General features: G+C 40.4%; 8 protein-coding genes and 3 long non-coding RNA genes across 25 annotated transcripts; 6 read left to right on the plus strand and 5 right to left on the minus strand.

Annotated features, from left to right (window-relative positions):
• The first annotated feature begins 21,858 nt into the window (after nt 1-21,858).
• Nucleotides 21,859-23,673, plus strand: LOC308067192 (C2 calcium-dependent domain-containing protein 4C-like). The gene is made up of 2 exons (XM_080395611.1): nt 21,859-22,038; nt 22,261-23,673. The coding sequence occupies exon 2, from the start codon at nt 22,310-22,312 to the stop codon at nt 23,591-23,593; it is 1,284 nt and encodes a 427-aa protein (XP_080251737.1). The 5' UTR covers nt 21,859-22,038; nt 22,261-22,309; the 3' UTR covers nt 23,594-23,673.
• A 34-nt stretch (nt 23,674-23,707) lies between these two features.
• Nucleotides 23,708-62,611, minus strand: LOC308067211. 2 transcript variants are annotated; one of them, XR_013929494.1, is made up of 3 exons: nt 60,514-62,611; nt 39,735-60,473; nt 23,708-39,632 (listed from the first exon to the last, which is right to left on the minus strand). It is a non-coding gene; the product is annotated as an uncharacterized lncRNA (long non-coding RNA). The 2 variants fall into 2 exon arrangements; XR_013929495.1 differs by having other exon boundaries at nt 23,708-60,473.
• A 1,003-nt stretch (nt 62,612-63,614) lies between these two features.
• On the plus strand, nt 63,615-160,676 carry VPS13C (vacuolar protein sorting 13 homolog C). Of its 3 annotated transcripts, XM_080395546.1 has the most exons (85): nt 63,615-63,854; nt 65,419-65,462; nt 69,436-69,478; nt 70,275-70,370; nt 71,114-71,215; nt 73,585-73,647; nt 75,525-75,590; nt 77,740-77,849; nt 78,230-78,289; nt 78,879-78,938; nt 79,652-79,732; nt 83,824-83,881; nt 84,210-84,337; nt 85,213-85,319; nt 86,009-86,180; nt 86,639-86,701; nt 87,542-87,677; nt 88,224-88,318; nt 90,175-90,317; nt 91,720-91,912; nt 92,057-92,171; nt 92,500-92,636; nt 93,354-93,480; nt 93,959-94,076; nt 94,437-94,566; nt 94,950-95,028; nt 96,010-96,149; nt 96,740-96,893; nt 97,325-97,401; nt 97,561-97,620; nt 99,401-99,554; nt 100,870-100,986; nt 102,282-102,385; nt 102,692-102,859; nt 103,652-103,956; nt 104,262-104,409; nt 105,424-105,529; nt 106,561-106,694; nt 108,670-108,826; nt 109,515-109,594; nt 110,412-110,471; nt 111,606-111,771; nt 112,712-112,828; nt 113,354-113,457; nt 113,902-114,069; nt 114,489-114,793; nt 115,176-115,320; nt 116,447-116,603; nt 117,452-117,579; nt 118,587-118,756; nt 119,306-119,544; nt 121,011-121,240; nt 122,021-122,113; nt 123,155-123,520; nt 124,756-124,845; nt 125,262-125,417; nt 126,430-126,691; nt 127,532-127,692; nt 128,198-128,319; nt 128,561-128,855; nt 130,197-130,586; nt 131,610-131,714; nt 132,448-132,612; nt 132,971-133,099; nt 133,250-133,383; nt 133,776-133,902; nt 135,324-135,559; nt 135,883-136,033; nt 137,072-137,212; nt 138,268-138,349; nt 138,454-138,523; nt 139,380-139,491; nt 140,397-140,510; nt 142,036-142,172; nt 142,404-142,485; nt 142,928-143,041; nt 143,288-143,363; nt 144,039-144,202; nt 145,458-145,503; nt 146,518-146,641; nt 147,345-147,459; nt 154,315-154,406; nt 155,734-155,857; nt 156,115-156,198; nt 158,965-160,676. In XM_080395546.1, exons 1-85 carry the CDS (start codon nt 63,755-63,757, stop codon nt 159,064-159,066), a joined length of 11,280 nt encoding a protein of 3,759 aa, XP_080251672.1. In that variant the 5' UTR covers nt 63,615-63,754; the 3' UTR covers nt 159,067-160,676. The 3 variants fall into 3 exon arrangements, with proteins under 3 accessions (XP_080251672.1, XP_080251673.1, XP_080251674.1); XM_080395547.1 differs by lacking the exons at nt 73,585-73,647; nt 75,525-75,590; XM_080395548.1 differs by lacking the exons at nt 154,315-154,406; nt 155,734-155,857; nt 156,115-156,198; nt 158,965-160,676 and adding an exon at nt 148,304-151,626.
• Nucleotides 160,677-242,650: 81,974 nt separating this feature from the next.
• On the plus strand, nt 242,651-719,956 carry RORA (RAR related orphan receptor A). Of its 5 annotated transcripts, XM_080395591.1 has the most exons (13): nt 242,651-244,792; nt 245,153-285,509; nt 341,432-341,673; nt 605,659-605,688; nt 695,872-695,957; nt 704,181-704,322; nt 705,970-706,365; nt 708,882-709,003; nt 710,237-710,369; nt 711,052-711,159; nt 712,542-712,652; nt 713,997-714,109; nt 715,440-719,956. In XM_080395591.1, the coding sequence occupies exons 3-13, from the start codon at nt 341,505-341,507 to the stop codon at nt 715,602-715,604; spliced, it is 1,575 nt and encodes a 524-aa protein (XP_080251717.1). In that variant the 5' UTR covers nt 242,651-244,792; nt 245,153-285,509; nt 341,432-341,504; the 3' UTR covers nt 715,605-719,956. The 5 variants fall into 5 exon arrangements, with proteins under 5 accessions (XP_080251717.1, XP_080251721.1, XP_080251718.1 ...); XM_080395595.1 differs by lacking the exons at nt 242,651-244,792; nt 245,153-285,509 and having other exon boundaries at nt 318,153-341,673; nt 705,970-706,176; XM_080395592.1 differs by lacking the exons at nt 242,651-244,792; nt 245,153-285,509; nt 605,659-605,688 and having other exon boundaries at nt 318,153-341,673.
• LOC308067215 lies at nt 695,965-728,560 on the minus strand. Of its 2 annotated transcripts, none has more exons than XR_013929499.1 (3): nt 728,215-728,560; nt 727,192-727,280; nt 695,965-703,177 (listed from the first exon to the last, which is right to left on the minus strand). It is a non-coding gene; the product is annotated as an uncharacterized lncRNA (long non-coding RNA). The 2 variants fall into 2 exon arrangements; XR_013929500.1 differs by lacking the exon at nt 728,215-728,560 and adding an exon at nt 727,866-728,032.
• Nucleotides 728,123-795,933, plus strand: LOC308067198 (annexin A2). Of its 2 annotated transcripts, XM_080395619.1 has the most exons (26): nt 728,123-728,217; nt 729,113-729,217; nt 731,764-732,031; nt 733,154-733,273; nt 734,819-734,953; nt 735,307-735,423; nt 736,942-737,101; nt 739,078-739,262; nt 739,766-740,717; nt 742,836-743,014; nt 744,428-744,557; nt 750,050-750,134; nt 750,229-750,279; nt 751,364-751,622; nt 772,312-772,371; nt 776,471-776,570; nt 782,486-782,580; nt 785,730-785,843; nt 788,807-788,897; nt 790,261-790,340; nt 790,626-790,685; nt 791,374-791,467; nt 792,215-792,310; nt 793,292-793,350; nt 794,524-794,646; nt 795,556-795,933. In XM_080395619.1, the coding sequence occupies exons 1-26, from the start codon at nt 728,189-728,191 to the stop codon at nt 795,613-795,615; spliced, it is 3,807 nt and encodes a 1,268-aa protein (XP_080251745.1). In that variant the 5' UTR covers nt 728,123-728,188; the 3' UTR covers nt 795,616-795,933. The 2 variants fall into 2 exon arrangements, with proteins under 2 accessions (XP_080251745.1, XP_080251744.1); XM_080395618.1 differs by lacking the exons at nt 728,123-728,217; nt 729,113-729,217; nt 731,764-732,031; ... (9 more) ...; nt 750,229-750,279; nt 751,364-751,622 and adding an exon at nt 767,911-768,020.
• A 155,512-nt stretch (nt 795,934-951,445) lies between these two features.
• FOXB1 (forkhead box B1) lies at nt 951,446-966,898 on the minus strand. The gene has a single exon (XM_080395609.1). It carries the CDS (start codon nt 955,052-955,054, stop codon nt 953,702-953,704), a length of 1,353 nt encoding a protein of 450 aa, XP_080251735.1. The 5' UTR covers nt 955,055-966,898; the 3' UTR covers nt 951,446-953,701.
• Nucleotides 966,899-1,013,859: 46,961 nt separating this feature from the next.
• Nucleotides 1,013,860-1,093,794, minus strand: LOC308067214. The gene is made up of 2 exons (XR_013929498.1): nt 1,074,305-1,093,794; nt 1,013,860-1,028,535 (listed from the first exon to the last, which is right to left on the minus strand). It is a non-coding gene; the product is annotated as an uncharacterized lncRNA (long non-coding RNA).
• A 95-nt stretch (nt 1,093,795-1,093,889) lies between these two features.
• On the plus strand, nt 1,093,890-1,114,341 carry BNIP2 (BCL2 interacting protein 2). Of its 5 annotated transcripts, none has more exons than XM_080395622.1 (13): nt 1,093,890-1,094,028; nt 1,095,830-1,095,898; nt 1,098,215-1,098,352; nt 1,098,825-1,098,955; nt 1,099,688-1,099,755; nt 1,100,812-1,100,979; nt 1,102,875-1,103,051; nt 1,103,985-1,104,087; nt 1,104,380-1,104,511; nt 1,105,102-1,105,188; nt 1,105,338-1,105,436; nt 1,106,907-1,106,942; nt 1,109,486-1,114,341. In XM_080395622.1, the coding sequence occupies exons 4-13, from the start codon at nt 1,098,906-1,098,908 to the stop codon at nt 1,109,532-1,109,534; spliced, it is 969 nt and encodes a 322-aa protein (XP_080251748.1). In that variant the 5' UTR covers nt 1,093,890-1,094,028; nt 1,095,830-1,095,898; nt 1,098,215-1,098,352; nt 1,098,825-1,098,905; the 3' UTR covers nt 1,109,535-1,114,341. The 5 variants fall into 5 exon arrangements, with proteins under 5 accessions (XP_080251748.1, XP_080251746.1, XP_080251747.1 ...); XM_080395620.1 differs by having other exon boundaries at nt 1,093,893-1,094,028; nt 1,095,767-1,095,898; XM_080395621.1 differs by having other exon boundaries at nt 1,093,893-1,094,028; nt 1,095,767-1,095,837.
• A 292-nt stretch (nt 1,114,342-1,114,633) lies between these two features.
• Nucleotides 1,114,634-1,129,438, plus strand: GTF2A2 (general transcription factor IIA subunit 2). Of its 2 annotated transcripts, none has more exons than XM_080395658.1 (5): nt 1,114,634-1,114,783; nt 1,115,192-1,115,307; nt 1,115,802-1,115,906; nt 1,117,210-1,117,336; nt 1,129,118-1,129,438. In XM_080395658.1, the coding sequence occupies exons 2-5, from the start codon at nt 1,115,236-1,115,238 to the stop codon at nt 1,129,141-1,129,143; spliced, it is 330 nt and encodes a 109-aa protein (XP_080251784.1). In that variant the 5' UTR covers nt 1,114,634-1,114,783; nt 1,115,192-1,115,235; the 3' UTR covers nt 1,129,144-1,129,438. The 2 variants fall into 2 exon arrangements, with proteins under 2 accessions (XP_080251784.1, XP_080251785.1); XM_080395659.1 differs by lacking the exon at nt 1,114,634-1,114,783 and adding an exon at nt 1,114,807-1,114,918.
• An 8,276-nt stretch (nt 1,129,439-1,137,714) lies between these two features.
• GCNT3 (glucosaminyl (N-acetyl) transferase 3, mucin type) lies at nt 1,137,715-1,151,156 on the minus strand. Its single transcript, XM_080395610.1, has one exon. It carries the CDS (start codon nt 1,141,470-1,141,472, stop codon nt 1,140,183-1,140,185), a length of 1,290 nt encoding a protein of 429 aa, XP_080251736.1. The 5' UTR covers nt 1,141,473-1,151,156; the 3' UTR covers nt 1,137,715-1,140,182.
• Between the last annotated feature and the right edge of the window lie 2,277 nt (nt 1,151,157-1,153,433).

Consider the following 1,153,433-nt stretch of genomic DNA (forward strand, 5'->3'; position numbering starts at 1 on the left):
TGTATTTCTCCCAGAGTCTCAGTAACTATCAGCACCTTTAGAGAGCTTTCCTGCTTGCCACTGTTTCTTTGCATTGTCTTTTTCTACCACCCTGACAAAGCACTGATGCCATCGATTCCTTTTCTGTGCACAGATTCAGCAGCTAGCACAGGATTGCATGTCTCTGCAATAGCATCCTCGTTGGGAGTTGTAAATGTGGCAGTAATGAAAAGGTAAAATCAGTTAGGTCTGTAGTAGTGTATCCTTTATCTTGGAGGAAAAAAAAAAAATCAGTGAGCAAGGACCAGTTTTCTGAAGGTCCTTGTCACCTAAAAAGGCTTATGGACCCTTGTTTCAATCTTGAAAATTGGTGTGAGTCCTGCTAATCGGTGCATTTATTTGTGAAAAATCTTTTACTGGTCATTCTTGCACCTATTAAAGCTGATGGCACGAGTCCTGCTGAAGTCCCTGGGGCAGGATCAGGCCTGCCCACAGCTTGCTTATGCACACTGGCATCCTTGCTCTCCTGGCAAGGAGGAAGCGCGTGGTGAAACGATGAGGCAGAGCCCCGCGTTGCAGCTAAGCAGGCACTTCAAGGTGTTGCTGAGTTAAGGCTGTAAGATCTGATACCTGACCGCTGCCAGGCATCAGCTCGCTCTCTCTGTACAAGTGTTTTGAGGATCTTAGAAATGGCTGGCATGGTGCCGAAGCGATAGCTGTGTCACCTGATTAATGGTGCTGAAGCGATAGCTGTGTCACAGGGTTAATTGTTGTGTTCCATCAGGTATTTTTTAGCAGGCTGGGAACTGCAACCTGTGTGACACAATGTGCTGAGCTATTCTGTTAGCTGCTGCTGAGGTTGCCAGGGTAATTTTATAGTCAGGCGGTCATGGTATTACAGCAAGTGGTACAAGGCAGTGCTATTAAAGGTAACCATTCTGCCTTAGCGATGATTTCAGCATTCCTTCAATAATACGTAACAGCGCCAAACTTGAGATACCATACAAATTAGAAATGCAGCTTGCCCAGAAATGTTTTCTATCCCTTAGGTATTTAATTCAGTTTTATCCTATGATAATAGGAATTTACCCTAGCAGTTCTACTTGAGTTTTACTTAATGTTACTTTATATTCATAAAAGTGAAATAGTTAAATATTTCTTAACCACCTAGGGAGGAAGAAGTTTCTCTCCTGCAGCAACAGAACAGGCTCTGTAGCGTGCTTTCCACTGTCAATGCCAGCCTTTGCCCTGAGAGGCTGGCATGCACGCTTTTTGCAGATATCTCAATCTTTCCCTAGGAGACATGACTTTAGTTTCTTGTGTATTGTGCACGATTGAGGGTGGGGAGCAAGTAGAAAGGAAAAACCAGATACTTTCCTTCATTCCCTTGTTAAAGGTAATGATTCACTGAAAATGTGAGTGATTTCTTTTTGTAATTTGTAACTGCACTTCATTTACAGGTTTAGGAACCTGGAATCCATTTGGTAACTATTTTGGTACTGTAGTTACCTTCCACAGTCTTGTTAACATGATGTAGTCTTGTGTGCTTGTGTTGCACAGGCTAAGGCGACACAGGGAGCTGGACGGGGAGGGAGGAGGAGGGGAAAGCTGTGCAGCACAGCTTTGCAGCCACAATGCGGAGTCACCTGTGCCCCAGCGGTAACCACAGATCTTTGTGCCCTAACCACACAGCAAAAGGGACAGCTGCCCCTTTGCCTAGGACATAGCAAAAGGGACATCGCTGACACCCTGTGAATCGGACATGGTTGAGCAGCATCTGTTGCGTATGTTTGCAGTGGTTATATCTCCTTTTTGTAAGGCAGATACTGACCCTGGAGGGTTTGCCAAAACCAGGAAAACAGAAGTTGGTACTGGCTTTGCCAGTTCATCTGAGTAACTGCAGGAGTAAGCTGATACAGTTGTGTTGCCTTCTAGAACCCAGCCTCTTCAAGAAATTGAGCATGTTAGCTGTAAGCAGGAGCAGCCTTTTTGTGTTAAGGTTTACAATAAGATCATCTTATGCACAATATTCACCCCTGTTTTCCCCTCTTTTTATGCATTGCACTTTGGTAAGGCAGGCTGCCATTTGCTCAGCTGAAAGCTTTCCAAAGCTGAGACTGCAATCTGTCATGAGCTAATAAGAGCAATCAGGGTTTTGCATGATCATAGTGCCTTCACATTGAGGTGCTGCTGGGTATAGGGAAAATCATTCCAAAGTATCAAAATAATGCCATCCCTCAGCCAGGAGGAGCATACAGACAGGTCTCAACTGAATGTTTTAACGAGTGTCATAAAATTAAGAATGGCATGCAGGAAGGGGTCAGCCCAGGATGCAGTCTGCCTCATGAAACAAGCAGGGATTGCTTGCTTTCCTGTTTGTAAGGGAGGCGGTGCACCCTCAATACGCCCTCCTAATGGCATATCGCTTCATTCCCTGTCCTACAGACCCGGGATGCACATCAGGCGTCCAGTGTGACTTGCTTTTCAGTCATCTGAGACAGCAAAAATACAATATCAATAAGCTATAAACCAGATTTCAAGCTCAACTCAGATGAAACAAACAAACAAAAAAAACCGCAAACAAACTTCTCCCAGTGAAAAAAGGGAAAATGAAGGCCAAATGAAAATGCAGCAGTGACTTTAAGTGACTTGAATAAAATCAAGATATATCAGAATATGTGAAGAACTAGTGATAGTGAGGAAATTGGATTCCAGGATGCCATCCTGTTGCACTGTGGTAGAATTAATGGAACCTGAAATGACGAACATCAATCGTTTAGTCTTGATCAATAGCATAATTTGCAATTTCACCCTCAAGTTTAATTTTAGCTCAGCTCTATGATATTCTGTGTCAGTAACTGGTTTTCTTGCTGGAATTTAAGGGGAAAGTGTAACCCTGTAACACTTGCAGTTGTAAAGCAAAAGGCTTGGACAGGGATTGCCCTGTAAATCTCTTCTCAGCTCACCAGTTTGTGCATGGGAAGGCACAGCTGAACCACGGGGTCCCAAAGGTTGTGCTGGTCCCATCCTGGGGGGGTAAGGCATGGCTGCTGCGGGTTCTGAGGCTTTCCACGCATCCTGCTCAATGGCTGGAGTTGGCACCGGCTTATGTGGGACATCTGGGTGTCTTCAATAAGTACGGATGTTCCCGTGGTGATGCTCAGAGGTGGGGGAGGCTGGGTGAGGTGCATCTCTGCCCAGAACTGGGGGAGGGGTTGGCAGTGGCTGGCTGCTAGACTGGATGTAGCTGGGGGCACGGTGTGTGACTGGAATCAGGGAATGTTTTGCTATAAATTTTAGTGAGACCCGAACTGTTAAGGGGCTGAATTCAGGAGGGCACATAACCGCCTGTACGGAGAGACTTGGGTAGTGCAGACTGTAAAAGCACCTGAGTTATAAGTGCGAGCCATGTTATTTAGATGCTACTTAAAATCTCATTTAAAGAGCCTCTATCAAGTGTCTGCTCACATCAGTGAGTGCCTGAATACACCTGCAAATACATCTGCAAATACACCCTACATGCTTAGTTCCTTTGTACTTTGATTCCTTGAGAACAACCGTAAGAGCTTTTCATTGAGCTCTGTGACTTAAATCTTACCAAAACCGAGCAGAAATCCCAGCCAGCTTAGAGCCCACTGGGGTGTCACCGCCCCAGTGCCACCAGGCTGTCCCACTGGAGCAAAGAGGGGCAGCACAGGTACGGCTCTGCCATCCTATGTGACTGGAGATGCGCAACAGCAGCGAGTTCTGGGAAAACAGCTATAAACTGGTGACAGCTTGAAATAGCAAAGGTATTAGGCAAGGGGGGGAAGGGGAAGGGAGAGCATGGCATTGGATCTTCCATGCATTAGTGGCTGCGGAGGGAGTCAGTTACAATTTTATAGTTCTGCAAGGGAATTTATACGGCTTCAGAAAACTTGGCCACAGGGCAGCGGTGCCTACTGGTCTCACAACTCCAAATCCCTTCCTGGCTCTCGGACAGGTTTTGCAGATGTTTGTGTGCTTAGACACTGCTGCTGCCCAGCAATTCGATGAGGGAATAGTAAGTATTCTCCAACCCGACTTTAAAAGTACAGCCCTTCTAACGGGGGAGCTGTACTTATCACCAATTCGGGATTTTTAACATAGAATGTTTGAGGGGAAAAAAAATCCCAAAACAAAACCAAACAACTCCCATGAAGTAAGATGCTTCTTTTTTATACTTATTAGTTGGAACCATGTCAACAGCGAACAGCTCTCGAGGCTTTTTTGTGGGGATTTTAATCCTGTGGCTCAGGCCGGATCCTGCTGCCGGCGCGCAGCCCGTAGCGCTCAGCCAAGTGGCGTATTGCTGCGTGCCCGCCGGAGAGGAGAGGCCGGCGCTTCGGCCGACGTGGTCAGCCCTGCGCTTTTGCAATAGCCTGATTCATTTCCTCCCAAATAACTCACAACTGTGTTTGTCAAAACACCAAGTAGCAGGCAGTTAGGTTTGTTAGCTGCATTTTTACACCTGAATTGACAAAAGATCTTAAAATTGACACGGCACAATACTTTGAAAAAAATGATGCCCTATTATTAATAAATTCAAGGATTGACTTACGGGTCAGTGAACTGAAAATCATGGAAATGATGCACTGTATCTTTGTCTCCCTCACTTTTAAATGAAGTATTCAAGCCAGAGCAATGAGACTTTTCCATCTGACCTTCTGGCAGGTTTTTACTGCATTGGTTGCTTTATTTTATATCCTATCTATCTGTTTATAAAAATTCCAGTTGTTTGGCTAGGGTTGTGCATATTGTTAAGATCAGAAGGTTTAAAAAGAACAAAAAAAACCCCAGACCCTGGGGACAAACATATGTGGTTGTGGGCCTATATGATTTTGGGGACTCCTCAAGTAAGCTCATTAAACATCCACTATTTCACTGACAAAGCTATGTAAAACATTATGATCTATGATATTAAATTTTCTTCTGAGTTTGTTACGTGCCCTGATATCCTGCAGAAGAATTAAAGCATCTGTAAAAAAAAAAACAACCACCAAAATTCCCTCTTCTCCTTCACTCTGAATTTGCAAAAACTGAAACCAACAGCTGTTCCTGAGCCAAAAAGAAATAAAAAGCATGTAGCAGGTGGTGCCATGTATGTATGTCTAATTGCAATCTAACAAGCAGCTAGCTGGTTACCAAATAGGGAGGAATTTGAACATGATTCAGGCAAAGAAGGGGAGCAAAGAGAATGAGAAAGTTTTGGCCCAGGAAATTAGTGTTTTTATAGAGGAGAGGAATGAGTGCAACTAGGAGCAACAAGTCCTGATAGTCTTTTTCTTTTACGAAATGTTACCCTCTTGACTAGTCACCGTCTAGAGAAACTGGCTATAGATGCCAAGAATACTGGTGAAATGGTGGCACGTTGCGCGTAGGGCTCAGTAGAAGTAAACCTGACGGGCTTTGTGGGGTGACGTGCAGCTCGGGTTCAGACCCACAAAGCAGTGGTCCGTGCACTTCTGGGGCTCCCTTCACCCAGCGCAGCTCTGTAGCGCTGCTCCCACCTGCCCTTTGAAGGGTCAAGGATGGGAACATACGTTTTCATTTGCAAAGCCCTGATGGCAATTCATTTCAACTGTGTGAACGGACAGTTTCCACACAGCTTTATCCAGCCTCTCTCCAGAAAATGTAATTTATTTGTGTTTCTGTTGATGACCAAAATCCAAGTATTCTGCCTCTCCCCTCTAATGCAAAGAAAACCTTTGCTTGAAACACACTGTGTGGGAGGATTTGGATAAGGGTGGAGGGGCTTTGCTCCTTGAAGACAAGGAGAAAAGCACTGTCCTTGAGGTCTAAAGTAACTTTGAAGTAAAAGAAACCAGAAGAAATTCAGAGCTGCGGAATGCGTAGTCTTGCAATTAGGAGCAGGAGCAAACCCCTCTGCAGCAAAGTGTGAGCTTTGGGTTTGGGGCGAGCGGCTTAGGCAGCACCGTCAGTCGTGAGATCACCGTGAGCAATCCCGAAGAAGACCTGTGTTGGGAGGTCTGTTCCCTTTAGATACAAAGAATATTCCTCGTTTCATACAAAGTGAGTTTTCCTGTCACAGGGAAGGAATGGACTGTCTCTAGGGTCTAGAGAACAAGCCCTCTGAGGATGGCTGAGGGCACTGGGGGAGTTCAGCCCGCGGAGGAGGGGGCTCAGGGGGGACCTGATCGCTCTATGCAAATGCCTGTCAGGGGCTGCAGGCAGTGGGGTCCATCTCTTCCCCCAGATAACAAGTGACAGGACAAAAGGAAACCGCCTCAAGCTACGCCAGGGGAGGTTCAGATTGGATATTAGGAAAAATTTCTTGAGTCAAGGCGGTCAAGCACTGGCACAGGCTGCCCAGAGAGGTGGGTGAGTCACCGACCCTGGAGGGGTTTAAAAAATACGGAGCTGTGGTGCTCAGGGGCATGGGTTAGTGGTGGGCTGGGCAGTCATGGGTTAATGGTTGGGTTTGATGATCTCAAAGGTCTTTTCCAACCCAAGTGATTCTATGGTTGTCCTCTGTAACAGGAGACTAAAAGACCGTGATGTTTATCTGCAGAAAGGTTGAAACAACTGTCCTCCGTAGCACATCGGAGGGTGGGCGCTGGTGGGAAGGAAGAAGAATAATAATTGTGTGAGGTTCAGGAAAATGTTGGTGGGCAGATGAGCCTGGAGGGGCTGGGAATAGGCTTAGCCTGGGAGGATTACAGCAGGGATGGGGATCTAGAAGAGCTTTCCTCTAGAAGCAGGGCTGGAACCTGACTTCCTTTCATGATGCAGCAGGGTAAGATGGTGATGATGAGATGTTTGCAGCAAAGAAGGATAGTGCTCGGACTGAGGAGGCCTCTTCCAGCCCTGCATTCCTTCTCCAGAAATGGCATACCTGCAGGCTTGCCTTCTGTAAATAGTCTGGGCTTCAGAGAAACTCCAGGACCTACAGCGGTGGCCGGTCACAGGAGGGGGATCTCTGGATCAGTTGTACACTGCCAAAGCTTGTCCTGACTTGGCTGCTGCTTCAAACATCTCCAAGAATGGGTTTAGAAGGTGGATTTAATACATTAAGACAAGCTGGATTTGGAGATGGCAGAAACCTGATGGGCGCTTGACTTCTAGGAGAGGAGGAAATGGAATTCCGGAGTAAAGTGTAATCTACAGCAGGACAAAGATAAAAGGTGAACCAAATTTGAACAAGGCAGTGCTAGCTATCAAGTATTTTAATAAGACTTTACGAGATACAATATTCTAAGTCTGCTAGATTAGCTTTCTTTGGCCAAGATTTTGTGGTGTTTCAGTTGCATAGAAATGGGAGTGAGAACTGTGATAAATGGATTTATATGCTGACTAGAACCGGTATAGATGGAGAAATAAAAGGGCGGCGTGGGAACTGTGCTCTATAAAAGGATCAGTATTGAAAAAAATCTAGTAAAAATGAAAAAGGCACGAAATCTGCTTTGGGAGCTCTGAAAAGGGAAATTGCTACTGTTCTTGACATTACAGATTCTAAGTGAGATGTTGATTCAAAAGAAACGTAGAAGACATAAAGAAGAATATATCAGCAGTTCCCTCATAAAAGAACTTTCTTAAAGCACTTTTAAGTATTTTTATTATGTGGAGCTCCAGTGTCCTGGTGAAAAAGCTGTTCAGGATGGACAGGAACATTAATGTTGGAGGCTGTGGAGTCACAATTGCTGACATGGGTCAGAGCTAGCACGGCATATATTTGGCATGTGATTCTTTTCTCATTTGTGCAGTGAAAGCGAAATCAGCAGGATTACGCAGAGGTAAGGCCAGCGTGGCTGAGAGGAGGGAGCACCAGCCCATTCCCAGCTGCTCTGTCTCCAGGGTCTGGTGGTGATTTATTGTAACACTGAGCTTTTCACTGACACCCCCTAAAGGTATAATTTGTTTGCATTTCCTGTGATCAAATCAATCTCCCATCTTATTGCCAGTCATTCACTGATAGCAATCCTCAGTTCTTTCTTTCTTTTAATGCTACCTCAGCATCTAGATTAAGCCATAAAGGATTGCTTTGCCTGGAGGACATGAAGTGCTGCTAATTTAAACTGATTTATGAAATGCTTTTCCAGAGTTTCACTGGCCAGCACGCTGAAGACACTTTTCAATAATATTTAGAATCAAAGTATTCAGTATAGCAGCGCAGGCCCAGGAGTGCTTTTTTCCCTTGTCTGCCACTCTTTTCAGCGCATGAGATCACATACCACTGAAACCATCCTTGAAGGGCTTGTATCACTGCAGCTGTTGTGCACCAGTGCAGTACTTCAAAAAGAAAAAAAAAAAATCTACAATCCTATGATTAATTTTGCAGGTTTCCTTTAGCAAACTGACTCAAGACCAGGGTCACCAGGGTTCTTGACAACTTCCAAGGGGCTTTGATGCAGATCTAGCAGAAAGCAGGAGAGATCTCTGTTATATTCTTAGAGAGGGCAAGCTGCTGATGGGTGAAGTAGGGCAATTGTGACCGACTTCCAGCCGCCTGAAACAGCTGATGGCCGAACGGGCAACGTGGGTTCAGCACCTGGGGCTCCTCTGGCTGCCTGCCACTCTAGCTGCTGTTGGACTCTGATCTTACAGATCTTTTCCAGCCTTCGAGGGTTCTGTGAATGCCATCACTTCGTTGCTCTGGGGAAGTTGCTGAGCTGTAAATTGCAGATTATAATGCAGTTGCTCTTCCCAGCTTCAGCCCATCACAGTAAGTAGCAAATAACAGCAAAGAGCACACAGAGCGAGGGTGCCGCTGCCGGGTGGCTCAGAACTAGGAACACCAGAACCCGGAGCCCTGTGCTACTACGGGCCTGTGCCGTTCACTGCCCTTCAGTTGGCTGACGACTTCTGCTTAATTAAAAGTAGCAGGGACAAGTTGATGGCTTTCTGATCCCAGCCCTACTGTCTGAGTGCTGACGAGGCAGACAATGCTTTGTCGCAGAAACAAGCGAACTCTGTCCTGGAGGCCAGAGGTGGGATTTCCTCTGTGAAACAGCAGCTTTCAGATGTTTTTAGCCCCAGAGACACCAGGGAGGGCCTGGCCCCTGCCCTCCCTGTATTTACACGACTGACCGTCTGTATAGAGAGATAGATGAGGGACAGAACAAGACTGCTGCCCAGGGAGTTTCTTTTCTTGTGTATTCAGGTGGGAGGAAAATAAAGAACCTGCTGTATCACCTGGCTGGTTTCATCCTTAGCTCTGAGGATGGTGCTGCTCGTCATGAAGACCCGTGCTTCCCACAACTGTGCCCTGGAAAAGGCATTCCCTGATATCCCTTCTTTCTTCTCAGCAGCCTGTCCTTATAAGCTGGTGCTAGGAGAGCCATTTTCCAGAGCTACTGTTGTGTTTGTTATTTTAATTGAGGCAAAATCCCTGGCAAGATACATTTGTAAGTGCTAGAAAACAAAGAAAAGCACCTTCTACTTCACATGCGTGGGGAGCAGCAAACCCACGAGTGTCCCAGCAGCTGGGTGTTAGGTTCTGCCATGCGTTCGGGTAGCGTGAAGCCTCAAGTGAAATGTGCTGCAAGTGAAGTGCAGCCTGTTTTCTCTTAGGCGTGGGGGTGGAGGAGGTTCCCGGCACACCAGTGCCATGTGTTCCGCAGTGCCTGCTCCAGCGGGATGCTGCTGGCCCTGGGGGACGGGGAGGGTGGGAGGCTGAGGCTGGATTCAAGCTTAAAGCTTGCCTACGGGAACAAGAGGATGAGATAGCGAAACAATGAAGGGTTTCATTCTGTCCTGCCCACTTAAGAAAAGCTGCTCACCATGGAACAATTTTTACCAAGTGCCAGAGAATCTGTTATGGTCACGTGGGCCTATTTCTACTTCTCCCACTGGTAATATGTGTGTGACAGCAATAACTTCAAATTGTTTTTCTTTATATAGTAATATCTGGCCATATGTTTAAACTCTTTGTGTTTGGGAGCCGTAGTTCAAGTGTTTGTTTTCTCATGCCTATGGATTCCCTGGCTTGGAAGGAATTTTGTCAAAGACAGTCCCTGCCCTTCTCACACTTTTCCTGCCTGCTGCTCTGAGCCACTGCTATTCTCCGAGCACTTTTAACCTAGTCTGCTACACTTCTCTGGTTGTAAACATTAATGGCGGATATTTAATGCGGGGGGGGGGGGGGGGCACTCCACAAAATCCCCCAAATCTGCTCCTTTAGCCCAGGGTATAATTACAGTATCCTGTGGCTTTTCTTCTAGTTTTCTTTTAAATTAAATTTCAGACAATCAGTTTCCTTCTGATAACAAAACTGTCACTGTCTGTTTTCATCCTTTCTCTCTGCTTCCCAAGACCAAAACCAGCACCTCCACAAAATCTTGAGCCTTTTCCCAAAGTTGCCTGAAGTCTACAGAGCTTTCTGTGTTGGCTTCTGGATTCTAATTCTTCTTACTGATACCAGTTTCATTAATGGATTATTTTTTTTAATCCCACCACTGATATTCCAAATTACTTTCTCCAAATATTCTTTGGGCACAAGGAGCTCTGAGGTTAGGGAGGTAATCCCAGGCCATGTATATGAAGCTTTGCGGGGTCAGGGCTGTCACAGGCCCCATTTTTCAAATGGGAAGTAAAACATGTGGAACACTTGCTCCTTTCAGAAAATAATTCTGCAGAAACACAACAACTTAGTGGACAGAAAACAACAGCCTGGCTGCTGAAATGCTGGGTCCTTCTGCAATGAAATTTTAGAAAGAACTGTTCTGCATGCAGAAATGCTGATGACAGAGTCTAAGGATGAAGAATCTAGATTTGAGCTTTGCTTTAAATGTTGCACTTCAGTGTACCAAGAGCAGCATCTGTTTCTTAATTAGGTGCTGCTGATTCGTGATGCCACTCTGAAATGTATTTCATTTAAAGATGTAACTCTCAAGATTACATGTCCTACCCATCAAGATGTTGAGGCCAATCCCATCAGCGTGCCACCTTCATCTAGAAGGAATGTTCAACTAAATTCTACTACTCAGAGGACGTGGTTTCATTATCCGTGAATTTTCTTTTTAATATTTCATCTGAAATGACCAGGTGGAAGCTGGCTGGACTGGCTGGCTGGCTGGACTTGCTGCAAAGCAGGAGTATTTCCAATTCAAATCTTAAGTCAAATAAAGTCTAGGTGGAAGCTCATATAAACAGTGTGAGATTCACCACGTATGGTCTGCAGAGGAGTAAGTCAGCTGGCGGCCGCTGCTCTTGTGTGCTTCATGCTCCCCTGCACGTGCGGCACAGCATCCCTCGACCTGGCAGCTCCCACGGCAGAATTCCCCACCTGGACCTGGAGAGTGTGCTCCCGATTTCCCACTGCAGCATCTGCCTGGGAATGGGGCTGCGCTGGGCCAAGGGCAGATCACCCGGAGAGCCCCCCCAGAGCTCCTTGGAGCTTCGATGGGTGCAGGGCCACCCGGCATGGCCCGCCGGTGGCTGTGGGTGCTGCTGGGTTATCGGGGCTGAGCGCAGAACCTGTCCCCCTCAGTGATGCTGCTTCAGTGTTTGTAGCTCGTGGCGTGGGAAATGCAGGGAAGCGATGTTTGCCAACACACCTGTTTTTAAAGATTTTTAAAGCTCTGAATTAAGATCTAGCATGTTTTGACAAGGTGAATTATCCTTTCTGAAACGTCCTTGGCTTTCTGCCTCGTTCACTTTCATGAGCCCCGTTTGTAGTAGCAGGTTGCTGCTTCAACACAGCAACGTCATCTGGTGCATTTAAGCTTCATACGTACTGTGCCTGCGGGTCGCGCTGCAGCCGGCTAGGCAGCCCCAGAACATGCGTTTAGGTGCATTAGGGGGCTAATCCTGCCGCTCTTCTCAGTTTAAGGTTGTTACTGACCCACACTCTTTGGGGAAGCCTCTGGTGTGCATCTGGGCCAGGGGGAGAGCTTATGGAGAACTACTCATTTAATAAAACCTGCCAGTAAGTGTTTTGCAGTGCGTAGCTCAACCCCGCCATACTTTTGGAAACCAAAACCACCGCTGCAGGTTTCTGCATGACTATCAGAGCGTGGTGCGGTGCCATTGTAGAGGAAACTGTCAATATTGCTGTTCATGGAGGTCATGGGCCACGGCACATGGTGTCTAACTTCACAGTTTTAGGCTTGTGTCTTGAATGAAGACGACAAGCAGATAAATCCTAGGAGTTATTCTAAAGAATAACTAGTGACATAACACCTGCTTGAGGGGGGAGTATAGTTAATTATCCGTTTGCTGAGTCAGAATCTTTTTTTGAGGAATAAAATAATGTATAAAATGACAAAAATTGGCACATAGATCCATAGCTTCCCTTGAATGTAACTTTTTGAGCTGGATGTAAATATATTTTATCAAGGGTTGAAATACATTCATTCTGTGGACAAGCATAGTGCCAGGACTGTGCAGTAGGGAACTACATCTGTTGTCTTCTTTCTTTCTTTCTTTGTCTCTCTTTTTCTTTAACCTTGATAGAAGTGATCTTCATTGAATTTAAGTTTTGTGGAAACCTGTCTGCTTTACAAAGCCTCATTTTTGTTTGAAAATAAAAATTACGTGTATTTTTAATCTTTCATATTTAAGTCTATTTAGAGCATGAAGAGGATACAAAGAATAGCTTTTCTCGCTACGTGTATTATTCACCTTACAGTTGTCAATATAACCTTTATATGCAACAAATACATTTAGGATACATGAGAATTACCATGAAATTAGACTACATTAAGTGTGGGACCAAAGTGCAGAAAGCGTTCTCCTATCAAGGCCACCAGAACAGACAGTTGCACAAAGTGCTTTGATATTTATGCTTTTGTTTCTAAGCAGGGAATCTGAACCGAACACTTCTTTGTAGATGAGGAGTGGCCGAGGGGTTTGGACTTGTCTGATTTGGAGCAAAGGAGGCTGAGGGTGACCTCATTGCTCTCCATGGTGGAGAAGGAGGAGCTGAGGTCTTCTCCCTGGGATCCAATGATAGAACTCACGGGAACGGTTCAAAGCTGTGCCAGGGGAGATTTTGACTGGCCATGAGGAAGCATTTCTTTACCAACAGGGTGGTCGGACACTGAGAACAGGCTTCCTAGAGAGGTGGCCAATGCCCCAAGCCTGTCAGTGTTTGAGGCATTTGGACAAGGCCCTTAATAACGATCTGTAACTTGGGGTCAGCCATGAGTTGGTCAGGCGGTTGCACTAGTTGATCACTGTAGGTCCCTTCCAATGGAAATATTCTATTCTATAAATCATAAAGTTGCACTACCGGATTTTATTTCTTTTATTATCCTGAGGAAAATATAAGCTGTAATTCTCAAATTTCATTAACTGGGGTATATCCTGCTGCAAGCCACAGCACAGTAACTCTACAAAAGTCATGAAATGAACAGTGGTCATTACTGCTGTAACACAGCACAGCCCTGTAAAAAGAGCTGATCAGTTTGGTGGAGGTTTTTTTTTCAGAAAATCTTAGAAGCATTTACCTGGCCTGGTGGAGAGAAGCCTGCCCTGAAATCGGGCTAGATATAGGTACAGAGGGAACAAGCAACCCGCAGTGAAGTCTGTACAAGACAAGGAACCCAGGTTTCAGGAAAGACTGAGAGATGCCGATCACCTTGTAGTCACTTGAATCTACAACATGCCGATGGGGTGGTCTGCAGCATAAGCTCTCCCACCCATGTCAAATTTCTGTTTCTGGAAATCACGACATGTTTATGTCTCACAGACCCAGCCTGCTGCGTGGAAGTCCAGGCTGTTTGCTCAAATAAAAGGTCGATCTTCCACAACAGAAGAGTGACCCAAACACATTGGTTTGTGGGCAGCTCTGGGTCTGGTGTCACCACATCCCAGAATTCTTGGAAGAAACCCAGAGACTGCAACACAGAGCTGCAGCTCCTGGGAAATGTCATGGGAATTTTTAGGTTTTCATTATGCTAAGCACTATAAAACTTATGTGGAACATCTACTAACAAGGCAGTTTATACACCAGTCCCTTGGATATGTGTTTCTTCTGTCTTGCTGCAAGGTTTGCTCCCACCCACATGTGCTTGGTTTGGGGAGAAATCACTAGGCTTTCTTCCATTTTCAAGATGAGACATCCATACCCTTTAGGGGAGAGCATTTTAAAGTCCTTTTCACAATTATATTTGCTTGATGCCAAATTACCATCTTTTCCTAGTTCTGCATTGACAGAACGTACCAGAGGGCCATTTAAAAAGTTGCAGCTGTGAACTCTCTGTTTTTAAAATCAGTTGTATCCTAAATTCTACCAGACAGAACAGAAAAAAAAAACATTTCCTGCTTGCCCTCAGGGCTGCCCGTCCATGGCAGTGCTGCCTCAACGCTGCTTTAGCAGGCAGGGTGCTACATCCTAAACCACTTGGATGGTGTGACTTATTTGTGCTCACTTGTTCTAGCTACTGATGTTAAGCTATCACTGCTGGAAGAACCACCACAGCGTATTCCAGAATGCTCCGTCCCTCCTGACAACTGTCTCCTCACTGCTCATCCATGGCTTTAGTGTTCCAGGGCCTGACAGCCTGGGTGGGTGGCTGGCCTACATACACACCTCTGCTGCCGCTGTGCCTTCAAGGACGCAGATTAAGGGCACTTGCGGAGTCATCTATGGAATGTAAATCTTTGTTTGGAGGAAATTAAATTTCTATTCTTTGTGTCTGTGCCTGCGTAACCTGGCTATGATCTTATGACTGGCCTGTCAGAGTGAATACATGTCCACAGCCACAAAACTGTGACATTATCTCCCTGATCAGGCATCCTTTAACCACACTGATACTATTAATTCAGTGGAGAAACATCAGACGCTTTCCTGTCACCCTGCAGAATGGTGGCCTCACAGATAGAGGGGCACCAGCGGCCTCCTTTTGAGCCCCAGAGCCCTTCTACCTTTGGAAGTGTAAGATTTAATCACAGAAAGTCACTGGTGGGGCAGCGGCTCGCCAGGCCCCGGCGGAGGGGCATGCAATCCTCTTCCTTTCAGGCTGGGGTGGCGTGGCACAGCTCAAAGTCCCCCTGTTCTCCAGAAGTGAGCAGAACCAGCAGAGTCATTCTGCTTATCAGATTTCTTTCAATTAAATAATCTCACTCTCTTCTGTTTTCTTCCTTTCTCAATCAGTTCCAGCCTCCTTTAGGATCCTTCCGTCTAACGCCCAGGCTGACCAGGTGCCTCTCAAACCCTCTGGTGGTGCTGGGGAGCTGGTGTGGTTTAACCGGCTGCTCGCTCACTCCCCCTCACTGGAGAGATGGGGAGGAGAATTGGAATGTAAAACTTGGGGGTCGAGATAAGAACAATTTAATAGGTAAAGCAAAAGCTGTGCATGCAGGCAAAGCAACACAAGGAATTCATCACCACTGCCCATGGGTGGGCAGGTGTTCGGCCACCCCCAGGAAAGCAGGGCTCCATCACGCGTAACGGTTACTTGGGAAGACAAAAGCCATAATGCCGGGCATACCCCCTTCCTCACACTTCCCCCAGTTTATATACTCAGCATGACATCCCTTGGTATGGAATACCTCTTGGGCTGGTTTAGGTCACCTGTCCTGGCTGTGTCTCCCCCCAGTTTCCTGCGCCCCCCCAGCCCTCTCGCTGGCAGGGCCCAAGAAACCAAAAAGTCCTTGACTGAGTATAAACACCCAGCAACAGCTAACAACATCAGTGTGCTATGGATGGTGTTCTCACATCACGGCCAGTACACAGCCCTGCACCAGCTACTAAGAAGAAAGGTAACTCCATCCCAGCCGAAACCAGGACAGTAATCTGCTCTGCTCTGCTCTGCTCTGCTCTGCTCGGCTGTTAAATTCTATCCAGTTATCTGCCAGCAGCAGGTTGCTTTTCCAGGTGATTGACTGAACTGAGCAGCGGAGCTCATTTTGCTCCAGGCATGGGAAATGCAGATAATGAATTACCTGCTGTGTGATATTTTCCATGATCCTGGTAGCCTTTAAAATATTTTTCCAGTTCCATTCTTTCCTACAGTGTTACAAGTCTGCTTGATGAAGTTTACTGGCTGTCTGGAGTTCTTTATATGCCACTGTCATGAAAGATGCATCTGCTTTTCCATTAATGCCCGAAGTGATCTTTGTATGTAGCAGCTCTTCTGGTCCATAGTACCGCTCCCCAGTACCACACTGGCCACAGCATTGCAACTGCGGCTCAACAGCGAGCAGGAAAAACTCCGATCAACCCAATTAGCAACACTGTCATGAAAACAACAGAAAATTATAATATTACAAATAGGAGACTTGACTAATGAGCATCCATTTGAATCTAGGTAATTCTGTACATCCTAAGATGAGATAGTTGCAGCATTATATTCTAGAAAAGTTGAGGCTCTTTCTCAGCAATGCTGGTACACCTCAAGTTGAGTTTCAGTTTCTTACTGGCATTTTATAAGACTATGCGATGTTTCCAGCTCTCACCAGGAATATTTCATACAGATTTTCCCATAATACATCATTTTTTTACTTTCACTGGAGAAGGACAAACCTGATAACCTGCTGTATTGCATAAGCATATTGCTCTAGTTCATTGAACATTTGGTATTAAATCTTGATTTGTTCAAGTAAAATCCATGAAGCCACTATATATGTATAATGTTTTCTATGAGGCATGTGTTCTCTAAAACCCCCAAACCTTCTATTTCTTTGTGTTTTCCCTGGATTCAGCTGTTCTAACTCATCTGACTGTTGTAAGACAGGTATACAACTGACCCACTGATGAAAATACACGTATCCAGAATCTGCTTATCCTGTTGGTCTGAATTTGTACTGACTTTGTAGATACACAGTAAATAGTGAAAAACCTTTTCACCCTCAGAAGTCACCTTGTTCCCCAGGCTGCGTTGACTGTGGGCACTTAAATCGGCAATGTTCATTTAAGTCAAAACTTTCAAATCTTTTTCAAGGGGAAGGGCAATGATAAGACAGAATTAATTATCCAGCAATGTTACCTTCAGGTATTCAGTGAATCCAATGAAAGCCAGTGATCTGCTTGGTGACCAGCTCCCTTTTTTACGATAGGGATTGCTCTATGCCGGGAATGCAGTCTCGTTAGTGATGGTTATAGAAACTGAACTTCCACAGTAAAATAGTGTATTGGGTTTTATGCTTAATAAGTAGAATAAAATCCAGGCAAAAAATTTCTGTTGGATGTGTAGAATAGGTGTATTTTGTGGGAGGCATTGAGTATTTTCTATCATTCAAGGTAAAATCAGTACTAAATCGCTCATACACTAGCAGCAATATAATCGAACAAGCTTATTGAGTAGGAGATAGGAAATGAGGCTAATCATAAATTTATATTATTTATTAGTGAATGTTTATAGACAAACTCTGATTTATGTTCGAGAGAATGGAATAAATATTTCACATGTGATACCATTTAAGCTTTAAAGGAGACAAGCAGTTTCAGAAAGGATGTTAGTCATTACTGGTAGGTTGCTTGAACACAAAAAATGCAAGAAAGACTTAATTCCCCTTTTCATTGGAGCTATTATCTCTTTTCTCCCAGCTTTATACATATTCATGCCTGCTTAGAGGATTCCTTTACACAGCTGAGCATGGGAATTGCTGTTTGTGAAAGTTAGACTCTATCTTCATGTTAAAATATGTGACAGAAAACAGACTGGAGCAGCTCATCTACTCCTGGGCACCAAACTGTTGCAGGGGGAGATATTTTTTAACCAATTAAAATGCCAGGCTTTTCTGCACATAGCATCTGAATCTTATTGGCCTTGGACACCATGCTTTATCTGCAGTACACCTCATGCTGGAAGCTGGGCTTTGTGTTATGGAGTCTTAAAGCCTGGAAGGCTTGCTGGGAAAAGAAATTTAGAAAGCATGCAGGAAAAGAAATTCAACATCCGGTAGACAGAATAACGAAAATATGTTTTCAGATTTGAGATAGACATGAAGTAGATACTGCCTGGAATTAGGTGTATTTCCATTGTACACATGGGAAGGCAAATGCAGTTAGATCCCTTATAGTCCTGTACTTCAGACTGAGATATTTTTTTTTTCTGCTGACTTCAGTGGCAGTGGAATTAGGGACAGCATAACCTTCTTGGATTTGGCACAGCTTCTCATCACAGGACCATGTAATACGCTGGAATGAACAAATTCTTTAGTTTGTACCTTTAGATTTTTACGGTTCACACTGCTGTGCCACCAGGTACTTGGGATTCTTGTTGTAAAGTTCCAAAGTGCCCGAAGGGCCCTGCCACTGTGTGTTTGCTGCCAAGCAGCACTCTGGCATCTGTTCTTTCATTTGCTCATTTAAAGGAGTGTGAACACTTCTCCTAAAGCTACACAGAAATTTGCCTTGGCTGATGAGGTAAAATATATGCTACTGTCAGATACAAAGGAAGAGAAGAAAGACACAGTTTTCAGATCAGATTTGCTGAACCTCTGTGACTACTCTGTATGCCTGTACTAGTGATGCAGGATGACCCGGTTTAGGCCAGAAGTGGTGAGCTGGCTGCTCAGTAGACATCTTTGACCTTTGTCAAAATGACAGGAATGAATCAATGTGCTACAAATTTGCTCATAGTATCAATCTCTAATGAAAAAGAAAGAATTTAAGTACCTCTCGGTTGGTTGAGGTTTTTTTCAAGAAACAACAGCTGAATTGCTGCTGCTTTCTTAGGAAGATGCAACCGAACGGGGTGAGTTACTCTCAGCGCAGCCTGCGAAACGCTGCCTATTTCAGGCACTGTGTGCAGTGAGCCACTTCTGTTGCTTTCAGACTGGCAGGCTGTTCCCTGCTGCCTCATCCACGCCTGTCTTCCACACCTCCCCCTTTCACGGCAGGGCAGGGAGTTTTTCTTTTTTATCTTCCCACTCATCTTGGCTGGACCAGGAGGGCTCCAGCTCCCTGTGCACATGCCCCAAAGGCTGCCAGCTCCTGAGGGCACCCGCCTTCACCCCCATAAACTGCTGACCTGAGCGGGGGTTCCCCTGTGCTTCCAGGGCCTTGACCCAGCTGGTGCCATCAATGAACGCCTGGAAAATGGTTCTGGGTCGTGTGACTATTCCAGGTAGAGATGTCCCTTGCCATAGCAGCTGCACCGGCCAGGCCCTGCAGCTGCGCAGGATAACGGTGTTCTCCTCCCTTGCAGAAACGTGCTGTGGTTGTGTGCGTATGTGCAACATCCCCACGTGCAGGAGCTTGCAGAACTACCACTTTTTTATTATGATTTTATTTTAATCGGTAACCAGGACATTGCTATTGTCTGCAGGAGAACGAAATCCCTTGTAAGTGAAATACCGAGTGAAAACCTGCCATCAGCTCAGCGGAACCAGAGGGGAGAGCTGTGCCCCCGGCAGGCTGGCTGCGGCGCGCCTCGCCCGGCATTCGGGGTTACCCTGCGCCGCTCCGGCCGCCAGGGGGAGCCCCGCAGCCGCCCCGGTCTCCGCAGCCGCCCCGCAGCCGCAGCCACCCCGCAGCACTCCCCGGCCCCGCAGCCGCCCCGCAGCCGCAGTCGCCCCGGTCTTCGTAGCCGCCCCGCAGCTGCCCCCAGCCCCGCAGCTGCCCCTGTCTCCGCAGCCGCCCCGCAGCCCCGAGCGGCCGCAGGGGATGAGCGCGGCGCCGGGGGGGAGCAGCGGCCCAGCGTGGCCCCGCGCTGCCCGGGGGGCTGTGCCTGGGGGCTGCAGGGCGGTTCCCAGAGTCACTGCGGTCCGGTGCGGGGGCTGTGACAAAGCCTCGCCGCAAATTACATCCCTCCCGGTTTGAAAGTGGTTTATTGCCGATGCACTTCTTATAGCAACGGGAAGCCTTGTTGGCAGCACATTTTAATTATGCTCTGGAGCTAATCAAGGCAAGAGAAACCGTTGTGCACACAGGAAGCTGAACTCGTGCCTCCGAGTGCCTGTATCCCCGGGGGGTGCCCCAGCACCCCGTTGTACGGCTGCAGGGCAGCTGGGCCGGGAAGGCCAGGATAGGTGCCGCCCGGTGCCAGGCCCCTGCTCCCACTCTGCAGCCAGCACCCGGAGCAGGCAGCCGGGATCAGGAGGCTCTGAATCACCCTCTGGGAACACCACAGCTCTTTTCACTAACCGTAGAGGAAGCCTGAAGAGACGAAATGGAAAGTAACTGTAGAGGAATGAAAGCGGTGAGTTGATTAGCACTGATAACATGCAGCCGTGGCCTTGCTTCAAGGCAGTGGGTTGATCAACATGGATGATGTGCAGCTGTAGCTCATTCCCACTAAGTGGTTAAATAGCCCTGAGGCTTGTGGGAGGGGGGTTGGTTGGGGGAGAAGTAGCTTGGTGTTGTCTCTGGAGGAAGGAGAAGCAGCAGCATGGACTGGAGAATCTGACCAATGGTAAAAGCCTTGTTGCAGCTTGCTTGTGTTGTGACAGTTGGTGCCCTGTGTGAGGCAAGCTGGTTGGAACTACAAGTAAGTATTGAACCAGGGCAGCTACTTGATGTTGCTGCTGGCTGTGGACTTTGTATACCTGTGGCTAGTTTGCCATGATTGCCATGGCTGAACTTCTGTGAACTGTTACTCAAGGTGACGAGGTTCCCACTAAAAATGTGTCCTTCATTTTTCTCCCTTTTTATAGTTAAATCGTTCTTTGCTATTAAAGGTAGAAGCATATATATTGGAGTGAGGCTCTGTGGTGTGTGATGTGTGACACAGCGCTGTATTGCCTGGTCTGGATGGGTAGCAGCTATGCGGTGCACGTTTTGCTTCCCAAAGGAGAGCATCCCACTGTCTTCAACAGCTCCTTTTACCCTGCTGCTGGAAAGTCCCATGGGGGAGCACAATCCCCCTCTGGAAGCCTCTGAATTAGCCTGGAGGCCACCTGAACAGCACCTACAGCAAGTGAGTCCGTTGAGGTGAACTGCACTCTGAACTGACCACTGAAAAGTGCCTAGGGCGCTTGAGGGGTCCTGAACCTTTTGACAAAGCATGGCAGAAAAATTTCTCCGATTCAAATCACTAGAAGATTATTATGAAAGTGAAGCTTAACTGGTGTAAAATGAGCAGGAGGGGGCAGGGCTCAGACCCAGACCGTGTGTGTTCCCAGCAAGTTCAAAACGTTCCCTGCCCCGGTAACTCACCTGGTGGGTTCCCTGGCACAGCCGGTCTGTTCCCAGCGCTCGGGGAAACAAGAGCTTCAGCCCCGCAGCGGCAACAGGGGAGCAGGGAGGTTATTTGCCTGATGTCGCTGTGCTGGAGGCATCCAGCTGGGCCAGTGCGGCCGCAGGCCCGCCCGGCGGGGGGGGGGAGAGGGGGTCCCGGTCCCTGCCCGCAGGGTGGTCACCGGGAGCTTGCAGGGTCCGCCCGGGTTCTGGCGCGCTGCAGATCCGCGGTGGGAGGGTTCATGGATCCCACCTGGCTCTGGGGGGGGGGGGTGGTGTATGTGTGTGGCTGTGACACGCTCCCTCTCAAGGTCACCAGCCAAAGCGCTGGCTGCCCGGCTTTCCCCTGCCTGCATCTGCTGTGCTCAGCAGCGCCGGTGGCCACGGGCCAGGGCTCGCTTGGCTCGTGCTCTTTGGGGATGGGAGGGGGGCGGGGGGGATAGTACACTCTCGGATGCAGCAAAGCCCCTTCCCCAAGAGCCGGGCCGGCCGCAGCCCCCGCTCCCGCTGCTCCGGCGCTGGACGCCTGCCCCGCTCCCGGCCGAGGCGGTCCCGCTGTTCTCCCGGGTCAGCTGGTTCGTCTCGGGACAGCTCGGGGCGCCTCTGTTAATGGGCATGGAGCCGCGGGGGGAGGGCGAGGGGCCTCCTGCAGCGCGGGGGGCTTAGTCCACCCCGGCGGGGGTAGCCACGGCCGACGCCTGCCCGCGCCGCCTGCCTGGGGGGCTCCTCTGGCCCCAGCTCTGCGCAGCTCGGGGCCGGCCGGGGCAGCGGCGGCGGCCCCCCTTCCCTTCCCCCCCTTCCCTTCCCCCCCTTCCTCACCCCCCCCCCCCCCTTTCCTTCCCCCTCCTTCCTTCCCCCCTCCCCTCCGGCGGGGCGCGGGCCGGGTGGGAGGCGCCCGGCGCCGGTAGAAAAGGGCGGCGCGGGCGGGCGCGGTGGCTGCAGCCGCCGAGGGTGCCGGGCCGGCCCGCAGCGAACCGGGGCTGCGGAGGGAGCCGGCGGTGGCGCCGGACCAGGTACGTCCCCGCCGGGGGGCTGGCAGAGGGGTCGTTCGCCCCGGTCTCTCCCTTCGGTGGCCGCATTCGGGGGCTGTGGCGAAGCCCCGCGTCGCCTCGCTGCGCGGTGCGGTGCGGAGGCGGTGCTGAGCCCGCGGACCAGCCCTGCCCGGCCCGGTGCCCCGCGGGGCTCAGCGTGCCCGGGGGGCGGCTGCTGCGATCAGCCTCCCTGCGTGCCTGCAGGTGGCTTCGTTCCGCGGCTCCCCCCGGCGGCCCTCCCGCCCGGCTCGGGATGTGGCTCCTGGAAAAGCTCGGAACATCGCGCGGACGCGGAGCCCTCCCGAGCGCCTCCTCCCTGGGGCCGCCGCCGGGCCAGGACCTGCCCGACAAAGGCCGCCTGGGGGCTGCTGCTTTTCCCAATGTGCTCACCCCGGACAGAATCCCCAAATTCTGCATCCCCCCCCGGCTGACCGGCTCTGCCTCCCACCAGGAGCGCAGTTCAGAGGACGTGAAACTCAATGTTCCCAGCTACTGCCCCAGCTCTTCTTCGCCACATCTCATTCAGGTGGAAAGTGCTGAAGAGATCCCGGTGCTGGAGGAGGAGAGCACAAACTCGGACCCCCGGTCCCAAGCAGCGCTCTCCCTGCCTCACTTTCCCAGAGCCCCCACTTCCTACGGCTTCTGCACCTTGCTGGAGAGCCCCCACACCAGGAGAAAGGAGTCCATCTTCCACGGTGACCCACGAGGTTCCCTGCCCAGCCTGATGCTGTCTCGATCCAGAGCCAACACGTTCGGTGGCAAAGGGACAATGTCCCGTCCCATTGCTATCAGCTTTGCTTCCGTGAGGCTGCCCCCCCAGCACCCCGCTCTGCGCAGGCAAGGTGCCTGCGACAGCGATACCGCCTCCTCCAGCGACTCCTCTCCCTTCAGTTCTCCGCTTCTCAGCAGGTCACCTCCCAGACCCTGCTCCCTGGTCAAAGCACAAAGTCAGGAGGGATTTCTCTACCGGGCGCTGAAGACCAAGAGCAAATCCAGCATGGCCAGGAACAACTCCCTCTCCACGGAGGAGAGCAGCTCCACTGATAACAGCCCCAGTGCCATCAGGCGGGCCTCGGAGGGGCTGCTTGCCACACGCAGCTTTAGCATGTCCTGTTCGCCCATCTTCCCCTTGGACCTCATCCGCAGCCGGGAGAGGCTGGTGGGAGAGAGCACTGTGGTAATGGACAAGGGAGGCACGCTGAGGCTATCGGCCGAATACTGCTCGGAGAACGAAAGGCTGCGCGTCCGCCTGATCAGTGCAGAGGGTTTATACGATGACTCTGTAGAGCCCAAAAACATCAACTGCTGTATCACCTTCTCCCTGGTGCCAGGGAAAACACAGAAACAGAGAAGCACTGTTATAAAGAGGAGCAGAAACCCCATCTTCAATGAGGACTTCTTTTTTGATGGCATTGCAGAAGAAGAGCTCTACAGCCTTTCTGTAAGGATGAAAGCAATGAATAAAGGGTGCAATATGAAACGAGACTACACCTTAGGAGAACGGGATTTGTCTTTAATGAGTATGTTGTCAGTGTAATACTTCAAACATTCAAACAGACTAATTTTGTCTGCTGGAAGTTTTCTACTAAATAAAGTTTTGAGTAGTTTTTCATAGTTTATGGGTTTTTTGTGTTTTCTTTTTTTTTTAAAAAAAGCATACTTCAAAGCACTGCATTGCTTGCTATTGCTCTCCTGCTGCTGCGCCTTACTTTGCTGCTTAGCACTTCAAATGCTGTGAGCTATTTGCTGTTAAAGGTGGCTATGAAGTAGGAGAGGAGGGCAGAAGGGCTAGTTTGCCTTTAAGATAAAGGATTAGGCAGCTACCAAGTCCAAGCTGTCCTTTCAGGGGGTGGAGGGTTGTTTTTCACTCACTCTGGTCCCTGAGCAGGCACACAGCACACGTACGCAGTGGGCGCTGAACTCTGTTGCAGCTCCCAGGTACCACATCGGTTACACAGACCGTTTTCACAGCACTCCTATTTGTGGAAACGAATGTTTTTGTGTGCCCTGCATTTGGGGAAGGGGGGAGAGAGAGGGATACTGTTAGGGAATCAGCCCTTCTACAGTGGGGGTGGGGGACTGGGACTCCCAAAGTTGGTGTAAGGTTGTGTTGAGGATAACAAGATCAGCTTCTGAGCGCGCGGCTGATTTCACAGCTGTCAGGACGAAGCTGCCAGGTAATTGTGTTCTGGTCAGGAAGGTACCCTGGAGGTATCACCCTCAGCAACTCAGCTGTTCAGTCCTTTCTGAAACCTAAGCAGATGGGGTACGATACCAATATGGCAAGAGCAAGGGATAGTTTAGGATCTCTGGGTTGAATTTCTGTTTCAGCTAATGACTTGCTGCATACCTTGTTGAAGTCATTGTGATAAAATTAGGATAATCTTTCCCTGTCTTGTACCAGCAGACGGTGAGTGGCTGAGGAACTTGCTCTAACGGTGGGAGAAGCATAAAGGTGCAGAGCTCCTGCATGCTTGAGATCACCTTCCGCTTTTTTTGTTCCCTCCCGCTGAGGTGGATGTAGTGGCTAGGTGAAACAGCTAAACTTGTGGAAAATGCAGCTGTGCAAATAGGAGGAGGCAAAAATTGCCTTGAAAGTCCGGGCCTGGCGCCGCCTCCCTTGATTAAGTTGCAGGCTTCATTATGTCAAGGTAGGTCAGCTTTAATGGAGGAGCAACGCACACAGGCACGGGGCACAGAAAAGGCAGGCTTTCTGGTGTGTTCCCTGCGAGGCTGTAACAAACGGGGCCTTGCCCTTGCCAAATTTACAGCTCAAAAGCTCTTTCAGAAAGATTTCCAGCAGATCCTCCCCCTGCCCCGTTCTGACAGGGGTGTGACTGCCCGCAAGTCGTGGGGCTGTTCATGGAAGGCTCTGGTGTCGCCTGACCACTGAGCCGTTGGATTCTCTTTCAGATCCGAGTACCCCAGGAAGGATGTTTTTCCTTCTGATAGCAGAAAAAGCCGGAAGGATGTTAACTGTGACCACAAGTGCTCAGAAATGCCCACTGCTAATCCTTGATCCAGCTCACGTGAGATGCTTCTAAAAACAGAACCCTCGTACAAAGGACGGCTTGCACAGGAGAATGGCTGGGTATATTCCCAGAAGCTGATTATAATCAAACAGAATAATAATCCCTTTGTGCTAAAGGAGAGAATTAAATGTACTGACACGCTGTGCAGCTGGAGGTGATGCACTGACACTTGTATCTTTGAATCTGGGCAAATTAACTCTAAGGGAAAACCTAAAGGAAGTGAGGAGAAGTGAAATTAAGAAAATGTCGCTTCAAGGAAGAATCAATATTGCTACAGAAAATGAAGCTATTTTAATCGGTTATTGCATGAGGGCTTCTGATGGAAGGCAGAGGCTCCCTCTTCAGGCTCATCACTCATTCACCATCACGTTTTTAGTTGTTGGGAGTTGGGGTCTCTTCACAGGTACACCCATGTGGAGAAGGAGACTGAGATAATACGGAGGAGAACAATTGCGTGTGCCGGAGGGTCGTGTACAGTCACATACAGCAGGTCCCTCTCTGCCCTCTGATAATGCACTGTGCCAGTGCGGTACCGGGGGCAGGGCGATGGGAGGGCTGAGCTGGGAAGGGGCTCAGCAGACCGTGTTGCCGGACTCTTGCTGCAGTAGGGCCAGCTCCAGCAGGCTGCCCAGGAACACGTCCCGTTGGGTTTAGGGTGTCTCCAGGGATGGAAACTCCATAATTTGCTTGGGAACCCTACCCCAGTGTTCTACCACCCCAACAGTAAAATTTTCCTTTCTCTGTAAGTGGAATTTCCTGTATTTCAGTTTGCACTCCCCGTCTCTTCTTCTGTCACTGGATACCCCTGAGAAGAGCCTGGCTTCAGCTCCTCACTCCCTCCCATCACATGTTCATACACATCAATGAGATCTTCCCTGAGCCTCCTCTTCTGCGGCTCTGATGGCCATGCTGTAGTCACCAGCATGGAAGAGAAGCACTTGTGAAGTCTCATCCTTCATCAGGCAGGGAAGCAGTTAAGTCCATGGGGAAAGTCCTCCCTCCTTGTCATAGGAAAATAAGTTTCCAGCTGGGGTCATCCAGTCAGGTCTTCAAAGAGGTAAAAGCTGCATCTTTGGTTGTTTGAAAGAAAACTGAGCTGTTTTTGAGGTTTTTTATATGACTTCTGTGATAAGCCTCCTCACAGAAGTTTGATGCCAGGCCCACACGCTGGAGGGTGACTTTCTCCTTCAACTGAAACAGCAGCAGCAGCAGACTTGCAGAATGATTGAGAGGCAGAGTTCACACCTAAGGAGGACAGCTGGACTTTGCCTGTGTTTCTCTAGTAAATAATCTAGCTTCAGGTTTTTCTTGATAGTTTTCCTCTTTAATATACAACCTTCAAGTCAAGTACCTACTCGGCTACATCAGGCAGACTGAAGACTTGGTATGACTGTGACACTAGAGAGGGAACAGCTCTGGTGCACCACCACCCCACACCCCCCCCCCCACACCCCCCACCGTTTTAGCGTATCTTTTTACATTTTGGGGTATTTGATCCCTTTTGAGCTTTGGCACGTTGCTTATCAGGATGTTGTTCTTACTGGCAATGCAGAGCCATAATACAATTTGAACACTTCATCTTGCTTGAATATCTGAAGGCATAGGACATGTTTTCCTGTGCTCTTAGAGGTCAACCAAGCGGTGAGCAGTGAGCTCCTGCGACGCTGCCTGTGCTGCAGCTGCTTTCCGAAAGCGTCAGCCCTGCTGGGGCTATTTACGTAAAACACCTGCATAAGCAAACAAAAAGGCAACTGGATACTTCAGCCTGGAAAAACTCATGATGCTGCCTCAATGCTTATGTGAGTCAATAGCAAGAAGAAAATCCACCTCCTGGCATTAGCAAACAGCTACTCGGAGTTAAGATATTAATACTCTCTTCAGAAGTTTTCTGAGCTTCTAAAATACTATGCAAATATGGTAGCAGAAATCACTCCTCCAAGCACAACTCCTGTTTTGGGGTAGCCTGATCAGCTGTGTTCAGTGGTGTTCACTGGCTGGAAGATCACTCTTAATTTCATTTTTTTAAAACCCCTGACAATTGTTTGAGGAAAAGAAGGTCTTTCTGCCAAGATCCCGAACTCATGTTTTGCTAAACAAATACTATTTGTTTCAGCTGCACTAGAAGTACTACTTGTGCTGTCCTTTTCAAACACAGTTATTTTAGGCATGCCTCTTACATTCCAACAAATGTTGCTGTAAAGCAAGTCTTAGGTTTTTCTTTCCAGAAATCCATGCAGGCTGTATTATGCTCAAGTACAGTTTGTGGTAGCAATGTACTGAGGTATGGTGGGGTAAAATGCAATTCCTATAACCGTGCTGCTTTTTTAGGTAAAGTTCAGGAATAATACCAAGGGAAGCAAATATCTATGACCTAAAACCCCTAAGAGGACAGGTGTGTAGACTGGGGATCAGGCAGCACAGTGTCTACAGTATCACATTCCATTCATTGCACCACTTGTTTCGAGCTGCTCCCATTTCCCAGACTGGCTCTGGAGAGACACCACTGGGAACGGCACCTGCGCCACCCTGACGTGCCACATCCGAGGAGGCTGGTACTTCTGTTCTGCAGCTGGGCTCTCCAGTCAGCCATAGGGACTGTGGGGAGAGACTGGAAAATGGGCAAAAGTCCTCTCAGTTTTTAGTCTGCTAATTGCTGTGGGTAACTTAATTTCCTCGGAGAACTGAGGAAGGAACAGCTAGATGAATGTATAAATCTGCAGAAAGCCTATTTTTAGGTTGCCAGACTACTTCCCCCCAGGCTGGGGAAGTTGTTCTGGAGAGAACTGTGCAGAGGGATGCTCAGGTGGGACCTTCCAGGGGGACAGTGGGGAGGGTGTACCACAGCGCGGGCGCTTGCTGGGCCACCCCGTGCCCTCCAGTGACAGCTGCCTGCTTCACATAGGCACTCGTCCTGCGTTCAGCTTAGAGACCTGCTAGTTGCGTAGGTGACCGAACTGATGAGCATGACGTTTGGCCAAGGTAGGAAGAGTATTAAGTCACTTTATTGATATTTGTATTTATTGATAGCTTTTTGCAGCAGGAGGTTTGATTAAAACAAACAGTAGCCTTACGCTCACAAACAGAATGGCATAATTAGATACTATCTGTTTTCCATTACTATGTGCTCTGAAGAAAAAAATGCATCTAAGGTTAATCTGCGTGTTTAAATTAGATGGCATTTCAGTATGGACTTAATGCTGATGACTGTCACTGAAATGTGCTCTAATATCATTATTAGAAGAAAAGACTAAAATTATGCTGCACAAACCATCCTCGTAGCAGAGAGAGAATTACGTTTAATGTTGGGAGTATCTGTGGACTAATGTGCGTTGTGTGCAGGTGGTTGATATAAACCCCAGGTGGCAGGAGGGGATGGAGCTGCAGATGCCCCAGAGCAGAGCTGAGCCTGGGCTGTGCACAGCACCACGCTGCCCACAGGGCGGGCAGAGGGGCCGCGTTCTTTGCATGTCAGCCCCCAGCGCCTCCATCAGGATTGCTGAGCAAGCCAGCTGTTCTGCGCTGCTGGTCCTTGGCATTTAGGGGATCCTTAAAAAGAGCTTCCAGTGGTTTTGCTCCTGTCAGGAACAGAAATGGCTACAGCCCTGGTTGCTGGTGGCATATGGCAATTGGGGTGAGGTACTGGGAACTGAGCACAGCTCCATGGATGAGAGGAAGGCTCCAACAAACAAGTGTGAAAAGAATTAACTGCTTCTTTTTGCCTAGATACTACCACAGGTGACCACACAGCTCTGTCTTCTGATTTTGTTACTCCTCCTGCTATTACTTTTCTATTTCTAGCTATAAATGTTCCAGTGCTGCAAAATTAGCTGTCCTGAATGGTACAGTGAGAACCTGACCTTGTCAAGCATTGTATGTACTAGACAGCAAAGCACTGAACAAGATTTTCCAACTTGCTTCCTTTCTGTTAAGTCTTAATCATTTTTCTTCTTGTGTTTCTCAGCCTCTTCAGTGCAAAATCAGGAAGCATTTGAAGGAGCACAAGGTGAGAGAGAAAGTTAGCTGAAAAACTTCAGGGTTGTTTCTTTTTAGAGAGAGGGCCAACCAAAGTCCTGGGTCTTCATTACATTGCTGCGTTGAAAAGATACATACAGGGAAGAAAGTGAGAGCCCATCTGTTTAAACTGTTGCTGTGAAGTAGGGGAGGTCACCCGAGCTGAGTTTCGCAGTGCCCGCGTCCCTGTGTGCTGTGGCTTTCGGATGACTGTGCCTCCCCATGTGCATCTGTTGCCTGCAAGGAGCAGCTCTTCCCTGCACTGACATAACAGGTAAGAAAGACATTGAGAAAAGTCCTCAGTGAGAGGCTCATGTTGTGTGCTCGTCTTCTGACATGCAGGGGCAAAGGGTGAGATGAAGTAGCTTGGAGTGGCACTGCATGAATTCTCATGGTTATTTCTATCATCCCTTTATGACAGTGCGCAGTTCCAGAAGCTGAAACCATTTAACTTCAACCTTTGCTCTGTTTCTGGTCTGTTTTTTGTGTGTCAAACCTTCCTGTACGAACCATTAGCTGTTTCCATTGAGCAATAAACCTGAACTAACCACACCAGTAAATACAACGGCAGTAACGGATGCTGCCTTGAAACGCCAGAACCAACTTAAGTTTGTCTGAGGTTTCTCTGATTTCACCAGATTATTTAACTGATGTAATTGTGATTCTAGAAGATACTCTGGTTGTAAGCATGTGCTACTTGACCCTTTCTGGCAGCCAGGTGCCCCTAGCAGAGCTGTGCCTGCCAGGATTGCTTCCTGCTGAGATCCCAGCCGTTAGGTGTTGCAGCAGGAGCTGGGCATGAGGCACAGCTGGGCTTTTGCCGTGCTCTGTGCCAGAGCCACAGCACCGCTCCTGTGGGCACTTGAACAGTGTGACAAAACTTTGGTGTTAGGCTCAGCATGCCCTGCTGCCCAGCCTGCAGGGACTGCTGCGCTGAGCCTGAGCCGACGCTCCGGAGCTGCAGCTGGGGGCAGGGGGATCACCTGGCAAAGCTTGTTAATGCATGCTGAGTGCTGGCAAAGGCGATGTCACCAATGGTGGAAAAGCGACTGTGGTCAATGCTGACTTTCATAGCCCTAATTAGCTTGCCATCAAAGCTGATGTCAGCCAGTAATTCAGCTGTGCGTTCCTGGATGAGTTGGGTCTGCAGGGGGAAGGAGGAGAGTCAAGCCTCCACAGATGGTTTTTAATGGATAAGAAAATTTGTCTCAAATCATAGCTGAGGCTTTTCAGAGATGCCATCTAAGCTTGGTAAGCTCAGCTCTGTACTTGGTACTCACTGCCTTACGTCTTGAAACAGCTAAACGGGCTTTGAGCTCATCCTTGCTGAGGGTGGGATGGGGACAGATCTGAACTGGCAGAAAGCATGGAACAGCAACGTGCAGGGCAACGCACCCTGCCCTCAGCAGGCTGCAGCCTCAAATCCATGGTGGGGATGCTTGGCCAGTGTCAAACGGCCTCTTAGCCTGTTGTGTGTAAGGAGAGCTGCTTTTGCACGAGTAGCTCAGCAGTGCAGGATGGCCTCGCACGATGCCACAAAGCGAGAGGTCCTGGGGACTCTCCCTCCTTGCCTGCCCTCAGGGCATAGGGCTGGCAGAAGCGACTTCCACCTCCAGTGGTGAGTGTCCCTTTCTGAGGGGCTCAGAAGGTGCCACCTGCAAGATATGTGTCCTGAATTTTCCCAAACACAGGACCTGACTAACCTTGTCCTCCAAGCAAGGTTAGAGCGAAATATAACCTCGCTGCAAGGTGCATTTGCAGGGCTCCAACATGCTGCGAGTTCGCCCAGCTTGTACCTGCCAAACGATGTGACTTCCTGAACCAGTGTGAATTGTGTGACTGACTTGTAAAAATTCATCTTCTTTAACAGTAGAGGTCAAAGTCTTGGTAAGGTTAGAAACATTCTTAGGAAACAGCATGCAGTGGGATTACTGAGAAAGAACTTAAATTGTGTTTCCTAATTACCAAGTTTCCAGGTAAACCCCTCTTTCCTCCCCCCTTCCCAAAGGGAACTAACCTTCTTGTACCTGTGAAAGAACTGCGGAGCAACAGCTGATCTTGCTGTCAGCTAAAACAACCAAGTACTTGGCACATCCCGGGGGAGTGTTGTTCGTCTGCTCCAACGTGCTCCATCGGTGAGGGAAGATGCTGGGTTGGGGCGGGGGTGCCATCAGGTGGGGTGCTGGAAGGGAGATTATCCACATAGGTGCAACTGGCTCCAGAAACGTTTCCTCACATAGGTTGATTACCCTGTGCCCTTTACAGGATGCGATGCATGTGAGAAATCTTCTTGCATTTTTATTTTGAAGATAAATCCTTTGATTTCTGTTCAGCAAAGTTCCTAAACTCTTCTACAACTTTGTTGCTCATTAAGCCAGCTGCCTTTGTGGCAGGGTGTTTTGCTGGAGTATGTACTTCATCCAGGGGAATCTGAAGCAAAACCATTAGTATGAAAAAGCTGGTAGAGCTGAGAGCTATTCCTAACCCACTGAGAGGGTTGGATGTTATCCAAGTCTGCATAAAACTTAAGCACAAATCAAATTCAATAGCGACTTTCCTAAGACTTGTCCTAAATATTTCTATTAGAAAGGAAAGGGCACATCTAGTAAATATAGACAAAGAGGTATGTGAAGCATCTGGAATCTTTCTGTATTGTTCTAAAAATGCACGTGGCTTCCTTTAGCCATTTGCTTTAAAGATCCCTTACTAGGAATGAATGAGTTAAGGTTGCCTCGGGGATGGGACTGCATGAAAGTTATGGAACAACAAACACGTCCAGCTGGCAGGAATGGTTTGTCACCCTTGGAAGTTACTACATGGGCACAGGAGAAGATGAGGCTTCAACGTCTTTAAATGGGGGCAGAACACTTGAGGATTGCATGAATACGGAGGGAACCAAAGGGGTATTTAATCTGTGGGATCTTTTTAAAAGTCAAAATGCAGCATACTCTCAGGGAAATTACTGGAAGAAAAACTGGTAAAGTAGAAAACCAAAATGTGAGACTAGGAGTATCAGTATGGAGCTAATCTGCTCCACTTATTTATATTTCCACTCAATGTTTGAGTTATAAACAAATACTATTTGAAGACTGGGTGCCACTCATAGTTCACTTTTTCGTGATAAGAACTCTTATTTTTCTAAAGAAAAACCAGTCCTTGTGATGGCATTGGCCCAGGACTTTTGGTCAACTTCAGAATCACAGGCAAGCTGAGGCTGGTGGGCACCCAGAGATCACCCAGTGCAAGCCCTTGCTCAGCCAGGGTCAGCTAATAGCAGAAATCTAATGTAATATTAAATTTTTAATTAATTCTGGCCATGAAGTAATTAAAATTAAAAAATAAAGATATAAAATATCTTGGTTTTCATAAAGTACTAAGAATATCTGTGGTCTGATCCTGATTACATTACATGCAAAGGTAATCTCAGAAGAATGTAATAAATGCCAAGTTAAAAACTTTTAATATCCATGTGAGATGTAATGTCATCAGTATAAAATGCAAGTGTGTGAAAACTAAGCAAGACTTTAAACCCAAAAAGCTGAAAGCCTTACATGTTCTTTTGTTAAGAAGTATTGCAATACCAAAGCCTCCCCTTCCACTGTTCACCTGTAATGCAGAACTTGTTTACAGCTGAAATCCAAAAATTAGTGGTGTGACTCATCAGAGGAGCACAAGGCAACTCATGGTCTCATTTCTTACTGAAAGCAGGCATCTGCCAACTATGGGGGACTAGAAGGTCTATAGAAAAAAAGTACACAAATGGAGTACAGCAGAGAGAGGGACCAGACTGGCATACTAAAGACTAATACAAGTAATTGCAGATGTGTGTTTGCATTCTATATGAATAAATCAGCAAAGATCTCGAGCTGTTCGGGCTGTGGATTGCAGAGTTAACCTGTTCGGAGCTGTGAGGGCAGGTCTTTCCAGTGATGAGCTGAAATGGATAATAAAAATAAATGTCACTGAGAAACTCCAAGACTTAGTGCACCTGTAGTGCTGGTATGGGGCAGGGTGGGATCTACCTTGGTCCAAGCTCTGAACTTTTGACAGGTGTAAATATTTCGTATGTGTGGTGCCAAACACTGGAAGACTTGGTCTGTTTCCTATGGGAAGAGAAGACCTACGTGCCTAGAGAACAAGGGTGGGGTACAGGTTTTGAATCAAATGTTGTTAGGAACTAATTTGCTTGTAGCCAGTAGGGACAAAATACCTTAATGAGAAAGGTCTTAAACCAGTACCCCCCCTCCTCCCCCAAACGGGCAATGTAGTATATTTATCACTAGATATTTATATACTCTTTTTGTTATCTGTGAGGAAACCAAGGCTCTTATCATCAAGATACATGCCTAGAAGGATTCGAACTTTTGGGACTTTTGTGTCTAAGCTTAAAATAGTGTCTGAAACCCCTGAGTGATAACTGGTGTGCATGGGATCTGCAGCTGGGCAGCAGCTGCCTTCCCGGGGCGATTCGCACAGTTTTGACAACCCCTTAAACTGAACTGACGGAGCTAAGTAGCAATTCATCTGGCACTTGAATTGAGTAAGTTTTATTATTCAAACTGCTGAAGCTGAATCGGTACGGTATTTGTGCTGGGCTCTAAGAGTTCCTGGCAGCGGCCAGTGGGAGCTGCCCCTTCTGTGACTGCCTCCTTCCACCGGTAACCGCCAAGCAACCTGCTCATGCGGGGAGCCTCGGGTGGCTGTAACCACAGATGCCACCACAGCAGATGTGCAAATCCTTGGCAAGCTTTTTTAATCACTTTGGGTGGTTTAACTGCAGGCTGTATTCCTCTTCAGGGCAGATGACATGACTGGGTCAGGTACAGCGGTGGTATTAGGAATACAACCCTTTTGACGGGCTGTGGGAGGGGACGTCCCCTGCCGAAGACACGTGAGCAACATTCAATTTATGGTAATAGATACAAAACCAGCTTCCTGCGCAACTGCTATTTCTCACCTGTACCAGTCACATTACTTGGTGGCTTTCCTAACAGTGAAAATAAATGGACTAATACACTTCTTACTGGATTTCTTGCCTACATTTTTCTTGATCTGCTAAATCAGACATTGTTTTCTGCAGCCTCCCCTCTCCTTGAATTGCAGATGAGGCTTAGAGGGGAAACAATGCAGGAAGCTAAAGACAGAAATAGTCCAAGGAGCCATATGTACAGTTTCCCACATGAATCTTAATGTAGGGTGGATTGTCTTGTCTGTGTCCACCCTTACGCCCCTGGCTGGGGGAGCCCGGGGTGCCAGCAGCCTCAGGAGGGAACTGCTCCAGGGAGGTGGTTCTGTCGGTGGGAGAGGAGCCGCGCAGCTGTCAGTGGGCAACCACTCGCCCTGATGTGGGGGAAAGGAAGCCTGAACTGCACAGGCTGCTGCTTGTTGTGCCTGTAAGGAGTATGTAGCAAATAGTTCATATATGTATGGAATATAGGCAACTTAAATCAATGGCAGACATCTGCAAAAATAACATCTGCATTGCTTATAAAAACCCAATGAAGTGTCTCTTGAAGACATTTATGTGTGTGGGTTTTTTGGCTCTGGTCCTACAGCCTGCAGACATTTGTGACTCAATTACTGCCATGGGAGAAAGAAGTAAGTCTAACCTGATTCAGCCCATCTTTGCATGAGGTAGATAAATGCTCTCCTTGGTCGTTAAACGGGTGTTGGAGGTGGCCCCAACAGAAAGCTTGAGAATGAGGGTACAGCCTCCTGCTCAGCCATGCCTGTCCCTTTCCTGTCATCTTTGGGTGTTCTAGGTAAAATGTTTCCTTTGAGAATCCCTTGGGGTAAAAGTTGTGCTGCAAATAATGCTGCAGACAGAAACACAGTAATTTGTAATACAACTACGATGAAGTATGATTCTGCCCATAAAGCTCTTCTTGAAATTTTGTTTTTAGGAAAAGATAAGAATATTCTCCTGAGAAGTACAGCTGCGTTGGGATGGCTGCCAGGGGCTTTATATTGTGCCATCTGCTTGAAAGACATGAAAACCAGTTGCAGATTTCATAATTGATGGTCTGTACATTAAAAAAAAAACACACACAAACAAAAAGAAAGCTTTCCTTAAAGTTCCTCTACATTCACATCCTCTAGACAGCACAATTTATTCAAGGTGAGAGTCTAGAATCATGTAACTCTTCTTTGCACCCACTTCACAGAAAAGTGGAGAGCTTCACCTGAGGGTGCTGATAGAGGTGCTGCCAGCTAGGATCTGCACAGAATGCATGGCAATTCTTAGCAAAGGCTCCTGCTCTAATGCAAAAAAAGTAGTAGGAAATCAATTAAGTAGTTAAGTGTCAAAATGTTGCCTTTTTGGAACCCGTTGAATTGTGACCCTAACATTTGACATCACTCACTAGACTTTAAATCAGAATAACATTCCTTCAGTTGACCATGTACTAAAACCAGATGGTGTATTGGTAGATTGAGATGTTATTGAGTGAAGCAATGTCTTCTGCAGGCTATTAAAATATTTGAATGTTTCTCTGCTTTGCTCCTTAGCATAGGTTTGATTTATGAAAAAGTATTCTAATTTAATGCAGCTGTTTGGACAGTTCATTGTTTGCTGCTCACACTTTGGGGCTGAGGGGTTCTTGCCCCTTTGTTTGCAGCATCTACCAGCTTGCTGGTGCATTTTTGATTCTTCACTGTTGCAAGAACTGAAACAATAAAAGCTTACCTTAAATTAAAACCAGAAATTATGGCACAGGCAGAGCAATTCTGGCTAACACAACAATATTCTTCCTAAAATACACCTCAGAGTACAACACGTTTAGAGTGTGTCCTGCTGACAGTTTATTGTACCGTTCCGTGCCATCAGTTCTGTGATTTGCTAACTGGGGGGGAAAGGTGCCCTTCTAGGGAATATATGGCTGGGGGCAGCGTGTGCTGACAGTGGGAGAAGCCCTTCGGGGTGGCCACCCCAGTGCTCTCCTGGGGGACACTGGGTGGCTCCAGACTGCAGTTGTTGCTGCCTTTCAGGATGTAATGGGAGCTGCTATGGAGGGATTAGCAGACAGGCTTACAAGCAATGGCTACTAAATTAAATTATTTATAATAAACAGAAAACACTGTCGACAAACTGTAGTTATTTCAAGGGTAAATTCTGTAATGACATAGCCGTGTGGCAGTGCAGAGCCTTGCCTAATGTAGTAGCAGCTGATACCTTGCTCTTGTGTCAGCTGTCACTGTTTTAAAGGTAAGTGTCGCTAAATCTTCATCTCAGAGTTTTAGCACATCAGTTCCCTATTTTTTCTGACTCTTCTCTCCTGGAAATGATTGTCTTTTTCCATCTCCCTCCTCTGCATACAGTAAACTCTTCTCCCTGGTGTGTCCTCTGTCAAAAACCTTTCTGGTAAGGACAGTGCTGGCAGCCTATTTTCCTTTACCTTTCTCCACATCTCCAGTTCCCTGCCCCCTCCTAAGGTTTTCTGCCTCTTTGCAAGGGCTTTATTGGCATAACCTTTGGCAATGTTGCCTTTGCTCCAGAACTACCAGCTCCTAGATAACATACTTTTCCACTTGGACTACTAAAACTGGGTCATTTCCAATTGTGATATGAAACAGATGTCATGCCTTGTAAGTGGTATAAATATCAACATTATCAGAATCCACTGACTGAGTAGGACTTGTTCAGGTGTATAAAGCAGAAAACATTTAATGAGGAAACTGGTGATATTAAAGTACATCTTAAAACACAATTACTGACCTCCTAATTTAATGAAGCTTTGCACCTTATTGGAACAAGCAGTCTGTGCAGTAGAAAAGTTCAGGAAATAAAATGAGGCCTCCTTACATCTCCCATGGATTTAAAATGGTTCCGGGGGGTGGGAAAGCAAGGTCACGCTGATGTCAAGCTAACTTTCCAGGTGAAGAAAGGTGGTGGAGTTGCTGATTCACAATGTGCCTTCACCAGATGTTTTTGTTCTCTCCCCCCTCCAGTTTCTGCGCCTCTCTATACCGGCAGCCGTAAATGTTTTGCATATTAATGGCTGATAAATGTAACAGAATTCTGCTCTCTACCTGTGAGTGGTAAGCATGCAGCCAGGCTCTGCATCCCTGCTCGGTGCGTATGGAAGCAGATTCATAATTTATGCTGCTGCTGAGTAAGTTCAGGCACCAGTGCATTGTCATGATTAATTTAACAAAGCTTCCTTAGAAATGACACCACAAGTGACACCTAACGGCATCTTGTTTACTCTTGTAAGTGCATATTAGATGTTACTTTTAAAGAAGAGCAAAGGAATGAAAGCCTGTTTTTCAAAGTCAGTCTGACAGATAAAATGGGAGGTTGAAAATTTCTGACTTTTCCCACATTGGTACATAATTGCTCAGGGGGGTCCCTGTGGCTTGAGGCAGCTTTGGCCTGCAAAGGAGAGTAACAGCTTCCCCCCCTGTAAGATCAGGGATTGGGGCTCAGTATTATTTATAATCAGGATGAACACTTCTCATTCATGAGCCCACAGTGGTTTTAGACATCACCTAGCCAGACTGCCAGCACCACCAGGCTTACTTGGGATGTTTGGAATTAACCGTTGCATCACGCTTGGGATGCAGTATCCTGCCTCCATGTGCACCCCCATCAAAAGTACTGACGAACGCTTTGCAACTCCAGCTGTGCGCCTGTCAGCCACTTAATGCCACAAACTGCTGACGTTTCTTAGCGCAGCTTTGGCTGACCTAACAGGTTCACAGGGAGGGTTGGCAAAACAGTTTGGTTCAGCAGCTCTGCAGTTAGCATACTTCCCAGAGTGCACCAAAACGGTGGGACCACTGGACCTGCCATGTAAACAAATGAACTTGATAGAAGACTGCTTTTAACTTGTAATTCAATGTTTTTTGTGGGGGAAATTGCTAAATCTTCATTTCACATAAACAGGTATGTGAGTCATTACAGTTGAGTATGTTTATTGTACGTGGCAGTTCTTTTCAACACACGCATGTTTAAACAGATGGCTTATGTTGACTATTAATGCAGTTCCTGCAATTAAGTTCAGTCTGAACGAAGTAGACAGGGACTGACATTCTATTGACATCAAAGCTGGCGTATTGCATCTTCTTCTTATGAATGTTCTAATTCAGATCTGCTACTACAGCCTTACTGAAATGTCAACTGTGATAAGTCACGACATAACCGAAAAGGAGAGATAAGGTACCTGGTGTCTTGCTAATTTACTTTTTGACTGGGATTTACTATTTGCATATTCATGCTGTTATATTTTAATGGTGAAAGTCCGTGTTTGAGCAAATTACTATAAATAAACATAGCAGCGGGGTGTAACTTAGCACTCTGTCTCTATAGAGGTAGTGGGCTCAAAGCACAGGCAAGGTCATTCTCACCACACAGGGAACCAACTGCGTGGTGGTGCTGTGCCCTGCTCACTGTGCTGCCCGCTGAAGCAGCTGAGTAGCCCACAAATGCTGCCATCGGGTCATGGTCCTGCAGGCAAGAGGTGCATTAAATGCATTAAAAAAGACAGTGCCAGAAAATAGGAATGGCCACACACCTGGTGAAATCTGCTTCACCATGTGCTCCCCATGGGTCAGCCCCCTTGGGGCACCCCCTGGTCCGGCGTGGGGCCCTCCCCGGGCTGGGGGGGATCTGCTCCCCCGTTACCCCCCGGGCTGGGGGCACAGCCTGCCTCACCATGGCCTTCACCGCGGGCTGCCGGGGCATCCCCGCTCTGTGTCTGGAGCACCGCCTGCCCCTGCTGCGCTGGCCCGGGGGCTGCAGGGCTGCTGCTCTCACCCCGTCTCACCGCTCTCTCTGGCTGGCACAGATTATTTCTTTTTCCTTTTTATACACTATCCCAGAGGCGCTACCACCATTGCTGATTAGCTCGGCCTTGGCCAGCGGTGGGTTCATCTTGGAGCGGGCTGGCGTTGGCTCCATCGGACATGGGGGAGGCTCCTGGCAGCTTCTCACTTGCCACACAAACCCACTCCAGGCTGGCCGAGGACTGGGAGCAGCTCTGGTGACACAGCCCAGACTACAGCGCCGAGGCTGCTTTGGGGCTCCCTGACCTGCTGCCCATTCTATTGTGTTTAACAGTACCCGACAGGTTTCTCCTCTAAGAATCTGATGCAGAGCTTTTGGAATGAATGCAAACAATCGTTTCTGTCGCAAAGGGTTTCAAACCACTGCTGTGTGTTAAGTGAAAAAGTTTCTCCCCTTCTTTGGAACTTGCTACTAACTTCACTTGGTGATCTGCAGGTCTTGCATTGGAAGAAACACTGAACAATTGTTCTCTATTCATTGTCTGTGTGTCACCCACGATTTTATAAGTCTATTCTATCAGCTGATACGTTTTGCAGCCTGAGGAGTTCTAGGCTATTTCTGATATGGAAGGAATTTCTGTACCTGTCTTTACCACTTTTTCCTCTGTTATGTCATCAGTATTTTACTTACCTATCTTAGTAATTTCCAGACAAACTTCTGCAGCACATAACGTGTTGGCCCTGAAGCTGGAGTTTCATGGCTGCATTTCAGCAAAGAGGGTCTCCACTGGGTGACCTGTTCAGGAATTGCTGATTTGGGTGACAAAGAACAGGTATGGTTAGGCTTAGTGAAGTAGAGAAGCTGTTAAATACAGCTTAACAAGCATGTCATGTCACTCACATACTGCTTACCTTTTCCTCCTTCATTGGTACTCTCCTATAGCAAATCTCACCTTCTGCTACTTCTATTATATTCTTCACTTAAATTTAGTACTGGAAAAAACCACCACAACATGCATTTCACATGTCTTTGGATAGAGATATTTTCAAATGTCCTTTCAGTATTCAGTAGTAACTCTCCAAACACGCACGGATGGGAGCAGCTTTGTTGCAGCACAAAGATGTAGTAGCTGCTCTGGCAGGGGCTGTGACACGCATTCCTGGAAGACCTCCAAGTGTCACCGCCTGATGCTGGGCAAGGCGGAGGCTGAAGCAGAACAAGGTCCCTTTTATTTCCAAGCCTGGCACATCTTCAGCGTTACAGGGCTGGCTCGGCAGGGTGGTGAAACACTGCCTCCATGCTGAAACACCTCCGACGCTGGGGAAGAGTGCTCATTTTCAGTCACACTAATGCAAACATCCAGCCCACCATATGCAACGATCTAATTAAGCCTGAAAAAGAGGAGAAACTTGATACCTACAATCTGAAAAGCAACTAATCATTCCTCTTTGACTGGTCATTGCTGGAATTAAAAAAACGCACAGCATTTCTGGGAAAGCCTTATGAAAGCTCTTTGAGGAACAACATGCAGTGCTTAAATTTCTTCCACTTTGTTTTTACTAGCTCTAACAGATTTTACACCACAAGAATAATCTCTATGTCCCATTACATAAAGTCTGTGAGCTTTCATTTCAGTGAGTGTATTATAATAAATATGAATTTAACAGTTATTATTACAGCACTCTAGCACTCTAAAAAACCTGAAATAACCAAAAGAAGAAAAAAAAATCACCCCCAAACCCAAATTCCCTAACCCAAACACAACACTCCACCCCACCTTACCCCCCCCCCCCAAAACCCAAACCCACCCTTTCAGAAACCCAGTGAAACAGCCTTGCTATAGTAGAATTACTCTCTCAAAAGCTGTAGTTAGAATTTGAGTTGAGACAGAGCTCCATGAAGGAAGACTTAGATCCAAAGGGATGAAAAGCCTGGATGCTTTTCCAGTAAGGGGTAACTACAGCAACGACCAGGCACGGCTATTAGCTCTGCAGAAAGGGAAAAGTAACGTTAAGTCATGCTGCTGCTTGATTAAATATTTGTGAAGCTGATTTAATGTCCTTTCACTGAGTGAGTGTATAATGGTCTAAACAGCTGTGTAAAAATAACCTATGAAAACAGATTATTTTTATAACTTTTCTTGAAAAACGGCTCCAGAGCAGTACAGGTGATGCACAGGTACCAGAAACATTAGGAAGCTGGTTCCAGCTGTAGCCCATAAAGCTGGTTATTCAGGTTGCTTGACACTTCTTGTCATCGGAGCTGGATTTCAGTAATTCGTAACTTTGTCAAATTGGAAGTGTTTGGTCTCATGATTTTTAGCCTGAGGCTACCTCAGGCTGCATTTTAGTAAGAAACATTGATCAAAAGGCACAGCTTTCTCTAAGGATCGAGATTAGGGATGAAATCATGGTTTTAAATTCTTGTCTCCCAGGCTCAGAAAAATTATTCAAATATAGCATTGGCATGGATTTTGCAGAAGGGATAGACCTCTTGATGTTCTCATGCCAGCTGGAAAGCCTTGATGAATTGTAATTTGCACATGCTCTGTGCAGACATATCATAGTTGCTAAAATCTTGGTATGTCTTATCTATTTTGTGCATGCTTGATAAAATTATTTTTTCTTCTTGTTTCTGATCAAGCTGTGTGTGCATGAACTCTAAAGACTAATTAAGCCGGATTGAGCCCACACATGAAAGTAGTCTCAGACCTTCCCCATCAAAGCTGCTCTGGCCCCAGCACAGTGCTTCTCTTTTTTATGTGTACATTGATCCTCCTGCTACAACTTAATGGATACACGAGAAGAAGGAGCGAAGGCCGAGGGGAGGAAGGTGTCACCTCAGTGAGCTGGCAGGGCATGGCAGGAGTGGGTGATGACACTGGTAAGATGGTGGTGACTGGGGGGACTAGCCCAGCTGACCACAAGCCAAAAGGAAAACAGCTCAAAGAACTGAGGCTCTGAAAAGGCAAAGGCAGAGGAGCAGGGAACAGTCAAACCAGGGGAAGAGGCAAAGCAATGGAGGTCTGGGAGGCACCACACCTGCACTGGCCAAGGGAAACTAACAATAGCAGCAGTTTCTCAAACAGCAAAACCAGTTTATTGGTTTCGAGGACAAAACATACCAGGTCAATAGAATTTTTTTTTTAATGTGTGTTTTCTGAAAGTTAAGCTCTACAACAAACTATTTCAAAAGAATAATATTAACCACAGCATGATTGCTACCATAGCAGGAAGCATCCAGATCTCTCCTGGAAAAGAAATGTCCCCAGTTATTTCTGAAGGATATTAGGAGTGGGAAATGGTTGGTCAATGTGCTGGGGGCGGGTAGCGGGTGGCAGCCCCTGTCAAACCACTTAGAGTCAGAGATAATCTGATGAACACTGCTCGTTAGCAACGAATGCCTGAAGATAACATACATTCATTTAAGAATTTCTCAAATCCAAATTATGGAAGAAAGTGAAGGAAAAATTATTACATTGTGGCTGCCCCTATGTCTTGAGGTTTACCCCATACTATGTTAAACAAATGATGCAATTTTGCTGGTGCCTTATTTTTAGCTTCCTGTTTCTAAGCTTGTTGGCATTTCCTCATGCCATGATAAGGTAAAACTAATTTACTGAGAGATTATAGGGTAGTTAGTTTATGTTGGTTTAGGCAGTGATTCAGAGTCTGTGTGACATTAAAGATCAATCTCTACTTCCTTTTGGCTTGTGGGTAAACGGCACAAACTTTCCACAGCCACACAGGTAAATTAAGGAGCCTTACAGATAAAGCAAGTAAATAAGAGTGCTACTCTATAAAAGTTCTATCACTGTTCAAAACAGCAGTCTGTTCAAAACAAGTCTAACCTTGTGACTGCTGGGCACTGGTAGGATTCCTGGGCTGTGCTCCCATGGCCTGTGCTGCCAGCTGTGAGGATGGGGTCTCATCCTAGCAGTGGTCCTAACAAACTGGTAGGCCTTAAAGCCTGAGACACAGCTAGAAATAGATGGGAATGGTGATCAGATGTTTGTTTTGTGGGTGTTGGTGATGTGTGTCCCACCCCCCTCCGTTTGCTACAAGTGAACAGATTTTGCTTTTTCCATCTAGCAGCAATCTGTCTGTACGTAACAAAGCACCAACAGGTTGAGGTTTTTTCCTGGGTTCTATGCAGAGTATGAACTGTCGTTCAGAGAAAGGCATATCAGGCAGCCTCTCCGTGCTGGCATTTTCGGCATACTGGATGTGCTCTCTTTCTCCTCTATGTCATTTGGCTTTGGCAACCCTGAGTGTGCACAAAGAGATGCTGCAAGAGGATATACCCTCAAGGTACAAAGCAATTATTTGTTGCCTTCTACACACAGTTGATATAGGTGGTACTAACAAATTCCCAGGCTAAGGAGAGCTGGTAGGGACCTGGCAGTGAGGGGGGGTATGACCATACGCCTCCCTTCTTCCCTGGAACAGGCTCACCCTCAGAGTTGCTGAGTTGCCATCCTTGATTCCCTGTTTTTTCCATAGGGTTTGATGCCTTTCCAGGAAGTGACCTTCCCCATCTCAACAATCTTGCTTCTGCCTGTGACCTTCATCTTTCTTATTTTGCCTGGCCCTACCTAACACAGTCTCACAGCCCTTGCTCACACCTCAGCAGTTTCCCCAGAAGGCTGAGTGGGGATCACAATGCTACGCTGTGCAAAACAGAGCCCAAGGCTACGGGGGCCTGAGCCAAAAGGAGGGTAAGGCAGAGGCACTGCCATGAAATCTGCATTTCTGTGGCTGAGTCCTGAGCAGGTTGGTCTGGGAAATGTGGCACACCCCCGGACTCTTGTGCTGGCACAGAGCTGAAATCCCGTAGCTTGGATTAGGTATGGCTGCACAGAAACCATTTTGGAGCGTGATTAGTGAAGGCCAAAATTAATTATCTCAATTGTGTAATATTGAGACAGCCCTATTTATCAGGGTCTAAAAAAAACCCGGTACTGGACAGTTTCTGTTTGCATTAGCAAGAGTTATTTATAAGTATCTTCCAGGAAACTGCACATCCAGCATTCTTGATGGAGCAGAGAGCAGAAAGTTTTAATGGATAAGCTCTGCGGCTTAGTGGAAGAAAGATAATCAGAGGAGGTTACAAACCTTTTAGGTATTGATGAGCATGTAAGACGAGTCTATGTCAAATATTTCAAACTTTAGTTTTATGTTATAAAAAATGCTAAGTCTTGTGGGGTTGGTGGTTGGGTTTTTTGGTGTTTTTTGTTGTTTGGTTTGGGTTTTTTTTTGTGTGTGCGGCTTCTTTTGTTTTTTAATGCTAAGTGTCAGCACTGAAATCTCTGAATTGAAATGCTGTGCTTGAAGTGAGTGGAGTTGAGGTGATATCATCTGTCATAAAATCTGAATGGTGACCATGAAATGATAACAGATGTGAGAGTGAGAAACTCAAACTGCCGCGACACACTGAGTAAATGCCATGCTGGGACACAGGGCAGAGTAATTGCCTTGTTCTTCAAGTAGCCAGAGACCACAGCATGAGAAATCCATCCTGACATATGCCTGACCAGTATGCAAGATACCTAACAGCGAAAGAATGGTTGTGATTTGCAGTAGAGACCCTCATGTGTTCAAGTCATCAACCTCATAGGAGGAAAACCCAAATTCACTGCAGTAATACATAATGGCAGACAAATGAGGAGGCTTGCTAAAAGGAAATGAGACTTGGATATATGGACCCCTATCTAACAGGCTTTTGAAAGGACCAAATCATGAAGAAATTGGTATGGCTAAACAGGAAAGGGAGCCTTGTCAAAGTGAAGAAACATTCTCCAAAAAAATCATATCCAAATCACTAAAACAGAGAAAAGCATAAGCTCTGGTTTTAGAATTAACTTCCACAAAAAAGGAACCATGAGAACTAATAAAAATCCTCCAAATGCACCTAAAGTGAAAAACCTTCCAGAGGGTCTACAGGGTTCCTTGAGGAAATGGTATATACAAGGTTGCTCATGAAATGACAGGTTGTACCAAAACCTGTTAGAAATGGGTCAGGCTGTGGAGGGGGAGGTCAAGGAGAGCTTCTTTCGTTATAGGGACTTGAGCAGAGGAACTGCCTCAAATCTTAGTGACCAGAGGCACCAATTTTTGAAATCTATCTATGAACTGAACTATATAAAACTGTCAGGACCACAGATTCTTATTGCTTAGCTGATGACTGGAAGACTGGACAGCAAATTGCTTGGAATTACCATGTACCATTTTCTGCCATGCCTCGTGGCTGTTCTGTGCCCACGCTCTCTGGCCAGGAGCAATGAGACAGCATGAGTGGCCATCCTTCTATATCGAAAACACGTGATAACATCTTACTTTAAGTCTTAACACATCAGTAATCCCACTTAAAAATCTTACTGGTTAGTCTAAACACTACCTCTTTTTAAAGGAACTTTTTCCAGTTGTAGTAGTTGCACATTTCTTACCAATTGCCAGTGAAGTGCAGTTCCTGCCAAGCTTCAGGATAAGAGGAATGTTCATAAATTGCACTTATGTTTTGAATTATATCATGTTGCTGTGTCCTTGAACCATTCAGGAAATTTTGCCTTTCTCTCATAAAAGCCTTTGATCTGCTTCCTGGGAAAAGAAAGCATTTTTCATCTTTCTTGGTTGCGGAGCAAGACTTTTTAGGTTTTAATTCAAGTCAATTGGAAAGCATGGCAATTTGTCTGATATTTCCAGGGAAATTCATGGCTGTAAAAACTGCAAATCAGATTATCAGGTGCACAATACAGATAATCAATAGAGGAAAAATACATTGCTAAAGAAAAACTGTTCTTCAGAAACACCAGAAATGTAAAAATTTGGAACTGGGTTCTTGAGCACTCCCATTTTTTGGTAGGTTTCTAGGCCTTGTCCTATTATAAAGCTTGTCCAGAGCCTCACTCTCTGGATGAGTATGGTCCTTATCTTCAACCAGGGTCAATCCCTGCCAGTATTGGCCTCACTAGCTCTTCTCCCCCTACAGCATTTGTGACAGCTATGAAGAAAAGCTGTATCCCTATCATCCTTCAATTTACTATTCTAATCAAGCCAAGCTTTCTCATTCTTCTGTAAAATACGCTCACTTGTCCTCTGATCACGCTAGTGGATACATTTTGATTCATCTTTCTTGACAAGGGACGACCTACTCTAATAAAGGCCTTTGTCTTTAAAAGTCCTAACTTGTGTTACATGAGAGACCTGCAAAGGGCTATTAAAGATGAAGGCATAATCTGGTTCTGTGTGCTTTTTCTTATTTTATTATTTTAAATGAGAAGGGTAAATATTAACATCACAGAAGCACATCACATAGGCTCAACTACTATAAACTGAAAATGAACAATTTTATAATCAAACCGAAATGACAGTTGAGATTAATGTGTTACTAATTATATTGGTTTAGTTCACCGGTTTATGAAGTCATAAAGTTAGTACAGGGTGTAATCAAAGTGCATGCCCAACAAAGAGAGGAACTTCTATTTGTTAATTTTGCATCAGGTGTTTGAAAGAGGAGTTGTTTCCTTTTGGTAAAGACCTAACTGTAACAGGTGACAGCTACCTGGGGATGGTCAGGGCCAGGGCTTACTGGCAGAGGACACTGCCTGGAAGAGAGGATAAAGCCCATTTAGCCGGTCCTAAGGAACTACAGAGATCTAAGCAGGCTCTTTGCAGTTCTCTGCTTCAACACCTTCTCCTGAAAATTTCATTGCAGTTACAGAGCTATTTGTTTGCTCTCCTTAGTTATTCCTTGCCTTTAGCCATACGAGCACAAAGCTTGCCAAGAGTTTTGCAGCAAGGTTAATTCCTGGACCAGCCTTAGGACATGCTGCGGGAGGTCAAGACGGCCTACTTTCAGAGGGCTCTTTTTTGATCGCAATGTAAACAACAGGATTATGAGCTAGAGTTTGCTTTTCGGCTAATTATGGAGTTTCTCTACGAACCAGTACTGTCTGACCTTCCGCACTGGCTGACAGTCAAGTTGGCTGCGCAGTTTGGACGCAATCTGTGTGACCCAGCCCCCTCCAAGTGGGAAATCTTTAAACTTACATCCTGCTCATAGCTGATCTCCATCACTCTGTGCTAAAGAAGAAAATCTCAGGAAGGTTCCATACATCTTTTTTTTAGGTTAGGTAATGAGAATCGTACAACTGGAAACATTCTTTTTTTAATTTCATCTGAGAACATATACTAACTTATGTGCCAAATATATTTTTCAAGATAACTCTTCTGCGTCCACTGAAGTTTTCCAATTTCTGGGTAATCTAAATACTAATTTCCTTTCATCAAACAAACCTAAACCAAATAAAACCTAAAAAGTTGGAAGTATATCTTTCTAAATTGCCATCTCTTGTCTTGACAGTATGTAAATGGTTTGTATTTTGAAGTTTGTCCTATTTTAGATCCTAGTCTAACACTATATAGTTATATATTCTTAGTGCTTCCTAAATATTCAGTAAAAAGAACTGTTTTTCAAAATATTTTGTAAGCAAAAAGCATTATTTTTATACAGCTTAATAGCATTAACTACAAAAGATAAAAATTGGAAAAATCTCATTTTTCCAATCACAGCCTGAAAAACTCATTTATGATTGAGCTGACTGATAATTATAATATGCTTTTATCCTTTCCTGACTACACCACTTCCCAGAAATATTGTAAGTGGTGCTTCTGCACACAGTTTCACTCCCTAGTAAACATGCCCATCTGCTCAGTGTTTTCTTTCCTGCATAACTTTTACCTCAGGGGCAAGAAATACATCTGTTTCTACGGATTATGATGTTATAATGAAATCGGAAATCGGGTGATGTTAGCTCTATCAGACAATACCTATGTTGACAAAGGCCAGCTAGAGTTCAAGGATCTGCGTGAGGGGAAGCCTGTGCCTACTACCTTGAGTACCTAAGCGCCAAGGAACATCTTTGTTTACTTCTGGATAGCTCTACCTTGAAGAGTGTTTCAGTGTAAAATGGCTTTTCCCAAAACAGTATATTCTCAAAGGAGATAAAATCTGATGTGGTTATGGGCCAAATTGTGTCACGGAAATTATGACACCACTGATTCCAAATACTTGCTTTGTTCTCAAGAGAGGTAGCATCACCAGTTTGACCATTTTGATGCCAGAGGTATACACAGAGTGTTCATATGAAGTTTAAGATAATGGAAGGATCTTTCTAAACTCTGTTAGAGACTGGAGGGGTGTTCTTTTCGTGCTGGTGACAAGTTTCAGAAATAGGATGCTAGCAAAATTCAGCTACGTATACTCACTGGCTCTGTACTTTGTACAAAAATATCCCAAACTCCCAGTTTTACCTCTGGGCATTTTCTGACAGCATTTATCAGTTTCACAGGCCCCACAGCCCCTACAGGGAAGAAATCTCACTGCAGATTGGACAACTTCAACCCCACAGTCACGGTTTCCATGTTACTCCTGTGCTATTACACTAAAATGCTGAACACAGAACCTGGTCAGCTAGTTGCTGTAACGGCAAGTATTGGTGTGCTCATAGCGTATCTCTTCTCAGAAAGTGAAAATGGACAAACTACAGAGAATGGTGCTATGTGAGCAATTGTACCCTACTTCCATGTGCTCAGCTGCCTTGGTCCTCATCAGCGAACACTGTCCCACCAGAGAGTTTGTCAGCTCACAAGCTGAATTTTGCTTGTAGTCTGTGTCCCGGTGTTGGCTATAGCTTCTCTATGAGAAAGCACAAGACATTTTTCTTCAGGATCAGGATCAGAGGATCAGGAAAGTACCTTTCATGTTTGTCAGTCCTTGGTTTTTAAAGTGAGGACTGGCTGTTCTTACTAATTGCTTCCCATTTAATGGGGAATATGCTTTTGAAACAAATGAGTGTCTGATTTAAACCTGGTGTAGATCTTACCCTGTGCATTTCAGAGGAAATAAAATAATAAAAAAAATAAATTGAAATGACAAGAACTGTCTGCTTCTCAGAGTCACAGGAGAAATATTTAATGTTGGGAGACAACATTTAGGTATCTAACAAGGCCACAATTTGGTATTAAACGTCAATGAACTGAATAAGGGCAGCATGGTCAGGCATGCTACAAGATGTGCTGGAGGTTACCATTTAGAGGTTTCAGCTGGAGCAAAGATGTTTAGTTTGTTATTTTGGATGATTTTTAACCTGAGATTAAAACAGATAAAAGTTTGAGCATGAGATATTTTTGAACTAGCAGTGGAATTCGGATGGATCCGGGTGCCCATCCAGTTAACCCATTTATGTGACTGGGATTTGGTATAACGTGTAGAGTATTGGGGCTCTTGATGTGTGTCTGTAGTTCAGGGTTACTACTTTGAATTCTTAAAATGCATAAATCAAGAGATTTGGCATTCAAACAGTCTGATTTGCACAGACTCCTGCAACACAGCATGTAAGTGCTTAATTCATGTCCATGTTTAAAATTTAACAGAGTGCTTCTTTGTTATAGTAACAACAGGAAAAAAGCACACATGGTTCGCTGCTGTCAAAAATAAATATATAGAAGCATGGTAAGCAGAAGCTCTTAATTTCTTTCTCATATACCAAGCACAACCTTTCACCTAAAAAACCCAATCATCTGTGAAAGGTAGTTGCTATGGTATTATTTTTATTAGGTATTATTAAATAGCTTTTACTTCCTTCTGATAACAGACAGCTTACAATACATACAACAACTTAAAACACAATTTGTACTGATAAGCTTCGGCCTTTCCGAGTCACATACACTAACTGTTCAGAGGGTTAAAGTTTCATGAGAAAGGCAAGCTTATGAAACAAGGCTAAACCTATAAAAAGCTTATTTACTGAACGCTGGTGTTTAGGGTTGTGAAATACACTGAAAACAAAGGCTTTGTGTTTCCCAATATTTCCTATGGATAGTTAGATTATGTTGCCTAGGCCAGGCTGCCTTTCCTGCTTCCCAGGTGGGATGCAAGAGGCTGTGGGGGCAATTCCCTTTTTGCCAGAGGCCAGGAAGACTAGAATACAGCTAGAAATGTCAAAAAATCCACTTGAAGTGGATGTTGCCAGAGAACTTGATTCTTTGGGGCTTCTTTCTCTCTCTTTTTATGGAAAGCTTGTTATTTGTGTCATAATGAAGGACAAGGAAAAGGAAGCAGCACCAATTTGCAGGAGAGCTGTAACAAGTGAGGAGCCCCTCTGCTAAGAATGACGAAGGTAGAGAACAGAGTGGTAGAGACAGTTTCCCTGGGGTTTCTCTGGCCAGGGTGATGTAGTTTGATGCTGAAGGAACATGACAGCTGGCTTTGCCCTGCACCAGGGGACTGACTCCAGCAGTTAATGGAGGGGAGGCTGCTGTGTGCGTGGGTTTTTTGGGACCACTGAGGCAGAGCTCAGGGGGATGCTGTCATTTGGCATGCTCTTCTTTCTCATAACAACCACTGGGATCCATGATGATAACCTAGGTTAGTGCTACTGCATCTGATAATTAGATTCTGTACAGACAGGACATCAATCTGCCTAGATGATGTTGCCATCTAATCCTGAACGATAAAGTAGCTATTACCGGTATTGGTCACACCATCCAGCTTTGGCTTATCTGCACATTTCATAAGTACCCGGGTTGTTCTGGAACTTCGCCTCTCCCCACTATTAAATATTAAGCATACTGGACATCAACAGCAATTCACAAGGAACACTTAATATTAAAAACTATCATTTAGGTGATCGATTCTTTTTCCATCTTCACAATTTCTCTTTGAACACAACCTGTTAAAATCTCCCCTTTATCCACTTTATACTGATATGTATTCTTGTCCTCTCTATTTTAATGCAATGATTTCAAAATAATGTAAATATTTTGAAAGTATAATCAAACTTCAAATAATATTTACAAAATTGTGATTTGCCGCTGGGTACTGTATTAAATGCATTGCTTATGTTTACCTAGATTAGGTTTATTGAATTCTTCTGGTCTGTGGAGCTAGTTATTCAGCCGTAGAAAGACAGCAACTGACATGACATGATGTACTGATAAATCTATGTTGCAAATCATAGTCTACTACATGAGTTTACTCTGGGGACTCAGGCTTAGTTTCTTTGGATATCTACGCTGCATCCTCAGCCTAGAGTCTCCTCCCTAGCTTCCCATCCACCCATATCCTGAAACAAGGCTATGTTCTAACCTAGGGCGTGCATGGCTTGTAGTGCTGGGGGGAAACACACCCAAGTGGGATATTAATTTGATGTGGAGGGGTTATGAGAGGCAGTGCTGTTAACTACTGTTCGGGGCTTCCTCCTCAACCTCATTCCTGATAAACCAAACAGATGAGTTGAACAGGAGGAGTGATTTGGAGCTAAACCAGAGACAGCGGTGCTCACTAGCCAGGCACCAGGCTGTAGCAGTATCACCTTATCTGACAGAGGTAAAAGCAGGTGCCATTCCTCCTGTTTGAATTTGCCACCCACATAATCTGGGCACCACAGGATGCAATCTGACATAATCCGTGTGAGATCTTCCTTAGAGCTTTTGACAATTCTATAGGCGCTGTATCTACTTATATCACATTTTTACCCTGGCTTCTTGGTACTGTACTTGTTCTGAGATTCACATTTGAACTGAAGGCATAATTAAAAATCATTGCTACAGGACTCACTTTTTTTGTTCTGGCTCTTTGAATATTCTGTCATGGAGATCATCAGGAATAGCCCATGTCTGGACTCCTCCTGAAAAGCTGTGATTTCTGCTTCTCTGTACTCACTGCCTTAGGTACCCCAACATTATTCTCCTGCACATCCTTAACATTACTAAAAAGTGAAGTGAAGCTTTCCTTTAGAGTTTGACCTGTATTTGCATTGCCCACAGCCTCCTCCATATCTGGTCACCCATTTCTCTAGTCCATGTCCCCTTTTTAAATTATGTCAGCTCTCAGATTTAGCTGTTGTAGTTCAGTTTATAATGTCTCACAGGTCTTGCACAGTGAAATGTTTCCCTTGTTGACCCCAGGGCAAGGAAACAGTGTTCCTGCTTCAGTCACATTGCACTGGCACATGGCTTGGTCACACTGCAGCTACAGACCCCTGCATAAGGTCATCAAACAGTCTGCTGAGAGGTGAAGGCAGCCTTAACAACATCTGCAGCAATATGAGAAACTCCACAAGCTTTTGGGGAGCAAAAGACAAAGCAAAGCTGGTTTATCTGGCACATGCCAACTCCATGACCTGGAAATTAAGGTTTTTTCTCTTCTTGAGCATTCCTGACTTTTACAGCTGATCTATCTTACAAAGGGTAAGTGGAATTGTGTTTGTCTTTGAATTCTTGGAGTTGTTACAATTCTCATATTCTGTCTTTACAACTACAAATTTGCTGATTATACAGCCTCAGCAGTCAGAAAAAAACCCTAGTGATTCTAGGTTCACTTGATTTTAGTTGCATGTCTTTAGATGTGGAAAAAAAGGCAAGTTTCAGCAGATGAGCGCAGCACTTTCTGAAGATTGCAGGCATTTGAAAGCATTTTATAAATTTTCATGTGGAACTGAGTGATTTTAACATGTATACCTGCAAGACAAGAATATATCATAACTCTGTCACAAATGAAAACTGTGGTATTATTTCCCACATGTTTTTTTCCTGTGATCTTTCATTGCAGGATGCTCTTATGTTCTATGGAAAAATGAAAGGTGGTGATAGCTTAATAACCATGACACTCTAGTCCTGCTTTCTGATTTGGAGGAGTTTTATTACAGCATTGGATTTAGCACAATCTGAATGTTAAACCTGACATATACAACAATTTTATGAACTATCACAATTAAAGTTTCCAATGGAAATTAAGCCTAGATTTCACTAAAGCACCATCAATATTTATTTTGATCTCCTGTGTGGGTAGTGGCAGTGCAGAACTGTTGCTTTGCCTGCGGGGAAAAAAGTTGAGATTCTTGGCTACAAGTATCTGAATGTCAGAAGCCAAAGAATACCAAGTTGTAGAGAAGAGGGAAGAGCAAATATAAGAGTGAAAGCTGAGGCAGACCTTTTCTCTTAAAATCAGGCTTGAGCTGCTCAGTATCCCTTACCAGTTGAGAAGAACTAAAAAATTAATTTAAGGGCAGATACTATGTGATGGAGTTCAAGTACAGTATTTGAGTATGTTATATATTGAGACCGAACCTACAAGTGCCTTACTTGTGAGATAACTGATAACTTGCCACTTAAATTCATGTAGATACATACTTCTCACGTGAGAATCCTGGTATAATGAACACTCAGACTATACATATAAAATAATAAAGTTGGAATGGTAAGTGTATTTATCTTCAGGGAAAATTTAAATACGATAAACTGAAATCAGATAAGCTTTAAAAACACTACTCAAAGGTTTGTTGTCATATGAATAGTTAGTCTATGAATAAGTGGAAATGTAAACAAAGACCATGTTCTTCTGTAATGAGAGATTACAGTAACTCTCAAGCTGTCTTTGAACTCTTGTTGAGATTTGTGGAAAGGCATATCTCCAAAACTAGCAACGTACCTGCTCATGACTGTGCCCTTGCAGTGCAGTGATGGATTGCCTTGCAGGGTCTGGAGAACTCATGACCCACTGGGGAGAAGTCTGCTTTGAACAACAGATTTTGCATCCCTTGAAGCACTCAGCCTGTGTGCAAGAGGAACCCTAGGTCAACTTCATTATTAAGGGTAAAGGAGAAAAAGAACGTATTTGCATTATGAAGCATGGATTTGCAATAATGGAGGAAACACAAAAATAAACCTGTGAAATATGCTATTGGTACTAACTATTACAATTTATTATAAGACTCTTCCTGAGTTGCACCTGTGCTTGAACTTGTTGAAATGGTTGATGTAACAAGTTGCTACAATCTGTATTAAAGCTGCCATTTTCGGCATGTTTCTTACTGGGTCTTTCTTGCTTTTACTGTCAAAAGTTCAACTACCAGGAGCAACTGATATGGAAACCTTTTTGCTTGAATAGAAAACTCTTCACTGCCTCCTCCCCTCCTCCACTTCCCTGCCCCTTCCCTCTTGGTTGCTCATCCTTCCTTCCCTGTTGTTAGAACTAGATCATCACATAGAAATATCGGATATTGGGTCATACCCTTCCCCTCTGCATGTAGAATGACCTAACTGAGAATTTACTGTGTTGTGTAACTAGCACTTTTTAATTGTTGTTGGGTTGTTTTTGTTTGGCTTCTGCTTGTGGTCTTCTGAAGGCATTTTGGTGAAATTGTGCCCCTTTATACAATGAGAAATATCAAAGGCAGTGTCTTCTTGATACGTCTATAAATCCCCTCTGTCTCCAAGAACAGACAAGCTTCCCAGTAAACGGACCCTTTTTAGGACTCCCATAAAATCTAGGCTATACTTTCATGAACAAGTCTCATTGTGGGCTACATTTTCAAAACTTTTGGGGAACTTCCAACAAGCAGGTGTCTGAGCCCCTATTTCCATTTGATTAGTTAACTTCATACAGTAATAGGATTAAAGAAGTTACCTGCACTGTAATAAATATCAATGTATTGTATCAAAAAGAGCTTTGCTGAATTAAACTGCAGAAGAAGCCAAATCCTCCAGTAATCTCTAATATAACATTCTAGCAGTCTAACAACCAGTAGTATCATATCTGACTTTTTGCTATTGCTTTAAATGCTTAATACCTGTTCTTTCCTTATAGTAAATATAATGTTAGCTCCTTATAAATCATTGCTGTTTTCCAGCTCTCTTCCTGCAGGAAAAACCTTCCTTTAGCAAATTTGCCAGACCTGACAGCTGGCTAAGACTGTACAGGCATCACATCAGCACACTCCTGTGCTGCAGGGAGAAAACTCTCTCCAGGGAAAGGTGGGTCTTTGCAGCCTGAGACAGGGAAATTACCTGTTACCATACCTAATTATGAGAGGTGACTAATGGTGAGAAAGGAAGTAGAGGTCAGTACTGCATAACTGAGACACATCTCCACATCTTTTAGAGTTAATGAATTTGAACAATATAGTAAATAAATAAACCCTAAGCCCCCAAAATATCTAACGAGTGAAATTAATTCTGGATGGAAGGAAGTGACATTTCAAGTGGATATAAGGAGAGATTCCGCAGTGAGAGTGGTCAAGCACTGGAACAGGTAGCTTAGAGGCATTGTGCCATCTCCTGACCTTGGAGATTTTTCAAACTGAACTCAACAAACCTCGAAGAAACCTTATCTTGCTTTGAAGTTGGTCCTGCGCTGAGCAGGAAGTATGACTAGATGCTTCCAGAGATCCTTTCCAACCTATAATCATTCTGTGATTCTAAGTTTTCTTTGAATGAGTGAAGTGAAACGGTGAGGGGCACTTGACAGGTTTCTCTTGGAATGCAGAGGAACATCTGTAGGTGTTTCTTGTGATACTAATTTGACTGTTGCTATCAAAAAATTGTAGCAATCATTTAATTTCTGTTGATTGCCATGCTGATTTTTAAAAAGCCTTTCAGAGTGACATGAAAAATGTAAAGAATTCAATTCATTTCTGTTGCCAATGAACAATTCTTATTTAGATGGTGCCTAATTCTAGTTCTCCTGGACTCTGCTCCTGGAAGGAGAGCCTTTTCCAACTTGTATCGTTTGGAAGGAACACTGAGGTAAGCATCCAGGCAGTCTTACTGTAAGGGTCTCATTTTGTGTTACGATGGGTAACTCTCCAAGTCTGCCTCCAGAAGCTAAGAAGGTAGGAACATCTTTTCCTGATAGGGCTCAGTCTCAACTGCTTTTCTGCAGGGCATGTTGCCTGCCCCAGGGACGTGCTGCCAGTTCCACCTTAGCCTTGTTTCCAAGAATTTTTCATGTGTGGCAGTTCTAAGCCAGGGCTTGACACTTGCTGTGGGTTTTACTAAAGGTTGCTTTTTTTTTTTCCCCCTTGGACTTTAAAAACCAGTATTGATACATCTATGCAAATGGTCAGAGTGAAACAATTAGGCCCTTGTTGTAGGACTACTCATTTTTAGCTTAATAGCAAGCACTTTGACATAGATGCCTGTTACTCATGTTAACCGTATACTGCACATAGATTTTTGTGTGACACATGTAATTCATGCTGTGCAACAAAGTATGAAAAAGTCAGAATTTCCAAAATGTTGCATTTTCATACATTACAGATGATGAAATATGCACAGAAAGTGAATGTTAGAAGATGAATGTGGGGTTTTCAGTAGAAGGAACAGAGCCCTACAAGACAATTGTTTCAGATTGTTATACAGTTTATGAAAACTTGAGATCCCTTGAACTTTTTTTTTAGGTATTTCTCCAAGTCTGCTTGTGGTACCTCTGATAATACTGCTACTACAGCTATCAAGTACATGCCATTCGGACATGAGGAGCCCCTACTTTATACAAAAGGTATTTCTCATTAGCTCTTCAGACATTATATTATAGACACTTTTATGTGTCCTGAAAGTGTTTTCTGAAGTCTCACGAATGCTGCAAAGCTCAGCTGCCACTGACAATTCAGGAACATACAAGAAAGGGTTTTGTTTTGCTTTGTTTGTTGTTCTGGATAATGTAAAATGAGTAAAAGTTACACACTATGTTTGTTTTTTTCCTGACTCATCATTCCGAATTGATACATTTTTTTGACTTACACTTTTTGGTAAACATGAAGAGGTCTGAGCCACAAATCACTGGCAAGAATACTGTGACACAAAAAATGCTGGGAATAACTCTTAACACACATTGACTTTGTAGATTGTACCTATATTAATTCTAACAGAGTTAATACAGTTTTAAACTTACAGAAGAGACAAAAAACCCCACACATGGTGTTTGGCTTGTTATGTAATGTAGGTGCATTGGCCTACATAGATATTGCCAAGTAGAAACATCTGAAGACAATAGCTCTTCGGAATACCTGACCTGATGTTTAAGATTTATTTTGGAAGCAGTTAGCCCATTGTTACTCAGAGATCTTTTTTTTCCAGTTTTTCCTGTGACTGAAGTGGTGGCTTTGCTAGGGGACCTCCTAGCTGACTGTGCAGTTGGAGTAATGCATTAGCAAACAAGGTAACCTATATTAATGTTTTCAGCCTCCACTAAGATTTTGAAAATTGTAGGGCATCTTATAGATATTGTAAAAAGTAGGTGACAGTAAACATTGTGTATTTCCCGTTCCTTAGATTTTTTTTTTTTTTTTTAACGGAAAGCAACACTGTGTAGTTCAGCAATGTCTGAAGTAAGGGTGACTTCTGTGAGAAGAAAGAAACTCCTACTTTTGATTTTTTTGGGGTTCGTAGTAAGTGAGACATTTAGATTTTTTTCTTTACTGGGACATCTGGGAATTCTCTGTTAGTAAACAGTAATGGTGCAAGGTCCTACTGCTCTTAACTATTTCCAAATCAAACTCTGGCTGATAATAAGTGAGTGATAAAGCTACCTTTCAGCATCCCATTTCTTCAGCATCAGTCAGTACTTTTCCAGAAAAGCCACTCAGAAAATTTATCTCAAACAATTCTATCATTTATGAGTTAGTGGGTTTTGCTGGAAGACTATTTCAATATCCAAGTGAATGCACAAATGACTGAAAGTTTTAGCAAGTGAAATGGTTTGGCTTTGGATTAATAGATATTTACAAGTGCTTTCATAAAGAATAAGTTCAAGTTCTTATCAAGTGAATGAAATCACACTTATAATTTAAAAGACAATGTGTTTGGTCCAGACTAGGCTATTATTTCTTCTTTCCTCCCTCAAAGGCAGCATATTCATTAAAACAAGTGCATTTTTACTTCAACTAATTTTCTTACATAGCTAGTGGCTTTTTCATCTTCACAGCACATCACTGAAGAAAAAAGCTAAGATTCTCAGAAATACCATCAAGTAAAGGCCTCACGAAAAATTAAGTTAGACCATTCTTATGTAGAACTTAGGAGTTTTTTGAAGCTTCACTGGCTCAGGACAAAACATAGCAATGTAATTTATATTTCAAATCTCAGTTGGTATGACACGCATGTGATCGATACTGATCAGAAAGACTAAGCCTCTTGGCTTAGAAATTTCATGCAGAAATATAGATTCTAATTAATAAATCTCTTAGATGCAGATAAAGTGCAGTAGGTAAAGACGCTTCTTTGCATGCACCCCCCCCCCCCCCCCCCCCCCTTGAAAACTACCTCTCATAGTCATATTGTCTACGGAGCTATTCTTATTTGTGCATACAGCATGCGGCATGTAGACTATGCTGTCCTTTTTTTAACTGCGTGAAAGCTATGAAAAGCTTTGGGTCTAGGCTTTTAACAAAGAACAGTGAGTGGGAATGCCATTTCTAATCTAGATTTCTCTGAAAACTTTTTCACAGTAGCCAGTGAGATAATTTTATGCAGGGCTTGTCTTGGATGATGATGGGAAAAGGTGCACATTTATTTATTTAGAAACAGATGTGGCATTTTTTGTAGGGGAAAAATATAAAAATTGTTAGAATTTAAACAACATATCTGCCTTAAAATTATCATAAGAAACAAAACTGGGGTTTCTCCAGATGATCCAAGTTATTTTTGTGAATGAAAATCAACTTTGTGCCTTTGTAAAATGTATTTACCTTGGTTTTAGTAGCTGAAGATAACGTTGGCTTTGTATACTGACACACTTCCATTTGCGTATTGCTTAGTTCTCACATATTTGTGCCTGGCAAGTCTTTTGCATTTTATTGTTCCATCACAGGGAGAGAGGACACACACTGAAACAGTATCATAGCTTTGCAGAGGTGAGTTCTTCCAAGCTCTCCACAGAGAACTGAGAGTCTCCAGCTGTCACAGGGGAAAAGGGAAAGCAGATTGCTATATGCTGGCATCTTAGTACTTCAGACATCTTCATGTATCTTACTCTGTTGGTTTTACTTATTGCTAATGTAAGTGAGACGTATTGCAAAAAATTCTAAGAATTATCTTAATAATTATTACATAGTTTTATAACTCTTAAGTAGTAGCAGTTATTCTAACTATTCTGCTATTCTAGCTCCTGTAATGTAATTTGGGTGTTTATTTTAGTATTTGATGTAATTGTTGACACATCTTTTGTTTTCCCTTATTTTCTAAATATAAATTCAGCATTAATGAAATCTCTTGCGCACTACTTAGAAATAAGCTTAAAAACAGTGAAAAATGAAGTTACTATAAAATTTGAAAATATAAAGAAATAAAATTAAAACCAATATCAAATACTATTATTAATACTATTAAAAGTCAATATGGAAAATTCATCAATAATGGTCTCTTCCATCTGTTAAATCCAAAAATACATGCCTTAAATATATAGTTACTTCTGAGACTGTAACAGTCCAAAATTGCAGCAAGAGAAATTCTCAACAGCTAAAAGGAATAAAACACCATTCACAATCAGAGCGGGTAAGGAACAGAGAGGCTGTGGCATAACCACTTTTGGAGATTTTTTAGAACTTCTCCAAACATGGCTCTTGGCAACCTGATCTAACTCATCACAAAGTCCTCTCATCTCTGTAAGCTTTGTGATGAAAGTGGATGCCACAATATCTGGCTAATTTCCCAACTGCTAACAGGCATACACTCTGTTTAGTGAGGTACAGTGGATAAAATTTGCCATCTGTTCTCTTGCCAACATTCAGATGGTAGGAGCTGGAGATTTTGTAATATTAATGCAGTAAAATAGGACAAGAAAGCTTCATTATTGAGCTATCAATCCATGTACCCACCTCAGATTAGCATTAGAATTGCTCTGACTATTATTTATTTATGCATGCAAGATTGTGTAACAGGCCACACTAAACAAGTATCTGTTGTTGCAATGTGTATTTGTATTCATAAAACTGAAGCTTTAACTGATACTTTCAATGCAGATTTCCTGGGTTTTTTTTGGGCTTCATTTTTTGTAAAGGCTTCCCTAAGAGGTTTGTGCAAATCCTGCCACATAAATAGCAAACCCACAAAGTTCGTGTTACAGTGTTGTATTTATGTTTTCTTTTTAGTAAATTATTATGCAGTGATGGAATTATCAGATCCTCTTATTTAATGAAGTACTACAATAACACACAAGGAGCCTCTATACATCAACAAGAACATGCTGTTTTTGATGACTTTCAGCTGAGTGAAACTACTGATTCCTTTCATGTTTATCAAACTAGTCATGTCTATGCAATGTTGGTATTTAGGAAGCATAGGCAGAATGCATGGGTTTTTCCCTGAGGTGAACAAACATTGTGTATTCAATGAGTGGTACGCAAATACCAAAATTTGTTTGTCCTGTATCTGTTCTTCTGGATACAGAACTCGTATGTCATGTAACCATGTATGAGATTCTTCTGGGGGTTGGTTCCCGCCCCCTCTGCATTTTGGACTGTTTACCTTTTTCATTGTGAACACACAAGGAATGGTACCTACCAACAAACAGAGCTGCATTAATGTTATTTTTAAGTAGCATCCTATCTCCAAGGGAGGCACAGGAAGAGTAAAAAAGGGTTGTTTGGTAGCAGAGGTTCAAAAATACATATCTTTATTTTCAAGTAGTATCTCAGTACTTAAAGTAACCACACATATGGCTGATAAAATACCTATTAAAACTGCCATCTTCACAGTTTTTCCACTTAATTTAATTCCATTTTCCTTGTATTTTTTAAAATCACACTGTGAAAGAATTGCTTTATTCTTGGGAGTCAGTGCAACGTGGTCTGGTAATAGAAAGAAACAAACCTTCCAAAGTAAGCTTGTATCGTAATAGAAAGAAACAAACCTTCCAAAGTAAGCTTGTATCTGTGACAAATTGTTGAGTTTGTAAGTTAAGTTCATGACAAACTGTGATGTTTACTGTTATGTCACTATCTAGAATATATATAGTTAGATATGTAGAGACCTTAGCCGTAGACATACGCATGATTGTAGTGATCTTTAGGGGCTGACAGTTCTTATTGTGAGATGAGAAACAAAGAATTTTGGGTTGATGATTTTGTTTTTCAGCTCTGGCTTAAAACTATAAGAACTTTTCGTGATAGCTGCTCTGAGTACATTATTCCTACTGACTGGGGCAAAAGTGTGCTCAACTGGCAATAAACAAGAATTCCTGTCTTCCGGGAAACAAGCAGGCATTACTCCTTGATATGCTCAATTCTGCAGTCACACAGAAGTTGTATGGGCTGGTACCTGGCATTCACAATTCCCTCTGCCCCTTCCCTCCCTAACAATGACTTAGAAGAGAGGCTCTAGTCAATGCTGGGTTTTTTATATATAGCTTTATGTAAAATCATTCAAAGCATGCCTCATTCTTCCACAGTTTTAGATTATTTCAATGCCATTCAAAAATAAAAAAAACCCTGTAGTGTAATCTCATCTGTTAAAGTAATCATGTCAGAATCACAATGTGTTTAGTTTGAAGGTACAGAGACAGACTTACAGTACTTGAAGTCACCTCTGGGTTGCCACAGCTACAGTTCTCATAAAGAACAAAACCCACATAACAACTCAACATAAACCCAATCTTTCCACATGCAGGCATAGACCAGTTTTGCAAAAGGGCTAGAATGCACCATGCTCAGATGATTTTGCCCAATACTGTGACTATTAATAAAGCATCGGACAGTGCTTGTGCAAGAACTGCCATGGTATGTGGGAAGGAAAAGGCTCCCTGTGTGTATCGATACATCATAGCCATTACTAGTGGCTGCTCATGATGGAGTGCAAGGAGAGAACCTCCCTAGCAGTTCTGTGCTTCTCCAGCATTCAAGAATATGATTTCCCCAGTCAAACCTGCATCCAGACCATCATGTGTAACAGTCACTGCCAGCCTGAGCTTTGTGGGTCTGACTTACCTATTCAATCTTAGATGTTAGAAATGCTTGCAGGAAAGGTAGGCATATAATATGTAAAGTAATGGGGTACAGGTGTGGCCTTTGTCTCTCACAATGGGAAAAAAAGAATGCTAAATAATAAATCTTATGCTGCTTGCATGCTCTGGACTGGACTGTACGGTTTATCACATATTTAACAAACTGAAAATCCATGTGACATATCATTATTTGGATAACGGTGATCTCACGTATGTGTCCACTACTCACAAGTCAGAAGAGATCCAAACAGCTGTTTGGATTTGCCTCAACTACAGCCAGAGGGAGCTTGCAAGCCTGACAACACAGGCTGTAACAGAACGGGAGGGGTAACAGCTGTTGATGGGCCACTCCTTTACCGGTTTCCTTAAAACCTTTCCTTGAACTATTTGTGGTTTTGTAACACCTTGCACTAAGCTCTACAATATACTTGTATGCTGTTTAAAGGAGTATTTGTCTCACCCTGTCAATAGTCTGATCGTGGTCTTGATGTGTTTTAATACGTTTCTGATGTTGAATCCTATTGCTAGTAACCATTTCCTTTCTGTGGAACACATTTTTAGGCTGAATGTGTCATTTTGAGCTTCAAAGTGCTGTTCCGCCATGACTAATGAGCTCCTATGAGTTCAGAACTTTCCATAACCGGTTTGAAATTAGTCCCCCTGAGATTTAAACAGCATGTTCCCATGCTGACATCGCTGCCTGTGGGTTCACCGCACAGAGCCACATGCTCTCACCTGCTTTCCCTGCAGTGCTGGGAACTCAGAAACACCTGGGGTTTACAATTTACATTCTTACTCGTGTTCCCTTTGCCTGTGAGTTTTCGTCACTGAACAGCTAGGTTAGCAGACAAAGTGGTCTCCTTGTGAACCCCAAGCACAAGGCAGGTTCTGTCTAGTCCCAGCCAAAGCAGTGCTAGCAGGCGTTCGCCCCAGAGGCTGCCTATACCTGAAATAGTACAGGACGGATGGCACGGTCGCACTGACGTGTGGAATTAAACTCTGTAACTCAGGATAAGTTACAAAGCAGGTGTGTTTATTCTGATACTGGGTGCAAGGGGATCACTCCTCCTACCTTGCACACCTACTTGTACTCACAATACATATTTATACAGTGAAGTTGGTTAGTTCTGCCCAAAGTCTACACCTATGAGCTAATTATTGTTTAGTTGCTTTCTCGCTTCAATTTAAAGGTACAGCTCATTGTAAATTTACTACCCATACTCCCTGAGCAGGGGGTTCACTCTGTTCGGGGGGCCATTGGAGTAGGAGGTCGTGATCTCCCACTACCACAATTATTTTATCCAAGCGTCCTTGAGTCTTATCACTTCAGTAGTTTTTCTTTCAGCAATTAGCACGTCCTTGTCAGAAGGCTGATTGACATTCCTGTGGGGCTCACCTTCATCTGTACCGACCGTCCCCCGAGGCGCTGAGCGGGCCGAGCCCCAGCCCTTCTCCTCAGGCAGCGCGGCCCCTGCCCGCCTGCCCATGGCTCCCGTTACCTGTATGGCTCCTGCCTGCACAGTTTGAGGGTTTTCACTGTGTTTTCTCGCATCAGCCCTCCAGCCTAGCGCTGCATACACAAGCCATCGGGCCGTACCTCAGGTGTACGCACGGCTTTCGGCGGGAACCGCCGACGGGGCACCTAGCCGGGCGCGGCCGGAGGGCGCTGGGAGGTTTCCGTGCCCGCGCTCCGCCGCCCACACGGCGGCTGCCGTCCCCTGAGGCGCCCAGGGAAACCCGCGCTGTCGCCTCAGCGCCGGGGCGCGCCGCGCTTCCTGGGGGCGCTGCCCTGCCTGGGGGCGCCGCCCGCGGAAGCGCCGGCCCGGCCCCTCCCGCTGCCCGATCGCCGCCGCGGCTCTGAGACGCCGCCGGCTCGCCCTGCCTGGCGCCCCCTGCCCCGGCCCTCGGTACCGCTCCCGCGGCCCAGCCCGCTCCCGGGGAGCGCGGCGCCGCTGCTCCGAGCCTTTCCATCGCCCGCGTCCCTCAGCACCTGCGCGGGGGCACTGCGCCGCCCCGCCAGCCCGTCAGGCGCTGGGCCGCGCCCCGCCCCGTCACCTGACCGCCGGGGACGCGCCCGCCGCCCCCTCCCCTCCTCCGCCTGCCCTCCCGGTCGGTACGGCGCGGCTGGCGTGCGGTGGGGCCCGCCTCCGCCATGGTGCTGGAGTCGGTGGTGGCGGATCTTCTGAACCGCTTCCTGGGCGACTATGTGGAGAACCTGAACAAGTCTCAGCTCAAGCTGGGCATATGGGGGGGTAAGGAGCCCCTTTTCTCGTGCCCCGGCGCTGTCACGGGAGTCGGGCGCTGCCCCGCGTCGCGGCGGGGAGCGGAGCTCGCTGGCTGCGGTACCCCCGTGAGGGGCTGGCGGCTGGCGGGGCCGCCGTTCCCTCTGAGGGGCCGGCGGGCTGCGAGTGTGCGGCGCGGCACTCTGAGGAGAGGGCGAGCGGCGGAGCCGCGGCCCTCCGTGAGGGACGGGCCGTCAGGCTGTGGCGCGGACCGTACCCCGCCGCCCCTTCCCCACCGTGAGTTGCGGGCGGTCCGTGGCCCCTGGTGAGGGGCGGTCGGTCGGTCAGGCCGTGTCCGCTACCCCGCCGCCCATGACGGGCCGTCGGTCGCCCCGTGCCCCTGGCCTCTGGCCCCTCTCCCTGCTCTAGCGGGGCGGGCGGCCTGTGGGGGAGCGGCGGGTTCCTCGCTGCGCTGAGGGGCCGTGGGGGAGAAGGCGCGAAGCGGGTTTTCCGCGGCGGCGGGTCCTCCCGGGGGCTGAGGCGCAGAGTGGGCGCACGTCGCTGGCCTCGGAGTGCGCTGAGGCACGAAACGATCGGCAAGGAGAAAAAAAACCAAAACAAGAACTCTTTTTTGGCCTCTCTTTTCTCGAGGGTGTACCGGTTGGGGGTAGGAGTGTGCTGCTGCGTGCGGGCCCGTGTGGAGTGACCTCAGGAGGAGAGGAGGCCTTGGCTGAGGGGCGGCTGGTGGGGTGCTAGGGTGTCTTTAACCGGCTAATTTATTGGTGTAAATAATGTCTGTTGAACAGAAGTGATAATGCCATAAAACAGAGCAGATGTTATCGGTGAATATATTGGACATTTTGGTTTGCTACGCTGTAGGCATGTAAAAGCCCAGTTGAAGTACGGCTGGCTATTTTAAATGATTCCCACACGTAAAGGACGAGACTTTTCTCGTCATCTTATTTTTGCTCTTGCCATGGTAGTAAGTATTCTAACATTCATAAATTACTAATAGATGATAAATATTTATAAATTATTAATACATTAAAAATCGAACATGGCATTAAAAGCACTAAGAGGTATATGCTATGTGCTTTCCTCAGGTAAATCCTGTGTGCCAGTGTTTCCTTTGGAAATCCTATTATGTTGCCTGTGTCAGGAAAAGCTAATGTGTTGTGAAAACAGGCATGTGTTTTTGTGGCTTTCTGATTCATGATTTTTCTGTTACATAAAATCATCGCAACCAAGATACACTTTTCCTAGTCTACCCTACCTTGATAGAACTGTAATTATAATTTGCAATAAAGTGAATAGTAACAAAGATTTGCTGTTACTGTAGGTGTACTTAATAGAGTAGAAACATGCGGACCTTTAAGTTGGTGAAGCTTCTGTAATCTCTTCCACCATGAAATTTTGTCTGAATAATCAGTGTTTAATGACTTACAAATTAGATGCGTTGTGCTGTTTTGTAACTGGAGTAAGGTTTTCAGATTTTATCCATGTGTACTTGGGAGGATTGTAGTTGTGTTCCTTGTTCCAACTTACATAATAGTCGAAAGTCACTTGTTCTTACTTCTCTTTTTCTTCTAAATAGGTAATGTGGCACTTGACAATTTACAGATAAAGGAGAATGCATTAGTAAGTGTTCTAATTTCTTTTAAATTGCTTTTCTGTGTCAAAAGTCTAAGTCTTACGTTTAAATGTTACTTACTGTAGTCTAACAAGAAGTAAGTCCTTGGTTAACTGTTTCCAATTTTGCCCATGTTACTGGATCAAAGGAAGAAAATTAGCTACGTTTGAAAAGGTAAGTGTGTTCCTTCAGAAGAGAAAAGTAACTGCTGAGCAATTAGCAACAGGGTTTTGAGGTGAGTTTCTCCATGTTTATGCATACATGCATATACAGCCTGTTGTAGTATTTGAGGCTTGACACGATAAAACTTTAAAAAAGATGTTGATGTGTTTCTGTTACTATTTTGGTCATCCAGTATAACTTAAAGAATTTAATTTCTGCTGTGACTGCTACTGTATAATCGTAATTCATAGTTAAGTCGTAGGGTTTTTTCCTCTTGTATGTCCACGCAGGAGATGTTTGTATGTTCCTGAACAATTTACTAGATCTAATGAGTGTTCATAGGCTTAGGTTTTGTTGTTGAGTTTTTTTTAGCTTTGGTTGAGTAAGTGGCTTTTCAAGGCCTGATTTCACATTCATTGATTGATCTAAGTCTTCTGAAAGGCAGAAGTTTCTTCTCATTTGTTGGTGTGGGGATGAAGGGAGAAAAAGTTCATCCTTCTGCCTCAGTTGATGGGATTGAAGCTTATGTTTATGACTTTCTCTGTAAATTGATGCTTATTAAGACTGGCAGTCATTAAAATACATACTCTGTGGAAGTAAATATGTTTATTCCAATGGTCCATTCTCTTGCTTTTAAAATAGAAATGACGGAGTGAAGGAAAAAAATGAATCCCTTTTCTTGTCTGAAGATGTACCCATATTCTTGTCTGAAAAAACCCCCAAACAACTGGCTGATTTTTATGTTCTTTAATTGAGCTAATGAACACCTGCACTACTGAGAGAATCTCACTGCAATCTTGTGTCTTCAAACTACACTGAGAACTGTTACTCTTCTGTGAATTGAAAACAGTTGGATCTTTTTATGACATAATTATTGGTTTCTCATCATTGTTCTGAAGTTTCATATTTTACATTCCCATTTCATTCATTCACAATAATTTTGTTGTACTTTAAAACTCTTGATAAAATATCTTCATAATCTGGCCGTTAAAAAAGGAAAGAAGGAAGTGTTATCTACTTTCTACATGTCTTTCCTTCTTATGATGACAGCAAGGTTGATTATGATTCTAGCAGTTAAAAATGCATATTTGTGTATGTGACTGACCAGAGCTAAGATGAATTCAAGAACTGAAAACAAGGGATGTTTTGGCCTGCTTTACCATAGCAGTATGTTAGATTTCTGTGCGAAAGTAGTTAAATGAAGGTTGATATTGAACACCACTTTTAGAGGAGTAGCCTCTACCTTCTTGCAAAAGAAGGGATTAAAGGAATGTGATATGGTCCAACTTTTTCTTTTCTAGTTTACCTGTCTGCTGTCTGGATTGTTTTTGTTTTCCTCTTAAGGTTTTCCACCAGAAAATAACTACCTTTTAATTTCTGTATATAGATACAGTACTTTTTAAATGTAAGAAAAGAAAGTCCTTAGGAAAAGGGAAGTGAGCAAATAGTTAACTTTTACTGTTATGCTTGCTGAGTCCACTCCCCCCCCCCCCCCCCTTGGTCATAGTAAAAGAGTGTTTCATTAAAATGGAAGTTTGTCAGACCTCAGTAAAAATTTAGGCTTCAGCTCATGCAAAGTAGTCTTTTAAGAAGGTTAGTGTAAAATTTCTAAAATAAAATTGTACAGATTAGTTTTTAGGCACCTTTAAAATGTAACCTTTTTTTTCCCCTAAAAAATATGTTAAAGAGTTTACTGACCCAAAATGCTGAAGTGTCATTCTGTGAAATACGTACTTTTTACCTTTTGAGGCTGTACTGTTTAGTGTGACTTGAGCTACAAAAAAAAAAAAGAGATGAGTATAATGGGGCAGTTGCTATTGATATTCCTTTTTTACTTCATTAAAAACTTATAGTAGTGATAGTAATGAATCCTTTTGATGGATTTTTTTTTTCAGTTTTATCCTATTTTTCAATCATAATGAAAAATGACTGATGACAAACTGGTCTAAGCTCTTTAGAAACTTGTTATGTGTTTCTCGGCTTGTATCCATCATTACCACCAAAAAGCTTGAATTCTGAGCTTTACTTGTGAATTTGTATCCAGTATCCAGCTGGTCACAGCTCTTAATCTTCAAAGCTAAAATTGCCTGTTTCTTCTCAGTTATAGTCTTGAAGTATTTTCAGTAGATCTTTTTTCATGTTAACATCAAACCCCAGTGCTTTCACGGTTTTTAATTTATGTCAGTCTGTTGTCTTTACTCAACAACTTTAAAGCATCTTTAATTTCTAGCCTATCCTTCGCTTCCCCCCTCCCCCTCAGTTTTCTTCTGAAAACTGTTTTTTCAATGTCAGACTCACGGTCCTGTCCTTTCAGCAGGCCAAACTGAGCAGGTCCTCCTCAGAATTTAGCTGTGGTTCATAAATGAAGTATTAAAAGGGGTGGATTTGGTTTCTGCTGTCTGCTTCTACATGACTTCTACTGTTCCTAGCTCTATCAAGAGCAGAGATCTTTCTTTGCTCTCACAATTTGTTTCAGCCTCCTTTTATGCCTGTTCTTACTACTAAAAACAAAGTTTGGAGATCAGACTATTTTAAGTGAGTCTGTTTTTCTTTTCTCTCCTGATACATTTCAATGAAAAATAAAAACTGAGAAGAAAGCTTCCAGTTAAGCTTAATGACCAGATTTTTAATGTGCAGGAGCCTGCAGGAAGAAATATTTGGGAAGTGCTGAAGAGCAGTTGCCACCAGGAAGAATTGAATGCATAAGGATAAGTTTCTAGGACTATGTATTTATAACCAGGAAAGGGTTAAAATATTCCATAGGTCTTGCTTTTCAGTTGTTTCTGTGAGGTGCTGAAAAGGAAAAAGCCATGGAAATACTGTCACAAGCTTAGTCACTTAAAGTTGCTTGATATTAGGCTCCTAACTGCAGCTCAGAATACTTTTTAAAAACTGTGGAAATCTGGCAGACACGTTAATTTGGATATTAATCTTCTTTTTTGGAGCAGCTCAGTTAAATGTTTTTAAGTTGTTGGAAGACTGGTGGTCAAAGTTGTTTTCTAGTGCATGGGAAGAGACAAGTGGTTAATGCCTATCTCGTTTAGGAAAATGGGTTTGCTTTTTATAGCCTTTGAGGTTAAGACTTCAGGTCTTTGAATTGTGGTTAAGTTATTTGAAAAGAATGCTGAAGTGGAAGACTGTTCTGGAATTTTTATTTTCTGAGACTTATTTTTTACGATTTCCTTTTATTTATTTGATTTTTTTCTACTTTTGCTTTGTCCCTTTTTGCTATTCATGATATTCTTGTAGTTATATTTCTCGTTTTGCTCTACACTGTATAGGAGAGATACTTTGTGAGGCTTTAATTGATGATGATAATTGCACATTTGTCACATGTTCTTCATCTTTCTAAGCCTTACTTGATCATGATTTTTGGAAGGCATTTTGCAAAGAACTTCTCAGTATTGTTAGTAAAACTTTTTATGTGTTTGCAAATACTAAGTACTATTGTAAAAAAAAAAACAAACCCTATATGGCAAATGAATAAAAATGTAAAATGAAATTCTTGTATATAGGTAAAATTTTAATTTTCAGTAACCTTTGGAGTGAGGCATTATCATCCTTTTAGGAGACAATTGCCAGAAATTTTACATGCTTTATTTTAAGGCTTTTTGCAAGCCTAACCATGTTTATGGTTATGTGTTCACATGAGTATGGCTAAATAGTTAAAATTCTGTCAAATGGAGAAGTGTTTCTGTTCTGGAACTTCAGTTCTGGCAAAACAGTTTTAACAGAAGTAAAGACAATAATTTCACTGTATAAACCAGCTTGTCTTTAGAATACATAGACCTGTTTAATACTTTATTTTTTTCCTCACAGAGTGAACTGGATGTACCTTTTAGAATAAAAGTTGGCCAGATAGGTAAGTTTTTGTTTCAATGGTAGTATTGAAATGGAAATTTTAGTACAGGCATTTTAGTACAAGACTGAAGGTCAGTCCTGACTCTGAATTTCTTTTGTCAAGCGTTCATAAATGCTCTCTGTAATTGTACTTGCTATTGAAACTAGCATAGAAGTCTGATGTGATTGCCCTGGATAAATTGTAAAAATGTTGTCTGGCAAACCCTGTTTGTGAACTTTGTAGGCTGGTATGAAAAACAGGTCTGAGACGTTCTTCCTAGATAATGAAGGATCGAGGGTGTTCAGTATAGGCAGAGTGTGTGTGGCTCTTTAAAGGACATACTAGGAATATGAAGAATTTATGTAAGATTCATGAAAGTGGTAAACATGCCAAGGGTTTAGAAACTATTAGATGCTTTTTTTTTTTTTAAAAAAATCCTTTCCCTGGTGTTTTTTTTTAAATTAAAAATCCCTTTCCATTTGTTAAAGGTGAATGTAGTTGTATTTCTTCTTCTACTTCCCTGGGAAAATCATGTTCACTCCAGTGAATTGAACTCCAGTCATGATCTCAGGTTTTGGTCTGAAGTCTTCTGACTCTAACAGCATCATCTTGCTTAAAGTTATGGCTTATATTTTCTCTGTATGTGTTTTTTCACTTCAAGGGCTTTATAAAATGTTTAAACCCATACAGTTTCTCCTTACTTTCTAAGGTGTTCAGGACATCAGAATATAGGGCTCATGTTCTTTGATGGCTGAGGTGGTTGGACTAAGCACAGTGTAGATTTTTGTTTTGATTTAACTCTATCTCTTTTATTTAGATAAACTTACTCTGAAGATTCCTTGGAAGAATCTGTATGGCGAGGCAGTTGTTGCAACTCTAGAAGGCTTATATCTTCTGATAGTTCCTGGAGCAAGTACGTAAACTTCACCAATGCAGTTAAATAATAGAAGAAAAAAATATCTCAAGGTACCATGTAAATGAGTATATAATAGCAAATAATTTGTGTAAGCTGCCATTTTTACATTCTGTTTCCTCAGGGAAATTTCTAGACAAATGCTGGCAAGTTAGTGGAAGAAGGGTGGGCGAAAACACCACCTGTTGCTTTTATGGAAATCCTTGGTTGTATCCATTCAGAGTTCAATTCAGCAGCCAAGTTTCCTCTGAAGTATGCTTATTCTGAATCCACTTTTCTGGCATGATTTATATATTTTTGCTGTTGCATGATATATTTCACCTGCCTCTGACAACAATCAAAAGTAGTAATTCCATTAGAACTGTGTTTAAGGAGAGAGAAGAGCATCAGAGAACTTGATTAGTTTTCCTTGAAATCAGAACCTCTGGTATATTAAGAAAACTTGCACATTTTTAGAGTGTCAAATATACTTATTGCACAGGCCACACTTAAGAGTATGAATTCCCATTATGAAGAAATGTGAATTCTCTTGTGAAGTAATGCTTGAATGCTGGTACAATCCTTTTATGTCTTAGTGTGTAAAAATTACAATTTCAGAGGCTGGATGCAGCTTTCAGCAATTAAACCTAGAACAGCTTTTATCTCAAATGAGGTATTTTGCAACATCGTGTTGAATATAGTGTGAGTTGCTTCTTTATATAACTTGAAATTTACGATTAAAGTGGTCCCAACTTGGCTTACAGGCATTAAATATGATGCAGAGAAGGAAGAAAAATACTTGCAGGATAATAAACAGAAGGAACTGGCAAGGATTGAGGAGGCCTTGCAGAAAGCAGCAGAAAAAGGTACTGAGTTAATATAAGTCTCCCCTGAAATTTGAGGACTTAGACTGTGCTATAAAAGAAAAGTCCCATTTTGTGATTGACTTAATAAACTTTGTTTTTTCAACTGTCTAGCTCATCTTACTACTCTGAAAAAGCTTTTTCCTCTAAATCTTGAAATAAATGTTATTTTTTTTAACCATTCATTTATCCAGTCAGCTTTCATGGGAATGGGGATTTTATAATCTGGTATGTCTTCCCCCCGGCTTAAAGCTTTAGGAGAACAGGACCAGAGGTAGAAACTGTATTGCATGAGGCTAATGTTGATATCTTCATCAGTAATACATATTTAATAATGAATTTTAGAGGTGCATGTGACAGGTTGTCCTTTGCTTAAAGAAAACTTTAAATTAGAGACTGATAAGGTTTGTAAATTTTTACTTCAACAATAATGCTTTTGTTTTAATTTCTGCTGTCCTATGTACTGTGTTTTGACTGGTTTGAGAAATAAGACTCTCTTGAGTAGGAAATAATTTGTGATGCAAGAAAACAATTGGACATGACTGTAGGAAACTTTACTTAAAACTTTTGATCAGGGTCATTAAAAAAATTTACACTTTCAATTACAGGTTAAAATAATTGATCATTTCAGTCAAGTTAACCTGATTTTTGGGTGGAGTTTTTTTGTCATAATAAATGTTTTTAACATAATTATGGTATAAATTAAGCTTGCATAGAAACAAAGCTCAGAACTAATAACAGGTAACTAATTATATGGTAGAGGAAAAAGTTACTACTCAAGTTTTTTTCTGAAGTGAGAGCTGTTGGGCAGTATAATGGTTCTTAAGATGCATCTCTAGAATACCTGTAATGCTGCAAGTCATGGAGAAGTTACTGAAAATGAAATTATGCTTAGAACACTTAGAAAAAGGTAGTTTGATTGTTTTCTCTTTGATTATTTAATTTTCCAGTTACAGGATGCTCTACTGCCTTGTTCCTGCTTTGCTAGTTTGAAGTGTATATTTGCAGTTTCCTTCAGACAGTGAACTGGCAATCCATTTACAGTAGAAGAAAGAGGCCTTGCTTTATTTCTTGTATTTGGTGTGTCAGAAACTGTATGAGAGCTAAGACAGCTTCAGTGAATTAATTTTGCAGCCATTACTTCATACAGGGGCAAAGGGATGTTCATAGAGGTTTAACCTTGGGCATGTAGAACTTGAATGCTGTAAAGCAGCAGTGTTTCAGCCATTATTCTTTGCGCCAGTAGCAATGGGATGAAGGGATAATATAACAAGAAGGATTTGACCTAATATGTGCTGCTTGAGGAATTCCAATTCTGGAACTTTGTATAATTTGACAAGTGAGTCTGTGCACCTGTGACAGTGGTCAGTTTTGAAAGAAATGTACTACATTCAGCATTTGTAAGGGTTTTTTTTGAGAAAAAAAAATAACCTCAGTAGCTCAGCTCTGTGTTGTTGAACTAGAATTAGGTTTAGCCACATTTTGTGATTTTAAACTTTAAGCCTTGTGAAGGAAAAGCTGGAGGAACAATCAGATTGGGTTATTTTAAACTGTAGTTATCCTCTCAGTCATACCACAGCATGATCCTTATGGGTATTTCCAACTTGAGACAGTCTTATGATTCTGCAATCATATCTCAGCAGTAGCTAGTTGGGGTTCTGATGTTGTACTAGAATATTGTACTCAGGAGGACTTGTGTAGTTCTTGAATGAGCAGATTACTTACTTTTTGCTAGATGAAGTCTAGGGGCCCAAGTTGCCCTACCACAACATCAACTTCTAAGAAATTCAGCTCTTTCTGTAGGCTTTTAATAGCACACAATAGCTGGTAAAAATCAAGGAAATACATTGAAAAGGAAGTTACCAGTGTCCATGAATTTTTAGCTGTATTTGCTTTCCTGCTAGTACTCACCTGACAATGTATTTAGAATTTGGATTTGGTACTTGCATTTGTGTGAGAGGATTTTAGCATACAGTCCTGGGGATATTTTCTTTAGACATGCTATTCCAATATTGAGCAAAATAGTCATATCACTGTGTGGTTTGTGTAGTGTGATGAGGAAATGATAACAAGCTTTGCTATTTTCTGTTTCCTAAGCTGTTAAAATCTGTCAGTATCAGAACTTGTATATGGAGACCAAGGCTTGCAGCTCTTGTCTTTTGCTGGTTATAAGTAAAATGAAATTTGCACAATTTGCCTGTGTAGATAATCTTTGAAACTAGATATTCTGAAGTGACTCTGGCTATCAGGTACTGCAGTGGAAATACTAATGTGTCATATGAGTTTTATAAACTTAACATTAAATCAGGAGCTGATTTTCTTCTTCTAAATGAAATGTATTTTTTTGGTTATTTGCTGCCATGTGGACCAAGGCACTCATTCACAAGATTCCTTGTATGGGTTGGAGAGTCTGATTTACAAGGATGCTAAGCCTGGTGGGTATGCATGGTTAGTTATGTTTTGCACATGCATAATAGGTATGCAGCTTACATTAAAAATAAAAATTAAAAAACACTCTCCCAAAGCAGCCAAATGTAGAAAGGAGGAAACAATACTTGTTTGGTAAGCGTGCATGGTCTTGAAACTCTGGATGGGCAAAATGAACCATAGCAGAATGAAGGCATTTAGCATGCTTTTCCATGTTTCTGTTTATTTGGTTTGCTCTCAAGTTACACAAGGAAGCAGTTTCCACTGGAATTCAGATGAACTTTTATTATGTTGTACCTGCTGTATTTTTTATCTTGAGCCATATCTTCAGAAATTTTTTAGCCAGAATTCCTTAGTGGGCTTTTATCTGAGTGCAGGTTTAGTATGAGCTTAAAATCATACTTTCAGTTGCTCTGTAGTAATGGATGTGGATAATCAAGAAGAAAATCATCTTGCCTTAGTTTTGTCATACACGGGAATGAAAGCCTGAGACCTACAAATTTAATAGTTAGCGAAGGAAACTGTCTTCTAAAAATATAATTTATAGAGGATTACTTCTACTGTTTAAAGGAACTATCCAAAAGAAGTTGTTTGTTTGGCATAGTTTTTCCTTTTTGTTATTTGTAGGGTAATCACCTTACCTGCAAGACAAGTTGGAATCTTGGCAGGCACTTTATCCTCCTTTGTTTGAACTGGCATACAAATAACATAAAAAGAAAATTGTTTTTCCCCATAGTTAAATACCCTGTTGCACTTACTTCCTTCTTGCTCTAGTGGCATACACCCTTCTCATGCTAAAACCTCTTAAAAGCGAAGCACAGGCAGCCCTGTTGCTAAGTTCATTTCCCCTTACATGGTCAGAGAGGGGAAAGAAACTACGCAATTTGCCGAACTACTTCTCTTTAGAAATGTGGAAAAATATGAGCACTAATTTAATACATGACATGGTTGTGATTGTGGGGGTCATAATTTGTGTGTAAGTAATAGAATTTAATTTCATGTAAAGCTTTTAGTCATAATTTTTATATGCCTTTTTTGCAGTTACTGGTATTGTTCTTTCAGATGGCTTTCATACCATACTGTTGATTAGCACAAGAATCATATTGGAAAGTGCCCTTTGGCTTTCCACGTACATCTCAAATATCTTAACTTGGGACTTAGGCCTTTGTATGATAGAAGTGTCTTCTGAATTTAAACTTACATGTTGCTTTTTTTCCCCACGTATGTTATTAACTGTTCAGTTATAACAATTATGCCTTTGCCTGAGGTCATTAAGTAAAACCCAAACACTTGGATTACAGAAAAATTTATTCACCAGGGTTTCTAATAATCAGTCATGGCTCTGTTCTTGGTGCTCTTTTGTACATAGGTGATCTGGAATTGCGTTATGCAGTGCAGTTATGAAGTCTGGATATGTATGTGCTGAGAAGTGTGGTGATTATTTGTAATTCCTCAAACTCGAGACATTACATAGGGTATATATGAAAGTTGAAATAAATGGCTTGACCTTACAATTGGCAGGACAATTGATCAAGTAGAAATTTGGATACTTAATATCTAAGATTTTTCCTGGCTAGTTAGTTTACTTGGGCTTTAACCTTCAGTAACTTAAAAAAAAAAAGGGGGGGGGGGAGGGGAGGGGCAGGGCAAAGAGCAAGGCTTCAGCTGTTTCCCTGAGAGTGAAGGTGTACATAAACTCTGGAAAAGGCTCTGTGCTATGAGCAGTAGCTGATTGCTTTCTTAACAGATCTGAAATTCTTTAAAAGCTTTCTTATGAAACATTACTAAGGCATTCTGCTTGAAGACAAGCTAAACTTTCTTTTGTATTTCTGCTTTACTAACTTGAATTTTATCCTTTTCCCAAAAATTGCTTGCACTGAAAAAGGACGTAAGCGTAAAAAGTATAAAAAGCATTTTAAGAGGCCCTTTAAAGGTCATGATCACTCAAAAGGTGGGTAAAAGTTACGGCTTTTAACTTTTTTAAAGACTTTTTTTCTGCTTTCTGTTTGGATTAGTTTTTCTTAGCCTCAGGTATAAATCTAGTGATACCTTTTTTTTTCCTCCTGTTTGAAAGAGAGGATGTAAATTGGAGAGCATTCTTTTTTGCTGTTTATCCATTCTCTGGATCCAGTAGACTGAAAGGTCCTTGTTTCTCTCTACTTGAACAGCTGTGCCTGTTTCTTCAGCTTGAGCTATCTGTAGCATTTACAACAGAAATGTACACATTTGGCAGGCTGATTTAGTGGCACTTCACTGTAACTTTTGGAAAAAGTTAATGTGGAAGAGATCTGTCTAATTTTTGTAATATTCCAGGAACAGCTATATAAGGTAAATCTGGTACTATATTGATGATATAGCAGCAAAGTCGTTTTCAGCACCTTTTAGCTTCTGTTCTAAATAGCTAGCATAGTTCTATGACTGATATTTTAACAGCACCGAAATTGATGTTTTTCCCCAAGAGGATAGTCATTGTCCATAAGCACCAAAAAATGCAGGTCTTCAGTATTAGCACGTGACTAAGAATGGTTTGCTGTATCCCGTAGGGTTGTACTGTTATCTGTTTGGTCTTGGACAAAGCTTGTAACTGGAGTAAAAAGCCTTGTGGGGACCCTAGATAAGCTTTGTAAGGTATCAAACTTCTGTTGCTGCTGGTAGCTGCATCTGGCTGGAAAAACATTAATGGATTGCCTGCTTGTTGTTGAAGGTCATGAAGCTTTGATGAGCACTTCTGCTCTTTTTTATCAGTATTTTGTTGGCTTTTGTTAATAGGGAGTGGAAGTTGAGAAGGAATGGTTAATAGGAGGAAATGTGAGTTGCATGTAGACATGTTACAACATTTTGGTTTCTTCCTGACGAACTTTTTTTACATGAAATCAAATGCTCTATTGGCTAAAATAGTGTTCTGTCATGTTCAGTAGCGAAGTTTTTTCATTGTTAAAATAATCTCCTGAACCTCTCTTAAAGCTTAAAACAAAAATTGCCATAATTTTTATAGCAAGATGTGTGAAGGTACATATCTGTGGTGTTCAGCATGCGTTGCATATTTAAAAAGTTAAGCAGCTAAAGTAAGCAGAGAAGTCAAACTCAGAGTGCAACCCTAAACTTAGTCAAAACCTCTAGTCCTTATTTTTCTGTACTCGAGTAGCCGTGACTGGTTCTTCAGCTTGAGCCATCTGTAGCATTTACAGCAAAAATGTGCAAGCTGGGTAGGCTTATTAGTGGCATTCTCAGATAAAGCTGCTTTGTAGGGTGGATGCTGAACAAGACAAGGTAGCCTGTAAAAATAGCCAGAGAAGAAGCAGCTCATCTATCCATATTTTAGGTAAAATGTTAAGTCATTCAGCCCAAGATAATATTTTTAGAGTTATGTCATTAAATAATGGGGTATTGTAAATATTCCCCGCTGCCTGGGCATGTGTACATTTGCCTTGGGTGGAATGCTGAACTTCTGTGGGTATGCAACTTCTGCTACCCTGTCTTGTTCAGCATAAGTTCAAGTATCACTGATGTGGCATAGCAGAGTCTGATACTGACCTAGCTTAAAGGGTCAGAGTGTAAGTCCAGGATGGAAGAAATGGAATATTTCAGAGTAACTGTTGGGTTTAACTTACGATACACCAGCTTTTTAATTTTCTCAGGCAGTGTTGTATGAAAGGCTTTAATGGGCTGGTTGCTTGCTGTACAAGTATCAATCTTCACATGGTTGTTCAAGAGTATAGTGTGCTAAATTATAGTGTCTTACCTATTTGCTTGTTGAAACCCCTAATTAATTGCTCAGGGACTCTTTGAGAGCCTTTTACTTTGGAAGGTGGGGGGTGAAGTATATTAAACAAGAACGTGCTTTAAGCTAAACTGTTTTGACTGAAACAGACATAAACTTTCTTGTGGTTGTGTTGTGCTTGCACGGCTAAATAACTGTATATTCAAAATATGAGTATACAGCAAAGAAAAAGATGGAGATGTGTCATCTAAATAAGTGAAAATGTAAGTATTCATTTTAGAGAAAATAGTAAATTTACATTGGTATAGCTGTTGGTGTGGTTGAATTCAAGGTGCAGCTACTACACTGAACGCTGACTCTCTTTACCTTACTGTTTTAGACAAACCAAAGGAGGAGAAGAAAGATACTTTCTTGGAAAAGCTTGCAACTCAAGTTATAAAAAATGTACAAGTCAAAATCACAGGCATTCATGTTAAATACGAAGATGATGTAAGTATCTGGAACATATTCTTTTCATTTTAATTTGAACTCCAGTGTAGTCATGATTGTCTAGTCCATAGAGAGAAACTCTTATCTGCCACCTGGAAAAAGTTGCTGTGGTTTCTTCTGCAGCTCTTCAAACAAAGTGTCCCAGATATGACTGAAAGCCAGATATTTTGGATATGTGAAATAGATATTATCCCTTTTGCCTTGTCCAGTGTTGCCTTGATCACTCAATGTGGATGATGGCTGCTGTATGTTAGTGTGTGTGATTGATGTACAGAATTGTTCAGTGTTCTGGGTTAAGGCCAGAATGGCAGAAACTGGTGGGGTTACAGATGAGTCAAAAGGCAGATAGTTGAAAACACTTAATTTTTCTGGTTTTGTAGGTCACAGATCCACAGTCTCCAATTTCCTTGGGAATGACGTTGGGCGAGCTTAGTTTAATGGTAATGTGTGTATACATACATGTTCTTATGTTTCTGATTTACTTATCTTTTGAGTAACAGAAAGGAAAAGCAAGCTATTAACAGTATAATGAAAGTATGTAAACTGGAGGCTAAGATGGTCTTTTATTCATACAACTAGTACTTGAACTCTGTGCATGTAGAAGGGAAAATGATTGAGGAACGTCACACTTTCTGAGACTAGTGATTTTTCTTATGATCTAAGTGGTCTTGAAAACTGAATATGTTTCCTTTCATAGGGCAGGTTGTTTCCAGGTCTAATAAATGAATTCTGGCAAACATTAGATCATGATGATAAATAATGTGATATTTTGCCAGGCTGTTTGAGAAACAGGGAGAAAATTTCAGGTAACACCTGTTTGCCTTAGATGTTAAAGGATTTTATGGGTAGGATTAGGGAGTTGAAAATCAAAATAAACTGACAAATTTTATATTGGATTTTGACTTGTGTGTATGCAGTCTAGAGAAACTGGCACAAAATTAATGCATTTCGTGCTTGAAAGTGTAGGATAAAACCAAAAATATGTTAAATAAGATACACAGAATGACTTTTATCACTTTGAACTTTTAGACAACAAATGAGAACTGGACACCTTCTATTCTGAATGAAGCTGCAAAAATAATCTACAAGGTAATGTATTGGGTTTTTTTTTCTCTACATAATTGAAGTAATCTGGGTTTCTAAATAATTGAAAAAGTTTGCTTTCAGAAATCTACTGTTTGTCTGAATTTGTCAGTGTATTTAAACAGATGTAGAGCACAAATAGCTAGCTTCATGTAAGGCATGACTTTCAACTCCAAGGTTTAAATACTTTTCCTTACATGTGGACAGTGATGCCCTCATTAAATGCATTATACAGCAAGTCTGCGTTGTAACTGGTTTCAAATAGGTTGTCAAATTGCCATTTCCTACTCTAGTTTGTATCCTAAAGTAATTGGGATTCTGTTAGCTAAGCAGTCTCTCTGTTTTTCCTGCCCCCCAACCCCATACTGAAAGGCGTATGCAAAGATCTAAGAAATTATAGTAACAATATAAGAAAGTTTTAATAGTCCTGGCTTCTTTAATTAGGCCAAATGTTGGTTTTGTGCACCCTCGCTCCTGCAATCCAGAGTTGTATTTAACAGATGTGCATGAACTTACGTGCTTTAAGAACTTGTTTTTTGGCAATTCAATTTTGACTTAAAAAATATTCTTATAAGATTAAATGCATCTCAGTGCTGATGGTGGATTTGCTGTTTAGTCTGCTTTCACTTGTTTTCTGTTCTCATAAATGGAAAGCTAAGTTCACAGAGCAGGTTGAATACTGAGTGTGGAATCTGTTGAATGTTTTATTTCCTGTGCAGCTTTTGTGCCTGGACAGCCTCAGTGCTTATTGGAACATAGAGAGCAAAATGTATTATCATGGCTCCCGTGAAGAAATACTGGTAACGTAGAAGAAAATGCATTAAACATTACTGTATTCTATAGCTGTTGTATTGTTCAATACTAAACCTTGCTAATTTGCACCCCACTCTTCACGCTTACGGTCAACCATATTCTGATACCAGGGTCATATGTTAATCCTTTGCACCATTGATAGCTAATATTTTTGGTGAACTTTATATGTTATCAAGCCCTACAGGTTTTAGAAAAGGTCAGAAAGTTCATCTTTAAAATCTGTTCCATAAGCCTGTTCATCTGAACTTCATGCTGTTTAACCAGTGTCTGGGCTATATGAGCTATGTTATAGCTACTGTAAGGAAAAAGGCAATATTGAGAAATTAGATGAGCATAGCATTAATAAAAATAATAAAAAATAGTAGATCTTTATCAGAGCAGGAACTTAGATCACATGTTTTCCAGATTAGCTAAGATGCATGGCTGAAATTAACCAATAGAGTGAAGCCACATAGAAGAACAAGATGTTAAAATAGAAAAGTTTTTTTTTTTTGCTTTTTAATAAATAAAAGCTTAGGTAGGTAGGTATCCATTGTCAGACCTAAACAACGAAACAAAAAAAACCTGTGGAGGGGCTAATGTAGCAAGTAGTTCTTTAAGATAGCAGCCCTTATTAGGTGAAGTAGCTCTGGCAAAATTTTGAAGAGCTTTAGTAGGAGTTCTATGGATGAGTGAATGAGTGTGCTGTGCTTGACAGACAGAAGAGGGTCACAGCTTTACATGTGGAATGCACAGCAGGGCTGAATAATGAAGGCTTTTAAAAGTGACATTGGATAGAACATAATTAAGGTACACTATGGAAAAGATGGTGCTGGAAATACTTTTTTCCAACTTGGTGAAGCTAACTCAGGTGGTGTAGAGATAGAGAAACAGTTGATGGTGCTCCAGTGCAGAAGAGGAGAGGCAGTGCAAGGGCAGTGAGGGTAAATCAAGACAGAACAAGAGGCAGATACCTTAAAATCGTAATTACAGGGAAGGAGTAAAACCAGCTTTGTGGGGGCTTCCTGGAGGTTATATCTAGTCTTTTCTGATTCATTCATGTTTTGAGTTATTGTTAGCTGGATGAGTAGTGGATTACTGCGACTTGTAATATTGTTAAATGTGTGAAGCACTTGTTTTAATTTCATTGCTGTGTTATCCTCCAAGTCTTACTTTCCTGGAAGAGGAACTGGTAGCCTTGGCACTATGAACAGGACAGCTATATAATATAAATTGTGGCTGAGGGCATACATCCTCTTTCTGTTTGACAGTAGAGGACTTCTAAGTTGCAAAACCACCATTACTAATAAGTTTATTTTAGATGGCCACTTCATTTGTGTGGTTAAGAGAGCTCATTATTAGGTAATGAGAAACAGTCAATAAAACTTGCTAGTGAGCTTTTGGGTAGTATAGTACTGAATATTTTACGTTCTGGAGGTAAACGTAAGAATAGATTATGAAAACATGTCACTTTGCATGGAGTAGCAGACACCTGATTACTGTTGTTAGTTTGTCTGAATCTCATTTCATTTTGCTGTGGAGAAGAACTGATGTACAACCTATGCTGTCTGTATCTGCATTCTGTTTCTGGTGTGAACAAGGGCTCTCTGTGCAAAAATGGTACATTTTTTACTCATGTTTATAAAGGTTATACAGGTGTTCTGTGTGTCCTTGTACAATACTGCATGTTTCGGTTTTTTTTTCTTCTGTGCTGATCTTCTACAGGTATCTTTCTTTTTGTTCTATTCTTTCCTTAACAAAATATACATTTAACCTGGTGAGCTTGGTATTAGTATGGAAGGTTGAATCAAAACTTAAACCCAGCCAGTCTGTTTAAAGTTCTTTGAATCTTGTCTGTTACGTGAAACTGGAAACTTGAGCCCTTTTATTTTTGTTCTGGATACCTTGTAGGGCACTGTTTGTTGTCTCAAAGTTGGGATGTAAATTCACGGTATGTAGAAGATATTAAGGATATGTTGATTTCTCCTATGAACAGTCTCTCGCTTTGCATTTTAAAGAGCTAAACTTCCTCAGAGAACTTCAACTTCTGCCTTTTTAGTTTAGTGGTAAAGCTTATGTATTTTTAATAATAGCCAAGTTATTTTATCAATGGGAGTCTTCGGAATTACCTGTCTGTAGGTGTTTTCTCTGTTTTATATCTGTCTGAAGTGAAACACAGTAAATACAAACCAAGACACAGTTTGAACTGACAGCAGCAGAAGTCTTAGTGCTTCAGATGTGTTATTCCAGCACTGTCAGAAAGATCCTTTGTGAATCAGTCCTTGACATGCTTGTGGACAGGTGGCTTTGTGGGCTTAGCTGACACACTGTTGAACTTAAGTTTTATGTATCAGGAAGTACCACTTTCTGTTCCATCATCAAGCAAGTTTTTAACAGGTCCTTTCTGAAAGAATTGGGATTTTGCCCTCCATGACTGTAAAATGGAGTTGCCTTTTCCCAAAGCCTGTGGCATGTCCTGCGTGTAAACTTTTCTTTGGAGTGCCAAGGCAGAGCAATTCCAGTGTGTAACAAACAGTATCCGATATTCTGATCACCTATTAACTTGAGGCATCTCACCACTTGCAGTTTTTCCAGCTCTTGAAATCCTTCGCAGTTTTAGTGCTATATACTAGTACCACTTTGCATACCAGCATCGTCTCCATTATTTGGAACTTTTGCATTTTTTGACTGCTTTGTGACTTCTGTTAGTTTAAATCTGTCAGCTGTGATGAGTCATCTTTATGTCCTCGTGCCTGAAAGGGGGGGAGGAGAGCAGGAATAAATTCAAAACACATCTTGGAAGACTGGGGAAGAATGGAATTTATCATGAGCATAAGATTACTAGTGTATTATCCCACCTGCTCTGTTTCACAATTTTAAAATCAATAAAGGAACTGAACAAATAGCAAATAAGATGTCTTGTTTAGCAACATTATCAGTATTAAATAACTGAATACATTTTATATGTAACTTTTAGTATAGCTTTTTTTGTGGAGAGCTAGGTCTTCTATCCAAACAGGCTATTTTGGTCTTATTCTAAGCAGCATTATCAGGAAATCAGATTTATCATAGTAGCTAATTGGTGTATGTTGTAATAAGAATAAGCTGTGTAATCTGTAGCAATCTGTTACTTTCATACAACAGTCTTCATATTTAAATAACATGAGTATATGGCTGTCTGTGAGATTAGCTGTTTTATACTTAATCTCATTGAAATGTAACTTTTATTCATATATCTCAATAGACAGGAAATAGGTTGAAATATGAATATTTTTAATGAGCAGGTGTACTTGTTATAAAATACAAACCAGTTTTTTAATAAGGAACTGGGAAAAGGATTAGGTTGAAGAAACTTGTAGTTACAAAATATTTTCCTCATAAAAACAACTCTTAATATTGATAGTCTTTATAAAATATAATGGAATCAAACACTTCATCTGCCATCATGTACTAGCCAATATGTACATCTTCCTAAAAGCAGACCTCCTGCTTTAACTGGTTGTGCCACTGCAATTCTGAAACTAGATAAAATGTTAGGGCATAAATACAGCAATCTCAATGAAGTGCTGAAGAATTGTAACATCAGACACCTCATTTTGAATTAAGGCTTTGTTCTAGCATGATATTTCTCAGGCCTCTTGGGCTATTCTATTATTTTCCTGACTTCTTTATGCCTTCAGTTCCTCTCATACCTGCAGAATACAAGAAGGTTCAAGTGGCCTCCTTGTTTACTAAAAATGAGGAAGGGTAGAATGTGAATAGATGCTCCTGGGACTTTCAAGTTTAAAAACAAATGCTTGACCTATTATCCTACATATTTGGGTGTACAAAAACTGTATGTTTCTAGATTAACACGCATTAATTATTGCCAGATTTAGACAGAAGTTGAATAGAAACTGTACTAACCTTCCACTTGATAGGAGAAACTTAGAATTCTTTTTGATATGACCCCTTCACTCTGAAGTGCTTGTGCTGTATTAGCTTTCCTGTTTAGGTGGAGGAGGCCCTTCCAGAATATGTGTGTCTACTCAAAGCTTAGAGAACTGTAAACAAGTAATGCTCTTCAGCAATTGTTAGACCATATTATATTCCTTTACAGGATCAGCTGAAAAGAGGAATTCCATGTAGTGGTAACCAGCTGCAAGACTACCAGTACAGTAAGTAAGCTAGGAGTGAGTGAATATAAATGTTCTGAGCCTGTTCATATACAACAGGCTGACCTGATCATGCAGCCATGCCCATACTAACATTTTTTTAGGAAAACGTAAACATAACAGAACATATTAGAGCTTGCATGCTTTTTAACTACTGCTGGGCTATCTTAATATTTGGTAAGAACTGCATCCTGATTCTGTAGGTCTTGAGCATACACATTATCTGTATGAAGTGGCTGATATATCAGGCAGTGGAAATGAGTATTTTTAAGATTGCTTCCCATACTTTAATTGTAAACATAAAATAAATCTTCATTTTTATATCTTAAAGTTTTTAGACCAGTATCAGCCTCTGCAAGACTCTATATCAACCCATATGCGGAAGTAGAATTAAAAACTCCCAAGATTGATTGTAATGTAGAAGTACAGAGAATTGTCATTGAATTCACTAAGCCACAGGTAAGTTGGCGTGGTATCTCTTATTACCTGTTTCAGACTTCGTGATGAACTGTAGGACTTTTTTGTTTGAAAACATTTGTCTCTGGGAATTTTCTGCTTATATGTGAGTCGACTGCCTAAACTGTTCAGCAATAACTGTGGGAAATGTGTAGGATCAATTTCCCTCTGTGTAACATGCTGCTAGATCCTGTTACCTGTGGACCCTCTGGGAGCCACCTGGTTTGTATTCAGCCCTTCCACTAGTATTCCTTTCACATAAAGAATGGAATCATTCTTATGAGTAGCCTTTATGTTATAAAACTGTAAGCCGACATTATAACAGCAGAGGTGCCAAGGTACAAGCAAGGATGGGAAGGAATGGAGTATACTGGCTTTGGTGACAAAGCCTGCTGAAGTGTGAAGGAACTCATTTAGATAGCTCCCCAGCAATGTTAGTGTTTTCATTTATTCAGTGATAATTTACAGTCAGTTTCATACAGCATTTTAGCTCTTCCTGATGTCAGAGTGTAACAGGAGTTCAGAACAGTACAATAAGGTTTGATAATGCAAAGGCAGTTCTGAAACTGGGGAAAATGTGTATTAACTAATGAAGACAATACAGTTGGTTTGTGAAAGCCTGAGACTTTGCGCTGAGCAGACTAGCAGCAGAAATAAAAATTGGTTTTGACCTTCAAGGAAACTGGAAGTTCATACAGTGGTGTCCTTCCAGAGCAATGGTGTAGCTGGCCCACTTTTACATACTAATGAAAATTTAAGCATAGGCTTAAATTTCTATAAAGTTTGGGGAATACTGAAGATCATGGTATACATGTACTTTAAGCACTTTAAGCACAAAATTTAAACCTCTGCTAAGAAACTTGTTTTTCTGTGTTCAGTACCTCAGTATGATAGACCTTCTGGAGTCCATAGATTACATGGTTCGCAATGCACCATACAGAAGATTTAGGCCGAATGTGTGTCTCCATAAAAATGCCAGACAATGGTAAGCTGTATATGTTCATGCCTTCTCTGGAAGATGCTGGATTCCTCTCCAGTCTCTTCATTCTCCTTTGTGGTTAAACATAGTTTTAAAACTAGATCACATGTATCATTATTAACTTTGTCACAGAGTTTTGCTTAGCCCAGTAGAAAAGGTTTGCAGAAGAGAACACGTGATAGAACTAAGTGATGAAAATCTGACTTGCAAAGCTAACGCTGGTCCCCAAATCTCTGAACAAAATGCTGATGAACAACATGCTCCCTAGAGGTTAGAATATAGTTTTAGAAAAACTAAAGAAAAAAATGAGCAAATCTATTACAAGGGAGACATGTATGTCAACTGTAATTTTGAAAGTTTTGAGTTGATACACATTTTTGTGCATTTTTTTCTAAGTACTAACTGATGCTGATTGTCAGAGTGCTTAAGTGTACTTAATGCTTTTACAGACCAAATTTGCGAACATGCAGAAGTCAATAGAGAATGTAGGTTTATAGTTCTTCAGGCATTTCATGTAAGTCCTCAGTCTGTTTTTCAAAAGTGATGTTGAAACCATTAAAATCTTTATAAACAAAGTTATTCAAATGACAAGTGGTAAATGAAGTGTTTGCATATTAATAAACTACCTCTGCAACTTTTAAGTTGTAATGTGCAAATGAAATGGGAAGTTGCTCAAAAGTGTGGCATTATTATAGGTGGAAATATGCAGGTAGCAGTGTTCTTGAAGTTCACATCAAAAGACATACTCGAATGTGGTCATGGAATAACATAAAACAGCATAGGCAGCTTCTGAAGAGTTACAAAAATATGTACAAGAACAAGCTGACACAGAGTAAACTGTCAGAAGAAACACAGAGGCAGATTCAGGTATGTGGGGTTTTTTTCTCTTTGGAGAAAGTATGTTTCGGTCCCTCTAAAAAATTCTTTAATGTACATGGCCATAGTCAAGGTTCGTGGTTTTACAAGAGCACAAGAGTTCTGTGGAAATAGCCTTTTAAACTGAAGTTCAGCGTAACCTGTTGTGGAAAGACAGAAAATACTAGTTAAATGCCATTTAAATAAACCCTTTTTGGTTGTGCATTAATGAACTCAGATGCATTTAATGAAGTGCAAGATTAATCTATTTAAAAAAAATAATTAGGCTGCCGAACATCAGGTTTCATCTTCTAGTGAACTTTGGGGGTGGGTGGGGTATATCCTTGAAAGAAAGGAGCAAGTCTGGAAAGAAACTGTGTAAATACAAAGGAGCTAGTAGAGAATTTGTAGTGGTGAGCCTTTTCTGAAATGTGTTTGAGGCAAATGATTTCATGATTCACTTTTTACAGGACCTAGAAAGAAAACTTGATGTCTTCAATATAATCTTAGCAAGACAACAAGCACAAGTTGAGGTAAGAAATAATTTTTGTTTAATAAAACTGTAAGACTTCAAATAAGATGGTTGTGTCATGATAGTATCTTGAAAAAACTTGTGCTGATGACTATGATAGGAAAGAGAGATGGGAAAGTAAGTTTTCTATTCTTCTAGGACAAGAGTAAATCAATTTCCAAACTGGAAGCCAGTTCCAAAAAGCTATGAGTGTGTGCGCATGCAGTGTTACTGCTATCCTCTTGGTACCGTAGAATCATTTAGGTTGAAAAAGACCTTTGATCGTCTGGTCCAATGGTTAACCCATGACTGCCAAGTCCACCACTAAACCATGCCCCTAAGCACCACATCTGTGCATTTTTAAAACATCTCCAGGGACGGTTACTCACCCACCTCCCAGGGCAGCCTGTGCCAGTGCTTGACCGCCCTCTCAGTGAAGAAATTTTTCTTAATATCCAATCTGAACGTCCCCTGGTGTAGCTTGAGGCTTTTTCCTCTTGTCCTGTCACTTGTTATCTGGGAGAACTGGGTGTGTTACTGTTAGACTTAAGAAATGTAATTGCTTCTTGTATCCTCCTAAATAGTGTCTTTTCATGTGGTTCCTGCCTTTTTGTAGTCTAAATGCTAGTAAAATGTGTAGAAGGCAGCTGTCCGAACTAGAAGTAACACATGCTTTTTCCATGCACATCCCTCCACCCTCCCCCCCATCTTTTTGCTTCTGTCTGGTAAGTCAAGGTGCTCTTAATCCCTTGCAGGGTGATGTTGCTGTCCATAGTTAAATGTCTGTTCAGTATGCATTATTTACAGAAAGCAAAAGATACAGTAATTCTATTAACTATGTATTTTAATGTCTGGTTTGTAGACAATAAGATCAGGACAAAAACTATTGAAGAAGAAAACCACTGAAGTAGAAAAAAAAGGTGGAGGATGGTTTGGTGGTTTCTGGGGTAGAAGAGAATCTCGGAAAAAGGAAGATGAAGAATCACCTGTTCCTGAAAGTAGGTATAGATTTTTATGCACTAACTTCTATACACATGAAGAAAGTTTTGTATGTTTTGCTTCCTGCTGTGCAGAAGGGAGTATGGCATCAACAGTGCAATGTAGTATTGATTCATTTCATGGTACTGCTTAATGAATGTTGAGCTGGCAAATAAGGTTTACTTCTGAAATGGCCTTAAGCGTTTCAGAACCTTAGTAAGAAGAAGAGTATAGAACTTACAGCTGCAGTGTCTGGAACACTGTACTCCGGTGATTTGCTGTCTGGACCAGAGATTTGTTTAAGTAGAACTCCTCAAAGCTATTTCCGTCACGGGGAATTGTGGGTACTATTGTAATGTAAGTTACATTGATTCCTGTGCTGCATAGGTAGTGCCAGATACGAAGGCTGCTTCTGCATACATTATTTTACAATATGGAATTTAGTGTAAGATGAAGAATTAAAGAAATGTGTCAGCAGAACTAAGTACAGTAGAAAACAAATGGGAGGAAAAAATGCTTATCATTACTAATTAAGGTGCAAGTTTTTATGGGTTTTTGATTTTTAGCTATTGATGAGCTCATGACACCAGAAGAGAAAGCTAAGCTTTTTACTGCTATTGGATACAGTGACAGCTCCCATCGCCTTTCATTACCAAAGCAGGTAAGCAACTTCTTATGAGTATGGTTTAAAAAACAACAAAAAACCAAGCAGAAAACCAACCACACAAAAAAACCCCTTTCTGATGCATGCTAGCCTTAAGATAAGCAGTCGAATGTGTGTCGGTGCAAGTCAAATATGTTGAATGTACAAAGAATATTGATGGTAAGGAAATATTCAGAGAACACAAGAAGTGGCTAGTGTTTTCTTTGCCAGTGTTCTGCCTTGTGCACAACCCTAATCTGAACAGTAGATTTGCAACTTGGAAAAGAATAAAAAAAGCTTAACTGTACGTGAAAAAAGATTCCATGTTAGCTTTTTAAGTGCATCTATTTCTTGCTACCTGTTGTGGTGAAAACTAAATTAGTCTATAGTCGTCTTTTTTTTTTTTTTTTTGGGTGTTGGTTTTTTATTGGTTTTGTTTTTTAAAATCCAGAGTCAGTTTGATTCTGATAAATGAATAGTTGTTGTTTATATAAAAGGTGAGCATTAGTATGTGATTATTTTCTGTTTCACCCAACGTTTATAACTTTCAGGGGTGCTTTGTTTGGAAGGATCATGTTATGTTTCTATTAAAATGCTTATCCTAATGATTAATATTAGAAGATCTTAGTTGTACTACTTGTCTGCTACAAAAAGGAAGGCATAAAATTAAACATTTATGACAGACATTTTTTGGCTTGTTAAGCAAAGAAATAAAGGATAACACTTTACAGGTGTAGCATTCTTATAGGAAGAAAGAAAGGAAGCATACTTATAGGAAGAAAGCTAGAAAGTAGACAAGAAAATGTGTAATGGTAAGGTTTCTCTCAGTATTCTTTCTGAGAGTGCTGTTACATTGTTGTTTTAAATCTTTAACGTGACTGGTGGTTCTGCTTTTAAGTTGCTCATCAGTGATAGAAGCATTTTTACATTGAGACTATTTCCTTCAAGGAGGATGTTGTCTCTTTTCCCATCAGGCTTCCTTACTCCCAACCCAAAACCAACTTTCCAACCTTGTATATTTTTGTTAAATTTGATTATTATAAGCTTACATGGCCTCACAGAAGGAAGTTGAGTATTCCTTGAGTAGCAGCATGGAGGCCTGTACACTATTGTATGAACTTGTGTTCCTGTCAAGTTGAAAGGAGCAGAGCAGCAGCAAGCATCTTTTGCCAACAAAGAGGACACACAGCCCAAACAGTGCCCAGTACTGGTGCTTTTTTTTCTTCACTTTGTTTCATGCTTTCCTTGCTTACCTGTCTAGAAAAACTTCAATTTATAATTTGGACAAATGAAGTGTAAAGCTGCTTTCATCTCTCTCAGTACCCTGAAGAAAGGTGTGGGCTTCAAATTCAGATAAGAAATATTATTTGATTCTGAAGTTGCTGATTGGCACAGTCATAAAATGGCACATGTGTCAGGAAGCCAAACCCATTTCTTGGCAAGGTTTAGACATGACATTCAGCAGCAAGAACAAGAAAGGCATATATGCAGTGTCTTAAAAAATACAGTTATTTGATGGGGTTATGATTACTTTTTTTTAATTGATCTTGCTAGCTGTCTGGTGAGTGTTGTTTAGCCACATTTGCTTTCATGGTTTTAAAAAAAACAACCACCACCTTCCTTGAAGCCTGTGAATAGATGCAGACTCTATCTGCTCTGCATTTGTTGAAGTACACTATTTTATTTAAAAGTAGTGACTGAGAAGGGTTGAAAGCAAGTAACACTATGCTTCACTTATTGTATAGGGATATGGTTCTTACCTTAGTCGACTGGAGTAGCTTTAAGTACGTTGTTAGGTGTGTTGAAATTAGGAGTTCTGAAAAATTAATCACATCAAGATGACTAACTTAAATTTTCTCTGTCCTTTTTACTAGTACATTGCCCACGTTGTGACACTGAAGCTGTTAAGCACTTCTCTTACAATTAAAGAAGACAAGAATGCAGCAGAAACTCTTAAAGTACAGATAATTGATCTGAGTACCAAAATATCACAGCGCCCAGGAGCACAAGGCATTAAGTAATCAGATTGGTATTTTCTTTCTGTAAAAACATCTTCTTCAACACATGTTCCCTGCCCACCCCCCATTTTAAATCTTCTTTTGGATAGTGCATGATATTGTATATTGACTCTTAAATTTATGGGCATTCTGCAGCTTTGCACTCTGAAAAGTTAGTCATGTGATTTGGTCAGTAACATAGAATAGAATGAAGAAAGGAATACTGTTGTTAGTCTTCATAAACAATAAGCTCTTTCTTGAATCTAGATGTTGGAGTGCTGAATGTTACTTTTGGGAAGTGATACCTAAGCAGTGTGAAATGGTCAGGCTCACACAATCCAGCCAAGCTACTGCCTTGCTTGCTTCCTACAGAAATGAAAAACTGAGTCTGTGGGTAGGAGATTAACCAGCATGTTAGGAAGTGGAGTCCTTACAGTATTTTGAGAGGGCACACCAGAAATACTGAACACAAGTTACTGGATTATATAGTCCATGAATAAGAATTTCAGTGTCTGGTAAATGAGTCTGCACTTTTCATGCTTTCATTTGCAGCTCCTTCATTTTCTGACTTTATGCACAAGAGCACCAGCTCAGTTGCTGACTCTAGAAATACTTTTGCTAAAAAACATTTTTTGGAATACTAAAGGTGCAGCCTGAATGCTGCACAAAACTAAAAAGAGCTTTAAGGATATTTTACATAAATGCATGCCATGTAATTTAGTTAGCAAGACAGAAACAGTAGAACAGATACTTCTGTTGATTTTAAGTTTCTGGAAAAACACAATTAAGTTTTCTTGGTGGAGTTAGGCTTGTGATGCTGATTATGCCCAAGCCACATTGCCTCCCTAAGTCAGAAATTCCAATGGTGGAGACCCAGGACCCAAAAATCAGTTTTGTATCTATTAGGTACTTACAAGGACAAAGGAAGTTTGTGTAGTTTGGTTGTGTTCACATGGCTTTCTTTTAGAGGCATTTTTCTACTGAATCCACTTAACAGTGTTGTCAGAGACTGTCAGTAAGGAATACCCATTTGAACCAAAACAAGTCCGTAACTGTTTTTGAAATCAGTATGTCATAGTTAACATTCCTACTCTTTCACCTGTAGCATAACTATTCTGCCTTTCTTTTCTCTTGCAACTGATTCTCTTAATAAACATGAGCTGAAAGTTATATTCAGTCTGCTGTGCAGATAATGGAAGGTAAAAAGAAAATATCACTCTCAGGTTGATTTGAACAATTTGCCTCTTATTTATTTTTCCGACTTCTTCTTAATATAATAATTTCTTAACCATGTGGTATGTTAGTTCTGTGAAGCTAGTCAGGTTTGGCTTTATCAAAGGCTTTCTCATCTTGCTTGTCTTTCCTAGATGGAACTGTGTTCTGTGTTCTAATTAAGTATATTTAACTATTCATCATCTTTAGAGTTGAAGCAAAGCTCGAAAACTGGTACGTTACAGGCCTGAGACAAGAAAACACGGTACCATCTCTTGTGGCTTCCATAGGAGATAGCAAGTCTTCTCTACTTCAGATAGAGTTTAATATTAACCCAGAGGATAGTACTGCTGACCAGAGCCTCACTATTGAATCACAGCCTGTGGAAATAAAATATGATGCAGTGAGTAGTAATCAGAACTCTTAACCGTTCTTCTGATCCGCTTTTCTCTGCCCTATTCTGTTTGCTCTGTCCAGATCTATTTTTGAGTCTTTACAGAGTGACTTGTGTATTGGTAATTCTTGTCTTCTCTTTTTTTTTGAAAAGAGAACAATAAATGCAATGGTAGAATTCTTTCAGACAAGTAAGGGCATGGATCTTGAAAGATTAACATCAGCCACATTAATGAAGCTGGAAGAAATCAAGGAAAGAACTGCTACAGGTAAGGTAATAGCAGATCTCACCTGAGGTGAACCCTTGAATGTCTTGAAATGTTTCCATATTATTTTCTAAACACATTTTGTATGTTTTGATTACTGGCCAACTTGTACGATTGGCTTTTTTCCTTGAGTTTTTGACTTGGAGCTTTAGTGGGTGTTTTGTGGGAAGGAGCGTTGGGTTCAGTAAGAAATCAGTAGAATATTAGAAAAGTAAGTCTTTGCTCAAGTTGTGTTACCTTTCAGGTAAATAGCATCCCTCTGTATGTTGACTGGCACAAATGTTACACTTCTGAATAGCATTTCGCTTTTAATGTCACTTTTTATTTTAAGGATTAGCTCATATTATTGAAATGAGGAAAGTCCTTGACTTGAAGATTTATCTGAAACCTTCCTACCTTGTGGTTCCACAGACGGGTTTCTACCATGAAAAATCAGATTTGCTAATTTTGGACTTCGGTACATTTCAGGTATATACATGACCTCTCTTATAAGCTCAGAGGAAAAAATATTCTTTTCTCTTAACTTAGCTGTCATTTAAACCTATCTTGTTTTCAGAAGGCAAAGATGGATCATCTGTGTGAATGTGTTTTTAATGTACTGTATTTCTTACCAAACAAATATGGGTCAGTTTTGATCAATGTTCAGAGCTGTTGTCTGTGACATACTTTACTAGTAAATCTCCCTAGGAAACATTTTCATTTTGTAATCATGATTGTAGTAGCTTATTTGATGTCTTTCATTTCTTCAGCAAAGCACATGAACTTTTGTTTCTCCTTTTGTAAATTGATAATATTTTATTAATAATAAAAGAATATAATTTTTCTCTTGGAATTTGAGAGTTGATTCACTTGTTCCTATAAAATTGAAATATTACTGTAATTTAATTTGGTTTTACCTGACTAAGTTTAGTTTTACTAATTAAGATTTAGTTTTTACTCCAGCAGTGAACTTGTAAACTAATATAAAGTTTTTTTGCATGACTTGAATTAAATGGTTTGATAGAAGTAACAAATAATGCCTACTAACTCTTGGTAACTGAAATGTGAAATGAATTATTTCTTATCTCTAAGAGTTCAAATGTCCATCATAAACTCCTATGAATAATCTTCTTTATCGTCACTAGAATTAATAGCATGTGTATGTAAGTTTTAGACTTAACTTTATCTTGTCCTTTACATGTTCAGCTGAACAGCATAAATCAAGTCAGTAGCCAAGCTTCTAGCTTTTCATCTTTAGAAGAAATTATGGACAAAGCTTATGACAAGTTTGATGTGGAAATAAAAAATGTGCAACTTCTTTTTGGAAGAAAAGGTAACAAAACAACATAGTTGCTGTTTATTCAAAAAATTGGTGATGGTTACATACCTGTAATAAATACGTTCTTTAAAGAAAAAAGGCAAACCAAAGCCAATAGTTAACTAAAAGATAGAGTATAACACACGTCTGTTATTAAACTGTGGAAAAAAATAGTTTCTTTTTAAACAGCTGCTTGCTTTTTGTTTGGACTTACATATTGCTTCTTTACTTTGATGCTAGCAAGCAACATAAATGCATAGAACTATTACGTTTTCCATCATGTGCAGGAAAATACAGCTAAAATTGGCCTTAATACTTCATTTGGGCTTAAGTAAGCTTTTAAAATAATTTGTCCAAATTGTTCTAGGTTTCTCTAGTTTGTGAGGGGGTTCTTTTTGTTCTCCTAGTCATGACATTTGATTACTTTAATAATAGCTTAATTAGAGCAACTAACTGGTGATGCTTTTATCTATTATTTGCTGAACATTTGCAGGTGAAGACTGGAAGAAGGCTCGTTTTCAACATCCATCAACTTTGCACATATTACAGCCTATGGATATTCATGTACAGTTGGCAAAGTCGATGGTGGAAAGAGATACCAGGATGCCAAAGTAATTTGTTATATGTTGAAAGGACTTCTTTTTCATTACTGTGTACTTACAGAAAACCGTATTTTCCCCACAGATTGTTACACTTTGTAATTTGAAGGTATTAACATAAGAAATAAAGTAGCTTACTACTTTTCATGAAACTTGTTTTGGCCAGGAGTTCCCTGGGTACCTCCACTGGTTACCAACTATACTGCTTAAACTGAATCCAAGACCTGTTTTTAATGCAGAATCACTAGCTTTACTGTGATGTGATCTTTACATATGAGTGTAGATATTGGTAAGATTTAAATCACAAATTGTTATGTACTCTTTTGTCTTGGAGTTTATTCCTCCTTTTTTTAATTTTATTTTTTTTATAAGGTTTAAAGTGTCAGGAGGACTTCCTTTGGTGCATGTCAGACTCTCTGACCAGAAAATCAAGGCAATTTTTGATCTGATTGATAGCATTCCATTGCCTCAGAAGTCGTCTGTGTCAATTCCAAGCACAAAGGTAAGCTGATTATAAGAAAACTGAAATAAAAAACAATGACACCACTGAAGCAGTCATTGTACATGTGAATTCTGCTAATGTCTGTGGTCTTTTTCACTTGAAATAAGTGATCTGTTGTCAGCTGAGTTAGGCAAAGTGTCTTCATTATGGCTTATCATCAGAACATGCTGACCTTACTCAAATGTGTCTAGCTTAGCCTGTGTCATTATCCTCCTGGTTTCAATGTAAGTATTGCCAAAACCGAATTTTCTAAGTCATATGGGAGAGGCGAGGTAAAATGTGCATTCATCAGTGGAAAGTATGACTGAACATACCAAGTTATACAAACTTTAAAATAGTGTTGGGGTTTTTTTGCATTTTTTTCTTTTTCCCCCTCCCTCTAGGTACTGGCTATTCCCACAATTCCTGTTGTTAGTAAAGGATTACTTGATACACCCCAGTTGTTAGCAGAAATAATTTCAGGTAAGAAGCTACAGATATGCATTTGTAAAAGTAGAAGGGCATAACTTACAGAATAGCTAACATTCAGGCTGCTATTGATCTTAAAACATGTTATCAGGACAATAGGGATGAGTATGATCATTTCTAACTTGAAGCACATAAGAAGATTTGATGAAGCTGCTGATGTTACTTCAGAATAATGAACTTGCTTTTTCAAAAAAGCAAAACCAGTTGTTTTTGTTAATTAATATTTTGCATAAGTAAACTCTTAAAATGTAAATGAGCTCTTAATAACTGTATTAGGATGTCATTAGCAAACCAATTTAATTATTCAGATGCCATGAGACATCTTTTTAGGAGGGAGTATTGAGGAACCTGTTATTTCAGTATTAACTTAAATCAAAAAACAGTTATAGCTAAATACTGATTTGCTGCTGCTGCCACTTCAGAACCCATAATTTGGGGTGGGCATATAAGAAAGGTGAGTGACGTGTCTGGAGGATGTATACACTTGCATTACGCAGCCGATGTGTGGTGAAAATAGATGGTTACAAACATCACGTGTACTGTCCTGAGTGTTTTGCATTAGCAAAACTCTTCTTTTACTGAAAGTGTAGAACTAGAATAACAAATGGTGCATTACTGTATTGACACTGTGGATTTGAGCATTTATGTCCGTGTTTCTTCAAGAAAAGAGCTTTTCTCTAGTGGAACCTGGTAACGTTTCCTGGGGCTTACATTATAACTGATTTTCCTTATATATGTTCTTGAATATCTAATGATACAGCCAAACTCCAGTGCTTACCTTGGTAGAGTTTTGTTTTTCTTTGCTTTGGGTCCAATGGGTGAGAAAGTATAGATCTAAGAAGTATACTTCTGTTAGATTAGGTTTAAACTGCTCATACAGTTTAAAATCCCGTTGGAATGGGAAAGAGAGGGTAGGATATTTACTCCTGTTTCTGGAAGAAGTGTACTAAGGAGGAAGTCACTTCTGTTCCGTAGACTCTGAAGAAGAATATTTTGATTTTGAGGAAAGTTCTGAACCAACTGACAGGTCTCTAATTAAAGGAGGAGAAATAAGAAATAAGGAGCCTGCTAAAGAGGAACTGACAGATCTTCAGTTGAAGTTTGAAATTAAAGAGGTATGTCTCTAATTCTATTTTTATTTTATACATAAAGACTATTCAAGAAAATTTCCAATATTGTATTACCACTGTTCACCAGATTTACTGGATGCAAAAACATAGCCACCAAACGAGAAAATACACATGTATGTACATACATATTTCTGTGTATGAGTCGTGTATGATATGTATATGAAGGTTCTTTTAGACATGGTATGTATATAAAAAACACATACACGTACTTTATCTGTGTGTATGTATAAAAAAAAAAGTCAGTGAAAAAGCCCTTTACTTGAGTATTTTTGCTCGAAATTAATACTACTAAGTCATAATATGGGGGTAGGGGATGGGAAATTTGCACTGGAAGAACAAAGTAAATACCTGGGCATGTCACTTCAGAGAGTAAATCCTGAAACATTTCCATGATATTTATATCTCATCATCAAACAATCTTTTTTTCTGTTTTTACACTTTAACACAGTAATAAAAATAATACTTCCAGTAAAGCAGGCAAGGCATTAATTTTGTGCTTTTTTCATTGGTGTTTTGATTGGTGAGGATGCTACATGTGAAAAGATGGTATAACTGTGTATTTCTTGCTCATGCAGGTTTTAGTAGAACTCACCAGGCAAAAGAAAACTGAGGAAGTGGTACTTGTATTTGATGTAATGCATCTTGGGACAGAAGCTACTGTCAAAACCTATCATTTAGCAGCTGTATCTTATTTAAAGAAAATAAACTTGGATTACTATGAAATTGGAGGTAATAAGCAGTGGAAGAGAAGTATGGGGGGATGGTGTGTGTGTATATCAGTTAGCCTGAAACTGGCTGTCCTGTCTCTTGTGCTCACTGAAATCCAGATGTTGCTCTAGTTTTCCAGTTACAATACTTGGTATGCAAATGTTCGTTGGCTGTGCTTGTTCCATTAGCACAGTTGATGAGGTCTGGACGCCCACCGTAATGCTTATTAGATAAATAAATAGCTTAGTACTCCACCTTTGGATGGAGAAGAGGTGCAGACTCGCCATTTTGGACTTAGTGGAGAGAAAGCAGTGATTCATATTTGGTGGTGCAACGTATTTTAATAAATGGTATTGAAAGTTAATCCCTATCTTCAAGGCACAAGTTCTTTGGTCCTTTTGAAAGGACAGAAATTACTCTAATTCTTGTGTATTTCCTGTGGTATGTTACAGGTAAAAAAGCACCCATTCATCTAATTAGTTCTTCAGATAAACCTGGATTAGACCTTCTGAAGGTGGAATATATCAAGGTATACATAAAGCTTTTAAAATGTATTGTTAAAGTTCTTTTATGTATTATAAAGGCTTAAACCTACTATTCAGAGCTAGTGGATTGTTTTGTATCTTCTGAAGAGCACAGTGACTGTTTGGAATTTAGTATTAACCTTCATGTGAATCATTATTTTCAGGCTGACAGAAATGGGCCACACTTCCAGACAACATTTGACAACACTGAACAGATGATTCAAGTGAGTGCTTGCAGATTTTATTGCTTTTTTTGTTTGTTTGCTTGATTAGAAGAGAAGAATCAATAAGGGGTTTTCAGCTTTCCTGTCGTGTGCCCCCCCCCCCCCCCCCCCCCCGCAGCCTTGCAGTAAGGAGAATTAAAGAGTTAAAATGTATTTCAAAGTTTTTATATGATTTAATGTAAAAGCAATAAGTTAGTCTGTTTCTTGACTATGATGAAAAACTGTTTAGGGTAGCTCATGTGGATAAAATGCACACTAATGTAAGAATACATCTCATGCATATGAGATCATGAAGTTCCAATGCCCAGTATGGGAAAATGTAGCAGGGTCTAGAATTCTTTCTTTTTCCTGTCAAATAATGAGCACCACATAATCAGCACTCTGGCTAAATTTAGTAAGAAGTCTAAATCCATTTTTGAGTGTTGGTTTGCTTGGGTTTTTTTGGTGTGGGTTGGTTTGTTTTTTGTTTTTTTGTTTCACGGATGGGCAGTGGGGAGCACGGTCTTATTCTTCACTCCAAAATATGATTCAGGAGCTTCCTGCAATACTGCATTTTCCTCTCCATCACTTCTGTTGTCAAGTCTAGAATGACAATTTAATCTCTTAAAAAATTATTACAATATAGGGAAACATTTTCAGGCAGCAAGTACCTAACTTCTTAAGTTCTGACTGCTGTATTAATGGTGAATTTTTGAGTCAGATTTCAATCTAGGGAAAACAGTGTCTTGAGGAATTCTGGAAGAAACTACAGAGTCAGTTTTCTTTGATAGGTACTTTCCCGCCTTTATAATTTTATGGCATTATTTTGCCTGCTGTTTTTTTGGTGTGAAAACTGAAATACTACACTTGCCATCTAATAGTTTTAGAGTATCTGTAGTTTTCATCTGGGAAGTCTAGTTAATACTGGAATCTTTTTGCCAAGAAAAAGTGCCTGAAGCCACAGCAGGGTGGATGACAGTTCTGCTACTCCGATGCTAGTGAGGTTGCTATACAGTGAGTTGACTGCCTTCATGCAATGGTATCGCACAGATGTTAAGAGAACTCAACTTCCTGTACATCGTGAGGTGTTGCCTTGCAACTCTCAGTGGGACTTCTGTGTCTGCAAGTATTGCATTTGGGCTCTTTTTCCAATTCCAAGCCCATTCAAGTGGGTAACTTTTTTACTAAACTGGATGTCAGGCATTTACTCACCTTTTGGACTCCCTTAGTGGCTATGTTGGGAAACACCTTTATACTCTGTATCTACGTGGCAGACACCTGCCACCTATCTGTTCATGTAGTGCTGTGTTACTGCAAGAGAATTCAAGATGAGTCTGTTTGACAGACCATACAGCTTGAGAAGACTGAATCCAGGTTTAGGTTGGACTATGTTACTCCAGGTGTGTATCTCAGTCATCTAATGAAGTTCTCCACTTACTTACTGCAGTTTTCCACTATAAGTGTTTTACTCATTTAATACTTCTAAATTAATTTTGTATCACTTCGCTTTTGTACTGAGGAGGTTGTAGTTAACAGCTGCACTGTTGAGTTATTATTAGGTTTTCTTATTTTTAAGCTTACCACTTTTCTGCTTTACAGAAAGCTTTTTTTCTTTATGATCTGTTGTTGGTAACACATGCGGCTTTTCTGTTTTAAGGAAAATAACGTAATAAATCTAAAAAATAATCTAAGAATAATAATCTAGTTATTATATTCCATTGGATGCTTTTGCACCTCAGCCCAGCGCTTGTACTTGTACATGTTAGTTTCTTTGTCATATGGAGTCTTATGTTCTCAACAGGTAGTGTTTTCGTCATTGAACCTTCTACTGCATACAGAGGCCCTTATGTCTTCTGTCAGTTTTTTGACAGCTGTTAGTCCATCAGGCAATGGAAGTAGTGGAGACACACCAAATAAAGATGAAAAGCAAGAAGATGAAACTAGACTGAAGAAAGGTACAGTTGTATTTGACAAAATGGTGGTTCTGAAAGGAAGTGTTACATGCTGACAAAATGATCAAATCCAGAGAAACAGGATAAGCTTTGTAGTGTGGGGTGAAGATCGAAAGTCATGTGACTGTGGCTTGCCAGGCTGGAGGACTCATTTCAAAAAACCAGTAAATGAAACTGGTTCTGGTCATAAATAGTGTCTTCAGGTGATATTTCTATTCTTGTTTCATTGCCATTTCACAAATACACTTGAATTTGAGTAAATGAGATTTCTGTGAGCTTAGAGGACTCAAACAGCAGCATGATCTTATTGTGAATAGTAAAATAAAGGAGATGTATTATTTGGATTATGTGATGTTACTGACTGAGGCGATCTAAATATACTTTCAAAGAAGTAGTAGAGTTGTTTGCTAGCCTAATTAAAATCCTGCTGTTGGTATAGCACTGAAACAAAATCTGAATTTATACCAAAATATACTCAGAGGGGAGCAACTGCAGTGTCCTTAATACAAAGTGCAAAACTCAAGCATCAGGTATGCTGGAAATGAGGTGCCTGGTGAAGAGTGTTCAGAACCACATAAAATTTCAATTGTCTTGGGTTTGAATCTGCAGGCTGAAAAAGAAGGTGCTGGTGTATGTGGTGTAACAAAGACAGTAAATGTTTAAGCTCTTGGATTAATACTTTGCTGCTCTTTCTTAGTGAAGGTGCACACCATCAGTGAAGTCTGATGGCTTCTGGTCTTCCCCCAGAGATAATTTTTGACACTTGTGCATGACTTTGCCTTATTTTTCCCAGTCTTAACACTTGGTTTCATAAAACCTGGATGTTGGCTGCCTGAAACAGGCTTCCAAGGTTTGCCATTTCTTACAAGCTTTAAGAGAAAAATTCTTACCTTAGGATCTTGGAATAGGAAATATTGGATAACCTGAAAAAGCCACTACTGTGAACCTATTTGAGTTACTGCTTTGATGTTACAAATAAGTAGACTCTGCATTTTACTTCCTTTGAACCCCACAATTACCCTTCATTTAAAAAAAGTAAAGTTGTTCCAATAGAGAATCATTGCTAAATGGGAATAATATCAGTCATAGTATTACAAACAGATGCTGACATGTTTTGTCAGTAGAGTTGCCTTCAGAGGAAGGCTTGTTGCTCTAAGATGGGATGTTACAGACTTGGTGATGAAAGAAACTATAGGGAACAAAACTAAGTCATCTGAATGCCAAAAAAACCCCCAAAGCCTAGACCAAAACAACCCGCAAATACTCTCAGGAGTTTAAGTGAAAGTACCTTGTAAATCACTCCCTCTCTCATTTCTAGTGGCTAGACCTTCCAAGGATAAGGATGTCTTTGACTTCAAGTTTTTTGCCAAACTGGATGCCTTCTGTTTAAATATTTGTGATGAAAAGAAGAATATTGCAGAGATCAAGATACAAGGTATCAAATTGTTTGTTAGTAGCAACTGATCTAGTAGCTTAGTTTTAAAGCAACTGCTAATAATTGGACTAAAAGAGATGTAAGGTATATATTTTCAGTATCTGACTTTTTTTAAAAAATTATCTGTATAAATGTGGCTTGTGGTATTGTTTTCAAAGTCAGTCTTCTAGTCTGTCATAATGTTTTGGCCTCCGGCTAGAAAAGCATAATACATTATTCTTCAGGTAATTAGGCTGATGTTTTGAAGGAGCTTGTTTATGGGTGGGTTTTCATGTTACGCTATTTTTCTGCTATACATGAATTATTTAGGATTAAAAAATCCCTTAAAAATATTTTCTTTGCTTTTGAAGTCTTAGGGTTTGTTTGACTTTCTTGTTTTGGTTTCATTTTCTTGATTCTTTTTTTAACCCCCAGAGGGGCTATCAATAATTCTGTGTGAGAGAGAGGCAGGGGAGGAATTTTCACTTCCAAGTTTGGCTATAGCTGCCAAAACTCCCTTTTGGTGTGAATATTGAAGAATGTGTGATATGCCAGAATATGTATTACAGTTCATAAAAAGTCTTTCACTTGTGCCCATCTCTAAATCATACGATGTATTCACACAAAGTGTTGTATTCAAATATAGTATGGTAACATCTTCTGTGACAGAAAATCTCAATAAACTAACTCAGCTTGGTTATTAGGAGATGGATTAATGTTAGAATATTTTTCTGTGAATACTAGCTCACTTCTTTCTAGAGATGATTGATATTGAGACAGTGTCTGGATTAGAAATTTTTATATTTCATTTTGTTCGAAGCAGTAGTATGGTCACATTCTCAAAGCTTAATAACAGACGGCACAGTGTACAGACTTGGATTTGAACTCTAGACAATATACTTGCCTTCTGTGTCTGGTAAGATACAAGAAGTATCTATTTCCAGAACTTACAGTACTTTTTTATTTTGGAGAGGTTATGGTAGTTGGGGAACTACTTCTAATTATTCTCGTTTGGATACAGGGAGACAAAAATGCCTTGGATTGAATAGAGCTCTACGTACAGTCCTTTTAGCAAGGGAAATGGTAACTGACTTTGTTTCGAAACAGAGGAGAAAACCAAGTGTGTTTGTTTATTTTTTTTGGTGTTTTTTCTAAAATCTTTGTTGAATTTAGCAAGCTACTAATAAAATAATTGTTGCAATGTATAATTTCTGTAACTGATCTCATCTCCCCTAACGGTGCTGTGTGGCCCTACCCTGAAAATGAGTTTTACCTCCATTACACAATACTACTGTTTCTCTCTTTATGCTTTACAGGTCTTGACTCATCTCTTCTCCTTCAGCCGAGTCACACTGTATTCTTTGCCCGACTTAAAGACATAGTTGTCACCGATGTTGATTCAAGGACCCTTCATAAAAAAGTACTAAACTACAAGATTTTAAGTTTTACTTGATTCTTGGTTTTTTTTGTGTGTAGAAGTGAAATGTAATACATGCTATTTCACTTGTTTTAAAATATTTGATTTGTCATGTATACCTCCTTTTCTAACAAGACACATGGTAAAGCATAGTTTTCATATTAGAAGAATAGATGTCTGAAAATTTTTAAAAAAATAATAGTCTAACTTGTACATCTGATAGGCTGATGATATGTTTAGTCCTTCTTTATATTAAGTACCTTTTTAGAAGCTGCTGATGGCTGGTAGGTACTGTTTCTTTCTTTCTAGGCTGTGTCTATAGTTGGAGATGAAGTTTTCAGTTTCAATCTGGCATTAGATCCATATGCTACTGAGGGAGAAGCCTACGCTGACATGTCAAAAGTGGATGGTACCGTATCTTTGAAAGTAGGCTGCATTCAGATAGTATACCTCCACAAATTTCTCATGTCTCTTCTGGTGAGTCTTTTTTTCCCTTTTTATGTTTCTGCTGTATTCTCAAATTAGCCTTCTTTGTGTCCTCAGTACAAGTGGTAACTTAAGCTTCTGAAAGAGAAATGATAAGCTTATTTGTGTGTACTATTAAAAAAGACTTTCAGTAAGCTTGAACTAGTTTGAGTTTCAAAAAACTAAGATAATGTAGGTGGGTCACTTCCCACCCTCTGCTTTCAAAATAGGGAAAAGCTTGATGCTATTAAGGTGTTTTGGGGTGTTTGTGTTCACTGCTTTCTCCACCCTGGCAAAAACCTGAGTTCATTGCAAACATATCTGAGCTAATGTTAGAGGCAAAACTTTCTGCAAGGTTAGATGCTATGACAGCTGCAAATTAATCACTGTAAATATTTATACCTTCATCAGATATTCTCATGTTGTCTTTTTCAATAAAGCGCTAGTGGGCTTTCTGTCATTTAGTACTGGCTTTAATAAGAATTAGTATTCAGTGGGGGCAAAGAGGGGCTCTAAAAACATGTCTCCAGAAGCTAATGAGGTGAAGGAATTTGTAGCTAATAAGTAAGAAAAGGTAGAAACGGGTTTAAAATGAGTGGATTGTACTGGTTAATACATTTTTGACCCTCTATAAGAGGTCATGACAGAAGGTACATATTTGTCTTTCCCCAGGGAAAATTCAACACAGTAGGAAGCATAATTGGTGGTTGATGTTGCTTGTGGTTGATGATGTAAAATGAAAGTAATTTAGATTAAACAACTGTTTACAAGCATTTCTACTTTTTGTTCAACTGCTTGTTCTAGACCTTCTTGAACAACTTTCAGACAGCTAAGGAGGCACTGAGTGCTGCTACAGTCCAAGCTGCAGAAAAGGCTGCTACCAGTGTAAAAGACCTGGCTCAAAGGAGTTTTCGACTTTCAATGGACATTAACTTGAAAGCACCAGTTATAGTCATTCCTCAGTCCTCAGTTTCCCCCAATGCTATAGTAATAGATCTTGGCTTGATTAAGGTTCAGAACCAGTTTAGTTTGGTGTCTCCAGAAGGCAGTTCGCTCCCGCCAGTCATTGACAAAATGGATGTGCAGCTGACGAAGCTGAAACTGTCCAGGTAAAGTGCACTTTACTAAGTAATGCCTTGGCTAGCTGGTAATATTAATACTTCATAGGATATTAATCTACGTACTTGGAAACCATGGTCTGTGACAATGTCAAATATGTGGTGTTAAAATAATGTGGTCTTAAGGGCAAAAAATTTGGTAGTAAAATAATACGCTGTTCTGCTTGGGAAGCCATTTAAGCCTAAAGAGAGATGAGATTTGAGATTTTATGATGTTCCTTTGCAAATGTACTTAACTTCTAACTTGCCTACTATGTGTGGTGTGAGGGTTTTTGTTTTCTTCCTTCTGTTCTAAGGACCACTATGGAGACAGGTTTGTCACATCCAGACATTCAAATACTTCGTCCTATTAATTTAAGCCTGTCTATGAAACGAAATCTGTCTGCAACTTGGTTTCACAAATTGCCAGTATTGGAGATCACGGGGAGTCTGGATACAATGAATGTAAGTCTTGTGAAAAGAACATGGTGAGAATCTCGTGACAATACTAAACATAAAGTAACATAAAGGTTAGTCTTTAGACACAAAGGTGCAACAAGCTGCAAACTTTTATGTAGTTTGTTGAGTGCGTTTCAGGGATGTCAACAGAGTTTAGCCTACCTATTTGAATGTAGAGGTTTGAAAGTGTCATGTAAAGCACCCAAACTGCTGTGTACATATATTAAACTGAGAGAAAGATAAGATAACTGAAAGGGATGTCAAGCGGTCTTGTTTATTCCCTGCCATAAGGCAGGACCAACTTAAATCAAATGGTTTTGTGACCAGTTCTCAGAGCAAGTCTTCTTTCAGTGCTTGTTTTTTTTAAAAATATCTTCTTGAGAAGAATTTTAAATTAGGCAAATACTTGCCTTAGTAACTCTAGCTTCATAACTTCCTATCTCCCTTGAATGATCTCTCAAGATAGTTGTTTTCTGTGGCAATGCATGTGCTGTGCAAGAAAAATACCAGGTACATCTTGGGTGAAACTCAAATTAAAATATTAAATAGCATGTCATTTACAGGAAAGTGTTGAAAGTGTAGATATACTAAGTAAAGGATGCAGTATAAATTGATACAGCTTTGGAAGTCTCAACTTTCTTTAATCTCTTAATCCAGGGGTCCTCAAACTACGGCCCGCAGGCCGGATACAGCCCCCCAGGGTCCTCAATCCAGCCCCCAGTATTTACAGACCCACCCCCCCCCGCCCCGGCCAGGGGTTGGGGGGAAGCGGGGGGAACCAAGCAGCCACAGATGACTTGCTGCCACTTAATCCATGCGCCGGCCCCCTGTTTAAAAAGTTTGAGGACCCCTGTCATAATCCTTTAACAATAAGTCATCATGTCATTTAAAGGTAGCTGCTGCTAACAAAATACCTAAATAAACGTTCTTCTTGCCAGGAAATGTTGTTCTGCTTTGTTAGCTAGCAATAAGTTTAAAGAACAATGTTTTTCATGAGAACTGTCATCTGCAATTTTGTAGGTTGTGTTAAGTCAAGAGGATTTGAATGTCTTTCTCAAAGTGTTGACAGAAAACCTTGGTGAAGCAGAAGAACAAATTCATGCAAAACCAGTACTGCAAAAGGAAGGTCAGAGATGGATGTTGTTTGTCATGAATATTAAGTGTATTAGCTTTCAGGAATAACGGAAAGCGCTTACTATCTGGAAAGTAAGCTTAGATCTGAAACTGTGGTGTATAAGTGATAAACTTTTTAAAGTTGCAAGGACAGTGTTCACACTTTTAATACTTCAAAGAAGTGGAAACATCACAAGACAAAATCTGGTAATGGTGTTAGCTAAATTGTTATAGTACTAGCAAGGTATTGAGATATCAGAGTTGTCTTTCCACCAGAACATGTTTGTATTTCCTTTGCTTGCTCTGAAGCTAAAGGCCCTGCTTGTGGAAGTGTTGCTGGCTTATTTTAGGTGAATGTAAGCCATCTAAATGAATGAAAGAATGGGGTATGTGTGGTGGTTTAACCTCAGCCAGTAATTAAGTACCATATAACTGCTCGTTCACTCCCCTCTCACCCAGAGGGGTGGGGAGAAGAATCAGAATGGAACATAAAACTCAAGGGTTGAGATAAGAACGATTTAATAATTGAGATAAAATAAGAACAAAAGAACGGTGGTAATAATGACAATAACAGTTATAATGAAAGGAGGGAGAAAGGGAGAGGAATGAAATCCAAAGGGAAGGGAGAAAAGAAAACTAGTGACACACAATACAACTGCTCCTCACCTGCTGACTGATGCCCAGCCAGTCCCTGAGCAACAATCAACTGGCCCCAGACACCCCCCAACCTCCCACCCCACCCCCAGTTTATATACCAAGCATGATGTCCCATGGTATGGAATACCTCATTGATTAGTTCAGCTCAGCTGCCCTGGCTGTGTCCCCTCCCAAGTCCCTGTACCCCTGCAGCCCTCCTACCAGCAAGGTCTGAGAAACCATGAAGTCCATGACCACTCTGCCCCCATACTATAGTCAAAACACAGCACTGCACTAGCCAGCAAGAAAAAAAATGAATCTATCCCAACAGAAACCAGGACAATATGTTTCTTGAGCTAAACAAATGGTGGCAGTTTCAAAAGTTAACTAATTTATTGAATGTTTCAGGTAAAACTAAAGAAATGGAGAAATCAGTTTTGGCGCAGGATAAGTGTGTTCCAGAAGGAATGCTGCCTGAAAAGAGAAAAACCCCATTAAATGAAGATGTAATCAATATGCTACTTAATTTTGAAATCAAAGAGGTATGTATCCATCTGTAAAATTTATTGTTACTGAATATATACTAAAGTTTTAGAAGTAGTGAGCTATAAAATCCATTTTAACTGTTTAAAGATGATGATGGTACATACCAGCAAAAATAAAACAAAAAACCCCCAGAACTTAGATTCTTAAGCAGTTTCTTCAGCTGTTTTCTTTTGTCTATATTACGCGAGATTGTATTTATAGTATATTTAACATAGACAATACATCTAACAGGGAAAACCAGACTTTTTACATGTTCTGTACTCATCAAACCTTAATCCTTCATAACACTGCATATGATTCTCTTAGTAACAAACCAGGTGAAATAGTTAAGCTAGAACTAGTATTTTTCCCATAGAGATACTAAGTCTGACGTAGATGGAGTACTGGTAAAATGCACGAGTGATCAATTGACAAAGATAGCTATGCATAAGAAATTGTCCAAGCATGGTGTTTCTCTGAAGATGTCTGAGATACTAAATGTGAAGAACTCAGCATGGCCTTTCATTTTTTTTCAAGAGTGAGACCAAACAGCTTAGGTATGCGGGTTTGGCTTTTGGTTTTCAGGGGTTTTTGTGTGTATTTTTTTTTCGCTAAATCTCTGTGGATGTTCTTGTCCAATACAAAATCTGAGTTCCTATTTTTTAGACAGGAAAAAAAAATCATCTTCAAACTTGAAACTATTGCATTGCTGAGTGAGAGTGCATTCAAAGACTAGGAACACCCTCCTATCTCTGGCCACCAGGGAAACATATTCTGTGTGTGTGATATGAAATCATACAAGAAAAATCAGGGTTTTTTTAAGGTTATCAGAAATATTTGTCTCACAGTTGAAGTATAGACAGGTAGGAAGTTGATACCATCCCAGGTTTTGGGTTTTCTTAGTTTTTTCAGAATTACAATTGCAACTGGCTGATGAGGTACCTGTCAACAAAACCAGCATGTAGTTATTCAATGTGCATCACTAGTCCCTCTGTTCGCTTCTGACTTACAGATTTGCTGGCTTGGCTGTGAAGAACTTTTTTAGTGGTGGGACTGAGGCATATTACGGGTTAGGCTGTAGTGTTCCATGTTCTCTTATTTAATATATCTTATGAACAATTCTGTCTTGTGCTTTACATGGAAATTTTTACTGAGGTAGGGTTCACATTGTCTGTGGACTGTATATGTTGGCTGATAAATGACAAAATGCTGATTTGTTAGTGTACAAAGAGTATGCCACATAATGATGCAGAAAGGATTTGACAAGACTTGAATTCTTTAAATTTCTTGTGTGGTAAATTGTTAGATTGATGCACTGGTTTTAGTTCCCAAGAATGTAAGATAATTGCCTCATGTGACAATTGCATTAAAGTTAGCATTGCTCTTTAATAGCTATACCTAGTTCTGCTTTAATTTTCAGCTACATTTAGAAACTTAAGTTTTCTCATTTTCAATGTTGTAATTGGTGTAATGCTTAATATATTCTATAAATGAAGAATTGTAACGCTGAAACTTTTTTGTCCTTAATTATTATTTGCACAGCATCGGATATTCAAAGATTGATTCACATTGCTGTCTGTTCTCTACTGCTCTTCTTTCCAGACCAGTATGACTTGTAGTAACGTTTTTTTCCATATTCAGACTCTGTATGTAGCGCCTGTTTACAAAATTAAAGCATAGCTTAACAATGTAAAGATACACTGTTAGGCCAACAAAATTAAATTATAGCCAAATTAATAGACCTGGGATTTTTGTTTTGTTGTTGGAGTTAATAAGTGATTGGTTGCTTAGCCAAGAGGAACAGAGAGAGAGAGGGGAAAAAATCTTTTAACAAACTCCTGTTGTGGGTTCTCTTTGTTAAAAAGCAAAATGTCTAGATTAATACTACTCTTGAAGCTTAGCTGAGGAGATAATGGCCAGTTATAACTGCATGCTCTATCATCTGGACAGCTTCACTGAAATAGTGAACTTATTTCCATTTCCCCATTCCAGGTTGTAATAACCTTGATGAAGCAGGTTCAGAAGGAGAGATATCCATTACATGTTCTAACTGTGCTACAGCTTGGAACTGAAACCAAAGTTAAAAATCATGAATTGAGTGCAGCAGCATATCTGAAAAAAATTACTATGAGATGCATTGAAATAAGTGGTAAGTCTTCTACAAAAATGGTATGCAGTCAGTTCAGTGTGTGCAATCAGCTTTTGTAGCAATAGGATAGGATGGTTAAAAGAAAAAATTAAGGGGGGGGAATGACAGGAGGTTACATGCCAAATCCATTTAATGATGTCCTGTGTGATATAGATTAATCTGTTTTACCTGATACCAAATTATACTCCTGTTGCTGGAGTTGGTTTGAGTTAACTTATTTGAATTAGTTGCCTACTTTGAGTATGAATGGTCATTCCTGAGAAGTATTCTATCTGTTCAGAGTGTTTTGATGGGCTTCTGAATCTGTGCTTTGTGATCAGCATCCTTGGTTGGCCGGGTAACAAAGTGATATTCAAGTAATAGCTGCAATAGCCATGTATTCAAAGTGAAGAAGTATGGTTTTGAATATAAAAACCTAAAGATAGGAATGCAAAACTAATTATAGGAAAATAAGTTTCCCATTTTGAATCTTATATCAGGATCAAGTTAATTTTGAGTAGTTTAATTAAAAAAAAGTGAATACACTATTTCACAAGGTAATGCTTAATCTGCAGCTTCTCAGTGAAAAGCGATGTTTATAGAATAAGTATATCATTATATATAATTGAGAATTAGCGTGGAGGCATTCCAAAGGTGGAGTAAAGCTTCTGAGTGGGAATACTTTACGGTCTTATTTCTTTATTTGCAGACACAAAAGGAGATCCTCTTTGCATTATTAATTCTTCAAGTGAGACAGATGAACATCTTCTGAAAATGGAATACATTAAGGTTTCAGTACCTTTTAACTAAGGTTATATGGGGAGTAAAATAAGGCTTCCATACTTAGTCTGCATCAGAAATTTTTTTTCTTTTAAAACCTGTAGGATTTGTATCTAAAACTTATCTAGGTCTTCTCCCAAATACCTATATTTCAGCTTACCATTTAATTTCACTCTCCACTGCTTCCATACAGTGCTTGCTTCATAAGTCAACACAATTACTGAAATCACTGGTGAGGCCAAATGTTTGTATACGTTCTTCTTTGTGAATGATACAGATAAGTATCTTGGTGAAACTTAATAGGTGAGATAGTCTTTACCTATGTAAGTGATAGGTGGCTCTCTACAGGTGGTAAAACTAGCATTTAAGGAGTGGTATGAGCTGGAGTTCTTGAGTTTGTTTTTTTTTTTTTAAAAAAAGTGCCTTTCAAAAACCACATGGATACTTGGGAATCTGGTAGGTTGTAGTTGTATTCTTATCTATAATGACCTGATTCTTATTAGATATACAGAAACGTGACAGAGTACTAAGTGTAAATTGATCCAGTTTAAATAGATCCTAGGTAAGAGAGAAAATTGTAACTGGCCAGTTGAACTTTCACAAAATATGTGCTGTAAAATGTCACTGAGTGTTGTGAGTACCCCTTCTTGTTGACTTGTGTGCCTTATTTAGAGAACTTCTTTCTTGTCCTTTGTTTTCCTTTGCAATGGGAATAATCCTTATGTGTTTGTGTGATAAATTCAATTTGTTCAGTTAATTCAGTTAATGAACTTGGTTAATTCAGTAGAGACTGAGTGTGTGCTTGGGCTTATTTTATTTTCTTTAGGCTGATGTTGATGGACCAGCTTTTGTTACTACTTATGGAAGTACCAAGCAAAACATCAATGTAAGTATTGGATGTATTTGATTTTTTTTAAGCTTCTTGCAAAGTAACAGCTGTGTAAACTTGTTAGTTGCCCTCTTTTTCTCTTTTCATTGAAGAGGGGAAAAAACCCCCACCAACCTAAAAAACGAAAACTTGACTCTTTCATCATTAAAGCTTAATGCTTTATTTTTAACTACTTCAAAGAAAAATCCAGGAGGAGAATAAATTACTTACTTTATTTAATGAACTATTTAGTGTATTAATTCTTTTAACTAGAAGCTGTACATTTTTATCTAGTTTAAATTTATAAGGACATATTTCTAACTGAGGCCTGTTGGATGTGTATTATTTCTGCAGTGACACTTAGCAGCCTGTGAAACCAAGGCCTTGTGTTTCAGAGCTTGAAAGTTTGTAACAGTGAAATGTCAAAAGTATTTTCAGAGGTCCTTTTCTACTTCTCCTGAAAGCAACCATTCATGTGTAGCTTTCCATGGCTTCAGTGACTTTTGAAGCAAGAGAGTCATTTTGCTTTTAAAATGGTTCCTTTGAAGTAGTAGTGGTGGGTGCAGCTTGCTTCTTGACAGCCATATGTGGAACTTGAAGTGGCTGGACTGTTTAGAGTCAATAACGCTGACATCCCATAATGCATCAGTAAAACCATTTATTAAGAGTTGCTTTGGGCTAAGAAGTCAGCTAGGTGATGCTGGGTTTCACTAAGTAATACTGGCTAGATAGTTGCTACTTGAGTACTTTGTGTTTGTGCAAGTCTTGATGTTTTGTTGTATCATACCTGCTAAAATACCTCTGTACGCAGTTCTGATGGTGTCAACCAGAGTGCTCAATAGTTCACAATGAAATGCAGCAGAACTGAGAGCTTACTGAAAAAGCGTAACTACATGTAGCATCAATTTCTAGATAGGCACAGTTCCTCTGTAGCAGTTTTAAGCTTTGCTTCCACAGCTCTATCATCTGTTTGGGGGCTTGTGTGGTGTTAAATTGAAGGAGGTAGAAGTGTGAGATACTGGAGAAATTTGAAAGGGTGAGAAACTTGAGCAAGACACTATTTTCTCAATTCTGCAACAATAACTATGAGTTGTTATGCAATAGACTGCTACTAAATAACAATGTCACTTTGTCTCCTTGCCCTCCTTTTAGGTCACTTTTTCATCTTTGGATATAGTACTTCACACAGAAGCTTTGCTTTCCATCATAAGTTTTCTTACATTCAGTGTTCCATCAGGTGGTTTTCCCAGCACTGATAAAACATCAGACCACAAGCCGCAAATAAAAGAACAAGAAAAAGGCAGTACTCTTAGAGCAGGTAATGTGATATTAGAAAGCCTGTACTTCTGTTGCTTAACAGCATCTAGCCTTTGCTTTCAAAGGATGCCATTTCAGGTGACAGCATTGCAATCTGTTTGGAGAAAAACAAGGAAGAAAATAATCTTGTTTAAGAAAGAAAAGCCAGATGTTTTTGCTGTCACTTTGTTTTACACATTCTCCTTAGTCAATATAGCTTTTCTCCTAGGTAGTGGTCTGACTTTTGTAATAAAAGTGGACTAAATGATATTGCAGTGAACAATACCAAAGCTTTTCCAAAGCATTGGTGTCACAACTTAGTTGCTTTCCAATCTGAAGGCTCTAAAGAGTTGCTTACATTGCTGACAATAAACATTCTTGAGCCCTGGGGAAGCAAAGAGAAGTTATGAACTGAAAGGTGTTGTGCTTATTTGAATAATTAGTAGCTATAACTTTTAAATAGTACGTGTTTTTCTATGGAAGCTGCATAAGAATGTTTCATCAGGTCCTGTGTGGCTGATCCTTGTATTTGTAGGAAAATGCAAGGTTTTCTAATCCTAAATCTATTGGGACTGAGTTTACAGTGGCTGGCTGTTAGATTTTGTGTTCTACAGGCACCTTCAATTTGCTGCAGAAACTTTTTTCACCTGATAGGCCAAAATTGGCACTGCTATTCTATAAAGAAAGGAACATTTCTCATGTGAGATCGTGTTCCAAATAATGAAATGTGTGCTGTATTCGGCATACTGTTGCATGAAAACTAGGTATTTATGAGGAGAGAAAACATAGTCTTGATTGCTGTTTGCCTGTGTTAGTTGGTGACATTTATATAATTAGCAGTAACTTTAAGGGAGTAAGTGCAGGTTGCTTTTTGAATAGTTTATATATGTACAATTATCTAACATTTGTTGTAAACAATTAGCTTAAGAAGTTTTTGTCTGTCTCTTGTGTTTCCTACCTAGTGCCCAGTAATGCAGCCCATGATGATATCTGTGAATTAAAACTCACTGCAAAGCTAAATGCATTCGGTATTACAGTGTGTGATCAGACCTGTAGCATTGCAGACATTAGAATACAAGGTAAGGTTTTTTTTATTTAAATAATAGATTAGCTGATTGTAGCAAGAAATATATTATTCCCCTCCATTCACTTCTGAAAGGCTAGTGTGTGCACCACATATGTCTCTGTAAGATATGTTTGAATACTTTCTGATTGCATAAGATGGTCGTTAATTATTTTAGTAGCCAAAATGCCTGCGAGGCAAGAAAACATTTAACCCTGAAAAAGAAAATTTTAAAGTGGAGTAAAACTAAAAGAAATGAAGGCACTACATTATAAATAACAGAAGCTTTCTTTTTTTAATAGCTAGATCTTGGATAGTGTCGGGAATTTTCTAGTCTTGGAGTCAGTTTATGCTGGCATACGTAGTAAGGTCATGACTTCTGTCTTGGGCTTAGTGTTGGTTATTATACAGTAGAATACTGGATTCTAAGCTCCTCTTAGTCTTTATATCCAGTAATAAATGATGCTTCTTTTTTAAAAAGTGTTTATTTAATAAATGCACTTAAACAAATGTCTATCTTCTTCCTTTTGTCTCAAATCAGGAATGGATGCATCTATAGCTATGAAACCTAAAAAGATTAAAGTGTTCTCCAGACTTGAGGACATTGTTATTACAAATGTTGATCCAAAAACAGTCCATAAAAAGGTGATGTGTTGTGCAGATTGTAAACAAACAAAAAGACCTTGTTCTTTATTTAATGACAGCACTGTAGTTTATTTGCTGTGTTGTATAATAAGTGCAATGTAATGTATCAATTATTAAGCAAAATCCCATTGTTTAATTTCATTTATTTCAGGGAAGAAAAACGTTCTTCCCTAAAATATTTAGTTCTTTTTAATCATGTTTTTACTGATGTGCTTGAGTTGCATGGGTTAAATGTAAAGGGACTATAGATAACCGTGTGAGAAAACATATACTATAGAATAGCTGATTTAATTTCCTTTTGTGCCGAGCATATATGTGTCCAATTATTGCTGATAAGTTGCATTTGATATTTTTGTGGAAATATTTTTTGTTTGATAACTTAAGCAATAATTCTATCGCAGATTACTGCCTGGGAGTGTTAACTATATGGACTTAATCTTCTAGGCTGTCTCCATAATGGGAGATGAAGTGTTTAGATTTCACATGTCACTTTATCCAGATGCTACCGCGGGGGAAGCTTATGCAGATATGTCAAGGGTGGATGGAAAAATGTCTCTGAAAGTAGGCTGCATCCAAATAATTTACCTACATAGATTCTTCCTGTCTCTCCTGGTAAGACGTTGGTTTCAGTTCCTTACTTGACATTATAAGTTTTTTAATAAAATAAAACGTAATCTGTTCTTTGTGACTTGTACCTTGCGTGAGCTGATGCACAAGCATATGGAAATATTTTGTTGAAGAAGTGTCACTTAAGTTTTACTGTTTCATAGAAGAATGAGGAGTAAGGAGGATGACAAAACAAATTATGAATTGATAGCTTTAATAATACCTTAAAAATTAAATACATAAGCAATGTCTCAGCTTGTGCATGATTTTAACCTTTTTCTCTTTTCCATGGTTGCATTAGAAGTTCTATCTTTCTGCCAGTTATACTATTTTTCTTAAATTTACATTTTGTCGGAGGCTTGTCTTTTTTGAGAGGTTTATTTGCTCTCATAGAACTCTTATTTTTTTTCACTGCCTATCAACAGAACTTCCTAAACAATTTCCAAACGGCACAAGAAGCCCTGACTGCAGTTACTGTCCAGGCAGCAGAAAAGGCTGCTTCCAGCATGAAAGACTTTGCTAAAAAGAGCTTCCGCCTCTTAATGGATGTGCACCTGAAAGCTCCAGTTATAGTTGTTCCTGAGTCTTCAACTTCATACAATGCTTTGGTAGCTGATCTTGGCTTAATCAGAGTTCAGAATGAATTCAGGCTGGTGTCTTCAGATGAATCTCCTCTTCCTCCAGTCATTGACAACATGGATGTGCAACTAACTCATTTGAAATTATCAAGGTATACATGGAGTTTTCTTCTGAATTGAAAAGTGTTTGTAAAGAAAACAGGTCCATATTCTATATACAGCATTGTTCTATGTTTTTAAAGATGATAGGTGATGAAAACATACTAAAACTAAACAAGCCCACTCCCCTAGATTAAGTTTGGGAGTGCTTTTAGATAGGGACACATGTCCCTGTCTCAAACTTATTGGAGAGAAAGGAATGATAGGACAGTAACTGAGCTCATCTTAAGTGCATACCTGGGTGTAAGTGCATGTAAGCATGCATTATTACTAATTTAGAAAAAAGTATACCTATAATTCTGCTAGATTTATATGATATTGTTTTATATTCTGCAACTACTAAACATTTTTTTTCTCTGCCACTGTCTTTTGTAGGTGTGTTATATCCACAGATTCTCAACCGTTTCATGAAATTCTATGTCCTGTGAGTTTGACTTTACTGGTCCAGAGAAATTTAGCAGCAACTTGGTATCATAAAACCCCAACAATTGGTATCAAAGGAGACCTAAAACCAATGCAGGTAATACAAAGTTATGTCAAAAGTTACATATTTTCTCAGAATAAGAATAACCTAGTTAAGATGCTTGTAAACTCGTTGCAACTTGTATTCTTTACAGAATGTTAAAAGATTCCAGCTTGATGGTCCAGTTCATTGGTCTATTGGAGTTTTGATATCGTATAGTGACTAATTTTGGTGTAGCAGCATGCAAATGGAATAAAACCTATTTTTTACTTTTCTGTGGGTCTGTTGGAGCTATCCTTCAACTCAACAGTCAGTAAAGTCATTGAGGCTGTCTTTGAATTAGAATTTAAAATCTACATTTAAGATTTTATATTGTTTAATCTGTAATATTCAGGTTATTTGAGCATTTAAGTAGGTTTATTAGAAATTAAAAGGGTAGATGTGGATCTCCAGTATGCAACAGTTAAGAAGTATGTTTCATATCTTTGCAGATGGAGGGCTTTACTTTCTCTTTTCCTACATTAACCGTATGGATTTAAGTGTGTAAAAATGGGCTAAGGGCCTTTTAGTTGTTCATGATCCCTGTTTAACTCCTGAATCTGTGCTGTGGCCAAATGTAGCACTGGTGAAGCACAGATGATTAACGTAGTGGAGCAGTACCAGTAAAAAAAAAAATGTAGAAAAAACATTCTAACACTGTATTGCGGGCTAAGTGACTACATTTTGTCACTTAATACTGCTTTTTTTCATGATCATGTTATGTGATAGTTGGATTCAGTTTAATTAACTCTTTAAAGGCCTACTGAATGACAGTTGCTTTAGTGTATATGATGTAAATTTTGCATTTAATGTTGTCTGGTTTTGTTTCTGGATTACTGAATTATTAAGAAGGGCTTATTATCATCAGTTACTCATATTTTTAGCAGGCAAAGAGCCTTTACAAGACTAGAAGGTGTTTATCGTGTGGAGTGTTAGTTCTTGTTGTAACTCTTGTTCTTAACAAGTAACAAATGATATTTTAGGAAAAATGGGCAAATTATTTCGGGTGTTTTGGCCAGGATCATTTTGACTAGACAGCTTGTTTATGGTGGAAGCAGCATGTTGTTACTTCTCAACATTTGCATACTGTGTTAGAAAGAAGTACTGTCACCAAAAATGAAGTTGCGGGTTTATCACTTCACAGATTGCACTCAGTGAAGATGATCTAACTGTGGTCATGAAAATTTTACTTGAAAACCTTGGAGGGGCTTCTTCCCAGCCAACTACTGTACAAGAGAACATTGAAGATACACAGATACTTAAAAAAGGGAAAGTTCCAAGTGAATCTGATTTCTGTGAGGGTATGTTCAATTCAAAAGCTGCATATGTTTAGGCAGAGGGCTATTTGCAAATTCAAAAATGGTATTTATCTCAAGCACTTAGGTGTGTAAATAAAATCTTTTTCTTAATTATTCCATATGTATTGTGTACATGAAAGGTTATAAATAATGTATGCACATACATGTAGTGTGAGCTGTTGATGATCAAAAGTTTTTTGTAGTGTGTTTTTTGTGATTCATTTCTTATAGGATGGTACTCTTCAGCTGCAGGTAGTTTAAAAAAGAAAAAAGCCAAAGCAACTACTCCATAATGTTAATGCACAGTTACAACAGTCTAGGGTATTATTAGTATTCAAATAGTGTGATAATGTAAAGAGTGTATGTCTGTGAATGAAATATTGTTAACTTTGCCAAAATCTTTTTTTTGTCCAAAATTTAACTTTCTTAGTGTCAAAAAACTATTGTTCAGCCAATAGTTGAATTGCTATGCTATCAGAAGAAACTGGAAGGAAGTATAATGCAAACTTCTTGAGCAGTCTTAGTGTTTTCTGTAGTTCTTCATCAAAGCAAATGAAGAACTGCAGTAAATTAATGACAGCCTTTTTTTTATTAAACCACTCTGTGTTAGGTAATTTTAGCATGCATTAAATAGAACAGAGTGCTATTGAGTAAAGAGTAGTGCTTGTTGATCTGAATAGTCTTCCAAATTTAGAGGTTTTCCTCTTTCTGTGACTGTCTGATATTAAGTAAAAAACCCCCCAAACAAACAAAACAAAACAAAACACCCCCACACCCCTGCCTTGCCCAGAAAACCACCCCCAAGCCCGGTGTTCTAGAGAAATGTAAAAATACTTTCTTTTCACTGACAGGTCCTCTTGCTTTCGGAGAAAAAGATGCTTCTGCAGTTCAGTCTTCTGTGGAATGCTATACAACGCTTACATTTGACTTCAATTTTGAGTCACTTTCAGTAACTCTCTACAATAGTGATACAAATCAGGTTTGTGACGAAGCTTTTACCATACAGATGGGGTGGGGAACTTAACGCTTCTCACATAGACAGAACTCAGGATAGTAAAACAAAGAGTTTCATTGGTTTTGTTGACATGGTATTGCTTACTCTATGGAGTTTATGCAATTTATCCTGGAACTTTGTTTCTTTATGGGCAGAGTATGTCTGTAAGTGCATTTATAAAAATGACCCTAAAAAAGTAATGAACCAACCAACCAAAACAACCCACCATCTGATTTGGTCATTCAAGCCTTGATTCCAGTTATCCAAAATAAAAATGAAAATTTGAAAAGCAGGAATTGCTAGCTTTAGATGATGCTAGTTCTGTGCATGCTACCTATATAGTCAGTAAGCAGAGCCAAGGTGAACATAGCCCATACTTCCTTCTTGTATCCCTGAGGGTGAACAATAATGAACGTCCTTCTTGTGCAGAAAATGGAAGAGAAAAATGTACAATGTTGCCTTATTTTTATGACTTAATATGCTTTGTCCAGAAGTGAAGATGCTTGCTTTGTTAGTCTTGGTATATAGTGAAGATGTGGTAGCTTTGCATTTAAAATAACTGTAGTGCAGGAATTTGTGGTGCTTTTTGTATGAGGGGCACAAAATGAGCATTATGGGGAATAAATACACTGTAATGGGACCATTTTAATTTCTTCATACACTTTCCACGTTTTACTCAGGTCCTGTTTGTAAATAAGTTAGTGTGGTAGGAGTGGAGGGATCCTCTGGTAGGAGGTTCAGAGTTCAGACAGGTTATCCTTTGGTCATGCATTCTGAACAACTGTTAGAAATGTGGTAAAGAAACAACTTTGTTACAACCCGTTTTCTGTTTTCTCAGTGAGTTTCTTGGACTAATTTGTATGATTGGAGGACTGACAGCAACAGGCTAATCAGATCCTTCAATTCATGGATCAAAATGCATGTGGCTAGCAGAAAGGGAAATGTTCCTATTTGTTCCATAATAACCAGTCATACTATGTCTCATTATGTAGAAGTCCCTGCTTTCACTGCATAGTGACAAATTACTCCTTGGTGAACTCCGATTGCATCTCATGGCATCATCAGGGAAGATGTTTTCAGATGGCTCCATGGATATTAGTGTTAAACTCAAGGCGTGTACCCTGGATGATCTCAGAGAAGGAATTCAGAATGTGACTGCAAGGTAAGTTTGAGCACAGAAATGAAAAAACTCCATGCAACTTGTGAGGAAGGTTGTTACCTTGTTCTATACTATGTTTCACATGGGATTGATAAAACTTAGTAGGGCTGTCAGTTGTTGCCTGTCATAGTGTGCACTACAGTAATGAATGATGTAATCTGAACAACGTTAAGCAAGTTTCTTGTATATGTTGATTTCCCAGGTTATCCAAAACAAAAAAAAAAGTGTACCTGGGAGGCTTGAGTAAACTATGTAGAACAGCTGGGTAGAGAGCAGCCAGCCTCAGCTGGAGAGCTCTATGCATGGAAACTTTTTAGTCTGATTGTTACATGCTACATAGGTAGTTCCAAAACTGTAGCACACATTTTAAATTCAAATGACTCCTGTGTTAGAGAAACCTTCTTATTTCTGGAGGAAACGCTGATTGTTTGTGTTGTAATTGTTATTTATAAATGGCGCTGGGGAAAAAATGGCACTACTTATGCATTGCTCGTTTTTCTAGATGTATGTGTTATGATGTTTGAAATGTATCTTATGAAACTTGTTTTCCAGAATGATAGACAAGAAAGATGACACAAATGACAGTTCTATGATAGATATAAACTACAAGCAGGATAAAAATGGAACTGAAGTAATTGCTCTCCTTGACAAGCTGTACATATGTGCCAGTATGGAGTTTTTGTTGACAGTAGCAGATTTTTTCATTAACTCAATGCCAGCATCCTCAACTGAAAGATCTGCACAGTTCCAATTAAAGCATGTTGCTTCTGGGAAATCCAAGACAGAAACAGGTCTGTGAAACTGATTTCCACCCCCACTCTCCTCCATTACAGACCTCGTACTGAAAATAAATCATCCAAAAGTTTACAAGATACTGTCTTGCTATCAGGCTTAAGAAATGAGTTTATTCTTCACAATGTGTAAATTGGGCACTGATACCATAGATTGTTGTAAGCAGTAGTAGTTCTAAAACTGCTGTTAAGTAGTGGAGTTGTGCTCTCCAACAGAGCTAAATATTGAAAATCACTCATGCTAAACAGGACTTTTACCCGTGTAATGTTGCAAAGGAAGCATCCTTAGGGTAAAAAGTGCTGTGTAGATAGTAATTAAGGAAGTAAAGAGAACAATTTACTCTTTAAAGGTGAGTGATTCTTACCCTTACTTCTGCAAGTTGTGTATTTTGAAACTAGGTTATTTCAGTATGGAAAACTTGAGTTTTTGATGAACAGCTTTCCTCTCTTTGGTCGAAGACTAAAGGTAAAGCATGATGAAACAAGGGCAAGGAACACTGCGTTTTGAGGTTCTTTTTATTTGGTTTTAAGTGATTGTTAGGCTTGCCTTAGTTGTGGTCAGACCTAGTCTGGGTTGTGTTGTCCAGCTGGTTCCCAAAAAAACTGCTGCTGTTTTGGGGACCTTGACAGAGTACTAGAGTGAGCCCTAGGTTTTATGAATTGCCCTAGTGATGTCAGCAGTTCACTTCCTCTCTTCTTCCCTTGCTAGGGCTGTGCTCAAGCCCTGTGATGAGGGAGAGATGGTACACACTCCAGAAAAATGGCACTTGCAGGGGCTGCTCAGGGTGCATTGTTGGCTGTAGTCCATGATGCCTAGCTTTCTTGGCTTCCCTTGTAGTGCACCAAGCCTCAACTTGGCACGTCTTCCATTGTATAGGTGTGATATCCTGGTACTACCAGGAAGTATGAGGTGTGAGTAACCCATATGAGTCCCAGTGTGCAGGAGCATCACATGGCTCTACACTGCCTATCATTGAGGGCCAAAGTGACTTGATCCATCACTAGGTTAGAGACTCTTGCTTTTAATTGAGATAAACATAATATAATTCTCTCCTTCTGTTTGAAGACTGAGTGGATATTCAGACAAATTGAATATTGCTAATTTGGTTTCAATTAGTAAATCTTGACTCTAAAGAATTTAGTTACTTTAGGTATTCAGCCAGAATATAACTATTTCCAGCTCGGCTTTGTAGAGCCACTGCTTAGGTTGACTACAGTGTGTACAGCTAATACTGTCTTTTTACAATATTGAAACAATTTCTTCAAAACAAGGCTTCTGACCAGTTTGCTGCTGATTTCTGCACACTGTGTAATATTCAGCAAAGTATTCCTGTAAAAATTGAGACATTATTTGTAAAATTTATACCTCTAAAATTATGTAGCAATTTTAATGCATGGCTTGGGTATTACGTACATAATAATGCTTTCAAACGTTTGATATTCAAGCGGGTGTTTCACTTTCACAGAAATATCTGTACGGCAAAATATGACAGTAAAAGCTGTGATCATGGATCCAGAAATCGTTTTTGTTGCTAATTTGACCAGTGCGGATGCCCCTGCCTTAAAAGTGTCCTTCCAATGTGACTTTTCTTTGACATCTGGAAAGCTCGCACAGAGGATGACTGCTCAAGTTAAGGGATTCAAAGTGTTGGCCTGTGCCTTTCTCAAAGAAAAACAAGACAAAAGTGTTACTACGGTAAGAAAACTCGGTTTTCATAGTGTGATAAGTAATGAGAACTGTTGGCAGGTGCGTTCCTTCGGTTGGGGTATCCATAGCACTGAGAAATTTCAGGTTTTGTATCATGACTGCTATGAAGACAGGAGGGGACCGCACATCTGTGGTATGGCTTTTAAAGGTGAATCTTTCATCTGTAGGTGCAAGACTTCATTATGTAGAGTTCTGTCTAAAAGTTGTGTACTGCATTTTTAAATTAAATTTAAACTTTCTTAGTGAAAAAATTGTATGAGGGATTCTGAAGACTAAGAATATCTCTCTGCAACTTTTGTTTATTGACTGTCAGCTCACTTGTTGCAGTAGAGTATGCTGATTAGCATGTTGCTTGGAACTTCTACTCATTCCTGGTAGCGATCAGTGAGCCACAAAGGTGGCCTGTGTGGTTCATCTTGCACATGGTATCTTTCATTCTGCATTTAGTTTTCTAAAGGATTCAGTTTTTTTTTGACTAGACCATCAGTCTTTTTGTGCATTGGATTTTTGTTTTGTCTGTTTTTTAAGCCTTACATCAAAAGCTTTTATTTCACTAGCTTTTAACCTTCCTGTACAGAATTGTTTTTGTGCAAATTTGGATGCTGGAATGAGGTACAGTAACACTGTGGAAAGAATGCTGTTACTTTGAAACATACTATTTTATGGAATCAGCTTCCCTTTGGCCTATGGCATTAAGAAATACAAGACCGTTTGAACAGGTTAGATTTCAGGAGTTACCTTAATAATAAAATTATATTTTTCACTCAGGTGTTACGACCATGTTCTTTGGTCATGGAAAATATGGTGCATGTCTCAGGGTTACAAACTGTGGTAGTAACAGTAGAAGAACTTACTATAAAGGTAAGATCATTAAAACTGTCTTCTGAAGAACAAGTGTGCTTCTCAAGCTGTAGCATGCTTTTTTAAAAAGTTCTGTATTGCTACTTAAAGTTCCCATTTTCCCCATAAATTTAATTTCAGAAATAGGCATTTATCCTTTTTTTAGAGCTGTTCTGTGTTGGAAAAAATCATTCCATGTTCCTTGTTTGGGCAATCTCTTGGCAAAAAAGGACTAATTTAAATACGTCAGGTACCAGGATTCCTTCTACCAGTTTCTTCCAAATTTATGAAACAGACCTTCCCCCTATCGCTACCACCACCACTGTTTTTGTCTTCAGAGACGCTTATAAGCAGGAGCATACATGCAAGTGTGTGTGCCGTTAATGTGATTTCCAGGATGATATACAATGTGAAATACCTAGTTCTTAATAGGTAAATTAATAATTGTGTCTATAGTAAAGGTCTTTCTGAATGCAGTTTACTAATTCTCCTATTAAAAGTTCAGAAATTTGCATTTGTGGTCTGAAAGTTGTGGTCAGTGGTGCTGTCTTAAACTGTAGGCAACAGTACATTGTTCCTAAAGCATAAAGCTTTTGGTGGGTTTATTGTACTGCAAATGGAAATGGTGGTGCGCATAACTCTGCAAACATGCTTTTCTGAACACCTTGAAGATTTTAAAAATAAATTCACATTTCACAGTGTAGTAGGGAAAAGGTTGATATTGACTGCTGTTATGGGAGTACCATGTATCAGTAAAAGTGAAATTGCAATCTGAGAATTTTATTCTTGAGCCGGGGGGGGGGGGGGGGGGGGGGGAGGGGCGGGTCTTGTGAGAGGGGAATTGGAAAGTTTTGTAGGAAGGGAAAAGCAGAGGAAGTCCATGAATGGGTTCTGTTTCTTTACCTTGGAATTGAAGTTGCATCTCTTATAAGAGTCTTTAATGCTGTGTACCTTTATGAAGAACCCAAGAGTTCTTTGCCATTTCCATTTATTGTATATTTTGTATGTTAATCAGTTTTAAATTGTTTTGTGCTATAAAGTTTTTTTTGTTCTTTGTTCAAGATCTCACCAATAATTTTGAATACTGTAATGACCATTATGGCTGCCATAAAACCCAAAACAATAGAGGAGGATTCTAGAGGAGCACCTGAAGTTTCTGAGAATTTGTGGCAAGTGAAGCCTATAGATGAGTGCAATGCTTGGTTTCTTGGTGTTGATGTAGCTACAGAAGCAACAGAAACTTTTAAGGACCGGGAACATGTTCTGAAACAAGAGAAATTCGACATTGTAGTGAAATCAGTTCAGGTCACCTTGGAATGTGGCCTGGGTCATCGTACTGTCCCTTTATTGTTAGTGGAATCTGTGTTTTCAGGTGTCCTTAAAAACTGGTCTTCGCTGATGGAGGTCACTGCTGATATGTCACTGGAGGTATGTAGAATCAAATTGTTAGCAGTTTAAAGCACTTTTGCACATTTCATAATGTTCCAAGTAAGTTTCTAGTATATTTCTATGTGCTAAATTAATAGTAGTTTTAAGTTGTAATGCGCTTAGGAGTGCTTTAGTAGTCAGGCAAGTATGGCTAAGCATGATGTAGTTCTTAGGAAACTTTAAAATCAATGACAGTTGTTACTGGAATAATCTAGTTCTGTTTCTCCATTATTTTTGCATATTCATTTTTTGCTGCATGAACCATGAGCTTGGCTTAGCTGAATATTCATATTTATCTGTTTGCCCATCTTTGTTTCTCTAGCATTGTGTTTATTTGTAAGATACAAGTTACGCTATGTTCTCAAAAATCTTCTTTGCATCTTGGATTGTAATCATATGATAATCTGTTTTGCTAGCTATTGCAACTGTTTTCCCCAAGACACAGTAAATTCTGAGATGTTGTGTCTCTTACAGAGGCAGCATATTAAAATTTCATACAACTAGATGTGTAGCTGTTCTGTGCAGTAGGTTAACTACAGCTTAATTACATGTTGTCGGTGTACCAAATGTGCCTCATACTCCATTGTGTACTGGATATACAAGTAGCCTTTTTTCATTGCTAGATGTGCATATCAGTATGGAAGATGCATGCCTAACCGTATACAACTGGGGGAAGTCGCCATGCTTCCAGAAGTGGGGAGGGACGTGCAAGACAGCTGAAAGGGAGTGTGCAGAACAGTTTGGACCCCAACTTCTATTCAAATTTGCAGTGGCTGAAGGGAAGTAAAAACTTGGTGTAGGTTATGAGATTAATTGTTCCAGTGGACCAGATCCAGGCTAAGGTTTGCTCAGAAGGAATTTTTATTTCATAGTATGATCATGTACTCTGGGCGTTGAAGTTCCTGATCTCAAAATCATAGTCTCAAACAGTCTTAAGAGAGGGTAGAGTCTTGATTGTATTAAATGAAGATGTTAAGAAGGCATGGAGTTACCAGGCTGTCTGGTTGTTCTAAAAGCAAGGCAGGTTGTCAGTTCTTCAAAACTTAAGTCACTTTCAGAAAGTGTATGACATATTACACTTGTGTATTAATTTTTGAAGCCATTAAAAAGTAGACCTCGAAAATGTGAAATGAAGTTCAATGTTTTCTTGTTAATGTTTTTCATACTAAATACTATTGGAAGGAGCTCAGTCTTTTATTTTTAGATGCCTTATTTAATTTTGGTTCTTTCGTTAGGTTCATTATTACAATGAAACCTATGCAGTGTGGGAGCCACTTATTGAACGAATTGAAGGAGGAAAGAAGCAATGGAGTTTAAAGCTGGAAGTATGTAAACACTTGAACCCATGTGAAACAGCTTGAGTAGCCAACTATTTCTTAAAAGTTTTCTGTGACAGAAGATTGATCTTCTGAATGCTGTTGCTTTGAGGAAGCTGTGCAATTTCACATAGAAAATCAGTCTTCAGACATCATAAGGCATTTCTGAATAATGTTAATTCTCCAGTGCATGGACAAAATGTAGTGTGTAACCACACATACAGAGAGGAAAGAAAATAACTTGCTTGCCTTCAGTGTTGGTATAAAAATCCTGTGTTTGTGTGGGGGTGCACAAGTTATACAACGGAAAGTAGGTTTTCCTTTGCTTGGTGAAATTGTTAAGTGTAGGTCAAGTTTTTTTCTGTTTTAACATGGGAGAAAGTAATGTGTATGTTCATAATGGCCTAATGAAATTTGTGTTTTAGATGAAGACTAACCCTGTCCAAGAGAGAAGTTTGATGCCTGGGGATGATTTCATTGTTCTTCCTGAGCCGCAAACTGCAGTTAACATCTCTTCAAAGGATACGATGAATATAACAATATCCAAATGTTGTCTTGCTGTTTTCAGTAATTTAGCCAAGGTAGTCTTAACAGGCAGAAGGTGCTGAATCATGTTTTTCTGTAGGAAGTTCTGGGTTTTTTTAAAGAAATTTCTGTGCTGCCAGTCACAAGCAAATGACTGTTCTGCAGCCCTGACAGATGTTATCTGGCAGGACTGAGGAGTCCTTTAGGGTTAACAAAAAGGTGGTGCTAGTGTTTGAAAAAAGCAATTTCTGTGTTAGAAGAACAAATATGCTTTTGCAGGACTTAAGGAACAGTCCTACAAGCAGCTGAATGAAATTAAAACCAAAACCCTCCAATAAACACAGCTGTTTCCTACAATCCTTTTTCTGAAATATTAAGAGAAATTTGCTTCCCTTTCATCTTTTTTCCTTAACAGAATGCTAAGAAAAGTATGTGTTTTAGGATTGGCCTTCAAAGTGTAAAAGTAGAAAGTCCAGTGTGTTGAAAATACTTCTTTCTCTGTTTTTGTTGTGGTACTATGTGTGTTTATAGAATGTCCTAGGCACTTCCCCTTGCCTTCTTTTTTTTTTTTTGGGGGGGGGATAAATTCAGGGTTACTAAATCAAACTTGTTACAGAATGTGACTATTTTTTAACTCTGAATAAGCAAGAGTTCTCTGAGTTAGTACTTGCTTATCCTGTAAGTCTATTTTGGCAGTCAGTTACCATGGCTTTTGTGTAATCAAACAAATGTTTGTAAGCATAAGTTGTGGATGAATATGTGTACATGGTGAATGTACTTGGGGCTTCTGAGTCTCAGATCTTACTTTTCTTACAACCCAACAACTGTAAAAAATCCCTATGAGAAGCATGAATGCTTATTGTATCAGCATTTGCTGCAAATCACAGAATAATAATGAAGTTTTCTAGAAGTAACCTTTACTTCCCTGAGATACTACTATACAAAGCATAGGCATTGCTTTTTTTTTCTTTTTTCTTTAAAATGGTAGCTACTGGGAACTGTCTTTTGAAGCCTTTATGTTACTGTGGCTGTTTATGTATGACATATTATATATATTGTTAATTACAGGCATTTTCAGAAGGGACTGCATCCACGTTTGACTATTCCTTTAAAGAGACAGCACCTTTCATAGTTAAAAATGCCCTTGGTGTTCCTCTCAAAGTGCTTCCTAGCTCCAGTTTTCGGATCGTTGGTTCAGAAAAAGAAAACAAGAATGACGTAGAAATTGGTCAGAACATGGAACTGGAATACTCAGTTTTTGAAACACCGCAACGAGGGAAGTTGTCTGCGTTGTGCCGACAAGAAAGCTCAGTCTTCTCTGTAAATTTAGGTATTGTGCTAAGGGAGCACTGAGTTATGTCGAGATGTCGAGAATGGGAAGATGGGAGGGGAGAGTCAACATGGTTAAATGTGATCAAAACTCAGGTGAAGTATGTTGTGTTGAAACTACTGTTGTATACTGATGGCAATTTAAAAACCCCAAACACAACTAAAGAAGCTACTGGACTTCTAAAAAGAAGTAAAATTACATCTCTCCAGTTTTTCAGAGTGAAAAATACAAAATATTTGTTCTTCCCCCCTTTGGAAGGAATGGAAGACATTTTAGTGGGGTCATTGATATATCATCTTACAGACCCCTGGAACACAGGCCTGTGGGTTCCAGCTCCTGTTAAGATCTTCATTTCTGATATCTCTACTACCATTTAGCTTTCTATACTTACCCAGTTACTTGACAACAGTTAAGGTCTTTCTGAGAGTTTTTATTTGCTAGAAAATACTCCTAGGAGAGTAGGATAGAACTCCTAATACATGATCTTCTGGGGTTTTTTCCCTTCCATCCCATCCCGTATGAAGATACTTGGCCATGATACAAAGACCATGTTCTGTGTTGCATTTTGTTGTCTTACCCAGCCAGATAACTTTGTTTACTCTGTGGTGTAGTTTTCATGCTATGTATAAATCTTAATCTAAAATTATGGTCTCCAAGAGTATTCTGACCTTAAATCTTTCCTTCCGTGGTGCTCAAACACCATTTCAAGATGCTTTTGCCAGAGAGTGCTTTGATCCTGATTGTTGCTGAGTTTAGAGAAGCTAAAGTATTGGTCAACTAGAAAATGGTAATGTCATTTGTTTTGTCTAATTAAGACTTTTGTATGTTTTTATGGATCAGAACTTCAAGGATATAAAGAAGTGGTAAACATTCCCATAGCCAAACCAGGTCGACGACTGTACAACGTAAGAAGCCTTCTCGCTAATCATTCAGACTCGATTATTGTACAGATAGATGCTACAGAAGGAAATAAGGTTGTTACTTTACGATCTCCTCTGCAGGTAAAAAAAAACAACCCAAGAAACCAAAAGCCTGAAAGCAGTGCTCTTCTCTGATTGCCTTAGCTTTCCTTCCTTAATGCATTTTTTGAGATCATACTTTTCCAAGTTACTTAGAGGCAAATTAGTGAGTATTTTACTGTTACATGAATTTTTATCTATATTCTGTATGTGTGTATCTTCCTGATAAATAAAAAAATTGAGGTTTTACTTTTAATTTTTGGCTTTATGCTAGCCTCAGAGTTGAAGTTGGCACATAGACTTTTTATGTGACTTAAAATTATAAGCATGTTTTTCAGTTCATGTTACTTAACAGTAGCATAGTTTTCTCATATGTTTGTATATTGTTCTCCTTCAGAATTGTATTTCTAAGGTGCATAGAAGTCTGTTTTCCAGAATTTAATTAAATCTGCTAGCGTTTTTTCTTGTTGCTATTCATACTTTCATACTTTCTCCTTAGAAATTTGTACCATAGAAATGTAATGGAAACTATGCATTTTGATCCTAGATAAAGAACCATTTTTCAATCCCATTTATGATCTATAAACTGGCTAGAGACTCCAAGTTCCTGGAGCCAATTGGCATATCCAAACCAGAAGAGGAATTTCATGTTCCTTTACACTCATACAGGTACACTACTTCTTCTCTGTAGGGCTGGTCTCTGTCAGACTGACGCACAAATACAGCATTAGTGTGGAAGCTTAAATTTGCCCTTGGAACCCCTCCTGACTGTGCAAAAAACCCAGAATGCTACCTTTATTGGGCAATTAGTGTGTTGCAAAAGCCCTTCAGGGTGGTGGCAATTGAAAATGGATGAAGTTAGCTGTCAATGCAAAGCTATTGTGTACCATTACCTGTCATCTTCCCATAGGTGTCATCTGTATGTTCGACCAACGGGTGTGTTGGAGGGTCAGTTTAAAGAGTCTACGACTTATATTGCCTGGAGGGAAGAGCTACATAGGAGCAATGAAGTGAAGTGCTTGTTGCAGTGTCCAGCCACTGAGACAAACTTCTTGCCTCTGATAATCAGCTCAACAGCTGTACCTGATGAACTAAATTTTATTTCAACTTATGAAGAGGAGTGGGATCCTGCCTACATTATTCACTTTTACCCTACGTTGACTTTGAGGAATCTGTTACCATACTCCTTGAGGTACTTACTTGAGGTAAGTTATTTTATTATGGTTTTGTTTGCAAATCCTTTACTTGATTTTAAGTAAGACTATATTTACTTAGAAGTGGAGGTGAATGTAGTATGGAAGGTAACGAATGTTAGGTTTTGTATTTTCTGTTGTAAATGAGTGAGCCAGCTGGTGGATTGATTCAGGGAGGTTTAGAGATTTTTTTTTTTTTTTTTTTTTTCAGTTTGGGTGTGTCTGGGCAGTTCTGCCTTGCTCCTTAAATGTGAATCCTGTACTGGATTGGTCTGTCTCTTCTGAGATCCTGTTTGTGTTTTGCAAGGTATCTTTTGTTTCACAGAGAGGTGTAAGGAAAAGCATCTGAAATTTCTGGAGCTTTTCTTCTATGTAAAAAAAATTCTGACACTGGTTCTTCACTGAGGACTATTGTGAGGCTTCCCATACAAAAAATGGAAGATTTCCTTGTGGGATGCTATGCAGACTTTTTTTCTCTTTTATTATTTTCAGTATCTAGTATTTCTTCATGAAAGCCGAGTGATTTTAGTAAATAGAAAAGTTGTGAGGATTTAGAACTATCATCCTCTTTTGTTCCATTTTGTCCTACTCTCATAACTGGCTGTGTGACATTCATTTAGATCTGTCTTTCACTCCTGTCCAACAACCTAATGGCACTATTTCCAGTTTTCCTTGCCTTCACTGTACTTCAGTACTCGGTGACAGAATGTAGATCAGAGTGCCATTCCTTGACTGAGGAGCTAGAAACTAGTAACTGAAATCTGTTTCTGAAGTCACTGTACCTATAGATGGATGTGTGCTTATTGTCTTCACATCCGTCAACTAATCAAGCCCGGCTGCTGTGCAATACAGTAAAAATGTACTGTTTCTCAGTAAAAATTGGGAAAGCTACTATTGTGGGATGTTAGGGCCTTAGGAAAGCTGTGCTGCCAGACAGTATGGCACAGCAGCCAGCTTTCTGCCTTGGGTGTTCTTTAACGTGAAAAGTCCTGACTGTACGTCTGCAGCACAGTCCGGTTCAGTGTTGCACCTGGTGTGGTAAGTATGTGAATAAGAACTCATTGCCATTTTGAAGTCATGGGGGAGGGAGGGAACAGAGACGGGATGCGTTGGAGCTAGTTTGCCTTCCTGAAATCCAGAATTAAGCAGCCTTTATTGTCCTGCAAGAAAAGTGCAATTCATCTCAAATTATTCATAGGATCAGGCTCAAATGAAAGTGATTGGAGACTGGGATGTGTGGTACTGAGATACCTGAAACATGCATCCTGCAACAGAAGAACAAAATGCTGGTTTTTGAATACTTAAATTTTATATTTTAAAAACTTAAATTTGCCTCCTTTGATTTTGCTACAGGGGACAGCAGAAGCCCGTGAATTGCCTGAAGGGATTGCTGCAGATGTTTTTCATTCAAGAATCCATGGAGAAATAATGGAACTTGTGTTGATAAAATATCAAGGCAAAGACTGGAATGGACATCTCAGAATTTGTGATGGGATGCCTGAATTTTTTTCCTTGTGTTTCACATCCCATTCTGCAACAGTGATGACAGTGGATATTTACGTACATACTAGGCGAATTGGAAGCCGTATGATCTTGTCTGTGTTCAGTCCTTACTGGATAATCAACAAGACTTCCCGTATTCTCCAGTATCGAGCCGAAGACATACACGTGAAGCATCCAGCAGACTACAGAGATATTGTTTTGTTCTCCTTTAAAAAAAAGAATATTTTTAGTAAAAATAAGGTATGCTTATTGTAGGCAGTGGTTGTGGTGGTGGTATTTCAAAATAATGCTCTGAGGAGGAACAAACACACACTCACAGATTGTTGTCTAAGGAATTTTTCTGTAGTACTTAAATCTATAGGCTGTCATTTGGCTGTTGCTTTCTCGTTATACTTTTTGGACTAAGAAAGGAAGGCAGATGGAGAAAGTTGCAATAGATTTTGTGTCTAAGTCTTGCACTGCATCCCATTGGCTAATTTTCATCCTGGCCAGAAGCTGGCTGATGGTATAGAGTGGTTAGGTCCTGAAAACTCAGAGGATACCCTACTGGAAAACTCTTTCCTTGGGGAGAGGAATTTAATGCAGATATGTAAATTTAGAGTGTGGACTCCCTTTATAGTCAAAAGGAAGGCTGCTCTCAATCTTCCCGTGGAGGTGTTTTCCACTGAATAAAGAGGAATCACAGGCTTGTGGTTTAGTCAGCTAGGTACCTTGACATATAAAATGCACTATGTAAATATTCTGTCCTATGTCAAATGTATTTCTTTCGTTTTGATGTGATATTTACACAATCAAATGAAGAGTACTGTAATAGAGGAATTTTGTCAAGTGGCCCTTCCTTCCTTTTAAATATCATCTTTCCACCCAACAATAGTTTAAGAAATGGTTGAAGGAACAGTTTTGACAAGGTCATCTTTTCATTATTTCCCCCTGCCCCCTTCAAGTTTGTGAAGCACCACAAAATTGTAGCTTTATTTCCCATCTATGCGTGCTGTCACAAACATGAGAGTAAATGAGGACTCCTGTATTTTGCTAGCTTTTACTGTAACATTTTACCCAGAACTCAGGTGCAGACTAATAAATCAGAAAATGAATAGTGGTACTATATGCTTATGCTTATCTTGAATTATAGAAGGATTTAAAAGCACTTAGAGTTGTCTTCATACAGCTACATGTGATATAATTGCAGCCCGTAATGCATGAACTATAGAATTGAAATTAATTTATTGAAATACTTTCCATGTTGTTCTTCTTTGTGTGTAGATCCAGTTATGTATCTCAACTAGCACTTGGTCCAGTAGCTTTTCCCTTGATACTGTAGGAAGCTACGGATGTGTCAGGTGTTCAGCTAATAACATGGACTATCTGGTAAGATAGGTTTCTGTGTTTCGTGGAGCTCTCTTGGGGTTCTTTTGGCTTGACTTATTTCTTCTTAAGGCCTTTGTTTCACTACTTACACCGCTTTTAAATAGTGGAAGTATTTAACAACTAGGGTAATAACATTTACACCCCAGCTGTTCAGGTCTCCACTTGGTGACAAGTAGTTTCACCAACAGAAGTTTCAGTGTAATTCAAAACACATGATTTATTGTAACAAAGGTGTAGTACGGGGCTGTTTGAAAATACAGTGGTGAACTTACATAATGGAGGTAGGAGTTCACACTCAAAATTCGTGGTTGTTTGCAAGTGTTTAAATCTTCATACAGCAGCCTTGTCTAAGACTACATTTCCACAACTAAGCAGAATGAAGATTGCACATAATAACAATATGCAGATATCTGGGGAGTTGTGTTTCTGTGTACTCTTTGACTGATCTCTGATGATGATATCATTTTAGGCCTTCTGGGTTTGCTGTAGAGGGATTTCTGTTGGATTTTCCCCACAAATGCTACAGCTAAAACTGTTGCTTTACCATTGTGTTAATTGCATTGCATAGTTCGCTGATGTCGCTGCATGCTGTTTGGTTCTTTTATTACAGGTATTCATAACAGGAGTGTTTGTGCTAGCCTTAGTAATTGCAGTAATATTGGCTTTTCTGTTTTTCCATCCTGACTTTTAAGCTTGTTCTTGATTGTTTGATCAAATTGTCTTTGTTCAACAGGTTGGAGTTAGCATCAAAGTGAGCAGTTTTAACCTTACCAGGATAGTTACCTTCACTCCATTCTACACAATAGCAAACAAATCCTCCCTGGAACTGGAAGTTGGAGAAATTGGTCCTAATGGCTCTTTTCCAACTAACAAATGGAATTATATCTCTGCTTCAGAGGTAATGTTTCAGGTTTTTTGCTTTGGATATTATTGTAGACAAACAAACAACAGGTCTCCAGCTGTCACTTAAGGACAAAGCAATTATTTTATAGAAGCTCTGTCACTTCTAATGACATGGCATGGATACTTCACATCTCAGGGCAACTTCAACAGCACAGGTTGTATATGTTGGTAAATTAACAAAGTCCTTCAGTTTAGATAGTTTACTACATGTAGATGAGATGTTCATCACCACATGCTGGAGTAGGAACTAAGGCATCTGGAATAGTTTTAGTCACACGAGACTGTTTTACTGCTGGCTTAGTATATTGCACATATATGAACTGTTAAAGTCACACATACTTCTTGTTTTACAGTGTCTTCCATTTTGGCCTGAAAGCTCATCAGGTGAACTTTGTGTAAGAGTAGTTGGCTATGAAAGCTTATCTAAACCATTCCTCTTTAAAGCCCAGGATAACGGTACCCTGCTGAGACTGGAAGAATTGGTGAGACTGAGTGTGTGGTCTGTTCTTAATACTCCATTTAAGCCTTACGCTAATGAACTTAAGAAAGCTTAAAAATCATTATTTTGTCTGTTCTAACTTGAATTTATGCATAGAACAAATATTGAATTTTCTGTCTAACTTTCTCTCCAGAATGGGGGCTTACTGGTAGATGTGAATGTTTCTGAGCATTCTACTGTCATAAGCTTCTCTGATTACCATGAAGGAGCTGCTCCAGCTCTTATTGTTAACCATACCTCGTGGGACTCCCTCAGATATAAACAGAGGTATTTAAAAGAAACAATTCACCATCAGGTATTTAACGGGGGGTGGGGGGGTGGGGAAGGAAGTAGTTCTCTTTTACCATTATGCTACCTTGAAAAATAGAATAAACCCCTTTTCCTAATCATATTATTTTAATGAGGTATTTTGTATACTTTTAAGCAGTATTCATAGTTTGAGAAAGTGGAGAGAAAGAAGTGGGAGTATAGATCTTAGTTCTCTAAGAGCCTCGCTACCGCTGGACTTGCTTGGAGTGGGTAGCTTAGGGCCCTTCGTGCTTCACCCCAGGAGGCTGGAGGGGTGGAGCGTGTAGCACCCTGAGCTGCTGGCACCACTTCAATCGTTGCTCTTAACCAAGTGAATGCTGTCATTTTACTCTTTTTCTTTTAACCTGCAGTGGATTGCAAGAGGAAATGGAGTTGAAACCAAAGGAAGTATGTCTGTTTGCATGGACAGATCCGACTAAAACAAGAAAATTGACTTGGGGCTACTCCCAGAACTTTGGTGAACATGACCTACTTAAGGTAAGTTTCAGAAGGGGACAAGTAAATGCTGAACCTATCTAGGACTGTAACAAGATACAAATTATCTGGGAGAAAGCTTCTTCAGTAAATTTGCATTTGTCTTGTCCTGTAAGAGACTTCTGAATGTACTCTTCAGTAGCAAGACTTCAGATGCTTAGATCAATGTATTTGGAGGACCGCACACAAACTCCAACCTGTATTTTATCCATGGTTTTCTTGATATGAAAGAAGAAAGTTAAAGTGTATGAGCTGTGGATGTATCTAAACAGTACAGAGGATGAATAAATCGCCAATTTTACAGAAGTGCTGCTTGAAGCTAAAGTATCTCCTAAAGATGTAGAAAATCTTTAACTGTTGTGACTCTCGCTTCCTGTGGGAAATGCTTGCATGGAGCTGAAAATTCTGAGTTGCTCACTGAACTATTCCGGTGTTTGTAACTCATGCAATTTTAAAACAGAAAAATGTGTGAAGCTGGAGCAAAATAACAATGGTCAAGGTGGGAAATGAGTTGGAGAAAGAGGGAAACTGTAATGAGAAGCAGAGGTAAATTTAGGATAAGGCTGGGCAAGTATTTTGTTAAAGAAAAGGGGAGCAAGCGTTGATGGGGGAAGACTTTCCTCACCTAACTGGAGTGCAGGCTAAATGTGTGTCTGTTTCTAAATAGCAGCCCTCTTGAACCTTTTACTAAACTCTGAATTCTTCAGAGGTGGCTAGGTTTTTCTGTTGACTACGCACAGACTTGAGATATGAAAACTGAAAATATTAGTAGCTAAAAGTAGGGACAAGAAAGCAAGTGTTTCATTTATACTGGGAATGGATTTAGTTTCTCACAGCTGAATTCTGACAGTTAACTAACTAGTGTGCTTTACTGTATAAGCACTTGGGTCAAATTTTATATGTTTACAAATTATTTTAGTTTGAAAACTCATTTATGATTATTTGGGGCTTTTGAGAAGAGGCTTTTAACTGTCTCAGTTTTGCCTCACAAATTAACAAATAAGGAGTATCAGCATTTGGAGAGCAGAGATCTTCATCATTGTCTCGTTTTACTGATCTGTGGTACATGATTAATGCCTTCTTCCCCCATCACCTACGATTCTAAGTACTTTCTTTTGCTGTGAAGGCCTTTGTTTCATAACTTCCAATATTATTCTCATCCACAAATATTGCTGGAATGGCTACTTCTAAAAAGGAAGAAAAATATGAAATCCCCACCCCCAGCATATTTCAAGTGTTGGGATACAAGATGCCACCAAGTCAGTATGATGCAGTAAACTGACCAAAGAAGAATACTGAGTTCCGGTTTGTATGTGTGCCAGTAAACTTGCTTGCTTATAACCATAGAGCAAGAGCATGGATTTATTCCTGTAGTATATAGAGTATATTAATACTTTTTTTTTCTCCCCTCCCCCCCAATACAGGACGAATGTGGCCAGTTCCCTTACAATGCAAATACTCAGATACACTGGGTGTCTTTCCTGGATGGACGCCAACGAGTGCTACTTTTCACTGATGATGTTGCCTTAGTTTCTAAAGCACGACAAGCAGAGGAGCTGGAGCAACCTGATCAAGAAATAAACTTGTCAATCCACAGTCTTGGACTTTCTCTCGTTAACAATGAAAATAAACAAGAAATCTCTTATATAGGAGTTACTAGGTACTGCACATGAAAGCCTAAGTATACATTGAAATAATTGAGATTTGACAGCATATTGTAATTTTACCTAAACAGTTGAGTTGAAGGGAATATCTTTCAAATGAAATTAATGTAAATTAAACATTTAAAAATTAAGTTCTACATTATTCCTATTGTGCAGTTTGAATAAATAGGATTTAAGTGCCTGCTTTCTTAGCTTCTGTTAAGCAAAAGTACACAATAGGTTTTTTTGAGCCTGAAAAATTAGGATAATTTTACATGGTTTGCATACATAAGAAAGGTGTAAGTACTTTTAAATTCTTAACTTGTTATTTGTCTTGCAGTTCTGGCGTTGTTTGGGAACTGAAACCAAGGCAAAAGTGGAAACCATTTAATCAAAAGCAAATAAACCTGTTGGAACAAGCCTATCAGCAGTATCTTTGTAAGAGTGCTTTCCAAGCTCAAGGTTGGCATAAACTAGACAGCAATACTGAGGTATGTTTCGAGGTTTCAGTGTTTAAATGATTGCAGAATGTGGAACAGGCAAAACAGAAGTCTGTAAAAATAAGGTTAGGTGCCGTGTTAAGAGAAGCACAACAAAAAGCAAGCTTTTTTTTGCAATAGTTTCACATATTATACAGTAGAACATTTTTGTATTGAGGTCTTTTCCAGACTGGTATTATGAAGTAAGAATCTCAAAGACTTTTGCTTTTGTGTGGTAGAAAAGGTTGCTTGGTATCGGCATGTTAGTTATGAACCTATATTCTCACTGATGTAACTTAGTTGCAGAAATCTTGGGTTTAGCTTCTTGGTAAGCTGCAGTTTCCATGACTTGATATGAGAAAGGAGCCTATAGTGTTCAAAGACTTGAAATTAATTCACTTACCTGAGCTTTTTCTGACATTGATTATACATGCCTGTAATCCACGTATAAATTTAGCGTGTTGAAATGGCTAAGTACAATACAGGCATTTATAGTACCATAATCAGGCTTGTTTTTTATATCATCCTTTAATTTGAAAAACATATATATCCTCAGCTCTATGAATACTTAGGTATTGTACATTGCAGTAGTGCATTTGAAGTGTGTGGTAACAAAAGGTCCTATCTGTAAGTTGAGTTAAAATAAAGGAGAGTTTTTTTCGGTTTTTTCCTCATAACTTGAATGTTTCAGGATCCGGATAAAAGCATCGGGGAAAGTAGTCAGCTGCATGTAAAGATCTTTAATTATGCCAGTGTAATATATAACTCATGAAGAAATATTTACTAAGATGAAACAGAGATTCACACTTGGGGCAACTAAAATTGCAATGTAATGTGCTTATCAGACTAACTTGTGGTTCTCATTACATTCCATGCAGATAGTGGGTTGTGTGGATTGAGTAATTGAATGGGTCAAGTAATTCAGTAGCCATGTGATCACAAAATAAGGAAAAATGCAGGATTTGTTTGCTAGTCTGTTTATTAGTAACATAACATTTTATTATTTCTCAAATTAAATTGTGTGTTAACTCTGCTTGCTTAAATTTCCAGGTGAATTTTAGTAGGGTTCCAATGGAAATGCGTCTCCCAGTCAGATGCAGCATCCGGCGCAACTTCCTGTCAGGAATTCAGGTTGAATTCAAACAGTCGCCTCACCAAAGAAGCTTACGGGCTCAACTGTATTGGCTGCAGGTACCATCTTTCATCATGTTCTATAAACAAAACAGGCACTTTAAGGCTTTTATTTTATTCATTTATGTGAAGAAGTACCTCCAAATCTTACATATGTGGTGCTCTGATCACTATGTCAGAGTAGCAGAAGTGCTAAGAATGCTTCATTTATGGAGAAGTGCTGCAGAACTACCATCCCAGGATTTTGCAAGTGGTAAAGAAAAAATCCTGTAAAATTGTGGAGTAATGTAAGGCAGGGTGTTATGATGCAAAGTTGCTTTCTAGAGAGAGAGATGTTTTGGTGTATTAAACAAAAACCTCAACATTTGTCAAAATTTATTTACCATAATTTGTGTATAGTCATGTAACACATGACTCTAGAGGCTGTGTCTAGAGGTTCAGAGATCTTTAGTACAAAGACTACCTGTCTAATGCAAAGTAGATAATTGACATTTAAATACTCAGAAATAGTATGCAGTAATATATCTGCGCATAAGCTTAACAGTGAATTCATGTGCAACACTTGCACCTGGTTAGTATTCTCCAGTCAGTTTTAATAACGTTGCTAAATTAACCAGTAGAGACTTCAGCAGGTACTAGTGAGAAGTGTTTAGTAGTAGAGGAAAACAGTGGTGAGAAATAATCATCATTGTTGTCATCTTCATCTCCAATTGCTGTGCTTTAGAGTCCCCCAGGGGAGGGCATTCATTGAGGACTCTGATGCTTTTAATCATCAGCTGGTTACTTTTATCTTCTGCGTTTTGTTTTTGGTTTTGCCTGAAGGTCGTTTTCACTGCTACACTCAATGTATGCTATCAGCTGTAGCCCTCCGAGTGAACCTTTGTGAACCTCTGTAAGCATTCCTCGTGCAACATTTCCAACCATCTCGACTTCTATAGTTAAATGGATAACACTCCAAACATCAGAGTAATCCTCTTTTCTCCTTCCCCCCAAATAAAAATGATGTTCTTTTTGAACGCACTCTATAAACAAGTTTCTCAAGCCTTCTCAAATGAAAGTGGTCTTGGATTATCATGTCATTAAAATATTCCTGTAATTATACAATATATTTTTAGGTTGATAATCAGTTACCAGGATCGATGTTTCCTGTTGTATTTCATCCTGTAGCCCCTCCCAAGTCAATTGCTTTGGATTCAGGTAAGAGAAAACCTTTAGTAATATCAGATTTATTCAGCCTTGGAAGTAGTAACTTGGCAATTTGGGTTTTTTTTCCGTATGCTTAATTATTTTTTTCTATTTAGAACCAAAACCCTTCATTGACATCAGCATCATCACTAGATTCAACGAATATAGCAAAGTACTGCAGTTCAAGTGAGTTTAACAGTGTATTGTGATATAACTTTAGAGATTTTATGTATTTTAGAAGTGAACCTTGTTTTAAAGTTCATGTTCTCCTGTCCAAACTACTTTTGACTTCGGACTGAGTTTTTAAACATCTTCAGTGAAAAAACATCATTGTAAAAGAAACTTACTTTTAGAAAATAAGGACTGACCATGTGAAGGGACTGATATGCAGATTCTTTAGTAATCAGAATTATCTCCCTCTTGTACTACAATATTGGAGTTGCATGTCTGCCTGTTTGCTGTACAGTGCTGAGTTTATTGGTGCTCTAACAGACAGCTCATACAGTCTGTAATGTGGCCCAGTACAGTGGGTTACATTGTGAAATGTATGGTTTTTAGTTTATATGGCTGTGTCTTGGGGTTTTGTACTAAAATGAGACAAGAATGTTATACTGATGGCTTCTAATGCAAGTATCTGTACCCAACCAGTGTGTGTATAATATTTCAGGACAATGAATTTTAATAAAATAAATATTCAATAATATGACGTTCAGAGAGAGGCAGCTGGATAAGAGGTAGAAATATGTTGTTTAGGTATGTTATCCATGGAGCGCATGGAATCATAATGTATGAATGTAAGTATTTGGTGATAGTATTTTTAGGTATAGTTGGAAAGTGTTAAAATACGAATAAACTGCAGTAATGTATAACTTTGTGAGGCTGCTATGACCTTCTAACTGTAAGTAGGCAGTTGATATTGTAGATTGTGTCTTAATATGCAACATTACATAACAAAATTTCAATTAGGTAAAACTTCAAATAGGGTAAGCATGTGATTACCAAGTTAAACTTCTACAGGTACACACTTGTTTTCCCATTTTAGATACTTCATGGTTCTTATCCAGGAAATGGCACTGAAAATTGATCAGGGATTTTTAGGAGCACTTAGTGAATTTTTCACTCCCTCTACAGACCCAGAAGCTGAAAAACAAAGGGTAATGTATGAAATAAACTGATTTTTGCCAGAACAGGGCCTTTATGGTAACAGTGTTGCTGTTTGCTGAAAATTTCAGTTTAAACGAGTGAATATTGCATTTGACAGCAGTGAATAAAGGGACAAGATTAGATAATTTTCTGTTAAGCATTGGTGGTGAGCATTACTAATTGACAGGTTTGAGTAAGTGATACTTGGGTATGTGTAACTGTCTTCTGCTCTTTTCATGTTTCATTAATTGATGGCACAGTTGTTTAAACAGTGGCCACTAAGGCTTAAGGGTGGTAGATGAAATAACATTAGAGTTCATGGAGTGGACTTGTTAGTCTATAGTGCTTTTTGTTTTTAGAGAGAACAACAGATTTTATGGCTCTAAGTCGTATATAGATGGATAGTATTTGGTTCTAGTGTGCTTAGGAGAGTCATTTTTGTAAGTTCCTTTTCTTAGAAATTTTATCTACTGTATAAAAATTCTAATTTTGTGAGGAAACACAAAACACAAAGCAGCTCAGGAAGTTATTTTATTAGTAGTTCTGAAGTGATACCTTAAGTGATTGAGGAATTTAAGGGAATATCAAGTGATAAAGCATGAAATAGAAAAGTCACCCAGAAATTGTATGGGTTTGGGGTTTTTTTTAGTGTTATTATTTTGTTTTCCCCTGGATTGAAAAATGTATTAGTACAGTTATAGTCTGGTATACAAAAAGTAATTAGTCTGTTTCTAGTTTTGGAGGTGTTGACTGATTAACTAGTTAACTGTTTTATTACATTTGACTGACTATTATTTCTGCTGTTTATATGCATAGGTTTTTTTACTCATCTTTATATATAATATTAATTGTATTACATATATGGTGATGAGATTAACTTCTGTTCTATTTACTCTTTTTTTCTTAATGAAACCAGTCTAAATTAATTCAACAAGATGTGGATGCACTTAACACTGAGCTAATGGAGTCTTCCCTAACAGACCTGTCAATGCTCAGCTTCTTTGAGCATTTCCATATTTCTCCAATTAAGGTATGTTAAAGAGATACTTGTGGTTAAGGTATCATGATGTCAACTGGCTAATTAATTCCATATAGTAAATACATCCTCAGATCAACCTTCTGAGGAATTGAGGTCTTCATGCTGTCTTCCTAATGGGGATTTTTTAAATGTTCTCTAGAACTTATTGGTTTGTTGAAAAACTTTCATAGTTGCCCATGAGTAGAAACAGACCCTTAACCATTGCTAAGTGGGTAGAGTCAATGGGTATAATAATGAGAAGGGCTAGAGAGAATGCTGGCCTGAAGGTATCCAAGTATTGCAATTTATCATACATTAAAACACACTTCCGTGCGCTTGTCTTCATGTCTCTCTTCAACCAGTATAGATTTTTTCGGAGCAAGGGAAGAAGGATCATCAGTAATTGTATGTTACTCTGAATCAACAGAATCCCCTAAGGATATCAGATTGAAAAAGAGTTTAGAGGAAAAATAATTACTTTCCTTTTCACTGAACATATAAAAGGCAGACGTAAATTCTGATACAGATCATTAAATTCTATTGCTTTTTCCAACTTTTTCACTATCTCTTAAGGTACACTTAGATTCTCAGATTATTTTTTTTTCTGATGTGATTGTGCTTATAAACTTTGAAAAATGTGAAACCAGGGAAAACACTAGAGGAACAAGACATTATTGTGATTTTTAATCATTCCCTACCTTGTCTGGTTAAAGTTGTTCAAGAAACAGTTAAAATTTTAAGTCTCTTTTGCATCTTTATTTGAAGTGTCTAGATGTGCTGCCTGTGATGTATGGGAGGGGGCTGCTTTTTCTCTCCTGTGTTTTTTTACCTTAATTCAGTGTCTCATCTCAATATTATAAACCACTGGATAGTGGAAGACTGAAAATGGCCTTTTGGGGTGGTGGTGGTGGCGAGGCATGGGTGGAGAAAACTGGGAATCATTAAAAACTCAAATCATGCAAGTTAACTGCTATGCCCTCTTTTAAGCAAGTAGAAGGGAGCACAATTGGTTATGGTGGTGAACAAGAGGAAAGGAAAGTAATTTTCTGTTGTCCTCTCCACCTGTAAAAGTGTGTGGAATTCTATTAAAATAAGTGTCTTAGGAACACTAAACAATCCCATTTTAGTGTTAAAGGCACTTCTCTGAAGTTTATGCATGTCCCCAAAGAGTGAGTAGTTGCAAAAATACACACAAACTAGTTAAGTAAATCAGAATATAAGATTTAACTTTTACTGGGAATTAAGCTCCACCTATTTAACATGTTTCTGTCATTGTTTACAGGAATTTATAGATGTAAACATAAAAAAAGTTAAACTTCCAGGGCAACTTCCAGGACCTTGTATTTGTAATAGTAATATCTTTGTGAGTTCAAGCATGTTCATTGAAATTGTTCATTTCCTCAAAATGAGTAAAAGTACACTTTGCCACTCTTTCACCACTGCTTTGTTTACATGCGCACCACACAACCTGTCTAGTGTGTGTCTTTTTTTTTTTTTTGTCTTGATTTGTCTTGTTTTATTAATTCTGCTTTGATAGTTGCATTTGAGTCTATCTCTGGCTTCTGGTGGAGAAGCATCAGATAGGAGAGAAGAAATGATAGCCATCCATTCTCTGAATTTGCTGTTGAAAAGTATTGGAGCCACTCTAACAGATGTGGATGATCTTATTTTCAAGTAAGCTAATAAAGATCTTGTAAAAATATTTTAATAAAGCTACTATACATTGAATAATTGGGTCCATGGTATACTTTGCTGACTGACTTTATAAATATATACAGCCTTTGGGGAAAGGGAAGATGGGGTTTGGGCTCTTTTTTAAGAGAATAAGGCTTCAGGATTATCTGAAGGAACTATTCAGAAGCAGGAAGGATATCTATAACTAATGTGTGATTACTTGTCTTTCAGACTTGCTTTCTTTGAAATTAAATATCAGTTCTACAAGAGAGACCAACTGATGAAGAGAGTTGTTAGACATTATAGTGAACAAGTAAGCTTATCTAGTTTTAGTCAAGCCTTTGTAAAATTTTGCATATGTTACAGATTTCAGAAAATAGGAAAGAAAAGGTGAATACCTCTAAAAGCTAATAAATTTTTATTTCATGGTGCTGAAGTAGGAATCTGGTGGCATATTATGAAAATGTAAATACAGAAGTGCCCTGAAAAATGTGTGTTAAGAATTTTAAAGTGGCTACTTCCTTTTATTTAAATCTTCATTCACCAAAGTATTCTAGTTGTTATCCATACATATACTGCCTCTCTTACCTAAGGCTTTCTTCGTTCTAGCAGGCATACATAGTTGAATACTCTTAACACTTTACTTTGGTAGTAAATTAAAAAATTTAACAGCCTGGGTTCTAACATTGTGTAACAACAGCTTGTAACAGTGCTTTATTTTTTTTTTTGCTTTTTCCCCCTCCCTCATTGTTTAGCTCCTGAAACAGATGTATGTTCTGGTACTTGGATTAGATGTTCTTGGAAATCCATTTGGCTTAATCAGAGGCTTATCGGAGGGAGTAGAAGCTTTCTTCTATGAGCCATTCCAGGTATGACTTTCTGATTCTTCACTGTGTATGAATAGTAGACTGACTATACTCGTAGAGTTGTAGTTCTGTTGTCACTGTACTCTGCACCCTGCAAAGTTAAAAAAGCAGTGATTTTTTTTTTTAACTTTAAAGAAATAATAAATTGAAATGGCCTTACTTTCATAGTGTAAATGAATTACTAGTTTTTCTTGAAAGAGATGCATAAATGTATGGTTTTCTGCTATTCATAATAAGCTTCATTCTTAGGGTGCTGTTCAAGGACCTGAAGAATTTGCTGAAGGCTTTGTAATTGGTGTTAGAAGTCTTCTTGGACACACAGTGGGTATGTATCATATTGTTACTGTTTTAATAAATCGTTAACTCATGGATTGCTTTTTTCTTTTTGTCTTATTTTCAAGGGAAAGTTATATTTTTAAAGTATCTACATGGTAATTTTTTTAAGTATTAGTATTAAGTATTAAACTTTTTAAGTAATAGTAAGTATTTAAGTTTGTCAGATAGCATTGCCAGTATTCATGATACAGGTTATTCCTACCTAACTGACTTGAGACCATTTAAATGTCCATTTTCCAAACTGGGAAACACTGCATGTATAACTGAATTTGTAACATGCTGTGAATGAATATGGGAAATAATTCCGATGGTCCTAAAATGTCTGGGGAAGCTTGAGAAGTGTTTTGAATAGAAGATACTGTTACAGTTACTTTAGATTTTTATTTGCCTATGTGTTACAGGAATTAGTGAAAATACAATTCCATCCAATATGCTATATAACATGTATTGAGGCAATTTAAGAGTTACCTTTTGCAGTATTTATGGATATCAGGCTAGATATAGAGTCTCCTCATGGGTGACGTGGTAGTCATTTTGTGTTAAATTCGTAATATCTAAACTGAATATGAAGGGAAACTTCTATGACCTTGGTGGCTTCTTACGTCTTGTCTGCTGTTAAACTGTGAAAGAACAGTAACTCCTGCTTTCTGCCCTGTTCCATCAGGTGGTGCAGCGGGGGTGGTGTCTAGGATTACTGGTTCTGTTGGAAAAGGCTTGGCTGCTATTACTATGGATAAAGAATTCCAGCAGAAACGGAGAGAGGAAATGGGTCGGCAGCCAAAAGACTTTGGTGACAGCCTGGCCAAAGGAGGAAAAGGCTTGTTACGGGTATGAACTTGAAGTTGAGGGCATGGTGTTCCAACTTTTTAATCCATGCTTGAAACTTACATGCAAGCAAGTTACTCTTCTTTATCAGTTCATGAACTAAACAGAAGAGACAAACAGGCAGTCAGTTTATAGGAGACTCAGTGTAATGTATCAGCTTTAGCGTTTGAGGTTGTGATTTTGGCTAACTTGTGGAATTGAAGGTATGGTCTCAGAAGGGAAAAGTGTAGGAAGTAACACCAATTTCCCCTGTGAATTATATAAATACACAGTTACTCATGTTGAACAAATGTGTTAACTAATTAAAGCAGCTGGGCCTGTATTTTACCTTGCAGTCAGTTCTGTCATTTCAGTCAGCTGACTGTGAATTATGAGCTCTGAAGCACGTGCTGCTTACTAGAAATTACGTTCTATATACTGAGGTCTTGTAAGACCTGCTAGGTTTTCTTGACTTAAAAGAATATGAACATAAAGCAAGTAGAATGTGTATAAAAGTACCACAGTAAGTTTGAGAGATTTTTTTGAAACATAAGCTGTGCAACCCCTGTATTTTTCTGGTTGCTGAAAGATCATGCCTGTTTCTAGTTAGCATTAAGTATGAGACAACTCTCATGTAAACAATTACAGAGAGATCTGTATGACTTGAATATAATTTAAGTATTCTAGTAAATTCCATCACTTCCCATACGGAAGAAAAGCAGTCAACATATTTCTAAGATAATTATAAATAATAAACATTTTGGAGTTGTTTCTGATACTGTTTGCTGAAGATTTGGAAGTTATCTCAGTGGATTTTTATTATTCTGCTTAGTGTCATTAAACTACTTGACTTATAAAGTCTTCCAGAAAATTATTTGGTATTAACTTCTTTTGAGTATTTTGTATCACTGACTCATGACTGGGAATTCTGGCAGCTTCCTATTAGTAGTGAAAGTGAAATAGTGACTTTGTTAATTATTACAAGACTGAATATAAAAATTTGCTGTCTTTTTCTTGCCAGCATAAATGTTTCTTCAGCCATTTTAGGTTTTCCCTCCTCTCTTCTTTCCCTCTGTTATAATTGTCTTAAAAATTTAAATTAAAAAAATCCCCACAAACCCACCAAAAAATAAACCACCCAAAAAGACCCAGCCAAACAGTGTTTCCGATATTGAACTTCCTTATAAAGTTTTACAATGAAAATGAGAGATAAGTCATTGTTCAGTTAAACTATAGCATTTCTGTTTGAGTAGGAACTTAACTGCCTTCTTTATTTTAGGGCGTTGTCGGAGGTGTGACGGGCATAATCACTAAACCTGTAGAAGGTAAGCATTAAGGCTGCGCTGAACTGCACTGTGTAAATGGTTTCCCAGTACTTTACAATTTATTTTGTAATTTTTAAGAAATGCCTGCTTTAAGTGTGGTGATGCTAAGCTGCAGCAAGATTGTATTTCTGATTCAAATGTGACCTTACTACATTTTCAGCCTTTCTATGAATTAAGGAATGGTTGTCTTTGATATATATTATGTTAGGCCTACTGTAGCACCTAATATATTGTTTAAAGCCGTAATAGAGATACTAAAACCAGTAAATTAGAAAGCACCAATTGAAAAAAGTTTTTTAGAACTCCAAAGTTCGGAGAAATGTTAAAAAACAAATTTGGTTTTATGTCTGAGATCTGTATTTGTTTTTGTGGAGTCTATCAGTTGATCAGCATGATAGATGTTGAAAAAATGCAAGATAAAATACCTCTTAGTAAATTCATGTCTCGGTGATTTAAATGTCGGATGTTGATCGTTACTGTATTGTATTTTATAGGTTATTGGCAGACACTTTGAGGTGTAGTCCTCCTCTCATTGGTGGATGAACACACATGTTTTCTAAACACTGTCTTGGCTCTTCCATAGTTACGTATAGTGTTATGTATTACCAGAGACATGTATAATTTTGAGATATGAATAGTTAGCTTCCATTATATTTGTGCATCTTAAGAGTCTTCAGATTTTTTTATTACTGTCAACCTATAAAAACTGATCTGTTGGCCTACAGTCCAGACTGAAAATGTGAGGAAAATCTAGTTGACCTCTCAGTTATGCTGTTTTTGGAGGCTGGTAGGGTGTTAAGTGGACAGCAATGTGTCTGAACAGACGAGGAAGCAATGTGTGACTTCACAGAGAACTTTTTTTTTTTTAAAGTGGATCGTTCATAATCAATTCATGTGGGCTGTTTCCAGTTCAAACAGTTCTAATGCAGCCTGGAGCAGTAATGGTTTAATTCTGTGGCTAATGTTTTCAAGGAGTAGGTCATTAAAATGATTTCTGTTCCTTTTTTTTTAAAGGGGCTAAAAAAGAAGGTGCAGCTGGATTCTTTAAAGGAATTGGAAAGGGGCTTGTAGGAGTGGTAGCCCGCCCAACGGGTGGCATTGTAGATATGGCAAGCAGTACCTTCCAGGGAATTCAAAGGTAAAAATGTTAAGATGAAATTTTGAAGTCCTTTCCATGTGTTGGATACTGAGTGGTTGAGTGGTAAAGTGGTCCAGGGGCAGCGCACAATTCTTTGTGTTAAATACAATGTGCAGTAGGATAGATGAGGTTGAGATGTCTGGTATCCTGTAATGAGTGTATTTTATGATGATTTCTGGAAATTGCTGCTTCAGAACAACAAGTCTTGCAGTGTTGTAGTTCAGATAGATGATAACTAGTCAGTTCTCTCCTTTCAGTCCCTCCCCTGATTGGAAAGTAATTAAAAGGTCTTGTGTAAATTTTACTTTTGAGGTAGGCTTGTGTACTGCTGAATGGAAATAGCTAAATGCATTTAGACTTACTGTAAAAAAAAAAAATAGACCTTTGAAATTTTTGGAGAAAGACTTGCCGGTTTGAAATTTGGCTAGCATGCAAATTGGAGGCTTCTTGTTGTTTAAGGGGAACTTTGGAAACTGTGTTTAATAAACATCAGAACCCTTAGTAAATTATCCACAGTTGGGAGTAAACTTCTAAGTTATTGTGTAGCTGTCTAATTGGCTAATGTGTGCCTTTACTATTTACATTCTGTAGGCTACCCAGGAAGTGTACGTGGGATATGTGGCAAATGAAAGGGTGACTTTTTAAAGATATCTTGGTGAAACTAAGTAAGCTTACCAGAATACTGTTCCACTATCTATGGCAGGGTAGCAGAATCAACTGAAGAAGTATCTAATCTCCGTCCTCCACGTTTCATTCATGAAGATGGCATCATCCGGCCGTATGATAGAGTGGAAGCTGAGGGTTATGATTTATTTGAGGTATGACTTAAATTGTAAGTATAGTTAAAACTAACCTACAGGGTTCCATAAAACATGACATTAGAAAAAAGCTGCCAGGTATCTGTGACAGTTGTTACCTGTAGTAAAAATTTGCCCCGGCCAATTTCACATGGCAAGGCTGTATAGCAGAGAAGACCTAATGCTGGTCGTAAGCTGAATGAAACAAGAAAACTGCAGCATTGCTGTTAAACGATCTTTTGTGTGTTATGTTCCATAATTGCTTACCTGGGAGTAGGTAGTAGGATTAAGATTAGAGTATGTTGAAACAAATATTTTGATACTCAGTTCTGACGTTTTGCTTAATAACAAAGTTGAGGCTGATTTACAAACTAAAAAAAAAATTAAAATGGATGAGTAGGGTTTGAATTGTTTGACATATAGTACAAATACTGAAATTTCAATTTTTCAGTTTGGTGGTATCAGCATTTGAAAAAAGTCTGCATGATTTCTCAGAATACCACCTTTTGGTATTTCCTTGCGTTGTTCTTAATAGCAATGTGTCATAGCTACAGGCATTGTACGCACGTTTAGCCTGCTTCCACATCTGGATGTGGCTGACATAAGGAGGATGAATAACATTTGTTTTCAAGTCCTAGATAATCAGAATCTGGTTAACTTGTATTTCAGCCTTCATGTTCCTAAAACTTACCCTAAAATGCTTATTTTGTTGCTAAAAAGTTAAGAGTAAAGTAACTGTCTACATTAACATTTTAAGACCAAAACTTGCACATTTGCTTCTTTCTTCTACATGTTCTTTTAATTCTTATTTCCTATTCTATTTCTAATATTTCTCTTCTTTCTCTTTTTCTCCTGGCTTACGCAGCAAGAACTGGAATAACGGAGTAAACATTTTCCATATTTCTTTCTGTATTTCCATCATGGTCTTTTATCTGCCTTAAGTATTTATATCTAAAGGGCATGATTGGATTTAACATGTCCTCTCCCCTTGATTCTTATCCTTTCTGTGTAGCAGTCTAATAAAACAGTGTTTCATGTTGTCCAGGCTAAGAAAACAAACTTGAATAACCATCTTCAGTAAGATTAGATGAGTGAGTAAGAGGAGAGAGACAAGGAGGGTCCTTTGTTTTCTGTATATTTGTTCTTCTGAGGATGCTTAGCTCCTTAAAAATGGCAACAACAGAAGGCACTTGGAAAGAAAAATAAACACCATGACAGGGTAGACATTGACTTCATTTATTAGCTTTCTCTTAGAGCTAGGACTGTGAATGAAGGGAGAAAGCAATATTTTGATACTTGTGCAAAATTTAAAATAGTGATACTGAATGGTATTTTTTCCAGTGAAAATGCTTATAATACCATGATACAGAGATACTGCTTCCATATAAATGTGAAGAAAACTTGTATTTGTGGTTTCTGTAATAGGCCATAAGCCTGTCACTTATACATCTGGTGAACCACTATCACTTCAAGTTGCTATTACTACTGCTTCTTTATGAAATTTTATCAATTAAAAAATATAGCCAGCTCAGTTGACTCTGGTTTCATTTGCAGAATCTTCTGGGGTTTTGATGTTCAGCATACTAAAATGTAAACTTTCAGCTGTTAACGTGAATTTACATATATGTATAAATAAAAAAATATATATTTCTAAATTAAGTGATGCCATAAATTTAATTTCTAATAGAGCTTCTCATGAATTAACAAGCTAAGCTTAACAAGCTGTTCTCAGAGCAAATTGTTCACCTATCGTACATGAAAAAAACTGAGCAGAGACATCTCTGCTCCTAATGCCTTTTTAGAATGTAGTGGTCAATAGCTTGTTGAATTTAATTTTTTTTTTAATAAAACATTTAGTGAATTTTTAGTTTAGCTGATTGAATGGAATTTTGTTGTTGTGATACTCTAAATAGACCCATTTTTTTCATGTAGTGAGATTTTTTTATTTTTATTTTTTCTATCTTCAAAAAGGACAAGATAGCACAGTTAACACCAAAAACTGGATATTAGCAGTTCCCGCACATCTAATATTTGTATTTTTCTTAAATCTAAGTGTTGTAGATGGGAATTGTATACTAACCAAGAATGAATCCTCTATTTAGTTCACTACGTACGGTTTCTTCCTTTCGGAAGTCAGTTAATTGAATGCAGGGGGTTTTGTTGTTGTTGGTTTGTTGTTTTGGTCTTTTTTAACTAACTGGTTTTGATTATTATGCTAGAGGTTAGTGTTGGGGAGACTTCATTTTCTAATGTTAATTACAAGCAAGAGGGGGACAGTGTCTTCACAGGAAATAAGATATTTAGCAAGGAAGATGAGTCAAAATCAGTTATATGCATTTACAAATTTAATTGCAAATAACTCAACTTACAGGTACTAGTGTTGTTTGCATTTGAATCCAGTTTTGACCCAATGTTATGAGTAGTTTAATCAGAATCCCTACCCTCTCATCTATTTTAACTAACTTTAATGCATACATCCCTTGAAAATAAATACACGCTTACAAGGTTGAAGCCTCGTAAGGTTACCTTAAGGTGCCTCAATACTATCCAGTGGTTGGACAAAAAGATGTTTCACTTAAATACTCATTTGTATGTGAAATGTAGATATTGGTAGACATTAGAGCTTGGCTTAAGAGGGGCATATATGTAGGTCTTAAAAGACAAGTTACTTTTTTCCACTTGAAGTTGTGGGGCATTTTTGTACAGAATAAGGACAGTCGCCAGATGGAGTAGATCAGTTGTATAAACTTGTTTATGCAGTGTGTTTTCCCAGAAGTGCTGGATCTAACATATATGGGCTATATAGGGATCTGCTCAGTCAATTCAAAACCTGGAAAGTCAGATTTAACATCTTGCAGACCAAGTCTCTAGCTCATGCAGTGAAGCTTAGTAGTATAGAATGCATTTTCTTAAGCATAAATGCACAGTATGTGTAGCTGGAGAGAACAAAGAACAAATAGGACAACTCCAAGGAATAAGTTCTCACGAGTGTTAATCTTTGTATGATGAGTGTTTGCAGTTGATGAGATGTGCTAGAGCAGGTAATGAATGCCTTTGGCTTTGTTAGTCTTTGCATTTTAATATGCAGGTATTGCTGCCTGCTCTGGTTGAGGAGGCTGTCTTCTAACCCCAGCACTTAGGGTCTGACATGATGCAATTCATACATTATTCAATGCCTATGGCCTTACTTTGTTTCATTTCCCAGTTAAAGCATAGAGCATAGCATAGAGCATTATAAAGAATGCAGAATGTTTCATGAATAATTGAGACATGGTGGTAAGAAAGTGTTGTGGCAAAGAGAATACTGTGCTAGAAACTGCAGATTCTATTTGAGTCACACTTCTGCTGTGTAAATCTGCACTGGTTCTTTCATTTCCACATAAAACAAGAATGCGTTGAGCTTTTAAGTGTTCTAGTATTCTTGTAAAAATAAAAGCGTTTGGTAAAGATGCCTGAATTTTAAGGGTGTTTAAATCATGGAGTAATTTGCAGCAAGTGCAACCTCCTTTTTACATAATGCCACCACCATTGTGCTGGTGTCTACCAGGTGTACTGAGAATAGCTCTGAGTAATATTGCATCTCTTAAGCACAGAGCTCAGTGGGAACTCTTACTTTAGTAACACTGCATGTAAAATACAAAAAATACTATCGGGATTGTTTCTGAAGTTACGAGAAAGAGACTTTCTCTCCAAAGCTTTGAGTTTAAATAGAAGAAACATGCTTATGAATAAATCTGTTCAAATATGTGGCACATCTCATTTCTGCATATCCAGCAAAGGGATTCAGAACATGGATTGCAGCCTTTGAACTGCACTCTTACATGGCGATGGGTTTTGTATTTCTTAATTTTTTACTTGTTTTTCAAATAGTTATGGTTCAGGTATAAAATGTGAATTCATATTTCAATTTTAGACATGCTGCCATCTTTCTTCTGATGTTTTGAAGGGACTTTGAGATAAGCAGTCTTTCTGGCATTTTTTTCCCTTTCACGTATGTTTTAGGGTTTCAGAAATTTTTAAGATGGTCAGAAAGTACTATTTTTTTTATAGAAGATGTGGACTCTATATTTTTGGTTGCTGGAAATGCTGAATTAATGTTTTTAAAAATGTCATGTCACTAGGGAGCAAATCCAGAAAAAAAAATGTTGTTGATTTAAACTCTTGAATATTAATGTTCTTTTGATCTTAAAGTATGATGATGCTTGAAGACTTTTGTTGAACTTTTAAATATATGTAAATATAAGTTAATGTTGACGCCTCTTTTAATTGATTCTGATATAAGCTGAGTTGACAAAAGATCTTTCCATTTGGGTTACTTAAACTATAGGGAGTTATAGGCCTGCATGGTTGATCAGACTGATAAATGTGGAGTCAGGTTTAGCTTCTGTTGTCATCTTACCGTTTTTATAGATACAGCTATGGAAATACAGAATGGAATATATCTTGACAAGGAATAACTAAAAACACACTGAATTTTTAGTCCTTCCTCTTTAAATTATTCACACTAGTTTGTCAGAAACAGCTTGAGAAATTTACCATTATACAGAGGCTAGATTCCACAGTAACATCTGTAAAATTAACTTAAGGTCATCTTATTTTGCTATGAAGAACATCAAACCAATCTTGGGGCATCCATGCCCTTGCTAAAACTTGCTCTGAGGTGCATGCATCCTGCATCCAGGCAAAGCATGTATGGCCTTCAGTCTTCATGATGTTTCCTCACATTCCTACACAGGAACTGTACATTTTCCAATAAAACAGATTAAATGATAAAAAAGGGAGTTGTGTTGGCTTAGAGATTGCAAAGCTAACATGCATTGAGAGTGTGCCTATGTAACTGTCTCTGCTAATTTTTGCTGTGTAAACATTATTTACAAGTGGAAAGTGTATTTTGTGAAGGTTTTTTTTGCACTGATCTAACATTCTTAGTAGGTGTTTGAGATGCATGTACCATAGGTGAAATTTCAGCATCTCTGTTGATGTCACTGTGGTGATAGTTGAAAGCTCTTTATCTTAGCAATAAATGGTAAGTTTTATGGTGTGACCTAGGAAGACTGTAGTAGTTGGAGCTTCTGTAAAACCCTCTGTTGATCACCGTCGTAATTTTTAAATATAAAAAGCTCGTGGCTGTCAGAGAACATAACTAGGTTAGTATCCCTGACCAGGCTTTTGTGACTAGTATGCTAGAGCCCTGTCTTTGTTAGAAGCCTCTTGAGCGTACACAGAATCCAGATGCTCTTTCTGGTTAGTGTCCTGGGGCAAAGTCCAGGGTATGCACACCTTCTTTCCAACAATTGTTTCCAGGGTTGAGACTATGTAATCCAACTGTTGGCTTCTAAAGATTTTCTAGTTTCTTACAAATAACTTCACAGAATTACAACTTCAGTGGCTCTTTGATTTGCAGGTTCAGACATGAGATGACTGAAGTATAGGGAAGTATATATCGCATATTTCAACTATACTTAGCTTTGCAGTCCAAAATAAATGCAGAACTAATTTTAAACTAGATGTTTATATTGGTTGTTTCATTATTATTTTTTTTCATGCTAGGAGTTTTCACCTTAAAATGTAACAGTGTATGGCTTCCCCAAAGAGAAGGGTCTGCCTGGGTATTTTAGGGGCTTCCCTTTGGAGTGTTCTGCTGGTAGCTGGTTTTAGATAAGATGTATGTCATACAACACTGTTACTGTGGTAGGCTTGCTATGGAGAGAATTCATGATCTCTGGCATTTAATGCAACCTGTGTACAGGTAAGGTTCTTCAGTAGCAATTACGTATTTCTTGTGTACAATGACAATTACAGTCTGAATGTGAATTCTAGCCACCTTACAGCTACTAAATATATACAGAATTATAACAGAAAACATGTATTTAATTGCAGTAGACCACTTCTGTCCTGAAAACTAACATTCATTCAAACTAGTAACCCAAGTATGTTTGCCTGTAACACAGTGCTGTGTTAGTTAATCAAGCTGGTAGCAAAGCAGAGCAGATAGGAGATTGCCTGCTCTCTGACAAATTTGTATCAGGAGAATCAGTAGTTGGCACAGATGTATTATCATGCCCAGTTGGAGGTTGGGCTCCCATTGGTAGTACATTATTCATTTCACAATTTTATCTTTTTCTATGTGATGATTTGACGTGTATCCATTTCCCACAAAAACATTTATGTGTCACTCTGTGAACCTTGTTCCTTTAAGCCAGTGTTATTGTGAGCTTGATTTAGGGATGACTGTGACTGTCTTTTGTGCTGCTCTTCATTGTTGGTGGAATATTGTAAACATGGTGACATGCTTTAGAAAATATACTCCAGTTAAGCAGCATGTGCAGAATGGGAAATCTGAAAAATATGTAATCAAAAAATTAGCGAAGTGAAAAAAATAGCTCAGAAGCACTTCAGTACTTAATTGTAAAACTTTAACCTCTGTATTCATGGTTTGTCACTTGAGTTGTAGCTGTCCAACAAAAACTTGATGAGTGATTTAATCTGCGCTTCCATACACTTTCTTATTTGGGATGTCCATTCAGTGCTTCAGAAACCTAATCTTGAGGTGCATTGAGTATTTGTAATTTGACGGTTTATTTCTAAGGGTCTGGGTCATGTGCTGCTGCCTCTTAAAGGTACTGTTGCAGGTTTTTCATGCTTGAATCAAGTCTGCAGCATGGGGTGTAACAGAAAAAAAATTACTAAACAATTACTAGCACAGAAAGGAAATCAAAGCTGTAGAAATACTCAGCTTCATGAATGAGAACACGGTGAGAGCCTGCCTTTAAAGCACCTGTTCAACAAAGTAACTTTTAAAAAGGCGTTTGAATTGAAAACACTGCTTTGAGTTTCCTTTTACAGCCCAAAAATTATTTTCTGTTTCTATTACAGAAATTGCACATCAGAAAGCTGGAAAAAGAGAGCTATCGATACCACTGTGCGCTTCCAAGAGGCAGAAGAGCAAACCTTATCGTTACAAATAGGTATTAAGTTTTGAAGGCTTACTAAGAGCTTGTCTTCGTTTCAGCTTGAGGATTAGACATCTGGCTAGGTCTAAATCAATTGCTCTTTTCTGCATATGTACTTTTCTTACCCATTTTTTCTTGATTTTTTTTTTACAGTTTATTTTGTTGCCATTATGAAAAATGTAATACTATAATAGTGTCAATGTTACGTACTAATTTAGGAAGATAGTTGAGGTCAGTGATCCTTTCATCATATTGGAGGGAAATATTTTTTTATCTTTCTGATTTTTCAAATTATCTTGTCATAAGTGTTCGCATTCAAACCAACATTTTGATAATCCACGTTTACTATCTTAAAGGATACTCTATACTTAAGTACACTATACTTAAAGGATACTCTAAATGGAGTCTTAAGGTTTTGTGCAAGTATGAAAATTATTATTAAACTCATTGGACCATTTCTGGAATTCAGGATGTTACTAGTCGTGGATACATAGTTTGAGGACTCAAAACTTTCTAAATACATTGAGAGAATGAAAAGGAACCCATGAATTATGATATCTACTTCCCAAATATCACCAGTTTCACCATGCCTGCATGTGTAAGATAGGCTCATCCATAGCGAGGCAATGGGACACAACCCACCATGTTTGTTCCATAACGACTAGCACACCTTGAAATTCATGCTGTAGCTGAACAAGCTTTTTCAAGATACTGACAAGGTTCTTCAGCGATAGTTAGGTGACTTAGTTGTTTGCAGCTTCAAGTTAATGCGTAGTTCTCTCCCTATCCCAATTCTTCTCCACCTGCATAAACGTTCTGTTTTAACTCTATTCAAAACTGTCAGCTGTTTTTGTCTTGGTGTGCTAGCTGACACTGGAGCTTCGAAGTAACGGAAGGGTCAGCTAGCTAGCAACTCTCAACAGTAGCAACTGAGGCATCTGTCCATCTAGTAGTTACTGTGTCACTGTGTAGCTATATGTTGCTGTTTGGCTGCCTTCATCTGGTGGAGACTGGCTTTGAGGAACTGGTTTGAATTAACTGAGGACCCTCTAGTATTCAATTCTAGTAAAGTGTTTGAACTTGGAGGTCGGGGTGGGTTTTGATTAAGTTGGCCTGTGCATACCATGAGGTATCGTAGATCATCTATGAGTCTTAAGGACAAAGTGATTATTTCAGAATATGTATTAAGGAAATGTGATTCCTCTGTGACTGAGTGGATACTGTTAATCCACATAGAAAACACCTTCTCAATCAAATTTCTTTCCTTAATTTTGTTTTGTTTTTCTAGCAAAGTTCTAGTTCCAGGGAGAAATTGAGTATTAATGTTTTTTCTTCTGAACAGGAGAGTGATATATGTAAAAGAAGTGGAAATCTTGGGCCATTTAACGACAGAGTGGTATTACTTATTTGAAGAATTCACACAGTGTCCCTCCTATGAAGCAAATGTTTTAAAAATAACGGTTTTGGTAAGAAAAGCTTGTAATTTATTTATTTATTTAACTGTTTAGAGTCCAAACATGGTCTTAACTTATTTATGGTTCAAGCTGCTAGCTGTGGGACTATGAGACAGCATTTCCTGAAGATTTCTGGAAAGTTTGAGTTGGGTTGAACAGAGGCCACACTGAAATCTAACCTGAAGTTAACATTCAAGCTGTTTAAGTATCAAATTCTGTATTCTTGTGTTGAGTCACCTGAAGTACATTTTTGTTCTTCTCTACCACAGGATCAAAGGGTGTTCCAAAGGAAGGACAGTACAGGTCGTGAATGTGTAAAGACAGTTCAGCTTCAGGATGAAGCTACAGCAAGGGTATGTTCTTTTTTTTTTTTTTTTTTTTTTTTTTTCCCTTCTTTCATTATGATATTTTTAACAGCTGTTGAAACTCAGCACGTACAAAACATGGTAATGTTCAGAGATTCGTTATGGAATAGGCTGCTGTTAGAAAAGATTGAGGACTGCTTACCATGCTTTCATGTTGAAAAATTAGTTTAACCAGAAGAACAATGAGACAACATAGTCTAAATTTTTCAAGAGGATAGGCAATAATAATTTAAGGTTGAAGTTGCAGAGTCTTATCTCTTGTATATTAAAACTCATTAAAGGAAAACAACAAAAATATCTGAAGTACTAGGTTAAGTTCATTATAGTCTCTAGGATTCAACATACCTCTGAATTCTGCCACCCCTCATTATTTCAAGGTCACTGGACTAACCCAATAAGTGTACCTTGTGTAAAAAGCCTTACTTGGATTTCTCCCCACTTTCACCCTTCCTGGACCTGGGTTTTCTACTGTTTATCTCTAAATGTTTGTTCACGTTGATGCTGCAGAGGTGGATATATTTTGAGAGGTTTTTTTCTGTGGATGGTTGGGTCTCATAAGCTGAACTACCGATTTTTATAAATTCCAAGGTGCTTTGACAATGGAAAAATTTACCTAGGAAACCATGTGTCTTAGTGCAGTTCTGTATCAGATGATGAGAGAGGAGGAGTTCTTCCTGATACCAAAAGTGAAATCAATTACATCCACAACATCTTGGAAGCACACTTGAAATTGTAGCTCCAGTAACTGGCAAGTCAGCAGCTAGAATCAGAATAGGGACCAAATTGCTTCTATTACATTGATTAAGTCTTCTAAAAAAATGGGTTAGACTGGGAAGGAAAAAAAAATTGCTATCGTTTTGAGGCACTTTTTTATCTACTGTAATATTTTTATCTATATTATTTCTTTACTGTCCTGTGTCTACAAAGTTCCTTCAGCTTTTTCTTACAGCATGTCTTCTGAATGACACTTGGTTAACTGATTTAAATTCTTTTAGTTTGTCTGTGTTTAGTGCCTTGGCTGAAGCTGGAATGTTGTACACAGCACACAGGCCACAGCAGAAGGATACTTTGTGTTTAATTCTCTGTTTTTCTGTTACTGCCTAGCTGCATGCTCCTTTACTAGTGTTTATGCTGATATCTATACTTTGAAAATAATTTTTTCTGTCCTAAAGTGCAGCACTACCCATTTACCTTCTGTGGATTTATTTCTTGAGCTTATCACTATTACTCTTTGCTTTGCATCTCTGTTCTTGGCATAGATATCAGTTGTGAAACTGTAGCAGTTTGATAGGAAGATACAAAAAAAGTATGCTTGACAAATAACTGTCACTTGTGTGAAAACTTTGTTGGTGACCTTTGGACGTGCATGAAACTTTAAGATCAGATTAAGGTTATCTGTAGCTTCTGTGTTCTTTCTGACTCTTCTGAAAAAACCCCAAGCGTTTTAGGTTTGTCCTTCTTTAGTCCTCTGAACCTTTCCCCAGCCTCCCTGAGTTGTCAGAAAGCCATAAATATTGGAAATACTTGAAGTACATAGACCTGATGCATCTTATTGGTCCATTCAGCTAAAATTATTCTTTATTTTAACATTTGTTGTTGTATATATGAGTTTTACTTCTACTGACATAATGGATAAAAAAACCCACACAAGCGTTTCAAACCTGTCAGCTTTCACTAAATGCTGGAATTACTCAGGTGAAATCAGAGCGACCATGCAAGCTACTCCAGTACGTTTTGGGTTTTGCTTTTTTCCTTAGGCATTTATGCATATCATGTTGACACTAATTTTCTCAGATGAGATAATATCACTTTCTTAATATTATGTATAAACATTATGTGCATAATGTGCAATATGTTTCATGTTAGCCAATTGAGAAGTGTGGGGGGGTGTTAAGTGTTGGATTGTTTATATTCAGGAATTAAAAATTACTGGTTCAGTTGCACTGCTTTGTTCAGTTAAGTTGTTTCTAGTTGTAGAATTATTGTTGGGTTCTATTTTGATGTAGCCTTTTGTGGCTCTCCAGTTTGAGAGTGCTTTTCATTGTAAGTATTTTCAAAAGTGCCTGCTGACATCTGAATCTAGTAGTTATAGGCTCTCATTACTTCTCTAGCCATTTTAGAAGAGGAAAAATGGCATCATTTGATCTGATACTAAATTTTCCTCAAACGACCTTATTCTTACAGCATTTAGACTTTGGCCAAAAACAATGTGTAGCAACAGGAACAGAGGATGTCAAAAGGTGACAGATGCTGATTAATGGATCTAGTATGTTGCAGTACTTGATCATTATATTTATGTAAGAGACTTTTGATCCCATAATATTAGAAGATCAGCTAAGACAGAAGGAATGCATCCTTACTAGGCTGACTGGACATGAATTTAATGCTGGATCTTTAAGTGGCCTGACTGTGAGAGCCTCCAGAGCATATAGTATTGGAACTGTCATTTGCTTATCAGTTTAGAATTGGATCACTTGTATTGGGGTAATCCCTGAGGAAGGTTTATCTAGTTAAGTGTGAATAACATCATTAATGTTACTGCTTGAAAAATTTGGAGTAGACTGGCAGCATCACTGAAGCTTTTTCTGAGTGGAATATTATGCATGTGAATCAGAAGCTATGTATCTAACTTGAACTGACCAGTGCGTATAGGTTTTAATGTTTGTTGAATTAGCTATTCTTAGTAGCATCTTACAGAAGAAAACTGCAGATTGCATGTTTTAATTTTCTTTCTTTCAATATGTTGCTTTACAGAGGATTTTTTGTGCCATTCAGGAAGCCCAGGCAACAAGAAAACAACACAAGTTGGTAAAGCAAGCATCATTGCAGTTGAAGAAGCCACAAACACTATCTTGATAATGACAGGATTTGTCAAGTTTGACCTTTGGTATGCAGTTTTATCCCTAAACTTGATTAGAATCAAAATGGAAAATTGTGTAGAAAGTAAAGATGAATTATCTGAGGTCTTCCTTCAAACTTAACAGCCATAAACACTTTATTTTAAGAACCTATGCCACTTTGTAAAACTATGGATTTCATTATTCTAAAGTACGCATTTCAGTTTAAAAAATCACAACTTCTGCTAAAACGTTTTCCCACTCTTAAATTTTCTTTTCTACCCTTTTTCATGTGTAGGAGTTCTTGTAAATGGATTCTAAAATAAAGTGGTTATCTCATTTGCACTCTTAAGTTTATGGTTTACAGACAGGTTGTAGTAATTGTAGTTTCAGCATTTTGCAAAATAAAGTACTTCTGTTACTGATTTGAAGCTAATTAAAACTTCTATTTTAGGCAGCATTCTCTGTAAATTAAGAAAGAAGTGTAAACAATTTAGCTGCTGTAATTTCATCCCTGTCTGTTTAGTATTAGAAAATACTGCACTGGAGCAACAGAAAAATGAATATGTATGAAAAAAATAGGTTATTGTCGTCTGGAAATGCTTATTTTAGAATGTTGTCACTTAGACTGTAAATGAAAATCTGCACTTTAAAAATGGAAAATATAATTTACCTGTCACGTGCACGTATATGGTTTTGGTTGTATCACTGTAGCTTAAAGACTTCTTTGGGAGGAACAGCATGCTGGTTTTAGACAGCATTGTATGTCAAAAGCTTAAATCAAAGTAATTAGCTTTCCATATTTCAGTGTATAGTTACTCTACTGGAAGACTGCCATGTCATTAAGTGAAAAATCGCTTCGGATACAGTATTTTTGTTACAGTTTCTCTTCCTGAAGACTGTTAGCATTCAGTTTAGCAAGATATTTAAGCACATTTAAGGTATATGCCTAGTTCATAATGGTATGAATAATCCCATGAACTTCATTAAGACAAGTCTGTTCTTAACACTAGGCACATCCATAAGTAACTGTCTGGGTCAAGGACTCTATGAGCAAACAGATTCGTGTTCCATGATCAGTGAACTAAGAGTTCTTTCTGTCAGTCTTTGCCATCCTTGCAAATATTTACTTGTGAAAATTTGATCTTTGCAACTTAAATCATTCTTGGAAAGAATTATTTTCTGGTTTTTTAATGAATTTGGTACTAGGTAATAGCTATAGATACAAATTCAATGAAGAAAAATGGCAATATTCTTGCATAGATCTATTCAGTAGGTGGAGCAATCATGAAAACCAGGTCTGGATTTTTAAGTTAAGGCTGGTGAATTCTATAACTGTACTCCTAATCTGTACCTATGATCTCACCAAATCTAGAAAGCTTAAGACATTTGAAAGTAAGCTGCCAAACAGAACTTTTGCGTCTGCGGACATGATTTTATTGCTGTTGTATGCACATGGCTATTAATCCACTTTGCTTCAATGGAAAAAATGTGGTACAACCTTTAATTATGTGGTATCACCTATTTTCTAAAAAGCTCTGCTCACACATTAAATTAGCTGTCTCAGTTGTGTGTATTTCAAACCTGTGGTTTTTTTTTAAAAAGACAATAAATTTTTATATGCAATTATTTGTGCTATGATTTTAAATGTTGTTGCTTCTAAAATACGTTCCATGCTGTTGGTTTCCCACAGGTTATTGACACATCATGAAAATAATTACTGGAGTACTAGTGTGCTGTAGAAGAACTTTCTACAGCTCAGCATTTCTTTCAGCTTGGTTTCTGGCATGTAAGGGACAGTTGTATGTGTACTGCTTCTTAATTTGTAGTTGAAAATAGATTCCTCGTTACTCTCAGTGCATGTTTAGATGGTACCGTGTGCTTATTCTGAGGTGGAAATTTGGAGCTTAAGACAGTTCTGCTGATACGTTTCTGATTCGAGTCTTCTCCTTGATTCACTTCTGTACTTGCTCATTTTCATTTTTAGGCTTTCTCACTTGAATTATAAACAGTAGATATTTTCTTACTTTATATGTGATTAGGTACAGTGAAGTAGCTTCCTATTTGAAATAGTCCGGAAAAGCAAATAGGGTTCTATAGAACTTTTTTTAATTTTTGAAATGCATGTCTTTGCAGTTGGGGTTGCTAGCTGAATTTGAACTGGTAGATGGCACTAAAAATTCCAGCTGAAGAAGTAATGAATGACCTTCTTCACTGTGTGGGTCAAGTGCTCAAGGGGATGAGAGACATCATTTGCTAAGGAATTCCCTTTCTTCCTTAAATGAAGATAAGATATTCACAACCAGTAGGTTTCCAGTGCTTGTCCTGTGCTCTCCTGAAGCGTTCCATTCCATTTTATTATGTGTCCTGTCTTTGTTCTTGTATTTTATCCAGCCTTTTGCATTGCTGCATTCTCTCCAGCTGCAGATGCTCTTGGCTATACCTAAGCTTTGCTGTCTGAATTTGGCAACTTTATTTTCCTGTTTCCTTTCTGCTCTTTTCCTTAATCTAGTGTATCTTCCTGAAGTGCCGGCTGAGGGAAGATCTGTATATCCAGCATAAGAACAACTGCAGAATTAAATCCTGTTCAGAACATCTGTAGGAATGATGCGTAGATTGCCTTTTCAGACAGTCTTTAGTGATGAATTTCATCCAGGTTCTGCAATGTAAGGTGAAAGAGCTTTTTCAGAGGTGGGTTTGTTGGTTTTTTTTTTTTGGACTGTGTCTGGCAACAAAGTGATTTCCTATACTGTTAAGATAATGTTTCTATGAAGCTCTAGAGTTTCAGTATTATTGAGCACATAAGTTGGCCAAACTGTTGAAAACTTCCTAGACCTTTCCTTACAATGAGGTCCCAGAAGTTTTTGCTGTCTCAAAATCCAAGTTTTCCTGATAATTAGACAGGGAATGCTACTTGTTAATTAGAACTCCAAGCATTTAGGTCAGGCCTGGATCCTTGCTTTCCTTCAGTTACTGACTGCATTGCTTTCCGGCTCATTATAGGTTTCTCTGGCTCTTCAAAAGCACTTCTTTAATTTTTTTACAAGGTCCGGATGACTATTTCGTCCTTGCAACGGTTTGCTCAGTCTCTTGCTTGAGTTGTGGCCTCCTTTCTGAAACTGCTCAGTCCTTTCTGAGGTTCTCTCTGCCTTCTGTCCACCAGCATGCTCTGCTGCTTTCTAGGTAGAGAACAGTATGTAGATTAATGTAGATCTATATCAACCTAGTAAGCATTTTAAAAGACACTAGCAGAAAATGATAATAAACTCAAACTGTTTCATGTAAAAACATGCTAATATGCTTTTGCTTATGATTTAAAAGCTGTCTAATGCTTTACAAAAAAGTAGAAAAAGACATGAGAACTTTTGGAGTAGATAATGGGTATATGTTGCTCTTCACAGAGTGCTGCTATTAAGTCCACTTAACTGTGGGCTCTGTTTAGGGAATATTTTACTTTGATAATTTTCATTTAATTTCTCTCCAATCTGGAGACTAGTAAACCTCCATGTGTTGTATTTGAAAATACAATCAGCTTCTTTACTGATTTATCACATGAGCTTGGTCCATTTTGCTGTGAATTGTTCAGAGGGATTTCTAGGATCTCTTCCAATGCAAATTGTAGTTGCATTTTATTCAGTTTTTTATCTTAAAAGTACTTTATCTTCATTAAGTTTACTACTACCAGTCATTCTTTACAGGATTACAGTAAGTCAACTACTTAAAACCATTCCAGTGAACTTTTAAAAGAAGGAGATACCCCTACCTCACAACACTCTTAAAAACACTCAGACTGTGGAATCTCTGTCCTTGTAGATATTATCAGCCTGAGTCAACATGGTCCTGGACAACCTTCTCTGGCTGTCTGTGGTTGGACTGTGCTATCTCAAGAGATAGATTCCAACCCCAGCAGTTCTGTGATTCTTTCACAGTAAGAAATGTGAAGTACTCCCCTCTCCCTCAAAAAAAGAGAAAGAAAACCCCTGAAGATGTGAGATTCTGTGTTTCCTGGGTTAATTTAAATTATACCTATCAAAACAACTTTACACCTTTCACCATCATGTTTAAAAGTTTTCTTAATACTTGTGGAGTCTGAAAGGATGTTTGGTTTATTATAGACATCGAAGAGAGTGCTTTAGTGGTAAGAGATTAAATAATTTTAGAGGGGCTAAATTAAGTAATTTGTGTAAACCAAGGTACCAGTATTTTTATTTCGTTGATGGCAGTAAATATGCTTTTCTTGTAGCAGGGTAACATAGTGATTACACTAGTTATAGCCTAGTCTTGGTCTTTGATTGACAGCAAGGATTATTTATATAAGGGGATCTTGGGTCACTCAGAGTATTTTAAAATAAAAAGGATTTAATTTCAAAAGTGAAAACTGACTTGTGAAACCTTTTGAAATTAGCTAGCATTTGTTTCACTAAATAATTCTTTCAACAGCTTATGAAGTCACATTTAGTCAAACTTGAGTCTGAAGACTTAATTTGGAAGAGATGGCAGTGGACTGACCACTTCAAGAGAAAACTTAATATATGAAACAAGTGGAGGGATTTGAGAATCAATGTATACAACTTCAGGTTCCGTTGGAAAAATCAAAGCTTTAGTCTCTTTATTAAAATTTTCGTGTATGATACCACACAGCACGGGAAGGGCGGATTGAAGGAAATAAAAGGTTTTTAGACATCTAGTTGTAAAATAAAATTGTACCAAGTATATGGATGTTGTTCAGTTTCCTAATGATTCTAATACAATTCCTTCCCTTGGATTATGGATCTCTTGATTATTGAATAATCACTAACAGTGATGCAAATACACAGATCTCCAGACTTTTGCATTTATTATCTCTGTGCTGCAAGTTGTTCCTGTTTTGAGTTTTCAAGATATTTGTCAGCAACTAAGATGGTAGCTTAATCTAGTCACCTGACTTGTCTGAAGGAGAAAAGCTTAATGAGAGGAGAAATAACTCCAAAAAGGAAGGACTTGACCTGTCAAAAGGAACGTGTTAATTTGAAATGTGATTCAGTTCATTGCATCCTCACCTTTCCTACAGGTCAACAAGTAAGGTTCTACTTTGAAATTACTTTTACATCTTTTTTATTTATTGTAGAGTGAGAATGTTCATTGCCTGTCCTGATCTTGTCTTCAGAGTGCACTGGGGCAGGGGAGCGAGGGTAGTGGGGAAAGAACCCTGTAATAATGGCATGGTAGTTTGGAAACGAAGGAAAGTGAAAGGATGGTGATAAATCTGGAAAATGTCTAACTCTTTAGTGGTAAAAAAAAATAAATGGAAAAAGCTAATTTGATATACTGAAATGCTGCTACAAATTCCTTTTACATCAGTAACTAGGAAAATACCTCACCTAGTTATGAAAACAAACCGTGATACATTAAAACAATAACTTTTGACTTTTAACACGGAAAAGAAATTTTTGTTTTTGTTTCGGTCAGGGAGGCAGAGCCATTCCCAGACACTTTACTGGAGTCAGTAGATGGAACACTGAGAAGTCTCTTTATTGGTAGCATGGCAACACTCAAATTCCAGTGTTCATATTGTGTGTATGTCCACATGGAAGACTTTGCTGTTTTTATCAAAGGTAAGCACAGGAAGGCTGTGTAATTCTGAAAAGTGCCTGTCCAAAACAAAGACTTGAAAAATAGGGAACCTGCTTATACACTGTAAAATGTAGTGTACTTCTAGGGCTTTGAAACATTTCCCCATCAGGTATGACATAAATTCCTCTCATATATAATCAAAGCTTTATAGGTAAATCACTGAGCTGTGCAGGCCCTAGTCTCTGCTCTGTTAAACGTGGCCCTGAATCTGCCCTTGACGTAGTTGATGTACGAGGACTGTATTGTGCTTATAAAGCTGCTGCTTGTGTTTATGGCTGTCTTCGCCTCTGGCTGTGCTTTCCATTTGCCTGCTGGAAAGAAATTTGCTATCGATTTTTAAAGAGCTGTGATACTAGGCTAAGATGCTCTTAAGAAGTCCAAAAAGACTTCTGCAACTGATCCCATAGGATTGTTGCAGGTTAATTATCAGTAAAAGCAGCACAAAAATTATCTCGAGGTCAGTACTTACATGCTTAAGCAACCCAACTTCAGACTTCATCCTGTCCTCAAAGGTATGTAATCAAATATCAAGAGAAAACGGAAGTTTAATATAATGACATTCTAACAAACACTGGGGAGCAATTGTACAATTGTTTAAAACTAGAGTAGTATCAGTAGGCTTGTCATGGTGACAGTCGTGGAGAAACTTTTTCTTTTAAATTTCAACTCCAGTTAGCTACCTTTATATGTGCTGTTAAGACATTCTTCACACTTTAACAGAACGTACTGAGTTTGAATAATTGATTACTGATGCTGATAAGCATCAAAAGAGTAGACATTCTCGAAGTTTTTGTGGAATTTAAAACTAAATCAGAGCATATAACTTAAATCGACTTTGAGTTAATTGCAAGGAATTTTTGACTCACTGTGGTATAGCAGAAGTCTGTGTGTGAAATTTGATAGATGAATGTGTCTAGGTTGTAAATGTCTGCTACTGTAAATTGTCGTTTCAGTAGTTACCCACAAGGTGGGGGAGTGAATCTTTATATTTTACTGCTGTTGTCTTACAGCTTTCCTGCCCACCCTCCTCCCGAGTGGATGCCATACTATTAAAATCATGTAGTTGATATGGTCAGTGTAAGCATAGAGCTGTAAATTAGAGGAAATCAGCTTTACAAACTATAGATCCAAGTCTGGAGTTCTAGAACTGTTGAAAAAAATACACCACAACGATCATCCATATGATACTTCTTACTTGTGTATAGTGTTACAGGAACTGGTGCGTGTTTCCATGTGTACAGATTTCTTTAGTGGGTAGTAGTTTAAAGTAAAAGCCTGTATATGTGGTTTTCACTCAAATGCTCATTCTTCTAATGCTGCTGTTGAATTGCAGGAATTGATTTGAAGATGGCTGTGTGTCATATAAGGTGTGTCCTGTTTTTCTCCTACGTATCTAATAAATTCAGAGAGATCTAAGGCAGCCCAGGAAGCCATAACAGAACTATTTAAAAGGATTGTGTGCTCTTTCTTTGTGGTGTTCAGCTGAAGTTAATAAAAATCTGATTTTTCTAAACAGGAGAGATTAACTAATAGTAAGTATTACATCTGTTTCAAATAGTATTTAAAAACTACCTGAGACTATTACTTGCAAACAGAGTTATAATTAAAAAACAAGTAATACTATTCTGTATTTGGGTCATAACTGCCATTTCTTACTTCAGAGACTGCCACTATGTCTTCACTCAACTTCTGTACTTCAGATTTGGAGCCATTACACTCGTGAGCTTCCAGGACTGTACAGAATATCACTTATGTTCCTTTGCAGCATGCAAGAATTGAAGATGTAATAGCCAATTTGCCCTCTTTGTGCCTGTGTTGTTGGTTGCAAGTGTCATTTTCTTTGTCTGCCTTTAGGATCCTTTCCAATTCCTGCCTTCTGAAGACTCTCTTGCCAATGGAAAGAAATACTTAAATAGGAAGTAGGTAAGGCTATATAAATGTTTAATAATATGGCCATATCTTTTTACTGGCAAAAAATACTTAATGAGAGGAAATTTTGCTGTGGAGGCATATGGGAGAAAAGACAATCTTCAATGTAGGAGTATGAAACATTTTAAAACAGGTTATTTCTAGTATTAGGTATAGAGTGCTCTCTGTGCTAGCTTCTGAGGACTGCTCTGTTCCTTCTGCTGTCCCTCACAGTTTCACCCTGTAGCATCTAGGGGCTGAGAATTGAGAGGAAAGGAAAGAGGGAGCGAAGATGCTTACTGCCAACGCTTGCAACAGGATTTTCTGCCTTACCTCTTCTCTAGGCTCTGCCTGGATGCTCTCATCCTGTCCAGGAGGGTACAAGACCTTGTGACTTTGTGTCCCATCTGGTATATCCTGAGTATCCAGCAAGTAACACAGGGATTGTGTTTTAATTCCCAATTTGACCTTTTTATTCTTGGAATTCTGCTAGACATTGTGTCCTGGGTTAATATCTGGCCTTTGTCAGGGGATGGTTCATGGCTTCCACTGACACCAAGGGCAGACAGCAGGCCGTGGTGGCACTGACGTGTTTTAGGTATGCAGAGTAACAAATTCGGAATGGCCTCTCATTTTTTTCTAGTCATTTCTGCGGCACCTGCCTGACTAATCTAGAAGTATTTGAAGGATTTAGGAACTTAAAACACAGGAAAAATAGGGAATAATAAGTGGAATGGAGAAACCTGGATAGGCCAGGAATCTTGAGAATCACATTCTGACTAGTACTTGCTCCGGGTGATTTGTAGTCACCAAGTTCAAAACCCTAATGTAACTTAGCTGTCATAACATTTATATTTGACTTCTAAGAAGTTCTTTAAAAGTTTTCTTAGACTCAGATCACACTAATTTTTGTTATGGATAAGAGTACATGGAGGATTTCTTCCAGGTTTCCTCTTTAGATGTCTCATAATATGTCCTGCCTCTGATAGTTGTTTCTTTTCCATTTGCCCATTTGCAATTTTAAATATAAATTGTACCTGTATATAGGGTGCATATTCTTGATGATGCAGGTTGTTTCAAGTCTTCAGAATTCTATGAAAATGTCTTTGAAAATAAATATAACATTCAATAATACATTGAAGTACTCATATGGCTACTACATGATGGTTTTCTGAGGTTTTTTGAGAGCACAAAATTTCATTTCCAGATCTAACTATTCTTTTTTATGCCCTATTTCATGGAGGCATATGTAGAAGCCTTCCCTAATATAAGTACTTAAGCAAGCTTGTAGACCTGGGAAATATATAACCTAGCTGAAAGCGTATTTAGGGCCACGTTTGCAAATAATAAGCATTGATCAATATGGCTAAAGTGGTATTAAAGCCAAGTTAGGCAGGTAGTCTTGCCAGTGCTGCAGTTCTGGCAAGGAGGCACTGATACTCGTCGTGGTTTTGCCTTACTTTTTGTTTTGGTCCTTCTGTGGACCATGGCACATGGAACAGGCCATCGTATGACAGTATGAAGCGTTTAGCAACAATATTGTTGTGGAGTTCAGAGGTAGTCCAAGCCTCTCATTCCTGTTTCTGTGCCATGCTCTCTGTTGAGTAAATCTAATTGTCCATTGAACCAAACTCTGAATCGGATCAGGGAACTCGTGTGGCTTAACACCAGTGCAATCTGTCAGTGGTGGGACTGAGCAGTCAGAAGTAGTGAGATCACTGCCAAACCATTTGTAGTGTCAAATCACAGCCTTAGCTTAGGTAGCTCTTGGTTTGTGCTTACTGTTCCAACACGTCACGCTTGTGTACATCAGAATGAGAATGTGGAATTTTTAAGGGCGATTTCTGTTCTTAAGCACAAGGTATATATAATTTATCTATCCTGCTACACCTTTTGGGGAAAGTACTCAATTACCCATATACTTTAAGATTTCAGTTAATGCCATACAGTAGTTGAGTCAACAGCACGTCAACAACCTTCCTTCTCTGTTTTGATCATTCACAGTCATCAAAGCATTGATGACTGACTTTTTTTCCTCTGGTTTGGTTCAGCAAAATAGAAGGCAGCAATCATGTTTTTCATTTGGCAAAAACTGCACCAAAATTCATATATCGCTACATGGTATCTGTGTATGGTGTTACACCGCTGTGTGGTTACAATCCAGGAGACACTAGTATGCTTGACAGAGCTTTTATTTGATTGATCAGTGGACAGCTACATAAAGACTTGTGCTTTGCTGTTCTTCACCTTCTTGTAACCTGTAGGGAACATAGATGATGTTTGTTCACATATAGACTGCTTGTAAATTCAAATGCGTGGCGTGATTTAACGTTGGGAAGAAACTAAAGTGGTACCAATTGTCTTAATAACTGAGATAACAGTGGAAGGGTGGAAAATATACTTGCTAAATATTACTTTTTGCCTATATATATAAAGTGCTGTCATACCAACATCCAAATACTATCGACAAAATTATCTGGAGTAGATTAGTTTAGTAGAGGCATATTTTACTTCTCCTATGCCAGATTAATTTTCTGCCAGATTAACAGTCAGCTAAGTACCTAGAGAGGGGAAGGAAAGGGAAAGAAGGGAAGTGAATGTTCCATTTTGGATGATGGCAAGCTCTTAGGTTGGCTCAGCTTCATCCCAAAAGTTAAAGTGCTGAGGAAATATTTTAACCAAAGCTGCATGCTAAAGATGTGGAGTTTCATTTAACTAAACTTTTCAATGAAACATAAGAGTTTACCACAGTGTCTCCATTTGTGTTACCACTGAAGAATGGAGTACTAGAAAAGAAATTTAAAAAAATACTTCAGCTGGAAGCTTAAATGCTCTGGTTTTGAAGTGTTTCAGTGTTGTCTGATATGAGGTGTTACTGTTTGGGTGGCTTCATTGCCTCTAGTCTTTTCTATGTGCTGAGGTCTGACCTGTTTCTGGGGCAGATGAATAATGCTCATGTTGGCAGAGCAGAGTCAACAAAATGTCCCAAAACCAGAGGCAAGAAGCAAAGAAAGGAGTGTGAAACTCCAGCAGAGAGCCTGTTGGCAGGCAGGCAATTGTTTAATCCACCAACGGATAGACAAGTGTGTGGCATGTTCGAAGGCCTATGCCAGATGAGCAACAAGTAGGCAGTTAAACCTCCAAATCCTTCCAATGACATCAGTCAAACAGATGCCAGTGTGCAATAAATAGGGCATGATTTAGGATCCAGTCACCAGTGTAACTAGTGAAGATAAATTGAAATAAAAGCTTTGTGGGATGGAGTTCCATCAAAGGTGTGAGCATGCCTACATATTTGGGATCAGGGCAGCTATCCACTTGCCACAAGATTATGGTGCTCTCTAAGGAGTATTGGGAAGAAAGACGTCTTAACATTTCAAGTTTATAAATATGCAAGGAAAATGGTGTGAGAGCACAGCATGTGTCTGAACTGGGGCCACCTGAATTTCTAGCAGTTCAGTTAAGAGATTTATTGTGCATTTTCAGTGGAACCTGAAATAGATTCGGTTCATGAGATAGAAAGCAATACAGGGCAGAATAATAGCATTGCCCTTTCAACACAGATGAATGTTTCTACTAGTAGTTTTTCTTAAGAAAACATGCTTCTGTTTAAGCATTCAGATGGAGATCGTAGCGTAAGTGAATGTGTGCATAATATACTACTTAACTGTTTCACCAGACCTATTCTATTGCAGGTGATAAGGGCTTGGAAATAAAGTCTTCAGGGGGAATGCATTTCCATTTGGGAAAAACCTTTATAATTAAGACAACTGCAAGCCGTGCATTTAGCATTTACTCTAGACTAAAGACTAAAACTGGGGGGAGGTGTGGGGTGGTGGAAAAAAAAAAGCCCAATATAGTCTTGCATTTCTTCAGTAAACATACAGTAAGTGTTGTAAGCGTGGATCACAGGGGAAATCACTCTGGTGTTGAAATTTTAAAATGTTAAAAGATCACTTGTGTGAGTGATGACGTGTGTATGCTAGTGAATAGTATTTTGTATGGTCTGTATTAGAATATACTGATAGTATTAGAATATGAAATTGAGAGTTTTATGTGTTTTACAATCCTATCAGCTTGCACAAGCTAAGTGACAAAAGATGAGTTAGCAGAGATTTCCAAAGAAGTGCTGACAAGAATAGTTCATTATGGAGCATAAAAACCACTTTCTGCTTGGGACGTGGGAATGCTGTGAGAATAGCAGACTTCTGCAACAAAACATATGGAAGTGATGGTCATTTAAAGGTATCTTAGCCATTTGATAAGGAATACTGCAGCGACTGATCAAAATAATTTAAAGTTTCCTTTCACAGCTGGTTCACAGAGGCATTTGCTTTTCACTGAGAAAGGATGCATTGGGGATTGCAATGCTAGTTTGGGATTGTTGTGCAGTTACTAATGCTGTCCCAGACTTCTGCTGAGTCTTGTAGTAGAGTTATTATGTGCTTTTTAAAGCCTCACCTTTAAATACTCCAGTTTTCTACTGGACAGTACATGGATTCAGTGAAATCTTAAAAATCACTGGATTAGATCAAACTTGATTTAAAAACAAAAACAAAAAAACAACAAAGGAGTTTAAAGACAGACTGTTCCTTTCTATCAAGATCCTCTTGTTGCTTGATGAGATCTAGTTCCCTATTACAGCAGCACACAAATCTTAGAAATACAGTTTTTTGAAATGTGTTTTCAATCCTTGTGATTTAAAAAGAATTTCTTGCAAAATTGGATGAATGCATTGAGCCAAAAATCTCTGAGAGCGCACAAATTAACGACGCTGACTTGTTAGCCTTCTGAATAATGTTACGTGAAAAAGTTCAGTAAAAAGTTATTGCTGAGTTTTCATAAATGGAATATTCTGTTAATGGGAGGGAAAGCAGATTAATTAAAAGCATAAATAAGTTGACACATACTGAATTGAAGGAGAGTTGCTCATATTCAGCTGACAACTGAAATAAAAACAAGACACTCCTTTCTCTCTCTCTTACCTCAGCTAGGAATAGTAACGTGGTGGTTAGAGCACCAGTCTCTCACATTCCAGGTAACCATATGTTGATGAAGCTTTTTCTTTCTTTTCTTTGATTGTATCATGAAACATTCAAAACCTAATATTTTTGCCATAATGGGTGATGAAGGAAAAAGTAGAAAAGATACTAGTGGAACAGGAATCAGATTTTCTCATAGCTGTGAATCTAAGCTGGATTTTAAGTTCAACTTGGTCTTGTTATGTTGTCCTGTTAAGCCTTAGAAAAAAATTGTCTGCTGAGTAAAGCAGTTTTCTCATGATGGCGGGGAATAGAGAGCAGAAGACAATACTGAGCTCTCCTCAAGATTTCAGTATTCTGGAGAGGCTGGAGCTGTGTTTCTCCTGCGTGGTTGTTTGAGCATTTGAATTGGCCATCTGTAGGGACAGCAAACTGCTTAAATTTTGTTTTTTTCTTTGTGAGCTATTTCTGTAACAGTCTGAGAATTAAACCAGAGTTCTAATCTGCTGAGGAAATTCAGATGGCTAGCCATTCCTTTTTACAAAAGATATAATGCTTCTCTGGAGAATTTTCCTAAGAACTTTAGAAGGTTTGTAAATAAAAGCAGTGAATACTTCTTGACTATATTTCAATTCAGACATGTTTACTTTGTGCATTCTAAAGTCTACGTTGAGTTAGTTAAAATCATACTCTATGATAAACAAATTCCACAAAGATTTTCCAGTAAGTTTAAAAAAGCCTTAAACTCTGAAAAACAAAAGTGAGCTGGTCTGTGTGTTTTACTTGTTTCTTTCTTCACTAATATCAGTGCTGAACCAGTGGACACTGTTTATAATACCTCTTATCTGATTCTGTTTGCTGAAATTCACTTTCTACAGCATTTATTTTATGTATGCTGTAAGAAAATCTGCTTTTCCTCTGATTACACATAAATTTCCCCAGACTCTTATTTCTAGTTCATGATGCAGCTTACAGCAGTTCTCATGCAGAGTTTCTACAGATATGTGCTTATTAGTGAATCGTTATATTTAAAAGCTCAATAGCTTGCATAGCTGCTTGTTGACTTAAGTTGGAAAGTTTTCATGAAAGACTCTCAATTAGAAAGCTTTCTGCTTTTGAAAGTGCATTATCTATCTCAATTTTCTTTCATTCCAAAGAGATGGTGATCTTAGGATTCACTCTTCATTAAGTGTAACATAAATGATCGATAATAGCTGACAGTTGCCATTGTTTGTCCAAACTGGTTATTTTGTGCAGGGAAGTCTGAACAATTAGTTCTGGGTTCAGTTCTCCTATGGGATGAAGCTGATTTTGTATACTTCATTTTTTTTGTTGACCACGTAGAAACGTGTTTTTCAGTGGTTTAGAATCTAGGAAGTATCAGCACTGGCAGTTCTAAGAAGTTGTGATACGAAGTTGTAACTACCTTGCAAGAAATTAAAACTTTGTCACCCAAAATGAGTCTATGGAGGGGCTGATACTGTTAATGATTTCTAATGATAAAATTACTTTAAAAACAAGTCTTCCTCGGTTGGTGTTAAATCCCTACAAACAAGATCTTTGTATTCTACGCTAGACCACAATGTCTTGGCAGTGGCTCATTTAAGGAAATGCAGAAACATTGAGAAAGCACACAGTTGTCTTTCCTTCTGGTCTATCTTTATTTAAAATTTTAGTACCACAGAGAAGCAACTGCTGAGTAGTTATTTTTGCTGTAGTGATTCTGATGAGAAAATGTGTTCCTTAGAATGTAAACTCTGTGTATTTGAAGAAAATAACTAAGCAGAGTAACACATAGGTAGTTCTGCATTAATGTTTGAGACCAGGTGTTCTCTCAACATTTCTAAACCCTTTAAAACTCAGATTTCTAAGTCTATAGAATTCAGTAAGAGGTCTGTGCCAGTACCTGGAAGCTTCCGTTTCTCATCTGAAAAGAATGTTCGCTACTCGTTTCTTAAACCCTTAATTTATCTGTCTTTTTTAATTATATGTGGTTTTGGTCTTGTAATTTTTAATTTCATCTCACTTTTTTTTTCCTTTTCTTGCCTAGTAATTAGATCAAGATCATTACTACCAATAGAATATGTTGGTATATTCTATATATTTTTAATACATATTATATATGTTGTTACATATTTTTAATATATGTATACAATAATAACCTAAATGAACACATGTACACCACCACCCCCCAAAACAAAAGACCCCACCAACTGCCCAGTCTGAAGCAGTAAGAGCTGGATAATGATTATGTTTAACATACAGCTGTTTCTTTTAATGGAAAACATTGTTTACAGGCTGCAATGAAAAACTGAGACTATTTCTTAAGGTTGTTTGCAGTGGCCCCCATATAGCTGCTTTTCTTTAATTCCTCTCTTGTTTATCTGCCATTATGTGAACCTTTTCTCTGCTAGTGAACATTCTGGAAAAAGATGTAGAACTTCTGTTGGCATTGTCATGCCAATGACTTTGGTGAAAGGCTTGTATTGCTGTTATAACCTGTCATTCCCTGCGCTCTCTCTAAACATCCAGTTGAAATCCTTAAGATGTCTGTGACTACGGGAGGATGGTAACACACAATTGTGTGATTGTACAGCTTTGGCTGCCAGTCAAAAAGAATATTTTGAGAAGTTAAGGTACTCCTCCTCTGCAAGTGATCTATATCAGTTTTTTTAACGTGGTGGCTCAAGTCACGCACTGACTAAATCCTGTGAGCAGTTTTAGTGTGTAGGAAGTCAGAGTCTCAGAAGCGAAGAGACTGCATGCTGCAGTTTCAAAGGGTAAGACATCCTTTTGCATAATGTGCAGACCTGCTTGTGGTACAACACACACAAAAATGGTTGAGTCTGCGTAGATTCAAGGAGCGAGCAAGATAAATGCAGTGGCGTAGTTATCAAAGATGGAGGTTAGCAACTGCTCTGGAGCCCAAAGGCCAGCAAGTGACAAAAAACAGATATAAGCACTGACAATGGTTGGGAAAGGAAAAATCTTGCATTCTGGTGTTGAGGCTTATGCGTGTCCATTGCATTAATGAATGCTGCAAGAACCATTTGTCATCAGTAAGGCTGGGTAAGGGCTGCTGGACTCACCTAGCTTTGTGCTCTTTCAACAACAGGTCCTTCAGGGGTGGAAGGGAGCATTCTTATGTGACACTTGTGAAGTTTCAAGTGTGTGGGTGAGCACACCTTGGTTAAATCGGTGGATAGTCACAGCACACCTGAAAGGCCCAACAAAAGGTTTTTGTGTACATGTTTAGGATGTTTCTGTATTTGTAAGTATTTATTTAAAAAATGCATAAATTTGGCCATCGAGTCCCTATAGTTTGTGACCTTTTCTGAAAAACATCTATTTCATAACAAGTATCTACTTCAAAATGAACAAAACTTTTTCTTGTCACAACTTCTTCGTTAGTGAGAATTCAAGTAAGGGCATGTAAGTACAGAATGGATATATAACTCTATTGTCCATGTTCTGGGTAGATGAAGAGAAGTCTCCTGCTTTCTTGCTAATACTAATTTTCTCAGTGCTACCTGTCAGTGACGCTGCCACCTGGCATGTTTTTAGATGAAGACACGGTAAACACTCCCATCTTAATTCTGGAGCATGAATTCCTGGAAACTCTTTTGGACTGCTGTGTTATTTGTGTACTCTATTTATACTTACACAGCCGTTCTGCATTTCTTTTCTTGGCAAGTATCAAGCAGAGCATATTTAAATATCCCTCTTTGACTCTGAGGCCTATTGTATTATTGCTTATTAGCCTAGTAAATAATTCCTGCAGTTTATGGTCCGATAGTAATGTCAGAGAGGGATGCCCAGTAGTTTTCAAGCTGAGGAACATAACTAAGCTGCTTATATAAATTTAACTTTATTGAAGAGACTACTTCCCCCCTATTCTTTTTCCATTTGTGAATTTATAGTAAAATTCTCTAGGAAAAAATATTTTAACTTGGCTATTCTGGAGTTTATCTTCTGCATAGCTAGCTTCTTCTGGAGAAGGCAGCTAATAGAGCCTCTTACTCAAATCACAGCATACTTACATACATACAGCAGAAACAATAGTTTTCATGCAAGCTCACTTGCTGAAAATTTTGAGATGCTGTGTGGTTTACACAGACCTTTTCAGGATAACGGCTTGTATTGAGTTCACTACAGTAAAATCCCTTGTCCTCTGTTATTCTATGAGTATGGCTGATACTTTGAATTTAGGCAAAGCCCTACAAAACTGATTTAAGAAATACTTCTGGTCATTTTGTGTGAAGTGCCGTAACATACAATGCTGTTTGTAAAGGTCCACATTTGGGTTGATCATAAGCAGCAGGAGTGCAAGCTGTCTTAGGGAGATGTTCTGCATGGAACAATCTGTTTGCAGAAAGTCTACAGGCTGGATCTGGTGTTTGCCTCGGGAGAGGAGCTAGCAATAAGGTGCCATTTACAGGGATTAAGGAATTAAGTTCTGGGTTGCTTTGTTGTTTGTGTGATTTTGATTTTTTGAATGTTCATGTTTATTTCATGAAGCCCAGTTAGTAGACTGTAACAATTTCATCTCAAAGAAATGAATAGTTACTTTTATAGCAAATGTATGAAAGCAGGACTACATATTAACCGGGTTTATAGGAATATGAGCTTTTGAAAACCCATAAAGAATTTCCCTATTCCAAGAGAATGTCTTATAAACAATTCCTTGTTACAGTGGTGGCAGCTTGAATTTTGTATACTAGAAGGCACTGCAGTGATTTAGAAATTTCATTGCTTAAAATGGAGGTGAGCTTTAAAACCAGTTTTTGTGAATAATTGCTCTGTTTCTGCTGATCAAGATGTACTGATAGTTTAAAAAAAAAATAAAAAGAAAAAGAGAACTCTTTCTAGGAAGACAGCAAGTTCTCCATGTATATCAAGCACATCAGAGCAGTTGCACTGCACCAGGTTGGGCATGAGTATACATACATTCATCGCTGTACAAATCATTACAGTCCACCTCAGAAATGTGACTGAAGTGTTAAATAATAAAGCAAATGCACTACTTAAATTTCATAAAAAAAGGTTTCATTGTCAACTGATGCTTAGTTTGTTTCAGAAAGAATTTTTCAATTTTCTGCTATATTGCAGCTGAAAAAAGCATAGTCAGAATTTCCACTGCTGTTGAGTACCTCCAAACTGCTTGTGCGGGAGAAATTAAAGTGCCATGTTCCATGTTCGTGACGTGTCGGGCTTCCACCCAGTATGTTTATGGCTTGATGTGAAAAACAGTCTTGGGTTTGGATAAAAGTGAAAAGGGGAGCTATAGCTTTGATGCAGTTTTCAGAATGATCTCATTAATTATGAAGGGCTGTGTAGCCTTATGCTTGATGGCTGACTAAGCTTGAACATCTCCCAGTGCTGCTGAAGCCCTTGAGGGTTGTTGAACTAAATGCAAACTCCTTTTTTTCACCATACTGTCCCCCGGCATTCGAGCTACCCTAAGCTGATCCAAGTCTGGGATCTGAAACTGCACTAGCAGTGTTGCTCTCACAGTAGAGAGGAAGGATGTAAGTCAAACATAATGTTTAAACTGGAATCTGATTGCGTGGTTATAGTTGAGGCCTTCCAGAACCTGAATTTCAAAATTTGCAACAGCTTTAGTGTCAGTAGCAGGTCAGTATGAATTGAGTCAGTGTGCGCTTTGTACTTTATATAAAGAATCATCTTTCCTTGGTCCTTATGGGCTGCTTTTGCTGTGCAATTCTTCGGCTTTCTATTCATAGTTTTTGCCACTTCTCTGCTTCCTGTTGTCTTCCTTGGACGTTGCTTCGTTCTTAGCTTCGCCGGTACCCATTAGCTGTTTTTCTAGTTGTCAGAGGCAGTGGTACGCTACAGAAACCCCAGCACCACTGCAGTACGGTGTGAATTGATAGCAGATACCTGGCAATTACTAAATGTGCCAGTCACTGCTATGCGAAGGGCCACGTGAGTAAACACTATGATTGCTTCAGCAAATAATCATCCTGCTGCTGATGCTAGCTGAATGTTTTACCACATTTTTCATTTGGTTGTGGCAGCACCACTGTTTATGCAGCTATGCTTGTGAACAAAGCAAATGAGTGTAAAAAGGAAAAAGTGCTTTATAATGTGAGTTTTCTTCTCTGGTTCACAGCCTGGCCCTGCAGACAGTTCTATCTGTACAACCAAATGGGCGGCCTGAGGGCAGAAGCAAGCAGCCAGTTGGAACCCCTTAAGTCAGTATGTTTGTGAAGGTGGTATCTGGAAGTATATCCTAAGCAAGACCGTCAAAATGTTTTTGTTTGTGAGCAAAGGTACTCTCTGGTATGTGATGAGCTGTTTTCCCAATTAGTCATGATTAGGAACACAGGAACCATATATATGTAGATAGTGACATATATCGGAGAAACACCAGATTTGCTCTTGTTGTCTCCTAGTGGGAGCAGACTGCAAGACCCCCAAAATTACTTAAAGCAAGAAACCAGCTAAAAGAGCCAAAAAGTATGTCTGGAAGTTCAAGAATCTACCAATGAACTGAAAGTGTTTTTGTAAATACAATCACGCCAGGCAAGCCAGATCATGATGATTCTACCCACCAAAAAACCCACCTGTGTTTTTTGGTGTGAAAACTTGCAATATATGTTATACCTTTTGTGGCAAAGAAATATGAATTTTTCCCCTAAAAAATGATGCATTCCTTTACAAATTGAGATGAATATGCATTAGTGTAAATAATAAGATAGGCAGAACTTGCCATGAATTTTTATTTTTTTGCATAACCTTGAAGTATGCCATAAATACCATATTCAATAGCATTGACAATTCCAGTAAGTTCAAACCCACTGTAAATCAAAGCTGAAAAGCACAAATGCTAAATGCCTCCTAACTGGTCTGTGAGGTAAGACAAAAGGTAATGTAACTGCTGACTGGATGGAGGAACATAAGATGACAGTCGGATGAAGACTGATCAGCTGCAGTTGCAGCACACCCAACTGCCTGTCCCATACACTGTTGCTTGTAGGAAACTTGCCAGAGATGGTTTTTAGGAGTGGTTTACATGCTCTGATGTGGAACCTGGCAAAAGTCTGGTTTCCGATTAAAACAAAATACAGACTTGAAATTTGTATTTAAATTAGATTGACAAGATGACAGAGGTGAATAACCTGGAAGAAGTATAATTTTTACCTGTGTTAATCTGTTACTTAACTCATATTCCAGCTTCTTGAGAAGCGATTTGTGTGTATACAGATTTGGTGCGTGTAGTGATGGTGTTATGCAATGGTATGATCCCAATGACTTCAAGCCTTGCTGACTTGCAGCGTGGTCATATCTGTGCCATAATTCATATTTGGCTAGCTAGCTACTGGAAAAGCATGACTGAAGATTTTGTTTCATGTTCAGCAGCAAATCACACTCAGATGGCTGTAGCAGTTACTGTCATCAGTTGTCCTCTCTGCTCCTTTTTTTGCTTGTCACCAGGTGCACCAAAAAAGGCTTCTGACGATGTGGTGTAAACAGTCTTCCGCCTTCTCTGTTTAAAAGCTACTTTATTGATAGGGAATTACAGTAATATGTCAGACACTAAATATCTGTTAAGGTGACGTGGGCTGTTTTCAGCCGTCCTGATTGTGCCTGCAGTTTAAGGTGCTATTGGGAAAGCAAGCAAACTGACACAATTTGTTTTCCAAGTCTAGCGGGGAGATGTTGGTAAGTGCTACTTTACCGAATGAGAACTGATTTCATTACTGTTGCTGATGCAGGAGCTTGTGGCTGAGCTACTGTTTCAGTCACCCCACTTTAATCCACTCCCAGTGGAAGTTGTTAGTCCGTAGGGAGACAGAATGGTATGAATTTGTCATGATGACTAGAGACACTTACAAACAAGAAAAAGGAAGAACCATCCCCTACCAGAAGGTGTTGAAAGGATTGACTTATTTCACAGCTAATACCCTGTAAATTAGGTGATGCAAAGCTTTATGCAAAGCTCCTTAGACAGGACATTTATGGGAATAACTTTATAAAGATGGGTATTGTAAGTGTGAGACCAAATACGTTCCTGTGGCCCTGTGAGAGCTGGAACACAATTTATGGTCTTCCTGGGAATGAATGCTACGTCTTATGTACCAGGCAACACCAAGATTAAACCTTAACTAGCCACACAGTGGTTTAGCATTTTGCCTGCGTGTGTGTGTGCACTCTCAGTTACTGCTAATAGGAGTTAAGTGAAAAATCAAGGAAGACTGAAAAACCCAAGTTGTCCTGGTGTCTTAGTGCTCACACACAAGCTGATCTTTTAAACCTAGTTTGGAACCTAAACTCAATTCTGTTTCTCTGTATGTATATGAAGGAGGCAGGCTTGAATATAGAGGTCAGTGGAAGGAATAGATGTTCCTGCATTCACACTCCACGTAGCTTTACAAAATGTTCCCTTTTTCTGAAAAGAAATGGGGACACAGAATGCAAGGGGAAGGCTGCTTTGTGCAGATCCGTGGTATGTGTCAGGAGGCTTGCTTTTCTTTTTCTCCCTAGGTGAGGATTTAAGCAGAGTCTCTCTTGGTGTTTCCAGTGAGCAAGACGAATTAACAATGCTGTCAGCCATTTCTTCGATATGGTCTTACTTGTTCACAAATAATATATGTGATCCTACTTTCTCGACCAAAGGAATCCAATTCACTAAGGACTGCATGTGCTGTCAGCAGGCACAAATAGCGATGCTATGGCCCTATATATTCTTTTTACGTTCAGATATGTTCAATAAATTATTATGACCAGGCAGATAATGTTTGAAAACAATAAGATGTTGTAAATGAAGTATTTAGTAGTGACTGTTCCTCTGAACAGAACTTGGAAGACATCTGTTACTTAGATTGCACAACTGGAGGGAGAAAAATGGTTTCTGGAAGAGAGCACTGTCCCGTAGAGCCTGAATTTTCCCATAGTTGTGCCAATCTTAAAAGCAAAGAAGCAAAGTTTCTGAGGAACTATGCTGCCTGATAAGGATATCAAAGTGGACTTGGCTGTCCATGAGGAATATTACAATTTGTACACAGATGAACCAGTGATTCAATTCAACTAAAAGCCAAAGATCAAGGTGATACTACTTGCTGCATTCTCATGCACATTAGGATTAACCCGCACTGCCAAGTCCCATGCCAGCAGCAGAGCGTCATACCAAATTCTTACCCTTTGCTGTTTTGAATTGAGGCATACTTTTTCCTCAGCTGTCAGAGTTGCTCCTTACTTTTTCCTGTCGTATGGCAGGCAGCTGTAAGGTTGTGTTTGCTGCAGGAATAGGACTGATGCAGGAGGTGTTGCTAGAAGCCCTGGGGAGGCTTGTTTTTTTGGTTTGGGTTTTGGTTGTGGGTTTGTTGGTTTGGTTTTTTTTTTCCCCTCTCCCTGCTGACAGAAACTCTGTCCCAAGTAGAAGTCCCTGTGTACTTCTATCATGCAAACAGAGGGAGTGTGTTTGTCTGGTACACTGAAGTAATAAAAAACAGGAGGTGGCCTGAGCCTGTGAGCACAGAAGTATTTGTAAGCTATGTCAAATGTTGTCACTATTGTAGTTGCAATAGATATGAATAAGAAGAATTAACCAAGAAGTAGTTTTTAAGAAGTCCTCAAACATCACCACTTTCAGGGAAGGTCACTAGTCTGGAGTAGTAATTCGGAGCTGAGTTGAATCATACCTCAATATTGTTACTTGTTTCTTTTATGATTAATTTAAATTAAAATTCTTGATTGGTTAAATAAAATTTGTCAGGGTAGCAGTGGCACAAAGAATTTCTGCTTTAAAAGTTCAACAGTAACTTCAAATGCATCTTTGCATTGTGTTTAGAAGGTGCAATGCAGGACATATTGGTCATAGATGCTAGCCTGCAAGGTGCCTGACCTGCTGTGATTCTTAAAGGAATCTCTTTATGGGCAAACTACCTGTAGGATGCCCTATTATGAAAAGATCTCAGACCTGACATCTAAAAATTGATCTTATACGTGAATGTTGTTACTATCTAGCAATGTATTACTTGGAGTTCTGTGGTGTTTGTTACACCAATTCTCTGCACAAATCTGTATTTTTATTCTAAAAGTAAATGACAATAGGATAAGATATTAAAGTTGAAGAAGCTTCAGTCTTCAATTGACCAATTACTTTTATAATTCTAATAATTATAGTTCATAAAAGATAAGCATTAATGTGGTGTGGATTCAAAGCAGATTCATATCTGCAGTGTATTTTTTTTTAATGTGAGGGACCAGTGATGTAAAAATGGAGTAAAATGGAAAAAAAACAATCAACAATGTGGCTTTGAATGTTTAACTTGCAAGTAGCCTAACGTTCTGCATAAGAGTTATCGTTGGTTTGTCTCCAGAAATACTCTTAACAAGTGGAAATATACAGGATATATGGGGAGGTTTGAAACTTTTAGTTTTTTATCTTACCAGTTGTCTCTTCATGTAGACTATCCAAAAGCCTTTTCTCTGCTGTATGATGGCAGTATAATAAACTGCATGGAAAAGGGGAACAGCTTACCCAAGGTTTATGCTTCATGATTGAGAATCTTAGGTGAAAATACTCTTGGTGACTTTACTCACTGTTTTATAATCATTACTGTACAGTTTTCTCCCAGATATGTTCTGAATTTTCAGGTGCAATGAATTAAACATCTGCTATACTCTGTTTTTAAGAAAAGCTGTAAATCTGTATTAACTAATGCCCACAGCAAATCTATTTGCCTTTGGCTTAGCCTCTAGCTTGAAGACTGTCCAAAACGTGATGTTACTCAAGGAGCGTGGTTTCCAAGGGTTTTACCATGTTAATACCGAAACATTTATATACATTGTGTTTGGGATTCTTATAAACTTAATTGTTTGTGACTATTCCAAACAGCGATTTTCCTAGTAGTGCTGGAGTGGATTTCCCAGTCAATGAGACTGCACCCTTACTGTAAGTGATGCACAGCCTGACTGGTGTGTCATTTGCGTAGTGATTTCTGACTTAGGATATTTTATCTGTCTTTGTCAGCTGACTAGCATAGATAAACTGAGTGAAAGTTTTTGATCTGGAAAGCTCAGTTAGCAGGTATTGTCCAGTGGCATTGACCAAAAAAACCCAAATAAAACCCAATTTGCCCTCCCCGCAAAACCCAGAACCAACGCTGATTTCCTCACCTGGGCTGTTGTATTGGATTATGCTATGTTGAGTCATCTGATACCGGCTTTTTAATCATAATAACTGAAGAATTTTTCCTCTGAGCTCTGTTTCACACTATTTTAGTGGTGGTTGCTAAGTGAGATATTGAGGTGACATTTCATCTTAACTTTGGCATAGTATGATTACATCATAAATTGCTCTCTCCCAACCACTTTCATTTGTTTGTCTAAAATTTGGCTTATTTTCACAAATGGGCATAATGATATATCATTAGCATTGGTGAGACTCAGCAGCTGCAGGTTTCCTTAGAGCAAAGCCCCTACTAATGCTGGCTATTTTTCCAGTAGAGTGTGATCTTCATTAATGCAAGGTCATTGCCATTTCCTCCTTTCATTTCTTGCTGTCCCACTGCATCCCTCAGCAGGTCAACTTAAATAAATAAACTAAATTAAATAAATTATCTTTCCTTTTTGGCTGCACTTAATGTGCCATGATGCAACTTAATTTTAAAAGTGCTATTTCTAAGTGATGGCTGCAAACAGCAGGGAATCCAAATGCAAGGTCATCTCTGCCTACATTTCTTTTGAAAGCCCCTGTCGCGGAGTCTGTTCCCTTAAAGTGTACCAGCCAAGGCTCCTTTCCAGTGTAGCTGGAGAATCGATGTGCGTGTTGCAGTGTGTCCTGCAGGCTAACAAATATGGTTTCCATCGAGCCAATGCAAAGGTATTTACGGAGGTATTCATAAAGGCTGTTCAGGCTCAAGAAGTTCTCAATGAAGAGATCCATCTGATAGTGATGTGAAGAAGGAAAGCAGCTATTCCTCAAGGATGTGTTGTCCTTCAGTACCATCCAATTTGGGCAGGATCTGTGGCATCCTTGCAGGAATGTTTAGGAGCTGGAGTGTGCAGGTTCTAGAGGCTCTGAGCCTGGGGAGGAAGGACTGCCTTACTCGCCCACAGCCCAGTGGTGGGCTCAGGGAGAAGGGGTGGCGATGAAAAGGAGCAGGCGCTCTGCAGGTAGATTTTGACATGTAGTGAAGAACTAGGTATGATTTCGGCTACTAGGTCCTACTGAATTGGACCAACTCTACTTATTGTAACCCACTGGCCTCAGAAGGGAACTGTGCTGATTGTGAAAGTGGCGTTAGGCAGACTAGCCACCCTTGGCTGAAGTTAAATACCTGACTCCTTAAATACCTTTCTGTGTTGCAAGATAGATGTCTTGTTGAAAATACTGGGTCACTATCTGGACCAGTGCTGTCCAAGCAAGTAGGCAGTCATCAGGGTAGCAGTGGCACACAGAATTCCTGCTTTAGAATTTCAACAATAACTTAAAATGCATCTTTTCATTGAAGCTCAAAGGTGCAAGGTATGGCATATTGCTCACGTACATTAACCTGCAAGGTGCCCGAGCTACTGTCATCAGCTATGTACCATGTTAAAATACTCTTCTAGCTTGTTTTGAGGAATAGCATATGGAAGCAGGCTCATTTCAATAATGGTAGTAATAGCATCCAAAAGCCTGCACCTTTCCCAGGGGGAACTGGCAAAACCCCAAGTTTAACTTCAACACCTGCTTTCCAGGAACAGCCAAAAACCAGCACGGTATCCAGATTTTAAAACAGTGGTATGCAAGAGGGGCATTTCCCTGCCAGCGCATTCAGCGGTTGGCTCTCTTCAAGTTAATACCAAGCCACCTCTCAGCCTCTCTCTTCTATTTGCCATTTCAGTCTGATGCAGGACGTGCTCTTCATGTCCCCAGTTGATCAGGGTAGGAGGAAGAGGTAAAACAAGGTATTGTAGGCACTTGGGCTGTCAGCTGTCATTCAGGCTCCTGTTGCTTTGGTATACCACTTAAGCAAGGGAGAGAACTAAAACAGGCTTCTGCGGTGTCCAGCCTGTGAGAAGCTTTATTGCAGAAGACCAGTTGGCCAGGTTGTGACCCATCCAAGGTACCAAGACAGATCTGGAGTCTCTCTTGGGTTTTTCCTGCAGTTTTCCTGCAGGTTGATCACTGAAGTGGGCATGAACAGTGATCTCAAAACCATCTTAAAGCTACACAGATTTCCAGAGATGGAAGGACTCATTCTCGTTCTTAAGACAGTAGCAAATATTGTATGATTTGGATGAAAGCAATAGTTCGTCCAGATAATGCTTTTATTTCATAGCAGAGATTCTGCACTGCATTCTGAAGCCTGAAACAAACTGCTAGAGGTTGAGGAAATACCTGCACCACAGATTTTAGCTATTCCATGAGAACTGACCTTTCTCAAGAAATGACCAAATGGCTGTTAATTCTGCCATGTAAGCTGGAAATGGTAGTGGCACTTCATACAGTCTATTTCTTCTGTGTTCACCGAGCCTTTGGTTAAAATAGAAAATCTAGTTCGAAGGACACTGTTTTCTTTTGACTACTTACTATTGTGAGTTAAACTAGTTGACCAACTTTTGCATGAAACTCATATAACTTTAATGCCCTGTGCAGGCATTGTTTACTTGACAGGCTTGTAACAGCTACACTGCTTGAGCTCCTAGAAGACAAAATTTGTTTCATACCTTGAGGGTGCAAAGTCCCAGGGCAGCAGATGGCCCTATGATTATTATTTCCAACCTGTCTTACCTGACCATTCCTTCCCTGTATGAACAGCTGTTTCGTTCACTTCAGTGCAGCCCAGCCCGATCGGCTATTTTTCTTCTGCCCTTTTCTTTGCACATAACATAAATCTCTTCTTTCCTTTGACCTGGCCTGCAGTTCCATCCACCTGTGCATGCCTTAAGCAATGTCAAACTCTTGCCAGATCCACTTCCCTTTTTCTAGGTAAAATCTTTTGAAACTAAACTTTTTTAGCAGCAGTGCTGAATAGATAGAAACAGTCCGTTCAGTTCTTAGATACTCCCTCTTTGGGTGCTTGGTGGGTGTAGTTTAGCCAGCCTGCTGGGTTTTGATGGACTCAGCCCGTCGATGGAGTGGTATCAGGCTGTTGGGGTTCACCGTGAACCTACGTTCTGCAACTTGCAGGTCTTCAGCTGTGCAAAGCACTTCATATAAAGCACTGGAATGAATTTCATCTCTAATATTGCAAAGGCAAATGTTCAAGTTGGAAAATGTCAAAATTAAGAGGTTCTCATGCAACCTCAGTTTGGCCGCCTTATGTGCAAATGAACTTATGAGGTGATTTTTAATTCTATAATTACACACCTTTTCTGCAGGACCTCATTTCATTCACTATGCAGGCTACTCAGTACTCCACAAACGAGCAGTTTTCCGGTTGATCCTTATTGCACAGGCTGTGGCTCATGTCCTGTTTACTGCCCAGTACTCACGCTGTGCTGAGTACAGAAATACTGATTTCCATGAGGACGCTCATCATTCACATTTAGGATTTTATTTTTTTAAGGCCACTTGTAGACAAGGTAGAAGACATTCCTTCCCATCTGCGAATGGTCGGCTGGGACACATGAAAACCTGATACATACTCTATTGAATGATGACATTTCTAGTACCTCGGTTACCAATATCGCTTTTTAATTTTTTTTTTTAAACTGTAGGGAAAATTCTTGTAGTGATTAACATTGCTCAGATCCTGCAAATCAAATTACTCCAGTTGCCCCCTGCCCCCCCCCCCCCCCCCCCCCAAATGAAGAATAAACAGAAACCACAGAGCTTCTGCCTTACGTGATTTGCAGAGCATCACAGATTCCTGGGGATGGAGTCAGCAGCAGAATCCAGAGTAAAAGCATTGGTATCTTTCTCCTCAAGCTTTCCAGATTCTCTCAGAAAGGAAGACAGGGTAAGGGGACGCTACAGGCACCAGCTTTCTTCCTTCTGCTCTTCAGTATATTTCTTGGGCACTCACTGCCCGTTCACCCCCTTAAGTGAGATAGGGCTCCTCTGATAAAAATGTAGAGACCGCCGGACGATGCGCACTTGCAAAGCTATCTTGCTGAAGTTGTGCAGGCATTCTAATTTTTAGCATTTCTTGACTTGGAGCACATAATTTTGTGGCTTTGATGCTCTTTCAATCTCATATTTTAGGTTTCAGTCCCATGGAGACTTCCTGTTATCGCTCCTTCAGTAGGCAAGAAGAATCATGCCATGGTATAATAGAATAACTTGTAGCACAGCAAATTTCTGTTGTTGTTGTGACTCCGTGTCTGCCTTTTATTACATGGATGTTTTTTTCCCCTCAATCAAATGCATTGATTCAGAACCAAGTGTCTGGCTTTATCCGCTTTGAAACGCTGATAGCAGTTCCTTTTAGGTAACTTGAAATGCAAATAAGGATATATTTGATACAAACTAATCCCTAAAAGGACTTGATGAAGTGCTGTAAGCTTATTTTTCTGAAAGCTGAGTCAAGTCCCACTTAAACATCAAACTGTCTTCCAGCACATGTTCTACACAAAATAATGAGTAAATGATGCTCTAAAAAAGCATTGCCAGACACATTTCTGATTATGTTCTGTGATTTTCTTTTTTAAAGTAGAAATAGTGTTTTACTAGATCTAATTTTCTGACAGAAGTAAAAATATGTATTCCCAAAATAGGGATATCGTATGGCAATTTGAAGATCTAGAAGATAGTAGCTTTAAAAAACAAAAAGTTTTGAACATTTTTTGAAGAAGTCTCTGTTGGTCAGCCACCTTAGATAGCTATTAGGTATATTCTACCTGCAGATCTGCTTCTCTTTGAAGGCAGAAATATTTACCAAGAATGTGAAACAGCTGTAAAACTGAGAGGGTTTATGCCAATTTATTTGTGATTTAACTGCACTTTGTTTATTAATTTCTCTGGAAGAAAACAACCCACCTTTTGCAGAGAAAACTGGGAAAGAAAAGATTAACGTGCTTTTAGGTTCTAAGCAAAAGATCTGGAAATCATTCAGTGTCTATGAATCTCTGGAAGACATATAGTGAAGATACTGGATAATTACACACATACATGAAAGCTAGTAGGAACAAATTTGCTTATCTTTGATAAACATGTTGAATTGTGGAGTCAAAGATGTTGCAGAAGGGTGGTAGACACATTTTAGTATAGTGTTAGATGACATGGGGTATTCCTTCCCTCTTTTTAAAGCTATATTGCTAGAAATAAAAGTTTGTTTCCTGTAATGGCCTGGATTTAATTTCCTGTACAGTAATATGCTCATCTTCCATATGCAAGCACCTGTAAACTCTTACAGACTACTTAAATGTGAAAGGCATTTTTTTTCGACCTACAGACATGAGAGAATATCTTGCAAGTTATTTGAGCTCTGCTACTTTTTCTGGGAAGGCAAAGTTAATTTTGTCTGTACTATTATACTGCAGAATCATAAATGGAAGAGTCATAAAAGATGACTAGGCATTAAAATAATCAAAACAATCCTGAACAGAATAAATGAAGTAAATTTGAAATGTTTCCATTGCATGTACAAAGTTGTTTTTTCAGGATTAGCTGTTGAAACGTAAGTGCCTATTATTAATCCAACAGAGATTTTTGATATACTCATTTGAAATAATTTATAATCAGAAATAGTATTTTAAATATAATCACAGTAATTTTTCCCGGGAAGCACAAAGAAGGCTGAAAAAGCCACATCATGTTCTAGCACCCTGCCTGAACCTCATGCCATGAGGTAGTGACAAGACAATATGGTTTTTACTTTGGGAATTAACTATGAAAATATTACAGAAACCACTGACAGCAAGATTAAACACAACAGTTAGAACACTTCTCTTACTCAGCAAGCAGTATCAATTAATTTCACCATCAGATTTCATCCAGCCCATAATTCATTTCCTTTTTAGGACCACAGATCAAAAATTGCATTTGCACATCAAATTCTGAGGGTCTGACATCCTTCCTAACACATTAACTCAGTATGGATATCTTGGATCTTGAGGTAACTGTCCTTAGGCCACTAAAGACACAGAACTTGAGAGTTCTTTAGCATTAAGGATATTCCTTAATACTATTCCTTGATATTTCTGAAGTTACACATTTCAGCAGGTAATAGCACTATTTGTTTAGTAAAATTTGGTATCACATCTCGGGTATTTCTAAGACTCAGGTGTGTATCAGGTATGTTTCATGTGAAAGCTGGCGGCAAAGTGTATGTATGTGTATATCCTTTATGATGTACTTTGGATACCAAGTCTTATTTCTTCCAGTCTTTCTGCAAATACTGATAGTGATAAAAGGAGAAAATATTTTTCATAAGTCTCTCTTCATTTTTTTTTTTTATTAACAGCTGTGACTTAGTAACATTTGAAATGAAGGGAATGATAATGTTCATACTTCATTTTAGCTGGCAGAAATACAGAACGTAGTCAACATGGACAGTGGGTTTACTAAGCATCTTAAAAGCTACTGGTCTTGCATTTGTTTGGCTTTTCAGAGCTCAAAGAAATGTCCAGTCTCAGGGAACAAAGAAGTAGCGGATAATAGAATTTATTTGATAAAACTGTGAGTGTCCAAATAAGGGCAAGTTAAATGGGGTACAGAGCTGGTGACTCAACAATGAAATGATTTGTATTTACTAGATCACTTCTACAAACAATGTATCGAGGCGCTCAGCCCTTCTTCAGTGGAGCTGTGTCACCTGGCTTCAAAGGGTGTCTTGTAACCAAACAAAACGTGATTTGTTGCATCTACTTTTGAAAGCTGAGGATTGATTAAAGCCTCTGTGACATTGGTGGTCCTAAGCTGCTAGAAGTGGTGGGAGTTGTAATGAGAACATGCAGGGAAGGTTTAGAAAGGCTGTTTGCTGGGGAGGGTTGGAGGGTTTTTGATTTTGGTGCTTCTCATTGTTTCACAGTGAAATATGGGCATTTTGTTGTGGAGAGTAGATACAGTGATTGAAGCCCAACCAGGAGAATCATTCCTCTTCTGTTTTACTCTCCACGCTGCTCTGTGTTACTCATTTGTACACTGGCAGAACCTTATGTAAAAGATTAAGGATGTTACATCTTTTGTTTCTTTTGCTTTTTTTAGCAGGCACGTACTCCCTTTTTATTGCTCATAAATTCATTCTTTTTAAGGTGGGAGTTTAAGGGTGTGCAGTTAAATTGCCATCTTACTTGTAAAGGAGATGATTAGCGTAGAGAGGATTTCTAGCAAGAAATTCCTAGTGTAGAGAGGAAACTAAAAGTTTAGACATGTTAGGTCCTGTCTCTGTGTGTGTGTGTCAGAATACCATGTGTTGCAGAGCAACCCTTCTTTTTTGAAATCATCTGTTCCTTGAGAAAGTACATTGGGAAATGTCATTTGTAACCCTTTCTAAAGAGGGTGAATGGATCCATGTACCTTGCCAAGAGCATGTGGTGAGTTTGTCATGTATTCTTCGTGCAGCAAAGGAACTGGAATGGTTTCACAGTGTGAAAGAGTGATTATCCTAAATAAAATCAGTTTGGAATTCATTCCCATTCTTCATAAGGTCAGGCTCATGGGCAGAAGTGACAAGATGTAGGGGGTGTCTGCCAGTCAGGTGTTTGTGCCTCCCCGAGGAAGAAAGCCTACGCGTTCTGTTGACATAACCATTTAATACAGCTTTATTTCATAAACCGCATTGTTATTGGACAACAATTAGGATAAAGGGAAACGCATAATTAAAGGCTTACATGCTGGAACTCTCTCTTGAGATGATGCTGAATTGCACCTCTGTCTATTGAAACTAAGCTAATCTGATGACTCTCATCTTGACCTTCATGAAATTTCCTGTTCTCCTAGGGTTTTCTTAATCTATATTCAAAGTATCATGAACTACCTGGAGTTAACACATAATCCTACCCATGTATTTTAGAGATCTGCAGTGACAAACACTGAGCCAGCTTTGTCTTTTGAAGGTGCAGCTAAAAACCAGAAAATAGAGGACTGAGTTAATAGCAAAATGCTGAGTTAGTTTGATTCAAAATGGATTTATTTTAGTGGTTTAACTTTGCAGTGTGAATTTAAACTTGCATTGTATCACATTTATACTGTACTAATACACTGGTATAAGGTTGCACGGTAGGAATTAAGAAGGTAAACTTCACAATTAGAAGTAATGTAAGACGTAAACCACTAATGAGTATAAATGGGAATTGGAAGGTAGTAAAACAAGGACACCAAGCTTTTAAAATTAGGGGTTTATTTATAATATTTGCATTTATTATATATTATGTTAACGTAGGTATAGTTATATAACTATAATATATTTATATTTGTTATATATTTATAATATATTTAAAATTAATTGTTGTTAACAGAACAATACATGTTCTGAGTTTTTTGCGAGAAAGATTTTTCCTTCTGAATTGAAGGTCAGAGAGCTTGCCCTTATTCAGTGCCAGCTCTGGCACTCTTGTACCATTTCAAGCTTTTATTAAGTAGTGAAAATATATCTTAGGAAGGGAGTACTGTTAACTTTCGTTCCTGTTAATGGGAAAAGGTACTAGTGAAGCTACTTAGACTTAGACCTGAAGTCTGTGTTACCTTGAACAAATATGTTTCTAAGGGTAACTACTTATCCTGTTTATACATGTTATAATCTTGGGGTGGAGGTTATAGAAAAGGACAGAGGATAGAGAAATACAAAAACTGTTTAAAAACTGTCATCTTAGTAATGCCAAACCAATATCTGATCTTGTGTATGCTATTAAAACCTGAAATAAGCTTGTCTTTCATAGGAACCTTGTGTGAGACACCATATGTCTACTGCCTTGGGTTTTTTGGTTTGGTGGGTTTTTTTTTCCCCCCAAAGAATACCTCAAATAACAAACCATAAGTTTAACCCTCCCTTAAACTTTCTTCTTGTTTTTCACTTCAAAATACGCTACAGAAATTTCCCAAATCTGAATTCGTCCAAGATTCAACCTTGCCTTCTGCTACTTGCCATAAAACATGCTCATAGCTCTATCTTGTCTGCATCTGTAGAATGAGTTAATATTTCCCTGAGAAGCTGTGCTGGCTGGCTAGATAGCCCGGTCACCCTGTTACCCTGATGTACGTGAAATGATACTGTTGACAACAGAGAAGTGTGTGTTACAAAACACACAAAACATTTCCTGTCGTAGTTTATTCTTCTAGATCCAGTTCTCTCCAATTAGCCTGGCTGTCTTCTTTCCTTGTCTGAACACACAAAGGCACACAGAACATCAGAGGTTGATAAACTGTGATCACAGTTGCATAATGATTTTATCAAATAACTTTTCCCATAAAAATAGCTGTTCATTATTGCTTTTGGGGGATATTTGAGTTTCTGATTCTTCTTGGATCATTCTAATTACTCGAGGTACTTTTTGGAGAGTGCTTTTTATTTTTCCTTTGGGCATGATGATAAATGGTTTGATACTTAAATATGCAGATGAAATACAATTGATTACACAGTATTTTGTTGCTCAGCTGGATGCATATCACTCTTGTGGCTGCAGGACAAGACAGCTTTGAATCTCTTACGGAGCTACTGAACAAGATTAGTGGTTTTTTCTAATATAAAATCATTATAGTTCCAGAGAAATCCACGTAGCTGGAATACCCCTGAGCTGTAGGAGTTTAAATGTCACCCTGTTGTAGCCACATAACACGAGTATGCTGTGAAACATGCCTGACTGCAGGGTAATTAGTATCAGGCAGGTTAACTGCATGTACACCCTGACTCTGGGAAGGGGTTTGCAGAACCTTATCTCTTACATTAAGCCCAGTCCCATCAAACAAAAAATACCAAATTACATTGTGATTTTCTGTTATCAGTTGTTGACATGCTGATATAGATTAGACATGGGTAACCCAAACTGTTAAGGGTTTAAGTTGTCTTTGTGGATGTTCATAGCAAGTCAATTGAGGCAGCACGTTCCTTTTGATGTATTTTTCCCCCCATCTAAAATGTACCATTTCCCTTTAAAGGTCTTGGTTTATAATCCTGGCTTGACTTCTTGTGATTATCTCTTGAATCCTGCAGCTGCATGTGGAAGAGAGCTGCAGAAGGAAGCTTGAGGAACTATTTTTCTTAGTGTTTGCGCCAAACATTGGGCTCTGGGTTTGGTTTTTTTTTGTGTGTGTGTGTGTTTATTTTTGTTTTGTTGCATATTTTTTAAAAATATTGTTTATTAAAGCTGAGTGCATGTGATTTGCATGGGGTTTGTATGGAGTTTACACATATTTTTTAGATTTTTTTAAAGCGTAGTTCTTACTAGCTTTAAATACATAGGAACTGAGCTTATCTACTGGTAGACTTTCAACATCTTTTATTTTGGAGTTGTTTTTTAACAGTTTCTGTGGGCCGTACAGTAAAGTTTCTGCCAGCTTCTGGAAGTCTTCCCCAGTGAACAATGCTGTTCATACGGCTTCCTTTTACAGTCTTGTTTCTATGTATCAGCTTGATACTACAGAAACTTCTGAGTTGCCAGACATCATGAAGATTACCGCACTGCCAAAATACCTGATTCCAGACATAAGTTTTCTTCACAGCAGACTTAAAAATTACCCTTTCTTTCCAAGGCACAAGTTCCAAAAGTATGAATGCCTTTCCTTTGTTGATCTCCTTAATGTACTGTGCCGAATTGACACCAAAGAGTGCTTTTTGCTTAATGAATTATTAAGCTTTCTAACTTTTTATGAGCATCTGTTGGGATTGTGCTAGTGGAGTAAGCACATAAACAGTGTGTTCACCTGTAGTTTGCACTGACAGCAGTTCTGGGAGCAATAGAACAAAGTATTTTGTGCTGAAAATAGGAAAAAAGGAGCAGCAAAGGCTGGCTGACACTGCCTGGCTTCTTGGAAGTTTAAATAAAACTAGTAAGCTTATTTGCAAAGGTGGTTCCCCTTCCTTGACAGGAAGAAAGTACCAAGCATATTTACAAAAGCCCTGTCTTTTTCTAACAAAATATACCAACTTTTGAAATTTTGTCATAAATGCCAGTGTAATTGCCATCTGCTCTTATTTTATTTGCCTTTTCCATCTGGATACCGGCATATCTCTGTATAAACATAACCCACCTACTAATGCACCAGTCCTCTGGCCTGCCTCATAAACTGTTGGACTTAGATGATGATGTAACCTGCCGTTAGGGTGGATTGTGACCTTGCTAAATTAATGACTCCAGCTAGGAGGACATGCTGAGTAGGCATGGAGTGGGAATCCAACAGAAATATGTCTGTTTAGAAAGAATGCAATGGATGGTTTGGGGAAAGGCGTTTGCATATCCAAAGCTGTCTCTGCACCTTCGTAGGCCCGTTGTGATAATCCTGACTAGCATCTGCTACAGGGAGCATCAATATACAGTGGAGACTGGTGTCTTTATCACATCGCGTTTCTCACACTGACTAGTTGTTAGATTTCTGAGAAACGATTACATATGAGCTCTGCTTCGAGCTTTGAAAGTTTCTGTTGGCTTTGTCTTTCCTGTTTAAAGGAAGTTAGTCTGAACTATTCAGTTTTGTATTTAGATTTTAAATGTTGAATTGATGTGCTTTATTCTTCGTCACAGTTCTGGACAACTGGAAATAAGAGTTTGTTATAGAATGCAGAATGCACCCAGATTACAAGTTCCTCATACAAGGTGGAGGGATCACAATCCCATGCAAGTATGTGTCTGGACAGCAAGCCAATCTGTGACGTAGGAACCCGGATGCTCATTCCTTATTCCCTCCAGCATCCATGTTCTACCTCTTTGTGGTCTTGCCACACTGTAAAATAATGGAACACTATTTTTATGATATGTGTTACTGTTTTTATAAGGAGAAGGTTGGGAAAGGGTACAGTAGGTGTATGCTATACTCTGATTTGTTCTTACACTTGACCCGCTGGTGTTTCCAGTAACTGATGTCATGGTACTGTTGGTATCTCTGGATGTGAGGTCAGAAAGTCTGTCTTTAGCCATGTCGCACTCACCAGGACACCAATTTCAGGGTGGTACTTTGGAATACATATTTGAACCAAAGCCTTAGCAGAGCACCTAATGAACCTCCAAAATAGATGCTTCTCATTTTTTGATCTCACTAGAGCTACATCTTTCTCTCTGAAGGAGTGAGGCTTTGTTGGTATTGGACATACTGTGGTCTTAAAAAATATATTGTAGGGACCATATAAATGGCTACTGAAATAGTCTGTCTGCTGGATGGATATCTACTTCAGTAAATCACGTTCTGATTAAAGAAATTTCACTTGTATCTTTTTCTTCTGATGTAAATTGAGGTGCAGTTCCTAAATGGCTGGCACCTACCAGTTAACATAAGGGAAAGAGAATGGAGTCCTTTAGGTTCAAATTAATCACAGCAGGTTACTTTTATACATGAAATGCTATATAAATAATCGGTGTGATGATATACCCCATCTCCACCACTAGTCTTCCATCGATCCCCTGAGCTTCCTGCTGTTTTTCTTTAAGGTAAGGGTCCCCATCTCTTTCTCCAGTTCAATCTGGTCAGATTTGTCCTGTGATTAAATAAGAGACAGGGTAGCCAAAAGACTGGGCTAGTGCATCCAGAATCATTAATTCAGTCAGTCAAACAAATGGGAGGCAAGAGAACAAGAAACAGTGACCAATTGGTCACATGGCAGGGGATCTGCCCTGGAGCATGAAACACACTGAGTTCAGCCCCTAAGCTGGATGGTCACAAATGCCATAATGATTTCTTAGCATGGCCCTGGCTGTGGTAGCTCATGCCAGCCTGCTGAGCAAGCTTGGCCAGGCTTCTTGAGATTCACAGATAAGATTTATTCCTGAAGCCTGACCTACATGAGTGTGTATCTAAATGTGTGAAAGCTGTGATTTGATGGCAAGCAATGAAAGGTCATAGAAAAAGCAGGCAATGCATTTAAATCAAAATGATGAAGCTGGGTAATTTCATTAGCAACAGTTGTATTTACTGGAAGTCACAGATGGTGCAGTTTAGCTTATGGCCAATTTGTTAAGACAAAATAAGTATAAAGAAAGAAATATTCCAAGTGAGAGGTGGTTAAAAATTAAATAGGCACCAGATGGCTCAAGATTGTCCTTCATACAAATTTGGTGAAAGAAGACATAAACAATCCAAAAACATTTCTGAATGGGACACTTAGAGGCTGGCTAGGCCTTTATCAGAGCTAGGTTTAAAAGCAGAGCAATTAAACTTCCCTCACGTTGTAACATCTGACATCTCAGCAAAATGTTCTCTGTGAGCTTCCAAATTATTTTCTATCTGAGATGTTGTTTAAACTCAGAAGCAAGGTAAAGGGAATAATCCATAAACGTTTCAACCTACAGTTACTGTTAAAGTAACCTCAGCTTTTATTTAAAATGAGGAGGAAAACTTCTACTGCACAGTTTATATTTATACATCTAGATGTATGCATGTTAATACATGAGCCCTTATGCTCAGGGAAATAACGTTATTTTAGATCTTGCTTGCCTTTGAGAAATGTTAGCAATTGTTATAGATCACTGGTGATAAACCCAGGTTACAGCCCTAGACTATTCCAGGGGATATATGTTCCTTTTCCAGGCTGGATCACAAATATTTTCCTGGCTCTGGAAAAACTCACTTTCCACATTTATGCCCTTTACACACTAGCACCTATGGTGAGTTTTGGGGGTCACAAGATATTAACATTTTTTGTGTAGTCTAGAATTACTCGAGCTGATTGTTAGAACTGATGCCTTTATAAAACAATTAATGATGTTTCTAGGTGGCTAACATGATTTTATTATATGCAGTGCCTGGATTCCGTTTCCTGCTTATACGCATAACATACTGTTTCTTACACAGGTAGATGTTAGGGGATTTATGATGTTTTGTCCATATTAAGGTGCACCCCTGTGCACTACCAGTAAATTTAACGGGGGGGGGGGGGGGGGGGGGGGGGAAGTAAAAAAAGTAAAAATATTATAAATGATTCCAAGGAAAGGGAGTCAGCATAACATTACTAAAATGTGCTCCCTGGTTTTATATGTAGCACTTAATATAGGTGATAGCAGAGACGCAGCAGAAACCTCTTTAAAGCAAGCTGCATGTATGGAGCTGGTTTCCTGGGGCGGGGAGGGGGGGTGGGGGAGAAAAGCAAAGGAAAACAGCCTTGAATGAGAGAGGCAGCTGGAGACTCTGTTGACTAATTAATGAGCAACATACACTTCAGAGCTTTTACTCATCCTGCACTAGCTTTGCACATTTTCTACTGCATGTTACATTCTCTGGGTATGAACACTCTGCAAGTGGTGCCTGCTTGCAGGGAAAAGGCTACACTGGAAAAGATGGCTGTACTCACTGAAGGGAAATGAAAACATTTACACATGTCCTGGAAAAGCCTGGAAGAGTCCAGATGGGGAACATGATTTGAAGAATTTTTTACAATTATGTGAAATAATAATAAAAAAAAAATATCTGGATGATCCAGGAATAGTTTTCCCATGTGCCAAGGTAACAGTAATGCACATGCACCAGCCACAGCCTTGCCAGGGAAATACATTCTTCCATAAGGAAGATTTCATGTCTCGGCTGCCAGAGTTGCACCTATAGCCAGGAAGGAGATTCACATTCATGGCTTGTGTTGAAAAAGACCATTCAAGTTAGGTTAATAATGATTTTCTTTAAAGATAAAATTTTTCTTTAAAGATAAAAATACAAAAACGATTTTAGTGACCTTGACTAGAAATAGCACGCGCTCCTTACTGTATGTATCTACAGTGCTTTCTGTGTAGAGAAAGGAAGGGGGGAAAGGTGGAATGGCAGGCTAGTTGGAAATCAGGCTCTTTAAAGTGTGCAGTCTGAAAGCTGCTGCCTTTCAGTTATTGCTGCCCTTTGCAAAATGGTTACATCTCAGTGGCCAGGCAGTGAGTATGCTGCTGTGTTTCTGAGACTGTCACCTCTTGCCTGAATTAAGACCCGCTCTGATTGTACTCAAGTAGTGATGGTAAACCCCGGCAGATCTACACTGGTACACCCTGCCCCTCTCTCTGCCACACATACCACACCACCCAGCGCACCTCCCATCACCCTTACTGTTCCAGCTGTGGTCCTGGTTCATGAGCTTTGTTCTCTTTCATGCTTGCAGGCAAATGCAAATTGTTCTGAACTCACAATTAACTTAGTTGAAGGCTAACCCATTACAGAAATAGTGCTGAGCCTGGTTTGTCATTACCCATGTTTGAAGTGAATCGTGTTCCATAGGCAGGCAGCCCCATGTTGCTGACATCCTTTGTCAGCAAAGTGCAGGGGCAGTAGCATAGGTGGAAAAAGAAGAAAAAGTCTTATGGGTGATGAATGACAAGAGAAGTTGAGGCTTTGTAAGTAGTTGAATAAATGCTGATGCTCTGAAACATATGTAAACTCCTTTTTAAACGTGGCAGAATCACTACAGCAGAGAAAGTATAAAGCTTGCAAATTACATAGGAAGAAATTTGTATAATGAAGTTTCAACTCTACATCTAATTTTCTACCGGATCAGTTTCACGATTAAGCAGGTCAGATGTTTGTAAGTTGAAAAACAGATAAAAATGGTTGGAGGTGAATTTAAACTGATTTAAAACTGATGTGAATTATGTATTCTGCATGTCAGCAGAGAACAATTGAGGCTTAGTGTTAAACAGCTGGTAAATGCTGTTGCGCAGTATGTACCTGAGTGGTATTAGAGGTGGTGGATTGTCATGGCATTCATTCATGGTACTTTTGAAAACCTGTGTGGAAGTCACGTGTGGGTTGTTAACCTTTGGTATCCAAAATAACGCAGGATTGTTCTTGATTCTCTTATTTTTGTTAGTACATCTTTGAAGAGTCAAGAAAATTCTTTAGCTAATTAGTGTTATTGTGCTGTCTTGAAGAAGTTTCTTAGCTGAATATTATATATATATATATATATATAAATGGAGGTTTGGTTTTCGAGTGTCTGTTGTGTGTCCTAGTATGGCAATAGAGGTAGAGCTCCTCTTATAAAGACCGAAGGCAAAGATGAATTGAGAACTTTGCGTATTGCATTGTGAAACCTCTTCACAAGGTTGTGGATTTGCTGGCTGACAACGGTGTTTGAATAGTGGAGTCAAACCTTAAGAAAAAAGAAAACTGCGTCATTGTTGTAGTTCAAACTGTCTTGTGGGTAGTACCATGGGTCCCATCATTTGTCAAGAGAATAAAACTCCATTTACACCTGCTAAGCTGAGACCACCTGAAAAGAATTATTGGTCCAATCCATCATTCCCAGAGGTGCTTACAAGCAGCACGCAGTGGCAGAAGCTCCCCGTTACAGCCAGGAGAAGGTTCAGAAGCGTGACTGAAGAGCTCGATTTAGGTGAGTTATATGAAAGGTGTTTTCAGATTACTTTGCGAGCACGAGGGATGTGTGTGTGTAGCTGGGAACACTGGGCGGGGGTTGTATATATTTCATTTAGCTGGTGCTATGTGGATTCTCATGCAAGGAAAGGCTTTCCTGGCCGATGTTTAGTCCTGCAGTAATTGTCCTTCTGCTCAAATATTCACTTTGGAGACTTGTTCATTTTGGGGTTACTGACTCTGCCAATACAGATTACAGGCAATATGCTAATGTTTTTCTTCCCAGGCCGCCAATCTACCACAAGTATTTTTCTGTTTTCTATGAGCAGACTAGTCCTGATTCTGTCTTTTGTGGTCTTCAAATGTTTGAATGTTTCTATAGGATTTGTGTCTGGAGTCTGCTCAGTTTTACTGACCTGTAACTTAAGGCTTTGGTCAGTCCTTGAGGCGCCACCTGAGTGCACATCAGCAGAGTACTCTGTAAAATGGAATAGTTATCCTAAATATCTGTTGTGTTCAGAGTTCTGCATTAGCTGGTTAATTTTCACTAGCTTTGTGCTCAGCCTGTATTATTGATGTATATAAAACAAGTCTCAGGTTTAGAGAGCAAATTAGCATACAGGAATTCTGAAAACTTAATTGTAGAGGAATGAAGCTGGATTAATTAGCATTGACAATATACAGCTGTGGGCTGGCTTCAGGGGCAGCGGGCTGGCTGATGTAGATAAGGTGCAGGTGCGGCTGGTTAAGTGAAGTGGTTGAGAGCCAATGAAGAGAGAGCAGCTAAGGAAGAAGCAAGAGAAGAGAGAACACGTCTTGGATGAGGCAAGATGAGGAGAAGGCAGCAGAGGGACTGTATGAAGAGTATGCTGGTATGAGATGGTAAAAGACCTTGCTGCAGCTTGACGGTGTTTGTGCTGTGACAATCAGTAAAAACTTGCAGTTCAATTTTTCCTCTCTCTAGGGCTGACTCAAGACTCAGTTACAGCCCCCTGTTTGTTGATGAATAGTTAGAATTAGTAACCAGTTCAGAACTGGGGAAAAGGTCTAGGCATGCATATCTTGAAATCGTGAACTTTCTTACATCAAAGTATTCAATAATAAATAGAAATTTATTAACAATATAAGACGTTTTCTATGTGTGGAATACAGCCTTTGAGGATTTACAGCAGGTCTTGGATGGAGTTAGATTGATGCAGGAAAATAAAATTAATATCAGTTGTGAAACCAGGTGGAAAGTTATTGGTAGGTCAGTTAGTGTTATTAGGTTGTAGTGACACAGGCTTGCCTTCCTGTTTTCCTGTGAATCCTGCCTATCTCTCAGGAAGGTTGGTGGGTTAAAGGAGAAGAACTTATGAAGAAGCATCTGGATTCAAATTCTGGAGAGACTCTTTGCTGCAGAGTTGCATAGGGGTTTGTAAAACCACCCAGCTCAGAGGTCAGCATGACTTCCTAGGTGTGCTTTGCCCTTTCTGCACAGCAGAAGGGGAAATGTCTTTTTCCTCTCTGGAGGTGTATGTGTTTTGATAGTGCACCGTGATTTGATGGGTTTGGTTTTCTCCAGTTACTTTTTTTACAAGATGAGAAGATCAAATCCATAACGACAAACCATACAGAAGGAACTGTGTGCAGGTGTTCAGGCTGGTAGATACCACAGCAAGTACAATGTATATATACAGCAATTAAGAGCTGTCAGACAGCCATAGAAATTGACATGTAATACTTGGTACTTTAAGAGCAATTTACATCTTCTAAGGACCATGCTATATAAACACTAATTAATCTCTAATTAACTTATCTATATGTATTAGCCAATTAATCTCTAATTAGTTTATTTGCAGATTTTTTCACGTTGGGAACTAATTTAGGTGAGGCTTAAACCTCTTGGGACTAGTTCTGATCTCTCAAAGAGGGGTAAGTCAGGAGGATGTATAAATCCATTATAATGTAGTCATAGGGATACACCAGTGAAAGACTGCTCCAAGGAATGTATAAATAAGGCTCTTTGTGAGTTCAGAGAGATGTGCTAAGCTACGGTGAGAAGCAACATCAAAATGCTCAGAATTAATGAGCCAACATCGATGGGGTTTGATTATAGAGTTTTGTTACTTTAAAAATTTATTTCTTCCCAGGGCCCCATACTACTTGCAGAGTACTAGCAGGAGGGTACCAAGGCGGCTACCAAGCCTGAGCTGGCAAACTTACTGCTAATGCATCTGTTGTGGGTTGAGCTCTGGGAGTGATGGAACGAGGGCAAGGAATACTAAAACTTACCTGGTTTTAACCTGGAAACTTTGTTCTGCCTCCACTCATGCCACTCACTGTGGCTGAAAATAGCTTTCAGAGGGATTCTTCCGATGCACATTTGCCCTAATGATCCCGGATCTTAAGCTCACTTATATTTTAAAATGATCAAGATAAAAACTTCCTGGTTTTCAGGGGCGGCAAAGGTGCTGTATGTGTTACAGACTTGCATTATCCTGTCTCTAGACTACTGCCTGGATAAATGCGAGGGAAGGAGCTCGTTTCCCCACCATTTGAAGAGGTTCTAACTGGTTTGACTGCTTCGGTGATGTCCGTTTCCAGTGTTCCCCTTTATCATATATAGGACGGTTTGAGCCATTCAGAAGCAACTCCTCCACCGTGATGGCACAGAAAGGCAGCCCAATTTTGCCCCTGGTCGGTGGGATGTCTGTTCACTTTGGAGCAGGGGGGAACACTGGTGTGGAAGCAGAATGGAGTAGGGCAGTTGAGCTCTAGCTCCTGAGGATTTCCAGAAGCATATTGCTTCATGCCTTGCCCACGCAGATCACTGAATATAAAATGTAAATATAAAGCCTAAGCCTGGGCAAAACTGTAGTGTTACCAAATTGCTGTGCAGTTTATTTGCTGTGCCATTAGGGGAGAAAAATCTGTTAGCTCTTAGAAAGTTATAAAGCTCCTTATATTACTTTTACTGAATTAGTTAAATCAGCTGAAGCAGCTGCACTACCACTTACTAAGACTGCAGGAAGGAGACTGCTGAATGCTGACACTGGTCATGAAACTGGTATTTTATTTAGATGTCCTTGCAGCATACAGCTATCTGACATCATGTTTATAGCCTGCATGTAATAGAAATATAAGAAATCGTATACATTTTGGTAGGTAGTGTTCAGATTCAGTCGTAATAATTCACAGCGTTGCTTCAGGGCTTCCATATTGCTTTGGGCATAAAGCTGTATTATAAATTACAGCACACAAAGCTGAGTTTGACCTACCAGTTGATGCATAATAAACTGACTTAATTCTGAATATTAACTACATATTGTAGCCTAGAGGTTTTTTCCTCTCTAAGTGTAGTACTGAATTATACAAGAATCTTTTTCTCTTGGGTGAAACCTAAATATAAATACATTCCCAGTCTTAATACCACACAGAAAGGTGCCAATGGGAGAATATTTTCATCCTAAATATTTCTTATGGCAGCAGAAAATAATTTCTGAATACTGCCAAGTACAGTAAGTAATTATCAAGACTTTTCAAAAAGTAAGCATCAGGAGCTGATGAATATCTGAAGGATTTTTAGTAGTCTTCATTGTGCATAGAGAAATACTCTGGTTGTAGTGGCATATTATTCCTTGTTGTGTCCAGACCTGCCTTACCAATGTGTATTTTAATGTATCCTAGCTCATGTCTAAAATTTTGCCTTAGGCTGAAGTATATGATAAAGAATTTCACTCCTGGCAAAGATGTCTAAAATAAAAAAAGATATGGTCAAACCATCTTGGAATTTAAATTCCACTCACAAAGTTTTTGCTACTGATCAGTAAGGTATTGTATACATAGGTGTTCTAATGTAATCTATAATCTGCAATATACTTGCCCACCAATACAATTATAGACGTACCTTTAGAGACTGAATCAAAATGCGCTCATTATATATATTAATGTTGCTGCAGAAAGTTACAAACTAGTTCTTTGGGTTACTTCATAAGTAACAAAACACAAAGAATCCTGAAAAATCTAGGGTCTATATTTTTTTCATTAAAAAAAAAATCATCACTTTATACTAGAGGTAAATGCATATAGATTCTATATAGCGTTTTCTGTGAAATTCTTACACATTTTTAGGATTTTTCCAAAAGAAGTGCAATAAAAATAGGAGGTGTGGGTATTTTACATCCTTTGTGAATTGTATCTCATACATAGCCAGTGTTAGATAATTTTTTTTCTTTCAATTATGCATCTACCTAATCAGACTTCTAAGAACCTTGGGCACAACAATATCATTTAATGTAAAAAACCTGCAGCATATCTGAAGTGCTTTAACTAGCGGGGATACAGTGCCACAGCACCCAACAGGGTTTTCCGTTGCTGATGCATCACTGTTAATTTTCATCTCCAAGTTTAAAGCTCTAGGTCTTGATGAGCGATCGGCTTTCTCTGGATTTTGGTTGGTTTGGTTTGGTTGTTTTTTGTTTATCTAGTATTATTTAGAACCAGAGACTTGTCCTGTGCCAGCAGGAGGCATGAACTGAGCTCTGAACTGCATTTGAGGGCCTATCCCAATTATGGTATGGTCCCTAGGGAAGCTATCACCTCTTCCCGTGCCCAAGTCTACCAGGGGATAGGATCTTCCCAGGGGTCTTTAAGTTGTCAGCTGCCCTAAAAAAACAGTTGTGGCACTATAAAATTCTCCAGAATGCTGGATGGAAGATTAAGGAATTTCAGTGTATGTTTTTCCTTATGGCAGCTCAAAGGGAGGGAAGATGAGGAGACTATTTGTATTTCTGCTACCATCCCACCTTGTGCGAAAGGGGGATGGAGATGGATAACGTGGAGTTGGTCTGCTTGATCTTCCCCTACCCTATCCTTGCTGAAGAAGGAAGACCAAAAATTCCAAGTCCCCAAGCGCTGCCCTCTAGCAATACTTGTGGTATCAGTCTGATAGGCAATGACCAGCTTTAACAATCTGATCAGAGGCAACCTGGCCATCATTTCTTTGCACTGGAGTGGTCACTAGTATCACCTAGGTTTTGTTTATCCTTGTCTGAAACACTTCACGTGGAATACAGCTTATGCAAATTCCTATGGAATGCTAAAAGTACATTTGAAAAGTTATGATTCAAGAGTACTTTAAATACCATCATCAGAAATCTTTTTAATGGGGGGAAAAAAAGCCCATTTCAAAATACTCTGAAAATTGTCTTGAATCAGATTTTAACTACTTAAATTTCTCACATGCATGCACACGCAGTATTTCTGTCTCTACAATTTCTTACAATATTTTATCCTGGAATTAAAACCTGTTGTGATATTGTCTCATGTTCAGTAGAGTCCTGGTGAGAAGCATACAACAAACAGCAGTACCCCCAATCATGTCCAGATACTTACTTCATCCATCATAAATATTTAAAATTCAATCATTAATCAAAACAGCTGCATACTTTGTTCAAGTGATCAACCACTAATAGCTTAAGAAATCTGATATTAAAAAAAAAAAACAACAACCCAACAACTTTTTTATAGACTTGCCCCTGGCCCAGCCCTCCTTTCTGTTTGGCAGAAGCAGCCAAGTTAATCTGACACTTGAAACTTCTTTCTAGGGATTGCTCCGATTTGCAGATACCTTTTGGAGGCTGGACCTGGATTTTCAACTAGGTACTTGACTGTAAGGAACGACACTATTTTTTTTCTGGTCGAAGAACACTAGGAGAATTTTTTTGTTGTGTACATACAACCATGAGGAGCAGAAAAGCTGAAAAACAGATCGTAGCCAAAGTTAAAGAAAACCCAAAACCAAACAACAAAACAACAACAAAAACCCCCACATTTTCAATTTCAGCTTTTATTTCTAGACTGAAAACTGAAAATCTCTTAAAAAAAAAAAAAAAACACAACCAAACAACCCAAAACTCTGCCCTATGCAAGTACTTTAAACTTGGTGCAGTTACTTTGCAAGAATGAAAGGTTCTTGGCTTTGCTTTACATTCTAGCTTGCAGTCACTGTTATTTTAAACCTGAAGCTTATGCCTGACAAATTTTGAGAAGCTCAGCAGTGGCAGCAGGATAAAACTGTAGTGATGATTTCTTGTCTTGGCTGTTTTGTGCCTGGCAGGGTAGAGTGTTGGTTTGTTCTTTTATTTATTACACATTGGCAATTGCATTTATAAGAAAATAACAGCTGATATTTATATGATATCTGAGTATATGTAGCTTTTACAGTCACATTTCATTTGTTTGTGCGTTGATTTAAAAATGTATGTGTGAGGCATCTGGTGGTGTGATGCTATCTACTCTAGGAGTGCGTTGGAATAGAGTTGAGATTATCTGATATCCTGATGGTGAAGAGACACAGAAACTGTCCCAGGATTACATGATGCGTTGTCTTTTAGCTGTGATACCACGAGTGCTTGTTTCTGCACTGTTCAAATCCACAGCCTACATTCAATCCCGAGACTCATGCAATATTCTTTAGTTCCCAGCCATGGGATGGAGTTAGTGAGATATAAAGCAAGCTCATATCTGAAGTGACCCCTTATCTTCTGCCTCCTCTCCTTCCAGAGAGGAATTAGATAAATTACTGACACTGAGCAAGTCTGTACAAATAACGACAGCTTGATGTTTGCAGAGCAGTAAAGCTATTTCCCTGCAGTTGCCTTTTGCCCGTGTCATGAGCCTTGTGGGCCACCTGTTCCCCTCAGTGCAGGTCCAGGTGTGCCCCTCGCTGCGCTCTGGGTGCTGTCCCCTTGCACAGAACAGTACTGGAGTTACCGCACTGCTAAGTCCTGTGCAAGATTGAGTACTGTCCTGGGAGCTAGTCCGGTTTGGTGCCGTTAGCTAGTACTGCAACTTGCAGATGTTGTAAAGTAAATGCCCTAACAAACAGACAGTAGAGGTAAATTACTGCCATTTTCCCTTTTTGGGGGGCTATTTCGCTTGGAAGAATTTTGGCATTAAAAAATAGATTTATTTTTTTTTTTTTTAACTCAAACCTGACTGGACGTAGTTGGTTCCACAGGCAAACACTACCTAGTTTAGCTAAGCAAAGCTGTATGGCTGGTAAGAAAGAAATCTGATGCTAGCATCCCACAAAGACCTAATGAAGTGCCAGAACATCTTCATTTATGAGCTGTCTGCCCTTGCAGGCTATTGCATTCCGCCCTCCTTTCTTTCTCTGGGTGATACAAGGGAGAAGCAGAAAGCAATACCTGACATTAGGTAGGAGTTTCTTGTCCTTCTGTATTGAGGCAGTCATGGTGATGGGTTGGGTTTTTTCTGTTCCCATAAGTCCTGGTTTGGTTTTGAGCTCTTCTTAGCATCTTATGCTGTCTGAATTGTATTTGAGCCTGTGTATGCACTGAACAGGTCTGCGACCGTCTTGGGTAGTACCAGGTGGCAGCCTTGTTGCAAGTTACCTCACTTGGCCTGGTTAACTGAATTTATTCATTTAAGAAATAAATGCTGAGGTAGGTAGCTGGGGGTGAGGAGTCTAGCTAGTCTTTGTTTTGCTTTTCTGGTGGTGTGTACTCTTTTCAGTTTTGTGGACGTTTTCCTCCCATGTGATATCCTCGCTCTCTTTTTGCCATACTCTTGTCTTTTTGGTAATTAGTTGTAGCTTGTTTTGCTTTTGGTGTAAGTGACCCATAACTGGACCATGTTCCCAGAGGTAAACTGCAAGCACTGTGTGCTTGGTTTTTACCACCTGATTTGGCTCCAGCCACCCCAGCATGGTCTAGATCTTAAACAAGGACAAAGAGCCACCCTTTGCAATATTGGGGTACCCCCTGATCAAACTCCTGAAGCTTTCATTGCTTTGTGGCAGCCTTGGCAAGTTTGGTTGGGATTTTTTCCTCCTGCTTTGTCTTCAGAAGAATATTCTGGATACGAACTCTATAGTTTGGTGATACTGTTGCTGCTCAAAGTAGGGATGAAGTGTATTCCATCAGAATTGAGTTTTATACTAATATTTACACATGTGCTGATAGCATGCCAGTAACTGGAACAGCAGCTGAAAAAAAATGTTGCTCTTTCATATCTTATGAGATCACATAATAAATATAGACTTCAGGTTTGTAATTTTACCTGCTTGGTTTACTTTAGAGGAACAGCTAAACCTTTTGTGTCAGGTTTTAAATCAACACAAACCGACATCTTTAAAGCATCAATATCAGACTAAGAAAAAGTCTAATTAGTGTGGCACTAAAAAAATTGATGTGCTGTGTGGCACTTAAACCAGCAGAGTTCTGTAGTATTTATTTATCCTGCAGAAAGGGACAGTGCTTCAATTAAGGCCTTTAAGTAGTACTCTAATGGAAATAATGATGGCAGTACATGTTTTAAAATGGCTGCTGGCACAGAATTCTAACAACCCTTTACATTTCCTACCCGAGGGTCAACGTAGGATGGCTTCTTATTGAGCGAAGGACTGTCCATTATGAACGAGCACTGCCAGTTCATTTTCCTTTCTTCCCCTAGACAGCACTGCTCCAGAGTTAGGAAACACGTTTGGCATGTCTGTAAAATACTCTCACTGCCTCTCAAACAGAAATCCTGCAATTTTCAAAGACTCTGCCAAGTTGCAGACTTTAAGCTTGCAACATATATATCTTGCTTCCCAAAAAAGTAGTAGTAGGCATTAGCTCTTTATTTCTTCATGAGGGGCTGAAATTTCAGGAACTTCTCATTTGTAAATCTATCAAGAGCTAGATCTCTATTTATTAAAGTAAACTAATCTCTGTTTTCAGTTCCAGAGCATCCAGAACAAGTTGTGAGATACTCTGTATGCAGATATCCTTAGAGGTAGCCCTATTCTGTGTGAATCCTTTACACAGAGAAATAATAGAGGGACTGGAGAGGGGAGCCGCAGAAGCAACCCCCTCAGCACAACACTTGGACATCTGGAAAATCTGCTTGAAACCCCAGGTTAGTTCTCTGCCCACTAATTCCTATTTTTAGGAATTCGATGGCTGTAAAAAGAAATATGTTGGCTCTTTGTGTAAAGGCCTTGCTGTCCATATTGCTGCAACTCTGAAGTGGAATTTAGTCAGATTTTATCTAACCGGCATGTTGTTAGCCCCAGGAGAGCTGTTTTAATGCTTTGGGATGAGGATGGAGTCTATCAGTACTGGTGTAAAACAGCCTTAACTTCTCCATCCTCTGTGAACAGTGACTGCCTAAATGGGGAAACTGATTCCACTGGTGTTCTTTATATGGAACTGGTGATGTAGAAAGTGTGAAAAAAATTCAGAAATAGAGTAAAGGAGAGCCTGGAACTGGAGAGAAACCAACTGAAGTCGACACAACTATTTCTGGGACTCAAATGGAAGAGGGGAGTAATGAAGGTCAAAGCTAGGTAGTCCAAAAGAGGAAAAGATTCTTCAGATTCCTTCCTGATCAACAAAATCCTGAGCTTTCTTTGCTTGCAGAAGGGTCTTTATGATTCCTGCATATGCTTGACATAAGATGATGTGCAAAAAGCCAGGTAGTGCCGTCCACGTTGGCAGAAGTAGCTGCTGGAATAGCAGCCAGTGTCACTGTTGCAGTAGGATGTCGAAACTAGCTGCACTTCTGAATCCCCGCCCCCCCCCCAACACAACAACAACAAAAAAACCCACCCCAAAACCCCAAACCCACACAACTTTTTTGACTCATGAATTGTAGCAAAATCCTGTAGCAGTCAAGTTGGTAATACGGCTGCACCATATGCAGATTTTTCTGGAGACAACTGTGAATGGTCCAAGAGCTCTGCGTGTGCCAGAATGTGGATGACTGAGATTTCATATAGTTATGATTAATGTTTTTACAGTTAAAATTAGTTTGTCAGATTCATAGGTAGCTGGTAAATTCTGCAGATATAAGCTCCCAGTAGTGATAATTTCTGCCGATTCTCATCCTTCCTGGTAAAGAGAAGCAACATTCCATTTTGAAGTGTAATCTCTTACCAGTTACTGGAATTATGTGTCCCAACCTCTTTCTGCTTGTCTCATGGTGCTGTGGCGGATACTGTCAGTGACTGAAGATGAGCAGTTGCCAGTTAATGATGCCTATTCTGCCAGCTGGAGGCTGACCCTGAACTTCACAGGGATAGAAAATGAAAATATCATTTGGGGGAAAGTGGTGGTGACCGGACGGTGAGAGTGCTTATGAAGTCTGGACCCCTGTTCAGTCTGGGTGACAGCTGAAGGTGGGACAGAGCTTGTACTAGCAGAATTGTTGACTAATTCTCAACATGCCATCAGCAGAGAGATTTCTATGTATTTTTAATTATGTCTTTCAGCTGTTTTGCGTGCAGCTGCTGACAATGCTTTGGAAAAGGCCATGGGCACTAACAAGAAAAGATGTGCTACATGGAAGTGGCTTGGCTTGTTGTAACATAATTGGGATCTAGAGTTAGATTATGGATATATGGTTTGAAGTACTCAGGCACTCTCCTGTGAGGCACTCCATACTCTGTCAGGCATGTCTTCTGCTTTCCTTAAGACAGGCAAAGCATCACTTCTGCTCAGATCTCTAGGTGAGCCATTGGGATGGTTTTTTAGCTTCAAAAATGCATATTAAGTTGCATTTGCTTTCTAAATACCCTGGATAAGCAGTTCAGTGAATGAGTTTTTGCTGTGATTAAACAATGTTTGGAGGGGAAAAGATGCTGAAAACAGCACATATACTGTTGAATCTCATCTACTAACGCTAAAAGGCTGCCGTCTTACAGACTCATCAAGACATTAAATGTAGGTAAAAAAACCTTTCACTCTAAAGACACTGAAATCAGAACTTGGCATGTTTATTTTGCAGTATTTTATGTTTACTCATAACAAGATTCTCACGTGGAATGTTTGTGATGTGAATGTAAATGTTGCCTTTAAAAGACACTTCATGATTTGGGAACCTAGCCTGTCTAGATAGAGAAAAAATATCTAATGAATGATCTCCCCAGCTATTTAAATTTCTGGACTTTAAGAATACAGATTAAGGAAGGAATTCAAGGCTGTGAAGGATATTAGATGCATTACATGCCTAATTAAAAAAGAATAGTGACAAATTCTGAAAGGAAAATTGGATCATAACAATGGGACGTTCCTTGTAGGAGGGAAAGAAATTATCTTTTTCTTTTAGTTGCACAGCATGGTTATAGACCTGTAAGCTAGACTACTGAAATACAAATTTAGATACACAGACATTGACAGAGATGACAGATTTTCACATCTGGAAAACTGGATAACAACAACAATTCAGTTCATGTAGAAGGATGAAAATTACGCTTTCGCTTCTGATGTGTGGCATGAGCTTTAGATGAGCAGATACAAATTTCAGTTTGTATGAGTCAACTATTTTAAAAAACTGGAAAAAAAAGAAAAGCTAGCTTGGAGAAACTGCCTTTTGGTGAGTTCTAAAAGAATTCTTATGATATGTCTAAATGTTTTTTCCTGTGTTGTTTGCGATGTACATCATCTATAGTGGAGTAAGTGATAAAGTACAATCTGACTGAATGCTAATGCTTTTGAGCTCTCAAGCACTAGATTATCCAATTTGTTGTATACACTGCACATGTGCACCTGCTAATTTGAAATGCTGATGCACCAGAGAGAATCTAGGCTGCCCAAAGAGTCAGCTCTGACCCATTTCTTTGATATATGACTTGTTCTATCTTTGATATTAGCAAAGAAGTTTTCTACCCACTTGTAGTTTGAGTGATAATAGCTTAAGGCCTGAACGCTACCTATGACTTCCACTCTATTGTGAGAATCCATATACTACACAAACCCAAAACACAGGGAATATATAGACTTCAAAGGAAAAAGAAGCAAGAAGATAGAAGAAGCATCTTTTCCCCACTCCTCCGAGGTTAGAACAAAAAGTGATCTGCTAAAGATGAGCTCACAAAAAATGTCAGACTTTGTATATTTGAAATAGAAAAATGTGACATTTATTTCCAGATTAAAACATGTTAATGGGGAAAAATTGCAGCCATAATAAATATTGTATGAAAAGCTGCCAAGTAACAAAGCCTTGACAAACTCAGGAGAACAAGGAACTTCAGTTGATGCTGCCACTTTATTTTTGTATTATATTCTGTCTACTCCTTCTGTGTATGCAGAACTCTTCAATGTCAGTAGGAGTTAGGCATAAAGGGCAGATTAACTTAGACATCACATTGATATATGTCTTCTACAACAGTGTGTGGCCCCATGGTGCTGTTACCATAAGATACTACAGTCTTTGTGATCTCATGTGAGAACCTTTATAGTTAAGGGTGATCCTGACATACGTCTTTATAATTTACAATTTTTTTTATGGCTGACATATCCAAAAAGATTGGAAAAAATGCCCTGGAATTTACTGCCAATAATGATTAATCTTTTAAGAAGTAACTTAAAAGTATGTATCAATTTTGAAATAAAAAGGTGTTAACGTATGAAATAAGGCAATATTATTGAGAGTCATTAAAAGGGGTCAGACATTGCAGAAAGATTTAAAAACCAAGCCTTCTGAATTACCTCAGCTAGACTTCAACCATGTTTCATGAAAGCAGAAAATGAGGACTAACACTTTGGACATTTGAATGTGGATAAGAGATAATTGGCATCCTTTGCCTTACTGGGGTGTCAGGCTGGTTCCCTTTTGGTGGGTATGAGCATGCTGTCCCTGGGGGAGTTGAGCAAGCCAGCCAAGTGGTCTGTGGAGGGAATTTTCAGTCTGTTCATGATTTGGATGTGGGCAGGTTAGTAAAATAACCTGGGATGTGTGCAAAAAGCAGGCTTGTTAAAGGTTTGGGGACAGATGTTTTGCAAGGATTTGGAATGCCACAGCTGTGGAATCTGCAGGGTCTCTTGCTGGTTTGTCCACTCTTGCTTGAAAGCCCTTTCTCCCAGGTGATGAACCTCTGCCAGCATGACGGTGTGTGTCAGGATGCCCGGTTGGGGTCTGCAGGTCTGAGACCTGCTTGGCATTTGTGAGGCCATTTTCCCAGGCCACAGAAGATGGCAGCTTTGACTCTTGCCTGATCCATCTTCCACAACAGATGAAATCAGGAGTGGTGGGCCCTCACATGTAGAAGAATGAAGCTGGGTTAATTATCATTGATAATATACAACTGTGGGTTGGCTTCAGAGGTGGCAGGTTGGCCGATGTAGATAAGGTGCAGGTGTGGCTGGTTAAGTGAAGTGGTTGAGAGCCAATGAAGAGAGAGCAGCTAAGGAAGAAGCAAGAGAAGAGAGAGCATGCCCTGGATAAGGAGAAGGCAGCAGAGGGACTGTATGAAGAGTATGCTGGTATGAGATGGTAAAAGACCTTGCTGCAGCTGGCTAGTTTGGAGAGTGCTGCGACACTCACAGCTTAGCTGCTGGAGAGTCAGTGCTGATAACTCAGATGTTCCAGCAGGACAAAACCTTGTTTCCCCCAGGTCCCTTGGTGAGCCTATAGGTTTCTCATTTACTCTTGAGGCTATGCCTCCCCTCTTGTCATAGACTTCTGGCTTGAAAATCGCTTCATATTCATTTGTGAAACTCCTACCCATGAGTCCAGCAGAGCTGCTGTACAGGAGGCTGTACAAGCTTGTGGAAGAGAAATCCTTGGAAGGATGTTAAACATGTAGAAGCTGCTCTAGCTTAGGAAATCCTGGAGCTGTAAATAGCTGGGGACTCAGCTGCAGTAGGAGCGCTCAAAAGCAGCATCGTATATGCCTGTTGTGCATTTATGCTCTCCCCTGGGGATGTGCTTTTGGTCACTGTTAAAAGCAGGATGCTGTGTGACGTGGGCTTTTGGAGTAGGGGCAGTTGCCTTTATGATCAGTTCTCTCTGCTGCAAGAGTTCCTCCTGCGTCCTCCCACCACGTTCAAATCAATTTCCAGGCAAAATGTGATGAAGGCAAAGTGAGTATTCAAAAGTGAATTTTCAGGAAGACAAAATGTAGCGTTCAAACTAAAAATAGCTTGTAAGTTCGATAGAGGCAGTTTTGCAATGATGGCAAGAAGCAATGCTATTACTCAAAATAAATTTAAGGCTATTCTTCCTATTCTGTGCTTTATTCTTCTAAAAATATACTGTGCTATTTTCACCTGAATCCTGATGACATTTATAAGAATTGCAATGTTTTGCCTGAAAGCTCTAAGATAGAGGTGAATCTTAGGAAGTTTTCTTTCTTTTTGGTAATTTGCCTATTGTTTTGTCCCTTACAAAAGCTGTTCTGGTGTTATGCTCTAACCATAAAAGCTAACTAAAAGGACATGCTTTTGAAGCAATGAGCTATAAAATGCAATAATTCATTGATTAGAAAATAATAAAGATATAGAGGTTCAGTTTGAAGGCATAAAGAAATTGTGAACAAAACAATAACTATATTAGGGTAGTATAGTAAAATACAGAAATTTAATTTCAGACATATAAAAGGTCGGCTAATTTTTAGTTTTCTTTATCTAAGGTAGGATAGGGGAGTCGAAGGGCAGATGGCAAATGGCATAAGCAGTATTCATTCTTCCCAGGAGCCTATTTCTGTAACTCCTCCCAAAATGTATGTAAATGCTGTATTCCATATATTTGTGAATAGAAAAACTAACTTTTGTCCTGATCCTGGGTAAGTGATGTCCACAGTGGTGTCAACTGTCCACTGTTTTCTTTTGCACAGTGAACTTGGAATCCACGTTTAAGAATTCACTGTCTTGCTGAATTAAACATGTAATAGTTTGTTCAGTGAAATGTAAAGCCGTCATAATAGCCTTAAAACCCAAATGATCCAGATTCACCCCAGAATGGCTGACTGAGCAATTGTTATTGCACTGCTCCTGTGTGTGAGGATTAGCTAAATTCTGCTAGTTTTATCCACAAAGCTGGATGAATCTGCAGTGTCGCTGTCCACTGCCTTACTAGAAAGTGATCTGTCTTGCTCTCTGATTCTTCTTTCTCTAGTGTATTGACCCACATCCTTCTCTAAATACCCTGTCAAAAACCCAGGGCAGTCCCCAGAGCTGGATTTCAAACTCTGTCTGTAAACACAGCCACCTCTACCACAGGGAGAGCCAAATTACTCTGTGTGAGACAGATCATTCGCATTGGCTTAATAATGAGTAATTTCTGTAAGCAGGGATTTAGTCTTGCTATAGAAACAGCGTGCAAGTTTCACAGACCTATACTTCATGATCTTTATTTTCCTTCTGTGGGTGCATAAGGTAAAGTGGTGAAGAACAGACCATTACAGGAAGAATTTACAAAAGAGTTAGAATCTGAAATGCAGATAACTTTCTGTTCTGTATCTCATTGTGCATAGTTCAGCTTGTTACCCAAACACAGAAATATTAAAAAGCTATATGTATTACAGCTACAAAGATAAAATGGGGAGGAACAAAGGGGCAGGGGTGGGAGAGAAATTGAGCAGCACAGGCAAGGGAGCAAAGTCTTTTGATACTGTATTTTCAGGCTCAAAACTTAGATTAATGAGGACTGAGCTTCTTAGATTGCTTTGGAGTACTGCACGTGAACTTCATCTGAAAGAAAAAGGACACTTTCAATGTAACCTTCACTCTATAGTTCTGAACAAGCTGCTTGCTAATAATGTAGAAAACTTCAAACCGTCTCTAAATATTAGAGCATCAAGCCAAGCAAAGAAAGAATGACTTATTAAGGTGTTAGCACAATGTGAGCGACCTTCTTGATGTGACACTTGCTTGGCATAAGAAACACCTCTGGCAGATGTTTAGTAGTTAAAACCATTTGAGGGGACTTTTCTGTGGAAGTAAGTTGCTAGATCATTTAAATAACATCCAACAGGCTCTCTACCTACACTGGTAGCAGCAAAGTAGTTTTTAAGATATGCATGTATAAGAAAAAGGAGGTGCTTCTTTCTGCCAGAAGTGGAGATGTAGGGCTCTCCCTTCTGGCTTCCTCACTTCCCAGATGGTCTTGGGGAGATGTATTCCCCTCTCTCTCTCATTTTTCCTACCTGCAAATTGGTGGGGGAGGTTGGGTTTTGAGGTTTGTTTGGGTCTCTGTTAACACCGCATTGGTATTCAAATTTGCCTGTTGTCTCTGAGGTGATTTGAGCATCCCACTGAGGAACAGGGCCAGTCATGCTGTTTGAGGACAAACCCAGCCTGCCCTTGTCCAAAGGGCGTTCTTGCTCAAAGTGCTATTTCCTTTCCTGCATCAGGAGCATGACACAGCACCACCTTTGTGTTGCCAGAAAGAAACCGTTCAAGGGACATAGTTTAGAGCTGCACAGGAACCGTATTTAGCCACGATGGTTTGATTTGGCAGTACCCCTGTGTCTCTGCGGAGGGGAATCGGCCATCCACTGATGTGCTCGGAGGGAGGGGGAAGACCCCAGTCCCAATCCATCCCTGTCAGATCAGTTACTCTGATCCCGCTGCTTCCCCACAATGGATGCCAGGCTGCTAGTGACGGGGGAGGCAGAAGAACAGTTTTTACTTTGACCTGAAAATCCACTGTGGACCCAAGAAACCCTTCCCGATTAGCATGTCTTTGAACTTGATACATTCCTTTGAAAGTGCCTTGGTTTTTGACCAATCCATTGCATTTGCATTCCCTGATGAGAAAACTAGAACTGATCAGGAATTCTTATAAGTCTAGACGTCCTGTACTCTATCGGATGCTTAAAAAGGGAAATAGGAAGAAAGAGAATGGATACAACTTGAATCCGTTTAGTTTGCTGTCTTGATGATCAGAACGACCCTTTAATGAACAACTCGCTGAAGTCTGGTGGCTCGCAGGTTTTGCCAGTACCCTTGGGGCTATGCTGTTGCCTGACATATTTGCATATGAAAGAATTTCAGTATTCTAGTAACACAGTAGATTTTTCCTCTCTGGCAGAAGAAGAGCAGAATGCACTTCACAAAATTCCGTGCACCGTAGCTATGGTACTTCCTTGAACTGAGTTCTGTGGTCAAAGGCTGTATTTCCAGGGTAAGTACTAGTATAGTCTCTTTTTTGCTATAGCTGGCTTGGTACTGTTCCAGTGGTGGTATGTTTTAACTTTTCTGAGTGTGTCTACAGGGAGATCTGCTTTGGTATATCTGATTTTCCTAGATTTATTTTATATTGTAGGCTCTTAAAGATGGGGAGGAAGCACCGCTTCTTCAATGAATAAATATTTTTCAAGAGAAAATTTGAAGTGACGTATCCCGTTCTCTTTTTAAAATGGTGAGTGGTGAAAGGGCTTCAAAATAGGAGTGGAAACAAGAGTCTCTTTCTCTGCCTAAAAAAGTGAAATTAAAACAAGCTGCAGCACAAAACAAATGTTGCTTATGCCACTGCAAGAAGTGTACCCGCTTCACAGGGCGTTCAGGCACGCTTGACTCTTTAAAAAGCTCACTCAGGAAAAGGGTTAATGGCAATTAGGAAATCTGTAGAAAACATTTGTCTTCACATTGCTCTATTAAGAAGGATGGCATCAAGCACCAGGGAAATCTCAGAGAAAGTGAGACTGAGAATGCCAGAAGTGACAAACCAATCCTTCCAAATCGGTGGAGGAAATTCATTTGCAGAAGTTCATTCTGGTTTTGAGAATTCAGCCCCAGGTTCCCAGCAGTTATGTTGGTGAAGTTCTTAAGTATCACTTAATGAAGCTATGGAAGGACTTTGTCTCCATGTGAAATGGAGAACTGTCAGGATTGAAGGGAGTCACGAGCTGTATGGCTTATTAGCTCGGTTGTACGGTTCCATTTGGGAGAGCAGGAAACCCATGCTGTCATGAGCATTCTACATCTGAATTACTCCACCAAAGATGATAGCTTTTTCACCAAAAATATTTTTTAAATAGTATGGGTAGTGTGGTATTATATATATATATTATAAAGTTTGTTTGTCAAATTTCATGTTACTTGTTCCCAGAAGAGAGAAAGCCCTGTTTGAGTAAGGTGAACCCTTATTCAAGGGTTCCCAAGGTTACTCAAGTAAGCTCACCACTTGGCAGTGAATTGCTAACAGGGAGGTCTCTCGCAGGTCCCCATTATTAACAGGGAGCTGGTGTCACATAGAGCAGAAGGCTGAGGGGTGCCTGCTTCGCGCATCCTCTCGTCCTTGGTGTAGCTCCTGTGCATGACTTGCTGTGCTGCTCACGTGCTTGCCAAGAGGGCTTTTTGCCCCTTTTTCCCGCAAACCTCTTTGCCTGTAGCGGAACAGCTGGCTTTTCAAATAGGTAGAGTCTTGTTTGTAAGTCCAGTCATTACCTCTGGCAAAGCATCTGGTTTGTGAGAACTGTCAGGAATGCGAAAGGCCCTATCCGAACTCATAATCTTTTCTGCTTGAGGGTGTGTGTGGGTTTTGCTTGAATCCCTCAGCCTGTTAACTGGAAGGGGGTTCCGAGAGCCTTACAGACTGAGCCCATTGGCCACACAGGCTTAAAGCTGGAGCTGCAATTACAGCTACAAATCCAGAAGTGATTAGGGAAGGAGCAGGGCAAGTGAAATGTTGCGTCTGTAGTATTGAAACAGAAAAGCATAGAACCAGTACACGACAAACACTTCTAACAATATTACTCTCTGTACTCAATTCACATGACAAATATCTTGCCTGAGCCGTTTTTGGCATGGAGGACTGCATCTGAATGAAGCCTCAGAGGCTGAGATGCCTCCCCACGCTTGCAGTCATCTTGCTATTGTGAAGTGTCCTTAGCTTCCTGCATGGTGCACTTGTTCTTTTATACTGTAATTACAAACTTTCCCAAAGCATTGTGTGTGGCAAAGTGGCAGTCATGATTCTTACAGCTTCCGTCCTAAAAGTATTCAGATTATTTTTATTTTGCTGACAGAAAAGCTTGAGGTACGGGAGCAGGAGAGTGATTAAAGAAACCTGTGACAGAGGCAGAAACAGAGACTGTAATCCATGAAATCACTGGTGTTAGATGAGTAAAAAAATAAAATATCTGTCTCTAGCAGTAACACTCAGGCTGCTTTACCAGTGTGTGTGACTGCCCATTAGTGAAGCTGCTATCTGCTTGCCCATGGCTGAAGGCTGTCCTTGGCCAGGTCTGAAAATACCTTCGGAAATTTATTTCTTTTCCCCTAGCATTGTATTGCAGCCCATTTGAATTTTGCTAAGTTCTTGGCCGTCACCCAATTGGAAATAAGCTGCTCAATCTAATTGTGAGCCAACGAGAAAATTTATTTTCCCCTAGCTATTTTGAAGAAATATGTTTCTAACAAGAAGCCTTCTTATCAGACTTCTGTTTACTGTTGTCAAAAGAGTCATGTCTCTTTGCATTTAGGTTGGCCTTAGATTACGCTCACCCCCCACCCACCCCCCTTTCAGCTCCATATGCAGTGAAGATTTTCCAATGCTTCTGATCATTCTTAGTGTCCCCGCTCATAAAGCACTCTGTTGTGTCTTCCCACTTCTTGTTGAAGTGAAAAAAGCCAATCCAATAAAGGAAATTAAATTTCTGAACTGCATACATGTAATGAAATTTTCTTATTTTCAGTATGATGTATTTTGCATCATAGGAGCTGTGTGTTATTTTTTGCGTGGAATTGTGTCTTCATTCCATTGTCTGCAATGATGTACATGTCTGTCACAGTGCAAGGCAAAGCCTGTAAGATGCTGGAATGGATTATTCCTTCCAGTGTAGAGTATTTGGCATTTTATTTGCATTTGGATCTCCCATTTGACAACGCTGGTTGCTCACCAAGAACTTCATACTCCCTCTGTCATAATTAACCTGAATAATTTCAGGTAATCTGTGTATTTTGTAGCTCCACAGCTCCGTTCACTTTTGATGTAGCAGAGGGAATCTGGGTGGGAGCAGAATAGCTGAACATATTGGAAACCACATTAGGAACCAAGTTTCCAAGTTAGTGCTTCTTAGCTATATGTGGAGGAGCAGATCCACTTCTGTAATTTGAATGTAAAGTTAAACCTGGGATATAACATTTCACTGTCCAAATGTCATTGCTGAGATGGAGCTCAAAGAAGAGTTGGGGGCTATAATGGCAGCTTTTCTGTACTTTAGATCTTGTGATTTTCTAGAATAGTGTTTTAAAGAAGTATCAAAGTATTAAGTATCGTGGACGTTGATGTTATGGTGTGTTTTTCTCAAGGCGTTGAGGAGGAGGCTGTCATATTGGTTTTTTTGTAAATTCCGTAGTCTTACAGCTTGCGCGGGTTTTGTTGAGCAGCGAGCATTCGGGATCGCCTTGTCTGCTCTGGCAGCACCGAGCGCTGGTCAGGGCAGCTCTGGCTTTACCTCTGCCACATCAGATCCGGAGCTAAGAGTCCTAAATTATTATCAGCAGGTCCCAGCACTAATGACAGGCCATGACAGTGAGTGTGTGACCGTGGCTCAAACCCTTCTCCCCCTCTTCCTCTCCTCCTCCCCCCAGATCATCTCCCCATGCCGCAACCCCCTCCCCCCCCCATGACCAGTGGCTTTTCTCAGGACCTCACAGGGAAATACTGCAATCTAAAAAGCTTGAGTGAGCTGTGAAAAGCTTTTCACTACCTGCCAGAAGTCACTTGTCTTTGCAACTCTTCCATGCTCCTCTGGTTATTTTTACTTGCAGAGTGGTTTTTTTTTCCCCCCCATTCTTCAGCTGCTGGGCAAGATGGCGTTCGTTTGGCTTCAGTTCTGACAAAAGATAAATGAGCTTTGGGCCCTCAGTGATTCACTGTGGCTGCCAGGGGGTTCCAAAATAGCAAACTATTTTTCATAACTGCAATGTGATATGAAGTGAGTTGCAGCAGGTGCTCTAACATACACTACAGCCGTCTGTGGAGTGGGGAATTCATTAAGTTTTCTCATTTGTCCAAAAAAAGTCACCTTTCTGAGTGGCTAGCATTCTGTCTTTGCCAGCTGAAGGTACACTCTCCTGAAGCCAGAAATAGAGGGGGGTTTCAGGTGTGTAGCAAGTACATATGGAAATGGTACCGTGAGGTTAATTTGTGCATCTTGTGAAGAATCTTTCTCATTTGGTAGATCCATCATTTACTTTTCCACTTGGTGTAATTTGCTTTGCCGTTTCTTTCAGGGATACAGACAGCACACATCCGTGATTTTTTTGGCCTGTATCTTATTCGTAATTGCATTGTAATATCTTTTGCATTTATAGATTTGCTGCATGTAGAACTTTTAATTGTAGTTCAGAGGAAAAAAATCAAGCCTTTAAGAACCAGTGGCATGCCCTTGATAGAAAGCTTCCTTTCCTGTACCAACAGTGAAGGAGTATGCCAGTTTACCCAATGGTTCAACGTGCTCGTTGGATTTTTGTGTAAGATCCCGTAACGGTATATATTGAGAATAAATGCTATTACATAAAAGATGTCAGAGCCATGCAAACTTCTGGGCAAGGCCACAGAAGAATTAGGAGGAGCGGGCTTATTGCTGACACCAAAGTGGGGATATGCAGTGGCCGCAGTGGGAGCTTCCCCTAGGAGAGCGCCAGCAGCTCAGCGCCGCTGGGGGGGGGGGATGGGGACGGGACACCTCAGGGTGTCCCTTCTGCAGTTTTGGCCACCACCTCTCCTTATTCAGCGGGAGAAGAACAGAGCTGGTGACCACTGAAGGCATCACACTAAGAAAATGGAGACAAATGGGGGTTGTGGCTTCAAGAGTTTTGAGGGATGCTGCTCCGCAGTCCTGAACACCCTGAGGGGAAAGAGGCCGTCAGGCTGAATGCAAATGAGGGCCGGGACCCTCTCCCTGCCTCCCCTAGGTGTAAAATGAGATGCTAATGCTGATGTAATGAAGGGTGTCTTAAAGGCCAAGCACAGATCTTGCACCAGTCCCTACCTGAGATGCCAGTGCCATAAATAGGATACCGTGTAACCACTCAGGTCCTGCAGAATCAGCTCTTGAAGAATTTATGCCCATATAATTGCTCAGACATGGAAAATGTAATAAATATTAATGTTATTCTCAAGGAACAGTTTCCAAAGAAATGTGCAGATAAATTTAAACTTATGCATATTTTAATCCATAAAATATAGATTTTTCTTAAAGTGACAGAGTATTTAAAGCTTATTTATAGCCAAGTATTCTATACAAATGTTTTTCATACTGAGTAAGATTGATGTGGCCATATATTATAACTAGAGGTCTAACACACAGCATCATGTTTACAAGCACATCTTAACCAAAACATCTTTCTTCCCTGAAATATCTAGCACCCAAATAAATAAATGCTGTCAGTGACCGAGAGGCCTCTCTCGTCTTACAAATAACAACATTACAGATTCTCCTGCGCTTTGGGGTTCTGTTTCTGCTACCCAGCAGGAAGTCAGTGATCCCAAGGACTTGCCAGAACTCACCTCATAAAACCTTAATAACAAGTATCCCCCCCTGACGCAGTAGCAGCTGTAATGGATGGCTGCGCTTCACCCCATGGCTGAGCTTCCAGAGCACGCTTTTTTCCTCCTGCAGGATTTGTAGTATGATTTTTCACTGCAACATTTGGTCTCAATGGTTTTCTGCTGCTGGGGAGCAACATAGAAAAGAAGAGGCTACAGACTAACTGGCAGGGAAGCTGAATGTTGTACAAGCTATCTGTAATATTTGTTGTCATTCTCTGCCTCTGATGGAGGTGGGAGAGAAATCTCCATTACAGAAACATCACTCTTGCCCTTTCAAGGAACAGCAGTACGATCGACCTTCTTAAAGCCCCAAATCTAAAAGCAAAAGCGGGAGACAAGTCTTGATTTCCCTGTTATGATTGATATAGAACCATTGATAGCATCATTTAGGTTGGAAAAGACCTTTGAGATCATCAAGTCCAGAACACAAAATTGTGTTTTAAAAGCTTACTGGAAAGCGGAGGGGGGTGAGCACTGATGTCTTCAGGCTTCTATCACACGATATAAAGCTGAAGGAAAAAGGGGGTTAGAAAAACAATAAAACAAAGCAGTTAAAATATATTCCTGAAGGGATCAGTGGTGCGGTGTTCATGCAACACTGAATGTATCAGCTGGAGTTTCTTACAACACCACACTGTTAGTTACTCGTTGATAGTATTTGATTAATGTTGACTTTCTATCCTCCTTTACCTTCCTTTATAAAGGTGTACTGCTGAAACTCACAGGGCAGAATTTGTCCTTTGGTAGGTAAGAGAACAATAAAAATAATCTTTGGTTTCTTATCCTATATCTGAATGTAAACTGGATATGTGGTGCGTGATCAAGACCAACTTCCAAACAGTACAAGGATTCAGGGTTCTTGAGTAAGGAAAAAATCTTGGCTTTTGTGGAAATGCTGTTCTTAACTAATTTCTTCAAGAACAGAATGGTGAGCTCATCTTTTGACTCAGAGTTCTCAAGCTAACTGCTCTTCAGGTCTCCCCCAGCACACTTTTTGCATCTAATATGAAGTGTAGAAACACAGATTTCGCACGATATCCATAAGTGTTTTGACAGATGAGATCTGGCAAATTCTTTCTGTGCTGATTTGCAATGTTAATTAGAACACACACAAAAAAAATTCCCAACCTAAGGCACAAAACTTTCACTTTTGAGATGAAGCAACAGGTTGGAACTCCAGTGCCGAGGTTGGTGATTATAGCCATGTGGGAAGGAGAGGGCATTTCTCGAAACCCTGCTGAACTCTTTGCATCAGTAATACCTTCTGAGATCTGATCTGACTGTGTCAATTGGGCGTGTGTGGCTTTGTGGGATAATCTTTTCAAAAGAATTTCTGCCTGGCAATTTTGATTTTTTTGCTTCCAGTGTCTTGTGCTATAAATATATATATATGGATATGGATAAATTATAAATGTCTAGTAACTTTTTGTTTTGTACATACTGCATGCAGAAAACAGTAATAAAAGAATATTAAGCTTTTAAACCATTTCTTCGTTAGGATATTAATGAGTGCTAGAATTAGAGATGCCCAGGTGCTTGTTCTTTGACACATGCATATTTATTATGTAGTGTTTTACTTGCATACTCTTTTTTTTTTTTTTTTTTTCTTCACTATTTGATGCAAGATAAAAAACCCCAAGCCAAGCCAAAAATCCAACCTGGATTAAGCTTTGTGTTTTGTATTAACAGGTGCAGGTGTCATTAAGGGACTTGGAACATTTATTTATCTTCTAGTGACTGTTCCTAAATAATCTAAAGTTGGTAATTTTCAGCCAACCAGAAATGTTATGCCTACAGATCACTGGGATGGTTTTGTTGCAACTTTCCCCTAGAAATTCAACATAAATGACATACCAAACACAGAAAATTTTAGTTTGTGTGGCAAACTTATGAGGGCAACTTGATTATATTGCTATCTCTTTTCACAATATTTCTGTAATCTCATCTCTTATTAATGTAATTTTTTTAAAAGGTACTTCTTATCTTTCTAAATCCCTTTTGTGTGGATGTTTTCTCTTGCCCTTTTTTTTTTTTTTTTTTTCTGGCATTGACAGCTAAACTCAAGTTTGAAATTTGATTAAATAGAACCCATTCCTGTTTGCAAGATGAGATGCAGATTATTGTTTCTGTCGTGTTCTTTGGATGATTTATGCAAGTATATTTAGGAATACAGAGTGGATTTAAATTCCCAATATTAAAAAAGAGCTATTTGTAAGCAACCTGTAGAACAAAAATTATTATAAAGAATGATGATTTCAGATTTTTGTTCTTTTTTTCATGTAACAGTTGAAAGTTTTAAGAGAACCAACATAACCTTTAACTATAATTATAGTTAAAGTATATGCTATAGCGCTTTTCTAACATTTCAATATTGTTTGAACTTTTAAGATTGATATGGTGGTTTGTTGAACAGACATCTCTGTGTTTGAGTTGCTGTAGCTGAATTCCCACCAGTGAGTTTAAAGAGTTCCCATCTCTCCTTTTTGAGATTCCTAACTTAAGCCCCAATCCTGCTCAGCTCCTAGCTTTCAGGTTTTTGGAAGAAAAACAACAGCAGTCATTACTGTGGGGGTGATTACCTCGAAAACTTCATGGAAAGTATGTGTAGTGAGGTTTGTTTGTATGTTTGGGTTTAGTCTGATTTATTTGACAGGTGGTATTGGTAAATGATAAGCTTGATAAAGCCATAAAGCAACACCACTGAACTGGCACTGCAAGGTTGTCGTACCCATATGAGACATGAGGATTTGAACTGTGGGAATGAGTTTTTTCAGGAAGTAATGGTTTTGCTAGATAATAAATTCATCCTAGGTTTAACAAGACAGTAGTTTTCCATCTGGACATCTCGGCTGTTATCATTCTTGTATCCTTATCTAGAATCTGACCAGCTGCTGCATCCCCTGAAAGGGTGTCCGGCACACACTGACACTGTTCCCTGCTCGCTTCTTTCTACCTCTGGTGTATCTTGTTCTTGTTAAGAGAGAGCCCTACTCTGACCCTCCTGCAAACAAGGGAATGTCTCTCTGTAGAGATCATTGTTCTCTCTTCTTTTTTGCATTAGCTTGGTACTTTCCATTTAAGGCTTCATAAGTGTGTATAAGAAAAACCTTTTGAAAGTTTGCCTGTCCTTTTTGTTGGCTTGGCATCTCTGATCCTGGTGTGCTTTGCGGTGCCCGTTTCCACAGAGAAATGTTAAACAGGCCATAGAGACCACACCTGCTTTTCTTCTCGCTGCTGGGGGGTGCAAACACAGGATCCCTGCAAAAGCAGTCTTCTTTAAGGATCAAACATTTTGTTAACAACGTTTTCTAATATTTAGCAAAATCTCAAGGCAGATCTGATGCAGTGCCACACAGTATGTCTTTTCACATCATGGTACAGAACCTAGGTTTTGTTTTGGAAAGTCAGTTGTTTGCTACTGTACCCCTGTCAGCAGCACTGGCCTCTGCTTTCCACCTATTCATCCGCCTGTAAGCATTCAGAGGAACATACATCATGGTCTTATTTATTATTTGAAAGTTAGAGACGCATCATTTTCTGCACCCAGTTGTGTTCTTAGATTGGAAACAATGCCACCTGCAGCTCTAAACACCCTCCTTTCTCATTATAACAACATCCTTAAAACCCAGTCATTTTAGGTGTTATCAAAAGATGTTATTCTAGAGATGCCTGCTGTAATGTTGCATCAGCGTTTTTATTTTAAAGGCATTTTTCTCAAGCCTATAACTAGGCCATAAAAACTTACTCAAGGCAGCCATTTTTATATAGGAAAATGGTGAACTGCTCTTAAAATCTGATGATAAAGGAGCTCTGTCAGGCATTGCTAAACTTCCTATCAATAGGAATGTCTCTTATTAGTTGTTCTAAATATAAATGAATGTTGAGATTCAGGGGAAGTAAGTGTTAAGCCATCTCCTGCCATGCTGGGAATCTAACCAGAACAGATTGGTGTTCAGATTGTCTGAGTTTGCTTTTGCCTCCCCAAAAGAGAGCCGTTCTAGGAGGCACACGGTAAGAGAAACAAATCACCGAGAACGATAAAGCAGATCTGCGAGTTCTTTTCTAGCCTTAATTCCTGTGAGTTAAACTGGAAGAAGCTGCAAGTCGAACCTAAACTGATCAGCTGAATTCCACTCTGTTTGGAATCTAACAGTAAACAAAGGAATTGTTAATGACATTTAACTAAAATAAAAAAGATATTTGACAAGCAAGCAGAAAGGCCATTACAAATAATTTAACTCCTTTCCAAAAGCTTTGTAGGCAACTTTCTTTCGGTCATAACAATGGCAGACAAGCCGAACAACTGCAAGTGTGTATTTGCTGCATGTGCAGAAACCCACGAGTTGCAGATGTGCCTCAGTCCACCTGTTTCGCAAAAATAAGGCTCAGACCCCCTCTGTTAAGCATGCTCTGGCACCCCTGGTCATCAGATCTTGCTAACTAATATGTATTATCTGACAAAATTGGGTTGAGCCACCTTTCAGGTCTTTTAAAATGTTGTTCTGAGAAATTCCATAGTAACTGATGGGTAACTCAAGGCTTACTTAATCAGTGCGCTCAGGGAGAGGGAGGAAGACTACTGCAAAATAAGGACTACTAAATCCTCAGTTTTTCCATGAGTCCTGCGTCTATGTCCACATTTCTGTACACAGGAAGGTAGTGTTCCATGACACACGCAGCTTTTCTGCAAGACTGTAAGGAATATTCCACAAAGCAGGAAAATGCTGTCTGTTACATGGGACCCTCCTTAGTTATTAACATCTGTGTCTCTGGCTGATTGCTGAAATGAGTTCTTGTGGAGGGAATGTCCTGGAGCTAAAGCCAAAATATTGTGGAGCAGCAGGTCTAATCTTAGCTATTACTTTGGAAGCTCTTTTCTCTTGGCTATCCTGAGATTTTGAAGATTGCACTTTCAGTTAGAAACTGCTATCGCACTACTTGAATTGAAGATAGTTTTGTTCAAAGTCTCCAGAGCTATTTCTGTAGGGCAGCAAGGGGCTATGCATTCTCAGCGAGCGCCTTTTACCATGAAAGACATCCTTCACAGAAGTCTCTGATGTCATATCCCGGGAAGAAGCCTGTCTTTTCAGTCTTTTCTGCTTCATCAATCTGCATTGTCTAACTTGGTACACCCAGATCTGAGTTCCTAATGTTTTCCAAAAAGTGAATGAAAGGATAAGGCCCCTGTTTGTCCTGCCAGCTCTACTTTGTAAAGGACAATTAGATGACAAACCAATTAGTTTTGAAAGTATATTGATGAATACATTTGTAATGTAGTTGTTACATGTTGGTACACACATCTCCGCTATGTCTACTGCATTAGTGCAGTCTTGGAGAGCAGGAGTTAGCCCCTACTGTATGTTTTGAAAAAGATTTGGGTGTTATAAAAAGCTGTTACACTATGAATTTTATTTGTTCACAAGAGAAATGTGGTTTCAACAGCAGTAAAATACACCTTTGGCTAGCGTAATGATCGTATTCAGATGAAAGTCTTGTTCCTTAAGAATTAATTGCGTGGCAAAGCTAATATTGCCTTTTGGCTTTGTATTAAAGTCATCTCCAGAGCGTGAGCACATCCTAATATGAATATGCATTCTGAACCTCCTTTCTCTGTACATTTTAGTAAGAAATGAGATATATGGATTGCAGAGAGAAAAATATACTGCAGAATGGTAGAAGAATGTTATCCTTCAGCCCTTAGCTACAGCAGCTATACTTAACCTCCAATACAAAGCAAATTACAGAGTCCAGTGAGTTAGAGATCACTATGGGTCAAAGAGAAATTGCTTTAATATCATGATGGTTCTCTTTGTTCTCAATAAACGACATATTAAAATATGAAACTGAAAGACTGCTGTGAAGTGCTTTCCAGCCTTGAAATACTCTTTTGTGGAATCCCAACATTATGCCGGTTAGAATTTTTTTTTTTTTTTTAACTCAGCTATAATGGCTGATGGCTTTACCCTTGGGCAGCACCCAAAATGTGGGGGTACTAGAGATATCCCCTAAATGTCTGAGTAATCCAGTGTGGGGACTTGGTTTATCCCATCGCTGCTGGGTGGATTATTTTGATTGCTTGTCTGATGCAAGGCATGCCGAACATTGGAAAGGGCCTTGCAGAAGATTCACAAGGCTCTGGGTCCTGTTCTGTTGTTCCACCAATGACCTAATATGTGAAAATCCAGAGCCTGGAGACATTTGTACTCTCTGGGTCTCTGTTTATACTCTCATCCTGTCTAGGTTGTGCCCCCATCAAAAAACACCATGATGTTTGTGCGTTATACTGGAAAAATCATAAGTGCTCCTATAAAATTACTTTTCCATATGAAAAAGCTTTGTTTCCACCCAGGTATTATGCATCTGTGAATATTCAGTTGTTCTGTTGCCAGCTGCCAGAATCATGTGGTCCCCATATTATGACAAATGAACTCAGGTGTGTAAGCTTTCTGAGAGCTCTTTTGGCTTCTTCTAGAGTTTAACTGGGGCCTGTATGGGTTCTTCTGTGGGCTCTGGGGCTTGTGTAGGCTGGCCAGCGCACGCGGACGTACTGCACGTTCTCGTCACTGCTCCTGGAAACTGGGTTAGTAACAAAGCACATTAATAATCAGAATCGAGGAGGAAGCAAACCACAGTAGGAGTCTGCAGCTATGGACACTGACTTGTGTGTTGTATGTGAAGCATTTTAAGGGAGCCTCATCTTCAAAACCTGCTGAAGTTGAGAACACTGCTCTGTGCGTACCCATGTGCCTGCTCTAGCTGCGTGTGTGCTGGTGCTTGTCTGGTCTCTGGTGACTTCTAAAAGTTGAAATGTACAGGGCTTGCAAATCATTTAAAAGGATACCATCCTTTTCAGCACCCTTCTCAGTAAACAATTGAGGAAACTGAGATTTGCTAGACCTGTTCTTAATCCCATGTTCTTTTTATGTTGCACTCAATTCCAAAGTCCCATCCAGCACTATGTAGAAACTTGGTAGCTTTTGAAATATTGGTCCTTAAATACTCTCCCTTAAGCTCAAAGCTACCCTACTAATGAAACTCCAAACAATGTAAAGTGGCACGTAACACATCAAACAAATGCACAGTATAGCTTATTTTCATGTGTTCCTTTTTTTTTTTAATTTTATATCCTGTCTCCTTTTGAGGTTTTGTATTCCTGAGAAAACAATTTTTACCATCTCTCTATACTACAGGAAGTACAAAGAAATTTTTCTTATTAGCTGCAAATGGAGGTGATTAGTTAAGCTCAGTAGAAGTATGCTAGAAAATGTAGGCTGGATACCTGTGTATGTGCTTATGCTGCCCTGCTTTCAGATGGACTCTCACACTTGCTGTCCTTGTCTGTCTGCCTGCCTCCCCTTCTCGGTGAGTGTTAGAATATGTGAGGAGAATCTCTAAATGCAAGTGCAAGATCTATTACCCACTATGCTGAGCAAGAAGGCTCAAAGCAGAACACTCAGCTCTAAGGATGTTTTGATCTTTTACTTTACACTACCTTTCTAAAGAGAAAACAGCAAATGCCTGCCTGGATAAAAACGTGTTCCCTCCTTCAACAAATACATCCTGTAGTTAAGGAGTCACTGTCCCGGGTTTATTTCCTGAGCCTAGTTTCAGATCACCTTCTGGTAAGTTGGACTGCGGAATGGGAGGCTGTGTGATTTTGTCAGATAACTGAAGGGGCTGGAAGAAGGTCTCCTGCGAGAAGGTCTGGCGCGAATGGCTGGATGCATCACGTGAGTGCGTGCTTTGTTTTCTGCCTCTCTTCAAACCATGCTGTGCAAGCTACTTTCAGAAACAGGGAATGAAACTGGACAATTTGTCTGCTCCAGTACAGCAAACCCTTCATCTCCATAGAGAATTGTTAGGTCTGCTTGTTTGTTCCTTTCTCTCTGAAAATACAGTGCAGTGAGACTGACTTGCTCTGAACAGTCCTGCTGCAAAGTGGCTTTGCAAATGAAACGTCAATGAGGCCTGCATTCTTGCCTGTAACATTTTTTGCATGCATTTTGTTTGCCACTGTGGCCTGTAAACTTGGTTTAAAAACCCATCTCTAAGAGCCTGGGCTCTGCAGGAGAATTGACCTTCTGAAACGAGCTTTTTAGTTCTTGCATGAGATGTTTTCACAGTGCAAATGCTGCCCTCATTTCTACCTCTGCCACCCTATGACTTTCCCAGAGGTTGCGCAGGTGTAAGTGGTGTCAGTTTGAAGCCCATGAGGCTGCACAGCTGGTCCAAGACTGAACTCTGTAGTGCTGGCAGCACCTTTTTGCTCTGCTGTGCTGCGTGGCTAATGCAAGCCACTGGCTGGACAGGGATTCAGGTCCTGGATCAGTTCCTGAGATGCTCTAGTATAGGTTTGTGCTGTAGTGACACACGAACCCAAGGATATGGATAACTTCCTCAGACTCATCGGGGATCCACGGCACTATAATGATGAAAGGCAGCTGAAATCCTACTATAAGCAGAGATGAAACTGAAAATCTGTTGATCAGTTGAACAGATGATCTGTTGAGTAAGACAGTGCCATCTTCACAGTGTCACATCTCAAGAGTAGAACTGCACATCTCAAAAGCTGCAGAAAAAGCCACACCTGGGTATGTACCAAAGTGACAGGTTTATTCTGGGATGACAGCATTGTGGATACAGAATCTTCCTTGCTCTGTCTCTGTGATGTTTTCTTTTAACATTCTCCCATAGCTTTCCTGGTAATCTGGGCAAATCTGTAAGAAGGTCCTCGTTTGGTTGTATTGGATTTTTTTCCCTCCCAAATGCAGAAAGCTCTAATATTTTTCAGTTGGCTTTTAAAGCTGTTTTTAATTTTATTTTTCTGCAGTGAGAATACATTTTTAAAGCCACGGGCAACACAAAAACTTCTGAAATATTTCTAGTCAGTGTTCTTCTCTGGTATGTTACTTTGAGATGGCCCCATCATGCCCTGTATGGATCTCATTAGCTGACAGCTTTTCTGGTCTGAGATGGTAGAGGAGAGGGAACATATTAACTAGCCCTAATGACTAGGTGGCCAAGCAAGGCTGCTGTCGACAGTGATTGACACGGCGAATCAAGTCTGTATATTTTATTCTTCCAAAGTAGAAATAAAACAAAGAGGGTGGAAGGCTTGGGGAAAAAATGTTCTGCCCTAGAGGTGCCTCTCTCTCTCCCCATCTCCTCTTTTTATTCCTCATTTCTCTTTGTTCGAAGTCTCAGAAAGTGAGCAGCAACAAATGAGTAGTTTCTGGATATTTCCCTGGTCTGTGAAGTTCTTCTCTTTGGTTAATTTTTCACAAAATGTGCACTTTTCCCAAACACTTGTTTCTTGACTTGATGCAGTTAACTGCAGTGATTTTCTGTGAGTGGAAACATACTGTTTTCCATCTTGTATTGGTGTAAAAAGAGAAAGAGGAAACCCAGACCTGCTTAGCTTTCCTCAAAGATAAAAACAAGAAGCAGCTCTGTGCATTTGCTGCTTTCTCCTGTTTCAGCTCCAAGGCTCAGCTGTGCCCTTGGACAGCTGGCAGAGATGGAGGAAGCAGGAGGGATGGCCATCCACCACCCATCAGTGCCTTGGATGCAGATGTGTGATGTTCTGGCTCTGAGTATTTCCACTACTGCTCTGTTTCTAGACAGATCTGAAAAAATAACATAAGGTATTGCTCACTGTCTCCACAAGCTCTGAAATATAGTGGATTTTCAGGTTTTTTCTGGGTTTTCAGAAGCAGGAACCTCAAATTAAACTTCAGAGTGATGAGTAAGGGCCTTTCAGTGTGTTCAGCAGTTCACATGGAGAGTCAGCTGAAATCGGCGGGAACAGCTAGGCCCTCAGCAGTTTGGTAAATGAGGGCCATTACTTAAGGTAGGCTAGGAGCATATTTAGGAGTGAGCCTGAGGGAAATCTGTTTCCCTTCCGTTTAATGATCCCTGTTTATGTACAGAGAAATGCAACCCTCACTCTAAAGAGAAGGGGAGGTGTAAGCAGAAAAACTTTCCCAAAGTAATTTTATTTTTTCCTACTTTTTTTTTTATTAAGGCCTTAAAAGAAAACACTAAGGTTCTCCTGTGTTGCCTTCAGAGGTGTGGCGACCTGGTTCAGGAACGGCACGGCGACCAACCCCAGGCCACTCGGGCCATCAGCTCACAGACACCAATGTGGTGGATGGCAAATGGCGTTTATTGATAAGTGGCGTGGCCTTATATAGCTTGGGTTTACAATGTCACTTCCGTCTGCTTACATCATAAGCTAAACGCTATTGGCTATCCGGAGAGGGGCCCTATATTTCCATACAGCGCGACATCTTCCAGCCGCCAAGCCCTAACTACCTACACTCCTGTATCTGACAAAGATGGAGAAGCGTGTTTTTAATTATCCACTAACAAGCAGCATGTTAAAATAGCTGCTGGATCTCTTCCCTTCCCCTCCTGCACCACCGCTGGTAGCAACCTGTTCCGTGGTAGGGGCTGGTTTCTCCCGGTAGGTCCCACCAGGAGCCCGTGCTGTAGAGCGAAGGGCCTTCGCAGAGCACGCAGAGTGTTCCACAAGAGGTACAACCAGGCTGTCCTCCAAGAGGTACAACGTTTCTGCCACGTACCTCTGAATGTTCATATCGACCAATTCAGATTCCCTGTTAAATAAACGGGAGCTTGAGGCTGTGCAGAGCGTGGAGGGCAGGCCCTCCCTGACTGCTGCCTCTCCCTTTGGAAGTTCTCTCCTGTTTCCAGATGACTGGAAAACTAGCTCAATGGCCTTGGCGTGAGGAGGCAAAAGCAAGGCTTGGCATTGGCCTCATTCAGTCTGTGCATCTGTACTGCCACTGCCGATTCTATGTGGTTTAAGATGAAGCACATGCTGTAACCTCCACGTCCCCGTGTCATGAGGCCAAGCACCTAATTGCATCTCTGGATATTATGGTGCTGTATGCCTGGGAGAAGAATCGGGAGGATACTGGATATTGGATATGTTATACATCTGCTGCTGCTCAGGTAGGCCCCCTTGAACACAGAATGAACTTTTGCATTTACTGAAGAAGCCTTAAGCATATGAGTGGTCCCATCCCTGGCAGCACAGTAATAGCCACTAACTGAATTTAAAGCATTTTCTTCAGTGCTTTGCTCAGTTAGAACTATGCATCACTGAAGTTACAAGGTTTTTGAAGAGGCTGGTGCTGTTCTGTGAAGTCTTTCTGAAATTATTTTGTTAACAGACATTTTAAGTATCCTTAAAAAAATGTCAGAGTAGGACAGCATCTAGTACAAACTTGGTGCTGGGAAGGAAATAAACCAGGACTGGATCGATACAGCCCAAGTTTGCTTCTTCCCACACCTGCTTTATCTAAGATCAAAGCCAACAGCAACGATGCCTCTTCAGTTACTGTCACTAGGCAAAGACTAGCGGATGCGTTCCAGCTGTTTGGCCTCAGATTTCACCATCTCTGCTGGAATATGGCAGTGATCTAAACCCCTCAGACAAGACAGACGGGCTTCTCAGCTGTCTGAGACAAGTTGGCACAAAATAAAACATTGTGGACCTCCTCGCTGAGAAAATAGTAGCCAAAACTACAGAGTGGCTGCTACAAGATGGAGTGGGAAGGTAATGAAATGCAGCCGGAGGTAGCTGTAGCATAGCATATAAATTGACTTAAAACAGGGGAAAGGATTGAAGGACTTTCCCAGAGTGAATGATTTCATAGATTATTGATTTGGGCAGCAGTTTATTTAAACATTAAAAACTCTGAATGAAGCAAGTTACCCTGAAGAAAAATGTGTCAGGTATAGAACTTGTTAGAGCTAACTGGTTAGCCTCTGAGGACTTTGTAAACTGTCCAGATATATTTATTATAAAAAATATTTTCTTGAGGAAAAAGTAGACTGTTTCCCTCTCCAGAGTATACTATGGTGTTTTCTGATGTGAATGCTTGAATTCTGTGGTCTGTTATCATTACAGTTACTGTAGGACTGTGCGCAAGAATTTTTAACAACTTCTCCCAGTTTCCCAGGGAAAGAGAATAAAAAATAACAACTGAAAGAAAAGAAAAAGTACTGCAACAGTTGTACCATTACCCATCTAGATATATTATTATACTTAGTGCTGTCTCTGTGGAGTACCCCACAGCAGTACAGAGGCACTTGGAAGGACCTGTCACTCTGCGGTGGAAGGGGGCTTTAGGACAAGGAATGACGGAGCGTTCCTTGTGGCTCCTAGAAACCTGTGGATCATAAATCCCTCAGACTTCTAGGTTTACTGCCAAACAAGACTGGTAAAATAGAAGTTAGGCAGTTAGTAGTGGGAGAGGTTGTGGAGAATACTTCTTCTATACTTGAGTAAGAATCAAATCTTCAGTTCTTTACAGAGCAAAAGGAAGGGACGTTGGAGAAACAGGTGCTCTCTGCCCTGATGTCTTGTCAAGGGTAAGGTAGGCTTGTCCATAGGCTACGGGTGGTTTCAGAGTCCTGGTGGGTTCTCTGTTGTCGTTAGGTGTGTTGAGTTTAGCTCCTGTCTATGTAGTCCCTGTTCTGACACCAGCAGACCAAGCTGACTCCCATCAAATGCGGTACAGCTTGAAGTTGCCTCCATGTGTGTGTATGTAGGAGAGGGGCAGGTTTGGCCAGGCAATTCTGAATATCAAAATCAAATCTGTGACACCTAAAATCCTGAAATATTTCTATTATTTTCTTGGCTATACGAGTTTTGCGGAGGTTATTGAGTAATCAGCTACAACTGGCGTTAAATGGTCTCTCAGGTTTTGCAATTTACGCTCAAATAATTCCTCATGTCCATTTCTATGATTACACTACAGTTCTTTTCTTCTCCTCCTTCCTCCTTCACCCTCACCCCTCAAATTTTTGTCTCAACAGTGCTTTTTCTATTTGTCAAGTGCAAGCACATTCAATTCCTGCCAGTAGTGACCAGCAGTATTACTGGTCCCTCCGACCATCTCCTGGCGCCCTCCCAGCCACCCACCCGTGTGTCCCATGGTGAGCGTGAGATGCCTCAGTTGCAGCTGCTCTCCAACAAGCAGCTCTTGTCTGAAATGTGATGGCTCTCTTTGTGCACAAGTTGGCTCTCAAGCTCTTAGAAAGTGTTTTAAGCTATGGCTTTTAAAATAATCTCTCTGCTAGCTCTCTCATAGGCTTTAGTGCAGTGCTTTCCAGATGCTGTTGGAGGATATTCAGGCAGCTTTCAAAGCCAGGCAGTGGCACCGCATGTCACGCTGTGTGAAGATACAAAGTTAAGGTTTGTGTCCTGAGCAGGAAGGACACATTCTTTTGTGTGTAATGCTTCACGCATGGTAGGAGTCAAAGGCTCAGATAGCTGCTGCTGGTCACACCTCCGTGGTCCAGCTGCCGGTGGGACTGTCACGCACATCTAGAACCCAAGCCCCACTCAGTCATTCCGGAAAGGCGGTTGCAAGCAGCAGACTTTCGCAACGGTTGAGTCCTTGTTTGCACTGTTTTCAAGCAGTTCACTTGTGTGTTTTGGCTTCTGCGTTCAAAAAACCTAAAGAATGAGTAATGGTCAACAATTTTCTGCACAGAGGGAATAGGAACAGCAAATGGGTTATTAGCACTACAGCACCTGCAGTTTGTGTGAGCTGAGTAGACAAAAGCCATGTGGTTAGCATACAGATGAGGAGTGCTTGATGCTAAAGCTCATGGTTTTGGAGGAGAGCTAGTCTGGGTTAGTTTACTCTTTTAATGAGGTGTCTACCATCCAGCTTGCGTGCTCCTTTCCCCTAGTTAGGAGAAACACCTTCCCACCCCACTCTCAAACTGCACCATTCTGGATTTCAGAGGCTTATGTTTCTGTTGTGAATTTGTGTAAGTGGGCACCAGGTCCCGGTGTTTATTGCTGTTGGCACCACAGCTGGGGAGTTCAGCTGCACGAGTAGATGGCTTGCTACCTTAAACCAGGCTTCAGTACATCCTCCATTGCTAAATAAACAACACAGCCAACGCTACATCAATAATTCCTGACTGTCCCTAAAGCAATGACTTTAAAGCCAGCAAACCTGGCACTGAGGTTAATTTGAAAGAAAGAAACATAAGCGGGAGGACACGTTAGCGTCCTCTCCATGAACTATACTGAGGGCCATATTGGCACTGTAATGGCATTGCCGGGTTTATGGTCCCTAATCGGTGGGAGCAGCCTTCGTTGGTTGCTTTTGTAAGGTAGGCGGGATTCTTTTTTCTCTCTTGTGGTGCTAGAAAGCATAAATTTTTGTACTAATCGCAATCCCTCTATTTTATTATAATACTATGTTTAAATTTAACTTTGTTCTGATTTATGTCAGTAAATAATGCTTTTTTGGGAAGGCAGGGAGCACCAAAGGACAATTAAAACATCTCTCTCATGTATTCCACCTTAAATTTCTGGTAGATATTCTTCTGCAATTCCACTTCCCCAGAGGTTTTGTTGTTTAAATATTTAAACAATAAAAATTACTAAAGCTCTAAGAATGATGTCTCATGATATTCAGTGACCTGAAGATAAGCTGTATCAGCCCTTAAGAAGGTAAAGAAGAGACTTACATATGGGAGGTGAAGAAATACAGTCTTACTGAAGCTCTGTAAGGAAAATCACCCTTAAGATTCTTTTATGCCAGGATATGTTATCTGACAGGCCAATTCTGGAAATTGCCTGTTGTCTTAACTAATTAGATACATTTTTGACAGGATGGATATCGTATAATCTAAGTGAGTTGTACACAAGCTAATAATTTAATTTTTCCAAGCAAAGCTAACGACACTGTGCAAAAAAGACCTGTCACAGGGAAATGTCAGCATCGCAGGGGAAGGGGAAGTCAGCTGGAATACATTTTGAGGCAGGTACCTCAGAGCTGGCTTGTATGTCCAGGTGACCGTACGTACAAAGCCTCAGCCCAGGAAAATACAGTCTGTTGGTACATTTTTGCACATTGCAAAAGTCATTGATGCTGTCCTCTTCATGTGAGAGGAATGGAGAACATGGCAATTTGCTAACCTAAAAGCACTTACCGTTGTACCCTCTTGCAGCTAGAGCTCTTCGCATTTTCAGTTTAAACTGTTAAAAAGAAAAAGAAAATTATATTAGAAAACAGCCTGTGTATTTAGAAATAGGCATTTCAGTGGCTGAATGGGTTCACTGGGACTTTATGTGACACATTATTTGTAATGAATGATTTGAAAGAATATGTTGGCTTTAGTGCAGAGAGAACTCGTGACTCTGTTGCGGAGACTGGCCCTGCTGGGTGGTCCCTACTGTACGGGGCTGGCCCAACAGTGGCCCGCACCCTGATGTACATTTTTCAGGACTGTCTTAGACCAAAGACTTAATGTTGTATAGCAAAGCAGCCTACATTTATTCCTAAACTGGTTTAGGATCTAGAAGTTGTAATCGTGCTCTGAGAACGTGATGTGAATGGGAAGAAACAGCAGGGGCAGGTGAGCAGGGGCTGGGGATCCTCCACTTTGAATTTGTATACGATGCAAAGCTTATGCCTTTTCTTACAGAGAAATAACAGAAACGCCACAGTGTGTTCTGCCCTCTCTGGCAGGAGGAGGACCAGTGCTTAAGGTGATCAGAATGGAAAGTTAGTTGTCTGTGCTCTCCACAGCTTCTAACACAGAGTTAACACAGTGCAGCCTTGGTAGGAGGGTTGCTCCCTAAGCAGTGATGTGGTGTGTATGTGAGTTCTGCTTATTTTTTTTTAAACAAACCCCAGTAAACAACAAAACACTGTTACCATGTGTTCAAAAGTGTGACTGCAAGTAGGTCCTAAAGCGATTAGGTCCTAAAGCAATTAGGACCAGCAGCACTTGTTTTGTTGGTGTTAGGATAAGGCGCACTGTGCATGGCAAACAGCCCACCCTGGTAGCACTCCAGCGGTCCGTGTATTAAACCCTGCAGGTAGGCTGCCAGGGGGTGGTTTATGCTTCTGCTGTTCTTCGGAAATGGCTATTTCATCTGTCCTGTTTTGAAGTTTAAGGAAATGGATTTGCTCAATCAAAAGATTTTTCTGTTGAAAAATAATGGCAGACTGAGTCATGTAATACCATAATGTAAGTTGGTCATATCATAAATTTCAAAATTATATATTTTCAATCAACACTTTCCTATAAATTTGAAAAGTAATTGTTCACCACTTCTATTAAGCGGGAAGGTAAGGTCTGGCATCCTTGGAAAGGGGGAGGAGAAACCAAGTGCATATTTAAGAGGTTCTAGCATTCCTCTGCTTTAATACTCAGTGAATTTGAATCCCTGTGTCAATACCTAAATCAGAACCTAGTCTTGGCTGTGTTTGGTGCTGAGCGTCTTCTTCCACCGGCAACCCAGTTGACGGCTGCCCCAGCACCGTTTGGGTAGGTGCGATTCAAATGTACACCCATATGTAACAAGGATCCCAGATGGCTTTGTGCAGCTAGGTTTATGCTTTTTTTTTCTTTTTTTCTTTTTCTGTGTCTTTTTTTTCTTCTTCTTCTTTTTCTGTGAAGCTGAAATCTTCTTTCCAGTTACACCTGTTTTTTAACCCTTCCTTCATCGAAGAAGTAACCAGATGGTGATTTGCATTTCCCAGGGGAACAAAAGCAGTGAAAGCGAACACTGGAGCTGCTTCGCTCTCCCTGCACATCCCTCTGACCATGCAGTGCGTGTTTCTGAGAACCTAAACCAGCTGCAGACAGGCGTTCCTTCAGGTTTGGTGGTTTACTAACCTGGGTTTCAACCAACTGGACTTTCTGAAGTAGAACGGCTGGTGTTGTCACTTCACAGCTCGGTCCCACATAAGCCCGTGCTACTTTGCACAATAAACCCCATCATATGTTTAATTCTAAAAAAAGGGTTTGCCTGAAAGGTTAGTGTGAATCTTTTTGAAACAGAAACGTATTAAATTTTTATGTGTGAAAGTGGAAAAAGGCTGCCTTTGTTTATTACCGATTTGTTACATTAAATATTGTCTGTGTGGTCCATGCCACATCTACAGCAACATGCAGCTGTGCGAATGGACACGTTATTTGGCTTTTGTCAGGTTGCATCAGTCAAAACAAATGCTGCCTTCTGTTCCTCGGCTGCTTTGCCCACGCCTGTGCCCTCCTGGTTTCTCTGCTCAGTGGAATCCCTTTTTTGCTCTCATTCTGTCTGCTACAAATGGTTAGGAGTGGGAGTCAGCAGCAAGTTTGATTTTTCATTCCAACAGAGGATGGCAGCAGGCAGAGCGCAGCAGCCAGGCTCCACAGCCCTTCGCTGGGGCACAGGGGTGGGGTGGGGGGTGGTGTCAGTAAGCTGGGAAAGCTGGAGTAATGTTAGGAAGAGTTCAGATTGTTTCTCTCCTGCAAACCTAAACAGATCTGACGGGTAAGGAAACCACGGTGGGAGTTAAGGCAGGCTAGGCAGTAGGGGAACGGGGCACACGGTAGAAGGGGCCTGTGCCTTTGGCCAGTAGCCCCAGGCTGTACCGTGAGGATGATGAAGAGGCAGCTCTTCTCAGGAGCCTTCCTGCCCTGGTGGTTTGGACAGTTTCCCACCCATGTCATGAAACGACATGAACCTTCTCTCTCTTAATTCCACAACATGTTACAAGAAAGCATGTCAGACTGCAGTTTTTTTGGTGTTTTCTCTCAAGTTGTCATTGAAAGACACTTTGCAATGTGAGCAATGTGAGGAGTAATCCACCCAGCATAGACTTCTTTGGCTGATGTTTCCAGCTGCTGTCTAGTATTTCTGCTACTACATCCAGGCAGTGCAACTTCTTTTCCTGCTGATGGGGTAACTGGGAGGGTGAGGATGTTAACCAGGATTTGGTTGTGGCTGGTTAAGCCTCACGGAGACCTGAAAAGCACAGCAACTAACATGCCTGGACTTTTGTCTGTGTTAGAAATGCTTTCAGTGGACATGGTGAAAAAGCTGGAGAGATGAAAGGTGACGTTAATGATCAGCAGCCTCTGTTCTGGACTACTGTGTTTCTGTTTACTTGGCTTTACCCCGGTCTTGCACCTTTGCAAGCAAGAGTGACAAAGCCAATACGTTTTAGAAAACCAGTGCAAGTGTGGCAATGATGAGTCCTGAAATCTGATCAGGAAGCAAGTGGCTTCAGGCCTCCCATTTTGACTGACCTCTGTACTAGAGAGTGGTACCTGCAGGGAAATGGAGCCATTTCTGGTGGGTTTGGTCCAGTTATGCTGGGTTGCACTGCAGCATGGACAGTGTGATCTGAAGGGGAGTACTACAGGAACGATTTTAATGCCCCTTTCTGCTTTTTTATTTTGCTGGGTTTACGTTCCCCAGAACACTTTGCATTTCAACAAATGGCCAGTTCATATCAGCATTTTTTCAGTTTTCTTTTTTCAGTCTGTTTAATTTCTGCACACTCCTTTATTTTCCCCACTTCCATTTGAAATCCCCCAATGTCATGGTTGGCTACCTAAGTAAAAAAACTCTTCCCCTTTGGGATCACATAGCCTCTTGATGCAGAATTTCATTCTTATGAAAAACCTTTAAAAACATGGTCATTAAAACATCATGGATAATCAAGTGAAGCAACGACATGGTGCCCTAAGAGAAAACACACTTCAGTTCGTAAAATATCCCCTGCAGATGTCTTGGAAAATGCTCCCTCTCCTCCTGCAATTCCCACTAGCAGTATGACATGCTTTGCATTGTAGATGCTTTTCCTAAGTGTCAGGCATAAGGACTCCTCAGAAACATCGTTCTTTCTCATTTGCATGCTGTGAAGTGTAAGCTAGGGGATTTCTTGCAGGGGCATCCACAGGCAGAGGCAAGGATGGATACAGACCTGGCTTCTGTGCTACGCTGTGTTCAATAATCACGTGGAGTCCTTTGTGCTAAACAGCTACTTCAGCTAAACTGCGTCAATCTCTGGCAAGCAGGTAGAAAGGTACTCACTTTGGGCTTTTTAACATGGTTATGGGATTTTGCCTCATCTGTGCAAGTAAGGGTGTGTCCAGGCTGTCCTTGAGGGGACTTGGCTTCAGTTTTGGATGCACCAGTGCACCAGCGTGTCTGACGCTCTGGATATACTTACTACAGATGGTTTGAGACCAGCACACAGGATACAGTGGCCTGAAATCCAATGCTTCCCCAAATCAATTATTAATTTGAGCTTCATAAATTTCCAAACCTGAGATATTTAGCAAGTCAAAAGCAAAATGTGCTCTGGCCGCTCCTGAGCTGGGAGCTTTGAACTCGGGTAATTCTGTGAAGATGCCTGTTTCATCAAGGAGATGTTCTTTATCCAGCCTATGAATTTTGTTCAAGGCCTAGTTTTGATGTTGGAGAGTGACAGCGAATTTGATTCTGGCTTGCCTTTATCAAATAAAAGACCTGTTCTGACAAACACACAGCATAACAAACTGTTTGAAAGCAACCATAGTCTCTGTAGCTGCATATGCTCAAAGAAGGAATTGCAGGACTGACTTTAGTCCTAAAATAATGCCAGAATAATTTCTTTGCTCGGCACCTTCTCATATCAAAACAGCATGATGCAGTGCACTGAGAAGGCCATGTTGGTTGGATTAAGTCATACTTTATTTTGATATTTAATCTATTTTAACTGCTTGTTTGAAATTTTCCCTACCAGCTGTGGCATAATTACCTATTAGGGTGTAAATCAGATGTTTATAAACCAGTGATGCTACTCTTCTTCTCTCCTCTCCTCCGGTATGACCTGATCCTGGTAGATGTTGAGGGTTTGGTTGGTTATCTTTTTTCCAAATCACTTGAGGGCCAATAGTCATGACTGCTGTCATGTAAAACACCATCTGTGATTCTGGCTTGGCTGTGCTATCTTCCAGAATGCACAAGGCATGAGCAATAGTTCAGGTTGTGAAAATGTGTTGTTCCTTTCATGGTACTGTATGTATGAGACACGTTTCCTTAAGGACTTTTCTAAAAGCAACGTCCTGAATAAACAGAGCCAAAGGTATTAGTTTAACAAGATTTGAGGTAAATACTTTGCATACTTAGTTAATTACAGATCATGAGCTGGTGAAAATCCCCGCAGTGCATGGTTTATTAGCAAGTAAATGACAACTGAGTGAATACATAAATCCAACCGAATGAATGTATTTTATTGAAGATAGTTTTAAGGTGGAGGGAATGAACTTTAAAAGCCACACCAGCTCTGGCCAATCTCGTGAGAAACCTTTTCAAGACTACCTCAAGTTGTACAAAGCAATGCCTTAAAATCTAAGGGTTGGCTTTCTGCACATGTTGAGTTCCTGCAACTTCCACAGGCCAACATCTGCCATAACCCTCGGTTAATGGTTTTGAGGCTTCTGTTGGCTTGTTGAACAAGCTAACAAGTATTTATTTAATCTCCTATGAAATAAATCAGAGAGATTAAAGATAAATCTAAGCATCGTTTGGTCCTGTTGAGAACGAGAGGCATCTTTCAGGAAGAGGTTCTGCAGGAATAAATGAAAAATGCTTAAAACAGAAGTCAGCTAAAATCCCTTCTGAAATTCTGCAATCCTGATGTTTGAGAGCAGGGTCCACTCTGTCCTCTTAGTGTTAGAGATAGAAAATAACTGGCACCAAAGCAAATGTTTGTCTCCCAGGAGCAGTATGCAGTAATGTAACTGAAAGACTTAAATTTTCACTTTATGGCTGAAGACTAATGTGAGGAAATAAAGGAGACACTAGAGGTTCAGCTCAGAGGAAAGGCATGCTTGATCTTCCCCTACCCATCTCTCCCACTATCATCTGTTAGTGCCTGTTATCTAATTATGCCTGTCTATTATCTGAGCTATATTTGTTTACATTTATGCCTGGCTATTCTCTGGCTTATCTATCAGTATCTATTATGTATATAGATATACACATGGTATGTCTGGATGTACAGTAGCCCGTGGTAATCTCTGTTCCAGAGCTGTGGCTCACATCTCCAGTAGCCGAGATGGACTCATGGCCGAAGGCCTGTGTGTGGGATTTTTGCCTGTTTGGAGACTGTAGAAGGAATTCCAGCTGCACTGGTCAGGCAGCTTGAAATGGCATGCCCAGTCCCAGTGCTCTTTGTGAGGCATCCATAACAGCAGAGGGATGTGTATTACCTGCTGGAGACGAGCTAGGGACAGTAGCTAGTACCAGCTAAGAGTCTGTATACCTTTCCTCTGCCTTTTTTACCACCACCTGATGTCACATCTCCAGCCTCAGTCGTATGATGGAGAGTTGCTGCTGCCTCCTCTGGGCTACCCCCACAGCCACTTGCACCCACCTGCAGGCACAGCCCGGCCTCACGCTTTTTCTGTTTGGCTCAGTCACTGCTCAGCAGAACCTCGTGCTGTAGTAAGGGCTCACCCATCAGGGCTGGTCACAGCTACTCCCCCCTCTTATCCTGGGTGGCAGTCTGTTACAGCAAATGTTTTGGGGAGAATTGTGTCTTTCATATCTGGTTTTGGCAAGAACCTTCTCTACTCTGGTGTTCTCTCTCCTTCCTTCCTTATTTCCCCTTAGAAATAAGGGGCTGCAGGGCCGGGGGGGGGGGGGGGGGGGGGGGAGGGGAGGGAATTTCTTTCAGGAGACCTAATCTGAGCTCTGAGGCCATAGCACTGCATATCTTCTGAGAAACTTGGTGTCCCAGATATGGCTGTATATACACGAACAGCGTGTATGACTTAGCATCTCCAAGGCCAGGTCAACTCCATGAAAAGGGTACTAATTTTTATTTATAGCCTTGGATGTATGTAGATGCATACCTAATTGTAGCTCACCACAAATGAAACAGAACTTTTTATTTATAGATATGTGTACAGCATGTTCATCTCTGCGGAATCTCTGAATTGTTCCTCAAGGAGATGGACAGATGACAGCTCTGACCAGCTGACAGGGTGCTGTTGGATAGATTTCCCAATATTTAAGTCTAACAGTCAAACTCTCCACTTTTTTACATAGGTGAAAATGTCAGGTAATCAGGGTGTAAGTAATTTACATAAAAGAAATCCAGTACTACTTTACTTTAAACTTTCATCTTCAGGGTAATAAACTCTGGGTTAAAATCTCCATAGCCTGAAACTTGCCTTACCTATTTTAAAAACTAATTGGATCTAAATACAAAAAGCAAACAATCATTGCTGATTAAAAGAGTGAAAGGTTATTTGAAGCTCTACTTGTTTTCAGTAATTAACTAACTTGAGTTTGGGATTTACAAAAAAAAGTTGCATCTAGTGGTCCTTTCTGTGATGGTCACCCGTGGGATGCTGTTACAGGGAGGAGCGGAGCAGTCCTGAAGGAAGGCTTTTTTAGTGTCATTTCTATTGACTCGGCTGTATTTGTACTGCTGTGGAATTTGCTGAGCAGGTTGAAAACGCTTTCTCCGCCTCTCTTTCTCTGTTCTGTGCTGCCCATCTCTTTGGGGAGCCCTCAGCATTCCACCTGGCTGCACACGGACATGCAGGCTGATGAACACCAGTGGCAGAGGGCTGGCCGCTCAGGAGGGCAGGAGCAGTACCTCTTGCCTTTGGTGCACCTTCTGTGGGTGGTCAGGACCTTTGTCACAAGGCAACAAGACCTGCAGAGGGTTGTGTTTAGACTGGCCAGGACGTCAGGACTAGCGAGGTTCTTATTTGTAGGGCGATTGCCGCTGGGTTGCAGCGCATAGTTGAGGTTCCTTGGGGCTCTGCAGCTGCGGAGGAGGAACATCAGAGTCCTGCTCTGCGGAAGCTGTAAGCAAATGTAAGACAAAACTCTACAGGTGGGAGCAGACAGGGTAACAAATAATTGATTCCATTTTTTCTGCTTCCTGAATTAGCAGATTTGTAAACAGCTGGAGATCCCAATTTGATGTTGAGCTTCACACATACAAAGATCAAAGCCATATTTCTGAAGTTTGATCTATAAATTAACAATATTCTCAAAATAACAGTAAGCTTTGTTTTTAGGCTTAGCTGCACCAAGGGTTTGTGCCATTCCCCACCCATTGCTGTCCTTAAACAGGTTTGGGGTTTGTTGCTTGAAGGCTGCCCCAACTTCGTTTGTGTTCATGTGGAGTAGCAAGTCAGCTCAGCCCATGAGTCAGCAAAACCTGCTGCACCTTTCCCTGCAGGACCAACAGGAGCTCCTGGCAGAGACCATTTTGGGCAAATGCCATTTGTCTGTTACAAGTTATACTGGTTTAAAGCCCTTCATGCAAGCAGCAGTATGGAAAAATCTAGTCGTGTATGATTTGAGATTTATCACTTCAGAGGCTTTAGGAAGCTCCTGACTCAAACCTCCACTTCATCTCCGAAGCACAACTGGATGAGTGAGTGGGCACGAGGATGCACAGGTAAATCTGTTGTGTAAACACATGGACAGGGTTTTGTGAATGTGACAGCATGAAAAATGAACTTGCTGCATCTGAACTCCTCAGACACGGTATCATGTTTAGTAAGCTGTGCTGTCCTCCATGTCTGTTGCTTGCAGACAAGAATTCTCCTCCCAGCTTCCAGCACAGCTCAGCTTGCCATCATGGTGGCATCAGAAGGAGAAAGAAACAAGCACAGCTTGGGGAGAGGATCACCGGCGCTCAATGCCAACACAACTTGCTTCAGAGCTTTTCTCTGTGCATTATTAAGGCCAGCAAAGTAGATTGTAAATAAGGGGCCTGGTTTCCAGCAGACCCTACCTGTGCCATTTGTTCTGCCGCCAGCTTAGCAGCAGATGAGACCTGGCAGATGTGGCTGCAGCAGCAGAGGTGGCTGCAGCAGCAGAGGTGGCTGCAGCAGCAGAGGTGGCTGCAGCAGCAGAGGTGGCTGCAGCAGCAGAGGTGGCTGCAGCAGCAGAGGTGGCTGCAGCAGCAGAGGTGGCTGCAGCAGCAGAGGTGGCTGCAGCAGCAGAGGTGGCTGCAGCAGCAGAGGTGGCTGCAGCAGCAGAGGTGGCTGCAGCAGCAGAGGTGGCTGCAGCAGCAGAGGTGGCTGCAGCAGCAGAGGTGGCTGCAGCAGCAGAGGTGGCTGCAGCAGCAGAGGTGGCTGCAGCAGCAGAGGTGGCTGCAGCAGCAGAGGTGGCTGCAGCAGCAGAGGTGGCTGCAGCAGCAGAGGTGGCTGCAGCAGCAGAGGTGGCTGCAGCAGCAGAGGTGGCTGCTGCCAACCCACCGCCACTGCTGCTGCGCCAAGTGGCTCAGTGGAGCCCGCGCCCCAGGTAGCCCTGCGCATACCGCCTCCTTGGCGAGATCCCCCTTTTGCTTTAAATGCAACCCAAAGCTTCCCCACCCTTCTCCCACAGAGCTCCAGGTACTCAGTTCCCACACGCACAGCTGTACCGACAAAAGGCAGAGGGATGCGCAGCGCTGGGGTGGGAGTCAGCAGGCAGGCAGAGGCGAGGAGGGGACAGGATGAGGTGAATTTGGACACCCATCACTGGCATGACAGGAGAAGTCATATAACTGGAAGATTTAGACTGACCACTGGAATAAGCTTATGGGCCATGCAATACGGCAGTGACGTAGGGTGGGGACAGGGGCAAGGGACGCAGCAGGGGACACGAGCCCTGCACGTGCAGCACCTCTCAGTCACCTGCCCTCACTGCTCCGCTGGTGAACACCAGGCACTCCACTGGACAAATTTCATCCCACAGCACTTCACCAGGACAATAATTGGCTGTTTGAAACCAAGGGGTGAAACCCAGGAGCCACACCGGGAAAGGTTCGCTCAGTGCAGTTGTAAAGCATCCTTACGGTCTGATTTAAAAAAAGAGGGGGTGGGGGGAGAAGGGAAAAAAAAAAAAGACAGCACTGGCAGTGGTACAGTGAAGTGGTGGGGGCCTGGAGACAATTATTTTGTTCATTTTTCGCCTGTAAGTTGTTCATAGTGGAAAGGGAATGTTCGTAGTGGAAAGGACTGCTACAGTCGGCCTGGTAATGCCGCACTGTTGCCCCATTGGTCTGTACTCGCAGCCTTGCTGCCTCCTGGGAAACAGAAAGAAGAGGAAAATATTCTGTATGGTGCTGGTGTACATCTCCTGGCCGACAACTACAATGAGCCTAGCTTGAATTTTAAAGTACAACTATTAATTACATGCCGTTGTGCTAAACATTGATGAATTTCTTTGTGGTAGAAAATATGTGCACATTTCTTCTAGGCATTAAAGCCTTTTCTCTTTGGTGGTGGTAATTAAAAAACAAGGACAATATGACTGGCAGAACAGAGTGGGTTTTTTTCTTTTTCTAAGAAGACATAATTTATAAATTAAAAGCACTATGTCTCAGCCAAGAACAAGCTGAAGGGTGGTCTTCTGAACTATGGCATGAATGTCATCAATGGAAATGAAAGATAAAAGATGAAAAGCATCTTCTTTTCCAGTTAGAATGAACATTTTGCTAGCATATTAAAATTGCTCCAAGTGTATACTAGAATTACAAACACAAGTTTGTAACCCTTCCTCACTCACAGGGACAACCAGTTAAGAAAATAGCAGCTCCCTGAAACCAGTCTCCACAGGAATGTGCTCAAGTCACTGGCACTTGGGAGGGTGAAGGGAGGGAACGCTGGAGTGCCCGTGTTTGTCTGGGAGGGCTTTGCCTCTATAAACAAAGTCAGCCAGAAAGGAGGGTGTGTGAAGGACCTGGTAATGAGTACCACTAACTAAATAAGTTCCTATAAATACGCTTTACTTTACAAAGGAGTAACGATCCTAAATAACATCTAAGAGGTGATTTCCACCATTGCTGTGGGTATGGCTGGTACGTGCACTGCACATACTGCCTCCTACAACAAATACTTACCAAAGGGAGGTGCCCTTCCACTGTTGGTTTAGGGCTCTCTACATTTCTTTGCCAATAAAAGGAAGACTTCAGCCCTCCTGTCTTCCTCTTTCCCCTTCCTTCCTTATCCCATTCTCTCCTTCGTGAGAAGCTGCTCTGAGTGAAATTTAAGCCATAAAACAAAAGATTTCAAGCAGTTCAGGTCTCGAGTCAAACTACTGAGCAGCCTTTCCAAGGCAACAACCAAGAAAACAGAAGTGAGCAGAAGGAGAGTAGATCCACCTCTTCCAGAGGTAATCTGAACTTAGATCGATTTAAATAAATCATGAATGAATCTATTCTTAAACAGAGCCCAGTGTCTGAGAGCTGGATTCAGTTAGCTACTTTCTATGTTGTCGAGATGCACGCTCTGAACTGCTAGACTTTAATGATGCTAAAAGGGTTGGGCTGTTGGGGGTGGCTTTGGGGTTTGGTTTTTGTTTTGGGGGTTGGTTTTTTGGTTAACAAAAAGAACCTAAAAAAAAATAATTATTAGTTTGTGAATTGACTTGTCTGTATTGCACTGCCAGTTGCTCCAAAACTAATTTTAGTGGCTTGAAACAGGTTGGAAACCCTGACTGTGAGCCTACAGCTCTGCACGTTGTGCCCGGTCCCTGCAAGAGGAGGCTGCAGCTCTGCAGGCCCCGTTGCTCACTGCGTGGCTGGTTCAGGTGTTGCTGCTTGGTTGTGGCTGTGAAGGATGGAGCCGCATGGTCAGGTCTCTCCAGTCACATTTTTGTTGTATTTTTAATGACACCATTTTATTCTGCCTTGTGCATGTCAGAGGTTTTACAATCTCTTTAACTGTGCAAGTCGATCAAGAGTAGGGCTGACTGAGGGTTTTTTTCCAGTTAAAAACAAAGCAAACCCATTATTCTGTTTTCAAAACTATGTCCCTAAACTTTAAAAATCCCAGTGAAAGACTAGGGTGTTTCTAAGACCTTTCCCCCCTTTTTTTTATTTTGATTTTTGTCTTTCTCTGTTCTCTGTCCTTTGTTTCAAGTTCCTGGGTTTTTTTCAGTGGGGTTTTTTTGGAGGGTTTTTTAGGGGCAGGTTTTCTTTTCCCTAGGCACAAAACTGGGAGTGAGGGGGAGGGGGTTGTACAGAGAGGTGAGAAATAAAACATGTCTTTCAACTCTCCCCGCACAGGTACCTGCCTTTCAATCAGTGTGGGTTAGAACTAGCTGCAAATGCATTTCTGTGGCCCCAGCATGCCTGCACTGTGCGAGCACCTCTGCCCTCTTCTTGATATTTTTAGCCCTGCTTGTCTTTTGGTATATCTCTGCTTTTCCTCCACATTAGAGGACAACGTACCTTCCTGTGTGGTTTGCCTGTTTTCGCTGCCCTTTCCCGACCCCTGGCATTTTTTCCTAGAGGCAGTAGGATGAATTTTACCAGTATTCAGGCTCCAGGCACGCCACTGCCGTAAGTCTCTGATGGCACTGGGTATCACAGGAGCTGCTGAGAACTCTGCTAGCGCTTTTGAGGGGCCTGATTATGCAGTAGGTGTCTGGCTTTGTGTCTGTGTGCTGTGTTACTAGGGGGGAGCTGAGCGGGAGACGAGTTAATCTCAGCTCTTGGACCATTAGAACAGCCAGAGCCTGGATGGCAGCATGTATTGCCTGGGGCCATCCTCCCACCTGGCATCTCCAGTCTGACATGGCCTCTGCTGATCCCTGTTGGGTTGACTGCATGTTGCCCCAATACAGAGGAAAAGAAGCCTCATCTGCCTTTGTCTGCTGTGGTGGTTAGGAGCTCTCTGCTAATGGCAGCTCATGCAGCAGCAGTGCTCGTGTCGCAGTTATCCTGACACAGGGACACTGTGTGGGAGGTCACCGAGGTGCTGAGTACTGGGGAACTCATTGGTGGGTGACAGATGAAAACCAGCAGTGAGTGCTTGCATTCCTGGCTCCTTCCACAGGGACTACGACGGGCAGAATCTGCCTGACTCCTCATTTTCATTCCCTGGAGGAGCAGAAAGACAGGGCGGGCAGCAACCAGAGCTCACTGCACATTTTTTTTTTTTTCTTCCTCTTAAAGTATTGCTGATTTCTGAAACTACCAGAGATATCTTGATTAAATATAGAGATAGTCTCACAGGTCCTACAGCTGTCAGACGAAAAAGGAGAACAGGATGCTGACTACAAGGAAAGTTGTGGTTTTCACTAGTAAAATACTTCCCCAAAGTGATTACTTTTTTGTAGTTATTTAGGTGCTTGGAGTGCATAGATTTAGAGTACCGGGGTCTTTTTGGTGCTGCTTTCTTTTTGCTTTGTCCTGATCTGCTGACAATAGAAGTGAAGTGGTTGGGGGGGTTGCTTATGATTTGTCAAGTGGAAAATTTTTTGAAAGGGAAGCTCCTTGCTGTTGATCAGCTCGCGGGTCACTCCTGGCAGGGCGGGGGAGCGGACCTCAGTGCACAGGGAAGGGATCGTTCCTGCTCAGCTGAATGTGAGCGTCAAAGGGAAATCCAACAGAGAATATTTAAACCTGTGACTTTAATCTGGATATTTAGACTGGGTTTTGTTTGATTTAAAGATCGAAAAATTGTGTAAGATTGTGAGACACAGGCAGCTAAGATGTGCTTGGCACAACGAAGGGGCCTGAGCAGTCTGAAGCTTCAGCGTCTGGCAAAGATAACTCTTCTGTCAGTAATGCAGGATATTCCATGGGATTTTTCTGCAAACTTTAGAAAGAAAGTTGTGTTCATTTCTGCCCATGGTCAGAATGGTCTACAGGGAACGCAAAGCCATCAGACTTGCCAGGAATTTCCCACAGAGCTGCAGCTCTGGCTTTTTCCAGGACAAGAGGCTGCAAATGCTTCTGGATGCACTGTTGTGTTTGGGTATTTCATTTGCTTGTTTTAAAATCTGACAGTGAATTCAAAATATGTACTTAGAGCAGGAAGTATTCTCTCCAGGACTAAGTACACAGTTGCAAAGAAAATAAATAGGAAACGTAGTATGTGAGTTTTCATTCATGTTGTAGATTTCTGTTCCTGCAGAGAGGTCCCAGCATCTTTTGGGTGGCTTTTTTTTTTTTTTTTTTTTTTTTTTCAGAAAAGAGAAGTTGAATTTTACTGTGAAGAAAAAGAAGGCGGCTATTCCATAGCAGCTGTATTATTTGGGCTTCTTATTTTATTTTCTGCCGTTGCATGAGCTGACTGTTTTTCTTAGGGTGCTTTAGTGCAAAGTTTGAGCTAGAAAAAGAGACCTTGTTATGAGAATACCTAGCAGACATTCCGTGCACCAGCAGGGCCAGCCTAGTAGAGTTAATGGCTTGAAAATTCAATTTTGAATGTTATTTGGATTTTCCTTTTTTAAAAGAATTTATCTTTGCAGTAAAATGACATTTAAATAACACGGTTAATTCTACCCACAGAAGTATAGAAAGCAGAGGTGTTTATATATCATCCTTACATGGCTTCTAGGGTAGCTGCCTGGCATAATGCAAAAAAGAAAACATAATAAAGGAGATTTGAAATCCAGCCACAGGATTGAAACAGTCTCTTTTCTAGGTGTAATTCCCACTGTAGGTAGACCTTCTGTATTTGTGTCTGATGAGCCATCAACTGACTTCAGTTTGACCATTACTGAACTAATACTGAACTGTGGTTTGTATTTTTCAGGGATATGGAAGGAAATGTGTGAGGAGAAACAAGCAAGGGTTCAGCTGGATTTGCCCCATTTAAAGAGCATGTAGATAGTATAAAACTGGGAAAATGCAGTATAGTGCCTGAATGTATTTAGAGTTTGGAGATCCCAGTATGAGACTTCTGTGCACTTCAAGCAATGTTTAACACCAATTCGTTATCTACAGAGGAGGTCTTCTTCCGTCTGCTTTTCTCTAGTTAGCGGCTTATTTAAAAAAAAAAAATAATTCTATAGTTGACAGACCCAGCAGGCTCCACCTGCCATACTGGCATAACCCGCTGGAGCAGCAGCATATCGAACTGAGTAATGCTTTTAGAGCCGGCATTCAGCAAACGACTTTTCATAGCCAGCCCATGACTTTGCGGATGGGGCAGCAGACAAGGGGTTATGTGAACTTGCCTGTGTTGGAGCATAAACATGTCATAGCCAATTTTAATCCTTAAGCCTGCTTTTGTTTCGAAGGTTCTTGTTTGCTGCAGGTATCTAAATTTAGCCATATTTTTGTCAGCTAGAACTTATGTTACAGAAAAGAATGCTAGCAAATCTCAGCAATGTCACACTTTATTAGTCATGCAAGCACTTAAAAGCAAGGTTAGAAACACAAAATTCTGGAGATTTGTGGTGGCAGTTGTTTAAAAATGCCACACTGAGCTTTTTAGGATTTACCTTCTGAAAATGGACCATGTTAGAGCATTAAATTTCATGAACAATGCAGCTTTCTTAAGTTTGGAAAAAAGGAATATTTAAATCCTGAAGAAAAGCTTCACTGGACATGCACGCTCCTCTTTCTTTGCAACATTTGTGAGGCCATTGCGTTCTCTTCCAGGTTCAAAGCAGAAAATAGTATTTGCTGACAACCTGCTTTTCTCCTCGGTAGCAGCTGCAGGCTGCTTGGGTCCTGCAGATAAGCCGGAGGGACTCAGGGCATCCCCTTCTCAACATTCTTTCCTCTTTCTGTGGCTGCAGTGTGGGCTGGTGCTCTCAGTGCCTCTGGGCTCTGGCGGAGGGTGAGGGCAGGAGTGGCACCATGCCACGAGGTGGGAGTCCCACACGTGGTGCCCAAGCAGGAGGCAGCGCTGCTGTCCCTGCCCTCGAGAGCTGCTGTTCAAGTCGCAGTATGTAAACATCTACCTTGCGCCTGGTGATGTGCATCTGCTGCAGTGTTCCATGTAAAAGAGAGATGCTCCTCACAGAATTATACTTACTTTTCTTTCTTTTTCAACATAGCTGGATGGAATTGACAGGGGGAACTAAGAACCAAAGGCTGTCCCAGTGTTTACACCCTGGGCTTTTTCCAGTTCCAGTTGCTTACCAAAAGAGCTGGAGTATTTTAACATAACATGGAAATTACATCCTTCTTGTGGTAGTGCCACTCTGTAAAAATACTCTTGATCGTCCCTGTTTGGTTCAGTCTCCAGGCAACCTTTGCGTCCTGTGATGCTTGGCTCGGGAGAAGAGCAATCCAAGCCCCAAGGCAGCAGTGTGTGGGCATCAGGTTTCTAACACGAGTGCCTCAGGACACCCCAACCTTGCTTCACATAAACAATGACTGTCCAGCTGTTTTAGTAGGGGATATTGTTCTGCAAAGGGAATGGTTGACCAGTTATCTAAGTAGCTATTCCATGACCAGCTGAGGTGTGCAAGGTCAGAAAGAATCAGCGTGGGGAGCTAGGGTTGTGAGCAGGGGGCTGAAAGCAATCCCTTGGCATTCATGGCAGGAGGGAAGGTAAGGCGAGAGGGAGCCTGGCTGGAAGGGGAGAGCCAGCGCCAGCCAGAGAGCAGGCAGGGAGGCTCACATAGCTCTATTAAGAAGGAACAAAGTGTGTGGCCAAGAGAAAAATTGTGTGGAGAAAGGTTATGCTGAGAGCTTGTTAGCTGTGGTCCTCTTAAGGCTGCATTTAGCCAAAGGTCTGAGTGGAGAACTTCTGGGTGAACCCCCACTTACCTGGGCTGCAGCTGCTCCAGAAACATCTCAGAGGGAATTAACTGCATCAGCCAGCGTCTTGCCCTCCCACTTGAGAATTGCACCTAGGTGGTCTGTCCTCAGAGCATGTGGCAGTCCAGGGGAGCAGTGGTCCTACATCTGCTGGGAACTCTGACACTTCTCAAACAAAAAAAAAAATAAAAATGAGGCATTGTTATTAGTGTCTTCCTTAGCCTGGCAGTTGCGAAGCTATGTTGAAACTGATTCACAGATTATTTTAAAATAGAAGATATTAGAAATATTTCAGGCCTGAAGACTCGGTATCTTCATCAGTAACAATATTTGGGTTGACATCTTTCTCATTTTTGGGCTTCTGGGGTTGTTTTTTCTTTTCAACTTAGTCGCCTTTAATAGCATCTTTGTTTCTGCAAACTCAAAACGTGGATTCTTTCATAAAAGTGCTCTTTTTGTAATGCCTAGATAAGTTTACACGCGTTGTCCTGGCTCCAAATCGTATTATACATCACTAATATGGCTGAGAACTTTTCTGCTTTTCTCTGGGCAGGGAAGGTATGTGATAGCTCTAAGTTATAGAAATAGCTATCTGCGTCGGCACAGTGTCTCATTTCAATGGAAAATCCCAGTTCAAATTGGAAGAATCCATCTTGGATTATTGGTGAATAGTGGGTGGGGAATTATCCAGCCTTTTTCAGCAGAACTGTATATTCTTTGTGGTGATTTGTTTATTTGTTTAATTTCACAAAATATCTAGTTCTGAGCTCATAAAATGACTAACAAAATTCTTGGTAATAGAGGGCACTCAGCATTTAGAAAGGTAAAAGGCATCAGAAATACGGGTCTCAGGAGGTCTGGATACAGACTGAGCACAGAGAATAAAGTAAACCCCACACAGGTTGTAAATACAGAATGGTCACCTGGTAATAAAGGGCATTTCGAAGGTAGTGTTGTTAAGCTGGATTTGTGCCAATGTCAAAATATCAAGAAATAAAATGAAAATTCCACTATTTCAACTTCCCCCCCCCCCCCCCCCCCCCCTTTTCCCAGATATAGAGCTACAGCTGCTAATTTTATAGGCTGTTCTGCTTCCAGGAACAGCAAATGCGAACCATAAACATCAATGAATTGCACTTAACATGGTTCCCAGAACAGATTTCCGAAGGCAGCACAATGTGAAGTTGTGGGTAATTGAAGCCTCGAGGCATTCTTGTCCCTTGATCTTTACCTGGTTACAGAACCTCATCTTCTGATGCCAAATCCCATTAGGATACCCCAAAATGACAGATGGCTCTGCCTAACTGCCAGTCGACACAGATGTGATCCTTGGGTTTGGATAAACAGTAGGACCCTTTTTTTGTATGTAGTAACCTAAATTTTCCTGGCCAGGGTGTAGCTGCTCTGTGACAAGAATGCAGGTTGTGCTACGTAAATTAAAAGCAAATTGTGTGTGTGTGTGCACACGCATGTCTATACCATTTCTGTGAAGCAGAGTTACAGGCCTGGGCCCTGGGAAAGCTGGACTAACACAAGGCAAAGTGTGAATTTTAAACCACTCACTTTTCTAGCGTAACTTCTCTGGCGGAGCATTCGAACGACTGAGTTCTGCTTCGGTTACACTGAAACGGGGGTGTATGTGTGAGAGCAAATGCCATGACAGAAGTGGCTCAAACACACCAGCATAACAAAGGATACTTCTCCAGACTAGCCCACAGGCTAAATTAAAAATATGTGTATCTTATTTTGATAGCTATTGGCAAATGTTTTATCAAACGTAAGTATAAACGCATCCTCACAAAACAGCTCAAGTAGACCATTTAGCCTTCCTATTATACAGTTGGTAAACAATAAATATTAATACAAAGCAATAATTTCCACGGGATGTGATACCTTGCTGTTAAATGTATTTTGTGACTTTGATTATTGCTATTAGTGACTTCTCTAGCTGAAAGCAGCAAACCTGTGTAGTCTAGAGGAATCACAGCACACAGACCTGGTCAGGATGCTGTGAAAGCTGATGCAAAATTTCAGTCTGGAGGAGTTCTCTGAGGTACTTGGTAACTCCTGGAGCTGTTACTCAGTGTGTTAGAGAGCCTACTTGTAAGGTTTCCACCAATACAGGGGACAACGATCAATTCATGCAAAGTTTGTGATCCCACCTTAGAATAATTTGATACACCTGTGTTGGCATTTGGGCAAGAAAGATGAATTTTCCTTTACTAAGAGAATCAAGTGTGGACTTCCCTCAGATTTGAAAGGGAGGAAAGTAGGGCAGCATTAGTGGCTGACAGACAGCCAAAGTTGTATTGGTCAGCTCCGCTGAGGAATTGTTTGCTCCCTTGTGAGACAGAGAGAAAATCTGAATGTAACACATCTTGAATTTGGTCTCTGCAAAAAAATAATTAAACAAATTATAAAGAAATTTATGAAGTCTGTTTCAAAAACTTTAAAAATCAGTGTGTGGCTGATAGTGTTTCAGTTGTCAATGTAGTGAATTCTGGCTATCCCCCTTCTGTCTTTCCTACCCATCGCAAGTATCCTGATTTCATGTGCAGGGTGAATGAAATACCCTCTGGAGAGGGTAAATGGAGTAGGTGCAAGCATTGGACTCAAGGTTATATGCTGCCTGGGTCAGAAGACAGACGTGCATCCCAGCCCCGGCACAAGATGCTTCTTGCATTAGAGTCTTGGCATGCACATTGTGTAGCTCTGTCCATACATTCTATCATGTTTTCTTTTTAAAAGGACTTCCTGGGTCATCTTGACAAGCTGTTCTGTTTGTTAGAGCAGCTAAAAATATTTGTAGCTGGGAATGGAAACTGCGCCTATTCTCAGCACGCTCTGAGTCACTGCTTTGTGGAGTGTTTGGGTGTCAGGCTCGCCCTGCAGCGCGGCGCACGTGCTGGGCTGCCGGCTGCGATGGATTCTCAGCACCCACAGGACGGGAGGCTGGAGCGAATAGGGCACAGTGGACCCTATTATAAAATATATATATATATTATTATAATAGGGACCAGGTTTTGCGGTGTGGTGGTGAACCAGGCGGGTCTCCTGCCTGTGTTGCTCACAGGGGGATTTGCCCCAGTCGGGGGGTGTGAGCTTCCACAGCCTTTGGCAGTCTCTTGGTGACAAGTGGCACTTCTCCTGCTCGAAGAACATAAGGGGGTTTCATTGCCCGGTGCTGGCCTTGGCTCGCCGCGGCGGGGCTGAGGTTATGGCAGCTGCAGCAGAGGAAGGACAGGCAGCCTGGCCACCTGAAGCCTAGTTATATGTTGGTACAGAGGGATTGGGATCAGGCTGAGAAAGGAAGATGGCAGTACCCATTGCACTCGGCCCCCGCACCGCAGCCTCAGACAACGAATTCCGTAATGGGTTTGTGGTTTGTTTTACTGGGCTCAGCTGGCTTGGCTAGCTATAGGGTTGGTCTCAATTAAGATAACAGAGAGGGAAAGTGCTCGCAATTTGATCATGCTTGCATTGGCACCGTGCTTCTCTTGTATCGATCTGGCTGCTTTCTTGGGGCTGGGAAGGATGAGGCTGGGCAGGGCAGCCTCCAGAAAACACCAGTGGTCCCACAGGTGCAGCCCATCAGTGACCAAAGGGCACCCGCTCCAGAGAGATACCTGTGGGACTGGGAAGGGGACGCGAACCCCGGCAGTGCTGCAACACAAAGCACAGCCATCTCCTGTTATTCCAACAGAAACATATAATTTATAACTTTTCAGGTTATATGTTGACCATGAGAAATACCCACTTACTGGCACGGTTGTTATTTACATCTTCCCTAATTTTTTAGCAACTTCTTGCTTTGACATATTCAGCTAAATGAACAGGGGGAAACTTGCATTTGTTTACTTGTTCTTTTAGAGATAAAACACCTCTGTGCCTCAGCCTTTGAAATACTGTGAATGATGGTTTTTGAAAGTGAATTTAGAAAATATTCTGAATTAAATATTTATGTTTAAGCTTTTACAAGGCAATCTGAATAAGCCTTTTGGGTTTTTTCCACAGCAGACTTAATTGTGCTTAGCCATATATGAGAGTTTGATTCCCTAGCTCCAAAAACCTTCTGCTGTTTTTTTGTGGGAAGTTCAGGCCCTTCATAATCTCAGTGCTAAGGTGTTGAGCTAGCATAAAATTAAGAGGGTTTTGCCCAAGAATTAAACTCCTAAAGTGGTGTGGTGTAGACGAGGCCAGAGAGTGGGGACTCTATGTTGCTGCAAGCCCTGGTGGATCAGAATAGGTTAAAGCACGATATTCTCACCAATTGCCCTGCGCAGTCTGGAAAGCCAGCGGGATGTGGTATTGACTATTCCAGCTTTCTTCGTGTAGCAGAGAAATGTCTCTGTGCTCCGAGTGGGGAGGAGGGTAACACGGGTGCAGGACCCTGTGATGAAGACCAGAAGACAGCGTGGTCTGCAGAGGGGGCGCAGAATGCCCCAGGGGATCGGTGTGTCCATGCTGGCAGCAGGAGGAGAGAAATCTGCAGGTCTGGGCTTCTCTGCCTGTCCTCAGGGAGCAGAAACAGGTGCTGGATTGGGGGAACAAGGGTAAGAAATTGGGGATCAGAGGCTAATGCTATGCATTCTGCTGGGAGCAAGCAAGACTCCACTAGATGTCCTTCATGTCCACAGAAATGACACCATCAGGTTTCACGGAAAGGGCTGAAAGTCTGAAGGAGGTGAGGGAAGACGGGAATGTGTGGAGCTATGAGCGCCACGGGGTTCATTTCTGCATGAAGTGAACTCATGCATGGTAGTGAGTGGCTTGCTCAAAATGTGACCTCTGTCCCTGGAGAGGTGTTTTTCTTGGTTAAAACTACTCTCTAGATTGCTGAAAGCAAAAGCTAACACCTTTGAGGGGCTGGTTATCTATTACAGTCCTGCCTGTGTGTTTTAGGTGACTGCTGGATTTTTTCTTTACATGCTTTAGTTTATAATACATTATTATCTGTGTTGACTATGGCCACTAAGAAACTGGTGTGCGTGTTAGGAGTTCCCCAGGCACAATATGATGGAAAGCTAGTGTGCATGCACTAAGGTTGTGGTGAAATGAAAGGAGGAGTTCAAGTTCCCGGTTTGGCTGAAGAAGATGGCATCTGTGTCACTGAAGTAAATGATGATTAGTATTATTAATAGTTATTATTACACTCTCTCCTTTGGGACATAATGAAATGGGTATATTGTTTAGATAGCCTGAGATCACTAGCTGTGTTCACAGATTGGGGAAAATGTTTGTTACTTGAATGTAAAGTTGTAGGTGGAGAGGAGTCGGGTGAGATTGGTGACATATATGTACTGGAACAGAATATTAGACCTGTCTTACTGGTTCTCTGGACAGGCTATAGAGAGGGTGCTGGCCAGTACGCTGGTGGCACCCATTAACACCCCAGATGGTGCTAGTGAGGATTTATGGTGCGTCTTTTATGGATGTTGTGCCCACGTATTCATGCTCAAAGCATTAGCCACAGGAGGGAGGAACTGGGACCAGAAGTGCACACTGGAGAACAGGTGTCACTAAGATGACAGAAACCTTGCTCTTGAGCTGCTGTTCTTGCTGTACTTCTGCTTGCGCTATCTGCTTTCCACACAGCTGCACTCTAGGTCTGACAGGAGACCTGAGCTTGGAATGAGAAGGGCAGGAATGAGAAAGAAAGAGAAGAAAGGCAAGAGAAAGTGGAGATTGCTGAGGAATTGATTCTTGGGCAATGCCTGCTCAGGGGACCGCTAATTCTGTGAGATGTTTAGTTTCGAAAGGTTTGCCAGGTCTTTTAGTGATACTGTGTGGTTTCTAACTACTATATGATTTTAGCAGTGTTATTGGTTTACTTGCAACTTAGATATTCTGCACGGTGTGTTATGTTATGAGATTGTATAAGCACAGCTTTCAAAAGCTAAACGTTCTTTTATGATCAACATTGACAAAATAAATGTCAACTTGCACATAGTACATCTACATCCTGTAGCACGCTGGGAGATCACAGCTGCCCGGAGTGCTATGTTCAGCACTGGAGGAGCAGGTCTGGGAGTGCCTAATATCACGCATTTGAGTAACTGCCTCCTACACAATTGCTTTCCATTATGTTTGCACGGATGGTTTTACATGAACAATGCAAAGCTGCTTGATTTCTGGTGGTTAGTGCTGAAGAAGTACAGCCATATGCTTTTACTGTTTCTCAGTCGGCTATTTTCTGTCTTCTTCGAATGCAGAAGGATGAAGGATTTGAGCAGCCTACATGCCTTAACAGTGTGCATAGGCAAACGCTGTGCAAAGTGATACGCTGTTTGAAGTGCAAGGACAAAATTAGTATTACCGATACTACAGGGGGGGTGTGTGTGTGTGATGAATTATACCTCATAAGAAAGCACTTTATGTACACTGCCTTTTGAGTACTTCTGTACTTTGTGCCTGTTGGTATTTAAAAATGATTGATTAATCTGACATTATCTGAGAAAACTGCAACTGCACTGTTCCTCTGTTACGTTACAGGAACAATATCTCAACTTAATGGAATGTAAGGCAAGTTGCAAAGCTACTGTGTCTACGTTCCTCGGAATAAAGTTGAAAAATAAAGTCGTAAGCTTCTGGATGGTGTAAAACAGAGTCTGGGGGAAGTAAAAGGGTCTCAGAGTAAAGACAGGTTGAAGAAGATTGAGGGATGGGTATGGTAAAACAGGAATTCAAACAGATGTGGCAATTTGTTTTACAACATAACCATAAAATGCCACTTAAAATGCCTCATTTGTATTCTGTGTCAATGTAATAGATGTAAATCTTTCAGGGAGTTACTAAATATACATTTCTGTTGGCAAGTACAAAAAGCATATGATCAATGGGAGAAACTTGCAGGGATTTTTTGTTGTTAGGACAGCATGACTGAACTTTCTGAGACTGGATCACAAACAAGCCCTCCGTTCTAGGCCATTCATCCTGCTTCCCTTTTTGACATTTTATCACTTCACAGCATTTAAACATTTATTTTCGTCTTACAAGTCATAGTAACTGGCTAGTGACATGTCTGCTTTTGACACTCATTTGCTTATTGCACAGAGGTCCCATCCATCTCTCACATATATGTTGCATCTATAAATAAGGCCTTCTGCTAACTTATTTAAATGATCTGCATTAGGAAGAGTGTCACTCCCTATTAGTGTGGGTATTGCTGCAAATGAAACCACTATTTGTCAGGATTAAGGGAAGCAAAGGGTAAGATAAATTTCAGTTAAAAAAGAACTTGTCTGAAAAGACACAACAGATATCAACAGAGCTATCGAGGTTTCAGCTTTTCTGAGTAATAACCCTGTAAAAACAGCGTGTGACAGTATCAGTGAATCTCACAGTGGCTTGCCAAGTCCACTTGTGGTTCAGCTTGAAATTAAATTTCCAGATAAATTCCAGAAATTTCAAGAAACAGTGCTGTTGGTGAGAACTGCAGTATTTCCAATGAATTATTTTCAACCTCCGGTTCTGTAGGGGAGCTTTCTCAATCTTATTTGTAATATGTTTCTCATTTAGGGATTAATCAGTTCTCCTCTCTGGGAGGATTATATACTTTTCGTCTTTGGCCCTCTTTTCCACTGGAGCATTATATGAGAAGCAAGAGAGTCTCACAGAGTCATTGAAGTATATTATCTGTATCACCCATATATTAGGAACCTATATATATAAGAGCCTTATCATACCTGCCGCTAAGTCCTGCCCTCTGTGGTCAAGGCAGGAAACAGGTTTACCTGGTCCAGCACTCGATTCCAAATAAAAATCCTAACTAACCTCTAAGCTGTAAGATTCCCAAATCCTGCTTTTTCTAGAAAGTGGAAAGTAGTCATTCTAGGAATAGTTTTGTGTTGCTGAAAAGAAGTTGGCATCTGGAGAAGAATTGGCACAAATTATGTTTTTCTAGGTTCTCCTCGGGTTTTTGTCATTGCAGTATTTAGCAATACTGTTTTATCCAGGAACAAGCATGCTTTTCCTCATATTTGGACGTATGTTCCTCTGTCACGCTAACGCGCAATGTTCTTATTTAACTGAACAGCCTTTACAACAGATATAATACTTTATTGGCCATAACACACAGAGGTTAATTTTCTCCTGTAAAGTGGTCTGCCTAGTGAGGATGCTAAGGCTCCCTTAATTTGCAGTCTGTATGAAGACTTAGGTTAGTGGTCACTTGCTTAGAAGACCAGTGTAGAGATAGTCTGTTCATCTGTTAGTACCTGTAGTTGTCCTGTTTGCTCATACTCGTTGGCTACACGGCATCCATCGACCTTTGAAGTCTCACTCCAAATGACTAGCACTCAGAAATCTAAACATCGACCTGTTCCGAGAAAGTTCAGCTCCAGGGTGTTTGAAGCAGCAGTCCTGCAAAGCTCTTTGACAGAGAGAGTGTTTACATCCTCTGTGATGTTGTCAGGCTGCTCTGTGTTTATGCCACTTACTCCAGAAGGCTGGATGAAGCGCTGAAGGCTGCAGCAGGTTTAGCGTTACCCCTATCTGCACCGATGCAGTCTAAACCCAAAGCCTGCCTTGTTTTCAGAAGGTGGCCCAGCCGTGGGAGATGCCATTTTCATTCCTTCACATGCCATTTGGCTTGGTAGCTACTAGATGGAACATGCTGGTCTATAACTGGTAATAACTGGGTTTCAATACCTTTTTCCTAGAACTTTACTCCGTGTTGAGAAAATGCATATGGCAGCTCTTTGCTAGTGGTTCTCTTCCCTGGTCTCTCTCTATTTCCTATTTTACCATAATGTATTCTGAAAGCCTTACATTCGTCTGCCAGAGTACTCCGTTTAAAGTGCTGCTTTGAGGTACTCTATCTCTGAGAAGTGGCATGTGTATTTGTTTTCTCTCTGTGTCTGGAGGAGTGTGTGTTTCTTGGATCTGTTTTCTCTATCTGGAGGAGTGTGTATGTGTAAACTGCTTTGCTTTGCAGTGGTTTGCCCACAGTAAGTGCTGCTCAGGCACATTGACTCCAGCTGCTCTATGTGACTGGTGGGCAATGAAATAACGAACTGGTCATTTGCCTGGAAGACCAGGGTGGAGGCAGTCTGCTCTAGCAGAGTTAAAACCCATATGTGGTGCATCTGCCTGTGATCTCCTCTTATCTGCCTCTTGTCTTCTCATTCTCTAGTCATTCCTTTCACTGATTCAGTACTCTCAGATAGATAACTCCCTTGCTTGCACATCTTCTCCTTTCTACATTGACTCTGTTTTCTAAGAGACTATTGTTCCCCGCATTGCCCACAGGACATCTGGTCGCCGTGGCAGCCTGTGGAACATCTTGCAGTGAGCTCCTGCATCATCTGTTGCCCACCTTTCATCTTGTCAAACTATGCTGTCAAGGGTAGGGGGGGTTGTGCTGACTGATTCTCTAAATATTTAAGCATAATAATCTGCCAAGAATGGTGCCAGCAGAAAAAGGATACTGCAAAACCTAGAAAATAAGTCAAAACACAGTTATCTTCTGAAAACCAACATTAAATAAAAGGACATAGTGCTCCTTGTTTACTGCCTCTCATGATTTTGAGTTTGTTGATGTTAAAGGTCAAATAGCTTTTCTCCAATTACTTGTTGTGATTGGTTTTCAGCTTTTTGCCACTAAATGGCACAACTAAAGGAGTTAATTCTTCAGTGATAATGGAAGGTGGAGTTGTTGCGGCTGCAGGCTTGGGATTTCAGCTTCAGTGAGCTATCTAAGGTGGCCATGTCTATGGTATCTAAGATTTGCTCTAAGGAATTACAAAGTTGTATCCTAAGAACAACTTTCTTAGAATGTCAATCTGAGTACAACATATCCTGGTTTACTCGTACACTTTTTCCAGACACCTTCCTAAAAATCTCCCGAGTTCCACTGTCCGGAGTGGGTGTGAGTCTGTTTTGCAATTTTAATAACAAAGAGGTAGAGAGAAAGAACATAGAAGAAAGGAAAGGATGTTTGTGGCAATGCAGCTGGACTCCAGAGCTACAAACCCTGTTCCTAGGGTTTTCTGGGTGGTGTGAGGCAGGTCGATGTTCTCTGTGCGAGCCTGTTCATTCAGTTGAGAAAATCTTTGGCAGATAGCCACTATTCTTGTTACACATATATGCAACTTCAAGCACCGTGGGCTGCTTGATATGCAAAAATTACACATAGAGCTTGGGTTCTACATGTTAAGTAGGAACCGGGGCGTTATCCAGCATTACAGACACTGATTGAATTGTACAAGTTTTAGGAACTGTGCTTAGAACTGCGAACAACCTTGTTTCCTCTGTTTTCCAATTTTGCCTCCTAGTCTGAAAAGCTCTCTATCAAGACTTAGGTCACTATAAGTAAAGAACTTGACTACAACAATTTTAGGGAATGAGTCTGTGAAACTTCCAAACCTTCCACCCCCACCCCTCCCACACACCCCCGGTCTCCCTTTGTATCTCAACCTCCCATCAGCTTGCAATGAACAGGGTAGATGTCTGCACCCCAGACCAGTCTTCCAAGGACACTCTCCACTTTCCCCCGGTCTCTTTGCCCAGCACTGCACTGCAATGACTTGGCTGGTGCCTGGCCGGTTTGAGATGTCCTCAGAACGATCATGAAGCACGTAGTGACGGCACTTGGCCCTGCGTGCCTCGCCTGACCTGCTGCCCACCTCTGCTTGGTCTTGGTGTGACAAAACAACATATGCGGGCAGGGGTGTCAGAATTCGTTCAGAATTTAGTGGGCAGTGCTGCAGCCAAGCACGGTCAGGTCTTTATGTTGCCAGCACATCTTTGCTCTGACAAGAATTGTGTGAGATTCAGGGAGGTCAGCAGGAAAAACAAATGGTGGTGGCTTCACATGGCATCTTTCCAGTCTCAGTACCGTCAAAAGGTTTGAGACCAAGGGAGCCCAGTAATGTCCCAGAAGCCTTTCCAGGCAGTGGAAGGAGAGGAATCCAAGGGTACAAGCACCAAGGCCCAGTGGATGAGGGAACTCTCCAGCTTTTAGCCAAAGCTGCCTCAGCTCTCTGTGGGATCAGCCCCTCCCAGCAGCCACAGTGTTACCCACAGTAATACACCCGAGCCGGTATTTCGGCTGGGGTTAGTGCCAAGCCCATTGAGGGCGAGAAAGGAGAGAGCTCAATAAGAAAGAAAAAGGGGGCAGGTTGGAGGAAATAAGTAAAGACTATATTTTACTTTTGTCTTGTATGTAAATCTCTGGGAAGTTAATGCAGTAGCCTGCTCTGTCCTTGTGTCTGCCAATGATGAGAATTAACCCAGAGCAAACTTAGCAGAGAAATCACATGTTGTTGATATTTTTATATTTTTACTAATCCTGGAAAGACTGAAGGCTCAAGCAACAGAATGATGTATTCTGCTTATCCTCTGGCTAGATATTTCTCAGCAAACTTAAAAATATTGACCAGGCAATTATAGAGCAGAAACTGCTCCAAACAGATGCCTTATTGTAACATTCTAACAATTATTCTAATTCTGATTCAAGTGACATTTAAATATGCTTAATCCTGAATTTTTATGCATTATTTTACATACCACAAAAAGATGCAAGCAAATGTACTGTAAACTGCAGAATTTATATCTTCAACTTTTGGGCCATATAGTAATTTGTTTTGCTTTCACCACAAAGCTTCATCGGTTTGTTTTATATCACTTTTTCACTAGCTGGTTTTCAAGCATATTCTCAATCTCAAGCAGCATTTGCTATGAAAACAAAAATGCTCTTGCGAAGCAGTATTAAAATGTGTTTCTTGGTGTTATATGCTTTCCACCTTCAAGAAACACACTGTTAATCTCAGGGAAATGTTAATCTTTGCGTGTACACAAACAGCAAATCTTTTTTTCTAATTTCATACTTAAAGATAATAGGCTGATTCACACTGGAAGCAGTGAAGCCTGAAAGTGAAATAGGTTTAAATTTACAGCTAAGCAGTCTATTTTGTGTTTTGTCTTGCTTTTAAAAAAGATTCATGGCTATTTACATGTAATTGTGTGCACAGAATAAGTCGTTTACGTAGTTATATATCTTTTTCCCTGATTAGAGCTTTTGTTCTTTTCCAAATCTTAAACCAAAAACAAGGTTTAAAAAAATTAGAATGGGAAGGGTAAATGCAGAGAGACTGTATCAAAATGAAGCAAACTGTCAGGAATCTATGAATATAAATAGTTTTTAGCAAAAACATGTTATCAAGGAGTTCTCTCAACTATATTTGGCATTTTTGGAGCAAGAGTGTTGGTGCTTTATTAAAGAACAGCTCTGTGAAAAGGGAGAGTTTGTGGAGCCTCAGCCTGGAGTGTCCTTGAAATGAATATTGGGAATCTGAAAGGTGTACTTATGCTACTGTGGCAAGATCCAAAAGACCATTATTATTTTTTTATGTTTTTGGAGCACACATCAACCAAAAAGCTGTAAATAATCTACAGGAATGCTGAACTGTCACAAAATTATTTATGATGAAAGCAGGGGTTATAAAATATTAATTTTTCTTTTTTTTTTTTTTTTTTTACTCACGTAAGATGGTAAAATTAAACAAGGTAAGCAGCACACCTATTTTCTGCGTCTCCTACTTTCTCTCTTACTGCCTAATAATGATGGGGAAGAGGCGGACTGGGAGCATTCCAGTTATAGTTCTGTGCAGAATTTTATATTGTTACATGCCTCAGACTCAAATTTGTACTTAACCTGATAACTTAGCCTACAAAGCATATGTTCCCCCTCAGCCACACAGACTATTAAAGACAGAATTACAGGCTCATCTTTATGAAGAAGGAGCTGTATTTTGAAGTGGGAGCTCATTACTGTATGTATGGTCTTCTGCTGTTCTTGCTTACCAGAACTTTGGGTAGAGTTATAGGGGCTGCATGCGAATGTGAGGTGTGGGATAAGACTCCAAGGTGGTAATTTATATATTTTATATATATAATATGTAAAATACATGTTATCATGTATAATATATATAGTATTATATCCCTCTCTCATATTTCATAATGCAACTCTCTTCAGCCACTGAAATAGAGAGAACTGTGGGGTTTGTGGGTTGCAGGCTAAATTCTGAAAAGTTTATTCAGCAATCAAGCAGCAGCTGCTTGGGACAGGTTTCTTTGCTGCCATTTCGAGCCTGATGACCTTACATTTTAACCATCGTTCAATTTTAGCAACACGCTTGCTGCTGTAGGTGCTCACTGTGCGGGTGGGTGTGAGCCGAGAATCACCACAACCCGTCTGCTGGCTTTAGGGCGGTGGTTGTCTCGGGCAGACGGGCTTGCAGGCATCTAGATGGGTGGTGGTACTTCTCTCTGATCTGCAAAGAGGCGTCAAATTTGGAAAAGAGCTCCTTGCTGCACGTGCTTTGAAGTACATTCATACTGGCTGACCTGTGGGCATCAGGGGAGAAAACAAGGTAGGAAAGACATCGAGGGTGGAGGTTTGGATAAAGCCTGCAGCTGAACGCTTAACAGTTTCTCTTTTCAACGGACTCCGACATGGGAAAAAATCCCACGAAAGCAACACTCGCTTGTGTGGGTTTCTGTTGCTTTTATTCCCTTCCCTTTGCCCAGAGCCCTGGACATGTTAAAGGAGACCAGATGAGAAGAGGTGAAAGAGCACGGGGAAAGGGCAGAAAGGGGAATAGCACCAGCCAGCCCCTGTGACACGGTATACTTGCCAAAAAAAGGGATAACACCCACTTTTAGGGATGAGGATCGGGCTGCTGCAAGCGTTTATTCAACTGCCAGTGCTGTATTCAGTTCGCTGGATGCCATTCCTGAAATAATCTCCCAGACCCCAGCTGTAAACATAGTTACTAAATGCATACCTCGTAAAAGCACTTCTAAATGCAAATGGCCTGGTTTTCTTTTGTGTACATAAAGCCATTTGGGCGTGCTTGTGGGTGTGCATCATATTCAATTTGTCCATGATTGATAGACTGTCTTCCAGACCAGAGGGAGAAAAAGAAAAGTGGAAGTCAAAGCCTCTGATTTTTATTTCAGCGGTAGCCAGGCACATACATCTGTGTGCAGAATTTGGCACTCAGCAAATCTAACTTTTGCCAAACCAACAAGAGTAATTGGTGTAACAAGGCTCTCGGGAAATGAAAACACGCATGAACTAAGTATTTCATATCTCTAAACGGGAAGTTATTTTTAGGGTTAATTTGGGTTATGTGGTTGTATTGTTCATCATTAATATAGGGTCCTTACTATGCAAATGGTGCTTGTAAGGGGCAGGAAGCAGCTGCTGTACTCGGGCAGTCTTCACGGCTAACAGCCTGGCCATAGTGGGTGCACCATAAATGTGTGTGATGACATTTCCCTGCACCAGATCCTGTCTAGTCCCAGGCACAACCCACTGTTGTGATGGGTTACAGGCAGTGAGGAGAGAGGAGCTGGAGTGATGCACAGGCGCTAACTAGATATCGTGGATTTTTATTTTTTATTTTTTTTTTACTGTCACGTCCATATTGTATGTGGCTCTGTCACCAAGAGTTGCACTTAATAGACATGACATCGTGGAAAACATATTGATTGGAGCTGGTTATGTGGCATAGGGATGAAATTGCTTTTTCTAAAATGCTTCTTGGAACTAACACAGGTGTTTAAAGTCTTAGCTGGGCATTCCTGGGGTAGACCATGTGATTACAAAATCACAATTTCTGGAGCAGTATTAACTAAGTTGTTATTATTCTTTGAAACATCATGATTTTTAGATGTGGCAGTTTATTTTCATTTGCTTCCTGGTATTTGTATCTGTAGGGTGTCCTGGGATTGTACATCCATTCTTTTCTCGGCAGGCAGAATGGCTGGAATTTACACAGTAAAGAAAACTAAGATTCATATGAATCAAAGATTTCAAATATTGTATGTCTTATGGTAAAATCAGAAGAACTGGTTACACTCTTTTTGTGTTTGATTGAAATAGTATGCTGCAGCATTTAGGGGACTCATGAGAATTTTATGCTGACACGGGGAAACCATAGTATTACCACCTCCTCACTCCCTTTAAGACAAAGATTGGTGAAAATGGAATAGAATTTAACCCTCTTGCAAATATTGAAGTTTTTTTTTCTGTAGGATAGGTCGTTAGCACATCAGGTTTATCACTTCCTGGAAGAATAGGTGAAAAAGAAAAATCTGTCTGTTTTCACATAAAGCTTCTGTGAAACTTTTATAAACTTGTGGGGTGGGAGAAGGGAACTCCCCTGTTTTCCCCAAGACGAATGGGGACATCCGATACCCAGCCCACAACTCCACAAGACGTGGCAGAGAACTTTGAAACAGGGATTCAAGTAACATATTTTTCTGTGTGATTCATGTGAAAACTGAAAGCTATACAGTTCAAGCTGGTCCTGCTTTAAAGCAATATTTTCTTGATGAAGAGAGAGGATAGCTTTGGTGAAAATGAAATTGGTTCCTAAAGACTGGTTCAACAAACTTCTATAAAATCTCTCAAAGTTGAGTTCAGACCCAACAAATACTGCCTGCCCCATACTCTGCTTTCACGGGCTTTCTTCCTCCTCAGCACTGCTCCGGCTGGGAACCTCGTTCTAAAACCCAACTAGTGGCAGAACTGTTGAAAAGAAAGAGAAGGAAAAATAGAAAAGAGAAAAATGTCGTCCTTAATTGAAAGAAGTCTACTCTTGTGAGCTTTATGGCTCAGTTTTTAATTTCAGATTGTACAGTTACAATAAGCATCTGACCTCTCGAATGCGTGTGTAACCTCAGCCTAATCACACTGAGCTTTGTGTGTCAGCAAGGGAAGATGCCTCACCACACGTCACCCACGCTTTGATGTCTTTACAGAAGCATAACAAGCAGATTCCTAAAACTACTTAAAAACAATTTCTGAACAAAAATTAAAGACCATCTTTTAAGAGGAAGAATGCCCAGCTACTTTATCTAGAAGAAAGCAGAAAAGGGTGTGTTACACTGAAGGTACGGGTGCTTTTAAGTGATGATACCAGCGCTGAGAGCAGAATGAGTGTCTTGGTCTGGTCAGCCCCTGAAAGAGCAAATGTTTCTTGCTCGACAGTGTCAGATGTGGTCCTTGTCTTATTCTTTTTTAATGGTGCATAACCCATGTTATCTCTCCGCATCAATACCCCCTAGATAATGGCCATCTGTGCTTTAAAGGCTTTGTAGGTAAACTACAGCTATTTAATATTTTCTTTTATAGTCAACTAGCCTTTTCCTTTTCATGAAGGTGACCATAGCGATCTAGTGATACAGCCTAGCCCTGCTTTGTCTGTTACATGATTGTTATGTTTCCATTTATATCACAGTCTCCTCTGTACTATTCAGATCCAGAAAAAGAAAAAAAACCCTACCACAGGGTTAGGTTTTCTGTTTGTAGAAATGCATTTGATAGCAGGGGGAGGGGGTGTTTTCATAAAGCTCAATTTTTTAATAAAACCCAATTTCCTTTTCACATCACAGCCACACTATGACAAAGGAATTGCAGCAGGTGTCTTTCACGGAAAGAACGTAATTGTGAAGCTTGCTGGCATCCTGCTTGCTCAGCCTCTCCAACACTGACAGCCCGGTAAGGGGCTATGGTTAGAGGAAAGGCTGTGGCTGGAGGTGTCCACAGCAAAGGAAGTAGCAACAAACTGGGCAGGCTCTGGTCTGGTGGTCTCTGTCCTTTGCTGCCTGTCTGTCACCATGTGGTGTCCCCTGTCCTACTGAGCTAGGTGCTACTGAAGCACGATGGGAACTCTTAGTGCCCAAAGTGCTCTTTCAACCCAGCCCAGAGGGCAACAGTTTCCTCAGTTTGTCGTTTTGGTCTGGCCATCACTGCCATGAACAGTGGCCGTCACTGCCATGGGAACAGGCTGCCCATGGAGGTGGTTGACTCGTTGTCCCTGGGGGTATTTAAAGGACTTGCAGACGTGGTGCTTGGGGACGTGGTTTAGTGGTGGCCTTGGCAGTCCTGGGTTAACGGTTGGACTCAATTATCTTAAAAGTCTTTTCCAACCTAAATGATCCTATGATCCTATGATTCTGCCATGTGAAAGGCAGTAGGGTGTTACACAGCAAACCTCCCTGAGGCCAGGGACCTGTGCCTGCCTCTGTGCTGCAGCTGGGAAGGGAAGAGAGGGCACGGCAGGACAGCGGGGCTGGGCACGGCAGGATGGCAAGGCTGAGCACAGCCAAACCTTTGCATTTGCCAAGCGAGAAGGCCACTTCAGACAACCTCTGGTTTGCAACAGGACCCTGCACTTCCTCCTGCTACCCACAGTCCTCAGTTCTGGGCTTGTAAGAGGGACAAACCAGAGAAACAAATGGTTGATTCTCTCTCTTCCTCTAACTCTTGCTTCCCAAAGTGCTCCTTATCGCATTCCGCTTAAGAGGGCACAGCCTGCCAGCACAGCGAGATGGGCTGCTGTGTTACTGCAGACGTAGAGTGTCTGAAGGTCCGGATGACTTTCATCTTCATAGCCAATGTGCAGTTTCAAGAAAAGGGCACCCTGCCATGGATATTGTACCTTTTGTCACTCACACTTAAAACCAGAGCTGAAGCAGAGAAAGCACAAAACTTTAAATAGAAAGATTCTCAGTAATGTGCAATAGTCCGCTGGATATCTGCTTGGTTCTGGATCTGAATAAGCAGCAATTTCAATATTTCCCTTTCTAAAATGCACTTCTTGTTCTAGTGAAAAGATCTCAGTAGTTGTTCCGGGGAGCTGACACGTAACAGTGACCTCAGACAGTGTTGCCCTGGCTGCCTAGGGAGCACTCATTCCACCGGCCACGTTACTACAAGCCTCAGGTCTGAATTACTTCATTTGATGGCTTTATTCCTGGCTCATGACATGAAACATTGAGGCTACGATACCCAGTGCCATGTCTGTAGCTGTCCTTTCCAAATCTGGCTGATGAAGTCTACTAGCCTAGAAAGAATTGCCATCAGTGTTTTGGAATCACCCGAAGACAAGGTGTCCTGCTGAGCACTGTGTAAGAGCAGACAGCAGCTGCTGTATGCTTCCTTGGTACTGTTTTCCCCTGTTTAGTAACCTTTTATTGTTCCTGTCAGTTGTACAAGGCTTATAAAACCTGATTTCTAGCTTCAACTGCGTGTGCGTATCGCTTGTTATTGTGTGTGTGTGCTTAGGTAATCACTCATGTTGACAGAGAATTTCCCTTGTTCTTCCAGGTCACAGACCCTCTAGTCATTACATTAATTTGAACGGTTTAAGAATGATCAACAGCAAAAATAGAAAACACCATTTGCTTTCTTTAAATAAACAGCTCATCTTCTTGCAACTGCAATACCCTCTGCTTCTCTCTCTCATATATTATACCATAAATTTATGCTGTCTGTGAGCTCTAACCTCCTGGATGTTTCATAATTCTTCAGATTGCATCCTTGGCAACAGTTCCGACTTGCAGCCTGTTATTAGTTATGTTGTCCAAGTATCTGAGGTCAGATGCAGTGTGATGAGAAGTTGATGGAGCTGGCATAGTTCTAACACTGCTACTGCAGTGTAGATGCCTTTTGGTAAATCAGTAGGAAAACCTCTTCTTTTTTAAAAATGGATTATTCTCTTCATCTTCAATAGTATGGATGCTGATAGGCTTCAGCAAGGTCCTGGTTTATGTGGGTTGGGTTTAACCCAGCACTACGTCAGAAGTGTTACTGAATCATATGGGGTGTTTTCCTTTGTTCTGTTCTTCTTAATCTGATCTTTGCATAAATGACGCTCAGCAAAACCAGTTTGGCCTAAACCCTTGCTTCAGGTTAAAATGTTCATTTTTCCATGTCAAGCTGTCCCAGTTTCAAAAAGCTATGAACCCCTAAAAGCAATTTAGCACCATCATACCAGTGACAGATTGAACTCTGGACAAATCCATGCTGAACTTGTTAATCTGTCAGATGGACTTTTCAATGTACAGCCTACCAATTCCTTACAGTTTCAGATCAACACAGCTGGTGCAGCGGTATTTGCTCCTGGTTTATGCCTTAAGCTTTACCTTCTCATTTGTGTGCCCATACCCCTGATCTTCTGAAAATATTTTCTGAATGAATCTTCCTGTGTTTAATTTGTGGGTATTCTTCATGTGCAGCCAGTGTTTTCTTGCAATGTTCCAGCTTCTGAAAGACTCCTGGCTCTAGATCAGGGATCCTTGGCTGAGCGGGGCTACAAAACTCAGCAGTGAGATGAGCACAGGGTCAACTCAAAAGAAACAGAAGGTGGTACCAAACCCAGCCTCTTCCTTCTGGCTCCAAACATCCACCAGCCTGTTAGCACCACACACAGAGCTGAGAGCAGAGGAACTCTGCCCAGTTTTGCACCTGGCTGAGCCGAAGCAAATCAGTCCTGCTGGCTGTGCCCGTAACAAGTAGAGCATCGTGACTAGCACAAACCTCAGTAGCCTGTTCTGAAGGAAACCTTAGCAGAAGCACAGCTAATGCTTCCTCCCCGCTGAGCTGATGGCACCTCTGGTGGGGATGGCAGTCTGAAGGGTGATTGTTTTAAGTGGCTTTTTTTCATTCTCAGTCTAGTGGAAATTCATCTGCCTAGTGGAAACTGGATTGATCCATGGAAAACATCAAGGTGCTGGAGCGTGTCCAGAGAAGAGCAGTGATGCTGGTGAAGGGTCTAGAGAACAAGTCCTGTGGGGAGCGGCTGAGGGAACTGGAGGTGTTTAGCCTGGAGAAAAGGAGGCTGAGGGGAGACCTTATAGCTTTCTGCAACTAATTGAAAGGCGGTTGTAGTGAGGTGGCTGTTGGTCTCTTCTCTCAAGTAACAAGTGTTAGAATGAGAGGAAACAGCCTCAAGTTACACCAGGGAATGTTTAGATTGGATATTAAGAAAAATTTCCTTGTGGAAAGGGCAGTCAAGCATTGGAACAGGCTGCCATGGGAGGTGGCTGAGTCACCCTCCCTGGAGCTGTTTACAAGATGTGCAGATGTGGCACTTGGGGACGTGATTTAGTGGTGGACTTGGCATAATCTCAAAGTGATGGTTGGACTGGATGATCTTAAAGGTCTTTTCTGACCTATCTGTGATTCTAACGCAGAAGGTGCTGAATAGCTTTCACACAGGAATAGCTCTTCTTCATGGTGTGACCTCAATTTGAGCTAGACACCTGAAGGCAGAGGACTGTGTTTGGGTAACACTTCCAGGCAGATACTCAGGAAGTTCTCCACCCTTTTCAGTTCTAAACTAAGTCTTTTGGTTTGGGCTATATAAATTGAATTCAGATAAGTTCAAAATAAGATCCCCTGTTCCTTTCCACCTATACACGCATACAGACTTTTCATCCATAACTTACATCAGACTTTCCCTTTGGCTAACTGTGGGTTTGTTGTGCTCCCAGAAAACAACCTCTGGACTGGGCTGCAAGAATTGCATGTGGAGTGCTCAGATTAAAAGGTACAGAACATAGGTTTGGTGGTGTGGAATGCAGCAGGGAGGTTGCTGCTGCCCTTTGCACCAGAGAGACATTTGTTCACTGTAGGCATGAGTGTGTTCATTGCATCTTTCACCCAGTAAAGTAAGAGTTTGCAGAAAAATATATGTTTGCAGGCAGGACTGGAACTTGCAGGAACCTTTGAGGTCTGATTAACCATTTTCTTTCCCATCATCTACACTCAAAAAAATACAGATTTTTTTAATAATAAATGAGAGGCATACTGGGCTGTTGCAGCAGCAGGGTGGTTTGGATTCCAACCATTGATTTAAATGCATGCTACCTGCCAGCGCTTGAAAGGGAAGCTAGCGGCTGGGTTTAGTGTAAGACACAGACACAAACACAAACTCCGCCAAATAGATCCAATATTAATAGCTTGTCTCCTCCCACCAATTACTTCAAAGCAGTTGGATGTTTTGAGACAAGTATTGAATTGTTATCAAAATGTCTCAATCTCTCAGCTCAGACTCTGACATGTTCTATAGGGAGTTTATTTCTTTAGCCAGAAATATGGCATTGAGGATTCCACTCAGTAACTTCCCACTCAAGTTATAGATTTTATGTCAGAAAAAATAAAGCCATGCTTGTATACAGCTACAATTAAAACATATGGCTCTGCTTTGGCATCTGTTCTTTTTTTCTATTTAAAGACTTGGAAGCATATAATAAAAGAGGTAGTTCTATGACTATAGTTTTTGTTAGGGATTTTACACTGATATTACTACAGCCTTCCTTTAAGAGCTATAAAAATAGTTCTTAAAATTCTTTACTCTTTGGTCTCTGTATCATAGCTTCTTCATGGCAGCTGTAACACCTGAATTAAAATGTGTTCCATTAGACTAATAGAAGGCTAGATCTGGAATAGGTATTAAAGTTTGTTGTAGAAATAGAGCATAATTAAGCTGAAGATTTGCATAGCCACGGGTACAATTGGAGATCCCTTTTGTCCCTCTGAGCTTTCTAAATTGGAGATAAGTAATGTTACGGTTGTAGTAAAGAAAACATACTGTCCTTAATACCTACCTAGATCAAATTTGGAATTATATAGCTATTAAATTCAGAAAAGATGCCTGAAATTTGCACATAACTTTTCCTTCTGAGCCATACACTTTAAATCTCTGTAAAGTGTATCAGTTTTAAAATAAATTTGTTTTCCATTTTGATGCCATTTTTACTTTTCATGTTCCAGCTTCTGAGTTATCAGATTGAGTGTTACAGTGTTATGGACACAAATATGGAAACGATCTTGGTTGTTTGGCAGTACCTTCACACTCGCTGATCAAACACCAAGTGCCATCTGATTACTTTGACAAATCACGGCAAAGAACACAGTTTACAGTTGGATTATCAGGATCCACAGAGCGAAGTATGTGCTAACATATTCATTGCATTCAAAGATGAATGCATTTGAGGAAATCATGATCTTCACGTTGATAATCTTTGAACCAAAGTAGGCTGAATTTAGTGAATAAGTTACTCATGAATTATTTGTTCGACTCTGAAAACAATGATGAATCTTTTAAAAGTAGCAGTGAATTTTGTGATGAATAGAGAGCCTTGAAAGCATCTGGTTTGGCTGTATCTGTATATTCACATTTGATTGGAGTCTGTTTTCACTAGCAGGCTAATGAGAGAAATAAAACTCCTACTGCCAAGAGCCAAATCCTCCCGTTGAAGTAGCTGGGACTTCAGCCGCTGACAAACAGGAACAACAATCTCCTGCAAGTCCCGGCATGAGTGTAGCAGTCTGGGCAGGGTGCTGGCTAGTGGTTCCACCGGCAGCCAAGGCAGCAAATTCCATCAGACAGGTTTGTGGTGCATAGAGCTTCTTATGACGCATCCAAACAACAACAACAACGATAATAAACCCACCAGCAGAGGCTGAGAGAAGCAAGCATTGCCATTAACCTCTTTTGAATTGCTGTAGTGATCTGCTTTCCGGCTGTGGGATTCAGTGGTCCAGGAGGTCTTAGAAATAACTGCTTTGTGGCTGTGAAGTACTGCAGAAAGAGGCAAGAGGTCTTCTGCGTTGGGGCCGCAGGTAATAATAGTTCATGGAAAAAACAGAAGATAGAATTCTGCACAGCTGGCTAGAGTGACTAGAGGAGTACTTGCCCAAGGCACTAGCCACTGTGTACCGGGACCTAGAGCGATAGACCAGGGATACAGCTCCTGTGGGGAACTGCTGCTTGAACGTTCCATTGCCTCACACTGCTGAGCGGTGCACATCGCATCTCTGCGCATCAGTTCAGTCATAAAATCATAGAATGGGCTGGGTTGGAAGGGACCTCTAAAGATCATCTAGTCCAACCTCTGATTATTTTTTAAAAAAACTTTTATTTGTCTTTTTGACCAATTTGGAAGATCCATTCCTGGACAAGCTGGAGATATTGCATAAGTAATAATGCCAATCTCTTTCATTAGCAGATTTCTAAATACTCCAGTAAGAGTTTCTGTGTCTTTATTCCTTATTTTCTCTGTGGGGAAGCTGAGGCACTGAGACATGACCTTACTGAAATTAAGGAAAAAAAGCACAAAATACACTTCCCCATCTCCTCAGCCTCATTCTTGTGGGCTCCCCCTCAGACTATTGATACCCTATGCTATTTAGACCCAGTGACTGCATTCATCTTCTCTGGAATTTTTCTTTTTCTCAACCTTTATAACGCTTTCTCTTTCTTTCAGCCTTGTTTCACACACATTTTAAAATCCATTTGTATATTACTCCAGTTCATTACAGCTGATCCAATGAAAGTTTACATTAAATGACTATATATATCTGTATCTATCTTGATTTCACATTTGAAGATAGGAAGTATTGGTGAAGGTTTTTTCATGACAGCACGGTTTTGGCCCTCAGGTTCTTAAATCAGTGATGTCACTTTATGGCTTTTAATTTATATGTTTTGGGTGTTCCAACCTGACATATTTTGAGCATAAGAGATACAATGAGTGCTCAATCTAAAAATGTAGATTCATTGCTGTGACTCAGAGAAAGAGAATTACCATATCATAAATTCTTGGTAATCTGTCTTTCCTAGGGCACCACAATTTTTACCGTCTACTCATATCGACTTGTCCCTTTTGGCCAACTTCAGTAGTCTTGAACCCAACTTGAGAAGGCAGAGATCTTCATTATATCAATGATCAGAGATCATGCGATGAGTGGAGGCATGGGCAGTAAACATCTCAAAAGTCTTTCCTTTTCAAATGCTTTTAGATATGTACCTGTTTGTTGTTCTTGAAAGACCTTTTTCGTACTAACTTCCAGAATCTTCTTCCCTTGCTACTCCTCAGGGAAGATCTTTTTTTTCTCTACTATTTTTGAAAGCTATTCAAGATGCTGCTTTGCATCTTTTGCATGCTACTTCTTTGGAGAGAAGTTAGAGGAGTAGTTAGCTGGATGCAGATTAAGACCTTAATCACTCCCACTACATCTTCTGGCCTTGTAGACACACATTTTGCTGTTACACTCTTTTGAGAAATAATATTGCTTTAAAGCTAACGATCAGAATTACTCCCACTGTGCTGAATGCATCAAGATTTTAGAGACTTGAAAGGACAGTTAGTTTTATTAGCTTTGACCTGCCTTCAGAGTAAAGCAATTTTGATGGTGTCTATTTCTTAAGGTGGCCCTGGTGACTAGGAAGGAATCAAAGTTAGATACTGGAAGTGGGTGGGAGTTGTAGGACAAAAGGTCATAGTACAGCTAAAGGAGAAGGATGAAAAGGGAGGATCATGGTGGGAATTGCTCCATATTACTTTCCAGGGAAAAGTTACATCTATATGGAAGCTGTCTAATGAAAGTGCAGGGAAAGAGTGAAACAGAAGAGAAAAGTAGGCATTCAAAGGGCCAGGAAAGACTCCCAGTTTGAGGCCTGGAGGAGAGGATATACTGTTCACATACTAAAAGTAAGACCTTAGCAGGAAGGTGGAAGGAACACAAAAAGCCTAAGGACAGAGCTGGAAATGTTTTGTTTAGCTGTGTTTTTTTAGTTTAACCTTGCAAGAGTAGAATTTGGCTTTGGGTAGAAGACTACGATCACAGGAGCTTGCCTGAAACAGCTGGAGGAAAAGTGGAGGAAGATAAAAAGACATAAGAAATGGGATCTGTTAACATCTTGTTTAAACAGTACAATTTTGGGCCTGCAAAAGTCTTGATAGAATATTTGGTAAATGTTAAATGTGGAAATTTCATAAGTGATAAATTCCCTCTATGCCCAGTTCAGCTTTGCCATGGGAACTGTGGCTCTCCCAGGTGATTTCTATCACACTCCACTCTTGCTTTTAGTCAAACGAAAACATCTGTGCGGGGTGCCCCACGGAGCAGAAAACTAGTCTTAAGATTTTGTTGATATTTGAAGAATAATGGGTTTAGTAATGTCTGAATAAACATAAAGCTGTTATTCCCTCAGACAACTTTGTTCACAGTAGATATAATAAATCTAGTTTGCCCTTTTTTTCTATTTTAGATCCCAATTCAGATACTGAAATGAATTTATCACAATACTCCCACAGCTCGTATTATCTTTATGTGAGCATGCTGGTGAGCAAAGTATACTAGCAACAATATCTGCAGAAAGAAAATTTCAGATTCATATATAAGTACACGTGGGAACCAACTGTTGGATTTCCTGAAGAGTTGCACCAGAAGCACTAACCAGCTATTGTGTCCCGAAAGCAAAACCTGTGATTTACTCGAGAGCTGGAAATCATAGTAAATATATTGAGCAGGGAATTTCTGTTATTGACAGTTCATAATTCATATTCTAACTATTTATTCCTTAAAAAAAGTATTATGTTTGCTTTAAGAATGAAGAAACTGATAGAAATAGCCAGCAGCTTCTGGTTATTTTGCCACAAGGAGTCAATTCCATCACATTATTTTCTTAGTTCCAACTTCTCTGTTTAGACAGCTACCACATAGACTTGTTTCTCAGGAAAAAAAGAGGCTTATCAAGCAAAAATAGTAACATTACAGGAGGGCATTTCTTTTTCTTTTTTTTTTTTTTTTTTTTTTCTGGAAGGGGAAATTATTCTTACTTGAATCAAATCTTCTAATTTGGCCCCAGGTTAGTATTATTTTCCTTCAGTGCTTTTCCTTTGCACACCTTTGTGTGCTTGATAAAGCCAGCCTGCCTGTGCTGACCTCTGGCCCAGGAGCGCGCCTGTCCCTCACTGTTTCTGTTTTGGGGCACAGCACAGGCTGCGCAGGGTCTGGCGGGGCACGGCGCTTTGCGTGCATCACTAAGCTTCCTGCTGCTTCGGGTCCTAGGCAGACAGAATCAGAAATTATTTTACAGTTTCTCATTTTTACAATTTTGATTGCATTTTGGCAAAAAGAAAGATAATCCTTTCACTTACTCGCACTTCTGTACCACATGGCTCGCATCAAATTTCCTGGAGAGCTGTTTACTTAACTCTAGGATTTAACACTAGGTGTTCTGATTGCAACTTTTTTCTCTGAGCTCAACTGTTCTATAAACACTTCCCTTGTTGCATGTGGAAGACGTGTGGCATATGTCACTCTAAAGCCTGATACAGCTGTCTTTTTTCTAGTACTTCTCCAGGTAGACGTTAGCTAAGAGAATGTTGGAAGGACACTGCTTCTGCAAGAAGCAGCACTGACCGTGGACCTAAAGGCTTCTGCTGAAATTCTGCATGTGTGCTTCTTACACGGCCAAAGCTGGAGCCAGCAGCAAAGCCTTCATTAGGTCTTGTAGTCCTTAGTGGCCAATCAAAATCTCTCACTGAGCAGGGGAAACTTTGTGAGGTGACTAAGACTGTTTCTCTGAAACTGATTGGCAGCCACTTCAGACTACACCAGCTCTGTATCTTACCGGAGTTACCCCTGTACCCTGAAGTGTCTTGAGTGGTTTTTGGACCTTTTTGGAGACCATGGGGACTTTGGTTCGAACATTCTTCCATGTTCAAACACCTAGTGGAACAAGGGTGGAAGTAAAGGCTTCCAAAGCAATTTTGGAAAATGTGTGAATGAAGAGCTAATACGTTGACCACAGATGATGGCGGGTAGAAATGGCTGTTGTGATACTTTAAAAAAATCTTTTCCTGGCGTGAATAATACTTTTTTGCAAAACTAACATAGAGTTTAATAACCTGTATGCTTTCGTGTCTCAAACTGCAAGCTTTAATAGCCTATTAAAAAGCTCTAAACCTCCTTGATTCATTAAGGCACAGATTCCTTTCTCTAGATGTACACAGCATCCTGAGCAGTGTGTTGAATGATACACAGCAGGTTATGGTGGGCAGAGGAAAGTGCCTAGGCAGATTCTTCCAGTGCCACCTTGCAAGCGCTGACACGCTGTGGTTTCACTGTTGGTGTTTGTCCATGAAGGGAAACCCGCTGTGCAGGCGGGCAGTGGGGCTGTGTCTGACAAGAGGCATCAATCTGAAAAAGGCATCTACTGAGCGGCTAGAACAAAAGGCTCTGATGTGCTGTATAGATTGTTTCCCTTAATCTTTACAATGAAGTAGCAAAGAAATTGGAGAAAACTTGCATAGGCTGGTATTTTATAACAGGAGGAGAAGAGCTTTTCAACTGGTTTTCATGATGAAAACAAACTTCTGGGGTGCCTAAGCCCACTTATTAAATGGTATAAAATGTCGCTTTCTTTGGTTCCATCTATGGAACAACCACACAGGTAAGTACCTAGTTGTTGTATAGCTCCCTGAGCAGCAGATAAATCAGGTTGACAGTGACTTCTTTAGTAAAACATTAGCATTACTTTACAGATGGGAAACTGAGGTATGTAAGATCTCCTGGGTCCTGCAGTTCCTCGTGCATTAGATCATGCTGCCTGCCTTCTACAAACATAGATACTTTTAGAATGGAAGCCTCCTCTAATTAAATCTGTTCCTTCTCCCCTCCACACAGGAAAACTGCAACTGCCAATGGGGCTGCGGGAATGGGAATTGTGCATTACTCGGTGCAATGGATTTGCATAATTTGGGTTTTTCATTCCTTTTCAATATCTGAGTTCCATTATCTGAGCTGACTTGGGGTCGAATGCCTGAAGCATTTCATGCACCCAAAAGCAACATAAAGGCCATAGTTGTGATCCTTAGGGAAATAAAAGCAACATACTCTCTGCAGAAGGATCACAAGTTTCTCTGCAAGCTGAGGAGATGCTTGTGACTTGCCACAGGACAAAGGGGAGAGGTATGGGATAAAAATCTGTTGAACTCAGGGTCATGATTCATTCGTACACTTCCTGGCGGCTGAAACAGCACAGAAACCAACTGAACCAGAGCCCCTGCTGCAGGGCAGGGAAGGGCCAAGGGACTTTCTGTTTCTCTTCGTTGTTGTAAATGAGGTTTCTGTCCCTCTAACCCTGCTTTCTTGGTTCTCCCAGGGAATTTTCAGGACCTAGGTAAGTACTCCCTTGTATCAGAGGGAGAAGCAGCAAGCAATTTCTAAAGGAAAATACGTAAGAAAAAATTTACAAGCATCACAACAGCTTTGCAAACAGAATGGCATAAAGCTTACCAGGCTGACATGTCAGCACCTCCCCAGAGGAAATACTGGGAAAGAATTCAACATGGAACATTTTTATATCTGAAGGGGGAATGTGGGGTAGAAATTGGAACCATTTTTTTTCAGCAAGTATATTCCAGGAAACTTACAAATATAAGTTCCAAAAAAGCTGAAATAAATCACCAGTGAAACTGATTCCCTCTGTTTTACTGAAGAAAATGAGGAAAGCGAGCCCTTGGCTCAGGCAACAGTTAACTGACACGGCATCACGGTGGGGCAGGCAGCCCAGGGGGTGTGCAGCTCTGATGGGGCGGGGAGGAAATGGTTAGAGATATTTGTGGACACGCAGCATGGATGTGATTTTGCAGAGATGTGGAAGAGACACTGGGAAGATGGCTCCTTGGGATGGGAGCACGCAAAGGGAGTGCTTCCTGGTGCCCTGGCTGCACAGGGGCGTGGGACTGGGAGGCTAGGAAATGGGCATGGGACACTTAAAGTTGTCTGTGACCTCCACAACCTTACGTCACATTCCCTACATTTATTCCCTGTTCATATCTCTCCAAAGTATCCCAAACCAGGCATCTTTTGCAGGAGAAAGGAGGTAGTCTTCAGGCTCCACAAATGCAGGAAAGCCCTCACGGTACCACTGCAATGCTCAAGTGTGCAGGCAAATTTAGAAGGGGCAGAAATGATTCTGTTCCCCCTGAGATGCCTTTGCGCAGCACTGCAGCACCTCTGCAGCTCCTCGAGTGCACAGCCCAGACTCAGTTAACTGTGTCGTGAGGTTCCGGGACAGGAGAGAAGCCGCAGCACTGTGCAGGAGGCAGCCTGCTGCAACCCCCCCACAGCGCTGCAACGCAGCAGGCACGGACTGTGCCCCTGTCACCTAGCTCAAGAAGAAGCGATACTCCTCTGCCCTCACCCCACGCTAACAAAACAGCTTCATCTGTGCAATTTGACGGGGAAATGTATAAAAAACATATTCTCTGAAAGTTACACAAATGAGGTAAATATACAAAAGAACAAGATTTTATATTATACTGGCCCAATTAATTTTACTGACTATTCAGGGACGTGTAGCCATATGAGGTTACATCAGCAGTATGCTGCTTTTTGCATTTGTGAGTAGATAACATATTTGTGCAAGCTACTGATCAGGGGCTAAATAATTTTCTAATACTCCTGCTAGCAAAATATTATTTTCAGTTGTGCCATGTTGTTCTTGTTTGCCCGTGCTCCTAAGAAAAATGACTATAACGTCTTTGTTGAAAACCTTCAAGAGTTGATGTGCTACAAGCAATGCTGGAGAGAACCTAAATACTGCCTAGAACTGTCTCTCAGTAAAGAACAAGAGCAATATATGATGTAAAATGTTAAAGCCTTGTTTAGAACTTAGTTGCAAGATAACTACAGCAAGAAAAACAAGTATTAGAAGGGTTGATTCTGAATTGATCCAATGAACTGGTTTCTGCAGGAATGGTGATGTTACCTGCTGGAGTTGGCTTGGTTTATAAAAGATTTCTGAGAAAAGGGGTGCTTGGTACTTTCTTACATGAGGAAAAATAATCATGATGGGCATTTCTAGCTACTGACTTTCATAGCTGTAGTGTATTATCTGCAATTGAAAGACCGTCATTTTCCCATGGGAGCAAAATATAATGAATCTCATTAAATGTTGTTATGGATGCGTGGGAATCGAAGTGGAGACTGTCATGAACACCTTTCCCTTCTGTGCAAACTTGAAAGACACAAAACCTGTTAACATATTCCTAAATATATCGTTTCAGATTGGGACGAAATTTTACCTCGATAGATATGAATTTCAAACTCCAGTGGTGGCGGTGGTGACATTGTACTACTTTATACATAGTACTTTCTTTTTTTCTTTTAATAACTTTATCTAATGGCAGTAAACTAAAGTAAAAGTATCCAACTTAGAAACCAAGGAGGTTGTACTTTCACTCAGCTAAAGACTGTCAGACAAGGTGAATCTGTGACCAGTGTCACGCAGCATAGAAATAAAACACAGACCTCCATTTTCTTGATTTTTATTTTAGTTTTGAAATTAAGAAAAAAATAATCTATTTAAATGAAGTCATTCATGCTTCATGTTGAATAGTGCATTATCCTAGTACTGTCTTACTTTGTTAATGCAGAACAACTCGAAGTGAATAGCCTGTATTTTATTCTACCTTGGAAATAAATAGAAAAAAAAATAAAAAGAGAGGGTTTTACACAGGAGAGACAATCAGTATTCAGCTCCTTCCGTTCTTGTTGGCTTAGTAATATTTGTCTGGATCAGTTCTTCTGGGAAGATGTGTGAGAGCGGGGTAGGAGGATAGTGAGAGATCTGGAAATGCAGAAGCTTAGGCAGGCATGGCAGTGAGAGCAGGCAAAGCTCTAGGTCAATGGCTGGCAGATGGCTTATAAGCTGAGGAGGCTGCTGGCAGATGGTATTGACAGTGTGGACAAGACAAAGATTTTGGCTACAGAAAGGGAGCTTTGGAAAGATGCTAGAAGTCTATCTTTCCTGATAAGAACACTCTCCAATTTGGATGCGTATCACATCTTGTTTTTTTCTTGGTTTTTCTTTTTTTCTTCTTTACCAGAGAAAAGGTAGAGAGGCTTTGCTGCTGTAGGAAAGGACAATTGACTGAAACAGAGAATGTGAGGTCTGTTATTTGGTCTAGCTCCCAAATTCTGACCATTCAATAACAACAAAACCCCCTTACTATGTGTAATTGGCACGTAATTATTTGTGATTACTAGTCTGATTCCTTTGCTTCTCTCACTGTTACTGAACTAATTACGCCTCTTATGCAACATTACAAATTAAATCATTCCAATTATCAGCATTTATATCCTTGTGCTTTCTCTGCTTCTACAGTTCCTTCTCATCACCCTGTGTGACGGTGCCTGTCACGCTTTCGCTCACAACCTACTTTCTTCTTAGGCAATTAGTGGGTGCTGGGGTCGAGGCCGGCTGCAAGCTGGGCTCTGAGGCAGGCAGGCACCCGGGGGCTGCTGCGCTGTGGACGGGCAGTGCACCTGGGATGGGCAATGCACGCAGTGGGCCAGTACCCCTGAGTTTGGGTGGCTCGAAGGCAGAAAGCTGGTAACTCCCCAAGAGACTTGGAGAAGAGGGGAATCAATCAAACTAAGAAATAGCTTAAAAATTCATTTTAGACACCCACAAAAGACTGAGTCCCACTACTCAATTACTGCCCTGTTTGGTGTTTGTTCGCTTTAGGATGCCAAAATATGAAGGGCGGTGGGCCCCTAAAAGAGCTGAAGATATTGCAAGGAAGTGCGTGGTCTGCTATGGAAATGTTTATTGACAACAAAACTCTGAACTGGTTTGGCAGCGAGGGGAACCAGGGATTTCAGGGGCACCACACCTCCTCTCCCTGGCTGTGGGAGGGAACCATCACAGCCGGTGCTTTGCAGGACGGGCAGCAGCGCTCCATCAGGCACCTCAGCCCTTGGCTGCCATGGTGAGCCTCACCTGGGGCCTCCCCCATCCTGCCCGTGGCCCCAGGGGGCCCTTTCAGCTCAGCCAGGGGTCCTTGCTCCTGGTCAGAGACGCGTCTTTCTCCAGCTGAGCCACAGCTGTATCCGTGCCCAGCCTCAGGCCCTGACGGACGAGCAGGTGGCCCTTGCTGCACAGTGACCTCGTGCAGGAATGTGCCTTGAAGCCCAAAGCTGGTGTCTGGGTCTCGGCTTCTGCAGAGCTTAGTTGAGATTTTGGGCGTGACGGCACAAAAATGGCTCTGCCTGCAAATGGCTGGGCCCAGCCCTCACCTCCTCAGCGCCGGCAGCCTGTGCCCCCTGTGCGGGACTGGGGCCGGAGCCCCTTCTGAGGCTCGCCCCCAGAAAATGAACTTGTTTCTCCTGGTGTCGTGCTAACGGGTGACTCGGCTGTCAGCAAGCTTCACTCGCTGCCCAGGAACAATTCCTGCTCTCATCCATCCTTCCCCCTGAAAAAGGCATCACTGTAGCTGTTATGTACTGCTTCACGGGTTAGAACATGTCAGTGCCGCTGTTTCATGGGATTTAGGCCATGCTACACACTTAAAATACTCCCTTTCTGCTATATATAATTGAATGTTACAATGGAATATGGAAAGGGCAGAGCAGAGGCCTGGGCCCGCTCTGCTGCCTGACACAGGGCTGGGGGTGCTGGGCAAGGCCCGTGTGTTCACCTCGCCCGGACTGCACGGTGTGGCTGGGCCCAGCGCCGCCACAGGGGCTGAAGGCAGGCTCAGTGCCTCTGGGTGCAGCCTCGGCTTACCAGGTTCCTCCACTTAATGTGCTCAGTCAAAAGCCATGTCTGCTTACTTAAATACCCGACTGTACACCAGCTTCTCTCTGTGCAGTTGCGGATGCTGTACAGTTGCCTGTTCAGGTCGCCAGACTGTAAGGTGAACAGACGTACTGGATCGCTTGTTATGTTTTATTTCTTGCTGTCACAACACCTTCCTTTGTTACTATAATGTCTTTTCCTACTGATTTTCAGGCAAAGCAGTTTTAAATGGCAATCCAAGAAAATATGTATTTTTAGGAAAAGAGCACCATATCCTCCCACTAGGAGGCCCTAAGTAGGAATGAGAGGCACAAGACAGAATTACAAAATAACTTTTTGACACAAGGCAGAACTACAAAATATTTTTTCAACAAGAATCTAGTGAGCACAGAGTGAGGAGTTGGTGTCCTTTGCTTGGGCCTTCAACTTGGTTTCAATATTGGAATACTAAAGGCCATAAAAATTTAGAAGGGAATGCAGAGCGAGCGTTCACGCAGGCTTGAGTGTGGAAGAGCAGTGCTGGGAGATGGCAGGCAGCGAGCGTATTTGCCTGGCTCAGCCTGGCCTGAGCCACATTTTTCCATCCGCAGAACTGAGAACAGGGGGCAAGGCTTAGTAATTAGTCACAGAGGGGTTTTGTTTCCTTTCTTCACAGATAAGGACCTTGCTTGATAGCAGGACTAGAAGCAGACATTTAAGTTCTTTGTCTTTCAGATATTTCATCAAGAAACAATATTAACGCTCAATGTGTGCCAACAAGGCATAGTTTGGATGGCTTAGGATAGCACTTGACAGAGCATCCAGCATGGCTGAGCTGTTGCGGCAGGACCGTGTTGTAGAAAATCCCTAGATTCTGCAAAACTTCGTCTTCAGGAAAACGTGACCAGGTACTGCATTAGCACACACTGTAAGCGCGCGGTATTCATTGTCGTCCCTGCTCTGCTCTGCGCCGCGGGGTTTGGTTCTGTGTTCAGTGCAACAAGTTCAAATGAGTGACTCAAGTCACCCTTGTGTGTATGGCAGTAACCTTGCCCATCAACAAGCACTGGATGTTTGTGGTGACAGGTGATAATTGGGATGGACGAACAATCTTACAAGGATCTTCTTCCAGAATTTGACATATGCAGATAGATTAATCTGCAGGCTTGTGAATACGTGAGAAGTATTCATCAGCCAGGTTAGTTAGCTCTGCAGCAAGCTGAGGAATTTCCCAGTTCCCTAGGCTTCCTCCTAGGAGAATGTAAATGATACAGAAGGAATTACTTTTATGTCTTTATGTCTATTGCTTCTTTCTGTCCTTTTTGATGTGAGCAGTAACTGCAAGATTTAGAAATGAGAGTCAGGAGGAACACTTGGAGGACTTTGTTGAGTGTTGTAGACTGTTTTAATTTGATCTTAGCAGGGACCGCATAAGATTTCTGTTAATTCTGGCAACTAGAAAGTTTAAACACAAGCTTTTAATTAAATGCAAGCTGATGATTGCATTTTGTGGTAATAGTCTGCAAAAACAGGTGAATTTTAGTCAGTGCTTACTAGTTATACTGTACGAGATGAGTGATGTATTCTAAATACCAGAAACTAGTCTCTTATTGGGCATACTGGTGTTATAGCAGCTCTTAGTCCTACACTTTATTTTTAACCTGTTCAAAGAAATATTCTGGCAGTTATAAAACGTGCCCTGCCAGTGGTTCTGTGGTGATTCAGTACTCAGCTTTTGAAAAAGTAAAGTTTTGAAGTTCCATACTTGTTAAATTTGCTGGCATCTTCTTGACAAGATATTCTTGGTGTTAACTGCACTTCTCAGGTACTGCAATTCTGGGAGCACGATTACAATGTTTAGTGTGATTCTGCCATCCATTATCACCAACACCACCTACTTTTGCAGAGCTGTAGCAGTGGGCGTGATGCTATCTGGTTCACATTATTGGCCTACAATTCTGTACACAGGAAAAAAAATAAACTTCAGACTTGCAATAATGTGGATATACATTTTAATTTAGTTTTAGGATTAGTATCCATATTGCTAACTCAGGAATGTTTGTTTTTTTTTTTTTTTTTTGCAATGGGAAACTGCTTTCACCCAGGGAAGTGCAACCCCTTCTTGCCACAGCATGTGTGGCTGCAGCAGAGGGGCAGTGTTTGGTCAGCAGGCAACATGGTTCACAGTCTGCCCAAACCTCTTCACCTGCTCAAGACAGCATAGAAGTTGGTGCTGTGTAGACATCTGTTTGCATCGCAGCCAGATTAATTGCTGTGACCCTAATGAATCTTCTTTTCTGGTTCAAGGCAAGATGAATCAAACGAAATAGGTGCATCTTTAAGAATGACATAAGGGGGGAAGAGCAGATGCTATCTGAGTGCAAGAGCTTACCTTGTAATCTGAATGGCATATGATACAGAAAAATTGTTGGTAGGTCTTCCCAGACATAAAGCAATATTCATCAGTCCAATCATGTTACCATACAACGCTACCGTACACACCAGAAACGATGGCAAATTCTCTGTAACTGATGCTAAAAGATGCAAATATTTGCTGTATTTTGTACACAGTGATGAAAAGTTGTGACAGGGACCAAAGACTCCTTTTATGATAGCAGCCATCTGGTAAAATAGAAAGACATAATATTTGTGCAGGATGGCTTACAACTTTAAGGTAGGCTAAAATGCTGCCAGACTTGCTCTTGTTGCTCCTTTCTGGTCAAGCACAACCCTGCACTGTTTTATCTACCTACCAGAATAACTGATAACCAGACTCTGGTCACATTTGGTCTCATATTCATTAGCCAATATTTATGTTCAGTCAAATTATGAGCAGATTTTGTTGAAGCCATATATAAAGTACTAGAGCATCTGCATAGCAATTTCATTTTGCTCAAGGATTAATACATGGGTACTTGGTTTCTTCACCTCCTTATCACCTTTGGTGCTTTTAGAAGGGATGAAGAGGAAGCTCCTGTCTCTTGGCAACTTTGTCTTTCGGAATTCCTTATAGCTCATTCAGCTTTCATTGTTCTCCCTCTAGAATCCCTCTGTGAGCTGTTCAGCCTCCCTGTCCTGGTTCACTGTTGCTCCTCAGCAGCACTTTGCAGCCTTCCCCTTCCACAGCTGGCCCAACTTCCCTTGCTTGGCCCAAAGGCAGGAGGTAGGAGGCTGTAGGTATGCTGTCCCGGCTGGGCTAAGTTTCCCTTAATGAGGCCAGTTACTCTGTGACAGGTGCATATATAATAGTTATTGCAGAGAAGAATTTAAATTACAAAACAACTTTAATTCCCTCACAGCTAACCTCAAAGGAGCATGAGCTTAAATAACCTTGGCTTGATTTTGAGCTGCATAATGTATAAATAACCTGCGCAGCAATACATAAACACATGAAGCTTATATCCAAGTTCAAATAGCCTTATTTCTTGCACTGTGATTGAGGAGCAGTAAAAAGAACAGGATCTTCTAATTAGACAACTAGTCCCTCTGGAGGGAGGAACTGTTCCTCCATGCAGGGACTAATATGTTTACTGACTTTATATTACGTTCTGTCCATACTATCATAATACAAAGGAAGTGGTAGTTTCCTTTGACCTGGTAAAAGACGAGGATAAGATGCCCATGATCACTTAATTAGATCTGTCAGCTGTCCTTAATTTTATTAAGTATGGAACCTGGGATAGCTGAGTGGAAACAGCAGTTTTGGGTGAACTTTCTCACACTGTCAGGTTGGAATCTTTTTACCTTTATTTCTATGGAGCACATCTGTGAAATTATTGGGATTTTATTTGAGATTCTGTGCTGATGGCTGGTATTCAGCCATACAGAAACAAGATACTAGTGTCTTTTGAAAACTAGATTGGACATGCTCAACTCTCAGCTCGAGCAGATGAAGTGCAGTAAAAATGGAGGAAAGTGGAAGAGAATATTTGCAATAGTACTTTTGTGTTGCCAATATCACCGTGCTGCAGGAAGATTATTTCCTTAATTTTTGTCCTGTGGTTGCCATTAAGCCTGGCTGGCTGTCGAACAAAGGCAGACCAGTAGTTACACGGGAAGGGAAATCTTGCAAAGCTTGGCTGGAGGCATGTGACCTTTTATTCTCAAATGTGAACATCATTTTGTGTTTCATTACTTCAGACTTTGATCGCAAAGACAGGTTTGACATGAGTATACAGGCTCATACTCTTCTCAAGCCTACTTTGGGAGCCCAGGGGCCAGCTGATGGCCTCTTAGGAGAAGTCTCTGCAACAGCTACACCTCCAGTATCTCAAACTGGGCTAAACCAAATCACGGGTAGGGTTAGCTTTGCATATAGAACATAGGATGGGTCATGTTGACCAACTCTCTCTTTGAAATGTTTTTCTTCAAGTAGTTGCAGCCTGAGGAAGATCATTCCCAGTGGAACACCCATGGGGCCCCTGGAAGGGTTGTCAGCAGCTCAGCCAGCTTCATACCTCCTCCAGACTCTATGCCACATCCTGTGCTTCTCCTCCAAAATCCAGACGGTGCCACTAAGGTTCTCCTGTTGCCTTCTGCTCCTGTATTCAACCTGCACAGAAACCTCGGAGTGAGTCAGCTCCCCCGGGCACGTACATACCGTTCTGATCGCGGCAACCTGTTCAGGCAGTGGCCTCTCTGCCGCCGAGGACGCAGCCTTGTTGTGGGGCTGGCACCGCACCTGCCCTCCCCTTCAGGCGGGGCTCAGCTTGCCTTTGCACAAGGGATGAGGAGGCTGTCAAGACACTGGCACAGCACCTTGCCCTGGCTTGTAGGGTTTGGCCAATCTTGCCTCTTATCTCCGTTATCTCAAACCATGTGGAATGTTCTCAGTGTAGCAGCCAGATGTAGGGAACCTCTGGAGAGGAAAGGAGGGAAGGAAGGAGACTGGTAGGGGTAATGTGTGCGTCTTCTAGTGCGCTGCCTTTCTTCTGTCCCAGGTTTGTCTGAAAGCACAGAGAGAGATGCTGTTTCTATAACTTCACGATCTGACTGGGTACAGCCACTTCTGGCTCATGTGTCACTTGGATGTGCAAATGTAATGGCTGAAAATAGGATCATGAATTATGTTAAGTATTTAATGGTGTAATAAAGTTTTGGGGAGATGCTGCAATAAAAGCGTGAGTGCTGAGGAAGTCAGAATCATACTGAACAGATGGGAAAAGCTGAAGGATGGTTTTATTATTATACAAGATGCTACTGCGTGGAAATGAATGGGATTGTGTGTGGTGCATCAAATACCTTTATTTTGTAAACAACACTTGATCAGGAGATCTATTTCTGGTGATCATTTGATAAGTTATTGGTATTCACAGTGGGAAGACTGGGAGTTGTTCCTACTGTATCAGCTTTGTAGTCAGACTAGATAACAGAAACTTCTGGCACTGCTGGTATGTTCTGGATTGCATGGGCATAACCTGGCACATCAAAACAAGCTTTAAAAGCCAGACACTTTCAAAAGCTTCAAGAAAGCTAAGACCTTGGGCAAAGCTGCAAGGTTTTCAGATTTCATTGCATAGTTATTTTCTAAACTAGGATGAGAAAGGTGCTTTCCAGAACTCCTTTTTTTTTTTTTCTTTTTTTTTTCCCCTTCATTTTGGCTACTTGAACTGCAAAGGCCAGCAGTAAAGAATATTTTGCAGATTGCTTTCTTTACTCAGCTCTTATAACAGACAAAATTGTCCATCTGAATTTGGGCCTGTTGGGCTGTTTGTACCACAAATACATTTTATACTTAAATTTTTTTCAGTAGCATTTAGTTCAGATACAAGACTTACTTGAAATGCATTTTGATATTAACTAATGTATTTGGAATCCAAAAATAAGACCAATGTCATAAACCAGAACGTTTACTAGGTAACTCCTAGGAAAAACAATATATTTTTCAGTAGATATTTAGTGTCCTTGAAACTAGTTAAAAGAAACAAAAAGAGCTATGTAGTCCTAACTGCAAAATTAGCATGTGCTATGTAAAGTATTCATAACAAAATTCTACTCAGAATTCAAAAAGCTTTTCAAATTAATTCACAAATGGACCTATGTTAATGGGCATAATTAAGCAGCAGCGGTGCTGGTACATGAATTTTCTAGGGAAAGAATGAAATTCATAGCTTGTGAAATAGCCAGTTCTGGGTGTCAAAATGGTTCCATTTTTCAAGCGCAAGTCTCTCCTACCAGCCACAAGAAGTAAAGCTAATGTATTTGGGGAATTCAAATTACAATACAAGATGTCTATCTTCAAGTAATGGCAAATAAGCAAAATAGGACCACTGCAAAAGCACGTGAAATGAATTGGTGTGTTTTGCAGCAGTATCTCAAACAAAACTGAATTTTGCAAGGCTTTAATTACTAGTTAACTAGATTCAAGATGGATCTGTGTATAAGCTGAACAATAGATACAAAGGAGCATTATGTGGAACATAACATGCCTCTAACCATTGTTTGTTCCACTTGATTTGAAGTTCCACATAACAAGATGCCATTTGGACTGGAGATTTACTGCATGCCTTACCTTTACAGTTATGCAGAAATTTTTTAATCATTTATAGTCATTACTCCAGTTAGAAGCTAACTACTCCTAAGCTTTATTTTTTTCTAGAAATCCTTTTTGATATATATTTCATTATATTAGGCTGGAGTATAAACTCACTGCTTTTCATAGCTGGAACTGAACAACTGAAGTAGCTTAGTTTGAACACCTACGTGCATTCAGACATAGCTTAAGCTGTATCTGATTTATGAATATGCACATACATACACATTTTGGAAATATGGTACCTTCTATATGATCTTTGAGTTAGGTTGGGTAGCAATTGGGCAGTTACTGGGCAGTCAGCACCTCTAAAGCAACTGTAGCTTCTTTGGGATGAGGACTTGAGAGCTGATTTTGAGTATGACTTCTGCGGTTTTCAGGCAGAGGGCTGTGCTTGAACGTGTGGAAAGGAATAGCCCTTTCAAGTTTTCCTCTTTGATATACGGCTCGGTGCTGTAAGGTGTGAGCAACATCCTGGATGTTGGTATGTTATGTGTGGGAGGGAAGGTAGATCTCACTGGTCTGGCTTTCTGTCATCCCTTTGATAAAGGGGTTCCCAACTTTGGCACTGCAAAGACACTTTGCCTTCTAGTTTCTAGACTAATAGTGGCACATTTTGCTGGCTGTAGCAGTCAGGAGTACACCTAGGTTGGAAGTGGAGATGCTCGTGTCATGTGTGATCTTTTGCTTACAAACAGGTTAACTCAAGGCTTTTTCAGGGGGAGACATACTGTAAAAATTCTTGCATCTGGAGAGCGCACCCTTGTTCCCTCTACTTAAGTAGCTCACAACACATGACTCTGGCATGGTCCAAATAATATGTAGGGAACACACTGTAGTGAATGTAAGCGAGAAACAGCAGTTCTTCACAGCTGATGGGATCTGGGGTCAGCATCATGCTGACAATTCCCAGACGTAGTGAGATAATGAAATGGATACTTAATTGAATCACAGGCTAGGAACTTGTCCTTTCTTCTGAGTGTCCAGAAGAAAGTAGATCTCACAGTGCAGGTGTTGCACAGATTACAATATGGTGCCTAGTACTTTTCTGCTACTAAATAGTCTACTGAATTAATTCCATGCTACAACCTAGAAGACACATTATTTTTTAATTAAATAACTGCAGAGAAATGTGAGTTGTGTTTGTACCCCTGTGCAAGCAATTGTAGCAACATAATAGCAGGTATGAAAGAGCCCTATTGCTCTCTACAATCGGTGTGTGTTTATTTGCGGAACAAATGGCACTTGCAGTTCATCAGAACATAAATTTGCAATCCACATTTGAAAATCAGTAATATCTTTCATCTGCACTTGCAAATATAAATTGCCTTCTCCAGAATGGCTCACATGAATTTCTGAGAAAACTGCCAAAGGAAATGGGGACTAAGGCACATTTTTGAAGAAAGAAGGAAAACTGCATCAAAAGGAGCTGGAGCAATGCCGCTTCAATTGATTGTCCCAATTTCTTCCAGCTTTTCTCTCTCCTTTGCTCACTTCCTGAACTCGCAGAGAAGCAACAGCAGCATAGGTGATTGAGCAAGAAGTGACACAACAAGGAAGACAAAACAACCAGGGAGAGGGACTAGAAAAATGTGGTAGTGAGGCTTTCAGCCCTAGAGCGGGATGTGAAGGGTCTGCTAGGGGACTGTAAAGCTCTCATGGGTGCAGAGCAGGCTGGAAAGGATGCCTTACAACAATGAGGAAACAAGCTGTTGGAGTATGTTGAAGGTGTAAGTTGCCACAAACTGCCGTAGCTGATTCTCTTCCTTGCTCTCCACATCTGTGTATCCTGGGATATTTCATGTCAGGTCTATGATCAGTAACAGCAGAATGGAAAAGTTTTCTTTTATTGCTGAAATTTGTGGAACAGTGCAAGTTAGCAAGCTGCCTGTGGGTTTTTGTTCTGATACTGCTACTAGGGCAGAATGAGCAGAGAAATTCCAAAATGCTTGTAGCTTATGCTTGTTTCAGCTTTTGTGCCCTGGTCCTGTTTGACCCATCCTAATGAGGCTGGTTTGCTGGGTTTGGGGCAGTCTTTCAGCAACAGTAACACAAACCAGGGATCAGGAGCTTAAACTTCCATCTACTCAAGCAGGAGTACTAAGCCATGTGTTATTTCATTGTAGCCTAAAAAGTGTTACTTTCATAACAGAACAGAAAGTAAAACAGGTTGTTTAATTGAAAGTAATCCATAAACACTTACTATGTATAAATCCAGGAATAACTGGGCTGTTAGAAGAAAGATCAAAGAGTGATTTTTACCTTCACCGTTGGATTCATTATAAAAATGCATGATTCATTACACTTTGAGTGTCATGTGTATCTACTGAATTTGCAAATTAAGCAGACTTCAATACAAAAAAGATGATGTCTTTTATTGACATAAAGTAGCAAGTTGTGCCAAATTTAGAATACAAACTAAAAAACCTCTCACGCTTGGATCTGATGGAAATGTAACTGTGTTCAGCCTTACACTGCCTAGGTGCATCAAAATCTACTTGGACAAATGTGTAATAAGGGTCCCTGCTTTAAGTGCCTTGCTTTCTCCAACTCTAGTACAAGGAGAGGCATCTCTTGTTCAGCAGGTAGGACTTGCACGGATGGTAAAGCAGAGCTGGTCCAACTCTCTCAATACTTGTTCTGTGTTGGTACCTATATTACCTGAAAGCTAGTTGTTTCAATACAGGCTACAGCCACTACATGGTGAGAGACTATGCATATCGGTGTAATTTTAAAGTCCTGACTAAGATTTATTAGCCCAGAACAGGGAACAGACATGATCATTTTCACTATCATAACAGTCTAGGAAAAAGTGATTAAAAAAATATCTGCCATTTGCTTCATTCTTTATTGCCTGGCAAATGGTGTCAAGGGAAGGTCAGTGGATGCCCACCCATCAGTACGAGAAGGTGATAAATATGTCTGATTATATTTTGCGCGTATTTCCCTTGTAAACACTTTCTGTTGATGTGTGTATGTTTGTTTTAAAATTAGATGCATTGAAATGTACAATTCCTCTCCCTCAGTCTTTCTGTGTGGCTCAAGAAATAAATGTATAGAGTTTTATGATGAGACATTTCTGTGGATGCACAACATGAAGTGTATCAGCACGAAGGAAAGAGCGGAGGGGAATATTGTCCTGCTTGTACTCAGAGCAATTTTGGCAGGCTCTAAAGGCATAGCTGTGTCTGCTTGCATTAACCTAAAAGAACAACCATGCTCTTAAGGGGACTGGGAGGCTTTCAGAGTGGCAATGGCTTGGTTTGGAGGCAGATGTAGCCCCTTCTCTAGGGCACTGCTGTGGCACGGGGGGTGCAGGCACATAGCAAGGAGGAAATCCTTGCTCTGAGTATAGCTTAGTCCAGGAGCGAGAGAACATTTTGGAAGAGCTTTATGTGAGTAGCCTCCCACATCTACAAATAGGTAGGGTAAGGTAACATCCTTTAATGGATAAGTTAACATGTTTGTGGGAAACTTTTAAACAGCACGGTGGGAAAGAGGAGTATCACCAGCGACTTGAGACAAGACACCACAGGCTGGGTTTCAAAGATATGCAGTATTTAATTACTGCGCTGATACCAACATAATCACAGTACCCATCCAGTGCCCGTGGAAAACAGTTCTGGTTTTAAGTGTATTCAGGGAGAACTGGATCAGGATACAGTCCACACCTGTGTTTGTTGGCTTAACAATAATATTTTTGAGGTGTAACTAAATAACATTAAATAATTGTGTAACGTCTCTTACCTGGAAAACTCATGTAACTACTGAAAATTAATTTAAAGTAGATAACAGCTTTGACTGATCAAAAGCCCAGAAATGTCAAAAGCTGTGTGTAGTTTTTTTAAGTTGTTACAAGGCATACAGTTTCAGTGATGAATTTTTACCTCGAAAGGAAGCTCAGGCTGGTTGTTAGGGGATCTCATTGCACTGGGTGACCGGGTGCTGCAGTGGACATGGGCATATAAAACATTGAGAGAGAAGGCAGGGTGTGTGTTACAGTGCATTGGCTGCCCTGCAGTCCTTGCTGGAGTGCGTACTCCTACGGGGCACAAGCCCTGATGTGGCAGGTTTCCTGCGGGGGGAGAGCCTGCACAACTTACCTTCTCCCTTCGCAGCAGAGGCCTGCACGCTGCAAGTTCACATGCCAGTCTACTCTGCAATAGTGCATTTGCATACCGAGCCCTGGCTTCTGGTATTTGCAACAAATATTTTGTGAATTTCAGAGGACATAAATATTGAAGATATCCAGTTAGGCTAGAATAATGCTTTTTTTAAAAAAAGAATTCTTTCAAAAGAATTAGGCACTGTATAAATTTGGGAACTGCTCAGTCCGATACATGTGCTGGGAAGTGTCCATAATGTTATGGCGTAGGTGTGCCAATATGTTTTCATTTCTTTATTTTTAATCTATTATCACTTTCCTTGCTGCTGTTAGGCACTTTCCTCCCTTCCCTGTGGATAGGCACTTTGGTGTGATTGCAAACAATAAAAATAATTCTTGAAGAGGGGAAAACAATTCTCCTTTTGTGAAGGATAATCTTTCTTTATGCTGACCTTTCTGCTTGTGCCTTGAGAGAGGGTTCTGGAAGTGTAACGGCTCCAGCAGAGAACAAGCTTTCAGATCCATGGTTATGGTCTCTATCTGCAGTTGAGAAACCCAGCTATTGAGACAACACATTGTCAAGGTGCAGGTGCAATTATATATCAAAGTTAGTAACAATTGTTTTACATAGTAACAAGCTGTTTTTAAACTTACTCCAAGGCCACTCTGCTATTTTAGTTTTGTGAATGGAAATAAGCTGCCTGGTCAGCATGAATTTAAGGGAACACAGTTTGCGTTGCACTTTACTGTCATGAAGCACGCTAGAACCTGCAGGACTTTTAGGGCACGTACATGTCTAGAGAAGAGCTATTTGATGTAGAAAACCCCAAACCCCACAAATGAGTTTGTTCATGCTTTTCTTTTAATACTGCTAATCTGTTTCAATCACACGATGTGAACAGAAATGATAAGACTTTCTTTCAGTTGAGGAAATTGCCGGCCACTTTGGATGAAATTTGTTCTTTGAACAGTTTTTAAGTTAAGGATAGATGTAACAAAGGTGGTGGCTCAATTATCTAAATGAGGCTTTACGCACAGCACATTCAGGCACAAACCTGGTATTTTTCTGATCCCATCAGGGAAAAATGCTGGTCTTTCCTGATCTTACAATGTAGCCATTCACAGTCAAGCTGTAACTAGTGTTACAGTCCAGGACTCCATTTGTTTTCTTTTTCTGTACCCTCAGATACTTTCCTTTCTATATTTGATACCTTTGTTCTCAAAATATTTGTGCCTCTGAAGTAAACAGGGAATATAAACAACAGCATGCAGTGTAAAGACGTTATTAGTAAGGGAAGAAGATAATCAGAAGCAGAGACAGTTCCAAAGCCACAACCAACAGGTGCTGCCTCTGAGCAGAGGAGGTGTGGCTGATACAAATGCCTGATGGGATAACTGACCAGTCGACACAGACCGCTGGTATTCTGCAGCCTTCCATGTTAGTTACGCTGGGAAGTGGAATCATGGCTGTGTATCCGGTGGCTCCTTTGGCTGGCAGGGTGACAACTGCAACAGACTGTCAATATCATGTGCTCAGCTTTGCTTTTTCCCCTCAGGGTATTGCATGTTTAACTCAGCTGGTAAAACCCAGCACATCTATACTTGATCTCCATTTGTCCTGATAACTACATGCGCTCAGTAGTATGCTTTTGGAATAGTGCTCTCTGGCTGTATTAATCCTTTTACTGCAAATGGTGCTGCAGCAAGGAATGAATGTTTTGTTCCAGTTGTTAGAAATGGTTGGAGAGAACACGGATTTTATGTTCTTGGCTCCTTGTCAGTACCATGTCAACAGACATCATCAGGCTGTGATGCTCTCTGATTTCTCATATTTAATTGTGGGTCCTACCTGAGGGGAAAGGATTACTCCGTGCTTGCCAGACAGGCCAACAGTGCTTGTTCTTCCCTAGTTATACTCACCGTGTGTCCAGCTTGAATTATTTTAATCATACTTTATTTCTAATTCACAGCTGCATGCCAAGTTGGATCTTCACCTTTTGATCCCTTTTTGTTGGTACCCTCACACATCACCTCCTGATGTCTTCCCTGCAACATGACACATTTCTGCATGTTAATGCACTCTAGTTCATATCATGGCACCGTGTCATTCTGTTATCTTAACTTCCTGGCCTGGCAATCATCTCCTTGCAGTACAGCGTGTGGTGGGTTGGTGGTTTTGTTCCTTTGGGGTTTTTTTATCTGCCATTACTGCACATCGACCAACTGATTCTAGACTGGGTTTTTTCTTTATTCTTTTCAGTTCAAGTGCAACTCTTTAATCAGGTTTAATAGGTAGTCTGGTGGTTTATTGTCAATCTGCTTGTAATCCAGAACTGATGGCCACCTTTGAAGTCAATGATAGTGCATGAAACATGCAGAATAGCTAATAGTTTCTTGTCTTTTAACAACCATAGGTTTTTTCTCTACTTCTTCCTCTAACTATTGTGAGGTCTGCTCTGGATTTTAACCTGTATAGCTAAACAGCATTCCTACTTCTTTGACCATGGGATAAAATATCTTAGCTTAAAATCACATCAAATTCATCCCTCTAACATGGACAAGGCACTTGAAGGGTCAAAGACTCCTACACTATGCAGCAGCATGGACTGCGAATGCTTATGAGAATGTGTTTTCATTAATATTCATGGAACATTCTCATTCTGCAAACATTTGTGTGAACAGTATTTGTCAGAAGCTACTTATTATACCTAAGCCTCCAATAGAAGTTTAACATCCTAGGCCAGCATTTCTTTCAAGGCTGTAACAGGTTATTCATTTCATCGAGCAGGCTGTTTGCAACACTGTGTTTAGCTGCATGTCAGCCATCGGAAATCATGGATAAGCTACAAGATTGGCTTCTCTATGGGAATTCATGTCGGCTTGCACACAACTTCTTTAGCTAACTCTATTACAGTTATTATCAAGTAGATATATGTGGTGCTGACAGCTCCTGACAGGAGAATGCTTTATTACATAGAAGTTTGTGAAGAAAAAACCTGAACGTTACAACATGACAGTCTTTTATGCCCAGAAAGCTACATATTGGACAAGAATCCACATAATTAATATTAATTGTAATAAAGTGTGACAATCAAGAAAGAATAACAGGAGATTCTGCTCATAAGTCAAGACCTCAATAGAACAGAAGAAATAGAGCCAGCCAGAGATGGATGATGGAAGAACAGTGGCACTGAATAATTCATGAAAGAACACAGTATATTGCATGTGAGGTCTGGAGCCTTTTAAAGGCCTATGAATAGATGACAAAGTTCACTCAGTTCAGGTAAGTAAGAGAGGAAGAGGAGGATGGAGAATGTACATGCGATGTAGCATAAACTATTAATAAGAGTAAAAAGGGCATATACTTCCTCTGTCAAGTGTGAATGATAGGGGAAAAAAATGCCAAAAGATATATGTAATATGTAACTTTAAAGGAAACAGAAGCAAATATGGCTGTTGTAACAGCTTTGATACTTTAAAGGCTCATTAGCTACATGGTTTTGGCATTTAAAAAAAAAATTAACAACTCCATTTTGCAAACAATATGTGCATATGGTATTAAAACCAAGTGTGGAGCAAAAAATATGTGGGAGCAGTAGGTGATACATAATGAACAACAGTTACACAGTTTGGGTTATAATAGGTGAGTCTGAGAAGATAAATTCTGCTTGGTGTGTGAATGTTATGATCTCATTTAATATTGCTTCAGGAAATTATGGTCATGCTCTTTAAACAGATCTTAAAACAAGGAAGTAGGGCTATGGGGGACTGACCAGAAAAGATGTCTCGTGCTGAATGAGGATTCCGCTACAGGCACGAATGAGTATATTTCTGGGGAAAACATATTTCTGTAAAGAGAACATTTGACTTGAAAGAAAAATATGGTTGAGTTTTAAGGCTTGCCAACAGGATTTAATAACGAACATTGAATTCTGCTAGCTTCCCGGAAGTCAATCAACTTTGACCATCAGCCTCATCAGTGATCAGCCAGGCCCATGCTCCCTGCTGGGGTTGCGAAGAGGCATAAATGGCATTTCAAAGGGTCTGATGGATGTTTCTGGGCAGTCCCTTTAATCTGTCAAACAGAAAAAAAATCCAATAATTGCTGATATACTTAAGTGGGAGTGAGAGGGAGTTTGCTTATTGTTTCACCTGTGCAGTTATCAGTCTGCCAATTTTCCCCTGGCCAGTGAAGCTGTTGATTTTATTTTTGACAAGGAGGTAGAAAGTAAGAAAAGTCTTAGGTTAAGTGTGAGAAAGATTAAGCAAGTAAACTCTGGGCTGAAGAGCACAGAGCTGCGGTGGTGTGGGGTAGCAGCCTCTAGGCTTGTTGCCTGCCTGGAGATGGCAGCTCACCTGGGCTGCAGTAGGCAGGCAGCTCTGGTGCTGCATGCAGCTCTGCAGTGTGGAGGCCTTTGCAGCTTCATCTCTTTGAGATTATTGCAGGATAGTTGCTTTGCAGCACAAATATTCGAGAGCATCTGCCTTAGTGACAAAAGCTACGAAGCATATGAAGCTGTTCTAGGAAGCAGTAACCGCCTGCAGCCTGTGGCAATGGGAACAGCTTGGCCCCGGTGAGGGAGGTAACACAGTGCTGCCAACATTCAGGGGTTTGGGTGCCCACCTGGTATTCTGCTGCAAGTTTTCCCAGTGTCATCAATCAGTGTTTCCATGAAGTCTGGTATTTGCTGATGTGGTTATGTACGTCCTTTGTCAGACACTTGGGTAGTAAACAGTTTCTTTTACACTGTCCTCCCTTTTCTGTTTCTGACCTGGCAAATCTGTGTCCGTGTATGTAGTGGCACAGTGGAGGTTGTCACAGGGAAGCAAGAAATTCTGGCAGCTGAGTGAAGGGCATTTGGGAACGATCAGTGTTGGGAGTGGTGTGGGAAATAATTTGTAAGCTGGGTATGAGCATGTTATTTCTGCCTTCAGCACTGAACAGGCAAACAATATAGTTTCAACTTGCAATTCAACTGAAATGCATGGATAGTTTACACTCTGTATTACTATTGTTTTGACTTTCAACAAATCTGAGAAAGTTGTGTTGAATGGGTTTTCATACAATTAGTGTTTTCTTGGTTATCTCTAACAACAAGAATTAAGGATAAAATTTTTCCATTTTCTCCTCAGGGGTTGTAGCTAAGTGGGAGCACTGGCCTGTGTGTCTGCCTGCTATAACACCTAGAAACAATTCAGCAAAATGTTCCTTTCAGCAGGAGAGTTTATTTTTGCTGAAAGAGGGAAAATAAACATTGCAATTAACATTGCAGTTACTTCGCCCGTGTACTGCACTAGCTTGGATATGCAGGCAAAGCATTTAGAAGCTGGTTTGTTTCTTCAGCAAGCATTTATATTTGGAAAGAGCATAGGATGAGTAGTAGATTCCTCTATTGCATCATATTGAGCATTTTGTTGCGGTCATTCCTGCTAAGGAGCTGAAACTTCAAAGTATACAGAAATAGCACATCTAGAAAACAGGGAATCAGTCCCTGTCTAGGGAGTTGGGAAGGCATCCATAATTATGGCAAGGTGATCACCGAAGACACTTACTTGCAGATGTGATTGTTAGAGCAGATGGGAAAAGGCACTTAGCTGAAGAAAATCTGTTACTGTAACTGAAGTGTGTTTCAGGAGCATACATTAATCCTAGCTTTAGGTGGAGTTAAGCTTTTGAAAAACCAATAGGAGTTGGCTGGCAAGATAGTCTTTTACACGTGTATATGCTAATGTAAATGTCATAATGCAAATTTAAGCGCTCAAGAACATTATGTGGATTTGGGAAAATCCCTAAAATTTTAATTCCATAAGCAAAATATTATTTTGGCAGCACATGACAGAAATAATCCTGCTCCCAGATGTTTCATACTATTGCAGTTGAGACTAGTTGCATGGTCTTCTCCAAGAGAGCACAAAAGCTTCCTGGAATATGAAGCAGCTCAATTACACAACAAAGCAAAGAACCATGTCTGAACTCCTCACACTCCGCGGTCTTCAGGGGAAAAACGATGGGGAACAGAGTCTTCACCCAGTTTCAAAGTATGTCACTCAGAGGATGGAGCAGAAGAAAACCCGTGAAGCTGAAGAAGGGACAGCAGGCTTCCATGGGTTTTATGTGGGTGCCATGGCCTGCGCCCTCCGCCTGGCTGCTCTGCTGCTGAGGTGCAGAAGGCTGAGTGTTCGGGCTGTTGCTTGAGCGTTAACATTTCTGTGTCCTTCCCAAAGGAGGAAAAATGAAAACGCATGTTACAGCACTTGGTTATATGCCGATTTTGTCAGCAAGTTCAAATGCAGTTGGTTTGGGTTTTTTTTTTACTCCAGAAACTGGGTCTTGATGGAAGCCACCATGTGCTGAACAAAATACAATGTACGTGGGGACAGTGTGGGTGTATGGAGGGGTGGCTGTCATCTACTGCTCACTCTTGAGAAACTGGGGCCCTTCAGGCAGAGAAACACTTTTCTAAAGTAATGATAAAATTTGAATGTTTCCTTTTATTGACCTACGTTTCAGCACCGTGAACTGGACCACGTGAGGAGTGCTCATTGCTCAGGGCAGTTCTTCGTGGTTGCTGCAGTTAGGCACAGAGGCGTGCGCGTTTATTGCTCTCAGCCTTACCCTCTCTCCGTCTAGGGCGTGCGGGAGAGACCTGCAGGCTCCTCCTGCAGCCGTGTACCGGGGGGCAGCCGGGCCGCGGCAGCTCCGCCATGCGCTCCGGCCGGCCTTGCGTGGGCTGCGCGCGGCGGGCGGGCGTTTGCTCGGCACGGCAAGGGCAAGGGCAGCCGCGCTCGGCGGGCCGTCCCGTGGCGGGGCATGCCTGCCCACAGCCCCCGCGCGGGTTGCTGTGCAAAGCACTCTGGAGTTATTTCCCCCGGTAACTGGTAATTAATTACCAAGTACTTGGCAAAACAAAACAGAAGAGGTGTCAGCTGGTGGGTTCCCGGGGAGTCCAGCACCGGGTTTGCAGCGCGACCCGCGGGGCCCGGCTGCCCCCGGCCAGCACCAGCTCCTCCCCCCGGCTCCCTCCAGCACGGGCGCACCGATACCGGGCAGGCACGGAGTCCTACCGGGCACCGCCGGGGGACAAGGGCCAGCGACGCGGAGTTTTGCGAAGGAAGGCGGCGCGGCCCCGTGGGAGGGCGCGGCCGGGCGGCTCCGCCGAGAGGAGAGGTGGCGGGCCGGCCGTGAGGAGGGGTGCCGCGCGCTTCCCGCCGTGAGGAGGGGTGCCGTGCGCTTCCCGCCCTCGAGAGAGGTGCCGCGTCCTTCCCGCCGTGAGGAGGGGTGCCGCGCGCTTCCCGCCCTCGAGAGAGGTGCCGCGTCCTTCCCGCCGTGAGGAGGGGTGCCGTGCGCTTCCCGCCGTGAGGAGGGGTGCCGCGTCCTTCCCGCCGTGAGGAGGGGTGCCGTGCCCGCCCGCTCCCTGGCGGTGCCGTTCCTTCCGCAGGCCCGAGGCGCGGGCACCCCGCCTGGCGGCCCCTGCGCTGAGGGAGCCGCTCACACACCGGCCTTCGGCCGGGCCCCTCCGCTCCCCGGCGGGGCGGTGTGCAGTTTCCACCACATAACAAGCGTGCCTTCTGGTATTTTCATCATCACCTTGCAAAGTACTTCTTTTATGAGGGTTTTAATTTATGTAACTGTAGAGGGCGAGTGACTTCTTGGCATATCCTGCTCCAAATTAATGTGGGTTTTCATCCCTGATGGTGACTCTTCCACGATTTTGGCCAGGTCCTGTGTCACAGCTGCATGACTACACGGCACTTGCCCTAGGAAAATGGCAGTGTAACAAAGGGAGAGGTGTATGTGTGTGTGATGGTGACACGAGCTGCCACCCGCACTGTCACCGTCAGTGACAGGCTTCAGAGGAGTCGTGCTTACAGCTCTTCAGCTACTTGCATTTCTGTAAACTATATTTTACGGCAAATACACTTGTTTTTTCCCTGCCACAGGGTATATCCTACCTGAAATCAACTGTGCGAGTGCAAGAGGGGGTTTTCTCTTTGGCAAGAGTCTTGTTAAAGACGGGAATTCTCACGGTGGGCCAATGCGTCCCACTTCTGTGAGCAAGTTTCTCCTGGAATGCAGGGGACTTCTGTATGGTGAGTACAAATGTTATAAACGAGATATAAAAGAGCTGGGTATGGAAATAAAACCCTAGTCTAGAAATAAGGAGATGTAAGAAGTTTTTATAAATACTGCTCTATATAGCGTATATCTTCTGGTTCTGCTTTTCAGCAGTGTGTAATTCTAAGTATTGCAAACGCTAAAAACGATTCCATTAGCCATTGGGTGGGAGAGAATGACAACTTGTTCACAGTGTAGTTTAATGGTACAAAGCCTAGCAAATTCAGTCACATGCACCTTTTCTTCTCGACCCTTCTGCCCTGGAGTTACCCTTGTTTGTTTAATGTGTCTGTCATACTGTAGTGCCTTGTACAAAAGCTTTGCTTGGCTGCCTACTTGAATGGGGCAGTGAAGGGAAGGAGGAGGATGTATTCCCCTGCCTGCATCTCAGTGCAGTGGAGAGTACTTGTTAGGTATGCTTTATTTTTTTGGGGGGTGGCTCATAGCTGAGTGTGCTACAGCTTTGTGGGATTAGCAGAGGCTTGAGGAGCACAAGTGAGTAATAGCTTTCTGACAGTACTGCTGATTCTAATGTCCTTTGCTGCTGTGAGTATAGAGAATATCCAGTATCTAAGACTGAAGAGAAATTCATATTTACGATTTTAGAATATTAATCAGCAATAAAATAAAAATGCAAGTTGAGAGGGAGAGCCCCTATAAATTGATGTGTGGTCATAGAATAGTCACCATAAGGGAGGGCTGAATATAAGGAGCTTAGAGTGAGGCTGGATCTATTCCAAACACTTTTTACACTCTTACGAAAAATTTAAGGAAATAGCATGTTGCGCACTTTCAAATTTAATTATGAAAAAATAAATTATAAAATCAGAATGCCTAGCTGAAATCTCTTGGACTGTAACAATAACGTTGCTTTCTACATGTCTAATGTAGTATGCAGTTAGGTTTTAGGCAGAAGCTAGAAAATTATAGATCTCTTTTTTGAAACATTGTTAGATAAGAAACCTGGTTTGAGTTTAATTACATCTTATAATGGGCTTTTTCCTATGCCCTAACGTTAAATGAAGGAAAGGAGGAAACACTTATATTTTTTTTCTTCTCCATATGACCTCAGGTTGCTTGGCAAGCACTCCCCTTACCTACTTCCAAGCTAACACGCCCAAGCCATATAAACACTGTTTTTAGTCTGTAGTTAAACCCCTCTTTAATTATGGAAAAACGCTAGTCTGTCCTCAGAATGGGAAACTTAACTCAAGCTGTAAACCTCACTTTTGACCTATGACAATACTTCACACTTCTGTAGAGCTTTCCATAAGAGGATCTCCACATGCCTCACAATCATTAACAAATTTTAACTTGCCAGCTGTCTTGTGATGTAGGTGAGTACTGTGTTAGTATGCTGCTTCTACAAATGGGGAAACTGAGAGACACAATTTCTGCTTTATTGCCTTAAAAAGCACTTTGCAGAACATACAGAAGACATGCTTGCCTGGAGGAAATTACAGCATAAAGAAAGACATAACAGCAAATGGATGTCGGAGAACAAAAGAGATTTGAGTGAATGAAAAGAGGAGAAAGACTGCAAGACCATGTGGTCACTTTGGGAGTGATATGCAAATCTTAGTGCTATGGCTGCGGATTTTATTTTGTAAGACTTCTAATTTCTCAGTGGCGTCACATTTGTAGAATTAAAAAACAAGGACAGGTTTGAGAAGCATCATGGACACAAGTGAAATAATGGTAGGAAGAAAGCAGATTAAAAGTGGTTCATCTATCACAGACAACAAAATAGAAAGGCTGGCATGCTGACTTGAGCAGTGCCTGGGTTCAAGTGTGGGAAAAGCCAGAAGTCTTTGCCTTCTGCTAGCTTAGTGCTAGCTGCTTTGCTCAGGCCAGCCCAGTAGGCTTGCCCCAAAAGCTTGTACCAACAGTTCACTGGAAAGTAGAAGCAACCAAATACAATACTTCTACTTCAAGCTACCTTTTTTTTGTATTTTCTGAGTAATCAGCCTTGGGTGATAGACACTGGACAATTCTGAGGAAAAGAGATTGTTCCTTCTGTGAGATGATGTTAGAAAGGCCTGTGGTTATTTCTGCAACAACTTTGGAAATCCAAAACTATTTCCCAGTCTGGCAAACTCAATTTGACTTTTGTTGTGAGCCTCCCGCTTGTTGTGATTGTGTTAATAGTTAAGAGTAATCTATAAACATACAGTCATTGCGGCTGCAAATCTGGAAAAGGTTACCGAGGAGGTTCTGAAGAGTAATGAGCCCCCCTTAAATTTAAAAAAAGCAAGGAGGGATCCATTGAAATTTCAATGAACACTGAAGGAAGTGCAACTCAGTGCTTTTTGGACATAACAGTGTGCCACTATTGCTTTTTGTTACACAAAGGAGTGTGAAATTTTGGATGATAACAATCTAAACCATTTGCTTTGCTGCTAATGCTTTTGTAAGATAGATTAGGTCTTGCATTAGCAGTTGCCTCCTGTTTTGATGCCAGCAGATCCAACTGGAACTTACATTCAGCAGCTAAACAGCATTCCTCCCCTTGGGCTATAGAAGTGGGCCCTTTCCGCTGTGATTTTTGTTCTTACCTAGTTAAATGCACAGCATCTTCTATTGGAAGATAGGAAGCCTTCAACACTGGAGAGAGGGCGGTGATATTAATGTGTGTTATTCAGGGCTCTAGAAATTGCTGTTACTGTGTTTCATTTCCAACTGTAATATATTTCTGGATATAAAAATAAACAGATTGGTAGGCCTTCATCCGTAGGATCAGTGCTGTAAAAAGTTGCATGCAGAGAAGGGGAAAATAGAGCTTGACTACTGTGTGCTAGAAACTATTGGCTATATTTTGATTAATATTTGTCACTAGCACCACTTAATGTCAAATGCTTATTCAGCTTATGATTTAAAGTCGTACAATGCACTGCATAATTGTAAGTAGGAGACATTTCTGCATCTGGTATTTAAATGGAGTATGTGTACTTTGCATTCCAGAGCATCCCTAAATACTGCTGTTAGAATTGTCATTTCAAAAATATGTTTTGTCCTGCTTTTAGAGCACAGTTAATCTTTTCCCCATTAATCTGCTTTCCCTAAACCTTTCCCTAATTCTTCTGAAGGATCCCCCACCTGCTGTGCAGGCTACACAACACAGTGAATCTAATCATGTCTGGAATTATCATTTTTATCAGTTTAATCCATATTTTTCTGTTATTTGCTTTCCAAAGCCTTAGACATTTTATGCACTGTGGTGAGTAATGGAGCAATTGTGGTGGTTAGTGTCTTTTCAAAAAAGCAGTGACAATACAGTTAAGATAATAAATTTAGATTGTTTTCTGGAGTGCAGCATTAGTATTTCATGGAAGTTAAGCTTGATGTTTAGATTTATGAAATATATTTTAAACTTCAAATTTTACATGAGTTGAGAAATGTCCCTGTGTGTGTTGGAGCATCCATTTTGAATTGTCCCAATCAATACTTGCAGGCTCTTGATTGTACACTCATTCAGAGAGGCAGCAGAATGCTTTGTTCACAGACTTTTTTTCATATGAAGTTTTATATTCATATTTTCTGGAAAGCTTTTATGAAATTGCATCTAAGACAACAACTATTTTCTTTATGCTATGGTTTGCTATCATGAAGGGCAGCTTCAAATACTTGAAGAGAGCACCAGCTTAATTCAAGCAGGTGCTTTTGTGAAGCTTGTCTGAATTCACAGTGGTCTAAAGATGAGAATTTAACTTAATGTTTCATTCTCTTACTCCTATTATCTGTGTTGCTTAGGGTCATTAGTCAGATGCCGATATTGACAAAGTCTTCATCTAAAAGTAACGGCTAGCAATAACCTGTACTGATTTGGAAGTGGGTGTTTTGCTGTAGATACATGAGGTGCTTGGGAGCAAGCTAGATTACTTCATCTAGATGCCATAAACAAATAGCTATGGAGGTGCCATGCTGGTTTGGTTTTTTTTTGTTTCATCCTTTCCTTCATATATATCAGAGCTGCTTTTTCTTTTCTGCTGTTGTCCTTCACTTCTTGTTTTGCTGTGATGCTCAGCAACAGCTAACTATTTGCCTATGTAAAGGTCTAGTACTGTTACATTGGTAAAGCTGTTCTGTAAAGATGTAATTTAGCAGAATACTTGCATAAACTATCAGACTGCAAAACATTTGCAGAGGGCTATGGTTTGTACTGTTTTCATTCAAAGCAGGACATTAGGGCTCCAGCCACATTTCATTATCTATTTGAATAACTTTTTTCAATTTAAAGCTCTCTGGCTAACCATGAGCACTAAATTAATACTAGGTTCTCTCTCTGCCTAGTGGGAACACTAAATAGATAAATAAAAATCATTGCAGGATAATTGTAGGTGCTGTGGGCTGAAAGCCAGACCAGGCCAATTCAGCCTTTGAGCCCTGTCTGTCTGTCTGCTTTTCTTTTTCCTTGCCCATCATAATAGGGTATTCAATTATAATCTTTTTTTCTCTGTGCACAGTGGAGGTTTGCATACAGTGGCCCAGAGGCATTATTAATCTCAATGCATTTGGAGAGTGAATGAAAAGACTAAAGGTTTAGGGGGGAAAAAAATCTCTCCCCCCTGTAGCTGTATTCATCACTTAGGGTCTTTGTCAAAAATGTACTTCTTTCTCCCTCCCCCCATTCCTTGGAGCATAAGCTGGAATTGACTCCAGAAGTTAAAGGACAATGGAAGCATTAGCACAGGGATTATGGATCTTCATGTGCAAGATGGGGGTTGGGGGAAGAAGGTAGAGGCCTGCTATTGGCAGGATGGAAATTTAGAATGTGTGGCTAGACCAGTGCTTACCACTGCATGAGAAAAAGCAATAGTGCAATCTCTATTCACATGAAGCTTTTCAGGCCACTGAAAAGAGTATACCAGAGCTGTTTCTATAGCTGGTAAATAAATAATTGTGTTGCACATTTAGTGTAAGGGTCTAAAGAAAATTTTAAAGAAAAATAACATGTCTTTGTGTGTTTTTCCAATGGAAAAATTGTGCAATTGTCTTCCAGTAGCTTGTGACTTCCTGTAATGGATTAAATCAAAGTTGTCTGGATAGGTTCTATGAATCATTCCTGATTATTTTTTTTTTTAATCTTTTTTACCTGAGCACTTCCCTGTAATACTCCCATGGGAACTGTCAGGTTTGGAGAAACTGAATGTCATGGCTGCTATTGAAAGGGTTTCGGTTGAATATAGCTGGATACATAGCTCCATAAATTTGAATCAGGTGTTCAACATTATAGATCAATTCAACATGATTTTTCAAGGCAATTTTCTGCAACATGAGTAGCTTGGATCAGCCATGGAACGTGATAGAGGAATTAGCCAAGTCATCCAAGTCATAATCTCTGTTGTACGTTAACCGTTCATAGATTTTAGTGGTCCAAATTATCAAACAAATAAATGTTGTTCCTTGTAAAGACACTCGATTTTGGTGCTTTGTCTTTAATTTTGGTAGTCCAGCTGATTTGAAGCATTGCAAGTTAAAGGAGTATCACTGCCTCTTCTGCTTCCATGAAATGGGTCCACTGCATCTGTAGTTACACAAAGTTACAGAGCTTTTCCTAGTCTTCCCATGCAGGTCTAGCAGATGCCCTTTGGTTAACTGTAGTCTTTAAAACAAAAGGAGGTGTTTACTTTGTTTCTGATGTACTAGATCCTTTCCAAATGTTCAGACACTAAAATATTGTTTCAAAAAGGTTTTGAACTCCCAGTTTGCCTGGGCATATCTGAGTAGATATTTTAGCAGAAAATCTATTATGTTACCTATCTATATTCTCAGTGATGTTTATGAAAGTTGCCTTTCTTACATGCGCGTTACTGGCCTAATTAAACAAGATAAGAAATTATTTTAATGACAAATTAAAAAAAAAGTTCTCCCTTCCCCTGCTTACCCTGCCGTTATGATAGAACTGCTGCAATGACTGTACAAAAGGGCCTGGGGCTGGGGTTGGGTGAGGAGGGGGGGCGGGTAGAATTTGAAGTAATATGTTAGGGTGTCTTTAAAAAAACAAAAAAAGTGCCAAACAAACCAAGCCACCAAACTTGTAGAATTCCTTCGTGGAAGACTTCACGCCTGCCTACTAGTAAACTGGTATTTTATGGAATCTGATTTAACCTGGATAATGCTTTAACAGTGTCTTCCAGCATAAAAGCTTTAACATTTCACATCAGGACCTTGATTTACTTACCATCTGCTCAGAGGTCTGTCATCAACAGAGATGATTTCTAGCTCCCTTCAGATAACTGGCGTTTGGCAGAGTTCTGCTAAACAGTCTATAACCTTGAAGACAAGGAGTATATGATAACTCATGCGTATCAGTTAACCTTTAAGTGGCTTAATAGTCTCTTTTCCTAAATAAAACTGCCAAGTACTTCAGTTTGGTCCTGGTTGTTCCTGGTTTTTCTTTTTCCTGCTTTAAGTCAGAAAAAGCCAGTGAGACCTTGGAGGCAGTGAAGAAATTATCTTCTGTTTTATTTTTATTCACCATTAACATCCTTAAACTTGCTTTTCTTTTAGTCTGTATTTTTTGTGGCTCTTGCATGGTGTTTCTGTCAGAAGAGTTTGTCTGGAGGTTAATGTATTTGTGGCAAAATAAAAAAAAAAGCTATTTTTGCTATGTTGTTTCAGTAAAGTCAAGAAAATTATTAGGATCAGTTTGTCAGAAGTCAGGCAGTCAAAAACCAGCTGACCTCAATTTTAGCTTTAATAGTAAGTTTTACATTTCAGGAGGCTAATAATACATTTCTTAGGCTGTGGAGTTAATGACAGAGTTAGTCATTAAGTTTGAGGAGCAGGAGAATATTTCTGTAGAGGAATCTGCAGGCTCAAGAGTTTGCTTTGGCATATGTTTAGATATTAAGATGAATTTACCAGTGTTTGATTCAGATATAAGCATGTAACAAGTAGTTAGACCAGACTCACTTATAAACCAAGCAGCCAAAAACTCGTAAAGTCAAAAGCTTTCTCTTAATTTAACAGATAGCTGTAGAAGTTAGTGTGAAATTGCATCATTCAAAATTACAGCAGGGCTTGAAGCAGTATGGATTCTGCTAACAAATGGTGTAATTTACCAGTGTGCACAGTAGAGTGGCCAGCTACCAGATGATGTCTCTTTCAATACGTTGGATCAATTACAGGACACACAGGAGCTTTCTTTCTGTATTTTTCATTTTTATTTTTACTGTTTTTTCAGAATCTGCTTTTTTCTACATGTCCTTTTTGACTGATTTGGCAAAGGATTTTTAGGATAAGATGGTTAGTTGTTCTCTTCAGACAACTGGAAAGAATGAGTACTCCAGTTGGTTCAAAGTCAGCTAGAAAGAAGAGCTTGTGCTATGACGAGAACACTGTTTTATCTAGTTAAAATCCTTCCCTGGACTTTTTATGTTTTGGGGACAGTTTTGATTTGCTCACTGTGACTGTTTGTAGCAATAATAAGAAATTTAAGTCTGGGCTAAGAATTTAACCCAGGTGACTTTGGTATCTGTTCTTCCACCTGATGTTTTAAATGGGTTTCAGCCTACATTGGTTAAACTCTTGGTCACTGGAGGAACAATTGCTAGAACCTTTGCGTCTGCTCAGAGGAATCCTTTTCAGCAAGACTTCCTCATAACTTTTCTAGCCTCATCTCATTAAAAAACTGTAAAAATAGGTCAACTTTGCTTCCTCCTATAAAAATCACCAAGCAGATACAGAAGACTGATGTGTGAGCCACACTTATGAACAGGGCAATACATACTAGTAGGCATGCTACATCCAGAACAAGGCTCAGTCTATTGCTCTGTGGTTTGAGGGCTTACTTTCACTACCACTTTTTCATTCAGGGAGGTGGGTGTGAAGTTTGAGCTACAAAAAAGAAGAGTCAAATTATTTGAATCCTTGCAAGCTTGCCTCACTCCATTCCCCCACACCCTCCCAGCATTTTTTTTTTTTTTTTAGCCTGGAATATCTGTGTGGTTAATGGCTTTTTCATTACACTGTTAAGAAACATATCAGAATGGAGGGTAGCTTTGAAGAAAAGGCTATGTGCATATCACTTTGAGGTTTATATACTGTCATGGAAGCAAACTTATGTGTTTTCTTTTGTGTCCTTTTTTTCTGGATACTTCCAGCAAGTTAGCAATGATTTTTCCACTACCCTTTGAATTTAACATTGCACCACATCAGCTGTTAACTTCTCACTGAAGTGAGTGTCAAGTTGACAGTGTGAAGATCTGGTAACAGATTACTTCCTCCTTTTGATGTATTTGACCAGTTCCATATTGGTGGTTGATAGTAAGTGGACGTGTCAGGTGCGTTCAGTGTTTCAAGCAGTTGAGTACATCCCAGTGCTGTCAAAGTGATGATGAATCAGTAGACACCTAGCTGATTTTGAACCATGAGGAAAAATGGACTGGGGCTTACTTTAGTTCCCGTTGGACAGGTAACAGAAGAAAAGCGTCAATAATGAAAAAAACCATCTAGGTTCATGATACATGATTTCCAAGGGGAACACCAGACATCCCTCCTACTCGAAGGGCTAGTAGGTCTACAGAGGCTCGTCGAAAAGTCTTAACCATGTTCGCTTCATGGCTTTTACCTGGAGAGCAGTAATGGAAGAAGGTAGCTGTGAGGCTTGCTAATGTAAAGCTGTATATGCACATGGAGAAGCGAGTGAAAAGATTAAAACCAAATTTGCTGAAGACATGAACTAGCTTTGCATGTTAGCAGCTTCCAATAAACATATGTCGGAAGAAGTAGCTTAGTCTAAATAGGACTTCCATTACTGTTTTTCACATAAAGGACACAGAGGTAGTTAGCTTAACGTTATGTAACAACGCCAATTTGCTTTTAGGTCTTGGGAGGCCAGTTGGAAATCGAACCACAAACTGTCCTTCAGTCTTTATTTCTAAAGCAGTTGAGTTGCAAAAGGAGACCTTTAATGCTTAATTTGTCAAAACATTCTGCAATAATCTCCTGGATGGCTTGGATATCAATTCTAATGGCATTATGCCTGATGTGCTTTGTTTTCTCTATTTAAGATGAAAAAACTGAATAGCATAACTCTGAATGGTGTCCAGGTGCAGCAACACCTTTCTGTATTGCTTTTTGAATTCCTGACTATGCACTAGGACTGCAATTAATTTATAATAAGGTTTGGCACAAAACACCGTAATTTGGCTCTGAAAGAGCCAAAATTAGCTTAGCCATGATTAGCCTATGAATGTTTCTATACTGCTAGTGATTGACAGAAGTCCTGTGGACTTCATACTACAAATAGATATGATTTATCCATTAATGAAAGTCGCTTTGTTTACTGCTAGGCATGTTAAAATAAGAAAAGCCACTCTGCAAATGCATTGTTCTTGAAACCCTTAAGGTTGTTGATTACTGCACAGGCAGTATTCAGAAGCATCTGTTTGTATTGTAAACCACTGTCATCTCTGCCTCTGCACATGTTCTTTTTCATTTGTGGATACATATGAGAACAGGTTATGAACATCATTTATGTGTACAAGAAGTGGCCACTTGCTATTCAGGAGATTAGTTTCTGTGCCCAAAGTGTCTTGTGACAGAGGTTGAACACATTATGTTTTCTGCTTGTAAGGTATTTAATCTAAATATTTATCAAAAAGCTAGAAAGATTATATACTTCTGAAGAAATTGTAGTTTTCTGTTCTGGGTCTATTGTAGTATGCCTCACGAATGTATTTTGACAAAGTCTGGCATGTACTGGGTGGAATTTTCAGGAGATTTAACATCTCTGTGGCACTGACCTACAATGGGCGAACTTGAATGCTTGACTCTGAAAAGCTACATAAGCTTGGAGGGAGTTGGAAAGAAAACAGAATATGCCACGATCAAACCTGTTTCTCTTTGAGAGTAGTGGTTCCTTGGTACTAGCGTCTTGATTTTGTAATGTAATTTTACCTCAGTTTCTGTCTTTGTTTCCTTCTACTATTTAAATTTCTTCCTTTGTATCTACATTCCGTACTCTGTATTTATTTGTCTTGCCCTGTAAAACTTACTATGAATCTGTATGAATGCCTGTATGAATCTTCAGGCAATCTCTCTATCTTACTTTGACCTTCTGCAGGTATCTTTTCTGTGTTTCCCAGTGTCACCTACACTAATACCTTAAATTGCTCTGACAGTCTTCAGAGCAAGGAGCATGTTCCACCAAAACACATGTAAATGTAAAGCGTTGTATTTAAGACAGAAAATCTCCCTTATGCTAAAAGACTAATGCTTCTAGATAGATGTAAGGCTGGATGAGTTGCCACATTATTGGCCCCTCTGAGCTGGTGAAGTAGCACCAACAAAGAGATTTTCATCTACGAATGGCCGAGAGAAAGGAAGAAAGAATTGTGAGTGGACAGAAATCGATTTCCACTTGCTGATCCTCCTCTGACCTATGATTCTTGAAGTCATCCATGGATGGCATAAATTAGAGCAAACTAAAGGAGCCAGAATAAATCAGGGCAACTTGTCTCAGAAGTAAGGAAGCTATGACCAGGTGTGTGATACCACTCCCTTTTCCCATCTCCATGTTGAGTGGAGCTCTCACACAGGGAGAGGGTCTTCCCTGTTCTTTTATTTTGTTCCAATGATTTTAGGTACCAGAAATGCAACAGAATAATTATTTCTTCAGCACTGAATATTCTTTTGATACACTTTATGTATTTAATTTTCTAAATAGCTAGCCTTTCTATCAAATGTCCTGATATGTTTTCCTGATTTACTTTCTCATTTAAGACTCTAATGATCTCTGGAGCTGCCAGTAGTATTAAATGATTTTGTTAAACATTTGGAAACTGTCCTAGTTTCTGCTTCACCTTCAGAGGTGGTGATCTTCTGTTTAAAGTCCTCCATTGATCTTCTTTCTTTTAAAACTTCTACAAAATGCATGAGAGCGGACTGAAAATGTAAATCAGGCTTATAGAAAATGTATTCTGGTATCCTTACTAAAAGTAGGTAAGTAGAAAGTAATGCAGTCTGGTCATGAACTACCAGCTAAATGAAAGGGACTAGATCTTCTGTCATCCTGTCTGTTACTCTAGATCCAAAATCTCACAGCTCCACTCACAGCATGGCTTCTGCCTGGAGATTTACTCTTGGAGCAAGTGTATATACTAAACTTCTGCTAATTGAATTTGGTTAGATTCTTTATTAAATAGATATTCTTTCTTCTTTCCAAGTAATTCTTGCAGATTGTAATCTTTTGTTTTTAATATTACACAAGCTTTGGGAAAACCATCTTCATTCAGAAAGCAGATTAAATTCTGCAAGATACTTTTTGACTTGGAAGCAGGCCAATGTTCCTATGACTGTTTTGACTATTTTGATGGGTTTCCATTTTATTTTTTGTATTTCCAGTGTGATCAAAAGCTAGCCAGAATAGCTAGAACCACCCTACCAAAAATCTACTCTTTAACAACATTTTGCATTAGATATTTAAACTATGCTGGTAAATGCAAGCAGTGCCTTCCTTTTCAGCGGAAGATTAGGTAAGGGAATCTCTTTGCTGCTTCTGGCTAAGAAACTTCAGTGCAAATCTCCAAGTGCCTTAGGAGAAAAGATTTCAAATAATGCTGATTCTTGATCAAACTTGATTTTAATGAAAGAGTCTTTTAAAAAAGAGTATGTAATTGACCTGTCTTTGTTCAGCCTAATGTGATTGAGAGGAGAATTAAATAATAACCAACAGAGACATTACCTTTTTTAAACATAGAGAAACAGCTACTGTCAAATATGCAAACATAGAAAGGAAGAAAAAGCCTCAAAGTGCTCTTTAGATTCAGCTGAGATGAATTACATCAATAGATCTCCAGCAGTTCTGAATCTGTTTCAAAGAATGTTTTCAGTATAATAAAAATATACTTTCTTACTACAATTCTGAATGTCAGGAGTGGCTGGGAACAAGTCTGACTAGAGTAACAAATTGTCACTAGTCAACTTTCTGGTGGGTGTCAGTGGGCACCAAGCCTATTATGCTGCAGGAAATTTTCACTATAAATGTGTTAAGAGGCCCTTTGAGTCCTCCTGGCTTGCTGAGTCTCCCTTGCTACAGATGCTAGTGTGCTGTACTTTACAAAAAGGACCCTGTTGCACAGAACTTAAGATCTAAGTAAGATAAAATACAGGCTAAGGAGCAAGAAAACAAATTTTGAGGTAGCTGTCTGTCTTGCTGGAATCCTTTGTTGCTTTATTAAATATTTAAAAACACTGAGAACATGTTATAATTATTTAGAAGGCACGCAGGCAGGAGAGTTCTGTTCATAAAACAAAGAACCGGACCCAGAAGAAAAAAGTTTTGAAGCACCTTGGGGTAAATGGTCTGGCATTCTGGGGACAAGAAACTGCAAATAAGAACCAGTGCTAGAAAAAGCCTGTGGTGAATTTGGAAAGGCTAACTGCTAATCACAGGTTCACACCTGCTGAAGATGAGGCCCAGTTCTGCTCTGCTAATCCAATGTAACTCTATAAATCATTAGTTTTGATGAATATTCTCAATACAGCTGATATACAGGTCTAATACATGCATTTCTTAATTAACTTTACAGTTCTGGAGAAATGATGCCTTGTTATGTTTAACATGAATAATAATAATGCCAAATAATTTGGTAGCCAGAAGATGCTAAAAACCTGTCTAGGACAATAAATATTAGCTTGATGGAAAAGCTTGAGCTTGAGTTGAGCAATACTTGGTTTATAGCAGTAAATGAAGCATTAGCTGGATTATCGGAATAAATGTGAACGATAGTTTAGATCTGTAAGGGGTGGAATGAGCCTCCTGCTATGTTAAGTGTGATTAAGTATTTATCTTGGTAAACAATAGAGAGGCTAGAAAATAATCAAAATCCTGTAGTCTGAAGTGAATATAGCAAGCAATCAAAAACATGGCTAATAAAACAGAGACATCAGTACTTCCAAGTGAAAATAGCCCACCATAAAATCAATTTTAACACCATGAGCTGCCAGAAAGTGGGTTTTTTTCAGCTTCAATTTCAAAAAGATAAACTCCATTCATCCCAGGAGGTGTAGAGCAGTAGGTCTTAAGAGCTCGTAGATGCCATATTTTGCTTCATACAGCTTTCATGCAATGCTGGGAAAAGAAAGTGATCTATACTATATAATGCAGAATTTCTGTGAGGATTCAACTAGTTCGTTCCAATTAAACATGCCAGCTAAAAGGCAATGACCATGATTTGTGCCATAAGTAAACAGAACAATTTTATAATCAATTCATTGGCTTTGTTGCAGCTGATGGAAAGGCTTTACAATCAGCACAATATGTTCAAATCATCCCTTTCTCACAAAAAACAGAGCAGCAGGCTGTGCCTGCTGGAGACTGTGCAGAGCCCTGTTGTGCAAGCCAGTCAATAAAGAATTACAGTAATCTAATCCTGAAGAAAGACAAAAGTGTAAATAACCTTTTCAAGGGCTTCCTGAGGTGGAAATGACTACTACTTGGCAACAGCCTTTTCAAATGGTCCAGAGATGATGATGTAGTGGAGATGAAATACTTCTCTGTGGCCTAACATGATTCTCAAATGTTTCCATTGCACTTGATTGCAAACTGCAAAAATAAGTGGTGAAGGAATAACCTCCCTTGAGCTTCAGCGCCAAGAGGCACCATGACTGCCTTGTTGAAGGAGAGTTTGACACAGGGGATTGAACATCCACCAAAAATGCTACCGCTGATGTTATTTGGCCTGTGTCTATAGGAATTATGTGAACTCTAGAGACAGACAAGCTTACATATTGCCTGTGCAGAGAATGATCCCTTTTTGGGCTGCAGTGTGATATATATATATACACACACACATATACATATATATATATATATATATATAGCTTGTCCCTAATGTGGAACGTTTTTGGCTGCTTTACGGTACAGAAGGGACTTGCTGAATCTCTTTCAGTGAGCAAGACGGGGTTGTGGTCTTTGCTCCATACAGGGCTTTGAGCTGAACTTTTGGACAACTTAAATTCAGTGTTGCTGATTTTTGAAAGGCTTGAGAGAGTTTCTCTTAATGTCTTATTTTAAAAGACATTTTCTGTTTCATGCTCAGAGTTTATAGGAGTGCAATGCTATCTAATAGAGCAATAGGGTCTCTTGCAATCACGGTAAGAATTTGACACTTGTAGTCCCCTGGAAGTGGAAACCCACAACTTTTAAATTAACAATAAAAGGAAAAGACAAGTTACAAAAGACAATCTTTACTGAGGATGAGTTAACCTCCAATATATTCTATTACTGTTAATAAAAATACGAAGTAGTTCTTGAAACTGTACAATAACAGAGTCAATCTGGAGATGCGCATTGAATAAAAAACCCAAGACTGATTGTCTTGCAACTCCTATTAGGATATTCACTACAGAAATTAACATCCTGAGTTTTCTGAAAGCTAACCCTAAATCAAGCAACTGCTTTACTCCATCATGTAGATTTAAAGGGCTCATAGTTGTAGAATCTTTCGTTCTTAAAACAGATGATTGTAAACCTGTAAATCACACTTCCACTAGAACCGTTCTGTAGCAGCCCTGACCTCACAAGATTAGAAGGAAAAAGATGTGTTAAACCTTTGTCTTTTTCATCTTGTTTGCCTTGTGTAGCTGAGATCTCCCTCTGCATAGGAGGTTTCCCTGGTCTGGCAATTATTGCTCTCGTGTGTCTTCTGGAACTCTGTGCTATTCTCCATGCTTTTAAGAGGGTCTTTGATAACAGGAGCAGTAATGCTGGAACTCTGTGGCCAAGCACATGCACAGAAGGAATATGTAGTGAAGGGACCGAAATACCAGAAATAAGCTTAAGATGGAAAGGAATAAGCTGGAGAATGCGTTTTGCCTTTGTCTGCAAAGAACTTGCCTTTTTCATGGAATAAGCATGTCTCTGGAATGTAAGACTTTGCAACAGAGCCTGACAGACAGAGGTTACCTTTCCCATTATCAGATACGGGCAAAAGAATCTTATTATTGAGCTAGATCCTCCTGTGCTACTTTATGTACCTCCAGTGCTTGCTCTCTGGATGTGAACAGAGCCTTGCAAGGGAGAACTTAGAATCTGTAAACATGTCAAGCTGCTTGCGTGCCTCTACAGATATCAGAAAACAGGTCAAAACAGATCAAAATGCAATTATGCATTCACTTATATTTCATATCAACTCCTTAAGGGTGCTGCTTCCACTAAGCAGCAAATTCAAGTATCCAAATGAATTGTGGTGAGATCTTGAAAAGGCAAGGGTGGGCCTGCTTCAGAGGGTGCAAGGCAGCCATGGGCTTCCTGTGTCACAAGCAGTGGATGCTACAGTGTCATTTCAAGCATGGCATTTTATGTAAGATTCATGCGTTCCTGGGTCTGCTTTTTTCCTCAGCTTTACCTTATATCATAAAAGTTTGAAGCAGAGATACAAAGATAGTCTTTCAAGTTAAACTTTGTAATTTTTAATTGGTGTTCCCTAGCTTTTGATTAATCAGGAGGGGGGAAAAACCATTCCTGTATCTTCCTTGACTTTTTTTGAGAGGAAGTAAGAGGAGAGCAGCATCTCTGACTTTTATACTGTGCTCCTTTTCAAAGCCTTGCACTTAGAGAAACAATGAAGGCTGCAGGGATCAAAAGGGTGGGAAAAGGGTGCAGCAGAGATGGTGCTGGATCTGTGATATGAACTCTATTGTGAAAATAAGACAACTGTTGAAACTCCAAGGTTGAACCAGAAATAGTAGACAGAGAATAAAGCTGAGATGGAGAAAATATTTCAGGAGAATTAAATGTGTTAAAGATAACTGGAGAAGGAAGAGGACCATGAGAAATGGCTAGTCACAAAAGAAATTATAAGAAATAAAGGCTAAACCAGAGAGACCAAAAAGGAAGAAAACATGTACAGAGTGCAGTTAGTTTTATCAAAAATAACTGAAGTAATTAAACTGTATTGAAATACAGAAGCAGCAAGGTTCTTAAGCATAAAGATTGTCTAGAAAATAATTTTAAAATCCACAAATTCATTGCAATTTTGCTGTCAGTTTTCTTACTGCACTATTCTGGTTCCTGTTTGTTTATATAGTTGTATTTGTTTATAGGAATGTGCTTATAAAACTACCATCTTAATTGAAGCAGACTGAGAAAAAAGCATTGGTAATGTTGTAGAGACAAGTGGTAAAAATAATTGTTAAAAATGTAAAAAACGGTAATTTTTTTAAAGTTTGGAGACTACATGACACATAAGGCAGGAGTTACACTCACTGCATGAAAAATGCATGGATCTTTTGTATGAGGTAGGAATCTCATGGAACAAATAGTGTGTTATTACATAATCAAAGGCTGCAATATTTTCTCAAGAGAGAGTAAGGGTAAACTGATGGCTTTTTATTCTGATGTTTCTTTGATTTTTTGCAAACTGATGTTCTTGTAGTTTGGCTTACTTGCTTGTTTGCTCAGTTTGCGTATTTCTGGTGTTACCACCTTATTTTTGTTATGAAAATCTGGGATGGCATTTCAGTCCAACTTAACATGAATATTTGACCTCAAGGAAAGCATTTGCTGAAACTGCATTTGTTAAAATGAAATTTGGAGACTCCTTTTAAAATTAATTCTGGAGGAGCTGCTCTAAATAGGTGTTTCTTTGTAGCATTAGCAAACCAAATACTAAACTACTAAGGACTCTGAAAAGATTGCTGACTATAAATTGTCACTGAAATTTATTATTTTTTCTGAAAACCAGTTCATCTGCCTCAGTTTGCTCAAAGTAGGTTAGGTAACACCAAGCAGTATGATTTCAATTATATGGGTATGTGTACAGTCATGTTACTGTGGCGTAATAAGCAAGTGAATCTAAGAAGCCACCCTTATCTAAGTTTATGTTGATATAAAACCTGTGTCAAGATCATCTCAAAATATTTAAGATATATCTAAGATTTTTGATGTTTTAAGAAAATCTGAGGAGAGTTTTAAAACAAAAAGGATGATAACAAGTATTAATGACAATTTTTTTATAGTTCAAGATTTTCTGGTGTTGCTTTCTGTAGGCCTGAATTTAGAAGTCTTTATTCATTGGTATAATGACTGAGAAGAACTTCTTGGAAGTCTAATCAGTAAAAAGTTCCTTTAGGGATTTTCTTGTCTATATTGTATGAAAATCACATGGAATTTAATTTTGCAACAGGGAATAGAGGATGAGGCTATGATAACATGGAGGGTAGGACAAATAAAATTCTTGCTATGGGTGCTCCTTAAAAACCAGAACTGAGTCTATCAGGGCTTGATCTAAAGCCAACTCTTATGTGAAGAGTCTGATAAGTTTTACCATCTATGAGAGTAATGATTTGAAATGTTTTTGCACAAGGAAAGAGAAACATTAATGCCTCAGGGTAAAAATGCAAGAAGTTTTGTCTTTTTCTAAAGCTCTTTGAAGAAAGTCTTAGACAAGGTGTTGTGATGTTTGCACTAGAGCTTTGGAAAATATGGTAAACCTTAGGTCTTGCAATGTATCTTTTAACTAGATGCACTCAAATAATTCAGTTTGGGGTTGCAGTTTTACCTTTTTTTAGAGTTAAAAGCCTTTGTGTCCATGTTTTCCCACTAAAGGACAGGATGAGCTGTCCAAATTAAGCAATGTGTAGAATTTTATCTGTTTGGCTTATTTATCTCTGTTTTTTGAAAAAAAAAATTAGCATCCAGTTAAGGATATATTAGAGGAGAACTTTCATGACCTCTGTTGTTATATATTGCATTAATTTCCTTAAAAGACTTATGACGTTTGAGCCTGGTGCAAGAAAATGCCTTTTTTTTGCCTTTAAAGACTTGTTCAGTGCCTTTGCATCCATTAATTAATAATAGCTGAGAGTGCTTCCTTCCCTGAAGGCTTGGACCCAGCCTCTTTTTCTACAACTGGACTGATGCTTGGAATATATCAATTGAGGATATCACGTATACAGTTTCTGCTTTCCTTATACTCTTAATTGTAGGAAGAGAATTGTGTATGAATATAGCAAGATGTCTGGGAAGTGTTTTGCATTCAGTCAGGATTTAAACAAAAAGACAAGTAAGAAAACATTACGTTGGGAGCAGGTAGTCTGTATCTGTCCTAGGCAGAGCATGCTGTGAATGAGTGCTGGAAAATACTAGTTAAAGTCAAACTACCAATCTAAAGAGAGATTTTTACATACGAAAATGTGTTAAACCAGCTCACGAGCTTTGGAGAGTCAATAGGCTCATATCCATAATATGTCTAGCAAATGTTTTTACAGTGGAATATACTAAGGAAATTGAAATTGTCTCATGAATAACTTGAAGACAAATCATAAATTCTCAGTTTTAATATTGCTGTATGTAGCTATGAAAATTGGGTGTCTTTAGACTCATGTATTCAGTATGCCCTGCAAGTTGCTTGGCAAAATGCAGGTTCATTCTAGTCAATCTTTTAAACCCAGTTGTGGAATACAAGCTCAGATGAGAACATGCCAATACAGTATCATATAAAAATTAAAAATGGTGCATGTAAAATGATCAACTCTTCAATGCAAATGGCTTCCCATAGTCATAGTCTTTGTGTAGAATTTCCAGAAACAAAAACAAGGGGCGGGGTGATATAGAAACTTTGTGGCACACTGGCTGAAAAGAAGTGACATCTTTTGAAATGAGATTTTTCTTGTCATCTCTGGTTAAATGAATGTTTTCTAGAGACTGCAACTCACTGCTTAGTAATGGGGTTTTTTGACCATTGAATAGATGATAGTGATCTTGAACTAAACAAGCTTTTACAAATCTTAATGAACAGAACTATGAACAAAGTCACATTTTATATTTTTGGAATAATCAGTCAGACATATTTTTACCATCTGGTGGTGTTCGTTAATTTGTAGGTTGGTAACACAGCTATTCCTGGAATAGCATCGCACAAAAATGCAAACAGGGCCATAATGGAAAGGTAAAACTCTCAGGGAAAGCTTAATAAAGGTGAGTTCTTGGTGAAAATACCTAGTCAAGAAGCAGAACTTCATCATGGAATAAAATAAAGCCTGAGGAATATGTGTGAAGGGCAGGGGAGAGTGAAATCTGTCAGGTATGTGTGTGCAGCAAAATAATATGTTGCAACCATGTGTCATGACTGACAGCTTTGTAATTCATCCTGGTTGTGCGTTAAGAGGAGCCAAGTTAGCTGCCTAGCTCACCAAAACAGATCAACCCTTTTTCACAGGTCTTAAGTCAGTGGAAGTTTCAAGTTAGTACGGAAGAGTTGAGGCAAGGCCTTTGTATTTCACCATCTTTCCACCTAAAGCTTTAGGTTGAAACAATTGTGAAACACTGTCAAGGCTAATATACTTCATATGAGTCTGGGTGGAAAGAATGAATTGCCTTTCTGCCCTGGGAGAAATACCCACGAGTCAGCAGTTCCTTTCAGAACTGTAGCTTTGCCTAGGTAGCTGTCTTCACAGACGTGGTAAACTGCACATTCATGCATGATTTTCAGGTGTATCAATATGCCTAGTTTCTAAGAAGTTAAGCCTTTTAATTCTGTGTTAGTTCAGAGAAAGGGAAAAGATATGAGCCTCTCTGCTATTCTGTTTCTCTTGTTCCTTCCCCAGTTTTGATTTTAAGTTTTCTCCAAAGCTTACAGTACTTGTAAAAACGTGTAGCAGCTGAGCTTTTTTCATGAAGCACCTGCTGAGGCCAGAGCTCAATCAGATGAGAAACATCAATGGCTAAACCAGATGCACCAAACTCTTATTAAATTTCTTTTCCTCCAGGCTTGAGAACTCTGCTTAGATTTGCTCAAAAACAGCTATGACACAGCCTACATTCTTATTTTGACAAGAAACTTAAAACAAGTTTTAATTAAAAGACCGTTTGATTATTTAGAGTGCCTGTGATATTAATATTCTTTGTTTGTCTTTTCAGATACTTTTCTAACAGCAGCTTCCTCAACTGAAAGAGGTTTAAAGCAGCAAAGAGCATAAATTGTATCTTGTTTTATACTATAAACTTTGAGGTGTGAAAATTCTCCCAAATGTATGTTTTAAAAATCTCTTCTGTATGTGAAAAAGTAGTATTGGTACATATTTTGAGTCAGATAGAAATGCTGAATATTATACTTTTTCAGCTCAATGTTTTCCATTATCAGTGGTATATATTAAGATTTTTATTTTATGAATCGTATACCACTTTTTGTGCATTCTCAAAACAGTTATTACAGGGAGAGTTTTCCAGTGCGACTGTGCAAGACTATGATAAAACATAAACCAGGAAAAAATCAAAAGACTTTCTAAGATATTGCTGTGTCTAATTTTTATCTTAACTTAGTGGTACACTATCTTTATAGCACTGACTGCTGAAAAGTTGCAGGGTACTTCTAGTGAACCAGGCATTCAGATATTATAATTTTGGCAGGTAGCAGCTGGTGTCAGCAGTAGCAGCAAAACCTTTCTGCAGTGAGGACTTTTTTGGTTTTTTTAGGAGTGTGCAGTACAGCCTGTTTCTCCTCTGCATATCTGTGGCAAATCTGGTGTCAAGTGGCGTAAGTGTCACTCAAAACAACCAATCACAAGTAAACATTTACTGGATTAAGCTTGTATATAACTTATGAGGAAGTAGACTAGAAATTTTGAGCATTTTTAACAGCCTCATGATAGTGTCCTGTCCTGTCCCGTTCCTCTCCCCGCCTTGCCTCCCAATAGTTGAGTAATGAGTTGAAGCTGGCCCATTTCATATAAAAGCAGAGCTGAGTGATTAAACCAATTAAACCAATTCAAGGGCACATCCACTAGATTTAAGTAAAATTTCCTCCACTTACCATGGGCCTCTTGAGATGGACTGAACTATGGTCAAATCAGCACTGGTTAGTTGAATAACACAGGGAGGATAATTTGCACCTAAACCAGGGATGTTTCTCCGCTCTATAGAGCTTGCCTCTGAAGGTTCCTAGCCGGGGTGCACGGTGGGACTATCACCATGTTCCTCTCAGCACCTCTGCTTCCCCTCTGTACACCGCACTGCTTTTGTGAAATGCTGTGAGAAACTTTCTCCTGGCTCCCAGCTCCCACTGGATTTTAACTTCAGCAGAAGCTGGGAATACAGAAGGATGTGGAGGCCGTTGCCCATTATAGATAAGTAAGTTGTTAATTTGCTTCTGAAAAGACACTGGCTTCCTACTCACAGTTTCCTCTTAATAAGAGTTCAGCAACGGATAGGTGCTCCTGGCAATCAAAGGTGTGATGGTGCCAATCGGCAAACTTGTCTCTGTGGAAGCAGCGGCTGCCCCTGAGCCATTGTAGGCATGGGAACTGCAGCCTTCTGCTGCTACAGGATGGACTTCCTTGGTATTGGGGGGCTGGAAAGGAAAAGCTGGACTGTGACATCCAAGACAAAGAGTAACCTGTTACTGCAGCTCTCTGTGCACATTCTGGGTGCCTTCCCCCAGAAAGGCAGGCATCGGTGGCAGTGCTATTTACACCTTAGCTCATGCCACTTTAAGCACGTTTACTACCTAATCAAGTGTGTATGTTCACTGCTTTTATAATGGGAAACTGCACATATGTATCTTACAGAGCAGTATGTAACTATTAGATTATAGACTCACACCATTCTTTTTCCCTTCTGTCTTCTGGATAGTGGAGAGAGCTGCAATAACAGAAGTTCTTTCAATCTTATTTACCTTATGCTCCCTTGTGTAAAAGATGTGGACCTTAGGTGGAGGACGAGGAGGAAATAGAGGTATCCTAAAACTTTTGTGAGAGCTTTAACTGCTGAGCTGTTAGATGAAGAAAGAGTTCTTCCTTACAGCTATTTATAAATGACAGGTGTACCCTCTGTTTTATGGTAGAAAAAGCCTCAGTATTGGAAGTTCAGAGAGTGGAGGCAGCTATCTCCCTGCAGTGAGGATTGCTCACCTGGTGTCTGTAGCCTTAAGACATTTCTGTTACTCTGCATGAACCTCATCTCTGTTTAACCCTCCTTCTGCATTGTAGAGAAACCCCGGGCACCTAACTGGGCACTGGGGATTGTTTTAAGCCTCATTTGACTGTGAGTTAGGCATTGTGAAGCTCAGTGTCACTGTGTGGAAGAAGCCTTTTTGTGAATTCTGTTCCAAAGACTCATGAGTGCTTTTGAAAATACTTAATATTTTCTAAGCCTGATTTTCAAAGGTGGTAGAGGAACCCCTACTGAAAAGGGACTTGAACTTCATGATCTGCAGACAATCAGCACTACCTAAAAATAATTCTCGGATTTTTCTCCAATGTAACCATTCTCAGTGTTACTGTGTGACATTCTATCTTGATATGACCTCTGCATAGTCTTTATTCTCATCTTCCCATTTCATACATTGTACCAATGCCTTTAAGAAAAATCCAGATAAGCCAGTAGAAAAACCTCTAGTCTGAATAAATGAGACATAATTGAAATTTGTCAGAAAACTCAATGCTCAGAACATTCCCTTCAGAAACAAGAATTTCAAGACATCTGTTGTTTTTTCTAGACTTGCATAAACCTGGGTGGTATTTATAAAGATGTGTAGCTCTCCTTGATTCAAAACCTGACTGAGAGTAAGAAACCTCATTTGTATCTTTATCCAAACTTCACCATACTACTCTTTAAGGTATGGCTTTCTAGAATCATAAAGTAGCCCATGTTTAGTTGATATAAGGTCATTCACTGGAGTACATTTTCCTAAGTCATCTTTGTATAGCTGAGATGGATGCAAACAAGATGTTTACAGCTACTTTTATCTATGAAAAGCGATAAAAGTAAAAACTGGAAGAAGTAGCAAAATGAGTAGTTTATTATGATTACCAGAATCCAGAAAGTAGCATTTAGATTTTTATTTATCTATCTTCGAGTAAATTGCTTTCTCCCTTTATGAAGACTAAAACCCACTATTTCTCCCCCTAGAGATCTTCCTAAGGTTCCAGTACAGAATGCAGTTCCATCTGCCTCTTCTGGCTTCTTTAATGGTCCACCGAAACTTCAAACAGATGATTTTTTCCTTTCTGGGAATGCTCAACAGACTAATATATGGCTGTTATTCTAGTTTGCATTTATTTATTTTATCACATCATATAAAAGACCTCCACTAGAGAAGAGGAGAGGCATCTGAATCCCTTATATGGAAAAATAACTGCAGAAAGCTGTATTTTTAGCTTGTGCAGCATAATTAAACCCATTAATGAGTTAAAGCATAAATATAGACTCAAATAACATAGAAGGCTTTATACTAAGTATTGAAGTATTCATCAATCTATATGCCTATAGCCTTATACTTTCTTAGAACCTCTTAAAGTCCGAATGTGATTCAAAATTACCCTTGAAAGTCTGCAGCTGGAACATCCTTCTAAGTGTATAAAAGGTGTTTCTGAAATGTAGGAGGTGGTTTAGCACACCAGTGGGCTAGTGTCCCAGCTCAGCAATTTTGCTTTGTCCCTCTGAGCACTTCAGAAGCAGAAAGCTTGACAAATAGCAACTTGGACACAACCCAACATCTTAGTACAAGTCCCCAGTGCAACTCTAGTGCAACTTCAGCTGGGCAAGCTGCAATTCACAATTTCTAGCTCCTCAACAATTTCAGCTTGATAAATCCATATATAGGAGAAAAGTAATTCAAGCTGGGCTGTTATTCAGATATGAAAGCATCTCCTCTGCTTAATGCAAAAGACACTGGTCTGCGGGCCTGACACCAGTCAGCCTCCAATAAGGTCCTGCTGTTCACAATTTACTAGATTTGCTTCTTTGACTTGCTCTGTAAGTGTAGGTATCCAGATTGAAACTGTGTCTTCACGTGTGAAAAGCCTGGTGGCTGAGGAGTCTCTTCAAGATGAACCCACCTCTGAATTTCCTACTCTTTTTGTCCATTTTCACATGATCGCAAGTGTACCAGGTTTGGGGAACATCCAGGATGTAATGCAAATCTTAATTTTTATTTCTGTGTTTGAAAACAACTGTAAAATTGCAGTGACTGGAAAGATTGCTGGGATGACTTAACGTGCTCACTGCTGGGTTTGCGTTATGTTGTGTCTGACTACTGTTTTTCAGGCATGAATTTTGCTGTTTGTTAATGAGTATCAGGATCCTTCCTATTTAATGGATACCTCTCAGCACTTTGACTGACCAGGCAGAACACTGTCTACAGCTGGAATTTGCAAAGTATGGTCATAGAACAGCATACTTTGGAATTGCCTCTCTCAGGAGCAAGTGGCCTGCAATTAATTGGCCAAACTAATTTTGGCTTTACACAGTATACTACCTATCATCAGAGCTGTAGTGGATAGAAGGTCTCTCCCAGCTACCCAGGGACTTGTGTGAGGGCCCGTGTTCCATGGATTGGGGAAAGCCTGCACGTTTAAGGCTTGCATGTTCCTGATTCCAGAAGAATTCCCCCCTGCCACCCTCCATCTTACTTAATCTGCAAGGCAGGGAGAAGATGGGGAAAAAATCTGTTCCAAAGGTATGCTGATGCTGGGAATGCAATAACCCTCTATTTCTGAGAATGTAGGGGGAAAAAACAACAGTCTGACGTGATTTGGAGTGGTGTGGTTCCTAGCTTGTTCCTGATTAGGTCTTTTCTAAGTAAAAACTGGCAAAGTCCTGCTTTGCAGCACAAGACTGTGGAATTGCCTCTTTCATAAGCAAGCCTGAAGGTGATAGGGGAGCAATAATTTTCTTCCTAATGAAGAGACAGAGGTGTGCACAAGTTAGTCCATCCAAAAATTGCTCTTTCTGGAGTTAAAACAGGAAAGGAGATAATGCAGAATTTCCAGATTTTTCTTTTACTCTTTTTGTTTAGAAGTCTAGAAGTGCATCTCCCAGTCCATAATTAGAAGAGCTGTGAGAAACACTCTGGTAAATGATCAAATGTAAATGCACGTTTGAATGATGCCAGTAGTATTGTGGACCCATTTAGTAATCTACAAGGTTTCTTGGAGGGAACTGCAGAAATTTACTAATTAGCTTCATCTTTTCAATGTGTGGAGAACATATTGCTATTAATGAGTTTCATAGCACTTTCTGAACTGCACTGCAATCTGATCTTTTCTTCTTTTTGGAGAGCCAATTGCTTTAACTATTTTCTTGAGCATTTAGAGATTTTGTTTTTCAGAATGTGCGTCAATAGCTGCTACTCTAGTTAGACATAGGCAGTACAAACACAAAACTCCTAGTCTTGCTTGGCTGAGCTGGCATGGCAATACATGAACTGCTTGTGTTGGGAACCTGCTGGGATAAAGACAGTAGCAGTGACCAAGCACTGAATTATCATAGATTCTCCAGAGGCAGTGGCACTAAAATTGAAAGCATTAAGCACAATCTTGCTTAAATATAAAATAGCTGCGCACTAACCTATCCTACTTCCAGGGAATAATAATGCTGCTCCAATTCAGAATGAAATTAAAATCAAACAAAACAATTTCTCTGTAACAAAAAGCAAGTCTGTGGCAGGGATGAGTCAGGACTGGTCTTGAAATGATGGGAGGGTTTCGGGCTTCTTTCCCTTTCCCTGTTATCAGGAAGGGTTCATAGGCAACACACCTAAGGGGTTAGGCAGACAACTTGTTGCTAAGTCATGAACAGCTGACACCTATCCTGCATCTTGGAAGGCTTGCACACTCTTTGTGTCTGTTAGACCAACAATAGCACACTTTAAACTATTTTCCTAAAAAGACTTTTTCCCATAGTTTTTACAAGTTTGGGGTAAAACAACTTGCATTTTGTTCTGTCTGATGGGTAAAGCACGCTATTCTGTCAGCTACAGTTTTAGTTCCCTCCAACAGCCAGGAAACCTTGGGTCAGATTCATCAAAAGGGATAACAGATAGTTTTCAGGTATTGCATACTAATGAATAGCTGGCTCTTATTCATTATTTATCTACCCCACAAATTTAATGAATAGCTTGAAAGCTAATTATTGAATTTCTGTATTTGTGGAGAACAATGCTCCAGAAAGTGCAGGTCACTGAATACCACAGACAAGTTTATGTGTGTATTCACTTAAACATAAAAATAAATTTACTTCAACCATGCACATCCTCATTCATTTTTCTGTTTGCCTTTAATGGCTTTCTGCCACCATTTAAGCACTTTAGAAGGTGAGCACAGCGTGAATTCAAGACAGTCACAAACCAAGGAGCATCTGGATAAAAGCTTAAATACATACATTTATAGTATCACACATCACCTTGACACATCTGGGAAAGAATCAGGATTCTGAAAAAGCTGACTGCTATCATGGTTAAATGGCTCCTGATATGACTGGCTTCTCTCAATACACTGCTACAGCTGCTGGACTTTGTCAGTTCTGAGGTGGTTCCTGAAATTCTCCTAGCTGTAGGACAGGTCCTACTTTTTGAAACCCTGAGCATGGATATTTGAATAGCTGGAGCTGTTCCCATTGGGATTTTGTGGCTCAGGTGACTAGGCAGCTCTTTCAAACTAGGATGTTGTTTTTTAACAGCAGAAACAGAGCAAAGCAAAAGGGAGAGAGGAGTGGGAAAGAAGATGCAGTGGAAGGGCTGTGTCGAACAGGTCTGTCATCCCTGAGGCTTGCCACTTCCCTTGTCTAACTTTTTCAGAAGCTCAAGCAAGTTGCTGCGTCTGTGTCAGTCTGCCTGACAAGAACGGAGGGATTTTATTTAACTATTTGCGGTCCTTTTGATCTCTTGTTTCCCTGTACTGGCAAAACAAGTACTGTAACTTGGCTTAAGCTTCTTCACAGCTAATACTGAAAACATTAAATACATTTCCAGCAAGTGGCTTGTTTTGAACAACTGCGCTTTTTCCCTGATAGTCCAGAAATTAAACCACCAAGTACATACAGTGAGCAGTCTGATTACACAGTGTATCTATACCTATGTGTATGGATATATAGCATATTACACAATGAACACAACAATCATACAGGATTGTTTTTGTCATGGCTTCTTCTAGCTCTCCTCTTGGTAATTCCGTAGATGCTGTTGGGGGAACAGAAGTGGTATCATGTGGCCAGTCAAAAAAGGCAGCTCTGTTTTCCAGCAGTGAAATAGTTCTAATGCAAAATATTATTTTTTGGGAAAAAGATAATGTGAAATATAGTGCACCTTTCTGACTGTCTTGGTAGCACTGAGTTTCTTGAGTTTGAATCAAAATTTTCAAAATAGTGGGTATTTAAAAAGAAGGGGGAAAAAAAAAAAAGCAGACCTTGTATTTTATTTTAGGCTTTTGGTTTTCTCCGAAGGAAGCTTCAATCATTTAAAAACATTGTGGTTTAATAGCTGATCTTCAAACTCAGAATGTTAAAGACCATATTCCTGGCATTTATGAGGTCTTAGTTTAGCAAAGCATTTAAGCATGTGATTAGTTTAACTCTTTGTTAGTTGTATGCTTTCCCAAGTATTGCTTCTCAAAAAAACTTCTAGTAGTGTAAGCATAAGTCCATTGAAACTGAGTTTATTGCTTCACAGATGTTTTGTTTGCCCATGAAGTCTGAGGTATAAATTATATTAATTGTGCATGGCCAAAAGAGGCACACAGATGTCATTGCAGATACAGAAGATATTAGGCCAATGCATGGTTGTCCTATGTCTCTGTACGCAGTCCGGAGTGTACACAATTTTGCTTAGAAAAGGGTTGTAGAAGCATAAGCAAGCATAGTCATTTAAAAAAATATTCCATCTTTAAGCATTAAACATAATTGTGGGCTTTTAAAAAATATTTCTGGAAACTTTTTATGATCTATGTCAGAACTATCCTCCCTGCAACCCCACTGCCCCCCCACCTGCCCCACAATCCCGTTTCTGTTGGGGGAAATCACTTGGAGAGTGACTCTTAAAAAAAATAAAGAATACTAATTCTCATCCACAGACCAAAGTTCTTCAAAAAAACCTACTGTGGTAATCAGTACATTCATCTGGGGGAAAAACAGAGCTGAGCTATTTATTTATCTTTAATTATAAGTGGTTAAACAAAGAGAACAGACTTACAGTTTCTACTGAACTTAAAAAGACTATGATTTGTGCCAGCTAAAAATTAATTAGTAAGGAATTTTTAATTCCAGCATCCTAGGCCAAGAATCTATTCCTTGATAAAGATGTCCCCATGGAATAGAGTTATGAGATCAGATTAGAAGCAACATAAACTTTATATCCCATGAAGCTTGTACTTTGAGCACCAATGCAAAGAGCATGCCTAAAAAAAAATATTTTTTTGGTGTTGGAACATAAGCTCACAGTTGACCAGACAGGGGCCCAGCATGCCAAATGAACACAAGGTCCCTGAGTGTAACTGGAAGATTCTGAGGTGGAAAAGTATTAAGGGCTTTTTACTCTGAAGTAAGAAATTACTCTTCTGGATTTGCTTGTGAATCCAAAATGACAGAATAACTAATACCATCCATTTTGGAAGATCATTATATGCTGCTTCTTCCCACTTGTCTACCTGAAGCAGAAAGGCATGAAGCACTTGTGATAAAAGCCAATTGTTTCTTATTCTTTAAGCATTTTTCTCCTAATTTTGTTAGATTTGGGCATTTTTGATGTATGGATAGAAAGTAGGGAAGACTTAAAATTTCACAGCTGAAAACAATGGTGAACAGTAAATAAAAAAAAATTTAGATATTTTTTGTGAGAAATATACATCTTTTGGCTCTTAAAATCTGAACTCATAGATTTCAAACATTTTCCCTTCAGACAATTTTTGCAATGCTAGGGAAAAAAGATAAGAGAATTTAAAACTAGTACCTGTTATGAGTTCAGCTTTATGTTCAGACAATCAAAAATTCTTAAGTAGAGCTGCTATGTTGTTTTTGCATGTTCGTATCGATTTATAAAAAGTCACAAACATTAGTAAGGAACTTTAAAGTGAGCCACTTTTTGTTCCTTTGAAAATTGTTCACTGATCTTGCTGTTCCTTACGGTAATTGGACATTACCATAAAGGTCTTATAAAACTGTTAGTCTCAGTGGAGGGGAGGCACGGCAGTAATTTTCATTGGCATATGTACCAGAAAAATATCAGTGTATTATAAAGATTATAGATAATTTGAAAAAGAGTAAAATTGTATTAGTGTAAAGCTAGTGCTGTAAATATTAAATTATTTGCTTGATCTATTTAAATTAGAGTCAAATGACTGCCATCATGTTAAGGTGAGACAAAGCATACTGTTGCCAGTGACATTTCTGTTGATTACTTTGAGTGACTAGTGGCAGGCCTGCAGAGGTGAAACATGGTGGAAGTTGCAGAAAGAAACTGGGAAAAGTCCTGTGGGCTCTTCATTAATGTGTCCATAGGGTAATGCATTCATGAAGGATGTGGGGAAAAAATATATTTTTCCCATGTTTTATATAAGTAAATAGATTTCCATGTTAGTTATTCACCCACAAGGATTTTACCTTCATAGATTTTTATTACTCTAAAAAAATCTTCAGGAGTTTTGCCTGAGTCGCTGCTTTATGTTATGTTCAAATGGTGGTTAAATTTCTACAATACCAACAAGGATTGCCAAGGTGATTTATAAAAGAATCCCATGCATTATGGAAGACAGTAAAGATAGCAAATTTTATGTTATGTTTCTTTCTGTAAGTGACAAGCTCAAATGGAAGAGTACTCCAAGAATCTATGGAGTATGGCAGGTTTTATTTTTGCTTTAAACTTCAGAATAACCATGTGGGTTATCATGAATTCTCCTAGTCACAGGGTTAAAACATCAACTAAAACAAACTCTGTATAGCAAAGGGTTTCCTATTTTGACTATGAAACCTTTAAGGCAATTATTTTTCTAAATGAGAGAATATAGCATGTCTAAATTAAGTTGTGAGGATATTTTACATAGCCTCTTTTTGCTTTTAAATAATAGCTTTCTTTTAAAGAAAAGCGAAGAATCTTTCAAGAAGAAAAAGCGGAGAAATGCCTTACGTATCTCAGGTGATACTGTATTCATAGGCTTGGAAAGATTCAGAAATAGAGGGCTAGCTAGGATCTTGCACTGCTGACCTTACTTAAGGTGAAAGTTGCTATTTTTCTGTGCTCCTTTGATTGAGAAGGAAAAAACCCTGATGTTTTGATATATAATTTACATAATTCAAGATGTAAATCAAAACCTTTGGCAAAAGAGTTAAAGGTAGTAGCTGTTTGGCTAACAACCCTGTCCAATTTATTTAAATTCAAGATGGTTGCAAACAAGCAAAGTATCCAAAAAATGCACCCTTGAAATAATTTTTATTTGGACTGAATGCCTATCTCATCTTTTTTCTATTGATTTTATGGAGAGGGAGTGAGTGTGCCAATTTGTGTTTCTTCCCTCCCACCTTATCTTTGATTTTTAATTGAAAAAAAAAAAAATTCTTTTTTCTGTAATAGGCTCTTTTTTTTTTTTTTTTTTTTTTTGGTAGATTGGTTAGATTGGTGGCTTAAGAGACATAAGTTGCCTTTTTTTTTTTCTTTTTTTTTTTTTTTTTTCCTTTGGAAATATGGCTATGGGCATGGCCATAAGCAGCTGTTGGTTGTTGAGATTCATCCTGTGAGGGGAGTGCATCTATAGCCATGGAACAAGAAGGATGTTCAGCCAAAATGACATGTGAAAACAGCTTGCCAGTGGTCTAAGTCCTTGTCTTGGAAAAGCTTCTCATGGCTTAACATAAACATAGGCCTCACAATGCTCGTACTGGAGTCACAAACCTGGCTATGAAAGCCATTTTTAACGTTACAGTAAGACGTCATTTTTTTCATGTTGATATGTAAATGACTTTGAGGATAGTTGAGTCTCCTAGTAAGACATACCAAGAGTCTGTCTTGATGCTGTGTACTTCTGTATTTGAAATTGTGTAAGAATTGCCATGTTGATTGTACAAAGGCTGCTAAAGAGCTATCAGTAGCTTTACCATATCCAAAATGGAGTGGCATTTTTTTGCTAAAAAAAACTGTAGTTGGGTCAATTTAGTGAACCCAATTTAGTGATTGATTTATTCTGTTGAAGAAGAAATTGGAAAATATGCAAGACCTTGATGTTCCTTTTTAAACAAGTTTGGGCGTTGGGTTTTTTGTTTTTTTGGGGGAGTTGGTTAGTTTGGGGGTTTTGTTTCATTTTTTTTAAAGGAAAATATCATTTTACTTTGAAGCATATCTAAATTTCAGGTTTAAACAAATTAAAAAATAAGGGTGCTAAATACATCTTTTAACTTCAGGTCTAAGTAAACATTTTGTTTGATTAAAAGGTACTTTTCTCACTTTATTTTTCATTTTGGGAAAAAAGCTGAAAAATTGCAAAGTTTATTTTGGGTTTTGGTGCTTTATAGAACATGAAGACAGCTGTAACAACAACTAGATTCATTTTTTTTTTTTACGCTATTAGAACTTTCAGTTGTGAAAGTTCAATAGTTCTGCCCTCTTCCCTCTCATCTCCAAACACAAGGAAAAATGGACATTTCCTTCTTACTGTACCTTTGTTCCATTCATGCATTGGAATATATTAACTATGAAATTCCTCTTCCAAAGGAATCTTTCTTCAGCGTAATACTTGAAGCTTCATATTCATCCTTCTAGTCTGTATAAAATACATAAAATTTTGGACTTGCTATTATAAAGGACAGAGGCCGTTGTGTTCTATTGTGGAATGTTAAGTTCTCAGAGAGTTAAAGCAGGCAGGAGAATATATGTTTTCTGTAACGCTGGGCATGCTGGTTGGCATTTGCATGCAGTAGATGGCTTTCCATTTTTCCTTGAAATAAAAATATTTTACTAGATACAGGGTTTAAATAAATCAAATGAGGCTTCAAATTATGTAAAACCTGACTAATTATTTTAAATTAAATTACAGCTTTTCCTTCTGCCTTTCTGGCATAATGTTTAATGTTCATCTAAGCTGTAATGTCTCTACTGTGTATCTGGGCTGCTTGAATAAACTGATGGTTAGTGTAATTTTTGGTACATGTTCAATGAAGGCAATTCTTGTATTTCTAAGTTAGCTAGAAGATCAGGTTCTGTAACCTGGAGAAAAAGGAGGGATAGCAGAAGGTGTGCAGGCATGGCTCCTCCTGAGAAAGCCTCCCACCACATGTCCAGGACATTTTCTGGGATGCCCAGGTTGTAATGGAATAGGAAAAGGCAGATAGTTTCTATCATAACTTCCTCACATTTCTGAAGGTCCTATGCTGGAAACAAGTTGTGAATTCAGTGTGGTGAAGCACGCTCCTAGTTAGCATTGTGACTGTCAAAAGGGAAGAGTGGCAGTGGTATAAGATGTGTGTGAGCACTTCACTGTGCTGAAGTGTAAGTGTGGGTATGCTGTTCACAGGCCTCAGATACGGAGGTGCAGGCTGTGTACCTCCCAGATACTTAGGGAAACTTAATCAGGAAGAATATTACTTGGCCATGTTTCAGATTGCTGCAAATAATGCAACTTTGTGTTTCAGCTTGATTATGCCCTCCTGTGCATGCATTAAACAGTTTCTAGAAAGTATCTTATTAATTACATGTTAATGCACAGTGATACAAGGTAACTTGCAGCTTTCCTATTCAGGGTGATTTGGAACTACAAACTGCTTAGTCTGATAGGCTTTTGCTTGGCTAGTGCAAACTTCCTTAATGGTTTTGAGTGAAAGTGAGCTTTCCAAGTGCATTTGAACTCTCTAATAATTAGTTTAGGATTTTGCCAGTGAGCCAAATAACTTAGAATGGTTCTTTCAGGTAAGGTATTTTGAAAGGCGTTACTGATGGAATCCACCAGGGGAACAACAAAGATGTATGAAGACATATGCACAACCATCATCTAGACAATAGTAACATTTTTTTCTTTAGGAGAAGCTATTTTTTCTCCTTGCTTTAACCTGCTTTTAACCTACTACTACTTCTGGAGAAACATATAGTTTAAACAAAACCTGTGAGTTATCAGTCTGATATAAATGTGGTGTGATATAAATGTGGTATTTGAGTGAGCAGCTATTGAGTGAAAACACAGTTTAGAAGAAGGTGCTGGAGCATGAGTTAATTGAAAAACAATCAACCCTACTTTGGACTGGGAGTGATCCAACATTTCAGAAATGGTGTCTCATTCACCAATCTTCACTAAAAAAGCTTCCATTTTCTTGAGAGGAAAAATGTACCTTTGGATCAGATTTTTCTCTTCCCTGTTTCCCTTCACTCTCCAGAGAATATGGGCAGGCTGAATTGTTCCTCTAATTCAATTAGCTTACCTTTGTGGGAGGAAGAGGTTGTCTGCAGTGTATGGAATGTGAGAAAGGTGTTCATCTTGCTAAAGGGAAAGGTTCAGTAAGGTTTTAACCATCTGCAAGAAAACAGCATTGAAGATAGCATGCTGAGAAAGACAGGTATCTCTAGGCCTTTTGCCTTAATTCAGTCACAAAAAGTATTAAATTTTTAAGAACTGGCCTGTGCTATTGGTGCTTACTCTTTATATCAGGGGATGCTGATTGTGGACATTGTGCTGTACAGATAAGCACAAAGGAGTCATTACTTCATATGTTGTGTGCTTCCCCACTTCAGTTTCTTTTGGAAATAGAAAATCCATTAAGGAATGAATCCAAATGGCAGGAGAGGAGAGTGGAAATAGAGGCTTAACAAACAATGAAAAGCAGCTCATAGTTTACGCTGTGAGTTTGCAGCAGGAAGGAGATTCCACTGAATCTGTGCTGTGCTAGCCAGTTAACAAATGCTCCCCAGTCTTTAAAACAAACAAAATTGTATCTGTGAGTATAACTTCTAGATGAACTGTTTGATGAGCTTCCCACTTTGCTTAGAGATAAAGGCTGTGGGAAAGGGTCTGCTGAAACTGCATCCAGCCACAGTGCCTCCAGTACTGTTGTATTATTTCTGTCCTGTTATTTCTTACTTTGTTTTCATCTAGGATAAGACAGAATGCTGTTAAAGTAGTATTTAGTTTAGTTACTGCCAAATATATACAGGTTCAGTTACTAATTCAGGTTCTATACATGTAGTTTACTAGTCTGCCTGGTTTTACTGAAGCTTAATGGGGTGCATAACTTTAAGGTTGATCTCAGGTATTATAGGCTGTATGTTTCAACTGGAAGCAGCTTCTTGTCCTACTGTAAAATTCAATTAACTAAAGCTTTGTAAACCATTAAAAAGATAGGCCACAGAATATGGTTACAAAGAATAGATGCATACAATTTAAATTCTCCTTTCAAGATCGGTCTATAAATCAGAATTGTGCAACCTGACTCCACTGAAGACCTAGTGGATGTCCTACTACTTGCACGGCTCTCAAATCTGCTCTTCTGAATGTCCTCAACCTATGACCTTTTTCTTTTCCTGCAAAGACATCAAAACCACAGACAAGGGAATGTCCAGTGGAAGGAAATGCGCCTTAACCCTGGCACCTTGTTGTACAGGAGGAGGAGCTGTAACTGGAAGAACTTGGGGGAATGTCACAAGGGAACACCTAAGACAGGAAATGCCACCAGCACCAAAATACCTCGCTAGTTCTTTTTTGTGCTATGTTATCCAAGCTTTGCCCTCGTCATTATTCAGCTCTGCAGCAGTACATTCTCTACAACTGCTAGACTGGAGCTAACAAAGCTTCCTAGGAACGTTTGACAGTTCCCTTTGATGTGTGCAGGGTGTGGCCAGAGGTCACTGGAGCCTGGATCCACAGGCAGGAATGTGGGCTATTGTATAAGAGAGCCTGGATGATGCTTTTAGTCACATGATTTAGTTCTAGGTAGTCCTGCAAGAAGCAGGGAGTTGGACTTAATGATCCCTATGGATCCCTTCCAACTCGAGATACTCTGTGATTCTATATACTTTCTGGGTCAGGAACGTACTTTGGCATTCTTTTTAAAGTGGGGTATTTCAACAGCTGTATTAGTTGTGTATATAGAAGACCATTACGGACTACCTCAAATTCAAAAAACGCTTACATATTAACGGACCATGAACCCTACAGCAATGTGGTGGTGTACTGTTCCCTTGTGAACTGTGATTTTCTTGTGTGTGTGTGTGTATGTGTTCTGTGTAGCTTGTGCCTGTCCCTCATAAGAGTGTGCTTTCTGTCATTGACGGTTGTGTGCATTATAGCTTTTCTGCCACTTATTCTGTCGCTGTGTTGGTGCTCTGAAAAAGTGTCCATATGATCCTCAATATCTTGTCTACTCCAGAATCACAGATTTGTTGATATTTTTTTTCCAATTAAAATTTAAAAAAATATTATTATTATTTGTATCTACATGAAATCAACAAAATCAACTGGAAATGTTTGGTGATACTCTTACCTTTTTACCTTTTTTTTCCATTACTGTTACTTTTGGTGGGATCCGTTCCAGGTAATGTCTGCAGCAAATTCTAAAGCCCTTTTTAATCTAACCAAACATATCTCCTCAAGTTTCTCAGCATACCTGTCTGCTGTGAATGCCATCTCACTTGTTTAAACAAGCTAAGTGATCAAAGTTAATGAACCATTTTGGTATGGGTTGGAAGCTGGAAATAAAGACCAAAGAACGAGGAAGACCTTTTCTGTGCCTGGGAAATGTCTCAGCAGAGCAGATTCATAGAGGGAGCTTGACAGAAGTCATGTTGGTTTTACTCCGCTACATAAAGCTCAAGTGCACTGTTACCCTGGTTTTGTTTTTTTTTTCTCATGGTGCTTTCAGGTTTTTTGACCACCCTTTCTTTCTGCAGAAGAGTGAAGCTCCTTTATATCTTCCCTTATGTAGGTGCTACAAAAACTCTTAGGTTGTTGCCTCTACAAACATGCTACAAGTCTGTCCTGCATTAGCTGGTTCTCATTGCTGGTGACTTATGAGAGAGATGTTGTTTAACAACATAAAATTAATTTTTCTCCATTGCATCAGATGTTCTAGGCACTTGGGAAATCACAGAAGAGTAAATCCCCCCCTAATTTCTTCTGGAAACCAAAGTTCTACTGTATGTTGTCCTACTGTAGCCTTCAGTGTTTCTTTCCCTTCTTTCTCTTCTAAGAAAATAAATTGTTTAGTTTTAGAAAATGGGGGGAAATATACACCAAATGACAATTGTATAGCTATGGTAGGTATGCTAAATCTCAGCAGCCTTTAACAGATAAAAGGAGAAGAGAAAAAAAAAAACACAACAACAAACACCCCACACTGATAATCTGAAGTATCTGCAATACTAAAAACAGTCCTGCAAAACACTCACGTGAATAATCCTTACTGTGGCAAGTAGTCCAATTGTTCCCAGTGCTGGTGAAAGGCAGTGGTTTGGCAGCTTTGAGGAATGAAGTCCTTTTTTATTAGCCGGGCAAGTTTCCCAACACACATTGCCTGGTCAGCCTGCTTAAACCCTGATCTGAAGAGGGAGGGATAAGCTTTCTCTCAGGATAACAGGCAGTTCAGTTTCCACAGCTCACATAATTCTCGCTTCTATTTGGAGGCTGCCAATTAGTGAAAAGTAAAGGGAGAGAGTTTGCAGGATATTGCAGCTTTAATCCACCAAACTTGCATTGGGCAAGGACCACCTTGTTGCCCTCTGCAGATTTCGGCGAGACCACGCCAAAAGATTGTGAACCTGTCTGTGCTGGCATGCGGTACCGTGCAGTAATGGGATGTTCCCCCCAGCCTCAAGATAAGGCACTGGGAGCAAACTGTGCTCCTGCCTCCCTCTCCCACTTTCCCACTTTCCCTCACCTCCCCTCCAAGCCTGCTGTCTAGGAACAGCTTCTGTCAGGCTTGAGGTGGTTTCACATGTCACCGGTGAGAAACAGGATGGCCTTTCATGTCCACACCCCAGGGCTTCCAGGGCTGCCGCCACCGAACGCGCAATCGTCGAGAAGAGGCACTGGTGTACTCAGTGGGCAAGGTCTGCAAGTCCAGCTCTGACTTCCTCAAATTTATTTGGGCTCTGAAAATAAATGCAGAATCCTTCTTAGTGCTACCCTGTCTTCTCCAGTCTCTGCCTGTTCCTCTCAGATGTAGGCAGCCAAGAAATAATCAGAACTCTCGTGGCCTTTTTCAGACACAGATAGTCGTAACTTCAGGACCTCCAAATTGACTGACCCAAGACTCTACCCTCCTGCTAAGGGGACTGTTAGCAGCGCAAGACATAATCCAGTTTGTGGACAAGCTCCTGGGCACACAGGACTCATGGTACGTTTCACAGCTGGTTGTGAGCAGCCACCGTTTGTGGTGGAGCAGTACAGTTAGTGGTGATGACAGCGGAGTGTGGATTTGTCCAAGGTTTACCTGCGAGTTTCATAAGGTGTTGGCCCCAGCAGTGTCCACAGCCATAGCAGCATCCCGGCTGGCAGAAAGTGGCATACCAACTGCTTTCCAGTGCCGTTTGGAAAAAGCTTGTGCTGCGATCAGTACAAACACTGTGATCTGGTCTACTGAGGCCACGCTTCCAGCCAGAGCAGCCAGCTTTAGCAGCTTCTGTGCAGGAGGCAGCAGGGCTGCATGTAACATGGCCTCTGTTATACAAGAGGGATGTGTTCCTCAGCACACTGGTCGTGGCAGCTGTTACTTTATTTTAAAATCGGGTAATGGCCAAGGAGCTGACCGCTACCGAGACCACGAACAGCGCCAGAGCGCTGGCAGAGCTCGGAGCAGAGCCGGAGGGGTTCCGGCACCTTGCTAGTCACCTTTTGTCCTGTGTCAAAGCATACTTCCCTGCGAGAGGTATTGTCTGCAAGGTTGCCGTCTCTGGCTGCGCGGCTGCTAGACATGCGGGTCTGGAGACGCGTGATACGGCTGGCATCTCCCGGTGCCGCCTCAGCCGGCGGCGTCGCGGGGGGAAGGCAGCGCGCTCGGCCGCGCTTCCCGGCGGCCGGGGCCCGGCGACAGGGCGCCTGCGGGCCCCCGACCTTGCTGCGCGGCCCCCAAAGCGCCGGGCCGTGGCGCGCACCCGGGCGGGAGGCCGGCCTGTCCGCAGCCCCCTCCGGCCCCGGTCTCGGCCCGGCCCCTGCGCTGCGCGGCGGGGGGCGCCCCGCACGCCGCCCGGGCCCGCCGCCGTCCGGCGCCCCGGGGCCGCGCCGGAGGGCGGCGGTGCGGGCGCGGGGTGCGCGGCGGGCGGCGGAGCGCGGGGGGTGCGGGGGCGGGGGGGTGTGCAGCTCTCGCTAGCGCTGCTTGTGGTCACAGCCAGGCAAGCTCACATCCCATCTGGATCACGCTCGCTCTCTCCCTTCTGCTTCCCTACCATAGAGTTGCGCTGGAAACAGAAGATAGAGGGAGTGTAGGAGCTCGCCATCTCCAAGCGATCTACATTGGGAAAAACATGGAGTCCGCTCCGGCAGCCCCCGATCCAGCAGCCAGTGAGCCGGGCAGCAGCGTCTCCGAGGCGGCCGCCGGCGCCAGGGACACCCCGGTGAACCTGGAGCCTGCCCGGAAAAGCGATGCGCCGGCTCCCGTCCGCAGGCAGAGCTACTCCAGCAGCAGCAGCAGAGGTAGGGAGACTTGGGGAAGGGGGAGGGGGCCGGGGGAGTGGGATCGGGGGGTGGGTGGGAATAGGAAGAGGGGGGTAAGAGAGAAGGGGGAAATGCAGCAATTTAATCCCCTGGTTTATCGTTTGTGCTTGTTGAAGCCGCGCACGCAAACAAGCCACGCTTCTACCCCCTGCAAAACCTTGCAAACTTTTATAGCTTCTTTTAATTGCTGCAGGAGGAGGGACGAATGCATTGAAAATATCGAGCGGTGCTGGGCGCTTGCCTATCTCTCTCGTTTATTGCCTGTGGCATCCGGATGGGTACTGTGCCCCCGAAATTACATAATTTTATAAATATATAAAGCAACAGCGGGAGTATTTGGATTCGAGGGAACAAACTTTTAAAGCTGCAGTGTCCTTCCTCCCCCCCCCCCCCTTTTTTTTTCTCCCCCTCGTCTGTCTCCTTTTGACAGTTTCTCAACTGGTGTGCTGTGGCTTGTTGTGAATGGGGGATCCGTGATTAAACAGGAGATTTGCGGTCTGCGGGTGTCTTACTCACTCTCTTGCGCGCTGTTTTCACTTAATTCATTTAAGTGTGTCTTAAAAATGATTTCCTCGCGGAGCGGATGATCTCGTAGCTGCCGTTGTTTCTTAAAGGTGCGCAACTTTGCAGAGGGGGCTCTCTGCCCCCGTGGATTCTCCCTCGCTCCCCCTCGGCCCCCGAGCGAAACGCCGCAAACCAGCCACCGAGCCCCCTTCCCCGCCGCTGGCCGCCGCGCCCGCTGCCGCCGCAGGTCGCGTCCCTCCGCCGGGCGGGACAGCGCGGAAGGTGCTCGGCGCGGCCGAAGTTTGACGGCAGCTCGGCAGTGCCCGGGCCGGGCGGGCGGCGAGCCCCGGCGAGCCCCAGCGGCGTGAGGGCTGAGCGCCGGCGGAGCGCGGCGCAGCGCAGCGGGCAGGGCGCTCTCGCCGCTGCTCCCGCCGCAGGAGCGGTGAGGGGCGCCGGCTTCAAACACCGCCGGAGTTTGCCGAGACGTGCGAGAGGGAGGAGGCTGCCGCTTTAATTACATGTAAATAATTTATGAAGCGTTGCTCCGACTAGAGGGGGAGCGCGCTAGAGAGGCTTCGCTCGGTAAAATCACTCGGTGATGGGTAAAAATTAATTAAATAACGCTATGTAATAATATACACGGCTGTTGGAAGAAATGACGGGCGGAGAAAAGTCCGTGCGCGGCGGGAGCCAGCCCCCCGCGGCGGCCGGGCCCGGGGCGGCGATGCCCGGCCGCGGCGGCGGGGAGAGCGGCGCTCCTCGGACGGAGGGGTTTTTGGTTGTAGGTTGGAATATGGCTGATCATGTGTTGGCTTGTGTTTTACAGTATTTTTCCCCTTTTGGCCACACCCCCCCTTCCCAGGCAGCTTCCCACTCAGGGAATCCGCGTACAGTAAAAGCCATCGAGCTGACACACGCCGCAACGTTTAATTAGAGGCGATTTGCAAGCGGGCGGCGGCGGGCCGGGCCGGGCCGAGGCAGGCGGGCAGCGGTGCGCTGCGCTGCGCGGGGTATATTTAGCGCTTGCGAGAGTGGATTTGGAATGCAAGCGCCTTATGTAACGAGGTTAATCAGAAACACTGGAGAAAATTTCCTTAATTTGTCGGGGAGTTTTCTGGCCGTTGGCGGAGCGGCCGTAGTTGGCGGGTGTTACACAACGCCCCCCGCCCCCCCTCCCGGCCGAGGGCTCCGCCGGCTCGGGCAGATGGTGCCGCCGGGCAGCGGGGCCGGCAGCAGGGAGCAGGCACCGGCTCCGGGGGGGGGGGGGCGGGGGATGGACTTTGGGGTCCCATCGGTTATGTAACGCTGGGATGCCGTTTCTGTATGGATGCGAAAGGAGCTGGGGGGGCGGCCCCGGCGGTGAGGGTGCGCGCTCGGCGGTCCCGAAATGTTTCGGCTGTGGCACTGCTAACCCGCTGACCCACATGTCCCCCCCGCCCCCCCCCCGGATTCAATCCGGCAGGAGCGGGGGTCGGGCGCTCGCAGGCACGCGCTGCCGCTCGCCCGGGCTGGCGGTCGCCGCGCGGCAGCGGGTGCTGGGTTATGTAACAGGCGGAGCGCGCGCGCCAAGGGCAGGGATGGAGGCGCCCTGTGCCGCGCGCCCCCGGGCTGGGGAGGGGGGCGGCGAGGGGAGAGTGGCGGGGATCCGGAAAAAAAGAGAAATGTTTGGGTTTTCGGATGATGTAATGGAGTTGGCAGAAAATACAAGTCTGCTCCTAGAGTGCGAGCAGTAAGAGAACTGGAGCTGGCATTCTGTGCTAATGTTGCATAAATTAGCGTATTGGAAATAAATTGACCTACACACTACACACCAGCAGATCATGCCTTTCCAGTAGTTAAAACCTGAAGATACAGAACCGTGCAGGAAAACATGACGATATTAACATTTTGGCCTCCTTGAAATCGGGACTTGATGGATTAGGTGTTCAGTGTCCCAGTAGACTTGTAGCTTATTTTCATTTTCTTTTTTCTTTTCTATTTTTTTAGAGCTATTGAAATAGAATTTGACTTCTTGCTCTTTTTTTTTTTTTTTTTTTTTTTTTTTTTTTTTGTCTTCATATGGTCCTTTATTTCTTACGGCAACAGAGTGACCTTAATGGGTGACCAGTATAGGTGAAATTATTTTTAAAACAGTTACCTTGTAAGCTCATATGGTCAGTGGTATATTGGGTTTGAGAATTTACCTGTTTGGGTCGTGATTCTGCAGTGTGTTGTAAGCTGGCAGACCTGGACTCTCGTTCAGTCTATGCAGAGGGGTGATACAGATACATAGATACTTAAGGCTATGTACGTGTGCACACACCCCTCTAACTGTAAAAATTCTTATTGTTTTAAGTAGCAAACCTTTCAAAACACTAGAAATATGCTTCATATCCTTTATTTTCATAGCTGCACCTGCTGCAAAGTTGCTTCAGTACTTCACAGTTTATAATAACCAGTTTACGTAGGGAATGAAGAAAACAAAAATGAAGAAAGGGCTGTTGATGAAGAAGTGGGGAAAGTTTGCTGTGGAATAAATCTTCAAGTCAGGCTCCAGTTATTATAATGCTAGCATTTTAAAATGCCCTATTCCTTAATATACAAACATGTTTGGAGCACCAGATCCTTACATAACTTGATTTTTATTTTGCTAAGATTATGTTGTTTGTGTTGCTCTGTAGAACACTTAACTGAAAACATAAATTCAGGACTTAACAAAAGCAGCTTTCAAATGGAGAATTTTTACCTGTCTTATTTAGTATATTGGAGCATGCATGCAAACCTGCATGTTTTGGAAAGTTACCTGTGGTCTGATATCAAAACTGATCATTAGAAAATTGACACCTTACATGCAAAAAGCAGGAAATGGACAACACCACCCCCACCCACCCCAGTTTTTCCCTCGATATTTTTACTGCTGACACTAATTTTTAAGATTTTCCTAAGAGCATTCACTGTCCAGCAGGTTGAATTACAGTCTGTGTGTGTTCTGCAACAAGGGTTTGTGGTTTGCCATGGTTAGTAGACGGAATGCTTCACTCACCAGCTCTGGCCTTGGACTGTGGCTGTTAAATGCCATTCATTTCACTTTACAGGCTTTGACATCCATGGAGTTCCCCCATGCTGCAGTCTAAGGCTTAATGTTCTACTACTCCCCTTAGAAACAGTCATAAATGTACAAACTGTATTTTAATAGAGAACTGTTGTCTCATTAGAAATGAAAAGTATATTAAAAAAGCTTTTTAATCTGATAAAAAAATTGCTCAGTTTTTTTGGAACTGATGCTTCAGTGATAAGTCAATCGAAAGAATGTCTTGGCAAAAAAAATTTAAAGGCAGCCCCTACGCCATTGGAAGATGCTGTGTGTAGATATTTTTATGATGCTTTGTATTTAATAATAGAAAGCTGCAGCTATGTAGGTACTTGTTTTTGTTTTCTTGCTGTTGAAGTACTGAGAGTATCTGCTGTTTTCCAGAATGCCTTTGGAATTTATTACCATGTCATCTATTCAGCCTGATCTTTTCTCTACGGGTAGATTGGGAGGGGGCTTGCTTTTTGTGTTTTGTTTCAATTTGGGTGATGTTCCACAAATACGGATGTGACATCATAAATAGTGACATCAGTAGGTTTGTAGTGTTCTTTTCTTTCCAAAAAAATTCTTTATCGCTAGATTTTTTCTATTTCTGGATTTAGACTATTCCACAGAGCATAGTTGTGGTACAAAATTTTCTGTGTTATTTTCAGGAGGACTTGGAATTTTGTAAATTTGGATGTTTTCTGTAGATTCTTTGGATTGCCTTTGTCATAATTGAGGGCTATTCTGTATGCACCACTGATTTAGTCCTATTTTGGTAAATGATATGTGCTATGAATCCTTTAAAGGACAACATTGTTTTAAATGTTTGTAGCATAGGAGCAATAATAGCAGCAGTATGTTGTTCTCTTAGGAACAATGCACTTCTTTTATTTCAGTAAACCGTAACCTATTCTCTTATTTTATTTGCTTGAGAAACATCTCAGGAGCTCATAAACCAGTATGTAAATACTGTTATCATTCAACCAAATGCTGTAATTTTATTAAATAAAGAACATGTTTTGTAATGGAGATTAATGGGCTGTGTGACAATTTCAGTTTTGGGTATAGGACTGCATTTGAATAGAAAGGGCAAATTCAGCTTTGGGAAGTTGTCTGATTTTTTTTTTTTTTTTCTCTCCCCCTTACCCGTTCTGGTATTTGTTTTTTAAGCTACAAAAATGTGTGCTGGGAGAGATCTGGAACGTCAGTGATTTATGTCAGTGGATTTAATATGAGAGCATCCCAGTGAAAAAAAAGAGGGGAAAAAAACCCCAACCTAGTTCTAAATTACTGTGATATCTGTATCACTCCTGAAATTAATTTATGAACAAGTGATCTATTCTCTACTTAAATATTTTTAAGAGCATGTTTTCAGTGACACACAGTTGTAGGAGCAAGTGTAAAAAAAATAAATAAAATTGAAATTGGGGGTTATATCTAAATGCACTGGCAATTCTGGGTCCTGCGTAGGGTAAGGCTTGTTTACAGGCTCTGTGCTTCTTAACATGAAGCAGGGGGGCTGCAGCTGGGGGCAGCAGTACCGCTGTGGGAGGCAGGGGAAGGGGAAAGGGGAATACCAGAACCAGGAAGTTTACAGGGAGCTGTCAAAATGGAGCAATACACTTGGCTTAGGGCCTTCCATTCCTGTACTGCATGGCAGTTTCACCTCCTCAGCTGTCTGTCCACCCTAAACCTTTTAGATACAGGCACCTGTACCATCAAAGAGTTCCTGCCATCTCAGTTCCTGGGGGCAGGATGTTGTGATGGAGATGCAGTGGCAGCTTCTCAAGTGGAGCTGATTTTTTTTCTCTGTCACGGTAAACTTACACCTGGACCTGAGCTCACTATGGACATTCTGTAGTTTTCTGAACTTCCATGGCTTTGGTAGAAGAGGAAGTTCCTACAGGTAAGGTGTCAGAGAAACTTTTGGATGTATGGAAGGTTCCACATTTCATGGGCAGATTTCTGCTGTCTTGTTTTCTCTTCCTCTCATTTCTTTTTTCAAGTATCTTGTGTTCCACCTATTGCTGAGACAGTCTTGGTAGCCCTGAAAATCTCTTCTGGAAATGTTTTTTACCAAGCTGTTGGTATTAAGCAGGGGTCCTCAAACTACAGCCCGCGGGCCGCATACGGCCCCCCAGGGTCCTCAATCTCCGCCCCCCAGGTATTTACAGAATCCGCCGCCCCCCCTCCCCCCCCCCCCCCCCCCCGCAGGTTGGGGGGGGAAACCAAGCAGCTGCAGATGACTGCCTGCCACTTCACCTGTGCGTTGGCCCCCTGCTTAAAAAGTTTGAGGACCCCTGGTATTAAGATTATATATATCCACAGCTGGCAGACAATTCACACCTCCTTACCAGCACAGATTCTTGTATATATGTATAGAAGGGCACTGCAGAGCAGAGTCTAAATCCTCTGCCATCACTAGATCCATGATACACAATTAATCTCGTAAACGGATCAAACTTTTAAGGGTTGTTAGGATTTTTGGCCCCAGTGTTCTGGTAGGAGGCTCTTCTACAGCCTTGCTGTTCTGATGGTTTGAAAGCCTCCTCTCACTCCTACCTAACCGTCTTCATGATCAGTTAGTTTGCTTTCTTCTTTAAATGTTGGTTATAAAATCTCCTTGGACTGCAAATGAAGAGGCTGGCATTGTGTTCTGTGATAGCTGAACGCACATGCTGATCTCTGTCCTCTGACTCATGCTTTAGCACTTGACCATATCTGTTGTAGATGGTCTGTGCTGATAGAAACAGGAGAATAGCTTGGGCTGTATGTCACGAGGAGTGAATTTTCTAATTTTCTTGAACGTAAAGTTTGTGAATTATTCTTCATGCTCATATCTGAAGCTTCATCGAGGTATGTTTCATTCTTGGCAACAGCTGAGCTTTTCAGAGACTAAATGTATTAGGGCGTGTACTTTTATGAAGAAATTGTGGGGCTTATTTTACAGCAGTTTAATCTTATAGTTTAGCCTCATTGCACTGTTCATTTGGAAGGATCCCCAGGTGTTTTAAACACTATCAGGAACCATTTTGCTTATTACTGAAATCCAGCCACTTCTTGTGTGGAATCTGACAGCTGTTTAATGGCGCTCAGCCATGCTAAGCAGATCAGAACAGAAAGTGAAGAATACCATACCTGATTGAAACACTCAGAGGGATTTTAGGTACAGATAATATAATTATCTGCATCGGAATTGGGTCAAACAGCTCTATTCCTTTAGAAAATTACTAGATATTTTCAGTGGCAGTGTATGGTCAAGAAATTGGTTTGAAATACCTTCCTGAAAATGATACCCCCAGCAGTGAGATAATCGAAGATCCTGCTGCTTACCCTATTGTGATCACCAGTTGCGGTATGATCAATGTTTTCTTCAGGTAATTTTAGATGTATTAATTGTTTGGTCCCATGCTGGTATGTGAAATCTTGCAAACCAGGGGGGAGCAACTGGGTGGTTGTAGGTCTTGCTTTGTAGAGCAGATTCCTGTACAGCTGTGTTTTTTAAATCGTGAGTTGCACTGCCGTGTATGAGATGTGCTCATATTAGCAGAGGTTTTAAAAATGGTTGTAGGGCATCTGTTGGCACTAAGCCAGTAGGGAATGGAGGAGGTGGGTGTCACAGTCTTTTCTTTTGAGGATATTGGGGAGTATGGGGAAAATGTATAGCTCTTTTCAAGTTGTCTTCAATTGCACTTCCCATATAATCTGGCAAAACAGAATATAAACAGAAGACCTGTAAAAGATGCAAAGGAATAAAAGTTAAAATTCATGATCAACGGAATGTACATAAATGTTCCAGTAGTCATGACCAACTGTGGAGTCTTTCATTTGTAATTTAATCTAATAATTTCCATGCACTTCTAAAGGAACACACTATGAAGCTGGCAACTTCTGAGAAATTGCTGTGCTGTTACAAACAGCATTTGAGCTGGCATTATAACAGCATGATAGATAGCGAGATGGAGAAGAAAGTTAGCAGCTGAAACTGATCTGAGAGAAATTGCTAGCAGAATGTAAGAAAGCAGAGTCGGATTATGATAACCTCCCTTGTAGAATCAAATTAAACCTTTTTAAAGGTTTTATTGATTTTTGGTTTGTAGTTGTACTATGTATTTACCTCACATGGGTACATGAGATTAATGAGGCAGGTCTAGTGATCACGGAGTGAAAAACTGTGGTGCTGCTGTTCTTTTTAAATGTTTCATTTTGTATAGACCGTGGGATATTTACAGCATTAATCGACAATATGTCTGTGTGCTTTAGTTCTGCAACTGTTTAAATGGATTGAAAGTGTTTAATATACAGAAGCAATGGAAATTAAAACTCCTGAACTCGTCCTACGAAGAGGTTGAGCAGAGCCCCTCACACTTTTATTTTATTGCTTGCATAAAAATCCTTAGAAAGAGCATGCTGTCCAAAGAGGCTGTTTGCGTGAAGAATGGTGAATATATGGCCAAGAAGTCTGCAGCTGGTTTTGAAATGATGGCTGAAAGAATTAAAAAAAAAAAATAAAAAAAAGGAAAAAAAATCCCCCAAACCCAGCGGTGTAGACCATTTGGCATAAGTGCTATCAGGTATGCATCTAATAGCATTGCCAGCTCCTCACACATGAGAGAGGAACTTTTTCCATAGCTATGTAGAAGTGTATGCCATACACTTTTGAAATACATATATATGCAAAACTGTAGACACCAAGACTTAAAAAATGTATTAGTAGAGCTTGACTTGACTATTTTGGCACTGAAGCAAGGTCTGTTAGATACAGTCAAGGATAAAGCCAAGGCTTGTGAAATACAGATGATAGGTTTTATTTTCTTCCTGTCATGGAAGTGTGAGAATACTTTAAAGTAGGATTTCCCCTCATAGTTTGTCTTCAACGGTGAAGGTGGGAAAAAATGTCTTTTTTATGAACTGATAGATGACTTTGCCAAAGTCTGTACCAAATGTAAATCAGTTAGAGGGCTGTGCTGCATTATATCTGTTAACTAAGGGCGGAAAGGTAAGGTTTAAACAATTCCTTTGAAAGAAGTCTTGAAATTTGATAAGACAGGCTAAAATACAGCTTTTGTTAATACTTTACTTGAAGTCAAAAACTGTCAGCATAAAGCGTCTTCTAAATCCTATGTATATTAAAAAATAAAATAAAATGAAACCAATCTTAAAGGAAACTAGGGCATTTCAAAACCCTCTTCTTTCTCTGCGTCATACTTCATTTGTGTAATCTTCAAGAGAAGTTTTGTTAGTCATTTGTGTTGTCACTATAGAAGTTAGGAAGGGTCTTTTACTGCCTGAGTTGTTACAGAGAGGCCTTTTAAAAATTCTAATGAAATATACTCTGAACTGTTAACATCTGACGTTGAGTCATAGTATTTCTGAGATAATAAACGTAAAAGTAAGTCTGTTAGCAAAAGCAGAAAAGCACTGTTTCCAGGACTGGTGCTTGGAGGAGTAATGGATGAAGCAATGTGTATTGGTGCTGTGCTTTCAGTCCCTAAGCATTTCTGCCCATCTGTCAATGGCCAGCCAGTCTTTACACTTTGAGAGTCTTTAAAAAACAAGCTGGTAAGTAATTTCTACAGATTTCATTACCGTTCAATGCTCTTGACATTTGTAATGGTGTATTATTTTCTGCTAAAATCAGGTGTGTTTTTAAAAACTGAAGTAATTTGATTTTCATGAACATGAATCTGCAAGAGATGAGATTAAGGCCTGTCATACATTAGCGGCGTGAAAGCTACCCTTGGCTATTGAAGAGTTCTGCTCTACTGGTACAAGGCTTGGTCCTGTGACAGTTTATATGTGTGTTTAATACTAAGTGTCATGAATGATTCTTCTGATTTCAGTGATACTACTTCACTGTACAGAGCTAGGGGGGTAGGTTTAGTGAAGATCAAGGGAGGACTGCTAGTGATGAAGAACTGCACTGTGAAATTGTTTAAGAAAAAAGATGAAACTTAATACCAATGAAAATGGCTTTGGAAAAAAGGTGAATTAATGGTTGTTTTCAGGGTAGGTAGGGCTGGTTGAGTGGTTGTAGTCACTTTGGGAGATATATTGTTACACTACTATAATTTTTCTTGCAGGATCATACTGTGGTTCTGTTGCTGGAGAAGAATCTGTATCATTACTTAAGAACAGCTGTTGGGAGATGAGCAATAATTTCTTCCATGTACAGAACCTGAGTTGCACTTGACTGTCACTGTATATGGAATGCGTTTGCTAAGATTAATTTTGTTTTGTAATTGCTGAAATCCTAGCTTTATTCATATAACAATCAAGAAGTCTTTTTCATTTCCTGATGGAGAGAAGAAGGGAGGGAAAAGGGAACAAATTGTAGGAACTTACATGCAGAAAATCTAGAAAGCTGGCTCTTGTGACCTGGCTTATTGGTATTTATCTCTCTAGATTTTGGCTAGTTGGCATAATCCTTTTATGTTGTCTTGGCTGCTTCTAACAAGGTTTGACCATAACTGAATTATCTTCCCTTTTTTGTTTTCTGGGTAAATTAAACTATAGCACTTTGCCTCTTTTTAGAGATTCCTGGTTCTAGTTCATGAGAAGTTGCAGTTGCTTATTTTTTTGACTATAATAATATTCCACTGAAATTGCTATGCCGGGTCAGCAGTGTCCCTGAGATGCCCTAGTGTGACTAGCAGTGTAATATCCAAGGCTATGCAAAAGAACAAGGAAAGATTTTTTTTTTTTTTATTTTAAAGGGAAGCAAAATCCTTCCAAAATTCTAGCAAGTAATTTACTTTCCACAGAAGTGCTTGTATCTCTTAGAAACAGGCTCAAGGGGTTCCGTCACTAAAACACTTGGTTTCAGTTCTCCAAAGAATGCGCCCCCATACAACGTTCACCTTAGAGGGGACAAGGACAAAAGATTCTGGATGAAGCTGGGATCAACAGAGCAGCTAGGTTTACAGACAGCCACAAGCTTCCATTAAGCAGGCTGCATTTAGTCCTGGCATTGGGCTTCTCTGCTCCAGCCATGTGCTGAGATGGCTGACTGGCATTCCCAAGTCCACCTTCCTGTTGTTTTCAGCCCTGTTCGGAGACTGTAGAAATGGCTTGTCGCAGATCTCTGCAATTGGCAAGTCTCCTCTGAATTTCTTCCATGCATCCTTTCTTTGCTTTTCCACAGCAGAGGTTCAAAGCAGAAAGTCTTCAGGGATTTGAGAGCAAATGATCACAAGTGGTGAGATGGGGACTTGTGCCAATATACTGAAAATATTTTGTTGCACTGCTTTTCTCTGCACAAGCAGAATGCACACTGGAAGCAAACTCGGCTCTGGAAAGGCAGCAGTAGAAAATGTAAAAACAAACCCGGAAAGGAAGTAATGAAGCCAAAGGGGGAGCAGGGTAGTTTTGAGTAATGAACGGTAAAAGAAAGATGTAGCACTTAAGGAAGAAGTGTAATGAAAGGGCACAAAAAAAAAAAAAAAAAAAAAAAAAAAAAAAGACTGATTTAGAGAACAGCCTGAAAAAATAAAGCATTTAGAAAAGGACTGGAGTAGTGGGGGAAGCTACAGTATCTACTGAGGGGAGGGGAATTCACTGCCTTACTGCCTCTGGACAATTCATATATTAATATTCTGTGATCTTGTCTTTACTATAGAATGTGATGAAATATATTTTAGTGCATGGTGTGGTCTCAAGACAGTTGCGTCTCATGGATCTGCTTCAGCACCCTATTGTTTCCAATGAGCTCTGACTAAATGCTTTCGCCATAGATGTTGTGCTAATGTGTTATATGAATTATTTGTCTTATCTCAGTGCTGTGAAATTAGAAGCCCTTTCCCACAGTGTGTTAAGGAGATTAAAATGAAAGCCTGTTTTTATGGTCCAGGAACAGTGCAAATATTTAAAAAAAAAAAAAATAAAATTGTGATATAATGGTGGGGTGCTGTGAGGAGGCTTTATGAAGCAAATGCATTTTGTAACATAAGTGGTGAGATAAGTTCCAAGCTTCCCTTGAAAAGGTTTATATTGTTTTCCCTGGTGCCTTAAATCAAGGGGAAGAGTTTGGGATTGGTAGTTTCCACTAAGATATCTTTTGTTGTTGTTTTCTGAAATTAACTTCTTAGGCAGCTGTGCAGTTCCTTCTTCAAAACCTTGTCAGTGACTGAAGGACTACATTTATTTCCTGGTAGATAGTCTTGGGACAGATTTTGGGCTGTTCTGAAAAGCACTAAATGTCGTATTAGAGACTACTACCAGCTATTTTTTTGTTTGTAAGAGAAATTGCTTTAAAAAGTAGTCAAGTGGTGACTTTGCAGAGGTACATATTAAATCCTGGATTCACGTTACTCTGTCTCATGAATTCCTGTCTTGTTTATCAGTCCCTCCTCCCTTACAGGTTGAGCATATTTTAGTTACAACGGTATGTTATTTCTAACCACTTACTGTAATCTTACTGTCATAATGTTCCAAGACAATTTGTATGGTAACTACTCTTCTACATTTATGGTATTTGTAATGTAAAAAGTCTAAAGCTATAATGAAATTATTGCAGATATGACATGTGCATAAGACAAAAAGACTATCTCACTGTGTATGAGCAATAGATTAATTAAGACATCACATGTTATTATAATATGTATTTGGGAGGGGTCAGAGTAATGGTATGATGTCAGAGCGAGCACTGTACTTCTGGACTCTGTGTTTCTGTAGCTTTCATTTCCCTACATGGAAATCAGAAACAAGATTGTGTGTTGGTACATCAGTAGTGTTGCCCCCTGGGGCCTCTTCAGATCACGATCAGGTTGAGAAGTCATGGAAGTGCTTGCGGACCATACTGCATGGAGGTTTAGGCAGAGAGGCAGTGAGCTTCAAATCGCGAGGACAGAAGGCAGCAGGACATGCAGGAGAGTTGACCTGTTAATTCCCTGCCTGAGGAGTAAGTGAGCAGCACCAGGCCACTGAAGTGGCATGGAAGTTGCTTCAAGGGTTGACTTTTTAGGTGTTAACTTCCTACACAAGGAAGGGGTAGGCAGAAATCTGGCATTTTTCCCTCTGTCAGTGTTGGAGGAGGAAGCAGTAGCTGTGCCTGAACAGTTTTCCTCCTTCTTCTCCAGCATCTGCTCTAGGTGTCCTTTTGTAAGGCTGGCTCCGTGCAGCCGTGTCCCTGGGATACCTGGGTGGTTGGCTGGCACAGGAAATGCAAAATTCACACTCTGTCACTGATACTGCGATACTGCGGGCTGAACTGCTGGTGTGGATGCAGCTACGCCAGCAGAAGGGAGCATTTATCAGTTTATCATGTGTTTGAGGGAAGAGTGTAGCAACACCAGCATTTTACTCTTTTTTCCTTAAAATTTTTCCTCTGTCAAGCTATAGCTTGTCATGCTGGAGACAGTGAGTGCTGGGGACGAGGGCAACAGTTTTGGCATAGCTGTACTCGCAGAGGCTGTGCTGTACAGGCAGTGCTTCACCATCTTTGGGAGGCTGTAGTGATCTCTCTCTGGTTAGCCCTTATCAAGTGACAACTATACCACTACTGGTCAGTGGAGTTACATGGTTTGATTTATATGAAAGACTCCAGCTCTCCCTGCTACCTGCATGCTACAGGTCTGTGGTGCTCTACAAAAAGATTTTGCAGTATGTTACATATTAAAACTTTATAAGAAATAGCTAAATGGGGGTGGGGGCAGAAGAGGAAGCAGTATTCTTTCTTTTGGTATACATTCTGATCTGTTGTAAGCATTTTTTCAGCATATCTTGGCCAGACCAGCACAGAGAAACTTGGTTTTAGTCCATCTCATGCACTGTTGCAACCGCATTTAAGTATATATGTTAGCAGCTGAAGTTTTTTGTGTAATGCTGACATATCTATGTGATATTTCTCCAGAAAAGTATTTCTACATTAGCGTTTTCCAATTTAATGTTTTCTCTGTAAACACATTGCTTTTGACTTGCATTGCTTTTTCATACTTTTCTAATATATTTTGTTTTAAGCAGAGAGGCCTGTAACTGCTGGACATTATTGAGAAAAAAGCTATAGACATAAACCAAAAAGATTTAGGGAATAATTAAGCTATCTTAAAATTAAGACATTTGAATTTTTTAATACCTTTAAATAAGGTAATTTAAATTTAAAACATACTTTAGATTTAAATCATATCATGAAGCTGTTCTGCATGACTTCCAGCAGCCTTTAATAAGGACTAAGTAGTCTACTCGCCTCCTTCTAGAGGTTACACTTTTATTTGTAATTTGTCTTTTTAATGTGCAGGTAATAGTAATATGGCAATCATTCAGTTCTGCAGAACCAGGTAGGCTTCTAGCACTGTGGAGAGGTTTCTAATACAACATAAAAACACGTTATTCAAAGCACTGCCATAATAAGTAGCCTTTTCACATTTTCCTTAAGGACACAGATGTGGTTATAAATTTGTTTTCTATCACTGGTGAAATTTGCTCATAAATTTTCCAAATGGGAAGGTGTCTGTTCGTTTAAATTTGTTTAAAACTTCACATGGTGAAACTGGATGTAGTGTAGTTGTGATGTGGTTTCTTGAATATCACACTTGTTCATCTGTATACAGGTGTCCACACTGCTACTATGGTCAAGTGGCATAGGGTTCCAAATCATTCATACTGTGTATTTTTTACTGTCAGAAGTTAATCAGTTTGTTGTCTCAGGTAAGAGTTCTTACTGTGGCCGTTGAGATATCAGGAGAGCATAAAAGCAACCAGTGCAAACTGTTTGAATTCCTTGGTAGTGGTGTTTCATGTAGTTTAGTCTACCTGATCAAATCTGTGCTTAGACATTGAAAGGAATGACCAGGCTTTAAAACTTCCTTTCTCCAAAATGACCTTCTCCTTTGGACACAGGGAAAACCACCTATTTTCCTTCCACACCCCTTTCGCCCAGGTCAGCTGTAGTACATGTGAGGTGACAGCAGTCCCTGTGTGACACTGCTTGACACATTCTAGCCAGGAGCAGGTATCAGCAGGGGTGAGTATGTCGTGGCTCAGTAGCGCTAGGGGACGAAAGGGTGCTGGGAGGGCGCTGGTTTGATGGCCGCATCAAACAGTGCTGCAGGTTCTGAGCTTAAAATGCAAGTGTTCACTCCATGTAGGTTGATGATATCAACCATCAAAGGCTGTTTAATGTGAACTGGAGTTTCAGATCCGGGATGTGAGAAGAATTGAAATACAGTATGTTATGTAACTTTAGGTTGCTAATACACGGTTGTGTTGGAAAGAAGGATTAAGAGCAAGTTTTATCCAAAGGCACTTTCAGGAACTGGAGATACCCAAAATATTGTTAGTCATCCTGTCAGCTTTTTATTAGAAACACTATCTCGCTGAGGCAGGTAATTGTTAACATTGGTAAGGCTGGCTGGTTGGTAGTTAATGTCTGAAGCTGTATTACAGTGAAATTTTCCAGCAAAGGGGAGGTAGCCATTGGTTTTAGCCAGGGAAACAAGCCTGACACCTGCTTTTTTGGTTCACATGCTCAAGGAGCACTGGAGAAACCTGGCTTTGACAGATCACCGTAAAAAGGAGTTTGACTACAACCAGTTACGGTGATCTGACAAAAGAAGTAACTAGTAAAATTCAGAAACATGCTAGCACAGGGAAGAGAGAGCCAAAGAAGAAATGATTGGCCTTTTATGGATCTCCTTGTTTTTTGGGGAAGTCTGACAAACGCATTAGCAGTACATTTGGAATGGTCTATTCTGGATGCAACACCACCTGTACGTGTTTGGTGAGAAGGGAGAATGTATCCTCTAACAAAAAAGGCGCAGATTTGCTTGCAGCAATTAGTGCAGATGAATTCCCTGTCAGAGACCTAATACTGAGATTCTTCTGGGAGATCCAAGCTAGAAGTCTCCCCTCGGAGTATAAGAAAACTGGTAAAAATATGAAAACAAAACTGTGCAGGTTTCTGCCGCTTCTTTCCTGGTTCTGAACTTAGCTTAGATACACAGATTTGGCATGGCGATAATGCCAGCTGTCTGCCTTAAGAGGACAGGAGGTTGGTACCCTTCGTAAGCTGGAGAAGAGCTGCAATCCCAGCCAGCAGTAGGCCATGGACTTTTCTTGTATCAAAACCCCAAAACAGCAATTAACACAACCGAGTATTGCACTGCACATGGTGCACCACACATTTCAAACACAGATCAAATGCAGCAGTAGGTTTGAATTAGAGCTTTTCTTCCAGAAACCAGCCCAAATAACAGCAATAAAAAATTTATCATGGTATGAAGACCTTGCACTGTGGCGTCACTCAAATCCTTCTAATGAAGTAGTGTCTCTCTGTTAATTCCCATCACTGTTATGTCAATTGATTTTCAGCTATTTGATTCATCACGATGTTGTCAGGTATATTGAAAGCCCTTTTTAATTCAGCTATTAAAAACTGGTTTAGGTTTCTGTTGACTCCTTAAATTTTGCATCTTCACTGAATCCTGGATTTAAATTCCCATTTTAGGAGTACAAATATCTCTTGAAATTCTGTTTCCTTACCTCCTCAATATATACGTGTTGTCCTTTTGAAGTAGATTGTACCACTTCCCAAGAGACCAGGGAAGCTTCTGCTCTTCTTTCTCTTTGAATCTTGATAATGCAAGTGTTACCAAGATATTATGTGTTAAATCTGCAGTGAAACAACATTGATTTCTTTCATTCTTTTCTGTATGGTGGAAGGGAGCAGAAGAGGTTTTACTCTCAGCATTTATCACACCCAAGTGGGCATGGGAGTCATTTTTCTAACATAAGAATTATTTCTAAAAATGCTCTTACATTTATTTAAACTAGCAGCTTGTTTAAGCTTTCATTTACAAGCTACACAGGTTTCTAAAGATCTCTCTTTCCAACATGAAGATGGTAGGAGCTGCTGGTTATTAAAATTTAAGTAAAATATTTATATTCCTAGAGGAAAGGTGGATCTTCAGAGAAAAAAATTAATATCTGCGTAATTGATAGTGACACATGTACTGTATTTGCTTTCAGTGAACAGTTGTGGAAATTCTTCTTCCTTTCTGGGTCTGTGTGATTCTGAAACTCTCACCCCTTTGAATATAAGCTTTTTTATAAATGGGATCAGTATGTTTTTTCTAAATTTGAGATTGAGTGCCAGTTAGGAAAATGGAGGTGCCAAGCTAGAATTATGGTGTAATTAACCAGCCAGTAAAACATCCTGGATTTGTGAAGGTTTCATTCAAAGCATTTAACAAGAAGCTTTATCAAGTGATTCTAAAATAGCAAAGGAAGGTTTTAGATAACAGCAAATTCAGGGGATGTGGCATCCCATTAGCAGAGATCATCTCCCAGGCTGATTTGATTTTTTTTTTTTTAAATTGACAAAATTATAACAAATGATGAACTGCTGGGATCAACATGTTGTAATGACCAATTAATGGAAACAAGGAGATTATTTTGTTTCAGAAAATTGATGTGGTGAACAACCAGAGCAGATGCAGGTATGCTCATAAATTGCTAAATTGATGCACTGAAGTACTGCTTCTGAAAGATAAACAGCTGGGAAAGAGTTAGAGGACGTGTTGATTTTTGTCTTAGTAAGATAAGTACTGACAATCAAACTAATAAAAATAATGTTCCAGTAGATTATTATTTTACTGACTTGCATGCTTTGTCTGTTGAAAGTGTAACGGGATTGAGGTCTCCCTCCACTGCGAATTAATAAGCTGTGTTTCACTTGTGCCTTGCATTGGAGTAACTCAGTTTTACTATCTTGCTTTTTCTCCTCTGTGCTGCTTGTGCTCCAGCCTTCTCAGTCTCTCGCCTGTAGGTATATCTCACTTATTTATCCCTTATATATCTTATTTCTTATTTATAGCCAAGTGTTTTTCATGGTGAGTAAACTTTGTGATAGCTTAATGAAATTTAGCTTTGCTCATGCTGTCCTAACAACCTTCCTTCTGGCTAGACAAAATTAAGCTTCAGTCTCTTTGAAGACACTTTTGTGTACAGATTTGACAAGTAACTTTAGCTGATTGCTGAAAATAAACTAAGATTATGGGCTGGCAGTAGTCTCTACCAATTCTGAATATTGAAGAGGCAGATCTAGATTTGCTGGGAAAAGAGACCCTGTGACAGCTAGTACTGTGGCAATGGGAGCTGCAGGCCCAGCTGTGCTTTCAGAGGTACATGACCAACTTTTTTTTTTTTTTTTCTTCCCCCATGAAGCTGATTACTAATGGTTTTATTTTGTTTTTCTTCTCTTTATAAGACTCAGCCTGAGGGAGAGGAACTTTTTTTTAAAATAGTCCGCAACGTAATTGCTTAGGTTAGCTGAGAGCAGACCACGGAGCCCTGCAGGTGTAGTCTACATGTATGCCCTTGGCTCACTGGAAGTGGCAATAAACATATGCAGAGGTTTAAATGGCTCTCAGAGTGTTCCCTACATAACCGTTTACTTTTAAATCAATTTATTTAGAGTTTGTAAAAAAGTGAAAGGAGTGCCAGGTTTTTTGTTTGCTTTTGACTCAGTGATGCTGGATATGTACAGTGTGGTATGAAATAGTCATGCAATGCAAATAACAGTCTTACCAAACAAGTAGAATCAAATTTGTGGGCTCCTAAAGGCAAATAGAACAATATTCCTAAATTTAGTTGCGGAAAGAACAGTGTTGCTGCTGTTGTTGTTGATATACTACACAATCAAAACTGTGGCATTGTACATAAAAGGAATTTTTGGAGGGGAAGTGCTTTGGCCATTATTTATTCACTTGTTTTAAATGATACAGTAAGAGCTATAACTTTAAAAAAAAAAAAAAAAGTTGATTGTAGGCTGTTTCTTCCCCAGACAGGCTAATGCACAGAATCCTGAGGAACTTGTACCTTCCATGGCAGATCAGGCTGCCAGTTTCTGACCTGAAGTATAAAGAGTTACTCTCCAAGAGTGATTAGTGCTCTTCAATTTAGATCTGACAAGTAAGAGAGGGTATATTCTGATGCCTACATCAGATTTTCCCTTGATCCTGATGTGGAGGTTATGTGCGTGTCAATGACACTAAAGAGTTCTGGCAGAAATGTGGAAAAATCCCAGCGGTATCCTGAGTAGATCTTGCCCCTGGAAGCATAAATCCTGAAGAGCGAGTGGAAGCTGCTGCTTGGGCCGAGGAAAGGAGTATGAAAATATTGTCTGTGATGGCTGATTAATGGGCACATTAAGAAAATGTGTAATACAGACTGGGAAAGAGCAGAAGATGGGAGAAACCTGTTCTGAGAGGCTTCTGATGCCTGGAAACCAGAGGAGTGAGTAAATGTACTCTGCAGGTTTTGAGATTGCTTCAAGTATTTAACATTGATAATAGTTACTTTAAGGCATGGTGTAATAATATACATGCTGACTCTCAACTGCATTATTTTGTGTCATAAGTCCAAGAACTTAAAGCGCTGTGGTGGAAGATGATTACCTAGTTTGCTCACAAAGTCTTAACTTTGCAGCTGTTCTGATCCTCAGTTATTTTGTAGGGGCCGTGAAGCTCTAGCCATTTTCTTTGCAAACAGGCGACTAAGGTCTGTGTTACCTGTTTTCATCTGGTTTCCCTTTCTTAATTGTCTGAAAAGCATTAGAAGGGAAGGGGCAGGTCTCCAAGATTGATAAGAAGTGTTATTGTGTTTCACTTTCCACAGTGATAGCTGCTGTAGGGTGTTCTAATCCTACTTGTCTTCAGGTATGCAATATTGATAGCTCTTACTCTTTCGCATTACAGAACATGGAGCAGTCATCTCACATAGATTTCATCTAACAGTACATAGATGTGTGCACAGTAGATATGTATATCTAAGTTCTTCAAAATGCTTCTTGTTGTCTAAAGAAGAGGTGGGCATTTTTAGGGGGTAATATAGGAGAGTAACTTTTCTGAAGACTGATGACCAGATCAAGTCAGGGAATCACCCTGAGCGTACCCGTTTCACTCCTCTAAACCATAAAAATTCTGTACAGCAAGCCCAGTGTATTAGACTACAGCAGATTCACATATTGACACCATGGGTGCTTAAAGCTAGGAGTGGGAAAGGAATCCATCTCACTAGCATGGTTTACAGAGGTAAAAATTAGAGGGGAGTAAGTTTATTTAGGGCGTACTTCCCCCACTTAATTCTAGGGCAAAGGCAAATTGAGACCAAATGATCTCTCTCTACTTACTTTTTCCTTCTAGCCAAGGTTTAAAAAATTAATTGTTGTGAGGTTGAGTATTGGATCCTTGTATATTTAAATGGCATAATTTTCAAATTGCTGAGCGTGGCTGTCAACCCAGCGAAGCTGAACAGGATTTTACCGAAAGAGGTGCAGGCCTGTATACTTGTTAATGCAGGAAGAATCCTTCCTTTCTTATGACTGTTGCTTCTTTACAGGCTTAATACAGCAGTCAAAAGAGTCATACTCATAATTCATTATGAGCTAAAAAGAGTCAAAACTGTGTTGAGAATAGGTGGCCCACTGCAGTTAGTTTGTTTCAGATCTAATGCAATTATTGTTATAAACTGAGACCTTTTTAATTTCCTTTTATTCAAGCACTATGTAATACTCTTCATCTTCAAGTAATTTACATTTACCACCAATTGGGAAATATTTAAGGTTGAATGAAGTGGAAATACACTCCCATCTCAATGTATGTAATATCATTTAACTTATTATGGCTGACTCTAGGGCCTAAATGTGCTTTCATGTGCACTTATGAAGCCACTGTCAGAATCTACACATTGCATAACTGAGGGTAGAATTTGACCCTTTATACCACTATATTCTTTAAGAAACCAAAACCAACCAACCCCCCAAAAAAACCCCAAAGACACCCACAACCCAAAAAGCCCCAAACCCAGGAATCCTCATGAAATTGTCATAATACATACTATATTTTAATAGCTGAAAAAAAATATTTAATTACGGTAATTTGAAATTTCACTTTTTATTTGCACAGATCCCCCCAGACATCCTCATTTTAGCTTCTTCTTTCTGACTCTCCAAAGAATCAGACTTTATTCCAGAATCATTCGTGGATCAATAGACTTTGAAGATTAGCAGGTCATGGCCAGGTACAAAATGCATGTTGTAAAACCCAGGCTCTTATATTTGCTTGAATCCTTCCTCAAAAAAATGAGAGAAGGGGTAGCTTTGAACAACAGACCTCTTTGAATGGATTAATTCCTCGTGTATTTCAAAGGGTTGAGAATACACTGAAGAAACTACAAATGTGGAATTAATTTTCAGTGACTTGAGAATTCAGCTAGCTGACAAATAGTTTTCTTAGATAAGCCAGGATGCTGAGGATGAAAGAAAGACAGTGAAAAAGCCTGAGGAGGAGTGCTGTACATTAAGTTTTTGTTTTTCCTGCCTTCCTACCTTCTGTTGTAAATGGAGTTGCACAGAAGTAGGTGTCTTATTACTTTCCCTTTCCAGTCACATTTTCCTGATTTCAGGGCTTTTTTTTTCTGTGCAAGACTGGACACTAACAGCTCTAACCTCAAATGAAGATAAATAGGGCTAATTTGTGTCTGCTAAGAGTGCTAAATTAATTTTTAACTCCCCAGCACTCAGCTACAGCCCCTGAAATGGTCTGTCTAGACTTTTTAGAAAAGCCTAACTAGATCCAAGTAGCTTTTGAAGGTCTCTAATAATTGTATTCCAGTGCTATGTTGCTTCACCAGCTTGTACATGAAAATGGTAAGGTTTAAAAAGGATGGAAGGTTTGAAGTGACAGGTTAGTTAACAGTATGAACACAGATAGAATTCCAAATTGTGTTTGTTTCTTGTCAATAGACTAATCATAGGATGCTTTCATTCCTTTTCCTTTCTTTACTGTCTTACTCTCAAGGTTGTCATCTTCATATTCCCTTTCATTCTCGTTCTTTCATGGGGATTTCAATTTTAGATATGTTTCCCCTCCCACCACTACTTTTTAATCCATCAGTTTTGGTCATGTTTGACAGAAGGACAGATGTTTCAAAGATAATGACATATCCGCAAGTTTTGTGAGTACAGGCATGCAGAAGAGGCTTAATTGCATGCAATTAAAGGAAAGTACTTATTATTAGACACTAGAGAATCCATGTAGAGGAGTGAATTTAAAAACGATTCCTCTGCAGAAAAAAATGCCAGTGGAGTTTGTAATGGATAATGAGCATCAGACCCCTGTGAAATCTTATTTTAATAGTGCCAGGCTCCTTGCTACCTATGTGTCAGGCTCCATTTATGATGGAGGCTCAGTAACATTAGTTACGTTAGTGGCAAATCTTGTTCTTCATCTGCTGGCTTACTAATGTAAAGTAGTTAATTCTTTTACTACTGCAGCTACAAAAGCTGTGGACCTGCAACAACCAGGAGTCCTGTATATGCACTCTAATTAGTAAATTACCTGACCAGGCCTGACCCACAGTTCTGTTGGGAACTGTGAGAAAATCTTCCCCAGGGCAATATTATCTGCTTTCTCCTCTTCCGGGATATTGCAGCTTTTTGTATTTATGCTGTGATAGAACATGGAACCCTGCATTTAGATCAGCATATCTGTAGAAATTGATATGTTTGGGGGCTTGCTGTATGGATTTAATCTGTTGTGAAAATGTTTTTGTTCTACTGCATTGTTATCAAAGACATTTTGTGGGCTTTCCCTCATGCCTATCTTTAGGGAAAAGAGATTTATCTCTGTAGTTGCAAGGTACGCATTGAATTTTTAGGGCCGGTGACAGTTTAATTCAGGAATGATCTAATTAGGCATCCAGAAGAACTGGATTCAATGTATCCTTAAGTATTGGCTGTCCTGAGAGATGCTCTGGCAGATGGTTAGTTCAAAGTGAGTTTACCTTGGGCTCAGTTTCTTTAGACTGACAGCTTTTTTTACTCAATTAAATGAGACAACTGTCAAAAGAACAGACTCTGAGTTGATGCAAATAACTCTGCTGCACAGATAAAGCTTAAATGTGTTCCTTGAGTCAGCTGAAACTGTCAGGTGCTTTGAGTAACTAGTTAAGCCAGCCAGAAAGGCACACTGGCAAGTGGAAAAAAAGGTTGGGAGTTGCCTAAAAATAAAACAACTCCCAGGTTTTTGTTATCTTTCTTCATTGATTTTACTTTTTGTCACATGCGGCATGTTGGGAACTGTTCCTTGCTTTCAGTCTTGTATTCATTTAGAGTAAGGAATTCTTGTTATGTTGTAATTATCCTCAGAAGTTTATTTGTTGTTAATGTGCCCAAAGTCCTTAGGCTACGAAAGCATGAAAATAATGAGCTATTATGATGGAGCTGTCAGGCAGTCCCCAAACTAACTGTCCTTTGCTCTGAGACTTCAGCTGTTTGCAAATATATTAATATGTGTTTTTCCTGGCAATTTAGAAATCCATATGTGATGCTTATAGCTAAAATCTATAGTGTGCTCTTCACCTTCTCTTGTCCCCCAAGAAGAAATTAAGTAGCTCTTACCGGTGCTGATCTGGTGAGCAGGCAAGACCCTGCCCTTCTGTTCCCTCTATTCAGTCCCTACAACTTTGGTTTCCTCATGAATTACCAGGTTTCATGAACTTTGTGGGGTAACGAGAAGGTCCTGCTGATGTTACACTGCCATTTGGATGGCGTCTTCCCAGCACCAGGCTTCGTCCAAGGTAAATTGGAATTGAAACTGGTGAAAGTACACAAAATATTCTCATGGGTGAAGCAGAAGACACTTGTCTGCTGCTAACCCAAAAATGAGTTGCAAGCATCTTAAAAACCTGGATGTGACTGTGGAATAAGAACAACAGACACTGAAGGAAAAAAGCCAAAAGCTGGGGTGCCTGTGGAGAAGGCTTAGACAGCGGGTACCTGCTTGTGCACTTTGACATGCAGAATGCCTGAATAAAAACTTATTAAGACTTTAATAGATTTTTAATTGCAAAAGGGAGGAAAAAAAATCTACCTTCCCCTTACACTAGAAATTTCCCAATTCAAGAAGAGGAGTGGGACAGGGCAGGGGAAGAGCAGTGCTTATCTCATGAAAAAGCAGATAACTGCTCCTATCAAACCACACAGCTTTTATTATACTTTTTGGTATGCCCTCAAACATGGACTTGTGCAAGACTCATAACTTTCCATAGTTTAAGATGATTAGAATTGTTAACAAACCTTTGCGATTTTAAATAATTATGAAGTGAGCAAAAAGTCCCTTGTGAGAACCAGGTTTGAATCTCAGTGTCTACTGCAAAGAGAGGGTCCTCTATTACTCTGTGAGTATGTTACTGTAATCATGCCCCAAGAAGCATTTTATCAATACATGAGTAGATTTTGACTGGCAACTTCTGTTGGTTGGCTGATTGGGTGCTTTAATTTTCATACCTCAAATGTGTTCAAAATGTGAAGTTTTCAAGTCCTACCTATGAAACTTCTATCTTATTACTTAGGTGTGAACCCAGGAATCGGAAGTTAGTGTGCTGCTTTGGGCACATCCTCCTTGCCAGCTTCATTGAGCTTCCTGAGCAACTGCTTCCAATCATCCCTCCTATAATTATCTATTGCCCTGTTTCTCCTGCTGTTGTAAGTCATAGAGGAGTGCACAGCACCAAGCTCACATGAAATAAATGTAACAGTTCAGCACTAAGGAGGCATATATTTAACATTTCTTGCTCCCTCATTGGGCTGAACATTTTCAGGACTTCTGTTATTTGCCTGGCATTTCAGCTTGATTCTAAAGGAACATTGTGGTCTCAAGTAAAAAAGCCCAGTCCAATGGGTTGTGTAGGGGTTTTGCATTTAAAAAAACATACATGTTACTTGGTACACTTTCATGAACTTACTTGAAAGTCTTTTTAAACTAGGAGCATTAAGCTCTAATTTCAGTCTCAATGAAAATGCTGACTATAATGAAAGTTAAAGAGAAGTGATGAGAACATCAAAGGCCTTGTTATGTCTATTAGGAAACAAGATACAGAACTGTCTACAAGCCTAGAGGGAAAAGGGAATGATGAAGCCAAGAGTAATTGGGAAGATAGGTGTGGCTTGTGGGTGTAATCAACAGGCATTGAATGTACGGGGAGTGTCTGGGCTGATAGGGTCCTGTAGCTGGGCAGGGCTTCTGATGCCAGGCTTGTATACAAAGGCTAACAGCTAGCTGCTATCACTTTTTGTGTGTGTGTTTCTGGTTGAAAGATCGGTTTTTTTAGTTTACTTGTTAATGGGAGAATCTGTTGATTAATACTACAACTGGGGCATAAGTACTTAAAGCCAGTGGATTTATCTGGCACAGCTACTTTCATGTAGTGCTGCAAAGAAATGGTTCTGAAAATAAAGGTATATCATTCTTCTAACAGATGCTGGTGGCAGAGATTCACATGTATCTTCATGTGAATATAACTAATGGGCTGAAGAAATTAAAGAGTACTTGGTCAAACCTAACTCTGAGCTCTTTCCTCTGTTGTTATCATGGAAGAGTCACTTTTTCTTTGTAGACACGTATTTTTGAAGGGGGAAAACAGAGAAAGAGAAAATAAAGAAAGCATTATGCCATTCATTGTCAGTCTTAATCTTTGAATTTTCTTAGTACTCTGCAGTATTGTATAGCCAGGTCTGTGTCAGGCAAGTTTTGAACTTGTGGGATTGGTTTGGCTAAAGCTGTGCCATCCACTAACTGATGAAAAGCACTTTGGCCTGCTGCTTTTATCCCTAGATCTGCGGATCTAGAACGTTATAGCACCCAGATCTTTAGTCACTCATCAGTCTGATTCTTATGCGAGTTTATTACATTTTATTTATAGAAGTTATGCCCTTGGGGAATCGATGAGGCTCTCAAATGTCTTTCTGGAGTTTCTTTAAAAATAAGGGGAAAAAAAATCCTATTTGTTGTGCAGTGCCTAAGCAGTGAATCTGCTGGCATGGAAGGGATTATATTTGGCTGGCCACACACAGGATAGGTGATCTGGGCATGCTGAGGTGGATCCCTTTGCATGTCAGGCTGTTCGGCAATGCAGTCAGAGCTACTTTCTTGGTTGGCTTGCAGAATGTCTAAAAATCCCTGGTCAGTTTTGTAAATCCTGCTTTTCAGCCCCAACAAGATTTGCAGTTGGAAGAAAGTGAATGCATCTCTTGCATAACCCAAATGGTGCATGCCTGTTAATAAATGAGCACATGCTAGCTCTTCTGTTTAATTTTATAGAACTATTGATTTTTCTTCATCATCCCCCTTCTTTTTTCAGTTCTCATCCTATTTCAGTATGCTGTACTTCACTTATAAACAGAAGTACTTTGATGAGTTTCAAGAGACATTCTAATATGCTTGTCTTTTTAATATATGAAAACATCTGTGGATGTCGCTTTAGTACATGCTTTTGCCATGTCACAGTCAGATTTTTGGCTTGCAGGGCTTCAGCATATTTGCTTTAAATGCTTTTCCTTTGGAATAGAATAATCTACAAAAAGCTTTGACACATTCTATCCCTAACCTGTGAACTGGAGGATAAATTGTTATCGGGAGGTAATTCAGTGGAAGTCAATGATGTGATCTTCATTCCCTCTGCAATGTCCTCGTTCATTTAAGTTTGAATACATGCTTCTGTTCAGAAAAGTGAAAACTGTCATTCTAGCAATGACAAAAGTTGGGTTTTACTTCCAAGTAAGTGCAAGCATTTCCTAGCAAAACCTGAAGGTATTTTGTGGACAGAAGTCAGAGTGACCTCTGGGCTCTGGCCTGGTTAGGAGGTGGCATAGCTATGACAGTAGAATGGAGGAGTTGTTGGTTTTGCTAGAAGTGTCTCTTCACCTAAACAAAGCCCTTAAGCAAATGCAAAGAAAAAAAATCCCTTACAAATTTATGATATTTAAAATTTATTAGAATAGTGTATGTAAAGGCCCTAAAACAAGACTGTTATCAGGCTCAAGGAAGTTTTTCTAGAAATAGAAAATACGTTCGTTCTGAGCTGTTGATGTATGTATTATAATATCCTTTTTGTATTTATTTGGAGATGTTAGTTGTTTGAGCTACATTATCGTTACCAGACACTGTTCTGATGTCAGTGCTTATTCCCCAGTTTCAGCTAAAGGTAACTCAGTGGCTTGCCTGTTGATAAATGATAAAAGAAGGAAAAGAGATTCACAGATTAATGTTAACTGATAGCCATAGGGAAGCACTAATTGCAATTGCTAAACCAGTTTCATAACAGGGCTAATAATACACTCTATTCTCATTATAAGGCACCTTGTTATGATTTCATCAGGGTACAAGCACGTGCACTTTGGCTCCTTACTGCATTAAAACCTGGAACTGTGTTGCTGGTGCCTGCTGTCTGAATGCATGTGGAAGAGAAGGGAGCCAGCTCCGTCACTGAGCAGCCGTGCTTCCCTCAGGTTTTGTTGTTCTTGAGCTCGCTGCTACAGCGGCTGCTGTCACCAGGTTTCTGTAACAGGCAGACTTGGCCCTTCACATGGGAGTGACCTGTCTTGTCATTTCTGTGCAAGGAGGAAAGAAAAAAGGGCCCTGTGTCTTTAAATTTCTGTTATTTCCCATGGTCTGCCTGGCGATAGACCTCTGTCCTAAACCTGCAGAGTTAAATTTACCCAGAATGACAACTGTATACTCAGGGTTTAGTTACATAACAGCAGTTGCTGCGTTTCACATTGCACTAATCCAAACACAGTGATAAAGCAGGCCATGAAAAAGCTGGCTGGTTTTGGTACGTTACATAGGCAGGAGGATAAAGAGCTTTTTAATTTGCTTTCCTACGTTGCTGAAACTATTCTCTGACTTGGATGTTTGGCCATCCGTTGGCTTATTTAGTGCTTTAACTGATGTGTTGACAGGTAATGTTGTTTGTTGCACAACTTTTAAGTTCTGAAGATGGTTGAGAAGATGGTTGTTTTTATAAGTAACACGTATACACCACTGTCGCGTTTAGATAATAGCATGTTGTAAGGCACTATGATGATTAAACACTTCTCAGCTTTCATGTACTGTTCTGAAACTGCTCTCAGCCCAGTTCCCCAGCAGCTCTTCCCAGCAGTACTTGGAGGAGGATCCTTGTGCTAGTGTAAAGCAATTACCTCTGCATGCTCACTAGTCCACAGTGGTCAGATCATCTATCATGTATCGTATCGTTAATGTGTTATGGCTCAGCTTCTGAGCCCTGCTGAGAGCATGCCCAAATGCACTGTTGAGTTCCCTTTCTGAATGCAGGCATTCAGTTCCCCATGGGAGTGTTTGCAGAGCTTTGTTAAATAATAAAGACATTTCTCCAACTTCTCATGTGTTTAATCAAAATATGAACTCTCCTGGGAGGTGAGGAAAGGCAGGGGGGAGGAAGGCAGGGGATGTTGAAGATTTGGATTCTTGCAAGGGCTTGGAGTTGGAGTCGGGAGACAGCTTGTCCCAGGCTGAGTATTTCCTTGAAACTTCCCCACATCGTTGTCGAGCCCCTGTGCTTCTCCCTCATCCTCATCTTTTTTTTTTTTTTTTTTTTTTTTTGAGACCTCTGGAGCACTAATAGATTAGCACCATTCTATGCTAGCATCGTGCTTGCCACTTGGAAAATAGAAACAAATACCCTCTGGGCTGCTTGAAGAGCCCGAAGGTTGGGTGTTGGTACCCCAGATGATCCCTGGAGGGGGTTTTATCTTTTTGCTGGCACGATGCCTGCGGTCTGCAGCGGAGCCTGGCAAGGTGCCACTGAAATCTCTCATGCTCCGTTGCACAGCGCACTGTTGGGCGAACTTGGTAAGGGGAGCTGCAGCCTGTACAGGGGACCTGAGCACAGCCAGGGGGGCCCAGGGCACAATTGCAGCAATGGTACCAGAGGGGATAACTGTCATCAAACTGTGCTGTAATCATTAAGGGCTTGCGTTTGGGCGTTGAGGAGAAGCCTTTGGAGTTTGTTAAAGGAAAGCATGAAACTAAGTTGTTGAAAGAATGAAGGCTACCATAAACCTCCCAGGGTGTTGCCAGTAGAGGAAGTTGCCAAGTAGTGTTCAGCCCTTCACACTCATCTGCAGTGCGTTCAGAAATGTTGTTGGATGTCACCGGTAGTCAGAGATACCAATTTAAAAAAAAAAAAAAAAAAAAAAATCAAAAAAAAAGTTGCAGCACAGGACTCAAATGCATGTTTGAATGTTTAGAGCAGTATCTCACTATTGTTATATACAATTTACATGCTGTTCTTAGCCATATATTTTATTTGGGTTTTCTTAATTGTAGTCTTCCTGCTAATTTTTATGCACAGAACTGTTGTGATTAGTTAAATAGGTGCATGCTGGCCTTGAAATTAGTACCCTGAAATTATTTGCATGGATACGTTCCCTTTGATCTCTCACACATCCCTCCATAAATGTACAGCTTTTACTACTTGGTCAAGAATTCAGAAAAATATAAAAATAATTTTATTAAGCCAAATCAGTGCTGCAGTCTGCAGTGTCAGAAATCAGTGCTTTAATAGGTGTCCCAGGAGCAAAATCATTTGTTTTTCTGCCTCAAGCAAAGCTTACAGGAGCTAATAAGGAGCAATAGTCAGCTGATATTTGAGTGTTCAGAGATGGGGCTGGCTCTTTTGCTGCAGGATGATCTGAAAACCCAGCATAATGGATTAAAATTTTTGTTTTGTATTTTTCATTTTGGACAGACAGAGCTCTGTTTGTTAGTGTTCCCTGATATTTGTCTTTTTTTTGGAGAGCTAATGGGCTTATTTTCTCTTTTCAATGAACACATGTACTGTTCATCCCAATTAGAATGAGGAGATATAAAACACTTGTGGGTTTTGAGTTGTTTTTTTTTTTCTTTCTATTCAGCTCTCCCATGTTTCATAATTTGTGTTCCATTTCTTGGACACTGTTATATGAAGAGCCATTTTGGTTACTACTTTCAGGATGAGAAGACTCAAGAGAGTGTGACAGTGAAAAATTATGACAAGGAAAAACAATTCCTGTCTCTTGAACATGCTAGAAAAATCTCTGGCTGTGGTAAATAACTGTGTTTAATAGCTTCATCTCTGTATAGTTAATTCCAAGTTCTTAAAAAGCAGAAATGGATGTGCTAATGTGAGTCACTTCCTTTTCAAAATGAAATCAGAGATAGTAGAGTCGTGGTTTTGGAGTCCAAACTCAAGCTTTTAAAGCATTAATAACTGTAGAGTTGGTGTGTTATGTTTTTGCTTTCAAAAAAAACCAACCACCAAACCCACAAACAACAAAATGGGGCAAGGGGAAGGGCCTGGCCTTGACCTCTTTGAGTGTTAAATGACACTGTTAATAAAGACAGCACTGTTTTCAGACATATTTTGTGTCAATCTTTATCCATCAGCAGCTCCAGTCTGTGACTTTGTCTTCTGAGCAGTACTGCTAAATGGAAATGGTCATTGCCTTTGATACCTAGCTCCTCTTTGGCTTTTTGAAACCTTTTCCTTCCCTTAAATCTTTTTTTTTTTTTTTTTAAATTGTCATTAGGACAAGTTTGTCAGTGGGATTTGTATTCTATGTGCCAGAAGCTCTGGTTTGAGCGCAGTGTCATGATGTTATTGTGGTTTGTTTGTGTGGGTTTTTTTTTGGTTTTGTTTGCTGGGAGCTTTTTTCCCCTAATGGCCTGGACAAGCAAAGCAGTGAGGGTTTTTTTGGGTTTGTTTTGCTGCTGGTGGTGACTTTTTTCTTTAAACAAGGTAACTATTTTCACCTCTTCCTTAAGAAAGATACAACATGATGATGCTTGTCTTTCAGCTCCAACAAAATTCATAGAAGATTTTAATAGAACAAGCTCTGTCACTGGTGTTCTGAAGGTTTCCTGGAATTTCATGGGTGTCTGAATGCAAATTATTCCCCCCCCCCCCCCTTTTTTTTTTCCCTGTTTGAAGGTTAGTTTTCTTTAGGGTATCACTTCATTCCTGCCAATCTGATAAAGCTAACTTAATTAAAAATATTACCATTAGATCATACAGTTCTCTTTATTAGTTTAGTCCATAGGGCTCCTTTTCCACTGGGAAATTATTTACTTCAGAACTTGCGAGAGTAGCCTTGGCTGGCTTTGTTTAATGCAGCTGCTTTAAAGCTTTCTATCAGATTAATGTTTTTCCAGGTTTTTTCTTGCAGGTACACTGTTACTTAGAGATAACTCTGATTGCTCAGATCTGTGGCATTTGCTGCAGAGCAGTACTCTCATTGGAGGGGTTGATGGCGAAACAGACACGATCATTTGTTTTGGATGGCTGGTTATCTACCCCTTTTCTCTTTTCCTTTCTTTTCCCTCTTCCCTCCTCACCCCAACATTCTGCCCCCCTCCCCTTATTTTTTCCTTCCAAGAGAAAAAGTTGCCTTTTGCTGTATGGACTGTTGGAAGTACTTATTTTATGCTCCAAGGTTTTTTTGGCTTTACTTGCCAGGGGAAGGGGGGGACTTCTAGAGAAGTTGTGTGGCTATCCTCTGTTTCTCACTAGCTGTTTTAAGCAATGCCATTGACGACTTGCTTAGCTGGAGATCTGGTCTGCAGGCTTTTATTTATACTTCCTATTCTTTGTATTGTATTGTGGAGGAGCCATACTGTAGTGGATGCTGGAAGCAACCCTAATGTCTTATTATCATATAATCTACAGTTATAGGATAGAGGGTTAGAGCAGCGTGTAAATTTTGTGCTCTAAAACAAGTTGTGATGTGACCTTATGTAGGTGACTTCACCTCCCTTCTCATATTTGCACTTTCCATCCTATATCTGACGTTCCTTATGACTATTGTCTTCCCATGGGATTCTGCGAAGCCTAGCATGATCCTTGATAGCTGTTCTGACCTCAGTACTGCGCTGGTGCAACTAATAGGTAGCAGTGAAACTGGTATTATGCATTTGTTGAATGTACTTTATTCTTTCAACACAGACAAGTTTTTCTCTTTGCTTTCTACCAGTGCATCTAATTTAGACTTCAGGTTGTTGGTTTTTAGCTAAATGCTTTAAAACCTCTGATATAGACGAGATATACTTACTTGAACATGTCAGCCTACAGACCAAGTTGGCAGACAGCTGCTGAGCGGCAAGGCGGTATGGCAGTGCCCGACGGGGCAGCTGGGCAGTCTTCGCTAAGGCAGGGGGCACTGGGAATGAGCTGCAGGCCTGAAGGCATCACTGGGTGCGAGCGTGCTTGAGGCTTGTTTCTAACCCGTTCAGTAATGATCTTGTGTTTGAGATCTTTGAGATGGGACTGTTGTTTCCAAACATATGTTTTCTGAAGTATGTGATCCAATTGCCTACATGCCTGTATTAGTCTGTCCAATAATTGATATGGCTTGTGCTCATAACATTTTTGAGGCTGATCTTTGAATGTTGAATCCATCATTGAGGCCGCCAAATCCTCTTCTCAGAGTAGCAGTCCTCCTGAAGTGAAAGTGAGTAGGCTTTGTCCCCCTCATCTTGCCTGTTTTATTTTCATGGGAAGTGACTGCTCTAGCTTAGGCCATGCTTAATGCTAACATGCAGGCAGCATTATTTTTCAAAATGCTCCCTCCCTCATAATTAAAATTCATGAGCCGTTCCCCAGAGAGCCACCTGAGGTAACAGAGTCTTTTCAGTACGCCATTAATATACAGGAACACTGAATACAGGCATTTGGCTGTGTTCACTCTTCCTCACTCTTCCCTGGCTGGTCGCCTGTGTGTGTTGTGGAACAACAAAACTGAAATCTGGACAATTTATATTTCAGTAGTGATGGGATATTCTCTCTTTCCCTGTCACTTCACATTAAGGACCTGCCACTAATAAAACTAATTAATAACTCTTGGCTCCACACAGAACATTTGGACTCCCTAGTGCTGGCGCCGTGCCACTGCAGCTTTTGAAAGAAGTGCTTCATCTTAGTCAGGGACAGGATGAATATTTCTCCACACTTCTAATTGGACAAAGTGCCTCGGTATTTCAAAGGCAGCAGATTAGCAGGCTGTAGATACTCTAGGTAGGATCTTCTTTTGTAGCCTCTGAGACAGTAAGTTGGGAGGGCTGTGGTGTGTCTCGTTTCGGTGCCATGATGGGAGCGAGACGAGGTTGAGCACTGCATCTAAGGGGTAGTCCAAGTTGTGAGGCTTTGCCCTGCACAGAGAGGGAAGATGCCCTTAGGGAAGATGCACTTAACGCCTGCAAAAAGCAGGATGTGTAGGTAGTGTAGGTCAGTAGACAATGAAATACTGTCAAAGGGCTGCCTTTTGGTTGTTCTAAAATCACCAGATTAAATGACAGAAACTGTGCTGACCAAATGACAACCTTGCTGAAAAGTTTAATCTTTATGGGAGGCTTTGTTGGCGTTGTGATGCCACTTGTGGGCATATTTGGGTTTTTTTCTTCTCAGTACTGACATAACTGTGCCAGCAAAATGTTGTAGTGTAAGCTGGGCTGCATTACATAAAAGTAGTTCTGCCTTCTACTCTCACCCCTCTCTTTGGCTTTAGAAACACTATTTGCTTGCACACTCTAGCTTCGAGACCCTTTCCACTGATGCATTTCTGTTCAAGTCAAGGATGTGAGCCTTGGTGGCCCTGGTGATCTGGGATGTCATGGTATCTGTGTTTATTCATGAACAGATCATCATAAACAAGAATGTTCTGTCTGACACCTGTGCACTGCTCTTTACACACCTTAGCTGCTGCTCAGGCAGCTGCAGTTCTTTCTCGACACCGCCTTTCATATACGCTTCATTTGGAATGGTCAGTTACAGCAAGAAATGTGGTTGAATATGAAGTTGTCCCGAGAATTTCTATCAAAGAAAATCTAATAAAAAACATTAATGTGAATATGTAAAGAAAACAAATTGCAAACAGCAAGTCCTTTGGGATTTTCTGATCTCGCAAAAAAGTATCTGACCCCTTACTGCCATTTTCCTCAACTTTCTGATTGTGCCTCCATGTAATTGGGACTATTTTTTAGGCTAAGTTACATTTCAGTGCTTTAGGAGAGGAGAGGCTTCAAGCTTAATAAAACAACTGAGTCGATTCATAGCTGGAAATACCAAACATTGATTTTAATATCCCGCAATGTATCAAGCAAATGAGCATCTTTTCTTCATCACACCCACCAGTTTACTGTCACTATAAGACACTACTCATTTATTACTATTAATTTGTTATGGCTGTGGATGTTGCTTTACTGACAAAGGTGGATTCTCTGGCAGAACTAGTTATGCAAGTTAAATGAAGCTGGAGGGGGTGGCAAATGTTGGATTGGAGGTGAAGAAGGATGGCAGTGGTAAGAGCACCCGCAAGCCTGAGTGTCTTACAAGACTGAGGCTTTCGTAACTTTGTGTGTGACGTGGTGGGCTAGTACTCATGCACACACTTGAATGTTTTCTTGAGTTGCCTGTCAGTGCTTACATGGCTTGGCAGCCATGGCGATGGAGCTGCAGCAATTAATGTGTTTCAGGTGCTAGAAAAGGAAGGAATGCTTCATGCATCAGGTGCTAGAAAGGGAAGGAATGCTTCTGTTTAACCATAGTAATGTCTGTGTTAGCAGGAGGAATAGATTGTCAAATATATATGGAATTGTTGCTTTTTCAAGTTCCTTATCCTGTTCATTGTGGAGGTGGTAAAGGAGGTGAAGCGAGTCCAACTCTTTTATGATGGTGTAAATCTGCAGTGCCACTGACTCCACTGTCACTGCTTTGGAATTATACCAGTGAAACTACAGAGAAGAATTTGCCTCCTGGTCTTGTTGCCAAGTAAATTTAGAAGTGTTGGTATTAAATTACTGAAGAGCAGCCCCTGGCTCCACAGGTCTTGGAGAAATACTAAAATCCAAGTTGTACTGTCAGACAAAAGGAAGAGTCCCTAACTCTCAGCTATATACTTTTCCTAGTCCCATTCTTCCAACAGTTCTCCTTGACATTACACTTTAATCCTTTCCAGCAGAACAGCCAGTTGGCAGCCTCATAGTCTCAGAAAATGTAGTAGTCTCCTCCCCCCCAGCATGAAAAAGGGGGAAGGTTGGCCGGAATTATAACTGGTAACTTCAGTTCCCTCATTACTGAAAAAGCTTTCAACTACTGCCATCTCCTTCAATTTTTGTCTGGATGTCAAGAATAAGAACACAGCTGAGCAGCAGCGTGTTGCTCTCCAGCTCTGTTGCACTGAGTTGTTTTCAGTTACTTATTTGTGAAGTCAGAGGTGATGCGCAATGTAGGATCTGCAAGACCTGAGCCTCCTTTCTTCCTGACATTTGCTGTTCCCTCTGTATCTGCTGCTGTTGTGCCCCTGGCCAATCCTCCCCCCGCCCCCCACCCCCACCCCCACCCCCCCCTCCCCGTGTCTCTCTTTGTGAGTGATTTTTGGTAGTAAAAGGTCTGCATTTTTTCTTTTGAACAACAGTGTCTTCACAGTAATAGTTAAGCTGGGGCTGTCTTTCCCACCAGTGATTCTTTGTAATCAAATCCATGTTTTCCAGGCAAAAATGCAAATAGTTTGTTAGCTTAAAGACTTTTTTTTAAAGTGGTGTTTTGTTGGGGTGGTGGGGGTGGGTGTGTTTCTTTTAAAAGGTGTAATCCACAATAGTGTGCTGTTGGAGGAAAACAGGTGTTGGGTTATTAAATTACTGCTATGCTGCAAATCACCATGTAGCAGAGGAAGGCAGGAAAATGCTGCCAGTGATCAGCAGTGTGGGAGAGCTGTCTTGGGGTGATTGTGCTGGAGGATTAGGAGAGAGCATCAAAGGAACTATGGGCGACAAAATGAGCTGGGCATTTAGGCAGCACCCAAGGAAGCCTGGTTATGTAGATTACAGGAATGAGAAATCCGACTTTGGTAAGGCACAGGTACTGCTGAAAACAAAGCTATTGTTGGATTTGACTTTTGCAGAGTTATTCTTGTAATGAGAAGGCTTTGTTTCAGGGTATTGAACTGTCGTATCCTTTCTGCTACTGTCGAGATCCTTTATTCCAAGGTTATTTCCTCTACAACCATATTTTGATACAATCATTTTCATTTAGAAGTGCTACTTTTCAGTCAGAATCTGGGACGTGGATGGCTGCTTGCTTGGGGTTTTTGTCTCTTTCCCAGTATTTGTGCAAGTTCTTTTTAAGGGAAGTATGACATGGGTGCAGCTTCGTAAATACTTTGATGTACTCCACAAAAAAAGGAACTCCGAGTTTTACCACATAGTTAAATTCCTGGGGGCACGGGGAACACAGTGCTATGTATTGCTCTAATTCTTGGAGACTGATATAAGGCAATCAGAAGCCTGGAAGTATTTCTACAGCTGTTTACTTAAATGGGACTGCTGAGAGATGATAATGCAATGCTTGTTTGTGGTTAGTAATCAGGAACGGCAGCACTTGATAGTACAGACTTTGGAAAGTTCTCTAAAAATACAGTCTCTACACAAAAACAACTGATATATGTCAAACCAAAATGCAGGATCAGATCCAGATTGCTGCACTGTAGTACGCAGATTCTTGCAGCTTACCTCTCCCTGCTGCTATGGGTGACCGCAGTTCCCTACATCCTTGGTACACAGGTGGTGATGTGGGCTGCCATGAGCAACGCCTTGCGCAGGTTCAAACCCCTTTGCTACTAAATGTGCTTGGGGAAAAAGGGAAAAGAGAAATGGTTTCTCTATAGCAGCACAGTGCGTCATTTTTTACACAGAGAGTTGTTGAAAAGGAATGTAAAAAAGAAATGAGGATGTTTGAGTGAGTTGGAAGCTGAAATGGAAAAGAAAATTGAAATACTACTTAATGCTCTAATTTGGCATACAAGGGATATTTTAGAATATTGGTTTTGTTATTGTTGTGGCTTTAGTTTGGAAGTTAGGAAAAATAATAATTTAGAGCCTAGCCTCCTCTAAGTATGCCTGTTTAGAAGCTTACTTGCTCAAAGGTGTGATCTATTTCACTGGGTTTGGGTGTCTTTAGAGCATTGTTGAATGCTGAGCTTATATGCCATTTAAACTTACGTTGAATTACAATGTTTGGAAGATGAATACCATTTTGTATCCAACTCATATTTTTGACAGTTCAGTCTCTAATGAAATAACACTACAGACTTCAGTTCCTGTGTACATCCATTATCTATAAGAATCCCTCTCAGCTTTTGCTTAGTTTTAAGGTTCATTCATCAAAAAATAAAATAGTTCTCGGTTCTGTTACTCTTGATGATATAAATATATAGTGCTGTCTGTATTGCCTGAACAAGTTGTGCATGAAGAAAAATAACAGTTATAAATCAAGATGGGAGGGCTATACAGTCTTTACCTGGGGGATCATCTCTTCTGTGTTGGGTTCATGCCATACACTTTATAGATAAAATACCTCATTTATTGAAAATTATGAATACATGTTGGATATAACTAGTTTATTTGAAGTTGGAGGTCATGATGTGTTATGCTTTTGATGATACAGAAATTGAGAAGATCACTTGAAAGCTGTGGGGGTTTGTACTTGCCAAAAAGTTCCTGCATTTCCTTTGAGTTTTCCATTGAAAGGTGTTAGCACTGGAAATTTCCCCTGTATTTTATAATCTGGACAATCTCTCAGTTTCTCTGTGATATTTAGGTAATGCTCTACATGGCTATACAGATGCAAAAAGTGTAATTTAACTGATGGGGTTTGGTAGTTGCAATGCTGATCTGCCATTGGGTTTGTCGGAACCCAGGTGTGTAAATGCTAGCACAGTCCGTTAGTCAAATAAGGATTTATGACTTCTGTTTTATTCCCAGAAGTGCTTCATATCAATGTAGTATGGAAATAATCTGTGGATAGCCTGTTTTGGTGCTGATGAAGATTTTATGTAATGTACATCTGCAAACAGAACAAGTTCCAGCATGTTTATCTTTATGATGAACAGGATGTGGATAAGGCTGGCAGGTATACAGCTCTATTTGAAAAGAGAGGAATTTCAGAAGAGAAGCTACGTAAAAGCAACACTGTGGTGGTTATGGAAAACAGAGTCAGTCTAATTACAGGTATTTCAGTGTGATATCTACTAGCTATCATTAATGACAGATGTACAGAATTGTTTGTACATTAGTTATTGCAACAGTAAGAACAAGACAAAAAGATACTAGGTAATGTGTGGTGCATGTATGAACAATATAAAGCCTGCATATAAATCCTGCGTAGTAATTTTTATCTTAAACTAGTTTTCAAGTGTTCAGAATAGATCTAATAATGAATAAAAATTGAACCTAAATCTAGTGGTATCTCATGTTACTCATGTTACTTCCTTGACTGAAAACTGGTAGTCCAAGTGTATTGTCTGGCTGGGGAAGTCTTGCACCCACTGATGACGAGATGCTGAGAAAGGGTGCTGGGAAAAGGGTAACTATATTTATGTTCCATTCCTTATGCTCTGGATGTGTTGCTGAAAGTCTTGCCAAATGTCTTCTTACCATTCTTTTACACAGAATTGTTTTCAGAAATGCTCCAAATGCACCAAAGTGGCACTTCCAGATACTTTACAAAAGTGTACAAGAATTTGTTGCTGCAGCTAGGAAGTAAAAAAATACCTTCCAGGTATATTGATTCCTATAGTTTTTACCATCCTGTAACACACCTGTTGTTTAGAGTGTGCCAGATACCCAGGGAAAGGATGTCTGTCTTAAGACCCAAATGCTTAATACCCAGTTTCACTGTCAGAAATTTGGAGTAACGTGTGCTTACAATTACAGGTTTTTTGCTCATATCTTTCTTTTTTTTTCTGGGGGAAAAATATTCAAATATCTGCGGTATGTATTGTTCTTACAAGATCCTACAGAGGCTAAATGGTCTCTTGTGTAAAGCTTAAAATCCTAATTTGCAGTTTGCCGTGGTATGCTAATATGTTCATGCTTCTTTCAGTCAGGTTTATATATAAATACCTCACAGCAGTGCTGTAATCGTATTGATGAGATCCAGAATGTGTTAGAGAACTTCCTTCTTATTTTGTGTGCTCTCTCTCTCTCTTATTTATTTATTTATTTAAGACATAAATTGGTTGCAGGGCACCATGCCTGACCGCAAAAGTTATTTCAGAGGACCTTGGATAGAGCCACTTTTGTCCTTTCTGAAAGGCTCTACATTAAGGTAAAGATACTTCATTCAATTCCAGGTAGAAATCTATGAAACTATAGAAGTTTTAGGAAAACAGTGATGTCTTTAAAAATGTCACATGCCCACTAATGGTTTTGGCCAGTGACTGTGTTATGTCAGTGGCTGATCTTTCATTTTTTTTACTTCCTCATTTGTGCAATCATTTAGAGTAGAACTGGAATTTATTCACCACTCTCAAATTCTGACACATTCAGTCTAGGGGTGAAGACACATATAGCAGTGTGCCCCGGTGGCCAAGGGGTCAGCGGTGCCCTGGGGTGCACGAGGAGGAGCGTGGCCGGCAGGTGGGGGGAGGTGACCCTCCCCTCTGCTCTGCCCTGGTGAGGCCCCAGCTGGAGCCGTGCCCAGTGCTGGGCTCCCCAGTTCCAGACAAGGAACTATGGGAGAGGGTCCAGTGAGGGGCTACAGACATGATGAGGGGACTGAAGTGTCTCCCTGATGACAAAAGGCTGGGAGAGCCGGGGCTGCCCGGCCTGGCGAGGAGAAGGCTGAGAGGGATCTTCTCCACTCACACAAACACCTGACGGGGGTGTCAGGGGGACGGGGCCAGGCTCTTGGCTGTGGTGCCCAGCCACAGGGCAGGGGGCAGCGGGCACAAACTGGGACACAGGCAGCTCCATCTGAACGTGAGGAAGAACTTCTTTACTCCGAGGGTGACAGAGCCCTGGCACAGGCTGCCTGGAGAGGTCATGGTGTCTCCTTCTCTGGAGACATTCAAACCCACCTGGACGTGACCCTGTGCAGCCGGCTCTGGGTGACCCTGCTGTAGCAGGACGTTGGGCTAGATGGTCTCCAAAGCCCCCTTCCAACCCCAACCAGCCTGTGAATTATATAAATCAAAACAAAATCTCCTAGGTTTTTAATCAGTATGGAGTAACATTCAGATTTGTGTAGACTTTAAAAAGTTTTTTCCCTTTTCCATCTTTCCTTCTTTCTTTCTTTCTTTCTTTTTCTTTCTCTCTTTCTTTTTCTCTTTTTCTCTTTCTCTCTTTCTCTCTTTCTTTCTCTCTTTCTCTCTCTCTTTCTTTCTTTCTTTCTTTCTTTCTTTCTTTCTTTTTCTTTCTCTCTTTCTTTTTCTCTTTTTCTCTTTCTCTCTTTCTCTCTTTCTCTCTTTCTTTCTTTCTTTCTTTCTTTCTTTCTTTCTTTCTTTCTCTCTCTCTCTCTCTCTCTCTCTCTTTCCCAATTTGAACCTGCAGTTACTTTTCAGTGGTGTTTTTATGCTTAGTTTTTTTAAAGCATGTGGTATTTAGCATTTGAGGGACTGCTTCATTTTCCATTTTGCAGGCAAGCTCTTAAAAAGCTTTTGCATGTGTTGAGGCTTTTGGCTGATTTGTCATCTAGATTTTTAGAAATCTTTTCAAGTCAAAACATTGTGAAAGTCTATTTTACTACCTAAAGCTATCCATATAGGCAGAGACATCTAGGATAAGATTGAAGTTCATTCTATAACTCCTCCTTCCCTCCATCTATTATGTAAAAGGTATAAATAATGTAGTTAAGTTCTTGTGTCTGCCTGACATCAGGACATACATTACTGGGCGCTGGAGTCCCAGCCATTCTGCAGTGTAGTATTGCATTAGAACAACCCATGCTGCTGTTTGTGTGTGCTGGTCCTGTCCAACCGAGACGTTTGGACATCACACCTATTTTCCATGAACACTTTGTCTTCATGGAATACAAACTGTGAAGACCTCTTTTCAAGTTGCCAGTTTCCCACGGTGTGGAGGGGATGACTAAAGGAATGGTTTAAGTGGGGTAAAAGACACTTCTGCTACCACTTGCTGAACAGGCAGTGTTTTGCAGTCTCCTACAACTGAGAAAAAGCAAAGAAAGGAGGCACTGGTGAACTGTGGAGGAGAGAGAGAGGCTGGGTAAGCAGAGGAAGGCTCTGTGCTGGCCATTCAAGCTCTGCTCCCAGTGGAAGAAGATACTATTTTTTTTTTCCCCCAAACACTCCCTAACAATAGAGATATGGAGAAGAGAATGCGAACAATTGCAGTGTGCCGAAGTACTAAGGCAGTGGTCTGTGTGGGTATCTGGAGTACCATGTGAGGTAAAGAAGGAGGAAGGATCTGTCTTGGGGCCGTTACCAACAAATGCTGCAGGCTGTGCAGTAACAGCGGTGTGCGTGTCTGTGTTTAGTTTGGCAATGATTTTTTTCTGCTTTAGATAGAGGCTCTTTGAGCACATCCTAGAACCAGTTTTGCAGTGTTTGTATGAGTGATACAATCTGGCTGGAGCAGAGCTTTCATCCACCTCTCCCACCTGCCTACTTGGTTTCTCTAGTATCATTTTTACCTCTTACCAATCCTGCCAAACCCATCTGTCTTTTAGAGTGCATGATTTACAGTATATACTGCCTCCTCACCTATGTCAACCTAAGCTCAAAAGATAGCTGATTTTTTCTAAGTATCATCTTGGAAACCTGCGTTTTCTGCAGTAAACTTAAATATTCGTGTGAAAGAATACAGTGGGAAGATGCTCCTGCATTATTGTGTTGTATTCTTGGGTGATAATGGAATCTCTGAAGGTAACTGAATGAAATGGGAGGAGGTTCTGTCATTTGACACCAGTCGCTCAGCATTTTCAGGGTAACATCTGTGTGTGCACTGTGGGTGCTGTGATTTCTTAATTGCACAGTGCCGGGAATCTGAACGTTTGACACTTTCACCAGCTTCAGGGACTGTAGAGCAGCAGGTTAGAGCCTGGCTGGAACTACAGCGCTTCTTCTCCCCCAGGACCAGCCATCCCAGGAAGCAGCCCCCCGTGCCCAGGCGATGATGATAGCAGGCACGGCCCCCTGCGTGCTGGTGAGTTCCAAGTAGCTTCTTACTGAACAGCTCATTTTGGTGGACTGAGGCTTCATGCCCTGGCCCTTTGCAAACAGTTCCCTCCTTTCCCTGAAGACAACAGGATGAACATTTCAGGCTGGTATAATTTAAGATAGATGGGCATTATCTTGCTATGAAGCAAGTTAATTTGTTAATTTAAAAGATATTCCAGTGATTGGGTTTTTTTGGCCTGAGTTCTTAACTTTAGTATCTTAACCTTCACTGAAAGAGATCATATAGCTTTTCTAGAAGACACTTTCTGAGCATACAGAGTGATTCTGTCATATATATTCAGCAGCTTTAAGCATTTGCTTTTAAATTTTTCATGTTTTAATATATGGCTATGAATGTGAAAACATAGTATTTCAGAGTTTTGGGGGAAGTTTTGAACATAGGCTTCTACATGTTAGAGTTCGTTCTGCAGACACGATGATTTGTTTTTTAAATGAAAAACAATCCCCATGAACCCTAAACTTTATATAACATCTAAGAACACATTTGTCTTTTCCTGCGGTGTAAGTGAGAATGTATATGCCTATATAAATATATACTGGCACATGTTTTTAGCCTTCAAAATGGGTTGTGGGCCATAACTGAACAGACTGCTCAGTTACTATGCTTGGATCGCTTATTTAATACTTCCAAATTTAAATATTTTGTATGTGTTGGTTTGTGGCAAAAAAATGCAGTCAAAAATTTAAACTGGCAATTTATTTTTCTGAAGGATAATTACTCATTGGATGAAACATCTATTTCTCCAACAAATGGTTGTTTTCTCCTATGCTACAGACATTCCTTTTCAGTGATTATAACAAGCAGGAGCACTGATGACGTTGGGTGGGAAATACCTTTATCTTTAGTGTCTTGGTATAAGAAAATGTAATTCTGGTCTAGCAGAGAAATTTGATCTGTTTTGTTTTGTTTTTTTGGGGTTTTTTAAAATGTGGAAGTGCAAACTAATGTGCATCATGTAGGCATGAGGTGAGCTTTTTCACTCAGAATCAGGTATATTACATAGTCTCTTGCAGTTTCTCCAAGTTGGTACCAAAGTAATGTTTTATTAATGTAAATAAATAACTCTCTGCAGTATTCCTGAACATCCCATAAGCTTTTCAAGCAATAGAGGTTCTTGATCTGAAAAGACCCTCTCTGGTAAGCTTTCATACATATGTTAAAGCAGACCAGCTTCTGTCACAGGTCACCTCATTTGCTAATTATTCAGAATTTAGATCAGGTATTTGCAGTGAAATTAGCATGCAGAAAGAGCATTTCTGAAGGTGTTTTCTATTAGAAAAAAAAAGGCAGAATTTAGAGTAATATTTAAAAGTGTTAAAACCTTATTCCCACAGACTTTGTTGCTATAGGGAATATGGGGAAAACGGTGAATAATAATAATAAATAAAGTGGAAGTAGTATGCATAGAGACAGGCTGAAGTTATAGCTTCAGAATTATGTGGAAAGTCTCTTTTCAAAGGCTAAAAAAGGGAAGTAACCGATTGCATCTCTCCATTTGGTGGAAGTAGGAAGATTAAGGGTGGTGCAAGGGGTATGCACGGAGGTAGAAAAAATTAACAATTGCTAGAAAAAGAAGAACAAAAGGGTTATGAATCTGGTGAGACTTGTAGGGAGTCTGTTCTTCAGATGACTTATAGCATTTAGCTGAGAGCCTGGGAAGAGAGAACAGAAACATTCATGGAGCTGATCTGTTTTCTGCCATCTGCATGATGGCTGTTCTCTCTCATGCTTTTCCTTTGTGCTGGTTGGTTTGGTGTCCCAGATTGATCAGCTCATAGCTAATTTCAAAATACATCCCCAGCGTTCACAACATGTTTATTCTTATGTGATAATTTTTGATGCAGAAGAAAAGGTTGTGAATTCTGTTTCATTCCAGCTGGAAGACACTTCTAGACATTTGTAGTGAGCAATGCAGATGCTATCATCTTCCCTTCTCCTTCCCCCAGTACTTCAGCAAGGCAAAACTCTGTTAGGCAAGTCTTAAGCCAAGACAGAGTGAGGTGATGTGGGAGAAGGAGTGCACTTTGAAAAGATAACTTCTTACTCCCTTGCAAGCATTTTGTCTTTCTCTATCATGGTGCTGGTATGCAATTTGAATCTTGTTATGCCTGCATCTTGAGTACCTACCTGGGCATAGGTGTCATACTGTACCTATCAGGTGAAAGCTCTTACTCTTTGAGTATACCTTTGTTCTCAAAGACTCCCATGTCTACCACTAGTAACTATGCTTTGGAGGAGAAGGAAGGCATGGATAAACATTCCAGCTGGTTTGCTGGAGCTCTGCTACGTACAGTGACAAAGATCCATTGCCCTGTTTTTCTTCACGTGGTGCTGCCTCCTCATCTTGATAAGATGCCAGTAGGCTCATTTGTCTCAATAGCTCTTTTTGTGTAACAAGAGTTGTGATGAACCTAGTTATTGGCACCTCCAAGTTGAAGCTTAGGTGGACAGAGGAGAAGCATTGGAGACTGAGCTGTGAAATTGCTCATGCTAAGACAGTAGAATGGTAAGAGCTCTTAGCACTTAGAGTTGAAATAACAGACAAAGGCTTTTGGAGGTGCTAGAGAAGGAGAAGTGTTTCAGGAAAACGATAAGGAAAGTAAGCAATTACTGTCTCTTTCCAAAATGCAATGAAAAATTGCTAAACTCCGTGCACAGTTTTATGTCTTAGAGACCTTGTTTATTTGGGAACAGGGCTTCAGGTCACCTGTGCAGCTGCTCAGAATCTGAAGAGGATGGTGGCCCAGCAACAGGAGAGGAAACAAAGTGAGCACTGAAACAGTTCATCACTGTGGTACTTGTTAATGATTCTTCTGGGTAGTAGCAATAATGAGCAGTTGAAAGAAAAGTACTTTATGTACTCTAAATAAATTGCTTCCAAACCTTGTAATTGCCACAGTTTTGGCTTTCAGTGGACCTGGTAATGAATTTTTGAGTGGTGTCCACATGTTGTGCCTGTTACTGTACTTGACTTCCTTCCCATTTTAAGTGATCTCATCAAGGGATGGACATTATTATCCAAATTGAATATATTTGTCCAGTATTGGGAGTAGTAGTGATGATGAGATTGGAATAATTCTGCAACTGACTGCAAGTGATCCCCCAGGTTACTTCCCAAGTAAGGCCACCTTTTCCTGAGTCTGCTATATTACTGATAGGCGTGTCATTTCAGGTGGTGTTGCCTGGAAAACCCCAGTGTATTGATTGTAAGAATGACAGGATACAGCAGCCTCTTAACAGGTACTTATATACAGAGGAGAAAATAGATGCCTTCTTGTCTTAGAAATGTAGACGTCACTGAGGTGTTTCAAATGCCAGAAAATGCCTTGGGTTCAGATGGGTATAATGAAGCTAAATGTCCCTTAAAGGCTTGTGGCATGTGCCTGCGATCAGAATTTAACACAGTTCTCGCCTTCTGCTGACAAAATAAAAAGAAGGAAGTGGCAGATTTTTTTTTTCTTTTTTTTTTTTTTTTTGAAAGAGAGAAGTAGAGAAATCTGGAGAGACTTCACCTCACTTACATGAGCTCTTCCTATATGTATAATTTAACATGGCACCTTATATATAATTTAATGTGTGAAATAAACATAACATTTGAATTTCACAACTGGAACTCTTCTACTTACAGAAGTGGAATTTTTTTCCAACTATTTTTAACTGAAAAATGCAGTTCCTTAAATGAAGTGAACATGTATCATGACTTACAGACGTTGAATCCTAAGAGTAAAGATTGCGCCCTTCCTAGGACAGTGAGCTGAACCACTGTACAAGGTATATGTTGCATTGATGTCAGTGTCATGACTGATAAATCACTTTCATCCTGCAACAGAGTCTTATTTATAAATAGCTTTTTAATAGAATGCCCTAAGTTTGCAATGATGCTTTTCAAACCCCTGAGAATACTAGCTCTTGCCTTGAAGAGCTTATAGTCTAAATTAAATAGATAACCAGGAAGAAAGGATCAAAGAAGAGAGAAACGCAAAGGAGGGAAGCACTGGATAGGGGGAAGGGAGGTGGGCATAAATCTCAGGAGAGCAGGTCCTGGTTTTATATCCTTGTGTTGGCTTCTTATTTTTAGAAAGAATATTGTTCACTGTCATTATAATTGAAATCAGATAATGTTTTGGAGCAGAACTCACTGAACAGACTCACCGGTCTTGATGAGTTTTGTAGAAGAGAAAGGTGTTCTTTTGCGCGTAAGGAGAAGAAAGGCTCTGAGACATTAGGAGTGCATGAATATGCTGTTTGCAAAGGGGTTTTAGAATAGGTGAACAACTAGTGTCAATAAGCTTTGCTTCATTGATTTTGATTCATTCCAGCTGAGGATATAACCCAGTGGGAGCAGTTAGGAGAAAGCAATAGACCTGGAGGGGAAAAGGACATTTTTTTACCTACGTTAAGCCTTTTGCCTTGCAGTCTGAATTGCACCTTTGCTCCTGAGTGCTTTGGCGTATCATGCACAACAGAAGCGACTTACTGTGCTGGCCCTCTTGAAGAAACAGAACAAGGGTTATTCACATTGCCTCTTCCCTGCCTTCTGACATGTAGGTGTTTGACAGGGACTGCAAAAATGGGATGCTAAGGTTTCTGAGCACAGAGTAAAAAATACCCCAAAACAACAAAATTGATTTAGCTTGGTGCACTTGCAATTAAACGGGCGTACTATGCTTTTTGTGTTTGGGATTTTTTTCATTCTGCAAAAGGTTTGCTTTTTTTGTTGTTTGCTCATCAGAGTCTTTGAAATAAAAATATAAATAAATCTGGGAGTCACTAGGTGTTAATCTGTGACTTGCTGGGATATTTATTAGCCATAATCTATAAGCATTCATATGCTGTCTTTTATTTTGACTACAAGGCAGTCTTGGCTTTGGTATTTCACTAATGGAGCTGATACTGGTTTTACTTGTCATCATCCTGAATCTGCTCTTGTTGGAATACCAGCAGTAGTGCAGGAAAATGAATGTGGTACCTTGAGGAAGAAAGAACAATTAGGAATTGAAGGCTGAGCAGAACTGGTGGATCTGCAGAAGGGGTTTAGGTGGCCAAATACTAACGAACGTAATAGGTTTGGCTAGGATAAGTCCTGATCTCCTTGTTCTCACTCAGTTTTCAAATGGACTTAATGGAAAAGCAGTAAGTAGTGAATTTGTATAGAGCTAGAAGTAGTAGTTATGTCTCAGTTTGTAATTTTGACCCTTCTCTTTCTCTTGTTAAATATGTGTGGAAAGAAATATGCATATACACATACATAACAAAATTAAGTAAAACTTAATTATAGCCATTATAGAATCACAGAATGGTTTGGGTTGGAAGGGACCTTCACAGATCATCTAGTCCAGCCCCCCTGCCGTGGGCAGGGACACCTCTCACTAGATCAGATTGCTAAAAGCCCTGTCAAACCTGTCTTTGAACACTTCCAGGGATGGGGCATCTAACAACTTCTCTGGGCAACCTGTTCCAGTGTCGCACCACATTCATTGTGGAAAAAAAACAACCCCAAAAGAGCCCCAACCAAAAAAAAAATAATATTCCTTACGACTGAAGAAAGGCATTGCTTCCATATATGTATACTGTGTATATATATCTCATATATGACAAAGTACCTGCAAAAGTTGTAACTTTTCTTTGTAAAAACAGAGTTTTACAGGCTAGGCCTACATGAAAACTATGATTGCATTTCTGGTTTTGTAGTGCTAGCCACTGCCTTGTGTTTGAATTTAAGCGCTTAGCCTTCCTGGGGCAAGAGGTTAAACTAAAACTTTTACTGGTTAGATTTGACAATGTGTGCTGTGTTTTAAAGCTGCACACACAAACATGGAGAGTTAATTCCAGGTTTGAATTTGCAGTCCTCTCCCAAATTAGATATTGTCTGGAAATCTTGAATCATGATATGACAAAGAAAGTGTAAACCAACTTCACAGATGTAAATCATTTATCATTTGTTGTGATTTTATCTGTTCTGTCTAACATCCTGTCCACAGTGCACTCTAGGAGATGCTACTGTAGCTCTACGTATGATAGCTGTGGAAGAAGAAGCATAACCAAATTTCTGGTGCAGTGTGGTAAACTGGAGTGCGATTTCTTTTTTAAAATCCATCATTTCCATAGATATTTTTCTCTTAAATGTAAAAAAATCTGCAGGTTAGAAGGTGACTGGATGTATGGAAAATTCCAAGTGGTACTCTGGCTGGTTTATATGCCCACTTCACGTAATCAAATACATTGTGATTTTACGTTAGTTAACTGTGAGTAAAAATCTAAGATGTTTGTAATAGTAGTTGTTTTTATTACACTGCTGTTCTGTTCTGAATAGGTTGATCATGCTCTGAAGCTGCATAGCTCAGTTAGGAGATTCCCTGCCCCCCCTCCACTGGGTTGGTTTCCTAGGTGTCCAGTAGGCAAAGTTCTTACCAGCTGGAAGTATTTGGCTTGTGTCTGCCAGTGATTGTGATTGTGTGTTTCTCTTTAGGTTGGGGAGAATGAGAACAGTGTTCTTGCAAACTGGAATCTTGGCAATCAACCCGAGCATCAGCAGCAGATAACAGGGACATGATGGAAATCGAGGGAAGTCTGTTACTTTTCAGATGGTCACCTGTGGGCAATGGTGGGACAAGCTCTTGCTGCTCTGAGTGGATGTGAGTTTAGGGTGTTTCTAACTTATTCTGTATCCATTGGAAATGGAAAGCAAATGGAAACCCAGAGAGAGAGAATTGGAGCTTTTTAGTTTGTGTTAATTATTTCTAGAGCAGTAATGTCATTACCATTCAACTGGTCTCATAAAATCGTCAGAATTTATTAACAACCTACAGCCTGGTTATGGAAACTTTACAGACAGTGGAGTTATGAAAAACTTTGCCTTTCAGTCTGTGTGCCATCAGTGATGATTGTAAAGTATTTCCAGCGCATGGAAAAGTTTGCCAGTCCAAGAGGAGTTACCGATGTCAAATACAGCATCCTGGTACAACTCCTAATATGTTTCAAACCGATAGAAACTTAAGTATAACCAGTGAGTGTGTTTCCTTAAAAACAGTGCTGAACTGGTAGCTTACAAATGTATCCTGTGGAATTGTGGGATTTGTATGACATGGTCTGAAGCGTAAAAAGTCTCTATGCCCGTTTTCTTCAGTGTTATTAGGAAAGATGAGTTAGACAGTTCTAATACCCACCTTGTAGGCAGACAGTTCTATAAGATTGGTATTGTGTGCAGGCTTTTTTTACACAAGCAAAATATTATGCATTATTAAAAAGTAGTGAATTCAGAAATACAAAGTATTGCTATTGCCACTGTACTGTAGTCAAGTTCTTGACTGTGCCACAATAAAACCATTCCACTTCTCTTTTTCTCTTCATAATATGCTGGTTTTATTTTATTGCACAGCCATACCTACATTTTTGTTTTTAACGTGAAGTTAGCGAAACATCTTGCTGATACTTTTCCATTAACCTTGCTTGGATGACGATAACAGTGGTGTAGCATAATATTTTTTTTATTGATTCCCTCCTTTTCCTCCCTGAATTGCTAAGCCAACATAGAGAGGAGTGAATAGCTATTTTTAAAACGGCTGTTATGATTAAAAACTGTAGATAAGACACTGACAATTTTTCTCTTATTCTGCTCTCTTGGTTGTCGGCTGTTATTGGAGCAATTTAACCTCCAGCTGGGAGGGTGGGTCAGTAGCACCCTCTTGGATCTCGTTCCGGTGCAAGCCATGAACATTGCTTTGTGGAGGCTTTGTGCAGTGCCTTGTGTTAGCCAGTTTTCCAAAAGCAAATTGCCCTTCGCTGTGTAGTGTTTTATGTCAAGTGGGAGATCAGACCTGCAGCTGCTTGGGCTGGAATTTCCTCTAAGCGCGGGATTAGAGTTTCTGTTGAAGCAGTGATACCAGCTATTATGCTAGTTGGTGTTTCCTCTGTTCCCCCTCCTGCTTTTTTTGATTCAGCTAGAGCTCCCTGTGAATGTGTCTGTAGAAATCCTCACTGCAGCTTCTAGTGGCAGGGCAAGCAAGGGGAGCCCTGAGCATCTCGCCGCCCCCTGAGAGTACCCCCCCTGCAGAGCTTGCCCTGTGCAGGTGGAGCGAGTGCTGCATGCCCTCCGCCTCCTCCGCAGCAGCACCCTGTGCTGGGGCCTTCACTGCAGTCTGGAACAGCAGGGGCCGGGGGGGTGAGCCCCAACCCCGGCCCCACAGTCGGCAGTTTCTCTAGTGCCTTGAAACTGAACCAGAGAGCAGCTAGAATGTGTGCTGACTTACAAGATTCAAAGTGATACATTTGTCTGCTGGGCCTTCTTCAAGCTGTGGAGGGGAAAATAGAACAAGCTTAGTTTTTCCATATTTTTCCTCTCATAGCCCAAAGGAGACTACTAGATGTCTTCTCTAATCTTCTCTTCCTAGCCTGCATTATTTTATTTCCCTCCTCCTTTCCTTCTGTCTCGCAGCTCCCCTCCCCGTACGCATACAGGCAGATTTTGACAGCACACCAGTTTTATTCCGGAGCTCTCTTTTTAGCCCACATGGGTGTCTAGTCAGTGCCTTAGCCCCGGCTAATACACGAGAGTTTGAATAAATGTATAACAGCAGGTAGCAAGTGACTGTTGACAGGGTGACATATTGACTTAATATCTTGTGTTATGTGATATGAAGGATGTGCCTTTTGGTGTGTATTTTCATTTTAAGGGTTTTTTTGTGTGTTTCTTAGGCAGACACTTGTAGGCAGTTTTGAGTAATTGTCTGAAATCATTAACATGTTTATTAAATAAGGAAGCAGAGTGCATTATCTAGCAAATCAATTATGTAAATGCATAAAAAGCATAAGAGATTAGTCTTTAACTGTTGCTGAACTGCATCCACTTTCCTAAATTATAGATGAAAGTGGGTTGTTTTTTTGTCACTCTGTGTATGTGTGGTGTTAGGCTCCACTTTGCTCTCTCAAAGCTTAAAGTAACAGCAATTAATTGGTGCTATTGTGCAAGAAGAGGGCATTCCTGATGTACACTAATGAACCAGTGTGCACACATCCTTTCTATATAGAGAAACAGATGGTCTGTAGTGAAGAACAGAAGTAATCTCAATTGGAGGGTCTGGATGACAAGATAAACTGACAGTGAAGCCCTAGCAATTTATTCTGTCATCTAGACACTGGGAAAAAAATCTCCAGGAAAATCTGTTAATCTCTAGCATTTTTAGCAGTATGTTTTCTTTCTGGTGACTTAACGATCAAATGAGACTATGCCTCTATGGTTTTACCAATCCTCAACTTCAAGAGCAGGGGAGAGGAGAGCTCATCATTCACGGTGTGTGTGTAAAATTCACTCCTTTCAATTACAGCTGTACAAATGGTGTGTGTAGGGGACCATGTGGTAATAACAGCACAAACTGTACTGCTCCATTTTCACCCGCTGCATTTTCGGTCGTGCTCAGCTGGAAGGAGAATACTCTTCTGTGATTCAGGCAACTGTGACTTATCCACTGCTCTGAAGCATATTGCACAGAAAGAAGGAAGGCTTGCATCTTATGTAAATGGTGGGTACGTGTGCAAGAGTCAAAGAAAAGGTTGTAGATGCATTTTAAAAGTCATTGAAGCTCATGGAAGCATTATCATTCTTTTGTATTAACTACATCTATGGTCTCAAGCTTCCAGCAGGATCTGGGGCCTTCCCAGAGGTTATCACTGTGAAGCAGAGGAGGATCTGTCACACTAACAGGGGATTTTTTTGCCATACTATTATTGTGCTATCATGTCAGCTTCTGTGTACCTTCCACAGAGGTGTGCAGAGTTGGACCCCTTCCAAATGCCCAGCACATGGGATACAGAATTTCCCTATAATATTGATTTTGCAGATGATAGTAGATGCTCAGACTATTTATAGCACAGTTGTCCTGAGGACACTGTTGTTTCACCCTTACTGGAATGCTGGCACAAATAATTCAGTTCTTTATTTCTATTGGTTTTCTTTCTTGTAGAGGCTTGAGTTTGGTTTGTTGAAGTGACTAACTTCTATTGGCTGGACAGATCGCATCCTAATACCAGAGGCCAAGGTTGCCTCCAGGGAATGGAGGCAAGGAACTTTTCTTTCTCCTTCTTCTCTGGTACTCACTCTTGTCCCCTAGTCCTGACAGGTAGCTTGATGGAGAAAGGTTTTGCAACCTTCACCTCTCTTTTGACAGACTGCGCACTACAGTTATGGAGTCATTACACCAAGTGTTGCAGGAGTTAACGTCATAAAATCCACAGCTGTGCTACAGAGCTCAATATAAAGTATGCATACAGTTTCATGTATTGTGACCATGTTAGTTGGAGACAGCTATCAGAACGCAGTCCAGTTCACCAGTGTAGTTACATATGTCTGAATTGGCTATTCCCTGTCATTTGAAAACTTTCTGGAGTGCGTATTGCTGTGATGTTAGAAATGTGGAGATGTAACAATTTAGCTGGAGATAGTAAATTATATTATTGTACCTGTATGTAGGATTGGTTTAGTTTCTGATTAAATTTTCAGTCATGAAAACCTTGTTTAAAAACAGTGCCTTCCCAGGAATTTGCAGTGTTAAAGTAACAAGACATTAAGTGTGTCATGTTTATTAATTGTCAAAATTAGATCAATCATAACAAAGCTAACAGATATGTCTGGTTGAGCTGAAAGATAAAGATGGAAGAGCTAGCGGATATCACCAAGGAGCTAAGAGATGCCAGGAGAGATGATGAATGTGGCTGGATGAGCTGAAGGAGGATTGGAAAAATGCAGTCCCAGTCATTGCCTCAGGGAAAAAATAGTAAAACTCGTAGACATCAAATGTCTCAAGTGAGCAGGAATGGAGGGGTTTGCTCTCTGCCGTCATCTCTGTTGACTCTCACTTGCAGTGTCTGCCTCGTCCTCTTCATGAGAAGTTGCTATAGGGGAATGAATGCTGTGATAACTGGGATTTGGAATTTTATTCATGTTTAGATTCAAAAGCAAACGGTAAAATACTACTGTGCTTGTGTCGATTCTTTCTGACCTTAGCAGTGTCCACGCTTCGGCACTTGCAGAGACTTGAGAATCTTTGGCCTGCGATGTTAAAGACCTTTAGCCTGCAGTGACTCACTTGGGAACACATTTCTGTACCTGGGCAGAGTAGGAATAAACTCAGGGTCAAAGGGTGGTTGATCCAAGTCCAGCTCTCTGCTTTGCCAGAGACTTTGGGAAAGCAGATAGATTGGTGTGATCTGTGTGGTTGTTTTAGTTCTTCTCTGTGAAGAGGGAAGAACACTCCGTGGTAATGTAGGAAGGAATGCATGCACTGGGGTTTGCAAAGTACTCAGGTGGCTCTGATAATGTGGCCATGGAACTGCTAGATACAGAATGGAACCTATATTGTTAAAGTATATATCAATAAGAAAACATCAATAGATGAAATACAGCCTTTTGATTATATTCAAATATGAACTATATTCCTTATTAAATATATCCCCTTACTTAAGGAGTATATTTATCTGGAGTGTGCAGGTAGCTGTTGTGCTGAGGTTTTTCAGTGGAGATTGCACAAACCCCTTTTTTGTCATTTCCAGTATCTTAAAAGCTCATTGGGCTATAATAAAAAGAATAACAGGAACATGTCATACTGCATTTAGTGAAGCATCCCATCCTTTTACAGATAACTTGTTTTTCAAAACCTAGAGTGATAGCTAAATTCCTGAGTGGTGTCTTTTAAAAAGGAGACCTCACAGAGCTTTTTCAAACAATGAAGAATGTACTTCATATGATAATACTGCATAGGTATGGCACTTCTATAAAAGTTGGTTCAGAAAGTCTGCACAACACCCCCTCGTTGATGCTATAAATACATCTTTGTGATGAATCTCAAAATGTGATGAAAATATTTTGATATTGTGTTTTTAACTTTTGATACATCTCTTGGCTTTAAAGATAAAAGGATTCACTCCTAGGATTTACACTCCTCTGATGTGATTAAAACCAGATAGGTATACTGTAAATAGAATATGCTCTGTATGATGGTAGGTATGGCTTAGTGCTTTTGAGCAGGAGGTTTCTTACTGTGGAAAAAACAGCTTTTCTTGATGAGTTGCTTGTCACTGTTTTCAGCAGCACCTCCTTTCATCTATTATTCATTTTGGAAGACTTAATAGTACGGTTTGGGCATGGGCTGGCACCAGACACCAGTAGAGTATAACCCCTGCAAAAATAAGGGATCCACAGAGCTATCAGGGACAGAGCAGAAAACAGTACGAATGCATCTTTGCTTTTTAAAAAATAATTCCCCTATTGAAAAAAGAGCCATGGTGTTACATGCTATAAACTCTCGCCTGTAACCCCCTATTTAAATGCCTGATTTAGCAGTCAGAAGGATGAGTTTCTGTGCACCTTATGCCTGTGTACGGTATGGTGTGAACTAAGACCCCTGTCTTCTAGTGAGAGGAGTACATCTGCCCCCATTGTCTGGTAACGATTGCAACATGGAGCAGTATCTAGGAAAACTGCAGTTAATATTTTTCTCTAGCCCATTAACGCAAACGGGGGTGTTTGTAGAAGGTCTACAGTTCCTTCCCCGTGGTTTGCGGTGAGGTCTGTAGGGCTGCAGTTTGGTGTGCGTGTAATGGCTGTGAAGTCCTATGTGACCGTGGATTTGTTGCAGTCACTATGTGCATATAGATGGATATATTTATAGAAGAATCACTGTGAATGTGAGAAATAAGCCTTTGAAGTGTCAAGCCAAATATTCTGGGGGGAAAAAAGAAGATTTCTTGTCTACATCAGAAGCCTGCATTTCATGTAGACTTGTCTCATTTTACCCAAAATATCTCCCCACAGGTTAGGAGAACTGAAAACAATAATAATAATAATAGGGAATGTAAGGGGGGGCGGGGGGGGGGGGGGGGGAGTTGTGTGTGTGAGAGAGAGGGAGAAGAGGGAAATAACAAACATCTCTGAAATGTTTTTGTTCCTCCTTACTTATTGCTTGCTTCTTTCCAGCAGCTTTTTTCTCTTACTTTATTTCCTGTTCTGTCATAGAGCTGCCAGGGAGACAGAGCTGTGTTGCTTTCCCTTCGGTCAGACCCCTGCAGGTGTCCTACTGGCAAGGAACAAGTGATGGAGGACAGCTTCCACTGTTCTCTAAGCAGGCTGGACCCCCCCAAAGCTCTGTGGTGTGATGCTAAGTCAGGGTGATGGGAGGTCTAAGATGGATGCGTGCCTCTCAGTTCCCTGCATGGCTGCCACCACAAAACTAGCCCAAGCCTGACACAAAGGTTTTTCTTTGTTCATTGCTTCCCTTTGGGAAAGAAAAGGTATACAGGTACCCCAGAGTCATGGAAGAAAGGGCCACTAGTCTTTCATTAAATTGCTACTGTGATATTGTAGGAGTAAGCTGAGTGACTTTTGGATATGGATTAATGCCAAGGAATGTTACTGAAGAGGTTTTTTTTGCAAAGCAAAATAATATACAGATGTCTTTCATACTTAACTCTTTGGTTGATGACAGTGGTTTTGTGCGTTACTTCCATTCCAAAAATAGGAAAGCAATCATTTTTATCGAGAACTGTTTCAGGCTGCAGTTCCAGGCTGGTAGGCGTCTTTGCACATGTTGCTACTGGGGCATCTCAAAAGCTTCAGTTGGTGCTTTCAGTGAGAAATCCCTGCTCTCTTTTAACAGATTTGAGAAGTGACTCTCTGGTTTTTTTGCTGTATCTTTATGGTCTGAATACAATATATCCTTGTCCCAGTTGAAATTTCTAATTTTTGTTATGAAAGAAATAAATCTTGAGGACCCTGTATAGTGCCTGTATAACCTTCGAAAACATACTTTGCAAATAGTTTGTAGTGTTAAGGATAAGAATTCTTACGTTCTTGCTTGTAGATAATTACTTACATAGTGCTCCTTATTTCTGTTATTATAGGTGATTTTTCCGTTTCTTGTTCTTTTTAGTAAAATGTATAGTACTGAAGCTGAAGAAAACCAAGAAGGCAAGAGAGCTGGCTTCGAAGTGGGGTGCGAGATATTCTGTTTTTTAAATACTGTACACTTTGTAGTACTAAGTCATTTCATGCTATGATGAAAGGTTGCGTGCTAACAGCATGTACTGTTAAAAGGTCATTTCAGTCCTGAGCTACTAAATCCTTCCAAACGGTGTGAATTTAAACAAGGTTTGTAAAATCTAGCTGAGTTATTTGTTGTGCTTTGTATTTGAAATCCATTGTTTTGTATCGTACATTGGTGTGATCTGTGTGATTGTTTTAGTTTTGTTCTTGGAGAGTGCTGGTAAAATAGCAGTGGCAGTACTGTTTTTCTTTAGTGTTCTGGGGACTTAAAAAATAATCTTACAGATAAAGTAGCAGTAGGTTGCTAGCTACCAGCTTTAGTATACATTTTGAGTAATTTTAGACCCACCCAAACAGAACGAGAGTGTGGAATTAAGATGATGTCCAAATGTAGCTGTAAGCATCAGTAATAGCAACTGCTTCATCTTTTCATGGAAATACCTTGGTCGGACGGGGCCTGCACCTTGGCATTTGTATTGACCTGCGTTCCTCTAGGTAAATGTTAACAAGCAGCAAACACTGCGAGCAGATGAGCTGGCTGCCAAAAGAAGAGCATTTTTCAAATGTATCACTGTAGTGTTGAATGAGAAGCTGAGAATATGGTTTCTCTGAGAGACTGAAAATATTAAAGAAGCCAGTAGCAATAAATGAGAGTGCACTCATTGGTTAACAGCATTTGGCTATATATCAAGACCATTTCTGGAAGTAAAACTTGTAACATAAATTACTGAATACTGAATTACTGCAATGTGTTAAGGATTCTTTTTAATTACAGGATGTTAAAGCTTCAAAAATAAAATTCTTCAAAGTTAATCATGAAGTAAAATAACTCCATACTTAGCTGAGCTTCAACTTCATTAAAACTGTTCAAACGACTGATGGAGCCCTAATAAGTTTTGTTCAAAGATACGACATCTTTGAAAATTTTCTGCAAATCTAACTCTATTATCTTTGATACTCTCTAATTGGATATAGCGATCTCTATTCATGTTGTCTAGTGGATTGCATCCGTGATAAGGTGTTGTATCCTGTTGTCCTGAAATCAACGAATCCAGGGATTGTAAGGGCTATTTCCACAGGGGTATTTATGCCCCTCAGGCAATGTTTTATCATAAGGCAAGTACAAAATATGTATTTTTACCTTACATAAATATAAAACCACCTTGGGGAGTGGAAGATGGGGGGTGGTGGAGGGAAATGGAATAAGGAACTTTCTGACAGTATCAAATCATTAATGAGGGCACTGGTTCCTAAATTATTTACAGCATATTCCATGTGCTCATCTGTTTTAGAATTGTTAATATTGAATGTGTTGTTTGTTATATACAAATATTTTTCTCTCTTTTTCTTTTAATTTCCTTGTTGTGATATGATTTAATTACTGACACTGTTTACTCTCTGGAGCTGTAAAGATATTTTTTTTTCGGCAGAGTAGAATCACTAATTTACTACAGAACATCATTTTATGAGAAGCTGTCAATACTGTGCAGATGATGGAGCAGCATAGGGACATAGTATTTTTCACAAACCGAGGTAGATCAGAGATGGACACGATGGGGGCGGATGCCGCCTTTTGCCATCCCCAGGAGGAAGGCAGCGAGGTTTCCTCTTTGCCTGCTGCATTGGTGGGCAGGGGCTGGGGACACGGGGGACATGGCTGCTGCATGGGTGTTCCCGCGCTGTGGGCAGAGGCTGGGGACACGGGGGACATGGCTGCTTCATGGGTGTCCCTGTGCTGTGGGCATAGGCTGGGGACACGAGGGACATGACTGCTGCATGGGTGTCCCCGTGCTGTGGGCAGAGGCTGGGGACACGAGGGACATGGCTGCTGCATGGGTGTCCCTGTGCTGGGGACACGAGGGACATGTCTGCTGCATGCGTGTCCCAGCCCCTCTCGCCTTCTGGGAGCTGTTACTTTCAGGACCATCAGCTGTTCATCCTTTTTGGTGTCCTTTAAAGCAGCTTAAACAGCAGATACAGAAGTAGCATTTTGCCCTCTGCTGGGAAACAGCGTTTGACAAATAAGTGGTGTGAACTGTTGTGACAACCGTTCTCTTTAAAGAAACTGCGCAAGTCTGATGAAATACTTGCCAGGCTTATAGAATTCTTTTTTTCCCCTGTGCTTCATTTTCTCAGATGTTGTAGCAACAGTAGAAGTCTCCGTTTTCTTTCTCTTTAAATGTGTGATGCTTTTCCTCCTTTATGGCATCTATTCCTCTTATGTCAGTGTTGTCATTAGAAATCATCTGTGGCTATTAGTCAGGCTTGGATGAAGTCCTTTGCCACAGTCCCTTCTAATAATACGAGAGCACTGAGCTACTGCGTCCTGCCCCGCCACGGTATTTATGGATCTGATTTGCAGGGTGAGAAGCCAAACACACAAAAAGTGGAAATGGCCTGGTTTCTAGTTCTGGTTTGGAAGCAGGCAAAACGCTTTATTGCATTTCTAGTGTAATTTCAGCTGGAGTTGTTGAAAGGATAATAAAAGCAGTAATTTTTTACTTTAATGTCCTGAAATTTACTTAAGAACAAATTTTTTTCACTGGAGTCTTGAGATACCCCTCAAATGAGCCCCATCTTAAATAATTTTATTTGTGAATATGACCATTGCTCCTTCATATTTGTCTTGTTCCCAATGACATAGTGTTTCACTACAAGGTTATACAACATTTTCATGAACATGATGTTTTTCATGATGTTTTGCTGGCCAAATACCACACCAGCAATGACAAAGCCCACTTTTCTGAAATAATACTTGTATCATCTTAGAAGTGTTGTTATAGTAGAAAATTTCATGGATTTTCCACTTTTCAGTGGAAAACATAATTGTGCCCAACTTTCAGCTACACAAATCAGAAAATATAAAATGAGAAGTATTAACAAGATGAGATAATACTGTATAGCTTATTCCCTTGTAGGCAAGATTCTCCATTTTGCCATCAGTATCGCTATTTTGTTGAACTTGGAAACAGAGAGGCTCATTGACACGAAGCATCAACAAAACAAAGCCCCTGGGCTTTGTTCATGGAAAAGTAATGTATTACTGTATTTTAGGGGGTGAAATTTATCCCTGCCCCTGAAGTGTAAAGCAGCTTCATAAGACATTTTGGACTTTACCAGCCTTCTTTGATGTAGGGAAATTTTTAATTGTGTTTTGAGAGCCGTTCTGTGTGGAGGTGAAATTTATTCCTGGGAGTATTTAGAGGGAATATGAGAAATACTGTGCTCTGTGGCAGGGATCAGTCAAGGATTGTAGGATTTTTAGAGTGAAAACTGTGGTTCATACAGAAAAACCTGGCATGAAAGTCCCACAGAGGGCAATGTTATTGAAGATATTTAGACATCTATCTTCTGTTCAAATACCTGGCATGTGTTAGAAGCTTTATTGGTGTTACTTAGTAGTCATTACGCACATGGAGGTCCTTCTTGTTACTACATTCACATTTGATACTCCATGAAACACAAATTTCAGTCACTGCAACCGAACTGGATTACCTTTTGTATCTTAAGAGTTGTTATTTGATCTGCAGCACTGCCCCAAAGAGGTAAGCGATTACTTTATTTTACTGTATTTTTCTGAAAGAGCTTCTTTGCATTAAGAGAAGTAGCTCAGAAGCAGGAAACAAAATAAAGATTAGACCCATGTTATCTCCTTGATGGCTTGTGAAAATGCCAAATGTGTGTTTTGATTTTCAGCCCCGCTGAAAAGTTTAGTTTCTGAAACGTGAATCCTCCTATTATTAGTTTTTGTAATTAGTTTTAAATTATGAAGCTTGGTGATATATTAAAAAAAACAAAACAAACAACAAACCGCTTCTAAAGGTCTATTTTAAAATCTGTATGAAACCACTTTTCCATGAGAGCTATTATCATGCTCTGTGTTACACACAGGTTGCGTACTTGTGGAATCACGTTACATCGCCTTTATATGACACCCCCCTCCACGTACATCGTCTGTTTTGTTGTTGTTCACGTGTGGACATGTTTTCATGTGTATCATTAAATGAAACCCTGTTTAAACTTACTGGTTGTCTAAGGCACACAGTGGAGGGTTTGGGTTTGGGTTTTTTTAGTAACTGTTCTGCATTGTGCTTTTCCAGTTGTTTTTATACAACGTCCCACTTGAATAGAAATGACCTGTTTGATAGAGTGTGGAAAGATGTATTGTGCCAGGGTATTTGCAAATGGATGCATGTGTATGCGCCTGCACAACCCTGTCATAAGATTTGATGAACATGTCTCTGGAGATTCTCTCGACTTTGAGAGGAAGGAGGGGGAAGTGAATTGGTGGGGTACGGTCGTGGGTTACCCCGGCTGGCAGCTCAGCCCCACAGGGCTGGTAGCTCACTCCCCCGTGGTGGGGTGGAGAGGGGATGGGAAGAGTGAAGATGGGCAGGGGGTGGGAAGAGAGAAGGTGGGAAAGCTGATGGGTTGGAACAAAGATGGTTTAACAGGTAAAGCAGAAGCGGTGCAGGGACAAAGCAACCCAAGGGATTCACTCACCGCCCTGCGGGCAGGGTTCGGCCGTGGCCAGGGCTGCAGGGCTCCGTCGCCCTGACGGCTGCTTGGGAAGGCCAGCGCTGTCACTCCGAACCTCCCCCCCTCCTCCTCCTGCCCCTGGCTTGTACGGCATGGCATGGCATGGCATGGCATGGTACGGGGCACCCCCTGGGGCTGCCATGCCCCCTCCCCACTGCTTGTGCCCCCCAGCCTGCCCACGGTGGGGTGAGGTGAGCAGCGGCCAGGCTGTGGCTCGGGGTGAGCTGCTCGGCACAGACACTCCCCCCACCCCAGCCCCCGGCTCGCTGCTGCACAGGGAATAACTGTCCCAGTCAAACCAGCACGGGCACACAGATGCTCCCCTCAGCTTTATGGAGCTCTACTGAATGATGAGAAGTATTGATCTGTGGTTATGACAGGTACGTTGAAGCTGCTCCCAGCTGTGTCACAGGCTTGTGAAGCAGTCACGTCCGGGTCGCTCGGTGCCTCAGTTGTCAGTGGTGTGCTCCCGAAGGCCCTCTGATAGCACTGCAGAGGTGTGGACACTTGGTTGTGGGTTGAGTGCTGGCAACAAGCTTATTGCAACAAGCGCAAGTTTGTCAGCATTGTTACACGAACACGTGTAAAAACAACACTCCTAGGAGTATTGCTCCTTCACTTTATTAAACTCTAAACTACAGGGGAATAAATATAACTGTATGGGATTAATTATGGTTTAGGGTGGTTTTTTTATAATTTAAGTGTTTTTGCTGTAACGCTGCTAACAAGCATTTTTGTGTTACTGTGTTCTTTGAATATTGAAGATAACACTGATAATATTCTTGGTTATTATGGGGTACTACAATGCATCATGTGGAGTTGTCTTTATTTGAATCATTTTTCTTCACATTGGACAAATCCCATCCCTTGTAATTTTTAGCGTTTCTCTGTCTCGTCATTAGCATGCACTTGCTTTCACTCATTTGATAATTTGAGTGATTTAATAATTTTATAATTTAATAATAAAGAAAGTTTTAATAATCTTTCTTTGACATCTTCGGAAGTTTTTGGATAATAGTGATATTAAATCTACTCAGTCATGAGATTCAGAGCTGCTTCTTTCTGCACAGAGCTGTATTACAGGCACTGCTGAACACAGGTTTGAGACTGGAGAATTGCAGTAGCTGTGAAACTAGCTTGTGGATTAAAATTTATTGCTGTTCAGAGACTATCCTCTTTCTTTTTTCTTGCCCCGTGAGTGGGTGCTTTACGTGTATATTTACTGGATCTCAATAGTGACCCCATGTCTCCCTTTATTGGTGGATGGTGTCAATACAGCAGTGCCATGCACAAATGTCTCCTCCTTGCTATGTAACGTATCTAGAATGCAGGCAATAGACGGAAGCAATTAAAGAGGGGTTAAATATCATCATCACATATATTGGGCAGAGGAATCAATTGTGGTAAATGAAACAGAGCTATTTGAGTGTTGAGAGGCAGAGGCAGAAAGAAGGAAGGTAGCCAGCCTCCCCAGCTACCTTTCACAAGTTAGTCAACAACTGTTGTCTTGATAAATAGCTCATGCTGAAACTGTCCTAGCAACAGCTATGTTTAACACCGCCGTCTGGTGCGGATTATGGATAGCAGTGCAGGAAGAGCAATTTTCAGAATGTTTTTTTACATAAACAAGCTGGAAAAAGGACTATTAAGATCCTCATAAAACAATTACTTGACTATATCAAGGAAGGGATTGTAAGTGAGGTATAAATTATTGTGTGAGCAGGAGATGACTTTACAAAGGTATAGGTAAAGTAAAAGAAAAATGGTTGGTGAAAATAGAAATGGAGAGGAGATGAAAGATGGGAATAGAGAACAAGGGAAGGTTAGGAAAAATATGAAGTGGAACCAAGATAAACTCTGGCTTTCAGACTTAAAGATGACAGAAATTACAGTAGCTATTCATCTCTCTAGCTTGGTTGAACGCAGAGGAGTGTAAAAGTTAAGGTCCCGTTAAAGGGCAGGTCAGCAGTGTGACTTCATCATTCTGTGCTCCTACTGCAATACAAGGGCTTGAAAAAGGGAACGAGATGAACTGAAGGTACATTGGAACATAAAATCCTCCTTTTTCTTTTTAGAAAGACATTATGATGATTCAGCATGAAATACAGGCAGTAATGCGTACTGCTTTGAACTGGATTTTTTTTACTTATGTGTTTAAAACAGTTGCTGCATTAAAGGTGGATATCCCCAAAATTTAGGCTGTCTCCATTCAGATGAAAATTACGTAATTGAATCAGAGCTCTGCCCTATTTAGTGTCTCTTTTATCTGACAATGTCCTGTGTTGGCTGCTGTGAAGGAAAGTATAAGAAAACCTACAACACCCAATTAGGGAGTCATGTGGCTGCATGTGATATTTTTTCCATCTCGGCTAAAGACTGGCTTCTGCTGTGAAGCATTTGGATTTCTATCCCTTCCACTGTTACTGAATTCTGTGCAACATAATACAGGATATTCTCGTTAGCTATATGAATCTCAAAACCTTTTAAAAAGCTGCAGCACCAATTATCTTGTGTATCTGGATTTCCATTCTTTCGCTGTCTTCTAATATTTATTCATGTGATAACAACCATCTCGAGTTGGTCCCTGGCACAACCATACTAAACATGATAAAAATATAAGCATAAGAGATAAAAGTAAGAGTAAAAAAAAAGCAAATAACTTTAATATATGAAGGTTCTAATGTACTTTATCTTGCAGATATCTTGGAGATTAGACTAAATTACCATAATGGTTTGTTCCTGTCATAATATCACAATTTTGTTAATTCCAGCATTTTCAGTTCAGAGAAAAAAAAAACCACCAGCTCCTCCTTCAAGGATCTGTTTTTAGGCCAGTTGCTTCTGTAACATCCTAGGTAAAGGGAATTCTCATTACCCAAATATATTATAGTCCTCACAGCATCTGCTGTCTTCCTAACATACATAAACACGCAATATGTGGCAATTTCAGGCTCTGCTGGGGAGGTGTGGGCTTGCAAGTATCTTTCCAGTTGGCCATCAGAAACCAGGCTGATAAACCAAGATGGCCAGAAGCTGGTGTTCACACACAGCACTGTGCTGGGGCTGTTCTCCACGGGAGTGCCAGATGAAGTCCTGGTTCCTGTATGGGATTTCTCAGTCACATGAGTATTTGGAGGATGCTTTGGTTTATTCTTGGTACTTGCAAAATCTCAATATTTTTGTCAGTGATTTTAAGCATTAAAAATTTTCCTCCTGCAATATCACTTTGATATTTCCAGTTGATACATTCCAAGGAAATGAACTGTAAACCTCCTGGTGCCAAAGGATATCTCCCTGCTTGATCTTGATATTCCATACTAGTTGCATTCTTCTTTTAGTATTGTCCTCCAGTTGTTCCTTATTTTAATGCCCAAAGAGGTGATATATCAGTATCTCAGCCCCCAGACACCACTGCAATTCCTCTCATAGCTGTCACTGAACTACAGGCAGTTTTAGAATGTCACATTTTTGTGTTAAGGGAAGTTGTTTTTCCTGGCGGACTGCTTTCAGTACTTCCCACCCACCCCACCCCCCCCCGCCCATTGCACTGAGCTGGAACTGAGATTCAAATATACCTAAAACATTGGCCTGCTAATTAAAATCGGGGGGGTGGAGCATATAGGTATTTTTTTATGGAGTGGGAATTCACAGGGAAAATAGGAGGAATTATAGTGGGACAAGTCTCTGACTTGCAAATGGTAGAGGGGTTTTCTCTGAAATATTCAAAGAGTAGAAATGAATCAGCTGAGTTTTCATCCAGGATTCCAGTTGCCTGGCTTACTAAATAAAACTAAATGGCAAAGTACAGAATTATTCTCCAAATATGAGAAACCCTCAGCATGCCTCGAGATCAGTAGGAAAGTAAAAAGAGGTTAAAACCTTGGTGAGAGTCATTAATGGAAATTGAGCAAACAGCGCTCTCGCCAAGAGAGGAAAATTGTTTCATATATGAGTGATGATGTGTATCCTAATAAAAGACATCTTTTCACACCCACCAGGAATAAGACATATTCTGTCCTTTTATATCCCATCTTGTTTTGAGTAGGAAGAATATCTTTTTTAAGAAGAAAAGTCTTCCGTTAGGAAAGAGAATAGAGAAGAGGTTTTTCTCACATGCAGAAGAAATTCATGAGTCGGTTCCATCAGAGTATGTACAAAAGCAGATGAGCGTGCCATATGAGAAGGACCAATGAATTTTTTTCAGTTGACCTTCAGCGCAGACACAATCTGGTCATGCTCTGACAGGTTTGTGACAAAGGAGTTGTCTTTAATGAGGGAAAAATAAGAATCATAGCCCCTTCATTGCTAAATACATTGAAATATTTTCTGCTGAGTTTTAAAAAGAAACAGTTAAAACTGCCACTGGAGAGAAGAGATCCAAGAAAGGTGCCCATGTCGTACTACCTTTGCTCTGTAGTCTGGAGTGGAGGAATATCGTTGCTAGACTAAAGGTGTGTGTTCAGGTGAGGACGGTCAGCTGAGAGAGGCACAGCCCGAGGCTCTCAGTCATACAGGCAAAGTCCCATTTTGAAAAGGGGCTGAAATGTGCGACACAAAAGGGGAAGAAGATTGAGTGAGCGTTACTCTGGGAGGAACTTGGAGGATGCAGAATATTTCAAGAGGGTGATGAAGGGGTTGACAGTCACCCTTTCATCCCCTCTCTCACTCCTGGCACACTTTCTTCCTTCTCTGCTCCTGTTCTGGCACCTGTATCCCCACCCCACGAGCACCTCTCCTCCTAGCCACCTCTTTTCCCTTCCCTCTGGCTGCTGGGCAGCTGCAAAAAGAGAGAGAAAATGCACCACCCTGTATTAGAGGGAAACACTACATGGAGCATGGATGGGAAGCAAGAAGGTGCATCCATGGGGAAAGCATTCTCTTGGTTTTGGGGCAGGGGAGGGGGAAACCCAGCCTACTCACCTACATACGAGGAGGAGAGAAGATGTTGTGGTTGGAGTAGCTGCTAGCAGCTGTTCTTGGCAGCCGTCTGCTCTGACTGTGCCTTGAGGCAGCTCTGTGTAGCTGCTTGAACACGAGTGTGAGTCCTTCCTGTGTCCCCCAGCTCTAGGTGGAAAGAAACCACTGGGAGCAGGACAGTCGGTACCCACGCCTCGGAGCTGGGCAGGAGCACCGGCTCTTTCGAAATATGGTACTGTTTTGTATGAAGTCAGGTTCCAGTTTTCCAGCTGGAAACTGCTGGTTAATTGGTTTAAGAGGTTTTTTGCCTTCTAATCAACTATTATTAGAAGAAATAAATTACTTGTCATGTAATATCTTTCACAAAGTGATGCTTGTCGTTTTCCTGTCCCTGACTTCAGAAAAGACCTGACTGATTGTATGCAAGGGAGTGTACAGGAGGAGAGGGAAAGGAGGGGTGAATCTCTGCTTGTAACCTGGCCAAAGAGTTAAACAGAAATCTATTTTCATGAATTTCGGAACAGAAAGACATACAAGTTGAGGGATGTGGGGGAAAAATTGTGGTGAAGCACACCAGCTCTCCCATGGGTCTAAAAGAGGAAGCCCTTAATTGTCCTACAGATGGAGATGTATTGGCATTATTATCTAATATCTGCACTGCCAGAAAGACAAAAGCCAGAAAAGGGAGGGTCTCCAGCTGCAGCAGTAATTGAATGGGAACAGTTTCTGCAAGGCAAGAAGGCCTGAGAGGAGGCTGTTCTGAGTTATCACCAGCTAGAGACTGGTTTTATGGACTCATCAATAAGATCAGGAATTTCCCTAGGTAAACGAAGGCTCAGTCAACAGTTACTGTGATCTGAAATCTCTGAGGTATGCAGGAGCCTGGGAACAAAATGATACATCGCTCTTGTTTCCTCTCTTTGCAAACTGCTTGACAGCTGAGTGGGAGAGACAGCCAGGGACGGCTGAGGAAAAGGAAAATCTGTGCTTCGTTCTAACCCCTTCATTCACTCTGTCTGGAACTTGCCCAGCTACTACCAACTTACTTGGGTACCTTGAAAGCAGTTTCTTTTCCAGAGGCTTTCTGAGCTTAGTTGATGCGGTGTCATCTGAACCCTCTGCCATTTGCCAAATTGGCAGGTTTTATGAGAAGACTTCTCAACTTACCCCGTTTATGACATCGTTAGGGCAATATACCAACAAACTCCTCAATTTCAGCAGGAACTGTCATGCAGGATTTTCCCTTGGTTTGACATGTTCACATGAAGGTTTGGGGGGGTTGGGTTTTGTTTTAATGAATTACAAGGCCTTTAAGAAGTGATATTTAGCCAATACTGCATTATAAGACACAGGTTTACTTAGTCCTTCAACAAATGGTACAGTAAACTGTCTTTTTCTTTTTAATGGTGTCCCAAGGAATGCATTAGTCTTTGAAGCTGAAATACTTTGACATCAGACTGGGTGATGAGTTGCTATGGTTTCAAGGGCAGTGTTACTGCTCGAAAAAGACTGCATCCCTGAAATGTGCACACACGCAGTCCTGGGCTCCTATATATTTCATGAGCAGAACTTAGGCAGTAGCCTTCCACATCGGTGGCTTCATCACAGGGCATAAGGAGAATCTGAAGGAAGATGTGTGACTGGATCCCTGTCCGTTAATAGCCATTTCATTGCAGTGGAGTACAACTTTGTGTATGTGGCAGTTTTCAGCACTCGGATGGAAGGATGGAATGCTTACGCCCTGTGCACTCTGCATGCGCAGTGGGAATTTCTGAGGCAGGCAGAAATCAGAGGGGGAGGGAGAGGATTCGTATTTTGAGGTGGAATAGACTCTTTGTGCAACCCGCTTGTTTAACTTCTTGAAATAAATTTTTCAACGTGCAAAAATTGGCAAGTTTTTGTCAGGTGCCAATAACAACCTTCAAGGATATGTGTATGTATTTTTCTTTCTCTGAAGAAGCAGCAATACAGCAGGACTTTTTTAGAATATAAAATAATTTCTAATAACTGAGAAAAGGTGTATTAGCCACCTCGCTTTGCTTATCATTTAAGCGTCTTTAACTAAAAATAGAGCCCTAATCAGTTTTCCCTTGAGTCCTTTAGCCTGACAGTAAGAAACAGATAACTGCTAGGTGTTTAAAACAATACATTATTTCTCAATGCATTGTAGAAATGTGAATTCCTCTGAGTTATATTTAATGCATATATTTCTAGAAAATTTATATTAGCTTCACTGTGCATATTGAAATGTGTCTCTGAGAGAATGATTTCCTTAAGTCTTAATAAGTGCCTTATTGATTTGTAATGAGCAAACCCTCTTCTCTATAGACAGCCTGTTTCTGGTAAAAGAGGTACAGCTGCCGTGATCGACTCTGTGATATTGTTCTCAGGTATCTCAGCTCCTTCCTCGGTGTAGCCAGGGGTGGTTTAGAACAACTTGTAATGTTTAGAGCTGTGCTCGATTACTCCCTATACCACACAGGTATCTCCCCCAGCCCCCTGTAAAACAGCACAACCGCTCATTAGTCCTTTACAAGCTTCAGAAATGGGTCCCAGCTGGGTAACCTGCCCGCCCTGGGCCTGGCATTCTCCTGCGTATCAGGTGCTTTTGTAGAAGCTGAGAGTTATTAGGACTTGGTGGGTTCACAGAAACAGTGAGGGGTCCCACAGTTCCTCTTACATTCCTTGAATTCCTTGATTTTTTTTGGAGGGATTTTGATCCTTCTTCTTTGACCTCTGTTTTTCAGTCTAACTGGTAACACTTGAATTTTCACAAAAAAGCTACCAGTAATTTTGGAAGTAATTATTGGATACATAATGAGTTTACTGATGTGTTGAGACCAGCAGGATGGAGGGAAACCACTTGCAAACGAGCAGTGTTCGTCTAGAAATTCAGCGTTCTCACCAAAGTGTTCAAGGGTGAGATGGTGCCAGAGGAGCTCCCGAGACTTCACATTCTAAATCAGGGATTTCCAACTTGGAACAGCTGTATGTACACTGAGGCTCTTCTCCTCATTTGTCATCTATCTAACAAGCTCATGGCACATATGTATATTTGCCTGTGAATTACAAGGAAATGTTTTGGAAGTCTGTAGGGAATCCGGTTAATCAATTTGATTCATTGCAGTACTTATTAGCCATGATGGCTGAGCCTCAGAAGGTTTGCCATTTTCTTTGGGTAAAGTTCACCATTTTCTAAGCCAAAATTGTTGAAATTAATACCTTAAGTTTTATTACCCAAAGAAATTGTCAGACCTCTTGAACAGTTTCAAATGGAGTGAGACAAGCTTTATTTTTGGCCTTTTTTTTTTTTTTTTGTAAATTCGTTCAGCTAAAATGCCTAGTGCAGGCATACACAGATTTTGAGGGGGGGAATCTGAATTGAGGTATGGGCCCTGCCCAAATCTTGTGAGGCCATTTAGGTAATCTTTATTTTGTATCTTCACCAGCTGCTATTTAACAGCTTGTAAAGATCTTTTTAAACTCTATTACTTCATGCATTAGAGATTTGCCTGCTTTCACCCTCCCCCTTTTGGGATTCTGTGAGGCTTTTTTCTTGTATGCTGTGCCAACAGCAGATTTTGCCTGAGTATTCTTTTTCTCATTAACATCAATTGAAGAGAGACGTCAGAAATCCAGGACCATTTGCAATGACAGGACAGTGCCAATGCTCTTCCTTTTTATAACCCATAGGAATAAAACTATGGAAAGCATCATTTCATTATTCACATTATGATAGCCTGCATAAATTACAAATCATAAGCTAGGGAAAAAATATTCATGATGTCCTTTGTCAAATATCCAGAGTTTAAATTTTGAGACAGGAAATAGGAGGAAGGATAAAAACAACACCCCCCCCCCCAAAAAAAAAAAAAAAAAAAAGAAAAAGAAAATAGTATCACCAGTGGATTTTGGACATGTCTCTTTTCTTTTGTTAACAATTTAATCACAATACCACATTAGGCTACTTAGGCAAGTGAGGATAAACACCAGAGCAGGTGTACTGAAAACCATGCTCATGTCTTTTTTTCTTTTTTTCTTTTTTTCTCTTTTTTACCCCCATTCTTATAATGGTGAAATATTGAAGGTGTAGAGTCGAAATCAGATCCTTCATTTGGTAGCAGTGAAATCCTCCAGCATACAATGCACCTAGGTCCTAAAATCAAGCAAAATGCCTAGCGCACACCTCGCAGCATTGGGACCCCTGTGCGTGTCACAAAAATGAGATTCCTTTTTCTTAAACTGAGAAAGTCCTCACTTCTACTCTGGATTTTTAAGATCTAATTTTATGGAGAAATAATTCAGTACCTGTCTGTCGTTTATTTTTAAAGCTTACCGATTTTTGGGCTTATTTAGTATTTAGTTTTTATGTGAATATCTCTGAAGACAGAAAATACAAGCATACAGACACTGATTATTGTGAACACTGGCCTTGTTTTCATTAAGTAAAATGTTTTGGGTTAAATAGTGAGGTAAAATCCAGTTGTATTTGGTGAAGGCAAAGCCATATTGTAACTCATGCTTTGAGTAGCCATGCCTTTTTTTTTTATTGGATCCTGCAGGCTTTGGCCCAGAGGAGGAGAATAAACTGTTTTCCCTCACGGGGATGCAGCCCCTGTCAGAGCTCAAAGCCGTTCAGGTTTCCTGCACCTTCACGTTTGAATCTGTGGCTCATGTTGGAATGCAATGACAGCCGCGGGTACGGCAGCAATGTGCTGCCCCTGTACCCAGACTGGAAGGACATGCTGATTAGGCATATGTGAGAAATACATTTCCTGGGTTAATGTCTTGGCTCTTGCCCCCTTTTCTAGCTGCAGAAGTGGTCAGATGTTTCTTTGGAGAGAAAAATCGTAAGAAAGGAGAAAAGACCTATCAGTCTTCAGGTATCCCCTCAGATCAGGTAAAGTCGTTTGCCTCTTCTGAAATTAGCATTTTGGTTTAGGGAAAGCTTTGGAGGTGGAGGGGGATGCCTTCATTATAAAGTAAGATATTGGGGAAAATTAAGGATGTTAAAGTAATAGCCAAAGTTCAATGCTTGTTAGAATGTATGTTCAATGGAAATTGATAGAACTTACTGACTCTGAGACTTAGCAAAAAACAAAACAAAAAATCCCAAACCCGTGAAAAAGACAAACTTGTGTGATTTTGCTCATTTTCCTGGTTGCCTGGATAAGGAATCTGTAGAGCCTGACAAGCTTCAATCTGACCGGGGGAACAAGAGGCTTTTTTTGCTTCGTGGGTCATGAGAAGTTGGGGTTTTGAAATGAGAGATGAACAGGGCAGATAGAAAGCCTGAGCTTTCATTCATTCAAAGGTGTGATTTAATATGTATGTGTTCCCTTAGTATTGCTAGGCAGGAATGAGCTTTAAAATGTAGCTGGAGATGGGTTAATTTTTGAGTTAATAAAAATAAAAGGAAAAGGAGTAGCATATTGTTTAACGGGAGGGGAAACCCCAGAAAAATAACTCCCTTCTAAGGGAGCTTGATGTGGCTTCTTTTCTAGATGAATGAAACACACTGCATTTGCAAAGTGGCATTTTAGGGTGGTTGCAAGGCAAATTCAGCATGTTTGAGGGAAAAGGATTTCATCCCTTCCCGCATGCAAATGATCTAGAGTTGCACTGTTTATAGATCCCTTTCTTTGTATCCCAGCTTTCTGGGACACAGGTTTCTGATGTGTCTGGAGCCAAGAGTCAATGAATGTGGTAGGAATTGGAATGTGTTGCTTAATATCCTGTACCTATTAGTTTGTGCTTGTGCAGAATCAGCCAAGGCGATTTTTAGGAAGTGTGCTGGTTGTTTAGAGTGTCAACAAATCTCTTCAGGATAGAGGAAAATAAAGGACGTTTAACAGTCACTTCACATAGTTCTTCTTAGATTGAAGTAAAGTTCAGTATTAAAGATTAAAACAAAGCCAAAGCATAACCAAAGGCAGTGTTACTCTAACTCTAAATGTCATACATCCCTTACAGAAAGTATCTCTCAGATTAATTATGGAACTCCTGTATTTCAAGAAATCGGTTACGGAGGCAGGATAGATGCCCTCCAGGGAGAAATCTAAAGATGTTTCATGCCAGGAATAAGAAATTGTTAGGGAAGCTAATTGCTATGAAAGACTTTTTAAAAATAAATAAAATACAGAGAAGTCATTAGCTTGAAGTAAGGAGGGGAAATGAAAAAAATTATTTGAATACTATTTAAGGAGGTAGTGGAAGAATAGAGGGGGCTTAGTATGGTTGTGTCTGAAATGGAAGGCCAGTGCGGAGGGGTTTTTCAGTGCTCATTTGGAGTTACCTCTGTAATGGTCCCAGAGGTTTGCTGCCTCTGAGCGCACATGCCAGGCTCGCTGCAAAGAAAACACGTTGCTTGCTTTGTCGTTTATTTGGATCTAAATCATTTTGAGCTATCAAATATCATAAACTGCTTTATCATAACATGTGCCAGAGTGATTTTTGATTTTTACTTTTTTTTGTGTGATTTGGGTTTTGTATTTGGGTGGGGCTTTTCTGCCCCCTGTAACAGCAGGAGTACCTTGTTGCCTGTGTCTGATCTGCAAATAAGCCAGGGCTGGGTTACAGTTTGTCTGGCCCCTTTCTTTTCTGCTGTCCAGACTGAGAAAACCAGCTGGCCTTTACCATTTCAGGTACCACAGTTTTGGGGATCAATGGAATAGAAAACAATTGTCAAACCATGGTGAGGTACAATCTCCATGGAAGGTGTTGTCTCTCAGATATATTCTGATGTAAGTTAAAGTTTGTGAAATGCTGCACGTTAAAGTTAGAAGTGTTAGAGTAGGTCACCTCTGCACCTTTGCATTCATGTTAAAGTACTGTTTCTTGCATGATCATAGTTATTTTTAAATACTGTGTCTGATCTTATTCTGTTCTGTTCAAATCCAGAAAAACCATGGACTTACCTATTTTCAAGAACACACAAGCAGCTGACAGAATGGCTTTTGTAGACTTGTGCTGCCTTATGCTTAGGCCACTAGCAGGGTTTGGGGCTGTGGTGCTGCTGCCTGCTGCCTGCATTATGGAGGAACTTCAGGAGGCTTCTGCTGCCTGGGCATCAGCAACAGCAGGAGGAGGAAACACAGTGAGTTGCCTTTTGGTAGCAGAAGCATTGATTTACCAGATTTTCTGAAAATCCAGAGTTGTTCTCCTGCTAGATGCAAGAGAAAGAGCATTCTTTCCAGTCTGTCTGCTTCTACCTTGGACCATTTCTGCAGCCAGGACATCCCTCAAGCCTGGCACTGTTTCTAGAACCTCTCTTCTTTACCCTCTACACTTAAATAACTATGGGGCTTCCTTCTGCTCCTCCAGGGTACAAGGGTACATGCTGTGACAGGGCGAGAAGAGTCACCTCCTTGTTCTCACTTCTGCTGTGCCAGTGGAGTACAGTACTTTTAAGAGCAGAGGCAGGAGGTCAATTTTCGTTAGTTTTAAGATGGTGCTACATCAGGTTCTGGAGACTGGACCTGTTCAGTGCTAGGGGTGATGCTAGAACTGTAAAGGCACTTAACGTGTTAGCTTCTTTTCTGGCTTTGAGGTACTTAAAATTTTGGTCGATTCGTGTGAACTTCCATCACACTGTACCCCTTACCTGAGGGTCATCCTTAACCCCACTTCCTTTTTTTTTCAGCAGCAGAGATCTGTGCTGCTGAAATGGGATCGCAGATGCAGTTTGAGCTATAAACGTAGCTGCCTGCTTGGTCCATAATGTGTGCCTGATTCTATCCCTGTTACCTTTGGCAGCATGTCAGGCCATCTTCTGTTCTCACTGCTTATATTGTCAGGCACTTCTCTCTGCCTACACCTGTCTCTTCCTCCCCCCCCCCCCCCCCTTTCTTTTTTCTCCTTTTGGTGCTACCTACTTTCCACAAGAACTGCATCTATGTGTGTTATACCACCACATGGAGAGGAGTGTGTGTGGTAAGGCAGAAAGAAATAGCAAACGACAGTAATTATATGGGGGACATTAGCATTTATTGCACAGGACCAATGGTTGTGAAGATAAAGAGGAAAACAGAAGATGAGATCTGGGCAGCCAGGGCTGTGGAACAGCCTTGGTTTTAGAGAAGAGTGGAATGCACAGCGCACAGCTTGAGACAGGCCTGACTTTCTTTTTGAGGAGGACAATTGAGGCCCCTCAATTTGAGAAGTGCAAAATAGATGTTCTTGGCTTTTGTGCCATTTACACGGGGTTGCTATGGCTTGCTTTGGCTTCATGGTTAGCCAGGGTTCGGGAGTGTGCTCCATCCTGGATGGAAGGCTGTGTAAGAGGTCTGAAGCCCGTGCCAGATTGTTATTGGAATTGACAGCAAGACTTTTTTCAGTGTCGAAGCTGGTAATGGGCAGGTGGTTCAGCCTGAGACTCAAGGCTTTGTCTTTCCAGGAGCTTTGGAACAACAGTGGGCTTCACCAAAAATAGTTTGTCAGCAGTCAAGGATATTTGTATTTTACAGATTTGGTTTTCTGTTGTGCCAGATTTCCTGCTGACATAGAAATAAAATGTTTTTATTTAGCAAGAAAGCTTGTCTGCATACTTCTGCACTTATCGTATGTTCCAATCTCATCCTCTTAGTTTAAGCCAATCTATTTTATCTTGAAATTCTCATATCTATCAGATATGAGAAAAAGCATAAGTGCAATATTTGGACAACTGTTCACTAAAAGCATTTCTGAGTCCTGCTTCTAAACTGACTGCTGTGTGTCAGCATGGTCAGCACGTTTGCTAAGGATCAGCCTTTGTTTGCCAAGTTATGACTGTCAACATGTACTTTATTCCAGGTTTGAACCACTACCCCTGCCTGTTTCTTTTAACCAGATGCAGTATGTTGTCTTGAGCAATCATCAGGAAGTGCTGGTTTGTGGTGATGCTCAAATGCATAAGTATCGTAAGCGCGGTCCAGAAGCATCAGGAGTTGAAATATACTGGGGTTGAGGGAACATGATCTCATTCACAGGTGTAAAGTATACATTGGTCACCAAGTGGTGGAGATAGATGGGAGTTCAGATACTCTTGGCCTCGTTTCCCTGGTGCTCTAGTATAAAACACGGCATGCCTGTCATGGAGTCTCAGAAAACCAGGATGTATTTCTCTCACTCACCAGGCACTGCATATGGCTCAAGGCAGTTTACAGAGTTTGTGGGACAGTGGTTCAATACAGGCTGGCAGATTCTGGTTATGCTTTCTCTTCCTGCTGACTGCCCTGTTCCTGTGGTCTGTGAGCAAATCCTACCCTACTATAGCAGGATACCTTCTTCCAGAAATGGGAAGAGAGGTCGAGAATTCTGGATCTTTAATTTTTGCAAAACATTGCAAAGCAAAGCTACAAGTGATGGTTTCATCAACATTTTGCACCTAACCTGGTTATGGCTCAAATTGGTTTCTGCAGGGCTCAGGATAAAAGGCCGGAAGAACTTTTTCAGCAAGTGTTCCCGAGCTTGATGTGCAGGGCTGGCTGGAAAAAAAGAACAGATTTTTGTATTTGAAATGGATGACAGGAAAAAAAAGAGAGCAAGGCCTCACAAACCTCTCTGCTGCAAAGAGAAATAAGGCATGTGGCGATTGACAGATTTACGTATCCAGATAAAATCTTCACTTTTCCAAAAGCAGAACTTTCTCTTTATGCAATGTTACTTTCAAAGCTCCAGCTCCTGCTGCGCCTAATGGCAGGTATGTTTCCAGCTACTTCCTTTTTATGCCTGAAAATGGGATCATTCTCAGGTCTCCCCATTGTCATCTGGTAGCTATTCCCTTTCACTAATTTCGCCAAATGAGTTGTGGCCCACTCTGAAGACTACAGGATTCATTAGTGTGAAGCATAATAAGAATGTCCTTGGTGTTCGAACAGGAAGAAAATATCCCAAAGGCTGCCAGAGATAAAGATCACCCACTGAAAGGATAAAAATGAACAGTGCTTCTTGCATGGAACCTAAAAATACAATACTTGGTTCTCTCACACAGAGTTTAGTTGTTGAAATAACTGGATCGTACAGTGCCAGGATTATTTTGGTCTCCAGAAAATATGAAGTCTTGCAAGTTTAAACAAAATGCATATTGGGGGAAACGTGGTTTCAAATCTAAACTGTACCCAGCGTTCTGGGGCGAGCAGGGTTGCTGTGTGTGAAGGTATGAGGACAGAACTTGCAAGGTCCCTTTTCAATGCTTAACTCTTCAACAGACTTCTTGAATAGCTTGGGATTAGTTGCTTAATCTTTTCATGCTTGTTTTCTGTCAGCAGGTTTTTTGAAAATGAAATGGGAATAACCATGCTTTTCTGCCTGAGAAAGTGGGTTATAGGTGGGTTGATTGCTGTGTTATTTCGAGTTCTCAGTGTCAATAAGACGTAGAAAAAACAAGTTGAGTAGACTGTGGAGTTTGACATTCATCAAGCTGATTACTGTTGCCTTTAAACAGATTATTTATTATGTGAACCTATGCTTAAGGCCCTTGCTGAGTGGTAGTTCTACATTAATAATTAAATACTCCTTTCTCTATTGTAACATGAATATGTATTCATAGTATATGTACATATATGTAGAAATGACATCTACCAAACGGATCCTACACGCTATATTCTAGCTTTTAAGATGCTGTAACAAGACATGGCTCTGCAGATTTTATTTTACTGTTATAAACACACACAATTTCCTATTGTTTCTGAGTCCTGCTTCAGATCATAGAGCTGGAGGAGAAAGAAGAAAAGAGGCAGCTTTTACAACTGCAGCCAGTGCAACTAATTGTTCCTACTAGGTAAGGATGCATCCCTTTTACTGGCTCTCTGATGATGGCTTTTTGTTTCTAGCTACAAGCAAATCTAATTTGCAAATGAAAAATTTCATTATAGCAGAAGTTGCCTGCAAGGGAATTAAAGGAGGCACATTCAAAAGAATTCAGCAGAACGTACAATTGCTTCTTAAAGAATGGATTTACAATCCCAATTCACAATTAAAATAACAATTGCTTTTAAGTGGTACCTATTATTTTTAAAAGGTTAGATATTCCAACAATAGAATTTTAAGGGAATAAGGCAGCTTGTGAGCAAAACGGGTGGTAGGTAATTGGCAAAGCTCGCTTAATATTTTTTGTTTGCTATCCAAGAGCTATTCACGATGCCACTGTAACAGTATGTTGTTGGTACAACAGAGCTGACAGTTTTCTGAGATGAAAAGAAGAGAATGGAATTAATCACACAAACTTCATCATCCAGTCTGGCATAACTGAAAGTGAGTTCTGCTATACTTGAACTATTTTAAATAACATCATGTTTTATTAATACAATTTTTTCTCTGTTAACCTCTTCTGCACTTTCTGTCCAGAATGCCATTGTGACTACTTGTCCTTTGGCAGGCTGGCCCTGGTACCTGGGCAGCCTGAGCAGTGCTGGCCGTAGCATACAGCAAAGAGGAGCGCTGCGGCAGCCCTGATACTGTACCAGTTGTGTACGTCAGGTAACGTATAAGATGGCATGTGAAGGGTGGAAATGGGTGAGAGCTAGCGCAGGGAGTTCCAGGCTGGTGTGGGGATGCTAGCGCTGCCCCTTCTGGGGAGGTCCCCCTCTGTGCCGCTTAATAGGCCAAATGCCTGGCTCTTTAGTATTACCCTGCAGTAGCTAGAATGTTTGTACCCTTTTTTTTTCCTCCGCTCCTTTGTCCACAGAATGGCTAAAAGAAAGAGAAAACCGTAACTGCTTTGTGCTGCGGTGCCTACTTTAATCATTAGCTCCAGAGAGACCAAGTTACGTGCAGAGCAGCCAGATTATTAATGTACTGAGAAATATTTATCATCTTAAAAATAATGTATGTTTTAGAAATCTCTTACATTTAAGGTAAATGTGACTACATAAAAATAAGCTTGTGGTTCTGAGTTTGAAGACACTAGCAGGGTCCTTGTTCAGACAAGACGAAATAATTTTCTGTAGCTATTTCTCCAAGCCTGCTTAGCAGCCAAGTCTTCTGATACTGTCTGCTTTGTCTGAGGTTATGCAGAAAGTGCCCAGCAGGCTTCCTGAGGGTCCTGTGTCCCTTGGGAGGGGAGAAGAGAGAGTATTAGGGGTCAAATTTTTCTTGAATTTTAACTCCATCATTCATTATGGGTTTACACTATTTTTGCCTCTTCTGTTATGTCATTAGAAGCCATGTTTCCTGTCCATTGTTGGCATAATGTTTCCTCAGGTGAGGAAGGATGCCCTCTTTTTCTTTTTTAATTTAGTGAGATATCATCTGACCTGTGTGTTCCACAATTTGGCAATATTTTGATATGTTGGCCTCTTTCAGAGAGAAAGCAAAGGGTTTGCAGGAATATAGTATTGCTGGCTTCCAAGGAAATTGCCCTAGCTCAAATCTTTTACATATTTAATGCCAAGTTATGGATGTCTTTGTGCTCATGATACAAAATACGGGTCTTGCATTAGCTAGTAAATCACACTTTCCTCAAAGGATCACTTTGATTCCTTTCACTGTCTTTCCATTGAAGTTGCAAATTGCATCCACTGTGACGTAACCTTGGTATGTTGGGTATCTGCCCCAAACCTGTTATGAATATTTTGCTTAGGGATGTGGTTCAGTGATGGACTTGGCAGTCATGGGTTGGACTTGATGGTCTCAAAGGTTTTTTTCCAACCTAAGTGATTCTGTGATTCTATGAATTTATATTTCTACCTGCAGCTTGGATTAGCCATGTGAGCCTGTGAAGGCTCTTTGCAGCAGTTCAGGCAGGCAGGAGTCCTGTAGGTACATGGTCAAAGTGGAGACGCCATGAAACCATGTAGTTCCAGCTCATGGTATTTGATGCACACCTGTTGATACCAAGGAGCTTTCACAGCTGTGGATTTCTCTGTTCTTTCAGGTTTTGACATGCCTTCTGTGTCTCAGGAATACAAATTACATGCAGAAAGAGGAGAGAATGGGTGTTTGAAATATTGAAATGTTCTATCGAGAAAGTAAAATGTGTAAACTACTCTGAAATCATTCAGCTGCTGCACTTCTTTAAAACAGATGCATATGTGTTCCTGTGCTTATGAGATGTAGTCTGTGATGAATGGATGATTTTTTCCCCGATTACCAAGTGCAAAATGTTATTGTTGTTTTGAGAAATCTGTTATTTTGTAGTTCACCTACAAAATTTATGTAGTTTATGTGATTTATGTAGTTCACCTTTAACAAGTTAGAAAAAGAGCTTATTTTAGAAAGGATGCAGATTTACAGTAAGTTTTAGTTTAGTTAAAAATCCTACGCCTTTTTTCAGATAGCATATTTCTTTAAGGAAGAGAACGTGGAGTTGTGGTAAATTGGTCTAAGCCAGGAACTGTACTTCAAATATACATCACATACATATGTAGCCTGATAAAGAGCTTTCTGTAACGACTGAGAGAAAAATACTGGTGGCTGACACTGTCCTAGAACGGTCAGTAGGAAGAGACCTGGTAGCACCTCTTAGGAACTCCTGATTGTGCAAGGGCTGTGTTGTAGGTTAACGTCATATATCTTAGGTAATGTGAAATCGCAGCAACAAAGGCTTAAGAGACTGTAGCAAGGAAGGTGTAGTTGAATTGCATGCACTTAGGATTAGTGCTCTGGCACTGCATTCTGAGACCTGTTTTAAGAAAAATAAGTGTTCTTTTTTCCCAGGTTATGTTTCCTAGAGTGTGGTTTGGGTTTTGGCAATAAGATTTCATGGTCTGTATGTGGTCTAAGGGACCTCGCTGTCAAGAAACGAGGAAAGGCATTTTACCTGACCTAAGGTAGCCTAGTATCACATGCTGTAGGCATGATTATGTTCTGAGATGGTACAGAGAGTATTTTAAAGGAATAGTTGGAAAAAGCTGACTGGTTTTCAGGATACCAAAATCTTCTTGGCATGCTCCTTTGCTATGTGACTTCGAATGTGACTTTCTCTCTCCTCTTGCCTTTGAGCTGCACTTCTCCAATAAGTAATTGCTTCTAGTGCTGCTGTCGCTTTAGTTTATTTCTTTTTACCCATCTATCTTATTATAGTGCTTTAAATATGACTAGACAATTTGGTTCTTTATGTGATGTGGAAATGTTTTGTCTTTGCTTTATAAACACTGACAGTACTTTTTAGCACAGGGATTGCCAGCCAGGCTATTTTTTTTCATACTCTTGGAGGCAGTGAAGTTTTGAAACAAAAGTTTTCTTTTTTTCATAGGCTCTGAACTTTCAGGTTACAAATCACTTTCTACATGCTAATAAGCTTAGATAAGCAGAGTACATGTTAACACTGTTGTACAGATGGGGGAATCGAGATACGGGAACATTAAGAAACTTGCTTGAGGAAGTCTGTGGGAGCTGACCTTATTCTGTGAGAGACCCACGCACCATCCTTTTTCTTGTCAGATTCTTTTTACTTACTCAAGCCCCTCCCTCCAAAGAAGTCGTTGGTACATAAAAAAGATATTTCAGATTCTATCTATGTATCTATATTTACCTGCAGCTATGGTAATTTATTATACGGTATTCCACATGGGACTGCAATCTTCAGTCAATTGCAAAGTGTTTCCTAGTTTTAGAAAGCAAATGCTGCTTTGCTGGTTATCTGGCAAGCTGCGTTTTGGAGGCAACCACACCAGGAAGCGAGTTCTGCAAAAAGTACAGCGAGTGTGTGGCGTGGAGCTGACTTGCATAAAGAAAGTGTTCCTTCACCTCAAGTACCCTGCAGGTCGTGAGCCTGACTACACTGAGCTGCACACTCTGTCCTCATCTTTAAATAAGAAGCTCCAGTGTCATTTGGCACGGTGAAGAAATTGGTGGTGTTCCTCTCCCACAGGAGTGGATGTATGGAGTTAAACAGTATAGGGAACTAGACATTTACTATTACCATGGCAACTTCAGATCATGATTTATTAAGCCATATTTTTTTGCACATTCGAGACTATGCATTTTTGTTGGTCTGAGCTCTCCAGAGACTGTTTCTTGCCACTCCCTAGCGTGTCCTTTTCTCCCATCCAATTCTTTGCTTCTCCTGGCTGAAATTACAGAATAATGGAAATGTGTTTGTAGCAACCATTATGTCAGGCAAAGAAGGCTTGGTACAGTTATTGCTTTATTAATAAATACACTACTGCTGGTTACCACTGTGGACTGGGACACAATTCCAATGGCTGGCATAGCAATTAGGAGCAGAGGCAGCACCGGAGAGAGAGCTTCACAAGTGCTAATAGAGCACAAGGTGCTGCAGGAAGGGAGGGGGAGGCCTTTTGGCCTGGCTGGGCTCTCTCTTTTTATTCATCTTAAACTATTCCTATTGCTCTGGCCATCTCTTCCTGCTCTCAGCCCTGCAGTGGTTGTTTCCGTAGTCACCCCCAGCTACCAGGTCTGTGCAATTATTACTGCAACAGTGCTGGAGCCTCCCAAGTTGCAGTCCCCCTTTGGAGCCTGCGATCCGCTTTTCTGGTGTAACTTCGGGGTGCTTAGCGAGCTGGGCTGCATCCACCTAGTTGTGTAGTCGTCAGTTATTTGCCAAGCTAGGGCCTCAGTGGCTTCTGTGGTCAGAATGACATTTGCCCTGTTTTGCACGACTCCTTGTGACAGTGGCGGCCTCTGTCCCTGCCTGCACCCTAGCGTACTGCAGCCGTTCATGGCCTGCTCGGCACCTTAGGCAAGCCTGCCTTGTTCAGCCTTTGGAACGCCAGCTCCACATAGCCCTAAGAAAAGTCTCCAGATGCATATACAGGGGACTTAATAAATTATTCATTTTTGAGCTGCGTAGACAGTTTGAAAATCTTGAGGATGATGGTAACCAGGCCCAAGCAAACAAATCTAATGGAACAGTTGCCAAATATAGAATCGTGAAATGAATCCTCAGAGCAGAACATATCTCTCTCAAAAATCTGGCATCTTTCTTATCATGCATCTATCTTTAGGAGCAGACAGTGATCTTTATGGATCTAATCTCTAACAACATTAATCTACGTGTAAACATTACTTGTTTCAAGTTTTGGTGTAAATGGGTTTGGGTTTTATTTGTTTTCATTCTCTGAAGTACAGGAATGCCCCTAGGATTCTTAAATAACTTTGTTGTGACACATCTTGATGTGTAAACTAGTTTTCCCTTACCAGTATCTGCTGGTTACTTGCCTTTTCTCAGTAAGATTTATTCATGTAGTGCAGTTCCATTATCATTTGGCCATATTTATAATATTCTTTTTTTACTTGATTAAATCATTCATTATGGACTTCCTAATGTGATAATTATATAATTATTCACGTGTTTATTTCAGTATTGATTGCGTAAGTGTATAAATAGCTAACACATTGCTTTGTTCTTTAACCAATGTACCCCTGAGTTAACTCCACCAGTAAGAGAATATCTACCTGTGTGGGTCGTTTCCTTGAATGCTTTCGAGAGATTTAAAATTGTTTTATGAGAACGGGGCACACAGCCCTTCTCTAGGAGAACTTTCTAAGTTTTGTGTTTTTTCTCTTGGGTAATCTACATGGCATTCTTCTAAGGCAGGGATATTTTCTTGTCCTTGTTTCTAAGCATATTATAAAAGAAAAGAAAACAAAAATATTAAGTGTGAAAGCATTAATAAGCAATACAGAACCCAGTTCTAAGCATGTGAATCAAAGCCTTGCTAATATTCCTCAATATAACAACATAAGGAAATCTGCAGGTGGGGGGGGTTCTTGAAGAGTATGTACATGTTTACAGCAACAAGGAGTTGCTTTAGTTGTGAAGAACTGGCTGAAGTACAATGCTACTTCGTTTCTGACAGCATCGCTTAACATTGTACAAGTATTATCAGAATTTACATACTTGTATTTTTTAAATTAAAGACTTTGGTGTGGAGGAGGAAAATACCATATTTTAAGTCTCAGCTGTATAATATGAAAAGGTTGCTGAACAGCATATAAATTTCACCAGCACCACCCCCACCCACCACCTCAAAAAAAAAAAAAAGAAATAAAATTAAAAAATCGTTCTTCTGTCATGCTGGACAGAGTTTGTAGGAAACATTTTTCAATTTCAGCTAAAAATGACTCCTTGCTATTGTATGTGCTTGCAGCTCTTCGTCACCTGGTTCTATTGTTTGACCTGTGCTGTTTTTCAAAACCAAGCTAAAATAGCTCATCTTTCAGTGTTCGTTGCCAAAAGACAGTAGTGTGTCTCCCCACCAGTGCTTGTTAATTTGCCTGTGTCTTTTGGATTTTCACGTACAACACAAGTTTACCAGTGTGTGTGTTAGCTATCGCTGTTACCTCATAGAAATCAGGTGCAGTAGAATAGCTAAAATCCCTGTTGTTGTTATCAGGGAAGTCAGCACAGTATATTGCAGTGATGATACAAAAAAACACTTTGCCCAACTCACCAACTGCTACAGGGACAGTTTCTATAATCCAGTGCCTGCTGGGGACAAGAGAGATTTGGTTCTGGCACCTATTATACATCGGTATATATGTCTGATGAAAAAAATCTGTGCTAAAAGCATGTAGGAAGACGCAGGGAAAGGGACAATTCATTTGCTGCCTCTACCTTTTAGAATCCTTTTCTGCTTGACAACTTGAATGAACTCCCTGGGTAACAAAGTGTCTTCAACAATAACAAAGGGAGATTTTTTTTAAAAAATCTTTAATTATAAAAGGAAAAGAACAGGGAAAAAACAAACAAACCCAATACCTCAAACTATGAAGGAGCCCCAGAGAATCACTAGCTGGATTTCGCAGCTAGAGAGCTGCAGTCCCACCATTATTATCATGTCAGAGCAATCTCTGGGAATTGCTGCTGCAAATTCAGAGATGCCTGGGGAGAATTCAGCTAGTCAGGAAGAAAAAAAAAAAAAAAAAACAAACAACAAAACAAAACCCCACCAACCACAGAAAAAAAACAACCCCCAAAACTCAAGCACAACCAACCAAACCCCGTCCTGTAAACAGGTTGTTAAAACTGATGGCAGAAAACAAAGCATGCAGATACGAAAGGCTGTATTTTGCATCACTTGCATCTCTAGTAGATTTTAGAAAGGACTGGAGGGGACCTTTATAATTGTCTAATATGACTTGAGCTCAACACCTGCTGGAAACTTCTGCGCTGTATCAAGCCCATAGACTATTCTCTCCACCTTTGGTGTTTAAATGGGATTTGGTGGAGTTGAAACTATTGCTGTAGCAGTACCTCTGACCCCCATAATACCAGAAGCTGAACAGATAGCCTAAGTTTTCGAGTGATGGGTTGTTATAGCAATATTTTCATGAAACTGGGAAACCACTGAAAGGATCAAGCGCAATCGGAGCAATTCACTGCTAAACTAGGAAGCCTATATCCTACTGCAGAACTCATGCCTTCTGCTGTAGGGATCTGGCTTTAGAAGCATCCTTGATTTTTCTGCCAACAAGCCCATTCTTTGTGTGAACATCACATTTGTAATATGTACAGGCTAGCTCTCCATGATACCTTTACTGTTCCTTTAGTGGCATAACAGCTTAACAGCATAAAACTACCCATTTAAGCAAGGGTGAAAAGAATAATTCAGAGATGGAACAAATTTGCTTTGCCTTGGTGACATTATGTGGGATTAGTGAACAAATATTGGTGACTGTCTCAGTCCAGTTCGCCAGGAAGGCATACAGTGTATATTTATTTTTTTGTAATATGACTCATCAGGCTGTTCCAAGGAATGACACCCTTGGGGATGCCTGCGATTGTCATGCCCTGGGGAGGGAGACGTGATCTGGAGCAAAGCAAATCTTTAATCACATCCAGACAGAATGCATGAATATGAGGTGAGTTGGCATGTACTTGTTAGCAATGGCCAGTTTCTCCAGTGTCATATAGCCAGTTGTATTACAGGGATGCTTTTAAATCATGCAGATGAAAGGATGACATTCACCATAAACAGTGAGAGTTTTTTCAGTGATTTGAAGGGGAGGCAGGGATTTTTGCCCCAAATATTTATATTTTTTTCAATGAGGTGTCGTCCCTGTCCCCCCTCCCCCTCCCCCCAAGAAGTAAGATCAAACTTGGTCATATTAGGATGAGAGCAATTCATGCAAGACAGGAAAGGATGAATATAACAAAAGAGAATTATTAATAGGAGAATAATTTACATCAAGGGGATAGTGGGAGTAAAGTGAATTTTGATGTTTTGAAGGTTGATTGGGTGGGTGGGCGTGTTGACAATAACAAGACAATCATGTCTTCTTCAGGAACTTACTAACAGGCTTCAAGGTTTTAAAATAAAATGTACAAGTTCTGTGGAAAGTACTCTTTTTACAACAGTAGGAGCACAGTATAATTTTTTTGTAAAAGACTGGAACATAACTTCAGTTATATGCTGACCTTTCAGATCATGCTGTCACTAAAGTATTTTCTTTTAAATAAAACCTCCCTTTCCACAGTTCTAGGATTAAGCACTACAGTTCAATTTTATCTATATAGCTTCAATAGCTTCTAGAAACCTTCAGGGTAATATTTCCAATTTCTAGAAAACATTTCCCACTCGCAGAGGCTTATGTTGCGGGACAAAGTCTTTGGTGAGTATGATGATGCATTTCAGCAACATACAAATGCAGACAGACTCTTTCACATCGGCTTTTTTTGTCCAAGTTTATCTTAAAGATGTATTTTAAACTAGAGAAATTAAAAGTCTTGGTATTGAAGTGTTAATAAACAATGGCAATCTGTAAAATGGTATCTGGGGGGGGAAAAGATAAATCGATGGTGTAGTTGCTTTGTTGTGCTGTTAAAACAGTAAGCTCACATGGTAGGTATTTTTCTACTCATTGTGTAATCTGGAGCAAGTTGTCAAGCGGATTCTGGTTTTTGTGATTTTATTAGCGTGTATGCTGGGAAACCTCTGTACCAGGGCTAGTTCATACTGCAGTGGAACCTGGGAAGCTGGCCTGGATGGAGAGCTCAGCAAACAGACAGATCCTGCTCCACTGAAATAGATGGTTTGATATTTAGCACTTTGGGGTCGGTTGAGTGTTCATAAAATCAGTGACTTGAAAAGATGAAACAGTAGCAAAGACACCTAAAAAAAGCAGTGTCTGGGAACAAAATAGCAGTAGGTCACTTGAAGCTATCAGGGCCAGTGCTAGAAGAAGGCATGGGGAGTGAGGCATCTTGGATCCAAAGGTCCTCCCTCCAAAATTCCAACCCCTATTTATGCAATTACATGTAGTACTACAGAAGCTGAGGGAGCAATAGTCTCCCTCTAGCATTAGTCTGTGCAGTGTGTATGCCGGGTCATTGAACCGAGAGCGCATTTTGCTCTGTGCTGTGGCTGCACCCAGGTTTGTATCGGCGTGCTTGTGTATGCTTCTAGAGGCTGGACAAGATGCAGACAGGGCAGCCATAGCTTTGTGCAGAGAAAAGAAAAGAAAGTTCTTGCAGTGTTAAATCCAAACTGATTAAACTAAATCCTAGATAGCTTCTACATCTGAATCTTGTATCAAATTACTACATACTTGTTCCTAGACATTGAAAGGAAATATTAAAAAAAGGTAATTGAAGGTGATGGTGGCTTTTTCTTAGCAGTTTCCTGTTTGCAAATTGCTAGTCTCTAGACCCTTTTGTAGAATATTTTAAAAAAAATAATATCAGTTTGCTGTTTGCACACCATTTTGGCTTTTAGATGATTTCAGCGCCAAATTTAGCAGTGACTAAGCATAAATTTGGAGAGAGGGAAGCTTTATTGCCATGTTTGCCTTTGCTCTAATCTAGTCCACTGTGTCCCGGTGCAGAGGCTGAGGAGGCATAAAATCAGATCAGTTTAACCACAGTGGGGGTTCAGCTTGAGAGAGCTGTTCCTTCACTGTCCCTTCCGAGAATCCCTGGGGCTGAGTGAATCCAGCAGCTGAGGTGTGGAAGAAGGAGACAGATACCCCTGGGCTGGGAACAAGTGCATCACGTTACTTCAGGAGGTTTCCTAGTGTAAGCATTCGTGATAGTAATTATCCATGTGCCTCTACTTTTGTTCTTAGGGGATGATTAAAAATAAAAAGCCGTATTCCCTAACATCTTATACAATATGCCTCTGTGTGGTTGTGGGTTTTGTGTGTGATTTTTTTTTTTTTTTAACTCAGCATGTAGTAAAAGGAAGCAGAAGATGATTTTCTAGAATGAGAAAGTAAGGACGTTTATTCAGATTCACTCTTCCATTGTATCTCATACTTTCACTGCATCAAAAGATGATTTTTTTAAAAATTTATTTATATCTAGGTATTATAACCTCTGCTGTATTTCTGTCCAAGGCTTGGTGGTTGATGAGGCCACCTGAAGAACTGTCATGTCATCCAATAGTTTCGCTTTTCAGGATTATTGTTTCTATGTTATGTTGTTGGTTACATAGTTAGAGTTGCAGGTCTTTCCAGGTACTACCCTGAAAGACATTAAAGATCAAGCCTGCGGGCCCGTTTTTAAAGGTATGTATTGTGAACACACAGGTCTTGATCCATACTTATTTTTACAAAGGTGTTCAAACATACTAACCCAGCCCGGTGACTGTTGTGCCTGGGGCACCTCACCGATCTCTCAGCTCAGGGGGCTGTCGCGAGCTCCCCGGTTCTGGGTGGGTGAGCTGCATGGGTAGCACTGGCTGTTCCAAGCACCTCCAGAGGTGTAACAGGATTGTCCTGTGAGTGTCCGTGTCACTGGCCTGCTTTCCTGCTGTCAATAGCAAATTTTACAAAATGCTTTTGGGTGTAATGGTCCCTGTAAGGATAAATAGAGCAGTCAAGCTTTCAAAAGCTTAAATAACTAACTGCTGGTGCTCACAGAATACCAGTCCTCCATTTGGGAAATACCACTTGATGACAGAGTTGATGAAAGGTCCTCAGACATCAAATGCGTCAACTATATATAAAAAAAGGCATGCTATATATGGTCATTACTCTCTTTGGGAAGACATTCCTTCTGTTGTTCTCCTTCACTTATTTTAGTCACCCATTTCATACCTCCTCTTCAACACTTGACCCTTTAAGATAACCAATCTGTGGTGATGATCCATATTTTCTCCAGAAAACTTGGAACCAAAAAGACTTGCAGTGGCAGTGCTAGGAAATCCTGATTGTCTTAACTCCTGCTTTACATCAGCACAACTTCACCTTTACGTTACAGATGCGATTCCCGGGTTTGAGAACTTCTGAACTTTACCCATTTGCAGCTCCTGTTTATGACAGAGCTCTTCATGTAGTCACGGGGGGTGGGGGGTCTTCAATGCACGTTGCTCACCAGGATTTAATCTGGAGTTCCTGCTTGCTTCTTCCTGTGAGTTCTTCTGTAGCTGCAGCAGTCTGTGCACCAAAGGCAGCTTCGGCTCACTGCCTCATCTCAGACATGTTCGTGGAGAATCATCGTGAGCTCGTACAGGCATTTGACAAGGATCAGGACTAGTTTCAACCCTGTTCAATATTTCTGTCAATTACTGGGAAGAGCCTATCTGGATCACTGATGCTTTATTTCCAGGTAGCACAAAGAGTGGCAGAATATGAGATAAAAAAGCAGCAGACACTTTACACAGAGAGGTCTGTATTGTTTTGCCTGTTTAAGCAGAGGTCCTGTGTGAATCAGCTTGCTTGAGACAAAGAAATGCTTTAGTGAGGGAAGACACTGTCATGCAGAACCGAGATGGTCCTCTCAGGTAAAAGCTGGCCACAGGCTTCTAGTGGAAAAGAACCGCAACGCAATACTTCTACGTATAAATAAGAATGAGAGATGGGAGAGAAGTGTTGCCTGCTTATGTGCCTCTGTATGTTGGCAAGACAATGCTAGAATAATTCCTGTCATTCTTAAGATCCATGTTTTAGGAGGGACATTGAAGTATTGAGTAAAGTTCAACAAGTCACCACGAAATATTTGGACTAGCAGAAGGTGGTCAGTCTTCAACCACCTGGAGCATCATCTCTTAAATTTGTCATGGGAAAACTGGGCGTCTGTAGGGTAACAGTGTTGAAGAGTCTTCAGAGAAAGAAAATATGGGGTACTAAAGGATTCTCTTTAATCTAACAGAGAGAGGCAAACTGGGAACCAGTGGCTGAAATGCTGGAGGGGTGAGCTCAAACTGGAGAGTAGGTAAAAATGCTCAACACTGAATGTGGTTAAATGTTGCAATGGATTACGAGGAGGAACAGCGGCTGCACCATTTCCTGAAGTCTTCAGATTCAGCCTGGATGTTTTTCTGTAAGAAAAGTTTTAATCAAACACTATTTATGTGCCTCAGTGCAGCGGTTAATGATGTAAAATGCAATGACCTATGATATACACGTCTTAGGATATGCAAGAATAGATCATCCCACTCATCTTTTTTTGACTTTAAATTCTATGAATTGATGGATGTCTGCTAGTGATACAGCTTGAATAAGTCTTTGTACTTTGCCCTAATTCTACAAGTCTTTGTAAAAATTTTTCTCATTATAATCTTAAGAATACCTTACGTGTTATTCTCTCAGTCTGTTAGCTACTATTAGCAACCCGTATGAATCCAGCCATTGGTGGTATAAGAATTGCTTGGGAAATAATTTCACTTTCTCATGCAGGATTTTGATAAGGTGGAAGTAATTTCAGCTTTTAACTCTGCATTCCTGAAGACCAATGTTGTGAGTCATGCAACTTTTTCATGAGAAAATTATGGTAAGTTTCAGTGCTCAGAAAATATAACCTAGTGCGTGCATGTTCAACAGCACAGAATCCAGTACTTAGTAGCTCTTGAATTCTTCTGTTCTTTGAAGGTCAGATACTGGCCACTCTAAAAAGCCTGGCTACTGCATGTGGACCATCCGTCTGAACTCGGGTTTGCTGTGGTATCACAATTTTCTGGTTTGTATTTAAGGACACTGCCTATTTCTTTTCTGTTGAAGAATATGAAATATTAGATCCAGTTACTATTTTTTATTTTTAACATTTATGGGAAACAAGAACAGCTTGTGGGTGTCTTAACAGAATTCTGTATGTGTGAAGTAGTATTTTTCTTTTGTGGTTTTTTTAATGCAGTGTAACTTATTACTGGTATATACCTAACACTAAGCACACATGTAAATACTACACCAATTTACAGACTTGAATAGTGCTTCATTGAGTTGATACATCCTGGTACTCTGCAAAATAGGGAACTTGTTTATTAGATGTCCCCCTGTTTATACAGCACCCGTGATACTGGGTGCTGATCGTGGTTGGGGCTTAGAAACACACACAAAATGGTGATAGCTTTTGCACTGTATCCATGGCAGAAACTGGCTCATACTGCTGGAGTGTTTTGTAAAAAGTCAAGAGGACATGCGCTCTCTTGAATTCGGAAATGTATTTACCTTTCTGGTTATAAATTCTTTCAACAGCATGCCATTGTCCCCAAATAAATAACCATTCTGGCATAACTTATTTTCTGAGTGATGAATTGATACAGTTGATCATCTGTGCTGCATTTTGGTTTGTATCTTATGCATTTGATTGTGAAACTGAAATGAAATACTGAAGTTTAAAAGTAAGAGGGAGTGAGTGAAGGAAGGGATAAGCTGAAAGATACTCTAACTGATAACATCATACTTTGCTCTCCCAAACAGCTTCTTTAAAGCCAGGAATTATTTCTCTATAGTACAGAATAAGGGGTGTGTTAAGTTCAGCAATCTTGACTTTATTTATTTAAATTCTGATACAGGCTTTGCAGTAATGCTAAAGACTTGTTATTTATCTGTATTTGAATCCCTGAACTCTTTCAGAAGATGCGTGGTGAATGAGTTACACATACCAAGTATTCATTGGAAATGGAATTGTCACTTCACTAATGTCTTGGAATCATACAATAGCAATATGATTTGAACACTTTTGTTTCTGTGGACTTATGCTCTGCTACTTCCCTTGTCAGTCTGACAATTCCTTGCTCTGAAGTTGGAATATAAAAATATAAATGCAGCACAGAATTTCTCTTGCTGTTACCCAGTGACAGAAAAGTTTGCTGATAGAATTGCAGGAAAAATACTACAGGTTGAAGCGCGGGGTCTCTTGATCTTTGACACTAGCTGGTGGAGCCTTCCTGCTTCTCTAAACTTTCATTTTAGAATAGCTGATAAAATGATACATCTGAAAATTAAATACATTGAGCTCCACATAAAAAATACCTTCTTCATTAAAGTGACTTGATTAACAGGCAAACAAATAGCTTCTTTTCCTACAGCCTTTAATTGACAGTTGTGAAAACTGAACATCTTCCCATTCCCTCTTCATTTCTTTTGATTTCATTTATGCACGCTTGCACTCCTGTTTGTTACAGTATTCTTGCAGTGACTTTGGTTAGCTTGGAAATATTTTATAGACTGTCATAATACATCTGTCTGATACTCTCTTGGGAAATGTGACAGAGAAATTATGTCTTCTAGCCAATAAGGAGCCCTGAACGGAAGCACACTGGTTCAGGTTGGTGCTGCTCAGATGGACAGAGCTGGGGATTTGACCAGGACGTTGTTGTGATGTTAAGTGCCTCATAGCCAGCGAGGTCCTTGAGCCCATGGGGTTGGCAGCAGTGAAGCACCTCAAGTTCCAGATATTTCTGTAGCAGGTGGTTCAGCAGTGCTGGAAGGCAGGAGGAAGAGCTGTGAGGAAGGTGGTGGTGTGGGGAGGTGGCTAGAGCTGGCCCACGCCTCGCTTGGGTGGGCAGCGGGTGGACAGCCAGGTGGCCATAGGAGGCTCAGAACTACAGTTGATGATTTCTGCATAACTGACCTGCCTGGAGAGGATTTCAGGGCCCTTGGAGTGGGAACAGGAGGTTTCCATCCTTCCAAAAGTAAATTGTGGCCCCGCAGGGGCTGCAAAGGAAAGAAAAAGGCATCTTTGGGAGTGTATCGGTTCTCAGGCAGGTGCTTTGTCTGTGGGTAATTAGTGCTGTCCTGCATCTAATGCTGACAACTTTTTCTATTGCTAGCCATGGTAATGTAGGAAAAGCAATGGGGATAAGAAGCAGTGGAGATCATCTTTGCTCTTAATTGGTAGAAACAGGTATTATGATCTTCTGTAAATTACAAAGATGCTATTAAAGAATGTGCATGGCTTTTTTAAAAAAAAAATAAATAAAAAAAAATCAAATGCTATTTCTGAGCTCCAAGGGCTGACAGCTGTTCTAGTTTTGCTTGGGGATGTTTTCACAATGTGGATTAATCAATGTTATGAACTAGGTCCATGGGGTTTTGGGAATGTAATTGGTTTCAGATGACACTTTGCTAGTCAATCTGCGAAACAGCCGAATGTTGACACAGCTGAACAATTCCAGCTGTTTCCACTCACCCCTTCTTCCCTCCCTGGATGCACCAGCCTTTTCCCTCTCTCATCTCCCTTTCTTATTGTGACTTTGTAAAACAAATTTGTGATCTCGGTTTCTGTCATTTGTCTCTGCTTTGGTTTTGCTTCTTCCCAGCATACTTTCAAAATGTACGATTTTAGGTGTGGCTTTTTGATGCCCGTTTTTATCACTTTGTGCCTGATTTGGTTTACAGATACGAACTTGCTTGAAGCGTATTTAGATGTTGCGTGAAGGTGCAATTTTTAGATAATTTGTTAAGTTTGAAAATACTTCTACATTTTTTTGTGAGAAACCACTTCTTCTCTCAAAAAAACTGACAAAGAAATGAAGATAACGGAGGACAGGGACAAACTGGGGGGACTTTGCGTAGAGACATACTGTGGGACACGCTCCCCTGCCTTGTGCTTCACCCAAGCTGACAGCTCAGCTTGGTAAGGCTGGTGGCACTTCTGTGCTGAGCACTGAGACCTTAATGGCTGGTAGAAATAACTCCCCAGAAGGAAGTGGCTCATAAATTGCCTATTCTACTTATACTTCTAGAATTAATTTTTAAAGTTATTTTTCTCTTACTTCCCCATTTTTTGCCCCATCATACGATGAGCCTAGGTAAGCCCTGAATATGTCATGCCACCCGCATCTGTGGTTTTTAATGCAGCGTCAGTGCCATTCTTGATTCGTGGCAATAAAGAAGGAGGTAGATGCAATGTAAGACAACGCGTGTTCATTTTCCACAGCCTTTTTCATGCTGGCTGAGCTTCAGGGTACTTGCAGCAAGGAACTGCAGTGTGGCCCAAACGGCTGTTCTGTTAAAACCCGCGTACGCGAACACCTACGCACAGTCCACAACTAGGGCGTTTGAATGAGTAGGCCAAACCCACCGACGAGGGTGCCTGGCTATGTTGTGAGAGCCTTTGGTCACGGTACCTCTTGCAATTGGCTCGTGGCTGCTTTTTTAGCAGTAACTACAGCACTGGTGGTTTTCTGGTTTTAGTGTCATTTTCCCATTATGAGGTTGGACAAATCTCGAAGGATGTATGCTCCCTCTTGTTTGTGTGACTCCTCCGATGGCAGAGTATTCTGATCTAAAACTGACATGTAAAAAATTCCAGAATCTGCTGGTTTCAGACAGCAGTTAGCTCTGCTGACTTTTTGAAATAGCAGAAAGCCCCCGTGTGTGTTGAGCTATCATAAGTCGTTATCTGTTGTATTAGAGATGCATGTAATGGAATGACTGATAACGTACTTTCCACATACTGTTGCTAATGCTTTACCTACAGATGAGTTTCTCAGACTGCTACATATGGTCCATTTAGAAAAGTAAAAACAATATTGAAAATGTAATAGGAAAACAGCACCGCTGTATTTTTCTTAGAAGTATGTTGATGACTGAGAAAATCGAAAATTTGTGCGCTGTGGTTTTCAGAGAAAGTCTTGATGTCCTGTTTGATTTTTTTATTACCAGGGTATTCCATAAGAATATCCCATCCTACAGACTTTATGCTGGCAGTGGGCACTGGGAGGTTGGGTGGTTTGCTTGTGGGGAAGGGGACTTGGGAGCCATAAATTCAGTACCTAGATCTGTGCAGGTCTCTTGCAGCAAGCCACTTTGCTTCTCTGTGCCTCAGAGGCTCCATTTGTACAGCAGGATAACACTTTTTATGTTTTTTCTAGCTTTTTCCATCATTTTTTCATGCCCCAGAGATTTTGGATTCTGACTAGCAGTTTAAACCAGTATTGAAATACTTTCATCAACTGAGAACTGTCAGGATTCTACATTCTGTAATTTCTAGAAACTGTGAAAAAACCCAGACCCTATCAAAGGACTGGAGCTGTCTTTTTTCTGTTTTATTACTGAAGAGCAGTTTTTTCAAAGGTAAAGGTAGACAGCTGTTGGATCTTAAGCAAACATTTAAATGCATTTGCTACTTGTGCATGTGACTTGAGGTATAGCCCAGTGGTAAAGTGGATCTTGCATTTAATCCAAATGATATTTCAGGTAATCTGGGATTTTGTCTTTCTCTGCTGTACCAGCCCATAACTAGTTCTTAGTTTAAAAATGTCTACACAGGGTTGAGGAGAGAAAAGTGAAAGTTAATGCTTATAGTAGTTCAGAAATTAAATTACAATGTCTCTTTATGCTAGGCAGACACTGAATGTATTGAAGACATGTATGCTATTCATTCGTAATGTTCTTTTCATCATTCTTCAAACAACCTGTAGAGAGTTTCTGTTGTACAGTCTTTGACAAATCTTTCTTTGTATCCCTTGTTCTCTTTTGTTATGCTGAACCATGGAAGCGACTAGGTTCTTAGAAAGGTAGAGGGAATGTACACAACCAGTATGGTGTGGAAAGCCTGTCCATGCTGTTGATGTGGTTGAATTCATACAGTCTTAGAGCTGTCACAAGTCCAGATCTTCCCAGTATGTCTCTTGTCTCCTGCTGAAAATTCTGTGCAAGTAGAAAAGGAGGAATTTGGTTGCTGCCTAGGATTTGCAGGACTAGACATCTGAAGCACTAGCTGCAGCTAGGCTGCCTGATGCTGCCTCTGCTCAAGTCTGCTGCTGCTGTTCACACTCGTGGATCTAGTGCAGAAGTGCAGTGGCTTCGGTCCAGTGCATGTCAAAGAAAGAACAGAGTGCAGGAGATGCCCAACTCAGAAATTTGAGTATCTAGTAAATTCCCTTTTTTTTGAAATGTTTATTGTTACCCTACTGGAATTAAAACAATTTACTGGCTATTAGTCATTTTGTTGTTTCTTCAGGCACACTTGCAGAAGGAAATGCATCTTAGACTACAGTATGTTGCTAAGTGTTGTGCTTTGTCAGGTTAGTGTCACTAGCTGTAAAAAATCAGAAAGCTAAATTAACTCTTTGAGTGTTTTGTGTTGCAATCTCTGGCCTGCAATAGAAGAAGCAGATTGGTCAGTAGAACCTGCTCTGAGTGTACCTGCTATAAGCATATATTAAAAAAAAACCAAAAAACAAAAACCAGAACAAACAACCTTCTCCTCTTCCTACAGTGGAGTATCCCTGCATTATCCATTTTCATTGCTTTGTCCATCCCTTCCCACTAACTTACTTGGTCATCTAAGCCCAGATGCCTTCAAGAAGCTCCTCCAATAATACAATTTTCAGGAAGGAGAAAGACTTCTGAAAAAGTTTCTAATAATCAGTCCATTTCCAAGTTAGTCTTTTGTAATCCCGGTTACTTCAGCAATTTAGGCAGAGCTATTACATCCCAAATTACTAGAGATAAATTTTTAATCTGTAGGCAGGGAGAGTAGTTTTCCTTGCCGCATGTCTCTCCTGTTAAGTTGCTGATGGAAGTGTGGCTCTGAGGAGAGCAGCAACACCCTCCATCGATACCTGCCCATCATTAGTTTCTCTGGGATCTGGGCCGAGCCTGTAAGATGTTTCTGACGGTCTGTGTTTTCCTGTGTGTCTTTGTATGTCAGTCTGGTTCTGAGCAGGGCCCCCGGGGGCTGTCACAGAAGTAATGGGGTAGAAGGCACCGATACTACACTTGCTGGTGTGCACTCGTTTGTGTGTCTTCAGCTGTCAGGCGCTCAGGAGTGCAGGAGTGAGGCAGAGGCAGGACAGCATGGCACTGCCTCAGCACGCGCGCACATTCCTGATAGCCACGTGCAGCAGCAAGGAAGCTTCATGTCCGTTCCTTCCCTTCCCAGAGGCTGTGGGGAGCAACACACTAATATGATCCTCATGTCTTAAGATTATTTTCAACACCTGTGCAATGTTACTATTTCACAATAAGTTAGAAAGGGACCTTATATGAATTAAGAAAGCTGTTTTCTGCTTTCTCAAGCCTTATTTCGGTCTTTTGTTTTTGCTTTAAGGAAAAAGTACACCAAGCAACTTGCATACATTTAATGTCATGTGGCAGAAGTTTCTGCTTAAGCATTGCTCTGTCTTCAGAAGCAGATTCCTGGTATTTCTGTCTCCTCCAGCAGTTTGGTGTCAGCTGATGCTTATTAGACCCTGTTAGAGCCCTGAGTGCACCAACTGTCCTGACCAGCCTCACCGGGGCCCCAGCTGCACCCCTGCCCAAGGGCCCTGGGCTCCTTTTAAGCTCAGGTCTGGGGTGCATCAGCAGGCTTTGTGTTTCCCTTTCTCTTAGAATTTAACAATGCAGTTATATATAACAACTTAACAGCCTTCCTCAAAGAGTGATAAGAAGAGATAACAGAACATTAAGAAAATTTCCATCCTTGATTGTATCATCCTGTGCTGGTAAGTTGTTGACATTGCGGTGTGCTGTGCTGCTGAATTTTTGACTCACATGAAATGCAGTTTGAGTCAAACTCGTATGTTCTGTTGCTTGCTATGTTTTGGGGTGGGGGTTTGGGGTATTTTTTCTTTCTTGTAGTACTCCTCCAAAAAGGAAAGCTTAAAAAGCAGTTCTGAGGAGCAGACAGAATAAGTTGCAATTCCAGTTGTGCAACGAAAAGTGGAAGGTCTTATGTGGAAGGTGAGAACCTGGGCTGGCGTTGCAGTGTGTGATTTGGGAGGTACAGTGAGAACGGGAACCTGGGCTCTGCTGCTGGGACTGTGGTGGGTTTGCTTCAGCCCACTTAGTACCTAGCCAGTGCTGTTAAAACACGGTGATTTTGAGAGCTTCACAAGTGCATCAGTGAACATTTAAAATTAAAACTTTTTTCAGGAATACCAGAATCCTGTGTTGAAGTAGAATAAAGACTGACAGTTTTGATGTTACACTTAACAGTTCAGATTTGTAATGCATGAAACCATACCCGATGCCTACTGTGGCACCACAGACTCTGAGAAAAATGATCATCAGAAAAATCTTTGCTGCACTGAAGTTATCACTGATAGAGATGAAATCAAGGTCAAGATACCACAATGTGTGGGAGGAAGCTGGGTGAGAATTAGCAACTTCATCTAAGGCTTTATATCTCAGCTCGCTTCCAAGTTGTCTGTCTTCCTCTGTCTCTTAGTGACTGCGAGAGCGCCATGAGAAATTGTATCATATATATAATTTCCCCCATTATGTGAGATCTCAGGATCTTTTTGAAGATAAGTTCAAATAGATTCAAGCTGATTCAGAAAGGAGGCCATTTAAGAATTCTTTACTTTTTCAAGTGGTTCACTTAATTTCACATGCTCTGGAAGGAGGTGAGAGATGGCTTCAGGTGGAAGAAGGCTCCTGGCAGGCTGTGAGACACGTTGTTCCGTGAAGGAAGTTCAGGCATGGTCGAGCCAGGATTATGCCGTGTGAAGAAGTTGTACGTAACATGAAGGCAGCGGCAAGTTTTCTCCTCCCTTCTTTTGTCTCCCCTCCCACCTCCACTTTCTGGCATGTCCTTTCGTATCTTTTGAAAGCCATAAAAATGCCATTGGTATTTGTAAGGTAGAGAATCCACTGTCTTTGGAGGCTGGTTTGTATACTGGGACGTGGTGGTTTGTCTTTTATGTCCTGGTCTTGTTCCTGGCTGAAGTAAGACCTCTCTGTTGTCAGTCGGTCTGCCTGCAGGGTTCCTGGGTCAAGTGTGACCAGTGTGACCTGTTGTTTCCTCGGTGCCCACGCGCAGACCTCCACTGTTCAGAAAGTCAGAGTCTGTGACCCAAACCCCGGGACAGAATTTGGGGCTGCTCCCTGTTTTGTTGTTGACTGCTCTGACACAAAGTCGTTCCTTAGGGAACATGCTGCTGTTGGAGGGTAGGGTTTTATAAACTTGATGTGGTCATTTCAACCTCAGAAGTAGGGTGTCACATCTCCTACTCTCCCACTTGCCTGTACAGTCTGCTGTGGATATTCTGAGCTTCTCTTTAACTTGTTCTGGCTGTGATTTTTGGTTTTCTTTGTTTCTTTCCCTGGCCCAGTCTAGCCTTTTGCCATTTCCTTAAATAAAGCGCTTGAGTTGTTAGCAGAAGGAGGTACTAACCTCCCAGACTGGTGCCATACCTGCCAATTCAACCTCTTTCTGTCTCAAAAGTACAATTTTCTTCATTGCTTATTGCCAAAAGATGATGCAGGTGGCCCCAGATTACCGTAGCTCTCAAGTGGAGCCAGGAGCACCAGCTCTGCTGCCTGCCCGTGAGCCTTGCCCCGAAGCAGAGGGACTGACACCAGCTCCAGCACCCAAAACAGAATGGCTTGTACAGGGTGGACTGGGGTGCATGGCTGGATTCGATAACATCTTGCTTTATCACACTGAGCGTTTGTGTCCTCACGCTGACATTCACTGATGTTTTTTGAAGATGATATTGAAAGCATTTGAAAAGGGAGTAAATCAAACCTTTAGCAGCATTATCTAAGAGAAGATAAAGCACGTTTTCTTATGGTTGTTATGAGTAAAAAGAAGTTATTAGAGGAATTCAGCGGGAAGGAGAACCCTCCAAATGAACAGTGTTTATTTTCCTATTGCTTTATGTGCTTTGTGACCTTGTGGGATCCAGTAGTGCACCATTTTGATGACAGTCCATTTCAATTTTTTGCTAGTGCACTGGTCACAGCTCCCCGGATCAGGGGCTTGGTGTGGCCAGATACACTGCGGGTGTCCTGTTAGCACAGGGGGAGCTGCCAGCCAGAAACTGGGCTGGTGTTTCTTGTTATGCCCAGAGTGAAGGCCAGGAGTGGATCTTTTTAGGAGTGCTTTCAACAGAGACTCTATTGCTCCAGCAAGACCCCAACCAGAACACAAGGAGAGCTGTCAGCGTGTGTGCTTGGGAAGAAGGGCAGGAGTAGTTGGTGTCCATTAATCCAGATGTTTCTGGGTTGTTAGGTACTTACCTTTTTGTGCAGGCTTTTCAAAGACTGATGCTGCTCTTTTTTTGTTTGTTTGTTTATTGCATAACTCCAATAGAAAGGAATTCCTAAGGCATGAATGCTAAAAAGGAAGGAAAGAATAAGTGCTGCCAGTTAAATTTTCATGTATTTATGCCTTATTATGGCCTGACAGTCAGAAATAATATTCTTTTCCTTTTATCCCGATTTTCTCTTTTGACTGTGTATTAAAAAACCACCAGCAGTAACAAAGTGTAAAAGATTGAATTAAATCCTAGTTAGAATGACTTCACCTTAAATAGTGGAATATCTTAGATCTCTTTCTCTTCCGTTTTTCTTTCTCTCTGTCTAGTCTACAGAGACTTGGCAGTCTCAGATACCCTTGGGTGTTCAAAGGTAGATCAGTCTGCGGCAGGGCTGCCTTTGATGTTTTCACCTACAAAAATGTCACATCACAACCTGCTCTGTTATTTCACATTGAATGTGAAAGATTCACTAAAAGGTTAATTTCAAGTCTTGTTGAATTTTATACGATTAAAGTCAATGCCTTTTCAAGGATGCACCTCGAATGGTTTTAGAAGGATGAGAGAAGGGGCTGTTTCGAAGTTTCCACTGCAGCTACACAAGCACCCGATATCTGTACTTGTGGATGCATAACCCCTCCACGCGGGAATGTTTCACCCTCCACTCCCTATGAAAAAAGAAGATTGGGAATTGCTATAGAGACTTTAAATAGGAACTGCATCTACCAACAATACCTTTACCCATTTGTGCACGAGGCCCTGATTTGGTCTGTGTTCAGTCTTATCAAAGGAAATCCTAAAGGGAGAGAAACACTTCTATACAAATCTTTTTGTGGGAGATTTTGTAAGGGTAAGGATAATTATGAATATCTGTTCAGATTTGTAGAGTGATTGCAAATACCTGGCTAAACTATTTTTGAAACACTGATTTTTCTTGGTTCTTCCCCTCCCTTTCTCAACTTGTGTTTTGAAGCACTGCTGTCTGTTTGCAGTGAACAGGGGGTTTAATTTCTTTGTTGATGCAATAAATTTCACTGGTGAAGGCTAAATTTACTGGATTTCAAACATTTTAAAAAAGAAACAGGTTTTTCTAAAACATTCTTCAAACTGGAGAACAATACTTGTCCATCAGTCATACCACAAAGAGTGCATTTGAAAGATTGCGAACTAGACAAATGCTGAAGGAATAGGAGATGGAGGCTGTGTTTTAAAATAGTTTGTAGTTTGTTGGTTGGGGTTTTGTTTTTTGTTTAAACAATTGCCAAGCCAGTAATTAAATTTTCTGTTTTCTGTCAGTACAATTAAATCCTCAGACTAGGTGAGGGCACTTAAAAAAGAAGGCAACCTTCCCCGCTCCTTTTCCTAACATACTCCCCCTTTTTCAAAGCGAGCAGTCAGGTCACTCACTCCTGTTTGTGGCGTAGCAGAGGCTGGGATTACATGCTTCGTCAAGCTGTGTTCTTAAAGGACGTGCCACATTTCCTACTGTTTTAACACAGGAAATGTCTCTGTCACCAGGCAGCTCTGCTTCTCTGTGCATCCCCTAATTGCGTGTGAACTGAAGGTGCAGCTGGAGAGCACTTCATATCTAATTGGTGTGTGAAAGCTGAGGGCAGAAAAAACAATTAGGAAGTCATGGTCAGCTTCAAGAAGGGCTGTAATTGAGGCAGAACTGAAATTAAAAATTGGATTGCTACTGAGCTGCAGTGAAAAGGCTGTGTGGCAGAAAGCTGTAAACAGCAGAGCAGCTCAGGCTCCAAAGTTCCACTTGCTACAGCACCTTCGGAGTCACCAGCTCCCCGGCGGAGTGGTGACGTGGGGACCTGTGTGCCCCAGGCACACCTGACGTGCAGCTCAGCCTCCCGAGCACTGGGCATTTTTAAGCAATGTCTGTGGGTTACATGGCTAAACTCGGTGTGTTCCAGGACGTCGCTGGTTTTGGTAACGTCCCTGTTAAGCAGTTAGAGCCTACTGACGGCTCTGGAGCAAGGGCTTGCTGCTCCATTCAGCTGCCCGATTTCTGTCTTCGCTTACCAGCAAATACAGGAGAGGTACTGGACATACTCCTGAGCGCTGTTTTAAACTCACCTAGTCAAGAGTTTGAAGTAATTCAACAAAGGAGTTCATCTCACTGTTCAAACTGTACCGGTTGCTGTGTACGCCAAGTGATAATGAGGCCATTGAAAAATCCTTTTCTTGCCATTTCTAATAATTGGATGTAGGTTTGGTAAGGGTGCATTAAAATGTGCTTCACAGCGGCTCGTTGCTGTTTTACTGTTTGGCTGAAGGGTAGTAAACTCTGACAGGTTCTAATCGTTCCAAGTCACGGTTCAATCTGTCACTTTTATAGTGGCATATGTGGTAATAGCTGGTTTTTATCAGTCTTAACGCTAATGGTACCGATGTAAACTGAGGTGGTCGTTGTGCAAAGGGAAAGGTGGGGAGCGGGACGGGGGAGCTGCTCGTAGAGGGAGGGATGCGGTCCCGTCAGCCTGGTGCTGCCAGGAGCTGCAGGAAGCTTTCGGGGCAAACCAAGAGGAAAAATAAGACAAAGAGCAATCCTGAGCAACTGGAAAGCAAGAAGTGTGTGATGCATACTAGCTAGGAATGTTCTTGGTTTGTTTCTTTTTCTTTCCCCATTGTTCTGATGTCAGAGATCGCTCTATCTTGTCATTTTGCCGGGTGTTTGCTTAAGGTGGTAGGTCAAAGCTTGCACGAGGGAACTTCAATGCTGCTGGGAGAAGCTGGGAACTAATGAATTAAAAATGTTGGTTGGGAAACAGGTGGGCAGCCACAGAGGGGGGCTTAGCTAGCAGGTGCAATACCACTGAATAGTTTTCTTTCTGTTAATTAGATTTAAAGTGGTCACCAGCTCTATTTCTTCAGACTTTTGTGACCTTAGTCTCCTTCCCTAGAAACTTTCACCTCTTGCTTAAACTACAGAGAAGAGTGGTTTGGGCAGCACTCGGGTTCTATGGCCGTGGCACGGTGTATCCTGTGCTGAATGGCTGCTGCCTTCCTGCCACAGCCGGAGCGATCTGTAGTTTAGTTGTACAGTTACAGATTTTGTCAGATGTTGTGTGTTAACCCTGTCAGGAATGCATGTAAAAGATCATTGTTCTACATTTTCTTGTTGGCTCATTTAGAATCCTTTTGGAAAAAAGGAATTACTGAATATGCTGGTGTTTTTCTTAGCAAAGATGATGGGTTTGATGGGCTCTATCCTCCAGCTCTGAGGATTTTTTTTATTCACGCAGAGTAGCTATCTCTTGTGTAAAAGAAACTTTGTGGCATAAAAGGAGGATAAACAGAGTCATAAATAGCTGATGGGACAATACCCACCTTCTGAAGTACTTGGTGACAGTACCCTGCTGATATTAGCTTGATCCTGCCGCCTTCTTGTTTGACCACTGTCTGCCGTGTTTGCCTGACTTGACACCCCCCTGTGCTTCCCTGTCCCCTCACCAATTTCTGCGATGCTCAAAGGCTGTTTCTGTGGCTACAAAGGCCAGAGAAGGGGGGATGCCACCTACTTTTTTTACCTTTTTGCTGCTCGCTGTCTAGTGAATTACATGCACAGCTGCGTAGCAGGTCAAGGCACTGAGTTTTGCTGAGGCACCTCAGTTCTGGCTTTCCTTCCTCTTCCTTTTCCTTTTCCTTCCTCCTGCTCTGGGCTGAGAACAGTACATGACAAGCATCACTAGGTGGCATAGCCACCCTGGTGTACTACCCAGGTTAAACCACATTTGTAACAACTGAGGTTTTGATTATAGTTTGAAATAATTCCTGTCTGAAAGACACGATGCCCTGGTCTTTGTAGCACACCTAACACTTGCTCCCTGGGCTCAGGCAGAAGGCAGGCAGGCGTGTGCTCAGCCTTCTGCAAGTCAGACTTGTCCTGAGACATCTGGCCTGCTAAGGCCAAACAGGCAAAAGCCTGGAGATTTTGCTTACTTGGGGGAAAAAAAAATTGAAATTATGTTTCCAAAGCTTCTTGAAATGTTGTTTTACCAGACTCGTACTTTAATCTTGCTGTTGAGTTACCGAGCTTCTGTGAAGGTCTCTTCCAGCCTTTTGGAATTTATTCCAGGAAATCCAGTATATAATCCCAAATTTAAGTAAAACACTTTATAGTAGGTGCTTATGGTTTAAGCACATGCTTAAGTGTTTTCACTGGGGAAATGTAGAATAGTGATACAAAGCTTGTGCTTAAACTCCAGTATCAGTTCAGCGTATTGTTGGGCTGGGACTTCTCTGAGTATTTATTTGTGAAACTGGTTGGGGGAACTCCATTGAAAAGGTATATGAAGGTTTCTGTATTGATTCTCATTTATAGAAGTCAAAGTGTAGGATGGACTGTATGAGAGAGGTAGATGGATCTAAGTCAGGTTTGGTTAGAGTCTTTTTCAATTAGAATGTCCTTAGTCCTGAGGACTCAGAAGGTTCTCAGCAATTGATGAGTGTCTATTTTTAAAGTAAACTCATTGAACTGTGATGTGTCAATTCACTTCTCTAAACCAACGTGAGTTTTCAGGCATGCTGATTTGTCAGCAGTGATTTTAATTGGAGTGGTAGGGATTGTCTTAAGAATGGAATATGAGTTTGAATTTACAATAAGGGTTTATGATTTAAAAGAACAATTTTTACCTGCTTAATGATGTGGTATATGGGTTGCATTCATACTTAGCTGCTGCAATTAGGTGTTTTCAAGTACAGTAACAGTTGTTTAAAAGATTGTTGCCATTTGAAAATAAAGCATGGCTTTATTTTATTTGCATTTCTAAGGAAAGATGCTATGAGAGTGTCTGGTTGTATTATTATTATTGCTATTGATGTAGCTGGAAACCCATTCTGGTCACCAGGATTCCCATCAAAATACTTCAAGAAAATCAGAGTAGTCTGGTAAAATACGCCTCAGAACTGTGAATTAAACATTGGGGATGTTTGTCTGTAATAGAAAATGAAGATTTATTTTTTTCCCCAAGGGTCTCCCATTGTCAGAATATGGCAGAAATAACAGATTTATTTCCACTGTGAAGAAAAATCTTCTGCATTGTAACAGGAACATTTGTGCTGAGACAGTGGACAACAGTGGTGACGCTAGAATAGGTTTAGGGAGTCTAACGTGTACATCCCCTTAGAATGTACCATTCTGCACGTGGAGATCATGTGGAAGTATTTTAGATGGACACGTTTGCATTTTCTCTGGGTTCAGTCCCATCTCTGCCTCTATGATAGATATTTCAAGAAAACACCAGGATAATCTTGGATCCTTGCTTAAAATAATGCTATAGGCTTCCCACACAGGAGAGAGTTGTTGAAGGGGGTTTTTGTGGCTCACACTGGGACTGACGTCAAGGTTCGCCCACAGCCTGGGACTGGAGAAATTCTGAAGCTGTGCAGGCAAGTAGTTCCTTCCTTTTGGGCAAAATAATCACAAGCAGGTTTGGCTCCCCGGCTGTGATGCACTAGAGACTTTTGCAGCAGAAAAGGAGCTTTTCTAAAATCATTGTGTGAAAATAAAAGTGTCCTTACTGGAAAGCATAGCTCTTCCCTGTGCATGCCCCTTGTCGATGTTGTTTGGGTTTGGGTTTTTTTTGACATGTCTTGAAAGAGATGGTTTTCTTTCTGTGATCTGTCCATTTGCCTCCTCCTTATCCCTTCTGGCCTGATTTTATTTCTAGATATGTACTTCTGTGTGTGCTGGTGGGTATGTGCATCTAACTATGTTGATCTGTACCAATCCTCTCTGTTGATGTGCCTTGTATTTCTTCGCATTGTTTCCCCTTTTGATTAGCTACACAAAGCAACTTAGCCCAAACCATGCCACAGGTCAGTGGGGAAATGTAGATGAAATCTTCAGGTTATTTTTTCCTTGCATGTGCATTAAAAAATAGAAAGAGTTACAGTCCTGGAGACACTTGTTCCAAAGCGTTCTAGAAATGAGAAGTTAAGAAACAGATTCAGGAGAATATATTTTCTAGACCTTACTAGACAGCTGAAAGTTAAACCCTCTTAGCATTAATCCTGCTGGAAAGAGAAGCGTTTGGTTTAGAAATGCTGATTTCATCTTGACAGTGAATGTGATGTGGAGACGACAGGCAACACCAAGCCAGCCAGACATCCTCTCTTCCATGGGTGCAGCATGGAGAAGGCAAGGACAACGCTGAGGGCAAGCTTTCTTCTTTTCCTTCTTGCAGTGGAGAGGTCAGGTTTAGGTACACCATCTGCTCCTGCTTCTAGCATTAAAAATTCCTGTGTAGCACATAGCAAAACCCAGCTATGAGGAGTTCTTAAGAGTGAAAAATTTGCATGGGTGGTGCCAGGAATTGTTCTCACTTGGGATGCAGAATTGCTCACACAAGCAACTTCATAAATTCAGTGTTGGTACCTGTGATGAATTCGGTTGTTCTTGCTTTGACTTCCCTGAGTTCCTTGAGGTTTAAGTTCAGCTAAATCTGATTCAGATGGGAAGGGCACCAACTAGCTGTCACAGCAATCACCTCCCTGCATCCTTCCAGATTCTACTTTTGTAAAGTTTTCAACAGCTGAGTGAGTGAGGACTTCTTAAGTCCCGTAGCTCAGAGCGGTAGATTTTACCTTTACTTTTTAATTTGTTTTGTGTGCATGTCACTACCGTATCTTGGCCGGCCGGAATCTTGATGGTGTTGTGCAGTCCCTATAAAAGTACCGGGTTTGAGCAAAACCAGCAGGATCTGAACTGGTTATGGTTTGATTGGGTGATACCATAGGTTAACATCGTAGCATATGACAAACAGAACCTGAAGCTTAGCTATCTCTGTGAAAGTAAATATGAGGTAAACACTGCGCACATTGCCTCTCTTAATTAAGGAAAGTGCCTTGAATATCCACCAATTTGCTGCCTGTCAGAGCACCCAGGAAGACAAGTCATTTGCACTTCTGGACCTGCAGGACAACTTGGAATTTTGATTTTCAGAGATGTCTTCATGCAGTTTTCTGAGCTGAAAAATACTGTGTGTTTGTGTGGAGTGTTGTGGACTTGTAACTGGAGGTTTGTTCTGGAAAATCAGCTTAGACGTGCTGGCATCAGTTTTCCCCTGCTAGGGAGATGAGAAGGACTAGGAGAAAATATAGTGCTTTGACAACCTTTCTGCTTTGGGTGTGCTGCTCTTTTTGCTTTGTTCCTCAACCAGATGTTGGGACCCCTCATCCTGTGCCTGGGACCTGTGCTGTGCCAGCTGGGTTATGGGGTGTGCTCACAGCAATGAAGTTGCTCTGCCACTCGTTAGCGGGGGCCCTGGGGCCGTGGTTAGCCCTTTTAGACAGGTGCAAATTACATTCATGTTGGAATTAAAATAGAGGTTGATGCAAAAGGTCAGCACATGGTTGTTGACACCAGAAACACTGTTCTAGCTTGCACTCTACAAACTTCAGCTGGTAATTATCTCTAAAAGATCTTAGGTTTTACTAAATGCATATCTTATGCTTGGATTTTGTTAGTTGTTTGCTTCCTATTCTGTCTCGTGAGAAAAGTGTGGGATCAGACCACACAATGATAAGAGAGAATTCCCTCAAAACCAAACAAAATAAAATGGCCAAACATTGGAGGAGCATCAGTGGACACTTAGTGTCCTAGATATCAACATAAATAAAGACAAACTTCCTTAATGCTGGTGATCCCAAAACTAAACAAGCAAACATGGGTATGTCCATGTGGTCTTCTGTAGGGTGTCTCTAAAACCTTGCAATTTGGGCAAAAATCCCCTTTAAGCAGCAAGACCCTGGGGCACCGAAAAGAGAAGTTCCTTCATGAGAGATTCTGTATGCTGGCTATGGAAGGACAACCTACAGCAGGACAGGCATGGGAGGAAAAGCTGCAGCCAGAGCTCTGGTATGTGTGTCCAGCACCCGTTATGGAGCTATCACTGTGCCTTCCCAGCCCCTGGGAGGTACACATTCATAACCTGTGGCTGACCAAGTCCACACATTTTTCTGTCAGAACAACAGTTTCCAAGTAATAGATGTTTTGAGACTGCTGCCAACATCTTTTTTCCCCTTTTACAAACCATAGCAAAGTTTTGAAGCTTCTTGTTGTCTGTAGCACATGATTTTTGTCAGAAACAATCTGGAAATAGTCAACTCTACCCAGAAGCCTAAAAACAAAGGAACACTCAGAAACATTTCAGAATTTTTTTTGTTATACTGTAGGTTGGTTTCATACTGTAGCACTAGTTCAGAGTGGCAGGAATGCTCCTGATGACAACAGTGTTACAGTGTAGAAGTTGGATCATTATTTAAGAACCTGCATTTTATGTAGTTCACTTCAAACATTGTTAATTTACTTGTATATGCACAGTAAGTCAGTAGGGATTTCTGCATTTTAGTTAATCAATTAAATACCAGAGAAATCAGGAACAACTTCTGGTTTTGCTCAATCAATTAAAAACCAGAGAAATGAACGACTTCTGGTTTTGCTCAATCTTGTGTTGGTGGTTTTAAGTCTGTGTGTTGCAGTTACATTGCTTGTAGCATGAGGATAATAATGCTTTCCCATCTCTAAAATGTGTTTGAAGACTTGCTCTGAAAAAGTGCATTCATAAATATAGGATATTTAAAAAAAAAAACTAGTAAACACAAGTCCTGAGCATAAATGAAATGAGAAAAGTGAAGGTGAAATGTATGAGATTAATTGGAGAGAGGGAAATGGTGTGTGTTTTTAAGATAGTATAAGGGGAAAATACAAAGTAACAATTACTTGAGGAAAAGCTGGGAATGACCTGTGAGATGTCCCAATGTTAAAGTCAGTTTGGTGAAAAGCAACCTAACGCACAGCCCTTCCTCTCTTCCTTCCCTCTCCCAGTTCTTACCAGTATTTAAACTGGGAGGAAGACCTCTGTGTTTGAAGGCTTCCAGGAGAAGTATGTAACCAAACCCATGAAAGTAATTATGGGGTAAGCAAAAATCAGCAGCTTCTTGTTAGGGAAGTAAGAATGTCTATTTTGGACAAGGCAGACTCTCAGGTACACGCCAAAATGCTAGATAAGATGTAGAATCAAAAAGTGGAACTTGGGGCCTGGGAAAGCTATTGATAACATGCTTGTTGGTTTGATGTGGCTGGAATTTCACTTAATTTTTTATGGTTTAGGAATTTCTTTAGGCCTAATTGTTTAGAATTTTTTAGCTTTTTTTCTCCTGATGTAGCAGATTCTGAGCAGGTGTGGGGACAATGCTGGTACAGTGCATTCTGGATGCAGGCGCTGAGCTGACGGGGTTTCTGGTCTCCGACTTGTGAAAAACACTTGGTCACTATTAAGAGACACCTTCAGTGATTTTATTGGTTTATAAAGACCAAATATGTCTTTCGAGCTATTCCAGCAATCTCAGTGCGTGCACACACTGGCTTATCTTCTTTCTGATTGTGAGCACTGCTTATGTAAATAGAGGTGGCCATAGACACAGACCTTTTTAACTTTCTAATATCCCAGGTGTGGGAAATCAGATGTCACGTTGCCATGTTAACATTTGCAATGTGAGATATGAGCGTGGTGTTTGTAGTGAACTATGTAAGGAGACAACAGGAACAGCTAGGAAGGGGAGGTGATGAGATACAAATTTGTGGCAATGTATCCATAAGCAGAGAGAGAGTAGGATGGATAGAGACAGTGTTGTGAAATCGGTAGAGCTGGTGGCTAAATTTATGTTGTGAATGAAATGACAAGTCCTGTGTAAACCCGTGGAAAGATGGGAGATTTTCAAAAGGATGTAAATGAGTGTTGAAGAAGCATGAATAAAAAACCCAAACCTGGGATCTCAAGGAAGGGTGTTATTGAAAGAAAAGGAGTGCATATGGCTACGCTGGAGACGGTTGACAGGTTGAGGAGACTAACTGTGCAGTATTGGTCCTGAACTATGGGCGAGTCTGTGCTGCTACTAGACCTGGTCCATGGAGGGAGAGAACTCGTTTTGCAGTTCCCGTACTGCATGTGGCAAGAGTTCTTGTCAGTAAAACACATGTGAGCTCAGAGAGGACACTAAGGTGATGGTCATGAGTGAGGTCGGTATTTCTGCTGTGGAAAAGATTAAGGCTTGACTTGTCTTGGAACAGAGACAGAAGAGAAGATGAGATGGAGGAGCAGAAGCAAGCATGAAGGAAAGATAGTGGGCGCTAGAAAGATAAAGTGATCAAGTATTGCCATGGGGAAAATGGGTATATTGGAGGAAGAGAAACAGTTTAACATGTCATTTATCTTTGGTAGAAAAGGAGGGTGACATTACGGATGTGTCAAACTGAAAAGAAGGGAGATTTTTACGCTTCCCAGTGTTCTTTGAAGAAGTCATTAAAATCCTGTGCAGCAAAACAATGGAGATAGGCAGATAAGAGTCAAATGCAGTTGAAAGACAACCATGATGGTGATGCAGGATTCAGTGAAATCAGAGAGTTGTTTTGCAGGGAAGCTAGCCAAACAGAGGGAGTGTTTATACTGGAAGAGGTCAACTTCAGTTTTATCATTCTGTCTGTGTTATAGTAGCAGAAGGGCATGGTGTGAAAGAGAGGGTGAGCCAGATCTGAGACTGAATCATCTGACTTTTCTGGTCTTGCAATGCAGTGACTCAGTGATGTCAGTAAAAGTTGAGGAAATACAGAAAAGCGAGGTCTGGGATCAGAAAAGACTTTTAGTGCTGCTACAGCCTCTACTCATTTGACCTGTCACCATGGCAAAATTATCATTGCGTGTGAGAGGAAGGTGCAAACTTGTTCATCTCTTTTTAAAAAAACAAAACAAAACACAACCAACCACGCACACAAAACCCCAACCACGAAACAAAAAGCCCAACAACAAAAATCCTAGCTTCTAAATGGAAACTCTAGGTTATCTGTGGTGGAGAGGTCGCTGTAGCTGTGTTGGACACACAGCATGAGGGAGATGAGGGTTGCTGTGAATGGTTAAACCTTTCCAGCTGCCCTAGCAGTCCTGGCTCCTACATAGATAACTTCTGAAGTTTTAAGGTTATGACAGTTGGTCAGAAATCAGTTTTCTGTTTGTAGGTGTGAAGAGCTGCTGCAGCTTTATCCCAATTTCTGTCTGCGATACGCATAGGCACTAACGTGAATTCCAGTGTCTCCCCAAAGCGTGGTATAGCAAGAGACTTGGTGTAGAAATTGTTTTTAAATGTCAAAAGAGTCTTCCTCAACCTGACCGTTGCACAGAGGAGGTGTGGTGTAAGGGTGGCTGGTGGAGTCAATGGCTGACTGGCTAGTGGTGGTTGATGATGCTGATAATCCTCACTGGGATTATGCTGGGGCACTCGCTGGGGCAAGCGGTTGTGGCTGTCAGGTGTTGTGGTCAGTGTGTGCTTCCTGGGCTGTTGTTGAGATGTTACCAACAATCGAAAGTGAAAAATACATTTTTTTTTTTTTTCTAAATTCGTATTTGCTTTTCGTGTGTAGGTAAGTTTGGCCAAGCTTGGCTTTTAATTAATGAAAGTTCTGTTGTAATGAAGATGGAAATGCGTAAAAGAAGCGCAGAAGGAAGTTGTGTGTTACTCTTGTATGGCTGGCCACATGCTAATTGATACAAAGTGTTTGTAACAAAGACGTTTTTTCACATATGTCTAAAATATCTGTCAGCTGATTCAGAAAATGTGGGAAGTACCAAACTACAGTCTCCTTACAGTAAACTGTCCTTTCCCCACCAGGAGAGGAGCTGGGGGATTTACAAGCTGAACAGAAGTGATTCTGAAATTGTGAAAAATTTGAAAAAGACCTCTTCTGCTTGTCTTAATTCCCCAGCTGAGTTCTTTGGACTGTGAAAGTAGAAGCAAACTTGTGGCTTAAGAAATTTAGTCTTGTGTTTGGGCCTTTAATGGGATGTTTCTTACATAGGCCACTAGATTACCTTGTCTAAGTGGTTTCTTTCCCCTGACCGCATAGCAAGTAGCCTACCTCAGGCAACAACAGAGAGGAATTCACTTTATCTGCCATTTCGGATGCTTAACTTGTTGACTGCATTGCAGCTGGCCTGAATTCAGAGCTACAAAAGAAGTAGGCCTCAGAGTGACATATGAGTAAAGAAGCCCTCAAAAAGCTGAAAGAAATGTGAGTAAGATTTGTGAGACACCGAGTCCTCATAAAACTTGTAGCCCTGGTTTTCATCACCGTTCAGAGCATTCACTTTCCTGCTTAGAAGTGAATGTTAAGTGAGCTCTTCTCCTTCACTGCCAAACAATCGCTACTGCTGGCTTCTCGATACGCTTTCTAGAGTCTAGGTCCTCTTGTAATATACAAATTGGTGTAGCTCTGCTTGACTGCAGCACTGATTCACAGCACATAGTGGTTTGAGTTGGGGCTGGTTGCATTTCCCTTTAAAACGTATGCTGAGTCCTAGTTTGAATCTTAGCTTTGACATGAGTCTTGAGGTTTAGCGTTTGGATATGAATTTACATTTTATGAATATTTGCTGTTGCAGTGAGTCAAACAAAAGTCTCAATGGAGAGGCCAACCAGCACTTTCAGAGTAAAAACCTCGGGTTGGGACCGTGCTTTCTGCCCGCCCCAAGCCTCCTGATAGCCCACGTTGCCATTCAGTTGTCATTTACTTCTCCCTGGGTTTGTTGGCTTCTCAGCTTAGAAACAGCTGCCATGCGATGTGAATGATATTTTAAAGTCCTGTGTTTGAGTTCTTGTGATAGCAATGTGCAGAGAATTGGCAAGCTCTCGGAAACAAAATGGCATGCTTTATTTTGTCACTAGAAGTATGTTCAATCTGCTATTTGATTCTCTGTAGCATTTTGATTAAGAGCTTCAGTGAAGTTATGTGAAAAGTGAAAATCCTCTTTATTCTTTCTCTCCAAGAAAATGAGACACACAACATTGTCAAAATATTTGCCTAATCTTGCAGATTTGGATACTTGTCGTAGTTCTTCTGACAGATCAAAACAATGGTCATTAAATGAGAAGCAGATGCAATAAGTATGCAGGCAAGCTTACTAGGATAGACTGAGGGGGAAGGGGGGGAAGCTGCCAGCACTTCCTAAGCACTGGGGAATAAAGAAATATAAAATCTTTCCGTGCTATTGTACCCCATAAAAAATCATTTTCCTTTAGTAATCTAGGCATTGTACTCTTCTGCATTGGTGTTTTCATACGTTCTTGTGCAATACTGACAAATCTGGATGGTCCTTTTGGCTTACTTGAATTTTTTCCTTGCCAGGAAAGGCAAATGCCAAAGAAATGCTTTAGCGTGTTTTTTTTTGTGTGGTTTTTTGTTTGTTTGTTTTGAGTTTTTTTTTCGTTGGGTTTTTATGTTCATAGTTTTGCGTGATTAGGAAGACAGACACTGCTCAAAACAAGACCCCGAGTGGGACCCTGGGAGCTGTACGTTTTGTATGGGATGTATCGAGGAGTGTGTTGCTTCTTCAGCAGGTCGCTAGGAGAGCTCTGGCTTATGGTTGCAGGGCTGTCCTGCAGACTCATCAGGACATCGGTGCAAAATCTGCCTTAAATTATAGACAGAATTAGAGCTTTCCAGCTTTATTATTGCTCCAGTTATTTACTCAAGCCACAAGAATTAAAGATCTGCTTTTAAGAAAGAGAAGCGAATCATCATTCAGGATCTTCCTTCAGTGATCTGTGTATATTTGAGCTCACCTGTGTGATTGCTGTTAGCGTTCATGTTTCCTTACGTGTCCTTAAGATAGCTGTAAGTTATAGGTGTTACCTGGTGCGTGCTAATTCTTGATCCTTGAGTTAAAAAGCAAAACCAAACATTAGCAATAGGGTTGTGTAACACTTTGCAATTCAAATTCTGCGTCTCTCTGCTGCCCCACCCTCTAAATCCTTGTGTCTCCTCTAGGTTTGCGCATAAGCATGTACATGCGCACACACACTTACACATGGCACAAGTCTTTTTCAGCAAAAATATTTTTAAAACTGCTGCATTTAGCATACATGGAAAAGCATACAATAAGGATAGGGTTATCAGTGTCAAAACAATGTATTGCTTAGAAAAATAAATGTAATAGCTTGCCTCAAAGATAGAGCAGTAGTGCAATGTATTGTTTTAGAGAAAGCCCTCATTTCTAGGTGAAAGACACTGCGGTGTGATGCCTGAAAATCAGCCCATCTGACTTGGTTTGCAGAAACCTGCCCTGTGTCAGGTGTGTCCCTGTTGTACACCAGTCCGTCAGTGTGCAGGAGCTCAGATCAGACAGCTGTAACATCTGACTGCAAAGACCAAGCACCTCTTGCCTGAGAGTTTTACATTTTTTAATGTATGCTGAGTGTGTTCAGGACTTAGATCAAAATGGACTAATTGCAAGGCTTGGTTTGTGGGCTTACATCACACGGACTATGGCTTGAATTTAGTTGTGTATGATGAGTTGTACACAAACTCACTTGTAGGGCTTAGGAAGCGTCCATCCATTTGGCTTGTATATTATACTGTATCCTTGTCTTGTCCCACAGTCAAGTACAGCTGCTTGTAGAAAAGGTATCTTGTTAGGCAGCATCGCTGCTTGAATTTTGGGGTTTTTTAGACTGAAGAGGGGAAATGGGGAGGCATTTTGTTGATGGGTGCTCATTGCAGCCAGTGCCATGATAGGCAGCAATTTCCTAAAGGGTGTTTTGCCTTGGTTTCAAGGGCATCAAGTTCTCTGAGAGAATGCGGTATTGTTAGTCCAAGGTTTATGAGATGCAGAGCGTATTAAATGCTTCCATTGCCCATTCACAGATGCAGTATTGCCAAGCTCTAGATACAGAATAGCTAAAAGTGTTTGCCATCGTATTTGACTCTGGGTGTTGCTGTAGTATTTGCTTTAGTCTCTTCAGTCTCTTATTTTTGCTGGTTTATAAAGGGTTATGCACAACTGGCAAGATATGAAGCAATGTGGAGATTTGCAGTCTGGATTCTACAGTTAGAATGAGTTTCCCTAATTACCTCTTTAATTCATGATTCTTCTTGGATATGAGATAGTTGGAGTCTGAGAACCCATGTGATACCTGAAACAGCCCATTTTATTTATCTTTCTGGGTTAAAAAAACAAAAAACCAAAACCCACTGTGTAAGGTAGAGAGAAAAATTTGGAAGCAGCTAGTTGGATAATAATTCTCTTCCTGTAGCTCTGTGTCAATGGAGAAGCAGTTCTTCTGGCCAAAGCTTAAAAACAGTCAAATCAACCCAATACCCATGTTCAAACATCTGGAAAAAATATTTATAATTCTTGAGAGAAAGACAAAAATGTTGATCGTTAACTGTGGTTAGAGAGACTTTATTCACACACATACAGCTCCAGTGTGAATAGATGATACTTAACTGCATACAGCCTAGTGTAAATTTTGGATCTCTGTTAAGGATTTGCATGTGTTTTTCACTCTGGGTCTGTTCCCACTGACTAGCTGGGGCTAAAAGTACAATATGTTCAGAAATGAAGTTCTGCCTGTGAATGACCCCACTCGACATCTTCTTCCCCCCCACCCCCCCGTTTTTTTTTTAGTGGGTTGTTTGTTTTTTTTCCCCCAGTATAGTGTCAATGTGAGATAATGTGTCTCATCCTTCTGCTGGCTGGAACATGTAACTCGGGTTTATTTTAGGCAGCACCCGTGAAGTCCCTGGCAGAGGTGGCTGTTAGCACTGAGGGACACAGCCTGACGGAGGAGCGGTGGCTCGCTGCAGGCACTCCTCAGAAAGGCCTTTAAACACAGATTGAATGAAACGGTGACATTTGGAAAAGGCTGGCTGCATTTGATGGGCATGGAATTATGCCATTTTTCACCTATTGCCGTTATAATATTTTACTTATTTTACTCAGTATCGGTTATTTTTCTTAGCATATGGATGTCTCTTGTACATAATGATGCATTTTAATACCTTCAAAATGTAGGAAGAAACAACTGAAGCACCAAAAGTGATCTGAATTTCACTCTTATTAGCTTTTGAGGATTTGATTATGTATCCTGAGTTGTCTCGTGCTTCTGAAAATTAGACCACTGGTGTAAGTGCCTAAGCTTGAACTCCTGACTTACTCTTCCTGGAAGGGTAAATTGCAAGAGAAAGTTTCTCTTGATGGAGCTGGGAGTAGAAGCTCTTCTAATGAGGGCTTTAACAACTGAGAGCCTCCCATTCACCATCTTCAGGTTAACTTCAAAGTTGCGTATAAAGCCAGTCAGTCATAAGTTAATGTAAGAGATACGAGGAATAAGTGCATCTGAGATGCTATTCATTATTTTTTTTTTATTGTAGCTCCTCTGTACCAGCTTCAGCTAGCTTGTAAAGGGACTGTAGCAAAGCAAACTGACTTGTATTAATATTTTTTAATCAGTGAAATTAAGCTGAGGGCCAACTTGGAAGACTTTGGTTCTACAGGAATAACATCTCTGATTAGCTTGGGGCTAAATTACTAATTCCAGTGAGGGATTTTGAATTTTTCATTGGGCTTAATGTGCAAAGCCCTTAAATATTCTGTCATATTTAGTAATCTGAAATACTGGGACCCTGTGAATTTATGTCTAAAAGGCTAAACCCCACAAAAATAATGCTGAAGTTTTTGCTTTAATAGTCTAAACTAAACAGATGTTGCCTTTATTGAAAATCTCTGAAACACTATTGAGCAATTGTATAGTATTTGAATATTTTTAATGCGATGAGTTCTTCAGTGTTAAGATTTCAGTGTAATTCGGTACACACAAACTTGGAGCATTGACACCAATTACATGTTACCAAAGCTTTAACATTTTCTGAATATTGTACTGTAATGATGGCAACGTGGTGAGATACATATCTGAACAGCAAATTGAAATAGTATCTACTGAAATGAATATAAATTGAATTCTAGCTCATGATTAGCAATCTGTACAGCTGTTAGCTTGAACTGTGTAAAATCTGGGGCTTTACAATTCAGTAGGGGGAAGAAGTGGACAATTTCAACAATGATAGAGGCGTTGGTGAGCAAAATTAAATGGCTGATGATAATTGTGATAGCTTACAAAGAATGATGTTATTTACAAAAGCTTTATGCATGGAATCTGACGTCTTCTCCCATGAGCTTGCTTATAATTCATATTCCACTTTAATATGCCTGCAAAATGTGCTTTCTTTCTGTATACGTATTATTTTTAGGCTGTTATGTTTCCTTGGTGCATACACAATGAGCCTGAAATCCTGTAGGAATGTGTTTAATTTGAAAGTTTTATCCTCTGGGCCTGGTTAATTCAAATACGAGGCCCAGAATGGTGCTGCAGTGCCGGCAAGAATGCAGGAATGGCAAATCGTCTGCACAAAGGCAGCAGAGCCCGTGCGGTGGCGATGCCTGTGCTGAAAGGTGCCGATATCCTGAAGGTCCCCTCTCCGAAGCTACCCTGCTTGCTTCTTTCCTCTGTCCGTCCTGTGCACTAATAAAACGAACATTTTGTCAGCTTTGCTTTTCTTTATATCCTCAGCATTGTTTCTGGGGATCTCATAATTCCAGCCTTCCCAGATACCCTCTATCTGGTGGCATGGTACGTAGTGGCGAGCTGCTTGACTTCATTGCTGGTGATGCAATGCCTAGACAGGATTTGAAGAGGGTTTCTTGGTGTCTTTTAAAGCTGGAAAAAAACTGAACTGTGGCCAGTATTAACCCCTGTCCCATTTTTTTGGAAGATGGAAAGAATACGCTCGCTGAATCCATCCTACTCTGAGAGCAGTAAACTACATTTGCGTCCGTAGGAATGCGAGAGCTGGAATTCCAGCGTGCAGCCTGCTGGAAAGCGCTGCTGGCTCGTGGGCAGCAGAGGGGAACGGGCCTGGTGACGAGGGCTGGGGGGAGAGAAATGAAAGGCATTTTTTATAATACTCCGGGCAGCATATGCAGGATGTTATGTCTGGCTTGGACTGGGCTGACGTGGTGCCTCAGATTTTTTTCTCATAATGCTGGAAAAATAGATATAAGGGAAATACAGAGATAGAAATGGAACAAAATTAAAATGAAAAGCAAGCTTTGTATTTCATGGTGAATAATTTGCAGCATCTTTCCCCAAAGAAATCAGGCTGCCGCTAGAGATAGGAAGCAAGCCACATCAAATTTTTGGCAGATTTATCGTCCACTTGAATATCCAACTCATTGCAGCCCCATTCCGAGACTTGGGAAAAGGCATGGTTTTGGGCAGCTCTGCGGTGGGCTTGGGGGATGCCTCCAAGCAGCCCAGCTACAGGAGGATTCCAGGTGTGTGCTAGAGAAGGGCACACAGCAGGCTGGAGAAAAGGGATGAGAAAACCCGTGGCTTGTAGCTGGAGGAACACCTCTAGGCTTGTGCATGCTGGGGCAGAAAGGGAAGGTGTTAGCCCTCCCCGCAAAGGGGGCATGCGGTTACTGGAGGGTCATGTGTCCTCTCCAAGTGCCTCTGGAGTGTGGGGGGGATCTTAGTGCTTCTCCATAGCTGCTCGTGAGCAACTAGAGTTTAAACTTGCTCCCTTTCCCACAAGGGGATGCAGTCAGGTTTTTCTCTGGCCTGGCAGATGCTAGACTTTCCTTCAGCTGCAGCCAGTGCTCGGACTGGTATGCTTTTTGATATATGTCTGTCTGCCTTGGCTTGCATGTTAACATGGCACAATGCAGATTGCCTTGCTAAGCGAAATCTGCATATACAGGCTGTACGCAGTCCTTGCCCTCCGTGGAATTCACCACTCGCACCCTAAAATGTAGTCTTTTTGTTGTTGTTGTTTTGTTTTGTTTTCAGAAACAAAAGGTTTTTAAAAGCAAAGAAGTGTGTGTATGTGGGGGAGATGCCATTCCATGCTGTATACCTGATCTGTGACTGTGGGCTGTCAACCGCCTCATTTATTTCAGTATATTAATAATGCAAGTCCCTAAGGCTGATTATTGTCTCTGGAGTCTGCTAAGTGCAAGTGCTTTTCTATTCCAATGAATTCAGTAATCAAAGGCCCACTGGCAGGGCCAGTGCCAAGCAGCCCCTGGCTTAGAGAAGATAAGCCATGCTTTCCCCCCTGCCCCCTTTATTTTGGCTGAGCCTTACACCCAGGAATTTTTGTGTCCCTACTCCTGACTTTCAGATGCAGTCCAGATAAAAAAGGAAGGCTTTCTTTCATCATTTTAAATATTAAGAGATAGAAAAGAATGAAACAGCCGTGCCATTATATCTGCATCTTGCTTAAAAGGTATGCACTTTGGCTGAAAGAAGAATGGACAAAATATTTATTGGCGTTCATCGCGTTCTTCAGCTTTCAGAAGTCACAGGGAAGGAGTTACTCCCTTGCTTCTCTAGGAGTGTACACTGGGATTTCTAGCTCAAATTTATTTTGCTGAGACTTTGGAGTCAAGTTTTTATATATAGTTTTTGATGTAGGACCTAATTAGGCCTTACACATCTTAATACTTTTTGCTACATCTGCATTAAAGATGGCATTGCATGTATTTGCATATAATTTACATTTAAAAGGTAGCCATGCTGTGTGCAATAATCATTTCAACCAAGTGCCATTGACAGTCAATATTGTGAATAAGCGTGCAAAATACCTGGGGTCTATAGGAATAAGCATACCAAAAAAAAAAAAAAAAGGGTGCATACAGTCTGCTTTCTCAAGCAGTCTTGAGAAATCTGGATTTCTTTTTAGTGTCATAAGTTTGTTGGGATATTTCCCATAAACAAGCAAGCAAGAGGAGCTTAGAGATTAGAACTGCTTTAACGAGAACGTACATGTGCAAGACTGACAGTGCATTCCAGTACCCACCAAAACTCACCCCAAAGCTGGGGCACATGCAGCCTGCTATAGGTCTCATTGTCAGTCAGGGAGGGGGCCCAGGTGGGCCTGGAACTTCAACTGGGTCCTGCTCTGAATTTAAATGGTAGCTAAAAGCAGATCCCTGGGAAGGTCTGAGGTTGTTGGATTTTAGTTCTGGCACGTAAAAGATGGTTTACCAGTTTGCTTTCAAAAGTACTGCTCATGGTCAATGGTGGAAAATCCTGAGGTCTTTTTGGTGTTTTCCTGTGGAAGCATACTAGGGTGTTCGGTCTTTCACTGATTTCAGATCCAAAAAGGAATCCCCAAATGGCAGGAAGTCAGCAAGAGAGACAAAGTGAGATACCTCGCAGGGCAAAGAATCTCTGTGGGTTGACGCCTACACCAAGCATTCAGTCCAAGACATACAGATTTACATCTTGAATCGTCAATTTAAAGAATACGCCAACAGAAGTGTCTATGTTTTACTCAGCAAAACGCAGTCTGGGGGTTTTTTTGGTGTGTTTGGGGTTTTTTTTTTTGTTTTTTGGGGAGGGTTTTTTTTGTGCTTAGGGGATTGAAATTTCTCATTTCATGATTATGATGATGTCAAAACCTTTCCAGACTTGCTTAAAAAAGCATGAAAAGAGCTTGGAGTCAGCTGGTGCTTAGGCTAGTAAAGATCAGACAGAGGCATTTTCTTTTTAGACAGACTTCAGATCTGATTCTCCGAGGTGGAAACTTGGAGTTTGACTTTTGTGCTACAGATGAGCTGCACAAACCAGCAGAGTCAAATGTTAATTTATGTCTCAGCAGTTAAGTAATAGGAAAAATCAAGAAGGATGAATAAAATCTGCTACAATCTCTCATCTGCAGGCAAATAATTTTACTTCTTTGCATTTACTTATCTGACTGCTTTCATCTGTGTAGACATCACAGGCAGTTGAGGTTTGGCAGGTTGGCAAGCTGATGAATTAAGGATTTGATTTTGCAATATTGAAGTTAACTGGAGTTTTTCCATCGTCTTGGTCAGATGCCTTAGAAGCATGTGTTCCCCCGTCAGGTCAGGAACAGAATGGATCTGCCCCTTTGCAGTATCCCGGATGCATGGGAAGGGATTCTAAGTCATGCAACCTCTTCAACCTTGTACCACTAGTTTCTTTAGTCTGTGTCCTCTGCAGACTGAGCGCAAGTGCATTCCGCTGAGCAGCTACAGACTGCCGTGCTGTTTGTGTAGCCGTGTGCCATCGACTGAGCCAGCACACGCTGCGCCTGCCAGCAGTCTGCGCCTTCGCCAGCTGCGGCTGCTAACGCGGGGTTAACTGCTGTGCTGTTGGGGTAACTGCTGGGGGAGGATTGCCGGGTTTGCCAGCATAGCAAAACCGAGGGTGATTCTGTATATACAGTGCCTTATAAAGTCAAATACACTTCACGTTAATAATCGCGATAATGTAGGCGAAAGGACTGTGGATTGTCAATGACGTAAATGTTTACATCTCAGTGAGCACGTGCGAGTAAAGATTTGCAGCAAGGTAAATATTTCAGAGAAACTGAAGTCAAGGCAAGGATTTTGGCCCATTTAGAACTTCGGTTCCTTCCCGCTCACTCCTCTGCACTACGCTTCAGTTACTCTGAAGCCAATGTAGCACACGATGAGGTACGCAATACCTGCTCTGCCTTTAGAAGTTTAGGACAGTCCAGAGTTGTGGGTCTTGACTCAGCGCCTGGATCTCTAATCTTCTTTTGTGGCTGTGGGAAAACTTGCCTGAAAGCAGTTGAGTTTGCTCCTGAAAAAAAAAAAAGACTGCATTGTGTTTAAGTAATTTAATTCTATATTAACTTTGTGCTTCCTGACATTTACAGGTTTTTTTATAACATCATCTTGTCCAAGGCAATCAAAGAGCTTTTTCCATAGGGGCCCTTTTCAGACAAAAGGCTTTCAGAGCAGCTTCTCTGTAAGTGCATTCTACACCATATGAATTCTGTAAAAATAAGTTCTGAAAATGATTTTCATATCTACTTAGTAAAATATGAGCTTAGTTTCAAAAACCATGAACTCTGAAGTGTCCCCTCCTTGGAGAGTGCTCTTCTGAGGTAACATTTCTGCTTTTATATTTACAGACAGACATTCTAATTATCTGGATGATGATAATGAATGTGTTGCTTATAACCTATTCTATGAGGGTTGAAAAAGCTGGAGGGGGATTGTAGATCCTGCTCTTGTCTTAAATGATGAGAAACTAAAACATAAGAGAAGAATGCAGAAAATAGAGCATAAAAAATTAATGTGTTACTAATGAAAATCTTCCAGATTAAGCGCAAAAAGGAGAGGGGAAAAGGAAAAGAAACTCCCATAGTAAGGAAGTGCTACTAAAATGAGAGGTTTGAACTCAGCTCAGAATGCTCTATGTATAATTGATGATTAGAATTTATTTTGATTGTGCTTCTCTCCATTCTTTGTACTACTAAAGCTTAACTGCGCTGTGAGATTTGTCATGAAGGAAATGAGTGGCTTTCAGGTTTCTTGTTTTCGGTCCTGATGAATACAAAGTCGTGGTTTTGTCACCTGGAGAGTGGTTTTGGACTGTTAATTAACACGAATTGGCTATAGCTCTTGATATCAGTTGTAAATAGTTACACTTCCATTTAAATTGTTGTCCTTAAAGATCAATTTTAGCAACCCCTGAAATCAATTAGACCCTTCGTATTATGCAAATGCTGTTTTAGACTGTCAGCAGACTCAGGCAGATGGCATGTATGGGTTGATAGTTCTATTGCCTTTTTCTGTTCTTTGGTGGGGGATTTAAGAATGAGTAGTGAACTCCAGAAGTTGGGGGGCGGGCGATTCCCAGAAACTGCCTGAAGACTTCAAAATAGTCGCCCCTTGTACAGTGGACAAGATGAAGGTCTTTTAAAGTCTTTCTGTGGAAAGACAGAACACACAGGAGAGGAGAGAACCTTTCCAGCCTCGGCCGTGGAGGCCTCTGTGGCTGTTCAGATGGTCAGGGGCTGCGGCACTGGCCGGCAAGGAGGGGCCGAGGGAGCTGGGGGCGTGCAGCCCGCTCAGGAGGAAGGGACAAGGTTAGGGTATGGGCTGGGATTTTCCTGCATTTTTCAGCTGTCTTAGGGAGGGCTGTAGGGAAAGAGGCAAACTGTTCTCAGCTGTGCGTACAAAAAAGCACAACGGGCGGCAGCCTCCGCTCCGCTTGCCGCAAGGGGGATTCCCACGGGCTGTGCAAGCAGTCAGGTGCTGGAGCAGGTCTCCCAGGGAGGGTGCTGGATCTCCGTCCCTTGAGACCTTCAAACCCAACTGGCTGTGGCCCTGAGCAGCCAGAGCTAGCTTGGAATTCAGCCCAGTCTTTACTGGCCTATAATGAAATATGGTTTTCTTATTACAATTATTATAAATGGCACGTAACATTTTTCAGTGTCAGGTGCCTCTTTGTGAATGTAAACCACTGTTCCTACTGCAATTAGTGGGTTTTATTTGGACTTATCACTAAACAGCCTTTGGTGTTTAACAGCAAAGGAATGTTGTTGTTGTAGCACATGTGCTCCCAAATGTTGGAAATATGGTGGCATATGTTCTTTTAGTGCATGTTTTAAGAATTACTATTAACTTCTTCTTTTAAAAGGCAGTATTTTGGAATTGGGAGAAATTATGCGCAAGATCTCATAAATTTTTGTATTCATTTTGTGCACAATATATAGATTGTTTAGAACCAATGCCGTTATTCCGTAATCATATTGCTTGGCTGTTACTCATTGAACAGAGAACTACGATTTTCTCAAATAGTCACTCTGACCTTTGGGCAATTAACATATGGCTTGTCAGCTAGGTGTTCGGGAATCTTTAGCATACTGTCTCTAATGCAGACTGATGTGCGCTTAATACTGGGTGAAAAATGGAATGTGTAGTGTATTCAGTCAATCCATCTAGCATGCGGGTCTCCGAGCTGCTGATAGATGTGTCTGAGGAGGGGACTGCAAGGCAGTGCTTATAGTATAGCTCTAATGGGAAGTCAGAGAAATCTCTACAGTGCTTTGCTCTTAAATTTATGCTCTGAAATGATAGAAGCGGGCTAAGCTGGGAACTTGTAAAATACTTGGCAGCCTGCCCATTATAAGTCAGGCAGTATTTTAGAAGTCAATTGAAACAGGGAGGTTTCACATCGCTGTCTTCTACTTCTGGCTGTCTAATGCTCAAAATTTGCTCTGTGTTTAGCTGTGTAGATTTGTGTTCCAAAATTTAACGTTGAAAGGAAATAACTTACAAAACAGAGCTCAGGCAATGAGAGTGCTGTCAGTTTACTGCATCTGTTGGTCACTCAGGTGAAGCCTCAGGACGCTGCTTGGTCCTAGCATGCAGCAGCTGTGTATGGAGACATCCTTAGTAAAAAGTTCCAAGGGAGATGAGCTAGCAGTGTTTGCAGTTAATGTGTTGATTAACCTGCCTGCTTTTATTTCTTTTCAATTATGCAAATTAATAAACTAGTAAACTTCATCGTGGTCTGGACTGGTACAGCTGTATCTTTCAAAGCATATCAGCAACTATATTAAAATGCAAAGTCATGCTGGCAAAGTTTGTTGGGGGGTTGGCTTCCAGGAGTCCTGACTGTACACACAGGAACAGTACATGTCCCCTTACGCTGACTGTGAAGGGACTTTGGTTTTCATTATCAATTACACACCTCAGCCGCACAAAACACATTTCTACTGTTACGTTTCTTTTGTTTAATGAAGAGGACTTGTGACCAGGTTCTGCCCTGGCAGAACGCTAAGGGAATCGAGACAGAGATGGCTGCGTTGGATCTTTGAAATCTTCCCTCTGTTCATTGTGTCTTGGTGTTCCGTATTTAGTCTTATATAGGCTTTGAGCTTTGAAAAAGGCCTTGTAATCACTTTAATGTAATTTTATCCTGTTACCTGAAAAAAGACAGAAACTGTGGCAAAGGGCATGGGCTTAGCCATCAATTAATTTATCGCACTGCAGTCATGCATTGAAGTATGTTTACTGTAGTAGCAGACTGGTGATAAGGTTGTACTTTCACAGAGCTCCTCGGGAAGCCATGGATTAAGAAGCCGCACTAACTGCGTTTAGCGTTGCTCAGAACTCAGCAGTACGAGGCTTTTAGCACCATGGATAATGGACTCGTCCTTTTTGTCCACGTTTTTGATGTATGCTTCAGTTTTATTAAGATCACTTTGGAGCTGGCTTGAAAGAACTCCTGCTCGATCCTTGCACCTTGCATTGGCCTTGAGGCCTTTTCCAAACAAATGTCCTGACTGATGCTTGTTGAGGCATTTGCAGGAATCCAGGATTATGCAGAAGTGTAAGTAGCCTTGAGGAGGAGAAAAGGTCACAAGCTTACTCTACAAAACAAGAAAAAAATAGAAATTTTTCTTTGCCTTCATGTTTTCTTTGTTAACGGATGTTGTATCTTCTATGCTCAACATAAGCAAATTAATCTTTTCTCTGTCAAGAAACACTGTCAATATGAGCTTAGAGTATAACATGTAATTTACATAATGGAAGAAAGTCTCAGAAATAGAGAAGAAAAAAAGGTTGTTTTCTTGTGTGTTATGAGGTGAGTTTCTGTGAGACATTCAGAAGGGCTGAAAAATTTCTGTGTTGTGTCCTGTGGCATCTGCAAAGCAGGATCCTGCAGGCCAGGGGTTGTACAGAGTCTTGGGACATGGCCATACACAAAGCATTCTGTGATGCGCGTCTATTTAGAAAAGGAAGCATACAGACTTCGTTGCCCGCATCATAGAACACGGCACAAACTCCCCAAAAGCAGAGTATGATGCAATATCACAGGTGAGTTTGAGTTAGTGTGATGTTAGGAGGATGCATCAGATCAGGTCCCTGGTCCCATCTGTTGGTCTCCAACAGCACCATTTCAGATACAGAGGCCCTACACAGCAGAACAGTTCATCTCGCCCCGCTGGCGGGGCTGCATTAATTACCTAGACAAAGTCCAGGAGTTTCTCCTGAGCTCTTGGCCTTTGTGATAACCTGTGGCAATGTGTTCTGCCAGCTGTTGTGTATGTCTGGCTGGATCTCTTCGTGTTCTTTCTCATGTGAAAGGATAAGCAGGTGTATATTCTGTACCTTTCAGAAACTGCCACTGTTTTATATGTATTTCTGTCCTATCTGATAATTACTTTTCAGAATTAAGGTGCCCAGATTTCTTAAGCGTATGTGAGGTTTCCTACAGTGCAGTTTCATAATACAACCTTTAAGAATTTGGGATTTTTTTCCTGCTGCAAGCAGAAACAACCCTTTGTAACCTCTTTTCCTGAGTGACAAACCTTGAATGAGGGAATATGTTCCTTAAAAGTGGTATCATGATACTCTGGGGGCTTTCTAGTTAACACCGAAATGTAAAAAAAGCACAGTATACCAAACTTGTTCTGCTGGAGACTGGGGTTTTGCCTCTGGTTTCGCTTCTCTCCTAGGTAAGTGTTCTTCCTCCCTCCTCTCCTCCTCCTACCTTGCTTGTCCTGCCCCCCTCCAACCACACTGTGTATGAATGCCAGGGCCATGTCATTCTGCTCAGCCTTTCCTAAGGTGCCTGGACTTAGGGAACAAGGTGGGCTGTACCTGGAGGCTGGGGTGGGTCAGGCTTGTCTCCTCTAGTGCTGGGAAAAATCCTGCTTACCCATGTCTCTTCTTTTGTACTTGACAACATCTTCTCAAAAATGTCTTCTGCTCAAAATTAGAAGCTAAGAAGAGCTGTGTTACATGCCAAGGGAGCAGGGGATGAAGGACACAGAAATCCAGGCATCTGTTAATAGCTCTGTGACCAGATTGTTACGTGACTTTGTGAAAGGCTTACAACCTGTCTCTGTGTCTCTTCTGCTACTGGAAAACATGTAAATAATGCTTTTCTTACCATGGCTTCTATAGCTGTATTGAGGCTTAATTAGTAGATGCCTACAAAGTGTGGGGAAAAAAAAATGCTGTGTTTTTTCGGAGTTAATTGCGGTGATGTGCTTAGCAATGCCAGAAGCCCATAAGCTCGCCCTTCTGAGAACGGTCTGCACTGGCTGCTGCCAAGTGTTTTCTTCAGGTTGCAAATTTATGAAAACTCAAAGCTGAATTTCTGACATCGAATATTGTAAAAGATTAAGCAAACTGCTTATATTATGATGTCTGTGTATTTCAGAAGCTTAATAGTTAATCCAAGATCTAGCAGAGGTCTAGTCTCTTTTCTTCTATCTAGTACTACCTGCATCCTGAAAGGACAACAGATTAGATCACCAACTTACATGGAACCCCTTGTACTGTTGTTAGTTTATTGCAGATGTGTGTGTGCAGGTGAGATAAATGTAATTTCAACAGTTAATTGGCTTTCCCATTTTGAGAATGTCAATTTGGGCAGATCTGTTGGTTGTCAGAATCCTGCCAGAGCTTGCGATCCTCATTGCTCTACTAATGCATGTTTGGGTCCCCTGTGTTACCTCTGGAGGTTGTGGCTATGGGTGGCTGGGTTCTATCCTGGCAGCAGTACAGCAGGCAGGTGGATGCTGTTGGGGCCATGGCTGAGAACAGCATGACGCGTGGCATTGACCTCTGCTCCTGTCAGGGCAATGTGTGTGCAGGAAGAAATGTGCCTTTTTTCTAACCCTTCCCTTTTTTGCTGAATGTCACTTCCCATCCCAAAGCACAAACCTGGGCACACGCCACCCTTCGCACTGCTCTCTGTTTCTGGTCTGGGAGTGCAAGCCCAAGTTTTGGATTCCCACAAGTATTCAGGGGTCAACAGTTACACCCGTATGAAGCAGAGGAAGTACCTAAGTAAGTAATTAATATAGATGTTTCCTCTCCGTTTCCAAGTGTCTCTTCTTGGCTCTGCTTATAGAAAGCACTGGAATGCATCAAGATATGCCTGTTACCTGTGCTGCTACGGCTACTTTCAGGGAGCGGCAGGTTTCTTGAATAGGTGAATAAAACAAAAAGAAGAGGAGGGTTTGTCAGATGCTCCAGGGTGCTCTTCCAATACAAAAGTCAAGAAAGGCACAAATTAATACAGTGGAGAAACCTGTGGAGCTTGCTGTAATCCTTGTGAATCAATTTAAGAATAGTCTTTTGAGTTTCAACCCAAAGACTTTGTCACTGGTAACAAAGGTTTGCCACCTGAGGAGTCTGGTGTGATGATCACTGCTAACTAATAGCTACTGCCTGAGCTGTGATGTGTGTGAGACTGTTCTTGATTTCAAGAGGAGGAGGAGGAGAAGGAGGAAGAATGGCAATGCTGATATGACCCATGTGCTAACAGGGGTGGAAGTGGTGTCTTTTAATGGGAACCACTATATAGGATTTCTCCATACTAAAAAAATGTAACAAGGGGTATACTAGGTCAGATCAAGCCCAGTATCCTGTCTCAAACAGTAACCATATGTCTAAACCTTTTAATATCAAATCAGAAGTAGTCATTTTAAATTCAGGAGGAATATTCTGAGGAAATGGAAACTTCCTTCCTCTTTATGAAACCATTCCTCTAATTCCTTCTGTGTTGGTTCTTTTAGCACATTCAGAGGCTCTCTGATGTTCAAGATTAAATTAACAGGATTCCCCCTGCTGCTTCTATTGAATTCAGTTAATATAATGAGTTTATTGTTAAATTAAACAAAATAAAGCCTGCCATGTGGCAGAAATACCACTGAGATCCCATAATTTCCACCTAATAACTAGTGTCTGTACTACAGTTATATCTTAAATGGCAGAGAGTATACATCTGTCAGACATGTTAAATACTTTTCATAAAAACTTTGGGCACATAATCAGTCATAAAAACAATGTGCCTGTGACATAGAAGCCAATAATTTAATCTCTAGTACGGTAAATTAATTTCTGTGTGGCTTGGTTTCTTTCCCTCTGTATGTTTAAAGGTTCTCAGGGTGCTTCCATGACTGGGATTACGTGTGCTGTCTTAGCTGGGGCTAAACCCAAATACTTGTGAAGGCTTACGGCTTCGGCTGCTGCCTCGGTGAGACGATTCACTCTCATGTTTGTGACAATACAGATGGGTTCTGGGAAGGGCTGGGCCGTACCTTGGGGCCGTACCAGCCCCTGCCATCCTTACTTGCTCAGCATCTATATTTTTATGTTCTTTTTTACACCACTGCAGTTCCATCATATCATAAGGAAGTTTTGTCTTTTTTTTTAAATTAGATTGTTTTGTTCTACCATCTGTTACTTCTCTGCCCATAATGCTCATTATTCATAAAGTCTCTCATGGTTTTTAGTTTGTGTGTGTATGTCTCCTTTTGTGGCCAAATGCAAAAGCTACCTACAAACAAAGTGTTTGTGTAGTCTCCTGTTAATTCAAGCACCAGAGCCCTGAGGTCGTAGGACGATATCCATCAGTGACTGCAGGATCTGTACCAAGTGAGTGTCACTATGGAGCATTATACTTGGTTGTTGCTTAATTTAATTTCACACATGCTTGTTCTTTTTTTTCTGCTCTTTTCTGTGACGTGCCTGTAAGAACTGCAAAGATTTTTAGCCTTGGGGCTTGTCCAGACCTGGAAAAATGCAAGATTGAATTTTGCTGTTTGTTTTACTTGGTTCTGATCTCAAAACAGACAGGCAGGCTTGTGGGTTTGTAGACTTGTTTACATTTTAGAGAGGGGATTGCGGGGCTTGGATTTTGGTCCATCACTAATTGAAATCCCATTAAATTTAATGCCTGCTTTTGATGAATTTAAACTGTTGTTTGGTTGGTAACTTAACTCTGAGACACGGGGCTTTGGCACTTCAATAAATGCTTGTGAGGCATGGGCCTGTGTGGATCAAACCCCGAGATGATTGCATAAGCCCCTATGAAATGAAACTGCTGGGTTACTGCTGATGCTTGCTCTTAGATGAGAGTTTATTTAACGTTTGGAAATGAATGTGTAGCTAATGTCATTACCATTCTTTCAGGCTTTATTTTTATAAAACATACTAAAAAAACCCACCACACCACACCAAAACACTACTTCTGGAAAGTTATTTTTCTTTCCTGTAAAAGACCTCTACAGGTTAAATACGTTTTATGATTCTCCATCGTAATAGTTGAGTGGCACAAACTATTAAATGTTAACACTAGAAGGTTGCTATTCCAGCTGCTAAACCGTTTGAAACATTAAATGCGATACAGGAAGTCACTTTTCCAGTCTCTTAAGTGTTTCTAAATGTTAGAAGGATTTTTTTTTCTTTTTAATTCTTACCTCTCTTGCCCTTCCCAGAAATGCATCTGCAGCTGATCTGCTCACAACAGTCTTTGCAACTGAGGCCTGAAATCTGTGGCCACCAGCCAATCCCTGTCCCATAAGGCTGAGGTAGCTGAAGTCTTCTCAGAAGCTGAAAGAAAATGAAAGCCTGTATATTTATAAAAGCAGATCTCTGCAAGAGTCATTTTTGTTTAAGTGTGAATTATGTGCACACCACATCCAAGTGATTCAAATCCTCCTGTAAGGTTCTGTTCTCTTCTCAACAGGTTCAGTGCTGTTGAGAGAAGAGTGTGCAGAGTCAGAACACCAGGGTCTGTTGCTGACGTGGTCACTGATCTGCAGGGTGGCCATGGGGGAATCATCTTGCCTCCATTTGTCTCAGTCCCCACATGTAATGGGGGTAATATTTTTGTCATCTAATTATGTGAAGACCGCTTGTTGGGAGAAGTAGTTACAAGCTGGCTTGTGCTATGGTGATTTGGAGTGTAAGGTTAAAATCACAAATGCATGATAAATTGCAGCAACGCATAGAAATTTGTTATATGGCATCCTCAAAGGAGCTTGGATTCCATTTGAAATACTAAATGTATTAAATGTCTGTAAAGTATTGTAAATTCTTCAAGGCAGATATTCATCCACCGTACACTGGTACAGTGATGAGCTCAAGTGTAGCCTCGGCATGTTCCCATTAATGAAGCAAGATAATTTTTTCTGGTGCAGATCTCCAGATAAGAAGAGGCTTCTGAGCCTGCTGGTAAACCGTATAGGTAATACAGAGAATTTTAGAGTATCTTAGTGCTGAGAGGTTCAATTGTTTTTTATTTGTCTCAAAAACTTTCTTACCAGACCAAGTCTATCAAACAGCCTTGCCAAATTCCTTGCTATTGCCATGGAAATCATACTGGTTTATTGCTTGAAAATAGCATACTCGGTTACGTGGGCTGTGATGAGATGAGCATTTACATAGGAAGCCACAGTGCGCCCTTGGAACAGAAGGAAGTTTTGAATAGGGAATGTTTCACAAGAGATCTTGGAGCTGGGATGCCTGCCTGCTGACTGGCCGAAAAGACCTGTACGTGCAGCTACTTCCATCCTTTGGTGATGTTTTGGCCCTTGAAAGAAACTCCCTTGGCCCGATGTGGTCGGGCAGAAGTGGCCAACAGGCCCATAGCTCTGTTTCTGCTTGGAGAGGGAAGGTCAGGTCCTTTCCTTCCTCTCAGGATTCAGAGCTTTACTCTTTTTTTTTTTTTTTTTTTTTTTTTTTTTTTTCCCCCCCCTCGGTCTTTGTTCATTAATCCTATGTTTTTCTTCTCTCTTTCAAGCCTTCTTCCTCAGCCCTTCACAAGGATTGCTCTGTCTGGCTTCTTCTACCATGGAATTAGGGAAGGAGCCAAAGGCATTGTTCTTTGTTTGTGTGAGGCTTTGAAGGCGAGGGGGTGTGGCTGGTGTTTTTCCTTTTCTTTGTGGATTTTGCATGTTTGTTTTTCTTCCTGTTTGGGGGGCGAGGTGAAGTAGTAGGTGCAGCAACATCAGCAGGTGTGATACTTCTTTGAGGGAGAAAACAGCCTGAATAGAGGGGATGAGCAGAAGGGGGAGCAGGCGCAGGGCACTGCACGGCCTCCTCCCGGCAAGAGGCCCTTAGCCCAAACCGGGAGAGACAGACGAGAGCTTCCGAGCCAAACTGGGACTCCTGGCAAACATCAGATCAGGCTGAAAATACCACTTTGAGTTAGAGACAGTGATACAGTCGGAGGTGTGACAACCCACATGGATCAGTTTGAGCAACTGTGCTGGGGAAAGTGTTGGTTTTATCTACTGTTAAATAAGACAACACATCTAGCTGTAAGACAGGAGGAAGGATGGAGTTGGTATGAGGAGCAGAGGGCATGAAGAAGAAAATCCCACTCCAAGGTCACCTTTTACCACAGGGATGGGAGATTGAAGAGAACTTTCTCACTGCTTTTGATGGCTAAGGGCTGCTGCAATCCTGGCAAGTCTCTCAGGAATGGTTCAGGAAGATCTGCTGCCATACCTGAGGCAGACGCTCATTTATCTGAGACGCTGTGCTCCAACTGCTAACAACCAGCTCAAATTGGCTTATTTTTTCACATTTGTCACAGAGCCAGCTGCATTGTCTCAGCTGTGTCTCTCTGAAGAGGGAACTACAGACCCAGAAAAAGTTTTGGAGTCATTATTCTTGTGTGTTTCTTCCCCCCTCTTCTTGTCCTTTTTTTAAAACTATTTTTTCCCCCTTCAACTATGTTTATAACTCTCCTTTCCTTTGTTACCTTGAAATCTTGGACTTTTTCCAGTCACTTTTCCTGCAGGTAGATGTTCTGTCCTGACAGTATCTTGTTATAATAACTACTGATAAAAGCTGAAATCACCTAATTCTTACATACTCTGAGTCCCACTGGAGTATCTGCCCTTGTTAAAGTCGAATATCCTTACAGCACCAGAGTGAGTTCTCTGGTGGAGTTGGAGGGGGAAATGAGGTAAAATGGTTGATGAATCGCTCCCTGTTGGGGTGGTGATGTTTGAGTTTTAAGTCTCCTGAGCTCCTAGCTCTCTTTTTCCCACACAAGGATTTCTGTCAGGGCTTCCACAAGGAAAATTTCTACCTGGAATGTCAATGAACCCCTGCTTGTGCTGCGTGGCAGTAATACCAATAAGCACCAGCACTGCCGCTGCGGTCGGACACCTTCCCTTGCCAAGCACTGGTTGTCTCCCAGGTCTGGGATCAGTGGCAGCTGGCTCCTGGCTTGCACCAGAGGAGCGCTTTTGTCACTGAAGGGCTGAGTGTCCAGCGTGGTAACTACCAGGTGGGACAGTTGTAGGTGTTCACATGTCACTTCGTGATGGGTACAGGTATTCCCAAAGACATTTCCAGGTTAGGTGATTTGTCCCAGGTCACCATGCAGGTTGGTGGTAAAGCCAGGAATACTACAGAAATGTTCCGGGCCCTAGACCAAACGCTTCTGGGCATTATCTAAAGTTTAGAATATGCCGAGTCTCTTCTTCAGCTCATTTTCCAGGGATCAGCAAGTAGCAGTCACAAACGTTAATCAATAACAGGAACATTAATTATTTTATGCTAGATAGCATTTAGGAGATATAATTCCTTTAGTGTTGCTACAGTTAGGAGTACATTGCTTTTTCATCTCTCTAGTAGTTTGTTAGGGTTTAACTTATCTCTTCGTGGATTGCTGAATATTCTCACCTGTGAATACTCTTTAAGACCTGGAATGTCCATTGATGACTTAAATGTTTTTTTAGTGATGCTATTTGGCTTGTTTCAACCATGGGAAAACCAGTCACGTTTGTTGTCCATAAGGTCACTGTGGAGCAAACCACAGAACATGTCTGTGTTTGTAGTATCATTAATCTAATAAAATAAATAATATTTTATAAATATATAATAAAATAAATAATCTAATAATCAAAATAAAAGAATTTTAAATGCAAAAACTGTATCACTGTGTGCAGCCCCCAGATAAGTGGTGGACTGGGATGCTGCTTGGGTTGAAGACGTTTTCCAAGTTGTGCTTTTTCTCCTTTTCCCCTCTCCAGTAAATTTGTGTATCTGTGCCTCAGTGATAAGACAAAAGCCACTGCATTGCTGCAGAAACCCTTTTCAGGGGAGAAGTCAAATGAAAAATATACGTAAGGAAAAAAAAGTTTATTGCTTCTGTTCGTAACAGACAAAACCCCCTCCACTTCTAGACAAGATTTGTTCAGTTTCTGACAATGAAAGAGGCGTGAGTGCCCCCCTCTCCAGTTTGCATCAGTTGCTCCAAAATTGGGAACTAACTGTTCAGTGTTTGATGGTAGAATGGAAAGTTCCTACTTGTCTCTGTAGCTGTACTTGGAAATTTCTAACAGCTCTTTTTGGAAAGAACTGTTGTCCTGCTTTAAAGCAGCAACATTTCCTATGCTGTAATAGCTGGTGAGTGAGGTAGTGGTAGAACTGACAGAGTGATCATACTGGTTGTGTTTAGAGACAGCAGCTGTACAGCTGGAAGAGTTGCTAAAACAAAACTACTAAACTAAATGAGTCTCCTAAGCACGTGAATGGATTTGCTTCTGAGCATTTGCCATGGAGGATTTATGCTGCACATAGTTACAGGTACAACTCAGATGTCACTGTCATACAGTCAAGCCCCAGTTCTGACATCACGTCAAATGGCCTTTAGAAAGGTGTGCTATGCAGTTGATAACAGAATTTTCTCCATGTGGAAAGCACTGTAAACATAGATGCCCAGAGCTCCAGATTTATTGGTAATGCAAATCTAACTAGAGGAACAGTAGCAGGAGATTCTGTTGTGCTTCTTCTCATTTCATTTCCATGGCAGTTGCGCTTCAGCAGCACTGATGTACTTCAAATGCCACTCTCCTGTCCTAGAAAGCACTTTTCTTTTACAGTTCCTAGTGGCTGTTTTGGTTTCCTAGTCACAAACTCTTGTAGGTAAACCTTTTATAATTTATGAAGATAAACTTAGACCAAGCACAAATGAAATGTGCCATTGTTAAAACATAAAAATAAAAAATTAGGTAACTTTAAGATGTACATACACACTGACTGTGTCTGTTAGGTGATAAACAATTGCATTGTTACAGATGTGCTAAATCAGTAGTAGGTATGTAGAGCGATGGCTCACAGGTGATTGTTTTAGTGACAAAAGTCCTGAAAATCATAATGTTTTAACCCAAATGACTTAAAAGTTGTGGAATACAGCTCAGTATTGTTGGATGTACTCAACAGCCAACAGTTTTCTAGTAAAGATCTCTGTTAAGTAATGGGATTTTTTATTATTTTGTTTTTCTGTGGTTAAGTACTTAACGAGATGATCCTTCTAGGACCTTTCTTATTTACAGTAAAAATTGAATGATTCTACACAAAATTGGTAATGAATGCTTACATTTAAAGAGAAAAAAAATATTTCTTCAGTAAAGCGAAATTCTTCTTTGACAGATTATTTTAAACAACCTTTTATTGTAATTAAGGTGATCCTGAAAGCTGCTGATTTTCTGAATGAGTATTAATAAGGATCTCATTCTGGAGTTATTCTCACTCTTAAGTATATACTTGGTAGTCTAATCTATGTTTCAGTTTCTTTGCTACTTTTATAACCTGTTGCTAGAACTTGTTGCACCTCTGGAAAATCACTCGCTTACAGGCTGTTAGTGATAAAGTTATTAGCCAGCCAGAACGTACAGTGAATACAGTATGGCTTGAAAGCCATTGCTAACAGAAATGGTGGCACACATTAGCTGTTAACTGAAGGGTTGTGCTTCAAGCCCACCCAGGGTCGGGTTCCCCTTTCCCTGCCCATGGCAGAAGGGTTGGAACTAAATGACCTTTAAGGTCCTTTCCAACCCAAAGGGCTCTATGGTTCTATATTGTAACACCAATAATGTAATAAAGGGACCTGTTGTATCACATAAGTAAATTAAAGTTGACTTACAATGTAAATGGACAATTGTGTGGAATGCATGTGGGAGAACACGTGCATCTGGAGTGTCTGTGTTGAAGGGAAGACCTTGGCAGCAGCATTTGCAGGGGGCATCTGCTGGGCACCCCCTCCTTCGCTTCCCTTCGGGATCCTGCTGGGGCAGGGAGTGGGACCGGGCAAACGGAACGTACTTCTGCCGGGTGCTGGCAAAGGGACCCGCACAGCCGGGCTTGGGTGCAGCCTCTTGAGGGCAAGCATTTTGCTTTTTTTGATAGTGCCTGGAAGAGAACACCCTGTTCTTATTACAGCCCTAATTATTGGCAAGGATTTGTACTAGGTTCTGGGGAAATTGTCTAAATCCCTTTGAAAAATCAATTTCAGTCTGTTCACAGTAAAGTCTGATTTTGTGCTTGTCCCTGTTATGATTTCTGGTGAAGGAAATCAGTGCAATTTAAGATTCAGGAATGACAGAGATTAAAAAGATTTAAAACATTAGTGATATGGAAACACGGCACAAGTCTGTGCAGCCAGTAGTGCAGGCAAATGCTATGTATAAGCGATACACACACATGGTAAAGAGCAAAACGTCATGGAAACAGAACTCTGGGAACTCCTTAGCAATTGACTCATTTCCAGACGCTTAATAATGTAATAGCCTCTGTTCAAGCTGACTTTATGAGGGACTGCTAGATTAAAAACATAATTGCCACAAATCTGTAATGGCTGTGCATAGACCTCTGAATACAGACAACAGAAGCGTAACCCTTGTATTAACTGCTGTTCAACAGGACATAGTGCCTTTCTCAAATGCCTTTTCTAGTTGTGTGTGTGTAGCTTGGAACTGAGGGTCAGTGGGCTCTTGCGGAGCATGTAACGAGATGTATGCATGCTGGGGTGGAGAGCTGCTTCAGGCCAAATCCCTGCTCACCAGGAAAGCTGTGACTCTAAGGTGGCCAATAACACCTATTTTGCTCATATTATTTTGATTACTTGAGATGTGGTGGCACCAGCGTTAGTAAAGTTGTATTGGAACTTTCTTGTGGGATATCTGCACTGCCCAGGTGGCTGAAACTGTAGCAGCTGCAGTTGCCCCGGCCAGGCTTGCCACATTGCTCAGCGCCATACACGGGTCCCTGAAATTCAAGCCCCGTTTGCTGGAATGGTGGAGTCCAGTTTCTTCTTCCACTTTTTTCTTCTGTGTTGGGATGTACAGGGTTCTCATCATTATGAGAAATTACTTTATTTAATAGGAAACGGATATAATGAAAGTTACATTAGAGTAACACAAACTATACTGCAAAGACCTGTAAAAATTAGCTCTTGCCCAAACTAAGAACCGTCAAATCAAAGGAATTATTTCTAATGTATCTGCTTTTAGTAGCACCTACAGTCTTTTATGCACAAAGAAAGCATGAAATCTGCTTCTATTTATAGTGTCACCTAAAGTCCCCTGGAAAGAAAAAGGCTGTTTGATTACAGGCTGAAAGAGTTTGCTTGATGTAACAGGTTTTTCTATTTTCTTAAACATGTAAACTCTGGGGGAAAAACTTGAAGCACTATAGTCTAGTCATCTGACGCAGGAATAGGCTCAAGACTTTTGGAACTCTAGCTGTAAATAGGATTATTTACCCTTTCCTACCTCCCAGGATAAAGGAGTTCTCAGAGCCTTTGAAGATGTTGTATCTTAAATAGATACTGAATTGTTACATTAAATGATATGAAACTATGTGACAGTAAACACAATATAAGAAATGTGACCTTGAACTGCCTTTGAGAATGTAGCATTCTCTGGGAAAAAGCTTTTACTTTTTCTTCTGATATTGAAAATAATTTGTGTAGTGGAGATATGCTGTTGAGTTGCTCATGTCAGCATCCCAGCACGTAGATTGTTCAAGCACAAGCTTTCACCAAACGCCTGGGAAGTTAACATTTAAGGGAGAAAGTAAGTGTAGTGAATATTTTTCTCCTCCTTCTCTTGCAGAAAATCGGTTCTGCCAAACAACATGCAGCTCTGTGTAATCCCACTGTTCCGTGGTCAGGATGTCAGCTGCAACAGTGGCAGAAGGGGAACTTTAAATCCTTGATGGCATTTGCTGGGAAGTCTTTTTTGAAGGTTATTTAAGTGTTACCTGCTCATGTATTGTGTTTGGGTGGCAAGGGTTTGGTAGTGGGGGGCTGTGGAAGTGGCTTCTGTGAGAAGCTGCCAGAAGCCTCCCCTGTGTCTGACAGAGCTGATTCCATCCGGCTCCCAGCCGGACCCGCCGCTGGCCAAGGCCCAGCCCAGCAGCGATGGTGGTAGCGCTGCTGGGATAACGGAGTTAGGAAGGGGGGCAGGGTGGGGGGACCACAACCTGTGCAACTGCAGCCGGAGAGGAGAGGGGTGAGACGGGGTGAGAGCAGCAGCCCTGCAGCCCCCGGGCCAGCGCAGCAGGGGCAGGCGGTGCTCCAGGCACAGAGCGGGGATGCCCCGGCAGCCCACGGTGAAGGCCATGGTGAGGCAGGCTGTGCCCCCAGCCCGGGGGGTAACGGGGGAGCAGATCCCCCCCCAGCCCGGGGAGGGCCCCACGCCGGAGCAGGGGAAGAGTGTGAGGAGGAAGGAGGTGCAGAGGCAATGTGTGATGAATAGATAAACAACCAGTTGTTTTGTTTATTGATTTTAGCCAAACTGAGCAGCCAAGTTTTATCTAGCAGTGTCACACAGAACCTGAGTTTCAAAGGCACTCAGATATGTAGCTGGCCTTTAATTCTACAGGTGTTGTGGGTTTGGGTTGTCATGAGCCATGAAAATAAAGATCATTTTGCAGTGTAATGAATAATGTGCATTTATAAAAATACTCCTAATGGCAATACTCTTGGGTGTTCAACCAGCACAGCCTTGCTTTCTTTTCCTTTCAAAAACATAGACAATACAGTAGTCCCATAGTCATTTAAATACACTAAATCTTGAAGTAGCTAAAATATAGTTAAATGGCTTGACATTCAAATAAAGCTTGTATTTGAGCTTCCAGAAACCAGCTATTCTGTTATCTTTCAGATCTTGGAAAGAAGTGATACTTTATAGTCCAGTAAATTCAAGGGAGACATTTCTAAATGACCAGTTTTAGAAATGTAACCAAAAAAAGAGTTCTGTATGACTTCTCTTCAACCTAAATTGAAAAAGTGTTTTATAACTTGATGCATTCAATATAGTAAGCAAGCAACTCCAAATGCAAAAATACGAAGTTTCTCTGATTCTCCCATTATAATTTGGAAGATTTTTTAAATACGTTCGGTGATTTTTAAGTATGTGAAAACTGTTCTGAGAGGAACATAAAGTATCTAGCCAAGTGCTTGTAAAATTTGCTCCAGATACTTCCTACCCTATGGGTTATGATCTCTGATCTTCTTTGTGTGTTTAACTTACAGGGGAACTGTTTTACCATAGTTGAGTTCTGATTTGTTAGGATTAGGGAATATTTCCATGTGAAAAACACTGAATTTCAGTCAATCCCAAAACATTTGGCTACTTGTAATTAGCTGGGCTGTTAGAAGAGCTTCAGCTTGTTCAGATCCAGAATCCAGTGCTGTGTAAATACATAGTTCTTCATAAGCTGGCATTAAGGTATTGCAGGAGCAGCTTCTGTTCTCAGGCTGTGTTGCCAAGATGGATACACCTGCCGGTCTATAGGTGTTCTTTTTGCTTAGGTTGCTTTTAACATCAACATTTTTAGTAGATGATAAGAAACGAGGATCAGGAGAGCCTGTTCCTTGAGGCTGAGGGCTAAGGGGCCCCTCTGTTTCCAAAGAAGTTTGTGTTAATGGTTTCTTAACGATACCTTTACACACACTTCTCATGCACTGTTTCCAAGTATCTTTCATGATGCCATTCCGAGTAGAAGGTGGATCTTGCCTGTAGTTTGGAGTAACTGTGCACTTCAATCCTGATCTGCCATTGCAGATCCTGTTGTGGAAGAACAGATGAGACTCCTGTCCTTCTCTGCAGTTCAAGACTGATTTTTGAGGTACAGAGTGCTTCAAAATGTATTTGAATTGAACCTGGGTTTAGATGATTGCTCAGGATGCCTTTAAAAATCAGTTTTGGCCTTGATAAGAGGGAGTGAAGGAAATGGGAAGAATCTCTTACGCTGTTTCTAACAGTCACAGTGTTTTAGCAAATCTAAGCCTGATTTATATCAACGGCTGACACTGGGGGGGTCCCCATGAAGTTTCTATACTATAAAAAGAATACAAGCTGCATAGATTTCGTACAGGTGAAAAAAAGGGGCATGTAACCCCTGCCTTGATAATAATCTGCATCCATTAAACAACAACAACAAAAAAAGTCCCACGATTCTCAGCCCATGGAACACACCAGAGCAGCCTGAGTGGCTACAGAGCTAGTAGGGGTGGGCTGTAAGGAATCGTGGGGATCCCTGTCACAAGAGGAAGAGCAATGGAAGGGAAGATACACAGCATCATAGTATCCACACGTGTCGGTGGCCAGCAGAGCTGCTGAATATCATGGGCTTTTTCATTTTGTTTTTTTCAGATAATCCATGGGCTACAGAACTGAAAATATCCTCATTATGAATGACAAAGCTAGTTTAGATCAAATGCAGAGATTTCTGAAACGGATTTCTCTCTCTTTATGCAGAACTATTGGTAATTGAAATGTTCTTTTCCAGTTGAAAGGAAACATGGTTACTAATCAGACTTAATAATTATGCAGTACTTATTAAATAAAATATTATTTTCAAATAGCAGTAAATAGCCAAGGTACAGCTTTAGCATTGGCTGTTTACGGCAACAGTAATCTATCCTCCTGCCTGAGCAGCCACCTGTGTTTCCCCTGCTGGAGATGAAGGTGGTTTCAAGGCTTCAAATGCTTTTACATTGAAATCTGTAGTGTGACCACTTCTCTTATTTATGAAACCATGGGCGAGTGAATCATGAGTGAATCCACTTGTAATGTGAATATTTGTTAGGAATATTAAGTCATTAGCAAGCTGATTCTTTCCTAACACTTGGGGATGAAAGTGTATGTTTGTAACTAGGTTTATATTTGATGTTACAACATTTGCAATGAGGAAAAGCATCACACTAATATTTTTTTTTCCATTCTCCCCCTTTGGTTACTCATGGTAAATGGCCAGATACGACTATGGGAATACAGGACTCTGGTTCCCACGACAGTGTATCGGATCATATGCACTTACTTAAGGAAGATGCGTGTGTGCAGCTCTGAGTGGCTGGGGGCTGATGGGGCCTGGCCCCCTACCCCCTCCTGCCAGCGCCGCAGGAGCGCGGGTCCCAGCCAGCCCACCGGCCACTGCAGCAGGAGAGGTGGCCATCGGCTCCCGAAGGCCTCCCCATTGCTACAGTTCCCCCCCCCTGCCCCCCGCGCTCTCCTCCCCAGTTAATCCAGCCATGTGCCTGCATGCTCAGCAAGGGGGATTACTTTAAGTCTGCATATTTTCATCTTTCCTGGGTCCAGGTCAATTTACTGGCTAGGCACAGTGGGCCAGAAACAGATCGGCATGGTGTGGTGCAGAAGAAGGCAGCCAGCTGAACTTTCATAAAAGGCAAGGCATCAATTTGAGATGTTACTATGTTTACAGGTTCTCCTGCTGGGTAAGTCACAGGAAACCCAGGCAAAATAAACAGCCAGTTTTACTCTTTTTTTCCTTCCTTGTGGCAAGGTGATTATATTTAAGAGAAGCGTAGGAATTTCCATCTTTCCAGTGACACCATATGAGAACCCGCTTAGCACTGAATAGTGACAGCAAATGCTGAAGTGGAAAAAATATTTTCATCCATCTGCACTAATCTTCTTTTACTCCAAGATTTAACGGGGCGAGGGGGGGGGGGGCAGGATGAGAGAGAGGAATCAGAAAAATCTTAAAAGCTTGGCTTAAGCTTTTAGCTTTGCCAGCTCATTCCCTAGTCAACGAAGAGAGTGCTAGTCTTATGCATTTGTGGTGGGGGTATTGGGATTTTATTAATTTGAACACTGATGCCTGCAGACTTTATTACCAAAAATAAATAACTATATAATGGCCTCCAAATATAAACAGAGGAAGGAAAAAAGTCATAACTGAACAGAAGTGATTCTTTTTTAAAAACAGGCTGGAACACACAGTGTACAACTGGAAAAAGCATAAATTAGTAACTTGTGGTTGATGGACTGTAAAAGTATCATGCTTATTTCTGCTGCTACATAATTTAGGCCTTGTTATGCCATCAAATCTGTGATCACTCGTGTTATTCTGAACTGCACCGATCTCTGTCTTTGGAGTCCTGCTGAACTGGTAACAAATACAGAAGGTTTTAAATTTGTGACTTACTCTGTCTTTGCTTTTACCTTGCTAGATGTCACGTTTTCAAGGACTTTTTTAAATAGGAAAACCTAGAGTATCTTACTCCTTTTTAGCATTGAATCAGATCTGAATGTCCTGTGCTTGCTTACTTAGTAATATTCTTTCCTACTTTATTGTAAGGCCGTCCTTGCAGACATAAGGAAGTGCTACATTTTTTAGTGCTGCATGCAAATCTTCTCTCAAAGCTGCAATTTCCCATTCAGAATCTTCAGCAAAGAAGCAAAAATCAAAAACAAATTTTTAGAAAATCTGCTGATGCCTAAGAAAGATGCTGTTGCTGTGGTATATAATGAATGGATAACAGAATTGCTGGGAAAGAAAAAAAAATGAGAATGGACCACTTTGCACAAGTCAGTCTCTCTTCTCCCTCAGGGTGTGTCAGCTAAAAATATTGCCATGTTTTTCTACTTAAACAAAGGCCCAGGCAAATAACCAGAGGTAGGACAACAGGAACGAAAACATCCTTTTGACTTAATCATTGGCAAAATAAGCCACCATTCCATATATTTTAAACATTGTTTTAGTTTGGATTTTTTCCTTTTTCCACATCTCTGCTCTTTTATTGATGTTAGCTTTGGGGGATTTTTCTGCATTCTCTTCTGTCGCGTGTATTTCACTGGATATTTCTGCTTCCTCTTTCCTTCTAAGGAGGAAAAAAAGATGTGCCTTGAAGAAAGACGTGCCTTGAAATTTAGCTTTGAGGCTCCTGGATTTTGGGTTTGGGGTTGGGTTTTTTTGCTTAAATAGTGGATTGAGTTTCCTTCATACCCACTAAGTGAAATGGCTCAGGTTTGATGGAATAAAATAGCAAAATAGATGCCTCAGTGTGACACATCTAGAGAAAATAAAGCAGCAAGGCAGTGTAACAGCTAGCCATCAGACAGACATGAAACTTAAATTATATGAATGTGGAATTAATACTGATTGTTTTTGTGATGATTTGTTTTTCAAAGTAATAGTCAAGTAGTTGTCAAATGACTTCTGCATTTTCCCATGTGCAGTAAGTATTTGAGCCTCAGGATTTTGGCATCTAAATCTGCTGCAGATTCCATGTGTAGACGGAGAGGTCATATTTGAGAAATCTGTTATTTCAAGTTACTCGGTTTAGTTGCAATCTTTAAGTAAAATAAGGTCATTATTTTTGTCAGCATCATTAATATGATGTGTTTTAACTCAGGCAGCTTTGGTGCAAGGCAAAATAATTTATAATAGGTTATGCACTAACAAAGTGGGCTGATCTTAGCTTCTTCTGAATTCTCAGGAGTCTGAGACTGCGATGTGATGACAACCCCATTACAAAAGGAAAGCTTCTGTGCTGTTGGCAAAACAGAGCCCTGGGACCTGGTTGGTTTTACTGTACTGGCTACTGGTTGGACAATTTGCATTGCACCACTACCAAGACGTACAGGTTCAGGGTGCAAATGAAATTTCTTTTCTGTTTCTTTCTGTGCAATTGGAGATATATGAGGAAACATTTCTCGCTTTCATGAAATAATACCTGCTGTTTAATTTACCTTGGCTTTAAAAGTGTCAACATTTAAAGTGCTGTTAGCATTGTGACCCACAGTTGGTGGGCCACATTTTCCTACCGTGTATTTTCATATTGTTTGGTGCAGTAAAAATGGTATCTAACATAGGATATAGTATTACCCAGTGTTTCCTTTCAACACACTGCTCAGTCAATCAACTGGTCCCACCCAACTATAGTTTTCTAAGAAAGTTAGAAATAAAATGTTTTTCTTTGAATCCTTAGAATTGTAATTTTGTGTTTATTGCTGTTTCCCTCTGAAGAGGAATGTAAAGAAAACTGTCTTGAAAGCCAGTTGTTGGGTTCCTGTAGGCCACCACTAAGAGGTGGATCACTCAAGTGCAGCAAGGGAGCATTAAGCAAGACATGTAGGATCTTTCTGATTCCTGTACTTTTAGGAAGTATAGGAATAGATTGCTTGGAGGGGCTCTGGATTCATTGTTAGAAGCTGATAAAGGCAGGGCAGTCAGGCATCTCTCTCAAGGACAAAGATGCTGTGGATCCCAGCGTGGGGCTGGATGCAGGTTACATAACATCTTGAAATCCCTTCCAGTCCTATTTGTCTGATTTGTACACCAGCAAGTAAAGGCTTTTGCCTCCCCCCCCCCCCCCCCCCCTTTTCTTTACCACCCCCTCCATCCCTGGGAGGCTGTTGGCCCCTTGGGACAGGGATGTTGATTTTTCTGCTTGTTATTGTTGCCCAGAGAAGTGGGGTTGCCACCCTTAGAAGACTAAAACACCCCTGCAATGCAAGTTACTACAGCAGCAGCTCATTTGGTAATTGAGAGACTACACTTTACTGATACTTAACCATTACTCAGACATCACTTATGCCATCACCCCAGGCCATCCTACCATCATCACCTTGCCTGCCTTTGGGTGCCACTTGGAGTTCTCAGAGCAAAAACATTGTCATACATTCAAGACTTCAAGATCTGGTTGTGCAGTAATAAGTGTCATTGCATTTGGCAGAATTTGTATCCAGGACATAAACAGAGGGGGAAAATTGGTGGGGTTTTGTTTCTGTTTTTTTTGCTTTTATTCCAAACCAAGAGCAGGTGAAATAATTATTGGGGGTGGAGGTGGGTGATATCAGCCAGGGAAAACAATCTTGCTAGTAACTGCCATGTTGTCTTGGATTAAATCACTGTTTTCAATATTTGTTAGCTTTTTCTAAAAGCTTTGTGAACATCTATTCTGATTTCTTTTGGTTCTAATCTGAGTTTTTGTGCTTTTGGGACAAATAGTCTGAAGGTTGATGTTTTGCCAAAATGCACACTAGAGCATTTCCAAAAGGAATTAAAATGAGAACTAACTAAAGCCACTTTGCTTCTGAATGAGGAGTCTTTCAAAGAATTTAATGATCTTTAATACATAGTAATTTTCACTTTAGTTTAATTTGATTTAGCTTGACTTGAATGAGGCTACGCAGACAAGCACCAAGTCCCATTGATTTTCCGTGGAACTCGAGCTCTTAAAAAAAGTATTTGCAAAAATGATAAGGGTGTGTTTGAAAATGTTGATTGCTCTTGTCCTTGGCTTAAAAAATACTTCAAAAATACCATATTTAGCTTTCATAGCACCTTTGACAGTCAAGCAGAATTTAACAAATCTGCTCCTAAGATTTTCTTTCTCATTGTTATGGGACACATGATGGTCACTCAGAAGCTGATGATGCCACTGGCTTGGAATTCAGCTCCAAAAGCTGTAGCCCCCACATGTCAAAGGAAGTTATTCTCATATGCGTACCATAATTACGTTGCTGGAAGAAATAATGTAGGAGAGCCTTGGTAGAACATTTTCACTTGTTGTACTTGTAAAGATTTGCTGGATCCTGATTTGTGTATTTACACCATGGATGGAGATCTCAGCTGAAAATTGAATTCTGTACCTACCATACAGATGTGCTGTCTGTTTTATATTTGCATGGTTTGTAGGTGTATGGAAACTCTTCTCACTGTTGTGTTATCATTAGCAGTTATTTTGGTGTTTATAATAGTCTTTGTGGTGAATTACACTGGAGTAGAAGTTTACAGAGCTACAACTGCTGCATGATAGATTAAGGAGGAAGCAACGAAGAAGTAAGCATCACAGCAAATGAAGTTTGTGGCACTGTGTGTAATAAGACAGGAAATACAGTTAGCTAACAGTTGGCCATGGATAATTGAATAATTGGTCCTGCATATGGCTGGAAGGCCATGCTGTTAATTACTAATTTCTTTCCAAGATACAGAGCATCTGCTTTCTTTGTTTAGTTTTAATAGTCAGTGGTTGACAGAACACCTTCTGGATTGTTTGTTTTGATCCCCAAGATACTTATCAAAGTCATTTCTGTTCTAATAAGCCATGTATCTGGGTGCAGTGAATTGAGGATTATTTGTGAGTTATTGCTCTCTCTAGTGTTGTTTTCTATGGCAAACACGGAAGGTAATAGTGAACAGGCTTGGGAGGTACCTTGAGAGGTCATCCTAGCCATTCCTCTGCCTGAAGGTAGGAGCTTTATCTGGGAAGCATTCCTGACTGACAGATGTGCGCCCACCTTCACTCCAAAGAGGGACACACTGTAAGTGCTCAGGTAATCCATGGCAGGTGTTTGTGACATCTGATCTAAATCTGCTTTGTTGCAGTTTAAGCTCCATACTTTCAGTGCTGTCCATAGGAGTCAGGGAGAAAAATGTGATGACTCCTGTCTTTGGCAACCTTTCAGTTATTTGGAGACTCCTGTAATATCTGTTCAGTCTTCTAGTATCTAGACCATAAATCAAATAGTTTTTTTTCAATGGTTCCTTATGTCCATATTGCTCACTTCTTTTTTTTCTGAGCTTTTTCCAGCTGAGCAGCATCTTCCTTTCAGATGCTTAGAAGCATCAGATCCTCCCCGAAGAGTTCCTACCCAGTCCTTTCCCCATGTTTTGTGCCATTGTTTACACCACCCAAGCTGAGTATTTTGCCTTCATCCTTGCTGAATTACCATGTGTTTTGTATCACTCTCCAGTTCCAGACCACTTGAATTCTCGTCTTCATTCACACTGCTTGGGACCCCTCCCACCTTTAGACGGTTTGCAGACAAAGTAGTTTCCTTTTGTGAAATACTGCTACTAAATACTGCTAGTAAGTGGCCGTTTCCTGAAATAATACCAATAGATGACTTGGTCCAGCTGGCAAAAACACAGGCTGCTAGCGTGCCAACATTTCTTTCTTCTAAGGAGAATTGTTGCCCCCCCTTATACGTTCAGGCTTAGATAGCTGGAATCTGATCCTTCTGACCTTTCCATAGGTTTAGTTTTATACGTTTGTTAGTGGTCTAACTTGAACTGGTGAAGGCCCTTATTTGCCTAACTAAGCTTTTAAGCCAGGACAGAACTGACACATAATTCACGTGCAAGGAACTATATGTCTGGGTTTGGTGTATCTTTACTTTTTTTCTATTGATAATGCTAGGTTTGATCAGTTGTATAAATCTGTCCAGGGCTAAGCTAGATAAAGTCATTTGGCCTCAGAGAGCCTCCTCAAGTTAAAATAAGGCCTGTCAGCCCATTTTTGCCCACTCTCAAGGGACTACTCAGTCTTCAGTTCTGGGAGCCCTGACCTATACTTCTCCCACCTATCACTGCCCTTGTTACATTGCCAGTAGTCCTTAGGGTAAACATACTTGTGTGTTGCTTCTCAAGACTCATAACTTAGGTGTTTTTCTGCTCCCTTTTTTTCTCCAGCTTGGTACCATAGATGTCATATAGGGGAAAATACAACTTCTCCCTTCCTTGACAGTCCAGGGAAATTATCTTTAGGAAACTACTTTCAATACATCGTTTGAGCAGAGGAATATTTCACAGATGATTACTCATTAAGAATTTAGCATTTAGTCTTAATATTGGCATCATCATCATCCATGAATTAGAAGAACTGAAAAATACATGATGTATGTTAGTTCGAAGCACTCCTTTTGAGGAATTAGGCTCTTGACCTCAGTGAGAATTGAGATGGGTTCCTTAACTGTAAAACACAAAGGTGAGAAAAATCAAATGAGCTTTAATACCACACTTTTACTATGTGTTTGTATGTACGCTTCTATTGTGTAACAATTACACTTGTAAATGCCATGTTACTAAATTAATGTGAGTCTTCATACTTTCTATTTCTAAGCAATTGTCTTTTCTTGATAATGCCAGGGGAAAAATCTAGAGTGCGCTCCTTTACCACCACAAGCATTGCTCCCTGCCCGCACAGAGTTCTTTCTTGCTAAGACTGAAATAAGCTCAGACAAACAAAGAGTGCTAAAGACCAGGTATTTCCCCAGCTTTCTACAAGGCATCACTGAGAGTAGGAAAAGAGAAGATTTTAGGTGTCTTCAATTAATCTTGCACTGATGAGGTGGCTAGAAGAAAGCAAGTTACCGTGATCTGTTTCTGTGCTTCATGAAGGAGATGGGCTTGTGAGTAAGAAAACCTGACTTTGGTCTTTGATTGTCATCAGCTGGGAGAGAAAGGAGGGGGAAAAGGAAAAACAAACCCAAATGCAACCAACTAACCAAAACCTCTGAAAACTTGAGCTGACGTATTCATTTAGACACTCTTAAAAGTAAAAACAAATTAAAATGACTTCATGACTGATGGTGAGATTAGACACAGTTGTTATCTGGGAAAAGCATGTGTAGAGATGTTAAATGAGACATAAAATAATAAATGAGACATAAAATAATTGAAAACACTCCTCATAAATTTAATTTAATTTAAAATAATGCTATAAATTGCTTAAAAGAAAAAAGAAAATCTGGTGAAGTCTTCAAATCATTAAAAATGTAAATACAGTCAAGAAGGTAGTAATGCCAAGGTTTTATCAGTGGCTTAAGATGGATTGGTTTTTCAATATTTAGTGTTTTTTAGAACCTTTAAAGTAGTAGTCATTTGCTTGAGTGCTTTAGTTGTAGCAAAACTCTGTAGATTCCAGACCTTCTTACGGGGTTTTTTTCATATTGTAGTAAATGAGCAGTTACAATTAATAAGTGACTTGTTGGAATTACGGCACGGTTTTCTACAGTAGTTCTAATTTATAGATGAGGCTTCTGAATATGAGAATGGACACAGTCTCAACTGTATTATTGTAATAAGCCTTCAGAAGCAAACATTGTGATGCAGCATAGCCCAAATCAGTGCTTTTAGCCTGTCTTGCTGTCTTCTTTTGTCTTCCTGGTGACTGAAAGAGGCCCAGGTAAAGCAAGGTAGAGTATACAGTATTCTGTATATACTTAGTATATAGCATATATCCAGATTGTTATAAAACCACACTAAATATCTAGACCAACTCCCTGGCCTTTCTGTCACTTGCAAATAGTCTTTGATAGTAGGGCACAGGGCAGCTTACTTGGTGACTGGCAGCTTTTAATTGTACAGAAACATACATCCATTGTTTCTCTGAAGGTGGATGATACATTTAGGAAAAAAAAAAAAAGACATATTTGAAACTTGCAGCTGACAGTTCCTGCATTCCAGAAGTAATTAGCGTGGCAGCTGATAGGATTTCCCACAGCTGTATATAGGTTACTGACCACAGATGTGTGGATATTGATGGCATGATTAATGGATCCTGTCTGTTGTCAACCTTTGTATGGCGTTAATAGTATTACAAAGAAAAAATTACATGTTCTAATGTAATTCTATTAGTAATTAGATGGGAATTAAGTTGTTAAATAGTTATTAAAATTTGTAGAAGTATCTGCCAGCTCTGCTAGCATCATGTATGGGGAATCAGGCCCCCAGTACTGTAAGGATTAATTTGTGATCTCCTGCATATATATCATCTCAGTCTCAATTTAGTAACTTCCCTTACTCAATTTAGTAAGCTCCCTTACAGTACTACAAACGAGTTTAGTGTTCTCTTGAGGCCTTTTTGGATATGACAGCTGTACAAAATGCAGGCTCTAAGAACAGACAGGGTTTGCTTCCTGCTTGAAGGAAAGGAAGGAAACTTCTGCCTTCTTCAGGCTGCCAAAGTTGAACTAGGAGTGGAAATGCAAAAGATAAAATCTATAGGGCAATTTCATGGTAAATGCTGACTTGAAGCAGCATCAACCTTATCACTTAGAACTGAAGGATGGTCTCCAGAAAATCTTCCATCCTGCTGTTATAAATTCACCTCAATGAACAACAAACAAAAGGTTGCAAAAGATGGTTGTGACTGATTGCTGAAAAAGTTGTGGTGTACTGCAGCCGGCAAGGCTCCTGCTGGCAAAAGACATAGTATGTATTGCTACAGGTCATATAATGGTAAATGAACGCTTACTGCCTCTGTGGCACGTGGATTGATCATTGTGTCCACCTCCAAGCAGGTCTGGCTTTGTTTTACAAGTAAGTGTATTTGCCCCTGCTGTGTTGAAGTCAGAAGATGAGTTCAAGTATACAGAGCTCAAAGCGAAGACAACAGTTATGTGTACAGCAGCTAGTTCCAGCTTTTACAAAATTACCTGTTGTGTGTATTTTTTAAAAAATGACTGTGTATAAATGTACATAACTTTTTTTCTTGCAAATGTGATTTTATTTTTCACAGGTCAGTGTACCTAGAATGTTATTCTAAGACAACAGACAATATTGATTGCCAGGCACTGACTTCACATCTTAACTTGTGGTCTGATCAAAAGGTCTCTGTTGGTAAATACCATTTAGCTTAATACATCTTAGCTTTCATAGTACACTTGAGAAAATTACAGGTGCAAGAAAGCCCACTTCAAAAGTTATGTTTGGAGCCTGAGGTGCAGCTCTTACCTTCATAAAATGCTGCATCCATTGCCTAATAATGGGAATCTGATTTGGTACCCTTGTCTTGGGTAACTGCTTAAGCTACTAGACTGCTAACTGTTCTAAGGTAGCGCTTTTGCAAAATTCTCAGGGCTTTCATCTTTCTTCCAGTACCGAATGCAAAGTATTTTCCAGCTCTTCATGAAATACAGCTCTTTTTTTTGTGCCAGCCACAACTGCAACTTCTGGCAAGAGTCAGTTTGGACTCCAGTCAGCACCATGATTGGGGGAAACAGAGCAGTGGCCTAAAGCTAGTTCTGCCACCCACTCCAGAGCTGTGTCAAGCACGCTGAACGTAAGCCCTGCATGTGTTGGGCATGTGCTCCCCTTAATTACGTTTGACAGGGAGCTGAGAGATACCATGTTTTGATGGAAAAGGTTTTCTTAGAACACTGATAATATTTTTTTCCCCACTTAAAGGCATTATTTGTGCATATCCTTCATATGTGTATATACATAATATGTATCATGCAAATCCAGATATATTTGCAGAGATTGAGTCTTTGAGCTGATGGAATTTTATTTTTTTTCTTCTTTCTCTAGAGCTCTTTGCTTAGGATCTTACATTCATGTTCTCATATGCTAACATGGAGTGTATTTGCCATGAGCAAGTATTGCATGGACTGAGGTGAAAACAGCCTAGCACTGAATTATCAGGGGTGTATAAGCAGCTGATGCCCTTGCTGTCACTGGAAAGCAGTTTTTCCTCAAACTCTGCCAAGTGATTTTTAAAATGTATTAGGTAGGAAACATGAGCTACATCCAAAACATCTTAGATTTAATTACTTTTACAAGTTCTTCTGATGTGAAACATCTCCTGCAGGATCTGCCTTGTAGGAAATTGGTAGTAAATGATCTGACAGAGCGGAGACTAGAACAGACTAGGGCAACCTTTAGAACAAAGCAAAACAAAACAAGTGCTTGCCTGGATCTATGTCAGTGGGAGGCCACTGTGACCCTAGAGCAGTTAATTTGTTTAGCATGTTGCTGCTGTTATGCTAATTAGGTATTTCTTGAACCAAAAACTGTCAGCTAGAAGTTTCACAACTTCTTTTTCATAATAATAATAAAAAAAGGCAGATGAAAGTTTCTTGAAAGTGTACAATTCTAGGCTGCCTGTGTCTTTCCCTGCACTTGGCTTTTACAGCTACTACAAAGCTCATTTTCTTCTTTTATGAAAAACGCTGTGGTAGCACTAGGTCACCCTCAAAAGCACAAAACTAACAGAACTGTATTAAATAATAAGGTTTTCAATGCTTGAAAGAAATTGATAGTTTTGATGAGGAAGGGCCTCTGCTTGCAAGCTACGTGCTCTAAAGGGACGCTTCAGAGAGGTGGAAGAACGGGGGGATGGTGGAGCCCACTGACTTTTCAAACCTGGTTAGGTTGATGAAGTCCTAAACTGATTGCTGGTATTATCATGGCTTTCAGGACTGTGGGAGTTACCAATTGTAGTTTGCCATAAAAGCAGAAGACTATCTATTCCTGGAGCAGGATGATACTTGTGTATGTATATAACAGACTTCGTATAACAGGCTTGTTTACTAGTTATGAATAGTCACCATCCTGTGGACACAGAAACTGTAACTTCTAACTCACTTTTAACATGTAGGGAAGTACGTTATTCAGAGAAATTGCTAAAATCTGTGTGATCCATTTTAGCAATTCAGTTTCTAGAGACCAGATAATTAGCTCTGTCCTCAGAAATAATCTGAAGAAATATAATGACTGTCAAGGCCATCTTAAATAGCTTCTCTGTCCTTGGAAAAAGATTATTTTGTCAGACAAGAGACTAAGAAGTAAATTTTTTGGGGTTTGTTACCTCTTTTCAGCCAATAATTCTTATATATCAGAGTAACTTTTGGTTGGTTTCTGCTGTTGAGCTTTCTGCTGCTCCTTCTGTATCTCACTTAGAAAACTGGCAGGTTTGTATCACTCAAATATGACAGTTTGAGGATTTTTGTATTGGTACTGTAAAATGGAAACTACCCTCAGTCCCAGCGTCGGTAAAACTGGGCCAGTTTGCATTCAGAATGTCAAACTATAGTTGTTGGCAACAATGAACCCTCGTGAATCGTTCAGACCATTATACACAGTGTTCCCTCTTACAGGCATCAAATCCAGGTGCAGGCTGAATCTGCCCTTGCTTTTGCATGCTGAAAATTTCCAGTTTGAATCTGTGAGTCTCTGTTTCAGGCCTGTAAGTGTTGCACATTGTGTTTGTCAAGGAAGACACTAATCTGTGGTTATGCTTTTGATGTATAATGTTGTTGTGGTGTGAATCTGGAGGAATGTAATTGTTTTAGCTTTTTACACCACCATAGCCTCTATCTGTTTTCTGAATCTTACTGTTCTAGAGAACCTCCCCTTACTCAGTATACTGTCTTACAAGGCTGCCTCATGCATCCAAAAATGTTTTTAGTAGCCATGTATCCAGTTCAGCTTTGTAAGAACAGCTTTTGAGCTGGTGAATCTTAATTTACTTAAAGGACTTGGCCATGAGAAAAATTTTCTACGTCAAACGTGCTAGCAGCTATCAGTTGCCCTACCTATTGGAGGCAAGTGTGAGGCGAAAATAAAGCTAAGTAAGACTGCAGTAGTGGTAATTACCTAGGTGCTTGTTTAACCAGGCAGCAAGTAATGAAGTCAGGGACTGTAATGTCACATCAACTACATTACCTCAATTTCTTCTCTTGCAGACACAGGGAGGTTAAAAATAATGAGCCTGTCTGCCTCTCCCCATACCCCTGAGCACACTGAATCACAAGCACCTTCTTTCTAAAACAAATTTATATCTTGCTGCCTCCTTCCCAACAAAGGCTTGCCTGTGATGAATACCAGACTTCACAGCATATTTGTCAAAGTGGTGCACCTGTGAGGGTTCCAGCACAAGATAAATTTTGGCAGGCCGAGGGAGTAGAGGGAGGTACTAGGTGAGGAATAAATCTTTGTGTGTTACGCCAGACTGCGAATGAGCATTCTCCTCCTAAGAATCGGCCCTCTGACAAGTTATGATAAATTACACTCTTTGTTGACACCTTCATCGTGTTATTTATGGCTCATTAATTGAACCGAAAAGGAGACTTGTAGCGCAGCAGGGGTATTGTACAATACTTTTCCAGTAGGCTGGAACTCAAACTAAAGAACAAAAAAGGGGAAGAAAAAGGTAAAGTAATATATGCATGTGTGTACTCTTCACTGAAAAGAACTAGCTGCTCTGAGATACCCATCCAGAATTGTAGAAAGTGCTCTCAGTCCTCTCAGCAGCATTCATTTCAGCCCTCCTGGATGTCCCAGCAGGAGTGTGTATGTTTGTCTCATGCTTTCATCTTTAATTCTTATGCCTCTGCTGCTCTGCACATTGCTGAAGCGTAGGATTATCAAATCCCATATGAAGGCAAGCATCTTGCCTGTCTTTCTGGACTTGACCATCCCTCACTTCCCCAACCAGCAGTCTTCCCTGCTTTTTCCTAGTACCCTGTTGCCCAGAGTGAGATTCTGACATAATAGTGGACAAAAAGGAAGGATGCTGATGTGACACTGAGTAAGTGTAACATTTCTATACCAACACAAAATGCTATTCTTTCTGGGCAATATAGGCCTAATTCAGAGAAGCCCTCATTTGGGGAACCTTTTTGGATCCGAGCTTTCTGCCACCTAAAGGTTAGGTCTTTTGACCAAACACCCCATTGTGGTGATATGGGCGGGCATTTTCTCTGAGAAGTAGTGTAAACAGGAAAGGGAGAGGTGCAGGATCTGAGCGGGTGGCTGTCTACACTTGTTATGCAAGAGGTGTCCACAGGAAATGTAGCTGAAGGGCATGGTGGGGGATGATAAAAGGAAGAACAAAATCTTCTTCAGCAGATAAATACTGAGGCAGAAGAGCTTGCTTCTATGGCGAATTGTAGTTTTGATGCTGAGCTGTTTAAAATCTGAAATTGTTCTAGCAAGCTATCTCCTAAAAGGAAATTAAGTAAACAGACTCATGTGAGTATTTATCATGCATATTTTAAGATGGGAGTACCTGCAAAGCCTGGCCAATAAAGGAGCATGACCATTCAGCTCCTTGCTGGAGAAAGCCATCTGAAATCCTCACGTTTCTATGGCAGTGTGAGCAGCATTACTCATGCACTTGCTGCCTTGGCTCCTCTCTCCCAAAGGAGCCAGGTCCTTATGTAGTGGCAAGCTTGGAAGTTTCTCAAATTAGTCAGTGAGTGACAGGTCCCTAGGTAGTAATGGTGTGGAAGAGGGAATAGTTGGGCTGGGTGTCAGGAGATCCAAGGTTTTCTCTGACATAGCTGCTTAATCAGCTTTGTAGGCACAATCAAGCTTCTGAACTTTGTGGCTTTGGTGTGTGTCTTTTTTCAGGTGTGAAATAAAGCTTTACTTTTCCCATAGCTAGAGACTGAGCAAGTAGTTCTGCAGGGACAGAATTTAATTAGGTAACACTGACCATGGAAATGGATTCCTCTTCTGACAGCTTTCCAGCCTTCCAAGTGAAGCCCAGGCGCAGCTCCTCTATGTCCCCCTTTAGGGGTTTCCTGGGTATAGGGGCGGCCTCTCCTGCCTGGGGTGAAGGCACCGCACTCTGCCAGACTCCTGGTGGGTGACACACGGTTCCTGTGTGTGCCGCTGCTGCTTCCTGGAAGGCTGGTCGCATCCCTGAACGAGTATGGCCTTTGGGACTGGGACCCCTCTATCAGTCTCCATAGTTTATTTTTCACCTGCTGTACTGAGCGCACAGGCTGCAGGCAGTGCCATTTGCAGAGCGGTGACCACTTTGCAGGCACTGGCGGGGTTTGTGGTAGCTCTGTGGGGCAGGGGGGGTGGCTCGATGGCAGCCCTGGCTGGCAAGCTGGCACGGAGGGGTGACAGCCGGCTGCAGAGGCCCACGGCCCCCAGGCCTGGCCTAGCTGGTCCTCCTGTTCTTCCCTCAGAGGCCGTGCAATGCTCAGTGCCGCTGCCCAGTGCAGCGTCCAGCATTGCCCCCCTCACTTTTGCTTTCCTCTTTCTCGTTTATGCCTAATGTTAATGGGTTAATGCGGTGTAGTAGAAGCGTGAGTGGGGAGGCAGTGGGAATACTCTATATTTAGAGCGCTGCTCTCTTTTATCTCCCAGGGAATTTTCACCTGCATACAATGGAAAGAGACTAAAAGCAGGGGGGCCGTGCCCACCCCCCGTGCTGCCCTAGCCCGGCCCGCCGGCGGGAAATGGCGGCGGGGGGCGGCCGAGCTACCTGCTGTTCGCGCCCGCTGCCAGCCGCCCTTCCCGCCCTCGGGCACGGCCAGCCAATCAGCGGCGGCACCGCCCCGCGCCCGCCCGGAGGGGTGTTGAGGTGAGGCCCTGAGGGAGCAGCTGGTGTCGGCGGGCGCTGCTGGCCAGGGGGCGGCGCGGCTCGGCCCTGCTCCGCTCCCCAGCGTGAGGGGCTTGCCCCTGCCCCTGCCCCTGCCCCTGCCCCTGCCCTGCCCTGCATGGCGCCTCTTCGGTTTCCCCCAGCCGGCAGCAGCGTGGCTGGGAAGTGGCGGTGCCTCTCGGAGTGGTTAATTCCTATCTACAGGTCTGCCTAGTAACGGGTGCTGTTGTTTCATTTCCCTGTAGGGTTTTGCATTCTTTCGGTTCAGGTTAATGTAAAACCAATACAAATAGGTCTGTAAACATAACAAAGGTGAACTAAGTCTGTGTTGTTGTTTGATCCAGGGAATAGGGTCGTTAAAAGTGAGGGAGAATCAGACCCGAAATACCCATTGCTGTGTTTCGAATGGCAGCCCAGCCCAACGATAAGTGGCAGCAATCTCTGACAGTTATATTTCTGTGCCTAATTCCTCCCCAGTTAGGAAATGTAGTGCTGCCAATAAGGACTTGGTAGCTGGCACAGCACTTGGACCAAGAGGGTTTCAGATTATCAGTTTATCAGTTACCAGGGTCCTTCCCCCACCCCACAGCAAGGGGAGACCCTGAGGGAAAACCTGCACATACCAGTTTGCTTGGGTTTGCCACCTTCTAGAGCAGTAGTTCCACACTGGATAGGTTCAATGTTTAAAGATTGAATAATGGTTTTATGTTCTGACCTGAACTGAAATGTATTCTGGAGGCCTGGTGAACTGTTTGCTCAAGGATCTGTCCAGTGCTGGAAAGCATCCTGCCCACCTTTTTGCTCACCCTCCCTCTTTTCTTGTTCCTTTATGCAGTAACTTAAATGTGAGTTTGAGTTGTTTGTACTGTTTGTTAAATGTGAGTGTTGTCTATAGGCCTTTTTCTGTCCTTCAAACCCTAGACCGTATTGCCAAAATATTAGCAGCTACTTCTGGGAGCCAGGAAGTAGAAATATAGTAGGGAAATAAGTTTGCTGCGGCAACTTTCAACTGTTTTGAAACCAGCTGTAACCAGCATCGAGTTCTACTGGACTAGGGCAGAACCACCTCCAGCACAGCATCCTGCTTCCCTCATCTCCATCCTTTGACTGAGATGGGTGCTTAGCAAGATCTCTTTTGTTTTGTCATTTTGTAATTGTGTCCTTCCTGTAGCATTTTCTTCCCAGCCAGCTGTCTTTCTTTTTCAGTTACAAGGGTATGTGATTAATCTTTTTACAGTACCAAACAAATTGAGCATTACAATATTTTTCATAGTATTCACTGACAGATGATCTTTTGCACTTAATTTTTTATTAAAACCTGCTTGTAGTAACGTGGGCCACATTGATAGCAGAAGAAACAGATCCATGAATGAGGCGCTTTGACTGAAATAGCATTGAGGAGCCACTGCTGCTTCCTCATCACTCCTTCAGTCTTCCCTGGCTCTTGCTTTTCCAGGATTTTGACTAAGTACACTTAAGAAATTTTGGCTTGCTGGCTGCAACACCATTGGTATACATTTGCAGCATGTCATGGTGAGTATGGTACGGTATCTGTATGTGATGAGATGCTGTAGTGGAACAATTCTAGTTTAACATTGTGGTCAAGTTCTTTATGCCAACTTTTTTTCTTTGCTGTTGGTGGGACTGAAAGTTCACATGTGGTATCTTGTCTCTGTCCCTAACAGGCACGATCTGAAAATACCTTTTTGTTGTTTGTCATGAGTTTTCTAGTTGTCTTTTGCTGACTTTTTCCCATTTTCATTTTTTATATTTATTGATCATATTATTGGGACATTTGAATTGATACTCTGCATATTTGCATGTGCCCATTGCTTCATTTCCAGATGTTCATACAAAGGCTTAACCATCACAGCATGCGAAGACAGCACCATCTCTTGGGCTTCAAATACTGTAACCATGTGAGTAGGCTTCCCTGAATTAATTCTCTCAAATGAGACCATGAACTGTGAACTGAAGATAATTCAGGAAAAATAGTTTACAGAATTTATGTAGTCTAGCAGGCCTTTAATTCCTGGACTACTTATAAATAAATGAGGCAGATACAGCAAGCCACATGTTCATGATCTCAAATATTGAAGCTTTTTTCTACAGGCTTACGCAGCTACAGCTGTGTTCTTGCATCTGTGACACAAGTAGAAACCATGTAGTGTGTGGTAATGAATACACCAGAAAGAAGGGTAGTAGCACTGGTGTCTGTCTTCAGATTGAACAACTAAAGTTTAAAATAATAATAAAAGAATATTATACACCAAAATTCTTCAATGGAGGGGTAATGTTTGAAAAATTGTGTCATCCTTGATAACAAATAGGAGCGGGCAGAATCAGCACCTGTAATCAGCTCATGGGAGGTAAGTGCCACCCACACCAAAAAATGTTGGCTTCAGTCTCCAGCTTTCCGTGCTTTTGTTCTTTGTCGATTACAAAGCTAAAGGAGGAGGGAAAAACAATCTCCAAGTCAGTCTTACATAATACTTTGTTTTGCAAGGGTTCTACTAATCATGTCAATACTGAACCTCTAGCTTTTGGTAATTACATTGGAAATGCCCAGTTTGTACATAGTAATTCCAACTATAATTACCATGAAATTATATAACTACAAATTACCTTGTCATGTGGATGGCCTAAATAAGCATGTACAGTACCTGCTCTGTGATAACAAATTAGAATTACATGGTTGGTTAACTAGCAGTAATATGAGATTTTTGAAGTGGCCAACCAAGCTGGCTAGTTATGTGGGGAGAAAGGGGGGGGGGAGTTCATGATGTTTGGTTTAGATTTTCAAATAATAGATTGTTTCTTTCCTGATACTTTCTTATGGGAAAAAAAATAAATCTGACTTGGGGTTTGTTTTTAATGGACATTTATGTTGTCTTGGATCATTTGCTTGGTCACTGCTAGCTGCTGTGTTTGTTCACCTGGGTACCTGCTACTGCCTGTGGGACACTGCTTGTTTGATTCACTTTTTATTTAGTGATCATAACTGAGCGTGTTAGAGAAAGATTGCTTTTGGTTTTTTATCAAAGAGCATTTTGTCCATTTGCAGCAAAAAAAGTTGATGGAGAAAAGAGCTGGAGAGATTATATACAGGTACAACCTTTTCCTTTCATTAGTTTTTATTTGAGGAAGGGAAAAAACAGTCTGAAAGTCATACATCACAAACCAGATTGTTCACTGTGTCAGAATCCCCTTTCAAAACACCCATACTGTAATTCTTCCTTACAGATAAGATAGGAATAACGTCAGTCTTTCTCACTTGCACTTAATCTCTAACCTGACACAGCGGGGAGGAGAGGCACACCTAAAACACAGCAACGGCAACAGCGGGCCGTTTGAAAGCCTAGCCTGTCGAGAACTGCAGTGCTCCAAAGTCAGCTCGGCTGTGGAAGCAGGCCGTGCAGGGGGCTGGCGGAGGGCTGGCGCTGCTGGTAGCCCTCCTTTATCACGACAGCTGAGGTGCAACCTTGGCAAATACTAAACCGGTGATACGTGGCGTTCTGCTCCAGGGGCGGCGGGGTCCGTTTTGTAGTCACGCAGGAACAAAGACAGTGCCGAAACTGGCTTCTGCGTCTCGGTGGCGAAGGTGCGGAGGAGGAGGAGGAGGGCTGGCGGGGACGTGCGGCCGGGGCCGGCCGGCGCGGAGGGCGCTGCCCCGTACGCCCAGCAGGTGGCGGCACCTCGGCCCGGCCGGCCCTGCGCCCCCGCAGGCGGTGCAGCCCTGCCATCGCGACGTGCTAAAGGAGGGTTCGGTTCTCTGGCGGGGACTGGTTTTGAAATCCATGTGTGAGAAGACTTAATCCGTCTCTTTGATACACTTGTTTCGGGTTTACTTCATTTTTTTTAATCTCAGAATATATAGTAACCTGACTAAGGGAAAGACCATGTCACTCAGGAACCTATAGTGTTTTTATTGAAGCTTAAAACTTCCTGCTCTCCCAGTGGTAATTGAATCTTCATGCAAAGGTCCTGGCAACTGTTGTTTTCATCGGCAAGAACCACCACAGACAAATGTGTAATTGAGAATAAAATGTTTGTCGCTTTTCACCCTAAGCCACACTACTTGCAAAAAAATAAGCTTTTTCCAATTTACTTCAATTTTCATGCCTTGATTTTTGGTTTCTTTGGTCTACCCCTAAATAAATTAGGTAGCCACCTACATGAGAGGGAAAATTTTTAAAGAGATTTACAATCTTAACTCTTTGTTCTTGTTTGTCTTCCATGTTTCTTGAAGAATCTCTTCCTTATCTAGCATCCTCTCTTCTGAAGGTTATGTGTTTATAGAAGCAAGTAGTTCTAATTAAAAGTTGCCTTGTTTACATGTAATTACAACTCCAAATGCATGGCTTCAATTCACAATAATTTATTTCTGACAGCCTCATTTGTTAGTCAGTAGTAGTGGCAGACAAAAACTAGTAGTAACAGGGTTACAGTATCCCCACAGATGAGTAGTGGGCCCTAGACTGATCTTTGGAAATGGTGGTCTTGCTTGTCCTAATCCAGAGCATGACAGACATTCCTTTGAGTTGGTGTATCAATTACTTATGCACTGTTCTTTTTGTTTCAAGCAGATGTGAATCGTGCTATATGCAAACATATATCAATGTTAAAGAAAAGTGACACAGGATTTCTTAGCCTAAAAATTATTCAGGTGGGTTTTTTTTCTTTGTTGTCTGTCTTCTGCTTTTCTCATAGCAAGGTCCACTATGTCTTTTTCTGTCTGCCATTCAATTAAATACTGTGCAAACCAGTAGGAAGTCTTCAGAGATTCATGCTGGAAATATGTTTTAAACAAATGTCCTTTAAGGTGTGAATAAACATGATAATTGGGTATATTCCAAACTGCATAGGGACTCTGGCTAGCATGCAGTGTTTATGAGCATGAATAATTATAATGAAAAGCTTTCCATTCTCAAGTTCTCCTTGTTCTCTTCTTTGTGTCATCTCTAAAGAATCCATCTTTCAGAAGGTGCTGACTGGGAACTTACTAGTAGAGCAGTTTCTCATGACTGTTGTTTGGTAACTGGCACATCTCAGAAAGCTGCTGTGAGAGTTTGTGGTAATTTTGGTTGCAGTGAATGAAGATAATTCAACAATAAGCCAGGTTTTTTTAGCTGATTAGGTGCTTAAACTCTCAATAAGGTTGAGGATTGAATTTTGGTAGTTTCCAGTTTAAAAAAAAAAATTGCATAATTATTTACATTATTTAAGCTATCAGAAAAATGTTTTCAGACAGTCAGTTTTATTGCAGAGAACTTGTTGGATTACCTGAGCTATACTCAAAGCTATTAAGAGATATGGAGGAAAGGTAATTGATTAATGGGGTTTTAATCTGGAAGATGCTGGGATTTTTTCATCACTTGTTAGTTTGTTTTGAATTTTTTGTCCAAAAATAACTGTTAATTCAGATATCTGCTGGTGTGATGTGTTTTTCTGTGCAAACATATCTTGGTTCATTTAATATGCTTTTAGTCTATCCTGGTTTCAGCTGGGATACAGTTAATTTTCTTCTTAGTAGCTAGCACAGTGCTGTGTTTTGTCTCTGATGTGAGAACACTGTCAATAGCACACTGATATTGATAGCTGTTGCTGGGTGATGTTTATATTAAGTCAAGGACTTTTTGGTTCCTTGGGCCCTGCCAGCGAGAGGGCTGGAGAGGTGTGGGAAACTGGGAGGGGACACAGCCAGGACAGGTGACCTAAACCAGCCCAAGAGGTATTCCATACCAAGGGATGTCATGCTGAGTATATAAACTGGGGGAAGAGCAAGAAAGGGGGGGGACATTTGGCATTATGGCATTTGTCTTCCCAAGTAACCGTTAGGCGTGATGGAGCCCTGCTTTCCTGGGGGTGGCTGAACACCTGCCTGCTGGTGGAAATTTGTGAATGTATTCCTTGTTTTGTGTTGCTTGCCTGCACGGTTTTTGCTTTACCTATTAAATTGTTCTTATCTCAACCCTTGAGTTTTACATTCTGATTCTCCTCCTCATCTCCCCAGGTGAGGGGCAGTAAGCAAGCGGCTGCATGGGGCTTGGTTGCCAGCCAGGGTTAAACCACAACAGTCACATTTGCTCAAACTGAAAGACTTTGCTATTAGTGCTCCTGAAATCAGGAAAAGTCCCCCTGAGAAATTTAAGTTACTTGTTTAAGACTACAAGATTTTGTGTGATTGTCATCTGAAGAAGGTTTTTTAACACTCTGTTCAGTCTTCATTAATCTTTCAAACCGGTAGCACAGAGTTCCCCCTCCACAAAGTTAATATTCTAGTACCTGGGGGTATGTTACATTTACTTGTTATCCCAAAACTTTATCCATACAGATCTAATAGAAAGCTTCTTACATCATAGGACTGTGTAAATAACTGTACAAAACATCCATGGTTTAATAATCCCAAAGTAAGCCAAGGACATAAAACGTATTTCCCACTGATGCAGCACTTTCCCCTTCCAGATGTATTCAGCGTGGTCTAGTAGTTATTTCTGTAAATTTAGTGCATCAGCAATCCTATTAATAAAAATAATTTTCTTCTTATTTGACTTAGTTTCTTCTTAATAGGAAGAAAGAAAGTTACTTGATCTGTTTTGAAATTTAGTAAACTGTGATAATAAAATTATAGTTTAAATATGAACAGTGAACCTAGTAAATGAGAACAGAAACAGAAACAATGATACATCAGAGCATTTCCAGTTGGTGTGTATCAGAGGACTGATTCTGTCTAGCCTCCTGTGGAATGGGATGGCTTGTCTGACAGAAATACTTACGTTCCTTGACAATTCTGTACTGTATACTGTGCCAAAACCATGAATCACTTCTTTTCATGCTGGAAAACTATAAACAGCAAGCAACTGACATTCTTTATTCACTTTGCAAATTGGTATAATCTGAAGGTTACTATCTGACAGAGCTCTGATAAACAGCTTTAAAAATAGCAAAATACATGTTAACTGTCAGAGAAGGAGTAACTAATACCTGGCCATACGTTGTTTCTACAGTACTGATACTTTTCATGCTCCCCATTTGTTGCTTGTTTAGGTCAACAGTGTTACTCTGTATTTGTTCTTCTACTGGTTAATTTTTTCTGGTTGTCTCTGTGACACTTATCTTGGTTTTCTACTCTGTTTTCAAAAGCAGGCGAACAAGTTAAGGACACTGACAAATACCAGTCATCTGTTACTGCTTTAGCATAATATCTGTGGTGTGAAGGCTGGCATGACTAGGTTCATAGCCTTGACATATTTTGAGTAATGCTTTTCCCAGCTGAGAAGCTTTATAAATGTACTCCAGAGTTCTTGCTCAGTATATAACCTTATTGTTTCAGAACTCAGTAATGATTTGGATATATTCAAGGATTTTATTGAGAATTCTTTTCTATATAAAAGAGATGAAGATAAGTCTCATCTGTTGAATTTCTTGAAATTATTTGAAGTTCTTAGTGAAGCCATATCATAAGAAACTTTGAATTTGTCTGCATTCTTATTTGGGTTCTTTTCTAATCCCTGTTCTTTCTGTGCACATGATTCTCTTTGCTGATTGCTTTTGGTTTTGTTGAGTTAAAAAAGAAATGCCATCTTTATTCTGACAAGTAACTACACCACTTTTCAAAGAGTGTGCAGCCTACATCATACAAGCACATTATCTAAGCTAGTGAGAGTCAGAATGGTCTCATTTTACTGCAATGCTGTGAGAGGTACTCCTGGAAGTCATAGCATGACAAAAGGCTTGGCAGCTCCTGTAGAAAGAGAGACACAGGAACCTGAGGGAGTGTTCCGAGGTGACTGCTGTGCTTAATCCAAGATAGCTCTGTGCTTAGGGAGAGATGCTCATCACCTGAGCTAAGTCTATAACGAAAGTATGCTTTAGAGAGGCTGGAAATTGAATAGCTGCCTACTGATGAACAGGGTTATACACATTTAAAGCTTGACTGTAATTCACTATGTATTACAAGATGTTTCATTTAAAAACTGGGACACTGGGTTTTCTCTGTTTAAAGTCTGTGTTAGGAAGACATAATTATTAATGCTTCAGAAAATTATCAGATGCTCAGAAATGTATGTTAACTTAGTGATGAATCAGAAAAATAGCTGAAGTTCCTGATTTATTCTGCAGACTTAAAATTAGTTTATGTCCTTACACAACGAAGAATTCTCTCTTGGCTTCATGTTTTTAAGGTAGTTTTAGAATAACCAAGGAATTTTCACTGTTTTAAGGAATGCTAGTAAGTCTTGCGCAGTTCAGATAAGTCAACCAGTCAGTTGCCTTTAGGGTTGTCTGTTGTCTTGGTAAGTGTGCAAGATGAGGTTTTTAAATATGTGGTATTTTGAGGTATCATCTCAAGGAAACATGCGTTTCAGAAGAACTCAACTTCTGAAGCTGAAGTTAGGCAACTGATATGGTTCTTCAATGCAGTATTTTATTAGCAGAGATTTTAAAGAGAAAATGTCTGAACAGTTGGAACTTGTAAGTTCTATCTGGCTGAAAGGTGTGCTGCATCTTTAACCAGTAATGTAAATATTTTAAGTTGATTTCCCTTAGGGAAGCCTGAAGAAAACCACATCTCAGTATGGAGTAGCATGTTACACTTCAACTGTATAATATGAATGGAAGTAGCTAGGGATGTGCATTGCTTCTAGTGGGGGTCCCTTTGAGGCCTGGCATTCAGCTTTACAATTAGAACAAAACTATAATGTTATCGTGGACAGTTTTGCATTCCTGTTGATTACTCTTGAATCGAGAAGAATGCTTATAACTCATCACCTTAGAATTTGCTAGTTCATATTGTTGCATCTATTGGAAAATTCTCAGGAAGTTTAAGGATTACACCTGTAGAATATAGGCTGCAAAAAGAACTGGGCTGTAACAGTATATATTGATTATAACTTTTTCAAAAGTTCAATTGATGTATTAATGAATGTATCTAAAATATTTTATAAAAGATGATATGTAAATGGAACAGCTCATGAAAAAATCTTTACAATTTGTATTAGAATAAATGCTTAAACAGTAGTACAAATAGTTCTTTAAAATATGCACGTTAAGGCAGTAACTTGTGCAAATTCTTCAGATTTCTAATCTTTCTTTTCCAGTAGGTGTTCAAGCGTATGGGTTGCTGGAGCAGCCAAGATCCTAAAGAAATGTCTGTTCCTATTTTAGAGATACCATAAAAATATTGCAAATGCCAGTGCTTCTGGTATCTGCGTTAGATTAGAAAATATGTAGATTTTCATGTGTATAGTCTGTCAGACAGAATGAATAGGCTTATGTGGTACATGTTTCTGATTCTATCATACCTATGTAACAGTGACATTGACCACTTGGGGACATGTATTGCTGACAGTCTCTCGTCAGTCAGTGGCTGCTTGAGCTTGTCTTCCCAAGATCTCCAGAAGCAAGTTTTGTTTCAAGAGAGAGTGTGTATATTACACATTCATATAAGCTGTTAAAAACCAGAAGCCACAAGGTCTAAAGTTTTGAATTCAGTTCTTCCTATTAACCAGAAGTTGGTATTGTATGCATTAATATTTGCACCAGAAGTACTTGCATGTGATTGAAGACTGTCTTTTACATGATTCCTCTGTCCCAGAATTGCTAAGTGAGGCAACTAATCACCAGTGTTGAACATGGAACTTGGTGACCTGTTCATGATCAACCCATAGATTTTCTTTTTAATAACAGAAAGAAACAGCAAGAAAGTACTACTTTTAAATTGGTTATATGTTATTTTTTATTCTATATTGAACTCTACATTTGAAAGGTTCTGCATTGCAGTTTGTACTCTTTTGAGAATTCTGAGATGTTAATGATGAAAGTAGATTGCATGAGCTGTTTAGGGCAAAAATCCAGCATAAACTTAACATTCAGATCATGAATTCAGTTAGCTAAATCTTACTCGTGTGTTTGCTTAATTTGCTGAATCAGGGTATGGATAGCATCTACAAGTTTGTTTTTTACAAGTAGCTGAAGATTGGTACCAAAAAAACCAACCACCACAAGTAGTTGCATATATATATATATATATATATATACCAACTTTATGCAGTAGGCTGCTGTACAAGTAAGTGATCACAGTGCAATGATGCACTGGTAGGCTGGCTGCCTGCAGTGGATGGAGCCTTTCCATGTACAATAGCTAGTCTTACACCATTTCAAGATGAGATTTCCCTTTCTATATAGGAAATACTGCCAATTCTGTGATAATGAAAAAGGCTCCAATTCAGTGAACAATCACCTTCCCTCCCCCCCTTATTGACCCACTTGTGACGTAGAAACAAAACTGTTGTTAGCTTGTAGGCTACATCAACTGTTCATTAATACTTGTGATGGTACATAATTTGCTGACCTAAAGCTTTTATATATTCAGTTCTGGAAAGGAATTGCTATGATGAAGTTAGAAAACTGAGTGCCAGAAACTGTTTGGACAGTATTTGAAAAACATAAACTATTGGCAAATAAGGGGGTCCATTCATAAGATAAACATGTAAGTGATTTTTCTGTCTTGCTATTGATTAGTGCTAAGGGCATACAATCCAGAGAAGCCTTCTAAATTTCAATCAGAAAAGCGTTTGGGGAAGGCATGCTTATTGTTCCAGTCCAGGAGGTGAATGTGAAGTGTAATCACGCTGGCACATACCACTGGTCCATTCCCTGTGTATGTAGCAAATCCTCTATTGTTTCTAATGCTTATCAATCGCAGTTATTTACTTCACAGTAGCTCAGAGTGAGACAGATGCTGCCTTCTGTTAGTGATGTAAACTCAAGTGACAAGTCAAAATAAAAGACTTGTCCAAATTACTTTAAGACAATAAACATGATGGCTCCTCATTGACAGCATGTTAAATATTAATTTTTCAAAATGTGAGTTTGAAAGGCTTTGACATGTGTCAAGATTCTGACTATTTAAAACCAATCTTCCACAAAAATTTCTTATAGACTGAAAGAACAAATGTTGACTTGTATGACAAGCAAATAAGACTCTGTAGTCTGTCTGTATTTAAAAAAAATAATTAAACCTATCTCTAGTGTATTCCCCAGACATAAGGTGGGCTATTATTTGAAAATACATAGCTAACTCAAAGCTTGTTAATTGCCTTTCATTCATGCTAGTTGAACTTTTCTAGGGGTACTGTCCTAGCCAATAATAATACTAGTGAAATGAGTAAGGAATCAGTGTTGTCACTTTTAAGAGTTGCTAAATGTTGTATTTGCTGTGAAAGGTACAGCAAATGCATAAAAACAAAAGGGAAGAAATAGAATCTGTGTTTCTGAAGAAGGCAGCACTATTCAGATAACCCTTCTGAGATGAAGGAAAGTATATTTTCTAAGATGTTCTGATACTAAAACTCTTACTGCTGTTGAGAAAAATCTCTGACAGAGGATTTAGCTTTTGCTAATCCTTATAGGACTTGTTTTGACAGTCTTTGTAGAAGATTTTCTCAGCAACTTCTGATTTGTTACAAAAGAGTAATTACTGATTTGTCCTCAAGCACCTTTTTGATGCATGTTTGTTAATGAAGTTCATGTACATACAGGAATGAGGAAGAAAAGCCAGTCAGAATTGTTTACTATGAAAAAGCAGGAAGATTTGGATTTTCCTGGATCTCCAGTTCTCTTTCTAGCCCACAGGGTACTTAGAGTCTGGATTTCATTTAGTGTGTTATGCGGCCTGCTCAGCAGTTTGTGGGAATGGATCCTGCCTTCTCTTTACAGTGGACTGTGTAATTTTTTTTTGCCCTTTCTAAGCATGAAGGCATTTCCCCTATGTTCAGAGTAATGCCTGCTATTAGATTTCAATCTATTTTCTAGTAGTTTTCACAGCTAACCAGAAAGTCCTGGTTTTAAAGTGGTTATGCTAGTTAAGGGGAGCAAACCAGCTCTCTTGAAATGCCTTTGTTTTGCTTGTTCCTTTTTTATGAGGAACTCGAATATCCATCTATACTTCCTTTTCAAAATCAAAGATAGTACTGAGAATCCACAGAAACAGCTTAGCTCTTTTTTCCCAGTTCTTACCTTATAGGTTCTGTGGTTTTGCACATGTGCTGAGTTTACAGAATAATCTGGGAAAATAGTGCTGCATTACCAGTACTGTCTGGGCCTAATAAAAAGTTCTCACACTGTTTAGCTAAAAAGATCTTGGATCACATTCACGTGATTTCCCATCATTGTCCTGCCAAACTGTGTTGTTCCTGATTTAGAGGAACTGTCTGTGTAGTTGACACTGTATTTAATTGATCTGTTGGCTTTGCTTCAGAAAACAAGTGTGCTGTTAACCAGTGTTAATATAGTAAATTTATTCCTTCTCCTCTGAACAAACCCAAAAATTATAGAGCCTACTGGAGTGATACGAAAACTATGTTTCAAAGGCAAGTCTGGCCTCTAAACCTCTGTAACTTATTCCAACTATTTGTTTTTAAGTATTTTCCTTAATTCTAATGAATGTACTTGGTGTAAATCAACACAGTTTGTGCTTGCTGCACAGACTAACCAAACCATTTCAGTAGCAAATCACGCTACCTTCTATCAAACACAATAAGGTAATGTTTGTATTCTGGAGCATAGTACAATTATTGCTGTAATAGTGCACGCCTCTCTATAGTTAGGTTTCTCTAAAATTTAAGAAAAAAATACCCAGTTTGGGGCAATTCAGAATGACTGCCATTAAATAGCCCAAATCTCACTCACAACTTGAATTTCTCAGTGACCCAACAGATGATCACTGTAACAAGTACTGTGCTGTTTGAATTTCAGTTCTGCAGAACAAACAGTTCTGTTTCTTTTGGCAAAGAATGGGGTTAAATTTGCAACAAAATATGGTAACTTATTTATAATAAAGGATGATTTCAGTAATAAATCCTTCCTGACATACTGATCTAAGGCCAAAGAACCAAGAAATTAACTATTCTACCCTTTGATACCATTATTTTTATTCTGCCCTGACTGCTTTTGGAGAAATAGTAGTTTCTGTTACTTAGAGTAACAAATCTTACAAGAAACAGCTTGCAGAGCTCATTCTAATAAAGTTGTCTAGAAATCTCTTGAGGAAACAAGCTTCTGGTAAAATACCAGGTATTTCTCACTTCTGGCAGTTCTGGAAATGTTCTGGAAAAAAAGCTGTTCCTGAACTAGTATGGGAAATCACTGTGGTGGAGCTGGAACACAGATATGCAAATACCTGCTTCTGAGTAAAAAGTGAAAAAGTAACTATGATGAAAAACTGGCATTTTAGGATCTTCAGGTAGGATTTTCTGAGTCTTAGGAGGAAGTTAATAATGTTGAGGGGAAGGGGAGAAGTAGGCTTTATTTTTCTTTCTAGACATACTTGCTTTTAAAAGGAAGAAAGCAATTAGTGCTTTCTTTAGGCAAATAGGCCTCACAGAAAGGCCTGTTAAAGTGCCCATGAGTGGATTTAGTGGGAAAGAGCTAGAACACTATGTGCTTACTTCACACTAACTTCATACAGACAGGTGGTAAGAGCTTCCTGTTAGCTGTGCCTTCTGTATCTACCACTTTAAAAAAAGCAACTGCTGAATGTAGATGAGAAGAAATACATAGCCTGTCCCTACTGGATGAAACCTGTCATTTTAGGAATAAAGCAGGGCCCTGATTCCACAAGGTATGGACTATACTGTCTCTCAGCTCCACTTGACAAGAATTAGGATGAAATGTAAGAAGAGCTGCAGATGTGTTACCAGCTGTTTCTGTAAAATAAGCTGTGGTGTGAATAATGTAGTAGACTGCAACTTAGCCATGGTAACCTCCAGTGATGCTAATTAATTTTGACCCCTTTGTTTTAATTTTACCCCAAAGTCACATATGGTTGTCTAATATCTTAAGGAGGGAAGAGGTGAAGAGGATGCTGCAGCCTACCTTTGTCTAGTTATATTGATAAAATGTGAAATTTTATTTTAAATAGGGGAAAATTTGTGGAAATTTATGAGGAAAAAATGTCTGACATATATTATGGCTTCTGCAAACAGAGCTCTGTAGAGGATGCCAGTGAGCTGGCTGCACTATCAGAGCTGCAATATATCAGTTCCTTGCATGGTCAAGATGGACTAGTGGGGAATGCAGGTAACTGAGAGCTGTAATTGATGATCATGAGCATTGACTCTACTACTCACAGAATCCTTGCAAAGAAACAATGGAATATGATTTTGCTCCATGTTGCTCCAAATTATGGGACTCTCAGTAGTTTTGGAGTCTAACTTAGTCTAATTGCTTGATTCCTGTATTCTTGATTCTACCCCTCAGATACATTTTGCTACACTAACACAGGACACTGGGATATTCGTCAAATCTATGCTAGTTTTTGTTTATGATGGGTGCTTTATTGTTTTACAATAACCTCAAATACTTGATGTTCAGAGCTCTTGATGCTGTGTGTAGTTGTTTCATTATAAATCTGTAGTACAGTGGTTCTGAAAGTCAGTCTTGCCACCTCTGTGCCATTATAACAGATTCTTTTCAATAACAAAAGCCAAATTAGAAGAGACATTTATTACTGCACAGAGGCGTTTCTTGAGTGGTTTAACAGTTGTTGCTTGATAGTCCAGCCACCCATAACGAACAGCCACAGATATTTTGCTTTCATACTGTCTTTATGCTTAGCCAAAGTTTGCAAGAACCTAGCTTTCAGAGTTGCAATTGTACATTTTAAATTATTTTTCCTTCTGTGTATGAGACAAAAATTCTTCATAGATGTGCCAAATGTTTACTGAGACCATAAGGGTCTAACTGTAAATTATTTCACTGTATAGTACTGTTCTGAGAATGCAGCTTGGCTTCCTGATTCCAAAGGTTGGTCTGCATTACCTGTTCGTCCTTCTGAGAGTAATGGAAGTGATTCTCAGGGGTTGAGGGAGATGTGTATAGCCTTGCCTTACCTTCTGGTCGTGAGAGTCGGCTCCCATGGGTTTACAGCTGTCTGCTCCCTCCTTCCTCTGCCAGTGCTGGGCTTCTCTAGTGCCTGATTACGGTCAGCCGTTTGATCCTGAACTGTATAAAGAACTGGATGAGAAAAATAACTTTTGATCTGTGGTTTCTTGAACTTGAACGACATTAATTTTACTTCAATGCACAAAGCTTCTTTTCCATGTCTTTTTTCTTAGTGCTTTTGCTTTTGGTGTTTGTGGTGTTCACCAGGCTATTAACAAGTGCAGTTAATTAAGGGCTTGCTCCTTCTTACGCTTGTTATTCATGAAAGTATATATCCTGAGAGAGTTGTGATGCAAAGTTAGGTTTGAACTTAGGGGTCTCCCACACCACAAATAAGTGGGTTGTCACCAAGTCACAGGTGCTCACAGCATAATAGTGAGAAACAATACAAGTCTTGTGGATTCTGATAACATTTCTAGTACACAATCAATTCAAAGCAAACTTTTGGTCAGTTACTTCGAATATTATACACTAGCAGATCCAAGTTTAACTGTCTTAATATCTATCAAAGTATTACTTCTTATTGTCATTACTACTATATACTGATTTTAGTAATATGTAAAGCCTAAAAATGTACTGATATACCTTTTAACATTTCCCACAGTACAATGTGTCTATAATTTTCCATGTGTTCCCATGGTATTTTTAGTTAGAATGGTCTTTTTATCATGGGAAGAAACAAACAAAAGCACCAACTTGTGTTTGCCACATCAAGTACTCTTGATTAATTGTGTTCAGGAAAGGAGTGAAGAACTTCTACATCTATTGAAAAATTTTGTGTGTGTCCATCACCTTGATATTTATGTTAAAACAATTCTGATGTATCTCATGATGTAAGAAAAGATGATCAGACTGAAAATGAAGAACTAAATAGCAGTAAATGAAGGAGTCATACTTCTTTACCCCCTATCTCTGCTATAAATAGATAAAAAGAAATAAATTCCTCAAAGTTAGAGGGTATAAATATCTGTATAATTTTATAGTGTTCTAACCTTAATTAGATATTCATGTCATAGACCACCTTTAAACACTGTGGGGAAAATAGCCAGTATTTTCTGTTTAATAGATTTGATTAAGCCTACTTTCGCTATTATTTTGAAGAAAAGCGAAGAGCATTGTGGGTGGACTTGAGATTTGGTTGTCTGACCGATGTTACAGTTTCAAGTCTATTGACAGCTAATTCGATTAGGTTCAGGGACAGTAGTGGAATGTTAAAGTTCTCAAATATTTCCCTGCTGTCTGTGATGCAAAATCTGTATTATTTTTTTTCTAAGCAGTACTTAGTATCAAAACTCCAGATGTATTCATGAATGGTGGAATCTGAGAGTAGCAAATAAAGATGAGACTCTGCAAATGTTCTGTTCAGTGGGTAAATACACATTTGAAAACATGAATGTGACAGCAAATTTCTTCTAGGTTTTCATTCACATATGCGTAAGATCGACTGAAAGATTGACCTTTCACTGAGGTCATGCTACATGCTTTGTGTACACCTAGATCAAATGACTGTCTATGTAAAAATGTCCAAGTTCAAATTCTTTACTCGTATTGACGTATGTGGCCACATACAAAAGTTGTTTACATGAGTGGCAGTGAAGAACTGACTGGAGGGGCCATGTAAGTCTTGATTTCAAGGAATTTGCACCCTGTTTACTTTTGATCCCTTTCTGTCTCTTGCTTCAGTCAGCTCCCGCTGGTCTGCTGTGTTGAGAATGTTTTGTGGCACAGCTCAGCTCACAGAGGTCTTCCCTGTTGTAGGTCTTTTCAGATTGCCTGAATTTCTCCTTATCATGCCATCTTCTATTTAATCTGCCGATCTACTCTTTATCTTTCATCTTCTCAGTTACAGCTTTTCACTGTGTATTTTAAATCTAAAACCTTTTATTATTTTCTTTTAGCAAAATGCTGGGCGTATTCTTAGTTTATGCATTGCTTAGATGGAACAGAGATATTTCTCTGATTAACTTCCTTAAATGTCAAATTATTGTGATCTTGTATTAGGAAATTATTTCTCATATTGGAAGAGATGCCTTTGCCTGGAAATGAGAGCTATCGGAGATTATTAGACAAAAATGCAGATATACGGGATGGCGTAACTTTAGTCTCAAAACTTGTTTAGGCATCTGCATCATTACACTCCTCACTGTTATGGGGGGAAGACTTGTATTGTTCTTAGTGCTCGATACAAAAGAAGTTCTCCGGGAGGGACAGATGAATAAGTATGTGAAGGTTCCTTTCGAATGGCTGTTCAGTTCATATCACATTTTCCAATATTGAGACTACTGGCTAGATGTTACTTTGTACATCAGTTGATGCATCAAAATGTGTAAGAATTAGACAGAATTGAGAATAAATCTTGCAAAGGATTCCTTTAGCCCTGTTTTCAAAACTTTTCAGACCAATTTCGTTGTTAGTCTTGGTGTTCTTTCCTTTGCCCAACTCATTTAGAAATTTCCTTACCCTGACTACAGCAAAGCAAGAAAGAGAAATCAACTTTTTCTGTCTTTACAATGACTACCTATCAAGTCAGAATGATGAACTTTCTGCCTGCTTTCATCTAATACTCCCTTCTATATGTATCTATATGCTTCTGTAAACTCATTGTTAGAGGCTCAGGTGTTTATTCTTTGGACAGAACAAATTTAGGATACCCATGTGTCAAGAAAGCATCTTTTTTTATCCATTTAAGAATAAATATTTAACTTCCTTTATGTTTTGAGAGGGGCTCAAATATCTAGTCATTAGATGTAAAATGAATAAGTGTCAATGTCTTGTGAATTAAAAGAATAAAAGGAGACATGTGATTAGCTAATCATTCTATGCTATTCATAGATTCTATTGGAAATGACAAAATTTAACCTTAATCTCTAACGGAACTGACAATTAGTTCATTTCGTAGAGGTAGTTACATGGGGTCAAGGCAAAAGCACTGGAAACAAACTGTAATGTTATGTTTGTTTAGAGATCATTTCTCATTTTATGAGTAATTACTTTCCAGTTCATTGAGTTAGTCCATAAACTATTAATTACGTTTATGGACTAGAAAGGCTGATAATATTGGACAGAGGTTGTAATTGGGCCCTGTTGGGGAAGTAAGGGGAGTTAAGGGGAAAATCTTCAATGACAGAAAACACTGTAGGTTTGTATCTTGCACAGCATTTTCTTCTCCACACACCCCCCGCCATTTTTTTATTACCTTGTTCTGCCTAAGAATTGTATCTAGGTGAAAAAAAGGTGGAAGGCATTAAAAATGTCTTTGTGAAGTGTAGTTGATAAATGGTATTTGCATAGTTTGGATGGCTGTGCTCTCTTAAAGAAAGTAGTGTTCATAAAGCATTTAATATATCATGTAGATCCAGCCTTCAAGTACTATGGACTTCGTATTGTGAAGTGAATAATAGCTACAGCTTGCTAGGGCAGCAGTTCAATGCAGGTCATGTATTTAGAGCACATTGCACTTGAGAGCTGAACTCAAAAGCTTAGCAGCAGACTTCCTGAAATCTGCTTGAGTGGCCTTGAACAATATTGAATCAAAACTCGGAGCTCTTAGTTTCAAAAAACTTTTTTACCCTACAAAAGCTCTATGCTTCTGAAAATAGAATGAAGCCAAAATTGTCAAGATACTTACGGAATTGCCAGACATCCCCAATTGTTCCACCCCTATGAGTTACTGCTCCTGGGAGCATCGTTAGAAGTTTAGTCAGTATTCCAACAGCTAAAGTATTGTATGTGATGTTTTTCTGAAAAAGTCATTCAAAACATATAGCTACGCAGCAATAGTTACCTCTGTAGGTAAATTATTATAAATTCTACCCAAGGAACATTAAAGGTCTGGAACTGCCCCCTAGTTCTTTCTCCATTTGTTTTATTTTGAAGTATCAGATTATGGCAGTGTCCCAGTCATTCTAGCTTTGCTTTTGTTAATATAACTTGAATTGCAGGAAATGACTGCTTTTGCAGAGTTAATTTGACAGGAAATGTCTAGTCTTGTATTTTTTTATTATAGTTTCCAGATTGAAATGAGTGTCTACATGCTTATAATTTCCCTTGTCTAATCACGTAATTACCTTGGTCTAATTTTGAAGGTGGCCAAGTGTAGTGGGAGAAAAGGAAATTTCAGAGTGTGTAACACTAGTTCTGATGACAGCGCTTTGATTTGAAAAACTAAAATACATGGTGTTTGCTCATGGATCTGTATGACTGCACTTGATTTTTATAATGTAAAATTATTTGGCAGCAATAAAGTTTGGTTAGTAAAGCTACTAAATTAAAAGTATTCACAGAAATGTTGTGTTCCTGTTCAGCATCCTGGTCACATAGCTGTGCCTGCCTATTTGTGATGGTATCCCTGAAAACTAGGAAAAAAACCCAAGAAAACACAACCAAAACCTAATAATATTCAAACGTGCTTCATCAGGATCATAGAATTCATGTACTTTAAATAGTAACAACAAATACATTACCTGGATTTGGTGTTACAATGAATGTTCTGTCCTAGCGTTTTAGTATACTTTATCGTTTCTGAGGGCTGAAGGCTGCATCTGTGTAGCTTTTTATAAGAAAGGTAGATTCATGGTGTCTCAGAATAAAAAAGTGTATTTCTCCCTGCACAAATAAAAATAATTCAATTACTTGAAAAGGTTAACCAAAACAAGGAGTAAGTAGGGATTCACTGAACATTTGAAATGTAATTTTAAGATGAGTCTGGAAGATGTTCTTGAGCAATTAGGCAAAATAGCAAGTTTGGAGGATCACATATTGTAAATGAAGTGTAATTTTATTATAGTTGTGCAAGAATATAATTTACAGCATGCATAAATTCTGATGTCTTACTCCTGTAATTTGTGTCTTGTAATGGGTGCCATGCTTGACATGGTATAAATACGCAAAATACCTGTTCATAAAAGGGACACATGTGCCGTGACTCGGGGAAGGGGTTCCTCGTTTGTAGTATGATGTTATATGGTATTCCAGGTGGAATTTTTCTGACTTGTTGAAAACGTCTTTGTTTATGTATCTGTAGTCCTTTCATCCAAGGAATACAATATGACCAACTTCAGCCATAGATCTTTAAAAATATATTGATTAGCTATGTGTTACAGTATCTTTTTAATTTCATTTGTGTACATTAGAGAAATGCTACACAGTGCACCACTATTGGGTGGAGCCTGGTAGCTGAAATTTGTGTGTATGCAGTTAGACTTTTCAGACAAAGACTATCCTTGTTTCAATAATACTTTTTTGTTATTTCAGTTTAAATCATGCTATAAGCATTGCTGATCTGAACGCGTTCTTGCTAAACCTGCCTGTTTCTAGGGTGGGTCTGCATAACTCATCTTTAAAATAATTAAATGACAATGCCGTTGGGGATGCTTTGCTTGAATAATCCAGGTAGTAATAACTGGTCTTGAGAGAAGGAAAGATTATGCGCGAGGCTTGTATAATACATAATTTCTTTATGTACATATGGTGCAATAAATTGAGCAGCCCAAAAGCAAAGAAATTCTGCGGAAACTTGTTCTATTTTTTTGTGTTTTCACTAACAGTTGATTGTAATTGTTGTTGTTAGTGTGTTATCTGCTGAAAGTCAAAACAAATGAGAGTTTGCTGCTATTGTCATTTGTAGAGCAAAGTTCTGATGCTGCATTTGGTTGTGTCTAGTTAGACTGCCCCAGCCCTTCTGAGCCCCCCCAGTCTTCTGCCCGAGACAAACAGCAGTGCGTAGTTGTGGTGCTTTTAAAATGTCCTATTCCAAAAGTCTGAATTTCATTAAATAGTAATAAAACTTGGCCTACTTAAATTAAAGGCATATCTCCTTTTTTTTCTTTAAGCAAACACCTGCTTTCAGGAGGATGGATGATGAGTATAAAATTGTTACAAAACTCAAATATGACTTTAGCCTTTCTTTAGTTTTTATCATCTTACCTGCTATGGCTGAGGGAATACCAACTGTTGTGCTCGTTGACCCAACAGTCAGCAGGTTTAATACAGTAACAGAACATAGGTTTTTCATATGGATGGTAACATGTTCAAGTATCTATCTTAAAATTAGCTGACTTTGTTAAAACAGGAGTTTTGAAGGCTATTGATAGAGAACACTGGATACTACTTACTTGTTAAGTAAAATTTAACTTGGGAGGATTATTTCATTTGGAAATTTAGTCACAGCAGCACATGCAGCATACTGTTAATCTGTTTGGTTCCTGAGGATGACAATGTAAAGTAGATGTCAAAGGACATCTCATTATTGTGAAGCAGTGGGCTGCTGATTCTGGGCTGGCTGGCTTTTTCACTGCAGGCAGTAAGGAGAAGATGAGCCATCAGAAGTCTTACTCAGTTATAACATGAAGTGATTAAATATTCCCTGCTGGTTGTTAGTTTCCTGGCTAAATAAGTATGCTGGGCTCATTTCTTATTTCTTCTCAACTAGCTGTACATCCATTTCCACCTTCCTGAAACCTTTTACAGGTCCAGGGACAAATAAATCACTTTTAGTATATTCCCAGGACAGTCTCAACTGAAAAAAGGATATCAACATGAAGGACAATTGCAGTGTTGAGCTGTCATCCAGTCCCCACAGGTACCATGAAAAATTACAGCCAATAAAATAACATTATTCAAAATGTGACACCACTCTTAAATTTATCTTCTGCAACAAACAGGTTCTAGAGAGAATTTCTGTCCACTTGAGTACAAACTATTCTTCAAGTGCTCAATAATAGATTATAGATTAATTGTGTTATTAATTTGTAATAGAGTAAATGTTTTGCTTCAACAGTCACTTTCAGGAGCTCAGACAGTAATTTTCTCTGCTTTGTTATCATCTTAAAGACATTTCTCATAATGAAAAGAAAAAAGAAAAAAAAAAAAAAAAAAAAGGGAAAGAAAATGTTCTGGATTGAGCTAAAGCTGTCCAAAGCCATGAAATCCGATGTGAAAACAAAAATAGAAGTCTGAATTCAGCCTGTTATGCTTTAGTGAATGGTCAGTGTACACAAATCTGAAATGTGAACGATGAAAGTCTGAATGTTCCTTAGAGTGGACCACAACACTTAAAAAAACTTAGTGTAATTGTGAGTGCCAGCCTAGTGATTAAGAGGTAAGTTTGTCTTTATCCCAATTTTCTACCTCATGAGCACAGTACTAATAGATTGAGTTTTCTGTGGTGTTGCTTAAAACTGGTTCATAACAAATGCAAGCAAAGTGTATACCTGCAATTCCTAGAATTTGAGCATGACTCTCATACGCTATTCATGTGTGTCCCCTGACAATGCAAACCAAAAGCATCATTAAATTAAAGGGATTTGTATTCCCACATGGTGAGGTGAAAAGACTGTTCTGTGAGGATCTACTGTATAAATATGTTGACAGCAACTGGGGAGATTTTTTGTCCTACTATATATTATGTTTTTCTTAATGGACTCTAACAGGCAGACTGTCAATCATTTATATGTCTGTATTTTGGACATAGTTGCAATCTTGTGCATAATTCACCTGCTAAAGACTTTCTTGAAGAGGCTTTTGCAAAAAAACTGATGGCTCCTGTGATAGTTGTACAGCCCTTCATGTCGAGGATAGTTCTCCATTGTTTACTGTGGCTGTTTTTAACAGAGCCAGTTGCTGTAGCTCTGAGTATATTACTTTTCCAGTCTTACTGCTACACAAATGTGTAATTCTTAATACCAGAAATGGACAGAAATTGGCACAGAGAAGAAAATTCTGAATTCTTACTGTGCAGGTTAAGGTCGTGTAATGGAATAGCTTGCTTTATATCTGGTATAATATGTCTGAGTTAAGAGGAAATACATTGGCACCACTGGTGGGCTACTAAGTTCATAAGTAAACTGCTGTACTTCAGGTATGACAATTATAACTACTAAATACATGCTGACAGTAACCCTTTACAGATAATCTCTCCTTCCCTGGTGAGAAGCAATAACAACCAAAACAAAGTGTAGGAGAGCAAAGCCTGAAAGAATGAGATGTGATGCTGAGCTGATCACTAGAATGTACTGCAGTGTTCAGCAAAATGGGAATGTACCTTGGAATGGATAATGTCTACAAACTAAGCAGTTTGAGCTCCTGTACAGAAAAAAAAGTATTTACAGCGTTTTAGAAGCATATAAATATTTTCCATTGTTTTAAGGAATCTAGAGATATTTTCTGTCTCTTCTTCCTGCTCTCATCTTTCATTTGTAGTTCTTTTTCTGATTTTTTTTTTCCTACTCAGAGCAGAAAATGCAATGGTTGGGTTTGGTTTTTTTTAATAGCAATTTTTATTTTAGCCACAAAAAGTAGTTAAGCTGCTGTTATTAAGGAAATGTGGCATGTCATTAAACAAGTTTGGGGTTTTTCTTTACGTGGTACTACAAGGTATTCACCCACTTGTAAAGGTGAATAATATAAGGGGGGTTTAGGATAATAGACTTCTATTGTGATCAAGGTAAAAGCTGGTTTTGTAGGACCCTAACACAGTGTCTGTGTTAGCTTCAGCTGTCTCTTGTCCCTGGCAAGTTCAACCATTAATCTAAAATTCACTGAGTTTGGAGCTCTGATATAGGATGTGCTTTAAGCCACTGAAGGACTCATGTTCTGTTTCTTGGGAGTTTGCCTCAATGCTGTGAAGGCATAACAACTGTGTACACTCAGGAATGTGGCAGAGAGGTACAGGAAACATGTGTGTTTTGCAACATGTTTGGATTAAGGGCACTTTAAGAATCTGTGCTACCAGTGTTACCAGAGCCACCAGTTTGTTTAGTACAGGTTTTATTTAGTTCTTTGTAAATCATCAGAAAGAGCTGCAGTAAAAGCAAATTGATGCAAAAGATGATGACTTTTTCCAGGACCCTTACATCAAGGCCCTTTGAATTTCTCACTTCCTGGTTTTTATGGAGCATCATTTCTTCACACAACATCCCTTACATAGACAAACACAAAAGTTCATGTTTTAATAAATTTCAGACAATTCTGAAGGGAAACTAATAGCACTGAAGCAAGTTATCATGATGTGGTGAATTATAGAACTGTAAGAAGTGCGGAAAACAAAATAAAGTTTTTGTTTCTTTCCGTAGGTAGGAAATGAAAAAGATATCTCAATGGTTAGTTATTGCCAGGACCTTGTTGTTTGTTACAGTATATTTTTTCAAACCTGTCCTCATATGGACGAGAGTGATTCCTTTTGAAATTACTTTACTGTCAACTTATTTCTAAGTGGTATCCGTCCTAGTTCTGCTTTTAAGTGCAAGTTAGTTCTACTGTAAGTGTCAGCACATTTCAGTTTGTTATACTGCACAAAATTGCTCGTTAGACTGGACCACTTGTTTTCTGTTTCCCAAGCTGTATTCAGAGGGCAATCTCTATTTTCTGTTTGGCTGAACTGCTGTGTATTTTCATGCTGAAATGATGCCACTGTTTCCGTTAGAAATAAACAGCAATAGTGCTAAGCAAATGCAATACTACATGTCGATACTGAGACCTCGTAAAGTGCTTGTCAGAATTGAAAGTCATGCTTATTTCCTTGTCTTTGAAAACACTGTAGCAGACTGTTCACCAACTTGTGATAACGGATGCAAGCTGACACAGGAACACAATTCTAGTAAAGGTCCAAGGTTTTACCCGGGCACCTGTCTTGCTGAATAGACATGATTTTCCTTCAACATTAAGCTACCATGTGTGCAAGATTTAGAAGGAATGCTATGAGGGATTAAGGCTGCAGTATGGGCAAAGTATCCTGTCAGTATTTTTAGTGGAGAAACCAGCTACAGGCATAAGTTGACCAGAAGTTATGTGGCCTTCAACAAATGCTTTATAGGTATACACCTCAGCTGGAAGAAAAGTCAGATTTGCTTTAGTTTTTTGTATTAAAAATCTCTTAAACATATTTGCAAGAGGTTGTGAGCACACAGAGGACATTTATTACAGCTAAACTGATGTGCCTGTGTGCCAGAACCCTCAGTTCCCAGTCAAAGTGCAAACTAATTAAATACCATCCATAATTTTATTGGTGTGGAGATCTTCATTCATTCCCCTGAATGGGTGAAAGACGGGATGGAAATGGAAGCTAGCTGAGGATTCCACAGTTAAATGCATCTGGATGAAAGCCAAATCATGCTGTGCATTTCTTGTAATGCTATGAACAATCTGAACATAATGTTATCACCACTCATTTCAGGCAGTGTTATTTTGTGTGTGATGAAAATATTCCAGAGGACTCTCATTAAGGAATAAGAGGCGTGTTGAGTTTACAAGGCAAGTGTACTACATGGATAAACTGTGAGGGAACCCAGGTTGTTGTTGAATAGAATAGATTGCTTAGAAGCTTTGCAAATTCTTTCATGAAAATTGTTCCTGTTGAGTGACTGTGTGGAAGTGTGTTGGGACATGTGGATGAAGGCTGTTTGAAATGGCTTCAAGTTAGGCTGCAGCCAGTCATCAGTATAGAAGGGCATGCCAACAGAACTGTAATAGTTGATTTCAATTGTAGCATTTCTTTTCTCTGTGAAAAAGCTAGACACTGTTCTAACAAAGGACTTTTTCGATAATGGGATTGGTTGCTGCTCTATTGGACATATGCAGTGAGCGAAAGCAGAATTGCCACCAGGGACTGTCCTTGTACCTGTACCCTGAGTATAAATCACTCAACCCTTGTGAGAAGTGCTATCAATTTCTGCAAGCTGGGAAGCAAGGCAACCTGACTTAGTGTACTAGTTCAAGTGGGCTGCTGTGGTGAGCGTAAACATAGTTCAGACACTCTAAGGATGAGAGGAACCACAGTGACTCTGACAGTTTACAAAATTAAACTGAATAGTTAGGTAATCAGATAATGAAGGCAAAACCTTGTCCCTTTATTATATCATCATTATAGTAAATTTCTTTATATAACTAGATTGATACAGTCTGCTTGAGTATGAAAATGCTTTTAGCTTGATAGTCGATGTTTTCCCCAACTGTTCTTCCTATCACATATCAGCTTGGAAAAATACAAAAGCATACTGCCTGTGCACATGATGCATTTGGTAACCAGTTCTGTTTCCCGATACAGTAACTTAATGGAAAGTCACATAAAGACTCATTAAAATAGAGTGACATTTGAGAATTGCCACATTCTACTTCATATATTTATCTTGGTAAGATGTTCATACATGACATAGATTTATCTAAAATGTATAGCTATGCATATATTTCAGTGCTCAGATTATTGGAGTTGAATGGTTTGAATAGCTGAAAAATTTTGTATGAATTCATATTTTCTATCGGGGGAAAAAAGTGTAAAAATTAAGCTTTTTGGTTTTATTTTCCTATGACACTGTTGTGAAGTTTTCTAGTAATACTCTGCATGTAAGCTGAATTTTCTGAATTTTCATTTGCAGCTGTTTTGTGATACAAATATGTATGCATGTGTTAAATACAGTTACTGTGCCTGTGCAAGAACCGTTGGCTTTGGGGAGCTGCTCTTTATCTCCTCACACAATGTGAAAGGAGAAAGAAGAGTTCATAAAGCATTGTCATTTCCCTTTGATACAACTTGCTCCAGGGAGCAGAGAGGAATGTGAAAAACAGGTGTCTCACAGATTTCACCAGACATTCTCATTCTGTTCTTTTGGCTCAACAGATGAGTTCCATATATCCATAAAGCTTAACTCTGTTCGACTCTGATCTAGCTCAGAAAGACCATTACACTGAATAACACAATATCCTGTGCAGAATGAGTCTGAATGTCATAGTATGAGACGATGTTTAGAAATACTTCTTTTCTTCTTGCATTGGAAGGGTTAAATATTCTAGTCCTGTGCAGCCTTTTATTTAATAGTTTGTTGTATGTGTAACCTACTCTTAATGAGGGAAGAATAATAGGTGTAATATATTGAGGAAACTATTGTGATAGCAGCTTGATTATAAAGCTGCATTTTGTAGAAGTAAAGTCTTCTACAGGTTTTTAATGCATGACATAAAGGGAATGGGAGTAGCGGAAGAGAGGATGTGCTCCTTTGAAAAAATAGCGTTTTTTTCTGGGAATTGTTTTCTATATGGACCTTAGAGTTCCTTAAATAGAGTTCCTTCAATACTTTTATTATGAGTAAATTGATTCTATATGAAGCATACAATCCACGTACGCTACAGGGGGAAAAAGGCAACTGGAAATAAATCGGTAGCAGAAATGTCAGTTCATTGCCAGCCCATCAGTAAAATAAGTGTTTTGAGTCCTGGTTTGGATTCAAAACATCTATTTTATTCATTGAATACGAGACCAAAATTTTTATCTCCAGTCCAAACTGAGTAATACATAGTACAATTGTTCTTGTGTGTGTTGTGTTTTTACTACAAGTATGGAATGCATTAGGAACTCACAATAATGTTCTTTCAGCACAGGTACAATCTTTATCTTGGCCAACGAGTATGTAAAAATGAATCATGTACACAACCCCTGTGGATATTGTAAGTCACAGAGCATGGAGCCTACTCTGAGCATTTCTCTTCCAATAAAACAGTGTGGTCCCTTGAGGGCTGTAGTTTGGAGCAGAGCAAACTGCTTATTGTCAGCGTGCTGCTGAGGAGGGATCTGTTTCACACTTCCAGTCAGACCTGATGCCACGGTCATTCCCCATTTGTCCTTATGCATGCCTTTTACTGAAGGGGGTATAAGTACACACTTAAAAGCTGTAAGGAACTGCCACACTTAGAAAAAATTGTATCATGTCCAATTACTATGTAAAACACCACTATCCAGCAACATGCTGTTCAATAACATGCTACCACATGCAACAGAATAAACAACAAATCACTACTGTCAGAATCCTGTATATCTGTTCTCAGTATTTGATTATGTCAATCTTTCTCAAAACATAATATATTTTTGGTTTGGTTATTCAAAGGCTACTGGACTGCACTTCTGGTTAGTCTGATGTTGCACTTCAAAAGTTACTGCTCCCCACATCACTAATTTTGGGTCATGCATTTAATGATTAAACATTTATTTATTAGTATTCTTATATGTTCCATTAATTACTTTTGGAAGAAAGTGTTTGTGGGTGTGAGAAGTATGTGGGTGCTTCCATGTGTGAGGTCAAGATTACTACTGAGATTACTTACATCTATTGCATATGGATGTCATGCATGCAAAGCTGAAATGTGGGGGTGTGTGACAGTTAAAAATCTGTCTGCTTTCGGAGTCTGATAGCTGCACTCAGCAAAAAACACTGCTTTCTGGTTCTCTGGGCAGTGTGGAAATTGCAGCAAAGCTTAGTTTTCCATGGGTTCATTTCTTTATTTGGGACTTAGAATCTAACTCCAAAACATTAACATACCTTGAGACAGCCATAGTTTTGTTCATGCAAAACTCAAAGCTTTGCATGATTTCTGTAAATCGGCTCAAAATCATGAAAAGTTCAACTCTAGTTCATTCAGGTTGGGAATATCTGTGGTTGCAGCTTTATGATGATGCGTACAAGCAAGAAAAGCACTATAGTTACAGATGCCGTAGGGTATCACTAAATTCCAGTTTTGGGTTAATTTAAATCAATTGCCTTTCTATAATTGTAACACAACTTTATCCTGGACATGGTGTGCTTGATTCTGATTAGGATTTCATAGGAGGGGGAGTTTTGAAGCTTACCATACATAAAAAGCCCATGTCTGACAGATTTATTCACACTGAAAAACACATGTTCGTCTCCTGAAACTGAAATACTGCAGAGGCAACTGCTTATCATAGCACACTGCCACCAAGACACCAGCTCAACACTAACAGTCAAGGAAATGAATGGTTAGTGGCCTAAAATGTCTTACCAGATTCCCTTTTCTTCTGCTAGTTACTTCAAACATGATTATAATTCTATTTTTTTCGTTGTTACTGAGCACCTGGTGTAAACTTTACTGAGAAATTATTGTAGCTGGTTGCAAGTCATCTGATTAGTTTTGCAGTCTTCTGTAGAGTGTAGAAATGTCTCGTTTTATATCATGTGACTTTTTTTTATGGAAATCAAAGAAACCTAAGGGAAAAAGTTGGAGTTGTGCCACATCTTAAGATTATTGATTTTACATTGAATATGCCTAGACTACTTTAGGTGCCAGAGCAGCAGTAAATTCTAAGCGTGGCTGAAAGTACCTGACCTTTAGAGCTGAAGCTAATGGCCAAGGTTGTGGTATAGTGACCTTTTGAGTCACAGTTGCTCATTCTGGGTAACGTGATTTGGGCTTTTTATTCTTTGCCATGTTTTTTGGTTTGAATTTGAGGGTTTTTTTTAAATGGTAAGAGTATATTTTGGGAATCACTTTCACTCCCAACTTCAGTTACTGAGTTAGTAATGCAAAAATGTCTGAGAGCAAGGATGTTATAAATGAGCTTGCTGCCAAGATAATTTCAGACTTTTGTGTCTGCCCTCGTTGCAGAGATATGGAAATAAATACTTGGCTTAATTGTCAGCAGTTGCTATAACAAATGAGCCCCAATTGTGTGACTTTTACACCTTTTCTCAGATGTGAGCTCAAGTGAAGGGCAAATTGATTTTAATATCAGCTATGTTGTCTATTCTGATTATAATTTGCTTTTGTCTTTTTGAGGTTTTAGCCTTCTCTATTGTTTTCTGCATTTTGTTGTGCTTTGAATTTTTAAACCCACAGATTATCCAGTGTTCATCAACCCTTGTCACTTTGACGCAACTCCCTGCTCCTTCTCCCACCCCCCCACCCCCACCCCGCCCCCCAAGGGAAAAAACCCTGAAAATCTAGACTGTTTTTGTTTTGGTGATTAGTTTAAGGCTTATAGATAAATAAACGAAGTAAGAAAAGGAATGACTAGGTGAAAAATACTTTTTTCATGCTTTAAGGAATAAACAATGACCACATCTGTAAAAAAGCCAGATTTGATATGACAGAATTGCAAATCTGACCATGTGTAGTGTGGTTGGAGGAAAGAAGTTCATTTTCTTCTGAGGTGTTTAATGCAAACCTCTGTAAGACAGGACACCAGACTTGGGGTATCCTGTCATTTTACAGTAGCGTAGATAACCTAATATTTTCAAATTAAATCTATTTTTTAAAAAATTGCTCATAGAAACATAGCTAACCAGACATGTAGTATCTTTATCTTTCTGCTGAAAGAATGGTCAAATCTCATCTCGTGGTGAGAGCCATATTTGTGCTACTAGATAGGCACATGCTGTCTTGTGTCCTTGCTTCTCTTTTACCTGGTTAACTACTAATTTTTAATGACAGCTTTATCCTAGATGTTCATAACAGTTTATTGCATCACAGGAGAATCTGAAAACTTTCCTAAAAACAAGAACTTTGGAAATGCTGGCAAACACTGACTTAGCATTTTTTTCTACAGTTCAGTGTTTCTTCCAGTCTATCAATTTCTTCAGCCAAATGGCAGAATCAGCTGAGCAGCTGATTCTAGTGTTCATGTAGCAGATTGTGATTCTGCAACTAGCTTTTTGAAGGCTTGTGGTGCTTGAGGAGGAGTAAGTGAACAAAATGCCTCTTATAATGCACCTGTACTGTAACCTGTGAATCTCTCTCATGACAGAATCGAGGCTGATGTGAGAGCTGTAAAAGTATGGAGCAGGCAGTGGGGGGGGATTCATCTTATGGGCCTTTAGATGTCAGCATTGAAAACATTTACATTTGAACTCCTTAGATTTTCTTTGTAGTCAGCAGAAACAGGTAGGCACTTCTAGACCATAATTAATTTACTGCATTGGTAGACATTTCAGGTAAGTCAGTATATCGTATTCTAGAATGCTCCATGTTTACTGGAGCTAGATCACTTGAAGCCTTGAAGACTTTTTCACTTAAGAAGTGAAAGCATTGTAAATTTGAAACCCTAGTTTGTCTGGTTTACTTCTGCCAAACAGTTTTGCAAAATGCTAGAACTACGTTCTGTAGCAAAACTAGAAGCTCCCTTAGAGTTGTGGTACAGGCACACTACAAACGCCTATGGCAAAGAGAGATTGCCAATCTGTGCTATGGATTGTTTGCTGCCATAGCTTTGCCACCAAACCCATCTGGGATAAACCCCATTGACACAATAAAAAAGTGCTTTTGATGGTGCAGCTTCTGTCAGTTCCCTGAATACAGTAAGCTGCAGAATTATAAACACGGTGGTGTAACTGCCTCTGTGCTACTGTTTCTGCTGGTATAGTACTGTTACAAAATAAAAAGGAAAAAAAAATCACACCTCTAACCAATAGTGCTAGATGGGCAAAAGTTTCTCAAGTAAGCCAGGACTCATTCGGGAATAGGTGTAATAGAAATCTCATAGTATTAGTCATTCTTCAGCTCTTTCAGCCTAAATTGAATAATGTGAAAGTAACTAGATGTATTTCCACTACTCATGTTCTAAATCTAGCTGGAACAGCTTATGATAATTTTACATCATACACACAGAGAGCTTTGGTCAAATCAAAACATAAATCCTCTTCCTCATTTCCAAACTAATCTATACACATACAGCTATGATTTCTTCAGCCTTCTTGCAAGCCTTTTCCAGTTTAAGTATGTCTTCTCCTGCTGTCTTTAAAAGGAAATGAGAGGGTTGCACATGAACTATGTAATCCCAGAATGTTTGTACTGGTACATGCTATCCACAGAGCGCTAATGACCCTTCCAATATTGCTTTGAACCTGCATAGTTCAGGAAAGCTGTGGGTGGCAGTTCTTGTGATTGAGCCCTGTAACAGTTGTATCTATGGAGTTTTGTTTTGTTGTTGTTGGAAGAGAACTACTGGAAGTGATGAATGTTTCAAGACCATCATAATTGATTAATATCTTTTTCTCCCTTCATCTATTCTGTTATCACTGCAAACTGACTCACAAAAAGACCCCAGCTCAGACAGAGATATACTGATAAAGAAAAGACCCCATCTGTATCTTCTGAAGTGTTTAGCAGCCAGGAGGTTATACACACATAATCTTAGTTATATTTTCAGTAATACTTTAGTAGATCACATTAAAATGCTTGCTTCCAAAAATTGGCCTTTTACTTGAAGCTAAGAATTTAAAGACATTTAGGTTGGAAAGCAAATACTGATCTAAAGTGGTACTTCTATATTGACAAAATGTTACTGAACTATTTAACTAAAAATTTTTTCTGGTCAGTTTCAGCTGAGTTCTCACTGCCCATACATGACTATAGTACAAATGGTGTTTTGCTGTTTTCTGAGCCTGCCTGGTTTCTGCAATTACACTCAAATGCTATCTGGTCAGCTTTTCAGCCACAGAGAGTTCAATGAAATACTAAGTTTATGGTATGTTCAGTATACTAATGTATACTTAATGAGAGACAATTGTGCTTTCTCTAAAAGCTGTCAATCATAGCTACATGGGGATTTCAACTGCAGCAGATGCAAGATTTGAACAATCTTATTTTCACATGTCAAATAAATAAAACGTTTAAAACTTAGTTTAAAATGAGTTATTTAGGGTGCTTGCTTTGATCTTATCAGTGTTGCAGAGTCCTGTGATCAGTTGTACAGTCCTGGACCCCTTCTTTTTTCCCCACTACTTGTCAGCTATCTGACACCAATATCATTGTGCTAGAAATCTGGTAGAAACAGCAAAGCTTTCACAAAGACGTTTCTCAAAAAATGGTTTATCTGACCATATTGTTATCAGTTCCATTATGACATTTGGTTTGTGGTTTTAGGGCCTCATACCAAAAAGCAAGTAAAGGAGCTTTGCATTTTTTCCTGTATTCAGATTCAGTAGCTGCAAAATCTGTTGTCACACTTAGAAATTTCCTCAAAGGCCAACCCCACTCCCCTGCCCCCCCCCCCAAAAAAAAAAAAACCAACAGAAAAAAAACAGCAGTGAAGAAACTAGAAGTTACCATCCCTTACAATTAACTTGCACAATAAACATTTTAAACTAATTTTTAAGTATTTTGGCTGGTTATATCAAAGGAATGCCTATCCTTTGGTTTAGTAATATGACTTGTTAGAATTGGAAGTACCTTGTGCTTGTGTCTGTTGCATGTTTTGGCATTTCAGTGGAAGTGTAGGAAAGTGTAAATCTAAACTCATTTTGTCTTCAGTGCAGTTTTACATACTGGAAATGATGCTGACATTCTAATCACCAGTTGCTAAATTAATGGAGATTAAATTATCACAACATGCAGAAGTTCAGAAATTTTGGAAGGCTTGTATAGGAATCAGAAATGATACTGTTTTTCCCCAGATCCAAATAATCCTCTCAGTTATATGTAATTGTGACTCTAACAGTCTGAAGAAGTGTTCTGATAGTCCCATCAGACTAGCCCTGCCTAAAAGACGTTGAAGCTGTGTTACTGAAGGTAAGTGCAATGTCGGTTTGTTCATTTTCAGAATACTCTTGGGTCTCCGGTTAACGCTTACAATACCACCAAGAGGTTTTGTGAAGTCATGATTTAACATTTGAAGAAAACAAAACAGTCTCCATTAATAATTTGCCTCCTCCCACACACAGTCAGCAGAAAAGTAAGATTTAAGCACTCCAGCTTTCCAAACACACTCTACCTTTGCCTTCCCCCCTCTGCCCTCCTCCCCCACTCCAAACTGTTCAGTCTTGCAGAAATTCACCTACATTCTTCCTTGAGCAGTAAAGGAAATCAACAGTAGTTGGATTGCTTACTGTACCTTAGAAATTTTCTCAGAAAATACAATGTTTCACAAAAGCAGTTTGTTTCTTGTTATTTGCTTCCATCTAATGTGTTCTGCTTTTATTATTTATATATCAGGACCAAGGTTCTAGTGTGGTAAGTGCTGCAAACATACAAAAAAATGGAGCTCCTGTTTTATAGAAATCACTATTGAATTTACTAGGCAGCTTGGAAAAGACAGTAATTTTGTCCCAACGTGAGGATAGGGAAGTAACAGGAAAAAACCCTTACAGTTATATGGTGACTAGTATTTATTGGGTGGTGATATCTCTGTGATTGTAGTCATGTTCATATATTTTACCTATTGAATCATACATGAAAAATAACTATCCCATCCATACTCCCTGAATTATAACCTGTTTTAAAGTTGATTAAATGTATATTGAATGTCTGATTTATACACATATGGGGAAAACCAATCTTCCAGGTGGTGGATTTGGAGTTTGGGTTTTTTTAGGTTGGGTGGTTTTTTGGTTTGGGGTTTTGTTTTTGTGTTTTGGGCTTTTTTTGGTTTTTTTGATGCATTTTTGATGCATTTGCATCAGTTGACCCTACACTTCTTGTAATAATGGTAATTCAAATGTTAGTAAAAGTTTCCTATCCTTTTTGGATATGGTACTTGACTCTTTGGGTTTGTTTATGAAGATGGTAGTGTTAAAAGAAGCTGTCTGTTTCTTGAACAGATGTGTTTCTTAGTAAGCCCACAACACAAGAAAAAATGTTGATGAGCTGCGATTTATATGCCATTAGTGTTATGTAGTTCCACTTTTAGTGTCAAATTTGGTGTATGTAGCAGAATTTTGGCAACTTGTTTCCAGTTAAAAACAGTTACAACTAACTCAGTTGTACACTTCTGGTTTTTGTGTAAAAACCAAAAGATGCAACAATTCTCAAATGTTCTGATCAGCAGATAATCATGCAGTTTCACTGGAAGTAATTTGTCCTATGATTTTTCCAATATTTCTTGATAGCAAACAAATGAGGAAGCAGATAGACATCTGAAAATGAATGAGAGGGCCATCCTATTTTAATTTTGAAAGTCTTTATTTGTTTTTTAAGTTTATTTGTAGAGCTGAATTAAATGTTTCTGTCAATTCTCATTTTACTGGGACATATTTTTCTCTGTCACGGTGGAAAAATGAAAGTTAGCATTTCTTTTCAAAGATGGCAGCATTACAAAGCCTGTGACTGGCATCTGTTGTTTAAGGGTGAATTAAACGACATGGACCATAAATTCAGGGTTCACACTAGTCTGGCTAGAAATGTTTTTAATTGTGAGGATGATCTGCCCAAATGCTCAAAGATCACCTTGTATGGAGTGTCGTCTCAACTACCTGTTTTTCTTAGGCTTTGGTCCCACTGAAAATTTTTGATGATTCTCAGTTTTGATGTATAATCTCAGAAAACTTTTTAAGGGCAACAGGAAAGACTGAAACTTAAACACCCTTGTATTTAAGAAATTAGGATTTCTAACATGTTTTGTGTTTTGGAGCTTTAGGTTTACATTTCCAGATATTTTTATGTAACAAGGTAAGAAGATGAAACTTACTATATGCTAGAATAGCATGAAAATTTCATTAGCAGTCATAAACCATACCTGTTCTTCCCAACTGAAACTAACACCAACCTTCCTCATAGCTTGGCAACAAATATGTAAAGGTAGTATGGGGATTGATGAGTTTTTCCTCTGTCTCTCCCTGCCAGAGAGGAAACATAAATGCATTTCACCTGTCTCCTGGTGTTCTTTAAACTGCTAGTAGCTCTTAAAGTCTATTCTGCATTTGAGGCAGAAGCAAAACCATAAAAGCTGGTGGGTATTTTTGATTATGCAGGTCACATACATGGGAGCGGGTACGTTTTGTGTCTTTCTCTCTCTGTCTTCATAGTTTTGGCTTGCGATCCTGGACTCCTTTTCAAACACAGAAACACCAGCCATAGGTTGTTAAGTTTCTTTTAGTACTATAATACAGCAGTAGGAAGCAAACTCAAATACCTGTGTAGGGTGGAGAAATGAGTAAACTCCGTCAAAGCTGGAAATGGGCTTTGCAGTGCCATAGAGAAGCACAAATTAGCAATTTTTGCTTTCAGCATTTGCAAAGACTAAGATCAGTAATGAATCACCTCACATTTGGTAAGCTTCTTCCCCCCCCCCCCCCCCCCCCCCCTATTTTTTTGGTGTATTGATCCTTTAGCTTTCTTTGAATTTTTGGCACTGTTGCAGGTTCTAATTGGGTGGGTTCAGGGTTTTATGGGAGGGGGGAGAGTTTGAATTGGATGGTACCATTAAGATATTTCTCTTCGGACTTAGTAACAAGATAAATGTAAACTTAAAAACACCTTTCTCTCTCCCTTCCCCCCCCCCCCCCCCCCCTTTTAAGAATTGTTTTTAATTATACTTACTGCACAGATTGGATACTTCTCTGAAGTAGGCAGTCTTGTATTCTACAGTTTCGTTTTAGATGATGGATTGCATGTTTTCTTTTATGTTTGTTCACTGCCTGGCACTATGGATACAAATACCAATCAGTTGGAAACAATTTAAAAATGGAACAATATCACACATTTTTAAAAGTGTCTGAAAGGGAGGAAAGACAACCTGCTTTTAATTCAGTACAGTAAAGTACCTTCTAAAATGTCTGTCTTGATGCTGTACAGTAGCCCACTCTGAAGAGGGAGTCTGTCATGGTTAACCCTGCCAGAACTGTGGGCTGCTGACAGGGAGAACATGTTGCAGTGGCAACTCTGCCATCTAGCACGAATAAAATATGCTCACTTTCTATCCTATGGTTGGCTTTATGCCTATGTCTTGGACAGCTTTTCTAAATCTGTGGAGAAGTCTTGTTGCTTACTCAGAACTTCTGATGAAAATTTGTGACTGGTTCCACTGGGGTAAGTAGATTGCGGAAGCGAACAAGGATTTCTTTGACTTGTTTGTTCATTAAGCTATCAAAAAGTCCCTAAAATTCTAAAGCAACCTAGCGTCATATCAACTCTCAGATCCAGCCCTAGGCAATACGCTTCCAGCCACGCTCTTTCTGTACACTATCCAGCACATACTGAGAATGAGGGAAGATACTTGCACTTTCTTTCCATCCTCCTTGTTCTTAAGCATTTTGGCTCCAAATCTACTTAATAACTTATTAGTTTAAGTAGTAACTGCAGGATTCAGCTCTGTGTGTTTGAAAGCCTGGGCTTCATTCTCAAGGTATTAATATAAATTCAGAGCTCTTCCATAAACTCAAAGATACGTTCCAGACTTTTCAGACAATGATAGATTCTTGAATTTGACCTACATGGGTTTTTTTTAGTTACTGTTTCTTTAACCAGGCTTCTTAGAAGTAGTCTGTAATCTTAATGCAGTTTGACACCTAGAAAAGTTACTCTTCCAGTGGGATAATTGATTGAACTTGATTCATTACTACAATTGAAATTCCTAACTCAGTGTATCCAGGATCAAATGTGCTTTTCTTTTGTGGCTATTTACTTCAGTTAACTGAAATTTATTAGTCGGCATCTGGAAATGCAGAAAGGCTATTGCAGTTGTAGCCTCTGCACAGCTTTGTTGTTGGTTGTTTTGGTTTGGTGTTTTTTTTTCTTTTAGTTCAGTTGTGGTTTTATATTATAAATTGAGGATTATGAGATGGCTTTTAAGGTCAATTAAGCAATAAGTGCCATTCCATCTTCAGCTCTTAAAACTGAGTGCATGACTAGTTCCTTGGATTCAGTGGGGCTGTTTATAATTGTTTTGCACAAATGCTTTAATGGTTGAGGCCAGGTAGCCCAGATCTTGTATCTATGAACCCCCAGGCTTTGGGTTTTCTAGCCTGGGCTTGGTTCTGCTTGCATTCATACTGGTGTGACTCAAGTGAAAAAAGCAGATTTGTATAGGAATCAAACAAACCTTCCCTCCTCAACCCCCCCAGCTTTCATCTCAACTACCTCTAATCTGTGCTATTAATAGGAAGTCAGTATTATACTTTATATAATGGATGAATGACTCAGTTGTACTAAATCACTGTGGGCTGAAAAATTCACATCCAAAATCTAATTAAATATTTTGTGTCTGATTCTGATTGTACTTACATGATGTGAGTCTGACTCCATAGAGATGCGTTAACTTATTCTGGTTTTATGAGGCCAGGGACTGTGGCCCATTGTTTGAGAGAGTGGGATGATGGTTACAGAGAGAGCCTGTACTTCCAAATTCATGGGTGTTGGTACTTGCTAAGTCACTGACATGTTATCTGATACTGGGGAGTCTCTTAACTGCTTTTCCATTATAAAGCAAGGATGAAGATACAGTAAAACCTGAGAGAATTGCAGGGTGTAATGAATTAATCTGTAATAAATGCTGTTTGATCTGTGGATCAAAAGCATCATAAGGGTTAAATGACTTAAACTCAAGTGAAGAGGAGTGCCTATGCTTGTAGTGTAATGTGAAGAAAAGTTGGTACTATTTTTTTTAAAAAAGGTATCATCTCTGAGCCAGAAAAGTATCAGCCAGTTTTCAATAAATTACAACCTTCTCAATGGGGAGCAGGAGTAAAGGAAAGAGAATAATCCTACTCCATGTTAACTCTCCCTTTGACATTTATGTCAAATAAGGTTTAGTATCAAGACTTGTTAAAGTAAAAGCCAATTTTTTTCCTTTCAATGTAACACAACTAAAAAAAAACCCTGATTTGGAACATGTAGTTGGTTCAGGGTTTAGAAAATCTGCATGCTGATCGTGTCCAGGTCAGAATTGTTAGACTTAATGAACCAGAACCCTCACTAATCTGGGTTGTAATTTGCACCACTATATCTGGGAGTTTGCACTACTTAGCCTCCTAATACAAGTCTAGAGAGAATTCCTTTGCTAGATTTTCTCTTGAGAGCTTGGGGGGGGGGGGGGGGGGGGGGCGGGGGTGATGGTGGTGGTGTGTCAGGGCAGGGAGGAATTAAACAAATCTCCAGGTAGTCCTGGCGTCACGATCATTGTTCTGCTGTTATTTATACTTGTCAGGCACTATTTGAGTTGCGCAATTTGGAAAGTTGAGCATCTGCTTTGTAAGTTTTAGGCATCGGCATCATTACAGATTTGTTTATGGAGATGAATTCTGTCTCTTTGTGTGTGAATTGAGGTGCAGGCAGAAGTTTATACTTTCTGTAGAAATTATAGGAACACCTTTAAGAGTAAGTAAGGAATACAAAGTAAGAAGAAAATAACGGGATAAATGTAGTATTTAGGCAATTTCAGGAAAAAAATTACTCATTTGCTAAATTGTTTAGTGAACAGAAGTTTTAAAAAATCAACAGAATCACTATTTGTTATTTTTCTACAAAATAATCAAATAGCATTGGTGCCATTACATTTCCTTACTACTTATTTGTATTTCAGTAATGCAGCCATGATCATATCTGATATAATAATAAATATAATTGTAACAATGTCTTCGTTAGATGATAGCTACTGAGATATACTACAAGCTATGACTGTAAAAGTTTGTTGGTTTTTGTTACATATAATGATATGTGTGAGTTTGATGTTTTACGCACATTAATATGGGAGTAGAGTAACCAGTAACATTTTTAGTATGTACAGTTACATGGGCTTTGCTTTGATCCTGCTTTGGTGTGTGTGGGAGATATAGACTAGTTAGTTTTTAACATAACAGTGTTATGTGCAATTTATATGTGTGAAGAAACATGCACCAAAGTTTGTAGGAAGAGCCTTGTCTTCCTAGACATGACACCAGTTATGGACAGTGCCTTGACACCTGACTGTCACATCTTAAATACAAGAAAAGAATGGGTTTGTCCCTCTTTGAAGCTCTCCAGCCCTTTTAGTGTGAATTGATAGTTCTGACCCTGTTAACCTGTGAGTAACGTACACAAATCTGCAATTCACTGGATGTGGAATGAATTTCTTTACATGAGTTCATTATCTGGTTGCCAAAGCCATTTAGGTTCAAGGCCTAGCCCATCTTCCATGGGATTAGAACTGCTTATTTTAGCAGTCAGGGGAGCTATAGGCCAACAGGCAACTGGCTGTTCTGCATTAGAGCCCTCTCAGGCTGCCTCAGTGCAGCTTTTCCACTTTGTGTACATAATTTGTCACTGGAGTAGGTCCTTTTATGTGCCAGTCTTGAATCCTGTGCCTTGAGCGTTCAGTCTGTTTTTCAAATGGGCATGTTTCGGTTTGTGTATTTAATCAGTTACCATTTCACAGAAATTGCAGTGCTTGTCTTACATGCCTCTCTGAAAATCTCATCCCCTATACATTAGGAGGCTGGAATAGTGTTGTTCTGTTTATGCTGAAGTCCCTTTAGCGCTTTTCTTAATCAGAGACACCAGGCTCTGTGGTACTGTTAAGTGCAGTACGGTCTGTTTGTAGAGACATGCTTATGTGTGGTTTTGTACAACTTGCTGGGTGCCAGAGTTCTTCATTGCAATTTCAGTAGTAACACGATAAGCAGGAAGCTGTATATAATATGAGAAAATTACAAGTTCATCAGATAGTTTACCATATATTCAAGCTGCAGGAAGACTGTAATATGTTAATGTATTTTGTCAAACTGGGAAACCAAACTAGTGATTTGATATTACATGCAAGCTTTTCTGTATAATCCGTGGAATTGTGTGCTTTTATAGGGCTGAAGAGAACCTCACATATTTTTCATCTTTGACGTTAACATATCACTGGTGTAAACTATTGCAAAGGCAGGATGCTGGTGGTGTTTGCTTGTATTAACAGAACCCCCTCCTTTGGTTGTTAGGTGGGGTTTCCCAAATGCTCATTCTAATTCTCAGCCAAGTTAATCTGGCTTCTATAAAAATGGTTTAATGCTGATTGCACACACTTGGATCTTAACAGCTTCTTCAGCTCATCAGCCTCTCGCCAAATGCCATGGAAAGGGATGGTACAGACAGCTAAGAGAAGGAATAGAGACAGGAAAAGACTTTTTTTTTTTTATTATTCTTATCTCAGTCTGCATGCAAAGTCAGTTTCTGTGTGAACTGTAATAGACTGTGATCAGCAGTGGAAGAAAACAGTTGCTTTGACTTCAGCTTTAAGTTCAGTGTCAAAGTCAAGTGACTGAAGTTTGCGTGTTGAATAAATTATTATTTATCAGATTATTATTATTATTACTTTGGAAGTCTAAATGTAAAATTCTTTAATTCCATTGCTTCCTGAAGCTCACCATCCTTTGAGGTGTTCAGAATTAAATTAAAAATGAAGTGTCTCCCCAGCTGGGGCATCTGTACCCAGCAGAGAGTACAAACTGACAAGGAGGCCTTATAGAATGGTATAGAACCACAGAAGACAAAGTCAGTGACTTAAGAAAATACCTCTGTGCCAGGACATTCTCTAAATTTCTCTGGAGAAATCCTACAACCCTTCAAGAAAGTTGACCTCATTTGCATGTTTTGATTAGATTGCTGTCAGGCTTCTGAGAAGAGAAAAGTAGTTTTCCGAACAAGTCTCAGGAACTTCTTTGTGTCAGAATACATTGCTTATAAATAACTTCGTAACTGAAGGGTAAGATTTTTGTGTACTAAGTCTCTAGGGGAAACATGTCCACAGTATGTTTTATCATAAGGAGGAATGCTGTCTGTCTGTATTCCAGTTTAATGAAAGCATCATCAATATCCAAAGTAAATTCCTGAAGTATTTATTAGTTAACTAAATCTCTGATATTCTCACAGCTGGGAAACTGTTTCTTTAGAGAACCATAAGTGAAAGCGTAACTTAGGGGCATGTTTCATAGAGATGGAGAACTGTAAGACAACTATGCACTTATACAACATACAACTATATGCTGGAGAATCTTTAAAAAGTGAGGAGAAAAAAAGAAAGAATCTTATGCCCCCAGGCAAGGGGAAATTCTAGAGGAAGAAAAATGAAGTGTGAAACCACTAATATACTTAGATATAAGATAATGATCGACACAGCAGAATTTAGCTATCGTGAAGACTGCAGTGTTCACTGCCCTTTAATAGGTGTCATGAGTATCTTGAATAAAGATTAGGAGAGGGTGTAATGAAAATATTAAATATATACAGAAGCTCAAAGAGAAAAAGGTCAGACTGTACTCAACATTGTACTGTCTCAACTGCAGCAGCCTTTCTTCTGGATACTTTTATTCACAATGTTAGGGTCTCTATCAAAGCAGTGACAATAAGTAATGATCATAAGAGACTTGCAGGTGTAGCAATGTAAGTCAGATCAGTGCCTTAACCACAATATAGCATCTAGAAGGAAATGGGAAGTTTTAACAGTTCTCACTCTGCCTGCATTTCTGCATGCTATCTAGAAATACGGAGCAGACAACTACTCCTGTCCAGATTAAACCATGGAACCATAAGTAGAATGCAGGAGGAATGGATGTAAAGAGGGGGAAGACTGCATAACCATTATTTAACTCTAATATCTAATCCATTTTCTTACTTTCAGACTGTTTGCATATTGGATTTAACACAGGCATGCAGCTGGTATTGTAGTTATTACATATTGCTTAAGTAATTCCAGTGAATGCTTCATACAGCTATAAAAATGGGTATATTAACAAATATTTTTTCATTTAAATACTATAACTGCTTTCAAAAATAATATTGAAATGTGACCTTTTTTATGTTAGAAAGGTAGGTTTAATCAATAGTGACTTGAGTCCATTTTTTTCTTTATAGGATTTTACTTCATACACTTGCATTTTCTAAAATGCAGCATTGAGACACAATGATAAAGGGAAGACAGCTCTCCTAGTATTAGATAAATGCAATAGCAGGAAAGGGAATGTTAAATATGAGAGCTAAAATTAGCTGAATTCATGCTTCCTGCTTTATATATTTAAAGATAACCAAAGTTCTTGGCCACTAGGTTTAATATGTTGAGCTTTTTTATATAGAAATACAGAAGAAATTGCTTTTACTAAATTTTAGTGATGTATTTATCTTTAAAAATTGACTCATTTGGTTTGTCAGGAAATAGGGCTACATAAAATAACAATGAAGTTCTAATATTCTCACTTGCCGTGGTAGTATCACTCTTCAGAGGCTACTGGGCAGTAAAAGCATTGCTTGGTTTGTAGTCAGGCTAGTGTTTTGCAGATAAAGTTTCATCACTAGTCAGTTGGCATTTTCCATTTGAGAAGTAGTGAACTTGGTTACTTCTGACTTCACTGAAATCAGTACAAATGAAGGGTTTTTTCCATTTTTTTTCTTGCTTTAATTTTTAAACTTCAGTCAAAACTCTTGAGCTCTTTGTTAAGATGTAACTTTGGAACTAAACACAGAAGAATGATTTTGCCCTATTCAGAAATTCTATTCATAATTTCTTTGAAAACTCTTGAGTACAAAGGTCTGCAAAGTTGATACAGTGGTTGACCTTTTGCCATCACTGTAACAATGTAGCTAAATTGTTTGTAAAACTGGATGGGGTTTAGACATTTTTTTTTTTCACATTTCTTAATTTTTCTTTACTTGAAAATGCCCGCTGAAAATATCCTGTTTAACATGGAAAGTCTTGTGTGTTTGCTTCTGGTCACTTGCATTTTTTTGGTTAGGGAAGATGAAGTTACTGAACTATATAATGAGTTAGGAACTATTTTCAACTTGATGGGTGTTTCTTTTTCTTAAATGCCTGAAAAATAGAGAAAGAAAGAACAGAGAATTCATACTTCTGACAGCTTTGACTTGACTTTTCTAAGAAAAAGGGAAGTATTCCAAGCAGTATTTCACCAACCAAAATGCATATTAAAGATGCATTGGCTGTACCCCAGGCTGTTTAGAGATGAGCCACAAAACCCATAGCTGAAATAGTTGTGCAAGTGAAGGTAAATGAATTATGCTGCTTTTCACTCTCAGTACTAGAAGGTGCTATGGTTTATTTTGGCCTTCTACCATAAAAAGCTGGAAATTATATGGAATACAGAATTATTTTGTCTTCTACTTCACAAGTTACTTGCCCTTCTACTTCAGTATTATACAGTTGGGGTGGGGGGATGTATGTGTTTGGTTGTTTTGTAGATTTTTTTTTTTAACAAGGAAGAGTCTGCATTTACTTTCATAAGCTGTAATTCTGGATGTTAGATTGGGTTAACAAATAGCTGGATGTTTACAACCGGAAGATCCTGTTGCTTTCTTTGGGAGTGAGGTATCTTTTGAGTTGTCGTCAGTGTAACTGAGCAATGGACTAATTCATGTGGCGGGTGTTCCTTGGCTATCGGGGGTAGAGTTCAGCTATGCTAGGATAAATCAGTAGGTCTGAATCTTGTGAGCTGGACAGCCTTACTTGCATGTTATGCTGTCGATTATGTTTAAGTAATCATAGTTTGGATGAAATCACAGTTTGAGCCATGTCTTGATTTTCACAGCCAGGCAAAATGTATTTTCTGCCAAAACCATTTAGTTGACTGCAAGTAGTCTCTTCCTGCTCCCACCTGTCCCCAAAATACATACAAGACAAAAACTCAGAACCTTAAATGGCAGGGGGAGAAGAGGATTGCTGGTCAGTTTTATTACTTTTTGCAATTAGAGATTAGTTTAAACCTTACGTTATCCTAAAGTGTTGGAAGATTTGACTCTTCAGTCTCACCTGATGTTTTACCAATGTGAAAGCAGGAGTGAGGAAAGCACAAGGCATCCTGTGGCTAGCCATTACTAAGAACAAACGGAGCCAGGGGTGTTCCAGAGCTGCTGAACACATTCCTAGTGGCTCAGACCACCTTTTAGGAGGGTCATATTCTATGTCATCCTTTTTCAGTTTGAGATAAACTCTGTGCCATGCATTCAGTCATACATTCAGTCTCAGTTCACTGTCAGTTGGAAAAAAGTTTCAAATCACCAAAAACATCTTAACTGAAGTGAGTCAGGCTGTAGTGGTATATAGCTTCCTTTGTACTCCTACAGGTTCAGGGGGCAGAGGCTGAATTTCTGTCCTTGCATAGTTTTGTGGGCATGCAGAAAGGTATTTTGAAGCATCAAGTCAGGGATACCTTTGTAACATTAGGTATCAGTTGAAGCAAAAACGTAATAAATTTGTCCAGCAATGCACATCACTGCATTCAGAAGTAAATTGCATCGGTTTCCTCTGGAATGGACAAAGAAAGAGAGAATGATTACATGCTGTAATGGTAAAGACATTTTTTTTACTTTGCAGCTATCAAAACAATAAGAACCAATTCCCTTGGTTTTCTACTTACCTCAGTGAATCTGTTCCATTAAACAAAACAAAAAAAAAAAAACAACCAACCAACATTGTTCAGGGCAACAGGTGATGGAACACCAGGAGTTTTATAAAGTTAGCATGCAATAGCTCCAAGAGCTATGGGCTGTTCTGTTCTTTTGTAACTTTAAAGCTGAATTACACCACTGGAAGACTTCATCTGTCTTTGCTCCTTATGCCCTCTCATATGGCAAGTGTCTGCAGTAGTAAACAAGGAAGGACATCCTGAAAGATTTTCTGTCTCTTTCTTTTTTTGTCAACAGAAGTGTTTGTTGTAGTAGGGGTGGGTTTTTGTTTCTTTTTTTATCAGCTGCCAGTGAATGGCTCTTTAAATTTTAAAGGCTGGGGGAAGATGCTGACATGTTGCAACAAGCTCAGGTATTCCGCTGGGGGTATTGATTTGTATGTGCCTGTTTGTCACCTGTTCCTCTTAAATGCTGTAGGTTGTAGAGAAAAGTTGGCAAGGATTTTAGAAATCTTACCTATTTGTAACACGTGCAGTGGGCTCAGCTCCATGAAGGAGCAATTTCAGATTCTTTTTATAAGATTTCTGTGAATGCCTATCACAATTCCTAGTCAGCCCAAGTATAAAAGTGAACTGTAAGAAATAAACACAAGACCTTAAACAGGTTGACAATAAGGACATTTAAGGTCAGACTGTTTCACATCTTTATGCCATTAGTCTTTAGAGACATCTGTAATTCAGACAGTCCTAATATCCTTTGTGTTTTTCAGTTTTACATTTTGGCATCATATTCAGAGCAATTTTCCAGAACATTTAAAGAGAGGAAAATAAGGCGTTTGGAAACAGTACTACAGTTTTGCTGAACTCCAGGGTCCCATTTGCTTTGAGAAATATTTAAGCAGCTAAAATTCTTTCCTCTTATAATGGCCTAATTCAGTTATAGAACAAGCCAATGAGACTTTTTTTTCTTCTTGCAATTTGTATAACATTCAGAACTTCAACACCCATCAGTTAACAAGGAGCCTCTGACTTTTGATATTCATTATGTATGTAGCAGTGTACATCAACAGAAGATTGTTAGAAATTAAACAACACATCTTCTGGTTTTCTTTCATTAACTTCACATGGCCTTAAATGAGACCATTTCTATCCTAAGAACTTAAGAAATTGCCGAAGTTGAGATGTATGTAACATGTGAAGGTTTTTTCCAAAAGTGATGGTCACCTTATGCTATATAATGAAAAATTATTTCTTCTATTTATCTAAGCTACAGAATCTAGCTAATATATTGCTTCTGTTCTGGTGGGGGGGTTTGTCATTTATTCCATTATGTTTTTGTCAAAGAATTTGATTTATTTTTTTTTGTTAAAATGCAAAACGTAAAAGGAGCTGAATTTCTAAAGAACTAGCCTGTTTTCCAGCAACTCTGCAAAGGCAGTTCATTCATTAGATTACATTCGTAAAGGCCCAGCAAGCTGTGAGGTTTTCACACAAAACCTTTTCAATATGAATTCAACAAATTAAAGATTTCACTGAAAGTTTAATGTGATTTTTTTTTTTCCTTTTCGTACTCCGAGCAATTGAGTGTACCTGCAATTCAAGAAGGTTGAGTTTACAATATACATGCTTTTATACAGACCCTACTGTGTCCTGACACTGTCTCATTAATTCTTCCCTGTCTCTTTGAACACTGTGTATCACGGGCGGGCTTGTTGGTTTAGTCAGCAATGGGCTGGAGCCTTACTGTAAAAGGGGAATGATAAAAGGTCCCATCTTAATGTACATTGAGCTGCACTGCCACCCTGACCCCATTCATAGCTCTCAAAGCTGAACAAAAATTTTAGCTTAGTTTTCTGACCCTCTATACTACTTGCAGGAGAGCGCAAGGAATCTCTTCCCAGCTCCAAATGTGCATTTTTTTTTGAGCTATACCATTAACCTGACCCCAGTTGTCATTGTACCTCTCTAGGGTGAGCCGGACAACAGAAGAATTGCAGTTTTAAAGGCCTTCAATTCACTAACCCTAGCATCTACAAAAAAAGTGTGTGCACTAACATTCAAAGGCTAATATTCTTCCTAGAGAGGCTAAAAGCCCACTGATAGTTGCAGTGGCTACAGTCTGTGTGTGGAGAGACTTGTGATCCTTGCTGGAGAGTCGGAGGTATCCAGGCTAGAGTCCAAGCCATCAGGCAAATCATCACATTGATCTTATTTTCTGGCAGTTGTATTCTCATATGACATTACCTATATTAATAGATCTGATATATTTTGAAAATTTTTCAGTGTAGGGTCAGTTTACTTCTCAGCACAGGCAACTCCAGCTCCACTAATTTATAGATACTGTAAACTTCTTTAATTGATAACAGTCATATTTCATCTAAACATCAAAATAAACAATGGCGAAAGGAGGTTTCTTTGCCAAACATAAATATGGAGATGATGTATACACAAAATGTCAGAGAGAAGAAAAAAAGCCAAGTTTCCTTTTTATACTATGTGAATATTTCTTCATCTAAGTAGGCTGACTTCTAGCCATGAAGAGTTAACATTCATGAGGAATGTGTGGAAACCTTACATAACTCGTTCAGTCTCATCTCATGGGTGTTTCTCTGTACACTCTGCCAGAACTAATTTCACGGTTTTAAAACAACTCATGGTACAAAAAGAATACGTAATGAGTTGCTGTGAGATATGATTGTTTCCCATTTGAGAGATAGAGAGACCTGTAGCTCTCCAGGACTTATTAAGAATCATTTCTCAATTAAGCATGGGGTGTATAGTGTAACAAAGGCTGTGTGGTTCCTCTTGAATACATCAGGGTTTGGCTGTGGAAAGCATACCTATTGCAAGAATTTGAGATACTCTTCCCCCTCCACTTCCCCGGCATCTTTTTCTCTTCGATTTTATAAATTCAAAGAGACCGTAAGCTTGTGTAGACAAAAACACTGACCTGGCATGGTCTGTCTTATCCTGCATTCTGAGTCCCTGTCATATCTTAGAGTTTGAAAACAGACAAAGCTTTCTGGTGCTGTCAAAAAAGTCATCTTTGAGAAAGGAAGCAGCATCCAAACTGTCAAGACCAATACTTGCTCCCTCTCAGCCAGTGACGTTTCACTCCTGAAGCCTGCATAGCAATAAACTACTTGAGTTATCAAAAGACATAGTCTACACAAAGTGCTGGCAAAAGCAGAGTCTAGGGAAAGAAAGCTGGATGGAATGGGGTATTGAAAAGGAATCTGTTCATTTTGAGATTAAATATTTACGGATGGGTAAGTTAGGTTCCCCCATCCTAGGAAACACAGAAAATAATGTTATATAAAAACTATATTATACAAAATAGGGGAAAGCTCTAGAAAATGTGCCTAGGATACAAGCCAACAATTCATGGCACATCTAGTCTTAGTTTGAAAAATGGCTTTTTGGCTAGTGAAACCAAAAAAAAATATGAAAAGAAGTTTGATTAGTTTCTTCAGAGACAGTGCAATATGGACCATAACACAATGTCTCCCCATCTCTGCATTTCAGGCTGATTTGAGTTAAAGTTCAGTTTGATAGCCTTGGCAAGGTCTCATACCACTTTTTGAGGCAGGAAGTCAAAGGAGAATGAACTGGCTAATACTTGCTCAGATCTTTCCAAGCTATAAAGCATGGTTTATTTTAGAGTATCAGAGCCACTTCAGTTGAAATGAGTTAGTGCAGCCTTAGATGCTAAGAGAAATTCATGAGGATCTTCGGACCTCCAAAATACTTCAGCAAAGCAGCTGGGATGACTAGTAAAATTTCACTGCCCTAAAAACATGATTTAAAACAGAAATGTGAATGGATTGGGGGGATCTCCTCCAACACAGTACATGGTGTTACTGTACAGATGTAAGACCTGTCATTTCAGTCAGCAGTCCTGAATGGAAAATGCAGTGTGATGACTCACTGTCTTTTGCATCTTCATGTGCTAGGAAGATAGAAACAAGGCAAAGAGTCCTTGATCTATTCCCTTACTTGCCCTACTATTCTCTAGGGAGAGTTGTTATGGCTATCCCGTTTGTGGCTTGAAAAGAGAGGCAGGATTGGTGGGATGCTGCAGGGATGAATAGTTTTTGTACTGCCGCATACCCATTTTAGACACAAGGTGAGGCTTAAGCTGCAAGGAAGGGTTATACTGTTCTGTCTGCTGGGCAGAAATGGTGAAATGACAGATGACGTGGGTGGCAAGACTCATGAAATAATTTAGATTAACCTCTCAAATTTTCTATAACAGCAGTGCTGGAAGTCCTGCAAGTTCTTGGAAGAACTCCAAGAACAAATTTCCATGCTTCTTATCCCAAATGCGCTAGTGATGAAGGAAATTTTACTTCAGTAAAAATAATTTGTGTCCCAATAGGAAATAGTACCTTTTTATAGGAAAATTGTTTTTTTCACCTGCAAAACCTGTCGTTTTTAATGTGGGGAAGAACAAGAAGATGTAAGGCACAAACACACATTGATTCTCTTTTTAGAAAACCAGTGAGAATAGGGATGCAAATTAGTTCACTGTACAGATCTAATTAATCAGCCTCTCTTCTCTTTTCTTTATTCCAGTTACCTTGAATTAGAAGTCATGTTATCCTTTGGGCTCCAACTGACTTAATGTTTTAGAAAACTGCCTGCTACTAATCTGACAAAGAAGTCAGAAAGGGCCAATACTCTTTGTATTGTAGTTACTCCGAAACAATGACTGATTTTAGTTAGGATGGTATTCTGGGGCTATTTTACTTCTCATATTTCAAAGCACAGCTGAAAATAAAGTGAGTGTGCCCTGAGACATTAACTGTAACATATGTCGAAGGAATGTTATAAAAAGATAAACCAAACAGTTCCTCAGCATTATCTGAAGACAGAATCTAGATTTGATTATGATTTTTGACCCCTCCAAGATTCAGAGATGTCTGAGCCTGAGGGTTTTTTTGATGGTCTATTTTGCAGGAAAGGAGGAGAAGGAAAGATTGTGGTAGAGTAAGCATAAAATTATTCAGTAGTTCCCTGTTACATTCATTAAGAAGGCAGAGTTAGGCACTGAACTATTATTTCAGTCAAATCTTAATTTCATTTATATCAGTATTTTGTAAATAATTAATATGACATTTAACTGGAATACAATAATAAACTGCATTGCAGTCAAAAGAAATGGCTGTATTACCATGTCCTGTTTTGAAATTATTTTTCACTTACTAGTCAAGCTGAATATTAGTGCTTCTAGGTAGGAGGTTATTAAGTATATTTGCTCTTTGAAGAGAAAAGAGATCCTCATAAAGGTGACTTCAACAGCAAAGAAAGATTTCACAGTGGTAGCCAATTTCCTCAGGGAACAATTCCATCATTGCCCAGTCCAGTGTAGCTTTACTCTTCTACTGACTTGAAGGTTGGGGCAGGGAAGCACAGGAGGCCACTGAGACAGGAACAGGGAAAATTTCAAACATCATAGAGATGTTTTAACTGTATCAATGCCACTAGCAGGTTTACGGGATAGGGTGGCCAGAAAACCATGCAGCTGAATGGGGCTGAAATCCTAGCCCTTCAGCAAATCACTCAAGAAAGCTCTTGAAGTTTTACAAAGTCTTTTCCAGGATTTTTCCTTCATGAAAATAAACACTGAACATTAGCTATTCAGTCCTCCTCTAGGACCTATGAGTTTTCTTCCTTGCCAGCGTACATGAGAGCTGTTTGTGCTGATGACCTCATGCGCTTTTGTGAGTGGAAACCTTTTTAGTACAGTAGAATCATTGCTTAGTGTTTAGAATGGCTGAGGAACTGGGAAAGAAGCATTAAAAGATCACTTATACTCACTGGCACTAGGTAAAAGATTTAAATGATTGCCTTAACATAGAGGCAGAAGTGGAAGAGCACCAGTTTATTAATTTCGCGCATTTGCTAAAACTTTGTGAGATTTTTGCAATGCAACCCAGCTGGACTTGCCTACTTTTTTAACTTCGAACAGAAGACCAGATAAAGCACAAAGGAGGAGTTATACTGTAGCACTTACATGGTGTGCAATTCATAATTAGACTTAGTGAAGATTTCACTTTGGCCAGTTGAGCGGAAGGCAGGATATTTTTATTTTTGGAGCTAAGGGCTTTGCCTGAGTATTGTGGTGCAACATGCTGGAAAAGCTGGGCATGATTGATCTATGCGGCCAGCTTTTATGTGTTCAGATTAATTCAGACGAACACTTATTGTTCTGGGCACTGAGGGGGTCACAGATGCTTTTAAATAGCACTGACAGGTCACTGCTAGACTCTGAATAAAATCTCAGGCTCTCAGAATTTCCAGAATTTTTCTTCTGAACTTTTATTTTTATATTAGAATCCCAGGGTCTTTCATGCATCTTACCTCCAAATTTGACTTATGGCCATAGTCCACAAAAAGAGAACTGCTTGGCTAAATTTAATCCAGTGAAGAGAGCAGGAAAATCTTTTAAGATGTCTTCTCTAACGCAGTTGTCATGTGCCCTCTCCCCCAACCCTGCCCCCTGTCCTCTTTTTCCCTTTCTTTCTAAGTCATGAGAAACATTATCATCACCTCTAACTTCTCTTGGCCAATCAAAGAATAAGTTTAAATTTTAATACCCCTCTCAAGCTATAACATTTAAGGAAGTACTGGTTACAAAATGTGTATTTTTTTTTCTAGTTCTGACAGGGGAAAGTAATTTTACATTCTCTTTTTCTTTTCCTCTTTTTCACCCTGGGATGCCAGTCTCGCAAATCAATATTTCATTTTGAAGGAGCCATGTTTGATGCCAGTTCTACTTATTTGCTTTGCAGTCACTGCAGTAATGCTTTGTAGCTCTGTCAGTATGTAAATTAAACCAAGCATAGATAGCTTTGTGTTGCTTAATGTTCAGCTGATAAAAATTAATGTGGTGTGAAATGAGCATTTTATCTGACTGCAGATATAGTGCCGGAGTTAATTAGACTGGCAGAGCAAAATGTTATTAAACACACAGGCCCCTGATCATCAAGAGCTGGGTGAACCTCAAAAACGTGGGTATGGGTGGGCAGTGTAATGTAAATTGACTGAGGCAGGCTCAAAGCAAACATACTGAGAATGGTGCGCTACTTCAGCAATAAGACATGACAGACTGAGCAGTAGTGCTGATGAATGCATGCCTTGGGTGCACAGTGTAAGGTACAAGGCAAGCCAAATGCTTCGAGCACGCTTGGGAAGTGCATTAATCAGCATTAACACATGATCTACAGTGTCTTATTGTCATTAAACATTGCCACTTCTGAAGTTCAGAATTTGGTGACAGTTAAATGATCAGTAAGCCAAATCAAATAAAGCGGCAAAACATTTAATTCAGCATAAGTTATTTCAGTAAAAGTATTTTCATACATTTAGTTAGTTCTCTTGGCAGATTGCCTTGCAGCGCTGGTGTAGTACATTGCTGTTTTCTGTAATTAAAATGAAAAAGCACTAACAATGATATCTTTTATTACTTAAACTATTCCATAAATATTGGCTCACTTCTGTTGTATGAATGTGGACCCTGTTTTCATATTCCTTATTCTCTGTTTGTGCAGATGAGTAATTTTATGAAGAGAATCAGATACGTTAGAGTGTTGACATGAAAAGCTGTGTTGGATGCAACCAAACATGCTGCTTTACTTTAGATGCTGTGGTTAGGTGAGTTTCAGAGACTGGTATCCAACTTCCCTAGCATTACTGCCTAGGCAAGATGGAGTGAGTCTAATGGTTTTAGCCAGTGAAACTCACAACTATTTATGTTTTTCTGAGCACAACACTCGTTAACATCTGAATGAAGACTTCAGGCTGTGTTGTTCATATTCATAGGAGCCAACACCCAGAATTTCAGGTGTCTCTGGATGCTTAGGTAATCGAGTTTAAAGGACTCTGTAGAGGCAGAACAGAAGATCACCTGGGTTGTTGAAAAGGTTTCCAAAAGGGCCAGCTGGCCTTGGGGGCTGGGATATGCTTGAGGATGTTGCTGGGCAGCTCGGAGCATGCTTTTCTGCCTGCTTGTATCCTGTGAGCCCTAGAATACTGCTGAACAACCTCAGTTTTACTTCCTAGCAACCTCCCTCTTAAATAACCTCTCTTGGTAAGCCTAGGAGTCTAACATTGTTTTTACCTAGGACTTTGTCCTCGAGGTACTCTGATAAATAGTATTTCCATAAATCTGATGTTTATCTGTAATCAAGGTGATCCATTTTGCGCACTATATCTGTTTATCTTTTACTGCCTTTACTTCCTTCTACTTTGCTTTTGACAGTACTATGTAGGTTTGTGCTCCTTTAAAAGAACAGGCCTTTTGTTTTCCAGTTATTAGTTCATTTGTCTTATGCTGCTCTGATGTCCAGGTATTCCTGCAGGTTGGTAGTACTGTTTACCCCTTGGCCCTGTCATATTGCAAATTGCTTTCCTGGGGCTTGCAAACTCATTACAGTATAGTGTAATGCCACGTTATCATTGTGGTTGTCTGCAGCAGGTAAGATGAGTGAATACTATTTCTGAGTGTTTTTAGGAGGAGCTCCTCGTGCTTTTGCTTTACATAATACTAGTCATTGAGAGTCCTGCTGTACTGCTTCTGAGTATTTCTGAACAGCACGGACAGGGGAAACAAAATATTAGGAACAGACAGCAGGACCTCAGTGGCTGTTCATAGAACTATTAAAAGGAGCAGAGGGTGGTCAGTACTTAAATGGATGCACAAAATGATATCCCCTATTAACTGTGTAATTTGCTTGACACTAACTGGAATTTCCAGGTAGAATTGAAGAATTTAAGCTTTTTGGCTCAGTCTCAAAAGATTTGTGAAGGTGACTGAGGCATCCTCTGAATGTTACTGCAGAAACCTCCCAATAGAAGGTCTCAGGATGCTTCTTTTGCTATACATGCCTGTTACATCTAGGTGTGTTTGTGAGAAGGAAAGGATGATAGAAGGCTGTCTCAGTATTTGCATGCACTGCTTTGGCTTCTTTATGCCTTAGTGATTTTCAGATAAAATCCGAATCTCCACTCCATTTATTTATTTAAAGTATTTACCACTTGAAAGAAATTCCCTTCCTATTTTCAACAGAGTTGAAATACTCAGGAAGCTGAAAGACTGTATTGATTTCAAAACCCATGCCATTGTCCTCTCCTCTTCAAATGTCATCATGTAGTGTAGCGCATCTATTAGATCCTTTAGAGAGATGCACATTGCTGTTAGCTTCTTACATGCATGCAGCTGAGAGTTTACTACTGGTTCAGAATTTCAGGTATGCTCTCTGACATTCCTCCATGCTCTCAGATACGCAGAAGTATAACAAGAACAGTATTAATTACCATCCTAACCATGAATTAAGTAATCTGTAGAATTAACAACATCTGCATACTAATCTGCAGTGATTTATATTCTGGATCCTATCAAGTTGCTCCGTTCTGTTTTTCATGACATAGAGAGGTACTCAGTTCCTTTTAAAGCTGCATTTTACTTAGTACTGTTTCCTTTATGATTCATTCTGTCCTGTACAGGGTCCTCAGTGCATCTACGAAGACATCCAGTTGTTCAGAACTGTTTTTGTCATCTAACCCAAGAGACTAAACCTATATCCTTAAAGCTACTGTGTGACGACTTTTGCTTTCAATTTTTCGTTAATGGCAGATAAAAAATTAGCCCCCTTCATCTACAGTAATCTATATTTGCTGACTTTTACTACTGTAATGCCCCAGACCCAATTTTCAAGTATACTGGTTTTTGCATATTTATTCCTTTTCATACAGCTCTCCAGACTTCTAACTGGCACAAGTTATGAGTTACTAGGGCCTCAGTTAGTTTGGAATTTTGAAAAGATATCCAAAAATACAGAAGCTCATATTTTTTGGACTGAAATTCTCTATTGAGAATCAGTCTCTTACTGATTTTCCAGACTCCTTTTTATCTAGAATTAGACAAAACAAAAAATCAAGTTATCCAAACAAACAAATCCACACACACACCCCACTCCACCCTCACCCCCCAAAAAAACCCCCAACCAACTACCCCCCCACCTCCCATAAGAAGGTAACTTCCCATGTTCTTCACAGTACCTGTTTCTGACTTTGGTCAAGAGAGATGCAAAGTAAAATAAGTTACCTCTTCTACTTCAGCTTTTAAAGGTCAGATTTAATGATAGACTGAGGTTACAATTTGAGGGGTTTTAATTTAAAATTAAGATAGCTCCTACAGTGATTTGTGGGGTTTGCAACTAACATGGCTGTTAAATAAAAACATTTTAAAATTTATTTATATTTATATGATATTCAAAGTTTTGAGCACCCCTTAATTGGCAGGAAAAAATATCTCCTCTAATTAAATTAGTTACTATATTTTTTTCATTTAGTCACCTAAGAGTATCCATGCCTATTTATTTTTTTAGCTACTAAAACAATAGAAATCAGTATAGTCGACCAAGCTGTCACCAGTGTTTTGCAAAGCTATTTATAAAGCTCCTGTCTCCAGAGAAATATTTTAATTTTTAGCTGCCTTCATCATTTTGATTTAATAGAAGAATCTCAAATCTTGCCCTTACTTTGTGAAGCCTGAAGTAATTTGGGTACAAGAAACAGATTGTGAGATGTCAGACTTTTGAGGTACTGATTTTTCTTCCCCTTGTCCACCCCTTCTTTTCTTGGAGTTACTTAAATAGCAACCCAGATTAGTAGTGACAGAATTTTGTTATGTTGCAAACTATCTGCGGTATGAAGTAAATTACTAATCTTAAATTAGCATTTAGGTGGCACTACCAAAATCCCTAACACCCGAGAGAGTTTTGGGAAGGGGGTGGGGGGTGGCTTAATGTAATTCTTATTTTTGTTATTTTTAAACTGTTTTGGTGTCAAGGATGCATAAGACCAGATCTCAAACTGGAGTAAATTGATGGGATTCTGTTCACAGCAGTTAGCTTGTACTAGCTCAGGACCTGAATTTGTGCCATAACAGAATTTGAGGGTGTGTCTAGACAAAATAATGTTTGATGGGGTCATCTGAGAGATTTTTAATCATCTGTATGTGTTGCTGTCCTTCGTGAAGTGATTGGTGTACTGTAACAAAAACTACCATCCTGATAGAAATAAAGCTATCATTTAATTTAATTTATTCAATCATGTTACAGGCTCTAACTGAAAGACTTTTCCTTTTTACCATTCAAGGCTTCCATCAGTGAGATAGATGTCAGTGCCTTGGTCTGGCAAGAACCCTTTAATTCATACGCAGCTGCTCATTAAGTGTAGTTGAGGAATGCAGATGATAGTGCTCAGTATCTCTGTCTTTAAACTACAGCTGAAAGTGTGTATGCAAGTGGCTGAGGTCAATTCACAGCTTTCTCTAATTGCGTAGATTCAAACTATGCAACGTTCTACCCTGGCAGAGCAAGAGAAACAAACTTCTACAAAATTTACAGTCCATTAGAAGATTAGAAAGTCTGGTTTTGTAACACTCAGAACCATAACGCCTTTGAAATGTGGGTTCCTGCTTCTTTCTGCCTTTGTGCGCTTGCCTCCCAGCTCCGAGGGTTATATAACTGTGACTTGACACTGCAGCCAAGTTACCAGTAGCTCTGGAGTTCAGCTTGCTGGACTGTAGCAAGTGTGAATTCTCCTTAGTCCCCTTGGCAGTGGTGCAAACTGCATGAAGGAGCACACTTAGAGGATAAACGGATGACTTAGTGTTACAGAGCAGCTGTATTTAATGCACTAAGCTGTTGGCTACTGACTTCATGCCGTCCGAGTATTGGTAAACGTGCTGAGAAGAGTACAGAACCTGATCAGTAAAATTAATAGCCCTGTTGTGTCAAACTGCATTTAGGCCTTGCCACATTAACTTGGAGTTACTGTACTCAGTATTCACCTCATGGAAGCAGCAGCCTCTTCCAACAGTGAAATAGTCAACAGCATGTGGCCACACAGTGATTGGATTGCAGACTGAGTTTTTGTTTTGTTTTACTTGTTCTTCCAAAGCCTTAAACCTTAAACTCAAAGTTGTTTCTTCCAATCTCATTCAACTGAATTGCTCTAAATGGAAGTGATTTTTACAGGCAAGATAGTGGCACATGTGTATGGATAAATCTGAAATAAATGTTAATAACGGTATATTTTTGTAGATATTTGCTGAGTATTTAGTATTTGTTAATATTTGCAGTGCTTATTTTGAAATTAAGGGCTGTGGCTGGTATAAGGTTCATGCTAATTTTGGTAGGTATCGCTAGAAAAAAAACCTTAATTTACCTTGTGTTGCCTCTCTAGAACATAACAACTTATTTTTCTGTACATATTTGTAGTAAAATATGTAAAACCTGCCTTTTTAGAAATAAGTTAACTAAATATTAGGCCTCATCAACTTTATCAAGCCTGTCTAAACAGAAAACGCTTCAGTTTACAGGAAAAACTGCTTAAAAGAAAAAATCAGCAGATACGGGAAAGGTAAAGTAGGTCTGTGTTTCAATAGCTTCTTGCTCCGTTAACTGTCAGTCTTAACCCAGAGGGTCACAGGAAGTTCAGAAGAGACCATGAAGTTTGCACTAGCCAGGGTTCAGCTAACTGCAGATCATTTCCAGGAGTGAGTGGCTCAGCTCCTCCGCTATTCACTTGGGCACCTGATAAACATAGCCTGTGTAGCTTGCTCACATCCTTGCCCGTGCAGAAAGTGTCAGTCACCATGAGCAGCCAGAACTAACTAGCTCTGTGGTCCACATGGAAATGGTCACATCAAATCATTTCAGGTGGGCACAGACCAGTGGACCCCAAAAGGGCCACATTTATAAAAAAATAAAAGTACCACATGTCTGTCTCTGAAAGTTCTCTAATCCATTGCCATGAAGAGGGCACTTCCTGCCTAAATGTCTCCAGAAGTCATACAGTGCTAAATACAGTAAGTGGGGAGAGCAAAACTAGAGGCTTTGTTCATTGTAATGCAGCTCCCCGCTCCTTTGTCATATATTTATTGAAATTAGAGATGGGCTAAGTAAAAGCACTTGACAGCAGTGCAAAACCAAATACGCATGTGAATTTATGTCTCAGTATTAGCGCAAGTAATCATTTCTGTATCCAGCAATTGCATGTGAAAATTCTGGTACTAGATTAGATTAACATTCTTTTGTGTAGTTTTCTTTACTGTTTTCTGTAAACATTTGCTAAATGAAATCCAGAAGAATGGTTGTTGTCCATCACAAATACTCCTTACACATTCATTACCTAACACTTTTTATTAATTGTTTAGTTCACATGTATAGAAGTACTGTGCTAGATACAGAACAGTGCAAAATCAGACAAGGTGAGTTTTGTAGTGATTGATGGCTTAGGGAATTTGGCTAAAGCCAAAGCTTTTTGTGTACTCAGATGTACCACTCTGTGCGGAGGGATGATTTCCACTCAACTTTAGAGCCAGACCCCTATGTGCTAGCTCCTGCTACTAAGCGAGAATTAGAACAGAACTAGAATTTCAGTCTTTCATATCCCTGATGAGTAGATACGGGCTAGGCATGTCCTAGTGTTTGTTTAGTTGGAGCTGGTTTACTTAGCAGAAATCATTAATGATTCAAAACATTGGGAAACATACGCTCGAATTCTGCCTTAACAAGCGGTGAGTGATCTGATGGGGCCTTAATGTTGCAAGCTGAAAACTGTCCTGTTGTCCTTTTAATTTCACCTGGAGATAAGGCTTCTCAGAACACCAAGGTGGCACCAGAAGTTGCCAGGTAAGGTACAGATTCTGAAAATAGGGTGTTGATTAGGATAAGCCCCAAAGTGTTTGGATGCTGACTTGAGATTTGATCTGTCAGCCAAAGCTCTAGAACTTAAAAGCACAAGCTTTATCATCAGATTTCCAGTACCACCTTCTTTGATTGACACTAAGATGTTGTAAACAAGCTTTAGAATGTCTGCCTTTTGTTCTCCAGCTTGAAGCACGGTCAGATTCCAGAGATGCAAAGACAGGCAGCATGAGGAGTCCGGTTCCAGTAATATGGCTCTGGCTTTTTTTTTGGTTAGTTGTTATTCTCAGCTGAAGATACATTTTAGAGTTTTTGTGGAAATAATCCAACCTATTTTTCAGTAGTGCAAATTTGTAGTCGTTTCTGTATTTTTTCAGAGGATTTCCAGCTGTGAGAACACATCACTTTTAGCAGTCCCAAAACAATGACGTATATGTCAGTAACTGTACTGGGTCTGTATAGATCTCAGAACCGTGGTGTTCTGCAATGCTAATTTAGGAGTGAGGAGATTTCTTTAAAGATGAAGACAAAGAGGAAAAACAGACCTTGGTTTGCTCAAGTGAAATAAAGGATTTACCTGAGGCATGGCACATTCAAACTGTGTGGCAGAGTTTGGTGCAGAGATCCGTAAACTAGCCGCCGCAACTGTACATCAGACTGCCTAGAACAAGAAGCTATGTATTTTCATCAGCATGACACTACAAACTAGCTAACTGGATGACCTCAGGAACAGATTATCAGTCTGGCTGCAACTATTTCTGTGACTGAGCTAGTATTTCTGCAGGCTTCTGTGCGATCAGAATGTCCAGGCAAGAGGACGCTGTGAAGGTTTTTTCTGCACCATGCTCCAGTTGAGTCCATTCTTACATCTTGTTATCAAAGCAATAGATAGGCTGATCGGTATTGAGGATTTAAAGAGTTTAATAGGTAGGATAAGCTTGCTAACAAGTTGATGATGTACTTTGAGTGGTGTCACCTTATTTAGGAAATGTATGCCATCATTTCAAGGGTAGCTGAGGTTTCCTTTTATCCATTTTGGAAGAAATCTGTTGTCACTTTCCCCCACATGAATTTCCTGCTTCAGTCTTCTGAAAAGTTTATGGGTTAACTGTATCAACCAGTAAGTTTCATAATTTCCTAGCCTGTTTGTTTGGGGTTTTTTGCTTGTTGTTTGGTTGAGGTTTTTTAGTGTCTGTTCTGTGGTCCTTTTTATTGCCACCATTTGTGGTAAACAGCAAAATTTACCATTTGTTTCCCACAAGAGCTAAAGACAAGCATAAAGCTTGGCTTATGAGCTGTTTTCTAGACAAGAAATGGGTTTTGACATTTTTTAAGTTTATATACCCTATCAGGTGTGCTTTTGATCCCCTTTTCTCACTTTGAAGCAAGACATTTATAATGAATTAAGCTGAAATATACTATGCTACTGGATGACATGACTGATGTGGTTGGCGTGACAGGTAGTTACTCCATTGAAATGTTGAAGATGGCTTTTAAATTAATGAAACTGACATGGTATGAAGGTTGTAGCCTGCATATTCTGTGGAACTGTCTGGTGTCTTACATTCTTTCAGCTTCTTTTGCCTCCCTATAACTCTAGGGGTAGCAAATTTTGGAAGTTATGTACAATGCTTGTCAGAAGCAGCTTTTTTTTTGTTTTGTTTTAACGTTCCACCTCTGCAAGCTAATTCTGTTATCAGTTCTAGAAAACAGCAAGATGCAAATGCATGTCAGTAGCTAGATGACTATGTACTATCAGCTTTGCTAAGTTAGGTCTGGTTTTGTGAAGTCACAGATCTGTTTTTGAATTAGTACTTGGACAGATTTGTCAATGAAGATTAAAAGAAGCACAGTTTGAATAAAGTTTATTATATCCAGTTATAGCCTTTACGACTAATGAAGGACAAAGAGATGGAGTGACTCTGTTTTGGAAAGGATAGCTTTTCTGGTTGCATTTTGAAAAGGCTTTCCTGGAAGAAAAAACAAACAAACCCTCCCCAAAACAAAACCAAAACCACCCATGGAGCATAATCCTGTCTGTTAGAGAAACTTTGAGACATTGCCTAAGTTAACAAGCCAGTATTAGTCAAGCTGTAAAATAGATTTAAAAAAAAATCCTTGAGAAATCTGAATTGATCTCTGGATTACATCTGTTCCCACAAAATGCACTCCTTGGTAATTGTTCTGTACTGAAGGAACAAACTCCTGTGATACCCATCAATATAGCCTTGTGGTATAGCATGCATGGGTTAGGCACCCCTTGCTGGAGGCTGTACTTGAGCTCTGTGTCAATAAGAGTCTACACAACAGAAGCTTGTATTGACTCTTGGATTAATTTTAAGTCATTTCCTATTTCTGAGCTAAAATTCAAGAGTGTGTAAGAGTGATGTGGTACTCCAGGTGTGCTTTTGTTAGGTTGTGTTAAACTGTTCCTGGTTTAATATTTTTAAAGACATTTTAATAGAATGTAAGCGCTGACAGATGGAGATTTGTGGTACATTTGTGTTTTTTGTGCACATGAGATAGCAGTTTGAGTTCTGCTCCTCCAAACTATTTTAAAACAATACACTGATAGATAAGCCTCCGGAATTTGCACCCCGCTTGTTTTCCCTTTGTTTCTAGGGAAGTGTCTGTCTGCTCAGCAAAAGGAAGTAATGTTTACAAAAGGGCTGTTAACCCTCACCAGCTTGAGTAATGCAATGGACGAACGAACAGTTGTTGAGTTTCAGTTTTATGCACATTTTACTGCATGGGAGGTTTGGATTTTGATGATCTCTGCTTGTTTTCCAGAGTGGATTAAGAACACTACTGTATATAATGCTCGCTGTATATTGCACATTTTAGCCTCTAGCTGAAACTGAGTATTTATTTAATAAATATGTCTAGCTTGCTATAAGCTTTATGTGGGGTTGAAGCTTATTGATATTAGTGGTCTCAGAAAATGAGTACAGCTGCATGAGGTCAAATGAACTGCAAATGTAATTTGTTGTGGTTTTTTTTTTTTAATTTTTAGAAGTCTGTTCAATCTAAGCTGCTATATTTTTATTTTTTAGTCAAATTGAACCAATTTATCTTTAATTCAGGTAAAACAGGACATAACTTTTTAAATCCACATTCCAATTCAAAAGAACTGAACTCAGCAAAGGCAGAAGAATTAGTTATAAAATTTCATTTTTGATGTCTGTGTTGCCACAGTGAATAAGGTTTGAAAGGGTAGGGAGTAGCGCTCAATTCACTGAAGTGTGACAATTCTTCCATGTCAGTGATTTCAAGCCTAAAGGGGATGACATCCTGTAAGCACATTCATCCATTTGTGTTTATTAAATTAAAGCCTACGTGAATTTGCAACAACAGGCTGTTCATTAACAGGGAAAGAGACTATTGCTGTCCTCTTGGGACTGTTTTGGCTTTGATCCATTGATCTATTCTTGCATTGACATAAATATTAGGGGTTTGTTTGGTTTTTTGTTTTCTTTCTGTGAAAGATGAGAGGATAACCAGTAGAAAATGATTTTGTGCTGATCATATTTGTATCTACCATATACCATAACTAGCAAATTAGTTATAAAGTATAATAAAATAAATAGCACACAATGCACTACCCTGAGGGGAAAAAATCCTGGGTTTTTTTTCTCCGATATCTCTGCTAGAATTGTGCAAGTTTGCTTGATACACAGGTGTTGGGGGGAAGGGAAAAAGAAGTAAACAAGGCAGTGTTATCTGATGTATCGTTTAACACACATGTTTCAATAGCACCCAAACATTCCCAGGCAAAAGCAGTATCTTTTATTATGCAGCACCCTGAACAGAGACATGAAAATAATAGCTGTACTAAATGAAGCTAAATGTCAGACAAAGACAGAGAGTAAATCTAAGTTGCAGTTTTTCAAAAGCTTCCCAGTTCCCTTCTCCCTTTTTTAACATAACAGTAATGCATAGCTGTGTTATCAAGTCATTGCCTGTTTCTGTTCAGCTGGGCAGAGGATTACAGGAAAAGGGTAACTGGTCTTTCTGACCAGTTGATGAAGTTCCTGAGAAAGGGTAGAAAGAAGAAAGCATTCAGATGTTTTAGCAAGAAGCTACAAATAGTTGTGCAGAACAGGGTAATAGGTATAGGGGTTCCAAAGACGGGATATTTTAGTTCAGCAGAGGATGTAGGTGAAAGATGAACGTATAATTTGAGGGATACAGAAATGATTGCTCTAATTCTTCAGGGTGAAAAAATTGTCTGAGTGTAGCAGAAGGAGAGAGAGAAAAGATTGGTTTTGGAATATAAATTTTGTAGTGAGAATATAACAATCCAAAGAAGAGAGGAATGAAGTGACAGAGCAATCATGCATAAGGGTTGGGGGGTTGGAGGGGGCATTATAAGTATCATCTGGAAGTTGCTCATGCTGAAGAGCAGGTGTGGTATCCTGCATGGGAGGGTCAGATAGAAATCAGTATTTTGCTAAGGTAAAAAATGGATACAACAGGGATACAGCATGGTCATATAGGCTCGTTATTGAAGTTGAAGCTGCAGCAAATGAGTGTGTGGGATTAAATGACACTGTAGCCAGTAATGAGTCAGAGAAGAAGGCAGAGCCAACAGAAAACAAAAGCCACATGAAAAGGAGGGTGCGTCAAGCTATAGAAAGCATAGTTCGGTCAAGTTAATGGGGCTTCCTGGCTGTGGTTAGTAGTAGAGGACCTCCTGGGTAGTTTAATGTAAATTGAAAAAAATACCACAAGCCCATCAACATCAGTAAACATTTCTGTTAGAACTCAAATTAGCGTATCTAAAGTGGGTCATATAAAAAAAAAACAAGCAATATTAAAGACCAAGATAATTAGGCATAACATTGAGAATTCAGTCTGGGTGAACTGAACTGAATACTCCCAAACCAAGTCTTAGCCTGTCTTTCTAACTCCTCTTTTCAAAAGTACAGGTAAGAGTATGTTTCAGTTTTAAATCTGGACCTTCGTACCTTCTGGTTAAAACTCGAATTGAATTGCACTAAGATATGTGCTGGAGAAGAAGGGTTTCAAGTACAGTAAGGTTTGTCAGTTTATGCCTACCTATCCTTTTTTGGTTTGGGCACTACATAGATGTCAAAGAACTGAAGCAACTGAAGTTTGAAAAATGTTATTCTGCTACAAAAAAAACCAAAACCAAAACCAAAAAAAAAAAAAAAAACCAAAAAAAAAAAAAAAAAACCAAAAAAAAAAAAAAACCACAGAAAATTGTATGGATCCAAGATCCTTCTTAATTATAACTGGGTTTTGTGCTGTTCCATATAGCCAAATGTGAAGTTCAGAGCCTGAAATCCCTAACAGCTGTAGTTTGGTAAAGCTATCTTTCATGCTATTTTTTCCAAGTTTTCTGAATTTTCCCACCCGTTATGTAAGAAGGAGTCACAAACAGTGCATACTGTACATCAGGATTCAGCCTCTGATGTACACAAGGTCAGAATCACTCTCTGGAGGTCCCCGTACCTCTTCACAGCTCGCAGAGGCAGCTCAGGCTGCCTGATGCAGGTCTGAAGCACCCAGCATCCTGCAGGGGGGCAGTGCCTGTGTCTCTCCAGTGTGCTACACAGGGAGCTAAGGAAATGTTTCAGTGCAAGTACCTTGGTTAGGTAGGTGCCTGGTGTCTGGGGAGACTGCGTGTATACATCTGGGGGATGTCTTTTGTATGTGTGAAAGGCAATGTGTTTGTGCAGCCCTTTTTGCTGTTGACTGTGAGGCTGAAGACCAGTTAGGTCAGCAGGCTCTGCAGTGCGCAAGGATTATCCAGAGAGCTGCCAGCTCTTGACTGAGGGGGAAGTTCATATGCTGAGACCTGGGCATTTCCAAGTGAGGGAATTATTTGTAGCAGGTTTTTCACCTAAACAAAAAAGGCAGCAAAAGCCTTTGCATATGGCTCTCGGTGATGAGCTGATAGTGAAGCTTGCCTTTTTGCCTCTTAAGAAAACTATATAACTTATTACAAAGAAATTCTGGGAGTTAATAAAAGGAAGCACTGTCAATGTACAAAGGCTGTGCCCAGAACAGGAAGGTAACGGCAATCACAGGAACAAGTGGCTGGTCTCAGATTTGAAATTCTAAGGCCTTGAACTTCATCTGTCAGATATCAGCCTTTTTTCCAACCAGCCTTGCTGAGTTACTTGTCCTGAGTTTGTAACACATTTGCACTAGATGCAGAACAGCTGAATTGCTCAGAGAGACCATTAGCACTTCTTTGTCATTTAGTGACCTCTCCTTCAGGATGCTAGGCTAAAAAATTCAGGGAGCTAGAAATCCTGACTTTATTCCTCTTTAGTATTTTCATCTAACATTCTTTCTGGTTTAAAAAGAGGGGAGTTTAAAAAAAAAAAAAAAAAAAAAAAAAGATAGAAAAAGACTTTTCCTTTGAGGTGGGGTGATGTGCATCCCACAGTTATCTCATTATTCTGAGGTAAGCTTGGCTTTCCAATACCTTTATTAGTTAATTGTTTTGAAAGTGATACATCTTTGGACATAGGCTATATTGTTGTGTGTTAAACCCTATAGTTACTCAGGAGGTTGCCTCCTCTGTAATTTTTTTCTTAATTATAAATGTTAATGCCAGTTTACATGATGCTTATTTACAAGCTAGAGTAAGAACACCTTTCTGCATGTCTGTTTTTCTAATGCATTGAATTTATATGATTGGCAATGACTTTATTTTTGCAATCTATACATCAAATAAAATAAGCATGATGATTTTGCAATTGTTTTTATTACTAACTTACAAAACAGTGTCAAAGTGAAGTATAAAAGTTAGACTTTCTTGATTACTCCCTCAGACTTTCATAATAAACGGAGAGTTTAGATTGCCAGAGCTAAGGAAGTTAATATGTCACTGTCCTTACTGGTTTTCTTGAAAGTGTTAAAGAGGTTGGTTTGGCTGTTAAAGGGCCTTTTTAGAAAATGGGATTGTGGTTCACATTCCAGACCTCCCCTAAAGCTTCTGAAAGTGTTGGATACGGGATTTTACATTTGTGTATTCATAAAGCTTAGTTTCACATAAAGAGAGGAAAACCGTGCGGGTTAAAGACAGAAATGTGAATACCTTGGATATTTAAGGACGTGAACAATGAACTCTAGTATAAATGAGTCAGTTCAGGTATTAGCGATCTCTGAGAAAAAGAAAGCAGATTTCTTTTTTTTACATGTCGGAAAAGCTTTTGAGGACGCTCTCAAGCTGGTGCTCTACAGTGGTTTTTGGTCTGGGTCGGGTATGAATGTTTAGTCTCTGGGAAAGAACTGACATACTAAAATGGGGAAAGGAGGAAAGAGCATATGCAACAAAAATACTATTTCAATTTACTGTTTTTTCCCCTCTTTCTTTGCAAGATAGGCTGAGGCTTTGTAGTTACCACTTAGAAACAATAACATGCAACCTGGAAAAAATAAGGTTCCTTCTAAATGTGTTTGTGTTGGTGTTAGATAGCTGACTGTTTTTATCCCAGTGCCTGTAGTAAGGCATACTTCTACCCAGTCAAACCATGAAAACAAAATTGATGCTGTGTCAGCATCTTGGCTGCAAATAACACTCAAAACAGATTATAGGACGTGCTAGGAATACAAAATAAGGTTAGAAATAATGCTTCAGCTGTGAGTTCTTCAGGCTGTGGAAATAATAGAGCATAATTTAGTAGAAGAGGAACTAGGGAATCAGCATACACAGGAAAAAAATGAAAGGAGCAAGAAAAATGAAGGGAAATGGAAATAGATGTAGGGGAAGCTTGGCAAGACCTGTCAGTAGAAAATTATTACTCTGACTGTATGGAAGGACCAGAAGGGATTTAAAGAAGAGCTAGAAGTCATTCTCAAATAAAGAGGGCAGTGACTGATCTTTATGAGAACTGCACTGGAAGTCCTGAAGAAGATATGAAAATATACATAGAATCTGTGTATGTTTGTTAGCAACTTACAAATGAGCCCAGAACAGTGCAGGCAAGGGCTACAGGCTCCTTGCAAACTGTTCCTCCCTTTTGTGCTTGCTTTGAGAGGAGAGAGGCAGTCCCTCATGAAATCACATACTCTTTTTCAGCCAAGGTCTGTTGTCAGTCTTGAGTTATCATTACCCATAAAAATACTTAGTAACTTTGAATGCTTATTCAATTACATTGTGCTTGGTTTTTTTAGTTTAGTTGATATATTAAAGATACGTTCTTCAGTGTGACCCTCCTGAGTACTGTGGGAGGCTATATGTTGTACTAGCACAGCACTGTATATAGTGTCAAAGTGCTGGCTTTCCAGATGTCACAGACCTCATTTCTACATATTAGGTGAGATGTGAACCCGTTGTTTCAGACAACCTTTTGTTTCAGAAAGGTGCTGCAGAAGTATGCAGCACAGCATCAGAACTGGGAACTACTCGCCATTCACAATGAAGCACAGTTCAGGTTTTCTGTGGCTGTTCCCTCTGTACTCCTCTGCTCTGTGTACAAATGTCCTCTCTTGCGAACTGAAAGCAGCAAGGTCAGTGCGGTGGATAAGCGCATAATTGATTTTATGCCACTTGTTGAAATGCCATAATGAAGAATGAAGCTGAAAATGTGAAGTGGAACAGAATAATGACAACTTTACTGCTTTGAAAAACTGTTACTGGAAGTGTGTGTGCTTAGTGTCATTCTTCACCATCGTATCTGAGCTTTTCTACTATATATTTGACCACAACCAAAACAACTACTCCAGCATCTTTCTTGTCTAGAGCAGTGTGGGGACACAAATTTTTAACAACAGATTATCACTCCTTATTAAAGCAAGCATAACTTGAACTGCATTTTCAAGAAGCTTTGATGATGAAGCACTGTATCCAAAGCCCTACCCTTTCTTCATTACACGTTTCCTACCTGAGGAGCATTTTGCACTTCAGTTCTAGTCCTGCCAATAGTGAAACAAAGACAACAAATCGAGAGATGTAAACTCAGCCTTCAAACAACACGATCTCTTGACAACTACCATGTTAAGTTTAGAACACCTGAAATCAGTAAGAAGCCTGGTGGGAGCCCTGACATTTCTGAATAGGGTTCAGTCTGTGAGGAGCAGAGTCTTGCAATCTATTAAACAACGTGTTACCATAGTCAAGTCTAGATATCACAAAGGGAGGGATTAATGTACACACATCCACACAGGAATCTTTGATGCTTTCAAATGCTCCTCATCATCTGAAAACCAGTCAGCAGGCATCTCCTACATATTTCACAGCAGTCTACCGATCTGGGCATTTCAGTATGACAGTAGGAAGCCTTTTGAAATTATAGTGAGACATCTCAGTGTGGCTTGCATTCAAAGTTCTAATATCTGTGGTTTGGGGTTTGTTTATGTGGGTATATATATATGTATGTACATCTACAGATGCTGAGCTGATCAGGACAAAGCTAGCTAATTTAGGATTAAATTTTGAACTTCAATGTCACAAGTAAATAGCCTAGCCAAAACCTCCATAGTAGTTTCTATAATATTAATACTTTGTAGCAGCAACTGCGTAATAGAAAGAGTAATTGATATACTCATCGGTGGTAACAATGATAAAACTACAACAACATTTTTAAAAGGCAAAAAAAATCCGATTGTGTAACTGCTCTCCAATTCAAGTTTTTCTTTTGCTTTATTTTTGTTGGGTTTTGGGTTTTTTTTTTTCTTTCAAAGGAAGTTTGATTCATTTTTCTGGATGCAGTAATTTTGGGGTAGAAAAAAATTTAAGCTTGGATTGCCTACCCAGCATCTGTAACTAGCATGAGGAATAGTGATCTAATTCTCTTTGATTTTATTATCTTTAACACTTAGTAAAGTAAGAAATAGAGAATGCATGAGCCTAAGGTAAAAACTAACCAAATAGCACTGCAAAATATTTGGGCTTCTAAGCTTAGTCTTACAGTGGTTCAAACTAGGGGTAAAGTGAAAGGTAAAGTACATTTAATTTCATCCTCATTCTATTCTTGCCCATTAAGAAACATTCACCTCTTTTGCTTCATCAGTGGTGCAGAAAGTTTAAAGCATGCCTGCCCAAATTAATTATTATTCTTTTGTACTCTTTCCTGAGCATTACATTTATTCAAATATGAAGGAATAAGAAAATGCCTATTAAATTCAGTAAGGTGTTTTTCTTATATTTAAGGCAAACGTGTTGGTCCTTAAATGAGGTCTGACATCGATCCAAATCCATCTATGTAATGATTAACTGACAATTACACTACATCATTTAATTGGCGTATAGCTGGAAAATCTTTAAATACGTGTGGTAAGAGAAGTCTTTCTTGATCCGCTTTCTTGATAGCTTTGATCCTATGAAGAGGAGACCCTGTCAGTACCTTTCCTTGTAACCTACTGATATCATGAGTACAATACAAGCTGTCATCTTGTGGTTCTGGTGCTACTCCATTAGTAAAATATAAAATTGTAAGCATAAAATGTAAATTGTTAAATTGAACTGTAAGAATATAAAATGTAAAATATCCTGGTTTAAAGAGTGGCAGATAGAAAAGTAGGAGATAAAATAGAAATAGGAAAAGGAGAAAGTGTAGCAAACAGTAATGCTGGCAAATACAAAGTGATTGGAAGTCAAGGCGTTCGTTTCAGAGAATGAATGGCTGCAGAGCTGTGTCAAGTGAATGACTCTCCCTGTATGCAGTATAAGTAAATGAATTAATAATCAAGGGAAAGTCTTTTTAAAATATGTTCCAGATGATAGCTTTAAGTGAGTTTGATCTCTTTTAGACAGTGATGTCTGGTGTCTAATTAGGTTTCTATTCTTACAGTGATGGATATGAAGTACTTTTTGAATCTATTTGACCTTCTCAGCCTGGGGAGAAAAATTATTTCCATGCCTCTTAATTTCACAGGAGTTTTGCATTTGTTGCCACAGAGAACTCTCACAAACAGGGAAGAAATTTTAAGTGGTTGAGAGACCTGCTTAACTCTGTGCGCTAGGCGCGGGCTTTATTACTACTTGTTTGCCTGTGGAGTTCTTCTCCACCCTGTACATCTGTTCCAGTATGCGTGTTATCTCTTTGAATTGGGCTTGGTGGTTACTCACAGGGAGCCTCTGCACTTGCATCTATCTTCTGCATTTCTTAATTTCTTTTGGAAATACTCTATTCTCTTACCTTATTAATGTTAAAACAAAAAAAGAAGGGGAATTTATTGCTAAAGGCAGCAGAATAGTGAACTTCTTGGTGGAGTACTGTGTCTTCCCCTGTGAGTGAAAGCTAAATTAATTCTGAGGTGCTTTCACTCAGTGGAAGTGTAATGAGAGACACCAGCCACCTCTTCATTAATAACATGCCAGTCACATTGGGAGCGGCATACAAAGCCTGCTGGGAGAGCAGTACCACCATCAGCAGCAGGTAGGAAGCAAAATATAGGCTTAAGAGAAAGGAACCGCAGGTGGAGATCAGGGCTCTAATGTTACAGGGTGTAAAGTCATTTCTGTCTGATGAGCAAGAGTGACTCAGCCTGGCTGGAAGGGCGAAGTCAGTGCCAACTTATGCTGCTGTAACATTACAACAGTACTGCTACTGCTCAAGAAGAATTTGCAATCGTTTAGGACACAGAGTCATTTTTTCTGAATGCCTGTTCATTTTTATTACCTGTTCACAGTATTAAGTGTTTTATTTCCTTAACAAAACTAGGATGGTTCTGGGTTCTGTAGCCCAGTTCCAGAGGTTTATGTGTGATACTGCTGTATTTGTCAAATATGAGGTGCTGGAAGAATGTGAGCATCGTCTCTGCTTCTATGAGACTCCCACAGTATTTCTGCTTCCTTACTATCCTGGATAAATTCTTAAATTGAACTCTTAAGTGTTAAGTTTTATATAGCAGCCAGGTAAGAATACCGATGGTTGGTTCCTGTACTTTCTCCTTTCCACTTCTCCAAAACCAGACAAGCAGCAGAGTGAAAATCTCATAGCCACAACCATAATATTAATATTTAGGCTTGTACGTTGAACTCCAATGAGCTTTGGACATTGTTAAGGTAACCCTGATGTTCTGCTGAATTACAGCAAAAAAACAGAGGACAAAGTACTTCTGCTTGTATAGTAGCAGGAATAGGCTTCATGTTCTGTTGGTCCTCCTGATGAAACCATCTGCTGGCATCAGCTGGCAGGAAGTCTCATGGCTATTTAATCAAAGGTCTCACTCCTCTGCATGGTAAGCTAGCTCTAGCTTTCTGTCTGTTTTTACTAGTTTTCTGGTTTCTGCATTTCTCTGTTTTGATAGAAAAATGACTGCATTAGGCCTTTGAAGAAAAGAGTAAGCTGGATCAGTACAGACGCAGACTGTGCCCTAGAAGATTACCTTTCACTTCTGTTTCCCCGTGCCTCTGCAGATATCTCTGAAAATGTGTCCTCAATCTTCAGACTCTGTGATTGGTCCTAACAATTTTGGATTTCTAGGTTAGTTGTCCAGTGTTACATACATAGGTTGAAAAAATTGGGTAAATTCAGGAGAGAACCGCTTTTCAGATTCTGTGGTGTGGAAAATCAGATAAAACTGGTTTTGCTCAAAATCAGACGCGTCAAAATGGCTGCTGTCACCTCCGTGAATGTGGGTTATAGGATGTATTTTTCTAAACCATTCTTTGACTCTTTGAAGGTTTAAATACTTGAAACACAAGAAGCAGAGACCACAACTTAATAAAATGTCTGCACATACAGTTAGGCATGGCTCTGTCCTTCAAGAATCAGGTAGTGACAATTCTAATCAGCAAAACAGCATCTTGAATGTAATTTTCTGAACTCATTAGCAGAAAGAGAAGATACAGCCATGGTTTATAACACTTCAGTGTTTTCTTTTTTGGAGACATAATCTTGAGTCAGCTGCTACAGAAATTGCAGAGACTAAGGAATGAAGTAGGTTTATTATTATAAACAGCAGAAGCATCAGATAAAATGACATTCATTAGATTCATTTGGCTCCTGCTGTCTGAGGAAATAAATACATGGTTCCTTGCACTGGCAAGTACATGTACACATTAAAGGATCAGTGTTGCCTGTCTGCTCAGGCAAACCCCGATGTAAGTCAATAGGGATTTGTCTTGGGTGTCTTCAGTGTATGGGGGCAAATCCCATGAATGGGCAAGTTGCTGAGCAGCTAGTTCATAACATAATTCTGCTTTGTTTCTATTAAAAATATTCCTAAAATCACAAATCTAATAATATGACACCCTCTTTTTGGATGTTTTTTATTGTGCATGATCCTTAGCCCTACTGTAGTCAAAAGAAGTTTTAGTATGAAAATTCAGGCATGTAAATAGTTGGTTTATAAAAGCTCTGCCTCTTCTTTCCAGGTGTCCAAATCATGCCAATCTCATGTTACTTTTGGCGCTGTCTGCGATACTTGATAAAATGCTTCCAAATGGTGGAAGTACTGGTATATATTTTATGATTTCTGCATTAGCTTCTGATGACCTAAGAAAACATTAGGCACATGAATTGCATATTACAGCACAGTGCCCTCAGCTGTCACCTTAAAGTACTCTCATCTGTCTTCAATACATAGGAGTCTGAGGCTGGAGTTTCTCCTATGCAGAAATTCAAAACAAGTAAAGCTAGAACTCAGTATTGTCTTGTGCTTATAAAACAGAAAGAATAAATACACAGTGGTGCAGTGGTTACTATGAAGGAGTTGATCACTAAATGCAGGCTGGAGTGTCTGTAAAGATTTGGTATTGAATGCAAACCTAATGAAAATATTGCTCTAAGTACCTTGTTGAAATTTCTTCAACCCTTTCCTCTACTCTCCCTCCTGCCCCCTCACAAAAAAAAAAAAAAACCAAAACAAACAAAACAAAACCAAAAAAACCCAACAAAAAACCCCCACCACACAAAAAAACAACCAAAAAAAACTCTGAAGGCATGATCTCTACTTGCCTTTGGGGTATGAAACAATAGAAAGGTTTAAAGTTTGTGACAGAAGTGGTAGTGCTCTGGACTGGTAGATCTTTGTTTTTAAAATTGTTTTCACAGTTACTAGAATTATCTTTTCAGCCTATGATAAAGCAATATAGATAGCCATCCAAAAATGGCTGCTCTGCCTGATTTCTTGCAGTTTATCCTCAGCAGCTTTTTGTTGTAGGTTTCATGGCTATTGTCATAGATTAGCCTGTATATTCTGGCTTTACATGCAATGAAATGAGTTATGAAAGCTTCTTGTGACTTGACTGTTATTATCAGCCAGCTGTAGCCAGTAGTGTGAACTGCAAGTTTTAAAATTCATGACTACTTGGCCCAGGAGAGGTTTGGAATTGAGAGCTCTGGCAGATTAACTTTAGCAGTTTAACCGGAATTGTTCAAGATATTTCCACTCTCCAGACACGAGTCACAAACCAGAACTGGTGGTGTCTGATCCACTGCTACTCTTTGCAGCCCAGCCTACCAAAGAAGATAGGGTCTAGTTTTCAGTTTATAGTACTGTACTAAGCCAAGGAGTATGGCAGTTTGGGAACGGGTTTGTAACTCGATTAGGTATCCCTGCCTAGGTTTCCATGATCTTCACAGGAAGAATGGGACAGTAACATGCAGATATCCTGTTTGAATCTGCTCCTGAGCCTGTCAGAGCCCTGAAAAAAATGGGGGTTTGATTTAGGATTTCAAGGCAATTACTAAGTTTAGTCTGTGACCTTAAGTGGTATTTAATGCTGCTGAAAGCATTCACGACATATCCATAGTAGTAGCAACTACTACAGATCTGGGGAGGAAGGGGCACTCCCTCCTCTAGCATTGTGTTAGTTGCTGGAAGTAGCATTAGGCTTGACTTTAGAGTAGACTTTAGAGTAGCAAAAGCAAGGGCTTTTGCTAGTAGCATTGGTAGTAGTAATGTGATGATTAAAAGACTGCAGTGTAATGTCTTGATGTTGAAAAAGTGTTTCATCAGTATATGGGAGGAACTGGGTGCACTGTTGAAGGTGAAGATGGAGAAATTCATTAAGTTCTGCAGATGACATTGTTCTGTATCAAGAAACGTAATAATTTTGTAGAGGATTCTTCAGCCTGACTAGTAGTCTTTGGTACATTGATTATAGGGTGTCCAAGCAGGGGCAGAGAGTAAATTTATGGAATTTTAAGCGTCTGTCTTTCTGAACTATTAATCATTTGGCACTGCTTAGATATCCAGCAATACAAGCATGAAAAAATGTGTTCTGTTAAGAAAACCTTGGTGACAGATCAGTCTAGGTAGCATCTTGGTTGTGTTTCAGATGTGGATAACTTTGACAGTACTGAAGACTTTATTGACTTAGACAATTTATGAATACTACAATCCCTTCTCTACTCTCCCCCCATAAAAGTCCATTTCATTTTATACAGAGAAATTGCGTAAGAGGCATGTCTTTAGGGCAGTGTTAAAGACAGGAAAATACCAGGCTGTCAGAACAGAGGAAACCTAAAGTATGTCTCCTTTTTTCTTTTCCATGTTGTGCTTTGTGCTGTGCTGTTGTTGGGTTTTTTAATATATCTTGCATAGAGAAAGCAGCATAGAATAGTGTGTGCGGTGTTGGAGTCAACATTAGGATATACAAACTTTCTAATGTTTAATGTTTTCTCTTAACATATGCAATATAAAAATCTGTGAGCAGTCTGAACATCTAATAAAGGTGACCACAGGTTAGACTTCTGTAATCCAGTAACACGATGGGCAAGTTTCATGATTATAGAGTTAAAGGAAAAAAGTATTATGTTTCTTATTATGTGTAAATCAGATCAATGCTAACTAGTTGTCTTAGTTATGTAGAAATTACAGACATGGGGAAAGGAAAAGCAAACAAATTACAGTATGTCTGTGCATTTGTACTTGCATTTCATTAAAGCATTATGATGTTGATAGAGAAGAAAAACAAACAAGAAGGAGCAGGAAAAGTAGGTTTAGATTTTACTTCCAGCATGACTACCTTAGGTTGTGTTTACAACGCTTCAGGAAAGAACTGCGTAGCCCTTGCCTTTGTGTCATTGTCATCATTTTTCACTATGACCACTGATAAAAATTTTATATGGAGAGTTTCTGTCATTTCATATGCTCTAGAAACAAGAAAAAGACTGTCTTTTTACCTTGGTGAAAAAAAGAGACTAAATGCATCAACGTCTTGTGACATTGCACACTTGAACAAATATAGTAAGTAGGTGGCATACCAGACAACTTCCAGCCATGCAGGGTTATTTTGAGAGCTGAATGTATGTATGATCGTACCTACATTGGAGGATGCTGAATTTAGGGACATTAGAAATCTACATGTTTAACATTGTAAACCTAATAGAAAGCATAAATATATGATGGAGTTGTTAATCAAGCACGAGAAAGATATTAAGTAACTAATGGCATTAGGCCTCGATTTGCTTGTCATGATAAAATTTGAATGTTTGAGAGCGGATACCTTTTTAAAATACTGCCTTTTTCAAAGTGCAGAAAGTGTCTTAGTACAGCCTGCAACAGTGGCATGTAAATGCACACCACTCCTAGTTATTGTGCTTACCTCAGCTTATGAAGCTGGCAAAGCACAAAGGATGCTGCTATGGCATGTCAAGGTGTAAAATGAAGCTGTAGTTAACCCAGAAGAAGTTATGTTAATTTGTTAATTTACCCCCATTAAAATATTTGGGATGGGAAGTAGGTGTCTGCATTGGAAGGATGAAAAGAAACAGATAGCAAGAAGGCATCATTTGGGTATTTGAGAGAAGTTGGACTCAGGTCCAATTTTTTTTACCCATCCAGCTTTAAGGGGTAGCTGTTGAAGAAGCATTTATTTTTCCAAAGGACAGGTAAATATTTTGTGGATGTCTCGTACATTAAGGGTTAGCAGCGATCACCAACGAGCTGTGCCAGCTGTGCAGTGTGGTAAGCCTGATTAATGGTTGCTTTCCTGCATCAAGCCAACTATCAACAATCCATATAAATCTGCCAGTTACAGGCACTGTCTTTGTATGTCTGTCAGAAGACTGTCTTAAAGTGCTAAAAAATTATGTGGGTATAACCCTATAACGTGATCCCCATCTCAGCATCCCAGCAACAGGGAATTGTTTGCACAGGAGGTGAGAGGGGAACCATCCAGAGTTACTGAATGCCAGAGAGCTGAGATGCGTAATATCAGGCCCCTTGGACTGTACGTAGGTGGGGTTATTCGGTGCCCCCACCTCCATTTAAAGTAGCAGGAGCTTACTAGTTGTATTACTGTTGGCATTAAGGCATCCTCTTAACAGAAGTAAAAACTCCAAATAAGTCCGTGCTCCACGTATTTGGAAAAATATTCCCAAATTGCCTGTTTCTACTGAAAGTCTGTGTGCAGTGTGGTTTTATCTGCCATCCTCTGTCAGCTTTCAGATGGCGATAGGTGCCTAGGAAGCTGATTCACCTTGATGGCTCTCTTTATAGAACATGCTATAAATGGCTTGCTTTGTTTGCAGTCTCTCTCACTCTCGTTTACAAGGTCAGGACTGATGTTTTGGTTGTTTTCCCAGCAGTGTTCTACTGACCCATTTTGCCTTAATCCCCTGATGTCACTGAAATAAACTGGGGAGGGGGAGCTTTCAGAACTCGAAACAATTTCCTCTGCTGTTGTGCTCTGCTGCAAATTAATTTGATACTATTATGTAAGCGTAATCATCTACTCTAATCACATCACAAGATTGGGAACAGACAGAAATAACAGAAGGGAACATTCTGGATAGTGAAAGGGAGTCAGTGGAATAGGCAGTTGGTCAGGGCCTGAGCTGGAACACTCGGGAGATTCAGTGTTACCAATACTCACTTGTGCCAGTTGTCTCTTTGCGGGCTGTTGAAGACATTGCAGCAAAGAGTTGGAGCCTTTTACTCACTGCAGTCTACTAATACTATTCATGAGTTTCTGTTCTGGGAGGAAAGCTGCAAAGTGCTGGATTTTCTAGTGAAAGTTGGTAGAAAAAAAACCCAAAACCCAGCATTGTTTGATCTTGTTCTTCATATGTTTATCTGCATTTGTATGAATTGAATATGAGATCTCACGCTAACATTCTGTATCCCAGTGGTCGTACTTCTCAGTAAACAAATTCATAAATGTGAGTAAATAGGCATATGGGCCTATACTCCTCTCTCTTTGATTAATGTCACTATCAGGAGCTTACTGGCAGATGTTTCATTAAATCTTTTCTGAGTGCAGTTAGCTCCTTCATCTGAAATGTAACCTCCACATCTTTCATTCAAGTGGAGATCAGAGGAAAGAAAGCATTTTTCCTTGCAGTTGAGTTTGACATTTATAGGTTTTCTTTCTGCTACTGATACTCAGTTGTGTATAAAGTTTTCCTTTTGCAGCCTATAGCAGAACCATCCAGTGTGAACTGCTCAGGCAGCATTTGGGGACCTTCTACAGGGAGCTTTGTGTGTACAAAGTGTACAGACTTGGAACCCCACTTTGGTGGTTTTCTCCTTTTGGTTTAGATGTAACAAAAGTTCATGTTGTGTAAATGCAATGCAATCTGCGTTCCAGCTTGGCCTCAAAATGAGTGAATGCAGATGTTCTCTGCAACGTGCTTGACCTCCTTAGCATAATTTCCTCTGGAAAAGTAAATGGAAGTGGGAGGCTTACAAAACACAACAATATGTTTGAAGGCATGATGGAACCTACATCTGAGTGTGATGCCTTTGCTTTTATTCCTGATATTAATACCGTAGCATTATGTAAACGACTCTACGGCTTTACTTGGTTTTTTGGTCCTCAGACAATCATCCCCACCAGCCCCAGCCCATTGAAAATGAAGGCCCTGAAAACTCGTGGAGTTTCTCAGAGGTTTAAGAGCAGCATTGGGGTCTGGGGCTGGAGTCCAAGCCTTTCTACTTCTGACCTCTTCATTAAAGCTAACTGAACACCATTTACCTTGCCAAGTGATTATGGCAGAGTCTAACATTTTGGAGTCACTTGACCTTATATTCTTCTTTTTGCTTCGTTTGATTTTTAATTTTTTTTTATTAGAATTGGGAGTATGGCAGATAGTGCACAGAAAAAAGAATGCACATGTGCTTAGAGGTTACATGAGATTTTATTGGCATTTTTAAGAGCCAAGCATGTATTAGAATAGAAAGATTTTCTCTTGCATTAAGCAGCGTAATGTGTCAGGGGTGCATAGGTAAAGAGTTATAAATGTTATTGTCTAGGATGCTGTCCAATTTAATGGCCAAAGAATTGTTACTGCCTAATGGTGGCCTAGTTTAATTTAGAAATGAATTGGTGATGGAAGAACGGTACTTTTTAGAACATTTAACTGTGAACTGACCTTTGCAAACACCTGCTGTTAGATTTGAACGAAACAAGCTTTCTGGAAGAGGCAGAGCATGGCAAGGAGAAGACGACAGATGACTATTACCATAGGTACACAAATGACTCAAGGCTTTCTTTGCATGTGCAAGAACATGACATTTGAGCAAGATGTGGAAAACAGATGTGCTTGATGGACAAAGGAAAAGCTTCCTTGTGAGTTGGTATCTTGTCAAGTCCAAATAGGATTAGCAAACGTTGCTACCTTGTGGGTAGCCTTCGAAATAGGAGCAGGGGAGGCTGAGGGAATGTGGTGGAGCTAATTTGAAAATAGACCTGTTAGGGAAAATAGATGTATCTGTTCAAAGAATATCAATTTCTGTGCAACAAGATTCTTCATTTGCTAGGTTTCCGCTACACAGTGAAGGACATTACCATTTCAAAGGCCCGAGTAAGCTTCTGGCTAGCAGAACCACCAGCATTATTTCATTACAGTCTGTTTGCTGAAATTGAGTCTTCCTGCCCTGGTTTTGACTTTTACTCTGCATAAGTATAAAAGGCTTTATTTCTGGTATGCAGTCTAACAAAGCAATTACTGTTATTTACCTCTGTTCACTCAAAGTGAACCATTTCGCTGAGGCTGTGCCACATTTGGTCAAAGCCTAACAGTATTGTTACTGCTGCCTTTAATGATTTCTCAGGCTCCGGTTCACATCAAGGAATATGAATGGCTTTTCTAGACAAAACTGTGAGCCTTGACAGAATGAGAGTTTTGCATTTTAAATGGCAGTCAAAGTTCTTGCACAAGATCAGTTTTTATTTTACATGCCCCTGAAGCTATTTTATTTTATTAGTCTACTTTTTGAGTAAGATTACTTCGCTTCTGAATTTATAGTTTGTGTTGTAGTTTCCACCTCCACTGGGAAGTTAAGCCTTTAGCATTATTGAGTGTGTTTGAGATTGTGACCCTTGATTGATGGTATATTATAAAATGGACCCTACAGAATGGAGCACTTACACAATCTCAGGTGTTCTCCTACCCAAAAAAGCCTGTGATGACAGTAATTGATTATATCTTTTTCCTTTTTTTCTTCTTTTTCCACCTTAACCTTTCTTCTCAAGCAGAGTTTCACTTTCAGATCTATGTTTTGACTGGATGATCAGTGAATACTCAGGAATAAATTACACCTACCTGAGGGAAAACGTACCTAATGTCAGTGTAACTGAAGGCAAAAATACTGAAAGGCGGCTGTTACGTGGAGATCATGGGCTTAAAAATAGGACAACTGGTTTCTCTTCACCCAAATATGTGAAAATCTCATAAAATGCTCCACAGAACATGCCGTTAATTGCTTATACGTATACCCTTTTGTGGAAATTATTTTGAAATAAGTGCTTTAAAGCTACAAAGGGCATGGCGAAATACTCTTGTAGATTATAGTCATTGCAGGTACAGCCTTGTGGCTAACTTTTAACAAAATAGATGGTGAGCAGAGGATGACTTGAGATTAGACAACCAAAGAGATGACAGAGGCTATGCAAGTGAAGAATTACATCACCATGGGATTTCTCTTGAATATCTAAGCATGTACAATGCCAAGTAGATTAGTACAAGTCCTGCAGGGTGGTTTGGTATGCAGTCTGTCAAATGAGGCCTGTGTGGGAGAAATAGGCCAAATCTTGACTTCCTGTGTTTATGTCGAAGCTCAAGGGGCAGAGGTGTTTATCTTCGTCTGTCAGTTTGCCTGTTGGGGGGGCTGTGTTCCTGGTAGCTTGTATTAATCTTTCACTTACTGTAAAAGCTTTGAGAAACGAGGAATAATTGGGCTTGTCTCGAAACCATGAGACAGTGCAAGAGAGGAACAATGAAATAGACTTTTCAAATGAAATTACTTCCTGTCATATTTTGAAAATACATTAGACTTCTGAAATTATTTGGCTAGGAAGTTTAATACTTTTTGTCAATACTTTTTCTAACAAATCCCTGAAATGCTTTTGCTTTTTAATACTCTCATCTGTATTAGAGAAGTGATTTGAGAAGCTGGTGAAGAGGAAGTTACAAGACACAATTAACAGGCCTTGGTCCCAGACTTAGCTATAGTGGGTTTCCTGTTTGCTATGAACATTAAGGGTAGAGAATATGGAGTGTGTTTTATAAGCAGCCTAAGCAGGCTTGATCCTCACTCCCAAATAGTTAAATAATCTCTAGGTGAGACAAGCAGCACACCCAAAGCCAGAATTTGGCTAGGTAAATGGTTACACCTGAGGATGTTGGCTGTGCCCTGAATATAGGGTATCATGCACCCCCTATACTCACTTCAAAACTGGCTCTGGTGTGTATTACAATGGGCTCAGCCTTTTCCAATGGTTAAATTTCAGTCATCTTGTAGAAGTCTCTAATGCAGATGGTAAATATCATTGTTAACTCAGTACTACATTTATCCCTAAAAGAACCAAGGATCCTCAGCTGTTAGCTCTATCCTTCAGTGTTCCTTTTTAATTATAAATGTTTGTGTAACCAATCAGGGAGCGGGACTGGTCCCTTATGATGAAATAACCAAGTATGTGGCTCTGATCTGTGAGACTGGATCCTGATTGTGTAATGGCAATGGTTTGCTAATTTACTTTTTCTTCTGAAAAGGTCAAATTCTTTTAAATCACAAGTGATTCAAGAAAGTCAAAGCCTATTCATAACTAGGAAAAAGGGAGAATTTGCCACGAAGATTATTCTCAACGAGTAGTTCACTTAGGTCTACTTTGCATATTACAGAGTCTGTGGCTAAAATTCTTTTTCTTCTGTCCTGAGAGATTTTGATGAGTCTCAGTTGTTTATAGTTTACACTGATTTGCTGCCATAAACAGAGTGGCTGAAGAGCTCACCTGAGGATGTGATACTCTTTTCTTCACATCTAGCAATGCTACTTAGAAGTAACTGAAGCTGAAGTCAGCTTGGAAAGCAACTCCAAAAGCAACCGAGCCAGTTACGGCAGAATCAGAAGAAAATCAGCTGAAACTGGAAATGTATGAAAACAGTTTAGTCATCTGCAGGTAGCATGCTGGGAAAAAAATGTGTTTAAGGGTGCTCAGTTGCTCTCAAGGCAACTGCATCATAGGCTTAGGCTGCCTGTAGCTTGCCTGTTTATAGCCCATGGAGATACAGCATGTGTGAGTATTTTTATTAGTTTTCCAACTGCCCTTGTCTCCTTTGGGTATCTTTTAGACAGAGAAACATAGTTAGAAAGCACAGTGTCAGTTACTTGTTGCTAATCTCATTTAACTTTCTTTGGAACATTCACCAATTAGTATCTTTCTGTCTTTCTGCCTTTCTCCCTTTTCAATATTTAAGTAGTTATGTCACAGGATTGCCAATGAAATGTAAATTTCCATAGCCTACTCTGTCTTGCATTGTTGTTTGTATGAGTTCAGAACTTTTGCTAAACAGGGAAAAATATTTCAGCTATAGTAACAAAGTTTACAATTTCACAAGCCCACAATTTGAGCGCATGCTACCCAAGGCAGTATTTACGAGTTCATGCGTATGGCTGGGGATCCTCAGGTGAAAGAAGAGGCTTCTGTATGGGTCTCATCTGTCTTCGTGTGAGCATAGCAGTATGCTGGGAAAAGACAGAAGCAGAATTGTCTCAAGAAAATTTATAAGTCCTCTGAGCTTTGATAGTCGTGCACTGAGCTGGAAAGAGTATCTTATGTGGTTTCTTTGGGGTTTTTGTCCCTTGAACAACTACAGGACAACTTCAGTAAACTGAAATTCTGAGAAATGTAAGTTTGTTTGCTGGGCAAAAAGTAGGTGAACTGTAGTTCAGTGGTTAAAAAACCCCACAAACCCATAGAAGTTAAATTTGATTGCAAAGCAGCTTTATACCAGGGTAACTCCATTATGAACCTATGATGCAAGTAGCAGGCTTGCTTAGCTTTAGGTAGCCAAAAATGAAGCAAAGGCAGCTGTAGTGGGCCTATGCTTAGGTTGCCTAACATTTTAAATTAGATTTTTGCAGGCTTCTTTTTCCCCCCTTAGAATAACACCTCCATTGTTTGCAGGATGCCTTTTGGAATTCAGCAGGGAGAACACATCTAAAGAAATATTTAATCTGTATTCTGTTCAGTTTTATTTGAGTTAAAGTATTAAAATCATTGACTCCCTTTTTTATTTTGTGCTGTCAAGAAGGGATTGGAACCCTGCTTATTTTACAAATGAGTGAGGGAGGAACTGGGTTCTAGCTGTCATCAACGTTCAGTACGTGCTGAAGGTTGCAGAAGAAACACCAGGGAGCTGCCGTAGTGTGACTCCCACCATGTGTGGTTCTTAGGGAAGAAACAGTACAGGGGTTCCTTATATTGTCTGAAAGAGGAAGAGAAAAGCACAAAGTTAAAATACCTACAAATCTCCCACCTCTGATTTTTAGGCTAACCTTTTTTATTCTTGTGATTCCTTCATACCCTTAGCGTAAACTTAGCCTGTATTTAGCTGACTAGTACTTTAGGCTTATTTCTCAGACAATCGCTGAGTCCATGAGCCATATCATAAAAATTTCTTCTGCCTTGAACCACGAGTTACCATTGTACACCTTTGGAAGCTGAGGAAGGACAAGATTTGGAAATAAATGGGCCCTGGCAGGAGGTATGTTGGGGTCTTATAGCATTGCAGGGCAGCCCAGCAGCAGTAACCTCAAGAGGCGCAAGCTGGTTGGGGTGTGTGTGGCAGGGCACATTTAAAAAACATTTCCTGTAAGGAATACTTTTTCCACATCAGCCGGGCCATCTCCAGATGGTGGAACTTACTTGTACAGTGGAGTTAGCATACTTTTTTTCTTAAAGGGTAGCGGTTTAATTATGCGAGCATTTATTTATACATATATACACAAAAAAATATCTGATAACTCCTTTCACTTTTGTTTCTTATGCAAATTGGTGTTCTAACATTGTTATTTTCTAATTATAAAATATGTTTGTATTTTTCAAATTCTCTAATGGAAATTGATACCTCTTCATTATGATGGAGGTACTTTTTTGGAAGATGTGATTAAAAAATAAATAGAAAAAATCAATAGCAGGTAGTGTCTGTTGGTGACTATTGCCCTTTCTAGGTATTCTTGTTACATTCATAAAAGCAATAGCTGAAAGCAGGTGAAATAATCTTTACATAGTTCTGTCAGTCACAGCAAAAGATATCAGCATCAGGTTTCTGGTGGTATGAGGGGGCTCTATTTAGCCATAGAGGCAGAAAATTCTTGATACTTAGTCTGACTGCAGAGTATCAGCTGCTTAAGCAGGCACCGCCTTGAGTTATCCAGGGCAGAAGTGTGCTGCAAAGTGGTAATGTAACTGCTCAACTTTTAATAAGGAAAACTTTTAACATGGTTAGTTGCATGCTGTGAGTGCACAGCTTGGGTGGGTGTAACAGAGCATGCTTGCTCAACATTCAAAGCTGACCTAAAGTTCATTTACAAGATGGCAGTTTGCACTATTTTCTGATGTTTCCAAGGGTTAGCTGTTTACTATGTTTGCTCTTAATTATTTGTTCAATTATGAAAAGAGGAAGGCGTTAGGAATGACAGGTCATTAATGAGACATTCTGTGCTCCATTTCACTGCTGTCTGTGTTACTACCTTGTAAGATAAACCAGCAAAAAGAAAAACCACTAACAAGTGTGGCAATTCCCTATGACAAAATCACTACAGCTGCAGTTGGTATTTTTGAATAAGATAGAGGAGGAGATACTTTAAATAATAATTACTCTTTAATTTCAGACCTCCAGTTTCAACTGCCTAATGGTACAGGCTGCAATAGAAGCTTAAACTGGCTTCAAGTTCAGCTTTTAGTATTATTTGAGAGGAATGCAGCTATCGATGCCTATGAATCAGTGGCTATATTAAATATTATCATATTGGAAATAATAGGAATAGGAGAATATTGAATGCCTCAGGGTGATGTGGCTTTTGGATGATTAAATATTGATTGAGATTGTGCATTTAGGTTAAGACAGAGTTTCAAAAGAAGCAAAAAAAGTATTGGGTTTTTCAGACAGGTCTACTCCCATTTTGGGATGTTCTATTCTGACTTGTTTTCCGGGGAGCTAGCATTCCTCGTTCCCAAATTCTTATGCAGATGTCTTAACTGACATGGGAAGAAATCCTGACATGATTTGCCCTCTGCAAGCTGTTACCATGCCTAGACAAAATTTCTTGATGCAGGTCTAAAGTCTGTTATTTACAAAGTAGTTTAGGGTTTGCCTTTTAGTCAGGGTTAAAGTCTTGCTTTGGAAAGAATACTTTATGTAGTTAATCAGAATGAAATTGGTGTTAATCACATAGATTGCCTTTTGTTTTTTTCTGTTCTTCTATTTTCTCCAGAGGAGTAATGTGTTTGTCCGGAGAGTACATGCTGCTGACCACACAGCATAGTATCCAGAGCTCTGTGAAGCTGATGTTTCCCATACAGTGTAAGCCAAAACCCTCAGGCCCTATCTTTCTGAAGTAAAGTGATTGTTAAAATATTAAAAACCATGCTGCCTCCCACGACACATGCTATGGAGGAAACCTTGGAGACTACCGTCCTTAGATTGGCCCTGACTTGGGAATAATGCCCTCCAAATGTTAATTATCTGAGAATCTAGTGACCATTAAGAACTAATTAGCAAAGTGCCTTACAGATACACGAAGGAAGTATAGAAAATAGGAGGATAACTTCATATCAGGCTACAAAAATTCAGTTAGAAGTAATTTCTGTTATGTATGCTGCTTCATATATCTTAGTCTAAGAGGGGAGCATGTCTGCTTTTATATCTGCAGAGTATGTATGATTAGAATTATCCAAAAGATCAATGAGAAAAATAAGTGATATCTCTAGATGCCTGCCTTTGAGGGCAGGTTTCAGACAAGCTTATTTCTGGATGTTTTTATTCCTCCAGATCGGTTGTAGAGTTTGCCTTTTATACATTCTTGCTGCCAGATATTCTTGTGAGATCTTTGCATGTATCAACAACTCAGGTTAGTTCAGGAATAAATTTTGGCTTTGTACATAAATGGGTAGCCATCGTCCAAGGGAAAGTTCCTTTTTGGGGGGCTTGCTTATTTTCTGCATTAGCAAAAACTCCAACCTGTTTGTAAGTCATTAGAAATATCACAGCAATGTGTGCCCAGTTGCCCGAGAATGTAGGTGAGCCCAAGCAGGGGTCTGCTATGGAATGAAGGTATGTTGAGAATTTAGTTTCCTGGCTACAATAATATCCCACATTTATTAAATGAAATATGAAATACAGATGGAAGTCATCACAAAGACGTATGGCTAGGATTGACTGCTGAAATGGATGCAACACACTGATTTTATCAGAGGTTAATTTCCCTCCTAAATAGAAGAGACTTTTGGGGTAAGAAAAAGTGTACCACCCAGCACTGTCAGAATAAAAGGAAACCAGAATGACTGATGACAAAATAATTAAAATACCTAAATATTTTGTCTTATTTCTTCATAAATGAATGCTAAACTGCTATGTAAAAAGTAGCTACCAAAACTAAAATAGCTGTTCAAGAAAGACTGGCAAGAATTAGCAATCAAATCATTGTACATGTGAAAGTTATTACAGCTAAAATAAAAAAAAAAATTTAGATCAGGGTTAATTATAAGATGATGCAGTAGTATAATTAGTATTCTTCCTATGGAGGATTATGGGTCCTTCTAAATGCCCTTTTTGATTGCCTTCTTCCCTTTTTTAATTTCCTCCTTGTCCTTTTTGATTATCTACCCCATGACCCTCAGGGCTCCTAAATGTAATACAATTGAAATAACATTTTTGTTAGAGGTGGTTTTTTTTTATATATATAGGCTATTAACCTCTTGCTTACCAAGCGTTAAAATATTCTTTTCTGTGGGAGCTTCACTAACCACAGAGGGACTCTGGCATCCCTGGAGTTTTTATGTAATGCAGCTTTTTGCCTGTCCTGAAGCAGTCTCTAAGGATCTGTCAGGAACCGATCTGCATGAGAATGAGCAGAAAGAGAAGAGAAAACTTCCTTGGAGTGTATTATACAGCTTGGCAAGATAAGATCTAATAGATCTCTGACGTTTCCAAGGCTGCTTCGGTGGTCTAACTATGAGCATTACGGTTTAATATAAAACACTATTGTCAGTTATCCTTTAGTATGATTTTGACGATATTCTATTGTTGTTGTTATTATTATTATTACCACATTTAAGAGCAATAGGCTGAGATTTTTTTCCCAGGCAGTATGTGGGATTCAGTTACTCACTTCTTGGGAATCCATAAGAGGACAGCAAGGCCTAAGACTTAAGTCTGTTTTGGATCCCATGAAAAACAAGGACTGTTTCCTTTTTATTTTACCTCCAAATGAACTAATACATTGTATTTTGCTGCTCAACAAACATAGCTATTTTGTATGTTTCTCTTAGGGCTAATTTTTTTTTCAAGTTCACTCTGTTGGGAAGGAACTGTGTTTGCACCTAGGCAGTCAGACATTTTTAACTTCCTGAGATGCCTTTCTGTTAATATTCTTCAGCTTCTAGTATAAAACCAATGTGTGAGGGCACCTCAAAACACAGAGTGCAAGCTGCTAATTTAACTAAGTACACCTTCTTGTTTGTTTTCATTTAATGTCCTTTACCAAAGTCAAGCAAAGAGACATCCATCTCTGTTTATAAATCCATGTCGATTTCAGGCATGAGTTTTAGGCTAGAGCTGTGGCATTTTGAGATGTTGTTTAAGGTACTGCCCACTGTCTGTTTTTCCAGGCTTGAATAAACTCACATTTCGAGCATGCAGGAAGAGCAAAGTCTGCTTTTTACTTAGCCGGTAACTGGTCATAACCTTACTGTGCAAACCTGAACACATAAACAAGGAAAGCACAATGTGCTCTGTTTAGAACTTACCCTGTTTGTAACCAGTAAACTCCAATATTGGTGATTACTTGTCTGCACTTGGGGTTTGCATGAGACTAGTTGAATTGGGCCAGTCAGGGTTCCCATCTTTGCAGACACTACCCCTTCCTCTCTCTGATCTGTTGAACAAAAGCATCGTGTGCATATCTTTCACTTCTGTCTCTTTGCAGGGCTAAAAAGATAACACTTAATATCGTAAAGTTTTCTCTATAGGATGATTAGCATTTTAATGCTTATGGAACGGTCATTGTTTTTTGCTCTGCTGGTAGTGCAAGTGAACTGAATTGCACTAGTTCTCAAGGCATTCCAAGTGGGGTATTACAGCTAATGAGAGTTTTGTAAACAAATGAAATATGTAGACTGTCTTCACAACAGAGACTATATTAAGACTTTCACTGAAACATTTTGATGCAGTCTTTGTATAAAGGCACTTTCTGTTGTGTATGTATGCAGGTGTTTTGCCAAGCAGATTCAGTTAAATGGTCACACAGGTGGCATTTTAGCACAGTGGTGCTAATATGGTGGTGTTAAAACAGATTCATTAGCACTGGTAGAGAATATAGTGAATCATATAGAACTTTTAGTGAGAGTTTTATACTCTGCATTAGTTCAAGTGAAACATTGGTCAACAATTCCCTTACCCCTTGTCATTTTCAAAAGTGAGACTCAAAAGGAGTTAAATGTGAAAACACAGTTAAGTAACAGTAAAGATGTTTGATCACTTTATCGTCTTCTGCAGTGCTTGCTTTAACAAAGCAAGTATGAATGTTGGCATGGAATTGAGAGTGCAGCACATCATGGATACCTGGAGCTGAGCTATGTGATGAAAGTGGGAAGTGACTCTTTGTTTTCTGAAGTAGGGCTACTGTTGTGTTCCGTGTTTTTCAGTGATGCTGACATCTGTATGCTTTCAGTTGCTGTAGAGAAAAATATCGAGCCGATACTAGCAAAACCATGTATTATAGACATAATGGTGGGGCCAGAAGAGGAGAAATTAAAATCCTGTTAAAAATCAGGGGTTGTTTTGTCTGTTCAGAGCATTAGATGCAAGAATGTATTGTCGCTCCCTATTCTGTGTCAAGGTGTTCATATACTAACAAGTGTGAAGGAGTTCATATAAGCTCATCTGAAGAAAACCAAACAGCAACAAAGAGCTCTTAAAAATTTTCTTTACAAAGGTAGCATTAGGTGAGATGTTAGTGTTGAATGGTTCTGAAGAAAGCTATCCTAGCCAAAGATAGGAATGGCACACAGTTATTTTTCTGTGTGGAAAAAGATACAGGTAATATTTTAGGGAAGATGTCAGAAATTAAAATTAATACTCTTTCGAGTGAGAATAGGTGCATGTTACTGTTTATTTGAGATTTGATATATTTTTTTGAGAAAGAAATCGGTCCCGTCCCGTACTCCCCCCCAAGCTTTTATGCCGATAGAATATCTATCTCATTGCTCTAAGAATGACAAAACACATTTGGTGTAAGTCATTGGATACCACCCTTAAAACATACTTGGGTGTGTCTACTCATTTTGAAGTGTTTTAGAATGAAAAGACCAGTTTTTCAGGCTGTCAAACCTGGAAGCCTAGGTAGGAAAGCTGCTGGGAAGTTTTCCAGTGCTACATTTCAGAAGAGATCTGGGAAGTGCTGAAAAGTAGTAGCTTGGCAATGGCACTGGTAGACTATAAAACCTCTGTTGGCACTTCACAGTTAGAGATGGTTAACTACAAAATTCTGGATTGCTGTTTACCTACAGTGCCAGTTTAGTTCCATTGCTCTTCCTATTCTCTCCCTGGCTCGGTCTCAAAATGATGTGGTACGTTTGGTTGGTTGGCATTATGTTTTTGAAACTGAAAGAAGGAAAAGGAACAAAATGTGTGTTGTTCCTGGAATACACCGGCAACTTGCTTTCAAGATGAAACAGCTGTGTGTGCAGAGCTCACAGCTTGTGTTTCTTGGGACTGGGATGCCCTTGCCTTGCTTTATTGGATTCTCTCCTTGATTCCAAAATAAGTGATGGCCAATTTCTGTTTTTCCAACTTACAAAAAAACACCTACAGCAAAAGAGCAAGAAAAAGGAAATATGGAAACAAAAGCATTACTTAAATTCTGCATTTTTAGTGGAACAAACAGGGAAAACAGTGGATATTTCTATCCTTTAAAGACTTTCTTCTTTTTATTCTCTGTTAACCAGAACCCTAGGTTTTATTTTCTTGCAGGATTGTGAATAGATAGAGGCTTTTTTTGGTTTCAAATACAGCTACATGTTATCATGCAAATCTGACAAAATTAAAGGTTAGGTCTAGACTATGCATATGCTGTCTTTGTTAGCCAAGGCTGACTGTGGATTTAAGTCTGCCACGTGGATTACATCCACAATGCCTGGAAAAGGGATGAGAGTGGGAGGCTACGTTCCAACTGGTCGTCTTCTGTGGCTGAATTTTTGGGTTTAGCAAGCGAGATAACTGAATCAAGACTGAACAGAAGTGTTTGGTAGTGTGGGTGATTGAGGGGCTAACTTGACAATACATTGAACTGTATGCTGAGGCAGTGCTGCAAGCTGATTCTGCCTTTCTGCACTGTGTTCTAAGGCCTGATACCCTCTGAGTCAGCTGATGTCTTGCCAGCCCCCAATTCAGTAAGAGGTTAGCCTGTTGCTGTTCTTTGAGAAAATGCTCACAAACAAAATTAATTAAACCATTTTGACAAGTTTGGAGGTTTGGTTTAGTTTTTTGAGTCTGTGGGATTTGGTTTGGTTTGTGGGGTTTTCTATGTCTGTCTGTGGGGGGTTTCTCTTTCACTTGAAACATTTAAAACCCTGTGATCTGGACTTAAGAGAGTTGTGAAAATGCAATGGTGATTGGCCTATATTCCTTAAAATCTGTACTTTTAACTCCTTTCCTAATGTGCTGGTATAACCCAAACATTTTTCTTGCTTTCTAGTTTGTTATTAAATAAACAACATGCAGCGGAGCTTTATGAGGCTTGAGGAGTATTGGGAAGGAACACATACATAGTCGTTTGTCTTTGAAGACATAGTTCAAAAGGAAGATCAACATTTCACAGGAAAACAAGTCCCTCCCCATGTCTTATCTTCAGTAATCTGTGCAGAGGGCAGGCTAGGCCCAGAGTTTCCTTGTGGCCTGTACTGTCACTGCCGATTTTCCAGGGGTTCTGCAGCAGAGGAGCTAAGTTACAGCTTGGAAGGGAGATGAGGATCAAGGTTTCAAAAGGCTGAAGTCAGCTGCTTGTTGTGCATCTAAAAGGAAGGATTTAATGTATGCCAGGACTGAAAATGAGTACCAAGTGTCCCCTTTTGGCAGGGACACTGCAGAGCGTGCTTTTGAAAAGAAAAACCTTTCTCAGGGGGGGGGAAGTGGTGTTTCCTGTTGTTGGTACCTGTCTTCATGGTTCAGTCTCAGAATCTGAAAGATAGTCCGATTCCAGCACGCTTTGCTTGACCAACACGCGCAGATAATGTTTCTGATACCTGGGCTGTTTGCAGCCTTATCAAAACAACCAAAAAAAAGTCATAATCGCTGTGTTTGTCGGTGTACTTGTCACTTACACTATAGTTAGGACCAGGAAGGTGTTAACTTGACACGAAATGGGAAAAAATATTGTATAAAAGACAATTTTCCCCAAATTGAAACTCAGAAAAGATAAGGAACGCTGCTTAAAACAGAAACCACAAAAGCTGGGAAATTACAAATTACAGTTATTAGTCATTCTTTACTGGCAAGAGGAGGCAATAAAAAACCCCACATGTTCAAATATGGTGTGGCAAATAAAGTGACTTTTCTTAATAGAAGAGGCAGTAATGCTAGGATCTGTTCATCTCAAAAATGTTGTATACAATGAGCAGACAGCAGTGGACAGCCATTTTGAGAAGGTTTTGGCATGGACAAAATTCTTCTATTCCCTTGGTAATAATTTGTTATTACTGTATCTGTAGAGTTGCTGTCCCCTGAATTTGCTCTGGCTACACCCTGGGTATGAGAAGTGATCTTTCTTTGTGGCTTTCAAATACTCTAGACTTTAATTATGATAACATTGTTTCCCACAAGAAAAAGTTGGGCAAATCTTGAGGTCTTCCCAATTTAACAGAAGATGTGACATTTTAGCAAGAAGATTTGCTTATATTCTGGATATGATGAGGAATAGCACCCCCCTGAATGAGACTAAGTTCTGTACTGTTTAAACAATTTTTTTAGAAATTATTAAAAGCCTTGATAAGCAGAATGATCTCTTTTTGGTGTATGGAAACATTCCAGTCTGAAAGAAAGGTAGGAATCTCTTATTTTTTTTTGCTAGATGGAATCTCTTAACAAGCTGAGTTTTCAGAGGTTTTTGGTTGTTGAGTTTTTTTGGGGGGTTTGTGCACCAAAGAGCATGAAAGCCATGTTTAAAAATTTAAGACCTTGATATGTTCCGGTTCTGTGGAGCAGCAGAAGGAAGAAGCTTTTTACAGTGCTATAATTCCCTATCCAGCAGCTCTTTAAATTAAGATGTTTATGACAGCTGTTTGTACTTAATGGAATGCACATAGACTTGGTCATTAATTATTGCTTTTTTTTCCAGTTATTAATTGTATTCAGTGGGTCAGGTGGTTATGAAACTGCTGCTGTCAGTGTAGTAAATGCACTTAAACTTAAAAAAAAAAAAAAAGTAACCTTTTCCCCTCCCTGCTTCTTTCCAGTGGCTGAGAATTTTGTATGAAAAGTATTCAACAGTGAGTTATGGAGCTTTTTTTGTAATGCAGTCATTTAACAGCTTCAAGTTGGCAGTGATCCCATCCACCTTAATGTTCTTCACAGTTTGCAAGCAGTCAGCCGAGAGCAAGAGTGCGCTAGGACTAATAGACTCTAGTGTTTGAACTATGGCATTTGCGTTTAGCTTCCAGAACCGGTCTTAAGTGCCTAATAAAACCCTACAGCTTTGGTTTCATTAATTAGAGAGTCCCTTTTACTGATTTGTGGAAAACATTGGCCAACATGTTCTTTCAGCTCAGTAAATATTTATACAACTTATGTATGATTTTTAGTAATGAATACTGCTCATTTTCAGTGCATCCAAAAGAGGCTCTTTCCACAAATTAACAAATTCCTTTTCTGACCCCTGCTGAGCATGGCAATTCAGGTTAAGAAAAGGTAAATTTAAATCTTGTTAGGTTATGAAGGGTTGTGGGTTTTTTTCTGAACTCTGCTTTGCTATATCGTTTTTCATCATATTTGCCAGGACTTTGAGTAGAAAATGGAAAAGTAAAAAAAAAAAATCAACAACAGTGGATAGCAATTCCTAATTTAAACCAAATGGATGATATTATTGTTGAATAACTGTCAGATAACATGTGATGTTGTGCTGTGATGATATTAGTTAGGAACCTATCAGGATATATTTGTATGAGCTTTCTGGGATGTATTAGCACCCTTCAAGCTTAATCCTACTTATCCTCACCCATAGGATCCCTGTGAGGCAATATTATCCCTGTAACACTGATGGGGAACAGAGATTGAATGCCTGGCTCAAGGACACATTCAAAATCCTTGCCTTAGATGTGGTGACAATATTTCCCATCTGTATGGAAAAATACATGTCCAGCTATTTACACATACACATTTAGGTGCATATGCATATTTCCTGTGTGCACAAATGGAAGTGGGCACTGAAGCATTGAATTCCTTTATGGAAACATAGAAGATGCTTGGAGAATTTCTCCTGTGTTTTTAATTAGTTGTTAGTGGATTCTTTCAAGATTCCACCAAATTCCTTTTTTTCTTCCTTTTGTTGTCTCTCCTGTGTCCTTTTCTTAACTTTTGATTCAAATATTGCTCTTGGTTGCATTTATGCAGTGCTACTGATGTTACAAAGTAATGTGTTATTTTTATGTGAAGTGTCTTAGGCAGTAGTTTTCCTAGGTTTCTCATTCCTTAATGTATGTGGTTTGGAGAAAGAAGAAAACAAAAATGTATTAGTCGTTTAAGGGTTGATGGAAAACTGAGTGCACATCTTCGTGGGGATACTTGGTTTGGCATAAATATTTGGATCACAAGAGAATGCTAAACTAACTGTCTAGTTTTCAGCATTGTGGTGAGAGCTCACTGTATTAATGTCTCTTTAAAAGTCAATTCTAAGGTAACAAACTCATGTTTTAGACTGTAGAACACATAACGTGTTTGGAGACATCCCATCATTTTTTAATGCATACAATAATCTTCATATAACTCTAATGAGCATGAGTAATGTTTCTTCATAGTTTTCTAGGTTTTAGTACACATTTATTATGTGTATTAACTAGTAGAGACATTTACCCACAGGTGTTGGTTACAGGCAGGCTGTATTATCTCAAAAGTGAGCATAACCCATGCTGTCTGGCTTAAGGCACAGGCCACATTACATAGTTCTTGCCCAGCAGGTCAATGTATGGTATTCCATCCCATACTGGTCATGTTGAAGTTAATGGGAGTTTTGTTTGCGTGTGGAGTGTGTGGTGACCCCATAGAACCATGGAATGCCTCGACTGTAAAGTCCTCTTTGAAAGCAACAACAACAAAAAAAAAAAAGCCAAAACCCACCACAACAACAAACAAAAAAACCCCACCTGTTTCATTAGTTGGTGCCAAATCTGACAGCAGACAAGTTTAAAAGAGGGAGGAATGCTAGACTAGTTGTAGAAAGTATGCACAGTAGTGGCAACTTAAATTTTCTCAAAAGCAAACAAAACAGAAAGTGAATCTTCAACTATTATCAATCAGTACAGAGCATTCATACTTTCTATCTGCATGGAACTGTATTCCCTAAATATCAAATTATAGGAACTCTAGGCACCTTTAATTAGATGCCTAAAGTTAAAATAAGTTACAATTCCTTTCTTTATGTGCCAAGGCAGTGCCGTAGCAGCTCTGGATTAGTTGATGCAGATGAGCATGGCTGATTTCCATGCTGTGGAGATCAGATCCAGTCTGGGAATTGGCAGTGCTCAGCTACCTCAGCTGATGACCCAGCGAGAGCTCCTAGGGGATCCTCCTGCTTGAGTATCTGGCTGTGATTTCTCAGTCCTTCCCATGATCTCCAGCTAAGGATCACATTTCAGCCGATCTGACTTTTGTGATTTAGTTGCTAAATTGTCTGTATTCTGCAAAGGATTGTAAATCCACCTGTAAAGACGATCATCTGTAATTTCAGATTTTTAAAATGGAAAGCTTTTGTTCTTAGATGACATTCATTCTTTATTCTTTTTAAGGAATAATTCTGTGGGTATTACTGCTGTCTAGGGATAATTATGTAGATGTGTGGTGTGCAAATTTAGTAATAAATTCAATGCAAAAAGCATAATCTTAGACAAAAAGTTGACAAATATTATTCTGTATCATATTCAAGAGGAGCAGCTTTGTTGAAATTAACTGCTGTTAGGCAATATCTTAGATAAACTCAGTGTTTTACTGCAGGGCATTTGAGAAATCTTCTGAGGCAGATGTCATTTTCTTACCAGTTTTTCACTTGTGTACCAAATAGCTCCATTCACAGCTTTTGTTGACTGTAGTTGGCAGCCGCCTTCGCCCTTTCGGCAGAGACCAATACTTCACTGCTTAAAATGTAGGAAGTCATTTAAGCACTTCAAATATTTGGATGGGAGTTTTCTTCAAATCGGTGAGACAGCTTGTGTGTTAAAAGTTTTCTTGATGAATGAGCCTGAAGAGCTAAGCTCCCTCTCACACACGAGCCCCCCCACCCCCCCTTTAGATCTGGTTCATCCTCCTGTGACAGAAAGAGTAGTGGCAGAGGAGACATTTGCCCGGCTGCAGCTTGTTGGATTAAAGAGAACCCTTTGGTATCGAGTGTTGTCAATGCAGCAGCTTTTGCGAGCACTAAATTTACTTATAAAAAGTTATTTTTTTAATTGCCCCGGGACAAACCCTTGCATGTCATGCTTTTGCCTGAAGAAAGTTTTTTATATGGAAATACTTTTTTCTTTTTTTTTTTTTCTTTTTTTTTTTTTTTCTTAAGATGGTATAGAGAATGTCTAGAGTTTGTCAAGCCAACTGATCCTCCGGGGAATGTGCTGACTTTCAGTATGTATGGAGGATTTTTAAAGCAGCTGAGCAAAATCCTTTCTCAGATAAGATGCTTTCTATTTTGCTAGTTAAGAGCATCCTCAAATCGAAATAGCTCAAACTTAATCAAATCTCCCTTCCTCAATCCTTTGCCTTCTCCTCCCAACCCCCTACACAAGCCATCCCCAAAAGGATAATCCTGGCAGTGATGTCATTAGAATGAATTTACAGACCAGTGCTCAATTTTCTTGTCTTGAGCTTCAATTGCTAATGCTGTATATTTGAGCTGTGTATGTAAAGGAGTCAGGTTATGCCTTTTCCCCACCCTTGTTTAATTTCCCTGGAGCCCTGAGAATAACTAATGTGGGATTATTTGGATATTTTCATACCTTTATATTCCATGCTCCCCCCACCCCACCCCCCGCTTTCCCCCCCCCCTGCTGCACAGCTCCATATTGCTTCCAAGTGTTTGTAAAAGCTCTTGCTGTATTCTTGAGGGAACCATTGTCTTTAGGGAGCAGAAAGTTTAAGGAAAGAATTTTGAACACATTTAGAGATAGTTGCAGTTTCTGGTAGGTGTTGTGGATGGTGATATAATGTACAGAACAGACTGAAAAATCATTTGTTTTAACCAAATTTCTGTTTTCCAAAAATAAATTTTTTTCGTTGTGGTGATGCTCAGTTATTTTTAATCTCCAGAGAATATTTTTAGTAGTTAGCACCAATGAATAAAGTTGATCCAAACTTATATTGGGAATCAGGATCCACCTTAAAAAAATTATCACCTGAACTGACTAGGCAAAGAGAGGAAGAAACAGGCTGAATTTACCTATTTTGTTGGTAGGATATTGTAATACATAGAAATTATGTGAATTTTGCACAGTCATTGGAGGAATTGATGGCAAAACGAGAACACAAGTACAGGTTCCTCAAGTCTAAGTGCATACTGTTGAGATCTTAACCACACAACTTCAGCCTGGCAGGTTCAACCATGCTGTGTCAATCACACCAGCTCACTGAAGTCATAGAAACAGGGCTCTTTCCACAGGCTTACATATAAGAAACGAGATACATGACACTGATAGCTTCCCTGAGTTCAGTGCACAGAGGGGAAAAAAGGGATAAAGTCAGCCTGAAATGAGTTGGAAGCAGGATTTTTGCTTGGGGCTTATATCTAAAATTAACTTTTTTTTTCTGTGCCAAGTTGATGTACATATTGAAAGTGGTAAACGCTTGTTTGAAGTATTCTGCTGCATTTCAAGTTTAATGTACAATAAACAAGAAAACTTTCAGATCTGAAAGAACAAATGGACAAGACGAACCCAGCTGGGATGATCTGAGAGTTGGTAGGCAGTAGGCTGATTTGCAAATCACGTTGCATGAATTCGGGTGAAGCCCATGTGCATTGCAGTAGGAGGTTTTGGAATGGTGCATGCACCACACAGATTTACTGTTGTACGCTGTAAACATGAACACACGTTTGCCTACTAACTACTAACAGAGCTGCCAGAAGACGGGAGTAACAAGTGCAGAGTCCCAACTGTACTTTTCAGGTGATTATAGCTGTGGTGTGATCACTGGCTTTGTGTACAGTACACATATCTACGCGGTATCTTAGGACACTTCTTAACATGACATGATCTCTCCTGCCCTTCTTTATCGCAGCAGGTATTTTCCTACTTTGGAACAGAGCTTTTAAGGGGACACTCTTTTGATCTCCTAGCGGAAGATCTTTCCTACTTAATGGAAAAGTGTACTGAGGCCCAAGATCATGAAAAACATATTAACCTTGCCATACAATGACAGGCATGCCAGATGCCTTAATGTAAGTGAAAAATACATTGGGGGATATCTGTGCTCTATAATTGAATACTGAAAGCAAACAAAACCTTATCTGACAATAATAAAAAGGCCTTTGTGCTACAAAGAAACTTTGTCACTTTTGGGGCATTGATTCAGCATGTCCTTTTTTACTTATTTTCCTAAGGTGGTAAATACCACTTTTTAATATATGTTCTAAAAAACAAGTGGACTCCATTCTGTTTTATGTCTTTATAATAAAAACACTTATGAGATACCTCAATGACACTAAATAGAAAATCTAAAAGATACTTTAGGTCAAGGGGATATTAACACCTTATTCTATTTCTTAAAACATACAAATATATTATGAGCTGCATTTGAATTCTGGAACATAATCACCTCTTTAAGGAATTTTAGCTTTTCCACCAGTCCCTGAGTACAGGGATCTGCTGCGATTTTGACTAGTGTGCATCACCAACATCACAGCAGTGCAGTGAGCGCTACAAAAGAGCTGTCATCCTAAACAGTGAAAGCAGAAACATGGTCTTTAATATGAAGCAGGAAAGAAAAACCTTGAAAAGTGAGTGCCCAACCAAATTTGGGGTGTAATTGTGCTAGATGAATGCAGTGAGATGAAAAATAAATTTCACTAATTTAGATTTGTAGCACATACGAGACAAGACAATCAGGCCCCGTCTTCAGTACAAAACACATAATGTTATGGATTTTTTTAACTGAGATCTGATTAAATGTATTAATTCTGATTTCTTTAAACAAAAATTACCTGATAGGGATTCAACATTTTTTTCTGTACATGAACATTTTAAACGAGGAAAGGGTAGGCTGCCCTTTTTGACAGACCTTGAGGAAGGTCATAGTTTTCCTTTATTGTTTATAACTGGCACTGAAAGAGCAAGGTGAATGAAACAGATTTTTTTATCACTTCTATTGTGCTGTAGTATTAAATAACTGTTAAAAAGGGGCAACAAGTGCAGTATTCACAAGCTAGCTAAGAGGGAATTAGAAATTTGTCAAACTCCTGTCAAGAAATGTAGTTCACATCAGGAGCAACCAGTTTATTAATTTTGCTGGAGTTGACAGACTTTTCTCCAGAGTGTTCTCCCCTTTCCTGAAATAAGTTTAGTGATTTAAACTCAACTCTCCAGAGGTCTTGGCACTGAAGGAGTCTGAAGTGTTGAAGTGCTACTTGTGCTATATTCAAGTCTCAAATTTTGCATGAACTTCTAGCACAAATCCTTCCCTCTCCCTATTTTCCCCTCATTCATTGAAACTGATGAAGAAAACATAATAGAATCTTACTTCTTTTCCTCGGGAGAGCAAAGCAATGAAAAGTTGAGATTCAACCTCAGTATGTTTTGAAATAAAAAAAAAAAGAAAAGGTTACCCTGATAGGAGACTGCATGAAAAAAGTATTATTTTTGCAACAGTCAGTCTCAGAAGAATACTGAAAGACAAATGTTCAAGCACATTGCAGCTAAAGTATTCAGTTGGGATAGATGAAGTAATGTGTAAGGAATCGTTTTTTCTGGATCAAAAGTGTTACTGTATAAATGCTTTGCAGAACAACTGAGCAAAAAAAAAATGGTCCTTGTTACAAATATTGATGGCCTTTCAATTAAACTTAAAATAATCCTCCAGTTATATTAAGAACCTGTTATCCAAAGTCGGCTTCATTTAATGCACAATGGGCTGAACTCATCCAAGGTGTTAAGTAGATGAAAGTCATTGGGGTGAACCAATAAATTCAGTCAGCCTAAAAATTTCCTTAGTGATTTTGTAAGGGCTTGCATCTCAGAGATATAACTACCTTATGAGACAGCTGTCATTTAAAATCCTGTAGAAATCTACAAAGCAACACTGAATTCTCTGTAATTGGTGTGGACTTATCTATTCAATACTACAGGACGATTTGAAAAACCTTTAGGAAACATACGTTTTCTGTGTATTCACGGTGAAATCTTAGCACATATACATATAATAATGTAACCGTAGTGTGTTATGGTCTGAACTACTTTTAGCATGGAGGCCCAAATTGCATTTCTAAAATATATGTGGGTTACAGTATGAGATGCAGCATTAAAATTCTGGTCCTCAGACACTTTGTGCAGCTTATCATGGTAAAGTCATGAACTGATTGTGAAAGATGCAGTAAGAAAATCCATGCTTGGAGAGTCTTTGAGTTAAGATTGCTGCTATGAGCCAGGCAACCTGGTTTATAAATACATGACTTACAGTTACATAACAACTTAGTTTCTGGGTTTTTGTCTGTAAACTGCAGATAGTGCTTGGTTTTGAGGATATATGAGCACTAACTTGATCATGTGAAGTACTGCAAAAAGGCCAACCCAGTAACACCAAGGGAAATGCAAAAAGAACCAATGGTAGAGTTGCCTGTTTTTTGGTGTGGGATAAATCTTAGCATTTTGATGTTTGCCTGAATGTACTTGTCATATTTTTTTGACTAAAGTCCTCATATCTTTGCAAACATTACAACTCTACCTATAGTCAGTCACAGAAGTTACTCGGTAAACTGCAATTACTCAGGTTGGTTCTAAGCTAAGAGAAGGAATTGACCAAAAAAGAAGTGCTTGTAGCTTGCAAGCATATCACCTTGTATGATATTTCTGCCTGTTCTCAAAAGTTAACCTGGGCTTTATTGTGGCTATATTTGGATTGGAGATCTCCCAGAGCGACTTGTATGTCAGAGCAAATGGGGTTGATAAATCACTTGATAGTGTCCTTCCCCTGCGCCATTTCTTCCAGCTCAGCAGAGAAGCCATATCTGTGTTGTATCAGTGGGGATTGTGCTAGTCAAAATGTTATCTTTCAGATAAAATATATAGCAAGTTCCAATTACTTTGTAACTTTCCCATATCTCTTTTCATCCCAACTTTACAACCTGACCAGCTTCTTTCCATTGCCATCAGACATGTACATTTGAATAGTCCGTGGATGTATCTGTTCCGTATTAGAAATGGCTGTCATCACAGAGTTGGCCAAGCAATATTTTAGGAGGACAGTAGGAAATGCTTAAAGGCACTGGATCGTGGTACAGGCAAAGCTTAGTAGCAAGGTGCTTTTTGCATTGGCATCTTTGTGATACTAACAGTAATCTTTGTCCGTTCTCCTCACTTTACCCAGCAGTTAAAACTTTATGAAGTTGAAATTTTGTTTCGACGTGGATTAAGAGCATACTTAATGCTGTAATACTGGGTTTCAGCGAGGACTTCTATTTGCCAGAAGTTGCCTGCCATATACAATTGCCACTGGCTTCAAGGGGCAAAAACAAGTAGCAGTTTTATTTGGCTATGCAAAAGAATTACTCTGAATATATGAATAAATCATAGGGTGTTATCTCTTTTACTGATGAGTGTACAAATTAAATGCCTCATAGAAAGGTGTTAGAAGAAATGTTAGATATATTTTTAATTAGGTAAATTTTGCTTATTTGAAGGAATTAATCTGTGAGCCCTCTCTCCTTTTCATGGTTATTACTGAGAACCAGGCAGTTAAGTCTGATATTTGAATTGGTAATGAGTTTTTGAATTTTTGAAATGACAGCAGTCTTTGATGATCTCTCTATTTCAAGAGAAGTGAACACATTTGACTAAGACCAAAAGGAGGGAGAATACTTGGACGTTACTTACCAGCAGGGCATGTTGCAGCATACCTAATAACCAAGTATTTTGGATGGCATATTTTATTTAAGCTCTTGTGAAAAAGAGAGTAGATGCATAGATGTAGATTTGAAGCTTGTGAAGAACTGTTCCAAAACAGTTCAGTCCTTTTCACTTACATTTTGATTCTGGGTTAGTTTTAAAGAAAAAGTAATATATATGCAACATTTAAAACTGTATTCCTGTGAAAGTGTACTTCAGAACATGAAGCATTTGTTTCCTTTCACCTGAAGAATCCTTGAGGTTTGGTGTCAGAATGACACACAGAGCCTACCTGATGCTGACAAGTCCTTCCCATCTCTAGTAATGTGATATTTAGTGTTAATGCAATCGTTACGCTAAGTGGAAATCTGAATGATGGAAAGAAGTGACGTTGCAACTGCTGATACTTCTGCAAAAAGAAATACAAAGAAATGCTACATAATTATATGAGACAGAACTGGACAAAGATACGTCCAGGCTGTGTACAGACATCTGAGAGTGATGACTTTTAATAGTTTTAATTAAGCTGGAACATAAGCTACAGAAAGGGCAGCTGAGTGAGAAGTGTGTAGCTAGTGCAGGAGACTGTTTCCCAGATGTAAATTTTGAAGTATCTTTATGTGGCTCATTAATGCTATTTCAGGTAGATTCTGCCATATCAAAGGGGGTATGGTACGATATGCTACAGATGGCTTACTGCTCAACAGTTCTGTGATTGGTAAATATGTGTTACTTGTATTACTGAACGCTGGAGGCCTAAATCTGAAATGATGGATTTTGTAGGTGCAAACACTGTATGTAAAAGCAAGTAGCTTTGTTGTAATTGTTGTGGTTTATGAATACATACAGCTTCCAGAGTTTTATAATCATGTTCTGCTTATGGACGATTCATGAACACTTCCTATCTGGTCACAGAAATATTGAGAGGATGTTGTCGGTTGTCTCCTGGAGTATCAGTGAAAGTGTAGAAGATAAAGGGATATATTCTTAAATAAAACAGATTTTTTTTTATTGAATGATATTATAGGGTAGAATAAGGGAAAAAAATCTACATTTGTATCTTAAAATGTATTCTAAATAGAAACGCATTATTTTCCCTTCCCTGATGTAAGAATGTTTATCAGATCACTTTAAATCGTAATCCAGTGTGTTTAACTGCGCAGTATTCTTAAATAATGAATTCCTGTTGCACAAAACGTAAGTAACAAGAACTACAGCTACACATTTAATAATTGTTTGGGTTTGTTTCATTTTAGTTTCATTTTAGTTCATTTAGAAAGAGCTTTGGCAGCCTGTATGAATGTGTTCACATAGTAGTTCTAGTTACCTGAAGGCAAGAACCGGGGCATTGAGGCTTCTTCTATCTCTCATCTTGAAGGACTGCCTCTAGGTGAGAACTGGTATCATCAGGACCACTGCAGCCTTGTGGTTGCTATCTCAGCCAGTATCTCGGCTCCTGGGCGCCTCTCTGAGAATTTCAGTTTTGCTCTAAGGACAGTTAGATTTCCATGCACCTGGAGAAATGACTGAAAGTGGTTGGCCTGAGTTAACGCACGGGAAGATAACTCCTACCCTCAATTTTTGGTTGCAGTTTGATAATTTTCTGGATTTTATGAAAATACCACAAACTCTTTGAGGCCCACCTGTGCTTTTAAATGTTGTCAGTAGTTTTGAACAAGGCAGTCTGAAAGGCTTGTGTAAGAATGGAGGGTGCAATGTTTAAGATGTTGCTTTGACGCTACCTCAAAAGTATTCTTGGGAAGAGGTGCCTGGTGTGGTAGGTCTGGGAGTGCAGCCATGTAGAATGTAGTTTTATGCTTCAAAATGGGGGATGAAAGCCATATTGCTACCTGTATGATAGTATGGGCTGTGGGGTGTCCAGCACATGTAAATGTGTGTGTGTGTGCACGCCAAACTTGCTGCTTTTACAAATGGTGCTGTTTGACAACTCCTAACATCAACACGCAGGGATTTTGCAAAATTGGTGTTACTTATTTGATGGCTCACTTCTGCTGGGGTATTTTCTTTGTCTAAGATGACACCAAGTAGAAAGTAGAACTGTAGTCAGTGGATCAAATGGTAGGGAGGGCCAGCTGTGAGGATCGATTCCCCTCAGGGATCTACAAACGTTACAGAGCTTGTTGCCCGTGTATCTAGTGCAAGTTAAATGAATTGTTCCCATTAGTGTGCTGGTAGGATGCTCTGGTCTTTGAATGACACAGGGAAGAAGCAGTATAGTGCTTACAGTGAGTACTACAGTGCTTACAGTGGTGTGTCTGCCGTACTCGTGGCAATGTTCTCTTGTCATTGTTAAAACTATGTGAAACGGTGACTTGCAGTAAGGCCCACAGTTTAAGTAAACATACAATTCAAAGAAAGTCTGTGACAGTTTTTAAGAAATGTTGGGTCTCCTTACACTTTGTAGTCTGAAAAAGAACTGTAGGGGCTTGCTTGGATTTATGCAACTTTGAACATTCAGCTGGATGCTGTCAATGTATATGTGTTGCTCTGCAAGACTATTTTGAAATCCTTACTTTGTGATCTGTTCAGTCAGTTGCATAACTAATAGTCATTAAAACAAAGCTAATTCATGGTTTTCCTATAAAGGCTCCTGCTGGAAGTACACTCATATATAGTTAGGAGCTATCTTTGACATTTACTGGGTGAAATACAGTACAGACGTGGGATGGGTGTTTAGCCTGCTTTCTGGCTGTATATTCTGTGGCAACATTTATCACATAAGAACATAATGGCTATTTAATGAAGATTCTTCATTTTGTTTCTCCTGATCTAAGACACTTTATTTGTGAGGACAAAAGAAACATTAAAGCTCAGAGGGACCTTCAGTGAGGTTGTAAAAGAATGAAGTAGTGGCTAAAGGTCTTTATCTTTTATAATGAAGAGTTCTGTTTGAATGAATCTGGGAAAATTACAGTATTTAATCTGACATCAGAGAAAAAAAGTCGGCACTCTGTGCCAGCATTCACATTACCTAGTAACTATTAGTATGTGTGAGATCCACACATAAAAAGATGAGACTCTTCAGCATCAAATGAGTATTAATCTAAGGTTTACCTACAGCTAGGAACAAATTGTTTACGGCAGGATATGAAACAAGGAGTTGCATGTGATGAGTTGTCCAGAATGATATTAGGGGCAAAAGCTTTGCTCAATATTAACCACTAATGAGAAGTTAGTATTTTAATTTTGGGCTAACGTAAGTGCATCTATATTAGCAATAGTATCAGAATCTCAGCCTTAAACACAGACACTGGGATCTTGGATTTGGGTTTTAAATTCTTGTTTCTTTTGAAGAAGTTTTGGTATCAAAGGTTTGAAATCAGTTTGGGTCTGTGAAGAATTTTTGAGTTTGGAAAATTCTAGAAAGACCAGGGAATTCTTTTCACTGAGAATTGTACAGATGACATAACTCATGATACTGGTGTTTTCTCTCATGAATACGGTGTAATTTTGAAAGAAATAGTCATCTGTATGCACTTTTTCACAGGCACTACTATCATTTTAAGAGATATTGGGCAGGGGAGGCTGTCAGCTACTGAAAAATGGAATCATAAAATGCCTAGATGGTACAGCAAGTTACTTTTGGAATCAGGAAGCCAGTCTGCCTGCAAGGGCTAAAAAGATCATCTATCTCAGTAAAATAAGGTCAGAACACTTTTTAAAAATCCTTGGGGTTTGGATCTGTTTGTCTCCTGTATCCTGCATCTGTATTTGAGTAGAAAGTAAAAAAATTCTGGTTTGGAAGATTTTCTGTAGCTAGTTCTGATATAACTGTATTATTCTAGGAGTAAGACTAAAGCAACACCTTAAAAATAAAGCTCTCTGATAGAGTTTAGGTATAAGAGCTGTGAATCTTAGGGGAGAGCAAGGCTGGTTTTTTTCAGTACTTAAGCATTTAGGACAGTCGTGATTCTTGGGACTTTGGTATATGCCTATGAACTTGAGAACAAGAGTGATCCAGACCTGCTGAAAGCCCCTTGGTTTGTATTGTGAGCTCTTTCCTTTTTAGTAAAAGTTGTGAACGAGTCTGGGAAAAACTGGAATATTATATTTTAAAAAATTATGGTCATCATGTTTGAAGTTGTTTTTTAATAAAAAAAAGTTGGGGTTTTTTTGGTTTGGGCGGTGGTTGGGTTTTTTTTTTTCATAATTATGAAAAGCTTCCTTGTTCTTACATGCCTAGTGGATGTTGTCCTTGATCCTTGCTACTCTAGCACATAATTTATTTCTCTTTTGAGTGGACTATAAGCATTGCTGTCCATTCAAAATTTTTGAAAGAAAATACTAAAATTACTTAGAGGACTTTCAGTAATGTGTGCTGATCATCATTAGCAGCTCTTCTGTCAATGACAAGGATACTGTTTTGCAACATCATTTTGTTTAGTTAAATTCACTTAAGTTGTGCTTACAGTACTTGAATGGGTGGTATTTTTATCTTGGTCACCGTAAACAATGGCCTACAAAGATCACAAAATTCTGTCAACTCAGAGATCCTTAGAGAGTTTAATATAAACCATTATTAAAGTTTTTAAAAGAATGAACTCCTTTCTGAATACACTCAGATCTATTATTCTGCTTTGGTAGGTTCTCTGCAAGTGCCCTAGTGTTACATATAATCTTCCACCTTAATTGCTAGCTTTGTGTAGTGACAGAGTAAAAAAAGAAATGGAGTGACAGGATGAAACACAGTGGGATCCAAGCTTTTAATACATTTTCTTTCTGATTTTACACAATACGTCAGGCAGGAGGCTTAGAGTTTAAAATTTTAACTGGTTTTTTCCCCAAGATTTCCAATCTATCATAAAATGACTAAGTTCCTGTCATGGTTTAACCCCAGATAGCAACTAAGTACCACGCAACCACTCATTAACTCACCCCTGCCACTGCCAGCAGGATGGGGAGGAGAATTGGGAAAAAGGTAAAACTCATGGGTTGAGATAGGAACAATTTAATAAATGAAATAAAATATTGTTGTTGTTGTTGTAACAGTTGTATTGAAAAGGAGAGAGAAACAGAGAGGAATAAAACCCAAAGAGAAAAAAAACAAACAGCCAAGTGATGCACAGTGCAGTTGCTCACCCTGTGCTGACTGATGCCCAGCCGGTCCCCCAGCAGCGATTGGCAGCCCCCAGCCAGCCCCCCCAGTTTATATACTGAGGTGACGTTCTACGGTATGGAACAGCCCTTTGGCCAGTTCGGGTCAGCTGCCCTGGCTGTGCCCCCTCCCGGTGTCTTGTGCCCCTCCAGCCCTCTCACTGGCAGAGTCTGAGAAGCTGAAATGTCCTTGACTTCGTATAAACATTACCTAGCAACAACCAAAACCATCTGTGTCTTATCAACATTATTCTTACTAAATCCAAAACACAGCACTGCACCAGCTAGAAGAAGAAAATTTGCTCTGCCCCAGCCAAAAGGAGGACAGTTTGAAAACATGCTAGAGCCTAAATGCTGGCTTGAGGGGAGAGTATAACAAAGTAAAATAAATAGATAGATAGTTACACACACCCACATGAGCAAAGCATCATATACGTATACCATCTACATAGATATGGTGTCATCAGACCGACATGAATCACCTGGTTTTGGCACAAAAGGCAAAGCAAAGAAAACACAATGGTGCTTAACAGAAGTCCTGGTGATCAGTTACGAGCTTTGCCAGTGATGCATGTGTTTATCCATAGAAACTCCTAAGGAAGAGTTTTCTTTAAGATTTAAGAAAATTGCAGTCAAGAATATCCTCCTTTGATTTTTTGCAGAGTAATGTATTCTGCCAGACAGGGAACTTTTCCCTTATCTTTCTGTACATCAAAGTATGTTTTCCCCTTGAAATATGGGAAGTTGACAACTGTACAACAGCAGCAGGGATCTGGGTTCACAGAGTTTCATTATGCTTCTTTATTTGGATGGGCAACTGTGAGAAATAGCTTATGATGTATAAAATATCTGAGTCTCTTTTTGTACTTGAAGACATTGTTATCTCTATTTGAAGTTGGCTAGTGAAGGTCAGTCAGGCTAACCACTTGCAAAAGAATATCCTGTCGCTATTGGTAGATACTCTTTTCAAAGTTCATTGCATCCAGAAAGCTATTTTTGTAAATACCACCCATCATGGTAAATTACATATTGTTAGTGGGAGGGGGAAAGGGAATGGTGGATGCATTCTTTTCATTTTTAAAAAAACGCTGCTTGTTGCAAAGAGCATTGCATAGCAACAATGAAAAGTCTAAGAAGTTAATTTGTTTAAGATTTGGTGTTGATCAGGAATGTCAAATTGCACTGCTGAAGTGATAAGTTCTGTGATAACTGTAATACTGAAACTTTCACTCACTGATAACCATGGCAGTGATATATTGTGGTATTTTCATGACATTTCCTTTGCTTTACTTTGAAGTCTAGTTGGTTAAGTCAGGAAGTCTTTCTGTATTAGCAACACTGAAGTTAGGATTGTATCTTCCTCTCATTTTTATTTTTTTTTATTTGTTAATTAAGTATGGAAAGCTGGCTGTTTAGGATAGTGCTAACGGTGGCAAGTGGTCACACATTAGTGTATCACATTTTGAAATGAAGCCCATTAAAAATGGGATTTTTACATTAAGTAACATTTTGAAGGGAATCGGTAGGTTCTTTGTGCTCCACTCATTAAATATAAATAAATCTTTGTCTTTCAGTGGTGTATTAGGTTTAGGTTTTATTATAATAGTGGCTGTGCATATCTCTGTAAACTGATGGTCTAGTCCCAGAAATATTTACAAATGAGAGCAATCCCAGTTATTCATGCCTAATCTTGTGAATAACATTACTGATGTATGTTGGACTTGCAGAATTAGTTTCTCAAGAGATCCTGTTGATTTCGAAAGAATGATGAGTTGTCTGTGTAAGTCTTCTAGGATACAGCTCAGAGGAAAGGCATTCAAACATATATGCAAGTGGGAGTTAGCACTAGTCCAAAGAAAGCCAAAGATCTTGTAACTCCCCCTTTTTACACTGAGCAGTTTTCAGACTGATTTTTTTGTTCCATAATAAACTCATTTCTAGGAGCTTATTGTACTTCTCGAATGTTCTGAATAGCGGAGTCATTGGCTTCCTGCATTAAAACAAACTGATTGCAGTGATGTAGAAATGTGTTGCATACTTAATACTTACATTTAAAGCACTAGTCATAACCTATCTAACCTAAGTAACAGTTTGGATATGCTGATACATATTTTGCTTGTTTTTTCTAGTCACTTAGAGTTACTGGTGTGAGAAGGAAGGCCTCTTAAAAATTTACAACTCATTTTAATGCAAGTAAAGATTCCTGATTAATTTAAGTCTAATCCTGTTGAACTCACTGGCAACACTTATCCTTGTTCCACCAGATTGCAGTTAGTCACTGTGAAGCCACAGTTCAAAGCAAAATACTTCTTTTTCACTGCAACTACCAGTGTAATTATGAAGAAGATGCAAAAAAAGCATACCTCTGTTGTTTTAAAAGGTTATCTAAAAATATCTGCATAAAACAGCTAAAAGGCCTTACTAGATGGTAATTGTTAATTATTATGGAAACATGTGATTGGAAAAACCCACAACTCATCTCAAAAAAAAAAAATCAGGTAGAAAAATATAAGCACTAGTATTTCCATCACTGTTTCATGTATCAGGGGAAAGTAGGCCCTCAGTCAGCGAATACAGCTAAGTCTGTTTTGTGCTGTGGCAAATCCCATTGTGAAGAGGCTGTGAGTAATCAGAAGTGACAGCATAAGCACTTTCTGTTCAAAGTGATTTTACAGAAAGCATTATTTTCTGAGAAAAGTACACATATGGCTCCCATAATGCTGAAAGAGCACTGATGTATCCATTTATTAGCACTAGTGTTGGGAGAGAAGTTTTTGCAAATGGTGTTCATATTTAAGACCTTTCTCCCTGCATTTCCCATTCCGTAAAACACTCTTAAAATTGTAGGAGCTGGCCAGTTAGGCAAGGGTGGGGCAGGGACTTTGGCCAAGGGAACGCTAGGACAGGCCGTGATGATGAAGACTGTGTCAGGAGCTGTACATGCTGTTCAGTGGTCACTCAGAAAGTCAAACAGCAGCAAAATGTTCTTCCTTGGTGAAATAACAAATGTTCTAACGACCACTGTAATGTCAAATTCAAAGGGTAAGGCAGACCTTTAGAAAAAACCTAGAGAGAGGGGCGGTTTTGCTCTCTTACCAAAGAGGGCATAAGGTACCGTTCGTGCATTTTGACATAGATACTTCAGATCTCTCTGCTTCTTCTCACTCTGTCCCTCTTCTTGCCCTAAGCTATCATTCCGATAATAGCACTCACCTCCTTGACACATGCAGCTGTCCTGTCCTGTGAGTCAGCCAGTAATGATTGGTCTGGAATGAAAATCCCAGAAAGCTGGCTCTTACAAAATGTGAATTTAAAGGATGAATTTGCCTCCTGTAGTGGCTACTTATGTAACTAAAAGGTTTTATTTTTCATAGAATCATAGAATGGTGTAGGTTGGAAGGGACTTTGAAAGTCATCTAGTCCCAATGCCCCGCCATGGGCAGGGACACCCCCCACCAGCCCAGGTTGCTCCAAGCCCCATCCAGCCTGGCCTTGAGCACTGCCAGGGATGGGGCACCCACAGCAGCTCTGATGGAACATGCCTGTTTCAGTGCCTTGCCGTCCTCGCAGTAAAGAATTTCTTCCCAATACCCAATCTGAATCTTCCCTCTTGCAATTTAAAGCCATCACCCCTTGTCCTGTCACTACAGGCCCTTGTAAAAGCTTCCTTGTTGGGCCCTTTAGGCACTGGAAGGTGCTGTCAGGTCTCCCTGGAGCCTCCTCTTCTCCAGGCTGACCAACCCCAGCATCTTTCCTCAGCCTGTCCCCGCAGGAGAGGTGCTCCAGCCCTCTGACCATCTCCATGGCCCCCATTTTTGTTAGGCTTGTTTTCCTTTTGTTCTTATTGCTTACCCTGCGTCTAGGTTGGAGGTTACAACCCTAATGATAGGTACAACCCTAAGGAATATGAAGATTTGGCCAGGACCTTTCAGTTTAAGGTGGTACACATACGTAATCAAGTTCTGATATTCTGGTATTTGTAAATTGCTTACCAGTGTGTCACACATTAAAATTACTCAAAGGAACTGCTCAGAACTACTCTTCCTAGAGGCTGGAACCTCCCAGCTTTTCTTTTCAGGGAAAAGAAATGTTCCAGTGCTCACACTTGTAGAACTTGGTGGTTCAAAATCAAAAGGCCAATAGTAACACAAGTGCAATTAAAAAAAAAAATCCTCATAACGTTTATGTTAAAATTGATAGCTACATATTTGGAGTTGGCATTGTGGATTTGTGTATTTACAAAAAACTTTAATAATCTGGAAACTGTTAGCTTTGGAAGTTAGTTCTAAATTTACAAATAAGATAGCTATATTTTTCTGAATTATTGTAACCTACTGCCTCCCTGGGATGTTTCACAACAAAGAAGCCTGAAATAAAAGCCTTTTCTTTTCCATAGTAATTTGGTTTTGGAAGAGGTGGTTAAAGGAATAGGAGGGTAGCAAAGGAGATTCAGGTCTCTCCGTCTTTCATGAACAGTAAGCCAAACAATTCCAATTCCAAAATTTCATTACAGGCCTTAATCACAAATGAAATGTTTCAAATACTTGTACCGCTTCCAGTAACCTCTTTCTCTTCTCATAAAATTCCCCCCAAGGAGAGTAAAGCTTAAATGCTGAGGGGTCTGAGTGCAGCACCATTTATCTACCAAAGTGGAGACAATATTGTTTGTATTCAAGCATGAATTCCGATGACATTTAACAGAGTTAATTTTATCTTTATTTGGTATTATGAATTTTGCCTCATTCTGTTCACTCTGTTGCTTTCTTTAAAATGCCTCTCAAATTTCACTGGCACTGGACCGTTGTTGGTGATTGCCGCCACATGCCTGTCTCGCATAAAAAAAATCTTTATTACTTCAGAAAGTATATATTTAACAGCTTGCAGATATTTGCATCTGGCTTGGAATTATGGCAAGTAATACTCATATTGAGAGAGCTGTTCATTTGGTTTTAATGAGCGTAAGCTACAGCTTGCAGTTAAGGAACTACTTGAATTTAATAACATAGCAAATAAATTGTTGTACTGCTCAAATCCGTTCTGTCTGGGTAGTTTGATGTGCACTAGTTAATATGAGTGTGGGAAAAAAGGGGCCTTCTATAGTGTTGTCGGTGTCTTGTTTGCATCAGCTTCAGTTTTAAAACACCAGCGTGTTGATACACATTCCAGCAACAAAATTTAAGCAATACAGCAATACATGTTTGAACATTTATTGATGAGGTGTAAGGAAAGAATACACTCTTGAAGTCTGCATGCAAAGAAGAGAGATCCTCCCACCTCTAACGTACAAATCATTGCAATTTTCATTCCTTTTTTATAGTGGCTGCTGTGTGTCTGATATAAAATAGTTCAATGATGAAATACGTGTCAAAAGAATTTACTCGGTGGTCACTTTGCTAATGTTGGTATCATTTCTTCCCTGCAGGTATTTCTGTAACAAAGAAGACTCATACATGTAAGTAATATCTTTTGATTTGGCCTTCTTTTGCAAATGGAATTTGTGTTAGGCTGTGCTGTGGCGCTAAGATTATTAGGTGTTGGTCTGGTCTGAGAAGGCTCTGCTTTGCAAATTCTGGTGGGTTTTCTGCTTTAGAGCAGTTCAAGTCCTCGCCTGAAATGTCGTCTAAATGAATGTACAATGCATGTGTGTGTTTGTATATGTGCGTGTGCATTTGCATATGTGTTAAGTCAGAGAGCAGGAAAAGAGAGAATTCTTTATTCTTGGTTTATTTGAAGAAAGACAGAATTCCTTATTCTAATGTGTGTACCTTACAGCTAGCTGATAATTAACCTATCCAGGAAATACAGGTGAGGAGAATGGTTATATTTTTATGTCTGTTATATATACAGTATGATTCAAAGAAAAATAAATTATTTAACATCTTCTGTCCCGTCCTATGCATTAATCTGAAAGGTAAATCGTTCTGTGCTTGTGCTTAAGGAGCTCTTGATGAAAACAAGGAGGTTGCTGTTTTGCTCTCAACCACATAAACAGTCCTCATAAATGGCAACCTTGGAAATGGATGTGGATGTGTGCATTTACTTAGGTATACATTTATTCTGAATCTTCTTCAAAGACATCATTATTGGGGATCAACTCTCATCTACTCTGCAGTGAGTTAAAAACACAATTCCAAGAAAATGGTACAATTTTTAGCTGAAGGAGATACACTGAGTTTCTTTGGATACTGTGGAGGTTTGGAAATCTGGTAGTGCAGGAATTTTATTTGCCCAAGATCTGAAAGGAGTAGGCTAAAGCTGAGGCTATTAGTCTCATGAAAACCTTCTACCAAAACAGGTGGTAGGCTGCACAAAATTGACAAAGATATATGTATTTTAGCAGGGTTATGCATTTGAAGTATGTTCACCGCAGCTTCTAGGGTTAAAGTGGTGTCTTGAAGTGTCTTATGTTAATTTCATTCTTACTTCATTCCTGGTTTAAAAATATTCATGTAATGAAAAATCTTACTTGAGATTATGAATTCTCACCGTAGAGTTACAGAATACAGTTGCTGGATTTAAGAATTTCAAATGAGAAACTGACTTGTATGAGTTTTGAAGCAAATGTTAGATGTCACAAAATTTTAGAAGCATGATGGTCCTCCTGTGCCTAGGTGGGCTTGCTGCTTAACGCATCCTTAGTGTCACATCCTCTTTGGCTGAAATGCGTATGTGGTTTCCGTTGAACGTAATGCAAGCTACAGGTAGGCTTCTGAGGGCAGAATTTGACCCTTACGTTTTTGGTGAATATTTGAGCTCATGCTGACTGAGATTGACAGTACAGGAGACTGAAGTCCTCTGTATATCCGCAGGCCAGGCATTGTACAGACAGCTTCCTTGCACAGCCTTGCCCATGAGCTCAACCCTGGCCTGGAGCGACCACCCTCTCTAGAGGTGGTAAGTAATTCGGTGTTTTTGCTAGCTCAGTCTTGGGCCTCTCTTGTATAGAGGCTAATGACTGTACATGGTGGTTTGTAACGCTCCACCTGGGAGTCAGCAGAAATCTCCCTATATATTTTGTGTACAGCAGTGCCATGTACTGACCTGCTAGAAGGGTCACATCTCCAGTTCCAGTATTCCATAATTTTTGTAGGGAAGATTAAATAGTAACCACAGACCTAAAGAGTGTAGGAAATACACGCTCTTAAGCCATACCCGACTGATAAAGCGTTGTCATCATGTATATCTCAGTGGATGCTATGTTTGAGGCTTACGATGAAAAAAAGATGTATTCATCAAATGTATTAGATGATTAGCTACTGTTCACCATATATGGCCTTTAATCTAGTTAAGACAGAAATTAGGGTCCCAGCATCTTCCGTGCTGAGAACTCTGTTTGTGCTATTCTAAGAGAACTGTCAAAGAGTAGCTCCCTGATTTTTTAATCAGTTGTCATGCAATTTCTGAAGCATGAACAAAAAAGTTCCCTGAATAATAGGAAGATAAGCTTGCCCATTAAGAAAGGATTAAAATAGAAGTCGCAATATGCTGTAATTGGCATGATGAAAATGCTGGGTACGTTTGCTAGCAAATATGTATGAGGTTTCATTCAGTTTTGGTTGAAGTTCTTTTAGAATTCATTTCTGTTATGACAAATTTTCATAGAGCAGGAATTAATGTAAATTGTGCATCTTTGGCATTTCGGCACCATGCACAATAAGCATTTTTTTTTTTCCTTATTGCTTAGAATTTTTGTTATTATTGAATAGAAGAAGTAGACATCAAAATTCACAGGTTTGGAATGACTTGGGGAAAAAATAAGTTGATAGAAACACTTAAAGGCAAAAATTGCAACTCAAATATGAGTTGTTAACAACTACAAATGACAAGGAATTTTTGTTTATCAAATCAATCTAGAGTTTGCCTGTCACTTTCTCAGTGTAACATATCCAAATTAAGTTACATAGAGTAGGATCTCTGCAAAGGAATTTCAAAAAACATTGTCACAAACACCTTGTGAAGTGTATATACGTTGTCTGCACTACTGCTTAAGAAAAATGGATGCAGTCATCTTATTCCAGGTTTACAATGTATGGCTTATGAGGGTGTTGACTGACTATAAACTAGCACTTACTTCTAATGATTTTTTGGCTTCATTCGTGAAGTATGACACCACAAAGTTTGATACATTATGCATTTGAAACTTCAGATTAATCCTTTTCAGACTTCATCCTTACAGCCATTTCAATTGTGCAGGTTTTGGAATTGGTGGTGGTCAGTCCCCACCACTTAGTTCTTCCTGGGTTTATTGTTTGAGATTTTGGGTATATTTTACCCCCTTCTTGGCATAGTCTGTCACAAAAACGTTCTGTCAGCTGAAATTGAACTACTGTGCTGATGACAGGTGCTCAGGTCATTTCTGAATCAAACAGTAGTTCAGGATTCATACACATGCAATATAGTGCTGAAAAAGTATGGTTCTATCATAATGTAACTAGCTAAATAAAACCTCAGAGATTTTCAGTCTTCTTGATTCAGCCGATTTTATCCCAGTATTCTGTTTCATTAGCTGCTTCTCCACATCCTCTCTTTGCCAGAGTTTGAGCGTTACAAAACCTGCCATTTTTAAACGGGGACTGTAGTAGTCTTCCAGGCAGCACTGTAAAGAGTAAGTTTTGTCCACCTCAAAATGCAGTTTCTCCCTCAGTAGATTAAGCAGGCTTTTGAAGTGAAAACTCATGTCCTCTGTCTATTTGAAGAACTATTCTCTCTTGGCCTCACATGGCGATTTGTTAGGTTAACCATCACCTCATACAACCTTTACTCTAGCTAAGCCAGATGGTAGAGGTCAAGTCCTATCTCATGTTCCATACAAAGTGGGACTTCTGGTGTTTCAGTTCTTTTTTTGACTCAAGAAAGGTATGACTGACACTTAGATTCTTTTCTGATCATTTAATTTGTATTAATATTTGTGATGCAACCCTCTTCCTCTCGTATTTCATGCTCTTAATAGAAAAGTACTCAAAGTGAGTGATGACTGATGCACAGCTTCAGCCTTTCTGCAAATTCAGGCAGGCATCATTGTATCAGTGATAATAAAGATCTGAAATTCTGGCAAACAGAAGGCTGCAAAGGACCTGGCATTTATACCTACTGACTTGGGTTTATGCTCAGTCCTGAAGTGTGTAGTATTTTATTTCTCCCATCTTAAATCTAAATCCTGCCACACTTCATGTAATGAGTTTGATGCCTCTCCCAGAACACTTGTGACTCAGAACTATCACACAGATAAATCGCCTTATTTTTCTCCAGATCATTTTTCTATCCTGGCGCTGACTTTCTTAAAAGGTTTTGACTTGACTGCCTATCAAAGTAAGGGGTGTTTTCCTGTGGACGCACCCGGAAGGCTAATACTGCAATGAATCCACGATGTAACGGCACCTTCTTTCTCTTGCCATTTAAATTGTCATGGGCCTCAGTTAGAAGCTTTAAAGGAGTTTGATTACATAGCTGGAGTCCATATCTGCATAGAGGGCCAGGTACCTTCAGTTGTTTGCTTACCTGACATTACCTGAAAAAAGACAGAGATTTTCCAAGCCTTCTTTTCACGCAGTTTTCTGTCTGTCTCCAGCAAGTCATGCAAGAGCTCCTGCCATCCATCGGTACGTTGTTCTGCAGCACAAAAAGAGTCAGGAGCCCTAGCTCCTAGTGACACTTGCTCGTCAGTGCAGAGGCAGGGGCCTGGGGGGTGCTCCTGCCTGGACTCGTGCTACTTCCATCATTGGGTTTAACTTTCCAGTGGCAGTGCACCTACAGATCACTGTCAACACGCAGCATGGGTGATGGCCCTTTGTGAGCCGAGTCCAAAACTGTTTGACAACTGCCTACTTCATACAGTTATCTAAATTATCTAAATTGACTAAATTATCACCGTTTGGAGAGAAAGTGCATGTTTCTCTGGGCAGTCCCAGTGACGGACAGCCAGACTTGGTTCCTATACCTGGACCAGCTCACTTTTCAGGGAAATTTAAGATTGTCTGACCTGTCCAGTCTGTTCTCTCATGCCTTTATGATAAGGATTTCCCTTATTGATAATGGAACTTTTTAGTTGTGCTACTTTACCACTATTCTCTCCTAAATCTCTGACTCCATAAAGGCTGTTGCAAAATGGTGTTCAGAATGTATACCTCACTCTCAACTTAAACATATGTATATAGAATACTTCACATTGCTTCCTGAGGTAGAATTAGGCTAGGGCAGCTATACCTTCTCCGTACCTGGACAGGTTTGGTGTGAACTGTCACATTTCAGTATGTCACCACTCCTTGTTACCTGCTCCCTGAGCTACCGCAGATTTTGACACTTGCTTCTTTATTCTGTGTCGCTGCCTGGTAGCATGATACTGGCAGAAGTGATGTCTGGCAATTGTGCTTTGTGGATTGCATTGTGGTAGGTGCAACAGTGAAAAAGCCACTGTTAGTGATCCGTGGGTTGATTTTGTTCATCCTTTATTATCTCTGTTTGCTTATAATGCAAATAGATGTACTTGTGTATCATATCTGGTACTGTATTTTATATTTTCATAAGCCAAGATATATCCATCCAGATTTAACAGAAAATACTTATACCAAAACCCTCTGTAGATTGAGAAACCTTTGTAACTTGAAGATATTTGCCCCTTATTTCAGACTTGGGACTTCTCTGCTTTTTGCCATTTGCCAAAATAGTTATTCTAGAGTGATTTTTCATAAACAGTTATATCAGCAGGCATCTCTGTATGAATTCCTTGATTTTAGTTGGAATATCCCTTACTGACACTGAAATTATCCTTTCAGTTAATTTCTGGCAGATAAGAAATGTTTCCAAAGGTAGGCACTGATTTTAATGACATGAGCTTCTGCTGGCAAATTAAGTGAGGCTTGTGTGCTTTTATTTTTTATCACTAAATAAAAGCATTTGCATGAAGAGCTGACAGCTTTGTTGGCAGAGGGTAGAAGCAGACCAATCCCTTCTGCTATCTGAGATGCCATACCAAGCACCTATCCCAACCCCTTCCCGCACTCCCGCATCAAGCTCTGGGACTATTACTACACGAATCTTATAGTAGGTGTTGGTCTAGAGCAGTACCTTGACTCTGTGTACTTCAGTGAGATTTACGCTCAGGCTAAGTGGTCAATTCATGTTTTGAGTTTACACTGCAATTGGAAGGTTTGATTACACCATGGGAAGGTCAACTTGGCTGTATACTTTCTACTATATATAACAAGTCCTCAGAAGTTGGAGTGTCTCAGTAGATATCCATTATCCTGACAAGCCCTAAGCCTTTAACTGGAGCCTGGAGCACTGTACCTTCATTGCTGCTGCTGTAGCACGACTAGCCAAAAAAGCGAGTGTCTTGTTCTTTGGGCATAGGCACACTTTTGGTACTATCTGGAGCAGAGATCCATTCCTAAATCGTGTCCTTCATATCTTTGGCTCTGAGCAGTTGCTAAGAAAAGCACATTGCTTGTTAGAAACTGGAGCTGGTTTGGGACAGAAGACAGCTCTTCAGCTTCTCAGATGTCCAAATATCCTAGAGCTATTATTTGCCAACGTTCTACAAGCATATTAAGGTTTGCAGCTTAATTGAATTCAAGACCTGGATTTCTCTTTTTCTCTGATTTTACTTTGCACATTATATTTATAGCTACTGCTAAAGATTTCTCAAAGTTTGTTAATGATTTTGTTTAATTGCATTAAAGGGAAAAACAACTGTTGGTTTGGGGTTTTTTTCCTGATCTGGTTTATAATTACTTAGTATGTCTACTGTGCATTGTACTGTTTACTTCATCTCATGCATTTTGTGTGCTGGCTAAAGTAAGTAAAGGATACTTTTCCTTCACAAAATAGGAGTCTGCAGAAAACTGATGGTTAACAGGCTCTGCTGTTAGCACCAAGGCCTAAAGAGAACAGGTGAAAACTAAACCCTGTCCCCTGAGGCAAATAAAATAGCTGTTTGGTCCCCTGTGTGTAACCTCCTAATAACTTTACTGGGCAGCCTTAAGATCCCTTGGGGGCTTCTCTGCAAGAGCACTCCCTCTCTTTGTTCAGATTGCTTATTAAAAATGATTTTATAATGAAGTTGCCTCAAATAGCAGCTACTTTCCTGCTTGTCCTTGAAGCACTGTTTGCCCTGGTGAAGAATCTGAAGACAACTATCTAGGGCTTTTCTCTTGTTCAAAACTTTTACTGAACTACTGCTACACTTGAAAATTTTTTTTCCTTTTTTTCCTGTGAGCCAAAGCAAACCTCTTCATCAGCAGCTAGATATTGTACCTTTAATTCCGCTTCGAAGCCATCCCTGTAAAAACTTTGGTTTTGGTGCCAGCATTATCAATCGATCAGTTTTATTCCCTTCCACACTATGTTAGTGACTCGTTTTACCCGAGAGAGAATGAATGTGGCCTTCTTGTTGTGATGGCCAAGTTACTGAGTACATGGCAAAGATGAAGGCACTGTCAAATAATGAGAAGAGGAGGGAATATTTTTTAAATCATGAAATGTTTTTGGCTGGCTTGGAAGAAAGAGTACGCAAAGTCACAATGCTGCGTGTGAATGTGTGAGTTTCATGACATGGATATAGGTGGAAATCTGTGGATGCTCTGGTTCTTCATGGTAGGTCTGTAGCAGTGAAATATTTTCTCTTTGAAAGTTCTGTTATTTGTGAGCGAGACTGGCCCTTTGCCCATGTGGAAGCAGCTGTGGGTGAAGTGTCAGCAGAACCTTTTATTAAAGCATGTTCTGTGCCCTCACAGAGTAACTGGTCAGAGGTGAGACAAATCTGGTGCCTCTAATCTTCTATTAGCTACCCAAAAGCTTGGCTTGGGCCCCAACTCTTTGGCACAGTTGGAAGGAACATTTCATTTTCTCTAAGGCTGATAGAACAGGCAATTAAATGCACTGCCCTGGAAGTCCCATGGGGAACTCTGTCTATTAGCTGCACTTGAAGCTAATGTCACGTCTCTTCTCTGGTTCTGTTCTGAGTATATGGAGCAGCTTCTGTCTGCATGGGATTTTTTGGCTGTAACCATTAATTATGGACTTATTTTACTGTGAGTTTTCTGGTAAATACCTTAAGGTAGGTTTTTCTGTGCCTCTGTAGCAAAGCAGGATGCAAACTACAGCAAGGTACAAAACTGTGAACAGGTAAAAATTAATTTTGGCAAATAAAGACTGATAAGCATTTGCAAAGTTTTAATCATCCAGTATCAAAATGTATGTGTGTGTGTGTGTGGATTATAGTTGAAATACTTCTGAATTACAGCTACCTAGCAAATTCAATTAGACGAGGCAGAAGAAAGGTCTTAAATTTTGCAGGTCTTTATCTGGAGGTAAGTCCTGACCCTTTTCATACCTCTAATATATGCTAGTAGAGGTTACAAATCAATACATTCCAATTCTGGTCACACTTCACTTCTTTTTCTGGTCTGTTGTGTGGAAGCATACAGGATAGACAGAGACATTCTCTTCCATGTTTAAAAAAATTACTTGGAGGCCCATGTTTTAAGGAATGATGAAGTGTTGGGAGAACATTAGGAGGTTTCTGATATTAGACACCTGAATTCTGTCAGTGTGGTTGATGGGTATGAAGCGATTGTGGATGTGACTCAAAACCAAATTTAAACTGTTTATGGACATAAATTACATTGGGAATGTCTGCAGTGCTCTCTCATACCCAAGTCTCGCCTTATAATTCCCTAGAAAGTTGTTCTTACACTTCTAGTACCCTTCTCTTCTCAATCTCTTAATTCCTAAGGCCATTTGTCTGATGTTAGAAATACTGAATTGTCATGAACACCCCAACAGAGAAAGGGTGGGACTGATCTGAAACCTATTGCAGCTGCTGTAAGGGTTTCTATTGGCTGAACCTGGCTTTGATTAGCCCTAAAAACATATGCTCTTTTTTGTTGTTCTTAAAGTCTCCTGTCTTTAGAATTCTTACAGCTGTTACATGAAGTGAATGTTTCCAGCTTGGTAAGAACAGCCATCCACAATTTTGGTATGGTCATTGGTTACAGAGAACTGTGTTATGGGCTGAATTGACAACTCTAAAATATGTGCTACACTCCACATTCTTAAGACTTTAATCCAGCTCTGAGAGCAGTAGAAGTTACTCTTGGCAAAATCATGAAGTTAAGGTTTTTTGCTGGTTTTGAGTGACTTAAGCACCAGAAAACTGACAGATGAGGCTGCTCCAAATCTGCTTTTGTATCCTGGATACTTTTCAATGCAAACAATATGAAAACGAACAGGATGTGTTACTGCTTATGACTTTCTTCTTTGATAAGTGTGTTGCATATTTTGGTTCTGAGTAGTCTGAGGCTAGGCAGCTCAAACTATGCGTAGAGAGAAATACGCTGGAAGCCTGACTACATCCTTTGCAATAGGTTTCAAAGAGGTAATTGTACTTACTAAACAAGTGTGCAAGACTCTGTCAGTTGGATTTGAACAATTCCATAAAGTCACCTCAGTCTTTACAGAAAGGTAAGTCTTTGTGAAAGGATTGCTACTGAATACAGCAAAGTGTTTGGATTGATTTAGGATTAAAACATGATCTTTAGGCCTTGTTGCCCATTTTTTCAAAGATGAAAAATCGAAGTGTTTTCCCAAAGTAGATCGTTTATTCCCATGGATGTACCACTGCTACCTTCCCTTCACATACTGAGAAGAATCTGTCCTTAAACCTTTCTGCTCATGTTCATTTCACTTTATGATGTTGTTTCTTATAACACAATATTGAGTTTTTGTTGTAGTAAGGCTGAATTCTAATGATTCTAAAGCAGGCTCAGTCATATGGACTTCTCCAAGATTGGTATCTGAACCAAAAAAAAGCACATTTTATTATCTGAATTTTGAAACCAGGGACTGATTCCATCATTTCTAATAGACTCATTTATTTGACAGTGCATTGCTAGACTTGTGCATTTGCCATTCTTTAACAACTATTGAACCTGAAAAGGGCTTTTTAATGTATGTTGATGGCTAACCTTATTAGGACTGTAAAAATATTGGAACTTTTTGCAATCTTTCTCTGAGAACATCAACTTGGAATTACTTGAATGTTGACCCCAGCTGGGAATACAGTTTAATGCAGACAAAATATAAGGCAGCTCCTTAACGGCAGATCAAGTAGTCCCTCTAACTCATACTGAATAGCTTGTTTCTTAATCTTATGACCAAATGATGATGATATTTGTTTTAAGAACAGTTTTGCTGGTCAGAGTTTTTCTCCCTCCACGTCTCTTAACATGATGAAGTAAGTAATTAATACTCACCTAAAATGGACAAAAAGCCTCAAAGTGCAGTGTGGGTCAGTCTGAACAACTGAAATTTGCAGTTGAAAAGTAGAATTAGAAACAGATTAGCCCAAAATTACATAGAATCCCAGTGGAATTTGGGATACAGACTTTTTTAAATTAAACTTTCTTTCTTTATAACAGTTGAATAGTTTTGAAGTATATTGGCAAAACGCTACGTTTTTGTGTATATTGGGTAATTTGGAGGGGTGGGGAGCAGGCAGGGAGAACCGTTCAGACGTTTTTTCAGAAATCTTGCCAGATACAAGTTATAGTTAAGTAGGAGTACAGGTGATTCTTGGGTTTTATCTGGATCAAAAGGTAAGGACAGATACTTTGGTTTGAGTTTCTGAGTACACAAATGCCATCTTCATTTGCATTTGTAATTTGCATGAGGGGTGGGAAGATGGTCATCAGCTTCCCTAACTATACTCACATACAAATTGCCTATGCAAAATTTTTCATTAAACTGAAAGAGTCAACCACGATGCCTGGTTTAATTTTAGTATAGGGGAGTAGTTGAATTACCTGTTAAATTTCAATAGTTGTATTTCAGTTTAAAATATGAGAAGAATTCATTGTACGACAAAACACTACAATCTTTCTGTAATGCCATAACGGTTTCCTTTCAATTAACTGTATGTGTGCTATAAAAGCATAGCTAAAATATGCATGATTTGGCATATACAGATGTGCTAATTAGCACACATTCAAATAACTTTTGTCTGACTATGTTATATACACAGAAAAAGAAAGACAGGCAGAGAGGGAAAGATTCAGTATTAGTAAGCACCAAAATTATATTCTCTAGTCTGAGTACCTTTGAATTGCAGTGTGAATATCCTTTACTACTATATTTCTTGCTGTTGTAAGACTTGTAGAAGCTAGGTTTGGTCTTTAACCCCAAAGTGGTCACTTTGCCTTAAATTGCTGTGTTGTCTAGTTTTGGGTTAACTTTGTTGAAGGAATAGATCTCAACTAAACAGAAGTTACAGTTTTAAGGGATTGCAACTGGGACTTCAGGAAGCTTACTGCCAGTAATGGTAATATCCTTGACATGAAAGGAAATAGAACTGTACCTTCAATGAGTTATTGTAAAAAATATAAGCAGTAAATTAAGCAGGAAGCCTTCAATAAGGGGATGATGATTTTGCTGCAAAAACTGTTGTGAGACCTTTTTGCTATCTGGCTTAGCTTCTTCCCTTGTGCGTATGATAAGTTCTTGTTTAAACTATCAGTTGGGGGTTGTAGCAGAGTGACTTGCTCTACAACAGACTAGACACACCTTCAAAGCAATTTCCTCTTTTTTTTTCTTTTTTTTTCTTTAGGTGTTTATCACTGACTTCAAAACCCAGTTCACAACAGTGGTGGTGTTCTTGCAGTTTTCTGGAAATTCAAATTAGGTTTTACTTAATCTCTATGCAACAGGGGTAGGGAAACCTCTGGTTTCAGAAAGCCAGTTTATGACCAAAGCCATTTAGTGATTTTCTTTTAGATATAGTCATCAGTTGATAACCATCCTTCCCACCAATGTTTGTCTGAAGAAGTGTTTCCTTATCTTTGTTACTGTTGCCTAACTGATATGTAGGTGTGATACTTGCTGGCTGCAAAGACAACTTTTACAGATGAGGCAAGTTTCCTGTTTAAACTCTTAACATTTTTCATTCATTCTGACCTGTTTTTCCTTTTCCCTCCCTATATTGCCAGCTTACTCCAGAGTTGTGGTCCTTGAAGTAAAAGTAGAAGTAAAGGGGTCATCTAAAAAGATGGTTTTACATGCTGTTTGAGTACATAAAGGTACTAAAGGCTGGCTGAAAATATTTTTCCTGTTAAACACAGCTTTTGATATTTCCAAAAACGTTTCAATGAAACATTTGATGAAAGTCTCAGTTTTTTCCTGCAGTTTTCAGGAGGAAGGTAAGAAACCCCTTGTTAACTCAGAGCAGGGTGAGTAGTCCTTCACGTGGAGGGGGTGGTGGGGGTGGTGGTGACGTCATTTTTAGGAGCTGGCCTAGAAACAAGGCAGTTCAGGTACTTCAACACTAAATTCCCATGTCCCATTAACAGGACTTCACCACCTTATTTTAAACGGTTTTGAGAGTAGATTTTTAGCATGAAATCCTATCTTTGATGAAGCAGTAATGTATATTCCTCTGGAATATTTCATCTTGTACAAGCAAACAATGTTGTCACCAAAAAATCCCAGGCCTTTCTAACAGGGAACCTTAGAGAAGAGAGGCAGAGAACCTTGACTTGGTGACAAATAGTTTGCTAACTTTATTAATATTCTTCAAAACTAACACCTGGCAATCGCAGTTCATCAAGGAAATTCCCCTTACTGCATGTTAATTTGCTACTCTTCACTGGCACTGGATGGAAGGTTGTATGATAGTCACTCCAGGTGGGAACCTATCACTTGTTTTGCACATAGACAGCTTTCCTCGCTCCGGGGTTAAACCTGCAGCTGGATTACAGATCCAGCCTCAGAAATGGTATTGTATTCTGCTAAGTGCAAAACTGGGAAGGCTTATGTCTAGCTGCTTATTTTCTTGACTCAAGGTATTGAGTTCCTGGTCTTGAAATCAAAAAGCTTGAGTATATGAATGTGATTGACATTTTATGATATGTTCTGGATAAGCAATGAAAGACCGTCTGCATATCTATTGCTCATGTATTGTGGATTGGTATATGTTGTCTGGTAAATCTTAGATGTTGAGCTGTGTCAGATTTGGCTTGCATATACAAAAATCAATTACTGGCACTGGCATCGTAAGCTTCCATGATGCTTCTCTCTGAATCAAGCTTGATAGTGCTCTCTTTTGACAGCGAAAAGGTCTATTCAGAAGTTATAAATTGAGTGAGTAAGTGATAGTTTGACATGGATCCCTCCTGCTGGTGGTATTTGCGCAATTGCTGAGACTTTTAATATCCACTCCAAAAGTTAGTAGTACCTGTGTAATTCCATTCTCCCTCTTCCCTTTCCTGTCCCTTTGCTAATCCCCACACAAAATCTTTCTCCTAGGCATTTGTCATTAAAAAATGGCTCTATTTCTAAATAGATAAATTACCAAAGTACAAATATAATTTGCCCAAAGCCAAAAAAAAAAAAAAAAATTAATTCAGTCAGCTAGTTCTGAGTGACATATCCAAAAATAACCATTCTCTTTATTAGGTTAGTTCATTGCTGGATAATAAATCCAGAAAAAGTTTTAATTGACTATTTAAGTAGTTTTAGCTCAAGTGAGTCTTTACTTCTTTTAGCTTCTATTGTTTCTGTTTACAATTACTGAACAGAGTTAAATGGACAGCCCCTTGGATGGGTTTTATGTGCTTGCTACACATTTGTTTCCAAATAGTTTTGAGGTTATATATCTACTATGATTGTTGTTATTCTTAGAGCTTTAGAGAGACAGAAGGAAAAGGAAAGGAGAAACAAAAAGAAAGAGCAAAGGTACGTAGAAAATGTAGTTACTCTTTACCTAATAGTTGTGTGCTGATTTAATATATTTGCACCTACTAGGTAAGAGGAGAAACAAGCTTCAGCCAGAGTAGGTGGCCAAATTTTGTGTAAAGGAATGGCAACAGGAACTAAGTGTTGGCAAATTTTGTATTTGATCCATTAAAGGTCTTGAACTTCTGTTTCCTTCCAGTGAGATCATAACTCATCACCCCACTACTACGTGCATCAAGCTAAGCATGCCCGGATTACAAGATTAGAGCAAAAGTGCTTAGCTTCTTTCTAAAAAGCACTTCTAGGATCCTTCCTGTAGGTATCTGCATGTGACAGCAGCTACTAATTTAAACCTGATGCTGTCCATGCTCCAAATGTATCATATTCATAAAAACATCCTTTTTCTTTAAGGCTTCACTTTCTACGTGAAGCCTTCACTTCTTTAATTGTTGTGCTCTTGATTTTCTTCACGAGACTTTTCCCACTAGAGATGATGATGATCAAAGACAGGTCCAGTGACATAAAGAAAAGAAGAAAGTTGTGTACCTTTTGGAATCAGTAGCGAAACTGCCCTTGTTTTCAGAGCTAAAAGATCCTATTCATTGCAAAATGGTATAGCTTCTCCTTTATGCCTGCAGTGGTACAGCGTGCTGTATTCTATTGTTTTCCCTCTATTCTACAGGTATTAACTTCAGTAAGGAAAGAAGCTAGGATCTTCTCAGGCTATTTGCCAATAGGGTAATGCAGTTCTCTCAAACCATCCCATCCATGTGCGTTAACTCTCTTTACTTTGTGTTATCAAATGCAGCACTCATGTCCTTTGGTGCTTTTAAATGAATTTCCAAAAGCATCTTTATTCAAAATTTTAACAGAGGTAAAAATACTTTTATTAGCTTTTAAATTTGAGCCTTTATTGGTTATTTAATATAAAATTAAATCCTAGACTTCCTGATTTTTGGTTTGTTTCACAGATTATTATTTATTTTTGTGCTTTGTGTTGAGAAAGGTATTTCCATTTCATTTCTAACCATGTGTTTTCATGGAAACAAACCATCTATAACACATTGTATTTCTATGAAAACACAGGCTTATTAAATGTCAGACAGTTTATGTTTTCGTGGCAGTCAACTTGAAGTTGGCACATTCACTGTGTCAGTCTTCTATGATGTAAGCTTAAAACTGTCAGATTGTCAATGTTCAGACATGAAAAGGTCTGAAGTCTCGCACACGGAGGAGGAGAAATTAGGCTCTTGTCAATTAGCAGGTGGTGGTAATTTAGGCATGTTTGTTCGAAGCTTCTATTAAGATAATAGAAACTTCTTACTCTGAGTATCCTCAAATATTTAAGCTGATAAAGAGGTGGCGTCAGTGTCGAAGTCAGAGTCATTTGTGCTTACTAAGGGCTGACTATAAATATCAGGTTGCTGGTGGAGCTTGAAATGTCTTTGCACATTTAACTTCATAGCTCAGCTCATGCATTGCAGAAATTGCTTTAAAAAGAGAGGAAGCTGGGAGAAATGGCTCCACGTGACTCTACACATCCTGCGCTACTGGAGCTGACAGATCTTAAGGACTATAGCAAGGGTTTTGGTATTGCCTGACCGTTTGGGAATTGTAACTGCAGGTTCATGGGTCACATTGTAACAGGCTGAAAAATTACTTTCAGCAGAGCCTAGTGGGTAAGCTTACAGTAGAAAAGTCCCGTGTCAGTAAGGCCGGGCACGTCCAATGAGCTGTAGTTTATCAGGGACTGATCCTTGTTACGTGGAAACTGCATTCACATTGAAGTCTGTCATTGCTCTGCTGGCAGGTGGGGTGGGCCTCAGGCTGTTGAAGAAAAGATTATGTGATGTGTATGGAACAAAGACAACGTAAAGGTCATAGTAAAGAGAATTTGATAATCACTAAGATACAAAGTACTTGTATGAGAAAAGCCCTTTTAGCCCTCCCACCCCTGTTGTTCTTACACTTTAAAAAAATCCAAATGCAACACTATCACCCTACTGATCTTGACATTTCCAGTATATATGGGTTAAAAAGCCATAAAATCAATTTTGCTTCTATCATGATGCACTGTATTTTATAGCATAAACTGATGTTGATCATACGGTTTAATTGAATATGGCTCTACTTAGAAATGACTCATTCTTCACATGCAAAAATTTTCAGGAATAATTTGCAGGTATGAGTGCTGTTGTATATATTGCCCTATCACATTATGCAAATAACTAGGAAAAAATAGTTATTTAGTTTATTATCTCTATAGGGTAAATGTGCATATATGTTACATGCACATTTCAACTATATTTCCTCTTCTTGTGATTGCAGAAAAGCCTTTAATACATTTATCTACAACAAATTTTAAGTTTCTTATTAGAATTAACTAAATAGTTTGGTATGAACCCTAATGGATGGGATTTAAATCCAGTTTTCACCTCACACAGGAAATGTCTTTCAGTATCTTTTTTACTTCATTCTGTGATTGTCTCTTCTGTGCAGCAAAACCAAAGACAATTTCTCATTGATGGAAAAAGTTGTGGCACTTAAAGCAGTATGTATGCTCTATAGTCCCTTGTACAGAGTTTGCCTAGCACCTGCTAATCTTTCAAACTCTCTCTGAGGGTTATTTGTCCCCACTTGTGCCTATGTGGCGTCTCATGGGGAGCTGTGAGAAAACTCTTGTTTCCTCACCAGCCCCCTGGCTGCTGGGATATCTGTGTAAGAGCATGGTTCTTCCCTTCATAGATCAAACTGCAAAACTTGATTCTTTCACAAGCATCATTTAAACATAACTTCCTCAGTTCTGTCCTTACGCGTCTCTCCTAGCAGCTCAAACTGTAGTTAATGACAGACATCCACCTGGTGACAAGTTTAATGTTTCGTGAAATCCCAGCCCTCAGGGCACATGCTGGTTATTTATTGTTGCACACAAACACAAAGCAGATAGTAAATTTATCACTTTCAGATTTAGGTGACTGAAATGGGTGTTTGATTGTCTGAAAGAGGTAGTGACTGTTTATAGACATCTGCATAACAGCCATTTTTCACTTCATCTTACTGCAACAGACAGTGAATATGGAGACTGGCTATCATTCTGCTGCACTGCTGCAATTGCCAATATTTTTTTTTGTGTTGACCTACGTGTGTAACTGACATAGGTATTGTACCACATATCAGAATACAGGTGTGGTGCTATGATGCTGTCATTAAATTTTAAAGGAAGGGTGAAAACTGTGTAAGTGGTGCTAAGCCATGAGGTCATAAACTTTGTACTACTTATACTCTGTATTTGTACTGTGATTTTCACCACATAGTAGCAGAATAGTTTTCCAGTTTTTCCCCATAATAGTTTTTTCTCTTATTGCTATCTCCTACGTTAACAATGTAACAGAAAGAAATTATAAATTCTTAGCCTTATCCACAAGCCAGAGGAAGATTTATTGGAGATGTATCAATATCTGGTTTTATTAATGTTGATACGCTCTGTGCAAACTTCTCAGTACTTGTTTATAATTTATTCATAGCTGAACTTGGGATAGACTGAGCATAAAGACTCCAATCTGGAACACCAGAGGCATGTCTGCTTTACCAAGTCGTGCAGACGAAGGGGAGCAGATCTATGTGACAGAGCACTTGACGCAAAGGATCTGACCTCCGCACCTGTTTCAGGGTTGGTCTGTTTGTTGACTCTAGACTAGATCTAGTCTGGTCTCACGAAGCCTGTTGCAGCTGGAGTGCATCTTTCAGTTTACTTTCACTGGGACGGAACCCTGTTCATGTGCTCCGAGGCCATTCAATGATGTAATCGTGATATCATGTAATAGTGAAAACATAGTGATGCAATGGGGAGAGCTACTTCAAAAGCACACTCCTGATCTGAACTGAAATGCTGTTGGAGAGAGACACTAAAAAGCTGCAAGTGCAATTTCTGAACGGGACTAGAAATTTCCTAGCAAAGTAGTGTTTGCAGTACCGACTCTGCTAAACTGCCTGTGGCGAGTCTTGCTTTCCTCAGTTCTCTCTGCAGTGGTCCCCATGACTGCTGCCCATTTCAGTCACATCATGGGGACAGATGACTCTGCCACTTCTCTGGCAGCCACCCGTATGCACAGATCATTGTAAGTGAATGGGTTTGTGAAAAGACATGGTTTTCTGTAAATATGGACTGTTCCTTCATTACACATAACTGCTGAAAGTTAATTATATTAATCTTTTAGTGTTGCTTCTGTTCAAATTTAAGTGATGGTTGGAGAATGCTCTTTTTGTGTCTGTATTCAATATTGCTGGCATTCAATATTGGTAATGTTACCATATACATGGAAAACATTTATTGGGGTAGAGAGAAAAGAGGCTGTTGTGTCCCCTGTGCATCATGAAAATGATCGCTGATATGCAGCTGTTCATGTTCTGTGTTATTTTCGTATTGATTTCCAACTCAAAAGCTACGTTGCTCATTATGGCATATGTTTCTTCCATTGCTCATAGCAATGGAGATCCATGAAGAAAAGAGGAAAACAAGGAGGTGTTCTATAAAGAAAAGCTTTCCACACAGCACCCAATTCTTTTGCAGGTGTACAGGTACAACCTTTTTCTTGTCATTATCTATGCGCTTATAGTCTCCGATTCTGAATATTTTTTTGGCAGTTTAATGTACTGTGGTAAAGTTTTCACTGCTATCGCTTACTCACTCAAAATTAGCCCTAGTAAATACTAACTAGGTGTGATTTGTTACAGTGCTGACAGTGTGTTGCTTGGCTGAGTAGCTTGTAAAAAGACTGTGATAATTGGCTCCTACAAGGTAACATTTCCTTTCATATTTGAATATATGGATTGTCATTTGCTGCCAAGCTCTGCGTAAGTGTATCAGTAGTTCCTCACCATTGTCTCTTTGGTACTTTGAAAATCTCAGCAGTCTGTAGTGCTGAGCACACCCATTTGCATGTTTGTGGTGAGCTAAAAAAACATGTTCCTACCCTTTCTTTTTCATAGCGTAATACAGAAATGGGGCTCCAGAGACTCCTCAGGTTCTGGGAGGACACGTCTTCCTCCAAGTCACTGGGGGTTTTTTCTGCGTCAGTGCCAGTTCATTCTCTACAGTCAGTCAACTTTGTTTCTTCACCCCAAAAGTATCTAATAGTATTAGGCATTCGTTATTTATGTTTAGGTCATGGTAATTTTAGCATTTCTTTTGAAGGTTTAATCTAAACATTGCTGTCCTTTTCTGTCATTACTTTAATAGTTCTGTTTATTGGCACTGGTGCTTCCTTTTCCTCTAAGCCTTCATTCTCAATGGAAAGGGGAAATCCAAGCAGAGAATGCATCATTTTTTCCTCAGAATTTCAATGTATTATATTTATCTAGCTTTCATCTTGGTTTTCCATGGGCTTTGGTAGACATGTTGTCATTAATGTGGATGAGAAGGAGTCATGGACACAATGACCCTATTGTGGCTCATGTGTAAACGTGTTAGTCTGTGTTTTGGTCTCTTTACCTTTGCATTTTTAATGCTTAATTTCTTTTTTTTCTTTAAAAATGTATTTTAAAGAATTCAAAAATGAAAAAACCCCTCACAGTGGAAATGTGATGATTTGGCTGGGAAGGCACCAGCAGTGATGGTTGGTGCAACAGAGAATTTTGGGTTTCAGTCCTTCACTTACACAAGACAGTACTGGCACACCTTTAATTTACATTGCTAGCATAGAGATATAGCCACAAGAACAGCTCTGTAATATCCTTTTAAACAGTATTTTTCATCCACCTATAATGAAAGGTGTCTGTTTTATATTGCTGCTTATTCATCATTCCTCAGACACCTGCTGCCTCAGTCAGTTACTTCTTAAATCTGAGTTAACCTTTTAATGTGATCCTGCTCTCCTTTCTTCCTCGCCCAAACCTATTATTCCACAAACCAAGCTGTCCAGCGTGAGTCCAGTCACCTGTGAGCGCATGGTGCAGGATTGTAACATCTATCGCTGATGCTTGCTGTTCCTTGGAGCAGTGGATTTTCACCACATCTTTAGGAACAGACGAGCAAAGTACCTAACTAACCTGGACTATTCATTATGTGCTCATGGGTTTGCTTTATGTTTTCCTTCCCTGGCTTAAGAATGCACATTGTTCCCTAATTAATTTTGCAGTCAAGAATGGAACAATTAGCCACAAACTCTCAAGCTCTGGCAGATGATTAATCAAAAAAAAAAATTAACTTTGGCTGATAATGCTACTCTATGAATTATGAGCTGGCTATAAGCCAGGGAATTTCTCCTATTGTCCCCTGTACAGATGGCCCATCCTTTCTTGACTCAAGTGCACCAGATATAGCAAGATTTTTCATCTACCAGAATTTTAACCATTATGTTATTAGGGTTTTTAACTCCTTAGTGCAGCGTTTCTGAATCTCTTTTAGCCAGCTACCGCGTAATCCTCAGGAAAAAAAAATAATCCAGAATTCCTTTGTATTTCAGTATAACTTGGTGGTGGAAAGGGGGAGATAGTAAATAAAGTTTAAAGCATTTACATAAACAGCTGCACTGCAAAATCTTATTGTTATAATTACAAAGATTTAAATTAAAAATGCTGGCCACAAAAAATTCATTTTTAAGCCACTGCCAGTGATTGCGAATCAGTTCCCAACTGTGCTTTGGTATGACGCATACCCATGTTTCTATGAAATTTATATTTATGTTCCTTTTACTATTAGTACTTTTTTGGTGATGTTTTCATAGGCCACTGTCCTATGCCTTACCACAATCCCTAGCCAGCAGGCTGAGTAACGCTTGGGCAACGGGCCTTTTTTGGTTGTAGAGTTTTAATGATTCCAAAAGAACTTGAATGACATTAACAATTACCTGCTGCAAATGTATTTACTTCTGGGGCAAAGAATCCTGGCTTTGCTTACCAAACCCAGTTTGGTTTGCTTACTAATAAGTATTATAAACCACTACTCTGAACCTGGATCTGTCAGCTCAGATCTCTAAAAGTCTTTCTGAATGACAGTGCAAATCTGTAGTTCTGCTAATTGGAAACAAGTATGATTTCCACAATGAACATAGAAAATTTTTTTCCCCTGAAAAATGCTTTCATGAAACCCATGCTACATAAAACCTGTTTTCACTCTGAGGAGGAACATTACCGTGACTGCTTCTAATAATTACTTAGCAGTGCTGGCACACGTATGCAAGTGTTTTTATCGGTGAAAGGATTGCTAGAAAAGTGCTCTACTCCCAGTACAAGGGTGAAAAAGCAGAGGCATTACAAAGAGGCAAGACCCACAAGGGTCTGACTTGTGTGCTTTTCAGCTCTTTACTGGATGATTGCCAATTCCAAGACTGTCGTTCTCAAATTAAATTTCTAAAAAATAAGGATAAAAATTGAATTATAGGCAAATAGAAAAATAATCAAGACATACTGCGAATCTCTGGGGTACTAATCATCCAAGTTATTGCCAAGACTTTTTTCAGTGTTCTGAAATTTTCATTAACATTTCATTTCATTCCTGATCAGCACACGGTGTTTAGCCCATTTCAAGACTGATCTGGTGGTCTTCCCATACGGGACCCATAGCTTAGCTGAGTATTCATTGAGAAGGAGGTTCATGCAGGTCCCACTTAGTGTGGGGACTTTCCAACTTATACTTCACATTAGCAATTGTAAAGGACTCAATACTGACTATCGGGGGGGGGGGTGTCAAAAAAAGTAGTCAAATTAAGTAAAAAGAAAAGATACTTTTTAGTGACTTGATTGGTTTTGGCATCAGCTTAGCTGTTGTTTTCTGTAGCTAAGCTGGGTATCTGATGATGGGGTTTTCTAAACATGACCTTTCATGTTTCATGACATTTCTCACCAGACAGAAACAAATTGCATAAAAGAAAAACCAAACCCCAAGAAAACCCTAGACCATAAACCACAGTGTCTCAAAGGGGACATACCTCTAGTAGGAGCCAGTCTGTCTTTTGGGAGCACGTTGATTGCCCAAGTTCATCTGAAAAGCGTCAAATTTTGAGCAGAATCTGTCCATCAGTGTAATCATATCTAGGGTTGTCCTCATTCCCATTAGAGCAAAGTACTTCACAAATTTTACTATCTCAGAATCTGAACAAGGCAGAGGAGCACTCTCATCTCTAGAACCAAGATATGCAGAAACAAGTGATACAAAGCCTTTTCCAGCACCCAGCTGTGTTGGTGTGTGAATGTACCCTAGCCCCCTTCCAGCAAAATCAGCCCAGTTAGCCCTGGTCACCAATTCTGGCTGCTTAATTATTTTTTTTTGTAGATTTAGGGAGTGGTTACTTAAACTGCTTCAGAAGCTGTCCTACAAACAAACTGAGGGTTGTGTTACTGCTGTGTGTTGTTAATCTGAGCGTAAACATCAATGGGTGGCCTCAGAGCTAATCCGTATCTGCTGCTGTGGCACTGGCTGTCCCACGGGCCGAGGGGCGTGTGAGCTTTTCTTCCTACGCGGTTAAGCTGACAGGGCCAAGCGAACTCCGTCAGCTACTGTTGGAAGCAGTTTTCCTCTTTCTTGAAACTACTGGTCTAGAGCTGCCCAGTGGTCCAACTAATACCCCAGTTTCAGCCAGCGCCGTGTGTTCAGAACTTCCCCTCTCTCCTGGTGATGCCATTGCCCTCTATGCTGTGGATCCCCCCTCTCAGAGGTTACTTCCCAGTTTTTACATAGGCCAACTGGGTGCTACTTATTTCCCAAGTATGCTCCTTATTTTTCATTTTTGCTGCTGGTAACATCAGTAAATAGGGGAAAATTTTGGTTCTATCAGCTAACTGAAATTTCTGTGGGACGACATAGCCCCTGCTGACACTTTGATCATATTATAGAATCCTAGAATGGCTTGTGTTGGAAGGGACCTTAAAGATCATCTAGTTCCAAGCCCCCTGCCATGTCAGTCTAACTCCTTTGCTTTCTATTAGCGAGTTTGTATCGTGTAGATATCCAGACTCTAACGAATGTGTTGCTTTTAGGTGGAGCTTTAATTCAGACTTCAAGTGGGAACAAATAATATTGATTGATGATTCTGCTTAACGTTTTTTGGTGTGTTAATGCTAATAATTTCCGATCAGAAAATATTTTTCTACTGCATTGCTCATATTTTGCAAATTCATTTCTGTCTCGCTTGCGATAGAATTTAATCAGATATTTATTGAATGTGATCCATTCCCCTCTGTCTGTCCTCCTCATGAAATCCAAGCTTGTCCTTAGTAACAGCTGTTTCATGAGACATGAAAACTAATCTGGAAAGCCTCTCTTCCCTTTCTTCCTCATTTGAAAGCCTTTTACATATTATTTCTATAGAAGAGCATAGTAGGATTTATAATTATTATTAAGAAAAATGTTTTCCATGCAGAAGGCCAGGCCCTGCTAGTGGCAAAAGAAACACTCTTTGGTATTTAGAAAGGAGTTTGGGGTGAAGGTAAGACCATCCTTCATAATGAAGAAAAAAATCAAGTATCCAAAACATTTACTGTTGCAAAGGAGACTTTTGTCAGGTTGGGTTTTTTTGTTCTTAGTCAAGATTTCTGAACTGGGATTGCTTATCACTTTGTGAAACTTGCCCCCTGAACTCTCGTGCTAGTGATATATGTCCTTTATCTTAAGACTGCTCCATCTTTGCTTACCCTTGTCCCACCACCTTCCTTAGTGGTAGGCTACGGTGGGCCATTCCGATTCACCACTGCAACGAGTGACATTTGACATTCTGTAAGTACTGAGGAAACTACTTGAGGAATACTAAAATATAGTTTAATGATTGCAGTATTCTCAGCCAATATTGTATCATGGGCTTGTTTTATTTGTTTGTATTATAATAAAAAGCAGCTAGCATGGGTAACAATAGCAGCAACCTCACAACAGCACCAGCTTAGTATGTTTCAGCTACCAGACTAATAACCCTGCAGTGGCCTTACCGGTGATCGAAGTGCATAGGTAAATACTGTACTACCATATCTTTACTATATTAAATCATGTTACCTGGATGCATAATAACACGTTTTAGGAAATATAGCATGATATAATTTTAGGAAATTTAGCATGATAAAGTTTTAGGAGACAGGCTTGGAGACACTGGTTTACCACTGATAACTGAATTGACCTTCTGAATAAAGAACACCCAGAGTGGCCATACTGTCTTTGTCTGGAAGAGAGAGCTGACAGTATAGAGCCTCTGAAATCCGGGCATCCCATCAAAATCTGCTTTGGAAATGAAAAAAATTTTGGAGTATAAATAAACTGTATCTCTTTCTTTAAATCCAGGCTTTCTTTATGCAGTGCGAAGTGGCAAAATAGGCATGATTGTTTTTTCATTTCTATTTTTTAAACCTTCAGCAGTCACCTTTAAGAATCTGACCCTTATTCTTACTGCTAGAGAGATAATTACTCACTCTCAATTGCTATCCCTAGCACCAGTTAATGAATGCTACATAATAAACAGAAGTAGGGCAGCTGGATGAGAACGATGCACAGGTGGGTAAGAAGACTTCATTTGGTGAGGAGATAATGAGCATGAGAACTTGTGGTTTGTCTAAATACCACCCTCACCTCCTCTTCAGATAGCTCCTGCATTGTTAATGTTGTTCCTCAATCAGTTTTGCTACTTGTTAAGTGGCAAGAGGAATATGGTTACAAAGGGAAAAGAGGTTTCCTCAGCGGAAAGAGATTCAAACAGAAGAGGATCCTCCTTCTCTCCCAGACCCATTTTAAATGTATTTATTTTCCTATGTGCTATAGTGCACCTTCCCAGAGGCCGATTCCACTGGCAGAATAATCGTCGCTTAGCTGTGCCCAGTTCTATAACTTTCTGCAAGACATCCCTTCCTTAACAAAACTGTACCAAATCTGACCTTTGGAGGTGAAGACAGGAATGAGTCTTGATATAGCAGTTTGTATGGTGTTAGCACTGAGAGAGAAAGCAACTGTCCTAGCCCTGCCGCTGCTGGTCTTGCCATCCGTATTGAACAGTTGCATTTTCCAGCCAGGTTTTACTGTGTACCTCGGTAATGTGAATCCGTCACAATGAAGTTTAATGGCCAGTACACACACAAAAAAGGTAAGTAACACTGCTATCCAACTGAAGAATGTCAGTGTATAACTTAAATATTTCCTTTGCTTGACAGCCTCTCCATAACTGCAGTTTCAGAGATGTAGTACATCTGTGGGTTTTTTAAGCCAGCTAGGTCATTATGAGATTGGTGTTGTGTAAAGTCATAGTAGTAGAGGCAAATGACTTGGTGACAGACACTATTGAAGATGAACAGAGGGTCAGGCAGTACATTCTTTCTGTTCTGTGTTTTGTGAACCTGGCTGACAGAAAGGAAATGGGGTTTGAAGGTTTCTGGCTTGTTAACCAAAGTATTAATCACTTAGAAATTGCAAAATTTAAGTTAATAACGTGGCTTCTGATACTCCAACCATGACTTGACTTTTTATAATGTCCTGTTTGAACCAGAACCAAAATGAATCAACGCAGAATTTCAGAAGCTAAACTCCGCTGACTTTCATTGTGATCTGAGTGCCTGTCTTCCTTAGACTCTTTTGAAAATTTCCACCTTAATCTTTCAAAGGCATGCTTAATACTCAAAATGGCAGAAGTCATAGCCAGAACAGCTTCCAGCTAGAGATGTGGTAGGAACATTATGCACGCCATTTACTAATACAGGCACGTACAGGCCAGCAATATTTCCAGTATCTCTGCCAGAAAGCTAATGAGAACATATTTGGCCATAAACTTTCCTCTGACTTGGGCAAGGGCATATCTAAATTCCAGTTGTCTCATGTCCACTAGCTATAAAATGGAGGTATCAAAGAAACAGTGACGGAATAAAATGTGATTTCTTACAGGTTTACAGTGAGAGACCGAGACATGATAGTTGAAGAAACCTGCCATGGGCTGTATTTGCATAGGCGGGTGTATATTTTTCTTGAGTATACGGGCTGGTTGTGTGTGCCAAGAGCTTGCCACGTGTCTGATAGGCCAGTGAGGAAACACAGCTCTGTACGTTCCATTTGGAGTATGTTTGGAGGAGAAAAACTTAACACAAAGTGCTATCTTTTCTGTAATAGTCCAGGGAGATGTGGAGAAATGCTGTCCTACCCAAACCCTCAAAGCACAGTGTACCTGTCACAGGGTGCACCTCCACCATGCTCTTGGCCCTTGTTCATCCAAAACTAGAAGCCTTTTTTTCTTGCATAGCATCCTTTTGCCCTCGGCAGGTGATGGAATTGGAATGTTAGTTAAGCATCTTGGAAAAGTATGCCTCTCTCCTGCTGCTCTCCTGACTTGGGATCTACTGGACCTTGACCCATGAAGGCAGGGAGTCAAATGGACCTTGACCCATGAAGGCAGGGAGTCAAAATGAGGTGGTGTTTGAGAACTCTGTGAACGGGGAAAACTTGCTCTCCTGCTTCTCAGCTCTAACCCCTTTCCTTCCCAAGCCTTCTGCCCATATATTTTAAGATGACCTTTAGAACCTGTGTTTCAACTCTGGCAAATCTCCACCAGGAGTCAGCATTGCCAGATTAGATGTTGCAAGACATGGAACTACTCTGTAAAAATCACAATGCAGTATGCAGTGCTGATCTGCTGAAGGCCTTGTTACAGTATTCCCGGTCTCCTGCGGAGCCTGTGCAGTGTGTTATCCAGGCCCAAGCTACCTGGCTAACTTGGAAGTTAATGGATGCCTGGAGTTCTTTGCCAGCTGTAGGTCTCTGAAATTGCCGGAGCTTCTCCACCTTGCCTGAGTGCACTCCCAAGGCTGCTGCTAGAGCAAAGAGGAGAGAATGGCTGTTGCCTTTCCTCTATGAAGAAACCATTATCTCCTGCAGTCTGACAGCTGCACAAGGGACAAAGCACAAGTTTTGGTGATGCACCCTTAACACGGCAAATGTTTCTGGAAAGCTGACAGGCAGCCTAAAAGAATACTGTCCATCAGACCAATTACAGCAATACTGCAGCAGCTGGAAGAGCTTTTTTTCTATTCTTGATACACCAGAAGATGCTTTTTGCCAGCTTCACTGCCTTACGTCCTATGGCTGACAGGAGAGGTAGGAAAGGAGACTTTCTCATAAAACCTTCAGATCATAGTGACTGGTTCTTTAGAAGAATTACGTTTAGAAAGATGTAAATGTAGAGATTGGAAAGATTAAAATATAGAACTACCCAACTTCATGCAGAAGCAACCTTGTCATTCGCTTACTCTCCCTACTATATGGCTTGTTAGTTTTCTTGGTGAATGACTAAGTCATTAACAGCTTAAAGGGGAAACTCTTCAGGTCAGGGATGTTTTTTTCATTTGCAGCATACTTAAATCTCTGAAAAGACTTCCATCAACTGTGATAAGACTAAAGTTTTTATGAGCAGAATATGGAACAGTAGATGTAGCAGAGCAAAATGCTCTCTTCTGATCTTCCAGCCTCCCAGTCAGCTGAAACTACTCAGTAAGTTGAAATTACCTGGTATATCTAAATGATGCTATTCAGCACTGTCTAAAAATAGCTGTATGGCCAGTTTTGCGTAGTATAGCTGTATTCAGATGTAATCACATGTGCTTTGGGCCACTCAGAGGGTTTGCAAAGTTCTCATTTTCACCTATTGTTTGCTGACACTTAGCTGGATGTGGTTACTGGCATGCAAGCACACCTGTATGTATCTGACCTGTTTTGTCTGTCATTGAAACGGACAAGTCACCTTCTTAGTGTGGCAATCGGAGGCTTCTCAGACTCGGTGTGTCACAGCATTTTTGACTGTTTTCTTGGAAACCTTGCTGATAAGTGGACTAGAGGTGCTATTTGTATTGTATGCATAAGCATGTTTAGAGCTTGCCTGGATATTTGTACTTGATAGTGGCTTTTAAGGTCTGCATGGACTTTTAATTGGTGGAGGTATCTGAAGAATTATAACCCTTGGATTTATAGGAACTGTTATTATGTTCTTCCCCTCCATTGGTGTTTGATTTATATCTGCAAGAGTCATTCCCAGAAGGAATTCAACTAGATTTCTCTCCCAGATTTTTAATTTAATTGATGATTATTTACATGAGTGTCCTTGCCAAAGTGAGGTGATTTGGCAGTCCTCTGGAATGTAAAGGTTAAGTTAATTTAATTGATTTAATCTTTTCCAAAAAGAGCTGTTCTTTCTGTGGCAAAGCATCATCATTTTTGTTCTTGTGTCTGCAACTTTGTTTACATGGGTTTAACTGAATGTTGTCTATACTGTGCTGTGAGTGGGAGATGGCACCTTCATATAGTTCTTCCTTCCTGGAGAACAGATTTTTGGACTCTCAGTTTGTTAATGAATTATGAGTTTCCCTGGGCAGTAATTCTTCAGAGCTTTCAACATGGTAAGTACTGAAAATAGGGAGAATCTGTTCTGCCATTATGTGCACAGTTCATAGGAGCTATGCATAGTGATGCTAGGATCTTACACCCTTGTCTTTGTGTGATTACTACTATACTTAGCTTACAAATAAGTATATCTGAATTGTTAACTTACAAATAATGTACATAAACCATTTTTATTTTAACATAAGGCACAAGCTTGTAACAGTCCTAGCTTTAAAATTTTACATTCCTGGTGCAATGTGAATATAACAGTAATTTTGTTTTCAGAAATCATATATGTAGTTTTGGGTTTTTTTCCACTTATGCAATACATTTGTTGGGTTTTGGAGCTGTAATTTTTGAGTAAGCTGTTTATTGCCACTCAGGAATTGAACAGCAATTGGAACACCGTGGCTGAAGTGTGGTTTCATTTCTTTTAGCAGTGACAGGCCTTGAGCAGAACAGCAGGTCTGGATGGATCACTGAGCTGCTGAATAGCTTGCTGAGGGTCTAAACTTCACAGCTCCTTCTGAGCTCCTGCCAGTAGGCTGGAGCCAAGTGCACCCCAAAGAGATGGGTTTGTAATTGCAAATGAAACTGGTGATATGAATCCATCCATTTTTTTTTCCGGTCACATCTTTTATTGGTTATTGTTTTTCCACTTTCTTCAAATTCATCAACAATTTTTCTCAGTGATCCTTTTCGTGATCCAGATCAAGTGATCCATTTTGTAAAGGAGAGGAGTGACAGCTGTATTCTATTTCTGCACAGTAATTTATCTCCCCTGTGTCCATTCTGTTGGTCTTAGTTGGAAAGAAGATGATAACAAAGCAGGTGCCCATCCTTGGGCTTCTAATCATATGCCTGTTGATCTGATTCTGATCTGATGGTTCAGAGGCAAGGTAACTCCTACTGTAAAATGCAATTATAATGGAGATAAATCAGGAGAGAATGTGATCCTCATCACCTTAAATTAAAAATACCTTCTGCTGTTTCTTATACTAGCAAAATGCTGCTTCCCAATATACTTACCCAACACATGGACCCCGTGCTAACAAATGAGGCTTCTTTTTAGGTATTTCTCATTCTTCTTATCATGTTCAAAGTTAGCAGTAGGTTTCCTGGTATTTTGTTTTTCTTTTTCCTCATTCCTGCAGGACTCAGTCTTAACTCAAGGATTTCTTTTGATCCATATAGACCTTTAGGAAATTAATTTCAAATATTTGATGCTCCAAGTATTTTGTGACTCCTAAGAGTATACATTCTTGGACATATTGTTGATAGTTAAAAAGGCCAAGACCCAGCAGCCACAGGAATTTATGCCCGTTATGGAAAATCTAGTATGATTTCTTTGGTATGGCAATACCAAAAAATCTGCTGGCATACCCAACTGAAAGTACTTATAACCATATAAAGGGAATGCCTTTTAGAAATTGGATTAAAACACAGACATAATATTTTCCATCAATTAGAAGTTGAGAAATCCCAGACATACAGTGCTGCAAGTGAAATTAGATACCTTGGGAATCCTATTCCAAATGGAAATCTAATATGTGGGATCCTGACTCAGTCACCACTCCCTCAGTTTTTTTACCCTCCCAAAAATATATTTGGATACACTATAATGTAAATATAGTAACATTATACCCAGTGAATATGCACAGATTGGATCATGCCAGCTGCACTAAATGTAGCCATAGACAAACTACAAACTTGCCCATAGGTGTTTTAAAAACCTGCCAATAATGCAGATTTGCCTATTTTCCTGTGTTACTGCAGATGTGCGGTCCTACTATTTGTGGAATCATCTATAAACTGTGTATTATTTATAAATGGAAAATGATGGAGTTTATGGTGAGCCTTCTGTCACAGTTTTTTGGCATATAGGAATTATTAATAGGACTGGGTGATAATTGCTATGCTGTGCTTTTGGCACCATGGTCATTTCTGACCCTAAGACAAGCCACAAGAGATAAATAGATGAAGGTTCCTACTGGCTGCTTTTTTGGTGTAGAAGCATTTGGTGTTTTGGTGCACTCCCTGCTTAAGCTGCAAGCTAAGTGGAGTATTTTTAACATAACCCTTTACATGCTCCCACAGCATGGCTCTTTTCAAAACATTTTGCCCCTAAGTGTTTTGGGGAGTTCTTCGTTAGGGTAGTGAAACTAGCACGTAACTATCAGTCCTCCTTGCCAAATGCATTTGAGAGCCCTCCTCCAGAATATCCAGGTGACGAACTGAACACCCAAAGTGTTAGGCTTGTGGTGTGGCTTGTTTTAGATGTAATCTGAAATAACTGCTTCTGAGTGCATGATGAAGTCTTCTGCAAATCACATGCAAGAGGAAGTGGTTTCTGAACCACATGGGCAGCTTGCAGGCTTGGTCTGCAGTAATACCAGGTACAAAACAGCCATCCAAAAGGTACCATGTACTTTCTCCTGGCCTAGCTAAGGTGGGAAAGAATTACTAACGTTACTGAAGGAGCCATTATTCTGACAACTCAAAGTGCAATGTTTTTGTTTTCCTAGTTTCCACATGTATTTGATTCAATTTGAAAGTCATCCTGATTATTTTTTTCACTTTTTAAACATGATCTGTGATCTAGTTGCAGCCAGTTCTGCCTTTCTTTATTTGCTGGTTTCAACGGTAACTGGTTTCTTCATTTGAATTTAGTTGGCAACTCTATTGATTCATGTTCTTGATAGAATAGAATCCAGCTGTCTTCACTTAACAGTATTATGATGCAGGACAAACACTTTAGTCTGTGTCACTCATGTAAACAGTCTGTGGTTCTAAAGCTGCATAAATTCATCAAGAAAATGCCAGTTTGTGCTTCTTTTTTGCTATGCTTACAATGTGGACAAAAGGTGGCTCTGTTTGTTTGGGTTGGTTTTTTCCCCCTAAATCATTGCAGTAAGCTAGGAGGGTGATATGCCAGTTAATACTTTAATGAAGGTTGCCAGATAAACAGCTTTTGAGGCATATGCATATGATTATGGTGGGAAATGTTTCTACTGGTATATTAGATAATAGGTGCAATTCAAAGAAGGAACATGTAGTTCTGTTCATCTCCACTCCCTGTGCATCCTTTGGGTGTGGGCATATAATATTGAAATGTGTAGCTCAGCACATTTTCAATTCACCTTGCTGACAAGAAGTTGCAAAGCAGCATAGATTTTCTTTTGCTTTCCTTCTAGTTCTGGTAAACAAACCCAATAGATTGTTTTTCTTAAACGGGCTTTGCCTTTTTTTCCCCTTCTTCTTCTTCATGATAGGCTTATTTTAGCACTGTACTCATGGGTAGTCCATCTTCGTAAGTATTGAACTTTTGATAACTATTGAACCTTTGGCATGAAGCTGGTTTTGCAGATACAGAGAAAAAAGGAAATTAACACCTTCCAGGTATGCGCGTGGCATTGCATTTCAGATATATAAACAGTGGTGGTAGCTGGGGAGTGTGGGGCTTAGTTTGTGAGAGCCCACGTACCCATATTCCGATGCAGCAGGATTTGAAAGATTAGATAGAACACAAGAGTTTAATCTGCAAATTTTGGGTTCTCAGAGGTGAAAGGCTTCTTGGTTTGTGATCATTTCCTGAGCTTGCACCAGGTCTGTACCACTTCACAGCAGAATTTCTACTTTCTGTGTCCAGTGGCTGGTGCAGACATTCCTAGATGGACCTAATATTTTTAGTCTCTATAATGTTGTTTCCCACACTTCTCTATAGGGAGGGCAGCTAGGAAAATGATCAGTAGAGCTTACAATTGCCTATGATGAGTGAAAACCCACTCTAAATGGCTAAGTCTTTTTTAAAATCCACTTTGATGAAATATTCTCAAGCCAGGGAAATGCATATAGGGGAGGAGTGTAAAGCTTGCTCTTTATCACTAAAAACTGCAGTCTTCAATATAGGATACCAGACATTGCTTTTGTCAAACAGGGACTTTTATCTTCCTATCCAATCACCCCCTGTCACCAGGCTTTAAAATTCTTGTTTCCCTGGTCAGAAAGCTGGTTCAGACACCATACCTGTGGTTTCCCTTGTATTCTGGATCTTTTCACAGAACTTGGTTTCCATAGTAAATGCTTTTCAAAAAAGCTATGGTTCAATAAAAGCACTCTGTAGTCCTTCATTTTATAAAGGAGTGCTCTCATTAACTCACTGTTGAATAACTCTTACAACCTCATGTCTATTTGAATTCTACTCTAAACGTTCCATTACAGGCCATCTTGACACCTTGTGAAACACATTACAAGTTCTATTGCTGAGTTTCTGATCTCAAGTCTTAGTCCTCAAACCATTTTATCATACTTATATTTGAACAAAATATGCTAACTGAGACAGCAAATGAGGGTCCGTGTTTAGCCACCCAGTCTAGAAACCGGGAGAAAAGATCAGGAAATATTTCTGTTCAAAAAAGCCAGTGTTTTCCAAACTTTCCTCAAATAATGTGATGTGAAGCTTTTGTTTTCTCTGCATTGCCTCTTTTAATTTTGAAAAGCTTCCTGTTTTGTTGAGATACCACCACGTTTGTTAACAGAATTAAAGAGGAGAAGATGTGCGCACCACAGTGATTCAGGGAGACCTTCGTTCCTGTCTAACCCCAACTTGGACCATTAGACAGACAGCATGGGATGGGTTTCACAGATACGGAGGAAAACTCCCCTAACCCAGTAATACCAGTTCAGAAATGGCAACTCAGTTAGTGGGAGACCTGAAGAAATAAGGCATTGTCAGTGACAAGCCTGTCCCTCATTTGTGCATCTGCCTTTTGAGTGGTGATCTTGAACATCGCTTCCCTGCAACCCCACGGCTACAAATACTCTCGGAGGGGTGTAGGAGTAGGAAGTGCTGTGTAGGCAGTATGGTGGCACGTCCTACAGCACATATGCACAACATTGCCTAGTACTAATGGGAGGAGCTACAACACACCACTCCCGCTAGTCCCCTTTAGCAAAACTCAGAATTGCCATGAAGGCATAACAATATCCAGCCTGATATTGATGGGTCTTAGTGATAAGGGAAAAAACAATAACCTGGTAAAATGATAATCCTTTAAAGAGGTAAGGTAATGCTTTCTAATGTGACCTAGTTGCGTTTGGCTTGATTTTTTATAATAGTAGTGTGAACACCAAGATACTGCAGTGTTGCTGTATCCCCTAATCCTAACTCTTGTAAACCCTCTGTACACCATCAGTATTATTGTGTTGCCTTTGCCAGTCCTTTCCTATTTATTTCTTAGCCTTCATCAGTTCGGAAAACAATTAGGCCTATCTCTAGTGAGATTTTTCACCTTACTTAGCAGAATGGGAAGCTTACAGGCATTCAGCTGCTCATGCTACCTGTGTCTTTTAAGTTTGTTTTTATGTCTTTGCTGGATTTTGGATCGCATCAGCAATCTGTCACATCTCCAGCAACAAGCACTTGAAATGTGGCAGAACATGATCTCACAATTTGGGATGATTGTATCCTGCTCAGCATCATGGTACATTAAATAATTACCACTTGAGACATTCCCATGAATTGGTAGGACCAACTAATGCCAGGCTGGTGCTGCCTTAGGTTGCCCTTCTATTTTCATGAGAAAATGAAAGCAAAAACGAGCTAGATGGCTGGGTGTGAAACAACTTGAATCAGCACTGCAAGTAGTGACAACATGTACTTCAGATAACAAAGAAGGAGGAATATCTGTACTGAAAGTTTTTACCTGACATAAGATCTCTACAAATGTAGTGATTTTTGCCCTTGCTGTACAGTCATCAATGCTCACAGAGTATTTGTGATACACCTCTCAAGCTGTATTGGACCTGAAGATTTGGTGTAGCACCATGAAACACATTCCAATTTTCTCCTGACAAAGATAGCATCTTTTTCACTTAGGAAAATGACAGACCTGCCTACTGTTACTATGCCAGCTGAAACCCCAGTGTGAACCCCAGCTGCTGCCACTTTCATACAGGTAGACCACTGATCATGCATGGATTTTGGGGGCCAGATTTGAGATTTAGTTCTTGTGTCAGGAAATCTGGGTCTGGTTTTATAGGGTTTATAAATTTTTCCTTTCGATTTCATCATACAAAAATTCAGCGTATTTCTTCCTCCTTAATACTGTTAAATGTTTTGTAGGCTTAATTTTAACATAATGATTACTTGAAAACATTTGTTTTCTTATTTGGTTGATAAAACCAATGAAGCATTTATATTGCAATGTCTTGGCATGTTTTTGGTTTGGGATCACTAGACAACTAAAGAGGAAGGGCTAGAGTTTGTGAAGGCAAAAACAATGCACTAGTTTCCCCTTATGAAACTGTGCATATTGCTTTTTGCAGAGTACCAGCCTTAAATGGAAAAGAAGTCTGACACAGAATAAATGCTTTTGTGTGGCTTTGAATGCTGTGTGGTAAGGCTAACATCTATATAGATGAAACAGAAGAAAAGACAAGATTAGGAAGAAAGGAGTAAAAAGTCTAGAGCTTTGGAATGGTGTATCTTTCCTGTAACAGGTCAGTGCACACCTGAAAGCTTGCTGTGGGCTGGGAGGGTCCATGGGGCTCCCCTCGGACGCTCTTTCAAGGAGATACCATGCCTTCTGAACAAAGTGGCTCGCAGCCCTGAGGAACACAAGGCACTCAATCCCCAGCAGCAGTTGCTCCTCCCTTCTCTTAGCTATTCTGAGATCTTTAGGAGCTTCTAGAGACTAGTTCATACGTGTAATTTCTTTCCTTTTCCTAGGGGACTTCAAGACCCCAACTATATAAGCATGCAAACTACTGAGGACCCAAAATTACCTGGTTTTCCTTTGTCTTGCAGAAAAATGCCCAGTTCCAAAATCAAATCTAGTTACTGTCACTGAATGGGCTGGCCCTAACAACAAGGTTTGGGGACCCTTGCTATTGGATCTATAGCATAATGCAGAATATTAGCAGACTGTCTTTACCACAGGCACTGATACATTCCTAAATTTGAAAGCAACAGAGGCTCTTCTGTCCGGCGCATTGCTGCACGTTCCGGTAGTATGCTTGATTTTGGGCACAGAGCTTTAAAGGTTCTGTTAGCACCAGCTCCCATTTGCCACTTGTCTCCTTTTCACTTCAATACTGGAAGAAAATACAGGATTTGTATGATAGACACCGAGGAGAGCTAAGATGCTGTCACGGAGAATGCTGTATTTTCTCATTCTCTTAAAACTGAGGCTCAGAGTTGTCTAGTGTTTTATATTTTTCAGAAACATGCTACAAGAGAATGTAATCTTTTAAGTAATTGCTTCTACCAGGATACCCTTTGATTTTTAACATACATCTCTTCTGTATGATTTTTCAAAATTACTAAGCAGAAGGTTGTGAAGGAAAAATGATCATGATTTTCTGGTTACAAATAGCATGAGACCTCTCCCTTTTTTCACATAGAGGTAGGTTGCCCTACCTTAGCAGTTTCACATTGGTAGTTTTTCTCCTATTTGATACAATTTGTGTTCATTCCATGTTGCATTAACTATCTTTAGTGGTGCTTCAGAAGCTTCCTTCCTCAGCACTTTGGTGCAGATTGCATCAATATCTCTGAACTTCAGGTCTTCTTCACCTCCTTTTGAAGTTTTCTTCAGTTCTTCTGTTAGAAGTGATCCAGCTTCCATTCATCTCAGATTTGTTAAAAAATGGTGTCATCTGTTCATTCAGCACCTTGCAGCCATTTAGTCACCTGCACAAGAGCTTGTCTCCGTCCCTCACAGGCTTTACCTCAGCAGTGGACAGTCTGTCACTTTGTCTTTGATCAGTGAATTGTAGGGGTTCTTCTCGCTGCTATCATTCTGGTGATGGCATAGAGAAACTTAACATACCTTGATCTTTTACAGTCTTCTTTGTCTTTTACTTTTCATTGATATACATCCTATGTCTTCAAGTAATTATTTTCTCTCTTTTTTTTTTTATTCTTTGGCACGTATCTCCTTTTTCGTTGCTTCGTAATCCAGCTCACGCACCTCTCTGTTTCACTTGAAAATTACTCATCTGTCCCAGGTATTGCAGAACACCTGGCTCTTTTTATATGTGGTCTGCAGAAAAGCCGTGTTCCAGCATGCTGGATTGGTCGGTGCCGTCTGCCCCCAGACCGTGGGTGACCACACTGGTCTCAGCGGGGCTGCTGGGGTGTGTGCAGGAAGCAAGGTCTGGCCCGCTATATGCAGTGTATCTTACCTGTCGCTACCGTGCGGCTTTTTGTGGATTGTATAATTGTAACAGGCTTGTTGAACAGATGTAAAGCATAACAGCTCTGATGATGCACTGTAACTGAAAATACAAAGCAATTTCAGTTGTTCATGCTAGAAAGCAGATAAATGACTCATTTTAAAATAGCAAAATTAGTATTTTGGGGAAGCAGTTTCCAGTCAGTAAAAAGAAAAAACATACTCTTTGTCCTTCAGCTAAAAATGAACAGAATGAGTAAAAGCAGCAGATACCATTTTAAATTAAAAAAAAATAACCAAACAACCTCTATTGAAATTTAAGTATGTCTTCTCATTGTAGCTTGTAAAATACATGCTTACAATATGTTTGCTTTGAATTATGTCAAGAAGTTTGTTATTTAATAACTTGGGTATGCATTGGAACCGGACTACAGATGTGCGCTGAAGAACAGCTGCCGTGTGCTAGAGGTAACCTCCCCAGCCACAGCAGCCTTAAAGTAAAGATTAACAGTATCTTAAATTAGCCTTGATTCTATTAGAAATGCCCCTCATATTTCATGCTCTGGAAAGGGATATGGGGAAAGAATGTCATAATGTTTCCTTGTTCTTTGACAAGCCTTTCAGTAGCCCTGTCAAAGATCCTTTAAAATTGAATTGAAGTAATCAGAATTGATGTGCCTATGTGAAAAATGCTTGGCGGATTCTTTTCTGTAAGATGGGTGTATGCTAATGAGTTTTAAATTATGAGTTCAAAATTATTCTTATCAAGCAAGTGGTAGTAGCTCAGATTAAATTACTAAGATAGAAAATGAGAAGGTTTCTAAATCCTTTACCTGTTTTGCTTTCTAAATAGGATTAAAAAAATGCTGTCTCGAGCTAAATTAATACAAACGCAGGTTATAAAAAACAGGTTTTATATAAAACAATGGATCATTCTCTATAGGTGGTCTGCCCTACATGCTCTGCTTTGTAATCAAATTCATCAGCTTAGACTATTGCTCTCCCCACCCCCCTTTTGAAGTAAAAGAAGGTACTGTGCAGGTGTTCTCCTCTGAACTAGGTGATTATTAGTAAAACAATGCTCTCAAATAATTACCTTTGTGAGTGAATCATCTTCTTATTTTGCTTCTGCTAAAGTCTAATATCCTTCAACAGTGTCACTTTATCATGTCTATTAATCAGCACTACGCAAAGGAATTATCTGTATGGATTTCACGCCCAGGAACTGTATCATCGTTTATTTATCACTCTAAGTAGGTATGCAGTGTTTTGTTTCTTTGAAATACAGTGGTTGAGGCTGTATTGAATTTTGAAAATAGATCAGTAAAGTTTATTTTATCCTTAAGGTTGAAGCCTTAAAAGCCATAATCAGCTGCCATGTATTTTTCACTAACACATCAGAAGTAATGAATTTTCTTCCATGATTTTAAGAATGTAATGGTGCTGTGGGGGAGGACATCTGGAGTGAAAGCTGCTGGAGTTTAATTAGAACAATAACATTTGATCTCTTAAAAAAAACAGTTTGCTAGCTACCATCAGAATACCAAGAAGTGAGAAATGGGAGAAATTAACAGTGATCTACTGGTATGTGATCAGAAGGTATGTTAGGCTTTCCAGTATTTCTGTTCTGGAGCTCAGTATTAATTTGAGGAGGAACTGGAGAAAATGCGACATGCACAGCATTTGAGACCTGTCTGTTAAGTGCTGTGCTGGAAAGAAGGGAGTCAGACAGGCTTAGAAGGCTGTGATAAGCTGTGACTTGAAGACTAATTCTGGAGAGAGGCCTAATATGAAACTTTAATTGTCTTAGAAAGCATGTGTGGTTCTAAGCTTGTAGTTTGCATTGAGGCATAAAAGCATGCCAGATCTTAAATTTTTTCTCATAATAGCCCAAATACTCTCCAGTGCAAAGCTGTATAAATAATGTATATGCTCACAGGAGCAGGAAATATGCTGCTGATCAGACAATGTCAAGTTAGATGAATCCTGTCCTGAAAGCTGTAGTTTAAATGTGAGCAATAAAACCACTATTGACATGTGGCACAGCTGACTGAAATGTCAATAGTTATAAAAAGAGTATTTCATAACGCAGAATCATTGCTTGGTTTGCTTGACTGGACAGATGCTTTCCACATTGGTTCTCTGAATGCCCAGCACAGCTTATTTGTCCCACTAAATCTCACATTCTTAATTACATTCTTGAAAAGAGGGAAAATTTGTTTACTGATCTCATGTAGCATAAGAGGGAGTTTTGACACTGGACATGACCTGAAACAATTTAGATGTTGGCATACTTAGAGTTTCTTTTAGGTTAATTTAGATCAATCTGGAAGTGGGTGCAGGGCAAATTCAGCACATGAAGGCTCCTCACCCTCACCCCTCTGCTCCGTACATGAGACTGCTTCGGTTCTTCTCTGGCAGCTGTGACGTAGGCATAGTTTCCAGAGTTTGGAGGCAGAAGAGACAATTTTGTTTGGCTGCAGTCCACAGGCTGCAGACTATTACATTTCTCTGGTTATTCTTAAGCGTAGTTGAAGCATTCTGTTTGTCAACAGATTAGAGCCTGTGCTGTAAGCAGAGAGGAAATAAAAGAGACTAAAATGCTATTAATGCCCTAGGCACACGGAGCGGCAAAGGATCCGCTGGGTTATGCCCATTTCATCTTGACTGCTGAACCATGCCTCAGGAGAAGGCCAGAAACCCACTGGGTTCCCTCCTGGGGCTGCATCTGGCCAGGCACGTGTGTGAGGGGGATTCTGAGAAAGAAATAATCTCGCTTCATCTCACACACTGCTCACCACTGCCTTTTCTCCCTGCCTTGGCCATCCCTGATGATTCAGAAGAGGGCAGAAAGAGAAACCCGAGGATTAAAGAAACAAAACACCACGATTTGATCAATGTGCCTCAGGGAAAAAAAAAAAAAACAACTGTTACTTACCCTGATACGTAACTGGCTAAAGACCTGAAGCCAGTGGTCAGGTCGGTCATAAATTTGCTGGGAGAAGTAGGCAGGCTTGGAACATTCTTAATAGTTTTCACTTTCCTTTCCTGTGGGAATGCATGAAAACCAGGCTGCCCTGTGAGCATTGCGATTCTTCTGCAAATGACTTGTATGCGCTAAATTTGGGGAACTGGACCCAATACTTTGTGAAACTCAGTTGTTGCCCATAAAACTGACTGAAAAGGCTACAGGCCGAAGGCTTTTCAGACAAGTAAGAACTTTTCCAATCCTACTAAGATATTTTCCAGAAAGGGACCAAAGCGCTTACACAGTTCTGTCTGCTTTCAGCAAGCCTCCAAAGGCACTATCGCCTGTACGGCTGACATCCAGTATCTCTGCACCTGGGCATTTGTTTTCGTTTGTCACCAGCAGTATGGTCAGTTAACTGAGCAACTTCCCAAGGGCTGTTTCTGTGCTGCTGAAGCTCAAACGTCAAGCTGAAAAGGAGCAAAAGGACTTTTGAAGGTTCCAAAATATGTTGAAGATGTTTCACCACAACCAACACAATTCTCTTGAGCAGGTTTACAGGGAAAGGTGGTTCTTTGGAGAGCCTGTTTATGCCAAAGAATGACTCTATGATGATGATCCTTAAACAAGAGTCTAACAGTTGCTTCTTTGAGGATAACCAGTATCTTGCTTTCCTTTGTGCTATTGACAGTTATCTCAGCAGTAGGTTTTACACCATCCATTGACTTTTCCCCACCAAAAGGGATATGCTGAACAGTACACAGCTGCAGTTTTTGGCAAGCAACACCGGCCAAAAATAGGCAGGTAAGATTATGCATGAAACTGAGAGCTCTAACAGCTTTCAAATAATTCCTGCTTTTTGGCAGTATTAATGTTAGGACATTGTAAGAAGGTTTGATAATGTGATCTAAGACCAACTTTTAAAGCCTATAGATGAGAATCTCTCTGAGATCCAACAGGGACTCGGCAGTAGCAGCACGATCAGTACTCCAATACCCGTCACTTCATAACCATGTTTTAGGTGTGGAGAGAAAGCAGAGGCTACTAAGTGCAGTTGGATCGATTTCTTGATAACCTTGTAATCTTTCCATGGACCCACTTGCAGTTGGTGGCAGGTGATTAATTGGCCATAGCCTCATCTTTCTAATCACTTTAATTCGAAAGTGTACTGCTGTTACCCTATATTTTGAAAAGCGGCAAATACTACATCCTTTCAAGGGATTTCAAGGCCAGTAGAAACTGGGTGACAATCCAGTTGATTAGATCTTTAACATCTTGTACTGCCGACAGCATACCTAGCTGATGATAATGACTCTGGACTTGCCTTTCATCCAGATGAACCCCAAAACGTTTTGTCAAGTCATACTTCATTTCAGCAGGTGCAGAACTGTAGCAGCTGTTGGGCAAAGCACAGCAACCAGTTCAAAAGTTGTGGATAGCAATGTACTTAATTGGAAGTTGTGGGGTAGTGTATAAAATGGCTTGATTAAGACATATAGCTGCAGGCCCATGCTGCACAAAAGCACACCTCCTCAGCAAGAATTTGGGAAGGTATTTTGTCTGAAGCAAAATGGTATGATTGCAGGGTCAGCACAGCAGCAGTTTTAAATAGATGAAAAAGAGGCAACTTAATGAGGACAACCTCAGTTAGATTCATCTTCGACAGTGTGCTACTTGGAGGGCTAGAAATAAATGAAGATTAAAATACCACTGAATCTAGAGAAGGGAAATGTGTTTAGGAACAACAATTTTCTTTTTGTCAGTGTTGCGTATATCAATTAGAAACTCCTTAAAACATGATTGTCGGTAGGGTGGACAGAATTGTGACTTGCATTTTGAAGATTATTTAGGGCTGCAGTTTTCCTGCACTTTGTTTTGGATGTATTTGGTAAACAAGGCTGCTGCAACTGCTGCACCTGCATGGTTTCACATATAATTATTGTTGTGTAAGAAGCCAAAAAGGCAACAGCACAATGCTTAGAACTTGTTGTGCATTTCAAACTCTTGTTGCATCTAGCGCTGCATCCCTGTAATGAGCTGGGAGCTGAACACTTCAGCTGACATTAGGATTAGGTTGCAGTTGGGGGAGGCTTCACTTTCAGTATCACCTGCTTTTTCCTGTTTATCAGGAAGCTACTGTCACCTTCTCTGGCCAGCGTTTAATTCCTCAGAGGAGATATTTAAATGTTGATAAGAAAGGAATTTTCTATAGGTGTTTGAAGCACTGAGAAATACTTGAGCCTTTCCAAATGTTACCACTATCTATTTGAATCAATACAAGATTTCCTGGAACTTTTAAAGAACTTACTTCATTAAAAGCCCATGAAAACTTCAGAAAAACAATTAAAAATATGCATGATCATGTAAATTTATACAGACAGTCTAAGCTCTTTTGTTAAGCAAAAACATATGTGGAAAACTTAGTTCTAGGTCATTTTAACAAAGGGAAGAAGCTGTCTCTGCAAAAACTGAAAATATGGAGGCCCTGGACGATTTTATTGAAATGGTTTTATATCACATTTCTTTTCCAGTAAGTCAAGTTTTCATCTTCATGGGAGAATGCAGCATGCAGTTATTTCTTTGCCAGAGGATTTGTATGCAGTTGTGTATGTGATGGTGATAGAGCAGTGGGTAAATGCTGTACCTTGTAGTTGTTTGACAACTTCAGCTTCATAACAATCCTGTGCGGTTATACCTCCTTCAGACGGGGTTATTATGTGACACATTTTCTTCTTTTAAGAGCATTTTTTCCCCACTGCTGTATACAGAAGGAGTATAGTGGTTACATCCTGCATTTACTAGTCAAATCTTACATTTCAGCGATAAGGAGGTCTCAGAATTCTTTCTGAATGAAGCATAACCATGCAGCTTCACTTAGGCAAGAATGGACATGACCTGACAGTCCGCAGAAATGCCCTCCGCTGGTGTTCCAAGTCAGGACAACATAAACATCCTTCTTTAATTAGTTGCATTTAAACTACTTCTGTTTGGGGATGTCTTTGAACAAGTAGTTAGGAGTGGTTACTGGTTCACCTTGGAAGCTGAATGTATTACTTTGCTCAGTAGGTTTAAAAAGAGGTGGAGGAGGAGGGCTTTTCAATATTTTCTGTCCTGTGCTTAGACTACTCAAATACTAGTTCCCTGATTACTAGTGCAAATAGCTGTCATGGGTATTTTCCCTTTCTCTGTTAGCAATTCAACATTAATTTTTTTAGATTTTTTTTTCCCCTAGCAGAGGTTGAAAAGGTTGCTAGAAACAGTTGTTTCCCTCCGATTGCTGCAGCGGCTTGTGGTTAGGCTAACAAGTTGAACACCTTTTATATCGACACAACCCAGAGCAATACGTGATAAGGTTACACAACACATGGAGACCTTTAAACTGGCAATCTCACATTTGTAGTTCCTGGATATTCGAGTGTGGTTAGAATTTAAGTTTCCCCTGCAGTGGGCTCTGAGCACCTTGGGGCTGGGGCAGGCGAGAGTGCAACTGCCGTGGCTCAGCAGGGCAGGAGCCCACCGCGCACCCCCGGCCCCCCGGAGCTGCTCACCGGCAGGCTGCGCGAGGAGCATGCCAGGCACCGGGGCCGGGGCTCTGCACCCTGTGCTCTGTGCCCTGCACCGGGGCCCTGTGCCCTGTGTCATGGCTCTGTACTCTGCGCCCTGTGCCCTGCGCACTGTTTCGGGAATCTGTGCCCTGTGTCTTGCGCCAGGGCTCTGCGCCCTGTGCCCTGCACTGTGTGCCGAGGCCCTGTGCCTGGGCTCAGCACCCTGTGCCCTGCACTGTGCACCAGGGCTCTGCGCCCTGCGGTGGGGCTCTCCGCACTGTGCCCTGCGCCGGGGCTCTGTGCCCTGTAACCTGCACCCTGTGCCCAGGCTCTGCACCCTGTGCTGGCCATGGTCGGGTCAGGGCAGCAGGCCAGCCCCAGGTAGGTCCAGGCAGCCTGCTCCCAACCAATGTCGCAACTGAAACGTGAATTTCCATTTTGCCAAAATGGCCACATTCTGGCACCACAGAGAAGCTGCAGCACAGGTTTGGAACCACCCCACATTTGGGGGCACGTACCGAAGCAGGAGATGCTTGTGTGCCCTGCCAAGTGTGCACAGAAGGTGCCTTGGCTGTTGGGTAGCAGGCCTGGCTGTCTCCTGGGACCAGCTGCTGCCTTTTCTGAAGAAAAGGTGGCGCAAAGGATGAACGCATGATGTGGTCAGGGTCTGCTCTGCAGGCCGCTACTTAGTCTGAACCATTAATACATAGATTTGATGCCTTCAGGAGGACTTTGGATGCAGAAATCCAGGAAAGAATTGTGTGTAGGCTGAGGTGTGGTTTCTTGCTCCTGTGAACAGTAGGGGTATGAATCCTGCCGTGTTTTGTCGGTATTTATCAAATGCTTGAGTAACAAGCACAATCAAGTACAAGCTTCTGGAAAATAAGGAGCATTCATAGATGTCAAATGAAACCCCGCTGTACAAATCGGTGAGAGCAGTTGCGTGACGAGTAAACTGCAATACTGAGCTAAGTATTATTTGACTGTCACATTGTCTTTGTGTTGTCATTGATATGGTGTCTGAACTTGAGTGAGACTTTCAGTGTTGCAATAGTTTGGTAAATTGGGAGGAAACGGATTTTAAATTGCATTTTCATAATGAGGTCAAACCAAGCCAGAAAACTGAAGTGTGAATGGATGTTTATACATACAGAAGTCAGTTAGCAGATGGCTTTAGATGGGATATTGACAACAATAAAGTATTTTAAATGTGCTCTTCTCACTTAAAATATCTGATGACCAATCTTCTATAATTTTATGAAGCAACCGTTGCAAGGCATCTGTAAGAATGCAAAATCTGTGTCGCCTGCTTATTATTGAAGCCGTTTAGCACATCAGATGTCATTCCAGATTACCAGTTGCATTTCAGTTGGACTGGAAACAAATACAGATCAGTAATAATGTAATGCTGTATACCTTAAGGTTAAATGTCTGACAAGACAACTAGCGCTAATGGACTGTGACATTTTTCAAGCCATAGGTCTGACATTACTTGCTGTGTCAGAGTGAAATGTTTACAACGATCTAACTCCACGTTACAATATATTAAGACATCATTCTTTTCTCTCGTGCTTGCTGCAAGTCGTCTGACTGCATCTAAATTCCACAGCAGCAGCTGGCCCACACGTAAAAGCAGCATTTTCCAGGTTCTGAAGAGATCAGAACAGCACTGTCAGTGGTGTTTGATTCAGTCCAGTGTGACCTGTAAGCTTTCTATGCAGTGCATCGCAACTTTAAAACATGTGCTGCAGATAAAACTCCATGAACACAAACCCACCTGGGACCAGATCTGCCACTGTAACTTGTCTGAGCAGTACCTCACAGTACTTGTAGTGCTACTGGTAGGAACGGCTTAATGTAAGTAAGGATGACAAACCCAAATCAAAAACTTTATGCTGAAGATGTTAGCTAAATTTACACTACTGCACCAGATTAGCTCTTGGATTATTATTTTTTAAATAAAATATTTAAACAATATTTTGCATTAATGGGATTTGAATGACTAGACTGATAAATGGTAAGTACACCTGGATAGCGTCTTATCATGTTTAAATAATATCATGCTGTATCGAGAACTCATTAAGGAAATAGGTGAGAATTAGTCATTAGGGGCCATTTAATAACGGATTGTTTCAGTGTCCTTGTCTCATAAAGGCTCTTTCTAAATACAGGGTTTTGTTTCAGATACCAAGATGCTTCCTCTGGCTTCTGTTTATCTGGTTTCCCTTGTCTTATTTTCATTAAATGCTTATACTTCTGATTAAATTATTATGAAATGTTATATTCTGTCCCCTGTTAAATAGCTTGTAATGCATCAATGCTTTTCTTCAGTTTTATGTGTTGTGACACTCTCTTCCAGCGGCTAGGATAGGGATTGGAAAAGCTACTGGGTTTGTTAATGCAATTTTCACCAAAGTGGTTTTATTTTTTCATAGGTTAGAATTTTTTTCTGTGTTCAGCCTTGCGCTGCCCCTCTTGTAGGGCGGATGTGTGTGTATTAATGATGCAAAACTTCACCTCACAAACTGACAGTGTGGTGACAGCTGATGCTACCGCGTACATGGAAATAACTCCAGCAGTGCTATAATGCTTCCCGCGTTCCCCGTAAATCCTAGGAGAGCCTGAAACCCGTCACCAGACGGATTTAAAATGTAAATGCTGTTCTGCTTGATCATCAAGTCAACGACTATTAAGTGTATAGTCGTGTTATGCCCAGATGTGGCTTCGATACAGTGTGGGTTTGTTTTTTGTTTTTTTTTTTTTTTTTTTACTTAAAATAACACTTACAGATCTTTCGAGGGGGGGTGGACGGGGAAAGGCCGCGGGTAGCGAGCCGGTGCTGCTGCTGCTGCCGGCCGGTCTCAGCAGCGTGCGGCGGCCGGGACAGCCCCGCAGCCCAGCCCCGCCGCGCCGTGCGGCCGGGCCCGGGGCCGCCCCGCTGCCGGGCGGGCGGGGGCGGTGCTGCCGGGCCGGGCTCGCCCCGTGACCGGGCGCCCGCGCCGCCCCTCGGCGCCGGCAGGGGAGGGACGGAGCGAGCGGTGTAAACAAGGCGGGGGGCCGGGGCTGGCTTGATGTCAGCGGGTCACATGGAGCCTCATATGGGCCGGGGGATGGCGGCGCGGCGCGGCTCTCCGCTGGCAGGCGGCGGCGGCTGCTGCTGAGGCGGCGGCGGCGCTTCTCGCCCAGGGCCCGTCCCGTCCCGCCTCCGCTCCCGCCTCCCTGCCCGCCGCGCTCCGCTCCCCGCCGCTTCGCCCCTGACAAATGATGTGTTTTGTGCTCGCCGCGATGAAAGGTAGGCGCAGCCCGCGGGAGCCGCCGTGCCGAGCCGTGCCGTGCCGCGGGGAAGCGGGGGGAGCCCGGCCCGGGAGCGGCGGGGCCGGCTGGAGTCGCGGCGCTCCGTGGCTTCCCCTCTCCGTGCGCCGGTGCCAGCGCTCGGCGTCCCGCCGCTGCGGGGCGGCCTGCGGGAGCCCGGGACGGGGGGCGGCCCCGGGAGCGGGGCAGGTGCTCGGGAGCCCGCGGGGACCAGGGCCGTGATGCCGGGCAGCGGTCGGGGCAGCCGCCGCCGCGCTCCCGCGCCGCTTGGGTGCGGGCGGCCGCGGAGCCGCTGCACTTTGCACCGTCCCCGGCGAGCTGGAGGGTAAGAGATCGCCTCCCTGCCGCACGGCTCGGCGGGGAGGCGCGGGGCCGAGCCGGCTGAGCTTCACCCGGGGCCCCGCAGCACGGCGCGCCGCAAGATCCGCCCCAGCGCAGGGGAAGCGGACGCGCAGGAGCCCGCAGGCGGCCGGCGGGGCTGAAACGCCGTCCGAAGAAAGGGCTGCTCGTTCGTAAAAGGCTTTGGAATGAAAGGAGAAATCGGAGCTCCCGAGTGAGCGCGGTGTTTTACACCTGAAGCCTTCCTTGCCTGCCGACCCGAGCCCTGAGAGGGGCAGCCTCCGGCTGAGGAGCGGCGGGCGAAGTTTGTGATGAGAAATGAAAAGTTTCGAGGTGTGTTTTCGGTCTGCCCTGTTGCCTCGTAAAGTGAGGACCGCAGCAGAACTTTGCATTGCAGCGTTTTCAAAGTCACAGTTGGTTTGGTTTTATTTGTTTAAAAAAAACAAACAAACAAACAAAAAAAAAACCCAAAACAACTAAAACCGGGAACTGGCATTTCTTAAATATGATATTCTTTCATAGTGATCTCAAGAGTGTCACTGTCAACATTTATTTTTGATGCGCTAGCTAAAATACTAAATCTCTACCCTCTAAAATACTTTCCTGGATTGTGTAGGTAAAGTTTCGCATTTTTAAAAATAAATAATTACTTGGGGGGGAAAAAAAATTGAATCCTGCTTTAGCTAGATATTGGGTTCCCCCCCCCTCCCTTTGCAAAAGCAGTAGGTAATGCACACCAGCAGCAGCACAGTGTTTGAGGCATGGTAATTTTCAATTACTGGGCTTCCTTTTCTTCTTGGAGAGAAGCCTATGTGAATAAAGAGAAAAGCACTATATTCATTAATCATTAGCCATGCTGAATGTATTTGGCAAGAAAATGTAATTGGGTCGATTCAAATACGCGCATCTATAACAAAAGGAAATGCATTTTTTCAAGTGCAAACTATATGGGTATTTTAGCAGTCCCTTAGAATTCTACATTTTCTGATAAGATTTTTCCAACATATCCCTCATAAGCCTGTTAGAACCATGAAATCAAATAAACAAAAAAAAAAAAGGAGGAAAGTACACAAAAAAAAATCGGAGGGTGTAATTGCCTTGTATGCTTCTGGACAGAGACTTAAGGTGTGTTATAAAAGAGCAGGCAGATGATTTTCAGCAACTCAACTTGGAAATATTTTTTTTACTCTCTTGGGAGTTTCATTTAAACCAGTTCCCACACCGATGTAAAATCTTGGTGGAGCCCAGCTTCTGGGTTTTAAAGTATAATTCCTAATGGCTTTACTATGAAAATGCTTAGGTCTCTGTAGTTTTCACAGAATACTTACATAGTATATTTAATTCATGTTTAATACCATTTAGTTTTCTAGTGTACAGAAAAACTTTTTGGTTTCCTGTCCTTTCTCTAATTTGCTGAACGGGGTTCAGCTGGAGGAAATGTGTTGTCGTTTGTCTGAGAGTGCCATGAAATAATAGATCCGCAATCCAATATTGTGATTTAAGATAAGCAGAACAGTAGCATAGGGAATGTAGTTTTATATAAGCTTAAAGGTACAAGGAAAAAATGTAAAACATGTAGGTGAATTACATATTTTATTGGTTCTTGGTGCTGTAATGGCATCTTCTGGTGCTTATGATCTTTTACGGTTCTGAAGTGCAGAAAATCATGGTCTGCAGGAGAATATGGGATGTTACAGATTTCCATATTGGATTTTTGTGAGTGAAAAAAAATAATATTAATTTCATTCCTGTTGCTGTTCAGGTAGCCCAAATTAATACCATGTGAAATTAATTTGTGGCACTTTTTTTTAAAAAAAAAAAAAAGAGCAACATAATGTTCTGACAAACATGCTTGCAGTTATTTTGAAAAGTTCTCAGACTGCCAGACTATATACCGGTTTGAATGAGTGAAGGTTTTGGCCCGCTGTCACACGCTGGTAGCCGCACCAGTATGCTCAGAGATGGAGATCAGAGCAGCCCGATGGAGGGGCTGGATGTGTCCTTAAAACAGGCTGTGTGGTAAGAAACATAACTTTCTGGTTTCAAGCAGAGAGGAAGGAGAGTTTTTTTCTGTTTCTAAGAAAATAGGCAGTGGCGAAGCATCGAAGTTCATAATGACTAAGGATTTTCTAGATTTGATGGGTTTTAAAAAATGATTTATCAACTGTTGTGAGTCTGTGGAGGATCCATCCTGCTCACATTCCCAGTTTACAGTATGTGCAGGCCAGGTCGCCGGCTCATAGCGTTAAGGGAGGGTGTGACTTCACGTGTTTGCCAGTACAAGTTTGCAAAGAATCGGGTAGTTTCACCAGCATGTTCATTGGTACCAATTTTATTCCTGGGAGAATCTTCACTGGTAGAAGCTTCAAGGTTGACTTCAAGGAGAATAGTACCAGATGCTGTGAATTGGTGAGCAAACACCTGCGCTGGGGCAGAAACAGGGGTCTGGTTGTCATGCCAGTACATAACTGGAGGCAAGCCCAGGACGGAGGGGGCTAGGATTCACGAGGGTAGTGTTTAACTTCTGGGTTTTTAGTAAAGACGCAGGGGTGAACCAGGCCTGGTGCCCACGAGAGCTGAGTACCGGTGCTGTCTTCAGGCCTGGACAGAAGGGTTCAGCCCACTGGTGGGTTTAGAAAGCATGGAGATGAACCTGGCAACAGTTTTGCTACACTTTGTACGGACATTTCTAAATAGAGATCAGTGGGAAAGCAGATGTAAATTTTCTAAGCTTTTTCTACACAGGTACATTTACCATTAAGGCGGAGTTTGCGCTACTAATCCTGACTTTGACCATGTGGGCCTTGATGAAGTTGAAACTGTTGCCCTTTTGTGGAGGATAGTCCAGATGATGAGTAGGCTCGGTTGTTACCTGGTTGTAAGAAAAATTGCTTCACTTTGGGGGCGCTGTGGTTGGGTCATTGGAAGTGTAACTAGCTTTATAACTGAGACCGTCTGTGAATGAAAATTCAATCATATACAAATACCTGTTTAAGGAAATAGGCTCTGGTTTCCTTATTAGTGCACATAATTTTTGGATCTTACTGTATTTTTTCTGCCTACCCAGATAGGCAGGATTCCCCTTGCTGCCTCGCTGAAGGGAGCGTGCCTCACTTGAGGTGACCTCAGCACTCCGGACTCGCAGAGCCGGGCTGCTCGGAGGCTGCCTGTCGGGGATTTGTGCAGTGCTGCTTACTGTGGGTGAGCTTTGCTAAGTCTGTCAAGCCTGACGTGGTTTTGACGTGTTTTTCGTCATGTATCTTGGCACCAACCTGCCAGCGTGTTGGTAATTACTCTGTTTTTCACCAGTAAACAGCTGCCTATGAAAAAACACCTTGCCATGGATTTTAAAAAAAGAAAAAAATGCTTTACGAAATGAAGTATGTTTAAATTTGCCTTCACTGTGGCACTATTGAAAGTCAAATCCAATTTAGCAAATACCCTGGTACAGACCTGCTGTTGACTAAATATTAACAGAATCTGGCCTTTGGAATTGCTAGCTGAGAGGCTGTTTTCTCGCTGCTTTAATTTCATATGACTGATGTGAATGACTTACTTGTACCTATGGTATTTGTTGCATCACATCCACAGGATAAGATTGGTTTCAGGTGTATAGCTGAAATGTACTTTTCAGGTCCTTTGAAAGACTCTCAAGATTTGAAAGTAAAAAAAGGAAATCTGCCTTTATGTCTCACTCAGTGATAATCAAAGGCAGTCGCATGCTCTGTACAAGTCTCGGTTGGGGACGCTCCTTTCAAGTAAGGAGAATCTGTACGTCCTGTTTGAGTCAGCTAAAACCGTGGGTGCTGAACATCTCACTAGATCAAACTCTTGAAACTTATGTACAGCTCTTGCCTATCTAAAACGGCAAGCCTGTTCCAACTGGCTGGCAATACAATGTTAATAATTCTAGAACAGTTCTCGAAACGGGGCAAAACTGGAGTGGTCTGTGGACACCACGCAAGGACTTCTGTACCCTTTAAAAAAAAATCCATGAAGGGACGATGCGGTAGAAGTGGGTAGTTAAGCGTTGCTGGTGTTTGGGTGTGGGCTCTGCACTCATAGGAAACACCGTCAGGTTTTATCCAGCGAGCTGATGTGGGGCTGGGGGGGTAGATGCTGCTGGTTCGGGGTGTGATGCAGGCTAATGGCCTGCTGCTTTGAAGCTTGGCTTTGCAGCAGGGAGGTGAGTGTTTGTATTGGCATTTATAAGTTCAGCGAATAGTGTCTAGAGACCTCTGTCAAGAACTGAGTCCTCTTTATATTGAGTGCTTCCCCCGTGTGTATGAAAAAGACTGATTTCTTTACTCGTTCCATTATAGAGAGCCTTATATGTTTGGCTCCCCTGCCTCCCCGCCCTCCCCCCCCAATGATATGGCGCTCAATTTTAACCTTAAGGGGTTTTAAATCTTTCTTGCTTCTCTTACCTATGGTACAGTATAGAAATGATCGCTATCATGTACTAATTACTGACAGTGTTGTTAGTATTTCATCTTCACTACACAGCAGAATCCTCAATTGGTGTATTTGTTTCTAAACTACATGTACTAACTCAAAACTGGCAAATCTTTATGTCTCTCCTGAGTTACACATGCAGCTTCACCTGACTTTGCAATTCTCTGCCTAGTATTAGAGGAAGTTGAGATGCAGCATATTCTTTTGGTCTTTTTCCCTTCGTATTCCCATGAGATAAGTTTTTGTAGTGTGCAAAATAACTGTGTGTGACAAGAGTGAGTTATTAGTCAGACTTGATAAATTTTAGAATGTTGTTCTGTGGGTTTCTTTCATTTGCAATGAGACAAGAAAACATAAATATTCACCTTTCTTGTATTATCTGTGAGCTGTAATTTGCAATTATAGCTGATAACTCCTGAGATCAAGCAAGCAGTAGTTCTTTTGTGATTCCTCTTTTCCTTGAGGAGTGATATCTAAAGGATATGCATATAACTAATGGTGCAGAAACCTGTCTTCTAAACCTCTCCTTCCTTTTTGAAGATTGTTTTGGTGGGGTTTTTTTGCTCATTTTTTGCAATAAACATTAACAGGGGAGGGGAGGATTCTGGCCTCCAAGAACAGTTGTGTTATAAAAAAAAGGTGACTGTGTACAGTGCAGACCTCTGCTTGTTGGATGAAAAAATCCCAACGAAATAAAACAAAAACAAACAAAACAAAACAAAAAAAAAGCCCACAGCAAAAGAACACCAAAACAGACTGAAAAGTTGAAGCAGAAGGCCTTGTTAGGGAATTTGGCAGATGGACTTTCTTCTTGTGCTTCTTACTGTTTTAAAGGGAGCCTTGCCTGTGGTTAACAAAGTCTTCAGTTTGCCCAGGGTTTTTTCTCTTTTCTTGCTAGAGGCATTTAGGCTAAGAAGTTCTGCAAAATACAGGTTGGCAAGCTCGGCGCAGTTTCAGGCGGCCTCCCAGTTGCCTGCACCTTATGTTGAGAACACCAGGGAGTGACTCAGGGCGGCAGTGACTCACGGGGTGTCGTGCTGTTCCCCTCTTCTGAGTGGGGGTTAGCTGCAGCAGGCAGCTTGCTGACAGGCTTGGGAAAGGCAGTGAGCTGGAGAGAGCCCCTCGCAGTACCACCGCTCTACAGGGAGACTGCCTGCCTGCACAGGTTCACAGGCAGATTCCCGTTTTTTTGGAAAAAATGCAATTTAATTAGCATTTGCTGCCCGTTTCCTTTTTGCTGTCAGGAAAAGTGAAGCCTTCAGGCTGATGGAAGCAAATGGGTATCCAGGAAAATCCAAGTCCAGTGTTGTGAATGGTCAGGTATCTCCCTCACAGCCTGCCGCTGCTTGCTTAGTGCGTGTGCTGTCTGCTCCGAGGTGCAAAGCCGGAGCTGGTGTTAGCCACGCAGTGGCAGTCTCTGAGATGGCTAATGCTCCTTGTGCTCTGTGGGTGCAACCTAATGTGCATCTGTGACATATAAAGCTCTTGCAAGTGCAAGCGTTGTGTCATTGTCCCCCCCCAAGAAGCCTAGGGGTTCCGCAGCACTGCTGAGGGGGTGGCAGCCTGCTGCCGTCACCACCAGACATAGCCCATTTAGTCACTGCTGCCAGGGAATGCAGCTGGGTGCAGTTCATCTTCATGTGAACTTGCCATGGTCAGCAGCAGTGGGTGCTGCCACCCTTTAGCGTTCAGCCTGGCTCCATTGCAGTTAAGCCGTTGACCACAGCAAGGTCACCACTGCACTGCATTTTGTGTTTTCTTTCCTACATGGTAGAGCGATGCAGGACCCATAGCTTGTGGCTCTTCTGTTTGTGCGATTCCAGCCTTTGGGCCTTTTGTCATGCTACATGCGTAGCCATCTAGGCTAAAATCAATGTCAAGCGAGCTATAATCATCCCAGCTTTCATTTTAAGAGCATTTATCTCAAAGCTTAATTAAAGCTACTTGGATGTAAATAAGTCTAACCTCTTCACTTCTGAACAATGCAAATAGAATAGTCAGCATACTTATAGGGTATCAGCCATGTAATTATTGTGTAATGTTTGTGTTCTTTGAAATACTGGGCTATTTATTGCCATTGAATCCTGGGACAAAGTGCTTCATAAAACCAACTGCATGACTCTTTATTTATGCACTTTAGACGAAGTTCATCATTCGCAAACGAGGGGGCCAAAAAGTGACATTAAATCTTTACATAGACAGATGCGCTGTGACAAAGGGTTTGTCAGAGGGTTCTTTCAAACCGAAGTGACCACAAGCCGGAGTTTTGTTTGGTTGGCAGGGTACCACGGGCTGTGTTCCTGCGTGCCAGGGTTGCTTTTCACTGGCTGTAGGTGGTGCTCATCAGAGGCGCTGCGGGCACCCGCCTGCCACCTCTGCTCACACCTGGGCTGTTGAGAATACTCTTGGCACTGTCAACTGAAAATAAGGAAAAGGTCGTGTTGCCATTTGCACACGCTGTCTTCTGCAATGTGCTGTTTGTTTAGTGTTCTCCAAGTCCTAAAGGCTTTGTTGTTCCTACTGTTATTTTATTAACTGCACAAAACGGAAGCCTGGGGAAGGGTGCAGTATGGCCGTGGCTCCTGCTGCCCCTCTCCCTGATGGCAGGAGCTGATGTGTTGACCTCTGTCACCCCAGAGGCAAAGGGGGTGGCAGCAGGGGCACTGAGGTTTTCTATATACCAAGTTACACAGGGGAGGTAGGGTGGTATTTTGAACTGCTGTAGTTAGATAATCTTAAAAGGCTAGGTGGCGTGCATGTGGAAGGCAGTTGAAAGCCATGTTTGTTTCAGCTGGCTTATTTTGGACAGAACTGTCTTAGTTTTAAATAGTAATCTCAGAATAGATGAACTGGAACAATGGGAATAGGACAGTATGCAGGGCCTTGGGTTTTCAGTCTCCGCAGTTTGAAAGGGGACAAGGCTGTACTCGGACATGTGTTTGTGGTACTGAATTTCTACCTCTTTTTCCAAAACACCAGGGAAGCCAGGATTGGCTCAGCAATTTTCTCCCTTCGTCCAAGTATCATTTGCTGTTTAAGACCCAGTACAATTAACCCAATCCAATTAGAAATCAAGTTCTCATTGCATGTGGCACTTAATTTGCACCTCTTGTGAGACTGCCAGGGGTCTTAGAAGTTGATGCAGCACCATGGGTTAAACGTGCCTATAACTTCCATGAGCTGATGTTTACCTGACTCTTAATTCTGAAGAGAGAAGTGCTGTCTTGTCCAGCCACCTCTGCTTGGCCCTATGCCTAATGGGACATGATTGGAAGTGTCATTTATCTTCTCACCCCAGAAGAAGGTTAAATTATCTCTAAGCTCCAGGTGCTCTTTGCCCTGAAGCCCTTAGTCTAGGTAGAGTGTAGAAAGCCAATAAAAAACGATCCCTGGTCACCAAAATATTTGGAGCTTCCTTTCCATACACAGGCATTTGCATGCTTTAATTCTGACTTATATTTGAATGGTATAAATTGCTTTGCTACTTGACAGGAGCAGCTACTGGTCCTGTATCAACTGTAATGTTGCTCATAATGGGTGCATTTGTCCATTCAGCTAAATTAATTAGCTCATCTTTGTCTGTGTTTGATTTGGCAGAGTAGTTATTGTGGGGAAAACACACATTTTCTGGGAAATGTATAGTGATTGCTTGAAGCTCAATTTGGGAATTAATAAACCTATTTTCTGCACTGCAGAAAACCACTTGTTGTAGATTGCCCCTGGTTTTGCCCCTCCTCAGACTAGCTCCTTCTAGTTTGCTGTAGAAATGTTTACGTTCTGGATGTTGTATAATGAATTTTGGGAAATATAAATGTAAGTGAAACTATGGTTTGGTACTAAGGCTCGTAACATGCAGCTGGAGCACTCCGGGGTTTCAGAGGTATGTTTGCAACCATTGCTGCCGGGTTGCACTCTGCCACGCAGACAGGGTCAGATTGTTGGGGATCGTCCGGAGCAGCTGAGCTTACGCTAAGCGTTGTTTTTCCTTCAAAGGGACGCTCCCTGCAATTGTTAGATTGACAGAGATGTTTTGTGTTAAGCTTTGGGTAGAGTTTTTCTTGTACCGTGAGTACATTATTGAATTAAAAGAAGTATTTGCTTAAAATATGAGTACACAAAGATGTTTATAACTGCTGGATAGGTTCTTGTATCAACAGATAATAAAAAAACCAGACAGGTTAATTAAAGAGCCAGAGATGTTTCATTTGAGAAACCTCATATGCATAGGCGCCTTCTAAATGGCCGAGGAAAACAGGCTGAGAGCATTCCTGCCTCCCCAGATGCACCCCAGCGATAGCAGGAGGAGCAGCAGTGGTTGGCAGCACCTGTGGCAGCCAGCAGTGTGGAAAGGCATGGGGCTGGCGCAGGCGTGGGGGCTGGAGCAGGGCCAGCGGAGGCAGCTAAAGAAAAGAATTGATTTTCCTATTGTTCTCTTCAAGGAGGATCAAAATTCTCTCTCCAGCGTCCTGCATGGGTTGCTTCGATAGAAGCTCTATGTGAAACCTCTCAGTAACACAGGCGATTTGTCACCTTTGCGTTTTTCTTGGCGGGTTATTTTGCTGCATGTGATAGAATCTGTGTGAGTGCTGAGAACGAACTTTTGCCTGGACCTGAAAGGACCCTGAAACAGCGATGTCTGCGCTGTTGCTACGGCTGGCTCTGTTTAACCAGTTTTCTTAAAAGTCTACCCGTATCTCTGGGAATAACTTTGCAGTTCCCAGCCAGAAAGGAGTGCAGCACCTGGCTGCCTGGCTTGGCTGGTGCTGGAGTGCTTGCTCCTCTGAGTACATCCAGCTCTTAACATGTGCTTCGCGTTACTCAGCTGCTAGATGGTTTTTAGAAGAGAAATCAGTATCTGTAACCAATTTGTTTAATTTTAGATTGTTTTTTCTGTCGTACTAAACACAACTAACTATAGTACAGGTTCCTCGCTTTCAGATTTTAACTTGGAATTAAAATGTTCAAAGCAGCACATTTCTCTGGCCAGTACACTGACAATGTGTCTTTAAACTAGCTGCCTTGGAGAGGGCCACCAGTAGCAGCACTGATTTTGTTGTGGAAACCTAGAGCTCATTATGGGGAAATGTTCCCTCCTTGCTGTCACTGTTCCAAAATACTCTGATTTTCTTCTGATGTTTTCCCTCTCAACCACAGTGTTTATACTTGCAGAAGGGAAAAATAGCCAGATGTAAAGGTCACTCTAAAGCAGAGACCTTTTGAATGGCAAAATCTCACCCCAAAGAATTTCTGCTCTTAGAATTGATGTAAAAGCCCCCCAAAAGTGCTTTGGAATGGAAGCTCTTCTGTATATCGCACTGGCCGCTCTGGCATGCGCTGGTGGTAAATTTGCACTTTATAACACGTTATTCCTGCCAGCGTTGATTAGTGTTTTGTCACAGAAGTAACTAACTTTGTAACTTAATCTGCTTTGGTTTTGTCAGTCTAAAATTTTAGGTGTACAGTCTGCGCTATGGAAAAAAATGTACTGCAGAGCCTACCTCTGCCTTGGGAAGCCCCTGAACTGTAAAGGCTGGAGGGAGGCTGGCAAAGGAGGCAGAGGCACCACCACATGCTTGCCTTGGCTTTATTCTGTTCCTAGTGCAGCTGCTCCTGGTCACTGCCAGAGTCCAGGCATGAGCCCAAATTATCAAAAAGAAACTGAGGAAATGCATACCTTGACTAGGTAATTATACTTTATGTTAAATACATTCAGATATATTAGCTAATACTTGTATCAATTTGTAATACTTGAAAAACCTGATCAGATCTTGGGGTTTAATCAAGTTATCATTCCAGAAGGGTAGCACAGTTCTTGTAGAAATTCTGAAAACAAGTAAGAAATCTGACTCATAAAGCAAGTGCCTCATGAAATTTGAATGTTTAGAAGAGAAAATGACTGGCAGCTCCTCTTGTAAGCATGCTAGTTGCAATAAAGTATAAAAGTTCAACATCAAAGAGATCACCGCTTAGTCTGTGGCATATTTGTACATCAAAGAACAAATACAGGACAAAAGGAGCTGTATAGAGATACAGTTCAGCCTTGCAGACAGGTCCCCGTGGAATACTAGAGAAAGCTGCTTTCATAATGTGGAAATTATCTCTGGCATATCTTCATTTCTGATTTGGGGAGTCGGTAAGATTAAGAATTAAAAGCAGTGTCTCCGAATCAGGTCTTGCCAATATAACTAGGTAAAAGCGTCTGAGCTTACATGATGTCAGCAGTGCCGTCTCTGTTGCGGTGTGACTCAAGTGTATAAACATAGGTGACAGGTAGGAGGTATGTGTGCAACGCTGCTGTTTCGCTGCGTGGGGGAGGATGGGCAAAAGTTGTATAAAATACGTAAGTGTAAATTAAATGTCTACTTTGGGATTAATTTTTTTGTACGTATTATTGTGCCTGTGGTCAAACGCTGTATCGTGTTGCCCAAAGAGGTTGTGGAGTTGCCATTCTTGGAGATCTCAGACCTTGACTGGCCACGACCCTGAGCTTAGCTGACCCTGCTTTGAGCAGGGGCTGCACCAGGCAGTCTCCAGCGGTGCCTTCCAACATCAACTCTTCCATGATTCTGTGAGAATAACACTTACTTAATTATGACCCTTCCTCATAAAAGCCGCAGTTCAGCCAAAAATGTGACCAGCTCCAGCACAGTGAGAGTCAACCAAACTGGGGGTTTTACTGGTTTTTCTGAGCTTTTGTAGTGTGGAAGCTGGATGTATTTTTTCCAGTTGGGGCTTTTAGTAGTTTGGTGTGGTTTTGGTTTTGCTTTTAATCCTGAATTCTCCCTGAAATCAATGAGGAAGTTTCTGGATGTCTGCCTTAGAACTAAAGAAGAGTAATCTTGGGTATCTAGAGCACATGTCCTCTTTCAGAACAAGGCAGGACATGAGAATTGATCACAGAAAATTGTTGGGCTGCTGTTGACAAATTGGTGGTAGCATTGTATTGAAGGCAGTGGAGACTTTGCTATTAATTTGGATGTATCTGTTTTAATATTAAAATACAAAGTAGGTCACATCAGTTCTTCAGTTCCAGTCTTTCTTCTTCATTTGTATTTCTTGTCTGTAAGTGCAGACTGGTTATGTGGTGTATAAAAATGTTAATCATAAAATCCAGATAAAGTCTGAATTCTTCAAAGTTCCAAGTGTGCTTGGATCAATAGTTTAATACCAGTTTCACCTTTTATGAAGATAGTATCGTCAGCAGACCTTTTTTTTTTTTATTATTGCAGGACTGAAAATAGTTAGGATCTCATGGAATCATTAAGAAATACAAAGGGTTTCTGTTAAAAACCCTTGGGAAACCTGATTAGGCATACTACTGTATAATTAATTGATGTGCTACCACACTTAGAGAAATATTGCATCAGTAAACAGAAGTCAGAATGTAAAAGCCTAAGACGAACTGCTGGGAATTATGTAAAGACATCAAGGCTTGAAAATAACGTGTTGGGCACCTCAGGAGAGACCAGCATTTGCATTTGGTGGAAGGACAGGAGGCTCTCCTGGAGGCCGGGCTGAGGGAGCTGCAGAGGCTCAGGCCTGTGCTTGGCGCTTCCTTTTGCCAGTGCAACAGCTGTGGACACCTTTGATCTCACTGATCGCGATGTTCTGTACTACCCTCACGCTGATGTTCTGCGAGTTCCCTAGATGGTATTCTTATATTTTTTAAACAGTGTCAGGTTAAGTATTGTTAAAATACTCCTTTTGTTAAAACTGTGCTTTGCATACATTTGTTCTAATTATGTTGTTGCTTGAGATATGAAATGAATAGCTGATTTTTGCCAGTGTTTGTCTTGTTTGCTTTGAGACCTAGAAATAACTGACAGCAAGTAGTCTGTAAATTACCTCTTTGGACATGTTAGGGTCCTCTATAACATTATGGTAAAGAGATGCAGTAGTTGTGTGTGTGGAGATCAGGGTGGACATGATGATACATGAAGAAGCTACTCTTCTGGAAAGAAGTTTAAAGCCGGTATGGAATCCTTTGCTGCTGCCCCATTGCAGCATTTCGTTCTGGGACGGTACGTGTACTGTGATGTGTCCCTGTGGCCACGGAGGAAGAAGGAGCTGTTACCACGAGCTTCTGGCATTTCAGAGACATTGATTCTTGGTGATTTGAAGAAGACATTACAGGGAAAATAGGTTCATATTTTTTCTGTTTAGAGAAAAACAGCTGTTTTTATGGAGGCCTATTGCTGTATCTGTTCCCTCACCCTGTTGATGGGGAGAAACGAGCTGTGCTTGAAGAGCTTTACCAGGCAAGTGGCTTTACCTGGATCTTGCAACATGCTTGAGTCCTAACAGCACTGCTCACTTCTGCACACAAGGGCACTGCGGAGAGTTGAGGATGCTCAACATGCTGAAATCAAGCCTTTTCTCAGGAAATTATAATAATTGAATGTAAATAGTGATCACTGCTCTCAAGTAAATGTAATGGCTGCGTGCGTACCTTGCCATGAGGAATTAACAGCAGGCATGTTTGTACTCTGCTGTTACAAGAAGGTGGAGGTTTCCTTACTCGAGTATGTCAAGTCCTGGCCTGCTAGCTGGCATAGAGTGTGTTTGGAAGAGATGAGCTTTATATTTTAGAAAGACTAATCAAATGAATTCAATTTATATGCTAAATTGAAGCAACTTTTGAAAGAGTTTACTTTTGAATTAAAAACCCAAACAACTAACTCTTTAGAGACTGTTTTTCCCACCTTTAAAATACCTGAACTGTCAAGTTAATGGCTTGTTATTGTAGAGTGTGTGTACGCGCGTGCACAAGGAGCATTGCCAGCAACTTGTAAAATCAAAATCCTTCAACACTCCCCCCCCCCCCCCCCCCGAATTGAATTGAAAGTTTTCTTAAGGAGGTGCCAACAAAAAATAATGTGGGGTTGTGTAGTTTAACTGCTTTTTGTGGATTGTTCCTGCGTTATTAGCAATTTGGTAACTATGTGAAGTGGTGGGATCTCTTTACATGTGAATGAATGTTCTGAATGGGCAACACGCACAGATGTCCAGCTTGTCTCCTTGGAGCCTGAAGTTAAAGTTCTAGGAGCATGTCCAAAGCTGGCATAAAGCTATGTATCTCACATGAGAAGCACTGCTGTGCACTGGCTAAGGCATTATTTCTAAATCCAAGTGAGTTTTTGTTAGGCAAACATACTTTCATTGCTGCAAGTTTTACAGTTTTTGAAGACTCTTTATCTACTACTAGTGTAAAAGCACCTTAATAATTGAAATTACATAGCATGATTTCAAATGTAATCACCAAATATAATGTGGGAGAAGAATTACATTTAATTGTAATTAATCCCAGTTTTCAGAAAATGCTTTCGAAGTTGTATTAAGCTGGATACCAAAATTGTTATCACTTTGGAAAATGTTCCAAGTCTCCAAACATCTCAGTAAAGTGTCTGTTTCACAAAGGACTACTTTGATCCAGCTATCTAAGAGATTTATCCAAGGAGACAAAACCCAGATTGCTTACTGCTAATCCAATGCTTTGCAAACAAGATTTTAATTATTATTCCCTTTACTTGTTTCTCAAAAATTCAGGCAGATGTACAATGGGATAGTTTCTTCCCGTAAATAATTAAGCCCATCGTAAACAATGTCAGTAGAAAGTAGTCATGAGATTCATTTAGTTTTAAGTACCTAGCCATTTTTTGCTTGTGAAAACAATGTCGTGTCCCAAGCAATCTGAATGCTCATAAATCATATTAGTAGAAATTGAGAAATGATTCCAAACCCACTGTTAGGCTTTTACATTTCTTCTTAAAACTTGTTTGTTGTCGCAGAGACCATCTGAAGGAGGAAGCTGTCCTGTAGCCTGGTTCATAGCAAGTGGCCGTAAGGTTGGTGCAGTGGAGCCTGTTGGTATTTCTCTTCATGTTAGCCGAGTTGCTTGTGTGCATCACACGTGCAAGCGGTGCCTGTAAGCAGGCGCAGGCAGGCTGAGCTGCTTTCTCTCTCTGATAACCTTGCAGGAGAACTGTTCCCTCCTTTAATATGAGCCAGTAAGGAAATAAGGTCTTAGCGAAGCTGTGCCTATTACTACTCCTGAGAATGATACTCTTTCATAGTGACATCAGGTATTGGGACAACCTAACCAAAGAGAATTTAATCGTGGCCTGGAAGAACAAAAGGCATTTCCACCCACAAGACAGTTGAGTGTGAACGCTGTGGTGGCATTCAGTGTATAGCAGTAGAACACACGAGGGACTGTATTCTTCAAGTGAGAATACCTGTAGCACTGAAGGAATGAAAATAAGCACGTATATGTTTGCCTGTCTGCTGATGCCATCACAGTAGTTCCAAATACATTGTTTGGTTGAATTAAAGAACCCACCTAAATATTTGAAGGCATTGTTTATTAACAGTAAATGGTTTTAATGTCAGAGAGGGTAAACTAATTTTGTTACACAATTTAGCAGATGCTGCTAAATGTTGTGAATATTGTTAGTTTTGAAGTAACCAGCAGTTACTCTGGCAATTTATTAAATCGCAGGACATTGCATAAACAGTCTTAGATGAGAAAAACAACTTGCAGTTTAGAAGCTGAGTCTCCATTCTGATGCTCTGGACAGATGTCCTGCTGCCACCTGACACAGAGCCATGCCAGGCGGCCGTGCACTGTGGATGTCTTGGGGAAGCCCTGCCCATGACGCAGCCGGCAGGAGCAGGCTTCATGGCAGGAGGTAAAAGGAGCAGAGCGGGCTGGAACCCACCCCGAGGCAGCGGGCACGGGGCGTCTCACCGGGCGCCCTTCAGGCTCCTGAACAGCCCGTGACAGTCACAGCACGCCTCTCGCGTCCTTTCCAAACCATCTGATACTAAGCTGGCAAAGGGCTTAAATCTGTCAAAAGTTAAACCGGTGGCAGCCCTCTGCTCGGTCCTGGGCTTTCCCTGCCTCTGGGCAGGCTGTGCCCGAGCCGCCGCTTCCCGGTGCAGGGCAGCGCTGGAGCACCGTCCCGCTGGCACTGCCGGGGACCGTGGTGCCTGTGCCGGGGCAGGGGGCTTGGCGCCTGGGGGGGGTGGGGTGGGGAGGGATGTGGTGTCTCGCTTGCTGGATTCGGGAAGCTATCCATCTTGTCTTGATGAAGCTGAAGAGCACCTCAGAATAACGGTAGCGAGAGGTAAATCTGTATGAATTCTCGCTTTGTTTTCCTCACGTTTCTTACCGACCGCTTTAAACAAATCTTCATTTAGTTTTTTTTCAATGAAAACATTTTTTTTTCTGTAGTGAATCTGTCAAAGTAAATTGATGTGTCACATAATGGCTTTGTGGTTTGCAGGTTTTATTCTTTGTTTTAAGCTGATGCAGAGGGTGTATTTCGATGCTGTTACACTGTGATGGATGAAAAAAAACTGCGCTGACTTTTATCCAGGAGAGGGAAGCGAGTTGTTTTCTTTCAAGGGCTGTAGATCAGTTGGTGTCTTAGAAGAGTAATGCCGTGACAGCGGGGAAGAACTCCTCTTTGATACTCGAATCTTTCTATTTCAGTTGGTACAATAATGGGCTTTTGAATTAAAGGTTTGTTAAAGCTTGTGTCTATTTCAGAGTATTGACAGCCGAAGCAGACTCACTAAGCTAAAATTTATATGTTTATCTAAGCTTGTTAAAATCAGAATTTGTTGACTGTACTAATGTCTAAGCTCTAATACCACTTTTATATAGAAGGCTGCTATTTAAATTTTCAGTGAAGTAAATTTCTTTACAGTATGCCTTTGAGTTATGATTTATAACTGGATTCATATAAATAAATGCTTTCAGCCAAATACCGTTGAACTAATTCCATTTTCAAGTCATTAATTATATTTAGCTCATTGGAAAAAAGAGGGGGAGAGGCATCAACTAACCCTATATAAAAGTGACAACAGAATTGTTTTGTGAATAGCTTTTGGGGCCTCTTAAGCTATGAAAAGTGAGTAGTTTCTTGGGTTGGTAGTTGTGGGGTTTTTTTAATTAGTATGAACAGAAACTAGATAATACGTTGCTATACTGAAAAGACAATTCATTTTGAACAGGCATTAACACACTTGATGCTTTTTGCTTTTATCATGTTAAGGTCTTTGGCTTTGCAATAAGATCTGGCCATGCAGTGAGCCTACTAGTTTGTGCAGAAAAAGACTCCCTTGTTTTTTGATAGTAAATCCATTAACTCTTGTCAGATTGGTAAATTTTCAACGTGAATTTCTTCTGAAGTATGTTCAATTGAATAATTGGTTTGCTACATTCAAACAACTTAATGTAAGAAAGATATGTTACAGCTTTGACTTCTTAAATATATTGTGTGAAGCTTATAAAGCGCTGACTGATCACTGAAACTAAAATCTAGATGCAATGAAAACACAGTGGATTTTAATGCCATTTTTGTGAGCTTGCTCATTACACTTTATTAATAGGATTCCGGTTTGTTCTTTTCAGGAGTTTGAGAGAGAAAATAATAAAACTAAGTATTAGTGATTGCGGTTTCCCAAAGACAGTTTGGGAAATAAGTAGTGTATGTATTTTTAGATTGGAGCATGGTACTTATGCCATTTCCATCTTTTATCATTCCATTTTGGCTCTTCCATTTAGTTGGATGTAAGAATTTTCCTGCTTGGAATTCACGTCACCCTTGGATCGCATAGGCTGCATGCAGAACTGTCATCTTGCTGAAGTGCTGTGTAATTGCCTGATCCTCTTTCCTTTGCTGTCTAGTTTCTCATTTCTTTCATTTCATTGCTTTCATTTCTGCTCCTTCATGTTAACATTCTTCATCTCTAATTCACTTTCTTGTGTTCTTCTTTCACCCTGTTTTGAAAGCAAACTGCCAGTGCCTTATTTAATCTCTTTATCAGTGTAGTGAAGCGTAACAACACAACTGTACATTTTAGGCCCTTTATAGCCAGCTGTTTCAGATCATCATGAAAGAATGAAAGATAGGGCCCTCTAGGACACCTCTGTGCTTTACCTTTCTAACACTGCACACTCAGTTCTTCAAGAGATCTTTGTTCCTTTAGTAGCCTTCTGGAATAGTTCCAAGCGTGCCAGAGGGTCGTGACAACTGGAAGAAACCATCTCTCCAGGCCAACTTTAATTGTCTTTCCATCTACTGAGATTCATGTCTGGTCTCTAAAGCCATGTCGCCCACCCCCAAAACATTTTGGAGTTTATTACCACCTTTTGGCAGTCTGTGCCAGGGACACCAGCAGACACTGTTGGTACACTCAGGAAACTTGTTTTGTTTCTTGTTTTACTTGGACAGAAACTGCTGCTCTCAGGTTCACAGTGCTGGAGGAAAGATATGTGGAATTGCTGTGCCAAGCTGCTGCACTATCTAAAACATTTGATTTAATATCATGAGCTTCCTAAACATACACAAGTGGTTCTGGTTACCAGTGTGATTAATAACAAATCAACCACAGCTTAGATTTTAGGGGGGGTGTCAATGAAACCTCTGCCTTGCTCGTAGATTACCTAGTAAATTTGAGTCTATTAAAATAAACTAGCATGAAGCAAGAAAGCTGTATGCAATCACTCTTCAACAAGCTGTTTTACGAAACACAGCAGTTGTCACCTAGATGACATATAAGGTGTACAAAACCAGGACGACAGTGAACTGGTCAGCGAGTTTTGGAACTGAATAGTAGGGAGCAAGGAAAACACAAAAGAACATACAATTTTGTATTTCCATTAAAGATCCTTGAAACAGGGACCATCTTTTTATCTGCATTTATACATACTGTTTTGTGTGTGTGTGAGGTTCTCATCCTGTGTGGAGCTATGCTTCTTCAGCTCTACTGTAGTAACAGCAATGAACAAGCTATCTGTCCTTCCCTTTTATTTAAGTCGGTTTCCAAACTGCTAACTTTATTTTCAAGAGGAGAACCTAACGCTGGTGTACACTCGTTAACACAGGTAGCCTCATTATTTCTTGCATATTGGGTTGCTTAGAACAGTAGTGTCTAAACTTTTTTGATCACACAGCCCGTGACCAAAATACAGATAAATTTGAGCATTCACCCCCAATGTAGGTATACTTATTGTGTTACATACATGTGCGACTGTAGTAATATTATGTACATTATAGAACACAAAAATAGGAATTCAAAAAGAGTGAGAGAATAATTTTTGAGCTCCATGTGCTAGGAGCATGGGTGACCTGGACTGTACGTAGTAAGGTGTACCTTTATAGTCACTACCTAACTCTTCCTGTAAGGGTGAATGGAAGTTGTGGTGGGCGAGTCCCCATGGGTGGGTAGTGGGCAATAAAGTCACTTCATCGAATAAAATCTACCAGATAAATCAATTGATTGTGAATGACTTGAACAGTTTTGAAAGACATTTCCAACTTTCATGAATTTTTTGCAGTTTTTTGACAGACTGCTGACATGTGATCCCTTGTATTTTCCATTCATCCATGCAAAGCATAATTCATACTGAAAAATGCTTTTTTTTGTAAATTGTGCACTTTATAGCTTCCATCTCCTGCCCTCCCCTCTCCCTTTGCCCAGCTCTGGCTTTTGGAAACAGATGGATATAGCTGGTTCTCAGCTATCATTTAGAAATATTCCTGCTGGGTTTACTCATGGATATAGCTTGGAAATATTTTGTGATTTCGTGCATGTAACTCATGGCTTATCTAGTTTCTGAAGCAAAGGGATCTCCAGACTTGATTCAGAAACTACCTGTGGGTGATCCTAGAGAAAGGATATCCTATAAATTGCATTGCTCCGGTGTACATCCTTGGCCTTCTAACAGCTTCATCAGTTCTCTTCCTCACAGAACTGCCCTGCGAAATGCATATTCAATCAGGCAGTTCGTCTTTTGCTATCATGTCTCTCATGATTCAAAGCTGTATCAGAAGTGTGAATATAGCTTTTCTTTCAATGCTAATTAAAGCTAAAAGGAGCATCTGCTTGCACAGTGATCACACTATATGGAAATGTGTTTCTTTGTCACTAGCTGGTACGTGAAACCTGAGCAGGCTGCTTACAGAAACCTGTCACAGGTCTTTATGCTTCATCGCTACTTCCCTAGAGCTTTGCTGCTAATCAAGTAAACATTTCAATGCAAACAATTCTTTGGCCTCTCTCCATTTCCAGAAGACCTCCAAGAAGAGCTTTGCCATGAACTACTGAAGCCATTTACCACCTGACAGTTAATTGGTTTTCTGTTGGCACCCTGCTTCACTTGAATGTGGTGATTATGGAGCGCTTCTTTGTTCTCTTTTACACCACCTGAAATTACCAAAGATAAGCTAAAACCCAGATAGAGTGGCTCTGACTTATTTGTTAAAAATCTTAGTTTTCTGTGTCTGTATGTATGCTTTCTTCTTTCTTGTTTTGTTCTTTTAATTATTATTAAATACTCAAGGGTTGGCAATGTTGTGAAGTAGAACGGTGAAATATAAATATTAATTGTGGTAGGAATATTGTCTAGAATCTCATCCTTGGTTTACTTGAAAATAATACTCAATTGTCTTGGCTGTGCTGGAACAGAGACAAGACCTAAGGGATGTGCATTTGTTTGGCTGCAACTTTATTAACACATTTGGGAACCGTGCCCAGCAATAAATCATATAGTGTGAGTCATTGCTTATTCCTTGATCGTTCCTACCTCTTTGGGAGAGCTGCCGTCAGCCTTCCCCCTCCCAGCCTGGCACCCTCCTACTGCAGAGCCACCACGGCTTGCTCGGGTATTAGGGCTGGGTGGAGGCTGGTGGGAAGGGGAGGGTCGTGTCCCCACTGCACCCCATAGTAGGAGCGGCAACTGCTTTTTCACAGCTTTCTCAGAGAACCACTGCTGGCCTTGCTCAGTTTATTTTTCCTCTCTGGCAATGTGAAAAACCGTGGGAACGTATTTAAGATGGGTACCACCTAGGAGTGGCAAGCCCTGTACCTTCCCACTGCTCTTCCTGAGTAACACCTAATTTCGGAGGATCAGTGCCATCAGATAAGGGGCTAGTAATCCTTTGTTTGCATAGGCTCCATTAAACTGCTCTCTTCGGTTTTGGGAAGACTTTAAATTTTAAGGGCAAAGATTAAAATTACAGCCCAGTTTGGTAATGCTTGTTTTCCAACTCATCTCGCTCAGGCAGTCACATGTAAGAGATCTGTCTGCCCTGTTACTCTGGATTGTCACTGTAGGTTCTGCCTGGAATAGGTATTTGGCTCTTTGCTGCTGCCTCCACTTGCAAGGTAAAAGTATATTGGTCAAAAATTTCCCTGTTAAGCTCACTGAGACAAGCGCAGAGTAGCAGAACGGTTTGAAAGGTTAGTATTGTTGTCTTACTGGGAGAATTCGGAGCAGCACCGTCACTAGCAGAACACTGCTTTAGTGCACCAGCAGTGTGTACTCCAGAAATGGACAGTCTATAATTCAGCAGTAGCGTGTCTGGTTTCTGACGGCTAGGAGTGCTTCTCCTCACCCCGGCACAGAAAAGGGGTTCCAAATACTTAAAAGTTGCAGTGGTTGCGATGGTTGTATTCCCTCTAGAATCACACGTGCTTTTCTGCTTGAAGATGATGAAGTACGCTTGATGGCACCAAGAGGTAGGCAGGCTGGAACTCAACAGAAGCACAGTGGTGGCAAAGGCCCAGCTGCAGGACTGTGTGGAGGCACGAGGGGAAGCCCTGGTCACGTTTTAGCTCCGTATTGCCTGCTCTGGGAGGGAGCGACAGGCTCTCCTCCCTTATGTAACACTCTGCGCGATGTGGAGTTGAATATATGTTTTAGAAAAGTAATGGTGTTGATTAGTTGGTCATGAAATCATAGGCAACTTATTTTTTTATATAAACTTAATAACAATTTTTGTGCATGATGATTCTGAATGTCATTAATGTTGCAACAGAGCTTTTGATGGATTAATTACATCACCTGTGAGCAAGCACAAGACAAATAAAGATGAAGTTCACCTGAGCTTTGACTGAGAAACTCAAAAATTATAGTTTGTTACCTGTGTTCTGAGGATTGACATCAGCTGGTCTTACTGTTCAAATATTTGCCTTGTAGTGAGATGGTAAGGTTGTTACTTTTGAAATGAAGCAAGTGAATTCACTGGCGCTGTGCACCAATGGCAAATCCATTTTCCAGTACTGGATTATGGTCTTAAAATCAAAGGCAGAAATTATTATTTAGTTCCTGTAATCGGTAAGCTGCTACATTTGAAAGAAAACTAGAAACAGAAGTTCAGCTTTTGTTTGAAAGCATATTTTCAGATTCTGCTTCTACAGTCACTTTTCAGTGGCTCCTGAAAACTGTAATTGTAGACCTAGTAAAAACATAATTTTGTTTGTGTCTTTCAATATTGAATTGATACAAGTTTGAGAATGAGGTGAGGTTAAAAGGTTTGATACTTTCAGGTTAAGTAAATTATGTGATAGTGAAGACTATAGATCTATCAAGTTGTATCCTATACCATTTAAAGAAAATAGGGTAAAAAAAAAAATTAAAAAAGCTTTGTGTTCTAGTCTCTGCTTGTTTTAGCCTCTTTTGTCAGTGTAGGCAGAACAAGGATTAGTAATGTCGGGCCTCTTTCTAGTTAATCTCTGGGCATCCTAGTATGCGAACTGCGCTTTATTTAATTTGTTTTGTGCTTAGATATTATACTGGTTTATGAAAACTAGAAAATGAAATTGTTTGTGGAATTTTGTCCGCATTCTAAGCACAAACCAAATACTAGGCCCTGTATAAACACAAGAAAAACCTATTATCTACCCTGTTGTGATTACATCTGAAAATACATGCCAACAAACATGGGTTTTGTAGAACTGTCTTTGCATTTTCCAGCAGCATGTAAGTGTATATTTGTGGAGAACAGGGTGTCCAATGATAAAGTCTTTGTTCCAAAGTCACTAAATGTTTCAGAATTTCTCCAGTAACATTTTGCCGAGATAACATGTATAAGTGGTGCTGAAAACTGATGGTGGCATTTCATTCCAAATAAAACTAAGTGTAGGAGATGCCCTACACCGTATGAAATCTTTAAGGTATGTTACCAAGAAGTACACATTCTTAAAAAATAACTTTGTGAAATTCAGTAAACTTGGTTTTCTGGAATTGTATGCAGATTCTATCATCAGTTCTGGAATGTGCTCTTTCCCTGGGCTAGGGTTGCCAGACAGAGCCCTCTGACAATCTCTATATCTATAGGGTTGTCTATAATGTTAATTAGTGAACTCTTTGAAAAACCGGCTTCCACAAGTTAATTTATGCATAAAACATCACTGAAGGATGTGTTTTACCTGTTTCACAAGCAGGGGACTGAAGTATAGCTTAAGAGACTTGGCTTGGGCCACACAAGAAGCCTGTGTCATAGCCAGGAATCAGCAGATCCACATTTCATTGCCTAACCACAAGACTTCAGAAAATAAAAAGTTGAACAAAAGCAGATGCAACACTGAGGATTTGAGTCTTGGGTACAATTTACAGGGTGCTTAACTGTCTGCCCATAAAACTGGAAGGATCTGATTTGGAAAGCCACTAATGCTTGTGCATTCCTAGCAGTTAACTGCAATCTGCCAGACTGGCTGCAGAGATTCCAGCCTGCCTTGTATCGGTGGGCTGCAGTGCAAATCCAGATCGTACAGGATTTTCACTTTCTCCTGCCACTTTGGTTTTTTGTTTGTTTTTTTTTTTTTTTAAACCCACTGATACAACTTTGTAATCGTGATTATTTAAGGTTGATCCCCTGGCCAGAGGACCGAGGAAAGGGAATTTCAGTCTTATCCCTTTCTGGGGATTTTTAGCATTGTCAGCCCGATGTCTCAAAATTATAGGCAGAAGCTAAAATCCTGAGTTTGGTATTTTAACTTTCAAGCTTTTTTTGGCAAATTCTTATTTTCCTTATTATTTTTTTAATATGTACTATTTAATCTAGCAAGGACATAATAAGCTCTTGAGACTTCATAAGCTCAATAAGACTTGAAACGCTATTTAGCTATTTTAGTATTTACTTGGCTTTTATTCCTATTGATGTATCGAAACACAATATGGTGTTGTAGATCTTCACAGATAGGAGCCTCCAGAATCCTAATGTTCTACAGATATGAACTGAATTACAGAAACACACGTGCCCAGCTCCATTAAGCTATTTAATCATTTAACTCCTGGTGTTTGCAGTGAGACCTACACATCCTACAGAAGCTCAGTGCCTGCATAACTCTGTGACGGTTACGTGGCTGGCCCTGGCTCCCACGCACAATCCTTGTGACTGCACAGGGACTTGGAGTCCAACTTTCTCAATCCCTTAGTAGCAATCCTGCATTAGCCTGAGAGGAAGAAATGTTTCCCATCTTCCTCTGAAAGAAGGCAGGAAAATTCAGGCTAGAAGGAAAGGACAGGTTTTAGCTGTAAGGAAAACAACCTGTTGGAGCAACTTCTTGTAAAATTGGGGTGCATTTTCTATCGCTTGATGGCTCTATGTGCATAATAATGACACTTTAAAAAGAAGTGCCTTCCAGTGTCACTGGTGTGTACGGGCATCATACGAAACCTGCTGGGTGGTACTCCATCATTTCTGTCACACAGAAAGTGAGATTTGGTTGTAACATTACCTGCCAGCCTTATGTTTCTGTTTCTGGAAAGTTTTCTTTAACCTGACCCCAGCATTCTGACGCTGGAAGCAATGTGTTCACATTTCTTTCAGTCATAATGCTATGGTATTTTGCATCATGCAGATATATCTCTTACGGTCAGAAGTTTTGGAATTGGGAATATGAGGAAGGAGAATGGGATACAGTCTATCTTTAAATGTTGTGCAGCTAAATTAACACATTGGTCAATTATCCTTCCACAGTGCAATTATTTTTGCACATACAGAAGACACCTCCCTGTAAATTCCTTGTGACATAAGGTTTCTGACTAAAATTAGGTCATAGCTATTTAATTGTTCAGGTGTCCACCCACGAGGGAGCTACAGAGAGCTCTTTCAATTCATTGCAATCAAGTAAGTAGCAGTTACTCTCATTTATCCTCTAAGGAAATAGTCCACCAAAAATAATACGTTGATTCCTTAGCCCCTCCCTGTCACTAATCACTGAGCTCTTGTAGCTACATACTAAGTTGGCCCTCAGCACCAGAGTGTCCAAGTACCTCAGTCATTAATTTTCAACTTACGACACTTTGGTGATGTAAGAAAGTGTTGTCCTCGTTTCACAGCTGAGGAATTGACACATCAAATAAGTGACTTGCTTAAAGTTTCACAGCAAGACTGCACATAGAAACCAATGACTTATTCATAAACTATTCTGTTTCTTGGAAAACCAGCCCTGTGTTCCTTGTCCTCCTGCCTGCTACCCCAGATCGCCTTTTACCGATTTAGCAAACCAACGGTTCAGTGCTGCAAGTCTTTGGCCTCCCATAAGCTGGCATTGCCAGACGAGTGCACCCCTCTCTCATGTGAGCACAAGCAGCATCTCGGCAGTCACGTGAGGAATTAACTCAGGGAACTGATTCAGGTTAAAGTTAATCCCCCAGGAACAGTTCCAACCTGAGTCGCTCCCTCATTTGGCGCCGGCAGTGCAGCTGGTAGGGGCAGCAGGAGAAGGGGCAGAGGGAGGGGAGGCCAGCGCTGTTCGGTGGCTGGTTGCTGCGGGCAAAAACGCTGGTGGCGTTGGTGGGGTCGAGTTCATCAAAACTTTAACCAAAGTCAGTTCTAGTTTCTTCTTTCTTTCAAGTGCAGATCACGTGCTTTGACTTTCCCTCGTGTCTGTAGAGCCTACCCAGAGCATGGTGGCGGGGCAGCCGAGAAGTCGAGTGCAGGGGCAGCTTTGGATGAGCTCTTACAGTGGTGGCGGTTTAGACCTTCCTTGCATGGCTAGTTTTCCTTGTGTGCCTATCATTAAAAACGCCTGACTCTATATAAACTTTTTCTGTTTGAAATTAAACTATTTCTGAGGGGTTACAAATGCAACCGGAGAAAAGCACTGTTACCAGGGTAAGTCCGTTTATAAAAGGAATCGCCTAATTCCAGTGTTACAGCTTAATGGCACATCTCACCTTGCACCACACCAGCCTGCGTGAGCCCACATTGATCACCTTTTTGCCTTGAGAAAAGAAGACAAACTGGAATTGCATGCGTGTTTTTAGTCGTTAGCTGGAGTATTACCTCCGGGAGCCATCCGCTGTGACTTTCACATGCGAGGGTCACACGTGGGGAGATCCCGCTGTTTTGTGGATCCCGCGCTCAGAAGTGGCGTTTGGAGAGCTGCCGCCTGGCTGTGCTGGGGGAGCTTTCAGAATGGCCTGTGTACTGAATCCTGCCGTTCTGCTTGAAGGACTGCAGCGCAGGAGAACCTGCAAGTGTGGAATGGTGCCCTCATCCTGACAGCATCAGAAGTCCAAAAAACTTTTAAGCAGGGACCTTGGCGTGCTAGCAGCGTGGCTGTTGATGACTAAGACAGGAAGAAGGGTGCCAATGGTATTTAAAAGCAGACTGCGAGAAGGAGTTCTTGTACTTAAGAAATTGCTGCAGAAAAGAACAAAACATTTTTTTAAGGACTGCCGTTAACGTTTTTTACGTGGGGATGGTGTTTTTTCACCTGAACTGCCCTATGACCACCTGGAAAAATCTTTTTTGCCATCTTTGTGGCTGAACCCTGTCCCCCCACTTTCTGCTTTTTTTGTCTTCGGGCTGGAGCATGAGTGTGTGAGGGTGCTGCAGGTGGTCCTCAGCACCACCAGCTTCTGTTGAGAAAAATCTCTGGCCTGTGTCAGCTGCGGCCACAGTCCCTGTTCCGACACGGCCATCTCAGAAGCCTCAAAAGAAACATGTGTGGGATTGTTGTTTTCTTTGGTTATGCCTTGCTCAAAGGCTCAGGGTTGGTACGTAAATCAGTTTGGTTTTCCTCCTCCACTGAATACAGATCGTAACATTACAGCACAGCCACTGTGTGTAGTAGGAACCTAACAAAACCCAGATTTTAACATAGTCACTAGTCCCTTTGTGAAGGAGGCAGTGTTAGCAATTACGATCTAGACTAGACATTGGTAAGAACTTACCAAATAATTACAGGCTTCCTAAAGTAGTATAGTATGAGTAATTGCAGGTTTTAAAATGTTATTATGAGTAGTAGTTCATACCGAAACTTCATCCTGCTGTTTGAAACCAGAATCCATAACTCATCATGGCACAGCAAATGCTTGTCCTTCTCCACAGAAGAATGTAGGCTTGCTTTATTGTACAGCAAATGTTCTGTGGTACATTATTTAAATTAGCATATAATAGAAACCTAATTGCCCACTAGGGCCCAAAGCTTTAGCTGGTGGAGATCAATGTGCTTCCACTGAAGTCTGTGTAGCAATGTTGATTTTCACTCCTTGAGGATCTGGCTCAGCAGCTTGTTTCTATTCCAGTCATTGTTAAAGGAGATAGTGTGTTTAGAATATTAAACCATGGCATTGTCAGAGATAGCCAACTCAATTTATGTGCAAGTGAAGAGAAATAAAGCGGTAAAACCATTATTTTTATCTGAGGATTTCAATTTATGTTGTCGATTATTCATATTGACTGATCTGGTACAACAGGGAAATCATGAGCATGGGGTCATCCTGTTGTGGTTTTAATTTCCTACGTCTGTAGTTGTCTAATCCTCTCAGTGTGAGCAAGCATGATTAGTATTTATTTCTGTTCTGTGTGCCAGTGCCCTGGGCCAGGTTCTGTGCTAAATCCAAAGTGACTCTCCTACTTAATTGGCATTAACTTGTGCTGCAATAATATAAATAAAAACTTGTACTTTCTGTGTAAAGCACCCACAGATCCCCAAACAGATTTCCTATACGTGGATGTTCTGCCCCGATGTTAAGGCTTGTGATGTATCCGTTTGTATTTTTTTTTTCAGTTTGGAACTTTTTCCAGCAATTTTTTCCAAATAATACTTTGGGAAACACAGATTTGGAAAGAATCTGGGTGTTTGTTAACCATTGAGACACTACCAGGAGCGTTGTTACAGCTGTACCACTGGTTAATAAATTGCTACAGTAAGAACAACAGCTGTCACTCTCTCTCAAGAGTCGAGTACCAAAACGAACGATAATTCTTCACTTTGTCAAATGGTTTTTACAATCATTTGGAATGCTTGCTTAGAGAAGCTTATTTTGCTTAATGAATGCTCCATTCAGGAATAGGGAAACTTTAGGGCTGAGCTGAGCCAACAGTTCTTTGTGGAGTTTGTTTCCTCTCCTTTCGCTTCCGTTATTCTCAGAAGACCTCTGGCTGCTCCCCCGCTTACCTCTGCTTCCAGTTGTCCCCTGGGAGCTTTGGATAATCAAAGTTATGCTGCAAGTATTCTTCAGAGAGTAGGAATGGGAGAGTGCTAGTTAAAAGTCCTGGGTCTTCGTCAAGGACAGTATAGTAACTGCCTCTGTGTGTGAGTCTTTTAAAATAGTACAGTGTTAAAACTGTACGGATTGGGAGTTGCCTGGTGCTCGTTCCTGTCTGTTTTCTGATGCATGTGGAACACAAGCGTAGAAAGAGCCGTCAGCACGAATGATAGGTAAAGGCTGTCTTAAAAGGGTTGAGAGGTTACCTTCGTCATTCTCATAAGTTATTGTATGGCTTCATTTAGCTCTGGTTACAAGGTTGTTTTCTTGTCTTGACAAAGTGATGAAGCTTAGCTCATTAAATGGTTTAGATTGTCTTTGGATTGCAACAATACAGGTGCTGTTTCTATTATTTTCTTCTGACTTTTATCAAGCCTCCTTTATTTGAGGAAACACAAATCCAATATGTTCACTGCTTGCCAGCTTCCACCTTTTCGGATGGTTTGGCCTTTGGAACCTAGTGTTAACCATGTGAGGCAAGTTGGGGTTTTCCTTTTAATCTGTCAAACACTTTAGCAATAGTTGACTCAATCATTTTATTCTGTAATCTGTTTGTACTCGTATTCTACCCAATGTGTGTACTCTGCCTGGTTCTGTGGGACACAGGATTGTCTTCTTATTGTGCTGTCAGACTAGTTTGAAGAAGGTGTAGGCGTTCTCTGTTTGGGTTTTTCTGGTGGCCATTTTGCGATCTTGTGGTTTCTACAAACAAAAGTAATTAAGCATTAAGGCATTCATATAGATGTTGATGGTAAGTCAGCACATCACCGAGTTCCTTTGTTTTCAGTACTGGGTTTTTCAGCTTCGGTGTGGGGGTTTTTTAACTTAAAAACATGGGGACACATTGAATGCATGTGGCCAGAGAGTTCCGTAGTGTGTGTCATCCCGTGTTGAGGTAACGAAGCCATCGCAGAGCCGAGTGCCTGTGAGCAGCATTGCGTTATTTCCACTGCAAAGGTAACAAACATTAAAGTTTTAGAGTCTGATGGCCAAATGGCACCACACTAAATGTGATAGCTTTTCTTTTCCTGGAGTGGTAAATCATGTTAGATAATTGATGATGCAAACTGCTGTTACTTTTTAGAGTATGTGAGCCTCTGACGGCATAGCAGATTTTCTTACCTCTATAGGTTAGATGAAAAGCTGAATGAACTTTGAGAGCAGCGAAATACACCAATAGCTACACTGCAGTATGTCTGTTGATGCTTCTTCACTTGCATCATTTTACTCCCCAGTGTGGTCAGAGCTGTACATCTCTACGTGTGGCACTTTTAGCCTCTTTGTTAGGAAGAAGCAGGATTGCAATGATAATGGGTGAAGGCACTGGAGCATTCATGGCAATCATTTCTAAGAGCTGGAGATAAATAAGCAGGCAAAGTTGAAGACTTATCTGGGTGGGGGTTATTAGCATTTTGAATACTCTGCACAGATGCAGTTATCACTTAATTGACTTTACCTTGGGGAACACTACAAAAATCAATTCACAAACATAAAGGAAAAAAACTTCTGCACGTAGTCTGCAATGGTTCTGTTCTGCCGTACGAGAAACTGAGGCTGTTTTGCGACTGATGTCACAGCGGGGAAGGAGGAGGCCTGCCTTGGGTCTGCTGCTGCGCAAGCTGGGTTGTGGCAGTCCTGCCTTTACGTGTATCCTCGTGGTTACCCTCGTTAGCTGCAGTCACAGCTGTCACCTCGCCACTCTCCTGATACAAGGAGAGAAAGCCACCACCAAGCTCGGGGAGTGGGCCCCGCGGCCTCCAGAGGCCGGTGGCTCTGGGACCGGCCCTTGCCCCCGCCAGGAGTGGCTGTAGTAGATGCCACCTTGGCACAAGGCCCAGCAGTGGGCAGAGCGTTCTGCCCTCAGGGCTGCCACGACTTGTGCTGCAGGTGGGATCGTGAGTGCGGGCGGCCCTGGCAGGCCAGCGCCATGTGCAGCGTGCCCATCGACCCGCGTGCCTCTCCTCCACCTGTGCAGCCAGCCGGGGGGCACACCGAGGGCCGTGGGGTACCACAGGGCTGGGGGGCACCCTGCAGGCTGGGGGGCACACGGCAGGGCCAGGGGAAAGGCAGGGACGGAGCTGCCTGTCAGCATGCCCCCTTCTCTGCGCCATCTCTGGATGTGAAGGAGCAACGCAGGAACCAGGAGAAGACCATTTTGCTCATTTTGTCTCTAAACTTGCTTTTCAATCTTCTGTCAGAAACGAAAAGGGTGGTTTTGCATTTTAAAGGATTTCTTATGGAAAAATAATTGATTTTACGATATTTAGAGAGGCCGCAGTCTGACATGTTGTTTGCCTTACTTTGCAAAGGGCGGCCTGGTCTCTTGCAAACCATACTGTGCCTGTGTGAATCCAGAGAGCAAATTCTGCCCGAGTCCATTACTAGGTGGAGATGAGCGCTGGTGCCCGAACACCTTTGGTCGCTCGCCCTGCTGGTTTGCTGAAGACAGCCGCTGCTGTCAGTTGTGCAGCTGAGAGCAGTGACACCCTCAACTCAATGGGGTCTTTTCCTATGGAACAGTTACTTCATTTGCTCATAGTCATTGTTTTTGAAATTTGCTATCTAAGCATGTTAGGGGTTTATTGGTATAATTCCTTCAACAGCAGTACTGGTTACTCCACACATTGTTAAAAGCTTATTTTTTTGCATTTGTTAGAGAGAGATTTGGCCTAGAGCAAATTCAGTAAGGGGGAAAAGAATTAGGAAATCAAACCCTTCCTTTCCCTTTTCAAGCTTCTCAGTTTTCCAACCTCAAATAAGTACGTGAAAGGAGTTTAACAACTTTAAATTGGATTTTGGAATGTCAGATGACTCTAATAGCCTTTGTACACAAATAACAACAGAAGAGCTGATTATTGTTTCTGGGCTCTGTGATGCACTTATGTAATCATTAATCTTGGCACTTCTTTATCTCCAGCAGATTAGGAGGCCACTGTTATTTTGAAGACTGCCATTAAGTAGACTTCGTTAGTGTTTAAATATGTGAAGCTTAACTATAAGCTGCCTTAATGTATGCAATGGAGGTATCCTGTGCATGCAGCATTGCAATAGAGCTGTTGGAGTAAGTTTCAGTCACATATCTGCTGCCATGGCCTGACCTCAGACATGGCTTTATGTACAATGTTTGTTAATCAGCATCTGAAGATGCTCTGAAAGCTTTTTAAGTGTAAAGCATTACTATATCTGTTTGAAACAGCAAGCAAACTTGCTTTATCTACTACCTTTCAGTTGGTTTAATCACCGAGAGGCAGGAAATTACATGCTATGAAATGAGTAGGCAAAAGAAAGGCCTTTAATGAAGGTTGTAACACCAAATCTAATTGTGGCAACAGAAGAGCTTTTGCTAGACCCTTTTTTTTCACAGGCTTGTAATTTTCTGAAACATCTTTGTGGACAACTACTTTTTTTTTTTCTTTCATGATCCTTGTCACAAAATGAAGATGGTTTTCAAACACTGAGTGTAGTGTAGAGAGGATCATGAGGATCTAAAGAAGCACAGAAACAGAGTGGAGTCCGGGGAGATGGTGTGAGCATGGTTGGTGGGGGACAGCACTGCAGTACATGGTTTGAAGAACATGTTGGGGAAAAAAACCTTTCTCTGGCAGGAATGTTTCTGAGACTGTTTGATGGACTGATGCTGGGTTTATTTTGTTGTAAGCCAGAGCCTATCAAATTTCCATCTCTGGACAGGTCATAGCGTTTTCCTCCTGTGCCCTTCTACAAGAGAACATCTGAGGGAGGAGAGCAATGCTTGCGTGACTGCAGAGGCAGAGCTGGCCACCCTCCTGCCACTTCTCTCCAGTCCCTGGCCGGCCAGGTGGCCCCGGCCCACATCACGGATGTGAAGGACTGTCGTGTAACTTCATGCAAGTCAATAAAGTCCCACTAAGATTACAAAGAAAAAAAAGTTCTATCACCATGAAACCCAAGTGATGCAGTCAGTGGTTGAGGGAAGGGGAAGGGTGTCAGTTTGCAGTATGGCAGAAATGCCTTGTAAAGCCCGTTCGAGGTGGTGGGAGACTCTGGTGCAAAAGCTGCAGGTGGGTAAGAATTGTCATTAGCCAGAGGCACGTGTGGCCGTACCTAGCGCGGGGTGTGTGGGCGTCCATTCCTGTAGCCCTGAGTGCTAGCAGGGTCTGGCGAGCGGACCTGCCACATACCCAGGTTGTCGTGGGCAAGTGGTTGGCGGGGGGAGTGTGTAGGTCTCCTCAAAGCGGTGTAATTGGGTGTTCAGAGTTGTACAGGTGTTAGGAAAGAGAGACAGCAAAACTATACTCTACGCGTTTTTCACTACCCGGGCTGTATCCTGTAGGCAGTTAAGTGCTGCAGCCTTCCTCTCGTCCCCTTCCCCGGCGGGAGCTAACACTGCTAACGCTGCTCCCTCTGGGATGGGGCCGAGCTGAAAGAAGCATGTTTCTTGGAGAGGAAAAAACATGGTTGGTTGGTCAGCAGAGGTTTGACCCTGTATCACAAAACAGGCTGTAAGTCTGTGTAGTGTCTGTACTTTCTAGTGTCTTAATATGTACCAAGAAACACATACGGGATGTAAATCATTGTTCTTGGATTTCAGTGACATTTTTCTTTTAGGTGGAGGAAGCACAGGTATAATTGATCTATTTTGTGCTCCCCCTTTCAAAACCTAGGGGAGTAGCTGGAGCTACATTGGCTGAGGCTGTGGCTTCCCCTGGAGCACCCCTCAGTTTCACTAATCCTCTGATGGCCTCTGAAGAGGACTGGTGGAGAGGAGCTGTGACAAAACACCACATACACAGTAGCAGCAGTGGCAACAGAAAGCATCCTTGGATAGAAAAAAGCGACCCTGTGCCAGCTAGAAGGACGTAGGATACAGACTTCAGATGCACCTCTTGTGTGGGGTTTGAGGGACTCTGGTTGTGGTTTTGTTCCCGTAGCTGTGTATCGCAGGAGGAGTTGCAGAATTCATGCTTGGCGTTGGCTGCCATGCGAATCCAGAAAGGAGGTGTTGGAGGGAGTTAATAAAGGAGTGAGTGCAGCTAAAAGGCTTTTTACTGTTTAGCGTTCTGAAGTTGGTTTTGGTTGTTATTGTTCATCTCTTAGATGAATCATCTGAAAATGAAAATTTAAACTAGACATTTAAAGCGCACCTTTGTGAGAAACTAATGATTCTACTTGGCATATAGCATCAAAGGAAGCCTTTTTAATGACATCAAATTCATGTACAGCCAAAAAGAAAAAGAAAATATCTTAAAAATGCAGATGCAAGTCACTTCAGAATGATGGAGTTTCTAGTCTGTGGTTTTTTTCCCCTGCAACGTTTTCTTCTAGAAGTAACTTGAGGTTTTGGGTGGTTTTTCATCAAAGTGCAGCTCTCTTGTGAGGAAGTGGCTTCTGCACCAGCCATGTTTGCCTGGCTGTAACTTCATCGTGCAAAGTCCCTTTTCTCAGTACACACAGTGATTCATCCTGAAATTTCTGCAGAGGGCAGACCCTCAATAAAATTTGTGCAGCCTGGAAAAATGGCAGGACAAAGCCGAATCATGACAGACACCTTGTTTAGAGGGACGCTTACCTTACTGGGTTCCCCCCTGCTCTGTTACCTCTTCTGAGTTCATTCCACATTCCTTCTTCCAACCTGACTGTTGCTGTCTCTGGGGGGCTGTTGAAGTGGAACTTGATTTGGCCAATGAGTAAGCATAAAGGAAAGTGTGAGTATGGTGACAGAGAATGTGTGGTAGTGATGGGTTGCTAATCAGAGACAACTTAGTAAGTAGTAGTATTGGGAAGTATTAATGCTTGATCTGAAAGCTACGTGCATATGAGTAGAAGGAATGAAATTGCAGCATTACCCACAGTTAGCTGAGGTGCTGTAGTCTCACTGACCTAATGTCCCTTTAAGGATTCGGGAGCCTGTCACCTTATTAATGAATTTAGTTGAAATTGTTAGTAATTTTGACACTATGTTGCAAGCGGTTAGCCTTTCCCAGGTGTGTTTTTCTTCATCTAGTAACTGTAGGTGTCATTTGATTTGTGCTGGTAGATGGCCTAATGAGACTGTTGAACTGACATGTAATTTTGCAATTGGATAGCACAAATGTTCATAGCCTCTTAGCAGAATGGAATGACGGGGGTTTCATGTTGTATAAAAAGACATCTAAGACTCTCTAAGTACCCTTTTACCACTGTCCTAAAAAACTAGTAGAAGATCTTTCCTTAATGAATGCTAGTGTAATTTAGCTAGCAACTAAGTTACTTTCATGATCCTGCATACAGTAACTATGCTTTTTTGTAGTAGGGACTAAAATGATTACCTTCGAAGTGTTGATCATTTAAGACTGCTTGCAATCTATGAAAAATGATTCAAGTAAAGGTTGTTGTGCTGTGATACTTGTGGCTGACTTGCTGAAGTGAGGCTTAAAATTGACAAGTGGTTGGGAAGTTCTTCTTGGTTTTCCTACCGCAAGCAGGTAAACAGAGATGTTGAGATGTTCCCTTAAGCCAGTATACTTAATCAAGAAAAGAAGCTGAGAGGGCAGTGCTGGAGTCAATGAATTCCAGAAGGCTTCTTGAGAAGGGCAGGTCCAACACTTGAGAGTAGGAAATTTCATATAAAATGGGGGCTCTGTGCATTAATCTGTAGAGCAAGTGTCAGAGGTAATACAGATTTTTCACTCTGAAATGCTATGTTATTAAAAGACTTTATTACAATCAAGTTTTAATAGTTTCTTCCAGAGAATTGGGAAATTGGACAGCAGTACAAATATATTTAAGCTTTTTGGTACAGGTTCCTTTTTGGTGGGAGGAGGGAGAATGCATTTAGTATTGTCCAGCTAGCTACAGCAAATAAATGTACTCTGAATTATGTTCTCCTGCAGATTTCACCATCTGTTTTCCTCTCCATTAATACTCTGAAATGAAAGACCAACATACAGACATCAGGAAGGAGAAATCAGTAGATGTGCTTTTACTAAGAGAAAAATAAATCACAAGGGCTATGAGAAGCCTCAGTGTGATCGGGTGTGTAAGGGCACTTTCCCTGCCTCAAGGTGCACATGTGTCTTGGCCTACCAGGTCACTTTTCTTTTTTTTTTTTTTTTTTTTTTTTTGTGTGTGTGTGTGTTTGACAAGACAATATGCATTGGTATGTTATAGCAGCACGGTATAGATTGTATCATAGCAGAACTGTGCCTGTGCCCCCACTGCAGGTGTTCCCCTTCACAAACACCCCAGGTTATTGGTTGTCTGTAGGAAGAAACTGGGGATGTCAAAACCTGAGTGAACTCTAGAAGCCTGTAGAAGCATACAGCGAGGATTGATGCAGGCGCTGGCTTGCTGCTTACTAAGTGCAGTAGCAAATCCGAGTGGAAGAAGTCAGTGCTGGCAGTTACTGTGGTAATAGCTCACACCGAAAACTTCTAAAACTTCTGTTTTGTGTAATTCTGTCAAGAGCAGTGTTTTGTAGCTGTGTAGTTAAACCTGTAAGCTTTGGTTTTAAAAGCTGAAAAAGGAAACTAAGAAGGCTCAGCCGAGGAGCAGTCCCGTTGTATAGTTTCCTGGCAGCTTCTAAGCAGTGCAAAACACTGGAGATGTGTTTGGAGGCCTGCACGCTAGCTGCTTGGGTCATAAGACCAAGACCAAGATTTGGCAGTAAGTAAGCAGTCACCAAAGATAGCTGTAGATAGAGGTAGACATAAAGAATGATTATCCTCATTACGTAGACAGAGCGAATGAGACACCAACTAGTGTCCCCACTCACACAGCAGCTCAGCACTAGAATGAAGATTATAGTATCTATTTCTTGATATGCAGTTCAGGGCTTTGATTAAAACTGTATTATCTTTCACTGAAGAGAGTCACTTGATTGCCGTGTCAGTATGTTTTCTTTTCTGGTGAAAAACTGTTTTTCTGAATTGCTTTATTTAACAAGAACTGCATTTAGCCTAGTCTTCACATTAATCATACTCCAAACTGTGTTCATCACAACCAGTATAACTACTGTTAATTTTAAGCCGGGGGGGGGGGGGGGGGGGGGGGAATGGTTAAATCTTTGTTCATAAGCACCTGAGTCACCGAGAAAGAAAATGAGAAGTCAAAAATATTACGGGACAAAACCTGGTGTTTATCAAATTTGAAAGTCTCTTCTGATCGTATTGAAATAATCAAAGTGGCTTTCAAATGGTTTGGTTTTGAAATGCGTAGGAGATTGCATAGCAACTCCTCTCTCGTCCTTCTTCCCATGTTCTTTGCCACAAAGTTTGGTTACTGTTGCTTGTTACTGTGCCTGGTGGTGTCTCTAGTGAATGAATCTTCTCCTCCACTGTGAAAGGATAGAATTTGTATTCAGAGTTGGTGCTGTAGTTTTGCCTTCATTTTATCCTCTCAAAAGAGTATCATTATTCTCTATCTTGCTACAGTGTACGTCTCTTGATGTATATTTCAACCATCTTCATAATTTGTGTTTGATCTAAGTTCATGAAAGTAGTAACAAAGCTGGAGCTTTCAGAAGTCCCTAGCCTTCACAAACTGGGGAGATGCTAGCTGTGTGCCCTGGGAAGTAACGAGAGACTGATTCCAAAGAACCACTTCTCTGGGCTCCTGCACAGCTGAACACACTGGATGCAGTAGTCTTGATTCTTTTGAGCCTAGGCTTGTAGTTCAGTGGTCTGATATTATAGTTTGGTCTGTGGTTTGGTTTCATGATGTGACCAGAGTCCCAAGCTAGAGTTGTCTCTGTCACTCCTTCGACAAGGGAAATCAAATCATCTGGCTTTCAGCTGCAAACTAGATGGCCAGACTTCTTGCCTCAAAAGTACAAGGAAAAATACGCCTTCAGCTGCTTGGTGATACAAATGTGGAGATACCAAGCTGCATTGCTGGGTCAAAAAACAGTGTGACTGTTTCTGGAAGGAGAAAGCCAAGGCAGCAGAGAGAAATACAGCTGTTACACAAAAGGAAAATAAAAATCACTTTGTGTTGCACACATGACTGAGAGGGAGCAAACATCATCTCTCAGAGTTCTTCTGAAAACCCGAAAGTGGTTTTTAGCTTGTTGGTACTCCTAAACACTTGCGGAAGTCTTAGGTTGGTTGTTTGGGATTTCTTTTTGTTTTATTTTTTTCTTTATAATAGTTAAGAATATTATGATGGTCTGTTAAGTGTTTTCAGCAATTTTCTGTTTGAGTATAACATTAAAAATATACAGGGACACCTCACCACAACAACTTCACAGAAGCAGTTTTGTCTATTAGAGAATTCAACCAATTTTCCATATAGCTTCTTTCATTAGGCACTCAAGGTGTCTTTGTCGAAGCCAGTGCCTCATGTAATATCAAAGCTTTAGTTCTTTAAATTAAAAGTCATGTAAATAAAATTTCTTGGCTTGAAGAAAAACAATAAACATAAATGTCAGTGATCCTGGCATGAGAATGAGCTCGTACTGCACTGTTCCCTTCGATGTGTCCACATCAGTAACACAGGCTGAAAGAATTCAGATTTATTCTTAGAAGTCTTACAAGCCCCAAAAAGTGCTCAGGCTGTTCCATACTATTTACTGTGTATCTCCTTTAATACTCTTTGAAGCCAAATGTTTTTAGCATTAGGGAGCGCTGCACAGTATCAAGTGACCTACTAAGAGGGATCCAGCTGTGTTCAGCCCCAAAGATCTATCTTGGCATTGCAGCATTTCTGCCCTGTGTGTTTGAGGTGTTGCTCATACTTTACTTTTAATTAATACTTTGGTGGCCATGTTCGTTTCTACTCCACCCATCACACCCACAGACTTCAAAGGATTTGTACCAGCATAACCTCAGTATTTATTTTATTTTATTACTAGTGTGATTTCCTAAGGAAACGAGGCTTGGAGAGGTTGTTTGTGTTTGTCTGGTTTTCTGCCCATTGCCCTGATCCTCCTTATTTCCAAACCCATTTCAGCCAGGCTTGAGAGCATCAGCAGCCCCCAAGATGTGTTCCTACACGTTCCATGCAAATGGAAAAGCATGCCCAGAAAGATGCCCGGCTAGTACCGCACTGAGCAGCACCGCACAGCCCCAGCTCAGCTATGGATAGGGGAATCTGTAAGGGAGAGGAAGGCGCTGGGAGTGGCCCACGTGCTGGGAAGGCTTCTGCTGGAATTTCAACCTTACTGCACCCCAGAAACACCAGTTGTGAGACACACATCTCTTGGATATCAGGCTTTGTTAGTTCTTCTCGGGTGTTCCGTGTTACCGGCTGTATCATTGCAGTCTCCAGCGGGGCGTGCTCATGGCCAGAGTGCCATTACAGTGGGGATTGTATATGGATTAAACAGACCTTTCACACAGGGAGTGGGCAGGTAAATCCCATCGGCTCTTGATCAAAACACTGTGTGCTCTAAAAATGCCTCAGACATCTACCAACCAGCACTCATCCTTAGAAGTACATGGCGTTTAAGTATTTTAATATATATGAGTGGACAGATGGTCACTTAATGTGGTGTATTGATGGAATGGGCAGAGCTGTGCTGCCACTGGCTTTCAGCTCAGTAGAACTGCAGGGTTGGTAAGCTGCAGGTGTTCCAAGGCAAGTAATTTGCAGCCAGCTCAAATTACTTAGGATACATGACAGAGCAAATTATTTAGGTAATGAAGCTGAAAATGCAGGAAGATTAGAATATTATATAGTAAAATCATTCCTTGTTAATTCAGTTTGTGATCAGATATCATGTTGCTTTAAATACCACATTACATGCAGCACCCTTGTTTGAGTCGATGAATATGTATGAATATGTCAGTGAATATGTATGCCTCCTAATTTAATCAATATACTTACAAACAGCACTAGCAGTGATGTCTGGCACAAAGTGCATCCCTTTAGAAGCAGGTTAGCCCAATTTGTAGATCTATCGTATTCATTTCAAAGCCCTTCTGAATTAGCTGCAAAATTGTACATACCCCGTGAAGCTGGGGGGACAGGCGAGCCGCGTTCAGGGAAAGGAATTTAAACCGTCCTTGCAGTCAGAGAAGGGATGACTTCTTAAGCTTTATGCCAAGACCCAGGAGATGCCAGCTGCAGTCCTGGCTGTTGTGCATTCGGCACACCCAGCCTCACCACAGCCCTCGGTTCAGCTAGCAATTTTGGTTAGGTGCTTTCCTCAGAAAGGCAGTGGATTGGAGAAGGATGCTCAGCGCACGTAGGGGGTTTAAGGAACAGAGACTGACCTGGCAGACTAACCAGTGTGTGCTGGAGTCTGTCTTTACTGAGCAAAAAAGGAACGTGTGTACCTGGGATTTCTTGATGTTGCTGCCTTGAGAGCTGCCGGGTGGGAGCTGTGATGGCAGTTCCATAGAAATGCTCTCACCTCGATGGTGCCAGCGTACACAGTGATTGGGACCATCTGTACCACGGGAGGGGACAGGTGTACTCAGGGTTTCCTTTCCAGAAAATTCTGATTTTTCAATTCGGAAATAGTAAGAGGCAGTAGGATTCACCTGACTTTCACCTTCTAAAAGTTAGGCTTGTAATTAAGGTATCATTAAATTCCTTCTCTGGTGAGTGAAGAGGAGGTATCTCCACTCAGGGGTTCATCTCACTTGTCTCAAATAAGATGAGTCATGACCCTTCTCCCTTTTTCCTTCTTGCTTTCTCTTTCCCCCTCCCTTTCTTTTTCTCTTTCCCTTCCTTCCTCATCACTCTAGAAGCAGACAAGGCAATTAACTTTAGCTAATTACCCAACTTTCAAGATAGCTCAGGTCAGCAAGGTGAATCTCACCTAAAAGGCAGGAAAGGGGACCGAGTTTTGCTTCCATTGAAGAGCCCTTCCCAGGGTGCCAAATCTGAAGTTTCATACCTGTTGCGAATTGGAAAAAATAATGTGATCTGTGTGAGTGTATGACTGCAAAATAACACTGTGAAAGCAGGTGGAGGAATGGGAAAATCCTTTTTCTACCCCAAGACAGTTAATTCGCTAGAGACAAACATTTGGACACACTACTGGGGAGGAAAAAACCTCTGTCTTTGGAAAATATTTTTTTTTCTTTTGAAAAATCTTTTCTTTGGGGTGGGCTGGTAATATGCTTTCCTGTGTTGAGGCTCAGTTTCTACTTAAATGGCAGAAGTGGGGGGAAGATGCCCTGTGCTTTACTTGGCTGTACGGGCTTTTGGCCTGATTTGAGACTGCCCAAGGAGTTAGAAGATACTAAAGATTGTGATGAGCTTGTGCAGAGCATTTCCTTACAAGCACAGAGTTAGATTCCTTTCCTCCTCTACTGCTCAAACCGGACAAGGAATAAAGCAGCGTTTCATGATGTGGGAATTAATGAAAAGGGAGAGGCTGTCTGGAGCGGCTGGCTGCGGGAGGGAGGCTGAGAAAGGCAGGCCAGCCCAGTGAAACTGTTCCAGATTTGGGGAAAGAAGTGAAGCTGGGAGTAGGAGGCAATAAGATGTATTCTTCTGTTCTGGATGCCAGCAAAAGACGTCGTTCGGTGCTTGCTTTGGTTGTCTGGTAGGCACGTTCACTAGGAATTAGGTGGAGGCCATCATGTAATTTAAGCATACCAGAGCTGCTTCAGGCAATTGCCAAGTGAAGATACAGTGGATGGAGGAGGAAGAAAAGTTCAGGGGAAAACACAGGCTTTTTTCCCATGTAATACGTGGGCTCACATTCTTATTCTGTCTGATTTTGAGTAAACGGGAGTCCGCGCTCAGTTTTCCTGCTGTGAAATGAAGATCATATGATGTTCCAGCAGTAGGAAGATTGCCAGACATTCCAGTGATAGGAATAGCGACATGTTAAAGTCACATACACTGAGAGATCTTAGTCGATGTCAGATGCCCTCTTCTCTGGAGATGAGTTTGCCTTGTGTTTGACATCTGTTCGTAGCGATGACCACCCCCGGCTCTCAGTGGTCACCTCTCTCTCTGGGGAGCCATTTCTGTAGCAACTTGTTCGATGCTTACGGTGGGTCTCTGTGCTTGAGCTTGCATTTGTTGCTCTTGGTGGTTTGTTTGGGCTTTTATTCCTATTCATTGCTCCTTTGGCACAGGGCATCCTCGGTAGTATTCCGAAGCACTGTTATTTCAGGGTGTGAAAGATTCTTAGGCCTTTAATCTGGGAATACAAACTACATCTGTCACCTGGGTATCTGTAGCGGTTTCTAAGCAACCACAAGAGTTTATTTTTTTCTGCAATTCATATTTGGGAAATAATTTGCTCATGCATGAACCAGAATCAGCCTGAGCACCACCCCAGGAGACAGAAATTGTAAACTGTAATTTAGGCTAATTCTAGTCTAAAGCATGAATTAGAGTATTTTATATAATCTTGGAAAATATACCATACAAATAATGTGTAAGCACAGAACAGGTACAATTAATGTGAGCACAGTAGGAAGCTTTAAGTAACTCTGGGAATGTGAGAAACCAAGTTGGAACATATTCTTGACATATAAAAATATTTCCCACCTGCCTTGTTTGCATAAGAACAAGGTTTTAGCAAGTACATATTTGCATGTCAAAGTTAAAAGTGGGGAAAATATTTTCACCCTCGTAAGAAAAATGCATAATCTTGGCACAGGCAATTTGCATTTAGTAAGTTTAAAGTATCTAAGTCCTTTCATGCTATATGGAAAGTGTATGAACTTGTGACAGGGATTCCATTTCAATGAGTTTGCAAGGGCAACCACGTGGAGCAGTAATTGATCTGATGTCTTTCCGTGCATTAATTTGTAATACCATTGGTGGTGGCAGTGCCAGGCGGTTTATGCTTCTGACTTTCATCCCAGTGTCCTGTATCTCAGAGTGAAATGATAAGCTGAAGTTTTAAGTGCTGCCTGCTTAATTGGAAGGAAGTACCTTGAAGATGTAGTAAATTGGAGGAAATCTGGAATTCTAAAGCTATACCAAATTTGGTGTGGCTGCTCACACACATAGTGGTCGATGAGCAAACGCGGGCACAGCTGGAGCCTGTGAATCTGTGGAGATTCTGTTCTAACAGTAAAGCACCCTGGAAAATGCGTTTGGGACTAATTACAGCACCTTTTAGACTATTAGTAACCTAGCTTTAGGCCATCACTTTGAAGGCACGTTACGTTCCTTCAGAAACACTCTGCAAATGTCCTGTTGCTTAAGAAATAGGGGTTGTATAGACAGGCTTCATGGGTGATTTAACTAACCTGCTGGAGATTGTAGATAAACAAGATCCAATTATATCATACCTGTTCAAAATAAGGCAGTAATTATCCTGTGTAAGAGTGAAATGTAAAGAATACATTGCCATGTAGCTGTTGAGATAAGCCTTGTCACGACCCTGTCAAAGGCATTGGAGAAGGCTGCTGATTCACTGTAGCAGAGTAGAAAAGCAATCATATATTGAAAAGGCGCGACTGGGAGTTGGTAGGTTTGTTCCAGAACTTGCCCACAGGATTGCTCTTTGAATCCGAGCTGCTCATTATACGAATTTTGAGTTTCTGAGAATTTCACTCTGTTGTCCAATTTGTTGATGTAAAGTGGGGTTATGCTACCCTTTCTGCTCGCAGCTTTATTCGTAAACATATGATGCTCTAGTAATAATTAATGTAACACATTAATAAAATAGCATACACTTTATTTTTCCCTTTTATTAGTTCACTTCCTGCTCCATTGTGTTTAATGTGTTAGCTGAGAGCAAAGTGAAATTAAAACAGTTTTTGGAGGACTGCAGGGAAGAAGTATTTCCTTCCTTAAGTGTCCCAAACAGACCTTTTAATTTCAGCCTATCGTTCTGTTGCTGCAGGGAAGGTGGGGGATTAAAGGTTGAGAATGCAAAGATCCTTGTGATGGAAGCAGATGCAAGTGGTGTCCTGCTGTATGAAACTGTTTTGAAAGCTGCTGATATGGAACTGCCAGGGAAAAACCAGGGTTGCCCCGTAGCTGCTGGGCACTGCTTTCCTCTGCAGAGCATCTGAGCTGCTGTTGGGTTCCTGGGAGCACATGGATGCTATTCGGTTGCTACTTGGCTGCTCACACTATTGCATTTGATGTCATCTAGAGAATATTGTGAAGAAATATTTTAGCACAGTCAGTGCTATGCTAAAAGTCTTCTGGTCTTCTAGTTCACAGTTATCTTCTAGTTTTGGCCTGATGCTGAACTGTGATGTAGGGCTGCAATGAAGTGGAGCACACAGCAGCATTGGTAGATGATTCTTGTTCAATAATAAGCAGTCAGTTAGAGGTTTAATGGCCTGTAACATGCAGTGTTGCTAAGAGTGGACATGACTTCTTGAAAGCAGCCTTAGGAGTACAACTGAAGTTAAGCTAATGCATTGTAAAACAGTATTAGACGCTATTTTGTGGGTTGTCACAGCCTGGGTAGCCATAGACTTGGGTGAAATAAAATTTCTCAGAGACAATCGGGCACCTTGTGAACAGATTTCAGTTCCTCGCAGGAGATTAGCAGCACTTCTGATGGTTAATATGTCGCAGTTAGAGACACAGCAAGAGTTGCGTTTGTGCTCCTGTTGGGGCTAAGCCGGTTCAGGAGAACTGACAGCCTGACGCTGACCCAACTGCAGCAAAAGGCTTTCTTGGGATATTGTGATCATCTGCCTCATGTGTAGAGCCTGTGCTTTGTGTGAGCACAGGCAAGCAGAAGTAAAACATGGGCTGCTGGTCTGTGGCACTGCCTCAGACCGGTCCTATCCAAAAAGACTCGCTAGCGAAATGACTGCAGCCATATACTCCAGAGGCAGTTGATGAGGTATTCCTGAGCATGCAGGGCTCCCTTCTTAAATCCGCGTATCCGTGTGGGAAGGTGCTGTGATTTAGAGATAGGTGCGGGTTCTTCCACATACTAACCCAAATGGAGTAGGTATGCTTTCTGTGTATGAAGTGCAGTTTAAAAAAATCAGGGCTTTCGTGTCATACATCCCTCTGGCGTTTTCCAGACTGCACCAACTCCTTTGTTTTTTGGACTGGAATGCTGCTGCCTTTTCCTCCCTTGTTCATTTTGTGGTAGCTTATACACAAATATGTCCTGATAATTCAGATACGCGAATTTTGGGTTTCTCATGTAAAACGTGGTTGCTGTTTGCCTTGTTACTTCTCTTCAGGGTTGGCCAGCCCTGTGCACGGGTGGCGTGCTGGTGAGCCTCCAGTATAGGCGCTGCAGTCATTTTCAGGCAGGGCAAACTTTAAACTTTACCTTTTACAATCTCACATGAGTAAGACTGGAAGAAACCTTTCTCGTGTCATCTTAGCTCTTTGGCCAAAATGTGAACTCTCCTATTCTTTTTGGCTTTGAAATGCTGATTCTAGCCTTCTTGTGGGCTCTTAAACACCTTCTCAAATGACCCATTTTAATAACCCAAAAGCTATTATATAATGAGCAGCCATAATTTAGTCCAAAGCTCTAGGGGACCCTTGCAGTTCAGCAATGAATAGTTAATGCAGTATAATGTTTAGCAGGTTATTAGTTTTCACTGTACAAATGCTGATCAGGGAATGCTTTTATAAGGTGTTTAAAAGAAAATGTAATTAACTGGTTGCGTGCTTCTGTTGCAGCTCAAATTGAAATTATTCCATGCAAGATCTGTGGAGACAAATCATCAGGAATCCATTATGGTGTCATTACATGTGAAGGCTGCAAGGTAAGTTTCTAAAATATTAAGTCTTAAAACAGCATTTAGCCTTTTGATAGCGATTATTTTCCTTCCTTTTCTAAAGAGTAAGCATTGCATTGAAGTTGGATCGGTGGATTCTATTTCAAAGAATATGGAAGCAATTGGGGAATCTCAAGTTTTATTTGGGTTTTAAATAGAGCATTTTTCTGACACACACACAGAGCCTGCCCCAAATTTTGGGACACGTTTCAGAAATCATGCAGTTCTGCTGTGTGAGCTATAAACTGTCTACAGAAAGATGATCTGCTTCTAGCATACCACAAAGAATCTGTTCCATGGATTCACTTGAGAGGGAGTTTGTGGCTTTCTTGAATCTCCCTCTCCATTTTTGCTTTGTAACTTGCTAAGAAGCTGTGTTGAAATATGTGAGAACTCTCCAACTTTTCAGTTTTCTTTTGTAATCTGCTACATGTTACAAATCCCTTCTGTTTGGCATGGACCATCATGTTGTGCAAACAGCACATGCTACTAGTGTTCAGGTCATTTAGGAATACTCAGGTCTTGCTGGAAGCAGTGCTTACTCCTTGCAGTGCAGCCATTGCTGTGTAAGGTTTCGGCTTAGATTTTTTTCCTGAATGTGTACCTTCAGTTACTTGGGTGAACAAGGATTACACTAGAAGCATTTCTGTTTTGTTTAGTTTGTCTCTCACAACCAAGAATTAAATCCGACAACGCTAACACTAGGCCAGAGTGCTGTGAAGCTAATCACTCATTTTATCAACAGTACAGAATTACAGTGCTAGCTTGGGATGAGACTGTGCACAGCTGTGCTCTAGCTTGTTGCTTTCCTCATGTACGTACATGTTGCAATCCCATGCTGATAGGTTTTCTACCCTTAATCTACACTTTAGGTGTGAAGAATTTATATTTATGAGAGTTTTTAGTCTGCTCTCCTGACACGCTTGGTGCTACCACACATCTTCCAAAAGTAACTCCCTTGCTTTCCCATTACAGAGATTTCTTCTGTGTTTGCGCTGGTTATATAATATATTATAATTATATATCATATATATAATGTTATATATTATTATTATTATGTGGTTCATTAACACATTCTCTCAGTCTCATAGAAGCATTGGTAAGAAGGAAGGTAAAAAAATAAATCTGAGAATGGTAGAATGGTACAGGACAGCACCTTCTGCTCTTTGTAACTGCTGTTGCTGTGGAAAATGCAAGAAATGCACTAAAACTGCGTTGATAATAAAGTGGTTTCAGCTTTCTGTAGTTGAGCAGCATTTGTCAAATTTCAGCTGCGTGAAGCAGCAGACATCTGCAGTGAGAATTCTGCTGTATGCCTGTCTTGTCAAAGAGCATCAAGTTACCTTCAAGGTCTGAGACCTCTTTAATCCTTAAATGGTCTGGGACCACTATACCTGAGAGACTGCCTCAAGATCTGTGATGAACATCATTGTCAGCAGACTGAGGTTAGTGTAGTGCTGATGCTCATATGCGCAGAAAATGGGCCTTTCTCAACTGGGCTGGTTGCAGAACAGGAGCAGGCTGCCAAAGAAAAGTTGCCAGTCGTATTATTTTCTGCTTCACCTTCACACAGTTCTTTGGCCTTGCCTTCTCCTAAGCCCTGTACGCAAGAAGAGCCCCCACCAAAAGCAGCAGCACGGCTGCATGCAGAAGGAAGCAACAGAGTGCATACTCGCAGTCACAGCTGTTAGTATGTAGCTGGTAGGCACTTAGCACTGCGGGCAAGGCACAGACGTATCCGTATCCTCCATCAGAGTGACTGTGCTTTCCTGGGAATAAATGCAAATGCGAGTTATTAGGAGAAAAGTCCTTTGTGTACTTCCAGCAGTCAGGACAACAGATGCTAGCCTGATAGTGAGGAATGCGTGTGCAGTTCCGTATGTTTTAGAACAAATTATCTTCCTTCAAATTCTGTATAAATGGAGCTCTCCGGGTGCTCTGTGCAGTCCTCGGTTTGCTTCTGAGAATCCCACCAGAACGGCCAGGAGGAGGGAGACAGCAGAAGGGAAGGCAAGCAGGCAAGTATGCTCAGCACACTGGAACCCGTTGGCACCTTGAAAGCAGAGCGTGCATGAGTAAGACTGTGGCCCAGAGAATGAAGTTAGGCATTTTCTCCTTTCCTTGGAGTAGCAGAATAAATTTTTCCAGCCATACAATTTCAGGCAGAATTTTAAAGCCGGTGAGTATCCACTGAGTTAAGTAAGTTATCTCCCTTTCTGAAGGGAACTAGCTCTGACACTCTTCTCTCATGCCAGGGCCCAGGTGACCTGCAGGTAGTGATAGACAGGGGAGTGCTAGTGGGCACAGGTCACAGGAAGAGTTTAAATGATCATGGCCTAGGCAGCAGTTAAAATGTCCTACTGTAGCAGATGGATTTTGTTTGTGCTGAGCTCTTCCGCGGTAATGTCAACAAAGTCTCACCCAACAGAACTATTTTGGCTGGCGAAGAGATTGGCATAGCTCGGCTTCTGCCAAATGAGCCAGGTGTGTATGGGTATGTTTTTTTCCCAGCTTTTCTGTGGCTGTGATCTCGGCAGGTTTGAGCATGCTTACATTGCTCTTCATGTTATGCTGAACCTTCCCTTGTAAAAAGTACCTTGCTCTGAAGCCCTGGTTTCCCAGTCCTGTGCTCTGATTCCTGGACCTGATGTCCTGCACACAGACAGTCCCAGAGAAATCCGTGAGGTTCTGCACAGGTGCTGCAAACCCATCCATGTGCATCAGATGGCAGGATCAGGCCCTTAGTCATCAGAAGCGCACAGATGTGCTGCTGCCCTCTCAAGCCTGGCCTGTCAAGAATGATCTACAGGCAGCAACAGCGGCAGCCGCAGCAGCGAAGTGGGATGTTTTCAGCTCTCACCGTTTTTCGCTCCAGTTTGGTGTGAGCTTTAATGTTACTTAATAGTAATATTAAGTGCTACCATGTAAATAAAACTAACCACCAGAAACAGAATTGATTTAAAACCTAAAGTGACATTTTAGTTGCCAAGAGCTATTTTGCTATCCTAATCTGTGTCACATACAAAATCATTGGCAAGCTTTTGTCAAAGTGACTTTTGCTGGTCCTCGTGCTCTTCTGCAGGTTTGTGACCCTTGCATTCCACACAGCTGAAAGTTCTCCAACCAGCTTTTGCTGTTGTATTGTGTTTCACATAACTAGCACTGAAGATTTGTAATTAAGCCAATTAGTGTTTCTTGAGAAGTTTTCATTTCCTGCCTTGATACAATGTTACTTGCTGTTTTTATGAGGTTGGTGGCTGTGTTTTTGCACAGACATCGCCGAGTACTCCCAACCCATCAACTTATTTAGCTGAATTTGAATCTGCCTTTAAAAAATTAAGTTTAACACCCTGACCTCTTTTTCTCCCCAGTGAAAAATTAAGTTTTGAACCAGGCTCTGCTTTATATTTCATGTAGGAGAGCTCTGGTGGCTTATTATAAATAAAATAAATTTTAAGAGAGGTGTTTTTTTCTATCCACTCATTGCTGATATCCAGTATACAACATATAATGGGAGAAAAGGGAAGATGCGATTAATCATATCAGACTTTTACTCAGAAGCACGGGTGAAGAATGACACAAGACTGTACCATGACTCAGGAATGAAAGTTTATTCTCCTGTGTAAGACTGGAAATAATACTGTCGTAGTAGCACTACTGAAAAAAACTAGTACCTGTATGGAGCCCTTCCTCAGCCATTAGCCGCAGGAGCCTGAAAACAGCCTTTTGCTCTGGGGGACCGTGCTGAGAAAGGAGGCTGGTTTGTACACACCCGTATTCTTTTCTCAGGGCTGACAGCTGAATCAGTTCAGCATTGTCAGAAAACACATGAATGCTTCAAAAGGACATAGCAAAGCATTTAGTTTGACATTAAGTTTTTATTAATGAACTATGTCTTTTAATTTGCAGATGCAGTTACTGGCTTTTGCCATCAATAATGTCAGTTCATGCCCAGCTAACCCACAAACGCATGAGGGTGATCCCTCCCTACTTGGCGGTACGCAGCCGGTCTCATCAGACCACCCGTGCAGGGCGGCTCACACATTTTCAGAGGTTTATAGGTGCTGGCTTTTGTCTCGTGTCTTTCAAGACCGGAGGTGGTCTTGGTCATTGTAACTACAAGGAATGTCCATGTTTGTTACTTCGCTTTCTTCACTAGCTGGTTTCTCATTACTCTGTTAAATGTGGAGTGTTATACTGGTGTAGCAAACATTTACCTTGAATTCATGCTTTTGAAGTTTTTCTGTATTTTAGTTTTTTGCCTAGCCCATTTCAAGCAAAACATGTTAGAAAAGAGACGAGCCATGTTGCAGAAAGGGCTGGTCAGGGGCCTTGTATAACCAGAGGAACAGTCTCACACCTGCCTTTATTACAGATGTAAACCTGAACATCTTTCCTCTCTTTTCAGTCATCCTGTAACTTTTTTATCAATACTTCATTAAGAAAGTCTATTAAACAATATTGTCGCAGCACTCTCCTCCCTTTACAACTAAAATATGTACTCATTGTCATAAAAGAGTTAAAAATCCAATTTTAATGTTCACCTGCCTTTCATATGGCAGTGTATTTTTCTGATGTTTCTTTGAGGAAAATTTGTGTTAGTTTGCTTTACAAAACAGTAAAAGAATGACCCCCGCAATTAATTGTTAATTGCTTAGAATATTGCAAAACTTAATGATACGTGGAAGTCTTTAAGTATTAGCCATAAATCATGGGATTATGAATAAGCCTTTGTTGTCACAGGCTTGCATACAGTCATTCCAAAACGTCTGCCACTAGGATGCAGCAAGGCAGCTGTCAGCTGTTTTCTTGTAATTAAACAGCCAATGAGCAGCTAATTAAGACATATGTGTATACAGAAGTGGAAGTGGGTATGTTAATGAACTGTAGGAATCAATTCATTAAATGAAAATTTGTCGAAAGACCAAACATGAGATCAGCATTTCAGCCTGCGCCGCAGCGGGGAGGGCGTCTGTGCGGTGCCGTTTGGGACACCAGGGCAGCACAACGGCCTCTTCCCCAGCTCAGGAGCCAGCTGAGGCACAAACATCGGTAACACTGAGCCACCGAGCAGGGAAGTTACTGAAACTATTAATAGACTTCGCTATTTACATTTCAAAGTTCTTTTTAACAAGTTGTTATTCAAACTGACTTGCAGATGAAAAGTTCTTGTGCCCTTTTTTTCCCCAAACTTGATTTCTTGGCAGCATTTGAAAACCCATATATTGTTTTGTATATAAATAGGAGTCTGAAATGCAGAGATGAAGCTATGGCTTGTAATCTGCTCCGCTCTTCTTCTGGCACTGTGGTAACACATCTACATAAAAAGGGAGACATGCAAAGCTCAATGATGCCTCATCAAAACCAGCTGGATCTTTACACTGACATCAGCAGGAGGCAGGGCTCCGGGCACTCGCTACCAGAGACGGGTTGGGACCCTGCCGGCCATCACAGTGACCTCTCAAGTGCAGCAGTGGTTGGGTTCGTGTGTTTGATCAGGAGGGGTCCGCTCTGCCTGTGGCCCATTAGGCAATCGTCTGAATGTGAAATAAGGGTTGCGAACATGTATGCAATTAAAAGCATGTGGCCTGGGCTGGTTTGCATAATGCCGGAACGTATACACATGTACCATGCATGCATCCACCTCCTCCTTCCTGGTGGAAAAATTACAGCTAGCTCTGTGCCTCTGGCAAAAGCGAGGAAATAGAACAACAGAATATAGAGTCTCGCCTTCTCTTCTTCTAATAAAAGGGGTGAAGAAACAACCTGGGAAGAAACTGTATTTACTTACAGAAGGCTCCTGTAATAGGGGCTTCCCCATGTGTCTTGTAAGGCTATGGAGGGTCCAAGGACCACCAAGAGGTTTGAACACTCCCAAGTATATGACAACAGTGTAGAAGAACTTTGAGAGTAAAAAACCCTCTGTTTGACTTCATTGTCAGTTCAATCCCACATCCCAGATGCGTGTATTTCTGAGCTCCGGACAACTTTAGATTCATTTCTGAAGTTTGAGGCAAGGGGTTTTTTTCCTTTAGCTACTGCTGATGTTTTCAGCAAGCCCATGTAGCATTGCAGGGTTTGTTCTTAAAAGCACTCTACTACATCTCTGGTTTGTAAAGTGCAAGTGCTTTTAAAGGCCCCAGTTCCAGGCAACTCTGCTCTATTGAAAATTTTGCTTCAAGCTGTAACTTAGCTGATATATGGTCCACTAAAATGTATTAAGCAGCTGTGTCTCTAGGGAAAATCTGGAAAAGCGAAAAGCCCAGTATTTTCTCTATTATGATACTAAAAATAATCCTCAGCTTGACAAGACTATTTTTAATAAAGAGAAATATGCCAAACTGGCAGTACAGACTCAGTGTACATCTCGGCTAGAGGAAAATGTCTAGATCTTTGGGGTTATTGGCCCAGGTTTGTTTTACCCATTGATCAACCTGACTTTCAGGATCTCAGTGGTGGCAGAGACTTCTTCATACAGTTCATATGTGAGCATGTCACTCAGTGCAACTGTTAAAAGTGTTTGGAGAACTGAAATTTTAAGGGACTGGTAATGCAGAGATGCAGGACCTTGATCAGTAAGTCACTGATCAGGCCGATCCCAATCCTGTTTTTCTAGTGAGTCGCACTGCACTTGCAGATGTATTTGCACTGGAGTGAAAGAAAGGGTCCGCTAAGGGTGGTAACAGAACTGGAAATTGAGCCGTCTGCTTATCTCAGAGTTGGTCCTCCAGAGGGATCAGTCATGGTGTTGGAATGGTAGAAATTTCCACGGTATTTTAGGATTTCTTTAGGATGCAACTCAGAGCTCAATATGTGCAATACTTTCAGTCTCAGTGATGATCACCTCACTATTGGCCAATATTAAAAAGCAGTTGAAAGTTCAATCATATAGAAGCAAAGACCAGAATAAATGGGTGAGAAATAATGTACAGGCAAACAGGATTAAAGACAGGCATCTTCATGTTCCTCTTTTTCTTATACTCTGTGCTTCCCCATTAAAGCTTTAATAAAAGGGGCGTAATGGACGAAGACTGGTGCCCTCCTTGTAAGGTGGAATGGGGGGCTTTATCTCTGTGTGTTGCCATGTTCCTGTCAGCGGAAAGTTTGCTGGGAAGTCTCTTACTTGTCACACCGAAGTCCTTCCTGTTGTTTATTTCACCAGGTGTCTGGACAGAGTGTGCGTGTGCCGAGGAACTCCAGAATGTGGCCTTCAAATAAATAAAAATTTGGTTAAAGTCCAGCTTTAATTAAAAGGTGCCCAGCCTTTCTGAGGAAGTATTTCCTTTGCAGCGCTGTTAATTAATCCATTATGTGGCACCATAAAACTAAAATACTGTGCTCACTGATCTCAAATGCCTCTTTAGAATGACTACATCTTTGCAGAATCCTTGTGAAGTAGGTATTACACATGCACAAGCATATGTTTGGACAGTCTGTGGCAAAAAGATGAAATGAACTTCAAAGCAAACAACTGGCATAGTGGTTAATAACATGCACCATTCTGATGGCGAGGACTAAGTTGTAACTCCTGCGTAACCTTCCAGCCCTGACTGCCTTTGGAGATGGCTCTACCCATTGCAGTTGACTCAGAAAAGAGATAATACAGAAATTCTGTTTTAGCTTGCCCCATCTTTAAAAATCTAAATCCTGCACCAAGTTGAATAAAACCTCATTAGTTAGCATCAAACCAAGAAAAATAATTTTTAAAAATGGTTCTTTCTAGAAGGAACTGCTCAGCATCACGTTCTATATTTTAAACACATATGTATGTTGGTGAGGCTGAACATCAGAGCCTGCCGTTGTCAGCTCCAAAGAACAGAACAGGGTAGCAGCTGTTGAATCCTCCCTGTTCTGGAGATCGGTGCTGACCCAGGAAAGACAGGGAATCAAGGAAACCTAGGTCTAGGATTAGTTTTATCTCATTTGGAAAGAACTGGTGCACCATATGTAATATGGGATCTGTAAAATCAGTGAAAAAGCGTGTAATTCCTTTATGTGGCATAGCACTTTTTTAATGAACTGTTCCCAGCTAGTTACTGGGCTTTCATTTGTTTCTAGAAAAGAGAAAAAAACCCCACAACCTCTTAACTTCCTTTAGTTGACTTTAGTACACTTGAACTTTATTTTCTGTTAGGCATGCTACCTTTCAGAGTCTTTATTTGCTCCATCAGTTAACAGCTTCTTGGCTTGTATTTTGCAACTCTATTACAGGGCTTTTTCAGAAGGAGTCAGCAAAGCAATGCTACGTACTCCTGTCCTCGCCAGAAGAACTGTTTGATTGACCGAACCAGTAGAAACCGCTGCCAACACTGTCGATTACAGAAATGCCTTGCTGTGGGGATGTCTCGAGATGGTAAGCTCTGCTAGCACGTAGCTTAATCGCAAAAAGTAAAATAATGTTTAGTATACTGTGTGTTCAAATAAAACAACACAGAATTTAAAAGTTAATTGTGCATCGGGATGATAGTTGAGACCATCAAGTGGTTTTTTTATGTTGCTATGTATCCACATAAATATATATATATACACTGAGGCATGTACGAAGTTCTTGGATTTATTTTTTTTTTCCTACTCAAGTATTGCAGTTCCCGGGTTAAGAGGTTTGCCTCTGGTCACTTCTTGAAGATGCAGTTAATACTTTCTGTATGTGTTCCTTCCAGTTTAAGTGACATACTATAGTTGCAAGTAACATTGATTGCCGTACTGGTACAGATCAGAACCGTTTCACAATACAGAAGCTTAAATGTATATAATGAATAATGGAAAAAAACACAAAGAGAAAATAGTGCAGTGATTTTTCAAAGATAGAAATGTGTTTCACAAAGAAAGTGTGTTCCAGTGCTGTTAATATTAAGCTCAAAATTGCACCTAGTATAATGACGAAAACCCACCTCTGTAAAATGGAAGCTTACATAACTGGGTTAGAACTGGATCCGCAGCTGACACTTGGTGCCGCCCCCGCAGATGGAACCAAGCCGCCATCGCTTACCCAGTTTGAACATCTGACTCAGTCTTTTCCCCTGCCGTAGTGATTGCAACGCTACAAGTTCTACAAACACACGTTCATTGTTCTGTGTACGTGAGGCCCGATGAAGGAGATTGTTTTCAGATTGCATTTACTTCTTGAATTACATTGCCTTAATATTTTTATCGGACATGATAGTGAAAACCTGAAATGGGTGATCAAGTCATCACTGTTCCCTCCAACGTGTTCGCTTTTCTGTAGAAAAGTACAAGCTGGTAGTCACCTTCCTCAGCAATGAGGTTTTACAGCAAATACAGGTCCTCGAAATCACATACTAGGCCCTTAGGAATCCCCTGGATGTTGCAAACCATTTGCTTCTGGCTTATGCTTCACATTAATACTTCTCAAAGTAGTAATAATTTTATGGAGAGATACATGCACACATGTGCACGTGCACAGGGACACGCATATATTTTTAACAGTAATTCACCAGATAAACATTCTTGCTTATCACAGTAAGCTGCATGGAAAGCAGGTTCTTCCTGTGTGCTTCAGTCCTAACACCAACGCTTGCTTTAGGTACTCCGTGAGATAGACTGCACATGGTTATACCTAACTCCAAGTTTACTCTGTGGTATGAACATACACTAGTAGGAACTGGACCGTTATCTCAGGACAGCATATTCTGTTTCAGCTTCTGCTTTTCTAGGTAGGATCTGAATGCTGAAGAGATGCATCTGTCAACTTTGGTGGACATATAAAAGAAATTTTTTTCAATATAGAAGTGGAAAGTTAATGAATTAAGCTAAAACAATGACTTCTAATGGTCCGTTTAAGTAGCGTGTTAGAACGGTCTTTAAAGAGCAGATGCTGCAGTTCTGTACCTGTAACTGACAGCAGTGATTCTTGGCTCTGCCCATCCCACTGATGTGCCTTTTACACTGTGTCCTTCCACGTAGCATTTAAAGACCCAAGACAATGAAAATGCAGCACTGGATTTGTTGAGATGTAACATGTTGTGTGTCTGTATTTCAGCTGTAAAGTTTGGTCGAATGTCAAAAAAGCAGAGGGACAGCCTGTACGCGGAGGTGCAGAAACATCGAATGCAGCAGCAGCAGCGAGATCATCAGCAGCAACCAGGAGAGGCAGAACCACTAACACCAACATACAATATCACCACCAATGGGTTAACAGAGCTACATGATGACCTCAGTAATTACATTGATGGGCATACCCCTGAAGGTAGCAAAGCAGACTCTGCAGTTAGCAGCTTCTACTTAGACATACAGCCTTCTCCAGATCAGTCGGGTCTTGATATTAATGGAATCAAACCAGAACCAATATGTGACTACACACCAGCATCGGGCTTCTTCCCTTATTGTTCTTTTACAAATGGGGAGACCTCTCCAACTGTGTCCATGGCAGAATTAGGTAATGAGAGAGAAAAGCTTCCATTGTAATTGTCTTAATAGTACCCTTTGGATTAAAGTGACACGTTTAGCCAGGTGACAGCAAGAATGCTGCTTCAGTACAGCCGTGAGCATGGATGGGCATTCTTCTGTGAAGTGCACGACACCCTGCTCAGGGTACTCAGTGAACACTTTATGGGACTGGACTAAAAAAGGCAGGAGCTTGGGGTATCAGCTCTAGTAGTTCTTGTAATAGGACCCTTTGAATACTGTTTAACAAGCTTATTTTTAGTGTTGAGCAAACAGACAGTATTTCTTTTTTTGCAGGCTGTTTTTGAACATTTTATGTTCTTTTGCATTACCTCTAAACGCTTTTTTTATTATTATTTTCTAACAAAAAGTGATGAGGTTGATTTTATTTCTGCTTTTCACCCGTTACCTGGGAAATATGAAACTGAAGCACCAGTCTAATCTGAGGGTGGTTCTCTTTGCCACTGGTTGAAGAGAATCTGGCCCCAGATACTTCAAGAAAATTTCTGAATGTAGCAAGTTTTGATAATTTCCCTAAGAGCCTTATAACGACCACATTAGTTAGCATGTTCTACTTTAAACTTTTCCCCAAATGATTACACTAGGGCTGAATTCCACAACTGTGACTTGTCAGCATCTGAGAGCCGCGTTAGAGCATGCTGTGTGAACTGCTTATAAGCGAACAGGAACAGGACACTAGAGAAGTAGCTTTAAGATTCTGTTACTTACATAAACAGTCAGGCATTTAAAACTGATTTTGCTTGCTTAGGCAACACTTTTGCTAATTACTCCATTATGAAAATCTAAACATAGTTTGAAAAGTCAGGTGTCCCAAGTTAAATTTTTCTCTTTTTGCTAGCTTTTTTTAATTGGGGACAAGTATGTGATATGAATTTTGCTTTATTTAGTTCAGTTTATGTTCTTTTAGGAAATTTTGCAGAGAGGAAGGGATGAAGATACTTACTTTTTAATGTCCTTACATTGCAGAATGCAGTACTCTGCAATATAATTCATTGTGACAGCCAAAATATTGCATTTGGCTTGAGTTCAAATAACTTCAGTTACAGATAGGTAAAAATGAGAAGAAAAAATTAGGATAAAGGCTCTGCTGTGAGTTTTGTCTCAATCAACTGGTTGTTAATATTCTCACGGGGGTTATTAAAAGATTTGCAATAAGCCCACAGAAAACAGAAGGGGCTTTTCTTTTCTAAGCCAGGTGTTGAGTTTGGAACACTGGCCAAAAATAAGTTTGTCACGTTGCTTACCTTTATTTACATAGTGCTTGCATTTAAACCCTACAGAGCATGATTTGGGTGCCCAGCATTGGCATTACCAAACAACGTTTGAAGAATGTTTGTCTTCCAGACTAAGGTTTCAATTTAGAAAGGTGTGGTTGGTTCAATGAAAGTATTTAGGTGTGTGCTGAAATACAGTCCAGAGCTGAGGCCGAGGTTTGTGACTAACACAGTAATATTTCACCTTCTGTATCCTGCAAGGGCACAGGTATAATGCTGTCAGGTGCTGCTAGCGAGAGCCAATGTTTTAAGTACACACTTGTAAGAAATAAAAAAAAATTGCTCTGAAATACATGAAAGCTATGATGACAGCCGAAGTGCTGAAATGGGACAACAGACACATGTGAGGAGTCGAGGGGGAAAGAGAAAGACAAAGCGGAAGTGGGATTCGGGTGTCTCAGTGTGCTGTTCATGTTTTTGAAGGTGTCCCTAAAGGTTTCTGGCATCTAGTTTATTAATACAATGAAAATCTGCCCTTCAGGTGTTTTTTAACCAAGTATAGCAGCAGAAAACAGTTTATTTGGAATTGAAATGTTGTAAGAAAATTTTAAATAGTGTGCAGTTAACTAAGCGAGTACTCTAAAGCTGAAGAAAAAACTTTTAGTGTGTTACATTAATTATCAGGATTCTCTAGTAAGTGTCATCTAGTATTTTTCTTTCTGATCGGAGAGTAGAAAAGAAATTTTCCCACCCAGGCAGCCTCACGTGGCAGTGTCCTGCTGACGGAGCAGCGGGCAGGTGGGAACTGCCGGTGTTTGTTAGAACGCGTGTGCCGTGGGCAGCGGGAGCTGAGCTGGGGCAGCTGGGCGGGTTGGCCGGCTGCGCGCCCCGTGGGTGACACGGCGGCGGGGCCCTGGGGCCCTGGCTGGAGGGGCCATCGCCCTCCCGCGCACTGCCCGGGGGCGGTGGCTGTGCGGGGTGGCGCCGGGGCCGGCCGAGCCGCCCGCTGTTCCGCGGGCTGTGTCACCTGCGGGTCCCCGGCTGCGGCCCGGCCCGGCAGCCGCTCTGCTGCCGCAGCCCCGGCCGGCGCCGCCTGGCCGCACCGCAGCGGGCACGGGGCGCCCTCTAGCGGGGGCTCCGCCGCCCCCCCGGCCGCGCCCAGCGGGCAGCCGGGGGCACCGGCAGGAGGCGCGGCAGCGGGCGGCCCCCCGCACCCACCCCCGGGGGGCGGCCCGCACGCCTGACGCGCGGCGCGCTCTGCTCTTCCTTGCAGAACACCTGGCACAGAACATTTCCAAGTCGCACATGGAAACTTGCCAGTACCTGCGGGAGGAGTTGCAGCAGATCACATGGCAGACCTTTCTGCAGGAGGAAATAGAGAACTACCAGAACAAGGTACAAAAGCACCCCAAGCTGGGGCATGCTTTGGTTAAAGCATGGCGTTCCCATAACACACTGCAAAATTCACTTGTTCACAGCCTTCTGTTTACTATCGGGAATGTGTATTTTTGTGTGTTTTCAAAAAAATAATATGCCAGAATCAAAAGCAGCGACATGATTAGCGTATCCTTTGTGTCTGCGATTTCTACAGGTACAGGAAAAGGCAAAGCCATACTCCTAAGATCTACCTCTCTGTGATAAAGAGGGATAAGAAACCAGAGAAATTTGTTCAGTCCTAAACAGAACGTTATTTTCATTTCTTAATTTGTAATCTCCTGGGTCAGCAACAACAAAAGCTGATACCACTAAGTTTTGTAATTTTACAAAATTTTGTAATTTTAGTGTGGGTTTCTTTGAGCTTACAAACACAGAACTCTGCTAGACTGCCAGCCTTCAGCGCCTCGTTGCAATCCCGATTCATTCTACAATTGCTGTGCAGGTTTCAGTTTTACCTGTACAACAGCAGCCCAGCGCTGCTGTACCACCAGTGGGAATTGTAAAATTCAATCGATGTTTCTATTTCCAGTATGCCTCCTACCCGCAAAATACTATTAAATGGCTACTTTTAGAAAACTGTCTTGGGAAGCACTGTTGAAGCACACTGTTCTTTGAACATGTATTCCATCTCAACAAAAAATATTTAACCTTCCAGAATATAATTTTTTCCACTCATTAGGTAATTTCATTCTGAAATATTATCAACATATGAAAAAATCACTACTTGCATGCCTTCTTTGTGTCGTTAACAAGGTGATCTTCATATATATGTATATCTTTATATGCATCCTTATGAAGACAAACTAGTTAGGAAATTTACATTCAGTACAAAACACAGTTATTGATGGGAAAAATGTGATTATGCACTGCTAGTGTAAATGGCATTTTCTTTTGATGCAGCAAATAAAATTCCCACTGAAATGACCAGAGTCATTATACTTTGACATTTTTCACTTCTCCACCCTGGATCTCTTCTGACATCCCTGAAGAAGTCTTACGTGTTTGCATTGTCACTCATCCACACGAGGCTTTGGCTTTGAGGTTAACTCCCCTTGTCTTGCAAGCAGAGTGTAGCCAGGAGTGCGGGAGGGAATTCACTTCGCCCGTTTTTTCAGCTCAGTTTTACGTTATGAAAATGGGCTTTCCAAACCTTGATTAGTAATTTTTCAATTTTTCTTCTCTCTCAAACAGCAAAGGGAGGTAATGTGGCAGTTATGCGCAGTCAAAATAACAGAAGCTATACAGTATGTAGTGGAATTTGCCAAACGCATTGATGGCTTTATGGAACTGTGTCAAAACGATCAAATTGTGCTTTTAAAAGCAGGTATGTGGGTCAGTTTTAAGGTCTGCTTCTATTAGTTTTGACTGAGGAAGGTGTTACCTGTATATAGTGATTGTATACACATATATGTGTGTTGGACAATGATCATTTAAAATAATGCAAGGGGAAAACCTTGCATATTGTGTCTGTTTGAAGTAATACACTTTCTTAGTTACTCTGGCTAGAATGAGTTCAAGTCTACATAGGAAACTTTCATTATGAAGAAGGGGAGCATTGAATGTGTAAAGATGGAAAAGTTGGATTCAAATTTTTTATTTTGGCTTGCTAGTAGTGAATAACACATTTCAAGGTAAAAATCCAGATTGTTCATTGCAACATGTTGTAGAAGTAATGTAGTTTACGAATACTGGACAAAGTCGTCAAAGCGTTGTGAATATAAATCTAAATGAGCTGCTTTGACCTCAGAGACTTCATTAATCTAATAAAAAATATTAAGAGTTTATTAGCATTAACTAAGTTGGTTTAGCAAAAACTTCTAAAGGGGTTTATGGGAATTCTTTTAATACTACTAGCAAATCAACCTCTGCCCTGTTAAACTGCAGAAACCTACTACCCTACGCAATTGATACTGAATGCAGAGCATAGGAAATTTTTAAATCCTCACTTGCTCTTTGCAACTGAAGTCTCTTCTTAAATAGTCAAACATACGTTGTTTCTGTTTTAGGGTCTTTAGAGGTTGTGTTCATCAGAATGTGCCGTGCCTTTGACTCCCAGAACAACACAGTCTACTTTGATGGCAAGTATGCTAGCCCAGAGGTTTTCAAGTCCTTAGGTAAGGAAATGTCAAGTGTTGTATCTTAAAAAAAAAAAAAAAAAAAAAACAACAACAAAACCACAGAATAAAAATAAGGTGGAAAAGCGAGGGGACATCTGCTTTGAAAAATTCAGGCTTATTTTGTAAGCAGTCATGCTGGCTCTGTTTGAGGTCAAGCTGATTTCAGGAGTTAAAACAGCTTAACTTTATGCAGCAAAGTACTGTTGGTGTTGAAATTCGACACTTAGATCAGGGTAGAGTGGTTTGGACACACTTGTTGAGAACAGAAGCCCAGATTTCATATCTAGTCATATATATTCTGTTGGAAAAGACAGCGGATTATAAGCTAATTTTGGATATACTGACACTACTGCTTTGAAGATGTTAATAGTGTTTTGTAATACAAAAAGTCCAGTTACTTGCAGGTAAAATACTGCAAATCAATGTTTTTATTAAACCACAGTTTATCATTTCGATTTTTTTTCTGTATATTTTTGCTGATTTAAAAGGATGATTTTCACTCGGTATAGATTTGGGATGTAAGCTGTTTCAGAGGGCAGTGAAAATACGGCAGCAGAGAATGCTGTCAATTACTGAAGTATTCTCTGCCTTTCTAAATCACTTCGAGGTGCGAGGTCAGCGTGCAAACAATTCAGAGAATGCAGTATCAGATGTGCGTTTCAGTGAAACATAACTTTCATCTGTTACCAACTACATCCAGAAATTTAGGCTGGGTTGGGGCTGAGGTCTGCAGAGGAGAGCCCTCTTCCATCAGGTTGCAATCCCCTTCAAAGCAGGGCTCCACTGTCGTGAACTGCGTAACAGCATGTGTAACAGCAGCAGTAACCTGACTTACACCTGTGTGAGCAAGAGAATGGATGAAAGGAGACAAGAGTTCCTTTTCTGCATGAAAAGCTTTCAGACCTTGGCTTCTCCCTTCGCTTTTGCATGTACCTTGTATGCCTCTCTTCCCCACCTTCCATGTGCTCAGTAGTCTTAAGATCAGCACTTTTCAAGTACACAATTCAAACCTCCAGTCCACAGTGACATGGGAAAGTTCCATTTAGAACAGAAACAAAGCTAAACCAATTCTGAGCTTGAAAATGTCTTGGCTTTTATCCATTTTTACCCCAGAAGAACCAAACGTGGAAAAGATACAGTGTGCAAAACCTTCAAAGTACTGGCTGCCAGGGTGCGGGAGCTGGGGACTCGTGGGAATGGGGTAGTAAGCTCAAGCGTGAGTGAGATCTCACTCCCATCACTCCACAGTCCTTAAGATGACCATTCACCCATGAAGTATTTTACATCCATTTTTCACCTCCGTCAGAATAAATCAACAACTCTGTAGCTCTGAAGTAGTTTTAAACAACGTGGTATGAGCTGTACCTTCTTTTTGGCAGGTTGTGAAGACTTCATTAGTTTTGTGTTTGAATTTGGAAAAAGTTTATGTTCTATGCACCTGACGGAAGATGAGATAGCTTTGTTTTCTGCATTTGTTTTAATGTCAGCAGGTAAGAGATAAAGGTTTGCTCCAGGTTTATTTGTTAGAGGTTGTTTTTATTTTAAAGTCTTTTTAATGATAATGTTAAGACTATCAGACAGTGTGAAATGTCATCATCTTTTTCAGTGTCTCCTTGACCAAAATTTTTATTTCAGCAAACACATTAAAACTATGAATTCAGGAATAAATTTGTTAAATTGGAAGTGATAACTAAGCCCTAGTTTTCCAAATGTTCACCTCATTGAGGACTCAGCTTCTTTGCAAAACCTTAAATGCATGTGAGTGAGACCACGGGGTCAATCTAGGTGAGACAGGCAGAAGGTAGCCACTGAATAGATACAGTCAACTTTCAATGTACATGAGCTTGCAGCTGTAGCAGAACTATCTCAAGCACGTGACAGGACACTTCCAGTGTCCCCTCAGGTCTGTTAAGTGGGGTTACCATTTTAGTGTGTACTGGTACAAAGGTACCGAGGTAGTTTAGGTATCTAAACCCATCACGAAACTGGGTACCCTGAAAATGATGGTGCTGGATATACAAGTCACCCCAGGAGTCAGCCTGTGTCTACCATACTTGTGACTAAAATAACTTAATAATTTCAAGTAGATACGCACAGTACTCCAGGTTCTGGGAAGGCTTATTGGGTTGGGTGAAACAAGGTGCCAGCGCAGAACATCAGTTTGTGTCTGGCAGAACCCCCAAGGAAATGAACGCTGTTTTCAGACTGCAGCACAGCGTACTCAGGAGTGGTGGTGGAAGAGTCTGTTAGCAGCAGTGGGTTTATTGAGACTATCATAAATACGTTCTCTTGTTTGCCAGACTGGAAGTGTGTTAGCCCTGTGTCTTAGTATGTAAGCTGCAGAATCCCACAGTTCTGCCACAGAGGATGTAGCAGCTGATACAGCTTTTCTGCTAGGAAGTTTATGTGGTTTGTTTGGGGTTTTTTAGCTGAATATTTGGCTCTGATTTTTCTGTATGTCACTGTAGAGCTTAGCAAGAAGATCCACTCCCACTGGTTGTTCATTATGCGATCTATTCATTTCCCACTAAAAAGCTGCTAGCTTCATTTTGTAAATACCCTGCATTTTACAAACTTTGTTAGCAAATGATTAATAAATCTCACACAGATATGCTGCATTCTTCTAATTAAAGGCTTTACAGAAGTAATTTTAAATGCACATAATAAATACACTCCAAACCCTATTCATTTTGAAACTCATTTTCTATATGATAGTATAAAAGTGGAAGGAAGGTTGCAAACAAGAAAGATGAATCTGTAGGAGGCTTAGTACTTCCTGGTGCACTGTGATTGACGTGAGCAGTACTAGAGGTGTTAACTCCATTTATATTTAGATCGCTCATGGCTTCAGGAGAAAGTAAAAATTGAAAAACTCCAACAGAAGATCCAGCTAGCACTTCAGCATGTCCTACAGAAGAACCACCGAGAAGATGGAATTCTAACAAAGGTAAGAATCATGCTGTGACATGTCATATGACTCTGAAAGCGTGCTTTCTCATGAATGGTATCCTAATTGTGGTGTAAAAGCTTTTCTGCAGTTAGTTTGTTAAATCCAGAATTCTTTGTTCAAAATCAAGGCGCTTAGCTGAAACTATTTACTAAAAACTAGAAGAGGCAAAATGACAATGTGCTAGGGAGCAAGGTTGATAATGGTCTGAAAAGAAGTGTTACAATGTTGAACTTCATAAAAAGCAATGGAAAGTTTTTATCCTGTTTCGCGTACACAATATTTCTGCCACATGGAATACTGTTTCAGTTCTACAACCTGCATGCCTTAATCCTTGTGAAATCTCTGCCTGCCTGACAATTAAGTTGTTACAACATGCAACACCCAAACTAACTTTGTTTTTCAGTCTTCCATGAGAAGTTCCCCACCCAGCCTTTTTCTCAGCAGTTCTTCCAAATACTGGCGCCTAGGGAAAAGAAAAAATATCCTACATACTATTACGCTAATCTGAAGTATCTTTGTGTAATTTTTCAAAAATGGAAAAGTGGTGTGATGTTAAAAAAAAAAAACCTGAAGAACTGGGGAAGGATAGGCACTTCCTTACAGAGGTAGTTCCTTTTAGAACTCTACACAGCCGGAAAGCTTATGCTTCGTTTCACACCATTGCTTGCAACAGAAGCAGGATGGTCCAGCCCAGGCTTTGCAGATTGTCCTTGTTTCAAATCCTAGCTCATGTAATTCTTTTCCCAGTGTATACTTTGGATACCTTTACTGGAAGAAAGTTTCTTGTATGTGCTTTGATACAAATAATTCACTCAGTAAATTCAGGGAGTACTGTAGTGATATGCCTGAAGTACAGATTTTTCTGGTCTGTTCCTTTTCACCTTATTTGGCATAAGCTAGAAAAGCCTAATCTATTGCATTGCCAGTTCCCTCCATAATAGTGACAGTGGGTTTAAAAGCAGTCAGGACTGCCTTCTTCCAAGAGAATGACTAAACTGCATGAATGAACATCCAGCCAGGAAATATTTCTGTATCAGTCCAGTGCTTGGTAGGCAAGTGAGGAAACCTAATGATACATTTTCCTAGGAACTTAAAAGATTTATTTCACAACTTGAGTAGCTTTTTAGTGGCTTTGTCTTTTTTTTTTTCTTTCTTTTAAAAAATCTAACATAACAAACATCCATGACTGCACATCTGAAATGTCATTGTTAAGGTACACAGTTGAAATGAACTCTTAAGTGTTTGGGAGAGCTTTAATCCCAAGAGCAAGATCGGGAAGCTTTGTTCCATATATGACCGTATGACTTCTGTTCGTTTTTTTTTACAGTTAATATGCAAAGTGTCTACTTTAAGAGCACTGTGTGGACGACATACAGAAAAGCTTATGGCATTTAAAGCAATATACCCAGACATTGTACGACTTCATTTTCCTCCACTTTACAAGGAGTTGTTCACTTCAGAATTTGAGCCAGCGATGCAAATTGATGGGTAAACGTATCACCTAAGCACTTCTAGAATGTCCGAAGTACAAACATTAAAACAAAAGAAAGGAAAAAAAAAAAAAAAAAAAAAGAAAGAAAACCAAGACACTTTATATGGCCCTGCACAGACCTAGGGAGCCAACACACTGCACATCTCTTGGTGGTCGGGGTCAGGCGAAGGATGGGAAACAATGAAACAAAGTTGAACTTGTTTTTCTCATGCATATGATTTCCATTATGCCTACAAATATGGACCCTTTTTCTGTCTCAACTTCTCAATCCTTGACCTCTGTTTACACAGACTGAGGGTACTAATGTCAGAAGGTTGTCTTCTCTTGTAGTTCACTGCCCAGACTTTTGACAGAACAATCAATTTGTTGATCAGAACAGAGAGTCCACCTAGTAATCAGCGACTGGTGTGCATTGCAGAGATTTCAGCATCAGTTTGCACAGCTTGCTCATTGTTTCATGAAGGACGATTTTTTTCACCTACCACTGTTTGCCAGTAGACAGAACGGCATGAAAAGGGTCCATAGCAATAGCAACAATAGCATTATAATATATTACAGGGTAAATGGGCATGAAGACTATATATAGCAAAAGAGATATTGTTTATATATTGTTTTAATTAATATAAAATGTAGTTACTGGTATAGCTTTTCTTGTTGAATTGATAAGGCACTTTCATTTTGCACCTTTTTCTTTAAATTAAATGCTAGCGTGTTCATTGTTGTGTTGCATGTGCACCAGAAATTCAAGTTTAACTGAAAAAGGTTTGGCAGGTACTGGTACATTGGGAGGTATTTATGCTGCTGTTTTCCATGTTACTTTTAAAGAGAGGCTGGTCATATCCTGAAATGGTTACAGTGGTTTGTTTTTTTTTAAAGAGTTGAAAATTATGACAATTTTCTAAATTAAAATCAGCTTTTCAGCTGTTAAATGCAAGGGTACTTTTTATTTTCAAATCTTTCAAACCTGGATGTTTAAAATTACATGCCTAAATTCAAATTTAGGTGCACAAGTCAAAAGCCTCATTTTCAAAGGTGCTGAGTTTCCGTGGTCAAAGTTAAACTAAGCAATTACAGATCGTTTACAAATGAGTAACACAGCGTCCTTGAAAATCAGGCTATTAAATAACATGTCCTTCTGCCCACTGTAAATCCAGGTTTGAAGATACTTACTCAAGTCTATATCTACAGTAAAAGTATGTGTGTATGACATGTATGTTGAAAAGTAATTTTTATACATAATATTACATACTTTTGTACTCCATATCGTAAACAATGCCTTCAAATTCCAAACTCTAGCCTATGAGACACCGACCCATGTTCTTCCAGCATCCGGCAGTTCAATTTCAGGTAGCTGAACAGAGAAGTCCATTGCTCTCCTTATTTAAAAAGATGCACTTTAAAGTTGATGAGGACAGAGTAACGAAGTAAAGACACGCTGTTGCTAGAAAGCATTCTTCTGTACTCTGTATAATGCCTGGAAATCATTAATACGATAAATCTGCATTCTGTAATTCTGAAATTGTGATTCCCATTTTGCATAACTAACCAATAAGCTGAATCTCACAGTCTTTGTTATTATTAATTACCATTCCCTTTAGGAAGAACACTGTCTCAGAGCACATTTAGCAAGTAAACCTAGTTCTGAAGGAAGCAGATTCACGATAAACAATATCACAAAATAAACTCTGGCTGGCTGAGCCAGAGGTGCATAATTGGTCTGAATGAGATGAACATGTATAACCAAATGCTATGTAAGCCTACACAAATGAAGTTTCTGATGAAGTACATAAGAAAAAGCCAGAAACTTTAAAAAAGAAAAAGGAATGAGATGGAATGTGCTCCACTGATTTAATTTCCAAGGATAAATCTCTTACATATATTAGAGTCGCTGAGAAGTAACAGAATTGAACAGAAGCACACCAAAGCCTAACTGTTTTAAAAAGGAAAATTAGGTCAGTGGGCTATTATAAGCAAAACAGAGGTTTATTCTGTGATTTAAGTATGTTTCCTCTGAGGTCAAATTGAGACATTTAGCTATGACACCTATTAAAAATTCTGTAGTCTTCCCCATCAGGGAAGTTACAGCTATCACTGATGTCTGTGGTTTGAAAGGAGGGGTAGATGAGCATCATATGTTTCACCTTCAAAGCAGTAAGCCCCTGGAGTACGGGAGGAGAGCACCTGCACCTCCGTGAGCACTGGGATGGAGGCATGAGGGGGCTTTTGGAAAAAGCCCACAGAGCCATCTTTTTACTGCTCCATCCTGCCTGCTCCCGAAGTGGTGGCTCGCAGCCCAGCACATGCTCTCTTTAGTCCTACTGAAACACTCTTCCTAGAATCATTGTTTACTTTATTGGAGTAACTGGCATGATATGGTACTTCCATTCTAACGTGTGTTTCTATTTTTAAAGCAACCCTTTTAACTAACAAATGTTTTCCGAATGTGACCAGCCTTAGGTGCTAGTCCTGTAAAGATCAACTAAACTTAATTTCAGTGTCAACTAATGAATAATGAAGTAAGACCTGTACTTTTTTAGAGAGTGAGGTACAACTCCTACTTCTGACAATAAGCAGACTACCAAGCAAAATATTTGGGGATTAATTTTCAGTCACATCCTTTTCTTACCTTTTCCTGATGAATATTAGTACTTTACCAGGCATCTAGGTGCTGATGGTTTTGTTTGGTATCTAGTTCAGCATATTTACACCCATAAGTCATTGACAACACAGACTTTGGAGCATTGACTAATAAAATACAGAACAATAAAAAGGTTCCCAATAGAGCCTTAGCTGAAAGCCCATTGCATCTGAAGACAGCTTGTGACGTGAACATCCAGGCCAGAAAGTGCTATCTTTTTTGTCCTGTGTACTCGCACCTTGTTAAATCGGGCTCTGCGTACATACCCCAGGTAACTCAGCTTTCCCGATTACAGTTAACAGCTGCTTGGCAGTAGAGTATTGTTTTTGTTTTGCTCTTCATGGAGAGGGGAAAAAAGGGGTACAACATGGCAGATGTGCTGATAAGACTTCTGTTGCCAAGGAGGCTTTTATGAAAGGAGACACAGAATAATGTCAGTGGCTGCTGAGGGCAACGGCCATATGCATGTAAGAACCCAGCACAGCCGAGGAAATGCACTCTGCAGAACCTCTGGGACTATGGCCTGGTATCAGATGATCAACTGAATATTCAGTTAAAAAACATACTGGGTGGGGGTCAATGGATATTCACATAAGTATTTTCATAATCTGCCCTGTTCACTACAAACAAAAACATGAGGATAGGTGAAGATAAAGGGGTAATACATCCATTTTGAACGATCTGTTCCTTAAAGTCTGCAAAGAGATTGTCACTGGGTGTTATATCTATCCACAAAGATGTTTTCAGGCTTTCTATGAAAAAGATACTATACTATGCTGTCCTTTGAACCACCCTAATATACTTCGACATAGCCAGCAAAACTATAGGATTAGGTGGAAAGGGAGGCTGGTTTTAAGTTTGGTTGTTCTTTATTAAAGCTTACCTATCTTAGTATGGAAACCAAGATATCTGTGCGTGTATGTGCACCTGTGTGTGAGAGAGAGTACATTTGTGTGCGCACATGAATATATGCGTGGGTACGTGTGAGTGGCTGCTTCTAGGCTGTTAAGTGTCAATGGAATAAAGAAAATGTATTCAAAATACTTAAGTCAAAAATAGAAGGTGGAAAAAAGAATTTATTCTATACAAAGCCTTGTCTGGACCACTTTAGAGAGACTTCTATTTTTTTAACCCTTCTATAAATGTTTGATGGCACTTGAAATATTCCTGCAATAAAATGTGATTTGTGTAAACATTAAAAAAAAAAAAAAAGATTTTGTAATGTGAAACAATGAAAGAAAGTAATGTAATTTTTCTAAAAAACAAAAAAAAAAAACGAACGAACTTTGTATTATTTTCTTGATGGAATTTGTCTATTTGTCTTTGGAAAACTTTTTATTTCATTGAATGTGCCATAGTAGAGGTGTGTTTTTCTTTTTCTTTCCTTTTTTTTTGTTTTTTACATTTTTAGATTAAAGGAATAGCTGTGTTCCGACATTCCAAAATGCAAGATGACATAGCAGTCATGATTAAAAGGTTTGATTAGTAAGCTTCAATCATTGTTGCTTTTTTTGCACATGTTCTTCATTCCTCTACAGTGCAATATGTACATAGAGCACTTGCGGGTGTAACCTTGATCCCTCAGGGAAAAATACATATTTGTACAGGATTTTTCTTTTTTTCTTTCTTTTTCTTTTTTTTTTCCTCTTTTTTTTTTTTTTTTTTTGCTAAGGAATGTCGATTGAATCACTTGTCTGTTGTTGAGGGGCAGCCAGATAATAATCCTAAACCACTGTCACAAAACATTGATTGTTTAAATTTTGTGCCCTTTTATTATTTAAAAACAAAAAATAAAAGTTATTTTCTGACAGTTCATTGTGCTGATTGGTGAAAAAAAGGGTAAATAGATAAGCACCTTATGATTGACTTAACTGTGAATGACAATCCATCTCGTTGCCAACAACAGAAGCCCTATCATTTTGGAGCTGGGGTTAAGAGTCAGAAACTAATGTGCTCAGGGATCTTCTAAAACTCTTCAACAGGGTGGCCAGTACTACTGGTGGAACAAATTACTTTTAAAAAAATATGCTAGTATTTCTTCCCTTCCCCCTCCCCCCAAGGCACAAGAGAACTGGATATTATTTTTACCTAAGTGCTCTAGGTGTGCCTCATTCTTGTACTCAGTTTTTGCAGTATAGCTGCTCTTTGGTCTTTATTTTGTTCAAAACAAAAGTACTCCAAACAGTGCAAAGGTTTTGCAATTGTGTTTTAGAAAATAAATTCATGCTGACTCATTAAATAAATTATTTAAAGTACTTTCAATACCCTCTGGACATTTTTATAACAATAGGACTATTTTTCCAGCTGAATTTCAGTGTTTTGCAATAGAAAATGGGTTTTCAGTATTTAAATTATTGTCAAAGGGAACAAATCAGGTTTTGGTAGTACAGTAAGCATGGAAAGGTAATGATTAGGTTTTGGCAATGAAGTCACATAGAAAACAACATAGATCCGCAGGAATACAAGAACAACGTTTCAGACATTGTCTGTCATTGTTGCGTATGCTTCATGGTAAAGCAAAAAAACCTGACTGGAAAGAAACACTGAGGTTGAAGACATTGTCACATCTAGTACATCAAATACAGCAATTCCAAGTGATGACAATAGCACCAAAACACAGCAATGTCTAGAAAGTGTCCAAGTGCCAAACTGTAGAATTCTGGAAGCCTGATCCAATATTTTACCTGAAAAAGCAGGTAGAAAAGTACAAACAAAATGAGCAAGATTTCAAGACTTTGGGTAGACTGGGAAAAGAGTGAATTTCTCCACCAAACATGTCTGCTTGCAAAAAGCATCAGTTCTCCAATATCTTAAGTTATTGAGGGGTTTTTCACTGGGTACATGGCTTCCAGTTGTTTACTCCAGGTTGCTTAATAAATAGGGAAAGCTTTCTTACAGTTTTACAAGCTGACAGTCCAGTTTAGCTTGGAATGGCCTTCCAAGGCAGGCAACTGCTTAGCAAGTACGACCTCTTGATCAGTTGATGTTCTGGCATCTTCAGTAGAAGAAAATTCCTATTGCTGATTCACAATAGAACATACTCTTTACACACTTGCCTATCAATTAAACATACTGTTAATATGTACAATCTGTAAGATGTTTCAACTATGTAGTGTGGTGATCCAAATATTACAGTATCTTTTTTTGGATTGGCATATGTTCCCCAGTCTGTACTTGATGAACAAAAGAGGTTGCACAGTGTAAGCTGTGTAAATGACGTGTATTCTTTTTCTCTACACATTCCTAAACTCCCTAATGTAGATAAACTTATTAATATAAAAGTCAGAAACAGCATTTACTATCCAATATCCAAAAATAATAACAATTTTCTCTTTGAGTATTCAGTATGTGAAATTCTATATGTGCTAGCTGTTTCAGATTGCACAGAACACCTTTATTTTCCTTAGCTGGAGAAATATAACTATTAGAATTATTTTTTAATTACTAATGCTAATATTTATTAAGTTAAAAGTTTCATCCATGAATATATTTGAATATTAGCCTCCTATTTTCTTTATGGTTAAATATTCCTTCCTATAAATCATTTGGTGGAAATGAGGGCAAATGCATACAGATACCAAATAAAACAACAAAAAGAAAAGTTTTAAAATTTAAATGAGTATTTATTTAAAAAATCATTGCAGTATGTGCTTTAATCCTAGTACTGTGATAATAGCTCACTAAATAATGCTAAGTCACTGGACTTGAGGGGAAAATATGTAACGTTTAGGACAATATACAGTCTATCTTTGGAACTTTATTCAGGTACTAAATAGATTTTGAACATCAAAATAAAGCTGTATTCTACCTTTTTCATATGTAATGTTGCTTTTTTATCTTTTTTTTTTTTTGCCTTTATCATTGGTAGAATATAGCAATAACTTTATAGCAATAAGTAGGCTATCCAAATAAGAAGCAAAACATGATAAAGGCTTCAGATCAATACTCACAGGTTCATTTCTTCTGCCACAATATTCACTTGTACGTCTTCCCTCATAATCTCATCATTTCTTCAAGCTGAACTTCACAATCAAGTTGTTCAGCTTGTGTGACATCACACCTTTTTCTTAACATTTGCATGATTTTGGTGTTCATATGTCCTTTGTATACTTGTTTTCCTGTAAGTCAGTGTTTCTCAAGGTTTCTGAAAGCACAATCTCTCTCAGCTATATTTCTTTGTAGGGCTCCATGTGTTGGAATGACCTTACTTTTTCTGGGGCAGGGAGTGCAAACCAGCTGTAATTACTGGCGGCATTCGGTAACTGAAGGAACTGGGCTGCTTCTGGTACTTGGGAACTCCATGGCGAGCGCAAATGCTTGCAGCCAACAGCCAGCTCTTCCAGCTCCTCCACACTGCGGGGGCTGAGCTGCAACCACTAAGTGGGACGAGTTTCCTGGCCGGCGTGCTCGTCTACAGCCTGCACAAGCACTCACTCTGTACTAGAGAACCAAGCTACATTTGCTTGGTACAGCATTTTGATAGGAATCTAAACACTTTGGCATCTTTCAAATGGTTGTGACTTTCAGTTTGAGAAACACTACCCTATATTACCCCACAAAGTCTTAATGTAGATGCACAAACTTTACAGGAACTTGCAATCTGTAACGCTATCTATATCTAATGCAGAGAATTCATAAGCAATACAGTGAATTTTATTTCACAAAAAGGCATACGTACTGTACACCTTTCTAAATCCAAAATGTTCCTCATTTCTACATTGATTTAGAAACAAGTTACAGAACAGTGGTGAATAATTGAACTATTAGGACATTAACTGGCTGCTTCTATATATGTAACTGTACTGTCTGCCTGCTCCTTTTCTGGAGATGTGTTTTTGTATTGGATGTTTGGGCCAATGGGAGGCTTCAAGCTACAATGTATTTTCCCAGATTAAATATATTTAACATACGACAAACCCCAGACAAGGCTTTTTAAAATGTATAAAGAACTGCAGTGTTAGGTGGTTTATTTGCAAACTGTTTTCAATGTTGTCCATTTTTATGGCACCTTTAACAATATTCTTGTTTCCAAAGTACAAAAAAAAAGGTTAAAAATACTCTAGCCATAACTGAATGTCAAGCAATAAAAACAAATGACTTTTTGTGCATAGATTTAAAAGAAATACAAGTTTTAGACATCTGCATGTAAATGCAATCTCTTGTTTACCGCTTTCTTAAACTTGAGCAACTGATTCCTTATTTTACTACTAATTTAAGGACTTGTAATGGCCTGTAAACATTTTATCTTGCTCTATTCTTTCAACTCTAACTTTGTCTCTGCTTTGGAGTCATAATATTTAATGTTGTTCTGCTCACCTCTATACAGTTAACTTTTTGCTTTCATTCTGTATAGATAAACTTATACTATAAACAGCCTACACAGTGCAAATATTTATCTGTTTATCAAATACCACATTATGCTGTATAATATCTGTTTTACTATATAATCTATTTTAGACATAGCTGTTTAGAACTAGAGTGTGCTATTTTTGTGTTTTTCTGATGTGTGGTGCTAGATAAGTTACTTTTGTGAACAAAAGCAAACAAACCCCTTTTATTCCTAGACAATACCACCTTTGGGTCTTGTTAATTTCACTGAGTATAACTATATATAAATATATATATATTTGTGTATATATATATATACACCAACATATGCCCAACAAGTACCTGTATCAGAGTACAAGATTTGGGACATGGTTTTCTCTTTAAATGCATAGTGTCATTATATAAATTATTCTATAGTATATTTAATAAGGAGAAAATTACTTCACCGGTACAGATACTTGATATCAAATGTAGAATTTTTTTCTACATTATTAACATTATTAATTATTAATGTTATTAAAAATGTTCTGTCCAGCTTGTTATCCTTTTGGTTACTAAAACAGTCTGCCTGTATTGTATCAGAAAAAAGAAAAACATCTAATCTGCCAGTATAAAGTAATTACAATATGCTGTCTGTCTGAAAGGGAGGTAGCTATTTGGCTTGTTGGGAGAGTTCTATCCTGTCATTGCATCTGATATTTATAGATGTTATTCTGCTGGGTGCCTTCCTCCCTCTTCACTTTAAATAGGATCTGTACACACTCAAACTGCGGATGTTACTAGGCCACGCCTACACACTTAACTCCAGTTACTGTAAATACGAATTTTCTGTAAATTTTCCATGATTGATTGATGGCTAAATTCAGCCCTTGGATATGCTTTATAAATCATGCATACATATCCAAGGACAGCCATTAGTGACTAAAGTTAATTAAGAAGTGGAATTTGCAATGTTTTGTCAGGTCTGGGGGTTTTGTTTTTATTTTTCATGTATACCTTAATTTACGTAGTCATGTACCCTTAAAAGTTTTCCTATCCCCTGTTCCTTCATTCTAGATAATTGTTTTCATGTTAATTCTTAAAAACTGATGGATATCAAATATCTAACTAAGGAGGTAATTAACCTTTTAAATATTTATTAGAATTTTTCTGTAATATTACTGAATTTATAAGATCTTTAGCAAAGATTTTTGAGCAATTTATTAAATACAATGTTTCTGTTTACTGCACTTTTTGATAATAGAAGGTAGTGAATTTTAAAGCCATGGTTCTTGGCTTCCATGCACTGCTTTTATACCCTCAATCCAAGGAATATATATATATAAATAATTTTTTTTAAACAGCAAACATACTGTTGTCCTAAAAATAAATACAAACTTTACTGCACCGTGGGTATATTTTCATAAGTGGAATGTTTTAACTGCAAACACTATCAGGACAATTATAAAAACCTCTTGAAGCTACAATCTTATTTAAATATAAGCCATGACAATTTTATTTTCCCTTGTTGATTTAAGTCACCTTTTGATATTTTCAAAGAGAAAAGGACTCGCTCTTAAATTTGTATGTACCAACATAATACCAGGAACACGTTCTCCCTGTTGTTTTAATAGTTTGATATATTTATGCAAAATCATTTGGTTAACGTATATTCTCCCTGTTTACTAAATGTTCAACGTAACAAGACCAGAATAAATGCTGATTACAAATAAACATCAGTTTGAAGATTAAGCACATAAGACTTCAAAAAACCTCGTTGAGTGATACGCTCAAATTTCTGTAAATACACACAAGTTTAAATGCAATTATACTGTACATGTAAATATATGCTGTCTGTTATGTGTACAGTATGTATAAATTCCTTTTCTAGCCACAATAAAACGTAAGCCATCAAGAGGAATACTAAAGTAGTATTGTACTAAACCTTTGCTAATGATCTTTACCCAATCACTTTTCACTTTCATGGACCTTTCCAACTCACTCTTACGATAGCCTGCTTATATTCAAGTTTGTTATTTTACTCAGTCCCGAAAAAAAGTATTTTGATTCATTTTGTAAATATGACTGTAAAAATAAGAGATTTAATGTTGTCTTTTAAATACTCCAATTTTCATTCTAATATGAATGTTGTTATATTGTACTTAGAAACTGTACCTTTAATATTACATTACCTTTATTAAGTGCATTGAACACATCGATTTTAGATGTGCTTTATGTACTGTTATCCTGTAATAAAACTTCAGCTTCTAATGGAAAAATCTGTCTTAATTTTTTGTCAGTAGCATCTAATTTGTTTTTCTGTATTGTGCTCTATTAGGTTTGCTCCTTAAGAATGCACTGTTGCCCAATTGGAAAATTAGGCTGTGCTTTCAAGCACATTTGTCAGAGCTGTTTAGCACATAGATCATGTAATGTTTGGGAGTAGGGAAACAAGACAACTCTGAGCACCTTTTAAGCTCCCCTTTGTGGCCAACTTTAAACCTCCTCAGAATGAATATGCATTAATCTAGCTTCCCTTTCCTTGAAGGTCTTGCTTGAAATCACAGTTCACTGGATCAAGTGAGAGATACAGGAAACCTGGCTTAAGGCCTTCCCAGTGGCTTTGGAAATACCACTTTGGGCTAGATCTAAATGAGCGTTTGGGTATCAAAACTGACATTTTAATACAATTTAGGCATCAGAATTCAAAGTTGTAACTCCCCCCTGCTGTGCTAACTGTGGGAGCACCTGAGTGTCAGCAGCATGCTTGGTCTTTAGATTGCACGCACATAAAATTCTACTTCTGCACCTACCCAGAAATTCCTATCTTGACAGAGCTTTAACAGCTCAGTATTTATATGTCTGACCATAATCCAGAAATAGGTATTAGCATTCATCTTTGAAGCACTGTATCTGGAAGCAGCCTCCACCTACAGATCATGTCTACAAAAAATAGTAGTGCAAGTGATCACTTGCTTTAGAACTGTAGCACTGAGTAGTGCCATTTGTTCTACGGCAGCTCCATGATTAAACCAGTCTTTGAGACACTGAAAATCCAGATTTAAGTTTCTCATCTTCAGGACATGATTCCTGCCCCATCTGTCCACTCACAGGAGAGTTCCTAACCACCAAGGTGACAAGTTAGACAGCAACTATATAAACAACTACGTAAGTTCAACGTAAAACGCAGGAATTTTTCTGAAGCAAGAGGCGAACGGAGGACTGCCATGCCCACCCATAAGGAAAGCTAAACTGTAGGTTAGGAGGCAGTGGTTTTGACCCCTGACTAATTCACAGAACGGTTTCGTTTCACAGGGACCTCCAGAGCTCACAAGTAGGGCCACCTAGAGCCTGTTCAATCAGCTTTTGAGTATCTCCAAGGATGAAGACAACACAACCTCCCTGGGTGACCTGTGCCAGCGCACAGTGACCCTCACAGTGAAGGTTTCCTGATGTTCATCTTTGTGCCACAGAAGTAAAAAGATCACATAGGAACATAGGAAGTAGCATGGTTTAAAACAAAACCCAAAAATGGGCACTGCAGATTTTACAAGAGATGCAGACTGAAGCAGGATTTAACCCGCCACATTCACAATCTCAGATAGTTCTACTAAACATTCAGCTATGTAACTGTTGTCATACCTGGGTTTTAAAGATTACTCCTTGCAAAGCTGCCTCCAGGACTGGGCTCTGGGTGGATCCAGTAGGGAGACAGAAAGCTTTCCATTTCTCTGAGATACACAAGCCACAAAAGGGCAGAATTAAAATCAAGTAATGTCCTTAAAACTGATCTGCCAGCAAGCTAAAGACACTCCTTTGTTGGTGGGTTTAGACATCGTTCTGAATTATCTCAGTATTTTTATGTATTTGTATATAGTGACCAGAGTTTTAGTTACAGGACTAGGTGGGTATTTTGCTTCGTGCCACAATCCTCACTTCCCTCTTCATTTCTCTATCTGTCTCACTGTGAAGGGGATCACCTTTCCCTGTAACACCGCAAGCAAATGAGTTTCCATCACCTAGACCTACAGGTACTGACTATTTAATTCCACATTTTACCACACTGGGAAGCCTGATCACCAGAAAGAAAGGTTTTGTGGCTCTGTCCACATGTTAACAAGTGGGAAGTGAGCCAGGGAAATGGGAAGCCCAGGAGAGGAGGAAAGGTCATAAATGCAGCAACTTTCACGGGGCACCTCAGCCCCTCACCACAGCCCCGGCCCTCTCAGGGAGGAGCCGCCCGCTGGAGCCCTGCCCCGCCCGGGCCTGCCACCCCTGCGCACCCCGGGCGGGCACTGCCACTCGAGGCACCGCACCTGATCAGGGATAAACCTCAGCGAAGAACGTGGAGGCGGAGCAGAGCCCGCGGCGCGGGAAGGCCAGAGGCACGCGCCATCTCCCGGTGAGGCGAGGCGCGGCGGGCCGCACCCTCACCCCGCCCCGCAGCGGTGCCGCCTGCCACAAGATGGCCGCCGCAGCCCTCTAGCCGCTGCCCAACCCCACGCTGCCATTGGCTGGCTTACACTTGATCCCGCCCACCGGGCGTCCTGCTACGCTGATTGGCTAATGCCGTGAGGCAGGCTCCCGCGCGGCGGAGAGGAGGACCGGGCGAATACGCTTCCCTGAGCGGCCCGTCAAGATGGCGGGCAGAGGGCAGCTGCTGACCTGGTGAGTGCGCTCCCCCGCTCCCCCTCAGCCAGCAGGCGAGTCTGCGGGGCGGGAGATGTCCCCGCGTTCCGCCTGCTCCGCCAAGGGAAGGAGGCGCACGGCGGCAGCGGGCCGGGCCTGCGGCCCCGCCCCGCCGCGGCGGGAAGCGAGAGGCGGAAGGGGGAGGGCGTCCGCCCGGGGGAGGGCCGAGCCGAGCCGAGCCGTGCCTGCGTTCATGGGCCCTCATCGTGAGGGACGGCTCAGTAATGCACGGCCACGGTGCGGGGTTAGGGCCGGGGCGTTGTGCTTGTTCTTATACAAAAAGCCCTACAATGAGGTAATTCGGCTTTTTAAGTCTAGAGAGGTGAGTTGGGTTTCAATTAGTTCATTCGTGAGGAAGGCGGAAATATATTTCTCCTCATGCCTTTCAAAACAGTTTGGGAAGATTGGCGTTGTGTAAGCCCTGTGCACTGGAAGGGCTATATTAAATAAATGAATAAACAAGAGAGTTTAGAAGGTAAGTTCTGCGTAGAAGACAAAATATCTCTTTTCTGAAAAATTAAAACCAAGATTTCTATATTTTTCTCAAAATTCCAGCAAGTTCAACTCAGTGATTGGTTTTGATTAATGAACGTCTGAAAGCATGTAACTCCATCAGAATTTCACCATATCTACAATTTTTATTCTATATTAATGAAATTGCGCTTTTCTGGACTGTGAAGAACACATGTATCTTACTGTTGAAAGACAGTAGGAATTAAACAGTATATATGTAACTTCCATAAAAGGGGAAAATGAACACTGTAGCTAGCCCTTTTTTTAAATAATTCTGTGCTCTGGTTCTTGGGTAGATGTGGCCTTTAATTTTTTGTGTATTGCAATGTTCATGTTTTGTTTTTTATTTTTTTATTATCAGGGATATTTCACCAAAAAATGGCATTGAAGTATTTTTCTCACATGAAATTTATGAAAAATATTCATTGGCTCCAAGCCTCTCTGAACTGTGGCGTTTATCAAACAGGTATATTCTGCTATGTTATAATTTTCTGCTGTCCGTCATCATCCTGTTGATAAATATCCTTACTGATTTGGGGGAAAGCTGCCTATTATCCAGCGTGCAAGGATTTGTTACTGATTCCTTGCTCCAGCAGTTGGTCTGTGCTTTACCTATTGGAAACCTCTGAAAGCAGGAAGACTTTAGGTTAGGTTGGGACCACTGGTCTTTTGTGTCTTTTGGGGGGTGGGATGGAGCTTGGGTTATTTTTTGGGGGTGGCGCTAGTTGGTTTTTGCTTCCATTTACATACCAATGAGGGATGAAGTTTGAGCCACACTTTTTGACTGGTCACGGCAAGGATCCTGTAACCCATGAACCAGACCTAATTCTTTTTAGAACCTGATGTCTTGCTGTCTGTGTCTTCTCACTTTGTAGAAGGCTGACAATCGTGTACACTGAAAGCCTTTTTACTTGTATCTTTTGGAAGTAGCTAACACTGTTTACACAGATCCAACAGCATCTCGGGTGCAGTGGAGATGCAATTAATTCCTTGAGTAATGAAGAAACTGTAGAGTATTATCTGAAAAATGGGAAATGAAATTATGTGAATACCCGTGGTACAGATAGCATTGCTTGTGCAGTTTTGACGTCTTTATTTTCTTAAGTTGAGGCAGTAGAATCAACATTTGTTTCACATAGTGAAAAACATGGCTCATGCTGCTGGGTTTCAAAAGTTGGAGGACTGTATTTACGGTATTGGGTTTTTTTAAGAAGTTGTTAAGCTGGTAGGGAGGTACAAGTGACAAGTGGATGAACCTTCACACCCCAAAGAATGTGGATGGGAGACCAAAGTAGCTACTGTGCTCTAAGTGAGGAGTCCAGCATGTGGAGAAACAATTTGTTCTAAAGGAGACGATATATTTTTATGAACTGACACTGGGAATGCACATTAGAGAGGAGTACCTGCCTATGTCACGTGAGTCTCTATATCCCATGTCTTCAGCTAAAGAAGGCTTTTCTTGTTCATCTGTTGGATGAGCACAGCCCTCACAGCTTGCTACTGGGTACACTGGGTATTACTGTAGGATTATTCCTTTAGATGATGTAGAAAAAGTGTTTCTGGAGTACACGTGACTGCACTCAAGAGTGGGATTGTGTTCAGTTGTGTAGGGTAGACATGGGTTTATAGCAAGAAGAGAGGCTGCAACCAGAAAATTTTGTAAATTGGTAGAACCAGGTTGTGTCGCCATAGTCAAGAGAAAGGAACCTGTTGGGACAAATGTGAAAGTAAAAACTGGAGGAAATTGTCGATTTTTATATTGGGGTTTCTGATAGAGAACACACACTTCAGTAAATATCTTACTGTAGAAGCTGTGAAGGCAGGTTGCTGATAAAATGAAGAGGAAAAATTTTAAACTATCAGCTCAAATAAAGTATAATGCTGTAAATATGGACAGAAAAGCTCTGTCAGATTATTTTGGTTTGCACCCTGATGAAGACTGTGACAGTACTGCATACTGAAATGATCTTGATGTGCTGCCATTCCATTCCATGCTGAATATAGCCAATTTAAGCTGCTAGAATTTCTTTATGTTCCTACATTGGCATATCTGAGTCAGCATCTTGTCGCTGCTGCAGCTTAATTAAATTTGCCAGTTTGTGCCGTGAGGATGGACACATTCTCATATTCAGAGAGACAGCTGTGAAGTATTATTAAGAACTGTGGACGTGATACTGCTGGGTTTGAATGACACTTGAGATGTTTTCTACTGCTGAAATCGTATCTTAAAAATATGCTATTCCCAAGATCAGCAGTTAATGTTCATTTTGTTAACCTTAAATATTTTCTCTCTTAAGAACAGTTATTTTAAATAGAGCAGGGCTAAGATGGCCTTCATATACTGGAGTTGTTTTAAGAACTAGCTATATAATGTTACTTCCTCGTTGTTTTTAGGGCAGCTACGCCCCTTATTAGCCCAATATTATTTTTGGCAACTGATTTCCAGTTTAGAGTAGAAAAGGAAACTCTTGAATTGTGTACCTTTTTTTTGTGAGGAATTTCTATTGTTACAATTAAGTAGTTTTTCTTTCATTGTAAAATAAGTAAATTAAGGCTTTTTCTAGGTAAGTCTCCGTGCATTACTATCACAATTTTGACTCATAAGTTAGACCCTTCTGAGTGCAAACTCTTTCTGAACACCAGCCATCAGTGAATGACAAAATGTGGCAACTCTATCTTTTTATTAATAATGTGTTTTCCCAGAAATTTGTTATTTAGCTTGTCACTTAAATATTGAGTATACAGACTAATATATACACCATTTTGTTTAAAACATTTTTTTTTTTTTTTAACCAGTGGCAAACCTGCAGTTGGTACTAAGGGTCAGTTTGATTGTCCAGGTAAGGTTTTAGAATAAGAAAATTCCTAAGACATAGACTAGGAATTCACATTGTACAGTATCTCACAGTGCATTTTGCTGGATTTGAAGTTTAGGCTTGCATGACTGCCTTTATTAATTCTGACAGTTATTAATATTTATGTGAAAAGTTTAATTTATTACTTTTCTTTCAGAGAGGCAAAGAAAAATGTGGAGGCATTGGCAGACACTTCAGAAAACAGACAGACTTGTAGTATGCAGGCTGTGGATCCAGTTGAGGTGGAGGCTAAAAGCACAACTGATGATGATCCTTTTCCAGAACCTAGAGTTCCCTATCCATTTACCTCTTGTCTGACTGAGAAGGAGCAGAAAACATACTTATATCTGATGACTAAGTACTCAAAAAAAAGAAACCATTTTCAAGTTAACGCAGCAAGTCAAAGAGAATTATTCACATATCTGGTAAGTCTGCATATATGTACATACGAACATCACAGTCATACAACTTTTTTATTAAAAAGAGTCAAGAAAAAGGTAACAAAAACATTTTTAAATTCAATTAATTGTGATTTCCTTTTAACATAGTATTATGAATGGTAATAAAGGTTCAGGATAACATTTTTTTAATGTAAATTGAAAGTGTGTTTGGTTATTTCATTGAAGGTGGGTGGGACTTTTTGTGTGGATGTTCTGTGTTTTAGTAGTAGTCTAAACAACTGGTGGTAAGTGTAGATCTTTGATAGCTGGTCAAACACACACCCACTTTTTAATGAAAAGGTAGTTTAGTTACCTTTCTGTGGTTGTAGCATTTCATAATGGCATGTAGCAGTCATGTATAGTGTTAGGAGATGGATACGTTTTTATATGATCTTTGACAGCACCCTGTAATGAGAACTTTCTTCATTAGCGTGTGAGGGGGCCTGTGTGTTGACCTTCTGTGCTTGCCACATCAGTGCTTATGGGAGTAGAAAGTCACAAGTTCACACTTGCTGCTTAGTCTCAGCAATGCTGTTTAAATAGCAGAAGGCTGTCTCATGTTGGTTGGAATTACCATTTCAGTTGAGTCCTATATAGTGTAATTAATTGGGAAGAGTTTTTGAGCCATTGCATTTGGTTTCCCATGCTTCCTTGTTAGTGCTAATTCCTTTGTAGCAATGGGAATGTCATTCCCAGGCAAATTAGTACCTACTGTGTTGTTATTACTATAATGTAATTGCTTATGAAGTCAGAGCTCAGGTATCTTTTTGATTCTGTCATGTAAACTTGCCCCAACAATGTCTTGTAACATTTCTTTTTATAAATCACCAGTGTATGATCAAGAGAAGCTTGCTGTTTGTTGGGGGATGGTGTTTCATTGGTTTGGGATTTACTCTATTTTAAGGAGATGGGCCTTGCAAAAAATTTTTTTACTTCAGTGAAACTCAACATATGCAAAGACTTGACAAATTGAGCAGCAGGTAGTCTGTGCCTTATTTCATACCATTACCTGTACAGCCTCTCTAGAAATTTTGCTGGTTACATACCTACCCTATAGGATTCCATTCTGTCCTAAAAAATTGAATTATTTTTCCCCCTTCCCTCCAGCAAATGAAAGAAGTAGTAAACAACGAAACTGCAGAATTTATGAAATTTGCCCAAAATGCTGCAAAAAGCTGTGCTCAAGATTATGATGCCATCTCTGAAGATGCACTGCGTTATACTGAGGTAATTACCAATACTGTGTTTAATTCCTTTTCTTAAATAATCTTATTAGATTCATGATTAAAGATACAGAGGAGCTGCTTATGGAATCTGATAATTCCTGAACTTCTGCTGATTCTATGTTGGGATGAGACGTGAGAAGTTGCCATTTCCCTTAGTCTGTGCAGCATGGTCTGGCCCACAGTTTATTGTAGCCGTTAAGATACGATATCTTTTGATATCATGTGTGTTCACTGAATGCAACACTCAACAGTTTTAGTCGTTAATTAAGTAAATGACATATTTTTATTTGGAAGGGAGAAATTGCATTTTAAGTGTGCATTTACGTTCACAGGCTGCTCCTAAGTATACGCTGTTGGACAGAATGTTAAGCTTTCCTCCATAGTAGCGTGTTACAAAGTGACTTTAATCAGAGGTTACTCAGGCTTTAATCATCATTATCTGCAAGTTCATGCTGTGTTAAATACTCACTTTGATTCTAAATTCAAACATGAATGCAACTTTATATATCATTCTTGGTTTAATAGTACATTTCAGGAAAAGAATTCCAGAATACAGGTTCATTAAACTTTCCCATCAGTGGGTTGATTTGCTCTTGCTTGTTTTTCTCATAGTGTCTTGTCTTAATTGAAGTGGCCTAACTTCATACTTTTTGTTAAATTTTTAGTCTTTTCTAGTAGGTGCTGCATCACTTTTTTTTGCGGAATAAAACATAATAATAAATGCGTTTACCAGAGAGTAGAGCATTCAGTTAAATTCAGAAGGATTGTTTCTATTCCACCATAACACTTACGTGCTTTTTCATGTACAAGGTAAATTTGTTCTGCAATTAACACATGGTTTGGGCACATGTGAGGACAGAAATTTATCTTTTTTTTTCTAAAAATTGACATTGGCTTAGTAATTTTATATCTTACATTTCTGCCTATTTTTTAGAGTCAGCTTGTCGTCAGGTCACAAAATGTGTCTCCAAGTCCTGTTTATAATTAAGTTGGTATCTGGAGTTAAAAATGGAGACCAATATGTAAATACTTGCAGCAATAACTCATTTGACATGAAAGCAAGTTTCAACACATACAGAATCTTCCTGTGTCTTTCCCTTTGTGACTTTTACCTAGGCCTGGTGTAAATTAGTTAGTAACATAAAAAAATACTGGTCCCTCTAAAAGCCAAGATAAATAAGTTTAACTGAAAAGAGTTACCTGATTTAGCACAGTTCAACACTAAACTTTTTTTTTTTATGATTGGTCTGAGACTGTACATAGGTTGTTAGCTCCTCATATGAAGAGTTGAGGAGCATTTAGAATGTTTCAGTTCTGATACCAGTGATTATAAGTTTACTATAGAGTTGTACTGGTATCTCTAAGTTTTTAAATACTGTCTTTAACTGGAAAAGTTGAATAAGCCTGTGGGCAGTAATTTGCTAGATGTATCTGTATTCTCTTCAGAAGGTGTGTGCAAATGCAACTTGCAACTGCAGAAAAAAGCTTTTGAAAATTAAAAACTTAAAGATAAAAATGTATAAACTACTTTTTCTTTGTATGTTAGGAATTATTACGTGCTTGTATCGGACATGTGCAAAAATATCCTGAGTTCTACACTCTCCAGGAGATCACAAGTATCATGGGAGGAAAGTTTCATACACAGTTGACCTTTAGGCTGGAAAAAAATCTTCTTGTAATGGTAATATCTTACGTATTGTTTTGGTGTTACTTTCAAATAACTAGAATTACGTCTGGATTGTGTTATGCCAGGATTCAGGGGTTTTTACAAGTACTACTCAATTCTTGGGTTGGGAATTATAATTTATAATTGTCAATGAAAATTTTAAGTGAATTATTTTGGTAGTAAAGGCTGTTAACACCCTTTTATTGTATGTTAGCAATAAAAAGGTTAAAATAATAGTAGGGTTTTTTAATGCTAACTTTGTAATGTACTTGCATAAATTCTTAGTATTTTTCAGTATAAGAATTGCAATATTGGGTCAGCATGATTTCAGTTAAAGCTATTTTCTGATACTGCTTGATTTCTTCAAGGGTACAGCGAGACGTGGTAAAACAGCTTTCCCTACTATGCCTGTTCAGCTGCCCACAGATTATAAAACCGTTACATCTATTATAACTCCAGAAGAAAAGGCTTCTATTATGTACAATGTAAGTAATTTTTTATTGTAATTTTTAAGGCATATTTTGTAGAGAAGAGCAATTTGGTTCTTTTTATGTGGCAGCATTAAGTTTCTTCTCCGTGCTCCCCCCCTCCCCCGCGCAATCTTGCACATCTTGTACCATAGGAACATACACTGTATCACTAATTTGTTTAGTATTTCATTTATAGCAATCACGCTGCCCTCTTCAAATGTTGGGTTGTTACCTTTTAGACCTAGTGCCTTTTGAAGGAAGGGAACCTCTGTTCCCTCAATGAAACAGTAGAAGGGTCCTTAAATTGGCACACACTGACTGAAATCTAGACAAATTTTTTATCACAGTGTTGTTGCTTTTAAATTTTGCTTTGCAATTTCTAAGCTGGCCTGTGTGAATGTGTAAACACATATATGAATGCATGTAGGTGTAACAGCTTCTGATTGAAGAAAGAAGTCCTGAGGGTAAGAAGAAATACTTCAGACTGTCTAGTTCTCTGAAAAGTCGATCAGGTTAGCTTACCCTGGGAATTTCTTTTGCTAAACAGCATAAGCTCCATTTCAGAGTTCAACAATTTTTAGAGTCCATTCCACCTTGCCATTAAATACGCAGTGTTTCTTTTTGTGTTCTTCTGCAGAGAAAATCAATGAGTTTTTCATTCTGTAGAACTCGGGTTTTGTGACTGTTTATTCCAGATAATTTGTTAGCCGCTATTTTAAGGACTTTGTTCACATACCAAAACCCACACTTTCAACAGAGGCACTGTGATTGCAAAGACACTTTTGCTTAAGAAAGTAGCAGAGATGACACAGGAGAATAATATATGCCTCAAGAGATGTTATAGCTATAAACAGAGAACATTTATGATCATGTCTCAGGTGGCAGAAAAAAGAGCACAGCTAGATTTTTCTTATTTTTCTCTCATGGTCCTCATGCTCCTGGGTTTCTGTTATCTCTCCTCCCACCTCATGAGCATTCCTAGCTTCCTTTCTTCATTGAAACCTGTAGTCATAATGTTTAACAATTACATAATTTAAATTCTGAATTTGTATTCTTCATGGTTTTGTATTTGTTTTAAGATTCTTTATCTGTATTCAAACAACTGTGCAGTTTTAACCATACTTTAATGTTATATGTGTTTATTGTGCTATTACTTAACTCCTAAGATCATCTCTAATATATGTGAGTTAATAGGTTGGTTGGTTGGGGGGGGGAGGTTCTGCAATACATTCCATAGTTCATGATCACCCAAATTCCTATTCAACCGTGTAAATTGATTTAATAGGAATGAACTGAAAGGTACAAGTTAAAGTATATTTTCTCATGCTGCAAGGTGGATGCATAAGATTCAGACAAAAACTTTCAGGGAATTTTTTGCTTTTTCGTTTGATTCTGAAGCCTGGCACTGCAGTGATTTTTTTGGGGAGGCAGGGTTTAATCCATGTTTGTTTGGGCGTTTTCTTATTAGTTTAAATTTTTGTGTGCATTTCTTAAAAAAAAGTTCATTTTTTGAAGGTGTTTTTTTTTGTTTAGGATATTAGTTCAGATTCAAATGCAGAAAAACTTGCTTTGAAATACTGTCCTCAAGTTGTTTTAAGTAACCAATCGTTATTTACTTTACTGAATAATCATGGACTAAACTACAAGGAACAATGGGAAATTCCAGTCTGCATTAAAATGATGCCTGTTGCAGGTATAGTATGGTTTTGTTACAAAAATTTTGGTTTTGTCTATGAAGATCTTTATATATTCGCATAATCCTTTTTGAGCAGACTGAAGGACAGGAAATTAGAAAATCCAGTAAAACCAACTGTGGGAAAGTAGAAGGTAGTCTGATTTAGTTCACAGAATAATAGAATAGTTTAATTTGGGTTTTGTTTTAAAAAAGAAAGCAGCTAAGATTAATGAAAACTGTAAACTCAGATTTTTACCTTTTCTGGAGAAGCAGCAGTCTAGAATGCAGCTGTAAGAAAATAGTTTCTCTGAAGTAATTCCATGTTTTTAATTTAAGAAACCAAACAAAGTAATAAAATTTGACTGACTTTAATTCATACAGCTTAAAGGGCAAAAATCTGAAGTTTGTAGTTTTCAGCTGTCATCTGGTAAGGAGTCAGACACCTCTGTGTTGTAAAGAAAAATGTTTAATTTAGTTGAAGTTATTGTAAGAAATGAACTTTAAAAAAATCCATTGCTATAGTTTGTCCTCTGTTTTGCAAGGAGGGAAGCTGACAGCAAGGTCATTTCATAGTTTTCTATACCTTGTTCCACCTTGTTACTGAGAATAGTAACAACCTCTAGAGGTGTCATCATTAACATTGAATTCGGACATACAGCTATTTTCTACTTGGAAAAAAAATCAGTTAAATGCCCTTCTGCTTTTCAAAACTGTAAGCTCTGCTCCTTGGAAAGGAAACTGAAGCTGTTAGAACTATCATATGAACTGATTTCAGTAAGCTAAAAAAGAGAAATTCTGAACTTTTATGAAAAAACAAAGAGCAAACATTTTCTGGAATTAAAGGGACCTATTTACATCATAGAATAATGAATAAATAATGAATGTCCACGGAGATTGCTCTTCCCAACTGCAACAAAAATTGTTTTGAGTAAACTGATTTACTCATCTCAGTGCTATACTTGAGCTGTCAAGTACTCCACTAGTAATCTAAATACAGATTTCCTCTCTTGTTCTTTTTTTTAATTTTAAGTACACGAGGTATTTTTTTCATGATGAGTGTTTATCATGATTGTTGTCTTAGAATGTCCACGTTGTGTGCATTTCACACAAATCTGTATAGCAGACTTTTGGATAGTAGTAAATAAGCTGTCAAATATCGGTAAATCTTAGAAATATTGCACTTTTCTACATGCAATTAAACTACTTATCTGTAAAGATATGCCTGACTCATTTTATGTATCAATTTTACAGTCTTTAATTTTTAGATTAAAAGATAACACCTAAAGGTCATTCAGAATATGTTAGATATATATATAGTGTTTCTTGAAAGGGGTTCTCCTTCCTTTTGCACCTTCCCTCTTGCATTAATTATGGGGGTTTTTCATCGACAGATTTTTTTTTAAGACAGCGATACTATGTTCACGACGTGCCTTTGCTTTCTTTATGATATTGGTACTGCTGTTACTTTTGAATAAATCTATAGATGATTCATATGTGGTTTAAGGTGTAAACAAAAGAGTGGGGCAGCAGAGCCCAGACATAGTTATTGATTAGAAGAAAAATAAACTGCAGCCATCACTTTTGGCCAATGAGACTTTTAAAAAAAATATATTTTTTTTGGAGGTTCATCAAAGGAAGGCGAAAGATCTTTTTGGAAAACAGAACACATTTGATGATATAATGCTGTATAAGGAATGATGAATCCCAAATTCTTATTTTACAAATTCTTTATTTAGAACTGCATTTAAAATATGATCGACTGTTAATGTGGTGTGTATTGCTGCTGCGGGTTCTTAATAATTCACACTGTATCTGGAGATATTTCTATTTTCTGTTGTTAATGAATGAGAGGATAGTTTTTCATTTTTCCTAGTATGAAAATGGAATGGATTTGACTGGAATTGGAAGTCAAAAGATCTATTATTTAAATTATACTACAGTCTTTTTTTTCCTTTAATTTAATATGTATTCAATCTCTACCTGTTCTTGAAAAGGTAGCAAACCAGCTAAAGTGGTTTATGTTGATTCACCTCTGCTGAGAAAGGAAATGACAGTAAGAGAGAGGAACCAAATCTTCCATGACATTCCAATGGACTTCCTAGCAACCAAAGCATCTTATGTTTTGATTTCAAATGTGTTGATGGACAAACCAGCTGAGGACAGTCTATTTCAGTGGGATGTATGTAGCTTCACCTCTTCTTACAAACAAACAAAACCAAAAGCCTATGTTATAATTGCAGAGTTACTTGTTCTGTGATACTGAAGGAAAATTTAGGTTTCCTGTTGGTAGTTTTTCTACTGCAGAATTACAGACCCTATGTTTTAAAATGTCTGTCTAGTTTCTTTAAATGCTTCTAATACATTGGCATTTCAGCTTTAGTTTACTTTGTTAAAATGCATTTTGATCAGTTCGTTTAAGTGGGAAAAGTTCTATGACCTTTATTTCTCTTTTGAAAGCCCTTTCAACTCCTAGGAGTTAAGATACTCTATGTTCAACACAGGAGTTCGTTTTGCTTTTTTTTCAATTACTACCCTCCTCAGCCAACATACCAAAATATGGATAGCAGAACATTTTTCATGTTTTCAATGTGACAGTGTCTCATTTGTGATTAACACATTCTGGTTTTGGTTTGGTTTAGTTTTGTTTTTTTAATACTATTATTTTTTCCTCCCTGTGTTAAGATGTCTTCTGATGCTTACCAGTGCAGGAAGATTCCTCCTCCAAATGACACAGGGATGGACTTTGATGATGATGTTACAGAACTGGAAACTTTTGGAGCAACTGTCAAACTCTCAAAAACTTCTAAAATGGAAAGTGCTTTTCCTACAGTTAGTAACACTGCTAAAGTTTTATCACAAGACCTAAAAATGGGGAAAAAAAATACATCCACCATAAGTGGTGGAGATGAAGAAGGAAAAAACACCATTTCTGGTGCTTCAGCATGTGCCAGCATGCAGCTTCCGTCATTAGATGGCATTCTGTGCTTCAGCTCTGAAGAAAATTCATCTCATAAAAGCCTTAATTTGGAGGAGGTAGGACTGAACGAAGCACAGCATGTCATGACCAAAGAAGTATTGGACAATGAAACAAAGCTAAGTATTCTATCTAATGCTGTTAGTTACAAGAGAGAGTCTGATGCTACTCAGAAAAATGAGACTTATGCTTCTTTATGCAGTAGTGACACGGATGAAGAGCGTTTGATAATTGATACAGAATGTAAAAACACAGATTGTTGCAAAACAACTGTACCAAATACTGTTTCTCATACCTCAGCAGAGACTGCCGGATCACTTTCCCCCACTCACATTCCATTAGCAAGCATGACAGATGGCACAGATACTGTGGATCAGGGAAACAATGCCTCCAGAAAGCCTACCAGAAAGTTGTCCAAAGAATTTGATCCTGTCGGACAGATTTTGAAAATGCAAACTGAACTTCTCAAGTCACCTTCCCATAAAGCTCATGAGCAACCAGTGGTGAGCTGTGATGGTTCTAGTGCTACGCCAGCCCATGTGCCTCAGTCTCCAAAACTACTGGTGACCTCCAGCACAGAAACTGTGCCAGCCGCTGCCTCAAATCCCAGCAGCTCGTCCAGAAATACATGGACTTCGCTTTTTCAGGGAATGTCAAAGAGTAAGTAATTGTGTGCATTGTGTAAGGAGTAAAATTTTACAGAAAAACATTTTAACTCCTTCATCTGAAGAGCATCCCGATAGTATCTCTGTTACATTTATTTGGATATGTGATTTAAAGTTGGGTTTTGCTGGGGCAGGGGGAAGTATTTAACAATATGCTTCTCTGTCTTGCCCACAGAAAGAAGCATCTGGGGAGTTGTTTGTCCATGGAGGTGAATGTGAAATACTGTTTTATTTAGAGAAACAGGTAGTTGTTATACACAAGATTTTTGGCAAGGAAAAGAAATAACTTAGTAGTGAGAAGAGTTACTTTCTGAGTTTCTTCAGAAATTCAAATATTTGAGTAGTCTCGTCTACAAAGATAGTTTCTTGCCAATCAAAAATGGGATTATTTTACATTTTTTATAGAAGAAAAATTTATTCAAATTATGCAATTAAAACTTGAAAGAAAACTTGCAATTTCAGCGTCTAAGTTCTGAGCCTCCTAGTTCAGTTGCTTTCTATCTTAGCTCCTAGCAATCTGTTCCAGAAGACTAATGAGGACTCGCTACAAGCCACCTCCAAGTTTTCAGGCGTTTAGCTGGAAATTGAACCTATTCTACACCCAGACCTCAGCCAAGATCTAGAAATCTTGCGGATCATGGAGACCATGAACTTTGAGGTTTTTCTCACGTGCCCGAGTTGCTTCTGCACCGTACAACCGAATTTAGCAGCACTCGGCTGTGTTAGGTAAATTGACAGGAAAGCAGGCAGGTTGCATCAAGACAGGTAATATTTTTCTCAAAATACTTAATACCAGTGCATGGATAAATTTTGGTGGGAAAACATGTTTCACTGTTGTTTTCTGACTAGCTGTACACTTGATCACATAGGAATGAATCTTAATTACTTAATCTGTAATGGAAACGGTTAACACAACTAAATCTGTTTTAGCTGAAATTGTGTAATCACTTCCTGCACTTTTATCAGTTTCACTGAATTTTACTAGTCACTACAAGAGCACTTCTCCCTCAGTTTAAAGAATTGAGCAGCATGATATTCTTTCAATTTCTCCTTTTCTTAAAAAGCCAGAGTATGAAATTCAGGTGCTTGATAATAGAATTTGTTAGGTTGGGGTTTTTTTCAAGAAAGGTAGGTAGTGAAACTTGTATTGCTAAGATGCTGAAATGTGACAATGAAAGAATAGAAAGCATACTGCTACAAATTAAAAGTTCCATAGCAATCTGATAAACCCCTATGCATGTCTCTTTTGCAGAAAGCCAGAACTAAGTTAAATGTTTTCTTAATAAAATTCTTTCTGGTCAGTTGGATGATAATATCTCACACAGTATACATTAATTCAAAGATGCACAATAAACTCTAAATTTAATGTTGAATGTATTTATTCGTAGCACTACAGCAATGTCTATTTGTAGTTGTAGTTTGACACGTATTTCCACATATCTGCAGGACAAAAACCAGAACTGGCTAAATTTTCAATAAATAATCTTAAGTTGGGATTTATCCTTGTTTAAGCGTTTTCTTAAAATATCTCTACGGGATACAGGGATCTTTGTGAAACTACCTCAGAGCTGTACTTGGAGATCTAACATTTCTTTTGAATATGCGAGTATTGCAATTGAAGCGAACTCAGTTTGCAGCAGAGGCTTATGCTACCACCCAAACCTGAGGCTTGAGTGACTTCAGTAACTGGTAAAGGGGTGGTGGCTCTCAGGAGGCGTTCGCTGTAAACAGCAGCTTTGTCTCCTTTGTGCTGAGTCACTGGCTTAAAAATCAGCTTTTGAACTCCGTTTGTACAGGAATGGAGTCTCTCAGCTCTGTTTGTATAAGAAATCTAACGATTAGGATAAAATATGTGGGAATGTTTGAAAATACACTCTTTAGAAGTAACAGTGGACGTTTTCCATTTTTTTTATTTTTTTTGTAATACGTAGGTGACTTCTTGTGCCTGATGAGATGGTTTTCACCCCATAATCTTACTTCAGAAACTCCTATTAAAAAAAACCAAAATAATTTTAAAACTCCACAAACCCTACTGCAAGAGAAGAAAGTTAATTAGCTTCATGGTAAAGAATGTATAAGCCTGTTGTTTTCTGGTTTATTTATTTTTCTGTAGGAAAGCTGCCAAATGAACTTCAGATGCTTGAAGAAGACCCCTCAGAGTATAAAGCACCTCAGGATGGCAACCTTGTGTATAAGCTATTCAGTTTGAATGATCTGTCGTTACTTGTGCGTTGCAGCGTGCAAAAAGTGAAGTCATTGCCACGGTACCATAAAAAGAAAAAAACTCAGAAGGTACAGATTTTGCTGTTAGCTTTTTTGTTTTTTTTTAAAAACAGTTGTGCTTGACTGGCATCTCTGGGATTCCCAGTCCTTCAGAGCATTTGTGTTTTCACTCAGACAATTAGTATGTTCAGTTATAATTCTACAGTGTGTGTCTCCTTTAAAGTAAATATTTGCTGTAGGAAGAGAGAGAAGAATAGCTTGTGATTTCTTTAAACCTACTTGATTAGAAGATAAGCAAGTATGATTCTGCATTTTTTGACTATAACTGCATTACAGTAATATACATCTGTAATTATGTAAACTAATGTCAGTTTGAACTATTCTTCAGAAGTTAATGCAGTAATCAGGTTTTTGGCCCAAGGCTTTGAGGATGTACATGATCATAAATACTTTTAACAGGATTCAGCCTTGCTTTTATGCCTAGTTAAGCAGAGAAATAGGAGATAGAATGAACAACAGAGCACAAATTTTAATATAAAAGGGGTTCGTATTCATTCTGCTTGAAAAGACTATGGTATATGTCTTAGCAAATCATTTGTCTTATGGAATAAAATGTTTTAAATGCAAGTGTAATCCAAATATTCTTGTAACATCAGGAGAAGGAAAGCTTATTCTGTAACTCTCAGTAACATTATTTTGTCCTCTGAATCATTCAACAAATATGATACGGTTATCTTCCTCTCCAGAATAGGATACCATAATTATGGTAGGCGAGCATTTTGTGAGGTCTTTATGCTTTCTTGAAATGGAAATAGATCTTTGTTACTCTGATTATTTGCTGAGATTCCATGCTCAGAATCTTATTTTGAAAAAATGCCATCTCTTTCCTATTGATCCACTACTTAAAATGCCTATGAATAGCTGCTTATTTTATGAGAAACTGCACACTGTTTATTTTTTAAAATTCCTGCTGAAGTTTAAATTGTGATTTGTGAGTGAGAAGAAGCTTATATTTTCTGTTAGTGTTACTGCACGAAGGTTAGCCTTTGATTTCAAATGAGAGGCCAAGTATTAGGTTCTAATTTCAAGTGAGACAGACGAGTAAGTGGCAGGATTCCACTGACAAAGAAATGTAACAACGTATTTTTTTCTAAAATTCCTGCAGAGGGCAGTAGAGCACCGAAGTGTGAACAGATTAATTTAGTTGCCTGGAAAAGTTACTTAGTGGCAAAATTTTATTGCTTGTAAAAGATTGCCTAGGCTGCTTTTTTCTTTTCACCTTCTTCTGTATAAATTCTCTGTAGTTTGAAGTTTGTACTGTGGGTTTCGTGGAATGTGAACCATCACACACAATCTGTGAAATGTCTTTGTTGCTTCAGATCTAGTGGAAGACTATGATGATTATCAACTACAAAATGTAGTTCAATTGTGGGTGTTTTTTGGATGGTGGGCGCTGATTTTTCATATATCTTCACTTTATAGATTACTCCAATGTTCCTGTTGCCAAAACTAGAATACCAAGCCTATTATGGTGTTGAAGCTCTTACAGAAAGTGAAGTATGTCAGTTGTGGACAGAGAGTATGTTGCATTCTGAATGCTTATTTTATATCGGTAAGTTTATGTGTTGATTTTTGCTTAAGAAACATGTATGTCTGAATATTCATAGAATAACAGAAGAGAAAAATATTTATATTAAAGGTATATTCTATATCTCCTTATTTATTTTAAGTTTCTAATTCTGTTTTTCACGTTTCTCTTATGCTCTTTTTTAAAAATTTCTGTTGGGTGGTAGATGAAGATATGTCAGTTTTGGTTTTAGATGAATAGCGTCCAGTAATCTTCGTTTTCAAGAACAGCATTTATTTGCTTTTCAAAGACAAATGTAAGTGTGAATTTAGATCTGTGAAGTCAGTAATCTTCATGACTTAGTGCATCTTTGGTTTTGGGACGGAATTTTTTGGTGTTATTTTAATGAATTATATACAATATGAATTATTGCATGAGTGGTAAAAATATTTCTTGATTAAATGTGAGATAGATAGATAGATAGGTATATCTTATCAATTTAAATACTTTTGTTATTACATACCAAAATAGAAGACAGGGGATCAGATGTATGGCTCAGAGGATACAGATTCCTTGGCCTTGTAGTACGGGGAAAGGTCAAATGTTATTTATTTTTCTTTGAAAACAGGCAATAATGTTTGTATTTCTACACTGATAGTGTGGAGACAGAAAAGATACAAGAGTGAGGAAAACCAAGCAAGATTAGGGCTAAACCAAGTTCTGTCATTCAGCTATAAGAGAAATTACGTCCTTTGAAAACGGTATACATGTGCCTCGTATCTAAGGTACTGGAAACAATTTTCTGGCTTTACAGAACCAAAATCCTAACAGGAAGAAGAATAATGCATAGTTTAAGTTTATTGAAAGCCTCTTTCCATAGCTATGATATTCCACGGGATTTTTGATCACTGAATGATCTTGCTTACACACATTTTCCAGGTTTTCTGTCATCCGCATCTAACTGATCCATGAAATTTAATTTCCTAATATGTGATATAACTTGAAACATCCCTGTCGTGCTATTCCTTGTGCTGTATCATGCAGCAGATGGAAACAGGAGATAATGTAGAATCTGTGAATGAGAAGTAACATACATTCAGTGAGAATGAAGCATGAAATGACAAATCTTGTGTACAAAAGACGACACCTTTAATACAGAGTACAGAAAATAAACCTACAATAAAACGGGGATAAAAAGCATGGAAATATTAGCAGAAAGGTATCTTACTTGTAAAGGCCACTTATCCAAAATCCATAAACCAAGCACGCTAGGAATGCAGTGTTATAAGGAAAGTTTCACTAACAAATGTCCTGTAGAAAATGCTATATTCATGTTTGTACAATGACATTTTAAACATCAGAAAAGTTCTGATGTCTATTAGGATACATATGTTCTGTAAAGAAATTAAAATTAGGCATATAAAGAATATGGCCAGATTATTTTAACAACTTTTTCAACATATGGAAAGCTCTCTGATAGCAATTCTCCTGTAATTAATAAGATTTTAAAAGGGAAAATCTGCCATGAGGTGGTTAGTCAAAATGCTTTTTAGAATTTGTTTGGCACTTGCTACGGAGTGTGGGCAATCCCATTTGTACAGTGAATGGATGTTTTGTCAGTGGGGACTGCCTTGCTTTCCTGTTGTAGAAAAAATTCTGGTTTTTATGGTTGCCAAGGCAGCAGTTGTGGCCTGTGGTTGTCTACCCTTTCCACTTGTGCACTGAATTACACTTTTGCTGTTGGTGGCTCACATTAGAATACTATTTTTGAAATCCTGAGTTCTCTTTTCTGATTTTTGCATAGAAGCTTTGCATCCTCTTATAGAATTGTAAGTTTTCTGTGGAATCTGATATATTTTGAAGTAATAGTTTTGCCAACTGCATCTTTTTCTGCTGTCCATATTTAACGAAAATAATGGTTTTTAAAATTAAATTTTTAGAATAAAATATGAAAAAGCTATTTGCTGTGGGTTTTCCTTCTCTAAAAAAATTCCTCACAGGAATAGAAATAACACAGGTAGTTCTCCATTTCTAATTATATCGTAATGTACAGTACTGAAGCATTTCTTGCTTTTTTTTTTAACAAGCAGAACAGTATACTGAATTGCACTGTAATTCCACTGTCGAAAATTTTATCAGAATTTATTATTTCGAGATTCACAAGCTGCATGAGGAAATATGAAACTGTAGGAAGAAGGCTAATCTGTTTAGGAAGTACACAAACTGAAAGAATTTGTGTTTTATCTGATCTCCCATCAGTTACAGGATACTTAACATACTGCTTACGTGCAGAAGTTTGCAGACAGCCAACACCCCTTTTTATAGAGGCTTTGAGGAGAGTAGAAGAAAGCAGGCTACGTGCTGCAGGATTTGTTCTGGCATAAACAGCCATCCCTTTCTGATACAGAGGTTCCAGTGTCTCCTTTGTAGGTACCTGCTAGCCGTGAAAGGGGCACAGAGCCCTAGGCTGGAAGGATTCAGTGGCCTGCCCTCCGAAACACTCTTGTGTGCTTGGGAGAAAAAGTCATTGGGATTAAGAAACACTGATTTATTCCAGTGATGTTTCTTTGTCAGCTCTTGGATGTGCTGCTTCCAACAGCAAACGCTGGCGTCCACAGGGGTTTTCCTTTTGCGTGCTCTGAAGGAACACAGGATTACTGTGGGTTGTCACTGTCCTGCACAGTAAATTAGAATTCCCAGCATGACCCCTTTCCCACTACAATTTACAATTAAAAAAAATATTCTGCTGCAAATACAGAATTGGATTCAGCAGTCACCAAGTTTTGATACTGACAGAATATGTGATTTATTTAGCTAGGCAAATTGAGGACTGCAGGTTTTCGGTAATAGAGGTAGGTAAAAAGATGTACATGGAAGTAACTGATCTGTTCTACCAGAGAGCATCTACCCCAGCTTTTAATAGGGAACTGTTATAATGTTCTGCTTGGGGATTCTTTTTGCTTTCATTGAGAAACATTGTAAGGTAGCTGTGAATTTCTGCCTTTCAGTTTGTATTTATGAGGAGCTGTGAAAATACAATGTCACAACTGATGCAGAGTGCTCTTTGCAACGGAAAGCTTTGCCCTGAAACTCCACCCTAAAAGAATGGCCCCTGGTAATAAACCTGTATTGTGGACAACTTAAAATAGGGTGAATATCTCATTTTTCATTAACCTGATACCTGAAAGTAAGACTGCTGCTATCATGTATTTGGTGCAAGCAGAAAGACAGAATTGAGCTCTCAGATCATACTATAATTTACGTGAAATATCATGTACTGTAATAAAGGAATTTTTAAATCAGCCATAGTAGAGCCGCAGACTTACTGCTTTTTAAAATTTACCCCACAGTATGACATGAAAGTATGGAACAACTGTGATCTTACCACTACTAACACAGTACCTACAAGTCTCATTCTTGTTTAGACAGTTTTGAGACTACAGAGATCTTAAGTGAAGACTCTAAAGTTTTGAGCGTGTGGCAGACCTCGGTATTAAATTAGCTTAGGAGTTCCTGGATCTTGAAAAAACTTGATTCACTGTCTCAACGATCTTTTGTATTGCCAAATAAATATGGATGGACCTTGGTCTGTGCCCGGTAATTGTCTGACGTTGTTCTTCAGTGTTGTATCCCTCTGTGGCTGAGGGAGAAATCTCCCAGCTCAGCACAGTGACTCAGCAGTGCTGCCGACTCAGGAAATGAGGAGAAAAGCAGGTGTAACTATGGCCTCCTGCGGAAGTTGCAAGGAGTGATATTAACTTGAATTTGTTATTCTGTGTGTTCTCAAAGAAGGCAGGGATTGCACAAAAGCAGAGGTATTACCATTGAACAGAAGAGTGCTGTCCTCGCTAGTAGAGCACACCTTGCTCAGTTGTTGATTTAAGTCTCCTTGCTACTCAGGAAATCCTGCATCAGCAAAGGGAGCAATCTCTGTGACGTGTTTCCCAAATAAGATACTTGTATTTGATCTAAGCAGTAAATAAAGTAGTGATAAGATTTGCTAGTTAATGGGAACACTTTACCCTGACCATTATTCACTTATTTGCATTAAGTGCCTATGCAAAACTTACTGCAAAAAGAAGTTAACCTTCACTTGGCTAGGATAATATTGGCCTTTAAATTACGATTATTTGAAAATTATTTGAAAAAATGGGTTGGAAAGAAGTACTTACTGTATAGGTGACTTACTGAATGTCAAGTGTTTCAGTCACTTCTCAAATACAAGATATAGTAATATAAATCAGGTATAAGTAGTTCATAGATCTCCTTCCCCACCCCCCCCACCCCACCCCAGCTATGCTGTCAATGAGTTTAGAAATGGAGAAATTTCTGATCTGAGGACAGGTTGATAAGGAATAGAGAACACAAACAATTTTGTGTTGTGGGTTGGTGGTTTGACAGAGTTCCTTTTCCTCTAGTCAGCAATGCAGAATATTAAATCTAGATGTTTAGTCTTGCACAAAATACCAGTAACAAGAAAAGTAACAAATGTACAGTGTTTAAAAGAAATGAGTTGTCCTGGTGCTTTTTTTATTTATTTATTTATTAAAATGAGAGTTCTTACTTGGTGTTCTTACGCATCACATAACAAATTGCTAGTAATGTTTAGCTTGGAATGTGAAGTGCTTTGGTTTAGCAGTTTTAACTGTACAATTGAGGCATTTACTGTAGTAAGGCAGTAAATTCCACTGAGTAGGTCGTATTTTATTATGCTGCCTTTTCCTCATCCTCCCTGTGGGAGCTGGAGTAGAACAGATTTCTGAGAAAACCTTAGCATGAGAGAGAACCTGAAGGTAACACATGGTCACAACATCAGCGTACAAGATGTGCTCATGATCTTTATTGCTTATCAAGTGAAAAAGTGGGCTACACTGTTCTTGTTAGCTTTTATTTTAAAAACGTAATGGAGAGAGCTTTGAACCGTTGCTCCTAGATACGTCAAAGACAAGTAGTCTTTAATGATTTGCCATGAACGAGGCCTGAACTGTAAATGGTTTTGGGTTTTGTTTGGGGTTGGTTTGTTGGTGGGTTTTTCTTGGTTTTGTTTTTTGTGGTTTTTTTTTTTTGGGGGGGGGGGGGCAGGGAATTCAAGAGACAAAGGTACAGAATTCCCAGAAAATCAAATAATACAATTGTCTAACATATCAGAATATCAAATATTTTGGTCTCAAAAGTAAATTTGTTGTAAAAGATGAACATTCGTGATGGGTCTAGTAAGGAGGCGTAGTGGTAAGGATCAAAAGAACTTGAGAAGATACAAACTAACTGATGAGATAATGGCAAAATGAGGTTGTAGATCTCAGACATCATGCAAGACGTAAGATTTGCTGGAATCACGGGCATCTCCTTGACTTAGAAAGTCAGCCCAAATACAGATGTCTGTACTGAAGCAGCTAGACATTTTACATTGTGCAAAATTGATAAATACTTTTCACTGTTCTACACTGTAAAATTCCTTTTAAAATCCACTAAGTTTGCAAATTAGGCTTTTGCATTTGTTTTATTTTTTGTGTATTAATCAAATTCATATTTTTCAGGACGTATTGATGCTTTTACATCAAAACTTATTATGCTAGAAAAGATTTCTCCAGAAATTTTAAGAGAAAAACTTGGAATGATTAAGTGAGTATTTTTAGTAGGGTATTTTAGCAATGAATGTGAAACCCTAACAAGCCTTGCAGGTTACTCCTTTTGTATTTTTTTTCTTTTTTTGTAGGCCTGCAAATTCATTAAATATACTTCATCACATTTTGAAGAAAGTGTCCGAGTAAGTGTTCTGTTCTGATTCATTGTATTTGCAACGTGACCCAGCTCATCCTATTTCTTCTGTATGCTTGTCTGCTCTTTGATCTTTATTACTTTAGACACCTGAACTATTTTACAGGTTCCTTTAGGTCTAGCATAGTATAATGCAGTACGGTGTAAAAATGTGCTTGGGATTACAGGTTTTGTATAAATTATGCAAAAGAATAAGGACTTGATGTTTATGAACCACTTGTTCAGGAGAGGAGGCTGAACATATCTGAGATGATTAACAGTTCACAGGAGTGAGTTGTAGTATTATTTTATGTAATCTTACGTATGTGTAATATAAAGCATTATGTAATATTATATGTATGTAATATAGATTTTATGTGGGTTTTGTTAGTCTTTTTGCTTAATTTGCAGAATTAATACTGTTTGTGTTCCGATCTGCTTAGCTTGACTTACACGAGCATATGCCTTTTTCTGTACAATGTCGCAACCTTTCTCTTGCTTTCATGTATTTTTTAGCTACTTCAAGGCTTTTGGTTTGCAAGTATCTTTTAATTTTTTTCTGAAGCAAGTTTCTTGCGCTGTGTGTGAAGGCTCTTAATTTGAATTACAGAAGACTTTTCCTTCACTTCATAATTTCTATAGCTTTGTGTTTTGTGGCTGAGATTTTTGATATGGGCAGTTCAGTTGATATTTATCTTCCTGAAAAACTGTTTAATCCTGTATGTATTTAAAGCTCGTCTGTTTTTTGTGTCTGTGTCCATATATGCATTATGCTTTGTAAGGCGCCGGTTAAAGAATTGCCAAATATGGATGGTTTTCAGTGTATGCTTCAATGTTATGTTGAATGCATACAATCTGTACACAGATGGTAATTAGTACATTATGAATATATTATAAATGCATAAATTAGTATGTATTTATCACTACAATTTAATTCATGCTTTGTCTCTAGTCTTTTTATAAAACAGGGACTGATAAGTAAGTATCTAAAGATGTTTTGCTTTTGCGTTCAAAACTTAGTAGCTATCCTGATCAAAGGAAACAAAATATATTATTTTAATGTCTTTGTTTTGTTTTGAACTTTATCTCTTTAGTTTGCAGGAGGGCTCTTATTTATTGACTCATGCTGCAGGAGATTCATCAGTCGCAATCTACAAGAGTTCTTTTGACAAGACAACGAGAGCATCATATAACTTACATAAAGCTCACTGTGATCTGCCTACTGTACCTGCCACTCTTTCAGTCCCATGGGTGCCACTAGATCCCAGCCTCCCTTTGCCCTATCACATGAATCATGGAAGAGTTCCATGCACCTTTCCACCTGCACCTCAGGAAGCCATGTGGAAACAGAAGGTCAGTATTACACTTGATGGAAAAGCAGATGAGCAGCTTTAAAATAATCTTGGGTTTCAGTCTCTCGGATATATAGCTAGTATATTTATCTGTCATCTTTGGGGGTCAGAGAGACCCTTTAGCGTTCTGGACCCACTACCAAGAATGGGAATACCTTTTTCCTGATTAATATTTTGGATGAGCTTCATCTCACCTCCCTTTAAACATTACAGTATGGAAAAAACAATGTTTAAGCTTACTGTGCTGTTAACAGAGAGAAATGGAATATTTTGTAAGATGCATCTCCACAACAGGATGAGCCTCTTAAGTAGATTGTTGGAGTCATGGTATAGAGTTGTCATTTTTCTTTCAAATGACTACAGGAATAAAAATTATTAGCACAACTGTAAACAGGTAAAATCAGTTAAGGTGAATTCTGCCGTCAAGGTCTATTCCATTGAGCCTGTATTGCAGTTTATTGCAATTCACTGATACATTGTGTTGGGTTTATTAAAAATAATAATACACTTCCTCCTCCAGTTTGTGGCAAAATTCTTTCAAAATGCATTTTTTTATTTTTAATGTGAGCTATTAATACTTTTCAACAGCAAAAAGTGTGGAGCATTTGGCTTAATTAAATGCTTTGTAATTTAGAGGCTTGCATTACAGCTGAAACATAAAATATTTGCATTTATAAGAATTTTCTAATTTTGCCTCTGTGGTGGCACTTTTTGTTGATGTACTTCTTTTCTTCAATCAATTTCAGGAAGGAACTTTTTAACCTGGTTTCCTGGTTTTTCAGTCCCATCTTTGTCTCAATTTGTCTGTCTGTCTTTCCCACAGATCTTGAACTTTTCAGGCTATTTCAGCAGAAACTGATATCTTTTGGAGGCCTAAGATATTAACTTCTAACCTGCTTACTGAAAACAAGTAGCCGGGGAGGGATCCAGATTATGCTTCCTCTGTGGAGATGCCAGTCAGCACCCAACTGTTAATATTTGATACCCCGAATCTCATGCAGACAAGAGAGGTTGTATGCAAATCAGCCACACACACACAAAATCAGCTACATTACTAGGTGTGGGATAATCATATGGCAGTGCAGAAATCCAGCTGATGTTACCCTTTCCTGAAAGCTTAAATACTCTCCTCAGTCCCCTCATGCCACTCTGAAATCTTTTGTGTCTTAATTTATTAATTTCAGCAGCTAGGGTGGAGCATCTTGGATCCATTCTTGGTTGGTTGTAACTTTAAACAAGCTCATGTAGGGATAACAGTGATTCTCTGCAGCAAAAATGAGGTTTCCTTTTGGCCCTCTAAAGTATGCTAGCTCTGGCTGACAAATTGCTGTTGATCTCTGTCTCTGGTTGCTCTGAACTCCTTCACCTTTGTGGAAACTTCCCTCGCAATTCAGATGGCTTCCCAGGCATACAGAAACTTAAATCTCATTGGTATGCCATTCTCTATACAGCAACACATTTGTGACAATATATATGCAATACTGTTTCTAAAAAAAAATAAAAAAATAAAAATAGTATGCTTTTTTTTGTCTAGAGGCATGAAGTACCTTAATTTAGGAAAACACAGTTTCTGTGTCTCAGACATAAATACAAAATTTTGTGTGGATGGCTTACTCCTTTTTACTGAATGTGAACAACCTTACACAGCATTTGTTCTGCAGTTTTTTCAGAGTGCAGTTAAATCTAAAGAAATAAAATGTTGAATGTGAGCTTCCTTCCCGATATCAATTAGTAGCAATTAATACTGCCTAACATTTGGGTTTTGTTGCTGCTGGTTTTAAAACAGAATAGAATTTATTTTAAGAAGAACTAATTGTCTTCATCTAAAGAAACTTTTAATAGAAATTTTATGGAAGCTTCTTAGAAATCCAGCCTGCTTTGTAATTTATGCTGGTGAATAAGTGATGCATATTGTGCTTTAGAAATTTCTCAGAGATCCAGTCTCAGCTCTAACATTTTGAACAGGTAGTACAACACTTTAAGAAATTTTTCTTACTTTTAATTTTTCTTCAGCATGATTTACTTGTGTAAAAGCCACATGCGAACTGTGCCTGGCTGAGTGAACTCTGGGATGCTTTTCAGGCCTAGTTACATATTTTAGCCACATCCTGACTTCATATGAGGGCAAAATAGTTGTGGTTCTGTTCCAGATTACCTCATGCACTTTGGTGTCTGCCAGAAAGGGAATTCAGGCACATCGGCAAGAAAGAGGCAGGGCTGGTCAGATCCCGCTGGTGGCAGGAAGAGCAGCTGTGCCTGTCACCAGTCCAGATGTGGCCTCTGAGTCTGGCTGAATGGCAAGCAGTAGAAGGCAGTTCTTGGAAGGTAATTGTCTATGTTTGTGCTTAATGCAGATTTAAGATTGTTAATTCTAGTTTGTTTGTTTTCTTGTGTTGGTTTTTTTTTTTTATTCTCTCCCCATATGTGTGTAGATGACTGGGGCGAAGGGATGGTCTGACACACCCAGCGAGGGGAATCCAGTAGCTATGGAAACAAAAGGCAATCCAGCTAAGCCTGTTAGAAATGAAGGTGTGGCTACAAAGAAGCTGAAGAAGAATTACTGCAAACAAAGAATGATGAAGAAAAAGTGGAAACGGAAGTACAACAAAATGCAGCTGAAGTAGAAATAGCTGAACCGTGCTGTGATAAGTATGGCCTGGAGAAGGACAAGACTAACAAAAAATCTGAGGCTTTCTTGCAGCTTCAAAGGAGCTGGAACAGCTGGCAGGGGAAATGGCTCCATAGCTGAAACATTCTGTAAACCTTTAACCCTTTCTTACCTCAGTGGGCATATTTCAAGTGCAAATTTCAGATTCAGTCAGAGGGGGGAAAAAGCGAGTGCCTGCAGCTGAGGTTAGGGGACAGAAGTATCTTCTGTTGGTCTCATTTTTGTAGAAAAACTACGGTTTGAAGAATGAAGCAGTGGTTGATGGTAATATCTGATATTGCATAACAACAAGAAAAATAATTTTTCAGCTTTCTGAATTCTTCCAGAATCACTACAGATTTTTATTCTGACATATTTTTAAATTGTATTTTATTTTGTGTAATGTGCAGAAGGGAAACAACTTGGATTTAATTACTGAATTGTTTCAATGCACAGTATATGCCAGATCTTAAATTACTTACAAAAATACATGTTCTTCTTAGGATGATGTAACGAATGAGGTTTGGGGAACAAAAGTGTGTTTATTTGAATAGTAAGAGCCATAAATTTGCACTAGGAAACTTACAAGTACAGCTAAATAGTTAAAATATGTATTTTTATGCTTCCCCAAAAACATTTCCAGAAATTGTTTGGATTCTGGCATTACTTCAAAAATGAATGTAGCAGTCATTCACTGTATTACTGAATGGCCACAGCCTAAATCTATTAAATTGCACACTGATATGCACTAGTGCTTACCTGAGGTATTAAGGTTTGCCTGGAGGAGCAAGTGATAGGATCAGGGCCTTCGTCATCATCCCAGAAACCCAACCAGACTATGCTGTACACCAGCAGTTTGCTTGAGATTTAGAGCCCAACTGACACGGTGAAGTTAGGAAAAGATAATACTTACATCTGTGAAAAGGCCAGGCAATGGGATGACGTGCAGTTTCCTAGCGAATATCAGTTGTGTGGTAAAATGGCAGTTTTGAATGTTAGTATGTAAATGCATTGTATTCTGTGGTGTTTTGGTAACTAACGTGACTGCTTGTGAGGGAAGATTGCTTTGCATTACAGCTGTTTTATGGGACAGGCTTTTAGTGTTTCATCAAACAGAATTTCAGCAGAAACAATCCTTGAAATTGAGAGTTGAAAATTACATTCTGTATCATCACTTTTGTTTTGCGTTTTCTGGATTTCTGCCTATATTTTCCTTTATTAAGAATATTGTTAGAAGAGTGCATGAATTCTTGAAAGCTACAAGAATTACTCCAATAAAATCTTTCCCATTTTTTCCTTTCAAACACAACTATTTAAAAATGTCTGAGGCAATTTTTGTTTGGAACGTGTTCTGGAGAGCTGTTTGTATGTGTGCTTAAACTGCTAACACAAAAAACAAAGGCCTTAAAGATATTCTTCCAAGTCTTTTGTTCAGACTAAAGATACCAAGTACACACATCTGATCAAGCATTCTTCTGCTCATGGGCTTGACATGAGAGATTCTAATGTCATAAAAGTAAACTATTTAAATTGTTAACTGGAGCATACCTGTTTATAAAATCCTGAAGACAGTTTTTTTTAAAGCAGGCTTAAACAATGGAGGTATATTAAAAACCTTTCTATGTGAAATTGAAAGCATTTTCTGATATTTCCCTCACACACACACTGTTAGCGCTATTTATAGTATTATTCAGTTTAATCCTTTTTTGGCCACTGCCTTATAGCTGCAGTGATAACGCTAATCACAGGTCTAACTGTTGTAGAGCTGTTTGTGAATTACAGCTAGTTCTGATTCGAAATCCCAAATGCACTTAGTGACCTCTCATAATAGTCACATTTTAGCTATGAGTCATTTTTTGCCAGATAACTAAGCATGTGGGGGGAATTCAAAGCAGCATTCAGTTTGTATACACAAAACCTTTTGCCAGACTTGTATGGAATTTAGTTTCTTGATGCAGTTTCATATGTTAAAAATGTTTGGTCTATTTGCCCATATCTCTCTATGCCTAGAAGACTTGCATCTTTCTCTTCATAGTATACTATTACACTACAGTAGTATTCTACTAGTATGCTAATTGTAGTTTCTTATCTGTTTCAGTAGGTAGGGAATCTGTGATGGCTTTTTAATTCACTGTTACATTTTGTTTGACTGTTCTCTTTTGCATTAAATGGCACTGAAGTAATTTGCTCTAAGATGAGTTGGTTGTTTGAAAGACTCCAGTTTTGTTCACTTGTGTAGGAGTGAGAGAACCAAAGTATACACCATTTATATTTGCATCTAAAGTAAAATCCTATTTAAAGGAGTTTGAATAAAGGAGAAAGGTTAGCCTGTTTGTTTTGGGCAGTAACGTCTGAAATCTGAAACAAAGAAAATGTCTACACAAAATAATGTGGTAAAAAAGGTTTCAGTAAAGCCAAAAAATGAGCTTGATATTAGTTGCTGGATCACTGGTTCTATATAGACTGGTTCTATATAGACTGGTCCTGAAGGGAGGGTTAGCTGTGGAGAACGAAGGAATACAGGGAAGCCTGACTGTTGTGATGCCACCAAATTGTAAATTCCTAAATGTAACACAGATTGTAAAGCTGTGGAAGCAGGAAACTACAGCTGGAGGAGAATGAAGGGGCCTGGATCTTGCTCTCCAGGTAACTGGTGTTTTACAGATAACGAACGCTGATCTTTTTTATTGCCTTAATCCACTGATTTTAGGGGGAAAATGTCACAGATTTCACAGTCCTGTAATTTCAGTCTTCAGCTCTGCATTTGGAATGGATTGTGTGCATTTACATTGCAATTTATGTGGCTTTTTTAAAATGTAATTACTACTTTGTCACTCTGTATTGTAAGAATATCTTTTACACATGTATTTGGAGTGCCTGGTCAGACATAACTTACCCAGTCTGAGAATCTTATGATTATATTTTTCCCTCGTTAGTTTTTATTTTCTTTATGCAGATTTACCTGGTTGTAAAGGGGGAAGCATGTGCTGTCCTGTCTTTCAGAACAGGGAGCTCTTAAGTGCTGGAGAATTGGTCAGAGTGATTTCACAGGGATCTCTCTGTTCTCTCAGCTTTTCGGTGCGGATGTTTGTAGTCCAGCGCTGATGGAGCAGCCTGTCCTGCTGCTTGGGATTATTTCATGCTGGGTGTAGGACTTTATCTTTGCAAAGTCTCACGCAGTTCCCATCAGCCCCATTGTGCAGGCTGTCCAAGTCTCTCTGAATACTGGCTCATCTGTCCACTCTACCTACCTCTTCTCCCCATTTGGTGTCATCTGCAAACTTGGTGAAAAATGATTCCATCTTATTATCCATGTGACTGATAAGGATACTGAGGAGTACTGGACCTACTGTGAACCCCTGAGCAGCTCTGTTCATGACCAACTCCGTTGCTAGTTCAGCTTTGAGCCACCAACCACTAAAAATGGAAGAAGCCCTCTGAGAACATGTGGTTTTCCGTGCTGTACAAGGTCACTGATACTGAATCCAGTTCTCCCTGTTTACTGGTGTGTGTTTGGAGGTATAGATAGCTTTGCATCGTGCTCGGGCAGTTGGAAGTTAGTTTTAGAGGACTAGAGGGGGAATTCTTACCTGGCATTGGAGGTTACTGGTTGACATATATGCAAAGCCATGGAACTTTCAGTTCTTTGTATTGGCATGAATAAGTGCAATGGGCTATTAGTTGTAAAATCTATTTTTTCTTTATTTCTGCAGTAATAAGTGTGTTCAAATTTTATTGGCACTGTTGAACCGCTTACAAACTGCTTTCGTTCCCATATGTGACTGACTAAACCTCTTCACCTCCTCTGACTGCAGAACCTTTTGGGGATACAATAGACACTGCCCTTGTAAAATTATGTTAGGAATAGATTTGTTATGGCTTTTTCTCTGTCTTCTGATGTCGCCTAGCAGCTGGAAGCACAGAGAGCTGGGACCAAGTGACCAGACATCCGTTCCTGTGCTGGCAGGTGGGAGCTGCAAGTGCCTGTCCAACCCATGCAGTGAAGTTCAGTAGCAGACACTGAACCATTCGAAGAGGTACTACTTCTGCTTCTAATTTGCTTGCCCTGTATTTTAAGTAGCAGCTGGTCACCAAAAGAATATTAAAAATCAGTTCAGACATGGTCTTTCAGAATGTTTGGTGCTGGTGTCCATTTCAGCTGCTTTCAGCTCTAGTAGTAGAAGGAATTGGGGCATTTTCCGTCTCTCCCCCCCCCCCCCCCCCATCGAAGTCTGATGGAACGTATAACTTTCTCAGATGCTTCTCTGAGAAGTTACATAGCAGCTCCTTTCTTAAGAAGATACGGCTTTTCTTACAAGCACAGGTACAGTCCTTCCCAGAAGTACTGCCACTGATACATTTCTCTGCTAAAAGTATCTTGGCTTTTTTTCCAGTGCTGTTAAGAATCTCTGCAGAAAAATAAAATTTTAAGTTTTGTTTGCAGATTCAAATTCCATTACTCCATGCCAGAATTATTGCATTAAAATGTTTTCAAAGATACATTGCTCTATTATATATCACAAATTCAATTTCCTTCTTAATGCCAGAAAACAACTTTGAGTTGTAGTGTATTTTTCAGAAACTATTTAGAAAGCATTTATGAACAAAATGAGAATATTTATTTGGAACTTCATTTCATCACTGAAAATCAGATTTGGAGTAACGATGCAACTTTGAAAATAATTCAAGTCTGTCATGGCTCTTACCTTAATGTGGACTTTTAAAATTGTTTATCCCATACTTGAGTGAACGGCATGAGTGCCATCCTGTGCCAGGCCTGCTGCAACTTCTGTTTCACTACGCTCAGAAGCTCCACCTACCAAATCTTTGCACAAGCAAATCAAAATAAAATTAAAAAAAATCAGGAAGAATGCAGAAAAATTCCTACTGAAACAAGTACTTGTCAATCTGTCTAGTGTGGGCTCTACTGCCTGGCAGACAGAGCACTTCAACAAATATTTTAGTAGTCTAGTCAAATTTGAGCTTAAAAAAGAGGGAAGGAGGTAGCTGTCAGAACCCCATTGCTTCTTGTCCCCTCTGCTGAGCAGGTTGCATTGCCGTGTTAAAAGCGACGTTGGCAGTCAAACCCGGTTTATTTCAGAACCTTGTACTTAACACTTCCAGCACTGTGTTTGTGCAGTACTGTTCCCTTGATTGACAGGACAGTCTTGTGCAACTCACTGGATCTTCTTTGTTAATTAGCAAAAGTAATAAAAAGGAAATATAATTACTGCATAGCTGCACGTGCTGCTTTGAACAGATTTTGTAGTCATTTCCAAGTTAAACTCTGATGTGAGCACTTGTTAAATTCTTTGGCTTCTTTGTGCCTAACCTAAGCAGAATGCACAGTAAGATTGATTAGACAGACTTATTTAATCTTACTTAATCCAAAAGCACATTGTGTTAAGAAACCTGGAAAGAATATTGTACTGACACTGGCGTTCTGTCTGGAGAAAAATAAACTTGTGGGTCAACAAACCTGTCACTACAGGCTGCTGCTTTTTTTGTTGTTTAACAACAAGCAGTAAATCTGTATGCAGATGCATGCATAAATAAGTTTGTTTCCTGCCTTCTTCAGGGAAGATACTGCACACAACATCATATTTATCAAATGTGTGTGTTGTTTTCCATTTACAGGTTTTCTACCAAAGAGATAAACTGAGAAGATAAAATATTGTATAAATTTCTTTGGGTTTAAGTATCTATGGTTTCATGCTACTCAGTGTGTGTGTACATCTGTGTCAGGCTGTGGCTTAAATGTTGGGTTCTAGCTTTCTATACTGGCAAAACCCTCCTGAAGGTTTTCTTTGGTCCAGCTTCTGTCTCCCCAGGAAGGTCAACAGCCACCTGTCTCTGCGTGTCTGTTCTTGCTGATCAGTCAGCTAGGCTTCCACTCCTTCCCTCGGCTGTTTTGAACTGGGTTATTCTATACACTCTGTGGTGCTTGCTCATTGTTGTATCAATGACTTCCTGGGTGATAGTAGCGTTAGGAAAATAAACCTTAGTGTTGAGGAGCTGTTTGAAAATTATCTGTAGTTGTGTTAGCACTACAGTCTTCTGTTTCACCTGCTTAAAGGTTAGACTGCTTCCCTGCGTGAGCAATAGCTACTAGTGTGCAGGACACAGCAGTGAAAGTTATCTTGGTCAAGTAGAACCGTTTACTGAAGGCTTATTTGAAAGCAAACGTTAATGAAAACATTAAGCGTTACATGTGCGCCTTCATGCTGAAACAATAGGCTTTTAATGTATTTCTCAGATTCGTTCAAGGAAGCGATCTCTGGTTTTAGAATTCAAACCTGTGCTTCAGACCTGGAAAAGCGAGTCTTAGCCTGCCTGGCAGAAACAAATTTCTTCATAACAGCCTTTGCTTTTCACTCAAGCAACAACTTTTTTGAAGTCAAGTTACTTTGCCTGATTTTTTATCTAAAGCTATGAGATGCCACTACTATGAAAGAGCAAAAAAACATCAGCATAGACAGTCACATTTAATCAAGAATTTGTGACATTCCTTTGAGTTGCAAGACATCATTTGTTCCCCAGCTAGTACCTCAGCTGAGCTGGATTAGATAATGAAGTTCAGGTCATGTAAGAACTTAACTCAAGATCACAAGTCTTTTGTGTTATTTTGTACTAAAATGGGTTGCTATGTTTTAAAATAAACTTCCCTGCTATTTTACAGAATCATTGATTTTAATTGAAATATTACAGCTGTAGTAATAATATGCTGATTTCTGTCAGCGAACTGTATTCTGTAAGTGATTTTTAAATTCATTTTCATGGGCCGTTTTGGAGGTGGCACAATGGTAAGTAAAAAGGGGATACTTTTTGCAGTATGCAGTTACCAGCCTGCAGATTTGCTGTAGGAACCTGCTGTTTTAAGAATTTTCAGAGTAAGTTTAGATGGTGCTTAATTAGATTCCTTGAAACTGTCAGAGTTATTCCCCAGGATTCTCAGGGATATATTTAAGGTGTGACAGCCTCCCCTGCGCTTTGGCAGAGGCCAGGAGCTTAATCCAAACCACGGGGCTGTTTGTGTTCTGAGTCACTAAAGTGGAAAAAGCACATAATAATGGGAAACAATGAAGCAGAACAGACTTTGCGTTACATGAAACTTTTTAACACTCTTCCTCGGAAAAATTCCCTGAGGACTTTTGCCAGCTTCCATCTTTTATAGCTGTTTCTGTCCTTTGGGAAGACAAACCAAACTAGTCACTATTCATGCTGGTCTGCTCTGGATGATGTCAGGAGCTCCGACATGTATTGCTAATATTTCCTACATTGTGTGGTGGCAGTCTGGGTAGCGTTATTGTAGAGCTGGCAGCTGTGATCGTTTTAAGCACTGTGCCATCTAAATGGGTTCTAAATCTCTCTTAATGCTATAATATATAATGGTAGTCTGTTTATGCTAGCAGCACTTAGCTGATATTATTGGAAAGCTGAAATCATCATAATGGGTTTGAAATGTCTTTTTAACCTGTTCATGTATATAGGACCAAAGACAGCATGGTATCTAGATTCAGATGGAATTGAAACTCTCCAATCCTGAGTAGATTAAACTGAGCTTGAAAGTGTTCATGATAACCTGAAAACAGAAAGTAAATTCACATCCTTTAATGTCTGACAATGCTTTACAGGCCTTGTTTTGCCTCAGATTGCATGATCCTAGGATAAAAAGGCAGCTGCTGGCTATCAAGCAGGGCATTGGGAAGCCCCTGAGGGACTGAGGCATTTCACTGAAACATGGTTACACACATAGTGACTGTTTGTATATCCTGTGACTGTTTCATTCAATGTAAAGATGCAGAGTGTACTCAGGCCGCCAATACCAGTACAAGGAATTTGGCAAGTGTGTTTCATTTCTGTTTATGTGTGTATCCAGGCAACGTCTCTTAGTCACACACTGAATGATTACTTTTGTGGGTCACACTGAAAAACCAAAATGCTAGCGATTCACAGTTTAGTTTAAAAATCAAATCGAACCCCAGAAGCTACTAATGCTCATGATGAATGTATGCCAGAGGAGGGAGTTTTCTGTTCTGTGGTACACGTGTCTGAATTGCTGGTTTACCATTTGTTCGTGATGCATATACCTCATTGAATCTCGGTGTCACCTGAATGCGTGTACCTCTCTGACTTACTCTAGTTAGTATGCCACACAGGAGGAAAGAAGATGCAATAGCATGGGCTAAGTCATGAGGGGAACAAGCCTACTGCACCTTTGAAGTTGCTGGCCCATGTTGTTACCTGTGTTGGCTAGGTGAGTGTAACAAAGGATCTTGCTACCTTCTGAGTATCTGGAGAGAGCCTGGATGGTTCCGTGTTGTTCTCTGTTAACAGCCAACAGCCAGTGCAATGGACTTCCACCATGGTGACTCAAACTTTTTGGGATTTGGCAATTGGTAGTGACTAATTAGGCTGTACATGTGCCCTAAGAGAGCTTGCTTATTATTAGCTTTTGCGCATAGTTAAACGAGTTTCTTTCTGACTGAGTCCTGTAAGTAGTCTTAGCTAATATTTTGCTTCGTTACTCTCTTGTCTTGATTTGGATCCCAAATCACCCAGGCATCTGGTTCTTTGTGGAGGGAAGCTCTGTGTGCTCATGGGGTTAGAGTGAAAGGATCCACTGAGATTGTGAGATAAAAGGAAGAGGGTGATGGTGTTATTTACATTGGTAATGAGGGAAATCTTTGAAAAGAGAGAGTTTAAACTAAGGTTATGGTCAGACATGCATGAATGTAGCAGAGGAGGGATACTGACAGCAGAGATTTGCAGAAAGAGTCAAGAAGTAGCTGAAGACAAATCCAGTGATAAGCCAGTATCAGGATGTAAGAGGAGACTTTTGTAAATGACATGCAAGGTGCAGCCATCTGGTGGAAGAGGGAGGTAGATTTTTACTTGCCATGAAAAGTATCTGCTGTCAGGTTCTAACATAATGCGTCAAGTGCTTAGAGATTCTGCATAGGAAGTAACTGTAGAACATAATGCCTGTCACGTCTTCGTCAGTTGCAGCAATTGCTAAAATAGATCCCTTAAACAAGGTTACATCAGCTTTCATGTAACTTGGACTTTGTATGAAACAGATGAAAATACATTGGAAGCAGTTTGGCGAATCTGATTTATTCCTGTATGTTGATGGAGTGATTTATGTCGTTTAACATTTTCTTTAGTGGATGCAATCCTTAGTCTTTGCCCTGAAGAGTTAACAGTCGAAAGCCAGGACCTGATCAGTGAGAAGGCAGCAACCTAACATCACAGCAAACCACAAGACTGGGAGCCATACTGCCCAGGTGTCCAGTTTCTAGCCTGGATTGCGTATTCAGAAGCATACTGCCTCTCTGTACCCAGACTGAACTAGCACATGCCACCTACCTTAGCTATTATAACGCTTCATTTGTAAAATACACATGTAACAAAATATTAGAGACCTGGCTAACGCACAAGATCATTCCAGAGATAAGTCTAGCTCTTTAAAAGGGATTATTTCAAGTAAATGAAATTCTGAGTGGAGAGTAACATTTGTGCAGGAATGTGCATGCATTGTAGGAAAGAGATTTTGCAGAACAGAATTGATCCGAGGGCTTTGGTGGTTAGGTATTACCTAACAAGATTTCTGGTCCTCTGGTACTGTGTTAGTTGAAAGATGGCATTGGTATTCTGGTATTCAATCTATTTTTCAAAAAATCATACACTGGAATTACAGTTCTGTAAAATTTAGAGTAAATCATTATGGATGTTAATGAAAGGCATTGCATTTGCCCCTGCCACCCCCCTTCCAAAAAAAAACCCAAACCCAAAACAAGTTTAACACTTCCAGTGTTTAGAGTTTTACTAGTGCAGCCTAGGTGTGCTCTCTGGAGTCCTTCCTCCTTTCTTGTATAGCCATTGGCATCATAACTTGCCAAGTTGTTACCGTGGGAGCCCAACTTGCGTAACTTTAAAGTTAGACTTAGCTTTCTGTATAACGTGTGATTACTCTTAACAAAAATCTGCATGTATTTGTATCATGGCGGTTCCCAAATTAGACCAGATAATCAAAGTGCAAAAATAATACCCAGAGGTCTGCCCCATCAATATGTTAATAAGAATGGAATTTATATTATCCTCTTGCAACATAACACATTCCAGGGAGGCAACATTACGTAGAGGCTCAGCCACACCTAAACCAGAAAGTCGTTTGTCCTGATTTTTTTTTTTTTTTATATTGAAGAAAAAAGTTTAAAGAGGCAATACATATTGATATAATTATGGCCTTTGTAACTCTTTGATTCTTTATAGACAGCATCCTGAAAGAGTATGACTAAGATCTATGCAGACGAAGGAGCCAAGCAATCAGACAGAAGGGAGAGAAAAATCTATTGAGAGCCGGAGTGAGCCCATATGCACTAATGTTATTCCAGAGGTAAAGCCTGGGTCAGGAGGGAACTTAAATTGAATGTTCAAGTTAAGCACGTCAAACCTCCAGTAGTGTAACATAAGAAGGAGATAATGACAAGAAAAGTTAAAGGTGGTGGTGAGGTGGCAGACAATGGTATATTGAATTGAAAGAAGGAGGGGGGGGGAAATTATCAAACTATATTAAACAGTAACAAAACAATGGGGGAGTTAGCAGTGGTAATGTCACTGAGTCTGAGAGGGTGGAATAAACGCACCTACAGCGTGTCCGTAGGGTATAGGATGAACCATAGTCACAGTGAGCCGGCGGAAGGGAGGAATGAGCAGTTAGCACAGTGACGTTTGGGTTTCCATCAGCAGGACTCTGGGGAGCTCCAGTCAACAAAAATGCACTCTGATTGCTGTGGTCAGCATGCAGGAAGCCGGAGATCACCAGCAGGTAGCTGAAGGAGTTGCCTGTTACTTGGAATATGACCTTCTATGCAGATGTTTTAAGGGGGTGCGGGTGGTAAGCGGTGTGAACACAACTGAGAACCTTTCTTGGCACTGCCTTACTTGCAGGCTAGTTGTAGCATGTTTCTTCCAGTACATCATCTGTGAGGCAGGCACAGTGAGGCACTGGGCTTGCCCTAAGTGCAGACCTTGTTCTAGCCTTTTATCCAGCCTAATGCTGACAGTAGTTACTTCAATGTAGTGCTCAGGAGCAGTGGTCGTGGACCAGAACCCCTTGTGATAGGTGCTGTACAAACCCTCCGAGCTTTGGGTAAATCTTCAGGAATAACCCATGTGACTTACAAGCTTGTATCTCATTTGAAAAAGTGATTCAGGCATTTGGCTGCTGTTCCTCCACTGAATCAATTTCCTTTCCCTGTTTGGCATATAAGTGAAGTCTTTCCTTTTTGTACAGTCTGACTGCTGCCTTCAGCTGGCTGGTTTTGCATTTTTTTCTTAAAGGTATGAAGGATGTATGGTATTTCCATGGGCAGAGTCACCAGGCCTTGGTACGAGGGGATGGTTGGTTGTTCTGCCAAAAGTGTTAATGTGTTTTCTGCGGTTCATACAACTTGGATTCCCCAGCTGGTGCAAGTGCTTTTGATGTCAGTTGACCTACATAAGCGGAGAGCAAATGAGGGAATTCATAATATGTTTGAATATGATGCTTGTGTCTTCATGGCTCTGATTGCTTTTGTTTCCTATTGTCAGTCTTTTTTCCTTTGAAATCTCTTCAAAAGTCCCTGAAGCTTGTGTAAGTTCAGAAAGGCTGCTGTCTGTTCTAAACGAGGTGAATGTGTGATTCTGAGGTTGAATAATTGATTATTAAGTTGGATATTGGAGACAACATTTCTGAAGCTGTTGGAATTGCTGGGAAATCTTTTTATGCTGCAGTTACTGTGGCTGTAATGATAATAGTCTGCTTGATAGCAGAGCTTTTGCGGACTGTTTATATGAAAATCTAGGTAACCAAAATTAATGTTGGCGATATATGAGCTACTTCAAATTCTAAGTATTGAGTTACTAAAAAGAGAACAATTTTCTAAGAAAATGGGAAGAGTAGTGTCATTGAAACAAGCTGTAGTGAAGGACTGAAAGGTAAATGGGCCTTCGGTTAAGAGAGTGATGTGCTCATCTGTGAATTAATTAATATGTGGCTCAGCAGATCTTATACAAGAATGCAACATGTATGTTGCATGTTAGCAATACATTGCATATGTGGAAATACTTCTTTTTTTCAGCTGAGGCTGTTGTGGTTATGCTTTTCTGCTTTTGCTTTAAGAATGTTTGACAAGAGAGAGAGGTAAAAGAACTGTCCCTGAGGAACTGCATCCATGATAGGCACATTGGCTGTGTCCGGCTTTTGCTCATGCTTACCCCTAAAGTCCTTAACGAGACTGCAGTACAGGATGGCTGTGACTTCTAGGAATGTGTTTGTGATCTGTGAATCACCTTTCCAAGCCACTACTGATTCTTTTTCCCAAGAAACTTGAAAAGCAGGGGGAAATTATCTGTTTAACTGCTAGCAACAGACACTAGTTGCAGTGGGATACCCAGGGATTAATTCTTAAAGACAGGTTCATTAATACCCAGAGAAATAACCCCAGTGGCCTTGCCAAAAAGAAAGGTAACGTGTCAAGCTAATGCAATACTGGCACTGGTTTTCTTCTCTGACAAAAGGCTGTTCGGTGATAGGCCTTTTCCTATGGTCGTCCCCTTCGTGTCACTATCATTTATTCAGAAAAGGCCTATTAATGTTATTTTCACCTTCTGCAATGATCAGTTTACCAGCCTGCTCCGTTGCCTCTGTGTTCCAATCTAGTGTAGTATTTCTTAGTATTTCTCCCTTTCTGTATCTCTGACCTTGTTTCATCCTGGCAATTACTTTTGTGTCTCGGCTCGTTCCTGTGTCCCTTGTGCTGCCTGCTCCTGCCACCGCTGGTTTTATGTGCCTGGCCAAATCGGTTATGTTTTTTGCCCTCTTTGCCTGCCACAACAGCCCTGTCTGTGCCTGCAAAACCCGTTATAGCAGAGGCAAATACCTCTTTGTAGAATAACCACTGGGTGACAACATGCTGCTGAAAGGGCTACTGCAATGTGTTCACCTGCGGGGGACAGAGTCCCACAGTTAAATGACAGGAATAACGGCACGGATCGGGAAGGGGAGTGCTTGCTTTAGTCGAGGCCGACCCCCGGTAACTTAGCCACACTGTTGCAGTGAAACAGTCACCTGGAGCGATCCACTTGCAGCTCCTTTGCGAGTACATTTTAACCGTGTCTTGCTCGCTCGACGCCGGGGCCGGGAGCGCAGCAGCGGGGTCCCCCCGCTCCGGGGCTGGCGGCGGGGCGCAGGGGTGTCCCGGGCTGTCGGGGGCGGGCGCCGCTCCTTGCCGCGGGGAGCTCGTTGCCGAGCGCCGGCCGCCGCGGAGGGTCTGGCTGGGGTGAGCCCGAGCGGGAGGGGCAGCCCTGCCGGGGGGGGGCCGGCCCCGGCCGCTCCGGGGAGCCCCGGCGGCAGCGCAAGGTCCCGAGGGGTGCGGGGGCCCCGTCGCCTCCCTCCCGTCTGCGGGGCGGGCGGAGCTGGGGCCGAGGGCTGAGCCCCGCACCCCCGGGCGCTGCCCCGGAGCCCCCCGGGGACGGCGCCCTGCGGGACGCGGATGCGGAGGGGGAATCTGCTGCGGCCCTGCCCTCGCCCACCCCGTCCCGCTCCCCTCCCTGCTCGGGAGGCGGGCGCGGCCGGCTGAGTCAGCGCCGGGCCGGGGGGGCGCCGGGGAGGGGAGGGCCCGCCCGGCCCTACAAAACCCCGCCCGGGCCGCCGCAGGGCCCAGCCGCCGCAGCCGCCGCCGGAGCCGCCCAGCCCGCCCCGGCCAGGTGAGTCCCGCCGGGCGGCCCGGCCCGGAGCGGGAGGCGCAGCACCGGGGGCCGGGCGGGGGGCGCAACCCGGGCGGGAGGAATAGTGGGCCGGTGGCTGGGCGCGACTGCCTGCCTCCCCTGCCTCCCCTGCCCTGCCCGCGGCTGTACCCACCCGCGGCTGCTCCGCCGGGCTCCCTCCGGGCGGCGGCCCCACGGGCGGGCCTCCCCGCCGGCGCTGCGGGTGTGGCGGCGGCGGCAGGAAGGGGAACCGGCCCCCAGCTCCGCCGGCCCCTGTTGCGCTTCTCTCGTCCTCGCTATGGTGCGCCGGGGCGCAGCCCGACTAACGGGAACGCTGCAAGTTCGCTCCCAGCCCGGAGCCCCCGGCCCGGCCGGCCCCGGGAGCGCAGCGGGCCCTGCGCGGCCCCCCACGGGCACGGCTCTGCCACCCCGCCGGGACCCCGCAGCCCGTCAGGATCCCGCAACCGGCACTGTGCGCCGGCTGGGCCCCGCAGCGAGGGGCCGGGCGGGGCAGGGGGATGCCCCTCCCTGGGAGAGGGGTGATGATTGCAGGGCCACGCAGCAGTGAGCCGTGTTCTCGCACCGACAGCTCCGGCCCCGCTCGGTGTGAGTCGTTCCTGCGCTCGTGTTCACACGCTGCACCCGCTCAGGGGCGCGTAGGCACTGACACACGGGTCAAGGGTGAAAAAACCTTTTGGAACCCCCATGCCCTGAGCGATCCCTCCCGACGTGTGGCTTTTGTTGGTGGAGCTAGTTGTCATGAGCAGCCCTAGTGAGTATAGTTCCCATTAGCTAATGTATGGAATTATTTGCCTTGATTTTAAAAAAAAAAAAAAAAAAAAAAAAAAAAAAAAGGTGTTTTTCTGTGAAGTCTCAGAAGTGAGAATAGCTTGAATTCTAGAAATAAAAGCCCTTAATTTTTGATATGCCCAGTACCTTCCTGGAACAAAGTATCTCCTGGCTTGTTAGCAGTGTCTGTGGAAGCCAATGGTTAAAGCATGTTTGTGGTAGTGTAGTTTAGTGGGTTTTGAAATCCTTTTCTTTAAAGTTTGGGTTTTTTTTTTCCTCCAAGTAGTGGCTTTAGGTGATCTGCTAAACCTTATCAAGTGATCTGGGGAGATGCAGGCTGGCTCATTTGTACCTGTGCTTAGCATTGTATATAAATTAATGATTTTTTTGTCCTTATTTCATTTACAGCAGATATTGTGGATCTTCCTTGCTTTCCCTTATCTCCTCTGTTGCCTTGCCCTGGTTTTTGGAGCAAGTTTTTGGACCTGACCCAAACGTGCTCCAAGTGAAACAGTTTCCATTCTCTCATTCTGGGGATTCCTGGGCTCCGATGTTTGGGAACACCCTTTGCTCAGTCTCTGTCTGCAGGAGTATAATAAGTGCTTCTTAAAATGCTAACTCTGCTTATTGAGCAATGTGGTTGTTTGTGCATACCTGACACTTTTTTTTTCCATGGATCACACGGGTCTTTCCTGCTGTAATATAAGTGAGCTGCCTCTGGGAACCAAGATACGGGGCTGTTTTTAAACAGGCTCTCCTGCCAGCAGGCAGCTCTGGGGGTAAGGAGCTGCGTGTACACTAGGCCCAGTACAGCAACAGACTGGCAAACCAGTGATTGCTGGGGGGGGAGTCCAGGTGGAAACAGATGCTATCTCTTTGAGACATTGTGATTCAGGATTAGGTAATGTGGATTTAGGAGGTAAACCGGTTGTAGAAACTCGCCTTAAGGTATTGAAGTATTAGTTTACAGCTGGAAGGTAGAAGTTGAATCTTTTCCAGTGTAAGTAAAAACAAGTTAGTGCAAGTATTTTCTCTTTACATGTTCAAACTCACCAGAACTTGTCAAAACGGCATCAGATTAAATGAGTCCATCAGAGAACAGTGAGTCTGTCCTCAAATATGAGTGTCTTTCAAAGCAGGGTGTGACAAGAGATGTGTGTGTTCTCTGAGTAAAGATATTTCTCTGGAAGAATTCTTGCAAAAACTCCCATTTTTTTCTTTAGCCAGCTTGCTGCTGATGGGCGGTCAGTTGCTATAGCATTGTGTGCTGATGATGGGAACCTCCCAGTTCCAGCTCTACGTGAGGGTGTGTTAGTTCTGTTCCTGGACTTTGTTCAAGTTTTTTGTTCCAACAAGCCTGATTCAGTGTGGTTTTAAATTGATTTAGAAATGGCAGTCTTGCAAAAAGCTGTTCCGTGATTGTTTTGTGAAAGATTACACTGCAGTTGCTTTGCTTCAGCTTTCACTGGTGGTTTTTAGTTCTTTGTGTCAAGCAAGACGGAAGGACCTCAGTTGCTCATCTCTGGTATCGGTTGTAATGCTTGTGGAGTACAAAAGGGCTCGTTGCTAGGCACTTCATTTTATTAAGAGTAAACATTGAGAATTTCATAACTCAGTAACATATCGTCCCTCTAACCATCATGGTTAATGGTGCCAATAGCAGGTAGCAGCTTATTACCACTTCTGCAGCCTGTTCTTAAAGGGCCGGGTTGAATTTTTGCTCTGAAAAGGATTTATTCTCAAATTAGTTGATGCATGGCTGCGATTTTCATTCTCTTTTATTTTTCCTCCCCTGGGTTCTTAATTTTTCCTTGACGGAAAGTTGCTTTTGTTACTTACACCTAGGTTGCTTCAGAAGATGAAAGGCTTGCTTTCTGTATTCTAGGTGAGGAAAGGGCCGGTTACAGCAGTTATGCCACAAAAGCCGTGTAACTGTTTCTGCATTTCAGTCTCATATTGCTTGCTATATCTGGCAAAAGTCAGCATTTCTCTGCTTTTTCTCTTGGTGCAGGAGATTTACAGGAGCTAAAACAAAATACAAATATGTGTTTCAGATCTCCAATATTAAGAAACTATTTCAAACTCCTTGCTGGTTTTCTGAGCTCTTGGTTTCAGATTGATCGTTGAGTGGAGTGTGGTTTGTCTGGGAGATTTGCCTGGGTGGCTAGTACCGCTTGCCTGAGAAAGCCCCAATGCCATCAGTGGTGTGACTGATGGAGGATAAAAAAAGAATCTGAAAACCACTTGAAAGAACATACCCAGGCCTGGCTGCACCATAGCTGGGAGTTGGCTTGGAGGGCACAGTGCCTGGAAGCTGGGCTGGGGGAACTGGGATCGGTATGGGAGTGAAGGGAGTGGCACCCTGCGAGGCTCAGCCTGGGTTCCAGGATCAGTTATCTGTCAGTGGAATGTCACTAACTCAGGTGTTCCTGTCCTTTGTCTCCTACCTCTCATCAAGCCAACTCTTTTCCTTATTTGCTAATGCTCTCTACAGCTTGATTGTAGAGTTCCTGAGAAACAAGCTTTAATTTCAACAGGAAAAATAATGTTTTCTGCAGGTGCCAACCTGGATGATGAGAAGGTAATGTGAGTGGCAATGTCTGTCCCTTCAAGTGGAGGAATTTGAGAGTAGAGTTGTGGGAATGCATCAAGCCTCTTCAATAGTGCCTCTGGTTTTTAACCTTTGGAAAAAATTTCCTCCTTAGTTGGGAGACCCTTCCAGTAAAGCAGTAATAATAGCAAACTTCCCTGGCCACAAACCAGAGTTGAAGAAAGGCAGGGCATTGAAACACCAGCATATCACATCCGTGTTCGTTTCTGCAGTGTGTGCGATCTGTCTTAGGGCTGGGGTTTCCCTGTTTTTCTTTAAACGCATTAGCAAGATGTTATGTAGGTTCAGGCAATGGAGCAATGATACTGATTATCTTGCCTCAGTGGCTCTTACTTCTGGAGCTGTCGTTTTAGAAGAGTCCTTGTTAGCTAGTATCTGACAAGCATGTTAGTGTTTGTAGCTTGTCCTGTGATTCTTATTACTGAGGAGCCACTACAAAACTATATGATACTTGAGGCATTTGTGGCCTATGTCCAGGATTAAAGATTGAACAGCATTATGGTTTTATAATATAACTGCATGAATATAAATAGTTTCAATGTATTCCATGAGTACTTGAGGAATTCAGCATCTGATTTAAATGCTACCGCTTGTTGCTGCTTTTTGGCTTTGGACTGGACTGGACTATAACGTTGCTAACAGTTTTCCTGGTACTAAGTTGCAGGCTTAATTGATTCTGTTTCTAAGGTAGAGATTCTCCAGTTCCTTAGTTTAAGAATTTAAAATGCAGAAGAAATGGGTATAATAAGATAAATTCTTATTTTACAATAGAATGAAGACCTCTCACTGTTGCACTACTAATGGTGGTGTGGCTTAAAACCCTTTAAATCTGCTATGTAATTGTAAGCATATTTAAGTCTACTTGTGGTTTGTTCTTTCCTCTTCCTCCAGCACTCTTTCAAGATGTCTACTGTCCACGAAATTTTAAGCAAGCTCAGCCTTGAAGGAGATGTAAGTATTACTATCTAAACAAGAAAAGTTTATTTTACTTAAATGCCACATCTTGTTTCTTTCGCAGTGCTCTCTACCAACAATTGTACTGACCTGTACAGTTTACAGGATTCCCCACATCTTTTCTACCCAAACTTACATTGACTAAGAACCTAGTCGGCAGCGATCAGTTTTCAGCCACAAAGCAGTTGTAAACCATAGTTATATGAGGTCACCAGATTTAATGACAGTCCTTCCAACTGGCCAGCAGCATGAACAATATTCATATGCTGGGCCACATGAAAGAGATCACAGGACAAACAGCATGTCTGGTTTGCATCTGTGGTCCCAAGGAACAAGTGAGTTAAGCATGATAGGAGAAGACGGAAGTGTGTTTGGGTTTGCTGACACCTCCTGAGTTTTCTTTTCTTTTACTTCCCCCCCCCCCCCCCCCCCCCCCCCCCCCAAGTAAAAATGGAGAACATTACTTAATTGGAATAAAAATATTGGGGATCTTATTCCTGTACTGGTTGTCACCAAACCCAAACTGCCTCTTCCAAAAAATTATTTTTCTCAAACTTCTTTTCTCATTTGCTGTTTTGAAAAGTGTAAAGAACCTTGGGTTTGATTGCGTATTTTCTACCACATCTGCACTCGCTTGATAGTTGTATTGAAACACCAGAAAGCCACAGCCTCTTTGTGTGTTTTCTTATGTTGCAACACTGGATGGTAGGGTTACCAGTGTAGTGTCAGGATATCATGTCAGGAATTTGTGGTTCTGTGACTGTCACTGAAGAGGAAGTGAATCCTGTCCATGCATTATTTCATCATGTTGCTTATAAACTTGCTATACTTTTAAATTCTATAGTCAGTAACTCCAGATTTGAGATCAGTGCAAACAAACTTATTGCCTATTTTTATTAATTCTTGCAAAATAAATTATACCATATGATCTTTGTGAAATGGCTGTTGCAAAGACCTGGCTAACGCACTATAGGTAAGTAGCAAACCTGATTTTGTACTGCAAAAGCAGTCAGCTCTTCAGACTTCTTGGCTGTGTTTGTTTCAGCAGAAGATTACTTCTGGAATAATATTTGAGCAATCTGTTCTCAAGGGCAGAAATGTTTCTTCCGTAATGCTTGTGAGTAGTTGCAAAAGTCACATTTGAATACTGTTCCATGCCAGCATTTTCATCAGAAATCCTGCCATAGAGTGTACGAAATACCAGGCAGCTGGTTTGTTCCGTAGATCTTAAGTTGGAAACTAGAATTACTGAGTAGCTCATTTACATAAAGGATTTGCCCAGTTCCTCTAAGTAATGATTCAGCAAACTAACTGATGTTAAACACCGTGCTTCAGCCAGCCATTTTTCTCAATAAAACATGTTTAATATTGAGACATATTTCATATTTCAATATTTTGATAATTTCAATATTGAAACAGCTGAACTCAAGTCCTGTCGTGTGCATCTGTGCATTTGGTATCAGCGGTATAGTGACTGATGTGTTTCAAGGTGAAGAAACCTGCCTGCTTGCTTCAGCGTGGTGTTATCTTCTTCTTTAAGGAGGGCAGGGAGATGAGCTGCAGTTAACCTATGCTTGCAGTCTCCACAAGAGAGTATAGAAAGATTCTGTAACAAAGATCGTACTGTTATGCTTCATCATATGCTCCATGTTTGCACTCGGGATTGGAAGCCTATATTTTAGTCAACAATTTATAGGTTACTTGCTGGATGATGTCAACTTACTCAATTTTCAAACCCGACTGATGAGCTTTTTGAGGACAGGCAATACTGAGATGAAGATATCTTGAAAAGGTCCTGGGTTTTTTAGAAGCAATTAAGCCTCCTCAACTTTCCTGTTAATGATATATGCTTCTCCCTCACGTTCTGCTCTTCCCAGTAGGACTGAATTCATCAAGCTCACAGGAAACAGACCAGTTGGAGGACCTTTGAAGCACACTAGATATGTGGGGAGAAAATAAAAATCTTTCTCTGCTTTAGTCTGGTCCAGGCTGCTTGTGCAGTTACGTACTAGCTGGACTTTTACTGCCCCATCCTGGAAAATTTTGTATTGAACTAAATGGAATGTCAGTTGGAAAACATAAATTACCAGTACTGCCATACTGTAGTGTACCGGAGTGCTTTGAGACCATATAGTCTGGAGTTTAAATGGCTGTTTTTCATAAGCACAATAATCACCCTGGTAAGACTTTGTCTACTCCACTGAAGTAGCCAAGACAGTCACCTGAGAGGCTAAAGCATAATTTTGGTGGGTGCTGAATTTGAAGATGGTCCATTGACTGGTAGAGCAGCCAACAGAAGGTTTCTGTCTTTCCTGGGTATAAATACGTACATGGCGCTTCCTGGGTCGTTTGACGAGTGTCAGGGGATCCGAATCCAACTTTTGCATGCATTGGGTGGAAGGGCAGCAGAAAATATGGCTCCCAGATCGCAAATATGCGATGTATTTTCTCATATATGATGTCACCTTACGGTAAAATACTCTGCCCGAATGACTCAGACAGTGTTAGAGGTGGGTGGAAGGAGAGGTGCCCAACTCTGCTAAGTGCCAAGTGACTTGCTTCAGATTAGCTGGAGTGCTGGTTAATTAGATAGCGGTGCCACATGGTTGTGTATGTTACTGGTTTGGTTTAGGAATCTTTCAGCACACAGATTTGCCTGAGGCTGCCCTGCACATCTCCATGTACTGTTTCTGTTAGCAATTCGATCTGCTAACAGGAAAGGCTGTGTTTTGTGGTGTGGCTCCGGGCCAGACGGGGGCCACTTTGCTAAACTGAGCTGATGGTAAGAGACAAAAGAATGGTTCAGTTTATTGGTGCTTTTTTGAGTTCCTGTCTCCACAGCATAACACAGATTGTCTCAAGAAGGCGCAGTGGCTGCTGCCAGAGGAATCTGTTCAGGACAGTTGACCTCTATAGGATAGAGTAAAAAATCATGGAATATTTTAGTTAATATTTGTTCTCCTTGTAACAGTTTGCATGTAAGAAAATCTGCTAGGGATACAAAGATAGCTTAGCCCTGTTCATGAACCTGGCCTTCTGTTGGAGTTAGGGGCTGAAACGAACGGGTTTGGGGGTCTTTACCAAGAAAGCTTGGTCGTTGATTCACTTAGGAAACAGCTATGGTTAGTCACGACACCTTTCTGCTAGAGGGTTAGGTCTCTAAATTGAACTGGGTGGGGTGGGGTTTGTAAATATTTCTCAGCTATTTATATGAAAATCTGTGGTTTAGTTTAACATGCCCGTGGAGGGTGAAACAAGCTAACAGCTGAGAAGAGCTGAGTCTCTATTCTGGTGACCTCCTGTCACCAGCTGTAATCCTCAGGAGAGGACAATAATAAACAGCTGATAACATCTGGTAACTTATAAAATGTTGCAACTGTTTACTAAGTGATCTTACCCGCAAATCCTTTTATTCTCAGCACAGGTAGTTTGAAATGTCATTTGATTTTCTTAGCCTCGTGCTGCTTAAACCAAGTATCAGCAGGCATAGAGTTCCAAAAGGAGATAGTAACTTCTGTTTTCTACAACTATAGGCTTAAAAAGTGGGGGGGTTTATTACCTTTAAATTCCACGATATAGGGCACAAAACTTGTTCTGAATTACTGTTAATCTTCCATCTTCCTCTTTTTTTTTATTTTTTTTCCTTTTTTAAAATATAATTATAACCTGTAATCCAAAGTAAGGTATTGGCTTCAAATCTAAAAAACTTCAGACTTAAAATTTCTGTGAATTATCTTTCTGTAGCCAATTTCCTTCAGATCTAGCCAGAAAACTCCAGATTTTAGAAGACTGAGTTTTAGTGAGTAAACTTGGAATTTGTTAGGTTTTTGCTGCAATAATATATGATATTTATTTGTATATATTCTTTTTTTATAATAAGCATAGCTGTGAGTGGGTTTCTGGACAATACATATCAGGAGAACAGAGTTTGGTGGCTCTTAGCAGAATTCCATTTTCACAGATACCCTATGGCAGTTCTTGTATTTAAAAATTTGGCTAAACACTAGTTGACAAAGAGGCACACGTTTTCCTAACTGCAGCAAGGACAGGATTAAATGGTTTAACTTTGAGGTTGTTTTTCTTCTTTTTCTTCTAGCATTCTCTCCCACCAAGTGCGTATGCCACCGTTAAGGCCTACTCAAATTTTGATGCTGACCGGGATGCTGCTGCCCTGGAAACAGCCATCAAGACCAAAGGTGAGGAACATGCGCTGTGGTTTTGATTCTGCTTGTAAGCTAGAATGCTGGTGTGGAAAAAGAAAACAAAACAAAAACAAAACAAAAAAGGAAAGAAAGACAAAATTTAAAAACACCGAAAAAACCCCACCACACCTGTGTCTCAAGACCAACATTTTAATATCCTTACTCTACGATACCTATTTTTGGAGGTGTTTGATTTCTCAGACCTCACTGATGAAATCTTGACCAAGTTAGATTTTGAACTCTCTAAATGCATGCTTTGAATATACTTTTGAAGTTTGTAGCCAAGAATTGCTGAGGTTATCACTGAAAGTGTTCACTTTTTTCTCTTGACTCATCAGTACTTCAAATTCTACAACTTTTCTTCCGCTGAGAAAGGGAAAAACCATTTGGGTTATACCTCTTGCATTTTGATATAAACAATATGCAAGTACAATATTTGCAGTCAGAGTGGGCCAGTTTTGAAAAATTACCATCTAATTAATTATCCAGCTGTTTTGCAGTAATGTGAACTCCCTGAGTCAGAGTCATGAATCTCCATTTTGGTGATTGTGTGTAAAATGGACAAAACTTGTTTTACTGGCTGAACAGTGTATTTGGTTTAGGGCAAAGAGCTGGGGTAGAGTGTCTGAACTGCTCTGTATAATATCTACATATTCCAGCATTCATTCACACTCTTCAGATTAATTCCTCAGGGGTTAGCCATCTCTTTATCTATTGTGGGATCTGTGGGAAATATTGTGATATTTTTATTAGGGTTTAGATCTATCTGCAGAAACAATCCTGCACAAATATATTGCCCAGCCCTTTGCTGAGCTTTGAGTGGAGCTGGATTAAATGCAGGGGGGTTATACATATCCAACAGCCTAGAAAGGGAGATGTGGAAAAATAGCTCTATTTGATATACAATCAGTTTGTAGCTAGCAGCAGTTCATCCTAGAGTTTGCGTAATGCAAGTAACTTGTTAACAGTTCTGTCTTGCTCCTCTTGTAATAAATGTCATTGCTGTGCCAGTTTCATTTTGTGCTACTTAGTTTTTTTCTGTAGTGAGTTCGTCTGGTGCCTTAGCATGTTGCTTATAAGTGTTGGCTTTTTGCTGTATAGGACAAGAGGCTATTTAATTTCTGTAGTGCTCCATTGTGCCCTGTGTTTAGATTAGCTCGAGTATATGAACCTAAATAGAAGAAACCAGCTAAATAGAACAGTATTAACAGAGTATATATTAGGTTTCCTTTTAATTCTTTGTAGGAAAGACGACTGCTGAAGCGTGCCTTTTCCATCTGTGTGTCTCTCAAATAGTTTGTTAAATAATTTTATTATCAGACTGGGTTGTGAATAGTTAATTAATTGCAACCTAAACTGCAACCTTGTATTGAGGTCTCAGGGTATACTTTTTTGTTCCATGACTGGCAGAATTCAAACACAAATTTGTTGTAGGAAAGTGCTTAGAACATGCATCTATAATAAATTAATTGTATTCAGAAACTGGTAAAACAATGATGAGGTGTAAACATGGGACCTAAACATTCACCACAACAGGGGTCTTCTGTGAGATTAATTCATTGTTTATATAATACATCCAACGTGCCCATACCTTTTAAGAGAATATTTAATGCAGAAGTTTAAATGAAATATGCTGACATGCTGGTGGGGGAAGACAGTGCCTGAAATGTGCCAAACTGCATCAGTCACATATTCAGAGTATTAATAGTATCAGTAAAGAAATATGTCGTTGCAACATGGTTTGGTGAAATCTTGCTAAGCAAAATAGCAGAGCTGCAACTGTGGTCTTATTTTATCTAAATTTTTCCCTTTGACTCCAGTGGGACCAGGATTTTATCCAAGGAAAATAAGACATTGCAGATGACGAGCTCAGTCAAATAGTCCTAAGACTGTGTTAGTACCAGATGCAAAATGGTGTTAGCGTCTCACAAGGGCTACTGATGTAAATCTCCCACTAATAATTTGACGCCAGTTGCAACCCCATTTAATTCATTCATGCAGATTGATTATCTCTGTAGTACCTAGATATTGATAGGACAGAAATAGCTTCTGGTATTCTGTCCATGTTGTTCTTGAAAAAGAAATTTAAGAGGACAGACTTCTAGTAAATAAGCTGGATGAATGCATGCTAGCTCTTGAAAAATAAAAGTTCGTTAGCTCTCTTCTCACCTCATCCTAGAAAGTTAAGTGGCAGTCCGTACCATCCATTTGGTTCAGAACAATGCTGGTGCTGTTGTTTTGGCCCATGGAAATTGAAGTACAATGTCTTGTAAACAAAAAAATTTAAAACTCTAACTGATCATTTGGGTTGTGTTAATTTCCTCTTCTTTTGCTAATTGAGCCATAATATTGCAATCTGACCAAAGCAATAGATTGCCTCTTTTAGAAGTGGTTAATGATCAGAGAGGGGTTTTTTAAGATCTGCTTCCTGCCCCCTCCTCCCCTATCAAATTGCATTTCAATCTGCAAGGAATTTTCTTATTTAAAAAAAAAAAAATCATGAGCCACAATATCTAATTTTCAGTTGCCCATTGACAGAAATGCACTGATAAAATCTGCCCAGCCAGAATAAATTTGGAAATAAAACTCTGTTTCATTACCCTGAAACTGCCAGAGATTTTAGTGAACAGCAAAGAAAAATATTTTAGCTGCTGTCCTGCTCCACCCCGTCTCAGCAGATGTGAGTCAGCATCCTGTCCGTGCTGTACGATTCCCAAGCGTGAAGTACAAGCACTTATTTCCCATTAAATGCCAGAGCAATGACTTAACTTTATATTTCCATCCACAAAGTGTACGAATAAAACACTTGGATGCAAATGTTTGTGGGCTTCTAATCTATCACAATTGTGATAAAACTTGAAAATGTCATTTGCCTTTTTTGAATGCCAAGAATGGTTTAAATTTAGGATTTATTAAAAAGCTCAAGAGATTGGCTTAGCTGTTGGCCCTGCAACAGCTGAAAGGCCCAGTGTCAGTGTGTTTGTGTGTGGCCGTTTCTGTGCTGGGAGAATTTGTTTTCTTTCATAAAATGGGAACAGTTTAAAATGTGCAGGATTAGATTATGGCTGAAATGTGCAGTCAGCATGTTTTCAAACGAAAATTTGCAACTAAGACGATGCTTTCCAGGGCCTTTTGGCTTTCGCAGGCCAAACTTGTGTGAATAAGAGCACTGATGTAGGTCTGCCTCAGCGTGAGCTAAGGATGTGAGGCTATCAAGTACAGTATTTCATCGTGAAAAATGTGGTGAAGAGGGAGAAGGGAATTTTGGATGTGACTCATCATTTTAGGTTCTGTAGCTAGTGGCTAAAAGGTCTTTTGTAACATTCGTGCTTTGTATGGTTAATTTTATAATATCTGTTGCAGTCCTTTGCTTCCAGTTGCTGTGGGGTTGCTTTGGGTAATAAGGAAAATAAATGTAGATGGATTCTGGCAGGGATTTGACTCCTGCTAGTAGCTGCTGATCCAGTCCTTTCTGGTTTTTTTCAAAAAATCATCATTTACACTGATGTGTGTGCAAATGTGAAAGAAGCTATTCATAATACTTGTAGTAAATGGAGAGACTTGAGTTGAAACTCTGGGCTTGCTCTGACCTCTAGATTAGACTCATCTATTTGCTTCAAAACCTGGCACGCAACTCATCAGACTAAAAACCCCAGATATACAGTATCTTCCTGTTGCAGAAGAATACGCGCTGTGTTAGATGCATAATACTGAGAATTAGTTTTGCCTCTTCTAAGCTTCACCAGTTAGCCTCGAATAGTCCAAAACAAATGGTTACGCAGCATAGCTATAGGTTAGCTTGGTATTTGAGCATAATGACGAGAGCTATTCTAGCTGCCTCCTCTGTCCATCCATTTATAAACTCTGGTAACTCTTCTGTTTGGAAGACTTTATTAGCTGGACATTACTTCCAGCTATGCTGTTACTCACCACCTGAGTTTGAATGGCATGGCCAGAGAGCTTTGTTTAACCAATAATATACATGAAATACAAATGGACATTTTACCTAGGGGCTGAATACAGCGATATAGACACAAATGTGCATTGAAGAATTGGGGCAGGGGGCTCCAATTCTTTCACTTGTACCTTTTTACAAAGCATTCTAAGAAAAAGATTGTAATTGTCTTGCGAAAATGTAGCAGTGTTTGCTATTTTAAACTGAGTAAGAAAATTCAGTTCAAAATCAGATTCTGTTTGAGCAAACTAGTGTGTCCTCATCCAGGCCTTTGGAAATCTCAACCACCTACCATTTAAGTACACCTGGACTGACCATTTCAGTTCTGTTGAGATACACCCAGTGTCAAAGTGTGCCACCCTTTTCTTCTTATTTGTTAGTCCAGCTCTTTCCCTCACCCCCTGCCCCAGCTGCTTCATATCTGTTGTTAACAATTCTGTTGTTTTACCTTGTGGCAGGAGGACTTGCATTTCTAAACATTCTCCTTTGAGTAACAGAGACTGAGTTCTTGCAAGGGCAGTTTCTATAAGCTCTCATAGTAAGGGAAACTATTTAATATGACTTTAATACTTAGTTAAGGGAATGTAAATACAGCTTGCTTGGCTTTTTTTCTGTTGATGTGAACAAACAAATGGTAGCTGTCCTTGCAGAGAGCGCTTTGAGAGACATGGATGTTTGCAGGCCGTGGTAATTGTATGTCCCTTGGGTCAGAGCCCTGTAACATGTTACAGAGCTAAGTCAGGTGCTCCACGTTTATCTCAAGAAGCTCAAGAGCCTCCAACCCAGCCAAGCTCTGGGATATCTTTTGAGTTGCCAAGGCCAAGCTGTGGGTGAGAATTGTGATCAGAGGAAGAACTGTGCCAGTCCAGGGAATGCAAGTTCAGGAGAATCCAGTTTGAAAGCAGCAAGTGAAGTGGGGAAAACGAGGGGGAATCTGAAGTGCAAGTTAGTAGCAGTAAGCAGCAGCAAGTGAAAAAGTCACAGGATGCTGCCTGCATTGGAAATAACATAGAGTAGCAATTAGCTCTATTTAGGAAAAAACATCTGGAAATCCTGCTTCCTGTACAACATAAAGCTTTTTCTCTATATGCATTGATCTGCATCGATGATCCCTACAGGATCTAAAACTGTGGTGTGCATTAGGTTCTACTGAGAACCAGAGTATTGAACCCTAGATGCTTTGGCTTTTAACTCACAAAAAATCTTAATGATCTCCTTGCATTCAGCCTGTAGCTGCATTTAAGTGCATGGATTCGGAAAACTTCACTTAAAACTAAACCTTTACTGGTACATAGTTCACTTAAAAGATTGGTTGGGAGTTTGAGCATCCAAGTCCTCTGGGCATGCTAGTTAAAACTCGGCATGGATCTTCGAGTGAATATTTCAAAGAAAGTAGCACATACGTAGTTCTTCCAGTGTCAAAAACCCCATCTGTCTTCTGAGCTGCTGAGATAATGAAATACACTGTTTTTTCTCATTTTTATGTTTAGAGTCATAGTTAAGTGACTATGTGTTAAATAGAAAATACAGGTGCTTTCTTAAGCCTTATTTGAAAACAGTCAATCAAAATGACAGGGCAGGCTTTAGTAAGTACAAGTTCACATCAATTTTAAAGCCTGTGTTCTTGCACAACTTTGTGCAGAACACTTAGTGACCAAACACAAGTACACAGACAAACAAAGGAAACAGAATTAGTAAAGCTGGTCACAAACTAGACCTTTTTGAGGTGTATACATGCCTGTGTACACCAAGATCTGAATCACATCAAAAATTTGGGTTGTAATTGGTTGCCTTTTCTGCTAGGGCCAGGACATGACATAGACTAACTAATGAGAGCTGTTGAGCTCTGCTCCAGATGTCACATATGCTATGTTGTGAGTGTCAGAGGACATACAAATACCAAGAGGACAGTAACAAGAAAGCTTCTTTAACTCTTTGTCTTATGTCTTTATAGGTGTGGATGAGGTCACCATCATCAACATCCTGACAAACCGCAGCAATGAACAGAGGCAGGATATTGCTTTTGCCTATCAGAGGAGAACTAAAAAGGTAGCAAAATATGAAGAAATACCAAGTATTGAATATTTTTCTTGTGGACAGTTAGATTTTTTTTCAGGGCTTGCAAGTTTCACAGTTAACTGGGTATAAACTGGAAATAAGTATTATTTGCTTTATCTTTTCACTGAAATTAAAGATGTATCCATTTTGTCCACACTGTCATAGTTTAGAACTGGTGGGACTTACAAATTGGTTGAGTATGCACAGCTGGAACTGACATCTGTTGAAGACAGTGGTTTCTTAGCACCTCTAGAAATCTCAACAGGTGACACATCAGGCAGGCACAGGATTCCCTGGTGAAATATGCTAAACAATAGTGAAAAGCCATTGACTTGAAATGCCTCAGTTTGAAGGAAAAGATGAAAGGGAAATGCTTGCTGTCGTTTAAACAACTCAGCATAAGGCAAGTATTCTGTTTCTGTTCACAGTTCTAGCTTAAGTGAGAAAAAATACAGTCAGTTGTACTATGAACACTGCAGATGTGGAAGAAAGTGATATAATGAGTTGAACTACCCTAGAAACTATTCTGTCAGAAATACCTTAGGTACTGATCTACTCATGGAGAGCAATCTGTAAAATGTGTGGAGAATTCTGCTCAATGAGTCTTGCTATCTGGAAGGCAAGAGCAGTTCTCTTGACCTGTGAACTTTAGAAAATCTTACTGTAATTGAAGTGTTACGCCCACAAAACTCAGGAAAACTTCTATAGAGTTAGGATTATGACAAATGTATCTCTTTCAGGTTTGCCAGACCCCAAATGGTAGTCGTCCCATAGCAGCCCAGAATGCTCATCTGAAACCAAATGTAAATCTAGAGTTGAATTTTGGAAATTCACTAACTTTAATGCATGGCTGCTATAGCCACATGCAGAAGCAGGCACAAGTTGGATGCATGCGTGTGTACACATCTACACCCTGGCGGTCAGGCCCTGTGTGCGCTAGGGGAAGCGTGCGTAAAGGGGCTCCTTGGTGAAATGTGTTGCTTAAAGCTTTGGTAAATGTTCTGCATGACCACAAAAATGCACAGTCCAGAAAATCTGCAGCTTTTTTTCATCTGTTTCTCTCTCACCTTTTTTCCTTGCTGTGACCCAAGAGCAAACTGAGTTTATCAAGTTTAACAAGTGCCAAATAATAGAACAGTCTGTAGAAACAATGGAAATTTGCAGTAAAAACCACTCAATGAAGTAAACAAGGGAATGGCAAGAGAGGAGGAAGTGGGATATGAAAAGATATGTAGGTATAACTTCTAGGGACAGTATCTCATGGTTTTCTTTGGCAACAGGTTGTTCATATTTCTCTGGCAATGTGTCGTGTTATACTAGGCTGCTTGTTTTGTGTGCTGCAGGATTTCTCAACAGATCTTTATAATTTTAAAAAGTCAGACCTACCTCTGTTTTCATTCCTTAGAGTTGGGCTGTGTCTAATGGAAACTATTGGTAATCTTGAGGAACGGTGCTTGATCTATGCAATCTTTCCCCATCACCAGTGTTTATGGAGCTAACTGTGAATACTAGGATTTTGCATGGGTGTCTTCATGTATTTCTGGTCAGTCCGAACTGCAGCCAATAATCTCTAACTTTGGAATGAACTGCTAATATCCGGATGCTCATTTGGAACACTTAGTAAAACCTTTTCTCTTTGCTATTTATAAAATAACAATGTCTGTTATCTGCTCCCCACCTCTCTCTTAGAGCACTCCTAGCTGTGGCAGAGAATGGTGGAGCGGAGACCCTGCTGTCCTGGTGGGGGGAGAAGACCTTACCTTCTCCAGAAGCCTGCTAATGTGAGAGCAGGTGCTTGGTTCAGTTTGAGGTGTTTTGTTGCAGTTACTTTGGTAAATCCTACTGCAGTGATTTGTATTTCCTTCAGCCTTCACACCAAAGTGCAAAAATGGCAAAAACTTCACTCAACTGATTGGAATTCATGGCATTGCCCTAAAATTTATTATAGAGAGATGTGGTATCTTTGCTGTTTCAGCCAATGGCTGAAGAACCTGTTTTCACACAAACAATGAAACATTATATCCAAAATTGAGTTATTTTACTACAATGTTTCTGAGACTAAAGCAGCTAGATGCCCCAAACCCCCATGCACTGTCTTGGCCAATTCATGCAGTAAGCGCGTACAGTATTAGCATATATTAGCGCCCTGGATTAAATAGATGACTCTGGAAATGAACTAGGTGCCTTGGCTCTTTATCTCTCTGGTACAAACTTCTCTGCAATTTTGTTGAGGTCACTTTCTCTACCCCCTTTTTCCTGGCTCCTCAAGCTCACAGATTGTTAGTGTAGAAACCCGCAATTGAAATGTAGCAATTCCCTTCTCAATGCTGCAGACTTTAGCTTAGGGAATACTTTGATCTGTGTGAAGCCCAGGCTGATCGAATGGATTTCAGCTTTGTAAGTACGCTACAATGGAGCTGATAATTAGCATTATGCAAGTTGCATCTGAAACCCATGAACGAGGGCATGCCTCTGACTTTATTTTCTACACATTTGCATGTATCCTGTGAAGTGAACATACCTGACTGTTTCTCTCTTTAGGACTGACTAAAAATTAACAATAGAGTTTGACTGTGCTCTTCTGATAGTTTCCTTGAAGACAGGGGTAATTCTTCTGTGCTTAGGGACAATTTTTTTCTCTTCAACTAGCTGTTTAGGAACTAGGCCTGTACAGTGGAATAACTGTGCAGGCAATTTTCCGATGTCTCAGCTAGTAAAAGGCTGGGAAAACAGGAAAAACAGTGCGACTGGGAAAACTATGGGAGTATGTTGGTGAAGCACTGACCACAGGGAGTCAAACTCGGATCCGCTAATAAGCAGATCCACTGTGCTTATTAGCTCCAGCAAAGTGTCAGCGCTTCAAGACTGGAGCAGAGCTGTTCAGATGTGTCTGCACCATGCTTCCCAGCACTTTGTCAGCCACTGGTGGATTTCTTCTTATTTTCAAAGGATGAGAAAAAATTCCTTTGCCCTAATTTCTTTCTTATGCTTTCACTAAAGAAAAGCTCTTTATGTTCTGTTTCCTTGTCAGTTGTGTAAGAAACAGTAGGCTTGGAGACTTAAAGCACTACAGGCTAAATTCTCTGGAGATCAGAAGTAAGCATTAATTTCTTTCTTCCATCATCCCTCCTTTTTCGCAGGAACTTTCTGCAGCGCTCAAGTCTGCTCTGTCAGGTCATTTGGAGGCAGTGATCTTGGGCTTGCTGAAGACACCAGCACAGTATGATGCCTCTGAATTGAAAGCTGCCATGAAGGTAAATGAGCTTTGAAATTCAGGTATGTTAGTCTGATGTCGCTGTCTCAAGAATGAGTATGGACTTCATGTCCAAGGCCACAAATTTCAAACTTGTCCACTGATTACTATTTTATTTTAGTACTACAGTTTAAGTATCCAGTTGCAAGGCATCCAAAATGAAATTCTGGAACCATCTGATTTTTAAACTGTTAATTAAATCCTCTCTTTAAGGAAAGAAATAATTTTCATCAGGTCAGGAATAAGTGATAAGCTGTCCTGGCTGGTTGCTGCTTTGCTGACTGCTCTTAAAAAACAATATATAGGCTCATAGTACAAAAAGACATTAAGAGAGCAGCTGTTAGCTGGAGCTATTAAATCCTCCGTTAGCATTTATAGGCTTAAACAGTAGTTTTCAGTTACTGGCTCATATCACTGATCTTGAAAGAACATCCTGTACCAAACCTGCCTCTGTGTAGAACATGAGAAGGAGGATGGGGCATCAAAAGCAGTCGTTGGAGAAACAGCACAGCAGTGAGTCACCGTGTTCGGTCCCCTACAATCACAGGCAAGCATGGAATAGATTGCTACTTCAGAAATATCCACGCTGCAGGCCACTGAATCAAGACTTTTGAGAGGTGCTCATACCGGTGTATCCATCTTTCTAAGCAAACTAAGGTTTGAGAGATTGTATTTGTCATCATCACATAAATTTTGAATGGACTTGATCAGGTTTGTATTTTTTTAAATAATTAAAAATCAAGTATTGTCTGTTGAAATTCAGAACAAGACAAAAACCCAATTAATTAATTTCTCCAGACTATGAAAGCAGTTAAAAAGCAAACAAGCAAACAAAAACACCCACCACCACCCCCAAAAAAACCCCATCTCAAACCCCCAAACCCAAAAAACCAACCCAGTATGAAGATGGTAACTCTAATTATGGGCCAAATCCATTATTTGAGTAACCACATGCTGCCCTCTTCTGGTTTTAAGTAGAGGCTAGCCGTAATTTACTGTGAATCAAAATCGTTCGGTTTGTTGCGTTTGGGTTTCTTTAAGCGTCTTACATGTGATATATTTAGGATGACCATATACTTACATAGTTTTTATGCTGTATATACAGCCCGCAGACCAGGCCATTATCTCAGAATAGCCACTAATGTAGAATGTTGTATTCTCTCTGTAGGTCAGCTATTCCCCACTCCCAGGCACCTAGTCTAATGTTCTGAACATGCCTGAGCTTAAGTTTGACTTGATACATAGAGCGTCATAAACTATGACATGGGAATCAAAGTTGAGTAAAATTATCTCTGAGGAGTTAATTCTTTTTCTGGCACACTTTCTTATGAAATACTTCAAAAAATTTTTAGAAAATCTTTAATTTTGTTAGCCTTCATTTCTTCCCCAAATACCCATTAGAACCACTCTGTGGAAAGCTTTCCTAATTCTCTTAGCTGTAAGCCATTTTTATAAAACTGTTTGGGTTTAGTCCTCTCTTCCTCTCCCCCCGCCCCTCCTTCAATAGCAACACTTTTTCCAGGAGGGTACTTTTCCACGTAATTACCTCCATTTTCCACATGCAAAAGACTGCAGAGAAGTTTTCCCAAGATGCTATCCAGCAGACTCCTCATGGAGTCTTGTGGAAACCATGCCCATTTTTGCCACATACTAAGTAGCATTCTGTTACAGATGGGCTTAACAAATAGCATCCTAACAGGAGGCATAGGAGTGTTTTTTCCATCTCCTGGTGATGCTGGAAGATGAGGGTAATGAGATTAGCATGAACATTGTTCACTGGTAGGTAAGAAACAAAACAATTTAAAAATTGCCAATGGGGCCTATTCGTAAAAAAATTTCAAAATATTGAGGCATCTGGCTGCTAGGTAGCGGTACCAACTAGTAACCCAGACATCCTTAATTGTCATGCGAGAGAGAAGCATCTTCAGCTCATCCAACTTAGTTTTCTGTTCTGAGCCTGTCCTTCAGAGTTTCCTGTCTTTCTCCAGGTGCAAGAACATTGCAGTGTAAGCATTTTAATTTTTTTTTTAATTTGACTGTTTATCTGTGTAAAATAATTGAACGAGGTTTAGAGCACATTGATCAAGCCACATTATTTTGGAGTATCGGAGCTACTAGAAGGTTTAACTGATAGCTGATACATGTTGATGTGGTTTGTATTTTTGTGATAGTGCTAATACCCATATCACTTTTTAAACTGTAGTAATGCAGCTTAATTCAAAGTACTGATTTTTCATTGACCTTGATTACAAAAGTGGCTTTGAAATATTACATAAGACCTCTCAATTCATTCAGCTTTTTCAAAAAAATTTAAAATCTGAATATTTAGTTTGTCGTACTAAATAAATTTTTATTTCTTAATACAGCTAATAGTAATGTTGTTTCATCTGTATTTGTGCATTGTGAAGTACATGAAAGATAGGGACAATTCAAGAGGGTCTATAAGCTAGAAATTCAGAACATGCTTAAATCTTTGCTGACTTGGAGACAGAGCCAAAGCTAATGTTGGTGTCGTCCTTGGCTTTGCATTTACAGTGGAGGAGGTGTATGGAGGGAGATGAGGAAGAAAAGCAGGGAAGTAGTAGTTGATTGCTGTCCATTTGCATGCTAAAAATCAGATTTTCTTCCTGTGTTCTCAGTGGACAGAAAATAATCATACATGGGCCGTGATAAGTTGATCTCATCCAGTTATGCTAGTGGAGCGGCCACTGAGTGTTACAGATGCTCACAGCAAAGGCACGTTGCCCAGAGATAATGTCTGTAGGATCTCAAAGTTATCGGAGTAGTATTTGGCAACTATAAATGTTCCATCTGGGGTTTCTGAGGCACAGTTAGCAAAAAATATCCCTGAATGGTTGTTAAATTGTTAGAGTGGGAGAATGGAGATGTCTGTAAAATATTTTTAAACCATTCAAGTATGCCTGTTCATTTCTAGCACCTAATTGAATCATATATGTGTTACAGGGTCTGGGAACTGATGAAGACACGCTCATTGAAATCATCTGCTCACGAACAAATCAGGAGCTTAATGAGATTAACAGAGTCTACAAGGAAAGTAAGTTTACTTTGAAAGTTTCAATGCACTGTGTTTTTACACTAAGTTACTTGGATAAGTTCACCTGGGTGTGACTTTATTAGTTACACAGCATCTGCTTTGATCTTCTGGCAGTTGAACATAAGAGAGTATTTTGTACTGGTGTCCTGGATATTCGTCTGTGTTTTATAGTTTCATCTTGTTGCTTGGTAGCAAGCAAATTGGGGAACATTTACCACTTGTGAAAGTTGTGTCTAGATGAGTTTTTTTTCACAGAATGCATGTAGCTTACATAGCAACAGAATTGATGATGTCAGATTTATGGACTTTAGGATCAATTATGTAATAAGTAGGTGAATGTGAAATCTACTGAAACGTGCTTGTAAGTTTATTTGGTAGACTGGCCAAAAAAGGCATGAAATAAAACTTCATAAAAGCATATATTCTGTTTTTCAGCTTCTCTAAAGCATGTTATCTGATTGAAGCTATAATTCTAATTAATTATAAGTATATATACGAGTGATCTAAGATCCATCCTCAAAAATTACTACTTTTATTTTTATATTAGCCGTTCTGGTTGTGTTTATTGCAGTTAAGTAGTGCAGCTGTCCAGTGCCTGTTGGTTTGCCTGAGCTTCAGAGTTCAACTTCATTGCAAATAGACTGAAATTAGAAAACTGCTGTGTGCTAGTGCTTAATAGGTGTCAAGCAATTGTGGTAAAGTGCCAGCTAAGTCAAAAAGGACAAGCAAAACTCATGTAGTCTTAATGGACAATATATATAAAAAAAACCCCGAAAACAAAACAAAACAAAAAAAACCCCAAACAAACATCAGCAAAGAGTATGTTGCTGCTGTAGATTAGGTTGCTGTTGAAAAGAGGAAAGAATGTGATTTTCTGGCAATATAGAGCGTACCCACTTGGAAAGCAATGGAAAAGTTCAGACATCAGACCAGAATCACACAGAGCATACCTTTGATTCATCATAACAAATTTTGTCTTTTGCATTAAATTTGTATTTGCAGTTGTCCGGTCAAATCCCTGAACAGAAAAGACCTAAATACTATTTTTATCAACCAAACATTAATTGGTAGCTAAGAATGATCTAACAAGATACTGAGCTTAAAACAGTATTCCCATCCTTTTAGTAGTTTCAGGCTTTCCTGTTACCTTTCCATGACAGACTTTGATTTGAAACTCTCCTGACTAGGTGGTAGCACTGTTGTTTCTGCAGTATGCAAGCATGCTTTTGTTTACATTGTCTTCCACACCTGACTTGGATTGTAGCTGTTTATGTGCATAAAACACAGTAATTAGCAGCTGTTTTTCTAGTAAAGGAGTATTTGTAGGATACCATTTACTTGCAAATAATTTCTTCTTTTCTAGTGTACAAGACAGAACTGGAAAAGGACATTATATCAGACACATCTGGTGACTTCCGCAAGCTAATGGTTGCCCTGGCCAAGGTAGGTCTGTTCATATTTTTCCACTTTTCCTAATGTGACGGCCCTTTGGTAACTGACTGATGGCTGCCAGTAAAACAATTGGATTTCTGATTCACTTTTCAATTTCCTTATATTTTCACTGTCTTGGAAATGCAGCATTTGTAGCAGCATCTTTAAAATGGGGGTGGAGCGTACTGTTACTCTTTAGCAAATTCAGGTTAAAAAAATCAAAGAGAAAAGAACATGTATAGCAAACTGCTAACTGTATATTAAACATCTTCTAAATACTGCTGTCCTTGTTCGAAGGGCAAAAGGTGTGAAGATACCTCTGTGATTGATTATGAGCTGATTGACCAAGATGCTAGGGTAAGTGCTGGTAATACCATTAAATGTCTTAAGTTGCTCAAGCTTTTGGGGATATTGAAAGTACAAATACTGTGGGAGTGAGAAGCATTTATGAAAGTAGGTGTGAAAGTATATTTCAGATTCTCTTGCACAGTAATGTTTGCATGCTGTCAAGGTGTTTGCCACTTGCAATCCTGGTAACTTCAGTTGTCAGTTTTATCAGTTTTCATGGGTTGCTACCGACTAGTACTTACACAGAAGCTCTCTGGTATTTCCCTTAGGCATATTGAGAGAGAGAGTCTGTAACAAAAGGAGACGCATACATTGTGAACGCTGGTTGCAACCAAGTAATTGTGTAAGATTCAGAGAAGTATCATTGAACTTAGTGGCTGCTGATGCTTGTTTATTACATCTATATCTGTCTTATTACATCTGTACCTGTCAAGAGCGGTTCTTCACTTAGAGGTAAACAGAGTTAAATATGGAGTAAATTTGTAGACAGAGGCAAATATGAAATAATTAGGCTTAGTTTCAGACTAGATCCATAGATCTTGTCCTGGTGGTCTGCGTAACCATGTGTCCGTTTATGTTTCTCCCACTGACACAGTTCCAGGAGTGCATGTTTTACAGTAAGGAAATGGTATACATTTGCAATGGCTTCTTGTGTAACTCCTGATTTTAATGATTTTGCTTTTCATTCTAACCCCAGGAGCTCTATGATGCTGGTGTGAAGAGAAAGGGAACGGATGTCCCCAAGTGGATCAACATTATGACTGAAAGAAGTGTCCCCCACCTGCAGAAAGGTATTATTCAAGAGACAGATTTATTTTTTTCCTAGAAGAGAAAATGATACTGAAGTGGTAACTATTTTGTCCCAGATATGATTGAAATGAGTGTGAAAAGCACTCATAAAAAATAGGAGGTCTCATAAATCTTAATTCATGTCCTAGCTTTTAATTTCTTTCAGAAAATACAGTTATTTCTGTGGATGTGTTAATCTCACAGTGTGAATGTGTGTGTAGAGCTCTCTTTTTACACAGGTGTAACAATGCTCAATTATACATCATGTACACTTGAGAACAAAAATGTTACAAATCTAGAAAACATGGTTGCAGGAGACCTTGAGAAGCCCTTTAGTTTTTCCCTCTGTTCTAGGGTAGCTTAGCTATATCATGTGTTTAAATCTGACAGTGAAGACTCACAAAAGCAGGTGTGATTTTGCTGTAAGAAGCACATGGGAAAGTCATTTGAAGGCTTTTCTTTTCAGGGCCTAAATCACTGTTGTTTCAAAAAACACTAGTACAGGGTTAAGATGGTATTTTACCAGATTATGGAGATGTTCAAGGAAAACAAAAAGGCAATAGCAATAGAACTTCACTATTAGCTGACAAACTTAGGCTGTACTTAATATAAAAGTCTCAGAAGGACTTGGACAGGTATTTTTAAATCATGTATGTCTGCATTGCTGTCTCTGTGGTTTTGATTCAGGTGGTTACTTTTACCAGTTCTTGATCTGGTTTTGATTTCACCTATTTTCTTTCTTGTGATAGTGTTTGACAGGTACAAGAGCTATAGCCCGTATGATATGTTGGAGAGCATCAAGAAGGAAGTTAAGGGAGATTTGGAGAATGCCTTCCTTAATCTTGGTGAGTTACTCTGAAGTAAAGACTATTAGATAGGATATTTTCAGTGCTCTTGCAGTAAATCGTGATAAGGATAGGGCCCAGCTTCCTCTGTGCTGTTGGATGAGAAATAAACTGGACGTGCTGGCATTATTGGATCCACTAGTATGTTTTAGCACATTACAGGTATTGAAAAGCAGCATATTTTTTCCCTCTTCAAAATAGAAACCTTGATTTCCAGCTGAAAATAAAAATGGATGTGTTCTCTCATCTGTTGTTTGTTCCACTTCTGTTTGGTAAGGAGTCTTAATGTTTGTTTCCCCAAACAAAACAAAAGATTGGAACTATAGCTGAACAGAGTAAGTATTCAGTGTAGACATGGGCTGGAGAGAGAACAGCATGTGTGTGAGAGAAGACAAGCACTGCAGGATGCCAGAGGGTAATTAAGGAGTCGATTTGGCACTGGAATCTCTGAAATGGGGAGGCAGGGTGTGAGGCTGGTACTGTGGCATGACAGGAAAAGGATAAGGATAAGGATGTTGCCAAGTTTAAGAGGGAATTCTTTAAAAGGAAAATCCATTTCAGGCTAAGGGTGAACTGAGAGTTCTGTAATGCAAATGGAGAATAAACAGAGCCCAGCCTTGAAAGGGGGACATCTCATGGATTAGCATACAATGAGTGTTTTCAGAAAAGAGGTTGCTTATAGAAGCAGAAGAATGAGTTCTGGCCTGTGTGGAGGAGGGCTAGCATTCTGAAACAATACTAGCAATGGGAGGGAAGTACTTCCTCAGACTGTAAGCATTTGTGGTTCAACCACAAGCTTAGCCAAACAACTTCTAAGTAACAACTCGGGTGAAAGTAATTTCTCTGTCCCCTTTTGGAGAAAATTTTGCTGAAAACGTTTTTTTGACTACTTATCATGTCTTTAAAAATGGCTCCAAGATTCTGTGTTCTGCTGTTCCATGTATGGGCAGGATGTTTAAATATTCTTATCTCTCTCTCCAGTCCAGTGCCTTCAGAACAAGCAGCTGTACTTCGCAGACAGACTGTATGATTCCATGAAGGTAAGGAAGACTGTTCTTTCCTTCTACTTTTTTTTTTTTTTTTTTGGCATTGTTTTCACCAAATTTTGATTGCTTAGGTGCTTTTATTCATATGATGTGTGACTAGCATGTGAATAAATTCACGATGACTTAGCATTGTTCAAATGCATTCTTCAATAGTTATGAGCCTAGACCATCTTTTCAGCTGCATCTGGTATAAGGAAATACAGGGAAGGATCATATAATAATGATCTGTATTAGGCCAGCTGATTATAATTAGCAAACTTAGACACATCTTTTGCAAGTAACAAAGAGCTGATAGCAGAAATAGCTTTTATTGACATGCCAAAATAAAATACTAAATTTGTGTCAAAACATTTTCTCAAGGAAAGGGATGAAAGAGAACTGCCTGGTGACAGGCATTAGTCAATACCAGGAACTGTGAATACTGTGTTCAGCTTTGGGCCCCTCACTACAAGAAAGACGTTGAGGTGCTGGAGTGTGTCCAAAGAAGAGCAGTGAAGCTGCTGAAGGGTCTAGAGAACAAGTCCTGTGAGAAGTGGCTGAGGGAACTGGGGGTGTTTGTTTAGTCTGGAGAAAAGGAGGCTAAGGGGAGACCTTATTGCTCTCCACAAATAACTACCTGAAAAGTTGTTGTGTTGGGGTGGGTGTCAGTCTTCTCCCAAGTAACAAGCAACAGGACGAAAGGAAACAGCCTCATGTTGTGCCAGGGAAGGTTTAGGTTGGCTATTAGGAGAAATTTCTTCATGGGAAGGGCTGTCAAGCATTGGAACAGGCTGCCCAGGGAAGTGGTTGAGTGACCATTCCTGAAAGTATTTAAAAGCTGTCTAGATGTGGCACTTAAGGAGATGGTTTAGTGGTGGACTTGGTTGTGCTAGACTAATAGTTGGACTTGATGGTCTTAAAGGTCTTTTCCAACCTAAACAATTCCATGAAGACTTCCTGGTGAACCAGAACTGCTGCTTAACAGTCTTAAGCAGCTAGGCTGGTGACTGGAAGTTGATCAAACACTGATGATGAGAAAGGTATGTTCGTGCTCAAATTCCAGAATCATAATAATGACCTCAGAAATCTTTTATTGTTACATCTCAGTTGCCTGGAGTTTTACCATTAGGTACAGTGGCCTTTTATGCATTTCAGCTATTACAGTTCTAAATGTGTATCTGCTTATAGGGCAAGGGAACCCGTGACAAGGTTCTGATCAGGATTATGGTCTCCCGCTGCGAAGTTGATATGTTGAAAATTAAGAGTGAGTTCAAGCGGAAATACGGGAAATCTCTCTATTATTTTATCCAGGTAAGTTTTTCAGCTTTCTTTTTATATCAGTTGCATGGACCTTTGCATCAGTCTTCATTGGATTAATTGTACTATTAGAATTAATGGGAGGTGTTTTAGAGGCTGCAGTGAGAACATTTTGTTATTGTCCGTGCCCTATTGAAAAACCCACTTTTTAACTTTAGTGTCTACAGCTGGTACAACTCCTGGCAGCCACTTGGCTGTATGTTGTCTTTGTGCAATCAGCTGATGTCTTATGAAAGACAATTCTGTTCACCTGGCCCTAGCCTCAGACCAAAAGAAAAGAAAAAACCTAATTGCTCTGTAATTGCTGAATGAAAATAGAGCACCTAAATGGTTGCTCCCTTTCATTTCAGTGCCCAGGGAGTAGGCATTTTAGCTAGAGTGATTTTTGTCCATTTCTGTGATCAGACAGGAGCTATAGGTGCTAGGTTTTATTTAACTTTTGGGGCATAGGTAAAGAGCTTGTGCATCTATTTGAAAACTAATCTTCTACACACCCTCACAACAGCATATGATACATTCTTCCTTGTGTAGATGAAGTTCAGAACCTTTTCCTAAAGATGTCAATTTTAGATAAGCAAATTGTCAAAATAGTGAATTTGATATATGTTCTTTGCAGTGATCAGTGAGAAGGAACAGAAGTGAGTCCTTCAGCTTTCCTTTGTTGTGTTGCTCTCTTTTGTACCAAAATTCCTCTCCTTCCTTGGCCTTGCATTTGTATTGCAAGAATGATAAATAATTTCAGTTTACACATAAGTAAAGCTTAGTTTAGTTTCCTCCAGGCTGACAAGGCTTCAACTGTGAAACATATTCTGCCCCACAGGTTTAGACTAGAATGCATATAATTTCATATTTTGTGACTGTTTCCTCATACATATTTTGTATTTTTCTTCCCTTGCTTTACAGCAAGACACAAAAGGGGATTACCAGAGGGCACTGCTGAACCTGTGTGGTGGAGAGGACTGAACACTGTGATGGAAGAAACCCAAATGTGCCTCTCTTGCTCTTCATTTTACTGTAATCCTAGAAAAGATTGACTTGCCTAGCTAACCTTGACTTGCCTTTGTATCTGTGAGACCACTGATGTAGTATGCTTTCTGGTGCTGCGTGCACTTCTCTCGGCAGCAGTGCTCTGCTTGGCTCTGCCAAAGGCCCTAACAGCATATAGCCAGAGAAACTAACCTTCCAAAGATAAACGAGGTTACAAATGCTTGTGAACGACTGCCTCTCTGTGCGATGTTTCTAATAAAACATAAATAAAACTGAAGTTTTACTTTAAGACAATGGGTCTCTTTCAGACCTTTAATTTGAAAACTGTATGAACTGTATTTAGCCTTTGCTGTCTGTTTTCTGTGGTGTTTCAAAGCCCTTACTGTGTTTAATGATTCAATTTCTCAGCAGAAGCAAAACCATTCTCTTAGTTTTGGAGTTTTCCTACTAAACCCTGAGCCCAAACTTTCTCCGCCCATGTGTGAGGGGCAAACACTTTTCACTCCCTCTTAAACATTTAAACATTTCCTGTGCCTGTGTGCAAGGGGTAAACAGTTTTAAATCCCTCGTAAGCATTTTAGACAGCTGCCAGTGACAGAGGTGTTCCCTTCACAAGGCCCGGGCTGGGGTGCCAAGCTGTGTGAGGGCAGCGCGTGTTGCCTGCGGCTCTGAGGGGGGAGTTTCCCGCCTTTCTTCTTCCTGCCCTCCCGGCTGCCTCAGCGCGGGCTCGGTGCGAGGTGGGGGCTGCCCCCCCTCCCCGGCCCGGCCCGAGGGGCGGCTGTGCCCTGGCCGCCTCCGCACCTCGGGGAGACTGGGTGGGCTCGTGTCTCCCTGAGGCGACTTGACACCGTCGGCGACACAGCGAAGCTGACAGGGGCTGAGGCGCTCACTGTGCCCGCGCAGTGGTGCAGGGCACTCGGCACTCCTGTGTCCTCTGTGTATTTCAGTCTGCAGTTGTAGCCGTGGCAAAGTAAGCTTACCTGCTAGAACGCATTTTTCTTGTCTTGTGGTAATGTTAACTCCTACTATGGTATGAAAGTCACATCCAAACATCTGGAAAAATGAGTTAAGGGCAATGCTTTCTCTCCAGCTTGGGCATGTGACATTGAGGCCCTTGTATGTGCAGGCTGAGGGGAGCAGCCATCTTGGCACAAGGGCCAAGTTTGCATGTCCGTTGGGTGCTTGGGTATCCACACGCTGCCTAGTGCAGAGGCCTTGGGTACAACGGTAATATAAATATAAAATAATTACCATAGGAGAAAACAGCTTTTTCCTTTCCCAGCTGTTGTTCCTTTGGAAATACAGAACTGCCTGCAAGTATCAACTGTTTTCCCTCAGGCATTACCTCGTTTATAGCACTGTTTCAAAGGCTGATGCACTTCTCAGAGGGAATTTTGAGACTTTTTAAATCAATCTGTCAGAAAAGACATGAGAAGCACAGTAGCCTGTTCCATGCTGCTATTAAAAGGGTGAGAAATCTTGCTGAAATATCATTGGCTGAACACTACAAGGGATATTTGGTGTAAAAACACAGCAGTTGATGAAATATTGGTAACTTAAATGCATAAATGATACTATTTTTCAGGAGCTGCTTCAATTTAATGCCTGATGGAGCAGTGTCATTCACACCTGTTTACAAAATGCTTCTCTCTCTAGATTTGAACGTTTAAAAACTATCGCTGAGATAGCAAATCAGTCTTTGAATCTAATTAGGTAAGTCATCTCTATAAACTTTGCTTGCTCAAATGTGGCCCTATAAAAGAAATCAAACGGCAGGCATTTTTCCAGTCAGTGGAATGAACAACTAGAATTTGATGGCTAGCATGCTCTGCCTCACTGCTACGGGATGTTCCAAATTGCAGGCAGTCTTTCTTTGGAGCAAGGCAATGTTAAACAAACCAGCATGATTTCAATGGCCAGGACCATTTTTGCTGACTGCAGACTAGAAAGCAAATTAGTCTCCTGTGAGATCTAGAAGCTTTCTAGAATGTAACTGAAGTTTTTTGTTGGTGGTGTTGATTTTTTAAAAAAAAACTTTCTCCTTTTTTTTGTATTACTGGCTTGCTGATGTTCAGGTAGGAGCAAATGTGCAAGCTCTGGTGATCCTGTCATTTGGTTGCAGGCTTGCTAATATGCAAGGTAGGCCCCTGTCCATGCAGATGTACTGCAAATCCAAGTCTCTGGGACTTTGAAAGTCAAGAATACCTTGAAGAATGGTGCTTGGCAGTGTTGCAACCTTTCACTAAAAATTCCCCACCTGGCAAATTGAACACATAATTAAAAAAAAAATAAAGTCAACCTTTTAGTTGCTGATTATATAATTTAGACTGTTACTCTATCTAAGATCTGTTTACCTTCAGAAGCAAAAAAATATTTAAAATTTGCCTCACCAGATCTTTCCTGTCCAAAGAATGTGTGAAGAAAGGTTCCAGTTTCAGTCTTTTTCAGGTCAGATCTTGATTTAGTTTATCGTGTTTGCTCTGTGGAGTTCCCATTCCAGTAATACATGCAACAACAAAAAGTTTTCCTTTGATATTTTACACTTCATTGCCACAGGTTCTTTGACTGTCCCAAATTATACAAATAGCAATAGTAGAATTTAATTGGATTTGTACTAGTCGCTTATCAGACCTGCTGTGTAATGCAGACGTTGGAATATAGGGTTAAAGAAGTGTATCTTTGGGCAAGCATCAGCTTAAACACCTACTAAGAAAGTAATATGTTTCTGTTATGGCGGTAGGTGATTTCCTCAGTGTGGTTTCCGGCCATATGGATAAGGGTGACTTACTGTTCTGTATACAGAATTTCCTTCCTCAGATTTCAGAGGAATCCATTTAAGTGAGAGTCTAAACTGTAATTCAGAGTAAGATAAAGTCACTAAATGCTTGCAAGTGTGGAACAGCTGTCAAGTCTGTATCAGGCTGTGCTAGTTCAGTGGTGCAAAAATCCTTATTTCTGCAATTTGTAACTATTTGCACAGCATCTGAACATCTTATAATTACAAGCAGTTTATTATTAGAGGTGCATTGGTAAGGAGTAATGCAAGATGTTTTACAAGTGAGAAACAGATTTAGAATGGTTTAATTAAAATTAATTGTAGTTCACTCAACACTTAAGCTAACGTTTACATCCTTGTAAAATAAAAGGATCCTTGCAAGATAGAAACTTTCTTTAAATGCTTGCTTTAAAAATACCTTTTTAATTAATATTAAAAAGGTATATATAATTTTGTGTCTGAAATGGGAAATGTTTGCTCTCTGAACAACGCTACGACTGTTCATAAACATTATTCAAGTGTGATTTTTTTCCTCACTGTGGCAAGGGGTGGAGGACTATTCAGACAAGAAGCAGATTTTGGGTTTTGGTTGGGGAGTGCGGTGTTATTCTATTTATATTCTGCTCTTTCTAGGAAGGGAAAACTGGAACCAAACGTTTCTATTTGCAGGGTCCGTTAGGGCATGATGCGTTAACAAACAAGTAACAATACAAAATTGCAACTCGTTAGGATATTCGAGTCCTCCTGTTGGTGATGCTTTTGGTGCACTGTCAGCAACTACTCACAAGAGGGAGCTCGGAGAAAGCGTCAAATATTCCACCAGTCAAAACAACACAAAACAAAAAAATCCTAGTATATCTCCTTATATATTATGAACTCTGCTCTCTCCAAACATTTACATTCCCTGACTCTAAGCCCTCATGTCAAAAATTCATTTTCATCTTCCAGTATTTTTTCTGTATCTAGAAATTGGCTATGTTCTCTAGAATACTTAACCAAATTTTATAATTGCTCTCTTTTAGGCATAGGCAACCCAAATGTTTTCTTATGTTGTGAATTTTCAAAATGGAAAGGTTTTCTATAAATAACCTTTCAAAGAGTGGACTAATAATGACAATAACTGTAAAGGAATTTTCTCCCCTTTCTTTAACAGGAAGTGGTTTTGCTCTTGAAATTATCCTCTGCTTCCTGATTTAAAACAGGTACTCATTCTTATTTTCTCTGTAGAAAATTAAATACATCACTGTATCTTTTGCTATATCCATATTAGCACTTTAGGATTTAATTGCTAGCCATTGCACACTCCTTGCATTTTCACTATCTTTACTAATAATAAAATATATATGCCATTAAGGTAGCTTTTCTAAAGGAGACATTTCCATTTATTCATGTATTTTAATCTTCTCTTCCTTCTCACTCTGACCAATGTGTTCACAATAGGGAATCTTTTTAAAAATTTTAATACAGGAAGAATTTGTTCAATTATGTGAGGTGAATTTGTTTTTGTTCAGGTTATGCCTTTTTAGTGTCTTAAAAAAAAGATATTAATTGAATTTGTTTTTTAGTGTGGCTTATTTAAGGTCCTGTTTAATGCTTAATAGAAAAAAAAAATCATACCTTGCTATTTAAGAAGGTTGATTGCAAGGTAATTATGCAGGTATGTTAACTGTAGAACAGATATATTGCTTGTGAATTCCTGATTGAATAGCTGCTAAGTAATTTGGCCAATATTCTTCTCTCCTCTGCTAAGTATCATCCAGCTGGTTTATACGTGCTTATTTTCAGGTAATGGTTTACTACTTGTAAGGTGAAAACAAGCTTTAAGACTCGTGGAGGCTATTTCTAGGCATACACAGAACTTAGCTGAAAATCTGCTTTTATTGTTGTTATTGAAAGAATACTCATTAAATACTATTTTATCACTTATTTGTAGAAATCATAAAAAATCTGCTTTTATTGTTATTACTGAAACAATACTCATGAAATATATTTTATCATTTACGTGTAGAAGTCGGGATGGATTATCTGCTCCAAAACAATTGTTTTATGAAATGTTAAATTTATTAAATGTTTTGAATTTATGTTCCATGAAAGAGAAAGGTCTATTTAAAGTAGCTTTAGTACTATTTGATTTTAAAATAAATGCAAGAACAACAAAAAATCTTTCTCAAATCTTTTAGGTTTATGAAGCACTGAAGATGAGTATTTTTGAAAAATATATTTTAAATGATTTTGTAATAAAAAAATTAATTGAGTATTGCTTTGTAGACTTTCTCTGATTATATAGTAGATTAAATTTTGTTTCTGAGATGGTACAGCAATTAACTTATTACAAATGTATTAACAATTATGTACTTAAATACATCAGTAAAGCAACAGTTGGCATTTTACAATAAATATGTTAATAATAGGGATTGAGATTCTTTCCCACTTCTGTTTTTTTCCTTCCCAGTAAAAAAACAAAATGGTGTTAGGAGCTCTTTAGGTGTGTTTTATGTTTTACTGTGAACTCTTAGTTCTGAATTCCCTTTGTCATTGCAGGGTGGTTTTTCCCTGTAAAGCAGAAAACATTGTACTATATAGTGGTTCTGAACTGTGACTACATCATAATGCTATTTTTGCAAATAATGGATGACAGGAGGATTTTTTTCTGGTCTCACAAATGTGTGTGTATTGCAAATGCATTGAGCACTTCAAGGTTTGAATCGTTTGTTTTTAAACACTTTTATAATAAAGGTTCTTATTTAGTAAATCTTTGGAGTAAATCAAGGTGAGAAGAGCCTGATGTAAGTTTTAATGACATCTGGGACCGTGGCCTACTGGGGTTTTTCCTTTTTTTAATGGAGAAAATCTTACTAAAACAACTGCTTTTTATTTTGTGAATACATTCAGGTCTCACGCTACATGTTTGATGTGGGTAGATGGGACAATTTTCCTCCTTTTTCTGTTCCCCTTCTGTCTTGAGCTGATTTATTTTACTGGGAGATAACGGGGTTGGCCTGTCCGTTCAAAACCTGTCTGGATATGAGCTGTGTTAGGTTTTGTGTGTCATGTAGAAGAAAATTAAAAAAAAAAAACCTACAAGGTGGGATTTGACTTTTTCATTTTTTTCCTCCCTCCACCATTTATTGCCAGACACAGAAGACCAGATTGTGGAGAGAAATCAGAAGTGCAGTTACTTCAGAAATAAGCTGCTGTATCTGTAATCAGAGATGGTGCTAATGCAGTGTTTTAAAACAAGTAATTGCAGCTAGGTAGGCCCCAAAAGGCTCAAAATAATGGATTTTAGTAAGGTAACTGATGAACTGACAGAATGTTCAGAGGCTGACCATGTGTGCATGAGTCGAACTCGGACTTGGCAGCATAGAACCTAGGAAGAGAAACTGCAGTCTACTTGTCTCTTTCGTTGTAATGAATTATTTTGCATATATTTTGGATTAGTGTAGGTCATAGCTCTGAAAACAGCTTGAAATTAGATAAGCTGCAGAGATGCCTCTCTTGGTTGTGTGTAAGAAATGTATTTTAAAAGGACATGAATTTGGGTAAGTATCAGATAATACACATATACAGATTGATTTGCTCTGATTAAATATTAGAAAGAAAAGAAGAAAATGTTGTGCGTAATTTATCAAACGAAACCCATGAGATAGGAAAGTAATACTGTGGTCCCTGGTGTGATGTGTCTGTTAAGCTGTAAGAGCCTGCCTGAGCTGTCCAAGTAAGTGAAATGCTCAGTCTGAGTCTTGAGTCATCTATAAATTCAGGTCTGTATCTTCTGGTCTTCAGTGCAGAATACTGGGCACTGCAATGTCTTTGAAGATCTAGACCTGTCATTTTTAGCAATGGGAATTAGGCGTCTACATACCTTTCTGTGTCTGAGTCTCATTTTGTATGACTGCCTCCTAATGTCAGGTATTTACCACATTTTGAAGTGTTCCAGTTCAGCCAGGACAGTGCTCCATTGACCTTGTTCAGTTTCTCTTAAACAGTGCAGATAATTGGGTTTGCAAATGTCCTGGCTGGTTGATCCCAGATTTTCTTTGTTTCTTAGCTTAATCTTTGTCGTCATGTATTCTTATGCCACTAGAAAATCTAATTGTTTTAGAGAAAATCATAATTGAAAGGATCATTTGAGTCATCACCAATTATAAATAGACATTGTGTTGTGAAACTGCTCTTGATTCAGAATTAATATAGTAGTTAATATGTATAGTTGTCCTCTTCTTCCCCCAAACAAGGTGCTAGCTAATATTTTCTATGTTTTCCCAGTGCAATCATGACTGCATATGACTGCATGTTTTAGAACAGTCTTACTAAGGTATACTGTTCTCTGCTTAATTGGGCTGACAGCAGTTTGGACTCATTGACAGAAGGAAAAAAAGAAGCACTGTGTGGGACAGAATTATCTATACAATTTCAGTTCCTTTCTTGTTCTTCATTTATTGTGTGACATCCAAGTAATTTAGCTTATCTGTGCCTCAGTTTCCCTTTTAAATTATAATTTCCTCTTTTAAATTAAAAAAATATATTCTTATTTAATTCCTGAAATAGCAAACGTGCTACAACAGGTATTGAGCTGTTTTCATTAATATTTTCAGTTCCCAAGTTCCATTCTTCAGGACTGATGACCATTAAAGATTGTGTCACAGCTCAAACACTGATTGGGAAATACAATTTCGAGCTTTGATCCAATTTTCATAGTCTATGTATCTGAGCTTATTTTCTTAGGTGGTTAAGTACTTTCACAGTTGTCTGAGGTGCAGATCTTGGTCTTACATTGTGCTGGGACAATAGTGAATCTCTGAAAACTTGGGACCAGGCATATGAGATGAGAATGCACAGTTCAACATAAAATGCTTCATGGAATAAACAGAACAGCTGCTGACTGAGTGAACCCTTTAGACTGAAACATTTAGGGAAAGTTTGTGTTGTGTTAGGAGAACTGTTCTGTCTGTCCTGCAATGTCTGTCCTGCCAGTGCTCTTGTCCTGTCTTCAGTCTTTTGGGACTCTGCTGATCAGTGGTTCTGAGTGGTTTTTTACTGTATCCAGTTCAAAACAACTACATGCTCTGGCATTGTCTCCCACATCGATGGCCCATAAAATGTGTATAGTTTTTCAGACCCATTTTCCACTCTGCCTGTCTTTCGTTCACCTGTAGTCTGAGTAACTGGAGTACTTAGCCTTGCGAGAGATTAAAGATTTAGTCTGCTCCCTTCCTGATCCTTCTAAAGTCCCTTCATCTCTCTTCTTCCCACCCTCCCCACCCCCCTTCTTTTAATTTTCCCCTGTTAACTCATGTGGAATACAAACCCAGGACAAATCTAGAGCCTTGATCTAAAGCTCAGGGAGATCAGCTAAGAAAGCTGATACTGATTTTGGTATTTGGGGATGTTCAAAAAGGCAGGGAGAGGGAAGGAATTCTACTTTCCACAGTAAATACTACTATACCAAACCACTGGAAAAGAGCTCAGCTTTGTATTAGTGTATAGATTTGCCATTAAATCATTAAGAGGGTCATTAGACTGATTCAAATTCAGTGTCAGATTTTCCAGATGGGCTTTCTTGGTATTAGTGGCACTAGTGTATTCAGAGTGAATTGCAGGAAAAGTGTCAAACAACTGTCAGGATAGCTGCTGTGAAACCTCTGCTTGGCTCAATTTGGAATTTATTGTCATTTAGTGAAAATATTGGTGAGAACATAACCTTTTGTAATGTTTAATGTTTTATTAGCTATAAAAGATAAAATATAGAGTAAAAGGAAGTAAAAAAGTATTTTGTTAGGTCAGGAGCTAGATTTATGCTTCTACTTACTGATAGAATAATCAGTGGGTCATAAAGATCAGATCGCCTGCCTCCTATCTCTTCCTCTTTTTTTATGTGTGTATTCAACAATCCCTTCTTTGTAATAGTTAGGCCCATGGGAGCTTACCAAAACACCAGGCCCCTTTTGTCCAAGGGTATTAAATTAGCTGTTTATATCAGGAAGAATGTAGTGGATGCTTCTGTTTCAGACATTAAGCAGTTGGGATAGGACTAAATAGACTAGGATGCTTGACGTGCAAATGGAGCACTCACTCACAAGGGACACTCAGCTGTGTTGTGAGCTAATTCAGCACACAAAACCTAGGCATTAAATAAATTGTGCATTAACATTTGGTGGGCAGTAATAAGCAAAGAGATCTCAACTCACCTTAAAAGGAGTGATAATGCATGTTTCATACTGTTTACAATATGTCCAGTGTGCTCTTATTCAAATAGATTAATAGTGGAAATAGCATTTGAAGGCTTCTCTGAAAAATGGCAAGACATTGAGGTTTTCATTAGATTGATAATCCCTATGTTGTGATGAAATTGATAAAACCTCATGATCAGTCTCAGGAAAAGTGAAGACTGAGTGGCACCATGAGGGAATTCTCTTTGGTAAAGTAGGATGCACTGGCAGAGGAGCACGAGGGCAGCACCCTTGTTGCAGTGTAATTGTCCAGCAGAGGTACAGAGAACTTCACACTCTAAGGAGATGATAGAGGGCTTCCCCCTGCCTCGTAAGCAGCAGATTGAAGTAAGCTTGCTTCTGAGAGTTACTGTAAAAATTTGGTAATTCCATGAGTGTCTTTTTCAAGGGGCTGCTCAGGACACATAATGTTTTGTTGGATTAAGACTTCATTCCCAATTGTCCTATTAAACCAACTTTCTCAGAGGGTAGAATTAATCCCAAAGATTTATTCCAAATAACTTAATTTGGTAAAGCCTGCAAGAACATGCTGGTCTCAGTAATGCCTAGTGTGGGCACTGCTTGGTATCAGTGCTATGCATTTTGTTTTGTTAATTACATGAAGTCTGCAAGACCCATGAACCTGCTTTTCCTCTGGAAGCAAGGTCTTCAGTTTTGCTTCTGATCACATTTCCTCCCTTCCTTTTTCTACTTGGCTCCTTCTTTCTGTCCCTCATTGGGAAAAACAAAAACCTCTTCTCTTCCCTCTCCCCCTCCCCCCCAAATGCCTAGTGTTGTGCAGTTCAAAATATGAAGTGAGAAAACCTGGAACATGCGTGTCATTCTTTCCAGATGTATATGGTAGTGCATTCTTACATTTCTAGGAATGTAGAAAGAGATTTTTTATTCAGGTCTTATACTTTGCTTACCTGCACTGAGATAATCCCTTCATGGAAAAACAGCTGAAATCCTTGCGGTAGCAGGATGATACTGGTTATGCATCTTCCACTAAATCCTTTATGCTCCGAAGGAAAGTCTAGCTGAGCTCTCAGCTACTAGTGTGGACAGTGACACAGATTCAGGATCACATTTGACCTGGGCTGTAAAACGTGACTTTTCTTCTGGGCTTTCCTTTAAAATCAAAGAATGCCCTGTGTGCATAGCTCACAAGACTGGCAGTATGGGGAAAATATATGAAGAACAATACTTTACACATTTCTATTCTGGCTTTTATCCCAAGAGGTCCCAGAAAGCTTCAGTAACTACTGTGGAACCTGCCTTTAATGAAGAGGAGTGACAGGCCTCAATTGTTTCAGCACATTTCCATGAGGGTTTTTTCCCCTCATACAGTGATTCATTTTTCTGTCTCTGATGGCAAGGTGGGGGGAAGATAGCTGTGTTTGGGGACGTTTACATCTTTGCAAATCTGCTGGTATCCCCATGAGACAGAAGTAAAGGATTTTTCGTCTGTAGCTTCAGGATAGTAACACACAAGAAGCATGCTCACTGTGTCTGTGCTGTTCTGAAAGGACTTTATCTCTGCAAAACTTCCTTACTTCTGCAGGGGTGATGTGACCTGCTGCTGCTCTTAGAGTGAAGTTCATTTGCTCCTGGTGTAGTGAATTGTCTTTGATAGTTCATGCAGACGTACACTCTGCTGAAATTCAGTTGTCAGCATAGTAGAACAAAGCACCCTATGCATCAAAGTGGAAGGGGGAAAATGAAGTTCTCTTTATACATGTGGTCTGATGGGGCAAGCAACCTAAATGGCCATCTCTCCCTGTCACTGCCACCTATCTTCTTCTAAATAAAATATAAAGACATTTCTCTCTAATAGTCTTCCTAGGCCAGGTCAATTATGGGTTTACCTGCAGCATTAAATCCTTGGCTTGTGGAGCATCTTTGATTCTAATCTATTTAGAAACTGAACTGGTTAAATGAGAACTTGGGTCACAGGAAAGAAAAGCTATCTTAGAACTGAGCCAGCCAAGTGCTGCTCTGTTTGGCTCTCAGCACTTGCAGTTGCTACTAAGGAGCACAAGCTTCTTTTTAGAGCCCAGTTCTACTAATTAAATCTGACACTTTTATTAAATATGTAAAACCACCCAATTGTCAAGTACATACAATGTACTGCAAGGACAGCTGAGCAGTACTGCTTGGCCGCAGGCCGGATTTTGCGAAGTCTGCAAAAAAATCCTGCAAGGAATGGCAAGTCTGCGTTGCAATACACAACTCCTGCAGAAGTGTACTGTACTTTTCATCTTCCTTCATTGTACCTACATGAAAGGATCATCTGGTGGGGCAGATGTTGGCTTCACACCAATTCTGAATAATGGATAGTACCAGCATTTGTATTCTTCTTTTGTGGAGCCAGTTTACGTGTCATTTTACTGGCTCCTAGAGCCCAAGGAAATATGATTTGGAGCCAACTGTGGTTCCATGCTCTGGTTTGCCTAGCTCAGGAAAAAGCCAGGGCTGTTTCAGATAGGCCATCTGGCTCTCTTGAATGGGCTTATTAGTAATAGTGGAGGTGAATCTATTAGCCTGGGACAGGAACTCAGAAACAGATGCTTTGTTTATGTGTAAAATATGGCTTCAAGCCAAAGTGCTAATCATGATTGCCTCTGAAGTGGTTCTAATCATCTGTATGAGACTGCATCGGCTCTTGTGTTGTTTGTACAAGCTGGTAGTTTAGAGGTGTTGTGTACAAGATATTTGTAGTCATAATTTCTCCAAACAGGTTAAGGCAAACATTATGAGAATCAGCATATTAATGTGCTGTGTTTCAAATTAGAATTATAAACACACTTTCCTCATTGGAGGCCTAATCTGCTAGGAAGAAGCCAGATGTTTACTGATGACACCATTATTTAGAAGGACATATCAAACTGAAACAAATTATTGTTGTTTAACTGGAGGAAAGCCTAGTTTTATGTATCAACCTAGTAAAACAGCTCTGTGCTGAGACTGAATGAAGTAGCTTGTGTTCTTCAGGCAGCAGGCCAAATATGAATCCCAGAAGATTTGCAGGTTCCACTTCTGGCCTTAAGGAAAGCAAAACAAGGTGTGTCTACATTTTGATAGCCTGGGCAAAATAAGTGAAAATAGGAAATGAATGGTCCTGGCAAAATTATTCTGAGGCTGAGCAACAGATTAAATTACTTTTTAAGATTTCAGTTAGCATTAAATAAAGAGTAAAATAAAGGTAGAAAATTTTGTGAAAAATGGAACTTAAGGCACATCTAGTTTAAGTCTCTCTCCCCACCCCGTTTCTAAATTGGATGCATTTCCAAGAAGTGGAAATTATACCTGGCTAATGTACATGAATGGTTAAAATCAAAGTTTTATTCATAAATTCTTTCATGTGTTATGAAACAGTATTTTGTGATTTTAAAAAAGAAAAAAGTGACACTTTCAGGCAGGGTGGCTTTATCCATTCTTTTTTCTTTTTTCTTTTTTTTTTCTTTTTTCCAAATGTCTGATTCCATACCTGCTTTTCTCACAGAAATTTGAAATAAAGGCAACTATCTGAATCTGTCTCATGATCTTTAGTAAATTTTTGCTTCAGTTAGTCTCTTGATAGAGTATATTCTCACCTTATATAGCTTTTCATCAAAGCAGCTTTGCTTTTTTCTTTTATTAGTCTTTCCGATTTTGACAAGCTGAAAAACTGACACTGTATGTTAGTCTTGCCTGTAACACCAGATTCTAAAAAATCATGTAAACACATGCTTATAATACTATGCCTTTATATTATCATGAAGTTTACTTTTTTGCTAAAGAGCCTGAGCTTCAGAATATGCTTAAAACTTAAGCCAAAATGTTGCTATGCTAAATACAGGTCTTCACTCTATACAAGGAAAAAAGTAAAGTTATACATTAATTGCCTCCTGATCCTAGTCCTGTAAAGATGAGCTGGAATAGTCAAGATAGGTGCTGCACTTGTATAACTTACATCATACTGTCTGTGGATACATAAATTGTTACCTTTGGTGTGGTCTGATGGACTTGTAGAACAAGCAAATGAAAAATACCTTTGTTGAATCCTGTGTGCATGTGTGTGACTTTGAATTGTCCATCTACAAAGTGGGATATTCATAATACTGTGAGATACAGACTCAAAAGTAGTTTACTCCATTGTTTTCTTAACTGATGTTTTCTGAAGACACCGTATAGTAGAGGTACCAGGAATACTACCATTATTTGCATGTAGAACAGATATAAACAGTGCCTTTGATTTTAAAAAAAGGTGGTAATCTGAAAGCTCTGTTTTAGCTATAGACATTAACAGATTAACATACTGAGTTGTAGCTTCTTGGGATGCTAGGTGGCACATAGGAGAAAATAATGTAAGTAGGCAGTGGAACAAAATCTGGCATCATCTAACTGTATCAGTTGTTAATTAAAACTTGTAATTTTTTTTTTCTTTTCTCCTTGATTGCGAAAATATAAAGGTTGGTAAAAGCACTCCTATCATTCTTTTGATAGTATTACAGAACTGAGCATTCTCAGTTCTCTCACTGAAATCTTCTTAGAGTTTGGACTTACAGGAAAGCATGATAGCTCTGAGCAAAGCCTGTAACATTGCTCTTAATGTAGCCCTTTTGTGGCTAGACACTGCAACCCATGATATGTACAAAAATAACTCATGGTTCAAAAAACATCTCTACCCCCCCCCCGAGTGTAGAAGCTTAATTGGTAGAAATCCCTGCTGGACCTATCACTCTCCTATCTGTAATCTTACTGGGCATGGTTCTCAAAGCATAGAGACAAAATGAAAAGATGTTTAATTTCTCTTTGCATCAGAACTTCCTGAGTGCACATAAGACCATAAAATAAATAGTCATTCATTTTTTAATTAACCAGTTCCTCATTTTTGCAGCTACTTTCTTTGACAAGTGCATCATCGGTTTCTCTTGATTTTCAAACTCAGAACAATGGTACAAGGGCATCAAAGTGGGGATCTTCTGCATGCACCAAGAGGCAGCTTTCGTGTTCCTGACATTGTCTAGATTGTGAGTGCCGTGGTTTGTATGAGGAGTTTTATTAATAGCTATGTGGAGTTCTCTGTGTATTAGTGGCTGCAGTGAGTTTTCTGTGTATTTGGTTCATAAGGAGTTCAATGACATTTATGTCTCCATAATGAAATGAGGATGTAAAGTATTCCTTTGCTTAGCAATAGCATCAAACAGAAGATAGTTGGAAAATTAAAAATATAATTGAGACCTTTATTAAGAGTGCTTCTAAACTGTGCATTCTTAAACAGCATGTGCTATTTAGTTAGATATTTGGTTAGGTGGTGTATCTTTTGTTCAGGAGTGAAGAGAATACCAGGAAGTAACTGTGAGGCCATATTCAATGGTCCTCCCAGAGAAAAGCTCCCACTGACGCATGTTCAATAGAGACCACAGAATTTGTCCAAGAAGAAAGGACTTTTACCTTCATAGGCTGAAAATGTCTAATTAAGGGCCCAAGCGGGTTTTCTTTGAAGTCAGTTGGGGCTACTCATGGAGGCAACAAACATTCAGCATAGGTAAAGGTGTCTGGCCCAAAAAACTTTTAACAAGTGTTGCACTGTGTTAAAATAATCTGAGAATCAAACACAGAACAAATGTACCATTACAGTTAATGAGTCTATTATGCCATGTTTCCCTAGGAAACTTGTAATTATAATTAATTACCTCAAATCTGCTGCTAATCCATTTGAGCTTAGAAAAGACATGAATTTTAAAAAGTTAATTTTCTGCTGCTGTTACTGTCTTTGAATGTTTGAATATTTAAAGTAACTTTACAACTGAATTACTTCGATTTTACATGTGTCTTCAAATTCTCCTCAGGCTCTCCCAATCCTGCATTCAGCTGCTGTTGAGCAAATCCTTGTAAAAATATATTGGGGACAGTGATAAACAGGGAGACTGTGTATTTGCATTCACTCAAAAATAATACTTTAAATTATATTTTCAAACTGTATTAAACAATGATAAAGTTCTTGCATTTTTATATACTAAAGGAGCATATGGAAGTGGAAATGGTATCACTTTACCAATTCTTTAACAAGATATTTTTGGACAGAATTTTAGAACCTTCAGTTCTCGTGTCAGTTTTCTATCTATCTTCTTGCTTGCAGGTCTAGGCGAGGTAATGCTAAGAGCACTTAACAAAAAAAGGAGCATTATAGCAAACAAATTATAATAACTAATCCAGGATGGGTGTAAATCTGTGTGACTACAGAGCATATTGATTTATGTTAGCTGAAAAAATGTCCCTTATGGTGTAACAGCGTGACCAATTACTTGACTTGCTTTCATTGAGGAGGCCGATATTTAGTTTGGGAGCTGGTATTTAAAAGGTATAAGAGAATTGACCAATCCTAGCAATTACAAGCTGTACAGGAAGAAATCTATTCAGTATTGCAAACATAGGGGCAAGAATTGACTGAGATCAGTCTGAAAAGAGAGTTATTGTAAGACTTAACCTTGTCTATTGTGTATGCTCTTTTGTAGCTAATGTAGTTAAGTGTAGCTTTCTATCAACTTTTTCAAAAGGATCTTTAATGTCTAAGAAGCTGTAGTTCCATTTTCATAAAGGCTTTGAAAAAAAGAATTAGTATTTCTGAAGGTATACCCTAAGAAGCGTAACTGACTACAATGGTTCTCAGCAGCCCCATTTTCAAAGAAGAGTTAAATTTTATGGCAATTGTTTTGCATAGTTTCTGTAGCTGTTAAACTACTGATTGCCTTAATCACTGCAGGTTGCCCCTGGCCAAGAAGGCTGAAGTAATTGTTGTTCTCTTCCTTGGAGGACTGGCTGGAAAAGCTGAAACAGTGATACCTGTAGAGAACCAAGGCAGATACTGTCTGTACACATTCTTTAAGGACCTGTCTTCTCCTAGAGCTTCTTCTCTATCCCAGGTTTCTTGGAAAGGAAGCAGTCCACTCTTCAAAGTCTGGGCTATAGAATCTGCTGTTCTGAAAATTAACCATAGCAAATGGAAACAAAACCAGTGAAATCTCATTATTACACCTATAAACTCTGGCTTGTATTACTTGCAACTGAGCAGAATTGCCTGTAAATATTATCTGTTTCATGACAGTGTACTTTCAAGGGTATAGCTTGTGACGCTTGTGCAATTTTACCATCTTGGCACTATGATCTATTCTTTATCCTAAAGGAATGCTAAGTAGTTGTGGAGCAACATATACATGTTATATGTTACTTATCTTTTTCCTGCAGAACAGCCAGATGTGAGATTTGAGTATTCTTGTTTAAGATTCACTGCTGAATTTTTTTGTCTGCCATTTGAAATGAGTCTTTTAATACTTGGAGGGTCATAATACTTTTGGATGGAGTAAGAACAGATCTTAGACCTTTCTTGGATGACCTAGAAGATACTTTGAAGTAATTTCATAGGCTTAAAAACCAGTTATGATAATTAGATGAATTTTCGTTTTGCTGCTCTTGAATGCATTGTAGGATTGCAAAATAGTGACCTTGCTAGATTTGAATTTCTACCTTGCCCTCCAACTAGTTATAGGAGCTACAGGCTGTGTACTACATTTCTAGCAACCGCTAACCTGGAGACAGGAAATAGATTAGGGGAATCCAGTCTGGGCACCCAGGGAGAAATCTCACTTCAACCACACGGATTCTGTGGAGCTTCTAAGAAAGAACATATTAATTTCAGTACTGTATTAATAGGTAATGTACCATGTGAGAAATGCCATTATGAGAAGAAATTTGTTGGTGTATAAGAAAAGCTTGGGCTGGTCAAAGTTTCTACACTGTTCTGCTGGGTTTCTCATCCTCTCGCATATATGCATCTGCTAGCCTTTAACTCTTTGTGACAGCAGGCGATGGAAAGGTCAGAGAAGGTAGCTCTGCTGCTTTACTTGCTACCAGCCGATGTATCACACAGCAAAATTCCCATTTTATGTTGTCATTAGTATTTGTGGCTGTACTAAGATTTCTCTGCATATAGGAAGGCATGAAAATGTTGTGCCAGACCGTGAATACCTGTGGCTTTTGTTTCAATGGATCTCTGAGTATTTGGTTGTGGGTTTCTTTCTTTTCTTCAGCTTCTGTCCTGTGTGAATCAGTGATTTTGAGAGGCTTTTACGGGTTTGGTTTGGTTCTCTGTGTGCGGTATTTTTAATATACTCCTTCAGAACTCCTATTTAGAAAAATACTTGAAAAATGTGGCCTCATACTATTATTAAACCCCAAAATCCAAAATGCAGAGAAAAAGAAGCAAATGTATTTTAAAAAGTGAATTAAAAAAAATCAAAATGTTTGGGGGATTGGGTCGCATGACTCTGTTCCTCTAACTTTTGAATTTTAGTGCATGCTTTGTTCTTCAACAGATCTTTTTTTCACCACAGTAACCTCTGTTTTCATATTTGATAATTTAATCCTAGTTTGCTGCAGTTATACCATGGCCTTTAATTTGAATCTGTTTATTTTGTTGTTGTTAAAATCTAGTGCTGAAAATTTGGGATCGCTACCTGAGTGCAAAGTTTATATATTAAAATAAAGCTCATATTCTGTTAGAATGTTCCAGAGAGGTAGCAATGTATGGTAAATTACATATTGAAGTAAAATCTAGTGTATCAAACGCACAGACTGTTTAGTGTGATACTTTTAATTTGGGGTAGTTCCTGAAGGGGGCGAGAGCTGGGCATAATTGCTTCAGATTCTCTGTGTGCATTATTTATGTCTATTTACGTCTGAAAAATAATTGTGTACAGAGAAAGCACAAGGAAAACGGCTTGCATACCCTCTAGAACTGAAAAAATCAGGGCATACTGGCTCATTGAGTTGAACCAATAGACTAGAACTAAAATCATAACTGTTCTTATTGTCTGGATGTTAGCACACTCTTTATACTTAAAAGTCTTGTATATATTAGGAAACAAAGTGTATTTGGCCTCTAGAAGCTTGTTTTTCCAACTCGGTGTAAGTATTTTGAAACTGCAGTATTCTACTTCCGATGTAGCAACAGGCATTAACAACCTATTTGAAACAGTTTTTTTAAATGGATTTTGTACCTGTCTAGTACCATTTAGCTGAAATGAGGAAGCAGTTGCCAGTGTGACTAGTACTGTGATTTCATTATGCATGCAGTGTTTGCAGCTGAACAAAGCAAAATGGTGTAAGTGGAGATGTGCTCTAGATGTCAGGAAGTGGTCAACACTCATGAAACCTGCACTTGAACTGCCGAATTTCTAAATCCTTGAGAAATGTTGACAGCATGGGTAAAGATACTAAATTCAGATTCCACTTCAGCAAATCTAAATTCCTCACTTTCTTTGGAAAATATGTATAAATAAATAAATAAATAAATGGAATATGAACTCTGTAACGTACAATATGGGTACGATTATGTTAGGTCTAGTGGTTTCTATGGAGTGTTTAATTTCAGATGCTTACTGACACGTCAGGAAAATTGGTTACATCCACAACCACTCTTTTTAAACCAAACAAATGACAGGTTAAAAGTTTTAGGCTCAGGACTTTGATTTTTAATTGCTGAAACAAATTTTGGCTTTATATATTACTTTTTGCTAAGTACTGTTCTGTAGCATGCTGTCTCATGGTACGTTATGAGAGATTTTTTGTCTGGGCAGTTGCATAGTGTTTCAGGTCTAGCTAAGGTAGTTGTTGATACTATTCATTAGGTCAAGAACCAATTATGGTACGTGTTATCTTCAGTATTCAGTCAGGATTGTTTTTCTGAGAGCTATTCATTATGGGTACTAGACAAGAATTGGGACCTTAGGGTCTTTGAGCTGTGTATTATGGAATGAAATTCTGCTATCTTTATTCAGGTTTAATAGCACCTTGATTTACCGGAGTACTCCTATACCATTATCAGTGACAGCTTTTTGCATTAAAAAATGCTTTTGTGAGGAAGTATGGCAAAATCAAGTCCAAAAGTAGCTCTGTATTAGATTAAGGCAAGTGTGTGTGTAAAAATGGGTTATATGGCAAGAGAAGAGATTAACAGCTAATTAGCTGGTAATTCTTGTTAGTCAATAGAAGTACTGAATGTATACAATGTTTCCATAGCATCACATATGTCACATACATATTCTCAATAAAGGGTTAACTTTAACTTAAATATAATTGTATTAATTGTGATTTTCCTGAGAGCATTTCTAAAAGTAATTTCTGTAGTCACTGTGTTGACATTATGTGATCCATTAATTCCAGTATTATATCTGTAGAAAGGCATGCATTGTGATTAGAGATTGACTGTACTGGAATCTTACCCCCTACCAGTATCATTTCTCCGGTATTTCCAAATATTAGGTATATTAATGATGGTAGAGTCAATACATAATGTACTACGTAGCCACCACAGTGGCTTTATATCTGTGGTTTTGGATATTTATTTATTTTTCCTATCACCAAATTGTAGTTAAGGTACAAGACTGCTGAGAAAGTAACTCACCCTGCAAGTTTGCAGGCTGGCTACTCCATCATCCTTGATTCCTGTGTGCAGAGTAGTGGTGTTGTATTGAGACATATACAGAAACAGCATGGATGCCAATCTGAAGTTCTTGTGCCAAGTTGCTGTCCATGAAGTTTCTTTAATAAGGATATTTGGAAATTTCATTATGTATAAAATGCCTTTTTTTTTTTCAGGAAAAAAAATCTTGAATGGGAGTTTTTTCCCCTCCACAAAGTTTGGTGATTTTTTTTCTTTTTTTTTTTCTTTTTTTTTTTTTTTTTGAGGGGTAGTTACTTGGATCTTTTTCAGAGTTTCCTGATTTTGCTTCACTCCCTGATGTGTTCTTGTGGAAAAAAAAAATCAGACTCCAAATGCCTTCTCTGCCTCGGGTGGCCTTGGATATGCAAATCTGTCTTGAATAGCAGAGGAGTTGATAACTCTGGCCTACAGCTCTCACACAAAGGAGACAGATTTGTCTTCTTTACCCCCTGTTTGTCTCCTCAGGAACTCTGTTCTTGGTTGACAATATAAAGCAAAATGAAGAAAAAAAATGAAAAGCCTGCTCTAAGCAAAGTAAGAGAAAGGGGAGCAGGGAAAGAAAAAGCACTGCTTGTGTTTCAACCAAATAAATTGCTTACTGCAATTTTTTGATAGGTGTCTCTCTTACAGTTTTATTCTCATTAGTGGAAACAAGGAGTAAAGTATTTCTGTCAGATTTCCCACATTCCCCATTATCATTAGATTTGTCACAATATGTCACTTTGCAGAACAAATGCTTCAGAACAACTGTTACTGGAAAAAGGTATGAATTGTGTTGTCTACAATAAACTCAATAGGTTAAAGAAAAGGGAAACACTTCTGTGGATGTTGTTGGAAGGAAAGGTGGCTGTAGTAAACATCTTAGAAGAAAAACAAATCTATCTTGTTTATCAGAGATGTTTTATCAGTGGCAGCCTTTTATTAGTCATTTAGAGTTCGTTTGCTATTTAAAGCTTTAAATGTTCAATTAGTGGGTTAATCTTTCTTGTAGGTTTTTACCCTTCATTTGTTGGTAATTGAGGTATTTGTTTATCTTAATTTTCTGAAAATATGCAGTTAAAATAAATTAGTATTAAGGCTTTGAATAGCAAGATCAAAGCTTTTACATGGTGCTTTGTCACAGAAGGTGTTATAATACACTTTTCTCATCAATATACCTAGGAACAATTTGCTAAGCTGGTTACTGACCAGCTATTGCACACCTTTCATGTATCACTGGGTAGATGCAATACCTAGTAAAAGCAGTACTACCAACAGTTGTAAATTACTCGGTGGTTGTGTGTTTGTTTTTTTAAAAATCTGATCAGGTTTTACAGTACAAACAAGAACTGCAATACCATAATTAGGAAACTGAAGTTGGAAAGGACTGGTGCTTGTCTAACACAAAAACCTCTACAAAAGTTCAGCAGAGGGAATTTTTGATGTAGCAGGAGTGTTAACAGCTGCACTAAATTAGAAGCTGCCTATGGAATCCATAATAAAACAGACAGTGAAGCTTCAAACAGAATTTCCATGACTGAGTATGCCTATGTTCCAAACCCATCTCTGATTTTTTGCTTTATAACCTTCCCTCTTCCCAATTTCTTTTTTCTGAGTTTGTGTTTTAATAAACAATAATGCAATAAAAGAGTTCTCTGATGTTAACGACGTATATGCATTGCTCAACAACAAGGGCTTTTTAAAATTAATTAATAGCTTAGTAGGAAAAGTGAATTAATTGCTGCAGCAGGAGGCCAGTGAGTCTGTAGGAGTTTCGGACTTACCCAGAAAATTGATGAATTGTGAGCAGCAGAAATAAGTTTCATTATGCTGCCCTACATAGGTGCTTCAGATGTGATTCCAGGGAGTGTCCACTGGATAGAATGTACCTCATTTCATCCCAGTAGCTCTTTTGTACCCAAAAAGCAATTCTCTGGGCTTAGAGAAAATGTTCAGAGAGAAGTTTCCTTTTCGTATATGTGTTAGTTCACTATTTCCTATTTGTGTAGAGACCTTGTCACCAGGGTCCGTACACTCCTGTTTTCACAGCCTCTTCCTTTTGGCTCTTGTTTTGGTGTCTTTTGCCAGACTCCTGCCAACTCTTTGTCAGAATTCTGTTGTCTTTGATCCAGGCCAGATGTGGCTGGAGTGTTATTTTTAGTTCTATAAAATTTATCCCTAGGGACTGCAATTTTCTTTACTTTATTGAATGCCACCTCCCTTTCTGCTCATCTCTTTGGTGTGTACCTGTTCAGCAGAGGCAGGTACATTCCTCACTGATGCATAAGTAGGGATGTAATACACAAATTCCTTTTATATCCAAAGTTACTGTTTTGAGAACCTCAGTTCAGCTGTTATCAACTCCACAGCCACTTTTCTGCTTGCTGACGCCTTCTTAGAGTTTCAGAGTATCCTTATATTAAATAATAAAATCAAGCAATCCCAAGAACAGCAACAGGAGCACAGTCCTGCTGCCTATGGAAACCAATTGCCTGGGAGCCTGTTTGTGCTGAAGGATGGAGTATATGGTAGAAAGAGCCCTCCTCTGTGGCCCAGTCAGGAGCAGCAGAGCTATGAAGGGTGATGTGCTGTTGCCAAGCAAATGAGGCCCTAAGAATGATTTCTTGAAAGGCTTGAGATTTCTTCTTGAAAATTCCTTTAAAATTTCTTGAATCTTTAAAGAAAAAGATGGCTATTCAAAGGTTTGGTGCTGAGACCTCAAACATAGGGAGAACAGCTTGGTTCAGAAAAATTGAGGCAAGCAGCAGGAACTTTAATTGTCTTCAACATGTATTTCACTTCGATTAAATAGGATGTGTATTTTATGTTAGCCGAATGCTAATTTTTTAGATGCTGTTTAACAGCTTTCTAATAGATATGTGAGTATCTAACAGAGATGAGTTACATAGCTGTTATTTCTTAATAAATATATTTTAGGTAGTCAATGAGTACTTAATGTGCAATTACTGTCTTATTAAATCTAAATTAAATGTGTGGTTTAGTAAATGGAGAGCTGGCTCCTGCAGTCACATATGTCTGCATGTTTTTCTGCATATGCTATAAAGCTAAGTTTACCAACAGTGACTTGCCAGGAAATTAGTTATTTTTAAACAGTTACTTCATTTCCCTGCTGAAACTTGCTGTAAGTTTCTTGTGCTGTCCTTAGCTTCTAGTGAGAGTTTGATTAAAGGTTCTAGGTAGTCAGATGCAAATAAGTGCTTCTTTCTTAGTAAAATAGCAAATTCCAGTGTGATGATTCATGGGCACTCTTGGAAAAATGTGACTGCTTTGCTGGAATGTCAAAGGCAGGTAATAACTCCTGACAGCTGAGGCAAGGAGCTCATGAGGAGAAAGGTTAAATGGTTTTTGTGGTGATGGTGTGAGGGAAATTTGCTTACGTGATTCTTCCTTCCTTCCCCATCCCCTGTTTCTTTAAGGCATAGTGTTTTTACAGGGAAAGCTGTGTACCAAGGAGAGAGACTGAACAAGATTTGTTTGTGGAAATATTTCAGTACAAGGTCATTGTGATAGTATTACTTTAAATTTGTTGTCCTACTAGATGTGTTATCAAATGTAAATAAAGCTGTAAATTACACATGAGCTTGGCTTACAAGCTCTAGAACTTCTCTGAAAAGACAGACTGAAGATCCCAGAAGAACTTCCTGGGGTGCATGAACTTCCCATGCGTGCCTTCAGTGAGCCGCAAACTCTTTTGAGTGTTATAGACATTTCTGTCTTCAAGCTTTACATAGAACAGAGACTAAACAGCTGGGATGGGTGTGACTCTTAACACTGAAAAACCATTAAATAGAAATGGCTATCTGTTCAAATACAAACCACCTGGAAAAGCAGCTGACTCCTATTCATCAAAGGCAGTTCTTGCTTTCACTGGATAGTGCCTTATTAAGGACCGTTCTGGTAAAATCAGTGTAAAGCTGTAAGTGGGCAAGAGATTTGTAAGTTTATTTCATAAATGGAAGTTGGGCTCGTGGATCTTTCTAGGGAAAGGCAACCTAGGGTAAAGAGTCACTTCTGGGTAATTATTTTTTCTAAAGATTTATTATTTCTTATGTATAAAACTTGGCAAAGGATGAGGTGCTTGCATCTACTAGGAATCTCCTGAAAAGCTCATTTGTCTATTGAAAATTCATGAGTGATGTTTTTGTGAAGGGCCATTGTGAGTTATGGGGGGAGCCTAAAGACTCGGGTCAGGAGAGCTGGCCTGCAACCTCATACTGCACACAGTAGGGTGTCTCAGAACATAAGAAGAAGGGTTTTTTAGTGTTCTTATCTCTGTCTGGGCTGCAGAGACTTAAAATAGTGAATAGGTTCAGGCAGCAGTCTGGTGAATGGATAGTGGACTAGTGAGGTATACTGTAAAATTCATGTGCAGTGTACTACAATGGCTAGAAAAGTAAGGCTGGCTTGTTCCAAGATATATGACTATTTTGGTTAATTACTCTTCTCTGACTGTATTGTGCTTATCTTCTTTTTCTGTACCATCTCCCTATTAATTCTGGTTTCGTAATTAGGTTGCTATTCTTATATGTTCAGATTAAAGCTCTCATGTAGTGTAGTATTATTCTTGACCTTTTAAATGACCTCTTTTAACAATTTGGCAGTGAATGAGTAAACAGTAATGAGTTTAGTGTGCTTCTTTCCTCATGCTCAACTTCATCTGATACACTGTGGCATAGTCAAGAAGGCCAATTATTTTTGAAATCATGCTAATTAGTAAAAAGGCCATGCCCTCATGGCTAGTGAGCTGAGTCAGGTATTGTTCCTCATCTCCCTCATCACTCCATGCACTGCTCTTTTGCTAGAGATGTGAGATATGTATCACAAGTACTGGGCTAAACGTGTTCCTAGTAGGATTACACTGAGGTCATGAGGGTGGCAATTGAGATGAATGTGTCTGATTATGTTTCCAGATGACAAAGATACATAAATAAAGTTGAGCAGAGGTAACTCTTCTGGAGGACAGTGACATTGTAAATATATGCACGTCACAGAGTAATGACATAGCTGTTGAGCTAGCTAGACACAGGTCCATAACTCCTGCAGGAACTAGGTATGTCAGACCCTTGTAATTCAAGAAAAAATGTTGCAAAGATACAACAACTGGGTAATTTTGAAATGGGTCATTTTGATCCTTGAACAGAAACATTTTCACTTGAAAGATGTACAACTGAGATGCTTTACCAGTTTCTAAGCTCTATGGACTTCTCAGTGCTTAAATTGTTCCTGCAGTCATCTCTTGTTTAGATCAGGTTAGCATGGTTGTGATAGAAAAAGTATCTAACTGAAAATGAATTGCTAGTTTTTATCTCCCACTGTATGTAGGGGAGTCAACAAGAATTTGAAAGGCTGAAATTAGGTAGCTGCAACATTTCAAAAGCACAAATCTTTCAAGACTATATTGGATGGAAAGTCAGTTTGTTTCTGACACGTTTGTAAACTATGAATTAAGTGAAGCAGATTTCAAAGGAAGGTTCTGTTTGACCTTTCTGCAATGCTGGCTTACATACTGCAATAAAGAATATGCCCTCTGTGGGTAAACCACCCGCAGGAGCATCCTTTGCCTTGTGTAATGTATGGTAAATCAGAGCAGCACAACACTGGTGTAAAGGCAAAACTGCTGCGCCCCAGAGATAATACTATGACTTTCCTGTCATCTGAGGCAGAATAGCTTGAGCTAAAAGGGTGACAGAAAACCTATCTAGGCTGAGGTGCTCTGAAATTTTACCCAACTTTTCTCCTTCCAGCAAAAGACGCACAAGGGTACACACGTGTTGGTAAAATCAGTTGAGATAGGCCTTGCCCATTTCCATTCATAGCGCAGAGGAGTCTTGCACAAAAAGGAAAGTGTCTGCAGTTGCACTAAGAAAGCGGGTCCTTTGTTGTCACTGTTAAGGACTATTTCAGCCTTTCCAGAGAGACTGTTCCAGTCTACGCAAGTTGCTATGGATAATGTAAATTTATTAATGAAAAATGTTTTTTCAGTCTGTCTAGAATTATATAGAGAGCCTACATAATTGCTACGATTTTTAACTCTGCTAAATTTGTCACTGCTACCTGGTTTATAGATTTATAAAGTTCAGGTGCTTTTCTCAGCTATATATTAAACTGATTGGTGATGACTTGTATCTTCTGCCACACCCACTGGGATGACATGTCTGGACATAGATCAGTTATTCTAGATTGTAAGTATAGCCTGTCTTTACTGAGTGGAGCAACAGGTCTTCAATGCTCTGAGGGAACTGCATGGATCAGTTGTGTCCCTTTTGTCTTTTGTGTAAGATTTTGGTTACCTTGTATGCTGAACTAGCTATGCTAGGTCTGTCACAGCTTTGTAGGTGGTTGTCTTGTGAACTTGTGGTAAAAATGAAACAAACCAAAAACCGTGCTAGTGGAGTAGTGGATTTGCCACTGTAACAGTTGTTTTTAAAATGTTACTGCTTAATATAGTTTTCCCTCTGCTTCATTGTTTCCATTTTGTTCACACTTTAAATACAGCTTTGGAGATCTCTTGAAAGTGTTACCCTGCTAATATAAAAATAGTTTGTTCCCAGTATCCATGACTATTCCAGTCTATGAAAGTGAGGTGATGGAAAGTCCATTTTTATTCAAGATGGAATAAAACAGATTTTGCTTCTGTTCATTACTTATAAGTACGCTTCCCATAGCAGTTACAGATAGAGAGACTGAACAAGTGCAGTCCACTGGACTCACTTTCAAGGGACCTGTCATCTCAGGTGTTGATGACTTGTAGCTCTGCTACCCAGCTGAGTCTGTCAGCCATTCTGATGCATGCCTGTTGGTAGCTTATGAGTTCTGAACCCTGGAACCATTCTGTCATGGAAGTAAATACCTGTAAGGGAACTCTGGAGAGAGGCTCTCGTGTGTATTTCCTCCATTTAGAAAGTTCATCCCAGAGTCTTGCTTAGACTCTGTATTGGATGATTCTGTACTTCATTATTCCTGCCTCAAAATGCCCCTGTAGCTTTCGTGAGATACAGTATTTGTTACTATTGCTTCCTACCTTAAGCATCTTGCTGTGTGCAGTCAAACAGCTTCATGGCTCTTCTCAAGAAGTGGTAGTTTGTAATAAAAGTCCTATATGTCTTTTGACTAGACAGGCCTCTCAATGTGTGAGGCAAAGCCTTGAGTGTTAGTCAGCCTCAAGAAGGAACCAGCGAAGAGGCTTATCTTTCTGCAGCTAGCTGACTGGTTGGACTAGCATGAACCCCTTTATCTCATTTTCCTTCCCTGCCCACTTGCTTGTCCTGGGCAGATGACCCTTACTCTTTCCAGCAGTCAGTCATAATGTAAGCAAGGCAGAACAGAGGGACAAAGAAAGCCTTGTTTTCTTTTAGTCCCCTGTGTGTTTAAGAAAAATCTGAGACGGTCTAGTTCCAAACCCCTGTTGTTTGTCAAGTGCTCACAGATGCATCGAAGCTCTACTGCAGGCAAATCCAGCTCAAGGTCCTATCGTAAGCCCAGTTCCCTGTTTGAACGTGTTTCCTACATTTATATGTATTTTCAGTACCAATAAAGGCCCAAAATGAAACAGTAACCCAGAACTGTTTGCAAGGTCAGTCTTATCCCCTTGTTCTAGATTCCTCTTGAGCTGAAGTTCAATGACCTAGAAGTTATATGGCTCATAACCTCTCATCATTCCAGCTCCAAAATGTGATTTAAGTTTTGTGGTGTATATTATACCTTGATGCAGCAGTCAGGAGATAAAACAGATGCTTCTTAGGACATGCTGAAATGTAAATGAACAGGAGTATGGGGGGGGGGATCTAAGTTCTTGCCTCTTTAAATTTTTATTATTTCCCATCCAAGCTTACTGTTTTTGTTTAATCTTGCCATTCCTTTTCTTCTTCATTGTGTGCTCTTGTTCTTAGGGATATGCAAACTTTATTAGTCAGCTCAGCTTTCAAGCTTTGTGCGCTTTTGTGTTTGAGAATTGGGAATCAGGTACTTTTACAGTTAGCCTAAGGGGAGAGCTGGGCAGGAGGAGCCTTTATGAATAATCAGGGTTGACATCTCCAACGTTGTTCCTTCATTATAAATATTGTTAAAGGAGCTGTGACCACCATGGGCTCAAACAGAACAGAGCATGGAGGGGAAGAAAAAAACAGCCTTTGATATCTGCTCTTTACTAGTTATCACTCCACTGATGACACTGGCATTGACAGGTCTCTTAGATTTGGCTGGGGTTTTTTTGGAAAGTTTTTCTTCTATTAGCATAATTATTCTGTCTGTTGAAGGCTGAGTTCATTGTACAAATTGTAAAGGCTGGGAACACTAGTTAATGTTGGTGCTTATAAATTTCCTTAAATGTTGTATGCCTAATAGATGGATAGAATATTCTGATTACATCAACTCTTTTTGGCTGCTTCCCTTAACTGGATGTACTGAATACCCCTACCATTAATGAATTGCACTCCTTCTATAAGCTATATAAGCTAAATGACTGTTTTGCTTCCCTCTTGCAAGTATACATTTTTTCACTAATATGGAAGTATGCAACACTAAATAGAACTTTGCTCTAAGCTTTATTCCCTGTCTTTTTAATTCAACTGTGTATAAAAACAGTTGTTCAAGCCTGGACTTTTTGAGTGTTTTTCCTCTTCTAGGGAACTAAAACTTGTTTTTGCTATCGCAATCAAGCCCTCTACTGTATTAAATATTACTGAGAGGGAAAATTCTGTTTAGTGGGATCATTAGTTCTCCAAAAGGTTAGCACAGATTCATGGGACATGTAGCATAGATTTTCTGTTCATAAAATACTTTGAAGTTTTAATGGGTATAAAAGTTAAAAATACAATTAGATTATATATTCAGAATGATCTTGCTTTTGGACTATAATACAAAATGTGTGCTAGTATGAGCATAGTAATTGCTTTATCAGAGTTCTTCATCCTGGCACGTGTATTTTCCTTACTTAAATCATGGACAGCTGGAATGCTTGCTGTAGTATTTGAAGAGCCCTGGGCACCTGCGCAGAAGACAGTTTTCCGTTCTACTCACAGATCCTCATCTGGCCTGGGTGTCTTCCTGGGAAAATGTCTGAAAAATTGCTTCCATAGATGAACTGAGAATTTTCCTCCATGCTCAGCATTGCTGCCAGAGCATAAGCAGAGGAGGTAGAGAATGCTGAGAAAAGACAGTGTTTTTCAGCTGAGCTAGGGAGGAGGTGAGAGGGAGTGTAGATGCTGAAATAGCCTCGAAGCACTCTTAATCAGAATGCCCTTTCAGATAGCAGTATATGTATCTTGTGGGGCAGGAGGGGATGGGAAGAAGGTACACCATCTCCTAGACAAATAGGTTGTCAGCGTAACAGTTACAGAGAAAATGGTGTTGAACTGAAGTTCCTGTTTTGCAGCATGTGATTTATAGGCTTGTTGGAGTCTATGGTTTTACCTCTAGTTAGGCTCAAAAGGTAACCAAGAGAATCAAGTCTATCATGAGGAAGCTTGAATCCTCTTTATAAGGATCTGTTCTTACTCTGGAAAAATGTTTTGGGATCTACATATTAGAAAAGAATACGTGTGCCCTTTACTTGTACATGAGTGACTTTCCTTTGCATCCTGATTCAGGGCTTTCTGCATATGGGGAAAATCCTCAAGCCTGGTCACAGCGATGATGGGGCATTAACGTACAGCTTTCTTGGGGTAAAGTTCTTTGGCAACTTTGTGCAGAATTTTTTTCTTCCTTCAACATTTTTTATAGCCTTTTTTTTTTCAATTGGCAGCTAAAACTGAACAAAGAATACTGAATTGAAACTGAATTATAGAAAAAGTATGTTAGCTATTACGGTGACAGCATGTGCAAACTGACAGCATATGGGAAAGGAATGGGGTACCTAAGTAGTCTGGAAAAGAGCAATTCCTAAAGAATAGTTAGAGTAGCCTGGGTAGCAATCTGTTATCACTTATTCTAACAGGTAGTTACCTTTTTCTGTGACATGGGAAACATAAGCAGCTCTGCAAATCTCTGTGATCTAAAAATAATATGAAATGGCATAGAACCTTCACTGGAAATGAGCAACAGTTCCATGTGCTTGTATTTCTTTAGTCTTTAACTGTACTTTTGGAAATAACTGAAGATAGCTCACTACTTATTCATAAACACACACATTCTGGGGTAAATGGGTACAGCTCCATTAAATTATTGTCTGCCATACCTTCATGTCAAATAAGATTTTTGGACCCTAAGCACTGGAATAGCTAGCACCAGTTAGTGGAGTATACAATGTTGTAAGTGTCATTAAACAAGTCTGACCATGTGGAGTGCAAAATTAATTATATTTTCTTTCGCAAGACTCTTGGCACGTATTGAAAAGTATTTTCCCATTAAGGAAAATGGAACATCAGTTTGGGCTTTTGTTTTGCTTGTCATTGAGATGTTGTTAAGTGTGATGAGATCCTGTGAACTCTATTCAAACTGTATATGCTATGACTGTGTACAAGTTAGCCTGGATGAATTTTCTCTTTTATCCTTGTCTTGCAATGCAATACGGAGCCAAAGTCATATAACAGTTCTGTGCTGGCTTTGTGTTGATGAGAACAAAAATCCAAGAGAAAATATAATAGGTAGCAAAACTGGGAGTCAAGCAAATTTACTAAATTAATCTGGATGGCTTGTGTGAACCTGTAAAATACATGTATATCCAGAGAGGTTTCTCCCAGAATGGTGTGCATGCAATTTCAACGGTATTACTGACCTTGGTGGTTTTTTTAAGTACTGTCTAAAATCCAAATGTCACACTTTCAAGTTATTTCCATTTTTCTTTAGCCTTTGCCCTGCCACAGGCAATCTGATGTTCAGTAACTCTTTGCAGCTCCTCTATTTATTTGTATTGATGTTGGATTCTGTCCTGCAGATTCATGCAAGAAAGCACTTGATTTTACTAATTTGAAAGCATCTAGTACATTCTTAATGCACTGTACATGGTGGAAAGTATTATGTATGTTTTCATTCTCTTTATTAACTTCTTATGGGAAAGTGCTTTTGAATTGATCAGTAGCTCTGCTTTTATGATACTCTGGGAACAAGTATGCATTTGCTTTTAATAAAAATGATTCAGTTAAGTAAATACAATTATTTTATCAGATTATGGACAATTTTAATACATACTCTTTGTTCCTTTTAGATGAGTAAAAATCAAAATTGTGGTGTTATGTACAGAGGAGTAATGAGAGTCTTACAAAAAGACAGATATTTGCTTTTCTTCTGGTAAATCACTGAAGGCAGCAGGACCCGGCTTAGATGTGTTTAAAGCTTGTTACACAGTGTTCACACTCTGTAGGCCCTGAGTTTTTGCTTGAAAAATATGAACATGGATGAGAATCTGGAAGTGGAATTTTGTTTGGTTTGGGGTTTTTTTAATCTTTATCAAGCTGTCTGTTTATCTGTTGCGTGATTCTGAATATAACTATTGTCTTTTTTTCTCTTGGTGAGGTTGGAGGAGAGACATAAAACCCACTGATGGCCTGGTGATTTTTTTTGTATGAGAAAACAACTACAGACGTGGGATCCTAAATAGGTTTTAGTAGCTCTTACATGATTATTTATATACTCTATATTCTCAGTTTTGAAGTTATGGACAACCTCCCCCCTAAATTTTACAATTATTTTTTTTATGAGAGCAAGTGTTGGATACTTTCGTAATTTCTTTTCTTATTATCTGAAGATAAATGGATGTAAATGTAGGAGCTTGGGTTTGCTAAATGATAGCAAGTTATTTGGAGTTTTAGGTTTAGTTTTGAGCTATTTGGAGCAAGAGTACATGCAAGGTAATGTTCCTTGAAGTTTTAGTTGTTTAAATGCTAGGTTGTCTTGTGATTTTTGCAAGGAATGTCTCTGGTATGGTTTATGAGGGACTTCTGCATTAGGTTTTCACCTATGTTTGCCTGTTCATTAACTAGTATACCTGTACCCATGAATCTTGGGAGACTAGTATGATGTTAAATGGGTAAAGGGGAAATTCTTTCCACCGCTCCAGAATTTTAAAAATACTATTCTAGCTTTACGAACTGGGATTTCTGGCTCACATTGTCTAAGTCAATCTATTATTTACTGTGCTAAGGATCTATAAAAACAATGCCAAGTGTAGGTGTTTTGCCTTACTGTCCAGTTTTCTTTCCTGGCTTGAAGAGTTTGCCTTATCCTCATTTAAAAAACAGGGAGCTTTGACTAAGGCACTAGTTATATCGTAGCTTGATAAACCTCTGTAAAGCAACGTGCTGTTGCGAGTAATGGCCTCCATTCATTATTAGCCCAGTTGATTTTCATTTACACTTGGCTCTAACAATTAGCTTGAGCAGGTGTGAAGGTGATGGAGGGCCAGGGACGCACAGAGGTCAGCCACTGCTCTGTGTGATAAATTAACCATTATTATCTGCAGTGAAAGTGGCTCTTTACGCTTGTCAGCAGCAAACAAAGGGACAACATATCTCACATAAAGTGGAATCAGGGCCACTACTGCAAATGTGATGTGTCTGTAATTTTGTCTGGTAAATAAAGGCAAATCCTTTTGAAGTGTCACACCTGTGTGTTTCACTTCAAGGAGGTAAATCAATGCTTTCTTAGAGAGAGATATATATAAATTTATGCATGTTGAGTTTCAAAGCTGTAGTAAGTGGCGTTTTATAGTAATACAACCTAATCTGCATTAGAAACTAATGAGACAACTATTAGTTAAGGATTTGAAATATGGAGATTTTCAACAGACTGTAATAAGGAAATTATTTGAGACTACTGACTTTTAAATTCCCATGTTACTACTTTAAAAACACCCATGATTTGTCTGCATTGCATTGGCTTTCCTCTAACATTTACCTATGTTTATCCTTCACATGGACTGTAATCTTCACCAAATCTAAAATCCTCCTCTAAAACATGTGGAATTATGGGATGCTGATGAGTTGCGGTCTCAACAGTTCTGCTTGGGCTTGGACAACTGCTAGTACTGCTGCTCTACCATTATGAACTATTTGTTCGACTGAACTGCCAATCTTTTACTTGTCATGAATAAGTTATAAAAGATATGCAGGCCTTGACATGGCGTGGAACTGGGAAGAAGCATAAGAAAGAGAACATGGACACTTTTCTTCCCAATAAAAGTAGGGAGTACAGTGAACCTGAATGCTTAAATTGTCTGTTCTATCCAAATTCCCCTGCCCCCCTCATTTGTTCTGTTCTTGGAAAGAAAGGTCTTACAGGATGAATGCCTGAAGCTATGTTTTTATTCTTTGGCTAGCAAAATAGCGCACCAATTTACAATGTTTAAAGTATGTGAACTTCCTACACACACACACAGAGTGTTTTACAAATCAATGGGAAGAATATACAGATTTTTTGTTACTTTAAGTTGTAACCACTGTAGTCTTTATAAAGAAATTTCAAAGTAACTCAAGGCTTTCTTTCAGTGTTAGCTTTGATTATCTGTGATGGGAGCAAACATTTCCTCATTTAGTTTGGTGGACAAAAGCGTTGTACCATAGCACTCCTAGCATTTGTATTCCGTGTTCACAGTATCTGCATTGTTAGCTCAAGTACCAGCTCATAAGCTTGATCCCAGTGGGCCATATTGTTTTAGTTTGAAGTGGCATTTAAATTGCTATTGAGACTTTTTTGTTTATGTCTAGAGTGATAGCAGGCTTTCTTGAAAAGCTTTTGTTTCCAAACATGCAATACTTGTGTAACTCATTTGCAGAATATGTTTGTTTACAAAGCAGGCTGACTTGGAATCCAAGTATTCTATCTGACCTAGCTAGTCACATGGATGATGGAGATAATTCCTGTGTCAGAAAGTTAAAGAATTCATATCAAATCTTATAGAAAATAGAACTGAAATCAGCAAAACTATACTGGGCATGAGCAGGAAGTTCTGTCATTAACCTTCCTTTGTACTACTTAGTCAGGAACCTCTGAGGCTGTCTATGCTGCCTGCTGTCCGTGGTATGCAATCTGTGGAGAGGCCTTCTCTAGGAAGCAGTGGTTTCTTTTGTGCTATGGTTTTACTACGTATGTGATAATTACTTCTCAGCCTTCCTTGGGTGTAATTAGGGATGCCTGGGTAACCCTCAAAATGTTAGTACAACTTCCTCACAAGCCATCAGCTGGACGTTTGCTGCCACATAGAAGTTACAAGGGTAATGTGCTCTGTGTAGGAAGCAGAATGCTGTCTGTTTAGAGCTGCTGCTTACCAGAGCATCAGTAAAGGGGGAAAAGTAAGAAAAAAAAAAAAAAAAAAAGAGAGAGAGATGGACATTTGGTTGTTTTTAAGAAAGCAATGTGTGTATAACAAAAAGCAAAGCTCCTGCAACTAAGTGGCAGCAGTTTAGCGTTGCATAGAGCCTTGTTAGAAGTAAAGAATATGTTTAAACATTTGATTTGTCAAAAGGGAGGGTTGAACTGCTGGGAATAAATATAATACACATGGGTTTAATTACCATGAATGGGTAGGCAAAAACAAAGTATGCAAAACAGTACATTTACTCTTCACATATGTGTGTATATATACATATATAATTAGAGTTGGGCAGAAAATGTATTTTTTCCTGCTACCCACACTTTCCTTGTTTTTTAATCAAAATAAATATTTTGATAGAAAAGCATGCACCAGCTCTACCATATATAGCAATTGCTTGTCACAGAGAAAGATAAAAATCTTTGAAGTTAAACTCAAAGCAATGAAAGCTAATTTTACTCATTAGAAATACATAATACCCTAATTGGGAAGGGCATAGAAGAGAACATAAACATTTGCTGCATCTGTATGGTAGAGAAATAAACATACTTTAGACAAATAAATCTCTTGAATTTCACTTGGCAGCTTATACTACATCATCAACACACAGGAATCGGTGAGATACAAAGATACTTTTTGGTAACTCAACCAAGACTATTGTGAATCAGTGTCAGGGTGGACAATGCTTTGGGCTTCTACTCCTATGGAAGCTAGAAAGTGGTTGTCCCGTTTGTTATGTATCCCATAAAAGGTGGTGTTGTCTGGTTCGGGATTGTTTTTTGTTTGAGCAACTCATGGAGATTAAATAAAAATGTCATTTTTGTCTAAGATGTAAATGAACAGGAAGGGTGCTGTGTAAATTAGGAGAGTTAATAAATGCACTTTCCAATTCCCTTGGAAATGGAAATAAACAGAAAATGTGATGTGGTAGGAAGTTAGATGTGTTTGCTCTCTTGAGAGGATGCTCAGATAGTGAAAGGTCTTGTCTCTTTGTACTTGAATACTTTGAAAATGTACTTGTCTCTGATCTGTATTTATAAGGACTGTTTTTTCAATTAATACACAGGTTCAATGAATTAAAACAGCCTGCTAAGGTTGAAGATTTATCCTCTTCCTGATATCTTTGCACAGGGAAGCATTAGTTTAGGAAGTTTATGATTTGGAGAAGATATATAAGTTAGATTGGGCATGATGCCAAATCTGGTCTGCTGCAGATTCACAACAAGCTGAGACTGTGAAGAGGGTACAGATTGCTAATGCTCAGTTATGTGCAAACATCTAGAAGTTCAGCTGAGATACCATTCCTGTAACTTGAAGCCATTTCTAAATCTCTGTACTCTGGTCCCCAGTCAGTGGTGTAGTTTTTTTGTTAATCTTGCTGAAGAAAAGTAAGAAGTACAAAACCAGCTGGGAAGAAAAGGATTGGGTCAGCTGGGTTTGTTTGCTTTGTTTATTCTAACTTAACATGCTGAAGTTAATATTGCTGGGTGGGTTTTATTCAGTCTGAAATTTAAGAAGTTACTTGGTCTAGTTAACATCACAGGAAAAACAATTCCCAATATGATCTGGAATGCACTTCTATGGGAAGAACCTTATCTGCACTTAAAGATGTATGTGTGAAATAGGCAACTGTACATGTAAACACAGTGTGCTTTCCTGGAGGAGGCAGACATTGATGATTAGGTCATTCATCTCTTAATATTCAGAATCTCTTAAAATCTGGGAGCTTTTAGCATCTTCAAAAGAACATTTTTTTATTATTATTATTTTGAGTCACCAAGATCTTCACATACTTGCTTGGAGTCAGTGAGACTTCAAGATGTAAGTGTAAACAGTAGCATACATTCAAGTCTTATGTTGAAACCCTGCCTAAAGGCAGGGGTGCACGTACATAATGACAGCCAATAAAGCATGCCAAAATTTTGCCAGATGGCTCTTAGAATTGACCAATTGTGTGTGTTTTGTAGTTTTGATTTTTTTTAAATGGATGTGAATTTAAGATTATAAACTTCATATAAAATAATTCAAACTTTTATGTAGTGCATTAAAAATCTTGAAAGCTACTGTACACTATTGAGAAGCAAGTTGTATTTGCTCAATTAAAAAAAAGCTCCCCCCTCAAATCTTGAATGAGCTAATTTTGTAATGCTGGTGTGAGGTAATACTTCTGACTGGCATTTTTAAAACTGGCACAAAAAGGCGTTCTTGTCTCAGCACTAGAGAATGAAAGTGCAAAAGTGCAGATGCTATAGGTGAAAGCTAGCCTCCCCCGAAGGTGGCATAAGTTCTGTTCTAGAAAGTATAAAGAATAATTTTTACCTTGATTTGAAACTTAAGCAAGGAAAGGAAATGAATAAGCACATTGATAGTTTCAGATATTCTGAAACCATCTGTTAAAGAAATGATGCAGCATTTAAAATACTCAGAGGCTTTATTGTTCTGAGGAGAATGAATTTAGGTTTTTCTGAAATTATCAGATTTTATAATTATCTGCTGAATTAATAATTAGGGGGCTTTTATATGGTTTTCGGGTCTTTCCCCTCCTTTTTCCCTGTTTGTGTAAGTTTTGAGGTAATTAGTCATGTCTCCCTTTCAGGAATTTAAAGCAAATGTGTAGCTTTAAGTACATGAGCAACATGAGCTGGTGATTACCTGCATCTTTCATGTCAGCCACATGCTGAAATTCCACAGTGGGTTGCACCATAGCAGTGATGTAAAGGAAATCCCTTGGCTTCCCTTTCTTTGGGCATCTAAATATTCTAGTTCAAGGGCTGGTGCTTTAAAGTTTTTAGCAATCGTTCTTAAAGATGCGAACTGCTTTTAAATTGCTTCAATGGTTTATGCACTCTCTGATTATATATAGCTCATAATACATTTATATTTATACACTGCAAATTGTTATATATGCTCTGCGTATGAACTATGCATAATTTTACTGATGCTTTTAGGCCAAATGGAGGTTGCAAAGCTGCATCTCTGAAAGCTTATTTTTAAAGTGAGTTTTTTTCATTTTTCTCACTTAAGCAAAATTCTATTGCTGCAAAGTAAAAATTCTATTGCTGTAAAGTAATTGTATGAGTGAGTGCCCCTGTTTAAGTGAACAGTTTATGGTTACTATATTAAAGCGAACATTTCAACTTGGCTAACACAACCACTGAATAAACACATATTGATATTATAGAACAAAATAATATATTAGTGCATTGCTCATTTGTGCTCTGATAGTCACCCTGATACTATTAGTCATGCGGGGAGTGACAAACACAATTACACTCGAGTGCTAATAGAGTGGAAGGGCAAAACTGCCTGACCTCGGAATCCTGGGTCGATTTAAATGTTTGATGTCTCATTGAATTAGTATCACAGTGTGAAAGACAAAGCTCAAACTAATGGAAATGAGCCTGGACATGCAATACTGCTGATTGGGCTGACATAATTAGAATAATATTCTTCACACAGCTAATAACAAGCAGAAGAAATAAATAACCAAGAGATAACTTAATGACTGCATGCTAAAATGCTCCTTTGAATATGCTAAGGTTAGCATTTTCTATTTACTTACGGAGCACTGGGGGGAATTTTTTTCGCTGTGTAATCATTAGCTGTGGTGATCAGCTCCATACTGGTCAGTAAGGCCATATAAAACTATGTAGGTTGACCTAACTTTTCCCCCCCTCAACATCATTATTTAACCCTTAGGGCATTGTTACAAATATCTGCCTCTCTAGACCTGCCCAATCCCTCACAAAAAGAGAGAAGGGGGGGGAAAGAAAAAGTTGACACATGATGATTTCATAAATACATAACTTTGTATCTTCTTATGCTCATGCCCTTGAACTCTGAGGTGTGGGGTCATAAAGTGCAAGTAAGCATACAGAGCGTTTGAAGAATGTATATTTCTGTGGGCATGAAGTGGGATTTTGATATGTTTGATACAAAATACAGGACAATTTTTTGGAACACTTTCTACCATAGCTTATCTTAAAATTTATCTTTGGCAATCTATGTACTTCCTCAGCTTGAGGGTAGGTGATGTACATACAGACTTAGGGAAGATGTAGGTGAGACAGGAACATGCAGAAAACCGCTTGGCAGAAAAACACTTACTCATCAGTTCCATCTAGACCTCTTTCTTCATCAGTTGCTCCTGATAATGATACATGAACAAGAAATCCAATCTAACAAAGTACATTTGCTTAACTTTAGTTGGACAAGTCTTTGCTAGCAGCCGAACTAGTAACAAGCATAAGCATGTACTTTCAGGATTTTGTAGGAGGACCTACTGAAATCAGAGCCAAAAGAATTTGCTGCTTAGGTATCAAGGAGTGTGAATCTGAGACCCAGGTAAAAGATTCATTCAACGGACTGAGTTGATGAAAAGCTTTTCTCTTTTGCTTCCTACTTAGAAAAGATCACAACTTCAATTTCAAGATTTTTCTTAATGTGAATATAACCTTGGACTAAAAAATGAGAAAGCAACAGCTTCCTGGATATTTTCAACTAAAATTAGTTATGTCTTTTTGGAAGGTGTCAGCAAAAATGAATACTCTTAACTGTAAGTTTAATATGGCAACTTTGTCTTAAATTTGCTAAGAGATGTCTTTTGGGCTAAGTCTTCAAGACAGCGATCCTCATCAGGCTTCAGTCAAGTCAGGAAGCTTCGTAGTGTCTTTGGAAAGCTAGTGCAGAAAAATCCATTCCTTAATGCAGGATCTGGCAGTGATCTTCACTGTACTTCTGGAGCTATGGCCTCATTCACAAGAGGATATCACTGCGGCAAGAAACTGCTAATAATATCCGATTCATTTAAATTGTGCTTGTTAGTGATATCTAAAACTTCCCAGTCTTAAAACAGCTAAGACAATGTACGTGTTTTTTAATGCCCGGTTGGCCCATAAATTTATATAATGACAAGCTTTCTATCATGAATGCACTGAAGTGGAAACCATAGTCTTAAATGAGTAAGATGTTGCATGTTGCAAACTTGCAGGTAGAAGAGTCCCAACAGAGCATTTAAACTTTGACCAGTGCGAGGCAGTGAAATGCTGTTCATCTGTTATGTTCATATGCTGACCTACATCTGTTATTTCCTTTCAAATAATAAAAAGAAGGCCCAGCGTTTTCAGCAAATTATATTATTTCACTTCATTAAGGGTTAAGGGGTTTATGTCAGTCTATTACCAGTTCAGACTGAGGTAGCACTGCTGAGCTAGCATATGCCACAGTATCAAGGGCTGGATCAGAGGTGGATCTCTCCTCTGCTCTCAGCACAATTGCCCTCAGTGCTGTGGGGATCTGTTCAAATGAGGGTTTGGGAAAGGGCTTGGTGTTTATGTTGTAAACCAGCGCCATTAGTAAGCACAGTTGGCATGCAGGTAGTAAGAAACATAACTGATTCTGTTGTCTGTATTCTGTGCCCCAAATTTATGATTCTTGGAGTAAGTGACCCAAAATTATGCCCTCCTCGTACAAAACCCTTGCCTTCTGAATGCTGTTGGATCATTTACCTTTCCCAGCTCTTCAGACCCTGTGGAACTGCAGATGTTGATGTTTGTGCTTGCCTGCTCTGGGCTGTTTCCACATCCTTATGGAGAAGTCCTGGCTCCTTTTAGTAACAAATTCAGTATGGCGTAAAAGGAGCAGGAATAACTCTCTGCCTTCATAACATGGAGAAGACAGAAGCAATACATACAGTAAGCTAATTCCTATTCCCTGTGATTATGCAGAGACATTATCTATGGGTAACTTCTCTTTTTCCTCGATCCTCCTCTTTTGCTGAGAATCCTAAACCAGTGAGATTAGCTGTGGGGTGACAGGTTGACTCTTGAGGTAGTTTGAATCTAAAGGTAAGGGATTATTTTTTCTGTCTGTTAAGGTCATCTGAATTTATGCTGCTGAGCCACTACAACCTCTCCACTTGATCCCTTTAAATAACCTTCCAGAGTGTCTGTGTGAAATGACTGCTTTAAAATAGGAAACAGAGAAGATGGCAGCCACTAAAAACAAAAGGCGGATATACAAGAAGACAAAAGATGCTCTTGTTTTTGCTGCCTTTAAGGAAATCCTTTGGCTTTTGCCCAGCCTAGGTACACATTTTTGGTAATTTTACTGAACATTTTGAGGCTGGAGTCTGAGGCTTCCAAGTACTTATTGCAATAGAGCTGATATTAACATTAGCTTGAGTGATTCTGGTGGCTAAGCCTATCGTAACAGCAATTCCACCCTCCCACCCCAAGTGGTTTTGAAGCTGAACATATTGACTAACTTGCAGCAATTTCTTACTGTTAATGAGTAGGTAAAATGTGTTTCGTCATTCACGTGGCCTTACACTTTTTCTGTGTTCATCATGTTGGTGGTAGTATGTTTTTGGTGGCAGAGCTATTTTCCCAGTACTTGTAAGTGGTTCTGTTAATATGCCTATGTTCTTGGCTAGTAAAAAAACCAAACCAAAAAACAACAACAAAAAAACACTAACACATCAGCAAAGATGGTTGTCCCTTACTTAAGTTTAGTTTCCAATTACAGATGTTACAGCTCAGCGTAACTTGCATGTTATTTGGCTTATTAAAGCTGGCTAAATGTTTTAAAAATTTCATTCTGTTTCTAACAGAACTGGAGGAACAAAAACCTGTTAAAAATAGCAGTGGTGGTTCTGCCTTTTCTGGAGCTCCTGAGGTAAACATTTTGGTGAGGGCTAAGTTCTGAATTTCTGGTCATTCTTTGTCTTAGTGAACCAGCAAACCAGGAAAGCCTTTTTCCTTTTAAAAAAAAAAAAACTGCTTCAAACAATAACAAGAAGATATCAGTTGTTGAGAAGGTATCATACTGATGAATGAGAAGTAGAATATTAGTATCTTTAGGCAGAACACTGGGCTTCATCGGAATCGGTCAAATCAGAATAACGGATCCCAGTTCTTCTGTATGTCCTTCTGCAATTTGTGCCTGTTGATATATCAGCCTCTGAACCTATGGCTTGACATATGTTCCCAAGAAGCTTTTCATAGATTTCTTATTCATATCTTTCATGTTTTCATCATGCTTTGATTGCATGGACATAATTTATTATTTTGCCTAGTTTTATGTTTAGAATTTAAATGTAAGGGATTATTTAAACCTTTCCTTAGAAGGACTGTTTTAACAAGTTAAGCTTGATTAGTTAAAAGTAAAACTGCTCTTTGGCACCCACTAGTGTGTTTCATTATCCAATGCCTTGTATGCTGAAGGGTCATTTTTATATGATGGAAAAAGGATAGAAAATATCACTGTGCATTTTTCTATTCTTATTCACAACCAGTCAGCTTCTCCTGTGTTCTAATTTTCTGCAACATTGTTCTCCTGTGATCTTTAAAGATCTGAATCAAGGCTATCAAGGTAAGCTGAAATCTCCTGATTAAATTTAAAGTCTTTTGGATTTGAACCAGAATGTTCGTAGTATGCAAATGTGCATATAAGATGGTCTGTTATTAAGATACACACAAAAAGGGTGTTTTTCAATAATTCTTGGTGCTCAAGGACTAGTTAATGCTCTGAACTAGGAGGTCTGTTTCCTTATAAAAATTTGTTAGTTGGCTATTGTTACATTCAATTCCTTTTTTCTTTTTTTTTCTCTCTTCCCCCTCCAGTGGCCTGAGTCTTGATGATTATCTTGTGACAGTCTGTTCCAGAGACTAGTACTGCATATTTTCAAAGCAATAGTTCTCTAATGAAATAAGATTGCTTCACTCACAATCCTATGCATCCATTTTGAACGTCAAACCCAAATATTGTCAGGAACAGGTATCACTGGCGTTATTTACTAATAACAGTCAAGCTGGCATTTGAGGTAGGGCACTTAGGGTGTTCTTACGCAAACCATTGACAACCTTTCTGGACCTTAGAACTGTAGCCTTTACGCTTCATTCAGAAAAGAGAGAAACTTCAATAATAATTGGCAGTAAAGTCCTTTGTGTGTTCAACTTTCCTGGTACAAACCCTTCACTAGCAAGGAATGTACTGAAAGTGGTGGTATTCTAGCACTAGTTGATCAAAAACAGCCTTTGGCAATCTGGGCTAATAAGAATGAAGAATACTTGTAGACAAAAAAACCAAGACACTTTTTGGTATTGTTTTGAGCAAATGTAGAAATATCACATGTAGCTGCAGACTTGATTTACTTTCATGCCATTTGACAATCTGATAATTTTTACAAAGATACACTTAAAATGCTGTTTCATGCAAAGTTCACTTTTTTCCTTGTTTAAAAAACACTACATCTTTAATTTGCAAGGCTATGTATTAATTTTGCTGAGAGCACCGTTTATTTCCTTTTCCTTCTACCTTATTTAAAGTGAGTTGTTGACAACTCTCAGGCATGTCAAACTCTCATCGCTAATAATTGCTTAAGGATCCCTAACTTCTATAAATGTTGGTTCCAGCTAAAAACCCTGTGCAATAGCCTGTTTGAGGGAAGGAAAGGGGGGAGGAAAAAAGGGGTGGGGAAAAAAGAGAAAAAAAAAAAACCTGAGAACTTCTTCTGATGAATTTTTGATTTTCCTTCTTAACAAAGAAATGTCTGTGATTCAAAGAAATAGCTTAAAGTGATATTATAAAATAGAATATGGAGTGCACTGTTCTGAATGACTCTTTGCTTTTAATGTGAGGCAGAAAAATTGTCAGTGCCTTTTTTGATTAGATGAGATTTTTTTTTGTTCTTGATCTAAGAATTGAGGAGAAAAACATGCTACTTGCATTTGAATATGGTATGAGCTAGATGTAATGTGTTGAAGATAAAGCAATACCAGTACTGCCTCAAGGCGGCACCTGTATCTGTGGGTCAATGCCATTTCTCTTTAGATCGCTGCTGAGCCCCTCTCTTGGCTGCTGCTTTATTAGGCCTAATTAGGCAGGCTGTCACTTTTATTGGTGATGGAAAAGGAAGATAAGTAGATTACTTGTGTCATCTATCTCTATCCGGACGTGTCTAAAAAGTCTAAAGTGATTGCTGTGGGCCACAAATATATTTCACAAGAGGGAGAAAAAGAAAAAAAACCCTCAGAAATGTATTAAACCTCTAGAAATGACTTACCTTTGGCACCACTGTGTGTAATTTCAAACCCACAGAGAAAAGAGTTACCGTACATACGTAAAGTCCTTTTGTTCAGAGGGAGAAGGTTGTCTGTAATGGTTTTTGTGGTATCAAAATAAAATTTAAAAAAGGCCATTTTCTACTTAAAATTCTAGTACTGGTTATATATTTTTTTTAAGTTAATCCAAGTTATAATAAGAGTGCAGCATCAGTGGCTGTTGGAGTGAGCTATTTTGATGACAGGCTTGTTGATGTGTTCCTCTGATAGGCTTCCTGTTTGGATCATTGCTCGGGGCATCTCCAGTTTATGCAGCATGTGTATGTTTTTTCATGAATGTTTGTAAGAATAATTAATTATTTTCTAAATAAAGTATCAGATACCTTCTTGGTTAAATTAATAATTGAAACTAATATTATCAACAACCAATCAGCACTTGCAATTCTTTAATATGAGACATTTTCTGCTTTGGAAGATGATATTCCCCAGAATATTTCTCAAAAGAAAGAGCTCATTAGGTATAGCATTGTGGTAGAATGAAATGAGAATGAAACTATCTCTATATGGACTCTTATGAAAATGAAAGATGCTCTTCATTTAAGGGTGTTGGCAGGGTCAGATCCTAATCCTCATGAAACTTCAAGCTCAAGGATAAAACAAAGTAGGTTTTATATTTTTCTAAAATTCTTAAAACTACAAATTCACAACCAGGCAGGTGATAAAATGCTTTTAGAAATTTAGATCTTTTCTTTTAGATGTGTGCTCCTACTTTAACTGTTGCTGCATGCAGTTGTGTGGGATACAAATACTGATCTTTCAAGATCGCAGCCACAGCACAAGTAGCAGAGTGTTAGCATAGCCACCTATAATGAATATGCCAATGATGTCTGTGTGAAGATTTGTAAAATCTAATGGGCTAGTGTCTTTGACTACCAGCTAGAAGAGTGAATTTATAGGTATCAGTAAAACTACTTAAAGTCAAACTCAGTCACATTACAAGGGCAAGAGGAATAGTTTTTTTTGGTGAGTTTTTGTACTAGAGGAGCAGTAGGGCTGATGTTCACTAATAACACCTCACTGACTCACTAGGGCCCTATTTAGCATTCCTTACCCAGGAACACTCCTGTAGGCTTAAGAAATATAATTTCAATAACCTTGTTGTATGTAATGAGTGCTGTGTAAGGTGTTTAAATGATAGATTCTGACTGATGCACCAATGGCATCTTCGTTCAAGATTCTGCTTTCCACAGGCAGTCAGCCATTCTATTTGCTTGGAAGCTTCAAAACTTCTCATTCATTATTCAGTTCAGGCTGTTTAGGGTTTATTTTCTTTGCTTTAAAGACCCTTCTTCACAGATGTTGCCTAACTGTATCCATATATATTGTAATAGCTGGAAGTAGTGTCATGGAAATCAGATATTAGGACATGCAATTTCATAGCCTGCTGTACAAGCCTTTTTGTGTAAACAGGGTTTTTTTGAGCCGTATTATGCTAGAAAAAAGTTCTAAATATAGGACAGAGAGGGTACCCAGTGACAGGAACTTTCAAATGAGTTTGTCTGGGAGAACTTGCAGATCATTATTAAGCTGAAGAAATTCAGAAATTTGATGCTAGTCCATCACTCAACCTTTTAATATTAGTCTTCAGGGTTTTATCTGCCTACTACTGTAAACTATAACTTTTATTCAATACCCAGTTCTTAATTATTTATCTTAATCACAGTATCTACTCAGAGTGGGAGTCTTAAGCTCAAGATTTGAGGTGTCAAGGTCTCTGTATTACTAAGGAAGGATTTTGATGTGTGATAAGCATTTGTTTTCTGAAGTTAAAAGATTAAAACTACTTTCCTCCATAATACACCACACTCAACCTTAGTATATAAAAAGTATGGCTAGTTAACTATATGGTAGAAATTCCCTTTGGAAACTGGGTGCTGCTGTTGGTCAGCGGTTCAACAGCAGCCTCGCAGGAGGTGATCTCTTGTCAGGAGCTTGGTGCAGCTTTTGAGGAGCCCAGTGGATTGTCTGAGAAACAAAACCTTTTTACTGTATAGCAATGTTGTAGTCTGGCTCCAGTTGATTTATTCAAAATTGGTAACTGTGTTTATATCTACATTCTCCCTGATGAAATGGTAGTAAATATTGGAGGAGTCACTCTGCAGTGGGATGCCAAGAGCAGCAGCATCCATCCTTCCTGCTTGGTTGAATACTGCTTGCAGCATATTATTTTTTTTTTTTTTTTTTGCAGGAGCATACCTTTCCTGAACTTTAGCTTGTGTTCTAATTCTTGTTTCTGATTGTAGCCATGTCTTCTGGTTTTAGACCTCAGCTTTAAGCATGGGGCAGTACTATCCATGCCTATCTATTTATAAGCAGACTTACCCAAGGGCAATAACAGGATAGAACTACTGATCCCAGCAGTTCATCACATGGAGAACCACACCTCAGCCTAACAAATGTGGCTGATTGGACATTTTCATCCAGTGGTTGCTAGAAGGTCACAGGTGGGGAAACTGAGGCCTGAACTCAGCAAGTGTGATGGTTATTTGCCGTCACTGTGTCTTGTAGCAGGAAAGGACCAAGGTCTCATTTACTTCAAGACATGTTTGATTCTCAAAGGTTCCCTTAATAAGTTAAGAAAAAGCCAGTCTCTGTATAGACGTTTTAGCATCACATTGTTATCTGGGTGTGTTGATATTTTGTAGTTTCTTGCTGACATTGAAGGCTCTAGTACCACAGCAGATATATCTCAGTGTTCCTAAAAAAATTCTTCATCTTTTTAATAATTTTGAAGCATTTAGAGAAAACGGTTACTGGCTACAGTGCAATTCTGTGCTTTCAGTATTAACATGACATGATTCCATGATTTCCTCACAGCATCTGAAGTTCACTGGCTTTTGGCTCATTCAAGTCAAGCTACTCTATAAAATCAGAAAGTAGATCTCTCACTTGAAAGATACAGCAAAACTGTGTCCTTATGGGAAGGGAATGAAAGACCTTTGCTTTTCTTCTTTCCCAAGAAACGTGCAAACTCTCTCCATGTCTGTTCTCACTCATGCAATGTAATGCCTATGAATAACTCAAATTGTTATATTTCTAAATCACTTGATCAGAAAAAGACCAGGAGCAAAGATGGCATCCTGATTTCAATCAGGAGAATATCTGCTGAGAATATCACAGGAAAGCTACTGTTGCACACCTTTTTGAAACTTAAAGCTCCACAGGTTGAATATAGTTTGTTAGAGTAGGAGTGTTTGCAGAATAAACAGTTACAGTTAGGTTTTTTGTTATACAAATAGATGTGTTAAAATCTTAATGAAAAATAAGGGATGGTGGTACTTTGATGAGAAATACAAAATATAAAATTCTGTTATTATTTTGGATTTCTTTAGCAGGTGTTCTTTATTTGCAATGCATGGTGCCTTCTTGTTTCTTGGGTATGTCAGAGTAAAAGCCTTTTAAAACATTTTTACTTCCAATTTGTTTCCGAGTCAGGTAGGGCTTGCATATTGGTATGACCCCAGGTTCATATGATCGCATGCTGCTGCAGAAAAGGACCAATAAATATTGATCAGTGGAAGAATAAATTTGTAATGTCTTGTACAAACTTTTCCCTTTTTATGTTTGTATTCTTGCAGGGAATGTGTGAGGTGTTTTTTTGGTGTGGTTTTTTTGGTTGTTGTTGGTGGTGGGCGTTTATTATTTTATTCCAGGTGGATTTATCTAGGCAATATTGACTCTATAATTATTGCAACCTTTTTAAATTAGTAAATATAGCCCAGTTAGGATCCTGTAACTCAAAAGCACTGGACTAGCTGGCTGGATCCAATTCACTTTTAAGGGATATTCAAGATTCAAAGAGGTTCTTGAATTTAAAAGACAGCTTGCTTTTCTCTAATCATGTTTGTTCCGTCTCTTCAGGCACTGAACCAATTAGATATGAAGAAGCACAGCCTAAAAAGCTAAAGTTCAGTCCACAAAATTCTTACAGAGCTAATTGAGATCAATTTTAAATATTCTTTAATTTTTTTCAATTAAAAGCACCATGTTTATCCTTTTCCTGTTTCTATGTTTCCTATAAAGCTAGAGCCAAACTCTCTGCTGGCTACACTGGGCTTTGGTGGGATAGTTATCTTCCATATTTATTTGAGGACTTCATTTTTGTGTTTTGATATTGTCATGGTTTAACCCCAGCTGGCAACAGGAAGTACCATGCAGCCACTCACTCGCTTCCCTTGTGCCCCTTGCCCCGCTCCACCTGCCCCTGCTTTCAGGGTAAGGGGAGGAGAATTGGGAAAATGTAAACTTCAGGGTTAAGAACAATTTAATAATTGAAAGAAAATATAATAACAGTAATAACTGTAATGAAAATGAGAGAGGAATAAAATCCAAAAGGGAAAACCCCAAACATGTGACACACAGGGCAGTTGCTCACTCTGTGCAGACCGATGCCCCCCGGCCAACCCCCCCAGTTTATATACTGAGGTGACGTTCTATGGTATGGAACAGCCCTTTGGCCAGTTCGGGTCAGCTGCCCTGGCTGTGCCCTCTCCCAGTGTCTTGTGCCCCTCCAGCCCTCTTGCTGGCAGGGCCTGAGAAACTGGTATGTCCTTGATTTAGTATAAACATTACCTAGCAATGACTGAAACCATAGTGTGTTATCGACATTATTTTCATACTAAATCCAAAACACAGTGTTGTACCAGCTACTGAGAAGAAAATTGACTCTATACCAGCTGAAAGCAGGACAGGTATTAATGTATCTTTTTTTTCTTTTATTTCAAACTGGTATTTGTGAGCAGAGTCAGTGACAAAGATGATTTTACTGAATAACTGCAAATCCATAACAGCTCTGTTGATACAGCCTTTGCACTCTCATGTTGATCAGGCAGGAGTAGTAAGGAATTCCCTGTGTTTTGCTCGGCACTTTCTTACATAGCACTTCGACACGTCTTCCGTCTTGCAAGGCCATCTGGCAAAGTCCAGCACGGAATCTGATGCATCGGTGGACCCCTAGTGTGGCAACACCATGAAGGGCAGGCAACATCTAGTCCTAGCTGTGTTAATGTTTTTCCTTGTTTCTATCAAATCTCATTAGCATTATTTTTTGCTTTTAGAACATAAAAAGCGAGTACTAAAGTGTACAAATATTATTGTTCTGTATTAATGACTTCTGTATCCAATTAGTGAAGATCATTATTGCAATATATTATGACTTGCATTGCACACAAGAGACAATAAACAAGATTCCCAAGAAGCAGCTTTATAAATAGCTTCTCTGTAACTTTCTTTGACTAGATATAGTCCTTTGGTCTGTCATTTTTCCATACAGAAGACTGAGTTAAATGGCGCTTGTGACCAGCATTTGTCACAGGGTGAAGCTTTTCTCTGAGTCAGAACAGAGTGCAGGAAGTACAAGCTTTCCCTGCTACCTATCTAGGTTTCTTTTAGGGCAAGAGTATTTCAGTTTTGTGGCTAAACAATTCACATTTCATTGCAGGTGATATAACCTGTTTGTTAAGCACATTTTAAGGAGATACTGTATTTTAATGGACATTTAGTAGTTGGCTATCAACAGTCTATGCTCCCTGCCTGGGGACAGCATGCAAGGTTTATTAAATATTAAGAAGCTGTTCATTACTTTATGAAACTATGACAACAGAACATCTGCATATTTAGAAAACAGTAGGTTAACATTCTTTAGAATAGCTGCTTCAGTTAGGGAAAAGGACTAATGTTTGTCTGGCTAAAGATGCATAAAAATGTGGTGTCTCCTTTGAAGTTTGCTCTTTGCTCCTGCTACTTGAGAATGTTGGAATTAACCTGTGTTGCTTAATTTAGAACACAAGTAAAAGCACAATCTCCTTATGGAGAATGTAGAAAATCAGGCATCATGGATAAACACCGGTTTTGCAATGTCTTTAAAATCCTAATAATGTAATAAAATCCGTAGAGGTATATTCTTTAGAGGTTTGCCTGTCACCAGTAATTTGGAGAGGTGATATCCCTGTATACAGCATACAGGGGCTATTCAAATTCTGTTGTAAATCTCAAGAAAAATATTGGATCTTTGCAAAGAAACTATACCTTACTGATAAAAAGTCTGCAGACTTCTTAGAAGAACTTTCTTTGCTTCAACCAGAGTTTGAGGCACAGTGAAGGCTCTTGGTATATGGGATGCCTGAATAACAGAGAGGCTCTTCGACACTGATGAAGCCAATTGCATATTGTATTTGTACCCATTCCTGCTTATACGGGGTGAATCAGAAAAAAAGAAAAAAACCCACAAGCTAGAGCTCTCTTTGGTCCTGATCTTGCCAGTCATGCTGAGCGAGCAGTCTTGTTTCCATGTGGAGCAGTTTGTGCAAAATTCCCTCAGTGGTTACCATGGGATACAAGATCTTTTTAAGTGGATCCCTTGTGAAGCATAACAGGACAGGCAGCAGAATTATTTAGCATGAGATATGATTTTATCTTAAATGTATAGAGTTCCAAGGGTCCCAGGTGCATTACCACTCAGTGATAGTGATATGCAGCTAATGTTTTCAGAGAGTCCTGAGGGGGGAACCACAACAACTTTTAGTCTTCTATCAGCTGTAAAGGTGTTTTTCCAGGCTTTAGAGTATGGAACTACAGGTCCTATTCATATGTTTTACCAGTTCAGGACTAAAAACTTACTAAAAGAAAGAACATTAGCTGGTGATAAATTTATAATAACGATGATTCTGAAAATTATTATGCGTTGGTGCTGAGACAAATAACTCAGCTAGGTACTGTGCTGAGCGCAAGAATAACAGAAGGTGAGGATGGACTGAGGTAGCCGTAAGTTATCTTTCTGTCTGGTATGCCAAGCAGACCCTGAACCTGACTTGTTTGTGCTGTTGTGGCAGTGGGTAGAGGCTGGAGTGGGACATGCAATGCAGCTCACTGATGGAGTTGGTAGAATAGACCAGAATACATATGTGGAGACTGAAGATGTTTTAGGAGGCTATACTATTGTTCTGTCACAGAAGACACTGCAGGCTAAAAAAAGGTTTGCAAAACAGTGAAAAGCACTTAAACAGTCTTAAGGAATGTGCACTAAAGCTAATAAAATTACCCTTGTTTAACTGGAATGTCTAATTTGATCAACAGCACTGTAGGTAGTATTGATAGCAAATGAGATTGAACAGAGACTGGCCTTTAAATCCAAAGGTTAGGGATGTTAAAATAAATTTATTTTATTTCATTTTTAAGATGGTCCTGCTGTCCTGGCTTCCGTATGCACTCCCTATGGCTGTTAAACCACTATTCTCATTTGTGTTGACTGTTCTTTTTGTCTTCTAAAACTCATCTACTTTTTCTTTCCTAAATCCCCATATTTCTCCCTTATGAACATCTTTTCTTTGCTCCTTTTTTTATGTGTCTGATTCCACCTTCATCCCCTTATGTTCTTTATCACCAGGCACCCCTTTTCTTTCCTCTTTCTCACATTCTTTCTTTCTCAAGTAACATTCTTGCCTTTTCACACTCTGCAAGTGTGCTTAGAGTTCAGTATTGAGTCTGGGAGGAATGCCACCGGACTGCCATCACTACTAAACCATATCCTACATTATCTGCTCTTCTATCGCTGCCTGGGTTTGACCCTGTTTATGCTAGCACATATGAAAAAGTTGTAGCTGAAATTGACATGGCTGTAAAGTTTTGTAACATTATACAGAAGCTGTTGTGTTTTTTTTTAATTCTTCTTTGTCAAAGTCCTAAACAAACAGATAGAAAGCATGATGTGGATCATTCCTTTTTAATTTTAACTGTAATTTTTAAAGAAAGATTGCAAAAGGTAGCAGTGCCTAGAGATGTTAATAGTGCTCTGTAGTTTTTTGTCCTTTTTTGAGTTCCTCAATATCTCTTTTTCTTTTGTTCCTTTCTTCCTTCTTTCTTCACAAACTCTTGCCTTTGGTGTTCAGGGAAAAGATATATTCTGATACTTGTAAGCCTTAGCATTTAAATTTAAAATCCATTCTGATTGAAACCTGAACAAACTTGCTTGGGAGGAAAAGAAAAATCCTCTAGACCTCTCATTTTGTAAAGTTTGTTCATTAGGTTCCTCTTGGTGGGATATTCCAAAGGGAAGAGGAACTTTGTGCTGGTCCTGAAAAGCCTGATTTTTAACTGCATTGAAATATTTCCAAGAGATTATGACCTGTTTTATTCATGATGTTCCATTATGACTCCACACAATATTATTTGTGTTACGGCAGAGCCTTGACAACTCAAGCTGACTGATGAGGAGTAACTGAGCTAAGCACTTAAAAAATACTGTGTGAGAGAGTCTCTAACTTAGACACCACCATCTCTGGCTCACTTTCAGTAAATGGTAGCAGCAGTGGTGGCTGCTGTTACCGATTTCAATTGTAACTCCTTGACTGCAAACTAGTACTATCAAAGCACAGGTGGTGTTTTTATAGAGCAGTTTATATGTGCTACCTAACATTGTATGGCAAAGCCACAAGCTGCATTTGAACTATCAGACTTACGTCCCACTGTTGTAATGCAAGCACAGTTTGTTTCAGTACTTCCCTCTGGGTGATTATTCTGCTCTTTTTTTAGTATTTCCATTCTCTTGGTTCACCTGGACTGGGAAGATGTGCTCGTCTCTTGTTAAGCATGGGCATAAGGGTGTCTGCTTCTGCTGGAATTGCACATGTGTTTTCTTTGCTGTCTTTCTGTTCTTCTCTGTTTCTCAGATCTTCTGTTTGGCCTTTTCCCCTACAGATGCTTCTCTTCACTTTTGCTGCCAGCAACTTTTATTGTTCTTGGCCTATACATTTTCCTTAAAAGCTCCTTTCAGCCTTTCAGTTTCACTGTCCTCTGCATTCAGCTTCATCTGCCTTCCAAACCCTCAGTCTTATGGAGCTCCCTGATTCTTCATGACTGTTTCTCTTCTGGCTGGCTGTCTCTGTGTTCGTGCTGTCCAGAGGATTAGAGCTTTCGGTGTCTTCCCTTGAATCAGAGAAGGGTGAGGACCCAAGTCCAGCGCACAAAATACCTGACAATGAAAAGGGTCAGAATGTGTGCGAGCTCACTCTTGTCTTACCAACTCGCCACTCTGCAGCCAGTGCATGAAGTCTGGGCACACATTAATTTGAATGAGTACTGGCTGTGCTAACAGATTTCCATGGTTTGATAATAGGAAATTTTTCATGAGAGCTGCTGTAGTGGGATTTCTGGCAACATGTGTTCTCTTTAGTTTGTCATTTCCATCAACAGGTTGCAAATCTTGTTCATCTGTTAGGGATGAACTAGCTACCCTGTCAGCCAGAAAAAGCAAGGAAGGCTACTTAGTTTCTTTCAGTTGCTGCATTTAGTGAAATAACTGATGTATGAGTGTTGTAGGGGAACAGAATAGAAAAGGGGAAGAAAACCCTCTGTGGGGAGCCAGAAGTCTCATGAAATGCTTGAAGATTAACTGTGGGGGAGGGGGAACCCTAGAAACTTTCCAAAAAAGAAGACTTACAATGGTGCAAACTGTGGCAAATTTCTGTTTTTTCAAGTCTCCTTGAACTCAGATTTTTCTCATCTGTGTGTGAAGTTTAGAGCATTTTCTGTTTTTCTGATCCTGCTTTCTACTAAGTTTGCAAGTCTCCAACTTCTCTCTGAGCCTTTGCAGTGTTCTTCTCTAGTGGGAACCATCCCTTGGGTTCTTCCCCCACAAACAGCTCTTTGGTTTATAAAGGAAGCATTTTTATTTTGTTTTTGTTGCTGCCATCCAAGACTGACAAATGGGTTTAGTCCCAGGCTCTTCCTTCAATTATTAATGAAAAATACTGTATTACCTGAGGCTAACCCAACATTGCGTTCCATTTCCAAGCCTTTGGCAACCAGCAATCTCATTGCTGTCTAAAATGCAGAGAAGAAAATCTTTTGCCTGTTCCTTTTTCCTCCTCTGCTTCTGCCTCTCCTCCCTCCCTTAAGAAATACTTCACTGTGTGAATTGCAGGATGACTCCAATGAGTTTGCTAAGAAAGCGTTGTGATAAATGTGAACATCATACAGTCTGATTGTCTCTTGTTTAGGATTTAAAGTATCGATTTCTGAACATTACAGAAATTTAGACATGGGTTAATTAAACATTTACATACATGCGTAGAACAATATATTGTATGGTGCAATAATATGCACTTTAATCAGAATCTGTGGGTGTTGTGTGTTTGCTTGTTCCATGTTAATTGGTATCGTGCTGGCTCCTAGCTTAGGTCTTTGGCTAGATGGAACAGAATAGACATGGTGTTTTAAATATTTTAATTAGGACCAGCAGTTCCCGGCTCACTCATTTCTCATTGGATTGTTTTTCATGCATGAATAAATTAGCTAGCATGGAAGTACTTTGCAGAAAGTAGTTGCCCTCTAGCCATAAAATGAGTCCTGTTCATTAATACTTTAATGAAATTAGCTGTGAGCAAAATATCATTCCTTTTAACTGTGTTCTAATTTCTTAATTTTAATTAGGCACATAATTGTAGTATACTGAAATTATCTTAATGTACAGCAAGAAAAGTTCTATCACCATGGGCCTGTGGCTGAAACTTTGAGCATACTTGCAGCATATTTCAGCTTGCAATTTTTCTCTTCAACTTTTCCTAGCTAATCAAAATCTTTTCCTTACTTTGTTATTGCAACATGATGTCAGGAACTGACTAGTGCTCTTGAATACTTGGAAAACTAAAAGAATCACTGATGCCGTGTTTTGTTGGCAACATTCAACAACCCCAATTTTACAGTCCAACATAACCAAGGAGCATTTCTAGTAAGCATAGAATGCACAGAACATACTTGTTATTTTGATTTTTTCTCCTGAGATTTTCCGTGTTTTGCTAACCTCGAGTTGCTACATTTACTTTATAATTTTGCAAACTGAGACATGAAGCAATGAGAATGTATGAAAGCTAAGAAATTTAGATTTTGGCAGCTTTAGCATAAGTTGTCTTATACTAGTTTAACTGGTATAAATTAGTCTAGGTTGCTTATAGATGCAGCTTGTTTCCACTTTGGCAGATACTGTTCTTCTGGATGCAATGTATTTACTGGAAAGACAAATGTATTCTGGCAAAAACATTGGTTATGCTATCTGGCAGCAGGTTTGACATGAGTATTTAGAGTGAATGTCCTTATCCTGATAGAGAACTGGGGGTAGAAACACTAAACTAGGCAACTTTTTCTTTTTTAGGAGGGTTAAGCACCTTCAATCCAAATTTATGTCGGTGGGGATTTAAACTTCAACCTTTAGTATTTTGCTCAGAACTGCAGAGAAGTGAGATGAGAAGCCAGAAATTAATCTTGAGTTTTAAAATACTGAAAAAGGGGCATGTAATTATTTAGCCCTAGAGTTTTTGCATCCAAATCCATTAAAAACTATGTTTTGTATTTATCATATTCTTAAGCAAAGATAATTTCAAACAGTAGTGACTATACAAATATGAAATGTGCACTTTGACCCAAGCAATCTTAAAATGAAATAACAGTGCACCAGCATCTTGAACCTAGTGGTTTTATGTAGTAATCTCTTTCTCCTGTACAGTGCTGTATAAACCTGTACTGCAGAAGTCTGCAGCTGTGTCTGTAACATGCCTTTCCAGAATTCCTGTCAAATCCTTGGTGCAAAATGCAGGTGAGCTCCAAGTTATCCTCCCTCCCCACCTGGAGGTGATGCACTTTAGTACTGTTAGCCATTTTACCAGAGTGACGGGGACCTTTGTCATTGCTGAAATTGAATTTCTAATTGAAATCCTTTTTGGTGGCATATTTCACTGCCTGCTTTAATTGGCACCTGCTCTAAATAATATTGATATTTCTTATTTAAATAATATATTATGGCTAATTGTAATACTTCATTATGCCCACAATTAAGTGAACTGAGGTTAGTTTACAATTAATACTAATACTAGTTGATGTGCAATTTGAATGTAATTTGCTGCTGTTAGCAGATTGCCAGTGGAAAGAAGAAAGCTAAGGGATTTCTTGTTTCCAGTGGCAATCTTGTTTTTCTAGACAAACAATTTTAAATAAAATGTGAGTTATATTCAGATAACCAACAAAGTAATCAGACTAAACATTCTGGGTTTATTTCTGATCAGTCCTGGGCCGCCTTCTTTTGGTAAACACACACTCAGACCCTCCTTTTGGAGACCTAATTCCAGTTATCTATTAAAGATTAGTAAAATTAATGCAGCACATCTTTAATTGTTTCATGTTATGGGAGACACAAGATAAGTTCAGAAAACTTGGGCTTCACAGGAGGCAATCTTCAGTACGATGCATTTGTGTCAGAATGATCGGCTTGTATTTGATTGCAGATTGCTTTAATAGTGATAACGGGGTCTTTAAAAAGAAAAAGGCTGTGGGCTGGAAGTGTGGTGTGGAACTTCAGCTACTGATAACAAATGCTATGGTGATTATTCTGAAGAAAGGAAATCCCAAGGTATTTCTTTCTTGTAATGAAATCTGTTTGGGTATAAGTATTCAATAGCTTCCAAGTTATCTGTACCTTGAAAATTATTTGTTATAGAGGTGAATGATATTAGCAGGTGAACAATAGTTGGTTTGCTCTACTTCATCAGTCAAAATTTTTCAAGTCCTTCCAGCACTGGAAAGTATCTATAAAATGTGTTTGAGCAGCAAATTCAAAATGCATCATCACTGTGCTCAGTTTGCTGACTTGAAACAATCATATTAGAAAGCATGACCTAGCTGTACTTCTTATAGACTCCTCTGTAATGAGACTTAAAGGGAAGTTAGATCTAAAATTGCTTCAGTCTTTTGTTTATATTCTCAGATAAGACACCTTTGAATCAGACCAAACTGATCTTACATAAACTTAAGAATCTTAACCTAAAACCTGCATGGAAGCTGAAGTAAAAACCAAAGCAACAAAAAAAAAAGGGGTAAGCCTTAATGGAATTTGAGTAACGAGCAACATAAAAGGGTGGATCAAAAGCCTGTTGCAACATCCAAGTCCCCATACAGTTGTAATTGGGGTCCCTTTCTCACCTTTGTGACAGTATAGTTACTTATTCTGCATTTCGGAGTAAGGTAGTGGGCACTAATATGGTATTCAGCTACCAAAAAGGGAATTTAGGCAGTGGGAATTAAATTACTTACATTGGAATTAGTTGAGGAAAGAGGAAACACATAAATGAGGCAGGGAGCTCACTCTGTGACATTATGATACGCTACCTGCATTACAAACATTTTTCTGGTACAATTAAAATATGTCTGTAAACAAACATAGAGTGAGATTCATTTTGCACGCCCATGGCCTGATTCAAACAGCCTAGGGCATGATGAAGGGAGGGTGACATGATCAGTGTTGCTTGACAGCAAGACATGGGGTGGAACTGCCACAACAGACCATGCATGTTTCTCAGTGCTTTGTGATCTTAGGCTTGTGTTCTGTAGCTGGGGTGTTCAGTCCCTGGTATTCAAAACAGCAATTTAATGGATAGGTTGTTTGGTGGGTTTTCGCCCATGTTAGCTTACAGAGGACTTATGTTTGGATTAAACATGGTCTCTTAAAATTTTTAGTTATATTTGTTTTAAAGTGTAGTTGCTGGTATTTTATAAAACATGGAATCTAGACCTACAAAGGCCCAGAACTACAAAAATGTTGATTTCTTTGAAAGTTTACACTACAATGTTGCTGGTTTTAGTGAACTTATTGCCACATAATTCTAGCCTAGTTTTTTGGTTGGTTTATTTTGTCTTTTTTTTTTTTTTCTTCTTCCTGACGAATGCTACCGCTTCTTAAATTATCACTTCAGTACATCGCTACTTGTTAAAAAATAATTGAAGAAAGTCATTAGATACTTGGAATGAGGAGAAATGCTGGGACTTGTGAAAGCCCAGCTTGAATCAGGACTAATTAAAAAAAAATAAAAAAGTCTTCTTCACAGTTTTTAACTTAGCCTTATGATTTCCAGATCAGTCTGAAGCTACCTGAGATGCATGTGTTTCTTTTTCTGTAGGACCGAAGGGTATTTTGGGAGAAACTAGATTTTTCTTTACCATGTCAGAAAACAACCCAGTAATTTCAAGTGATCTTGATAGAAGATGTGGTTAGAGTGATATGGAAAGTCAGGTAGACAAAACATTTTAATAATGAAAATCCTTTACTGAGTTCTTTTTCCTTCATCCACAAGACTTCTTAGACAAAACATTAAGAGATTATGTGCCAAAAACTCTCCCTCAATCTTGTTCCACTCTACCTTTCTAAATAGTTGTATGTCATAGCATTTACTTATAAAATGTAACATTTGACTTAAAAATCCTTTTAGGTTTCCTGCTGTTATTCCAAGAATGCCATTTTTAAAGCACCAATGACTCTCTTCAGAATGGCGTCTGTCTTCAACCAGTGGTGCATCTGATTTCATTATAATTATCTTATCATTTAGATTAATCAGTATTTTGTAGTTTCAGTTGATTAGAAAATTACAAGTTGAACACAGTATTCATAACAAAAATACAAACTAGATGGTAAGTAAAAGAATGCTGGAGAACAGTGGGTGTTTAACAGCCTGTCTGTAATTTTGAAGTCCAAAAATTGCTGCTTACTGTTGCCAGAATTTAGAGAAGCCCTTGGTAATAATACAGCATCAATGTGTTAGAAGCTAACAGCATATTGCCTTTCAGAGGGTGGATGCTGTTCATTTACACAGTTAGGGAAAATTTCCTTTTATACTTCATTTTCCACTGTGCAAAAATCCTACCTCTACTAGTGAATCAGCTGCTTTGAAATACTCAATCTCTTCTCGCCATAGCATTTTTCTTGGAAATTCAGAAAAACATTAAGCTTTCTCTGATGTTTTCTGATGTGGCTAGCAGTTTTTGCTGATTCTTGTTTGCGGTCAGCTTTGTACACTTTGAGGTGACTTGTATTTCAAAAAGTACTGAACACCCTTTCAGTCTGCAAAGTATGGAATTGTTTAATAGAATCAAAGATTGTGTTACAGAGTCAGGCCTGGTAAGTCATGTGGCAGACGATTAAAGACTTTAATTTTAACTGCTCATTGCCATTCCTTCTTTAATATTGTGTTACTTCTTCCTTATACAAGGAAGTACCAAATATTAATGTTTCTAATAACATAAGTGTTAGTTTGACTTGTTGGAATGTCTCTGCTATAAATTGTTTTTATAAATAAGGCGGAAAGGTGTCTGTGCTACAGATCAGGAGTATTTAGTTTGGGCTATGAGCATAATTAGATAATCATAATGGTCTGGGACAAAATGGATCAAACTGTTGGCTGTGCTACTTCATTTGCACCTTTATCATCTGTGGTCTAAGTGGCTATCTCCGGTTTCAAAAAAGCTCATGTGGAATATTTCTTTTTCTTCCTGCACAGTGCGTCCTCTTTCAGAATGCTTACTGCAATCTTTCATGAAGAGTTACTGTATTTTCTCAAAGAAGAGAGCATCAGTCATACCTTCTGCCAACTCTGAGTTCTCTACAGCATTCTCCTTTATTTCCATCCAAGCACATAATCAACCACATACTTTTATATATGTTACTGAGTCTACTTCTAATGCCAAAGGGCTAATTGTGACACTTGGCATCAAATGCTTGGGAAAGAAATCTAAGCTCACTTTCTGGTAACTTAACTCAGTTCAAGCAGATAATACAAGGATCCAGTGCTGCAGAATTAAACAAAACCAAGGAAAATATTTTTCCGTTTCATATTTTTTGCCAAAATGCAAAAGATGGCACTAGACAACAGGGAAAGATATTTGACAAATTTGCATCCTGGGATCCAGCTTTCCTTTCAAATACATTTAATTTTAGAAGGTATTGCATTTTTATAGGGAAATCTTTGTCTCCTTTAGCAGCTTTTCTACAGGTTAATACTCCACAACAGAGTATAAATTAAAAAAAAACATCAACACAATTCATGATTCTGGAGGGAAAAGTGATGTGAGCTTCCATTGTCCTTGAATATCCAGCCTTATAAAATTTAAAAGAGCAATGTCTACGTTACTGCTCTCTGAGGGATAGGTATGTTTCTCCTGCAATCATGAACATATCTAGTTGTTTTGTGGAGCCTGTAAAAATAATTTCAGAAACCACAATCCCATCAGTATTTTTCTAGCAAATATTGTCATACTTCACAAGAGAGACAGTGACATGAGTGTGCTACCACAGTACTACTGTATTAAAGTACTCATTAAATTTATGCAGATGGTAGTTTCTCTATGAGGAAGATGTATTGATGTTTACCATTATGAATATGAAATTGTTAATTGTGGATTTTGAAACTTCAGGAGGCATTTTGAGCATGCAATTTATCTTATGACAAAATTCATCCTAATAGAGTTGTGTTGAGCTCTCAGAATGACAAAACCAGCAGGGCAGTCAGGCAGGCTCTCCCTGGGGAAAAAGAACTGTTTTGACATCTGTCTGAATACAGTATTTTTGCTGTTTTTCAGCCAGACTGATACAAAAGATGCTTTGTTTGGAACTATTAAGGGCATGATGCTGCAAGCCAGTCACTGTAAGGGGGCTCCAGTTCTGTGAAGAACATAAGCTGTATGTTTTAAAAATCATTTCTGTTTGCTAGAAGTGTAGAGATTCCTGATGTCTGAGATAATATTCTGCAGCTCAGCTTCCCCAGGTAAAGTGGATACATGTCTGATGCGAGTGTTGTGTTCATGGCCTCGTGTCCCAGTCAGCAGAAGAAACAGCAGTGTGAGCCTCCTGAGGAAGCACCAACAGCCACCTCTCCTGCAGGGAGGTCAGTGTTGTCTCTTAGCTATGAAAAGTGTGGGTTTGTGACTAGTGATAAACTGGTCTCTTGATGATGGCTGATTTCAGTTTGGTTTGATGAGTCTCTTCCTGAGGTCAGTCTCCTATCTTCCTGATCTGCCTTCTCCAAGTGACTAGGTCTTGCCTATGCTACAATACAAGGTGTGCTTTAAAAAAAAATCCACAAACCCACAAAAAACCAAACCCACCACCACCACCCCCTAAAAAATTCCAAAACCAAAACCCACAAGACCACATTTGTTTGCTTGTGGCATGTTCTGTTTCTATTGTTGTTCAAGAGGAATGTGGTTTGCTGCCTGGAGAAAAATGGTCATGAGGCAATGACTTGATGTAGAAAGGAAGATTAGGTTGATGGAAGAAATTGTGGAAGGTTGTGTTTTGACAGACGAAGATGTGTAAAGTTAGGGAGAGATCTTGTCTGGAGAAACACAAAATGTCTAGGGGGCTGAAAAGAATCAGAGGGTAGAGTTCAGATGCAGAACTTCTCAGAGGGATGGAAGGCATGCTTTTCACCACTGCTAGGGATGCAGCTGTGTTCAAAAGGAGGTATAAATGGATGTTTTCAAACACCTGAATGGAAACAATCCATTCTTTTTGTAGAATTAGTACACTTGGATGGCTAACCTCACTGCTTCAAAACTTCAATCGAAGAGGAAAACAGAAAAATTAAGGACTTAACAATAACTCGGTTACATGCAGAATTTAATTTACTTACCTCTATAAGATTGTATGCAATATTTTGGAATTTTGAGATCCAGATTAATGTAAATTTTTTACATTTTATATGAGTCTTAATTTTTTAACTTCAACTTTTCAGGATTTGGGGTGTTCTCTACCTTTTTTTCATCTTCTTGTCTTACAATGTTGGACAAAAAGAGAAAAATGGAACTTCTTGAGTACCATGCAAAGACATGCTGTCATTAGGACGAAGCTCACCAGGTGGCGCTGTTTGACATAGGCCGCCGAACTGCTGTGCGAGCTGATTTCCAGTTATGGGAAGATGCGCTACATCGTTAATTTTTGCTACGAAGTCTCTGAAACTGAGCAACAGAATTTTGCATGCAGCCTTATTCTTTGACTTGAGCAAATGTTTGAGGCAAGGCTACTCTGTGTGAATGAACACTACTAATGAACAAATTCACAGAAAAACTGCTGCAGAAATACACTTGTATTGTATAGATAAAACTGTATAAAGAAAATGTGGAGTTGAAGCACCTGTATTAGCTTGTCAAAATGCTATATATGAAATATTTTTTTTCCTTCCACAACAGGGATCCTGAATTTTTCCTCTATTTTAATGAAGAGCTGGGTCACTTACTGAGTATATGAAGCAGCATTTTGGACTGAAGTGTTGAGTGTTTCCATCTATTTCATTTTTTTGAAAAGTCCTTAGAAGATCCATTTAGTTCCTACCCCCTGCTGGGGGCGGAGGGGGGGGGGGGGGAGCGGGGAGGGGAGGGGTGTTCTGGTACATGTGACTGCTTTTTTACATTAGTAATCAATTCATTGAAAGAGGAACTTAAGCCAGAATAAATAACACACATGTTTAATAGTGTAGTTAACCATGGGAATCAAGTCTGTAACTCAGTCTTTTCCAAGCAGCATATAAAAATTCAGCACTGGACATAGTTAAGTACAATATATAGCTTATGAAGTTTGATAATATCCATGACTCATGAGCTGTCCTAGCTTCTCCATGTGACTGACTGAGAAGAGCATCCAGTGCGTGCTCATTCCTCCACTTTTCTTATTGAAATTACTGCCAGAAATCTAGAAATTGCTATTTCACTGTCACATCCTCCTTCCTTTTTCAGATTCTGGTTGTTAGCCCATGAAGACCCATGTTGTGCTTGGCTGTTCCAAGCAGGTGCAGAAGAGAAGGGTGGCACTGGAGGATCCGAGCCTCTTTTCCTTAGAAAGCTAGTCAGAGACTAGGTTCACACTGACTCTGAGAGCACTTTAAAATTAACATCCTTTTCACACAGATAGATATCATTTTGTGGCAGATCATTCTCTTAATAAGAATCAATTACCTTTTTTATTATTATTTTTTTTTCTCTCTTTTCTTTGAGAATCCAATTGCATGGAAAAGTCTCAGGGGAGGTGTAAGATTATGTTTTTAAACCATTAATTTCTTCTGATTATCATACTGCTTTCCTCATGCTAATTGCCAAACCTTATGGGATCTCACTAATGTGAGATACAGCCAGGAACAGACAACAAAATTGGAAGACAGCAGACGTGGTGATTTTAAACCACACTCCTAGGCTCATGGCACAGTGCTAAGAAATGGAAAAGACCAGTCCATCTCTCTTCCAGCTCAGTGTTGTCCCCACAGCACATTGTGAATATGTTTCATCTCCTGTGTTTTATGTCTTTCAGATGATGTAGGGAGTTTCCACACGCTTCCCTGAAGAGATTGTTCCATAAACTTATGCAATTTATTGTGAGAGGCTTTGCTGGTGTTCTGCTGTAATTTCCTCATTACTGAGATATAATTATCAGTAATGTAATTATACATACTATAAGGGATTTCTTTTCTCTCTGTGGTATTTACACGTTCTTTTAGAATCATAACCCTGTTTCTTTGCAACCCTTTTAGCTAATACACTCATTTATAGTGTATTCTTGAAATGGCTCAGTATTTTTTAATCAAGCTTTTTTTTCCTTTTATGAAAAGAATTAATGAATCATGGTATCATGTGATTTGTTTTGAATTGAAAAACTTGCAGCTGGACAAAACCTTGTAATCAAAATGGTTTTTTAAAGGAAAAAAAAATGTTGTCTGAAAATGCTTGCTTCCCTCCAAATCATCAATATTTTTTTTTGTTGTTGAAGAATCAGAAATCCCCTAATTACTAAAAGGTCAATAGTAAGTATATCTATAAATCACTTTCTTGGAAATATTTACATATAGATGCTCATTGTTAGGTGTTATAGATACTGTATTATGCAAGTAAAAATACATATTCAGGACTATCATTCACTTGCTGCTTTTATGGTAATCATGCTTTGCTATTCCACTTGGTGCTCTGAATCTTCTTTGAGGGTACAGATAGCATTAAGTCCCTAACTTGGATGCTGTGAATCTCTTTTGTCCCTACTCTCCTGCTGCTGTCTACAATAGTATATGTGCTTGTTTATATTACTAGTTTTTAAAGCTCTTTTTACTTTACTAATGAGAAACTTGCTCCTTTCTTTTGTGGAGGTCATCATGTGGTTATCCGGCAGAAAGCAACTGACAAAACAAAAGTTTCCCTATGACTTGGAATGTTCCAAGCGAAAGATATTAGTGTAAAGAACTGCAGGCTTCGTGTAATGAAAGAGATTGTATTCCTGCAGGATTTGTTCATCAGGGAAGGGAACTCAGTGTCTGTTGCCAAGAAACTGTCACACTTGCCTTAATTATGATTAACAGCATACACATGTACCTGAGAAGATTTTTTTTTCCTCATTGACTTTTGTAGAATGTCCATGTCATTGCTAAATATTATTTCACTGGCATCTGCTACTGTAGTTTTTATGATAAAAGCTGGTCTCTGGTGCATCATCCATCTATGCAGAAAAATTATTTGCAGTGCCTGCATCTATTGCCAGTTTCAAATGGTTTTCTCGACAGATTTCTGTTTTACGTAGCACTAAACTGAATTTATTTGTATAGCTTTGGGCAGTTGTATACTCTAATCCTGTTCAAGAAGTGAAAATTGCTTTGAACAGTGAAGAATAATGCTGTTGCTGTTCATGATCAAGGTATTTGCCAGTATATTTAGCTACTGGCTCTAAAGCCTATCTTGGTAGTAGTTCATAATCTGTATTGATGAACTGTTCAGACTTGCAATGAATCCAGCAAGTTTGCATTGTAGAGTTTGTTATTCTGCTTTTTCCCTATCTCATTTATTGTAAGAGGAAAATCAATAATCCTTAATATAATATTTTTAAAGGAGAAATATAGCATGGTCCATACATTATTTTCTTACAAGGATGCTTCCAAACACTTGCATATCAGAACCATGAATATGTGCCATTGTTACTGTAGCAAAAATGACTGTGGATAGAAGTGTTGTAGGTTCTTATTTTACAGTTACTCTATACTCAAAAGTGATTGTATTTTCTAGGATAAGCCAATAGAAATCAAGGAGAAATCAACAGAAAACAATGATGGTATATTCTAGCAGAAACTATGTATTGAGAACTAAGCCAGGAGAATGTAAACCTGTGCTATATATATGTACATGCATATACACATATGTATGTATATACATCAGTGCTGTCCAGACATTTCTGAATTCATCTCATTTCCACTTTCTCCTTCTCTTCATCTCATTGTGTTGTACAGGTAAAGCTATTGGTCACAGTTGTCCAAAGTCAACAGTGGAGAACTCTGTCTATCTCTTGTTAATTAGACATTTAAGCTCTAATTGGCAACAGTTAAGACAATCAGTTTGTGAATGTATATAGCATTCACTCATGAGGAACTGTAAAGGCAATTGATCTAATCCACTTTGTACACCAGAAGCATTTACTTATTCACAGCTGAGTGGCTTTGATACCAAAGGACAACTGGTTTAGGCATTCACAGATAGCCAGTAAGGTGCAAAAGAGCATGGCTAACATTTGGGCATCTTGCTGGTTTACAGTACGAAATCTTATATGGACTTATTTAGATTTATAGTGTACATTGAACGTTCTCAATGCAAGTAGTTTTGTAAATGAATCTCAGTGTGTGAGGAAAGCTAAAGAGGTGTTTCACTGAGAATGCCAAGCCAGGTCCTAGGATACCTGTTAACTAATACTTCTGTTGGCAGCAGAGTGAGTGGGGAGGGGGTCATCGAGACTTATGAAGAGGATACAGAACGAAATGCAAAGTATTTAGGAAAAAGATGGGAAATTTTGCAAATCTCTTCTCTTTGGAATTACAGGGAACCTGTTCTTCCTTCAGTAGTCTTTACCATATTTCTGTGTTTTGCGCTAAGTGATTTGGAAGCTGGTCTTGCACACTGTTAGTCTGTCACTTCAGTTACCTGGGAGGCTAGTACAATGCCTGTGTAGAATATTCTGCACTGTTATAGGCTGCTTTCACATATACATTTTGAGTCAATAACAAAATCAAACAGAAGTACAATGGCTCTTGGCAGCAAGGTACAACTGTAGAAAGATGCATTGCATGTATTCTTGCTGCTTGGTGCTTGTATTGCTGAACAGCTGAGCTGATTTGACTGAGTCATCATTTCCCCTGCTGGTGTGCTACAGGTTTTTTACATTTGAGTGACAATTCGAAGGCATTTTGGCCACTGAAGGTATAATCTGACTTGCAGTTGCTTAGGAGCCAGTGTTGGGTTCACATCCATAAAATGCTGCATCTCCTCAATGCATCTGAAGCTGTGATTGCAGCAAGGCAGGCACCGCTGACTGAGCTTCACTCCACAAACTGCAGGTAGCACCAGGCCTGCAGCCACAGTAGGGAGCCCAGTCCCTTTTTGGCTGGTGTGGTCTGCACCAGAACTGGGCCAGCCCGACTCAGCTTCTCTTCCCTGAGCCACTGACCCACCCTCCTTCTCATTAGCATCTGGGAAGGAAGTGAAACCCTTAGCTGCTGCGTTCATAGTTTAGCCAGCACACTTGGCAAGCAAATTTTGATTCCTTTACTTGTAATTAGGAATGCATGCTACTTCTGTATACAAAAGAGGAGGATCCTTCGCATTAAGGTGAATGTTAATGTCTTTTTGTGGTGTTGCTGTTAAAGGCTTTGTCACAGGTACCAATTGAAAAATAAATTCCCAAAGTTCCAAAATTATGATAGGGCATTTAACCTCTGAGCTGGGAGTTGGTGGTGCCTAATTATGAAAAAAATTAGTTCTTGGGGTTCGTGATGAGCCTTATAGGAGATTGCTGGATGCTCTGGTGAGCTAGGCTTAAGGTGAATTAGCAAGCTAGAGGGAAGGCGCTCGTGTCATAGTTGTCACCTTACTTGAGCACGGGCTTCTGTAACTCGATTTAGAGAGTTGTGAATCTGTGGCAGTGAACTAAAGCAAGCTCTGTTCTGTGTGAGTAGGCTCATACTGAATTGTATTTTGCCTTTGCCAATGGGTTATATCTGCACCTTTTACCACTAGCACTTTTGTAAAAAGCTGTGGGTGAGCAGCTGAACAGAAATTAATCTTCCCAGACAGATTTGTAGAAAACTGTGAAAGCTCTCTGAACAGTTCCATTGGTGGGCTTGGCAAGCTGAATGAAAATGCTGAGTAATGGCTAAAAAATTTGAGTATAGTAATGTGCGTTTTCTTTTAAATAAGTTCACCTGACTAGTGTTAAAAGCAGCCCAGTGGAGCTAGATTATGTCAATTTAAGACCTACCTATAAGGTTTGCCAAGTAACACTACTTGGGATAATACATGTAGAAACTGAACTATTGCATATGAAACATATATCGCATAGCACACTAAAAATGCTATGAAATTAACTACAGATGTTCTTGCTGGGTCACGCGTGCTCTTACTAGCAACACTAGCAATATGAGTTCATAGGAAATTGGTTGGTATGATTCAGATGAGGCCAGATCAGAGGCAGAAGTCCCTTTGGTTTCAGCAGAAAAAGAGATTGTACATGAGCAGGTGAGGGGGAAGAAAAATGACTGCATAATGCCTCGGAGATTTTGCTTCAATCCGAAACAGCTGTATAGACATGCTCAGAAGGTGGAGAGGCAATCTTATTTTAAAATAAGCATATTTAACCTCTTTTAAGTTTGAAGAAAAAGGGAAGTTTAACTTGTGAAGCAGATATTTTCTCTTGTCACAGTTCAGTTTTTAGTCCAAGACTAACTTCTATGAAGATCTAGAATTTGAAATGTGTTAATATCAGAGCTTTTTTTGTAAATTTTGTAAATTAATATGCTTAGGTGATTATATCAAGAGATGCCTTGGAAGGGATTTTGTGCATTTATAGAATGATATGATTTTAAACCTCCAAAGGCTTTCAGTTAACTTGCAATCTTAAAAGGTATTATTCTTACACTGCTGCTCTTTCCGTCTGGTTAAGTGTTGATCTGCACATCCAAAATATGAATCATCTTCACTGTGGCCCTTCTTTTTACAGCTGTACAGTTATCAAAACAGAGATGGAAAGATTTGGTGATGGGTTTTTTTACAAAGAAAGTAAATTTTTGCATTTCTGTGCACAGTGATAGTGTACTAAAGATGCTTTTTGATTGGCAAGCAAGATTATCAATGGAATTCTCACATAGAAAAAATATAATGTAATATTAAAACCTTTACTTCTCAATAGAAGGCACAATTTTTAAGAAGGAGTAAATGCTGAATTTTATTATTTTGAAAAAATGCCATGAAAGTTCTGTTTAGTCAGAAGTATAATTCCATATCCTACCTGCTGTTGGTTTAGATGTGAAAATCTGAGATATCATCGTGATTATAGTGTGATTGAAATATGTATGTTGTGCTACTTTGGCAGCCTGAGTGCTACAAGTGAGCTTTCCTTCCACTCAATTAGATTTGCGCTAAAAACAAACCAGAACAAACCAGAAAAAACCAGAAAAATTCATGTTAGTCACAAAAGGAAAAAAAACATGCCTCAACTTTAGCTAAACTTACGTTGTATATTTTCCTGCAGGCTCCTATCTGTTCATTTAACTGCTTAAGTCAAAGCTCTCTTTCTTTTGTCTCTGTGATTACAGTGCCGCTATTTATTACTGCTGGTACATGTCCAAAGTGATAAAAGCTACCCATGAAGGTACAGCTGCACCTCCCAGAGAATCTGCAGTCAGCTAACAAAAACTTAGAGGAAAGCAGGATAATATAGGAGATAAAATAATGCAGTTGTTTGGGAACTATTTGCTTTAAGTAATAATATATTTGATGAGCTTTGCCTCTTTCCTCTCTCAGGGTTCACCTGATCAGTTTAAGGTTTCTTTTTTTGAGATGCATTTTCAACTTTACAAATATTCACAATTCCCTTTTAAAGTTGGGAACAAATTCTAAGCAATTGGCAGTACTTTGCTCTTCATGTGGTGACTGTGACTTGCACCCATTTAACTTAAGTGCCATACATACTATCCTTGGAAGGATTGTAGCTGTATGTTGGTAGCAAGATAGGGTGCACGCATAGATGTCTGCCAGATCAGTTCTTGTAGGTGGCAGTTGAAGCTGCAAACCAGTTCCAGGATATGACAGAGTTTTTCTAATTGGAGGTGTCCAAATGATTGCAGCAGTGAATGTCCCAGAACTCTATTTCTACACTTCTCAGCTGTGGACATTTTTGCTGTCTTTCCAACAGTCAAGCTCTGTTTTAAGGACTAGAGCTGTAGAACTTGTTCATTTAGTGTAATTAAAATTCAAGTGGAAGAAGCAATTCATCTTTTTTTAAGAAAGGCAAATTTTCCTGTTCACTTTCCATAGCCACAGTTGCTTGTGCCAAGAGCGCAACATCACCTACTATGGACAGTGTTTGTGTATACACATGGCTGTACTCAAATCTGTCACCACAGTCCCTTTCAGTAAGCCACCCATTTCTACTATCTTTCTCCTGAAAATATGCCTAATGGGTCCTGCACAATTAGTTTTAGCTGAGCTTTAATTTGTACTGCTATTAGCCTTTAAAAATAACTTCTATTCTGGTGGTTTGAGATGCACTTGCTGCATTTAGACTTGTGTAACTAGTATCCTACTTTAGCAAGTGACACTGAATTACAACAGGTAGAAGTAATTTCTGTTCAGTGATAAGGAGGTGTTTGCGTTTGTATCTGTAGACTGTGTGATATTTTTTTTTTAATACCCACTCAAAGCAATATAAACTTATTTTTTCCCCTAGAATTTACTTTACCTATGGTACTTCTGTAGTAGTTCTAAAGAACTTAGTTCTGAGCTTGCAAGACTTCAAGAAGTTGTACAGTGTAGGCAAGTTATCTTATAGCTCTGCAAAAATCTGCATATTTTTCAATATGTGAGTACAAACACTATTTTTTCATATAATAATCACTGAAGTAGATGACTGAACTCCAAGCCAATCAATTGCAAATAATTTCAACCATGTTTCTTTAAGTAGCAGCTCAAGTAGTCTTACATGTTTTTTCAGTAAGAAAGCAACTTGCAGCTACCATTTTTATTCAAGTCGGCTGTCTTGAAAGAAGGCTGCTTGTGGCCATATCATTGGCATTAGTCCTCATGTCCCTGACCCAAAGCCTTTTCTAAAGCTAATCTTCAGAGAAACCCATGCTACATTTAACTTTGGTATCTCTCCTGTGGGTCTCAAATCTAACCAGACACGGCCGATCTGAATATTTCCTGCATGTTAAACAGACCATTGTAAGCCTTTTCCTCCAGGCTAGATTGTTATAAATGCTGTTTATGATCCTGCTATGACAACTGTGAAGGACATGGCAAAGAATTTATCACAGGATTATTCATCCACCATCAGAATACCTAATAAGATTCCAAATGACCCAAGATGATAATAAGATCTAGCTTGTAGCAGTAAGGTATTAATAAACTGCTTTTTTCAATAAGGAATTGTCCTGGCATCATTACCCTGACATATTTGTTTTCCTCACATTTTGCTGGCAACGTAGCTCTGGTGTTTTATACTGCAAATTTATAAAAACCCATGACGTATGAAAAATACACCACGTATGAAGTGGAACCCATAGGTTAAAGCCAAGAGCGTTCTGTTTGCCTATGCCATAAGAGGACTAGACTTTTAAGTGATATATTCTAATTTTTCCATGCCGTTTCTTTTGTGTTTAAAAATTATATGTAGAATAATACATACCCTAGTGCTGAATACAAGGCCATAATTCAAATGAAGGGATTTTGTCAAAATCACAAGCCCAGAAAGTGCAGCTCAAGTGATTAATGACTGACACCAGAACCCTGAAGTCATCCTGAGATGGAATTACACCTGCAATCGTTATTTGCAATGTCTCAAACTTTAAAACCATTAACTTCCTGGGAAAAAGAGCTCATATAATGGCATAAAAAGCTGCTCATTTCTGTTGCTATGAAGATGACAGCTAAAAAAATACATAAATGTGCAGCTGGTCTGGTTAGACAAATAATGTACGATCTTCCTGCAAATCTGATGTCAACACAACCTGTTGCTACGTGCAGCTGACCCTCTGCTCCGTGGTTACCTGGAAGTGCTGTGGTAGGGAACTTGCAGATTCAGTGGCCCTCACAGGAGAGGCTCTTTATGAGAAGAAAGGTCGCCTCAACACAGAGCTTCAGAGGAGATGAGAGATCCTGTGCAAAACTAGGTGAGAGACATGCAAAGCTACTACTTCTCCATGAAACCTAGTGAACTGGTAATAAATAGCTGAATTACCCCTTTAAATGTAGAGCTGTTATAACTTTTTTAAACATAAGTTTGCACTGGATTATCTCAGTCTCTTACAAGTTGTTTTCCCTTTGCATTTATAGTAAGGAAAAATATGAAACAGGTGAATTAGCTTGCTGTGAGCTGTGACCTGAGGCAGTGGCAGAATTTCTAATTCCTGGTCTCACTCAGTTGCTCTGACCATCAATCTACATTGTGGCCAAGGTAGTTTCCTTTGAAAAGCCAAAGATGGATGTATATCTCATTATCATTTAAACTTTTATCAAAAGTTTATTGAAGCTAGACAGAAATGAGTTTTAGTGCAAAGCAGTATGAATCCTAAGGCACACGAGATTTGGATTATTTCAGCTTTTACCTTTCGCTCATGTTCCTAGTGGGAGAATTGGCTGGTTGCATTTACATTCAAGTGATCTGGTTGCTTTGAAGGGTTGGTTCATGATAAAGTGCGCTAGCATTGGACACAAAAGACTCGGGTCTCCTTTTCGTTTACAAACTTCCTTTGTGAACATGGGGAAGATTACTCTGCCTTGCTTCTTCATCTGCAAGAAAGAAAATAAATGTATTTCCTACCTTATGGGAAGGTTTTGAAGACAGCTACCAAATATTATGGTAATGGAAGTGCTCATATATTACTGGAATAGAAGCTGTGTGAAAGCCTAACATAGACAAGATCTAATTTCTGACTTTTCTGACTCAGTAGCTGGTGGTGTGTATTTGAATCTTCTTTCTGGTAGAGCAAAAATAATCACTCACACACCTATTTCCCATATGGAAAATTAAGATGATGTGTTCTTGTGAGTGCTGTGGGGTACAAAGTAAATGTGTTCTGAAGTGTGCAAGTGTGAAATTAAAGGATAGATCCGAACAGATAATTCTAAATGAAAAAGGAGTGGGATCAAATATTTAATCACATTTCTTCTCTTTTTCTCACTGGCCTCTGGTATTTCTTTATGCAGTTAGTCACTGAAAGTTTCTGCCTTTTTAACAACCCTCTTTATACAGAATAAGCAGGTTAAAATAGTTTGGGAAGTATGTAGTAAAAAATGTCATGGGTTGTTATGGTTCATCTTCATTCTGTCTGATGGAATTTAATTTGGCTTAATCTGGGGTGTTGTTGATGGTGTTAAAATAAACACGCTAGAAAGATGTAGCAACATTCATTGCTGGTGTTACTTTGCCGTCATTTCCTTACCTCAACAGACTTATCAATATGTTTAAAAAACACATCTTTAGAATTTTTCCATGATTTGTATAAACTTTATTAACATTGTAACATATGTTCACTTTTCCTTCCCTTCCGGGAGATGTGAACTGTAGGTGCAAAAAGACTAAGGCCATTCATATCTCAGTCTATCAGAAGATCACTGCTGTTCCACAATGCATTGTAAGGAGAGCACAAGCATCTTTCCCAGCGTTACAGCCATGGGGCTTGAGAGTTCCTTTGCACAGCAGCTCAGAGCCAGGCCCTTCAGGCAGAACCAGGAGGCAGTAGGTCGTGCAGATGATGGGCTGAGAGGAAAGAACCCAATTAGAAATACCTGAAACTGAGGTAGAGAACTGTAAATGTGGGAGGGGCAGTCAAAAAGCAGGTTCACCTGCACTTCCTCATGCATTGATCTGAAATACTTTTCAGGATCATGGTAAGCCACAATTTTGTTCACCAGAACAGACATGTGTTCCAGTCCCCAGGGCCTTGTATTACGGACTGTTTAGACTACTCTGCTACTGTATCTGCAAGGAGTCTTCAAATGTCATTCTTAATTTTCTCTAATTCTGTATGTCTTGCTGTCAATGATGCCATAATAATAGAGAAAGAAGGTTAAAAAAGGAGAGAAGGCATGTTGATTTTTTTCTCCTTTAAGTTCTCAAAATAAATTAAGGAGAGATATTTATCTCTATAGTATTTTAAATCTATTGTATTGCTTCACCTGAGTATGTCTGCTTTCTCTGTAGTATCATGTTTAGCTCTAGTAAGTCACAAGCATATTGAGGGCAGATAGTGGGTACAAATCTGACAGAAAGCTAATGAGCTCTCCTGTGATTATCAGTAAGGACTATAACTCATTAAATCTCATTTCCTGAGAAAGTCCACACAGGGAGAAGAAATTATCTGGAATAAAGGCCTGAAAACCTAATTCAATCAGATTTATAGGTGTTCTTGTAGTCGCTACATAATAACCAGTGAAAACAGAGAAACCTTTTAATGAGATCTTTTGAAATGGTTAATGTTTCAGGGAGGGGGGTCTGCTTCACTTCCATTAAGGACCGAGACAAAATAGCTGCTCTTCTCCCAAACTAAACAGGATGATGCATGTTGCAGGGTTTTTTCACTTTTCATTTTAGAGCTGTGATTACAATTGATTAATAATAGACGCTTGTGTGCAATATGACTTTCATTCAAAACTATGCTTAAAGACAAACCTGGCTTGTCCATTTTTGGATAGGTTGTGATTGCCTTGAGTGTTTTCTTCTTGAGTTGCCTGTCTTTTTGTGGTATGTTTTTCATATATTATTTAGAAAGGATATGTGTCTCTGCTCTTGCAGTGAAGAGGAAAGACTTCCATTGATTTTAATGAGCTTTACAAAATGATTTTAATGAGTAGCATTACAAAAAGTTTTTGTTTTGACAGTTTTATCTGTGTAGAGACGTGTGGACACAATCTTGCAGTATGTGGCATAGTAACAATATGTAAATGGTGTCAAAGAAAGAGTGTGGTGTCTCAGTGCAATAAATAAAGACCCATCACTCTGTAACAGATAGCTGAGGAACATAGGACAGTTATTCACATTTGTAACTCACAGAGTGTGATCTGAAGACTTCAGCAACTGAGCTGGCTTGCCTTCATAACTAGGCTCTTGCGGATGGGAAGGACCTCACACTGATGGCTGCAACAAGCTCTGGTTTTGAAGTGTTTAAATTAGGGATGTGTCCCTTGGATTGGGCTAAACTGGCCACTTAAACCTCAGAGTCTTCTGTTTTCTGTTTTGTAATTCCAGTTTCTTCCAGCATCTCCTTTGCACTCTTTTTGAGGAGCTTTCTCTTCTTTTCCATTATGACAAAGCGATAATATTGCCACTGAAGGTAACGAAGACTTATGTGGATGTTGCAAGATGGTAGGAATAGAGAAATGTATTGATTTTCTTTTTTAATTTTGTTTTATATTTTCCCCACTCTTACTGCATGTGAATTGCGTGGGACACACAGGACTGCTCACATGAAGCTTGACTGTCACTCTTGGTTCTTCACAAGTGTCTGAACTTACTGAGGACTTAAGCTTGAAATGCCTCTCCACAGTAGGATGTAATGCAGCAGTTTGAGTTTTTTATATTCTGGGGTTTTGCAGGGTTGGAGCTTTTTAGGGGGCTTTGCTTGGGGTTTTTTTCCCTTTTTTGGGGGGAGGGGGTCCTGGTTCGTGTGTGTCGTGTCCGTTGTCCCCGCCCCTCTTGTGGGTTTTGTTTATATATCTGGGAGGAATATGGGGTGTGGGGTTTTTTGTTTGGGTTTTTTTTTTGGTTTGTTGTTTGGTTTTTTTTAATTAAGTGTCCCTAAATCTGCTAGATCAGTAAGAAGCATTAATTTGGAGAAAACTTTCGTGGGATGGGATCTTTGAAAGATTTAGAACTTCATTAAACATAAAAGCATATTAAATACTTACGTATTCACCAAGACCCTCCAGATACGCTTTCGGTCAGGATAGGAATATTTCAAAGGATTAGCTTTTGAATGAAGATGACATGGCATCAAGGAAAGGAAGGACTGCAAAACTGAACAGCTCTCAGACTCAAGATAATTTGGAAAAGTGGTTCACTTGAGATATATAAACTGTGCTGGGCCATATTGTGTGCTCTACATAAAGAGGAATCAGAATGTCTAAAAATTGAAATAGCATATATTAGCTTTCTGTGGTACTGTGGTGTGATGATATGGTTGATCCTGCTGGCACTAAATTATCTTGGAACAAGGAGATGAAAGTCATGTGATTATTAAAATAACAAATAGGAATGTATAGTTCAGTTTGAACCCACAAGCTTGGATCAGAAATGAGCCCAAGTTCAACATCTTGGGAATGAGAACGTAGATGCATTTCTGAACACCTTAGAGTTTTCTTTCAGAGTTTTAGCTGAGCTTTTAGGTATATAAAACTGTTATTTGCTCAATTCAAATTCAGTTCTCCTGGTATGAGAATGAGAGATATTGATGTTTTATCCAGATACTGTTTGAAGTACATGGAATAAAAATAAATGTAGGACATGCTCTTTATGTGGACGCATTAACAACTCTACGTTTGGAATTTATTAGAAGAGAACTGATCTCTGAACATACACATCAAGGCAAAAAAACCTCTGCAGCAACAGTTGTTAATTTCCTTTGATCCTACAAGTTAGCCCAAACTCATCAGCTATAGCAGACCCAAGCCTGGGCTGTGTGGATGCATCTCTCTCTTCTGGGAGAGCCGTGTTCCCAGCTGCAGTGACTTCAGTTGGGGAGCAGCAGCCTGACCACAAGCACTGGAGAAAGGGTCTCCTGTCTGGGCAGCGTGCAGTGCCTGAATGGCTGTGCCCTGCCTCCTCGGAACACAGGCAACAAGAGTTGGGTCACGCCTTTCTCCGCCACTCATTCTACAGTCCTTGAGAAAAACTTCCAGAGTTTGTGTTTTGTTGAAGGGGTATTTACTTCCACCTTAGCTGTTGCTCAGTTCAGTCTAGCACATTACATGTCATCTGTGGGATATGTTAGTCGGGAATTAAATAAAAACCTTAGAAAAATATGCTGTAGTTAAAAACTTGAAAAAGCATTTATTAATGTGAATATATAAGGTAGAAGTTAGGGAGGAGCTCTTGTTTATGTGCTATGAATCACGCTTTTAGGAATCACACATTGGGAAATGGAAGTTATTTAGACATTCTATGTGTTTGTCAATGGAATCTGCTCCAGGAGTGTTTTATAATGACAAAAGAAATCCTGTGCTATGTATAATACAAAGATGAGAAAATGATGACTGCTTACTCTACTGGGAAGCATAGCCAAAGAAACAAAGGAGTTAGAGAAGTGTAAGTATTCCTCTGGTAATATAACCCAAAATGATGCTTCCCTATGTTAGTAAAAAAGAGCCATTTTTTACCCATTTTACTCAGCAAGCAAGTTTCCTTGTCTAGGACATGTGAAAATATGCAGCTTTATATGATCTCAGTTAAAAATTAGTGAGGGATGGAAAAGTTAGAAGACTGTCTTGGGGGTTTTGCTGTTTTGGTGGTGGTGGTTTTGCTTTTTACATTGGAAACTGAAGCTTAATTTCTGAAAGACTAAATTTATAAAGCAATACAAAGAAATAATGTTGGGTCATTTAGGAAGTGCTTCAGTGTTACAATGCAGCAGCCTGAAGGAGGCTCTTTAAAAACTCTTGTTTTGTTCATGTCTTGTTCATGGCATAAGGCCACTTCCCTACACTGACCTTAAGTTTACTTTTGGTAAGTAAATGTGTTAACATTCAGGCCATTGCATTAATTTGTCCTGATACCCCAAATTTTGTGGCAGTAGGTAAAAGTAAAGTGAAAAACCAGTTGTTCTGATACTGCCTTCCCTGTCTGAAACAAGTTACAAAGCCATTGTATCAGTGCATTGCTTTCTGTGAAGAGAAAGCCGCGATTGTGGCTTTGATTTCATATATGCAGTGTAGAAAATTAGTGATCTTTAAACTGTATTAAAAATACATTCTGCAACTAAATTAGTGTCAAGGATTGGGAGTGGAGTTTTATATCAAGTGCATTCCCAGGTGTATTTCAGCTTTGCTCCCACTAGTGAAAAGCAGGTGCATGCTGAGCTGAATGAAGCCACTGTTAGGATTCCACCCAGCTGTTCTCATTATTTTAATTAAATTATTTGAAGAAGTTATTTATGTCAAACAGGTAAAAAATCCTCGTGTAAAGCTTAAATGTAACTGTACTTTGTTGAAAGGGATATGTTGGAATAAATATAAAGCAATGAACCGGCTTTTCAGGACAGCTGGTAAAAAATGAAGCCTCTCCAGGTTCGTCCAAGCTGATGTGGGATTTGCAGAGGGAAAGAGAAGCTCTAGCTCTGATTTGCAAGGGAGTGGGGAACATAGTGGGAGGAGTTAGAGCTGGCAGTCAGAATGAAGATAAGGAAACAAGAGAAGGTATCAGAAAGAGCCAGTGAAGTGGGTAGAAGAACGTATGGATTAAATCACTGAGGTTTGAATTTTGAGACTCCATGTAAGTGCTGTTCAGTGGAAAACTGGGAGACTCCTGTTTTCTTCTGTGGATGTATCTTTGGACAGGTTGTATATTTTCTATAGATTTTGTATAATCACTCTGGGATTATGGCAGGGAGTGTTAAAGGTAGTAAACCAAAATTCCATGTTTGTTCTTAAAAGCCTATCTATATTTTAGTCTCATCTCTTCTGGCCTAGGTAAGGTATCTTGATTTTTCTGTCTTACTGGTATTGAACAACAATGTGCAAGAGCCTCCAAGGTGTTGCTAGTACTTGGGGTGTAAGAGGGTAAAATGTGTAATATATTAGCAAACAAAAGGTTCTTGTGGGCCCATTCTCTGTGATAATCCTCTGAAGGCCTCTGTGGGCTTGTTTTGAAGTGCTTGAAAACCACAGTGATGAGAGCTATATTAATGCCTATATAAATTGATTAGTTACGTGACGTGCGTAGCTCCATTTAATGCACGCATCAAATTGAAACTAGACCCCTTAAGGCTAATGCACTGCCTCATTAGAAGCCAGTGAAATTCTTTCAGCATCAAGTAATGTGTTTAGATGTGCTGGCTTTGGCAGGCACTCTATTTCTGTGTAAAATGTAGAATTTTAAGGAACGTCTGGAAAAAAGTGGCCTACAAGAAAACAATCCAAAGGTTATGGAAGCGTGGACCAGTGTCAGCCATGTGGGAGCATGGTATTGGTCAGAGGCTGAAGAACATGTAATGAAGGGAAAGGGGCTTTGATATATCAATAATATTCAATCATAATCAATTTATACACTGTCTACAATTTACATAGACTTAGATAAGCCTGAAATCCGTCAGATTAACATGTCAAAAGCACACATGGTATATTTGTTCCACCTAATCCTCACTGATAGTTCAGGCTCTTCAGAAGGGATAAATCAGGAGCAAACTAACCACATCAGATTACTCAATTACTACCTCAAAACTATTAAGCTAAAAATGGGACATCTTGCACATCAGTCAGTCTGTCTGCCTATCATTTTTTCCATGCTGTCATTGTGCAAGAGGACTGGCTTTCTGGCAAAATGATAACAAAATTAACAGGTCCAATTTTTCAAATCAAGAGCTAGAACTCTGCTTTGGGGCTCCATTTTCTTTCTAAAGAGTCTAATGAGGAGGGACAGGCAATTATTATTATTTATTTCACTAATTAGCTGGATAATCATTCATTGTAAAACTCTTCTGTGTTAGAAATATGTTCCTTGTACAATTTGTTTAACACAGTTTCCTTTTTATCAGGCTTGAGCCATTGTGCAACATCTTTTATTAGTGGGGCAATAGGGGGGCACTGGAAAAAAAAAAAAAGGAAAAAAAAAAAAAAAGAGATAATTTTTGATCTGTGAAGATAATGCAACAAGAAGCAACAGTCCATAAAAACATCACCTTTCAGTCTCTGAAGACATAATGCTTTATGATAACCATAAAACATTTTAGTGCAAAATAAATTGCTGTCCTATTCAAATCCTTAAGTGTACTACAGTGGATGTCACTGAAGACATACAGCTGTTTTTTCCAATACTGAGATATATTTTATCATAATTTGTAGTGTAGGTGACAACCTTGCACACATGATTGCCTTTTCTTGCTTAGTTAGCTTGCCAAGGTCAGAGTCCTTTGGCCTTTTATGGATGTAGAACTATTAGGAAATAAACAGGATAACCAAGTAGCGTAAAAAGAAAACTTGTTTCCTTGACTTGTTAGTCATACACCCTTTAAAGATTTCATAGTGTTCTGAGTATGTACTTAGTGAAAATGACTTCTTTATAAATGCGTTAACAAATTCTTCTCACTAGTGAAACGCAGATGATTTTTCTTATTCTTTCTTTTAAATTAATTTTAGTTTTGTTTTCTTTTTTCTTTTGTAGCTAACTAACAGCATATTGGTTTTGGAGCTGCTGTGAAGAGAACAATGAATGGCAAATAATTGAAAATACACAGATACTGTTCAGCCCAGAAGTCTTGAGTCAGGTAAGCACCTCAGTTTCCCCGTAGATGAAGTCTTCAGATGTCATTTCATATTGTGCCACTGCTGAGGTCCTTGGAATGGGCATTCTCAAGGACTTCCTGGAATTTCATGTTAACTTTTTGCATCAAAGCAATGGAGAAACAGGTTTTATTTTAAAGTATTTTTGTGTTCCTTCTGCTGCTGATTATGCCAAAGTAAGACAGCATGGAAAGAATATAGGAAAATGCTAAAAATGGTGACTTATTTGGCAACATTGTTTTGGAGATACATCCCCACCCCCTTGAAAGAATTCACCTTGGATGATTTGCTTAAATTGAATGGAATGAAAAAAAGAAGTTGATAAAGTCTATATGGAACCATAGAAATGTGGTAAGACCTGGTTGGTTTATATAAATTCTAGACAAATGTGAAGGAAAATAAATTTAAAATGCATTTCATATGTTTGCCTTTAAAATATGCTGAAGTTTTTGAAATGGATAATTGGTCACAATAAAACTTTACCATCTGTCTTGAGTTTTTGGGATGAAAATGCACCTCATAGGAAACCAATTTTTAAATGTAATTAAAAATTCAGTCATGAGCATTCATTTGTATGTTGATTGGTGGTGATACTGTATTTAAGAATGAGGTTTTTCCCGCTCCGGTGTGGAAGACCCTTTATTCCATGGTCAGCAAAGGTTGCTAGCATTCAACATTTTGCCAAACACCTTTAAAGGATGCCTGTAAAATTGCCTGGTAGTTTGCTCCAAATGAAATTTTCCCCAGAAAAAGGGTCTGGTTTGAAATGATCAGAAATCCAGATGGATTCGAGGATTTGGAAGAACAATATTTGGGCTTCTAGACCTGTGCATTTGCATGAGCCACCTCTGGTGAAATTCTTGGCAGGACAAGAATTTCCATTCTTCCTTTAATTGTTACTTCCAATCAGTGATGTTCATTTTAAAAATGGCTTATAAAAGGGTTTTAATTATTTACTGTGCTACCAATATGGTAAAGGTTGCGCATTTGAAATAAGGAGTGTTAGCCTGTAACTGATGGATGAGAGAGGGTTATGAGCAACCTTTTAGCCTTTTGGATGCTCAACCATATATTACAGCATCTATAATGTACAGATCCCTTATTTATTACTTTATTTATTACATATCATATGATTGACAACCCATACTGTGTAAGAAAATGGTTGCCCAGGGAGGCAGGTATATAAGGAGGGGTTTATTTTCTGGAGTTTTTAATGTTTTCGCAGTTGTTGCTCATTGCTTGTTGGCAGTTTATTTTAGATATTACAAATAATAAAAGCAGCAGCAGTAGTAGTGTTTGGCTTTTGGATTCAACAGACATATATTTTAATCTAAATGACAATATTTAGCAACAAAATTGCTTCCTTTTAACTTCACTGCATTTCTTAATCTGTGAGAACTATAATTTAAAAATAATGAATGCAACAGGGTGAATATATGGCTTCCATTAATTCCAAATACTGCTTATTTCCAGCACTTTTAAATTATTTGAATATACTTCTCAATATTTTTAACTGGAGTGGAAAAATCATTCAAACCTCAGACCATTTACGATTACCAGTGTATCTGTAACTTTCCATCCAAATTACTGAACTTGAGTAACATTTTGAGTACCTATTTTTCTTGTTAGAAAACACTGCAATAGTAGAGAAAAATGTTTTGAAAGATGCAAGTTTCATAAACAATGAACATCATAGAACATGAATTAATAAATTACAAGTTTTGTGTGAAAATAGTGTTGAAGGGCTGACTTAAACCCAAGGACATTAAGTATGGTAACAGAGAATCTGTGCTGCATCTTGCATTCTTCTACTATCGTAAAATGGCACCTTCTCAGAGCAGCAGGGATCCACAGACTGTGAGGATTTCTTGATTACCCAGAACCATTAGCTTTAATGTCACCTTCGCACATTGTATATGCAGGCATTATAAGAGCTGTAAGGCCAGGTCCTCATATTTCATAAACTTTCGTTACCTGCTTTGTGGATCTGGTGCGAAATTTTGTCTTCTCATAGAATAGGAATTTCTTCTCATTGTTGAGACTAAACACTGAGTTCTTTCCTTGTTTTTAATATAATTATTTACAAAATTTCATACTGGCATGGGCTGGTGACAGAAACTGTATGCCTGTTTATATCATGAGGCTTATAGATGCTGGACACAGAAAAAGCACATAGCAGAAAACATGTAATCTTTCCCACCTTTTCCTGACTGTTCCCAAAACCTGTTAATAATTAGCTGCGTATGGCTCAAAGCTACCTTTTATTCTGGTGATAGGACTCCATGATGTAGTGTGCATTTTAGAGTACGTGATCTGTATCCCATGACTGCACTTTCCCTGCCTTCTGATGACCTGAAAGTGAGCATGAAGACTGACAGCTAGAGAAACAGATGAATATATTAATGTTTGCTTGGGCTTTTTTTTGCATTCTTGTGCACTTGTTTTGTGTTCGGATAGACCTGGGCCATCGTGAAGAACTAGTTCAGACACTACGATGTGGTGGATAATAGTAGTTTGTGCAAATAAATCTTATTTCCCTTGCCACTTAAAAAGAAAAAATGAAACAAAAAGTATCTAGTTGATTCCTGATAATTCTGGTTAGCAACTGGGTTCTACAGCATGAATACTGGCTATCTGTTCTTAGAATATGATCATTCAGTAAAAATCAAAATACCAATTAAAGAACTGTTACAGCTGTTAAACCAACTGGTTTTGGTTTTCCACGAGACCAAAATTAAGAAACTTAAGAGGCTTATGGCAACCTGATACTGACTGTGGCAGGGCAGTATGTATCTGTACTCTGTTTAGCCAGTGGTTTAGCTTGGTTGCATTGTTGCCTGACAGAGCTGCAAGTGGTGGGAGAAAGCAAATCTTGGGCCAAAGTCTGTGTTCGCACCTCAGGAAGCGATGTGATGTTTTTTCCTTGCTGCTGTGCCATCTGAGCAAATTTTGTCAACATGGGAAGAAGGGTAATGAGAGCTGGGAAAAGAGGAATTCCTTTGTGAGGTTGTTTCAAGAGCTATATCCTATAACTGACAAGTCTTTACTGTTGAAGTCCTTCATGGACTCCAAGGTTAGTTTTCATATTTTTCCTTAAGGTGCAATGCACTCTGCCTTCTTTCACATTTGCCCATAAACTCTGATTTTTCTCTCTTCATGTCTCTCAAGCTGCCACACCAGCTGCTCTTATCTTTGGGCTGACTTCCTTATATCTGTTATGGTTTTGGGTTTGGTGGGGTTTTTTTCTCTCTTGTGTGCCAGCTCATTGGTTTCCTTCCATTGAAGTCCATTTGGTATAGGAATCCTGTTTTGCAAGGGCACTCATAATTAACCTCTCACAGGAACTCCAGCCCAAGAGGAGTATGTGTTTGTAATTTAGTTTTCTAATTGCCTGTTAACTGGTATTTTATTCCAGAACTTCCTGTGGTTGCAAGTCTATGATTAATCTCTAAACAAGTGCCAGCTGTTGCTGACAGTGTCAGTAAGGGGCCAAGTGGTAACAGTGGATAGACTACTAAACTCTTCTGCTAAGGTTCCATTCCAGATACTATGAAAACTTGCCAATTCAAAGTTAAAAAAGGCAAATAAACAACAAAGAAACTAGTGTGTGTACATAGAGAAACACCTCACAGTGGAGACTGGTTCACCCAGAAGACATCTGACCATAATAACCTCCCAGAGAGGTTATTTCCCTCAGAGGGAATAAATACTAATCATCTTTTGTCTCTAGTAGGCCATAGTTTTTTCTTTGGTGTTACCCATGCTCCAGTATGGGCAGCTGGTACATAGGATACATGGTGTGGCGCTCTTTTCTGAGAGCCGTCAAGGCTTCTCAGGTGATAGGAAACATGCAGTCGTTCAAACCAATGCACAGCCATGCTCAAGAAGTTCAGCTTATGTTCAGTTTTTTACCCTGATTGTCTTAATTGGATACCAAGCAGTCACTCCAGCTGAAGAATATGTATGTAAAATTAGAAACACTGGCAATGTCAGAAGCTTGTTTAGGTATAGGAATTGTTCATTTGTATGAAATCTCCTTATTTGAGAAAAGTTAGGGTTGCTAAAATTGCAAGCCAGTTGCTGAGATTTTGCCTTCTATGTCTTCAGTGTTCTAGCCAATTTACAGGCAACTATGTGGTTATTTGCAGGCTCGGGACCTCAAAGCTGAGGAACTTGATAAATAAGAAATGTGTGTAACTGTAAATATAGCACCTCTACTTAATCATTTCATTCCCTTCCACCTGCTTCCAAAGAACAAAGTTTCAGGCAAAAATCCCACACGTCAAGTTCCATCTCTGTTCACATATTTCTAAGTGAATTGCTACTCCCCACTGCCCCTCCCAACAGGAGTTCATAGAAGTGCAGCAAGACCTTATTATTCTGTTTATGATAGGATGGTCTGTTCTAGTACAATGTGGTCCATAGTAAATCCATCTACAGAATGAATTCTGGGGTTGTAAGAAAGAGATGCAAGTAAAAGCTGTAGTGATTTACAGTTTGAAGGTACAGCTGATATGAAAATAAACATTGAATCAGTTTCTTCTATATGTCTTAGTCCCATTAGAATAATGACAGTAGGTGACATTTTTCACATCTTAATTGGTGTTTTGCTGATTTTATCAGAATTTCTGCTGATCAAAGCAAACTGGCTATTTATTTATTTTGCAGTGATGCTAACTAATCAGTGGAAGTTTAATGTACTGTAATGAATTTTAAATATCTTCCTAGTCATTACAAGTGTGTGAATCTAGACTCTCTTGTAACAGTTTAAATAATTAATTACTTAAGTAGCAGGAAAAGGTAACATTTAATATAATAACATTTTCTTTGAATTATTTCAGTGCATGTTTTATCGTGCTATCTCAAATTAGTGAAGGATAATTCTGACCAATGTATCCCCGCCCAGTATGCACACAGCTCACTTAACCTAATCCTGACTGCATTGTTTTAGACTGATGGTAAGTACCTTAATTACTAGTTTATTTCAGTAGCTTGCTGGATGATAATTTTTTATATTATTTATACTTCAGTGTCCTTTTTTTAATTGGTTTTTTTTTATGTTATTTATCTATACAGATCTATCATACGGGTTTTCAAAATGTTAATGATGCATTTTATGTCATAGTATTGTTTCCTACCAATCATGGCATGCCATAAATCGACCTCATGTCTATAAAAGAACAAGCAACATTTAAAAAAGAAAAAGTAATAACTAATTGAAATAATTGGCTAACTCCATGATAAAATTCTTCCCGTATCCTCTTTTTCAGGAAAGAACTTTAGGATTCATTTAAATGTTTAGGAATAGGGCATATGGCCTGAATTAGAGTGTTAGCCTTTGGGACGTAATGCCAAGATGTAAAGAATTTGGCATCAGTTCGCTTCCAGTGCTTACCTGTAATCGGCCCCCAATACATTTTTAGGCACTACATTGTATGCTTCTGTGCTTCGCTCTGAGATAGAGTTGGTTCAAATATATTGGTAACTGCATCTGAAATGTGAAATTAATGCCAGGGTTTTAATGTGTTTCTATTTCTAGTTGTTAGTTCAGGCAAGACAAACCAACAAAAATACCCCCTCATTCTTCTCATTGTGGTAAGACTTAGTCCAGGTCTGAACTCAAAATGGGTATAGTCAGTTCCCAGAAGGTTGGTGTTCCTGAAGGGACTTGATGTAGTTTTAGCTTTAGTACACACATATGTTCTTCTAATATGATAATTAATTTTTTAAATGGACTTTTTGAGGGAGATATAAAAAATGACATGAAATAATTTCTCAACAGATGATACAGAGTTCATTCTTTAAACTCAGGAGAGATTGTTTTGTGTGTGCACAAGGAAAGCAATGTGCAGTCAGTAGAAGAAAAGCTATTTTACTCTGTAATTACAAGGGGAGAGCAGTGTGAGGTATCTTTAAGAGAGTTCACAATTTGGGTTATTGCAAAATTGAGGTATATTATTAAACACTCTTTAAAGCTACGTAAATCTTGCATCTAAATCACTAGATCAGATGTAGATCCTGTGTATAGGGAACAGAGGGGCTTTTTTAATGTCTGTTTATATCAATTTGAGTGTCCAAATTAGAGATTTTAGGCTTTCTTGAGAGCATCTAAATGTGAAATTGCAGACTGATTTCAAAGTGCGAAGTGCAAAGTTGAAAAACTTTCAGCTAAAGTAAGAATTCTGTTAAGGCATTTTTTCATCTTTTCAAATTTTGGCCTCTTTAGAGATATGTGGAGGCAGTTCGTGAATTCTGAGTTTTTTTTTTAAAAACTGTTTCAATAAACAGCAATGTTTTGTTTTTACAATAATATAAAGTAATGGATTGGCTATTAGGTCAGTGAATACAATCTGAATTATGCTTGTTAAAATTCATCTAGCACTGTATGTAACTGTACAATAAAGACAATTTCAAAAGAAGAGTGAAATAGTTACTGTTAGAGTAACAGCATCCGAACTCATGCAGAATTCATACCTTCCGTTGAGACATTGTCAAGAGAGTCAACCTAATTCCAGTAAGTTTTAGGTCTAGTTAGAGAAATAAATGTAGTCAGTCTGCAACTATTCTGGGTTTGAATGAAATGACACAAGTGGGAATTACAACATCAATATCAAATTAACTTACAGGCAGATGGTTTCACTCTGTCTTTGACCATTCTAAAGATGTTTAGGTAGGCGTGGCTGGTTTTCAGAGGAGCCTGGAAGGGGTTATCCACGCACATGTGGAGAGAGTCCAAACACTGGCTGACAGCAGGCAGCAAGCTCTGCAGTGATTCAGCCTGATGGTTCCTCTGATTCTGGTGACTGGTTGATTCCCTTTGTCTTAGCCATTTGCCAAGCTGGTAACCCGTGACCTTTAAAATAACCTCCAGAGTTTGAGTTGGACAGCCATTTGGAAATGCCCTGAAATGGCTCTGTTTGGGAAATAGCAATGTTTCCAGTCTCTGAAAAATAAAGCACCTATATGGTATCTCCACTTGGGCATTTCAAAAGTTATGAATACCCAGATCATTCCTCACTGAAAAGTTTTGGTCTTAATTTAACAAATAAATAAAAAAAACTATGGAATCTGAATGGGTTTCTTGTCTTCAAGCTAGACAGTCATCCTTACGTGGTACTGAGAAGTAGGTGATTATTCTGTGCTAGTTTGTATCTGATGAACAAGTGTCTTTCCTGCAGTTGCTATGATGATGACAGGAAGCCAGTAAAGCTTCTTCCATTATAAAATAATAATGAAGAGGTGAATAAGTGGAAGACGTTTTGATGATTATTATTTATCTCCAGAATATGTTGAGTTTTACCTTTGCTACCACAGCAAAATGGATGTAACGTTCCCAAAATAATACTAATAAAAAGCTTTCTCAAGGGCATTATACTAAAAAACACTTAAAAGGAAAAGGAAAAACACTGATGTATTCTGATTTTATTTGTTGTTCTGTTGCTTCTTGTAGTGCATTTAACATGTGAGAAAGACAGAGCTACAATTTGTGGAATGAGCCTGACTTTGTACCAAACATTTCCCATACTTATCAGTAGCTATGCTGGAATCTGTCAGGTCTGTTGGGGTTTGGTAGCTTGAGGAATTAATGAATATTCATTCCTTTTCCCTGGGTACAAAGTAAAATAACTAGTAATTAGTATAATATTTAATACTCCTATTCAAAATAAATAAATCTTTTGTGAAAAAAAATCTAATTATTATAATGTAGCAACTTCTGCGTGTGTAACTGAAATTGGATGTGCTGTTTTGAAAATGCTTTTAAGCCCTCATTTACATGTTTCCAGATCAGTTAATTATTCCCCTTGTATGCATAAAACAGAACTCTGGATTGTACTTGCATATATTATTCATTTTACTATCTATCTTCTAAGTTTAGCTGATTCTAATATTTTAATTTTACATTATTATTATACCAGTGATATTTGTATTCTGATATGAAAGTTACTTTTGTCTGCACTTAGTTTTATGCTCATTTTTAAATGAAATGGCTTACATGGTAGTATGTGTGACTTGTAATTTGAGTCTTGTATCTTGCTTATCATACTAAATTAGTCATGTCTTGTGTTCCTGTGAAAGCAGAGTGTCTTGGATTGGCATCTTGGCTTTTGCTAGTGAGGTCATGAGCTGGAGAAAAATGCAACTGATAAAATGAAGGGCAGGAGCGAGCTTTGGAACTGGTCATCAAAATCAGAGCTTGGGAGTTGCTCTAACAGGGCCTGATCCAAAGCTTGCTGAAATCTGCTGGAGGATTCACGGTCACTTGCAACAAGACCTTTCATGTTTATCTCAACATTAGCTGCTGAATTTAGTATTTCTCTGATGTCCATTAGGTCATCATTGCCACAGTCACTAGACGGAACTCATTCTTCCTATCTGTGCAGGTGTAAATGGGGAGATGTTTGACATCAATGAGCCCTACTGCCGTTGCACTGTTCCCTTCTGGGCATTAGCACGGACAAAACATCATGGTCTCCTTGTATACCAGTAGCACTGTGGCTTCTCTCTGTCCTCCCTGTAGACTACAAAGAGATGAAGTGAGAGTCTGTCTACTAGTGTGCTTGGAGGTCTCTGTGTGATAGTCATGCAAATACATAACCTGGAAATTGTTGTTACCTTCTTGACCTACCAAATTGGTCAGGTCCTACATTCCTGCATTCCCAGCTTGCGTGCTCTGACTGTTGCTGATGTCGGTGCCTGTTGGTATGACAAATTGAAGTTAAGGAGTCTGCCATCTATATCATAAGCTTGATGAGGTGATAATCAGAAATACTCTCTTACTAATTTAAATTTTTCTCTGGTTTACTTTAGGTATCTCTTGTATCTCAGAAAGAAAACTAAGCAAAACTTACTTTGTGTGCACTGACCCTGTCATGTCGCTTGGGTTTTTTTCTTTTTTTGAGGGGGGATTAGGATTTCCAGTAACCTTTGGCTAAGTGGCAGGGCTTTGGCTAGAGCTGACAGCCATGAAGCATGAGGAAGGGTGAGGTAGTGTTCATCTTGGATAGAAGTTCAAGTTTAAAGTGAAGGATTGCATTAAAGGAAGAACTGTGTAATACAGAGAGTAACAAATGCTAGGTTAGGAACTAAGAGGCAAGGACAAGTAAGTAGCTGGTTTAAATGACATTAAGGTACCACAACATTTTATGGACACACACAGAGGGGAGGTTTAAAGGATGCTGACCAAACAGGAAATTGTACTAAATAGACACAGAAGAAAGAGGTTTGTGACAGCAGATGATCTTTTCCTGTCTCACGAGGTATTGCTCTCTTTTCTAAACTACTTCTGAGAATGCAGAAGGAAAACTGGCAGAACTGTGATTAGCAAGGTGTAGATTTTCAATCTGTATGGATCTACTTACACAGAGGAAGCTACATCAAAAGCCCATGACCAAGCTTGCCAAGTCAAACCCTGAATGCTGACTTTCCTTAACTTGATGGCAGGTAGTGCTAGCTTTATATATGGGTGAGTATTATGATAGTATTTATTTTTTCCATAAGGTCCTGGCCATTTTCAGGGACCAGAATATATGATGTCTGTGTTTTAGTAGCTTATTTTCCTTATTCAAACATGACACATTTATTTAGTACATGCTTTTCACACTTTGCTTTGAAGAGTGAATGACTAATTTGCCCAGAGGGCTATGCAGTTTTTTCAAACATTAATGAAATTGCTCTCACCTTTATGAAGTGAATGAATAGGATTAGCCCCATTATAGAGATTACTAGTTGAGGTATAGTGTGTTAAAAAGTAATCTCTAAATTTGCATGCACGATTCAAGAAGCAAAGACCTTATTTTTTATCCTCTTTAGCATTAAATACCGTGTTTATATTCAGATACAACTCACGTTGATTTTGGGCACAAGTGAAGATTTCAGCAAATGAGATTTTGAGATCTCAAATAATGAATCTAGATGTGAATGATGTGCTATGAAAAAGGATCTCTTCAAAGTTTAATTTAATCTTACTTTGCTGAGGAACTAAGTAGTTGTTGGGGATAGAATCCAGTCTTCCAAAGCAAATTCAGATTCATTAATAACTGCTCATTTAATTTTTTTCCAATACCCTTTTTTTTAATGTTTACCAACTTCAGCAAGAAATGAAGTTGCAACTTCTATAGATAATCTAGTAGACAAGAATACTCTCAAACCACAACCTAGACATTTTAAGGAAGAGAAATACAGATCGTATGGTTAAAAAACATATTCAAATGCATATGCATAGGAGAAATTAAATAGGTTCTCTATGGGCAGGCTTTATCCCAGTGCTAAACAATCTCTGAAGGCCTGGTTTTGTAAGCCTGAAAGATTTCACCAGCACAGTTTTTTGTATGTTGTGTCTTTCTGATATGTCATGTCATCTCTTATTTTTCTACTTTTTCTCTAGTGGTATCCTGAGAGAACAGAAATTCTTTAAGCCTACTTCACCCATGGTTAATTTGTAATCTGCTTGTCATGTCCATTGCATGTGACTCTGCTAACTACATTAACGCTGCGTAGCTGATGGCAGTAGTAAATTGTCTCTCTGCAGCAGGTGAGTGAGAGGCACTGTTGCCAGAGGCAGCCTAAAGCAGAGAAGTGGTAATGTTTGAGGAATCTTTGATTCCGTGTGAGGGTTATGAAATGGTGGGAACTCCAGTAGTTTCTTTTGTCCCCATCCTGTGGATTACTGCCTGCTTTCTGACCTCCCTGGTCTGTTCCTCTCCCATTTCACTACCTCCTTAGCTCCTTTTACCCCAGTTTCATCCTCTCTATGCTATCCCAAGACTTCCTCCTCTTTTTTTCTCCCACAAGATGAACTCCACTCATGTATGTACCAGTCGAGTGGGTTAACTGCATGTTCGCAGCATGATTGCATTTGCTTTAGCTCTCCTATGGAATTTTCTCTGATGTGGATTTTCCTCTTTGTCTTCTATGTTTTCATGGTCCACAAAATATTTAATGAAGTTGGCATTGATAGATAGCACTCTTAGAAAAAGTCTGTACAGGCCACTCCTCTCAGAGCCTATGTTAGTCTTTGCCAGATGCTGGCAGATCTTACCATATTTTGCTCTTGGCTCAGTTTTCAAGGCTGTCACATCAACTGTCATGACTTTGTTTTTAAATTAAATAGTAAATTGAAAGGAACAAGGAGCTAGCATGAAGGATGTGCCAGCCTGCTGTTTTTCATGTGCTGGCCCAGGGTCCTGCCTGTACACATGGAGCTGAAGAATTGCAGGGGGGAAAGAGGGGCTTATTCATAACAGTAAATTTGAGAAACCCTTTTTCTTTCTTTTCACTGTGAGATGACAGAATGCCAGTTCTCTTGTGTGGATGGTTTGAAACTCTTTGTTTTAGTTGTATTGTGCTGCACATTTTGCTCCAGGTGCTGTGAACTTTGATATCAGTAAATTAGAACTGAACTAAAGGTAATAATGTTTTAGATATTGCTTGAAAACTAAGGATTTTTGGACACTATTGTCAGAACAAACTGGTCTTTTATTCTTATTTAGGATCTGTAGGTAGGTGTTTCTTGACAATTTCTCTGTTTCACTTTGAGCTTCCTTAATAACTCATTTTAAAAACCTGCAATAAAGTGTATTAGTGTAATACGTATAAAGACTTGAGCAACTAACACAGGCCCTTGAAGCAGGAACTTGCCTTATCAGTTTTGTAAATCTTTGTGCATATTTCCAGTGGTACAGAAATAATTATTGATGATAATACTATAAATTGTGTCCTAATAAAACTATATGGAAAGATTGGGCTAGAAAGGCTGAAGAGCGAGAAGCAACAAAGATGAACAGGCTTCAAAGGTGATGTTATAAAACCCTTCCACAAAGCACTTTATTGAGTGGAAAGTAAGAGAATTTACTGTGCTGCTTCTAGGTAGACTAGAACTATAGTTAGGGACAAATAAATTGTGTCATTTTACATTTAAGTTCATACTGTTGTCCTTCAGCTCAACTCTGTCCTTGCCTGTGCTGTTTCACAGGTATAGTGCTAAATTAAAAAGGATTAATTCAGCTGTGCTTGTATTCATTATCTGAATGAAGTGAATAAACCTCTGAAGTGAATGAACACTGCATTGTTGAAGTCAGAAGAAGGTGGAATCCTTTTATTTCCCTTGTGCCATAGCCCTGACTATAGCACCAGGTAATTGCGTCTCTTATGACTTAGCCAGTCATTTGCCAGCAGTTCCCATAAAATCAGAGACTGGTATTCAAACCTTCTGCACCAGCTGACCTGATTAACCCCTTTTTTCCTTTTCTGGCTGATATGAAATTGCAGTAAATCATCAAGTAAAAAAAATAAATCTTTTATTCTGCTAAGATATTTTGACAGGTATAACCTTTCTCATTTTGGTAACATAATAATGATTTGCTTTCATAAAATACATTGTTGAGATGACTGTATTTAAAATGTTTCAATTTTTATAATTTTTTTTTAATTGGGAACATTGTGAAAAACAGACTAGGTATGGTCTTATTTTTTAACTGCTTTGAATTGGTCATGTGTATATCTGCTTTTCATAGAGGTGTTCCAAGATATTTCAGTAAATTTCTGTGTTTTAAAAATGTTAGCAGAGAAAATTGCATAGCATTTTACATAGGAAGCCCATTGCAATTTCCATAGATTTTTACCTCCTTCCCTTTGCAGGGAAAAATAATAATAATATTTGAGATAAAGAGTTTTTTTGATAGTTTCTACATTCTTTCTGGCCTTTCAGGGGAAGATACCCATGAGGAAGAAAGCAGAAACTCTATAATGCAAAGTATCAAGCATTCTTTGGGCTTCCAATATTCCAGAAGGCTTCTCTAGAAAGAGGAATAATTTGGCATTTGCACTACATGTCCAAAGACTGTATCTTATTGTTCTTGCTCAGGATATATTTTTTCAGTACTTTGTTTCCTAATAAGTACAAGGGGGCTTGGGTATCTATGCCTTTGTTTTGAAGCAGCCAAAACTGAAAAATCAGTTTGAGGTGGGTGCCTTTACATCTCCAGAGAATTTTGGTGGAACTAAAGCCACTTTCCTGAAATACTTGGGGTTGCATATTAGATTGAATTGAAAATCATATCCCGTTGGAATATGGAAAGTATTAGGTCATCTGTGAATGTTTTAAAATCAGTGCAGCCATATATTTCTGACTTCTGCTTTTATGCACCTCAACCTTTCACACCAGGGAATTGCCAATACTATCTGAGTTTGTTCCATAAAAACAGTTCAGGTGCTCAATAATGTAGAGAGGAAAAGCCTCTGGGAAGCGTTTAGCTGCTGGGCATGATTGCAAACCTTTCCCTTCTCCTTCCAAACACCCACTAGTCAGGTAACTGAGATGTACTATTATTGATCTGCAGATGTACCACTGGGCTAGTCACTTGTCATACAAAATGTGTCAAAATTTGCACATCAATTGCAGCAGTTACTTCAAAAATCATGCTTCTCTATGAAAATAAAACAGAAACTCACATGCCACTTAAACACCTCAGCAATAATTCTGTTGCTTCAGGCACCTGAGCTGTAATAACTGTTGGCATTTTCATTCCAGACCTATTTTTTGAGAAATTTAAAAGACCACTGTCAATTCATGCAATTTTGTAACAACTGCAGCATGCATGAATGGGACTGAAAGCTGGCAATTAGGCCAGTCAGCTGACCATTGCTTGCTTTCTGCTTGCACTTGTCACCCTGCTTTTCTTTTCTGCTCTGTTAATGTAATTTTGCAAGGTACAGCGGGTTTCTTTTTATCAGCTGCATATATAAAATTGTTTTAGAAATTTGCTTTGGCATGAATGTATTGTGTCCCACTACATGCCCAAATCCAAATCAAGATACTAATTTTTCTTGTGGTTTGGAGATACATTATTGATTTATTTTATTCAGTTGGTTCCACTGAAATTCACTCTTCAGCAATATGATTCTCAGGCTGAGCTCACCCCATTTTGCTTCCTGAAAATTTCTAGTTGAAACGTGATCTTGCTCTAATGTAAAGATGCCTTTTTTTTTTTTCTCCCTTCTACGCTTTAAAATTTCTTCGGTGTGGCATGCAAAGTTTCACTTGGAAGAGAACTTAGTTTAAATTCTTTGATAAAGCAAATATTTTTATTATTTCCTGTTCTAAGATATTAGGTGGCCTAAAAATCTTCAAATGCTTCAAATTATTTTAAATAAATGTTTCATCAGTGCCATAAAAGTACTTATTTTTTTCATGTGTAATTACAAGCTTTTGCAAGATTCAGACATTTCTCAGCAGAACTATTTTGGCTACTAGGTAGCTGGAATACTAGATAAAGATGAGTGAAATATTTGCACAGAAAAGTATAGTTGATATGCACCTTATAAATCAAAATAAAGGGTCTTGAGTCATATTGTAATTAGAGATCAGGTGTCCTGAAACTAATGCAGTGGTTGTTTTATTAGCAATACAAATTCTATTGGAATAATTAATTTACATATGTTGAACCTAAACTAAGCTAATCCTACAGAAAAATATTTTGCATGCAGTGGTGACGCAAGCTATCACCTGATAGAAAAGCTTTACTGATAGTAACGGATGGGTTGTCGCATTTGTCACAAATGAGATTTGTGCAGAGATACTGAGTTACACCAATAGTCAAGGCTGCAGAATGTGGGCAGAGGAGGCATGCTGACTGGAGAAGAGAGGTCTTTCAGCATAACCTCTGATTTGCTATCCTTTCTTCTTTTAGTCTGGTTTTCTAAGGAAATAAGTGGTTTTTTTGGCTGTGAATATGTCATTCTCTCCTTGCCTATCAGTGTACTTCCCTTGTAAAATTCAGATCTGTGGGTCAATGCCCATCGAATCTGAGCTCAGAGACTGAAGGTCTGTAAGCTTTTTGAAAACAGGAAACAAACCCTATTAACAGTGTCACTAAGGTCCAGTCAGTAAGCTCCAAACTGCAAGTGAGAACTTTGAGTAAGCTCCAAAAATCAGCAAAGAATCCAGAGGATGCCCAACTCTTAAGACAGATGAATTTCTGCATGAGTTTGTTGGCTCTGCTGCTCCCAAAACTGCTTGCTTAACTCTGCTGCTCCCATCTCCTGAGTTCAGTCAGGGACTTTGCATCACTAAGCAGCTGCAGGGATAGAATTCTGTCCCTTTCCTTCTTCTCACCACCCACCCCCACCCCCCCTCAGGTTTTCTCCTTTTTTCCTCCGTAAAAGAAGCTAGCAAAGTCTAGCCAGGTGTGGTCCCCTCTTTCACATCTTATGCTCTTGAACTTTGGCAGTGAGGTGTTTTCTCAATGCTTGGAGGAACTGACAAGGAAATGGGAGGCCCAAATGCTCAAAATGGCATGCACAGATGTAACTGTGGGACTAAATTACCTGTGTGGAATTGCAGTTATTTCACAGGAAATTGTCCACTAAACAATTTTCAAAATTTGGGTCTGTACCAAGCAATTCATATGGTAAATATTTTATGCTTTCACCTAATATATTTAGCCAGCTTAACTTTTAAACAATGCTTTTATTAGGTGAAAAAAATGCTTGTCTATTCACGCAACTGTACAGCCTGTGCTTTCTGAATGCACAGCTCTAGGTTTCAGCAGGAATTCCCTCCAGTGGGCTTGATTCACAGGATCAAGGATGGACCTTGGAAGGGAATCTGAGAATACAGGTTATTGCCGTGCTTCTTCTCACAAAATACCTCCACACAGTAGTTTTCAATCACAGCTCTGTAACGTAATCCTTTATTTGCCCAGTTTACTATGGCAAGGTTTTCTCCTACAGTGGAAATGCACTTTCTAAGCTATATATTAGTATGTGTGGCTGTCCTGCTGTCTTGGGACAGAGAAATTTCTATTTTATTTTGTCCGTGAGAAAACACAATCTGAATGCAATGTATTAAAATACAGATAGCAAATACAGAAAGATGCCATTAATGAACATGTGGAGACCAGACCTCTGCTAGCATTAACTGTATTTATTTCAGTAGACTTACAACACCCAGGAACTTGCACCCAGATTCTCTCCTAAAGCATTTCTTAAATCTTAGTTTCTTTTTCGGAGTGATAGTTTTCACTGACCAATGCAACCTGCATCACAGTGAAACTCTGAATTTAATAGTCACAGTCCTTTGCCTAGTGACTAATGGCAAAATTTTATGAAAATATTTCTCATGACTTGCTGCAGAGTTGCATGTTCATATAGTTGGCTCTGAGAACTGGCTGTGTTTTGAGAGAGAACTCAAATATCCAGATCCCATGCTGGTGAAGGATGAGTTTGTTATGGAAATGATGTCATTACAGTACTTATGGGGGAGGGGGATGATTGCTACTTTGTTCATAGTGTGCCCCAGGTTGGCTGATTAAACTGCAAATGAAATGCCACATTGACAGACCCATATTGCATGACACACTATGAAAATCACAGAGTGAATAACTGTGGGTTAGTTTTGTTCCGTTGCTGACTTTATTAGGAGAATGGGTTCCAGTTGGGCCATTTTCTGGTTTTGTTATTGTCTGCACTCTGAAACTGAATTATCAGGCCCTGGTGTGCTTGTAAGAATTTGATCTTCACTTTTTTCAGTCTTTTGGTTGCTTGGCTGACCTTGTTTTTATGTTAGTGGGGTTATTGATGGGAGTAACCAATGAAATGGGTAGTGAACATGGGAAGCATTTTCGGAATGAGTTATTAAACTCCTACCAGAGCTTGCATTTATTATAATTATCACAAAACTGTTATGTGACCCCATAAACTTGCATGGTGATTTATAAATTTAGGCTTAAATTTTGTTAATGCATATGTGCAAATTTCTTATAACTGAAGGAAGTTATACCTATGCTTGTAAATAGAGTAGGTTCTTTATGCCAAGATATTCAGAAGGTATTTATTTAGACTAAAACGGTGGCACTGGAGATAAAAACCAAACTGGCTTACATGTCTAAAGTCTCAGTGAAGTTTACTTGTGAAAATGTTAATGGTCTAATCCTATCAGGTTCTGAATCCTTTTCATGTTGTTTAATACCAGTGGGATAACAAGATAAGGGGCATTTTGCACAGTGGATTCTACTGCAAGTACAAAACTGGGCCTACAGAAAGCTTCTTTACTGTTTTTTTAGCATGTTAGCTAGGAGCAATAGCAATAGAAGGTCTTTACCTTTTACTGGCAGACGGTTGAATGGTACATGTCTCTGTGCTGTTTAAAATTCTTGCAGCTTTTCCAGCTTCTGGAGTTCAGCTAGAACAGCTTTTAGTAGCCTGATTTGATTAGACTAGATTTTGATTAAATTTTATTTACAGTTACAGTTTTATTTTTTCATTAAATTAGATTTGATGTTTTTATCTGGAAACTCAAGGATTTAAGTTCTCTTTGCTGAAGGCCAGGACCTGTGCTCGGAGGTGAAGGAAGCTGAGTGACTGTGATCAGGTGTCCAAGCTGCCTGTGCCCAGCTAAGAGTCTAAATGTAGTAGGGAAACTGCATTAAAAGGGAGTGAGCACCTAATTAATTGCTCTCCTCTCTCTTTGAAACACATGATGCAGTCCGGGTTTTGGCAAATGTAGTAATCCCAGTTGCTAAATATGTTACTCATCACTGCATGTCAGCACATTAACAATTCAACAGATTTAAGTGAAAAGAATATTCTAAGAACCAATTCAGAACCTCTGTCCTGTCTGCACCCAGCACCAACAAGTGTCTGAGGTAAGATGGTGTATTAACTATGCTTAATCATTCCCAGACCTGGATTAAATGTCACATGTTTAGACATCAACATGAGAATCATATACCACATTCAGATATAAACAGGTAAGGTGCTTTCCAATAGAGTAAAAACAGAGCAGTATAAAAGGAGACCATTTTAGGTTATGACTGAATAATCTGACCTGAACCAATTTCACTTTTCTCACAAAGGCACTTTTAACTTCAGAGATGGGCATGAGCGGATTTGTATTTTCTGGATAAGGATAAATGTGAATTCATCATTAATACACTTTTGCAGATTATTACAGCTTTAGGAACACAGTAAGTTGCCGAGAAGAGTTTTGACTACACCATGCCAAAATAATTTGTGTTTTCTGAACAGGATATTTTATTCACATTATTTTTCAAACTCTGCTTGGAAAGATTGTATATACTTGTGAGAGCCTCTACTTAAATCATACAAAGGGAATTTTCAGGAAAATAGCTCCATAAATCTTAGGAAATGCAAAACTAACAGACATATGAAGGATTTGTATTTAGAAAAGAATATCCCAGTGGGTTGCTCTCAGCAGAAAATGAAAAGGTCTTCTTTGCATTCAGTTAAACTATTAGTGCATTTTTTGCTGATACAAGCAGTTGTACAGGTACGGCCACTGTCACAGTCCCAGATCTCAGTGCTGCAAATTAGCAAGGTTTTAACTTTGCTCCAAATATCATGCTAGCTCGTTTTCGTTATGAAAAAGGTGGAGGGAGAAGAATGGGACAAAGCACCTATTGGCAAAGCACATTATAATTGTTTAAGCAGGCCCCACAAGTCATGCATTTCAATTATTTGTTCAAAGCTGCCTGCAATTAAGAGTTGCAAACAAGGTTTTTGAATGCAAAGTCAGACAGTTAAAATGTTTCATGAGTGCCTTAGAGAGAGAAGTTCTGAATTAGCACTTTGAATACACAAGACCTCTTGTTTTCTAATCTCCTTTCCCTTTTACTCTGTGAAAGAGAGAGGAGATGTATATTTTTCTCAGAATTTTTCTTTTCTTTAAGCTGAGCTGATCCTAGGGAAGATTGAATTATCCTAGTCTTTGACTTGTACATTTGAATGTCTTCTGCTCCTTGAGAGATCATCCTTGTTGCCTCATAATGGTCCAGGTGCAAAAAAACCTTTCCCACTTCTGGCTTGTTCTCGAAGGGGGGTCGTAAATCACTTTAAGCATGTCTCCTCCCTCTTGCGCACCCCCCACCCCCCAATCTTCTTCCTTCCTCTTTGAAGAGGCAGAACTATTTTAGCTAGTGATTTGTGGCACTCAGACCGAGTGCAACCCCTATGCTCAATAAGCTAACAGACAAGATGTGGGAAGCAGTGACGCATTGGCTTGTTAACAGGACTTCTGTGGATCTTGCTGTTATATCTGTTGGTGGTGATCATATCCCAGCAGCTCCCAGGGGAAGGCCCAACTTCTTTCCCTTCAACCATGAAAACCAGACTTAACTTCCCTACTCCTTTCAGGAGAACAGTGCTGCTCAGGGTTGTTTTTTTTTTCCTTGCTAATGCCATTTGAATGCTGGCTGATTGCATTTAGAACTTGCAGTTTAGGAGTTTGTAAGGCTTCCTGGGTTTTTTATTTGCTTTACATGCTTTATTTGACATGCTTTCCCCCTTTTACTTCTCTGGTAATGTCTTTTAATAGAATAATTTTTAATGGTAATCTTTTGGATGTAAAGCAGTGCAAACTGCTGCATAGTATTAGGTGCATTTTGTTTTGTGTAGGTAAAGGTGAGGACCTATATCAATTTCAAAGAAACAACTGTATACTGAACTGGAAAAGAAAACAGGTTAACTAATGATTCTGTAAGAAAAGCAAAGACCACACAGCTTGTGATACGACACACAAATTCAATTGTCATTGAACTTTCTGGGACTTGCTGGCTTGTTTAAAGTTTTAGTCTCTTAGAAAAGGATTGTACCAGATGTATTACTAAAAGCAAAGCATTTCACTGGTTAATAAAATAATTTTTTGCTGTGAGACCAGTGATATTCAAGGGCATCTGATCTCACTGGGTAGACTAAACCGTAGTTTATGGAATTTCTTTCTAAATGCAGCATGTTATAAGGGTGAGAGGCTGTACTGGCTTTTTTGGAGTCTTCTGTTTGTGTGGTTGGGCATTCACGGAGAGTTTTCAGATTAGTGAGTTACAGCATAAGGAAGCAAACTGTGTGCATGCCTGGAGCCTGTCCTTCGCTACTAGATCACTTGGATGGTCTGGCAACATGTGTCAACTTGCATGACCTTAAATACGCAGGGTTAGGCAAAGTGCTTTCCAACAGCAGCATGGGTGTCTGAGAGGAGTTGGGATGAGGCCTCAATGGCAGGGGTAGATTGTTCCTTATCTCTTCATTGTGAGTTTTCTTGCTCCTTGCTTTAAAGCAGCTGACGTTGGCCTATTGTGTGGGCAAGTAGAGTCCAACCTGCCCTGGCAACTGTAAGTTCCTACGAGCTGCCAATTAGTGACTGATATGTTGCTTACAAACCTTCAGTGTGTGTTGTTTCTTCTTAGACTTTTAATCATTTGAGCTTTACTCGAGCAAAGTTCTGACTGCTGTGAAAGAAGTTTTGCCTCACTGAGAAATATAGCAACTTGATGTCACCCTAATATCTAAATACTAGTTAGGAAGGGCTAATGTCTACTAATATGATTTTTATACTTTTTAATCCAAAAAATATTGTGGCAATATATTTGGAGTCCCAAGTTTGTACATCAGTGCTGTATATATGTACGTCAGCTCAGAGTGAATTGCACAGAAGTGTGTTTAAGAGGGGAAGTATCAGCTGATGTGAAATGTCTTTAGTTTACTTGCGTAAATAGAAAATTCTCATATCTTTACAATAGAACCTATATACAAACCCAAGATTTTACACTAGATCACTTCATAAATTAAAAGGGACTCCCTCTCCCGCTGTATTGTCAGACTTGACATGCAAGGAGCATGTGTATAAACCTGCTAGAAAACATCGGAAGGCAGTAAGCTGGGAGCAGGCTATCTTTCGTCTGTGGGTGAGTGTACTTACCCACCTTTCCTCAGCAACACTACTGAAAATGGATATCCTGCCTCAAGAGTTTCATTTTGAAGTGCAAGCCTAGTAAAAATCAGTTATATTAATATCATAAGCTTGCACCACTGGCAAATGACAAACAGTAAATCAACAGAATGTATGAGGTTTATGTCACTTCAAAATTTTCGGGGCTCATTCATTTTGTTAGTGTTAACACTGTTGTTTCTTTTTGCCTAAAGACTTTGGAGATTGAGAAGACAGGATGGAGGTCTCAGTTTCATTCTTTTTAACCCATGGAGTGAAAAAGTGACATTGCACAGAAAAATTCAGCATGAGTAGTAGCTTTATGAAAGACACAATACCATCACAATTGGGGATGATGAGTAAGACTGATGGATATTCAGTGGCTGGAGATGGAGATATGGTTATGTTGAAACCTTTCCTAATTATACATCTTAAAAAAGGTGGGTGCTCTGGCCTTTGTTATGCAGGATGCCAGGGAGGAGCTTGACAGAAGTTCTTCCTAGTGTCAGCATTTACAAATCTGTCAATATATCCAATATTCAAAACACTTGGGCAGAAATATTACAAAATCAGTACAGCTCCCATTTCCTCAGGACAAAATTTTAGGAGGTATGACAGGACCTGCTCCAGTGGCTTGTGCAGGGCTGTAGAGGTCAAGCTCTTTGGCAGTTTCATTTTCCCTCTGACATGGTTTGGTTTTGTAGTTTAGGACATGCCACTTGCTGTTCCTCTGGTCCCCCAGCTGGTACAACAGCTGGTACATACTATTTTGGGCTGTTGGGAGGTTTAACTAATGTCTGTGAAGTGTCTGTAAACGTAACGGTTTCTAAGAATCACAGAATGGTTGGGGTTGGAAGGACCTTAAAGATCATCTAGTTCCACCCCCCCTCTGCCATGGGCAGGGCACCTTCCCATAGATCAGTTTGCTCAAAGCCACATCCAGCCTGGTCCTGCACGCTTCCAGGGATGGGGGATGCACAACTTCTTTGGGCAACCTGTGCTAGGACCTTGCCATCCTCATTGTGAAGAATTTGTTCCTAATCTAAGTCTACCCTCTTTCAGTTTTAAAGAAAGAAATATTGATTCAGTGTTTCATGAAATGATTTGTGAGCTGTCGTTTACTTTTTCATTTTCACGGATATGTTGCTTTTAATATTTTTGACCTTTATTTCAACATTTTTTGGTATATTACCCTTGTTTCAGGAAAAAATTTCCATACCTTTCAGTTAGAAGGCTAAAGACACAGTGATTCTGACCTAAGTTTATGTATGAAATTCCAGGCCAGATTTTATTATCATACAAAAGGAATAAACAACCCTGGAAAAACAAGTAATGTAATAGAACATGGGGAACAGGCTGAACCTGTGGAGCAAGACTTGTAGTTTACAAGTCTTCTGGGGAGTGGGGTGAGCAGGGGAGAAGAGGGGACTATGGAAGGCATTTGGAACAATATACTCAAAAAAATTCTATCTTTAAACTACAAAATGTTATGATCTGATTATCTGTGACAAGGGATGGTAGCAGACTATGGTGGACAGGAAACTTACAGTACACGATTTTGCTTCAGTTTTATTCCCAATGTGATAGGTGGGAGTTTTTATTGTTGAAACAATAAAAGTACTGGGTTTAGCATTTGATGGCTGATAATGAAGGCTTGTGTCCTCTTCTAAAGTGGACATAGTGGTTGTAAATGAGTCTATGGGATAAGATACAGAAATATCTCTTCCACGGTTTAGTATTGAACTGAGACAAGTTATTGTCTTAAATTAAGGGCTAAAATAGATTGTGAAGAAGTCCAAACTGCAGTACCAGCTGGGAAAAAACTAATTCTGTAAGACTTTAACAAATTAATGATAAATAGTAAAGTTTGGGGATTTTTTTGTGGGTGGGTTTTTTGGTTTTTGTGTGGGTTTTTTCCCAATGAAATAGCATGATGTCCTAATTTTAAAATTTTGGGAGAAAATTCTTCTGTTCTTTTGACGAGCTTTAATATTCAGTATTCATATCAGTGTGAAAAATGTAAATGCAAATAGCAATGAACACTTTCAGACTTGGAAGGTGTAAAATAAAAAATGTAAAGATGACAGGATAGAACGAATTAAAGGGCATTAACTACAACCAGCAGAAGCATGCAGACATATATGTATACATATGTATATATATTATCTTGGGACTAAGCCGTTTGTGCTTGAAATAGACTTGTCTGACAACCTAATTTTTGTGATGCTACAGTTTGTGTTCTGCGTTGCTGTAGTAGGAACTGAGAGTACACAACAAGGTAGTTTGCTACTGCCCAGGCTGTGATAAAGATTATTGTGCTGCTTAGGATTTTGGGATAGAGAAAGCAGAGAAAAAAAGGAGGAGCAAGGTTCCAGTGGGGTTGCCAAAGCAGAGCGATGGCAGAGGTTACAGTTACTGTGAGCATTCCCCTGCTTCAAGCATAGGGGTGTCCTACTGCATCAGTGTTGGCTCACGTGGGGAGTCAGCCTTTCAAGAAAGAGCATTGTGAGGCATACAGTGAGATGGGACAGAAAACTTTCCTTATCCTGAGGATGTGGCTGTGTTCCTGGCCTAGGTCTGGTTTTGTGGGTTTTTTTCTTTTTTCTTTTTTTTCCTTTCTTCCTGCCCTCAGTTAAGTAACAGTTCCTTGATTAATGAATCGAGGGTTCTTGTTGCTATTTGAAGATTAAGGGGCCAAGTCACTACGTCTTGCTTAGACTGGCTATCAAGCAAGTATTAAAACTTCTTGAATACTGCTGAGAACAGCAGCAATTACCTCCTGAATGATGAGTAGTTTAAGGACAGGTAGAAGTCATGGAGGGGAACTGAAGTTAGTCGTTATTTGTGATGCAGAGAATTAGTAATTGTTACCAGAATACTTGTACTCGACATCATTTGCAGCGGCCCACCATTTGCATTTTTTCTAATGCCAGAGGTTTTGGGGCTCACTTAAAGTACAACTACTTTTTCTTTATTTAATAATAAACTGCAAAGTGGGAAATCTGTGACTGAGTTCTGAGAGAGAGTAGTTGCAGACACAGCTGGCTGTTGATGAGTTGTGACTAAAATACCAGGTCCTGCCAACTTGCAGCATGTGCACATTTTTCAAATGCTTTTTTTTTCAACCTCAATATCAAAAATTAGAGTAATCATGCTTTTGCAGAAAACTGACCCTTTAAAGGCAGTATCTTATCTTGGGGAACAACGTCGCTGTGGCAAGCAGGAGTTCCCCAGCAGCTGGCAAGGTGACTCTCCATGAAGTCCAGCATCTTTTCTGGTAGGGTAGAGTACTATCAGTTAAACACAGGCAATCCTTACTAGAGTTTCAAGCAAAAGTGATAGTACTTTTTCTTCAGCATGTCAGAAGCATCTGCAGAAATTAAGGCAATCAGCAAAAGATTTAAATCTGCATGTCAAGTTCCCAGCAAAATTTTCATTGGCGTCGAAGTTACTTGGACATTGTCTCTACTGTGCCTCTGGTGCCAGGGAGAAAGCTTGTCCATGAATGAAGACAGCACAAGCTTCTTTGACTACCCAGGCCAAAGAAATGTCTAAAGGACACCAGCTAATTTTGCCACTGATGTCTTAATAACTTCAACTAAAAAGACAAAGTTATAGCATGGACAATAATAGGGTTAAGGGCTGGTTTCCAGACCATGGAGCTGAGCAGATGCTGCTTGTACTGAGCCTGCCATCCAGCCCTTCAGTCAGGATCCATCAATAATCTTACCACGTATCATATTTTTGCTAGGCATTTTTGTCTGCCAGGGATACAAACGTAGTGGCCTAAATTTTTCTCTGTGCAGAGAATTTAAGCAAGCACAACTCCTCCAGCCTCATCCCAGAAAGGAGTGTTCTGCGTGAATCTGGAATAAAAAAATATCAGTAGATTAATGGCCCTCAGCAGGAGAGAATCTGTGGTTCTCTGCCTGGGTTAGAGTAGTTTATGTTCTGTGATTTGGCGTTATTGAACTGAATCTCTCCCTTTATGCTGCTCTGCAGCCTGCACTGTCCAGCCTCTGTGCTGAATCTCTATTTCTCTACTAGAGCACTGTTGTTGCTAGATAGTTGGGCCAGAAAAAAAGGCATTTGTTCTGTACCCTCACACCTTCCCATAGCAATGCCACGTTCACTTCCAATACTGTAACTAGAAGCAATTCTGGTCAGCACCCACAATCACACTCAGCTCTTTAGATCTTTGTAACACTGTGCAAACATTAATTAATCTCTCCAGAAGAGATGGAAGGGTAGGTGGGAGTTTGAACTGTCAGCATGGGAGTACTTCTAAGGCACTGCTCTCTGTCAACAGCTACTGACCCAGCCCATGCTGTCTGGGTGGCTAATCAGGCAGATTGGTGATATCCAGAACAGTTAATCACCTGGGACAGCTGCCTGCTTTCCCTACCACCCTTTTGTTGCTCCAGTAAAATGGGATTATTCGAGTATTGTTTTCAAATGTATGGGTCTGTGAATTTCCAGTGTGACAAGAATGACTGTCTCAAAATTGGTAGGCTTTTGTTTGAAAGGCAGTGAGTATAAATCTGGCAGGGGTTTTTTCTTTTTTTTTTTTTTTTTTTTTTTCATTCAGCACTCCCCCCAGAGGCCCCTGATCTCCCACCTTCAGGGAAGGGCTTCAGCTGAACTTAGCAGCACCGATGCAAACACATGCACTGCTTATCCAGTGCTACAGAGAGGGCAGCGCTGCAAGAACCCTGAGAAGTTTTCCAGTTGTGGACACATATGTCAGTTCAAGCTGGCTTCTCTGCAGGGCTTTCATTTTATCTTTCTTCAGGATGCAAAGCACTGACTCTTTGGGTTTTTTGTTATTTCTTCTTGGGTTTTGCTTTACGTGTCATTGTGTTCATAGGACAGTATGGGCTCCCTACGAAAGCGTTAATAGGCTATTCAGAGAGCTTTCAAAGCTCTGCTAGTGCTGTGAGATTTTGCACTTGAGTGAGTAAGGCTTTCCTCACCTTGTAAAAGGGAAGTAGCACATTCAGTGGTGAACTTTGCAAATAACAGGGCCAAATGCAGAGGAGCAGCTGCACCTTTAGGTGCCTTTGTCCTGTTAGCAGTCCTAGAAGAGAAAACCATGAAAGTCTCACTTATCCGTTTATCTAGCTTGCAGCAGTCTGATGCCTTCTGCCACCTTTACTGGTAATGGTCCCTTTGAAGTTGAGTACAAGTGTGAATTTATGGTTTTGTAAAGACTGGATTCCAGAACAGGTCATAAATTACCTTGTTAGACAAAGGCTTCTGGGGAAACAATATTGCCTTACAATCCCTTACTGTGTCATTATCCTGATGCATTTCTAGCAATTGACCAGAATGATATGCTGGCCGGTTCTCCAGTCAAGCTTTGAAATTGTTTGTGTAAACTCTTCTGGCAAGAAGAGCAAGCTACAGAGCTATAGTAAATTATCATCATCACTCTTAAAATGAATCTTGAGTCCAGGTGATTGTTAATATACAAAGCCAAGAAGCCAAAGAAAATGAGGATCTTCATTTGCTTGAAATAACATTTGTTTAATTTGCTGCTGTTTCTTCTTTAAAATAAAAGCATTTTGAAATTGCCAAATGCTTATTTTGTGCCTGTCCAGGATGTGAGAGAAAAGAGCAAACTGATGCAGCAGAATGAATGAATACATATCTTAGTTATGCATGAATGGGTCAGATCCTGAAGATCACCTGCTTTAGGGAGAGAAGAGGCCTGATCTGATCCTCAATAAAGTGCTAAGCCAGGTAGCAAGGCGTTACACAATTAAGAGTTCTATGTTTAAAACTAATGACTATCCTTAATACTCTTTTGCTTTACTGGACTCAAGCAAGTGAGTTTGCATTTGGAGCGGAAAGCAGGCATATATTTTTTTTTTAATAAAGAGGGATGCTTAAAATAGTTTACAGTGTATATTTGGATGTCATACTGAAGTTTCTTTAGCAAAAAAACCCTGATTGATTTCCTTGAGAAATACTGGTCTTTTGGTGGAGGAGGAGAGGATACCAGAAGCATCGTCATGATGCCATGGGATTTTAGCATAACTGCCTCATACCCCTCTCTGGTCTGTTAGCAAACGTCCACAGGAAGACCTCATCACCTACAATTTATCACAGGGGAGACTCTTGAGCAACGCTGGGGGTGGGTGGGTAATATGAAGTCCAGTTGGCCATACAATAATAAGGATGCTGTCTTGATTTCAAAAGTTGCCAGTTATACAGTCATTTTGAAAGCCCCATTTAGGTGTGTGATCACTTTTTTACCACCTTAAAAAAAAAATAAAATATCTGACTCCTGGTTTCTTCACTAAAGAATTCAAGTGTTCCAAACCAGACACAGAGACTCCTGCCCTTTTGAGCATTTGAATTTCATACATGCTGTATCACTGTCCCTCATGATCTGAGCTTCCCAGGGCAGTTGCAGTTCTACATTAAGTTGTTTGTTAAATATATTTAGATGCACTTGTCTGTAGCTTAGCACAAAGTCATTCCTTCAAGAGAGAATTGAACTGCATCATCTCCTAATCATGGGGGTTTTATTTTAGGTTATATTTCTTTAGCCTACATTAATATACAAATAAATATAGATATATTCATAGTTACATGTCCAAAGAAATTGATTAATTTATGTTCCAGTCATAGGCCAAAACAGAATTTAGGACTATCTTGCAATTCAAGTGGGGTATGGAGCTTGCTTTGTTTTCTGAAGTGCATGTTGCTCTCACGCTGTTCAAGAGCTAAAGAACAAGCATGCTGGAATCCTCTGTTTATATATAAACAAAGTGCTGAAGATTTTATATGAGGATTTTCAGCTGCCTTGTAACATAGGTTTGCTCTGTTCCCTCTCTTCCTTGAGTCTATAGTGCTGTCAGGATTCATTTATCATGTGTTACGAAACAAGAGGCAAAAAAAAATTGGTTGGAAATTACATTTAGTTCATCCATGATATAACACATGCTTAATTTTACTATTCTGTTTTTCCTTCCCAATTCTGTTGGCTTGCTTATGGACTGTAAGCTACTGGAAATAGTGACTGCAGTAGACTGAGGGCTGCTAGACTCCATTTCTGGCTGTCATCTCTATGAGCTGTTAATAAGGAAGTAAAAAGAAATGGCTGAGCCTTTTCTGGGCAGCTATTCTTACTGAGGGTTGAAAAGAAACTTCCCTGTGAAAAGAAAAGTAAATAGACAAATAATGGAATAGTCACTGATACAGACATACCAGGAAATCTCTGAAAACACTCTGTAGATCTGTTCCTAAGTTCCTATTGAATTATTCTCACTCACTGGATAATAGGTGGCTGTCCAGCATAAAAAGCTTTCAAAGTCTTTCTGAAGTGTTGCATTGGATTGCCTATATGTGCCACCATTTTGTGATATCCTAGAATAAGGTACATCTTGATGTACGACACACAGTAAGAAATTTGAAAATAAGAGATTAGATCAATTCCCTTTGACAGTTTGGTCTCTGTCCAATCCATGCGGATTTTGACGGATAATTAGCAGGGCAGATACAGTACATTTGAGGAGCAAAGGCTCTTACAACCTGTGGACAGCTAGTTTGCCATAAAAGTCAGAATACACTGTTAAAAGAAACAGCAAAAAGTTAGATTGCTAGAACTTTGACACTTCTGAAGAGAGATCATAGAAAACAGTTGAATTGGCTTTAAGGCAGGACCTAACAAATGGTTATGCAGTTGTACAGTATGTGGGATGAAGCAGTAACCTTGTTATTTTATCTAAGAAAAGGCATACTCTTCAGAAACGGCTAGGAGACTTGTCATTAGAACAACTAGAACATGGTGATGCAGTTGAAATGCAAAGATACTAATAAACATCATACTGAAATGTTTGTTTCCTTAAGTTAAGGCTCAAAAGTTCCATAAGTGCTGGAGCTGTGGAATCATTTACTATCAGTTTTTATCTTGGGTGCATTTTCTTAATTCTATTTTCTTATTTGCCTGACATTGATATTGTAATCCATGATACACAAATGAAGTATTTGATGCATACTGTGATGTGGTTCAGCACTCCGAGTCAAGACTTCTGTCCTTAGAGTCTCTCTCCAGTGTGAGGCAGGGGGTGGAAACCATTTCTGAGAACCAGGTAACTGAAACTGCTGTGATCATCTGGGGGAGAGCAGAGTCGCTTTTCAGCTCTGCACAGCTTTCAACATTTCATCATCTTGTGATATGAAGGAGAGTATTGTGGGTGTAAATGGTTTTATTTTTCTTCATATTCCTCCTGTTTCCAAAGGAAGGCCTACATTCACAAAGCAGGTTGTCCTGTTAATGTCATTGGTCACACAAATATGGTAGGTCTTGGTTTGTATTATGTTAGGGGCAAAAGTGGTGACATTTTCAGTGAAAGACAATAAATATACTACTAACAAAAATATACTAATAATAAAATAACCTAAGTCTTCTAGGATGACCTTAAAAATAAAACGCAGTTGCACCAAGTCGAGTCTCAAACTTTGCAAATGATTGTGATAGTAAGGTGTGATTTATTTTTTTATATATATATATATATAAAATTTTTGGTTTTGTAACTGATTTCCTCACTGCCTTTAAAGGGACAGTCTCATTCACCGTAGATAAACATGGATTCTATCAATCATCAATTTGATTAAGGATTTTTTTTTAATCTGATCTGTTACAGCCATTATGTAAAAGTTAAGGAAAACTGATGATTGGTGCTGCTACTCTGTGTGCTGGAAGTCCGCAGAACTGTTGCACAAGCATGGACAGGGCAATTACAAGAAGAAAAGGGAAGAATACAATTATTGAGACTGTATATGCCAGGCAACACAAGAGATTGTGCAGGCTCCTTTAATTGGGAAGCAACATTGTTTATTAGTTAGAGCAGCAGAGAATCAGATCTCTGAGCTAATATTCTGCTCAATAAAGTTCAAGCCCTAGACAGGCCTATCTAGAAAATGGCCCTAGTAACTACGACATACCTCAAAGGGGGGGAGGCAGGCTTAACCGATGTTCAGAAAGCTTTAAAGGGTTCATCAGCAGAGCTGTATAGCCCTCCCATGTTGTGTTAGTGTCAATGAATAGTTAAAGTTTTTACCTTAAAATTATTGTTCTTCAAATTTACTGTGTGCTAATGACAGGTTTAATTTTTTTTTCTAAGTGCTGCTGTGTTGTTTGAGCTTGCAGATCACTGCAGGTATTAACAAGGTAAAACTGAGGTCAAGTGTTATTACTGTTTGACAATATTTTTGCTAGAAAGTTAGGGAACTTCTAGTATGCCATCCAGATTTTTGTATGATAAATGTTAGTAATAATGAAACTGAACAGCTAAAGCCATGTAACCTTGTCAATACATGCCAGACACATATCGTTTGGTTTATTACAGATACAGTCTTTGATCTTTCTTATGTTTGAAGACTTGATTAGGCCTATCTTGTTAAAGACATAGCACATGAAAGCTGGGAGTTGGTTCCTTTAATAGCAAAGCTCTTGAGAAAATGCTCCTCAAATTAAAGAGTAGAAAACACTTCCTAAGGGCTGTGCAAACCTTCCCACACTCAGTATGAGATGTGTTTGGAGATGTTCCTGTGCCAAAATGGTTGGTCTTCACCGATCTTTCAGTGGTGATCAGAATTCTGGATTTGGCTTTTGAAGAGTCGCTTTTTGAGCCAACCTAAACAAATCTGTGTACCAAAGGATAAGGTGACTGTGCATATGCTTAATGCTCATGCAGGGGAAGGACATGCGCTAGCATAAGACTCAACCATGAGTCTTAATAGCTCTTTTCAGAAATACCACACGCACTCGTCCCTTAAGTCTCTATTAGTGTGTATGATTTGAATTCAAAACTCGGTGTTTGGTCATGGTTATCTGGGTTAGAGAAGAAGTCACGTAGCTCTGAGTGTTTCTCCTCTGTGAGTGTAAGCCACCACTGGCAAAACACAGCAGCAAAACTCCTACCTGTGTCCAGTGCACCTGCAGGTGTTTGTTCATGAATACTGTGGTATAAGGCTGTTCCCAACTATTCAATTTAAGGTTAACTGCATTTCCTTCTTTGGTCTAGGCCTTTCCAGTATTAGACAGAAATAAATTTATGCATGGAATAAGAAATAATTCTTAGCCTGAAAATATTTCTGTATCAAAAAAAGAAGGGCTTGATTATCACGCTTTTGCATTGTTATTCGTCCTGTTGCTTGGTTACAGGGTCATACAGAAAACTACATTCTGAAGAGAATGTAAATTAATTACCAGCTATTTCTAAATCAGCAATTAAAACCTCACCTCCAGATTTCCTATATGTTTTTCATTCCATAAGTATCAGCAGAATGGGAATTTTTTTTTTTTTTTTTTTTTTTTTTGCTTCCCACCCTGTCAAGGAAGTGGGCTCAAGGTAATGGTCAACTGTCACAGCACTCTCCAAACTGTGGAGCTGTTTCACAGTTTGCAACAAGGTCTTTTACCATCTCATACCAACATATTCTTCATGCCAGTCCCTCTGCTGCCTTCTCCTTGTCTCTCCTCATCCAGGGTGCCCATTCTCTCTGCTTCTTCCTTGGCTGCCCAGCCTCTTAACAGAACCAGCCACAGCTGCACCTTATCTACATCAGCCAACCCACCGCCCCTGAAGCCAGCCCACAGCTGTATGTTATCAATATTAATTAACCCAGCTTCATTCCTCTACAATTCACCCTTTTTTTTTTTTCTTTTTAACATTTCATACCTTGTGTTTTTAACAATCATCACAAACTTTTTACAAATAAACTTTTTGTACAGTCCTCTATACTTCCTCTACAGTCAACCTTGCCCAAAGCAGTTATTAACGTACTCTTGGATAAATGTTTTCTAGGCAGCTGCTTGTGAAACACAGTTTCAGAAAGGCTTTCCTTGGAACTAGCCAAGAGCTTTCCTGCCTTGTTTGTCCTCAAAGTCACATTTCATTTCAGTGTGTGCTATGGTGGTGGCAATCATAGAACTAGATGAAATCTTCATCTCAGTCATGATAATTAATATAACCTATTTTATTTTTTTGCTCAGCAGTATTATTTTGAGTTACTTCTAACAATGTTAGAATGCTTCTAACAAATTACCTTCAACTTGACTGAAACATTCAGGTCAGCTCTTGCTTTATTAAAGCAATCTAATTATGTTGAGCCAAATTCTATGCACCTAGTCTGGCACTTGGGCACAGCAATTCTGCGCATTGATCAGCTCTTTCAGCAGGTGCCCATCCGTGGGGGAGCTGCTCCCTGTCCACACACTGAGGGCAGCACTCATGCTGACCCATTCTGCATGTGGCAGCTTAGGCATTGTTCTGCATTCACAGGGTTGGTCTGATACTGGTGCAGGGTTGATCACTGATGGGCTTACTTAGAACACTACGGTAAAAATTCATTGTATTATGTTGTATATTTTGATGTATATAAATACATGACGCTATGCAGATTTATTTATTTTAATAATGCAGTATGTGCTCTCCACAAGCTTAGAAGAAAGCTTCAATTGGAAAGCTTCAAATTGGATTACTGAGATTCACATTATATTCTTGATCCTGTGTCTATTAATCCTGTGCTTCTTGAATTACTGGCTTCTCACAACCACAGCTCCTGTGGAAATAAGAGCAAGCATTTAATTACCCTCAGACTCACAAGGATGTTCTAAAAACTAAGTTGTTGATGTTTGCTGGACACATCACTAACTATTATTTTTGGTTTGTTCGCTTGCAGTTCTGAAAGGAAGTTTAGGGAAAAATGCGTTTTGAGTAAAAACATTATTTTATTTTGCAAATTTCTTGATTATTTTTAATAATTCTAGAATGCAGCTGTGAAAAATTTGAAATTAAAAATTTCCATGGAAAGGAAATGAAAGGCTCCATACAAAAAAACCCAAAACAAAACAAAACCCAAAAAAACCCCTTTTATGTTAAGAAAATATTGAATTTATACCCTGAATTTTAAAACATTTTCCTCAAGACATATCATTTTCCAAGCTTCACAAAACATTATAAAATATTACTGAGCTACTGAAATCATATTTTTGCTACTAATATATTAAAAAAAAATAATCAGTGCTCAGTGAAAGCTATTGACATTCTTCTAGTGTGTGGTATAACACTACGGATTTTACATGGGAGGCATTGAAATAGATTGTTATCAGCATAGATAACTGTCGATAGGTAGCTAATCTATATTACACTACAAATGTAAACGTTAAAGTGTTAATGACCCACATACATATACTGGTGGAACAGAGCGGTGGGAGGTGAATTTCGAGAAATGTGAGGTGGTACATACTACCTGCACATCACGATTTTCTTTCCCTTTAAATACACAGAGGTTGTAACACCTGTGTGAAGAAAAGATAACCAAGGAAAATAAATAAACAAGGAGTATTAAAATAGTCTTCTACTATAGTCATTATTATAGCATTCCATACATATGGAATTCATATGATATCCATACATATCCATAAATATGAAGAATATACAGCTGCCCAGTAAAACCATACAAAGTATCCACTGCAAAAACCTAAAGCATTAAACATCTACTGGCAGTTTTAGTTTACTTGAAAATGAAGGAAATCCTGTTCAAAATGTTGTCGCTGTGAAAATTTAATTTAGACAGAGTAATATGTTCTTAGCTAAATATTCATTAAAACTTTAGTGTACACCCATGTGTAAACTCAGTTAGTCTGCATCTTCCTTGGATCTCTGGGGATTTCTTTGCAACTTGCATTCCTTCATTCATGTGATATGATTTGTGATGTTCCATTGCTTGTAGGATTCTTGACTGATAGGTCAACTCTTCATGAAAGATGTTGTAGTTTTAAGGTTCTTAAGTACTACTTTTCTCTGGCATTGGGGGTAGGGGGATTAGTTTTCAATGTACTTTCAGAATGGATATTTGCAGCGTTTGAACTTGCTAGCTACATTGCATTTGAACCCTTATGTTAGATGTCTAAGAACTGATCTGTTGTGGGGGTTTATTTTTAGTTTTGCATTGAAAGTAATTTGTTTACAAAGGACAATGACATGATGGAAAGTAACTCCATGTATTCTACTGAGTGGCATTTTGCTATAGTAATTCTGGGGTTTGTGGGGAATTTCTATTTGCCTTTTAGTATCAGCAGTCAGGGATGTAGTAAAATGGAAAGGGAAAGAAGTTAAGTTTGATGTAAAATGTTTGTTTGAATAAATGTTTGCCCACAGGAGCACAAATATTTCTTATTTTTTTAGTCTAATTTTTTAATATATTAAAAACATAGGGTCTTCCTGCATCATTAGTTTTACATCTGTTTACAAATAATAAAAATCTTCATTTAAAAAAAAATCATGACAATGAATTTTGAATACCATGTTATTATTTTTAATAAACAGAAATATGAAAGCTCTTCAAGTTAAGGCACTGTAATAACTGCCTAATTACAATGGAGGGGTTGCCCTCCTAAGCACCCTCCAGCCTAGGTAGGACCCAGATTCCAGAACCTGGCATGCAAAGAATTAGGTATGTAATTTCATCAGGTTGGATTGCTAGCCTAGGGTTGTTTAAAAGCAGGTGCTAAGAATAGGTGCATCACTTAAATGCTCTGTGATGCAGGTGATTTATGATGGGATGTCTAAGGAAAAAAGAAAATTATCACAAGTCAGATGAACAAAGGGTGGCTATAATTAAGCATGTATTAAACACCAGCATTACAGACTCTCCAGCCACTGACTTTTTGTTTGCTGTCTTCTACTGATACTGTTCTGCCCTGGCTAGTTCTATTAAATCCACACAAAGGGGCATATTCTGTGTTCCCACCTAGCTTTTTATAATGATCAAGCTGGAATGACCTTTAAAAAGCCAGATAATATTTTATTTACCTTTTTTCTCCCATTTACTGCTAAATGTTAATGAAGGTAAGAGATTCAAATCCTTGCAAATAAAACATTTTAATTGACTTAAGCGTAACCATAACAGTAAATTGGCTACTTTATATGGAAAAGCTTTTCAGTATTGTTGAAACACACTTGTACAGTTCTTTCATCTGTCCATAGACTCAGAAATTAGTAGCAAACGTTTTCTTTGTTTCCAATGACAGAGGCTTTGAGAATGTTTTGAGGATAGATTTCCTGAAGACTGGTTGCTGTAATCTAGTGCTGGCCCAACATTCCCCTGAGATACCTCCACTTAAGCCCTTACTGCTTAGTTTCCAGTATTAACCAGCTGCACTCAGTCGTAACAACAGTTACAGTATCCAAGATTTCTACTCTGGCTTTTCAACCTACCTGATAATATATGTCAAGCTTAAGTCTCATCTATTGTCTAGCAATGTTGCTGAGTTTGGCCTGGTATTTCAGCTAGTCTAAAGCACTGGATGCAATTAAGTTCATGGTACAATGAGCATTTTATTGCTGAATTCCTGTTAAATGGAAATAGATCTAAACCCCCATTCTCTTCCTAGGAAATTTCCTCCGAGTAACTAGGGTGTCAAAGTTCACATCCATCTCCGTGGGCTAGGGCAATGCTTCTTACAACTGCAGTAATCCTTTGGGTTTGTGTTAAGAGGATGGAGAGGGATGGGTGGAGGAGTTATAAGGTTTAATCTTGCCTACTAAACCAGACCTCCCTGACTGCAGTGGAGCTGAGAACCATTCTCCACTCTGTGAGCAGCCTGCAGCCTTGTCCAAGTTTGCTTACAAAGCAAAGTGAGAAGAGCAATGGTCCAGGTGGGACCTTGCATATGCAACAGAGTTGCTGCACCAGTCGCAGCAGCAGCAGCCAGCCTTTCTTGACAGACCTTTCCAGGTGAACAAAGCCCTTTGAGATTCACAGCTACTGCTCTTTGAGTCTTTGGGATCGTGAGGCTGTAGCAGAGATATTCTGTATTAGAAAGAGCAAGCTGCCTGGAATGAGCCTTTAGAGACCCTTGTATAGGAATATTTGTCATTCTTTTCTTGTGTTCTGATGGCGGGGAGGGGGGCAGTTCAGACTGCAACTGGTGTTGCCAAGATTAACTTGGATAATACAGTGCAATGTGACACTTAAACAAAGCCTTTATGATTTGCTACTTGGCTATGCAATTACCTGTACTTAGGTCTTCAAAGTAGCAACATGCTGACTGAAGAAATAAAAGACCAAATAAATTTGTAACTTTGGACCCATTTTAGTTTTGTTTTAGCCAAAAGCAAAACATCTGCTGATAAAAGCAGAATCAAGTCCTTAGAATCATAGTATCGTTTAGGTTGGAAAAGACTAAGATCATTAAGTCCAACTGTAAACGTAACACCAAGTTTGTACGAAGAATGTACCAAGTTTGCTTTTGTGGAAGTTAAAAGTGGATAGGGCATTCAGGCAATGATTAAAACTGATGGAAAACTGAGGAATAATTTTATGGAATGAAATTTCCCTTGTGTCCATTTTTTCCAAAAGTTTTTAAAAGAAAAGAAAAAAAGATTCCATTTCAGAGTTCTGTTCTGTTCCATTTTTCTGTCTATTTCATCTTCCTTTACAGTAATGAAACAGGGAAAATACAGCAGAGGAAAATAATGGTTGAGCATGTTCTGATGTGGTTTTAAAAAATCTAATATTTTGCTTAGAAAAAAATATTCTTAACTGAGTAATGCTTATTCCATGTTGGAAACTGTTATTCAAAACACCAGAAACACAATTTTTGGTTTCATGTGGCATCTCCACGGTATAATGCCCTCTTCTCACTGATCACAGACAAAGCCCTCTGTCCTTGGAGTTCAGGGAACATGTTCTGAGAGTCCTGCCCCTCTGAGACTTCTGAATAACCTGCCTTCTCTGCACTACGTTTCAGAGCTTAGTGCAGAATGAGTCCTTTCCTCCTGTTGACTGAATTTGTCCCTAACACAGCATCTAGAAAGATGGAACCATGAAAACTAAGATAAGCAGAATATCAGCTTTTGTGGGGATTCTGTAATAGAGCTTGCAACTCCATGCATTTGATCTGTGTGTGTGTATCTTTAAATACTGAGGATCAAGACTAAAAGAGTTGTCTAGTGAAGGGGACTCTTAGACACAGACTTCTCAAACAGGGCTTGAAATGTGTCATGCATCAGTAGTAAGTAAACATGGAAAGACCTTTTTTTTCCTAATATTGTAGAGTACTATTGTTAACAAAGGAAAACTCTTTTATCCCAGCATTGTCTGAGCTAAATGTGAAGCTAGCTTATTCCCAAGTTATCTGTCCCTGATGTAACCCAGAGCCACCTCCTTCAGCAGCTCTGATTTATGATGTGTTATTGTAAAAGAATTGGCATAAAGAGGTAGAATCCTATGTTGCCTCCATATCTGACAAGCCAAAGGGCCTGCAACCAGTGAAATCCAGACTGGTGTTTTACAGCAGTTACACAGTTCCAGGTAGTACAAGACTTTGCCAGTCCTTAGCAGAATTTACTTTGCTGCCAGCGTGTAAGATGTTTCTGTAGACTGAGTGCAGCTTATCAGGACAATCTGCGCTCAGTCCCATTTACTTCATTCTTTCTTTGGAGCAATGTTCCTTTTGCTAGGCTGAGATGACTACTGTGAATGACTTGAAAGCTTTGCTGTACTTGTGGGTTGTGCCTTTTCCTCTTTTTCCTTGTTAATTCTTCAGAATTATTGTTATGAAAAAAATAATACAGTATATGGGGGGTGGGGGTGTGTGTATTGTTGCTTGGGGTTTTTTTTCCAGTATATAAAGTGGATATTCTAAATTTAGCTTTTGTATAGAGCTTTTCTGACCAGAATGAGAGTTCCCTATGTGGAAGACAAATCTTTTTATACTTCTCTCCAGGCAATCTGATAATTCTTTGAGGATGAAAATAAAACTCAGTTCCTGACTCAGTGGTTGATTTTTCTTATTATTGATAAAATATTGGATTATTTTGAGGTTAATAATACATAGTAGTATTAAAAGGAATAATGTTCTATGTGTTACTTTTATTAAGAGTCAGATCCTACCTATTAATTCAAATTCAGCTACGAGCTGATTGTTTAAGGAACTTTATTTTTACCATCCTCAAAACTGTCACGTACCCAGGTATATTTCCAAAGATGGACTTCCAAACTTCTCTTTATTGATTCGTTATATTTTCAGTTTAGAAGTCTAGCAGCTTGAGTGTTTTTTAGGAGTCAATTCACTGAAATGATCCCAAACCTAATTATCCTTTTCTTGAACAGGTAGATTCCTTTCTTGTCAGGCCTTCCAGTGGAAGGACTTCTCTATATTTTCTTTAAAGAATATGGAGTCAGGTCCTGATCCTCCTTGTTACATCCTGTTCTCGCTTGGCTTGCCTAATTACCTTGCAAGCTCCTCAGGGCAGAGACCATCTCCAGCTTCTATTTTCATAGAATAAATCTGCCTTGTGCCTACTTGCTAGGTATTACCGCAACAGGAACCATATAATTATTGCCATTAGTGCACAAACTGTCTCTGTGTGAACTCAACTCACACACTGTGTCCAGAGGAACTTTGTGCATATTTAAAGTTGGTATTGCTTTGTGTCCCCTGGGCTGAGGTAGGTCTACAAATGCATTTGGGAAGTTGAGTCTCCTGAGCAGGTCACCATCTGGTTACCTGTAGCTCAGAAACTCTGGTAACAATCTACTCCAACCTGAACCTAGTCAGCATGGCAAAAGAAGGCGCTCTCAATAAAATGTTTTCACGCTCATGTAAAATTCTCCCAAAATATGTTACAAATCCCTTTGAACCCTTATAAATTAATAAAAACTAGCTTTTTGAAAGCTCAGGGATTTACAAGCTTAGCCAGGCCTGTCTGATACATATGATTGAGTTATGGTTAATCCACTCAAAAAAATCACTTTTGTCACCACAGAGCCTCATGTTGGCCACGTATTGTCAGGAGCAACCTGGGGAACACAGGGCTCATAAAGAATGTAAGTTGTAAGAAAAACATTTTGCAAGTTTGGGAAACATATTCTGTAGAAAATAGCATTAATGATCTAGCAAGCAATGTATGTGGTCATAGCTTTGTGGTCTCTCAGGAACCTTTGGACGCAACAGTAATCATTGCAAGTGATTTAGAAAAGCTTGGAGGATTGGAAGTTTTCTGTGTACTGTGTGCAGCTATTAGAATATAAAATTTGGCAAAAGATTGTATTTCTCAGGATTTGTTCTGTAAATGAAACCAAAATCAGATTGAATCCTTAGAACAAAGGCAGATATATTTTGCATTTGAATATAAAACCTATCAAGTGGGTGGTGGGGAGAGAATGGGTAAATAAATACAAAACCTCTTAAGGGTTTCTTTCTGGGTTGGTTTCAAGAATGTTCCACAAAACAGGTTTTCATGGTTGTATGGGGCAATGTGATGCCATTCAACTTTCTTTCCTTTCTTTAGAAATTCTGAAGAAACTGTTGAAAACAGCTTCTGGGCTTTTACTAAAATAGTTTCCAGAGATGAGGAAAATGAGAGAATGCATATACAATCTTAGACAAACGATCTGCTCATATATTGAAGCCTGGATTGTAAAATGACTGCTGTGCCTTCCAGTGAATGAATATTCAGTGCTTCCCTGCTGGGTTGGCTTTTCCTATTTGAACCAGCTACTGTTCTGCACTGTGATTCACTTGTTACCAAATTAAACTCTTTACACACATGGGAGATCCAACTTTATAAAGTCAAATTTTTGAAGTGCTTTCTGGTCAGCCACTGTGCCTGTCACAATCTTCATAACGCACTGAATTAAGTTTAAAATATCATCCATGTGTGTTGTTTTCTCTTGGCTGTTCAGCAGGCCTTCTGTACATCATGCATTTTTCTGTTGACACTACGTATCACTTAGCAACCCAGTGAAAGGCCCTATATGCATTGATTGCACACAATTGTCTTTATGGGGTGGAAGTGTTAAGTGAATAAACCCCCACAGGTGACCAGACGGTCATTCCTCTCATGTTGATAATCTGTTTACATCAAAATATTGTTTACTCAGCTCTCTGATCTTCAGGAATTTACATGAAGCTGAAAGAATACAGTTAACTCCCCACACTGACACGCAAGTATGAGCTGTATGTACGTTCTCAGAGATGGATAGATTAAGAAGAGGAGGATTGTTTTGTCTTTAACTTAGCTCTCCCAAATAAAGCATTAAAATGCATTTGACAGTTAACCACAGATGATAATGCAATCTTTATGCTGTGGTTCCCATCATAATGGAGAAGTTACAAGGCTGTCACTACACCATAAAGAAAGAATCCTTCCTGCAGTCTTAGTGCTGTCTTTTCTGCTTTCCTCTTTGTAAGCACTGTTACCAAATTACCTTTGGAGAAGTTTGATGGTTTACACTTATTTTTCTATACAAAGTGAATAGCTGAGCTTTTAAAATGAGTTACAGTGTTCTTCCCAGACATTTTTCCTCGCCATAAAGTAGTCCAAAGAGACAAAAATTATTTTAAATTACATGAGTTTTTTTCCCCTCGGTTTTGTTGGGCTTATTATATATTTACTAATTACTGGGGGGGTGGAGGTTGGGGTGTGTGTGGTGTGCTAAACTGAAGAAAGACATTTCCATTGTTTTGTTTGTTTGTTGACAGAGATGTAACTTTTAATACAAACATTATTTTTTTTCTGAGGGCTTTGGAAACTCAGTGGAATAGTTTAGTAGTTTGTATCATAGAGAAAAAAAGAAAAAGTAATTTTGAACTTTTTCTGCCAATTTGGACAATCCTGAAAGATTTGGATGAAACATTCTCCTCTTTGAAAAGATTCCAAAACCACATACCCTGAAGTAGGTGAAGTGGCAGGAAAATTGCAGTCTGCTACTGTGAATTTTTTCCAGTTTTTGTTATTATTTGTAAAGGTCATACTGTAGCATATATCGCAATAAATAAGATTAATTGTATTAAGGGAGCCAGTTACATCTGCATTTTCTGTTTGTTTTTTCCAAGTAGCAAAATATTGTAGTCTGAGTCTTTATAGTCCCTTCACATAAACTTTTATGTGGTGGTTTTTTAGGTTTTCTTAAAAGACTGTTTACTAGAGAAGTATGATAAGAACTTTAGCAAGACTTTGGAAATCAGTGGTACACTACATAGTAGCTGCACTGGCAACAGTTTAAGAATTTTGAGCTTGTGAAATGAGAACTGGGCCACACACATGTATGTGTCTTACTACAATGTGTGTTTTCTGAAGTCAATTTAAATCAATCTTTGCAAAGTCTGAAGAATAAGTGATCTGGATTTCTCATTATGTTCCCCATCTTACTCTCATTGAAGTCCATGCATCCAGTCCTAGTCTACTGAAGAGAATAGTCCTATTGAATCAAATTGATCCTTGGCGAAGTCAATGGAGTTATGCCAGTGATTTATTTGGCCCATTAACTTCAGTGAAATTTCTCAAGTGGGGAAGGCAGTGAGAATTTGACCCAGTGATGAAATTCTCATTGCCTTTGGTGAGAGCAGCACTGAACCTGGTGTGGTTCAGCCCTCTGAGCCGGCTGCAGCACACATACAGGTGTGTGACTGCTCTAGAATCTGTAGCGCAGGGTGACAGGCAGAGGAGGTGGCTACAAGCCATTTCCCACTTAATGGCTTTCAGGTAAAGCTAATTCTTATATTGCAGAAGATAAAGTTGTTAAATTAATTTTTGGCACAATCATCTAAAAACTCTGACTTTATGAACATTAACTAGAAAGCTGATAGCTGTTGCCTAGTTCTACAACTAAATGAATGGCCACTTCTATAAACACTTCACTGTTACAAGTTGGATTTTTCACAGCATTAACTTTAACAACATGGGTGTTTGCTATGGAATAAAACTTTAAATTGATGTTTTGCCATTTTGCTAGTTAAAACAAGAAAATAAAATGGAGATAGAATTATGGTGGATTCTGTGGTAAAATTGCCTTCTGATAGATAGGGGCTTTTTGAGAATTAAATGAGAAAGCCAAGAAGAGAATAACCACTATTGTTTCTTAGGATAACTTTTGCATCTTTACAGCATGGTGAGTTTTGTGTATTTTTTAATAAATTCTGTAATAAAACCAGTGACTCTTAAGTATCCTGTATTGGCTTCAAATATGATTTGTTTTCTAAAACCTAATTTACTACAAAATACTAATTTTACATCTCAAAAACTGTTGATTCCATGTGAATGCACTTGAAAATGCTAGGAGCAACTTAGAAAAACTTGGTTTTGTTTCAGTCTTCTAAAGAACTAATTTCTATTTCTTTTTAATTGAATAGAAGCCAGATTTAGATCCTTATTTTCATGTGTTTAAAAGTTTGATAGCTCAAGCTAAACATTTCCAAGGCTGTCTTTATAAAAAATTAATAAGTAAATGGCACTTCTTCCCTAAAGAGGCAGTTTTTAATACTCTGTAGATGATGCTGTTTGTCACTTACATTCCACTGTGTTCAGTCACTGTTTTTTAAAATCATTAAATAGGGGGTCGGGGGTGATGCATGTGTGTGACAAAATTTAAGAACTGAACTGTGTGTAGTGAAGGTATATGGGAAGGAGCAGTAATGAAATTGATGAACCTGTATTTGGGTTGCGCTCCTTGTGCTTTATTGTAAACCCTCTCTCAATCTAGAATATCTTTGTTTGCCTCCTTATTTTTTTCCATCCTGACAAAATTCCAGGCCTTCTAAGTCTAATGATTGTTGACATTAAATTGGTAGGGAGAAGAATGTGAACTGAGCCCCTCCTTTTAGCTAAATGTTATCTGCTTAGACTAATATTGCAATTGCCACCCACTGACATAATTTGTTTCACAGTCACAGCCTGGCAGCATGAATCAAATGTTGACATTCTAATTTCATGCACACATGGGTGTTTGGCTGAGCAGGCCTCAGCCTCTGAGCCATTCACGCCATACCTGTGTAAATCAGGGAGACAAGGCCTTTTCACAGCCACCCAAAGGGAAGTTGCTACCTTCTTGCAAAGTACTGGGGCTAGTTAAAGCTGTGCAGCCCTTTATTCTCTCACAGGAGATAACTTCTGTGACTGTGCTAGTAGGCTGAACAGGCATGTTTACAGGAAGAGCTGTACTTAAAAGAAATTTTTTTGTTGTTGTTTTTATTCAGTGTGTCTAACAGATTTTCCTCATAATTCCTGTACAGAATAGATGGTTTCATTCTCAAAACTGTCTGAATGTTTCTATTGTAACTGTTTCTGTCCAAGTGGCTTAAATGCAAAAGCTGTTACGGATTTGCTCCTGGAGTCTGAAGCCCATTAATGATTGTTGAGAAGATGTTTCACCAGAGTGCCTCAGTTCTGATTCCAAGCAGCCATCACCTGGGCTAAAATGAAATTCAGCTTTGATATGCACCTAATCTTTGCACACTGGCCAGAGAGAAAACTACAGCCAGCTTCTGACACCCACCTGCCAGAAACTGATCAGAGGCTATAAGGCTTAAATGTTCTTCTCCTTTGTCCTTTTTAGTATCATAACCTCTGTCCCTGGGAGTAGTGCAAGGCTGTCATCCCAAAGAGGAAGAGAGGATGTGGCTGGGGTCAGGTTGCTTTGCTACAGCAAGGGAGAAAGGTGCAGCTGTCACAGAGCGCTTGAGGTGAGCGTGAGAGGAGATGGCTGAGGAAGCTGCCGTTTCTGTCAGGGACTGCTGCCTCCTGTGGCCTCTTTCCTCTGTCAGAGCAGAAAGCCTGGCTTTCCACGGCTCGGCGTGGTCAGTGGGCTGCCTTAGGGACAGCCCTGGCTGTCTGCTGTGCCAAAGAATGGCCTACTTTGCCTGCAGCTCACTCTGAAGAGACCTGCTTCCCACTTTGGTAAGCATCAACTACAATCCTGAGCCTTTCTTGGGATAATCATGGCAAAGTCAGCCTCAGAAACCTAGCTTTTCATTACAAATACAGTTAAAATCTTGCAAGTATCAAAACCATGGATTTTTCTTTCTCTGTTTTGTAGTTTTGTTCCGCTTCCATGCAAAGTACAGTTATTTGTGGTGAAAGAGCAGATTTATTTTGCTTTAGAGAAAGTCTTTTGTTTTTCTTGAAAGGCACCCAAAAGTCATGGCAAAGCCAAAAGAATGGCTTTGAATAGTTATTCACAGATCTAGAGGCACTCCACAATGGCACATCTCAGAAATGTTCCCAGAGCTTCGTGGTGGAATTGCCGAGAAGGATGCCAAAGGAGCTGCTGTGGGGCTTGGTGGCACCTGATTATTGGGCAGAGCAAACTGGCAAAAACACCTGCTTTGCTGCTTTCCTGAATTTGTGTGTGTTTGGAAGCTCTGAAAGATCTGGATTGTTATTGAGTCCTGATGAGAATAGCGGGTAGTCCTGAGCCATGTGACACTCCTCTGTTTCAATTCATTGTGGTCCAGAACAGAGTGTGGCCGAAGTCCAGTGCTTCAGCTTTGGCATCCCTGGATCAGAGGAAAGTGTTTAGCCCTGGCTCTGACAGGGGAGCCACAAACTGAACCATATAAGGATAGTTACATATACAGATCTCCTGTCCTCTGGAAGGATTCCAGAGATTTTTTTCAGACTGCATATGTACAGCCCACTGATATGCTGTCTACACAGAACTGAAAGGCAGGATCTAGCTGGCATGTGCAGTACCGCAGTAGTGGAAGGGGAAGAGACTCTAGCCAAGACACTTGGACAAGTCCTTGTGTCTGAGATGTGCCAGATCTTTAATGTTCATTCAGAGTAAAAAGGAACTTGTTTTTTTAGTCCAAAGAATGACACTCAGTAAATTGTGCAGAAGTGAATTTATCTCCCTTGGAAGGATGGAGGGCTGAGTAAACCCTGCTGGTATCAGATGTGCTGTTTCAGGGACGTGCAAAGATTTCAAACTGGAAGCTTAGTGTGCAGAGCCGTTCTTAGCACAGCTCCTGCTCAGCCAGTGGCCTTGCCAGAAGCCCTGGCTTTTCTTTCACCATTTGTGTGGCAGTTCACGGGAGTATTTTCCTTAGTTTTGATGAATGTTGTTTGCATGCCCAGAGCTGTTTAGTCCGGCCTCAGCTGGGGCTTTTTGCCTTCCACCCGTGGAAATTCCGTGCAAGGCACCAAATGCAAGCTTTTATAGGGAGCAGCTTCCCCAAGTCACATTCCTATGGATGATATGGCTCAGTCTGAGATTTTTTGAGAGTTGCATGATATTAGTTGTGCTTATTGGCAGAAAAGTCTTTGTATGGAAAATACCCAAGACAAATCATTTTTTCTTTCTTAGGTGCCAGCTTACCTCCTTTTAAACAATACACTCAGTATGCAGGGCATCTGCAAGTCTGTATGTAAGTTTAGTCAGTGGTGAAGTTTCTGCACATTTGGGCTTACCTGAACTGGGCTCAAGTCCATGTTTTACACCATCACAAATATAAGAATTCAGCAAGTAATACACAGTATTATCTAGCTTTTATAGCTGTGAAACCGTTGAGCAGAGCCCACTCTGAACACGTTTCAAGAACCTGGTGAGATTTAGTATCAGCAGTTAAGAAGAAAATAATCTTTTGATAGAAGACCAAAACAAACTGGACGTGGATGGTGCAATGGGTCTGGCTGATAGATTATTATATTCTTTGACTGTCAACTCCCTGTCATGGTATTTCAGAGTCTGGATGTGCTGGATGTTTTTGTGGTAACCTACATCTTTCCAACCTCCCTGTGCTCATACGTGTTTAACAGAAGAAAATAAACAGCTAATACTGTTGATACTCTTGTCTGCAATGCAATGTGTCACCATTTATATTTCTCCCAAGAGGCATTAGTGGGTTTTATTGGACTCCCTATGGTCTCCCCTATGCTCTGATACAGTCCTCTGGCTTGCCCATGGGACTTCCTTTTCCAAAATAAAGAAAAATATCGAAGGGAGCCACTCATCTCCCCCACATTCTCTGCATGTCGGCAGGCAGGACCCCTGCAGCTGAGGTTCATTGCTGACAAGCTGCCCTATCCCTGCCCTTTCAAGGCTAGCAGGTGTCAGGTGTTGCCTGTGCCTGGACTTGCCCACTTGATCTTGGCCTTGCATGAGATTTTATCAACCATTTACTAAGCAAAAAACAATCAGGATTTATTTTGGTTTTGTTTTGTTTTTCTTTCTCGCTGTTTTATTTATTTATTTGTTTGTTTTCAGCCATCTGGTTAGGCCAGAAGGAGAGGGCTGGAAGGGAGAATTTTTTGGTTTGGATATTTTTGAATAATGAGAACCTGGCAGTGGAGCAATATGAGCATCTCACAGAGAAGAAGCCTCATCATCTGGCAACCTGCTGTATAGCTCCTGATGCTGGCTGGTGTCTCACCAAACTGCAACCAAAATAATGAGTGAGTTGAGACTGAACTTTAAAATTCTTTTGGAAAACCAAGCTGTACCTTGCAGCATTTCTGCCTGCTTAAGTAAGGCAAACAGAGCAAAAGAAGGGTTAAAATAATGTGCTGCCTAGTCATATTGCTGAGTAGGCACAAGCAGACAGCACACCGGGAGGACCTCCTGTAAAGAAGCCTGCAGTGGTCTATGGACTGCTCTGGGTGTCATTGCATTCCTGCATGATAAAGTGCATGACAGAGAGGTGCAGGCACGTACACAAGGAGTAGGGTTAGAGCAAATGAAACCTGAGAGTTGATTGAAGCATTTTCAAACCTTTTCAAAGTCTTTTTTATTCTATCAGGTCAAACATACAGTGTCTGGATTAGAGAATATTATCAGCTGGGCCAAGCTCCTAAACCAATTAGGACTTGAAGGGGTTAGTAGCACATTTAGAGGGGCTTAGTGGTAAATTCTGTCTTATTATTTTCACTGAAGTGGCAGTCACAAATGTGAGAAAGGCAAGGATGGTGTCTGTGAAACAGAAGACGAAAAAGCAACAGAAAGCAGTAAAAAAGAAGGTAGAGAAAATACTTAAAATACATGCCTGAGAATAAAAAGATATGGTGATGCTATTTGCCCATCTCATTCACAAAAGCTTATGTCACTGGGAGCAATTTGAATGATATCTATTTGAATAAATTTGTTGAGAATTTGGGTAAGAATATAATTAGTTCCCTTCATGCAATGTTGGGTGTGACTGTTTTATTGTCCGAGAAGGACTGTACCATGACTAAAACGAAAAATCATTGCTATTGCTACAGAAAACTCCATGTAACTGTGTGCCTCTCCTGTTAGTTAACAGAAGCCAAACCTTGTTTGCAGGAGTATTACGTATGTTTGCTAAATTGTAAGCTGCTAGGGGCAGGTTTACAGTGATGGGAATTGAGAAACGCCCTTGGCAGGCTCGTTGGCTTGGCCAGCATCAACACTGCTGTACTGTTTCTGGACTTTAGCTGAGTCATGAACAGCCAGCCCAAGCGCGTCTGGACTGATCCCCCAAAACTTCTGGTGCCAAGGTTAGCACTGACAGAACCACCTCCAGTGTCTATAGCCCAAGTCCAGCAAGCTGGTCATTTCTAATGCTGATACGTCTGTTTTAGAAATGGGGACACCCTCAGCCTGGCAAAGATGCACAGAGGAAGTCTTATGAAAATGTCACAAGGTTTAAAAAAGTAATGTCTAGATCTCAGGATGTGTGTTGGTTATAGTAGTGAAAAAGTGCGTGTGTGGCAGAGGGTGATGTTTGGCACTGTCCATGCCAGCAGGATTACGTATTTTATTGAGCATGTCCACCTTGAGCATCTAATCTAACGGTTTATGCAAGAATTTGTGTTCTCAGATACCTGGGGGTGAACTTTGTACATCTTTTCTGATCCTTTATTCTTAAGTACATAAAATTCCTCAAGACCTACATGTGCATTAAAGTAGGCTAAGTTACTGGTTCCTTTCCAAGTAACACAAAATTAAAAAAAAAAAAAAAAAAAAAAAAAAAAAAAGGCACCAAAAAAACCCTGATGGAAATATAATTCTGGTGTAGTTAACAGTATGAGTGCAAATATTTCTAGAAGGAGTTTCCAGATTTGAGCAAGTTTACATGCCTTTGACAGTGGCACAGTATGTCCTTAGAGAGCCAGGTTACTGTGAACTTCTGACTTCGTCTTTCTTAACTTGAACTTTATTCTTCTTTTAAGGATAACTTGTAGCAATTTCAAGAGCTCATAGTAACTTGTGAGTAATGTGGATTCTGTCCCCCACTACCAGCTTTAGTCAAATAGATCTCTTGTGTTTCAAGATGAAAAACCTTGAGGTAAATATAACTCCACCTCACCTTGTATGTAGTTTCCTGTCTGGAGAGTATCTTTTTTTATGTGCACTTTGAGTGTAGTACTTAAATTTAAGATGGTAAACAAAAATTTCAAGCGATGGATTAAAAAAAACTAGTTCTGTATTCTATCCATTTGTCTTCCCTTTGTCCTTAATCTTGATTTGCCCTGTAGGTTAGTCTTATCATAAAGACAGTATAAATGACTGTCTCAGCGCCTTTCCTCATTAATGCTGCAGGAAATTGATGAGTAGATCTCTGGAAATGTGGATTTTTTTGGCAAGAATTATAGCCCCTATTTATTTTGGAGGGACCCATGTGGCTTTCTAAGTAAATATATGTTAAAATTTTCCCCAAAAATAAACAGTACAAGTAATTGCTTGATATATGAAGTTGACATTTTGGCTTTGTGGTTTGCTATGATATGTAAAAATATAATTTCCTCTTTGGAAAGATGCTACTGCAAAATTGTAGGTAAATTAAAATCAGTGGTTTATTCAGAAGATGAGTAATAGACTCTGGCTTAATATATCAATATTTATTCTGCAGCTTCACAGGTCTGCCCAGATACATACCATCTAATGCTAAATGTATGCTTGGCTGTGATATTACCTTTGTTTGTAATTGGAATGGATAAAGATTGATGTAAGTGTCTTGCATACTCACTCTAGACCAGATTTGTAAATAGCATTGCTCAAGATATTTGAAAAAAATATACAGGAGTTTCACTCTGAGCATTACACTTACTCAGTCTGTTTACTTACTTGATGTTAGGCACTCAAATAAGTGTAATTGAATTCTAAAAGTCAGAGGATGAAGTCTAATTTTTTTAAGCTTAATGAAGCTGTGTCTGCTATTACATCTCTGCCTTGAAGGAATCTGTGGGATAAGTACTATATTCATAGTTACTTCTATTTGTGCATCTTTTTTTAATTAAACTTAAAAATAGAATCCAAGAAAGAGAGGTATATGGCTTAATGCATTGAGTACCCTTTGACACACTGAGGTGCCTGGCAAATTGACACTGATAAAGCTTTGGACACGTGCCACATTATTAAAAGTAACAGGAGTGAACTACATGGCAGAGCTGTGGGGAGGAGGAGTGGGCGACCGGTTCTGAAGGGAAGCCTGATGGGCTTTTAAGGGCATAAGCACCTCTGGAGAAACATTCCAACAAAAGATAGCTTAAAAACAGGAAAACAGCTACATTAATGGAATTATTCTGATTTTTCAGGAGTAATTCCAGCTGCAAAGTTAGAAACAATTAAAAAAACTTAATCATAAAATTAATAAAATCTGTCATGATTTTGTCTTACAGTTTGTAACAAGGTCCAACAGCATAATGATGACATCCATGCTGGTTAATTGTAGAAAACCTATTGCTCTGCTTTTGTTACTCAGTTGGATAATTTTGTTGAGTAAGACCTTATAGTTGCTTCCCCAAAGTCTGAATGTCTGAACAGTTGGGTTTGGATCATTCTCTAAATTTGAGTATTACTGAACAATATAAGATTCAAGTGTTCTTCTGTTATTATATGGAAATCAGAGAAAATTTATTTAAATTTGCCATTAGTTTTAATAGTATTTTATGAAATTGGAATATATGTAGTTTAAACCTTAGCTCTAGTGAAATAAATTTCTCTCTGTAATGCACTGATCTCTTTGTATATTTTGATGTATTGAGCAGGATTCCAGTATAACAGCAGCAAACTAGATTCTTCTTTACAATTTGCTTGCCCTGTGACCATTTTTTTTGTCAAGAAAAATTTCCACAAATACGCCTCTTCACAGTCACTTGATAATATTTAAATTTTGGAAAAATAAACACAGTGTAATTATTCTAAGAGACATTTGTATCCATTGTTCACTACTTAGTATTAGAAATGTGAGTTTTGATAGGTGATTGTGATCTTAGAGGTTGGATACTTCTGGTGTTCCTGTTTCTTGTTTGGATGGCAGAAATTCATACAGGTGTATTTATGCAAGCCTGTGCACATGTGAGACTGAAAATTATTTTCCTCCACCATTTTGACTTCAACTGAAACTTACTTAGTCTGAGTTGTTTGAAAGTTTACAGAAAGGAGAATAAAAGGTCAGAAACATGTAGCATAAATAATACATTAATTTTAAAATTTGGTGTACTTTTCTGTCTGGCATTTCTCTATTACTATATATTCCAGCATTCCTGACTAAAGCTTTATATCCACAGATTTCTGCAGCCTGATTTTTGCATGATTATGGGTCCAAGTGATACTGGCAGAAGCTAGAGGACTCCAATGTGAACGGAGTATTCTGATCCAAAGGAAAGCAGATTTTTGTTGGCTCTAGTGAGTTCATTTCAATCAACATAGATTCAATTTCCTTAAGAGCAAAATATAGCCTGTCTTTTGCCAGCACTTTCAGTAAGATTGAGTCCTGGCCTTCCATACTACATCAGTTAGTTCTATGGGACAACTCTTATTAATTCATCTTCCTACTGTGAGCGCAGTAATGGGAGACGTTTAAGCCAACACTTGGATTGTCATTCAAAGCCATGGAGTAGGTTCCCTAAATAACAGTTAACCCTGTCGAGGAAATTTGCTTATTGGTTATTAATACAAATAAATACAAGAGAAAGCAAACGGGATTATTTGGTGATACAGACCCTAAAATAAACATACGATTCAGTAGCGTGTATGCATTACGGAGCAAAAGTCCTACTGCAGATAATACTTCAGAACGGTTTAGTTCTGCAACACAAAAAAAACCACAGCACCACAAAACATATCGAGGTGATTATGTGATCTTTTATATTTGAGCACTGCAAAGTCTCACACTTGTCTGTTTAGGAAAGAAGCTGGCATGTGATAGGACAGTGTGCAAAGACCTGGATTCATTTCCAGCTGCAGATTTCCTGTGTTACCTCAGACAAATGCCTTTAGTTTTAGTGCTGTTGCTGGAACATGAAGATGTTAACAGCCAGCAAAAATCAAATGTAAGTTCAAAGGATACACCTACTCAGCATTCTGCTTTAGGCCTAATCCAAACCCCATGCACTGCAAGTTTTTCCACTCAAGTATCAGTAGAAATGACCAAATCAACCACAGCTTTTTTTCAAAGGCTGGAAATATGAAGACCTCTAAGTGTGAGTAGAGACTAGGGAGAAATGTGAGAGCAGGCAAGGCAAACGTTGACAAAGCAAAGAGAACTGGAGGAAATTATCTACCTGTGCAGCAGCTAATGAGTTACTGAGTAAGGGAGCTCTTTCCCATCAAAGTGACCCTTGTATTTCAGGCATGTTGGTTGAGCTGGCCTTTGACAAATCTGTGATGGCCAGCTGGCCAGTGACAAATAGACCACAGCCAACCTGCTTGCTCTGCTGTTAGAAGGAAATGTTCAGGGCAGGAAAAGTAGCACACGGAACTTTTTCCACAGCATTGGACCTCAAATCTTGCAGAACCCTACAGCTTTACTTCTGTCTTCTCTCACTCCACAAGATCTTTCCTGTCTCACCAACCACACTGTGCCTTATAAAGCTGAACTTGTGTTGCAAGTCAATGAAGATGTGAACGGGTTTCCTGTGAAACAGCTATCCCACCTTACTCCAGATATCAGTAACAGCCTGCCTGTGTTCTACAGCTTTTCCCAAGACAACTGGCTGCTGTCTGAAAGAGGATCTGGAACTAAAAAGATCTTGGGTCAAACCTGTCTTCTTGCTCTTACTTCAGACACTAAACTTTACAATTCCTCTGTCAATGACAAATCCTTTCTAAGATGTCTGACTGTCTTCCCTGCCTTGCGTCTCTATCCCCAGGCACTGAGATCCTGTTATCACAAGTCTCCCTGACACCCCTGTGTCTTTTCACAGGATCCACAAGCCATTGGTCTGGCTTTGACATACTCATACGAGAACAGAACGCTGTGGCACAAGGACACTGTAGTGTTGTTCAGGATTTGAACTGCAGGTCCCCTGGGGCTTAGGGGTGTCACTCATGAAGGAGCATAGTAGTATAGCTCCAATTTAACAATTTATATATAAAGGAGCTGATTCACTTTGCTCTATGGAACAGATGCTTACAGCTGCTTAATGCTTAATGGATTGTAACAAGGTTAGTAAAGTCTTCAGCAGTAGCAGCTCAGGGCACTATTGAACCTTTTGTGGACACCCTCAATAATGCGGGCATGATGGCTTATGTAGGTACACGGAACTGAATCCTACTGAAACTAGTGCATCAAAATAAGGTGTGTGTTTGTTTGTTCTTGGTCATGTCAGATTCCCAATTTGATATGCAGTAAGGCCGTGCAACTGAAGAGACACCATTGCAGAAAGAGAAGCAGGAATTGGAAGAAGTAGGTAGTGGAAAGGTAATAGGTCAGGATGGGATGCTGTGGAACCTGCTGACTTTGGATTGTGAATCTATACCTTTGAGGGTTGTTGGGTTTGGAGCCTTTTGCTATATTTACTACTTGGTGAAAATTTTCAGGGGAGCCTTCCTTCAAGTCAAATCCTTGCTGCAAACTGCACATATCTCATCACAGATTCTGTGTTCTGGTAACTGATGAGGACAAGAGACATTTACTTGTATCCTTAAGAAAAGAAAAAAAAAAAACTTTCATCCTACTGGGTAGGCAGCATTTTATGAAGAAAATTTAAGAAATTAATTAACTATAACAGAATTTCACCTCTTTAACCTTAGCTCTTGAGCAAACCTGAGCTAAATAAACATCTGACCATTCAATCTCTTCCACTTAAGGTTAACTTGAGTTTATTATTCAGGCTACTGCCCTTGTGTATTAGGCAAAGCATAAATTATGCATACTAATTACCTTGGATGGGGCATGACTTTAATGAATTCTTTTAATTAAACTGCAACACAGTGGTTTTGTAGAGGATGGTCTATATTTCATCCTTAAACTATGTAACCTTCATCTTTGTCTGGAGAGATCACACATTTGAGTTGGTTTAATTCATTTAAGTAGTATATACAAAAAGCAACATACCCTCGCTATCACTGGGAAATTTGAAAAATGTTTGTGTTCTGTTGCAGTGGTAAGAAATGAGATTCTTCAATGAAAAGTTATGATTCTGGTGGGAAGGCAAGGGCCAACACATAGGAAAAGGAAAGGCAGTCTTGAAGGAATGAATTAAAGAATTGTGTAGTGTGGGTAATTTCTAAAACAAACACAAATAGATCATTTCCCAGGACATCTCACTTACTTGGCATTTTATGTTAGTGGCAAACCAGCAGAATTATTTGAGTCTCTAGTATGTTCTTTGCAAGTGACTTTGGCTGCTTAAAAATGATCAGGTCACAACAACTCAGCGTAACAGTTACACCATTACCTGGAAAGAATTTGTCTATTGTGGCAGCACCAGCAGCTTACTAGCAGGAACAACAGCAGAGGCTAAATGATCCATTTGATTCTGATTCTTAAAAGCAAAACATGGTAATTGTCCCCTCTCAATTACTTTGTCCTTGGCCCCATATATGAAATCTGCCTTTTCTCTTTTGCCTTTTGCTGGAGTTTATTATTTTGTTGTTGTTATTTACCTATTCTTGGCAGTTTTGAGGCTTCTGTGGCTTCCCAGAGCCCAAGAAATAAAAATCGTCATTGGATGTGCATCAAGTGACAGACAAGGCAACTGCTCAGTTACAAAGAAGCATGGTGGCTGTTAACAGTGTCTTTATGAAGGAAAATAGCAAAGGTTGCCTGTCTTGACATTCCTTCTGTTCCATCTATCAAAGTCACCTTCCTCCAGGGTCCATCTTTTATGTTTCATACATAACTGCAAGATGTGTGCCTGGTCAGTCATGCCAGATGTGTCCTGTTTCCTCGCAGAGTTAATATGGTGTTGTGTCCTTTCCTTCACAGCTCACTGGTTGGTTGGTTGGTACTTGTACGCCAGCCAAGTTGTACATCCCCAGAAGTAGTAAGTGGGAATTTTCTATTTCAAATTCACTGTTCGCAGATAGTTTAATCTATGTCATGCTTGTCCTTTGGTCCCACCGTCACGGTTTCTTGGTGTTGTTTCTTCATTGATGCTTCCTCTGAAAGGAAGATCTGCCCCATATAGTTATTTGTGTAGTTATCTCCTACCACAGAAACCATTTCTAGTGATATATATGGGAAGCAACGTGGTGAAAGGCCCTTCCAACCCAAACCATTTCATGATTCCATGAAGACAGGAATAATCATGCTTCTATGCATTCAGTCCATCCAAACTGTTTTTACATATTTACACTATTTAATCTGAGGTATGATATGAAGAGAAATGGCCAATACACTGTATCTGTGACATCAATCCAGCTTCTAAGATTTGTTTAAATATTTGGTGTTGGACTCTTCTGTTAGTTTTCTCTGAGGTCTTCTGTGGCAATAGCTGACCTTAACATTTTGTATTAGGAAGCAAAGTCTTCTCACTGTGAAAATGAGTTAAAATGCTTGTGCTCATAATACGTGACCAGTTTTATTCCATGTAGACAGAGCCAAATTTTAGAAAGTTGAAAAATATTTATTTGCTGGCATGCAAATGTTGCATCTCTCTATCTCCTGTTTGGGGAATTAATTTTAATATGCACTTTGGAACAGATTTAATCTCATCTGCATTTCCTTGGGTGAATCTACAGTTCAGGCTTTGCTTTTCATTGCAATGATTCCTGTGTGATTTCAGTCATTCCTTGATGCCATTATCTGCCATAGGCTTGTCTTCTTCACAGTGCCTGCAGGCTGTGCTCTTATATAGCATATGTTTTGACAAGCCATCTGGTTTCAATAGGTTTCCCAAGTGTCTGCCTTCTCACAACCTGTCTTTTTGGCAGCCACCAGTGCCTACAAACCCTCTGTGTGGCTTCCTCCATGGGTCAGAGACTCTTATTTTAGCATGGAAGTGTTAGCACATGATAAAGAATGAAGAAGCTTATGGAACCAATGTGACATTACTGGTATAGAGAAAGGGATTGAAACCAAAGGACTCAGCACAGCTCCCATGAGTGCCCCTGTCTGACATATACAGGTGAATGAAATGGGTTTAGCACGCCTTCTGTCTGGGCACAATGCCATACTAACATAAGGTTCTCAGCACTGGCAACCAAGAACCCGTGTACAGCATGTGTATCAAAGGTATTTGAAGACAGCGTTGCTCCAAGGGGCTAATTCAACAGCTGCATATCTTATACTTGTACACCTAATTGTCAGAGAAGTTGGTCATGACCCCTGCAGCTTTTTTAACCCCCACAAAAGAACAGCATTAGCAGAATTAAGAAAATTGCAGCCCAAATGTTTTCCTGCAACCCAAATGTTTTCCTTTCCTCAAATTTTCATGGAGAGTCAGATAAGAAGTTGCACTGCTAGGTGACAAAATGGTTACTAAGCAAATCTGAAGTTCAGAATCTATAAGCAGAAATAAACAAAAAAGCATGGTTACATACCAAGTTACTTAGAGCTAATAAAAGATTAATTTCAGCAGTTACTGCATACCTTCAGCAGTTTGCATGGAAGAATAGTACTGGGGGAATTTTCCTGTCTGCTTTCTCTATTGCAACATAGTGAAATCACACTATTCCTGGTACTCATGTGAACTAATTGAAAGCTAGCGTAGAAATACTACTCACATCCCCCCATTGTAACATATTCTAAAACATTGTTGTAGTCTGGATCAACCTACAACACTGAATACGCACTTGGGCATATCATCCAGATGAAAAAGATGCATGTGCATTCTTTTTTTCTGAACTTTCAAATTTCTAAACCTCTGCTGACCAGAAATTAGTTGGCCTAGTCTTTGACTTGCAATAATATTTTAAGATGATGCACGTAAAAATGAGACCAATTGTTGTATCAAACAAATGATTTCTGCTTTGCCAGTTCCATGGCAGGCAGTACCTATGCTAGGCTCAGTAGTTATCTCAGCTTCACACAGAGAAGACAGAGAATAGCTTAGCCAAACCTGATGCTTTGGCTTCTAGTCTGATAATCTAGCTGTGAGAGAGCAGCCCTTCACAGTTTCATAATGGGTTTTCCAGCTCTGGAAACAGTCACACTAGTAATTCTAAAATTTGCCACAAAAATCTAATTGGGGATCAAAGGAGCTGTCTATCCATTTGGTTATAAACCTCTGCTACAAAGCTGTACTCCAGTTACAGCAGTAATGGAGAGACAGACAAAGCCTGGAACAGGATACTTTGTTGGAGACAACCTGAGAACTGGGAAGTAAGAGTTACCTACCCAGCAACTGAAATCTAAGACTAAAGCTTTAGAATTACCTTTGAAATTACAGTTCAAACATTACATAATAGTTTGGTTTCTGTAGAATTTTTTCAGTTAATATATAGCTTTTATCAACCAGCATTTATTGGTGACAGCTTCATGCCTCTTGTTTCAAACAATAAGCTCCCCGAAAAAAAGGCACACCAGAAGCTTTATAACTTAACTTCTCCAGGTGTCAGAGTCCCAAAGTGATGTATTATCTGCTGTGGAAAGCTCATTCCCGAATTCCTGTAGGAGAGGTTAATTTCCTGGTTGCTTTTTCAACAGTAGTTCATTCATCAGTGGCAAAATTCAAGATCAGTTTGGCTACCATCACTTCAAACTAGGCAATTTGCTATGTTCTTTCCACTTTAGATTCAGATTGTAAACCCAAGAGTTCATCTTCTGGAATCTTTAGCCTCAAGGGGTGAAAAAGCTATTTTAAGAATTCTCTAGAAATGACCAGTGTGTATGAAAGTAAAGGGATTGTAAACTCTATATGCTTGTAAACTGCTTCTCTTGTCCATGTCATGAGTACCGAACACAAACATGAGTATATAGACTGCCTTCTGACAAGTCTGGAATGTCAAAAATAGTTATTCCAAGCTTTCTGTGACTGGCAGAAATACTTAGTCATGATAGGCATCTGCAATTGCCCAAATAACTACGTTTTTCTTTTTGTGTCTTTTAATGATGCTGAAAGTAACATGTGGTAGTGAAGTGCTGTGGTGGCTTGACCCTGGCCGGAAACCAGGTGCCCACAAAGCCACTCTGAGACACTTCTCCTCAACAGGCCAGGGGCGCAAAAATATAACAAAAGGCTTGTGGGTCAAGATAAGGACAGGAAGACTTCGCTCACCAGTTACCATCATGGGCAAAACAGACTTGACTTGGGGAGATTAATTTAATTTATTGACAATCATATCAGAGTAAGGTGATGAGAAATGAAACTAAGTCTTAAAACACCTTCCCTCACCTTCCCTTCTTCCTGAGCTCAACTTCACTCCCGATTTCTCTACCTCCTCCCCCTGAGTGGCACAGGGGGATGGGAATGGGAGTTGTGGTCAGTTCCTCCTCACAGTCTGCCCCCACTCCAGCGTGGGGTCCGTCCCACGGGAGACAGCCCTCCATGAACTTTTCCAGCGTGAGCCCTTCCATGGGCTGCAGTTCTGCACACGCTGCTCCAGCCGGGTCCCTCCCAGGGGGTGCCGTCCTGCAGGCACAGACTGCTCCAGCGTGGGGTCCCCGGGGGGTCACAAGCCCGGCCAGCAAACCCGCCCCAGCCCGGGCTCCCCTCCCCGCGGGGCCACAGGTCCTGCCAGGAGCTGCTCCAGCGCAGGCTGCCCCACAGGGTTCCAGCCCCCTTGGGGCACCCCCTGCTCCGGCGTGGGGCCCTCCCTGGGCTGGGGGGGATCTGCTCCCCCGTTACCCCCCGGGCTGGGGGCACAGCCTGCCTCACCATGGCCTTCACCGCGGGCTGCCGGGGCATCCCCGCTCTGTGCCTGGAGCACCGCCTGCCCCTGCTGCGCTGGCCTGGGGGCTGCAGGGCTGCTGCTCTCACCCTGTCTCACCCCTCTCCTCTCCGGCTGCAGTTGCACAGGTTGTGGTCCCCCCACCCTGCCCCCCTTCCTAACTCCGTTATCCCAGCAGCGCTACCACCATCGCTGCTGGGCTGGGCCTTGGCCAGCGGCGGGTCCGGCTGGGAGCCGGGTGGAATCGGCTCTGTCAGACACAGGGGAGGCTTCTGGCAGCTTCTCACAGAAGCTACCTCCACTACCAAAACCTTGGCACACAAACCCAGTACGAGTGGTTTCCTAATTAAAGGGTTGATTTAACAGAAAACTTACACACGTGTTTGAATGCAGCCCAAGTTATTCTCAAATTCATCTGGTTTCTTTATTGAAAGGTCAAGAATCGCTCTGGAAGGACATCAGAAATGAGATAATATAATACTTTTGAATGGACTGCACCTCTTCTTTCATGAAAAGTAATACACACAGGATAGGCTAAATTTGGTTATTCAGACATGATGTGCTGAGCAGAAATTAATAACATTATCAGGACAGTGATTTTTTCCTATTTGGAGCTAGGTTAAAGGAGGTCTACTTATTCTCATCCTCAGACAAGTCTATAGAGGCAAAGGGTAGTGAATATCAACAGCTAAATAATTTACAAGTAACTCGAGATTAATTTGGGGTAAACAGAAGCAGTAGACGATAATAACCCCATCAATCATTTGATATTTCACAACCAGTTTCAAGCAATGCCATTAGATTCTTTTTAAAGACATACAAGTTTCTCAGAGCCCTCGGCTGCCAAGCTAAGTAACCCCCAAGGCAAGTGCATCCTTTCTTGACTGATCACCTCTATTGAAGAGCATCGGGAACAAACAAATAAGGTAGCAATGAATTAGCTTGGAAGGACTGGCTTTTAACTGTTATGTTTCGGTTATTGTTTTCTCACTCTAATCAAAAATATTTTCTGGGAGTTAAAAATCCTTTGGTATGTTATTGAAATCCCCAGAAAATGAAGATTTTTAAAAATGCAATGCTTGGCAGCCAGGAGCATGTGTACAACTGGTGATACTAACAGAGACAGCAGTAGTCTGTGGCATTGTATGGTTTGTTTAGGTTGTACCAGCATGCCAAATCTGTTACCAGCTTTCCAGACAGAAAGGAACATATGGAACATGTCTCATTTAAAAAAAATAAAGTTAGGAACCTGTAAATTATTTGATGTGTTCAAATGCCTGTAGCAACAAGGAGTTCGATTTCAGTGGGGATTTGCAAAGGCACAGGGGGTCACTTCATTTCTTACTACTTGAAGGTGCAGGGAGTAAGTACTCAGTGTTTACTATGATTTCAGTCAGCTTCTAAATTCTACAGTAATTAATTTGCAAAACAAAGCACTAAGTAGAAATTAATATCTTTTACTCCAGAGATGTAAAGAGAAAAAATCTGAATCACATTGGAATAGATTAGTATTCACACAGATTCATTTCTTGAAACCCTTTTCCATGCTTCCTCCTATAATTTCTATTCCTCTGTAGGTATATGGCCATTCCAAGTCAGCTATCATAATAAAGCCTGGTGTGTGGATGAGAAATAACAATCATCTTAACCATATGCATGTAGCTGGGGGAATTACTTACAAAGTTTTATTGCTGTCATTCAGGCCTGTCCCACTACAGGCGAGGGAGATTCTTTGTGGCAAGGTGGCTAAAAAGCAGTATGTGTGGCAGCAGTTTCCCATCTAACTTTCTGTTTTAATCTAGCTGTTCTTTCTGAACCATACATTTTTTGTATTTTTTCTTTGTCTGATTTTTCTCAAAATATGATTTTTATAATCAAATTATAATTCATATAATGAAAATTAGAACCAAAATATGAGAACTGCATATGAGTATATGCCAGTCAGGAGGTGTATGCTCCTTTCTTGTAAGATGTGTGGCTTGCTTAATGGATGCTTGTCTTTTTTTAACTACCATGCCATCAATGTGGCTGGGATATTGAAAGCTGATGTATTTCCTAGAAGTAGCCTTTTGTGAGGAAAAATGCTTGTGATTTGATAAATATGCATCTTGCTGTAGTTGACTTGCTGTCAAAGTGAGTAAACCAGAGGCACTTGCTGGAGCAGCGTGCTTGGGTGGAGGCGACATCCAAAGCCTGTTTATCTGGGGCTGAGGGAGCCACCAGCTGCAGCCCAAGAGGCGAGTGGGGCCAGTGCAGGACTGGCTTAGCTCCTCACGGTGGTGGCAAGGTGGCTGAGGGCAGAAACTGCACAACAGCTGTGGGAAACTATTGTCCAAGCATACTAGTTCTTGTGTGATTATTTTTTTTCCAACAAAATCCCACACTTGCAAAGAGCTCCAAGTGCAGAGAGCTCCTGCTGGAATCAGTTTAGCTGGGATGAGGGGACTCAGTCCCCACACAGGTGAATGCAGCACTGAGGCACTACGCTCAGGAAGGAAGTATGCAGCTAAGGGACATGCATAACAGTATGACAAAAATTATTTGCTAATACATTGAGAGGATTAATGTATTTAGAAGATGTACAGAGAAAGAACTTGGAGCTTCTGATGTGTTTTGAAAAGTCTCCATTGCTGTAGCAACAAATTAATATTGTAGTAGGGGACCACAGAAGAGAGTTTAGACATGGCAGGATATAAGTACATATGGCAGGATGTAAATAACTATGGCTGGAGAAAGACCTGCTGTACCCTTAAAATCAAGCTCTATTAATTTTTCAGAAGATAGAATCCTTTCCTGGTAATGTAAACATGGCATATGAAGCTGTAGCTGTATGATGGCAGTTAAAATGTTTTCACAAGCTCAGTCTACAAAAGCCACTTTCTTATTGCCACAATTGCAGATGCTGAATTTGGTGACAAGACTGAAAGCTATGTGGGTGCTTCCCAGGAGTTTTGTATTCTTGTGTATCAAACTCTGGTCTGGGGCTGTGACCCTTTTATAGGTAATGCGTAGCCTACTGGAGATTTCAGTATGACTAGTCAGGTGTTTGAAGTGAGCCATGTACTTTGGCGTTCCACTAAACTAAGAAGCAAAATGTCTGTCCAGGTACTACTGTTGTAGCCATGGTGTGACCTACACATATGGAGGTGCAGGCCTGTAGACGTGTTTGAGTAGACCCACTGGTGTACTTGGAAAAAACAGAGAAGTTGTAAGGTTATTAAGGTTGGGTGTATAGTTTTAATAAATTAAATAACTGCATGTTGTTTACTTTTTAAAATTTATTTATTGTTGTGTCAAGGTTTTTTCCACTTTGGAACATGAAAATTTAGCTCACAGTGGACTTTGTTACTGTATTCTCTTTAAATCTTTATTCTTAGTTGAAGTAAATAAACCAACACGGTAAAGAGAGCTGATAGCTACTCCATCTGTATTATGGCACACAATGATGGCTGGGAGTTAAAGGTTTGATATATAGATCTATTTTTTTATTGCCAGCCCCTGCCCCTGAAGAAAGTATTAAAATTTCCAGATGAGTAACCAAACAATAAATAGATGAGACAGTTGCTGTGAATATCTGATTTTTTGCATAATAATGAGATATTGCTGGATAATACACTTTGCAGTCCACAGTTTGTCTACATTATCATTTTGATTGGACAAATGCATAAGAAAGATATACAAGTAAACCCAGGCCAAGTCTTTTATTTTAAATTGTCTCCATGTGAGAGTAGAGTTAAATTTCCAGGACATTTTAAAACCAAAACAGTTTCTAGGAATATCCCTGCACACGTACGCACACACACGTACACACACAAAATACACAGCCAATACCTGGTCTCACAATTCCTTATGCACAGCAAAAACATTGTGTGCAAACTGCCACCTCTTTTTCATGCTGGTTAGGTTGGAATTAGGTCATTTTCAGTGAGCATCTTCTTTCTTGTCTTGCAGAATGCTCACAGAAATACATGCAAGGGAGCCTTTCACCTCACAGCAGGACCTTGTTCCCTACCAGAACAGGCCAAAACAAAGGAGGCTTTGGGGTCAGTCACAAATGGTGGGGTGGATAGGTGAATTCCTCACTGCATTCATAGTGAAAAGAAGCCTAAAGCCTAGCCATGCTGATCTTCATGGACTAAATGTTGGTCTACACATCTCAAAAGAATCTGAAATCTAGTACCATTTCAGTGCAGTTTTGAAGGGGAGGAAATACTGCACCTCTGGAAGTCACTGACAAATTTCTTATGCTTGCATACAAGGGCGCTGCTGGCAGCACTGAAGCAACATCTCTGTCACTGCTATCACTGCTAGGCAATGTGGCCAATATCAATGTGTAGGTCAAAGCTTGTTCTTGGTTAGAAAGCTAGTAGTCACAGTTAAACTAATCCCTTTTTAAAATTTGTTCCAGGCATTTTTGGTTTAGAGTTCTATTGATAAAGATGGGATCAGAGGTTTTTTTTCTTTCTAGGATAAAAAAAAAAAAGAAAAATTGTATATTATTTTATTTTGGTTTATTTGAACAGTTATAGTTCAACTGTTTTCTGCACTTGACTGTGTTATCTGGACAGGAAGAATTGTAAGCCTGAGCTTCAAGATTAGTTTCTTCTGCTATGCAGATCTCCAGCTCCTGTTGTTGGTCTGGTTTAACTCTGAGCCCTCTAAATCCTGCAGTTATGTCATCTTGTTCTTGCTTTTTCCTGTATTCTTCTTACATCTCAGTCCTTTCCAAGTCTTCCCACAGATGTTTGCTTCCCCCATGTTCTGAAAGGGCAGGGTCCTGTGTTCGTTGCACCTCACACTCCTGGTGACTGCAGTGGGAGTTCTTGCTGTGCAAACAACCGAAACACCTTACTTACACAGGGCCTGGCTTCCAACCTGCAAAAGCACGAGCAACTAAACTGCAAACAACTGAGTACAGCACCTGCTGGTTAAATGGAGGAGTTGGTTTGTCTCTGCCTTTCTTTTTTTCTCTGTGTGTGTCTGCGTGTGTGCACTAGATAAGAAATCCTTGCTCTTAACAAAAATGGTAAAGAAATAAGCAAGTCTGGCAACTATGACTTAGATGTGTCCTAAAATCATTTACAGCTATCAGCTAACCTCAGCAACAGAGACATGGAAGCTCTTGCTAGGTTAAAGAAACTTAGAGAGCTGCTGTATTGCAGCTCTGCTGGTACAGCTATGATTTAATTTACAGAAGGGCATGTATTTCCTAATGCTTCCTCCATATCAGATTTATATCGTGGTAGATTTCTGATCCTGTTTCTTCACCAGGGAGTACTCACAGTATTTATAAATAATGCAGGAATTTTCATGAATTTAAACTATCTATAAGTATTTCTGTCATGACAGACAGCATAAGAGCTTCCACAATGCACAGCCATCAGTGTTGTACCCAGAAGCCGTTTAACCACAGAAAAAGAAATGGCACCAGATTTTGGCCTAGTTATTCACCTGCTAGCGAAACGTCTCACAGTGAGGAGTGACGTCTGGACTGTGTCCCAGTTCAGTTCCTCCTAATCCCTCCTGCTGCAACTGATGAACACACATTTTGTGTGTTCTTTTTCCTCAGCCATGCAGGTCCAGCCCGTATTTACGAAATACAGAGTCAAATTCAAACCTTAAAGCACAGATTGTTTTCATCTAGCAACACGACATTCCCTGCCCTGGCAAAATTCCAGCCTACTGCATTTGACCTCAGAAACAAGATGCATTTTCCTCCTACTGTGCTGCTGGAATTATGTAACTAACCAATTAATTATATTTTAAAGATTATAATATGGATAATGGGTAGCAAACTTGGTGAAGTCATCAGTCTAAGTGTACTGCAGGTGCAACATCTTTTCTTACTGGAATTTGATTCATTCACAAAATGATTTTTCTATTCAAAACAACTGTCATGCTTCTTTTGTCCGTGGATAATTAAATAAGCTTTCCAATTTATTCCTGTATTCTAATTTACTTAGGGTACCAACCCAAAAAACCCTCTGCTCACCCAGACAAAAGACATAAAATACATAGACAGATAAATCTAAATGTCAGCCGCAGCACAGTAAGAACAGTTGTGGCTGGTGAGGGCACTGTTGCTGTAGCTGGGAGCCTGGCCCTGGGTGCTCTCTGGGTAGCAGCGGTGGTCGGGGCTGGACCAGGCTGGGTACTGCTGGTGATTCTGTCTACTTTTCTGAGGTTGTATCAGACAAGTATAGGCCTGATGAATTTAAACTATCCTGTGCAGGGCTTTTATAATCTACTCCCAGCTTCTTTAGCTCAGTTTTCTAGGGTACAATCAGGAGTCAGAGTAAGATTGTCCCCTTTTATTGCACTTCTTCCAGGTGCTGGTCTTTGTACAAGCCCTCTGCGGTGAGAGAATTCCATCCAAAGCTTATCAGCTCTGTGCTGTTTTTCTGAGCCTGTAGGCTTTCTCCTACTTATGGTTAGGTTAGTTATCAAAAGTTAACCAAAGGTTAGTTGTTTTCACAGTTTTAGATACTCCTGTGATTCCTCCTGCCATAGGATTTGAATTCTTCACAAGCATTTGTACATGCAACTGCAGTTTCACTGTGCATTTGGCAAATGGCATTGGTTTCTTTTGGGGAGCTGGCACATAGGGGCCCAACATACAATTTTGCAGTGAAGTGTATATAGATCAGGTCTCAGAAATACTAGGTGTAAGGACACTTAGGTGCTGGAGCATCGTACAATGTTGTGAAACCCTTTGCAAGTTTAGAGAAGTGGCTACACAAGCACTTTCAAGGCAGTCTAGGCCTATTTCATACTGTCTGGGTACAGGAAGATGAATGGCCAGGCTGGACCGATGGGCCGAGGCCAGTTGTGTGAGGGTCCACAGGGCTCAGTGCCGGGCACAGGACCCCAGGCAGCACTGCAGGCGGGGGCAGGGGGCTGGTGCAGGAAAGGACCCAGGGGGCTGGCAGACGGCCAGCTGAGCGTGAGCCATAGTGTGCCCAGGGGGCCAAGGCAGCCAACAGCATCCTGGCTTGTATCCCAAACAGTGTGGCCAGCAGGACCAGGGAAGGGATCATCCCCTTGTACTAGGCACTGGTGAGGCTGCACCTCAAATACTGAGTTCAGTTTCAGGCCCCTCACTCCAGGAGGAACTTGGTGGTGCTGGAGCGTGTCCAGAGCCAGGCAACAGAGCGGGGAGAGGGGCTGGAGCAGAAGTCCTGTGAGGGGCGGCTGAGGGAACTGGGGGTGTTTAGTCTGGAGAAAAGGAGGCTGAAGGGGAGGCCTCATCTCTCTCCACAAATAACTACCTGAAAGGCAGCTGTAGTGAGGTGAGGGTTGGTCTCTTCTCCCAAGTAACAGCAACAGGCCAAGAGGAAACAGCCTGAAGTTACATCAGGGAAGGTTTAGGTTAGGTATCAGGAAAAATTTCTTCACTGGAAGGGTGGTCAAGCATTGGAATAAGCTGCCCAGGGAAGCAGTTGAGTTACTGTCCCTGGAGGTATTTAAAAGCTGTGTAGGTGTGCCATTTGGGGACGTGGTTTAGTGGTGGCCTTGGCAGTGTTAGGTTTACGGTTGGACTTGATGATCTTAATCTTTTCCAGCCTGAACCTATGATTCTATGATCTCCTGAAACCTCATCTGCTTTTTTTTTTCTTTATTTTTTTCTACAAGACCTTAAGGGCACTTTGGGAATCTGTGAATGAGTTGGAATATTCACCTAGTTTTCCTAAGATGTAGCAGGCATGCTAACGTTTGGACTGTCCTATCTTTTAACCACAGAGGCCAGAGATATGGTAGTGAAGGGCAGACTTAGGTGCTGCCCAACACAGCTGGGCCTGTTTGGGCTCTGTGGTCGTACCTGGTACAATGCGCAGGACTGTGCCCACAGCTGGGGCAGTGCTCCAGCTGGTGACTTCAGGGACTGTATATGTGGACTGATTTATGATTCTCAAGTGTGTTGTGTAGTAGCTCTTTTTCCCCAGACAAGGCAATTCAGCTTCAAACATGTCTGTCTTATTTATAAGCAGTTTAAACTTTACACTCAAGTTATTTTCTTCTCTTTCCCCAAGCTCATAATTTAAGGGGAAAACCATCAAAAATAAGTACATAATATAGCAGAATACAAACCCTTAAAAAACTAGCAGACCCTTCAGTCTCTGCTTGTTTTCCTTTATGGTATTTTGTTTTATTAATAAGGCTGCCTCTATATTCATGACAAAATAAGAAAGCGATTTCCAATGAAACAGACAAGTCTTTGTTAGACATCAAATATAACTAATATTTGATGTCATAAATATTAATGACTTTCATGTCTTTAGATACTTTAGATTCAATTCCAAACATTTTTGTTTTGTTTCACTCTTATTTATTTTTTCACATTGAACTGGTTGAAGGAATTTTCCCCTATTTTTCTGTGAAAAGTCTGTCATGTTCTGCACCCTGATTTAATCTTTTGAAGCCTCTTTTCCATCTATTTGAGTTACGATGTTGTTCAATGTATTTTACATGGCTAAATCTGTGCACCCAGGCAAAATTAGCAGTTAGTGTCACATGATAGAAATGCGTGTATGATGGCCACCAGTTCGGCTGTCGCTTAGGACTGATTCTGGGATTTCCTGGTAGAACAGAAGGGATTGAAAGAGGCAGGCCTTTAACTGGAAACATTTAACAGCCCACGTTTTCGGTGGGCACAACACACAGCACGATCTGTCATTTAACATCCAATTTCTTGCCCAGTTCTCTGCAGGTACTGAACAATAATTGGTATTGCCCAGTGTGAGGAGTATCAGTAACTCTAAATTAATGTTTGTTGTTCCTTAAAAGCAGGAAATTCTTCTTTCTAAGCAGAATACTTCTGGATTTTCTCACAAACATACAAATGCGTTTAGGCCAGAGACTCAAATTTTAATGTTCTATAAATAAATAATGAATAATGTTATCAGTTGAATGACTGTTGACACAGAGAGCAGACTCTTTCAGAGATTAGATATCTGAATCTGATATGTCTTTAATAATTGGGATCCAAGATAAAATATCCATCTACATGTAGAGGAGAGAGGATTCTTTGCCTATAGAGGGTTAAACATAGGATGGGGGATGTGCCAATATGAGAGAGATGGAATTATTCCTCCAAGAGTTACAAGTTGTTCCATGTTTGTTTCTAGCGGATTTTGTTCTTTCATGTATTTTTTTAGTATACTGTGATTATAGAAAAAATCTCTACAAACCTGACACTAGACTCTACTTTTGCCCTAAAATCTTTGTTCTTAAGTAATCGTAGTAATAACCAGTAACTTGCTGACAGTATTAAATATGGTGAGCATATCACAGTCTCTGCTTGTGACATATTTCAGTTCTTTTTTTAAGGCACATTTAGAAGCGATCGAGCACAAACCCAGTGTGATACTGACACAGTTCTTATAACCCAGTCCCTCCTCTCACGGCTGTAATAGGCTGCTGTACTGTCTGTGGAGTAGTCAGACTTTTGATGACTAGGTTTAGTAACCCTGCCTTCTTTCCTTTCTAGCTTCAGGATCTCTTTGTTGTCTCCCAAAAAAGCCTGTTCCCTTGGCAGCTCTCTGTCTTCATACCATTGGTCATTCGTGTCATTGAGAGAGGCAGCAAATCAGTAAACAAAAGTAACCCCAAAGCCCAGATCCACCGGGCAGCCAGTCTGCTTTGGACACCAGTCACATAAGTCCTTATTTCTAGATATAAACATTTTTTGGTACTAAGAATTGGGTAGAATGAAGCCAGCTTTGGCACTGAGAGACTCTGTCCAGTGGTAATTTGCCTTCAAGATAGCTGTAGCCAAGGAACAGGACAAGGCTAGAATCTGCATTTGCCAAGCCGTTGAGGTTACAGAGCTAAAAGTGAACATGCAGAGAAAATACGGGGGGTGGGGGGAGGGGACGGGACACGACAGAAACTTTATATTTAAAAGTTTAGCTTTATATTAACTGAGGTGCCATCAACACAAGAAAAGCAATTCCTATAGAAGAATTTTGCCACTAGTTTTGAAAGGCTCAATCTATACTCAGCTATACTCAGATCAAAGGAAAAAATAGACGCAAGCCTGTGATGGGAAATGTAGGAAAACAGTAAGTTAAAAAAAATCATACCTTAAAAAAACTCTCTCTGAATGCTTTCAGAGTATGAAGGAAAGAAATCCCATGTTCCTTCCAAGCCTGTGGAACATCATAGCTGTTGTAAATAGGCCAGCCCCAAAGAGAGAGCTCATGTTCCAAATGGGAGGAAGGAGGTTATTTGCTGCATCATTTTAGCATGTTTGATTTATAGTAAGTAATGGAAAGTTGACAGGGACTTTGAACAAAATAATTCAATGTGTCATAAGCCCAAGATCTGGCATCAAAAATATTTTACTTATGGTATATTCATATGGTGTTAATGTGGCCACATTGTTAGTATTAATGAAAGCCATCCTAATTCCTCTTTGTAACATGCATTATTAATCTGCTGTTATTAAACAGTGAGTTTAAAGCAGTCAGGACAAAGGCTAGGACAAGGAGACAAAATACATTTGAAAATTGCACCTTTCAGAGCAGGAACTTGAAGGTTGGACAGCATTGCTTCAGTTTACTGATGAGACTGATGTACTCACTTGGGGGTTTAGATCATTTTGGAGATAGAAAATATTGTCTAGGCAGTCCTAGTGACCATCTGGGTTTTGGTGGTATTAAGTAAACTTGGAATGTTTTATCCTGGTTTGCTGAATAAGTGAGGCTTACAAGACCATGTTTTGTGCCTGTCATCTTCTCTCAATCAGCCCAAGCAATGTTCAGTGTTTTGGCCAGCTTCAGTCAAACCTGAGAGGAATGAAAGTCCTCTTTCTACTAACCGAATTCCTTATTTTTAAAATTGTTTTCTTAAAGACTTTCTTAAATAGTATTGTCTGGATAGAAAAGACAGGCTCAAACTAGTACCTTCTTGAGAGAAAGGCAGTCTGAACTCAAGCAGGGTTCATTTTGTGTGGCAGCAGCAAGCCACTCAGTGGGTGCATCCTCTGACAAGAGAGCAGGCAGCTTGCTATTTCATCTGCTCTTGTCAGGTAGGCTATCATACGGGAAATAGGAAGGGATGGCTGTTCAGGCAGGTATAGCTTAGGAAACAAAGGGCATTATCTGTAGGGAATCAGATAAGTTTATTCCAGTGCTTACACTACAATATGCTTTTCAGTACTGTTCTGTGTTAGCCAGCCCCACTGAGATCAATGGGAGTTGTAGCATGGCCTGAAAGGATAACAACATAAAGAACAGGGATGTACAGTCTTGAAAAACCTCCATGTCCAGAGAGAGCTCCCTGAGTGCTCCTTGCAGAATGAAATCCTAGTACTGTTCCCACCAAGGTCATGGAGAGGGCTTATAAGAATAGATTAAAGTTTTCATTGTGTCAGGGTCTGGATGCTGCGCTACTTGAGAAAACACTTAATAACAGTATTTTGGCAGACCTTTCTCTGGCTGTTGATTTTACAGTGATTGTGTGTTAACTACGCGGTGTCAGCAAGTAAGAGTTGATACAGAAACATCCCATAATAGCCTGAATCATTAGTTTTAAACAGTTGTATATGCTGTTTTGCATTTCTTGGTGACCTCCAAGGAACAGATAAGTAGATGGCACCTTATTGCCTAGAGTTCTGAATTGTCCTCAGAGACTGGGAAAGATGATTTTTATTTTGAAAAGAAAACAAAATTGGTCACATTTTCACACCCATTTGCTTGAGCCTAATGTGGGTGATGCTTACTGTGCACATAGTAGATACTTGCACATATAATTTAGCAACGTAGGAGCTTTCTATGTGAAATTCTGTTTGATGGTCTTCCTCTGCATGACTGAAATGAGACCAATTCTGCTGTGTTGAAATAAGGAGCACACAAAGGAGATTTCAGTAGGTTTCTAAAGAGAGTAGTGTTTTTTCAGTCAATTTATTATACTTAAAGCAATAATTTAGGGGGGTTTCCCTCCATAAAGACAACATGAGTCAATCGTAATTCCTTCAGAGTCAAGAGAAGGTTTAGGAAGAGTGAATAAATATTTGTAGGAAATAAGTTCTCTCTTTTCCAATTTACAATTACTATTTACTATTGCAAACAGAGAAAGGGTACGGTGTATGATGTAGCATGCTTGGAAGAGTGGAACATTTTCTAAGGCCAGGGTCTGGAGCTTCTGCAAGAAAAATTAGCCTCTTTGAGGGCTTGTGCTACTACAGCACAGGCTTTTCTGGTGCATGAATTACCTGAACTAACAAAACAAATGACCAAAACACTGCTCCGTGGTCTGCAGTGCAAGGGGTAGCTCAGGCTTTCCTCTACTGTGAAGAAGTAGACAGGCATGATTTCCATCCCCCACACCAAGGAGAAAGGCTTTAACCATTGGTGTTCTGAGAGATACAAGGAATTCCACTTCATGTCAGGATACTCCAAGGATCCAGGCTTATATAACGTTTGCTGGTTTTCTACAAGATCAGTTCCCAGCCTTCCTAATAGGTATTTCCAGAGCTAAAGTGGATGAATACTGACAGCTTCTGCTTTGTATCCTCAAAAGCTGAAGGAGAAGACAATGCTGAAAATAGTACTTAACTCTGTGCTGTTGACCTCCTACCCAACTGTGCCACATCCACATTCACAGAACCATAACCTCCCTGACTTGCATTGAGAACTAAAGAACACATTGTTACTGACCCAAATTCATCCCATTGAGTCTCTTTGCAGCGGCATTTGACCCCAAAACTGTCCTTTTAAGCAGTATCTCTTTACTTCGAAAGGAAAAAAAATTACCCAGAGCTTGATCATGGAAAAACAGTTCAGGGTTGCTTTATTTAGTTGTAGGAACCAACAAAGGAGAATGCTCAGGAAAATGTCAAGGGACTTTCAATATTTTGAACAAAAGAAAAAGCAGCACTTAGATACATACAGCCCTTATTGCAAAGGGTGGGCTAATGAGTGATTGAGTGCTAGATGTCACATGTGTTTTCTTCTTTTCTAATGTTCTGGGTGGCTATATGATCTGATGTCTCAGTCAGAGACTCTGTGGTCTGACAAGGCTTTACTTCACTTTAGAAATGTATTTTGTTTTATACTTTATGCCTGTGACCAGTTAGGAGAAAAACGTTCTCTTGATACACAACTCAGACAATCGATTGCAGCTAGAGGAAGTGGACCAGTTTGGTAGAATCAGTGCTACAAGCAGAACTGGGTTTATTTTCCAATGGAGAGCCTTCCTCTGAACATGCAGTAGGTGTCCCTGGTGATTCCTGTGTGATGACTTCAAAACAGCCTGATCTTGAGCTGGTGGAAAAATCTCAGAGCAATGCCAAGCTGATAAAAAGGCAGCAGATCTTTGTATATCTTCTGACTGGCAGGGCACGGGGAGGAACACAACCTACCCCAGATTCCTCAAAAGCAAGGCTCTTGAACATGAGCCAGTGGTTTCAAAAGGCATGTCCCAAACCATCTTACAATAATGGGACTTTTAATATGTAACTATATATAGGCAATAATAGAATTTTTAATATGTAACTATGTACAGACAATGGAGTTTACTGTTAGTTGTCCCTCATTGAGTTCACTGAATGGGTGAGGAAGAGCATAAAGTGATTTCCAGAGTAGTCAGCCCTGGCCTGATTCCGGCTGGTGGTGTCCTTTCTCTGGATTGTGCTGGCCATTGCTGGCTGTATGGGGGCAGAGCAGGAGTTTCAGCCCTCCTGTGCTCTGCCTCTCCTCTCTGGACTCCTGCCAGCCCTTGCAGGGACATGACCAGTTCAGTGGCTCTGATTTACCTAAATCCTCTCTGAACTGTTTGGGCTGCCAGCATCCATGGGTGAATGCCTACACCATCACCAGGGCAGCAACTGGGAAAAAAGTGTCTCTGTATGTTCTCCATGGCAGCTGGGCCAGCAAGTCTTTTCCTACTGAAATAGATTATACTAACCAAATGGGTTTTCATTGATGTGACTTACAGTGTAAGTTCCATGTGAAGACACCAACAGTTTAATACCAGTGTAGCTGTGCTTTCTTGGGATTTTGCCTGCATAGAAATGCTACAGAAAATTAACAAATTCTTCGCTGCATTACAATCTAACAAACATTGCTTTGATGCAGACATGACCTAATACTGTCATGTTTGATGTCATTAGTGAAATTCCATTGCAGGAATTCATCTACCAACTCTTTTAGTGCTGCTTTCAGAAGAAAATCCAGTATTAGTAACTCTGGTTTTATCGCAAGTCTCACAGTGCCTGATGCTTTACTTAACAATCCTGGAGAACTGAATACTGGGGAATCTCCAGTGTTTGGTTTGTTGTTTGCAAAGGAGGGAATGAGTATGTTTGAGGTCTACTGATAAAGTGAAAAATTGGATAATGTTTTGATGCAAAAGGAACTGAAAAATTCTTCACTATTGAGAAGCTGGAGTCAAAGCACAGAAAAGAGAGAACTTCTCAAAAATTTGTTTGTATCTCAAAAGTATTTCGGACTGTGATTTTGTTGATGCTTAGATAGATTAGTCCACAACTTGAAAAAAAAGTATTCTAGCAGTCCTAAAAATGGATTTTGAGTTGTTCTTTCTTCCTCCAAGCACTCAAAAAAAAAAAAAAAAAAAAAAACAAAAAAAAAAAACCACAAAAACAACACCAAGCAAAACCCCAAAACAAAACAAAAAACAAAAACAAAAAAATCCCAAACTTCGCTGAAGTCAGAGAGGAACATAGGACCCAATAAATCTGGGTTCAGTCCTTCCTTGGCTGGTTCTTTTGTGACTGGGAGGAAAAAAGGGTTTCTGGCTTATGGTCTGAAAGTACTAGACTAACATTTGAGGAAAAAAAGAAAAAGAAAGTAGGTATTTTCCAATATTTTCAGAGTTGCCCATGACTACATGGCATTAAGGCACCTTTGTGAATACTGTATACGACCTACCATATGCACTGTGTGTGACTCCAAACTGAGAGCAAGGTAAATTACCTACCTACTTAGAAAAGCATCTGAATGTTCTGAAAAACCTTGATGGTGAACCCTTGTTCTATTGAATTCACTAAGTAGTTTCTGTGGATTGTAATGCAACTAAAATTTTACCCTGAAACTCATGCTTAGTGTATGAGGCAAGGAAGGGACAAGCTCTTCCCACTCTGTGGAACTGGAACTGCCTGTTACAGGAGCTGTGTGTCTTCCTCGGATATACACTGTGCCTGTCATTTTCCAGGAGAAAATACGGGTGCCAGTCTTGTACATCGTGAATGGTTTAAAATTACTTACTTTAAAAATACATCCTTTGGCCGGCAGGGGAAGCAGCTCGATGTGGTCCAGCTTGTCCCCATATACATTCAGGAATATCTCTGCTTCTCAGAACCTCTGTATACACCTGACCCTTCTAGGTCTAGTAAAGATGAGAAAGCTGTAGCTCAATAAAGAAATGAACATTACTACTAACTTTCTGCAGGTGTAGAAATCACAAATGTCTGCTTTTGTGTCTGTTAGAATTCCATTCTGACTCTGAGTTCTCATAGCCACCAACAAAATAGCAGTTTGGAGCCCAATTACGTGTAACTGAGACCAACCCTCTCTTGATCCTCTTCCCAATTCTCCAGAGAACTTCCTTAACCTGGAAATTGTGAGGGTTAATTATGAAATTATCTTCAGCAAGGGCTCAAGTACCTCAAGCACAAATTGAGAAGAAACACAAACTATTTGAGTGTTTGTGGTCTCCTTCAGCAGGTGCATGCAGGCCTAATCCCATCCTCCCGCTTGTTGTGTGAGCAGCCTTAGCGCTGGCCTGAGGAGCCTGAGCCAGTGAAAAGCTGAGGGGAGGTGAGAGCACAGGGAGCGGAGACGCAAGCCCTGTTCCACCAGCCCAGCACTCCAGTGTGAAAGGCCCAGGGAACTGGTCATTCCCGATTAGCCTGTGGGGAAGGATGTCTCCAGGGGGTGAGGCAGTAACTTGTGAAAGGCCCTGGGACGAAGCCTGCACTTTCAGCTTCTCAGTACTCTGCTGCCAGCATCTTGCATCAGGCAGCTGAGGAGTTCCGAGTGACGTGTGCCAGCCAGAGCCACAAAGACTATGCAGGAGAGAAGTGCAGGAAGAGGTTGGGGAGAATCAGATGGTGTTACTGCTTTGCTTGGTAGAAAATTGCCCATTTGTGCTGTGGAAGAGATGGGCTTCCAATTGTTTGAAGAGATGGGTGCCGTCTGCAGCTGATGATGGAGCACTGTCTTCCCTGTTCTGAAATGGGTGCTTCGTCCACCTCGGTATCCTGCAGCTTTCTGTCTGGCCTACTGTTGACTTAACCTTTAAAGCAGCTAGTTTTGGCCGAAGCTGGATGACATGGTGTGCTTTCACGTTCAGGCATTCCAAAGTAGAGGCTTTGGTGTCTTTTTGCTTATTTCATTTATGTTTATATTTGCTTCATGTTTAGCTGGGAGTGCAGCAGCACTGCTGATAGCAGGAATAACAGTGCCCGGTAATGAGTAGTTTAGATTGTATTGTTAGAACATGGCACTAATGTGTGGGCCTGCTCAGGGGAGCAGCTTTGAGAGCAGGACTTCCCCCATCCTCTGGCAGGCACTAGAGATACGGGTGGGTTTTGAAGGCTAAGGAAGCACCTCCTGCTGCCAAGGCCAGTGCAGCTGGGCACACCTAAGAGTAGAACCAGGTCCACACCTGGGGCTCAGTTCCTCCTTATTTATCTATTGTCTATCCAGTGGCCATTGAAGGAAGGAAGGAGGATGGAAGTGGCAGCCCCCCAAAGTGCCTGGATTTCAACATTAGAAGAAACACCTGCAGGTCAGTGCTCGCCGACAGCCGGGTACAGGCAGGTGGTCTGTGCTGCCGCTGGGAGCAGGGGCAGTGGAGATGCGGAGCGTTTTCCTGTGGTGTAAGATTAGTCTTGGCTGTAATGTCTCTCCAAAGAGCTGCCTTAATTAATGCAAAATGCTCTAGTTACTACTTAATAAATACCGAGGCCCTTCTAAACAGGGCAAAAGTAAGAGCCGTTCTTTAGTAGCGCCTACGACTGAGGCACGAGTTAGCCTTCCAAGCAGTTGGGCGCTCCCCGGCAGCAGCCCCGTGGGGCCGTGCGAGGCCCGAAGGCCGCGCCCCCCCGGTGCCGGGGTGCTGTGCCCTGCCCCGGGTGCGGCGGTGCCGAGGCCCGGCAGCGGCAGGGTGGCACAAGCGGTGCCAGGGGCAGGGCAGGGCTGGGCCCCCAGCCCGCATGTGGCACCAGCGCGTCCTCTGCGCGGTGCTGCCCCCGGCTGGGCTCGGCCACGGGAGAGCGGGAGGGCGATGCCGCCTGCGGGCCCCGGCGGGGCCGAGCGCCCCGGGGCGGGCGGCGGGGCCCGGCCGCCCTTTCGGGGGTCTCCGCTGCGGCGGGAGCAGCGCGGGCGGCGGGAGCCCGTGCCCGGAGCGGCCCGCGTCGCGGTGCGCGGGGCCCGGCCTTGCCCGCGGGCGTCGCCGGGGCGAGGCCGGCGGCGGGCGGGGCCGGCACCGGGGAGCGCGGGGTGAGGCGGCGGGGCTGCCCCACTCTGCCTCCGCCCCGGCCCCGGCCCCGGCCCCGTGGGCGCGGCAGCCCCCGCATTGCGCGGTGCCCAGAGCGCGGCGGGCCGCGCAGTGCGGGCGGGCGGGAGCGCTCTGCCTAGGTGTCCCACGAAGGGGCTGCGATTCTCAGGGCAGCCCGGGCAAAGGGCGGGTGATTCCTCATTTTCTCTTTGTAGAGAAAAACATTACCTTCCAAACTGTACTGTGGCGCGGCTTGACAAATCCGAGCCTTTATTTTTCTGTTGTGTTGCATTGCATTGTATTTTTTCCAAGCGAGGGTGCCAGTGCAGCTCGCCCTATAGCGCAAAGGGACTCAGAAAGAGAGAGGAAGATAAAATGAATTTAAATTCCAAAGGGGTTTCAGTGCTGGTTTCCTAGTCCCCGAGTCAGCAATGTGTTTGTGAAAATTCAGCCTTTTTGTCTCTCAGAAAAAAAGGGCTAAATCTACATCGGTGGCCCAGTCTAGGTTTGCTATTCTTTGCATTTTCTATTCAAGTGAATGAGAGTGAATGAAGTGGCCTGGGACCCTTTATTTGATCTACTCAATTGCATAAAGTGACAGAATTCTAATATATTTGTTTAATGCTCTTCAATGGGGCTTTCACTTTCTAGCTTGCAAATGAAGCCTCGATCTGCAAAGTTTTGTCCTTTTTTTCTTTCCACCTTTTTTTTTTTCCTGGCAGAGAGACCATATTTCATAACTTGGGCCACGGTTTGAAGTGATTTCGAGAGGAGTTTTAGACTCGAAAAGTGGGAAATAAAGAAACAGATGTGAAGTTATTGTAGATTCTTATAGTGGGCTCTGGGGCTATTGTAAACCCACTGCAGGCGGTCCAAAGCCTCTCTTTTTCATGCTGTAATTGAAACATATTAATTAGATAATTTGTTGTTAGTTTAAAAGAAACAAATACAGCCCCTCCAAGGCTTCACAGCCTCGGTTTCTTTTTGTTAATAAAAACAAAACAAAACAAAAAAAACAACCCACAAAGTGACATTTATATTAAGATTCCGAGATAATTCGGCGCTGAAGTTGATGAAGCTGCTAAGATTCTTCTCCCTTTCTCAAGGACCACTTTTGCAGAGAGGCTGGCTCATAAAACTCCCTCGCAGGGGTCGCCGGGGAGCTCTTTTCTCCCTACCTGGCACAGCCCGCCCTTCCCCGCGAGGCGCGGTCCGAGGGAAAAGAAATATTCCGGGTGAGAAATTGCTGCCTTGCTTCAATAGAGGATTCAGGCTTGTGGGGTGGTGTCTTGTCACACGTCGAGGGGAAAGAAAACACACACACACACCCCTCAAAAAAAAAATATCCCGACGAGAAAAGATTCACATACCATGGAGCAAAACCCGAGTCGCCAAGCACGACTGGCTTCGCGGGCTTACCTTGCTCGGCCGTGCTCAAACCATCCTCCGGAAGAGAGAGCCTTTGCCTAGAATAAACGTCTCTTTGCATCAAACACGCCTAGCTTATAATGTCTCTCTGGCAAGTGAAATAAAAAATAAAGAAATCCCCCCGTCCGTCCGTCCGTCCGTCCGACCCCCACGAAATGTCTAAACACGACGGAAAGCTCGGCCGTGGCTGATTCACTCGCCCCCCTTCGTCCCTTCCCTCCGCGCTGTTGTCTCTTGCTGTTCTATTTCAGATCTGTGTTTATTGACATTGGACTTGAGCCATTAGGGAGATTTAACAAGTCAAAGCAGTAAATTCAAGCGACGCGCTGAGCTGCGTATGTGTTTGAAATAAGCATCGCAACATGGAGGGGCGCGGGGCGCGGGCGGGGGGCGCGGCCGGCCGGGGGGTCCCCGCGCTTGGCCAGTCTCGGGCAACCGCAGAGATAAAGAAGAGGAAAATGGCACTTTAAAAGTTCGCTGGCTAGTCTTACTATAGGATTATGTAGCGAGGAAGCTATCGCACCTTTTGAAAATATTTTGCTTTGGGGCATAATCTTTTCAGATCATTATCTCCGCTGATTACTATATAGTTTAAAAAAGACCCTGAAAGTGCAGCTTCATCTTCTTAGCTGAGCTCGGATTTCATCTTTGAAGATTTGTTCTGACCGCTAGATCCTAAAAGAAAAAAGAAAGGAAGGAGAAAAAGAGTCTTCGTAGTCTAAAAATGTAGGTCATCGCTTGTTTAGGAAAAGTTTGTCGAGTTATGTGTCCATTGATCTCGTGATAAGTTTTGAATGCTTTCTTTAGCTGATCGTGTTGATATAATCGTGGGTTGGACTTGATGAATGAGTTCAGTTGTCCCCCATCTGACAAGCTTTAGCAGCTTCATGCATTTTAATCAGCTCAATGATTCATGTATTTTCCACCTTTTTTCTGTGTGTGGGATCCGTTCTCTTTTAGCAAAAATGGTCGCAACTGGATTAATTACCCTCTACATTAATCTTAAAACTTTTGCAAGGACCTTGCGGTACGTAATAAGGAAATGGGGGTGTCACTTGTGCTGTTTATGGTCCAGAAATTCAGAGAGAGATCAGGCAGAGATAAAATCTCTGTAACATCGTTGCCGTTGAATTAGTGAATCCTGGCCGTTCATTAGAATACAATGTCGTTTTCTTGCTAATAAGCCTTTAAGTATTCGGTTGTCTCGTAACTGCGCTTTTGGCGCAGACTGCCCCATCTCCGAAACACTTATTTACTAATTTCACTAGATTGCTATCCTCGTGAAATCCCTAAAAGAATTGGAGAACCCCACTGGAAGGTGCCCAGAATCCAGTTTTTCATTGTAACTACTTGGCCCTTACTTTTTAAAAGGGACTGTGTATTGACTGGCAGAAAAACCGGTACAATTTTAGTGTTACAGTTTGCAATCTACCGGTTTTGTAAAGTGTGTCAGTAGATATGGAGAAATTATAGCAGAGGTTGAAGTGGCTGCAATGCTTGAGGAGGTTTAAACGACAGGTAAAAGACTACAATAGCTCACTTTGGCTCGAAAAGATGTTCAGATGCTACTTGTAAGAAAAACCACGACTGACAAAAAAATCAGTATTCTCAATCTTAAAAAGTAACTAATTATTAAAAGATTTTTATATTTGTTCTGTATTGTAGAACCTCACTTTTTAATGCTTTTTAGAGAAAAATTGACTTGGGAGTATGTAGATGATAAGTATACATACACACAGGCGTAAATGTAATACGTGTTTATATTCGGTATAAGTGCATAGGACACAAATGCATATGTGTGTGTATGCATATATGTATAGATATATAGATATAAAACCCATGGAACACACTTGCGTATGTTGTATCTTCGGTAAACCGGCGATAATGACAATTTTATCTAACATGTTATGGTATGTTAATAACTATATTTATAGCAACCCCCGGTGAAAAGGCAGTATAGATTATCTAAACATTGGAATAACGTAATTTCTTTTTCATTAACTAATGCTTTTACTTTTCTCGTGTAAACCTTAAAAAAGACAAATCAGAAACTAAATCTGCATTTACATATTTTAATGAGAAAATATTATTTGGACGACTAGGTTCATAATTTAACGTAGACACTTTTTTAACCTTTATCTTAAAACACACATGCTGGGAACAAGAACACCAATATTTAAAATGCCATGCTTAATCTGTACAGGAAAAAAAAAGTTAAAAAGAAATGTCTTTACAGTTTCAATAGACATTAATGCCGTTTGGAGGTGTTTTTTTTTTGTGTTGGTTTTTTTTTTTTTTTAACTTAAGCAGTTCACAACGGAACAACAGTTCAGTTTCCAGCAAACTACCTAAAACTAGAAAGGAATATATCAAACAAAAGTGCATTTTACACATTTTATAATCATTCCTATGCACAAACATGTACAGTTTCCCTAGCCCCCTCTCTCTTGTCTGAAAGCTCCAGCAGAAATCAGGATGACCTCCGCAGTTTGTACCTGCTCTTGTGTTAGTTCTCCACGTTTTAACGGTGACTTGGGCGGCTTTTCTTAAGCTGTGCTGGGTTTTGTGCTTGGTAACAGGTTTGTTATTATTATTATCCCTTGGTTTCAAGCTATGAAATAAATAGCTACAAAATTTAGAAAACCAAAGAAACCCAAACCTTCAGGTTAATCAGAAGTTAACAGACAAACCAACTCGTCTTTCTGTTCCGCCTGAGCATTACAGTGAACACCCACGTTACAACAGGTACTGCGAAGGGGACTTCATCCGATTTACAGCACAGATGCAATTCAGTATTTACAGTCCGACAGGCGCTTTGTAAACAGTGCGGGTGTGGGGCGGGTGCCCGGCGCCTCTCCGCGGCGCGGTGCGGCCCCACGGCGCTCCCCGCCCGCAGCCAGGGCCGCCCGCCCCGGGGACCCGCACCGCCGCGCCCCGCGCCTCCGGGGGGGGCCGGGCCCCGCCGCGCCTGCCCTGCCCCCGGCAGCCCGCACCACCCGCACAAAGGGCACCGCGCTTCCCGGCGTTTCCACGATCCAAGCGGTCGCGGCTTGGAGGCTGGAAGCGCCGCCGCTCGCACGCGGGGAGGCTGCGGGCGCTCCGCACTGCTTGTGGCTTTGAAGATCGGTCCTAGATAGACCCCTGCTCCTCCCCAGACAAAGGGAAGCGGCGGCGCCGGGCCAGGCTTGCGCCCCGGCAAACCGAAGACGCCTGAAGTACTTTTGGGAAACTAGTGATGCATATGGCAGCTCTGCAGGGCGGGTCGGTCCGTTTTGCCGCAGGAGAGCGAATACCGAGTTCAGCCCCAGGGAGGGAGCCGAGGCGCAGGGGGCACGGCGGCCGGAGGGGGCGAAGCAGAGGGGCGGCTCGCGCGACCGGCAAGCCTCAGTTTCCCGCGGGGAGCCGCGTCTGCTTTGGAGGGAAGGAGAGGAGCGGAGGGCGGAAAGAAGCGGCGGGAGGGAGAGAAGGGGAGGGAGGAGAGCTCCGAGGAAACTTCGGGAGGAAGGGGACGGCGGAGTCCGTGCGGGCGGCCCGGGTCAGTGCACCGCCACGGAGTGCAGGGCGGGCGCCGGGCTGGTGAGAGTCTCGCTGGGGGTGGCCGGGCTGCTTTGGCTGGTGGCCGTCTGCGAGGACGTGGGGCTGAGGGAGGGCGGCGAGTTCGAGAGGATGGTGGGGATGGGCGCGGGCAGGGCGGGCAGGGCCGGCACGGCGGCGGGGGTAGGCTTGATGGGGACGGGGATGGCCGGCAAAGTCTGCCCCCCATGGCAGAGCGGCTTAATGGGCACGCCGTAGGCGCCGTACTCGCTGCTGGCCATGGAGATGGGGGTGGCGGTGTCGATCATGCCGGAGCTGTACATGTGGGGCCAGCCCGTGCCAATGGAGCTGCCCACCGTAGTCAACTGGTTGGGGAGGGGGTAGGCGGCCGGCATGGGCTGCATGGTGGAAAAGGCGAGGCCGCCGGGCATCTTGTACTCTCTGGCGATGATATTCTCGATGGCGAAGGGGTGCTTGAAGCTGGAGGGCTGGGACACGCCGAGGTTGTAGGTGGACATCTGGGGCAGGTGGGTGCCGGTGGCCGCCAGGGCGCTGAGCCGCAGCTTCGCCTGCTGCTGCAGGTACTGCGCAGCGTCCGCCGGCTTGCTGGGGGCCAGGTGGTCCGACTTGACCACCTTGAAGCGCTTGCGGCGGCGCAGGAAGCTGCCGTTCTCGAACATGTCCCCGCAGCTGGGGTGCAGGGCCCAGAAGCTGCCCTTGCCCGGCTGGTCGGGGCGGCGCGGGATCTTGATGAAGCAGTCGTTGAAGGAGAGGTTGTGGCGAAGGGAGTTCTGCCAGCGCTGCGTGTTCTCCCTGTAGTAGGGGAAGCGGTCCATGATGAACTTGTAGATCTCGCTCAGGGGCAGCATCTTCTCCGGGGAGCTCTGGATCGCCATGGCGGTCAGCGAGATGTAGGAGTAGGGCGGCTTCTGATCACTGTAAGTGTTTCTGCCCGGGCGAGGCATCTTCGATAGGGGACCCGCGGAGATCTGCGGAAGGGCAGCGACAAGGAGGGTGTCGGGGTAAGGGGGGAGAGGGGTGAGTCCGAGAGGATTTGCGCCGACACCCGGCCGGGGCAGCGGGTGGGTGCGGGGCCGGGCTGGAGAAGGAAAGGCGCGGGGAAGGGGCACGGCTGACCCCAGCCCGCGTGGGGCGGGCGGGGGGTAGGGGACGCCAACGCCGAGGGAAGAGCGATGTGCCCTCCGGCCAGCCCCGGCCTCGCTCCGCCTGGCCTCCTCGCCGCAGCCCGCCCGTAAAGTTACTCCAGCGGTAGCTCTGCCTTCTGGGCTCGGCGAGGAGGGGAAGAGGACCCCCTCCCCTCCCACCCCCTCCCCTCGTCCCCCACCCCACGCCATGCCAGCCCTGCATATGCCCACCTTAAAGTTGCTGGAAGTTGACAGTCCGCATCCGGGACGCGGCTGGGAGTCCGGGCTCTTTCCCACCCCGCTCCTCCGGCGTGTCTCTCGCTCCTTGCCCGGCCACTCCGCTCCGGTTTAGTCCTGAGGAGGCAGCGAGCTGGCTTGGTTTTGGGAATCCTCTTGTACAGCCCTCCCTTCTCCTCCGCGGGCTGAATCAGCTTCTTTTACACCACCGGCAGCTGGACTGTAGCAGAGGCTTGTTTGCTCCTCTGCAGCCGCGATGAGCTAAGTAGTTGCCTCCATGTCCTTCCTCTAACCATCTGATAGTTTTATGTGGTGACATGAGCAGAAAAGACCCCTGTAGAGGCGCTTCATTAATGTGCCACTTCTTTGCTATCATATGACAATCGCCTTGGGAGCAGGGGGAGGGGAGCGGGGAGGAGGGGGCTGGAAAGAAAGGCATAATCTGGTTTCATTTACACCTATTTACATGGACACCTTGGGCCAATGGGAATCATTTTCATTTGAAGACAAGGCGAGGGGTGAAAAGGCTCCGCCAGCGGAATTGCAGCGCGATGGTACCCGGTGGCTGGGGGTGGGGGGAAGGTATGCACTAACCTCTCTGTGGACTTTGCAGGAAGCTTAGTCTGCAATTCACACTTACAAATGGAGGTACTGAGCAGTGGGATGTTTGACATGGAAATTGCTTGGCTGTGGTATTCTATTTGTTCTGCATTGTTATCTGATTTGTATTGTTGGCTAACTTAAGGCGAGCCTTTTTCCCTGTAACGAGAGACTTTCTCTTTGCCAAATCCGCTCTCCCCGAGCGAAGGTTCTTTCCAGGAGAGAAAAGATCGGGGCTCCTCGCAGCCGCCCCGGGAAGTCCCGTGCCCCCCGCCCCAGCCCAGGCAGGACCGCCGCTCCAGCTCCGCGGACCTGTTGGCGCAGAGCCGCGGCGGTCGCCTTCAAACACACGGCAGCGCCGGGGCTGCCGCTCGGCGGTCGGGGCGGAGCAGCAGTGTGCCCGGTGCCTAGCTGCCCCGCGCCGCAAGCCAGCTCCGGGCCGGGCCGGGGGTCCCGCGGAGCGGGTCTGGGGGAGCGGGCCGGGCCGGGCAGCCGCGTCCTGCGCTGAACATCGCCAGCCTGGCGCCTTCGACGGGGCTTGCGTGGTGCGCCGCGGGCTGCCCGGTGCTGCTCGCTGCGCACTCGGGGTGGGGGTGGGGGGGGGCAGGCGGGGGGTGTAACACCCGAGCTGCGGCTCTCGCCGCTCCGCTGCACCGCCTTCTTCCCGGAACCAAGGCCCGATCCTGGACCCGCAGACAGACAAACAGCCCCACTACTCGCCGCGTGTCCCGGGGGCAGGATAGGGCCCGGAAGGTCCCAGGCTTGCCCTGGCATAGGAGGGAAGTTTGCGTGATGTGTATTCCCGAGGCTGCGGTGCATCCTGTCACCCCAGAGCCAGGATAAAAGGTTGTGTCGGGAGCTGCAAGCCCTGGGAGAAAAAGCCTTTGTGGTGAATACACATCCACTCCATTAACAATATTTTCGGAGTCGGTCAATAACTCACCAAAACGTAACTTAAACACGATGAATTTAGGAGATTAAACAATTTCATTAATATTGAAATGGCTGCTGAGGTTGAGCGCATCCGCTTGAAATGCAAGCGCACGTTTTTCAATATTAACAGAAGTACTTGAAGAAAAGAATAATGTCACCTTCTTAATTCAGCAAAAATAGCTGGGGTGGGGGAGGGAGCGGCGCGGCGGCTGGAGAGCGGCTCTGCGGGCGCGACACAGGCTCTTCGGAGGGACAGTCCCCATCAGGCAGGGCTCCTGGAACCTGCTGGCAGCTTCCAAACGCGTTTCACACGGCAACCAGCTCCGACGTCGTGTGCGTTAAACTGTGTTCCCCTCGTTCCAGCCCGGCTGCCCTCGGTCCCGTCTAATTCCTCTCTCCCGGGGCAGGATGTCGTTTCGAGAATAACGGGCAAATAGTCGTGTTTCTAGGGAGGCGAGAAGCCGGGCGCTGTCGAGCTAGCGAGCCCTTTTGAGGGGAGATCTGCCGCATATCACCCCCCTTTGCAGAGGGGGCGCCGGGGGGTGTTCGTGCCCGCTAGAGCCCCGGGGCTGCCTTGCTCGGTCAGGGGGCTCCGAGGCGCTTCGTGCCGGCCGGGCAGGGCAGGAGGGCACCCTCCGGACTTTTTTTGGGGGGGGATAAGAGGTGGTGAGCCGACGGACATTTGTTAGAGGGTAGGAAAGACAATACTCTGAAATGAGGACAGATTCCTCCCAGCGTCCCCTAAGACGCCGGGCAGAAGGTTTCTGGTTTTGTACTGAGAGCCCCCAAATATGTGGGTTTAATGCACACAGCACACATACCCCAAACTTCTAACACCCCTCAGGTCGGGCTTTGTCTCTCAGCCCAAGTTCACTCGTGGGATGCCTGTCAAAAAGAGAGCTCACAAACAGCACTGGAGTAAATAAAATTCACAGGCTGACAAGTTCTTTTCTTCCTCTTTTTGCCGGTACCTTTTCTTTTCGAAGAAAGAAAGAAAAAAAAAACAACTAACCACTGGCGCAAATGGGAACCCGCAAGCTGTAAAGTTAAAGAAAAGTCGACTTCCGTTGTCATTTACTACTCCGAGTGCGAACGAGGTACGGCCGTAAGGCACACGGGGCTGGGGTTTGGTGGCGTTTTTTTCTTCTTCTTCTTCTTCTTCTTTTTTTTTTCTTTTCTTCCAGTGCAAAGGAATGTGCGAGCGGAGGGGTAGGGCAGGCAAAGCCATCCCGCTAATTGATACCCAAAGTTTCACCTCGTGTTGAGCACTCAACAGATGACAGACTTGGGCAATATAGGATTTAAATGTAACTTGTAGCATTTGCCTTTTACTTTGAAAGCCAACATTAGGGAGGAGGGGAGGGGGCAAATGAATCCAAATCCATTGTGCAGAAACCCAAAACAAATAGACGTTTTTCTGAAGCCTAATTCAAATAAGGAGCTCAGGGGAAGTGTTGGGAAAACTGTATAAAATACACATAAGTCAATTATATCAATGTGCAAACCCAATGGAAATCTATTTCATGCAATAGCCATTCAGCCCTTGCATGGAGCCCATCATGGACCACCTTTCTGCATGGAAGGTTCGCAATAGTCCCCTTTCCCACAAGCAAGACCACACACGTTTACAGATTTGGTAATAATTTATGCTAATTTCTCTCCATAAATCCACAATTCGCCTCAGTGGCAAGCAGGGCTGTTGAGAGAGGAAGAGGAGAGAGAAAAGTGACAAATACAATATTGATTTTGAATCCTTGTGGCTGCAAGCAGGTGTGCAGCTTTGCAGCGGGGAGGAGTGAGAGAAGGGCTGTGGGGGGAAGCCAAGAAGTTTTCGAAGGATAAAAAAAAAATCCACTCTGTGTGAGAGAATAGCTCACAACCTTGTTAATATTTACAAACCAGTTGGGAGAAAAGAGAAGGGAGGGGGGAAGTACCAGCTTCTTAGGGTTTCCTAGGCTGCAAAACACAATGCCAGGCTCTGAGCAAGCTTCCCCCTTTTTGGAAAGTCAACTCCAGGCTGCTGTTTGTGGCTGCGTTTTGGCTAAGCCTCTCTCTTTTTTGTGTAATGTTCTGCCTCTTTTTGCTTCTCAGGGGCAGGGAGAGAGAAGGCAGCGGAGAGATTTGGGGTCTCCCGATTTTCTGTGAGCTTGAACCCCCGGTGCGGTTTCCCAAAGCGCTGCGGCCGCTCTGGGAACGGCGGGGCTTTGTCCCACCCCACATTCTTCACCAAATCTGCCACTTTGGCGTGAAACTACTTAGCGCCCTTTCAAAAGGATTTTGTTCCTTTCGCAATGAACACTAAACGAACTCCCCCTGCCTGTCAAGGCTGGACTGAGAACTGCGCCCCAAACCTGTGTTCTGGTAGCGAGAGAGCAGCTCGGGATGTGCGGTGCCCTTTGTGGTCAGGGGCCAGGCTCGGGCACGGCTGCGCCCCGGGGGCTCGGCAGCCCGCTCCGCCGCCCCGGCCCGGGCCTCGGATCCGGTGCGCCTGCCTGCATCCGCCGGGCCCGCCTGCCCCGTCGGGGATTTCGAGCGCCCACAGCCACACCGGGCCCCGCCGCGCCGCCGCCGGGGGTGGGTCGGGGCCGGGCGGTCTCCGTGTCCCAGGGCACGCTCTTCTCCCGCTGGAGGGTCGCGGTCCCTGACCTTCGCCGGCTTCAGGGAGGAGGCAGCCCTGGCACTGCCCGCCCTCCCTCTACCCGGGGGCCTCTGCGGCCCTGTCCGGCGGCCCCGAGGGACACGGGACGCGGCGGCTGAGCTCCCCCGTGCCCGGGGCTCGGCCGCATGCGGGGCCGCGGGTGGCTGTGCCGGGCGTGGCTGTGCCGTGTGTGATGCCTTGCCGCGGGCAGGCGGAGCCCAGGGCCACGCGTGAGCCGGGCGCCCCGCGTTCCTCGAAGCTCAAGGGCCTCTGCGCGCTGCCGCGGGGCCGCGCCTTTGCAGGGACTAGCGGCTCCGGGCGCGGCCGGGCCCCGGGCCGCCGTGTCGCCGTGCTCTGGCACTGTCCGGCTTCGTTGACCCCGGGAGGCGGCTGCTGCTCCCGCTGTCGCTTCTGGCGCTGTCCCAGAGCACCTGGCTCTTGACCAGAGCCGGTTTCGCAGCAGAGCGCTTTTCCCTCCGCACTCTACCTGCCGCCGGCGGTAAATCCACGCGCGGGTAAGGCAGTCCCCAGCCCCCCCAGCCGCCAGGACCCCCCTGCGGCGGCTCCGAGGTGCGCCAGGCTTGCGCGGGCCCGACACACCAGCGTTGAGTTCGGGCAGGGCGCGCAGCGCTGCCCGCCGCGGTGCCGCTGCCCATGCGCCCCCGGCAGCCCCTCGCCGCCTCCGCGGGTGCGCAGGTGTGCGCGGGGGCCGCGGGCTCGGCTGGCACCGCTCCCCGAGCCCTTCGGTGCGTACGGAGCTGCTGGCGCGGGTTCCAGCTCGAGTCCCGGCGTTCCTGCCCCGAGAGCCTGTCCTTGTGGTAAACTTCCCTTCCCGGAGGCGCTGGAGTATTTATCTACGCGTTTGGGATTTGTTGGTTTGTTTATTTATTTATTTGGAGAAGTATCAGGGGAGGCCTCGTAAACTTTTTCTTTTTAATCTTCCCTTTTAAATAAATGTCGTATTTCAAGCTGCCCTCTCTTCTCTTTTTCGCATTGTAGGAAATATTGAAAATGCCACCTTAGTATTGAAGGGATTAACTTGCTTTTCTCCCAGCCGCTAACTCTGGTGTAAAGGGAGCAGTAGATCAACTGTATAATGTGTGCACTGTTTGGTCATTTGTACAAGCAGAACAAAGGTTGAGCTAAGCCAAATTGCATTGCACTTGTGAACCGAGTCCCAATTTGAAGTATCTTTTACAGCAGGGGGAATGAGAACAATTTCGTGTATGTCTAAAAGGGAATAACAAAGCCACTTTCTAGAGCATCTCAAAGTGAAGTAGTGAGGCGTGACATTCCCAGGGTGAGGAGGGACAAAGGCAGGGTCAGGGGGATGAAAAAGGGAATCAAACAGCCACTTTCACATGTCTGCCCTCAACTGCTGCACCTCTCCATAATAGGAAACAACTGTTGTAAAAAGGGGGATTGCTCCCATTCATTCAAAATAGCAAATGATAGCTAAACAACATTGTCAAAACTGAATCAACTTCTGTGCAGTACCACCCAGAAAAAGGTATTGTGTTTTGGTTAATAGCTGGGTGGAGCAAACTTGATTTTCCTTTCTTTTTCTTTCTCTCTCCTTTTTTTTTTTTTTTTTTTTTTAAAGGACTCATCTTTCCAAATCAGTGCGTTTCATAAACTTCATTTTTAATCATACGCTTTTTACGCTTTTTTCCAAGCCATGCTCGTCTCGCTCACGGTTTCTCCCGCAGTCTGCTCTGGTCTTGGTGTTCCGTACAAAACCAGAAAGAAAAAAAAAAATTAAGGCTGAGTCCCCTTCCCGCCGCGGTCGGGATTGCGGCGCAAAATCCCCGAGCAATGGGAACCTTCCCTGCCTCGCCCGCCTGTGACGCTGGGCAGGAGCACCTTTAAATGACTAAGTTATTACTTAGCCAAACATTGTGAAATGGCTTTTATGACAATTGAGGATGATTTTAAATTGCATATCCACCAGAATAATGGCGCGCACGTTACGGTTATTTCCCCTCTTTGAAAGCAGAGGTAATAACCGCTCGCGGAATTCAGGCTCAGGCAAACTTTAAGAGAAACATTTTCCTCCATTGTGTGAAGTCTTTAACGAGCCGGGATTTAATTAGGGTCAGAACTTTGAATGCTTGTGTTTTTCTCCCGATTGGCAGGGGGCATGTTTGCAAACAGATCCGTAAGTTACAGCCGTGCAGCCCGGCGCGGGGGGGTGCGGGTGTGTGGGCTCTGCGCTCCCTTCCTGCCGCAGCGCCCGCCCCCGCCGCCACCCACCGAGCGGCCGCGGGCGGGGCGGGCGGGGCCGGGGGGCCCCCGCGCCCGCACAGGCGGAGCCCGGGCCCGTCTCACAGGGCAGAAGCCGCGGGGGGGCACGCCGTGTCCCCGGGGGCGGCAGCGCTGCCCGCCCCTCCCCGTGCTGCGGGACCCGCTGGGCACGGCCGGCGCTGGGCTGCGCTCACGGCGGGGCAAGGTGGGGGCGCACCGCACCGCGCAGCGCAGCGCCGCCCGCTCGGCGCCCCGGGAGGGGAAGGGCAGCGGGGCGGCCCGGCCGGCGCAGGCCAGGCGCTGGCTGCCTTTTCCGAGCCTGGCGGCTTCCAGCGCGTCCCTGCGTTTGTTGACACCCAGCGCCTGCCCCGGCTCCCCGGTTGCCACCCTCACGACGCGAGCAAAGCTCCCGTCTTCCCATCAACCCTCAGCGCTGCAGCAAAAACCATATTAACCTTCTTTAATATTTCATTCCTGGAAGAGGTTCTTTGGATCTAACTTGAGAAAAGATTCCCCCGCAGCGATTTCTTCCCTTATATTTTTTCTCTGTTTTTATTATCGAGAGATGCTGTAGTCTTACAGCTGTAGCATTTAGTCGGCTAAAGAGGAAAGAATTTGATAGAGGATTTTTTTTTCCTTTGGGGAGGAAATATCTTGCGAACGGCAGGCAGAGTTTCCTGAGCTCTGGGAGCGAGATGCCCGCTCCGTGGTTGCGGGGAGACCCCCCGTGTGCCCCCCGCTAGGAAGCACTGCCCTCTCGGTTCGCGCTCTCGGGCCACGATCCGCGACAGCCCGGCCCCGGGGGCTGGGGGCCGGCGGCCTCGGCCGGCCCAGCCCTTTGCTTGTCGTGGCAGCGACACTTCTGAGAAGCCCCCAGTAGCGGGAGGGGCGCGGGCGGCCCCCAGCCAGGCCCCAGCCCGGCCCGCCGCTCCCTGCCGCCGCGGCGCAGCCGCCCGGCCCCGCGGACCTGTTGGTAACCCTGCGCGGGGCTGCGCGGAGCTGGGCGGAGTTGCCCGGGTAAACTGCTTGTGTATTTCACATTATCATCCCGCTATCTGCAGGCAATGTAGATTTTCTAAAGATCTAATGAATAAACAACCAGCAAGTGCTGGCGGTGTAATTTACATTGTTAATGCCTACATGTGTATAATAAATATGCATTTGTATGTCTTCAAATAAACTCTTTTTAGTTTCTAACCTGTGGTGATTTTTTTAAAAGCTGTCTTTTCCAAGAAACCAATGTTCCGTTTCGTTTCCTGAGCTGGTAGGGAAGGCAGAGCCCTAGCGAAGCGCCGTGCGGTGCTCGGCGGCGGGGGCTGCGCGGCCCGGGCGCAGGCTGCCCGCTACAGGGCCCAGGGCGCCGCCACCGCCCGCTCCCCCGGCGTGGAGGGCGAAGGCAGCGGCAGCCGCCCGCTTCTCGGTGCAACTTGCCACGCTTTTAACAGCAGAACAATTTAAATGTACAATATTAGCTCACAGTATTAGTCTGGAGGTGCAAAGAACAATCCATTCGGAGACCGAGCTTCAAAGGCACCGGATTCCCCTCAAGGAAAAGTTTACAAATGTGGCTGCTCCCTCTCTCCTTCTCTGCCTCCCCCTCCTCCCCTCCCTCGTCGGAGACAAACGGTTTTTCCTGAACGCCTCTGTAGAGGGCATCCCTGACCAGATTTCTTCCGCCGCGCTGTGCGAAGCCCGCTGGCTCCGCGCCCCGGGCCGCGCAGTGCGGTTATCCCGCCGCGCCCCGCCGCCGTGAGCCGGGCCCGCCCGCCCCGGGAGCGCAGCGGCGGCGGCCGGTGCCGCCTGGCGCCCCGGGCTCCGGGCTGAACAGCCTGGCGCTTGGCAGTCCCTGCTGACTTCTCCTTGGGACGGATGAAGATTTTCCCCTCATTTTTCGCTCCAACCCAGGTGCCACTTTCTTACACCTCTTGATGGCAAATGTCTCGTCTTCAGCGAGCTGGATCTGGCATACATTATTTTAATTAAGTCTATGGCGATTTACTTTCCTCTGAGATCCATTCCACGGTGCAATTAGGAACGTATTGGTGCTAGCACATATGAATATTCAGGAGAGTGTCAATTAATTAGCAGACAGAGGAATCTCATTATGGTGCTCAAAACCCTTTTAGTGCTAAGCAGAATTAAGGGGGCATTTGCCAATGTGCTGGATTAGTGAATATTTTACTGCGCGCTCATTTAACTTCATTATCATAGCACTTACGCTACTCTCTGATTTTATTAATTAAATTGCTCATTAATTTATCCAGAAAGGGGATAAAAGTTTTATGACGCCACAGCACTGGCGCAGACGCCCGGAGGAGCCGGCGCCCGCCCTGCCGCTGGGGGGGCAGCGACCCCCGGGGCGGCAGCGCCCGCCCAGCCCCGCACCCTCGGCCAGGTGCGCTCCGCGCTCCCCTCGGCCCAGAGCTGCGTCTAACGCGGCAGTTAGTGCTGCTGCAGCCAAGGGAGAGAGGATCGCTGGGAATCTGAAGCGCAGGCTCCGGGTTCCATCTTTTTTTTCTACTTCTCTCAACATCTGGGGAGCGGGAAAGCCCGCGATGCGATTAACCCCTTAATCTCTGCACAAACTGCAGGAAGAAGAGGAACAATCTCCTCTTTCCTAGATTCCCGGACAAAATCAAGGGCCGTCTCCGCCCGAACGCGGCAGAAGCGTGACCGAAGCGTCTCGCCGGGGTCAGCGGGGCTGCTGGCCCGGGCCGGGAGCGGGGCCGCGCAGGGCGCGCTCCCCAGCGCCGTTAGGAGCTGCGGAGATCCGAAGGCAGAGAGCGGGATTACGCTCATTTTCTAATTAGGCGATACTTCAATTCTCATAATTTTTCCAAGGAGCATTGTATTAAGAGCAGCTATTTAAAAAAAAATGTCCGTGGGATATTGTGCTTTGCAAAAAACAAACAAAAATTCCCTCAGAAATGTTTAATATTAAATATTAATCGGATTTAAATTCAATAGCCGTATCTTGCGACAGTTATAGACGCGCAGGAAGCTATAGATAATCAGCCCTTGTGCATCCTCACGCAGGAGGGATCGACCCGGTGTCAGCGGAGGCTCCGCAGAGGAAAGGGAGACCGATGGAAACGTGTTTAAAAAGTCACCTCCACCTCAACACCGCGCGCGGAATTTGCCCAAAAAGGTTAGAAAGACAAATATTAAATCTGCCTTCACAAAGGGAGCCGCTAAATAGATCCGAAATTAATATGCATGTAAAATTAATTAGCTGCATTTCATGACATCAAAATAAGTACCTGGGAAACAAGAACACCTTCTGGGCATTTGGCACCATATGCTGGAATTATAGTTAATTGACTAATTACATAAATTAGGCATTAATTTTACAACACATCAAGTATAAAAGATATCTCAATTAATTGCGCAGCGCGGAGAAGGTTAAAGGGGCGGCTGGCGGTCCGGCCGGCCGGGCGCAGCGGCCGGGGAGCCGCGGCCGGAGCTCGCCGCTGACTGCGGGCGCTCATTAGCGGACGGAGACGGAACGCCGAGGTCATTAGAATCAATTAGGGAGCTGAGGATTGATTAGCTGGTGTCGGGGCGGCTGGCCGCCCCTCCGCCCCCAGCCCCGGCCCCGCCGAGCCAACCCGCGGCGGTGCGCCCCCCGGCTCTGACCCTGCCCGCTCCGCCGGGATCGGGCCCCGGCCGCCTCCCGGTGTTTTATCCTGGGAAGAAAGTTCGGTTCTGTGCGGAAAAGGTGTCGCGCTGGGCTGCCTTCCAGTGAAGTTGCTCAGATTTTCTCGATGCTTTGCGAGAGCAGGATTATGTATCAAGTAATACTACAGACTTGCGGGTTTGAGACAGGCTGTGTTTGCGCCTCTGCGGTCCGAGGTGATGCTCTCCGCGGGCCCAGCGCCTGGAGCCTCACCGCCGCCGAGGGGGGCCGCCTGCGCCCCGGAGCTGCCTGGCAGCGTTCCTTTCGGCCCCTCGGAGGAAAAGGAGCGTCTGATTTCACCTGGCCATACCCAAAAAGGTGCCAGGCTATCTGCACTTTGTCGTGTAGGTAACAATTTAAGCACGAGGCTTGGCCGCGTTAAAATGCAGGCAGGATTTTGAGCTAAATAGGAATAATTATATCTTAAAAGCTTAAAATGGCAGAATTAAGACCAGTAAGGGAGCTCTGGGGACCAAAGGCTGTGGAGCAAGGAGTGGAAAGATTTTCATACTAAAAGTATTTGGGGAGGGACTGGTAAGTGGTTTGCATTTACTCTGGGAGCTGCTGAACACCACAGAGTAAAGCAGCAAGTCCTGCTCTGCCCCTTGCAAGGTGGCTGGTGGAGCGGGGCCGGGCTGCCCAGCAGAACAGGGCGCCCATGGCTGCAGGGGGGGCTCACCTCTGCCTCTGGGGGGAGGTGCAGGGGCTCGTCGGGGGACTCCACTAGTTTCTTTTGTGAGTCTGCCTTACTAATGTAAATAAAATTTGGCTGCCCTCCCCCTTTGTAAATAAATATTCCGTGGGAAGTGGTCTGATTGTATTAGTAACAATATAGCCTGACTGCTGATGGGCTTGAGAACAGCTGAAAACCTGCCACACCTCTATCTTTGTATTCAGACAGAATGTCCATTTTGATGTAGCAGTTTTGTGCTGTTGCCAGATGCTGAAGGTACTTGAGGGAGATGTCGACAAGTGGATAATTGTCAGCAGAACTAAAACAGACACTTTGTTTACAGTTGAGCGTGATTAATTGAGAGTAAATAAAACAGCAGCTCTGTTCATAAACTCTCTCAGCAGCTCAAGTTCAAAACCAGGCAGCATACTCCAGAAACGAAGGCACTGAACCTGCCATCGTTTGCGAGGAAGGACTTGTATGCAGGGGTCAGTAATTGAGCTCAATAACGAGAACACACAGTGCAGAGTGGGGTACCAGCCTCTGGGTTTCAAGCCACATGGTTTCCTGCTTGCTTTTTCTCTCTGCTGGTTTCTTTTTTTTTTTTTTTTTTTTTTTTTTTTTTTTTTTTTTTTTTGGTTTACATGGCTGAATCACAAAGGATTGTGGATCACACATTAATTTAAAAGAAAAAGTTGTGTGTCTGAATGCTGGACACAGTTGACATGTTCAGGTAAAATGAGGGGACAAAAGTGTTCTAGGGTACTTCATCAACAGTAAAATATTAAGTGATACAGTAATCTTTCTTCCCATATTGTAACTCAAGGTTTTTGTAGACTATTTCAAGCTTTATAATGGTAGTGAGTAACACAGATTAGTGCTGATGGTCAGCAAACCTCAGGTATACTCTGAAGGGTTTTTTTGTAAATCAAGATACGTTTCTGTTTGTATCTTGTCCAGTAGTGTATATTTACCCAGAGCTGTACAGAAGATGGCATAGTTAGTATCTAGGTGATACTTATACTGCTCAGACTAGACAGGTGCTGCAGCTCAGCTTTGGGGGGTGGGGAGGATAGCCTTACCTATCTAGAATTGCCCAAATGTGGTGTTTGTGCATATATTTCTCAAAATTATAATTTCCCATCTCTCCTTTGTGCTTTGATCCACTCTGAAGCCATTTCCTGTGAATTATTCTTTAATGGACAGGAGCCCTGCTAAGAGACTGATGTAGCATCCAGCTTAGCCTCCCCAGTGTGCAGCACACTTTTAAGCAAAGTTATGAGTCTGTTAATCTATATTCAAACCTTTTGCTTTGGTCCTGTCCTTGGGTGGCTAGTAGTTTAAGAGCAGCATATCCATGTGTATACCTGTTGCCAGTGGGCATTTCAATAACTGTAAGTGGATTGCAGTTGCTTGCAGCCTGTAAACGAGATGCATGCTTGCTCTACCAGTACTGCAGAGAGGTAAGCTTGCTTAGTGGTGACTGTTGCCTGTTTATTGTTGAATCAGTTTACTGCAGTATGCAGGTTTTTTCTTGCCTTGTACTAACTCTGTGCTACTGTCATTGACTTCGACTGGAAAGGGTCTGGAGGCAGCAGTCTGTGCCAGCTTCCAAGGCCTGCCCATGTGAGAATGTTGTTCAGCTTCAGGCCCACAGTTTGAAGATGTGGTTCCTGATGGCTGTGTTACAAAGGGTCCTTGAGGAGCAGTTGGGTGCTAGTTGGCTATTACAGCCGTATCTGCTTTGAGAGAGGGGAAGAGTGACAGGAATTCATAAGAGGTTGCATGTTAATGCACATTTATCTGTCTTTTTAACATACAAGTAATGTTTAGTTGTTACTTTGCACTCTGAAGGCCAGTTGTGCCACCAGCCTCCAGAGGTACCATCAGCACTAAGGGTGCTGCCAGTACAGCGTGTAGGTGTGATGTGGCTCCATCACCCATGCACAGTGGACCTGATGTTTCTGGCAGGGGTCCCGCTGTTCAGTGGCTGCTCAGCTCCTGCCCAAGTGGGACCATGGGTCTCGGAACCATGCCTAAATATATTTATTCTAATTGCTCTTTAGGCTGTCAGTAGGATTATTAATTTATTTACACTTATTTAGTTTCCACCATCACAGCCAATATGATTGCTCTTTTTTGCTGTGAAGCCTTCTGTATCCTTTGTATTTCTCCTGTTCTTTCCAAAACCTTTCCTCTTGACCTCATCTGCGATCATGACTGATTGTCCTGTCTAGAATATGTCTCTTCCACTGAAGCATATGCTTGTCTAAGCTGCAGCAGTTGTTGCCTGCCTGTGCAGCTCAGCAGTGCCCCAGGATGCTCCCCAAAGGCTGCAGCACTTCAAAGGAGATGCTGCAGGCTTAGAGCAGCCAGAAAACAGGCGCTTGAGGTGCTCTAAGCCCCAAAGGTAGCTGCTGGCATGGATGTAAGAGGAAAAGCTCCTTTCAAGGAGCAGCTTTGGAGTTTCCTTCTGTAGCGGAGCACTGGGCACTTCAGAGACAAGGCAGCAAGCCAGGATCCTCTATGCAGGTTGTGAAGATCTTCCCAGAAGCTAGAGCAGCTGTGTGGGGAACTCCTGGGTGAGTCAAAGCACCAAGGAGGTGTGGGGGTGGGGGGAGGAGTTTTCCTTGCAGAGGGAAGAGGGCATTGTCTGTTCTCCTGCTGGTAAGCTTTCCAGCCCCCAAGTTACTGCTGTCTGATACTACTCTTAAGTCCACTGTGTTATTGTTTCGATGGTAGTAGGTGTCAGCTCTTCAAACAGAAGACCCTAGTGGTTTGCAAGGCAGAAGGGAAAAAAGTGTTTTCCACAAGTACATCAAGGTGCACTTTCACTCAAATGTCTGGTCAAGGACTGTCTGATGGAAGAGACTTCTGAGGTAAAATCCCTTTGGCCATACCTGTGAGCCTAACTTACCTAGCACCTTTAAAGTATAAGTTCTCTAATGGAGCCATGTGGCTTAAAAAACAGGCCCAAAGGCAGGAGGTTCTGCTTCAGCTGGCATCCATGGAACTGGTATATTTTACATATGGTAATGATCTACCTCATTCACATGTGAATTGTGCATGACTGCTGAGTGAGAGTATGTTCAGTTTCCTTATGACCCAGGCACAAGGGCTATGCCGCATTGACCTGTGGGAATATCTATCAAAAATTGCCATAAATCTCACTGACTCTATAGTCTGGAGCAAACCCTGAGAAGTCAACATGACTGTGTGATACGTTGTAGTAATGCCAAAAGGTCCAAGCAAAAGCCCAGGCCTCACTGGAGAAGATGATGTACAATCTCACGCCCTTCTACTTTTTACAGTGGGTTTCAGCTGCTGGGCCTGGCAGCTGTGTTGGACCGATTGGATGGTGTAAACTGCATGTTTTAGTCTGTCTGGCCCAGGGAGATGGTCCTGGGTTTCTTGCTGCCCAGTCAATATAATGCCCCAGGGCATGAAGGGCATAAGCAGCAGATGGATGCAACACACCCTTTTCTTATGGTCAGAAGTTACTCACGGGCCCTGAAGGCAGCTCTCCTCTGGGCACAAACCTGAGGCAACCAACCATTTCCTGCTTCATTATCTTGAAAGACCTTGAGCTGGAGTCAAAATTGGAAGACTGAGCCAGGCTCATGAAGGTGAATGTGTTTGCAGCTGACGAGTGTGGACACATGCTGGTAACCATCTGCTGGAATTCCTTGTAGGTAGCTGTGGAAGTGCATTTTCATGTGTAGACTGTGAATGCTACGTGCATGATCTGCTTTATATGCATATGCTGTCCAATTAAATGGGTGCACAGGTATTAAAAGTCTGTTTAAGTGGTGTTTATCTTATGTACTCTTTGGAAAGAGACCGTGTTATTATCCATTAGGTATTTTCTTCTGCAGAAAAGAATGTCTCTTTTAAGAGGTGTTTGTGTACAAAATTCCTGAGAGATGTAGCAGTTTTCCTTCTGCAGTCTGTATATGTGAAGTTTTGTATGTATTTGCAGAGTAGAACTTTGTTTAACTTAGTTGTCATTAACGGTCAGAGATGCCATAGCACTAGTACTTTACGAGTCAATTATACATAAAACATTGTAGCAGGGTTATTAGAAAGTATTGAATGCTCGAGAATATATGTGATACGGGAAGGGGCACAAAATTGCTGTGTACTTAGCGTGTATAATGCAGCTTGCTCAATTTGTTCCTGGCTATTCATAGGAGAGTACATTTTCTCTTTTTAATTGCACAAGATGACAAGACCTTTTAATTAAGGTGGCATCTATAGTATTCATATACTGCAAAACCCACAAATGACTAAAACTTAATAGCGTCATAAAAACTATGGTTAAAGCTTTTACCAACACTGCCATCACAGCAAAAGGTTTTAAATCAACTACATCAGAAGTGAACTTAACGCCTACACAGAGGCTACTCACTCTGAGAGCAGTAACTGTTTTCTTTTCCTACAGTAATGAAGTCTGTGATTTTTATGGTTGTACTACTGAAACTGGTGAACAGCCCTTCTGTCTCTTCTGGTGTCCCCATCACATTTCTGCAACTTCAGTAACATCCTGTTTCCCATTAGAAAATACTGTTGGGGAAAGAGGTGAAAACTACTCGTCATCACTCAGAAGTTTCCTGCAGTCTTCAAGAGGACAAAAGGGCAGGGAATGAGAGTTTTGTGTGTGGAAGCAGGCAGACAGTGCCAGATGCTGCAGGAGCAGAGTAAGGCAGGAACCCTCAGTGCCGCTCAGCTTTGACACTGACTCAATGTCTCACTTGAAGTGAACTGCACCATCCAGGCTAGGGATTGCACGATCGCAGTAGGGGCACTACTGTGACATGCAATTTCACAAATAATTTGCAAAGTCCTTTGGCAAGGATGTATGCATAGGCAAATTATTTTGGTTCTTCCCCTCTTCCTTATAATGACAGTCTTACATTACCATTGGGCTGATATTTGTGGTGGGGATGTCTCTCCAGCATCCCTGCTTCATAGGATGTTACGGTGTGGCATCTCAGGAACCTCTGCGAGCTGCATCCCACTGCTGAGGTGGGGTATGTGTCAGCTGAACATTCCCAGTTTGTGCCTTGGTAACACTGGTTAAAATGGGGATGGTTCTTGGCTGCTTTTGTAAGGGGTTAGGCTTTTTTTTCTTCTTCTTCTTTCTTTTGCCATGGAATGTAAAGGAATATTATGCAGATGCTTAAGGCAGAGTCTTATTTTTGGCAAGAGCTTCTTGTGGTTTTCATCACATTTAGTCTATGAAAAAAGCATCTTTGTGTATAGGTAACAGTTACTGTAGGGAGCTTTTGCAGGCATTTCTTTTTCCATAGAATTACATATTTAACAGTTTGTTTTTAATCATAATGTCATGATGTATGGAGCTCCTCGAGCACACCTTGTTATCAATTAAGAAATAAACCAGTTCATATAATTCAATATTTCCTTTGGGATGAGTTCAGAAAGCAACATTATTTTTACCTTATTGCTAAAAATACTGCATTGTTTACCAAATGAGTGTTTAAATAATTTAAAGATGCTATTCCAAAGAGAGACCTTGTTAGAGTGAAAAGTGCTTTACCATCAGAACGTCTAGGAAAAGAGAGGAGGACAGAGTAAACAGAAAAAGAAGAAGGGACCTTGGGATGTATTAACATTTAGGAACACTAAAATGAATAGTGTTAATCATGTCTGGTTTGATACTAGGGAATTATGCTTATCAAGTGTATTTTCTCCATTGTCAGGTTTTGAGCGCTGATTTTTCACTTGTGGGTGTGGAAGCAGTCATTTGGGGATTGGTCTGTGCAAAGAATTGTGACTTCTGGGGTTGTTCAGCTGGCCAGAATCCTGGATTCCTCAGTCCCCTTTGTACCACTAGCGCAATTCCAAGGGCAGGAGTTGATTAGCCGAGTAGGCTGAAGAGGCTGCTGTCTTTCCATTGGTATTTTCTCGGCTGGCATGTGCAGCCAGAGTTTTGTGGCACAGGCATAGCTGTGTATCCTCCTTTTCCAGCCCTTCACCTCAGCCATGTACCTTCTGTTCTGCCTCGTGTTATCCAGAGAGCTGTGAGGCTTTGCTTCAGCATGTGCCTGGCTCAGCCAGCAAGGGGGCTGGAGCTGGGACCACCACCACGTTCTGACAGAATTTAACATAGCCCTACAGGGCCAAGGGATTGAATGTAGCATAGAGCTGTTTAAGCCTATCTTCAAGCCCTCTGGTGCTCATAGGATCCTTTGTTAATGAGATGGAGTACAGAGACAATTTAATCTGATGCTAAAGTAATACTCTTGAATACTGACGAAGTATCTAAGTTGTGATAGAGCCTGTGCATTGATGCTTGCCAAAAAGTCCACACCAAGCTCTAAGAACACAAGGCAGAGTTAGTCTGGCATGTTCTGGGGAAGCCCCCCCAGCCTGTTTTACCATTTGAGCAGATTCAGTTGCTTTACAAACCTGTTGTGTGAACGGTCTTCATCTTGGCATTTGTCAGACTGCCACACGCAGATCACTGCTCTTTACAAGAGAATGAAAGAATCCAAATTGGACATCAAAAGAGAGGGATGGAAATATGTAAACAGATTTTCATAACATGTGACTTGATCCCCAAGTCACAATAGGAACCTGAGTCAGGCTTATTCAGGTCATCTGTTAAATGACTTGTAAGCACCTGCTCAAGTTTAATCCTAGAGATGAAAACATTTGGTAAATGCTGTCCTAAATGGAGCTGCACTCCCAAATGGCCTTTGTGCATTTCCACAGTGTTGAGGAGTTTTCTTTTTCCTGCAGTAAGGGAAAAATAATAAAAATCTGATCAGAAACAGAAGTTTGGCTGTAACTGTGATGATCAGGGGACTGTGGCAGGACCGGGTCTGTAGGTGGGGGTTGTAACTTAATTAGGCTATTTGGTATCAATGGAAAAATTAGGTAAGTTTTTAGACCCATGAGAATTCCTCTGTAAATGGTATGGTCTTTTTTATATTTCTGTACTCGGCACATTAGCAAAGCTTATTCTCACCCAAGCATCAACACTGCTGAAAAATTATTCAGCTCACATGACAGCAGCTTTGGAAAGTCTCCACGTTAAGGAAGAGTCAGTTCCTCTAGAACAGGCCGGTGTCAAGTGGTCCAAAGAGCTTGAAAACAAGAGCAAAGCAGTGCTGCTCCCTAATGGAAGCTGACCCTGTAACAAGGACACTTTCAGCCCCAGTAAGCAGGTTAGGGGCACTGGTTTTGCTGGTTTAGTCGGACTTGGTGAATGTTTGGTCCTGTGCAGGATTCAGTGACTGTGTAATTTGTGATTGGATTTTGTATCTAGGTTTTGTATTGGTAGGACTGTGGTTGTTCCTGATGCTTTCCAATGCCATGATAGCAGGCAGTGCTGCTGACTGTCACCCCTCGTACGGAAAGGAGGCTGGGGACAAGACAGTTGCAGTGAGGAAAGGGATGCTTGGCTCTGGGATTAATTCCCTGTCTATTTGTCTCATGGAGCTCAGAGTTCAACTTCAGGGCATATTTCAAGGCAACATTTATGCCCAGGGACAGGTCTGACAGCAGCGCTACGTGCAGCACTCCTACTGACTTCAATGAGAGCTCCTCGCAGAATGCCAGGGTAGAATGGCCCTTGAAGTTTGTGACACAGAGCGTGGCTTGAGGAAATGTGTGCGTGTTTTGTGCTTTGGGTGGTTTTTCAATGAATGTACTGCCAATCTAGTAGTGATTTGGGCCCTTACCCTGCTGTGCAGATTCAATAGGCACATGCATGCTGTTGAATACAGCACGTTGAACATTAATTTCTGGGAATTTTGTAAGCAAACTTTATGTATGTAGCAGCTATAATAAGCATGTTTTTACAAGCTGCAAATAAAAAAAGGAGAAAGCCTATTTACAGGTTTGCTGGGATTTTTTTATGGTTACTACAGTTGTTACTGTTTTGAGACATTTGCTTAATAGAAAAACAAGAAAGAACAAAAGGTGAGCATTCAGTAATATCAGCACCTCTTGCAAGGTGGTGGTTAGCTTTACCAGTAGGCAAATCCTTAAGCAGCAGTATTTTTTTGCTTTGGGGTGCATTTTAAAGGAGGGGGAAAAAACCATTAAAATTGAGTATTTGCCCTTCCCAAGGGGCAGAGGTGAATCCAAATAGAAACATCATTTCCAAGTATTTCTTGTAGAGTCCAGATGAAGCAAAGAATGAGATCAGAGGACAGCTGAAAATACAGGTTACTTCTGACGCTTGGGTCCATCTCTCTAACTTCAGCTGGTTGAACAGAACCTGTCAAAATTGAGCCTTAATTATCTGTGGAAACAAGGAACTGAAAGTGATGTGTAGTCCATGTATGGTGGCATTTATGTTCTTAACCTTCGTGACCATGGGTATTTCTCTTTTCTGTCCTAATGTCCGCTATGCTGTCCCTCTCGCTACCTGTTCAAGGTACCGTTACAGATGCAGGAGCAGAGTGAGCAATCTACTCTGTGTGTTGTCACAGGGAGTGAACCAGTGTGTAGGAAAAACACCGCAATGAAAAGAAAATCTGATCTCAAGGTGGGGACTTGTTCTGTGATTTCTGAAAGGAAGTCGAGTCACGGTGTACGTGTTCAGCACCAGGGGATAAAAGCTCCAATACTCCAGGTGGGAAGTTGTTCTGCTCAGCTGGAAAGCTGACGTGCTGTGATACATGTGAGCTCATTTAGACTGCTTGGCTGTGGGAAACATTTTTGCATTCCAGGAAGCACGATTGCCTCCCACCTGTGCCAGAATCCTGCCACTGATGAGGCTGCCAGCATTGAAAAATGTCTCTCTTATGTAACTGCTATGAAATGCTACTACTTTGTTACAAATATATCCTGTATTTTTTTATTATTTTGAAAATAGGGTCACCTTAAACTTGACGAACTTTCACAGCCTGAACAAGCAGGACGACCATGTGGAGAAAAATGTCTCTGGGGATGTAGTTTTCAGTAAGTTCACTTGAGGCATGAGGCTTGGGTAGATTTTATTCCATTTACTAATACAAAATTTGACAACGGTAAAAACACCTTGACTGTTTAATCTTCCACTAGAGAAAAAAAATATCAAAATATTTTTTTCATTCCCAGAATAGCTAGCTGGCAGAAAACTTGAAAAATGTGAATCCCCTTCTTGATACCAAGTCACTTTGTTGATGAATAGTGCTCCCAGCAAAAACTGGGAATCATACCAGACAAAGGATCCCCGGCATCATTATCTGCATTATATATCAATAGTTGTGCTTCCTTGCTTATCAAGTGTACAACCTTGTGTGTCCTTAAAGTGTAAAAACAAAACACCCACCACCCTAAGGACACCTGGGACTGCACTTCTAAGAAGCCAAGAGAAATAGAAAGATTTTATTAAAATATTATGAATTATTGTTAACATATATTTACATAATTTAATTCATCCCAGGAAACATCTTAAAGAATGAAATTTTATATACTTATAGTCATGAAGCCACCCTTTCATTTCATCGTTTCACTGCTACAATCCATCAGTACAGTAGCTTGGTATTTGAGGGGATTTGCTTATTTTATGATTTCATGTAATAACAAGACAACTTATGTTTCCGAAGGAAATACCATTAGATGGGATAGTGGTCTGGCTCCATTAGTCCAACCCTGAACTGGAAAGAGGGAGTGTCTCTGCATGATCCATTTTTTTTTTTTTTTTTAGTGAACAGTTTAAAATGTTACAGCTAGTGGGCTAAGCAAACTGGGTCAATGGTGTTCCTTGAAAATGATTGCTGTATTAGTAACTGACATTTAAGGCTTTGATATTTCTGTTACAAGCTTTTTCTCTTTTCTTGGGAGAGCTTAACTTGGATTTAATTTTGTTAGGTTGAATGCCATTAAGGTAAGAAAAGCTCCTTTGTGCCTCTCATGTATAGAAGCAATCTCTAAAGGTCTTGTCTCTGAAATCTGTTGCTTTTTTATTTTGAGTCAGATCTCTAGCATTTTTGCAATTGACAGTTGTCAGTTCAATAAGGACTTCTGACATTTTTGGCCAATTGTTTGCACAATCACTGTTTTAAATAGGAAACTGCTAAGAGTCTGATTACGCTAATGGAAGTGAGAAGGAAAACAAGGCTGAGGAAAGCAATATGGTGTTAACAATATTCTTCTAGAAAAACTAATTTATTGCAAGACCCATTACTAGAAGTAAAATCTTAGAGAATCCCAAGATAAATGGGAAGGCAGAGAATTAGAGCCTTGTGTGTGCTGTGTAGAAGTGACAAGGCTTCTGGTAAAATGTCAGTGTTTAATACCAGAATAGTCTTACTTGCAAAACCACGTCCATAAACAAAATTTTCTGTTTCAGAGCAAAAATAGGGCTAATTGTGTTCCTGCTGAACAAATCTGCTTGACAGCAGGTACATTAAAAGGGCATTATGCTAGTGAGGAAACACACTAAGGAATCCTGAAAATTGCTTGTCAGGAAGCAGAACGCTGTTGGGGTGACCAGGTGCTTGTGAACCACAGGTGTATTGTTCCAGCTTCTTGCGGTTTTAATCTCTGCGTTTTGAAATTCAGGAACACCTGCATTTCCCAACCACATCTGTCTGCTGTGTCGCCATCTCTATTTCCCTCTCTGTCAGCAGTTGGCTACCAGATGAGCTTTAGATGAATAGCATTCACCTTACTTCATCGTTGTTTTATGATGCTGGTTAGATGAAATAGTTCCAGCAGATACTCTCAATAAGCAAAGGCCTGTACTCTCTGCAGTTCATTGAACCCATATGGATGAGAACAGCTGGAAAGATGGGTTTGCTACCTGAGGCCAATGTTTGTGTTGCCAACCGCGACTCCAGCTTGCTGACCCTTGTATAATTCATTGCAGTTGAGGAAATATTGCTCACACTATTCCATTTTGTGATGAATGGCATTACTTAAAACTGATAGTCTTGTAAAGCAGTGGTGACTTCCCATGTCTGACAGATGTGAACAAAGAATACAGTCAATAAATATTGCCGTGTTCTAAAGGAAGATTCACTGCTCATACTTGAGGGGGAGAAATTTCAGTGCTAACAGGAAACAGGTAGAGAAGAAGGTGGTTTAAAATTACCATTTAGAGGTTATGCTTAAGGATGGACCTTTGTGGGGATTCATGCATTGTGGGTCTCTGAATCATCCAGGTGTAGTGCTGCGGGCACACCTTTCAATCTAGCATTGTGGAACAGTTATTGCTTCACTGACCCCCTTAGGGTAGCCAGGAAAATGGTTTCAGTGACCTTGCTGAGCTTAGACTTTGGTGGGATTTGCTTAGAAAGGGAAGGATGACTCAGGAAGGCTGTGTCTGGATAATAACATTTTCTATTTAGTGCTATTGCTTTTGGGAATGTTCTTCATCCAGACAGTTCCTGGTGTGGTTTTATTGACATTTTTTTCAAAACTGAGGTTGAGTGTTTGCATGTTTGTGTGAAAGAGCGTCTGACCCACTAGCCAGTATCCTTGAACTCCATGAGGTGCTTTGGTAGACTTTGCTGTAGGACTTTGCAGGCAGCAGCCCAAGGTTCTGCTGAGGGAGAGATTAGAGCTGGATGATTGTGTCCATAAACAGAGGAAAAAGGCAGCAGACTCCTTGAAAGGTCAGGAATATCCATAAGAAGCTGTTAAGCAAAGGGAAAGAGCTGAGAAGAGAAACAAAGTATGTTTTAGCAGGTTTCTTTGAGAGACCCCGGCAGAAACAATTATGGTCTGAGATATGAGGATGGTGCCTGCGGAGGTGGAGTTGAGTAGATCTCTGCATGGGTTGGAGGTCGTGCAAGGGGAGTAGGTGATAGGCTTTGATGATGAACAAAGTGAGGTCAGTGGTGGAAACATAGGGTGAGAAGGGAGCCAGATTCCTCATGAATATGAGCATTTCTTTCATGGATCCAGTGTCCCTATGCTTTTATGGTGTAAAAGCAAAAATAACATCATTGATCCTATTTATATAAGAATGTACAGGGCACAAAGTCACTTGACATTTATTTGTCCACACTCACTCTGTAGTAGGTGCGCAGCTCTTTTGCAGTCTCCTGCTTAACCTCTTGCCACTCCATGGGGTTACAAAAATACATTAAGTAGTGTTTCTATAGAATGTTATGAATATCAGACTGATCCAAAGTCCTTCTGAAATTAAGAGGTATGGACTGATATTTGTCTCCTGTTCTTTTGTGGTGTTAAAAGTGCACCAGCTGTGATACAGTAATATTTCGCCAGAAATGTATTATATCAATAAACTGTAGCTTATATTCAAGAGGTGAAATAATTCTTCTCTGTGGCCCCCATTCAGAAACACTGAAAATCTCTTTGCTAAAAGGCTCTTAAGAAGGTGCCTGAAGTTAAGTCCATGGAGTCAAGTAACAAGAGAAATTTTAGCCACTGCCTGTACAGATACTTAAATGAGGCCAAGAAAAATTTAAGAAATCAATATACGTGTCGTTTTTCATGCTTGGTAGCTAAAGCTTGCTACCCTGCAGAAGTCAGTCCATGAAAGTATGTGCAATAACCTTATACTTGAGTGTTGTTTGTCTTGCTTGTGATGGAAGGAAAGAGGAAGATCCAGGCTTTGCACCTGCAGGTTGTGAAGATGGCAGCAGCGTGACCCTCTGCACAAAGAGGTGCCCTTCCCCACCCCCACGTGGCCCGGGGGGGCCTGCAGGGGACTCCTGAAGCTGCATGTTTAATTTAAGCAACCCTGACAAAGTAGCTCAGATGTTTGTGGGTGCAGATGGTATGTTAGGAGTTAGGTTGAGCAAAGGCAACTCATTTGATTTTTGCTTTGCTTTGTTGTCACTAACGTTACATCTGCTGGAATCAAAGTTTCAGAACAGAAGTGCAGTTGTCATGCTTTCTGCAGTTCTCTCACTCTCATTTCTTCACACTGTAGTGTACAACCACAAGGGGCCAAATTAAGGTTGTCTAGGCAGCTTTTCTGTGCTTAACTTTGCAATTAAGCTGCTTTAAAAGATTTCCCAATTAAAATGCAAATAAATAAGCCACAATAAAAAGCAAAATCATATGAAACTAAATCGGCACTCATTTGGGTGGTAGCAATTCTTTTAAATTTATTGTATTGATCTGTGCACCTTGAGCTTTCGGATGAGCAAAACAATGGTTGCCTTTTATCTCGCATGTGACCCAGCTAGCAGGACAGAAAGAGAAACTTTACTGTTATTACTGCCACTGGATTTCACAATTGTTTGCAGCAAAGGAACATGGAGACTGAGGACTCCTAGTCCGAGTTGCAGATGCTGTGTTCTCCAAAGGCTACCAGCCCTTTTGCTAGGTGGTGTGCCTCTGGATTTTCTTGGCTATACCATCGCTTTCTGTTTGCAGACTTCCCCAAGATGGCTTTTTCATTTGTCTTTGCTTTCTGGAGCTAGCAGCCTAGTTGGAATTCCTGCACAGTAAATCTGGAAACAGTCTGGAAATCTTGGCCATTTTACAGAGAGCATGCAATGAACATGGGGCTGAACAGAACTTCACCTGCCTTTCGTGCCCCCACTAATAAACCACAACTGAGATGCAGTAAAATATTCCTCCTATGTGCAGCTGAGCCTAGAGGAGAGAACAGAGGAAGGGTGAAGGTAGAAAAGAGAATGCAAAGATGGGAAGGAGTAGTGCATGGCAGTGGAAGAGGAGTGATGGATACTTGGGGAGATGAGACGATGGGACCAGGTGTTTCTCTGCTTACCCTCCTCTTCCCAAACAAGCTGAGGATCCTACTGCCCTTGTATGCTGCCTGGAGTAGGGGAGCAGTAGGTGCTGGAAGTCAGTGCTGTGCTGAGGCAATAGGGAGCAGTGGTTTCTTTCCGCTTTGTGGCTCAGGTGTATTCTGTGCAGCATCAGCTGCCACAGTTCCTTTGGTGGTGATAAGAAGCCTGCGTTGGGAGCTTCAGGAGTTTGGGCAAGCTGCCAAACTCTTTTTGCAGAAGCAGTGAGAAAGGGGAAACTGTGATTCTACACTTTATATCTGCCAAATCTGAATGGAATTTGATGAGACAAAAAAAAGGCACTTCACCACCTGCAGGGCTGTATATGAAAGGCCGCCTGCGCACAATAAAGGTGTGAGAACTTTTCAAAGGCAAGGTCACAAATGTACTCTAAAAGTGAAAGTATTAAACAGCCTAGACAGAAAAGTCATTTACCAGATCCTCTGGTAATACCAATATATGCACTTATGTGTGTGCATATGTAGATGTGTACAGGTATCTATATAGCTAAATATAATATTGTGTATGAAATAGAGCTACCAAGATGTCCACAGAGTGACTGATGTAACAACAAATGTCAGCTCCACACCATGCTTCTTTAGGCAGAAACAACAGCAGAAATGGATATGGAAACAAGACCAATATAATGCCTCTAAGATAACTCAGAAAACTTGTATTTGTATCTGGCATTTCACACTTCACTTCCTTGGTTTTGTCTTTTTTCATTTTGTCACGTCTCTATTCAGATGCCAAAGTCCTTAGGGAGGGCTGCATTTTCTTGGTTGTGTGACACAGTGCATTTTTGAAAGTTAATGACTATGAGAAATGAATATTCAGTGAAATGACATTTTTATGATCGCAGCTTCTGTTACTAGCGATACCCATCATCAAATAGAGGTCTTAAGATTCAGGATGTAGTCTCACATGCCTTGGAAATGTACCCACAGAACCTGTGGGAAGGCACTAATTCTGCAAAGTAATCAGTCACTTACAAAAATAAAAAGAGGGGAGTCTTCAGGGATGCACATCCACTGTTGGCGTGTATACAGACTTGACACCTCAGTAGAGTCTTGACCCTCACCAGTATTTTACAAATCTCTCTGTATTTGACCTGTTTCATGTATTGAAGTGCATTTAAAGTCTAATACTTATCATCTAGAAACTGTTGTATTTGGCAATGGGTTTTCAGTGGTTATTCCTGACGTCTGATATTGAAACAGAGGAGATCAAATATAGACACTCTGATTTTATTAGACAGTAACACATACAGACTTACTGGTTTATTTCTTGCAAAGTGTATGCAATTGTACAGTTCTGTGGAATGAACCATGACCTGGTACACTATATCTGGTAGCACTGTGTCTAACACTTCAACTAAAAGCAAGAATCTGTTTTTCTTTTCTTTCCAAAAGAAACAATTTCCTTGTGGAAATTTAAAATCACACTGGACACCTAGCAGAGGTCCACTGCAGCTGGGAGCCAAGCAACCAAATACACTTTCCTATAAGGCTATGTACTTTTAATTCATTTTTAGGTAGACATATCAAATGATTTGTCATCTTGCTGTCAATACTGATAGAATATATCTTTGTATAAATGGTCATGGACCATCGAGTGTAATTTATAATCATTCTTAGATCACTATTCTATGGGCTTTTGGTTTTTTTTTTTTTGAGGATCTTATAAACAGTCAGAAGAGAAACAGTCCCTACAGACAATTACTAGATCTTCTGTTATTTCTGAGCTCATGTTAATAGAGGGAAACAATTTTCGATGTCATGACTTGTTGATTATTTGTTGAATTGGTTGAAAAGGCAGTTTTTGCCATAACCTTTCTAATATTTTGACATTTTCCATGGACAGGAGAAAAATATTTTCAGTGTTTCCACCAGTGGGATTTCAGATATAATCTGTAAAAGGGAAGGGTAATATTGACTTGGTGTGATGGTGGTGCTGGGATTGCCACCACAACACGTGCAGTGCTTCACTGGATGTGACTTTCTCTCACAATGTGCAGCATTGTTTGGCTTTTTTGTTTGGCTCATAACTGTGCTTTGAGGGCAGGGGCACCCCCAGTTAATGGTGGCTGCCTGACTCTAGATGACACGTTCAGAAACCAGCCTGTTGTTGGACCGTGAGATAGCTTCCATGACATACCAAGGTGCTGTTCAGTGTCAGATGGGAGAAAGGTTGAGGAGAGAACTGCAAAAGGGAATTTGGAATACAAACTAAACAAAGGAAAAAACTGGTTTCTGTGAGAAGCAAAGCAAGAATGTGGAAAAGAGATATTTCAGTGTGCAGGGTGAAAGAGTGGATACACAGCATGTGTAGATTTCCAAAGAATGATAATAAGGATGGCAATGAAAAATAAGAAGGAATAAATACAGTACATAGAAGTTAAAAAAAGGAAGAAAATGAGGAGGGATTGAATAGAAGGGCAAAAATGACAAGTGGAAGACACCACATGCAGGAGTGTTATAAAGAAGAAATGATGCACATTGCTTGTGGGTTAGAGGATTTGTTTAGTGTTTCTTCCTACTGAAACTCCATGCAGAGATTTTATGCCTTCATAAGTTTATGAAAAATTGATGCTGCAGTAACAGTGTTGGACTGCCGAGGCCTGGCCTGACAGCTGCTGTGGCCTGCACAGGCTCCTTAGGAGGCCTCAGCCTGTGTGGCAAGTGGTGCCCCAGGAAACTGTCCTTCGGCATTTTTTCCCCAAGTGTTACAAGAGTATCTTCACTCCAGCTCAAAGATGCATCGCTGGAACTGACAGGTGCTCTAAAGTTCAAGTTTATTAATCATCTTGATTGTCCCTCAAGATCTAAGGCAAGATCTGTACTTTGAAATATGTTCGTGTGTTTAATACTGTCACTGTTTGAGGTCTGCCTATCGTGCACAGAACAGCTATGAACAAATGAGAGCTGACAATGACAATAGGGATCAGGACTAGAAGTATCACATAACTTTGCTGGTATTCACAGAAATCCTTAAATAAATCGTAACTTTTCAGGTGAGAGGTTGGGCTTTCCTGCAATTGAAAAATGCTTCACAGTGCAGAGGTTTTCAAGAGAGCTAGGAATGTGGTGTATCGCCCATGTGCTGAATGTTGTTCAGGTTTGCTTTGACTTCTCATCTACCTCTGCCTTGCCTTTGAGGAGAAAAGTGCTGTTTTCCGAAAGCAGCTGTGTATGTAGCTGAAAGTACGAGTTCAGGCAGTTCCATCCCTAGTGAGTTGCATGGGGAGCTTTGGATTTCAACTGTTAATCTCCAGACCAGTGTGCGCTGAGTCGAGGTAGTTTCAGTGCTAATCACAATTGTCTTTCTGGTTTTGACATCAGCTCGGTGTTGTCAATTTTCTGTCTGATAGTTAAAAGCTGAAGGGATTTGAGGAATAAGCAACTTCAACTTATTTTTAAAACATCAGAGAAAATCTCCCTCAGTAATTACAGGCTCTGGAGGCATCAAAATGACACATCTTAAGGAAAGTACAGTTAATCCCACGTGAACAGAACTAAATTTGAAATACTTTGGGTTTGGTTATTGGACATTTAAATGTCGTAATCTGCTGAGCCTGTGTTAAGCTTACCCAGCCACCCTTACCCTTCCCAGGCCATTGTCTGTACACAGCACGGTGCTATCAACCCGCTGGTGAGGCCAGCACCACCCTTGTTTACCTGGGCTCGTTCCGGAAACGTGCAACCGTAATTCTGTGTTTAGTTACTGGTTCCCATAGTATAAATGGTTACTACACAAGTGTAATTACTGGATTAGATACGGGTTCTGAGGTTTTCAGATTTCAGTAGGTAAATCAGGCCTTTCAGCATGTGCATCTTGCAGTATCTGGGATTTTACGCTTTTTAAACATTTATGGTTCTGAGGTATGTGTACATTCATTTTCTCTAGCTGGTTATTTCTAAATTTGTTACGCAAACGAAATATGACAAAGCTTATTGACTTCAGTAAGAAAAAGTTTGTTCTTGAGAAGTGGAGGTTGAAACAAAAGCTCTTTTTGTAAAAAGTTGTTCTCACAAGAAAAAAACAATGCTGCTGTTAAAAATGTCCAAAATTCTTTACATGTTACGGGCTACAAATATGGCTTACTGCTGCTTTACCCAGACAGAAAAATGAGAAACCCAACAGCAGGTGGGTATCCCAGGGGTGTACTGTAGTCAGTGGTGTTCTGTGGCTCCCACTTGGTGTCTGTTTCCCACCTCTTGTGTTTTGATGAGACTGACAGTTGTTTGGGATGGGCTGTTCTCTTCTGATCTGCTTTTGAATAGAAAAGTTGTGGTCCCAAGGAGTCATAGGAAACAGTTCCAGTGCATGGACAACTGGGCAGACGGCAGCAACAGGGGAGCTCAGAAGTGAATGGCAAAATGAAGTGAGAATCGCCCTCACCTTAGGCAGTCCTTAACCTGAGAGCTCAGTGTGTACCATTACATAAACCTTAGCCCAGGGGTTAGGGCTAGGATTGGCATCAGGCCGCCAAGAAAGAGTAAACTGGGAGATGGGTATGAATGGCACTGAGAGGGGCTGCCAGAGGAATCGGAGAAATGCTGGTGGGACGTTCCCCTCGGCGCTAGGTAACCTGGGCACGTGGCCCCATTCGTGGCCTAGTGTTGAGTCAGGAGTCAAGGACAAGACTAGGGCTGAAGCTCTAAGAATGAAATGTCCGGTACATGAAGTAAGGGTCAGAAGGAGTTACCAAAGAAAAGTGAGGGCTGCTATTAGTATTTTGCTTCCAAGCACTCCTTAGCCTGGGTACCAGGAGTGTCCCACGGCATACATCCCAGTTTAGGATTAGAATTCCAAGAAAGAGAAGTTGGAGTGGTGGTAGAAGTCAGAGCAGAGCTCAAGTTGGAGTCGCAAAAACGATGTGATGGCTGTAGCTGGAATCCTCCCCAGGCAGCTCTTTGAGGATTCAGCACGTGTCATGGTATAAATCCCAGCACTGGGTTGAGTGTCACAGGATGAGAGGTTGGAGATGTGTAGTGAGAACGCGGTTCCGGAAGGGCAGCGTGAGATGTCTGCAGTCTGGGGGCTCAGCATGTCCATTAGGAGCTAGGCACGGGTGACTCTTAACAAGGGGGCCGTGAGGTCCAGCCCAGGCAGAGTCTATAATCTTATCATTCTGAGTCTTGCTTCCAGCCTGCAGGAAGCACAGGCAGTGCACTTGTCAGAAGGTGTGCTGCACCTATGTGGTCCTCAGTGAGAGGGATCTCCACTACCTGAAAAGCATTAGTTGCCCCTGCAAAACAACAACCGCCCCACCTCGTTCCAACATGTCTCCTGTTTCATGTGTTAAGTAGGCTGTGCCCCAATGGAAGGAAGACGAGTTAAAATGTGTGACTGGACACATACACATGCATGCAAATGATTGAGCTCATTGTGGTTTAAAAAGCAATAGCTGAGAACAATCTAAGCAAGTTAGGTTAGGGGAAAGGTATTGATTTTACGTCACACAAATGTAGGTAGAACATCTAAGCATTAAATAATGTTCCCAGGGCACTTTTCAGTGTGACCAGCTGAAACAGAAGAACACAACATATTTAATGATCTGGAGAACACAGCTTCCTTGAGGTCAATAATATGTACTTAACCTTTAGGCTTTCGATGTTGTCTGCTTGTCCAGTTGGTTTATGAAGTGTATGTTAATATGATTGGGGATTTAAGGCAGTGATAACTTGATCTCTCAAACATTCACTGTTGTTGCACATAAATGTTGAACAAATCCATTGTGAATACTGCCTAGGTTTTTGTGGTACAGCGTGCAGCGATTGCTGTTCCTCACACACAGACAGGCAGCTCTGAACGCAAGTCAATAGTATTTATAATGTGAACAGCAAGATCGCTATTTTACTCTCGTTTTACTTTAACTCCATTAATGGATATTAAAATCAAAATAATCTGTTCTGGTCTTCAGCCTTTGTTAGTGAACTCGTGCTTATTTGATGGCACCAATAACGATTAATTTGTTTCAAAGAACAAAATCAAATAAGAAATAAAGGCAGAATTTCAATTAGCAGCAAGCATACCTCAGTTAAGACTACAGATTTTTAAAAAGTGATCCATATTAGACACTAAAGTCTAAATGAAATCATTTAATTGGGACTTGAAATTAGCCATTCTTATATGAAAGCTAAAATCAGACCTTTATTCAGCCTGGGTGTGCTAATGAGAGCCTTGTGTCCCATTTCAAAGAACTGCTGTCCCTCTGAAGCAGGCTGAAAAAAGTTTAATCTTATTTTATGCAGCAAGATTATTCCTGTCGCTGTGGAAGGGTCACTAAATGAGGTATCCCAGTGTATCAGCAGTACTCGTGCAAATAAATTTAAGGTATGCTCAGACTTTCAGTATGTTCCTGCAGGTCTAGTATGGGTGGCTTTTACTTGTCTTCAGATGATAAATATATGAAGTTCAATATCTAAAATGAATTTCTATAAAGCTGACTTCAGTTTAGATTTTTCTTCTGGAGTGGAGACCCATCAGACACTTATTCTCACTGTTACTGTCTCTTGAAATTATAGGAGATAAAGTGTGATGGTGTTTAGAGTTCTCATCTGCTATCACAAAACAGCAGAAGCTGAGTGTCCTTCATGCTCCCTCCTCCCCAAGTAGATGTGTAGGCTTACTGCTGTGGGACGCACAGCTGAGTTACTACAGCTTCATAAGCAACTGAATTGCTCAATAGCTGTTGAGCCAAGGTAATAGGTTTTTCTACTCTTTTAATGTTACTAATGCAAAGGAAAACTTGTTTTCTTGAATACTGATTTATATTCCCGTGACAGATCTTACCTCACTGTCACCGCAAGCTAAGAATGCAAACATGCATGATTGCTGTATGTCTTTAAACTGCATTACACTGATGTAGAGCTGAAGCCTTTGCTCAAGACCTCTAGCTCCTGAGGACTCATGTGGCAATCCTCCATGGTTCTTCAGAACTTTGTAGGAGCTTATCACCAGCCTTTAACTGCCTTGGTCGCAAGCAGCAGCGACAGAAGGAAGCCCAGCCAGTTAGCCACAGCAGGCATGTGCAAGGTGAGGGTCCTGTCTCTGTTTCTCAGTACCTGACTTGAATACACATGTATAAAAAAATAAATATATATATGTGTGTATAGCAAATCAACCTTTTCTTTGAGTATGTCAGTCCCCCCTTAGCCAGCTTCCCTGGTCATGCAGAGCTCACGTGACCCTGACTGACTTCTATAATTTCCATTGTGTGCAGTTTTTATGCTGATGCAAGACTAATTTTGCTTGAGGTTTCTACAGCAGTAGAAGCAGCGAGAGCAAAGCTCAAATAGTTTGTGTCACATGAACCCAGCTTCTAGAATACACTTCTGTAGCTTGATTAAAGTTACCTGTAGTTAGTAAAATATGAGAAATGTGAGATCTTGTGTAAGTGTTATGTCTTATTTCTGTGTTATTGTCTTGATATTATGGAATACTGGCTTTGATATTTTTTACAATGTTTTTAGAGCTTTTAAAAGCTTAATTTGAGGCTGACAAATCTTTCCATTGTTTTAATAAATTATTCCCCCGCCCCACCCCCACCCCCCAGCACAACGTCTGAAATCATTAATTGTGTCAGTTTCCAGGCTGTTACTCTTTAAGTTATGGTACTTAACTGTCACCTGTCATCACAGGCACATCAGTCATTCCTTTCACACTTTGGGACATGCACTATAAAAACAGCCAATAAAAGATTACATGTGGGATATAGCATCCACTGCTTGTGGTCTACAAAGCAGAGGCTTAAGAAGGGAAACCGGCAAGCCTAGAGTCATACAATCCTAGAATCATTTCAGTTGGAAAAGACCTTTGAGATCATCAGGTCCAACTGTTAACCCAGGATGGCCAAGTGCATCACTAAACCGTGTCCCTAAGCACCGCATGTGTGCATTTTTTAAACTCCTCCAGGGATGGTAGTCCCACCACCTCCCTGGGCAGCCTGTGCCAGTGCTTCACCACCCTTTCAGGGAAGAAATTTTTCCTAACATCCAATCTAAACCTCCCCTTGAGTCCTCTTCAAGCCTCACTTAGGTTTTCCAGGTTTGCATCCTTTTAGCTGGATGCATGTGGCATGTTCCTGTCCAGCAGATCCCCCTCCTCCTGAGGGAAGACATGGACAAAAGTTGCAAGGAATGTGTACAAATGTATCCATCCTCTAGAGAAGCAGAGTTTGTGTCTGTAGTATGCTAGTTCTTTTTCAGCTGATACAGGTGCTGATGAAAAGCTAATCTAGCCAGTATAAATGACAATCTTGAGGTAATTTTATGTAATCTTAAACTGAGTTGGACTGTGGTTGTGTCTTGGAGAGGAATGAAGGCAGTGGGTTGATTAGCATTGTTAAAGTGGAATTTTCTTCTTCTGCACCCATATCAATTAGTCCTCATCGACGCAGGGTACCAAAAGTTGCAATTTGAGTTAAGATGGACAACAAATATTGCAATACACCCATATCCATTAGTTGCAACGGCTCCCCTCTCACATGTGTCTGTTATGGGGTGCAGGTTCTCCCACTTGTCTCAGCTACATTGGGCACCAGCTGTTGCAGTCAGAGTCCAACTCAGTCAGCCTCACACACAGCACCAACTGTTGCAGCACAAGCTAGCAGGCTGCAACAAGGCTTTACCATTGGTCATATTTTACTGTCTATGCTGTATCACCTTCCTCCAGAGGCCAGACCAAACTGCTCCTCCTCTATCTGAGCCTCTTTCCCCCCATCCTCAGGGCTATTTAACCACTTAGCAGGAATGAGCTACAGCTGCACATCATCCAAGTCCATCAGCCCATTGCCTCTGAGGCAAGGCCACAGCTGCATGTTATCAATGCTAATCAGCCCACTGCCTTCAGTCCTCTACAGTGTGTCTGAATCTACTTGCTCTCTTACTCCCCCCGAGCTGAGCAAAGCTGCTTGGACGGTTAGACCTCAGAGTTTCCTGTCTTCTCAGCTTCAGCTTTCCATTGTGCATAGATGGAGGTGGCTGGCCATAGCCATTGCATCGTTTTATTTGTGTTATTGGAATGTGGTGACATTGCAAAGTAGTGTCAGGGCTTTCTGTATGAGGTACCCTGCGCACTCAGCATGAGAGAGGCCTCTTCCAGAGTCCAACCAGACAACACAGAGAAGTTGTACAGCAGAGCAAGAGGAAGAAAGAGGTGGATGGAAGCATAGTATGACATGAGTTGGTGACTTGACCAGAAAGGGAAAAAGAAGACACTGATTGACAAATATATTTAAGGAGAATAACTTGATCTGGGTATTCAGACACCCTTGTGAGTCTGGCCCTAACTAGACAGATAAGCCGTCCGTTAGGTGTGCCCTTTGTGGCTGGCATGTAGGGCATGCTCTGCATATCCTGCATATCTTCGAGCCATGCAAAACTGGCAGGAATTGTACTGTGGTGCTCAGCTCCAGCTGATGCATTCTGCTCTGAACGTTGTGTCTATCCTGTTGCAGCAGCCAAATGTACCATGCTGCTTGTAGTGAAGAATAAATGTCATCATTCTGTAGAGTTTTACTTCTCTGGGAAAGCTTTAGTTCTTTCTTACAGGAGAGCCATAGTTAAAGAATTGAGCTGGTAGTAACAGACTGCGAGTTCAGTTTCCAGCTCCGTGAGAAGGTTTAATGTGGCAAAACCTGGAAGTCTGCGATTCAGCAGAGCACTGACACATCTGTCTTCACTTAAGCAGCAAGTAGCCACCCTGATTTCCATAGAATTGCTACTTTGGTTTGGAAACACTTGAGTTCTCTGGAGGATAAGGGCTTATCCGTGGAATGGAACTACAAACTTCACATCTGTATTTGTTTCCCAAGTAAACTAAAGGGGATAACGTTGTATTTTCTTCTGTGTGTCTTGTATGTCTTCTTTTCCCAAGTCCAGGCGGTTGGTAGGGGTGAACAGGAAGAAATGACAATGTTATTGAAATGTGTCTTGATAGCTAAAAGATTTTACAGAATCATTGTGACTTTTAGGTTTTTTTCCATCCTTTCTGAATCAGAGTATTGTCTCTCTGGCTTGCTGCCTGGAAGACTGGGATCGAAGTCAAATCTAAAATTTTAAGGCTATTTCAAAACACAGATCAAATTAGTATGGCTGCCAGTTTTCCTATTCCTTTTCCTCTTAATTTTCTTTCTTTTCTCTATGTTTTTGAGTCAGCTTTTACTTATGTTTATTAGTAACTGACCATTGGATTGTTTTTCAAACAAAATTTGCGATGTAATTTGAGTGTTTGCTAACTTATTAGAAATGAGGGTGTGAGCCTGTGAAAACTTTTGCCTGGAGACATGACTGTTTCCATATGAGTAATTCTATTGATTTATTCTTGTGTACAAACATTTGAAGGATAGATCCATAAAGTTGTGTTGTATGTACATGATGGCAAGCCTTTCAGGTGAATTTCTCTCACAGGAAGAGAATGCTTTTCCTCAGTGCCCTTTCCCCCTACAAGTAATCTGTCACTGTATAATTAAATGAGAAAGTAAATAACGTTATTATTTCTGAGCATGGACACAGTGCACACAGTAACAAATCAGATTCAAAAAATAGCTGATGAGAGGATTTGTAGAGATCCTTGATGCAAAGTTTTAAGTACAGTACAACCAGATACCTGCTCTAAATTGGCTGCCACTGTAATTAAAAGTATAAATGTTTCAAGCTGAATACATCCTATTAGTAAGATTTTAGGAAACAAAAATTTAATTTATTCACATTCGATATGGTCTGTAAATGCCACCATTATATGCCTTCCTCTGGCCTTTGATTAGCTATGGATTAATAAAACTTTTATACCTTCTTTGTCAGCCTCATTTTGAACTCTGTTTTTGCATACTGTTACTATTAAATAAATGAATTAGTGTCCAGAAATGTGTCATGCATATTACCTAGCAGCAGGAAGCATAATACAGTGGTCAGCTCCCCAGGAGCATTATAAATCCTAACACGCTCGGTAACCTGCTCATGTGGACCTATTAAAAGCTTGATGATTTAGTGAAGCAGTATTTGTGCTTAACAATGGAATTTTAGTTAATTCAAAACAAAGTAAATCATTTCCAATTACAGTATTTGAATATTCACAGTAGCTATACAAGGATGTGTAATGTTGCCAGTGGAAAAAAAAAAAGACAAAAAGAAAAAAAAAAAAGAAGAAGAAAAGGCATTATAAAGGTTGACTGGAGTTTAGCGTTTCGAGTGGTTGTGGTACCTCAGCATTAAATGAACACCGGTGTTTGTAAAACATGTTTATTTGACATAGCTGCTTTGCTAGAGAGATTATGGAGCTACAGCTTAGAATTAGCAAAACTGTTTCCAGCGACTAAGAAGACTTCTGCGACCAGGAAGGCTCCTGAAGGTTAAGCAGCAGCAATAACAGGAGAGCCACCTTGCCAAGGGATGGTGAAGGGTGTACTGCAGTGTGTACAAGCAGGGCAGGGGTGACCGCCAGTGACTTGCCATCGGTGTAATGAACCTTTTCACCCCCGGGCTGCCCATGCGCTCCGAGCAGCGCTTGCAGGTGCCCTGAAGCTACAGCTGCTGGAGTGAGCGCAACACCTGCCAACTTGTCCCGGGGCTCTGCTGCCGGAAGGTGAGGGGTTGATGGGGAGCACCACAGTCCATGGGAAGACTTACAGCTGCCTTTGCGTACTGCATATGTATATATGTGTGTACACACACAAATGCATACATGTTATTTATAGTATGTGGAAGATCACATTGTCTCTTCTGAAAACGGGCTAATGTTTTCCAGGTCTGTGTTTCCAATCCAGACTTCTAGAGGTGTGGCTTTGCCTTAAATTGTTGATATGCTTCAAGAAAGGTTTTTCAGTGCACTTAGGAGACTTTGATTTCACTAGGAATTAGGGTCTCAATTGCTTTCCTTGAATACCACTTTGGTGCCTATTTATAGCCATGGACTATTCTGTCTTTCTGTATGTCCGTCATGTTGGCACCTGCAGCCTCATTCAAAGCCGTGCAGCTTAGGCTTGGAGGTGCTTCAGTAGCTTCTGAAAATACAACTTGGGCTGCTAAGTTCTGTAGAGTGCTTTAAAGAAAACATGACAAATAGGCTGTCATGAAGTGACAAAACCCAATGCACATGCCACTGTTGTGCAGTGAAAATAGAGGAGACAATTGTAAAAAGTACCGCTTAAGTATCTTTAGTGTAATTTTAAAAATGCTATTGAGTCCCAGTGTATTGACTGTAACAGAGTTTGTTACAGTTTTTCTTGTGGATTAATCTCTTAATTCTGGTTACAGACCTTGAGTAATGCTGTACGCATCTTAGCTTCCTTTTGATCGGTTGGTCACTTTAAATGGTTAGATTTTTGTATTCTTGGAAGGGGAATAAGGGAACTCACAAAAGGGAAATAAATTCTGGGGCTTTATGAAAACATAATTTCTTAAGGTTTGTGGATTATAGTCAAATAAGCAGACACCATCTGAAAGCACAGAACTGCATGAAGAGCTCTTATTAACTATACCTCTGTTCAGCTGACTTGCATTGTATGGTCCAGACTCAAGGAGGAGGAATACTCAAGGTGCTAACCTCCAGGTAGCTTTTGTATCTTAATTTATTCTCATTACTTTCTGTAAATTTATTCTGACAGTGTTTTCCTTCAAGAGTGACATTTGCCATCTTCAGATACAGTGATATAAACCTGTTGCTGTTAGTTGGGATTACATTATTCCTACAAGTGTCTGCCTGACTCTTGCACTTTTCAGACCTTGATTCCATTAATAATCTTAAAAATATCAGTATTTGCTCCTTGTGGCTTAGTGGTCTCAGCATAACAATTTTCATTTGAAGATGATGACAGTCATGTGATGCTACCTAGTTATTAAAAAATCCTGAGGGGAGGGATTCAGGAATAGATTCATCATTAAAAATGGTGAGTTCTTGCTAAAGTCCGTAACACAAAGTATTGTACAGTATCCCCAGAAGCGTTTCTTTGTTCATTTTGGCTGTTACGTTACCCAGCAGCTACGTGCCGCATGGCAAATCAATGATCTCGCAGCCACAGAAGTAGATTGTTGAAGGATGACATATGATACAGGAGGAATAAATCGGGACAATAAGGTATAGGGATGCTGTAGATCATAAAAACTAAGGTGATGTTCTTTTGTTAAAAAAAACTGTTTAAATGCCAAAGAAAAGTTCTGTGCAGGTTCCTGCTGTGCCCTTGGTATCTAAAAAATAAGGACTGGCACCTGATGCTCAGGCACTCAAGGGGATGCCCACACAGGGGGCTGCTGATTGCATAGGCAAGTAATTGTCAGCACGTGTGAGAGCTGCTGTGGAGGTGTGACCTCAAAGGCATGCAGAAAAGTAAGGTGGTCTTAATTAGAATAAAAAAAAATAGGAGACTTATTTATAAGTCTTTCCCTCTTTGCTATTCTTCTTCCCACTCATTTTTAATTTATTTTTTTTTTACATTTTCTCTACCCTGGAACCATCCAGTTAAGCAGTGCAGTTACTTGGAATGTTCTTCTGTTTAGATTCATCTGTTAGTGCTGGTGATAAGGGGAAAGAAAGGAGATTGTATTAATGTATAATCACCTTTGTAGGGTACAGCTGGTGGGAGATGACATAGGTGTGTGTGGCAGGTGGTGTGAGTTTGTAGGCACTCAGACCTCCACTTGCTTTGGTAACAGGAGTTTGCTGGCCTCCTTGTGGAAAACACCTGTCTGACCTACAGAAAGTGTGTGGCCTAGGAATAAACTATACTCGTCTCGTGAGAGAGGCAGCTAGCGTCTAGAAGGAAATGGTTGTGTTGATACAGTCCTTACTTCCAAGGAGAGATTTCTGTGAGAGCTTTGAGGCATTGATCAGACGGTGAGTAACTTCGTTTTGGAATTAACGTGAGTGAAACTAGGGTGTATATCTCGGAGTGTGGTATATCTGCCAGATGGCCTGTAATACTGTCTGTTTTCTGTAATTTGTTCTCATTCATGCTGATCACAAGCCACAGACTGTATAGAAAGGGAGGAAAAGGGTAACCAGTATTTAAGGGTGGTGGTGGTGGTGAATCTTTGCTGTGACTCTAACAATAAATACTTAGTAACCTTAGCTCTGTTTTTCCTGTTCAAGTGTTGTATTTATGGACCAATCTCAAGCGGTTCTTGGAGCAGTTGTGATTAGAGCTTTATAAAGTAAGCTAACGTGATTATTAAAAGCCAAATAAGCTTTGTAGCTTCTGTTGAGGTTTGTTTGCTCCTTCAAAACAGGAAATTATGTGGTCTAATGCTTTGCAGGAATACGTATAATCCATTTTCATTTTAATGAAACTTTACTAACGTGTGGTGGAGGGAAACAAACACAAATAGGTTAACCCTAGCCAAACTCATTAAACCAAATACAGCAGGTATGATCATTAGACATTCATTGCTTTTTCAATTACTCTTGATTACCTAAGAAATCTTACAAATTAGAAAATCCATTAGTCTCTGTCTCTTACAAAGAATGAATTTGGATAATACATAAATAAGAAGAAAGAATGTATTTCAGTCTGTTTTTTTTTTTCTGTGAGAGCAAAGCTAATGGGGCTTGCTATAAAAATAAAACTTAAAAAAATATTGCAGGTTAAAATGTGCTCAGGGTATATAGGATTTTGAAGCCACAGTTGAATGATAAAGTAAATGCTCTTTTAGGGTTTCTAATTACTAAAGCATAAGCTTTGCTTCCATATAATACCTGTTGCTAATCCAACATGGAGCTCATTCTTCTGGTCTGAATTTAAGAATATTGATGATAGAACGTTGTACTAGCAATGTTTGATCCTAGATAAGATACCATACACCCACACCACTCCAAGCTTATGCAGGATCTTCCCATGAACAGCATAAAACCAAGAGCATGGATCTGGTCTAAACATCTTCTCATATATTCTCCACCTTTGGCAGAAATGTGGTGGTGGAGATTCTCACAACACACAAGTGCAGAGATTTAGCATTGCTGATTGTGGAGCTGGGACTCTGAATTTATATAGAGGTTCCCAGCCTCTGAACTTTCACAAGTATTCCTATTGCATGTGTGTAAAAGCTAAAACCCTTTTAAAGGTCTTAAAGGTCCCTGCTAATAAGCTATCCTACCTGCAGGGCTCTGATGTCAAGTCACCTGTGCAATCTGAAGTTCTTGTCCAGCTCGTTCATCAAACGGGTCTTTCCATACCTGAACAATCTGGGGACACCTTGCACTTCTCAGAAGAATGAAACATGCTGTGGTGTTTGAATTGGCTTCCAGAACTCTGGAACTTCCCCAGTGTTCATAGTTGTATGATAGATCTGCTTCAAAGCAACAGATGGCAAAAGTACAAATAGCTGTTTATTTGTAAAACTAGTTCATATGTTGGTTATATATATATCAACAAAGCTAATAAGCTTCATTTATGCTTTGCATTTGATTAAACTTAATGATCTGCATTTCTAAGCTCATCTGTGAAATGCAACATGTTTTTTTTTTTTTAATCTCTGACTTATGTTTAAGAAAATGGAAGCTGTCCATCGCATTAAGATGCACACGCTTAAGTACTCTCCAAACTGAACTTGTTTAAACCCATTTTTCCCTGGTTATATATAATTTTTTTTCTTCTAGTACCTGATGTCTATCTGTGTATGTCTTTGTGCATGCGGATGAGCAATTTTTTCCCAATAGTATAAGAAACATCTGTAAAAAGGACATATTTCATTAGACGGTGGCAGCATGCCAGGGATGTACCCCAGCCATTGCTCTCAGGTATACACGTTTGTGCCTCAGCTCAGACACAGCATGTAGGGAAGGAAAATCTAGCCCTGGTTTAATGCATATTTACAAGATATCCTACTCTCTCCAGTGTGGCGTAATGAGTACCCAACGTGCAGTTTGTATCATTGTTAAAAGAGCACTAGTGGAAACACCAAATGAAACGAACATGCTAAAATATTGTAATCTATTCCACAGGGTGCTGTTCTTCAAGGGCTTGGTGATTAGAGATTTTATTTTCATCCAGCAAATGTTATTTATTCACACAAAAGTCCTGCAGAGAGACTGAGAGACTTAGACTGTGTTAGCTCAGGAGATGGGGCAGGGGTAGGGTTGTGTCTTCTATGAAGAGCCCTACCACTGAAGTTACACGGAGCATTGGGGAATGTCTTCAGGCTTTGTACCACAGCTATGCTTTTGATCATGTGCATAAATAGGTCTTCTGCAGAGTGGTTGCCTTAATTCAGTCATCTTGATTGATAATCAGAACTGACAAAGAACAGATCAATGCAAATCACCAGGACAAAACCGTCTGGGACTCAGTTTAATGCGAATCCCCCAAATCCTCCTTAGCGGTAACCACACCATGCGTACAAAATGGAATTCACAGTTGTTTTTGCAAATGCACAAATTAATACATCACAAGATACGAAAAACAAGGCTCTAAAATGACAGGAAAGAACTGGTGCAGATGTTGCAGTTCCTTCTTGGATTAGATCTTGCAAGTTTTCCCTGTCTTTCCGTGATGGAACATGGGCTAGGCAGGGATGCGGTGGGTGGAATAAAGGCTGGCACCGAGCTTTGATGTGTGACTGGGTGCAGGCTTCTGCCCTGAGCTCTCCAGGCTGGCTTCTGGTCTTGCCCAGAGTTGTATCAACAGCTTTGTAAAGCTTGAAGGGCTCAGATGAATTGCTCTTGGGTTTTTGTTTTTTTTTCCAAGTGGCTAATCAGAGAAACAAAAATCCTTTCCTATGAAATACTTGGAACAAAATATTGGATAGGAAGTTGGAAACATTTTGAGAGAAATTCAAATCATAATGAACAAAAACTTGATTTGAATTTAATTTTTTCCCTAAATATATCTTTCCTCAGGTGTTTTCCATTTCTTCCAGCAAAGAGAACTGAAAAACATGATAGTTAGATTTATCATTTTTTTCATTCCTTCTTTCCTTTGTCTTCTCTGAAATTGCAATATCTCTACAGTTAGGAAAATGTCCTGCTGTCAGGAAGTAACTTTTCAGCCAATGAAGGAAATCTTGGAGTGTTTGAGTATGGGGTTAAATTACTTCAATTTGAAAAAGTTTTGAAAGGTTCAGCTGGAAAAAGGGGGTAGGGGAAAATGGGAGGAAAAAGAGTTGTATGCATACTTTTAGATCCTCGGACAAGGTTGAAGTGGGAGACAGGGTAAAACTTGGTACAAAAAAAAGGAAATTCTTTAATGTAAACCAATTTGAAATATGAATAATATTTAGGGAGAAAAATAATCTGAGATTTTTTTGATATTTCGTCAATAGAATCTTATTTTTTAGTGGAAGCGTGGGGTTCCCCCCCCTCACTTCTCTGTAATGGATTGGTGCAATCTCTGCCTGAGGAACAAACACTACTTACATTTACAGTTTGAAGTGAGATTCAGAAAATCTAAATGACTTGACCATGACAACAAAGGCAGCCCAGCAGAACTAAGAACAGATCCCTTAGCTGCATCCTAGACTTAAGCTTTTACTAGCTTGTGTTGCTTGTAAAGAACTTTTTCATGCAGTTTTGGCCATTTCTATTTTTTATTTCTCTTTCATTTTCCTTTTTTTTTTAAAAAAACCAAACACCCACCCATGAAACAAGAATCCCTTACTGTCTTTCTCATGTGCAGGGTAAATCCCAGCCACTTCCTTCCTCTGAACGCTACTCAATGGGAAGCTGGTTGCTGGTTTTTCTGGCCTTCCTGGTATCTGCCAGCCCCCTCCCATGCAGATATCTGCCTTGTTCTGAACGTGCTCTGCGTCTTCGGAGGTAACTTCGGAGTTTAATGGGTACATGGTGAATTTGGGTATTTGTCATGAAATACATAGCATTTTTCAGAGGATCAAATGATCAGATGTACTGTTATGATGATTAGCTTCAACAACTGATGGAGCTGTGATAGAACAGCAAATCTTTGATTCCAGTGCTATTTCAAATTTTGTTCAACTTCTAATTTCAAGGCATTATTTCTGTTTAGACATCCCCTCTGCCTTGTATGTTACTGCCCAGGTTTGCTGCTTGGCTTGCTCCTTTTATTCCTGTGTCTTCTAAAATGTCCTAAAATAATGTTTGTTTAGAAGTAACCAGACTTGTATTTTTTTCCTTTGGTCTAGCTCATTAATATATGCCTCTTAGCATCTTTTGAGACCAAAAGCAACACAAAAAAGGGAAAATTCTGCTCTTAGCCTAGAGAGAGCAAAAGCACTGTTCTGGTGTCAGTTGTCACAGTGTAAAAATCATTGGTTCAAGAATAAAACTTTGAGAGGCAATGTCCTTACTTTTGTCACTAATATAAAATAACATGATCCATTAAAAGTGTGAATTTGCGTCTTGCAGACTTAAACTGCTCGATACTGCAACAGAATCATGTGTGTGTTGGTTTTTATTATTAACTCTAGCTTTGAATTAGAATTCCCTATATTACAGCTTGGAGCTAAACTCTGTTTACAAAACAGTATTTACACTTGACTAATTTTGCAGATCAAACTAATTAAATCAATTAAACTGGTGATTAACCAAATGAAGGCTGATTGCAAAAATTAGTGGGTTTATTTTGGAGGACTGGAAGTAAGCTAATTACTGCAGTGATTACTTGAACCTGGAGTACTCTAAATGTGGTATAAATTGAAACCTCATAGTGAATTAGACTGGGAATTCATTACAGTTTAAAGCACTGTTAATACCATTCAGGCTGCTACTCCTGTGGGAAAATTTCACTCAGTATTTTGTATACTGATAAACAATCATTTAGTCTGTGTCCTTTTAAATAACACCAGGCAATTTCACACAGTATTTTCTTTTGTAGCTGAGTCACAATTTTATTTTATGAAAATGTAGTTACTAAAACTGTCAATCAGGTTTCTACCCATTGCGTGATGGGAAATGTAGTCCAACTAAATCCAGCTCTGCCATGACGAGACAAAGGGTTCTAGTTTCATGTGGTTGCTGCAGCCTTTTCTGGGTTGATGTCTTCACCTGCGTTTGCCATCCCTGATCGCTAGCTTGGCACACAGACAAAATGGGGGTTTGGTTCATTTGCTCCAAACGTCACTTAACTGTTGGCATAGCACAGAATGGCTTGCACTGGCTCGAATTTGTTGCGGTTCATGCTCATACATGGAAATGCAGTGCCATAGAAGGATTTTAGAAAAGGAAACAGATCTGCTAGATTACTCGCTCGTTTTGTTTGCCAATGCAAGCTATTCCCTGTAGTGTACTTCCTGGGCTATTTCATTCCTCCGTGCGTCGCCAATTAACAATGGAATATAAATGTCTACTAAAAATGACCTATATTATACAGTTCCTTCAAGCACATCTCCTGGCACGGGGCTAATGAAATTGCACAGAATTAAAGTAGAAAAACCTCAAAGAGCTGGAATATGATGTAGTTTGTGGCTGTTTCGTCTTGTACTTACAACTGTCATAAACACGCTTTGGCTTAAGCTCGTTTTGGAAGATCTTTCATTACATACCTCATTCAGCGAGGGGTTCAGTTGGAGTCCCTGTTGCTCCAACGAATGCAGCCACTTGAGATTTACCTTGTGTAACAGGCTTTTATTCTGCACGTTTGTGCTGGTTCAAGTTACTCTCTCACACACGAGCACAGCTCCCACTTGCTTTAAACCAGACGGCAGTACCAAAATGCAGAGCTCATTACTTCAGTTTGCGAGCGACAGAGTTATGTGTGCCACGGTAAGCAAAGATGTGATGCATGCCTCTTGCTGCACTCCCTTCTGAAACAGTCTGCTGGTGATAAGGAAACAGCTACTTTTTTTTTTTTTTTTTTTACCCCCCCGAATTAATTTAAAGTGTAATCATTTTCTCTGTAGTTGCCTATTTGGGAATTGCCCATCTTACTCTATTTTTTACATTGCTAGGTGCATTTTATCAAAAGGCACTTCAGACATACAAGAAAAGAATCTAAAGGTAGAAATGGGTAGAAAGTACCAATGAATCTATTTTGCTGGGGAAAATAGGATCAGATAAATCCATTGGGGAAAATAACCTTAAATGAGATTTCCTCAGTCATTCTGGTAATTAAAAGGTGATGGTTAGCCACAGGTGGATGATGGGACAGGAAACTTGGGAGGCTGTTACAAAGGCTCAGCATGAACTAGTGGATGGAAGGCAGCGGTAGGAAGGATTTCCCTTGCTTTTTGGCTAGGGGCTGGTGTGTTGCAGTGGGCAGATGTTGCCATCTTCGCCCAAAGTGCACCAGAGCTAGTTCTTTTGCGTGAAGGCAGGATCTGCCTCTACAGGGAGTATCGTGCTCTGTTATCAAAAGACAGTGTGAAATGAGAAACAGTAAAGGCAGGCAAAAGGCAAAGATGGCTGCAAGGAGAGTGCTATGAGTGGCAGTGAAAGGGATCAGGTGTGTGAACGTTGGCAAGAGGACAGTGTCCTGTGCAGACTGAAGCTGAGATGTGCACAGAAATACCTAACAGCTGTTAGCACTGAGAGAAGAGCGCTTACTCGGTGTTGTACTTCAGTAGAGTGAAATAGCAGAGTACATCAAACCGAAGAAAAGGGAATATCCAAAGCGACGCTCTTGGCATAGGGCCCCTTGGGCAGTGAGGGAGCTTGGGGCAGGCAGGGGGGCTGTGCAGGCAGCTGCCAGGACCTCTCGTGCTCCCCCAGTGCTCTAGCCTGCTGTTGGGAACCACACCTGGCAGCGAAAGCACCAAAAGGACTGGGAAGGTGGATTTTTCCCTATGGCAGATCTGTTTTAGGGTTTTTACCTGAGTGTGTCCAAGGATGTCTTCTGAGAAAGAATGTAGCAATATCAAGGTGCTTCATACCATTATGCAGACAGTTTAAACAGAAGCCTACATTCTGTTGCAGGGTACTCTTTTCTTGAGCATGTTCTTATTCCTGTAAGAATCACCTTCTCCAAAAATATAGGCAGATACTCAAGTCTGTATATGAAAGCCACATGCAAAATATATGGGGTTTTTTTAAATGATTTTTTTAGCAAATATCTTTCCTAACTGTCTTTGCAAGCTAGAAATTTTCCTTCTCATAAAGAGGGAGTTTTGTTAGTTTGTTTGTAATGGAATGAAAAATAAATTTACAAGCGCAGAGTACTGGCTGAATGCTTTAAGGGAATAAGCTGTGCATATGAAGTACAAGGAAATGCCAGTCTTGCTTGAACACTGTACCAAAATAAAGCATTTTCTCAAACTCTGAGCTCATTTAAAATTCCTTATAAAGCTGATTAAAGCAGAGCAAACTATATGGTAGTTTGTTCTTATAAAATAACTCAATGCAATTTGTCATTATTTGAATAGATCGAAGTGAATCTCAGATTAAAATGTTTTCTGATGCAGCTTTTTGGGAGTTAAATTCTGCAGTACAAATCTGAAGCAAGTTCACTAGACTCAAGCTGACATGACTGTGACATGTTTGCTTCACAGTGTCCATTTGCAACTGTGCTCCATTAGAGCTACAGCAGAAACAGAATATCATCCTGGCAGTTTCAAATGGTTATTATTCATTTATATTGTGTTACCACCCGGAGTGCTCATCTAGATTGTATATATGTGGGATTTCCACAAGAGCTTAGAAGACAAGTATCTGAAGAGACAGGAAGCTGAAGAAAAACATTCATTAACCAACATGACAAAGGCCTATGAAGTAGTTCCAGTAACCCTGCCTAGAGTAAAATTGGTTAAGAAAGAGGTGTGCACACTCCTAATAAATCCATCATGTAAAAAATGCATTATTTTTCTCAAGGAGACAGCAATATTATTCAAAACGTGCTAAAGTGGGCAGGATATCCCAGGAGTAATTGTGAATTATTAGGTCATAGGGACCTCATTGCAAACTATTTGCAAAACTTAATTGGTGTAATAAATAAAATATGCATGCAAATTAGGCTACTTTCTGAATTAAAGGAATCTGTTATCCAGCATTGCAAAGATTCATCCTAATTTAATAGTGGTTTTATATACAGTTAGCCATGTTTCACGTTTGTCCTGAAAAAAACAGTGGGCATTTAACTAAACCTGAACCAGCCAACTAGTGGCATCTGATAAATTTCAGGCTGTAGCACAGGATGTCACTGGCAGGGTGACACTGGAGTCCGGCAAGTGTGTTACGGTACCTTATTTGATTTAGTTGCATAGAAGAAAGTGGTTAAGCAAGGTGACAGAATGAACAGTCTCATTTACTTTACTCTGTCTAAAAAGACTCCTTTGGTACTGAGCCTAAAAATATTAGTAGCTTTGAAAGTTCTGTTGCAAACCCTGTTATTTATTGATTTATTTGCTATTCGTCTTAGAATTCTAGTAGTGGAAAGAGCAGCACTAATGAGTGTAGCCAATTTCATTACCCTAGATATAAAATAGGGAGTGTGTAGTCACGTAATGACTTTGTATCCTAAAGCAAAATCTGAAAGAATCAAAGTGAAGAATCTCTTGGAATAAATATAAATAGATAGATATGAAGAAATAGTTATTATTCTCTAATATCATTGCTAGACTCAATAACACTGTCTCGTCATCAACCCCAAATCAAGTATTACATCTGCTTTTTTAAAGCAGTTGATTGAATGAATACAAATGTCTGGCTGTTGTCACTTGGGATAGCACTTGATATATCCCATTTTCTAGACTCTAATTATTCCATTTGTAGACATGAATGCCATTTAGATGTAAGCTAATTCAGCATGGTAACTCAATTAGATTTGTACTGACTAGGATTTATGAAACATCAATGGATTCTTGGTGAGACCAATGGGACTACTGGTTATTTATCCCTAAGTCTTACTGATACTGCCTCTCAGGAGCTCAATTAAACACGCCAGTGATGAGAATGTTTTGTAACAGTAGTCTTTCACAATTAGACTAAGATTTTTGTAAAGCATACCACATGTAAAGCAGGGCATCATGTATTATGCAATACAAAGTTCTCATCTGACTAGCTCGTGATGTTGAAGGGTAAAAGATATTCCCATTATTGCTTTGTTAATGTAATTACAAAATAACAAGACTCAAGATGAAGTTCATATAAAATATGATGAAAATTCTGCTTTACTGATGGAAAAAGTAAAAATCAAGCTGTAGTTACAGAATAACATATTTGTCACTATCTGCATCTCGCAGGCTACAAACAGGTTTCTGTACTAATGTAGATCCCCTTGGAAACCAGGAGTTCCTGTTGTGGATTTAGAGGTCTTGTTGCACTTGACCCTGGGATCTTTAGTTCGTTCCTTGTTTGGGAAATAAATTAAATAGCAGGAATGTCCACTGAAATTGCAGGGTTTAAACAATGGCAAGAGACTATGTGAGTAAATCTGCATTCATTGTCATAAGGTGTTTCAACTTAACAGTTGACGGAGTCTTGCCTTCACCTGATCTTGAAAAAAATAATAATTTGCAGATATAAATTAAAAATAATTAAAGCATCCTGTCAAAATGGCCCATATTTTCAGGGTTTGATTATTGAATCATGACAACAAAGTGCTGTGGAGTTGGTCATTAGCAGAAACTACGTAGACAATCTGAAATAGAAAGCAACGTTCATTTAACTTTTATCCTGTTATTAATTATACAGCTAACTTTATGGAATATACCAAGCCTTGATTCCTTCAGCATGCCTTGCCAATCAAATAATCAGTCCTCCTGTTTGCTACAAATGTTTCCTAATGAAATATAGGGAGTGTAGTCTAAAGTGAGTACAGCACCGGCCTCAATAAATGGATAACAAATGTCCTTCACTCCTAGTTCATTCCAAGCAAACACCGGGGCTTGAAAACTGGAGCGGGGAGACACAAACAGACCCGAGCGATTTGTTACTGGTTTTGTCATTGGAAACATGGGATTTCGACTATAGGCGCAAGGCATGTATCTCTTCTGTTTATTTTTGTTTCTGCTTTAAAAAAGAACAAATTCGTTTTAAGTTTGAAACTCAACCTGCAGTAAGCCTTTGGTTAAACATTTTTTTTAGCCGGAAGCTGGCAATTTTTGCATTCCTTTTCAATAAACTCTTAATTTTCATGGGGAAAGAAACCAACCCCAAACCACCACACAACAAACCAACCTCCAAAAATAAGCCCTTGTTGTTTATAGTTCTGTCTGATATTTACAACTTAAACGATTCCTACATGCTGAACAGACAGCTTCCTGCCTAGTCTTTCCTCATCAATAATACTCGTGGTGGTGGTTTGCACGGATTATGAGCTATGTTTAAAGCTGAAGTGAAAACGGGGCAAATGCAGTGTTTTGCCAATGATCCAGTTCCCCAGCACACTGGGGGTTGCTCGCAGCCGCTGGCGGGCAGGGAGAAGGAGCTGCCACTTCTTGGGTCTTGGAGCAGCACCGTTCTGGGCTTGACAGCTCTGGTTTTCTGGAAGGTGCCTTTGAGCCGCTTCTCCACTTGTGCATCCGTCCGTCTGTCAGTCAGTGCTGTATTTCCCATGAGACTGTCCTCTTAAAAGTGGAGTTTTCCTACAGAAAGGCATGGCTTTGGCCCAGACTTAATATCGAGAAAAACAACTCCTTCCTACAGAGCAGTACAGCATCGAAACCTGATTTTTCCATCTGCAGCCCAGAACGTAGCTGCAACAGCTTGTTTTGCTTGTAGAATGCTTGCCACAGTTTCAGAGCAAGTAGGATAAACCGAACGTGGAATCACAGTTGTGAATCACTTTGCCTTCGTGAGATTTTGGTTCAATAGGCAACAAAATCTGTATAAATCTGTATAGGGTTGGGGTTTTGTTCTGTCTTCAGAGTCAATCTCCTTGCGTGAAAGAGCAGGTGTTTCTGAGGCACCTCCCAGGCTCTGCTGAGGTACTTGGGCATTTGAGCTCCTTCTGTAGTTTAGTCAGATGCATATTGCACTTAGTAATTTGCTGAATTATCTTTATATTTGAATGCAGGCTTAAAGGGATTTAAAAGTGCCTTTTTTACCCCTTCATGACTCCACTGAGAATTCAGGATTACTTTATGGTAACTGATATCCTTTTTTTCCTTTATAGTTCCCCAAAAGTACCTCTGATAACCTGCTTTTGAGTGGCTCATCATAGATGAAGCCAAGTATTAGATACTGGTGCACCACCATTGGCACTGGCATGCGTCTGCTCAGTCTTATCACCACCTGGGAAGGTATTTCTTCAGTTTTTGTTTTGAGAAAGTAAAGAAATCTGTGGGCTTTACAGAAGCAAATGGGGTCAGGTGTTAAAAAGTTTCTAGGATGTTTGCAGTAACACTACACTTGGATAATCAAGGTTTCCTTATACGGGGAAATTCTCTACATAAGATAATTTGAACAACCAGCTAGAACTTTGGCATCTCTGGACACGGAGCTATTGGAAATGGTGGTTAAAAAATGCTGGGATGTTATTACTTGTTCCCCTTAAGATTGTAGAAAGCTTTTGAAATTCAACATTACCAGAGTCTGAGGTAAGTGGAGAAGAAGAGACTGTCAGAGAGTCATATTTTTTCTTACAAAGGACCCAGATTCTGGCAGAAGGGGAGTTTGGGGCACATTGTGCCTTCCACGCTGTTTTGTATGGTGAGAAAGTGAACCGCTTTGAGACTGGGATGCCTGCATTTGTAAGCGGGAGGAACGGGCAGTGGCATCTGAGGCTGGTGTACTTGGGGTTAACAGTCTTGGCAGTTTTGTGTGGAGGGATGGCTGCAGTTCTTTTAAATGCAGACTCAAAAGCTTCATCAACCAGCTCTATACCACACAGCTAGCCAAACCAGACAGCCTGGGCGTAGGCTTGTACATGACCAAAAGTGTAAATAGAGACCTACTGTTTTGTACTGACTGGTGGTGTGGTTTATCGTTCTGTCTGCCTGCCTCGCAGGCAGCTAGGCACCCCACAGCCACTCACAGGTTTCCCCCTCCCAGCAGGGTGGGGGAGAGAGTCGGAAGGGAAAAGTGAGAAAATCTGTGACGATGAAGACAGTTTCATAAGTAAAGCAAAAGCCATGCATGCAAGCAAAGCAGAACAAGGAATTAATTACCTACTTCCCATTGGCAGGCAGGTGTTTAGCTATTTCCAGGAAAGCAGGGCTCCGTCACAGGTAACCTGTACCTGGGAAGTCGGTCGTCACCACTCTGAAGGTCCCCTGCCTCCTCCTTTCCCCCAGCTTTTGTTGCTGAGCATGATGTTAGGTGGTAAGGAATATCCCCTCAGTCAGCTGGGCTCAGCTGTCCTGGCTGTCCCACTCCCAGCCTCGTGCCCACCCCCAGCCTGATCACTGGGGGGGCAGCGCTGGGAAAGGGGAAAGCCTGGATGCTGTGTGAGCACCAAAATGTCTGTGTGTGGTCAGCGCTCTTCTGGTCACAAATCCAAAACAGCACAGTACAGGCTGCTATGAAGAAAATTAACACTATCCCAGACCAAAGCAATAAGACTGGGATCTGGGGATACGGTCAGTGCTGTCCTGCATTGTTGGAGTCCCTTTGCATTGCTTATTGTTTATGGCTGGGAAATTGTTATGGGGGAAATTACTTTTTTATAAGGCTCACTCAGTTCTGCTAAACGCAACCCCAGTATAGCTTCAGAAATGTTCTCTCACTTGGGTGCTGCTTAAAAGCAGAGCAGAGGCTTGACTTGGAATCTGTATTAAGCCTACAGGCCTGTAATGGATGCCCCCAAGTCTTGCTGAGCAGTGGAAGAAAACCAGCACTGGGATTTTTACCTAAAAATATTAGTAAGTGGCTTACATACTCTTCATACAAGTAAGACACTGACTAATCAATGTGCGTTATTGATAAGAGTAGTCCAAGCATCTCCAGAATTACTCATGGGTATTAAAAACCTAAAGTCAGGCAGCATGCTCAGTCTAACAAGCTCTGTAGGCTTTTGCAGGTGTGGTGTCCAGGACAATGAAGTAGTATTTCCCATTGCAGTATACATGGAATTAGGAATTGATAGGTTACACTATTAGCTATGAAATGTTACTGAATTCCATGTGCTGAAAAGCCATCTCACTACTTCTGTTTTGTGCATGTTAAATCTGAGCCTGTATATTCTGAAAAAAGCTGTGCTCAAGTTTACAGGTATGGCTGTTTCCTCACATCCTCTTATGCTTTTTATGGCACTATCAAAATTGAGAAGCTTTAGAAGTGGGGAATGTATTAGGGGTCCCTCAGATTTAAACTGATTTCGTGTTCCAGGCGTTCCTGGGCTCACCAGCTTGGAGCCCTCGTTTCCAACTTGGCCAGAATGCTGCAGCTGCTGATGGTTAGCAAAGCACCTGATGCTGTTACTCTAGGAAATACTGACAGCCTGCAGGATTGAACACTAATACAATAGCTTAACTGACATGGCAGCTGCTGAAAAATGAACTTATAAAAAGTTCTTTTACATGGAATTATTTAATGGAAGGGTGGTGTCTGGAGGACTGATGGCTGAAGTGATTGTAACTGAGTGGTATTGCTTGGCTGCTGATTTTCTGTACCATGTGCCATTTCTTTCATCAGATTTACAGTAACACGACTATCCTACTCTGTCACTCTGCAGCTGATAGTGTTCACCCTCCAGCTGTGCACCGCAGTGCTAGTAGGCATCTACTATGCATTTGTGCATAAAAACATTTGTTGCATTTTATGCATTTGTGCATAAAAACAGCTGGTTAGAAACTATCTTCCCATTTCAAAAACCATCCTGCTACTAAAATATTTTCAGCCAATCATTTTTACTGATTTTTTTAAAAAAGAAATACAATAAAATAATTATTCACTTGCCAAAGAGTTTTAGAGGATCCTAGCTGCTGTCTTGATTCTTGCTGTTGTTTTCACGTAGGATCAGGCCAATATCTTCTCACACTGGGAGAACTCATCGTGGCTCCACATCTAGGAATGAATTCATTATGAAACTAAGAATAGATTTCAGTTACAATACTTTTTGTGCAGAATAAAGTATTACTAATCCCAGTGCAGGGTAGTAAAAAACTTCTGGTAAATGTTCAATATGTTGGAAGATATTTTTGGGGAAATGTTTTCTTGAAAAACTCGTTTGTCTTAACGGAGGTATGCTTGGGAGAAAAGAGCTCTGAAAAACAAACAAACCCCCAAACCTTGCCATAATGGAATATTTCAGTTTTCTTGATCAAAAATATTTCCTTTCATATAAACAAAATATAAGCTGGAGAATGAGATGTCAGTTGAAGTGTTCCTTTTTACATTAATTAAGCAAAATACTTTAAGCCAAACGTGTTTGGAAAAAAAAATATTCACAAGAATATTTTAAAACATACATATTTTGTTCCTGTTGGGAGTAAGCATATACTGTGGTATTTGTACCATCATCCCAAAGTAGAAATGGCAGGGTTTCTCCCTGGTTACTAGAGTTTAACTAATTACAATTCCCAACTCAGACTGTAGATTAAAGCCTTCTCGGCCCCAGCTTTGGGTGCTAGCACCCAGCAACTGAGTTCAGCGTACCCGGCAGTGCCACTACCACGGCAGACTCAGAAATAACTAAACCAAGTGATGCCAGGGAATGTGACTCAGATTAAGTGGCGCAGGGTTTTCAGGTGTGGCTCAAATCTTTTCCAGTTAAATTCTGAAGAAATGTTGTTATCGTATGACCTAGGGGAGCGAGGGGGATGGGCTGGTGGATTTCAACACCACCATCTCAGTCACCGTTTCTGTTGGCAAAGTTGGCAGAGGCCAGACTCCAAGGCTGGGAAACCTGAGCAACAGTGTGTAGCTCAGGACTGAGCTGCAAGACATCTCTGCGTGCCTTGCACGATGCCTTCAGGGAGAGCTGAGCCGCTGGAGCCTGCACCTGAGCCTCAGGGGTGCAAGCGGGCAGCTTCGCAGAAATTTGCTGTCTCTTGAACCTAGAGAGAGGTGCACTTTCTGAGGGAAACAGCACTAAAAGAAAGGAGAAGGAATGGAGAAACCAAGCAATCCTTAGCCCTCTGTGTCCTGTTGACAAGGAAGCTTTTGCCTCCTAGCCCTGCTCAGTCCATTCCCTCGATTCCAATTCACTTCACATCCTTTAAACTTCCATGTCTAATGGGGATGACCTACATTCTGCTACTCAGCACCTATAATTTTATCTGCTTAGTGAGCTGAATGTCTCATTCAAACACTGTAATTCCTCTGAATCCCAAAAACTGACCTCAGGTTCCCACTAACAGCATTTAGTCGCACTGATTCCTTTGTACATGTAATGTACGGGTACATACACAACCACAGCTTTTGCATAAAATCCAATTCATTCTAGAATCAAGACTGGAATAACCCCAAGAGCTTGTCACTTAGTCTGTCTTCTCTCCTAAGCCTGGATCACCCATACAGAAGTCATTCCCGACTGATTTTTGTCTACATTGTTTTTAAACATAGATAATGAAGGTGCACAACATATTCCAGTGCTAATGCCAATATTTAACTTCCCTGCTGAAGTACATTACTACTTTTTCTTCTTACCATTATCATGGGTGAAGGGAAAAATAATTTGCTTAGTAGCAGCCTTTATTTCTCTCCTATCAGAAACCTATGGGGCAAACACAACCCCCGTGTCTTCAAGTTTCCTTAATGGGACTTGCTTGCTCTAATGTTATGTTCTCCTGGTGGTCTTCCTCTGGGCTTATCTCCATGTAGTCTAAGTCTTCCTTATCTGGCTAGATTACTTTGAATTCTATTTGTATCCTTGAGAATATTCATAATCCTTCCCACCTTGCAATAGACATAGGCATACTGTTTTCTGTCTTTCAGGTCAGTAGTGAAAGTACTGATTAATACTAATGCAGGATCAAACCATGCAGAACTGTCCTGGTTTCGGCTGGGTTGGAGTTAGTTTTCTTAGTAGCTGGTGCAGGGCTGTGTTTTGGCTCTGATGTGAGAACATCGTTGATAGCACACTGATGTTGATAGTTGTTGCTGGGTGATGTTGATACTAAGTCAAGGACTTTTTGGTTTCTTGGGCCCTGCCAGCAAGAGGGCTGGGGGGGGCACGGAAAACTGGGAGGGGACCCAAACTGGCCAAAGAGGTATTCCATACCATGGGGCATCACGCTTGGTATATAAACTTGGGGGGTTAGCTGGGGCCTGGGGGTTGTTGCTCAGGGGCTGGCTGGGCATCAGTCAGCAGGTGGTGGGCACTTGTACTGCGCATCGCTTGTTTTCCTTTCTTCATTTCCCTTTGGATTTTATCCTTTTCCCCACCTTTCTATTATAACTGTTGTTGTTATTATTATTGTTGTTGTTATTATTGTTCTTTCCTTTTTATTCTGTTTAATTTTTATCTCAAGTCCTGAGTTTTACGTTCCTTTCCAATTCTCCTCCCCACCCCTCTGGGTTGCGGGGGTAAGTGGCTGCATGGGGTTTGGTTGCCGGCTGGGTTTAAACTGCGACAAGAACCCCATCTGACAACTTTCCTGTTTGGCACTGGAACACTAGTAATAGCTTTCTAGGGTGGTTTGTTACCCATTTTTGAGTTCACACTCTAATAGATATTTTTTCTATTTTACTGATGAGAATGGCGTAAGAGATGATGTACCTTACCAAATTCAAGACTTAAGAACACCCGCTGCCTTTCCCCTACCCACAAGGCTGATTATTCTGTTGCAGAAGGATGTTAGCTTTGGGAAAAGCAGGTCACGTCACATCGGTGTTACCATTCCTCTGTTATCTTCTAGTGCTTATCTGTTGCCTTATTTCTTAAGCAGTAAAGTGAGGTGCACTGGTCTATAATTCCCAGGACTGTCCTTTTTAATACAATAGCTGTGTCTGCTCATCCCTTCTCCTTTATCATAACTTCAGGCTTTGGTGGAGCAGTTTCTAATGTTCTGTTAACTTCTTTTTTTAATGATATTTGCGTTTGAATACAAGAAAAATTCAGCTGTGGTGCTAGTCATCATCAGTAATTTAATGGAAAAAATGGGAACTGGGAATCATTAAAAGGTTATAGTCATGTAGCCGGAAGTCTGTCAGGAAATTTCCCAAACTGAAAATAAACATTAGGTTGGCAACATCAGCTATAACAGGGGGGAGGCAGCAAATAGAAACTAATGGTATAGTGTGGCAGTGTAACTTGTAGAGCAAGGAAGTGAAAATATGTGTAAAATGCCAACACATCTGACAGAAAACAAGAAGTTAATTTAACCTTCTAGTAAGTTTGGTTTTAGTGTAATCTAGTGGGTATTATTTAATAGGGCTGGCTTTTGGCCAGGTTTTACCAGACAAACTCCGCTGTCCTTCCTGGAAATCTTATGTTAGTAGAATTTAAGGAATTTGGACATTTTATTTTAGGATTTCTGAATGTCTCTGTATCCAGCTAGGACAACATTATAATCCAGACTAGGTTCTGTAATGTCCTGAACTGGATATCTGGCTGGTATGCACAGGTCTGGGGTGTCCACTACATCAGAGCCACCACACAAGCCTTGCTTCATTCATGCCCTGTCTTATACCTGCTGCAGTGGGGGACATTGCACATCTTACTGCCTAGCTACAGGTCATCTGAGCAGATAAGTAGGTCTGATGCATTTTGTAAGTCGGGTGCATCCAGCTTTTCTGTGTGTCCTTACACAATATGTACTCATGCACCTGCCTGGAAAATTCCTGGTCAAAACGCTGGAGGTCTAACACCTCTGGCCACATGGCGCCTGGTGGGTAACCTCTGAGGGAAGAGTCCCGCTTGGGTAGTCATCTAGGGGCTCTGCAGCAACATCTTGTAATCCCCCCTCTTTCTGAAATCCCGATCAGAACAGGCTCTGCATTGCTTGTGGAAATGTGGTTGAGCATCAAAGCCTGTGTGTTGTTGCTACAGCTTGTGCGTGTGTAGAACTGCTGGTGATGGTCAGAGTGTCACAGCTGGAGTTATGCTTCTCTGACTGCCAGCATCAAACCCTAGTTCAGCAGTCACCTCACCAAAATGCTTCAGTACAGCCCTTACCTTTGGCCCTTAATCTGACGCTGTGATCCTTAACCTGGGAACGCGTCGGGTGCCTTTTGTCCTGTGTCCAGGTACCATACTTCAGGCAGCACAAGTAGAGAAGTGAAGAGATACTGCTTCTAGAAACAGGGAGGAGGGAAGAAAGAGGAAGGAGGATTCTCCTCACCTGCTGCATGCAGTCACCCCAAGTAATCTGAAAAGGTTTCTCCAGTTGCTGGTGCCCCTGCGAGCTGGGCCCACCCTCGCACTGTGGCACTCTGGCGGTTGCAGGTGATTGTTGCTCCAATGAGGTGTTTCATGCCTGGAATTATTTCTTTGATGGAAGAAATAGAGAGCAGGACCAGGAACAGATGGCTGATAACGACATCTTAATTCTAGAGAGAATGAAAGTGGTATTTCATTATGGAGTGGTATATTTAAATTGCCTTCAGGTGTTAGTTTAAGAGAGTAGAAGAAAAAAGAAAAGTTAAAAAGATTTTTAAGACTTAGTAAAAGGGATGGAGCGGTACAAATCAGACCTAGTAATAATGCCCTACAAACCTGTCAGATTGTAGTAATGTGACAAGCGCTAGCTAAAGGGAATCATTGCCCCATGTATGGTGATGGACTTGTTTCACTTTGATGAAGCAACTGGTTTGAATTATTAGAAAAATGAAATGTTTGCCCTGGTTCAGAATTTCCAAATGCCCCTTCAGGATAAAAGGACATGCATTATGTCTTTTTAATAATTTGAGAATCAATTTTATGCTATGCAAAGTGTTCTCTCTTTAAAGCACTAACATAAATTTTAAAACAAATTCATAGTGCAATTGAGTTTGGTGACTAATAAGCTTAATTTAAATAGTGTCTTTCCTCTTGCTAAACTTTCTTACAAACTGGACTTCTTCTAATGAACATGTAATTCTAAAGGTTTATTATGACACCTTCAGTAGGCAGAATCCTGGCTGATACAAATGTCAACATAAATTAGGATTAATCAGGCTAATTCCTTTGTGAATTTATGGTATTTGTGTACGAGAGATTGGAAAACTATCAATTCAAAGACCTGCGTGATCCAGAAATCCACACGCTGACATCTTTCTTTCTGTGAAAGATGTCACTGCAGTGCTCTTATTTTTGTTAAGTAGTCTGAATTGTGTAAAAGATGAATAGAGATCCATACACAAACGCTTTCAATCTGTTTGTATGCATTTGAAGAAAAGCTCTCATAGATTTCTTAAAAACACACAAATTAATATTGCTTACTTTTCAGCAGGGGTAAATTAGGGTCTTGGAGACCTTCTTAGAATAGTCTGGAGTTAAATAATATTGCATGTTTTTCATTTTACTATGATGAATGCAAAGCTATTAAACAACCTTTTAAAGAGTTGGTGTAATTATCTGTAAACAGTAATGTTACAAAAAAAGGTCAAGTTGTCCTGCCATTAGAAGTTTATGGATATAAACTGGATTTATGTTCCCATAAAATGGGCACCGACTAACTAGATTAATTCTACACAACTAAACCAACTGTAGTAATATTTAGAAACAATAAAATGATACCAATTAAAGCAATTTTATTTTTTGTGTCATATTGATTAATGGTGCACTAAAATTAACCAAAGACCTTAAAATCAGAACGGTTGCAGGAAGGCATCCACATCTCAGCATTATTACCAACAAGAAGAAGCAGTTAAGGGAGATGGCCCTGCAATAGTATGAATATTTAATTAATAATTAGTCATGTAATTTCTCCTCAGGAATTATTATCCCTCAAACTGGTTTGTGAATTTAATTATTAGCAGCCTTTTTGTTTCCATGTCCCCTCATTACTGTCAGGATTGATGTAACATAAACTTCATTAAAAATTAAAGCAAGAGTCTTAATTACAAGGCTACCCTGACTGAAGTCAGAATTAGCCAAGTCAGTGATGTGCAAATGAGTGCATTATTTAAGAAACATGCTGGAAGTAGTTATGCTAATGTGGAAGGTTCACAGTAGCAGACCTTTTCACTTGCAGTTGCATATTCATTAAATGCACTATGCAAATTTAATGTAGCAGCCTTAGTAATGCGTTGTTAATTTATTCAGATTTATTGAGTAGGACTTAAAAAAAAAAGTACAAATTTAATTACTCTATCTGCTAGAATGATATTAGGAGAGATAGTAGAGGTTTAAAATGTGTTGATCTGGATTACTGCAGTTTGATGGAGGATGTAGTATCAAAGGACACAATTTTGATAACTAGGCTTGAAAGAATATTTGATTTACTTATGGAATGATCTAAGAAATCACTAAAATTGCACATGCTACTTCCCAATAGGAAAGTAAAAAAAAAAAAAAAAAGTCTCAGTTGTATTAACTTAAGAGCTAAAGCAGTGCTGAGTCCACAGTCTAATGGATGTAATGATCCTACTGAGACCAGTAAAGGTTATGTATGGAGATCTATGGGAAGCAAACTGTCTTTGTGGAAAGTTCACTGGTTGTTACGTTTTCCTTTGTGATGCTACTGATCATCAAGTTTAACAACAGGAACCCTGTCACTTTGTAACGTTACTGGCAGCACAAGGTAATTTGTTAGCAGTGGCTGGTGTGAAGTTTCAATTTCTGTTTTCTTTTTACTTTATGGTTTGCAAAAACACCAACAAAACCACTGTAAATTTACCATTGTGGAATAACTCTTAACTGGCACATTTTTTTCCCCCATGAAGGCTATACATATGGGGGAAAAAAAACCCATTATGATCGCATTGTGGTATTCACTTTGAATTATATTCAAATAGTTTGAACTGTTGTCAAGAGGCTCATGCCAGTAAGTGCAACCTTGCTGTCATGAGGAACAGACAAGTTGAGCTAGAACAATTAATTTGCAAAGTCTTTGCTTCTCCCCCTTGTAACAGTTCCCATATTTTTATTTCCCACCTGATATGTGGTTTCAGAAAAATTATTGCTGCAAGTGTGTCTTGTGCTTTTTCAGTAATTGGCCTCATTCTCTGAACTCCGTCAAAGTTCAGACAATTTCTAGACATTTGTAAGGGCTGAAGCCTGGACTGCTTAGCTGGGCAATAAGAGCATAAAGGATTCACTCCTTCCTCATGTGATTAATCCTTGCACATTCCCTTCCATGTGGGATTGTGTGCTTTGCTCACAACTGGATCATCTAAGCACTGCCAGGCTGTACAGTGTGATTCCAGCTTGATACGTGTGGAGTAAGTGACTCCGGTTCCCTCGAAAAGGAGTGATCCAGCCTCTCCTGTAAGGAAGCACCAAACAGTCCACATGTGCATCTCATTTTAGAAACGTAACCAAGTTTCTCTGGCTGCAGATACCCGAGTCTTCAGGTCAAGATGTTGGTCTGTGGTAGGCACAGCCAATGCTGCATGGGGAAGACTCTGGAAAAGCTCATCTGGGAAGTTCTTCTCTCCTACTCTTGCCTCTTGTTCCCGCTATGTTGAGGCTGCCATCTCCGCTGTACCACGCTGCAGAAATTAACTTGACCGTTCACTTTTAATTTAAATTGCTTAAAATTGTTTAAAATAACAACAATTTTTTTAAAATTTTTTTTTTTGTGTGTAGCTGCAGCTTACGAGCATATAATGGACACAGCCGAGTCTGTAATTTGGTGTGCATTCTTAAGTCTGTATGGATGTATCTTACAAAAACAAGAAATCAAACCAATCCTCAACACCTTCCTCATCTTCACACCTTCCCTGTGCTTTACTGGTGTAGGCATTTCTGCAGACAAGGCCAGGGACCTTTATCTTTGGGTGAAGGAGTTATTTTCAGCCACATCTCCTGATCCAGCTAACAAATGGTCTTGCACTAGGATATCAGCTGGCAACGCAGGTTTAACATTGAAATAACTGGGTGAAGGAGACAAAGGGCTACTCTTTCTGTTGCACTGCCACCTTCAGTGTATGCTGTAGAGCAGTCTAAGGGGACAGTGTCCACTGGCACAAGGGATGGAAACAAGTGGTTGGGAGGCAGAATGTCAGCAGGGTCCTTCTGTGGTGACTATCCTGCTGAATATGGAAGTGCACCTACAGCTTCTCTGCCCATGTCTTAAGCTCCTTTCACTACTAAATAGTTCAGATTCTCTGGCCATGTTTTTTAATCCATGCAGGGATTCATCCTGTTTTTGCCAGATGGCTTGAGGAATCTGGAGAACTCAGTGTGTCTCTTCCTGCTCTCCTCCTAAACCATTGGATCTGTAAGGTATGGGTAAAAAGCTGACTTCCTAACCTGTCGGTCTTTATTTTCCCTTCACGTAGCAAAACCCTTTCAGACAAACTCTTTTGCTCCAGAAAGTAGCTGTCTTATGACTGCTGAATGAAAAGGATATATACAAAAGCATTTGCCACCTCTGATGTTAGGCATCTTGCTTTGAACATCTAAGGAAGAGTCCGTCTGGCATTGCGGGTAGGCTCATCTCATGGACTTTTGATTTGTTGACGGTATGAACATACCCCTCAGGCTTTCTTAAAGCATCCCAAGTAAATTACCCTCTTTGCCCAAACAAGGATCTACGCAGTACCCTGCGTGTTACAGGAGTGTTGTTTGGAAGGTGCACGTGGTGTTGTAAAGCCTTTCATCCTATGTTCTCTATATGTCAGAAAAAGCAAGAGGTGCGGGTGTGCTGCAAGGCCATTGCCTGCTCCATACAGAGATTCTCATTTCACACACGCTTTGCTGGAAACAGCTCTCTTAATAAATTCACATTCTCTCTTCTTTTACCTGCTTACCCAGTCATCGGAAAAATTCTTCTGTTAAAAGCACAGGACAGCTTATTTGAAATAGTTTGATTGTAGCAAAGTCTTACAGCTGTGCCTTCATCATGTAGGTGGTGAGATTAAATGATATGCAGTGTATGCTCAGAATAGTTGAATGATTAGGCACTTACATCTGTTTAATTAAACAAGGAGCTTCAACCTCTGTTTAATTAAGGACTAGCTCATTTCAGTTGTGATCGCATGCTGGGAGTTATAACACTTTTGTGATTCAGATCCAAGGATAAGAGAAATAGGTTGGGCTCCTTTCAATCCTTAATAGCCAGTGCTGCACAGCACAAAGCAAATAAATGATTTGCAGGTGGGCAGTGTAAGCATTTAGGCATTATCAGGGAAAAGGTATGTTTAAGGTAAGATTTGGGCCCATGTGAAGAATGTGAAAGCTGACGTGTTGGGTGATGGCTGACAAATTTCATTCATCAACTAGCAGTATATATGTTCTAGCTTTACCCCCTGGAAGGTCTTATTGCCTTAACTTTGTCTCTTAAGTACTTTGCCCACATTGCTAAAGGCTGAGGATCTTGCACTCTTCAGTGTAATCCTCAGAAAACCAACCCCACTACAAAAAAATGAAAATGCTGTTGTTTTAAAAGAAAAATGAGGAGATGAGACACAGAGACTGGAGCATATATTTTTGAGAATCTTGCTGTATCCGACTTACCAGAATTCAAGAAAGAATCTGGGACTGATCTGCATGCCAGCTAGTGGGCTTGCCTTTCTCCATCATTATTATAAATTTGAGGCACACAAACCTTGTCATGGAAGGAAACTCAAACCAGTATAATACTCCCAGTATTAACTAACAGGGAAAGAAAGCAGATAAAGAGTGCACAACATAATGCTCTTCTAGTCCTGAACTGTGAAAAGTAAATAAGAAATTAGGAAGGAAATATAAGAAACATAGGAGGTTTTATAAATCTGCCGAAGGGATTTAGAAAAGCAATTTTCATGATCAGACCTACAGATCTAAGTATTCGATTCGGGCTGGTTGGGAGTTCCAGCTTCCCTGTGACACGTTACCTTGGCTGTCCCTAAGGAAAAAGTGCAAAAAGAAGATGTTGCAGTGAGTAAACATGCCTGCTTTCACAGTAATGGGCATGACCCCATACTAGAGTATTTGGGGAAACTGGATTAACTGTCAAACAAACATGGAATTTGTTCCTTTATCTTGCACATGTCTAAGTCCTGATGAACCCACAAACTGATCACCCTCCCCAGGTACCGTATGAATAACACTAGAATTACACCATGCTCAAGATTTATTCTATCCCATGACTGGTCAGGCTGCAGAAACCTCTGAAGAGGTAAAGTAAGTCCCAACCTGGCCACCCCAGTTTTGTGGGGGCTGTTGAGTTTCCAAGCTGATGTACAAGGCAGCTGGATCTTGTATCAAGTCTGCATACGCCTGGCTCACAGCAGCTGTGCCTCGTCCAAAGCCAGTCTGTTCCTTCTGTCAGGCCCCGAGTCTTGTGGCAGTGCTTGGTACCTCTGCCCTGAAGACAAGGCGGAATTTTGCTCGAGGGGTGCTGGAGAGACCTACGGCCTCGTCACAAATGTGACAACATTTAGGCTTACTGACGCAATACTCATCAGCTTAGAATAAATAATATTACTGCTATCCAGTTTTGAGTCCATATACATTTGACACGTTTATCATCAACTCTCAAATTCAAACAAAAGGAAGTAGGAATTTAGTTTACAAAAAAGTAGTTACATGTAATTTTGATTTTCACGACTGTTTGCTAATGAGGTTGAATTTTGAAATAAGCAGTTCATTTGCAAGTAACTATTTTTTTACTAAGATAAGGTACATTTTAGAAAAAAGTTCAAAATAAGCAATTTAGTGTGCATACGTTTAATTTTGGTAGATTGTGGGGTGTGTGTGTGTATATAATCAAAACAATACTTTTTGCTTGGAAAATGCCAAATAGATTAATCTCAAATGAGAGTTGTAAGGATTAAAAAAATAAAATCCCATGATTTTTGGGCAGAGACAGTTTCATGCTTCAGTATGTGCTATTACCATAACTAATACAGTAAGCTGAAGCATTGCTCTCTGAATGGGTTTATTCCATATCTATCTGCTGTTTCTTCAGTCTTCCTCTGTATCTGCTGACGCATGGTACCTGCTAATAGAAGCAAGGTGTGAGTCTTTGTTGGTTTAATGCAGGATGATGCTCTCTACATTTTATATTTGCTGTAGTTGTAAGAGTGTAGCAATTCAGTCGATGTATACATGTTTAACTTGTCAGAACTCATGCCATTACAGCCGTTGCTAGACCATCCCTATGGTTTTAAAAAGATGATACACTGAGAAAATTATAGTTCTTAGGTTCTGACAGAGGCATGTTATTGTACTGAACCTTAAAAAAATAAAAAGACTGTAAACCCATGTGGTTTTCTTGTTAAACCTCCCTGTGTTTCAGTTTCTTCCTGTAGCTTTAAAAAGGACTAGGTTAGTCTGAATCCTGGGCAGGCAGAGCAGCTGAAGTCATCCTCTGTGTGAATATCATATCCCAGTGAATAATGTCTCTGCTTTTATGGGTCTTATTCTTTGTTGCAGATTAAATGAGTTTAATCAAGTTCATGAGTTTGGGCAGCCTCTCATCTTCCTGTCTCTCCCTGCTCTCCATCCTCCACCTAGCACATTAACTGGAGGAAAAATTTATGATCTCATTAGTTTTGCATATTGGTTCACTTAGGACAAATTGAAGCTTAAAAATGTCACTCAACTTTGACCTGTTATGAAAGCATTTAACCCGCTGAAGACTACTCAGGTGTTTCTAAGACATTTGACAACTCTGGTGTCTGACATCCTGTAAAAGCTATGTCAAAAATGGACCTCTGATCACCAGCATCACTGCAGGTTCTGAACTGGGCTTCTGGAAGTGTTTTCCCTGCTCTGCCAAGCCTCGCTTAGATCATGTTCAGATGTGCTTCTCTGCCGATGCAAAAATACCGTAATAGCGGGCTGGCATTCACATGCAGTGCGGCAGCTTCTTCCTTCATGGGCTTATGACCTGCCTGTGCCATGGAGATGGGTTCTGGTTGTTCTCTGGTATTTACAGTACTTTCCCCATCTGCATTGTCAGTCCATGCTTGAATCTTACAGAGGTCATCACCTGAATTCTTGCAGCAGGCAGTTCCAGAACTTGCCTGTATCCCGCGTTACTCCTGGCAGCACCTTCCTGCGCAGCAGAGGTTTGCTGCCCATTGACTTGGGGAAACTGGTCCTGCCCTGGGCAGCTGGAGGATTGCTGTCATTCTAGATGTTTTTGTTGGTTAGCAGCTTTCAGAGAATGGTCAGTATCCCACCTTCTCCCTGAAAACCTCTTCTGTATTTAACTCCTGTGAGGCCTAATATGAGAAGTCAGGGTCAGCTGGGAGCTCTGCAGGCAGGACTCCAGAAGACAACTTGGTAACAGAGGAAGAGGAAAATTCTTTTCTTTAAGCCACTGTATCAAATTTCTCTCTTTTAAAAAAATCAAATATATCTCTTGCTTGGAAAAAACTGTATTTCCAAGCAATTTCAAGAGTTTGGTTAAATCTGCTGAGTGACCTTTTCTTCACCTTGTACCGACTGGCTCCTGAAGGAAGGTGCCAAGAGTTTTGCTGCAGGGATCAGCTATTCCACTGTTGGCCTTTCCCCTCCACACTGACTTTGCATGTGAAATTTAAGTGGAGAGAAAGCCTTGTGTAGATGGAGATGAATCTCCTGATGGAGTTCTTGACAGCATTAACAGGCTGTGGTGTTCCGCGATAATGCCGCACCTCATACAGCCTGCTGCTGGAAGCAATTATTTTTCGTGTAAGAGATGCTGGTCCTACACAGGGATCTTTACAGGTGTCTTCATATCCCATGGCAAAGATTTGAGACCTGGGGCTACTTTTGCTACATCGCCCTCATAATTCTAAGGCAGAGAAGCTATTTTGGGGGCCCCTTCTCTGTCAGGTCTTCGGAATTTACAGTCTGTCTCCCTTGCCCTCTTTGTCAGACACTAAGGCTCTCTTGCCTTAACTGAAGATGATTTGCCATATGGTAAAGTGGGTTTGCTCTCTATTAAATGCTTTTAATTGCAGTGTGTTTACAAAGAGCTCTGTAAATACTTACATATCTGATGCTGCTAGAAATTAGTTTTATACTAGGTTTTCCTGGGCCTATTCCAAATGATGCTGTTCAGAGAAGTTAAATTACATTTGCTGCCATTCAGAGCTTAATGACAGCATGCCCAGCATGAGGCTGTATGGCATCGTGCTTTTCACGCATCCATAAATAAGACCTCAAAAGGATTACTTCAAATGATATAGGTGAGTAAGCTCACAGTGAGGTCTGGCAGGAATGCCTACTCTAGTAGCACTGGTGAAATTACTCGTATGATTTAAAGCCAGAAACTCAGCCAATGTAATTAATTTTAAACTCTCTTGTTTGCACTAGGATTTTACATTGACTTTTTTAGTTACCTCGGTATGACTTCTGCACATAACCGGAGTCTGATTCCATCAGAGTTTTTGCAAAAGGCTGCTTGTTGCCTTCCGTGAAACGTTTAATTTGAGAGAGAATATTTTCTGCTCTCAGGGAAGCCTGAAATACAAGCATCAGAATGGCAGAAACAGTCTTTCTGTAAAAACCTCAGTCACTGTAATACTGAATTTCATGTGTAACTGGTGTGTAAAAGACTACTAGATATCTTAAATATGTTACAGATGTGAAGTGTGTGTATGCCAAGTCAGCACCGAGGAACTCCATCTGGGAAACTATGTAGCATGGCAAAGTTCAAAGAATTCTCAGCTGGGTGAAATAAGAGACAGGCTAAATGATTTGTTGGACTACCTATTGTGTAATTATACAGCTGTCAAAATATTTATTAATTGTGTATGAATCCTTTGAAAACCTTCTCTAAATAGTCCTGGACAAAAAATGAAAACCTGAAGTTATCCAGGGTGACTTAATCTCTGCAACAAGCAGAGAATATCCCACTGCAGTTCCTACTCGACAGGCTGTGTTCCGCTTCGGCAGCCGTTTTGTTTGTGGTGGTCAACCCAGGTGCAGGCCTTTAGCATTGTCGCTCTTGCAAGTGTAATCATGGGCTCGCATGAGGTGTGGAGGGAAGGCAGGGAGTGGGTAGAGGAACCTCTCCTGGTGCTGAGGAAGTGGAACGGGTTTAGCAGTGCTTGTGATCAATAAAAGCCTGGCTCTAGTACAGCCGAATAAGGTATGTGCTAGATAAATCCTTAAAGAAAGGATTTCAGAAAGCAGTGGGAAGAGGGAAAGGCTTAAAGTGCTTATTGTTAGCATTCTACTTTACACCTACTGTCATAAAAACACTGCACCTGTAAAATGGAAAGTTCTGGCTGAATCCTTCTGATACAGTTAATAAGCATTGGGGGAAAATAAGTAGGTAAGAAAGACATTAATAAGATAGGAAGAGTAACTACAGGCCCAGGGACTGACCTCTCACTAGGATACTTCAGCGTTTGCTGCGATTCAGCCTCTCGGGAAGTGTTGTCCTTGGATTTAGCTAGCCAGCGCTAGCCTGCAAGCTGTCCTGAGCTTCTCTGTGGATATTCTTTGGACACCATAGACATGAAAAATGCTGCAGGCTTGTTTTGTGCTTCCTGGGACCTTCTGGGGATCTTGCTAGGCACTGCTCTGCTCTGCAGCACCAGCGTGGGAAGGGCGATCGCCAGCTGTGTGAAGGCTCTGCTGGGGAAAGGGGTTGTTACACGCCTACATGTGCTGGCAGTGTGAAATGGGAAAGCCCGCGAGGAACTCCCACTGCTGGTTTTGGAACCATTTCATGTTGCTGCTTTCACAGAAGCAGAACTAAAGGGCACTGGCTCCTCTGCAGACTGATGACGGCTATTTATTTGCAAATGGGATGTGCTTTCCCCATCTTCTTATTCTTGGACATGGAATGTATCGCAATAAAGTAGGTAGTATTTAATTTAATGAAGTCTTTGATTATTGTGTCTCTGTAGCTTGGAGAGGTCAGAGCAATGACAAATGGTTTCCAAAAGTGGTTTTAGGGTAGGATATCATAGCTGCCATGGGTATGGGGCATAAATGGCTTGGGTAAAGGAGCCAGGGGATGCAGGGGCACCCTGTGTGGGAGGAGACTGTGGACTGCGAAGCCATGGCAGCACCTCATTGAGGAAATTCAGGAGGAAGCAATTTGGAGAGCAGAATATTCCGAGCCAAATACTTTCCAGCTCTAAGTTACTTCAGCTGCGCTGGTTATGTGGAGAGGCGAGGAAGGTTTGTGCGATTTGAAGATGCGTATTTGTATCACAACAGAATTTCTTCTCCTGGGCTTTCTGACTGTGAAACATTAGAGCTCTAATGCACCTTGATTCTCCAGCCTCCTTTAAGTTTTAAATGTCTGTCTTTTGGGTATGGTCTTAATAGACTGGGGCTTTAGGACCAGTTTCTCTGAGAAACGGTGCTGTTCAAGAAGGGCCCTTGACACCATTCTGACTTAATGCTAGACACATCTGCCGCTACTTGGACAAAATTGACATTGTCTAGAGAGCAAAGCAATCACCTAGTGTAGCATTACAGAGCATTTACACTTGAGCCATGTTACCAGGCAGTAAATCTTGACCTTTAGGAGTTCAGAGATTAGATTTCTTTGCTACAAGCGCTCAAGATATTGTTAGGCATTTGTTGCTATTCAAAGCAGATTTCAGGGGTTACCTATGGGTTTAAATCATAGCATCAATCATTTTTGGAAGGTTCTTTTAAAGCTGAGATAGCTTCAAATAAAAACTAGGATTACTTCTACATTTATTGTTAGTAGTTGGCAAGAAGCAAAGGTGGGGGGGAGGAAGGGTTTGTGGAGGCATAAGACACTGCAGTAAGTTTCAGTGTTTATTTCTGTGTGAACAGCTATTTTACAGCAGTTGGAGGGAAATGGCTTCTTTTCAGTGCTGTGAACTGATGCATTTATTCCAGTGGGATAATAAACTAAAAGTTGGATTCAAAACAGGACTGAAGACAAACAGAGTTTAAAAGAAACACTTTTTTCTTTTTTAAATAGCATCCCCTCAAATTTTCACTGACTTAGAAATAGACAGTGTTAATACTGAAAAATGCTTGAAAGCTCACACTTTATAATTGTGTACAAACCAAGCACTTCAGAAGGGGAGGTCAGAAAGATGCCAAACCAAGCCAGTAAGCCTCCACTACTGTCAGGAATCCTTCCTTCCCAGTACAGAAAAGCACTGATGATTAAATCTGAGTTAGGTGCATGTAGCATCTAACTGGGAATCTCATCTCCTTTTTCAGTGAGATAAAAGGATCCAAACTCATAAGACACTTCCTCCTTTCTTTCTCCTCTTTGCCCAAACCATTGGATTTGGGGTGCAAATCCATATTTCTGTCTTTTTAGTCAAGCTTATTTTTCTAAAACAAAGTGTTACAGCCAGTAAAGAAGTCCAGGATTTCATTCAAAGCTTTTAAGAAAAATTACATTTGTGAAAAGTCACTGGAAAACCCGAACAGCAAATGGAAGGCTAATGACTGAAAATCAGTACAGTAAGATCCTGTTGTAATTGTTAGCAAAAGCATGTTCTGCATGGTGCTGGAGTTAAACTGGGGTGGCAATCCTGGAATGCATCGGGAAGAAAATCAGCCAGAAGTGTAAAGGGATTTTTGCCCTTTGCCCAGGCCGGTGTTCCAGTGCTGGAGCACAGTCTGACCCTCTGGGCATTGTATTAGTGAATGATTGGAGAGCTCGTGGAGAGTACAGGCAGGGAAACTTTTATTGAGGAAAGGAAGCACAATTAAAGTGGTTACCATGAAATGGTTCATTACAGAGTCCTTTAAAGTCCAAGTCTCCCAGCCCCCAGGGTTTCACTTTCTTGCTTTTTTTAATACTGTAAAGTAAAATAATAGTGATTTTTCTCTGAAGAAAGGAAGGGAAAGCTTGACAAGTGGGAGGAGCTCAGAGGGGGGCAGAACCTTTCGCTTTATTGCTCTTTGAAATCTGTAATTGATACTCTAAAACTTCCTGATGAAATAAGCTCTTCCAGGCCTTCAGAGGCCAGAACCTCCAAAGTTATTTTGCTAACATTTCTTCCAAGCAAGCCTTATAACTGTCAAGTGTAAGAATGTGCTAGAACTGGCTGGGCACCCTTCAGTTGAGCAGTTCTGCTCCTTTGTGCAGATGGTAAGCACCATCCTCACAAGTCCTGGGTCTTCTTACCAAATCTGAGATTAAAAACAGCTGACAGAAGGTTAACTGGCCTTCTACAATTGTCTGTGTTTCTTTGTACACTTCAAATATCTCACAAGGTATTAGAACTTGGCCTTTCACAGCGGTCTTGCAGCCTTTGAAATCCTGCCCAGTGGAAACAGATCTGGGCCTTGGGAAGGAACAAAAAAAAGCTCTCAGTGAGTTCTATAGGAGCATCAAGGGATCTTTGGTGGTGATGGCTAAGGAAACTTCAGGCAACTGAGCTATTGCCAGTTATCTCTACTTCTGTTTTTCACATTGGTGAAGATGTCTTGTCTAGATCTGAACTCCCACAACCTGTCTTCTGTATAATTCTTTTGGCCCTGGTTCTGCATCAATCTTTATTATGCTGTTGTGTGATTCCACTGCTCTAAGCATCTAAGTGTGTCATGGTCTATGGCATGTTTGCAATAAAGCAGTTAGGGCAGTACCATTTCCATTTTTATAGATGAGAAATTGCATTTTGTTTTCTGTGATTGGGTCCTCTACGGCACTGGGTCTTAGGCAGCTAAATGTCTTAAAATGGGAGTTACACAGGAGTTCTGATACAGAGAGGAAAAGAAAAAATCTGAAAGCCAGGCTCCTCAAGTCTTCAGCTAACAGCCTAGCTTGCCTTTGCACTCTAAGTGAGATCAGATAGGTTGGAGTACGTAAAGTGCTATTGTAAGTAAAAGCACCAAAGGGCTTTGGTACAAAGCCTTGTGAAATATTGTCACTCTTTGTCGTTCTTATAAATTCTGAAATGTTTGCTGCTTGTATGAAACAGTATACTTAATATAGGACACATGATCTTGATGAAAAGAAAATATAGGAAAACATAATCTAATTGTGACTATGCTAAACCTCTCCAGAAGTTTTTGTTCTGACTTGTTTCCCTCCCACTTCCTCCCCAAAGAAGACACACTGTTGTTCGTGCTAGCAAATGTATGGTGTGCAGTGGTTGCTATGGTAATTATTTCTTGTAATGAGTTAGTGTTATAAATGGCTAGGATTTAATGAAGAGTTCCCCCGGGGATATCTTGATCGGTTCAGATTGCCTTCTTTGGGCTATGCATCCCTGTGAGACACACCAGGGTGCTGGGCATTCGTGCACTGCAGCAGAACCAGGATAGCTGTGGTGTTTCATCACTCCTGAAATCTCCCACGCTTTTTGCAAGCTAATTCCGCAGAAGGCACACGGAAACGATGCAGAACTTCACCAGTGAATCAGGCTGGGAACCTGCACGGTTCCACCTCTCTGTACTGCGGCAGGTACTCAGTGTGGCTGTGTGTGAAGGACAGCGCAGATCTGGAGTGGCCATAAGATTTCCAGGTTTACAAAAGCTGAAAGAATACTAGGTTCTGATTGTAACAGCATGATTCCCTCCTTGTGTAGATGGGTGCTGCGTAACATCCCAAGGTGTCCGTGCACTGTGCAAAAGCAAGTGATGTCTTAATGTAGGCAATTTGCAAACCTCAGATCTAAAATGTGTGCTTTTATAAAAATTTGGTATTTTGGATCTTTATAGAAATGCATTAGAATATGTTACTAAAGCAGGTATCTTTCACAATTTGAATCTTTAAAAAAATTCTTTGCTTCATTTTTGAGACTGTGAAGAAATCATTCATTTGGGTTGGCAGTCAGTAACACACTCCTTTCTCAAAGTCCAGAGGCTTAAGTGAAGGCTGCCAAGCAGCACTAAGGTGCTACCAAACATGTTGGGAACCAGTGTACAAGTGACCGTGATGGTTAAGTCCTGTCAAATGTAGGAATCACAGTTACAGAATTGGTCCTTTTATAAGGCCACATACGGGCTCTTCTGCAGTTTTGCAGTACAGAAAATGGCTTGGTCTGTTTAGCAGAGGAGATTCAATGTGGTGAATATTTTTGGAAAATAGTGGATGTGAGAACTGGGAGAAAAAATAAATACAGGGTTTAATGTGTCAAATACAGATACAGCTCTACCGATGCTTTCTTTAGGGAAGTCTCTCCAAAGGTACTTTGTAAGCCAAGACTGGTCCATACCAAAACAAAAGATGTAAGCAGCCACTTCTCGATGAAGACACACTAATTGTTAGGGATGTGACCTCGACTGAATTATAATCTCACTAGCTGCTGCTTTTTGTGTTGGGATTTTTGTCTGATCAGGAGTTGAGACCAAACATACAAGCTGCAGGAGAAGTGATGTGTTGTGAGGTGGTATGAGGCAGTGGTTACAAATCTGCGCTCCAAACTTTCAGAGCAACTACACCGTAGGGGAAAAAAAGGCAGTAGTGTGTGTGGGATGTTCAGTGTGTCGTACATTACTTTTATTTGAAGTAAATTATCTGGGTCATACTTAATACATTTTTGGTTGTTCCACATGCCAAATTTAATACTTGAGCTGGTTAATTAGGAAAAGCTTTTTTTTCTAGACTTAAAAACCTTTTCAGAAGCGATTTATTTTATAGCGAGATTGTTTTAAAATTGACTTTGTCTCAACAGAGACATTTACATCTCAAGTATTTCAAAGAGACTCCATTGGAATCGCTCAAATTCTTTGTCTGTCTCTCGTTCAGATAATCTCTGTGCTGTTCCCCTTTTACTAGACGGACCAAGGGTTCTTTTGTTGAGAGCATTGTTTTTCAGACTGTGCTAATGCATCTTTAATCATTCTTCTTCTTCTTTCTTATGCATTTGCTGTATAGTTCTAGGTGGAATTGCCTCTTCAGATTTTTTCTGTCTTGCAGTGGCACATTCAAACTCAAATTGTTGTGCTCAGTAGTGCCATTGTCACATTATAACAAGAAAGATGCTTCATCATGTGTCGTAAAATGAGTTGAAATCTTCAGTAAGGAGCTGAGGGATCATGTTGGAGAAAAACATTCATTTTTATGCACCAAACCATTATACTGGAAAAGGACACATTAAAGCTGTCAAAGTATTTTCAATCTGTAATGCCAGTGTACCACATTAACAAGTTGCAGTGTGTGGGGTTTTCAGTGTTTTGGCTGATGTCTATCATCTTACACCTTTGTTTTTAAGTGGGCAGTTTTCTTCTGGCTTACGAGTCTGGTAGGCACAAACAGAAAACTTTGGTTTTGAAATATTAGTAAATTAGATAATATTATTTGTCTACTCTAATTAATACAGTCAGGTCAGGCACTGCCTCTCTTATTGTTGCTGCTATGTAATTATGATCTCAGATTTGTCTAAGTGTTTGAATAATTCCACAAGAGGCGGCAAAGTAATATAGATTGTCTCACTGTCAATCAGCAGCTCAATATTCTGGTTTACATGCTGGTGAGAAAAAGGGATTGCAATGAAAGATGGCAAGGGAAACAAATAGATATATCCAGGGACAGAAAGACTGTACGAATATATAAAAAAGAAAAAGGTACCAGAGTTCAGCAAGCTGAAAGTTTAATTACAAAATTGTGACAGTTGGAGTAAAAAAAGCCCCATTAAATTTGTGAAAATATCTGCTTACATAATCTTGCTATGCTTGTTAGTACAAACAGTTTTGAAATATTAACACCATCACAACATATCTCTGTGTCTCTAAGAACTTGTGTAAGCAGGACATTAGAATGTTGTTTAACCGTTTCTGTGGTGTCACGAGCGTGTGGTTATGGCTTTGCTGTATGAGCAGGGAGATGCCGGAGTGTGCTTACAGCCATCATGTTCCAGTGCCCTGTGGCTGCCAGTGGTTTACAGCTGCCTTTACCTGTGGGTTACTGGGATCAACTTCCAAAGCAAAGGCCTCTTTGAGACGAGTGTCATTATCTTTTTGGAGTCCTGGGCTTTCAAGATTTTGAGAGCCAAAAAAGGGGTCAAACCCCTCGTTTTTACTCATTGAAAACACAACATTTTACTCATTGAAAACTCCAACAGTGCTTTTTGCCATGTTAGGAGGACAAGCCCGGTCAGACACACCTGGCCTTTAAAGTGTGGTGCATTTTAAAAGAAAGCTGAAACCTTTGCTTTCACCTATTTGGTACTCCTACATTCTTGTTTTGTGGGGAGAAAACTAGTAGTTCCATAAATCTCTTAAAGACTCCTTTTAATTTTGAGGGAAAAAAAGTCGCTGTTCAGCTGTGGAATAGGATGTAGCAGAGTTCATGCCTTGCCATGCCATGTGCTGCTTCAGCCCTTCTTGGAGAGACAGCAGTGTGTCCTTCAGGGGTGGGAGGACCTCCTCTCCTGCAAGGCACAGAGGGAAGCTCTCATGGAACCTGGTGGGCACCACTTACCTCTGCAGTGCCTTCAGCGTAAGTAAACATGCTCGGTGTAGCTTTGTGTCACGGTGCAGTCTCTTAGAGCTGTCCCTGGGGGCCAATTCCTCATTCTCTTTAGTTCTAGCCTTTCCAGCGAAGCTGCCAGGGGTACAGCAGAACCCATGGGCAGCGTGGGAGGGTGGGCAGGGTAGGTGCTCTGTCAGGGAGACCATCCACCCCAGAAAACAGTGTCAGACTCCTTCCCACCAATGCTGTTTAGTAAGCTGCTGCTCTTCCTCACCAGGTATCAGAGAGCATGTCAGTGCTCTCTAGGTAATTTCTAGGTATTTTTTCTAGGTTATTTTTCTTAAACTCCTCTTTCACCTGATGATTTTTGGTTTTCCTTATCTGGCAGAATGGGGCCATTTGGACTGTACAGGTAATCTCCAGAGACTGTGGGTTTATAACTTTCAAATTTGAACTTCTATATATGTCATATAATTTATTCGATGGTTAAGGCAAATACCAGAAGTTGTAAATATTTTTCATGTATCAAGTTGATCTCATGTTCTTTTCTGCTACTGCAATAATTCAAAAGTCAGTAAAGCAGTTATGTGAAAACTTTTCATTTTAAACCTATAGCACAAAGAATAGGATTTAGCAGGTTGAATATTACAGTCTTCATTTGAGATCTTGTGTAGTAATCTAGAATGAGGGTTTTGATAATGGTTTGTGGTTGTTTTTGGTGGGTTTTTTTCTCTGAGATTGGCTGCTTTTATGCAGAGAAGAAACCCTAAGCAGAATTTCACGTGTTTATTCAGCAAAGAGGATAATGTGTTAGTGTATACACTTTCCAGATTTTAATACATAGAAGAATATCTTCAGTTAACCCATATGTATTTTCCACATCTGGCTCATCCCCTGATGGTACTTTGCTTGACACCTTTCTGTGTGGTGTATAAGGAGCTGTGACCATGCAGCCGCAGAGCTGATGTAGTAAGAACTCAGTCGCTCCGTTTAGGATATTAATTTGAAAACTGGGACGTTTCCAGACGAACTACAATGCTGAAGCGCTTCACACAGAGCAGTTGGGACCATCTGTTGATTATAGAGTAGAGAACGGACTGTTTCTCTGTTTGAGACATCCGTATACACTTCCTTCCATTTTCCTGGTGTCCCACAGGAGTCACTTTAGCCTTGTCTTCATATTATGCAAGGAAGGTGTTGCCTTATCTTCCACAAAGAGGTGCCCTCGCTTTGGCTTACCCTTACATTGAGTTATCCTCCATGATAAGTTAAAAAAAAAAACAAAGTTTTTTGGTAAGTGCACTATCTGATTAATACCGTGACCAAATAAGAGTAAGGTAACAACCAAAGAAAGACAAGGTTAAAGAATCCTGAGGACACCACCCAAATCTTTGACAGCTGAAGAAAACAAAAGGGACAGTTTCTGAGGTGAGATACAGAGAAAATGCAGGCTTTTTACTGGGAGGTTGGAGTCCAGAAAATCCTCCTAGCTGATTAATAAAAATTGAAAGCAAGGACCAGGGAGCAAGAACTGAAAGCCTGTGATGTCTGTAGCTGTGAGATCAGAAAGAAAAGAGAAAGCAGGTTTCCTGGCAAGGAATAAATAGGCCTTTCCTTTGTACATCTCAAGATACTTCTTCAGGGGACAGATGAGCAGAGGGCAGACCAGAATAAGGATAACAATGAAAGGAAGAGATTGAGGGTCCCTAGGAATACTCTAGGCACTAGTAGGCTGGAGAGAATTTCCTGATGAAAGGATCAGGTATTGGTGGCAGTGGCCGCAATTCACTCCAGTTTGACCAGCTAACAGATGAAGAGCAAGATCAGAACGGTTAGAAGCAGTGAGATGAATGTGTTTAGTATTGTGGGAAGAATAGCCAGAGGATCAAATGGCAGTGAATCTATACTGTAGCAAGTAAGCAGAAAAAAAGATAATTCCTGTGGCATTGTCAGAACGTGAGCTGGAAGTACGGGGAGAGCAGAGATCATTTTCTAGATCATGTCCTGAAGAGACATATGTAGTGATATAATATTAATTGCCTAAAATATAGTATAAAGATTCCCACCCTTGTACGCTTTCCTTCTAGGCAAAACGAGGTGCTGTGGAGAATGCAGTACTGATGCTAATGACGAGGGACTGTGCTACTGATTGGTGACTCTCAAAGGACGGGCTATTTGCTACTTTTCTCTTTCCCATACTGTATCCCTTCTGTATAAGACATGTCAGAACACATCAATCAGCCAGCAAAGAATCCCACTTGATAGCAAACTAGACCATAAATAATGCCCTCTGCCAAAGCACAGACAATTCTCAAACTGATGAGAACAAAACAATACAGAAGTATTAATTGCCTCTTTAAGAGTGTAAAACTACTCTGCTGCTTGGAGCAGTGCAGCTCTTTAGGATCTTTAGCTGCTAATGACCACTGGATTCTGAGGGGCTACAGTTCTCATCCCAATTATTTAAGAACCTGAAGCAGTCTCTGAGTGGCAAGTATTAAAAAGGAAAATCAAAGCAATGTGCTATATCGTGCATTAAAATGATTGGTTTATGGTACTGTGTTTTTATGTAATTTAACATTTAGAAAACTAAAGACAATTAAATAAATAAAAATAATCGGTTTTCTCCTATTTCCAAGTTGTTCTTTCAGGGTAAAAAATATTTTATTATTTTGAACAAATCTTTAAGGAGATTTCTCTCAGAAATGGGGAATACACTCTTTATATCTCTTTAAGAGATACAAATTTTAAAAAGCTTGACATACTGTGGAAAAAAGCAGTGCTGAAGGACCTGTGCTGCTGTTTGTACAGACATGTGAATGGTGATTCAAGCTGAGCAGAACCACTCTTGCTGCTGCCTCTCCCTCAGCGAAGGCGTGCTGTGTGCTGGTGGGTGAGCAGGCGCCCTGCCTGGGCCCGGGGGTCTCCTGCCCGCTCCCTCCTGCCCCCAGCAGCTACGCTCTGGAAAAAAACCAGCTCGTGACCTTCAGCTGACTGGCTTATTTATACCATGCCAGGCAAGTTCTGGGTATCTCTAGAATGGAGACTCCACAGACCTCCTCTGGCACAGGGAGGGGAGAGTGAGGGGTCCTTGCTCCGTGGCGGTGAGGTGGGGGAAGAGGGTCCTCTTTCACTGTGCCTGCATTGGATGGGTCTGAGAATTTTCCTGCTTTATCAGAGTCTGATAATAAGGGAAACTCTGGTGTTTTTCCTTTGGCAAGAGCAGTTATTTCAGAATCTGGAGTCAATGTTGTGGCCACCAGGATTTAAGCACTTTGAAATAGTGTATCTTCCCTCAAGACCAACGCCAATCGTCACCTTTGTAGTCTTCATAAATACGTCTGTGGTTGGACTGAGCTCTGTTTGGGTGCGGTTGTAACAACTACCAACTCATTTCCAGTAATTGGAAATTAGCAGCTGAGACAAATGAGCTGTCTCCACACTAAACCATAGCCATATACTTTCACCCTGGCTGAAAGCTGGGAAATGTTTGCTATTTGCTGGGCGGATAGAGGTAAAGCCCTTACTGAAGACATGGCTTGTAGCAGAGAAGAAGTAGTCTGAGCTCTTCATCAGGCCAGGAAAACAACTTGGGCTGGTTTTAGCATCTCATCCCAAGAAGAGCCTGGAAAGGAGTTTTTGTCTGAGTGAGTTTTGAAGTTATGAACAAAAGGCACTGTGTCTTGGCATCTTTGTGCTCATCAAATTGAACTTCTCACATTTTGTGCCTTAGCAGAGCTGCACCAAAATGCCTGATTCCAGCAAGTATTTGCTGTCTGTTCATCACAAGTATTTGTGATTTGCAACCACCAGTGATTTAGGAAGAAAAAAATCAAATTAAAACACATTAGTTAGAAATCTGGTTCATATTTATAGAGGTAAAGGTGACCCTGGCTTGAGAAAAGGGTGGTTTGGGAATGTGGTACAATAAAAATACTCATTCCAAAAGATACTGAACAGTGAGATGTTGCTGCATGTAATATGAAGTCAGTAATGTTTGACTGTAAAATGAATTGTTGAAAACTTGGTTTTAACCACTTGGCCAGGCTGTTTCACTGCAGTAGAGACTTGCATGGGAATTAACCTTTCTGTAAGAATGGAGAAGGGGGGGAACAGCAGCTCTCCTACTTTGTGAAACATCAGCTGGAATAGTGGCCAGTGTTGCACCTGAAGGAGCATTGGTAATCACCCCACATCCAAATGAGTAATTAGCTGAACTAATTACCAGCCTTGAGATGAATTCACAGTTTTTTGCCTGTGACAGTATCAAGGATAACAGGTGTTGAGAGTGCCTTGAAGGGACAAAGATTAAAGATTATTTCATTACCTGGGTTCCTTTAGGCAGAGAAGTCTCGCATTTTATCCTGTCATGCATAGGAAGGTCTAAGCAGCATCTCATTCTCCTCATGCTTTGGCAGTTTTGAAGCTGAGTTTTTGACAGAGAGTGAATATTGTTTCAGCTGAGAGAATGGCCTGCCCTTGAGAATTCAGTAAGCTGGCTCTGTGTCTCCACACCGCCTGATTCCTGCTCAGAGGCCCAAGGAAAACTGCAAGCAAGGGTGCCAAAGAGATGCTGAGCAACAGTACAGGGGGTGAGATTAATTAGGAAAGAAACTTGCTGATGAAATTTTGTGCGTTTCCAACTCATTGTTTCAATACTTGCAAAGTAGCGTGGTAAGGAGTGCTAACAGTGTTCTGCTGTTTCCTCATGTGTGTTTTTAGATAGTTTTCTTTTTTTGGTTATACCCAGAGGCCAGACCATGTCAGGGCAAATATCTACATGGTGTGTGCCCCAGAACACGTCAACTTTTACTGCCCTACTGGAAGGTTGTGTCAGAAATGGCAAACTTCTCAATGCAGAATAACCCCGTCTTAGCTAGATGTTCTGCTATTCCAAATACTCTGCAGCTATTATAATAATTTCCAAACGCTTTTTCTATTTCACAGCAGTGACCTGTAGGTATAACATCTCTGAAAACTGCCACTAGAGTTCGGTATGTTCTCACAGTCTGCACCATGACAGATTTGTGCAAGTTAGTGCTTGAATCCCAAGAAGATGCGATGGAACGTGAGAGAGATGGGATGGTATGTGTGGAACTGATGGAAACTGGCTGTTGCAGTAGTTCATCTGCATAAATATTTTTCCATTTAAAGCTTTACGTTGTCCCCTACCTATTTTCTCCTCTAACTCTGTTACGATTTGAATGAGATTTTTGCCTAGCTGGTGGATCTTTGATTAATGATCTTTCTTTTATCTACTCTCCTTTTATTCCTCACCAGGATGCCAGTATTTGCCCATTTAGGTGTTATGTGTCTTTCTGATTTGCAGTCCTTTACTTTTGTTTCCCCCTGATCTATTTGTTGCTGCTTTTTTTGTTTCCTAGTCTATGTTTCTCAACTACAATTTATGATGCCCCAGAGATGAAGCAAGTTAGAAATAAGGCATGTGTCTTCAGCCTCAGCTGGCATCAAATTATTCTTAACGGTAATCCCTAACGTCCTGTAGTTTAAAGGCCCATAAGTAGTTCTAGGTGTCTTATGACTTTACTACTGTTCATGGGGCAAGGTACATTATAACATTACACAGTGTGCTGTGTGTAATACATCTGCTTTTAAGAAGAACATACTTGATGCTGATGGTAGAGCTGTGCAGCCCTAGAACACACGGATCTTTGTTACTATAAACTGCCCTCTCTGAGCTTAATCAGTATTGGTTTAGGAGTTTTCTGGAAGAAATTATGAAAAGAAGTTCTTTCCAACAATGAAATTATCAATCCAACCTGGCCAGTGCCAAGGATTTTTGTTTCAGAATGCCACACACATTTGCAGTGCGCTTTGCTGCAGTATGTTGGTTCTGTAAATGGTCCATCCCCCGCTGACTGCAGACCAGCATTTCCACAGGAAGAAATACTCTCCTTTTGTTGGGTTTCAGTTTTGAGAGCTGTCTGTGCTTTTTCTTTGGCAATTTATGCAAAACTCTTGCATGTCTGAGGACACTTTTTGAAGCTGGCAGCTAGCCCCTTTCTTCTGTTTCATGTTCACCTGCAGCTGCCTTTGTCTTCAAGAATGGTTATGAATATATGCCCACAGGTGTGGATTAGCAACAAATAGAAAAAACATGCCTAGTTAGAGATGCAAAATTGGACTAAAGTTTGCATTACGATGCTTTCCAGTGAGACAGAGTATTTCTGCTTTCAGCCAAGGTGGCATCCAAAGACAGCGGAGATTAGTCAGACACCTGTGAGCAGGTTAAGTTTGAAGACAGTTCGGACTGGCTCCTCTTTCCCACGGAGAGCAGCTTCCTCATGGTTAATTGTGCTTCTCTCTGCACTTCATGTAGTACCGCTGCCAGAGTTTTGATATGCTTTTTTCTTTTTTTCTTTTTTTCCCCTCCCTATGGTTACTTAAGAAAAGCCCTAGATAATTAATTCAGACCATAAATATTCATCATTAATTTTATATTTTTAGTATGGATATGCAGTACACTTGCTGAGAAAAGCTAGTTACAATAAATAAATAAATAAATAAATCTAAGGATAAATTGAGCATGCAGAAGTCCTGGATTGTGCGAGGGAGTGACTTAAGTGCAAATGGATGGTTTGAAATTCCAGTACCCACAGGTCTGTGTAAACTAGAGTTAGAGTTCTCAGTAGTCTCCATGTTCAAGGAACCAGGCTGTAATGAAAATATTTTGATATTCAGGAAAAAAAATGGAGAACTTCACAACACTTCAGCTGAAAAGATCAAAGTCTTGTTTGAATAAATGTTACTGTATTTTGCCTTTCAGGGACTGAACTGATCTGTCTTCCCAGAAATGATTCCTCCACCTCTCGTGGGACTCTCCCTTCATATTTGTGGGTTGTGCTTCTAGAACATGAATTTTCTTTTACTCTAATGCTCTAGTCTGATGGATATTAACGGCATGTTAAAGAAAGAACAGGTTGTGCAACCGTTTTTTTGCAAACAGTCCCAGTGACTTTCAATTAGCTGCTTGTTCAAGAGTTTGTAAGTTTTAACTGCTGTTTATAGTCCTAGACTTATGCTGTCTTGAGCTATGTCAGTGTGACAAAAAAATAAACCTTTATAGCATACCTTTCCTGAATAACTAGGGAAGTGGAATAACCTGTGGTACTCTACCATTGATTAAGGAAAACGAGGGGAAAGACACTGTATTTGAAAAAAATTATGGTAAGATCTCATGCTGCTTGTTTACAGAGGCTCCTGTGAGAAAATTCATGTGTATGTGGGATGAACATGGGTAATACTGAAAGTATGTAATGCAGTTTGTAAGTCAAACAGTTTAATGCTGCTAGAGAAGTTGGAGATACTTCCCAAAAGGTAGAGAAGAGATGGCTAACCCAACTAGGCTTCCCACAAGAGCTGGGTACTTGAGGATACTCAGCACAGTGCAGTTTTTGTGTCTACATGCCCTGAGGGAAAGTGGAAATATTTTCCCACTCTGTCTATAGAAGATGGTTATATGTAACTCAGGAAGTCCCAAACCTCTTAGTGACCTCCCTAAATTCCTTTTCTTAAAGCTTCATACACTAATGAAACAGATGGGGGATACTGAGGTCCAGAAGCAGATTGTCAAGGGGAAGCAGAGTAATGACAACTACGTTAAAACCTGTATCAGATGAGGAGTGATCTGAGACACCCTTGCGGGTTCCAGCACCGAACCCACTCCTCCGCAGGCCAAGGTGTTCCCATTAGACTGGGGGTTCCCAGCGAGCTCACTTGCTGGTCTCTGCTTTGCACTGCATTTCAAATCCAACACCTCTTGTAATCCATTTCAAAAACACACAGTGCAGATGTCTTTTCAGAAGGAAATTGAGCATGCAAAGAATTAAGGTAGCACGTTGATGAGACTGAAGCTATTTTGAATAAGAACAAACACCCTGAGGCTTTTGGGATTTTAGTACAGAATTTTGAAAAAACATCAAAGGGGGAAAAGTAAATACTGGTTTTGCAGCTATTGACACTTCAAATTCCATTTAACAGCAGCAATATCAATTGGATGTTTCACACAGTGTGATTTCCTTAGTAAGAGAAGCATTTGCTCTTGAATGTAGAATCAGACTTTTTGCACTGAATTGCAGAAAATGTAGGAAAGTTGGTCTCATTTCAGTAGCAGAAACTATAGTTCCAGAATGTTTGCCTTTACTGGACCTGACCTTAAACCTTCAGTTACGCAAGAAAAAGGAACTCAAGATCCTGCAGTAGTTAGCTGGCAAGGTGACTTAGGTTGACTTAGGTGTAGAGTGCCTTATGTTTTTGTGAAGGTTTTATACTCCTAGATGTTTATTTAAGTGCAATGTAACACATGAAACTTTACCCACCTGTGGTTTATGTGTTTGCCATTTAAAAATATGAAGAATTTTTTTAATGGTAAATATTAGCAGCTCTTTTTCATCATGACCACTAACAAAAGATTTTATGTATCTACTAACAGAATTTGACAAGGTTAATAATGTAGGGTTTTTTATTGGTTTTCAGTGAAGAAAGCATTTTCCCTAGGTGAGTGTCCTATTTGAGTCTTAGCGGGTTTATCTAATGTCATTTTTCTTCAATATATGAACGCTTCTGCTAAAGGATGTAGGCTAATTGTTCCACACATTAAAAAATGTAGTATACAGACAGATAGTATTCTGTCTAATACTGTGTGTACAACATTAATGGAAGAGTCACAAAGATGGACTTTCATACCACTGCAGTTCATCTCAAAAATTTACCAGCTCAGTAAGGAATCCACATGAAGTTATTTTTTTGTGATCTGACTCAAATATTTTGATTTCATTTGATGTCTAGTAGTTATGCTGTCACACAAAGTATAAAGACTTAACTAGAATATTTCAAAATATGATTAGGTTTTTTTTTCTTCTGTTCTTCAAGGTGCCTCAGAGTGCCTTTCAGCTTCAAGCTGGTTCAATCCTAGGGGCTAGGGAACTGAAGGAAGGGAAGCTGGAACCCACTGGGGTTGCCCCTTCTCCCTGGGGCTTGTTGGAGGGGAGCTTTGCAGGCACGTCAGGAAACAGCTGTGACTTGAACAGCTACTTTGACAAAACAGATCAAATGACATAGAGCGCGGTTCTGACAGTGGTGTTTGTGGTGTGCTAAAACCATGTCTTATAAAAGGCACACACAGATGTTGCAGTGCAGGCATGTATGGCTGATACAAGCTCCAGAAGCACTGGCAGTTGAAAAGGGGGTAACCTTTTTAAAACCATGAGTTTCTTCTCTATCAGTGCCAGACATCTTGCTATTAAAATAAAATTGCAACAAATGAATCAAAGGAAATTTCAGCAATATCCTGAAGTCCCTGGATGGTAATGGAGCATCTGCGTGTTTGTAAATGCTTCATTGACCTGGGACCAGTTACAAAACATTACTCAAGCTTGATAATGTTCCAGAAAAAAGAACATCTTATCTTCTAGCATAAGGTACAAAATTATAAGTGTGACGGGAGATTGACAAAAGATGCAAATTGTGGTGGCTTAGTTCAGTGTGCCCAATACAGTCCTAATTAAGTAGTCTTCTAGCCAGAGGTTGTCTACTCAAGCAGAGATTCTGTCTCCCCATAACCTGATCTGTAAAATCAACTAGGTAAAGTGACTCCCTTCAGTGATCCTAGAGAAGACACTTAAAAAGTTGTTGGAAGGGACATGTCCCCTTCTCTTCTTTTTTAGGTGGTCTGATAAGCAGTAGTAGATTTCAGTTCTAAAGTCAGCACAAAATAAAACTATGCTTCTCAAAAATTATAATTGCCATCTCATAGGGAATTCTAGTTCTTGTGCACCTGTCTTCCAAACAGAACAAAGAAGCTAAGTACGTATTAAGAATACTTACATGTTAATATAATAATACATACTTACATATTAAGAAGATTACTGAGCAATGGCTAGAAATTTTCAATTTGCAGTGTGGAAAACATTGTCAAGATGCTTTTTTTTCACTTTCCCATGTAAAATTTCCCTCAACTTATAAAAAAAGAAAAATGCCTGACACATCAATTTTAGTCCTGTGTCTGTTTGTCCCCTGCCTTTTATTTTTTTAAGTCTGGTTCTTTGTCATTTTGTCTCCCTTTGTACCACCCCAGTCATTTTCCATACACAAATCACTATTCCTCCAGCATCTAGAACTCAGCATGTGGCAAAACCAGGGACATTGCTGGGCAATTCCATTCATGTCAGAGCCCTTTACAATTAACTGGTGTCTCTGATGTGGCTTGGAGAAGCGAACCACCAAAGATTTCCAAAATTCTATGGTGTAGTTTGGGAAATATTTTAAGCAATCAGTGCTACCAAAAGAAGTTGCTCTTTGAACTTGCTGCTTCTGATTGGTTTTGTCCCTAATGTTTGTCTGTGCAGCAAACCAGATAGAGAATCAGCCAGGTCCTCAGTGCTCATTAACTTCTACTCACAGATCTTTTCTGGTGGACCTAAAGTCTGTGTAGCTCGTTCCTGATCCCTCTGCCTCTCCAGATGGCTGCATAGACAGGTGTCACCTGTGGAGCTGGGATCTGAACCTCCCAAAGACTGGGGAGTGGGGCTTAGATGTATGTGAGCATTTGTGTATGTGATGGTGGGAGATGAGGGAGACTCTCTTGTATTTATATAGTATTTTTTTATAAGGAATGAGCAGAAGGAAGTATGAATTGTCTACTGTAACCATTGAGTCAGTCTTAAAGGATGACAGCTGTTTAGACTCCGGGCCAGGACCTTGGGAGGTCCCAGTTATTACCCTGCCCAAACACCTCGACCTGGTCAGTCTTCTTGTTTGGTCTGTCTTTTTACATACAATTTGTAATTCCATTATTAGTATTGTATGAGGGCACTGTTATTTTATAATCAAGCTCTCCTTTTTATTACTGAAGGGTCCTATGGAAAAGCTAAGCATAGTTGATGTAAATACTTTTAAATAAAATAAAATCTAGGGAATAGTTAAGTTATGCAAAGCTTGGACATTTTAAAGAGAGGTATGAGTCTTTTGAAGAATAGGAAATGTGTTAGGAAATTCAGATTAATTATTAATCTATTGAAAAAGGAGCTAGAAATATTAATATTTTATATCACAGAGATATATTTATATAAAATAATTTTGTCGTTGGTTAGTTAGCTGGTTAGAGTGCAGCTTCAAACAATCTACAGAAACAAGTGAATCTTCCTTTATCTCAAATATAATTAGCCATTTAAATGTCTTGGGTCAATTTATTAACACTTTATTCATCGGGGTGTAACTTTTATTAGGCTTTATTGCTATCAGAAATTATATCCTACACAAATACAATAGAGATTTAAATGTTCTGTAGAATGAGCCAATGCTTTCTGACTTTATTGCACAGTATTGTAATGAACCTTGACCAGCTGCAGATTTGATAAGTGTAAAATATTACTGCTTGCTACTAATTTTGTTCCTTTTTAATGACTGATAATCCATGTCGATTTAGTGTGATAGTCACAATCCAATACTGTTTTCCTGCTATAAATGTGATTGTAACAGGAGCTATTAAGTGTGTCTGCATAATAAAATTAGTCAGGGAAGCTCTGTATATTGTTTCCAGGTCTTTGGATTTTCATTATAGTAGTGGAACTTGTTAGACTGTAAAGCTTGATGGTTGCCAGCTCAGACAAGCTCTTTCCTACTTCTCTGCCAACCAGAGGGGTAATGATGCTGCACTAAGAAGTCTGTTCTCACTCTTCCGGAAAATTCATCATATATAAACACAGGGTATCATTTTGGGGAGAGTGTGAAGGGTGTCACGGAGGAAGAAAGAGAGGAAACTCATCTGGGCAGCAAAGTATTACAACTGCGTGAGAGTTGCTTAAAGAGAAAAGCTGGCAGCTGAATGCCAGTGTTAGGAAAAGGTAGTCATGGCATCTCTCAGTAATCCTGCAACACTGATAAATCAAATGTTCTTTTCCACCAGGATGCTAAAGTGTATGAAAGGGTCCTAGTGAGGAAACCTACACAAAATCCATCCCTCTCCATCACTCTGTCCAGAGCATACTCCACTGTTAGATAAGGAACTGTTGCATCAGCGTAATTCTAAGAGACGCGTCGTTCCTCACAGACTTGCTTGGGGTCTCATTTGATCTTCCCTAACCTGAGGCTTCTGTTTCAGTTCTTGGGCCTCTAGGTTTGAAGTGAAGATATTTTTATAAGAGTGGGTGAAATCCCAACTGTGAGAATAATCAAAAAGCAGTTCCTGTAGCTTAATGTAATTTTCTGGAGGTTTTTATTAAGTGAATAGTTATGTGATCTACTGATATCTTGGCAAGATACTAACAAAAACCTGCCCATATCTGGGTAGTACTGCAAAAGAAACACTCTTGCAGTAAAGCAGATATTCAATGCCTGAGTTAGTATCTTACTGAACTTATTAAAAAGGTAATGAGGAATTCTGTCACTGACATCGGTGTAGGCAAGATTAACATACTAATGAAGCAGTTTTGGCTGGGGAGGCCAGCACTCTGCTTTGCTGTGCTCTCCATAACGCACCGTCCAGGCAGGCTGAGTGGGACTGGCCGCTGCAGCAGGACCGGCACTGCCTTCACACATACACCGGTGGTGCTGGCTGAACAGAGGCTTCTATTTAATTAGCAGTTTAGAGGGGGCAGTTTGTAACTCTCCACTGAGAAAATAATATTTTGTAGCTTTCAAATCAAGGTAGGAATAAAACTGAAGACTCATAACCTTCTACATTATTTATTTCCAGTATTTTCTCCAGCACTTGGAAAAGCCCCCCAAGAAAGCAAGCTGACAAGTATGTGCAGAGATAATTATTTTAGCCTAAGATTTACTGTAGCATTTTTGCATTTTGGTGGCTGCACGGCAGCAGCTGTCAGGCCTTTCTGACTTTGAGTTTATGCTTACAGGGAGCTTTAAATGCCATCGCCCAGTCTCTGCATTATTCAGCCCTCTATACCAGGGAGCAGTCAGATGTTCTTCCTGTGTGCCTGCAATTTCTATGAAGGCTTTCAATGTATAGCGTAACACAACAAAACAGCAGTATAAAATAAATCTAGTATCGGCCTTTCTGCAGAGATCTTCAGGGTTCCATTGTGGCTGATATATGCTCCTTTGTGGAGGACTTCTGCAAGTATTTCTAGGAGTCAAAGGGGTTTCTGCTTTGCTGGCTCAGTCCTCTACCCAGCACTCCTCGAATCAGGCTCTATGCACTAGTTTTGGGGAGCTCTGGCTGATACAGGACTGCTTCATGCCAGAGGACGAAATGCCAAGGGACTAGCTGACGTGTAATAAGTATTTGAAATCTGGCCAGCATCAGTGGGAGGTTAAAAGAGTAGTCAGTGCACCTGCAAATTAGTGCATCTACCCATAATTGGGGCTATTTAATCAGTGTTCCTGGGGGACTTTGTGGGAGAAGTCTAGTAACTGGCTCCTTTATGCCTCTAGAGCAAAATATCTTTTGGGTGAGGAGAAGACATTCCCTCTGCTCAAAGGCATAAAGAAAAGGGACAGATTCGCTTTGCCAATTCGTAATTGAAGTTATTGGACTAAGTTCCTAGTGCCCCATTCAATTCTTTGCCAGATGAAGATGTCCCGTATAGATTTAACTGTGGTCTTTTGCTCTAGCTCAGCAAGAACACTAATACAAAAGGTATTCCTGGCAAATAAACACTGGACAGATACAAAGAAACACCGTGCAAAACCTAAGCCAGGCAACGAGCTTCAGAAAGATCAGATCCACAGATGTGCTGACTGAAGTTTAAGAGGCAACTTAACAGATGTACAAAGCTGTAGATCAGAGGGGATATAAAACAGTTAAACTTGCTTAAAGGCACAATGTGTCACAATCTAACGATTACATGCATCCTAAGCCCGACAGAAGAGGGAACATACGCTCAGCTATGTGCTCTTGGCTGTAGGCATGCCAAGAAGATTATAAAAATGCCATGCTGTGATATGTTGCCCTCCTGCCTGAAAGGCTACCATTAAGCTGCTTATTTACTGCACCTATTCAGGCAGCAGTGCGGTTCAGAGTGCTACCTGTCTTCTTGTTGGATAAATTAGTTGTGGATATCACAGGATTATTGCTGCCTATTGTTCAGTCTGGTGAAGGTGGGAAGAGATGAAAGACGCTGATCTGACCTTGTAATGTTTTGTGTAAAATAAGAGATGCTTTTTCTCCATGGCGAGTGTCATAGTTGATCTTGGTAGGACTGATTGTGTTAGCAAGTCTGGAGCTAAATTAAAAAGGTTAACATACTAATGAAGGCAAAAAATCTATCTCAATCATCTCTATATAAATAAATTTATAAAGGGAGAAAGATGGAGGGGGGAAGATATGGAGGTGTGGAGGAAAGTGCATGCCACTAGAGCTTTGTACTCTCTTTCCAGCTTTGTAAATCAGCACTGCTTGAAAGGAAATCTTCATGTGAACACACAGGAAAACTTAGCCACCCCCTCAACTCAAAATGGTTTTTCTATATAAATTGTTTTGCCCTTGTATTTTTATGATATATGGAGCTGTGAACTTTAAATTAGTGATAACAGAAATTGACAAGTACAGCATTAAAAAATAAACTATGCAGCCCTACAGGCTTAATTATGAAGTGAGCAGGAAGATAGACACAGAAAATCCTGTTTCAAAATTTTACCTCACATAATATAAATAAAAGATTATGTCTTCCACTGGTAGTCTATAGATCAAAAGGATAATATAAAATGACTACCCTGTATTTATTTTGCCTTTATTATGTGTATAGATAAACTATACATTTCTCATTTTCTTATGTCTTTTAGCTATACACAGTTACAGGCACTTAGATATAATTATGGGTACATAGCTATAAATTAGTATCTGTAATTATATTTTCATAAAATGACTAGAAATGCATACTTTTTCGTAGTCAAAATGTAAAAAAATAATTTTTAAAAAAGTATTCTAATCAGTGATATGGCAAGTTGAATATAAATCAGGCAAATCAAAAAATAACTTGATTGGAATTTACTTTAGAAATTGTGGCTCTGAAGATAAGAGTGTTTTAGATGATCACTAAATATCAGATGCTATTTGTGATATTACTGTTATGACAGTATTTATTGTATAGATGTAAATATGTCCTAATATAGACACATATGTTCACCACTCAGGTACTGCGTGTGCTGAACTGATAATTTTCATTGCTGTTCTAAACAATTTCTACCTGTGAAGTTTGGATAAAGCACCAGAGAGAGAGGGGTTTTGTTTGCCTGATGAACCATTACTAACTCGAACCATTTTATATGACTTCAGTGTAGCAGATTAATGGCCAAAAGTTGAATTTTAATGGCAGAAATCAGTAACTAGAATTTCATTGCTGGCTATGACAAAACATGCCTGAACCTGAATTCAGATATCTGAAGCAATGATCTGAAATGTTTTGAATTTCCAGCTATACTTTTTTATTACTAGGAAAAAAAGGAGGAGGAAAGAATCTGAAAGCAATAGGTGCAACTTTCTCCTTCCTTCTTTGAGCTAGATATTTGACCACTTTTGAATGCCAGGATAGCAACTGATGCATGGGAAGTGTCAAGAACTACTAGCACCTTTTAATAAGGGCTTACTAAAAGTAATACTGCAATATTTTTCCTTGTTACATCTCAGAATGCATGGTGCCTAGGGTGATGGGATTATCAGAGAAGTGTCAGGCTGCAATATGCAGGATTGTTCTAACAAAGTAATTCCCCATTTCCGTATTTGTTTGCCTGTGATTTAGGACTATTTCATGTAAAGCCTTAGTTTGTGAAGGTAGCCCTGTTAACGTCAGTCGGGATGATGGCTGAAGCTGGGCTTTTCTGATACTGGCTTACAGCACTGAGCCCTCTTGGATGGGTATTTTAAATGGTAATTATTGTATTTGACTATGATCAATCAGGATGAAAATTTACTTGACTCCTTAAAGTCTAAATCTCTTTATATCATTATTAGCCCTGCATTTTCCTCCTTGAACCTCTCTCTGTCTGCCTCCATCACATGTGTTTGCTGGATAAAGATAGCCCTTTGCAGAAATTAAAGGAAAATGTCTTATCACTAACAGTCCTAAATTAAATTTAGTATAGAAGATCCATTATAAAAATATAGTATTTTTTTAAGTTGTCATTTTCCATTATATTTGGATTTGATAATCTTTCAGAAACTTGTAAAATAAATGTTGCATTGTCATGACAATGCATGGGAATCAGAAAGGAAGTAGCACCAGAAGTCTGACAACTGTAATAACAATTTTTCCTTAAACTACTGCTAGTCTGGAGCTGACACTAGTGGTTGTATTGTGCCAGAACAGCCAGACTGTCCACTCTCCCTTTTGGAGAATAATGCTAGCTCCTCTCTGCAGTTATTTTTTGCCGTTTTCTCCCTCTGCCTCTGATCTTTGGGGAGCATGACGTAGGAATACACACAGCTACATCACAGCAGATCTGGGATTTGCATCTGTCTCTACAGTAATGTGGCTCCATGGCCAAGCTGTTTGTTCCCTAAACCATGCATGCTTCATGTGGACTGAAATGATAACGCACCTCTGAAATCAGCTTGTATCACTTTTTTAGGTGCTTCAGGTGGAAGGCTTCTAAGCACTAATATATATCTCTAATGTCGTTCAGAAACATGAAATCTGCTTCTTTCACGACAAGGTGATGGAGCCTGGCGAGCATCACCAGTTTTGCCAGTCTGAACAGTGCATAAGTACATCTCTGGAGTTCATAGGATTTAACTGCAGTAGCACAGCTGTGTCTTGAGACTTCGGGGGGTTTGCTAGCTTTTTTGGAAGCTATGAATTCAAAGAGGTTATTTGGCTTAAATAAGAAGGAAAAAAGTAATAAAGGAATATGCACTTAAGCGAACTCTCATGGAAGGACCTAAATCACTGCAGTTGCAATTAATGGTAATCACTGGCAAATCTGCCTTAAATGTGTAATTAATCCTAAGCATGTAAGTAGTCTGACTGATGTAAATGGAACTGCTCAGACACTCATGTGCTCACATGCACAAAATTAGTCAGGCACTTGGCTTCTCCAGTAGGGCTGGATGAAAATGCAAAACTCTTCTGCTAAATCGCCATGGGCTCCAGAGAATCGTGCAGTTTAATTATCTTCAACCAGGGTTAAAGAGGGATGGAAATATCCTTTTGTGCCAGAGAAATTCATCCAGATGTCATTTGTAATGGCGGGAACGACTGACTCAAGGGAGTAAGCATAGGTGAGGTTTTGCTGCATGGCAGTTATCTGAAGCCAAACTACTTTAGGATATTAATACAAGCCCAGGGTAATCGGCCTAGGATGAGGTTGAGATTTTTCATTCAAATTTAGAGATGTCTTTCTGTTTGAAAGTGTTGTGGGGAAAATTAACTAGGTCATGTAAATGAGGGTAGGAATCATTTGGGGAGTCTTCAAGTACTGCGGTACTAACAGGTAAGGTTTAACTTGACTTCTCGTTTTTCATGTGTACCAATCACCTGTAATGTCAACTGGCTGCACATCCCCAAAACAAAGGGATGGTGGGAAAAATCCCAGAGTTGTATAGACTAGAACAAAGTTAGAACTGGATCCTGTCAAAAATTCCGGATAATGGCTAAGCAGAAGGATTAAAAAGTATGGCCAGAAGTTTTGCAGCACTGAGTAACAACGTTACTTTATCCCAAACCTGCTAATAATTTGCAAGAGCCCAGACAGATGCCAACACTTCACTCACTGTACCTGACTGAGAAAAAAGATTTCAGAAGGAAGAATATAGTTGTAAAGAACTTGGAGGGTGGGACTGGGGGAGGAATATTGGTCAGAAATAAAAAACTGAATCAGAAAATTGGAATTTGGCGTCGGTTTGGTGTGTGATAATCCTACAAAAATTTGTGCCTAATTCTATCAGCACTGACATAGCTAATTAAAACATAAATTTATTGCTTTCTCAATGTGTTGGACAGTTAAGCCTGGAGACTATTTTTGTGTTAATTATATACTGTAATAGCCTTTATTTTCTATATAAATCTGTTCCGTATCTTTTACGATGCAAAAATAGAAGTGTATGCTGATCTACAGTTAAATCAGTAGTTACTGCTTCAAAAAGCATGTTATTCTGGTTGAACAGTCAGTAGTTCTGATAAAGGACTAAACCACTGGAATGTAATGTACACTTGGAAAAATAAACAAATTGCTGTGATACTGAGCTGAAGAATTTTTACAGATTCAGCTTCCTTTGAAGGGATGCTCTATGAGGCTTTGCTGTACTGAACACCTTTCCAGAACATAGCATAATTCAGTGAGTTAATGTATATACAGCATTTTTTACTTCATTTCTTTTTATCTGCAAATTTTCAGAGGATGAGTTCATGTGACCTCAACAAAAGCCATTTGGGATATTTAGATTCTACAGAATCCTGAAGATAACTGCAATTGTTTAAGATAGCTTTATTTTATCCTGCTTTGTGTTAACGGGGATTTGGCATTCAGTCTTGGTCAGAACGATTTATTTTTTTTTTTATTGTTTGGGATTTTAAGGAAGCCAATATTTTTGTTCAGAAATTTTGCAAAGCTTGAAAAGTTTCACGGTTCCTCCCACAATGCCCAACAGATGGCAAGTGGTGCCTGGGAGTGCTTGGGTAAGCACATCTTGTGCAGCAAGTTCGAATCAAGCAAAGTATGTATAGTTACAAAGGAAAAGAACTGACTTTCAGTCTTTCTGGCACCTAAACAATAAGACAAGAAGTCTCATTTTCAAGTGACTTTTAAATTATTTATCCAGTCAATGCAAGTGTGGTCTACTAAGGTGCTCTGAGAGCTTTGCCTTTCTGCAAGCTGCAGGTCTGGGCATGCTGTTACTCAGCACAGTGCAGCACAATGTTATGTGTCCAGAAAGAAAAATGGTGATGTGAGGTCAGCTTGGCTCCAGCCTAGTGATGCTTTGTCAATATTGTATTGGCAATCCAGTTACTACAAGAAACAAGGACATTATGTAGCTGTTAGGACGCAGAAAATAGCTATCAATCAGTTTAGTGAGTAAACGAGCTCTGGCTGACTGGTGTAATTTCTTTCAAAAGCCTCAAGTGTCTCTGTTGCTTAATATTTATTTAGATTAAATTAACAGCAAATTAGAGTGATTAGGTTGGGTTTTTTTTAATGTGAAAGAGTTCAGAACATTAAAACAGTTGTAAAACTCACATTGTTTTAATTCTAATCATAGTAACTAAATTGACATGAAGATTAAAAAAATGACTGTATAGAAAAGTCAGTGCAGGAAAGCCATACCCAATGAATATGTTTAGTATTTTGAATTTAATACAAATTGGAGATCAGCAATATAATTTAAGATGACTTCTTCAGTAAGGTATTTGTCAGTAATAATGCAACAGATTAATTTATAAAGGTTAGTTTCTTTGAAATATTCCTTTTCGTGTTTGCAGTGTATCTGCAGCCAAAGCGTATTTTGGCTTTATCTTACTCAGCACTCCACAATCCTAGACCAAGTCTGTTACATTCTTGGTGTTTGCTTTGCTATGAAAACTCACAGCCTGAAAAGCTGTTGCCTTCCAAGTCCTCCATATATAATTGAAGGGATATAAGCAGCCCCACTCTCCAATAAGACTCCTTTCTGCTCAGCTGTGGAGCATAAATACTGAAGCTGGGAGATTTAAAGTTTGTCTGAGAAAAAAAGCACTACTGTCTTAGGACTTATAAAATGTCCTTTAAAAGCTCGCTGTGTTGAATGACCTTAGTTAAGTGATATTCTGCACTTGGACAACAGAATAATTGCATCATATATCAAATGTTTGCATTGAAATCCAGAATATTTTAAAACAGGACCAAGGATCACGTTGACACGTCCAAGTGAGAAAGAAAAATGAGGGTTATAGGAGAGAGGAACACCTGTGAAGATGGCCCTTCCTTTCTGCAAGCCCTGGCTGTCTTGCAATCAGCCATGTTATTTTTTCTTGGAGCCTAAAAGGTCTGATGGTGGCCACTGCCTAATTCAAGGTCTAGTGATGTTGATCAAGTGCCTGCATCTGGAAAAGAAAACCAATGGGAAAAAAAAGCTGAAAAACTGCTTAGCTTTCAGAATAAAATCTGTAATGGATTGCTAAATAAAAACAATGGTGGAAGCTAAATATCTTGCCTTCAATTAAGTCAGGCTATTTTATCCCTAAGTTGCCTAGTTTTATACACTTTCATGCTACTGTCCTTTCAACTAGATATGAGCACATGTACCTGAGGCAGCTTTACAAATGTCTCCAAATATCAAGGGAGATCTTCTCTTGCATAGCTAAGTACACCGGGAAACTTCACGGTGCCTGTTAGTACCCTGCGTGTTGGCCTGCTGACTTAGCATACAGCCTTTCTGACAAGTTGGTGTGTCAGAGTGTAGAACTGGGGGTTTGTGCATGCCTAGCATGTGGAGTGGGAACTGGAGCCTTACATGTTTCCATGTGGTGCAGCTGCCTCCTGAACCAGATAGCTCCAAGTTGTCCAGGTCTGCTTAGGTGATCTACAGTCACACTCCTGAACTGCAGGGTCGACATTCCCCTAAGGAGATGAAGATCACCAGGAGAAGGTGGTGACAGCTTTTGTTAAGGAATTGTGGCTGTTGTGTTAGAACCTGGGAAAAGGAACTGGCCATGGAGGTTGTTAAAAATCAAGATGTTTTCAATTCTGCTCCTCCAAAATATTAATCCAATCAGAGTGAATGAAAAGTTCCTCTGAGATTGTGATTGCCACAAGCTCTCCGTTAGTTTGTTCAGAGTACTGAGGTTGTTGGATTCTTTCACCAGCTCGACAGGTTCCCTGACATTGGTTTGGTTTGTATCATCAGGGAAGTCTGTTTACCTTTATTCTTTCCAGTTCCTCAGTTACAAACTCAGTTATACACTGATAAATGTGCCCCTTGTGCAGCCTCTCTTGCACCTCTGAAGGAACTGCATACATGCTGAGTGCAGTGCAGCATCCTTCTTCCTGAGGAAACGCAACCAGGTGACTTTATGTTAGATGTGCTTTGTGTGTAAGTGTAAATATCTAAAGAACATTGTCTTACTTGGCCTTTGTTTTAATGAACCTCAAAATCTGTGATGCTACTGCCAGTGAAACATCTGTGTGCACACACTGCATTTATGGGTGTCTGTCTTTTAACATCAATAATCCCTTCTTCCCTGCAGAACTCTTGTATAAAGGTACCATTAGGACCTCATTGTAATATAAATATAACTTAAACATGTCTTATTTAGTAGACAGTCTATTTTGTGCTCTGTAAAGACCAAGGAAAAGGGATAGTTGGGTGAATGACCAGATTCTGGATTACTGAAAGGGCTGGTACATGGGCTGCCTGCAGATGAAGCCACTGCTCTCAGAAAGGTTCCCTGGGGCTGTCAGGGAAGCAAGTCTGAAATTGCCTGAAATTGTCTGAAAGACACCCAAGCAAATTAGAACTGAGGAGGTGGGAGTAAAAAGCAAAGAGAGGTGAAGAAGATCTTTACACACATTGGATTTAGAAGGTTGGATTCATCATGTCGATCAGTTAGCATTCTTCCTCTATCAGATCAATCAGTCTTCATTTTCAGGTGTGATCATATGGTAAAGCTAAAAGAAGACATGACTAATTTTTGCATAATGTTCCATAGCTTGAATTGTGGTTTAGGATTTAATGGCAGTTGGTCAAACTGGCATGGAAATGAACTCATGAAATACAGAGGTTGTTCTTCCGAGTTCTGGCTGCAGGGGAATGAAAGGGATAGAACATTTGCTGTTACGGTCAGGGAAGCTTTTCTGAGTAAGCCTTTGTGGGTCAGGGATCTGAATATCCAGGCATCTTTGGGGCTGGTACATTTGATTGTCATAGCTCACGTTTACGACCACTGGCCAGTGTAGCCTTCCTCTTCATTTGAGTTCTCATGTGGCAAGTTATGACCTGTCCTTTAAAGTCTACCCAGGCCAATCCCTCTCTGGGATCAGACTGCAGGCGTGCAGGTGTTTTTTCAGGTGGGATCAAAACCAAAAAAGAGTGTAGGCAATACCTGCCCGCTGTGAGTTCTGTGTCCATTCAGAAGTGTTCTTCAAACTACTTGAGCTGTAAGTGGATATGAAAACTACCTTCTCAGTGGAAAGCCAACTATTCCCATGGTCTAAAGCTAGCCACGCTTCCCTAAACATGTCCCTAATTGGTATTCAATCTTAAAAAATGTCTTTCATTAAAAATATAATTTGACGAAGTGGGTAATTGACTTGCATTTGATTAAGGCAGATTCTATTGGATTAACATGATTAATAGATAAAATTATAATCAAACAGAAAGCAGTACAAAAGGTGACTGAAGCCATGGGTCATATTAAGATACTAAATTTAAAAAAGATTGATACGGTAGGAATATTCATTTCACAGTAGGTTTCATGCTGTTCCCTTACAGAGAGTGATGTAATTCAAATGAATTTTGTAGTCACAGAATCACGGCTTGTTCCAAAGGCCTTTGGAGTTGATGAGTTGTTGTGCCAGAGAAGTGTCTTTATGATAAAACTTTACACCTACAATGTAAATATTCACTTCTCCCATACTGATAGCAGCAAAATGCTGTTTTATAGTAAAAACTAGTTCTGAACTCCAGAGGGAGGGGGAGAAGCCTAATGGTCTTACAATGAAAAAAAACATGCCCAAAGAAGAACGACTGTCTTCCAAGGCTTGCTGTTACGTAGCACTGGAACACAACATAGCATTTCATTGTACGTATGTTAGGAAGACAACTTAAAATTTGGTGTGAAATTTCACTCACCAATACACTGGACCCTGCATTGATTCAGAGTAAAAGAACAATTCCAGTATTAAAACTATAGTTTTCCTTTTAAGAGAACAAGTAAAGATTATAGACAGCAACCTCATCTTAAGATAACTTTAAAGATGGAGGTAAACCATTAAAGCTACACTGTCCCAAACTGCACAAATTGTTAGCATTAATGTATGTGTCTGGCTTGTACTTTACTTTGAAACAGTGAGATTAATTAATGTATGTTTGTCTAGCAGCTAGAGTACTCCTTTGATGAAGTTAAACATTTTCCTTCCTTGCCAACCATGGCCAATACATTTTATTGGCTCCTTTTTAGGTGTGACAAGCCAACAGAGTGGTCCATGTGTGGTGCATAAAAGTAATCATGACTTGAAATACCTGAAATGGCCCACTGGATGGGTTATATAGGCAAATAGTTACAGTCTGATACAGGAATCTGATCTAAAGATAAAGAGGATCTTTTCCATCAACCTCTGTTGTATTTCAGAAGGGTAGAACCAGCTGAAATAACTAAACTTACAGTTAACTAACCTTCCCTGATCAGCAGCTTGTCAGTAATTAGATCAGCACTTTGCTAGTGAAGTTAGAGTGTGTGTGGCATCCACCAAGTTCCTTGAAACAAAATACTGACTACAAAATTGAAGATACTGGTAAAACATAAGCAATAAATTGTCAGCATGGGATGACAGACTATTGACTGTCCCAAATTTAATGTGCAATAGACATGCTTTCATTGAGGTATCTGTAAGATAAGAAAAAATAGATGAATTAAAAACTTTATTATACGAATTCGATCTCAGAAAGATGTAAAATCTTTAAGACAACTTCAGCATTATCTCATGATTCACTAAAACAGAATCTAAGCCTGGCAAAATATATTGAGCATCTCCTCAAGTGCAAAGTACCCTGGGAGTTACAGGATCTAGTTGCCTATGGAACCCATCCAGGAAGCCACTTTGTGTTTAAAATCATGATTATTTTAGACTAGTCAAGTGGGGGATGATGATGCCAAAGCAATGTAGGAATGCTGCCATTGCAAGATAACGTTGCATTGATTAGCTTACAGTATCCCAAATGCAGAGACAAATCAGAATCGGCTTTTTCCTAAAGAAGTTCTTGTAGTCTTTGGTAAGCAGTACAAAAAGACTTCCAGATACTTTCCTAAAGGTTCCAGTAGGTGCCAAGTGACTTAACTGCGTTTCTTGGGGTTTTTTGTTTGTTTGTTTGGGGTTTTTTAATTAAAGATTCAACTCAAATGCTGTTCTGAGAAGAAATGGACTTGCTTTTTTTTCTTAACTGAGACTAAAGTAATTCCTGCCATTTAGTGGCTGCTGCTTCTAATAGATTGGATTTATAAATTTAGAGAAGTGGCATTGCAGAAATGGCATAAACAGTGCTCCGTTCCTCCGGAATAGCTTCTGCTGCCAAGAGAGCCTACTTTGAGCTTACTAAAATTTAGTTTCAAAGATGCACTGGAAGGAGAATAGTTACTTCTCCTTTTTCAGGTCATTCTTGTTCAGCTTAACTTAGCTTTACTGAGTGTGGCTCGGTCATATGTATAATATTTGCTTTGTAGAAGAAAAAAAAAATACATCATTTCACTTCCGAGCTTACTTGAAATCTCTTGAACTGCTGCTGCATGATATTGGTATTTTAGTGCCAAAGGTAATAAATTCTGTGGTCCTTATGACATGTTTGGGAATAGCTTTAGCACTGGAGACAGAAGGGCTGAGCTGGACTTTTATCTCTGTACTAGGATGATCAGTTAATAAAGCTGAAGAAATTAATAAAATTCAGCAGTTCTTTTTTTTAAGTGAGTTCACTATTATTTTCTGGATACCCTGAATCTCAGTACGTGTTAACCTCTGTCAGCCAGTCTTCACTGATTAAGCACAGTACTTATCAAGGCAAACTCTAAATTAAAAGCTATGCACAAAGCCAGTTTGCTTAAGGAAAATTGGAAGAAAACATAAGAAAGAAGGAAGAGTATGCTGTTTTCAATGTCTTAACTTAGGCAGGACACAACTTTAAACTGTTGATTTGAAACCACTTGATTAGCTTACTTGCAGAAGCAGCATTCTATTCTTAGTGAACTTAGCAATAACTGACTAGGGATCACTGCATATATAGATTTTCTACTTTATTTAAGAATAAAGTCATATTTAGATGTATGGATGAATTTGAAACACTGTTGCTTCGTCTTTGTGTCTAATTGAGATACTACCATGGATTGTAAGGCTCTGGAGTATAATGATTTGTCAGCACAGGACACAGAGTGGACCAATTTAATAGTTGCTAGAGGGGTTAGGATTCCAACAGCCTTTGATGAAATCTTTTTTAGGTCAGTAACATTTAGAGAATAGAAAAAAAATCAAGTAATTGGAGAGAAACCAGATGATTTGTAACTAATTTGGAAAAGTACAGATTATATTGTTGTGCAGCATCTTATTCATTAAATAAAAAGGTCTTAAGATTTTATAAGGGATAGATTAATATTGATATGTTATGATCCACACTGTTTAGTGTGCAAACATCAGCCATCCTTTATTTTTTTCTGCACATGCTCAGTGCTGTTGCTGAAACCACTGTATCAGGAATTACCATGATGAGTCAGTAGATGACAGCCTTATATGTACTTTTCTCATTTATGTTTTCCACTGCAGAAAAAATATCTGCGTGTCTGTAAAATGTGAATACAAATATTACAGAAGTACACAAATTTATGCATGTTGTGGCAAAAATATGGCTGAGTGAAGTTTCATAAACATAAGCTGATCTCTGCACTCCCTACCATCCATTCTTACTTTATTTGCACAGGCTCCAATTTGTGACAATGACACCTATTAAATATAAGTTCATTTTTAAGTTTTCTTACTGTTACATTCTGAGTGAATATAGACACGCTAGTTAAGAGTCCAGCTATGGTTTACTTTAAGGTGATAAAGGTAAAATATTTACCCATATCTAACTGGGTAAATAGTATTTAATTCATGTTTATTACAGTAGTGCCCAGGGGCTCTGAATGAAATTGGTGAACGTTTCACAGATAGTGCAAGGGGCAGCTTTTGCCTCACACAATGTGTAGCAAAAAGCAGCAAGGCAGGCAGGAGGTCAGGGTGCACACAGGCTGGGAGGTAACTGACCCAGGGTGACTTTGTAAGGGAGAGGGAATGCAGAGCAGCACCCTGCCTGCTGGCTGAGTCGGGAGGTCACTCTGGCTGTCACAGGGAAGGGCTACATGTCCCAACACTATTACACGTGTGTCACAGAATATACTATCTATTTAATACCTTCATATAGTTTCTATTTCTGTATAGATATATATATATGTATAATTTTGCAGATATTTTAAGATGTCACTACAAACTGTTACTAGTACCTTGCAACTAGTATAGGAGATTTTTTGGCTCCGTTAGCTTGCTTGGTGTTCATAAGGCCTTAACCTTCTGCTATGGGGTGAAGGGATTTAAACTTCCCAGCACCTTGCTGTCGTGTACTTGCATACTTGAGAATGTTGTGTGAGATTTTTGGAGAATCCTTTCCATTTGGCAGAGATATACGGATACGCTTGTTAGGAATGGAACACTACAAAATAGATGGTCAGCTCTGGAGGGGATCCTTCAACGAGGGAATAGCTGAAGGAAAACAGTGCCAAACAAGCAACATTTTGCTGAGAGGTTTTCAGAATAACATTCTTGACTTAGAGCCCATTATCTAACAGATGTGTATTGATTTAATAAGCCTCCCTACTGTTTCACTGTAAGCACTTAGTTCTCTCATCTTCAGTGTAGAACGTGGAGCAGGAATCTATTAATAAAAAGTCCCCGATTCCAACAAAACATGTCAGTGCTCTTATTTGCCAAGGACAGTTAAGTATTTCAAAGCTAATTAAAGCCTCATCTTTTGATTGGGATGCTGCAAGCAAGTCCCTCAGCTGGATATAGTACCTGAGATAGAAATATATTTATTAATATCCTTTTGCTTGACCAAATAATAACATGACAAACTATTTACTCTGTTTTTCCCCACTGTACCCCCCAAAATGATTTTATGAAATAGTATGTCTTTCTGTGGTTACAGAAGTAAGGAATTGACACCTTGCCACTGTCAAGCTGTTATTTCATTCTCATTTCTTTCTCTAGGTGATATGATTACGAACTGTATTGGACTCTGCTTTTATGTTACTTTTAATATCACAGGCTTCACTTGCAACCGAACAGTAATAAGAGTAATGTTCTAGTGAAAATGAAGATATGAACTCGTAAGACAAATCCCTCTGCATTGACAGAATAAATGCCAGAATGGTATCAGTGCATGAACACAGTGTCTGTCTTTCCTGGGCTTTAGCTGCCCTTTCTCTGACGCTGCGGCTGGCTGCAGGCTCTGCCTAGATTGACATAAAAACTTCCGTGCAGCTGATAACGAAGCTGAATATGGTCTGTCTGCAACCCAAGGCATCCACTACTCCAGAACTGCAGCAGATGTGGCAACTGCTTACATCTGCTCTGTCTCTGAAGGTGGTTCCCTTAGGAAGAAGGCAATGGCTCAGCCAGTTTCCCTGCCTTTCTCTCTTTCTTGCTTTTTTTTTTTAATTTTTATTGGAACAAGAGACAATGAACAGGAGAGATGAAAATAGGTGAGATCTGGCACAAAATCTGTTGCAAGAATGCATAAGTTGGGAAAGGGATAGTGAGAGACAGCTCTGCTGCAGCTGCAAAGTTCTGTCAGATTTAGCAATTTATTGTGTTTGGGTGGCAAGGGTTTGGTAGTGGGGGGCTGTGGAAGGGGCTTCTGTGAGAAGCTGCCAGAAGCCTCCCCTGTGTCTGACAGAGCCGATTCCATCTGGCTCCCAGCCGGACCCGCCGCTGGCCAAGGCCCAGCCCAGCAGCGATGGTGGTAGCGCTGCTGGGATAACGGAGTTAGGAAGGGGGGCAGGGTGGGGGGACCACAACCTGTGCAACTGCAGCCGGAGAGGAGAGGGGTGAGACGGGGTGAGAGCAGCAGCCCTGCAGCCCCCGGGCCAGCGCAGCAGGGGCAGGCGGTGCTCCAGGCACAGAGCGGGGATGCCCCGGCAGCCCGCGGTGAAGGCCATGGTGAGGCAGGCTGTGCCCCCAGCCCGGGGGGTAACGGGGGAGCAGATCCCCCCCAGCCCGGGGAGGGCCCCACGCCGGAGCAGGGGCTGCCCCAAGGGGGCTGGGACCCTGTGGGGCAGCCTGCGCTGGAGCAGCTCCTGGCAGGACCTGTGGCCCCGTGGGGAGGGGAGCCCGGGCTGGGGCGGGTTTGCTGGCCGGGCTTGTGGCCCCCCGGGGACCCCACGCTGGAGCAGTCTGTGCCTGCAGGACGGCACCCCCTGGGAGGGACCCGGCTGGAGCAGCGTGTGCAGAACTGCAGCCCATGGAAGGGCTCACGCTGGAGAAGTTCACGGAGGGCTGTCTCCCGTGGGACGGACCCCACGCTGGAGCGGGGGCAGAGTGCAAGGAGTCCTCCCCCTGAGGAGGAAGGAGCAGCAGAGACAGCATGTGATGAACTGAGCACAACCCCTATTCCAGTCCTGCTGTGCCACTCAGGGGGAGGAGGTAGAGAAAATCAGTAGTGAAGTTATGCCTGGGAAGAAGGGAGGGTCAGGTTTGGTTAAAGGTTTGGGGTTTATTGCTCATTATCCTGCTCTGATTTGATTGGTAATAAATCTTTTTTTTTTTTCCCAAGTTGAGTCTGTTTTGCCTGCAACAGTAATTGGGGAGCGATCGCTCCCCATCCTTATCTCAACCCACAAGCCTTTTGTTTCATTTTCTCTCCCCTGTCCAGCTGAGGAGGGGAGTCACAGGGCGGCTTTGGTGGGCACCCAGCATCCAGCCAGGGTCAACCCACCACAAGCAAATGCTTCTGGGTTGGAGTGGAACTGGAAGCCGTCGAGCTGGGGATAGCGAGTCAGCGGTAGTTTGCAACCTCTTGCACAGAGAGAGAGTCGCCATCTGTCCTATGTGCCCACAGACACATGCTTAAAATGAAGGTTGTTACCATAAGACGTGACCTTATGTACAATGAGCACAGCCATTAAAATAGCCAGATTGTAAAAGCTATGTAAATCATGAGTTAAGCTGTGCATTTATTCTGATACTTTGCCTGTTGATTCATTACTATCAAAAAGCTCAAATGAAAAAAGCAATTGGTTGTGTTTTGAATAGCAACTAATAGTTCTACACTATAGTTTTGTGGTGCTGAGCTCCAAGTATTTTAGAAGAGTCTGTGAGTAGGAAAACTGATTGGTTTTGTCTCCTCAGCCTCTTGAGAAGGAGCATTCTTGATGTTTCCACATGTGTATCACCAGAGAGAGACATGGAAAAGTAACAAGGCACTTTTGAAAGCCTTAGCCTTCAAACATGACATTCCTTCGCACCTGCCTCAGTTAAAACCAGTCCATTTGTATTTCAGAGTTCTGTATTTCTGCAGTGCATATGTTGTAAAGTTCCAGAAGACCAACGCAGGAAGCACCCTATACAACACTTCTTTTTTTAAGGTAAGAAATGCTTATGTGAGGAGTTCAGCAAGTGTTTTGAACACAGCACCTCATCTTTCATAATCTATTACTATTTTCTGCAAAGTTTCAACTAATTTTCTTTTCTGAGTCGAGCTATAAAGCTTTTAACTGTAAAACTGATCTCATAAAGACGTGTTCTAATGCTGTAATTACCTGAGGCCTGATCTTTCAACCCTTGACCGAGTAGGTAATCTTTACTTCTCTGTCTAATCGTACTGACTGAATATAGGAGGAGTCAAGTCCAGCCTATCTGCCAGGTCTCTGCTCAACTTTACTAAACCACAATTTGTTTTCACACGGATAAATGATCTAAGTGAAGGGTTAACAGTGTTCTGTCTCTCTTAATTTGAGATTTGGAAGACAATTATAATTCAAAATGCTTCTTCTAGTTGAGACTCCTTAGGAAAGACACATATGTAGCCTAGAGCTAGAAGTCCAACTTTGCTTTTAAATGCAAATATTTTAACAAGTATAACATACAGAAGCGTGAACTATCAATTATTACTACTAGGCATATGTAAAACATCTTGTTTATCACAAAGAGACCAAATTAGGCTAAAAATGTAAAATAAAAATTTGTAATTGAAATGCCTGTTCTTTAAAACTGCCCATTGTTCTTATCAGAAGTAGCCTTCAGATTGTCCCGACGCATCTGAATGGATCTTTCAATAAGAAAAGATGGGAACTACCGGTATGGCAGTCTGGTGTTTGTCATGCAACCAGGCTTCTTGAGCATGGTGTTAGAACAGCGGTTATTTACAGCCGGCCTGACAGATGAGCTAGAGACTTTGATTTCCCATACTTTCAGTCTCTAAAGCTCTTACTGGTACTTACAGAATGACAAGAGGAAAAGTTTCCTGTCAGGCAGAGCGGATTTCCCAGCCTACCTACAAACACAAGAATACAGCCAAAAGTCTGTGGAAATTTTGGAAGCATTAACTTCAGTAGATTATTATTTCTTTTAAATCAGATTTTAACTGCATTACTCTGAAGGCAGATCAACTACAAGTTTCAAAAATTATTGGTTTCAGTTTCCAGTACTGTATTGTCTCAGATTAAATCCAGTCAAATTCTAGTGGTTACCTCCACGCCCAGAGGACTTTGTTCTGGGTCAGTAATACCTTGGTGGTATTTCCTATCTTTCAGAGCTGCAGCTGGATTGAGTCTCCAAGGTGATTTTGTTTCATCATATTGTAGACACGATAGTTGTTTAACCAATATTTTCCCATTCTCAAGGGTAGTTGGCAGTTTTTGACCAGGTAATAATTGTCTTAATCATCCTCAGTGTGTCTTCAGGTTTTACATGTGCACATTCTCAGTCGTAGGATTAACGTGAATGTTAAATATGTATATGGCACAGTCCTGTGACTTGTATGCTCAGAAAACATAGCCTCATGGTATTTCTGGAGACTTTCAGTGAAGTTAGTGTGACGTTGCAGCAGCCTGTATGTTACTTCCCACCACCCCACCCCCACCCCACAATGCCTTCTGAGCTCTTCTGTCACTGGAAGTCTCTAATCCCTGCTGGTTAGTGGACTGTTCTGGTTTTTCCTCTTTTGGTTTTGGTACAAATTTTTGTACATTGGCCTTACTGACATGGAGTGATACCAGAGCTCTCTATAATGTTTGTTGCTGACTCCACTGGGGTTCTGTGTATCACCCCAGCCCCCTTGATTTGCCTGAGATATTTAGAGATGTGACTTGTATTGTATCAACTGCATTTTAACCTTGGAATTTATAGTGGTTCATAATTTAGTCTATTTGATGTTGACAGAATTGATGGAGATTGTTGTTTAATACCTATTTTACAAAACAATATGTCCAATTACTATTATTTAAAGATAAGTCATCTACATTGTTTCACAGTTTCATCCTTCTGTCCTCTTAGTGATGGCTTCTATGCTTTTTAAAGTTCTGAGGTTTCAGGTGTCAGAACACATACTTCTTTTTCCTCCAGGCTTCTTGGAATGAAAGGAAGCCTACCTCTACACAAGGTTGTTCTCAAAAAGTTAGAAAATCCTATTTTTTTAAACATAGGCTCCCCCTACCATCACCTAGTTCTAATTTCTCTAACAGCATACAATTAAGGAGACTTGACTTAGCTGCTGAGACTTTCACTTCAACTCATTAAGTGCACAACAACTCCAGTAAGATTTACTACTGTTAAAATAACAGGCTGTCTACTAGGTGGTGTTGTATATTTAGATATTTATCAGACACTGTGGTATCCGATTGAGCACTTCGTGAAGTCCAATAGTGGAAGCCAGATCAAAAGGATGTAAAAGGATTTTGTGCCACTCAAAAGGATGTAAAATAACCTTCATGTCTCTGTATTTCTACCCAAAGTCTCTCCTTTTTGTTTGGTTTCTTGCATTAGAGGGGAGTGTATCGGAAGCAGTCAGTTGTTTCTTGTCTTTGTATTGTTTGATGTGTGATGAGCTTGGTTATCAGGTCTCAGTGTGCTACTGAACATGGCTTCAATTGCTACAAAAAGTGCTATCTACGAGGAGGCAAATATGCCCTCTGCTGACTTCATCTGTGGGTAGAGTTTAAAAGCTGCTGTCAGAGAGTATACAATGGAACTGTTGTTTGCAAATACAGCAAATTAAAATAAACATCTTTTATCATAAGAAAGCAATTAATGTTGATTCGCAGCTTCACTCGGTTTTTGTTTCCTGACCTTCAGTACATTGTGATGGTTTTGTGCTTCCTCGGACAGTTTCTACTTGCATCTGCATCGATTAAACCTTGATCTCATTTATTATCTCAGGAAATGGTCTCAAGGTCACAGGGCTGGAAATTTAATTATGGTGGCAGTATATTAAGTGGCACATTTAAAGATGCTGAATCGTAGTAATTAATTTTTTGGATGGTGGTCTCTAGGGAACAGGTTTTCTCTACACTGGGTGTTTAGACATCTATCATGGCCATTCAGCTTGGCAGCTGTCTTTTAGCTTTAAACTGCATCATTATTCATCTTTTACGACTGACTTTAAAAACACTAGACAACTATATCCTTTTTTATTGTAATATATGTCAGATGCTTGTATTAAGCTATACTTCACCTTTGCTATAAAACATTAACAGGGGTTGCTAGGAGCTACCTGGGCTGGCCTCTAAATTGAGACAACAATTACCCTTCGCTGACATCTAGTGTCAAGACATGAGATATAGCCGGGGTGCTGAATCCATTGGCCTGGAAATCCTGCACTTCCCCAGCGATTCAGGCTCACCCAAGAAGCTGCAGCACTGGACATAATTAGTGGACACGAGGGATTAACTTGGCACTCAGTGTTGACTTTGTAGCAGCACTAGGTTATTGAATGAAATGCAGCACTGCCAAGGTCTTAAAAAGCTTGTAATGTTTAATGAAGGGATGGTCATTAAACTTGCTGGATCAAATATTAGGCAAGATGGAACTGGGAGGTATTTAATAAAGAGGCCTGAAAATATGAACTAAATCACATCTACTCATTTAAACTACTGGCTGAAGCCCAGCATATTTCAAAATTGTTCACTGCTGGTTTAAGCTAGATGGTATGAACTGGGAAGGAGAATAGTACGCAGGTTTTAGCTTTCTGCATAACTTCACAGAAAGTTTTTGTGCTGTAGAGTTATTCTTCTTAAATTAAACACTTTAAAGTTCACACATTCTGCTCGGATTGCAAAGAAATGTTCTCTAGGGAGTGCTGAGGGTATTGGAGTTCTCCTAGTGAACCACATCCACAGATTTTAAGTGAGATCTTGTAGCCATTGTCAAGCTCCATCTTCCAGAACCAAGACCAAAATATTAAACAGTGGGTTTTCAGAATATCGTTACAAGAGTTGATCCTCACACCAGTATATCAGCAATACTATTTTTACAGGCTGAGATGAAGAAGAAGAAAATCTCTTAAAGCTGTTGGGACAGTCAGAGAATGGAATTAATTTCTAGGTACAGAATATTGGACATAACATTCCTCCTGCACCTTGTCACCTCTTGATCTCTTTAAATGTGGTTGTCTTTGTCCTTGCAGTGTTTGATCTTCTCTTAAATTCTTGCCGTGAGCCCATCCAGCTCTTTATGCCATTTGGCCTTTCTGTAACAGTAGTGCATCATCTTCTACAGAGGGCAGTTAGATCTCCTTTTTGTACTCTTGTGATTGGAATCATGCAATAGTGGTTGAGATGATTAAATGTGGTTTCTGTACAGTGAAACTGATGAAAACTAGTTTTTCCTAGGTGTATGTGTCTTCTGAGTGCATCTTGCTTCACTAAGCTAACTCCAGCAGCATGGTACGCTGTTGGCTTAGAAAGTAACACCCTGTGGTTGATGTTAATTCAGCAGTTTTATAGACAGTATTAGTAAATGCCAAGCATGTCAATTGTCCACCCGTCATCTGTCTTCCCATAGTCTGAAAAGAAAAATAGCAAGCAGAACAGCAAGCATATCAGAAGAGAAGTAGAAGAGGGATCTCTGAAGTCAGATATACGAAGGCGTATAGCGCTTCTTAGCTTTACTTTGGTTTGATTGCAAAGGTAGTGGTGTGAAGGACAGCTCCCAGAAATGCCAGAAACTGTAGCTGTTCTCAAGGCTGGAGTGTGAGAACAGCAGGTATTTTTGACCAGGGCAATTCAGTTGCATACAAGCCTACTTAAAAATGGAAATGAATGACTGCACAGTGGCTTCTTACAGGGCTGCACATGGAGCCTTGGAACTGTCAAAATCTCATCTAACTTCACAGGTACTAGAAAGGAAAACAGAACTGAGAAACAGGCTGGCCCTCCTCATGAAGTAAGGGATGTTCAGTGCACCTGTGCTGGTGCACGGAGACTGTTCGGCTCCTTTATGTCTCTCCACACTATCTAAAGATGCTTTTCTAGCCAGTAGGCTTCCTGTGTGTCCTTTGTGGTCTAGATCTGGTGGTTTCTCTGCATGTAGTCCATAGGATATGTTTTCCAGAATACGGGAATGCTATTTAACTTCATGCTCATGACATCAGAAAGGCTTAGAAGCAAGTGAGGTGGGAAGAAGGGCCTATGTCTGGCCAAGAGTCACTTCTAACATGATGTGCTTGCAAGTATAACACTCAGTCTGGCCAGCTTGTTTCCATCTACATGTGGCTGACAACCACAAGAGGTTGACAACCTCTCCTCTCCTCTCCTCTTTGTAATTTCCTCTTGAAAACAGCCTATATACTTGTAAATTAGCACTCTCCTACTTTCAAATATTGCAATAGAACATAATAGAACATAAAAGTGGGAATAAGGTATCCTGATCACTCCTGTGGATCATCACAGCTATTTTCCAAGTGCCCTAGTCTACTCGTATGTTATTAAAATCGATAAATTGCATGTTTATGTGGTTTTACCTCTACCCAGGCAAAGCAGAGCAAATCAGGGCTAGCTACAGCTGCAAGAACAGGATAGTCAAAATAGTTAATTTTTCTCTTGTAACAAAAGTTTATGAATAAACCCCTTTGTTCAGAATCCAACAGATTTTGTGAAGAAGCAAACATATCACAATGTAAGTAATAAGGTGGAATTGCATTGGGGTTGGAACTGATGCAGGATTATAGCTGGAGTTTAGTAAATAAAAAAAAATTAAAAAAAAGATATATGGGTATTCTTTTTGTCAGGCTTATGTTTTCTCACTTCTTGTACCCAATTTTAATGAAGAACATTTAGACGTTTGTGTTGTTACTCTCCAGGTTATTGATGGATTACAAAGTGTTTTGAATATATCTTCATGTAAATATTGCCATCAGTATGTATGTACATGAGTATTCACAATGGAATGGGGACTAGCCATATAGAGAGTTTAAATTTCAGAACATGTAAAAGAAATAAAATCAGTATAGCTTAGATTACTATTGTTGGAAGAGTGATGGATGTATAATAAATAAACCATTGGTTAAGATAAGTTTATGCAAGTGATTAGGTGAGCAGCTGTGCACAATAAATGGAGGAACAGAAGAAAAAATCATTAATGATAATTTCAGAAGAGGCTAATGGTACCAAATTAAGTATTCATCATGAACTGCTTCTTCAGCTGTAGTCATGATACACATTTTATTCAGATTACCTTACTGTCTGGCATTTTTGTCGAAACCAAAATAGCAAATGTTCCTGCAATTCATGTGGAATGATGTATTGTGTGAATAGCAAAATTAGTCTGTTTCATGTCTTTTTATGTCAACAAGCTCAAGAAAACTACTTATTGTTCATGTCTGGAGGCTGTTTTATCTAAAATGCTGAAGTAGAAGGGCAGTAGTAATAGAAAATGGTTATACTTTACCTCCTTTTGTAACAGACTTGCATATGTTTGGTCAGTCAGATTTTCTCCTACTGAAAGGTTGGATTTATAAAACCAAGGATGGGAGGTTTGTATCCCAAGCTGTACATCATCAGAACCTTCAAATGATGTATTGGGATTTTTCCTCTGCTTTTGAACCATCTCTTACCAGCATTAGACAATGTGTCATTCTTGTAATGGCTTCTTGAAAATGTAAAATCTTGAGTAAAATTTTCTTTAAAACATTATTTTAAATAGAGTTACTCAGTATAGTTGCTTTTTTTTTTTCTAGTTCTGAATGCCACCGCTTTAACCCATATCAGTGTAAGTTTCTTTCATATGAGATATGCAATAATTGGATTTCTATGTATAAGAACTAAAACTGTTTCAGTGTGTACTCACATGACTGATATCCTCATAACCATCCACCCTGAACTACATTCAACTTTCCTAAATGAGATTTTATTGGAACTGATTATGATTAGATAAATGGGTGACTTCACTAATGTATAATACACTTTTCAATTATAGAGTATGTATGATAATTTACATTTCTTGTTTGATAGTATGGTATTTATGTGACACATTCTGGATGAGATCTGCTGCTGTTTATATAATGGCCTTACTTTTCTCTTAAATTAAATGTGCTTTCAAGTTCTTTCAGTATTTTTAAATTTTTCAGATAAACAAAGATGTTACAAATCCACCTTAATTTACCCTTCAGGGGAGTGAAACCTACTGGTGGATAAATTCTGGTCCCCAAATTTGTTACCTGAGGAGACAGATTCTGTCACCAGACTAACAGATGAACATAATGTGGACTGGAATAGGAATTGTCCCCAGTTATGTGAGTGTAGAATAAAGCAGCCATTATCAAAATGACAGCTGAGAGACTGTTAAAGAGAAATGGAGTTTGGTGAAGAAACAGTCTTTCTTCTTTCTTGTAGTAAATTGGATTTATGCCTCCTGGGTTAATAGTTTTCTTTACATGTAGAGATTTTGCAGGATGCATTGCTAATTTCGAGATTTGTGAGAGTTAGAGCATCTTCCCTGGCAAAGGGCCTCTGGGCAGGGGAAGAAAGAAAAGTATTTCATGTACTTTTCTTTTTCTTGCTAATAACCCATAGAACTTCTCATCTGGCATCAACACTCAGAGAGACAGCATTCAGTCAGAAAAGAGAAACTGCCTATAGATACATTAATAGATTGTCTCACTAAAGAGCTTTTAAGCTTTATATTTAAAAAAAAAAAGTAAAAAGCTAAAATGAAAATTGTGGGTCACATCTGTCAACTCTAATAAATTAAGAATTTTGAAAACTATCATGTTACAGAATTTAATTTCAAAGTGGGAACCATATTAAAGGAATATATTTTTCTAATTTAATCAAGTTTCTCTGAATGCCTCCAGAAGATCAACAAGATCGTGGCATGTAATATAGTGTAAGAAAGTTCAAGATAGCTGTTGGTTGTGTTGGAAACCCATGAATGCTCTGTAACAGTCTTCTCAACAGTGTTTAAAGAAAAAAAACTCAAACCCCAAAATAAGCCATGCAGTTGCGGTGAGGTGTCCCCTTCATGTCCCAGTGCTCAGTATTGGTTTCTTTTGGAAGTGGTAGATTTTCCAGTCATGCGCTATTTCCATAGCTTACACATGGCAACACTGATATTGCCAATCTGTGTGTGTATATATGGTATATATATATTTACACACACATAATGTCCTAAACTGGCAGAAATTCCAACATCCCTACAACACAGACAATGAATTTATGCTTAGTCAGTATGGAATTGACATACAATACTCTTAATACTTGGCTTTTAATATTTCAAAGGCTTTTAAAAAAATATACTTGACGCTTCTGCAGAAGCTCTGCAAAGAACTGAGAACTCAAAGCTCTGTTTTTAAGAAACTTTGAGGACTGTGACAACACTTATTTTATTTTTCTCTCTTAATGGCAAACAACAGAGGCAATTGTTAGTTTATCCACTTAACATTTCAAATTTTCAATTGTTTTGAGTATCCTTCTGCTTTAATAATTCCTGGCACAAGTCCACTGGACTTAGAGAACAAATGAGGCCGGCTCAGGGGTTAGCTGAACAGTAGCATTTTGAATACAGGCACTGAAATTTATAAGGTCAAGAGATTGTTAATAAAACACAAATTGTGTGTACCTTTTGCTTCCATAAAAAGTTTCACGAAATGACCACTTTATTCCAGTTAGTATTCTTGTGCAGAGATTGCTGCTGTGTGTCTGTAACTTGTGAAAATATGTAAGTTGATGAGCAACTTGCATGGCCTTTGCCAAGTTACTGAGTTAAATTAATAGCTGATCACAGCCTGCTGTTTTATTAGGATAGTATTTTCTAAGTTATTGACAGATACATTAATCACACTGTCTGATGAATAAACTAGCAGTTTGACTGAATTTAGGAATTATTTTTGTAGAGGAAATCCATTTTTTTTCCACAGTAAAAAGTTTATTAGCCCCCTGGTTTTAAACTAAAAGAGGGTAGATTCAGGCTAGATATAAGAGAGAAATTTTTCACAATGAGAGTGGTGAAACACGGGAACAGGTTGCCCAGAGGGGTGGCAGATGCCCCATCCCTGGAAACATTCAAGATTGGGTTGGACTGGGGCTCTGAGCAACCTGATCTAATTGAAGATGTCCTTGCTTATTAAAGGGGGTTGGACTAGATGACCTTTAAAGGTCCCTTCTAATTTAAATAGTCTATGATTCTAACTCACTGTAATTAATTTGAATTAAGATATCTGTGTCAAGCTTTTTGTGAATAAGGGAGGAATAAGATAAATACTTGGGGACTTCTGTTTAACTGTCGCAGGTCTCTGACAAGGGGCATCCTCCTTCCCTTTCTTAAGGCTCCCAGAAGTGCAAGGGAAAGGCACAGAGCCAGAGAAGTGTCCTTGCCTCAAACCTGCTGAAACGTTCTCAAGCTATGCAGTCGGCAGGCTCCAAGGGATTTCATTGTGTAGGATTTGGGTTGGGAAATGGGTCTACAAACTGTCCAGCTGGCTGGGAAGCTATGCTATGAAATGCTGTTGTGGAGGCAATCTGTATCTGAATTCTGGTGGTTGTTTGCATGGCTTTCTGCAGCCCAGCGACAGGTTCTGTCTGCTCTGATTTCTATAATATGGAGAGGGCAAAGGCAGGAACAAGACACTCTGTCAACAAGGCTTTTAAGTAAGAGGTAGGGTCTGTGGACAATACCATGCAGCACAGATCAGTGAGTGGGGAAAAAAAATAACTGGTAGCAATCTGGAGATCATGCTATTATGTCTGCAAGTCCCTCGCTTTAAGTTTCAGAGGTCACCTTATAGAAGCAAGTAACTCCAGGCTCCTCTGGTATGACAGGTGGATGCTGCCGTTCAGAGCAAAAAGGGGGGTAAACAACCTAGGCTGTGGTCTGAGAAGCCCTGAAGAAAGCTTACAGAGAAGCCCAAATGTCATCTTTGTTCTCTTGCCGTAAAGAAAATCAAATTGCAGAAATGAGGTAATTTTGGTGAGTAAGCACTGGACATCTGCATACGTAGGCTGGAAAAGATACACAGTTCCATGTATGCTGCTCTTTGTACAGTTAGAAATGGTGCTTCAGAGGAGGGGAAGTATTTTCACTTTTGATTGTGTTTGAATGTATGAAACTGAAAAACCTGCTCGAGGTTACTAGGCAAAGGACTGAATTGTATGCTCTTTGTAATTACACTGTGCACCATAATTACACTGTGCACTATACTACAGTGAAACACATACTTTCTTCCGTATTGTTAAAATACAGCCAAAATGTCTGATGTATAGAGAAAAAAAAAGGAGGTTTGGGCCTCAATGTCTGTGCCACAAGGGACTGTTCATTTCCTTGGAACACCAAGCAGCAGTGCTGCAGGGTGTGGATGGGTCCTTGTGTCCAGGGCTTTCACTAGAAGCCTTAACAGGCTGACAGTTCTGTCTGACCAGTGATTTGGAGTCATACAGTCGTGGGATAACTCAGGCCGGAATGACTCTGGAGGTCCGTAGCCCAGTCTCCTAATCGAAGGAGGGTCAGCTGTGTGATCAGACCAGGTTACTCGGGGCTTTATCCAGCTTTATCTTGAAAACCTCTAAGGAATTTCCTGAATCTTCTTTTCCCACCCTTTCACATGCTTGTATTATTGCTCAATTTCCTACCACCCCCTCAAAGTTCAGGTATTTTATTTGTAGGTATTAGGAATTCTGTATATTGAACAGTGAAAGCAGAAGGAAGCAAGTCAAGGCACTTGCTATGTGGGTCAACTATAGATGTGCATACTCTTGCACTCAAGATTTGTGACCTGAATCTGACTTCTCTCTCTAAACTAGTTCACTGCCTCTCAGTAGCAAACTACTGAAAATGCAGGTAATCTGATTAAGAAAAATCAACTGCTGTGTAAAAGTAGACTATACACTTAAACCTGTGTGAGGCAAAGCAGCTGTATGAGTCTTCAAAACATAACCATAATTCTTTTCCTCCTTTAACAGGACAGCACCTGCTATTTAAGTCACTAACTATTCTGATTATTTTAGACAAATTTCAGTGTGCATTTTCCTTGTGTCTCAGTAACGAGGAGTGTGTTTGTTCCAAAATCACCCTACTACAGCTAAATGTGAAAGCATGTGTATTTGCTTCATACTGAGCTTGGAGTTTCTTGTACTGAAATAAACCAGGAATACTCTGAAGAATTAAATACTTAAGTAAACAATAAAGCTGATGCAAGTAAGAGGAAGGCTGAGTCCACAGAATGCATTATTAACAGCGTAATGGTACACACACTGGCTGAGATGCATAGGTAGTTGTGCGCACAGTAAATAATTCTCTGGGTGTCAAAATAGTAGTGCGCAAGATAATTGAACACATTGCAGGCAAAATGGCATGACTCATTTTGTTTTTTTTAAAAAATATGATTCATTCATGAATCAGTGGATAGCTGTTCTTAGATTTTAACAATGTATTAAAGCAGTTGGGCAGAATCCTTCTGACTGGAGGATTACTCATGACCTCTGTTCCCGTTGTCCTCATCTAAGTCTATATGTGTGTGTATATACACATATGGAGCCTTTACTCTATCCTTTTAGATTTCCTTTCAGAAATTTCAAAGTGTGGTTGCTTTTCCCCATCAACTTTGATTTTGTTCTCATGCTTCTCAACAAAAATAACTTCTTTTCTAGCCTATCTTTGACTCTGTAAGAACTTCCTATTGAGCAGCCAAATAGAAATCTGCTTCAAATTGAAATTCTTGAATTCAGGTATGATCATGTGAACAACCAGGGAGAATTTATTTAACCTTCAGCCAGCTGCTTAACCGAGTGGAAATTATTGATAGTCCATCAGCAATGATCAAGATAGAGACTAAACGAAGAAGTGCCTTTCCTTTTTCTTCTCCAGTCCTGCCCGCCCCCCTCCCTTTTTTTTTTTTTTTTTTTTTTTTTAAATAAGAGAACCATTGAGCTGATAACAAGACTTGAAATGCCGTATCAGCTCAGCTAGCATGGTCAAGGAGCTCAGCTGTAGAAGGGAAATAAAACTGCTAAGTTATGGCTGCCCTCCAATCAGTCACGGGGGTAATGATGTTTGGCTTTAGTCAGGTTATATGTCAGTAAATATACATCTCTCAGACAGCCTTTAAGACAGCCTTAAGATCATGCTTATTGTTTTATATAGATAGGGGTCGGATGCTGATATATGGTGGTCATAGGCCACTGAAATAAATTTCACAACATTCAGCAGGTAAAGTTAATCTCAATAGAACAGAATGTGACTGCAGTTTTGATAGAATATGCATTCCGTCGACAGTGATGGGGCATTTTTTCTCTGTTAGGTTTTGTGCAAATCACTCAAATGCAGATGATTATTTTTTCCCCCTGCCTTGATTCTAAATTTATCACTACCTGAAGTGATCAATTACATTCAGTTTTTAGTGTAGGGCCTGGGCAAGTTCACAATTCAGAATTCCAGCTTACAATAAACACCACTGTGAGCTATATTCTGTTCACCTGCCCTGTTCAAAAGAACATATGAATCAAATTTGAAGGCAAGAAGAGCTCAGAATTCCAAGTTCTGCCAAGTACCAGAAAATCCAAATGTCATTTCTTTCATGTGTGAGTGACAGTGTGAACTCTGTCTCAGGAGCAAAGGACTGAGATAAGACCACACCCAAACTGACATTCTAGACTTACAGCAATATTAATTAAAATCTTAGTTTAAAATCTTACTGTAGAATTAGGCAAATATTTTTACTATATTTTTTCTGATAATAATATTTAAGTTTCTACTTAAGCTTACTACTAAAGAATTTGGTATCTATTTGCAAATACGGGATCTTGCCTTCCATTACTGTAGATTGACATTAGTCATTAAATTCTACTAAGTCTCTCAATAGCATTTGAGAGTTAAGATGCATCACTGAACCTTTTAATAACGTACGTGGAGTTGTTATAAAAAGCAGAAGGTCCCATTATGCCAGCCTCTGCCCTTACTAGTATCCAGTATTACCGTTCTGTAGAAAATGTAGAAATACAGCCTACATGCATTCCATGTACCACCAATACAATTAGACTAGCATTTGATAAACCCATATGTGCTATTTATTCCATAAGTAAAACATGCTTTGGGTCTTAGTGTATAATGTAGTGTTCATTCTTAATTGAGCAGAAATGTGGCTGTAAGTCCACGGTTAAACTAAAGCACCCAGCTGCCCTATGGCATAGCAACTTTTAATCAAGATCTAGAATAACAAAACTGTTTTAGTTTAATTTAGTAGGATTTATCAGAGCAATGGATTAATCCTGAAGTTATATTTTGTGGTTTAATTGTCAAATATCCATCAAATTCATGGAGAATTTGTCTGGATAAAGACCAAGAGTGGAAAAACATCAGGTAACGTCCAGGACTTCAGGCAGAAATTGTTTATAAGTTGATTGTATATTAGGCTTCTAATGTTAAGGTTTATTGACGTTGTTTTGCTGGGGGTTTTTTAGGGTTATGGTAGTCAATGAAGAGTCCTTCGACAATGAAAAAACCCAGACCCTTCTAGAGATCCAGGTAAGCCCGTGTTCATTACCAGTGATGGCACAAGTATTGTTTACATGTTTAAGACTGATGGATATTTAGGAAGGGGGTGTGAATACAATTTGTATGTGATGCTGAATTTAGTCTTCGTAACATTTGTGAATGTCTAATTACAAGCATACATATACTGGTCACAATGTTTAATTAAGTAAGTGTTAAAATGTTTGGCTTTCTATGACTTACATTCTGGATTAATTCCCTGAGAGCCCCATCTTGGGATCTATGGTCCAGCTGATTTCACTGAAAGATTTACTACCTAAAGGGTACATAATTTGCCTGGTGTTATTATCTTCCAAAAGAATGATTTTTTTATAAGATTGAGACAAAGCCATAGTTTTCACAGTGCTCTTTTTCTTATATGTTCTATCTCATGCATTGTAACACTGAAAGCTTTCTGCTTTAAGCCCCTAAGCAGATGGTGCAGAAGACGTTGCACTCTGAGTTCTATCATGTCCTTACACAAGCACTTCCAGTGGGGTCCACTGAAATGTGGCCTAAAACTCCATTAAGAAAGAAGTTCAGGTTCTGTGTGCACAAAAGTATCTTGGATTATTTGCCTTCAAAGCAGAATGCAGAATTCTTTGAAACTGCCTCAAACAGCTCTGCTAATAACCTATCCACATTTCCTACCACCAAGAACTCGGATCTTTCAGATGTCCTGCAACTGAAAAAGGATGACAAGATGATGACACCACCAGTGAAGAAGAGAGTGGTTCTGGCCTGATAGAAAGATGTACATGGCTAAGTGTGTCTTCAAGCATAACTATAACACCAGTGGAAACAGTAATGTAAAATGAAAGCAGGCTGCAGGATTTCATGAAGAGTAGTTAACTGGCTTTTCTTTGTTGTCTTCCTTTCATGTCATACAGGTTGAGTTAAAAGTGTTTTATTCCAGTAGCTTCAGACTGCCTTAAATGGACTAACACAGCCAGCTCTGTGATAGATCAGGTGAAATGATATGAGGAACATCAAACTAAAGTTAAAACAGATGTTATTACCCACTCCCCAATGTTTGCTATTTTCTCATAATTTCCATTAAATTAAGATATCCTGGTCTTCGATTATAAAATATGCAGTAGCAGAAGTATTACTGTGTGTTGGGAAGACCTATGTTCACTTGATTTCACTGAGAAAATACAGTGAATAAAAAATTTAAGGAAATTATAACTGTGGTTTTGTAACAGACACTAACCTATTCATGTATTTATGAACATCTGCAGCTTGTGATTTTTTGGTGTATTTGCTTCTCCTTAAACTACTTCTTACTACCTTTGAACATCTTTGAAAATAGCCATTAAAACAAAAGCTATCATGGTTATCCAGTTGTATTTAAAATTTACATGGTCAATTATGTTGGTTTTCTAAAGGCAGGTTTCCCTCCATGTCTAGTGTTAAGTTTCAAATACCGAATAATACAATTTATAAAAAATTCTGGATCATAGTAAATTTTTTTAATTAATTTTTGAAGGCAATACATATACATCTTACGCAAAAATTCAGCTTTCCAACTGTCCATGAAACATACTAGTATTTTATCACATGTAGCACTGCTGAAAGATGAAGAAAGGTTGTTCATTGCCTCAATCTTTAAGAAGGAAGTTTCCCATTTTATATAGTCATGCTTGAAAGGTAATATTCTTTATTGGATGGATGAAGATAAATTTTTATTTGTGATCTAATTTGTAGATACAGTAAATGGATATTAAGCTATGATGCATGCTACGTCATGGTTCTCAACTGGTAAAGGAGAGATGCCATTTTTTCCAAAACATTCATATTAGTAGCACAAAGCAGTTTTGCAATTTTTCCACCATTTGAAATCCTGACCTTTATGGAAGAGGGCCAGAAATTCATTCAGAAGAGTATGAAAGGACGTATTTCTTCCCTAATGAATTTTTTATTACAAATGTATTTCAAGTTGGTGTATGATGTTTTGCTATTGTGTCCTCCATTTTACTTACAAATTGGGTTTTTTGATAACTGGCAATATGGCTGTAAAACAGGTATTCCTGTTGTGTTGTATTAGCATACAAATTGAACAGATTAAATAACTTGACTTCAGTCTGACTCCAGTTACATCCTGAAACATATACTATAGTTCCTGGATCTTGTATCCTATGTTTAAAAACAGTCACACTAAAAGTGGTCTTGATACCTGTGTCTCTCCACTCCTTCCTAACTTCAAATCTTACTAAGGACAAAATTTGGAAGTGTCTACATCCACTGCTCAGTTTTATTTCTGCTTCCTCATTCTAAATCTGCAGAATTTATCACCTAACCTTGGTCTGGGGGTGGAAGGGCAGTTATTAATAGATTACAGGAATCATTGGTTCTTTGGCCAGCTGAGGGGGACTGTAGCCTGCTTTTTTCTCAGAAGGAGTCCAGTAGGGACAGTGGCTAGGAAAGAAAATGTTCTTTTGATTTTATATCCTATGATGGCTGGAGCTGGATTTATTGGTTTTGAATGGTGAATCTGTTACCTGGCTGACTGCTGGTGGGAGAAAGAAGAAGCAGTGATCCGTGCTGCTGCTGCTGAGTTTCCATTCCTGGCACCACCCTGGGATTGTGGTGTGGTTTGGCTTCTTGTTTTGTGGGTTTTTTTTTAATCTGCTTTCATCATCCCTTATCTTAACCAGACAAAACAGGGAGTAGAGGAGATGCCACTTTCCACTTACAGGCTGCTCCCTCTTTCAGCACAGCCCCTTAAAATAGCAAGATTGTACCTTGGAGTGTGGAAACTTCAATTCCTGTAGAAATGTCTTCAGGAATCCTGGATTTCTTCAGGAACTGAGTACAATTAATATTTTCATATTTGCTGAAAGGCACTCACACAATAATTTCCTACAGGAGACTTACACTACACAACCAATGAATCTGGCTTTTGCTACCGCACCAGAATTTCTTGCAGGAAGACAATCCTGGAGTACAGGTTTACTCAGAGTTACCTAATAAACCTAATGATACCTAGAGCACTTGATATGACCCTCTGGGTCTATGCAGACAGCCTTAACCTAAACCATACTAAAACCATAGCCTCCAGCACCAGATGCAGAACATCAAACACCTACCTTCCTCAGTAGCTTGGATTCTCACGAACATCCCAATCTGAATGGAAGCTTCATGCCAGTCTTGACCTGTGGGTCAGAAGAGAGACTATTACGTGGCTGCAGATGATATTATTGATCTACTGCTCCTGGCTGGTGTCCTTCTTTTAAACCTCCATTGAGAACAAACTGAACGGTTGGACAGTATATTTAAATGTGCTTCATACTTTCAAATTTTGTGGACTCACTGCTCATGAACAGTCATCTGGTACCCTTGCTCCCTGGTCGCACCTCAGCATCTGTGTCTGGACCACTGGCATTTGAAATAGCCTGTTGGAGGATCTGGGGTTTGCAGTTGCGCTCTGAGAGCCCGAGCTGGCCTGCATGTGATGCTGTGGTTTCACTAAGCTGACGTCTCGTAACAGTATAATGCCCCTTCTAAAAACTGTTTCAAACTCCGTACTAGTGCCCAGCCTGGCACCTTTCTCTCCCTTGAGCCAGTTATAGACTTCAATAGGAGAGAAGTCAGGTCACCACTGAACAGTTTTGGAAACCCCAAACTAATTGTATAATTATGGGCTCTGATATTTTTATTAAAGGAAATTTCTTTATTTGCTTGGGGGTTTATTTACCAGTGATTAAAATAATTTCTGTAACAGTGGGTTTGATTCTATAAATGGATGACCAGCTTTTTCCCCAGAAATTTCTTGATGGATTTTATTTATGGTGTTATTGTACTCTGTAGTGTTACCAGATCAGCATGGGGAACAAATGTTTTCTCATAGATACCAGGATATCAAAAGAAAACTCTCACTGGTCTGATAAATTTGTCTTTAGGTAGCATTTGTACAAGTAGGTGTTTAACAAGCATGCCTTATTCACAAGTTTATTAATCGGACAGTTTAAAAAAGTTTTTAGAAATATTCTATGCTCATCTATCTATCGGCTGTTTTTTCTCTCCCTGCCCCATAATGTTATTAAGAGGCTATTCAAAGATAGGCAACTGTAGTCTGCAGATGATACCAGTTTGTAAAACCAAGACTGCTGGATTTGCTTCATATTTCAGGGCACAGGAAAAGTGACAAAACCAACTTACCTGGTCTACAGCCAATTTTTTTTTTTTTTATAAAATATGCTACAGATCATTTAATCTAGATTCTTATAGCATTTTCATTTTTCAGGTTTCGAGTTAAACTCAGAGACTGTAATATTCATAGTACAGCTGTTATATTTGCTAAATGCTGATCCACATCCTAAGAGAAAATTATTGTATCATCAATATAAGCGCAACAGATTCTACCTTTTATATCTGCCAGGAGAATTTTTATGAGACTCTGAAATGTTGAAGAAGGTTTTTTGTTTGGTTTTTTTTTTTTAGATGGTACTAAATAGTCTATATTCTCTAGAAAAGAATTTTAAATTTTTTTTCTCAATAGCTAATTTTCATTCCAAGAAGATGCTCTAATATTCTGGGCTCGTATAGCACTTTTTAAACAGGTTTTCTAAGACGTCACAGAAAGTGAATGACGTCTCATAAGCTTTTTGATGGAGACTTCATCAGCTGAAAAATTCCAACTATTACCAGGAACCCCACAGTTACATGAAATCCTTTACATGTGAAAACCGAGTAAGAAATGAGAGTTCATGTTTGTCTGGACTATAAATAGGCATGAAATTATTCGGATACTTCCCATATGATCATGATATGTTAACTTTCACCTAGTAAGGCCTGTTTCAGGGAAGTGCTTAGACAGGTATTTTAAGCTATCGACTTCTGTAAGCATATGATTAAGAGCTTTCCTGAAGAGCGACCCTAATTATCATTCTTATGACTTAAATAAGGTTGGCTATGTCTGCACACCTACTTAACTTGGGGAACAAAGATTCAGCTTTTTGAATTAACATACTAAAGGTTCCTATTTTCATCATTTAATATATTAAGGTCCTTCATTCAAAGAAGGAGAAACATTTTTAACTATTTTTTAACAGTTTGTGAGGGACTACTCTTTTTTAACTCTTCTTCCCCTCCTGGTCAGGTTTAAAAAAGCATTAAGTTATAGGTCTCTGAATTTTCTATTACAGATTTTACTGACAGCCAATACTGACTGTTCTTCTGTTTAATATTTGATCAGTGTCTGGAAAGGCTTTCGTCTGAAGGGAACATATGATCAGTAATGACTTTGATATTTTTTGTCTTGCTGAAACTTGCCTACCTTTTAGCAATGCTTTTAAGGCTGTGAATTTGCTTCTGTGTTTTGCAGTGGGGTACCTTGTATTGAGTTTCAAAAGCTTTAAGTCCATACATGGCATCCCTAATGTCAATGTTTCCTTATCTTTTCTTTTTTACCTTTTCCTAACTACATGTATGCTATCATCCAGCATTATAAGCAGTTCTAAAAGGTCACTTTTGAGACTTAATTTGTTTTTTCCTATTTTTTTCTTCTGATTTGAAGAACATGCTCTAAAAAGATTCTGATGTAAAAAGCAGGTCTTATTTAGGGCATGTCTCTAGCTTAAAAAAAAAATAAAACAGCTCCTGCTGCTTTATAATCATTTAACGAAAAGTAAAAGAAGTTCCCTTAGTGTGGACAGGGATCAGTAGGAAATCTTTCACACCAATATAGCTAATTCCATGAAAAAAACATAAGTCTTGTAAAGTCTTTAAAAGCACCTTCTAAAGCTGTGTACCTTTGTGCATGCCAAAATTTTTGCTGGCATGACGACACCAGAAAAAGCCCAAGTCACACCCTTTTCTGTAACTATGCTGGTGTGACTGTTCAGTATTGACTATTACTTTCATGCTGTTACATATTCTTCATTGCAACATGATGATCTGTGGAACACCATGGAAATAAATATTTGCTTTGTTTCTTATATATTATTTTTAAGAAAAAAAATAACTTTTCTAGCTGTTTTTCTTAAAGTATAATCTGTTCTAATGCAAAGATGTATTCAAGAGCTACTAATATAGGTAATTTTTCAACATTTCATAATAGGCTACCCAAGAACTACATTGATGTCCAGCAAATAGAAGGCAAATAGTTAAGTAGTGAATTTCTAAGTTTACATAACTTATCTGGTAGCATAGGTTCAAATCTATGCAAAAATTATTAATTCAGGATTTTACTGAGGCTGATAAATGAGACCTTAGCAATATCTGTGTATGGGGTTTTGGATTAAGATTTTTCTACTTATAATTTCACTGAACAGATTTTCAACCCTTGTAGCTAAAGTATGTTCTTGTCATTTTTCTTGCCAGTGCTTAACAACCTACAACTTATTCTTACACCAGGAAAAAATATGAAAATATAAGGAAAACAAATTGGGGAAAGTACTTCATTAATGCATATCCAGAATTCAGACACAGTGTAAAATGTTGATGTGGTTTTTTGTGTTTGTGCAACAAAGGCAGGTTTTGTGCCAAGTTGGGAAGGTACTCTGTGAGAAATGGAACTTAGTAACTCTTCATGGTATGTACTTCTAAATACTTAGCAGAAAGCAATTTATTAGCTACTTAACATAGAAGAAATCACAGCTAGTTACAGCCAAGACAGATACACCATTTTTTTGCCTACCTGTTCATTTCAAATGCAGCTAAGTGATGTACAAATTTATCTGGTAACTATGAAGATGGTAAGCTTCAGCATTAAAAGGAGATATTTTCATGGGTTACTGTACAAGTTCAATGTGAGTGGTTTTAATGTAAAGTACTCACTGCAGTGAATACTTCTGCCCAGTTTCTGCTGAAGAATATACTATGAGGATTTGTTGATGATTCTTCTCAGTCAGCACTTCCTAGGCTATCTTTGCAAGAAGAGTAAAGTGTGCTACAGAACGCAACTTCTGATTTGTCTAGTGGTCCTGTGGTGATTGGCAGAGATCTGGCTTTGAAAAAACACCGTTTAAAAATTTCAAATTAAAAAGATCTCATGGAGCATTGAAAAACACACCTAATGATAAACTGCAGTCTTTAATCACATGCGCATCACAGTGCACACAAGCGATCTTTCGGAATTTAGTGGAATACTCTCATAAATAAAGGTTTCCTGAACTGACCTCTATTTTTCTTGCACTTAGTTGCTGAAACACAGAGGTATTTTTGTTAATTAAGATGAATTATTCTGATATTTTCCATAAGCAAAGTTTCTGAAGGCAACTATAACATTACTTTCAGAGATATTTGTCTTGCCTTACAGAAGGTGTTTCATCACTGTCAGAAAAGCTCCCTGTGTAGTTCCCAGTAAAGGCTCACAAACATTTAAATCCCCTACTGGAGGGGAAGTTGATTTAATCGGGAGTCAATATACTTTTTAAACCTCACTGAAAAAAAAAATCCACAATTTTTTTTTCTTTTAAATCAACTCTGGACCTAAGTATGATTAACAGGAAAATCCCTCTACAGCACTACAAGGAATAATTAAGCTGTAAATTTTGTCTATGTTTGCCAAATAGGAAACAGTATTTTTTCCTCACGCCCCCCCCCCCCCCCCCCCACTTTATCCGTCTAGATAAACATAATTAAGCAATGGATGACGGTTTGTTAGCATTTTATTACACGTGTTTGCAAGGGCATTAAGAATAATCATAAAATGCACAACAAATATTATAGGTATTGAGGTTTTCAGCAGTGGAAAACGTGACTTTTTAAAATCTGGGCTGGAAACATGTATTCCTACAAATTAACTATTCCTCTATGCAGAACAGCAATTGAGATGCTGCTGTCTCAGTTGATTTACATACACTAATTGCTAGTTCCTATTAGCACTGAGTGGTCACCTGCTCAATAATAGTCATAAATTAATATTTTCAGATAGCAGTTATTCACAAATAGTAGGAAACCCTAAATTCACTTTAGATTTTAGCAATGAAATGGGATTATCCTTTTGTTCAGGAACCTGTTTGCTGCTTTGCTATTCAAACAAAATGATCTAGGAAAGCTGTCAAAATTTGCTATATTTTGTATGTGTATATTATGTAAACGTATGTGTATGTATATATTTATATAACAGTAACAGTTTCAGGCAGACAGGGATGGAAATGTTTAAATTTTTCTGCACTTTGACTAAGTCACATGATCAAAACATCTCCACTAAAGTAACACATTTATCTGTCTGGGAACTGATTACGTTCACGTTTTGCTGCCGAACTTTTAAAACAGATCAAATTCTCCATATACAGGACCTACAGGAATAATCCATATTTATGGCTAATGCAGTTCCAAGGAAAATCGGAGCTGGCATTTGTAAAATTCCTCACAGCTGAACCTCCCCAAAACTGCATTTAAGAGCTTAGTTCACTAGCACAGGGCTCATCTGTATCTTAATCAGTGCACAGCTGACAAATCAGAAGACACTATAGGTGCAATATGCCTTGCCAGCATACTGCCCTGTGTCCCATAGACTTCATGGGAAAGGAAGACTGGCCCTGCTCAGCCACAGCGCCACTGGTGTGTAACTTGCACGCGCTCCACAGCATCGCCTGTACGTTCCTGCCCTGCGCTGGCTCTGATCCAGCAAGGTACTTGCAGCCAGGGAGGGTAAAGCACAGCAACAGCCCTTCTTCTGACTGGGTAGCTCAAACGTTACACTGAGTTGGGGCCTTTATACAGAACTACTTTGGGTCCTGTTTACCAAACAGATGGCTAAAATTCTTAGTAGGCAACAGTGGTTAATAAACCCCAATTTTACAACATGCTAACTGATGGACATTCTGACTCACCTGGCTCTTCTACTTTCTCCTAGGTTTGGTAAAAACACTTCAAGTCCGGGACAGACAGCCCTGGAGGTTTGAGTACAACTTTGGTACATGCTGGAAAAACATACAGGAATTCCATATTCTGCTTTGGTGACAGTGTGGAGGGATTATTTTAGCAACACCTTCCTCAGTTTTAGGGATTCAGTGCTGTATCTGACTTCTGAAGACCTTTTTTTTGGTCATTATAGTGATATTTGTCATTTAAGAATTATCTGATTTTTCACAACAAAAAAACCCCAACCCCCACAATGCCTTTTCTTTCTTTTAAGGAATTATTGATTCTGAACGTATGAAGTTTTATTTTCTAGAAAATGAAAAAATCTAACAAGAGAAATAGATGTTTTTACCTCTGTTCAGTTCTCTGTGTTTTGAGGAGTATGTTCACGGATAAGAGGGTCTCTACACTCTTGCTGAAGGTATGAACATGTAAAATACAACAGAAAGGAGCCACACAAGGGTGACAAATGGAGACCTTAGCAAACACTTTAAAGATAAGCACAATTTCTGTTATGCCAAGACACTTGCTCAGTGGAAGAGGCACAAAAGCACACTACTGGAATTTCAAGTGAAACCTCAATTTACTCCTAGAAGTTAGTGATTTCCAGAGTCTCATCTGTGGCCAAATGGCCTGAACTCTGCTCCTGCTGTGGTTCTACTGACTACACTGAGAACGGACTGGAGTCCAAGAAGCCATAATTAAGGAAGTGTAAATGACCCTACAGGACACCTCTGAATTTAGGATGTTATTGTGGAGTATTTCTGCACAGTTTTGATGTTAAACATTGTCCTGCGTGAAGCCAAACAGTAATAACTCAATCTGATGGATATAATTAGATCTATTTTTACCTGGGGTGTGTGTATGTGTGTTTGTAACAAACACTGTTACTTGTTTATTTCTGTGATATTTCTAATGCTAATTATTATTATTATTAGCTTGAACAGTACTTCATCCCAAAAAGGTGTGAAAAGCGTGCACCAATCTTAAACCTTAAAGCATTGATGCAAAGATTCTTAGTTTCCTCCTTCTTTCATAGAAAGATAAAATTTCAAAGATTTTAAATTACTTTAATAGGATAAAGACAGCAATTCATGACATTGCTCAGTTCTGGGCTGTCCTTTCGTAATTCAATATCACTTAGCTTTTTTTTTTTTTAATATATTTTATCTCCTTAAATTGATATTACCTTTACTGTTGCATGAAATTTTTACAACAATGCAAATCTTACAGAGAACCTCCAAATTAAAGCCGTCGAAGCCAAGTTCATGGTTCTTGCTAAAAAGAGGTTTGATTCTGGTAAAGTTTCATTTTGCATTTTTTTAAACCCAGCTCTCCAAGCAAAAATTATAGTGGCGCAATTTATAAAGGGCAAAACCTAGAAGAAATATTTCTTAGGATTAGTTGTATTTATTTTAAATATGTCTTTATATGTCTTCATAATGATAGTGTCTAAACTCCCAACAATTACAGCAGTTGATTTTCAAGATCTTTAATGAGAGATAGTTATGGCTGCTGTGTTTTGAGTCCTCAGTTCTGAAAATACTTTGAGGTGGATATCTGGGGCTACTGAAGATGAGCACTAGCTTTCAGTGTAGTTTACATAACATTATACATATATATATATATAAATAATTTAGGCTTTTATCTAATTTGTGGACTGCTAAAATCAGAAGCCCCTCTAAAAAAAAGCCACAAAACCCATAACTGTACATGTGTCACCAAAGGTACAAATGGGTTAGCATCAGAAAGTAACAATAAGAATCAAAGTCTTTGATTTCCGTAAACATTCCAATGATGAATTCAATTTTTGTCCTTTTGAAATGCTCATGTAGTAGTATAAGGACTATAACTTATTATGATGAGAAAAAACATAATTTCTACTGTTAGAAGGCAAGTTAACAGTATTACAACTTTGCTGAAATTTGAATGCATTCCACATTCAATTTTTTTTAATAAGAATTGTAAATAGCAGGCCATTTTGGAGTATAATAAGTGATCCCTTCCAAAGTCTAATGATAGCTTACTTTATTTATAGCCATTCTTTTATAGTGACAGACAGCTTTAAAAAATCATTCTTGCAGCATACACATAATTTTAAAGAGCTGGAATAAAGTTTTGGAGCAAGTCCATTCATTTAATTTATACAAGTATGACAAGTACTAGGAATATCTTTTGATTACCTAAATCTCATCTTACACAGGAAGCTGCCTTATCTTTTAGGGTTTCAGTTTGCACATAGTATTCTGTTCATAGATATTTCATAGAGATTTCCTTTCTACCCAGAGTATTGCTTATCCTCATTGATCAAACCTCATCAATCAGATGCTAAAGATTTATAAAGTAGGTTTAAAAATAATATGATTTTTTAAAATGAATGAAGTCTATATTAAAATTTTTTCTATGAATTTGAAGTCTCTGAAGAATCATATTTTCCACCTTTTTATTGGAACCCTAAAGACTAATATTTTTTATTATTATTATTATTAAGTAAATCGCCAGCTTCTACTTAATCACACAGCTTTGAAAGTTGCAAATTTAAAAATACAGCAAGATTTACAATATATCTGAGAAGTCAAAATATATGCAGCCGTATTATTAGCACTAATTGCTGCATTACAGTGTTCTTTACCTATATTCTAAGCAAGCAAACTAAGCTTCAACTGTTCTGAAAAAAAACTGAGAAGAAGAAAAATCAAGTCCCTTTCAGAGAATTACATGCATCTTTCTGCCTCTAGTAAGGCTGTCATTTTGTGTTCAGACCAAGATATAGAAAGTAGAAGGATAAAAAAATACCACACAAATTAATGCTGTTCATCATGAAAAGAAACGGTAAGATGAACTTCAGGTTGAAACGACAAATATCTGGCTTGGAAGAAGAAAACAAATGCGCTTTTGTAATGTTTTGCCTGCTTGTTGGTCCTGCTTTTACTGTAGTTATAATAGTGTCCAATCACTACAATATGTGAGCATGTTATATAGAGACTACAGCCACACAAAAATTCTCCAGCTAAGAGTCATGTCCAAGAAAAAAAAAAATTACTCTAAGTGGGCATCTTTTTCCTTCAGATTTAACTACGTGGTCAGATGTATCCTTGAAAACAAAGGTATTATATTCTTGCTTTCCAGTTTCGTGTTACAGGCTAACCGTGAACTGGCAAAGCCTATATTGTCCTTTTTGCACGACTATATTTTTTTATAAAGTTTACCTTTTCATGATAATTGAAAAGATGAAAAGCTATTTATGGATTAAACAGCCACAAAAGCTAGCCAACTCTGCATAGCATAATGGGATTTTAATGTATTCTTCTTGTCGGCATAGTGTATTTCTGTGATAATTTTATGTGACAGCGTAATTAAACTGGAAAACAATTCCCATTTCCTATGTATTTTATCTATTTATCATAATTTATTTCTTTACTTTCTTGCTATGCTATAAATATTACTGTAAGGAGAGTTAAATAAGTTAAACCAATGCAATTACTTTTACAGATTGAAATTAACTTCATATATCAATTTATACTGGTTTGTATACAGCACCTACTATTTGCCCTGTACAAATAAATGCATTTGTTGCAGTATATTTATAGTGTCACTATGGTTTCCATGTTTGCACTCCTTTTGACTAATGTTCTATATGTTAAAACTTGACATTTTAACAGTATTTTCAAACAATTTCATTCATTATCAAATAACCATTTATTACATTGTGGCAATTTTAAACCATTTACTAGACCCTCTAGACATTGCTAAACAATGATTTATCAAGGAGTGTGTAAATTTTAGTGCTTATCACAGCAAATACGAAAAGTAACATTAAATAGTGACTTGCCAACAGCTCTGACTGAATTATTTTTCTTTTTTAATCTTGATGAGTCATATTTAGTAATAGCAGTCTGTAAATATGCTGGAAATTAAGGGTAATATTCTAGATTGCTCCACTGCAGAAGGCTCTTTCTGGTTTGCTCAATTCTTTTGCATGTTTGGGGGATACACTGAAGACTGTGAGACACAACAGACATCTCTTACTGCCTTTTTATTAACTCATGGTGCCTACGGTGCCACAACATTGACATGTGTGACAGTGCTTTTCACATTTTATTTGGCTGTGAATCGAACAAAATTTAGCCAAATCTGTATTGATTTTTGCTTACCTACAGTGAATAGCAGTGATGTAAAGGATTTTCAATTCTGTTTTCAGGAAAAATCTCCTCCTTCCAACGTTCTAGCCAACAAATAGGACTGGTTTAATTTCATATGTGACCACTTGGCTGCAAAATGCTGTGCTAGTATCTCCATTCCTTATCTTCCCTATTTCTACAGAACTTGAGATCCACTGTATGTCTGCGAGAGAGCAGACTGATACCCACAAATGATAAATTAGGTCTCTGGAAGAATTTAGGTGCAAACTTTATAAGGCAACGGTATTTGAGGGAGAGTTCCCTTTCTCAGAGATCTCATTAATCATTGCAGAGCTCACACATTCAGCTCAGCATTAAGTAAATTGAAAGGCTTAAATATTACAGAGGATATTCATAGAAGGATTTTCAATGACTTCAGAGTATTTCTCGTTTGTGAGGTTCATACATGGACTATAGCTGAACAAATATCATTAACACTGAATTTAAATGATCCCTAAATCAATAGTTTGGTATTGTTGATTTCTGCTACAGCAACATTAAGTAGCTCCAGACAAAGCCAAAGCCACACTGTGCAAAACTAACAGCTTAACATCCTTCTTGCTCAGAAGAATTTATAGTCTACACGGTTTGTTTATGAATTGGGGTACTAAACACCCACACCTCAGATTGTGACTGTCCTTGGCTAAGGTCATAGTAAGAGCAGAACTGAAAATTACACACAGACTTTTTGTATGTCCGTCTTCATTCCAAAGGCATCCGAAAGGATTCCATTCATCATCTCCAATTCAGGAGTGGTTATCAGGACCACTTGTTCTGTTACTGCTTCCACGGTAGAGCCAGCAAAGACAGCTTTTACTCGTTAACCTAGTAATGTAATAATTTAGTTAAATTACCACAGCTTTTGACCTGTGCTGGTAAAACAGGCTGTAAACTGTAGCAGAAAGGAAACAGACAACTTTTTTCTTCTGCAGACTGTGACAGTACGGCATCCTCTGCCGGAAAGGTGCAGCCAGGCTTTTTAAGTTGTGCTGCCAGTGCAGCAGCAGCCACGATGCATCATCATTTGGGGCCCTTATACATGCAGAAAGGTAAAATATTGTTTTCTTGCTGAAAGTCTCACTACCTCTGGTTTAAGGACTTAAGTTATTTAATTTTACCCAGGCATGTTCTCTGTGTTTAATCCTAGGATCTCAAAGTATATGCCTTTACTTGTGATGAAAGTGGCTAATGTTTGGGAGGTTTTTTGGTTTTTGGTATCTTGGGGTTTTTTGGTTGGTTTTGTTTACTAGCTCTACTAGTAGCCTGTGAGAATTTTGCCAGACTAGTAGGATGTGAACAAGCCCAAAGGATGTTCACAGAGTTTGTAAGGAAAGCTCATCCAAACCCAGTAAAAAATAACAATCTTACCCCAGCAGAACTGCCTACTTGTCTTCTTAAACGTCGGAGATAATTTTTTAGAAACTCATCATCTATTCTTGAATCACAGTAATCCTTAACACACCACTACTTTAAAAAAAACTGTCACTGAAGTCAGGTAGGCCAGATCAGGCACAAAATGAAGTTTTGGCTTAAACTGATCACTTAATTTTAAGTGATGCCATATGATGACAGAATAAATGAACCATTACATGCATATCCCTGCTTACTTAAAAAAAAAAAAGAAATACATTGTCTTAGAAAATGAAACTATCTGTGAGGACCCTGAACAGACAAAAGTAAGCATTTAATCATCAGAGAAAATCAAGCTGAGCTTAATCGCAGGTCTGAGCTGAAGGTCTGCTCAGAATCTGGTACCTCAAATTAAAGCACTTCAGGCACAGATTTGTCTATAGCCAAACATTCAAATGAGCCGAATACAAGTACCAGTGTGTTTGCTTCCTTACATCAGGCTAAATGACAGAGTCCTAAGATTCTGAGGTACGTTCAGACACAACTCTTGCTGCTGATCCAGGAACTGATCCTGAGATGACTGGTCTTGCTATCCCATTTCCAGCCTCCTCTCCACTAGCGTGCCTGCTGGAGATTCCTTGATTTCCACTGGTTAAACTGATAACTTGGCTTCTTTTTCGCCTATCTCTATGAAAACAAGTTTAAAAAATTATTTTTTTTTTTGTGGTAGACTTCATATGTTACACTCCATGGACGTTCAGCAGCCATCAGCTATCAAGTGCCAGAGATAAGGCCAAAAAATGCCAAAAAATGTTTTTTAATACCATCAGGCTAACAACATTCCCTCTCAGAACTCAAGAAATGTAAAAAGAGAGTTAGTTTTCCCCATAACCAAAGATATTATTTCTATGTGGCCAGCAGCCTAGGTGTGAGGGAAGGAAGTCGTCAAGGTGAGCTGTTTGCTCACTTAAGGAGATATTATACAAAACATTAAACTCAATGAGGGTATCCGTCAAAATCTGAGAGACTCCATCTCTGCTGTTATCTACCTTCCATTATGGATTAATTTGACACTAATTGCAAAAATGATTTAATTTAGCTAATCTTCAAAAAATACTGTTGGAAAATTAAAATTAATGGCTAGGATAAAATCTTAAGTATTCTGACTGAATAAAAGCTCAGAGATGAAGGGCCAGGGACTGACAGAGAAAGCTTAGATGGGAATTACCTCAAAAAACTGCATTTAATACATAAAGCAACAGAGAACCAAAAATGAATTTAAAGAGAACATGACAGGTACCAGTGGAGGAAATGTCAAAGAAATGGTGTACTGATGGACAAGCATGGAAAAAACCTAATTTACAGCATTTTAGCTTCTTCAGAAAGGACTTTGGGACTATATTTTTAGACCTAAAAATCCACAAGAAATTACACACTTTTATCCAGCTAGCAGAACCTAGAAAATCAAGTATTTATCAACTGTGCATTGGACAACTGGAGAACAGGATTTTTGGAAGTGGTCAGCCTCTCCATGTGAGGTTTGCAGTTCAAAAGTTAAATTTGCACCAGCAAACTAATCCTAGCTTTGCCATGTTCTTCTAAGTCCCTATTTCTGATAACAACACTGTGTAACATGATCAGACTCTCATCTGTACCAGATGGTACAAGTCCCTGATGAATCACACACCAGCTGTGCACAGCCAGAATACACGACACTTCCCCTTCCCTCTCCCTGTGCCCCCAGCAGTGCGGCAAGGCTGTATTGACACTTGGGCTCCTGAGCATTCCCAGCAGCAGAACATGAGCGTTGGAGACCCTCAGTATAGTGGGTGTATGAAAGATGACAGTTTCCAGAGCGACACACTTGGGCTCTTCCTACTAGTTTCTGCCTCTGCCACTCTGCCAAACTTAATAGGAGAAAGGAATGCAAAGACAGCCTTTGTCTGCAGTGCCTGTTTTGTCTGGGGGGTTGGAAGGGTTTGCATTAAATTAAAGGGTGCTGTTTCAGCACCACCCCAGTGACACCAGATTTGCCTTGCTACACAGTACAGTGGGAAACCTAACTGCCCCACCACGGCACTAATGGCTGCTTCCCTTGTGCTCCTGTGTGCTTACCTATTGCAATTAGCAACATATACAGCTTGCGAGGGAGAATAAGGTTGATTCTAACACATGGTTAATTAAGATATTACAGTTAGCTATTTGCTAGGCTGACCCAGGGGAGTAGTAATAGGATATGGAGTCTTTCACCTTAAGTTCAGCCATTCTTACCCCCAAATTCCCAGGTAGTGATCAGTTATTTTTAATTAACCCTGGCACAAGATGAATCTGACTCCACTCAGGCATGTGGATGAGTTCTAAGCACATGTCTGTCAATGAGTGTCAGTGCCTCTGATAATTAAATTTCAAAGTGAAGAACCCCACTGCTGTGAGTGAACAGCTGAAGTTGGTGCCTCCCTGTGGCATTGTTTTCACTCTTGTTTTGTTGTTTTGTTGTTGTTGTCTCCAGACTCAACAAGCTATCACAGTATCAGCACATACAGATTTAGGTTTTGAAGACTACAAATGACTGTTCTCCTTAGGTTCCCCTGCAAGACAAACAACTAATAGTAATACAACCATAAAAGCTGGAAAAACAAGTTTAAAAAATACCCAACCCAACACCTAAACTATAATGAATCTGCAAGAGGTCCCTAATTTCATGATCCTACCTGTACTGCCAAGAACATAAAGAATCATTGATTTCTGACACCATTCTCTTGCCGAAGGGCAATTACCTCTTCTGTATGCATTGCCTTAATCATGTCAAGTTGTGTCCCATAAATTTGCATGTCTCCCAAGGAAGCACAGTGCATTGCCAGCAGCCTGATAGGCCAGATCAAAACAATTTCCTAATGTATGTTTACATCAGCTTTGGCTCCTCAGCTGCTTTTGCTCTAGTTGCTTCCCCCTACCCCCCCCCCCCCCCCCCCCAAATAAAAAAAAAGTTTTTCCATCTCTCTAAACTGTGTGTTGCACTGGGGATAGAAGGCGGAATAAGCAGAATACATATGGATATGTTGTCCTTACCAGAACTGGGCAATGCTTTCTAGATTAATGAACTGCAAATCAGCTACACAAATGAAACCACATGCTAGATACAAACACAGTCCGCTGAGATGGGCTTGTTGTCACAGCCAGGGAGGGAGGGAGAGGGGTGGGGGGGAGAGGGAGAGAGTGCACATGCATATGTGTGATGGGGGTGTAATGAATGCCAGCTCCCCTCCTGACTCTCTGGGATACATGAGGATGACAAACTCTCTGAGGAACAATTCCTTTGACTGGTTCGTTGAGGAAAGGAAACTTGTCACGCTGCCAAGCATAAAACTGCTTCTGGGCTTAGTTTTGAATTTTATAAAGTGAATAAGTGAAAAACGTATACACATTCACTTCAGACCCAAGTCATGAATAATTAAAAGAATATATAATTGTACCCAGTTTTCCCCTCAAGCTCAACCAGCAAAGATATCTTCTGTCCATGTAACAGGGTACTTCATGTTTTTTTCAGAAACTGTAAGAAGTGAGCTGAACCAAGTATACTGAATTCATACTGCATGCAAGTATGAATAACAGCCTGACCATCAGAACACGCAGAAACGCAAACTGAGAACTCAACAGCTTCATATGAAGGAAGTTGCAGATTTTTTGATTATGCATAAACATTTTCCCAGTGAGATTCATCCACACTTGATATTAGATTCAGACCACAATATGATAAAAATGATATTATTAACACAGTCCTATGGTAGACGTTAAGCTGACACTGCAAATGGCAAAGATCAGACGTTTTTTATGAGGCATTGCAAGGTAAGAATGTTTAGTCTCAAAAACACCTATGCAGAACATAACCTCATAATCTGTACCTATGTGTAACTATCTCCTTTTTCTAAGATAGGCAAATTTCTAGTACAAACTAAGGAATGTCAATCAACAGTACACAACCACGTGTTATTCTACTGGTGCACTGGAATGGTCTAATGCTGTTTATCTGGAAGAGGCAGATGCAAGAGATCTCTTACTGCTTTTATTTTTCCACATTATTCCCACAGTTAACGGGTCCCTCAGTTTTCAACCAAAGCAAAATTTAGGATTAATATCTATTTTTCTTGAGGGTATAGCAGTTAGCAAATATGGTACTAACAGCAATACATTTAGTACCTTTTACTTGTAGATACAGAAATCTTATTTAAATACTAATGAAGAACATCAATAACTTCTGTAAACAATCATTATGTCTCCCCCGCCCACCCCACCCCCCTCCACCAACACAGGCATGAAGATTCTCATGGCTAGCAAGTTGGGTCTTGCTTTCTTTCATACTGTTATGGTTGTTTGTAACCAACAAACTATGATGCTCTCTGACAGGAAAAATACATTAAAAAACCCTGAAAATAATGCACACAGAGGATGAATACCTCTTTTTTAGGTAGGCAATAGCTATGTCCTTGAAACTTGAAATGGCAAAGGTCCAGTTTGGTTTGACTGTTACGAAAGATGCACATCCTTTGTATTTTTGTACTTCTCTAGCTGAATTCCAAACACAAGATCTTCACTTATATCTGACTTGGACCTTGAATTCTTTTCAATGGTGAGGTATTTGTTCACAGTTATTAAAAGACAAAACGTCAGGGAGGAGGGTTAGGAGACAGGAAGTACAAATCCACTTAAGAAGAACTAGTTCACTATGGCATCATGGGTTGTATCGCTAGTAGCTCAGGGAGGTTTGGGAGAAAGTACACAGGGTCATAGAAGGACTCAACAGAAGGTGTTGAGGGTCACCTTCTGATCCATAATTTACCCCATGATATGCAAAGAGGATGCAACTACGCAACTCAGCTAGCTACAGCAGCATGATAACAGAGCACAACGGAATGGCTTTAAAGAGGTGATGATGTACCCAACAGGAATATCAGAAGTGAGGCAAAATATCAGGCACTACCTACTTCCCTACTTCTTGTCCACATACCTGAAAGCTACTACTCTGTAATGTGGTGTTCTTGTCATTTGTATCACAGGTGTCTAAGACAGGAGCCAAACTATGTGCAGGGACTACAAAAGCAGAGGTAAACTACAGCCCAAAGCCCTTACAATCAAAACCAGGCAAAATAAAGTTGGAAAAAAAAACAGTATTCATACTTTCTGTATAGAGAAAACAGCAAGGAGGAATTGTATACAAATGCAATCTCTACATCTAACCCCACAGAGAAAGTCTTTCAAATGAATGTTTTAAAATTCCAACATTTCTCGGCTGTTTCTATAAAGGGGAGCATTTTTAATCTAGTTGTTGGTTTCCCTTTTTTTAAAAAAATACTAGAAAATATTTTTCTAATATGTAAAATGGGAAAAGACCGTGAAAAAGGTATATGTTTTGTATTCTGTTGCTTTCGGTGATTACTTTCTATTTAAAGGTTAATTGTGAATTACGTCAACCTGAAATTGTGTAACAGTTGATTTTTCCCATGCACAGGACAAAATTCACGCAACAGAATGAACATTCCTTCAAGCCTGTTCTCCTTGGTAAACCTTTCATGTGAGAAACTGCTTATATTTGCAATTGTCTGATGTTTAAAAATAGAATTATTCAACATTCCCTAGTAGTTGGCTCTGACCTCTTGTTTGCTTGTTTTCTGGGTTACATTTGAACACTTAGATTTCCAGCTATACTGTGCCACCCCGTGTACGAGGTTGGAAATTGCACAGCTTTGCCGACCATCATGACACGAGTTTGGCACTGGTGTCCTGCAGCTGAGACATTTGTGCATTTTGAAGACAGTTTTGAGTTTATCGACAACTGAAGCACATTAAGAAAAGCACTGTAAGTATTTAATATGAGACTTATTTTTTCTTAAAACATTAATTTGCTGGAAAACTTCCAACCTTTTGACTTAATAAGTAAGTCACAGTGGCCCTTTATTTATTACTGCTCTATTGAAAGACAGGGAAGATTATCTATTGGGTAATAAAATTATTCTGTACAGCATAATTTAATCCCATTTTCTACTTTATCTAAACCAGAATAGAACAGTACTGGTTCAAAATCTGTACTCTGACACTTTGTAAACTTGCATTTGCTGGTAAAATAACAGGTATTCAGGCATCAAACTAATACATAAGTTTTGATCCATGATAACTGAGCAGCCCATGAAAGGGAACTTTTCTTTCCTGCAATGTGCCCCTCTAGGAATCATGGACACCCTTTATCTTTAGACCTCAGTGAGACTGAGCTCACCCTGGAATAATTCCAGCTGTTCACAGCTACTCCAGATCGGCAGGCTGAGCTCTCTTGCCATTCAGTCTTCAATACCTAGGCAAGCACCTTACAAACTGATCGCAAAAGTCACATAATGAGATCTTCACTATTAAAAGCTGGGGTGCTACAGGCACAGGAAGCTCCCAAGTACACTGGCAACAGTAAGAAGTTTGGTGCGGCTGGGAGCAGATAGAAAAAGATAATGTCCTTAAGCATGTAGTAGTGATGTTAACAAAGATGGTTGGATACAATATTTTTTTGCCTTTTGCTACTTCCCCTCGCTATTTTACTGTATTTCTCCTACCAGTAGTTACAAACCCCTTCTTTATACTTAAGCTAGCTCTCACTTTACATTAGTAACTATTATCTGATAAACATGCCACAATAATGCCTACAGGCCACAGGCCACCTACTGTGCATGACATTAACTCCTGTTATGGTTTAACTGCAGCCAGCAACTAAGTACCACACAGCCGCTCACTCACTCCCTGCCTCCCTGGTGAGTTCCAGGGGAACCAGAAAAAGGTAAAACACATAGGCTGAGATAAGAACAGTTTAATAATTGAAATAAAAGTAAAATCTAATAATGAAAAGAGGGATAAGAGAAAGGGAAAACTAAAAAAAAAAAACAAATGCATGACGCACAGTGCAGTTGCTCACCCTGCGCTGACCGATGCCCAGCCGGTCCCCCAGCAGCGATCGGCAGCCCCCAGCCAGCCCCCCCAGTTTATATACTGAGGTGACGTTCTATGGTATGGAACAGCCCTTTGGCCAGTTCGGGTCAGCTGCCCTGGCTGTGCCCCCTCCCAGTGTCTTGTGCCCCTCCAGCCCTCTCGCTGGCAGGGCCGAAGAAACTGAAATGTCCCTGATTTACAACTACAACCATCCGTGTGTTCCAACATTGTTCTCATACTAAATCCAAAATACAGTATTGCACCAGCTACTAGGAAGAAAATTAACTCTGTCCCAGCCAAAACAAGGACAGTTATCTATATTTTAAATGCTCTAATTAATTTACCTTTATAACTACTTTTTCCCATTGTTTGCAGATTGTGCCTTTGTGGGTTGGGGTGCCTGTGCTTCATGTTCCTCTTTTGTGGTACTTTTCTTTCTCTTGGTTTCCTCCATTCATTTTGTGCCCCCTTACATTATTTTTTAACTCTTTCCACACTTCTTCTCCACATCTGTCACATTTATTCCACATTCCTTCAGTACCATAAAACAAACTTTGTTGCTATTGTTGCATTGTTCGCCTTTGGGCAACAGATGTGCTATGTAAGTGCCACCAAGTTGGTGGCTGTCTGTGTAAAAGCATCACTGGCAAATTTACATCTTAGCTGAAACCTTCCACCCTGAACTCCTAGCAGTGCTGCCTGCCGCTGCCACTCTCAGTACACAACGATGAGAATGAGATTTATCTGGCTTCCCTGCGCGCAGGTAATGCCACCACGGCTGCCCCCAGGAAGGCCTGTATGTTGGATGCCACATTTACACAGCGGAAGGCCTGTATGTTGGATGCCGTATTTACGCAGCTGAAGGCCTGTATGTTGGATGCCGTATTTACGCAGCTGTAGTTCCAAACGACGTGCCGGTTCACGGTTTTGCCCACCACCGCTCTGCCGCTGCCCGCCGGGGTGCAGCACTGCTGTCACCTGTCCCCTTTACCTCACGGCGCCGCTCCCGGCTCAGACACCTCCCCTCCAGCGCCCCGCGGGTACGCGGCGCAGCGCACCACCCCGGCACTCGGAGCTCCCCGTGTCCCACCCTGTGCCTGTTTACCGCGCCGCAGGCCTCCCCCCGCCCCGGTAAACGCTGCCGTGAGACGCGGGAGCGGCGCGACAGCCGAGCCCGGGCAGCGCCTCAGCGGCGCGGAGGAGGCAGCGCGCTCTCGGCCCCGCCCGCGCGCTCCCGACCCCGCCCAGCCCGCGCCGCGCCTGGGGAAGGCGCGCGCGCACGCACGCGCGGGGGGTGGGGGTGCGCAGCGCGTTACGTTGCGCGTGTGCGTGAGGCGCCAACCGCCACGGAGGGCGGCTGTCACGTGGGCCGGCGGCCTATGCGCTTCCGGGTGAGCGGGGCCGCGCAGCCGAGCGGGGCTTTTCCGCCGCGGCGCGGGCGAGGCCGCAGCCCGTCCCGTTCCCCCCCACCCCGCCCCGCCCCGCCCCGGCAGGTCCCCCACCAGGTACGGCCGCGGGAGGGGGCTACAGCGGCGACCCCCAGGCCTTGGGCAGTTGCTCGGCGGGGCTGGGCGGGCGCAGGGCGGGGCCGCGGGGCGCAGTGGGTGGCGGGGGCCTTGCGGCGGGGCTCGGTCCGGGGTCCGGGGGCCTTGCCGCGGCGGGGCTCCATCAGGGGCCCGGGGGCGGCGGGGCTCGGTTAGGAGTCCCGGGCTGCTAGAGCCGCCGGCGGGTGGCCCAGCGGGCGCTGCCCGGACGGCGAGCTGGGCCCGGCCCCGCAGCGGGGAGGCCGGTCGGACAGCCGAGCCGAGCCGTGCCGTGCCGTGCCGTGCCGGTGGCCCCCCCGGGCGCCGTGCGGTCTTTGCTGGGCGGCGGCAGGAGCGGTACCGAGTGTTACACCTGGACCGTCCCGTCCCGGGCAGCGCGAGCTTCAGCCTCCGTCTCGCTGTGGGGCTGGGGGGTCTCTGCCGTTACCGAGACTTACCACCCCCACCCCCCTTTTGTGGGCTGGAGCGGGGGGAGGGGGTGACCCCGGTGTGGCTCTGCCAGACGCACAGTGCGCAGCAATGGCACAGGCGGTGCCACTGCTTCCCAGTGCCTTCCCGTTCCGTTCCTCCTCGTTTCCATCTGCTACCGTAATACGCTAAGTCGTAATTGGTTATTGTTGGTGAACTTGTGCGTGTATTGCGATCTGACGAAGCTATATTGATTGCATTTCGGCAGGGTACATATTGGTTTTGTCTGTTGTCTGATGAGTTTGTATTTACCTTCAAATGCATCGCAGTGACCCCCAAGTGCGGATCCTTCTGTTGCTCTGAACGCAGAGTCTGAAGTAGCATCCGTGATGGATGACAGCAAGAGTGTTTTCAAGTTTTTTAGCTGGCTGATTGCTCCATGCTTTGATGCAGAGAAGGGATTAAAAGGAGACAAAGGAATTAAAAAAACCCCACTTGTTATCTGTGAAAGTCCTTGCATCGCCTCTTTATGCGAACATGCAAGTGATAAAATGTGGGTGTCCATCTTCACATGTGGGAAACTTTTCCTGGGATCATGGCTACTGTGGCCACAGTCAAAAAGCCAATGGGGTTATAAAACCACTTAGAAATTATACCAACAAATTATATTGAGCTGCACCATGTGGATGGGTGTAGCAGAAAATACCTGTTCCTTACTTTTGGCTTGCTGTAAAACCAAATGTCAAAAGTACCTGTAGAGGCACCTCTTTAATGCCTGTAACCTGGAATTCACTCCACTGACGCTCAGTTAATGTTTGTGTTGAAACGGTGAGGGAGGAGTGTAGAAAAAAGTAGGCTCCCTTTTTTCAAAGTTGATCTCGGCTTTCTGAGATGGAAACAGCATGCTGCTGTTTGCCAATCAGGTACATAGTTCAACAGTGTGCTTGTTGTTGCAATTGTCTTGCAAAATAAACTTCATATTTATTCTACTTCAAATGCTGAGGTGCTGAGTGAGGACTGAATATAGGCCTTTGTATTGGATAGGCAGGTATGACCACATCAATGCGTAATTCCTGTTTATTTCTGTATTCCTCTGAGAACTCAAGGGTGAAAGCCTGAAAAACTTTTGTGAGGGGTCTTTGACTTCATGAGTAAAAGTGATCTCATGCGTTCTGTTGTCTCTTTTTTAAGTATCTGGGACATATTGTAGTTTCTGTTTAGCTGTAAACTAAATTTAATAAAATGGCAGTTCATAATAGGCTTCTTAACACTGTTGTGTTTGCTATTCCAGCACCTACTAACTAAACCAGCTCGGTATTAACGAGAGAACTCTGAAAATTATCTCCTCTTCCAGGAAAAAGGGTGAGAACACTGATACTTGACTCCTGGTGCAAGCAGTAATACTCTTCAGATGCAAACTGAAGTAGGTTTAACCTGGTGGTGTGGAAATGGAAATCTGTTTGTTAGCTGTAGTGGAAGAATAATGCATTTTTAATTATGTGTTCCCTTGTGATAGATTTTTCCTTCTTGTAGTATGGTAACTTGCCTGCTGAAATACTTAAAAATATAAAAGGCATTGTTGAGCACCAAAGTCCAGTGGCTCTGGTAAGAGAACAGAACCACATGGCGATCCTGTATCCAGATGTTCTTTGATGTGTTGAAGTTTCTGACCTTCAGATAGCTTCCAGTCTTTCAATTCCATTTCTTCAAGTAAAATGGAAAGTAATGAGCAACAGAGTAAAAATGACCAGGCTTGCTGTTCTCGGAAACCATGAGTTTTTGAGTTGGCCGTGAAGAGTGCTAGGATCAGGAGGAAATTAATTGCTTTCCTCTACCTGGCTAATAAATACTTGCATTATTACAATATATTACAATTTTCAAGTTGAGCTTTTAGATCTTTGATTTACAGCAGAATTAAAAATAGACTTTGGCATAACAAAACCAGAAGATGTCAGCACCACCAGAGCAGCTATAGGAAGACTATTCTAAGCTGTGCTTTAGTTTGTATAAGCAGAAATAGTAGATTTCCCCCTTGCCCCACACTGTAAGCATTTGTATTAGTGATGTAAAATCATTCTGTAGTCAGGACTTCTTAAATGTTCTTGAGATTACCCTTCCTCCTTCCTTCTCATTCTTCTAGTTGACAAATGATAGTGCTTTTATTCATGAGGCTTAAGTTGAAACATCCAAAACAGCTGCTTAGTCTGCAAGTTGAGTAGGATACTGAAAAATTTGAAATTAAGCTTATTTGATGTTGAACTTGGAACTTGCCTTGTAAGAAGTTTGGACTTGTATTATGTGGCATTCAGCAAATGACCGTTTTCAAATCTACCTTAATGAGAAGTTGCTGATGAGAATTCTCTAAGTAACATGAGAAGTATTTTCTAAGAGTATATTAAACTTTGACTACAGCATGAATAACTTTTAAATGCTGTGCCTGTCTTGGTGTATAAAGTTTGTCTCAATATAATTGAATACATACAGGTTGGAATTGCTTCTGCACTGATATGCTGTACATCTGAAATTAATAGATGTTACTTGGCATTTAGTATTCTTCAAAAGCGTGGTAAGAAAACTGTTTGGAGCAAAACCGTACTTCAAACTGTCTGGCGGCAACTGTATTGTGAATGCAGTGCAGGCGAGTTCGAGTGGCATCACCACCTGCACAGTGATAGGAGTGGTTTGTGGTGGTGGTGGTGGCGGCGGCATTTTTTTACTGTTAGTTTTCTTCATTTCTTCATCTGTCCCTTAAGAGTAAAGTCATCAGTTTAGATTTTTCTTTTTGGTTTAGTGTCTGTTTACAGGCAGCTGCATATTTGCATCGGATGGTCCATTCCATGCTGACTGTAACCACTGTATTATCTTGACTGCGTAGGGTACCTTGTGAAACTTCTCATGCTTCATCTCAGTGTCCTGAAGCAAATGCATAAAGAGCTATGTGCATGTTCACTGTTACTACTTAGCAAAATATGATCTTATCTCCAAGCAAATATTTAAAATTCATTGTTGCAAACGCTCAGCAAGTTAGTATCCAGGAGAAACTGTATGCTGAGAACATCATCAGTCTTGATGGGAGAAAGGACATGTTTCAGGAGGAAAGTCATATGATTCAACCAGCAAGAAACTGCTCCAAACAGCATGTTAGTCAAAAAGGACAAATAGCAAGGGGGGAGAACTGGGAGAACGATTGCTGGGGGCAGCTTCTTGGAGATTGTGTGCGCAGGTACATACTGCCAGCAGCTGAGCAGTGCAGGGGGTAAATGATTTGTAGAAGGAGAGTGACCCTCAACGGAGCTAGGTTGCTACCTTATAGAGATTTCACTTCCATTTTCTGAGTGAGAGAAGCAGGGAAACATCAGTAAAATAAGCTTAAATGTGGTCATTAGTGTTTGACTTGTCTCTGGTACTGGCAATTTTACAAAAAAAATAGTCTTAAATATTTTTTTATTGATCAACTTGTGTAGCTTTAAGCATTGCAGGGTGTGTTAAAATCAGTCTGGCTGTAGTCAGGTCAGGAGAAGAGGAAATTTGTTGTGAAAGGTGATCCTGTAAAACAGTAAGTGTAACTTGGTTCTTTTTAACCACATGGAAAAAATTGTCTCTGGCTTAATTAGCAGTATGATTATATTAAAACTTTGTATTTACTAGTGGTGTGTGTTGATTGCTTCTTTGCATTTAAAAATGTCATTTCCTGTTTTGATTAGTATTGATAAGTTTACCTGTTTGTGCCAATCTTTAGAGCCAACACAGCAAAGAGCTTCAACTGGCTTGGACTTCTGTGTCAGCAGAATGGTTTATTATGTTCAACTGTTGGGGATTTCTTGTTGCTGGTGATGGGTGAACCTGAAAAAACACAGCTTGACTTGCACATCACACGGTGAGTTCTCTGAAAACACTTTCTGCAATAGTTGTCTTTAAAGTGTGTGTTTGGTTTTAAGAACTGGGTTGTATTTTAGATCTTACCATCTGGGGTTTTTTTCTCTAAACATATACTTACTCAGAATCTCCTATGGAATCTAAAGTGCTGTCAGGTTTTGACAGTTTGGAGTGAACTAGTGTGATCAGGTTGCTCAGGGCGTTCATTTTAACTGAGAGGTTGATCCCACTTGAGTAGGGTATTGGACTACATGAGATCCCTTCCAACCTGAATTATTGTATGAAAAACCATAAAATTCCATAAGCAGTCTCGTATGAGGGGGAAAAAAAAAAAAGGAAACAAACTATAAGCTTCTCCCTGTTATGTTTTTTCCTCTGCATAATACCTCAACTTGGTGATAAGTGAAAGGATGTATTGCAAGTGTAGGAATAACAACAGTATTGAACTGGCGTCTTCTGTTTTGTTCCTGCAGCTCCTCTGTGGCCCAGTGTCCTGAAGACAAGAGGTTCTGGCTGATTAGGAGTCTCTGTTAGCAGTTCAGGTTGGCTGGAGAATGGAAGGCGTTGAGTTTAAGGAAGAATGGCAAGATGAAGATTTTCCAAGGTTTTTAATTTTAATTCAAATCAAATGCATAACATCCAGAATAAGCTACCTCTTTATCTGAGTTAACACTCAGTAATAATCTTGAAGTGATTTCCATTAACATAGTAATCTGAAAAAGATTTGGTGGCATCTCTCTGTATGGTCGGGAAAGGGATCACCTCCTGTACATGTCTGAGCTGACTAACACAGGAATGCCACTGTTGAAGTTCCCAGTGTTACTAAAGTGAAAATTTCAAAGTTTGGCATTGTTTTTCTGTGGTAATATTTTGCAACTGCATTGTTTGCATATTATTACTGGTGTCTGAAGGCCCAAGTCATGTCATTAAGCAACTTTTTGAAGTTAAGACAGCTAGTGATGCTTGGGCCTGCAAAGAAACTAAACCAGCTGACTGGAGCCGTTTTGTAATAACATGACTAAACTACTTCTGTAATGTATTTAATGTCAAGCTTTCTCAAGCAAGAATATGACACGTTATCTTAAGGATGACACACACTGGCAGCAGCCAGTGTTTTGGCATTTGTCACATCAACAGATGATTGCTTGAATGCTGTAAAGGAATTCTCTGCTACTTTGGTGCTTTGTTTACTGAAAGCTTGAACTTAGGCTATACGTAAATTCAGTACTGTCCAACGGTGGTGTTTTTAGCAGTGTGTAAGTCTATGTATTTGGCATTTAGCTGGTTATTTAAAAAAGAAAAAACTTCTGTAATAAGCTTCTACTTTGTGTACCAGGCCCCTGCCAGAGGACGATCCTGTTGAGTCAGATATATTGGCTGCAGCTGGAACAGAAAGTGAAGCTGGTAAGAACATTCCAGTCCAGTCAAGCTGACTATTCCCTACTTAGGTGGCTGTTTTAAAGCTCTGTTTTCTTTTAGGGGGTTGGTTTGGGGATTTTTTTTGAGTCAGACTTGAGCAAACGACATTCTAAATAAGATTTTTATATGTGAGAGGTATAAATGTGTTGTCTAGAAATAAAAGGGGTTTGGAATAAGATACAAGACTCTTCATCCTCCCTATGAACAGGGCTATCCAGGTAATACTGGACAAAAATTAATTACTGCACTCATTTCCTGACCTGTCTTAAAATCTTGATTCATTACTTGGCTTCTGTGCATCAGGTAGGGCCTGCCTTAGTCTGGTTCCAAATCTCAGACCTTTGTGGCCTTTGAAGGACGTTGCCTGTCTGAATGGTCAGAGGGGAAATAACACAGACAGGGTTTTTCACATTTGTAAATTTTCTGGATGTTGTCAGTCTGCTTTAGTAGTGGCATTTCCAGTGCTGGACCAGTCATTTTTATTTATTCCCTGCTTTCAATTGCTGTCTAAATCACACAAGTATTTATCTTGTGTCTTGAAGCATGTGTATTCATCTCATAGTTTCTTCAATTTTCTGTCCTCACTGTTGTCTGTCAACCTTCTCCCCCACCCCCCCGCAGCTTGTATAGTAATTTTTATTTCATCAAAGATGCTTATGATGTTACAGATACCTAACAAAACAAAGGCCTAGGGGCATGAATCTATTGCATTGTTTTCAAGAGTGAGTTAGTTATCTGATATAGTTAATAGGGGCAGTAGTTGCTTAGGTGGTGACAGCACTTCAGGTTTTTCTTCTGTAGGGAGTGTGGTGGTCTCCCACTGTGATCATAGTGTGTATGCAGTTGGGTAAACTTACGGTTTTGAGAACTTGAGAGCTTTCACCTCTTAAGTGCTGTTCTACTCCAAAGAGAAACTGTATAAATTAAGGGCATTGACTTACAATGCATTCTGAGAAAGCACTGTGCTCTTCCGTCTTGTTAATAGGCTTATCTAAACTCGCTTCAGCTTTGAAAATAAATAATTTGCTTTTTTAAATATAGAGGTTAATGGAACCAAAGTGAGGAAGAAATTAATGGCTCCAGATATTAGCTTAACTTTGGATCACAGTGAGGAATCTGTTTTGTCTGATGACTTGGATGAGAGTGGAGACATTGATTTGGATGATTTGGATACTCCTTCAGAAAACAGCAATGAGTTTGAATGGGAAGGTAAGTATTTTGTTTTATCCGGTGCCCTAAAACATTTCTATTTTCTTATGTGCAGGTCAACAGTTTTTCAGGTGAGAAGTGACTATGACTCGATAGGACAAGAGGAAGAATATATAGGGAGTGGTTAGATTAGAAACTGGAAATAGGAGCAGTGGATTTTAAAAAGAGCAAATGAAACCTTGACTGATTAGTAAACAAGCAACATAATAGCTGTAACTCCAAGTAAGCTTAGGTGAATGTCATTAAACACCTGTAAGACTCAAAGATATGGAAAATCCTCTCTGTTGCAGTATTTTTTTAAGAACCAACCTGGGAAAAAAAAATCAAAGGTGTTTTACATGTATTATAAACCAGTTTTAAATGGAGGTGAACCATAGAAAGGGATGTAGATGATGGATCAGCTCATCAGAAATTTATGAATTTCAAGCCTTTGTATTTAAGGAGGTATCTGATATTTTTTAAAATAGTAACACCTGATCTCATATCTTACTGTGGTGAGAATGGCAAAAGCTCAGTAGCCTTAGAGTTTGCACATGTTCTGGAGTGACTTGAAGTGGTAGAAAAGCCTCTATTTTGTGTTAAGTTCTGAAATGACTTGGTAGGAAGTTAACAGCTATAGCCACACTAGCAGTGTTCTTAAAATTAAGAAATGTGTAGATAATTCATGATAGCCTTATAGGCAAAACCTAGAGAATCCAGCAAATTCTATTTGAGGTAAAAAAAGATCTGTTTAGGAGTTAAAGCACAAGTTTTAAACTTGCAGTTTAATTATGTTTTAAGGCCCTTTTTTGTAAGCCAAAATCTGTTTGTTGTGTTCATCAAACAGTTGAAGTTTTTAATTTCTTCTTAATAAACTTCATGACTTATTGTCTCTTAAGTAAACATGTAAGCTCTGTTGTTTCTTTATTTTTCTGAAAATAATTTTAATTCCTGAGTAAACAGGAAGCCCTCTTTTCACCGTTATGTATGAAACGCTACCTGTTCTTCATTCCAAGGTAGCTTATAAATGGAGAAGCAAACACTCTTTAGAATAAAGTGGGCTTTTTAAATAGCTAAAAACATATTGCAGGTAAAGTTTTCATAACAAACTCTGGGTTTACCTGTGTAAAAGGATTGTCATCGTTTTAGTGAAGAGGAACTGGTATTTAGAGTTAGTTATGCAATGATACGAAGGAAATGTTCCAGATGTTTGTGTCTTGTTTTTAAAAGTGGCTGAAAAGGGTTTCTGTCTTTTCTTCCTTTAATGCTGCTGCCTTCATTTTCCTGGAAGGATAGTTTCAATTAACAGCTTTGTCTTGGGAACAGACAACTAACTTGCAGTAGGTTTTCTCGCTTTGGGTAAGGTCTATGCAACAAAGTCAAGAATCATAATTTAATTGGAGCAAATTGTCTTACAGATTGCTCTCAGCATAAATTTCTTTTATATTGATTGCACATATGTGAATTAGATTTAATTTCTAATAGATTTGCCTGCATGTCTGCTTGCAAGGTACTGTCAATGTTTTAAATCATGCTTTTACATAAATCTGTGATCGAGCAACCTGCGTAATTGTCATTGGAGTTAACCACTTTGTCTGTTGTGGTGAGATTTATTAAGGTCTGTATTCTGAAAGCCTACAATTAAATAGGCTTCCTACAGGGATAGACATTTGTTGTTTACTTTAACATAGAATGTTACGGTCAAAGGGTAACCGCCAACATAGAATATTTTGATAAAATGTGACACCCATGAGACCTATTTTGTAATAACTGAAAGAACCAAGTCAGCTGGTATGTCTGACTGGCTAAAGAATATTAAAATAGATTAGATAGCAAAGTGGTTAACCCATGTTGTAATTCATTGTCACTACACATAGTGTTCATAATGGATCTTGAACATGTTTTAACTTTGGCAGATGATCTTCCGAAACCAAAAACTACTGATGTAATTAGGAAAGGATCACTTACTGAATACACTGTGGTAGAAGAGAAGGATGATGGTCGACGCTGGCGAATGTTTAGGATTGGAGAACAGGACCATAGGGTGGACATGAAGGCTATTGAACCATACAAAAAAGTTATCAGTCATGGTGGTAAGGATTAGTGATATCCTGAGGGGAACTGCTACTTTAAGCTGAGTTGGGGTGGCACAGGAAGAGCTTTGGACATAAAGACTCATGTGACGATTCATTTGCTGCAATATTGAAGTGTACGGTTGATTTAATATTTTTTCCCTATTAAACTCAAGTTCCAAAACGTACATATGTTCAGATGAAGCTACTAACATGCACATATGTAATAAGATGTACTTATCTGGGGGTAAGTCTCTTTTCCCAGATAACAAATGACAGGAGAAGAAGAAATGGCCTGAACTTACACCAGGGGAGGTTTAGGTTGGATGTTAGGAAAAATTTTGTTACTGAAAGGGTGGTGAAGCACTGGCACAGGCTGCCCAGGGAGGTGGTGGGGCCACCATCCCTGGAGGTGTTCAAAAAACACATAGCTGTGGTGCTCAGGGACATGCTTTAGTGGTGGGCTGGGCAGTGCTGGGTTAACGGTCGGACCTGATGATCTCAAAGGTCTTTTCCAGCCTAAATGATTCTGTGATCTCTTCTATGGTGTCAGTGCTACCAGTGTAGTTTTTTGGTTTTAAGAGTGTTGAAAACATTAACTGTAGATCTACTAAGTCATAAATCAATTTAATGACTCGGGAGTTCCCAGCAGTCTGTGGAGTTCTGGTTGGAAGAAAAGTTGACTATATAAAATGTCATTAAATATGCTGAGATTCTATACTGAGATGTTGATTGTAGGCACAGCATTTGATTGAAAGAAACTTCAGCTGTTTCTTTAGCAGACAAACTTGAAAAAGAAATCTTGAGGTTTTCTGTAAAAGTATGAATTTGTCCATATAGAATACTCTTTAAGGTAAATAATGAAAAAGCTTACTGAATGTACTTGACTTTGTGTAACTGTAGTCAGTGTATAGTCACCTTTGTCACTACTACTGCTTTTTTCTTTGTTTTTAGGTTATTATGGTGATGGGTTAAATGCCATTGTTGTGTTTGCCGTTTGTTTTATGCCTGAAAGCAGTCAGCCTAACTACAGATACCTAATGGACAATCTATTTAAGTAAGTCATCATCTGCTTCTGAATACTGTCTTAATTTCACATTGTGAAAGTTACCATTTTGATGTAAGGGTAATTAATTCCCTTTTTTTTTAATGAAGCTTTTTATATTTCAAATGAGGGAAAGATAACAAATAGAAAAGCAACTACATCTGCTTCCAGAGGAAGGAAAAAAATTATTAGGTGTTGCTCAGCACTGTTGCCAACTATATATTTTAAATATATTTGAGCACTACTAGGAATTACTGTAATATCCACAGATCTTCACTTGCAAGTTCTTTATTTGTCTCTGCAGGTATGTAATTGGCACTTTAGAGCTGTTAGTAGCAGAGAACTATATGATAGTTTACCTGAATGGTGCAACAACGCGGAGAAAAATGCCAAGTTTAGGCTGGCTTAGGAAATGTTACCAGCAAATTGACAGAAGGTAAGAAGCACAGCTGTGTTTTCTTAGAATATTCACATGCCCAGTGATAAACGTATTTAGGAAAAACTGCTGTGTGATGCCTGGTGCCTACTGGTTAAGGTTTAATTAAGCAAATTGCTTTGTATATTGAAAACCTCTTCCTAAACGCGGCAATGTGGGATACTACAGGCATGGCTGGTTTTTTGTTGTGTGGTGTCTTTTTGGTGGTGGTTTATTTGTTTGTTTTAGTGAAAACAGTAACCACGTAGAATATCCTTAAACCTTCATGTATTAATGTGATAAGTTTAGTAACGGGGGGATCCTCTCTGAATCACTTCATTAGTTGTGTAAAAAGATTCAAAGAAACCTTTCTTTGGAATGTTATTTCCTTCTCATTGTTGTCAAACTGGTATTAGATCTTAAATTTTGACTATACACTTGTGTGGTGCTTTTTTTTGTCTTGCAGATAATTTCTAATAATGGAATGTCAGAATACTAGATTAATGTGACAGTTGTGCTTGAAAAAAACATACTTTTTATTATTTAAGAAAGTCTTGTTGTCATGCTGTCTTTTTGTTCTAGTAATTATGCCCATTGTTTGAATTCTTTAGGTTAAGGAAAAACCTGAAGTCATTAATCATAGTTCATCCTTCTTGGTTCATCAGAACGCTTTTGGCCATCACAAAACCTTTTATTAGGTAATGCTCTGGAAGAAATTTATTTTTTTAAAAAAAAATAAAGAAATAATCCTAACTACTGTTTACTTTAAACTTCAAAAAGTCTTTTAATATTGACCAACTGAAAAACTTTTAAGTTCTAACTGTACTCTGCATTTGTTCTTTCACAGCTCAAAATTCAGCCAAAAAATTAGGTATGTCTTTAGCCTGGCAGAACTAGCTGAACTCATCCCCATGGAATACGTCGGCATCCCAGAATGCATAAAACAGTACGTTTTATTATTCAAACATGTTCTACACTGATCATGTTTTAGAACGGGTATATATTGTATTCAGCGATTGGTTTGGATGTAGTACTTAGCATTTAATAAAACTTAACTGAGATCTTTGCTATCTCTAGGAGGAGTATCCATGTTTGAACATATTGCTAACTACAGTTTGGTATGTAGTGGCATGGATAGCCAAAATGTTAATGTATAGGGATTTTTGCATATAGTGCCTTGTGTAACCACCAAGTTCTGGTGTGTGAATTAAGTCTCCTAGAGGCAAGTTCTCGTTCCAGTTCTCCCTCTTAGTATACTAAATTGGCTTGCGAGTGAGAAATTCTGGGCATGTTGATACTGAAGTTACAGTATCTTCCCTGTTCAAGCTAAAATGTGGAATAAGTTAAGTGGTGAAATACCACTTGGATTGGGATTTCATTTAGAAGAAGAGCTGTGGTAGAAAAATGGTGAATCTCTACCTAAAGTAGATTCTAAAACTGCCTCAGTGAAGAGCTGAAGGCAGCAACATCAATGTCCTTGGTCTCCTCTTCCTTCCCTCCAGATTATGTACACCCATTTCAACATCGGCACAACTGTGCTCTCAAATATGATGGTGATACTTTTGTCAATAGCGTTTGTGGGTGCGGTAACGGAGTAGAAACCATAAACTTGGGTCTTAAAAAAGCCAGATGAAAATACTAACAGTTCTGATGATAAATTGATCAGCCTCTTGGAGGGCATAACATACAAAACCTATAGACTGTGCATCACAGTATGTACCCACAGACTGGGAGCTCTGTAAGGAAGGATGGCACATAGTCTCACTGTCTGGACAGAAGGGCACATCCATGCCAGGCAAACCAACAAACCTCCCCCAGCCCCCACAGATGGCTGGTTATTGCCGTAGGCATTCAGCTGGTATCAGTTTACAATTTAACTTTTTATAAAGTAGAGAAAACACAGTTTTCTTGGGGCAGGGAGGAAAGACATGGCAAGGCTGAAACAGCCTTGTGCTATCATGAGAATACTTTTTTACTGGAGCTTTTGAAGGATGTCTTATGAATATTCAGACTGTCATTCCATGTCTTTAAAGACTCCTTTCTGTACTGGTGAACCTTTAACTGTCCTGCAAAGGCTGAACTTGGTTGATTTACGGAGTTAATTCTCAGACTTCCTTGGAGGATTATGTCTGTCTTCAGACTGTTACGAATACAGACTTTAAATTTCACTGATGGATGTTAATACTGTACAAGAAGTTGTATTGAATTCATATGTTATGTCATAGTAATTAAATCTTAATGCTTCTTGTTTAATGCTTATAACTGTTGGAAGTACAATACATTTTTTTGTTAATTACATGGGTTTCAAAACTTGGTATGTTTGTACAAACTGTTTTGACACTAATACCAGTTTGCAGCTTGTTGAATTTGGCCTTCATATGTTACACTTACTGAAATCAAACTTTTCCTCACCAAGGTATGAAGAAGAAAAGTTTAGAAAGAAACAGAAAAGGTATATTCATATTTTGATTAGGGTTGCATCTAGATAAGACTATTTGCACTGCAACTAACTCCCAGTTGATTGGCTTGCACAAAGGAATAAGCATTTGTAAATACCAACATGCACTAGTGACAAAGTTTTTATGCATGAAAGTGACTACTTCCTGCATATAATCTAAAAGAGCTCACGCTGGATGGCCAAACAGATTATTTGTGAATAGTCTCTATTATTCTATTACATGAGAGGCTCACTTTTAAGGGGGATAAGTGGCTTGTCAACTGAATCTTCAAGAGGCAAAAGTAGTGCTTCTGTATGAATTTATTAAATCAAGTTTTACTCTTTCTAACAAGAAGTGATGTCTGAAGGAAGAGCTTTTTTTAGGTGCTAAGCTGTAGCTATGCATCGGCAGAGATGCGACTCTAGAAGTAGTTCTAATATTGAACCTTGTATTTTGTATCTTTGGTATTCACTACCTTTTTAGTTATGTACTTGCACAGATGCAATCTAAGTCAGTATTTTTAGTGCTGTTTGTATTTGCAGTGGCTGTGTTCCTTGCTAATAAACATTGAAAATTAACAAAATGAAAATCCAGTCTTCTGCTAACTATTGAAGCTATTCCAGCAGCTGATGAAATGTTTTGAATGTTTTTTTCACTCTTAACAAATGTTCTGAAGGGTTTTGCCACTAACTTTTGCTTTTTTTAATTACTCTTCCTGTGTGTGCATAACTACTGAGGGATGCTTGTTGTCTAAATTGGGGAATGGACATAGAGAGGAGCACTGAGAGAGTAAAGTAAAAGGAATTTAAATCCTTTCTGAAAGCTAGCAGGTAAGCTAGTGACAAGTGTTGAACATCCTCTAGGAATTACTCCAATTAAGTGATAATTTTGTAGCGTGTAACCTGAAGTACTAAGCCTGTCAAATTTAAGAAACTCTCAGTATGTATCGAACAATAGTTTTGCACAATTTTTCTCCCCCCTCCCCACCCCCTGTGCATAATTTGATTCAGTTCTGTTGCAAGATCCATTGTAATCAGGGTGCAAACCTGAGACATTCAAACAGTAACATGAAAACTTTAAAATCTCCAGTACAGCAAGCACTTTTTAGCATCCCTTTCTATTGTCACTTATACTACCATCACTTTTGTAAAAAATAGTGTGTTCCAAATTGAAACTTACGTATAGAGGAGAGCTCCCAGGCACTGTTTGATACTGAGACTTCAATCAGGTTGAAAGCAGCTGTAGGCGTTATCACAGGGGGAAAGGAGATGTGTTGAAGTTTAGTAACCTGGTTGAAGATGGCAGTAGGATATCTTTGGCCCTGTCTCTGAGTCACTTTGGAAGCTAGAATATGATATACTTCGATGGATTTATGTTGTCATTTGTATGTTTATGCATAGGTTGTGTGTGCACCACATTTTCTTACACTTTCTGTGATTAGTCCTAAAAGTTGTGTCAAAACATGCTTTTCTAAGATACTGCAGTGAGGACTGGGATGAGTTGCAGCTACATACTGTGCAGGTGAACAGCTGCTCAGCTAGGACTGCTGCTTCTGGGCAGCACTGCTCCAAACCTATGGGGTCCTTACATACTTGCTGCTATTCTTACAGTTGCAAAAAACCTCCGAAAATCTTGCCTCCCCTTTTTGTGGGGTCATGGCCTGGAAGAGCTGTCATTGTTTTTATCATTCTCAAAAACTAGTTGGTTATAGTTTGAGAGACTGGACAGGTAGGTTAGTTGTTAGAAGACTAACTCGGCCTTAGCCTCTCTCCCTTTGGAAGTGCTGTTGGTTTTAACAATAATTTACCTCCGTGCACAACTTATTTCCCAGAAGGTATAATTAAGACTGTAGCTTGCTTTTACTGTAGAGAGGAAAAGTAGACCTTGTGCAGGACTGTCAACCATCCACTGGGTTCTGCAAAGCAACGTTTTGTTTGCTAGTCCCAAGGCAGATAAAAAAAAAACAAACCAAATTGACAAGTGACAAAAGAGATTTAGCAGCACGATGGTGAGTTTTTCCTGGGTAATACAGGAGTCCTAGTAGAGGAAGTACTGCAGTTAAGGAGCCACTTAACTTGTTGAGTCACCTAGTGCTGTTACCTTCTTGGCTTAAATACTGTAACGTTAAAGGTAATTCTGTGCTTATCCTGCAGTGTATGAACTCATGCAAGTAGCAGTGCTTGATGGTATTGTCATGTTACCTGTGAACTTGTATTCCTGCTTGCATTCATTAATAAAAAGCACAGAACCTGCTTTTTTTCTCTTCTGTAGTAAAACTTCACTTGCACTTCTCAAATGCTTCCTTTCAAATGCTCTAGTTTTTAAATGCTTTCTTAACAATTTTAATTTCTAGGGGGAGGTAAGAAAATAATTAAAACCCAATGTATTGTTGTGACTGCAATCAATAAAAATGTTAATATTTATTTAGTAAAGCTTTTTCCATGTAAAAGCTTTGTTTGTTCCTGTTAAGATTAGTAGTTCATACTTAACATATGAGCTGTCAAACTAAACTACTGCTTAACATCATTTTAATTTTACTGCTTTCTTTGCTAAGCAGAGTTGACCAAGAGCTGAATGGAAAACAAGAGCAGAAAAGTGAACAGTAAGTTTGGAGTCCAAACAAGACTGAAGAATATGCAGATGGAATGATGCTATTTTTGCTCCATTTACAATGCATTCTCTGTGTGTTTGTATATATTATATAACCTGTTGCAAAAGGTGCTTAATTTCTTTGAACTGGCACACAATGGACTGCTTACTGCTGTATTGGTTTGTCCTGACTTTAAAATAGCTATGTTCATGTAATCATTTTATATTGCTAAATGTCAAAGAACCCCATGTTTTCAGAGGATGTTCTTGCAATTGTTTATCTAAATGATGCATGTTCTTCAGTAAAATATTTATATACCTAAATGTTAAAGGAAAGAGATAATATATATTTTTATGACTGAGCAATATATTGTGTGTACCTGCTGAAGGAATTCATTTGCAGGTAGACAAGGCAATGAGTTACTTGTATAAATCTGTTTTGCTGTAAATGGTCAAGTGCATTTCTTTTGTTGTCACAGAATCCTTACTTTGTTTGGATATTAACAGTCACGTAATGTAGTCTTTCACAAGTGTGGAGACCCTTATTTTTGCTCACATACCTAATAGAATCAGTACTCATTTCCTCACTAGCGTGAGCTTTGGTGTCCTTTAGTCCGTTGTTTAGAAGGTGGAACTGCAGTTCTGTGAACTTCAGTCTGTTGGCCAAGGCTTGAAGCCTAAACCACAAGAGAAGTGGAACGGTTTGAATGACTAGTCAGATATCGGACCTTTCCCAATGTAAGTTGAAAATTTAGATCCTGTTGCAGTAAATCAAGGCTATCTCAGCTACCAGTAGGAAATGAGTTCATTGTGGCTCTTCCTGGATGAGTATTTGTTGTCACCAGTAGGAACTCTGGTCATGCTTACTCTGGTCAGCTTGGGAGTTACACAGATAATTCTGGCCAAAATATCAATTGTTTGCAGGTGTATGGGGAGTCTTACACTACCTGTGTCATCCTGGCAGATGGAACATGCAATTCTAAAGTTCTTAGTTTGATATGTGATACCAGCACTAATTTCACTTAAATTATTTTAAGGTTGGGGTCTTTTCTCTCCCCACAATGGTAGTAAATGTGTATCTATGAGAGGTGTTCTTGGACACGTAACTAGTGTTTATAGATTTATCAGGGCAACAATCATGCACTAGTTGATACGCTGTAAAAGTTTGTAACATCTTTTGATAATCACTGCTATTTCCCTGTAAGGACAGGTGCATGCAAGTAAAGTCATTCAGGAGCTGAGCAACATAATATTGTAGCAATTATATTAAACCTTCACTTCTGGTTTTTACTGCAGTCACAATTTTGTCTTCACGCCAAAAATATCAGTACTTAATTATATTACAAGTTAGTTTTATAGTTCTCTTATTTAAAAAAAAAAAAAAGTTGTGTTCAACTATATTACTACCTGCCACTGATAAATAGCAGTCAAGAGATAGTTCCATGGTCAAGACCTATTACCAATTAACAATAAATCTACAGTCTCTAATGATACATGCGTAGACCCTGATAGCGTGTTTGTGTCAGATGAGGGAAAGTTGCCGGTGTCTCTGGGAGTTACAAGTCTGCAATTCGGAGATGTTCATCTCCAGATCTAGGTCCTTCTGTTACAGCAGCTTCTGTATCGCAGTTCCAAAGAGATTTCGTGTGCAGGGTGTTTTTGAACAGGCGGTGCTAATGTCAAGCTGCCTTCCATCATGTCATCAGGTTTGGATCTTGCTCTGAAAGCAGAACACGGATGCGAACAATAAATAAACTGTTGGGGCTGTCTTCTCTCCTGCTTCAGTTTTGATGTTGACCCTAGATTCATGTAAAGTTCTGGTCTGTAAATTGGACACTTGCAGTCCGCTCGCTTCTAATCCTTCCAGTGTGGTGTATAAGCGTGGAAACCTGCACACCTTCCCGAGTTCTCCTGATTCCGTGTGGGCCCTAAGCTAAATACTAAGCGTTCTAATCATCTCACTTCCAATTTTTCCTGATTATGATTTAACTCAGAAGAGTACTTTTGTTATTCTTAGTGGAAGGATTGTGGTTCTACACGTTTTACTTCCTATGTGTATAGTGCAGTATAGAGTAGCCAGTCCTTTGTATAGGCCGTATTATCAAATAATGGGATTGTTATTGTCTTCCCTGGTGGCTGAGTGGTTCTACAATTCCATGCCGCAGTAGCACTATTTCTTTTTGAAATGCGTATGTGCTTACCGAATGGTTTATTTCTCTAGTATAAGCTTTTGTGAATGAATATGCAGCATGACAGTTCTTCTGTCCCTAAAGGCATGTGACTGAAGAAACAGGTGTACTAAAGAATTATTCCCCTTTGACCTTTTGCAGTTCATCATTTAATGGTGAGGTGCATGTTTACTAAAAGGGAAGAGGTCCCAAAGTTATGGGTAACTTTTTGTCAAACCTACCTTTTTTAAAATTCTATAAAATTAATATATTTTAATATTTAAAAACATGAGAAGCTGTATTAAAGTTATTTTAAAACTCGACTCACTTTGGAGTAAGATACAGTATCATAGGAAATTCATCTTTCAATAGCTCTTCCTTCCAAAAGTACAATTTCCGTTGCTAGAATACAGTTTGAGCCCTGTCAAGAAGAGATAATTTCACAAGTCACTAATTTACCTTTGATTTAGAGGGCCCATTAGCCTATTTATATGTGCGTGCATGGTAATAAGTTGCTAGTTATCTTTTTGCTATTACTGTGTGCAACTGAAATTGAGGAGTTTGGGCCAGCGGCCCCTCTGTGTATGTGGCCTTTAGTAAATTGATTTCTACAAGAGGGGAAGTGTTTGGAAGTGGCAAAGATATTTTGGAGAAAGTGTCATGAAAAACTGATGTAAGTAGGCTCAGGATTGCCTGAATGTTCTTGATGTTCTGTGTGGTATGGCAAAGCCACGTGCTGTTGGAAAGTAACCGAGTGTCTGAGGATTTAGTGCTGAAGCAGATCGAAGTCTTTGAGGTCCTTGTTTGTTAAAATGGAGAAGTTTTGGTTCCAAAAAGCGTAGAACTAGTTAGCATAGTACATAGCCTTGTTCATAACAATGCTGTTTAGCATATTTCTTCCCCTTTATTTTCAGCGAACACGCAAATAATAGTACTTCTTGCTGTGAGGAATTTTGTACTGAAAAACAGTAGTTGTGTTCTGAATGGCACACCGTTAGTATGTACCCTTTTGTTGGCATGTTTCAGCACGTTTGTGAATTCATACATTTAAATGCTCTCATGACAGTTTAAAGCCTTTCAACGGTTAATTTGTGTCAGACTTCAAGATTAGATTGCATGTCAATAATGGAATGGTTTCTGAAATGACCTCAAAGTGTGTCACAGGGAGAGGGTGCCAGTGGTGCCTAGTCGTGGGTCAGCTTCATGGATGTCATCTGCTGAAATGACTGTAGTTAACTGAAAAGAATGGAACTATGTTGTGAATGGGCGCTTTCAAAACTAAATCTGTCACAAAAGTAACTTTCTTGGTGAAAAGTAAATTTTTGTCTGTGTATCCTATGGATTTATACAGTATTTATTACATAGAAAGATGGCTTAAATGCATCTCTTACCAAAAGCTGTTGTCTTTGGAGATGGCTTTAATTCTCCAGTTATTCCAGTCTCCCTCAGAAAAGTCTCCTATGAGGAACGATGGGGAGGGACAGCAGCTTGCGTCCTTTTTGTAACCGCAGGTCTTGTATAGCTTTCAGTGAAAATTGTTATTTAATCCTTGTGGATGCAGGTCATTCTCTAGAGGATTTGTTTCACTGACTAGCTGTCAGAGGCATTTGAAATAAGTGCTTTAATTGTACTTTCTAAGGATACCTGGGTTTAGTCAGTGGCACTCTGAAATGTAAGGAATTTTTAAATAGTCATATTGTGAAAGATCTTGCAGCTTTCCTAGCTTCAGAATTGTAAGTTGAACTACGTGGTTTCCTTTATTGCATCTTGTTCCCTATGTTGAGCTAACGGGGGGGAAGGGCATTTGTGAAGGGAAGAGGTATAAGTTGTGTTAGTTTTTCATCATTCCCTTCAAGCATGACTGAGATCAGTGAAATCAAAGCCGTTCTTTTCTCAACTAGTCTTTTTTCAGTTTTGCAATTTGGACTACCCAGATTACTTTGATTTAAACATACTGGTGGGTGGTGGTTGTTTTTTTTTAGTATTGAAAACTATCTGAGGAGAAGCTACTGGAGTGTTTTCAAAAAGTCAAGTCCTTATCTTACCATGCTGCTTACTCAGCTGCCATTTAATATTTATGACACGCGATTCCAGGTTAATAATTACAAAACATGTTGATGGCAGACAGATGCTTGCTTTCCCAGTGGCTCTGCAGTTCTGCAGTGTTTCTTACTCAGTCATCTGATCAAAGCCCTTTTATTAAAAAGCAAAGCCTGAGTAGTGGGGTGCGCTACCAGGCGGGTGGTAGATCGAAGGGTGAAGACAATGTCTATTAGTACCAGTAAACTTTAATACGTCTGATGTGGGAAATGTGCAGTGTTTCACAAAAGGAAGCTGCAGTAATCATGCAAAACCACAGTTTGTGAGTAGTAGGTGATACAACTGGCCTAAATTGACTATTGATGTTCTTCACAGATGTGACTATTTTCCCTTGCCCCTTTAATGTACAAGACTCTTCACCTACCTCTTAAAATGTTACAATCCTTTCTTTTTAAATGAGCTGCTGTTTTCTGTTTGTGTTGCAAAGCGTCACGGAGTAACGCAATGAATGCATTTCTGAATGTGCTAGCTGTTAATACTTACGGGAAACTTTGGAAACTTTTTTAATTAGGAGAAAAATAAATGCTGTATGCAATAAATCCCTTTGGCAAAGGTCTGAATGTTTTATTTTAGTGCTTAGTAATAACAGATTGAAACACCAGTCTTTTGTTAGGGTGTGCAGCACCACCTGTGAAGTTCGCAGGGGGGGTTCCAAGGCGGTGAGGGGGTTGGAGCCGGGGCTTGCCGGGGCTCTGGCCGCTCTGCAGCCTGCGCTCGGGGCTGAAGGCGGGGGTGGGTTTCGGTCACCGGCGTCGGGGAAGCGAACCGAAACCAGCGGGAGGCGCTGGAACTCCTGGGTGGTGCGTGAGCGTTGCCCCCGGGGGCCGGGCCGCCCTCCGCCGTGGCTGCGCGCCGGGAGCTGCCGCCGGCCCCGCGCCCAGCCCCGCCTCCAGCGCCGGCGGCCGGGCCGAGGCGGGCGCAGGCACCGCCCTCGCCGTTCCGCTTCCGGGCCAGGGGGCGGCCGCGGGGGCCCTGCCTGGTGCGGCCGCTGGGAGCGGGTGAGGCGCGGGGCCGGGGCCGGGCGCGCTGGGGCTGCCTGCGGCGGCCTCCGGCGCCTGCCCGCGGGTTGGCGGGGGACGATGGGCCCGGGGGGCGGCGGGCCGCTCGGCCCCCTGCTCTTGCCTGTAATCCCCGTAAGGGCTTGGCGGGCGGCCGGGCCGGGCGGGGCCCTGAGCGGGCGGGCGGTGAGTGAAGGCGGGCGGCCCCGTGGCGGCGCGGCGCGGCCGTCGGGTGCGGGGGCATCTCGGTGCGGGCCGGCCGGGCCTGCAGCCTCCCCGGGCCGGGCCGCCGCTGCTCAGCGCTCCCAGCGGGGGTTCCTCTTGCCCCCGCTGTGCGTTGTACATTCGGGGCTGTGTTGCGGTGGGTTGATGTTTTTAAATGATTTTTTTTTTTTTTTTTAACCCGAGAGCGAGCCGTGGCTGCCCGGGTGTGCGGCCCGCCCCGCTGAGCCATGGCCTACCAGCTGTACCGGAACACCACGCTGGGGAACAGCCTGCAGGAGAGCCTGGATGAGCTCATCCAGGTGCGTGGGGTGCGGTGCTGGGTGTTAACGGGGCAGGGCGGTCGCTGTATGGGGCGCTTGTGGCTGGCGGTTGGACAGCACGCTGGCTGGCATCAAAAGCTGTCGGTACTCGTTCATGTGGGAAGCCTTTTTCTTCATATTCAAAACACAAAAAAGTTTTACGTAAGTGGCGTAATGCCCTGTTGCGTGGCCCAGCAAATGAACACCCAGATTGACCTGGAACACTGTAATCCATTTCCTGCTCTTCTGGTTGTTTCCAATGAATATTTCGCAGAAGAAATCCACGTAGCGCCAAAAAGTCTTAGCACTTAGCACACTGTTTCTTCACTCAGAGTTAAAACAAGAAAAAGAAAATAAGCACAGGAACACACTAGTTCTGTAAGTTGTTCTAGAGATCTGCCTCCCATGAACTTTGTTTTGATATTTTCAATTTTTACTGCATTTGTGAGTTTTCTTTGAAACAACTCAAATTTATTTTTTTTTAACTACTTTAGTCACAGCAGATCACTCCTCAGCTGGCCCTTCAGGTGCTACTTCAGTTTGATAAAGCTATAAATTCGGCATTGGCACAACGAGTCAGGAACAGAGTCAATTTCAGGGTAAGATAACAGCACATAAAAGTTCTTCATGAGGTACAGTAACTAAGCGTCAATGCAGAACGTCTTTAAAAGCTGTGTGCTCTAAGCAAAAACTTAGGAACTTCCATTTTGACTCTGAAATAGTGACTGTTTACATGTATATTCTGTATGCAGTTGTAAGGCTTGTTACCTTCTTATTCTGCCAGGGATCTTTTGAAGGAATGCAAAAATCAGAAAGAGATTGGGTGGGTGAGTGAAAGCAGGGGAAGGGGAAGAGGGGAATGCTTTGAGGGTAGCACTGCCATCCTCAGCGTCTTGCAGATGGGGAGGGAGACGTTTGCTTCTCGTAGTTGTACCTAGCAGAAGTAAGATAAGGCCACATCTATAATGCGAAGAGAGACTAGAGAGTTGTAGAGCTAGCTTTATGCAAGTCACTGGGTCATTTTGTTGCTATTTTCTGTAGATATCATAGAAAAATAAGTTTGTCTTTTGTTTTTGTGGGTTTTTTTCACAGCCAGCCACCTCAATTAGTATCAGATAGCTATCAGATTGCTAAATGTGAACCTGATTGTTGTTTTCAGAAAAAAACCCAAGTTGTTCTGTCAACTTGCGTCCTAACACTTCTTCTACAGTCTGTGCAGAATGCATTAATGAAGTGAGAACTTAAGATTTTAGATTTTTAAACCATATAAATATGTTAAAAAGGGCATAACTTCTTTTGTCTAACACATGTAACTTGTTGTTTGTCTGTAACATAGTATAGAAAACTGTTCAGAATGTGTTTAGTGGATAAATTAAAAAAGTGTTACTTGGAGCTCAAGTTCAAGGGTATCAGTGTAAAATACGTGAAGGTGAAGGCTAAAAGCTTTACATATCAATGCCCTCCGTAATACATCAAACATGAGCGATACTGCTTTATGTCACATAGGTCAGTTTTGTCTTGATTTTTAATGAAAAGTATTACTTTATTTGAACAGTGGCAGAATTCATAGCTTATGATCACTGCTGTAACTGATTTTTCTTATGGCCTATGCTTTAAGAAATATTTTCTGATACTGGTCCTTTATACACATCAGAAAAGTTACAAAACTTCTTGGCGTACCCGTGAAGCTTCCCCTTGGGCAGGCTTGAAAATTTCAGCCACTGGAGGGCATTTAAACTACAGTTTTCCTCAGAATTGCTTGCTTGCCAAGTTTGTATGCACTCAGGTTCACAGTTGGCTTTATGGCAAACCTAGTTCTAGAAGGTATGTAGGTAGTAAACATAATATTTTCTGTTACTTTTGGGATGTATGCTATAGAAAATGTCTCTTGTCTTTTTAAAGGGGTCTCTGAATACATACAGGTTCTGTGACAACGTATGGACATTTGTACTGAACGATGTTGAATTTAGGGAGGTCACTGAACTTGTGAAAGTGGATAAAGTGAAAATTGTAGCATGTGATGGAAAAAGTAAGTATGGAACATGATATAAATGAGCTGAGACACAAGACTTGATCATTTGTAGAAAGCTTTGACCGAATGTATGATTAAAGCTAGATTGATTGTATTCAGATAAAAGTAGGGCTCAGCGCTCCCTCTTGCATATGAGACATGAAACAAAAGCCAGCTAGATGCTTCCCTAACGCTTAAGCACTGAAATAGGAACGTGGTAGAGACTATTGTAGATCTGTTCTTGAGAACTACTTGGGTACTACTGAAGCAGTTAGAAAGTTGGAAGTAATCTTAATTGAATTTCTGTATGGTGATTTTTCTAGTGTTAACCTGTTAGAACAGCGCCATGTTTTACTGAATTCAAGGAGTGCTTCATCAGTCTGAGCAAGCAATTGTCTGAGAAAACTGTCTAAGCAATTGTTTGCTGGATTTGATAGTAGGGGACCTAAGCACATGAAAATCTAGTGCTAGCATTGACAATTTGTGTTACAAGATTTATATGTTGCTCAGCGGGCCCACTGTATGTACACTGCTTATGGGAGTTTATGTTCCATATGTGTTTGACTGGATTACTTTTGTCAGTGTTCCTTGAAATTCTTTGCTGGAAAAAGTAATTCGGTGACTTCTGTGGCAAGCTGGTTTATAATTTTCAAAACCATCGATGTGGCAGAATATCGATAAAGACATGTAAAATGCTGCCACTTGTTTCATCCTGGGGGCGTTACGCTAAAAGGAATAACTGAGAATGAAAAGGCTTTATTTGAATACACCCTAGACCTCTAGAACAGGTTCTTCATGGCTGCTTGATCCTGGATGATTACAATAGTCACTTCAAATTGTAGTTCTAAAGATTTGACAGAGTTTATTGTTTACTCAACTTCTGGTATTACCCAAGCCTATAATCTTGCTCTGTTTATTTTTTGTGTGTTTATTATAGCTAGTAGAGGAAACCTTACTTTCCAAGTATTAGTCATTTTCACTCTAGATAAAAGTATACAGGGAAGACTTAAAGAAGTGGGAGACTTGAAGTTGCTATTAGTGTTACAGCTTTTTTTTTCCCCACAAAAAGGTGACTTGCTGAAGGAATGCAGTAAACACTGACTTGTTTTTTTCCGTATCCAAGTTACGTATTTTTTCCGTAGTGCTAAGAACAAGAAAGCAATAGTGGTTGTAATACTGGAAGTTGCCCTGGTGTTTATTGGTGCTTCTGCCAAAAGTTCAGAACAGAGACTTGCTTTTGGTTTATGAAGATCATGCTCATTCTTGCATCTGTTTCATAACACATAATAAACTATATCCCACGCTCTGTAGGAGGTGATGCTACTGGATGTACAAAACTCTTTCTCTTTAGTAGATTTTGTGGTTTAGCTCGATGTCCTTGTGGCTGGCTGCAGTGAGGTGTTGGTGTATCACGGCAAGTTAGAACAAAGCTTCCTGTATGTTTAATGCCTTAATAGCAGATGATGTGTGCGTGCACGACCTGGATGTTTTGTGCTGGCTCTTTTCAATGTTGCTAACAAGTGAAACGGCACAAGCAGTTCATGCATCACATTGGTAGTGATGCCAAAACGGCACAGAGTAACTGCTCAGAGACTAATTTTGTCTTTAAGCAGCAAAGGTATTTATTTTGTGCAGCGTTGGGGAGCTAGCCGGTTCACACCAGGCAAACTAGCTCCAAAGTTTTCAGTGAAAAGTTGGGTAATTTATACAGTTTTTGTGAGAGGTTGCAACATCTTTACATACATATTCATTTAATTTAGACATCTAATCATCATGTTCATAATAGGTGGGATTTAGGCAGAGCTTGAGGTGGAGTCTTCTAGAATTATCTTTTGGGGGGATTTTTGGGTGGTTGTTCCTTTCTTCAGCCTCACTCCTGGGGGTCGCTCAGTCTTCTTCCTGGCTTGAACTCATCAACTTTCTTGTGTTCAACGGTCTCCTGAGTCATGGTCTTCTCATCTCCTTCAGATGCCCACCTTATCTTTGTTTATGACTACCTAATTGTTCAGAGTACATTCCTTTAACTTTTCAGCAGAAAAAAAAAAAAAAGTATTTGTCTTACCTCAACACAAACAGAGCATCACCCATAGCACTGTACCAAACTCATCCTGACTAATCTTCTTAAGACCTTGCTCTGTTTCATTCCCCCTTTTTCTTAAGACTTATGAACTCTTTTGTCAAGCTCCAAAGACAAAGGGTTTTGGTACACATGCATCATTGCCCATATTATTTGTGTTCTTTTAATTATGGCATTTAGTTTATACCACAGACAGACATTCAAGAGGGAGAACAGGATCATTACTCCCAACATGATTAGTATGGGATGTATTAAATAGTGGAATACTTGAGTTGCCTTAGGGGAATGTCCTGCGAAGATGCCCCACCAGTAATGTTCTCCTACTTGTTCTGCATCGACTAAGATAGATTTTATATCTTCAGAGTCATGCTTTACCTGCTAAAGCATGCGTTGGGACGTTCTGTTTACTTCTTGGACCAGTTTTTCTATGTCAGGGTGTCTGAGCATTGCTTTAAAGAGACTAATGTTCATGCCTATTTGTAATGTAGGTACATCATGATACAGGGTATAATCAGCTTCAGTTAACTGTCTAGTAGTTACAGGAACAACGTAATCAAAATTGCAGCCTACAATTGTAGTAGAATTATATATGGAAAAATTAGTACCATTTGCCATTTTGTGACAATTATCAATAGTAACATTAACACAAGAAGTTCCAACACATGCACATCCATTTCCTACATAAAATACTTGTGGCTGGGCTTTAGTATGTGGAAACGTTTCAAAAGTACACATAGGCTTTTTGATATCTAAACACAGATCTTCAATCTCTACTATTGCATTTTCACAGATGTATCCCAGTGGTTCCCTGGGGGTGCATGCTCGATGCTAATCGACTGCCGCTTGCCTTTGGTCCGATCATAACTTGCCCAGACATTATGGCCTCGGGGTCTGACAATGACTTTCTGGTGTATGGCTGCCAGTGTCAAAACAGGAAAGATTTTTTGTTCTTTTGCTGCACTAATTGTGAGCACCTATGCTTCAATTTGTTGTGGGTTGTAGGTGAAGTTTACTAGTTCCCACCAAGCCTGGTGATCTTTTTCAAATTGAGTGGTGAAGCTGGTTTTGGCTATTATTTCCCTTATTTCTTGAGATAGTATTCCTGATGTTCCTTCCCTTAGTATTCCTGCGGCTACAGATTGTACCCACTGCTGAGTTTGGATATGTTGTATAGCAAGTGCAACCTTTTTGCTAATGCCCCCAGTATAGTCGGTAATTTTGGTGAAATCCTCGGCTGTGTGTTTAGCTACTAATGTTAACTATTAACTGCCAATGACTGGGTTTCTGCTAATGTGAGCACAGATGATCTCAAGGGAACTTAGCTTTCCCAGGTCAGAAGGGACAGCACTGAGCCTGTTGACTAGTACTTCTTGGTCTATGGTATCTAATACACCCAATCCTGGCCAGTCCATCCTGCTGTATCTCTTTGAGTTCTAGCGTGGTGAGACCTAGTTGCTAGCCAGGCCTTCCATCCTTTAAGACTTGTTGTATGTAAGGCTGGCAACCTTTTTGTATGCGAGATATATTTGCCTGGAAATTTATCTGAACTCTCTTTAGCGAATATGTGGGATCTAATAGTAGCTTTTGCTCATTTGAGTGCCTAATTACATAAGGTCCAATGAAGGTAAAGTTATGGACACTTTCACAGCTCATAAAAGGAGTTGTAGGTGTGTCAGTTGTCGCAATAAATGGTTTGACAGTTGTTTTAATAGGTGGCTTAGTAGTAGGACTTTCTTCAAGGTTAATGATAAACGTTTCAGAAGCACCTCTGTCTTTGCTAGCCCATAAACACATAACTGAAACTGATTGATCTAACAATAGCTTAAGCTCGCACTGGTCTTGGTTTCTTTGATCCTCTTTAATGCTATCCCACAGGCAGGAAACTAGTCCTTCCTTTTTTTAGCCAAACATTATTGTCAATGTTTCCCATATGACCAAATGTAAGTGACCAGTTCTTCATAGGTGTTACTGTTAGCTTGACTTGATTTGTCTCTTGCCGTAACACATTAACACCTTTACACCCTGTCTGGATCTCATCTTCCATTTTTCCTATTATGGTATTTACTGAACCCTGGATCTTATTCCAGTCTCGTTGCGTATATGACTTGTTGTGTAAAACATAAATGGCTAAACCTGGGTTAGGCCCTGGGCTAGTTGAGAGCAGTGCACCAACCCATGGAAGTGATTCGACAATTTGCGCATCAGACCATGGCCATTCTACAGTGGGGGCTTGAGATAAGGTTATACTTGTCAAAAGTCCAAAAATTAGCATTGGGAGGGCTTGAGAGCAGGTACTTTTTTTTCGGAGGTCCATGGTTTCTCGGGAGCTTTCTTGACTCGGGAGTAGTAAATCCAAGTCACTCTCTCTTTTATCCATACTGCTCTGAATGTAGTCAGCAACACCTGGAAGGGTCCATCCCACTTTTCTTGCAGAGGGTTTCCTGAAAAATTCTTAACATATACCAAATCACCAGGACTAAACGGATGTTGTTTATAGACAGCTTCCTTAGGTTGGTATTCTAACACCACTGTAGTATTTTTATTTAATTGTTTTCCTACAGTTATAACATAATCATACACATACTGGTTGCCTATTTGATCTAAAGCTTTGCTATTTACAACCTGCATCACATAGCGCCTGCCATACAAAATTTCAAATGGACTCAGCTTTTCTTTTGATCTTGGTTTGACCCTCAGTCTGATTAAAGCAATAGGTAAAGCTTGGTACCAATATAAGTTTGTCGCTTGGCATATTTTGGCAATTTGTTGTTTAGTGAGATGGTTCATCTTTTGTACTTGCCCACTTGCTTAGGGTCTGTAGGGTATATGCAATTGTCAGTTGATTTTTAATGCTTTACTTACTGCTTGCATGACTTGTGCACAAAAGTGTGAGCCCATATCTGAAGAGATGCTCTTAGGCACCCCAAATCGTGGTATGATTTCGTTCAACAGAACTTTAACCACTTCTCTCGACTTATTTGTTCTGCATGGAAAAGCTTCAGACCATCCAGAAAATGTATCAGTTAAAACCAAGAGATAGTGGTACCCCCCTTTTCTTGGGAGTTCAGAGAAATCAATTTGCCAAATTTCACCTGGGAATTGCCCTTTGTTTATTGCCCCTTGTTGTATTTTGGTTCCAGTATTTGGGTTATTTTTCAGACAAACCTCACATTGAGATGTGACCTGTTTATTGTGGTAAATAGGTTCGGTCCTGCTACTCTGACTCTTAAATGCTGATAAAGTGGGTCTAAGCCCCAGTAAGCCTTGTCGTGTTCTGCTTTTGCACATTGCCATACTAGTTCTTCTGACAATACTAACTGTCCCATTTCAGTTGACCCCACCTATTGTCCAATTGCTTATCTTCATTTTCATGTATCCGCTTATAGTCGGTCTCTTGATATTCTGGCTGAAAATCTGTGTCTAGTTTTTCTGGCACTAGAGCTGCTACTGATAATTCTTTGCTTCTTGCAGCAGCTAATTTAGCTTCTACATCAGCTTTTCTGTTACCTATTTCTAGAACACTGTTACCCTTCAGGGGTCCCCTACAATGCATTATAGCCACCCGTGCTGGGAGTTGGACGGCTTGAACAATTGTAGGATCTCCTCTGCATGCTTTATGGCTTTTCCTTGGGCAGTCAGTAGCCCTTGTTCTTCCCAGATTGCTCCATGGGCATGGATGATAGCAAAGGCATGTTTAGAATCAGTCTGTAGATTTATTCGCGTTCCGCTTGCCAGTTCAAGAGCTCGGGTGAGAGCTATCAGTTTTGCTTTCTGGGCTGAAGTCCCAGCAGGCAAAGGATTTGATTTGATTACCTGTTCCATGGTGGTTACTGCAGAGCCATCCGTCCTTACACCTTGCTTTACAAAGCTGCTGCCATCTGAGAACCAGTTGTCTGCATCCTGGAACAGCTCTTCTTTGAGGTCTGGGCGGCTGGAGTACACTGCCTCGATGGTCTCCAAGCAGTCATGGACGACAGGTTTAACTGAAATTCTTCCTTCTAGGAATGAAGCTGGATTGGCAGTGTTAGTTACCTGAATGGTTACATCATCTGATTCAGCTAGGATCGCCTGGTATTTCAGGAACCAGAAAGGTGACAACTAACAGTTACCATTTTGTTCCAGTACTGCTGATACAGTGTGGGACACCAACACAGTCATTTTCTGTCCCATTGTAAGTTTCCTGGCTTCTTCTGTATCCACTACCACTGCAGCCACTGCTCTCAGGCGGCAGGCCATCCTTCTCTTACTTCATCCAACTGCTTGGAGAAGTATGCCACAGCTCTTCTGTATGGCCCTAATTGCTGAGCCAGGACCCCTAAAGCCACTCCTTGACATTCATGCAAGAATAACCAAAAGGGCTTCATCACGTCAGGTAAACCCAGCGCTGGAGCTCTCATGAGTTCTCGTTTCAGTCGTTTGAAGGCTTAGTCTGTCTCGGGGGGTCCAAATTATGTGATTTTTGGTTATTTTCAGTAGATCATATAAAGGCTTTGCAAGTAGTCCATACTGATACATCCGTAAACAACACCAACCTGTCATTCCTAGGAAGGCTCGTAGATCTCTCACCATTTCAGGTCTGGGTGTCTGGCAGATAGCTTCCTTCCTTGCCGTTCCCAGGGAACGTTGTCCGCTGGAGACTTCATATCCCAGGTATACCGCTTTTTCTTGCACCAACTGTGCTTTCTGTTGGGAGACCCTATAACCGTTTAAACCCAAGAAGTTTAAAAGAGCGATTGTCCACTGCACACTCAGTCGCTGTTAATAAGTCATCTACATATTGGAGAAGAATGCCATCTCCCGGTGGCTGCTGCTGTTGTTCCAGCTCCTTGACTAGTTGGTTACCAAACAAGGTGGGACTATTTTTGAATCCCCGTGGTAAAACCGTCCAGAAAGTTGCATCTTTCTCCCTCTATTGACAGTTTCCCATTCAACAAAAATCTTCTGACTTTCCTAAGCTAGGGGTAGACAGAAGAAGGCATCTTTTAAATCTAACACTGTGAACCAAATCAAATTATCTCTTAATTTTGTTGAAAGTGTATAGGGGTTTGCTACCACGGGGTGTAAGGTTTTAATTATCTCGTTTATTGCCCTTAAATCTTGAACTAGTTTATAAGTTCCATTTGGTTTCTTGACTGGGAGAATTGGGGTGTTAAAAGCCCCAATTTCAAAAAGTTTTCAATTATTGTTCTAACCTCAATGGATATTGTTTCCTGACTACTGGCTTTGCTCTGATAATTATTCTATCTGAGTAGGGGTTGCCTGTTTTGACTTACTGTGTACGTCGGTAGCCCATACCAAGGGATACACTTGTTTTAAAATTTGACTGATATTTTGATTGTCTTGCTCTGGCTTTACGGAGCTCATGACTAAACTCAGGGCTACTATTAATTTTTCTTCATTTACCTGAAATTCAAGTTTACCTTTTTCAAATTTTATCACAGCTCCCAGGTTTTCCAACAAATCTCTACCCAACAGAGGTGTTGGGGAATTCGGCAGGTATAAAAATTGATGAATTCCCATTTGTTTCCCAACTTTGTATTTGAGGGATTTGAGAAAGAAAGCCTTTTCTGCTTGGCCTGTTGCTCCCATGACTTGAACAAATTCATCACTTTTAGGCAGTAGTTCTTGATATAAAACCAAAAATGTGGCTCCAGTGTCGATCAGAAAGTCTAATTCTTTTTCACCTTCTCCTAGCTCAATTTTAACTAGTGGGTCTGCTAGGGAATGACTCACTGGTCCCCCTCATTCACTATTCTGATGAGCGATGATAGTTCGATGATAGCGATGATTTGCCAGTTTAGGACAGTCTTGCTTCCAGTGACCTGTTTGTAGGCAATAGGAACACTGGTTTTGTCCTATTCTTGCGTGCTGGGAGGGAAAGCTTCCTTTCCCTCGTGTGATCTGGCCTCGTGTTGCCTGACCTTGACTTCTTGGTCGTGGAAAGTTCAAATTTTGAGTTATAGCAGCTACCACAACCCTCGCCAATTTCCTATCTTCCTTTTTGTCTCTGTTGTTGTACACTCTCCAAGCTTCTGCCATTAATGTCTTTAAATCCCTATTATCGAGTTCTTTGATTTTCTGCAATCTTTTTCTAATATCAGGGTTGCTCTGTCCTATTAACAAACCCACTGACTGCTGCTTACCTGCATCTGAGGGTGGATCCAGGGTGGCGTATTTTCTCATGGCTGCTCTAAGCCTGTCTAAGAATGCAGTTGGGGTCTCATCTCACCCTTGCTTCCCATTGTACAGGGCAGCCCAGTTTACTGCCTTGGGTATGGCACTTTCCAATCCCAATTGCACTAACAATCTGTACCTAACCAGTAATCTATACTGGTCTGGATTATTTGGATCCCAGTTGGGATTCACTAATGGGAAATGTTCATCAATGGTACCTTGTAAGGTACCAGTTGCAATTTGTCCCTGCACATGACTCCTTGCAGTTTTTATTACAAGTTCTTTTTCTGTCTCTGTTAGCTCTGATAACATTAGGTCCACATCTTGCCAGTCGATATCCTGGTTTTTCACAATTAGTTTAAATCTCTTAGCTACTTTACTTGGATCTTCCTTAAAGTTTTTAGCTTCTTCCCTCCAGTTGTCCAGATCACTTATGAAAAAGGTGGTTTTACCTTTGCTGGGTTATCTGTGGGTGCTACCACTTCTCATGAGGGAGCAACCACATGTCTGGCATTGGTTTTAGCTTTAGCTTTAACCCCAGTTTTGCTTTTAGCTTTCTGTCCCACAGTTCGACTACGAGTCTAGTGGGTACTACTTACCCCTTCATCTGGATTCTCTAAGCACTCTGCTATACTCTCAGAATCTTTTTCTCTGGGCTTCTGGCATCTAGTTGAGATCCCTGCGGGCTATCCTGCCTAGCTGGATCAGGTCTCCTCCCATAATAAGCTGACTGAAGCTCTTGAGAATCAGTGATGCTTTCCTCATCACTTTCTCTTTTTCCTAGCTTAAGACACTGCTGTCCGATACTAAAGCATCACAGCAGCACTTTTTTGGTTCATGATTTTTCTGACTTTTTTCTAGTGCCAAAACAAAGGGTCTTGTGGTGGGATATTTATTCCACAATTCTACTGCCATTCGAGTTTATTTCTTAAGGTGAAAAACATATCTGCGTACATTACCTCATCCCCCTTCTGTTCTTTATGGAGAAACAGTGTAAGCTGTAAAATTATGTTGTAATTAAGACTTCCTTTGGGCAGCCATTTTTCACCATCACCTAATGTATACAGAGGCCACCAATTCTGACAGTATTTTATAAATGTCTTTTTGTTCAGATTTCCTCTGGGAGTTCCACCTAATTCTCTCCAATGCTTCAAAATACATCCCAGGGGTGTTCTGGTATTTATTTCTTTGCTGGGTCTGCTCCACATCACCCTAATGAGTCTGGTATATCTATCTACAATGTGTGTTACTACTGGCGGCACCGTACTTACCTCAGAGCATACACCACAACTCAACACCTCTATTTAGCCTTATTTCTTGGTCTTTTGGGGAGGAGATAATGTATCTGAGACACTTGCCACCCTTTGCTCGAGTATACAGACAGCAGCTACGACACCAAGTGCAGAGGCTAGTTCGTGCTTTTTCCCAAACGATGTTAATTCTAATATTTTGTCTACAGTCTCCCCCCTCTTGTTCCTCAGATTAAATCAAATTATCAAATACTCCGAGCATTGGTAACATACCATCCCTATATAAGGATCATGAGCCCACATAGGTTCCCAGTTACTAAAGTTCTCAATTACTAGTGGTTCATATCCCTTCCATCTTAAATGTTTTAAAATTTATGCAATATACCCTCTTAATTCTACAAGCAATTCTCGCTATTGTATCTCGTGCTCTAATTCTAATTGTGCTAGGCTCCAGGCAGTATCCTCCAGCTGAGTGGGTTTCTTATAAAACTCTGGTTCTTGTCTCAAAATATTTCTCAATCTATTCCACCACTTCATATATTGAATTATCAATCGCTTCGTCCGTCTCTGGCTGGCCCCCTCGTGGGGAACACGGACACACAGATTGGGCCTCCTCACTCGCTTTGCAGTTGAGCTGCGTCTCTCACACCCATCGCACTCTGGGCTCGCTCTCAAGTCACACAGGGTGTTAGCGTGTACGAGGGACCGTGCACTTACAACATACAGCTCCAGGGATTATAAAATTTACAAGACCAGTTTGCGTTACCACACAGTCACAAGATGTCGCTGTGGACCGCAAAGTACACATTCCATAGCCATCTGAGTGAATTCTTAGAACACATACCTATGGGTGGAGCGACAATAAAATCTTGCCCACTGGGTCTCTTCCGAGCTTTGACTGGCCCCAGATCTGATACAATACAAATTCACTGTTCAGTTCAGTCCTGTCTCCTGTGTTCCTCTTGGTCCTAATACATATTTATTACAATTGTTGCACAGAGCTCATATATAATGAACAGTTGCAAAAAGGTCAAATTCTAATTTTGGGTCCTAAATGGCGTGGTAAGTTCTCAGCCACTCGCTCAGAATTACTTCCCATAAAAGAACCTTAACTCCAATCTTGAACATAAAACAAGACAGCACATAGAACAAACAAAACACAGAGCGCTACTTCAGTTTTTACATTCCAGGAATTCCTAACAAGACAAGAAGAAAACTGAAAGGAAACTTAATGTTTTACCTTCCCAAATCTTATGGCAACCAAAAGGAAGTTTTACTTTCCCAAAAATATATAACACACCAGATAGGGGCTGCTACCCCTTTCAGAAGGCGTCCCTTTTCATAACCCTGCGAGGACAGCATCCTGTCTTCATCTTAAGGGCTATATTCAACCAAGGTTAAACCAAAGAACAAATATAAATACCTTTTATGTTGAGCAGAAGTCCTTGTCTCCACGTGTGTGAGAAGCCGAGGGGTAGGGGAGTCTTGCTGACTGAAGATCCAGTCGGGGGCCGCTGAGGGTCCCCAGGACCCTGGATTCCAGCACTGGCGGAGAATCTCCTGCCTGGCTCACAAAAATGATGCCAAAACGGCACAGAGTAACTGCTCAGAGACTAATTTTGTCTTTAAGCAGCAAAGGTATTTATTTTGTGCAGTGTTGGGGAGCTAGCCGGTTCACACCAGGCAAACTAGCTCCAAAGTTTTCAGTGAAAAGTCAGGTAATTTATACAGTTTTTGTGAGAGGTTGCAACATCTTTACATACATATTCATTTAATTTGACATCTAATCATCATGTTCATAATAGGTGGGATTTAGGCAGAGCTTGAGGTGGAGTCTTCTAGAATCATCTTTTGGGGGGATTTTTGGGTGGTTGTTCCTTTCTTCGGCCTCACTCCTGGGGGTCGCTCAGTCTTCTTCCTGGCTTGAACTCATCAACTTTCTTGTGTTCAACGGTCTCCTGAGTCATGGTCTTCTCATCTCCTTCAGATGCCCACCTTATCTTTGTTTATGACTACCTAATTGTTCAGAGTACATTCCTTTAACATCATCAGCAGAACAGAGCATCACCCAGGGCATTGTACCAAACTCATCCTGACTAATCTTTTTAAGACTTTGCTCTGTTTCAGTAGCAGTAGAGGGAACTGGGTAGATAGAGAACATGTTTTAAAATGCGTGAGGAGTGCTTTTGAGCTTGGGGGAGGTATTGGAGAATGGTATTGGTTCTCTTTAATTTATACTCAGCTATAGTGGGAGTATGTATTCCTCACACTTTTTTTTTTTTTCTTTTTTTTCCCTAGACACTGGTTCCAATACTGCAGAATGAATAGAACTGTGGTTTGTCTGCAATATTTTCTGTTAATATGCGGCACTTTCTGGACGGAAGCATGGGAAAGGACTGTGTTCATACTTAATTCTTGTGATGCAAGTGTGAGTTAGTCCATACTAGAAAGCATCACAGAATGACAGCGGAAGAAATACCTGTAGCATTTCTTCAGTTCACCTTATAGGGCATGAATACAATGTTATTTTTTTTTTTATTATTTTTTTTAATTACAACAGATGCTGTTGCCTTTTTTGTTCAAAATAATTTCTGTAATAAACTTTTATTTAAAAACTTGTGAATGAGTGATCATTGGAAAACTTTGTTTAAAAACAATAATATATATTCTCCCAGTGTTGTCTAAGCATGTTTAATGTTGCAAATGCAACGGGTTTTCAGTCACAGGGTTCTGAGTATGGTTGCACTGATTAGTATTGCAAGCAATGGCTGTTTCAGAATGATGGGGAAGGACATCAACAGAAGCTTAGCAGCTCATGCTAGCCACTGTACTTCTCTTGTTTGTTACTACATCTTTCTATCTATGTATAATTTGTCCACTTGGTACCCTTTGTTACTGCATCACTCTCTGTGTTTGTCCATTTGGTACACTCTGCTCTTAATAGATTAACTCAAGTATTAAAGTTACTGCACAGCGAATCAAATAGAAATTGGATGCAGGAGGGAACATTGCCACAAAGGATGAGGAGAAGGCTGAGATACTTAATGCCTTCTTTTCCTCAGTCTTTAATAGTAAGACCAGTTATTCTCAGGGTACTCAGCCTCCTGAGCTCGGGAAGACTGGGACGAGGAGGTGCAGAATGAAGTCTCCACATTCCAGGAGGAAACAGTTACTGACCTGCTGCTCCACTTAGATGGATCCCATCCAGCTCGATAGACTTGTGTGCATCTGAGGCTACCGAGGGAGCTGGCAGAGGAGCTTGCCAAGCCACTTTTCCTCAGCATCCCTGGCCAGCTGGGGAGGTCCCAGAAGACTGGCAGTTAGCCAGTGTGATGCCCACCTACAAGAAAGGCTGGAAGGAGGATCCAGGGAGCTACAGGCCTGTCAGCCTGGCCTCAGTGCTGGGGAAGGCCATGGAGCAGCTCATCCCGAGTGCCATCACGCAGCATGTGCAGGACGGGGGATCAGGCCCAGCCAGGCAGCGTTATGAAAGGCAGGTCCTGCTTGAAAAATGGATCTACGACAAGATGACCTTGCCTAGTGAATGAGGGAAAGGCTGTGGATGGTGTCTGCCAGGACCCTTAGTAAAGCCTTTGATACCATCTCCCACAGCATTCTGGAGAAACTGGCTGCTCATGGTTTGGATGGGTGTACTTTACCCTGGGTAAAAAGCTGGCTGGATGTCCGAGCCCAGAGAGTGATAGTCAACGGAGTTACATCCTGCTGGCAACTGGGCCCAACATGTTCTGCAGGGCTCAGTACTGGGGCCAGTCCTGTTTAATATCTTTATTGATGATCTGGACAGGGGGATCAAGTGCACCCTCAGTAAGTTTACAAATTACAGAAAGGTGGGGGGAGTGTTGATCTGCTGGGGGGCAGGAGGCTCTGCAGAGGGGCCTGGGCAGGCCGGGCCCATGGGCCGAGGCCAGTTGTGTGAGGTTCCACCACTGCCGGGCCCTGCCCGTGGGGCACAGTGACCCCAGGCAGCTGCAGGCTGGGGCAGGAGGCTGGGAAACTGGAAAGGTCCTGGGGGGCTGACGGCTGAACATGAGCCCCCAGTGTGCCCAGGTCGTCAAGGAGGCCAACAGCATCCTGGCTCATATCTGAAATACCATGGCCAGCAGGACCAGGGAAGTGACTGCCCCCCTGTACCCAGCAGTGGTGAGGCTGCACCTTGAACACTTTGGTTTTGGGCCCCTCGCTGCAAGAGGGATGTAGGGGTGTGGGAGCGTGTCCAGAGAAAGGCAACTGAGAGCTGGGGAAGGGTTTTATGAGGACCAGCTGATGGAACTGGGATTGTTTAGCTTGGAGAAAAGGGGGTTCAGGGGGACCTTATTGTTCTCTACAACTACCTAAAAGGAGGCTGTAGCAGGTGGGGGTTGGTCTCTTCTCCCAGGTAACAAGCGACAGGACAGGAAGAAATGATCTCAAATTACATCAGGGGAGGTTTAGATTAGATACTAGGAAAAGTTTCTTCCCTGAAAGGGTGGTGAAGCACTGGCACAGGCTGCCCAGGGAGGTGGTGGGACCACCATCCCTGGAAGTGTTTAAAAAAATGCGTAGATGTGGTGCTTAGGGACACGGTTTAGTGATGGACTGAGCAGTCCTGGGTTAATGGTTGGACTTGATGAACTCAAAGGTCTTTTCCAACATAAATGATTCAAGGATTCCATGAAATAATGAAAGTGAGTCTCCTAACATTGCACTATAATCTCAACCAATGTTAGTGCTGCTTGTTTTAATGCTTTTCAAAATGTTTTTTTTGTATTTATGTGGAATACATTTAATGGGACACGTGGCCAACAGGATTTCACTGAAAGAGTCAAGCTATGAATTTTGAGATACCAAACGGATAACTTTGTTCTTTTTAGACTTAAACATTCCACCAAATAACTCCACTCAAGGAACCCTGAAAATAGTTTCTTTACTAGAGGTATGAATATAATGTACTGACAGCTCAGTTGTCTGACTGAACAGCAGTGACTGTTCCAGTGCGGTCATAGGAATGCTAGCTGCCTTGACAGTGTCAAATTCATCTATTTTTGACAACAGGCTACTTACAGACCACTAGAAACTGGAAACCTTACAGAATAGTAGCCAGGGAATAACTCATTTCAGATCAGTCAAAATCTTTGTTTTATCAGCTACACATGCTGAAACTAGAGCATAAGTTACATATTGAAACTTTTCTCTACATGTCACTGGCCCACTCAATTAAAATAATAAAGCTTTAGTATCTCTTCTAATACCTTTCCATACTGATACATTACAGTTCCCTAAATCCTACATTTGCACATAAAAGGATATATATTTGGGGTTTAGTTAACTTCTGCTTCCCTTCAAGTGAGAAAGGAGTTCACAAACTTGCTTGCTAGACTGTTCCAAATATTACGTTTACCACTAAATTTTTTGTTTCATGTCTATGCTAAACGTCTATTGATGCAAACTGAAGATTGGTGACTTACCATTTTTGAAACCAGAACAGACCATTGCTCTGATTTGAGCAGCACACTTAAGTCTGTTGAGGTCATTATCTTAAAGGATGCAAATGTATATTGATACTGTGGTTTTCTCTTCGTCTACATCATACTCAATCTTTTAGGTTTAAACATTTTTTTGTTGTCTAATAATCATGTAAACTGAATTTCAGCCCTTATAAAAGTTTTCTGTTTCTACCTCCAACTCTTTGCAGTATCTTCCTGTCTCTGGACAGAAACTTCTCAATCTCCAGTTCTCTGTAGCCACTGGACTCCCTCCTAATAAAAAGAGTTACACATTTTGTTCCAATTAAGTGTGCATTAGCATATTTACTATAGCATTTTCCATTAAAAATAAATATAACATAGAAGTACAATTGTACTGATGATGTGATATTATTGTGTGGAATGGATTTATGTTTACATTTCATTGATACTCTTCTACCAGGCTTCTCTTTGTGTTTCAACAGTTGCACACTGCTACTCTTGCACTTGTGCTATCTTAGCTGTTAATTAAAAGGAAAATAAATATTTAACTAAAAAAGAAAAGAATGTAATGAAAATATATTCCAAGAGAAATTACAAATGAAAGGAGAAATAATTCTGCTAACAAAGATGTCTGCTACTTAGCAATCAGTGAAATTCAAGTCAGTGTGAGCAGGAACCAGAAATTATTATGTTCACCTATAATTCAGGACAACTTTACTGACTTGATTGAAAAAAGAAGTTACAGTCCCATTGAAGCGCTAGACTTGGTCCTTTGGAAAGAGAAGGTGATGGGATACTCCCTGTGCTGGTGCATAACAGTAATACTTTGTATTGCATACTCTGCTTCTCTGGTGGTTCCTATTCAGTGTGAAAACAGATTTGAATATTGCCTTGCCTTGTAAGGAAGCATTTGAAAAGGAGATGGACATTCTGAGATGAATTTAAATGCTCTGTGCCTGTCTTTCTGCATTTACAAATGCTTAAGTGACACTGATGTTAGCTTGTTGTTTAGCCTGAGTTAAGTGAGCAGCAAAAAGTGACACAGATGAAAAATACAGCACGTTGTGCATGCTTCTGACCTATTCCAAGATTTTTCATTTTTGCTAATAACAATGTAGTCCTAAAAGAAATCCACAACATACTTTAAAGATTTTTTAGCAACTGGGATGGTTTGGGGCAAGAAGCAATCTGTTCTCAGGCAGTGATAATAAAGGTACTGTGTGCTGGGGGAATCTGTGTAATTTAGTCTGTGAAAGGCTGGAAAGCATGCACAAATGGGGAGTAAGGGAATGTTTTAGGTGAAACAGTGAACACATGAGTAGGAACAAGTGGGCAGTCATAACGTGCTTCTGTAATCTAGACATGCCTACCTCCAGCCACAAGGCTGGGAAGGGCTTTCACACAAAACAGGGAGAGAGAAGTTACCAAACAAAAATAAAAACAGAAGGGAAGACAAACATGTACCCTGAACGTTTTGTATTGCTGCTGCCTGGCTATTTATTGGTGGTATTAGCAGCTTTTTTTCACATCTAGTTAATGTTTTCTTATCACTGTTTAAAATTTTCTGGTAACATAAGCTAGCTTTGATTGATTGTGATAAATGCGTCAAGCTGTTGTTTGTCAAACCACTTGTTTTCCACTCTCATGGTGGAATCATTTGTGTTTTCTGTGTACTCTGTATTTAATTTACAAAATAAATATTTTGTTATATGTTTGTCTACTTATTGTTCCTAAAACTAGCTTACATGTGCATCTTCTGTCTCCTTCATGACAGTGCAGTGTTAGGCAATGCAGGTATCAGAAATTTTTGCATCTGTGGGATGTTTCTAAGACATGGAATTCAAATGTGGATGCGTACAGAATACTGAGTTTACCTGGGCACACAAAGAAAAGAATGAAGTTTTGTTATCAGTGCTAATCTTTGCTCTTGTGGTCTGTTGTCCTTGAGAGCCAAAGGGCAAGCTGAGCTAAGCAACAGAAGAGCATTTGGCAGCCTTGTTCTCTGTATGGTTATGTTATGGTGCAGAAGCTGCAGGTACAGCTTCTTTAGTGTTTATTTGTTCAATGAATATACTGTTGAAAACTGCAGAAGTTAGTGTTGGTTTTGTGTATGTGAAGAAACAACATGAATGTGGGTTGCTTTATGGTTTCTAAGCTAAACCTCACACAGGTATGCAGTTCCAACTTTATCTGGCTTTTTCCTGTATTTTGTTTGGAAATATTCTCTGTCCCTAGCTTAGCTGTAGTTTCTCTCTTTTGTTGTTGTTGTTTCTGAATGATCCTTTTTTTCTTAAACAACCCATTCAGCATAAGGTATTTACCCTGTGAACTCTGCCATCCCTTTAGGAGACAGCTCTTGAGGTACAATGAGGTGTAACTAATTCTTGCAAATAACATTTTTGATGTCTAGAATTGCTGTAGTGATGCCTCAGGGACTACGCCTATGCGATGAAGTCTGCTGCCTGCTCACCACAGAAGAGAAGCTTGCCTATGCTTCTGGAGGAATTAATTCCTGCAAAGCTCACAGCTGCCAGCACAGGCTCTGACACTGCCTTGGCAGCACACATTCTTTTGAGCTCTAACCATGTTTCTGGGGTGGTGTTTGTCCAGGACCCGTATCTGCTGCTTCTGTGGAGGCTGCTTCCATTCACTGAAGGAGAGGGGAGCAAAGACAAGGTAAGGGTATCTGGTGCCAATATTATTTCTGCTTTTTATCGCTTTAGTCTCCATAACTTTCTTGCCACTTGTATTTTTTCTCTTTGAATTTCAGCTAATCCCTCCATGTTCATATGATTAATATGCTTTGTGGTTTTGGAAGATTTCTTGAATTACACCTAGAAGTGTTAACTGCACTTTTGTTATACTAAGCTATTTTAATACACAGCAGAAGACAAGCCATCTCACCTGCTACAGCATCAGCATACTCACTGCTGCCTATATGGTTCTGTCTTCCTTACCTGTAGTTTTATGGACTGGTTCATTTATTTGTTTTTTTGTTGATTTTCTTCAGAAAGGTCACAGTTTCTCCTGCCTATCAGTAGCGAAGTAAAAGATACCTTTGCACCTTGACCTGGAATGGATGTTTCTATATAGAAAGGAAATTAGCTGAAAGATAGTGAAGAAAAGGAATGAATAAACACCAATACAGAAGTAGCTGTGGGTGACGGCCTTTGTTTAAATATGGCTTCCAAGAAAAACGGTTTTGTGGATTCCTTCAGTGCACAAAACAGCCGTTATCTGAAGTAAGCTGTTTGCTGAGTCAGGGATGTCAATACCTCAGTACCTGACTTTAAATGTTATCAGAGAGACAGAAATTAAAGGCAAGAGCAGACCAGGAAGAATTTATGATGAATTCCCAGAACACAAGTTTAATCAGCAGCATTACATACTTTTTACACAATGACTAGTTACAATGAGGTAAATGTTACTCAAAACACAGATCTTTTTGGATCTCAGCAGCTTAGAAGATAGTATCTCAGTTAAGATACTAGTGACTTGGTTTGCTTTTCTGTACTCTAAAAGTTCTGGAGTGGGGGTGGGGGTGTAGGAAAAGTAGGAGCATGGTAAAAAGCATTTTAACCTTAATAAGACTTTATTGGGAGATACGGACTTTTCCTTCACTGTAACTTAAAGGGTGATTAGGAAAATAGCTTTGGCCAAAGATAAATTTACAAAGATAAATTAATTAATAAATTAGCCATTTTGGCTTAGTAGGTAGTAAGTCACAGACATATGAATAATTTGGCTTTCACCTTGTGCTAAAAGAGCCTGCACTATTCAAGGAAGTAGAAAATAGTTCACTAGAGTCTAGTTAATGTTTCATTAACTGCTGTTACAGTCTGAAGAAAAAGGACACCCTAACCCCATTCCCTGAATCAATTTTACTCATGACTGCAAATACTTTACTGATATTTTCTTCCTATAGGTCATGTTTCCTTCTAGTTTGTTCAGAATTTATTACCTAGTTTCCTCTGAATTTATTTCAGTTGACCCATCTCTTTATTATAGGACAATTCAGAGATGATCATATGGAGTATGAAAGACATGCAAAGCAAGAAGCAACAGACTAACTACAGTTAAGATGAGCTGTTCATGGACCCGCTGTGTAAATACATATTATGCCAGTTTCAGCTCACATCAAGTTGTTCTTGTAAAAATAAAGTGAAACCCACCTGGAAATAAAATACACATTAAAGCCAGGTGAGTTTTAAAAAATATTAGATTTCAGAACTGTAGTTTCACCTTCTTCCTGTGCATATCTTGAAAGATAAATGGCAATTTGCAGCATATTTCATCCTTAAACAACTGGTGGTTTATTTAAAGGTGAGATTGTTAGTTAACAATTGATTATAGACAGAAGTGTCAGAAGTAGGTTTTCATCCTCTCACTAGACAAAGTTAACACTAACATTTCCGATATGGCTATATTTCCAATTTGGATAGCTCCAAGATTTTACTGGTGAAGTTCATATGGGGTTTAACCTGTTTTTTTTGGAGGTGGCCCTATATTCTGTGCTATACTCTGGGCTAAAGTTTGTCCTTCCCTATTTAAAGTTTATTCTTTTTTCAGTTCTGCAACTAACCTTGGCAAGTTACATCCTTTCTTTGTGCCCTGTTGCCTAATATGCTCGCTATCTTGTTTCTAAGATACTTTGAGATCTTTGGAATACAAAGTTCTGTATTACAGTTGAGTGATTTTTTAATTTATTGTATGACATGTATTGTAAAGATAAGGAGACATATTTTTTTTTTCCTTTTTTCTTTTCTGTATCACTGCTTTGGCATGTCACTGCACTCATAAATCTGACTCAAATCTCTAATGTCTTTGGAAGGGGAAATGCTGAGAACATTCCTTTGTAAGATTCTTTTTGTCTTAGTTCACCTTCAGAATTTGGGAGTAGTCTCATTCTTTCAGAAGGAATTAAGTCACTACTAAAAGAAGAGGGTCATTTGAAAGCAAATTTGCACAAGATATGCCTTTGTTTATGGAACCACATGATCGGAGATAAATTATGAGTAATAACATCAACAGAAACTGAAAATTTTCTTTGAATCAAGAAAATGGGATGTGGAAGTTCACAGATTGTTTACACCTCCAGATAATAATGCCAGAACATTCATTTTCATACCAATCAGTGATCTCTTTGAATGGGGAGGGCTGTGTAGGTAGGTGTCTGCTGTTCCTCTTAGTGTGCCACCAAGCAGCTTTTCTGGTATGCTGGTTTCAATCGAGGCCTTCATATTCTATGGGCAAGCTCCTTCAAATGTGGATAAATGCTTAGATTCCTTGTCCTCAGGTCTGATCAGGAAGAGCATAGATTGCAACAAGTAACATTAAAAGAAAAATTATTTTGCCTTTGCTAAAAGAGTTACCATGGAACAGGTTTGAAGTGTCATGTCCCGTCCCGTGTGTCGTCGTCGTCGTCCCCCTCCCCCCCCCCCCCCCCCCCCGATCTAAATACTTGTCTCTGTCTCCATCTGTAACATTTTCTGTCAGGGCAGTGTCTGTCAATAATAGATGAAATACTGTTATTTAAATAGTGTGTACAACCACTACTTCATATTTCTAAGAAACAGCTGAAGAAGTTCAACATATTTACAGAGTGAAGGGGATAAAAATTACTGTTAACGAATCTGTAAGTAACCTGTAATTATGTATCTTTCTTGACAGGTACATTTGCAAAATGAGAGAAGATCCCTCTTTTAACAGTCTTTCACTATTTCAGGCTGGGGTTCCTTCCACTGCCTAAACATCTTGCTTTCTGTAGGTGCTCAGAAGGTTATTTGAGAAAGAAATTATTTAGGTTGTCTTAGAGACATCCATTTCATAGATGGGTATGGTTTTGATGCAATTCCTTAGAACAGAGAAGTATGAGGGGTTTTTTCTCTCCATGCAGGTGCACCTTTTTTTCCTCCATTTTCCAAGGGAAAATGGCAGCACCTTGCCAGTCAGAAACACACTGACCCCACTCTGCCTGATTTAGTCCAGAAACTTGAACATATCCCAATCCCCCAAATGAACCACTGGTAGTAGTTTACCATTTGGGGCTAATATGTGTTAATTTAAAGTAAATGAAAGAGCTCCAACAAGCAAAAGCAGACTAGGCAGCAGTGGTTAGATGCCCTCCTCTGTGCTGGGAGACTTGAGTTCTCATCCTGAGTCACCAGAGAAGTTTTGTTTGTTCTAAAAGAATGTATTAGACGTTTGGCATTTAATGTTGAATTTGCTGCTGAAAGCATTTTCAAATGTTCTGTGTTACTGTCAGGTTAGCATAAAGCTTTAAGCTCTGTTGTAGCAAATGTCTGTTTACACAAGATGGAAAGTTTCCCACTGGGACCAGCAATCCTATTACTTTGCTCTTTTTGAACAAACAAATGTCCAATAATATGTTTGGTATTTATGTTTGAGAGCTTTTTTTGGCATAGTTTGGGGGGGTAGGGGGTGTACCCTGTAACGTTTGCTGTGAAATCACCATGGCATTTTAAAAATCAGCATTTTACAACCAAGTTCATCTTAAAATGTCAAACAAAATTTCAGTGACACACTTTTTCAAGTCAGTTATTTCATCTTCTCATCCTATTTAAAGCAATGTTGTAAAGATCTGTGTGACTGCAGTCATCACTTAACGTCACTTAAATGTAGCCTGGTGCTGTGGAACTGCTTCAGATATTCTTTGTATAATGCTAATCCTCCACTGGACACCTTTAATTTATAAATTGAGGTGAGAGTGTTTACTGACAATAAAAATTACCTGAAGGGTTTTTTTTTTGATACTACAAAGACAACCAAATTAATCCCTTGGCATTATAGGCAGTGAAAAGCTGTTGGATCCATGTCAAGTGGCTAGCTTTAATGTGAGAAGGTGGGAAAAAGACATGGGTAAAATACAGAAGTTCACAAATCTTTCTTCCAGCTTCTTGAAACTTAAGAAAACAACATGCTGAATGATTGTTTTGTTCATCTGAAAGGCCAGATACACTGCTGGATATGGCAAGTACATTACCCAGTGCACTCCTCACAAAAAACTCTTTTCTGGGGGGAGGGAAAGGGAGAGGAGAAAAATGTAAGCTTGCACACTATTAACCACATAAGCATCCCTCTCCCTGTGTCACAGATGGAGGAGCTGGGTGCAGAGGGGTTAATTGGTTTAACGGCTCTGCCTAGGAGCACAAGTAGTTCTTCTCAGAGCACTATGGGGTACAGAATACCAAAGAGCCATCTATTTTAGTATATTGGCTTTTATTGACGGAATATCTTTTTTGTTAATGGCTAATGGTTATTGACAGGAACTTAGTGATGCAAAAGCAGCAGCCAGATATTCACCTGAGCAGTGCAGCAGGGGCCGGGGCGGGTGGCCTGCCGGGTGATGTTTAGAAGAGCAAATTCAGTCTAGTGTCGGCTCTGCTTGTAGCAGGACGTGGAGCCACCGTGCTTCATGACCTGGCCCTGCCTGTCTCAAGTAAGAAGCCCTGGGGTCCCTTTTGGGAACAGACTGTGGCAGGAGAAACCCGCGTTTCCTCAGTACGGTCTGTAAGGAGGGGGCGGGCGGGAAATCGCGGCGCGCGCTGCCCCTGAGGAGATTGGGGGGGGGGGGGCGGGGCTCAGCGCTCCCGCCCTTCCGCACGGGCCCTGCTCGCGCCCCAGAGGGCCGCCCGCCTGTTCCCGCCCTTCGCTGCCTCGCGCGCCCGCCCCGCCTCAGGGCAGCGCTGAGGCGCCCGCGGCTGCCCCTGGCGCTCGGCGTCCTTCCCGGCGGCCGCTCCTTCCGCCAGCGCGGGGGATCCGCGCCCTGTCGCCTCACGGCGCGGGTCTCCAACCCCTCCTGCAGTCCCTGAGGCGCCGCAGGCCGGGCGCGCCTACGGAAGGAGGCAGGTGCTGACGAAGGTCTCGGCCGCTTCCCCTCAGAGTCCCCGGCCGTAGAGGGCCCTGTGGCGCAGATGCTCCTCGAGACACATGATGGCGGCATCGTCCACCATGGGGTCGAACTTGTTGGCCAAGAGGTGGTGCTGCTGTAGCACCCAGGACACGTCGCCCACCCCGTAGACACAGACGGCGCGCTGGTGCTGGCCGGTGCAGGGCGGGTAGGGTGCACCCTTGCTGGTGTCACCCTCTAGGTACTGCCACTTGACCAGGCGGGGCAGGGCATTCATGTCCGAGAGCTGGTACTTGTCGCTCTGGGGCATGGCGCCGGGCACGCCGGGCATGCGGTTGAGGGTGGCCCAGACATGCTCATCAGGGCTGTAGGTGTCCTTGGCCCACTCGAGGAACTGCTGAGCTGTGGGGTTCTCGAAGATGTGCTGCACAAAGGCCCGGGTAACCACAATGTATGCATTGCCTGTGAACATGGGGTAGTTGTGCGGCGGCGGCAGTTTCTCTCTGGCAGTCCGTGAGATAAACGTCCCCACTTCGTGGTGGTACTGCCAGCGCTGCTGCTTGAGGGGTGAGGGCTTCTCTGACTCCATGCTGTTCCGCCCCTGCAGCACCTTCAGGGCACGGATGATCTCGGCGTTGGTCTTGATGGGGAAGTCTGTGCCGCAGGTGTTGAGGACGTAGCGCCATGGCACGGGACTCCGCAACAGGTCCTGCATGCAGTTGAGGTCAGCCTGCAGCCGGGACCAGGAGGCATAGACCACATTTTCCAGGTGGCTAGCCACAAAGACATTGGGGAAGCAGGCCACGATGGCCTGTACGGCCTCCTTGAAAGTGGCCGGAGACTTGCTGTCGATGTGGACGCAGTAGACGTTCTGGGGGGCATAGAGGGACCGCAGGAGCCGCTCGAACATCTCGATTTTGTTGTGGATGACCATGGAGTAGGCGATGGGGAACTCCACCTCCTCCTGGCTCAGCGGGAACTCAATGAATCGCCGGGTCTCCTTGAAGCTGCCGCAGTCCCTCGTCATGTTCAGGTACTCACCGGGCGTCAGGGCAACCCTTTTGTTCGCCACCTCCAGGTTGCTGAGCTGGGCCTCCCGGATGGCTTTCTCGTCCCCGCGGACGATCCCCGAGCAGTTGATCCTCCTGGCGGGGGAAAGCTCCAGCGCCCGGTAGAGGCGGTGGCGGCAGCGGGGATGGCCGGCGGGGCAGGGCCGGGTGGCGCTGCGCAGCGCCACGGCGGCCACCAGCAGCAGGGGGCCGAGCAGCAGCGCGCAGCGCCTCCGCGCCTGCGGGGGGCTCCTGTCGCACAGCCGCATGTCCCCGCGGCGGGCACCGACGGCTCCCTCGTGCCGCGCCGCCACGTGCGGCTGCCCTCCCCGCCGCGGGGGGCTTCGCTGAGGGCGCTGGAGCTGGTGCTGCGCGAAGGGGTGACCTGACAGCCCGGGTGCCTGCTTCCTGGGGAGTGGTGGAGCAGTGGCAGGGCGATCGCCGTAACCGCAGGTGAATAAAAGGAAGTCTCCTCCCTCCCCGTGGCGTGGCTGCGTTTGGTTTTACCAGCGCTGCAGGTTGTTGTGTATCTTGCGTGTCTGTTTAAACGAAGGGTTTTTTATCTTACCCCCACTCAGCATGTAACGCAGGGAAAATGCCTCTAGAATGCAACCCTGTGTAACGCGCTTTTTTAAAAAGACTTGACAAGATGACTTGGGGCTCTAACCTGCTTTTCCAGTGTTCTGATCGTTCCAACTGACGGGTCAAGGGAGTGACAGCAACAGCACTGTAGTCTGCGAGTCCAGCTGTAGTGAGCTTTCTGCTGGCTGTGGGGGTTTTGAGATTTAGTGAAGGTTTACTGCAAAAGATGTTGGATAACTGGGCAAAGTGGAATCCCTGCTTCTACCGTGGAAGCAAAGGGTGAAGAGGGAGGCCCTGGTTTATAAATTATTTGCCACAAAGTGGAATCCCTGCTTCTACCGTGGAAGAAAAGGGTGAAGAGTGAGGCCCTGGTTTATAAATATTTTGCCACAAAGTGTCCACTTAAAGGAAGGTGTGAGAGAATATTGATAGAGAGTGTCAGGACCTCCTGCATGCACCTACATGTACATCCTGGCTGAGTATCACTTAAGAGAAAAAGAGGGATATCTGTGAGTCTCTAATATGCCTTGTGCTGTGATGAACAAAATAATGTCCCCTAAGTTTTACAGTCATCCTGAACCACTTTGTGGTTTGAACCAAACGTGGTATTTGGTACCATGTTTGTAAAAAAAGGGCCAGTTTCAATTTTAAGTCAAAAATTCTAAGATGTGTTTTTTTAGATAAAGGTGTATTTCTTTAAATTATTTTTTTCTTTCTCCATATGTATCAAGGAACCAAACTCACAGAACGTGCAGCTGGACTGAGTGTGGTTCTGCATGGGTTCTAGAAAACAGCAGAAGTAACTTAGTAACTTCCCTGATTTCAAAACTGAGATTATTTGTTGAATTAATAGCTTTACCCAATTCAGTAAATAATTGTCTTAGGCATCTATGGTCCAGAAATTCTAACTGGCATTATGAAAGGCAATGATGTGCTGCATATAGAATTTCCCATAGACACAGCTGCCAGTTTGCCTGCGCTAAGTACCAAAGTGAATGTACTTGGGAGAAGAGGGGGAAAAAGGCTTGGTGGATGTCAACAGGATGCTAGATGGGCCAGCTGCTTTCTCAGTGTGAGGAAGACATTCATCCCATTTATACGTGCACTTTGTTCCTGAAATTTGTTCCTGAAATTTTTTTCTAAGCTATGTTCAGCTTGTGCTAGAGACCTCATTCACCTGAATAATTTCAAAGCATCAGAGGAAAGGTACTTTCTAAGAAGCTTTTGGAGTAGGACAATAATAATCCTCTCGGTGCATCTTCTGCACTTCCAAGCAGCTCTTCCCCTCCAGATCACCTCTGCTAGACTGTATCCTTGCAGTATTGCATGGAGGGATGGCAACTTCTTGTAGTCTTGGGATTTCCTTTTCCTAAAGCAATGTCTTTATATTGATCCTCTCCTCTGATTTCAGTATGCAGGTTATCTTCTTTCATACAGTGCTTGCTTGTGACTAGGAAAATAAGAGCATATTTTACATATTGTATGGCATTGTAGACAACCATTTCTACTTTCAGGTTCTAGCTGCTCTGTCTTGGGTTGTGTCTTGTAATGGTGTGGTGGAAGAAATCCTCAAATTCTTAATCCTCCAGGAAATGCTTAAAACATGACAGCCCCACATGAGGGCTCTTAAATGGGCTGTAGCTTTTTCCAGTTATGTGCATTTTTTGAGTAATTTTTCAAAAATTACGGTGATGTGATTCAGAAATGCAGTGGTGTTTTTCCCAAAAGTGTTTTTCAGGAAGCTGAAAAGAAACTGTAACTTTTAAATCACATTTTTATCATCCGTGATTCTTTGTTAAGAGTCAACAATTGCTAAGTCTAAGTTGAGACTCGGAAAAATGTCTTTTCAGTGTTCTCAGCTATACTCTTGAAGGCAACAGTGTATTCCATCTCTGAACAGTGCCAAAAGCTAAAAAAAAAAAAAATCAAAAAAAATCAACCCACACCCCAAAACAATGTGTGAAATGACAGGAAACTGCTGCTGTATTTTATTTTATGCTGGTCAATGGCTGAAGTCACATGCGTGGACAGATAGAGAATAGATTGTAGGAGTAACACACTGCTTGAAAATGCTGTCACACACACTGATGAATATCAGCTATGTGAAAATTATTTTTTGAAAGGTTACTTCTGTTGGTAACTTTATCTGATAGTAAATGTTTTTTTCTAGGAAAGCCCAATACTGTATAAGGAAAGAAATTATTTTGGATTGATTTGTCAACATTCTGTAAATATGGTCACAGATTCATCAATATGAAACTTCTTTGGAAGAAGTTTGTCGTTAAGCGTTAACATCTTGAACTTGTTCAGTGCAAGGAACTTGGAACTTCTGAAGCTTTCTGTGGTTAGCAGTGTGGCCATAGGTTGACACACTCTGTGGTACATAGCTCTTCATATATAGGCTCTTTTTTATCTCAAGTTAAAAAAGGCGCAGCAAACCCAAGTGCCGAAAGATCTGAAGTGCTTATGCCTCTACTGCCTGAAATATCTTCCTTGCCTACTTTCAGGGTGAATTTTTAAAACTGTCTCCTTTGGAAAGTATGAAATGTAAATGTCCAGCTAAACACTTAGTTGGAAATCTGAAAAACTTCCATAATAGTTACCAGTTAATCACTAAGATGATCACACTATGTGCTGACCAACTGTGTCTGAATGGCTTTTTTGTTTTTCAGCATGCCATTTTTTCCTGTGTTTTGGTATCATTCTTCATGAATTCTCTTAAGAGCAAGTGGTAATCCACATGATCAGCACGGGTAAACATTTGCTTTATTCTCTGCTAAGCACATCTGCTGCATAACCACAGCAGATGAGCTGTGGTTATGATTGCAAACTTTTACAGTTTCTGTGAAGCTTGGTATCTAATTAGTCTATTATGAATAGTATGCATTACAGACAAAATATGCACATGTAAAAAACTTCATGAAGATGAATTTGTGTCCTTAGTGGTGGTTTAGATAAATAGTTTATGTTTCAGTTATGTAACAGAATATAGGTTCTAACACCTAAAAAAGTGGGTTTTTTCTGTTGCATGTTCTGAATGAAATAACTTAGTCCTTAAAGACACATGAAAATGGAATTAAATAAAACATTATTAAGTGTGCTTTCTGCAAAGCTGCTTTTTTCCCCATGAGATAAATGTTAGCCTACACAAAGTAATATTTTGTTGGTAAAGTCCAAGACTGGAGAACTTGTTTTCATACTAAGTAGGGATTAAAAACTGTTAATATTGATATTCTTATGTGTAACTGTAACTTCCAAAATACTTTGCTTTGAACTGTGGGCTCGAATCATTTGCTTTGACTCTGTTTAATGATGATACATGTCTCAATGAACATAAAATTGACTTTTTAAAAGTGAGTGTAAAACAACTGTCCTACAGTAAGGATACTATAGTACAAGTACTGTCGACAGGGTAACCAGCACCACTTGATCACTTACATAGATCAACAGCCTGGAGATATGACAGTAGATTACAATGTAAGAGGATGATGATTTAATCATATTTAGATAATAATCTTGCAGAATGCCCTCTGTGAGAAGTTAGATCACGTAAGATCCTTGTGGTATGCTTTTTTACAGAAACATAAACAGAACGCTGCCCTCTAAACTTGTTTATGTTTGAAGTGGTGAAGGAGCGGCATGGAGAGGAGTTCAGGTGTTTGGCAGTGATGGCCATGGTTTAAAGGTCACTGTGCTGTCATGGGACAGACCGGTGTTTCTGTTCATTTCTGGTATTCCCCTGTTGATACCAAAGAACAAAGAGCTCTTAATCAGTGTGAAGACTCTAGTTTCAAACAATTCTGATTAGTCTAGGTGCCACAACTCTCTAGTGCCTTTTTGTACCTACTTCCATTTCAATAAGCCATATCAAGCCAGAAGTTCCTGCTTTTTAAAGCTTTCTTGTTAAGGGATAAAAAGAGTCATCACAAGGTGACCTGTTACCTACTTGCCTCATTGCACGATTTTTAGGTTGTGGTTCAGATAAACGCATTGAAGTGTGGAGAAGAAATGTATTCTGCTTGCTTCTCCAAGGGGGAGAAAAAAATACGATGTGATTGCTTGCTGATGGTGCCACACCTAGTGAAGCATCTGGTAGAAATTTAGATTGTGATGGCAAAGCTTATAGTCTCAGTGGGTTCACCTGAAAACAGTTAGCTTGTAGAAGGAATAGGGTTTTCCCTGGGAAAGCAGCATCAATAAAGAGGACAAACAGAACTCATTTAGAGAGATTAGTCTGAAATGCTGGTTGCTGAAATGTGTAAGGAAAGGATTGTTTATATGTATAGATACAGTGTTGGCTTCTTTAGCATCACTTTTAAGAAAATGGAAGTAGTAAGTTATGTTAACCTAATCAACTGAGACCAGGCTTGTACATGCTACAGAAAAAAATCTTTTGTGTTAAACTCCATTTCTTGGGTGGGCTGAGAATTTTGGTTTTAGCTTTTTGGTCACAAATAGATTGTTGTGTTTGTGTGTTGTTGTTGTTTGTTTTTTTTTTTTTTTTTTTTTAAGTTAGAATCTGTGCAGTTTGCTACAAACCAGCCGGTAGGGATTTTGAAGGATTCCACCTCTAAGCTATAATACCAGTTGTAAGCTATCAGGGCATTGTTGTCTTTATCATTCTGCTGCTTTTGTATTTTATATCCTCTCAGTTTTCAGAAGAGTGCCTTATTTCCTCCTGATTTGTTTGGAGGCATAGTGTGTATTGTGGTGTGGTTTCTCTTGGCTAACTGCTTTGTAGGCATTACTAGCTCACAGCTAAGTTCTGTGTTTTCCAGGACATTTATGCAACAGGAGGAATTTTACATTTGCAGCACAATGACTTTCATTTAACCTTTGTCTCTGACAGTTGTTTAGGGGCTTTTTTATGACGTCAAGATAATGAAGCCCTAAATACAAGGAATTACGTGTATGAGACATAATTGTAATCAGAAAGTAATGCACTTTGTCAACTGTTCCAGTGTGGGTCCTCTTCACAGGCCACAGCCCTTCAGGATAAAACTGCTCTAGTGTGGGTCTTCCACAGGCAGCAGTTTCCATCAGAAAACCTGCTCCTGGGTGGGCTGCTTTCCACTGGCTGCAGCTTCCTTCAGGGCAACCCTGCTGCCCCCACCTTCACTGGCCTTGGTGTCTGCAAGATTGTTTCTCATGCTTTCTCTACCCTGCCAACTGCTGAGCAGCTTATTTTTATTTTTAAGTGCTTTTTAAGTGCTTTCTGTGCTACCACTTTCGCTGATTGGCTCAGCCTTTTGTGTCTGGCATGGGGCAGCTTCTGGCCTCTTATCACAGAGGCCCCCTCTGCCTGCTTGCAAAATCATTGCTGTGTTAGCCCAGTAGATGAACCTTTTTTTGGTAAATTGATCTTCTTACAGTAATGGCAGGGAGAGAGAGTACAGAGGTGAATGATAAGGAAAAGGTTGTATATGATTATTTTCTTTTTTTTTTCCCTTAGTCTCTCTCCCACCTTCAGGTGACTACATACCTGCATAGAGAGGCTGATGGCTCTAGTTGCTTTGGTGTATGCTAGTGTATTTTACAGCTATGAGATGATTTATGATATAGTTAACATGTCAAAGACCTGTATATGATTATCTAGGTTTATAGATAACAGGTAACCTAAAACCATGGAGACTTGGCTTACTGGTTCTCTCCAAAGTTATATGGATTAGTTTTGTGAAAAATACCCACCAGCACGAGGCCTGTAAAATTATTGTGCAGGCTCACACATAAAAATACTTAGGGTGGACTCTGATCTTCCTGTAATTTTTTTGTTATGTAATAAAGTATAATTAAACAAAATTAGTGATACTCTCACTACTTAAGCAAAATTGATCCTAAATATACTCTATACATAATTTGTTGTTAAGTATACACCTTAAATACAGTACTAAAATAAAGTATTCTGTTGTGAAGAGCTGCATTTCACTTCATATAGTGCTCATATAGGGAATTTTCTTATTTGTGTCAAGTAGAAATTGATATTTTCCAAAAGAACTGTTCTTTTTTAATCAATAGTTCCTTTGAACTATGCTGACAAGAAATTAGATTTCCATATTCTTGGCTGTTCAGATCTTTTTTTGCTGACTGTGCTGGTATTGTGATACTTCTCTACAAAATCATAGAATCATACTTGGCTTATAATTTTAAGATTTATAGTTTAAAAATTACAAACATTTGGTAAACAATATGACAACCTTTTAGTTATATGTCTTTATATAGAGAGATCAAAAGTTCAGTGCTCTTTTTCTATGGAGTTTTTGGCACATTTTGCTTTCCTGGGGGAGAAGGAACAAGGAAGTCTTGAGGTTCCAAAATAAATATAATAAACCTTATGCAAATATGTATGTATTACATGTGTACACTTTATCTGTAAAACTTGAATATTATGAACATGGACATAGGCAGATTTTACTTTTTGAAATTGACAACTGCCCAATTACAGACTTTAGCTGCAGTTTTCTTTCCATTTAATTTCAACTGCATTATGTGTCTCAATTCTGTACTTTATAACAGGTCAACCTGTATCTTTACAAGCTACTAATACCACATCCACACTAGCATAATCTTTGGTTGTTTTGATGATGAATTACAGATTAAATCACTTTTTGAGGAAACTGTTGGATGTCAATTTTCTTTTAGAGTTCTGCTTCATTGCTGGTTTGTGACGAATAGTTTGAAAGCACTATATGCAATACCTCTGTGTCTGACGCTACATGGACATGATTTGAAAAGAACATGAAAAGGTGGCATACAGTAAGTAAGTAAGTAAATAAATAAAAACCCAATCATTTATGTAGCATCCATACCAGTTTCTGTTTTGTAACTGAGCACTGCTTGATGCTAATCGCCTTACAGTTGCAGACTCATTACTCTGCTGTTTCTGGACCTCTGTGGAAATCTTACTGGAGGGGAGAAGAATTTTTGCTTTTATGCGAGGCAAAATAGCTGGACTGTGTGGAGTAACAGTGAGAATGGCTTTGAAAAAAGCTTAAGCAGATAGTCATAATTGACATGTAGTCAGCAGGATGCTAGTTACTCCTGATGTTTTACTCAAGAGCTGAACTCTGCTGATAAGGTATAAGGAGTTTCCTAAGTCACATTTTGTATAATACGGCAAAATAGGGCAATAAGGCATTACTCACCTTATGCAGATTGCTGAAGAGACAGGCAAGTAAGTGTGATGATGCTGGTAAAGGTGTTTAAAAAATTTCCTTTAAACTGCCCTTAAAACTGGCACTGTTTCTGACTGTGATGCCCAACACTGGAAACTGGACTGTGTCCTAGGGGGAAGAAAATAACCTGATTTCAATTGAAGGATGTAACACAAAGAAAACACAGTAATACTGGTGATAATAAATGCATTAGCTCATGCCTCATTGTTTCTGGAAAAGGATTGCTTCATACAGAACGAGAAATATAAACAAAACGGCCAACAAAACTCTTTTAGATAGATGACGGAGGAGTTCAGGCCCATAGGAATAAAAACCCCAAAAGAATGAAATTGATTTTGTACATTTCTCACACTGGAGAACCCATGATAACTAATCTATTGATAAGATTATTTCTTAACAGATGAAGGACTTTCTGAAATAGAACTGTTACTGAAAGAGTGTTTATCTGAACAAAAAACTTTAAAAAGATGTCAGCATTGTTTCTGTGTTGTTGGCAGCTGTCTAGATAGTATTCTGAACTTTAGGTATTTCTCTTCTGTGGTAGAGCTGTGTTGATTTACCAATGTTCTGTGCAGTTTGTTTTGGTTGTAAGTAGTCTGGCATCATGTTATCTATGCACAGAGTGAAGGCTGACATACGGATTCTGTCCAAAGCTTTTGTGTCATGTAGTATGTTTCTTTCACGTCCTGTGGCTGCCCAGAAATCTGTCAGATTTCCTCTGAATGTCCCCCAGCTGGATAAGAATACTTTGGGCAGGGAGTTTATCCAGTTGCTGAATAGGTGTGTCCTGGGTTTAGCGAGTCCAGTACATTTTCCTTCAGCTGGTAGCGTTCATGCAGAGCACTTCTTACCTTCACACATGTGAAATGCAACATAAGCAAAGCCACAAGAAGAATCAGCAGGGGAAAGGTGTTATTTACTCTAGAACTGCCGTTGTGGGCTATTCAGTTCCATCAGAGGTTTCTGCAGTGTGCTGTCCTTGTTTTGGCTGCTATCCTGCAAAGAAACCCAAGTTTGAGTGCCTGGCTTCTCTGTGATACATGCTGCTACATGGCAATGGTCAAATACAAAATTGCTTTGTAGTTGGGGGAAAAAGCAGTTGTGGGGGACTGTTGTACTACTACTTCCTTATTTCAGGTGATCTATTTGCTGCTTATTTTTTGCCCTTTAAAAATCTCCTATACACTTGACATTTTTGCTTCCTCTTATACTTATGCAAAGTGAGAAGAAATGTTAGCTGCACTTGTTTTGTGTCAGAGAAAATCCTTAAGGTTTTTACTGGTTGTTATTTCATTCCTTCCATGTTCATAGGATGTCTCGATAGTGTTTCTCTCTCTGTGGACATTGTTCCACACTGCTGTTAACTAATTCCTGGGAAAAGATAGCAGTAGAGTAAGACAATTTTTCTGTACTGTAGGTAAGTGACTAAGATTTAGAACCACTAAGGTATTTGAGTGTTCCACTTGAAAATAATGAGAGGTGCCTGAATACGTGGGCCTCGATTGTGTAATGGTTCTGTACAGTTAGCGCTAATGAGACAGAGCAATTTAATCTTTCTTCTGGCATTTATTATGTGCTAGTGTGTCCTGCTCCTACAGAAGGGGCCAAAGGTGAAACCATTTTTTGAGAACCACTTACTGTTGAAAGACTGAAATGTTGATGACTGCTGACTGAAGGTTGTGTTTGTTGTCAGTGACTGTAGGTAGGCATGACTGAGGATACTTTTATGTGAACAAGTAGTTTATGGTAGTGCTAGTTATCTGTTTTCTGACTCATAAATCAAATAATAGCTTATGTATTTTTACTTTGCAAGCTTATTTAAAATAAACCCCAAGAGTTTCTAATATTCTAACACTTATTTTCTGCTTAGAAGAAAATGCCATTCTTTATGGGTTTGGCACTTGATTTAGGTCAGTAGTTAGCCCTGCAGGAGTACCAAACTGTAGGCCTATGGGAAATGCCTTAATTGCAAATTCAAGGGTGAGGAGCAGAGTAATAGTTCATTCTTTGTAAGATATGACACTGGCATGCCCCATCTTCATGTTGTTTTCAGTTCCAAACTTAAATGAATTCTTTTTTGCTTCTGTGTTCAGCAGCAATGATGTTAGAGTCCAATATATAAAGCAGTGACAATAAATCTGAACTGAGGTACATGAACTTAAGAACTTTTTTATTTTTTTTTATTGAAGACAGATGGAGAGGGGATGTTTACTTCAAACAAGATTAATTTCAGCAGTTTATACCTGAACCTCTTAGTTTTAGCTTGCTCAGTCATTAGCTAAAATATGTGCAGTGTCTTAACTTCTCTTGTTGGAATAGTCCATATACCTGAATGGCAGAGATTTTCAATGATTTGCCATTTCTGCTGCTTTTTAGATGACTTTAATATTTTCTAATGCCAGCAATGAACAGTTTTCCAGATAATTTCACCCACCTATTTAAAACAGTTATACTGTTGTCAGGAGTAGTAATTAATCAGTTTATCTCTGGACTGTGTCACAGCAACTGAAAATCATAGAGCCAAAGTCTTTAAGCTTGTGCAATAAGTATATTCCAAAAGGTGTTTGCATGTCTAGTTAGTAGGCAGCTTGCAGAAAAATGAGATGGTACTGTAAAAATAATTTTCAGTTACAAATCAATTCACATGAGTTAACTGAGCTAGCTTATAAGGCCACTTTCTTAGTCAAAACTGACATGAGATTTTGCAGGTTATTTCAGAGAAGAGCTGCTGGAATTGTCGCTAAAACCATACCCCCCTGCTTCCTTTGTCAAATTCCTGAGGTATATATGTATAGTTTAGGCTAGATTTGTTTTAGGATAAACTTATAAGTTTAGGCTAGAAGGGTTTTGCTGTGTGTAAGCACAGAAAACATGAGAGTGTTTGCATAATGTGTGTTTGATTAATCTTAAAGCAATTCTTAAGCAATAAAGGCTGGGTGGTAAGTTTGAACTGTTCCTTCCCCCCCACTCTTCCCCAGTTAGACTTACAAAAAACAATAACAACAAAAAAAACTACCACACTTTGCAAGAGTATATTTTAGCAAACAATAGATTACATATGGAAACAATGTGTTCTTTAAGAGTACTAATGTTCCTTTGTTTCAGGAAGGTTATGGTTCATGATCTGCTAGAAACTACCTGAAAATAATACAGCAAAAAGGGCTACAGTGTTCTGCATTACAAATGGTGAGATCCTAGTACTGATTTTTAAGTACTGACTGATGCTCTGGCATGGTGCCCTCTGCCATGCCACTGCAGGACAGAATTGCGAAAAGACTGATAGCATTGTCTGACTGCTGCTGACACACAGTGTTAGCCATTATTGCTAAAGCTAATGGACAAGAGGAAATGGAGGGTATCTGTAGGCAATAGTTTCATGGTTTGTTGTTTGGTGTTTTTTTTTTTAAATACACCTTAATACTGTTCTTGTAAGGGTGTTAGTGTAATTGGTACCGTAAGTCTGACTAGAAATTCTGTCATGGTTTTACTGCTGAGACTTGATGGGCATATTTGTACTTACTAGCATGAATATTTAGCACGTAGCAGAAAATTGGGTGAGTAAATGTGATTGTGGTTGTGTTCATCTGAATAAAAAATGCATCACAGACTAAACTTACTTCACCAAGGAGGAAAAACACTCACACAGGAGGATATGAACTATTGTCTTTGTATCTTGGACATTTTGCCATTACTTCATTATCTTCTGCTTGAAGCATGTTGAAAATACATAGTTGACTCTAACATGAACTAAAGTAGTACAGTTTTTTAGCAGTCAGTGACAGCTGACTCCTGTGTTTTTGAAGTATCAGAAGTGATTTAATGTAATGCTAAAGCTAAACGCTTGACAATGTCCAAGGTAAAAAATGCAGCAAAACCACACACAGGGTTTGGGAAAGGTTTTGTGTGCCTGAATGAATAGTTTTTAGCTAGAAAATGATGGTGCATGCCTCTAGGCCTTAAGAAATTGATGTTTTTGATATGTGTGTCACCTCAGAATTGTAGAGAACGTTAGGTGGATACACTTTCTCCTTTGTGGTTGCCATATTTATACTGTTTCTAGAGTTGTGAATGCCAGGTGTGTGTGAGGGAATGGGCCAGAGAAAATGGCCAGGCTTGTGTGCAGAGTTTCATAGCAGAGCATGTTATGGGATGTTATGTTTTATTAGTTTTGAATCTGTCACTTGCTAATGACACTTAAGAACCCTGTGCTCTTTCATAGAGGAGACAGCATTCAATTGCTAGGCTAGCAGTAATCAGGAAAACCTGGCATTCGTGAATGCAGAAAAACACCAAGAGAGCATGGGCAAGATACAACAGAAGAATTGAGCTTTTTAGAAGGGAATACACCTTGACTTAGTGAGCTCGCAGTATTCTTCCAGCTCTGTAGTCTTTTCCGTCTTCCCCTTCACACAGTTTCTGTGGAAAATACAGACACTTCATCAGCGTTTGCTTGCGGTATACAACTATATGTAAGTT

Source organism: Falco punctatus, assembly GCF_963210335.1.
Source record: "Falco punctatus genome assembly, chromosome: 7".
Taxonomy (NCBI): Eukaryota; Metazoa; Chordata; class Aves; order Falconiformes; family Falconidae; genus Falco; species Falco punctatus.

Coding starts and splice junctions, on each gene's coding strand:
- LOC308067192 (XM_080395611.1), top strand. CDS start 22,310: ATGTGGCTCCTGGAAAAGCTCGGAACATCGCGCGGACGCGGAGCCCTC.
- VPS13C (XM_080395546.1), top strand. CDS start 63,755: ATGGTGCTGGAGTCGGTGGTGGCGGATCTTCTGAACCGCTTCCTGGGC. Junction 111,772..112,711: donor AGGCAGTACTCTTAGAGCAG/GTAATGTGATAT, acceptor TTTCCTACCTAG/TGCCCAGTAATGCAGCCCAT. Junction 113,458..113,901: donor CAAAAACAGTCCATAAAAAG/GTGATGTGTTGT, acceptor TTAATCTTCTAG/GCTGTCTCCATAATGGGAGA.
- RORA (XM_080395591.1), top strand. CDS start 341,505: ATGGAGTCCGCTCCGGCAGCCCCCGATCCAGCAGCCAGTGAGCCGGGC. Junction 341,674..605,658: donor CTCCAGCAGCAGCAGCAGAG/GTAGGGAGACTT, acceptor TCTTCCCTGCAG/GTATTTCTGTAACAAAGAAG. Junction 712,653..713,996: donor ATTTGTTTTAATGTCAGCAG/GTAAGAGATAAA, acceptor ATTTATATTTAG/ATCGCTCATGGCTTCAGGAG.
- LOC308067198 (XM_080395619.1), top strand. CDS start 728,189: ATGGCGGGCAGAGGGCAGCTGCTGACCTG. Junction 790,341..790,625: donor TAATGGTTGCCCTGGCCAAG/GTAGGTCTGTTC, acceptor CCTTGTTCGAAG/GGCAAAAGGTGTGAAGATAC. Junction 794,647..795,555: donor CTCTCTATTATTTTATCCAG/GTAAGTTTTTCA, acceptor CTTGCTTTACAG/CAAGACACAAAAGGGGATTA.
- FOXB1 (XM_080395609.1), bottom strand. CDS start 955,054: ATGGCGTGGGGTGGGGGACGAGGGGAGGGGGTGGGAGGGGAGGGGGTC.
- BNIP2 (XM_080395622.1), top strand. CDS start 1,098,906: ATGGAAGGCGTTGAGTTTAAGGAAGAATGGCAAGATGAAGATTTTCCA. Junction 1,098,956..1,099,687: donor CAAGATGAAGATTTTCCAAG/GTTTTTAATTTT, acceptor TTTGTGTACCAG/GCCCCTGCCAGAGGACGATC. Junction 1,100,980..1,102,874: donor CAATGAGTTTGAATGGGAAG/GTAAGTATTTTG, acceptor TAACTTTGGCAG/ATGATCTTCCGAAACCAAAA.
- GTF2A2 (XM_080395658.1), top strand. CDS start 1,115,236: ATGGCCTACCAGCTGTACCGGAACACCACGCTGGGGAACAGCCTGCAG. Junction 1,115,308..1,115,801: donor GCCTGGATGAGCTCATCCAG/GTGCGTGGGGTG, acceptor TAACTACTTTAG/TCACAGCAGATCACTCCTCA. Junction 1,117,337..1,129,117: donor TGTAGCATGTGATGGAAAAA/GTAAGTATGGAA, acceptor TTTTTTCCCTAG/ACACTGGTTCCAATACTGCA.
- GCNT3 (XM_080395610.1), bottom strand. CDS start 1,141,472: ATGCGGCTGTGCGACAGGAGCCCCCCGCAGGCGCGGAGGCGCTGCGCG.